The sequence below is a fragment of the Callithrix jacchus genome, chromosome 8 (assembly GCF_049354715.1).
Source record: "Callithrix jacchus isolate 240 chromosome 8, calJac240_pri, whole genome shotgun sequence".
NCBI classification, from domain to species: Eukaryota; Metazoa; Chordata; class Mammalia; order Primates; family Cebidae; genus Callithrix; species Callithrix jacchus.
Window position 1 is genome coordinate 52051420 of NC_133509.1, and position 953700 is coordinate 53005119.

The 953700-nt window shown below is 39.7% G+C and overlaps 8 protein-coding genes, 4 long non-coding RNA genes, 2 other non-coding genes and 4 pseudogenes across 35 annotated transcripts; 12 read left to right on the top strand and 6 right to left on the bottom strand.

The window, feature by feature from the left end:
• Positions 1 to 45250: 45250 nt before the first annotated feature.
• Positions 45251 to 46607, bottom strand: LOC118145109 (high mobility group protein HMG-I/HMG-Y-like; annotated as a pseudogene).
• Positions 46608 to 58252: 11645 nt separating this feature from the next.
• ACTC1 (actin alpha cardiac muscle 1) lies at positions 58253 to 63545 on the top strand. Its single transcript, XM_002753571.6, has 7 exons — positions 58253 to 58313; positions 58953 to 59103; positions 60209 to 60533; positions 61212 to 61373; positions 61502 to 61693; positions 62469 to 62650; positions 63215 to 63545. Exons 2-7 carry the CDS (start codon positions 58975 to 58977, stop codon positions 63356 to 63358), a joined length of 1134 nt encoding a protein of 377 aa, XP_002753617.1. The 5' UTR covers positions 58253 to 58313; positions 58953 to 58974; the 3' UTR covers positions 63359 to 63545.
• Positions 63546 to 97584: 34039 nt separating this feature from the next.
• Positions 97585 to 101842, top strand: GJD2 (gap junction protein delta 2). The gene is made up of 3 exons (XM_002753577.7): positions 97585 to 97716; positions 98352 to 98514; positions 99552 to 101842. The coding sequence occupies exons 1-3, from the start codon at positions 97623 to 97625 to the stop codon at positions 100444 to 100446; spliced, it is 1152 nt and encodes a 383-aa protein (XP_002753623.2). The 5' UTR covers positions 97585 to 97622; the 3' UTR covers positions 100447 to 101842.
• Positions 101843 to 107049: 5207 nt separating this feature from the next.
• LOC144577360 (uncharacterized) lies at positions 107050 to 131494 on the bottom strand. Of its 6 annotated transcripts, XR_013521055.1 has the most exons (8): positions 131307 to 131494; positions 129977 to 130062; positions 112108 to 112220; positions 110552 to 110635; positions 109851 to 109978; positions 108540 to 108644; positions 107722 to 107829; positions 107050 to 107441 (listed from the first exon to the last, which is right to left on the bottom strand). XR_013521055.1 is itself a non-coding variant. In XM_078334414.1 (7 exons), the coding sequence occupies exons 2-7, from the start codon at positions 130033 to 130035 to the stop codon at positions 107427 to 107429; spliced, it is 480 nt and encodes a 159-aa protein (XP_078190540.1). In that variant the 5' UTR covers positions 130036 to 130062; positions 131307 to 131494; the 3' UTR covers positions 107050 to 107426. The 6 variants fall into 6 exon arrangements, 3 of the variants coding, with proteins under 3 accessions (XP_078190540.1, XP_078190538.1, XP_078190539.1); XR_013521057.1 differs by lacking the exon at positions 107722 to 107829; XM_078334414.1 differs by lacking the exon at positions 109851 to 109978 and having other exon boundaries at positions 107050 to 107437.
• A 76-nt stretch (positions 131495 to 131570) lies between these two features.
• LOC118144869 (uncharacterized) lies at positions 131571 to 134532 on the top strand. Its single transcript, XR_004729733.3, has 3 exons — positions 131571 to 131727; positions 133117 to 133225; positions 134386 to 134532. It is a non-coding gene; the product is annotated as an uncharacterized LOC118144869 (long non-coding RNA).
• Positions 134533 to 224134: 89602 nt separating this feature from the next.
• LOC118144870 (uncharacterized) lies at positions 224135 to 242536 on the top strand. The gene is made up of 4 exons (XR_004729734.3): positions 224135 to 224554; positions 227252 to 227367; positions 233458 to 233525; positions 242218 to 242536. It is a non-coding gene; the product is annotated as an uncharacterized LOC118144870 (long non-coding RNA).
• A 23523-nt stretch (positions 242537 to 266059) lies between these two features.
• Positions 266060 to 287651, top strand: ARHGAP11A (Rho GTPase activating protein 11A). 2 transcript variants are annotated; one of them, XM_009005602.6, is made up of 12 exons: positions 266060 to 267061; positions 270203 to 270273; positions 273295 to 273391; positions 273960 to 274213; positions 274838 to 275001; positions 275240 to 275386; positions 278083 to 278157; positions 278966 to 279133; positions 281978 to 282107; positions 282898 to 283006; positions 284750 to 284888; positions 285227 to 287651. In XM_009005602.6, exons 1-12 carry the CDS (start codon positions 266933 to 266935, stop codon positions 286813 to 286815), a joined length of 3072 nt encoding a protein of 1023 aa, XP_009003850.3. In that variant the 5' UTR covers positions 266060 to 266932; the 3' UTR covers positions 286816 to 287651. The 2 variants fall into 2 exon arrangements, with proteins under 2 accessions (XP_009003850.3, XP_078190541.1); XM_078334415.1 differs by having other exon boundaries at positions 266879 to 267061; positions 268962 to 270273.
• A 2829-nt stretch (positions 287652 to 290480) lies between these two features.
• Positions 290481 to 342401, top strand: SCG5 (secretogranin V). 2 transcript variants are annotated; one of them, XM_009005604.4, is made up of 6 exons: positions 290481 to 290595; positions 292309 to 292541; positions 326736 to 326885; positions 331313 to 331425; positions 337870 to 337923; positions 342014 to 342401. In XM_009005604.4, the coding sequence occupies exons 2-6, from the start codon at positions 292316 to 292318 to the stop codon at positions 342107 to 342109; spliced, it is 639 nt and encodes a 212-aa protein (XP_009003852.1). In that variant the 5' UTR covers positions 290481 to 290595; positions 292309 to 292315; the 3' UTR covers positions 342110 to 342401. The 2 variants fall into 2 exon arrangements, with proteins under 2 accessions (XP_009003852.1, XP_002753624.1); XM_002753578.6 differs by having other exon boundaries at positions 290481 to 290543.
• Positions 342402 to 343817: 1416 nt separating this feature from the next.
• LOC100401533 (ATP synthase F(0) complex subunit C1, mitochondrial pseudogene) lies at positions 343818 to 344371 on the top strand (annotated as a pseudogene).
• Positions 344372 to 362529: 18158 nt separating this feature from the next.
• GREM1 (gremlin 1, DAN family BMP antagonist) lies at positions 362530 to 376925 on the top strand. Of its 3 annotated transcripts, none has more exons than XM_002753579.6 (3): positions 362530 to 362676; positions 372719 to 373307; positions 375181 to 376925. In XM_002753579.6, exon 2 carries the CDS (start codon positions 372720 to 372722, stop codon positions 373272 to 373274), a length of 555 nt encoding a protein of 184 aa, XP_002753625.1. In that variant the 5' UTR covers positions 362530 to 362676; position 372719; the 3' UTR covers positions 373275 to 373307; positions 375181 to 376925. The 3 variants fall into 3 exon arrangements, with proteins under 3 accessions (XP_002753625.1, XP_017832431.1, XP_054095737.1); XM_017976942.4 differs by having other exon boundaries at positions 372719 to 373285; XM_054239762.2 differs by having other exon boundaries at positions 372719 to 376925.
• Positions 376926 to 381908: 4983 nt separating this feature from the next.
• On the bottom strand, positions 381909 to 382380 carry LOC108593422 (large ribosomal subunit protein uL24 pseudogene; annotated as a pseudogene).
• Positions 382381 to 415570: 33190 nt separating this feature from the next.
• Positions 415571 to 830679, bottom strand: FMN1 (formin 1). 12 transcript variants are annotated; one of them, XM_078334420.1, is made up of 22 exons: positions 830578 to 830679; positions 829944 to 830019; positions 828717 to 828738; positions 817319 to 817383; positions 786423 to 788420; positions 724760 to 724935; positions 702408 to 702525; positions 649676 to 649737; positions 610649 to 611430; positions 606223 to 606373; positions 572195 to 572282; positions 556620 to 556681; positions 554677 to 554765; positions 547817 to 547946; positions 546211 to 546357; positions 545065 to 545124; positions 534464 to 534584; positions 503703 to 503795; positions 455491 to 455542; positions 450336 to 450485; positions 426523 to 426607; positions 415571 to 424007 (listed from the first exon to the last, which is right to left on the bottom strand). In XM_078334420.1, the coding sequence occupies exons 5-22, from the start codon at positions 788287 to 788289 to the stop codon at positions 423963 to 423965; spliced, it is 4278 nt and encodes a 1425-aa protein (XP_078190546.1). In that variant the 5' UTR covers positions 788290 to 788420; positions 817319 to 817383; positions 828717 to 828738; positions 829944 to 830019; positions 830578 to 830679; the 3' UTR covers positions 415571 to 423962. The 12 variants fall into 12 exon arrangements, 11 of the variants coding, with proteins under 11 accessions (XP_078190546.1, XP_017832432.3, XP_035115806.3 ...); XM_017976943.4 differs by lacking the exon at positions 828717 to 828738 and having other exon boundaries at positions 829944 to 830086; XM_035259915.3 differs by lacking the exons at positions 828717 to 828738; positions 829944 to 830019.
• Positions 485260 to 485909, bottom strand: LOC144577361 (microtubule-associated protein 1 light chain 3 beta pseudogene; annotated as a pseudogene).
• On the top strand, positions 541477 to 541581 carry LOC118145423 (small nucleolar RNA U13). Its single transcript, XR_004730538.1, has one exon. It is a non-coding gene; the product is annotated as a small nucleolar RNA U13 (small nucleolar RNA).
• Positions 613179 to 613243, top strand: LOC118145397 (small nucleolar RNA SNORD77). Its single transcript, XR_004730514.1, has one exon. It is a non-coding gene; the product is annotated as a small nucleolar RNA SNORD77 (small nucleolar RNA).
• Positions 830680 to 830891: 212 nt separating the features above from the next.
• Positions 830892 to 898081, top strand: LOC118144872 (uncharacterized). Its single transcript, XR_008474694.2, has 5 exons — positions 830892 to 831514; positions 832994 to 833109; positions 890365 to 890516; positions 893700 to 893911; positions 897326 to 898081. It is a non-coding gene; the product is annotated as an uncharacterized LOC118144872 (long non-coding RNA).
• On the bottom strand, positions 869377 to 881771 carry LOC100894422 (transmembrane and coiled-coil domain-containing protein 5B-like). 2 transcript variants are annotated; one of them, XM_017977422.4, is made up of 12 exons: positions 881601 to 881771; positions 880709 to 880753; positions 879894 to 880043; positions 879456 to 879573; positions 879082 to 879132; positions 878360 to 878428; positions 876819 to 876875; positions 876285 to 876344; positions 875672 to 875736; positions 871465 to 871540; positions 871147 to 871190; positions 869377 to 869716 (listed from the first exon to the last, which is right to left on the bottom strand). In XM_017977422.4, the coding sequence occupies exons 2-12, from the start codon at positions 880744 to 880746 to the stop codon at positions 869518 to 869520; spliced, it is 927 nt and encodes a 308-aa protein (XP_017832911.2). In that variant the 5' UTR covers positions 880747 to 880753; positions 881601 to 881771; the 3' UTR covers positions 869377 to 869517. The 2 variants fall into 2 exon arrangements, with proteins under 2 accessions (XP_017832911.2, XP_035115812.1); XM_035259921.3 differs by lacking the exon at positions 881601 to 881771 and adding an exon at positions 881372 to 881478.
• Positions 898082 to 910336: 12255 nt separating the features above from the next.
• Positions 910337 to 952513, top strand: LOC144577362 (uncharacterized). The gene is made up of 6 exons (XR_013521059.1): positions 910337 to 910458; positions 911954 to 912000; positions 912394 to 912506; positions 950559 to 950642; positions 951716 to 951806; positions 952413 to 952513. It is a non-coding gene; the product is annotated as an uncharacterized LOC144577362 (long non-coding RNA).
• The last annotated feature ends 1187 nt before the right edge of the window (positions 952514 to 953700 follow it).

Below are 953700 nucleotides of genomic sequence, written 5' to 3' on the forward strand. Positions count from 1 at the left end.
AGGTGCATAATTGGGTTGTTTATATGAAGTCTTTATACTTTTTTGATACAGGTGTTGATTGCTATAAGCTTCCCTCTAAGTACTACTTTGGCTATATCCCATAGATTTTGGTGTGTTTTATTTCCATTTCCCTTTGCTTCAAGACATTTTAAATTTCCTTCTTCAAGTCTTTATTGACCCATGGGTCATTCAAGGGCATGTTGTTTAGTTTCCATGTGTTTGTGAAGTTTCTGAAGTTCCTCTTGTTATTGGTGTTTAGTTTTATTCCATTGTGGTCAGAAAAGATATTTGATATGATTTCTATTTTTAAAAATTTGTTCAAAGTTGTTTTGTGCCATAAGATGTAGTCTATTCTAAATAATGTTCCATGAAAAGAATGTATATTCTGCAGCAATTGGGTGAAATGTTCTGTAAATGTCAGTTAGGCCTATTAGGTCTAATATATAGTTTAACTCTACTCTGGTGTTTCTTTATTGATTTTCTGTCTACATAATCAGTCCATTACTGAGAGTGGAATGTTAAAGTCCCCTTTCATTATTGTATTGCAGTCTGTTTCTCCCTTCATTCTCCCTTAAAATTATTAATATTTGCTTTATATGCTTGGGAGCTTTGGTGTTTGATGCATAGATATTTATAATTGTTATATCCTCTTGCTGAATTAACCCCTTAATCATTAGTGACCATCTGTGTCTTTTTTTAGGCTTTGATTTGTAGTCTATTTTGTCTGTTATAAATATAGCTACTCCTTTTTTTATTGTTTCTAGTTGCATGAAATATCTTTTTCCACTCTTTCACTTTCAATCTGAATGTGTCTTTGTAGGTGAAGCGGTTTTCTTGGTAAACAGCATATGGTTGGGACTTCTTTGTCCATTCAGATACTCCTTCACATTTAATTGAAGAATTTTGTCCATTAACATTTGTTATCATTATTGATATGTAAGGACTTACTACTGTTATCTATTTTCTGACTGTTTTGTAACTTCTGGCCTGTATGCTTTCCATTGAGAAGTTTGTTGCCAGATGCATTGGAGCTCCTTGATATGTTACTTGCTTCCTTTCTCTTGCTACTTTTATAATTCTGTCTTTGTCCTTGACCTTTGAGAGTTTGATTATTATATGCCTTTGGGTACTCTTATTTGTCCAAATATGTTTGATGTTCTCCTGTACTTGGATATTTATATCTTTCTCAAGTTTTTGCAAGTTTTGTTATTTATTTGAATAAGTTTTCTACCCTTTTCTCGTGCTCAGTTCCCTCTTGAACACCAAAATTCTTAGATTTGACCTTTTGAGGTAATTTTCCATAGTTTATAGATGATCTTTATTACTTTTCATTCATTTTTCATTTGTCTCCTCTGACTATGTATTTCCAAATAGCCTGTCTTCCATCTGATTCTTTCCTCCACTTGATCCATTTTGCTGTTGAGAACATCAAATGAACTGTTCAGTTTGAAAAATTTCCATTTGATTATTTGTGTTACTTCAGTCTCTCTATTGAATTTTTCTGATAAATTTCTGAATTGCTTTTCTGTGTTAGCTTAGAAATCACTGAGTTTCCTTAAACCACTATTTCGAGTTCTTGGTCAAAGTTTGTTTATTGCCTTTTTGTTAGGGTCAGTCACTGATTCCTTGCTTTGTTTGTTTGGGAAGATCATAGTTCCCTGTTTGCTCCTGTTTCTTCTGGATGTACATCTATGTCTTTGCATTGGAAGATTAGTCATATCTATTCCAGCCTTCTCTGCCTAACTTGTTTTGGTTTTTATTGCATGTATTTGGGTAGAGACTCTTTACCACCAGGTTGCTGCCCACTTTTTGGCTCTAGGTAGTGACTTAAGCCCAGATTTCACCTTGGCTCTAGTAAACACTTGGAGCACAGCTCTTGCTGAATGGGGGAGATTCCAAAGGGAATGTCCTGGCCATGTAGGAAGGCTGGCTAGGGGTTTTGCTCAGGGAATCTGTGGGACGGATCTCCTACAGCATGATGCTGCTGAGCAGCCACTCTGATTTGGCATCTCCTTTGGCAGAGTTACGGAGCAGAGTTTCCAGGGCTGGGGATAGTAATCCAATCTTCCCCCTTTGTCTCTGCCAGTCCTCGGGGATATTTCTCTCTTCAGGCACTCAAGATGCTCCCTGCAAATTAAGAGAGGGACAGGTGCCCTGCCAGGAAACCCAACATCATGAGAAAACTGGTTGTCCACATCGATCTCACTTTCTACACCACAGAAACAAGTGAGTTGGGTGGGAAATTTTCTGTGGACTTGGTGCCCAGCAGAAAGGGGAGTCTTGATCTCTTACAATCTTCTCAGTATTTTTCCACTCCTCTGTGGCCCCAAGAACTATCTCTCTTCATATTTGAGTTCTAAAATATTTCTTGTGATAATCTTAGTGCACATTTGTTTTTGGTTTTCTACAAAAGGGAATACAAACAGCTTGCTTCTACACTGCCACTTTGAAACCGGAAGTCAGCCTGGCTGATCTCTAAGGTCCTATCTTCTATCACAATTAGTTTTGCCTGTTTTTGATCTTTATATAAATTGGATCATACACAATGTACTTTTTGTGTTTGCCTTCTTCAATACATTTCTCTGAATGATGTGAAGTAGGGTTCAGCAGATCAACCAAGTACTGTTTATTCAAAAGGCCATCCGGCCTGGCATGGTGGCTCATGCCTGTAATCCCAGCACTTTGGGAGGCCGAGGCGGGTGGATCACCTGAGGTTGGGAGTTCGAGATCAGCCCGACCAACATGAAGAAACCCTGTCTCTACTAAAAATATAAAATTAGCCGGGTATGGTGGCACATACCTGTAATCCCAGCTACTCAGGAGGCTGAGGCAGGAGAATCGTTTGAATCCAGAAGGCAGAGGTTGCAGTGAACTGAGATTGCACCACTTCACTCCAGCCTGGGCAACAAGAGTGAAACTCCGTCCCAAAACAAAAAAAAAAAGAAGGAAAGAGAAAAGACCATCCTACAGTGCACTACACTACAGTGTAGTAACATCTTTGTCATAAATCAAGTGATCATATATGTGTGGGTCTGTTTCTGTAATTTCTTTTGTTTCATTGGCATATATTTCTTCTTTGTGCGAACACTTCATGGTTACAATTACTGTAACTTTATAACAAATTTTGATCATCTTGTGTATATCCTTTAGCTATTTTCTTCAAGGTATTGGCCATTTTTAGTTCTTGTATAAATTTTAGAATTATCTTGTCAATTCCACAGAACACTTACTGGGCTTTTACTGGGATCACACTAAATCTATAGATCAATATGGGGAAAATTGGCATCTTTACAACCTAGGAATATGGTAATTCTTTCCTTTTACTTAGGCCTTCTTAAACTCAATAATGTTTTATAGTTTTCTATATAAATGTTATGGTCATTTTTTTGTTGAATTTATTCCTAGGTATTTATTTATACAAGTCTAAGCAATACTTTCTAAAATTACATTTCTAATCATTACTAATTATATAAATACATCTTTGTATGTTGCACTGGTATGTAGCAATCTCAGTGAATTCACCTATTTCTTATAATTTGACTATAGATTATTTTGGGTTCTCTACATACATAATTATGTCATCTGTGAATAACGAAAGTTTTTTTTTCTTCAGTCTTTATATTTTTAATTTCCTTTTCTACCTATATGCCTTTCATTTTCTTTTTTGCCCTTCTTGGCCTTTGAAGGCCTCCATTACAATGTTGAATAGGTGGTCAGAACAAGTATCTTTGTTTCTTCCCAATTTTAGGGGTAAAACTTACAATGTTTCACCACTAAGTATAGTGTTTGCTATAGGTTTTTGCATACACTCTGTATCAGATTTTAAGAATCTCTATTTCTAGTTAGCTAGGTGTTTCATTGCTAATCATTAATGCATACTGAATTCTAACATGCTTTTTCTATCTCTATGAAAATGATCATATGCTTTTCTTTTTTTCTTTTTTTTCTAATTTTACTTTAAGTTCTGGGACACATGTGCAGAATGCAGGTTTGTTACCTAGGTATACATGTGCCATGGTGGTTTGCTGCACTCATCAACCCATCATCTAGGTTTTAAGCTCCACATGCATTAGCTATTTGTCTTAATGCTCTCTCTCTCCCCATTCATTTGCTTTTTTTTATTTTGTTAATGTGGTAGACTTCATTGATTTATTTTTTTGTCGATTAAATTTTTTCTAATTAGGGCCGTAAGTTTCTACTCTTCACATGCCTGGTAATTTTTCACTGGGTGCTGGACATTACAAATACTGTGTTGTTGAATGTTTGGATTTTGTTGTCTTCCTTTAAACAGTGTTGAGGTTTGTTTTGGCAGGCAGTTACATGTGGATTGGATCTACCTTTTTAATGTTTGTTTTTAAGCTTTGTTACACAGGTGTAGAGGACCTTTACTCTAGGGCTAACTTAGCTCTGTCATCAAGCTATGACATTCTCTGGCGACTGTTGGATGCCCCAGAATTTCAATGAAGTGTTTCTGCTTGGGTTGATAGAAATGAAAACATTTTCTATTGTATGAGCTCTAGGAATTGTTTAATAGAGCTTCCAGGCAGTTGTCACTTGATCTCATGAAGTTTCACCCCATGCAAATACAGATTAGTATTCAGCCAAGACTTGAGGGGACCCCTCTTTAGATTTCTGGAGCTCTTTATTTGTGTAACTTCCTCCTTTTAGTTACTCTTCCTTACAAATTCTATCCAGCACAACCCTCCCAAACTTCTGTCTCTTAAATTCAGTGGGACTGCTGGGCTTCTACTTAGGTTCTCCCTAAGTAAAGGCAAACAGTGCTGCTCTTCAAAAATTGCCTCTAGGCGAAAGCCAGGGCAATCACAGGGCTAACCTTGTTCCTTTTCTTTCTCTCCAGGATCACAGAACTATGCTATCTTTTGTTCAATGTCTGAAAATAGTGGCTTCATATATTTTGTCCAATTTTAATTGATTATAGTGGTATGAACAGAAGCAGAAGTTGACATTTTTTTTGCAAATATTAAATTAATCTTATAATTCTAATCTTTTTTATAAATACTATATTACATTTGCTAGTATTTTGTTTAGAATTCTTACATTTATGTTTATGAGAGATTGGTCTATTTTACCATATTTTTCAGGTTAGATATCAACATTAGAGTGACTTAACAAATTGAATTGGGAAGTCCTTTTTTTCTTTTGAGACAGGGTCTCATTCTGTGGCCCAAGCTGTAGAACAGTGATGCAATTTTGGCTTACTGCAACCTCTACCTCATGGGCTCAGGTGATCCTCCCACATCAGCTTCCCTAGCAGCTGGGACTACAGGTGCACACCAACATGCCTGGTTAATTTTTATATCTTTTGTCGAGACAGGGTTTTACCATGTTGCCCAGGCTGGTCTTGAACTCCTGGGCTCAAGCAGTCTGCCTGCCTCAGCCTCCCAAAGTCCAAAGTGCTAGGATTATAGGCAGGAAGTTTTTTTTTTTGAGTACTCTATTTTTATTCACTGGAAGTGTTTTTTTTTTTTTTTTTATTGCATTTTAGGTTTTGGGGTACATGTGCAGAACATGCAAGACATTTGCATAGGTACACACATGGCAGTGTGTTTTGCTACCTTCACCCACATTTGGCATTTCTCCCCAGGCTATCCCTCCCCAGCTCCCCCCCCCACACTGTCCTTCCCCTCTTCCCCCCAATAGACCCCAGTGTTTGGTACTCCCTTCCCTGTGTCCATGTGTTCTCATTTTTCATCACCCACCTATGAGTGAAAATATGCGGTATTTCATTTTCTGTTCTTGTGTCAGTTTGCTGAGAATGATGTTGTACAGATTCATCCATGTCCCTACAAATGACATGAACTCATCATTTTTGATTGCTGCATAATATTCCATGGTGTATATGTGCCACATTTCCCAATCCAGTCTATTATTGATGGGCATTTGGGTTGGTTCCAGGCCTTGCTAATGTAAACTGTGCTGCAATGAACATTCGTGTGCATGTGTCCTTATAGTAGAAAGATTTATAGTCCTTTGGATATATACCCAGTAATGGGATTGCTGGGTCAATTGGAATTTCTATTTCTAAGGCCTTGAGGAATCGCCACACTGTCTTCCACAATGGTTGAACTAGTTTACACTCCCACCAACAGTGTAACAGTGTTCCTTTTTCTCCACATCCTCTCCAGCATCTGTTGTCTCCAGATTTTTTAATGATCGCCATTCTAACTGGCGTGAGATGGTATCTCAATGTGGTTTTGATTTGCATCTCTCTAATGACCAGTGATGATGAGCATTTTTTCATATGTTTGTTGGCCTCTTGTATGTCTTCTTTTGTAAAGTGTCTGTTCATATCCTTTGCCCATTTTTGAATGGGCTTGTTTGTGTTTTTCCTGTAAATCTGTTTGAGTTCTTTGTAAATTCTGGATATCAGCCCTTTGTCGATGGGTAAACTGCAAAAATTTTGTTGGTTGCCGATCCACTCTAGTGACTGTTTCTTTTGCTGTGCAGAAGCTGTGGAGTTTGGAAGTGTTTTTATAAAATAGATAATATTTCTTCTTTAAACACTTGGAAAAATTCAACAATGAAGCAATCTAAGGCTACATTTCTTTCTGGGAAGATTTTAAATTTCAGATTCAATGTATTTAATATTGTAAGACTACACTATTTCTTCTCGTGTTGGTTTTTTAAGTTGTGTTATCCTAGGAATTTTCCATTATAAAGCTGAATTTTCAGATGTATATTGGCAAAAGTAATATATAATATGTTCATAGCACAGTGTTAGCTATATCCCACATGTCCTGTGTCACATTTTCATTAACATTCTGTTCAAAATGTTTCCTAATTTCCATTGTGATTTCGTTTTTAACTTATGTTCTTTCATTTTCACTGAAAATATTTTAGAACATAATGGAGATGATGGTTGCACAACATCAGGAATGTACTAAATGCCACTAAATTTTTCACTTAAAATGAAAAATTTTAAATTTCATGTTATTCACTTTAAATTGGTTAATTTTATGTTAATTTTATGTTTCACCTCAACAAAAATACTTTTTAAGAAGTAGATTATTTAATTTCTAAGCATTTTTGTGTTTTTCTTTTTGTTATTAATTTCTAGCTTTGGCTGGGAGCAGTGGCTCATGCTTATATCCTAGCACTTTGGGAGGCTGAGGTGGCCAGACTGCTTGAGCCCAGGAGTGTGAAACCAGCCTGAGCAACATGGCAAAACTTTGTCTCTGCAAAAAATATAAAAAATTAGCCAGGCATGGTGGCACACACCTGTAGTCCCAGCTACTTGGGAGGCTGTGGTAGGAGGATCACCTGAGTCTAGGGAGGTTGAAGCTGCTGTGAGCCATGATGGTGCCACTGCACTCTAGCCTGGGCAACAGAGGAAGACACTGTCTCAAAACAAATAAACAACAACAACAACAACAACAACAAACAGTTCTAGCTTCTCTACTGAGGTCAGAGAACCTAGTCTGTATTATGATAATCCTTTTAAATTTATCATGACTTTTACACTACATGTTTCACGAACACTTGAAAAGATTGTGCTGTATATTCTATAGTACTTAGGTACGTATAAAAATTAGGTCAAGTTTGTTAATCATTTTGTTCAAATCCCTTCTATCCCCTCATGTTTTGTGGGGTTTTATTTTTTTGTCTGCTTGTTCTACCAGTTACTGAGAGATGTGTGTTAAAAAAAAAAAGTCTCAGTGTAATTACAGGTTTATTTCTATTTTTAGTTCCATCAAATTTGTCTTGTGTATTTTGAGACTGTGTTATTAAAACATACAAACAGAATTATACCTTCCTGCTGGATAGACTTTATTATTATTATTATTTACCACTGTCTGTCTTTAACTCTCAATATGCTTCTCATTTTAAAATCTACTTTGTCTTATATTAGTATTGCTTCACCAACCTTCTTTTGGTTGCTTTTTGAATGACATAGTTTTTCTACTCTTACATAACCTTTCTGTGTCTTTGTATTTAGGATTATTCTGTTGTAAGCAACATATTGTTGTTTACAATATGTAAACAACATCTGATCTGATTGTACTTACTTACAAGCTAATAAGTTATGCGTTGCTGGCAGAAGGCATAAGACTCTTGGGTGATAAGCAGAAGACTCACTCAGCGCAGTAAGTAGCATGTGTGTCAGCATGTTTGCTGTGTCAGTTCCTCTTTCTCCCCAAGCCCTTCAGAGGTAAGGTGGAGGGTCCAGCTGAATGACTGAGTGCTCAGTGGGTTGAGTTGTACAAGAAGAATAATGGGCAATGCACCACTTTTATAGCAAGCATCAAGCAAGCCTGCTCTTTGCCCCAGAGGGAGACGTAACCTCATCCCTCAAGCTTACTTGCTACAAACTCAACCCTATAGAGTAATGGCCTGAGAAAAGAGCAGCCTTGTATTGGCAGACCTGGAAGGAGCATGGAGGGGTACTCTATGATTATAAGCTCATTTACTTCACCTTGACATTCTGTCATACCATGCTTCATGTATTTCAAGATTATATTATTGTATATACACAAATTTAGAATTATATTCCTGGTAGATGGGCCTTTTAATCAATAGCAGTTGTTCTTTACTAATGCTTTTTGACTTTAAGTGTACTTTGTCTTATATGACAATGTAACTACCCCATTTGTCTTTTGGTTATATTCTTCATGGCATAGGTATTCTCATTCTCTTGCTTGATCTTTCTGTTTCTTTATATTTAAGGTTTTTTTTTGTAAACAACATATATAATTAGTCAAGCTATCTTTGTCTTTCTTTAATATATATCATTTTTTATTATATATAATAAAATTTTTATTATATTTTTATATAATTATATTTTTATTTATATTTTTATATAATTACTGGTGTATTTGGACTTACTTTAACTGTTTTGTTTCTCCATATTTTATGTTCCTTTTTCTCATCTTTCTTGCCTTCTTTTGGATATATAAAGAATTTTTTATTATTCCATTTTCTCTATTCTATTACTTTGTTAGTAATTCATTCTTTCACTAGTGAGCCTAAATATTACACCAGGCATTCTTGTCTTATTACAGTCTACTGAGAATATATACTTATTTCACTTCCCAGATGATGCCAAGACCTTATAACACAAATACCTTGGCCCCTGCTTTGTGCAATTATTCTTATATATAAATTCTTCTTCTCCTCTTCCTCCTCCTCCTCCTCCTTCTCTTCCTCCTCCTCCTCCTTCTCTTCCTCCTCCTTCTCCTTCTCTTCCTCCTCCTTCTCCTTCTCTTCCTCCTCCTCCTCCTTCTCTTCCTCCTCCTCCTTCTCCTCCTTCTTCTCCTCCTCCTCCTTCTCTTCCTCCTCCTTCTTCTCCTCCTCCTCCTCCTTCTCTTCCTCCTCCTCCTTCTCCTTTTTGAGACAGAGTTTTGCTCTTGTCACCCAGGCTGAAGTGCAGTGGTACAACCCAGCTCACTGCAACCTCTGCCTCCCAGGTTCAAGTGATTCTCCTGCCTCAGTTTCCCAAGTAGCTGGGATTACAGGCGCCCACCACCATGCCCAGCTAGTTTTTTTTATTTAGTAGAGATGGGGTTTCACCATGTTTGTCAGGCTGGTCTCAAACTCCTGACCTCACCCCCCAGCCTCCCAAAGTGATGGGATTACAGGTGTGAGCCACTGTGCCTGGCCAATTTTTCTACTTTCTAATTAAAACATTGTTATTGTTTTATAAGCTAATATTCATTTAAATTCACCCTTTCCATTGCTCTTCATTCCTTCCTACCTCTTTTTGTGCTTCCTTCTGGATAATTTTCTTTCTTTATGAAGAATTAAAACTTTTTAATATTTCCTTCTGTGCAAATGTGCTGCTGACAAATTCTCTGTCTGGAGATGTCTTTATTTCACCTTTGATTTTGAAGGGTATATTCACTATGTATAGAAGTCTAGATTAATTATTTAAGTACTTAAAAAATGGTTAGTTTCTTATGCCTCTGTCTCTCATTAGAAAAGTCAGTGCTTAGTCTTTTTCTGCTCCTTTGAAGAAAATGTCTCTTTTCTCTTGCAGCTCTTAAAATGTTTGGGCTTGATTTTTTTTTTTTTTTTTTTTTTGTCTCTTTCTGGAGGGCAGTGGCACAATCTCAGCTCACTGAAACCTTTTTTTTTTTTTTTTTTTTTTTTGAGACGGAGTTTCGCTCTTGTTACCCAGGCTGGAGTGCAATGGCGCGATCTCGGCTCACCACAACCTCCGCCTCCTGGGCTCAGGCAATTCTCCTGCCTCAGCCTCCCGAGTAGCTGAGATTACAGGCACACGCCACCATGCCCAGCTAATTTTTGTATTTTTAGTAGAGACGGGGTTTCACCATGTTGACCTGGATGGTCTCAATCTCTTGACCTTGTGATCCACCCGTCTCGGCCTCCCAAAGTGCTGGGATTACAGGCGTGAGCCACCGCGCCCGGCTCACTGAAACCTTTGCCTCCCTAGTTCAAGTGGTTCTCCTGCCTCAGCCTCCCACCAAATAGCTGGGATTACAGGTGTGTGCCATCACATCTGGCTACCTTTTGTATTTTTAGTAGAGTTGGGGTTCCACCATGTTGCCAGGCTGGTCTCAAATTCCTGGTCTCAAGTGATCTGCCTGCCTTGGCCTCCCAAAGTGCTAGGATTGCAGGCATGAGCCACTGCACCTGGCCTGTCTTTGGTTTTCCTCAGTTTGCCTGGAAGGTGCCTAGAGGCAGTCTGCATATTTTCGACTCACCTGTCTTCCAGCACACCAATCCCTTCTTCAACTTTGCACTGCTTGCTGTTAAACCCATCTACTGAGTTCTAATTTTAGTTGTACTTTTCATCTTCATAATTTTCATTCTATTCTCTTTTAACAAATTCCAATTCTTTGAGCAAACTCTTGTCACTTTCTTAAGCATATTAATCAGTTATTTTAGTATGCCCAGTTGCTCCAGTATCTGGAGTTGTCTGTTGTCTGATTTTTCTTTTAGTCTTGTTTCTTGTTATGCCTGGCAATTTTTTAGTGAATGCCTAACATTGTACCTGAATCATTGCACAGGCTCTGCATGATGTTTTCTCCCTCCAGAGAGGATTTACCTTCTCTTGCAAGGAGCCAGAGGCAGATCCTCTGCCAGTTGGAATCATGCTGCCTCCCTGACTGGGAGATCCCTGACTGTCTCTGAGAAGGTCCATCTAGCTCTGGCTCACCCTATTCCTAAGATGTAAAGAATCCCAGCTAGGGGCCTGGGATATTTCTCGGGTCCTCCTTGGTAAGTTCTGAACTTAGGTTTTGTCTCCATAACATTATGAGACCGCCTGAAACTTCGCTTTGCCTTTCACCCACTTTCTGTTTGACTTCCGAGCCTCTTGTACAATTTAATCAGTAAATAACTTAAAAACTGATGCTGATTTTGGGCTCACATTTTTGCAATTCTCTTCTCTGGCAACTTCAATTTAAACTTTCAACTTCTCAGACCCATCAAATTGTCTGAAGCTACTTACAGCCTTCTCAGCTGTTGGCCCTGCATCAAAATTGCCACAAGACTTTAGAGGTAAAGTATTGTGCAAAAAGATCACCATAATAATCACAATCACCTAAACAAACTTCTCTCAAGTACTAGCTATCCTGGCAACTTTCTGTTGCTTTTCACCTGGTTTTTTTTTTTCTTAAATTCGATCCAGCTTTCTTTAGTTTGTCTTGGTGAGAGTGTTGGTTGGGCCACTCCCTCATAGCTGGACTTGATCACATGTGAGAAATACTGATATAATGCCTTGTTGTACTTTTGTCAGTAATATTTCATTTCCCTTACTGCACTACAAGTCTGCAGAATTATCTTTAATCATAAGCTTGGTCACACCCTCATTCTTGATACGACTTGGCTCTTCTTTTCACCACAGGAACGTTTAGGCCCCACCTGCTGGCATAGCCTTATCCCTGATCTCCGACCAATCCCAAGTCTATCAGGAGGCAGGAAAATAAGATCTTCCAGGTTATCCCTGTGGTTTGCAGCTTGAGGCCACTCCCCTGTCTATCTGTCTGAGAGCACATGAACTAGACAAGAGCAGTTCCAGGGGCAGGTTTTATTTTGTTGTTTTGAGACAGTCTTGCTCTGTCACCCAGTCTGGAGTGCAGTGGTGTGATCTCTGCTCACTGCAACCTCCGCCTCCTGGTTCAAATGATTCTCCTGCCTCAGCCTCCCTAGTATCTGGGATTATAGATGCCTGCCACTATGCCTAGCTAATTTTTATATTTTTAGTAGAGATGGGGTTTCACAATGTTGGGCAGATGGTCTTGAACTCCTGACCTCAAGTGATCTGCCTGCCTCGGCCTCCCAAAGAGCTGGAATTACCAGCGTGAGCCATTGCACACAGCCAGGAATTACTTTGAAATCACCATTGTACTTATGAGAAAACTTCCCTAAGCCACATTTATCCAAAGTCACAAAATTAATAAGTGAGAGAACTGGGATTTGAACTTTAACTCCAAAGTCTGTCATTATCTAAACTACTTCAAAATATAGACATTTTGTTGTGTTTATCTAGAAGGGCTCAGAGTTGGGTTTTACTGTCTATGATAATATTAGAAAAGTTGCTTTATGATACTGAGAGTACAGTAAGATCATAAAGCTACTTTCCTCTCTATTAAATGGAGATGATAAGCTCTTTAGTCAGTGTTTTGCTGGTAAAACCATAAGTGGTTTTATCCAGTTCCTCTTTGGTTTAGTCACCATGGTTATAAATGTATTTACATTGTTCTTATTTAAAATTTTTTAGTTCCCCGTGAATCCAAGGTCAGAGAAATCTTCGTTTTCATTTATTCCTAATGTGCACCCTAGTGTGTTTAATTTAGAATATAATAAGGATATACACTCATGATCATGTTATTGTTTATTGCAAGAAGAGCCAGTATTCCTTTCACACCAGAAGAAAAAACAAGCAGACACTATTTCATCTTAGCAGGATGTGGAGTTGTACCATTGCCTCTTGTCAGCCCTGCTTATGTAATTCAGAAGAGCACTTGCCACTGTTTAAGAGACTTTTTCATAGAGGGCCTGGGTGTGCAGCACCCTGCCAAGTTTCCTATTAGTTATGGAGAAAAGCCATTTGTATTCTGAAATTGCAAATCAGCCAGGCAATCACCACACAGAAATAGCCCCCATGAAAATAAAGCAGTGCTATATTTGAAGCCTTAATCATGTGTATTTATAGGCCTGAGTTTAGTTCTATTTGGAAAATTTCACATTATACAGTAACATTGTGATTACCAACATACTCAAAGGGTGAGGGGATGGGATGTTTGATCCACTTAAATTTTCTGAGTAATGAGGAGTTAGTCACAAAGAATTTTTCTGTCCACTCACTAGTGAATGCCTTTCAAAAATTGCTTTAGTCAGCTCAGAGGAGATCAGAAAGCCAGCTATGAGGTATTTTGGGTGGGAGAAGTAGGGAAGTGTGTTCTCAACAGATTTGTCATTGATACATGAAAACCTACCATGAGAGATTCAGTCTTACAGCTTAGAACCCTGTTACAAATTAAAATGAAAATTACTTGGGTTGGCTAACATTGCACATATTAGTTTTTAGGACTTAGTATTAATAAGACATCAGGACATTTCCTGGGAGAAGATTTGAAAAGATAGCAGGTACTAGAGGGCCTTGGGTACCTGGGGTGAGAAAGCTGCATTGCCTGTTTCCCAAGGCTGCTCTGGGCCTGGCCTGTCAGCACACACTTTGCCTTTCTTTGATGAACACGTGTCACTGATATTGATCAGCTGACCTATAAGCAGCATTTTATTGGACCCCCTCAAACTCAGCACATGCAGAATGACTCATCAGCTTCCTCGCCCTCACACCTGCTTCATGATGCTCAGTGTCTCCTCAGCTCCTTATACTCACACTTATGAGGGAAGACCCCAGTGAACAAACACTTGCAGGAGGTGAGGGAGGGAGACTGTTGGAGACCTAGAGGAAGAGTATTCCAGGCAGAGAGAATGGGACCATGAGGGCCCTGAGCTAGGACCTGGCCCAGGGTGTTCAAGGTGAATGAAGGGAGCAGTGGAAAGAGTAGAGGCCAGACAGGAGCTCTCTAGAAAACAGCGTTTTCTACTGTTCAAATGAGAAAGCTAAGCGTTGTCTTTGACTTCTTTCTCTGCCTCTATCCCCCGGCTCAGGCTTTTCCCAAGTGCTCTGAACCGTTCCTCAAAATTGTGACTTCCTTTCCATTCCCACTGCGACCACAGACCATCAGTTCCTACCAGCTGGATTCCCTAACTATGGCTTTTCCCTCCCAAAGCTGTCCTCCATTTTGCTGCTACAGTTAGCCTCTCCAGTCACGGAGCTGATCATGTTATTCCCCTCTTCAGCATCTTCAATGGCCCCCCATTAATCTTGCTAGCACTTTCCAATTGAACTTCCTGCAAAAACAGAAATGTTCTGGAATCCATACTGTCCAGTGTCCATGTGTGTATTTGAAATGTGGCTAGTGAGACTGAAACATTGAATTTTAAATTTTATTGAATTTTAAATAATTTAAATGGTTGCACATAGCTAGTGGCTACATACACTATTAAACAGCCTAACACTGCTATTGTTTTTAATCTTTTGGAAAAGCCAGGTTTCCTTTCCTTTTGAGAATCTAATATGAGTTTTATTTTCCCGTAAAACTTCAGCTACAATATTTTGCTAGTATTCTAATGGTTTGTGATTCTATGGAGCTCATCTATGTATCTGCAATTAAGAACCTCTGGCCTAGAAGGTAAAGTCTAAGCACATTTTGGGGGTTGGGTAACTCAAGACAGCACATGGAAAATGGCCTCTGTCTTACGCTAGAGTCTATGAGCTGATTGATTGTCCAGAGTGATGGGAAGCAGACTATTTGGGGAATTTTTGATGATCAGGAAAAGAAGCCAGGGGCCAGTCCCAGCAGAGCAGTATTACATGTCAGGTGGCACAGCATCTGGAATCAAGGAGAGCAAGAAGAGATTGGAAAATGTAGTACCAGGTGGGGCAAGGCAACATTGCATGCCCCACACACTGCGAAAGAAGCGAGGTGGTTGTGCTAGTGCTGGGACACAAAAGTCGACCCAGAGGGGTCAGGCTGGAAGATGGTGGCTCCATTTCATGTGCTCTGTGCTGCCATCACGCTGTGCACATCCCTCCCTGGTCCCCAAATACAGCATGTTTCCATATTGCTGTTCACATGGCTTCTTTTGCTCAAAAGCTCTATCTTGCTGGCCTAGCAAACTCCTTCTACAAGGTCAAATTCATCTCCTCTGAAGATGTTCCCACCTCCCTTTCTTATGAAATCAGTCACTCCTCAGCTGTGCTCTCCCATACCCACCTCTCTCAGCCTTCCAGCCACCAAGTGTGGATTAGTAGTTTCGGAGTCAGACAGACCTAACTCAAAAATAACTAAAGTAGCTCTGCCACTTGCTAAGTGGGTGATCTTTAACCACATTTCTGTAGTTCCCTCATCTGCATGATTGGGGTAATGATAGCATCTGTGAAGGGTTGTTATAAAGACTAAATACGTTGAGATATGGGAATTGACCAGCATAATTCCAGACATAGTTGGACTCAATAAATAGTAGCTGTCATTACCATTATTATTACTATTATCATCTGGCTGGTAGCATTACCCCATGATGGTACAGTTAATTGCTTGTCGATGTTCTTATCTCCCATACAAGACTAGATTTGAGAGTAGCTTTCCGTCTGCAGCCGGTTAGAAACCACCTGGTATGAATAAGAGGCATATGGCTTGGTTTGCTGGTCCAAAAAGTTTCAGACATTATTTATTTGGCCAAATATTTTTAGGATGCCCTTTCTATGCATCACACCCTTCCATTTGATAGAACAACTGTATAATAAATAGGGACCAGCCTTTTACCTGCTTTGTGTGGTTTGAAATGTTCTAAAAGATTTGGTCAAAAATGATCCTTCTCAGTCCTGGGATTGTCCAGATTCTCTGCTTTTGGCACACTTTGGTTTAGCACAACAGTGCTGGAGAATAGCATGCTGAGGGAGGAAGACACAGAACAGGCATAGCCTGAGCAGGAAAAAGATCTGAGATGCTGCTGTTGCTATTGCTGCTGATAATGATGCTGAAGGTAATGGTGATGGTGATGATGATGGTGATGATGCTGCTGAAGGGGAGGGTGAGGGTGGTGATAATAATGAGGATGAGGTTGGTGGTGGTGGTGATGATGATGATGGTGATGGAGATGGTGATGATGGTGAGGGTGGTGATGACAGTGATGATGTTGGTAGTTGTGATTACAATGGTGATCATGGTAGTGATGGTGGTGGTGGTGACTGCTGTAATGATGGCGATGATGATGGTGATGGTGATGATAATGAGGGTGATGATGATATTGAGCACTTATGCATCAGATACTGTGATATGTGTTTTATACAAATGATTACATTTGATGTAAAACTCTATGGTACTATAATATTTTCTGTTATGCAAATGAGAAAATGGAAACTTAAATTTCTTCAGGAAGTTAAGAAACCTGCCCAAGTTTTACATAGCCGGTAAGTGGTGGAAGCAGGATTTGAACTGGGATGTTTGAGTAAAGGGCCTATACTGTGACTGGCTGATGCTACCCAGAAGGGTGAACTCTGGGTTTGGTGAAATGGGAGAGGCTGGTATATGCCACCAGGAAATAAGATAGAGGCTCTGGGGATGTGGAGAAGGAACTGCTGAGACAATTGGTTGCACAGAATTTATTTTTGTCTGTTACTGAAATACGTGTGATAGTGAGCTGGCTCACTATGGCCTCTTAAATGAGTGAAAGCCCTCACTTGGCTTTTGGAAATGTTTTTTCTGGTGGACAGTGGTACATTGACAGATCCTCACATGTCACTGCTGGGAAAATGACATCCATCCTTTGGCACCACTGGCAGCATCAATGATGGACAAAATTTATCAATGTGGCATTTATTCCCCAAACCCATGGTGCTCTTAAGATGTGGCTGCTTTTATTAGTAAAACATATAATGGGTCCACTTACGTCTCTTATGAAGGAAAAATGAAAATAATTTCTCCTTGATCCTTTTGTATTTATTACTTTTTCAGAAATGACTGGAGACTTGGCTTTAGAAAAGGATGAATGACTGCTTGGTGCTGACTCACCACTCAGCTGTGACTGCCTCTGGCCAAGAGGGAGGCTTGGGCAGGCATCTGCACAGTAGCTGCCTACCGTTAAGATGGTGCTTGCTGGATTGTGACTGCCCAAAAGCCTCTCATGCTTCTGACTCATTGCCTGGACTCTTCCATGGGTTCCTGTCTCCTTCTTATCAACATTCACTGCAACCTTCCCTAGTCATAGGTTTTAAGCTTCTCACTCCCCTCCCCAAATCCATTCCAGGCCTCATCTTTACTGGCCTGCTTTCTCCTCCACGTACCATTACTCAATGGAACAGGGAGACAGTTCTTACCTCTCTTTTCCTATTCACTTTCACCGAAGTCCAAATGAAATGTTTTCCTTCTTCTTCATCTGCTGTTATAGAGAAGGTATTTAATAGCATTTTAGACGTAGAAGCCACAAGGCACGAAGTCTGAATCCCAGCAGCCATGATTTGACCAGATTTATAAGGGCCACACCTGCCCAAACTGCTGTGATTAATTCTTGCCTGGAGCTTTGAACAAAGAAAAACTTTGCCATCTGGGCTCATTAAGACATCTAGAATCTGACCACTTGGAGGAAAGAGGTGCAGATATTGACAGAGATGTTTACATGTAGAGGGGAGCCATTAGGAAGCTTATGAGATAAGGTCACCTGCTTGGTGTGGTGGCCTAACTGCCCTAGGGCATTGTCCTTTTCATTTCTTTTCAAGCCTGGGAAGCTAGCATAGCCCAACTTAACAACTCAGCAGGGGAAGTTTACCAAACATATATCCATTTGTGTGGAGCATCTGAAGGATGCTGGCTGCCCTGCAGCTGTATATGTTGCTTGGGGTTGGCATGAATCATTGCCTAGTGAGCTCCAAACTCTCACTCACCTGAATGTGGCAATGTGCACAGCCAGATCATTTTATTTATTTTTTTTTGAGACTGAGTCTCACTCTGTCACCCAGGCTGGAGTGCAGTGAGCGATCTCAGCTTACTGCAACCTCTGCCTCCCAGCTTCAAGCAATTCTCCTTCCTTAGCTTCCCGAGTAGCCGGCACTACAGGCATGTACCACAATGCCCAGCTAATTTTTGTATTTTTAGTAGAGATGGGGTTTCATCATGCTAGCAAGGCTGGTCTTGAACTCCTGACCTCAGGTGATCTGCCTGCCTCAGCCTCTTACAGTGCTGGGATTATAGGAGTGAGCCACTGGGCTGGCCTCAAATCTTAAAGATAGGAAATATATGCTTGGGTATCTTTGCTTCCCCTAGGCATTTAAAATTATTCATTCATTCATTACCATATCTGAAGAGCCAAAGAAATGCAAAAATGTTGGTAGACTGCCATCAACATCATCATCTCTAGAAAAGGTAAGAGAAAACCAATCTAGGGGTTGCCTGTGCTTGTGGGGTATTACTCAAGATACTTTTGCCCAGACTTATATCCTGGAAAGTTTCCCCAATGTTTGTTTTCTTGTAGTAGCTTCATGGTTTGAGGTCTTAGATTTAAGTCTTTAATCCAAATTTATTTGATTTTTATGTAAGGTGAGAGATAGGGATCCAGTTTCATTCTTCTGAATATGGATATCCAGTTTTCCCAGCATCAGTTATTGAAGAGACTGTCTTTTCCCCAGTGTACATCTTGGCAGCTTTCTCAAAAATGAGTTCACTGTAGGTATGTGGATTTGTTTCTAGGTTTTCTATTCTGTTCCACTGATCTATAGGTCTATTTTTATGTCAGTACCATGCTGTTTTGGTCACCATAGTCTGCAGTATACTTTGAAGTCAGGTAACATGATTCCTCCAGTTTTCTTCCTTTTGCTTAGGATAGCTTTGGCTATTCTGAGTCTTTTTTGATTCCATATAAGTTTTAGAATTTTTTTTCCTATTTCTATGCAGAATGTCATTGGTATTTTGATAGAGATTACATTGAATCTGTATATTGCTTTAGGTAGTATGGATATTTAAACAATAGTGATTCTTCCAATCCATGAACATGGAATACCTTTCTATTTCTTTCTGTTCTCTTCAATTACTTTCAGCAGTGTTTTATAATTTTAATTTTAGAGATCTTTCACTTTTTTGGTTAATTCCTGGGTATTTACTTTTATTTGTAGTGATTGTAAATGGGATTGCCTTTTAAACTTCTTTTTTCACATTGTTTTATGTTGGTATATATAAATGCTACTGATTTTTATATGTTGATTTTTAGGTTTTTCCAAATATAAGATCGTATCACCTGCAAACAAGAATAATTTGAGTTATTTCCACTTTGGATGTCCTTTGTTTCTTCTCTCGTCTGATTGCTCTAGCTAAGACTTCCATGTTGTCTAGTATGTTGAATAATAATGGTGAAAGTGGGCATCCTTATAATGTTCCAGATGTAAGAGGAGAGGCTTTCCATTTTTCCCTGTTTGGTATGATACTGCAGGTCTGTCATATATGGCCTTAATTATGTTCAGGTATGTTCTTTTTATACCTTTTTTGAGAGTTTTTATCATGAAGGGATGTTGAACTTTAGCAAATGCTTTTTCGGCATTAATTGAAATTATCATATAGTTTTCGCCCTTCATTCTGTTGATAATGATGTATCACATTGATTGATTTGTATTTGTTGAACTATTCTTGCATCCCTGGGATAAATCTCACTTGGTCATGATGAATTATCTTTTTAATGTATTGTTGAATTTGGTTTACTAGTATTTTGTTGAGAATTTTTACATTACTGTTCATCAGGGAGATTAGCCTGTAGTTTTCTTTTTTGATATATCTCTGTCTGGTTTTGGCATCAGAACAATATTAGTCTCCTAGAGTGAGTTTGGAAGAATCCCCTCTTCCTCCATTTTTTGGAAAAATTTGAGTATTGGTATTAGTTCTTTAAATGTTTGGTAGGATTTAGCAGTGAAGTCATTGGGTCCCAGGCTTTTCTTTACTGGGAGACGTTTTGTTACAGCTTTAATCTCATTGCTTTTTATTGATCTGTTCAGCTTTTGGATTTTTTTTTTTTCATGGTTCAATCTTGGTAGGTTGTGTGTGTCTAGAAATTTATTCATTTTTCTAGATTTTCTAATTTATTGGCATGTAATTGCTCATAGTAGCCACTAATCATCCTTTGAGTTTCTGTGGTATTGGTTATAATGTCTCTTTTTTCATCTCTGATTTTATTTATTTCAGTCTTTTATCTGTTTGTGAGAAATTGGAAAACTGGTCCAAAAGCTATTTGAGATCCAAAGAACCTAAAATAGCCAAAATAATTTTGAAATAAACAAAGTTGGATGACATATTACCCATTTCAACACTTTATAGAAAACTACATTAATCAAGACTATAGTATTGGCAAAATTACAGAAAGATATGTTAATATAACAGACTAGAGTCCAGAATAGACTCAGATATACATAGCAAAGTGATTTTTGGCAATAGGACTAAGGCAATTCAAGACAATTCAATTCAATTAAAAGAATAAGTCTTTTTAGCAAACAGAATAACTGGGTACATCTATAAACCTTGATTCTTCACCTTATACCTAACATAAAAATTAATTTGAAATTAATCATAGACTAAACATAAAATCCAAAGATATAAAGCTTTTAACAGAAAATGAAAGAATATTTTCATGCCCTTGAGGTAATTACAGATTTCTTAGATAAGACACAAAAAGCAAGAAGCAGAAAAAAATGATACAGTATCTTTCATCAAATTAAAAACTACTTACTAAAAGACACCATTAAGAAAATAAAAAGCCAAACCAGGAATAGGAGAAAACATTTGAAATATTTATATTTGCCAGAGGACTTACAACTGAAATATACAAAGAATTCTTACAAATCAGGCTGGACAAAGTGGCTCATACCTATAATCAGCATTTTGGGAGGCCATGGCAGGAGTACAGCTTGAGGCCAGGAGTTCAAGACAAGCCTGGGCAACATAGTGAGACCCCATCTCTTAACCAAAAAATTAACCAGGCATGGTGGCTTGTGCTTGTTGTATCAGTTACTTAGGAGGCTGAGGCAGGAGGATCATGTGAGCCCAGGAGTTGGAGGCAGCAGTGAACTTTGACTGTGCCACTGCACTCCAGCCTGGGCAACAGAGTGAGCCTCTGTCTCTTAAAAAAATTTTTTCTTACAAATCAATAACAAAAAGACAATCCAATTATTTAAGTGGATAAAAGACCTGAATAGACACCTCACCAAGGAAGACATACAATAGTCAGTTGAGCATATTCTGAGAACATAAAAAGGTTCTCAGAATTATTAGTTATTAAGGAAATACAATTAAAAATGAGAAAATTTTATACCCCATAGAACAGCTAAAATTATATATTTATTATAAGATAACATCAAATATTGGTGAATTTGTGGATCAACTAGAAATCTCATGCATTGCTGATGAGATTATAGATTGCTTCAATAACTTTGAAAAAGATTTTGATAGTTTCTTAAAAAGTTGAACATTTAAAAAGTCATAGAATATAATTTTTTTAAAAAGTTAAACATATACCTACTCTGTTACCCAACAATTCTACTTTTAGGTGTTTACCCAAGAGAAATGAAAACAAAAAAGACTTGTGCGACAATGTGTATAGCATTTTTATTCATAATAGTAAAAATTAGAAATAACCCAATTGTCTATCCATTGGACCAGATATTCCATTTATATACAAGGCACCATTACTCAGCAGTAAATAAGAATGAATTACCAAAGCACAACACTGTGCTCGAATTTCCAAAAAACATGGTGAGTGAAAGAAGTCATGCACTAAAGAATACAAAAATATATTAAAAAAATTTTTTTTTCTTTTTTTTTGAGACAGAGTTTCACTCCTGTTACCCAGGCTGGAGTGCAATGGCATGATCTTAGCTCACCGCAACCTCTGCCTCCCGGGTTCCGGCCATTCTCCTGCCTCAGCCTCCTGAGTAGCTGGGATTACAGGCACGCGCCACCGTGCCCTGCTAATTTTTTGTATTTTTAGTAGATATGGGGTTTCACCATGTTGACCAGGATGGTCTCGATCTCTTGACCTCATGATCCACCCGCCTCGGCTCCCAAAGTGCTGGGCTTACAGGCACGAGCCACTGCGCCCGGCCCTTAAAAAATTTTTTAGAAATCTTGGTATGTTCCCCATGCAGGTCTTGAACTCCTGGCCTCAAATGTTCCTCTCACCTCAACCTCACCAAGTAGCTGGGATTATAGGTGTGAACTATTGTGCCTGACAGAATCACATGCATTGTGATTCTATTTATATAAAATTTGGGGAGATAATGATAAGAATACATAGTGGTAGGAATCAGAACAATAATTGCCTGTGGGTGTAGGAATAGACTGGTAGGGGATCTGAGGGAACTTTCTGGGATGATGGAGATGTTTCTATCATGAATGGGGGTATTAGTTACATGGGTGTGTACATTTTTCAAAAATCATCATCTGATACAGATTTGTAATTCTAAGGTAAAATTTACAGAATTTTAATGTGTATCTGATATGTCTTTCCATGACAGTTTAAGTATGTAAATTGATGTATATTTTACTGATATATAATACTAAAATATATAATAAGTTGATATTATATATTTCACATTGTACATATCAGATTTGTAATTCTAAGGTAAAATTTACAGAACTTTAAGCCAACACAAAGGGAAAGAAATTACTCAATCCCTTAGTTTATTGTATAAGTATTTTCTAGAATAGCAGCTCCATCAGAACACATTCTTACCTCTCAGGTTTTCAGTTTCCTCCTTGTTCATAGCATCTGCAAATTTCCTATTCTTACAGAGACTTCCATAAACTTATAAAAAATGTGTACTGCTTTATTTGATCTGGCATTTTTAGTTTGTCGTGGGGTAGTTGCAGAGTATTCTAGTAAACTATCATTGGAACCAGAAGTCTACCTTCTCTAATGCTTTTGTCCATTGCATCTCTTGCCTTGTACTGAAAAGTATATATACACATACACGTAAAAAGTCTGTCTTTTCTTCAGTAGCTTAAGATTTCTGTCGTGGATTAAAACCTGTGCTTTAAAATCATCATCAAAAATCTGTTAATGGGCAAGTCAGGCTATATATCAGGCATACCTACAGATAGTTAACTATTATCAGTTGTGTCTCTCTCAGTCCTGTACCTGAATGTTGCTAACAGGCTGCCCAGTATAGCATTGAAAAAGAAAGCAGAAAACACTGTCATGAAAAACAACATATCCTTTGGGAGGCTGACAGATGGCTATGTCATCTTCTATTCTTGTTTATCTTTTATCTTCGGCCTTATATTTTTCTCCTGTGGTTAGGAGCCATGTTTAACTTTCCTCAAAATGTCACATCTAACCTGTTTACTTTATTGAGTTTTAAAAGTGATTGGTCCTAAATAATTAAAATTAGATGAATCGACATAAGAAGAATCCAGTTTCATTTGTAATATGATTCCAAAGCCTCTAACCACAATGAAAATCAAAGTTAGGACTGCCACTGCTATTTAAACGTAGCTATCTTGTGCGAATGTGATGTTTAGAAGTTCTCTATCTACTTTGGGTATTTCCTAAAGTAAATTTAAACTTTCCATGATATTGTCACACTGAAATTCTCATTGGCACTGAAATATTTAAAGAACAGAAAGTGGCACCCAAACCGTAAAAATTATATCACTTATGTGAGAAGTGTGCTTCTGCTAATGGCATGTGCTAATCAGGATGTGAGATTGAAATATATTTACTGTGTTTTCCCACATAGATGATGATGATAATGATATGTGTTGGTTGGAGGAAGAGAGTGAGAGAGAGACAGAGAGAAAGAGAAAGGAAGGGAGGGAGGGAGGGACATATGTTGAAATATATATAGGTATACTTATGAGAAAAATGGTGTATATTTATATGTATTTTATGAGAAAATTTTATTTCCTACATTCTAAGATGTACCTTTCTCTCTGTTTTAACATTTACAACTATATATATGCTTTATAGAATGGCTTATTTTTCCCCAAATATCTGATATTTAATCAACAGTATGTTTCACAAATGATAACCTCCAAATCATAAAAGTGCTGTGTTGTCACATAGAGAATTGGGACTTCTGGAGGAAGGGTGGCATACTGGTGTTCATGTCGTCAGTGATCCATGTTTTTACCTAGTAAACAAGTGGAGAATTATTCACAAAATCAACATTTTCTGTTTGTCAGGTTGTATTTTCTGGGGACAACTTTAAACGTGCTTGTCAGATAATCCAACACCAGGAAAAAACAAATAAGAGAAATATTTATTTTAATTAAAAATTACCTTAAATACAGCTGAATTTGTTTGGGCAAAGTGTCAAAAAAAAGATATGCTAAATAAACAAAAATGTAACCATTTTTATGGCATTCCAAGATACATAAATTGAATGTCTCTAAGAGAAATATTGAAAGATAGAAACAAGAAAACAGATTTTAAAACTTTGGAAACTTGAATAATTCTTCCATCTTTTATTCAGCCTGTCATAGTAAATACACAGTGTCTTGCACGAAGCTGATATCCAAATACTTACCGATTGCAAATATTTATTTTATTATTTTTTAAATTTTTACTTTAAGTTCTGGGATACATGTTCTGAACATGCAGGTTTGTTACATAGGTTTACATGTGCCGTGGTGGTTTGCTGCACCTATCAACCTGTCATCTAGGTTTTAAGCTCCCCATGCACTAGGTATTTGTCCTAATTCCCTCCCTCCCCTTTCCCCCACTCCCCTGCAAATATTTGGTGAAGTGTATTTACCTGTCAATAGAAAAGAATAATTTCAGTCTTTCCATTAAAAAAAAATCAATGTGATTTTCTGATGCAGATGTGATGATATGTGCTTTCTAAAAATTTCCCTTCATGCTATTGGCCATTATACTAAACTGGAGATATAGCTGAAAATTTGGAAATGTATTCATGTGGAGAGATATATTTGAGAAACCTGACTTGATCCATGATTTCAATATTCATTTCTCCCTAGTCAGAAGAGGCTAATAACTGAGCTGCTGAAATCATGTACCATGTCACACATGGTTTTTGTTTAAGAGACAGGATCTCATCCTACAGCCCAGATTAGAGAGTAGTGGTGTGATCCTAGCTCACTGCAGCCCTGAACTTCTGAGCTCAAGTCATTGTCCTACCTTGGCCTCCCAGAGCACTGGGATTATAGGCATGAGCCACTGCACCTGGCCACACGTTGTTTTTACACTTGATCTTAGCCAAAAGGCCGAGAAGTGATCACACCTTGTTTTTAAATATCAACTTCATAAGTTGATTTAGTTAAGTGACAATAGGACAATAGAAAAAAAATTGATTAAAACAAAGTATAGGCAATTTGAAAACATTAACTCCTAATTGAAAATATACTAGTAGAATGTAGGTGGTGGCTTTTCTTGTTTCAATTTTTAGCACCAACTGCCCAAAATATCTACCAAAATTAGCATATCAGAAATAAGACCATATGTTAAAAATGACATAACTTGAGACCTCACTGCTTTATACATAAATGTAGGAGTTTTTTTTTTTTTTTTTTTACCATAATGACAAAGAAAAAAATGGGATGTTAAATTTCCAAAAGTGAGCTGAGTAGATCCGCCACTTTTCCTAGTCTGTGGCTTGCAAAGATGTGAATTCTCAAGTTCAATTCAGTTTACTCAGTTCCTCCTGTGGTTTTATACCTCAAATATTAAAAAAAGTCAAATACATCTGAATATTTTGGAAAAAATAGATTTCTAACAGATAGTTCACAGTCACGTTTTATCAAAATTTGTCTTTTTGTTAGCATTATAATCTATATTATAAATATATTTTCTTTATCATTAATCTGGTGTGGTAGTTTATAGCATATTCTCCAAAAACAGCATGTGTCTTTCTGTTTCCTTCTATCCGTAAGCAAACGTTCTCTGTTGTATGGCTATCCAACTGACCACAGATTTCCATATCAACTTGAATATCTTTTTAAAATGCACTTCTGTTCACCTCAGACTACTTTCAACATGTTTTAGGTATGAGTTTCATCCCACCACATCCATGAGGTCCAGGAGATCATTCCAAATTCATTTAATTTATTATCTGTGAGTTTGGATGTAATTGAAGACCACTGGAGAACAAACAGAGGCTATTTATTCAGAGCTGGCTCTAACAAGGGAGTCAGCCACAGTCACTGGCATTTGGCAGAGACTCAGGCAGGCAGGGGAGTAGGAAAGTTTTATAGTGAAAAAAGACATTTCAGGTGTGCTGTCCTTGGAGGTTGTTGGCATGAGGAAGCTGGAGGCAGGCTAACTAGTAGCAGGGCATCTTATGCGATTGGTTTGGAAAGCATATTTGGCTTTTTCTGGCTGGTGCTGAGTTAGAAGCAGAGATTAAAAAAAAAAAAAAAAAGGAGGGAATTTGCCAGTCGTTGAGCAAGTCCTGACCTTTCTGGGATAATTGCTAGAGGTTAAGGTTTTGCTTCCTAGAGTTTGCTGCAGAGCTTGAGTATCAGAGCTCTATTGTCACATATGGCCTGACCATTGTTTATGTGTATATTCAATCTCTCAGGTTTCAAAATTTGAGGTAGTAGCTGTTTGGATCAGACCCAGGGATGGCTGATAACTGGGTAAATTCATTGGCACATAGCATAAGAGTTGGGCCAGCTAATTAAGCATCCTGATGTCTGGCAGCCAAATCTACATAGTAGACAATGGACAAAATGATGTGGATAGGGAAGTAGATGGAATGACCCTAAAGACTTCCTTCAACTGTAAGCCCTGCAAGATTCTGTGAGATAATTGCTGGGAAAGGCTGTCATGTGCATGCAGTCCTGAGACATCTCTCTGGCCACTTACGAATGAGCTTTGGGCCTAGCACCCTTCCTTATTGAGAGTTTAAAGAGCCCTCACAGCTGTGCTGGGCTTATCACCTTGTGTGGGAATACCTCCCTTTTCACTCAGTTTGGACTCCTGTGTTTGCCTAAGCCTGTGTATCATTTGGTACCGGGCCGACCACACTACAATATCTAATTCCAACATGGACAGAGCTGAGCCCTTTGCTTGCAGCATGAGAGGAGTGTGTGCGGATACTCATCCTGTGTCAGCTCCTGGCCATGGGGAAGTAATGCCGGCTGTTGAAGCTGATCTTGCTCTGTCTCTTTGTGTGAATAAAGCCTCGTTCTATCTACTGCCTGGCTGAGGCTGGTGTTTCTGGATGACCTTAAACCATGCAATGGGCTGACATCCTGAGACCATTGCTCCTGGTGGAGTGCACTCCTCCCCTAGAGGTCTGGAGATGATAACAGGTGTCATTTGCTTGACAGTTGCCATCAAAGAAATCTGGCTTCAGAAAGAGGGGACCCAGGCAATGAGAATATGATTCAAGAGGAGGATTTAAACCCCAGTTTTCAGAATACTAGCAGGCATGTGGTAGGTAAATAAATGAATGGGAGGAGTGCGCAGAAGAAAACACAACCTAATCCAGTAACTTCTGAGGATAAGAACCAGTATTGGATCTTGGGTATAAGGTTCTAAGAATCAAGGCAGAATCTAATTACTATTAATAGAACAAGGACCCACTTGATGCTGAGCCACTCTAAACTCCTTGTGATTAGAAATTAAACAGGCGGTAAGCCACTTTACCTGAGATTGTGCTGCCTGGCAGATATCATCACAAGACTTGACCTCTGCCATTAGACCTGGTGCCCACCTTCCTGCAAGAGGCTGTTGGAATTGCATTGTTCATGCTTTTCTTTCTCCTGGAACTCCACCTTTTGCCCCTGCAGATACACCCTTGCCTCTTTCCAGAGTGTTCTTGTACTTCCAGGGGCATCCCCCAGCTCCCCAGTTTCCTCTGCGCTCGTCCTCTTCAATGTCTTCTCCCTCTTCCCCTAGGCCTTAGCTCGATCAGTCTCTCCTCAAGGTCTTTTCTCACCAGCCCTTCTGAGGGGCACATGTTCCTTCTCTCATGCCCCAGAGTCCTTTTACTCCACTTGTCACCATTGCTGCCCCTTCTTTTCAGAACAAAGCTCTTCCTTTGAAGCTTAGGTCTGTTAGCCATAGCACCTTCTGTGCTGCCTTTAAACCTGCCTTCCAGTGTTTAAATATTTTGATATCTTTCAATTTCTCTTAAGATAAAGACTAATGGCCAGGCTCAGTGGCTCATGCTAGTAATCCCAACACTTTAGGAGGCAGAGGCAGAGGGATCACGAGGTCAGAAATTTGAGACCAGCCTGACAAATATGGTGAAACCTCGTCTCTACTAACAATATAATAATTAACAGGGTGTGGTAGCACACCTGTAGTCCCAGCTACTCGGGAGGCCAAGACAGAAGAATTGCTTGAACCCGGGAGGGGGAGATTGCAGTGAGCCAACATCATGCCACTGCACTCCAGCCTGGGTGACAGAGTGAAACTCCGTTTCAAAAAAAAAAAGATGAAGACTAACATTCTTAATGAGGTCTTGTAAGGCCCTAAGTGAGTTGGCCCTGGCTAACAACATTGACTCAGGATAAATAAAATTCCCAGGATTCATATGGCTTTATGTAACAGAGCATTTATTTTATTTTATTTGAGACAGAGTCTCGCTCTGTCACCAGGCACCAGGCTGGAATGCAGTGTCCCAATCGTGGCTCACTGCAACCTCTGCCTCCTGGGTTCAAGCAATTCTCCTGCCTCAGTCTCCCGAGTAGCTGGGACTGCAGGCACATGCCACCATGTATTTTTAGTAGAGATGGGGGTTTCACCATGTTGGCCAGGATGGTCTCGTTCTCTTGACCTCATGATCCGCCCACCTCGGCCTCCCAAAGTGCTGGGATTGCAGGTGTGAGCCACTGAACCCGGCCAGAGCATTTATTTAATCTAATGAATGTGCTTTCTACCTCTAGGTCCAGAGAGCTTTGCCTCAGGTTCTTGAGCCACACACTTATTCATCCAACAAATATTTATCAGGTGCATAACTCTCATAGTGTTGAGAAATGCTGAGTATATGGTAAAATTATATTGTTTGCTAAGAAGAACGATAGCAAGGAAAACTTAGCTCCCCTCTCCCCCAAGTGGAAAACTGCTTGGGGCATTCTAAAGTAGCAGAGAGTAGATGCTATACACCGGTTAAAACAATTCTTTAAGCGTGGGATATGTGATTCTGCCCCTGTGACTCCCTCGTGGAGAATACTTTCCAGTTTGTCCTTGATCAGTGGTGAGCAGGCACCAGCTGCCTACCTAGTTTATCTTGGTTGTATGAGAAAACACAGGACACCTGCTGTTAATAATAATCACCTGTTCAGAGAGAATAAATACGTGGGTCAGCGTCTGCTCGAGGCCCTCAGTTCGGAAGGCTGTTGGCCCTTCGAAGTTGTCTCACTTTGCTGTTCTATCTGGGTGTCTGCTTCTTAATTCCTTTAGTGCTGCCTGGGTGGGGGTCTCTACGGCCAAGCTGTTCTGGGTACATAGGATGCTGAGCTAGATAATGAGGATGTGGCAATAGCTCCTTGCCCTTCAAAAAGTTAAGACTTTCCAAGTGGTGCTCAAACTACAGGGTGCATCAGAATGATATGAGGGCTAATTACAATGCTGGGCCCCACATCCAGAGTGTGGGATCCAGTAGGTCTGAAGAGATTACATTCCTATTTCTCAGGCGATGCTGATGCTCTTGGTCCAGGTACTATACTTTAAGAACTCTTGCTCTAGCAGGGCATACAACTAAAACGTAGCTCATGCCAGGCGCTCATGCCTGTAATCCCAGCACTTTGGGAGGCTGAGACTGGCGGATTACAAAGTCAAGAGCTCTAGACCAGCCTGACCAACATGGTGAAACCCCATTTCTACTAAAGACAAAAAAATTAGCTGGGTGTGGTGGTGGGCACCTGTAGTCCTAGCTGCTTAGGAGGCTGAAACAGGAGAATTGCTTGAACCTGGGAGGTAGAGGTTGCAGTGAGCCAAGATAGCACCACTGCACTCCAGCCTGGGTGACAGAGCGAGATGCCGTCTCAAAAAGACAAAAGAAACCTAACTCATTACATATCATATTATTAAAAATTACATTATTTACAATAGATGCTGAGAAGCATGGGGTACAGCCATTTAGGTTAGCAAAGGCTTCTTTGAGCTCAGCCTTAGAAATGGTCTAGAATAGGATGGAATAAAAAGAGGGAAGAATATCATTCCAGGCAGAGGATCTTTGTGAAGGCTGGGAGGGTTTGATGCATTTTGGGAATAGAAAGAAGGCCTTGGCTGGAGGACAGAAAGAGTGAGAACTTGGCCTCAGATAAAGTTGGACTCTTAGGTTTCTTTACCAATCTATTTAAATCATAAGGGGAAGGGAGAAAAGGAAGGAAGCTTAAGAGAATGGGAGCAATGGGCCGTGGAGGAGAGAAAATGTATCCAGAGCAAGAAATTTGCCAATAACTGTAGGAATTCGACTCACATGGCAGGGAGGGGAGAATCAAGGGGAGACAGTGTAGATTGAGTCTTGAGGCCCCTAACATGCAGTGTTTCATTTCATCCTCACAAATGCCCTGTAAGATGTGTACTATTATTCCTCTTTTGCTCATGAGGGAATCAAGACTCAGAGTTTACATAGTGGTGTGGTGTTTTTTTTTTTTTTTTTTTTTTTTTTTTTTTTTTTTTTTTTTTGAGACAGTCTGGCTCTGTTGCCCAGGCTGGAGTGCAGTGGCACCATCTTGGCTCACTGCAACGTCTGCCTCCTGGGTTCAAGGGACTCTCCTGCCTCAGCTTCCCAAGTAGTTTGGATTATATGCTCCCACTAATTTATTTTTTGTAATTTTAGTAGAGGTGGGATTTCGCCATGTTGGCCAGGCTGGTCTCAACCTCCTAACCTCAGGTGATCTGCCTGCCTCAGCCTCCCAAACTGCTGGGATTACAGGCATGAGCCATCGCATCCCACCCAACATACATTTTCTTAAAGGTACGCAGTTTTCCTCGGTGTTAGGCATTGTATTAAGTGCTTTCCAGTTATCAAACCCTATAACTGCTTGAGTTTGACACCACTATCCCCTTTTGATGAGGAAAGAGCCTTAGAGAAGCAAAGTAACGAACCCAAACAGAAGAGGTGAAAGTGAGATTTGAACTCATGCAGGATCTTCTGAAAAGACCCCAATTCTGGGCTCTTAACACTCTTCTGCCTCACATGTGGAAGCGGGATGGATTGGATCTACCCAGAGTTGCTGGCTTTTTCAATAACACACACTGGAGAGAAAGAAGAAGTATATAGGATAGAGAAAAGAGGGTCAATCGAAGGACTTAGGAAGCAACAGGGACAATGAGACACCAGATATCTCTGATGGACACTTATGAATTTTGTCCTCCTGAGGTGACCTATGTGGAGCTCTATACCTGTCTCACAGTAAAGGGGAGAAGGGAAAAGAAGTTATAGCCTCTGTTCTTGAAGATTCAAGGGAGGATGTAAATAGCTATTATGTACATAAGAACACAAATGGAAAAGTGACACTATATAAATAGATCAAGTTAAATATGCACAAGTGCTAAGGGCATTGCTGAAACTGGGTTGAGAACCTGGAGCCGGGGGGTTAGCCAGGGAAGCGAGTATGAGGTTGCAATTGAGATTGGTTATTGGGAAAGAAGGTGCAGGTGGGAGGACTGTTTGAAAGATATTGTTAGTATAGACCTTGGAACAGCAGCACACACATTATGTCAGAGCTTATTAAAAATGCTAACTCTTGGCCAGGTGCAGTGGGTCACACCTGTAATTCCAGCACTTTGGGAGGCCAAGGCGGGTGGATCACGAGTTCAGGAGTTCAAGACCATCCTGGCCAACAAGGAGAAACCCTGTCTCTACTAAAAATACAAAAATTAGCCAGGCATGTTGGCACACACCTGTGGTCCCAGATGGGATCGGGAGGCTGAGACAGAAGAGTAGCTTGAACCTGGGAGGCGGAGGTTGCAATGAACCGAGACCATGCCATTGCATTTCAGCCTGGGCGACAGAGTAAGACTCCATCTAAAAAAAAAAAGGCTAACTCTCAGCATCCTGACTCCCTCCTAAATTAGGATCTATATTTTATCAAGGTCCCAGGTAATTGTATACACATTGAAGTTTATCAAGCACTGATGGAGAATGCAAATGAGATGGGTTCTTGCCTTTTGACAAGCACGCAAAAGAAATATTCCAGAATGCTAAGAAACCAAACATTTGCTAGGAGGGAAGAGGATCTTTAGTGCTTCTTTTTGTATTTCCCTAACATTACCTGGTCCTGCTAGAATATTGAACTTCATTAGCAATAAAAGGTGAGCCCCAACACGTGGAACAATAGAACATGTACACATCCTACAGGTCTAATGTGAGTGATTTAAGGATACTTCAGCCACCTGATCCTAGTTGTCCTGACCCTGTTTTCAAGCTCAGAATCCCTTCTAAGGCCAGGGAATGGAGGTCTGTAGAAAGAGTTATCTGAGAAGTGAGAAGACTGCACGATACAGCACAGGTAACCCAGAGAACCTGCTCCTGTGGATTGATTGTTTTGAATTTCAAGCTGATAGTGTCTGGAAATTGGCCATGGTGGAAGTAAGTACGTACACCACAGAAATCAGCCAACAATACACAGGAAGGCTTTATTTTTTTCAGAAAGCCAGTTTACCAGCACGCAACTGTGGAAAACTAGACAAGTCAGAGGAAAGCCTTGGAGTTAGTGTATATAAAGTATGGAAGGAGAAATTCAGAAGAGGAAGGAAGGGACAAGGGAAGTCTTAGAAAAGATGCTATTAGACAGCTTGGTCAATACAGTGAAACTTTGTCGCCACACATAAAAAGTCAAAAATAAAATTAGCCAAGCTAATCCACAAGTGGATGGCACACACCTGTGGTCCCAGCCATTTGGGAGGTTGGGGTGAGAGGATTGCTTGAGCCTGGGAGACAGGCCGTGGTAGGTCAAGATCATGCCACTGCACTCCAGCCTGTGTGACACTGGGTGACACCTTGTCTCCAGGAAAAAAAAAGAAAAATGCTACTAGAGATAGTATGTTCCAAACTTCCAGGAGTGACTTGGTGTCATCCACTTAACCTCATTTAAAAAATTTTTTTTCACAGGCCCATCTCAGGAGTGGAAGTTCATTGAAGGTTTTAGGAGAATAGAAAAGATGTGAACTATATGGAAATTTAATCACGGACTGATGAGAGAAACACAGAAAGATGACTGGGCAACTGTTGTTCTATGGGATAAAATGTCCTCATCAGTCCTCATCTGCTCAGACATCAGCCTGGAGAAGGTGGATGGTGGGTTCAGCTAGGGTTGGAGCTTGTTGTCAGTCACATGGGTATTGAGTTTATTATTGTGTTTGCACTCAAACCAGCCCTTTTCTGGTGTCTTAGGTTTACTCCTGTGCTTCTGATATTATTACTTCCGGTTAAAAAGCAAGTTTTGGATTAAGTAAGTCATTGGAAAACATCTTTGTCTCAATTACTGTTGAATGCATTTAATAAACTATATTCCTGAAGTTCTCTTGAGCTAGGACACTTTTCTTAGTTTTCATTGAAAAACTCTTGAACTTTTCCATCTCTGTGGCTTTGCTTTATCTGTGCCTCTTACTTGGGATGCCATACCCTTTTCTGTCCTGCTGGACAACTCTACCCAGACCCCAAGGTCAAATACTACCTATTCCAAGGAGCCTTCCCTGATTACTCTAGCCTTGTGGTAACCTCTTTCTCCACTCAAAACTTTGGACAAAGTTTTTAGGGGATTGTGCCCTATACTTTTTTCAAATGAATGCTAAGGAGTAGACTATCCATTGCAGAATTCGAGCTATGAAGAATGACAATAGCTAACAATTGCCTGAAGGAGGGCACTTGATAAAAATAATACACACTTCTTCACAAATCTTCTCTCCACTCTCAGGTTCCCTGGCAGTCTAAGTGTACCTCGTCTGTACCAGTTAGCATTCTGCTCTTTGTTGTCCCAAAACTAGACATTGTGACATTTGCAATGGCATCTATGGCCCTCCTTTCATCGTGGCAGCTAGCTCAAGTCAGCAACTTCTTTGGTTTCAATTAGAATCTTTGCTTTTAGGCCATCAAATTGCACAAAACCTAATTGAAATAACCCATTGGTTATTGTAATCTGTATATACAATACAATAGGAATAGGCTTACCCTTACTGGGGTAAGGGAAAGAGTTAGTGTCCTGATAACTTTTAATAAGTCTCTAGTTAGTTGAACAGAAAGTGATATAGTTTCAAGAACTGGAGAGAAGGCAGCAGGACAAATATTCCCAGAGACGCTTCCTGCCATTCTGTGCTACCCGCGACAGCACTGTTGGGTGGAAGGGTGGCCAGGTAATGTGGACATTTTTCTTATGTGTGGGGGCTTTTTCCTTGAAGGGAGGACTTTTTGTCACCGGGTGCATTGGGCAGTGCTCAGACTTATCTAATCACACAGGGACGTGAACAGATCGCTGGAAGAACTTCTAATTATAAACATAGTGTTTATTTTCCTGGCCTTGTGTCATCAGATTTTCTTTTCATTTATATAAAACAGGAGACATCAGCTTTGAAGACTTGCTGTCACTTTAATGAAAAGAACTTTGGTCGTGAGTTGGTTGCTTTTTATTTCTGTTTCTGTGAATTCCCTAAATCAAACATCTCAAACTCACGTTGGAGGTGAGATTCACATCCTACTTTCTACCAGAGAAAATTCATAAATTAGCACAGGATAGGAATCTGGCCCTGACTATGCAAGCAGGGCAGAGTGACAAGTTCAGCATAGGTCTTATGCTCTCATGATTTTTCCCTTCTTTTTTTGGCCAAAGTTAAGTTGTTTTCCATTGTGTTGGCACAATGTGATAAGTAGTCGATCCCCTCAAGCCCATGGTAGAAGCTGCATATCCCCCCTTTTCTTCTGCTACTCGCATATATCCTAATTTTTTTTTTAGTGTAACTTAGCAAAATCTGGAGATGATTTGTCACATGATAATTTTTTCTCAGTTTATTGCTCAGAAGATGCATTATACAATTCTTTGGTGGTTTTCTTAAGGCCATGAAAGCAGTAAGTTGAAAATAAGCAATAGCAAAAATGAATAAACTTTTTTTTCTCCCCCCTCATCCAAACACTCTCAGTAATCAAAATATAGAATAAACCTTCCTTTGGAACAAATGAAAAGAAAATTCTTTAAAACCATTTTATTTTTCTTAGCATCAATCCATCAAAATTATAACTCGTTTGTAGCCTGTGGATAAACGTTATGATTCTTGGCCTTTGGAAGTCTGAATTTCAAAAGGAGAGAGAGGATAAGCATGAAGAAGATATTAAAGACACCTGGCTGGAACTCGTGTGTTTCTGAGCTCCAGCATATACAGAATGGGCAACTTGCATAGGCTTAGAAGATGGGAGCTGGGGAAAGCAGTCACTGACTAGCGGGTGTTGGCCCAGGAAGGAGTTTATTCTTGTGCTGGGAGTCAGGTGATGGTGTGCTGGAAAGGTTTGCTTTTTTTTTTTTCTAAAGGGAATGCCTAAAGAGATTAGAAGAAAAAGAGAAACATGACTTGGTAAGAAAGATTAGAGATTATATTCTTGGAAGAGTTCTAAACTGTATGACTGGGGAGGGAGAAAGAGAAAAAAAACTATAACAATTTTAGCCATTTTACTAGGTCTCATTGTAATTTTGTTTGCATTTCTCTTACTGTTGAGATTGAATGTCTTTTCATACCTTTATTGGCTGCATGGATAGCCTCTTACGTGTAGTGCCTATTTGTGTCTTTTGTCCATTTTTATATTGGCTTGTCTGCTTTTTTCTCATTGATTTATAGAAATTCCCTATTTAACCTGGATCTAAGCCCTTTACTGGATAAATGTATTGCAAATATTTTGTTCCATAAGTTTGCTTATCTTTTCAACCCCTTAATAGAGTCTTTATTGAAGCAAAGTTGTTGTCCAATTTATCATCTCGTGGCTAGTGTTTTCTGTTTAAGAAATCTTTGCTCATCTCAAAGTAATCAATGTATTATTCAATGTTATATTCTAGGAACTTGATTTTTTAAACGTGCCCATTTAGACCTATGATTCACTTAGAATTGATTTTTGTAGATAGTGTGAGATGAAGTCTATTTATTTTTCTTATATGGTTATCCAATTGATTCAGCACAATTTATTGAAAAGGCCACGACTAATTCAATATTATTTGGGGTGACATTTGACCAAATTCAAGTATACATATATATATGCAGGTCATTTTCTGAACTATTTGTCTTACCTTGCACCAGTACAACACTGTCTTAATTATTACAGCTTTCGAATACATTTTGATATTCAGTAGTTTAAGTCTTTCAGCTTTGTTTCTCATTAAGGTTACTGTAGTTATTCTTGGACCTTTGTATTTCTATATAATTTTATAAAATCAGCATTTCCATTAACAAACACACATACACAGCTGGCAATTTGATAGCATTGCATTTAAAAATTTATTTAAGTTGAATTGACATCTTTATATTGTTGAATCTTTTATCTCAATAGAGTCAAAGAGATGTTCATAAAATGGAGAGAAATAGCGTATTTCTCCACTTATGAACTCAACCCATCAAGTTGTATTATCCTCCAAATATTGCTGTATTCCAGGCACTAATATTTAGTTTAGGATTAACGCATCTATGTTCGAGGGAGACTAGCTTACATTTTTCTGTCTTAATAGGCTTGTTAGGTTTTAATATAGTTGTTATGTTGTCCTCAAAAAAAGAGTTGGGAAATTTCCCCCCTTTTTTCTTTTCTCCAGAAGAGTTTGTGTAATATTGGTATTCTCTATGTCTTAAATGTTTGGTTAGATTTACTAAGGAAGCTAATGGATCTGGAGACTTCTATTTGTGGGAAAAATTTGATTATATATTCAGTTTATATAATAGATATGAAATTATTCAGCTTCTATTGTGTTGGTTTCGTAAATGGCGTTTTTGTAGAATTTTTCCCTTTCATCTGCCTTTTTACTGATATTGTTACAAAATTGTTTATAATATCTTATTTGTTAAATAGCTGAAGGAAATGATGCCCCTTTTTCATATCTGCTATTGAAATTTTATGCTTTCTCTATCTTTTAAAATCAGTTTTACTTTTAAGTTTATTAACTTTGTTAGCTTTTTTTTTTTGTTTTTCAACAACCTCTATTCCAACAGAGAACGTTAGTAGCTTTTGTTAAAGAACAATCTTTGGCTTTGTTGCTTTTATTTTATTTTTTTCTATTTTACTAATTTCTGCCCTCAACTATTGTTTCTTTTATTTGGCTATCTTAGTCCTTAGTTTGATGTGTGGTTTTTTTGCTTTTGTTTTTTGCCTCATTTACTGAAGAAGATGCTTTAGGTTATTCGTTTGCAATCTTTTTTTTTTTTTTTCTAATATATGAGTTTAAGGCTTAGCGACATACCATAAGTTTTGAGATGTTAGATTTTCACCATTTGGTTTGAAACATTTTCTTATTTCTACTGTAATGTCACCCATATGCCACGGATTATATTCCAAACATCTGAGAGAGTTCTAATTATCTGTTCATTATTAGCAAAAATACTCGATATAATTTCAGCTTTTTTTTTGACATTTGTTGATACTTGCCTTATTGTCCACTATATTGTTATGCTTTGGTGATATCCTCTGGACATTTGAAATGGGGCCATATTTTGTTGGATACATCGTATTCTGTGTGTCATTTAGATGGAATCTTGTGAATATTTGACCCTGTCTTGTGATTTAACTCTTCTCTATTATCATAGTTTAAAAAAATCTGCTTGTTTTATTTGCAGATTTTTAGATTGCTTCTTTAATTTCTGTCAGATTTTCTTTACACTTTTGATGATTTTTATTAGATATATACAAAGTTAATACTTCCTGTTGGCACTTTTATCATTACAAAATGTTCCTCTTAGTTTCCAGTAATGCTTCGTGTCTTAAAGTTTACTTTGTCTGATATTATTACAATCACACCAGCTTTCTTTGGTTCACATTTGTGTAATATGCCTCTTTCTATCTCTCATTGTTTCAACTTTTTTGTACCTTTGTATTTTAGGTGTGCATTATACAATTGAGCTTTTAACTCCAGTCTAACAGTCTCTCTCTTTCCATCAGAATATTAGTTCATTCCTATTTATGTAGTTGCTAAATTAGGTTTATATCTACTATCTTATTGTGTATATCCAACCTGTTTTGAATTATTCTTTCATTTCTTTGGGATTTGGTAGTTTTACTACTTCACTTTTCCTTATGTTAGTTGTTAGATACACATTATTTTGCTAAGCTTTTGATATTATCTTAGATAACACAATTTGTATTCTTGCTTTATTATAGTCTAATATCAGTTGGTCCTTTTACTACTTCCTAGAGAATGCTGGCACCTTGAGCTCCTCTTATCACTGTGCCTGACTTTTGTGCCAGAAGATTTTACTATGTTGCCCTTGGCTTTCATCTTGTTGAGAAGCCATTCTCATTGTTATTACGGCTTATTTGTTAAAAATATATCTCTTTCTTTAGCTGCTTACAAGATTTTCTTTTTTTCTCTCCTTTTCAGCACCTTTATATAAGGTGCTGAAAGTTTAAGGTTTGTAGAATTTTGGACTTGTGAATTGATGTCTGTCTTCACTTTAGTAGAATCCTTTTTCTTTTGTTTTTTTTTTCTCTCTCTCTCTCTTTCTTTTTTTGAGATGGAGTCTTACTGTGTTGCCCAGGCTGGAGTGCAATGGCATGATCTCAGCTCACTGCAACCTCTACCTCCCAGGTTCAAGTGATTCTCTTGCCTCGGCCTACCAGGTAGCTAGGACTACAGGTGCATGCCACCACACCTGGCTAATTTTTGCATTTTTAGTAGAGACGAGATTTTATTATGTTGGCCAGGCTGGTCTCAAACTCCTGACCTCCAGTGATCCACCTGTCTTGGCTTCCCAAAGTGCTGGGATTACAGGAATGAGCCACCACACCCAGCCACTGTAGTAGAATTCTTGACCATTATCTATTCAAATATTGCTTTTGCCATATTCTCATCCCCCTTTCCTTTTTGAGCTCCAAATGCATGTGTGCTAACCTTTTCACAGTATTCATTTGCGTTTTAGCTCTTTACTGTGTTTCTTTCTTTTGCTTTCTATGCTTTAGTCTGGCTATAGTCTAGTACCTTAAAGCTCACTAATCCTCTTTTCAACTGTGTTAATATGCTTTTAAATTCACTTGCTGTTATTAATTTGCATAATATGTTTAGTTCTAGAATTTCATGTGAGTCTCCTTAACGGATCCTAATTCTTTGATGAAATTATCTATTTGCCATTTATTATCTTGAACATAGTAATCATTTTTTAAAAAGCTATAACTTGCGTATCTGGATCTCCTGCTTGTCTCTTTCCATTGTCTGTTTCTTTTCTTGTGATTTTTCAATGATTTGATCTGGCCAAGTACTTTTTTTTTGTTTCTTGCCAGATACTATGTATGGAAAACTATAGCAATGATTTGAGGCTCTGTACAATGTTATCGTCCTCCAGAGGATGTTTACTTTTGATTTTGACAGACAGTACGGCCAATCACTTTCAAGTAGCCTGGGATTGAGCTGACTCACTCTGTTTGCTGTCAGTCTGTCTTTACTCCTAAGATGTAACCCTTTGTGAATCACAGCTGAGGGCCTGGCCTTTTACCAGGGACACTCTTCCTCGGTAGGCCCTATACTCAAATTCTTTCTCTCCCCACCCCAGCCCCATGAGACTGCTTACATTGCTGCTCAGTTCCTGAGTTTTGGCTGCCACTTTTTGCTCTGCTTCTGCTCTAGCTGGGGGTCTCGGTCTCTCTCTCTCTCTCTCTCTCCTACAAATTGGCAAATGTCTCAAGGGAAAAAGCAGCAACAAATATTGATCAACTCTTTGCTTCCCCTCTGTCTGCCATGTTAGCCCCTAAAGTTGTCACTGCTTTGATAATGTGTCTATGTTTTCAAGTAACTTATTTAAAAAGATTTTATCCAACTTTTCCAGTTGTGCTGGGTGGGAACATGCCAGGCCATCATAGCCAGAGTGGAAACTTTCATTCACATTTAGGTGCTCATTGACAACATTGAACCAGAGGAATTTCTCAAACAGGAATGGTTTCCTGTAAAATTTCAGTGTCCTATCTTTCTGTTGAGTCTGAGAATAAATAAATAAATATATATATAATTGACTTTACTGTGTCAGTAAATTTTACATTAAAAGAATCTTAATTACTCAGCTGTTTAAATTGAGGAAGTATAACAGGAAGGTCAGAGATACAGCTATAATTTAATTTTTTTCCCTAAAATGAAATGATTTGCTTTTTTATTTGTCAAGTTGGATTCTTGAACCACCACATATAATAGTGATTTTGATTTTAAGCCAGATTATTATTTTATTTTCCTACTTATGAAAGCTTGAAGGGTAGGTTTTATTTTCTCAAAGTATAGACAATTCCACTTGAACTACTCAAAATAGTGTATTCTAAATTCATAAAAAATAACATTGAGAACAACACTAGATCAGTCTGAGAAATAGAAAAAGAATGATTACTAAATATGTTTAATTTATAGGCATGTGACTCAGACTACAGCTGGGAAGCCAGCTCTCCTTGGGAGCTTATTTAAAATGTCAGATTCTGTAGCCCTACCCCCAAGAGATTGTGGTTCCAAAGATTTGAGGTAGGGAGGTTCCAAATGATCTCTTTGCAGGTAATCTCAAGACACAAGATGCGCTCGGAGAAACACTATTTTAGAGAACTGAGGTTAGATTTAATTATAGCAATTCCCAATATCTACTGTGTTCTATTTATGTTTCATAAAAACAAGAAACTGAAGTTTTATGAATTTTATTACATTTAATTCATAATATAATCACTATCCAAAGCAGCTCATATTTGCTGCACTAGAATAGTATAATAGTAATGTAGATGAGCTTTGGATTCAGGTTGCCTCGGTTCAGATACTAAGCCCATCCTAACTGCCTGTGTGACCTGGGCAAGTAACTTAACCCAACTTCCCAGCTTCCTCATCTATGAAACAGGAGAAATAATACTTTCCAGGGTTAGTTGGGGATTAAATCGTTATAATGTGTGTAGTGTGTTTATCAGTGATAAAAGCACTTTTAAAATACTAAGTATTTGCTGGGCATGGTGGCTCACGCCTGTAATCCCAGCACTTTGGGAGGCTGAGGTGGGTGGATCACTTGAAGCCAGGAGTTTGAGACAGCCTGGCCAATGTGGTGAAACCCCGTCTCTACTAAACGTATAAAAATTAGGCCGGCATGATGGTGCACGCCTGTAATTCCAGCTACTCAGGAATCTGAGGCACGAGAATCACTTGAACCCAGGAGGTGGAGGTTGCAGTGAGCAGAGATGGCATCACTGCACTCCAGCCTCAAAAAAAAAAAATGCAACCACCTAGTGAGTAGCTGCCATAATTTTCTTGTTTTACTCCTGGGGAAATTAGGTCTAGAAAGTTTGAGTAAATTATTCAAGTTCATGTAGCTGGAATGCAGCAGAGCAGCATGAGGCTCAGGCTAATGAGTTTATGTGTTGGGTTCTACTCTGCACTGTTCCCATGATCCAGATGTCCCCAGCAGCCACCCCACATGGTGGATGCAGATGTCACTTCAATAAATACTTATCCTAGGTCAGTACCATTCAGAATGTGTTCCACAGACCTTTAGCATCAGCATCATCTGGGAGCATCACAGAAATACGGATTCTCATGTCTCACTCCAGACCTACAGAATCAGAAACTCTAGGGATGGACTCAGCAATTTACTGCTTACCAAGCCCTCCTCGTGACTCTAATGTAAGGTTAAGTTGGAGATCTTAAGCTTAGATCAAAGGACTGAACATTAGAATTTCCTGGGAAACTAAAAACGTCCCCAAAGTACTCAGATGCACCCAGACCAATTAAATCAGAAGTGATAGAGGATCCAGGAGTCAGTTCCAGGAATCAGTCCCCAAGTGATTCCAATGTGTGCAAGATTCAGAAGAACTGCCCTGTAGATTTTTTTGCCTGACAACCCCTTTACGTGAGAGCCTGAGTGGCATTGGTCCCTTCCCCATCTCTCACATACTCCCACCTTGTTCCATAGCTCTAGGAGTCCCAAGGGGCATCTCTCAGATGCTCAGGGTAAAGTGTGGACTACTACTCCATGTTCCACTGCCATGCCATCTTCACTCTGGCCATCACTGGCACAGCCTTTGCACTTGTTCCTGGCTGCCAACATCCAGGCCCACAGATGCCTTCTCCTGGTTGCTGAATCATTCCCTGCTCAGCTGCAGATCTGAACCAGGGCAGGAAGCTTAACTCCCTATCCTATAAGTCCTGCTTTCTCTGAATGCTCCCAGAAGAGGCCCCAGGCCAGGAGAGTTTTTAGTGGGACAGCTCTGTCTGTTTACAAGATAGGCCTTTGTTTCAAGATGTTCACAAACACTCTTGGAGTAGCTCATTTGGGATGTTTTAGATGCTATTAATTAGCAGTGTGTCACTCTCTTCCAGTCTTCAGGTCCTGTGGCCAGTCTGTTCATTGTGCCAGATTCCACTTGAAGTAGGTGTAAATTCTCCTTCGGGGGCTCTTGCATTATGCCACAGTTTTCCGATTGTCATCAGCCCCTTATTCATCTAACATGTATGTGTACACTGGAACCTCCTCAGCCTCAATGGCACCTGATACCACATGCCAGACGTATTACTGGACCAGCCAATGTGCTTTCTCTAAATATAGAGAATAGGATACATTTAGCACTACTATTTAAATTTCATAAACTCTGATCAGCTAAGTTCATTCAGAATAGACTTGATTGAAAAACTGAAATTACTAGATTTTTTACACACTTTATATTTAATTTTCAAAACTTGTATATGTTGAGATCATTGTAGATTCACATGCAGTTATAATAAGACAATCCAGAGAGCCCATATATCCTTCATCTTGTTTTCTCCAGTGGTAACATCTGGTCTAACTTGAGTACCATATTACAACTAGGAAATTGACATTGATACAATGCATCAAGTATATTCAGACAGCACCAGTTTTACATGCACTCATTTGTGTGTCTGGGTTTGTGTGACTGTTTAGTAACAAGCAATTTCTTCACGTGCATAGATGCATATGGTCACTACAATTCAGTATGGTTTTAACACAAGGGTCCCTTGCGCCACACATTTACAGCCACAAGTACTTCCCTTCTTTCCATTTCCTGAAGCCCCGGCTACCATTAATCTGTAATTTTGTCATCTTGAGCATATGATACAAATGTATATTGCTTTGTACAGTTTTCTTAGTGTTTGTTCCAGGTATTATAATATACAAAGTTATTATTCCAGTCTACAGGTAAGAACATTTTCCCACATCTAGTAGAGAAAAGAAACAGTCTTCCATTTACATCTCTTTACCTTCCCAATTTCTTAAAGACCATTGTAAGTATTGACTCTACCAAGATTAGGACCACGTCAGATGCATGTTATAATTTTTGCCTCAACCATCAAATGCAATTTAAGAAACTCATGAGAAAGACAGTTTATTTATTTTTTTTTTTTTGCCAATTCCAATATTCTTTCCTTTTTGAAGTTCCAAGCCTGCTATTTTCTTTAGCCATTTTTTCTAAATAATAGCTTTGCTAGCAACAAGTTTTCTTAGCTTTTGTTCATCTAAGAATATCTTTATTTTCCCCTTCATTCCTGACAGACATTTTTGGCAGAAACAGAATTGGAGGTTTACAGTTCTCTTCTTTCAGTGCTTGAAAAATGTGCTAGTTTATTCTGGCTTCCATGGTTAGAGATGAGAAATCTGTTCTCATTTGCATTGGTGTTCTCCTATAAGTAATGTGTCATTTCTCTCTGGCTGCTTTCAAGATTTTTCTTTGCCTTTCGTTTTCAGACTTTTAGTCATAATAAAAGTCTTAATGTAGATTTCTTTGGAATTATTCTATTTGAAATTCTTTAAGCTTCTTAAGTCTCTATATTTCTGTCCTTCACCAAATGCAGAAATTTTTCAGCCATTATTTTTTTTCCCTTTTCTTTTTCCCAGAAAAGGATATTTTTTATTCAAGTAACTGCAAATAGGAAACCAGAAGGGGAGTCCCAGGCTGGGACAAATCATGGCTACCCCTCCCCGACAGAACAGGGGGAGGAGGTGGCCCCTACACCCTTTGTGGTCGATTCGGGCCCCCTTGCTCACCCTGCTGCAGCATCCAAGGGGCAGGGCCCCACCTTCCCTGGGACTGGGGTAGTTGGTCACCCAGCCTGCCATGCCCCAGCCCCTCTTCCCTGTGAAGAGTATCTTGGGGTAGGGTATCGTGGGCAGAACAGGAGGCATTGAGGATGAACGTTTGGCGCTGATAGCAGCAGCAATGATGGATGTCAGAGAATGGAACATTGAACAAAAAACCGCACAACTGTCCAGATGTAGTTTGTGAACAGAGGAAAAATGGAACCAGAACCTTGGGGGACAGGGAGGAGCAGGAGGGTTGGGAGTGGGCAGGTTGAGCTCCTTGTTATTGGTGCCCTATCTGAGGAGGGGGAAATGGCCGAGTGGCAGAAGCAAAGTAGGGTAGGGGGAGCAGCTCCAGCCCATCTCTGGTGGTAGCCACAGGGCTCACGGGCCTCACCTGGACAATAAATGACTTCATCTCCATCACCACAATATATACTCAGATCCTAGGTGGAGGGCCAGGGGGCTGGGACCACAGTGAAAAGGGTGTGGGGGACTCATACCCCTCCTGCCTTCCTGTAGCCAAAGGGGGCTGTCCAACATAGTGGAGAACTAGGGAAGGTGGGGAAGGATGAAAGGTGTGAGCCCTATGTGGTGACAAAGACAGTTTGGCTGGGGGAATTTTGGGGGCCAGCACCCCCCTCCATTGGCCACACCTGCTGCTGCCAGGGCAGTGGAGTAGGGTGTGCCAGGATGAGATGGGGCTTGGCCCCTTTTAAGGCCAGGGGAACCCTCCCAGGCTCCACTATGGGAAGCCAGAGGGAACAGTAGAGGAGCAGAGAGGGCGCCCCCAAACCAAATGCCCAGAGAGCAATGCCCCCATCACCAAGGGAGTTGGGATGCAGCAGGTGCAGGGTGCGGCTAAGTGGGATGTTAGTCTTGTGCAGGAGGGCATGTGTGTATGCATGGGTGGGTGGGGGAGCTGGGAACTGAGGCCAGGGGAAAACTCCCCACTCAGCCCGTGGGGGCCCTGCAGCGACTGGTGTGCTGTGTAGTGTGGTGGTGAGGGCACAGGTGGAAGATGGGGGTGGCAGCTGGAGGTAGTGGTGATGGTGGGCCTGGGGAAGGGGCAGGGGGGTGGGTGGGAGCGGAGCAAAGCTGTCCGGTCCCAGAAGGAAGCTGCTCTTCCAGTGAGGAGCAGGCGGCACGCACGGTCACTGCCCCTCCTCCGAGGACTCCTGCGAGATGCCCTCCTCTTCCTCCTTCTCCAGTTTTTTGGGTCTGCCCCTTGGTTTCCTTCCTGGAGTTGTGGTGGTTTTCCGGGTCTTGGCAGCGCCCTTGTTTTTGCTTCTCTTTGGTCGGCCCGAGGTCTCTTAGGTGTTGGTACTTCGCTGGGCTCCTTCGGAGGCTGCTTGCGTGGCCTGCCCCGGTCCCGCTTCTCAGTGCCGCCCTTTTCCTGCTTGGAGGCCAAGGGCTGGCTGGACTTTGAGCTCGATTCGCTCATCTTCCCTTCTCTAAGGAGCATGTGGAAGAGTGACGTCTGGGATGCGCGAGCTCGGCCGCCGCGGCCGGCGCTGGTAGCAAATGCGGATGCCTCTTGGAGCCGTGCCAGCGTCAGAAATAGCCCCAGCTCGGAGTCCCAATTAGAGGAGCCCCATTATTTCTTTAAATACTTTTTCAGTCTCACTTTCACTCTCCTGAGAATCCAATGGTACAAATGTTAGCTCTTTTGTTATTGTCTCACAGGTCCCTGAGACTGTTTATGGTTTTTGTTTATTTTTGTTTTCTGAGGCAGGGTCTTGGTCCGTCACCCAGGCTGTAGTGCAGTGGTATGATCTTGGCTTACTGCAACCTCTGTCTCCCAGGCTCAAGCAATCTTCCCAGCCTCAGTCTCCCAAGTAGCTGAAACTACAGGCATGTATGGCCATGCCTGACTAATTTATTGTATTTATTGTATTTATTGTAGAGATGGGGTTTCCACATGTTTTCCAGGCTAGTCTTGAACTCCTGAGCTCATGCAATCCATCCACCTCTACCTCCCAAAGTGCTGGAACTGCAGGCGTGAGTCGCCACACCTGGCCTCTAAGACCGTTTTTATTTTCTTCCGTCTACACTTTTCTCTGTTCAGCTTGAGTAAAATCTGTTCATCTGTCCTCAAGTTCACTGAGTCTGTCTTCTGTCCTCCCCATTCTACCACTGAGACCATCCATTAAGATTTTATTTAGCTTATTGTATTTTTTATTTCTATAATTTCCATTTGGTTCTTTTTTATAACTTCTATTTCTTTGCTGAGATTTTCTCAGTATTTTTTGCATTTGTTTCCAGAGAATTTGTGATTCCTTGTTGAAGTAGTTTTATGATGGCTGCTTTAAAATTCTTGTCAGATAATTCCAGCATCTGATTCATCTTGATGTTGGTATCTGTCAGTTGTCTTTTCTGATTCATGTTGTGATTTTCAACTTTATTCTGACAGTTTTTATGTTATATTATGACACTCTGGATCATATTTAATCTTCTATTAGCAGACAGACCCCTGTTGAGATAATGAAGACTAGGTTGGTGTGTATGTTTAGCTTCCTGACACCATCCTGGCAAACACACATCCTGGAGTGCTGGCTCACACTGCCTCACTGCAGTGGGGTGAGTGGGAGGAAGCTCAGCTCCCGTTTGGCCTCACTGACAGCTTCTCAATGAAAGTGAGGCACTGACTCCTACCATCTCCTGGCCTCCAAATGGGAATTAAAATGCTTTCTGCTGGGCTCCATTGTTTTTAGAGAGTGAGGAAGGAGGGGACTAACACACACAGCTTTGTGGCTTCAGGGTAGGCACAGAAGGTCAGCTTCTCACCAGTGCTGCTGAAACCAGCAGAGGGCATGGAGGGAAGCAGTTGGGCAATGAGAATCCGCATCCCACCCCCTCATTGTGCCTGGCTGATTCTGGGTGAGGGCAGAAGCAGGGACCAGAGTGCCTGTGAGCTCTATTTTGCACGTCATTGTTTAGTTTCATTGCTGCTGGGTGGGGGTTGGAGGTTCAATTTGCTGGTGCACCTTGCTGACTCTACCCTGATGGAAGGATAGGACTGATCAGGGAGCTAGTGTTCCATTTCCTGCCTGCTTCTGCCTGCAGGAAATGGAAGACTAGATCCCTGATCAGTCCTACCAATACCACGGGGCAAAGGAGTCAGAGCACCACCATCTGATGCCACTGAGACAGGGGATGGGGAGGAAGATCAGCTCTTCACTCTGTCCCACTGAAACTGTGGAGAAGGGAATATAATATTCCTATTAGTATTTGGCAAGAGTAGGGCAGATATTACCAAAAAGGCTTCCCATTCCAAGGGCACTGGTTTCTTGGTCATTTGATTAGGAGGAACAGACTTTTTTAGAGCTTATTTGTCTGTGCCTGTTGGCAGCTCTAGGTTGGAAGCGTCTGCAACACCCTGTCTGGGATATATGAGAAGCAATGATGAAACTTACAGAACTCCCAAGCAGGTTGTTTCTTAAGTCCCCAATCCCTAGGTAGTCAACCTTCTTTCTTTTGAGTTTCTCTATGTCTGTTCGTTGTGTTATGGCCACAGTTGTATAAGGGAGCATCTGCGAGAAATGGAGTGTTCCATCTTCATTGGAACCAGAAGTATGATCTATACTTGATTTTTAAGAGAAATAGATACAAGTATGTCAATACTAACAATGAAATCATTTAAGCAGCTTTCCAGGATATTGTAATTTTGTCTGGCCTAATAGTCTACATCTGTCACATATGCTATAGTATGTGACAAAAATTAGTTTTCCAAAGGAGAATATTCTGGAAATAACTTCACAGTCGCAAAGAAAATTAAATGATCTTCTCTGTAGTTTTGTGTGGGCATATCAAGATGAACTTAATTCTCTGAACAATGGTAGTTTTCAACTTAACTAGAAACACAATTCCTAACCACTTTGGCTAAAAGAAATTTTATTGCATCTAAAAAAAAATTTGGAACAGAGTTAGATTATAGACCAAATATGAAGACAGTATTAAAAATAGCAGTGCTGGTGGAAAAAAAAGCCTAAACACTCAGAGATGCAATGTCTTTCCTAAAGGATGTGGATGTTATTATGTAGACATCTCCCCTGGGCAAATGAGACAAAAATATGCTTGGCTTTCAGCAAGGGGATGTTACATTAGATTATCTCCTTTCTTTCTTTAATATATGCTTCTGGAAAAATGTTCAAATAATACCTAAGTAAAAAATGGAAATTGTGATGATTCCTTCTTCCTGTAATCTTAGTACTCTTCCTCAGTACTCTTCCCACTGTTAACAGTTTTGTCTTGTTTGGTTAGATTTTTAGAAATACCTTCAGTAGTCAAAGACTTACATAAACAGATGAACTTGAAATCATTCACTCCCTAAAAACTTTCAAAACCAATCATGACAAATGACTTAGGGAAAGGAGGGAAGAGCTTTTTCTTGGGTCTTTTCCAGCTTTCAGTTCATGAAGAATAAGATGAAGTTACCCTTTAAAATATACACACAAACACACATATTTCACATACTTTTCATCTGAAAGGACCAGTTGAGTCCACCTTCAGCAGTGTGCTTATTTCTGACTTTGCTTGGAACCTGGAAGTTGTCTTCTTGGAAGTACAGCATGTGGTACACAGTGGGCATTCAGTGAGTATCTGTTGAACAAACTGTAATTATTTTAAGAGGGAACAACGTATTTGTTTTTGTCTTCCTTATAAGAAAACATAATTCAGGTAGAAAATAATGCTAAGGCTTCCTAATAGAATCTATTAATCAACTAGTTCTCATAGACTCAGCTCAAAATCCACAAACTATGATGTCTTACCCAAGGACTCTCATGAGAAGGGCTTACTCTTTCTTTCCAGCCCCTCAGGCTTTGTTTAATACCCTTTCGTGCTGCTTAGCACAGATCTTTGTGGTGGATCGTTGAGTTTGTGTACTATCTAATAGAGTGAAAACATTCTCTGTGTGTATACACCATCTCATGCACTCTAGTATTTCCCACTGTTCCTGGCACAATGGCTTGCAAAGAGAAAGCATTCAATAAATATTGATTGAATGAAGAAATTGAATAAACCACATCTTGACTTCAAGGAAACACTAATTTAGCCACAACATTGGCTTTTTCCTTTTGTTGATATCTACATTTGTATGATAAGCATCACTATTTTGATTATATTTAGTTAGAAAGTATGATTTTTCAAATCAAAGGGTTTATTCATCTGTAATATTTTTCTAAGTTGTTTGAAAAATGAGAGCCTTGGGACACATTTGAGTTTCTGCATAGGTGAAAGCAAGCCTTGTATCTCCCATAGAAATTATCTGAAGCCCTTTGTTCAAAATCAGTCGCTGAGATCTTGGTTAATGCTGAGAATTTGCATAATGTTCAGGGAGGCCAGGAGGGTGAAAGAAACTTCATTGGAAATGACACATGCTCTAAGAATAAAGCATTATATTCTCCTATCTTGCCACATTTCTTTGTAAAGGTATATTTATTTCACACTTTCAGTGTGGTGATTATGAAATGTTATCTGAACCTTCTACATTCACAAGTATCTGAGAAAACAAAGAACATCTGTTCATTGTTAGCTGCTGTCTAATACCAGCCTCAAGGTTTTTAAATCCTGTTTGTTATTGTGACTGAATCAGATGCTTTGGAAAGATGTACTCAATCTATCCTTGTGACATCGCAATGAAATAAACATAGGAAACAGAAACAATAAATCTTTCAATTGTGACTGATTGTGTCTGATTCTCTCAGAATCACACATATTCCAGGTGAGAAAGTAGGCAAATGTAACATTTAACCTTTCACATTTAGTCAAAATAAGAGTGAGTTTCCAGATAGATCAAGGAAAGATCTGACTACCTAAAGATGTAAATTATGGAATAGTATTTTAAGGTTTAATAATTAGGACTGAGATGTGCACCCTTCTAGAAGAACCCAGAACACTGGAGCTGTTCTAATACATATGACTTTCTGCCTCATGGGATCACTTTTGCCTCTTCCTTTATCATTTTTGGGACCTGTAACCCTGAGTTGGACAAAGTAAATTCAGTGTCATGTTTTGCCCTGCCAGACAGGAAAGCAAAGCCTTGAGCCTCTTGGACTCTCATTTGTCTGTGCTTCTGATTTAGCATTTTCAGTTTTCTATTCAGACAGAAATGAGAGGGAAGAGAGGTTGTAGGTCACTCCCCCATCACCCCCTCTCTACCCTCATCCCCCTCTCCTCCGCCCCACCCACTACCTTGAGTCAGCAGCTTAGTGATGTGATCCTTGGGTGGACACCAGAAATGGCTAATTATGCCAATCTAAGAGATCAGCTTAATTTAAAGCTTCAGGGTTTTCCCTCTGAAACTTCAAGAGGGGGCTCTGGACTCTATCATCATTGAACAGGGAGCACAGAAAGAAGCTGACTACATACATTGGCGAAGGAATGAGCCCACTATGAATCTTTTGTGAAAACTATAGTGTGCTATAATGTTAAATTCACTAGAATCTCTCACTGGAGAATTACATGTTTAAAGAGAGTATGCAAAAGCATTAAATGAATAGAGAGTACTCTGCTCGTTCATCCTTGAAGAATGTTCTCACTTTAGGGTTACCCAACCATTGCAGGTATTTCTTTGATGATGTGGTATTTTACTCTGTTCTGTCCTTCGGGTCATGATCAAGGTTGTTCTGATCATTTTTCAAGGCCTACATCATAGTTTAATGGCTGATTATTTTCTCAGTCCTCAAAGGCTGGCTCTTCGCTCTGGAACATCATAAGTCATAGGCCTGCTTATGTGGGTAAGTGCCTGCAATCACACACAAGTGATGGCTTAAGAAGGCTTTTCAGTTGTTTTTATTTTGTAGGTACAAGCTCCGTAGGTACACAGTGCTAGCTTTAGATAAAGCCTTTGTTATTTTAAAAATTTATGAAATTAAATTAGAGGTGGTTAAGATGAATTGGTTATTTGCAGCCTTAATTAAGAAGAGTTTTGATCATAAAATAGCTGTAAAGATGTTTTCCTAAAATAAGTGCTTTCAGACTCTCCACATTTGATGGCAAAGCCTCCAGAAATATATTCATATGGTTTAGTTTTATGTTTGTAATAGACTAGTTTTTAAATTACAAGTTTGAAACAGTTCAACAGCTGACTTGGAAACCAGAACCCACCCTCTGAAATATATAAATGGGATATATACAGATGGTATAAGCCCAAGGGCAGAGCCTGCTCTTGAGTTTGACATTCCTTAGTTCCAGCTGTTGACTAGAAATAATTTACATTATAATAGTAGGACGAATAAATGCTTTTAATGTAAATTCCTTGCATTGCCTGTCTCTTTTTGAAGAACAAGTGGACATTCTTACACACTACCAGAATAGGAGGCTGTTTGTCTTTTCTCAGCCCGGCAGCTATAAGCAGATATGGAAGTCAAGGCCTTATGAATTTTATGTCACATTCAGTTTTATTTTAGGGAGGTTACAATGTAGAGCTTTGCAAACTCCCTCAGACAAGTCATTTTCTTTGTACTTTTCTGTTCACTGTTTTTCCCAATAAGCACATATTATTTTTATAATGAGGGAAATATTATTTTAGATTACCAATATGCTTACCATTTTAAGAGGAAAATCAAAATGACATCATAGTTTACACGCAATGGGTTTTTTCATTAGGCAATATATGCTATTTATTTATTTATTTATTTTTGAGTTAGGGTCTTGCTTTGTCACCCAGGCTGCGGTGCAGTGGTTTGATCACAGCTCACTGCAGCCTTGACATCCCAAGCTCAAGCAATCCTTTCCCCTTAGCCTCTGGAGTAGCTAGGACCACAGGTATGTGCCACCATGCCCAGCTAATTATTATATTTTTGCAGAGACCGGGTTTCGTCAGGTTGCCCGGGCTGGTCTTGAACTCCTGGATTCAAGCGATCCACCTGTCTCAGCCTCCAAAAGTGCTAGGATTACAGGTGTGAGTCACCACACCTGGCTTATGCTTTCACTGGGATAAAAAAAACAAACTACAGATATATATGTAAGTCATGGTGGACTCTTAGCTACTTGTAAAATGGCCATCCCAATTCTAATTTCAAATGTTCTCTCCATTGTTCCCATAAATTCATTCTTATCTATCTGTTCATTCTTTTTTTGTCCTACACAAGATATGTGCCAGCTTACAAAGACAGAGAGAAAAGTGAAAATTAAAAGTAGAAGAAAAAAAAATAGAGATGGGTGTGTAAAACGGATCAAAATGACCTGTAATCACTGTAACAATTGGGCCACATACATGGTTTTTTAAAATTTTTCTTAGCCAACACCAAAAGTGAAATCTTAACTGGTCACTAGATTCAAGGACCACAAATCAGAACAAACTAGTTGGTTGGTAGATGTGCTTCTGCCCTTGGTATTGGGGTCAGACAGGGAATTCTTCAAAGGAGGCTCATAAAGAAGATTGTGTCCAAGACCATCATCCATGAAAACATCCTTATGATGTCCTTAAAATAGAGATGGTGACCTGTTCTTACACAGCCCCTCAACATAGGCTGGTGACATCATATCAAAGAACAGTTGGGGCCACGTGCAGTGGCTCATACCTATAATCCCAGCACTTTGGGAGGCCAAGCCAACTAGATCACCTGAGCTTAGGGATTTGAGACCAGCCTGGGCAACATGGGGAAACCCTGTCCCTATGTACAAAGAAATTAAACACGAAACCAAACAAAAACAGAGAATAGTTGGGTAAAAATGGATTCTATAGCTGGAAGTCTGCCCAGCTTCATCTAGAAACTGACCATGTTGACCATATAGTCTCAGGATACTGCCAGCCTCTAGGAGATTCTCAGGAAATGTCAACAATTAGTGTCACCATTACCATTATTGTGTGTCAGATGAGCGCCTAATCTTCGCTGGGGAAGAGTTGGGCTCTACATGAGGCAGGTGAGTGAAAGTGACCCTCAGGAGGTTTTCTGAGCTCATAGCTCTCACTTCTGATGCAGGTCCCTGAGCCCTTCTGGTTGCAGTTCAGGCTTAGGTTGGACATTGTCATGGTTGGGCTTTCCAGGAAAGATGGGTTTGCTTGAGGTAATACTTGAAAAACTGAAACTCCATAAATAAAGTCACTGCCAGTGTGCAGAGCAAGTCAAATCTGAGCTAACAGGAGTACCTTCCAAACAGAAACCCGTGGGGGTGAGCATTTCATTCTTGACGGACAAACTCCTTTTAAGGAATTTAAAAGACGATCTAGAAGTCTTTTCTGATTCTTTCCCCCTGACTTCACCAGGATAGAGGAGGGTAAAAATGTGGTCTTTAGGCCAAGTGTGGTGACTCATGCCTGTAACCCCAGCACCTGGGAGGCCAGGGTGGGCAGATCACTTGAGGCCAGGAGCTTGAGACCAGCCTGGCCAACAGGATGAAACCCTGTCTCTACTAAAAATACAAAAATTAGCCAGGCATAGTGATGTGCGTCTGTATTCCCAGCTACTCGGGAGGCTGAGGCAGGAGAATCACTTGAACCTTGCATTGAGCTGAGATTACACCACTGCCCTCCAGCCTGGGTGACAGAGCAACGCTGTCTCAAAAAAAAAAAAAAAAAAAAAAAAAAAAAGAATGTGGTCACTACTAAAATCCAGAGAAGCATCTCCCTTCTATGTTCTCCCTCCCCCAATCCCCTTCCTTCTTTCCTTGTCCTCCTTTTCTGAATCTTATTAAATGGTTCATTACAGTTGGTCCTATCATTTTAGAAGACAGTGACGGCTGGGACCTGCCAAGAACAGAATCCATCTGGGGTCAAATACCCTCTGCCTGGGTTAATCCCTTGGTAGTTGCATATAAAACACGAGGAAGTATGCTGTGAAGATTAGCCATGCCTCATATATTGGATTCTGAATACCAGAATGTGTGGGGGCCTGCAGCCCTCATCATCACGTCACTTTCTTCTTTTAATGAAAACTGAAACCCAGCTCCAGCCAGAGGGCAGTGGGGGTGCACGAATGTGTAGGGAAAGAAAATAGGAATGTTTAGGAAGGCTAGATCCTCTGCCCCTTGTCTGATCTAAAATGAGGCTCTCCCTCCCCCTGGCACATGGAATGCAGGAGGAACAGGAGGGGATGGGGAGGGATCATGGGGAGGAATTAAGTGTGGCTCTGTCTGTTTCTGGCTTCTCTGTAAATACTGTGACACCTCCGAATAGAGGAACAGCTGAGATAAGTGACTGCTAATCCCTCAGTGCTGGGGAGGAGGCTGGGCCGCTCCCTTCCAGATCCCAGCAGATGGTGGATGAAACAGACTTCCCCTGAGGCAAGGGCAGTGGGAACTGTCCCACCTTCTGTTCCTTCAGTTTGCCCTGCATGTCTCCCTCATGGCTCGTCCACACCGAGAAGGGCCTAGCTGGCCCTCAAGGGCCCTGGGGACCCGCTCCAGCTCTGCCATCCCACTGGGATCTACAAGGTCAGCCAACCTGGACTCCAGCCAGCACTGGCAGCTTGGGCAGCATCCAGCAAAGCTCTGTGGGCTTCAGAAAGAACAGCCAAGCAGTTTGGCTAAGTTTTTCACTCTGCAGAGAAACATACCTAGGGGAGAAGGATGAGGGCTCATTTGAAATGCAGATTCAATCTTCCAGGGTAGAACCCGGGAATCTGAATTTCTATTAGGCAGTCTAGGTAATTTGGCTGGAGGCGGTTCTAGCATCACATTCTGAGAAACAGCAGACCAAGCAGATGTGAAGGCATTTTTGGTGGTTGGGAACAGGGCTTAAAGACAGATGCCTGAGTTTGAATTGTCACTCTACCATTGCTCACCTGTGTGACCTCGGACAAAAATGCTCAGTGGTTCCATACCTCATAGGCTGTAAACCAGTCTTTCTCAAATGCAGGAGGCACAATTTGTCACGATTAGCATTAAAAGAATAACATTGAAAGACTGCACAACAACGTGAATGCACTGAACCCTTTTGAACCGTGTATTTCTAAAGGGTTAAGATAGTAAATTTGATATCATGCCATTTTTTTTCTTTAATTTTTTTTTGTTTCAAGATGCCATTTTTATATGCCTAAAGTCCAATCTCAATTTTCATATTAAATGGATTCCTAAAAAGTTGTTTAAATAAAACTCAGTCATGAAATCTTACTTTCCTGTTGGTTTACATTTTAAAATATATAAAATAGGGTTCAAAGTTTTTAAAATGTGGACATCAAGGCCAGGCTTGGTGGCTCATGCCTGTAATCCCAGCACATTGGGAAGCTGAGGCTGGCAGACCACTTGAGCCCAGGAGTTTCAGACCAGCCCAGGCAACATAGTGAAACCCCATCTCTACAAAAAGTACAAAAGTTAGTTGGGTGTGGTGGCGTGTGCCTGTAGTCCCAACAGCTTGGGAGGATGAGGTGGGAGGATTGGCTGAGGTGGGAAGATCACCCTAGCCTGGAAGGTCCAGGCTGCAGTGAGCCCTGATTATACCTTTGCACTGTAATCTGGGTAACAGACGGAGAACCTGTCTGAAGTAAACAAACAAATAAATAAAAATAAAATATCAAATAAAATGTGGAGCTTAAGTAGTAAATATCAATCATAAATCTTTAAGAGATAAGCATTCTTTCTTGCTATACACATAACACATATGAAAATACACTGTTTTGAGCAACGAAGTTGAGTAGAATAGGAAACATTTTAAAAACATTTTTAGGGTGAATGTTGTTTCACAAAGTTGGTGTGAGTCTTCCACTGTTCTACCCCCTGCCAACTAGAACCAATGGTCCTGCAATGAGTGGGCTGGAAGTGGCCTCCTAGGCCCCGGGAGCCTGTGCTAAGGACTGAGGTCAGTAATCATGGCTTTCCGTTCCTGAGAGTCTTTGCACCTATAGCAGTGAAAGTGGGAATCTCATCAGCCACTCCCATATAGAAACTCTCTCTCTCTCACACACAAATGTCTATGAACTTCAGTTCTGTTCTACTTTTAAAAGCGAACAACTTCCTCGGGAAGGCTTTCTTGGAAACTTTCAGACTGCCCTTCCCTTTTTGTGACTATCCTGCTGCTACCTCTTTTTCCTTCCCAGCTTGTGCCATAGATGTCTGACTTTCTGTATTTGCTACAGAGGATGAGTCCTGTTCTGTTTTATTTATCACAGAATCCTTAACTAGCACAGTTCTTGTCCTGCAAAGATTTGCTGAATCAATGAAGAATGAAATCAACCTGATTCTTCAAAAGGCAGAGCTATCACTGCCTCCAAAGTATCATTATTACACATACAATTCGCTTCGTAGCTTCCACATTACTTACAGCATTTGTCTCTAATTATTACAATACACAGTAACTTGTGCTACAAGTGTTATGGTATCGCTTTTGACAGGGAAAACTTGGGGCCTGGGAAGGTTAAGTGTCTTGCTCAAGACCAAACAGATAGTAAGTAGTAAGTGATAGAGGTAGCATTTGAGCTCAGGTCTGTCTGGCTCTGACACCAGTCCTATTTCTCCTTTTCCTTGCTTTTTCTATACTTTCATGAGACAAGGCAGTTCTACTCTTGGCATCCTGTCAGTAGACATTTTCACTGTAAAATGCCTGCTGTGCTGCACGGAGTGATTTCAGCCAGGCCTCTCCCCCAGCCCCACCACACAGCTGCCCCCTCGTTTCTTCTGCAGACCAACCCAAACATGGTTGGGGAGTTCAGAGGGGAGGGCCCAGCATTCCCGAGTTGGGACAAGTATCTAATCAGCAGGCCTCCTCAGCATGTCAATCCAAGACCACTCTAGAGGGAGATGCCAGTGCCCAGTTTTCTATTTTTAACTGGTGTGAACTGGAGGAAAAACACGAGCATTAAAAATCAAAGCACCAGGAAAGAACCGAGAATGCAGGGCACCCCAGGGCAAACTGGTCTGTGTCCTTCTGTCTCCGTCTTCCTTCCCCCCTCCTCATTTCAGGTCATTTTTCTTTTTCCTTCTCAGAAGTTCAAGATCTTGCAAAAAATGTTTTCCACAAAAGAGATGATATCTGTCATTTACATCAATGCTTCTCACACTTCAATGTACATACCAAGCAAATGAGGATCTTGCTGAAAAGTGGATTAGGATGGTGCCTGAGACTTTGCATTTCTAGTTCATTCCCAGGTTATGACAATACTGCTCGTTCACAGACTGCGCTTTGAGTAGCAAGGATTGGTGTATTCTTATAGTTTAAGTTGCTGCTATGTTCTCCATCAAAGTATTTGCCTTTTCAGTCCTGTCGCCACCTGGAATGAAGTTGTCTGCCCCAGTCATCTCCCCACCATTAGGCGGGCAAGCTACTTTCTGCTTTTGTTCCTTTATTCACTTTGGCAGCAGGGGATCCTTTTCTGGCTTGAAGACCAGAGTCTGAGTTTGAGCAAAACCCCCGCAGCATGGATGAGGACTACCCAATCAATAATTAGGCTGGAGTAAACCTGGTCCTTTCTCCAGCAAGACTTGGCCAAGCTCTCACAGCAACCCTTTTCTGTCTCTTCCCCGGCTAGACCTGATCCATGTGTGATTTGGAATTAGGTGGCCTTGGTTAATCTCAGTTTTCTGACCTAGATGAGCCCAGCCCCAGCTCTCTGAGTAAAGCTATCCAGGCTGCTGGGGACTAGACCAGAAGGGTGCCCTGTCCCGCTTGCCCCTTTTCCAGACACTCAGATGTGCTGTTGTGGTGTCCTTTGTGCTCATGGCAGCCCTGGAAGAGGAGAAGCCGGTGTCGCTCCCCTGCTGCCCTGGCCAGCTGTCGGGACCCCTCAGCAGAGGGCAGGGCGCCAAGCCCCCCCACTTGCATGTGGCCTATTGTCCCCAAGATTGGTGGGGCTGTGAGGACAGAATCCACAGCCCATTCAGGGAGAACACCCACCCCAGAAACAGGGAGGAGTGGGCTGGCGTCACTTAGTCTTCCCCTGCCCCCTACCCTTCACCTCCTGCCCCTCCCCAGCTCCCTATTTGGCCATCCCCCTGGCTGCCCCCTCCCCTTCCTTACATGGTCTGGGGGCCCCACTGGCTGATCCTCTCCCCTGCACTTGGCTCCAAGAATGGCCTCGGTAGTCCTAGCGAGTGCAAAGGCGACCAAATAAGGCAAGGTGGCAGACCGGGCCCCCCACCCCTGCCCCCGGCTGCTCCAACTGACCCTGTCCATCAGCGTGCTATAAAGCGGCCGTCTTGGAGCCCGCCACCCAGCGCCCGCCACCCAGCACCCGCCGCCCCGAGCCAAGCCTACCCGACCCGCCCAGCGGACGGTGAGTCAGAGCCCGGGCCCTGTGCGCTCCCTCCTGTCTCGGTCCGCAGGCCTTGCCAGACATCAGCCCCAACCCCGCGCCGCGGCATGGCCCGCCCTCGGCCGAGGCCCCGACTCCTGCCGCTCTGCAACTGCTTTTTTCCCCCTACACTTTTCGATTTGGTTCTAAATTGTTTCTCCTGGGCGTCGGTCCTCGCAGGACCCAGCAGGGGCTCTAAGAAGGGGAATTCTGTGGCTCCCTAAGGGGCGTTTGGGTCCCAACTCTCGTGCGCTCTCCCCTCCATCTGTGGCACAGGCAGGGCGGGATGGACAGGGCTGGAGGTCGAGTTCCCAGTTTGTGAAAAGGAAGAAAAAACAGCTGGGGAGGACTAAGGAACTGGGTTTCCTGGGTCCTCCTTGCACCTGGTGCCCTAGGTGAGACTCCTGGCCAGAGAGCCTGGATGGATTGCCCCCTCCCGTCTCCTCCGCGGCTTCTCTCCCTTTTATGACTTGAGGGGAAGAGAAGTGGCAGGAATCTCCCCTGCCCACGCCCCTATCCAGTCCCCGCATCCCCGCTCTGCTCTGTCCCCTTCTCTGGGTGCGGAGAAAGCCAGCTGCACAGGCAGCTGAGCTGGCCCACCCTCCCCTCCTCAACCTGCAGAACCTCCTGAAGCTGTGCCAAGATGTGTGACGACGAGGAGACCACCGCCCTGGTGTGCGACAACGGCTCTGGGCTGGTGAAGGCCGGCTTTGCGGGCGATGACGCTCCCCGCGCGGTCTTCCCATCCATCGTGGGCCGCCCGCGGCACCAGGTAAACTTCCTGCCAAGCCCCTAGTCCTACTCGATACCCCTTCCTGCCAACTCCTCTGTCCAGCCATCTAAGAAATGGCTCTCGCTTGACCCACTTGTGGTGTGAACTCTTTAGGTCAAATTAAGGAAAGGCTGATTCACTTCAAATCCAAGAGAAGGCAAGCAATACCCCATCAAACCCCAACATACTGAGAAATGTACATCTGAGTGGCAGGCCTCTCAAAGGGTCCCACTCGCTGGTGTGAACGCCACCAGCTTCTTTCCATTCATGGCCTTTTGGACTTTTAGTCCTTAGGGTCTTCTCTGCCTTATACACTTCACTGTCTTCCTTGTCTTCCCTTTTCAGCCCTGTTTAAATTTCTAACAATATAACCTCTCCCAACCAATCACATTCCTCTCTCCTGTTCACAGCCAGTTTACAGGGCTTCCCAAAGGTGAAATCTATCTCCTTCCTGGCTGTGGCATTTTTAGAAGCCAGGCGTGACAGAGGCAGCAAGTGCCATGGTGATAGTGACATGCCACCTCGTTTATTAAAAGAAATGCCATGCTCTCTGGATTTGTCACATGCCTGGTCAGGCAGGCTGCCAAGGAGGAGACCTTAGTCCTCAGAGCTGGTGAATGACTCCAGGACAGCTCTGGACAGGCTCAATTTCAGTTAAAGTGAAGATGGCATATCAGCCCATCATTATGTGTTCACTTGAATGTCAAAATCTTTTCTTAGGAGAAATACAATGTGTCATTAATTCAGTCATTCCAAAATGCAGTCATCTATATTCCCTTTGACATGGGTGATGAGCTTAATAATTTAATGAAGGCATATGATATTTTTAAGGTGAGGTAAGGCTCTGCTTCTTCAGTGAAAAAGCTTCATTCTCTCCTGAGTTATATTCTCAACAATAGAATTATACATCTTTGGGGGAGTGGTGGGAAGGTGGAAGATTGATTTTTAAATAATTCTTCTAAATTGGGATAAAATCCTATTGCTTATTATTTCTGGCATTTAAATATGTTCCTTGAATTGGTCACTTAGATATAAATGGACAAGACACTGATTATATTCCTGACATGGTGGGAGCATGATTTTCTCTTATTTTTTCTTCTCATAGGGAGTTATGGTTGGTATGGGTCAGAAGGACTCCTATGTAGGTGATGAAGCCCAGAGCAAGCGAGGCATCCTGACCCTGAAGTACCCCATCGAGCACGGTATCATCACCAACTGGGATGACATGGAGAAGATCTGGCACCACACCTTCTACAACGAGCTCCGTGTGGCTCCTGAGGAGCACCCTACCCTGCTCACAGAGGCCCCACTGAACCCCAAGGCCAACCGGGAGAAGATGACCCAGATCATGTTTGAGACCTTCAATGTCCCTGCCATGTACGTGGCCATCCAGGCAGTGCTATCCCTGTATGCTTCTGGCCGTACCACAGGTACGCTTGGGCTCTGGGGACAGTTACTGATGAATCATATTCCTAAGTCACCAACCTTGCTGTGAAATCAGATTCCCCAGATTGAAAAAAGGATAATCCCTTTCCTCCCATTTCCTAGCAAGGTCTCTGTACTAAAAGTGAGGTGGCAATAGTGCCCTGAGGTTAATTCCAGAGCACACGTATTGTTGGAGCTGATAAACTGTGGAGTTAGGTCCTTCCCTTATTTAAAGCTCAGCACAATGTAGCAACTTGGAGTGCAGCAGTCCTTGGGATGTGTTTAAACCATCATATCACCTGGGTAAGCATCCTCAAGGAGAGTACATTCCCTACAGGGCCTGAGTCAAAAGAGAGGGAAACGCATAAGTCCAGTAAAAACAGAGAAAAACACACTTGGGTGTTTACATAATGTGCTCAGGGCTGATAAGAAGGATGGTCATATGAAAGTGTCCTCAGGAAATTTTTTTCCTACTGTAATAGTTGAAAGGATGAGCTGCAGTTTGTTTCAGATTTAGTGTGCACGATGCTCATTTTTATTCTTTGTGTGTAAGGGATCTAATTTTATCTGGATCAATGCACATTGCTAGAATATCTCAACCAAGATTGGAAGCAGGCTTCACCATGGCTAAAGCAGTGGTGTCCTTAGGACTTTACCTTGTTCTTGTCTACTTCCCCTGACAGGCATCGTTCTGGACTCTGGGGATGGTGTCACTCACAATGTCCCCATCTATGAAGGCTATGCTTTGCCCCATGCCATCATGCGCCTGGATCTGGCTGGTCGGGACCTCACTGACTACCTCATGAAGATCCTCACTGAGCGTGGCTACTCCTTTGTCACCACTGGTGGGTGTGGGTGTGTCTCATCTGCCACAGTGTGGGTCTGCTTCCTTTCTCCCTCACTGAATCTGCCTACCTCCCTATAATTGACTTCTTGCTTCAGAGCTTCACTGTGATACCCTTTATTTCTGCAGCTGAACGTGAAATTGTCCGTGACATTAAAGAGAAGCTGTGCTATGTTGCCCTGGATTTTGAGAATGAGATGGCCACAGCTGCCTCTTCCTCCTCCCTGGAGAAGAGCTATGAACTACCTGATGGCCAAGTCATCACTATTGGCAACGAGCGCTTCCGCTGTCCTGAGACGCTCTTCCAGCCCTCCTTCATTGGTGAGTTGTAGGGTCTGGTGCAGAGGCACGATTTTCCCTGGAAATCTTAGGCTTCCCAGAGTAAAATCTAGAAGACTCAAGAAGTCCTTGAGTTAAAAGAAATCATAGTTTGGATTCCCACACAGCTCAACCTCAAGTCCTGATGGCTCATTAGAGGGAAAGTCTATGTTCTGCTCTAGTGATATAATAAAGGATGACACACTGAGTTCATCTCAAAATAAAGGATGACACAGTAGTAATCTGCAGAAAAAGAGCTATTTCACAGGTGCTGACTTCTTCCAGTAAGTTTCATTACCAAGTAGCTGGCTTTTCCAAGTTACTCATCATTGAATGCAATAACATTCCTAATATATTAATAACTGGACACTTGTATGTCAACACATATCGTTCCTAAGCAATGCTTTTCACGAGGAACTTTGTCAGCATCTGATTTTAGTCCATAAACAAAAACTGCATTCATTTTAGTTTAAACGTGTATCTTGTCCTTTTCCAATACATCTTCATACATCTGATAGTTACAGGAGGTGTTTACTCAAAACAGGTGCTAAGCACAGTTGCTCTTTTCTTGGCATTCTATCATGGATTAACTGTCAGGCACCCATTCCACCCGGCAGTGTGTCTTATAGGGGAACATATGTTTCTGAGACAAATGGTGACAGCTCACTCACACAAAGAAATCCTGTTCTTTCCCCTCTACCTTGACCTGAATGCACTGTGATTTTTTTTTTTTTTTTTTTTTTTTGCGTGTGTGTGTGTTTGCGTGACTTGTTCCTAGGTATGGAATCTGCTGGCATCCATGAAACAACTTACAATAGCATTATGAAGTGTGACATTGATATCCGCAAGGATCTGTATGCCAACAATGTCTTATCTGGAGGCACCACTATGTACCCTGGCATTGCTGATCGTATGCAGAAGGAAATCACTGCCCTGGCTCCTAGCACCATGAAGATTAAGGTAAATAACTTCCGTGAATGGGAAATCCAAGGCAAATCTTGGTATTCTAAGCAGAACCACATTCCTAATTCCTTTTCCCTTCATACTCAGTTTCCTGTCTCCTACCAACTTTACCCGTTAGCTTTTCTAGCACTTCGTCTGATTTTCTTAGCGCTTTTTCCAAGATAGGTAACTTTCAAAATACTTTTAGGCAGGGAATAAAAATAAATCTTTTACAAAAAAAAAAAAAAAAGACACACACACACGCAATAAAATCTTCTAATACATTTTAAAAGACCCCAGCTTTTGGGCTAGCCTTCACTATACATTTAGCTTGTTGCTAAATTATACTCTCGATAAGTGGAGAAATTTCATTTAATAATAAAATGTATCTTTAATAACAAATGATGAAATAGAGGTGAGTTCACATAATTTGATTGGGTATATCATTTTGTAGTATGACATATCCCACATTATAGCTAATTAATATCTAATTTTTTTTTTCCTGTGACTTCTCCCAATGTGTTATTTCTCCCTTGCTTGGAACTTCAGAGTTCACGGGAAGTTTTTGTTTGCTTTCTGCAGATTATTGCTCCCCCTGAGCGTAAATACTCTGTCTGGATTGGGGGCTCCATCCTGGCCTCTCTGTCCACCTTCCAGCAGATGTGGATTAGCAAGCAAGAGTACGATGAGGCAGGCCCATCCATTGTCCACCGCAAATGCTTCTGAGGTGCTTGCTTTCTTCATCTACCTTCCAGTCAGGATGATGGTATTATGCTTCTTGAAGTCTTCCAAACCACCTTCCCTCATCTCTCATCAATCATTGTACAGTTTGTTTACACACGTGCAATTTGTTTGTGCTTCTAATATTTATTGCTTTATAAATAAACCAGACCAGGACTTGCAACCTATAAAAGCCTCTCATCTGTTTTTGGGGTGGGCATGGGGTGGGCAGGTGTTAGCCTTGACATCCTGAGCACTGTCAGAGTTCAGAACCACAAAGTTCATCCAGATGAATTAATGTGACAGTTAGCTGGGAGTTATAATGCTAACTTTTGATTTCGTATTTTGGGACAGAATCATGAATATATTTCATACCTGAAAAGTGGATTAAGGTTTAGTTCCATAAAAGTAAGAAGTGAAATTGGATAAAACAGTTCTCTAGAATTAGTTGCTGCAGATGACACTGAAATTGTTGTTTTAACATATGTTCCAGTTGCTTTTGTAACCTTGCAGAAAATACACATATGTTGGTAATGAGAAAGTCAAAGATGATTTTAAATAAATGGGCTTAATTTCTCAATTCTTTGAACTCTCAGTTGTCTTCCTGAGGGCTATGAACGAAACATGAACGTTGGCTGACAGTTGGGCCAGCCATGCCCCAATGCAAATACCCTCTCCTCTAAACATCAAGACCACTGTGTGTGTGCAAAACAAATGTGAGGAAGCAGAAGCCAAACGCTCTGCCCGATCAGTGACTAACTTGTGAGATGGAGGCCTTCAATCTCTTCATTTCTTTGAAATCTTGAGATCTTGGGTTGAGTGAACCTAAGAGGTTCTGAGGGAACAAGGGGAGGCCAGGACCATAGTATTTGCTTTGCTCCATGCAGAACTCTTACAAAGTATGGTGGGAAGGCTGCTAGGGGCAGCACTGAAAAGAATTGAATGTGCTCCATCCTCGAGGAGTTCACACACCTACACATAATCCCCTAGTGCATGTGCACCTGAAGGCTTTGAGATGTATGTGGGTCTGGGTCTTGAAGAATCGTTGGGAATTAGGGAGGTGAAGATAGCAAAGAGAACATCTCAGCAGAAGGAAGCGTGGATACAAAACATGGGGCAGGCTGGGAGGTGCTGATGAATTTTAGAAAATCCAATGGGAAAGGTAGATTTCAACTAGATTGCAGAAGCCTTACAGATTTTTATTTTCAAATGAATTGCCAATGAACTGTTAGTATTCACATAAGTGTTTGAATGCACTTAATTGAACTTTATTGATGAGGATTCAAGACACAGAGATTAAGCAACTGGTGCAATGCTATAAACTATTTGTGGAATATGCAAGATGAGAACCCAGATTTTCTGACATCTACTCTGATGGTACCTCTAAAATAATCTTTCTAACTTTAGTTATATTCTATCAAGGATAACCCCATTGCATCACATGCCTTTTGAGAATTTGAGTTCAATAGTTCAAAGTTGTCTGGACACATCAGACAACTTTAATAAGTTGTAATCAATTGCCACTATCATTCAAGGTCATGCATGTGTCTTTCTGCCCATTCATACCAAAAATATCTTTGATCCCTGACTCTGGGTCAAGCATAGTATTAAGGGCAGGGGACACAAAGATGGATGAGGGCACATTTTCTGTGATTAAAAAACTCAAGAGTTTAGAGTTCTGTATCTAGCATATTCAAATGGAAGGCCTTCTTTGCAATAAAGGCAAAATAATACATTAATTTGGTGGCATTTTCTTCAGATAAGGAGGTATAAAAATTATTGTAGATCCTCCCCTCTCCCTGCCACCCCATTGTATCCTATAGTACAGATGAATTGGTTTAAAAGTCATGCACTGGAAGGTATGATTTCACTAGTTTTTGTGTCTCTTTCTTCTCATCTGTACAATTGAGTGCATAAATATTATGAATTTTATCCTCTGAGCACAGTATTAATTATTTAATGGTAGATGATTGGCTGGGGTATCACCTCGGGTTCTCTCCATTTGTGATTAGAAATGGAGTGGATATTTTTATTTCTGTGTAAAAGTAGAAGCATTAAGAATCAGCTTCTAGTGTTTGTATCGGAAGAGGTAAGCACGCAGATTCTTGTTGAATTCTGAGGTCTTCTCGTCTCTGCTTGATGATAGGGTATAAAATATTGGAACAACTGAATCTTAAAAATTGTGTTTAAGGAAGGTATTGGGGCAAAAGTGTTTGCTTAAGGCAATCTTTATATGTATAAAATAATCGAGACGTTGATAGTGCCTGTGTCTTCGGTTAAAGTGCAGTATTCAAAGAACTATATAGAGTATATTTCTTCTTAATTTATAATAAAGTATTGTTTGTAGATTCTAATACCCCCAAACACTATTTCTTCCTTTATTTTGACTAAACAATGGCCATTATGTAGATGTGTTTAAATATTTAAGAGAGTACAGTGGAGAGAAAAGAAAAATTACTGAAGTAAATGAAATCTTTAGAAGGGTAGGGCTGACTCACTGTATCCAGAGCCTAGAAAAATGTGACTGGGTCTTCACCTTTTTTTCCAGTTCTCCCATATAATTTATTACAGTCTGAATTGTGTTCCATCAAAACTCACTTGAAGCCCTAACTCCCAATGTGACTGTATTTGCAGACAAGATCTTTCAGTAAGTAATTAAGGTTAAATGAAGTCATAAGGGTGGAGCCCTAATCCAATAGGACTAGTGTTCTTACAAGAGGGAGAAGAGACAGCAGGAGTGCAAGCGCAGAGGAAAAGCCATGTGAGGGTAGAGCCAGAAGGGGACCCATTTGTAAGCTGAGGAAAGAAGACTGCTGACACCTTGATCTTAGACATCCAGCCTCCAGAACTGTGAGAAGTTAATGTGTGTTGTTTAAGCCACTGACATGGTTTGGCTGTGTCCTCACCCAAATCTCATCTTCAGCTGTACTTCCTATAATTCCCACATGTCGTGGAGGGACCCAGTGGGAGGTAATTGGATCATGGAGGCAGTTACCCTCATTCTGTTCTCATGATAAGTGAGTTCTCACAACATGTGATGGTTTTTTAAAGGAGATTTCTCCACTTTTGCTCTGCGCTTCTCCTTCCTGCCACCGTGTGGAGAAGGATGTGTTTGCTTCCACTTCCACCATGATTGCAAGTTTCCTGAGGCCTCCCCAGCCACGCTGAACTTTGAGTCAATTAAACCTCTTTCCTTTATAAATTGCCCAGTCTCAAGTATGTCTTTATTAGTAGCATGAGAACGGACTAATACAGCCACCCAGTCTATGGTATTGTTATGGCAGCCTTGGCAGACTAATACAGGATTTCTCCACAGGTTGGACACGATGGTCCAAGACTCCTGACCTACCAACTTAGCAGCCTCTGAGACAAAAGAATGCCTTCCCATATAGTACTGGCAGAAGTCCCAGGAAAGTGTCTGAGCCTGGTCAGGCTTAGGAACCGAGTCATACCATTCTTACCATAGAGACTGACCAATACTCTTTAGCAGGTAGGGATGGTACCTCTTCCTCTAAAGGAAGAGGACAAAATGGTGCAAACATTACACCCAGTGAGCTAGAGGAGGAGGCTTGTAGGGGAGGGACCAAATATTGGATGGCTCCAAACTGCTAGCTTAGGAGTTTTGATTTGACAGGTCCTGAGAAGGACTTGAGAAGAGCAATGACTTCATGCAGACAAAACTAGGAGGCAAGACTGAGAAACTTTGGATAATATATTTCAGTGTGGCCTAAGGACCCAGGAACCCAGTGATCTCTATATGATCCAACTATCTTGCTTTTTAAAAGGAAATAAAGTCATATTCATTTTATGGTTAACATGATGTAAATGCTATAAATACATCCCAGTAACTAACAGGGAGAGAAAGAAGGTTAGGTCTTTTAGGCCTAAAACAGCAAAAGTTGTCTATGTTCACCTTAAGATCTTCCAGGCTCATTATATAAGAAATAGCTCTTCCAGGCAGAGCTTCTCTGGCTGTTGCTATGGTAACCAAACTCATGGTAGGAAGACATCCAAAACTGAGCTCCTGGGGAGGTTGCAAAAGTACATCTCTGGTCACTGATGAACTTGATGCCAGAAGATGTTCTGTGAAGTTCATTCATTTGCCCTGGGTGCAGTAGATGCAAGAAAGACTGACTAGGAGGATAAAGAGCTTCATTCAGTTCAACTATATTTCACTGAGTTCTTGTGGTTCTGGGCCCCCTTCTCTCCCTGGTTGAGGCTGAAGGTGAAGGAGTTTTGATTTGACAGGTCCTGAGAAGGACTTGAGAAGAGCAATGACTTCATGCAGACAAAACTAGGAGGCAAGACTGAGAAACTTTGGATAATATATTTCAGTGTGGCTGAAATATATTTCAGTCATCAGCTGAGAGTTAAGTAGGGATGGCCTGCATGTCCTGCAGCCTCATTGTCTGCTTATTTCCTGCATTGTTTCATTGTAACTTCCATGGAATTCAGGACTATCGAGGGGAGACAGAAAGAAAATGGCCCCAAGGGAAAGCTGAAGTAAAGTAGAAATAAAAAGGGCTTAAATAGTAAATAAGACATAAACTCTAGAGTCAACTGTAAGCAAGGAATTGGGTCAACAGGGTAAGTGTTAACACAGGAAGATGACTTGGGGAACTTTGGAAACATTACTGCAAGTGGCCTAGAGGCATCATGAAGGTCAGGGTCTGATAAAGCAGACATCATGTAAGAAATTTAAGAGTAAACCTGCCTTAGGCAAAATAGTAAAATTTTGCCAAGGCCTCTTGAACTCTAGGATGTACACTTTGGACCTTTTTTCCAGTGTCTTCCACCAAATGCCGGCCATCCGGGACATTCTCCCTACCACTCCAGTCATATAAATGGAAACTTCCCTGTTGTATTAGTCCATTCTCATATTGCTATAAAGAAATACCTGAGACTGGGTAGTTTATAAAGAAAAGATGCTTGATTGGCTCATGGTTCTGCAGGCTGAACAAGAAGCATAGTAGCTTCTGCTTCTAAGGAGGCCTCAGGAAGCTTCCAGTCATGGCAGAAGGCAAAGAGGGAGTGAGGTATCTCACATGGTGGGAGCAGGAGTAAAGGGCAGGGAGGTGCCACACGCTTTTAAATGGCCAGATCTCATGAGAACTCACTAAGATGAGGACAGCACCAAGGGAATGGTGTGAAACTATTTATGAGAAATCTACCTCCATGATCAAATCACCTCTCACCAGGCCCTCCAACATTAGGGGTTACAATTCAGCATAAGATTTGGTGGGGACACAGATCCAAACCATGTCATCCGTCTTTTACCTGCATCCTTCAAAGAGCATATTGTGCCAATTAAGCAATCTTTTACCTAAACTATATTCCCAAGAGAATGTTCAAACAGATCTCCCTGCCAGAAAACGCCAGCATAATTTAACAAAAGTTTTCTACATATAGTTTCTCATTAGATTAACCAAAAGGCTTGATGTTGCATGGGCTTTGGGTCAGAAAGATTTGAGCTTAAATCCTACTTCTGCCACTGATGAGTTGAGTGGTCTTTAAGTGAATTACTTAGCTTCTTTAGGAAAGAAGAAGCCCTTTCCTAAGAGGTGTGTTCAGGCACTCATGGTTTTTTCTCTGAACTGTAGCAGCTCCATGTTCTTGTTTCTCTTGGCAACTTTTGGCCTTCTTTGCTTTCTCAACCCATCTTGGCCACCATCTGCTATGTGTCAGTTCCAGAGACCACAAACAACTAACAGCACAATTCCATTGTGTTATAATTGGTTTGATTTTAATATATAAAAGGGAGCTCCATCATTGAAATGTAGTATAAGGATCCTAGTTTTAGAAAAAACTGTAGGTTCATAGGGATGGAGTATTCATCAGAAGGAACTTGATGAGTATTTGCTCTAAATATACATATTAATAGAAAAGATATAAAAAATAAAAAATATATATCCAAATTGTAAGAGAATTAAGCATGATACAAAGAGTTTAAAAATCTGTTGCAGGGCCTAACTAGAATCATGTTCTCAGAGTTTTCATGAGAATGAAACAAAATATGCTTAATACACTCAGCACCATTCCCAGTCTGAGCTGAATTACTCAACTAGGTTTATCTTCCTTTCTTCCTCATTGTCTTCTTTTTGGCATGAACTTTGGAGGCTGGGGAGAGAGGTGTTGGAGAGGGGCAGAGGTGTGCTATAGAAGTCCCTTAGTCCCTTCAAATCACATTGTTATAGTTTCTCTATATTGAGTTTCTCTTGAGAATAGGAAAAATGAATAGGAAAAATGAAGGACTAGAAAGCTCAGTAGGGAGAAAACTGTTAAAGGGCATTTATACCAGGATGTGAAGGAAAGCAAAGAGAAATACAAAGTCTCTTTCTTGGAGACCTGGAAGACAAATTACAGAGAGTTGTGGTGTGGGTAGGAGGAGCAGCAGCTGTGTGTGTGCATGTGAGTGTGTGTTCCCACACACGATACAGGTGAGAACAATCAACAAAGGGTTGGGCTGATAGCCCTGTGAAGAGGATTTGCCCTCTGTTCTTCTGTGCTCTTCGACTCTCACTATTCTCCCCATCCTCTTCTCATCCACATTCAAGAGCCTGGCCTTTCTTCACTTCCCTTTGTAGCTATAGAATCAGCATAGATGGATGAGTAGATTTACTATTGTCTAAGCAAGTTGACAGGAGAGAATTTGCTTCCACAAGCTGAGACTTCCAACTAACTCCTTTTCCTGCCAGCTGGATCTGTACAGGAGCAAGCACTTAGGGAGAAACACTGTCCCCGCTCCACTCCCACTCAACTCCCTGGCTTTGTGCCATGCTTCTGCCTCATGGGATTTCTTTTGTGTTTTTAGGGATTTGGGTTTCATTTCTTTGGCTCTAGGTTCTGGTTAATGCTCTTAGTCTCAAGGAACAGAATTCTCCTCAAACTAGGAAGTTAAGTCAGGAAGGGAGTTTATTAAAGAGATATAGAGGAACTCCTAAAATCTGAGGATATAGAGTAGAGTTGGACCTCATAGGGAATTTAGAACTGCAAAACCATCAGGAACAGTATGCATTCTGCATTCTCTATCCCTTCAGTTCCCCCTTATAAATGAACTGTACCTATCTCTCCCACACAGATACACTTATCTAACCCCTTCTGAAGGAATGGCCCTAGGCAGACAAGTTTGTTTCATGCATTGCCCCAGGACTAATGGAACCAGAGGGGAATATGTCTGACATGAGGACTTGTATATTTAAGGACCAGCAACCAATCAGACATTTTTTTCTCTCTCTTTAGCTGGAACTAAGAAGAAGCACAGGTGGTGCTGTTAGTTGTTTGCGGTCTCTGGAACTGACACATAGCAGATGGTGGCCAAGATGGGTTGAGAAAGCAAAGAAGGCCAAAAGTTGCCAAGAGAAACAAGAACATGGAGCTGCTACAGTTCAGGGCAAAAACCATGAGTGCCTGAACACACCTCTTAGGTAAGGGTTTCGTGTGTGTGTGTGTGTGTGTGTGTGTGTGTGTGTGTGTATGAGGTAGTTCCTGTGTTATGCAGGCATTTTGGTGGAACACCATCTACATATATATTATATCTTTGTTTTCCTTTAACTCTAGAAAGTATTAGCAACATATTCAAACTAAAGTTTGAATTGAGAACAGCCTATGTGATCACACCTACTGGAGGATCTGCATTACACATCAAATGAATGTAGGATTTTAGACATCTTTAAACAAGTGGGAAGGATTAGGGTACAGTGGGTAAGGGCTGTCATCTAAAAGACCACCAGGATGGCTACATGGTAGAAAGGAGAGCTTTACTGTTGATATCAGTTAGCAAACCAGAAAGAAATAGTCTCCAGTGTGTCAAAAGATGCTCTTTCTTCAAGAAAGGAAAGGGCAGGTTGGGTTTTATGACTCACACAGTCCATATTACTCAACCATGTGCCAAGATATGCACAATGGGTAAACATATATGTAACATACATCCCATGTTCACTTTGGGTCAGTGGTGAGTGCTCAGCATATGTGCTATGAGAAGACAGACAAACATTCATGCTTTCTCTATGACTGATGATGTTTCCAGAAGTGAATACATGAACATATGGGAAATTTCGGGTCTACATTTCAGAGATGCAGAAGCAAGTCTTGGGATAAAAAATGAAGAACATATCTAAATGATAGAGTTAAAATATTAAGTTAGACTTACTGAGAAGTAGAATAAGATTTTAGAAATCCTGTCTACACCCTGTGGTCTGAGATGTCCTCTTATCCACTAAGACAAACCCTAAGGTCAAGGAAATAAAAGTTACTTATGGTGGAGGGTTCAGGGCTCAGCTGGCCTAACAACTCCCTAAATTCCTACAGCTTGCTAAATTCCCTAATAATAAGAGCTATCAGACCCCTCCTAACTCTGATTTACAACCCCGATTACTATGAATCTGATTGGGCAGAAGACCAGCCTTATAAACATTCTCTTCAACTGCAGACCATAAGCCAGCTTCTTCCAGCATATAAAGGTTATGTGCAAACTGTCTTTATGTCCTATAGTTCACCTTTTGGTGTAAATAGACAAATTTCACCTAATTTTAATGCTAAAATCCTGCCTGTTCATAAGTTCGGTGATTGTGCAGCACCCAGCACAGGTGACTCACTCCATTCTGTTTTGCGCTGGTGTTTTGGGGCCTAGTGCAGAAATTCAGCCCAAAACAAACCTTCCCATAAATTTTGTTTATTACTTCCTACAACAGAGAATCTTACTTGCACAGAAAAGACTTCTCGACATACCTTATCTAAGTTGGACTCATACCTCAACTCCACCCCACTACGTTATCCAGGTTTGTCTCTGTCATACCGAGTGTCACATAATTTTCTATTTTAACTCAACTTTATTGAGGAATAACTTATATACAATGTGTCCATTATAGTATGTAATTCAAAGAGTTATGACAAATATATATAACTTCCATCCCAATCAAAACATAGTACATTCTAAATCACCCCCCATATTTCCTCCTGATCCTCCAAATTCAATCTTCTGTACGTTAACCCCAGGCAATCCTCTGTCACTGTAGATTAGTCTCATCTGCTCTGGCAGTTCCTATTAACCATAATTTAAGCTATTTGTTTGCTTCTCTATTTTGTTTTTGTCTCTACTACTGGCCTTTTTTATCCATACCCTATAGCACAGAGTGTCTAGCACAGAGCCAGACAGTGCCAGAGTGAACGAATCCCAAATCATTCTATTTATCAGCTTTAATTTTAAAAATAAAGGCAGCTACATATTTGAAGGTAGCAGTGAGGACTTTATTGTAAGGGTTAACAAACAGGAACCTCATATGTCTGCCTTCTTTGCCCTCTTCTTTGTCATCATCACGATGTCAAAAACAGCCTTGAATGAGGAAGAATGTTGTGACATGGTTCTTTTACCTTTGGGTACAATGTGTTATCATTTTAAACAAACACGTTAAAACAGTCTCATTTAATTGTAATGTTTTTAAAACTTTGACCTTTTGACTTAACATGCAGCCATTTCTTTTTTTTTTTTTTTTTTTTTTTTTTTTTTTTTGAGACGGAGTTTTGCTCTTGTTACCCAGGCTGGAGTGCAATGGCGCAATCTCGGCTCACCGCAACCTCTGCCTCCTGGGTTCAGGCAATTCTCCTGCCTCAGCCTCCCGAGTAGCTGGGATTACAGGTACGCACCACCATGCCCAGCTAATTTTTTGTATTTTTAGTAGAGACGGGGTTTCACCATGTTGACCTGGATGGTCTCAATCTCTTGACCTTGTGATCCACCCGTCTCGGCCTCCCAAAGTGCTGGGATTACAGGCGTGAGCCACCGCGCCCGGCCCAACATGCAGCCATTTCTAACAGCATCTTGCAAATCATGCCCTTGATAACGGGACAGGAGATCACTCAAACCACATCCCCACTTCTGAAAACTCACTCAGGATGCGAGTGTTTTACCAGCAGGGTCATGGCAGCTCTATTAATTCTTGATAAAATATTTCTTTCACGATAATATCTTCAAACCTCGGATGTTATCTATAACTGTTTTTCTCCAGAAGTGTTTGAAGCCTGTGAACTGGCATGTCCCATTCACGCCTTGGGGAAGGAGGGCTCCGCCAAGGCATGCCTCCTCTACAGGTGGAGAAGCTGAGGCGGAGGGACCCCTGTATGGAGTGATTTTCCTCGCTGTCTTTGCGCATCTTCATTTCCAGCATGGTGGTGTGTGCATTCCCCTTCAGCTGAAGTTCTAAATCTCTTTTTCTCTCTACTATCTAGGACACATGAGAATTAACCTACTCATGCAGATTATAGGGCCCAGACCTCATTAACCTTAATATTGAAAGAAATACAACTTCTGAGAAGTGATATGCGTGATATGCCCTTCCACTCAGCACAAATAGCAACATTCCCATGAGCTGAAGAGACAGGCTTTTTAGAGAGTAGTTCATCTAACACAAACTTTTGTTTCCAGTCAGTGAAAATTTCACGTATATGATGCCTTTATGTATGTGATCCCTTTTTAAAGCATTTAAAAATGACATCCCTGAGGTTCTTTTATAGTAGATTAAAGTGCTGTCTATTCTGTATTTTCCTTATGTCTTTTGAATTAATGATTTGGTCCTGAAATTCTCATCTTCCTCCCTAGCAAGTACTGGCTTGCTATTTGTTGAAGGACTGAATAACCGACCTTTCATTCTTAAACACTGAAGTCAAATGAACTCTAGAGCTCTTCTTTTCCAGAGATCAGGCTCTCTGTCTGGGCCCTGCTTTTCTAGTCTGATCTTTGCTTTAATGGGATTTAAGTGCTGAGTGAATCTCAGCCACATCCCTATCCCTCCTCTTTAGTAGGTGTTGCTTTTGTCAATGACATTGGGTTTAGGGGGAGAGCCACCATATGGGGGGATGGTGAAGGAAAAGAGAGGACAGGATATAAATTTAACCTGGGCATGTTGGAGAAATAATCTCAGAGATGGAAAAACCAGGAAGGGTGACTGGAAGTGAGGAGAGGCAGGGAGGGAAAAATAAAAGCTCAAAAGCAGGCCAGGCTACAAACTCAAGCTGCAGGACAGTATCTGAAAGCAATGAGTCTGTCTAAGAAAGGTTGGGCAACTGGGCCTTGTACACACAAGTGGTAGCCTGTGAAGCACTCTCATTTTGTTAAGCCCTGATGATACTTGCCCCCACCCCAAGATAAGGAGCAGATCCTCCCAAGAAGGCTGGTGAAATTTCCATGACTGTTAATTCTCTCACTGTCTCTCTCTCTTTTTTTTTTTTTTAATTTTTGAGACAGAGTCTTGCTATGGTGCCCAGGCTAGAGTGCAGTGGCACGATCTCAGCTCATTGTAACCTTTGCCTCCCTCCCAAGTTCAAGCAATTCTGCTTCAGCCTCCCAAGTAGCTGGGACTACTGGCCTGTACCACCATCCTGGCTAGTTTTTGTATTTTTGGTAGAGATGGGGTTTCACCATGTTGGCTAGGCTGGTCTTGAACTTCTGTCCTCAAGTGATCTGCCTGCCTTGGCCTTCCTAAGTGCTGGGATTATAGGCATGAGCCACTGTGCCTGGCCCATGACTGTTTATTCTCTTTCATTTCTCCCCAAACAGCCAGTTCTCTTATTTTGACCCAGGCCAACAGGCACTTATTGAAATATTCAACTCAACTGGCCACTAGAATGATTTGATGCTATTAAGATCCATGTTTTTAAAGCTGTAGGTCACATAAGTCTGGAAATCAGTTGAGTAGGGTACAATAGCATTTTTAAAAAGTAACCAAGCAGGGAAGAGAGAAGACATCAGTGTACATTGTAATTAGTGAGGGTAAAGATTTTGTAGGACTCTGTTTTATCTATATGAATAATATGAGGTCACAACATAAAATGCCTTTTTGTGGATCATGTTGAAAAAATGTTTGAAAGTCATGAGTTTACAACAACCATTTTTGAGATATTCCTTTTTGTTTTTCTTTTTTGAGAGAGAGACTCTGTCTCCCAAGCAGGACTGCAGTGGTACAGTAACTCACTACAGCCTCCAACTTCTAGGCTCAAGTGGTCCTCCTGCATCAGCCTCCCAAGTAACTGGGACTACAGGTGCACATCACCATGTCTGGCTAATTTTTAAATTTTTCTGTCGAGACAGAGTCTTGCTAGGCCCAGGCTGGTCTTAAACTTCTGGCCTCAAGCAATCCTCCCATCTTGGCCTCCCAAAGTGATGAAATTACAGGTGTGAGCTACCATGCCCAATCCAGATATTCCTTAAGAAACTTTTTATTAGGAAAATGTTCAAACACACATCAAAGTAGTAGCAATAGAAAAATGGACCTAGTTGCATCCTCATCCAGTTTTCAAATTGTCTTTTGTAGATTCGAATAATCCCATTCATTTCCTTCAGCAATTTATTTTTATTATTTCTTTGCTCCATCCTACCAAAAGCAGAGAGATTTCCAGCAGAATCAATGTAATCCTTCCTGATGGAGTTGCAAATACTTAAGATTAACTGGGAGTCTTCCTGAAAGGCCTCAGGAAGCCACTGAGAAAAACAAGGTGCTTCCACAGGCTCTGTGTCTTTTGTGAAAGAGACAGATTATGTGGTTTAGTTCAAAATTCCCCCCTCCCCATTCCCCTTTGCCTCATCCCATTTGGAAATGATGGAATTGGACAACAGGGAAAGGTACAGCTGGGTGGAACCTGAGAACATCTAGCCCAACCCTTCTGTTTTACAAATGAAGAAACTGAATTCTAGGGGTGGAAACTGAGTTTTCAAAGGGAGCTTCTCATTTAAAGCTGTCTCTAACAGCTCCCATATGTGTCACAGGGATCACTCTTTCACAGACAGAAAACCAGTATACAAGGAAGCCAAGCACATCACCCAGAGCCTCTGACGATATCATTAGTGAATCAGGAATAAACATGATGGCTCCTCATTCCCTCTCAGTACTTTGCTTTTTAGGGTTGGACCAAGAGAGTCATCATTTGGATAGTGTGTGTTTTGGGGGGGAGATGCAACAGAGTGGGGAGTTGCCAATTTCCCTGTGGTCCTGCCTTTTTCTCCAAGGCCACTTCAACCAGCAGTGGCCCAGCAGCTCTATCGATACTGTCCCATCCACTTCTGTATGCTCAGTTATTTTCTTGCTCCACTACATAGCACCCCCCAGCATATTCCCAAGAATGGCTCTAGGTGGTTTCAGAAGTTACAGGAGTTGGTTATCATTTCACAAATGCCAGCTTCATGTTCAGTGTGGAACTTGAACTAGAGAGTGAACTCCTACAGAGAAAAAGCTAAATTGAATTAAATAACAACTTCTTGGCATTAGAGAAGTAATTTGCCCCCCTAGGTAAGGAGATAATGCATGTGAGCCTAGAGATTAATGTGGTCTATAAACACAGAGGGAACCGTCAACAGCTGGTAGCCATTTCGAACCACTCTTAAGCCTTTAAACAATTACTGTCACTCATCTCCCTTCTTTTTTGTCCTTCATGACTTGCCCCTTCCAACTCTAAAAAGAAAGTTGAAGCTACCACCTTCAGTTTCCTCACACAAACTATGCAGGTTCAAGTCTTCCTGTCAGAAACCACTGGCCTAAACCCCACATTTTGTGCGAGCTTCTGCTCTCTTTCTCTTTTTCATAATCAACCCCCTCAAAAGGCCTGCTTCCTTTCTTGGACTGCCCACTTGTTTCTCAGCCCACTCTGCTTTGCCACTTTACTCCATCAACATAGCTCTCTTTTGGCTACTTTCTCCTGATGTTTCTTCAACCTCTAGCTTTTCTGTATCCTTTGTTTCCGTCTTCCACCTCCCAGCCTATGACACAGGCCATGTTCCCATGCCATAGTTTCTCCTATGTTCATTTTCCAATGTCCCCATTTTTAAATCTCACTTTATACTTAAAACTTATATTCAGTTTTCTCCTTGAATCTCCACTTGCATGTCTCAAATGCACTTTAAATTCAAATTGTCCAAAACTAAATTCATAATCTTATCCCCAAACCCAGTCTTCTTCCAGCATTCCTCATGTCTCTGAAATAGTAACTGTCCATACAATTATGCAAGGAACACATCTTTACCCCCGTTTCCCCCCTCGCTTCCTCCTGGCCAATCTATCACCAAGTCCTTTGCAATGTAATTCTAAAAATTTCTTGATTCTGGCACATGAATTTCCTCTACTCTTGTTTTTTCTCTCTCATTTCCCCTGTCCTGGTCTCACCCAGATTCTCACAAAGCTTTCACATATCTCCTCTTGCCCTTCCAGCCCTCCAGGCCTCTGTCTCTTCACTGTGTTAAGAATGATCTTCTAAATTTGCAACTCTGATTAATTTCCTCCCACCACTGAAACTCTTCAATGACTTTCTCCTTTAAAGATAAAGTCTGAGCCCTTCATGTGACCTAAAATACTTACATGATCTGGTCCTGTCTCCTGCTCCAGCCCCATCCTTCTCATTCTTCCCCCAGCCTTAGCGCTCTTGCCTTCTTCTCTATGCCCGTGCCCACTGCCAGGGTTTGAACATGGTGGTCCCTCCATCTGGAGTGTTGCCATTCTCCCCTCTCCTGCACTCCCGCTAACACTCTTCTTGAACAGATCAGTTATAATTTACTTTTGCGGAATGATTATTTCATGAATATCTGACTCCTTTTAAACTATAAGTTCCATGACAGGAACATTATCTGTTCCTACTCATTGTGTCATCTTCAACACTAACCCTGTGCCCACCAATCCATAGGTGTGAAGCAAACATTCAGATACAATAGAAGCTTCCTTGTACTCCTCTTCAACCCCCTTCTCCTTTCTTCCACTATCCAGAAATAGGTGTCTGTTCTTCACATCTTCAGATAAGTCTGTATTTTTAATATGCTTAGTGAATATCAATACATTTACTACTAAATATTCATATATAAAATATATACAGTCAGGTGTGGTGGCTTACACCTGTAATCCCAGCAGTTTGGGAGGACGAGGCTGGTGGATCGCTTGACATCAGGAGTTCAAGACCAGCCTGGCCAACATGGTGAAACCCAGTTTCTAGTAAAGACACAAAAATTAGCCAGGCATGGTGGTGGGTACCTGTAGTCCCAGTTTCTTGGGAGGCTGACATGTTGGAGTTCCTTGAATCCAGGAAGCACAGGTTACAGTGAGCCAAGATCATGCCACTGCACTCCAGCCTGGATGACAGAGCAAGATTCTGTCTCAAAAAGAACAAAACAAATCAAAACATAGTCTATTGTTCTTGTGTTTAAAATGGATACAAATAGAGTCTTGTGCTACTTATTATTTACCATCTTGCTTTTTTCATTCAACATTTAGTTTTAGAAATCTATTATTGATGCACAGACCAATTTCATTCATTTTGACTACTAACTGGTATGCCATTGTATGAATGCATCGTAATATATGGATACTTCCATCATTAAATTTTATGCTTTTTTTTGACTATGCTTTTTGTTTTGTTTCCTTTCCTCATTATGAACTGATTGTTAATGTGTCCTGCATCCCAGCTCATATGTTGAAGGCCTAACCCCCAGAATGATGACATTTGGAAATGTGAACTCTGGGAAGTAATCAGGGTTAGATGAGGTCATGAGGGTGGGTTCCTCATGATGGCACTAGCATCCTTCTAATAAGTGACACCAGAGATCTTGCTCTCTCTCCCAACCATGTGAGGACACTGCAAAAAGGTGGCATCTGTGAGCCAGAAATAGTGCCCTCAGCAAGAATTGAATCGGCTGGCACCCTGATCTTCTTTTCCCTGCCTCCAGAATTGTGAGAAATAAATGTCTCTGTGTAAGCCATCAGTCATGGTATCTTGTTATGGCAGCTCCAGAAGACTACTGTACTCACTTCTACTGAATTATTTTCTTCATTTTTCTCATCCCCCATTTTTGTTCTCGACTAGCATGGAAGTTGTACATTCTATTTCTATTCTTCTAATGCTTGCTCTTAAGCACTTAATATATGTTTAACTCAACACAATCTAAAGTTAACTTCTATGCTCTTTCTGTTATGATAGGCTTGTATTTATTCTCACTTCACTCACATTAGATACTTACAATAGATTCTTTTGAAAGAAAGTTACCTTTTTTTCCTCATAATTTTTTTCTCACATCCCACTCTGGCTTTAATTTTTTTCTTGACTGACAGTTCTGTGTAATTATTTCAGTAAAAGTCTATGAGTAGAAAATTCTTTCATTCTTTGTCTCAAAAAAGAATCTTTATTTTGCCCTCCCTCTTGCATATCACTGGATATATAGGCATAGGAAAATAACTGCAAGGCAATGCTTATATCTGAGTAGAGAGACTACTGGTAGTTTTCCTTATTTACATGCATATTCTAATGTTTCTATGTGAATATTGTTTGGATAATTTCTTCAAAGTTTTTAACTTTGGTCTTAATATAGGGATAATAAACTGCACAACAAGATGTGATAAGAAATGAAATACTTGATCATAGGCTTATCGAATGAGTGCCAAATCCTCATGTATTCTGATCATGTTTCTGCAAAATTTTCTTCAAGAAAACCATTGAAGGTGATGCTGTTGCCATGGCACCATGAAAGTGGTCCTGTGAGATGTTAAAATGGAGGAGTCACATCGTTCTGGGCTCAGGTTTCAGCTGTTCTGGGCTGCATTTATTTGCACTACTTCAATGCAAATGTGCCTTTAATCCTACTTTTAATCCTCTTTCCCAGTGGTGGAATGTAGTATCTGCCTTCATGTAAGACTTGAAGCTGGAGTGTGAAAGAATCATAGCTGGCACCCACTGTATCTGAAAAGTATGGCTACATCCCCTCTCTGCTTTTAAAGCACTTTTTTTTTTTCTACATGAGTGATGCTTCAATTGGCATTGCAAGCAGCATCTGTTCATGGGATGGAGATCCAGAGTGTAATCCAGGTCTCCTCCAGAATCACCCAGCTTTCAGAGGACCATAGTGAAAATAAAATTTCTAAGGAGTGATCACAGCCAGTGACATTGAGCTAAAGTCATTTTTCCAGCTGCTTGGGGAGCTGGTCAGCTGGAGAAATCTGAATTCTCTTCACACAGAACTTCAATGAGTCAATTAGTCCACACTGCTATTTTATTTTTAGCAGATTGTATTTGGATTCTTATTTTCTCTTGGGTTTTGGTTAAAACGTTTTTTTTCTCTGCTCCTATTACACTGAATCCTGCAGCTGATAGGAGCTCCAAATTAACCTCTGATATATGTAATCAGTAGATTTCTTTAAGAGAAAAAAAGCATCCAAGTCACTCCTGACATCAAAATCCATTTGGCAACATGCACCCCCAAACTGGCCAAGAGAGATTCAACAGAATGCAGACATTTTACCCTGTATATGGCAGGTGTTCAGTATAAATGCAGTTTTCATTGGATGATGGGCTTATTGTATTTAGGATTTCCTTTTTGAAAAACACCGGTAAATGCTCAACAAGAAAAATAAAATTGTGGGACCTCCATATAACAGATGGAGAAGAGAGCACATGTGTTTGTTCTCATTCCTTTCAAAAACCACACTATTAGGGTAGCAAATACATTTTTTTTTAAGAAGACACAAATCTATAAGAGCAAAGAGAATAGAAAGCTGGAAGGCAGATAGATGAATGATAATGACCTAGCAGGCAGCCGTAGAAAAGCTGAGGTACAGTCGGTTTTATACAACAGAAATCTGCCAGTCCTAAAGGTTCAGGAACTGGGGCTGAAGAAAACCTGAGGATGTAACTACAAATAGGAGGATTGTTTGAAAGCCTGTTGAGGGAGAAATTCAAGTTCTATGTCCCCTTCAGCACTCCATGTAGACAAGTAACTGCCTTTCCTCCACCACATCAGAAAACTAGATGTTTAACCTCTGGATAGGGCTTCTGGACTGGGAAAACACTGGCCAAAGTTGATGGTGGGGAGACAGTATTGTTAACAGAGTGACTAAATAAACTTTATATACTGACTATTGAAACTACCAGCCCATTTCTCCCTACTGACTTCTAGAATAGTGGGAGCCAAGGTTATAGCCTCTAGGCAGGAGACTGGTAGGTACTTGCCTGCAAAATATGACCAGCCCAAGGGAAAAATGAAAGATATTAATATCGGGGGTTACTTAACTCAATGGCCCATTGTGATATTCTACACTTGAGTTTCTCAACAAAATCTAGTGACCTTTTGGGCAGCATCACTCTGCTGTGGGGGCTGACCTGTGCGTTGTAACATATTCAGCAGCATACGTGTTCTCCACCCACCAGATGCCAGTACTATCTTCCAGAGTTGTGACAATCACCAATGTCTTGCCTGTTGTTGAGAACCATAGCCCTATATTGTCCACAGTTGGTAGGTCTGTCTTGTGCTCTCAGATTTCCCATCAGTTTCTTAGTGCTTCATTCATTCCTAAACATGAGATGACAACCAAAAGTCAGCAGATCTCTGAAGAGAAGAGCCTCTAATGTGAAATATGAAGATCAAAATAAACATTAAAAAAAGTTTAGAGGAAAAACAGACTATAAAAGGAGAAGATAACTTCAAACATTGTAATTATTATCCTGAGAGTGAAAGAAGATAATGCAAAAGAACTCTTAGAAATTAAAAATGTGACCATAGATATTTTAAAAATGCAACAAACAGAACACACAGAAAAGTTGAGGAAATCTCTCAGAAAGCAGTGCAAAGAGATGGAGGATTAAAGGAGAAATATTAGAGGATAAGACCAGAAAGACCAAGTGATACTCCCCAGAAGGAAAGAACAGAGCAAATGGAGGTGTTGATTAGAAGTACATCAGCAACAAGTAATTCAGCAATTTTCCCTGAAACTGATGGGCATGAGGTGTTTTGGTTTTGTTTTGTTTTGTTTTATTTATTTATTTATTTTAATGAAAGGGACCCCTTAGTATCTAGCACAGTAGATGAAGCTAAGATTCACCAGGCATTCTATCGTGACATTTTAGAATACTGGGGTCAAAGAAAAGATCTCAAAAGCTTTCAAAGAAAAAGTCGCACACACTATTTCAAAAATCAGGATGACTCTGTTTTCAGATGTAACATTGGAAGACAATGGAGGAATGCCTTAAAATACTGAAGGAAACGATTATGTAACAGTGGACTGAAGTCACTTGCAGATGTGAGAGGTCTTTAAAATGTTCCTCTCATGAACTCTTTCTCAAAAAGCTACTAGAGGAAGTGCTTCCCCAAAACAAGACAGAATATCAAGAAAAAATAAATTACATAGAATTTAATCAGGCCAGATTGAAGAAGTCAGACTGCTGCAAAAGATATTTTTTCATGAACATGTAACTGATAGAACATGATGTATTCAAATCTTTTGAGAGGTGATTGAGGCAACAGAGGAAAATTTGGGGTTTGAAGTGGTGATAAGTCCTTAGAAAACCAAGCATACACACAAACAGAAATTTTCATACCAGGGAGAACAGAATTTTGCACAGGAAAGAAAAAAGTTAGGGAATATAACACTACTAAGTTGTGAATACTGTTTATATAGCTACCACAACATAAACGCTATCTGTTCAACAAAATTATATTATGCTGTAGTTATTTTAGCAAGGTGGTAGAACCAGAAAGGTGAGGAACGCGGTGGGGCAGGATAGTGCTAATAGAGACAAACACTGAATCTGCTTCTTCCGTCTGGGCAAATGAGACGCCTAGTACTTGATAGCTCTTGTGGAGCCGTGCCTGTGTACATGTGCACAGATCCTATTGCATGGATATATGTTTACACTAGACATTCATCTCATGGGTTAGCACTGTATGAAACAAGTATTGGCTTAAGCATTCGACTTGTGTCATGGTTCTTCTCTTAACCGTTTTCTTGCTGCATGATTTGAGCAGGTCATTTAATCTCTCTAAGTCTCAGGTTGATAACCAGTAAAGGGAGAAATTTTATTCAGTCCACAAACAGTTATTGAGCATTTCCCATGGGCCCTGTGGATAGAGAGCTAGAAGATACAGTTCTTGACTTCAAGTCCAAGGACGGAGGTAGACCAGGGAGCTGATGGGATAAGTACAGGGTGCTGAAGGAGCATGAAGGGGGAACGGAGACCAGCCTTTATTTAGCACTTACAACGTGCCAGGAAATAGGTCATGCGATGCTCCCAGAAACCCAGTGATACTATTGGCCTTTTGGTGGAGGATGTAGATGCTCAGAAAAGTTAAGTAAATTAACTTCCGTTGTACAGCTAGAAACAAGCTACAGAGCAGAATTTACGCTGAAATATTTTATGATCCCATGAAATTATTTCTTCAAAAACAAATGCCCTCCACCCATGGACATACAGTGATGGAGATGAAGACAGGCAGATGGATTTGAGAGCTCCACAGAGGTGCTTAGTTCCTGCTAAGATTTCTGCCCAAATTCTCCTGACAAGAACTGGTCTGGAACTTGTAAGTGCAGGGAGAACCTATCTGCAGCACCATTTTGTCCACAGTTGCCCTAATTCATGCCATAGGTCCCCACTGAGGTTACACCAGGAAAGGAGGCTTGAGGTCAAAGAGCTGGAGCAAGTCTGCGGGAAAGGTGAGGAAGGGGCATTCACTGCAGAAGGAATAGCATGTGTTTTACACGAAGATCCCTATGGCTAGAGTGTAGGGAGTGTGTGGGAAGAAGACAAGTAATTAGGCTAGAAAGATAGGTACAGGCCACATCTTCAGCAGTTTTCTTTATTGGCTTGCTAATGACTCTGACCTTTCCAGAGGACTATAGGAACCACTGACAAAATGCAAATGAGTTGGCTAGATTTTATTACAGAAAGACCATTCCATTAGCAGTATGAAAGATATTTAGAAGATAAATAGGGAGGCTATTTCGAAAGGCTTGGGCCAAATAAGTTATGAAGAGAAGAGAGCAATGAGAATGCTTTTAGAGATATTTGGGGGATAAACAGGTCATAAAGACTTCATATATGGGTGAGGAAGTAGGAGTGGACCTCCAGATTTCTAGCTTGAGCAATTAGGTTATATTTTGTGCAATCAGGCTGGTATAAAAATAAACTAAGTAAGGATGGGTGTATATCAGTCAGAGTTCCAGCAGGGAACACATGACTCACTCAGCTGTGATTTTTGAAGAAACTTTTCAATCAAGGAACTTTCTATAGATGTGTGGGCAGGTTTAAGGGAACTGACAAAGAATACTGAGATACCCAAGGTCCAGCAACAGTAGGAAGCTTTTGTTACCCAAAGGCTCAAAGGGCCAAGGGAAAGAAACAGAATTACCTGATTGCTGTGAGACCGGGGGCCTATGGAAGAAACTGAAATGGTAGTCACAAAGAGATGAGGCAAGACCTTCACGAAACAGGGAGGACTAAATGCCTGACCTTGCACCTCTTCCACCTGCCAATCTTCTGCTAGGGCTTCTGCTTGGCCAAACTCAAATGCAAACCCAAAGTTGCAGTCAAAAGGGCTGAGAATGGCAGATAATGGATCTGGGGGATGACAGAATAGGTGAGAATTGTGGCAGAAAATAATGAGTCCTATTATCAATATTTTGGCTTCTAGGTATCTGTGGGGCAATCACGAGGAGCTAAGCAGAGTTCTGGGCTGCAGTTGGATCTTTGGGCATCATTGTCCAGTTTGATGATGACCTATGCTTCCTACTCAAGGATTGTTAGGGGAATTAGACATGATATTAGTGCTTTAAAAAGTGCTCTTGATTAATAGGCATTGAGTGACCCTTGGAGAGATTGCAGTAGTTCTTGCAGTTTATACATTTAACTAGTAGTAGCTTGAGTATTTATTTCTTCAGTAGTTGGCAAGATGTATAAAATTATATGGAAGAGAGGGACAAACAAACAAAACCTGTCTTCTTCACCTAGATTAAACCTATTAAATATCTCTGTCATATTTAGCACATAGGTATGTAAACTTTTTGTTTTAGGTAATTTATTTTTCTCATACATGTTTCTTAAAGTTTTAAAGACTGTACTAAATGATAAATATCAATTATGTATAATAGTTTAGAACATAGTTCCAAGATCTTCTTAATAAAATAAAATATGCTTAAAGAAATAACATATCAAAAATTAAATAAGTTTTTCCAGGGGAAAAAGTGCTCCGGAAATGCTAAGATACTAAAATATGAAGCAAACATAGGATGGTGATATTGCTATTGTTATAATATTCTTAGGAAATACACTTTGAATGAGAGGTAAACCTATCCAGTATGACCTGTCCATTCATGAAAAAGCCTGTGTGGACTCCCGCCCCATCTCATCAACACACATAAAGCTTGGTAGCGTGCATAACCACTTAGTTCATAGTGGACCCCCTTGGGTACCATTTGGAAGGTCATGTGCATATTACAGCATGCTGTCTCTGCATAGAACATTTTAGGAACTCATCCGCTGTTTGTTCTGATTTGTTCTAGAGCTGGCAAACATGTTTATAAATATCCTCCATAAAGGCAAGCTCATTCTTTGAAGGGAAATTTGATTTTGTAAATAAGCAAAAGTCACTGGCTATTTAGTAGTCAACACAAGGAAACCTCCCAACTTTTGAGTTGGAGAACCTGAGTCCCAGCTCAGAGCAGAGTTGGCAAGAAACTCTTCATGATACAGGTGCACATCATTTTGTCTCTTTCTTTTAAACAGACTCATTAAAATATGTATTTTCAGAATCCAATAATAAAAAGTAACTGGATAATGAAGCTGGCACATACAATTTACAGTAAAAAAATTAGGTGTGATTTTTCAAGTAAAGAGGATTTTCTTAGGTACTAACAAGGGGCTATGAAGGCAGTTTCAAAACAAGAGTTTCCGAAATTGTTTCAGTTATTGCACCAAGTTTGGAGAAAATCTATATATTCTTAAGGAGACAGCTTTTATTCAGTTTTATTTGGTTCTGTTCAGGATTTGTTTATCAATAGCAGTATTGATCTCCTTAGTCCTATTTGATGATCATCTATTAATAATTTTATTCAAAAGGAGTGACCAAAATCTCAGGAAATTCCCAGACATTAATGTCTCAACATGATCTTTCTCCTCCAACAAACCCCACCTTCTTTCTAAACTTGGCACTGGCCTTGATTGAACTGTAGAGCTTAGGCAAAACCTTCGAAGCTAAGGCAAAAAAAAAAAAAAAAAGTGCACAGAGGCCTGGTCTCCCTAATTGGGGAGCCCACCTTTACCACTTCTTTAAAATTGCTGGGCACCATAGGACTGCCTTCTATAATGTGTTTACTGTACCCAGAGAACAACATGTTTGAAAAAGGCATCGCAATTAGTAATTACACTTAAGTGTCAACTAATCATGAAGGTATTTATGTTGACCACTATAATCAGGGCCTATTTATTTCCTACATAATTACAATGGTTGATGATGGCTCTGAGGAGTCATCTCTCTTATTTACCTGGCAGCAGACAAGGCTAAATCGTAGAGGTGTTTCTAATCCTCAAGTGAAGGAAGCTAAGTGCATATGGGTGTTTCAGGCATATCATGTTTTATTGCACTTTGCAGACATTGTGTTTAATATAAATTGAAGGTTTGTGGCAACCCTGCATCAAGCAAGTCTAGTGGTGTCATATTTCCAACAGCATGTGCTCACTTCATGTCTCTATATCACATTTTGGAAATCTGCATAATTATTTCAAATGTTTTCATTAGCATATGTTATGGGGATCTGTGATTAATCATCTTCGACGTTACTATTAAAATTGTTTTGGGGCACCATGAACTATGCCCACACGTGCCTATATGTGAACATAATCTATAAACATGTGTGTTCTGATGGCTCCACTAACCAAACATTCCCTAATCTTTCTCCTTCTCTTTGGGCCTTCTATTCCCTGAGATATGAGAGTATTGAAATTGGGTCAGTTAATAGTCCTACAATGGCCTTTAAGTGTTCAAGTGAAAGGAATAGTCATACAACTCTCACTTTAAATCAAAAGCTAGAAATAATTAAGCTTAGTGAGGAAGGCATGTCAAAAGCTGAGATAGGCCAAAAGTTAGCAGTCTTGATTCTTTTTTTTTTTTTTTGAGACAGAGTTTTGCTGTTGTTACCCAGACTGGAGTGCAATGGCACGATCTCAGCTCACCGCAACCTCCGCCTTCTGGGTTCAAGCAATTCTCCTGCCTCAGCCTCCCGAGTAGCTGGAACTACAGGTGCGCACCACCATGCCCAGCTAATTTTTGTATTTTTAGTAGAGATGGGGTTTCATCTCATTGACCAGGATGGTCTCGATCTCTTGACCTTGTGATCCACCCGCCTCGGCCTCCCAAAGGGCTGGGATTATAGGCGTGAGCCACCGTGCCCGGCTAGGAGTCTTGCTTCAAACAGTCATGTTGTCAATTCAAAGGAAACATTCTTGAAGGAAATTATAAGTGCTAGTCCAGTGAAGACAAGAATGATAAGAATGTAAAACAGCCTTATTGTTATCCAGACCAATTTTAGTGGTCTGGATAGAAGATCAAGCCACAACATTCTTTTAAGCCAAAGCCTAATATAGAGCAAGGCCCTAACTCTTTTCAATTCTATGAAGGCTAAGAGAGGTGAGAAAGCTGCAGAAGAAAAGTTGAAATCCAGCAGAGGTTGATTCATTAGATTTAAGAAAAGAAACTATTTCCATAACATAAAAGTGCAAGGTGAAGCAGCTAGTATTGATGAAGAAGCTGCAGCACATTATCCAGAAGATCTAGTTAAGATCATTGATGAAGGTACCTACACTAAACAACAGATTTTTTTTTTTTTTTTGAGATGGAATCTCATTCTGTTGCCTAGACTGGAGTGCAGTGGTGCGATCTTGGCTCACTGCAACCTCTGCCTCCCGGGTTCAAGCAATGCTTCTGCCTCAGCCTCCCAAGTAGCTGGGATTACAGGTGCCTGCCACCACTCCCGGCTAATTTTTGTATTTTTAGTAGAGATGGGGTTTCACCATATTGGCCAGGACAGTCTTGAACTCCTGAACTCGTGATCTGCCCACCTCAGCCTCCCAAAGTGCTGGGATTACAGGAATGAGCCACTGCACCCTGCCGACAGATTTTAAATGTAGACAAAACAGCCTTCTATTGCAAGAAGTTGCCATGTAGGACTTTTATAGCTAGAGAGAAGTCAATGCCTAGCTTCAAAACTTCAAAGGACAGGCTAGCTTGTTAAGGGCTAATGCAGCTGGTGACATTAAGTTGAAACCAATGCTTATTTATCATTCTGACAATCGTAGGCCCATTAAGAATTAAGATAAATTCACTTTGCCTGTGCTCTGTAAACGGAACAACAAAGCCTGGATGACCGAACACTGGTTTATAGCATGGTTCACTGAAAATTTCAAGCCCACTGTTGAGATCAGTAGATTTAAAAAGAAACAAACAAACAAAAAACAAGTAAAACTGATTCCTTTCAAAATATTACTGCTCATTGACATGTGTGTAGTCACCCAAGACCTCCGATAGAGATGTACAAGGAGACTAATGTTTTCATGTCTGCTAACATAACATCCATTCTGTACCCCATGAATCAAGGAATAATTTTGACCTTCAAGTCATATTATATAAGAAATAAATTTCATGAAACAATAGCTGTCATAGACAGTGATTCTTTTGATGGATCTGGGCGAGGTAAATTGAAAACCTTTCTGCAAAGGATTCATCATTCTAGATGCCATTAAGAACATTCATGATTCATGGGAGGTGGTCAAAATTTTAACATGAAGAGGAGTTTAAGAAAAGTTGACCTCAACCCTCAGAAATGACTTCAAGGAGTTCAAGACTTCAGTGAAGAAAGTAGTTGCAGACGTGGTAGAAATAGAAGAGAACTAGAATTAGAAGTGGAGCCTGAAGATGCAACTGAATTGAAGCAATTACATGATAAAACTTGAAAAGATGTGGAGTTGCTTCTTATGAATGAACAAAGAAAGCGGTTTCTTGAGATGGAATCCACTCCTGGTGAAGATGCTGTGAACACTGTTGAAATGACAACAAAGAATTTAGACTATGACATAAGCCTAGTTGGTAAAGTACTTGCGGAGCTTGAGAGGGTTGACTTCAATTTTGGAATAATTCTACTGTGGGTAAAATGCTATCAGTATCGCACATCATAGATAAATCTTCTGTGGAATGGAAAGTTAATAGATTTAGCAAACATTACTTTTTTTTTTGAGACAGAGTCTTTCTCTGTTGCCCAGGCTGGAGTGCAGTGGTGCAATCTTGGCTCATTGCAAACTCCGCCTCCCAAGTTCAAGTGATTCTCCTGCCTCAGCCTCCCGAGTAGCTGGGATTACAGGCATGAGCCACCATGCCAGGCTAATTTGTGTATTTTTAGTAGAGACAGGGTTTCACCATGTTGGCCAGGCTGATTTCGAACTCCTGACCTCAGGTGATCCTCCCACCTCCGCCTCCCAAAGTGCTGGGATTATAGGCATGAGCCACCGCACCTAGGCCTTTTGTCTTATTTTTTAAAATTGCCACAGCCATCCCAACCTTTGACAGCTACCTTGATCAGTAAGTAGCTATCAACGTTGAAGCAAGACTCTTTACCAGCAGAAAAATTACGACTTGACGAAGGCTTGGATGATTATTATCATTATTAGCAATAAAGAATTTTTGAATTAAGAGATATCATTGTTTTTGAGACATAATGTTATTGCATGCTTAATAGATTACAGTATAGTGTAAACATAACTTTTTTTTTGAGAGAGAGTGTCTCACTCTGTTGTCCAGGATGGAGTGCAGTGGTACAATCATGGCATACTGCAGCCTCAAACTCTGGGGCTCACGCGATGCTCCTGCGTCAGTCTCCTGAGTCAGTCTCCTGAGTCAGTCTCCTGAGTATCTGGGAGTATAGGCATGCATCACCATGCCCAGCTAATTTTTAAATTTTCTGTAGAGACAGGGTCTCTTGGTGTTGCCCAAGCTGGTCTCAAATTCCTGGGCTCAGGCAAAATCTCCTGTTTTAGCTCCTTAAAGCACTTGGATTTATAGAAGTGAGCCATTGTGCCCAGCCTAAATATAATGTTTATATGCACTGGAAAACCAGAAATTTATGTGACTCACTTTATTGCATTATTTGCTTTATTGCAGTGCCCTGGATACACACTATCTCTGGGGTATGCTTGAACCAATCAGCAGTGTTGGCATTGTAACTAGTTTTCTTGCATTCACTCTTGCCAACCTCCTCCAATCTATTCTAACTGTAATGCAAATAGATTGAACTTTAAGAAACAAATATCATGTCACTTTCCTCTTACATGCCTTCAAATGATGCACATTACTCTTAGGAAAAATGTGAAAATCTTTATCTGAAACTACATGGCCCTGCCTGTCTTTCTAACCTTGTCTCAAACTTCTTTCTTCTTTGCTGTGAACCAGCCATAGAGACCTTGTAGTTGTTTGAACATGTGACTCTTTTCTGTCACAGGGTGTGTTTACTGCTGTTCCTCCCACTCCAAAAGCTCTTCTCCCACCTCCTTCTTCTGGCTTCCTCTTCCTTTTGATCTCAGCTAAAGATTGCCTTTCAGTCTCTAACCCTTCCCCACAAAGTAGGTCAGCCTCTCCCTGCCCCATTACGTACTCAGGACTGCACATCTCAGAGCTATCTATTAGCAGTTACTTACTACACTTTTAAAATTACACTTTCGTATTTTAGATTACTTGGTTAATCAATGTTTGATTAAACAGTCTACACCTCTCTTGCTAGATATTAAACTCCATGAGGTCAGGAACCATGTTGTTTTGTTCACTGCTGTATCTCCCTGGCCCATAGTAAGCAATGAATAAATCTTCATTCAACAAATGAATGAATGAGGGGGCTAAGAATCTATATGTGTAAAGATTAAATATTATTGGGCTGGAAGAATTTGGTTGTAGCAGTGCATGTGTACATACAGTAGATATCCATGCACATCTGTCAGTTTTTTAAATGTGTACTCCAGAAAGGTAGAGGGGTAAGAGAGACTGTGACTAGCTGGTAAAGAGTGAATACCATGCTATTAACTCATTCATCCATCTTTTATTCATATTCGTTCAGTCAAGGGTCATGAGAAGGAAAATTTGTTTTTATTTGCACTATAATTTTCCTTAGGAAGAGAATTGTCTTGGTTGCAACAATAACACAAAAGGCTGTGGAAAGTATTTGGGTTAAGAAGTGAGTCCCCTCCCCCCACACCATCCGCTATACCACCAAGCAATGACAGATTAATACTAGTCTAGACATGTAGCTTTCTGATCATCTGGCCTGTTGTTGAGACAAAGTTCAGTGAAATTAGAGAAAAAAGAGACTGATGCAGCTCTTAGTGGATTCCTCCTGGATATCAGTTGCCACAACTTGGTCATTAATATGAACTATACAGCAGACACTTTAAAATGGAGGCCACTGCCGAGTATCTGGCTGAGGAAATTCTATGCTTTTGATTGAAATATCTGTTTTATAGACCCAAGACGGCAATACTGAAATTTTATTGTAAGCCATAAAACATTTGTATACTCTTACCTAATTGGAAGACCATCCTACCTCTGCATAAAATAGAAAAATGTAATTATTGCCGTCATGACAGAAACGGTGATTCTGGAGCACAAAATCCATGGACCGCTCTTCTTGTACTCTGAATAAAAGATGTAATCGGATGCAATAATTTCATTAATACACACATGGCCCTGTAATGGGAATACAGAGGTCCAGATGGCCATAAGTAGACTGAGATGAAATGAGATGGGTGTTTGCAGTTTAGCAACTAACTACTTAGCCTGTATGGATTATATTAAGCACTTACAGAACCACATGAACACATTTTCAGAATGAAATTCTGACTTTATGTCCAGAAGCACCATTCCCAGCATGAGGAAAAAGCCCTGCAGGGCTGTTATGCCTAAGTAGTGGGTAGCATATATTATTGCATTAGTGCTCAAACTTGACTGCATATTGAAATCACCTGGAGACTTTTTTTTTTAAAATATTAAAGCATAGCTCTCACCTCCAGAAGTGCTGAGTTAATTGGTCTGGGGGACAGCTTAGGCACTGGGAATTTTCAAAGCTCCCATGTGATTCTATAGTGTAGTAAAGCCGAAGAATCATTGCATTTGTGTAATTCCTTTATTTCCACAAGTAGGAGCACTTTATTGATCAATACAAGAATCAAGTTGCATGTGTGGTGTCATTTGGGAGGGCTCACAACACTATATCCTTGCCCCCAAATAGCTATTCTCTTTTTATGCATAGTGTTTAGAAAACTACCTAGGACATTTCATTTCTTTGGATGTAGGCTTTGCAACTTAAATGAGGATAATTCTTCTGAGAAGGATAATACATTAAGTGGTTACCAGTTATTAACACTCTGGTGTGCGCTTGTTTATCGGATTACTTCCCTTCATGGTGGTGGAGTGACATGCAGGGACTGGGTGAAGCACAATGGTGAGAGGCTCTAAGGTCAATAGGATACAAAATCAAGGTGAGTTCCAGGAGAGATGTGACCAAGGCAGTCGATAGTCAAGGTGGACTGATGAGTATATACCAAAAAAAAGAATTAGTGTGAGCATCTGAAGGTCAGAGGTGATTGAACCAATCAAATGGGCAAGTTGGAGTCCATGCTCTTGACAAACCCTTGGCTGAGCCTGAGGTGTGTGATGAGTGAATGGTAGCTCCTTTCCAACCTCACCTAAGCTGCAGAAACAAGAGGCTCTCCATAACAGATTTGAATGTTGGTGCCTGAGAGTTGATCAAAAGTTAGGTAGTTGACAAGAACTGAAAAAATACAAAAGCTTCTGTGCTGAGTAATACCTGAGCCCCCAGAGTCCCAGCAAAAATAGAAATTAGCTGAAATTCAGGAAATCAAGGTATCAGGCAACCAGGGGAATTCACATACAATTATGAGCACAAAAAGGAACCTTGAATGTAAGCTTCTGATCTTAGAGAATATTCCTTTGGGATAAATGCCAATTCCTCATAGTAATCTTGGCACCAGGATGTATCCAACTTTCAGCTCTTGAAGCCGCATACTCTGATGCAGAAGAAGAGCAGGAAGGGCACATATGGGAAAAGAAATATATTCTCCCAGCTCAACAATTCTGTCAAGGGCAGATCCTACCCATGTGCATTTTCCCTGCCATTTCCTCATCTCTTTCGTACAGACTAGAAAGGCACTCATCAGGAAGCCCTGCTATATCCTGCCTTGCTGGGCCTCTGGCCGAACAGCAACAATGAGAGTCAAGAGAAGAGTGCCTAGACCCCAGAGAGGCAGGCTCTTCTGCCCTATAGCTGAATAACCCTTGAATAGCACTGACTTCAAAGAAATCTCTTTGTGCAGGTTTAATGAGCCCCCCTGGGAAGCTCCTGATGTGAATGGGAAACACGACTTGATATAAAAGTGAAAGACTATGTGTCAGCAGGGATGATTTGATTCTTAATGCAGTGTTAATTTATTTGCTGTGATTTCACACATCTGCTTTGGCCACAATACCATATATTACATTAATCCCTGAGATATTATTACACATAGGTATATTCTCTATATACAAGGTAGGTGGGAAATGGAATTTGTGTATGTACTTTTTAAAAAAATTATATATACCCTTTTATTCAAAGAACTATCAGGCAAAATACTTTAGATTTCTGTACCATTTGCATATATAATCTCTTGGGACTAAGACATTATTTAGCATTTGGGTCCATGAGATGGCAAAATAATTTTGAAGGAAGCAGATTCTGGAGAATCTTAGACCACAAAGTAGGCCACTATTTTAGGGCTACTTAAGTTTGGTTGGTTGGACAGCTTTACTCTCTTTGGAAATATTACTTTATAAATTTTGTCTGAACAGCAAAAACAAAAGTGTTTCCCTAAACATTTGAACTGAGGCTTATACATAGGAAAGGACACACAAAAGAAAAAAAAGAAAAACCACTTTGCAGCAAAGAAAAATAGATTCCATCTGCCACTTCTGTTCTTTTGCGTCTCCCAAGACAGGTTGGGGTTGCCCCTTAAGAAGACAATTTGATGGTTTCATTAGGAAACAGATTTATGTAGGCCACTGAGGGGGATAAAGTTCAGTTAATCCTAGCTGTTTGTGAATGAAATGTAGAAGAGTTCAACACAGAGAATCAATTCCAAATTGAATGCAGTCCCTCCCAAGCCACACAAATCTCAGGAGGCTACAGATGCTGGCGCTTCCTAGGGCAGATGTATCCAGAGCTGAGATCAGCTCGCAGGGGCTGCCTCTCTGATGCTGCAACTTAAACCTTGCCAGCTCAGCAGCTTTCCCCCATTAGTTCAGTGGGTGTCTGGACTGCAGTAGTGAGAGAAGAATGGAAGTGAGGGCAGGGGGCTGTGGTTAGTAAGAAGGCTTTCTACTGAGGAGGCTACCCTAAGTGTGTAGGATCTTTCACTTTGCAAAGGGAGCCCCTTTCTCCTCTCTGACTTAAATATTACTTGTGACTGTGGAGGAGACCCAGGACTCACTTCTTAGGAAAAATGCAGTTCTGCCAGGTTGAGGGGTATAGAGAGCCAGAGTAGCTGACCTTCTCTTTCAACAAATGCTTGAGTTTAAAGACACTATAGAAAGAACCACTGCATATGAGCATGCTCTCTAGGAATTTACTGTCCAGTAGAATGGAGGTCAGTAGATTAATGTTCATTCTTACAACATATACAAAGCTCATATGAAGTTTCATTTACTGAACATTTGAAGCTGCAAAGCTAAAAGGTTCACCTGGAAGTCTGTGGTTGAGAAGAGAATGAAGTTTTGAGCTCATATAAAGATAAGAGCAAATCCAGACACCCCATGTAGTAAATGGAATCATTGTTAGTAACTGCGCATTCTCTCCTATTTTATAACATTCAACCAAACCCTTTTCTCTGTGCCTTTGCAGTTTTTCCCACTAGATGTGGAGAATATTTCCCTGCACTGTAATGGAAAATACTCTTTGATAAGACACAGATTTGGAAGGCCAAGAACTCAGGTATCTTTTTCTTTTAAATGTTTACAGGTAACCATGGCCCCACATTAATTCCCCTTTTCTTCAAATATCACATTTTTCATCCTCTAAAATAATTTTGATCTTCTTCTCTAGGATTCTGAATACCATAGTCTTCACAGATTTTCCTTTGCCACCCATGATTTTAGGCAAGCTATCAAGACTTTGGGTCAGTTTTAACATCTGTGAAACAAGTGGATGACAGCTTTCTTCATCCTTAGGATTCATTCCTGCCATAATACTCATGGATCTAAAAATTCTCAGATTTTTATTGTTAATGGAGCCATGGATGAGAACCTGTTAATAATACAGTGACCTCAATCATATTTCCATATATTTCAGTTTAGCAGATTTGGGATGGAATTCCAGCATCTGTATTTTTAATGACGATCCCCAGATGGTCTGATGTGTACCAAAGTTTATTCTATGAGCATACTATGAATTTCATTGTTTTTCATGCAAACTATTACTTTATAAACAGAATGGCTTTTAAATAAGAAGTAATGAAAATAACTTCCCAGTTGCCTCGAGTGGGGATCTTCAATCAGAGGGGAGTTGAGATAACTGGAATCTATCAAGATGAGATAATGCCCTGAGGAAATTAAGAGATGCCTAGATCCACAGAGAACCATTTCACATTTAATGCACATTTAATGCATATTCGTTTTATCAGAACAGAGTATTAATTGAAAATGGAGTTGACTGGACTTGAAGGAGGAAGCACAAAGTAGTCAGTGTAAAATGTATGAGTGGTTATTAAAAATAAAAATGGTTAATTGTTTCCGAAGTGTGGTGGTGAGAATAAGATTTTTATTTAAAAGTAGACTTCACAGTCTAACAGGTGAGTATTAAAATATGGGTTCTAGGTATATGCGTCTTTGTGCATTTATACACCTACATTGTATGCACGTTTATATGGGGAATCTATGTGGTGTATTAAAATATGTTTCAAAATAAGGACAAATGATCAACAATTCAGTCATAGCATATTGCTTGAAAATTGCATTTCCTGCAATCTATGTTCTTAGGACCACAGTCTTTAACAGCTTGGGAAAGCCGAAGTATAAAATTACAATTTTGACTTGTGCAGCCTATTTTGGGACATTTAAAGATGTTAAACAGATTTCCCTTTGGACTTATTCATTCCTTGGCTAAGATCATTTGCTATAAAAGAGTCTGCCAGACAAGAAGGGAATACAGGGACCAAGGGCCAAAGGGAGCAGAAGAGAAACCTGGGAAACACACCAAGTTTGGGCTGGGGGATCACCATTCTATTTGGAAGCTAACTGAATACAAGGCTCTCCATCCATCCTCATCCTTGAATCTCCTCCATGTTCAGAATGAAAATAAAAAATGCCTGCCCTAGCCCTAATGTTTCATTTACACTTCATCCCTTTCTCCATTGTTAGTGGACTCTTTTACTCTTTCGCGGTGAAAGGCTGTTTTCTTGGGGCAAAGGTGTCAGCCCTAGCAGAGGATCTCAGTGATCTTTCTGGTGGTGAAGCTTAGACCGTGTGTTTAAACATCATTTTATGAAGAAGTACACTGTGAGTGGACTCAGACTTATGCCCTGAACCCTTCTTCCCAGTCCCTGGGACACCAGCTACCCAACCACCTTTGTTGTTCCAGAAGTAAAGGTCACCATGGTGTGGCTTATGTAATACACATATGTGCTATGTTCCCCGTGGATAATTAAGGCTACTTTATATGCCTAGGACAAGTTAGCAACCCTTTCACTGTTGTGTTTTCAAAAAAATGACAACTACTTTCCCGTTGTACTTTTGGTACATTTACATCAAACTCTCCCAACTACAGTGTCTCCTAATACTGACCCCTGGGCTAATTAGCAGCTTAGTGTGATTGTTCCAGTTTTGCAGCCACCAATTAAATAGTTGCTCTAGACAGAACTGACAACACAATGTGAATTTAAAAACCGGGATCTGCTGGTTGAGGGGAGAAAGCCAAAGCCCAATAAGGAAAATGGGGGCAGGGCGAGGCTGTGAGTGGCTCTGTTTTGGCTAGCAGAATACTGAGTCTTAAATTCAGATTAAATCACGGTTTACCTGAGAAGTACCCCCCTTCCCGTTAGTAAAATAATAACAATAATTTAAAAATAGCAGAGCTTCTGCGTTAGTGTAAGGGGAAGCGAGACCTCTAACCAAGGCCACCCTACTCGCGTATTGCGAGGCACCTGTTAGATACACTTTTGTACCCTGACCCCCATCCCGAGAGGCAGCTCCACACCTGCATTTACCCTTCAGCCTAAATGGACTCCCATCAAGCCTTTCTCACTTCAGTGTCGGATCCACAGAGGCAACCTCAGCCACTCTGTCCCCTAAGGGAGATTTAAAAGCGCCCAATCGTCGCCCCACTCGCCCTCCCTCAGACAGCATCTCCATCTAGGGAAGGAATTTCAGTTGTCTCCCGGAAGGTAAAAAGCGAAAAGGTGAGGGATGCACGGAGAGAAGAGATCTACTCACTTTCCTCCCCACTCACTCACGCGTCCGCTACCGGCTCCCTCTCCGCCTGCTGGGGTCTGGTGGTCAGGTGAGGTTACCTGGGAGCCCTGATTATCCCTGAGGGGTGCTGCAGTCCTCCTTTTCGAAATCGCCCCGTTCCCCACCGGGCCCCCAGGACTTTTGCCCCTCTCCCCCTGCGCGCGTCCCCGGCCCCTCGGGCTCCGATGCGCAGCGACAGCCGCACAGCGCGCTCGGCTCCCCTCCGCCGACCTGGCGTGACGCAGGCGGAGACTACTTAAGGGCGGATTAGAGGCGGCGGCCGCGGATCCCCGAGCCCCACATTCGGCTCCGTGCGCGCTCCGCCCGGCCTTGTAGGCTGCCGCGCGGGAGCGCCAGGTGCCCACCGAAGTAGCAGGAACCGAGTGGGTGCCCGGACCCTCCCCCGACCCCCTACCTGCGGCGGGGAGCGGCGCCGAGACATCTCCCAGGCACGCGAGCGCTCGAGGACCTGCAGGCTACCTCCCCGCCCCACCCCTCGTCCCGGGGTCCGCGGGATCCAGCTCGACCCCTGGACTGCGCCCGAGGTTCGTGTCCGCTCTCCGGACCGCGCCAACTGCCCCATCGGTCGGGACACGCTTGGATTTCTTTCCCCATTTCTCTTTTAAGTACAATAAAAGGAAAGGGGGATTCGAGGATTTTTAAAATTGCTTCTTTAATTGGGAGGCAATTCGCTCCCATTCTGGAGGTACGGCCCGGGGAGGGTCCAGGAGCGGGAACGTGCCCAGTCTTTGTCTGCTGCCTCCGGATGCACAGCGATGGGGGAATGGACCATCTTGGAGAGGCTGCTGGAAGCCGCGGTGCAGCAGCACTCCACTATGATCGGGAGGTAAGGACGCCAAGCCGGCCGTCAGCGGGCCCCGTCGGGCGGCCCCCGGGAGTCCCTTCTCACCTCCTTACTGAGTCCCTTGCTCCAATCCCCAGCCTATCCTCTGCCTCCTCCCCAGAGTCCTAGATCGAGGCTCTGGAGTTCCCGGCAATGAGGGATTACCCGACGCCCCGCCGTGTCCCCCTCCTCTATCTACTCCTGACCAGGTGCCCATCCCTTCCTCCTCAAGCACTACCGAGGTTTCACTCTTCCCACATCAGAAAAGGAGCCGCTGGCTCAGTCTTGGTCCCTCCACTCTCCAGAGTCAGAGCCAATCTCCAGCCGGTTCCCTAAATAGAATCTACAAAGACAGGATTGCATTTGGACAGAGAAGGGCAAATGGGGAGATGGATTTGCTTTTCAGAGCAGATTACTCTTTTCTCAACAAATAATTACTAAACTAAACTTATTTGGCCGTGTAAACTTACCGAGCCTACATAACCAATTGGCATTTTTGTGTCTGTATCTGTATCTATAACTACCTAGCTATATATATATATATATTTAGTATATATGAATAAATATGCATAGCCATCTGCTTATATAAAGCATTAAATTTAATATTCAATCTGAGAATAAACTAAATATACACGTGGAATAGTTACATACGCAACCTGTGTGAAGACCTTGAAGCAAGCACTGTCTGTAAAGGTATTCTGTGTGCATTTGCCGTATCCAGAGTGAAGGTGTGTTTTGTGTTTCTATAAATTCTAAATAGAGAGATGAAACCTATCTGTTGCAAGTAGACTATGTCCAATGCATGGAGATGTGTATACTTGGGATCTCTATAATATGAAATGTTCCCAGCCTACCAGCACTTAGCAGAAAAGGAAGAGACCGAAAGGTTTCCCAGATTCCCAGTTCAGTACCAGCCCAGGCTGGACAGCTCCCCAGTCAAACGACTGGTAAACATCATCAGCAAAGGGGAGGGAGGAGCTGGGGTTTCCTGTCAGTGACGCAGCCCTGAGAACCTTCTCCCTCCCTCTTCCTCTGCTCAGGATCCTGTTGACTGTGGTGGTGATCTTCCGGATCCTCATTGTGGCCATTGTTGGGGAGACGGTGTACGATGATGAGCAGACCATGTTTGTGTGCAACACCCTGCAGCCCGGCTGTAACCAGGCCTGCTATGACCGCGCCTTCCCCATCTCCCACATACGTTACTGGGTCTTCCAGATCATAATGGTGTGTACCCCAAGTCTTTGCTTCATCACCTACTCTGTGCACCAGTCCGCCAAGCAGCGAGAACGCCGCTACTCTACTGTTTTCCTAGCTCTGGACAGAGACCCCCCTGAGTCTATAGGAGGTCCTGGAGCAACTGGGGGTGGGGGCAGTGGTGGGGGCAAACGAGAAGATAAGAAGTTGCAAAATGCTATTGTCAATGGGGTGCTGCAGAACACAGAGAACACCAGTAAGGAGACAGAGCCAGATTGTTTAGAGGTTAAGGAGCTGACTCCACACCCATCAGGGCTACGCACTGCATCAAAATCCAAGCTCAGGAGGCAGGAAGGCATCTCCCGCTTCTACATTATCCAAGTGGTGTTCCGAAATGCCCTGGAAATTGGGTTCCTTGTGGGCCAATATTTTCTCTATGGCTTTAGTGTCCCAGGGTTGTATGAGTGTAACCGCTATCCCTGCATCAAGGAGGTGGAATGTTATGTGTCCCGGCCAACTGAGAAGACTGTCTTTCTAGTGTTCATGTTTGCTGTAAGTGGCATCTGTGTTGTGCTCAACCTGGCTGAACTCAACCACCTGGGATGGCGCAAGATCAAGCTGGCTGTGCGAGGGGCCCAGGCCAAGAGAAAGTCAATTTATGAGATCCGTAATAAGGACCTGCCCAGGGTTAGTGTTCCCAATTTTGGCAGGACTCAGTCCAGTGACTCTGCCTATGTGTGAGAGGGCAGGTTTCATGAAAGTCTGGGGGATGACAAGGAGCCCCAAAGCAGATGACTGCTCAGAGGTGGCTGAATCCACCTTCATTTGTCACTCTCACCATTAAGATGTAGGAAAAGACTGGATAAAAGAAGATCTTGCATCAATGGGAGAGAAGAAAAAGTGGAACCATTTTCATGTATCACCTAATTGGTTCCACAGAGACAATTGGGTAGAGCGATGAAATGGATGAATTAGACTTCTTTGGGCCCTTTCTGTTTATGGCCCAGCCTGATCCTGATAACAGTAAACTTGCACAGCTACCAAGTAGGACTTAGCCCTGCTGAGCTCTTCATCCTGGTGAATGGTGTGAGTCGAGTACTTCATTGATAAAAAATTTGTGACCTATCTCAACACATCCCTTAATCCTGATCCATGGGACAGCATGCCCCTTTCCCTCAATCCAGGATAGCATGCCAGCTTTTTTTTTTTTTTTTTCAGAATTTGGCCTTACATTAGACCTAATATGGTTTATTTGTAAACTAGAGGGAATTACATGGGGTGCTTGTTGGAGAATGGCCATGGCAGAGGTTTTCATTAGAGCCCCATCTGACTGGCCCTTAGTCATGATGAAAACCTTAGGAATGTCTCAATATTTCCAGTTTTCTAACTCAAACTGCACTGGTGCTGTTTATTAGGGATAGGGGATGGGTGGGAGGGAGGGAACTGCAATATGCAACTATAACACTTCTGTGAGATTGCTGTTGCACTGTTAGGCAGGTGGTTATGAGCTTCCGGATATTTCTGCCTTCTGGCTTGTTTAGGACTTTGGTCAGCATTAAAGAGACTTTGTTTGTTAATGTCAAGGGTGTCTACCTGAGCCACAGAATTTCTAACTGGTGTATCTCATTTTCTTACATAGTTTTGTTGTGCAACACAGCTGCACCGTCATTTTGCCATGATTTGAATTTACCTGTGTGCTTACACCAGAGACCTTAATCATCCCACATCAATCCTGATTTATTATTTTTTCAGTTATTTTTGAAACACACACACACACACACACACACACACACACACAAAATCACTGGCTTAACAGACCTGGAACTAAACATTATTGGCTAACGTGTTTACGGTTACTTATTTGAGACATATACCAAAGGTTCAAAAACCTATTGCTCTGGACTGTGAATATGTTTCGTTCTTTTTGCTCTTATTTATTTAAGTGCCATACCATACCTTTCATATCCACTGTGTATTTAGTTAAAATATTGGCTAAGAGAAATATTTGGATAATGTGTTTTATGAAGCTTTTTGTTCCCTTTGAATTATCATGATCATTTTTAATTTAGATATGGACATGGTGTAACACACAACTAAGGATTTGTTTAAAATAAAGTTCTTGCCTTTTTTTGTAAAATGAGAAGAGTCTGCACTTTTTTGGGGGGTATATTTATTTAAATGCATGATCAAAAATGTTATAACAGCAAAACATTGGGGCAGGAAGTAAGTGATGGTTAAATAATATTTGAGGAATGACCAATAAAATTCAACCAGCCACTAACAGATGAAGAGAGGTTTTCACGAATATTTTCTTCCAAATGAATGTTTTATGACTGTTTATAAGGGAGTGGTGAGATATTAAAATAGTATTATTTATTAATTCCTTTCCATTTCAGCTCAAAACTTTCTCTGCTTGTCTAAGTATATTTCTTATAACACAGATGTCAATACTACATCATATTAGTCCATTCCAGGAATGAATTTTTTTTTATTTCCACCACATTTTTTTTTTCCTGCCATGGATTAATCATTAAACTTGGCAGGCATGCTGTTCTCTCCATGATCTCTTCAGGGCCTGATGCTTAACACAGTGTTAACCCAGTAAGGAAGGAGAACTCTCTAGACCAGTGCTGCTGGTAGAACGTTCTGTAATGATGGGGATTTCTTCTATTCCTGCTGCCCAATGTGATGACAACTAGCCACATGTGACTACTGAGCTCTTAAAACATGGCTAGGGCAAATTGAGAAGAGAATTTCTAATTTTATTTAACTTTAACTGATTTAAATAGCCATGTATGATTAGTTGCTTCTCTCTTACACAGCACAGTTCTAGACTTTTAAGCGATCATTTTTTATTGGGTTCTTCAAAGGAGATAGATCCTTTGTTTATATGTCATAAGACATTACTTTTTAGCCACAACATTTTATTCTCATTTTTGGTATTTTCTGCCTACATGTGGTCCCATTATTTCAGCAGGCTAGTGTTCTTTCTTAGTTCTTCAGTGCTACTCACCGTCTAATTCCAATGAGCACTTGGCTTGAACACTGCGAAGCAACGTGGGGTTTCCTGGATGATTGCTTTTCAAATACGATTGTTGCATCTCAACTATGGCAGCACAGATGCCAACTTTAGAATGGAAATATGTTCGTTTCAATCTATAGGTTTCTATCTGCAGTATAAATAAGCAGTTGAAGATGATTATCTTTGAGGAAAAAAACAGATCCTCCTCCGTTTTGTGTTTGGAAAGCTAAAAATGTTTTAAGACATCTCCCAGATATGGAGGAAGAGTGTTGCTTGAGAGCTCTTAGCATATGCTTGGGTGTGAAAGAAATAGGAATCTGTGTGGAAAACAAGATCTGTTGTATTTATGCCTTGATGTAGGATTAAAAGAATCGTAGTGTTTTTTGGTAGAAATGCATCCCATATTGGTGGGATTGATCTATTTCAGTTCTGTGATGTTTCCCAACACCCACAAATGGTAATATTATTAATTCACTTGTCAGCAATGGTGAAGAAAACACTTTGTTTCAGAGTATAGAGTCTTCCCTCAGAATGACCATCAGCGTCAGTCTTTTCCTCTCTATGTAATGAAAGAAATATGTGAATGATTTTATGATTCATATAGCTATGTGATAGATGTGGCCTTAATTTGTATTTTGTGAGAGAACATCACTGATAGTCTCTTATATTTAAAAGACCTTTGTAAACTGCAGGCTCTCTTGACCTATGCACATGTGTATGTAAGTGCACGTGTGTGCATGTGTGCATGTAGGTGTGTACACTGGTTAAGTCAGTAGTGGGTGACAGTGCATCAAATTAGTTTAAAAGTTTGGAGAATAACCTGGAGAAACTGAAGCTGTTTGACATGAAGAAAGAAAAGCTGAAAGGGCAGAATTTGTCATTTGTAAGTGCTTAAATATTTAAAGGCAAAAAATGTGAGGGATAGTATGTGTACTATCTGTGACCTCTGTGGACAGAGAAAAATGACTGGTCCCAAAATCCAGGTGGGAGTAGTTTTAAAAGCACTGTAAAGAACACTGTTACCTTTTCACCTCTGCTTTTTATTTATTTTTATTTTTTATTTTTTGATACAGAGTCTTGTTCTGTCACTCAGGCTGGAGGGCATTGGCAAAATATCGGCTCACTGCAACCTTCACCTTCACCTTCTGAGTTCAAGCAATTCTCCTGCCTCAGCCTCCTGAGTCGCTGTGATTACAGGTGCATGCCACAACGCCCGACTAATTTTTGTATTTTTAATAGAGACAGCGTTTCACCATGTTGGTCAGGCTGGTCTTGAACTGCTGACATCATGATTTGCCTGCCTTATCTTCCCAAAGTGCTGGGATTACAGGTGTGAGCCACCATGCCCAGCCTCTACTTTTTTTTTTTTGAGACGGAGTTTCGCTCCTGTTACCTAGGCTGGAGTGCAATGGCGGCTCACTGCAACCTCCGCCTCCTGGGTTCAGGCAATTCTCCTGCCTCAGCCTCCTGAGTAGCTGGGATTACGGGCACGCGCCACCGTGCCCAGCTAACTTTTTGTGTTTTTAGTAGAGACGGAGTTTCACCATGTTGACCAGGATGGTCTCAATCTGTTGACCTCGTGATCCACCCGCCTTGGCCTCCCAAAGTGCTGGGATTACAGGCTTGAGCCACCTTGCCCGGCCTACTTTTTTTTTTAACTACTTTTCTCTGCAGGGAATACCTGTCCCTCTACCTCCTTTCACTGGATGTGTTCCTCTGCGTCCATTAAAAATCAGTCTGGCTGCCTCACTGAGGAACCTATTCTAAACCCTCCTTCAAGCTGCCTTAATGCTCCTGGTCTGAGTCCTCATAAAAGTCCCTTTGCTGGTACCTTATTGTGTGGAGATGAGACAATTCTAGATCAGGGCATGGTTCCTAGAGGACAGGAATTATGCTTTACCCACTGTAACCATATATGACATTCATTGTCACCGTCTCCATCTTTCTTCTGGAAATGGTCTTATAAATTCAGAACGTATGAAAGCTAAGGCAAACCTTTTATAGTACAGTTGATGAAACCAAACCATCTAAACTCAAGGCAGTGGGGTTCTAAAAAGGTGGTGTGAGCATTCATTCATCTTGGAGGTTTGGAAAACTTTAGATGGAACTTAGAAAACATTATTTACATTGTTTTTTTTTTTTTTACATTGTATTAAGTGCATTAGTTCGCTAAAGCTGGTGCCATAACAGAATATCACAGATTGGCTGGCTTAAACAACAGAAACTTATTCTCTCACTGTTCTAGAGGTTGGAAGTCCAGAATCAAGGTGCTGACAAGTTTGGTTTCTTCTGAGGCCTCCCTCATTGGTTTGCAGGCTGTCATCTTCTCATGGTGTCTTCACATGGTCATTTCTTTATGAATCTGTAGCCTTGGTGTCACTTTGTGTGTCCAAATTTCCTCTTCTTATGAGGACACCGGTCAGATTGGGTTAGAGCTTCATTTTAACTTCATAACCTCTTTAAGGCCCTGTCTCCAAATAAAGGCAGGTACTGGGCATCAGGGTATCGACACATGAATTTTTGGTGTGTGTGGGGCACCATTCAGTCCACATCTTTAGGTACACTTATGGTTAGGGGGATTACTTAATTTCTTGTGCAAAATGGGACACCTTTGAGAATGAAAGGGTCAGAGTAGCTAACCTAATGGAACACCAGAACAATAGGTAGAAATTGGGTCTGTCCTGGACAAACTAAATTGCATGGATACCTTACTTAAGACAATAAACAAATACTGTGCTCCTCCTGCGGGGCCTGGAATCCTGGAGACACAGGGATAAGAAACCCAGGTCTCAGTTTTCGAGAAAGGCTATGAAAAAGCAACTTCTCAGACAAAAGATCACCATTTATGTCAATCATAGTGGAAAAACAGTACTGTAAAAACACTGATGCCCTTGCCCCACTCCAGACCTCCTATATTAGAATCTCTGATGCTGTAGGCTGGGCATCAGTATTTTTAATTTTCACACCCATAAGGTTGAGATCAATTGAGTCAGAGCATTAGCATAAGATTATGAGAATCAGGTATTTGGAGGATAAATCATGAAAGAAGGAAAAGGGAAGTGTGAGGCTCTCACGGCAGAGCTGCCCTTCTTTAAATCAGCGATGAGAATATTATTGATAAGAAGCTGTGGATGGAAGACTAACCACAATTTTCAGGGCTTTAGTGGTGAGAGCAGTGGCCAAGGATGAGGCTTTCATGGTGGCAAGATGGGCTGACCATGGGTAGAACCTGGAGTGGAGAGAGGAGGAGGCGCCTAGGACAGAGGTTGAAATGAACCAGTTAGCAAACGGGAGTTGCAGGGTGGTGTCACAAAAGGTAAGGGAGGTGGAATCTCCAGGAAGAAGATGTGGTATTAGTATTCTATTTTACTACGTCTTAACCGGATGAAAGTGCTAAACAGAGGCTAGGAAAAGGACTCAAGCATATCCACTAGATTTGTGAGTGGACTGTGAGAGAGTGGAGAGAATGAGCACAGGCTATCCCTTGCCTTAGATACTTCAGACCTCCTGCAAGTTGGATGGAAACAATTAAAATATGGGCAGGCGAAGGGTAAATTATCAATCCCATTGCAGTCTGTGCTCCGACAGTCCACCAGGCATAGCGAGTCAGATGTGGAGAGTCAGCTTTGTGACTACCCAATGTCCATTTGGTGGTTACACTCCAGACAGTGTGTGTTAGCTAAGACAGACCTGACTGATGTAAGCCTAAATAAGTAGTTATGGCTAAAATGTGCACAGTGACTCTTGTTAGCTTTGGGTAACACAAGCTGTAGGTAAGGACCGTGCATAAACAGAGGCTTCTGAGTGGACAAAGGATCTGAATGTCAACACATGAGTTACTGACGTTCACCCCGGCCAGTGTTCTAAGTATCTGGTGGCTGACGCCAATGAGGTTGTGATAAATGGACCAGTTCTTCCTGACTCCAAAAAGAAGGGATGTTTTATAAAACATGTGTATATAACTTAATACATAAAGCATCTGTCATCTGTAAATATACCTCCTCTTCTTCAACTTTCAACCCCTTTCTTAAAAGGCCTAAATCTCCAAAAATACCAAGTGCAATAGAAAGTCCTTCAATTCAGTTCAGTAGTTTCTTGAGCACCAGTGGTGTGCAAGGCTCTGTACGAAGTATTACAGGAAATATACAGACAGGTATGATGCCCTCCCTACAGTTACCGGGCCTGCAGCCAACCTGAGAAGAATAAGACAACCCTAGAAGGCAGAATGAGATCTATGCCTTAGTCAATGCTCAAGTATTCTGAGTTTCAAGGGAGGAAACATCACATCCACTGTGTGTACATGTGAGGTGGGGAGGTGAGAGGCTAGAAAAGCTTTTATCAATAAAGTAAGGAAAGATTTTACCAACAAAGTTTTTCTTTACTTTTTGGTCTCTTTTTTTGCCAAGGGGTGAAATAGTCCTGAGACTCATCACTCAGCCCAGGTGCCACTCCATGAATGGCCAGGGCCATCTGCCATTTGTGTGGCCAGTACCTGTGCCATCCCATCACACTATGGTGGACAGCAGCTGGGTATTCTGGACCTTGCCTCACGGACAGCCTGGCCTGACCTGGGAGCAGATGTTGTGGGCCAGTCAGTTCTCTGAGCAGAAGCTGGGTAGACTCGTGAAAGCTGTGACCTGGTTTTGATTTTCTGATATGACAAGTCTGGGTGCTGATCAAAGTCTGTGCAGAAGCCACTTCATCTTGAACCTGACTGAAACATGGAGTCCTAGGTTAGATTCAGAGCAGATAGATGGGGGTAGGGAAGGTTGGAGAAGCTGCCCAAAAAATGTGAGCTGTGCCAGAAGGAGCCAAACCAATACTCCTGGGCCCATGAGGGTGGCTGGAGAGATGTGAGCTTATCTCATGGAGCTGAGAATCTGCAGTGTTTGGAAACAGTGAAGATCCCAGATTGGTTATAAAAAACTTCATCAACAAGGTGATACTGAGATCACAGAAGAGAGAAGTGGGTAGGAAACAACATAAACATTCACCTCTGGCTAAGAACTGGGGAATCTTGTTTTGTCTGAAGTTCACAAAGAAGTCACGGGAGGTGAGTTTGGAGAATGGACTATGCTGTACATCAGGGAAAGGAAGATGAGCTGTATTGGATAGACAATGTGAAGACAGTCCTTTCAACAAAGCGCCCACCCCAACCCTTTTCTTTAGACAGTATCTGGCTGTGTTGCAAAGGCTAGAGTGCAGTAACATGATCATGGATCACTGCATCCTCAAACTCCTGGCTCAAGCGATCTCCCACTTCAGCCTCTGGGGTAGCTGGGACTACCGGCATGCACCACCATGCCTGGCTCCAACAAACCCTCTTAATGCCATTGCTTTGAGCACTGCCAGGTCCCCAGGCATCAGCCACACTGTCCCTGTCTAACCAGGCGGAGGCTCATTGGGCCTGTTTCAGGATCAGCTTTGATTTGGAAAAGACATTTCAATCTCAAAAGTTAAGGATTGGAGCAAATATGCAGGGTGATGGTTGGGGATTTGGCAACGTGGCCCCATTAACATTAGTGGGAGTTAGTCTGCTAAATCCAGACACTGAGCAGAATCCTCATGTTTATTTACGGTGACCTTTCTGCTGTAAATTGATACAATATTTGAGATTCACTTAGAACTGATTAAGCTTTGTAGCATCTCGCTCTCCTAAAAGGGAAATCTTTCTGAAAACTGCTGCTGTGTGCACTGAAATGTTTGTATTTATGGGAACTTTGGCAGCGGGAACATATGGATGCCTAAATATAGAATTGGTGGGGTTTGATACCTCCGAGACATTTGATCTGGGGAGCTTTGTCTGTTGTACCTGTCTCCAGGTGGGGGCCAAGCTTTTTGCAAATGATTGTTTTCTTCAACAAACTCCTTCCTTTTTGTACAATTTTATGTTGTCTTCCTTCCATGTGTTTATTTTCTGAAAGATAATTTGAAAAAGAAATGTCTGAAGTCTTTTTTATATGAAATCTAAAAATTTTATTCATGATCTCAGAAACAGCAAGTATGTGCTAAATATTTGCCGTGTTCCAGATCTCACGCTTTACACAGATTACCTCACTCAACCCTCATGCGTGGCCCTGGAAAGAGAGTGCTAATTGTTGTTATATCATTCTTTTTTTCAGATGAGGAGAACAAAATGTCTAGATGGGAAATCAACTTGACAGGTTATACAGCTAGTACAGGGCTGCATCTAGATTCCAGCCTATGCAGTGCGATGTTGAAGCCAAGCTTAATGCTTCATGCTATTGCCTTCAGGAAGCTGCAAGATGAGGTCTCAGGAGACCTGGAGTACTGGTCTGCGACCTCTCTCTCAGGACAGCCTTCATAGGAATGTTTGCCCTCCTCCTTTGCCCCACCAAAGGTTCTGTTCTTATGTGTCTTTGGAGGGCATAAGACAGTGAAGTTTTCTGAGGCAGTGCCCCACCATTGTCATCTTTATACCTAGAGTTCCCGGCACATAGCATGGCTTTGCACAAGTTTGTTCACCGAATAAGTAACTAAAAATATAGAATCATGGAACCTTGAGGTGGATAGGAAAGGTCATCCATCCATACCTCCATTTTGTAGCTATAACTTAGACCTGGAAAGCAAGCTGGAATAAGGAGTTCCAGGTTAAATGGAAGTTGAGGTAGGGTAGGATTAAGATAAAGAGCTTCTCAGGCCAGGCACAGTGGCTCACGCCTGTAATCCCAGCACTTTGGGAGGCCGAGGCAGGCGGATCATGAGGTCGAGAGATGGAGACCATTCTGGCCAACATGGTGAAACCCTGTCTCTACTAAAAATATGACAATTAGCTGGGTACTGTGGCACGTGCCTGTAATCTCAGCTACTCAGGAGGCTGAGGCAGGAGAATCGTTTGAACCTGGGAAGTGGAGGTTGCTGTGAGCCAAGATTGCACTACTGCACTCCAGCCTGGGCAACAGCAAGACTCCATCTCAAAAAATATATAAATAAATAAATAAATAAAGAGCTTCTCAAATTGTCAGGAAGGTTGACTTGGGCTGGAGAGAGGTTATTAGCAGTGGCTGGCAAAATCAGAGGCCCCCTGGCTCCTAGTCCAGATCTCTCCAACCAGGGGTCATGAGAATCATGAGTTACACAGTGCAGGAGAAGGAGCTCTCACCTTGGGTAAGCATGTGGCTCATAAGCTCTGAGATCCTGTGTTCCTGGGCTTAGTCTAGGTCAGAGGATTATTGCTGGGTGTGTGTTTATCTCTGGAAGCACCTTAGGCAGCTCTACCTCTGTCACCACCTGGAGAAACCAAATTCTTTGCTGCTTCTTCCAGAACCCTGGCCAGCGTAGTGGTCCTAGATAGAGCTCAGGATCCCCAAGACCCTGAAGAAGACCCATGAATCCCACCCATCCTGACTGCAGCTTCTCTGTGGGCTCTTCTCTCTCTTCCAGGAGCCTGCGGGTGCCCTCTGCTGTGTGCTTATTAGAAATTTCTCTCTTCCCCTGTTTTGTCCATCACTATGCTTTGCCTAAAAGTTGCTCAGCAAATGTATCTATTCTTTGAGCACATATCTACTGAATATAGTACTTGTACATGTTTACCTCTGAGCTAGTACTAATAGCACAGACAATATGTAAGAGAAAACCAAAGGAAGTAGCTTGAGGGTGGTCCTTTTTTAAAAAAATTTTTTACTTTACTTTTTATTTATTTAACTTTAGGTGCGTACTATATCTGGCATTTCTTCCCATGTTATCCCTCCCCACCCTCCCCTCCCTCCTCACCCACCGCCGTCTCTCCCTACCCCCCGAACCGCCCCCAGTGTGTGATGCTCCTCTCCCTGAGTCCACATGTTCTCATTGTTCAACACCCACCTAGGAGTGAGAACATGCAGTGTTTGGCTTTCTGTTCTTGTGTCAGTTTTCCGGAAATGATGGTTTCCAGATTCATCCAAGTCCCTACAAAGGACACGAGCTCATCATTTTTTATGGCTGCATAGTATTCCATAGTGTATATGTGCCACATTTTCTTTGTCCAGTCTATCATTGATGGGCATTTGGGTTGGTGAGGGTGATCCTTCTTTACAGGGAAAAGAGGCAGAGGTGAGGGGCAGCCAAGAGTAGATGAAAAAGAACATGAGCAAAAGAGTTCCAGGATCTTCTTCCTGAGAAGCAAGCAGACCATAGGCATCTGACATCATAAAGGCAAGTCTTGTCTTTTATAACAGCGCATAAAAATATGATCTCGATGGATGCCATAGGCCAAGAATAACTTGGTGTCCTGAACTTCCAGAATATTCTTTCTCCTTTTCCAGAAACTAAAGTTGAATTGCAACATCATTCGTTTGTTTCTCTAGTTATGAGATGAGTAATAGTAATGATAACGACAATAATAGCAATCATGTTAGTGAATGTAGACATTTGGCTAGATCTATCACCTCCTCCCATGTAGTAGCTAATTTGGTTTTTGCAGCCTCTGTCTATAGGGTGAGCTGAGTGGACAGAATGGGTGGCACTCATTTTTCTTTAGAGGAGCAGAAACTCCGGCTTTCAGTTTGGGTGATTTGTCCAAAACCACAGTTAGTTTTAACACAGATGAGACAGACTTAGAGTATGGTATACTTTGACCCTGACTTACGGTTTTTATTGTAGTATGATATACTTTCCATTCTGTGTGGTTTCTTGACTCATCAAATGTTAAACTTTAGATTATCAAGAGAGAAATCTAGAAATGTTAGGAAGTAAATGCATATAGTCTCAAAGAGTGGTTTTCTATACTTCTAAATAGATTGCAAGGAAAGAAAATTCTAAAAAGAGACGACGGGCCAATCTTTAGGGAAGGAGTTTGGTTTTAGTCCCATAAGAACTGTGATTTGTTTGGTGCAGTTAGAACAGAGTGAAAACCAAGTGGAAGCTGAAGTGAACAGCTTGGAGCAGCAGCTAAGTCTGATCTGTGATTATCTTCTTAGCTAATTTCCAGGATTTCAGAGACAAAAGAGGAAATAAAAAGTAGCATTTTTTATTTCAAAATTATCATTTGTTTCCCACTAATTAAAAATAATGAATATTCAGAGCAGAGAAAAAGTACAATGAACAGAATTCTATCACCCAAAGAGAGCTATTGTTAATGTGTGTCTGTCCTTCAGTGTATACCCATGTAAGAATTTCTACTAGATAGATGGATACACGTAGGACCATAGCAGTTGCTTTTCCAGAGGTTGCATCTCTGTACCTACTGTTTCGTAGTTTTTTTCAACTTAGAAATAGATGGTTAAGGCTGGGTGTGGTGGCTCATGCCTGTAATCCCAGCACTTGGGAGCCCAAAGCAGGCAGATCACTTGAGGCCAGGAGTTCAAGACCAGTCAGGCCAACATGGTGAAAACCTGTCTCTACTAAAAATACAAAAACAAGCTGAGCGTAATGGCACACACCTGTGATCTCAGCTACTTGAGAGGCTGAGACACTAGAATTGCTTGAGCCTGGGAGGTGGAGGTTGTAGTGAGCGGAGATTGTGCAAATGCCTCCAACCTGGGTAAGTGAGATCCTGTCCAAAAAAAAGAAGAGAATGATTTTATTTTCTACACCAACAAATACCTTAACAAAATGGTTTTAACTAGTAGATAAATGTCCTATGATATGGTGGTACCACAACTTACTGGAGCAGTTCCCTAATTTTGGATACTTTGGTTGTTACCAGTCGTTGCTATGATACCAATAGTGGAGTGAACTTCTTTGCACGTTTACCAGATAGCATCTCTAGAATAGCTGGATCACAGAGTAGGGATGTCTTAAAATTTGTTGATGTATTTTGCCAAATCTTCAAAAAGTCAATATAGGAATGTTAGTAGTTAATGAGAATGTTCAAGAAGCAGCTAATTTCAGAGATTCTGGAAAAACTAGCTTATGAGACAGGAAGTCATAGAAAGTCTCCTTAAATTTTGGGAGGAAGAGTGGAGGGAAAAGTATTTTTAGTTTTTTTTTGAGACGGAGTTTCGCTGTTGTTACCCAGACTGGAGTGCAATGGCACGATCTCAGCTCACTGCAACCTCTGCCTTCTGGGTTCAAGCAATTCTCCTGCCTCGGCCTCCCGAGTAGCTGGGACTACAGGCATGCACCACCATGCCCAGCTAATTTTTGTATTTTTAGTAGAGACGGGGTTTCACCTTGTTGACTAGGATAGTCTTGATCTCTTGACCTTGTGATCCACCCGTCTCGGCCTCCCAAAGTGCTGGGATTATAGGTGTGAGCCACCACACCCAGCCCTATTTTTAGTTTTTATTTTTTAAAGATTTTTTACAAATAGAGGCAGAGTCTCCCTATGTTGCACAGGGAGAACATAGAACTCCTGGGCTCAAGTGATCCTCTCACCTCCGCTTTGCACTTTGCTGAGATTATAGGCATGAGCCACTATGCCTGGCCTAGGCTCATTTTTATCTTTTATTGAAAACAATAAGTATCACATGCACATGTACATGGTGTGTGTGTGTGTGTGTGTGTGTGTGTGTGTGTGTATGTGTTTAAGTAATGGGAGCTAATTCTGTGAGTACAAGCTGTCAGAACAAAGACTGGTTGGCTATGACTCCTGAGCTTGAGACAAATACCTTGGCCCAAGGGTTGAGGATGGGCGTGATGCACAACCAGGCCAGGAAATAATCCTGGAGCATCCCTAAAATGTTGGCAAGGTTGTGCATAAGAAAACAAGCGTATATAATTAAATTCTCATCTAATGAAAGTGAATTCAATTCATGCATTGGGTCATGAGCAAGCCTTGGCTAAAGGAATCATATCATTGGAACCACACTGAGTGATCAAAACTCCACTGGTGAATCACAGGAAAGAGGCAAAGCCCTCATTCCTGGTCGTGGAGGTGGCACTCCACCTGAGCTACAAAGCTTTTATATGTTTCCCATTAGGTTTGTGCCTGGGCTAGAACCAAAAAGCAAGTGGCTGAGATAGAGATTTCATGAGGGAGCAAATGTAAAATTGTACTAGGTACCTCTCCAACCCCACATGTTACAGGTCTGAGGATAGCTACCAGGCTAGAAAGGGCACACGAGATAGCCTGTCCTTATTAGGAGGAACAAAAATTTCCAAAGGAATCCTTTTTCTGTCAAGTTTCTCTGGAATTTATTTAAGTGAAGGTACAGTTGATAAAAATAGCAGTCTCCTTCTCTGTGCCTGGGTGCTAATGAGCTCAGCAGGCATTTCTTCCTCACTCTGATATATTTGCTCTCCTTACCACACCTCTCTCTGGAGCTCCTGGGGGTCCCAGCGTGTTGAAATGAGGGTGGCTGCTACTTACAAAGACTTTCCTAGGTGAGAAAATACGATGATGCAACTATTTCTTTTTTAAGGAATTGAGAGGAGAAGGGAGTCAGTAGTAGGTAGAAAGAGTAATGTTTTAAGATAAATGGAAGGCAAACTCTGATTTCATTTGTTTATATGTATTTTTTTCAGGGTAGATTTCACATGTCGCATGTATTTGGGGGATCTCTAAGGTTGAAGTCATTAAATGTGAAAAATAGGATGACAGGCAGCTGGAGAGCGGTTATAAGCACAGGTTTTAGAGTCAAACTGCCCATTAAAAATGGTAGTGATTTACAAGGCAGGAGTGCCTCATGATCATCTCTCTCTCATTCAAGTTTGATGTATTCATTCTGTAAGTATTTACTGAATCCAAACTGTGGATTAGACACTGAATTAGTTTCTTGACTTCCATTTTCTAGCTATGTGATCTAGGCAGGTACTGAACCTGCTAAACCTTAGTTAACAGATCTGTAAAAAGGGAATAATAAAACCTCATTGGGTTCTTGGAAGTTTTGTTTGATTCTGTTTGGTAAGAGCTCTTCACAGTGCCTGATACCGACTAAGTGCCCAAACTATTATTTATTTTAATAATGCTTATCAGTATCGAAAAGACCCTAGGTGCTTGGATGTGGCCACTGGCACACTGAGTTTATCAAAGTTCTTTCTGAAAGAGGATATTTCCTCCTTCCTTCCTTCCTTTTTCCTTTTCCTCTTTCTTCTTTTGCTTCCCATTCAGTGATTTTTATGGGATTCCACCTTTTTTTCTTTCAGAAGGGGGGAAAAGATCTTTGTAAGTTCTTTTCTTCTGAGGATGAAGTTGTAAAATTATTTCACCTTCCCCAAAAAAGAAAAAGACCTTAGGAAAAGAGAAATGCTCGACTCAGGAAGAAATTACTGATGACAGAATTTCAGGTACCAATGAAGAAGATATTTTTAAGCAGGATCTTTCCATTTCATTCAAACAATATCACAGAGGAGATCTCCTATGTTTTGTTTTGAAACCATTCAGCTCTCTTGTAGACCCAGAGGCTCCTGGGGTTGGCAGGGCCATTTTGTACAACTATTCCAGCATCTTGTATTTCAAATTCCCTGTTCAGAATTCATTCTAAGTGGCTGCCCACATTGGCTGGTGAGGAACTAATTCTATTTGGGAGAGTCCACTCTATCTTCCAGCCACCCTGATTGCTTGAAAGTTCTTCCTTATGTAGAGCTGGAATCTGCCTCCTCAGAGCTGAGGCACCTTTCAGACAAGAGCCAATATAAAAGATGTGTTTTGTTCTGTCTTCCTTCTATTCACACTCTCCCACAGGGTTCACTGCCTGAAGTGCAGTTTAGGGCCATATGCTTTCCTCTGGAGAAAATTGTGACTGCCGTGATGCCTGACACGATGTGTTCAGTAGGGAGGAAAGCATCTTGAAGTTCAAAGGTTTCGAACTGGAAAAGGCAGGGTGTAGGGAAGTGCTCTGGAGTGTCCAAAGACACGTGTGTTAGGTCCAACAGTTTTTTTCTCCTTCCCAAAGATAAAGATTGCATTTTGAAAGACTAGAAATAGCTAATAAAATACAAGTAGCAAGAGCATATTTATCTCCACTCACAGGAAATAATAGTGGTACCAGGTTCATATTTGGAAAAATGGGCAAATTTGTTTGTTCATTCAGATCAAATTGGTATCAAACAACCACAAATTCCATATGTTCCTTTTTCTGTTTTGGTTGCTAGGCACAAGAAATTCATGGGGCGCTTTCTAAATATGTATGACACATTTTTGCATACGAATGATAAATATTGGTAGATTCTTTGCAGGAATGGCTGTCATTCAGAAATAGATCCTGAATGAAGCTTTCCTCTTCAGTAAAAACACTTGAACTTCAGGCTTAAAGGAGGTACAACTATGTGTGGGAGGCAGCTGTCCAGGTATAAAAAGAAGAGCAGTGGAAATGACAGTCCTTTAAAATTGCACGTCATTTTGCAGTTAACAAAATGCCTCCCCATTCACAATCTCATTTGATGCTCACAACTCCCCTGTGGGATAGGTATTAGGGCTGGCAGCTGCCTCCATTCCAGGAATAAAGTTGTGGGCACCAAAGAGCATGACAGGAGAAGTAACCCCCAGGACGGGAATCTCCTGAGAGTGACTCTAGCTCATTTTGGCAGTTCTGGGCTGTGCTCCCCCAGTACAGGAAAATGCACACCACCATCCTGCTGAGTCCAGCCTTTTCATTTCTTAGCTTGTTGTACTCAGTCCTGAGCCAGTGGTGCTTACATAAATGTCCTTCTGGCATGAGGGAGAGAGAGAAAGGAAACAGCAGCTGTCAGCAGAGTGTCAGGCTGGGGACCTGCCATCTCGCTGAACAAAGCTCTGGTCAGCTCCAACAGTGTCCTGGGTGCAGCTCTAATAAGGGGTGATGAGATTGTCCCCAGGCTCAGGATTATTTCCCACCCTTAGAAAGGACAGGGAGAGAGGACCCCTTAGCTGTTGCCAAGGTGTCACCTGTGAATCATTAACTAGGAGCAGAGAGGACCAGAGCAAGTTTAAACCAAATGAATCCTAATTCAAGACTGTTTCTCAGATGGTGACATCTGAGCATGAATCTTACTTGGTTATCACAAACATTCAGTTTGTTTTGGTGGGAGAAGAGGGCTGTGCTAATTTGCATTTCTTTTAACTCCAAAGAGTCTTCCAACATTTTTTATTTTTCACTGGGGCTGGAACCTGCCTCCCTTGCTCCCACCAACATCCAATCCACCTTCCTGCCTTTGATGGATCTGTAGACAGCACAGCTCTCCGTGGCTGGGCCTGTTGAACACAGCGCCTCTTTCTTCCCCGCATTCTCCATGTCCTGAGTAGAACAAGAGAATCCTTGCACAAACATACTATATACCCAACTCCAATGCCTGAAATCCTACAAAGTTCATTTTTTCTTTCTGAGGGTCCACTTAAAAGGCCTTCAAGAAACAAGACTTCTGAATGTGGATAATGATTGAAGCTGGTCGATAAGCACATGGGGAATTACTGTACAATTCTCTCTACTTTTTATATGTAAAAACTCCATAATAAATAATTTTTAACAGACAAACTGTCAAGATGGTTGGACTTGACTGAATGACAGAATGGAAGTCTTAATACAAGCTCTGGAATCAGGCTGGCCTGAGATCAAATCCCAGCTCTGCCATTTTCCTCCAGCAACTGGAGGAAAACATAACCTTCCCAACTCTTCCTCATCTCTGAAATCAGGGAAAGATGAGCTACCTCATCAGGCTCTGTCAGCATTAAATGAATGCGTGAAGTTTCTTAACAAGTGATAGAAAACTATCTTCAATTTGTTTAAGAAAAAAGGGAGAAGCAGTATAAGGATTATAGGAGTATTTAAAAATTCGAGGAGAGAAGTACAGCTGACTCTGCCGAGTGAACTGAAATCAGGGACTCCCAGGGCCTCAGGACTACACTTGATCTCACATATCTGTGCCTCTCTGTGGGTTTGTTCATCTCTCTGCCACAGACCAGCTTTCCTTGTTTGCCAGTCTCCGTGAAGGAAAATTTGGCTTGCCAACAGCAACTCCCAGGCTTATATTCTCCTCAAATCAGTAAAACAACCAGGCTGAGTTTGTATTGCCTGGTCTGGATTCCAAGTTTTCTGAGGCAGGTCTTTGGTTTAGCTTGAGCAAGAGGTCTATACAATGCAACCTGAGAGCTAGAGCCACTCTGTGTTAACGTGGAGGCTCTTATGGTGGCTGTGTGGATGGAGTTGGCAAGGAGAAGTTCTCAGAAGAAGGGAGGGAAGTCTCCTAAGAATGATTGGGATGGGATGGTGATGGTACTGGCTAGACAAAATGATAAGTCAAAATACAAAATGCTTAGAACATACTAGCAGCTGTTAAGTAAGTATTGGCTCCCAACCCATCTGCATGTCTTGAAGACATGAAGTATTGGTGCTGATGCATGTTTGTGTCTTGAGGGCAATGTCTCAGGTTAGCCTATGCATCAGAAAGGGTAGGAGACCTGGAATTGCAACAATCAAGTGGATTCTTCCTTCCAGAGTGCCTACTGTATGCCAGGCAAAGGGAATATAGCAGTGAACAAAGGAGACAAAAATCCCTGCCCTCTTGGAACTTGGGGTGATACAGTCACAAAAATTAAAACCTATACGGTGAGGCACCTTGGAGGAAAATAAAGCATTAAGTGGGATAGGAAGTGCAGGCGGTCATATTAAACAGGCTGGTCAATGGGAAAGTGATTTGAACAACAGCCTGAAGAAAGTGAAGGAGTGAGTCACACGACTCTTTTGGGGCGGAGCATTCCAGGCAGAGGAAACAGTAAGCGCCAAAGCCCTGAGTTAGAAGGAGAGCCAGAAACCTAGTGCAGTTGGAATAGGCTCAGAGAAAGGAATCATAGTAAAAGATGTGTAAAACCAGTGACATTCACCCTGGTCTCCAAAACTTTCTACTTGGGAAAGAAGAGACAGTGGTAAAATACTAATGCTGGTGGTCAGAGCATCAGTCTCAACTATTTTTTTAACGATCTCTAAATAAGCCATCCCTAATGGAGACAGCTGTAGTAAGTCAGTTTCTCACACTGCAAGAATAATCAGAAACTATAGATTGGATTGAGAATCAAAGATGCAGCTGCATGGATACGCCAATGCAATCCTCACCTCCAAGGCACTGTTCTTCATCAAGAAACTGAGACGGCTGTGCAGTGTAGTGGGAGAACCACGGATGGGATTCACGAAGAGTGGGTGTCCTTTTGCATACAAACGGGCCATGGCAAGAAACAAAGGCAAGGCTAGAATTTCTTGTAAGAAGGAAATCTAGTAACTATTTTAAAAATTGCCAATCTAACAATTTTTCAGTGCTTTTAATTCTGTATATTAATCAAGAGATGGTTGATGTAGTACCAAAAAAAGAAAGTCCTTGTTCCCCGATTGTGCGCCAAAGCCCTTTTTGTTGTTGTTGTTGTTATTGTTTGTTTGTTTGTTTTTGAGATGGGGTCTCGCACTGTCGCCGGGGCTGGAGTTCAGTGGCGTGATCTCGTCTCACTGCAACTTCTGCCTCCCAGATTCAAGTGACACATTCTCCTTGCCTCAGCCTCCCAAGTAGCTGGGATTACAGGCACACATCACCAGGCCCAGCTAATTTCTTTGTATGTTTATTAGAGACAGGTTTCACTATGTTGGCCAGGCTGGTCTCAAACTCCTGATCTCATGATCCGCCTGCCTCGGCCTCCCAAAGTGCTGGGATTACAGGTGTGAGCCACCATGCCTGGCCCAAACCCCTTTTTGTAATGATCACTGCCAAATATATTGAACTGGACATTAGCTAATGAAGGGCCAGAAGGAAATAGAAAGGGAGAGACAGAGCCCTATGTAAGAGAGTAGCCCTTCTCAGTTCCCAGGAAATCAGTAGTAACCTAAAACCCATAATGACCTGCTCTTCTCTTGAAGCTCTGATTTATATTGCACGAGTAGGATCTTGTGCAAAATGCAGTTTGCTTCTAACCTTGGACAGCTACATTCAAGGAAGAACATATGACTATTAGAAGAGGGAGTTCAGAAGTTGAGCACCAGTCAAACATCAGGGTGGAATGAAACAGGGAAATGTAATTTAGACAGAGGAAATGAATTACAAAGGAGAAACAGCAAATCCAATCCTCCTGTAGCAGGTGGTCCAGGAAAAGAAGAAGGGGCAGAATAAGCCTCTTAATGGACCTAGATTAGTAACAATATTCTCCCCCACTAATAACTGGTTCTGATGATTAGAGCAGGCAAGTTCTTTCTGTAGTTCAGAATAGGTGGCATCTCAAAGAAGAATCACTTAAAACAGGTAATTTGCATCATCTCTGAATTCATGTGACAAAATGTACAAACATAGACAAAAATATTGGTTATACCAAGGAATGAAATGAAGCAGAACAGAGGAAGTAGTACATTTTTTATGTGTCTTTCTATGTGTACACGTTGGTACATTGACCCAATACGTAAATTTGGTTTTCTAATTATGACACAGATTATGATAACATTTCTTTCTCCTGGGCATCCTTGATGCCAAAAGCAGAGGATTTGAAGGTAAAATAAGCCAGGTCATACTATACAGAGAGTAGACCATTGTTACTATGTGGGTCTATCTACCTCTATCTAATGATCGACCTATCTATTATCATCTATCATCTATCCATCTATCGTCTATCATCTATCTATCTATCATGTATCTATCGTCTATCATCTATCCGCCAATTTATCTAGTAATCAACACAAACATATGGCACAAAATTCAAAGATTATGTATTCTTTCTTCCCCCTCCATTCCCAGTTACTTTCCCTGGAGAGAAGACACATTATATGTGCGTATATGCATATATGTATTTTTATGCACCCCTTTGTTTAATGGTACCACATACCCTGTTTTCACATAGCCTTTTTCACTTAACAAAACAACATTGTGAAAGTTCCATAATCAGTGCCGTGCCTGTTTTTTCCCAAAGGCTGTATAGTATTCCATTGCATGTTTGTTCCATAATTTATTTAACCACTCTCCTAATGATGGATATTTTGGTTGTTTCCAAGCTTTTATCACTGCAAACAATACTTCTGGATGTTAGGCATTATGTAAAGACAGCCAATTTAGAAACTGCTCAATTTGTTGATAGATAATGCTTTACAATTGAACTGAAAATGTGGAATGATAGTCTTGAAACTCAGCCTGATGTGATGGGGAGTAACAAAGTGCTATCTTTTTCTACCACCAATTACCATGAAGTAAATGAACAGTGTTGGCAGGGAAAAAGTGAAATACCATGATTTAAAAAAGTCAATTTTCAGTATTTTATTCACTTGAATAGGGTAAGAATAGGATGAATAAGAACTATTTTCATTTAGATTTAAAGGACATTTTTCATGCCTTTATTTAAGCTTAAATCTAGACATGAATTGCAAGACATATAAAAGTGATACACTGTGCTATGCTATGACATTTTGACTTGGTTACACTGGGACCTATGTGGTTTAGTTCAGACTTAGAGTCAGTCAAGGGAGAAACTGGTGTGAGATTTGGAAGATGAAACGCAAAGCAGCAGCTGTTACTCATAGAAGGTTGTGTGGTCATTATGGTAATGGACAGAAGCAGAGATGTCTGGTGGGTTCCAGCTGGTCTTTCCATTCCTCTGCTCTGCTTCTAGGTCATTTTCTCTGCCTCTGGCCTTGCTGACCAACAGTGGCACCAGGCCCTCTACAGCTCTTGGCCATGGCCCACATAGCGGCAGGGAGGCAGCATGGCCTCCCTTAGACCTCTCCATGAACTCCTCGTTTATGGCCTTACCCTGCCAGCTAGATGTGCTGGGCTTCTCAGATTTCCCTGCAAGGTCTGACATGTCCATCCATGTCAGCACTTCAGCTGCATGGGTGGTGACCCTTTCTCTGCTCCTCTGACTCTTGCTTCCAGACGTTGCTCAGATCCTCCCACATTTGTGTGTCATCTCATTCCTATATTAAATTAGTTTTTCCTGTAATAATTGTCTTGGCTCTGCTTTCCTGCCTGAACCCTTCTTACAGGAAATGCAAGGCTCTGAGTTATACCCTTCCTGAAGTACCTTAGCCATTTCCAGGATCTGGTTTGTGAAAGACAGATGGGAAACTTAAGAGGTTAGCAACAAACTGATGGTGGCTTCATGTCTACTTTGAATTAGTCAGAGCATGTAAATTCCCATCTGGGAGATGTGGATTAGACATCCATTGGGCCGGGCACAGTGGTTCATGCCTGGAATCCCAGCACTTTGGAAGGCCAAGGTAGGTGGATTGCTTGAGCCCAGGAGATAGAGACTAGCCTTGGCATTATGGCAAAACCCCATCTCTACAAAAAATACAAAAATTAGCTGGGTGTGGTGTCGTGCGTTCGTAATTCCACCTTCTCAGGAGGCTGAGGTGGGAGGATCACTTGGACCCAAGAGGCCGAGGCTGCAGTGAACCATGATTGCACCACTGCACTCCAGCCTGGACCACAGCAACACCCTGTCTCAAAAAAAAAAAAAAAAAAAAAAAATAGACACCCACAGGTCACTTTGGAGGTCTTTGGAAAACGTGTAAATTCTCAGCTTGAGGTGACTTAATTGTGGTCTTGCTTCAAGTTAAAGGGATGGAAAAATGGCCCTGAGAGTCCTTTTCTAGTACTAATATCATAGTACAGCCACATACCACTCAAGAAATGTCACATTAAGTCAGTTCACTGATTCCAGCCCATCATTCTCTTTCTGCCCATGGCCCCATGAGATGTTTGCAGGAGGATATAGTTGTACTCCAGTATATCACCCAAAGGTGAACTGTGCCCTCCAGCAGCCTTCCTCATACCCTATTACCATCCCTTCCTCTGCCTTTGATTTATGCCATTGGTTATTATTTCATTGCAGTGGTTTGGAGGACAGCCTTATTTCCTTACAGGATATTAGTTGTCAAAATCAAAGTTTCGATGTTAGAGGTTTTTATTATTACTTTGCTGGGCTAAATACTTGGGGTTAAACTTGGCTGTTGGCTTCTCCAAGTGTTATTTCCTTTTATGTGAGATCTACTGAGCTACCAATTCTGTTTTTGAAAATTATGATAAATATATATAACACAAAATTTACCATTTGAACCATTTTGAGTGTATAATTCAGTGGCATTAACTATATTCACAATATTGTGCATCCATCACCATTATCTATTTCCAAAACTTTGTAATCACCCCAAGCAGAACCTCTGCACTCGAGTAATAGCTCCTCATTTGTCATTACCCTAAGTCCCCGGTAACCTCTAATCTGCTATCTATGAAATTTGCCCATTTCATATTCATTTAAGTGAAATCACACAATATTTGTCCTTATGTGTCTGACTTATTTCATTTAATAAAATGCTGTGGGATTACGCTATGTTTAGATCCCAAACTCCTCTGTTCAGGTTGAATACAATGTTCTTCCTCTCCTTGTTCTTGGTCATCTCCTTATGATTTAATCTATCTTGGTTTTTTAACTGTCACTCTAGGAAGAAGACATGGATCTAAATCAATAAGGCCTTGTTCAAATGGGACATTTTAAACACACAAAATGATGCAGAAATAAATTCAACATCACAAAGATTTTTTTTTTTAAAGTGTCAATATTCTTAAAAACAGCTACCAGTCAGGTGTGGTGCTCACACTTGCAATTCCAGCACTTTAGGAGGGTAAAGGGAGTGAATTACTTGAGCCCAGGAGTTCAAGACCAGTCTGGGCAACAATAATGAGACCACATCTCTACAAAAAAACTCACAAAAATTAGCCAGGCATGGTAGTGTGCACCTGTAGTCCCAGCTACTCTGGAGGCTGACGTGGGAGGATCTCTTGAGCCCCACTAGGTTGAGGCTGCAGTGAGCCATAATTGTGTCACTGCACTCCAGCCTGTGTGACAGAATGAGACCATGTGTCAAAAACAAGATGAAAACAACACAAAATAAAACAAAACAAAACAAAAAAACCCAAAGAACCCAACTACCATTCAGATGAATTATCAATGAAATATTTATTTTAAGATGGTTGAGATCATAGAACTGCTACTGTAAACGTTATTTTGAGGCTGCCAAACTCTTGACTATCTAATAATGACCTACAAGTATTTGAATATGTCCCAGTCCTTCAATATATGAGAGAGATAACATGTCCATGCATCTTTATGCATGATTAATTTTTTTTGACATTTCCCTTCAGTGTTGAGGAAGATGGCTAAATTTGCTTGTGGCTGCATTGACAATAACTTATCTCTTCCTCTTTCATTCCTGAAGGGAAATGTCATAACGAGAACTCACCATGAAATAAAACATGTACATTACAATTTTTTTATTTTTAAAAAACAAAAGAGGCTGACCTCAGAGTCAGAATGAATTTATACTGAGCAAAGAAAAAAATGAGATCTAAATATAGAATCTTGCTTACTTGTTTTAGCATTTGCTAGTCTTTCCTGTGGCAAGAAAACTACTCCAGAGTGTATAGCAACAGGGAAGTAGCTTGCAAAATTATCTATTTGTAAAAATATCAGCATGGTAACTGTATTATTTATAGTTTGGTTCATTTAATCACTTATTCATCCATTCATTCAATAAATGTTACTGAGTATCTACTTTGTGCAAGGTACTGTGGTAGGTGTCATCTGCTCTATCCAATGTAGTAGCCACTGGCCAACTTTGTAATGTAAATTAAATACGTTCAATAAAATAGAAAAATAAGTTTCTCACTTGTACTAGCTATGTTTCAAGTACTCAATAGTCACTTGTAGCTGGTGGCTACCATATTGGATAGCAGAGATGGTAGACCATTTCCATCATTGCCAAAAGTTCTATTGGGCAGCACTGGCAGAGAAGTATACAGAAGTATAAGAAAAAGTTCTAAAGTTCTTTCCTTAAAAAAACTTGCAATAATGAGAACATAACTGCATTTTATCTGTGATTCACATGGTCCTACTTCAGAGCTGTATGATGAACAATGAGCACAGTCCAACAGGTCTGTGAGCAGACTACATATTTGTAAAGAAAAGAAATGTAATTCTGATTTCATTCTGTAATATGATAAAGTAATAAAATAGTAGTAGCTGCCCTTTGTAGGGCTTGTACTTTGTGCTGGGTGCCTCTAAATTCTTTATACATATGGCAGAAGAAAAATAATATGTTTCTGTTTTTTTTTCCTCTGTTGGTCTTTCCCTCTTTCTCATCCTCTGAATGGGTGGGGGAGAGTATAACCTTTGCCAAATCTGACTGTATTGTTCTGCAAATTTGCAGGGATGGCCAGACATGGAGACCTTGAGAGGGGAGAAATAAGGGGTGAGGATAAGAACGCAAGATTCTTGTCTTCTGGGGCTGGGAGAGAAATTACCTGGAAGGCAAGAAAAGAAAGTTCTGAGCAGTTGTGGGGCATAAGGGAAGTGTGTAGAAAAAGAAAGAGGATTATAAAGGGTTTGTTGTAAACTATATATTCCTTCCAGGTATGAAGAAAGTAAGTTAAAAATCTGAATTATTTTGAAGTTAATATTTTCTTATTGAACTGTGTTCATTGTTCATCACACAACTCTGAAATAGGACCATGTAAGTCACAAATGAAATACAGTTATTCTCTTATTATTCTCATTCACTTAACCCTTACTATTTCTCTGCAAGCCAGGGCATTCGACCAACATCTCCCCATTTCTCTCACTCCCCAGCCCTTGACAACCACCATGCCACTCTCCGCTTCTGTGAGTTTGACTTGTGCATTGTCCTTATTCTACTAATGCACAGCTTGAAAGTCAGAGAAGGTAAATACCTGCCCAGGGCTATATAACTAATCAATAGCAAAGTCATGTTTGAACCTAGGTACATATGACAGCAATGTTCCAGCTTTTAATTGTTCTGACTTCCAGGCGCAATGCAAGAAGGATCAGATAGTATGTAACAAAGCGCCAAGAAAGCCTTATGAACAGTAGCAAGAACCATAAAGCCTAAAGAAACAGAGATTAACATGAGCTGAAGTGACTAGTAGCACATGTGTTATGAAGAAGGTGAAATATAAGCTGGCCTTAGAGGACTGGTAGGATTTAGATGGGGAATGAGGAGGGGAATATGAAAGAATAAACAGGGCATGAACAACATCCAGGGATTCTGGCTACAGCAGAGGGCTCATGGTTTTATAATGATATTCTAGACGCTGGACCAAATTAAGCAGGTGGGAGAATATGTATATACACATGTAGTGCTTGAGATAATAATTATTATTATTATTTTGAGATGGAGTCTGTCTCTCTTACCCAGGCTGGAGTGCAATGGCACAATCTCGGCTCACTGCACCCTCCGCCTCCCAGGTTCAAGCAGTTTTCCTGCCTCAGCTTCCTGAGTAGCTGGGATTACAGGCACCTGCCATCATGCCTGGTTAATTTTTGTATTTTTAGTAGAGATGGGGTTTCACCATGTTGACCAGGCTGGTCTCCAACTCCTCACCTCAGGTGATCCACCCGCCTCAGCCCCTCAAAGTGCTAGGATTACAGGCATGAGCCACCAAGCCCCGCCCGAGATAATTCTTAAATTTCAGTCTAGTTGCAAATTACTCTGTCTTCCCTGACAGACTTTCTTAGTGAATAATGAGTAGTAGAGCTGGCTCTAAATCCTCTTTCCATGAGATCCTATGATGTGATAGTTAATTTGATGTGTCATCTTCACTGGGCGACAGGGTGTCCAGGTATTTGGTCAAACATTATTCTTGGGTGTGTCTGCGAGGGTATTTTTAGATGAGATTAACATTAGTATCAGTGGATTGAGGAAAGCACATTGCCCTCTCCAATATGAGCAGAACTTATCCAATCCATTGGAGGTCTGAAAGGAACGAAAACATGAGAAAGGGAGATTCAAGCTCTCTCTACCTTTCATTGCACTGAGACATTCGTCTTCTCCTGCCTTTAGACTCAGATTCAGGCAGGAACTTACACCATTGGCTCTCCTGGTTCTCAGGCCTTCAGGCTAGGACAGGAACAACTAATGGTTGTCCTGGGTCACCAGCTTGCCCTCTGGAGATCTTGGGACTTCTCAGCCTCCATAATGGGATAAGCCAATTCCTTATAATAAATCATGTAACATCTATGTCTGGTTTGTGACCAGACTTGGACTGAGAATGTTCTATTCATGAATCCACCTGGTATCACTCTGAAAACCATCTGCAAGTAGAATACAGCAATCCCCAAACTGAAAAATGTCCAAGCTTCAGTCTTTCACCTAAGTAGGGCAATTTGTTCCATTGAATCAAACTTCTGGATCAGCCCTGTCCCAGCCAGAGTATGATTCAGCTATGAACTTCTTTAATTCAGGCTTTTAAAATGCAGAATACCCTTTGCCACGTGGAACAGTTAGACCAAGGGTTCTCCACCTGGAGAGATTCAAACAAACAAACAAACTTGGAGCCAGGACTCCACTTCCAGATATTAAAATTTAATTCTTTTGATAGAAACATAGCATGATTGTTTTTAACACTCTAGTGATTCTAAAACACAGCCAGGCTTCAGAAATATTCATCTAGGCCATTCCATGACAATAACCCACATAGGATCAAGACATTCCTGAATTAGCCTACAAATTCTGAGGCTTTGATGCCTGCAATTCTCTTAGACATAGTTTTGTCACAATAAGGCCGAGCCCACATCCTCCCATCTCTTACTCTCCCTTTTTTTTGTGGTGAGTCAGGAGTGTCTTTTAAGGGACTTTTCTCCCTCTCCTCTGGTTACTATCATCTTTTCCTTATTTTAGTCCTTTTCTATTCAAAGTATGATCCTCAGACAACCCCAGTGGCATTACCTGGATGCCTGCTAGAAATATAGCATCCCATGCCCCACCAACTAAGTAAGATTCCACATTGTAATAAAATCCCCAGGGGACTTTTTGTACTTTAAAATTTGTGATTCACTGATCTATACCACCTCTAAATGGACCCCACTAGAATAACGCCCTGAAACCAGGACAGTTAGTGTGCAGAGGGGTAGGTGTATCTGTTCCTTCTTTCATCTCCTAAGAAATGAAGTCATTAGTTCCCTACCATAAAGCCTATCCTTCCATGTTAGTTAAGTAAAAATTATATATAGTGTGTATTCAGAGTCAAATATATACATATATAAAAATGGGGAGAGAGCAAGAGAGAAAGACCAGCCAGTTGTCTCTGCAGTTGGCCAGACAACTGGTTGATGGGGAGGGATGGGTGTGGGAGGGGAAGGAGGTACATGAGAATGCCAAAGCTCAGCACTAAATTAGGTACTCAATGCATAACAGCTGAATACATGAGCTCTTCACATGCCATTCATATTTCTTGAGTCTCTTGTTTCTACTTGGTTTGGCTTGGGTGTCTCCTAGCGCGTGTTGGTTGGGATCTTTTTCTTTTATGGCTTAGTGTCTCAAAGGCAGATTACTGGCAGCTGGGTCTGAGCAATACCTTAGATATTTGACTGTTTCAGGACCTGTCAAGGGACTCGTTGATCCAAAATAAATCTCTTGAGCTCATGCTGAACTTCATTTCATCATTCTTAGTTGAGAAAGGAATCTATTGGCATTGAGAGTAGAAGCCTAGGGAAGCTTAACTGAAGATAACATTCTTGTGCTCTCATTTTCTCTCACCTTGGTCACCACCATTTAGTAAGGTCTGTGTCTCATGTTCCAATAGGAGCAGCATAACAGTATTTAGAATTGCAATTGAGAATATTCATTTTGGAGTCAAATGAATTTTGCTTGACTCCCACTCCTGCCACATTTAAGCTTTAACTTTAAATATGCTTATACTTGAACATCAACATCAATGTTCTTTTCTGTAGAATAAGAATAGTGAGAGAACCTGTCTCACATAAATATTGTGAAATTACATATACAGTACATAGCTTTGCATCTGGTACATAGAAGTGCTTTATAGATAGTATTAATATGATCACTGTTATTATCGTAGTCTGTATTAAACACATTAGCTACTACTGTTGACCCAGGGTGAGTCTGGGCTACCCTTAGGGACTGAATCTAATCTCATGTTAAGTTGCATAGTGTCCTCTGTAAGTTTCTTGGAGGTATTATAAGTGTGAAGAACACAGGCACGCTCCTCTTAAAAATAGTAATTATGTTCACTTATATAGAGACATCTAGACATCTGAGGAAATACTTTTTCTGAAAAAGAAGTTACGAGCTGGTGCTCGTATTGGGAGATTCTTAGGAATCCAAGAATGTACAACCAAATTCAAGTCCTAATGCAAAAGAATTTAGCATTGTTTGTATATTTGCTTAAACAAAGCTGTTAGCAAGGTTTATTCATTGTGATCATTTTTGAGCCATGCTCTAGTTCCAAACAAGTGCTAGATTGCATTTACTGCCCCTGCCTGCTCACTTTCTCTGTTGCAGTTCCAAGTCAGCCCTTACTGGAATGCCAGAGCTTGAAGGCAAAGAGTTTGAATCCCCTGATGCCAGGTTATTCTTGGCAATAACCCACCTTGGCCCAGATAGACTCATGAGGCTCTGTCCTCTTTATTCAGGACTGGAACCAGGAGAGAGCTATTCTGTGTAGAGTAATGTAGGCATGGAAATCTCACCTGGGCACACCCAGGGATTGCCCCTGAAGATAATGAAGGGGCAGGATGGGATCACTATGATATTCAAACTATTCTCTTTAAATAACAGAATCTTTTTTTAAAATCAAGCAATGAAGTACTGCAACACATAAAACAGATACAAATCCTTTGTTCTGACTGATAAGTATGCATATGTGCATAAGGGACTTTTGGAGCCTCTGCTTTCCAAATACTGCTATGGGTACTCATCACACATACATATACATATTCGGTGGTCTCTGTTGCTTGCCACCAAGGAATCTCTAGGCGCCTTTAAACATTGTTTAAAAATCACTGCAATAAATGATTTTTAAGGCATAGTTAGCTCCTGTTTTCCATGATACCAATGACCAACTATAGCTCTGGGTAGATAAGAAGGGGTTCTGTGTCTTGGAATGAAAGTGAGATAGAGTCTGTAAGAGTAGCCAAGGCTGAGAGAGAGAGAGAGAGAGAGAGAGAGAGAGAGAGAGAGAGAGCGAGCCAGCCTGGGGTTGAAGCAGAGAAAAAGCCAAGGACCAAAGGGAAGGGCTGAGTATTAGTGGAGGTGAAAGCCAGTCTTTAGGAGCAGACAAGGCAGCAGGGGACTGTTTCTGGGTTCTCAGTCCTGAAACACATGTCATTAGCCCACCCAATGCAGTGTTTGACTGTCATCCATTTGTGGTCTGGATTGATCATTAACCTCCAAAGGACCAAATATGCTTCCACGTCTAGCTTGGCAAGACATTCATCTTGCATGGTTAGTTTTCAGCATAAGCCCAGTCAGGAGATCTAATAGGTTGGCAGAGGGCAGAGCCCAAGTATCCCTTCAAAGAAGTCCAAGTAGAATCCAAAAGCTCTGGGTCTTTTGAACTGTCATTTGCATTGATGAAGTGTGTGCTTGAGAGCATTTTAGAAGCTTTAGTACTTACTCCCTATTCTGGGATCTGTAAGATATGTCTGACATTTGGCCAAAGATCTTCAATGACATCACTGAGTCTTAGAAAAAATGGATGGTCTAGATAGAAGCAGAGAAAAACATTAAGTAGAAATTGGGCAGGGTGCGGTGGCTCACATCTGTAATCCCAGCATTTTGGGAGGCCGAGGCAGGGGATCACCTGAGGTCAGGAGTTCAAGACCAGCCTGGTCAATATGACAAAACTCTGTTCCTACTGAAAATACAAAAATTAGCCAGGCATAGTGGCAGTAATAGTAGATTCTCTGGAAGCTGAGGCTGGAGAATTGCTTGAATTCAGGAGACTGAGGTTGCTGTGAGCCAAGATCACACCACTGCACCCCATCCTGGGTGATAAGAGCAACACTCCGTCTCAAAAAAAAGAAAAACAATTGGGTTAGGCAGACATGTTAGAAGGATTAGAAAGTTAGAAAATTTGGGGGAAATAATCCCAACTGCTTTTAAAACCAAGCCAAGAATACCCACAAAAATAGAGACAATCCTTCTGAATGTTATCCTAATATCCATCTTAGATATATTTAAAGCTTTGGTATAAATATATCAAAACACTGCACACTGCATATAGATACAACTTTTATTTGTTAATCATACCCTAATAAAGCTAGGGGGAAAACATACCCTAAAAATTAGTCAAGCAAGTGGACTTTAGATTTGCTTAATTTTCTGGCAGAATCTCTAATATAACCTGCAAAATGCTCCATGATCTAAAATATGCTTCTGTCTCTGGAAGGGACTGATACCTCCAAAGGAGTATTATGTCACTGAGTCTGATTTTAAAGAGCAATTTCAAAATCAGGCTTTCTAACCCACAGTATCCAACTACTGTTTTTCCTTCTTTTTCCTCTCCTCCCTGGCATATCTCGGAATGAATTACTGGGCTGCTGTGTCCCAGTCCAGGGTAAGCAGGAGATCAAATGGTCAAAAGGTTATGGGAGGGAGGCTGGACGGCCAGGCCATAATCTCCATAAGGACACAGAAGTACTACTTCACATCAAAAAATTAGACCTTCCAGCCCCTAAAATTCCCTGAGACTGAGTCGATTTGTTTTTTTCTAAGTTAGAGGCCGGGGTGATAATTCACACCAGTCCCCAGTTCCCCTCTGCAGTGGACTGGGGAGTGGATTTAGCAGAAAAATTCTGGGGCAAGTGGAGTGTCCAGGAGGCTGGAGGTTGGAATGAGAGGTAAGAAGCGGATTGGATTTGTAAGGAAAGTGGGGTAACTGAAGTGACTTTCCGCGTTCTAAACATAGCCTAAACAAGAAAATTGGGTTTCTCAGAATGGCCCACCTAAGAAATTCTGTCGGCTCCGGCCAGTCTAGTTTTGAAACTCCTAAGGCGTCAACAGGGAGCGGCTGCCTGGGTTCGGCTCCTCTCTCCTCATTAGGCAGCAGGGTGGGGTGGAGCGCAGGGTGCGGGCGGCCTGCGTGAGCGCCAGCCCTGCACGCTGCCTCCACCGGCGCCCGGCATCTGTTCTCGCCGCCTGCCCAGAATAGAACGTCTCATTGTGATGGATTAATCCTTTGGCCCCGGTCCTGCCCGGGTCACCAGCTCAGCCTGCGCCCGCCGAGTGCTGGAGGGTGGACAAAGGGCACTTTAATCACTCAGCACATTCCCTCTTCTCTCCTGCAGAAGGGCCCTCTCCAGTTGCGCGGCCCTCGTACAGAAACCGGGATGGACTTGCAGGTGGCGCGCCTCCAACAAGGAGACTGTATGCTTCCTTTTAAGTGGTTCATGGACTCCTCGGGGCGCAGAACCAAATTAAGGGAGATCTTTTCCTTTCTCTGATTTCTCTGGAATATTTAATTTCTACTTCTTGTTTAACCTCTCTGTATTTAATTTCCTCATCTGTAAAATGGGGATAATGATTTTACTTACCTCATAGGATCAATACTATGATTGAGTTAATACACATAAGGTGCTTTCGACTTCACAAAAGGACAAATATTGTAGCAGTCCCCTTATATAAGTATTTAGGGTCATCAAATTCGCAGAGAAATAGAAGGTGTTTGCAAGGGCCCCGGGGGAAGAAGAAAATAGGGATTATTGTTTAACGGGTGCAGAGTTTCAGTATGGGAAGATAAAAAGGTTTGGAAATGGAGAGCGGTGATGGTTGTACCACAAGGTGAATGTACTTCATCCACTGAACTGTACATTTAAAAATGGGTAAGATGGTAGAAGGTTATGTGTATTTTTCACAATAAAACAAATACACACACACACACACATACGAAGTGCCAGGTATATAATAGGTGCTATATAAAGGTTGGCTATTGTTTATTATTATTATCAATCTTAGATACATATTATTTCCCACTTCATTTTATAAGTATTCGTGTCTATATATTTTCTCTCCAAAAAAGCCTCTTGTTCATGCATAAGAGTTCCTGTACCCCACTTAACATAGCAATCTGATCATGGGCAGCTCTAATCCACTCACACAAAATGAATAAATGAATGAATGAGTGAGTGAATGTGTTCACCAGAAAACAGAATATCCCAAAGTGACTGATGTAGCCCTTAACCTTCTGATTGATAGAGGAGACAGTGCCCTCCATCAGTGGATAGTCCTGAAAATAGCCCAGACAAGACACTTGGAAAAGCTCCAACAGTGTGATGCTGATTTCTGGCTCTATGATTTTCTTTTTGGTGGGTTGGTTCTGAAGCTTAGGAATGATCAAGGTCAACCTAGGGACCCACCTCAGGGTCATTTTGTGTTTGGAGGACTGTTTGGAGACTGAGTCCAAACAGAAGGTACCCCCAAGTGTTTGGGCTCACCTCAGGGTGGTCTTGAGGCTCCATTCAATATTCACTGATACTTGGCTCCTAAGGCTGGTCCTTAAGTGACCAAGCTTTGGAGGAAGAAGCAGGGAGCTGTGTGTCCTACCACTCATGACAACATTCATCCTTTCAGCAGGGAGCCCTTTCTCCTTTCCTTACAGTCCTGTCCCACCCCATCTGTTATGAGCAAGCAGGAGAGAGCCAGTCTGTAGCCTTCAGTAAATGTTGCAAACCCAACTGTGTTAAGAGACGTTATAAAAATGCCCCATGTTACAAACCCAACTGTGCTGAGTTAAGAGACATTATATAAACAACCTAGGAATCACCTGAAAGAACTGGAGAGCTCTGCAAAGGAGTGAATGCATCTTGTAAGCAAGGAGAGGGAGCTCTCTGGGACTGAGTGCACCCAAACTCTTGTGTCTCTCACAGTAAGTATTGGGCTATTTTTGTGTGGAATATTTTCACAGGCTCATCGAGGTTGTGAGGCTTCATCAGAAAGCAACAGTTCACCTTGTGGGAGACTAAAGTTAATTTTCGGGGACCTTAAACAACCTTTGGCCCTGGTTTAGGAGGCTGGGGAAAGAGGAGTTGAGTGACACTGGGCAGCAGGAATGAAAAGCCACAAGGCAGATGATTAAAATGGTGGCTGAAAAGGGCAGTGAGAAAAGATGAGCCAAAGGCTTGAAGATTATGAGAGAGCATCTAGTGCTGCTGGAGAAGGTCAGGGGAACAGAGTGCATGTTTAGGCTGTGGTTCCAACCCTCCCTTTGACCTGGATAGTCTCTGCCCTAGACTGACCTCCCGTTTCACACACTTTGGTCTTATAAAGTGGGTTTGGTTTAAATGCCCAGCCAGTTAGAGATTACAGATGAGTCACTGTGTCTGAAGGGTTTTATACCATTTGTGCCACCTTGGGAAGGCACATTCTGCTGAGTGGGCCCAAATGCAGCAGGTGACAAGTCACTTTGTCAGCCAAAGGCTCCCCTTTGAAGACACACCATGGGGCCACTGCAGGGACAAGGGCAGGGCAGTATGTAAGAGCTTGGAATGTGACCCTTATCTGAACTGCTGTGACTTTAGCTCCTGTGGATAGGATTAGATGCAAAGGTACTGCCCTCACAGGAGTCCTGAACCTGTTTGGGCTCTCAAGATTATCTTTATACAGACAAATACAAATACACCCTCCACTGCCTCCTCCGCGCCCCCCCCCCACCCCGACACACACACACACACACACACACACACACACACACACACACACAGCAAGCACCTGGGACTAGCTTACCAAGCCAGGCCTGGGACCTGATGGGGCTTTGTTTCAGAGGAGGATGGAATTGCCTGCTAGAAATAGCAAGCTGCTGCTTTCAGCAATGGGGCTGGGGCACACAATCCATGTACACTTTGTATGCAGACAGAAACCTGAAATAAAAACAATTCAAATAAAGGTATTTGACAAAGAAGCTAAATTGAGGAGAGGCAGACTGGCTCAGTGCCCAGAGAATCAAGAAGCAGTCATTTCTAAATCCAGCTCTGCTGTTGGTGACCTTGAACAAATTATTTATCCTGTCTGTTTCTCCATTTCTCTAAGGTTAAATCAAGAACTATAATTCTGACCAGCTAACCAGCCAAAGTTTAATTGGGGGAAGAGAGAGAGAGAGAGAGAAAGTGAAAGTTAATAAAATTGTTTGCCTATATACAAAGTACAAAATGTTAAGGAATGCAATAAAGCCTTCTTCGTGACATTTGGCTCTGTACTTTGTAACTTCCTGTCTCTATCCCATACATTCAGGCCTGTTACTGGTTGAAAACCGTTTTTCAAGAGGCCCCATATTATGTCGCTCATGGAGCCTAAATTTTGGTTTGACTTCTGTCCTTCTATCTGATTTGAGCAAACCTCTTACACATTTTTCTCTCTCAGTTTTTCTGTGTCTGAGATGAGAGTGTTATTTGTCTTCCTCTCTCAGGAATGCTGTAAGGTAAGGAGAGAAGGAAGTGAAGAAGTGCTGAGGCTTTGACACTAAGGTCCTCCAAGAAGGTGACATTGGTTGCCAGAGAAAGTCACTTTGATTAGGAGACATGGGTCCTGGCTTTAATCCCATCTATATAGTCTTTTCTAAGGCTAGAGGGATCAAGCAGCCTGGACTTGGATGTGACATAAACATATTCTTGTATTGCACAAGCTATACTGCCAGTAGATTCCTGATTTTTTTTTTCATCACAGGATCCCTAATGCCTGACATAGAGGAGGTATTCAATAAACACCTGTGGAATAATTGGCCAACTAACAGATTGACAATGCCCTTTTCTGGACTTCAAGTGCAGCACCCTATATGCAGTAGACACTTGATGAATTCTTGCTTAATGATGTGCTATTATATTTAACCATCTTTGTACAGTATTCGGAGCCTGCTGTCAACTGCTTCAGCACTGCATTGTCCTTAAGATAAATGAGGGGTGGTTCTCAGGGCTACCCACAACAGCACCCTGTTAGCAAAGAGTGTATAGATATCTACAAAGTGCAGTGACAGGGAGTGGCATTCTGTGGCTTTACTGGGAAAGCCCAAGACATTTTGGAAGTTGCAAGACAGTCCTCGTTGACTCTAAAGAATGAATGGATCTATTCTTTCAATGTATCACGGGGCAGATAAGCCTAACACAGCCATATCTAGTTATACCAAGTCAAGATACTCACTGAGATCCTAATCTTCAGTATTTATTTAAAAGACTCAGAACCACATTGACGCTTGCTTCTAAGTCTTTCTCCAGGTTGCATAGTGAGCAAGCATGTCTTATTTACTCTCTAGCTCCAGGTTTCCGCAGCATCTGCAAGGGGCAGAGGCTGCAGGTCCGCATACCACGCATGTGCTTTACCTGAGCTGTTCCATGCCTTTGATCCTCTCTCATCTGGGAGTTTTTATGTATATTCGACCAGCACTTATCAAGGAAGTCCTTATACATAACTGCCTCATGTCTGTATCTGGTTGCAAGTATGGACATGCTGTCTCTCTTTTTCATTTGACAAAAATGCATTGTATGGAAATTAGTATTAAAGGGGTTGCTAACAAATTCACCAGCCTCTCTTAAGGTAAATGATAACTGATCATAGAGGTAGAGATTGGGGTAAACAGAAAAGACTCCAAATTTAAGGACATTATCAGGAAATGAAGGGTCGGGGGAAGTAACATGAAAATTGTGACAAAAGGCAAGGAGAAATTTGGACTAAATTCACATACAGTCATGTGCATCTGAATGTGATGATTTACGAAAAGCTTAAGAACTTTAGTTTTAACCACCAGCTTATTGGAATAAATATTTTATAAGCCTCTTAAGGAGGTTACCGAAAGTCTGTGCCTCTTTCCAGCAAGGTGAGCACTGCTTGCCTGCATCTGTGTTGGGATGGGTGAAAAGTCTAGCTTGCAAATGCTTCATAGGAACAATTATTATCAAATTGCTGAAATAAAAGTGGATTTTCCAAAAGCCCCTCCTGCCCCCTCTGCTCCATCTGCTACGTGTGCTCAGGGCATTGCATGGTTCAGCATTTAGAATACTTCAATCATTTGAGGGGAAAGTGACCTTCCCCCAGCTTGGAAAACCTTGTGCTGTGACCTAATGAGGACATTCCATTGAAACATGAGAGCTGGGAATGCTTTCTCCTCTGGGCTCTGATGTTCTCATGATGTTTGTGAACCAATCTGGCTTTTCCAAGCCTGTGCATGCCTTCACAGATAATGGCCCATCAACAATGGAATTATAGCCATTAAAAAAAATATATATGTGCCTATATAATGAAGAGGGTAATTTTTTAACTACATATGAAAATCAGTCTCATTAATGTTATGAAACATTGTATATTGAAATTACATTTGTCTTTTCTCTCCTTTGAGCTCATAAGTAAGTACCTTGGAGTGAAACAAGTCCTTTTCCTGTTGTATGATAGTCTCCCCTCCTTTTTTCTACTTTTTCAAGTACCTCTGAGCTCCAGCTTCTGTCAACTTAGTCCTAGATGCTAAGAGGAGCCTCCACATCTACTTCCTTGCCTCTAGTCTCTGTCCTTTCAAAAGCCAGCCTGAACACCTCCTATGTTAACCTCCCCAGTGCACTGCTTTGACCACATTCTCCTCTATTGGAGAACCTTCAGTGATATCGTTGACTACTAACTCACATCCAGTTTCCAGAGTCTGGCACTTAAGAGTCTTTCCAATAAATTCCCAACTTCCTTTTCTAGGATCATGTCAGCTTACAGCCCACTTTTACTCCACACTGTCATCAAACAGAGGTACTTACAATTTTCAAATAAAAAGTATACTGTCCCTGCCATAAACCTAATTTCCCATCTCCTTTTCCACCTTCTGAAGTCACAGCTGAGTTCCTGTGCCCCTCTTCCACAAAGTCTTCCCGCTTGTCCCAGCAGTAAGAAAGCACTCCATCATCCAAAATCTATATTTTTTATTTGAGATTTGTTTGTTTGTTTATTTATTTGTCTCACACTGTCGCCCAGTCTGGAGTACAGTGGTGTGTTCACGGCTCACTGCAGCATCGATTTCTTGGGCTGAAGCAATTCTCCTGCCTCAGCCTCCCAAATAGCCGGGACTCCAGGTGCTCACCACCATGATCAGCTAATTTTTGTATTTTTTTTGTAGAGATGGGGTTTTGCCATGTTGCCCAGGCTGGTCTCGAACTTCTGGGCTCAAGTGATCCATTGCTTTGGCTTCCCAAAGTGCTGGAATTATAAGTGTGAGTTACTATGCCTAGCTAATATTTGAGTTTTAAAACATAACTTTCAAAATAGTATATATTTATCCAGGAAAATAAAAATTATTTGAACTCTCATGCCCCAAAGATAACCTCATCTCAGTAGAACATCTTGTTGTACCCAATTCCCTACTTCCGGGCTTTTTTTTTTTTTAAACATACATCTACACAAACATTTCACACATTCCAGGTCACCTAATTGTCCATGGTTGGGTATCATTTTGAATAGCGGATATTATGTAAGTGCAACGCAGCCTGTACTGGACAGCAATCTCCCCATGGACCACAATTCTTTTTATCCCCCATGGCACTGAGTACAAAGTGATACTGAGTATAGTTTCTTGCAAAACAGAATAAGTGAATACACTTCCCTGCATACCAGGGAACAAACTCTCAATGAACTAATCCAATGACAATTAAGTGGCTATGACAAAAAATTGTATTTGGTGAACTACTTTTATTAGTTAATTGTGATGAGCTGTTCAGGCTTTGACTCTATAAGGTTGGGGGAGCCAATAAGTTAAGCCCAGCAATAATTTGAGTTGACTGCTAGGTACTTATTAGATTCGCAGACTTTCACTCTTAGTTTCTTAACAGTAGTGAGGATGGTGTAGGTGATGTAGGGTCCTGGGTAGGAGTATATTTTGGAAACTCCTATTCCTGGTTTAGTGTAGTGTCCCAAATCCTACACAGCTCCCAGGGCAAAGTATGGTTTTGCTGAGAAATTAAGGCTTTGGATATCTCAATGCCCATATTTTTAAAGGACCTATCTGACTGTGGGTGTTCTTTTCTTATACACCAGAAGCTGATCTCTACATCTAAATCAAGTGCGAATATCTTGTTTTTCAACTGTAGCTAATGTGATTGCTGGGTAGTTCTTCAGAAAACATCTTCCCAGTAGTGGAATGGCTACTCAAGAGCTGAGCTGCCCAGTTCAGTTTTTCAGATGACTCGGGTGATGAGAGCTGGACTGACCTGGGGTCAGCAGCCTGGGTGCAAGGCTGTTAGGTGAGGTGCTGCCCTGGCATTCGGTTGGATGAGTGAGTCATTGCTGTCATTTCCCTTATTAAGAGTCACAGAAAAAGGAAAGTAATGTGGCTCTCAGAGCTACTCTAAGCATTTCTTAGGAAGAGGAAGAAGATGCTAGAGTAGAACTGGGTGAAGTCTGGCAGTGCAGATTGAAAAGAAGGCCTGAGACTCATGAACTATAAAGATGCTGATAGTGTTGTTTTGGTCCTTGTTGTTATTAGGCTTGCTTGTTTGTTTTGGAAATAGTACTTTGTTCCCTAAGTACTTCAAAGTAAAATGTAGAAAAAAGGGCAATTCTGATTTATTTAAAGTGTGTGTTTATGGAAAGGAAAATGGAGAATGCATTTATCACAAACAAAAGGTTATTGTTGCCTGTTGGCGTGGGATGTCTTATGTTTCTTTTAATACATTTTTACTTTACTGCCTTTTTTTTTTTTTTCAGTGACAAGTTGCACAGGCTGGAGGGTAGTGTTTATGCCCAGGTGTGGTCATCGTACACTACCACCTTGAACTTACTCAAAAGTGAACTTATGACAAAAATCACAAAAAGAATCTTATGTTTGATAAGCATATCAACCATAATGGGGAAATTATGCAGAAGTCTAGACATGTAGCAAGAAGTACTTAAAGGTTAAGGTCTAGTTCATTGTAGCTCTTCTTTATTGTGGATCACAGCTTCATATCATTATTATAGGTGTAACTGGTTCTCATAGTTAACATGGGTAAATTTGTAGCATCTAAAGCTAATGAGAAGATTAGTTGAATAAGGAATTAGGATATTTTCTTTCTTTTCTTGGGTTAATCTTTTTCCTTCTTCATTGGGTTCCCAAGGCAAAGATGCCAAAATAACCCATATTATCATTATCTGGGTTGTTTGGGTATTATCTAGGTACAAGAGGCTCCTTCAGGATGCTATATAAGCTGATGTCAAGGTGGATGAACTCCATGTCAAGGTGTGGGCACCCTCCCTCTTTTGAGGAGGGACTGAAGAGACAAATATTTGGTGACTATGTGAATAAATAAAGAAATCCAATTCTGATCTACTGAATGCTCTTGGCTTACAATTTGGACTATCTCTAAGTACAGATAGGTCCTTCATTCATACCTAGTGGGGACCATATTGTGTTGTACATTTTCATCTGTAAAATGGGAATATAAAGATAGATTTTTTGTGGGTCTTGAGAACATTGTCTCATTGTTTTAGCCATATCTTGTAGAGATATTGTTATTTAATAACAAAAAAAATCCCTGGAAGTGTTAAGCAAAGTTCCAAATAACCAAATGGAAAATATTCTTTTTTTTTTCTTTAGGGAGACATAATCTGATAATGGTGATTTTTTTTTTTGACAAATTTAAATGATCTAAATGAATTTTGGGTACAGGGACTCAGCTGTTGTTCTGGTTGAAGTGATCCTACAAAGGTTTGACATGCACTGTGGGAAATTGCAACTGAAGCATTTGCCCAGGTGAGTCAGTGACTGTCAAGAAATGTTCTGTCTTTCTTTAGGAAAGGAAGGTGAGAAGATGTCTCCAGGATGAGAGTCTTTCTTCTCAGAGGCATTGTAGGCAGGATACTATGTTTCATAGAAACTAGTTCACAAAATGAAGTTTTGTGTTCTCATTCATCAATCTGCTAATATTTGCTAAGTGACTGTCCTTGGTAAGAAACTCTATTTAGGGTCTGGCACCGTGGTTCATGCCTGTAATCCTAACAGTTTGGAAGGCCAAGGTGGGAAGATTGTTTTGGCTCAGGAGCAACATAGCGAGACCTTGTCTTTACTAAAAGAAAAAAAAAATTAGCTGGGCATGGTGGTATATGCCTGTAGTCCCAACTACTCAGGAGGCTGAGGTGGGATGATCGCCTGAGCCTAGGAGATCAAGGCTGCAATGAGCCATGATCCTGCTACTGCAGCCTGGGCAACAGAGTGAGACCCTGTGTCAAAAAAAAAAAAAAAAAAAAAAAAAAAAAAAAAAAAAAAAAAGGAAAGAAACTATAGGGTGTTATTATCTATGTATCTGTGTGTTGGTTGAAAACCACGTCCATGGGCTTTATATAAAGTAGCTTATAGAGTCTGGAATTTAAGTTTGGCCTCTGCTCTTCTATGTGACTTGAAAAAAACCTCTTCTCCTTTCTCTGTCTCAGTTCTCCCCTACCTGAGATGAGTTACTGTTTCTCTTTCTCTAAAGGATGTTGTCAGGTAGGGAGGGAAGGAAGTAGGGAAATGATGAGTCTATAACATTAAGTTCTTCCAAGAAGATGACGTAGGTTGCGGGCAAAAAGTCATTTTGAGTGGGAGACATGGGCCATGGCTTTAATCCCATTCCCACAGCTTCTTCTAAGGCAGGAGGGCCCAAGCAGCCTGGACTTGGATGTGGTGTGAAAATGGTCTTGCATTACTCAAGCTGTACTGCTGTGTATTTGCCACATGCCATTTTCTTCATCACAGGATTCCTAGTGCCTGGCAGATGTTCAAATATACTTTTTGAATATTTGACTGACCAAATGAATGAAAATATCCTTTTTGGACTTCAAGTGTAGTGCCCTGTGTGTGACGGACACTGAATAATACATGGTTGATGATATGATATTCTATTTCAACCTACCTGACATACAGAATTCAGAGCCTGTTGTTAACTGCATTAGTACTGCATTGTCCTTAAGTTGAATGAGGGAGAGTGCTCAGAGCTGCACACACCAGCACCCCATTAGCAATGAGGGTACGATATCTGTGCAGTGCAGTGACAGGAAGTAGCATTCTGTGGCTTCGCTCAGGAAAGGTGAAGGGCATGGTTATTGGTCTTTCATCTGCTTTCCCCTAGGTTTAAGGCTTGGTCTTTGCAATGAAGAACGCTGTTGAAAAGCTGTAACTCGGAGACAGACAAACTTAATCAGTCCTGTTGCAGTCTGCTAGGATTCTGCATCATGAATGGCCATGTTCACATGATGACAAAGAAGTCCCCTTAGATAAGGGCTAATGACTCCAAGCAAATGAGTTAATTACTGAGTAAGCAGCACCGTTGGAGGAGAGGTGGGAAACTCTGACGCCTAGTGGTCATTAGGAAGGGCCAGCTACTAACCACACAGGATTCTAAGGAAACTATCTAGAGCATTCCTGAATCTTAGGTCTAGAAGGGGTTTGAAGAGAAACATTTCCAGGTTTAAAAGAAATTGTTTTAAGACACCAGATCTGAGATCCTGTCTGTACCCTGTCTGTGGTCTACATGGTGGAGTTGGTTGAATTTGTGGTGCTGGAAAAATATAAACTCATTAAAGAAAAATTAGAGTTTATAGCATTATATTGGCAGGATGGCATCCTGTCAAGTTGCAGACACCATCCTCTAACTCAAAGAAGGACTGAAGAGAGATAAACCTGGGTTCAAGAATTACACGCTTTCCTTCCTCGGCCGGGCTCAGCGGCTCATGCCTGTAGTCCCAGCACTTTTAGAAGCCGAGGTGGGAGAATCACCTGAGGTCAGGAGTTAGAGACCAGCCTGACTAATGTGGCAAAACTCTGTATCTACTAGAAATAAAAAAATTAGCTGGGCGTGGTGGCACATCCCCGTAATCCCAGCTACTCAGGAGGCTGAGGCAGGAGAATTGCTTGAATCCACAAAGTGGAGGTTGTGATGAGCCAAGATCATGCCACTGCACCCCAGCCTGGGTGACTGAGTGAGACACCATCTAAAAAAAGTTTTTAAAATAACTATATACCTTCCTTTCTCAATTGTCTTTACAAAAGGTGATTTGGATTAAGTGATTTCAGTGGGTCTCTCTAGTTTCAAAACATTAAGATTTTTAACAGATGGATCTGTAAGCACCTTGGTGAGTAATTGAATTACCTACAGCAAGACCTTGAATCTCTCTATGCCTTGGTCCATGCAAAAGTGAAAAGTAATTTGATTCTCTTAAAACCTTCTGAGGCTGGGTGTGGTGCCTCACACCTGTAATCCCAACACTTTGGGAGGCTGAGGCAGGGGGATTGTCTGAAGCCCAGAGTTCAAGACCAGCCTGCACAACCAATCTCTACAAAAAAGTTGCTGGGCATGGTGGGGTACGCCTGTAGTTCCCGCTACTCCGTAGGCTGAGGCAGGAGGATTGCTTGGACCCAGGAGGTTGAGGCTGCAGTGAGCTGTGATTACATCACTGCACTCCAGCCTGAGTGACGGAGTGAGATTCTAACTCTAAGAAAAAAGTTTCTGGAAGTTAATTTAGTTACAGTTAACAAAGCAGTTTGAAAGTGGAAAAACTCTTTGATCCAGAGTCTAGGAATACCTCCTAAGAAAATAAACAATCAGGTCCAAGATTTATAGATACATTGTTTACTTTAAAATCATTTGAAGACAATCTAAATGTTCATCAGTAGGGAATTGGTGAAATAAAGTACCTCTATACAATGAAATACTATAAAAGAAAGTAATTTAAAAATGTTTTAAGTGTGTCTATATGTTTTAACATATTTTAACATGCTGAGAATATCTTGAATAAAAAGCAGGATACAAAAATAAGATTTTGGGGGCAATATGTATTTACATGTATATTGATACATTTAAAAATCTCAACACTAAATGGTGGGATAGTTTGTGTGATCTCTGACTCTTTATGCCTTTATATATTGTCTGACTTATTTTTGATAATGAGCATATTTAACTTTACAATAAAAGGGATCACCAGCAAAGCTTCTTAAAATTTTCATTCCTATTCTTACATCACCAGGAAGATGAAAAACAATGAATGAAAACTGTTAAGTTTTATTCTAAAGCGTATGACCCCCAGTAAGGCACTTTTATTTATGTTATTTATTCTTACTAATAAAGTGCTTGTAAATTTTGAAAGCATTTCACCAAGGCAAGCAGGACAGACCACAAGATTTGTCTTCGTGTGGTATATGAACAAGAGGAGCAGGCACAACACCACTTTCAAGACTGTCCACCCTCTGTTCTTGGTGTTATCTTGAAGGGAGTTATATACCTGTCCTAGGTGGAGTAGATAAGCAGTAATAAAATGTGAATCGCTGGAGAAAGAATAGAAAAATGAAGGGAATAGAAAAATGTCATCTCCTGACAACAGCTAGACTCCATTCCCCCTTTTCTCTCAATCTCCCAGTTAGATGCTGCACACTACACATAAAATAGTGCCTGTAGTCCTCCTTTCTGCTCTACCCAACAGGACCAAGGGTGCTCAGCTTCACACTTCTACTGGCAGGCAAAACTTTGGTTGGTCCCTAACTAGCACTCACCAGGAGATGTCTACCTATCACAAGTCGGGTGCCAAGGTACTGTCCCTTACTGTTCTGCTATTGAGTGGAGGTGGTAAGGAAAAGCGGGGACAAGGACAGCAGTTCCTCTGGGAGGAGGACTCTGTTTGTGAACATGCCACCGGGAAGATATTGGATGAACAAAAAGGGGAGATGGAGCTGTACCCCTAGTACAGACCATTTCACTGAAATATAAGCAAGAGCCTATAGGCACATTTGGGGAGGGTCAAGGCCCAGTGAGCTCTTTGTCTAGAAAGAACTGTGTGAGAGACACAGTTGGTCTTTAGTTACCGAATAGCTTTCTTGTGCTGAAACTTTGCTCTCTTCCCAGTGTGATTTCTCAGGGTTCTATGTGATGTGTCCACTGCAGAGATGTAGAGCAGGGAAAAGGGAAAGACACTCATGCAGAATATGCCTCAGTCTTCTTTTTGGAAGCTCTTCCTGGGCTATTTTGCTTGCTGTTAGGAGGCAGCTAATGAATAGAATCTGTTAGGTTGCAGATTTTTCTTTTTTTTTTTTTTTTTTTTGGTTTTTGTTTTGCTTTGCTTTTCATTTAAACTAGGAAGACAAGATATGTTCACCAAGAAGGATTGCTGAGGAAAACCAAATTCAGTGAGCATATGTAAACTTCAGACCAAGATCTGCCTGTTTGTATAGGCATTGTTGGTGATGATATCAGTGATGATGATGGTGATGATGATGATGTTAATGATGACTCCCAGGCAACTTGCTAAGTTGCTTTTCATAAGGATCTCTTTTAACCCTTACAAAAACCTGGGGCATAAGTAAAACCATTTTACAGATGAGGAAGCCAAAACTCAGAGGTTACCAAAAGTTTCCCAAAATAACACTTGTTTCTTCTTACTCAACTCTACTCCTGACTCTCTGAACTACTCTAGAGAAGACCCTATGGCCACACTATTCATCCCTGAGCCTTTCAGCATAATTGCTTCAAAATCATTGCTTCACTGAGCTACTCATGAGGCTGAGGCAGGAGGATCACTTGAGCCCAGGATTTCAGGGCTGTGGTGCACTATGATTGCACCTGTGAACATCCACTGCACTCCAGACTGGGCAGCATAGCAAGACTCTGTCTCTTAAAAATAATCTCTTCTTCAAAATCAAAGTCAACTTCTGAATTTTTTTCAGGAGTCAATCATCAGTAGCAACAACCTAAACATCTAATTGTTATTGGATAAGATGAGAGGCAATTTCACAATGTGGTGATGAGCTTGGCTTCTGAAATAAGAGTTCTGGCTCCATCACTCACTAGCTGTCCAGATTTGTGCAAACTGCTTAACCTCTCTGTCTCTCAGTTTTCTCAACTGCAAAATGAAGAATGGAGCTCTTAGCATACAGGGTGATCATGAGTAGTAAATGAGGTACTCATTTAAAGTGCTCAGCAGAGTCTAATACCCAGTTAACATCAATAAATGTTCATCATTTTTATTATTATCATTACTGTCTTCTTAATGTTGGTATTTTGCATGCATTATCTTATTGAGCTCTTGCAATAAGTCTATTCAGACAAGATAACTATGTCTTACGGAGAATAAGTGGTTAGCCAAGGAGAAGGGAGCTGACTAGGAGAAGGCTTGGGATTCCAGATCAGATCTGACTCCAGGCCCACCCCATACTGCCTTCCCAATATTGCTCACCAAACCAAGACAATATCAAACTGTCATGAAGTAAGGACTGCCAAAATTACTCTTATGTTGTAACAGGAAGATTTAGGTTTCAGAGTATTTTCATACAAGGAAATACTCAAGCTGGTTCCTGAAGTGAGAACTATATGGCATAGTTTTTAAATGCCTGTGTAAGTCAGTATTTTTCAGTGTAAGTGACAGCAGCCACTTTACTGGGTGAACTGACTGACAAGTCCAAAGATAGATCTCCCCTGCCTTCAGGTATGGCTCAATCTAGGCACTCCAGTGATGCCATCAGGAATATTTTTTTCTCCATTTATGAGCTATATTTCCCTCCCTTGGCTTCTTTTTGACTTAGGCTTTTACGTAGATGGCCAGCAGAGTCTTTGAAGTTACGTCTTAATAGTCACATCCCCAAAGGAAAAGGGGCATTTTTTTGCCCCAATTGTTCCAGGAGACAGCCTGGGTGGCACCTCACTGCTCCAAAGTTACATTCCCCCCCTGAACCAAACTTTATGGCCAGGGTGATGGAATCCTCTGATTAGCCAGGCTTGGGTTGAGTGACACCCTTGCACTCCTCCCACATAAAGTTGATGAACATACACTAAGAGTTTGGATCAGGTGGCTCTCCAAAGAAAACGCTAGGTTGCTATTCTTAGAAGAAGGAGGAATGGATGCTGCTTAGGCAGAAAGGATCTATGTCCACTACTGTACTGTTCACTTGTAGAATATGGAGTCTCGGACAGGAATAAGACTTAGATTCCACTGCTGACTAGCTGAGGAACCTACACAGATTCCTTAACTGCTCACAACCTCAGCTCTCCCATTTGTAATAACACAGCTATTACTTATGTAAAGCCTCATTTATTTATCATAATAACTCAATGCTGTAAATACTTTCAAGGGCCTCTAACATTGATTTTACAGCTCAAATAAATACAGACAAGTAAATCACCTGTCCAAAAGTTGCACTGGTGGAGAGAAGATGAGCCATGATTTGAACTAAGGCAGACCAAGACTGACTCCTAGCCTCCACTCATAACCACTAGGGTTTACTGCCATTTATCTGTAAAATTATGACTGGACAAGATGATTGCTAACATACATAATAATTTTTTGGCCTTAGTGTTCTACATAAAAAAGAAAGAGAAGAAGAGGAAGAGGAAGAAGAATTAATAACAGAGTGGAAATCCTTGAAAGCCCCATTTTAGAAATGCTAATTTGGAGGGACAGCTTAGACCTGGTCTCTTGGTTTTATGCATTCTTATCTTGAGTGGATGTTCTCTGAGTTTGTAACAGGAAAACTGTTGCTCTCTGATCGCTAAACAAATTTTGAATCTGCCTTCTGTAATAGTCAACACACAAAAGTCTTCATCACTGTCAGCTAAGTTGCAGAAATTATACTTCTTAATGAAAACTTAATCATTGAATAGAACTGTAAAGAAGATGTTTTTCTGCATAACAGTAACTTCCTTTTCCTTGTTTTTTTTTTTCCTTTTTTTTACTGAGTTATTGAGTAAACATTAAAGCCAACAAATATTCTCCTGCTTTAAGCTGCTTATTTTCAAAATCTGCTTCTGGAACTGTGCTTCGTCATCAGTTGACTTAAGGTAAAGGCAGTCTATAAATTAATAACCTACATCAAAGTGAGAAGCAGCAACTTAATGTTGAATAATGAATAAGGCAAAGCCTTTTCAGGTTGCTAATTCATGGTTAGATAAATAAAAATAGTCATGCCATGTGAAAAGTTAACTTATTTTAGGTGGTTCAATAATATAAAAGGTTAAGCTATAGCCTTTGGTATAAAAAGGTCAACATTAAATATATATTATAATCATTAAAAAAAAACTTTTCCAGCAAAAGAATACTTAACTTAAGCTTCTTGGTGTCTTGAGAAAATGTTTGAGTCTGTAGATTGTTGTGGAGGAGGGGTGTGTGTTCTGAATTGTCCTCTTCTTGCTTGAGACTTCTTGTTCAATCCTCTCACCAGCATGACCTAGTAAGATTTTTGAAGAGGTTACAACTGCTGTCATAATTTTAGTTATCTGTATAATAGTCATGAGATTGGTCAGCACTAAAAAGTATTTAGCAAGCATGTGTAAAAAGTTTTTATAGAGCTTCCTTCCTAAAAACAAGAGTGGTATGTACAACAATAACTATAAATATAACAATAGCAACAACGTTTGTTGTCTGTGTCATTTACCTTGGGTCAGACTTTGTGCTAAGTATTTTACTTATGATTGTTTATTAAGATGTTAAGTCTAGCAAGTCTTGAAGTGAGTACGATGCTATATCTACACACACACCCCAAAGGTCAGAGAAGTTCACTGAAATTCCAAAGTCACACAGCTACTAAGTGGTAAACTTAGGATTTCAGGTTCCTTAAGTTCTATTCTGAGGATAACATTTTCCTCTCAAGTTCACATAAATTTAAATTCTGGACTCTGACACCAGCACCTTATAAAGCCTCCCTCTGTTAAGAGCTGAAGAGTGTCTGAACAGAGAGGAATGTTCTCTCTTCACAGTTTCCCAAGGACTGGGTCAATGGACTATTTTGTAGGAATAATCTTGAGAGTGAAGAGAAGTGACCATAAGCCAAGGCCTACACAGATCCAATGTCATGTTGAAACTGTGCTCAGATATCTGGAAAGATTTGCTTTTTCAGCCACTGGCATTGACTTTTTTAGCACAAAACACCACATGTATTATGCTGTCATCAGAGCCATCCTTGGTGATAATTGCAACATGCCAGCCATGAAACACCCAGCCCTGGCTCCCATGGTCTACTTCTGAAAGGAACTGCATGGCTTTACAATTATCACTCAGACTGGCAGGGAGAAGGGAGGGTGGGAGCAGCAGGGGAAGAGATCATTTCAATCTGGATGAACAGATCAGCTGCCTTGGACACCATGCTGTGCTGGCCAAGCCAGGTTCCTGTGACCTCACGCCCCATTCTCATACTGTCAGCAAAATTCCCTGAAGACAACAGCTGGCACTTCTGCTCACTCCACATGGGAATGTATGCCAGCTCCTCCTTTCTATGAGGCTGCTCATCTTCTCTCTGCTCCTAGAGTCCCTTCCCCACCCGAAGGGCGGGGTTCTGTGAGTGCAAGGACACCAGAAAAACTCATTTTCATGATAGTTAGAGGACCATGGATGAGGTGGCCCCCAAATGGCATTTCCAGACCTTTTCTACCAAGGTACTCCAATGGGTTCTAGGTGAGTAGAGATATAGGCAGGTCTCTTTCACCTCTGAGAGAGCAAGAATGGGCACTGGGAGGCCAGAGCCCTAGTAACCTTTTCTGTTTTTCTCTAGGGTGCTATTTATATGTTACCACTTTCCATGTGTGCTAGGATGTAAAAGAATTTTGGAAGTACTGATAAAATAGTTTGGAAGGACTAAAATATTATACCATTATCATTACATAACAACACATCATTACACAACACACATAACAATATGCATAGCAACACATCATTACATAACAACAATGTAAACACACAGGGACCCTCGAGGACAGCTAAATCCTTGTTTCCTGGAAAATAGGACAAGCATATCAGATATCTATATTCTGCTTCTTTTAATCATTCATTTTGTCATCTATGATAAGACTGTAATTATGTCCAAATAACCAGAAAGTTTAAATGTCCAGGTTTTATCACTCATTATCTGAGAAATGGAACTCAAAACCACAGTGGGAGATCATCTCACCCCCAGCTTAAAATGGCATATATCAAAAAGACAGGCAATAACATTTAATGGTGCGGATGTGGAAAAGAGAAAACTTTCCCCTTTCTAGTGATCTAGCAGTTCCACTACTATGTATATAGCCAAAAGAAAGGAAATCAATATATCAAAGAGATACTTGCACTCTCATACTTATTTCTGCACTATTCACAATCGCTAAAATATGGAATCAACCCAAGTGCTCATCAATGGATGAATGGATAAAGAAAATGGTGTATACATACACAATGGAGTAGTATTCAATCATAAAAAAGAATGAGATTCTGTCATTTGCAGCAACATAGATGGAAATGGAAGCCATTATGTTAAGTGAACTAAGCCAAGCACAGAATGAGAAATAATGCATTATTCTCACTCAAATGCAGGAACTAAAAAAGTGGATCTTAAGAAGATAGAGGGTAGATTGGTGGTTACTAGAGGCCAGGAAGGGGAAGAGGGAGAGGAGGAGGGAGGGAATGGATGAAGCAGAGGAGAAAGAACGTAAATGTATTTATTACCACTGAATTGTACAATTAAAATAGGAAAGATGGTAATATACACATATATTTCACCTCAATGAAAAAATTGTTTTAAATGTCCAGGTTTTCAAGATTCAAACAGAGGTAGCATAACTCTAGAGTATTATGAAATTCTTAAGGGCCTCTGAATCATTGATGATGAAAATGTTTCCTGTCATTGTTAGGTATTGGTACTCTAAGTCATTGTGCAATTGTAATCCACTTAAAATGTGACACTAGAATATTCTACAGTTTTATCACAGTAAGCTTAGCCCTTCTGAGGTATTTTGACTGCAACTAATGTAAGCTATGAAATCCTCACTAATAAAACAATGATTATGGCTTGGTTATGAAGTCTTAACCTTATCACCCCAGTCTCCTCCTAATTTTGCTGCTTAATGGAGAAAACAAGATTAATGGAGAAACTGCCATGCTCTTCTGAATAGTCATTATTTTTTCTTTAAATAATCATGGCAAAATTTAAATTGCTATATTTCCAAGGAATGACACCTACGGAGGCAGATTTTTAAAAATCAATACCACAATCAAATGTTTTTATTCTTTGTTCTAAAAAACAGACCAATTCTGAGAATCGACTTGTAAGTTCCTAGTTCTGCATAACAATTTGGCACCAAAAGTCTTAGACAACAAGGCATCCTACCACTGTATCCTTTTTAAAAAATTTGATATCGGGTTTTACTCTGTCACATAGGCTGGAGGGCAGTAGTATGATCACAGCTCACTGCAGCCTTGAGTTTCCGGGATCAAGTGATTCTCACACCTGAGCCTCCCAAATAGCTGAGACTACAGGTGCACACCATCACGCCCGGCTAATTAAAAAATTTTTTTGTAGAGATAGGGTCTCTATATGCTGCCCAGGCTGGTCTTGAACTCCTGGGCTCAAGCAATCCTTCTGCGTTGGCCTCCCAAAATGCTGTGATTTCAGGAATGACACACTGCTCCCATCCTCTATGCTTATTTGACTGTTGATCCTAAACCAACAATACTGTCATTCTCTTGGGTTCACCAGTCTCCCGTTATTTACATAATGCAAGTGTCAGGACAGACATGTTACATATGCACTGCATACACAATACTCTCTGATGTTATCTTTTAAAATCAAGATTTTGTCTGCTCAGTTTTCAAATAAAATTTCTTCTACAATTCAGTCTTTCAAAATTCAAGAATCTGTTTTCTAAATTGTGTTTATCAGTTACTTGTATGTGATCATGCTCAAAAAGTCAACAACTTGCTTGCAACAAAACACTTGATTAACAAAATCCTAATTTACACTATGAGCTGTTTTCTAAAAGTGATAGTGTTCCAGAGCATTGCTAAACAAAGACTTTAAAGTGCTTCACACATGGTAGATGCTTAATAAATATTAAATTACATATATACAATGTAGTTGATATTTCTTTTTCTGTCAACCAATAAAAATTTGCTAGACTGCAGCATCATGCACAGAACCCTAGGGGAAAATGACAAAGTAGAAAATATTTCCTCTGCTTTACTGAATTGGCAACAAATTGGGATTAAAAAACCATACTTGGCCAACAATTACAAAAATAGTTTCTGTTAAATTGCATAAATATAGAGCAAAGACTGTGTGCAGAATATGAAAGAAGGGCAGATTTCTTGAGACCTGGAGTGGTCAAGCATGGGGTTTTGGAGGGAGACAGGTGGGCAACTGGGAAAATCTCAAGCATAGGGAGTAAGAAAGTGAAGGTACAAGGATGAGATCTCACACAAAAACCATCCCACATGCTAACCATTCTCAATAAATTTGGGCTAAATAAATTCAATTCAAATAAGAAAAAAGGCACAATTACTTGTGTTAGATCAAGTTTAGCCTAAAGCCTCCTTGCATATTTTAGGTTTGGCCTAAAGGTTTCTCTGTACCTTGTGAACTATAAGAAGTGGAGGTATAAACAGACTGTAGCCTACACTTATGCCAATTATCAAGTTTTGGCCAATCAGGTGTAGCCACCTGTTTGAACCATGTTTAAATAAGGCAAACCAACCTGTAACCAATCCAGCTGTTTCTGTACCTCACTTCTATTTCTGTACATCACTTTCTTTTTTTCTGTCCCAAATCTTCTTCCACCGCATGGCTGTGCTTACTCTTGCTCTCAGCTTACTCTTGCTCAGGAGGCTGCCCAATTCATGAATTGTTCATTGCTCAATTAAACTCATTTACATTTAATTCAGCTGAAGGTGTGTGTGTGTGTGTGTGTGTGTGTGTGTGTGTGTGTGTTTAACTGTTTATTAGGAAACACCTGGAAAGGCTGACTAGTGCACCCCGTTGTCTTCCAATAAGTCATTTCTTAGTCCACTTCTAGGAAAATACTAATTGGAGCTATTTTTAATGACCTAAAAAGGTTGATTTCACACTCACAACCTCTTTAGATCACATACCTATTAACAGGCCTTGCTTGTTATATAATATAAAGGAGAAAATATAATATTTTCTCTACCTTTCACAGTTCTTTATGGACTCCCAGTAACAAAACAGATAGTCAGAAGTTCAATAACATGCATACCTCCCGTATCATAGAAGGTAGGGAAATCTCCAAGAGTAAATCTCCAAGAGTGAATCTCAGAGAAGCAGCTTTGACTTCAGACTATTTAATAAAGAAGAACTATCCTTTGCTGAGATAAAGAAAGAAGGATGTGAAGAAAGGCAGGTAATAGGGAGAAGGCCAGGAAAAGGACAGTAAACAGGAGTAGGATCTGTTATGCAGATGTAAGTGGTACCTTCTCCATTGATAAAAGTCTAGTGATTTAGTTATCCCTGTCTTCCTGGTGGGAGAATGGGACACTCTGAGAATGGAGATTTCCTTTGCAGATGTAAATTTATCTTAGGAAAGGGTAACTTCTACTCTGTTATCAGAGCTTTCCTGTGTCTGCAGTTTCTCAAAATAATCAGCTCAAAATAATCCTTATGCCAAAGAGGAATATTTTGGAGTGGCATATTCTTGTCTGCTATAGTTATATTTTGGGGTGATGGATCCTAAACTCCATCACTAAGAAGCAAGCTCACCTGTGAAGATAATCTCTGGTCCTGCTACCCTCTAAGTCTGCTTAGTTATTGTTACGTATCTTGTGATGTTGAACAGAAATGGTTGGTTATGCTTTTGGTCAGGTGCCCTTTATGTAATTAATTCTCTCCTTGATTTTCTTTTCTTTGTTCTCAAACCATTTTTGTCTGCAGGCATTCTTGCCTCCTTTCTTGTATGGCTTTTTCTTGCTTATTCTGACTTTGTGTCAGCAAAAGGCCTGGGTTCCCTTCATTCCCTGAAGGCCTAACGGGGAGTGATGACTTGACTGGGTGGAGACTGCCTTGTCCCTGTGGCACTCTCAGACCACATTGCACAGCCCCTGTGGGCACCCAGGAAATGCAGGAGTTTAGGAGAGAAGTCTGGTTTCTAGTGAAGGCTATCAAGTGCATAGATTATAGCTGCATCTTATTAGCAGCTCTGGGAACATCTAGCAAACCACATCATCACAGATCTGAGACGGAAGGTTTACACCGAAAATGAGAACTGTGGAAGGGGAGAGAAATGCCTCCTGTTCCTGTTCCTGTTTCTGTGCTGTGCATCTAGACCACCCCGAGGTAACTTCTCTTCTCTAATTGGAAATGTTCATTTTCATTCAATTGGCTGTATAATGAGAAGAAAGGTTCATTTTCACAAGTGGCCACTGATTTCTCACCCTAAGAACTATGTTCTTCACAGTGTTCCCAAGCTCAGGAGTATGACAATGACATTCTCTTGTCTCTAGCACCAAAGTGGGATTCCTGCCCGATTTTCAAGGGCATCCAATAAGCTGGCCCAGACTACCCATCCCACCACATGTCCCTTACAGTTTTCTGGAGAGTTTCTGTTGTTCTACTAGAGAGATCTACTCACTGCCACCAGGATAGGCCAGTGTTGTCCTACTGATATTCTTCACTAACACCATATAGAGAGGTATCCCTTCTTGTCTCCACTCTACAAAATCCAGTGAATTCTTCATATTACCTTTCTCCTGGAATTATAGATTTTCAAGATGAAAAGGGATTTGTAAGTTTATTCAATCCAGCACCCAGCTCATAACATTCACTTTATAAATATTTGTGAATTAATTAATGAGCTATACTTCTCTGAGAAACTCCAGCTGGGATCCTCTTTTTGATCATACCTACTGAAAATATATTCATGCGTCAAAATAGAAGCTAAATAGACTCTCCTGAACAACTCACTGTAGAAAAATTCCAGTTCCACTTTTCAAAGAAATAAGAAAAGCAGTTTGAAGGGTGGTATTGATTATTTAAATTCACCAAGTATGAACACGTATAACAGTAGTTTCAAATGGTTAGAATGGGCTCTGAAAAGTACCGTGGCTCAGTGAGGCCCACAGCAATTAAGAATTTTAGGCCAAGGAGCTCTCAGTTAAGAGCATTCATTCCTGTTAATTCTTTTTTCCTCTTGTGCTTTTTTACCTTTTTTTTTTTTTAACTTTTATTTTAGGTTTGGGGTACATGTGAAGGTTTGTTACATAGGTTAACACATGTTATGGGGGTTTGTTGTACATATTATTTTATTACCCAGGTATTAAGCCCAGTACCCACTAGTTATCTTTCTGCTCCTCTCCCTCCTCCTACTGGTAAATAACTACTAGGCCTAATACTTGGGTGATGTTGTTTCCTTCTTTGTATTCATAAGTTCTTATCATTTAGCTCCCACTTATAAGTGAGAACATGTGGTGTTTGGTTTTTCTCTTCCTGCATTAGTTTACCAAGGATAATAGCCTCCAGCTCCTTCTATGTTCCCACAAAAGACATGCTCTCATTCTTTTTTTACAGCTGCCTAGTATGTTATGGTGTATATGTACCACATTTCCTTTGTCCAATCTGTCATTGATGGACATTTAGGCTAATTCCACATCTTTGCTATTGTGAATGGTGCTGCAGTGAACATTCACGTGCATGTGTATTTATGGTAGAATGATTTACATTTGTCTGGGTATATACCCAGTAATGGGATTGCTGGGTCTAATGGCATTTCTGTTTTTAGCTCTTTGAGGAATCACCACACTGCTTTCCATATGGTTGAACTAATTACACTCCCACCAACAGTGTATAAGTACTCCCTTTTCTCCACAACCTCAGCAGCATCTGTTATTTTTTGACTTTTAAAATAATAGCCATTCTCTACAAAGAACTAAAACAGATTTACAAGAAAAAAAAACAAGCCCATTCAAAAGTGGGCAAAGGATATGAACAGACATTTTACAAAAGAGGACATACATGAGGCCATATGAAAAAATGCTTGTCATCACTGGTCATTAGAGAAATGCAAATCAAAACTACACTGAGATGCTATCTCACGCCAGTTAGAATAGTGATCATTAAAAAATCTGGAGACAACATATGCTGGAGAGGATGTGGAGAAATAGGAACACTTTTACACTGTTGGTGGGAGTGTAAATTAGTTCAACCATCGTGGAAGACAGTGTGGTGATTCCTCAAGGATCTAGAAATAGAAATTCCATTTGACCCAGCAATCCCATTACTGGGTATATATCCAAAGGATTATAAATCATTCTACTATAAGGACACATACACACGAATGTTTATTGTGGCATTGTTTACAATAGCAAAGACCTGGAACCAACCAAATGCCCATCGATGATAGACTGGACAGGGAAAATGTGGCACGTATACACCATGGAATATTATGCAGCCATCAAAAATGATGAGTTTGTGTCCCTTGTAGGGACATGGATGAACCTGGAGAACATCATTCTCAGCACACTGACACAAGAACAGAAAATCAAACACCACACGTTCTCACTCATAGGTGGGTGTTGAACAATGAGAACACCTGGACACAGGGAGGGAAGCATCACACACTGGGGTCTGTTGGGGGGAAATAGGGGAGGCACAGCAGGGGGTGGGGAGTTGGGGAGAGATAGCATGGGGAGAAATGCCAGATATAGGTGAAGGGGAGGAAGGCAGCAAATCACACTGCCATGTGTGTACCTATGCAACAGTCTTGCATATTCTTCACATGTACCCCCAAACCTAAAATGCAATTAAAAAAATAATAGCCATTTGACTGGTGTGAGATGGTATCTCATTGTGGTTTTGATTTGTATTTCTCTAATGATCAGTGATATTTGGCTTTTTTATATCCTTGTTGGCCGCATGTATGTCTTCTTTCGAAAAGTGTCTTTTTGGGTCCTTTGTCCCCTTTTTAATGGGATTGTTTTCCTCTTGTAAATGTGTTTAAATTCCTTACAGATGCTGGATATTAGACCTTTGTCTGATGCAGAATCTGCAAATATTTTCCCTCATTCTGTAGGTTGTCTGTTTACTCTGTTGATAGTTTCTTTTGCTGTGCAGAAGCTCTTTAGTTTAATTAGATCCTACTTGTCAATTTTTGCTTTTGTTGCAATTGCCTTTGGTGTCTTTGTCATAAAATCTCTGCCTGTTCAGGATAGTATTGCCTAAATTGGCAGAGAGAGAGGACAGATAAGAAGTAAGGAGTACCCACCAAAGATGTGACTAAATGGAATTTATCTTGTCTTCTAAGAAAGAAAAAGTGGGAACTTACTTACAGGGTTTTCATGGACTAAGAGCAACAATAGGATATGATCTTACATCCTGTACAGCTTAGCGATTCGTAGTTTCTGGAGAAAGACTTCCTAGGTTCAAATTCTGCCTTTCCCCCTGTGACCATGAATAAGCTGCTGTGTTCCAGTTTTCTCCTGTACAGAATGAGGGAAATAACATGACATTAGAGGAGTTTTAGAGAAAAATAAGTGAGATGCTTCAATAAAGCATTAAGCACTGTACCTGCCACATGGTAACTTTTCATTAAATGTGAGATGAAAAATTATTTATTTTATAATGGGAAACAGGCTGTAAAAGAAGAAGTTTCTCACTTTCTGAACTATATGTATCTTCCTTTTGGTAGGGGCAGGGAGTAAGGTTTAGGAAGAGAAATGGGTATTTTCCCAGAGGAAGATGGTGAGAATGAATTAATGATTTTGTAACTAATGGGGCATGAGGTCATATGGCACGGTTTAAAGTAGCTTCCCACTGAGAGAGCTCAGTGCTGCCCATACAATGCGGAAGGCTTTGGGCATGGGGCTAATGAAAAGTAAGAATGGGTCCCTTGAAGGCTGAGGCTAGAGGTGCCAGCAGAACACTTGGGCTGGGAATCCTATGGGTGGTTGAGAAAGGGGGAACTAGGACAACCCCTGGGAATGGAAATATGGAGGGAAGAAAGTCAAACTTATTTTTGTAGACTAGTGGCCCAAATACCCGAGATGGAGTGTTTCTAAGTGACCACAGGATTGGGCCAGAGTAGAGTTGATGGGGCAAGGGAATGTAAATTGAAGGGAAGTGTTGCTGGAATGCAGGGGCAATTGCAGGGGTTTAAGGGCCTGAGCAGCTTTCATATTGCTCTTCTATTGAGGTTCAAAGATGGAGGGCTGGAGAGCAGGGCCAGTATAGGCAGAAATTGCCTACACCATTTTATAGAATGTGTTCCTCTTGGAATACACTCTGGGCAGCTCCAGGAGTTCTGACCAAGGCATACATGGCTAAGTTCATGTTTGGTTACTCACATTCTGAAGTCACTGACACCTATTAGTCCATCCTGTCCTGGAGGAAAGACTGCTTTGCAAGCTCTGCCTGTGCCTTTCTGTGGGAAGCCAGACGATCAACGGGTGTCATTGTTGGCTCCACAAGAGAGGTCATTTTGCTTGGTGAGAGATTATAAGTAAAAATAGAAGTACCAATGTAGTCTCCTGGGCAAATGACTTATTCATGGGTTCTAAATTATTGAGGTCATTGAAGAGGGTGCTATTTTTAACCTTTGAGAAAGGAAAGAACGGGGTGAACTGGGCTTTAGGGAGGACTGTGTCTTTGTAGGGCAAAAGGCAATGGTGCAAATAGGGGCTGAAAAGAAAGGTAGGGGTTGGTGCATGCACCTTGAGATGGACATGTGCTCAGTGTGTGACCCTCAGAAGTATTCTGTGTATAGATGAGTATGCCTCATTTGCAACCAGCCAGCCACAAGGGGGGAGACTTAGAGAGCTGAATGATGTCTTAGCTAGAGTCATTTTCCAGAGAGCACAGAGAACTCTGTGCCACAAAATGCTATTCTGTTGTTCTGGAACTTCTTGTGCAGTCTTGTAAGTGCCTGTTGTTAAATGCAGGAATTTTTAATTCTGGTAGATATATACAGTCATCATCAAAATTTAAATTAGGCTGAGTGCAGTGACCCACACCTGTAAGCCCAGCACTTTGGGAGGCTGAGGTGGACAGATTTCTTGAGCCTAAGGTGTTTGAAAACAGTCTGGGCAATATAGTGAGATTTCATCTCCATGAAAATTTGCAAATTGGCCAAGCATGTGCCACTGCACTCCAGTCAGGGTGACAGAGCAAGACCCTGTCTCAAAAAACAAAAAAAAAAAAAAAAAAGAAAATTTAAATTATGTAAACTTAAAGTATGCTAAAGATAATATTCAAAAGTCATCACCTCCTAATGATTTTTACACGTTATTATCTGTGCTCTTGATGCTGTTTACAGTTGTGTGTGTGTGCTGGGAAAATACTGTATAATAGTGAGCAGTGAGCTGTCACACATCTCTTTCAACTCTGTGTTCAGTGACTTCACATGGGCTTTTTTAAGAAAGGTTACAGTGCAAACATTTGTACTATGGAAATGCTCAAATAATACAAATCATGGCTTGATTTATTGTTTTGCTGATTGTCTAGATTTAAGATATTGATAGAGAAAATGTTACTAATGCAGATTAAAATGTATAAGTAAATTGCGTCTATAGCCATTAAGTTGTGAAGGGCACAAAAATTATTCTTCCAGTTTTCAAAAGTCAGTATCAGAACCAGCAATGGCTCACATTATTGACAAATGAGTGAAGGTTTGACATGTCTTCCTTATCTGACTTTCATAGTATTTAATAACATAAATAAGAATATTGACTAACATTCAGATCATAACTACACTCATTTGTTTACTACAGCCACAGAATGGTTATGGATACAAGAGTTCAGAAAAGAAATCAGCAAAAGCATTCTGTGAGAGTCAATTAGCTTAGTGGAATTTATATAACAACTATTGTATACTTTATTAGTATTCATAAATTATATGTTGCATGTCCTTTGTATCAGTTAAGTTTATATCTTATATATAAATACTAATATATATTAGTTCATATACTATATATGGCATATAAAATTATTTATACATGTATATGACATATAAAATTATATATACATATATATGCATATATGTGTAATATATGTCTTTTTCCCCCAGTGAGCTGCTATTAAACACTTACCAGCACAATACGGAGACTACCAATATATTTACTAAAACATCCTTGTAGGAATTTAAGTTAATTTTGTTTGAATGCCCTTTAGAAAATATGGTGATCTGATTTTATATTTTTCTAACAAGTTAAAAGAGATTCGAAATGGTGTGCCAAGTTTATTTACGTCCGGGGGGATTTGAACAAACGACTTTGCTTTGGTTTAATTCACCAGAGACTTCAGAAAATCAGTGAGGCTCATTTTATTAAATCATTGAGGTTTATTTAAGTCTGTAGCTTGAATCAATTCAAGTTCTTCGTAATAATAAGCTTCACTGATAAAGGGATTTACCATGATCACATTGTTCTCTTTGATCATGATGACTCCTCCTGGGTATGGCACCTCTGAACATATTGACCCCTGCTGAGAAGCGAGTGTTCAATAAGGAATGTCCTCAGTTCTGAGCTAACCCTAAGGGAAATGAGAAATTTCATTCATAGACTGTTTCTGCTTCCTTTTTGACTTACTTTTCCCTGGAGAACAGATATACATTCACCTGCTGTTCCATACCTTTATCCTCTTACCCAGTGCTTGGAGGAGAGATCAGTTTTTGCCCCCTGGGAAGACATGTTAAAATTTTATTCTCTTCCTAGGCCAGACACGATTTGGACATGAGCTCTCCTTGGGTAAGTGGCCCTCTGGGCTTTATTTCTGAGTGATGGTTTCTTTTGTCAGTAAATGTAATATGTGTTAAAATGGGGAATAAAAAGAATAAAATGGGAAATAAAAATCAGTCAGTATGACTTTTTCTATAATCTTATTTCTCTTTATTCCTTATCAAAATAGTGCTTCCCTTCTAGTTGTCAACATGGTTAAACAATTCTTGATATTTCAACTGTGGTTATTTTTATTATTATTGTCATATTGATGATAATTATTAATACAAGGGTAATAACAGTTGTTAATTGATCCTCTGCTATGCATCAGCACTAGGCCAAATACTTATATCTTCTCTAATCGCCGGAACAAACATATTAATTATCACTTTCTTTTTAAAAATAAGAAAATTGAAATCCAAAGATATTTAATAATCAAGGCTTTAACCAGAGCCCATATGACTCCAAAACTCTAATTTTTTCCCACTGCAGTAAGATTTTTCTCTTCCATCAGCAACTCATTAGGACTGAATCCTATTGGAGGAACATGTTGAATGATGAAAAATTCTGAAAGCTGCATTTGAGTCATATTAGCCAAGAATCCACTTTGGGACCTTCTTACTTTAAGCTTGACCCATAGCTAATGAATTCCTTAATGGCATTGATAATTAATGTGCTTTTGGTATCCTCACCAAGATCAGGTAGAGCCAGGGCAATAAGTGTTCCAGAGAAACTTCCTGAAAACCCAGTGACTATATGAGCGCACAAGGATACAGAGCCTTCTGTTTCATTGACTGCTGGTATTTGAAATTCAGAAACTATGCTGCCTTTAAACTCACAACATATCCCATAGGTTTTCTTGTGTAGATGGCATCCTGTAGATGTCCAGCAGTACTAGAAATGAAACATGCCCTGTGTGATGTGGATATATTTTGTCTTCCTGGTAGAATCCCACCCTTCGGGCTAGAAAAGGGATGCATTTGGTGTAAGGCCAGCCAGGTAAGGAGCAAGCAGCCCTTCAAAACAATCCTTTGCTGTTACATAACATCTTTGTTCTAAATCTCTGCATCAAGCAATCATAAGAAACGAAAAGGACCAACGCCTAAGCACAGAACTACTGCAACTCCTGACATACACAACTAAGTGGCATTAAGCCTAGAGAGAAAGAAGCTGTTGCTGACATCCTTTTACTTTCATAGCTTGCTTCTAAATATCAGAATAAAAAACTTAGGAAGAAAGGCTTTTTATTGCAACAGTTGAGATTCTCCTCAGAGATGTCTCATCCAAGAGGCATCTCTCCAGTCCCTTTATCAGGCTAATGAAATGAGTAAAAAGGGTAGCCTTAAAATTAAAGGAAACATCCGTATAGGCAACAAAGCCTAAGGCAGTGTATCAAGATGTTTTCCTCATGTATCTACCAAAAGAATGATGAAAAACTATATGACCCTGACTCTTGTAACTATTTGTCTTTGCTTTGCTTTTTTCTTTCTGAGACAAGGTCTTACTCTGTCACCCAGGCTGAAGTGCAGTGGTGTGGTCATGGCGCACTGCAGCCTTGATCTCTCAGGCTCAAGCAATCGTCCTGCCTCAGCCTTCTGAGCAGCTAGGCTACAGGCATGTGTCATCATGCCTGGTTAATTTTTTTTTTTTTAGAGAGAGGATCTTCCTATGCTTCCCAGGCTGGTCTCAACTCCTGGGCTCAGGTGATCCACCTTTCTTGGCCTCCCGAAATGCTGGGATTACTGTCCTAAGCCACCAAGCCTGGCCCCCTGTATCTTTTAAATTTACACGTTTGAACAAACTTTATAGTTGCAAAGCATGTGGTTTTCGCCATTACTGCATGTTGTGCATGTGCTTTCAAGATTTTTTCACCAAAACCTCAAAGCTAAAGATTAGGTACATTCAATGTACTGAAAATATCCACGATACAATCTGATTGACAAAGAAAATCCTCACTGTCAAACTAATAAAGAAATCAGGACTATTTTGTGTCAGAGAAAAAGTAGTTTAAAAAATTCAAATAAATTATTGAATATACATTTCCTCTTGACAATTTTCTCCCTCTGATTCTCAATTGTGAGAAAGAGAAAGAGCTTGGGAGAAAATAGTGTGCCACCAGGATGGCATGAAGCTGCTGCTTTCTTCCATCTTCCTCAGCCAGGCTCTCTTGGCTTTCTTTCAGGGTCTCTCTCAGGAAGGATGTATTTCTTATTTGAATCTATTTTTGCTCCCTAGAGCAATGGACCTTGCTAGGTTTAGCAATGGTTAGCTGTGTGCTTTCTTTTTACAGTGGGAAAAAGTCTGCAGTAGGAATGGAGATGAAAAAAGATCCTGCAATAGCAGAAGGGTTCTCAGACAGACTGTTTCCCCCCAGTTCTTCCTCCCTTCTTTCCTTTTTCCTTCCTCCCTTCGCTAGCTGATAGGAGAAAGAGGATTACCTCTTTCTCTCCTCCACTACTTGATGCTCCTATAGCCATTCAAAACCCTCCCCCGACAAAGAGAGGAGAAGTCCTTCCCTATCTGCCATACTCAGGCTGGCATACAGATTTCCTCCTTGCATTGAGGCATGATGCAGGTGAATTTACCATCAAGCTCATGAAGCAGAAGTGTCAGAGACTCTCACTTTCATAGCCTCTTCCAATGTCTAGAGAGGATCCAGAAGATGTGTTTATAATGCTCTATATTTTTGAAAAATTTTCAATAAAAGGTATTTTGGTATTCTCTTACTTAAGAAGACCCTTCTCCCAAATCATGTAGGTTTTCCATCCCTTTTGGGTTTCTAGATTTAGCAAATAAATATTCAAGACACCTTGTTAAATTTAAATTTTAGATAAACAATAATTGTTATTATTCCAAATATTATTTGGGACATACTTGACTTTTAAAAATATTAATTAGACCACAAAGAATTCTTCGTTACTACAAATATTGCATAAAAATGATTTGCTGTTAATCTGAAATTTATTGTAACTGGGCATCCTGGAGTTTGTCTATCAGCAGCCCTGCACCATCGAAACCAGGATCCTCTCTGTTTGGACACTGAATAGCAAGGTAAGCCTTGCTGATCCTGAAACTGATAAAGATGTCTTTGAATTTCATATCACAAACTCTTCTCAGACTATAATTTGAGACTTGGAAACATCTCTGCCGACTGATCTTATGCAACCTTATTTTTGGCACATTTTTGCTACAGAAACACAGATCAAAATAATTTCCCAGCTCTGTGGGAAAATGAGAAACTCTGTTCTCTAGTGAGAGACAAGTGAACTGTGAAATTTCACTGTTGTGCTTTGTGTTGGGATCCCGCATGGGACATGTGTGTTTGGAGAGGAGGCACAGTAAGTGGCTTTAGACAAGCCACATCTAGTGAGGAAGGACAGAATGGTAGCCCAAGAGAATTTTGGTTGAGATAGGAGATACTACATACTTAATCTTTCTCAAATGTTTTGGGTCCCAACCTAGAGCAAGAAATAATTTTCCAGTGACTCAATACACACATCTGTATGCATGTGATTAGAAGAAAAGTTTCATGAAATACTTACCATTACCTCACATACAATTATTATATATAATGCTCACTGATTTTTCTGTTCTATTTTATTAAAAACAAAAGAGTTGATTGCATTCAATCGATTTCCCAGCCAAGTAGCACATGATTATTGGTTTAAAAAAACATTGCACCAGGGGAATACTACTTGAAGTAACTCCTCCAGGACTGGTTAAAGTGGTCTCCAGTAGAAAAGAAGCTTGCATCATGATGAAAATCCATGATCTGCTTCCTTCATCAAGAAAATCTTGCTCCGAAAACAATCTCAGTGAAACAGCTGCTTAGTGACATAGTTGATTTATGTTCTGGTGTCAATTCTTTATCCTGTCAGGATGGGTAACAAACAGTTTGCAGGTGGGCACCAGTCCTCAGACGACCCTTTGAGAAGCAGTATGCAGTGCAGTGCATCACAGGAAAGAGGAGAACAACCCATGGAGTGAGGGGCCCAGCAGCACAAAAGAGGAAATGATGAGTGACACTTGTAATGTCCAAGAAGACTCATTGCTGAGACCTAGGGGCCTGCTTTGGAAAAAAGCTGTAGACACTTTTCCAGGGGTCCTATATTACTTGGGATGGAAGTCCCTTTCAGACAACCTGCACAACAACAGAAATTTAATTCTTGCATGCAGAGGAAAGAATTGGAGAAAATATGAAGATTTGACTGTGAAAAATTAAATTGGTTACTCTTACCCTGAAAAAAGTAAACTCTGTCTCTCACTCTCCATAATGCTTATGTCAACCCTCTCTTTTCTCGTCAAGTCACCAGTTCCTTCATCTGGTCTTCACAGAGAAAACAGAAGCCATCAGAAGGGAATTCATTCATCTCTCTACCAAACCTACTAGCCTATCAGCGCTACTCTCAGCCTCCCTTCCCAAAGCATATACTGTGTGTTGACAAGGGGAACTGTGGGAACCTCCATTACCCCAACAATGGGGGCCTACACTTCCTTACATTTTGTATGCAAACTCTAGATTATATCACTGTGTTCAATAGTAAGGGAAAAAACAAGCAAGCAACACTTAACAAAATAGGTCCATTTTGGCTGTTTACAGCCTTATTCTAACTGTACTCTAAATCTCTGCATGTGAGAAGAAAAGAACATGAAATCACAAGGCCCTATCTCTCTTTAAGTATGTAAGTATTTTAGCCACTCTTCAAAAGTTGTCTCTATATCATATTGGTTGGTAGAAACTATCAAATGCTAATCTTCCCATTTGAGATCAGATCCTGTTCTGCCTGAAGCCCTGAAACCCAGGCACTTGCCTTCAGACCTTTCTCTCCTGCATCATCCATCATTCCCTCTCTACCAGAACCTTTCCGCAGCATTCTAATATGCTGAGGTATGTCCCATCTTTTTAAAAAATGCCTTTATTTATTCCACATCCCCTCCAGTTACTGAACCCTCTATTCTTCACAGATTAGTTTCTCTACAGAATTGGGTAGAGTATATGGTAAATATTGAAAAATGGTCTCTTTGCCATCTTCATTGTGCTAGTCTGCCTTCAGCACCCATCACTGTGCCCAAAACACACTTGTTACAAAAGTCACCAATGATTTCCACACTGCAACTCTAATAGAGGCTTTTTGATTCTCCTCTTCCTGAATCTTTTCGCTGCTTTAGATACAGTTCCTCACCCCCTTCTCCTTGAAACATTCTTTGATCTTGGCTTCCATGGGTAATACACCTACCCTGTTGGCTGTTCCTCCTATCTTTCCACCATTTCTCCTTTAGCTTCCTGACTGGCTTACCCTCCTCTAACTAATCTTTACCTGTTGGGAGATCTCCTCTCTCCCATCAAGAAAAAGATACTCCCTTAGTATAGCCCACCAAAGCAAATGGCATCTCTTTCCATATGGTAGCTCCTTAAGCAAGTTTACTTTACTCTGCCTGCATTGCTATCACTTAAGTCCAAGCCACTAGCATATTTTGCCTCTACTCTGAAAGTTTTCTTGTAGCTCTCCTTGTTTCACTTCTGCACGCCCCCACCTCCACCCCACCCATTAATTCATGTAGCAACCATCATCATATTTCTAAAACATTATTCAAATTTATCACTTCCCTCTTCAAAAATAACAAATCACTTCCCATAGAACTTATAATAGACTGCAGCCTCCTGAACAGGGTCTTGTAGGCCCCATGTGACCAGCCCCTGCCCACCTCTCCAGCCTTCTTTCCTTCCATTCTGGTCTCTTACCACTGCTCTCCCACCACACTGCCCTGCTTTTAATTTATAACAATAGGTTTAGATCCTTCTTGCTTCAGATTCTTTGTACACCCTGTCCACACTTCTGGGATTGCCTCTCTTCCACTTCACCTGCGTAACTCCTGCTCATCTATCCTTCCAATGGCAGTTGAAACCTTAATTCTTTAAGGAAGTCTACACCAAATATTCCACTCCCACTTCATCAATCTAATTCAATTACTGTGGTTGGATGGAGAAGAACTCTTTTAGCATGCTGAAGTTTCTTCATAATGTGTGCTACAATTTATAATTACATAATTTCCTTTGTGGTTTTTGTTTGTTTCTTGCTTGCTTGCTTTCTTAATATTGGTTTTTCCCATTTAACTTCAAGTTCACTGAGGCTAGTGCCTGGACCAGAATTGGCAGCATTAGTAAATGCTTCAGCAACTTTTAAATGAGTGAATGAGAAATATGTTCACTAATCTTTAAATTGTATTCTAAATATTAAAAAATGGTCTCTTTTTCAACCTGAAGCTTGCTGACAAATACACTTCACACAATTATGTGTGTGCACAATGGGTTAAACACCTATTTATTAATGCCTGTCAGTTGCATGCCAGAGTGGGCTTGTATAAGCTTGATAGAGTCAATTCTGGGCATCTCTTACAATTTCATGTTCAGAGTTATATTGGTAGCCAATATGGTACCTGTCAGGTGCCCTGGCAAGTTAAAGGTTTGTAAAGTTACAAATGAGGGCTTTTCCTTTCCTTTGGAGGGTTAGTTTACCAGCACACCATTTGTGTCTACTATACACCAATGCCATGTTAGGTATAATTGAGCCACTGTAAAAAATAAGTCATATTCTCTGTCCAGGGGAAGTTTCCAGTCTAGTTTAAAACCACAGTATCACCAGGAATCAAGGAGCATTACGGTATAGCTGTGCAGTGTGAATGCATCCATGGTCAGAAAAGGGATAGGCTGGGTTAGTACCAGTGGACATTCAGAGAGTGAAACCAACTCTGAGACTCATGGATGGAGACGATCTCTTCTGTAGCTGGAAAGGACCACAGAGGGCGATCTTGATGGAGGAGCCACAAGGATCTGGGCTACTCATGAGTCAGAGTAACTGAAGTTACAATGGAAGTGGGAAGAAGGAGGGGAAAGTGTCTTAGTTGGAAAGAGTTGCTCTTGACTTGCTCCTCTTATTCAATGTAAATTCTTCATATTTTTTAAATGAAGAAACTGGAAATCTTAGCATTCTTAAGGTGAGTCCTATTTGAAAAAGATGAAGGGTTTAAAGGGTAATCTTCCTCCATTTTTCAGATTTAAGTATTTCTTGAATAACTTCCTGGAAGCCATACACATCTCTACTACATCCTCCCAGGCACATTGCTACCTGCTGGATGCCCTGACAAGTTAAAGACTTCCCTTATCTCTGCCCTCTGTCTCTTTATTTCTGAAATAAAATGGTCCAACTTGTTCATCTCTAAGGTGCTTCAGAAAAATTCCATGGTTCTCAGTGGTTAGACATGTGAATCATATTTCTAAGTGTGTCTAAGAAGAAGGTCAGGAAACACCATTATGAAATGTCTCTTCCTTTGATCAAGAGACTCTCAGGGACTCTGTGGGGATAAAGGGAAAAAAGTAAGATGACCCTTTTGCTACAGAGTCAGGTAAGTTTTCTTTTAGCTAAAGATGACATTCAACATTTGAGGATGGCAGATACCAGGAGTTTTCCTCATGAACACCACTAGGTAAATTGACAGGGAAATAAGGTCACCATTTGACAGGGAAATGAGGTCACCATTTTTAAATCAACAGGAAAAGAGCAGAGTAAGAAGTTGGAAAGATGATTTATCCTGTGGCCAGACTGCATAAAATTGACTGGAGAAACTAATCAAATCAGACTTGATAAAGCTGATGCTGCCGTATATCCCCTGTGCCTAGAAGCCTTGTCAGAGCTGGTCTACCATCCATCCTGACTTAGGATACAGGCTGACTCCTTCACCTAATCTGAATAGCAGTCCAGTTGCATGCATTTCAATTATGGGTTGTTGATTTTTTCACATTACAGTTAAATAGAACACGATGGTGCTAAGTTTGGAAAAAGGCTGATGTCTACTGAAAGGACCTGCTCTGGGTTGCCTGTAAAATCCCCTAGTAGGGCTGGTTCTGGGCTCTCAAGACTGCCTTTCTCTCTCCTTTCCTGCTTCCCCCACATCCCTCAAGGCAGAAAGAGCTGATGCTAGGTTGGCTTCTTAAGTCCACTCATCCCAAACCAGCCTGAAGCTGCAGTGTATCAGGGAGCTAGCCTGACATCTTTTCTCCAGTCATCATAGCCCACTGTTGCTCTGCACTGCTGTGGGCGGCCATGTTGACATGTGGCTCAAACAGAGGCAAGGCTCAAGTTTTTGAGTCTGGAGTTCTCCAGCCCAGTTGGCTGCAGCCATGGCAGAAAACAGGGATCAGGGCTACCCCAGAGGGCAACTAGACATTTGTTTTGGCCTGAATCTTTTAATTTTTTTCAGTTGCAGGATGAAGACAGTAAAATCTGGTACTCAAGTTGGCTCAGTTCACTGTATATATAATGAGTTTCTGCACTAAGGATAGAAAGGTGAGTGAGAGCGGCTAAGGGGAATGAGGACACAGTTTCTGCATTTGAAGAATTCACAATCAAATGTGCAAGATTTTACAGAAACAAATACTTTGAATGAAACAGGACAAGTAACAATACAAAATATATACAGGTTGCTATGGGAGCCTAGAGGTGTGATGTTAGACCACAAGGAGCTGTTACTTGAGCTGTTGTGAAGGATGAGGAAGAGCCAGATGAAGCAAGTTAGAAAGAGAGTTCTGTGGCAAGACAAGGTCATGAAGTATAAACAGCAGGGCATGATGGGATTGGTGTAGAAAGAGTGTAAACTAGAAGACAGGGCTTGGGAGACACAGAGCTGGAAAGGGAGGCAGCAGTCAGGTCAGAAAGGGACCCCAGTGCCCTGGGAGGAAACTGGGCTTCACTCTGTAGAGGTTTGGGAGCTGTTGAAGGATTTTGAGTAAGAAAGTTAATGACTTATTTGCATAGATGGATTCCTCGGGTGCAGGAAGAGGGTGGGTTTAAGGAGAGCAAGACTAAAGGTAGGCAGATCCATTAGGTTTGTGCAAAGATATGGAAGTTTCCAGGCAGTGGTGGTAGGTATTAAAGGAGTAGATGAATCTAAGACATATTCAAGAAGTAAGATCAGAAGAACGAGAAGAACTTGATGATGGACTGGATATGGCGGGTGAGATGGTGAGGCAGAGGGATTTGCTGAGGACGACTGCCAGGTTTATTGCCTGGGTGATGTGGACAAGGCTGCGTTTCTCAAATTGGGTATCTTATAAAATGCTCCTACTGAATGTGAGGAGGTATTGTGTGAAAAGTGACTGTATCCTCAGATAAGTTTGAGACATTCTGGCTTTAAAAGAACTAAAGTATTAATAGATCTCTCTACTGCAGGACTTCTCCAAGCCTTTAATATGCAAATAGTAGTACCAAGATAATAATAACTGATATTATTAAGCACTTATATGAGCCTCACTTACTATGCATTCAGGGCTCTTGGCAAATTGGAAGGAAGCAAAGTCCTTGAGATAACTTCTGAAACTGGAAAGTGATATGTGAGCAAGTATATAAACACAAACTAATAATGTAGTAATCAGGGTTGATGAAGCAAGACGCTCCAAGTTCACATGATTCAAGCCAAAGGCATTGTGGGAAATTGCCAAGTAGAAGGCTAAATATTTTTATTCATGATCTCAGGTTCCCATAGCAATGCTGTGTGGTACATGTTTTGTACCATGTTTTACAAGTAGGGAAATTGGGTCTCATAAACTAACTGGGTCTCATCAAACAACTAACCAAAGCTCACCCACATCTAGTGAGGAGTAGAATATCATCCTTAACAGTTTCCATGTGCCAAGATATACTGTGAATCTGCATGGGAAGGATAAAGCATGGAGTGTCTCCCAAATTTAAGTGAGCACAGAACCTTGTGCTTATGGAGTATCTTATGGGATAAGTGGTATTTGGAGCACATTTTGTAGAGACTAGTACTATTAACTAAGATCAGAAGTGCAGATTTATAAAAGGAAAACTGCATTTATGCAAAGCATGATAGCATAAGGTTAAAACTTTCCATAATAGAAATATAGCTAACATGTTATAGAAATTCAAAGAATGCAGAGATTATTGCCAGTGTTGATGTTCATTCAGGGAAGATGATCAGTTAAGATGTTGTCAGCTGCAAGTAACAGAAGACCCAACTAAAAGTAGCAAAACAAAGAAATGTATTAATATGCATAGCAAAAGTCCAGAGGTAGAACAATTCCGTTGTTGGTTAATTCAGTGACTCCACATCATCAAATATGCAAGGCTTTTTTCCTATCCTCAGTGTGCTAAATTACCCTCCTACACCCCAAGGTGGCCAGTACAGTTCCAGGATGCAGACTGCAGCATAGGAGGTGAGGGCTGATGTCAGAGCACTGAGACCTAACACTGGGTTCTCATCAGGGCTCTCAGCAATGAATAGTTGAAGAAGCCATCCATGTTACTAGGAAGATATCTCCTTAGACTCCAGGAAGAAACCGAAGCTTCCTGCTAGAAAACATTTGAAACATTTCTTGAGTCCATTGCCATCTAGGGAGTGAACTAGGCAAAGCCAACACAGACACAAGGCACTTAGGTTAAGGAAAACGAAGCTGCCATGAGCAAGTACACAGCTGGTGTTCAGCTGAGGATGCTGGAGGGAGCCACACCTCCAGGATGGCTGCTCTTCAAGCTGTGAGTCAGCACACCACGACAACCAATAACTTAGAACAAGGGCCATCCCAATGCAGGAAGTGGTCTGATACACATGGCTGGGACCAAGAGCACTGTGGACCCCGAGAAGACAAAGAGATGCTGAAAGTTTATCATTAGTTCCCTAGTGGATTGTGTGACAGACTGTCATATGAGGCCTTAGAAAAGAGGTGTGAGGAGTGTATGGTCAACCAATTCTCAAAATTCCTATTGTTATCTTCATATCTGAATGATAAAAATGCTTCAGTGTTTGGTATTTAGAAGTATCTGGACTAGGTGAAACCTGTTTCTAGCTCAGATTGATTCTAAGAATCAAAGTGAGCAGAATTGAAGAATTCTGTCTTATGGAGGTTCATTTCTGAATTGCAAAAGCATTGTGTAATTGGTGAGCCCCATGAAAATAGTGTTCCTGATTATTAAGAAATATATTTAATGAGTCCTTGCCATGCATTTTGGAGGAAAATAAATATAAAAGAATAAGCCGGGCATGGTGGCTCACGCCTATAATCCCAGCACATTAGGAGGCCGAGGGGGGCAGATCACCTGAGCTCAGGAGTTCAAGACCAGCCTGGGCAACATGGCAAAACCCTGTCTCTACAAAAAATACAAAAATTAGTTGGGCGTGGTGGTATGCGCATGTAGTCCCAGCTACTGGGGAGGCTGAGGTAGGATGATCACTTGAGCCCAGGAAGCAGCAGTTGCAGTGAGCCAAGATCATGCCACTGCACTCCAGCCTAGGTGACAGTGAGATCTCTATCTCAAACTATATCTATCTATCTATCTATCTATCTATCTATCTATCTATCTATCTATCCATCCATCCATCCGTCTAATAAGTTAGGGATTAAAAAAAGGGAAAAGTAAAAAAAAGTAAAGGTGAGATAATTTACACAATAGAAAACAAAGAAACCTGACCAAGAGAACACCTCCAGTGTCAACTTTCTCATAGATAATTTCTGTTTTTCAGAAGTATAGGAGGTGTAGTACAGCTGATAGATCCTCCTCATATGATGCGGCGACGCACGGAGTAGCAGGGTACAAACAGCCAGCAGGCATCTCACCAGCAGCCTCTGGAAGAGCTCTATAGTCTAACAGTTTGCAGTTTCAACGTTTAAGGCAGAAGATGACAGTGAAGTGTACTTGGTTCGGATTTCACCTGCCAGTGTTGAAAGGTTGATGAAAAAGGACTGCTACGTTGAAGAGCTGAGTTTTCAAAAACAGAATAGCTCAACCTACAATGATGTTGGAAAGCAGTTGTAGAATGGCATGCGAAGGCCAAGGACCTAAAAAGGAAAAGCAGGCATGGAGAAATGGGGCTGGAGAGACAACAAATATTTATGGGGCATGCAGCTGCTCTGCTAAGTACTTTCACATGTCATATCATTTAATTGGGAAGATATAATTTCAAAGCCATATCAAATAGCATTTAGACTTACAAAACATAATTTATATTTTAGGCTAAAAGCAATATCAGAGTTAGAAGGAAGCAACACTGCCTGAGAAATAGATGTGGAAAGAAGGGCCATAGCAATAGTATGTCTTGGAATGGGCCATAAGAACCAATTCTTGGCCAAGGTTATTGGGAAAATACTAGCTCATATGTTGTGATCATAAGCAAAGAGTTTATTGCGTCTTATTGAAAAGCATGTGTGGAGTCAGGGGGATTTCTTTTCTCTGCTTTCATGTTGCAAGTGGAAGGGTCTACAGCTTCTGGCTCTACCAGGAAGCACTCCTCTTCCAGGAAAGAGTAGTAGCTTAGAGGATGGTAAACTTGGAAGAAGCTGAAGATGCTTGTCCCAGTCCTCTCCTCCTTCCTCTTTGGGGATTTGCCACCTGCAAAGAGCACATGTGTCACTCTGCTCTTCTGCAGCACACAGAGGAGAAACCTGCATACCTGGTGCTGCCCTGACTGACTGGGGAGCTAAGTCTCTTGCAGTGGGGCATGTTCAGGAGTCCATTGTTGCTGCACACATAAACCATGGCCTCCAAGTCCAGCTGTCCCTGTAGCAGAAACACAGGTGATATTTTCATGTCCATCTGATTCCCACGTCTACATTTCAGTTGTTTCTCAACTTAAAAAGAATGGTTGTGGATACTATTTCCGACTCCCTGAAGTCAGAAGTTAGATACAGACATGAAAAAAATGTGAAGGAGCTTTCCATTGGGAGGGAGTACCCTGAGTAAAGGCACAGGCACAGGGAAGAAGTGCTGAGTGAGTTTCTGTTTGATGCTACTGGAGGGGAGTGAGGAAGAAGAAACAGAATCAAAACTTTTAAAAACATAATGTGTAGTTAGTCCATATTTACTTAATTAAATTAGATTGCATTTTCTGACATTCAAGCCCATTTATGATCAGAAACCAATATATCCTTGCATGTCATCCAATTCCACTTCCCTGGGTACTCACTCCCCTTCAGTAGCATCAAACATAAAGGTGCTCAGCACTTGTTCCCTGTCCCTGAGCCTTGACTCAGGCTGTTTCCTCCCAGTGGAAAGCTCCTTTTAACATTGTTTCATGTCTGTATCTACTTCTTCTTCAAGGATTAGCTCATATTTCACCAAACCCATAGCTGCCTTTGTGGCGGATTCTGTTGGTACTCTATCCAACAATCACCTCACTTTCCTCTTTTTTTCCAGAGAGCACTACTTCTCTCTCTCTCTCTCCCTCTCTCTCCCTCTCTCCCTCTCTCCCTCTCCCTTTTGAGACAGGGTCTTGCTCTGTCACCCAGGCTGCAGTGCAGTGCTGTGAATGCTGCTCACTGCAGCCTTACCCTCCTGGGCTCAAATCATCCTCCCACCTTTGCCCTCACTCTCCCCCTCCACCTCTCATAGCTGGGACTACAGGTGAGAGCCACCATGCTCAGCTTATTTTTGTATTTTTTTTTTTTAAGATGGGGTTTTGCCATATTGCCCAGGCTGGTTTCTAACTCCTGGGCTCAAGTGATCCTCCTGGATTTGGCCTTCCAAAGTGTCGTGATTACAGGTTTGAGCCACTGCACCTGGCCCCTACTATTTTTTAGCTCTTAAGTGGCCATATACTTTGGATGAGGCAGCCCTTGTGAACCCTAATCATCTTAGACAAACATGGTGGTCCCACTCCCTTTGCTGATGATTGCTTTAAGAGTGAACATGTGACTCACTTTTGGCCAAAAAGACATCTAGAAAGAGATTCAAGGCTGGGAAAACATTTTATTCTGACTCCTGATACTCCAGAAACACTGTATGGAAACCCCTTAAACACCAGAAGTTTCTCTTTTAGCAGCATTTTAGCCGTACTCTTCTTTCTCTCTTTAAGCCTGCTACCTCCCTTTCTTCTGTCCTCTTATATTTTTACAGATGTCTCATTTCATTCTTTCTCGTCTTTCTCATTGCCTTTCTCATAATCTTGACCCATAACTTTGCTCCTGTTTGCTTTTTGTTTTGATTTTTTCCCCATTAGTGTACTCCAGTAAACTCTCTCACAGCCAGGAATGTCTATTTTGGTTTGTAAATCTCTACCTTATATCTCAAGAGATTTCTGTACATCATCACATGTTCATGTGTTTTACAGGTTGGATTCCTTTGATACCTTTGGTTTTTCTTCCTGTTCTAGAAGAAATATGCTTATCCTCTGCTGTCTTCTGACAGGATTATCTTCAGCGATTCTTGGGCTGTATCTTTTACTTTACATTGGCCACCTGTACTTTTTCTTGCATAAAAATTAGATCTTATGTATCAATTCCCTTTTTAAAGTACAAAAGACAAGGTACAATAGGTAAGCAACATCTTATTCTGTTATGTTACATTCAGATTCTGTACATTTGGTTTCACGGATTACTTTATTTCAAGCCCATTCTTCCACTTTTCTCCAAGGTTGTGATGAAAATTCTGTTCAAAAGCCAACTTTTTAATCTAAGTAGAAATGGCTTGCAAAACTTGAAATCCTTTTCTCTTTCCTTGTTGGTTGTTGGTAGAGTTGTTGCTTGACATTTACACTGTAATCCAATATTCATAGGGATGGGGGAAAGGATAGATTTATGAATATATGTATGCTCCCAATTTTCCCCTTTCTTTTCCCTCCTACTAGGGTTAGGTAAATGAGAATACACAAGCTTTCTCTTTCTAAAACAAAGAACATTTAGAGATGGGAGCCTCTGATAAAGGCTGGAGAAAAGAGCTGGACCTAGCAGAGAGGCTAAGGTGATCAACAGAGTAAAGAGCCGGGCGAAGAGGAGAAAACACCTAAAGAAAAAGCCAAAGGAGAGAGAGAAAAGTTGATGTGCAAGAAGTTTCAGAACATCCTTCTGCATGTGAGAAATACAGAGGGAAAGAATGACTTCTGAGAAGTTCCTGTGAAGAAATTGCCAGTAGTGCAAGCACAAATGAACAATGAGAAGTCAACAGGTCTACTCCTAGTAGAATATTTTCATCAGCATCACTTAAAAGTAAAACACAATGGAGATCTACTCAGAGAAGAAAGCAGTTGGCCCCCAAATCCTAAATTTTTATGAATTTATGATACTTACATTCATTACTTTTAACAATGAACCTTGTCCCATAGTGCATGATGTGCCTTTAACTATATACTATGGTAATATGAAGTCATCATGCTAACTGGTATCAAATATATTTCATCCTTAAATCATCCTGTTTTGTGTTTGAATAAAAATAGGTGGAACATGTTAATACAGGAAAACATGTATGTGATTTATAAAGAAAACATGAGAATACTTGAGAGCAGGCACTCATAATGTTTATTGACAGGGTTCATGATCAAAATTATTTAAAGAGTACTCATTTGTATTATACTACTTTTCACAGCTCTAGTCTCAAACATGTGTCCAGGACTTCCTAGGTCCTTTGCACTCTGAAAAAGAAATGGAATGAAGAGGATGATCCAAGATGGCCGAATAGGAACAGCTCTGGAGTGCAGTTCCCAGCCAGAACGCAAAGGGTGAGTGATCACTGCGTCTGCAAACGAACTTTTACTGCCCACAGACCAGGAGATTCCCAGGTAGAAAAGCGCCATGAGTCTCAAGCTCGGCTGTTTCAGCCAGCGCAGTGTGTCTCTGCACAAAGTCTCACACAAAACTGGGCACTGTTTCAACTGACGCCTGGAACGTCTGGGAGACAGAGTTGCCCATTCAACTGAAAAAAAGGGGGCTGAAACAGGGAGCCAGGTGATCTGGCTCAGCAGGTCCCACCCCCACAAAGACCAGCAATCTGAAACGCTCTGGATTGAGAGTTTCACAGCAAGTGCAGCTGGATCTAGGACAGTCCAGCTCTTGGAATCTGCCATTACCAAGGCAGTCCACCGCTACCAAGGCAGTCAGCCATTACCGAGGCAGACTGTCATTACCAAGGCAGACTGCTATTACCAAGGCAGTTCTGACTATACCTCTATAAACAAAACTGCAAGGAAGTTCACACAGCAGCTGGGCAGAGCCCACGGCAGCTCAGCAATGCCTCTGCTGGCAAACTGTGACTAGGCTGCCCCCTCACTGGGCAGGGCATCTCTGAAAAAGGGCAGCAAACCACATTGCCATGTATGTACCTATGCAACAATCCTGCATGTTCTTCACACGTACCCCAGAACCTAAAGTGCAATAAAATATCTATATATTAAAAAAAAAAAAGAAATGGAATGAAGAGACAAGACAATTAAGAGGCAATCTCCTATTTAAAATAGCAGCCCTTTGGTGGCTCACACCCATAATCCCAGCACTTTTGGGGGCCAAGGTGGGTGGATCGCTTGAGCCCAGGAGTTAGGGAGCAGCCTGGGCAACATGGTGAAATCTCATCTCACCAAAAATAAAAATTTAGCCAGTGTGGTGGCATGCGCCAGTAGTCCCAGCTGAGGTGGGAGCATTGCTTGAGCCTGGGATGTTGAGGCTGCAGTGAGCTGTAGTCACACCACTGCACTCTAGCCTGGTCATGGGAGTGAGGTGGGTATGGAATCCAGAGCAGAGAGATCTTTGGGTGGGAGAATTTGGGGCATCCTCAAATCCCCTATCAGGAGGCAGCTGCCTTGGCACCAGCCTTGATTGTGCCTTGAGCTATGCAGACCACACCCTTCTGACTGCTCCTGGGTTTCTAGGAATTGCTGAGTTGAGAAATGGGCTGATGTTAATAATCAATAGGCATTGGATAGGCATTGCTTCCCCTTCCTGAGTCTTTGGATATAAAGCCTGAGTCTGAGATGCAGACTTCTTAAGCTCTGAGTAGTTGTCAACAGAGGCAAAGAAAGAAGCTCTTCTGTGTTTCTTTCTGCTCTAGTTGGTACTGAGTGTTGCAGCCACTAACCAGGACTAAACATGATTTCCCCTAACTTGAATCTTACAGGAAAAGGTGTTTGAAATTTCTGTGTGCCGGAAAACTGGTGACTTGTTTTTCTGGCATGAGCTTGGTTTCTAAATAAAGCAACAGATGTTTTGCTTTTGCCTCTTTCCTTTCTGTCCATGGCTCCTAACATGGGTGATATTAACCAAGTGTGACAGGTTTCAGGTTTTTATTTATAGCAGTGGAAAACGGTGTTCATGTATTTGCAGAGTTCTGGGCTTCTGAAGCTGAGTCTTTCTTTCTTCAGCTTCAACATAAAATCCTGAAGGCTAGAAGTTAAGAAGCTTGAACGTTCTGAAGATAGGAGCTGTGTTCAGAGGGGAAAAGAGAACATGAGGAATCTGATAAAACTTCCTCATCTCTTTCACTGGGGCAAGATACCTAATGGCTTAGCTGGAAATGTGGGGCTCATATCTATAAAAATCTTTACATCCTTACAGTAGAAGGCCTCTTATTTGAAATCATAAAAACTGCTAATAAGATTGAAAAACTTTATTAAATTGAGGAATCAAAATGATGCCTACCTTAAGCATTTATTTAAGCATTTATATATATGTGTATATATTCATTTAACTATCATTTGATATAGAGCCACAGCCTTTTTACTTTGAGACGAGTCTACTGCTTATAGTTCTATATTATCCTTCTTAAATAAACTACATCCATATTGCATTTTCTTTAATTTGTAGTTATCATTTCTCAAGTGGAAAAATAACACTTGCAAGCCAGTCACTGTGGCTCACACATGTAATTCCAGCACTTTGGAAGGCTGAGGATCACTTGAGCTGAGGAGTTCAAAACCAGCCTGGGCAACATGGGGAGATGCCATCTCTACAGAAACTGAAAAAAAAAATAGGCAGGTGGCACACACACAGCTGTGTTCCCAGTTACTCAGGAGGCTGAGGTGGGAGGATCACTTGAGCGCAAGAGGTGAAGACTGCCATAATCATGCCACTGCACTCCAGCCTGAGTGACAGAGTGAGACTCTGCCTCAAAAAATCCTAACCAAACCAAACAAAAACACTTGCAAAGGACGTTAAGTACATTTTCCTTATGGATTTTTGTAAATTCCACCTGCCTCCCGCCATCACCAAATACACATTGCCCAGTCTTTAATGTTGGTTTCTCCTACACCTAAATTAGTAACAATTTTTAAAATATAAATACATTTTTGTTGGGTTACTCCAAAGCATTTCAACTATATTTTCATAAAACAACCCTCTATCTGTTAAAATTCATTTTTGAAACATTGAAGCATAACTTAAACTGCATGTAGTTAAACTGCACCATTTATTAATTTATATATATATATATATATATATATATGCACACCTGTGAAACCATCGCCGTAATCAGGACAGTGAACCTATGCATCACCCTAGAAGTTTCCTCGTGTCTTTTTGTAATTTCTCCCAGACCATGACTCTTTTTCCTTCCCAGGAAACCACTGATATGTTTTCTGTCACTTCAGATTAGTTTGCATTTCTTAGAGTTTTGTATAAATCAAATCATACAGTATGCACTTTTTTTTTGACTGGCTTCTTCCACTTGGCATAATGATTTTTGAGATTTACAATGTGTCCATATTTCTTCTCTTTTTATTGCTGAGTAGCACTTCATTGTGTACATATAGAACAATTTGTTTATTCATTCTGATGAACATTTGAGCTGTTTCTACTTTTTTGGCTATCGCAAATAAAGCTGCTATCACAAATAAATCTGTGAACATTCATGTTCATGTATTTGTAAAAGATCTGCTTTCATTTCTCTTGGGTGCAAACACCTAGAATGGAATGGCTGGATCCTATGGTAAAAGTATAGTTAACTTTTTAAAAATTTGCCAAACTGTTTTCCAAAGTGCATGTACCATTTTATATTTCCAGCAACAGTGAATGAGAGTTCTAGTTCTTCCACTTCCTCGTTAACCACTGGCACATTCTTTTTAATTTGGTCCATTATAATATGTGTATAGCATCTCATTGGGTTTTAATTTGCATTTCCCTAATGACTAACGACATTGAGCTGGTATTTCATGCTGGTATTTGCCATCTGTATATGGTCTTAGAAAATTATCTGTTAATATCTTTTTCCTGTTTTAGCTGGGTTGTTTATATTCTTAATAGTGAGGGTTTTGTTGTTGTTGTTGTTTGTTTTTGGTTTTGTTTTGTTTTAGAGGTGAAGTTCTTGTTATGTTGCCCAGACTGGAGTGCAGTGGTTATTCACAGGCACCATTATAGTTCACTGTGATCTTAACTCCTGACCTCAAGCCATCTTCCCATCTCAGCCTCCTGAATAGCTAGGACTACAGGTGTGTGCCATTGCACCAGCAGTATCGAGTTTTGAGAGTTCTTGGTATATTTTAGATACAAGTGCTTTTTCAGATGTATGATTTGCATATATTTTCTCTCAGTCTGTGTCTTGTTCTTTTTATTGCAGTTGAAATTTTTGTGAGGATAATTGTAGACACACATGCAGTTGTAAGAAATAATGCAGAAATATCTCTTGTGTACACCACCCATTTATCCCAATGATAACATTTTACAAAACTGTAATATAATATCATGCCCAGGATAGAAACCTTGGTGTAATCCACTCACTTTATTCAGATTTCCCCAGTTTTACCCGTCCTCATTGGCATGTGTATATGTGTATTAAATTCTATTCAGTTTTACCATCTGGGTAGATTCATGTATCCCCCACCAGTCAAGACACTGAACAGTTTAAATCCAGCTGTGATTCTTCCATTGTTTTTTATAACCCCACCCACCTCCCTCTTGCAGCCATACCCCATCCCTAATCCCTGGCAATCATTAATCTGTTCATTTCTCAAATTCTTTTATTTCAAAAATGTTCTGTAAATGGAATCATATGGTATTTAACCTTTCAGGATTTGATTTTTTTTTTTCTACTCAGCATCATTGCCTGGAGATTCATCCAGTTATTGTGTGTATCAATAGTTTGCTCCTTTTTATTCTTTAATAATATTCCAGGGTATGTGATTACCACAGTTTGTTTAAGCATTCACTGGTTGAAAGACTTCAGAGCTGATTCTACTTTTTAGCTATTACAAATAAAACTGCTATGAACATTATGTATGAGTTTCGGTGTAGACATAAATTTCTATTTCTTTGCATTGAATGCTCAAGAGTGTAATTGTTAGGTCATCTGGCAGTCACATGTTTAGTTTTTTTTTGAAGAAAATTTCAAATTGCTTTTCAGAGTGGTTGTTCAATATTACATTTTCACCAGCAATGTATGAGTAATCCAGTTATTCTGCATCCTCCCCAGTATTTGGAGTTACTGCTTTTAAACAAAATTTTAGCCATTCTGAGAGATATGTAGTTATACATTTTGTGGTTTAATTTGCATTTCCATAGCGACTAATAATGTTGAACATTTTTTCATGTGTTTATTTTCCATCCGTATATCAATGTTAATGAATTTATATCTGTGCATTAGATTTATGTCTCTTGCCTATTTCGGAATATGATTATTTGTATTCCCCCCTTGAGTTTTAAGAATTCTTTATATATTTCAGATACTAGTCCTTTGTTGGATATATGGGTTACAAACACTTTCCCCTAGTCTGTAGCTTGTCATTTCATCCTCTTTATATGAGGTTTCTGGAGAGCAAAAGTCTTTAAATGTTATGAGGTTCAGTTAATCAATTTTTCCCTTTATGGATTGTGCTTTTGGTGTTAGATCTAATAACTCTTTGCCTAGCCCTAGACTCTGAAGATTTTTTCTTGTCTTATTCTAGGAATGTTATATTTTTACATTTAAATGGGTGATTCATTTGGAGTTAATTTTCTATGTAAATGTGAGATTTAGGTAGAGGTTTATTTATTTCACATACAGATATTCAATTACTTCATCACTATTTACTGAAAAGGCTACCCTTTCTCCATTGAATTACTTTTGGCACCTCTGTCAAAAATTAATTGAGCATATTTGGGTGGGCCTATATAAGGGTTTCCTATTCCTTACCATTGATCTAGGTATCTGTCCCATCACTAGTACCCCACTTTCTTGATTACTGCAGCTGTAAGTTCGAATATTGTTAAAATGACCCTTCCCACGTGATTCTTTTTTTAAGACTGTTTTAACTATTCTTAGGCCTGTGCCTTTCCATGTAAATGCTAAAATAAACTTGTCTCTCTCTACATAAAATCTTGCTAAGATTTAGATAGAAACTGCATTACACTTATAGATCAATTTGGAGAGAATTAACATCTTTTCTATGTTAAGTTTTCCAAACCATGAGCATGGTATATATATCTACTTATTTAAGTCTTCTCTGATTTGTTTCATCAGCATTTTGTAATTTTCAAATCCTGCATTTAAGTATATATCTAAATATTTAATTTTGTTTAGTGAGACTGGAATCAGTCTTGTGTTTTAAATTTTGGTTGCATTATGTTCATTGTTAAAATATAAAAATGCAATTGATTTTTGTGTCCTGAGTGTGAACTTGATGAGCTCACTTATTAGTTGTAGGAGGGTTTTTTTGTCAATTCCTTGTGATTTTCTGTTTAGACAATTAAATCATCTTTTTATATTGTTTATATTTTATATGGTCGAGTCCTTATGATTTTCTGTTTAGACAATTAAATCATCTTTTTTATATGTAATATTGTAAATTTACTATTTTAGCCATTTTTAAGTGCACAATTCACATTGATTTTTGGATATTGAACCAGCCTTACATTCCTAAAATAAATCCCACTTTGTCATAGTGTATAATTCTTTTTATACACTGCTGGATTTGGTTTACAATTATTTTCTTGAGGATTTTGTGTCTAAGTTTATGAAGGACATTGGTCTGTAGTTTTTTGTTTTGTTTTGTTTTGTTTTTTAACTGTCTTTTTCTGGTTTTGATATAAGGGTAACACTGGCCTTATTATAAAATAAGTTGGGAATTTTTCCCTCTTACTCTATTTTCTGGGAGAAATTGTGTAAAATTGATGTTAATTAGTGGATCTCATGCTAAGCAGAAATGACTAGGTCCTAATAATCCCCCTCTGTGCTCAGTCTTTGACCAGGGGCTTCTCAGGAAAAGTAAGACTTCAGCTTAAAAGCGAATGTAGATTCTAGAGACACTGAATCAGGAGGCTGTCACCTAACTGAACATGATGCTGTTCAACAGTAAGTTCTTCCTTGAGAAAAGATCAGAATGGCAACTCTTCCTTGGTTGCTACATCAACATCCACTGTTCCCAGACTCTGTAGGTTTTTGTTTGTCTGTTTATTCTTCCTATGCTCTCTGTTCTGTCTTATGCCTTGATAACAGCCTAATGGCTATCTCCCTCTCATGTGGATAAATGATGTTTGCATCCAACTAACTAAATGTCTCTGAGTTATTCTTTGATGTGACTATCTAGTATTAGGCAGGTAATTCTAATCCAAAAAGTTATGTACCTAACCTATAGTTACTGATTTTTGCCTCCTGAGTTGAAACACAACTACACTGCCATGCTTTTGTTAGCAGGTACTATAGATTGAATGTTTACTTTAACCATATAGGTACTGTACTACGAACTTAATATGCTTTATCTCAATCCTCACAATGAAGGGCATATCATTATTCCTGTTTTACAGCTAAAAAAGCTGAGACTGGCAAAGCTGGAATCTGAACCTGGATCTCTCTGGTTGCAAAACCTGACAATCAGTTATAAGACAGGAGAAGTTCAGTTGGTTTTGCTACTGTGCTCAGGCTACCAGCTTTCCTAAAGTCAACCTGCAGGTGCTGCATTTAGGAGTGAGCAGGCATTCATTCAGTTCTGTTTCAATGACCTCTTATCTCCTTGCCACCACTCCATGACCTTCTTCAGGGAATTCCTTGGTCCCAGTCTCCTGTCTACCAGGTCTATCTTTCACTGGAAATGCTCACATTACCAACTCTCTCCAGAGTCACCAGAGAAGAGAGGGCACACTGGAGGGAGGGTCCCAATGCCTCTTCAGTTCTTCATTTTGTGCCTCACTTTCTCTATGTCCCATGCCCTTCGTTTATTCATTTCAGGAGTTCTCCTCTATTACTTTTTCTATATCTCTCTCTCTGAGTCATTTAGCTTCTGAATGTTTTTGTTCTCTGTCACCATTGGTTCTCCAGACACTTCTCTGCTCTGCTGTTTCTCCAACTCACTCATATTAATGCCTCTCAAAAACATTACTGTAAATCTTTTAAAAAAATTTTTCATCTTAGCCATCATACTTTTGTGCATTTTTGGAGGTGATATTTTCCAAATTGATTATTATAACAGTAACTTAAATGATTCTATTGTTTGCACAGGATCATACTTCTTTCCCAAGTACATCCTCCATTCTTTGAATAAAATGCATATCTTGGAATGAAATGCAAGTTTGATCCTAAAGTCCATGCGGCAACTTTCAACTACTCCCCAGTACCTATGGGGGAAAAGCCTAGCTCCTGGTGTTGCTTACTGGGCTTTCTGTGATTTGGCCTCTGTCTTCTCTGCTCTCTTCTCATTCCAGTCCTCCAAATGCTTTCTATGCTTTTACCATGCAGAATCACTTGCAGTTCCCAGGCAGGCAGTTTCTCCTATACCTCTTCCTTTGGACCTGGGCACGTGCTTCCTCCTCCTTCCTTCCCAGCAAGCTGGTTCCTAATCTACGGGAATTCTACCTGTACTCAGGATCCTGCTCTTCTTGCCCCCTCAAGAACTTGTCTTTTTTAATGTTCCTATCTCTCTCACATTGTTAACCTCTCTTTATCTTCCCTCCACCACTCCCACTACTGTACAAATATGCTTTTAAAATAGCAACAATAATAATAATCTTTCCTTGACTCAATATTTCCCTCAAGCTACTCCCCTATTTCACTATGCCTTTTATGCAAATGTATTGGAAAGAGTCATCTATATCCTCACTACTCAAAGTGCAAGTCTGTGGACCAGCAGCACTGGCATTTCTGGGGGCACCAGTTAGAAATGCAGGATCTCAGGCCCTACTTCAGACCTACTAGAAAATTTCTATGTACTTTAAAGTTTGAGAAGCCCTGGTTTATAGTAGTGGTTCTCAGATTTGGCACATTGGAATTGCCTGAACAGTTTTAAAGAACACTGATGCTACCTGAGACCCAACTATGGAGATTCCAATGTAATTGATATGGGGTAATGCCTGGTTATTGAGATTCTTAGAGACTTCCCAGGCATTCTTAAATTCCGCCAAGTTTGAGAACGATGAGTCCACAATACTTCCTTACTTCCCCTTAGCTCTCCAATCCATTACAATCTGGTTATTGCCTCCACCATCAACAGAAAGGCCTCTTGATGAGCTTACCAACTGCAATGGTTAATTTTATGTGTCAATTTGGCTAGGCCACAGTAAAAATTTGATCTGATTTTGGTCAAATATTATTTTAAATGCTTCTGTGAAGGTATTTATTTATTTTTTGTTGTTTTGCCTTTTTTTCTTTAAGTCCAACTCTTGCAGAATGTGAAGGTATTTTTTAGATAAAATTAACATTTGAATCAGGAAGCAGACTTCGAGTTAAGCAGACTGCTCTCCATACTGTGGGCGGCCTCATCCAATCAGTTGAAGGCCTTAGTAGAAAGAGACTCACATCCCTGTAAGAAGAAGAAATTCTGCCAGCAGACTGCCTTTGGACTCAAACTGCAACTCTTCCCTGGATCTCCAGCCTGCTGCCTGCCCTGCAGATTTTGGACTTGTCAGCCTCCACAATTGCATGAGTCAATTTTTTAAAATTAATCTCCGTGTATATTTATACATATTGTTCGTTCCATTTTCCTGGAGACCTCTGGTTAATATCCAAAAAACTTAATGTTGCCAAAGCCAATGATTAATTCTCTACCTCCCATCTTACCTAAACTCTTAGCACCTTCCTTCTTGAAAGTGTCTTTTTCTTAGGTTCCATGACAGTATACTTTCCTGGATTTCCACTTACCTCACTGGCCACTCCTTCTTGGTTTACTTTGTAAACTCAACATATCAACCCGAAGTTCCTTATGATTTCATCAGTCCTAGGTGCCTTGGCTCTTCTCTCTTCTTACTCTTTCCCTGGGTGATTTCATCCAATCACTCTGAGGCTGATGACACCCAATTCTTCATCTCAATCTAAGCCTTCTAATTTAAATTAATATGTGCGTATTCAAACTGCCTACTCACTTCCTCCACCTGTCAGTGTCATTAGCACCTCAGACTCAGCACATTCGAACTAAACTCCTGATTTCCACTCTGCACGCCTTACAAACTCATCTTCCCTCAGCCTTCTTTATCTTGGTAACTGACAATCCATGCAGCTGCTCCTGGCGGAATTCCAACAGTCATCCTGAACACCATCCTCTTTCTCAACCACACATCCAGTGTGAGGATGCTTCTGATCTACCTCTGTATATATCTTATATATACCAGATATATACCTCTGTAGTACATCTTAAATCTGTCCACTTTTTAATAAACTCTCCACAATTCTCTTAGTTTAAGCCCTCTTTGGGTATCCAGCACCATCCAGTGTTTTTCAATGTGTGGTCATCATACATCACCTCCTCTGGGAAGCATCCGCTGACTTCTTTGTCTTATGTCCTGCCTACTTTTATAGCACTTTGTTTGTGAAGCAGCATAGCCCCTATGCTAATTAATTAAATTAATTTTAATTTCATTAAAATTGATTAAACACGGAGATTAATTTTATACCATATAATATGGTATAAAATTACCATATTATAATTTTTATTTACTAGTTTGTCCATCATGATAGACCGTGTTCCTTGAGAGCAGGAAAAGTGATTTTTATATCTTTATTCCTAGTGTCAAGCATAGTGCCTGGTACAGAATAGGTATTTTATAAATGTCTGTTGAAAGTTGAGTAAACAAGTGAATGAAGTGTAAAGATAGCAGAATCGGAAAAACTGTATTTGAAACTAGTTGCTACTTCACTATGGTAGTAAAAACAGCATCTGCTCTAAAGATTTCTATTTCCATATCTTGGGGAAGATTCATAACAAGGAAATTCTTTTAGCACTCTTTACCCAAGGCGTAGTAACAAACACTATGATCAATCCCATGTGTAAAACACTTTATTTTTTGAGACTTAACTTTTGCATTTTCCTCTTATTTAAAGTTCAGCTGTAGGGACGTCCTCTCTGCTGTTTCCATGCAGTCACTTCTGGATCCCTTCTCTCTTGACAAAACAGACACAATACTATTGTTACCAGAAAGGGGTCCCAATCCACACCCCAAGAGAGGGTTCTTGGACCTCCTGCATGGAAGAATTCAGGCAAGTTCACTGAGTAAAGTGAAAGTAAGTTTACTAAGAAAGTAAAGGAATAAAAGAATGGCTGCTCCTTAGGCGGAGTAGTGGTATGGGCTGCTTGAGTATGCCTGTAGTTATTTCTTGATTATATGCTAAACAAGGGGTGTATTATTTGTGAATTTTCTGGGAAAGGGACAGAGATTTCCCAAAACTGATGGTTCCTCCCCTTTTCAGACTATATGGTGTAACTTTCAGACATTGCCATGGCATTTGAAAACTGTCGTGGAGCTGGTGGGAGTGCATTTTAACATGCTAATATATTATAATTAGTGTATAATGAACAGTGAGGAAGGTCCTCTTTCATTGCCATCCTAGTTTTGGTGGGTATTGGCTGGCTTGTTTACCGCATCCCGTTTTATCAGCAAGGTCTTTGTGACCTGTACCTTGTGCTGACCTCATAACTGATCCTGTGACTAAAAATGTCTTAACTCTTGGGAATTCAGCTCAGTAGGTCTCAGCCTTGTTTTGCCCAGCCCCTGTTCAAGATGGAGTTGCTCTGGTTCAAATGCCTCTGATGCTATGACTTAGAACGCAAGGGTGAAAGTTTAAATTATTTTTTTTCCTGTTTCACAGACTATCCATACCCATGAGATTTTCTGCCTTAGAATCATTCCATTGGTCTATTTAATTTGATTTCTTGCTGGAGGCAAGTATCTTTGAGATTGATACTGCTGGAGGCAGTATCTTTGAGAAGGGAGAAAGGAGTCTAAAACCTACTTAGGCAGCTATACTATAGAACATGAAGTAGTGAGTACCTCTTCCTGCCAGGCCCTCAGAATCTGCATACATACTCCCTGTAGGTTCAGGTCTTCACATATTCTGTTTCAAGTGTCAGACACAAGTGCTCAGACTTACTTGCTCACGTGTCAGAGCAATTAAGCTCTTCAAGTATTCAAACAAAAGTCCATTTGATTTTCAAATTTTAGACCCCATTCTGTTTAAAAACTTGGTTATCAGTGATTTTTATCTGAATATGATCTACTTTATTAAACCCCATAGCACAAAGAGCAGTTAGTAGGTGGTGCCAGCGGATGTCTGTGGAGACTGGGATAGAATGGCTGAGCGTGTGGGTGCGCAGCTGGGAGCAGCCATGGCAGTAAGGTAAGTAGAAGATAGGCACTGGGAAGCATTAAAGGTTAATTTTTAAAAGAGGATGTGTCATGACTCATGCAGTTACAGAATGAACATGGGTCAAAGATTTTATTTAACGCTAATTAATGAGGTAACTAGTAAGATGTTACAACTTGCTCAAATGAGGATAGACAGATTTATATTTGCATTGGCATAGACAGATAAAATCCATTTGCATTGACATATACAGAAATCATATGGTCAAGAAACGTTTGTATTACTATTGGTTTCATACAACTTCTGTCTCCATAGAGGTGGAAAATAAGCTTTGACAAAGACAGCCAAAGACTAGAGTAACCCAGATAGTTGAGCTAGACAAGACACCCACTAATGTCTGTTGTTGCCCAATTCAAAGTCTCCTAAGTTTTCTTAGTAGAAGAATGTAAGCTTATGGAAAAATGTGCTTCAAAAGAAAGGCTGGAGAATGCTGGAATACTATTAATCCTAATGAGCACTTACTGAGTATTTAGCATATGCCAGAAAATATACTAGGCCCTTTACACACACCATTGCATTTTCCTTAGCTAGTAAGGAAGGTATTACAGACACAAAATGGAGACTCTGATATTAAGTACCATGATCAAGGGCACACTGCTGAGTTAGGACTGAAAGTCAAATTATCTCATTGGATTGTAGTAACCTACCATCCCTACCTCCGACTCTAGTTTCTTTATTTGAACAACAGTAAAGTTGCGGTTTTCAAGGTCACAAATCTCCAAGCCCAGAACTCTTTGCACTTGCCACTTTGCCTAATCAATATGGTGGTGAAAAGAACTGAATCAGCCAACAGGAGAGAGAGTTCTACTCTGTCATTATCTAGCTATGTGAACTTGGTCACGTCAGTTAACCACTGAGATGTTACTTCACTTTTGAAATAGGGAGAACATATCAGATCTACCTGAGTCATAAAATTCTCTGGAAATCAACAGGTAAAATATATGTGAAACACTTTGAAAATATGAAGTCCAGTGTCGTTATTAGTCTTGTCTATTATTCGGTTTTGAAAGTGAAAAGTGAAGGCAAACACTGGAAAGAGGATATCTAATTGCCATAGAAATCACTTTAAAAATGTTTATTTTTTTATTACAATAGACAGTAACTTCTGAGAAAAGAAAGTATCTGAAAACTGAAAGGCCCCATAGGAATGCCGACAACATTTCAGAAGTTTTCAACCCAAATTAAAGATGAAAAACGTAAAGTAGATGATAAGCAGAAGTAGCTTCTGTACCTAGGGTCTCTAGTATTTAATTCATGGCGCTCTCTGGGGCAGCTTCTGATTCTGATCTAATTGCCTCCCCATGGATCTTACTGGCTCAGGAACAAGCTGAGCCAGCAGCTGTAGTGCAGCACTCGGCCCCCAGATCAGATGGTGGGGATGTACCTGTGGTTCACAAGAGCATTCTACAAGGTGTCTCTCCTGCTAAGGTAGAGGGAACTTTAATAAGCATCTTATCAAACTAAGCACAGAAGAGACTGGCTTAACCCTTCCTAAACATTCAGCACTTTCATTCCCTCCAGGTAGGACAATGCCAATAGTTTGCAGTTCTTGGTCTGGTGGGATTACTGATTCTATTTTAGTCTTCATACATTATACATGATAAGTATAAAAGGAGTTCATTTTTTTCTGATAAAAAAGAGGCTTTTAATTTTAGGAATGAGAATCGTAACTTAAATTGTGGTAAAAAATAAAAACTCAACCTGTTTTCTTTAAATGCTTTTGGGTTTCTTTTAAGTGAATGAGGTCCTGAAGAAGGATGAGTAAAAATCTACTGCTGGCACCTAGTAGTAATTCAACTTTGTGAATTTAAGGGAAGCACCCACTTCAGGCAAGTTGCCAAAAGGTGACCCCACTGGAGATGACAAAGGACATAGTCAACCCTCAGATGAATTAGAAAAATATGCCCCTTCCTGTGAGCTGCCAGGGATAGAGACCTGGCCCCGAGAGTGGAGGCAGAATTCAGCCCTGCCCCTTCCTTCCTGCTCAAACTCATTACCGCATGGCAGGGGCCCAAACTACACATTTACCCTTCTGTGCAAAACAAAGTCTATTTCTTAGAATTCAACCTTCTTAGAAGGTCAAGCGTGGGAAATGGAGGGCTGTGTAAATAATTACGTCTTCTTCCTACTATAACATCATAACTAGCACAATTATAAAAGATAGGTATGAAAATAATCATCACAAAAATGATAATAATGTACTTTGAAGAGGAGGAACAGGTAAGGAATGGCATCAAAGGCTGGGGGCTGAGTAAACTTTATGAGGAAAAGTTCTTGGCTGGTGGCCACCCAGCTTCAGTATCCTGCTGGAGTGACACATGCATAATTTCGAACTGATCCCTTTCCCTCACCTGTGTTGCCACTTGCCCACACATAAATAGTAACAGATTATACCTAGGCAGAGCTTGTATTGTGCAGTGCCAAGTACTGTACATGTATACTCACATGAACTGGGAAGTTGCTATCCCCACTTTACAGACAAGGCAAGTGAGAGAGAGGTTAAATAAACAGCCCAAGATTGTAACGGATGTATTAACCCACAGCTAAATGGCTGTCCTTAAAGATCTGGAAAGCTGCTGCAAGATGCACTGTCAGAGATGAGGTCAAAAGGAAACTCCTTTTCAGTGATCCAGTATAGGACATTCGTTTTTGGCATGGAACCCTGGGATCTGTCATAAATTCTGAAACTTTGAACAAACCATTCCACTTCCACTTCCTCATCAATGAAAGGAAGGCATTAGATGGTGTGTTCACTTCCAGCTCTAAAATGCTGTGACTCCACTTTACATGCAAAATAGCTTGTAGACAGCCTTTAGTGTCATCTGAGTGTAAATACCACATCTACCTTTTTGAAGGCATGAGGCCTAGCTAATACTCAATGTACTCATCTATAAAATGAGAATAATAATAATATCTATCTCATAGGGTTATTGAGAATATTAAATAAGAGAACAGAAAGCCTTTAGCATATCATGTAGCTTTAGTGATGAGTACATAGTAAGTGTTCAGGAAATTTTCCTTCCTCACTATCATCATCATCATCATGTGTAGAGATGCTACTTGCCAAAGTGAGTCAATCTTAATTCCCTGCAGATGCAGTAAACAGTTGGCAAATTCTCTGAGTTGGTCAATTTGGAACCAAGTATACTATGACTACCTTCTTTTAATGTATGTATATATATATGTGTGTGTGTGTGTGTGTGTGTGTATGTATATATATATATATATATATATATATATATATATATATATATGCATGCTTTATTTGGTTTGCTCTTGTAAAACTGACGTTTCAGAGACTTTGGGTAAAGTGACCATTCAAAATAAATTCCCGTGAATTACCCCTACATGCTTCTGCTGCATGGTCTGTAGAAGAAGAAAGAATTCATCAGTATTTCTAGGAATATCCCCAATCATAATCCTAAGACTCCAGCCCCAAACAATAACTTGCAACTCTTCAGCAATGAATTAAAAAAAGGCACAGTCTCTTTTCAGCTTTTTGAGAAATTGCACGATGCTATCCTGCTCTTCAGTTTAATTATCTATTATTTAGGAGCAGTACAATATTGTAGAAAAGGCATTGAACTGGAAATGAAGTATGGAGACTCAAGTTCCAATCCCAGATTTGCTACTAAGTAGCTCTGTGACCTTGGCCAACTCATTTGCCCTTTCTGTATCCACTTCTCACCAACAAAATGTGGGGCCTGTACTAGACAGGCTTTCTGGTTTCTTCTAAATCCAAGCTTTTGTGGTTGACTCCTAGTAAGTGATTTCATTGTTCTCATGACAGAGTGTAATCTTTTTACCTCTTTCCTCCAGCTCGGGTGTACCCAAATGCCTGAATTCATACCCAGAATTAAGGGCTTCCGTTAAACTCCCAGAACCTTGCTTATACAGAAACCACAGGTCATTAACAAAAGAGATCTCCTGTTACTACTATTGGGAGGACAATGTCAGGACCATTGGAGATTGAAACCTGCATCCTGAAGAGTCTGTAAGGATAGATAGAATTTCAACACCTACAGTCTCCAGAAATAAAACTGCTGAAGACATTAAAAAATTATTTAAACAAAAGAATGTGGCTCTAATATGTTGAAATTGCCATGGAAACTCACACCAGGGTCATATTATCACTGGAAAGCAAACATCTGAGAATTGCATTATTAGGTCTTCTGATTCTCCAGCAGCTGACGAGCTGACTGCTTCAGAAGAATGAGGAGGCAGAAGTCAATACAGTCATAGCAAATGTCTCCTTCTTGTCACTGCTCACCCACACCACCTCCCCATGTGTTGAAAATACCTTGTGGCTGAGCCATCCATGACTGGCCATAACCCTTCTTTGAGGGAGGAGGGGGTGTTTTTCTATTCTTGCCCTGACTCATCTAGTGGGTAGGTGTCCAGAAAGCTGGGAGCCCCCTGGGTTTGCAGACATATCGCTTGTGGTTCTAGGGACTATTTGAACATTATAGGAGAGGGAGGCTGGAAAATGTCTTCATGTGTACCTGAGAAGAGGCAGCATGGGTGAACATACAGCAGTGACTGTCCTTTAATTCAGGCAAAGATTCAACATGTCATGAACATATACCATGGGCCAAATATTTTGATGTATGGCTTCCTTTCCTCCTTGAAGTTTGTTTTAATTTGATTCCACCTATGCAAAAGTAACTGAGTTTCCTTGGGGGGTGTAAGGGAAGTGTTTCCTCCTATCAATACTACTATAAATTAATTTTTATTGTATAGTTTTTATGACATAAATATATAAAGAAGTCTACTTTGTACAAAACATGGGCAGGAAGCAGGAAAGGTTGTGGATATAAAGACAGTCCTTTGAAAGAATTTCCAGTTTTCATGGGGAATCAAAATGTGCCTCAATAATAAGGAGAATCAGACAGAGGAGTGCTGGATGTACAAATGGTCAGCCTCGATATTACAAATAGGATTCAAACACACTCTTTTAAAGCTTGCTTAAAAAAAAAAGTAATGCATCCATATGATACAAATTCCAGTAGGAACAAAATGTTTTCAGTGAAAAGCCTCTCTATCTCCCTTTCCCTTAGCCTTCCAGTTCTCATCTCCAGATGTAACCACATTTATAGTTTCTTTTACAGTCTTACAATGTTTTCTATACATCTACATACATGCTTGTATTTTCTTCCTTCTTCTTTTCCTTAACTTAAAAATATACCTCGGAAATATTTCCATAGCTGTATATATAGACTTGCTTCATTGCTTTAAACCACGTAGGTAAACTATAGACTACAGGTCAAATTCAGTCTTTACCTGTTTTAGTAGATAAAAGTCTTATTAGAACACAGTCACATCTGCTCTTTTATGCATTGTCTGCAGCTGTTTTTGTGCTACAAAGGCAGAGTTGAGTAACTGGCAAAGATTGTATGGTCTGCAAAGACTAAAATATTTTTTATCTGGCCCTTTACAGAAAAATTCTGCCGATTCTTGCTTTAGATGACTGCCTAGTTGGGCATGGTGGTGTGCAAGTATACTCCCTGCTACTTGAGATGCTGAGGCAGGAGGGTCTCCTAAGGCCAGGAGTTCAAGAACAGCATGTGCAATATAGAGAGACTGTCTCCAAAAAACAAAAAAAAGACTGCTTAAATTCTTTTTTTTCTTTTTTTATTGCATTTCAGGTTTTGGGGTACATGTGAAGAACATGCAAGATAGTTGCATAGGTACACACATGGCAGTGTGAGTTGCTGCCTTCCTCCCCTTCACCTATATCTGGCATTTCTCCCCATGCTATCTCTCCCCAACTCCCCCTGCTGGCTGTCCCTCCCCTATTTCCCCCAATAGACCCCAGTGTGTAGTGCTCCCCTCCCTGTGTCCATGTGTTCTCATTGTTCATCACCCACCTATGAGTGAGAACATGCGGTATTTCATTTTCTATTCTTGTGTCAGTTTGCCGAGAATGATGTTCTCCATGTCCCTACAAAGGACACGAACTCATCGTTTTTGATTGCTGCATAATATTCCATGATGTCTATGTGCCACGTTTTCCCAGTCCAGTCTATCATCAATGGGCATTTGGGTTGGTTCCAGGTCTTTGCTATTGTACACAGTGCTGCAATGAACATTCGTGTGCATGTGTCCTCATAGTAGAACGATTTATAGTCCTTTGAATATATACCCAGTAATGGAATTGCTGGGTCAAATGGAATTTCTATTTCTAGGTCCTTGAGGAATCGCCACACTGTCTTCCACAATGGTTGAACTAATTTACACTCCCAACAGCAGTGTAAAAGTGTTCCTGTTTCTCCACATCCTCTCCAGCATCTGTTGTCTCCAGATTTTTTAATGATCGCCATTCTAACTGGCGTGAGATGGTATCTCAATGTGGTTTTGATTTGCATCTCTCTGATGACCAGTGACGATGAGCATTTTTTCATATGATTGTTGGCCTCATATATGTCTTCTTTCGTAAAGTGTCTGTTCATATCCTTTGACCACTTTTGAATGGGCTTGTTTGTTTTTTTCCTGTAAATCCGTTTGAGTTCTTTAGAAATTCTGGATATCAGCCCTTTGTCAGATGGGTAAACTGCAAAAATTTTTTCCCATTCTGTTGGTTGCCGATCCACTCTAGTGACTGTTTCTTTTGCCATGCAGAAGCTGTGGAGTTTCATTAGGTCCCATTTGTCTATTTTGGCTTTTGTTGCCAATGCTTTTGTTGTTTTGTTCATGAAGTCCTTGCCTACTCCTATGTCCTGGATAGTTTTGCCTAGATTTCCTTCTAGGGTTTTTATCGTGCCAGGTCTTATGTTTAAGTCTTTAATCCATCTGGAGTTAATTTTAGTGTAAGGTGTCAGGAAGGGGTCCAGTTTCTGCTTTCTGCACATGGCTAGCCAGTTTTCCCAACACCATTTGTTGAACAGGGAATCCTTTCCCCCTTGCTTGTTTTTGTCAGGTTTATCAAAGACTGTATAGTTGTAGATATGTTGTGTTGCCTCCGGTGCCTCTGTTTTGTTCCATTGGTCTATATCTCTGTTTTGGTACCAGTACCATGCTGTTTTGATTACTGTAGCCTTGTAGTATAGTTTGAAATCCGGTAGTGTGATGCCCCCCGCTGTGTTCTTTTTCCTTAGAATTGACTTGGCTATGCGGGCTCTCTTTTGGTTCCATATGAAGTTCATGGTGGTTTTTTCCAGTTCTGTGAAGAAAGTCAATGGTAGCTTGATGGGGTTAGCGTTGATTCTGTAAATTACTTTGGGCAGTATAGCCATTTTCACGATATTAATTCTTCCTAACCATGAACATGGTATTTCTTTTTCTTGCCTGACTGCTCTGGCTAGAACTTCCAGTACTATATTGAATAGGAGTGGTGAGAGAGGGCATCCTTGTCTAGTGCCAGATTTCAAAGGGAATGCTTCCAGTTTTTTCCCATCAGTATGATATTGGCTGTTGGTTTGTCATAAATAGCTTTTATTATTTTGAGATACGTTCCGTCAATACCAAGTTTATTGAGGGTTTTTAGCATAAAGAGCTGTTGAATTTTGTCAAAGGCCTTCTCTGCATCAATTGAGATAATCATGTGGTTTTTGTCTTTGGTTCTGTTTATGTGGTGAATTGATAGACTTGCGTATGTTGAACCAGCCTTGCATCCCTGGGATGAATCCTACTTGATTACGGTGGGTAAGCTTTTTGATGTGCTGTTGCAGTTGGTTTGCCAGTATTTTATTGAAGATTTTTGCATCTATGTTCATCATGGATATTGGCCTGAAGTTTTCTTTTCTTGTTGAGTCTCTGCTGGGTTTTGGTATCAGGATGATGTTGGTCTCATAAAATGATTTGGGAAGGGTTCTGTCTTTTTGGATTATTTGGAATAGTTTCAGAAGGAATGGTACCAGCTCTTCTTTGTGTGTCTGGTAGAATTTGGCTGTGAACCCATCTGGACCTGGGCTTCTTTTGTGTGGTAGGCTCTTAATTGCTGCCTCAACTTCAGATCTTGTTATTGGTCTATTCATGGTTTCGACTTCTTCCTGGTTTAGGCTTGGGAGGACACAAGTGTCCAGGAATTTATCCATTTCTTCCAGATTTACCAGTTTATGTGCATAGAGTTGTTTGTTATATTCTCTGATGATGGTTTGAATTTCTGTGGAATCTGTGGTGATTTCCCCTTTATCATTTTTTATTTGGTTATTTCTATTTGGTTATTCTTGCTTTTCTTTTTTATCAGTCTGGCTAGTGGTCTATTTTGTTGATTTTTTCGAAAAACCAGCTCTTGGATTTATTGATTTTTTGAAGGGCTTTTCGTGTCTCTGTCTCCTTCAGTTCTGCTCTGATCTTAGTTATTTCTTGTCTTCTGCTAGGTTTTGAGTTTTTTTGATCTTGCTCCACTAGCTCTTTCAATTTTGATGATAGGGTATTAATTTTGGATCTCTCCACTCTTCTCATGTGGGCACTTATTGCTATATATTTTCCTCTAGAGACTGCTTTAAATGTGTCCCAGGGATTCTGGTATGCTGTGTCTTCATTCTCATTTGTTTTGAAGAACTTCTTAATTTCTGCCTTCATTTCATTGTTAATCCAGTCAACATTCAAGAGCCAGTTGTTCAGTTTCCATGAAGCTGTGTGGTTCTGAGTTCGTTTCTGAATTCTGAGTTCTAACTTGATTGCACTGTGGTCAGAGAGACTGTTTGTTATGATTTCAGTTGTTTTGCATTTGCTGAGGAGTGATTTACTTCCAATTATGTGGTCAATTTTAGAGTAGGTTTGATGTGGTGCTGAGAAAAATGTATATTCTGTGGATTTAGGGTGAAGAGTTCTGTAAATGTCTATCAGGTTTGCTTGTTCCAGGTCTGAGTTCAAGTCCTGGATATCCTTGTTAATTTTCTGTCTGGTTGATCTGTCTAATATTGACAGTGGAGTGTTAAAGTCTCCCACTATTATTGTGTGGGAGTCTAAGTCTCTTTGTAAGTCATTAAGAACTTGCCTTATATTTCTGGGTGCTCCTGTATTGGGTCCATATATATTTAGGATCTTTAGCTCTACTTGTTGTATCGATCCTTTTACCATTATGTAATGTCCTTCTTTGTCTCTTTTGATCTTTGTTGCTTTAAAGTCTATTTTATCAGAGATGAGAATTGCATCTCCTGCTTTTTTTTGCTGTCCATTTGCTTGGTAAATCTTCCTCCATCCCTTTATTTTGAGCCCTTGTGTATCCTTGCATGTGAGATGGGTTTCCTGGATACAGCACACCGATGGATTTTGGCTTTTTATCCAATTTGCCAGTCTGTGTCTTTTGATTGGTGCATTTAGCCCATTTACATTTAGGGTTAATATTGTTATGTGTGAATTTGATACTGCCATTTTGATGTTAGCTGGCTGTTTTGCCCATTAATTGATGCAGATTCTTCATTTTGTTGATGCTCTTTACCATTTGGTATGTTTTTGGAATGGCTGGTACTGGTTGTTCCTTTCTCTGTGTAGTGCCTCTTTCAGGAGGTCTTGTAAAACAGGTGTGATGGTGACAAAATCTCTGAGTACTTGCTTGTTCGCAAAGGATTTTATTTTTCCTTCACTTATGAAGCTTAGTTTGGCTGGATATGAAATTCTAGGCTGAAAGTTCTGTTCTTTAAGGATGTTGAATATTGGCCCCCACTCTCTTCTGGCTTGTAGGGTTTCTGCCAAGAGATCTGCTGTGAGTCTGATGGGCTTCCCTTTGTGGGTAACCCGATCTTTCTCTCTGGCTGCCCTTAGCATTTTCTTTTTCATTTCGACCCTGGTGAATCTGACGATTATGTGCCTTGGGGTTGCTCTTCTTGCAGAATATCTTTGTGGTGTTCTCTGTATTTTCTGGACTTGAATATTGGCCTGCCTTGCTAGGTGGGGGAAGTTTTCCTGGATAATATCCTGAAGAGTATTTTCTAGCTTGGATTCATTCTCTTTGTCACATTCAGGTACACCTATCAAATGTGGATTAGGTCTCTTCACATAGTCCCACATTTCTTGGAGACTTTGTTCATTCCTTTTTATGCTTTTTTCTCTAATCTTGGCTTCTCATTTTATTTCATTGAGTTGATCTTTGACCTCTGATATTCTTTCTTCTGCTTGGTCAATTCGGCTGTTGAAACTTGTGCATGCTTTGTGAAGTTCTCATGTTGTGTTTTTCAGCTCCATCAATTCACTCATATTCCTCTCTACGTTGTCCATTCTTGTTATCATTTCATCAAATCTTTTTTCAAGGTTCTTAATTTCTTTGCATTGAGTTAGAACATGTTCTTTTAGCTCACAAAAGTTTCTCATTACCCACCTTCTGAAGTCTGATTCTGTCATTTCATCACACTCATTATCCATCCACCTTTGTTGCCTTGCTGGTGAGGAGTTGTGATCCCTTGTAGGAGGTGAGGTATTCTGGTTTCAGGTGTTTTCCTCTTTTTTTTGCACTGGTTTCTTCCCATCTTTGTGGATTTATCCACCTGTCATCTGTGTAGTTGCTGATTTTCAGATTGGGTCTCTGAGTGGACGTCCAGATTGTTGATGATGAAGTTGTTTCTGTTTCTTAGTTTTCCTTCTAACAGTCTGGCCCCTCTGCTGTAGGACTGCTGAGGTCCACTCCAGGCCCTGCTTGCCTGGGGATCACCTGCAGCAGCTGCAGAACAGTAAGGGTTGCTACCAGTTTCTTCTTCTGCTATCTTTGTCCCAGAATGATGCCCGCCAAATGTGTCTGATCAGTCCTTTGTGAAGTGACTCTTTGGATATACGGGGGTCAGGGAGCTGCTTCAGGAGACAGTCTGTTCTTTATAGGAGCTGAAGTGCTGAGCTGTGAGCTCCATTGTTCATTCAGAGTTGCTAGGCAGGTATGTTTAAGTCTGCTGCAGCAGAACTCATAAAGCCCCTTCTTTTCCCTAGGTGCTCTGTCCCAGGGAGTTAGGGCTTTATTTATGACTATCCGTTGCACTGCTGCCTTTTTTTTTTTTCAGGGCTGTCCTGTCCAGCAAGGAGGCAGCCTAGTTACTGTCTGCCAGCAAAGGCTTTGTGGATCTGCCGTGGGCTCCGCCCTGCCACTGTAGGCTCCGCCCTGCTGCCGTGTGTATTTCCCTGCAGTCCTGTTTATATGGGTGTTGTTAGAACTGCCTCAGGGATGGTGGCCTGCATCTGTAATTGCAGACTCTCTCTGTTATGATGGGTTGTCTTGGCAATGGCGGGTTGCCTCGGCAATGGCAGGCTGCTGTCAGCAATGGCAGACTACCTCTGTAGGGGTGGAGTGCCTCGGTGATGGCAGATGCCCCTCCCCGACAGAGCTGGACCGTCCCAAGTTTAGCTGTGCCTGCCGTGAAACTCTCAACCCGGAGCGTATCCAGTTGCTGTTTTTTTTTTTGTTTGTTCGTTTTTGTGGGCATGGGACCCGCTGAGCCTGATCACCTGGCTCCCTGCCTCAGAGCCCTTTTTTTTTAAGTTGAACAGTTGACTCTCTCCCAGGTGTTCCAGTTGCCTGCTGAAAGGGTGCTGGGATCTGTGTGATTTTCTGTGTGGAAACCCACTGTGCCAGCTGAAACAATGTTGCTGCCCGGGAATCTCCTGGCCTGACTCTATGTTTCAGTCCCGTTTAATTAGATGAATGGGCGAATCTGCCTTCCCAGATCTCCAATTGCCAGTTTAACAGGGCAACCAGACCAGTGTATTTTGTATGGAGAGCCGCTGTGCTGCGGCACCGGCCAAAACAGCTGTGCCAGCTGAAACCACTGCACTGGCCAAAACAGCCGTGCTGGTGACACATGGGGCTTCTCCACGTGGGAATCTCCTTGACTGTGGGCAATAAAGATCCGTCTGGAAATGTGGCGTCTACTCACCCTCTGTGCTTTCACTGGGAGCTGCAATCCTGAGCTGCTCCTACAGCACCATCTTGAATCTTCCTGCTTAAATTCTGTGTTTGAATATGTCATAGTTTATTTTGGTAGTCCCTTATTAAAGAATATGTAGGTTATTTCTAATCTTATGCTATTATAAATATGGCTGTAATTGAGATAATAATATGTGTCATTAGTTGGAACCAACCCAAATGCCCATCAGTAATAGACTGGATAAAGAAAATGTGGCACATATACACCACGGAATACTATGCAGCCATAAAAAAGGATGAGTTCATGTCCTTTGCAGGGACATGGATGAAGCTGGCAACCATCATTCTAAGCAAACTGACACAAGAACAGAAAACCAAACACTGATGTTCTCATTCATAAGTGGGTGTTGAACAGTGAGAACACATGAACATGGAGAGGGGAACATCACACACCAGGGCCTGTTGTAGGGTGGGGAGGCTAGGGAAGGGATAGCAGGGGTGAGGGATTGGGGAGGGATAACATTAGGAGAAATACCTAATATAGATGATGGGAGGATGGGTTCAGCAAACCACTGGCATGTATACCTATGTAACAATCCTGCATGCTCTGCACATGTACCCCAGAACTTAAAATATAATACAAATATGTGTCATTCCCATACATGTGCTTATATCTGTATTAGTCACTAGGAGTGGAATTGCTGAGCAAATATGTCACGGGCTTTTTTTATGGATGTATTTGTTAATTTGGTCTTCCTAGTATCAGTGATGTTAAGGAAGCCAGAAGACAAACCAACTGTAAGAAGCAATTGAGAACTGTCCTTTTAGGAGAGGAAATGAAGAACACTATTTCAAAGACAAAAGAATGGTGGTTCCTCTCAGCTATACCCCCAGAATTGGAAGCAGATAGATGGACAATGCATAGGGTAACTTCATTCAAATGAATCTATGGATGTTTCCGGATTGGGAAACCAAGAGCATCCACTCATTAAGGTCAGTCTTTGTCCTAATTGCAAACTCCTCACCTCCCTCCCTGTTTGCATTTCCTAAAAAGAGCTGTGTCAGAGCCTTGGATGCAAACATGGGTGGCTATTGGAAGTGCTGCTTTTAGAGGCAACTGAGTAGTAGATCACCAAGGGCACCAAATTTGACTTTGTGTGGACAGTTTGCTCAACTTCAACATTAGCCTGAACAGGTCCTTTTGGGGCTTTTGGTTCCCTAGCCATTGCAAGCCAGTTTGAGCTCATGATTAGGAAGGAGAAATTCTGGAATAAACAAGCATTATTGATACTACAGACATTCACCTGTAGGAGACTCAGAAGAGTTCACATCTTCCTGGAGTGAGAGCTGGAATCAGGAATAATTCAGACTTCTACTTTCTTTCTTTCTTTGTTTTGTTTTGGTTTTTGAGACGGAGTTTCACTCTTATTACCCAGGCTGGAGTGTAATGGCGCGATCTTGGCTCACCACAACCTCCGCCTCCTGGGTTCAGGCAATTCTCCTGCCTCAGCCTCCTGAGTAGCTGGGATTACAGGCACACGCCACCTTGCCCAGCTAATTTTTTGTATTTTTAGTAGAGATGGGGTTTCACCATGTTGACCAGGATGGTCTTGATCTCTTAACCTCGTGATCCACCCGCCTCGGCCTCCCAAAGTGCTGGGATTATGGGCTGGTCCGAGTGCAGTGGTGTTTCAGACCTCTACTTTCACCTGCTGACATCCCGCGATGAGCCAGGCACTGTGTTGGGAGAAGTATATACAGATGAAAGAGAAGACTTGGCTGCCTGCCAGAGGAACTGCAGGTCTATCTGTTTCCCTTTGCAAGACTGCCGGCCTTACAGCATCGTGACGGGAAACAGACCTGCAGTTCCCAAACTGTATCTTTTAATTTTTGGAGAAAAACATAGAAATCCTTGACATCTGTCAAAGTGTAAACAACTAACTCAAAGTAGTTCACAGCTTCAATATTAGATCACACTACATCTCTTTTGATAATGCCATATGTTTGCAAAGCTAAGTTTTCAGCAGTTGCTTTGCTAAAAAGCAGTTTTTGTGCAAAACTTAAGATGATGCTGTCCATTTAATTCCAAGTTTGAGAAGCTCTTGCATGCCCAGTGGGTGCATCTATTCATTAGTCAGTAATTGTGGTTAAAAATGAAAAAAATTTTTTTTTCAATATATGCATATTATTCTTTTTAAACAACTCACTTGTTAGGACAGAGATATTTATGAAATTGTTTGGACCTAAGTACCTAAGAAATGGAACTGGTAAGTGTTTCTTTTGGCCCGTGTGTACTATGAAAAAATAACTAAAACACAAAGGACACTGTGAACTGAAAATGCTTGGGCACTTCTGAGATGAACATTTAACACTACTTACACATTTTGTGACCTTGGAATTTTACTCTTCAACCTCAATCTCTGATTCCACAACTGTAAAACAGGGATAGCAAGACTTAGGAATTACTGTGAAGGTTAAATGAGATAATGCAAGTGAAGAATTAGCACAGAGCTTGGGACATGGTAAGAAATCATTCAACACTGGCTAGTACAAATCCACAGAATCCTGGCCACTATAAGGGAGTTAGTATTTAACCCTAATTACCCTATCAACCTTAGCCTCACATTCATTTTTAAGCCTACAGCTTGTCATATCAAATGCGGTTGCCATGGTGCCTGCTGTAATATTTGGGATCAAGCAAATCATTCTGAAATCAGGAAATTAACAAACCCCCTGAGGTTTGTCAAGGTACTATTCGAATGACTTCACTGTCAGTCTTTTGTTAGGGTTTTCCATCTTATATTAGTTCAGAGATTGCTTATTCTGTTTGGTCAAAAAAAAAGTCGGGGAAGGTGGTGGTAAATATAGTGATACTTTAGGAGGAAGTAAATTTAGGACAAATTGCATCAAAATTATTTTCTGGAGTTTGAGAATATTTCTATGTTTCTAAAAGCTCTTGTGACTTGACTATAGTATGATTTTATTGCACTTGAGTTTTTTTAAAGCTAATTTTGGTTTGAAGATCATCTTCCTTTTGAAAGATAAGTTTATAGTAAGCTTCATGACTCCTCATTTAAAAAACAAGAAGTTTTATTTTGGCTACTACTCTAATTTCACAGCATTCATGAAGATGGTTGTTTCCATCCTTAGACAGCCTTTCTGGCCTTTCAGCAAAGCTAGTAACTTTTCTGCCATTTCCAGGTGAGTACTAAGAAGTTACTAGGCTTGTTAATTTTAGGAAAGATGGATCACAGTTAAAGGAGGGGAGAAAGTCGACACTCCATTTGTCTAGATTAGTTGTTCTCATATGGGGAGGAAGAAGGATTTTGCTCAGCAGGGGAAGCTTGATAATCCCGGGAGATCTTTTTGGTCATTGCAGCACAGGGACACAACATAAGAGTAGGGAGCTGCTGCTCCTGGCATCTAGGGAGTAGAAGCCAGGGATGCCTAAACATCTTACCATGCACAGGGAACTCCTTACCCTCACACACAATTATCTGGCCCCAAATGTCAAGGATAATGAGGTTGAGAAAACCAGACTAGTCTAGATATTATCTCTTTTCTTCATTAAGTCACACTTTAAAAAAATTCTTTCTCATATCTCTTCTGACCTATGGGGTTTTTTTGAATGCTGGCTTCCGAGATTAGAAGTAATTCATAGCTGCAGAAAAAGATCAGTTTTTCTCCAAATCTGTGATCCTCAACATATCTGCACATTAGAGTCACCTGTGAGAACATTCAAACTATGTCCACGTCTGGACGCTACCCTCAGACCAATTAAATCCAAATCTCAAGAACTAACACTTAATCACAGTGTGTTTCAAAGTTTCCCAAATGATTCTAATGTGCAGCCAGGGTTGAGGACCATGAATCAAATATGAGAAAGGTTATTTTCCATACCCTCCATGCACCCGCAAAGAGAGAAATCAATTTTGGGAGGGGAATATAGCAATGTCTCTCTTAATGTAGAAATGCTTTTTCATTTTCCTCCAGGGGTTATGTTGGCTATTTGAATCAAGAGTTATTTGAGATTTTTTTCACTCATGTGGGTTGATAACATAGGATATTTCACTTTTTGTGAATGATCAATGCATGACCAAAATTTAGATATCTACAACTTTTCAAGGATTTCTTTAATCTTCTTTATGAAATTACAAGGGAAAAAGAAATATGTAGCCCTGCTCCAGTATCTCAGAGCTTGACTTTCACCCATACTTAAATCTGAAGAGGACAGCAATGTATCTGCTATGGATCTTATGCCACTATTGAACCTGGAAGCTTCTGAGCATCCTGAAAGGCAAAGCAAGGTTTTTCAATTTACTCTCTCTTTGTCCCTTTCACCCCCACTCACCATGCCCATAGCAAATACTAGTCAAGCAGATGGTTTTGGTGTGATGCCCTGGAGGTTAACAGATGTGAATTCTGATGGAATAAGAGGACAAACATTTTCTATTTCTGCATTCAAACCAAGCACATGGTCTGTCCCCTACAAAGACAAGTGGTGCTTTAATATGGGTGACTTTTAAAAATTCCATGCCAGGGTCAAAAGATTTATCAGAGTAAGGGGAGAAAAAGTCAGTAAGAAATAACTGGATATCACAGGAAATGAACTATTTTTAGTAAACCATCTACTTCTTATGTCCAAAGAGTTGGGTATTAACATAATAAAATGGGTTCCAAGAAAATGAAAGGCTCAGCACTCAACCCCAAAGAGTAGGAAGCATTTATTGCCACTTGATGTCCAATCCCTTCTTGAAGTGAAAGTGTCCCTATAAACCTTATAAAATTAATCAGAAAAAAGGAAGAAAAACAAAAATAAGCCGAACTTACAGCATGTTCAGCATTAATCACTAGGTCAGCTTGCTCTCTGATTGCTTCCTCATAGTTGTTTGGTGCCTATTGTCCTAGGTCAAGTAGACCTTCGATTATAGTTCCTCTTAACTGCTCTATAAATAGCTAAAACATAAAAAAAAAAAAAAAAAAACGTTGTTTCCTACTTCAAATATTCTTTTGGGTCCTGCATACCAATGAAACTAATAACATCATCTGGTCTAAAGGACCCCACTGATGTCAGCTGATCTGAAGGACCTCACAAGGACATGACTCACCGAAGAACATAGTTTCCACATCCTGATGATTTCATCCTTCTAACCCTGACTAATCAACAACCTCAGTTTTCCAGCCCCTTACCCTCCATAATCCCCTTAAAACTTTAGCCCAGAACTCCTCAGGGAGATAGATTTGAGGTCTCCTCCCATCTCCTCACTCAACTTCCCTGCAATCATTAAACTCTTTCTCTGCTGCAAATCCTCCTGTCTCAGTATATTAGTCTGTTATTGCACAGCAGGCTAATAAATATAGGAACCTCTTGGTCCTGTAACAGAACCCTAAATGTTTGGAAAATAGGTTTCAAGAATCCAAGAGTTTTTTTTTAAAATAAATCCCTTCAATATATGCTGTCATTTCATTCTAAGCAGTAGTTCTAACACTATTCTGATCACCTGAGTAACTACCTTACAATTAAGTTGGCACTTATTATCAGTACATGAAGTTGTCCGTGTGTCTGTATGCAAAACCTGCAAAAGACAAGTGATGTTACAGAGTGTTGCTCTAAGGATTGGAAAAAGATAGGAGAATGGAGTCATCACATGGCACCAAGCACAACACTCCTACAACGTTTACCTTTATAAATTGATACACTGCACAGATACAAGTTGTGTATACTCCACCTTGAGACAACAGGTTATTAACAGTGACCAGAGCCACAAATAGACAATAGAGCATTCTTTTATTCCAAATGTAATTAAAATATTTGATTATTAGGTTACTATCATTTGTAATTTCTACTTAGGAAAACATACATTCTTTGCTTTAGCATTTTTATTTTAAAATACAAAAAGAAACTGAATTTAGAATTATACCAGAGGCTGGCCAGGTGTGGTGGCTCACGCATGTAATCCCAGCACTTTGGGAGGCTGAGGCAGGAGGATCACTTGAGGTCGGGAGTTTGACACCAGCCTGGCCAACATGGTGAAACTCAGGTCTCTACTAAAAATATAAAAATTAGCCATTTGTGGTGGTGGGTGTCTGTAATCTCAGCTACTCGGGAGGCTGAGGCAGGAGATTCACTTCAACTCAGGAGGCGGAGGTTGCAGTGAGCCAAGATCATGCCACTGCACCCCAGCCTGGGCAACAGAGTGAGACTCTTTCTTAAAAAAAGAAAAGAATTATACGAGCCTACAACTTTCTAGCATTAAATCCTAAATCAGCTGTTTAGCTTATGAAAATCATAATTTATTATACTTAATTGGTGTTTATAAATTTAATTTTCATTAGTCTTATGTTTTGCTTGTACTTATTGCACAAATTTCTTTTGGTTTTACATAAGAGCCATAAGCATATTCATATTCATATTTAGATACTATTACAAAATGTTAGTAGTTGCTGCAATTCTGTGAGCATTCTTTTTTCATTGATAAAAGATTCACAAGTTGGTTGATTTTGAGTAACACTGGACTAGAAGATTTTCTTTGAAACTAAACAGGTTGAAATCACATATTTAGTCTCGATCTGTGCTGGGAATCTGGGTGAGTCAATGTAGACTTACAGTTTCCACTCTGCTGTGAAAATCGGAAGACAGATTTTACCCATCTTTTCCTGCCTTGACCAGAAGGCTAATGGCTGTATCTCCCTCCAAATACCCCTAGATACGCCTGCTGAATACTTGCTCAGGAAAAAAAGAGAAGAAAGAAAGTAGTTAAATAAATTTAAATCTGAAAATAACATTAGAAACAGAAAGAATATAGATTTTAATCTTTATTTTAAACTAATGGTATAGTTTCAAAACAAATTCCCATAATTCTTTGATCTAAAATCTCCTGTAACCTGTTTCACTTCATCATCTCAGCTCCCTGCAAAGTCCTCCTAACCAAATATTGTGGGGCATTCTCAGTCTCACAGATGCTCACAAAGATGCCTGATCTGGTACCATGTGTTGTTCATGCCCTCACTCCCCTCTCTGCAGTAGCTCTGTAGTAACCAGTCCTCCTGTCACGGCTGCCACCATGTGGGACACTGCTCCCAATGCTCTGGGCTGTTGAGATCAGAGCAGTGAAGTAGAAGAGAATACCCTCCCCTGCTTTTATGTAACAGTCTGGTAGCAGGAAACCAAAATACAGTGGCCTTGTGCTTTCACGTCTTAAAGAATTTATTTTAAAGGAAAAGAAAAAACAAAGTTAATTTTTAACCTACAATTCTCTATCCCTAGGATTAAGAAGTAAAATTATTAGATCAAAGATAGAAAAAAACTCTATAGTTTCAAGACTATATGAGAATTTCCCTTCCAAAAGATGGAAACAACTTATAACATTGTATGAAAACTTGAATGAAGCAGTTTCCTATAGACTTGCTGATACTTAACTCTTAAAAAATGATTTTACTGGTTGGGCATGGTGACTCATGACTGTAATCCCAGCACTTTGGGAGGCTGATTTAGGAGGACTGCTTGAGACAAGGATTCAAGACCAGCCTGGCAAAATAGTGAGACATTGTCTCTATAAAAAATTTAAAAATTAGCCAGGCATGGTAGTGCATGTATGTAGTCCCAGCTGCTCAGGAGGCTGAAGCAGGAGGATTGCTTGAGCCCAAGAGTTCGACGTTGCAGTGAGCTATGATCACACCACTGCACTCCAGCCTGGGTGACAGAGAAAAATCTGACTCAAATAATAATAACCACTTTATTCTATTTTCATTATCATAATTTATGTTTTTATCTATTCACATTTACTAGGAAGTTAATAGTAAGGTCAAAGTTACAGAAACTGATAGTAATGTAAAGGATTCTTGTCGTGAAACGGTAATTTGGGCTGGGCATAGTGGATCAGGCTTATAAGCCCAGAACTTCAGGAAGCCAAGGTGGGTGAATCACTTGAAACCAAGAGTTTAAGACCAGCCTGGGAAACATGGTGAAACCCCTTATCTACAAAAAAATGCAAAAATTAGCCAGGTGTGGTGGTATGTGTCTGTAGTCCCAGCTACTTGGGAGGCTGAGGAAGGAGAATCGCTTGAGCCCAGAAGGTTGAGGCTGCAGTGAACTGTGATTATGCCACTGCACTCCAGCCTGGGCGACGGGAGTAAGACCCTGTCTCAAAAAGCAAAACCAAACAAAAAAAACCACAAAGGTAGTATGCGTCTGACAAAATGCAAGTGACTATTACCCGGTAGATATTAACCTGTTTCACACCTGCTAAGCAAATTCACCTCAGCATTTCCAATGGACTTACATATTTGACTGCTCTGGATTCTCCTTTGAGCCAACTGTAAAATCTTCATTTCCTCATTTATTAATAAGTAAAATATTTGATGTGCTCTTTTTATAGCAGTCAAATATTTTACTTATTAATTAATGAGGAAATATAAATATAGTATTTTAGGTAACTATATTTACATTTACCTTAGAAAAGTATCCTTTGGTTTATATATGTAATCTCAGCACTTAGGTAGGTCAAGGTAGGAGGACTGCTTGAGGCCAGGAGTTCAAGACCAGCCTGGACAACATAGTTGGATCCCATCTCTACAAATAAATGAAACATTAGGGAGCAGGTTTGCACATCCCTGTAGTCCTAGTTACTCAGGAGGCTGAGGTAGGAGGATCACTGGAGTCCAGCAGGTCAAGGCTACAGTGAGCTATGATCATACCACTGTCCTCCAGCCTAGGCAGCAGAGCAAGACTCTGTCTAAAATATATACATCTGGAAAATGTAAAATGTACACGCACATTCACACATCCTTTAATATAGGTTTCCCTTGATCATTCTACCAAAGCCTGAACTGCTACTTTACTCTCCTTAGATTGGGTTCAAGAAAGGGGGTTAAAGGGGTGAGAAGAAAGTGGGGAGCATCCTGATTTTTCCAGATTTTAAATCCAGTGGTGGTACAGTGAGAGGAATGCTCCAAGCATGCTGGGGAAGGGAGGCAGCAACCACAGGCTTCTCTGAAGGAGCCTTCAGGGCCAAGCTGAGCCTGTTAGAGTAGGTTGTTAGTCAAGCATGAGCAGGATAGGAGAGGACCCTCACCCCCACCTCCACCCCAACCCCAACCCGATGGATGCCAGGCAACCATCAGGTGATGGTCAGGCAGTGATTAAACTGTATCTCTAAAATAACAATTGGTCACAGCTGGCGCCAGGGAAAGGCAGTCTCCCAATAGTTAGAAGCAACTGCAGCAGCAAAGCCACACAGGTCTGCAGCAACCTCAATTCTTGCCTCCTCAGAAGAAGGAATTTGAGAGGCAAAAGGCAGAGTGAGAGACTGAGGCAAATTTTAGGACAGAGCAAAAGTTTATTTAAAAGTTTTGTCCAGGTTCAGTGGTTCATGCTCGTAATCCCGGCACTTCCAGAGGGCAAGGTGAGCGGATCATCAGGTCAAGAGATCGAGACCATTCTGGACAAGGTAAAACCCCTGTCTCTACTAAAATTACAAAAATTAGCTGGGCATGGTGGGGCGCACCTGTAGTCCCAGCTACTCGGGAGGCTGAGGCAGGAAAATCGCTTGAACCTAAGAGGATGATGTTGCAGTGAGCCGAGATGGCGCCATTGCACTCCAGCCTGGCGACAGAGCAAGACTGTGTCTCAATAAACATATAAAGTTTTAAAGCAGGAACGAAAGGAAGCAAAGTACACTTGGAAGAGGGCTAAGAAGGCAACTCGAGAGATTCAAGTGCCCAGGTTGACCTTTGCCTTGAGTTTTATATGTTGGCGTGCTGCCAGGGTCTTGCGTCTCTTCTCTAATTCTTCCCTTGGGGTGGGCTGTCCGCATGTGCAGTGGCCTGCCAGCACTTGGGAAGAGCTGCATGTGTATTGTGTTTACTGAAGTTGTGCGTATGCTCATTTGAGATGTTTTTCCCTTACGCGTCTAGCATTCCTAGACAAGGGTCATCCACCAGTTAAACTACGCCATTTTTGCCTCTTAGTGCACATGCTTGAGCCCACTCCCCAAATTCCTGATATTTTTGAGATGGAGTCTCACTCTGATGCCCAGGCTGAAGTGCAGTGCCACCATCTCAGCTCACTGCAACCTCTGCCGCCCGGGTTAAAGTAATTCTCCTGTCTCAGCCTCCTGAGTAGCTGGGATTACAGGCATGCACCATCACACCTGGCTAATTTTTTGTAGTTTTGTAGGGACAGGGTTTCACCATGTTGGCCAGGCTTGTCTTGAACTCCTGACCTCAAGTGATCTGCCTGCCTTGGCCTCCTAAAGTGTTGGGATTACAGGTGTGAGGCACTGTGTTCGGCCCCATTTCCTGAGCTCTTATCTGGAAACCGCTGATAGCCAGTTTCAGGTGTTTCTACCCATTGAGAGACTGCCTTTCCCTGGCGTCAGCTGTGACCAATTATTATTCTAGAGAGACAGTTTAATAACCATATGACCATCACTTGATGGTCACCTGACATTCCTGGGATGGGGGCCCTCTTTTGCCCTGCTTGTGACTAACTACCTATTCTAACAAGCCCAAGAGGAAGCTAGGTAAGTGGGGGGTACAGAATGGAGGCAGTGAACAAAAAACTGTTTACAAAGGCCAGAAAGGTTTCATGGGTTATGTGCCCCTCCAAAATTCACATGTTAAAGTCCTAACTCCCAGTACCTCAGAATGTGATTGCATTTGGAGACAGGGTCTTTAAAGAAGTGATTAAGTTAAAATGAGGCTATCAGACTGAGCCCGAATTCAATATGGCTCATGTCTTGATAAGAGATTTAGACACAGGCACAGAGGGAAGGCAGCATGAAGACACGAGGAGGAGCCAGCCATCCATAAGCCAAGGAGAGAGGCTTTGGAAGAAACTAACCACTGCTGATGCTTGGATTTCGGACTTCCAGCCTCTACAACTGGGAGAAAATACATTTCTGTTATTTAAGCCACCCAGTCTGTGGTACTTTGCTATGGTAGTCCTAGCAAACTAATGCAGGGAGAAAGAGCTTGGAACTTTTGAAAAACCAAAAGTAGTGCTGTGAGTGCTGCTTAGTGGTGCCAATCTTACTTTTCTCCAATATGTAGGTGCAATTAAGTGACTCATCAATAAAATTACTCAGTACGTACTGAAGCATTAGTTCCCACCACTTTTACCGCAAGTTCAGTGTTTCCTGAGCTCCCACAGGCCTCTTTGTTGAACCTTTATTATACAATTTCTCTCCTATGTCAAAACTATCTCTTTCACCTGCTGTTTCTGCTTCCCCATCACTAAACCATGAGCACCTCAAAACAAGGGACTGTGGTTGTATTAATATTTCAGTCTTTGTATATCTCGTACCTAACAGATAGGTGGTGCTCAACAAAGGTCTGTGGATCAAAGAGTTCAATAGGTGACTGAACAAGTGGGGGAAAGCTACTTAACACCAAAATACAACTTGAAGGAAGGTTTTTTTTCAGGGAATTAGATATGAATAATTAGAGTTATATATTCACCCTTTAAGTCAAGGTTGCGGTGACAGCTAGCTTACAGAGCAGAACTACTCAAGGGTCATTGCACATTTGCCCATCCCTGGTGAGATCATCTGTGCCCTGCCCTAGAAAGCTTTGGAGGTAAGATGCTTTGAGGTCCACTGCCCTGGGAAATCTTCTATGGCCTCCTGTCTCTGGGATTAACCTACTGTTTAATGCTGGCAAGGGAGATACTAACTGAAGTTAAAGCTTTGCTTACTCAGACACATTTGTTGTTAAAAGGTTATCTTTCCCCTTATGACTTCTCTCTCCTTGGGAGCTAAATGCTTGCTACATAAACATTTTACTCCAAAGGGGATGGCAAACATTTTCTACTAGTAAACACTTTAGATTTTGTTGCAACTATTTAACTTTGCTGTTGAAGTGCAAAAACAGCCGCAGACAATAGTCAGAAGAATGGGCATGACTGTATACCAATAAAATGCTGGACACTGAAACTGAAATTTCATATCATTTTCACGTCACAAATTCTTTCTTTAAATTTTTTTCCAGCCATTCCAAAATGTAAACACTATTATTAGTCTTAATAAGTCTTAATAGTGTTTACAAAAATGTAAACACTATTCCTAGTCTTTTGTACTGCCTTAGTGGACAGTACAAAATCAGATTGCAGGTCAGATTTGGTCTGTGGGATGTAGTTTGCCTACCGCAGCCCTAAACCAGTATCATCTTCGCAATCTTGTCTGTTTCCCACCACATGTATTTCTTTTGCTCCAGTCAATCTAGAATATTCAAATGTGACTGTTTCTAAGAAGCAATAGACTCTCTCAACAGTCCTTTGCAGTTCAGTGTGAATGAAGGGCTGGGGAGAAAATGAAGATTGAGGATGCACAAAAAGAAATTAGAAGACAAAGACTAGTTTAATCCAACAAAGCTTGCCTACAACCTGCAAGATAGGTTTTTTACTTTTCTTGTTGCTCAGCTCAAGTTGATTTTTTTAACTGAAAAGCAATGTCCTTGTTTCTCTCATCAGAGTAAATGCTACTATTTCAGATAAATCTGGGAAGATGTTAATGTTGTCATGGGCCGGCCGCACACTTCTGTGTGTGCCACTTTCTGACCTCAAATTCAACCCCATGAGAGGTTGGTCTGAGTCTCCGTGTGAAGGAGAGAGGACTCACAACCCACATGATCTGGTGTTGTGCCAGTCTGCACAGAATTAGAAGATGGATTATTGTGGATTTGTGTTCCTTTACGAATTAGGGCTGGCACTGGCTTAGCTTCAGCACAGTGAGGTATTAACTGAAATGCATTTCTATCTTAACAGCCACATCCCATTTAGCCTTGGTGACTTTGGAGCGACTTCCAAAGCAATCTCATCAGAATGAGTTGGCAGATTAAAGCTAACTTCATGTCAGAACTGCAGGCAAGAAGAAATGAAGGGAACCGTAACAGTGTTTCTGCTGCAAAAAATAAATTAATAAATAAAGCCAAATGGGTGAGGTGGGCTGACAAATGCTGGGTGAGCTTTCAAATTGATCTTCTTTAGTCAACTAGCAGTAAGAAGATTCAAACCAAGACAAGGTACAAATGCTGCCACTGTGGCTGGCTGTGGACCATGCTTGGGGGCTCTCCAGGTTCACCATCAAGTCTGACTTGAGATCTTCTCCCCTTTCTTTTTCCCGGTTTGGTCAGTTCACTGCATTTAATCACAGCAAATCTGAGCACATGCACAGAGTAGGGTTCCCTTTAGATGGCCCTTTAATTCATTTGAGAAGTCACTTCATTTCCTGGAGCCTCAGCTTCCTCATCTGCAAAATTGGGCTTAGAGTTCACATCCCAGGATTGCTGTGAGGATTACAGGAGATACCATGTGTGAGGACATGATATAAACTCTACAAATAATAGCTTTTGATATGACTTAAGGAGAAAAATATCTCATTTCCCCCATTGGGAGCTGCAGAGTGGAAAGTTGAGTAAGTTACCCAGGGAAGGGTAATTGTCTTCCTGCCTCCTGTCCCCACCAATAAATACTTATTAAATGATGTATGCATTCAAGTAGCAAATATCTTATTTAAAAAAACATAAATTTTCTTTTTATTTCTTTTTAAGAGACAGGGTCTCACTCTGTCATCCAGGCTGGAATGCAATTGCAAGATTATGGCTCATTGTAGCCTTGAACGCCTGGGTAGAAGCAATCCTCCTGCTTCAGCCTCCCGAGCAGCTAGGACTACAGGTGTGTGCCACCACACCGACCTATTTTTTTGAAAAGATGAATTCTCATTATGTTTCCCAGGCTGGTCTCAAATGTCTGGCCTCAAGCTCCATCCTTGGCCTCCCAAAATGCTGGGATATAATTATAGGCATGAGCCACCACTGTACCTGGCCCAAAAACATGCATTTCTTAAAGCATCAGGACTAAAAATACTTTTTTTCTGATTCAGTTCAAATTTGTCAGTTGTCTCTCATTTTTATCTGCTCCATCCTTGCCAGGCCAATTCTTTGAAGATCAGCTGTCCTATACTACAAACACACACGCGCGCGTGCACGCACACACACACACTTCCCAACACACTGCCATGCAAATAAGCAGTACACACATGAAGAGTCATTCTTACAAATAGACAGGCTGGGGAGTTACATTCTGTAACAGAATTGCCACCAAATCTTTTCTGCTATAAAATACCTCTTTACACATTTGGGATGTATACCCCAAATCCCACCATTGTTGAGTCATTCATTTAAACCATAAAATTGTCCCTTTTCCAAAAGAAATATTCTTTAGATAGGTGTTTTGCTCCAGATATTAATAACTTCATGTAAATTTCTTCATTTTATCTTCTCTAAAGTAGGCAGCCGGGAGCTGTTTTGAACCTATCAGAATGGGAGAGGCAAAGAAATAGGGGCTAGGAAAAGAAGGGAGAAGAATACCATGTCCAACATTGGTTATCACAGTTATATCTTGCCTATCCCTGTCTATTCAAATACTCTTTTTAACAAATAGTGAGCACCAAGTGTAAATTGGGAGTCTTTATTGTAAGCAACACATCAAGCAGATTTAAGCAGAAGAAGACTGAATTGAAGGGCTATTGAAGAGCTCACAGAATCACCAGAAGGCTAGAGAATGAAGCTTAGAACCAAGAAAGAGTAAGGAGGACTAGGGTGCTTCCAGGACCACTGGCAAAGGCACACCATGAACCAACTGAGAAGGACACTGCTGCTGCCTCTGCTGACTCCTAGAATCCCTCTCTTGATGTGCCTCTCACTGCCCTACTGCTGCCCTAGAAACTCTCCCCCCATGCACTCTTAGCTGTCCCTGCAGCTTTGTGTCTAGCGCACCCTGGGGCCTGCTCACCCGATTGGGCAGGCCCAGGTCGCATGCCTATGTCCTACTGCATTGCTGGGGATGTAAAACTGCAATGGTTTTATATTTTGAGTGAGAAGTATGCCCTATCTTACACCAAGATTCATAAAGTAAATAATTTCCACAAATAGAGAAAGTAAATGAGATGGTAGACAGCGCACAAAATGACGGATGATCCTGATAGGGTTTGGATGTTTGTCCTCTCCAAATCTCATGTTGAAATGTAATCCTCAGTGTTGGAAATGGGGCCTGATGAGAGGTGATTGGATCATCAGGGGGGTAGATTCCTCAGGAATGGCTTAGCACTATGCCCTTAGTGATGAGTGAATTCTTGCTTAGTTAGTTCCCATGAGATCTGGTTGTTTAAAAAGGGTCTGGGACCTCCATCTTCTCTCTCTTGCTCTCACTCTCACCATATGATGTGCCTGATCCTGCTTCACCTCCTACCATGAGTAAAACCTCCCTGAGGTCTCACCAGAAGCCAAGCAGGTGCAGTTACCATGCTTCCTGAACAGCCTGCAGAACCATAAGCCAATTAAACCTCTTTCCTTTACAAATTACCTAGCCTCAGATATTTCTTTATAGTGATACAAAAATGGCTTAATTGCCTGTGTCAGGCACTATGCTTAATTTCAGGCATAAAATATAGTCATGGTCCTCAAGGAACTGAGTCTAATGAGAGAGACAGACATAGAAATGGAAAACCACAGTGTCATGTTCACAGAGTTTAACATAGGTATAAATAGTGCCATTGCATCCCACTGGAGGGAGCAACTGAGTCCCTAGCAAGAGGAGAAAGGCACAGTGAGCAGATACCATTTGAAATGAGCCTTGAAAGATCAGTGAGATTTGTCTTCTGCAGAAGGGAGGGAGGTAAAGGCTTTGCTGTGTGTAGAGCAAGTAGGAAGGGAAGCTCGTACAGAGGTATGCAATCATGAAAGTGAACTGCTCAATATTCTTGGTTACAAACACTTAACTCTGATTCTAGTGAACTTAATCCAAGAAGTAACTTATGACATGAGTGACTGGTAGCTCAGATCAACAGAAAGTCTGGGAACCAGTGACTGAAAACTAGCAGGATCCAAAGGAAGCCAAAGGGGTGGAACCAGAGCCAAGGCCTCACCCCAGGGGCAGCCTGCCAGGACCCCAGTGTCGCTGGACATGGACCTCACCACTGCCCTTGCATCCTGAATGCTGCTGCCACTGCCACCAGCAGAATGGATTCTCAGTGGCCTCTGCATCTGAAAAGTCCTGAACCAGAGCACTCAAGTGACCAAATCACATGGTGCCCCTTGCTTTCAGTGCTGGGGACCGGGAATGTCCTTGTCCTCCCACCCAGACTCACAGCCTGGGAATCACCCCAAATAAGTAAGGGGTTTATAAGCTGAGCAGACAAAAAAGAAAAAAAAGACAGACATCCCCTCCAAAGGATGTGGCCTAATCTGTGAACACTGAGGAATTGTACTTGTTAGATCCCAGGGTGCAAGGAACAAGATGAGATTAGAGAGGGAAGGAGTCAAGTTTTGAGGGCTTGTGTAACCACCTCATGTGTTTGAACTTTCTCCTGTAGGTAGTGAAAGTCAGTAACAATGAGAGATAGTAACAGCCAAGTTACTGTTTTGCTTTTTCCAAAAAGATAACTTTGGTGGCCATGTAGACATGGAACAGAAGTGGAGAGAGATGAGTGTCTGTTAGCTGGAGGGTCAGCTAGGAGCTTGTTGCTGTATTACAAATGGGAGGCAAGGAGAGCTTGGTCTAAGGCAGTGGTTGGGCTGGTAGAGGGAAGAAGCTGAATGCATAGATATTTCTGAAATTAAAATCAATGCGATTTGATAAACTTAGGTTACACAGATTTTGTCAGCGTCATTTATCAGCTCGGTGATATTGGTGTGGAGAATACTGTGGAGGACCAGGAAGCAGCTGGAGATAAAGAAACCTTATCTTCCCCACTTATCTATGCCTACTCCAGGAACTGGCATAAATAGGCTGTGTGGCTTTGTGTTTCCCTCATGAAGGACAAGAGCCCAGTATACTGGGTCTCCCTAAACACTTTCAGCTGCTGAGCTGCACATGCCTAGGAGAGGGGCCGACTGATGGCTTGGCATTGCCTTGCTACACTGCAGCGAGCTCTGAATTTGCTCCACAGTCAGCTCATTTTAGACAAGCAAGCAGCCTTTCATTCTCACCAGTCTTGGTCTGTCTGTCTTTAGCTCCTTTCCATCAGGAAGGGAGCTAAAAACATAAGGCAGATGGGCCTGATAAGCCCCAGGGAGAGGAGAGACTCTGGGACCTCAGAGTCTTATTATATCCCTGTATCATTCATTTTAAATGTTAATTAAATTCCTACTTCTGACAGAACCCTGTACTAGATTCTATGCGGGTATCGGAAGCAAAACAAGACATAAACGTCACCCTAAAGAAATTACAGCTGAATGGAGGAGACAAGGCATGAAGTCAAGTTAAGAAATGTCTGTTCTCTGTGTATTGTGTTCCCAGCACACTAGAGCATAATTACAATGCTCACGTCATTGCATGATAGCACCACAAGGATAAGTGCCGAGGATGTGAAAAATGAAGGAAAGCAAAGTATGGGGCAAGAAAAATCAGAGAAACTTATTCTTAAGCTGAGCCTTGAAAGAAATGTGGGATACAGATTCTTCATAGGGAAGAATGGGAGGAGCATTCCACAGTGGGGGAATCTCAGAAGCAAAGGCACTGAGACAGAGGCGAACAGGCAATGGACAAGAGATGGGGCAGAGACTGGCTTTACTCTAATTGGGTGGCGCAATGATAGGGTTGTGAGAGATGAAGGTGGAGAGTGCGGTGGGCCTGGCCGGTGAGGAACTTCGAACATCAGGCTGAGGGATTTCTGACGTAATGTTACTGAGAGTTGGATGTGAATGATAACACGTCCAACTGATATCAAGCAGGTTGATCAAGGAATTGATCTGCAGCATGGCCCAGGACAAGAAGAACTCAAGATCTAACCCCTTGGGGAAATGGTATAGTAATTTGGGGGTGAGTAGTCCAAGGCCTGGAACAGAGTAATGAATGTTTGATGAAGGAAAAAAAAGTCAAATCTGGAAACCATATTGAAGGAAGGATGAGTAATGAGTATTCCTTATAGAATCAGGGTTTGGATGCGGAGTTTAAAAAGTTAATTCTCAGGCTTCCAAGAGCTTTGGAGAATCGTAATGCCTCTGATGATAATAGAGAAAAACCAAGAAATATTCATCAGTGTGGGGAAGAAAGACTTGGAAGATAAGATTTTGAAATGTCCTGGATGGAAGTAGTAAACAACTCTTCCGTATGACCTGAACAAATCACTGCTGAGAACTACAGGTGTTCTAGCCTAACTGTGAACAGAAAGAGGGAGTTTTATGGAGAAAGAGTTATACATCATTTTCATGCTTGCACATTTGAAGATAAGACCCTAAAATATTTAGACAACATGCCTAAACCTGTACCCTAGCCCATCATTTCATATTAATCTCTTACATTTGTGACCCACTTTGTATTTTTCAAAAAGATTCCCAATATTATTTCCTGTGAGTTTATAACAACTCTGTAAAATAAACAGGTCAGACATCTCTAAGAATTATTTCTGTTAGAGACTGATGTGCAGGAAGGTGAAGTGACTGGTCCAAAATCACGTAGCTAAGAGCACTGGTCTGTTGATTTCTGCTTGTGTATTTTTGCCATTAAGCCAGCTGTCCTTCCTCATATGTTATGGTAATACTAATCCTTATCTTACTGTAGCATTACTGACAGCCTAGTATGGCCTGGCTGCTTGTCTATGATAATCCCTTTATATACACTGCCTTCTTTAATTATCCCATCAACCATGCAGTAGGCATTATTTTTATCCATTTCGCAGATCAGAAAACTGAAGTTCAAAGAGTTTTGGTAACTTACTCAATGCTAGATGCCTGTAAGTGTTGGAGGCAGGATTTTAGCCGGGCCTGACTCCAGAACCTGTATCCTTTATTCCACCTTCTACTGCAAAGTACCACCTCTCGTAAAGGGACATTGTGCTTGTGTGAACTAAGTTGCCCCTTTGGCTTTCTTTCCTTGACTAAGTAAATCAAATTACTTAAGTTTTCCTTGTTCATTCTGCAATATTATCTTTTAGTAATATTTTTGTTTTCTTTTGCTTTGTTTTGAGATAGAGTTTCGTTCTTGTTGCCCAGGCTGGAGTGCAATGGCACAATCTCAGCTCATTTAAACATCTGCCTCCCAGGTTCAAATGATTCTCTTGCCTCGGTCTCTCAAGTAGCTGGAATTATAGGCATCTGCCACTATGCCCAGCTAATTTTTGTTATTTTAGTAGAGACAGGGTCACACCATGTTGGCCAGGCTGGTCTTGAATTCCTGACCTTAGATGATCCACCCACCATGGCCTTGCAGAGTGCTGGGATCACAGGTGGGAGCCACTGCGCTCAGCTAGTAATACATCTTAGTGTCCTCTGGGACTTAAGCTCAAGAACTCAGAAATAATTGGGACAGGTTGCTGATGAATATATGTGTGTGTGTATATTTATACACACATATGTATACAGATATATATATACACACATGCACACATATGTATACAGATACATAAGAATATATTTCTAGAAACTTAAAATTTCAAAATAAACAGCAGATAAATACAGGTGATTTCTTTTGTCTTTTTAATGTGTGGGCCTACAGAGAGGTTAAATATTACTGATATATTTTAGATAACATGAACATTGAGTTAAGCTTAAAGAAAGAGAAGGAAGGTATTAATCATGGGCTAGCAGCAATGTGCACTGTGTTTTAGACACATTATCCTGTTTAATCTTTACAACAACCCTGTGAGATAGATATGATTTTTCTCATTTTACATATGAGAAAACCAAAGCTCAAAGAAATTAAAATTTCATAAATCTAAAAAGAGGCAGAGTTGGGACTTGAACTTAGGATAGTCTGGTTTCCAAGCTCATGGTTTTACATCATTTGACACCACCACCATATCAGTATCTATGATGGTTTTAAAAAGAGTCTGCATAAACATAGTGTCACATTGTGAAATGCAGCTGGATTCTGGAGGCTGTAGTCTATAACCAAGGGGCTTATGATGTTGGAGGGCTATATTTTTAGTGATAGAAAGTGCTATGATTTAAATGTATTCTCCAAAAATCATGTGTTAGAAACTTAATCCCCAGTGCAACAGTGTTGAGAGGTGGGGCCTAAAGAGATGTGATTAGACTGTAAGGCCTCTGCCCTTCTGAATGGCTTAATGCCATTATCAAAGGAGTGGGCTCCTTATAAGAGAATGAGTTGAGAGCTCTCTCTCTCTCTCTCTTTTTTTCTTCTTTCATCTTCCCTTTGCCTTTCCATCATAGGATGAAGCAGCAAGAAAGACCCTTGCCAGATGCCAGTCCTTCCATCTTGGAATTTGCAGCCTCCAGAATGATAAGCCACAAAGTTTTTTTCATTATAAATTATTGAGTCTGTGGTTTGTTTTTTCTTTAAATTAAGACAGGCAAAAGGCTTTGGGGAATCATCTGACTTAATGCAGAGCCCTGTTGTAAGTAGGCTTCAAGGAACTGGTACTACAGTACCTGGATCTGTGGTGAACAGAGCTTGTGCAGGTACTAGTAAAGCTAACATTCCAGGGGCTGAGCTCACGTGCATGCCCCAGCCTCACTCCCTTTTCTTGAAGCACAGCACATTTGGCACCTTCTGAGGCAAACATAATGCCAGCCAGGAGCCCAAGGGCATGGCAGCTGTGCAGCTCAGGCACACTTAACCTTTCTCAAATTGCGGCAAGGCTAACACCAAGCCTGTGCTTCCCTCCTGGAAACTACTGCAATGAATGAATTGATACCTAATAGTGGAGGCAACAGGGAAGCATTCTCTTTTTCAGTCAGGTTTAGAAAAATCCCAGAGAACTTGATTTTTAAGAAAAGAATTTTGCTATATCTTCCCACTGTATTGTGAATGGAATCAGCAGGACCTCCATCCCTGCTCAAAGGATGTCAGTTTCTCTGCTGACCGGAAAACTCCAGGAGGGGCTTAGTGTTTCTACTACAAAGCCTGACAGTCCCAGGAAGCAATCCAAGCACCGCCCTAGTGCCCATGAGGCAACACTACCTACCAGGGGTGCAACAGCTGTCATTCCAATGTGTGGAAGGCTGTCGTGGGAGTCACTGCCGATTGTGTGGCTCCAAGGGGAAGAATAAAGACCCATGTGTGAAAATTACAGAAGGGTTTGTTAACTTAATCTGATAAAGGTCTTTGTAAATCTATTGCAGTCAAACAGTTGACAGGCAGTATGGTGATAGAAAGAACACCTATATAATGGTTCCAATTCTAAGCTTCCAGAAGCCAATAAAGATGTGGCTATCTTGAGAGGGTAAAAAGGATTCTTTACACCAAAGGATCAGAAGGCAAAGAGATGTTAAAAAGCAAGAGGGTTCTGCTGTGGGAACAGCAGAAACTTGAGGAAGCCAGAGTAGCCATGGACTGAAGATCTAGGCAACACAACGTCTGCCGGAGCTGAACATGAAGTCTGCCCTGATCTGTACATGCCTTGGCTCAAACATGTTCATTAACCTTTCTGCCTTCACCTGTGTGACCTGCCTGTTTCAGCTGTCTGCCACTTATCTGGTGCCTGCGTAGCCCTGCACTATATAATGTCTAACCTGACTCTTCAAACAGGCACTGTCTCAGTACCCCGAGTTTACAACCTGGTCCAGAGGAGTGGTTAGACCTGGTCTAAAATTCCGAGTGGGGGGTGAGGAAAGTAGCCGCTGACATTCAGAAGCTGCCCTGGTACTCTCTAGTAAGTTGTTATTCTCCTATTAGACATAAATAACTTCACAGATACCAGTGTCAGATGAGGTTACTTTGAGATCAGGATAAACGAGGCCATTTCATAATTCTAAGCATAGACAAAAACAAGGTCATGGTGTCATTTCAAACACCCCTCTCCCAGCCAAAATGAGCGACTGCTACTTTTTTTTTTTTTTTCCGATATAGAGTCTAACTCTGTCACCTTGGCTGGAATGCAGTGGCAGCGATCTCAGCTCACTGCAACCTCCACCTCCCAGGTTCAAACACTTCTCTGCCTCAGCCTCCCAAGTAGTTGGGATTACAGACACCCACCACCATGCCTAGCTAATTTGTTTGTATTTTTAGTAAAGACAGGGTTTTACCATCTTGGCCAGGCTGGTCTTGAACTCCTGACCTTGTGATCTACCTGCCTCAGCCTCCCAAACTGTTGGGATTATAGGCGTGAGCCACTGTGCTCAGCCGCAACTGCTACGTCTTTGCCAGCTATGACTTTATACTCATTCTAGTTTCCTCTCCCTACAGATACCATGTTTTGAGATACTCAATTATAGAATTGCTCCTGCAAACAGCATTTAATCTAGAGCGAATTTCCTGCTTCTTTAGGCCTCCCCAAACCACCCAAATAGCAAAGCTTATATAATAGGTTCTTTCTAACATTCTCTGACTGAGTCACCTGAAGGTTCTCTATGGTATCTGTTGTCCTTCTCTGCAATGTATAATAAACCCAACTTGTTCAACTACAAGTGTGTTTCTGATGCTCTTTTGCTGGAGTGTACTGACAACTGTTTGTCTAGAGAATAAACACCAAACCTCCTGGTCACCTTTATATTTTGCTTTAAATGTAGAGATAGCTTCATAACATTGTCACCATCCAACGGACTAACCAGTCTCCTCCAGTGCCCATTTCCACAAGCTGGCCTTTCTGTAGTCATGATTCTTCCAAGCCATGTTACATGCATCTGGCAGACTGGTTCTCTTAAAACCCCTCTTCCATCGGGATGTGGGGTAGTTGATGACTCTCAAAGAATTATTTTTATGGTATGCTTGTTAGCTATTTTTTTTAAATTTCAATAGGTTTTTGGAGAATAGGGCATTTGGTTACTTGAATACTTTCTTCAGTAGTGATTTCTGAAATTTTGGTGCACTCATCACTCAAGTAGTGTACACTGTACTCAATGTGTAGACTTTTATCCCTCACCCCATCTCACCCTTTCCCACAAGTCCCCAAAGTTCAATGTATCATTCCTATGCCTTTGCATCCTCATAGCTTAGCTCCCACTTATAAGTGAGAACATATGATGTTTGGTTTTCCATTCCTGAGTTACTTCACTTCGAATAATGATCTCCAAATCTATCCAGGTTCCTGCTAATGCCACTATTTTGTTCCTTTTTATGGCTGAGTAGTATTCCATGGCATATATCTATATCACATTTTCTTTATCTACTTGTTGATTGATGGGCATTTGGGCTGGTTTCATATTTTTGCAATTGTGAATTGTTCTGCTCTAAATATGTTTGTGTAAGTATCTTTTTTGTATGATGACGTATTTTCCTCTGGGTAGATACCCAGGAGTGGAATTGCTGAATCAAATGGCAGATCTACTTTAAGGAATCTTCACACTGTTTTCCACAGTGGCTGTACTAGTTTTAATTCTCACGAACAGGGTAACAGCATTCCCTTTTCACCATATCCATGCCAACATCTGTTATTTTTTAATTTTTTCATTCTGGTCATCCTTGCAGGAGTAAGGTGGTATTGCATTATGGTTTTGATTTGCATTTATTTCACAGAATTATCTTATAACCATGATAAAGATAATTAAAAGCAAGAATTCCACATGCTTGGCTATTGTCTCATTACCCACACAGTTGTCATTTCACGCCCACTGACCCTTCAAACTATGACTGGTTTGGGAAGTCTCCCACTGTTAATTAGCATGGCTTTCCTGGGGTTCCTAGAGTAACGAGGAAAACAGGAACAGGGTAAAGCTTCCAAATCTTAAGATTTACTAATTCCTGTTGTTGTGGGAGCAAAGCATGAATGTCTCTCTCCTTGCTTAAAGTAGGGTGTCTTGATTAACATTTATATAAGTCACCAACGCCTTTCTCCAATTGCACAACTTCCTAGTCCCTTCACAGTTTCAACTCTTGTTCACCTTTCTAACCACCTGTTTACCAAGGAAAACAGCAGGGCAGGTAGCAAATGAGAATAAAAGAGTCAGCCTGTCAATACAACTTTTGCCCCAATCTGTAGATACGTGTCTTAAATCCTTCTCCTTGAGAACACTCAGTGACATAATTTCAAAAATTCCCCAGCTTAACTCAACTTCTGGCACGAAGGTTATCACAGGCCTTCCTCAAAGTCCAGCTTCAACAGATCAGACAACTGCAAACCTTACATAAACTCTAAGTATCAACTAAACAGAAGCCAAAAGCAAACAATTCTAACGAAAAAGAAGCCAAACCTGAACAGGCTGCTGTGTTGAGTGAATAAGAAAATGCAGAATGATGTAGGAATATAAATGTGTCTAATGCTGGAGAACAAATGAAGGGAAGAAACATTAACCTGCAGCTTTAGTTCTAGTCTTGTCTGCTTCACTGAGGAGCTGAGAGTACATTTCCCAGTTTATTTGACATGCATTCAACTCAAGCACATGTCCACTGTCTGTTTGAGACTAGTGATATGGCTCCTAATTCCTGGAAACCCGTGAAGGCTCTTTTTGCCTAGAATAAAGGAAACTCAAGGGGCTGGTTCCTTGACTCTTTTCCCCTGGGTCTATTGTGAGTTGGCTCTTAATCTCTCCACTGTTTGGACCTCAGAAACTAAAGCCAAAAGCAAATCTTCTCCTTAGAACTTGGCCACAAAAGCTTCTTTTTTCTTAGACATCACGCTGTTCCTGCGAGGCCCAGGATGGAAGGCAGGACTCTCCCCAAAGGCCACAGTCGAGCCTCTCTAAGAGTTTACATTACTTCAGCTCTTGTCATATGCCAGGTACTATTCTGAGAACTTTATGTACCTCAACTCATTTAACTCTCACATCCACTCTATAAGACAAATACTGTCATTATCACATTTTACACACTGATAAACTAAAGTATAAAATTAAGTAGTTACAGGTAGTTAGGCATGCGTGGGGCAGGAGAGGGCTCTTCCCCACCCACTAGGAATGTCGGGTGATGGTTTAGCAATTACTGCCTGTCTAAAAATGATAAATTAGCAGCCGGTGCTGGGGAGATGCCATTTCCTGGTGATCCATACCTGTTGCCCTAAAGTGTTGATTGAATGCAGGCACAGGGAGAAGCAAAAAGGAGCCTCTGAGAAAATCTCAGGTATTGGGCAAATGAGCCCAGGCATGTCCACTAACAGACAAAATGAAGGAGTATGACCTTCTGGGAATACTCCCCTTGAAAAGGGAAGAGAGCCTCAGATGTGCATGCATGCAACTTCCTTAAACACGCTATGCGTGCTCACTTCCCAAGGGTAAGGGGGGCAATGCACATGCAGGCAGCCCACCAGCTCAGGCAGCATGAGCTAACTTTATGGCTCAATCTGGGAGTACCTCTCCAGAGAATCCCTGATCTCCCAAAATTTGGTCAAGATCTAAAGTTTATTTTGCTGTACAACTCCTTTTTGTTGTTGTTGTTGTTTTACTTGCTTCCAACAAGGAAGGCATCATTTCCTGTTTCCATGACGATGGAATGCAGGTTACTCCTTCATGGAGTTTTAGCTTGCTCCCAGCAGAGAAGATGAGTTCAAGTTTTTTCCTGCTTCTAGGATGGTAGAAAGCAGTCTTCAGGCCAGGCGCAGTAACTCATACCTGTAATCTCAGCACTTTGGGAGGCTGAGGTGGGCAGATTACCTGAGGTCAGGAGTTCGAAACCAGCCTGGACAACATGATGAAACTCCATCTCATCTAAAAATACAAAGATTAGCCAAGTGTGGTGGCACGCGCATGTAGTTCCAGCTACTTGGGAGGCTGAGGCATGAGAATCACTTGAACCTGGCAGGCTGAAGTTGCAGAGAGCCAAGATCACACCACTACACTCCAGCCTGGGAAACAGAGCTAGCCTCTGTCTCAAAAGAGAAAAAAAAAAGAAAGCAATCTTCAGCCTGAGACCCATCCCTAGGTAAGTAGCTGAACTGGGGTTTTGTCTTGGCTAGAGTTTAACAACTAGCTAGTCTTAATTTCTCCTTACCATTAGAGCACTCAGTGATCATATTGTTGGGGTATTTTTGTTGTTGTTATTTGTTTCAGTCTTTCTCCCATCAGATGTGACCAACTCTACCTGACTCAGTCAAATCCAGTGAGAATTCCAAATTATGGGTAACAAGCCCTCTCTAATTGGCTAAAATTCCTTGCAGCTGCAAAAGAAAAAAAAAGAGACAACAACAACAAAACAAATGTGTTTGATTCTTGTCTTTAAAAAACAATTGTTTTTTCATTTACTTTTCTTTTACTCTATACCTCCTTCCCCCTTTGCCAACTGCACTTAAAAAAAAAAATCTAGAGAAGGCTTCTAATGACTTGAACCCCTTTAAAGAATTCAGAACAAAGATGTCCCTCACTCCCTTTTGGGGTATTGTTTTCTTTGTGGAGTTTCAAACGTCATGAACAGATTCTTTTTAGGTTTAAAGCTCTGTTTTCCTGCATTGTGTGACCTAACTTTGGCTTTGAGGTACCAGAGGTGAGCTTGCACTGCAAGAGGATTTGACCTTGATATGTATTCTTTAATAAATAAGACATAGATATTAGTTTAATAAAAATAACTACATTTTGAATTTATTAAGATTACCATAACTTTTAATTTTGTGGCTTTAGGCAGTCTAGTCCACAGGCAGTAAGGTTTGTTATCACCTTTGCTTCAAAGCTAAACTATACATTAAGTTCCTCCCAAAGTTAGCTTGGCCAATGCCCAGAAATGAACAAGGACAGCTTGGAGGTTAAGAGCAAGATGGAGTTAGTCAAATCTTTTCCACTGTCTCAGTTATAATTTTGCAATGGTGGTTCCATAACTTTAAATGAGGACTATCACAGTTTTCATAAATAATCTAGGTAAACAATTATTAAAATTAAATAGGTATATGTAATAGGATAAATACTTATAGACAAATTTGTCATAATTTAGAGTCTAAAGTTACATTAAATCAAAGAATAGATATTTCATTATTTGGATATTTTCAAATAAAAATATAATTGCAGGAAAACATCCTTTCTAAAAAAATGTTCTTTTAAAAAAGTTTAACAATTTTTGTCTAATTCAAACTTTATTATTATAGGTGTTTGATGGCGCAAATCCATAGCTGAGCTTAGTTTTTAAAAAGTCTTATCTGAGATTTCTCCTATGGAACATAGTTCCATCAAAGCCAGTTTAAAAGACTATGTAGAAAAATAATTATTCTTACTGCACTATATACAAATAATTAGGTCAAGTATAATTAAGCAAACCAGTTATACCTTGATTTGTCTTCAGTATAAATGGGAAACTGGAGAGATAAAAATTATGTTTCAAAAACTATAGTACATCTGTTTTTAGATTCTAGTCTTAGAATGGTTTTTCAGTTTTTATTATTTTCCACAGTTTGGACCAAACTCAAATTTTTCTTGGCTATAAGTCTTCAAATTAAGGTTTTCAATTATTTTCATTTTTCCCATTTTTCCTAATTTAGAATCACTGAAAAATAAGCTTTGCTTTCATAAAGCCCTGCAAACTGAAGCTAGACAACTTAAACTCCACAAGAAAATAACAGCAACCTATTTACATACATAAGCCATTTGCATACCTGCCTACTAATATATGGACTTCAGAGTAATGTGGCCTATATCACTTTTCCAGGATTATTCCTTTGTTTGTTGTTTTTCTCCCTTCCTCCCCTTGTTTTCTCTTATAAGACATCAGACTTCACAACCTTCTAAAAGTGAGCTTTCCTAGCAACTCAGGTCTGTAGACCCCAGGATGAAATTCTTTCCTTGTGAATCAGGACTCACACTCTTGCCTTTATTGATGCTGCTCACTGTTCCTTTCTGCTATTCTGATTCTTCCTGGGTTCAGTTTAGATCCCTCCTCTCAAGCCTGATCAGCTCTTGCAGCCAACACAGCTATCTCTTATGTCTCTAAACTTCTTTAGCACTTTGGTCTATACCACACAGGTTAACACAAAATTATATAATATCAGGTCACACTGGTTTCCACTCATTTTTGTGTCCATCTTGTGGCTCTATGAAGATGATAATTCCTTTAGAGCAGTGAGAGACCCCACATCTTTTTGAAGCATGTGTGTGTGACAAATTATATAACACAGTGGCAAATGAGTTCTAGTCAGTCAGTTAATTGTCTGGATCACCTTATTTTGGTATGTGCTACACATTAGGTGGATGTCCTAGAAAGGTTTCCAAGTTTCTCTAAACATTTTTCTGAGGTTTGAAAATAAATAGCCACTCAGTGTTACATGAGCATAATCAGACAGGACTATCATTTGGAAATTTCCCAGTTGATTCACACTTAATGTGCCCTTCAGGGACTGAACAGTGATGGGAGGGACAAGGAACATTAGTGCCCAAGCTACTGTTGCTCTGTGCTTTTAGAGGCTCTAAGAGTGCTCTCCTAAGTAATTCCCTCAATTGTGGTTCATTAACAACCATTAACAATCCCCTTTTGGCCTTAATTAATTACCTTGCCTCAGAGTTAAAGAGGGGGAATGGTTGTCAAGAGCATTATTTGCACAATTACCCAAAAGCCATAGATAATGCGTGGTAATGAATTAGAAGATGTAACACCATCCCTTCTAGAATCGCGCAACTGTAAAACCTTGTTCTGCTCTTTAAGGTGTGTAACATTTATCCTTGGAAAGAGCTTGCTTTCAGGACAACCCTAAATGGAGAGAAAGGATGTAACTACCTTCATTTTCCTTCCAGTTGAAATGCCAAAATTCCACATTAATGGTAAGACAGCTTTTTAGGTAATTTAAGGATCAATTACTGAGGCCCCCTGCTGTTCTCTTTTCTTTTCTTTCTTTTCTCCTTCCTTCCTCCCTTCCTCTCTCCCTCCCTTCCTCCTTCCCTCCCTCCCTCCTTCCTTCTTTCCTCCCTCCCTACCTCCCTCTCCCTCTCCCTCCCTTTCTTTCCTTTCTTGACAGGATGTCACCCTGACAGCCAGACTAGAGTGCAGTGCAATCTCAGCTCCCTGCAGCCTTGACCTCCCTGGCTCGAGTGATTCTCCAATCTCAGCCTTTCAAGTAGCTGAAGTAGGTAGGACCAGATGCATGTGCCACCACAGCCAGCTAATTTTTTATTTTTTGTAGAAATGCTATTTTGCCATATTGTGCAGGTTGGTCTTCAATGCCTAGGCTCAAGTCATCCACCTGCCCTAGCCTCCCAAAGTATTGGGACTGTAGGCATGAGCCATCATGCCCAGCCTCCTACTTTTCTTTCATTGTCTGTCACTCCTCCTGCTTTTGGCTATTTCATGGCTGTTTCATAGCAGACTTTGTCCATAGACTAGCTATTTCTTATGTGCTATAATTAGAGTTCAGCTTATAGGGCCTCCTGTTATAAACTCACATATTTACTAAGTTTACTTTTTTAAATCATGCTCTATTACGATTGGGTTTATACTTTCAAAGGAATTCTTTCTTCTTTTTCAAGAAAGAAATAAAGTAATCTTTATTAGAAAGGAAGGAGATCTGATCCTATTTGAGATAATTGCTAAGAAGATAATTGGTGTCATGTTGGAAATATCAAAGTTTCCCAGGATGAAGAGCTAAGGTTAAAAAGAAGTAAGTCCGAGGCCAAGTACCTCTTCTCTTCTCTAGGGGGAAATGTAATCATGGCATTCCCAATTGATATATTTGTATATGTGACTGAGATTGTTCTCTTTTTACTTGACTCAAGAAAACAGAAAGGAAATCCTTCTGACTATATCGAAGCTGTCAGTAGTTTGTGGCTTCCTTCTACTCACCTATAAAAGATTTTGAACTGACATTGTCTCAGAATCCTAGAATTATGACATTTCTTGGGGCTGTGGGTGGGGAGTGCAAAAATGGGATTGGGTTAAGCAATGGTTGCAAACCACTTTAGAATTTACACAACTTGAAATGTTCTAATTGGGTTCAGTTTCTTTGAAAAATTATAAGAAAATACTGTTTAGAATTGTATGATGTGTTAAACAGTAGAGGCCTATAGACTTAGATTGCCAGTACTGAGGAAAGGGTTCTTAATTTTTGTAGTGTGTGTTTCAGTGAGTGTGTGTGATATGTGTGTGTGATTGGTGTATAAGTGTGTTGCTTGTCTAAGTGTGTGTATGTGTGTGGGGTGCATATGGTGTTTTGGTGGTGGTGGTATGTGTGTGAGTGTGACTGTGGCTATGTGTGTGTCATTGAGTGTGAGTGCGTGTTGTTTATGGAGCTCAGAAAGTAACTTCTGAGCTGAATATTGACGGGTGAGCATTCCAGGAAGGTACGAAGGATTAGGACCTTCAAGAAGAATAAATAGCACTTTATAGCACACTTGGCAAACAGAAGCTAGTTCCTGCTAAAGAGTAAAATGTAAGCTGAGAGATGAGGTGGCATGAATGGATTCAGGCCAGGTCACAACTGGCCTGTGTGTCCATTCCCAGGCAAAATATATCAGACTTGAGGGACAAAGTTGCTAGTTTTGTTTTGGATCAGTAATAAACTATTAACCTGGCAGTGTGGAACTTGCCCTTCTATGCTGAGGCTTGGGAAATCGTCCCTGGATCTATCTGCTCTCTGCCCATTTCCTTGGTTTCCCTACTATAGTTGCTAACCTTAACCAGTTTGTTTAGACTCACTGGATTCAAACTTTGCTCCATCTACTTGGACTGCTGATTTTTTCCTGGATTGGAAGACACTTTAGACTCTGACTCTAGCTTGCTAACTGTGAATCTGCTTCTTTGCAGCTGAGAGGCAGATCTGGATTCCTTCTTAAAATAGTAAATTTCTGGATCATTCCCTTTGTGCATACTTTATTTCTGTATTTTTCATATCTTCCTTTTCAATCAAGAGTTCATTCTGGACGTTCTTTTCCATCCATGACACAAACTTTAAATGCCTCTGCTTACCTACTTGAATAAGAGGTTTTTAAAAACCAAAAATACAAAACAAAACAAAATGCAATGGAGGCTGGGCACAGTGGCTCACACCTGTAATCCTAGGACTTTGAGAGGCCAAGGCAGGTGGATCACTTGAGTCAGGAGTTTGAGACCAGCCTGCCCAACATGGTGAAACCCCATCTTTACCAAAAACACAGAAAAAAATTAGCCTGGCATGACGATGTACACTGGTAATCCCAGCTACTAGGGAGGCTGAGGCAGGAAAACTGCTTGAACCTGGGAGGCGGAGATTGCAGTGAACCAAGATTACACCACTGCACTCCAGCCTGGGTAACAGAGTGAAACCCTGCCAGAAAACAAACAAACAAAAATACAAGTGAATGAAAAACTATGTGCCACTGCAGACCCTCACAACACCATTGCATTTGGCCATTTAGGCCAAAAGATCTCCGTCAATATTCCCCACTTCTCCATCAATCATGGGTTGGCACAGCTCTTCTTGAATATAGAAACATGAACTTGGAACCTATCAATGTTCCTCCAGTTCTGTCTTCATGACTTTATCCCTGGATTGAGTTATCTGCAGGCCATAAACACTACTCACAGTGAAAGATAAATAATACTTTTCCCATGGTTTCTTTTCAAATTTTGGATGCCTGTAGCTCATTTTTCTATGTCAGAGGAAACTATGTTGACATCCTCTCTCATAGAAAGAGTAAACTGTCACCAGGAACCCCCCAGCTACCATTCCTGGAGGATGACGAGTGTTGATACATTTACTAGGCATCAAGGTATCATCAACTTGATGCTTGCTTGGCACTCCCTCATTGTGGGTTGTCATGAAAACAGACAGACTATCTTATCTGACTTCAATCGGCATTTGACATCTAAGAACCTTGACTGTTGCATTGCAAGGCAATTTTTACTTCCCAGTTTCTATTTCATTGTATCGCAACACCTGGCTCAGTTTTAACAGCTTCACCACTATTGCTGGAGGCATGGCACACTACCATAGCACCCCATTTCCCAGATGAATCCATGTACCTGCAATTTGAAAAATGACTGGGTTTCTAACATGATGGGTTTGAAATGACTTATCTTTCATGGGTAGTTGAAATGAGACAACTCACTTATTTTCAATCATGTGGGTATGGGTTAAAGGTGTTTGAAGAGAAACATCCTACCCATTTCTAATCACATAAGAACTCCATTTTCAGTTCTGCCTCTCTCTTTCTCTCCCTCCCAATCTCTTTCCCTTTTTCTATTTAATTTATCTCTGTAAACTGCCAAATAGTATAGCAGATGGATATTAACTAAAATGTTACATAGAATTTGTGGATTAAAGAGAAAGTTATCTATAACACTGACCAAAACAGCTGCCAAGAAGGAAGACCCAAAGTCCAGAGAAGATAGGTGTGGGGCTCCAGAGAAAGTTGGGGAGGATAGGACTAGGGGAGAAGGGTTGATATTGGAGACTCAAATTATGGGATCTGTGTTATGAGATTACACATTATATACCCAGTTGGGGAAAAACAACCTTAAGCAACACCTGCACAAAAGGGTCAGCCTCATAGATTGATTCTTCAAGAGTTTATGAGGGGCAGCCTTCTTGTCATCCATCTCCTTGTAAGCCCCAGAGAATAACTTAGACTTTTTTTTTTATTATGGGGATGAAAGGGTGAGAGGCTCTACAAACCCATTTCAAGAGGCTTTTTGCCTTCTCTACTTTCTTTTTTTGATGTTGTTTTTGTTATTCTCATAATTAGGCATGTGAGAGGACAGCAAGGTAAGCTTTGAAAAAGCGCTAAGGCTGGGTCTGCGAGCTCCCACTTGTAATCCCAGCACTTTGGGGGCTGAGGGCAGAGGATTGCTTGAGCTCAGGAGTTTGAGACCAGCCTGAGCAACATAGCCAGACTTTTTCTCCACTAAAAGCAACAACAACAAAAAACAAAGACAATTAACCAGGTGTGGTGGCATGCACCTGTCATCCCAGCTACTTGGGAAGCTTGAAGGGGAGATTGCTTGAGCCTACGAGGTCGAGGCCGAAGTGAGCCATGATTGTGCCACTGGACTCCAGCCTGAGTGACAGACTGAGACCCTGTCTCAAAACAAAACATGAAGAGAAAATGAAAGAAACCCTAAATTTAAAGCAATTCAATTAAGGCTTGCAGTAGCCAGTCTCCAGGATGGCCCCCAGTGATTCCTTGCTTCATAGTGTCTTGTCCACTCTAATACTGAATAGCGCTGACCTAAAACCAGCAGGGTTGTTTTGGACTGAATATTTGTGTCTGCCAAAATGTATACATTGAAGTCCTAACCCTCAATGTGATGGTATTAGAAGGCGGGTCCTTCGTGAGGTAGTTAGGTTTAGATGTGGTCATAAGGGGAGAGCCCACATGCTAGGATGGGTGCCCTTATAAGAAAAGAGAGTCCAGGGCTTCTTCTCTGTGCTATGTGAGGATACAGCCAGGAAGAAGGACCTCACCAAGAACTAAATCTGCCAGCACCTTGATCTTGGACTTCACAGCTTCTAGAACTATAAGAGATAAATGCCTATCATTTATCTAGTCTGTGGTGTTTAGTTATAGCTTATAGCCTAAGCTGCAGAAATGATGGAGTGGGACTTCCTAGGCTCGGTCTTAAAAGACATTGCAGCTTCTACCTTGCCCTCTTTCTAGAATCTGCCTATGGGGAAGGAAGCTGCTGTGTCGTGAGAAGACTTAGCCTCTGGAGTAATGAGATGTACTTTAGCAATCGAATATGCTAACACTGAGCCTGCCTTTCGTAATGACAGCATTCAGTTGGAGCTGGGTAGCAGTTGCCCCTTTAGGTGGACCATATGTTCTGTAGTTTGTAGACTCCACTGGCCCATTTAACTCACTTCCATTTCTTTTCTAATCATTACAAGTGCTGAAGTTTGAATCCTTGCACTGGGCTGTGATCTCCTCTAGATAAGGGGTTCTTTTTTGGTTCTTGCTGTTCCCAAGTGGCTTACTCTCTGGCATACAGTAGGCCCTAAGTAAATGTTCATTTACTGGTAAATGTGTACTAATGATAATTTTTGTACTGCAGACTTTTGCACCTATTTACCTGTACAAAGTGCACTAAAAGTATAATTACTGAAACTCATATGTGGTTGCTATTGTGACAGTTTCCCCTAAAACTCAAATGCCTCCTTAAGTCCCTTTTGAATTAATGTCTACTCTTTTAGCCCTTATAGTTGAAGTTACTAAATATCCTTTTCCTGGAGTCAGTATAAACTCACATTGTTCTTTTTTAAAAAATGCATATATTCAACATCTGTCCACTGTAAAGAACTAGAAATAATAGATTTTGATTATGGTTACGTAGTTTTGTTTCCTAGTAAAAAGGGGGAAAAAAAGCCTTTTGGAGAAATGTCTGATTCCAGGTCTATGGTAAGAAATGTACAAGATGGCCAGGAGCAGTGGCTCATGCCTATAATCCCAACACCTTGGGAGGCCAAATTGGGAGGATCACTTGGGGCCAGGAGTTTGAGACCAGCCTGGGCAACACAGCAAGAAGGCTTAGCCTTGCCCTACAATTTCTTTTTTAATTAGCCAGGCATGGTGGCATGCACCTGTATTCATAGCTACTCAGGAGGCTGAGGTGGGAGGATTGCTTGAACCCAGGAATTTGAAGCTGTAGTGAGCTGTGATTGTACCACTGTACTACTACAGAAAAGAAAGAAAAGAAAAAAAGGGAGGGAGGGACATGGAAAAAATATACATGATGGACCTGGAACATCTTGCCATATGAGAAAGCAAAGAAGTTAGTCAAGATGATTTTATGGACTGAGTGTTTCTGTAACCCTAAATTAACACCCCATGTGATGGTATTTGGAAGTGGGGCCTTTAGAGGTAATTAGGTCATGAGGGTGGAGCCCTCATGAATGAGATTAGTGTCCTTTTTTTCCTCTCTCTCTTTCTCCTTTTCTGTCTCAGGGATGAAGCCCTTAGCAGGAACTAAATCAGCCAGCACCTTGATCTTGGACTTCCCAGTCTCCATAACTGTGAGTCATAAATTTTTACCATTTAAGCCACCCTGCCTATGGTATCTCATTATAGCAGCCTGAGCTGATTAAGAAAACTATCGACATTGTAAATAAAAAACTCAGTAATCTTCCACTGGACAAAAATGGGACAATTTGAGTATTGAGGAGAAGATGAACAGCAATGAATTGAAGCATATCAAATATGCTAAACCCATGAGTTCATAATGATACTAAGAACAACAAAGCACAACAACAAAAATAGAACCAATTTTGGCAGATGCTAGGAAATAACACAATTGGTTTGAAACTGGTAAATAGAAGAAAGAACGCAGTCTTTTATGAACTGGGGGAAAGGTTCTCTTTATGGGAGTGTCCCAGCTAGTGTATGAAGGAGTAACAATAGAAAATCCATATTTTGCAATTCCTAAGAAAATAATGGATTAGGGCAAAGATGACCAGTGGCTGCTACCTTCACAAAAAGAGAGGCAATGAGATTTTACTTGTCTCCTGATGGAACTACACAATATACGCAATACCACTTACAAAGTGTTATTGCCAAAAACCTGGAGTTGAATCTATTAAGCCTCTAGATCTAAATACCAATTTATAACATATAATACAAACAAGAGAAACTTAATAAACAGCATTATGGAACTGCAATCGATAAGATCAGTCTGAAAGACATTTAATAATATATAAGTTGCAAGACAATCGCCCCAAAACTTGGATTTAAAAAAACAATGGATTATTATTTTTCACAGTTTTGTGGGTTGGATGGACTCAGATGGATGGTTCCTCTGCCGATCTTGCCTGGGGCCACTCATGGGGCTGCATTGAATTGGGGTGGTGGCTGAGTCTGGTACATCCAAGATAGCTTGTCTCATATATCTAGCAGTTGGTGCTGGCTGTTGACTAGGTTTTCTTGATTTATCTTTCTCTAGGCTTGATAAGGAAGAAATGGAAGCTACAGTCTCTTTAAGCCTAGCTTTGGGCTGGGTGCTTATTTAAGCCTTGCTTTGGGCTGAGTGGCTTATACCTGTAATTCCAGCATTTTGGGAGGCTGAGGTGGGCAGACTGCTTGAGCCCAGGAATTTGAGACCAGCCTGGGCAACATGGCGAAACCCTGTCTCTACAAAAAATACACAAAGTAGGTGGGCATGGTACATACTTGTAGTCCCAGCTACTTGGGAGGCTGAAGTGGGAGGATAGCTTGAGCCCAGGAGGCTGCGGTTGCAGTGAGCTGACGTTGTACCACTGTGCTCCAGCCTGAGTGACAGAGCAGTACTCTGCCCCACCCCCACCAAAAAAGTGCTAAGCTTTGAAGCTTTGAAAGTCATACATCATTGCTTCCACTGAGTTTCATTGGTCAAAGCAAATCATGGTGTCAGCCTGGATTCAAGGAGAGGAAAAACAAAGTCCACCTCTTCATGAGAGGACTGGCAAAGCCATGCCTCAAAAAGTCACCCAGGATGGAAACAATCTACGCCTCTATTTGAATTCTTTTGGGGACAAATGTAAATGCAATCAATCTTCTAGATCTCACTAACATATAAATTAGTTCTTTCCCTTGTTGGATGGTTTTAGATGTTAGAAATGTCTTCATTATTTTGCGATAAAATCTGCCTCTCTTAAACTCATATCTGTTTTCATCCACATATTCTTTAACACAGCATAGCATAAGTCAATACCTGTACATTTCTCTATCAAAAGGCTGAAATAGCCCTGTCTACTCTTTTAGTTCTTAGGTCTGTACCTCCAAGAGTTAAAAAAGGTTTCCAAAACCCTGCACCACTTCAGTCGTGCTTCTCTCTTAGTGAACTCAATGTGTCAATATATCTCTTATAAATGTGGAGTCCAGAACTAAATAAAAAGACCCTAGATTGCCTGATCAGTGCAGAACAGAATAGGATTATGTATAATTTGGAAATGTCCTTCAAATGAATGGTCTGAGGCTGTGTGTTAAGTTTTTGGCAGCTGCATCAGGCTGTTGGTTCAATATTTAGTGAGTAATAAGCCAAGTTTTGCTTTATAATAGCCTGATATAAATACATATTTGTGCTAAGCAATTTACCATAAATATCTCTTCTTTGTAGAACATTATACAGGAAGACTTATTTTAAAAGCGTTTTCTGACTTTTTTGCTCAGGACTTTAGGCATGCAAGATGACATACATAAATAGGCTGACCAAGCTTTAAATTAAACAGAAATTCAACAAAAATGGAGCTTTACTGCCAAATATATATTTCCCGAGATTGTGAAACAAAAAACTTAAGACCAGAAAGAAAACTTAAGGATCATCAACTAAAACACAATTGTTAGACTGCTGGTGAAACTGAGGCTCAGAGATGTTAAGTGACTATCCCAGTGTCACACAGCCAAATGGAACTGGCCCGACATTGAAACTGGGCCTGCAGACCTGCAGCAAACATATTGTAAATGACAGCATGCTGACAGCATTATTGTCTCTATCTTTGTACTCCACATTTCTCCCAGTATCCCAAGTTCTCTATAGTATCTAAGACTGGAAAGGAAAAGGCTCCCCCAATTCCCTGTCTGACCCCTGACTCTCTCTGACTTTGGCAAAATTCTCACACCAAAAGCATTCCACCTTTTGGATTCCCCTTTAATAAATGTGACAAATTGTTTATTTTTCTTTTTTAAATGTATGAAGTGGAGACAGTTTACATAGCATAAAGTTGCCCCCTAAAAATTTGTGAGAATAACAAATGGAAGGAAATTGAGAAAAGGTAGTACCCCATTTTGAGGGGAAGGCTAGGTAATATATTAAATATTCAGGCTGTTGTGGGGGTGTGTAGTGAGATGTGGAAGTGCCAGAGTAAAACAATACATCCTTTCTTGGGGGGAATATAATGATGAATAAAGAGAAGTTATATACCTGCACTTACAATGAGATATTTAAAGAAATATATCAGAAAGTGGCATCTAACAGGTATGCAAAAGGATGAAGACAGAGGCAGAGTGTTAAATTTCAATGAAATTGTTTTTCTTGTTACAAGTAGATTCTTTAAACAGACTATCCTGGTGGTTCCACTTCAAACCTTTCCACTGCTGATGCATACCCCTGTCAGACTTCTTTTTCCACAGTACCACTTTACCTGGTCACTCTCCTGCTTAAAGGCTGAAAATGGCTGAACTGTCTATGACAAGTCTTTGCAAAGCCACATTTCTCATTCAAAGGTCTCCCTATACAGTATAATACTGTATTTCCTGGCAGAGTGTTGCTCACTGTCTTCTATACATCAGTCTTAATCCTCCTTGATTCAGCATGTGTTTTACTCTCTCCACAAGACCTTCTTGACCAATCCAGCCCAAGCCAGTCTCATGTTTCTTAAATCTGAACTCTTAAGTCTGACTGCAAATCCAAATCTGATAGTGTATTCTATCCAGGACAATAGTTCATTGTTCTTTAATTCATGCATGTATGCTACGTTGACATTCCCACCTAGATTGTCTAGGGTCTTAGGCTTATGACTGTGGACTGCCTGCACTATCATAATGCACAAATGAGCTGATAGAATTCTAAAGGGAATATTGACAGGCCAAAGAGAAATAGCAAAGATGCAGTAGAGTAATTAAATAGAGGCTAGGCTGAGGAGAGACTGTAATCTGGCATTTGAACAAACAAAACAAGAGGCTTCTTTTTGAGGCTACAATATGAAGCAGAAATAGAACATCCCAAGAGCTTATTGTTCCATGCTTGTTTCCAGGGTTTTGGGGGAAAGAGCATTCCTCAGGAGCCCTTAGAGAAAGTGAATTGGGCCCATTCTGGATTTCAATAACCATCACTAACTGAGTTAACCGTTGACCATATGATGTCCCTGTTTTCATTTGTGATGGATCAGTTGTCTACTAATTCTTTTTAGTGCCCACTTTGACTCTGAAATGTGTTCTGTTTATATGAAAAATTATATGGTCATCATTTATGGATAAGTTGCGATAACCTCTCTATAGGAAATATCTTTCAGCTGGGAACAGAAAACCAAGAAGGAGTTTCTCAGGATGATGTGCTGAAGGAGACAGCCAAGTCTCAGCGGTCCTGTAGTAAGCTCATGTCAAAAACCAAACAAGCAAGCAAACAAATCAAAAACAAGATTTAGTATATTATTACAGGCATTTGTTTCACACACACACATACAATCAACCTAGGAATCCTACGCCATCCCCCAGTCTAAGTGCATGAAATTGCCTCCATGCCTAGCCTCTTCCTCCAGATTCTCTCAAAGGGTCTTCGAAGGTTCTTAGCTCTTGTGATTTCTCCCATTCAGATTGCTTCCTCCAGGAATTTTCTTTTACTTGGTGCTATCTGCATAAACACATGTGGGCCCAGGATGGGGACCCCCTCCAGTGCAATAGACCCACCCCCCTCCATTTCCTGCCTCTGCACAGAAGGGAGAAGGATATTTTCTTTTCTCCCTAGCAAACTTACTGACAGTCATAACTGGGTGCAAAACGAAATTTTGAAAGAGCATCTGTAATGAGGAAGATAGTCAGAAAGCAACAGTAGCTCAAGGAAAAATAAAATCTTTATGTGAAATAACAGGAATCTAGGGAAGTAGCCTCTCGGATGCTATTTTTATTTTCAGCATTTCAGGGTAACACAGATTGAGTTAATGATGTTTTCCTATAGCTCCAAGGCAACTCAGAAATGGCAGGGCTCAGACTAGCAGAGATACACTTCCTGCAGATTTGAAAGAAGTAAGGAGCCAAGTCTGGGGTTGTGCTGTGTCCCCAAGCTACAGATACAGAGAAAAGTAGTACCATATCAGGGATTTTCTATTCCACCCTAGGCACGTGGCAATTTGCACAGACCCTCTCTTGTCAGTTTCACCACATTGAATCAGCTGCTCCATTTCCATGGCTAATAGGCTTTTATATTGAAGCAACCCCAGAGGTTCAATGATGGAAAATGAGCCATATCAGAGTAGGGGACCACTTAAAAATCCTGAATTCCATTTCACCCGTGATGTTTATGTTTTCCATGGGAGAGATAAAAATGTGTAGGTTCAAAAACAGGAAATTTCTGAAACCCGACTGGAGTAGTTTGAGATGTTTCCTGCTGTTAAAGACCTAGGGATTAGCTCAAAGTGAGGTCTGTTTTTTGGATGACTGGTGATTGTTATTTGGAGGTTTTACGTCAACCTATTAAACTCAATGAAGATTGGTAGAGATGCTTTGAAGTTCCAGCTCTTCCTTCCTCTTTAGATACATTTTCTCAACATATACCTTTTGCAGAATTATTTAATTTATCAACATTGTTTGAACTCTTCAAAATCCTGACACGTGGATGCTTCACCAGCCTCAGCATGTACATGTGTGTGTGCATACTTTCATGGACACACTTCGGACAACTCTGTCTATAAATTTTCGAGATAATTGTCTACCTTGCAGTTACAGTCTTCAGCTTGTAAGCCCCCAGAGAGATACTTCTGTGTCTGTTAATACTGAACCCTTTTATGTGATACTTAAAGCCTGATAATAGAAATGGGGAAGGGTAGAATACCTTTCCTGAAATAGGAAATAGAATTTCTTGCTTATTCATATCATATAATAATTCACATTGTCCTATTTTGTTACTGTATTTATATGTTATTTGTACTATAATCGTTTTAACAAAGAAAAACATTTAAACAGATTAGATAAAAAACATTCATCCTGATATAGCCTATAACAGCCTAAGTTATGACTGTTTAGTCTTCCCATGCAGCCCTTGGCCTCCAGAAAGTATCCAGCCCATGTCAAAGGCATTCCCTTTCGCTGATTTTTTTATTATCATAAAAAACACATGCATAAAATTTACTGCTTACCATGTTTTAAGTGCACAGTTTGGTAGTGTTACGTATATTCATGTCATTCTGCAAACAATCTCCAGAATGTTTTTGTCTTGCAAAACTGAAACTCTACACCCATGAAATAACAACTTCCTGTTTCCCTCTACCCACCCCCAACCCTGGCAATGACCATTCTACTATTGGGGTTCAGAAAACATTATCCCAAAATGAAGGTCTCAGAATCAACCTCAAAAGCAAAAGTCTGTCTGACCAGTCATAGAAGTCAGACCGCTTTTCCCCAAAGCCAGTCATAAAACCTAAAATTATTATTCTACCATGTCCCCTGCCTTTATGTGTAAAAACTGGCCATAAAGAAATTATCTTGATCTAGCTTATTTGACTGAGGGTCATAAGATACCCAGTTCCAGAGACAGTCCTGCCCCATATCCAGAAGGAAGGAATGCTGCACAGAGAGGCCAAGAAGAATCAATCCAGACAGATGGGCCTTGCTGGGTCTCCCCACTCAGTCTATTAGCAGTAAATCATACCCTTTTTGTCCAATCATATTTCTACACAGATATCTTTGTTGTAGCTAAGCATAAAAAATTGTCAGTTTCCCTTGTATTTTTGAGTGTTCGTTCTAATGCTCCCATGTCGTGTAAAATGATGACCAAATAAATTGTAGGCCTTTTCTCCTATTAATCTACCATTTGTCCCCAATGTTCAGCAAACCTTCAGAGGGCAAAGAGGAAGTTTTCCTTTGGCCCCTACACTACCTTCTGTTTCTGTTAATTTGACTACTTTAGATATCTCACAAAAGTGAAATCACTCATTGTCTTTTTGTGACTGGCTTATTTAATTATCATGTCCTCAAGGCTCATCCATGTTATAGCAATGTGACAGGACTTCTTTCTTTTTTAAGACTGAATGATATTCCCTTCGGTATATATAAACCATATTTTGTTTATCAATTTATTTGTCAGTGGTCATTTGGGTTGCTTCCACATTTTAGCTCTCATGCATAATGTTGCTATGAACATGGGTGCACAGCTATGTCTTTGAGACCCTGATTTCAATTCTTTTGAATGTATACCCAGAATCGGACTTACTAAATCATATGATAAGTCTACTTTTAATTTTTTGAGGAACTGCCATGTGGTTTTCTATAGCACTTGAACTGTTTTATAATCTCACCAACAGTGCACATGGGTTCTGATTTCTTGACATCCTTGCCAACACTTGTGATTCTCTGTTTTTCTAATAGTAGCCTGCTTAATGGGTATAAGTTAGACATTTTTGAATAGCAAATTCTACAACTTCTACTAGGGCCTTTTCAGTGTCTATAATTGTCACTATTGAAATATCTATCTGTGTTTGATCATTGCTTCATTCAACCTTTGTTTAGCACCTACTTTGTGCTAGGGATAAGGAGATATCAAGACTTTTTAAAAAGACATCTTGCCTGCCATCAGAGAACTGACAGCCTCACCAGGGACCAGCCTGCAAATACATAATCATGTGTTTATATGTGATATAATTAATTACATGTACATCACATATGCGATGTGATAAGTGTCAAAACACACTCAGGTACTATGTGACAGAGCAGTACTGAGGAGAGGTGCTTAACTGCCTGGGGAAGAAACCCCAAGGAGGTGGTGGTTGAGCTGATTTTTGAAGCATAAATTTCCTAAGACAGAAAGAGAAAGACCTAAGGGACTTGCCTGTGCAAAGGTACAAAGGGAAGGACAAACCTTCAAGTTTAGAAAACTACAAGTTGTTTCCTATGGACATAGGATTCTCCAGGGTTTTTTCCTCCATTTTCTGCTCCCATTCTGCACAGTCTGCCTGAGTGATGTCATTCCCTTCGAAAACATGTATTAATCAGTGGCGACTTCCAAATCTATGTAACATAGGATGTCGGGTGGAGTGTGACAAAGGAAATAGCAGAGTTGATGGCAAAATGTAGTCAAAAGCTGGGTATGAAGGGCTTTGTGTGGCATACTGTAGAAGAGGATGTCACTTCCCCTATCAGGGAAGTGACAGGGATAGAAAATGTAACAGGGTTGTGGGAAGGGTGGGGAAGATGAGATTGAAGATGAGAAGGACAACTCAGACATTTCAATTGTTTGTATAAGGGCTGAATTAAACATGATGCTAATGTATTACTAGATCCAAAAGATACTTAGGGGATGAATATATGGGCTCCGATGAGTCATTTGCTGACACATGATGGAAGAGAAGGAATTCAGGATGACTTGCAGATTTCTGATTGGGGAAACTGAGTGGATGGTGATGATATTAACTAAGTGAGAAAATAGGAAGAATAGGCAGGCTCTTGGTGCTCCTTGGGGTGGGGACACCAGAAGATGACAAGACATAGAAGAGGTTCTGAAGGACCTATATGACATACAAAGAGAGATGTTTAGGGGAAGCGATTTAGAGGGGGGGGTGTCCTAAAGCTCCAGAATGAGGTTCAAACCAGAGCAATATAGATTTGAAAGTCACCACTGGTAAGTAAGTGAAGCCATGGGAGGGAATGCTATCACTCAGACAAATGCAGTGCAGGAGAAGATTGAGGACAACCTTCTGGGGAAGCCCAGCATTGACAGAGCAAGAGGCACAGGAAGGGATGAGAAGACAGCCAAAAGAAAAGCGTCCTCTTCTTGGTCACAGAAGTGAGGTAATGACTGAAACTGTCCAATGAACTCAGCAACCAGGTTCTTGTCATGTCAGAAAGAACACTTTCAGTAGATTGGTAGCTGCTCCCAGACCGCAGTGACCTAAGAGAGTCGAGGAACTGAAAACCACGAGTGTGGAATACTCTTTCAAGGTGCTTGTGAAAGAGAAGGGGAGGGTAGGAGGCAGTAGCCTGAGAACTGGGTTTTTATGTCTTACATTTTCCTTTTGTTTTTCTGAGGTGAATATGTTTTTAGGCTAAGTGATGGAACCAGTGGAGAAGAAAAAATTGGAACTGTAGGAGAAGGAGGAAAACTGATGAAACAAGAACCTGAAGTAAAGAACTGAGTGGGCTCAAAAGGGCAAAAGGAGACTTCAGCATTGGGCAAAAAGAGGTTCTCGTCTTTCTCAAAGGCAAAAAGTAAGAAGAGATGTTGTGGTGTACACACCGCTCTTAAGCAAGTGAAAGCATTCCTGCTTGCAATTTACAGCAATCTATTAATTCTCAGCAAAAATGGAAAGTGGATCAACATCTTCCTCCACTATTAAAATAACAACAGAAATACAATCCTATTGACTATTTTTTTATTTCTCTCTTACCGTGTGAATGTCCCAGGTCTTTTGTAAAAATTATCTTTTGTTTGAAAGATCTAAAAGCAATAGAAGGACTCTGGAGGTCTTGCTCCTTAGGAATTCCCAGCAAAACAGGAGTCCTGAGTTCATCGATTGCAGGGTTGCTAAGCAACCATATAACTAACATTATCTACCAAAATGGCCTGACACTGGAAATAACCTTACTGTAAGTGCAAATGTAACTCCATGCTTCACATTGCTCCCTCTCCTCTTTGCCTCCACAAATTTGGTGGTCTTTACAAAAGGGAAAATTTGCCAAAAAACACAAAATATATTTATTTCCTTAACACTAAAATGTGCTAAGTCATTTAGCCCATGATATAAAAATAGTTCCTATATTTATTCCGGAACAGAAACCCAGGAAGTTCTTATGAGTTGTTAGAATGATTTCATTTAGAAACACTTCCATTCCATTATACAGTTACATCATGTATTATTGCTAGGGAACAGTAGAAAAGATTTACCATAGAGAATTGTAGTCAATTAGGACTTAAGTATGAACAATTTTTATCAGCTTCAATAGGCCGTTTTTTTTAGCATAGAGCACAAGAAGATGATAGAGAAACACAATATTTATTATTTATGCTGATATTTACTTTTTTTTTGAGACAGGGTCTCACTCTGTCACCCAGGCTGGAGTGGCAAAACACAGCTGAATGCAGCCTTGACCTCCCAAAGCTCCAGTTATCCTCCCACCTTAGCCTCTTGAGTAGCTGGGACTACAGGCATGTGCCACAAACCCAACTAATTCATTTTATTCTATTTTGTTTTCGTAGAGATAGGGTCTCACTATCTCAGGCTGGCCTTGAACTCCTGGGCTCAAGTCATCCTCCCACCTCAGCCTCCCAAAGTCCTAGGATTACAGGTGTGAGACACCTAGCCCAGCATTGAAATTATTGATAATGTTACTTTGTAAGACTGAGATTTGTAATATTTTTTTTTTATTTTTTATTGGATTTTAGGTTTTGGGGTACATGAGCAGAGCATGCAAGACAGTTGCGTAGGAACACACATGGCAGTGTGCTTTTCTTTCCTTCTCCCCTTCACCCACATTTGGCATTTCTCCCCAGGCTATCCCTCCCCACCTCCCCCTCCCACTGGCCTTCCCCTTTTCCCCCCAATAGACCCCAGTGTTTAGTACTCCCCTTTCTGTGTCCATGTGTTCTCATTTTTCATCACCCGCCTATGAGTGAGAATATGCGGTGTTTCATTTTCTGTTCTTGTGTCAGTTTGCTGAGGATGACGTTCTCCAGATTCATCCATGTCCCTACAAACGACACAAACTCATCATTTCTGATTGCTGCATAATATTCCATGGTGTATATGTGCCACATTTTTCCAATCCAGTCTATTATCAATGGGCATTTTGGTTGATTCCAGGTCTTTGCTATTGTAAACAGTGCTGCAATGAACATTCGTGCACATGTGTCCTTATAGTAGAACGATTTATAGTCTTTTGGATATATACCCAGTAATGGGATTGCTGGGTCAAATGGAATTTCTATTTCTAAGGCCTTGAGGAATCGCCACACTGTCTTCCACAATGGTTGAACTAATTTACACTCCCACCAACAGTGTAGAAGTGTTCCTTTTTCTCCACATCCTCTCCAGCATCTGTTGTCTCCAGATTTTTTAATGATTGCCATTCTAACTGACGTGAGATGGTATCTCAATGTGGTTTTGATTTGCATCTCTCTGATGACCAGTGACGATGAGCATTTTTTCATATGATTGTTGGCCTCATATATGTCTTCTTTCGTAAAGTGTCTGTTCATATCCTTTGCCCACTTTTGAATGGGCTTGTTTTTTTCCTGTAAATCCGTTTGAGTTCTTTGTAAATTCTGGATATGAGCCCTTTGTCAGATGGGTAAACTGCAAAGATTTTTTCCCATTCTGTTGGTTGCCGATCCACTCTAGTGACTGTTTCTTTTGCCGTGCAGAAGCTGTGGAGTTTCATTAGGTCCCATTTGTCTATTTTGGCTTTTGATGCCAATGCTTTTGGTGTTTTGTTCATGAAGTCCTTGCCTACTCCTATGTCCTGGATAGTTTTGCCTAGATTTCCTTCTAGGGTTTTTATCGTGCCAAGTCTTATGTTTAAGTCTTTAATCCATCTGGAGTTAATTTTAGTGTAAGGTGTCAGGAAGGGGTCCAGTTTCTGCTTTCTGCACATGGCTAGCCAGTTTTCCCAACACCATTTGTTAAACAGGGAATCCTTTCCCCCTTGCTTGTTTTTGTCAGGTTCATCAAAGACTGTATAGTTGTAGATATGTTGTGTTGCCTCTGGTGCCTCTGTTTTGTTGCATTGGTCTATATCTCTGTTTTGGTACCAGTACCATGCTGTTTTGATTACTGTAGCCTTGTAGTATAGTTTGAAATCCGGTAGTGTGATGCCCCCCGCTGTGTTCATTTTGCTTAGAATTGACTTGCCTATGCGGGCTCTCTTTTGGTTCCATATGAAGTTCATGGTGGTTTTTTCCAGTTCTGTGAAGAAAGTCAATGGTAGCTTGATGGGGATAGCGTTGATTCTGTAAATTACTTTGGGCAGTATAGCCATTTTCACGATGTTAATTCTTCCTAACCATGAACATGGAATGTTTCTCCATCTGTTTGTGTCCTCTCTGATTTCGTTGAGCAGTGGTTTGTAGTTCTCCTTGAAGAGGTCCCTTACGTTCCTTGTGAGTTGTATTCCAAGGTATTTTATTCTTTTTGTAGCAATTGTGAATGGCAGTTCGTTCTTGATTTGGCTTTCTTTAAGTCTGTTATTGGTGTAGAGGAAGGCTTGTGATTTTTGCACATTGATTTTATATCCTGAGACTTTGCTGAAGTTGCTTATCAGTTTCAGGAGTTTTTGGGCTGAGGTGATGGGGTCTTCTAGGTATACTATCATGTTGTCTGCAAATAGAGACAATTTGGCTTCCTCCTTTCCTATTTGAATACCCTTTATTTCTTTTTCTTGCCTGATTGCTATGGCTAGAACTTCCAGAAGTATATTGAATAGGAGTGGTGAGAGAGGGCATCCTTGTCTAGTGCCAGATTTCAAAGGGAATGCTTCCAGTTTTTGCCCATTCAGTATGATATTGGCTGTTGGTTTGTCATAAATAGCTTTTATTACTTTGAGATACGTTCCATCGATACCGAGTTTATTGAGGGTTTTTAGCATAAAGGGCTGTTGAATTTTGTCAAATGCCTTCTCTGCGTCAATTGAGATAATCATGTGGTTTTTGTTTTTGGTTCTGTTTATGTGGTGAATTACGTTTATAGACTTGCGTATGTTGAACCAGCCTTGCATCCCCGGGATGAATCCTACTTGATCATGGTGAATAAGTTTTTTGATTTGCTGTTGCATTCGGCTTGCCAATATTTTATTGAAGATTTTTGCATCTATGTTCATCATGGATATTGGCCTGAAGTTTTCTTTTCTTGTTGGGTCTCTGCCGGGTTTTCGTATCAGAATGATGTTGGTCTCATAAAATGATTTGGGAAGGATTCCCTCTTTTTGGATTGTTTGAAATGGTTTTAGAAGGAATGGTACCAGCTCGTCTTTGTGTGTCTGGTAGAATTCGGCTGTGAACCCGTCTGGACCTGGGCTTTTTTTGTGTGGTAGGCTCTTAATTGCTGCCTCGACTTCTGACCTTGTTATTGGTCTATTCATAGTTTCAGCTTCCTCCTGGTTTAGGCTTGGGAGGATGCAGGAGTCCAGGAATTTATCCATTTCTTCCATGTTTACTAGTTTATATGCATAGAGTTGTTTGTAATATTCTCTGATGATGGTTTGAATTTCTGTGGAATCTGTGGTGATTTCCCCTTTATCATTTTTTATTGTATCTATTTGGTTGTTCTCTCTTTTATTTTTAATCAATCTGGCTAGTGGTCTGTCTATTTTGTTGATCTTTTCAAAAAACCAGCTCTTGGATTTATTGATTTTTTGAAGGGTTTTTCGTGTCTCAATCTCCTTCAGTTCAGCTCTGATCTTAGTTATTTCTTGTCTTCTGCTGGGTTTTGAGTTTTTTTTGATCTTGCTCCTCTAGCTCTTTCAATTTTGATGATAGGGTGTCAATTTTGGATCTCTCCATTCTCCTCATATGGGCACTTATTGCTATATACTTTCCTCTAGAGACTGCTTTAAATGTGTCCCAGAGGTTCTGGCATGTTATGTCTTCGTTCTCATTGGTTTCGAAGAACTTCTTTATTTCTGACTTCACTTCATTGTTTACCCAGTCAACATTCAAGAGCCAGTTGTTCAGTTTCCATGAAGCTGTGCGGTTCTGGGTTGGTTTCTGTATTCTGAGTTCTAACTTGATTGCACTATGGTCTGAGAGGCTGTTTGTTATGATTTCAGTTGTTTTGCATTTGTTGAGCAGTGCTTTACTTCCAATTATGTGGTCAATTTTTGAGTAGGTGTGATGTGGTGCTGAGAAGAATGTATATTCTGTGGATTTGGGGTGGAGAGTTCTGTAAATGTCTATCAGGTTTGCTTGCTCCAGGTCTGAGTTCAAGCCCTGGATATCCTTGTTGATTTTCTGTCTGGTTGATCTGTCTAATATTGACAGTGGAGTGTTAAGGTCTCCCACTATTATTGTGTGGGAGTCTAAGTCTCTTTGTAAGTCGTTAAGAACTTGCCTTATGTATCTGGGTGCTCCTGCATTGGGTCCATATATGTTTAGGATCGTTAGCTCTTCTTGTTTTATTGATCCTTTTACCATTATGTAATGGCCTTCTTTGTCTCTTTTGATTTTTGTTGCTTTAAAGTCTATTTTATCAGAGATGAGAATTGCAACTCCTGCTTTTTTTTGCTCTCCATTTGCTTGGCAAATCTTCCTCCATCCCTTTATTTTGAGCCTTTGTGTATCCTTGCATGTGAGATGGGTTTCCTGGATACAGCACACGGATGGGTTTTGGCTTTTTATCCAATTTGCCAGTCTGTGTCTTTTGATTGGTGCATTTAGTCCATTTACATTTAGGGTTAATATTGTTATGTGAATTTGATACTGCCATTCTGATGCTAAGTGGCTGTTTTGCCTGTTAGTTGTTGTAGATTCTTCATTATGTTGATGCTCTTTAGCATTTAGTGTGATTTTGGAATGGCTGGTACTGGTTGTTCCTTTCTATGTGTAGTGCCTCTTTTAGGAGCTCTTGCAAAGCAGGCCTGGTGGTGACAAAATCTCTGAGTACTTGCTTGTTTGCAAAGGATTTTATTTTTCCTTCACTTCTGAAGCTCAGTTTGGGTGGATATGAAATTCTGGGTTGAAAGTTCTTTTCTTTAAGAATGTTGAATATTGGCCCCCACTCTCTTCTGGCTTGTAGTGTTTCTTCCGAGAGATCTGCTGTGAGTCTGATGGTCTTCCCTTTGTGGGTGACCCGACCTTTCTCTCTGGCTGCCCTTAGTATTTTCTCCTTTATTTCAACCTTGTTGAATCTGACGATTATGTGCCTTGGGGTTGCTCTTCTTGCAGAATATCTTTGTGGTGTTCTCTGTATTTCCTGCATTTGAGTGTTGGCCTGTCTTGCTAGGTGGGGGCAGTTTTCCTGGATGATGTCCTGAAGAGTATTTTCCAGCTTGGATTCATTCTCTTCGTCCCCTTCTGGTACACCTATCGAACGTAGGTTAGGTCTTTTCACATACTACCACATTTCTTGGAGACTTTGTTCATTCCTTTTTGTGCTTTTTTCTCTAATCTTGGTTTCTCATTTTATTTCATTGAGTTGGTCTTCAACTTCAGATATTCTTTCTTCTGCTTGGTCCATTCGGCTATTGAAACTTGTGCATGCTTCGCGAAGTTCTCGTATTGTGTTTTTCAGCTCCTTTAATTCATTCATATTCCTCTCTAAGTTATCCATTCTTGTTATCATTTCCTCATATCTTTTTTTTAAGTTCCTTAGTTTCTTTGCATTGATTTAATACATGTTCTTTTAGCTCACTAAAGTTTCTCATTATCCACCTTCTGAAGTCTAATTCAGTCATTTCGTCACAGTCATTCTCCGTCCAGCTTTGTTCCCTTGCTGGTGAGGAGTTTTGGTCCTTTCTAGGAGGCGAGATGTTCTGGTTTTGGGTGTTTTCCTCCTTTTTTCACTGGTTTCTTCCCATCTTTGTGGGTTTATCCGCTTGTCGTCTGCGTAGTTGCTGACTTTTCGATTGGGTCTCTGAGTGGACACCCAGATTGTTGATGATGAAGTATTTCTGCTACTTGGTTTTCCTTCTACCAGCCTAGCCCCTTCACTGTACGACTGCTGAGGTCCACTCCAGGCCCTGCTTGTCTGGGGTGCACCTCTAGCAGCTGTGGCACAGTGAGGGATGCTACCCGTTTCTTTCTCTGCTATCTTTGTCCCAGGATGATGCCTGCCAAATGTCAGTCTTTTGGATATAGAGGGGTCAGGGAGCTGCTTGAGGAGACAGTCTGTACTTTTTTGGAGCTCAATTGCTGAGCTGTGAGCTCTGTTGTTCATTCTGGGCTGTTAGGCTGCTATGTTTGATTGTGCTGCAACAGAGCTCATTGAAAAAAACCTTTTTTTCTCAAATGCTCTGTGTTGGGGGGTTCGGGCTTTATTTTTCAATGTCCTTTGAGGTGTCCTGCCCAGCTAGGAGGCAGACTAGCCACTGTTTGCCTGCCGAGTCTCCGCCCTGCTGTTGTGTGATTCGCCCTGTTCCTGCAGGCTGTGCTGTGGTCTCCGCCATGCCCTGCGGCGGAGTCTCTACGTTGTAGCGTGTTGCCTCGGCAACGACAGGCTGCATCAGCAGTGGGCGTGTATCTCAGTAGGGACGGGTTGCCTCGGCAACGGGAGGCTGCGTCCGCAGTGGGCGTGTATCTCAGTTGGGGCGGGTTGCCTCGGTAGTGGTGGACGCCCCTCCCCCACACAGCGTCTCGGACCGCCTGCTCGGGATAGTTTGAAATCGCGGTTTTGTTTGTCCCACTGGGTATCCCAAACGCTCTGTCCCTGCAATCCCCTGGGCTCGCCTACTGTCCAAGTCTCGTTCAGTCTCAAGTCCAGCCCTCTCAAGTCTCAGGTTGTCGGTTCAACAGGGCACCCGGACAAGCGCGCCCTGTGAGGATTGCTGGGTAGGGCCGGTCGCCGCCGCCCCGGCTGCCGGCTTTGCCAGGCAGACTTACTGCCTGGCGTCCCGTGTCTTTTCTATACTTGGGAGTTTCCCCGTTCTGTGGGCAACAAAGATCAGTCTGGAAATGCAGCTCGGACTCACCTCTTTGCAGATTCAACGAGAGCTCCAATCCCGGGTTGTTCTCACAGCGCCATCTTGAGTCCTCTCCGAGATTTGTAATATTTAATATTTACTCACTGCCATTTTTTCTAGAAAACAGTTTTTCTAAGGTGGGTTGTGATGCTCAAGGGAATGGAAAGATTGCTAATATTGATTGGGTATCCACTGTAGTTTGAGAATCTTGCATACATTTATCTTCTAAACCTGTGAAATATTTATTATCCTTAGCTATTGAACACATCTTCCTTTATTAATTTAGGGAAGGAGAAACCCACTGGAGTTGCTTCCAGGTATATGTGTTGAATCCAGGATAGTCCCTTTTCTTTTCTTTTATTATTATTATTAATAGTAAAACATCCTTTAACTCTGGAAGGCCATGTGATCTCAGCTAATTAAACCTCACATTATTCATCAATGCTTATAACTCATCAGGTACTTCTCTTCTTATTTTATTTACTTGTTTATGTTGAGACAGGGTCACTCGCTCTGTCACCCAGGCTGGAGGGCAGTGGCGCCATCACAGCTCACTGCAGCTTCAACCTCCTGGGTTCAGGTGATGTTCCTACTTTAACCTCCCAGGTACCTGGACTATAGGCACATGGCTCCACCTCGGCTAAGTTTTGTGTTTTTGTAAGAAGGGGCTTTACCATATTGCCTAGGCTAGTCTCCAACTCCTGGGTGGAGCTCAAGCAATCCACCCACCTCGACATCCCAAAGGACTTGGATTACAGGTGTGAACTACTGCATGGGCCTGGTACTTTCTAATATTATGGATGCTTTCTTACTTGCTAAGCACTTTCTCTTACTTGGAATGTTTTTACATTCTCCCATCTCCCAGTGATCTAATTCCTACTTTCTCTTTAAAGCCCAGCTAATATTCCACTTTCTCCATCCAGCCCTCCCTAACAGTCCCAAAACACCTAAATTGCCTAATGTGCTAACCTAAAGCCTTCATTAAGACCAGTAACAAATCAAACCTATCTTATCAACTGACAAAACATTCTGGAACCATGGCATGTCAATGAATAAGATAAGAAGTCCTTCTATCAGTACTTGAATTTCTGGAACTGGAACATACCAATATGGATAAAAGACTTTCAAAGCTGCTAAGATGGGTAAGAAACAATGCACACAGCATACCATTGAGGCAAAGAAGATAGTATTAATCCTGTATGAAGAGCCAATGAAGATGTAATTGATGAGTGGACAATTTCACTGAAATGAAATCAAAAGGCATTTTCCTTCTCTGACGTAACAGAGTGGAACTCTCTACTAAGAACACAAAACTGACCAGCCTGACCAACATGGTAAAACCCCCTGTCTCTACTAAAAAGACAAAAATTACCTGTACATGGTACCACACCCTTGTACTCCTAGCTACTCAGGAGGCTGAGCCATGAGAATCACTTGAATCCAAAAGGTGGACATTGCAGTGAGTCAAAAATGCACCACTGCACTTCAGCCTGGGCGACAAAGCAAGACTTTGTCTCAAAAATAAATAAATAAACAAAATGAAAGAAAAAAAAAGAAAAAAACACAAAACTGATTACCACTCTATGAGAATTAAATGAATGTGAGGGAGAAGTTGGAATAATCTGATCTGTTGGTGGTCATCATTCCGACAAGAGATATCTCATTACACAATGTATTCTCATTTGTCTCAACTGGATTATTCCCCTCAAGGCGATGTCCTCTTCTGCATCTTTGTGTCTCTAATGTCTAGCCTGGGAACTACTCAATATATATTTCAGGTTGTTGACAATGATTGCTGCTGTCTATTCCCGCTAGGTAAGGGTTTATGCATTCAAAAGGCACTTTGCCCTAAGACCTAAATAGACTTTGGAACATTAGCAAGCATCCATCTAGAGGTAAATAACTGAAATCCCAATGGTGAGTGAATGTGTGTGTGTGTGTGTGTGTGTGTGTGCATTCTGGAACATTTTGCATAGGCATCAGATTATGTTCTCACAACCCCTCTTCATCAGAATAAAGATTTTGTACATCTGAAATACAGTTTGTGAAAGTCAAATTGTTATCCCTGTGATATAGAACAGCCTTTAAAAAGGTATTTTGCTGGAATTAAATGATTATTTTTAAATAGGCATCCAAAAATAAGAAAAGAAAATGATTTTAGCATAATAAAATCAATTTCACAATTGTTTCAAGAAAATAAAAGTCAAACTGGAAAACTGTGGCCCTACGAATGCATGGAGGTAGTTCACTTTTCTCACCTCCTGTAATTTCTGATCAAAAGTGAATACCTTTGTGACCTACAGGTCTGTTTATTTGCCCTCCATTATACACTGAGATGTTACTAACATTTAATGAACTCACATGGATTCACTGGCTAATAAAAAAGAACAGATTTGAGGACATTGTGCCCTGTTTATGCACAAAAATTACCGTAAACTGAAAGCTGTTTTGTGTTCCTTTACTCCCCTCTCCTGGTAAATTTAAATATAGTTCTTAATTCTTTTTAAGTCAAATTGATAGAAACATTGTGTTTTTAAAACCGTAGGAAAAATAATGTGGAATATCACAAAAATCTATTTAATCTTTCCCAAAACCCATTTCTTTCCATTTGAAATTTTCAACGTTATTTGTCAGAACAGGTCATTGATCTGAAAAACTTGTTTCTAGTGTCCAGATATGTTTTTGTTAGGGTCCTCCTCCTCCCTCCTTATACTTGACACATGGTCAAGATAATGAAGCCAGGTGGAAAAGGAGGTGTATTTTGGCAAAAAAAAAAAAAAAAAAAAAAAAAACCTGAATTAATTTACAAATTGAAATAATACCTCAGCATTCCTTATTTATATTAAGATATTTACGTTACCAAGCATTCTCACATGTCTTGTTTATTTGGTACTATAGGATAGGTATGCACATTCTAAAATCTAGAGCTTTATTCTTCTAAAAAATAGAAAAGATCACTAGGCTTAGCCCCAGGTAAAATTCTGAAATAGACTCAGATTTGTTGCCTCTGACTATTCCCTTTATTTTTTTTTTAACCATTTCCCTCTCTGAGCCCCTCTCTCTCTTCCTCAGGTAGCCCATGGTGTAATTCTATTAACTTCTCTCTTTAGAAAATAAAGTACATAAAACAGTTATTCACAATGGGCGTCTCATATCTCAGGATAATTTGTATTTTGAAAGAAAGTAAGAACTAAAACCAAAGCAACCAGCCCCTAATAGGAAATTATGGAGATCACTGAGGGAGGCATTTTCAGTTGCTACTAAAATCGAAAGGTGATTGCTGTCAAGACTTCTCCAAAAGTCACCCGTGTCCCCGAAGGGAAGGGATGGCAATCAGCGTGTGTGTGTGTGTGTGTTACACTAAGCATGGATTTTGGAGACAGGCACATGCAGACTGGAAACTCTGCTTTGCCATGTAACACCTTAGGACTTTGTACAATTTTCTGAACCTCTCTCAACCTCAGCTTTCTTATCTGCAAAATGGGGCTAATGCCCAGTTCATAGGTATGTTGAAAGGCATATTACTGCCATATTGTATCCAATAAATGCTAATTCTCATACCACCTCTTCCCTTAATGGGGTTTCTGAGGTGGAAAAGTAATTTAAGTTTTATGAAAGGTTAGACAATAACACCACTAATAATTTCAGTCATGAGGTTATACAGGTGAATAAGCTCTTTACAGGTAATTTTTCCTAGGGAATGTTTCTTAGAAATGTCTCCAAATCAGGTCCCAGAGCTGCCTCACATCAGAATTCCTATGGGTATAGGGCACTCTATTCCAGATGTGAGAGGGAAACATATGACATAGCATCCTATCTTTTCCTCTGTCCACTCTTTTCCTAGCCTGTGAAGCCACTATTTTAGTTAACAACCACTTCTGCTTGGTATGTGGGTACACAGGAACAGAGTCTTGGCAGAGCTGTCCCTGCTGCATGGTTAATGGAAGGACAGATCACGCTTTTGAGCCAGTCAACATCATAGAGCCATAAATCATATGACCAATATTCTTGAGAAACCATCAGCATTACCCTAACCATCAAGCTGGTTTCAAATGTGTAACGTCTCACCAGCTGGTTCAATTTTCACCCATCTCTAGTTTTTCCTTAAGTCTTCAGGAAAGGTTTCAAAGCAATAACACCTCCCCCTCATGTCAAGTTCTATAGAGACAGAATTCCATGAACACAGAAGGCAGTTCAATAAAGGTAAGACTGCTGAATGAATCTAACTGTATTTTAATTTTGGTGGTAAAAATGCTTTGAGGTAGTTCATTTTTGTCACCCTCGATAAATTCTGATTAAAAGTTAAAGCTTTAGGAATGTAATGCCTCATATGTTCTGTAGAGTAAAATGAGGTACTTTACTGTGATGACCTTTTCAATATTCTGTCATTTGTTTGACTGATCCTGGAGCTCTCTTGCGTTTACAGTATCACTGACCTCCACAAAATGCACACAGAATAAATAGATAAACACACTAAACTCTGCAAGGGAAACTTGAAATGAGGGCACCCACACCACCATGTCAATCTAGCAGGTGAAGGGGGCTGTTGTCCTTTTTCCTGGTGTCAAGCATTTGGAGGTGAAGTTCAGCAGATAAGGCTTTTGCTGTTCTGAGAAGCAAGAAGAACAATCACATTCAAAAGATCCTGGAGAAGAGTTTTAGTGGCACTGTACACGGTACACACTGTATAGGCTTTCTCCTAACTTTCAGCATTTCATCAGCTGTCAGAATTTCCTGAGAGCTGAGACTTTTCACTGTGTATCAGCTAAAAGTATCTGTAATAAAAATAGCATTTATCAAGGTGTCTGATACTGAGGTGTCTGAGAATAACATGATCTAAATAAGAATATTACACAGTCCATGTGAGTCACGTAACAACTCTTTGAGATAAATGCCTTAATAATTTCCACTTTATAGCTGATGAATTTGGGGCTCAGACAAATTAGATAATTTTTCCTTACTTAAGTGGTAGAAATAGAATTCAAACCCAGGACATCTGACTTCATTCTCCATAGTGGCCATAAAAAAATGCACCAGGCCGGGCGCGGTGGCTCAAGCCTGTAATCCCAGCACTTTGGGAGGCCGAGGCAAGTGGATCACGAGGTCAAGAGATCGAGACCATCCTGGTCAACATGGTGAAACCCCCCTCTACTAAAAATACAAAAAATTAGCTGGGCATAGTGGCGCGTGCCTGTAATCCCAGCTACTCAGGAGCCTGAAGCAGGAGAATTGCCTGAACCCAGGAGATGGAGGTTGCGGTGAGCCGAGATCGCGCCATTACACTCCAGCCTGGGTAACAAGAGCGAAACTCCGTCTCAAAAAAAAAAAAAAAGCACCAGTCAGATTTCCTGCTGCAAAGAGCACAGTTGACTGAAAGCCCTAACTGCTGGTCTCTGGATCCATCCCTGCCTTTGCACTCTGGGCTGCCCCAAGCCAATGGCTGAGGGTTACTAGTGCTGGCCCCTTCCTGTTGGATGCAGAAATCCTCTAAAATGGGACTTTGGTGGAGAATCCCCTATCAACCCGTCCAAAATTTCTTAGAAGTATGCTGAGTTTGAGGTTCAATCCTCCTTCCTTCCCTTTTCTTTTCACAGATGTCTGAACTACATCATGATCATAAGGCTCTCCCTGCCTACTTGTGCACCTTCCTTTATCCTTCACAGCACTTTCTTCCAGTACATCTCTTGCACATCTAATTATGTCTTGGCAGCTGCTTCTTGGGGTACCCAAACAACACACTACTCCTGTGTTATTCTGGAGAGTGGCATAAAACTCTCTATCCTTGTTTGCTTACTCCAAGGGTCAAGTAAGAATTGCCAGTGACATTTTGGATTGGTGGAATATCTGTCATTGGAAGGTGTTCTGATGGTTTCAAACTATAATGTCCTTCATATCCATTCTCTCTTTTCATTCTTCTAGTGCAAAACATACAGGGTCTACAACTAAATACAAATTTTTTAGGTCTGTGGGACCACAGAAACCTGTTTGACTAAAGCTTGGTGACACAGTATGAATACAAAGAAAGCCCACCAAGTATCAGAAGAGCAACCCTGAGGGGTATTCTCAGTGGGTTTATATGAACACACTCAAGAGTACACCAAAGCTCATTCCCCAAACACCACACCAAAGTGCTCTGAAATAATTAGGAAAAAAATTAAGATAGTCCCTAACACATGATCATTCAACTTTACCGATTTTTTGACTTTATGATGGTGCAAAGCCATTCCGTTTCTCATTTTCAGCATGGTATTTGATACATTACATGAGCTAGTCGATGCTATCATAAAATAAGCTTTGCATTAGATTATTTTGCTCAACTGCAGGCTAATGTAAGAGTTCTGAACAGGCTTACAACAGACTAGGCTAAGCTATGATGATCAGTAGGTTAGGTGTATAAAATGCACCTTTGGCTTATGATATTTTCAACTTACAATGGGTTTATCAGGGTGTAACTCCATTATAAGTTGAGGATCATCTGTGGTTCAGCAGTCAGATACTAGGTATCTAGTAATCTGTGTAATTCCATCCTTTTGTTGGAAAGTCCCAATGCACAATAGAGTACTAAAGGCTCCTAGAGATCCTGTGGCAAGGAAACAGGTTTAAGTCCCCCTCTTTATTTGACAAAGAGCCTACTTTTAAACATCTCACAGAACTGGGAATCTGGAGATACTTTGATCTCTAGGTGCCCCTGCCTTTCTCTGACCCCAAACCTAGAATCTTTTAATTTTTATCCTCGAGGTGTTTTCTTGCATTTTTTGTATGTTTACCCTACTCTATAAGAGTGGTGGCTGAAAGGTTTTCTTGTTAATAAGAATTTGTCATTTGTTCAAAAAGAATTCACTATAATATCAGCATTTTGGGAGGCTGAGATGGGTGGATCATGAGGTCAGGAGTTCAAGACAAGCCTGGCCAAGATGATGAAACCCCGACTCTACTAAAAATACAAAAATTAGCTGGGTGCTGTGGCAGGTATCTGTAATCCTAGCTACTCAGGAGGCTGGGGCAGGAGAATCACTTGAACCCAGGTGGCACAGGTTACAGTGAGCTGAGATCATACCACTACATTCCAGCCTGGGCAACAGAGTGAGACTCTGTTAAAAAAAAATTCACTGAGAACTTTATTTAAAGTGCTGGACTACACTCTGTGGGAAGTAAACATGAACCTTGCCCCTGCCTTCTGGAGGGACATAGACCTAGAGATGGAAAGGTAAAGTGTGCAATAGATCATCAAACAGGGTTTGTTCCTGACAAGGGCCCAGGTGTTCTACCTCCAAACTATGAGGGAAGGCTTTGTGGAAAAGCCGTATTTGAGCTGGCCTTCCAGTGTCATCTTCCCTCCCTACAGTTCCATTTCACTTTCCACACGGAAAAGGCTAGGGTCAAAAGACAATGGCTTAAGTTCAAATGTATTTTTTACTCTGGCTTATTAAGTGGAGAAACCAAGCAATGTTTTGTTGTGCTTTACAATAATCAAATTAAACAAACAAAAAGGAGAAAGCTTCCAGCAGAAAGCATCATTACTTTTAATGATTGTAAAGTAACATGTGTATCAGTTTACTAGAGCTACTATAACAAAGTACCACAACCTGAATGGCTTAAAACAACAAAATTTATTTTCTTACAGTTTTGGAAACCAGAAATCTAAAATCAAGGTGTGGCAGGGCCATGCTGCCTCTGAAACCTATAGAGGCAAACCCTCCATCACCTCTTCCTGGATTCTGGAAGTGCCTGTCGATCCTTGGTATTCCTTTGCTTACAAATGTAGCCCTTTAATCCTCTACATTATCATGTGACATTCTCTCTTCATGTGGCTGTGTCTCTTCTCTTCTTAGGAGGACACAAGTCACATTGAATTAAGAGGCCCACTCTGCTTCAGCATGACCTCATTTTAACTGAATTAATTACATCTGCAAAGACTTTATTTCCAAATAAAGTCACACTCTGAGGTACTGAGGGTTAGGACTTCAATATATCTTTTTGGGGAACACAAGTCAACTAATAACAATATGCTCATTATAAAAAATTCACATGGTAATAGCAGAAAGGCACAAAGAATATAAAAATCACTTGCAGTGTTATTGATTGAGATAACCACTGTTATATGCCTCCATTTTTCTTTGCATATACACATATAAAGTACAACAATTATATATACAATTTTGTGTCTTGCTTTTCCTCAAGTTATATCCTGTACATCTTCCAATCAGTAAATAGATATCGTATATGTAATTGTTACCCAATAATTTATCTAACCCAGCTTCTACTGTCTACTTCTTAGCCTCATAAAAGAAATCCTCAAATGTTTATGTACTTATATATTTTATTTAATCATTTTTTGTTTACCCATCATTATTTTTTATCTCATTTCCCCACCTGCCAATAAAAGCAACTGAAATTTCTTGCTTCAGCAAGAATGTGTGTGTGTGTGTGTGTGTGTGTGTGTGTGTGTGTGTGTGTGTGTGTGTATTTAGAGAGAGAGAGAAGAGATATATTTTTATCTCTTTCACCCACAAGTCCCAGAGGGCTATTATCCTATGTTTGACATTTTTTTGTCAGTCATTTCAGAGTTGACTGTTCACAAGTCCTGGCCTATTATTTTGGATACCAGCACAGCCTACAAGGCAACCATAAGAATAAGAGAAACCCCTGTTACCTAAAAGACTCGAATACCAAAAATTGTCTAGTCAGATGATCAAGTTTCTCCTCTGGATGCTTTCTATTTTTTGTTTGTTTAATTTTCATGTTAACCCAAACAAAACATTGCTTGGTTTCTCCACCTAATAAGGTAGAGTAAGAAACATTTTTAAACTTAGGTCATTATCTTTTGAGCCTAAACCATGGCTTCTTAAATCTTGATTTACAAATTTCCTGAGGATCACAAAAATGCAGATTGTGATTCAGTAGGGCCTGAGTTACTTCTTTTCATGTACCATATAACAATTTTCAGTCAACAATGGACCATATATAGATACATATTTACGATAGTGGTCCCATAAGATTATAATGGAGTTGAAATATTCCTATTGCCTAGAGATGTTGCTCTAGCAGCATCACTGTAGCACAATGCATTACTCACATATTTGTGGTCGTCTGCCGGGAGGTATTCCAGAAGAAGGCATTGTTATCATAGGAGATGACAGTTTCTTGTGTGTTATTGCACCTGAAGACCTTCCAGTGGAAAGAATGTGGCGGTGGAAGACAGTGATATTGATGATCCTGACCCTGCACAGGTCTAGGCTAATGTGTGAGTTTGTATCTTTGTTTTTGTTTTGTTTGTTTTTGAGACAGGGTCTTGCTCTATGGCCCAGGCTGGAGTGCAGTGCGAGAGCTCAGCTCACTGCAACCTCTGCCTCCCAGGTTCAAGAAATCCTACCTCAGCCTCCCAAGTAGCTGAGACTACAGGCATGTGCCACTATGCCTGGCTAATATTTATATTTTTTTGTATTTTTTATTTGTATTTTGTATTTTATATTTATATTTTTTTGATTTCACCATGTTGTCCAGGCTGGTCTCAAACTCTTGGACTCCAGCAATCCACCTGCCTTGGCTTCCTAAAGTGCTGGGATTATAGTTGTGAGTCACCATGCCCAGCCATGTCTTAGTTTTTTTAAAAAAGTATAAAATATAAAAAAAGGAGAAAAAAATCTTATCGAAGATGGATAGAAAGAAAATATTTTTGTACAGCTGTACAACATGTTTGTGTTTTGAGCTGTCAGTACAAGAGTCAAAAGTAAAAAAAAAAACTAAAAAGTTGATGTAATAAAAAAGTTATAGTAAGCTTAGTAAGCTAAGGTTAATTTGTTACTGAAAAATTTTAAAAAATAAACTTAGTGTAGCCTAAGTATACACTGCTATATAAAGTCTGTAACAGTGTACAGTAATGTCCTACGCCTTCACATTTACTCACCACTCACTGACTCACCGACTCACCCAGAGCAACTTCTAGTCCTGCAAGTTCCACTCATAAGTGCCCTATGCAGGTAAAATTTTAAATCTGTGGCTGGGCACGGTGGCCCATGCCTTTACTCTCAGCACTTTAGGAGGCCGAGGTGAGCGGATCATAAGGTCAAGAGATCGAGACCATCCTGGTCAACATGGTGAAATCCCATCTCTACTAAAAATACAAAAATTAGCTGGGTGTGGTGGTGTGCACCTGTAGTCCCAGCTACTTGGGAGGTTGAGGAAGGAGAATTTCTTGAACACAGGAGGCGGAGGTTGCAGTGAGCCGAGATTGTGCCTCTGCACTCCAGCCTGGTGACAGAGCAAGACTCTGTCTCAAAAAAAAAAAAAATCTGTTAGATACATAACTACTTGCTATTGTGTTACAATTGCCTTCAGTATTCAGCACAGTAACCTGCTGTACTGGTTTGTAGCCTAGGAGCTATAGGTTACACCACATAGCTAGGTGTGTGTGTGGTAGGCTACTCCATCTAGGTTGATGTAAATACACTCTGATGTTTGCACAATGACAAAACTGCCTACCGATGCATTTTTCAGAAGGTATCCCTGTCATTAAGAGACACATGGGTATAGTTTCCAGGGAATACCTATGCCATTGGTCTATACGCTGTATTTGAATAGCAAGGGTCTAGTTTAAAGCACTGTTTAGGGAAAATTGTTGGCCCTTTATCTTAAGTTGAGTTGCCTGAAAAACAGATACTGAGACAGTGATTTCCCCATAGGAGGCTTACTTGGGAAGGCTCTTAGAACAACACAAGTAAAGGAGCAAAAGAAACAGGATTGGGCAACCTGTGAAATAGTTGCCACTGTCTCAGCTGCCCCTTCAGGAAGCTCTAGATCTGGGAGGTCCTTCAGTTGTCTTGAGATAGGGGGCTAGGCCTATGAAACCCCATATTAACCAGGCATGGAAGGTAGACTGCCCAGGGGAAGGCATGGTCCTTTCCATGGAGTAGTTCTCAAAGGTGGTTTGGCTGTGAGCAATGAGGAGCCAACACTCCTGCAAAGGGGGGCGAGTGAGCACCTCTGCCTGGAGGGGGATCTAGGTGAAGCCCCACAGTGTCTACTACTCTGGTGATAGCCCAGTGACCTAGGAATCCATGGTACTAGTTTCCATCTTAGTCCACATTTAGGACAGAATATGATAGACATTTCCTCAAACATTTCTGTTGTATTAATAAATTAAGCAATGTGTCTGCGGAGTGTGCCAGGCCCTAGAGGCAGTGATTCTAGGAACAATCACTTTGATTTTACAGAAAAAAAAACTCTGACCTAATTTGAAAGTTGCACATATCCTCCTATTTCAAGCAGGAATCCAGGAAAAATGTAAGGCCCTCAGGAAGGACCCTTGGCAGACACTTCATGGATTGTCCTCACAGAAATGAGAGCTAGGTGAGCTAATATTTAAACTTTCTTCACTTTTTTTCATTGTTTTTCTTTTTTGTTCCTGACTGGATAATTTCAAATGACCTGTCTTTGGGTTCACTAAGGATTCTGCTTGATCAAGACTGCTGTTGATCCTCTTTAGTGAATCTGTGCATTTTAGCTCCAAAATTTCTGTTTGGTTCTTTATAGAGCATCTGTCTGTTAAATTCTTATTTTGCTCATGCATTGTTCTCCTAATTACATTTAATTGTTTTTCTAGGTTATCCTTTACAGTGCTGAGTTTCTTTAAGATGATTATATTGAATTCTTTGTTGGATAATTCTTAGATAATTTTTTTGGGGGGACTGATTCCTAGACATTTTTTTCCATTTACTGATCCATGTTTCTCTGTAACTGTGCCTTATTACTTTGTTGTTGTGATTTTTGCATTTAAAAGAACAGCCAGCCCCCCACCCCACCCCCACCGCCAAAAAAAAAGGAAAGAAAAGGATGTGTGCCATCTAGTGGCAGTAACTAAAAGCACAGCCCAATGCTTAACTAAATATTTCCCTTTTCCTAGTCAGGGAACGGTTTTCAGCAGTGTTTTGCTACTTTTAGAAGTAGGTGTGGGAGTTCACTAAGGGAAATAAAATTACAATGTCTAGAGCTGGATAGCTGTGTAAGGAAACACATCAAATTGGATCCATTCTTTCTACACTGGATGAATTTCAAATTTAAGGACTGGTCGCGGTGGCTCACGCCTGTAATCCAGCACATCGGGAGGCTGAGGCAGGCAGATCACCTAAGGTCAGGAGTTCAAGACCAGCCTAGCCAGCATGGCGAAACCCCATCTCTACTAAAAATACAAAAATTAGCTGAGTGTGGTGGCATGCACCTCTAGTCTCAGCTGAGGAGGCTGAGGCAAGAGAATCATTTGAACCCAGGAGGTGAAGGTTGCAGTGAGTAGAGGTTGCACCACTGCACTCTAGCCTGGGTGACTGAATCTCAAAAATAAAAAAAGTTCTGAATTTAATATGGATCAGAGATCTAATATTAAAAAAGACGACATAGCAGTACTAGAAAATTAAGTGCTAGAATTCACAAGAGTGAATTCCTTTATAACTCAGGAGTGGGGAAAATACTATCTATGATCAGAATTCAGAAGCTTTAAGGGAAGAGATTACCCATAATTTAAACAAACAAAAAAGCAAAGTCTAAAAACAAAGTCAAAAAGTCTAAAAAAATATGCAACTTATATCATGAGAGGCTAATATTTAAAAAAGTCTCTAAATTTTTTAAAGACCATCCTGATAGAAAGTATGTGAAAGATAGACAATTTAAATAAAAAGTACAAATTGCCCTTAAACAGGTGAAAAGATTGATTTATTGCACTGCTTTCCATTTTAAAAGTTGCATTTACATTTTATTATTATTATTATTATTTTAGATGGAGTCTCCCTCTGTTACCCAGGCTGGAGTGCAGTGGCATGATCTCAGCTCACTGCAACCTCCACCTCCTGGGTTCAAGCGATTCTCCTGTCTCAGCCTCCTGAGCATCTGGGATACAGGCATGCATCACCATGCCCAGATAATTTTTGTATTTTTAGTAGAGATGGGGTTTCACCATGTTGGCCAGAATGGTCTCAAACTCCTGACCTCAGGTAATCCACCCCCCTTGGTCTCCCAAAGTGCTGGGATTACAGGCGTGAGCCACTGTGCCCCTCCTTATTTTGTATTTTAAACATGTTACACATTTATAGGGTTCCAAGTTTATATATAAAACAAGATATATTCAGAGAGGTTTAGCTTCCATTCCTGTCTTCTCCCTCATATGTTCTTGATCGTCTCCCCTTGTTTACCATTTGTATTAGATTGTGGTTTACCTTTCTATTGTTTATTTTTGAAAATAAGTAAGTTCCATTTGTATATGTATCTCTAACACCCCGTATACCAAAGGTTGCATTCTATGTACACTCTTTTGTGCCTTCCTTTTTCACTTCACTTCATAGTCATGTATCTTCCATATTCCTTAACAGCTTCATAATACTTTGTTGTATGCATACATCATTTGAAAACATGTTCCACCTCATTCACAAAAAGATATATACAAAACTATACTGAAAGCCAGGTGCAGTGGCTCATGCCTGTAATCTCAGCACTTTGGGAGGCAGGTGGATTGCTTGAGGTCAGGAGTTTGAGACCAGACTGGCCAACATGGGGAAACTCAGTCTCTACTAAAATTACCAAAATTAGCTGGGCGTGGTGGTGCTTGCCTGTGGTTGCAGCTACTCGGGAGGCTGAGGCAGGAGAGTCACTTCAACCCAGAGGCAGAGGTTGCAGTGATCCAAGATTGCACCACTGAACTCCTGCCTGGGCAACAGAGTGAGACTCTGTCTAAAAAAAAAACCTACCCCCCCAAAACAACTAATACTTTGATAACATTTCCCACCTATCCATTTAGCAAACATCTAGGAGTTTGACAATTCGTGCTATTGGAGAGGCTGCAGAGAAACAGGAAACACTGCTGGTGTGAATTCAAAATTGCACAACCCCAGGAAGGGGAATCTGGTAGTATTAAACAAAATAACATCTTCTTTTACGCTTTGACCCAACAATCCCATTTATAGAAATCTATGCTAAAAACCCACTGGCAAAAGCATGTTATATATGCACAAGGAACCTGTTGTAATAGCAAAAGACTGGGAATAGTCCACATATCACTAGTAAGGGCCTGGCTAAATAAACTACAGTAAATCCATATATAACCAAAAAGAAGAATTATGTCCAGTTCATTTAAAACATAGTATCTTGACTGTACATGCCTAGTTGGATACAGTTTTAGACAAAGAAAAGTACATGCAATGTTAAACTTATCTGTCTAATGTTAGCCATATCACTATTGTTATTCTGTTTTTAGTTATTTATCCCGTTATTGCTATTAGTTGGTATTATATACCTGTTAGGTAGATGAAGCAAATAAGCTTTATGTTAATATCATTAAGAACCAATATTTTCATTGCCTCCTTGTGTGTAGAAAACAAAGAACCAATAATTTCATCTCAAGAGAAAGGAGACAAAAACCAAAGAGCTCAGCTTTAAAAAAGGATTACGACATAGAAGACACAACATTTGAGATTGTCATGGGTCTTTACAAAAGGAAATTTGAGATGGCTAAAACCCAGAACAGTGTAGAGTCTAGGGAAGCGATGAAGCTAAAGAGAGTGTAAGCAATTTTTTTTTTTTTTTTTTTTTTGAGACAGAGTATCGCTCTGTCTCCAGGCGCCAGGTGCCAGGCTGGAGTGCAGCAGCGCGATCTCAGCTCACTGCAACCTCCGCCTCCCGGTTTCAAGCAATTCTCCTGCCTCAGCCTCCCGAGTAGCTGGGACCACAGGCGCGCACCACCATGCCCAGCTAATTTTTGTTACTTTTAGTAGAGACGGGGTTTCACCATGTTGGCCAGGATGGTCTGAATCTCTTGATGTTGTGATCCGCCCGCCTCGGCCTCCCAAAGTGCTGGGATTGTGTCTGAAGCAAGAAGAAAAGACAAGGAGTAGGTTCCGTTTCATCTCTGATACACCGTTTCTTGCTAAAATTGATGTTTCTTTCTGCAGGCATTTTCTTCCTGAATGATGGTCCCACTCAGCCATCCACCTACACTTTCTACCAAGTCAATTTATACTAATTCTTCAGATCAGTTAATCACTGGTACGTTTTCCCTCCCTAGTCAAGGATCTTTTATTATAGGCTATCGTAGAATCATATTCCCTTCCTTAGTGCCCTTCTCTCCATTGATAAGTGCCCCCGTTAATGTAATTACTTGATTAATAATATCTGCCTGGTTTTGCTCATCCTATAGCATATAGCAGGAGTTCAATAAATACTTGTTAAAGCAACAAATTTAACTTGCATTTTGTTCCCACCTCTTCACTCAGAGACTTTTCTTTGGATTAGGAAGGGTAAAATAGCCGAAGACTTGAACTCCAAAAGAAACAAAATGATTCTATACAAATGTTTCCTACTTAAAACTCTTTTCATTGGGCAAATATTCCTTTAGCCCCTGGCACTATTTGGTAATGGGAATACAGCAGTGTATATGGCAGATGAAGTTCTGCTGCTGCCCTTCCCAAGTTTACGTGGAGGTGAGATGTGGTGGTAGTAAATGTATACTATATTGTCTGTATTTAAATCCAGTCCATCTCTTCCGCCCTAAATCCCGCCTTGGGATATCTTGATGGGATCGCTGTTTCAGAATGCATAAGCAACTTAGGGCGTTTGCAGTAGTGCAGGTCAATAAGATAACCAAGCCCAGCAACGTCTGGACCGGAAGCTGGGCTCCTCCGCGTCTCCTGACTCCAAATCCCACTGAATGAACCTTCTGCAGCTGCCACCTCACGGAGACTTCGCATTTCTTCCGCACTCTCCTCGTGACTGGTCTTCTTTGTTGTACTTAATTTCCTATGCAATAAGATTTCAGCATCACCATCAGTCCCCCAAACAAAGACCAATTCCCACAGCCGAAGTTCCCACCAAGGACCATGAGTTAGGGTCACTAAAATCAGCGTTTATGAATCCTGTCTCAAATTGTCTCACATGGGGTTCCGTAGAACAGATTCACGTAAGAGAGCCTGCAGCGACAGCCGAGCCCGAAAAAAAAAAAAAAACAAAAACGAGAATAAGGTGTCTATCACATTTCCTCAAATACTGTGTAGGGTCTGAGGCGCAGGTCAGGTGTATTTAAATATCCTTTAAACAGTATTCCTCCGCCCCAAAAACTGGCCTTGAAAGAACAAGTGAAACTCATCCTGTTTTTCATGTTTGCTGAGTTTGCCCGTTACACCCCTTCCCCAGCACCTACCTAGACAGGCAGCTCCTGGCCACCCTCCTGGGTCCTGATTTTGAAAAGAGCAGTGGACCAATCAGATACGGAGCGCTGTTTGGCTCTGCCATTTGAGCCTGGGCTGAAACTGCGGGTGTGACGGTAGCGGTGGCCCAGTGTGTCTGCGGAGGAGCTGGGGGCGTAGGCATGAGGCTAACGGCTTGGCTTCAGTGAGCGCACCGCGATGTACAGGCCGGGAGCCAGAGACAGGCTGATAGGGGAGGGAACGAACCGCCTGTGAGACGGGGTGACGGCGGCGACAAGCCCGGGCGGGCACCGGGACTGAAAGAGTTGCCTGAGCAGCCGGCTGGTCCGGCGGCCAGGCTAGGGCAGGGGCGAGCGCCCAGTTGAGCCTGCTAGGGCTGGAGGAGAGAGAAGGGGGTGACGGCGGCGACCAGCCCGGGCGGGCACCGGGACTGAAAGAGTTGCCTGAGCAGCCGGCTGGTCCGGCGGCCAGGCTAGGGCAGGGGCGAGCGCCCAGTTGAGCCTGCTAGGGCTGGAGGAGAGAGAAGGGTCCTCTTCACATTTCAGAGCGAACCAGACGGGGACAGTAGGTTTGGAGGAAGGGGGATCGTTGGAAGTAGCCGGAAATGGTGAGAATCTGGCTATAGGCGAGGAACCGAAAGAATCAGGAAGGGAAGTCTATGTGAGTAGCTGAAAGGATTGGGTGACCAGAAAGAAGGCCGGTGTAAGTGAAGGAAGAGTGAGGTGTTGCTGGATCAAAGGGCTAAGAGAAGAGGGTCTGCGGAAGTGGATGTGAGTGAGGATCAAGGGAAAGCAGTGGAAGTGGCCAGGGGTCGGGGCGTCAGGAGTGCCAGGCGAGACCGGAAGGCAGGCGAGCGGAGTTCAAATTTGAGAGGGTGTGAAAATTGGAAGACTTGGTGGCGAACAAGGGTCAGGACCCGTATCCTGTCTCAGAGAGTGGACGACGTGTCCGGGATGTGGGATCAGAGGCTGGTGAGGTTGGCCCTGTTGCAGCATCTTCGGGCCGTCTATGGCATTAAGGTCAAGGGTGTCCGTGGGCAGTGTGATCGCAGGAGACAAGAAACAACAGCCACGGAAATGGGGGTAAGTTCTGTGAAAGGGGATTTAGGTTTAAAAGAAAGGGCACACACTTCATAATCACTTATTGCCAGGTCATGCTGAAATAAAATGTTCACTCTGTATCAAAAAGAGAATGGTTAGATGTGTCATTCAGTTCAGATGGTCAATTGCTGGTATTTAAAAAGTGGCGTTCTCGATTTTTTCGCAAGGATTTTTGATCATTGAGAGAAAGTTGCAGGATTTTCCAACCTCAGCACTGTTGACGTTTTGGATTAGATAATTTTTGTTAGGGGGAAGAGGATGTGCTGTTCCGTGAATTGTGGGATGTTGAGCAGCATGTCTGGCTTCTACCCACTAGATGCTGGTAGCATCTCTCAGTTGTGACAATTAAAAATGTCTCCAGATATTGCCAGTTTACTGTGTTTTGACCAGGTAGTACCTACCCCTCCATCTTTGTTATAGAGTAAGGTTTGTAGGGGGACAAGGGAGACCAGTGCATTTTCTAGCTGAATCCTTAGATGACGAAGTATGACAGAACATTAGAAATAAACTTGAAATGATAACTGCATATTCACTAATTTGAGAAACAAGTTCGGTGCTTGCTCATGTCATACTTTTGAGATAGCTTTTTTTTTTTTAATGTGAGTAAATTGAGAAGCCAGAGTGCAATGATTGAAAAGTTGTTGGTGTTTTGGTGGTTTAGGGAAAGGGATTTTGAATGAGATTTTAATAGCTCTGTGACATAATCTAAGAATTTCATTTTGAAAAATAAGCTGAATGTAAAGCATTTTTAATATATGTGCCTAATTTATATGGTACTTCCTAGTACTGGGAGACAGGCTAATAAAATTAATATACATTGCTCTTAATAGTTTAAGCTTTCTAAAAAAAATGCTTGGAGAAGAAAACCACCAACAAAAGTAATATGTGTACCTCTTAAGAGCCAATAAACTTTGGAGAAATTAATTCTGTTGGTCGCAAATTAATGGCAATACATGTACTTATATTTAAAAAGCTACAGTGATTTCTTCTGATTGTAAAACTGGCTTTCCAAGAACTCAAATGTAGCTGATTTTGTAAGTATGTGGAAGAGTTTGTATGTGAACTTTTTTTTCACCCCTTAACAAGGAAAACTGATGCCTGCTTTTAGAGTCACATGGACCTGAGTTTCAGTCCTGTTCCAACCCTACTACATCTGTAAATTTGAGCTGCTTGTTTGATTTCCCTAAGCTTCAGTTTTCTATTTATAAAGTAGGAACAGTGGTATTTCTCCTTGGATTGTTTAGGGATTTTTAAAAAGTGAAGGTCTTTATATAGGCCTAGCACGGTGCCTGTCACATGCCACTGACAACCAGTGGTCTGCCTCCTAATTGGTAATCATGCTATATAAATTCAGCTAGAAACACTTATAAGAATATTCTAATGAAGAAATACAGAAAATCATTGTGTTATGAGAGCTAATGGGATAGGTAATTTGTTTGACAACAATTTCTTTAGCCCATTGGTGTTTGTTAACTAATTGTTGTTTTTGAGCTTTTAAATAAAAGTACTTTATAAATCTTTTTTAAAATGATACTGTAGATGATATTCTATACACAAAGTTTTAAAAACATTTTATGAGATTATAGTGGTTACTTCTGAAGCCAGTTATTTTAAATAAGACAAGGGGAAAAAAATGCTGAATTCTAGTTATATATAACAGAAGTAGACTTATCAGCTTAAGCATCTGATTTATTTTTGCATTTGATTTGGTTGCACAGTATCAAGAAAATTCTGATTTACCCAACAAAGGAGTTGCCCATAGTAATATTTTTTAAATAGCTCAGCTTAAAATGATAATCATAATATTAACAAATATTTTTCAAATGTTTATTCTGTGTCAGACACTGATACAAGTGTTTTTTGCATGTTTTAATTCATTTAGTTCTTCCTACACCTCTGTGACATAAGATCTGTGTGAGGATACTGAGGGACAGAATGTTAATTTGATCCAGATCACTCAGCTGATACAAGAGTCAAGATTTAAAAGCTGGTGTTTTTGCCTTTATGAACCTACTCTCAAGTACTCATTATGCCATACTGTCTTTTCACATTACAATATTTGTAGATTAAATGGAGCCAGGTGGTTGAAAGGGTATTAGTAAAATTTTGTTACTCTGTTGTGTCATTAACAATGCTGACTGGTTTTTATTGTAAATATAAAGTTAAATAAAATGCTCTTAATACATAAATGCTTCTTGCTTGCTAACTTGTGATATCAAAAAAAAAAAACAGCATTCACAGAGCAGAGGCATGTAAACTAAATTAACGTGAGATTATGCATGTCCACTTAATTTTGAATAACTAGACATTTACAGGCTTGAATTTACCTTTCAGTGCCTTGCAAAACTGCAGCCTTCTTAATTGGTGATGCATTTTTAAGAAGTTCGAACGTATGCACAGAGATAGTGGCAGATTCTTTTTTCTTGAGTGTGCAAAATCAAGTTAACCAACACACAGCTTTACTCTTGGGATCTTCTATGTATTAAAATTTGAATGTGAGGTTTTAAAAATGGGTTTCCAGGTAGTAAAGTTTGACTTTTTGTACACCCCTGCCTTGCTTACCTCAGGCCATGGTTTGAGGTTTGAAAAGCCCTCTTCTATTGAAGGTGGAAAATGTATTAGGTATGAAAATAACCTCTTCTGATGTAATTTTAGGAAGAGTCAATGAGTGACAGGAATTATTGTTTTGTTTTTCAGTTGACTTAGCCTTTTGTGTAACTGTTTATAAGAGGACCAAAGAAAGTATATAGTCTGTGTTTATGAGGTCATTAAAGGAACGTATAGTATTTTGGGGAAAATGTTAGTGTTTTAGACCAAATTCTGTTTTAAAAATTTACTAAGCACTAACCAAATTAATTTTTTATGATCAGATTGGAAACTGAGTTTACTAGATTATTTGAGGGGAATGACGTTATCTTCATCATATTTGTATTCCCTGCACTTAGCATACTAATATAGTAATTGTTAACGAATGCACTTGAAATAATTGCTTTTGTCTTGATTGATAGTTATTTATTTCTGATTTTTTTTTTAATTTCCTGGGGTCTTTAATTTGCCTAAACTTTAAGAAAACTGATATTATGCCTGATATTTGTGTTAGAGTAACTGAATTTGTCATTTTAGGGTAAAATATTTGGAGTACCTTTTAATGCACTGCCCCATTCTGCTGTACCAGAATACGGACACATTCCAAGGTAAGCAGAGTTTGAAATCAAGAAGGTTGGGCACGGTGGCACATACCTGTAACCCCAGCATTTTGAGAGGCCGAGATGGGTGGATCACTTGAGTCCAGGAGCTCAAGACCGGCCTGGGCAACATGGTGAGACCTTGTCACTACAAAAGATAGAAAAATTAGCTGGGTGGTACACACTTGTAGTCCCAGCTACTTGCAAGTCTGAGGTAGGAGGATCGCTTGAGCCCAGGAGGTCGAAGCTGTAGTGAGCTGAGATTGTACCGCTGCTTTCTAGCCAGGCAAATGAAGAAGAGAGTAAACATTTCGAACTGGTTTTAGAGATTTTAAAAAGAAATATTTGATTAAAACATACTTGTTTAAAACCAGCAAGTGATTTTATCTCTCATTAGCTAATGTTAAATTAAAAAAAAAAAAAAAATTTACCTGCCAAAGTCTCATCTGAATTTTTTTTTTTTACTTTTACATATTTTAAATTTAAAATTCATACTCATTCTCAGGATTGAATTTTAAAGTCTAGTAATGAGTGAATGTCAGAAATCACAAATAATTTTTGTTCTGTCAAGTCAGTTTTCAGTTCTATAGGGATTCTTTTGTCACAAGTCAGATTAAGTAATTGCTGAATTACCAGTTCAGTAATAATTTTGACTTTTTTTTGTGGTTTGTTTAAAAAAGATAGGCCAGGCACAGTGCCTCAGGCCTGTAATCCCAGCACTTTGAGGGCCAAGGTGGGAGGATCGCTTGAGCCTAGGATTTTGAGGCCAGTCTAGGCAACAAAGCAAGATTCCATCTCAACAGAAATCTAAAAGAAAAATCAGCTGGGCAAGGTCGTGTGCACCTGTAGTCCCACCTACTTGTGAAGCAGAGGCAGAGGATCGCTTGACCCCAGGAGTTTGAGGCTGCGGTGAGCTGTGATCATCGCCACTGCACTCCAGCATTGTCAACAGTATGAGACCCTGTCTCTTGAAAAGAAAAGAAATATTGGATAAAAGAATATTTAAGCTAAGATATTAGAGTATTTGTGAAAATATGGTATCACTTAAATAACTTTTTGTTTCTTTTTTTTTTTTTAAGAGAGAGTTTTGCTCTTGTTGCCCAGGCTAGAGCACAATGGCGTGATCTTGGCTCACTGCATCCTCTACCTTTGGGTTCAAGTGATTCTCCTGTCTCAGCCCCGCAAGGAGCTGGGATTACAGATGCCTGCCACCATGCCCAGTTAATTTTTGTGTTTTTAGTAGAGATTCGGTTTCGTTATGTTGGCCAGGCTGGTTTCAAATGCTTGACCTCAGGTGATCTACTCGCTTCAGCCTCCTAAAGTGCTAGGATTACAGGCATGAGCCACTGTGCTGGCCTATTCTAACTGTATCAGAAATTAGTAGGAAAGTTATGTTTTAAGACTATAATTTTAAAACACATTTGATGAAACTTACCACTTGATTATTTTCCCCTCTATCTAAAATAGAGTTCATTTTGGCTACTATAGACAAATAATCTAGGTTTTTAATTGAAGTGTCACCCAAAAGCAGTTATTGAACACCTTGCTGCCTTAGGACGGTTTTCCCCCATTCATCCTATAGGTATAGATTCATGGTTGTCTTAGATAACCACTTAACCATTTTGCTCTTTAAATGACCAATGAAAGGCTAGATTTTCTTATAATGAAAACCTATAACGATTTTCAACAGGCTGGGCACAATAGCTCATGCCTATAATCCCAGCACTTAGGGAGGCTGAGGTGGTAGATTGCTTGAGCCCAGGAATTCAAGATCAGCCTGGGCAACATGGTGAAATCTTGTCTCTACAAAAAATAGAAAAATTAGCAGAGCATAGTGATGTGTGCCTGTAGTGTCAGCTAGTTGGGAGGCTAAGGTGAGAAGATCACTTGTGTGCAGGAGGCAAAGGTTGCAGTGAGCAGTGATCGCACCACTCCAGCCTGGGTGACAGAGTGAGACCCTGTCTCAAAACAAAAACAAAAACAATTTAGGAAAAAAAAAAAAAAAACAGATGTTCAGCATCTGGAATTGCAAAGTAATATTCCCAGGAATAATGACTAAATCTTCATTGTAATTTCATGACTTATTTAAGAAGACTGTTTTGTCAGTTACCTTCTGTAAACAGGGCTGACATTCAGCTGCTGTGCACCAGTACAACTGTATCAGTTGTTTGTAGCTGATATTCATTCTAATTTGTGGATCCCAGCTGTTCTTCTAGGTATCTAAAGCCACCATTGATTGAAGTTATTATTGAAAATAAAGAAATTGAGCACATTGCCCTTAACATGAAAAGGCTTGTAAGGATTGGGATATATCCTACTTTTCTGAGAGGTAATGTTGGGGTGAGGGGGGATAAAACCTCACCCTGTTTTTGGACAACATAGGAGATGAGAAGATCACCCATGGAGAGATAGTAGATAAAAGAAGGCGTTAGACGGAGCCCTGAGTTGTCCAGCATGTGGAGGTCTGGCATAAGAGGAGTGAGAAAAGAAGTTTGAGAAGGAGCAGTCAGGGAGATAGCAGGAAAACTGAAAGAATAGTGAGAAAGAGTATTTTTAAGATGAACAGGGAAGGGACCAGGTGTGTAGATCAGGCAAGAGGAGGACAGCATTTTGACTATGGACTTGGCAAGGCAGAGGCCATTAGTGAGCTTGAAGAGAGCTATTTGGAGTAATGGGGGATGAGAATGATTGGAGAAGGGTGAGTAGAGACTGAGATATCAAGAAGTAGAGGCAGCAAAAAAAGACAAGTCTTATACTCTGAAGGGAAGCAGAGAAGTGAAGTAGAATTGAGAAAGATCAAATTTAGTGGGCACATTGGCGTTGTTATGAGTAAAAAGATGAACCTTCGAGAAGAATTTGGGAAGCAAGTAGACAACTAAAAGTAACAATTTTGTCTCAAAGACTACAGGGATTTGTGGCTTTAGAGCTTCTCTGAAAGGTGCGTAGTGCTTGGCCTGCTCATGTATGTTAGGAGAGGAATAGGATTTGATAAGATGTGTATCTAGCCATCTGAAAAAATACCTCTTTCAGCTTTCTTGTCGATGCTTGCACATCTTTAGAAGAACATATTCATACAGAAGGGCTTTTTCGGAAATCAGGATCTGTTATTCGCCTAAAAGCACTAAAGGTAAGCTTATTGTTGAACTATCATTTTTCATTTGAACCATTTACTGATTTGGTTTTTAAAATCAAAATATTTAGAACTATTATATGAGTAGTTGACAGAAATTGAATTTGCATATTTTCATGGCAGAATAAATTTTTTCCCAAAAAAAGGTATATTATTTCTATTGTGCTGTAAAAATTTAATAGAATACTTTTAAATTTGTGATCCTTATTTCTATAAACTATTATGTAAAATGAAAAAATGTGTTAAGTTGTATTGTTTTTAGCCTTCTAGAAGGACCTGTACAGCTGAGTGTGGCGGCATGGGCTTGTAGTCCCAGCTACTTGGGAAGCTGAGGCAGGAAGATTGTTCCTGGGAGTTGAAGCCAGCCTGGGCCACATAGTCTGCATTACATTTGTACAAAAACAAAAATAAATTTAAAAATTATTAAAAATAAAAATTAATGACATAAAATAAGATTTAAGAGAAATTTATTAAAACTCTCTAATTAGAGTGTTAACAAAAGATACTTTATTCACAATAAACTCTTAAGTTGCCAAAATATTCAAGATGATTATATTTATTTCAGAATAAACTGGATCATGGTGAAGGTTGCCTATCTTCTGCACCTCCCTGTGATATTGCAGGACTTCTTAAGCAGTTTTTTAGGGAATTACCAGAGCCCATTTTCCCAGCTGATTTGCATGAAGCACTTTTGAGAGCTCAACAGTTAGGCACAGAGGAAAAGAATAAAGCTACGCTGTTGCTGTCCTGTCTACTGGCTGACCACACAGTTCATGTATTAAGATATTTCTTTAACTTTCTCAAGAATGTTTCTCTGAGGTAAGTGGTAATTAAAACTCTTGGCAAATAATAGTTGAAATCTTCGACTAACTGTTTTATGCTTGTGGATGGAAATTTTTCTTTAAAAATGACATCTTTACTGTAAGGTATATACTCTGTATAATTTAAGAAATAACATACCAAATGATTTAATATTTTCTTAAAGTCATCATTATGAATGCCTTAATGGCTCATTGGTGTTTATAAGATTAATTGTCTACTGAAAGACTTTGATTACTGGGTTTTTTAAATATTTATGTTTTGTTTTTCAAAATTTCCCTCTCTCTGCTCTCAGTGAGCCTGCTTATTCTAGATGTACTTGCTGACTTCTGATACTTCCAGCTTTTTATGTGTAGGTTTGAAGCTCAGAAAAAGATGTTCGATTTGTGTGGAAAAGCCAAGTATGAACTCTAAGATTGTTAGGGTTTTTATAATACATATTTAAATACAGAGAGGATATATATTTCTGGTTCTTTCTTGTGTTCATGCCAATCATGTAGATGAAGGGTAACTATTTTGACTTGTGTATGACTGATAGAGGTCTTCAAAATGTACTACATATATTATTTTAACTCTTATATTTTTACCTTTGACTCCATCTAATAATGCCTTTCTTCACTTAAGATCCAATGAGAATAAGATGGATAGCAGCAATCTTGCAGTAATATTTGCACCAAATCTTCTTCAGACAAGTGAAGGACATGAAAAGATGTCTGCTAACACAGAAAAAAAGCTACGATTACAGGCTGCAGTAATACAGACTCTTATTGATTATGCATCAGATATTGGTAAGATTTAGTTGCATTATTAACAGAATATGTTTAAATGAGAAAGATCTCTGTTTCTTCCAAAGGTACTATGAAGGCAACTTTAGTAAGTTGGTATATTACTGACCTCATCCCCACCCCAGCATACCCACCCCTTCTGCAATAAAAAAAAAAATAAAGTTGGTATATTACTATCTAAACATTTTGGGGGAAGAGTGGAGGAAGGATAATTGTCTTACTTGTGAATATTTTCATTTAGGACATGTACCAGATTTTATCCTGGAAAAGGTACCAGCTATGTTGGGTATTGATGGTCTCTGTGCCACTCCATCACTGGAAGGCTTTGAAGAAGGCGAATATGAAACTCCTAGTGAATATAAGAGAAAGAGAAGGCAAAGTGTAGGAGGTAAGTGGCAGTCCCTTTTTAGGGAGGTACAGTGATTTGATTTAATCTAAAGTACATTTTACATAAAGAAGCATGAACTGTGGTATTATGCCTTTTTGATGCTTACAGCCCAGCTGGAAAGATAGGGCATATGCATATAAAAAGGTAAAGTGATAGTACAGTCTAATATTAAGTGCTAACTCTTTAGCACAAACATAAAATGTGTTAAAAGGAGAAAAGTTCCCTGGATTGTAATGATCAGGGACTTGTCAAACAGAGTCAAACTGAACCTTTGTGAAGAATGGGTAGAATCTAGGGGGATTGGGTGGAGGATCAGAATACTTGTGTCCTATTCTAGATGAGAAGGATGCTATGAAGAAGGATTTGTGTAGGGAAGAAGTATCCTATGTCTAATGTAGATAGAGCAGTATGACTTGAGTAAAGGGTTCAGCATAAGGATAAAGGATGGTAAACATAACACCAGGCTAAAGAATTAGAATATTAACCTGGGTGTTGGTGAATCATTGAAGATTTATGATGTGAGGCATGATATAATTTTAAAATTTTAGAAAATTATCTGACTTGAAGAATTGAGAATTGGAAGTAGGGAGAATGGTCAGCAATGTGTGTCAGTGGTTTAGGCATGAGATCGTTGTTTGAACTTGTTGACATGGATTAGTTAGTTAGGAGTATGAAATAAATAATGAAGGAAATATTATCAAGGAAGAATCAGAAAGACCAAATGTTTTATGATGGTGGGGTAGATAATAAAACTTGTAATCTCCTCGATCAAGAATTCAGTGGCCATTATTCTTCTAATTACTTTAGGAAATTTCTTATCTTGTGAGTATCAGAACCGGGTATTATTAACTATCCCATTCCCTTTTTAATGTTTTGGCTTGTTATTGAATACCCCTCTTTTTGCTTTATCTGTTTGTAGATAGGATAATACTAATGACTTGTGTATCATCTTCTAGGGCTACTGTAGCAAAGTACTACAAACTAAGTGACTTAAACTAACAGAAATTTGTCTCAGTTCTGGAGGCTAGAAGTCTGAAATCAAGGTGTTGGTGGAATGCCTGAAACCTGCCAGAGAGAATCCTTTCTTCCCTCTTTCTGGCTCCTGGTAGTGGCTGTCAGTCCTTAGCATTCCTTGGCCGGCAGCTGCCTGCCTATGTCATTCCATGATGTTGCTCTGTGTCAAAGTTTTCCTCTTATAGGGACACATTGGATTAGGGCCCATCCAAATGACCTCATCTTAATTCAAGTACATCTGTAAAGACACCATTCCAAGTTTGGTCACATTCATAGGTACTGGGGGTTAGGACTTACTCATGCGTGTTTTGGAGAGCACAGTGCAACCCATAAAACTTCCTATCCCAAATGGAGATATTTCTCAGGTGCAGATCATCTTTATTGCCCTCTTTCCCACTCCTGTAGTTTCAGTTATCACATCTAAATAGATGACCACCACATCTGTACCACCGTTACCTTGAAAATGTCAGTTCCACTTTACTAATGGCTTGCTAGACACCATCACATCTGCTTTTCATTGGTGCTTTAAGCTTAACATTTTGAAATGACCATCTCCATCCTCTTTAATCTGGTTCTGTGTGAATTCCATTTTCTTGTCACAGCACCACTATTCCCTAGATACTCAGGCTTTAACCATGGTTCTACCTCTTCCTCTACCGTCAGTAATTAGACAGCTTTCACGTTGTATAAGATTCTATGCATCTTTACTGTAAGAATCTTCTTAGTTTTTATGCCTCCTTAAATCTATCCTATGTATTGCTGTTAAGGCTCTTTTTTTGGGAGGGGTGGAAAGATGGAGTCTTGTTCTGTCACCCAGGCAGGAGTGCAGTGATGCTATCTTGGTTCACTGCAACCTCCACCTCCCAAGTTCAAGCGATTCTCCTGCCTCGGTCTCCCAAGTAGCAGGGATTACAGGTGCATGCTACCATGACTGGCTAATTTATATTTTTAGTAGAAACGGGGTTTCATCATGTTGGCCAGGCTGATCTTGAACTCCTCACCTCATGTAATCTGCCTGCCTCGTCCTCCTAAAGTGCTGTGATTACAGATGTGAGCCACTGTGCCTGGTCAAGGCTTACATTTTAAATGTATAACTCTACTCAAGTATCTCACACACATACCCTTCAGAAATTGTAATTGATAATACTGATATTTATAGTTTGGCATTGAAGGTTTTTCACAGGATTGATCTAGCATACCTGTCTGTTATTTCTTGTCTTTGAGCAAATTTAGTCACACTATGTTATTTATTGTTTTCCAGACACTTATTCATTTGCTTATAGTATTTATTGATATAATGTTTTTACTTCCATCTCTACTGATCTTTTAAATACCTTTATTCCTGCCTCCGTTTCCGTGGTTCTTGCCTCAGTTCAGACTGTCATATTTTGCCTCGACATATAATGATTTCTTTTTCCCCACCCTTACTGTACGTTATATGTATTTGTATTACATTTCATTCTGTATTTTTTTTGGGGGGGATATGGAAGTATAAGTGGGAAATTGGATAAAAATATATCCTTTAGTATTTTTCCTGTTTTGAAATAATTCTTATTAAATAACTTAAAATATATAAGCTGATATAAAGTTAGATATTAAAGGAAGACCACAAATATTAATATGAATTGTTGGTGAAAGACAAGTAAATGTTAACTTGTAATTGCTTATGCATTGCATTTCAGATTTTGTTAGTGGAGCACTAAATATATTTAAATCTAACAGAACACCCTCTGTTACACCTCAACAAGAAGGAATTGGTAGGTCTTTATTATATGCATTTATTTAAATGAAAATTTGTGTAGTATTCTATAAAATATACTTACAGTAATGATTACCTAACTTAGTTAATAATCAAACTTGGTTTAAGCAAATAAAATATTATTTTTAATAGAGATACTGTTCTAGATATACTATGTATGTTGTGACATTGCTAATAGGCTATAATGAACTCAAAGTTATAGGCAAAAATTTTTATAGTCTGTTATTTCTTTAGTCTTCTTAATCATGCTTTTCTGTTGTTTGTAATTTAGATGCTATCTTGAGCATGTGAAAATAGTTCAACCTCATTTTTATCTTAGGACTAGTAGTTCATTATTATATATTTCAATTTTTTATCCTAATTTGCTTGTGGCTGAAATTATTCAGCCAGTAAGAGGCAACATGATCTTTTGTTTTGTTTTCTAGAGTGAAGAAATGAACTGGTTAATACTCACTTATAATGGAAAGCAAAAATAATATTTAGATTAGTTTCTGTTTCAACTCCTTGATTGTAATTTCATTTTTAAATTAATAATCTTTAATGTATAGCATATGCATCTTTCAGTCTGTTAGCTTTAGGTAACTGATGTCTCTTAAGAATCTTGCCTCTGTGACTTCCTTATTTTCATTTAAGTAGTAGTAGAGTGTTTCAGTTAAATGACATCTGTTTAACTGATAATGTAAATATAGCCTCATTTTTTCTTTAGCTCTAAGTAATAGCTTTATAAGAAGAAATTATGTAAAGCTTTTGTATTTTGTCAACTCTGCAGTAGAAACAAGTTGGTTTTGTTTTGGTATTTTTTTCAGCCCAGCTGTCTGTATCGCCAGTGATTCTTACACCAAATGCTAAGCGTAAACTGCCAGTAGATTCTTCTCATGGTTTCTCAAGTAAGAAAAGGAAGTCTATCAAGCACAATTTTAACTTTGAGCTGTTGCCAAGTAATCTCTTCAGTAGCAGTTCTACACCAGTATCAGGTAACAAATAGAATTTATATAACATTAAAATGAGTGCATATTCTGGGCAAAGTGCAATTTCATATTAATAATACCACCCTTAGGAACTAGAACTTTATGTTTTATCAAATTTATGAATTTTTGTAAAACTCCCTGCCTTTTAAAATAGACACTGTTTCAATATATATATATATATATTGTGTTTGTGTGTGTGTGTGTGTGTGTGTGTGTGTGTGTGTGTTTTGTGATCACATCTATTCAAAGTTATGATAACCCAGAGTAGTTTGGGCTTCTGGTGATAGCATTGATGCTTAGGTTTTATGTGAGTAGACATCCTGAATCTTGCTATAGTTACTTCTGGATCTATAGCTGTGGCTTTATTGCTGTCATTTGTTGAATTGAGGTTGCCAGATGTTTCATCATCTCTGATTCCCAAGTGGGAGTGTTAACCATTGCAGGTTATGGTTTGAAAATGGGACTATTTTTAAAGTTTTAGACTCAAGTACCTTTTGTAAAAGCTTTAGAACTTTGTTGGTGCTGTTCCTTGTGCCATGGCTTCTGGATCCCTTACCAGCCCAGCCATTTCCTTCCAAATTAATTGCAGATTCTAATGTAGCCAACCAGAGCTTTCAGAGAATTAAAATAGAGTATGATCATGCCAATCTGAAGACTAGTCTGGGTCTTAGATTGAGTTGGCTCTTAGAATATACAGAATACAGGTTGCCTCATATTAACCTTGTGATCAACCAAAATTGAAATGAAACTCTAAATAAGCCCAGGATCTCCATCTCATTTATCTTACGTTTAGTCAAAATGTGAGTGATCTCTGATTATTTTAGATTTTTATCTTGTTAGTTTGAGACAATGTTAAAAGTTTCATTTTTAATTCATTATCTGAGTTATATGAGTTCTTCCCAAAAGCCTCTCTTTTCTGTTATCCAAAAGGGTACTTATTTGTTTTATTGAAAAGTTGAATGGAATAGCACCTCGAGGTTTTCCCAGAAGAAACTTCACAGTTTCTCTAGGGCTCATTAAAATATGGTGATAGTAACTCTGAAGCCTATGTCTGTAGCTTTTTTAGTGTTCACAGGTTGGAGACTTAAACTTTTTTAAGTAACATAGTTCAGGGTTTTTTTTTTAATATTTAAAAGCCTTTCCAGTTTGGAGGACTATTTCCAAATGGCAAATGGGAATTGTAGTTCTACCTGCCTTTGCTTATTAGCATTACATCTTCCCCAAGGAATAAACATGTTGATTCTGTCTTCTCCTCCTCCAAGCTCCCAAAACAGAGGTTAAACATTCTTGTGCTATTTTTAGTTTGAGCTTGCCTAATCACTGAATTTTCTTTTTAAAAAAATTAAAAAGTTCAACAGTAATTCTATTATTTTTACACCATTTTTCTTTGACCCTACTTTCTTAGCCATAATTCAACAAATTGCATCTGCAGAATTGAAAACAGGTTGATTTCTAATTTTAGAGATTTTCTTATTTATGTGATAAATTTGCATCATCCCATATATTCTGACTGTGCCTCCTGTGACCATTGACACATTTTTTTTTTTTTTTTTTTAAGACAAAATCTCACTCTGTCTCCCAGGCTGGAGTACAATGGCATGATCTTGGCTCACTATAACCTCCACCTCCCAGGTTGAAGTGATTCTTGTGCCTCAGCCTCCCAAGTAGCTGGGATTACAGGCATGCACCACCATGTCCAGCTATTTTTTGTATTTTTAGTAGAGAAGGGCTTTCACCATGTTGGCCAGGCTGTTTTGAACGCCTGGGCTCAAGCAATCCATCCACATCAGCCTCCCAAAATGCTGGGATTACAGACATGAGCCACTGTGCCCGGCCTGACACATTTTTAAAGTGACTAGACTGCAGCCCTAGAATAAAGCTACTTATGTCACATTAGATGTATTATATTGGCTTCCAAAATTTTCTTTAGCCAAATGCACCCAAAAGTTACTATAGTGGTTATAGTTTTTTTGTTTTCATAATTGAAAAAACATGAATGTCTCTGTTTGGGAAACTTTGTGAATTCTTTATTAATAACTCTGATGAATTGAGAGGGTTCATGATGATTGAATATATCCTGGGTATGATTCAAATGTAAGTCAAGTGTATATGGAGCCTTTGTTCATAACTATTTTACTTCTTTCAAAATATTTTAGTATAGTTGATTTCATAATACAAATGGTATTAAATAATTAAATTGAACTTCTCTTGTGATCAGTAATTATTTGCATGGAACACAGCAGCAGCCAAGTGATTAGGCATGTGTTATAGAATAATTAGTTTTTGTTTACTTGCCAAAAATATTAGACAAATTACATTCTGGAGTCAGGTGGGTAGTGGTTGGCCAGCAGGTGTATCTCAAATACTCAGATTCCAACTTGTTTGCCAGTAGCTTATTTTTGATAATACCATTAATTATTATTTACTAGGTACTGACTAAACATTTTATATAGATGACAGGAATATTCATCGTAGAAGTCCATTTTCAGAGCCTAAAGCCATTCAGTAAGTGATGGAGCAAACTCAAGCCTGTCTCCAAATCTTGTTCTTTCTCCAGTCTGCAATGGTGCCTACCCCTGCTTTGTATTATTAAAAGAATTTAAAGAAAAACTCTAATATAAAAGTATTGCTTCATCTGACCTTTAATTGACAACTCAAAAGTAAGAAATGAATGCTTTTTTCTTAGCTGAGTTGAGTTATTTGACAACTGAAGTTTCTAACCAGAATTAAGTGATTTTGGTTGTTGCTTGGGATAGAAATTAAGGCTTTGAATCTAATTGCTGCTATTAGTATTTTATATTAAAAGGAAAATAAGTATATGTGGTATATTACATGTGGTTATTTTTATAGTTCACATTGATACAAGCTCAGAAGGGTCATCTCAGAGTTCACTCTCTCCTGTACCCATTGGTGGAAACCATTTGATCACTACAGGTGTGCTAAGGCGAAGTAAAAGAATTGCAGGCAAAAAAGTTTGCAGGTACTTTATCCAGGATATTTTGTTTTCATTGGATAAATATTTGATATACATATAGTTAATAAAATGTTTCATCTTTCTATCAAGAACCATATTTGAGTCACAATTTTTTAAAATCCCTCTGCCTTTATCAATTGCCTTTTCAGTACTCACCAGAGAAAAATTACTAATTTGAGTCCACTTGCTTAAAATCCTGTTTTATGTTGATGGTGTAACTTAAAAATTTCCTGTTAGAGGCTGGGCATGGTGGCTCATGCCTGTAATCCCAGCTCTTTGGAAGGCCAAGGCGGGTGGAGCACTTGAGCTCAGGAGTTCAAAACCAGCCTGGACAACATGGCCAAACCTCATCTCTACTAAAAAGTACCAAAATTAGCCAGGTATGGTGGCACACACCTGTAATCCCAGCTACCTGGGAGACTGAGGTGAGAGGATCATCTGAGCCCAGGGATGTCAAGGCTACAGTGAGCTGTGATCATGCCATTGTACTCCAGCCTGGGTCATATAGTGAGACCCTGTCTCAAAATAAAATTCTGTTAGGTTAAAAAGCTAGTCTATTCTAATGATCCTGATTTATAACTGACTAAATAACTCTTAAAATTAACAGATCATTTTTATGTGCAAATACAATGTGTTCATATATAGTATCTTAAAGTTGAATTAGTTTTAAAGAATTACTTCTTTGCCCAATTATTATCAATATGATTTGCTGTGGACTCTTTCTCAAATTTCATATTTCAAGTATTTCTCTGGTGTTTATGTTATAAACTGACATTTTAAATTCTACTTCTTCTAGAGTGGAATCAGGAAAAGCAGGCTGCTTTTCTCCTAAAATCAGCCATAAAGAAAAGGTTCGAAGATCTCTTCGTTTGAAATTCAATCTAGGGAAAAATGGCAGAGATGTAGTAAGTTTCTTACCATTTTATTGATCTTTATATTAGCGTAATGCTGTAAACTTGATACTAAAAGACACTCATAATTCTGCCTTTCTTCCAGTGAGTATCTCATTCTGCTCTTTTTATACAAAACTCTTAAACTTGAGTTGATATCAGATTTCCTTGCATTGGAGTGCTCAAAGCTTAGTCCTTGGACTTTCTTATTTCCCTCCACTCACTCAAAGTGATCATCAGTTTTAAACATTATATACAGATTGAGTAGGCCTTATCCAGGATGCTTGAGAACAGAGTGTTTCAGATTTCTCATTTTTAGGTGGGATTTTGGAATATTTACATTATTCTTACCAGTTCAGTGTCCCTAATCTGAAAATCTGAAATGCTCCATGAGCATTTTCTTTGAGCATCATGTCAAATGCGTAAAAGCTTTAGATTTTGGAGCATCTAGAATTTTGGCTTTTCAGACTTGGAATGCCCAACCTGTATTTACTTAAAACTTCCAAGTTTATGTTCTCTAGTCCCAGTGCTCTTCTGAACAATTTGGCTGTTTCTTAACATCTGCTTTTTTGACTCTCCTACTTGGATGTCTAATCCAATAGGCATTTCAAATGTAACCTGTCCCACGCAGATGTATTTCTTTGCTGCGGCTATCCCCTGCACCAAACGACACTGATACCTGTGGTTTTCCCTATCTCAGTTATGGCAATTGTTCTTCCAGTCACTTAAGCCAAAAACCATGGTCACATCCTTGATTCCTCACTTTCTCTGATACACCATGTCTAATCCATTAGAAAATCTTGTCTAACTTCTGATTTTAGAGTATCTCCAAACTGACTGACTCTCACGGTTACTACTTTTCCCATTTTCTCTAAGTTCTGTCATCTTTCAGCAGGATGACTAGTAAGCTCCTACTAATAGTTCTACCTTCTCCTACCCTTGCTGCAGTACTGAAGCTGAAGTTGCTCTTTTAAAATCTGTTAGGTTATATAGTTCTCTGCTCAGAACACTTCAGTGACACCTCATTTCACTCTGAATAAAAGCCAGAGTTCTCACGTGGACCTGCAGTACCTCACATGATGTGTTCTCAGGCTGCATTTCTGCTCTCTCCTCCAGTCCCCCTTGCTTACTCTGTTCCAGTCTCAGAGACAGCACTGGCATTCTGCTCTTTTCTGTAATGTTCTTCCTCCTTAAATCTTCATGGCTCTCGCCCTTGTTTTGTTTTACTCACAAATCATCTTCTCATCACCCTATTTTAAATTAAACCTCCACTCTTCACCTCTCCATATGCTTTTTACCCTGTTTTACTGTTCTCCATAGCACTTTTCACTTTGTGTGTTATATTTATTCAATATAATTTACTGTTTATCTTCTTTAAGTCTAAATTTCCCCATCTAGATAGAATATAAATTCTATAAGGGTAAGATTTTGGTCTAGGTACCTACTGCCCCAGCTATTTGTGAACAGGCCCTAGCACAGTCAGAACACACACAAATATTTTTTAAATTAATGAATATGTGAGACTGTTTTAAAAATAGATCATAAAATATCAACGAATAGCCAAATCAAATGATTACAGTTTTCATTAACATGCAAGAATATTTGTCATTGTTAAAAATTGTTTCTCAATTATATATGCCTTTTAAAATCAGCTAAAGATTTTGATAACCACAAAAAAAATTATTCTGTCTTTATATTTTGAATTAACTAGGCTTATTTCTTAACTAAAACTTTTTTCTGTTTTTCTTTTCTGTACAGAATGGTTGTTCTGGTGTCAATAGATATGAAAGTGTTGGTCAGCGACTGGCAAATCAACAGAGTTTAAAAAATAGAATTGAGTCTGTAAAAACAGGTTTGCTTTTTAGTCCAGATGTTGATGAAAAGTTACCAAAGAAAGGTACATTTGCATACTACTCTTAGAGTTTTAAGTAAAAATCCTGCTTTAGTTGCTTTTTTAATGGTAAAATATATTAATTTACTGTTCTAGAGATTAAAAGTTTGTATTTGAATAGTGAAAATATTAGAATTTGCAACGTATTTTTTTAATCAACAATTGGGAAATGCTTATAGATGTAAATATGAAAATGTTTGACATTTTTATGTTAAAAATTATTTCTTATAACACAAATACTTTATTAGAATTAAATGCCTAGTGACTTATTTGCCATGTACTTGAATAATATTTCAAAACAAGGTCAAATACAAAGGATTAAGTACTGAACTGCTTTATTTTAGGTTCAGAAAAGATCAGTAAGTCTGAGGAAAACTTACTAACTCCAGAGCGACTAGTTGGAACAGATTACCGGATGTCTTGGACAGGACCTAATAATTCAAGTTTTCAAGAAGTAGATGCAAATGAGGCTTCTTCAATGGTGGAAAATCTTGAGGTGGAAAACTCTTTGGAGCATGATGATATGGTTGAAAAGTCACTTGCTACTTCATGTGAACTCACCCCTTCCAATTTACACAATAAGCATAATTGCAACATAACAGGAAGCTCTCTCAGTGGGGATGAAAATAACGTGACCAAAGAGACTTTGGTGAAAGTTCAGAAAGCATTTTCTGAATCTGGAAGTAATCTTCATGCATTGATGAATCACAGGCAGTCATCAGTAACTAATGTGGGAAAAGTAAAATTCACTGGACCGTCTTATGTAGAAGATAGCCCAGAGGAAAATCTATTTGAAACTAATGATTTGACTGTAGTAGAATCAAAGGAGAAATACAAAGACCACACTGGTAAAGGTGAAAAATGTTTTTCAGAGAGAGACTTTTCACCCCTTCAAACTCAAACATTTGATAGAGAAGCAACTATAAAATGTTATTCAACTCAGATGAAGATGGAACATGAAAAAGATGTTCATTCAAATAGGCCAAAAGATTATTTAAGCAAGCAGGAATTTCCCAGTGATGAACAAATAAAGAAACAGCAATCCCCAAACGAAAAACGAAATGATAAACTAAAGGAGCATGAGAACATGATTGAAGATAACTTACCGAAGTGTGCAGCAAGTAGCAAGGACGAGGCTAGATCCTCTTTGCCACAGCAGAGTACATGTGTTACAACAAACTTGTCAAAACATAGGCCTGTGAGAATTGCTAAACAGCAGTCATTGGAAACACGTGAGAAAACGGTTTCTGAAAGTTTACAAATGACTGAACATAGAAAGGTTTCCGATCACATACAGTGGTTTAACAAGCTTTCTTTAAATGAACCAAATAGAACAAAAGTCAAGTCACCTCTTAAGTTTCAGCGTACTCCTGTTCGTCAGTCTGTCAGAAGAATTAATTCTTTGTTGGAGTATAGCAGACAACCTATAAGACATAAATTGACGAGTCTTGGTGATACAGCTTCTCCTTTGGTCAAATCAGTGAGCTGTGATGGTGCTCTTTCCTCTTGTATGGAAAGCACATCAAAAGATTCCTCTGTTACGTATATCAGATCAGGTCCTAAAGAACAGAAGTCCCTGTCATGTGAAGAGTCAAATATTGATACAATTTCAAAGTCAAACATAGAGTTACCTTTGAAATCTTTCTTAAAGATGAAGAAGCACCCAGATTCATTGAATGCTTCTCTGGGGTCTACTACAGTTTGTAAACAGAAGATGTTATCTGATGGCCACGTTAAGATTCCCTTGGATGATCTGACTAATCATGATATGTTAAAACCAGTTGTAAATAACAATATGGGCATTTCTTCTGGGATAAATAACAATGTCCTTAGGAGACCATCAAAAAGAGAAAGGGTCTGGTACAAAGGTTCTCCAAAACATCCTATTGGGAAAACTCAATTACTACCAACAAGTAAACCTGTAGACCTGTAATTGGTAAATGTTATACTTGTCATTAATGTAAATAAAGTGAGCAATTGTTGGTATGACTTGCAGGATAATCTACATGTTAGTTGTAGCTCAGGATGATTGTTGCCCAGGCTGGAGCGCAATGGCACAGTGTCAGCTCACTGCAACCTCCTCCTCCTCCTGGGTTCAATTACTTCTTTTTCTTAATGATGGCAGTTTTTAAACTTTAAGTTTATTGTGATCTCTCAAAGCAGAGGTTAGACTTTACCTTTCTAAAGAAATTGTTGACTGGATTTGTAATAAGTTAATTTTTGAAAATTACATATTTTTGTGTGATAGGAAGAATGGAGTAAGTTGTGCCTAATTCTACCAAGTCAGATAAGGTTTCTAAAATAAACAAATTTCTAGCTTGTAAAGGGTAGAAATAAACCCTGCAAATCTTATGTCTGGAATTCTATTAATGTTTACTGTCCTTGCCAAAATCCCTAGAAATTAATTTGCTTCGATAGCATCCTAATTCTCTATTTTTATCTGGGGCAGAGTAATTTGGTTTATATTGCCTGTAGGTGTACCATGTATTCACTTGAACTAAGAACAATGGCTAAGGCAGAATAATGACTAAAGTATGTTCATATGTTATGATGTGGAAATAATTGATAACTTTTAAGCCATACTGTGTTTTTAAAGAGAATTTGCACAAATACATTTGTGTCTGTGTTGTCCAATATAGACTTGGCAATTATTAATCTTGAAAAAAATTAATCAAGGTGATTTCTTATATATAGATACTTGATTTTGGAATTTGGAATAGTAGATGTACCTCTTCATCTTTTTTTTAATTGGATAAAAACTTATGATGATTTTGTCTTGTGTGTGTTATTTATTTAGCATAGACATTAAAGGTAACTCTGGAAAATGACTTGACTGAGGCTTTCATGAAATTCAAAGTGCCATTTAGAACTTTCACCAAATTGTCAAGCAAATCTGTCTAAATATACATTTTAAATTATTACAAATTACACATCTTTGAAGAAAGAATATTATGAACAATACAACATATTCTCTAGGTTGTAGAGGAATGAATAAGCAGACAGAATTAACCACTAAAGATAGTTTTTCAGATTGGTTGTTAGAATGCCATGTTTAGATGTTGGAGCAGGTTAGAGCAGCTTTGCATGCCACTCGGAGCAACCAGACTTACAGTGTAAGTATGTACGAGGAATTTCAAATCATCTGATGTTTGGTTGGCTAGGTTCTACTTGATGACAATACATTCATTTTATTTCAAAGCTATTTCCTGTTCTGTATTTATTACCTGGCAGTCAATCCTTTCTCAGAACTTGTATTTGACTTATATAAAATGTAAAATATTTGTAGATAAAAGCTTGTTGATATCAAATAGGGTTGGTAGATGTTTATGGTATTTCTAATTGTAAGTAGAGACAAATAGTCATATGCTCAGATATATGTTGTCTGTTTTAAACAATTTTTTTTGAGACTGAGTCTTGCTGTGTCACCCAGGCTGGAGTGCAATGGCACAGTCTCAACTCACTGCAACTTCCACCTTCCTGGTGGAAGGTTCAAGCAATTCTGCCTCACCCTCCCGAGTAGCTGGGATTAACAGGCTCCCACCAGCATGCCCAGCTAATTTTTGTATTTTTAGTAGAGACAGGGTTTCACCATGTTGGCCAGGCTGGTCTCGAACTCCTGACCTCGTGATCCAGCCGCGTCGGCCTTCCAAATTGTTGGGATTACAGGCATGAGCTACCACTCCTGGCCTGTTTGAAACAATTTTTAAATTTTAAAAATACATTAATGTCTTTATATTCATCAAGGGAAGGATGAAATGTTGAATTTGAAGACTAATTCAGTAAGAAGTCATAGGGGTTTGAGTGTACATACCACCTGAATTGGCTTTTCTGAGAAATGAATCAAAAATGAAGATTATCTGTTTAAAAAAAAATACCACATGTGACTACCATTTTAGTTAGCTGAAAGCTGCAATACAAAGTATTACGGGAAAATCAAGGTGAATAGCTTGAAGATATGGTAATTGGAGAGTCATAAAAGTTTTGTTTTAGACGATTTAATGTTTATTTTTTCATATACAAATTAGAGAATGTTGCTAACTTCATGGGATATTTGAGGACATGATATAAATATACAAAGTTAAAAGTGGACTTGTGCAGTAACCTCATGGGTTCTTTTCACTTGGTCTTATACATGTAAGTAAAGATCTAATATCAATTTGATTACCTACTAAGCACCAAACAACTAAATACGTAGAACTTAATAACTGGCCACATTCTATAATATGATCACTAAGAATTTAATGTAGGATTTTAATAATCATGTTTTTCTTAATTGTGGCAGAATTTAGACCTTAATTTTGTAATCTCAAATATAATAAGTTTTATTTTTGAAATACCAAATTTCCAATGAAAATAGGCATTTTGATGTATAAGCAGTAAATTATAGTGACTTCATTTTTTTCCAACCACAAAATAATAACAAGGAACAGTACTAAAGAAAATTAAGAAAAGAAAAAAGTCTGTGCATCAGTAATAAAATACTCCAGCATAGACAGTGAGCCTGGAGCCATTTAACAGATAATGTTAGTCCTGTTGATTTAGCATGCATAGAAACAAAAAGCAAGAAGAGAAGAGCATCCATGGAAGAAAAGTCACCGAGAAAGAGGCTTGGCTTCAAAATGAAAGGCCATGTGTCTCATAAATGAATTTTTCCAGCCTCTATTCATTGCATAAAATTGCTGTAGATGATAACGGGTTTCTGTCTAGAGCTAAGATAGATTTGGATTCTGCATCAGATTTCTTATTGTCAGACCCTAGGTACTTGACTCATCCTCCATCTTGATGAAATTTGCAGTGCCATATTTATTGTATGGCTTCACGTTTCGATTTTAGTATTTGAACAAATTTTAATCTTCAAGATTGCACGTAGTAGGTGCTCCATAAACCCTTATTTAAGAATCTGGGACTACCTGGACATACTTCTGCAGTATGCTGGCAGTACGGTTTCTCTTCAGGCCAAAGTGGAATTTTACTTGATGGTTTTTTTAACAAAAGTTTAAGATAAACTTTTATTTGTGTGGAAGTTTAGAAATAACACTTACAGCTAATATTTCTACAGATTTTCAAGTTTAAAACTTTAAGGAAAGTTTCTATCTTCTGGTACTAAATATCCTCGTAGTTTTCCTGCTCAGTAAGAGGCCCCTCAGAGCAGTATGTACCTTATGGCCACAATTAAAAGTTCTTAGGACTTCATCTTTTCTTCGTCACTCTACCATTCATTGCCTTTCTCTCAAAACTAAAAGAATTAAAAAAAAAAAAAAAAAAAAAAAACTCGAAACAAAACAAAACAACCCTGTTCTAGAAGTTGGCAAAATTAAAGGTGTGCTATAGTGGTGACCTGGCACATTGTAATTGAAATGAAAAAGGAGGTGAATGACTTCCATAGAGGTCGGAGGAAGAGGGTCTCTAGGAAATTTCATAGTCAAGAGGTTTGTATGCAGGATGTGTGGGCTGAAACGCTGTGCGGCTCCTTGGTGAGAGGCACACTGATCTGAGATGCAGTCTGAGGAGTCCTGACGAGGCAACTTCCACCTGCTGGAGGAGGGGATGGGGCGGAGCTAAGATGCGGAAGTAGGTGACGCACGAGCTCTCCAGTTCGCCCGCTCCAGGCCTGACCCCACCGAGGCCCACACTGCAGTAGGCTCCTCGGGCTGCCGCTCGGTGAGTACAGCTTTGATGTCGCCTCGGCCGCCTGCCGCCAGCCCGAGATTTGGTATCATCGCCAGTGGGGGAGGGCGTACTGCTAAAATCCTTGAGATGGAGGCTGGGGTCAAAGGATGGGTGGGGGATTCGAATGTTTGGCTGTCAGTAAGGGGAAGAAGGGAGTACCGAGGGCGGAGATTGGCTAGTTCCCCAAATCAGAGCGGCGTTAGCTAGCATGGAAGTCAAACAGACATCCTGCATTCAGAGTGGACAAGGGAAAGATGGAGATGGAGAGCCTCGCGCCTGCCTCCAGCCTTTTCCATCACAACTGTAGATTTTGCTATTAAACAGCTACTCAGCTCTTTAGAGAGCGAGGTTTTGTATCTAGCGGCTAGAAAGGGCCTTTGCAGAAAAAGAAATGGCGGAGTATTTTGTTTCAGTAAAGGAAATACACGATTTTGCCTCCTCCCACCTCTCCGACCCTCATCCCCAGTAGAAGAATGATTAAAAGGAGGGTTTGCGCGGGGCGCGGTGGCTCACGCCTGTAATCCCAGGACGTTGGGAGGCCGAGGCTGGTGGATCACCTGAGGTCAGGAGTTCGAGATCAGCCTGACCAACATGGTGAAACCCTGTCTCTATTAAAAATACAAAAATTAGCAGCGGGGTGGGGGGGTGTTTGCGGACACCTGTAATCCCAGCTACTCGGGAGGCTGAGGCAGGAGAATCGCTTGAACCCGGGAGGCGGAGGTTGCAGTGAGCTGAGGTCGTACCACTGCACTCCAGCCTGAGGGACAGAGCGAGACTCCGTCTCAAAAAAAAAAAAAAAGGAGGGTTTCCAAGGCTGCTGCCTGAAGCATCCGTCCAAACACTTTAAGCAGCAAGGATAATGTTCCCTTGTTTTGCAGACATAACCATAGAAGCCAACATTTAGGACAGGTTGACCCTCCCACCCCAGGCTAGTTTTTTCCCTCTCACCACCACTGCCTCCCCAGATTCTAACCTCCAGAACTGTAAGGCAGTGTTACCAACATAATAATAGCCATATAGGGGCTCTTTCTGTGGCTGGCACACTCTTACCAGGTATTTGCACACATCCTCCCAACAACCCTGTAAGGTAAATGCTTTTATTATCCCCGTTTTGCAGAGGATGAAACTGAGGGACTTGCCCACGATCGCTGAGCATGTTGCTAAGCAAACATACCTCAATCTACCCCAGCAGATTGCAGGGCAGGCATTTTCATTCCTTTCAGGATCTCAAACGTGTTGGATGTCTGCTAAGCTAAAATGTTTCCTGCCATCACTCGCAACCTTCCGGTGCTGCTTTGCCATTTGTGTCTTCCTGACTCCCTCCTGTTAGCCTTTTCTTCCCTGAGACTGGGAAAACTCGAGATGCCACTATCTGTTTCTCAAAATTGAAGCAAGTTTTGGTTTATTTATTTTAATAAGAGAGAGAGAGGATGGTGAAGTTAGAAGTAACGCAGAACTTTCAGGGAGCGACAAGGAGGATAAAAATTATGAGTGAGAACCGCCATTCCAGCCTCACTTTTCCAAGAATGCAAACAGAGGGAATTGGATACCCACAACTGTTTTGTTTCCTACCTTTCTGCAATAATGTCTGCCTAGCATGGAGACTTAAGACGAAAGCAACCTCTAAGGATTTTTTATTACAGTCTCTTTCTGGGGGGTCCTTGAACCGCAGCCTGGAGTGGTTGCATCATCATAATTGTATTATCACAACAGCCAATTGTAGCCAATTAATATACATTTGGTCCTTAATCTGCAGGTTAAAAATGGTCTCCAGGATGGTCCTTACCATGCTATCTGGCCTACTGTTTTTGCTGGCATCTGGATGGACTCCAACATTTGCTTACAGCCCCAGGACCCCTGACAGGGTCTCAGAAACAGATATCCAGAGGCTGCTTCATAGTGTTATGGAGCAATTGGGCATTGCCAGGCCCCGCGTGGAATATCCAGCTCACCAGGCCATGAATATCGTGGGCCCACAGAGCATCGAAGGTATTTACTGTGTTCTGATGGTTTGAAGTTTGCGTTGGCATTTTAAATAATATATTTACACACTTCTCACAACAACCTTATAAGGAGATGCTTTTATTCCATTTTATTTTTCAGAGAAGGAAGCTAATTTTTAAGAGACTACTTTCTCATGGGTTTCGTTTTCTTCTTCTATACAGTTTCTACATAATTACAAATACACACATGAGAATATGAGTCCTGCGAGAGCAGGGACCTCATCTATCTGATACACAGCTGTAGCCCTAGTACCTAGCACGTCTGGTACATAATATGTGCTCAATTAATGTTTGTTGAATGAATGAAGGAGCATCTAGTGTTATCGCTAAAGAAAGATTAGAACTCAGACCTGATGTTTTCTCCACACTGCTGATCTTAGGGAAATTGTGTCATTAGACAGCTGCTTTTTGAGTTAATGCCAGCCAGTACTTGAAAGAGAGATTCAACATGTAGAACCTACAGGATCTGACTTGATTCCTACAAATGACTGCAGTATACCCAGGAGGAGCCAAAAGAGGTATTGACATTAAGAGCAGATGTTGAAAGCTTTAGAAAATATTTTAAAATCTAACAATTTTATTAAATAATAAATTAAGAATAATTAAATTCTTTTAAGGTGGCAAGACCATTCCCCCCCTGAAGTTTTCCAGGGTTCTGGTTGTGGTCATAATACTTATATTAAAAAGCAGTACTTCATTTGTTTGTGGTTTAATGATTTGTTTATAAAGAGAATCTAGCTCCTACGCGCTGGTGAGGCAGCATAGGTTCCTTATTTCCATGCCTTGCTTTTTATCTGATTCTGAATGATCTCCTTCTTCACTAAGGCAGAATCCTAAAGAAGCAGCATGGTTAACTTAACTGAAATGCAAGGGAGTGTTTCCTTAGAGTTCAAGGATTTGCCCATGGAGTGGGTCTGAAGGAAAATGAGAATTTATCTCCAAAAACATACCAAGCAAATGCTGTTTGTTCCCTGCAGATTGATTATGCATTATTTTGCCTGAGTCTGTGATTTTCTAAAACTGCTGTCTGCCCCAGGATTCTGTGAATGCCAGGAATATTGTTGATATGTAATTCTCATTTTTATCTTGTTACCCATAGAATTAAGCCATTGAGTAAAACTAATTCTGTGAGATTGTGTTTGTTTAGGTTGACATTTGATTTCAAAAGTGGATTAACACAAATTAGTTGAATCAGCAAGCATGCAAACCTGGCACACGACTTGAATTAGAACAAATCAGACAGAGCTTCCTGTCATCCCTTTTGGGGAGAATCTCAATTCTTCTCAGCATCTGTCACCTGTTGCTTCAAACACACCTATATATTTCAGGCCAGCTCTTTTGAGATAAACAATAAATATCTACCTTTTTAAGGCAGGAAGTGCTTGATTATTCACTTAAGCTGTTGTCATGGAGAAGGCTCTCCGAGTTTCCACTAACACCTGAGGCGTGATCAGTTGTGCTGGAAAAGAAACAGCCACTCCCGGGGCATTAAAAGCCTGTGTTTATTCAGAGACTCCATTCTCTCAGTATCCAACAATCTACTACCCATGATATATTAGGCACTAGGCAGGAGGCTGGTACAGCTCTGCCCTAAAGATTCACTGTCTGAGGGTGGAGACGAAAGCAGGGATACACATGAAAAGTTATGACGGTATACCCCGGCAAGTGTTTTGATAGGTGTACACGCAAGCTGCTGCCATGAAGCAAAGAGAAGGGGTAATTTAATCTGCTCAGGAGTGGATGGGATGGCTATAAGGGATTGCTGCTTTGAAGAAGCTACATTTGACCTGGGTATTGAAGATTGAGTAAGAATTCATCAGAGAACTATAAGTGTAAAGGCATGGAGGTACAACTATTATGTACCCACAAAAGCTAAAAGAAAATAAAAGGCATAGAGATATAAAAGATCACAGATTCGGACAATTTAGAATTTAAAACTCTTATTACCCTGGGAAGAATGTGCTAACGTAGCAATCTTAAGTCTCCCCTGTCTGTCTGTGGAAGGGATGAATACTGACTTGAATTTTAGTTTTCTATTACTGTGCAACAAATTACCACAAATTGAGCAGTTTGACATGGAACTCATTTATTATTTGAGTTTTCCACTGCTCAGGAGTTTGGTGTGGGTTAGAGTTCAGGTGCTGACCGGATACGCCGTCTTGGCTACAGCTTGGGTCCTCTTCCAAGCTCGTTAAGGCTGCTGGCAGAATTCCATTTGAATTATATTGTAGGACTGAGTTCCCTTTCTGTTGCTGGCTGTTGGCCAACCAAGGCCCCCCTCAGCTCCTAGAGGCTGCCTCAGGTTGTAAGCTGTATGCCTTCTCATAGCCAGAAGGAGAATATCTCTTTAGTCTTCTGCTTATGATATGATCTCTTTGGCCTTCTGATTATAATATAGTGACTATACCATGACCCTTTTTGTATAACAAAGGACTGATATCTCATTATACTCTCAGCAAGTAGGAATCTTGGGAGTCATCCTAGAATTGTCCACTATAGCTAGGATGAAAACGAACAGAGAATAGTCCAAAGATGATTGGGGCAAAAGCAACACGTTTTTCTCAGTCCGGGACCTTGGCATTTAATTTGTTGGGTGGGCTGATCATTTATTCATGTGAGTGAGTTATTGTTTCACCTCATGCATTTATTTCCACTGCCTTTGCTCACACTCCCTCATGCTAATTCCCTCTGACAGACTCATGGAGTATCTTCCATACACTTCCAACACTGATTTTAGGATTTTATTATGAAGAACCAAGTTGGAAAAATTTATTTTTAATTGTTACAGAAAGAATGTACATACTATAGTATCACATTGTATGGTAACACTGTATTCTGGTGTGAATTTCAACACAGATTTAACATGGTGATTATGAGCACAAACTATTGCCAAAGCCCCTGAATTTGAATGCCAGCTTCATACTGTATTTTGTTGTGAATTTCAACACATATTAACATGGTGATTATGAGTACAAACCATTGCCAGAGACACCCACATTCAAATGCCAGTTTCATTTATTACTGATGTGACCTTGGGCAATTACTTAACTCCTACAAGCCTCTGTTCAGCGTAGGGGTAGGATTTAAATTCACTCACCTGTAAGCAGGTAACGTTCCAGTCCAGAGAAGCAAAAACAAAGTTTCAGCATGGGTAACTGCACTTCCAAGAAGTCATTTCTAAATGAATCATCATCATCACTTTAGATAATTACTGGACGTTAGGTCCCTTGCAGGCAGGTGTTCACTACCCAACACATGGTACTTGAAGACAAATATCTGTCTTATTTTGTCCACTTCAATAAATTAATCATATCATCAATGGATTTTAGCAAATGTGTATGTTTGCCCTCAAATATAGAATTATAAATTGGCCTTTTTGTATAGAAATATAGTATCAGTATAAATTACTGTTAGGTTAGTGAGGTATCATATAACCCATTAAAAAAGATTTTCTTGATTCCATATCTCTTCTCGTTACTGTACCATTTTTCTGCTGCCTTTCGCAGCAACATTTCCTCACGTCCTGATTGTCCTTCTTCATGTCTCATTCCCTCCTGGCCCACTGCAGCCCACTGTTCTCGCCACTCATTCATCACTGTTTTAAGTACTGAGGAAATAAACGTGAACATCAAAGTAGCAGGGTGAGGAACTGTAGTCCTTAAATAAACAAATAAGTATTGGGCCCTCTTTTTTTCTTTACCCATTTCTTAGTTTCATTTGCAGGTTTCTCTGGCTCCTCTAATGAGGCCTTTAAATGTTAAGTTCTCCAGGGCTCAGTGCTGGGTCCACTTCTCTTAGTTCCCTCAATTCTCTGTCTACTTGATCTCAGTCATTCTCTTGACTCTCAATCCATTTTTTGGCTGGTGACTCCAGTGTTCGTATTCCAGCCCATGTTGAGAAATGCTGAGTATATGATGAAATATATTGTTTGCTAAGAAGAAAGATAGCAAGGAAAACCTGGTTGCCGCCCAACCCCCCCACCCCACCCCCTGGCCAAGTGGAAAACTGCTTGGGGCATTCTGAAGTAGCAGACAGTAGGTGTATATCATACACAGGTTAAAACAGTTCTGCCCCCGTGGCTCCATTGTGGAGAATACTTTCTGGTTTGTCCTTGATCAATGGTGAGCAGGCACCAGCTGCCTACCAGTTTATCTTAGTTCTATGAGAAAACACAGGACACCTGCTGTTAATCACCTGTTCAGAGAGAATAAACACGTGAGTCAGAGTCTGCTCGAGGCCCTCAGCCCAGAATGCTGTCGGCCCCTGAGGCTCTCAGCTCGGAAGCCTGTTGGTCCCTGGATAGTCCCACTTTGCTGTTCTATCTGGGTGTCTGCTTTTTAATGCCTTCAATGCCATGTGGGTGGGGGTCTCTATGACTGAGCTGGTCTCAGTAAGCCCACATTTCTTACTTGTATATCCAGAGGCTTACACTAATTGCTAATTGCCAGGTCTCAATGCTGATTTCTCTAATACCACCTTCCCCAACCTGTTTATGCCTGTCTTTTCCATCTAAATAAATGGTGCCACTGCTTAGCCATACAAGCAAACTAATAACTACATAATCCTTGATTTCCTGCATCACACTTCCTGCCTCAATTTTAAGTAATGCGTTTCATTTATGTCTCTCAAATACACGTGCAGTTTGCCCGTCTGCTTCTCCCTCGCTCTCCTCCAGACACCCTGGTCCAAGATACCGTCGTGGAGTTTTGAAATCGCCTCCTAACTCATCTTCCTGCTTCTATTCTCCATCTCTTTCCAGTTGTTCTTCACCGAAGGGCAGAGTTTAACTTCAAAAGTTTAAACAATATTCGTGTCACCTTCATAGTTACAATTCCACTGGTGGCTTCCCATTGCACCCTGAGTAAAAATAACCCTTCTTGCCATGACCTGTGAGGACCTGCAGCTCCTGTCCATCATCCCCCCTACTTGTTCCATGCATCCTGGCCCTGAGTCACACCGGCCTCTTCCCACCTCAAGGCTATCAACACAGGCTGTTCCTCCCACTCTTTGTGCAGCTGTACCTCCTGTTGAGGTCTCAGTTTCAAAGTCACCCACACAGAGCCTGCCTGACTGCCCTGTTTGAGTAGCACCCCTCCATTCTCTGTTGCAGTGTTCCCCCACTTTTTTAAGCTCCATAGCATTTTTTGTCATTTATAATCATTGTTTATTGTTTATCTCTCCACTGGCATTTAAGCTGCACCAGGCTATATCTGTTTATTAACTGCATTATATTCCAGGTACATAGTAAACATTCAGTAAATATTTCAGGAATTAATATACACTATTGGGGGAAATATATCTAATGGCAGTAAGTATGTAAATCCTACTTTACCTCTGGATCTGTGAAGACTTTTTTCCTTTAAGTTCAAGGAAAATATTCCGTTTCTATTCTGTGTTTTTAAAGATTTCTGCCTAGAAGTTCTTGTCATGAGCTCACTGATGATGTGCTGAGCGAAAATGTCTGTAACCTAGAAGTGACTGTAACTGTGATCACCACCGTGCAAGGTTCGCGCCCTTTGTACAGCACCGCCCAAGGGGCCGGAAGGACTTTTTGCAGTCCTGGCACTAAACCAGCAGAGGGCCAACTAGACAAGAAGTTGATTTTGGAAGACTCCTCAACTCTGGTAGCCAGCCCCCTCGTCATTAATAGCTCTAAGGGGTAGAAGCCTTTGCCAGAACATCCCAAGAGGATGGGGGTTATGTTTAACTTCCCCATGGGCTCCTTAAAAACAGTTTGGTAAGGAGCATCTTTCAAATGTGTAAATTCTTAATCCAAAGCAAATAAAAACACAAAGACAAACAGGGACCCACTTGGCATTACGTGAAGAAAAGTGTGTATGTTTACGGCCAAGAACTGGGGTTGAGACGTAGCCATACTATTTTCTAGCTGTGTGTAATCTTGGCAATTTTCTAAGCCTAGTTTTCTCAAATAAAATGGGCTTCTCTGGTTCGAGTTGGTGTTTGAAAAATAAAAATAAAATGGGGTTCCAGCCCACTCTTAGATGCAATCACTGGATGCCATTAGTAACTGAATTATAGGCCTTCCTCCTCTCACTTTGTGGACTATTGACAACACGTTTCAGTCTTTAGCGGCTTGCCCCGATCTTATTTTTGATTATTCATCAGTTAGCAATACGGTTCAGACATGCTTCAGTGCGCCCCATATTTCAGCAGTAACCATCTTCTCCCAAGCCCAGAGTTGCTCACTGGACTCCAAGACATAGCTAAATGGCTACTGCTGTTGCGTTATCCCCAGAAACAAGTGAAGCCACCAGCTGTGGCTTGTCTAAGGGACCGATTCGGAGAACCATGGGCTGTGACAGGGGAGCTCTTGGGAGTCAGAACTGGTTGTGCCAGCTGACACTGATAATGGCCTTGGATGAATCCAACCAGAAAATGTGCTTTCATTTTCAGGACATTAACAGCCCCAGGTAAAAGATGGGCTGCTCAGTGCCAGCTGTTCATTTTCCCCACAGGGCTAGGCCACCAGCCATCCAGTACTGTGATAACACCAGGTATCTAGCCATTAACATATAAATGTATCAACGTCAGCATTTGATGTCTCTGAATAATTTTAAATCCATATTGCCAAACATTTATAACACTGTTGGACTTCAAATTTTTCACTTAGAAGTAGAGACCCAAGGTTATTTTCTTAGTAAATATCAAGTGGAGAAAGAGTCCTATGGAAGATAGGCTACTTGAAGAGGCAGATCCTAGGAGCCTCTCTACTCCACCAGGCTCTGGCCTTGGTAAAGGAGCTGCAGTGCCTCTGCTTTGCCACAGGGTGGCAACAGTTGCCTCCATTTGAGGATAGGAGGGTGAAGTAAACCTTGAAGAGTAGGGGATTCAAGTTTCTGGTTAGGTTCTCTCTGCAGTGCCTCCGCTTTGCCACAGGGTGGCAGCAGTTGCCTCCATTTGAGGATAGGAGGGTGAAGCAAACCTCGAAGAGTAGGGGACTCTTTCTGGCTAGTCTCTGCAGCTGGAGAAATTAGTGCAGCTGACTCTTGACTCATACAGCTTGACTAAAATCTGTTTCTAGGTTATCCCCTCTCTAGCGGAACCAGTGAGAACATTGGGTTTGGTTTGTAGGCCATCTTTGAATGAACTGGGCCCCCAGTTTGGCCCACGCCTTTGGGGTTACATTTTGTCCACCTTGAACTTCAATCCTTAAAGTCTCTGGATGATTTTCAGTTTTCTCTGTTGAGCAATTGTGTGGATAGTAATGAGAAATTTAAAAGAAACAGGGGAGGTTCTTTTTGGGAAGGGGACAGGACAGGAAAGATGAACATGATGACATGTTTGTGTGTGTTTGAGGTGCCCTGGGTGTCCAGAAGGCACTTAGATGTATATGGCACAGGAGAGATGTCTGGGTAAGGGAAGGATTTCAGAGTCATCCCCGTGTTAGTGGTGGATGATGCTGGAGGAATGGATGAGGTCACCCTGGGTGGGTATCAAGAACAATAGGGCACCTAAGACGAAGGCCAGATAGATGAAGAATCCACAAAGGAAACTGGGATAAATCAGGCAGAAAGGAAAAGAACCAGAGTGTAATGAAAACAAGGGGCAGCGGTTGCCATGCTAGGATGAGCGGAGAGGTCGCATGAGATGCTAAGACACACTGAGTGTCAAGTGTTCACTGCGGTAGCAACAGAGAAGCTACTACTTTGCGGGGGCTTTGGGCAAAGCCGGCTCTGGGGAGTAGAGGGGGCTGACCCCACGCTGCAGTGCATTGAGGGGATAATGGGAAAGAAGGAAGAAGATACGATGTATAAATGTGTTTCCAGAATGTCAGGTAAAGAGGGGATGAATAATAGCTGTGGAAGGATTGGGGGAGGATTAGTGATTTAGAGCCGAGGAAGGTTTCTGTGAAGTTTGTTGTTTTAGGATGTGAGAGATTGAACCTGCTGAAGTGCTAATTGCCAAGAACCAGCAGAGATGGAGAGTTGAAGGTGTGGGATGGGAGCAGGCAACTGAGGAGGTGGGAGAGGACGAGGACTGGAGCACAGGGGAGGTCTGGGTCTTTCTTTCCGCCATCGGGAAAAAAGGAAAGTGGCAAAGATGTGCTGGGGTATGGCGAAGTTTGGCGGTTTTAGCCTCAGGTGCCTGCAAGCACTGTACTAAGTCTCCCCACCTGTTCAATTAAGATAAGAATACAAGAATGAAATGCAGCCTCTCAAATCTCTTTTCTTTGCCAGCTTATGCATTTCATACACCTTATTGATACGTCTTTTGATGTTTTAAAATTTTGGACAACACTATTTTTAACTTTTATAATTCTATTAGTTATTCACTAATTATGGTATAAACTTTTAATATTTACTTTTTATAACTCCTAGATATCTTGTAGATCAAAAGATCTAAACTGTTTCATCTTTGTCTATTTTATATCTTGCTTAATAGTAATTAATGTTTTAGTGAAGCATAAACCTAGAACAAAAATAGAAAATAATCTTAATAGGGTGTTGGGGAATTTTATATGAACATTTTATGTGTCTTTGAAACAGTGCAATATAAAAAGTTAGTACAGTATTATTGAATGCACAAAATGTGAAGTAATGTGAATTTTCCACAAATAACAATTTGTCAAGAATCACAATTTCAAAGTAGTAGGCTTAGTAATTCTAAATAATGATTAGCAAAATTTGTCATCATTCTCAATTAGGAATGTTCTTGAATTTTTGTGAATTTGCAATCACATGAGATCTTTAGTCCATTCCTTACATAAAATGTGACTATTTCAGAATGCCAAAGAGGGACACACAAAACCAGATAACAACTCCTGAAATTAAGTTTACTGTATAGCAACTATTAATTGCTATGTCAGTTGTCTGTAGAATAATGCTGTGAAATGTTCACTTCTATATGGGTTGGAGTCTGGGCAAGTCTGAGCCCCAGTATATTTTCCTGGAAGTCACTAGAACCAGATGTAAATCCTGAGTTCTCTAGAGAAATAGAGAAACAGAACCAATGCAATGTATATGGAGAGGGAGGGATAAAGAGTTGGCTGATATCATCGTGGGGGCTGGCAAGTTGAAACTTTGTAAGACAGACTGGAGACTTGGGTAAGAGTTGGTGATTTGAGTCTGAAGACAGTCCAGAGGCAGAATTCTTCCCTTTTCAGAGGACCTCCGTCTCTTCTCTTAAGGCCTTCAGCTGATTGAATGAAGTCCGCCCACATTATGGAGAGTAATCTGCTTTTCTTAAAGTCTTCTGATTTAAATGTCACTTATTTAAATACCTTTACAGAAAAATCTAGTGTTTGGTGTATGACTACGCAACTGGGTACGATGTCCTAGGGAGGCTGGCCAATAATAGGGTGTTGGGAAATGAAATCAAGTAACACAGTTGTCATCAAACCCCCATTTTCTAAGGAAAATTATTATAATCCACACAAATACAGTATTTTGCTTTTGAATCCCTCTTTATGGAATCTGGTTCTCAAATTGTCTTCATGCACAGTGTCATGCTTACCCTCACAAACACTTCCAGGAGGCAGGAAAGGAGGGTGAGTATTCCTTGCCACCTTTTACAGATGTGGAAAAAGAAACTCAGAGAAGTGACTTATCGGGGATACAGCTTGTCCTATGGTCTGTTCAGGCTGCTACAACAAAAATTCCATAGACTAGGTGGCTGAAATAACAGACATTTACTTCTCACAGTTCTGGATGCTGGGAAGTCCAAACCAAGGTGCTGGCAGATTCTGTGCCTGGGGAGAGACTGCTTCCTGATTCATAGATGGCTGTCTTTCACTGTGTGCTCACATGGCAGAAGAGATGAGAGAGTTCTCTGGGGCCTCTTTTATTACCATCATCTTGGGGATTAGGTTTCAAAGTGTAAATTTAAGGGGGGACACAAACATTCCATCCATAGCACAGCTAGTATTTGTGGGATCGGAACCTGAGCTGGACCCTGGTGTTCTCCTCTTCTGTCTGTCCAGCACATCACACTGTTTCTTTAGCTAGTTGACTAGTTGATTATAGGTACTGTACAGATTCAGAAAGGGTTAAATGTTGACCAAATTGTGGTCAAGGTTTATCCTTAAGGATGATCCTCACTCCAGAGCTCATACTGATACTTCTTTGTATTTGCTTCGTTAGCCTTATTGTGAATTGGCATTTATGATGAGGAATTGCTTGCCTTCCTCACCAGACTGTGAGATTTGCAAATGCGCACACAATGTCTGCCTTGCTTTTTGTGTCTGTAGTGCCTAGACAGAGCCAGGCAAATAACACTCACTAAATATTTGTTGAAACAACCTTGGCGTATTTGTTCCCTTGAATCAGCCATGGGCCTCTGAGACAGCAGCAAGTGGGGACTGGTGTTATTCCATGAAGATTATCCAGCCTTGCAACATGTACACATATCTGGAGCATTTTCACAGTAATAACCTAAACGTCACTGGCTTTTCTCATACTTTGTCCCTTAGGACTGCGACTTCCTGGAAAGTGCCCAAAACATTTCTGGAGATTATAGGGCATATGCCATGTATGATCCTGAGCATAATGAACTGGTCCACTTCCATGGGACAGTTATGCATTTTCCCCTTTTCCTCCCCTTGTCCCCTTTAAGTTGGGCACCACCATGCCCTTCCACTATGATTGTCTCCCATTACAGCTGGTGGGTGCCCCCAAGCTGTGCAGCCTCAGGTGTCCTCTTGTAGTGGGTGCTGACTTGGGAGGGCAATGGGAAATCCCCTCAGTGTATGCTGTGGTCTGAATGTTTTGTGTCCCCTCAAGGTCATATGTTGACACCTAATCCTTAGTGCAATTGTATCAAAAGATAGGGTCTCTGGGAGTGATTAGGTCATGAGGGCTTCACCCTCACAAATAGGATCTGTGCCCTTATTAAAGAGGCCAGAGGGAGCTTGTTTGCCTTTTTCACCATGGGAGAACATAGTGAGAAGGAGCCACCTATAAGGAACAGGCCCTCACCAGACACAGAATCTGCAGGCATTTTGATCTTGGACTTCTCAGCCTCTACACTATAAGCAATAAATTTCAGCTGTTTGCAGATCACTTGGTCTAAGGTACTTTTTTACAGTAGCCTGAATAGACCAAGACAGTGTGCCTTGACACCCCCAAATATTAGAGAGTTTTTAGGGAAACAGAGCTTTATTTTTTTGCCCCTCTGCCCCACAACTTTCTGTAGGATTCACGTGGGGGGTTGGATGTGTGGAGACAAAGCTAAGCACTGGGAACCACAGGTACTAAACAATCTCTTCCTTCCCATTGACCACTAAGGCATTATTTATTGCCTGTCACCCCGGGGTTGGCAAGCCAGACCCCTCTTGCTTTCAGGGTGAGCTTTCTCTGGGTGGTTTCTCAGTTCCTTATACAAATAGGCTTCTGGCAGATGTCCTCCCAGACATATCTGTTCAAAACCCAGAGCGTTCAAGCTGGGACCCTGTTTCATGTCACCTGAAGCATGCCATCTGGAAAAAAGGGGGAGGCAACAGGAAGTGTGCTGAGTCACCAGGGAAGCCACAATCAACAATTTCCCACAGGTCATTGACAAAGTGGATCTGGCACATGTAGGAAGTGGAACTGTGGTAACTAAATTTTATATATTTTATGGTTTGCAGAAATACTTTTCTATGTTCTGTCTTATTTGATACAGCCTTTAGAAAGGTTAAAAAAGTTTAACATTGCCCACAATGGCGCAGCTTGAGCTTTACAAGTTCAATGTCCCGTAGGCAGGACAGCTGTGTTTGGTGTAAATGCTCCCCCTCAACCAGCTGCCTTCTATCCTAGTAGTCTAGTACAATCCTGTGATACTTAGCTGAGAAACTATAACCATGCTGGGCGTCGTGGTAAACCACATGTGGATTTGGGCGGAGGGTGTTTCAGGGATGTGCAGCTTCTGGAAGCAAATTTTCTGACAAACTGCCCTCTTGGAACCAACTGGTGCAAATACCTTGGGCACCACAGTTCATAAAAAAAACTGTTGAAGGTGGCTAGAAGGGTTTAGCAGACCACAAATATAACTGAGCGTGCACTTTTGACCATGGTGTGCTGTGTGATGTCAATAGAGGAAGGGGCACTGGCGGTGGGGGCTAGGGGGATGGGGTTTGTACAGCATAGCCAGAAGGGCACTCGGGCAGGGTGCCCTGGAGTTCGAGCACTCGGGCTGGGTGCCCTGGGGTTTGAGCCCTAGCTCAGACCAGCTGTGTGGCACTGAACAAGCCCCTGCAGTCCTGCAAAGTTTAGCTTCCCAATCTAAAAATGGAGATAAATTGTCCAGTCTATCTCACAGGGTTGATAGGGCAGTCAAACTAAATAATGCATATAAAAGTATTTTGGAAAGTATTAAATGGCACACAGGTGCAAAGCATCATTCTCATGGTCCTTAATTCTTTCATCCTCCTAGACATATTTCCAAGTGTAAGTGGCTTTGGGATTGGAAGATAGTCCTATCTTTCTATCTTAGGTTCCCTGTGTCCTTCTCTTAACTGTGGCCTCAGAAAACTGCCCCAGGTAGTTGCATGTTAAACTTTGGCAGAATCAGTTTCCCGCCGGGCTGTAAGTGCTCTGCCCTGTATTGGTGTTGACCTTAGGAATCAGAAACATGTAACTTTAGTGAGGATGGATGCTTTCTGAACACTCACAAATAGCAACTTTTTCATACTCAGATTTGCTCTGTTCTATTTTTGCCCTCGGAACTTTACAAGTGTTGTATTCTGCCATGAAATAGGTTATAGAAGGAGGTTTAAAGTGAGGGAGACCATGATTCAGCTGCCAAGCCAAAAGTGAAATGTGTCCATGTGGATATAACAGATGTCAGTGGAAGAACGTTGTGCAGAATTGAAACACTTGCTCTCGGTGGTTTGAGAACAGACTGTCCTCTTGCGGGTGTCTCTGGTAGCCCATAATCAATACGTTTCCTTGAACCAAACAGCCTATCAAAGTATTATCTAATACATTTCCACTTTTATTTACTCGATGAGTAATTATCAAGTGCTTACTACATGCCAGAAACTGTGGCATTGATATGTTTCAAAACCCATAAAGATGCATCTAACTTATTTATATAGGATCTCCATCAGGCACTATCTTCTTTTAACCTTTCAGGAAAGGTTAAACTCTGACCAGAGGAATTCAGCATGTTTACAGAAAAATCAGGAATGGAACAGAATTCGACTGCTTTCCCCCTTGCTTTCCCATTCCCTGACAGCATGTTCCATTGGTACTTGAGTCTAGAGGCATCCAGAGGTATAAGAATAACAAAACACAACAAAGTTCGGGGTAACAAAGTGTTTTCATGCAGTGCCTCACCCCAGGGAGGTGGGCCAGCTAAAAGGATGTGATACAAACTGATATCCAGGGAACGGCAAAGAGGAGTAGCTGGCCCCGTCCATCATCTCTTACCATGACTCGCAGCCCTTGCTTAAGGAACTTAAAGTCTAGGCAGGTAAAGGGGCATCAAACTTAAAATGTACAGCTGCAACATACTAGATGGAAGCTGAGAACCCTGTATGTGGATCAGACAGACAGTCACCACTGGAGTTCAAGAGGGGGATAGGGCATTGGCCCCCAGAGAAGACGTCACAGATCAAACTTGAGCTGGACTTCCTTGAGGAGGAGTAGGATGGAGATGATACAGATTCAGCTTCAGGCAGGGAGAAATGAAAGGAAACATACTTTTTAACCAGTGTGTGTTAAGTGGAGGGTGGTTATGGGGAAGGGAGGGTGGCAGGGAAGGCTGAATGCATTTAAGACTGTCTCCAAGTTTCTCTACTTTAAGAGCATCTGGGTGCAGGGGCACATGGTCTATATTACTCAGGGCCCTAAGCTCACCTGGGAAGCTCCAGCCTCGCTTCAGCACCTTGCCGATAGAATGTCCCATAACACCTATCTGTCCTTGCAGATAAAAAGGCTGCCCCAAATCTAGGGATACCCTCGAAATCAGCAGGGGTGGTAGCAGTGGTTTTGGATACGATGGTGGGTTGGATATTTCCCTTTGTATTGGCCAAATACATGCACAGATGGCACCAGCACCATTGGGATCTCTGGAGATGGAGGTAGGTATTTCTTCAGTGACTCAGCACTTAGAACTGTCAGAGAGATAATAAGGGAAATGTGCCTCCTGCACTGCACAGCATGTGCTGGGTAATCTGTGAAATGATCTTTCCTTGAGGAGCGCCACCTTTTCCAGGTGATTGTTCACTTGGACATATTTGATTATAAGCCCCCAGAGTGTCAGGCACGGACCTCTCGTGGCAAGTTAGACCATCCCAGGTTCCCAGTGGGGGTCAGTGCAGTGAGTGGCAGGAGGAAAAGTTTTTGACCAAGACAGAGTGATACTTATCCAGGGCCAAATTGACCATGGCGATAGGCCTTGCTGGAAGGGATCTGTGGCAGGCTCCTGGCACTACTGGTCATTTCCCCAGTGGCCTGTTCAAGTTTTTCTTTGCATGTGACAGAGATTATGGCTGAGGAAACAGCCACACCAGGAGGCTAGCCTGCCCTGCAGAGGCCCAGGGACCTTCCTGATGCCATCTTTCTGGTACGACAGCTCAGCAGGCCTGTGTCAACAAGCCCTGCACGGTTTGGACAAGATATGAGTGACTAACGTTTTCCTCCAGAGCAGCAGGAATGGATGGGCCTGCTGGGAAGAGTCCCTTTGCTATAAACTACCTAAGATGTCTGTCTCCTGAATTGTACCAGTGGATCCCTTCTCTATATCTTGCTTGCTTTCCTTTAAAAAAAAAAAAGAAAAAAAAAGTCCTCAGCAGATGATGGGAGGGACTATGTGCTGAGTTTGTCCAGACTCTGAATAGCCCTTGGTCACTGAAGTGTGCAAAAACATGGCAACAATGCAGGTGCTATTGTCTGAAAATGTTTGCAAATGAAGGAGAGGAAACGGCAGTTATTCTGACAGTAAATGATATATAATACTAATATTGAAAGGAGTTTTTTTTTTTTGCATGTGTGGTCAGCGAATAGAATTTTTGGCAGTCATCTATCATTTAACTAGGTCTGTATACAGCACACTGGAGCCTGGTAAGTGCCTCTGGGTTTTTTTTATAGTCAGAGTTTTGGTGCCTAGGGGTCTGGACTGTGGACAGGCAAGACAGACCTGCTGGCAGGGAGTGGTCAGCTTACTCCCAGCTTGCCAGATTCATGGCTCTGACAAAAGAGAGTTATCAGTACCTCCAGACCTTCCTCCTGCAGCCTGCCTACCCACCCAGCTCATCTTCTGACCCTGCCTCAATGAGTCCATGCTCCCGGGCAGGTCAGATCACCTTCCACACTCAGTTTGGACATCAAGGAGACTGTGAGAATGACCACCAGCTTCTCTCCAGTCTAGCCAAAGGAGCTGAGAGATAACTGGCAGAATGGCCCACAGCTCTATCAGGTATCCAGCACTGTTCTGATGGAGAAGCAGTAAGAATGAACCTACCTTAGATCTCTTAATAGAGCTCATTCAGCACAGGAGAAAAATCCAACTAATCCAGATGACTGCATGAGCCCGAGGTCATTCACATGTAGCTTTGGTGGGTAATGAGAGGCACACGTCATATTCATGCTCTTGTCGTTCGGTGCCCTGCACCCCTCTCGGGTCCTCTCCAGACTCAGCCCTTCTGATTGCAGGGCAGACCCCAAAAGGAGGTCACCTTTTCATCTTGATTACCCCTACAACTGAAGACATTTGTCTCCATGGGTTTTTGGCAATAAATATTGTACAGCCAGTAGTTTAATTTTTTCATGGTATCAACCTGATATTAAAGCTCTGGAATCTGGGAAGAGCACAGCGAAGCTTACCTGACTAACTCCACAATTATATTTGAAATGGGTAATTGAGACAAAACTGAAAGTGTAGAATATATTCTTCCTATAATTGCAAAAGTTTGCTATAGCTAGCAAAAGGAAATACCAAATTAAGTCATAGTGTTGTAGGAGAAGGAAGCAAATATTTATTTTGTGTCTACTATGTGCCAAACACTTTATATGTTGTGAGTTTGCCCTCAGAAATCATATGCAGATGATTCTATTTTACGAGGGAAAGTTGAGGTTTAGGGTGGGTGAGCAGCATGCCAAGATGGAACAACGAAGGGGCCAAGGACCTGGGTTCAAATCAGGGCAGAGTTAAACCCTCGGCACATTTACATTTGGGTCAGATCATTCTTTGCGGTAGAGGCTGCATCCCTGGCCTCCACCCACTAGATGCCAGTAGCATTTCCCCCAGTTGTGATAACAGAAAATATCCACATGAGCAGACATTTGTCAAATGTCCTCTGAGGATCAAAATCAGACCCCCTATAGAGACCCATGGCTGTAGAGGCTTTATTTTTTCTGCCATCACACACTCGGAGGGAAATGTGGGGGTACCTTTAAGGATGCTATATGGATTACTTATGTTTCGATATTTTTTTCTTATCATGAAGATGATAAAAGCTGTTGTGGATCATTTAGAAAATAAAGATTGTTTATAATCTTACTACCTACAGATACCTACTTTCAACATTTGGCTATGTTTTCTTCCAGTCTGTTTTCTTTGCAAACATAGGTAGTTTTTAAAATCATACAGTAAATCTTTGACCATTATTTTTATACTTAATATGATATCAAGAGCCTATTCCTATATTATAACAAATCAGTGTCATTATTTTTAGTAGCCGTATTCTATTAAATGTGTATGCCCCAATTTACCCATCATTTTTCCAAATGTTGGCCATTTAGAGTTCTTCCAGTTTATCCCATCATAAACATGGCTTCAATGAACATATTTTGCATAAACTTTTGTGTACAGTGTTGATAAATTCTCTGGGGTATATGTTTCTATGAAAAGAAGAATGGCACGGTGGCTCACGCCTGTAATCCCAGCACTTTGGGAGGCCGAGGCGGGTGGATCACAAGGTCAAGAGATCGAGACCATCCTGGTCGACATGGTGAAACCCCGTCTCTACTAAAAATACAAAAAAAAAAAAAAAAATAGCTGGGCATGGTGGCACATGCCTGTAATCCCAGCTCCTCAGGAGGCTGAGGCAGAAGAATTGCCTGAACCCAGGAGGTAGAGGTTGTGGTGAGCCGAGATCGCGCCATTGCACTCCAGCCTGGGTAACAAGAGCGAAACTCTGTCTCAAAAAAAAAAAAAAAAAAAAAGAAAAAAGAATTGGGTCAAGCTCTGCACCTATTGTGTAGGCTCCGTTTCCTACATACTGTCAGGTTGCTTTCTGTGAGTTGGATTTACATGGCTGTGCTCTCTCATTCATTCGTGGGTGTCTTGTCTCATTTGCTAACTATGAGTATTACCTTTTTAGGCAAAAATGGCATCTCATTGTGTTTATTTGATTACCAATAAAACAGAACGTCTCTTTGTATTATATAGCTATTTGCTTTTCTTAGTCTCTGAGATGTTTGTTAATACAGTGCATTGCTTCTTTATTAGATCTCATTTGTATCTATCCACTTTAAGATTCGTTTCTTTCCATTTTCACACGTAGACTTAAAACTAAAGTTCTTTAAGCTGTTTGGCAGCGTAGAGGAAGATTGAGGCAAGAGTTTAGAGGAGAGATAAAAGGGAGTGCTTCCGTATAAATTGGAGATTACCTCAACTGGAATTAACTGAGATCTGAAGTTGAAGAAGAGGAAAGAATGGCGAGAGAGGAGGTAGGGCGGAGGTGTCCCGACAGGATTTCCTGTGATAGCCACCAGGTGGTGCCATCCGCCCGGGACGATCTGATGTCTCTCGTGCCAGGGAGCTAGAGCGCTGGGTCAAGTATTAAAGTGGTGGCAAGTGAGGTGGATGGAGTGCCATTCATACATGTAATTGGGCCTCTGTAATTAACCTGCCAATGATCATGAGTTGGTGCATGTGTGTTTGTGTGTCGTGCAGGGAGGATATTAGGGCTGTTAAAATATGTATATATATAGATGTATAATGTATATATGTGTATATATATACATATATATGAATGACAGCTCTATTGAGATCTAATTTACATATTGTATAATTCAACAATTTAAAGTATACAATTTAATGGTTTTTAGTATATTCACATAGTACAATCAATTTTAGATTTTTTTTATTGCCTCATAAAGAAACGCCATTCTCCTTAGCCATTACCTGCATCTCTACCCCCTTACTCCTTCCCTCAGTATCCTTTCCCCCAACCCTGGAAACCACTACTCTACTTTCTATGTTTGTGAATTTGCCTCTTCTGGACATTTCATATAAACGGAATCGTAGAATCGGTGGTCTTTTGTGGCTGTCACTGCTTGCCCTAACCAATGCTACGCCAGCTTGAGTTTGTGGCACGAGGCATCAGGGTAGCCACAAAGACTTACTGTTTTAAGTGATACAACATTTCCAGGCTCATTAGGACGGAGAAAACTACTTAGAACAGTAATATTCCTACCTTGTGGATCAGCAGAATCACCTGGGAAGCTTAAAATGAAAGATTCCTGGCCCCTAATCTCTCCAGGAATTCAAATATGGTAGTTCCAGGGACTCTGGGCTGCTTGGGAATTTTTTAGTGCCACCAGTGATTCTAATGACTGCCTAGCTGTACGTGTTGGGACTCGAGTTTTGAACAGAGACAAGAGAAGAAAATGGCATTTCCTTGCAGATGGGCTGTACCAGCTGCAGCTTCAAGTCCCGTGCCTCTTGTGGGAAAGGAACTATGCCCTCATCACTCGCCATGTCTACATCTGCAATGCTGGTTCAGGTCAGACTGTCATCTTTGACTCGGTATGACAACAGTGCATATTCGAAGGCCATCAAACCAGTGACATTAGCCTTATTTACTGTTGAGCTGGAAAATACCTGCAATGTGGTATAGTAACAAGAGCACTGAATCTGAATTCTGAAGCTCACCAGAGTGTTCCACTGACTAATCTCAGGGCTACCATAAGCACCCAGTGAGAGTGGCCATGAGAGGTGACACACTGCACAAGCTAGGGGACTGGAGTCATGGGACTTTAGAGAATGTCTTGTCCACCTGCCTCATTTCATAGTAGAGAAAATGAGGCCCTGAGAGGTAAAGTTCTTCATTGAAGGTCATACACCAACTATTAGTAGGGCAGCCAGCACCAGGTGTCCAAGCCTTTGCCTCCTTCCGTTTCTCACTGTGCCTTCCTTCCCCACATTATTCTCTTTTGGGATCTGAGGAATTGTATTTAATCACCTTTCATTTTCTGAAATGAGGAAACCCAGGCCTCATTCGTCCATGGCTAAACGCTAATTGATTTATGTTTGCTCTGCATGACTACGAGTCAAAATAATGACAGATGAAAAATGCAAGATGGCATTTGTACACAGCTTTTAAGAGGAATCCACAACAGATTCAAGTTTTGTGAGGTCTGAAACTCATGCAGTTTGGACACTTTTTTAAAGAATAATAACACACAATTGCAAAGGAAAAGTTGGGTTCCAGGCCTTGGAAGCAGTCTGCACAAATAAGGGGCCCTCCTTCACTTCACTACAATTCTACCTCCAGGAACAATAATAACTTTGAGATCCCTAGTCATGTGTGTGCTGCTACGTTCTTCTGTGTGTGTAAATAGCATGTGTCCTGCTAAGTCACCTCCACTCATAAAATGGAGGCCAATCTGTCAACAAATACGTATTGAACATCTGTTCAATAAATAAGGAATACTGAAGGGAACCAAGAGAGGAAAATAAGCTACCGTCTCTAACTCAGGAGATGAGGCACAAAGGCAGAAAGGAGGACCTCCCTCCCTACTGTGGTCTGGGCCAGGGTGCCTACGGGAGCCCAGCCTCTAGAGGTCTCCAGCTTTGGTGTCAGAGACTCTTCCTCTCATAGTCATTCTTCTCCCTCTGTCTATCAAATGGGGAGGTGGATGTTGACATGAGTCAAACCCTTTGAGGTTTTTGGATGAAAAACTTTTCAAGATTTACATGACATTCTTGTTGTTGTGCCTACCCAAAAAAAAGTCTCATCTCAAATCACTGCCTTTAAATAAATTAAAAGTGCATTTATCCATATCAGGGCCACATTCCCCTAAAATGTACCTAATAGCACTGAAACAATTAGAATCACATAAGTATCCTGAATAATCCATGCCTCTTCTCAAGAAATTTTTTTCTATTTTCATTTTTGTGAAACAACTTCTTTGTCCAGTGTGTTTATTCAACTGATCACATCAGCATTAGGTTCTGGTTTGGGGTGTTTTTTGTTTGTTTGTTTTAAGCCTAGTTTCTGACTGTTTCTGAAAGATACAACATAGACATAGGCCAGGAGGGAAACTAGATTTAGGGTGTTCTCATTAAAATCATTTTATTTCATTTTTTATTGTTAGGTTTACATTATTGAATTCCTGTCGAGAAGAGAGGGGTTAGAGCTGTGAAGAAGTCATAAGTCCCTTTAGGTAAAATCAAGTACTATTTGTCTCTAATCAAAATTGCCCTTTCCTTTGATGGGAGAAATGACGGGGCCTCCGCATCACCCGGAGTTCATTTTGTTTTTCATGGCAGTTTCACTGTCTTTGGGAAGTGAGCTTTTTGAAATGTTAAAGACAAGGGGCGTGAAAACCTTGGCAGGTTTGCATCATCTCCTTCGAGTGCAGAATGGAGGACCCCAGAGCTGGCAGTTTGAGGAATGGCTGGTGACTTCTGATGTCACAGATAGAGCTGTCACTCGTGTCTCCCCCTGTTTTGAATCATGGATCTCAAACATCCTCAAAAGCTCTTCCCTGGTAATTTCAAAACTCTGAACAAATCATTCCTAAGAAAAAAATAAACAAAAATGCAGAGGAACAAAAGGATATTTAGGATATGGTTCTAATTAAAATTTTTAAGTTTTCCTTTTCAAAATCCGGTCTGAGCTATTAAATATGAAAAAACAAACTTCTGAATAGGAAAGCAATAAAGGCCATTACCCTTAGAGATTTTTAATCTTATAATAAACAAATAGGTCTTCTTTTCCCTGAGTGTTTCTTCTTATCAACACAAGGGAGCTGAGTGGTGGCTACAGCTCTACAATACTGAACTTGGCTGCCTACTGAATTCAGCATACATACGTAGGGGTATGTTACATAAGATGCACGTACAGAGTCTATTTCTACTAGCCTGTGAACAAGTAAACATACCTGCTGTTCTGAAGCTTCTAGTAAATGAACTACAAAAGAAACACATCTACTGAGCGCTCCCACACTGGCCGAGGTATGTTGGAATCATCTGTATGCTTGCCTGTGGCATAGTTAACCTCGTGACTATCCAGTTTGCCAATTACCCAGGCCCATTTAGCTCTGCTCCCTCTCAGTGAGCCCTTTGGCTATTTCTCTGTTCACTGGCACCTAAAGTCAAGAAGAAAGAAACGAACATTTGTTAAGTGCTATGTTTGTACCAGTTAATCTTCTCAATGAAGTATTATTATCACCCCTGTTTTACAGAGAAGGAAACTAATATTCAAAGAGATAAGATAACTTGTTCAGGATCACATATGTTTTTAAGTATAGAGCTCATGCATTATAAAGTGACCACCCCAGCTAACATTTATTAAGCACAGTATTTGCCAGAATTCTTACAAAATGTCTTACAAGGGCTATTTTATTTTATCCTCATACCAACTGCTTAAAGATGGTATTACTTAAGTATTCTTGTTTTACAGATGAGGTCATACAGCTAGTATGACGGAGCCAGTGTTCAAACTCAGGCATCTGGATTGCAGCCTGCACTTCTGACCACCATGCCTAACCTCCCCTATACGCCTGCTCTGCCTGATTTGGTATTCACCAGGCCCACGAGGCTGCCAAACACCTAAAATATGGCTGGCTCGAGTTGTGATATGCTCTAAGTATAAACTACACACCTTATTACATGTTGAAATGGTAATTTGGTTATATTGGGCTAAAAAATTATTAAATTTAATTTCACTATTTCTTTTTACTTTTTGAAGTGAGAAGACTAGACAATTTAAAATTACAAATGTAGTTCACGTTCTATTTCTGTAGAACAGCACTGCTGTATACAATTTTAAAATATATAAAGGGGAACTGGAATTGACTCAGACCAACATGACTTTTCATCAGTAGTTCTAGTTAAAAATTGGGTTGGAGTGGGTGAATGGGAAGGTTGAAGCCGTTTTTTAAGAGAAGTCTGGTGTTTTCATTATTTGAGTTACGTGTGCTTTCCTCAAGCCTTTTACTGTGTGTAAGAGAGTTGCCATTTTTAAGGGTCAAAAGAATCCTGTGAGTATATCTCCAGTGTCTCTGTGGAGTGCTTCAGCTGTCTGAGTGTATTGCCAGAGGCCTCTCTTCCGGACTTTAAGGCACTAATTGCTCACCACTCTTCTACACAGCTTTCTGGCCACGTTTGAGTCTGTCTCTTCTAACATAACATTGAGTTCTGGCTCCAGGTATGGTTCCTGGCACAAAGCTGATAGTAAGTCGTGAGTGCTTTTTTGTTTGGTTTTGTTGTAGTTTTATTCTTTTTTTTTTTTTTGAGATGAAGTGTCATTCTGTCGCCCAGGCTGGATGGAGTGCAGCGGCACAATCTTGGCTCCCTGCAACCTCCGCCTCCCAGATTCAAATGATTCTCCTGCCTCAGCCTCCTGTGTAGCTGGGACTAAAGACGCCCACCACCACGCCTGGATAATTTTTTTGTATTTTTATTACAGATGGGGTTTCACCGTGTTGGCCAGGCTGGTCTTAAACTCTTGAGACCAAGTGATCTCAAGTGATCTGCCTGCTTCGGCCTCCCAAAGTGCTAGGATTACAGGCATGAGCCATCGCACCTGCTTTATTCTTAATACCTATTGCCAGGCAGAGGTGGCATGGATAAAGAGAGAAATTGGGAATATTTGTATGAGATGGGAAACCATAGGCCAGGAAAATATTACCAAAGGGTTGTACAGGATTTAGTCTGAGCACCACCCTCTCCCCAACACATACACTACATGCCCTCCCTTCCTGAGGCTAGAATTAATCCCCACCCTCCCCCAAAACAGTAATAACTACTAGGGACTCAGAAACAGAAAAGAATTTTCTACAATGAGATTACTGTCTGAAACAAATGTTTATTCTAGTCATTTATAAAGAACACTTAGGGATTTATAGCAGCTTATGATAGAAGAAGTAGGGGACTGGTGAATTGATGCAGGTACAAATCTGTAAGGCCAAGTGAGAATCACATTCCTTGTCATGACCCAAAAGGCCTTTCCAAATGGAAGTCTCCTCATTTTAGTCTACAGACATATGGAGAGAGGTGACATGATGGACTAATTACATTCCCAAGCTATGTACCCCCAATCTTACTAGGGCCATCACCCTGGCCAGTGCAAAACCAGACCAGCTGAAGGAAAGGGCTCTGAATGAGCACAGCGCTGCCAGGCCCTGCCACTCCCACCTCATCCCATCCAGAATGGGCCCAACACAGTTCCTGCTATCCCTTATTCATACCTCTTCACCCATACATGACCTGCTTCCCTGTGAAGTGACCTGCTTCCCTGTGAAGCCCAGGCTGACTGGAAGGTGAGCCTCAACAGAAACCATCAAAGAGCTTTGGGTCTGGGGTGGAGGGTCACTTCCACTATCACAGTGTCTTGGTGCCGATGTCATCTGTCATTGCTTCTCTCTTCCCTAAGCTCCTGCAGATCTCTTTACTTGTTTCTTTCATGTTGGAAGCTACTCCTTGGATACTGGATCACTAATTATAAACGTCCTGTGCATTTACCTGGCTCTGTTTTGGCCCCTGTTGTCTTTGTTTCTGCCTGCAGGATTGTCATTGCCATTGCCCCTTTTCCTTACCTAAGAACCTGGCATACCGTGTTTATCCTTTGAGCTGGCACACCAGGAGTAGGGAGGGGCCTGGAATTCCTGTTGGTGAAGTCACTACTTTAAAAGAATTATCCCAGAAATCCTTTAAGTTGCAAACATATCATACAGGAGCAGAATACCACATGCTAATTAGCACTCGTTACCATGTTAGCAGAGAAGCCTACCCAAAGGAATGATACAGAGGACCTGTTACATCATTGAGAACAGGGAAGTGGGGCTCAGGTTCTGGACAAATGATGTCATCAGTAAGTATAGTTTCAGAAAGGAAGATTGGAGGCAGTAGGCTTGTATATGGAACCAGATGCTAGAGAGCCAAAATCCATACTTTTACTTTTTCACAGTTTTGTGTCCATATCCTCACCTAATCCCATCCATCACCACAATTCTGTATCCCATTATTTTTCAATCATAACTGATACCTCAACTTAAGCTTCAGTCTGACTCCCAGCTAAGCCATATATTTTCAGCAAGAATTATCAAACAGTTTTTAAAGGACACACATGAACCTTAACCTTAGTATAGAGACATGCTTAGCCGCCATACAAATTGCCAAGTTGGGACTTCATTTCAGGCAGCAAATCAAAGTTAGATGAAGGAGCTAAAAGTGCTATTGCAAATTACCTATTCTAAATGTCTTTTTCAAAACCTGTTAAATTCACAGCTCTCCTAAAAATGCTTCATGTCCAAATTATTTGATTTGGGGGTTTTGTGTGTATGTGGTAGAGAGGGTTGGGGTTTGTGGCCGCTACAGAAAAACTAGTTAAATTCATAGGATAAAATGTGAACTTTTGCAAATGAGTAAACAGCCAAAACAAACACCACTTCAGAAAAAAAAAAAAATACACATTTTCTCCTTTTGAAAAGCAAGCAATGGTTAAGCAAAATACCTTAAAAGTGAACTAAAAAGCTTTTCTAAAATAAACAACTCCACTTGTGATCCTAAATTGGGACCACATGTAGATGTGAAAGCTACAAATGCAGTGCACAGAGAATTCACGTCTCTGCCTTCACTGTTTGCGTGCCTGTGAGTAGATGATGATAATGCTGCCTTTGGTCCCCAAGGAGCTTGAGTTTTTCAGATCCCAGTATGAGGGGAAAGGCAGAAGAAGAAAGAATAGGAATGAAAACAAATGCCTTTCAAGACAAAATATCCGAATGGGTTTCATTTTGCTTATCTGCCAACAGGCTCAACCCAATTTAGATCTCTCCTACAAGGCCAGGCTAATGCCAGCCAGGGTGTCTGGCCTTGCTGGCTATGTGGGGCAGTCCCTGTGAGGGACCAGGCTCGAATTCAGAGCAGAAGGATCACTCCAGCAAACTGCCTGGGCCAGCCCTCTGCCCTGAGGCAAGTCAATGAATAAGCCAATTCAGCACAGATAGAATCATTCCTTTGTTTTTCTCAATTACCAAATGCTGTGTGCTTTGGGGGTCACTTGTCCTGTGAGTTTAGAGAATGTGGATATTGCAACATAAACCCTCACCATTCTAAACAGCTTAAACTAAATTCTGTTCCCAGGGAGGAGAGCTGAGGTGATAATATCCATCTCTAAGTGTAAACTATCGTGTGTTCCTTTTCTCATTCCAGGAGACACATTTCTCGGCTAGTGCTCATGGTCTCTTCCATCAGGCACAAACATCAGATATGTGTTGATGTGGACATATTTTGTCCCGTATTGGAGGGCAAGCTCCTTGAGAGAAGGGATTATGCTGCCTGGATTTGTAACTTTGTTAGGCAAAGCAGGACTGTATTTAGTTTTGAATTGATATGAAGGCACTAATGTTAGTAAAAAGCTCAAATGTTCTGAGCCCTGTTGCTCAATACCTCAAATACAGGACCATGATCACCGGAATGAAAAATATGTAGCATCATTAATTTCGAACCTGTTAATTGTGCTATTAGGAAATATTGACTAGACAGTAAAAGCAACTGGCATTCACCAAGTGCTTATTACACACCAGGTACTGAGGTAACATTTTATATACAGTATCTGATTTGATCCTCCCACACGCATGTTATCCCCAGGTTAAAGGGGAGAAACAGGTCCAGTGAGACTGAAAGGGTATGAGAAACCCAAGTGTGTGGCAGAAGGTGGACTTGCATGCAGGGCCCTAACAACAGGAAGCTATCAAAGGCCCTTTGTATAAAAGTGCCCTCGTTTCTGTGGGTCCTCAGTAAATGAAAATAGTTGCTTTTCATAAATAGGTCTGAATGTTAGAACTAATTTCTCACCAGAAGTCAAGGCCAAAAGGTCTTAATACATAGAGTGAATCTGGGGAAAGGATGTGAGGAAATGACTCCGTTCTTGTCTTGTGTCTCCCTTCAATTACTTGGGTTGCAGGAAGCAGAAACATCAGGGGCAGACATCCAAAATTTTAGGTTCCACCCTCATGTTGGCCATTTCTTTCAGGCTCCTTTTCCCCAGTCATAAGGGCCAATCTGTTTGTCCCTCTCCTGCTCTTTCTCCTTGCCTGCATCGTCTTTCCACTGGGGACACTAACTGTGGTGAAATTGCCTGAGTGCTGACTGAGAAGGAGAATCCCAAGCGCAGATGATATAGAAGCTGACTGATGAGTCCTCTCGTTGTGGACAAGTGACTGCACAAGGTAAAGCGTGTATGTGTTTACCTCAAGTTGTGGGGAAAAAAAAAACACTTTTGTGGCAAGTTGGACCTTAGGAAGGAGATTTCTGGGTGTCGGGGCTTCTCTCAGCCCCCAGAGCCTGGTGCCTGTGGCCGGTGTCACCTCCGGGAGTCCCAGGCTGTTCTGTGGCCTCCAGAAGGAGCCCGTGCCCTCCTCGTCCACCTCGCCCTCCTCGTCCACTCCACTTTGCCTTCCCTTGGCGTGGGGAGACCTGCCGCCTCTCTACCTTCTCTCTCTGCCCTCCTCAGGCTCTCCGCTGCACCTTCAGCTCTGTCAGAGTCTGAGGGGAAACCAGAGGAGGCCAGGCGCTGTGTGGAGTGCCAGACCACTCCCGGACCGCTGACAAAAGGAAAACTGGTCGTCGCTTTCTGAATGATGTATCGAGACCGCAGTGTATTTTTAGCATCTGCTGTTTGTGGTAACATGAGTGAAAACTGCTGGACCCGTTCCCTTCAGCTGAATGGCTGGTATTCAGGGGAGAGTGCCCACTCCCTGCCAGACGCTCCTCACGGAACTCCCTTTTTACAAGGTGGGCGACTGGCTCCCTGGCACCAGACTGCCCCGCCTCAATTCTCCTTTATTGCCCAGCACCAGTGCCCCGTTGCGTGAGAACCCAGGGCTGCAGGCAGGGTGAGGGTGCGGATGCGACGCCACTGGCTGCGGGCTTGTCTGGCTGTTCCCAAGTTATGTGGCAGAGTCTGCAGGGCAGGGGCTGTCTGGATGTTCCAAACCTCGGCATGAGGTGGGCACTCAGGTGGGAAGGAACCATGGTGGCGAGGCCGACAGGTGGCGTCCCGTCTCACAGCCATTCTGCCGGTGCCTGGCTCTGCAGTGGTCACTGACACTGGGGGTCCCCTGAGTGACCTGGAAACTATGAGAGACCTCAGCTTCCCTGACAGGCCGTTCTATTAACTGTGGCTCTGGAGCTCCAGCTCATCTTTGGAAGATGGAAACCCACGGGAAAGGGTATGAATGGACACAGCCAAGGCCTCGTGAGGGCTGTCCCAGTGCCACTATAGAGCGGACACAGGGCTGGAATCCAAAATAGCCCTAACTTGTTGAGTGGCTTTAGGCAAGAAACTTTCTCCCAGGACTCACTTTCTCATTTAGCATTATGCATAGTGATTCTTGTCCTAGTGACCTCACTAGGATGTTTTAAATAAGGATATAAAAGCACTTTGAAACTGTTGAAACCATAACATTATCAAAAAAAAAAAGGAAAAGAGGAAGTACCCAGGTCCCATTTATGTTTTTAATTTCTGACCAACCTTAACGTTCATCGGAACTGCCTCCGCTGGCCCCAGCCAGGAGAGATCTTGCATGGTAGTGGACAGCATCGGGCTATGCAAAGGACCTCGCTTATACCGTGAGAACTCACTTTCAAGGGAGGAGTTTACCTCTAATTCCCACAGAATTAGTGGGAATGAGAAATGGGGTAGCAGGATCCTTTTCTTGCAGAGTGTGAGCAAGTGCCTCTGTAGAGTAAAACCTTAAGTAAAAGGACTACAACTGCAGTGACAGCTCCTTTCTCTGAAACTGCACTTTCAAGAAGGTTCTTAGCAGCCACACTGGATGTCACAAATTCCATAAAGCAAGATTGGCTTAGGTGCTCTCCCAGAGCTAATTTAATTTCATTTAATATATAATTCTAATCAACCTGGCTCTCTCATTTTCTAGCCCCTTGCTACTGAAAGTGTGGCTCATGGACCAGCAGCATCTGCACTATCTGGGAACTTGTGAGGAATGCAGAACCTCAGGCCCCACCCTTCACCTTGCATCAGAATCAACATTTGGATAAGATCCCCGTGCCTGTGTGTGTGTGTGTGCGTGTGTGTGTGTATGTGTATGTGTGTGTGTGTGTGCGCGTGTGTTGTGGCGGGCAGGGTTAAATTAGAAGAGACGCGCAGGGTCTAGGTGCACTCTCAAGTTATTGTATTTCATCATGGAAAGAATTTGGGATGACTAGAATTAATAGCTTAGAAGGAGTGAGGTGACAAAGAACATTAAAAACTATTGCATCTGGGACCGTTTAATATAGTTTTATATACGAATGCCCTTTAACACTCTGAGAATACACTGTTAAACAACACTGTATAGTCACTGATATTCTCAGTAATACAGGCAAAGTCATATTCCCAAGCTGCTGTTTAAAATATTTACCTAATATTTGTAGTGGAACATTTTCCTTTAAAATGGTTAAATAAATCTGGATCCTAAAGCGGATGCTTCAGCGATCTGAATACTACATGAAACACCGCAGTCTCCAGTGAAGAGATAAGTGAGATGTTATTATAATCAGAAACCTCAGTTAATTCAGATTGTTTTATGCACAACGTTTTGGAGAGTCAAAGGACATCAAGATAAGATGTGATAACAGAGATTTACTCTAAAACTAAACAATGAAAAAAACCCAAGCAGTGCAACCAAAAGGCCATGACTGTTCAGAGCCAAAAAAATTTTGGGGGTCTGAAGGTATTCAATTTTCATATTTCTGTTTACTAGATACTAACAACTGACCTTCAAAATCATGGAGACAGGAAAATGGATTTGAAACCCAAGGGAGTTTTTAAGTAACCAGACAAGTCAGTGTGCCCTGTTCTGGACAAACGAGCATTGGAGTTGCTAGACTCCAGCTGGAGGTCCTTAGGGACGCTGCTCAGGGCTCTGTTGACACCTAACAAGACCATGGGTGGCAAAGCTTGGAGCTGAGGTTGATCAGATTGCCAAGGCCAGGGAGAGACTGCAACCAACCAGGTCAGCTTCCCAGCTGAATTGCCAACGTCAAAGAGATACATGCAGGAGGAAGAATGGGAGGCACATAGCAGAGGTTGGGAATGCAGAGAAGAGCAGGATGCTGTCGAAAGATTGGAAGATTTTTATGCAGGGGTCCAGCACAGGCCAAGAAGAAGATTGAAGGGCTCTGACTCAAATAAGACCAACTCTCTTTATTTCTCACTCCCTGGACAATTATAACTGAGTGCAACTTTATTGCCATGGCAATACAAAGAAAGTCTACCAATGATTTGATATCTAGAGCTTGGAAATAAACAGCTGCATGGTACCAATTTTATTATATAAAGCAACGTTTATATAAACACAACTGGGCTTAAAACTCATTTGGCAAGAATTAAATATTTTCCATTTATTCTAGAGACATTTGTAGAGTGCCATGACTGTGGTGGAAACATAAATAAAGCATCATCACAGGACAGGATTAATTAATTGCCCGATACAATTTTAAAGCTGTAAGTGAAAGATCCTATCTTTATTAATGGCATTCTTTTCTCAAATCAGCAGATTTTGAAACCTCACAAACTTTTGACTCATCTCTCCTGTGCACTGCTAGAAATCTTATTTGACTCATGTTGCAGCCACTCTAATTCCAGTCCTTGTCACTTCACTCCTGAGTTTCAGCAACAGTCTTAGAGCAGAACTTCTCTCCAACCTAGCTAGCTTTGTACAGTGGTCTGTTTTCTATACTGTAATATATTATGTTAGGAATATATCTTATTATATAATATACTACTGGCTTATTGTGTTAGTCTTGTATAACCAACTAGAATGAAGAACCAACTGGAGAATAGGAACTATGCCTTTCGCATTTATATCTTCTATGGCACCTAACATAATTATTGGTACACAGTATGTTGCTACAGGAAGTCTTCCGTGACCTAGATCTGGGCTAGATACTTCTCTACACAGCTGTGACACACTGCTGTATCCCAGTTACATTATAACTGCATTACAACTGCCTGTATTATGTTTGTTTCTTTTTGTTTCTCTATAGACTATGGGAGCAGAGCCTATATTTTTTTTCTGGTTCATCATTGACTCTCTAGTACCTAGTCCAGGTTTCGATTATATGTTATGTGCTCAATAAATATTTTTAGATTGATCGATTTATTGTTGGTTGTTACTGCAGTAAGACAGTTAAGAAGGCTGGGATGAACAGACCACATGGCATCCATAGCATCATATTATTTTGTTTGACTTGGCTTTAGGTACAATAGATCAACATAACCTAAATATTATACTGATCTAGATAACTAGCATTTGGTTATATTTGCAACTGTATAATGCTAAAATTATTATATTTTCTATACCTGTTTAATTGTCTAAAATTCTAGGTCATGGAGTGGAAAGGACAGCATTTTCTACTTCTGCATATCTCCCTCAGTTCCTACCTCAGTGAGTGTTTCTTGATTTGACGTCGTTAAATGCAGTTTAAAAAGAGTCTGTGTTCTAATGTATCTGCGTAGTGCTAAACATCTGTTGCTTCCTAACAAGTGCTGCATTCATTTTAATGGCACTGGTGCACAGAGGTAAACAGAGCCTTGGCAGGCCTTCCATAAGGGAAACTGTGTTTGCTTCCTTCATTAATTACTAATGGAGCTTAAGACATGCATTTTGCCTTGAGCCAAGTTGGATAATTCCTGGCACTTAATGCTAGGGTGCTTTCAAAAGTCAAGACATGTATTGACACACCAGAGAGCCTGCCCTATAGCAAGCACAGTGGGGGCTATAGTGCCAAGATTATATAAAGCTTCAAATATATCAATACCAAGTGTACTGATGTGTCTGTTTAACCTTTGCAGCTATTGGGTTAGTGTGGAATAATATGTATCCCTACAAAATCTCTGAAGGTAGCTATCGCAAATGAAATGGATGAATCATCAGAAAGATACAGAAAGGTTAAAAATAAAAGGATAGTCAAAGATTCACCAATTAAACACAAATCAACAGAGTGAGAGTGGCAAGCTAATAAAAGAAATACAAACCAACCTATGATTTATCAGTTTATATTTAGCAGCCAGATACCAACACAATTAAAATGAAACATTTATACCCTTGGATATGCCAACTAGCATAGCATCGAAATGATAAAAGTTAAAAACAGTAAGAAATAAGAGAATGACAATCACTTATTGATAGTAGTAGATTTTAACATATAGCCATCAGGTTATGATAGGCTAAAGATGTAAAATATGAATATGGATATAAAATAACTTAAATGTTAATAAATTGGCTATTGTTAGATGTTTATGGGTTATGTAAAATACTTTATATAAATATTCACATGGAAAATTTCCAAAAATAATGATATGGTAGTTTGCAAAAGAAATACCATTTTTTGTAAATGCAGAAACTTTATATAGTTTCTCTCATTACAAAGCAGTGACCTAGATTTGGGCTAGATACGTCTCATTATTCTCATCACAAACCACTCTCAACACAAAGCAATGAAATATAAGTGTAAACAAAACAAACACCACTCGATGTCTGAATTTGGAGGCTAGAGGAATTAGCAGAGGTACGATTGTCCTTTTAAGGTTAAACGTTAATCAATACAGCACACAAAGATAGAATGATGCAGTGTCATTTCAGAGAGACAATATGATTCCCAGGACACTAAGGTCTAGTCATGATTCTACTAAATATATTAACATTTCCAAGGGGAAAAAATGTGTCAATCCAATGAAGAGCTGGTTCAGCCTCAAGTGCCAGTGTTCATCCAGGGACAAGGGAGCCTCATCCAACTGAACTTAAATAATCCAACCTGTTGGCAAGATCCTCCCTCTTGAGAAGATGGAAGCATGGCATTATTTTTGCCTGATTTGGCTCAAATTTCATGCCCACCAAGGCATCTTTTGATTGTAAACCAGCCTCTCCTGTATAGGACTGCGTACACTGTGATTGTGCATTAAGGGAACTCTGAGTGTGGGGCTCCTATGTCCCCAGGGAGTTGATAAATATGAAATCCTTCTAAGAAATGGTCTGCTCTGGTGCTGGAAGAGGAAGCTTCATGAGCCTTATAGAATGTTAAGGCTAAAAGAAAAGTAAGTCCAGAAATGAACGTGCATTGGTATGTGTAGTAAAACAAGCTATGCAGGATAAGTTGTTCTTATTCACTGCTGTGCTCTGAGTAGGTTTTGGTATGTACAAGACACTTAAGTATTTGTTAAAGACATGAAGCAAAGTAGGAAAGGACAGGATTATTTAACAAATGCTCGTGGGATAATTGGATAACAATTTCACATACACTAAAATAAATAACATGGATTAAGGAGTTAACTTGCAAATAGAAAAATTAAAAGAATTATCCAAATGTCAGTAGTACTTCTGAAGGGGCAACAATTTTGTGCGTTTAGAAGGATAAGAAGAAATCACAAAGGAGAATAAAAATGACAAATCTGACTACATAAACATAAAAAATGTATGCTAGCAAAACACTATAATAATAACCAGAATTCAAAGTCAGACAACATGGGAAAATATTTGCAGAAAATGTGACAGCCAAAGGCCATGTATCTTTATTATGTAAAATGTTCATACAAATTGATAAGAGAAACATTGAAATTCCAAGAGCATAAACAAACAGCTCACAAAAATGAAATTAAAAATAGTAAACACATGGGAAGATATTTGACCAAGTTGGTAATAAAAGACATTCAAAATAAAACAGTAATTTTTAAAAAATTTGAATTAGCAAAGAAAATATAAAAATTAATTTTATAAAATGCAATGCTGGTGAGAATGTTGCAAAAGTGGTACTTCATATTTTGCTGGTGATGGTTTACAAATTGGTAACTCCTTTTTGGAAAACAGTATGGCAATACAACATCAAGAGACTTTAAATGTTTTATAGCCTTTGACCCAGTAATTTGTGTTCTGGGAATTTATCCTGAGGAAAATAAATCCAAAATATGGGAAACATTAAGTGTCTAAAATGAATTGGGAAACACTAAATGTCTCACCATAGGGAGTGGTTAATATGTTGTGGTACAGCTATTGGACTAAACACTACATAGCCATTTATAATCACAGGAATAGAGACCATGCAGCCAAATGGAAAGATGCTTGTGCTTTAGTATTAAATAAAAAGGAATAGATACTTTGTATAAAAAGATACATAGCAAAGATTGGAGTAAATACACCAAATTTTAAGTGGTTGAGCTAAAATAGCAAGACAGCCGTGACTTTTTTCTTTATCTTTTGTCATAATGTGCTTTCAGCCTGTCTAGCCAGGTGGCAGTTGCCTTCCTTTCTTGTCCCCAGTCCTGCCCAAGCTCCATGCCCAGCTTCCAGCCCTACCCATCTGTGTCGGTGTCATTCAAGTTCCAGTTTTTCCAAGAAGCCCTCCCATCCCATCAGCCCATCAGCTAAATGGAACTCTCCCTTTCCCATGTGCTTTTTGTTTTTCTTTTTTTGTGTGTGTGACAGTCTCACTCTCTCACCCAGGCTGGAGTGCAGTGATGCCATCTTGACTCACTGCAACCTCCACCTCCCAGGTTCAAGTGATTCTCCCGCTTCAGCCTCCTGAGTAGCTGGGATTACAGGCACCCGCCACAATGCCCAGCTAGTTTTTTTTTTTTTTTGGTGTATATATATACATATATATATATATACTTTTTTTTAGTAGAGACGGGGTTTTGTTATGTTGGCCAGACTGGTCTTGCACTCCTGACATCAGGTGATCTGCCTGCCTCAGCTTCCCAAAGTGCTGCAATTACAGGCGTGATCCACCACTCCCAGCCCCTTTCCCATGTTCTCCTAATGCTGTATTAACATTTCTTTTACAGGACAGTTTGCCTTGTATGGAAATAATATATGTACAGTGCATGTCTGTTTCTGCAACTAAATTTAGAAATTCCTTGAGGGCAAGAACCATTTCATTTCTTTTTCTCTCCCCACAGCAGAAGGCACAGGACTTTTCCTGTGTGATACACCTGAATAAATATTAGTTGAAATTAATTTAATTGCACTGCAGTGAACTACTTCTACTTCTGATTCCCTCATAGGTGGAGCTCATGAAGGGCTTCAGCATCTGGGTCCTTTCGGCAACATCCCCAACATCGTCGCAGAGTTGACTGGAGACAACATTCCTAAGGACTTTAGTGAGGATCAGGGGTACCCAGACCCTCCAAATCCCTGTCCTGTTGGAAAAACAGGTAACAGATATGCCCTTGGGTTCCTATGGAAAGTAGGGCTTTGGAAGGAAATTAGAAATTCTAACATCAGCTACAAATATTACCAGAAATTGTATTTCCATTCTGATGGGCCCATGCATATTTATAAGTAGATGGGAAGGGGAAACTTATTCTAGCATTTTTGTGTGAGTTCTGGTCTTCAGACACACCTACACAGGATTTTCTCTGCCAAGGCTTTACCTACTTTCTATGTCTTCCCTTCTTTGGGAATTGATGCACTTTTTAGCACTTGCTACTCTTTTAATGAAAAAGGGAACATTTTTTTTTCCTTTTCCATGAGACAACTTCTGCTGATTTTTAATGTCTTTGGAGCCAGTTAGTTTGTGGATTATCCCTGCTTGTTTGTTTTCCTCACTTCTTGTGACAGTCAACGTTCTAACAGTGTCACGCATCAACACCAAGTTAGCATCTTTCCTAAAACCCTGTTTACTTGGGGGCCAGGAGGTGGCATGAGAGAGAAGGGGTTCAGGAAGAAGTTAAGAAGAAGGTTGAACTTTTCCATGTTGTTCCCTTTCTGCCTACTTTCCTACCCCCTAATGCCAAAGAGCACATTGACTGTAGTGTGCCACGTTCACTTTCTTGAGCCTTAATCTCTTCATCAATGGAAGGAAGACATAGTCAGTGCCTTAAAAGAGCCCATAGTGTAGTTCTAGCTTATCTGAAAACAAAAACAATAAAAACATAAACTCATACAGACCTACGGAATCAAGCTCTAGAGCACGGGCTTCCCTCACATTGATCTTTGAGCAACTGACTTTGGTGGTTAGGTGTAGCAGCTCCAGACTCTGACTACCTGAGTTCAAACTCCAGGTCAACCTGTGTGACCTTAAACAAGTTAATTAACCACTTTCTACCTCAATTTCCTTATCTGAAAAATGGAGTTCATTGTGGGAAGTAAATAAAATTATCCATGTAAAGCATTCTAGCACAGCACCTAGCACAGAGTAAGGGCTCTTTAAGTGTCATCCTGATTATAATTAGCTTTGCTGCCCCTAGCAAATAATGCACCTCTTACCTTGGGCATGTGTAAGCTTCTAGCACCAGAGTAGTCTTTTTCTGCAAGCCTAATAATAACAGTTGGTATTTATCAGGTTGGTGCAAAAGTAACTGTGGCTTTTGCCATTGCTTTCAATGGGAAAAACCACAATTACTTTTGTACCAATCTAATATTATTTCCATTTTACATTAAGAAAACAGAAGCTTAGAGTGTAACTTGCACAGGGTTATCCAGATAACAAGTAGCTGAACCAAGACTCAAACCCAAGTCTACCTGATTAAGGGCTGTGTACTCAACCACCGGGACATATTGCCTTTCTCTGAAAATTGTGATAATATTGACTACTCAGCTTTTTTTGGTTTGAATAGGGTCTTACTCTGCTGCCCAGGTGGGAGTGCAGTGGCACAATTGTAGTAATTTTCTCCCTCAGCCTCTAAAGTAGCTGGAACAACAGGTGAGCACCACCATGCCCAGCTAATTTTTAAATTTCTTGTGGAGATTGGGTCTCATTATGTTGCCCAGGCTGGGCTCAAAATCTAGAGCTCAAATGATCCTCCCACCTTGGCCTTCCAAAGTGCTGGGATTATGGGTGTGAGCTACCACGCCCAGACATTTTTTTCTTATGATACCCAGAACTGGTATGACTTCAGCTTTTCTTAAACACAATGCAGCCTCTCTCTGAAAGAGACTCTCTTTAAAAAGATGCCCCTCCTTTCATGTAGGGTGAGGCCTCTGTTTTCCATGGGGCACAAAGCTTCCATCTTGAGGCGAAACAACCAACGTAGTTGGATGTGACCATGCCAATGTGTGGCTGCTGGGCCAGGAAGGCAGGAAAACCTGAATCACTGCCTGGCTCTAATCATTTCTGCCACCTTTTACTTGTTTGTAGGGTTTTGGATGGGTAGGAAGAAAGACCAGATCAGAGTTTAGGGAGTGACAGTCTCCATTGTTAAATCCATTGAATGTGTTACAGTGCAGTGGTTCTTAAAGTGTGATTCTAGCACCACCACCAGCAGCAGCAGCACCTGGAAACTTGCTAAAAATGCAACTTCTCAGGCCCTCCTCTCTGATTTAACCCATTGAATCAGAAGTTCTAGGGGTGAGACCCAGAAATCTGTTGTAATTAGTCCTCCTCATGGTTCTAGTGCACACTGAAGTTGGAGAATGTCATAGGAGAATGGAGATCTGAGCTCTGCTGTTGACTGTAGTGTGCCACTTTCACTTTCCTGCGCCTTCATCTCTTCATCTCTGGAAGGAAGACATAGCAATGCCTTAAAAGAGCACACAGGTAGTTCTATCTTATCTGAAAACAAAAACAATAAAAATATAAAATCATACAGACCTGTGGAATCAAGCTCTAGTCTGTGTACTTAGGAGCTCTGAGAGACAGCAATCAAGCTGGCCCAGTAGAATGGGACAGACTCCCAAATCCAGACACTTTCTTGTCACAGATTGTCTGCCATTTCCTTTGCCCTCCTTCCATTAAACTAACGTTTTCCTCATTCTTTGTTCTACCACAATCTGCATTCCAAGAATGAAATCGCTTACTAAACTTCACCATTATTTGTGAGGAATTGCTTGAATCATGACAGGCACAGCACAGTTGAACAATCCAAGAATAAAACCTTGACTTCTCCTTTCGTGCCGTGCTCCTCTGAATTGTGGCCCACTCACCCTGGATAGAGCAGCAGAGCTCGGAGTCCATCTCAGCTTCAGAGATAGGATGTGAATGCTAGGGCACATTTTCAGCCCCAGAGTCACCTTCAGTTCCCAGAGCAGGCTTTATCTGCACCTCAGTCAGGGCCCACTCAGAGGTACAGCAGAAACAATTATGCAAGGTTATAAAGGTACCATATGTAGATTGCCTGAACTCTCTTGAATTGATATATTTTCCTACATGTTAATTACTATATATTGTAAAAGTTAGATAAATAGCTCACTGAAAAGTGGAGAGCCACATTAGGGATTGTACAGAATGCTGATGACTTCCACGTTAACTGCATGCTACTAAGAGCTGAGAGACTGCATGCTGAAAGCTGCTGGGAGGCTTCGGAGCAGTGTGAAGGGCTACACAACCTGGCTAATTATAAATAGTCCCCCTTTCAGCATTGATTTTGATGTCTCACTATGTCTTTAAAATGAGACCCTCCTTCCTCCCGCTAACCCTGCACAAAATTCACAATCCCTCCTCTGTCCCCCTTCTTACTGCTGTTGTCTAGAATACATTAGACATGGAAAAAATGACTCACTTTTAGAACATCATGCCTAGTAATGATAGAATTTAGATAAAAACAGCATCCAGAGGGATAGCCTTCTTTCTTTGGCTTGAATGGAAGACATGCTTGATTTCAAAGGGCAGTCATAGTATAAACCATCAGTTAAAGGGAGATGTTGGGGAGGGAACTAAAACATATTGCAAACCTATTATGTGTTGGGTGCTCTAAATGTAATCATCTCTCTTCCTCAGGGCAATCCTGTAAGTAAGTATTTAATTATTTGCATCTCACAAATACATAAATGAACTTGGAGAGACCAAGTTAACTTTGCAAAGGAATTAAACCTATCTGTATCTTAGGAGCTGGGATTTGATCCTTGAGCTCTGCTCTTATCTGACTCCAAAGCTTAAGCTGTTGTCACAGTAAAACACAACATCAAGTACTGTGTGGAGATTGATGTTGTTGTGTCATATACTTTCTCCAAGAAGCCAAAGTAGTTTCTAAAGTGCTTGCTCAAGAGAAAACAAAGCGGGTCATGTGCAATAGAAGTATGTTACTTATGGAAACACTTGCTGTTGTAACAAATAAAAAAATTTTTATGGCTCAATGCAATAGAAGTTTATTTTTCACCTATGTGAAGTCCTGCCAGAGGTGGGTGAGGCTGTGTTGAGTGGATGGTTCAGCACCCCAGACTGCCATCTTTGCACCTGACACCCACAGTTGCCCTGGCAGCATGTAACAAGCTGACCAGCAGATGGGGATGAGGGATGAGGAGAAGTAGAACATGGTATGAGAGGTTTTTATGCTTCTAAATGATGTATTTCACTTCCAGGCCTGGGAATGGAATACATCACTTATGCTTACATTCTAGCCTCAACTGAGGCAAATGACTCCGTGTGATTGCAAAGCAAGGCTGGGAAATTAGTCTAGCTGTGTGCTAAGGAGGAAAGGGAAGAGGGTTTGGTGAACAGCCAGTGAGCCTCTGCACAGGAGTGGGGTTTGAGATGAGCAGTCCTATCTAACTGGATCCTAGCGGGAAGGTGGCTTGTAGTGTTCCAAGTTACTACTGATGTGAACAGATTCTGACCTTTGGATGTCTAGCTGTTTTTGATAAATTAACTCAGAATAATGATAAATGTCTTGGCCGTTCCTCAAAAATCTTTGGCTGTTTGCAGTACATGATGGATGTCTAGAAAACACCCCCGACACTGCCGAGTTCAGTCGAGAGTTCCAGTTGCACCAGCATCTGTTTGATCCGGAACATGACTATCCAGGCTTGGGCAAGTGGGTAAGTCCTATCTCAATTGTCAGTAGATTTTGCACTTTGGTACTATGAAGGTACTGATGGCAGGGACAAGCAATATGGGCAGAAGGAGAGAAGACAAATTATTTAGAAGCTAATTTTTCAGAAATCTCTGGTTGTGAAAGCTTCAAGTAATTACTATTCAAAACCACACTCATGTGTCCAGGCAGCAGTATACCAAATCCATCCAAAGAGACAGCAACCTAACACTGGCTGTAGTCTCCAGAGGCTTCTACTCTGGTGTACTTCACAGCCTGTGTCATACACATCTTAAATTCCACCAGTGTTTCATGCATCTCTTATAGGGTTTTATCAAAGGATATGATTTTTTTTAAGTGATCAGAAAACTTGCAAACTTGATCTCTAACCTAAGGGAGATAATCTCTGCAGAATCAAGGGAAAAAGGGTGCCAGAGCTTAGAAACATACATATGTAATTCTGCTTCATGGAAAGAGAAAAAAAATCCAAGATGTTTAGCAGTGAGATTGCTGTCAGTCCCAGGTAAGTGCGTATAGCTCTCAGTTAAGGGAGCTGTTTATAAGCACTTAGAAAGAGAAATCATGACCATTCAGCATCGATGTGCTAAAAGCAAGTCTTGCCAATCTAATTATTTTCTTCCATTTGCCAGCATTATTCATTTATTTGCCAGCTTGATGAGGGAAAGGAAGTGGGCATGGTGCATTTGGACTGTTGCAAAGTATTTGACAAGATCGTTTTATGTTCCCCTATTGGAAGAAGTGGCGAGTTACAGCCTAGGCAATAGAATATCACCAAAGAGGGCTTGTTCAAGAGTCCATGTAGATAGGGAGGGAGATTTCTTCGGGTATTCTGTGTGTCTGAGCACTACCCCACTCCACATTTTTATCAATGTTTGTAATAAAAATATGGAGCATGTACTTATCAGATTCCCAGAGGATGACATGAAGTTGGAAGGGATACCATCAGATGACAGAGTTGGGATTCAACAAGATCCCAGCAGACTAGAACAATGAGCCACACAAGATCAGAACTGAAGGGGGATATGTCTGTGTTCCGTGGTTGGGCTTGTGTAAGCAGATGCTGAAGCCATGTGAGAAAAGTGGGAAATACCTAGGAGTGTTCATTCACATGGAACAGTAGGTGGCCAATATGTCTGTGGAATGAATGAAAGAGTGAATGAGCAAATATTCCAACTCCCTCAGCCCTCATCTCTTCTCAGCTCATTACTGACAGATGACCTTGCATCCTACTTCACTGGGAATACAGAAATTTCAAAACTAAACTCCCTCCCTTTCTTCTACATTGTTTTAGACAAAGATGTCTCTCTTCATTAATGACCACTTTTTTTTTCAGCATCTTGCTTTAACACTGCATTGGCAGTTCCCTCTGCCTTCAACATACACACATTTCCTGTCTTAAAACAACAAAGCAACAATAGTTCTAGGTTAATTTTGCTTCTTCCAGTTTGCATTATTCCACTTTCCTTCTTTTTCATAAACAGTTCTGTTTGCAAGAATTGGTTCATGGAGCCACTTGTAAGCCTATTAGTAGAGCCTAAACATGTTGAGTTAAATAGAAAATCATCTATAGGTTCTCGAATAAGAGACTGAAATAATAAAAGCCTTCTATAAAAGAAGTTATTTTGGTGGCATATTAAAGGATGAAGTAGAAGGAGAAGAGACTAATCTGAGCCAGGAAGACAATATGGGAAGTAATTTCAGTTATGATGACTGTGAACACAGTGAAGAAGGGTGAGAATCCAAGACATTTTAAAGGGGGAAAACTAACTAGAATTAGTATATGGAATAAATATAGCATGAAGAGGAAAGGAGATATGTCAGGTTTATATGAAATGGAGAGCATGAGCTTTTCCTATGAGTGCACTTTAGAAAGAAAGAAGAGAGGAATAGAGGGAGGAAGGAGGTAAAAAAGAGAAGAGAGAGTGAGGGAAAGGGTAGACTACGGAGGAGTACTGGGAAGGGATCCATAACAGGTGAGCAAAGCATTCCCAAACAGAAGCAAAAACCAGGTTCAACAAGATACAAAAAGAACAGATTGAGCCCACTGTGTTGTAGGCACTGTGCTAGATGCTAAGTATACAGGAGTCATCAGGATATGATACTGTTCAGAGAGTTTACAGTCCCACAGTTGAGATGAATTGCATGAAAGTGAAATGAACCCAACTTAGCACCATTCAGCTTCATGTTTTGGCTGTATTCTGAGGGCCAGGGGCAATTATTAGGGAAGATGGAAGACAAGGGTAGGGTATGATCCAGGACTGAGGACTGGTGTGGCTCCTTGGGATAGTAGCCATTGAGGAAGTCAAAGGCACTAAGGAGAGCAGCGCTGAAGTCTCAGGTGGGACGGTCTTCAGCTTAACTGGTAGGCTAGAAATGAGAGAAAGAAAGGAGGGAGACTGAGTAAAGGTGTGAGTGAAGGCAAGAAGCCCAGCTGGTGGTGTGACAAGGTGGGAGGGATGAAAACATCTCTTTTCCGCTTTCTTCATCTCTTTTTGAAAACCTTCACAGATTTCTCTCACCAAATTCCACTCACTTCCAGTGCTCCAGTATGAGGCCAACCACTGTCCTTCATTCTCTGTGCTTCCTTCTCAAAACACTGACTTGAGATTCTCTCAGTCTTTCCCATTCTTTGTCCATATTAGAGCTAAGACTAGAATGTAGGACCAAATGTAAAAGGAAAATATTAGATATCAATGACTACGAACAATGTTTAGACACCTTTTGTCATCTGCATTTATGTGTTTGCTTAAACTCGGGTTTCCTTGTTTATTTTCTCATTACCACCTACCAGTAAAACATGATTTCCTTGGTTTTTGCATGGAAGTGTAAATTGAGTGTGTCTTGCTTTTCTAAACTGGTGACCCTCGGACCTTCCTCAGTGCTTATATGGAATGACATTCTCAAGCTTGTCTTCAGCCCAGCCATCCTTCAAGTTAACAGAGTCATCATCTTTCATGATAGAACAGCATTAAGACCTTGCTTCCTTATCTGCTGATAATGCTTCCTTGTTTTTGACAATAGCTGGAGCTGAGCTGCATCTTTAACAATGATTCACATATTACACATTTCAGTGTCTATCTTGTTTCCTGCATTTCTCTCTTTGTTAATGCACCAAGACACATTTATTGAGGGCACATCATATGCCTTCCAGGCATGGGAATGAGAATACAAAGTTGAATAATGATAGTAATTATATTACATAGTACATAATACTATAATACAGTAGTAAAGAGTAATATTTATTGAGCACATACTAGATGCCAGACACCTTTCTAAATACTCAGTAATCTCATTCAGTCTGCCCTTCCTTGTCATTCTCACTTTCCAGATGAGAAAATTCAGGCTTGGGGAGCTGAGGAGCCTGCTCAGCACACAGAGCTGGGATTTGAACCCCATCGTCTGACTCAAGAGTACTTTACAAGCTGACTACGTTCCACATCCTTTCATGGCTCATTGTTCCTAACGTGTCCTGTGTGGTAGTCCTATTGAGTCCTATCGAGGGCTGGCTGCTTTCCAGACAATGTGTGTGACTACAGCGGTGGTGATCACACTGGCTGGCTACTGTACATGCCAGCAACCCACTCCCTCTTTACACATTAACTGCTGAGTGATGCTCACTTAAGAAAAAGTTGTCTCAAAAAGCAAATGTTTCTCCTTTCCAAATGCTTTCATACCTTTTCATGAGCAACTGATCACAGCCACAGCCTGAGCCACAGAGATATGAGGGACTACTGACTTTCTTTCTCTTTCCTGACCTTATCATGTTTGTTGAGTCAAATGCTCTTCAGTGTGGATTTGACTCAGGTTTCCATGTGATTAGACCTGAGTTATGCCTTTTTCGATATGTCCTCTTTAGTATTTTACATCAGGAAGCACATGATGTCAGTTTGCCTCATGACTGGTAGTGTTAACTTTGCTCACTTTGGTAAACTGGTGCCCTCCAGGTTTCTCTGGTGTAAAATTCCCTTGGAAATTAGTAGTTGATCTGTGAGAAGATGCTTTGGGGATGTGTAAATAGTCTGCTCCCTGTTGAACTTTTAACCAACAAATACAGCATCCATTGATGATTCTTACCAGATTCAATAATAATGGTGATAGTTGCAAAATGATTATTTTCTTTCTCCACGATTCTTTCTGCATTTACTAGTTGACATTCTACTCTAAGCAAGAGTTTCCCCTGCTTCTTTGTTTATTTATTCATAAATCTGTTTATTTATATACTACAAGTATGGATTCATGGATTCCATAATGGACATTATTATGTGTTTTGATGTTCAAACTGTCCTCAATTTGGCCAGTGGGAATCTCCTCAAGCTGGCTTTTTTTTCCTTTTGACAAGGCCCCATCATTTTTTTGAGCACTTCTTTACTTTCCGACCTAATTAGATATTCCATCTTCACCAATTCTTATCATTTCCTTCCTAGCACTAGAATCAGATATTTCTCCAGGAAGCCCCCTGGTTCCATTTCGGAGTGTAATTTGAAACCAAGATCTGGACAGTTGTCCAAAATCTTGATGGCACCATGGAAAACCCTTTTAATGAACTTGAACCTGCTACTCATATAGGAAACAGGCTCACCACTCCCCAGAGAATCAACAGGGAATGGATGTGAGGAGAGATAACCGATTTCCTTTCTTTCAATTTGTATGCTTCTCTTACCCATACCATACCTGCCCATCTCTGCCTTTAAGTCCATACAATAACAGGGCTAATTAGGAATGTCTCAGACACTTTCATGCAGGGATAGGGAAGCACTATCCTGCTAATCCTAACCCTAGCTCTTAAGGAGATATGGGGACTATCTTTGAAAGGAAGATTAGCCAGACCTTTTGCATTTCTTTTTGAATAAAAACTTTTATGGGTATGATCTGCCCCAAGATCGTCTTACGAATAATTAACTGCTGCTGCCTTTACCCAGCTAATGGCACAGGTGGCCTCTGCCAGGGCTGGTTGACAGTCTCACCCCATGGTACTAGCTCTCAAGTTCTTCTGCACTCCGTTTAGCTCAGGCAGCTGAAAACGATGGTGTAATGAAGAAACCATTGTCCTCAACCCTTCCCGGCCTTCCCAGCTCTAACACCAGCTCTTTGGAGATTCTTTGCCTCAGGAGTTTTTACAAACACAGAAAGGCAACCACAGACTGAAGAGAATGAGCCCTGCAGCAATATCCTCATTCCTCGAGGAAACGATCTGCAAGTCTGCTTTTTCTCCCTTCTGATATTAAATTGATTCATTCCCCGAAGTGAGCAGGAGATAGAGGTTGTAGCCAGTACTGGCGTTTTTGGCAGTAGAAGCTTCTTCACTCCTGGTACCGCCTCCCTGCATAGTTGAGGTTGGGCAAGAGATAAGCATTGTAAATTGCAGGTGGGGTGGATTTTAATGAACATGAAAAATGATGAAGCTCATTCTTGGCATTTGTCATTTTCAATTCCAAATCTACCACTGAAAATAAATGAATGGACAGCTCAGAGGATACATGTTGTATTAACTTGTTCCTTATCAGAACTCTGTCATTGTCTTTTTTTTTTTTTTCTTAAATCAATGTCAGCATATTTTATTTAGAACAAAATGAATCACCTCTTTTATACATTATTTTCCTCTAGATAAAAAAATCAAATAAATATAACAACACAAGTAAAGCCCCCCCCAAATCCCCTTCTTCCTTTCTGCCTTCAGGTTAAGTGTTCTGTCTTTTATAATCTCAATAGAAGGGAAATCTGTTGAGCATGTGTCTGATATTCTAGAGCTCATTTAAGCCCACTATGTGTTTGAAATACAGCAATATGTGGAAACACTTATACAAACTGTGGTAACAGAGCCCTCCCCCCGACGCAGCATAACTTTCCTTTCTGCCAAGAAGTTTTTTGGCAGTTTTTAAAAGGTTCACTCTATTAAAAATGTTATAGACCAAATGGTTTTCCAATTGTCTTGACTGGGGGCACTTGACTTACGCCACAGACGAAATGGTTGCAGAAGTCAGAATGTCTCGTTTATTTACACAGGGGATTGTTGTTAATAGTCAGACACTACTCTAGAGAGCAGTTTATGTGTACAGTTTATAAAAAGGGAGTTAGAGACAAAAATAAATGAGGTAAAATTATTTGTTTTAAACAAAGGCTGTTCAAAGTGAGGAGATGGGTTATCCAGCACCCCTTGTGTTTTAAAATGCCATATTTCCCTGTTTACGTGATTGTTGATGACACTGGTGTGCCTCAGGGCATTGAAGAGGACTTTATTAAAAGCTGAACCACTACCAGCTTTTCTCTTGTGGTCTATCTTTCTGACACAACATTCCTTTCATCTAGTTTTGTTTCCAAAATATGTGTATGCAAATATCCAGGGGACACACCAAGTATTGCTTTTAAAACAGACATTCACCAAATTTGATCCATACTTCTGCATTTGTGTTTTCTTTTCTCCCCATTCTAGAACAAGAAACTCCTTTACAAGAAGATGAAGGGAGGAGAGAGACGAAAGCGGAGGGTAACACGCGGCTGGCTGGGTTGTTGCTGGGATGCTTGGAGTTTTCTGAGTGGGGAAGCAAACAGGCTGGAACCCTCACTTGTTGGGGAGTCAGAATCCTCCCTTGTGCAGTCCTGAGAAACACTGGTCTCTGTGATGAGGGCCACACCCAGAAAGTCTGCCCTTGGTTTCTGCAATGGCTTCCCCAAACTTTAACAGATGATTTTTAGTGGAACACCCAGTGTGGGGTGATTCCATCACCTCCATTTCATTCAGGAAATGTGTATTGCTTCCCCCATCAGTGTGGCACATATCTGGGGAGACATGAGGGTCTGTCTGCCCGGGTCTGTAGGCCATTGGGGAAAACTAATCACACATCTGTATCAGTTCTACAAAAACACAGGGCAGAAACAGGGAAGTGCTGAGCTGCATGCTCCCGCAAATAGTTTTGAAGGAATTTGAGAGTAAAAGATGAGATGAGCAAACCTTATTTCTCCTATATATCTTTTTTCTTGGCCTAGCCTGACTGATGTAAGATCTACTATATCTATAATATGTGTTCGCTGTCTGTTGAATTTACTACAGGCTTAGTTTTAAGCCATCCCAGGACTGCCCAAGGTAAGAACTTGGTCTAGGTGCTCCACATTTAGCTACTTCATATACAATGTTGCCTCATGCAAAACCCAATATCACATTTGCTTTCAGTTTCCAGTGTATTTTATAACATCAAGATTTAAAAAGTGATCAAGGTCCATTCTGCTAATCCACTGGTACCTTGCTAGGCAGAAGGGCCTGGCCACCTGCCTCTTTTTTCTGATCAGATGAAGGTGGTGGGGGAAATCACACTGCTGTTACATGGTAAAGTACTATGAGATAGTGACCATTTTAGTTAAAATATACAAACCTAACCATGTACTTAAAGCTACTGACTATTTATTCAGAAGAGCAAGTGCCTAGAACCTCACAAAATGTGGGAATCTGGGAAGTGGTAATTGTGGCCATTCTGAGGGGTTTGGCCAAATCCATTTAGAGATAGCTTCCAGAGGTATGGATTTTCTGGCCTCAGCATCAGTCCTCAGGCTCCCACAACAGAAGGTTCAAGCCCCTGTGCTGCCTGACAAAATACAGAGGACCTACAGCAATTTTCTAAGCAAGAAGTAGAAAATTTTTACCTCTGGAAACAAATCATTTTCGAGGAGAGCTAACGGAGTTATTAAGGGTTTTTCTTGGTGATGACAGCTTTCAATAGCAGACGGTGACAGAAAGGGTCCAAAGGGGACAATGTGGTCTTGAGAGAACATCAAGAAATTCTATTCTAGGAGCTCAAAATTCACATAATTTACCAGTAACATGGCTTGAATATCTCCCTACAGTGCAACAAGAACATTTCCAAATAAGATCAATGACTGACCCAGAATGAATAACTTAACTTGAAGCTTTAATTGTCTCTACTTCCTGGCCCACCATTCCTTCTACCCTAACTCAGTGAATGACCATGGGTCATGATTTAGGTCATTTTTCCATGAGACTAGTGATTACTGAAACTCAGAATGCTGGCTGAGACACATGTTATAGACAATTTTACTTTAGTCTCAATTTCTTCCACATAGGAAAGGCTTAGAATTTAGGAAAACAAGGATCACTTTGATCTAGAGATACCAAATTCTTTCTATTCTTAGGCATCTACAAAGACCCATTCTCATGCCATAAACCATGGCCTGATAAACCATAGATTGATAAGGAAGCAAGTTGGCCCTGCCCAACATCGGTCTCAGATACTGTTCCCATCTTGATTGAAGACCTTAACATGATCCCCGACCCCAAGTGCATGAATCAATATAAAGAAACTATAGGTTTTCTTTTTTGAACAATGAAGTCCTCCTCCAGTGAAGCTCAGCATCTGCTGTGAGTTTGCAGAGGACGTTGAAAGCAAAGATCCAATCCCAGTGGTTCTTCCAGTTGTGAAATGGGAATAATGTTCTCTGTGTACCCTACAAGTCTCTTGCCCAAGTGAGAGAAGATAAATATAGAAGTGCCTTGAGTTCTTCAGAGCACAATTATAACCAAGACTCAGCTACGCATGGTGGCTCATGCCTGTAATCCCAGCCCTTTGGAAGCCAAGGTGGGTGAATCACCTGAGGTCAGGAGTTCTAGACTAGCCCAGCCAACATGATGAAATCCAAACTCTACTGAAAAAAAACAGAAATTAGCCAGGCATAGTACTGCGCTCCTGAGGGAGGAGAATAGTTTGAAACCAAGAGGTGGAGGTTGTGGTGAGCTGAGACTGCACTGCTGCACTCCAGCTTGGGCGATGGAGTGAGACTCCATCTCAAAACCATGAAACAAAAATCAAGGCTCATTATTATTCCTAAGTGCTGGATTTAATACTCAGTTAAATATTTATCAAAAAAAGTTCACCTGATTCCTTTTTTTTCTTCCTCATTAATTTTTCCCCTCTCCTCCAACCTTTGCATGTTCTGGGTCTGGGCAGGGCTTTCTCCCATGAGAAATGTTTCTTCTCAATGTTGCAACCAAGCCCCATGTGGCTTTACGCAACTTTATGTACTTACCCAAATCCAGCTGAATTCCTAATTGCTTCACAAATAAAAGGTCAATCTACCTTTAGATGACTGTTAACTTTTAAACTTTTAAGCTGTACCTTGTTAATATTTTAGACCTACTATTTATCTTATTTAAATAGCTTATGAGCCTTTTAATCCCATATTTGATCAACTTGAACATCTCATATCCTCCTTTAACATATTAGAATTTTTGGAATAAATATACAAAACAAAATGTTTCTGATACTGAATATACTTTTTCAGTCCACACTTGCTCCACTTACCCAAAGATTCTGATATGATCCCCTAGGGTAGGCCAAACCACTGTAATTGATAAAAGGAACTTTTATCATTTTAAATATTTTTAAGATGAATTATCAGCAAGGTGTTGTCTTGTGACATGTCACTTTTCAGATGTCTGAGCACATTGCTGACTTTGTAATTCTCACCTTTGGATGCATCTTTGCAGAGTGAGTTGGACCTTTCATGATTCATGTGTTTACCAGTCAGAATGGGAAAGAACATTTGTAAATGCTAAACTCCAGTTTCATTCCTTCTCTTTTGGAGAATGTCTGCTCACCTTTCAAGAGTTAGACAAGAGAGCTCCACCTTCCATTCATAGCTAGATTCCATTCATACATGGGAATCTAGCGTGCGACAGGGATTGCTGATCATTTGTAACTACAGCTTCTTTCTTATATTTTTGTTCCGTTATTGGAAGGCAATTTCAATATACAAACATCTTCCAAAACTTTTGAATTTTTTTCTGCTTGCTAAATACTATTTTGTAAAGTTTCAGTTACTAGTTCAAATCCAAACCTCAAAAAATAGATATGTATTAGAGAAGGAATGAAAAAATCTTTACTCATTAAGAATACCAACACATGAGAGGCATTTCAGAGCACGGGGTCTTGAGTCAAAAACCAAGGAGCCTTCCGGGAAGCTTCCTTTTTTTCTTTGGTTTTTGAATTTGACTGAAGGAAGGTGGAAATGATTGCTCGAGCCCCTAAGGAATTCTCTTTAGTAAAATATTGGCATGGAAGAATCAATCTCAGCAACAGGATGATCTGGGACCAGTCTTCAGATGCTAATTCCCACTTGGCCCTACTCTTCTCCTTTAGGACATTCTTATTGCAAAATATAATTTAATGCATTTCAGATTCCCTCTCCTACCTAATTAGGGCCATAGAATAATAATTATCTTTCTAATTGGTCTTGGTATTTATGTTAGTGGCAAGGATTACTAACAAAGATTTTGTTTACCCCAAGAGTAATAATTTTTTAAGAGACCACATTGCATCTGATAAAGAGCTCTATAGTTGTGTGAAAAACACAATTAGAGACATCTATCAGTCAGAAAATCAGGCCACTGAAGTATTAATTAGTACACTGGAATAATTGTTTGGTAGTTGGTAGGTACCAATGGTGTATTGTTGTAATCCAATAGGCCAGAAACAATTCTTGTTCATTTCTTTTCTGAAATGTCTATATCTGATGTTCACATATAACACCAAATCACGTTTTTTGTTTTTTGGTTTTTTTTTTTTCAGAGTATCAATCCATATCTACAAGGACAGAGACTGGATAATGTTGTTGCAAAGAAGTCTGTTCCCCATTTTTCAGATGAGGATAAAGACCCAGAGTAAAAGAGAAGACACTGGATGGATGAAAACCCACATTACCTGTTAGGCCTCAGCATGGCTTATGTGCACGTGTTAATAGAGCCCCTGTGAATGGCAGCATGTTTCTTACATAGATAATTATGGATAAAAAGCAGCCGTATGTTGATAATGTATTGTCTTCACACTGCAGGCCCTGCTTTCTGCTAAATTAGAATAAGAGCTTTTTCTGTTTCTTTGGGTTTTTAAAATGTGAATCTGAAATGATCATAAAAAATTAAAATGTGAATGTCAACAATAAAAGACTATGAATGGCTCAGATTTCTTGCAGTTTAAAATGGTGTTTGAGGTTGTACTATTTTGGCCACGTCTGTAAAAAGCTGGCATTTGATTTTGATTATGTAGTTCATCCAGCCCTTGGGCATTGTTATACACCAGTAAAGAAGGCTGGACTCAAGAGAAGGAGCTGACACATTTCACTTGGCCGCATCTTAACAAACATGTATGCAAGCATTGGCAGACGAAGTTTTCTTTTTAAAGCATTGTAAAGAACAATTTCTTTGTTTACCAGAACAACCTGATCTACATACATGTTAGTATATGGTGCTAACAATAATTCTGTGACCTTCATGGTCTGGTATTATCCCCATTTTACAGGTGGTAGAACTGAGATACGTTCAACACATCATTGGCAATAACCAGCAAAATCCAGCATGAAGAGACTCTGCAGGATAAGTAGCCTAGCTTTTTTCAACAAATAAATGGTAGGAGGGAAAAATGGTGGGGCACTATTATAGATTTTAAAAGGCTTAAGAGACTTATGAGCCAAATACAATGTATGTGGGTCTTATTTGCATCCTGACTCAAATCAAATTAAGAAAACCTTTGATCAGACAATCAGGGAAGTTTGAATAGTGACTGAATATTTTGGTATGGTTTAAGAGTTACATAGTATTATATAATGGCTATTTTTTTAAAAGTGCCCTTATCTCTCAGGGATAAATATTGAGTGATTTACAGATAAAATAATACGATGTCTCGGATTTGCTTTAAAATAATGCAGTGGTAGTGACGAGGTGAAGGGGTGAGAGGGAATAGGGCTGTAGATAAGAGTGGCCATACATTGATAACTACTGAAGCTGGGTCAAGGGTACTTGGGAATTAATTGCCCATCTCCTTCCTTCCTTCTTCCTTCCTTCCTTCCTTCTTCCTTCCTTCTTCCTTCTTCTTCCTTTCTTCCTTCCTTTCCTTCCTTCCCTCCCTCCCTCCTTTCTTCCTCCTTCTTCTTTCTTTTTCTTTTTTTCTTTCTCTTCTTTCTTTCTCTTCTCTTTCTTTCTTTCTTTCTTTCCTTCTTTCTTTCTTTCTTTCTTTCTTTTTCTTTCTTTCTCTTTCTTTCTTTCTCTTTCTTTCGAGACAGAGTCTTACTCTGTCACCCAGACTGGAGTGCAGTGGCACAATCTCAGCTCACTGCAACTTCTGCTTCCCATGTTCAAGCAATTCTTCTGCCTCAGCCTGCCGAGTAGCTGGGATTACAGACACCCGCCACCATCCCCAGCTAATTTTTGTATTTTTAGTAGAGACAGGGTGTCATCATGTTGGCCAGGTGGCTCTTGAACTCCTGACCTCAAGTGATCCACCCACCTTGGCCTCCCGAAGTGCTGGGATTACAGGTATGAGCCACCATGCCCAGTTTGCACTTCTTATTTCTGTGTTTGTATATATTTGAAAATTTCCGGACCTAGGGCTAAAGCTGGGAGACTGAAAAAATGCAGACCACCGGGGCATTACTCATTTCTCCGGCTCTGATCCGCTGTTGTACCAGGGGTCTAATCAGGCCTGTGTCTGCCTCCTTCTTGAATAGCCCAGAGAATTCATCTAAACAGCCTTCCTACAGCAGCTCCCACTCCAGGTGGCCCGATGGGAGTTCCAGACCAGTGTTGTCTCCCAGGACATTGACACAGCAGCCAAGTTTATTGGTGCTGGTTGGTGTGGCTGGTTCAGGGGCTGGCATTGGAACAGTGTTTGGCAGCTTGATCATTGGCTATGCCAGGAACCCGTCTCTCAAGCAGCAGCTCTTCTCCTACGCCATTCTGGGCTTTGCCCTGTCTGAGGCCATGGGGCTCTTCTGTTTGATGGTCGCCTTCCTCATCCTCTTCGCCATGTGAGGCTCTGTGGGGTCACCTGCCTGTCCCTGCTGCGGCGACTCCATACCATTCCTGGTGCTGGGGTGTGCTAAGCTTTACCATTAAACACAATGTTTCTCTAAAAAAAAAAAAGAAAGAAAGAAAATTTCCACAATAGAACCACAGTTAAAGGTTCAAAAACAAGAGTAGATCATGGTAAGAACTGGCCTGGAAATAGCAATGTTGGACGAGATAGAATAAGGCTAGATAAGGCTGTGAAAAATGTGAGGAAGCAAAAAAGGAAGATGAACAAAGAGTTGCCTCAGGGTGCTAGGGAAGTAGCAGAGGGTCCACGGGAGAGAAAATCTGGCTGGGGCTCGTGGTGGTGAACTGGATGGTGAAGTCAGAGTGGCTGGGAGGAGAAGGGATTTTCACCGAAAAAAATGGGAAACCTCAAGGAAGAAGACCAGGAGAACCTCCACTAGACAGACTCAGAAAGGCATTTCTTTCTGGATGGAGTCAGCTAGGCATCTGCAGCAGAAACAGAGAGATTTGCCTGGGGGCTGGAGAGGGTCATTACCTCCTGTCTCAGTCTTTCCACAGTGTTGCAGCTGAGGATCTTTGAAACCAGGAAGGTGGTTGTAGTCACCCCAGGGACATGTGGAGAATGAAAGAAGAGGATGGAGCTAGCACTACAGCCATTCATCCTGATTGAACTCCCACTGTGGGCACAGCCAGCTGGATCCCCAGAGCAGTTACACAACATGAGGAGGGGTTTACAATGGGGTCATTCTAGAAGAGAATTTCCTCTGTTCTTGCTACCAAGAGAGAAAAATAGATTGTTGAGTGTTTCCTACACCATTTGTGCAAAGCCACTCTCCCCTTCCACCACCTTCAAAGTGAGTCACATGCCAGGTTCACCGGGCTGAGTCTTCTAGGGATGGCTCTTCTAAATGTATTTGCACCCAACCATGCAGTGTTCCAAAACACACCTGGAGATTCCTGAAGGGAGCAATTCAGAGTTGGAAGAGTTTCTGCCAGCGAGCTGGGGGTCTGTCTGAGTTTGGCAGCTACCTGCAGGTGATAGAACCTTGGAAAACTGGAGTCATCCACTTGATCTACAGTTCCACAGTTACTGCCACACAATGAGAAGCAGTAGGACCCCCACTCCACACTTCCCAAGACTCCTGGAACAGAATTTGATTTCTCTGGCAAGACTGCGAGGAGGACCTTTCCTGTTTATTCAGTTAAGCACAAAGGAACAGCAGAAACATCTTTTCTCCTTCTCTTTGCTTTGAAACCTCCTAGAGATACCAAGCTTCATGGATACATCTCACAGCTACCAGCCACAGGGTTAGGGCCTGGGGAACAGAACTCTCCAGGTCCTCCATCTGCCACAGGATCACATGGTGATCACTAAGGTGCCACTGCCTTGGCCAGGATGACAGGGGAGCCAGAAAAATGGGAACATGTATTTAAAATAGATTGTTGGCCAGGTGCAGTGGCTCATGCCTGTAATCCCAGCACTTCTGTGATCCACCCAAAGTGGGTGGATCACCTGAGGTCAGGCGTTCAAGACCAGCCTGACCAACATGGTGAAACTCCATCTCTACTAAACACACACACACACACACACACACACACACACTAGCCAGGCATGGGAGCGCATGCCAGTAATCCCAGCTACTTGGCAGGCTGAGTCAGGAGAATCACTTGAACCCATGAGATGGAAGTCGTAGTGAGCCAAGGTCACGTCATTGCACTCCAGCCTGGGCAACAAGAGTGAAACTCCATCTCATAAGTAAATAAATAAATAAATAAATAAATAAATAAATAAATAAATAGATGAGAGTGTCAGCTAGAGGAATTCATTCTTCTAGCTGAGAGTGGGCAGGGGAGGGCATGGTTAACGATTTCTCTCTTATAATCCCTTTTTGTATTCCTGAGGGACCTCACACATGTTTTCATACAGTCCCTGTAACAGGGCATAATGATTAGAGTTACTCTATATACAGAGCAGGCTCTGTATACATTGTTCATGTAAATGTCCCTCCCTACATTTTACAGATGAAGTAATTGAGGCAGAAGGATTCCATGACTTAACCAAGACTCCTCAACTAATTAAGTGGTAGAGTTGGAATTTGAATTTAGTCTCTTGGACTCCACAGTGGATACTCTCCCCTGTACACTACTACCTGTTAAAGGGAAACCTTAGACAAATTAAATTGAACAGACTTTAATTGAGCAAAGAACAATTTGCAAAATAGCTTCAGAGAGACACTGCACTGCCACGTGATTGAAGGAAGTTTATGAACAGAAAACGGGAAGTAAGGTCCACAAAACAAAAGTGAGGGACAGAAACAGCTGGACTGGTTACATTTTGGTGTTTGCCTTATCTGAACATGGTTTCAACAGCTGGCCGCCTTTGGCCGAATCTCAGTGATTGGCCCAAGAATAGGTTACAGACTGTTTACACAACCAGTTAGGTTATAGATTGCTACATACAGAGAAAATTTTAGGCCAAGCTTACACTATGTAAGGAGGTAGCTTTGGGCTAAACTTAATTTAGCACACCTAATACTTGTTTACTTATTATGTGTGTGCCTCGTTCAATTGGGTTATAAGCTCCTTGAAGCCACAGGCTGTGTCTCATTTTCTTTTTATCTTGATATCTTGCACACCACATAACTGTTTGCCATTGAATGAATGAGCAAGACAAAAATGTTTCTTCCTTTTATTTTTTTTTTGAGACAGTCTTGCTCTGTCACCCAGGCTGGAGTGGAGTGCAGTGGCACACTCTTGGCTCACTGCAACCTCTGCCTCCCAGGTTCAAGTGATTCTCCTGCCTCAGCTTCCCCAGTAGCTGGGATTACAGGCACATGGCACTACCCTGACTAACTTTTGTAGTTTTACTAGAGACAGGGTTTCACCGTGTTGGTCAGGCTGGTCTCAAAATCCTGCCCCCATGATCCACCCACCTCAGCCTCCCAAAGTGCTGGGATTACAGGCATGAGCCACCTTGCCTGGCCAACGGATTGTTTTAAAGAAGTCATAAAAGGAAAATCATCTTTGACTACGTACAGAGGGAAGGGTGGTATAACCTCTCAATTTGGTGGGGTTTACAGATTGATTTAAAGTTGTGTACATAGTTCTCAAGTCTTTCTCAGAATCAGCCAGTAGAACTACCCACTTCTTTTCTGAATCACTGCCCATATATTGGTAGTTCAGAAAGTGTCAAGGCATAGAGTTCCTGCCAAATATGTCAATTTGCTGCACACCATGATGGTCATGCATGATTCATTTATTAGGTAGACAGAGCAGACCCATGTGACAGCCCTGCTCACCATGAAGGCAGATCTATGGGCAGACAGAGCATTGGGTCCTGCTGTGAGTTTTCATGGACCAGTGTTTCTCTGACCATGGAATAGCCACATGGGCAGTACAGAAGGCATATGCCAGCTAGTCACTAGTATTACATGTTGTGGCAAGTCTTGGGGATTAGAACAGAGAAACTTTGGGAAACATTGGCCATTCAGTGGGGAGCTAGCTTGGAGGATAGTCCTAAGGGAGGGGTCAGGGAAGTATACAGACCATCACCTTTCAAAGTGTTCCAGGACATTATCTACAAAATCCATTGGCATACCTAGCCAGGAGTATATCTTGAGAAAGTAATATTCCTCAAAGCTTCCTGAGGTCTAGCTTTAGCAACAGCCTAGGTCTGGCAGGATTCAGGGAGCAGAGTAGTTAGGTACAAAAACTTAGCAATTAGATTTGTAATTAGTTTGACTCTGGGTTCTGTGATTTACAGGTTGTGTGGCTTCAGCAGATAATTCCATCTCACTGAACCTGAGTGCTTTCATGTAACCAATGGAAAGGTAATATTTACCTCATCAAATTGATATGAAGATAAATTCTGTAATATAGCACCTGTGTCAAACCTCGATTTAATGCCAAATTTAGAATTCATCAGATTTCCGTGCAAGAAATCAATTATTTACTCTGGATGTTTCCAGATGAAAGAATTTAGTGCAAGAAATTATGTGCTTACAAAGTTATTTAAAGATGTGGAGGAGCATGAGGCAGGGATCCACAGATGGGCTTAGCCAGTTCAAGGTCACCCACATAGCTGGAATCCAGAGGTCAGAAAGTAGTGGTTGGTGTCACTGGTACCACCACATCACTACCACTGATGTGTGACATTGTCTTGACACAAAAGTCATTGTCTTCACACAAGAATGGTGACTTTTCCTGCAGCTACCATCTCTCCATAGCAGAAACAGCAGCAGAAAAATAGATGTTTTTCTTTCTCTTCCAACTTCAACATCTGTGGAAGTGCATCTATTTGGTGTTCCAGTTTGCTTCCAGAAGCCTGTCTCCTGAGGAGTCAGGTATCAGCTATGTTCGGGATTCCCAACCCCTGGGCCATGGACCAGTACTGGTCTGTGATCTATTAGAAACCTGGCTGCTCAGGAGGAAGTGAGCTGTGGGTGAGTGAGCATGACTGCCCCAGCCCTGGCTCCTGTCAGTTCAGTGGCAGCATTAGATTCTCATAGAAGCACAAACCCTATTGTGAACTGTCCACGTGAAGGATCTAGGTTGCACACTCCTTATGAGAATCGAATGCCTGATCATCTGAGGTGAAACAGTTTCATCCCAAAACCATATGCCCCTTTCCCCTTGCCATCTGTGGAAAAATTGTCTTCCACAAAAACAGTCCCTGGTGCCAAAAATGTTGAAGACCACTGATCTATATTTTTCACATAGGGATAGCCAAAGCCCAGGTAAGCTGAAGCTCTATCAAAAGTCAAAGTAGAGCCCAGCTTCCTGACTTCAGTTTTACCATCAATTTACTATCTGATAATAGCTCCAAAGGAGAAGAGTGAAACTTATAGAATTTGAGATTGTTTTTCCCATCTGCCTGGTTGATAACGAAATGGTGCTTTAAAGAAGATGAGTAATTACAGCACAGATATAAACCAAACTCAAGCTTTATCATTAGGATTAACATAGGAACCACCCCCATGACATAGACCCCAAACGTACAATGTTATGAATGAAAAAGGTAACAGCGGAGGCTGACCTTTATCGTTTTTCACTATGCTTGCCTTTTTGTTGTTGTTGTTTTTTGAGTTGGGATGTTATTTATTTATCCTCCACAGTTTTTGGAAGATTTCACTTTGGCTCATCCTATTTTAAAGTGTCTGACAGGGGAATAATGCATGGTATTTAGATGGCACCAGTAATCCAAGAAGATCAAATTTCTTTGCAATTAGTCAATCATACTCCAGAATACTCTGAGAGAGGTTGGGATAGGAGAGAAGAAGTTATTTTCATTTAACAGAAGATGGACTTAGGGAGTGGCAGGGGCCAATGAAAAAGCCAGAATGAGAATGGTGAGCTGTCCTAACACTATCTCCCTTCCACACCAACAACCCAGGAAAAATTTTCCAAATCACTTTCTACATATGCCTTGACTGTTGATTCATCAAAGATGTCTTCAATAGATTCACAACTCAAACCACATTGCAGTGTTTAAGGGGAGCACTGAAAATAGAAATATAGTATTTCTTCTATTTTTGCAAATGGATGTGTTTGATACCAAACACTGTCAGCAGCTAATACTATTACTATGTTTGCTAATATGCTCAGATCAACTGGGCACACAACCAAAACCCATAACATTCCTGAGTGAAGTATGATCAGATGCTCTCAAATGCAATTTGCCTTCTTCCCTCGCATCATAAGAGAAAAGGCTTTTGTTGGATATGTTTTATGAACACCAAAGAGAGTAAACAGCTTTTGGAAGAAACCAGAGTGTTTTCCTCCTGATTCATTGTGAATGCCTGAAAGTGTTTCCTTTTAAGTTAAAACAATTTACAAATTCTTCCCACTAAATCAATCTACATATTTTTATCACTGCTATTTTTAATAAGTAACTTTTTTTTCTGAAAATGTATTTCACTTTGCCTCAGCCTTTCTGTGATTCTTAGGAGACAAGAAACAGAGTTCATTTAAAACACTCTTGTTTATGATGGATGAAACCACAAACTGTGTGTGATGTTAACCCACTCATAGAAGGAGAATCTGAACTTGAGTATTTTGTGTTTGGAGAGAAGGTTCACCGAAGAAAATGGACTCATTTCAATTCAATATATTCTAGGAAGGAAAAGATCAAGGAAGAGCTGGTCTTAAAACTGTCAAAATAGAAGAATTTCATGGGAAGAAAGAAGGAAAACAGAGCAGTTGGAAATGCAAAAATAAAAGAACTGGATCCAGACATGTCTATGTAAGTTCCCAGAAATGGACATTGTACTGGCAAATTGGAAAGATATATCGGAAAACAATATACATTAAATGTTGTTTCTTGCAGCAATGAACTCGGAAGGTGCTTAGAACATATGGCATAATGGTCTTACAATTCATCTACATATGGCTTTATCCTTGGTGACTGACGAAAGGGAAACCAAGTTTCATAAGGAATCAAACACAGAAGAGGAAGCTAAACGCTTTTTTAGAAAAAAAAAAAATAATAACTCTTTTAAGCTTCCAGGTCATCAGCAAAATATTAACTAATGGAGCCAACTAAATTTGCATTGGGATAGATCACATATGTGACTTCCTTTCATTCTTCAATAGCTCTGTGATTGAATCATTTTCTCTGTTTCCTGATAGACCAAGAGTCGGCTTCTCTAAAGTTGCTTAGGTAATTGGTGGTGGAGCTTAGATGCAAATAGAATTCTTTCCACCACACCAATGATTCTCAAACCTGGCTGCTTATCAGAATCATCTGGAGAGCTTTGTAAAAATACAGATTCTTGGGCCTCAGCCCAGGAAGTTCTGATTCAGTAGTCTAGAGCAAGCTCTGAGGATCAATTTTTTTTTTTAATTTTTTAGTTTCTCCAGTGACTCTGATACACTGTGAATCTGGGGAAACCTTGCACACAATTGCCACCAGAAATGGTGTGAGAATGGGTGAAGACAAAAGCCCAGGAGGGAAGGCTGTAGAATGCAGGAACTCCCCTGCTCTGTGAGAAGCCCGCTAAACTATACCCAGCCACAAGTAGTCTCACAAAAATCTACCACATCTGAAAAACATGCTTTGACTTCACCTGAATGTATTTCTAAGACCCCAGACATTTCTAATCAGCCCATCTCCTCCCAGATGGCTCTGCAAACCACTCCTATAGTTTGAAATTATGTTTCAGAAGCCTTACAAACATGATAAAATGCTGTTGCCACAAGTATTTTCCTGTCTCCTCAAGATGAATTAGATGAGCTACTTAGTCCTTCATCAATAAATTGTAAAGGAAGAGGCATTTGGAATTATGGATGCCCTTCAAATGTACTTGGCTAGTTACTTGCCTCTGTTTCCAAAAAGATTAAAACATAAAATGAGATAAGTGGCAAAATGTGCATGATTCCTGGCCACATACCCAAATATTTTTTCTCTTATCCAATATGGTTTTTCCTATGCGTGCTTTTTCACCAGGCTAGGAAAACTAAAATATCTTTCTACAACAAATCTTTAAGGTTTCCCAGAAACACAAGGCAATAGTAAATTATTTATTTCTTGTGAAATTTTACCATGATATTTTTAGCAGAGTGGGTGTTACCCTGACACTGGCCATAAGACTTACTTCTTTGGGGTCTGAGGAATGTTGTCTTGTGATTGGTTTTACAAGGAGAACTTATTGGGGGGCAGTTGGGGTTCCCAGAGTGAGTCTGTGCCATCGTTGCCTCTGCTGTTATTCACTAGGTGGGGTACACAGAGCACAGGAATGTGCTCTCTGATTCTATAACAAAACTAAAGGCTGAGGCTTCCTTGGAGGGAATGGATTCAGAGGCTCTTGAGCCTCATTTCACCAATGAGTTCCAGGTAAAGTGCAGAAACCAGGCCAGGTGCAATGGCTCACACCTGTAATACCAACACTTTGGGAAGCCAAGGTGGGTGGATGGCTTGAGCCCAGGAATTTGAGACCAGCCTGGCAACATGGTGAGACCCCCATCTCTACAAAAACACAAAAATTAGTGTGTGCCTGTAGTCCCAGCTACTTGGGAGGCCAATGTGGGAGGATTGCTTGAGCCTGGGAGGTCAAGGGTACAGCAAGCTGTGATCGCACCACGGCACTCCAGCCTGCTAGGTGACAGAGTAAGAGCCTGTCTCTTAAAAAAAACCAAACAGAAAAAAAAAAAGGAGAAATCAGGAAAAGGGAGCTAGAACAAGGATTATAATATGAAGGAAAATTAGAACAGCTGCACTTTTAGTCTACTCATTCAACAAAGGTCTGGGAGCATCTATTGTACTCCAAGTGCCATGTAAAGGCCAGGGATTCAGTGAGCCACACAGAGATGGTTCTTTACCCCACAGAGTTTACAGGCATGGGGAGGAAACAGACAAAACCAAGCAAATCCACAAATTGCATAATTTCAAAATTTGGTAAGTGTCAGCAAGAAAGGGTGTTAGGCAAAGGAATTAGGCAAAGGAAGGACAAGGCCCAGTACATAAGTTATGTCCAGTGGCTATGTGTCAGCATGGGTGAAAGTGGGGAGAGCAGAAAAGAAGCAATGGCAACCTTCTAGGTGAGAAATGACCATGACCTGGACTCAGGGGTGGGCACTGAAGAGGTAGGATAGACTGAAGACAGCTACTGGACTGCCACTGGCAACCACATTTTGGATAAACTCTAGCAGTTAGTTCTTCCGACACAGTTCCTACAGGTGACGGGATAAAAATAGAAGATAGCAATGGAAATAATGAGGAGACCTGGAGCACTTTAGTTATGATTCAACTCAGCCTGTGCTAGGGCCACAGGGACTCAAAGAGGAGGAAGGAGACACTTCTTCCATGCAAGTAGTCTATGTTTCATGGAAGAAGGTACATCCAGCATGCATGTAATTATAATAAAGAAAAAATATGACAAAAATAATAGAAAAGGCAGAAGACTCTGAGAAGGAGGCTTGAGGTCAGAGTAGGAATTCAACCAGAAGAGATGAGAGTGGGGAATTCAGAGGGGAGGGAGGAGCAAGAGCAAAGGCATGAATGTGGTGATCTGTGGTATGTGCTCTGGGCTCAAGTGTTGGATTTGCAGAGAGGACATTAGCTGGAGACCGTCAGGCTGGCATTGAACACCAGGGGCAGGAGTGGATGCTTACTGCTCAGCCGTGCACTCCTTTCATGTTCTTTGCTATATTTGTGCAATTGAATGTCTGTATCATATTTGTGTATCAAAAGCCAACTTTCACTTTGAAATTCTTCTTAGTGGCAAGATTCTTTTCTCTAGATTGACAGTGCAGAGCTCACATAGTAATAACTGCTGTTCAAATAGACTATACAGCTAAAGCTTAAATACCACTTAAGGGAAGCTGCTGTTATCTGAAATGATTTGTCTTTCTTATTTAAAAGAACCAATACCCTCTCTCCCTTCCCTCTCTCCTTCCCTCCCTTCCTTCTCTCTTTTCTTTCTTCCTTCCTTGGAAGAGTAGAAGCATAACAAGGGGTCCTAGCTAGAGTCCCGAGGTGTTGGCTAGGCAGACTTTTTGGAGTTGCTAGTGCCAAGAGACCAGTACGTACATTTCTCTAGGGGAAGTACCCCCTAATGATTCCACAGACATCCATGGATTGCTCTGGCTAGAAGAGTAGCACTGCAAAAATCCTGATTTATTTTCAGAAAGTTTTTCTTCCTTGGCTTAATGTCCCCATGACCAAGAATCACACTTTATAGTCTTTAAGAGCCTATCCCATGCTCAGCAACTTTCCTACAAAATCGTGGAGACGTGGGCAGGCAGACATGTGCATCTGGGAGATTCTAAGATCCTGAGTGCTCAGGCTGATGCAGTGACCAGAGTCACCAGAAAACCTCTGCTCCATCTGGGAGAACTAAGGGAGATCATCTGAAAGCTGGTATCTGGGGACACAGAGTCTGTCAGCTTTGTTTTCTTTCTCTGTCACACGAAAAAGTAAAACAGAGTGTAGAAACAAACACTGCAGGCAAGGTTACCTCGTCTCTGTGGAAATGTTTTCTTCCTACTGGCTGTATTTCAGCCTAAGGGAAAATGCAGCCTGATGCTCAGCTTGAAGATTTTCTTTCACATTGTATTACACATGGGAGTATAAAGGAATTTCTCTTACTATTGGTTTCTTCCATCTCTGATCCCCTCTCCAAAGGCACCACATTTCTCCAGAGTGTGTGTCCCAAATGCCTTATGTCTACAGTTCTTTGCAAACATTAATAGACAAATGGTTAGTTTATATAAAGCACACATGTATTGCTCTGACATAAGCAGTGAGGAGCCCACAGTTTACATTTTTCATCTTTCTTTTAAAGAAATGAGAAATCATATTCCAGATGATCCAACCTTTTATGCTAGGAAGGGAAGACTGGAGAAGGAACCAAGATTGAAAAGAGATTTAAATTTGGACCCTTTGTGAGCCAAGTGCAAATTGGTGTACAAATTCACATTGATCTTTAGAAGGGAAAGCAGGCATTGAATTTGCTTTCCACCTTCAGCTCCATTCTTCTCTGCCTTGAGAAGACCCCCAAAACATTGAACTTATTATAAGCTCCTAAAGATAGACTGATACATGTTGGGCACGGTGGCTTATGCCTGTAATCCCAGCACTTTGAATGGTCAAGGTAAGCAGATCACATGAGGCCAGGAGAATGAGACCAGCCATGATCAACATGGCAACACCCCCACCCCACCCATCTCTACGAAAAATAAAAATTAAAAAAAAAATAGCCAGGCATGGTGGTGAGTGCCTGTAATCCCAGCTACCTAGGAGGCTGAGGCAGGAATTGCTTGAACCAGGGAGGCAGAGGTTGCAATGAGCTGAGATTGCACCATTGCACTCCAGCCGGGGTGACAGAGAGAGACTCCTTCAAAAAAAAAAAAAAAAAAAAATATATATATATATATATATATATATATATAGAGAGAGAGAGAGAGAGAGAGAGAGAGAGAGACTGATAAAGTCACTAATGGCAATAGGCAGACTTGAGTTTTTATAGGAAACCTCAAGACAGGGCGTATCTGGGTTTTCAATGGCCACATGTTCAGCATTCTTTCTAAGTAAACCCATGTGATATCCAAACCCATATTCCTCATTTATGCGTTCATACTTTACACAACCAAATGTTTTGACAATACCAGTTATTGAATTATTTAAGTCATTTGGCACTTAGGAATTTTTTTTCATGTAAAAATAGTGGTATCCGAATATCAGTTTTAACACAGTGTATGGTGTAGACTCTAGTTGACAGTATAGAGGGTAGAAGTTCAGTGTATGGGGCATAGGGGTCAGCGGCTGTGAATTCTTCCTCTGCTTCATAGAGCTGTATGTCCTTGAGACAGTTACAACCTCTCTAGACATCAGCTTCTTCATATTTTTTTTTCTTTATTCTTTTTTTGAGACAGAATCTTGCTGTCACTCTGGCTGGAGTGCAGTGGCATGATCTCAGCTCACTGCAACCTCTCTGCCTCCTGGGTTCAAACGATTCTCCTGCCTCAGCCTCCTGAGTAGCTGGGACTACAGGCTGGTGCCACCATGCCCAGATAATTTTGTATTTTTAGTAGAGATGGTGTTTTACCATGTCAATCAGGCTAGTCTCAAACTCCTGACCTCATGATCAACTTTAAGAAATGTATGTATGCACACACACACAAACATTGTTACTCCTACAAGAGAAAATAGTTAAAATATTATGTTAGAGTACATTATTCATACAAAAGAATATTATACTACTGTTAAAATATTTTTGAAGAATTTTAATGTCCTGAAAAAATAATTAAAATAAAAAGTTAAATAAAGCATCCTAGTATATACAACATCTTCTCTCTCTCCCTGTCACACACACACACACACAGTCTCTCTCTATATATAATTAGAAGAAAATCCATATATGTACACATATAGTGTGTGTGTATACAAACAGTGGTTATTTGGGGATTGTGGAATTATTGCATAGTTTTATTTTCTTTATATTTTTCTCTATTTCCAAGTTTTCTGTGATAAGTTTGTAATATTTTTACAATAACTTTACATTCATAAGATATTGTATAAGATGTAATGACCCAGTCCAAGTGACATATTCAGAGAGCTGCAGCAAGAGCACAATCACACGTATATTTCCGTGCCTTTAACAAGGAACAAAAGAGTGAAGAGGTGACTCCTAAAATGACTTCTAGTAAATAGCAGAGACATTAAGGAAACAAAGACTGGGAATGAACTAAATAAGCCAATTTTTTTTTTCTTTAAATGAGGAGCAGGATAGCCAGAGACAGTGGGGCAAAACCCTGCAACCTTCAGTTTAATAGGTACTTTCAACAGATCTTCCCCAAGGCACTAGCGTTTAAAAATTGCAGTAAAATGAGCTTTTCTCAAAGAGCACAGCCCCTAGCCCTGCCCCAAAGATTTAGAATATGAAGAACACAGTAGTTCAAGCTATAAGGGAAAATACAAAATTATTAACTGAATAAAGTCCCATCGCATTTTTTTCCAAGAGTGAAGTCACACTGAAGAGTTCAAAACAAATACATTCAGTATAAACCTTTCAAACTTAACATGTTATCCTGTCTGCAAAGAAAGGAGCCTCATTTTACACAGACTCTGTTATATTTAGGCACTGGGTATGTGAATTTTTGCATTTCTGACTCTGTCTTTCTGTCTTATTTCACTCCCCAGTCTCTTGGCATGGGAGTTTCAGCCTGTCTAATTAGACATTTGGGCATCTCCTGGTCTCTTCTTCTTAGCAGTGGAACGATCCTGAGAAGGGTAACTTTAGGTTAGAGTGATTCTTATGGGGCAGGCAAAAAAAAGGCAGAAGTGTTTGGTAAAACTATTTTCTGGTTTTACGAAAGAAACAAAAAACAAGTTGCTGTGCCATTTACTAGAATGGTATCACTCATTTTCTTTTCTTTCTCCCTCCCTCTCTGTATTTCTCCCATCTTTCCTTCCTTTCTCCCTCCATTCCTCTCTTTATCTCTTGCTCTATTTCTTTCTTTCCCTCTTATTTTCTTCCCCTCCCTTCCTTTCTTCTTCTTATGCAAGTACTCATTTCATAGCTTTGTCAAGCATCTGCTGTGTGCCACCGCCTGCATTATCCACTGTGAATTAAAGATTCATAAGACCCAACACACACTGATGTACAACTTACTGTTTTTTGTGTTAGCTCCCAACTGAACTCTGGTATTCATGCACACACTGATGTACAACTTACTGTTTTTTGTGTTAGCTTCCAACTGAACTCTGGTATTCATGCACACACTGATGTTTATTAAGTGCCTGGCACTTTCACGGAGCTCGTTTTACCTAATTCCAGCATCTACCCAAAGGTGGGTGTTATCACTAATCCTATAATTCAGATGGTTGAATTTCAGCCCAGAGGCTTTAAATACCTAATTGAGACACTCAGCTTCTACGAGGAGCTTTCAGGAATTTACTGTGACTTTTGGGACTCCAAGTTCAGTGCTTTTTTTTCCCACTATGCCAGAACTATTGACTGTGAAGGATTATGTTCACGGTTTGACGCTTTCACCTTTTACATACTGCACTGTACGTGGAGTATACACAATAAATACGTGTATGAAATAGGGCATGAATTCTATTACAATGGTCCTGAATAACGCATTTCATATACCTGTATTTGGCAACATTGTCCAGAATTTTCATATGCACATGCATTTTTCATACACAGGAAACTGGTTAGGCATAGACCAGCAAGGTGGAGAGCCAGGAGTGAGCCCTCAGACAGGTCAGCAACATATGCACTTACACAAGGGCTTGTTTGCATTCTGAAAACATGCCTACTCAGATTGGAGCTGGTTACAAAGGACACGTGGGAAACAAAAATATTCAGTTTCCCAATCATGATCAAAATCACCCTTGAAATCATAATAGAAACATCACATTTGTTTAAATTTCGAGGGTTTAAAAAAATTATCAACATGTAGAGGGAATTATCTAACAAACATTTATGTACCCAACACTTAGAAATAAAAATTGTCCACATTTTGTCATATTTCTTTCAAGATTTTTTTTTCAAAAAATAAAATTTTCTAATGTTCTGTAATGTTGAAATTTCTTTTGTCTTCCATGCCTGATTCACCTCCTCTCCTCCTCATTCTGGTGAACATGATTAAAGGTCTGGATTCCAATTATTTATACATGCACATGAACACATGTTTTCACAAGCAATTTATGCTATTTTTATATGTTCATTATAAAATATACATAATGGTATCATACTACTTATTCTGCAGATTCCTTTTTTTAAAAAAAAAAAAAACCTATGTTTTTGAGCTCTATGTTAAAATATAAAAATCTAATCAATTTCTTTTATTAGCTATGTAGCATTTTGCCATATGAATAAAATAATTTCTTATGCCTTCTCTTATACCTGTTGATGGACATTAAGATTGCTATAGACAATACCACAATAAACATGCTTTTACAAGTTTCTGGTTGTCATACACACGTTCAAATTTTACTAAGGTGTTTGTTTACCTAGAAGTTTAATTTCTGGGTGGCATACTAAGTGCATGTTTAATTTTAGTGAATATTGACAAATTAATCTCTGAAACGATGGTACTAATTTACCTTCTCACTAGCAATGCATTTGATTGCTTGCTTCTCCATACGTTTTTCAATACTGGATATTGTCAGACTTTTAAATCTTTGGTAACCTAATAGATAAGCAAAGGTATCTTCTCATTTCACTTTGTATTTCCCTGATTTACTGGTGTAATCTGCATCTTTTTGTATTTACTGGTTGTCCAGGTTTTCTTTTTGTGAATTACCTGGCCATGCACTTTGCCAATTTTTTTTCCCTATTGGGTTATTTGTGGGGATTTTTTTCTTACTAATTTATAAGAAAAATTTATTTTGAATATGATCCATTTTACTGCTATTTGACTGTTGTAAATGTTTTTACTTAATCACTGTCAAGTTTATAGTTTCATACTTTTTTTCTTTAGAAAGGGTATACAAGGTCGGTTCCAAATGTGTAAAAGGCTTTATTCTATTTTAATCCAATGCAAGATGGCATACATAGTCTCTGCAATTGGATGAATAGCTGTAAACAGATTTTGAAGGTCTAAAACTCTTCTATGAAGGTCTGTGTTGAGAAATGTTACGTTTATGAATATTGATGAATGCTGAGTGTATGACAATATATTGTTTGCTAGGAAGAACGATGGCAAGGAAAACCTAGGTGGCACGACAACCCCCCCAAGTAGAAAACTACCTGGGGCATTCCAAAGTGGCACCACAACGTATAAATATCATACACCGCTTAAAACAATTATTTGAGATTATCTGACCCTGCCCCTGTGGAGAATACCTTTTAGCTTGTTTGTAATCAGTGGTAAGTGGGCGACAGCAGCCCACTTGGGAGATGTCTGTATTATGAGAAAATACAGAACACCTGTTTGTTAATAATAATCACCTGTTCAGAGAAAATAAATATGTGGATTAGCATCTGCTTTGGGCCTTCAGCCTGAAATATGGTCAGTCTGAGAGGCTCTCAGTTTGTGAAGGCTGTTGACCCCCCCCCCCCCCAAATAGAGCCCACTTTGCTGTTCTATCTGGAAGCCTGTCTCTCAATTCCTTCAGCTCTGCCCGGGTGGGGGTCTCTATAGCCTAGCTGGTTCTCTATAGGTTTTCAAATTTCTTCTCTAAAGCTGGGAAGTAGCACTCTTTTAACTTCTTGGGGTTAGAGAGAGGCTAACACAATTCTGTAGGCTGATGGGCAAAAGAAGAGGAAAAGGACTTTACTTTTAGAAACCAGTGACTGAGCAGAGTCTACTCTTCTCACAACCTCGAAGCAGTTTGGAAGTACTTTCTAAATTTTTCACTTAGCGATCATCGTTCAGGCATCTCAGATTTAAGAGTTTTAAATTTGACTACGTTGAGTCTTTCTACTTCTCCCTTCACTAAAAGCAGGGTTTAATTATCTAACCATGTTTAGAGCCGTCTAGGGAGTTTTTACCCTTATGCCTTCATCCTGATTGGATAATGGTGTGCAAGAACTGTCTGGGGGCGATAGAAACACAAATATGGGGCAAATACCTTGGGTTTCTACATAGTTACAAACATACTGGACTCTAAACTCTGAGGTAAGGGCCTCATATCCTATCCACAATGATTATATCTTCAGTATTTGGCTCAGTTGATAATCCTGGTTAGTGAGAATCTGCTGAACATTCTCAATCCACAACTATTATGGGATCCCACGGCTGTGTTAGACTATACTCTATGTGGTTCATGCAATCAAAGTTAGCAAAATAGACGTGAGCCCCTGCCCTTATGAACCTCACATTCTAGTGGCAGGAAATACTATGATGCTGACGAGAAGTGAGATGAAGAAAAATGCAGTGATGCACACCCGTCTCTTTGGGATATGCTTGGGGGGCATGTGTTGGGGGGAAGAAGTGGAGGTTCTATTGTAGAAAATACGGCCTGAGACTTGAAGAGTCATGATTTGATAGACGAAGATAGAGAAAGCCAGCGTCAAGGCTCCAAAAACAATCACTTCCATTTTGGGAGGAATTTCAACTCTTTGTATTTTGATTTGGGGCAAAAAAAAAAAAAAAAGTCTTGAGGGGGAGAAAAAGTGACTAAAGCTCTTATTTTAGTTGAGAAGGAGCTAATGAATTTGTAAAACATGCTCCCTTTTGTGGGGGAGGAATACAATAGTTCGCAGGTTGGGAGAACAGCTGCCTCCAATTCGGCTTGGTGGTGGGCTTCAGCTGAACTGGCAATCTCTTAAGTGTTTTCTGTGTTTCTGACTACCTACCTCTCCAGGAGCCCAGCTGAGCAAGATAGTTCATGAAGCTGGTTCAATGCTCCCATCCTGCAGGCAACTACAAACTGTGGCTTACTGGATGATTTAACAAAAAAATGAGAATTGTAAAGCGCAGCCCCGAGTTCATGTGTAGAAACTGCCATCTGCACAATCAAAATATTCAGATGACTAAGATTTTAAAGATATTAACACAGACTTCCTTCTTGCTTCGTTTATTTAAAAAAAAAAAATCTTTCATGTTCCTAACAGCATCTAGTAGATATTTCCTCCCCCTAACGCTGGACTAAAAACCGCTGTTTTCTGGTCTGGCTTTGTTTTTGTAGCCAAGTACTTAAATTACGGGTGTTTCATAAGTATCTTTCGATGGATTTCCTTGTTTCGTTTATTTTGCTTTAAGCAATACAGACACCTTCAGATTTTTCTATAACCAATCTTTTTCAAAGTCTTCATTTGAGGTGGTTGATGGAGCTTGTCTGCAGATCTTGGGTACTGGTTTTTGCACTGACTTTAGCTTCGACACACAAAACTTGGTCTCCTCGAGGAACCAATTTTTTAAGCTAAGAACAAATGAAAGTGTTCATCTTTCGAAAAATATCTATATACTTGGGATCCAGAATGTGACAACGGTTTTATACGCTCACAGGTTTTTTTCCTAAATGTCTGGGGGATTACTTCATCTAACGTCTTATTTTCCTGACTTACTCGTCTTTAATAAGCTACAGAAAACCCCTCTTGCCCAGTGACTGTCTTCTCTCAAGATCATCTAAGAATAGAGGCCTTGACTTTTGACGGTCCTTTTAGTTTTATTCTCCCGTTACTCTTCTCTGTACACTCACAGCCGAGGCAGCCGGCGTCTGGGCTGAAAGAACCCTTGGCGGGCGAGGAGATGAGGGTGTCATGTTGGCGACAGGCTCCTGCTGGCGGCCGGCGAGCCCGCCGGGTTAACGGGGGCTCCGGGGTCAGCGCCCTCGAAGTTGGGGGCCTCGGGCGGGGCCGCACGGTAGCCGCGGCTGTCGCTCGACCAGAGCATCCCGTAGTCCCGTTCCCTCCAAAGGGTAAGAATCGCCGAATCTGGCGCGATCCCACGGAGATACTGCTCTTGGCGGTGCTGTCTCCGCTACTGAGCGCGGGACCAATGCAGGCGAAGTCGGGCGGGCGACAGGGAAAGCCCAGACCTGGGGCAGGGAAGGAATGAGGGGCCGGGAGCCGGGGGGATTTCCTCCCGCTCTTCCCTCTCCAACGGGAGCGGAAAATGTGATTTGCTGTGCATTCCAGGCGCGGTTCCCTGGGGTGACCTCTCCAAGCCGTCACGGGCGGAGGGAGCAGACAAAGAGGCGAGGCGGACGGAGAGGGGACCCCGCAGGGAAGCATGAGGAGTGCGGGGGGCGGGGGCAGTACCGGGAAAGGGGGCGGATAGCTGGTCTGGCGGCGGCGGCGGCGGCGCCTGGCCAATGGAGAGGAGCGGCCCCGGGCGCCGCGTTCGGCCGCCGGCATTTAAACGGGAGACTGCGCAATGCCTGACACTTGGTGCGCCCTCCGCGGACCGGGCGATCCAGTGCACCGCCGCAGCGTTACTCTCGGTCCGGCCGAGCCCGGGCGGCTCTGGCCGCGGCAGCACTCAGCGCCACGCGTCGAAAGCGCAGGCCCCGAGGACCTGCTGCACTGACAGGTGAGCGCGGACGCACCTGGCAAGGAGTGTGAGTGTGGTGGGAGGAAGAGGGCGGCCAACGAACCCCAGGGACCCACTCGGTTCTATGCGCGGCAGCCCTCTGCGCGCACAGGCCCGGGTGCGCTGTTCGCGGTGTTGAATCGTGCAAAACCATCGTGGGGTCCTTCTGCTGAGATCGCGGACACCATGATCTCGCTGCTCTGGGTCCGCTGGGAAGCGTAGGAAAAGGTTGTCAAGAGCGGGCAGGATGACTCCAGCTCCCGGAGCCCCCCGAACACTCTCCTGATGCTCGTGGCAGCAGCGCCTGGCACACGCGCCTGCATAGCGAGGGCGCGCAGTCCCGGCCGCTGACAAGGCGGCAAGTTGCCTTGAGAGGGTCCCATGGGCGTGAGGCGCTGCGCTGGGTCTGGGGGGGTCTTGGGACACCCATTGGAGTCCGCGGGCTGGAGCATCTGGAGAATACGCAATGTGTGCATCTGCCCATCCCCGATGTGAGATGGAGTCTGGCATAAGCAGAGCCGCTGTGTTCAGCCACAGCGGAAAATCGAACCTTGGGTAACCCGACAGCCGGGGTGCGGGGCGTGGCCCTGGCCGCAGGGTCCAGAGAACCAGCAGTGTCACATGGCGCACACCAACCGCTCGCGGACCGGCCGCGCAGTCGCGGGTGCTCGCTTCTCTACTCGAGCCTCTTCCCGGCCCCACGCACCCCCGGGCTGAATGGTAGACGTTCTGGCGCCCGGCAGCGGCCACCAGCTGGTTCCCACTTCTGCGCGCATCCCTTAAACTGTGTCCTAGAGGCCCCGACCTTGCCGCGCCTCGCTGCACCTCACTAGCTCCTGACGACAAGGGACTGGAGGCGACAAGGGACTGGAGGCGGAGAAGGGTTGGCGGCTCCAAGGAGCTGAGGTCTGTGGTTCTCGCTAGCCTCCTGGCTCAATCCGCTGGTCCCTCCACAGCGTGCGGTGCCAGGGCACAGTAGGGGGAGTGGGAGGTACATTGGGGCTGTCACCTCCTTGCTGGCTGGAGTTATTTGTAGACTATAGGCTCCGGCAGAACAGACGCGCCACCGCTCTCACTTGGCATTGTCTTCAGATCGCATCTCTTCCTTGGGGGCGCCCCAGCTGGGGATTTATTTGCTTGCGCCAGACTCTGGCGACGGACCCCGGCCCAGGCAGGGAGGGATGGGTGGCAGGTGACCAGACTCTGCTGTGAATAAACTCCCACGTCTGTCCCCAGAGCTGTCCCTAATGCGCTCCCGGGTCGAACCCTTCTACTGCCTTCCCCTCCTCGACCGACTGGAATCCTGTCTCTTATAGACAGAAATATAGCCTCAGCATTAGGGGCTGAAAATCTCCTCTTAAATGGTCCGAGGGCAGAGAGGTGACCACCGATAGGTAATTGGATATCCTGCTGGAAAGAGCAAATCTGGGCGGTGTGCACGTCTGTTTATGTTCCCCTTCGAGATGGTGCCAGGACACGAACTGATTAAAACAATCTATTGTGTTAAGTGGTTCACTAGGGTTTTAAGCTGTCCCAGGGACCCCAGAGTAGTGGCTTCCTTCTGGCTGTACACACAAGTTAAATAAATAGCGCAGAAGAGGTTAAGATAACCCCATCCTAGGGTGAGGAGTCCTCTTTCATCCCTAGGGCTTCCCCCTCCTCTTTTTTTTTTTTTTTTTTTCTTTCTGGAAGGAGGGGGGAGCATGAAAGTTTGGGGGGGGGGATGTACTTTTCAAAGCGAGGAGGGAAAGATCTTAAGAAAACTGTAGATTCTTACTGCCCCTTCAAGTCAAGCCTACAACAGTAGGTGATTTGATTACTATCTCTGGATAAATTGCACTGTCAACTTGTTAATATTAACTATTTAAGGGATTTTTATCGGGATAGTGGCAGTGTTGTGTGTGTCTGTGTGTTTAACCCCCAGGTCATTGTAGGAATTAGTCTTTTGTAAACTGTAATTTCACAGGTTTCCTATTTTCTTAAAAGTTCATTTTTAGTGAAATGTTTTGGTAACCCACGCTCTGTAGGAAATCCAGGTTGACTAATGTGCTTTTTATGTGAGTAGTTACACAGAGAAGAATACAAACCTATTATGTCCCCACATCTCTGAATGAGGGCTGCCTACCCTGTCTTTGAAACTAAGCCAATGATGTCTTCAGTCTTAATGGTCAAGTATTAAAAGTGATAAAATTCAAAGAAATTTCATGCCACAGACACCTCCCCCGAAGAACTGCTTGTTGACAGCAAAGCTGTGGGGCATATTCCAAAACAGTGAAGGACAGCCAGGAAACCTAAACGTTTCATGTAAAGAAAAGCGGGTTTGGCGGACAGTGGTTAGGGGAGGTAACTGCAGCCTCCATCCAAAAAGCAACGATTAGGCAAGTGCTACCAGCCTGTCTTACATCTGCAAAGAATCTTTAGTTTTAACATATGCTTAGAAATTCAAAGTACAATGAATTCATTCTTGGGACAAGAGAAATCTTCACATCTGAACATGAAGATATGAAATAGACAATTCTATTTGTAATCTTCAATTTGTATTAGAAAACATATCCGTTGTTCCACTGTTAAGGACAGCACTGGGTTTCAATAGGACAGTGGTTAAGGACCTGTACTTAGGGCCAGATGGAATTGGGTTTAAACTGCTGGCTCTCCAGCTTATGAGCTGTGTGACCTTGGCCAGATTGCTAACTTATCTGAGTATAGATTCCATGACTGGTAAAAGATATAATGTTTTCTACCTCATTACGAAAATTAAATGATAAAATTGGGTCAGAATTCAGCATAATGCCTGGCACAGTAAGGGCTTCAAAATGAAAGATAACTCTCATTAGTAATGGTGTTAGGAAAAGTAGTCATGTTACACAGAAGCAGGATAATATCTCAGGGTAGTTCCAAAATAAAATCCTGAATCCTGCATTATGCAGTGACTGACGCATCCTTCACTACGGAACAGAACCTATAACTTGACCGTGTCTCAGTAGTGCTGCTCAGTGAACATTTAGTATTTACTACTTTCTAACTCGGCTGACCTCAAGAATTGTATATAGTCATTAACATTCCTAAGAACTTTGCAAACAGAGCTCCTGAGATATTTCACATCCAAGTGGTCTCCCTGTCCAATGCAATGTTGGGCCCCAGCCAGATTTAGCTGACCTGGTCTTCAGACTCTAGTCTTCAGACTCTAGTCTCTGTTTAGGGTTTTTACAACACAAAGGGGATGAGACTTTATCTTCTCTGTGTGCCAATTGGGAACTCTTAATATCTCCTTGGTGCAACTTGTCTGAAAAAAAAATCAACAATTGTCTTTAAAAATTAGAGATCAAATTAAAAATAAGTTATACTTTTCCCAAAGATTTAGACCTGAGAAAAGAATAGATTTTTCTAAAACCTGACCTACAACTAGAGGAGCATTTGCAGTCACTTCCACTATTTCTTATGCTGGGAGAATAATTTGATGCCATGCCTAGAAAGACATTCAATAACGCTTGATTCATCAGGAGGTCATTGACCAGAAGTCCAGGAACAGATATCTGGCTTTCACTGTAATTCCTACTTAAAACTCCCTTTCACTGATTGAGGAGGTTGCTTAGCTAAAATGAGAAATACAGCAAGAGTGATAGAAGGAGCTTGGATTAAACTTTCCCAAAAACATCATGGACACTGGAAACGGGCCATACAGATACCATTTTTGAGTCCTGAGCATTAAAATATTGTGTTCCTAGAGGCTTTGTAAAAACTGGAATAGATGCCATGACCTGCACAGCATAGAGGTGGTTAATGTGGCTTATCTTGCCTTGTGGTTGTTTACTCTTGATCCGTGAGGGAAACTGAAAGGAAAGTGTATCGTAGGGAGGACCTGCTTTCAGAGTATGTGTCCTTTGGGACAAGTGAAACGAAAGAGGATACAGGCAAAGAGGGGGGAAAAAAAGTGGAAATGGGGTGAGACTTGCTGATGGAGAACAGTTGCAAAGAAAACTCATAAGATCACATTTCTTGAAGCTGAACTGCATTGATGGGAAGCGGAGGCAGAGTTCGAAAAGGAGATACACTGCAAAAAAGACTCAAAGGAGATGTTAGGTATCTTGATGCACCCTGGGTCTATGAGATGCAGCTTAATTTAATGACATAAATAGGCCATTTCATAAGTGGAAATTACCATACAATCTTTGCAGCTAATGACTGGGTATGATGTCATAGGAACCTAAGTCTGGACGAGCTATGGATTGAATTTTTACTATGAGACACCCTGCTACATGTTGTGGAAAAGAATTGTCCTCAAGAAATGTACATGTTCTGCATTCCTCTACATCTGATATTTACAAAGTGCACATTATTTGGTGACAATACAATCGGGATTTCAAGTGCACATCATTCCTCTATCACTGAAGAATCAAGAGCAGTTCGTGGTTGGGGAGAGCTTGGATGATTGACCAGGATGTGGCAGAGCCTTGGTTCCACTATGAATTACAGTTCTTAACCCACTGGCCGTCACTCACATAGAGCAGCTAGTGTGCCTCAGAGCACTGCTGTTAAGAAGCTTGAGGTCTCAATTGACATACTTTAAGTTGGTGTTTACTTCTCTGAATAAACAAAGGTTGACAACTCGAACATCTTCCAATAAGTACTAAAGATTTTTGAAGAATAGGCTTTTAAAAAACGAATAACCATTTCACTTTCCATAGCTAATAAATCTTATTTTGAGAAAAAGAAAGCCTGTTACTCCAGACCCTTTGGCTTAGAAGGTAGACATACTCCCATAGGAACAAAGTCTGTCCAAATTAAAACTGAAAACCACAGTTGACTAACTTTGAATTTACAGCTCTGCTGTTGGCTTCTGCCATAGTATTAATTTCAATGGCTTCAATTAGAAAATGAAACCCATAGGATTCCATATGAGAACTGGTAAATTGTCAGGAACATTTGGAATTCCTAAAGACAAGTCTTGGGAAGCTCTCTAGGATGGAAGGAATTTGTCACTCAGAGTCGGACATCCAAAGGATTGCAATTGCCTCTTCTGTTCATGGGCACTGGTGAAGGCATTTAAAATGCAAAGAATGGTAACTCTGTAAATCAGTGAGGTTCATAACAATCGTGCATTTACGAAATTTTAACGAGCACCTGCCTTGTGCCAGGTACTGAGGGTAAGGTGATGAATAAGCCCTCATCAACTCTCAGACTAGCTATTTACTCAACAGATGTGAAAATGCCAAGAAGGGAAAGTTGAGTAAAAAGAAAGCCTTAAGTTGGTTCAGAGAAATAAAATTGGATTTCTCAGATGTTTGTGGAAAGGTATGGCCTCATGAGGTAAACCTGTCATATGCAGTTAACATGCATTCCCAGTTAGTCTCAGATTGACCTCTGATGATGAACTTGGAGAGTCTTGGTGTGGGAGGGGTGAAATTGCCTGGAGACCATTTTCAGGAGGTATAGAGGAAGATCGTGGGCATAGGCCTGGGGACATCTCCTGTACTCCTCCTTTGAAATGGGCAGCAATTGAATTGTATTATATTTTATTTTAGATTTTTGTCTCAATTGAATGAATAGCAGAAACTGATGAAACCTCAAATTCACAATGTATTTTGAGACCAGGAGAATGGCTCAACTTATCCTAGTCACAGGAAAAATTCAGTCCTGTATTATAACTGGACTTTTCTCATAACTGCTTTTTTCTTTTTTCCATTCTTATACTTTACGTTTTGGGATACACGTGCAGAATGTGCAGATTTGTTACATAGGTATGCACATGCCATGGTTTGTTACACTCATCAACCTGTCATCTTTATTAGGTATTTCTCCTAAAGCTATCCCTCCCCTAGCCTCCCATCCCCCAACAGGCCCTGGTGTGTGATGTTCCCTTCCCTGTGTCCATGTGTTCTTATTGATCAACTCCCACTTACAAGCGAGAACATGTGGTGTTTGGTTTTTCTGTTCTTGTGTTAGTTTGCTGAGAATGCCCGTATTCAGCTTCATCCATGTTCCTGCAAAGAATATGAACTCATCCTTTTTTATGGCTGCATAGTATTCCATGGGGTATATGTGCCACAGTTTCTTTATCCACTCTGTCATTGGGCACTTGGGTTGGTTCCAAGTCTTTGCTATTGTGAATAGTGCCACAAGAAACATATTTGTGCATGTGTCTTTATATAACTTATAATCCTTTGGGTATATAATGGGATTCCTGGGTCAAATGGTATTTCTGGTTCTAGATCTTTGAGGAATTGCCACACTGTCTTCCACAATGGTTGAACTAATTTACATTCCTACCAACGGCATAAATGCATTCCTGTTTCTCCACATCCTCTCCAGCATCTGTTGTTTCCTGACTGTTTAATGATTGCCATTCTAACTGGTGTGAAATGGTATCATTGTGGTTTTGATTGGCATTTTTCTAAAGACCAGTGATCTTTTTTTCATGTTTGTTAGCAGTATAAATGTCGTCTTTGAGAAGTGTCTGTTTATATCCTTCATCCATTTTTTTGATGGGGTGGTTTTTTTCTTGTAAATATAAGTTTCTGTAGATTCTAGATATTAGCCCCTTGTCATATGGATAGATTGCAAAAATTTTCTCCCTTTCTGTAGGTTGCCTGTTCACTCAGTTTATTTTGCTGTGCAGATGCTCTTTAATTAGATCCCATTTGTCAATTTTGGCTTTTGTTGCCAGTGCTTTTGGTGTTCTAGTCATGAAGTCCTTGCCTATGCCTATGTCCTGAATAGTATTGCTTAGGTTTTCTTCTAGGGTTTTTATGGTTTTAGGTCTTAGGTCTTACATTTAAGTCTTTATTTCATCTTGAGTTAATTTTTGCATAAGGTGTAAGGAAGTGATCCAGTTTCTGCTTTCTGCATACGGCTGGCCAGTTTTCCCAACACTATTTATTAAATAAGGAATTCTTTCCCTATTGCTTGTTTTTGTCAGGTTTGTCTAAGATCAGATGGTTGTAGATGTGTGGTATTATTTCTGAGGCCTTTCTTCTGTTCCATTGGTCTATATATCTGTTTTGGCACCAGTACCATGCTGTTTTGGTTACCGAAGCCTTGTAGTATAGTGTGATGCCTCCAGCTTTGTGCCTTTTGTTTAGGATTGTCCTGGCTATACAGGCTCTCTTTTGGTTACATATGAAATTGTTTTTTCATAGACACCTATAGAACGCTCCACCCCAAATCAACAGAATATACATTCTTATCACCACATCACACCTATTTTAAAATTGATCATGTAATTGGAAGTAACACTCCTCAGAAAATGGAAAAGAACAGAAATAAGTCTCTCAGACCACAATGCAATCAAATTAGAAATAAAGATTAAGAAACTCAAAACTGCACAACTACATGGAAGCTGAACAACCTGCTTCTGAATAACTACTGGGTAAATAACAAAATTAAGGTAGAAATAAATAAGTTATTTGAAACCAATGAGAACAAAGACAGTGTACCAGAATCTCTGGGACACAGCTACAGCAGTGTTTAGAGGGAAATTGATAACACTAAATGCCCACAGGAGACAGCTGGAGCTGAATGTCACATTATCAGCTCCAAACTTGAACTGGTCTGAAAGCACTCAGTTAATGTTGGAAAGATGGTGCCATTTAAAGATATCTTAAATTCAGTATTTCATTATCTTAACTTGGTATTCTAGGGTTGAATGGTGTTTACTTACTGTATGCTGTCCATTAGAAAATCTAGATTTTACGCCACCTTTGTGCAAGGTGATTGCTCTGGCTAATACCAACTTGTTCACTCTTGGAGGAAGAAATATTACTGTTCAGCTGCACTTAGTGGTTATTTTGCGTAATACTGGTGTTCCAAAGAGCATGGAAATGGGGACTACACAGCTGTGTTCTTAGGTTCAGAAACCATAGGAATTGGATGGGAGAAGCTTCAGGATTCAAGTCCGGTTGTTGTGATGGCCAGAGGAGAAAGCCTGTGAATTTGAAATCACATTCATTGAAAAGAAAATCCTTCCACATTTTAATAATTCTCTATGTGCCCCATGGCAGCAAGTACTCACAGGCCTTCCTACTCAAAGCTTAATAAAAAGACAGACCTGCTGAATCAGAATCTGCATCTTAACAATATCTCCAGATAACTGTCTGTACTTTCAGGTCTAGGAAGCAATGTCCAAAGAGAATCTTTTTAGTCTTGAGGCTTCTGTCTTGCACTCTCCTTTTTAAAAATGTGGTGCTCTGGCTGGGCGTGGTGGTTCACATCTCATCCCAGAACTTCGGGAGGCCGACGTGGAAGGAACACCTGAGGTCAAGAGTTGAACAGCCTGGCCAATGTGGTGAAACCCCGTCTCTACTAAACATACAAAAATTAGCTGCGCATGATGGCACATGCCTGTAATCCCAACTACTCGGGAGACTGAGGCAGGAGAGTCGCTAGAACCCAGGAGGTATAAGTTGCAGTGAGCCAAGGTCACACCACTGCACTCCAGTCTGGGCGTCCCAGTGAGACTCTCTCAAAAAAGAAAAGAAAAAATGATTCTCGTTCTCCACTTCAATCTCCTCACCTTCCTCCTCCTCTTCTTCCTTATGTCTGCCCTACCTCCCCTGAATACCCCATTTGTAGAAGAGTTCTCCTTTCTCTGAATTGCATTCTTCCCTCCATTTGTCTTGTCTATGCTTTCCTATTTTCTCTTGGTTTCCCCTATGCCTTACCTCATTTTTTTGCCACTGTTCACATGTCACTGCCCTTTCAGACCCATATCTAGCTTCAGACCTATCCATAGTAATTCATTGCCATTAATGTAGTCAACATGCCCATGGCATTTATTGATGTAAATATTTGCATATACTTGTTCTGTCATGCCCGTTTTTCTACCTTTTAAATTGTTTATATACAACACATGAGTGACATACTTCACTATTTAAAAGGTAGAAAAGGCTGGGCACGGTGGCTCACGCCTGTAATCCCAGCACTTTGGGAGGCCAAGACGGGTGAATCACGAGGTCAAGAGATCGAGACCATCCTGGTCAACATGGTGAAACCCCGTCTCTAAAAATACAAAAAATTAGCTGGGCATGGTGGCGCGTGCCTGTAACCCCAGCTACTCAGGAGGCTGAGGCAGGAGAATTGCCTGAACCCAGGAGGCAGAGGTTGCGGTGAGCCGAGATTGCGCCATTGCACTCCAGCCTGGGTAACAAGAGTGAAACTCCATCTCAAAAAAACAAAATAAAATGTAGAAAAATGTGTATCATGGTATAAAGAATGGCACACTGAGTATCTCTGCCCAGTTTCAAGATGAGAATAAGTGAGGCCACATGGCGGAGCCTCATGAGTCATGTCAGCTACCTGCTACTGTCTTTCATTCTATCTGCAGTACCGCCAACATTTGGTTAGTTCTCCAAATGCTCTCAGGTTGACAATGAGTTGGATCTGAACAACCTACCTGGGGAGACAAGGTATTGGTATCTTTGCTTAAATTGAGTCACTTATTGAGAGGTAAAGTGACGTCCTTAAGATCAGACAGCAAGTTACCAGGATTGTGACCTTTCCTGTTTTGTTTTCCCTCTGTCAGATGCTTTCTGGTCTCTATGAACCTCTCCTTCCATGTCTGATAAAAATGCAAAGTCTCAGGAAGCCTCAGGCTGTTTGGGGAGAAAGGTCCTCTGGGCAGAAAGGTTAATTTATCTTGCTGTAAAACAAAACAAGTTCCCTCCAAAAGGTGCAAAGGTCATATGGCATTAACACAGTAGGAGCTTACTAAATATTACCAAATACAAGAATGAATATAGTTAAGTAAATGTAATACAAAGTCAAATGCCGTTGGTGCCAGAAGCCAGGAAGAAGTTCTTGTGAAAATAGGTGAAGAGAAGAGCTAGGTCCTGGCTGAGTTTAAATTAGACTTAGTCGCTGTGGGACTGTGGGGGAATTACTCCATGGATTGATGGCTGGGTCATGGAGATACAGGTACTATGAAAAGTAAATGGAATATTTTGCATACCTGTTTAACAAGTACCGTTTACAATGCTAGGTGCTATCAACTTTTAAATTAACTTTGCCATGTTTTGTGTCTGCCCCTCTCTGTGCTTCCTTCCTTCAGTATGAGCCGCACAGCTTACACGGTGGGAGCCCTGCTTCTCCTCTTGGGGACCCTGCTGCCTGCTGCTGAAGGGAAAAAGAAAGGGTCCCAAGGTGCCATTCCCCCGCCAGACAAGGCCCAGCACAATGACTCAGAGCAGACTCAGTCGCCCCAGCAGCCAGGCTCCAGGAACCGGGGGCGGGGCCAAGGGCGGGGCACTGCCGTGCCCGGGGAGGAGGTGCTGGAGTCCAGCCAAGAGGCCCTGCATGTGACGGAGCGCAAATACCTGAAGCGAGACTGGTGCAAAACCCAGCCACTTAAGCAGACCATCCACGAGGAAGGGTGCAATAGTCGCACCATCATCAACCGCTTCTGTTACGGCCAATGCAACTCCTTCTACATCCCCAGGCACATCCGGAAGGAGGAAGGCTCCTTTCAGTCCTGCTCTTTCTGCAAGCCCAAGAAATTCACTACCATGATGGTCACACTCAACTGCCCTGAACTACAGCCACCTACCAAGAAGAAGAGAGTCACACGTGTGAAGCAGTGTCGTTGCATATCCATCGATTTGGATTAAGCCAAATGCAGGTGTGCACCCAGCCTGTCCTAGGTATGCAGCCCCAGGAAGACCTAGACCTAAAACCACCAGATTCTTACTTGGCTTAAACCTAGAGGCCGGAAGAACCCTCAGCTGCCTCCTGGCAGGAGCCTGCTTCTGCGTAGTTTGTGTGTGCATGAGTGTGGATGGTGCCTGTGGGTGCTTTTAGAGGAAACAGTCTCTGGTAGAGAGCACTTCCTATTTTGTAAACGTATCTGCTTTAATGGGGATGGTACCAGAAGCCCACATTAACCTGCTCACGTCTAAAGGGGCGGGGCAGTGGTCTGGTTCTGCCTTTGTGTTCCTTGTGCCCTTCTGGGGACCAGAATCTCCCTTCAGAATGAATGTTCATGGAAGAGGCTATTCTGAGGGCAAGAGACCTGTTTTAGTGCTGCATTCGACATGAGAAGTCCTTTTAACCTGTGCTTGCATCCTCCCTTACTCCTCCCTCCCACAGTCCGTTCCTCAAGTTGTGACTGTCAGTCTAATCTTACTTTTTTTGAAAAAGCCTTGCTCTGTTGCCCAGGCTGGAGTGCAGTGGCATGATTTTAGCACACTGCAACCGCTGCCTCCTGGGTTCAAGCAGTTCTCCTGCCTCAGCCTCCCAAGTAGCTAGGATTACAGGCATGTGCCACCACATCCAGCTAATTTTCATTTTTGTAGAGATGGGGTTTTGCTGTGTTGGCCAGGCTGGTCTTGAACTCCTGACCTCAGGTGATCCACCTGCCTCAGCCTTCCAAATTGCTGGGATTCCAGGTGTGAACCACCATAGCTGGCCTATGTTAATTTAGAAACCTTGGCAAACATGAGATTAGACTAATTCACTTAACCATAATGTAAATGTTTTTCATTTGTGAAGACCCTCCAGACTCTAGGAGAGGCTGATGTGGGCAAGGGTAAGCAAAGGGAGGGTGGAGGGTGAGGCCAAATGAGGTCCAGCAAATGTCAGTAGGGAGATTGCAGAGGCTTGAAAGGCCAGTGCCAGAACAGTTAGGCCCATGCTTCTGAGAAAGTCTTTTCCTAGTATTTAACAGAACCCAAGTGAACAGAGAAGAAATGAGATTGCCAGAAAGTGATTAACTTTAGCTGTCACTGCAATCTGCTCAAACCTAACACCAAACTGAAAACAAATATTTTCAGACCCAAGCAAGTTAGCCAAGCCAAACTAACCCCTCTGCTTTGTCCCTCAGGTGGAAAAGAGGTAGTTGAGAACTCTCTGCATAGGGGTAAGAAACAAAACCCTCAGAGGCTGAAAGTCCTAATAACTCTGCTTTTTTGTGGTTATAATCAGCTAATTTCCAATTCAGTATTTCCCATAATGCTTCTGAGAGCCCTTAACCTGATTGACAAAGATTCTGTCTCTGCTGAGCTCTGCTGAGGGTACCTGACCATATTCTAAGATGAGAGAGTTTAGGGACTACTGCTTTAGCAAGATTTTTGGGGTCTTTTTGTTTTAACCATTGTCAGGAGATTGGGCTACAGAGAAGAGAAGGGAGAGTAAGGAAATAAAGGGAAGTGCCTCTGGCTAGAGAGTAGTTAGGTGTTAACACCTGGTAGAGACACAAGGGATATGACCGGCCTTCATTTGCTCTCTGAGGATCAGAGGAGGACCCTGCTAGGAGAGCACCGCGTCATGGTGTATTAGCTGTTCATCCATCTGCTATTGGTTGGACGAACATATGGTAACCATTCAGTGTCTCCTGGTAGGCACTGTCCTCTGATTAAACTTGGCCTACTGGCAATGCCTACTTATGATTTATGTAAAGGCCAAAGTGCAGGGTGGGTGAACCTTACTGCATTTTGAATTTGGTTAACCTGATTTCTTCAAGCCTGAGGTTTTATATGCAAACTTTCCGAATACTCTTTTTGCCTTTTATCTTCTCAGCCTCACTAGCCAAGTCCTATGTAATACGGAAAACAAGCACTGTAGACTTGGGATTCAGACTTGGATTCAGATGCCTATCAGGGCTCCAGCATTCAAAGAACCCTTGCAACTCAAGAAGCGTTTTTTTGTTTTGATCCAATGCTCTGCCATCTAGCAACTATAAACAGCCATTTCAAGGCAGGAGATATTTTAAATGCCCAAAATGTTGGGTCTGATTTTCAAACTTTTTAAACTCACTACTGATGATTCTCACACTAGGTGAATTTGTCCAAACACACTGTTTTGTATACACTGTATGACCGTGTCCCAAATCTTTGTATTATCCGCATTCTCCAACAATAAAGCACAGAATGGATTTAATTAAGCACACAAATGCTAAGGCAGAATTTCGAGGGTGGGAGAGGAAAAGGGAAAGGAAGCTGAAGATATAAGACCACACCAGAGAAGATAAATGACATTCAGAACCAGCAAACACCGAATTTCTCTTGTTTGAACTATGCCACAAGCCTGCAATTTTGTTAAGAGATGACTTAAGTTGGCAGCAGTCATCTTTTTTAGGAGCTTTTACCACTGTCTTGCATATAAATCCAGATTTGGCTCAAGTAAAGAGAAAATCCTCAAAACTAACTTCACTGGGATAATCAGCAGCATAACTACCATAAAAGCACATCACTAGCCAAAGAGGGAAATGATTGCTCTTACTGTGCCTATATTAAGACTAATACAAATATGGTGTGTCTTCCAACATTTATTGCAAATGCCGTATCTATAACATTTTATTGGAGTCATCGATGATGTAATGATACATACTTTTCATTATTATAGAATATTTTTATGGCAAGACATTTGCGATCTTGATTGTACCTATTAAAATAATGCCAAACACCAAATACGAATTTTATTATGTACACTGTGCTTGGCATTAAAAGAAAACACAATCTTGGAAGTCTGTAAGTTGTTTTTTGTTACTGTAGTTCTTCAAAGTTGAGTGTAAGTGAAAAATCTGGAGAGGATAATTTCCACTGTGTGGAATGTGAATAAACAAAAAGTTATGGTTATTTAATGTAATTATTCAAATCCTTTGATCACTGATTTCAAGCACGTTTTATTTTCCTCTATCACTGTCTTTGAGTTGGGCAAAGAAGAAGCTGGCACATTGTATGTTGTATGTTGTTGGAGTCTCTTATCTGGTCAGCGGGAAACAAAATCTTGACCGATCTGAACTGACGTGTGTTACTGAGTCAGTGCCTGAACCTTTAGTTTTTAAATTGAATGTTCTTTAAAGGGTAACATTTCTAAAGCAATATTAAGAAAATAACGTTTACTTTAAATGTTATTTTGGAAGACTTACGTGTGTATACAGACAAATAGCAGATACTGATGAATAGTTCACACAAAGTTTAAGGAGAAAATACATGAAAAGTGGATACACAAAACATTTGTTAGTGACCAGTTAATGCTTAAGAGTGAAAGTAGTTCTATTGACTTGTCATTCCTCGAGATAATATTTAATATCAATGGCATTATGTATTATGTCTGCTTTAGTCATTTAAAAACAGCAGAGAATTATATAGACTATGATTGAGGTACTTGCTGTGTAGGAGAGGAGGAAAGGGGATTTGATAGTCTCCTAAAATGAATTTGGCTTCAAGTTTCATGAATCTATAACTAGAATTTAATTTTCACCCCAGTAATGTTCTATATAGCCTTTGCCAAAGAGCAACTAATAAATTAAACCTATTCTTTGTGTGTGTGAGCGTACATTTGTTTTAGCTGGTAGTGTTCCTAGGGCATGGGTGGAGCAGGGATACATTTATCATGGGAAGGGAGATGGAAAAGAACTAGAGCTCCTGTAATCTTCAGTGGAATTGATTCCTTTTGCCTAGGCCTTTCAGATCCTGTTTGATTTCCATAGGACACCTCAGATCGTGGCAAGGGAGAGCTGGTCTGCAATGGGAAGCATCAGCCTCTTCCCTAGAGCACAGCTAGAAAGAAGAGCTATAGAGTGTTATAAGGGAGCCCAGCAGATGGAAGGGCCATCACACAAATTACAATAACTTCATTTCAGAGTGGTCCAGGGGAAAAAATAGATTTCGGGCTCAGTAGAAGGAAAAGCTTCCTAATGATAGGGGTAACTGGCAATACCATGAGGTACCTTTAAAAGCTAGTGAACTCCCGTCCTTAGAAATATTAAACCATAGGCTTGATATCATTTAATAGTGATGCGAGGTATAGAGTAAGTCACTGCCCTTGATGTGCAATTGTGAATTTGTGGATTTCTGAGGTTTCTTTCTACTCAGATATGTAATACAAGATTTCTGTTAGGTATGGGTGCTCTCACGATAATGAAAACCCTAGCAACTATGTATGGAATGATTACAATAGACCCTGTGCGAAGGATTTTCTGTGAATTGCTTTTCACTCAATCTTGACGTTAGCTCATTGAGGGTAGGTACCGTTACCACTGTTAGAAAGCAGTGAACTTATATGGTCTTACTGTGATATTGGGCCCTTAAACACCATGCAAAACTCTGAACAACTTTTATCGGTTTGTTCTTCAAAGAACAGAACACAGCACCCTAAAAATAGATCTAACTAGATTGTTCGCATCTAATGATTAAGGCCACCCTGAGGTTATAGTTGCATCATCAGGAGCCCAAGATCCGAAGCATTCAGTCAAAGCCTCTTTGCCACCCCTCGTTTTGTTACGGCCGCCTTGGACTTGGAGGCGGATAGTGGAAGCAAGTACCAAGGAGACAGTGTTCTCAAAAGCCACACCCAAGGTAAAACATCTGAACATAGGCCTGAATAGGTCAGTGGGACTTGACACGGAAGAGCATTTAAAACTGAAGAGAAGTGTGTAGGATGATGTTGGCAACAATGCTAAGGATCCCCCAGAAGTCTCTCTGTAACACCAATAGAATCTGGCAAAAGATGCAACTTTTTATAGCTCTGAAAATTAACTGAAGACTTGCAGGAATTTGCAGAGCATTCATTCAAGGAAAGACTAAATCTCTAAGAACAGTGGGCACTATGATACTGTAATTTGCACTATTCTCATCTCCCCCTCTTCAGCTCCACAATAGTTTTGAAATCAAATGCTGGTAAAAACCAGCAGTCTGGCAGCCACTGGAGATGGCAGAATGGAGTTCTTCCAAAGTTGCATTCCTAGACAATCGTCATTATTTGACCTGTTTGGCAGGCCCTGGAAGCTCCAAATTGCAAGGCTATCTTTATTTGACCTGATTGGAAGCTTCCCGGCATGAAAATTTTTGTCAAAACAATTGGAGGCAATCGATTATCTTTGTGGCTGCCTGGGGCATCTGTATGACAGATGGGGAAAGCAATTGGCTCAACAAAAAGCCTAAAAAAAGAAGCTGGAAAATGAGATTTTTCATAGGGGCTTTGAAATGCTCCACAGTGTTACTGGCAATCTGGACTGCCAAATGCATAAATAGGACTCCATACATGCCCAGGACTGTGCGCATGCTCAGGAAAGACCTGAGAAAGCCTTAAGCTCTCACTTGAGGCTGATCTTGAGGCTCTGCACAAGCAGTAAGTGAAGGGAAAACAGTTGTCAATTGCCTGGCCGAGTGAGTGTTGCATGTGCCTTAGCATTCACACAGAGCCCCTTGGCAAAAACTGGTTGAATTATTGGTTCTAAGTGTTTGAGGAAATCCCTGTACAACTATTAGATGACCACTAAGCTAACCAAGCAAAGACTTTAGTGTCCACACACAATGAAAAATACAGACTACAGAATTAGTTCAGAAAAGTTATTAAACAACAACAAACCCTGGGGAAATGACAGTGTGATCAAACCATGCAGGGCCCTGCCTGCATGTGGGAATTCTCATCCAAGTCACACTTTCTAACCGTCATAAAATCCCTAAGCCAGACTCCCTTCCTGTTCTCTCAAGTCATTTTCAGACCACGTTAGGAGACGTGAGCTGCTCTCCCCCAAAAGCCTCATGTGAGTAATAAATGTTTCATACTCTCTTGGGGGGTATATGACATCATCAATCTCAGCATCTAAACCAAATTTTGGTGATGTTTCATCTTGTTTACAAAACATATGCCAGGCTGGGCACAGTGGTTCATACCCATAATCCCAACACTTTGGGAAGTTGAGGCAGGAGGATCATGTGAGCTCAAGAGTTTGAGACTAACCTGGACAACATAGTGAGACCTTGTCTCTACTAAAATTTTGAAGAATTAGCCAGATGTGGTGACATGCACCTATCATCCCAGCTACTTGGGAGGCTGAGGCAGGATCAATTGAGTCCAGAAAGTTGTACCACTGCACTCTAGCCTACATGACAGAGTGAGTCTCTGTCTCAAAACCAAAACGAAACAAGTAGAGCTTTCCTTGTACAGCAACTAACAGGATATCTGCTGTCACTATTTTTATTCAATATTGTTCTGGAGGTTCTAGCTAGGGCAATTAGGCAAAAAAAAAAGTCATCCAGATTAGAAAAGAAACAAAATGATTTCCATTTTCAGATGATATAGTATCGTATGTAAAAATCCTAAGGCTACAAAAGAACTGCTACCTTACAAATAATTTTTGTAAGGCAAACACCCTTGTAATTACCATTAGGTGAATAAGTTTTTCCATGCATCACAGAAACTCTCCTATACCCCACCTCAATTTTAACCTTTTCCTGTACAATTGTAGTTATGCTTCTCCTAAAATTTAAAGTAATTACCTCCTTGTATATATTTATAGTTTTATCACTTAAACTCAACACCTTAGTCTGGCTGTAAACAGTTTAAATGGGAAAAGATAAAGGCTTGAATTAAGGCAAACCTAAACCTTTTTGTATAATCTCGATAGTGGTTACCACCTAGGGCATTACACACATTTGCTTCTTCCTCTGGCACCAACAAATTTACTGAGCAGAAATTTATAATTGGATAATCAGACAGGTGACATCAGCAAGATGTTGTATTAGAAAATGATGGACTCTTCAATCCACAAACACACCTATTCTGCAAAAGTTCATGGCTAAACTCCTTTGTGAGGAATCTAGAAACTAAAAGGATCCTGCACTCCAAGGAAACGCAAAAGCCAGACTCACCGAAGCTGGTAGTGAGATTTGAGACAAGACCTTGTCCGAATCTCTAACCATAGCACAGTGCCACATAGTCAGCAAGGGACTCCCTAGCACTCAGTTTCTCCCAGGTGAGAAGAATTGGTTCACATATCTAGTACCTCCAACTTTTCTGAGGGGATTCCCCACAGGACTGGCTTCTATGGTGTCAGTCTTGGAGCTCTGACAGAATTGCTACAATCTAGCCACCTCACAAGGACAGAGACAGAGGTTGAGACCTGGCACCCTGGCCTCTACTGCCTCACCTCCCTCCTGGCTCAGCACAGAGGACAAAAATCATGGCTGTCTGCTTTTCCCTGGAGAAGGAATGATTTGTTAAAAAGTCCCCAAATCTCTGGGCAGTCTTATTGGTGGGAGTCTTCTCCTCTGAGGCCCACCAGTGAAGACTGGGACAGGTGGCTGCCTTGTCTAACGTGCAGACACCAACATGGAGTTAAGGAAAATGAAGAATCACACAAAAATATTCCAAACCAAAGAACAAGATAAATCTCTGGAAATTGAGCTAATAAAGTTATGTGATTTATCTGACAGAGTTCAGAATAGCTCTTGTAAAGTTTCTCACCAGAGTCAAGAGAACAATACATGAAAAATGAAGAATTTTCAAAGAGTATATTTAAAAGTACCAAAAAGAAATGGAGTCGAAGAACACAATAACTAAAGTGAAAAAGTTTACTACAAGACATCAACAGAAGACTAGGTTAATCAGAAAAAAGAATCAATGAACTTGAAGACAGATCATTGGAAATAATTCAGTTAGAGGTAAAATTAAAATGAAAAAGTGAAAAAAGCCCAAAGGTCTTATAGGACCCCATTATTGTATAGGCTGAACAATATACTTATTGGCATCATGGAAGAAAAGTGAGAAAAGAACTGAGAACTTATTCAAAGAAATAATGGCTGAAAACTTCCCAAATGTGAAGAAAGCGAACATTCTGATCCAAGAAGCCCAAAGTCATGAAAGTGATCCCAAAGCCTACAAGATTATAATTTGTCCTCCTAGAGGAAGAAAAAATCCTTTCTCCCAGTGTCCGTATTCAAATCCTAGGGAAATTTCTTATGAACTTGGCTTGAGTTTCAAGTCCATTTCTAAAGCCACTCAACGGTAACCAAATGGAACGAGCTTTCTGATTTGCCAATGTGGTCTCATGTTACCCTGATGCCTAGAAAGGAAGCAGGAGATGTAAGGCATGGTGATAGGAAGACTGCTGGATGGCACCACATGGTGTGGGGGAAAGTAGTTTAAAAAAAATAAATTTGTAAGAGATGCAAGGAGTCAAAGATAATAAATATCTGCTTAAAAGCCTTTACCATATTTAATTTTTCTCATCCACTATATTGTGTAGTAATAAACTTCTATACTTAAGGGGTTAGTATTGACATGTTTAAAATGAATGGTCTGGAAGGCAAGGAAGCTCATTTCAACAGACTCCTACTACATTGTTTAATGACAAGGGGAACAGAACAGAGAAAGTGATTTCAGCCATAAATATAGGAGATAATAAAATCCTTTAGTGAACATTAGTATCTAAACCTTGTTTTTATAATATTGGGGAATAGAAATAGATCAAAGTACTATAGTCTTCAGTATACAGACCTTTTACTTTTTTCCCTCATTTCAAGTTTTAATCAAAGCTTGTATATAAGATCACTTTATTCCTGCATCTTCTCAATTGTCTCTTCCTTGTATTTGCCCTTTTCCTTTCCTACTTGGCGAGATTTGGCTTTCTGTTCAAGGATCTTTTTGCGGTCTTTGTCCAGTTTTAGCCTAGTGATAACTACCTTGCTGGGGCGAATGCCTACATGGACAGTTGCGCCATTACCCTTTTCCCGCTGCACCCGTTCAATGTAGACTACATATTTCTTCCTGTAAACCTGGACTACTTTACCAATCTGCTGACCTTTAATAGTGTCCTCGTACAACCTGAACATCATCCTTTTGGATGGGCATGGATCGCATGCTGTACTTCTGTCTCAGCTCTTTGGAAAGAAGGGAGGACATGATCTTCGTGTGAATGTGGGAAGATGCATTGAAATGCCTTTTGCGATTCTTGCTTCGGATGGAAGTCAGAAAGGGATTGAACTTCATTTTGGCAGCTCCCGCTTCAACCTTTTACTTTCTTAGTTTATTCCAGGGTCTTTTATTTTTGGTGCTATTGTAAATAGCATTGTTTTCCTAATTTTTATTTAAGATAGTTCATTGTTATAGAAATGCTATTGATTTTTGTATGTTGATTTTGTATCCTGCAACTTTACAGAATTTGTTAGTTCTAACAGTATTTTGATGGAGTCATTGGGGTTTTCTGTGTATAAGATTATGTCACCTGCAAACAGCATTATTTTACTCTTCATTTTCAATGTGAACATCTTTTATTCTCGCCTAATTCCTTTTGCTAGGACTTCCAGCACTAAATTGAATACAAGTGATGAGAATGGGCATATATGCCTTGTTCCTAATCTTAAGGGAAAAGATTTTAGTGTTTTCTACTATTGAGTATAATCTTGTGGGTTTTTAAAAAATATATGGCCTTTATTATATTGAGGTACTATCCCTCTAATTATTGAATGTTTTTCTCATGAAAGTGTTAAATTTTGTCATACTTTTTCTACATCTATCAAGTGATTATATCCATTAACAATGATAAAATGTACATAAAGTGCATCCCAGGGATAAACTCCACTTGGTCATAGTGTTTGAACCTTTTAATATGATAAATTTGGTTTGCCAGCATTTTGTTGAGGATTTTTGCATCTATATATTCATCAAGGATATTGGCATGTAATTTTATTTTCATGTGGTGTCTCTGGCTTTATAAAATAGAAAGTGTTCCTCTTGGATTTTTTTCGAAGAGTTTGAGAAAAATTGGCATCAATTTTGTTAAATGTTTGGTTTAATTCACCAGTGAAATGATCTGGTTCTGGGCTCTGGGAGTATATTAGTTACTGATATAATCTTTATATTAGTCATAGGTCTGTCCAGTCTTTATTCAAGATTTAGTCATGTATTCATGGGTTGTATGAATGACTTAATATACTTAAAATGCCCATATTACCCAAAGTGATCTATAGATTCAATGCAGTCCCCATCAAAAATCCCAATGGCATTTTATTTACAGAAATAGAATAATTCTAAAATTCATCTGAAACCACAAAAGACAAACAAATCAATCTTGAAAAAGACCAAAGCTGGAGGCATTATACTTCTTGATTTCAAAATATCCTGCAAAAGTACAGTAATCAAAACAGTATATTACCAGCATAAAGCCAAACATACAGAGACCAATAGAATAGAGAGCTCAACAACAAATATATGCACACACAGCCAACTGACATTTGGCAAGGATGCCAAGCATACTAAATGGGGGAAATGATAGTCTCTTCCACAAATGGTGTTGGGAAAACTGGATATTCACAAAAGAATAAAATTGAACTCTTAAAAAATCAACTCAAAATGGATTAAATATTTAAATGTAAGACCTGAAACAGTAAAATTCCCAGATGTAAACAGAAGAGAAAGTTTCATGACACTGGCCTTGGCAATGATTTCATGTGCACGACAACAAAAGCAATAAAAAGGAAAATAGACAAGTGGGACTACCTCAAATTAAGATGTTTCTGCAAAGCAAACAACCAACGGAACAAAAAGGTAATCTATGGAAGAGAGGGTGACATGAGACCACTTAGGCAAACCAGAATGCTCATTTCATTTGGCCACCATGATTGGTTCTAGAAATGGAAACTCAAAGTCCATAAGAATTTTCCTTAAGATTTGAATATGGAGGCTGGGAGAAAGATTTTTTTTTTTTTTTCTGCTGGCAACCATCATTCCCAGGTATATGGATGAAACTACTTGAAGAATGAAGCCCCCATACAGAGAAAATCAGCTGTAAAAAGAAGATGCTATCTTGATTTTTTTTCCTTGGATTGAGCCATGCCTGAAGTCAAGCCAACTTTTAAATTACCCTACAGTACTTAAAAATGCTTGGTAACAAAGTATGCTAAAATCTCCTACATTTCTGAGATAGATGGAGGAGTGACTAATCTGGGTGGTTCTGGCTCAAAATCTCAGAGTAGTCAAGGTGTCAGTAGGGGGCTGCAATTATCTAAAGGCTGGAGGTGAAGATGCACTTTCAATGCGGTGTACTCACGTGGCTATTAGAGGGAGGCCTCAGTTCCTCCCCATGTGAACCTCTCTTCAGGACTTAATAACTGGCTTCCCCTAGAGTGAGTAATCCAAGAGACAGCAAGGATCGACAGCCATGACAGCACAGTGCTTTTCATGGCTTACTCTTTAAAGTCACAGACCTTTACTATTGCTTTATCTTATTTGTTAGAGCAAGTCACCAAGTTTGCCCCCATGTAAGATGAGGGTACTTGGGCTTCACCTCTTGAATAGAGAAGCACCCAAAATTTGTGACCTTTTTTTTTTTAAAAAAGAAATGACACTTTCAGTTACATGAGTCAATAAATTCCATTTTTGGCTTAGTTTGTATTGGGTTTCTATCACTTGTAACCAAAGAGTCCTAACCAGTATCTATATCTGAGTCATTAAGAAAGTTTCAAATATTGTTTATTGCTTTTAATCTAGTGCATTGACATACTGTCATTTGTTAAACTTTTTGTACATTATACAGATGAAGGATAACACTGCATTGTTATGCTAACTGGCACCCAAAACTGGTTCTATAAAGGCAGGACCTTAGCATAAAGCAGAGATAACATGTCTTCCAGCAGATCCAGAGCTGTGTTTGGTAGGCAGAAATGAATGAAGGAGCTGCTGCGTCACTCATTCCTGTTTCCTCCCATTCCCTCTCTAAATCTCAACCCAGGCATTACCTGCCTTGTTACTTGTTAAAAACTATATTGTTTTAAAATAAAAACAACGCACTTTTACATAAATAATTTTGTCTGGTTCTCATTAATTTTGAAAGAAAGGCAAGACATATTTAAATGACCTCTATTTTAGACATAAACAAGCTGAAATCAGATAAAATGATTTGCATAATGCCTCATGAGTGATTCGCTTTCTTTTAAATACTTTAGGAGAATGTTTGAGGATTAAGTCTAAAGATAATAAGGGAAGGTCAGAAAATAAAACTTACCTTTCTTTTCAACACTGAGAGGAGGCTATAATGTGGATTCGGAAAACCCAGAATATGTATGGCATTGATGTGGCCCATTCACAATCTAGAATTTTTGATAGACATGAGCAGCCATGGTGGAATGGGTCAGACTATGCATGCTCAGCTTCCTACTTCATGCCACACTGTTCAATCTGTTCACTTGATCCACATGCTAGGATGTGAGAATTTTTCTTACATCCCTTTGCTGGAGCCATTTTGGCTGTGCTTACAGTAGTGACAGAGTTTCAAAGAAGAAGAGCCCATAATGTCTCCCAGACATACTACAAAGGAAATATAAGTCATCAAATAGCTGAATCTGGATCTGGGCCAGGATAACTCGACTTTTAAAGAAGGTGCCATGGGATCTATAGTGATGGCAGGTGATGGAAGAAGTGAGTCCCCTAAGCTTTGTCTTGTCTGAAAGATGATAACCATGCTAATAAATTTAGTGCCACATTCTTTACTGTGTGCTCATCCGACCCCTAGAACAAGGCCATAAAGCATAATGGGGTTCATGATGCTTTCAATTATTAGACATTTATTTCTGCTTTTCACTTTCTCTTCTGCCAAAATTTGGCTTTATTGATTACGCTTTATGGAAGGATGGAAGAGGGCAGGGGGTAGAAAAAAAGTCCACTTTTTAGAAATCCAAGAATTATATATCTGTCAAAATAAAATCCAGGCTCTCTAATGGGGGAACACAAAACATTTTTGCTATTGTATCTGCCATAAATACATAAATATAATGAAGAGAGCCTGGTTGGGGGGCATTCCTGAGCCTTTTCAGGGCCACAGGTTATAGTATGTTAACCCTCATTGAGAAAATCATTAAGTTTTTCTTTTAGTAGTAGTGAGGATATGTATAACCCCACTTCTGGATTTTTTTTGAGAGTAGGGAAGCATACAGAAAAGTTTATGGAATGTGTCAATGAGCTCCAGAAAGAGGCTCAATTTGCCAAGGAAAAGGGAAAAGAATAGAAGTGGGTGTTAAAATACGTTTGGATTTCTTGCTCTAATACTTGACACAGAAAACTTGCCATTCCACTTGTTGAAAGGAAGGCTGGAAGAGCTATTTTATTCCCTGCTGGTCTATTCTTTTGTATTTCATTAAACATTTTAACTGGTCACCGATTTCCAGACACAGTTAACACTTGAATGCCATGTCCATACCAAATTCTCACCCATGATTCGAGGGAAACTGGGCACTACTCTCAAAATAGAAGTAACGAGCCATCAGTGGTAATGAAATACTAGATGGAAAAATCTCAATTCCAACTCCCTCCAGGAACTGAGACTAAAATATTCTACCTTTAAACCTGTCTTGCAATCAAAAAGTCTTTCATCAGCAATAAATGGTATGCTTGGTGAATAATAAATCAAGATTGTGGAAGAGAATCATGATGTCTTTTGGAGAAGATTATCAGTCTAGGATGATGCAAAATCTCTTGGTGATTTTCTCTTTGTAACTTTTGGCTGGGAGTGAAAGTTTTAGCTGAAAGATTAGGGTAGGTGAAATTAAGTGAGGAGAGGAAAAGCCTGAGGTAATAAGTAAAGAGAAAATGTTAGTTTGCTTTAAGTTTCCAGAAGACCCCTAGGCAAGTAGAGAACCAAAATCAGTAGAAGGAAATAGCAATGGAAGGGAAACCTACAAGTGGGACTGAGCAGTATGAAGCAATTCCTGGGTCCTTTAATAGAAACCTTATCCACTATATCAGAGAATGAGTGAACCATGTTGGTAAAGAACGCTGCCAAGAACTCTGTGATGTTCCAAATACAGAATCCATATTGCTATTGTCTGCATTCCTTTCTAGAGTTCTTGGAGTGAGGAATTGGTGAAGGGGGGGAGAGAGTTGGAATGAGGAAGTACTGAGTAGTTAAAAAAAAATATCGTTAAGTGTGGCATTTCCTTCTTTCATTGCTCTCTGAAACAATCTGGAAAAAAAAAAAATCCCATCCTGCATTTTTGCCATTCATTCATCAGAACAAATGAAGTTAGAGTCATGTGTACTGTTCCTAGTTGTGGACAGATATTAAGGCCTTTAAATTGAATCCTGTCTTTTTTTTTTTTTTTTTTTTGAGACAGTCTTGTCCTGTCATCTAGGCTGGAATGCAGTGGTGCAATATTGGCTCACTGCAGCCTCTGCCTCCCAGTGATTCTCCTGCCTCAGCCTCCCAAGTAGCTGGGATTAGGCATGTGCCACAATGCCTGGTCAACTTTTAGTAAAGATGGGGATTTATCATGTTGGCCAGGCTGGTCTCGAACTCCGAAGCTCAGGTGATCCACCCACTGTGGCTTCCAAAGCTCTGGGATTACAAGCATGAGCCACTGTGCCCAGCCCATGTATAGAATTTATACAGACATTAAGTAAATTCCTCGTCGAAGAGCACAGTTGACTTTGCTTTCAAAGCTTCCATTAGAAAAAGTTGATGGTAAGGCAAATGTATGTTTTCATAACCAAAATGGGAGAGAGAATAGGAGAAGGGAGGCACAAGTTTTCAACTAAGTTTTTGGTGACTCTGTGTCAAATTGTGATTTGGGCAGAAACAGAGTCAAATAATCCAACACGATATGTCTCCTCAACTAAATTAGCTTTGCAAACCAGAAAGTTCTAACTTTAGGGGATGGGCCTATACAGGAGGGGTTAGTGGACTAGGCCATGTGATGGCAACATGGCCATGGCTTTGGGTTCTTGAAGGACTCAGATGACCAAAGAGGCACAGGAACAAACTCCTCAGCACATTTTTATGTGATCCTGTAGAGCTTGTTTCTTTTTGAGAGTGTCAGGAGGTTTAACTGATTCGACCAATATGCCTCAGTGGGAGCTGAAAAAGCCATGTTCTCTAGATCCCAAAAATGAGAGTGGATGAATTCAGCAACTGGTAGGTAATGTGATCTGCCTTTTGTAGCAAGCCAGAAGCCAGATGTCCCCACCCCTTTGATCTGAATAACACTTTAGGCTGCAGACAATAAGATTGGTTTTAAATTTATTGTCTCTTTGATTTCTGCATTCTAATGCTTTTTAAATTCTTTACACAAGACAGGGCTATATATAGGCAACTGGGGTGGTTCAATGGAGGCCAAAAAAATGCCAGTAGCTTATGAGAAGTGCTACGCAAAGCCTCATGCACATTTCTCTGTAAGGAAACAAAGCTGTCTTACTTGGGGACGGGAATTTTTTTTTTTTTTTTCCTGCAGTTGTTTTACTTCAAAATGAAGTTTCCCACTCCCAGTCCCAGCCAGATATGTGGGGGAAAAAAAATAATCCTTTCAGAACAACCCTATTAGCAAAGCAGTAAAGCAGAAGAATCCAACTTAAAGAAACCAAATCAGAATGTCTTCCTTCTCTAAGTCCTCCATGACTTCCATCCCAGTTAAAGTTTTATTCCTGCCCTTGTTGATGCAGCCTGTGTCAGGCAATCAGATGGCAAGGCCAAGCGTTTGATTTCATTTGTTCTGTTGGTGGTAAAGATGCAAATATCTGAACCCAACCTCATCCCAGTGACAGAAAGTAAATGGCATTTGGAAATCTCCTTCAATTAATCTTATTTTTTGAAACAGAGTCTCACTCTGTTGCCCAGGCTGGAGTGTAATGGTGCAATCTCAGCTCATTGCAGTCTCCATCTCTAGGGTTCAAGCAATTCTCCTGTCTGAGCCTCCTGAGTAGCTGAGAATTACAGGTGTGCACCACCATGCCCAGCTAATTTTTGTGTTTTTCATAGAGATGGGGTTTCACCATGTTGGCCAGGCTAGTCTCGACGTCTTGGCCTTAAGCAATCCACCTGCCTCGGTCTCCCAAACTGCTGGGATTTAAGGGTGTGAGCCATCATGCCAGCCATATTCAATTAATCTTCAGTAAATCGATTGACGAGGCATTCAATTGAATCTGTAAAAACATTTGGCCCCGTTTTTGCCCTCAATCAGATCAAACCATGGACAATTGCTCCAAGATGTCAGCCTGCTCTGGAGAGCACCAGTTCCATAGCAGGAGAAAAGGTTCAAGTCTCAGTACATGATGTACTCGCTGCAGCTATGACCTTGAATAAGTCATAGCCATCTATTTTCTCTTCTGGAAGAGTAGGTAAATTCATATTGACCTAACATTCTAAATTTAAAAGCCCTTCTAAAGATGAATGTTATTGGAGCCAAGCAACACACTGTGAGGTAGCCAGGGCAGCACTGTCCTTCATATTTTAGGATGAAGAGTCCGAGCTCAAGGAGTCCAAGAGTACAGTAAAGCCTTGCGACTGGTTGGCAACAAAGGCGGTGCTGTGACTCAGCTCCTGACCTATTTTGTCTTTTTTGAGATGTAGTTTCATTCTTGTTGCCTAGGCTGGAGTGTAGTGGTGTGATCTTGGCTCACTGCAACCTCTGCTTCCTGGGGTCAGGAGATTCTCCTCCCTCAGCCTCTTGAGTAGCTGTGATTACAGGCTCCTGCCACCCTTTCTGGCTAATTTTTGTGTTTCTAGTAGAGACCGGGGTTTCATCATATTGTCCAGGTGGGTCTCCAATTCCTGACCTCAGGTGATCTGCCCAATTCACCTTCTAAAGTGTTGGGATTAGAGGCATAAGCCACTGTGCCCGGCCTCTTCTCTTCTGTCCACTTTGTAAGACTCGCCCTGCCCTCTGCCTCTCCACCTGTGTACTACAGGACCAGAAGTTTTGTCTGTAAGAAGTGTTTGCAAATGAACGCTGCCATTACAGCGCGATTCTGATTCTTCTCAAGAATCCCTTATGAACTTCTAGTGGAAAGACAAGCCGTGAAAGCACTCAGTGAGGTGAGGACTGAAAAAACAAGCGGCAAAGGCTGATTTTATTTTCTGTGCCTTGTGGGGCAGCTCACCTTTGTAGCATGGAAGCAGAGTTCAGGGTGCCCCTTTTATGTCAACACATCTATCAGATTTTCCAGTCAGTTTTCAATCAATTCCTTGGATATCAGGTATTGGGTCATAAAGCATTTCTTTCCACTTTATGGTTCTAAAATATAAACTATGGCCACAGCTGAAGCTTTTAAGTCTGATGGGGATGCTCCCAAGAGAGGCTCTTCAGAAGCCTAAAGAATAGTCTGAAGGGAGTGTAAATTTGGGAGGAAACTCGGGCCCTCACTGCACTGACACGCAAGTCTCCCTAGGATATTTTCTCAGTGCTCACAAAGCACCCTCGATGTTTTGAAGAAATATGAAGAAACTATAAGACCCAATCTGTATATCCAAGGACATTACAGACAAAACAGTAGCAAAAGCACTTAAAGATCTGTGAAGTCAGCGCCAGCAAGAATCAATCTGAACAACTTAACATGGAGATATACTCACACACAGTGGTGGAACTGCAGAATGTGGCTGGCTTTGCTTACATTTTGAATAGAGGTCTCTAAAATGACTGCTTCAGGTTGGGCTGTGCTGGCTCACGCCTGTAATACAAGCACTTTGGGAGGCCGAGGTGGGTGGATCACGAGGTCAGGAGATCAAGACCATCCTGGCTAACACAGTGAAACCCAGTCTCTACTAACAATACAAAAAATTAGCTGGATGTGGTGGCAAGCACCTGTAGTCCCAGCTACTCGGGAGGCTTGAGGCGGGAGAATCGCTTGAACCCAGGAGGCAGAAGTTGCAGTGAGCCGAGATCATGCCACTGCAGTCTAGCCTGGACAACAGAGTGAGACTGTTTAAAACAACAAAGACTGCTTCAAGTTGTCCTTTCAGACCTGGGGGTCACCTGCTTCTCTTATTTGTATCCTTTTTAAAAAAATTAATCCTAACTGAAAGAAGACTTTTAATAAGTGGAATGAATGCCGAAGAGGTTCTGACTATATGATCAAAATTATGTAATTTTGGGCCTGAGAAAGAATTGTATAGGGTCTATGGGATTTTATCACAAAGGACCAGAACCTCTTTTTGTTCAGTTCCTGAGAATGAGCATCAATTCTTAGTTCCAATACACAGGCTCTCCCTCTTACTCCCAATCAGCCAGATGGAAATGAATGGTCTCAGTGCTGTGGGCAGGAAGCAGGATGTTGTTACTTTAGACTCTATGTGCAGGAGAGATCACTGTAGTAACACATTTATATGTGTGTCTGGCCTTCCAGTCCTGGAATTCAAATGCGCATAAGGTTGCAAAGGAGCCTGGAAATTCAATTGCCATCCTTTGACCTAGCCCAAAGCAAAACATGAAGAAGGTAACCAGGAGACACCATTGTAAACTGAAATCATCTAGCGTGCATAGCATAGGGATATATAAACATGAAATTTAAAGCATATAGAATTCTCCAGTGCCACTATCTTACAGTGTATGACAATTCTTTCTAAAGTGCTACTTTATGATATAATTTGATTTTTATAACTTTGTGATGTAGAGAGGTGAATGTACATTTGGCAGATTGAGAAACCAAAATTCTAAAAGGTCAAGTGACTTGCCTAAAGTCATAAATGAGAGCTATGACAAAACCCCAGCCTTCTGAAGCCCTAGTACTTTTTTCTTTTTTTTTCTTACAACATAATTTAATCTGCATTAGACTGCAAGGCTCCTAGGGTGGGAAGAAAATATGGCTCCTGTATTTTATTTTGGTCCTTTTAAAAAAAAAGTTCTTTATCATGCATATATATGTGTGTGTGTATGTGTGTGTGTATACACACACATACACACACACGCACAATAAAAAGACACAAAGTAGAGCTTACTGAATTATTGTCAAAGACCTTTGTAACATTGCCAGCACTGTGGTGGTCGTTTGAATGTACTGACCCAGGAGGGCTTCATGGATGTGAGACAGGATCCTATGCTTAGCAGACCCCATACCTTGGTTAGTGTTCTACTGCCATTGTTCTAAAATTCCTAATTTATGAACAAGGAACCTATATATTCATTTTGGACTGGGCCTGTCAAATTATGTATCCAGTCACGCTCCTATCCAATCACATCTCCTTCTCTCTGACAATACCCCTTATCCTAACTTCTATGGGTCCCCATTTTGCTCCTCTCTATAGTTTTATCACCTCAGTATGCTTATGTGCACATTATAGTTTATTTTACCTGTTTCAGAATTTTCTATAAATGGAATCGCACTGCATGTTATCTTGTGTGTGGCTTCTTTTAGCCAACCTTGTTGGTGAGATTCATCCATTTGTTTGCACTTGTCTCATTCCTGTATAATATTTTAATCTGTGAATATATCATAATTTTAAAAAATAGGTTCTATTTTTGATGGAAATTTGAGAGATTTCCAGTTTGGGCTATTATGAATAAGGCTGTTAGAAAAATTGTTATGTGTTTCTTCGTACAAAAGTGCATGTGCTTCTGTTGGGCATTTACCTATGAGTAGAACTTTGCTAGGTCATAAAATGTGTGTTTGCTCAGCTTTAGTGATAATGCCAAGTGTTTTCCTAAGTTATTGTCTCAATTTACACTCCCTCCAACAGCATCAGAAGATTTTCTTGCTCCACAACCTCACCAATGCTAGATGTCTGTTCTTTTAATTTCACCATTCCAGTGGGTGTGTATTAAATCACAGTAATAATCTCATTGTGATTTTTTTTTTTTTTTTTTTTTGATACAGAGCCTTGCTCTGTCACCCAGATTGAAGTGCAATTTTATGATCTCAGCTCACTGCAGCCTCCACCTCCTGGGTTCAAGCGATTCTTCAGCCTTAGTCTCCCAAGTACAGGTACATGTAACTGCTGTCAGGCCCGGCTAATCTCATGATTTTAGTGTGGTCTTCCTTGATAAATAGAGGTTGAGTATCTTTCCAAAAATTTATTGGCCGTTTGGCTATCTCCTTTGGTGAAGTTTCTTGCTGATTCTTTTATTAGTTGGGATCTTTTCATATTAATTTGTAAGAACGTATTTTCTTTATACATTCCAAGGAGAGTTCTTTATCAGAACCGTGTAGCAAATAGCTCCTCCCAGTCTGTACCTTAACAGAAGAGAAGCTCTTACTTTTAATGTAATAACATTTATCAGTCTTGATGGTTGGTAACTTTGGGGTCCTATTTAAAAATCTTCTCGTTTCTCAAATCATGAATACAGTCTTTTTAAAATTTGATTGCTTTGCTTTGCCTTTCACATGTAGATCTACAAAGTACCTGGAACTGATACTTGTATATGTATATTAGCTGGAGGTCAGGTTTTCTTTTATATTTAAATGTAGCATTATCCCAGAACTATTTATTGCAACAGTTTTCTCTGCTTCTCTAGAGCGGCATTTGTGTAATAATAGATTATATAGCTATATATGGGTCTGTTTGGGGAGTCTTTATTGTATACCATTTGTCTATCCTTGTACCAGTATTACACTGTTGTACTAGCTGTATAGTTTCAAAAAAATCTATCTGGTAGAATGCATTTCTGAAAAGCTTGTTCTCTTCAAGAACATCTTGGCTATTCTTGACACTTTGCAATTACATTCAAATAGTAGAATCAGCTTGTCAAGTTTTACAATGACATTTGTTGGGATTTTTTAATGCTACTGCATTGAATCTATTAGTTCGGGGGTGAATTAACATCCTGCAATGGACTGAATGTTTATGGCCCTCCAAAACTCATATGTTGAAATTCTAATCCAGAGTATGATGGTCTTAGGAGGTGATTTGGGAGGGAAGTAGGTCATAAGAAGGAAGCCTTCATCAATAGGATAAGTGCTTTAAAAAATAGCTGTCACTGTCCTTTCACCATGTGCGGATGCAAGAAGTCAGCTGTCTGTGTCTTGAAAGAGGATCCTTACCAGAACATAACTATGCTGGTCCCCTGATCTTGGATTTAAAGACTCCAGAAACTGACAAATACTTATTGTTTATGCCTCCCCACCTGATATGATTTGGATACTTGTTCCTTCCAAACTTCATGTTGAAATTTGATCTCCAGTGTTGGAGATGGGGCCTAATGGGAGGTGTTTGGGTCATGGGGATGGATCCCTCGTCAACAGATGAATGCCCTCCCTCTGGGTGAGTTCTTGCTCTAATAGTTCCCACAAGAGCTTCTTGTTAAAAAGATCCTGACACCTTTCCCTTCTCCCTCTTGCTTCTGTCCTCTCCCCTTCACCTTCTACCATAAATGAAAACAGCCTGAGATGCTTGCCGGATGCAGGTGCTGGTGCCATGCTGCTTGTATAGCCTGTAGAACCATGAGACAAGCCTTTGAAAAAACTCAGCCTCATGTATTCCATTATAGCAACGCAAAAGAGACTGAGAAACCATCTTTGGTCATTTCTGTCCTCCTTTTTTTGGAGACGGGGTCTCTCTGTCACCCAGGCTGGAGTGCAGTGGTTTGATCATGGCTCACTGCAACCCCTGCCTCCTAGGTTCAAGTGATCCTCCCACCTCAGCCTCCTGAGTAGCTGGGACCACAGGTGTACACCAGCATGCCTAGCTAATTTTTGTATTTTTTGTAGGGATGGGGTTTCGCCATGTTGCCCACACTGGTCTTGAACTCCTGGGCTCAAATAATCCACCTGCCATGGCCTCCCAAAGTGCTGGGATTACAGGCATGAGCCACCACACCCAGCCTACTGTAATTTCTTTTTTTTTTTTTTTAATTTTTTATTGGATTATAGGTTTTGGGGTACATGAGCAGAGCATGCAAGACAGTTGCGTAGGTACACACATGGCAGTGTGCTTTGCTTTTCTTCTCCCCTTCACCCACATTTGGCATTTCTCCCCAGGCTATCCCTCCCCACCTCCCCCTCCCACTGGCCCTCCCCTTTTCCCCCCAATAGACCCCAGTGTTTAGTACTCCCCTTTCTGTGTCCATGTGTTCTCATTTTTCATCACCCACCTATGAGTGAGAATATGCGGTGTTTCATTTTCTGTTCTTGTGTCAGTTTGCTGAGGATGATGTTTTCCAGATTCATCCATGTCCCTACAAACGACACGAACTCATCGTTTCTGATTGCTGCATAATATTCCATGGTGTATATGTGCCACATTTTTCCAATCCAGTCTATTATCATTGGGCATTTGGGTTGATTCCAGGTCTTTGCTATTGTAAACAGTGCTGCAATGAACATTCGTGTACATGTGTCCTTATAGTAGAACGATTTATAGTCTTTTGGATATATACCCAGTAATGGGATTGCTGGGTCAAATGGAATTTCTATTTCTAAGGCCTTGAGGAATCGCCACACTGTCTTCCACAATGGTTGAACTAATTTACACTCCCACCAACAGTGTAAAAGTGTTCCTTTTTCTCCACATCCTCTCCAGCATCTGTTGTCTCCAGATTTTTTAATGATCGCCATTCTAACTGGCGTGAGATGGTATCTCAATGTGGTTTTGATTTGCATCTCTCTGATGACCAGTGACGATGAGCATTTTTTCATATGATTGTTGGCCTCATATATGTCTTCTTTCGTAAAGTATCTGTTCATATCCTTTGCCCACTTTTGAATGGGCTTGTTTGTTTTTTTCCTGTAAATCTGCTTGAGTTGTTTGTAAATTCTGGATATCAGCCCTTTGTCAGATGGGTAGACTGCGAAAATTTTTTCCCATTCTGTTGGTTGCCGATCCACTCTAGTGACTGTTTCTTTTGCCGTGCAGAAGCTGTGGAGTTTCATTAGGTCCCATTTGTCTATTTTGGCTTTTGTTGCCAATGCTCTTGCTGTTTTGTTCATGAAGTCCTTGCCTACTCCTATGTCCTGGATAGTTTTGCCTAGATTTCCTTCTAGGGTTTTTATGGTGCCAGGTCTTATGTTTAAGTCTTTAATCCATCTGGAGTTAATTTTAGTGTAAGGTGTCAGGAAGGGGTCCAGTTTCTGCTTTCTGCACATGGCTAGCCAGTTTTCCCAACACCATTTGTTAAACATGGAATCCTTGCCCCATTGCTTGTTTTTGTCAGGTTTATCAAAGATTGTATAGTTGTATGTATGTTGTGTTGCCTCCGGTGCCTCTGTTTTGTTCCATTGGTCTATATCTCTGTTTTGGTACCAGTACCATGCTGTTTTGATTACTGTAGCCTTGTAGTATAGTTTGAAATCCGGTAGTGTGATGCCCCCCACTGTGTTCTTTTTGCTTAGAATTGACTTGGCTATGCGGGCTCTCTTTTGGTTCCATATGAAGTTCATGGTGGTTTTTTCCAGTTCTGTGAAGAAAGTCAATGGTAGCTTGATGGGGATAGCGTTGATTCTGTAAATTACTTTGGGCAGTATAGCCATTTTCACGATATTAATTCTTCCTAACCATGAACATGGAATGTTTCTCCATCTGTTTGTGTCCTCTCTGATTTCGTTGAGCAGTGGTTTGTAGTTCTCCTTGAAGAGGTCCCTTACGTTCCTTGTGAGTTGTATTCCAAGGTATTTTATTCTTTTTGTAGCAATTGCGAATGGCAGTTCGCTCTTGATTTGGCTTTCTTTAAGTCTGTTATTGGTGTAGACGAATGCTTGTGATTTTTGCACATTGATTTTATATCCTGAGACTTTGCTGAAGTTGTTTATCAGTTTCAGGAGTTTTTGGGCTGAGGCGATGGGGTCTTCTAGGTATACTATCATGTCGTCTGCAAATAGAGACAATTTGGCTTCCACCTTTCCTATTTGAATACCCTTTATTTCTTTTTCTTGCCTGATTGCTCTGGCTAGAACTTCCAGTACTATATTGAATAGGAGTGGTGAGAGAGGGCATCCTTGTCTAGTACCAGATTTCAAAGGGAATGCTTCCAGTTTTTGCCCATTCAGTATGATATTGGCTGTTGGTTTGTCATAAATAGCTTTTATTACTTTGAGATACGTTCCATCGATACCGAGTTTATTGAGGGTTTTTAGCATAAAGGGCTGTTGAATTTTGTCAAATGCCTTCTCTGCGTCAATTGAGATAATCATGTGGTTTTTGTTTTTGGTTCTGTTTATGTGGTGAATTACGTTGATAGACTTGCGTATGTTGAACCAGCCTTGCATCCCTGGGATGAATCCTACTTGATCATGATGAATAAGTTTTTTGATTTGCTGTTGCAATCGGCTTGCCAATATTTTATTGAAGATTTTTGCATCTATGTTCATCATGGATATTGGCCTGAAGTTTTCTTTTCTCGTTGGGTCTCTGCCGGGTTTTGGTATCAGGATGATGTTGGTCTCATAAAATGATTTGGGAAGGATTCCCTCTTTTTGGATTGTTTGAAATAGTTTTAGAAGGAATGGTACCAGCTCCTCCTTGTGTGTCTGGTAGAATTCGGCTGTGAACCCATCTGGACCTGGGCTTTTTTTGTGAGGTAGGCTCTTAATTGCTGCCTCAACTTCAGACCTTGTTATTGGTCTATTCATAGTTTCAGCTTCCTCCTGGTTTAGGCTTGGGAGGACACAGGAGTCCAGGAATTTATCCATTTCTTCCAGGTTTACTAGTTTATGTGCATAGAGTTGTTTGTAATATTCTCTGATGATGGTTTGAATTTCTGTGGAATCTGTGGTGATTTCCCCTTTATCATTTTTTATTGCATCTATTTGGTTGTTCTCTCTTTTATTTTTAATCAATCTGGCTAGTGGTCTGTCTATTTTGTTGATCTTTTCAAAAAACCAGCTCTTGGATTTATTGATTTTTTGAAGGGTTTTTCGTGTCTCAATCTCCTTCAGCTCAGCTCTGATCTTAGTAATTTCTTGTCTTCTGCTGGGTTTTGAGTTTTTTTGATCTTGCTCCTCTAGCTCTTTCAATTTTGACGATAGGGTGTCAATTTTGGATCTCTCCATTCTCCTCATATGGGCACTTATTGCTATATACTTTCCTCTAGAGACTGCTTTAAATGTGTCCCAGAGGTTCTGGCACGTTGTGTCTTCATTCTCATTGGTTTCGAAGAACTTCTTTATTTCTGCCTTCATTTCGTTGTTTACCCAGTCAACATTCAAGAGCCAGTTGTTCAGTTTCCATGAAGCTGTGCGGTTCTGGGTCGGTTTCTGAATTCTGAGTTCTAACTTGATTGCACTATGGTCTGAGAGGCTGTTTGTTATGATTTCAGTTGTTTTGCATTTGTTGAGCAGTGCTTTACTTCCAATTATGTGGTCAATTTTAGAGTAGGTGTGATGTGGTGCTGAGAAGAATGTGTATTCTGTGGATTTGGGGTGGAGAGTTCTGTAAATGTCCACCAGGTTTGCTTGCTCCAGGTCTGAGTTCAAGCCCTGGGTATCCTTGTTGATTTTCTGTCTGGTTGATCTGTCTAGTATTGACAGTGGAGTGTTAAAGTCTCCCACTATTATTGTGTGGGAGTCTAAGTCCTTTTGTAAGTCATTAAGAACTTGCCTTATGTATCTGGGTGCTCCTGTGTTGGGTCCATATATGTTTAGGATCGTTAGCTCTTCTTGTTTTATCGATCTTTTTACCATTATGTAATGGCCTTCTTTGTCTCTTTTGATCTTTGTTGCTTTAAAGTCTATTTTATCAGAGATGAGAATTGCAACTCCTGCTTTTTTTTGCTTTCCATTAGCTTGGTAAATCTTCCTCCATCCCTTTATTTTGAGCCTTTGTGTATCCTTGCATGTGAGATGGGTTTCCTGGATACAGCACACTGATGGGTTTTGGATTTTTATCCAATTTGCCAGTCTGTGTCTTTTGATTGGTGCATTTAGTCCATTTACATTTAGGGTTAATATTGTTATGTGTGAATTTGATACTGCCATTTTGATTCTAAGTGGCTGTTTTGCCTGTTAGTTGTTGTAGATTCTTCATTATGTTGAAGCTCTTTAGCATTCAGTGTGATTTTGGAATGGCTGGTACTGACTGATCCTTTCTATGTGTAGTGCCTCTTTTAGGAGCTCTTGTAAAGCAGGCCTGGTGGTGACAAAATCTCTGAGTACTTGCTTGTTCGCAAAGGATTTTATTCTTCCTTCACTTCTGAAGCTCAGTTTGGCTGGATATGAAATTCTGGGTTGAAAGTTCTTTTCTTTAAGAATGTTGAATATTGGCCCCCACTCTCTTCTGGCTTGTAGTGTTTCTGCCGAGAGATCTGCTGTGAGTCTGATGGGCTTCCCTTTGTGGGTGACCCGACCTTTCTCTCTGGCTGCCCTTAGTATTTTCTCCTTTATTTCAACCCTGTTGAATCTGACGATTATGTGCCTTGGGGTTGCTCTTCTTGCGGAATATCTTTGTGGTGTTCTCTGTATTTCCTGCAATTGAGTGTTGGCTTGTCTTGCTAGGTGGGGGAAATTTTCCTGGATGATGTCCTGAAGAGTATTTTCCAGCTGGGATTCATTCTCTTCGTCCCCTTCTGGTACACCTATCAAACGTAGGTTAGGTCTTTTCACATAGTCCCACATTTCTTGGAGACTTTGTTCATTCCTTTTTGTGCTTTTTTCTCTGATCTTGGTTTCTCGTTTTATTTCATTGAGTTGGTCTTCGACTTCAGATATTCTTTCTTCTGCTTGGTCAATTCGGCTATTGAAACTTGCGTTTGCTTCGCGAAGTTCTCGTATTGTGTTTTTTCAGCTCCTTTAATTCATTCATATTCCTCTCTAAGGTATCCATTCTTGTTATCATTTCCTCGAATCTTTTTTCAAATCTTTTTTCAAGGTTCTTAGTTTCTTTGCACTGATTTAATACATGATCTTTTAGCTCACAAAAGTTTCTCATTATCCATCTTCTGAAGTCTAATTCCGTCATTTCGTCACAGTCATTCTCCGTCCAGCTTTGTTCCCTTGCTGGTGAGGAGTTTTGGTCCTTTCTAGGAGGCGATGTGTTCTGGTTTCGGGTGTTTTCCTCCTTTTTGCGCTGGTTTCTTCCCATCTTTGTGGATTTGTCCGCTGGTCGTCTGCGTAGTTGCTGACTTTTCGTTTGGGTCTCTGAGTGGACACCCAGAATGTTGATGATGAAGTATTTCTGTTGCTTGGTTTTCCTTCTACCAGTCTAGCCCCTTCGCTGTACGACTGTTGAGGTCCGCTCCAGACCCTGCTTGTCTGGGGTGCACCTCTAGTAGCCGTGGCACAGCGAGGGATGCTACCAGTTTCTTTTTCTGCTCTCTTTGTCCCAGGATGATGCCTGCCTAATGACAGTCTTTTGGATATAGAGGGGTCAGGGAGCTGCTTGAGGAGACAGTTTGTACTTTATAGGGATTTAATTGCTGAGCTGTGCACTCTGTTGTTCATTCAGGGCTGTTAGGCTGCTATGTTTGATTCTGCTGCAACACAGCTCATTAAACAACCCTTTTTTTTTTCTCAAATGCTCTGTGTTGAGGGGTTTGGGCTTTATTTTTGGATGTCCGATCAGGTGTCCTGCCCAGCTCAAAGGCAGACTAGCCACTGTTTGGCTGCCGAGGCTCCGCCCTGCTGTTGTGTGATTCGCGCTGTTCCTGCCGGCTCTGCTGTGGTCTCCGCCACGCCCTGCGGCGGAGTCTCTTCGTTGTAGCGTGTTGCCTCAGCAACGGCAGGCTGCGTCAGCAGTGGGCGTGTATCTCAGTAGGGACGGGTTGCCTCAGCAACGGCTGGCTGCGTCAGCAGTGGGCGTGTATATCATTTGGGGCAGGTTGCCTCCGTAGTTGTGGACGCCCCTCCCCCACAGAGCGTCTCGGACCGTCTGCCCGGGATAGTTTGAAATCGCAGTTTTGTTCGTCCCACTGGGTATCCCAAGCGATCTGTCCCTGCAATCCCCTGGGCTGGGCTACTGTGCAAGTCTAGTTCAGTCTCAAGTCCAGCCCTCTCAAGTCTCAGGTTGCCGGTTCAACAAGGCACCCAGACAAGCGCGCCCTGTGGGGATTGCTGGGTAGGGCCGGCCGCCGCCGCCGCGGCTGCCGGCTTTGCCAGGCAGACCTACTGCCTGGCGTCCCGTGTCTTTTTATACTTGGGAGTTTCCCCGTTCTGTGGGCAACAAAGATCAGTCTGGAAATGCAGCACTGACTCACCGTTTGCGAATTCAACGCGGGCTCCAATCCTGGGTTGTTCTCCGCCTACTGTAATTTCTTAAAGCAGCCCAAACTGACTAAGACAAATCCTAAATACTCTGTATAAATATGCTTATATCCCTCTATTTACATTTTTAATTGCTCACAATAGTGATTTATAATTTTCTACGTTGAAGTCGTGTGTATACTTTTTTTGTGATTCTAAATGATCTCACGAATAAGTGAGAACATGTGATGTTTTTCTGTGCCTGGCTTATTTCACTTAACATAATCTCCAGTTCCATTCATGTTGTTGCAAATGACTGGATCTTGTTTTTTTATAGCTGAATAGTACTCCGTTGTCTACGTACTACATTTTCTTTATCCCTTCAACTGTTGATAGACACTTAGGTTATTTCTAAATCCTAGCTGTTGTAAACAGTGCTGACAGTGCTGCAACAAACACTAAAGTGAAGACAAATATTCAATATACTGATTTCCTTTCTTTCCAGTCTATACCCAACAGTGGGGTTGCTGGGTCATATAGTAGCTCAATTTTCAGTTTCTTAAAGAACTTGCAAACTGTTGTCCATGGTGGGCTGTACTAATTTACAATCCTAACAGTATACAAGGGTTCTTTTCTCCACATCCTTGCCAGTGTTTGTTATTGCCTGTCTTTTGGATATAAGCCATTTTAACTTAGGTGAGATAATACCTCATTGTACTTTTGATGTGCATTTCTCTGATAATCAGTGATGTTGAGTGCCTTTTTTATATTCCTGTTTGCCATTTGTATGTCGTCTTTTGAGAAATGTCTGTTCAAATTATTTGCCCATCTTTTGATCAGGTTAATATTTTTTCTATACAGTTGTTTAAGCGCCTCATATATTCTTTGTTAATCCCTTGTCAGAGAAGTAGTTTGCAAATATTTTTTCTCATCCTGTGGGTTGTTTCTTCACTTAGTTGCTTGTATCCTTTGCTGGGCAGAAGCTTTTTAACTCAGATGTGATTCCATTTGCCCGTGTTTGTTTTGGTTGCCTGTGCTCGTGGGGTATTGCTCAAGAAGCCTTTGCCCGACCAGTGTCCAGAAGATTTTCCCAAAAGTTTTTCTTGCGGTAATTTCATAGTTTGAGGTCTTAGATTTAAGTTTTTAACAACCTTGATTTAATTTTTGCATGTAGTTAAAGATAGGGGTCTAATCTTCTGTTGCTTATGGACATCCAGTTTTTCCAGCACCATTTATTGAAGAGACTGTCTTTTCCCCAGTGTATGATCTTGGCATCTTTGTCAAAAATGAGTTCACTGTAGGTGTGTGGATTTGCTTCTGGGTTCTCCATTCTGTTCCATTGTTTATGTGTCTGTTTTTATGCTAGTACCATGCTGTTTTGGTTACTATATCTCTCTAGTATAATTTGAAATCGGGTAATATAATTACTTCAGTTTTGTTTTTGCTTAGGATAACTGATTACTCTGGGCCTGTTGTGGTTTTGTATATATTTTAGGGTTTTTTTTTTCTATTTCTATGAAGAATGTCATTGGTATTTTGATAGGGATTACACTAAATCTGTAAATTGCTTTGGGTAGTGTGGACATTTTAACAATATTTATTCTTCCCATCTATGAACATGAAATATTTTTCCACATTTCGGTGTCCTCTGTTACTGCTTTCTGATAATTGGTTCTCATGCTCTCATTTAAGTTAGTTTTCTCAACAGTTTAAAAACTTTATTAGAGTTTAAAAAACTTTTGGTGGTGTTAATCCTATTTTCTGTTGTAAATATTTCATTCTTCACTTTTATTAGATTCTATGTATTTGTCTAATTTCTTTCCCCCAGACACTTTTGTTATAGCATGTCTAATTTCTTAAGATTAATATTTAGTTTTCTTTTGTAATTATACACAAGATTATAACTTCCCTGCTAAATACTGATTTTGCTCTATTACACAAGTTTTTCCATGAAAAAATACTATCTTTCAGCTCAAAATATTTTAAAATTTTCATTGTGATTTCTTTTCACCCACTGTCATTTAGAAGAACATTTCTTACTACTTAGAAATTTTCTAGTTTAAAAGTTTATCTCCATTTTAACTGATTTGCTTTCACAGAACATATTTTATAGTTTCAATTATTTTAAATTTGTTGAGACTTGCTTTCTGACCCAAGAGTCAATTTTTGTAAACATTTCGTATGTGTTTAGTTGTTGAGTGTTGTGTTCTATATATGTAGATTAGGTCAGTTTATTAATTATGCTGTTCATGATCCTACTTTCTTCTAGTTTCTTTCTGTGTGATTTGTCAGTTACTCCCACAGTGTTGGGTGGATTTTTCTATTTCTCTTCATATTTCTATTTTTTCATTAAATACTCTGAGACTATGCCATTATATAAATAAAATATTTTATCTTCATAGTAAGTTAAGCCTTTTCTCAATGTGAAGTGTTCATTTTAATGTACAGTAATGCTTTTTTTCTTAAATTGTCCTTTAGTGTATATTAATGTAGCTGTATCAATTTAGGGCAGGACTTCAGGTGACAAATTTTCTTTCTTTGTGTGCAAAATTGTTTGAACACTGAATTAAGTATATAGTTACCTTCTGGATTTCATGCTTTCACTTGAAATCAGCTGATGATCTATTTTTTGTAACTTTAAATGGTATATTTGTACATCTTCTACCCTTTTGCTCTCATCCATTCTGAATCTTCATATATCCCAGTAGCTGAAAGATTTGTGGTCTTCCAAGAAATCCATTCTCACAGAATTTGTCTTTTAATTGGGGTGTATAATTAATTTCATAATTACAAATATGAATTTAAATCTACCATCCTATTATAAGTTGAGTTTTTCTTATTCAAAATACTTGGGACCAAAAGGTTTTCAGATTTCAAATATTTTTGGATTTTGGAATATTTGCATATATATAATGAGACAACTTGGGGATGAGACCCAAGTCTAAACATGAAATTAATTCATGTTTTATATACACCTTAAACACATAGCCTGAAGCTAATTTTACATATTTTAATAATTTCGTGCATGAAACAAAGTTTGTTTACATGGAACCAGCAGAGAGCATAGGTGCCACTATCTCGGCCACCTGTGTGGACAATCTGTGGTTGTTTGGCATCACCATCTTTCCTGACTGAATTTATATGCAACTGATAAGCAATCATTTTCTTACCCTTATTCACACAAGTACCTAACAGTAAAAAATAGGAGGTAGCATGAATGCAGTAGAAAAAATAATGCTCAGGGTAACTAAGCAGCACAGTAGCCTCACCAGAATACCTGCATCAGTTTTTAAATAACAGCAACCATAAACAAAGGCAGGGATTCAATCTCTACCCTTGATGTAATTTTGATTAAAAGGTTATACACTGAATTTGACCTTTTAAGATAAGAAACATCAGAAGCAGTTGAGAGACAGGAAGTGGGTCCTCTAGGAATGAGGAGGCTTTCTGTTGGATGGCTGCTTTTAAATGGCCTAAGGGTCTATTTTCCTTTGGGAATCCTGAATACACTGAGGTTGTGTCTGCATTTTGACTGCAACCCATCACATGAGGTCAGTTTGTGGAATTTTTTCACATATAATGTCATAATAGTGATCAAAAGTTTTGGATTTTGGAGAATTTCAGATTAGAGATTCTCAATCTGTATAACATCTTTGATTTTAATGTCTTTTTTTCCCCTGGATGCCTTTTCTTTTTTTTTTTTTTTTTGAGATGGAGTCTTGCTCTGTAGCCCAGACTGAAGTGCGGTGGCATCATCTCGGCTCACTGCAACCTCCACTTCCCAGGTCCCAGTTCAAGCAGTTCTCCTACCTCAGCCTCCCGAATAGCTGGGATTACAGGCATGAGCAACCACGCCCAGCTAATTTTTGTATTTTTTAGTAGAGACGGGGTTTCACCATGTCGGCCAGTCGGGCCTTGAACTCCTGACTTCGTGATCCACCACCTCGGCCTCCCAAAGTGCTGGGATTATAGGCATGAGCCACCTCGCCTGGCCCTATGGATGCCTTTAAAATTTTATTTTTGTTTGTTTTCCTGACATTTAATTAGAATGCATCTAGAAGTGAATTCCTTGTCCTTTATACTGCTTGGGTTTCCCAGAGCTTCCTAAATGTGTTGGCTGATACTTTCCTTTGTTTTGGAACGTTTTGCCATCACCCGTGCTAATACAGCTTTACCACTTCTGTTCTCACTGCATCTTCTACATTTCATACCTTCTCTTCAATGTTTCATCTCTCTTCAGTTTCATTTTAGATAGTTTCTTCTGACTTGCTTTTCAGTTTACCAGTTCTCTAATACTTTATTTCTAATTTGCTCTAACCTTGGCATTCTTAATTGGGATTATTGCATTATTTTGGTTCTAGAATTTTTCTTTCTCCCAAATTTGCCCTGATATCTTTCATGGTTTTCAGTACTTTGCCAGAATTTCCAATATGTTCCTTTATTCTCCCTGAACATTGGAAGCTGATAGTTTCAATATGTAAAGCCTGTGCTTGTTTGGTTTTATTGAGCACGTTTCCTACTAATTTCATGACTGCTTCCTTGTATGCTGGGTTATCCTTGATTGCATGACAGAAATTTCATTTGACAAATTGGTTTTTATGGATATAGGATGACATTATGTACCTCCAGAAAGGATTGTGCTGCTGTCGTTCCAGGCACTTGAGAGCACTAGCCATCTGGTATCACCTTATTTCGGCACTATTGAAATTTCTGTCTGATAATTTTTTATTGTGGAAGGGATGTCCTATGCCTTGTAGGAACTTTAGCAGCTTCCCTGGCCCATCCCCCTCATTACTATCAAAGACGTTTCTTGACATTGCCAAATGTCCCTTGGTACTTGAGAACCACTTCCTTAACCCCAAACAAGGTGATTTTATCAGGTTTAAACATAATGGCACCTGATCTCACTTTTGTACCTCTAACACGTCAAAGCTTCCCAGCCTCTCAGTAATCTTTTTTAGAATCCCTGGGTGGAAAACAATGCCAAATGTCATCTTTATCTCTTTGTTCTTCTCTCAAATCTTAGTTCAGTAACTTTTACTTTGCAAAGTCTTTCAAGTAAAGTTTTAAAAATTCTTTCTATTCCTGTTGCTGTCAGTGGAAAGGAGACTCAGATTACCTACCATGCCTCGACATAGGATGAATCTACATACACACATTTCTGCTGCCTGGACAGCCCCCTGTCATATCTTTTGATTTATCTGCAAATATGATTATATGGTTTCTATATTACTGCCTGTGTCTCACATGGGTCATTATCTTATTTGAAATATGCTCTCGTTTTTGCCATTCTTGAAGAGAAATGTCTAAAGAGCCAGTCTTCAGCTCTAAGCGTCGATGGCCTCTCCCCAAATATTTTGTGTTTACTGTAAATGCATATTTGTTTTTATTAGTGGTGTGTTTACTATTTGGTATACTGTAGGTCTTGAGGATGGGAGCTCATATGTTGCTTTCTGCAATAGCTACTTACAGAGAAGCTTAAAAATCATCTGGTCTGAACAGATGTGGAAACTGAAATGCAAAAAGTCCAAGTGAATAAATAATGTACTGTTGTGGGCTAACTAGAACTGAAAGAATATTTCATCCCTAGAGGAATGGGAAAGGCCAGAATGAATCAACTCACATGCAAACTGAGTAATCAAGTGACAAGGTTTGGGTTCAGAAGATGAGACAATATTTTCCAATTATGAAGTTCAAAAAGGGAAGTTCAAATATTGGCTGTTTGTGTAGAGCACCTCTGATACAACTAACTCCATCTTAGGAAAAAAATTCATATTTCATAGGGCACTTTGCCAATAAGGATAACGTGTTTTGTTTAATAAACATACAAAGTAAAGATTGCATCCAACTAGATAAGGTCACAAACAAGCACACTCTTCCACTACCAGTTTACACCAGAGAATTCTGTGACTATTAAACAATAAGCCTTCAGGAGCTTAAAACAGCCATCTTAACTGACAAGGTCTCAGTCACTTGTAATAAAAACTTGGCATCTACCACCGAAGGCTCTGCCACCTCAGACGCTTCCTTGCCAGGCCTACTGTATTAGCCCATTTTCATGCTCCTGATAGACACACCTGAGACTGAGACATACCTTGGATTTCCACATGGCTGGGGAGGTCTCAGAATTATGGCTGGCCATGAAAGGCACTTCTTACATGGCAGCAGCAATGAAAAATGAGGAAGATGCAAAAGCAGAAATCCCTGATAAACCCATCAGAGCTCATGAGACTTATTCACTCTAATGAGGATAGCACAGGAAAGACCAGCTCCCATGATTCAATTACCTCCCCCAGGTCTCTGGTATGACATGTGGGGATTCTGGGAGATACAATTCAAGTTGAGATTTGGGTGGGGACACAGCCAAACCATATCATTCCACCCCTGGCCTCTCCAAATCTTATGTCCTCAAATTTCAAAACCAATCATGACTTCCCAACAGTCCCCCAAAGTCCACAGTCCAAAGTCATATCTGAGATAAGGCAAGTCCCTTCTGCCTATGAGCCTGTAAAATCAAAAGCAAGCTAGTTAATTCCTAGATATGATGGGGGTACAGGTATCGGGTAAATACAGCCATTTCAAATGGGAGAAACTGGCCAAAACAGAGGGGTTACAGGGCCCATAAAAGTCTGAAATCAAATTTTAAAGCTCCAAAATGATATCCTTTGACTCCAGGTCTCACATCCTGGTCATGCTGATGCCAAAGGTGGGCTCCCGTGGTCTTGGATAGCTCCATCCTTGTGGCTTTGCAGAGTACAGCGTTTCTTCTAACTGCTTTCATGGGCTGGTGGTGTCTACACGTGTACAATGCAAGCTGCCAGTGGATCTACCATTCTGGGGTCTGGAGTATGGTGGCCCTCTTCTCCCAGCTCCACTAGGCAGTACCACAGTAGGGACTCTGTGGGGGGGGGGGGGGCTTGAACTCCACATTTCCCTTCCGCACTGCCCTTGCACAGGTTCTCCATGAGGGCTCTGCCCCATAGCAAACTTTTGCTTAGGCATCCAGGTATTTCCATACATCTTCTGAAATCTAGGGGGAGGTTGCCAAACCTCAAATCTTGACTTGTATGCACCTGCAGCCTCAACACCACATGGAAGCTGCCAAGGTTTGGGGCTTGCACCCTCTGAAATCATGGGCTAAGCTGTACCCTGGCCTATTTTAGCAACAGCTGGACCATCTGGGACACAGGGCACCAAGTCCCTAGGCTGCACACAGCATGGGGAGCCTGAGCCCAGGCCACAAACCATTTTTTCCTTTTAGGCTGTGATGAGAGCAGCTTCCATGAAGACCTTTGACATGCCCTGGAGACATTTTCTCCATTGTCTTGGGGATTAATATTAGGCTCCTTGTTACTTATGCCAATTTCTGCAGCCTGCTTGAATTTCTCCTCAAAAAATGGGTTTTTCTTTTCCACTGCATTGTTGAGCTGCCAATTTTCTGAACTTTTATGCTCCATTTCCCTTTTAAAATGGAGTGCTTCTCGCTGGACACAGTGGCACATGCCTATAATCCCAGCACTTTGGGAGGCCAAGGCAGGCAGATCACCTGCCTTGGAGTTCGAGACCAGACTGGCTAACATGGGGAAACCCCATCTCTACTAAAAATGCAAAAAAAAAAAAAAATTAGCTGGGCATGGTGGTGGGTGCCTGTAATCCCTGCTACTCAGAAGGCTGAGGCAGGAGAATTGCTTGAACTCCGCTTCCCGGGGTTGCGGTGAGCTGAGATCATGCCACTGCACTCCAGCCTGGGCAACAGAGTGAAACTCCATCTCAAAAAAGAAAAAATGCTTTTAACAGCACCCAAATTACCCTTTGAATGATTTGCTGCTTAGAAATTTCTTCTGCCAGATACCTAAATCAACTATCTTAAGTTCAAAGTTCCACAAATTGCTAAGGGAGGAGCAAAATACCACCAGTCTCTTTGCTAAAAAAAAAAATAGTAAGAGTCACCTTTGCTCCAATTCCCAACAAGTTCCTCAACTCAATCTGAGACTACCTGAACCTAGATTTCATTGTCCACATCACAATCAGCATTTTTGTCAAAGCCATTCAACGAGTATCTAGGAGGATCCAAACTTTCCCACATTTTCTTGTCTTCTGCGCCCTCCAAACTGTTGCAACCTCTGCCTGTTACCCAGTTCCAAAGATGCTTCCACATTGCAGTTATCTTTTCAGCAACGCCCCACCCTACTGGCACCAATTTACTGTATTAGTTCATTTTAATGCTGCTGATAAAGACATACCCAAGACTGGGAAGAAAACGAGGTTTAATTGGACTTACACTTACTTCCACATGGCTGGGCGGCCTTAGAATCACGGTGAGAGGTGAAAGGCATTTCTTACGTGGCAGTGGCAAGAGAAAAATGAGGAAGATGCAACAGCAGAAACCTCTAACTCATCACGAAAATAGCATGGGAAAGACCGGCCTCCATAATATAATTACCATTCCCCCTTCCCTCCCACAACATGTGGGACTTCGGAGAGATACAAATCAAGTTGAGATTGGGTTGGGGACACAGTCAAACATTATCACCTATGAACCATCCAGACCCAATCAGAACTCCTTTTGTCTTCTTAGGGCCGCCTGGACTGGTTCATTAACCCTTTCCCCTGTCTTTTTTCTCTTGATATTAAATATTATTTTGTTGTAAGATATTTAACCCATAACATTTATATATTAATATGCTGTTACGTATGGTTTGCAATATTAACTGACTTGTAGAGTGGCTTGAGTCTGTGTGCCCATGGTTTTGACTACCAAGTGAACAGAAAATACTAAGAATTGCCTCCTTGGAAACTCCATGTAGCCTGTGGCTTTTGTGATTGAAATAACATTAATCAAAGCCTGACATTGTGAACAGACACAAACATGCATGGGCCTGGTTTTCTCTAACCTTACACCACTCCTGACACTGTTTTTAAATGAAAGAAGAAAATGTTTATTGCTGTGACACAAATTGTTGTATTATTTCATTGTACCATTGACAAACTGTGTGTGTGTTAATAAAGAGCCCCTGACCATCTTATACAATCCACTGGAGATATTTTTAAATTCCTATTTTTAGATGAGGCATCTGAGGCTTAAAGTGCTATAACTTGCATTAGGTCACCATGTTAGTAAGTGGTGGAGCTTGGGTATAAGATTGGGTCTGATCACAAAGGCCGTGATTTTTCCTTATGTTGTGCTGCCCCTACAGTTTTTGTAGGGTCATGACTTCTCATTTGAGGACACAGAAATAAAAATGTGCATTGTAGGAGACCATTTTAATCTAAGTTGCTACTGAATTTTAGATGGGGATCCAGTGAGATGAGGAAGGTGTTACATCAGAAAGGATCTCTTTGGAGAGGCTTGTAATAGGCCATTGGGAGAGCCCTTGATGGGATCCTTCATTGTCTCCTACCTCTCACACTAACTCAGAAGTAGAAGCTAAAGAGCGGAGGTGTTTTGACTTTCTAATTCAGCACTGTCTTCCCATGACTGAGGCCAAAATTCTTCTGTGGAACAAATCCCTCCAAATATAATGGTTTCCCAGAGGTAGCCAAACCATTCTGATCTTTGGAACTAGGCTGGAAGTCTTGGAGTTCAGGCAAAGTGATTGAATAATTTGGTAAGTCTTACGTTTTTTTGAAGTTGAAGTATGAGGGAGGGCATTTTCATTCTTGAAGGATTTTTCTCTTTCCTTCCATTTCTGGACAGCATAAGAAAATTGGGGACAACTATCTGTTGTGGTTCCTTCAACAGAAGATTTAATTTCAGTGGCAAATATCTTCAAAATAATCCTGAATCAGCTCCAACTGGGTCTCGTTTTGGTTCTGATCAAGCAACGGACATAGATAGCCACAATAGTGGTAGACGGTGCTGGGAAATTCTGGGCAGTACGTGATCCAATTTTCTTTAAACATTTTTTTTCATGGCTAGGACATTGTTCTCTTTTGTAAGATATATTTCCAGACTGATTGACTAGGAGGTTACTTTGGGATTAAAAACTCAAAGGTGGATTAGATGACTGCTCCTCTTTGTCTCATACTGTCCCTCAAGTGGTACTCACCAGCTCCTGCTCGCTTTTTGCCTGTATTATACCTTGCTTTATCCCATCTATAGGAGGAAGAAAGTGTTGGATGTATATTAGCTGTTCCTTAAAGGATATATGTATACAAATGTATTCTGTTAGTTTCTTTGCTTTTTACAGGAGTGCTGGTGGCTATAAATGCTCTTGGGCTAGGTATTTGACAAAAGTAAGCCAATGTTTGAAAGAGCAATAACGGGCCGGTATGGTGGTTCACGCCTGTGATTCTAGCACTCTGGGAGGCTGAGGCAGGCAGATAACATGAGGTCAGAAGTTTGAGACCAGCCTGACCAACATGGATAAACCTTGACTCTACTAAAAATAGAAAATTAGGCATCCTGGCGTATACCTGTAATCCCAGCTACTAAGGAGGTTGAGGCAGGAGAATCGCTTGCATCTGGGAGGCAGAGGTTGAAATGAGTCGAGATCATGCCATTGCACTCCAGCCTGGGCAACAAGAGCAAAACTCCATCTCAAAAAAAAAAAAAAAAAAAAAAAAAAGAAGCATCTTGTTAGATGGTACATTTTTACTGTCTCTCAAAAATGAAATTAAGACCACCCATGTGACAAGACCTCAAAATCTTTCTCTGTACCTTCCTTTTTCTCCTGAATCAGCTAATTCAGTTTCTGTGACCTAAGAGATGGACAGAATTGTGGTTGAGAATGTTTCTCTAGCGTGTTGTTGGAATTCTGTTTTGTCCACTCACCAACTGCATGGGAAAGTTACTAGATACTCCAAAACTCAGTTTTAAAATCTGTAAAATGGGAATAGTTGTACTCTTTATCTTGTAATATTATGACTATTAAATACATACAAAATGCTTAATATAGTACCTAGTATATAGGAAGTCCTTAATATAGACATATACACTACTATTTTTTATTGTGGTAAAATATACATAAAACATGCCACTTTAACCATTTTTAAATGTACAGTTCAGGCACATTCAATACATTCACATGGTTGTGCAGCCACCAGCACCATCCATCTCCAGAACCTTTTCATCTTCCCCAAACTGAAACTCCATACCCATGAAATAGTAATTTCCACTCCCTCTTCCTCTAGCCCCTGGAAACCAACCACCATTCTACTTTCTCTGTAATTTTGATTAGGTACTCCCTGTAAGTGGATTGTATTAGTCCATTTTCATACTGCTATGAAGAAAAACCCAGGACTGGGTAATTTATGAAGAAAAAGAGGTTTAATGGACTCTTTAAAGGAACAGCTCCACATGGCTTGGGAGGCCTCTCAGTCGTGGTACGAGGCAAAGGAGGAGCAAAGCCATGGCTTACTTGGCAGCAGGCAAGAAAACTTACGCAGGGGAACTCCCATTTATAAAACTATCGGATCCCACAAGACTTATTCACTACCATGAGAATATGGGAGAAACTGCCCCCATGATTGACTTATCTCCACCTGGCCCCACCCTGGACATGTGGGGATTATTACAATTCAAGATGAGATTTGGGTGGGGACACAGCCAAACCATATCATGGACCATGTAATATTTGTTGTTTTGTGACTGGCTTATTTCACTTGTTACATGAATGAACCTTGAAGACATGATACTATGTGTTGAAATTTCTTTTAAGGCTAATATTCCATTATATTAATACATATATACTGTTATTAGAGTTCAATGGAAGCTTTATTCCAAGCCACTGAAAAGGTGTGATTGCACTTACTTCTGGCCAAGACCCAGCTTTAGCAGGGATCATCATCTTTCCCAGACATATGATAAGTAATTAAGGCTTAGGATTTTAGAGTAAAATCCTAGGACCATTTTCGAAACCTTTTTCCAGTGTTCGTAAAGTCACTTATAAAATATAAAGTCAGTTATATCCTCTACTAGTTAAGATACATCTCACTTTCTTCAAAGTAGAGTGCTTCTGTTCCAGAGAGGCAAGGCAAACAGATCTGTGCTCCAATATGCAGATTGAGGGAGGGAAGATTTGGGGAAAAGTGTAAAAAAAAAAAAAAAAAAAAAAAAACCTTGAAAAAGATCTGAAACCTAGATTTAGGACAAAAATAAGAACAAGGGAAGGAGAAGACTAGATAAAAAAAAAACGGGGCAAGCCTTCTGACAGATTGTATTTTCCAAAGATCTCACTAATATACATCCCATCTTACATGTTCTTACAATGTGGCATTTACATTCCTCCTCCAAGAGGTAGACTCTAGTTCCCCACTTCCCCAATCTGGGCAGACCATTTATAAATGGTTTAATATGATGAAAGTGACTGGGTGTAGCTTCTGTGTTTTGGTCAGAAAAAAACATTACCCATTTCATTATGGACCACTCAAGACTCCCAAGTGGAGAGGAACTGAGGCTTCCAGCTTATAGGCAGCACCAACTTGCCAGCTGAGTCAGATAACTGGGAGTCCCACTCAAGCCATCCAGTTTTCAGATGACAAACTCATATATTAATGATTTTTTTAGATGTTCAGATGTGTTAATAAACATACGTTGATGATGACAGATGTTAATAAACATATCACTAAAACCTTATGAGACACTCCAAGTGAGAACTGCCCAGCTGAGCCCTTCTCAAATTCTTGATCAACAAACACCAAGAGAAATAAGTAACATTGTTGCTTTAATGCACTATATTTTGGGGTATTTTGTTATATAGAAATTAATAACTAATATAGTTATTTTCTCTTACCATTTATCATCACACAATCACGGACATGAAGCAAACATTACCTTCAGAAGATTTTGACTCAGCAGTATCTACCGTGCACGAAGGGTCAGTGGAGAACTTTAAAGTTTTTTATTTCCATAGTGACAATCACAGCAAAGTGAAAGTGGGCAGCTGATCTAGAGAATATTTAGCCTCAGGAATTTATAACCTGTGCTATGGTTTGAACGTCTCCTCTAAAATTTGTGTTAGTTTAATTGCCATTGTAACAGTATTAAGACATGTGATCTTTAACAGGTGATGAGGCGATGAGGGCTCCACCTTCATGAGGGGGATTAATGCTGTTGTGAACAAAGCTAGGGTCCCCTTGCCTCTGTGGCCTTCTGCCTTCTGCCATGTGATGTAGCAAGAAAGTCCTTACAAGATGCTGGTACCATGATATTGGACTTCTCAGTTTCCAGAACTGCTAGACAATACAATTGTTTATAAATTGCCCATTGTCAAGTATTCTGTTACAGGAACACAAAACATACTAAGCCAGATGTTGGACCATCAGCTTCATAGACTATTTAAAGACTAGGCAAAAATGTATACTCATTAACTAAGCAAGAAAGAATAAATCTTGGTTAGACCAGAGATGAGATGCTTCCTATGCTGTGCTGGTATTTATTCCTAGGTCCTTATCATACCCAGGCCTCTACCCTCATATCTATGTTGTAATTCAGAACACAACCCTAATAATGTTTCTTAAAAATGTTATCAGCATTTGGATCTTTCTTTTCAAAAAATAGTTCCAGAATATTTCTCCATGATGGAGTATTTCGTAGGAGAGAGCAGTCTAATTTAATGAATGAATCCATCAGTTGGAAGGGCTTTGGTGTTAGTGTCAAGAAATCTGGGTTCTAGTCTTGAAGTGTTTACCAACACTACATGTGATTTTTAGCAATACCCTTGAACTTCAGCAGTTTTTCTGATAGAGATTTTCTTCAATGTCCAAAGGTTTTTGCAGCTCAATGACTATGAGTTAGAAGATTTTGTAGTGATGAAATGTCTTCCTAGATAACTGTCTGTTCATTAAACATAATGGGATACATTTCAGCAAATATCTAGAACTCTAGAGTGTATGGCATTCAGGAACACCAAAGAAATAACACAATTACGTTTGTATTTAAATAGAAGAGTGTTTTGCTTAAAGTGTTTTGGATTTGTTTATAAAATACCTGCATGCTTCATATTATTCCTTGCAACGAATATGTACCTTGTGCTTAGTAAAAATACAAACAATTGTTTTTATTCTGTTTATCTAGTTTATTATTTTCAACCCATAACCTGAAGTCACCAATCTTTGTGCCCATTCCTTGGGCAACTTATATTCAGGGAGTGTTGCTTTTGGGTAAGCCTTGTTGAGACAATGCCTGGCTGTTTGTGTGTCTTTGCTGTTAGCCTTGAATGCCTGGCCAAGTTGCCCACAGTTGATAGGGTACAAATGGTAGAAAAAGGAAGATAAAAATGATAGACTTACTGAGACCCAGCTCTTGTGCTGAGTAGTAATAGTGTACCTGAGTGGAAATGCAAGTTAGAAATGACTGGTACTCTCCACATTAGAGTACTGTTGTGATATTGCTTTACACACCTCCTGAAAACAAATATGCATTGCACACCAGATGGACATGAAACCAAGATTTATTAAAATACCCTTAGCATATTTACAATTGAAAGCCATGAATGCAATTCTCTGCAAATTCCAAAAAATAGAATTCTATCTCTTAAGTGAATAGAGGTATCAACAGATTAGGATAAATATAATCTATCACAGAGATAGAATTTTCTTGAATAGACAACTGACACTTTTCTAATCAATATATATTATGTACAAAAATACACTTGATATGGTGACCAAGTACTGTCAAGAAGGAAAAAAATATATATATAATACATACACATATTTTTATTATGTACAAATCGGTTCCTTCACCCTTTCTTTTTAAAAATAAATACTTCATTTGGTTGCAAATGACTTATAAACTCAACTCATGAGCATTTCTCAGCTTTGACAAAATTAAATATGCAAACAAATTAGAAATACATATTTTTAAGCAAAGGGAAAAATACCTGAATCCAATGAGATTATGCTTAAAAGTATCAAAGAGCATGTAATGTAAGGTTTCATGTGTTTAAAGTGCCTTCTCCTTTCCCATCTGTCTTCCTTACTGCCTAAAACCCTTTCAGATTATATCTACAGATTGGTCTAATAATTAAACAGAAAAGCCTATGTTTTACCAGGTTAAATGGTTGACAACTTAGGACATGCTTACACTTTAAGTGCTTTCAAGAGTGTAGCAGTTACTGTTCATCTGAAAATAACCACAAAGTGTCAACGTCCTGATTCAGAACAGGGGTAGATGCTTGAATCATGAGTAGTAGTAAGAATGGAGTGGTAATAAAAAGCCTTATGATTCAAAGTGTTTGCCTGCACAGAATTAAGTCAATTTGTCCAGCAGCACAAAAAGTTACTTGAGATTAAAAAATATAGCCTTCTGCATCATAGCTGGTGACCCGGTCTGAGGTACAAATTTATCAAAAGAATGGCCTTAGTTTAAGGTAAATCTATGAGAAACTGAGAAGGCCTAGAATAACATGTCCCCCCCACCCCAGCCAACCTTCTTAAAGTAGAATAAAATGAAAAAGACGTATTTTCCATCTCTTTTATGGATTTTCCTTTTTGCCTAAGTGATGAGGTGATGCTGACATTAACAAGAGGCAGTCACAGCAGTGTGCCTCACATGGGCTCCTTGGTGACAGCAGGGCTCCCTGTCCAAACGGCTGAGAATGGAGCACAGGGTATGAAGGGATGGAGGAGGGGCTGAGGAAGATACTTGGTTGTCTGTGATGCAGAGGGGTGAAAAAATCTGGGTCTGGGAGAAATGTAAGAAAAAAATTGCCATGGAATATGAAGGAAAAAGGAGGCTGAAACAAATATTGAAAGGAGAAAAGCAAAACGAAGCTAGACGTCAAAATGACTTTTGAACAGGCATGCAGTAAACACAGTCTATGGACAAGCAGCCCCATGGATTTGAAACTGTTGGAGCTGTTAAACCAAGTACAGACAAGTTTCACTGGGGTACCTGCTTGTCCAGTACACTGTCTGGCACTGATAAATACAAGATCATGGGCACTCACATTTGCCTAACAGAGATGCCTTCAATTTCCATTGAAAAGCTGTCCATGATACAACCATGCCCAAAAATCACCAGCTCCCTAACAATGTAATCTATCAGCAAAAGATTGCATTAGCCTCGTTCAAATTTTTCTCCTCTATGCATCCTTTTTTTCTCGTTCATCCCATTGCTTGCAACCTTACAAGGCCCCAGATATGTGAAGACATATAACTGCATGGATCAAATGCACTTTAGACAGCAGCATCCAGGGTCCAGAGTGTCACTAAGAAAACTAAACTCTAAAGCACTTTGAAGTAATTTACATTTCTGCTAGGTCCAATTCATACTAGGATGCTGACTGCCTTCACTTAGGCTCTGGGCATGCAGGCCAGTGCTTATTCCCAAGCCAAAGCACGATCCCCTCAATCAAAGTCCAGGGACATCCTGCTTGGCATGCTAGTCTAAATTAAAACTCTTAAAACTCGATGAAAGAAAAAGACTATGACAAATCAATGATATTTTCTCTAAAGATTCTTAAAAATTATTCAATTTCTAATTTTAAAAGTTTCTGCCTTTTTAGGAATATTTTAGATTGGTTCTTTAAGGGAAGTCCTTTTTCTTAAAGCTTGCACTCATTGAAGATTAGAAATCTAGCTGACAGTAGGGTCATATTATGCCTTGGGAAATTATAGAATTACAAAATTAATAGTTTTAGAATAGACCTATCCCTTAGGTAGATCCATTATGAGCAGACAGGAGAATTGTTACTAGACTTTGCCTCTCACTATGGATTTGTTTTCAATGGAAATGGAAGCCTTTCAAAGATCATGCAGAACACAATCTCAGTGGGGCTGAGCTACGCTCTGCATGTCTTGCAGTTCGATGTATGAAGAAATGAGATTTTATCTAGAGACAAGTTAGCATGAAGAGAGGAAAAAGGAGGAGATATTTATAGTTCACAAAAACATCTAAAATGTAAAGATTTCAAATGTCCTTTTAGTCCCTTACTGGGAAGAGCAGTATAATTTCTGTATGTTATAAATTCCTTTTTATACATCTCCTATAAAGAAATCTGGAATTCAAAATCCATACTAAGAGTTGCCAGACAGTTAATCCGGGAACACTTATTGTCCATGCCATGAGGAGGTAGAGAGTTAATTTCCCTGGATACCCAGTGGTCTATGGGACTAACCTTTCATTTTGGAAAGATGGACCTGGAAAGCTAACCCAGTTGAACAATCAAAAACTCATTTGTTTCATGAGATGAAAGTGGAGAAAAGCCCCTGAAGAGAACAATGAAGGAAAGTAGGTACAACTTTCACAGGGACATTAACCAACCATTGCTAATGTGTGCCTGACAACATTTGAGTTCCTTCTTGATATACTAAGTATAAGGTAATGCATTGGCAGCTCATACTATAGAGAGAAATATTCATTTAAGACATTCTCATAGTTTCAAAGGCAGAGAACCTCTCACTGTCTGCACAGGTAGAGTTTAGGAAAATGTTCAGCCCATGTGAGAGCTATAGTGTGGTGGAGGTTGTTTGTTTAATCCATGCCAAATTCTTTGGATGTGATTTTCTGCCTGAAACTGTAGTCTACTTTGCATTTTGCTGGCCCAGTGTTACTAAGTTTCACACAAGGCTTGGAAAAACAGCCAATAAGTGTAGTTAGATCAGCCTCTAGAAAAGGAGACAGAATAGAAGATTCTCAGTATATTTAAGAGACTTAAAAACAAAATTACGTAAGCTTAGAGGGAATGTAGAAGAATAAACTGATGGCTCTATCTACCACTTTCATATAAAAATGGAATTAAAGTCAATCTTCCCCAGATCAAGTACTTCAGAGATGTAATATAAAATAAAGTCTGGAGTTCATGTGAGCGACTGACTGAAGGAAACTACCCTATGGGAGAAGGGAAGGATAAGAGAAAAAGTCTTCTATGCCCCTGGTTATCACCAGAGTAGTTAGGAGAAGGGCTGGGTATAGAGGAGGAAATGAGTTCAGTAAGTTCCACTGGACAGCAGGCCTACTGAATGAGGCTTAATTTGCCTCCCTCATCTTTCCATTGGTAGAAACCGCATAGTGGCTCAAGAGTCAGTTAGCTGGCTGCCATTTTAATATCTTCATGTTTCCAAATCAGTTGTTTACTACACAAGTTTCCCAAATGCTAACTTTATATCACAGTATTGGTTAAAGAGTCGGAACAAATAAGGCTACTGAATTGGCTTCAAATTTGACATGTTAAAATTGTCTTAAATTTATCACTTTCCAACAAAGCATTGATCTGGAAGAGTTTGGTAGAATGCCCGTTCCTTGGGAAGGGAGATGAAGAATTGTGAAACAAAAATGCAGTGCCTCTAATAAGGTGTCAACAGCTGATGAGCCTGTAGAAGTGACACAAAATGGGCTTCTCAGTCACATACAGCTATGTAACTGAGCCTGGTTATGCCTGGCTTCAACTGCTAATGGAGATATGAATATCATTATGTAAGTTTAAAGAAGAAAGCTCTGCTGAGTCCAGTATTCGAGGGTGCCTTTTTAAAGCCGCTTCTGTACTAATAAGTTTCCAGGCAGCTGGATTGTTTCTCTCTATAACTGGAAAATGGAAATATATCAAGTTATTTGCATTCTGGAAAGGCTAAAAATTACCCACTTTTCAAATCCTATCAGCTTGGCCACATAGACTGGTTTCATCTGTGTTGCAGGTTTCCTTATGAAGACAAAGCAGATATGAATGAAAGTCCATTTCTTTATTCTCTCCACCCTCTTCAGTTGTAGGGTCCCTAAAGGTAAAATAACTACTATAAAAAATACTTTAAAAAGCAGAAGCTTTTTCTTTCCTCTCCACTGTTTGGCTGTTTCTTTCTCTGATTAGAATGGACAGGATGGGGGGGGGGGGAAGCTCAAATATACCTGATGCTTCTCGACAGCAATTTTAAAAGGCAATTTAAACTACTTTATAAAATCAGATATTTATATTTGAATCAGATATATGGGGGGGAGGAAAGGCTGTATATTTTTGGACTTCTTCCTTCTCTTTGCCATATAAAGCTCCAAATTGATTCTATCTTTGTTGTTTTTGTGGGCAGACGTGAGTACTACAAAACTGACCAACTTAGTATGTCAGGGAATGAAGAGCTTCCCTGTCAATGTTACAACCTGGTTCCTGCGCAAAAGAGCCTGTAGGTGTGCATTGCCAATTCCCCTTCATAAACCGACCTGGTGCAGTTTGCTATGCTGTTGTATGCAATGATCTGCCTCAATGAACTGGCCAAGGGAGAAGCAGAAATAGAAATGAGGACACACAACTTTCAAGAAAGGAAGAATATAATTCAAATGAAAATGTCCCTGTTGCAGACAGCATCATGTAGAGGCAATATGCAATCCCAGGCCAACAGGCAAATCCTCACCCCAAATACACATATTTCTTCTGCTACATCTCACTGTGGCCCTTAGGAAAAAAAGTGACTTATCTTACCAGAGGTGTTATTTCTACAAACATGTTATGTTCCTTCCTTCAGTTTTTCTGTTTTCTTTACCAGCAGTATATGAACTTTTCATTTAGGAAACACCATTCTCTATGGTACTTATGAAAACAAGAGGTACCTGAAGGAGGCTAAGAGGTTTGCAGCTTCTACTGTCCTTGATAGGAGAAAGTGGGCGGGGGGGAAGACCAGCATGTCCTCTGATACTCAATTCCTCAACCATACTGGCAATTTGTTTTGGCTAGAACATTTAAAAGTGTAATAGCACCACTGGGTTTCCTTATTCTACATCTCAGATTTCAGAAAATCTTACCATAATTCCTGAGTAGTTGCCGTGAGTGTGTAGAAAGACACCACCATCAGCATAAGGATTCAAAAGGCAACTGTTAGGCAGTAGGGCAATCACCTGTGACCTCTGGGCCTCCACTGCCATCATATACATCCACTTCTGCTTGGCCACAATTTTTCTTATTCCTTTTTCCCCTAAGCTGCCACTTCTTGAGGTAAGAGCCATAACCTGATTTTTGATACTTGATGGGCCTGATGCTTTTTACCTAACATGTCTATAGTATATTTTATGATATATTTTGTGTAATTTATGGAACTTATGATATTGTGTGCTCTGACGCTTATTGTCAATTGTTCATGCAAGAATCTAAACTGTCACAGTGTGATTTAATGAATTTTGTCTAGGAAGAGACAAAGTTGTAAGTTAAAGGTTCTCAGAGTTACTAGTAAGTCAGGTGTGAGTGTCTGGTTAGACACAGCATAGCAATACTGGCCACTCTGCTTTGTAGTTTAGGGAGGGCTATGCCTACAACAGCCACTTAAAGCCTGCTGGCTGGATGTGCTCAAGCTGCCAAATGGCATCCTGGTCACCTCTTCTCCAGGGAAAGTTCAGACACTCCTGTTGCACTGAACACAAGCTCAACAGCATTTTACAGGGATCATTTTCAAGGACTCCAGATTATTTTAGATGAACTTCCTTGAACAAACCATCGTTGATCTTTACTGAGCATCAACTTGAGTTAAAAATAAAGGCTGTGTCAACCATGTGGTACACTGGTGGACTTGGGAGGGGTCATCCCAGGGTTCAAATTAGGTGAGAATAATGAAGATTTTGCCATGGTGTCTTAAAACACTAACATTAATACATTGACTAGTGTGACAAAACCACTAGGTTTCCCTAACCGAGGCAGGCAAATCTTGCTTTGTAGAAATAGGCATTTTACTGTCAAGTTTTAGTCTGTTCACTAGAATGAACTCCAGTTAAGTGTTTCACTCATTATTCTTCAGCACTGGCCCTGGAAGAGTTACGTGGCCACAGTGACAGCCTTGCTTACCTTTAGTGATTTCTCATGAGCATCCTATTTGGAGACCAAAGTAAACTGCTGTGACTCGACTGCAAACCTCCTGCTGCTCTCACCATCAGCCTACCAGGATTTAGACTTCTGCAAGCACCACAGAACTCACAGCTGATTTCTATGGCATGGGTAAAATGGGCACTTTTCTTGTGCATAACACTAGAAGGAGCACAGGATGGCTATGAGTGGAATTAGTTTTTAATTGATCAGTTCTTTTGGGTGTCTTCAGAGTTAAGTGCAAATTAAGAGAAACTAGAAGGCAGTATAAAAAGCTTCTTGCTCACAAGCAACTTCAAGCCTTTTTAGTCATGCATGTTCCTTCTCAGCTTTGCCATTTTGCTTGTCTCATTCCTTTATTTTGAATTTAAAAAATGCAACCATGTTACCATATTCCTTTCAGTTTAACCAGTAGAAAAGGTGGTTAGCACCTGTATGAATATGGCTTGAATGACTTGACTTGATCCTGACTGCGCTTCATTCTGGAGGCTGACATTAGATTAGGATATGGTACTGCTTTCGTTACTGGATCTATTATTGCAGGAGCGCTCCTGAGGGGCTGCTGGCTGGCAGGCATAGCCTGGGAAGATGCTCAGGCACCTGGCAAGTCCAAGGGTTCTGGAAAGATGGTGGAGCAAGGGTCAGGCCACGTGTGGTGGCTGGATCAGGAAGGAATTTAAGATTCTTGCTCATCTCTGGACAGTCCTCTACCAATTGAAGGAAAAAGCTCGGGCCTCTCCTTCAAGGCCTAAAAATGAGTCTTTGATGATATTCTCAATTCATCTCCAGTCCTCTTTCTTCACTCCTCACAAGATAAATTCAGAAAGGTGGCTTAAGGACAACATCGTCAGAGAGGTCCAAGGTAGTTTCCCCATGTGACTCAAGAGCCAGGATCAGAAAAAGCTGCCTATGAATAACAATCGACTTGGAGTTTCATATTAATGTAATCTTCTTTTCATTTTGATGTAAGAAACTTTCTCTATCCTTAAGTAAGTTTGACATTAAAGAGTCCTGCTTCATCCTACTTCACACGCCTGTCAGTCAGGGTCATGAGTTGGGGCTGTGAGTTGCATTTGCTCTCCTGTCTGGAAACTGTCTCCTGGGGATGGTGGGGGAAGTCCAGATGCACAGTCACAGCACATGACGTAGAACTTGGCTGCAGGTCGACACAACATTGCCCATTCACAAACGGTCCAAAATGTGAAAGGTGCTCTGGCCACTGGGTCTCTTGTCCAAGCAGGTTCTCTGACCCCAAGGCTGTGCTTGCTCAGGTATTAGTTTCTCTTGGGAGTGAGGGTGCAGAATCTCTGCTGGCCCATAAAACCATGAAAGACTGATACAGAAACAAGAATGGGCCTCACTTAATAACAGATATCTACTCCTTGCATGATAACTTGTTCTCCAGGATGAAGTTTGTCTGTTTATCTCCCTTTCTCCACCCCGGTACGATTGTTTTTCCTCCTTTCCATTACATAAATAACAATCATTTTTCTAGTCTGAAAAATACATATTCTTAGACCCCTTCAAAAATAGTTTTGGTAAGTTGCAACATAATTGGAGAGTAAGATGCTGCAGGATTTTGCTGCAATAGGATCAAAACTAAGACGAATAATCAAAACAGCAGTGTGTAAAGACAAAGACTTGAATTCTCCCAAGGCAACTGTCCTAAATGATCGTTTCTCTCTTCTGTGACAATGTGACATAAATCAAGCTTTGGTTATAAAGCTGGAAATCTCAGCTTTAAAAAAATTTCAGAAAAATTTCATAAGAAGGTATTTCTTCTGGTCTTAGAGTTGACTTTGGGCTTCAACAAGAAATAATAATCAAATATTTCTGCAGTGTTCCCTTAAATTGGTTTCCCATTGTTCCTGTGGCTTAATAAGGGACTTCTTAAAGAAGGCATGGGGTACTCTGCAGATGACCTCAGAAAGAGATGAGCAAAAAAGCATTTAGTAACAAATCTCTCAAGAACGTCCTGCAGCCCTGGGGTCACACACAGCATGTGTGCAAGGTCCTCCATGGCCAGTGCCGTCATTTCCATGTGTCTTCATCTTAGTTGGTGTTCACACTGGCTTCCTTCTGACGCAGTCTTTCTTTCTGTTAATGAAAAAAAAATAATGTGTCACTTCTTTTCTTAAGTTTTGATAAATTTGTTAAATTTTGGTCTAGAATTCTGAGTGCAATTATGCCAAACAGCCTAGAAATATTCTTCTTTCCCTAAGCCCTCAGTTATCTGACCCTCCCTACCTATTACCCTTACTCCCCAGAAAACAAACAAGAAATCAATAGCCAGCCAATCTACCAACTACATCCATCTAAGACAAGGGCCTTTACCAAGCCAGGGTGGTCTTTTCCGTTTTCCTCCTTTGTGACAAAGACCTAACTTTGTAGTGTTACTCCAGGACTCCTTCCTCCCTACCCTTGACCCACTGATGGAATTAGGGAATGCTCAAGAAATAGCTTTTAAGGAGTCTAGATATGAAAAAAAAATACTGTTTCCAAGTTGAATGTATTTGCGAAAGATAAACTTGGCAGAACTCAACAAAAGCCATGCAAAATGGGAGATGACCAGATTTAGTCTCTACAGAATGGCAGAAGTTCCTGATTTGCCATGGATGTTCCACTCTTCATTCTCTGAGCTTCCTCCTCATGGACAGCCTTCTAAAGGGAGGGATATGGGCATCTGCTGGGAAGATGTAAAAATAAACAGGAGCACACTACACAGAAACACGGACCCTCACGGTATGTGTGACACCAGGGAAGTAAACACATGAGTATGGTAAGGATGGGTGTGCCTGCTCTTAGGGGAGGGCAAATGGAAGGCTAAAAAGGAAAAGGGAGAAGGACACACTCTTTTGGAATGAGCAGATGCAGAGAGAAGCCTTTGAGGACAGATCCTTAGCTGCTTGTGAGTTATGAGATGTGATGTTGCAGTGAATTACTAAATTGGCCTAGACATAAACTTAAGTTGATAATTTTTCGACACTCGTCCTAAATTTGGACCCCATCCCTGACCTGCAAAATTGAATCAGAAATCCGTTTACAAGCTCTTCCCTAATTTCCACCCACCCACCCACACAGACAATAAAAGAAGCAACTCCAACAAGCTCAGGATCACAACTGGGAGCTTGCTCACAGGGGAGGTCATAAATCCACGTTTTCCCTTTGGTCTACATGGGTGACCCCATTCTCCCTGCCTTGGAGGACAGGCTTGGCTGTAAAAGTCTGGATAGAGGCCCAAATAAAAGGTCTGAAGGAAGAGGTAGAGGCGGATGAAGGAAGAAGATAAAAATTGGGGTTCAGCCGACTGCCACTGAAAATCATACAAATGCATGACACAGATATACCAACAAATGGGAACAGGGGCCATGTCCTCAACAATGGCTTTACCTGACCAAGCTCTATAGCCCTGACTTCTCCATTTCTCATTCATCAACCTCATGAAACATTCATTTAGCTGCTCATGGGGTGGTAATGAGAAACACCAAGGTCAATCAACAGAAATAATCTCACTTTACAACTTGGATCTCACCTACATTTTCAAAGGATTTGAAGCATCCAGCAAAAAGGATAATCATACCTAAACGATAAAATAAGTAGTTGTGGGACATCAGGGCCAGAGAAGGTAGTGTTTGAAAAATCCGAGAGGGGAGGGTGATACTTCCACTTCCCACTCACTGCCATTCCCCATTGCAGAGTCAACCAAAGCAGCTGAAATTCACAGCAACAAGAAAAACAACTAATACTTACTGAGCTCCTAAGGCATTTTACAAGTCTTTTCTCACTTTTCTCAAAATAACCCCAAGGAAAAAGTAATACTTCTTTTCTTGGAAGAGAAAGAAACAAAGTAACTTTACTAAGGTTTTACAACTATTTAAGTGGCAGATCTGGGAGAAAAGAAAGTAACTTTACTAAGGTTTTACAACTACTTAAGTGGCAGAGCTGTGATCTGAACCCAGGCCATTTCATTCTCACATCCTGGGATCCTAACCATATGGCTCTCCTGACTATTGTCTGTATCACCTAGGTGGAGATTCATTGTGATCTCTATTGAAAACTGGACTTTGGAGGACAGTACAATCTGAAATATAGGAAGAATGGGGAGACTGCTGGTTTCCAGCACAGGGAGAGATGTCAGGAGGCCCAGAATCTGGTCCTGGTTTTTGTTACCCACTTGCCAAGCGACCCTAAGTAGGCTGTATCTTTCTGCAGTTCAGATTTCCCAACCATCAAAACAGGAGAATCCCTGGCTTTTTCTTTAATGGGAAAATGAACTGAAGAGAATGAATGCATGTAAACATTCTGAGAGAAAGATACTTTGCGATAAGGGCGACTGTGTTGTGCCTAGGGTATGAAAGGAGGTGAAATGGCAAGTGACTAAACGTGGCTAATCAGAAATGACCTGTGTGGAATTTACAGGAAAAACATAAAAGTATGTTTTGCACATCGGCCCACACATCTTTCTTTTTTTTACCACCTGCAACTCTGGGATGGGAAATGAGAATCTGGATATTACATTTCAGCTTTGAGGTTTAGTCCTTGAATTCAGACACACTCCTGGACACACTCAGTTTTAATGAAAATCATTAGGTTATACTGAAAAATGTCTCACCAGGCTAGCAGTGGGATTGATTTTCTTTGTCTCCACTTTCTTCTCTGACGTCAACTTGCTGACTGATTCCTGAGCCATTTTCAATCTGAAATAGAAACAGGGAAAAGACAGGAAGAGGGAAAAGGAAAGAAGAAAAAGTAAGGCAGGTTAAACACAAACTCAAATACTTTTGAATTAATCTATCAGTGTTTTGAAAATACTGAAATGTTTTTTCAATATTTTTTGTTATTAAATTCAAACCCTAATTAGGTGTGAAGGCTTCTCTGCTTTATCAAAACTTAATTTTCTTCACTAGCTAAAGACTGTTTTTGTGAACAATGTGATAGTTTCTGACGGACGGGCTCTGTGTGCCCAGAGCATTGTTTACTTCAATGTACTCTGGTTTATGATCTACTCAGCAGGTAAGATTGAGATGATTTTGAAAAATCAAGTTCTGAGAAAATGTGAAACTACAAATATTAACATTCACCAATTCACATCAATTAAGATGTGATATCCTAATGAATGGGTAAAATGTTTATTTTTTGAGACAGTCTCGGTCTGTCGCTCAGACTGGAGTGTAGTGGCGTGATCTCGGCTCACTGTAACCTCCGCAACCAGAATGGGAAAAATACTTATATATCATATATCTGATGGAGACTTGTGTCAAAAACACATAAAGAACTCCTTAAAACTCAAATAATAAGACAAATACCCTCTTCTCTAAAAATGGACAAAGGATTTTAATAGACATTTCTCCAAAGCTGACATACACATGGTCAGTAAGCTCATAAAAATATGCCCAACATCATTAATCATCAAGAAATGCGAATCAACACCACAATGGAATGCTACTTCACATCCACTGGGATGGCTGGAATCAGAAAGAAAGACAATAAACAAGTACTAGAGATGAAGATATGAAGACATTGGAACCCTCACACATTGTAATGTGATTGTAGAATTATACAGTTGCTTTGGAAAATAGTTTGGCAGTTTTCCAAAATATTAAGCACAGAATTACTATATGACCTAGCAATTCCACTGCTAGATACATAATTATATGTATAACTAAGAAAATTGAAAACATATCTATAAAAATTTGCATATGAATGTTTACAGAACCGTTATTTATAATAGTCAAGAGTAGAAGCAACCAAATTTCCATCACCGGATGGATAAATAAAATGGGGTATATCCATACAACATAATATAATTGAGCCATCAAAAGGAATGAATTTGCTGATACATGCTACAACATAGATATACCTCAAAAACATTAAGTGAAAGGAGCCAATCAGAAAACACATGACTCCATTTATATGAAATGTTCAAAAACGCAAATCCATATAGAAAGCAGATTACTAAAACCATGGGTCTCCCCATGCTAGGGAAAATGGGGAGTGACTGCTAACTGGTAAAAGATTTTCTCTAAAATCAAATTGAGATAATGGTTGTACATCCTTGTGAACATACTAAAAACCACTGTGTACTGAGTGACACTAATGTGTACTGAATTGTACACTTTAAAAAGGTTTTAGAATATGTAAATATTGTCAATAAAACTTATTAAAAATTCAGTAATTCAACTTGATAGTATTTCTTACCCATAAGGTTGGCAAATATAAACAGAAAATGTTAACTGTGAGGATGTAGGGGAATGGGAAGTGCCACACAGTGCACTAAGGAGAATAAATTGGTGTAGCTGGCTTTGGCAATATCAGGTAAAACTGAAAGCATGCACACTCTATGAGCCATCAATTCTTATAGGGAGATACCCAAAAGAATTATAAATTGACACAGAGCTTTCACTGTGGCAATAAACGCAATTGAGAAAAACTGCAAACAACCTAAGGAATGTATTCAATAGAATAATAGATATATGACAATAGCAAATAACATTTATTGAGTACTTAATCTGTACCAGGTGCTGCTCTACTTACTGTATTTGAATTAAACTTAATTGTTACAACAGGTCTGTGAGGAATACGTTCTACTCCCATTTTATAGGTCTTAACCACTATGCAATATGCAATGCTGCTTATGTACTGTATTCATTCAGCAGAATAGGGTATAATGGTGAGAAGGAATGAACTAGATCCACAAATGAAACAATCACAGGTATTGGAAGCATGATATTGAGAGAGTGAAGAATCCTGCAGTGACACAATGAAGAGGCCATCTACGATGACGGTCAAGAGCTCAGGATCCAAAGCCTGATTGCAGAATTCTCAGCCCTATCACTTAATAGCTGTGTGAGTCTGCACAAGAGATCTGTCTGTGTGCCTTATTTACTAAGAAATATGACAGTAAAAGTGCATGATACATAGGATCAATGAGAGGGCTGAGACAGTGTCAGAGGCACAAAGCAACTCCATCTTGAATAGAAACTGGGTAAAATGAGGCTGAAACCTATTGCGCTGCATTCCCAGATGGTTAAGGCATTCTAAGTCACAGGATGAGATAGGAGGTTGGCACAACATACAGGTCATAAAGACCTTGCCGATAAAATAGATTCCATTAAAGAAGCCAACTGAAACTTACCACAACCAAGATGGCCACGTAGTGACCTCTGGTCGTCCTCACTGCTACATTTGTAAACTGTGTGTTTACTACATTTATAAACATACAGTTTACAAATGCCATGGCAACATCAGAAACTTATCCTGTATGGTCTTAAAAAGGGGAGGCATGAATAATCTACTCCTTAGCGTATCATCAAAAAATAACCATAAAAGTGGACAGCCAGCAGCTTTTGAGGCTTCTCTGCCAATGGAGTAGACATTCTTTGATTTTACTTTCCTAATAAACCTGCTTTCACTGTACTCTACGGACTTGCCCTGAATTCTTTCTTGTGTGAGATCCAAGAATCCTCTCTTGGGATGGGGATTGGGACCCCTTTCCTGTAACATCTTTCTGACAACAGAAGGGACTACAGTGAGGAAACCCCTGACCCAAAGGCTAGTTTTAGATGAGTGGTGGGGGCCTGCAACAGCAGTGTAGCTCCAGGCAGGTGGTAACAGCTGAATAAATGTAAGCTGCTATTGTTACTTGCATGCAGTATGGAATATTGTGCATATGATTTTAAACTGAACCCATACAAACACCTATTTGTGTTTATATATGGATGTACATATATAAAAGTACTCAAAATGGACTAGAAAGATAATCAATTTCACAATAGAGGTTATTGCTAGAAAGATCTGGGAAGAGAATGACACTGACAATAACATACCAGGTAGAATTTCATTTTATCTGTAATATTTCATTTTTAAATTTAAAATCTTAAAGAATATGTGATGAATGTTAATAGTTATAATTCTAGGTAGTGGGAACATGGGTGTGATACATTATCCTTTGTATTTTTATTTTCAAAAATTTTTTTTTTTTTTAATTGCATTTTAGGTTTTGGGGTACATGTGCAGAGCATGCAATACAGTTGCATAGGTACACACAGGGCAGTGTGTTTTGTTTGCTTTCTCCCCTTCACCCACATTTGGTATTTCTCCCCTGGCAATCCCTCCCCACCTCCCTCTCCCACTGGCCCTCCCCTTTTCCCCCTATAGACCCCAGTGTTTAGTACTCCCCTCTCTGTGTCCATGTGTTCTCATTTTTCATCACCCGCCTATGAGTGAGAATATGCGGTGTTTCATTTTCTGTTCTTGTGTCAGTTTGCTGAGAATGATGTTCTCCAGATTCATCCATGTCCCTATAAACGACACGAACTCATCATTTCTGACTGCTGCATAATACTCCATGGTGTATATGTGCCACATTTTCCCAGTCCAGTCTATCATTGATGGGCATTTTGGTTGATTCCAGGTCTTTGCTATTGTAAACAGTGCTGCAATGAACATTCATGTGCATGTGTCCTTGTAGTAGAACGATTTATAGTCCTTTGGATATATACCCAGTAATGGGATTGCTGGGTCAAATGGGATTTCTATTTCTAAGGCCTTGAGGAATTGCCACACCGTCTTCCACAATGGTTGGACTAATTTACACTCCCACCAACAGTGTAAAAGTGTTCCTTTTTCTCCACATCCTCTCCAGCATCTGTTGTCTCCAGATTTTTTAATGATCGCCATTCTAACTGGCGTGAGATGGTATCTCAATGTGGTTTTGATTTGCATCTCTCTGATGACCAGTGACGATGAGCATTTTTTCATATGATTGTCGGCCTCATATGTCTTCTTTCGTAAAGTGTCTGTTCATATCCTTTGCCCACTTTTGAATGGGCTTGTTTGTTTTTTTCCTGTAAATCTGTTTGAGTTCTTTGTAAATTCTGGATATCAGCCCTTTGGGTAGACTGCAAAAATTTTTTCCCATTCTGTTGGTTGCCGATTCACACTAGAGACTGTTTCTTTTGTCGTGCAGAAGCTGTGGAGTTTGATTAGGTCCCATTTGTCTATTTTGGCTTTTGTTGCCAATGCTTTTGGTGTTTTGTTCATGAAGTCCTTGCCTACTCCTATGTCCTGGATAGTTTTGCCTAGATTTCCTTCTAGGGTTTTTATGGTGCCAGGTCTTATGTTTAAGTCTTTAATCCATCTGGAGTTAATTGTGGTGTAAGGTGTCAGGAAGGGGTCCAGTTTCTGCTTTCTACACATGGCTAGCCAGTTTTCCCAACACCATTTGTTGAACAGGGAGTCCTTTTCCCATTGCTTGTTTTTGTCAGGTTTATCAAAGATTGTATGGTTGTAGCTATGTTGTGTTGCCTCTGATGCCTCTGTTCTGTTCCATTGATCTATATCTCTGTTTTGGTACCAGTACCATGCTGTTTTGATTACTGTAGCCTTGTAGTATAGTTTGAAATCCGGTAGTGTGATGCCCTCCCGCTGTGTTCTTTTTGCTTAGAATTGACTTGGCTATGCGGGCTCTCTTTTGGTTCCATATGAAGTTCAAGGTGGTTTTTTCCAGTTCTGTGAAGAAACTCAATGGTAGCTTGATGGGGATAGCATTGATTCTGTAAATTACTTTGGGCAGTATAGCCATTTTCATGATATTAATTCTTCCTAACCATGAACATGGAATGTTTCTCCATCTGTTTGTGTCCTCTCTGATTTCGTTGAGCAGTGGTTTGTAGTTTTCCCTGAAGAGGTCCCTTACGTTCCTTGTGAGTTGTATTCCAAGGTATTTTATTCTTTTTGTAGCAATTGTGAATGGCAGTTCATTCTTGATTTGGCTCTCTTTAAGTCTGTTATTGGTGTAGAGGAAGGCTTGTGATTTTTGCACATTGATTTTATATCCTGAGACTTTGCTGAAGTTGCTTATCAGTTTCGGGAGTTTTTGGGCTGAGGTGATGGGGTCTTCTAGGTATATTATCATGTCGTCTGCAAATAGAGACAATTTGGCTTCCACCTTTCCTATTTGAATACCCTTTATTTCTTTTTCTTGCCTGATTGCTGTGGCTAGAACTTCCAGTACTATATTGAATAGGAGTGGTGACAGAGGGCATCCTTGTCTAGTGCCAGATTTCAAAGGGAATGCTTCTAGTTTTTGCCCATTCAGTATGATATTGGCTGTTGGTTTGTCATAAATAGCTTTTATTACTTTGAGATACGTTCCATCGATACCGAGTTTATTGAGGGTTTTTAGCATAAAGGGCTGTTGAATTTTGTCAAATGCCTTCTCTGAGTCAATTGAGATAATCATGTGGTTTTTGTTTTTGGTTCTGTTTATGTGGTGAATTACGTTGATAGACTTGCGTATGTTGAACCAGCCTTGCATCCCTGGGATGAATCCTACTTGATCATGATGAATAAGTTTTTTGATTTGCTGTTGCAATCGGCTTGCCAATATTTTATTGAATATTTTTGCATCTATGTTCATCATGGATATTGGCCTGAAGTTTTCTTTTCTCATTGGGTCTCTGCCGGGTTTTGGTATCAGGATGATATTGGTCTCGTAGAATGATTTGGGTAGGATTCCTTCTTTTTGGATTATTTGGAATAGTTTCAGAAGAAATGGTACCATCTCCTCTTTGTGTGTCTGGTAGAACTCGGCTGTGAACCCATCTGGACCTGGGCTTTTTTTGTGTGGTAGGCTCTTAATTGCTGCCTCGACTTCTGACCTTGTTATTGGTCTATTCATAGTTTCAGCTTCCTCCTGGTTTAGGCTTGGGAGGACACAGGAGTCCAGGAATTTATCCATTTCTTCCAGGTTTACTAGTTTATGTGCATAGAGTTGTTTGTAATATTCTGATGATGGTTTGAATTTCTGTGGAATCTGTGGTGATTTCCCCTTTATCATTTTTTATTGCATCTATTTGGTTGTTCTCTCTTTTCAATCAATCTGGCTAGTGGTCTGTCTATTTTGTTGATCTTTTCAAAAAACCAGCTCTTGGATTTATTGATACTTAGCTAATGTTATACAATTTGCTTAAAACACCTTTAGTAATCCCATCTTGCTGCCCACATGTGTATGTTAGTTACAATAAATTCAACATTCTTATTTGTGCATTGGACAATAAATTAATTCTATTGCAGTATGAAAGCAGCCATTAGAAAAATACATCAATAAGTAGGCAATGCTGTATTCTAATAAATTGTATTGATGAACACTGTTAGTGTGCCAGATGTGGCTCATAGGCTGTAGTTTGCCAGTTCCTGGACTATATCATAGTATTCAAATCATATGATTTTTGGATTGGTAATCCAATCTCTCCTGTTCTAAACCCAGTTTACTTGTCTATCTTACCTTTTCAGACCCAGCTCTGTTGTTGTATTCATAGTATTCTGGTTTAATTAGCTGAGTATTCTTGGATAAGTCACTTAACCCCCTGCACCTCAATTTTCTCATCTCTTAAAAGTGTGAATAATACCACACCTAATAACATTGTTGCTGTAAAAATTAAAGAAAATACTATATGTGGTTACTGATTAAGTATCTTTTCCTTCACCTCACTCCATGTCTTCAATGACCCATCCAAATGACTTGCATTCTTCCTACCTGGCTTTTTCTCACCTTTGCATCTTGCTTTCATTGTTCCCTCAGTGACTGACTGAGTCATTTCCATTAGTTCAAATGCTTCCCATTCTTCTATTCACAGCTTAAGTGTCAAAGTCACCAAAGCTTCCTTCATCTCTCTTAGCCAGAAGTAATTGCTCTTTTCCTAAGTGACCAAAGCACTTTGTGCCTCTCTTAAGGTACTTAAAGCATTTCATCTTAGAATTGGGTGTAGGTATCTTTTCTTAAACCACTGGAATGACTTGAGGACAATGAGCAGGATTTATGCATATCTGGGACCTCTCCCTTTTCCTTTATCCAGCACTGTGCCATACACAAGTTGGTTCTTAGTAAATATCTATGTGACAAGTCATAGGCATTGATAACTTTCTTTTCTGCCTTAAACAGTTTAAATGTTAAGGAAATACTTGAGTTATAAAATAATTGCTTTTTGCATTTATCCTTGGGAAAAATCTATAAAAACACTTAAAAGTGTAGTTTTAGTTACTGATTAGTTGATTGAGTCTTAAATAAGGAAAAAGAAAAGATGCTCAAGGCCACCCAAATGTGCTAAATATTTACATATGTCATCTTATGTATATATTCCAAGATAATTAGAAGTAGCCACATTACTTTGCCCACAAGGAGACCAAGACTCAGGTTATTAACTTTGTCCTAAGTCTGGAATTTATTTCTCCCACGTAGGTAAGGCATTTAATCAAAGAAAATTTGCTGGTTAGCGCATGTTCTCACTCATAAGTGGGTGGTGAACAATGAGAATACATGGACACAGGGAGGGGAACATCACACCCTGGGGTCTGTTGAGGGGTGGGGAGATTAAGGAGGGATAACACTAGGAGAAATACTTAATGTAGGTGACGGGGGTGATGGAGGCAGCAAACCACCATGGCATGTGTATACCTATCTAACAATCCCGCAAGATCTGCACATGTATCCCAGAACTTAAAAAATAATTTTTTAAAAATTGGCTGGTTAGACAGTTTCTAGCTACATATGCTCAACCTCCTCATTGTTTGTGTTTTTGTTTCTAGCCTAGATGTTGGCTCTAATGTCCATCAGTAGATGACTGGACAAAGAACATGTGCAACACATACCATGAAATACTACGCGGTCATAAAAAGAATGAAATCACGTCCATTGCAGCAACATGGATGGAGCGGTATACCATTATCCTAAGTGAAATAACTCAGAAAAAGAAAAATAAAATACTATATGCTCTCACTTATAAGTGGGAGCTAAACAGGGGTTACACATGGTTATAGAGGGAAATAACAGACACTGGGGATTAAATAAAGTAGGGGACACAGTGAGGGTCAACAAACAACCTACTGGGTACAATATTCACTCTTTGGGTGATGGACAGAAACCCAAACCCTACCACTATGAAATATATTTGTGTAACAAAACTGCACAAATCCACATACCTCCTGGATTGATAAAAAGAAATAAAGGTTGTTGACTGGGTATGGTGACTCACGCCTGCAATCCCAGCACTTTGGGAGGCTGAGGTGGGTGGATCATGAGGTCAAGAGATCGAGACTATCCTGGAACACGGTAAAACCCCATCTTTACTAAAAATACAAAAATTAGCTGGGTATGGTGGTACACACCTATAGTCCCAGCTACTTGGGAGGCTGAGGCAGGAGAATCACCTGAATCCAGGAGGCAGAAGTTGCAGTGAGCCAAGATCACAGCACTGCACTCCAGCCTGGTGACAGAGTGAGACTCCATCTCTCAATAAATAAATATATGAATGAATGAATGTTATATGGCAATCACTACAAAATAAATTGGAAATATAGGAATAAAAACATACAAACATTAGAGAAAGAGAATAAATATTCTCAATTCATAAATGTCTCAGTAAAATTTTTGCAAACTTTATCTTTTCCTTTTTTTTCATTATCATGCATATGTTCCCTAAGGAGTTACTGGGAGCCCCAGTAAAATACCAAGTGCTGCCAAAGTCTACTGAGGAAAGACAAGTGTGAGATGGGACAGTGAGTCATGTCTTCTGATGTTCTTGCCTAGTCTTGACCCTGTAGAAGTTGACTGTAACCTTACTTTCATATTAGAACTACCACAAAATCTTATTTTTTTCAACTCATCAGTGAGCAGGGGTTACAGGCAGCTAGGTGACCTCCATTCAAAAAGTGGCATGCTTTACCAGTGAGACTTAGGCTTCCCACTGTTACAGCCTCATCTTTTGGGAGAGGCTATATAGCATACTGTGGGCTTTCTACAGACTAGAGCCACATGCCTGTAGCTAATTCAAGCCAACTCAGAATCTAGCCATCTGTGAGACTGAGGAAGCACCATGGCTTTATTCTTTTGACGTTCATTATTTATCTGGTTTGTGTTGTATACGGCAGAAGATACTGAAATCATCATGAAGTTTGTAATAACAGAAGTGCTTTTATTTTTGACCACAGGGATTGAGCACACCAGCCAGTCGAGATAAATGAGATATCGAGGAAGTGGGGCAGATAAGAGAGATCAGGCTGCTTAATATTCCTTTTCACTACTGGAAATCCAATAGTTTGGGGCAGTGTACGTAATCTATTTTTTTAAAGAGCTTTCATGTTCAGCAAAGGTGTTTCAAGGAGAAGAGGCAGAATTAGGGGATCCTCTAGATGCCAGTGTTGCCAAGCTCTGCTTCAGTAAGAAAAGCTTTATTTTGTTTTATATATTCCTGTTTTATGTATGTTTTTATTTTTTTTTTAAAAAGTCTGCCAGGTGTGGTGGCTAACGCCTGCAATCCCAGCACTTTGAGAGACCAAGGTGGGTGGATCATAAGGTCAGGAGATCGAGACTGTCCTGTTTAACATGATGAAACCCTGTTTCTACTAAAAATTCAAAAATTAGCCAGGCGTAGTGGTGCGTGCCTGTAGTCCCAGTTACTTGCAAGACTGAAGCAGGAGAATCACTTGAACCTGGGAGGTGGAGGTTGCAGTGAGCCAAGATTGCACCATTGCACTCCAGCCTGGGAGACAGAATGAAATGACAGACCAAAAAAGAGGTCTGCTGGGTTTGTTTTCCTTTTTTTCCCCCCCTCTAAACAGAACCTATTGAAGCTCCTAGTGGGAAAAGAGAAAAAAGAAAACAAACAAAAAAAAAACCCAACCATCCGCTTCAGGAGAATGACAATAGAAGCCAAGAGAAGGCTTTTTCCTAAATAACTGTCCATGAATCTTAGAGGTGGAAAACTGATTTAAGAAGACAAGGCCTCTTAAAAGGGTGATTCTTCTGACAGCCATAGCCACAAGATTTTAGATTTTGGGCTCCAAAAACACATCAAATCTACGAAAATCACAACATCGCCAGCTTTCCCACTATCCTCTACTTGTTACTTTCCAGATAAGTTCTAAGCCTGTGAGATCACCAGTGTCTGGCAAATACAGGCACAGTGGGGACAGATCCAGATGAACCAGACTGTGGAAATAAGTGAGGTACCAATTTACTTCCATGTCATAAAGGCAGAGATTGCCTCATATTTCATTATGATTCATTGTATTTATGATCTTTCCTGGAATTTTGATCTCCCTGATTCCTGCCCTATGCCACTTTCCAATGTCTATTTTCCTCCTTTGCTTTTAATAACATCAGAATGAAAATTAAATAGAGCTAACTTATTACACCTTGCCTATGGCCTCTCCCAACTTAATTCTGTGACTGCAATTAACTCTTTGGGTGGGGGGGCTTCATCTGCTCATCCTCTTTTCCTTTCTTTCCCATTCTGCATATTTGTGTGAATTGTAGCAAGACTGCCAGCCTATTAACTTTTGAGTAACTCTTAAGTATGAGGCTAGGTGTGTGTGTGTGCGTGTGTGCATACTTGTGTGTGTGTATTTGTAGAGATGAGGTTTCACCTTGTTGCCCAGGCTGGTCTCGAACTCCTGAACTCAAGCAATCTACCTGCCTTGGCCTTCCAAAGTGCTAGGATTACAGGTGTGAGCCACTGAGCCCAGCCAATGACTAAGTTATATTTTTAATGTAAAAAGGAATGTAGGCTGATGACTGGTGTCTGGACACAACTGGTCTAAAATCATGGTTCAGGTTGGGGTCTACACTCTAACATATGGGATTAATTTTAGTGTTTCAAAATAGGTAACTGGTCCCCGAAAAATAGCATTATCTTTTCAATACCTGTTGGTGATATTTTAGAAATTCTCCTAAATGATATTGATTGGGTCATTTCAGTCAGTAGAGAAATACAATCTGATAATATTATCAGGGCATTCTTGTTAATACATTACTTGCTTTTTTGTATTGTAGACAACAGGACCAAGAAGTGACTTCAGGAGCAGAAGGGTAAAGTTTTGGCCTCTAGTGCTACCAGCTTCAAAAAGAAAGCCCTACCAGCCAGCTAGTATGGTGTAACTTAAAATTAGTGCATGGCTCAGATCATGTATGTTTCTTTGTCCAAGCCATTAAAAGTTAATGGCTTTGGAAATACTGGCAGATAAAAACAAGAGACATGTTAAGAGAATCTGGTTCATAAAAGGCATATTGGGAAATGTATGAGATCTGATCAGCTATAATATGAATCGCTTAAGAAAAGGTTTTAATATCACTCATTGCTAAGGAAAAGATAAAGGTCTAAAAAATGGATAAGATATGCTGTGTGTGTCAACAGATAATGTGCCTTTAAGTCAGCGTACCACAGGGAATGTTCACATTCCCTAAAATGTAGGATGATAAAAACTGAAGGTTCAAGCTGCTACGCCACTGGACTTATCCTAAACGTAAATACAGGAGTTCAGAATCTCTCTAAAAAAAAAAAAAAAATGCAAGAGCTCTTTATTCTCGTGACTGTTCAGAAATACATGGAGGAACATGATAAAGGAAGATGCAAAAAAACACATCTTTGCCACTGGCTCAGTCAATTCTAGCCTATGGTCCTTTGGAATGGTGAATAAGATTTCCATGGTATAGAAAAGGTATTGGCCCTCACCGTAGATCACATCTGTAAAATAAATGACTCACTGGTCTGACTACCCAAAATAGCTTGGCTTTACTGACCATTCCCAGGGACAGCTTCTATGAGCAAATAACGACACTGTGATGATCTCCCTTCAGAAGAAAAAGTCAGAAAAGGGGTATATGGAGCTTCAAGGATGAAATGCAAAAAGGAGTGAATGTTCACTCCTGTGCTATGATCTCCTTGCAGCTTTGAACTAAGTCACATCATGCCAAGGCACAAGAAATAGCATACAGACTTCGGGGCAACATGCAAGTGGCTTTCTTGCCTCAGAAAGCTCACTATCACATGGTTTATGGCCCTTTGAATAAAGAAGATTGGGGACAACATTTTGATATTTTCCTCATTAGGCTTACCTGAAGCATGGATGGTATTAACGCCATAAGGGCTCTTCTAAATGTGTCTTCAGAGGGATATGGCTATGTCCAGCCATCCCTCCAACCACTGCCTGGTAGCCTGAACATCAGAAGTGAGGCTCTGTCCATGCTATGTAGTTTGTTCAGGTCTTTTGATACTCCTTGAGTTTATACAAGGTACGGCCCTGCAGTTCAGAGTCTAATTGTTTCTCCAGGCAAAAAAGGACTAATGTCCACCTTTGGTTCTAAATAAGTGCAATTATAGAGACCTGACTAGGACTGCAAGGACCACTCTCATTTCTATCCTTCTTGACAATGTTCACTCATGAGGCATTTCTGAATTCTTGACATAAATATTGCACATGATTAACAGCTATAAAAGTCAAGGAAATAAGTAAAGTCACTCTATACTGTTAGAAGAAAAAAACAAACTTATTTCTTAATTTAAATGGAAACTTTTTTCCTTGCCACAACAGCTGATAAAAACATCATTGACTAGCCTATGTGGAATGTTTCCAAAAAGTAGAAAAATAACAAAGAGAAAAGAGCCATAAACAATAAGAAGAAATGAATAACCCCAAGTTCGTTTATCCTATGTGGGCGAACAGGGCCACTTACGTAGATAGGCACACTCTTCAATGCTCATTTTCTCTTCAGAGTCTGACCTTTGGCCCTGATCACTCTTGGACCAAGCACTTCCTGTGCCTCCCAGGTCAGTGTCACTAGCAGCCATGATAAAACAGACCAACAGGGAAGTAAGAACACCAGCAGAAAGTAATCTTAGGCTTAGCTCCTAACACATCAGAATTTAGCCTTTAAAAGTTATTCCAGTTGGCATGGTAGCTCACACCTGTAATTTCAGTGCTTTGGGAGGCTGAGGCAGGAGGACTGTTTGGGCTGGGAGTTCAAGGCTAGCCTGGGCAATATAGCAAGATCCTCTCTATTAAAAAAAAATGCTTTTTAAAAAATGAGTTGGGCATGATGATGTGTGCCTGTAGTCCTAACTAGTCAGGAGGCTGAGGCAGGAGGATCACTTAAGTACAGGAATTGGAGGTTTCTATCATGACATACTGCATTCTAGCCTGGGCAACAGAGTGACTTTGTCTCTGAAAAAAAGTTATACCATGATAAATTAGCATATCACTTCTACTTTGTCCAATTGTCTACTTTGTCAAATCCAAATTTCACAATTTCCCTTCTCTATTCCTATATTTTCCTATGTACAAGTCAAAAACTCCTCTTAGAGACTGCATTTTACCAGCTACACAGATCAGCCACTGTATAGTTTTTGTGAGTTATCACTTGTAGTACCCAAACATACTTTGACTTCAGTGATTAATTGCACAACAAAGCCCTCTTCCGTTTGCAGAGCTTCTCCCCCCAGGCCACAGGGGAGTAGAAGTTGGGGAGCCCTGGACTTGCCCTGGAATGCATGATCAGTTAAAGCCAATCACTCTGCACTCAGTAGACATAACACCCAGAGCCGACCGGGCAATTTAAGTGCAGAGTGAAAGGTAACAGCATTGCATTCATTTCCTCATTTAGGGAGCGCAGTCTGGGAGACAGTTTGAAAACTGAAATCAGTCCTGTGTCATAAATTTACAAATTTAATTGAAATGCATGGCTAGTCTTGGGAAGACACTTCCAATCCTGATAATGAAGACATGTGTGTGCTAGCAGATGCCAACTCCCCCTCTTCTGGTTTTGAAACCTCTACCACCTACAGAGTCTCACCAAAAACTAGCACTGACAGCCTGTTTGCACGGGTGACTGGAACAAAAGGGTGAGGAAACAGGGAAGATTGTCTGGAGTAGGGAGCCTCTCTGGCGCCCCTCAAATCATTCTACCCAAGCAGCCCCCTGTTGCATCTCTGCCCAAGGCAGGAGCTGTCAGGAGTCCCACAGATAAGTAATTTAGAAATATTCTAGGCTGAATGAAGGAGACATACTTTAGGTTTCCATTGTTCTCTGCCAAGCTAGTGAAATAGAGTGTGGACAGATGCTCTCTAAGGTTTTGATTTGAGCTCCAAAGAGATTTGAGGCTTGGCATAGCCATGAATCCAAAGGATCTCCACTTCCTTGTTTTTTTTCTAAACAAATTGAAAGTAATACAGTCAAGAACAGAGCCGGCAATTGTTTTACTCCATTAACTAATCTTTCTTGTTCTGAACATGTCTATTCTCTTTAACAAAGCTATTAAGATTTTAGATTCTTGGGCAAAAGCAACCCATATGGAATACATTTAGGGACTTCTATCAGCAAAACCCAAATAAATAAGATTTTTCATCTATTAGCAGCAGATAGCAAATCTTGCAATCAGTTTCAACATGCCAAAAGAAAACACGGTAATTATTTGTTCAACAAATAACTTAGCATCTACTATATACAAGGAAAAACAAGGTATGAGAAAATAAAGTGGTACAAAACATTGTAATTATCTTCTAGGGGCCTATAATTTATCTAAAAGATAGTGTCTATAACCAAATGAATTTAAAAAACAAATCATTAAATGCCAAAATTGAAGACATAGTAAACCCCCAAAGTTCTAGAGCTAAGATAGCTCACACAGATTGGAGGAAGTTTCATGAAGGATACCCTATGTGATCAGTAAATTATTCCAAGATAGAGTTTCATAGTTTATTATGTCTCAGGTAATAATGCAGATATTTTAAAATTATGCCTTATATCAATATTACGAGAGATATTTTTAAAGTACAGTCACATACCACATAATGACATTCTGGTCAAAGACAGACCTCATATATGATGGTTGTCGCATAAGGTTATAATGGAGCTCAACCATTCCTATTGCCTAGTGAAGTCAGAGCCACCATAATGTTGTTGCACAATTACCTTATCAGAAAAAGAAATTTAGTGTAGTCTAAATGTACAGTGCTTATAATGTCTAGAATAGGGTACAGTAACATTCTAGGCCTTCAGATTCACCTACCACTCACTCCCTGACCCACCCACCCAGAGCAATTTCCAATTCTGCAAGTTCCATTCATAGTAAGTGCCCTGCACAGGTGTACTATTTCCTATCGTTGATACTATATTCTTACTGTATCTTTTCTGTTTAGATATGATTAGATATACAAATACCACTGATATAATTAGTACAGTAATCTGCTTTACAGGTTTGTAGCTTAAGAACAATAGGTTGTGCCATATAGCCTAGGTGTGCAGGCTACACTATCTAGGTTTGTGTAAGTACACTCTATAAGGCTCACACAATGATGAAATCACCTAACTGCATTTCTCACCATGTATCCTGCTAGTTAGGTAACACATGATTCTATGTGTTTAAGTGCTGCAAATGTATATTATAGGAATGTGCAAATACACAAGAGACTGGAGTAGACCAAGCACTAAGAGAAGGAAGCTCAGAAAACAGGGCAGTTAGGCTAATCCCAGGCATAACACTGTGTGATTCCTCCAAAAGTGTGTTGAGTCATCCAAGTCCACATCTTTACAATGTAAACCCACTAGGTCTATGTAGCCAAATTCATCTGCTCTGTCAATGCCCACTCATTTCTACTTAAAATTGCAGGCAGTCAGGGTTGGAAGAGAACTGCAAGATCACCTGAGCCCAGGAGTTCCTAAACTTGGCTGAAGCTAAGAATCACTAGGAAGGTGTCCTATCTCTCATCTCCAAAGCTTACCTGGTGCATTTAAACAAGAGGATGGTGAAGCCAAGACATTTATTAAGGAAACTACACACAAAATGTGTTCTTGCTCTGCCTTTTCTGTGGGGAGTTTCTAAAACAACCAATTTTTAGACTACACTCCAGTATTCTAATTCCATAGAGCTGTTTACATTTTTACAATGCTCTCCAGGTGACTGGGAGATCTGCCAGGTTTGGGAGCTCCTGATCTCTAGCACTAGACCCCTGGCTTCTGAATCTCCTCTAAATGTCTGCTTAGGGTGGTGGTCCTGATTATGGCTAAGTGTCTTCTCAAAGCTCCCCGTAGCTTCTACATTTTCTTGGGATCATTTCTTCCTCCAAACTCTTACACCAGCCAGGATCTTCAATGCTCTTTCAATAACTAGCTGTGTGCTGGAGAGTGTACCATATAAGATACAGCAAAGAAAGGCTTGTGTTCTAGCAGTGGAAAGATACACATAAACTGCTAAAATAGCAAGTTGGAATGGATGAAATGCTAAAGGATGATAAGAAGAAAATGCTGTTAGAGACCACAGGAAAAGCTAATTCTTTTATTAAGGGAGATTTCAGAAAATTTCTAGAGGACCTGCATGCTGGAGGGACTCCTTGAAGGATGACTGTAGTTGATCAGCAGGAAATAATGGGGGGCAATGCAGCATGAAGAAATTATCCAATGAGAACACAAGGAAAGAAAGAGCAGGTGTGAGACCGTGAGTGGTTATAATAGGTGCAGGGAGGGATGAGGCTATAGGAAATGAGGCTGGAGAGTGAATTAGGGCAGGTTCTCACAGTGCCATGCTATAATTTGGGAGAGAATATAAAGTTCTTGAAAGAGCTCAAGCTTTAGTGTCAAAAAAAGACCTATGTTCCTATCCTCATTCTGTTTATTAATGAAACTATGAAATTGAAAATTTACTCTCATGCTTAGCTGTGAAATAGCAATAAATCTTTTTTTGGGGGGGGGCTGTTGTGAGAACTCAATACATTAATAAAGTACCAACCATGGCAAATGATCTTCCCTTTATTTCATGAGCAATGGAAAACCACAGAATATGTTTAAATAGATAAATATAATCTAACTTCTGTTTTGGAAAGATAATTAGATGCAATATTAAGGGACATTTAAAAGGAAACAGAAAACCTCTAGGCAGAGAAGAGTTAGAGGGATGTTTTAATAATCCAAGTAAGAGATAATAGAGTCCTGAATTAGGGCAGAGCCAACTTATATACAGGGTAAAGAACAATCACCATTAAGAGGCCAAAACAGTAAAGAATCAGAAATAGATGAAAAATAAATCTTGTAGCATTAAAGAGAATTCTGGTTTCCAGCCTGCCTTTTGCTACTGAGAGGAAGACGGTGATGCAATTGAAAGGTAGGGAATCTAAGAGGAATAGGCCTTAGTTGAGACAGTAATTTCCAACTGAGACATACTGAGTTGCAGATGAGGTTTGAATATACTGTGAGAATGCTTAGAGTGCAGTAGGAAATTTAGGTCTAAAACTTGGGAGGCCTTGGCAATGAGGTGATAGGTGAAGCTGTGAAAATAGTTGGGACTAGCTATACAGAGTATAGAGCAGAAAAGAGGAACAGTGAGATTTTAACTTGGGGAAGGCCTACACCTAAGGAATAGAGTAAACAGAGGAGCTAATGAGGGAGATGAAGAAGGGGAATAGTCATCTTTGCAGAGAGACCCAATATACTATCAGAGCAATGAGGCATTTCAAGATGGAGGAAACTACCATCGGTCTCAAAAACTAGCAGTGGCAAAGAGTTAGAAGGAGTCATCTGACTTCACAATTAGGAAATGTGACACAGTCTAGTAACAATCTCAATACACATTTCTCCTGCTTCCTTTAGTAATAGAAACCATGAGTCTTTAGTTGAGGACTTGGCTCCCAGCTAAGCCTACATTTCCTGGTCTCCCTTGTGTATGGTCATGAGACTAAGTTCTGCCCAATGGGCTAACATGGAAGTGATGTGTGTACCTTCCAGCTCATGCTATTTCATATTAAAAAGAAAGAAAGGTTGTGCAGTTCCCCTCCCACTGGCAGGAACTCGGCAGCAGTGGCAGCAGTACACCTGATGAGAGCCTCCCTTCCACCTTGGGACTAAGGACCTTACCTTAAGGATGGTAGTCACAAAAGAGAAGAAAAATGGGTTCCTGACACCTAAACTCCTTGTATTCAGGTTGTTATGCCAGAGAAAAATGAACTTTTCCTTTGTTTAAGCAACAGTTATTTTGATCTCTGCTATGGCAGCCAAGATGTTATCTTTACTGAGACAGTGTGTGGTACGAAAAAGGAAATAAGGAAATGAACATAACTTCTTTTGAAAGAAGTTAGAAGGGAAGAGTAAAGGGACGGAATGATGCTTTCAGAGGAAAGAGGGCCAAGAGATGTGTATAGTTTTTTAAACCAACGATTATATAATTCTTAAATGTTTTTTAGCTTATCCTCTCTCCTTATTCATGGCATATTTTAAATTTTACAGATGTATTATTGCTTGGGGAAATAAGCAGGTTTTATTTTTTGTCGTTGTTTGAGACAGGGTCTCACTCTATTGCCCGGGTTGGAGTACAATGGAGTGAGCTTGGCTCACTGCAACTTTCTCCTCCCAGGCTCAAGCAATTCTCCTGCCTCAGCCTCCCGAGTAGCTAGAATTACAGAAGTGCACAACCACGCCTGGCTAACTCTTGTATTTTTTAGTGGAGACGAGGTTTCACCATGTTGGTCAGGCTGACCTTGAACTCCTGATCTCAGGTGATTCACCTGCCTTGGCTTCCCAAAGGGCTGATTAGACATGAGCCACTGCACCCGGCTATTTTTTGTGATTATGATAATTCTGTTTATATCTTGGGGCATTTACTTTTTGTGTATTTGCACAGAACCATTTTTGCCAATTAGAGGGTGATGGTATTAAGGGATTTTTAAAAAATAAGCAGCTCTTTAGTGGTTAAATGAATACAAATTATTTTCATAACCGGGGGCAAGGAAAACAAAGCTAACACATTACAAGTTCCTGAAATCATGTCTGTATGTCAGTAGGAAAGCAGAATTCAATAAATAAAAATTTTACTTATGGAGCTTTTTCTAGGAATAAGTTTATCACGTAAAGAGAAGAATTCCTGTAGTGTCTACACTGCAGTGAGTGGCTCCTTTGTAGATTGAGTGACAGTCTAAGTCCCCAACTCTTGGTCCTAAAGTGACCGAGCAATAGGGAGCTCAGAGCAGCTTTCAGGATAGCCCCACAACAGCTTTCAACTACCTTCTGTCAAGGGTACAGCGGTTCCATAATTACCCATAATAATAGCAAGTAATATACTTCAAAACCCTGTTGGTATGTGGCTGGGAGAAAAAAACAGCCCTCCAAAGAAAAAACAAAGTATCCATTCCCCTATGGTATAAATTATAGCTATGTGTATAGTGAAATTTCTTATTTGCATTTCATATACAATTCACCAAACTTCTAATTCACTCATTACTTACCCATTATGGGTTTTTTAAATGGCGCTTTTAAACTTTGCTTTGGCTCAGGGTGAATTATGTGCCTAGAATTTATTCCTGAAGTCCTGACTCCCGTAGGCCTTCTGGACCTTTTGAAAATTCACAGCTCATTTTGTGGGAGGCAGTGTGTGTATATGTGGGGGTGGTCTTAGGATATCCTAAATGGTGGAATGTTTTATAAGTAAGGTCCTATCACCCAGAATAATTAAGCAGCCAAAAAAAAAAAAAAAAAAGAGTAAAGAATAGCCAATAACGGTATCGGCAAAAACCCGTTTATCTCCTTGCAGTTATGCATATGCTTGGATCCTCTATTGATTTAATACATGGAAGAAATGTGTATAACAAAAATGAACTGAATGTTTGGACATCAGGAGGCACAAATATCTTACCTTCACATGAAAAGGTAAAAGCGAGGCAAAGTTGCTTCTGAGGATAAAATAAATCTTGGACTATGATACATCATAAATGTTGGATACAGATGAGCAGAGAAGTGTTTTCTGTACATGCTCCATAAAAAAAGTGATCTTCAAGAACATTAGGGCCAGGCATGTGGCTCACGCCTGTAATCCCAGCACTTTGAAAGGCCAAGGTGGGAGGATTGCTTGAGGCCAGGAGTTCAAGACCAGCCTGGGCAACATAGTGAGACATTGTTTCTACAAAAAATAAAATTAGCTAGGTATGGTGGTGCACAGCTGTAGTCCGAACTACTCAGTAGGCTGAGGCAGGAGGATCGCTTGAGCCCAGGAGGTCATGGGTGCAGTGAGCTATGATTGCACCGTGGCACTCTAGCCTGGGTGACTCAATGCAAAACAAAAAAAGACCACCATTAGTATTTTATGAGAAGAACTGGAGGTTCAGGTGAGGCAAGGTAGTTACAGACATTTACTAGTTTCAGGATGGCAATGAAAATTCTCCTTGCCACCTAATCTCTCTCCCAACTCCCCTCCGAGTCCTTGCTTTGAAATCTCTTCCAAATTAGTCCCTATAGCTCAAGAGCAAAGGTGAGGGGCATTATCGCAGACCTGAAACACACAGTTCCTCATAAAATTAGACAGTAGTTTCTAGGTTAATAGAGATTTTGAGCTAGAAGAGCTCACAGTCACCATTTAGTTCTTGCTTCATCCTAATACATACATTTTACAGATGTGGCAGTTGGGTTCCCAGTGAATAACTGACTGGCCCAAGATCACATAGCCAATTAATGGTGGGCTGAAGGCTAAAAACGCCTATTTTCAGCTCTGTCTCCAGGTCTTTTTGACACTGCTCAGCAATGTATGTACTCAGAAGGGATAACAGAAAGGACTGGGATGCTTCACTGAAAGATGAGTCCTGATACCAAGGACAGCATGACGGATGACTGGGTCACAGACTGCAGGTCTAGAAAGTGGCACTTTCAGATTTGTGCCTGGGCACAGAAGTTTGCTCTTTTGCTTAAGACTGGCTTGAATGTCAAGGAAAATAGAATGCCGTTAATATACCATCACACAGTAGATTGCTCTTCCAAAGATACACTTAATCTCCAGGTAAACCATATTCTCCAGTGACATACTGTTTCTTCTACTCAACCAGAGAGTTGTGCCCTGACACTAGTTTAATGATAAGGTTGTTGCCCACTCACAAGGTGCAGAACTTTGGACATTTTTATATGGTCATTTGTGTGTTTAGAGATTATTCCCAATTTTATGAGGGGAAGCTATCTTGTTACAAAGATGCATTCATCTCAATTTTACATCAAGCTAATGTATACTCATGAAAACTATCCTAAGCAGGAAACGTAAATATTCTCTAACACCTAAAATTAACCTCAAGTGACCTACATAGTTTTCAAAACTTCCATTTCATTTGGAAGCAGAATTTAAACAAAACATTATTTTCCATGAAAACGGTCCCTTTAAAAATGCTACAAAATTGCTACAAAGTTAACAAAATTGATTGTTAATTTTGCCAATGATTTTGAGCACTTAGTTGGCCTTCAGATATATTTAAAAATTAAGTGAGTTAATTTTTTCTGATGGGATCCCAAACTAGTTTTTTTCCTTATAATGACACATGATCAGGTTTTCATTTGCTTATTTTTTAGGATGCCCTTGTTAATGATGTTTTGTTACCTCCCGACTTTTAGTGTTGTTGGGATATATTGGTTTTCTGGGGAAAGTATAATTGAAACTATAATATCAAATATTAACAGATGTCAAAACAAAGCAATTTTAGTGTTTTTAATTTAATTGCTTATTTTACCAAAATGAATGTGTGATTCTAACAGCTAAGAAGCTAACATCTTTAGCAGATAGAGAACAATTTAACAAAGTTCTCTCTTCAGGATTTTAAGAAAACCCTGGATATTAATCAGTTTGTTTAACTGGTTTGGCAGTAATACACATAAATGTGCTGATATTTCTTAGCAAACATTTTCCTAACTATGCTGCTGCCTCCAAAAAAATTTTATTAGCCATCATCAACTTTGAGATGTTGTTTTAGGGTGGAAACCTAGGCAATCCATCCTCACAGAGCATGGCTGGAATGAAGGGTCCCCTGAAACTGCTAAATGAGAAGAACTGAAAATGGTCTTGTGAAGTCATGACCCTGTAAAGGTGTTGGTTTACAGAGTGTGAAGCAGGCAATTCAACAGCTGCACCCAGGAAGCAACGCTGCAAACACCCGTGGCTGGGAATCACAGATACTGTCATTTTGAAGGACTTCTGGATACCACCTCTATGACAGACTCACAATTTCTTTGATCTAACTTCTATGATAGAGAAAACTCTTTAATTTGGAATATGGTTCAGTATTTCAACAGAAGATTATTAAAATGAAAAGCAACTAATTGCCTTTTCTGTTGGTCTGTTTGTTTTAGACCATTTTTAGGTCCCTAAAGACAAATACACTAGGGACTGTGCTCAAAATCTGAGGTGCAAATTTTAAAGCAAAAGCTGTGCGTTCCAGGCCCACTGCTGGATGTCCCAGCCTTAAGGTGTGTGGACCTGGAGAGCACGCTGGTCAGCTCCCATGAGGGTATAAGAACAGCATTTTCGTATGAGAATTGATTCCAGAGAAACTTATTTTAGCTTACTTTAAAAGGCTAAATAAGTGATTGCAGGGCAAGAGCAATGAGTTGGGCGCCAACATTTTTAGGATTTTTTTCATGTTATTATCAACGACCTATTTTCTCAACAATGATACTTTTCTCTGCTTCAGTTTATCTATATAATGGATATATTCAGTTTAATTCCCATGTTCCCAAAGAGGTAATGATGGGAAGATGTGTTGATAAATGGTTTTAAAGCTCTTTAACTTCCTTGGAAAGAAAGAAAGAAAGGCCTTTTTCTTTTTATAGTTCTGACAAAATACTTGGAGACTTAATACTAGGTCAAAAATCTCAGTTTGGATCCTCTTTCTAGTGTTTTAAGGTGAAATAGAGTAGGTTGTAATGTGTCTATAAATATATTATGTATATATCTTTGATTACAAAGTGAAAAATAAGAATGTCAGGCCTCAAAGATTAGTAAAATGTAGATGGTAAAATTACATATATCATTTTCCTTACACGGAGGAAATTTTTGGCCTCCTTCCACTCTGTTTTGAACGCCATTCATATACATCTGTTCCACAGGAGTAGTAGCTGTTTGAAGTTTAAATCCATGACACCCTTTACAGAACAGTGTCAATCTGATTGCAAAATGATCAAGCAGAAATGCTATTTTTCTGATATAGAGGGGCAAATTCAATTTCTCCAAGGAAAATGAACACACAGACACAGGCACGCACGCACGCACACACACGCACCCGTCTACAGGGTTGAGGTTTTTCTTCTACCCCCAGCTAATAAAATCAGGGGCTGCAATGGGGCTGAGCGGCACACAGTTTGATGTCCGCAGCAGGATACAGGGAGTCAGAAGTGGCGCTGTAAATCCAATGTGGGGTTTCCACGCTGTGTGAAGTGTGGCTCGAGTCACAGAGATTTTCCTTTGATGCAAGTTAAGTATATTAATGGGAAAAGCATTCACTTTTATTTGTCTATACTGTCTGCGACAGCAAGACTGCCTCATTTAGCTTGGGCCAACATGAAAATACACAGAGAAGCAATCTGTTGCAAATTAGCACAACTCTCCTTTCATTTACTAGCTAGTAATTGGAAGGGGTTAAGAAAGTGTAAGTTATCAGATCATGTGAGCCTATCTGCCTGTGTGGACAGCAAGCTTTCCGCGATTTTCCCTACGATCCCTGAGGCAAAAGTCCTTCCTCGATGACCACTTGATCTGCAAGAAAACATCAACACGTGTGAAATAGACACACTTTGTTAAGTTTAAGAGTGCAGTTTCCTAGGCTCCTGAAGGAGGCATTAAAATTTTTATTTGAACCTTACCTTTCTTTAGATATGTTTTTACTCTCCCGTTTCCAAATTGTCTTGAAGTCACTGCAGAACTCGTACCATACCATAAACACGTAGCTCGGTGTGATCTCCTTCTCGCCAGACTTTGGCTTCATCCCAAAATATCCTACTGTTGTTTCAAAACTGCAACAGGTAGAGGGGCAAATGGAATGAGGCAGAGGGTGAGAAACTGTCAATACCAAAACCCATTAGAGAAGGGACACCGGGGGCAGTTTCCTGTGGGTTTGTTCTCTAACACAGAAGCTAGGGCTCATAGTTACTGACGTTTATTCTAAACCTCAGAAAATGTATTTGCCCAAACTGATTTGCCAAGAAATGCAACCTGATTGGGATGTTCCCGGGCACATCTTATCTGTATAAAATCGGCATGTATAATTTCTGGGGTTGTGCAGCTAAAATTTCTTTAGTTTGTTCATCTCAGATCCATGTCTCTTCTCTGCTCTTTATTTTATGTTTAGTGATTACATGAAAGGCTGATGAAACACTGTAATGTTAACAGTGGTCAGTTTGATAGCTCATTGGAAATAATTAACATGTCAAATGTTTCACAGAAAAGCAAGAAAATCCATTCTATCATTATTCTGGCATATACTGGCTTTGTAATCTTGGGTCAGTCACTCAGCATCTTTGACTTTCAATTTTCTCAAAACTAAAATAAGAGATGTAGATGATATGATCTTTAAGAGGGCTACCTTTTAAAGCTTATGCTACAAGAATACAAACCACAAATGTACAAAAATAGATACAGTTGTGGGCACAGCAAATTTTGGATGAAAAACCATTTCTGATCTTGAAAAATGATGTCCAATCTTATCAAAAAGAACCCGTTTTCCAGAGTGGACTCCAAGATATCAATAAGACCTACCTCAGGAAGGCTCACTGCACACCAGACTACCTGGGCCTCCCAAGCAGCCCTTCTTGGAGGCACTAGCTTTGCAGCAATTTATAGCTTTGAACTAATCTTTCCCCCTCACCCCCACCTACCCCAAGCCTCACAAGCTCATTTGCCATGAGCAAGAACACTTAAGTAAATGGCCCCCTTTTCTAGGGTGTTGGAAACTAATCAAAGCAGGAATGGCTGGCCAGGTTTATTACTCAATGCTCTATCATCTGTTCAGACACAGCAGTTTTTATTTATTTATTTATTTTTTTTGTGGCCATCCTGAATGCTGATTTTCTAATGGAACTCTATTCAATGGCGATTGTAAAACCCTGAAGCCCTGTTACTATTATGGAGCATACTTTCATCTCGTTCTCAGTTATTGGGCAATATGTATCTCATAAGATTTTATCACATTTCACAGATGAACTGTTAATTGATTCCATGGCTACGATTAGGTGAGATCCAAGCTGGAACTGCAGCTCTGAGTCCCATAAATTCTTTGTGCTTCTGTAAAGAATAAATCTGTTTTTAACGCAAATTAAAACTACTGGTCAGGGAATTTTGGCTCCCAGTTATTAAAAGACTGGAAGTGCATAAGTGGAGAAAGCCAATAACTTTGGTAATCTCTCACGGGACTCTATTATAATTCCAAACACACATAATGTGAAGCACAACCAGGAAGGGAAGAAAGTGCCAATGTCCACTCTTGCCCCAGACATAACCCTTAACTCCATGGCAGTCCAAATAGTGGTAAAACCAAATGTATACTCTATAGTATGTAACTTTATTTCATTCAAATAAAAATTATTTTGATCATAGCATGGGAATACATAATTAGAGAGTTATCTAGCCTATAGAAACAGGCCATGCATTTCCTATAAAGTCACAGGACTTTAGATTGGGAAGGAATTTACAGGATGACTTGCTAAATTATCATTTTACAGATGACAAAACAGAGGCCTGGAAAGAGTGCGTGACCTTATTCACTGACAGGGTTGGGCCTAGAACGCAGGTCCCCTGATTTTTTTGTGAAATGTTCTGTCTGCTCTATCTTTCTGTTGCGCATGCTGGGTAACACAGGCATTTAAAAGACAAAATAGTTGTTCTCCCCCACCCTTTTCTACTTTAGAGACAGTTGTCCTCTGTATCACACATAACATGCATTACCTCAAGGAGGGCACATGATTATTTTTTCTCTTTCTTATGTATACATTCTATACAGATACATATTCATTTGAGCATTCATGGGGAAGGGAAAGCTGCATTTCTAGCATTTAGAGGAACAACTTATCTTCCAATTTTCCAGCAGAACATAGTGGAGTCCAGTTACTGGGCTTCATGGATCACCTGACACCTCTAGTCTTACCTGGAGTCTAGATTGTGAGATCGACATATTGCATATCCTGGTGTACTTTCAGAGAACAGCGTGATTTGGTGGTTGTTGCAGGTCCTGAGAAAAGTACGTCATTTTCCTGAGGCCTTGATTTTCCCAACTCTAAACTGAAGCTAACCTTTGCCATCCTTGCCTCTCTCCCCAGGGATTTGTGAGGTCCTGCTTGCTTACTCTCCCTGAAAGGGTAGGGAACACTAAGAAAAATACTAAATATTAGCATTTACTATTTCCTATGTGTTTCGAAAACTAAGAAAGCGAGTGAACCTCTTTAGAAGAACGAAAGCAAACAAAGTCCCAGAGGACGGCCTGGCTTTGGCACTCAGCAGTTTTTTTTTTTTTTGGGCACTCAGCAGTTTTTAAAACACAAAGTCACTTCCAGTATGTGCCTTACTTGATTTCATTGTTATCTCATTGTTTAAGAAAAAGCCAAAAGCTAGAGTCTGAACCTACAGTGATCTGCTAAGTTCTAGACTGTTAGCTTTCCTACACAAAACTCCATTTTAAATTCAGTTTTGATTCACAGAAGGCTGATCATTGAAAATCTTTTGCAATTTGGGCAAGAAAATTGCTGATATTTAATAACCAGAAGAATTTTCTCCAATATACAGGAAACAAAGGTCAATCACATGATTTGAAATTTCTATTTGTCAGCAGATAGCTCCAAATGGCTCTCAACTTTTAAAAGATTGATTTCTAATCATACGTTTTGTTTTATGTAACTTTTTTATTTCACTGCAAACTATTCTCTGACCCCTTTTCTCTCTGCTCTAATTTCCTGTCTGATTCGTATCTTTTTAATTCAGCCAAACATTTGTAAAGTACAATGATTACATCAAAGATCCATAGAAAAGTGAACTGTTTTACTTTTACAGTGCTGAGATGCCAAAGCAGAACACGTCCACTTATTGTCTTACATGCATGCCTTCAGAAACTGCTTAGGAAAAGCAAATACTCCTTACCCTCAGAGTAAATTGTTTCTCTTGAGAATAAAACATAAGAATTTACTAGATCTCGCACAAATATTGCAACACTGACCACAACCTCCTTAAAGAGTGTAACCAAACAACTGTGGTTTCTACATTAAAGATGGGCTATAACATATTTCATGTATGACATGAAAACTAGACTACCTTCACCACAAAGCCACGGAAAATGCTGACAACCTAAATTTATGACTGCCTTCTCCATAGCTAATGCACGGCAGCAACTTTGGCCCCTCTATGGTGGGTCCCCTTTTCCTTCAGCAATAATCTTGAAAAAGTATTAGAAATTTAGTTTCCAGGATGGATGTCAAATTTCTGTTTGGCCTTATACCAATGTGCCCTTGTTGATAATCTCTTCTCTATGTGCTGCATGTTAGTTTTATGCATTGGGAAGGGAAGCTTAATATAGGAATAAGGTCATTAGAGAGACACAAACTCCTAAAAGCATAACTATGGAGTTACCTCAGTTTTGAATGATTATTATGCTAAGATAAGCATGATTTGAGAACATGTCTGTACTTAGCAAAGTGTAAGACTTGCCTTCGCTTTGGTTTCACCAGCATTTTAATCTTATTGGTAATTATAGTGGGAAGCAGGGCAAGATGCTGGCACCTGTGAAAGTAGGGCAGATGGCACTGTCTATGGGATTTCAGAAGTCTCGAAACTTGTGGCTAGACAGGAGGAAAATGATTCATTTCTACAATCTGTTTATTTGCATTTAAATTCCTAACTGGGAAACTGTTCCTCTCACACATCTGTAAAGCTCATTTTTCCTTTTATGCTGTCTCCTTCCCCTACCTCTCATCTAATTTACCAGTACTTTTAGAACAGGAACCAGCAAAATGTATCTCAAATTTCATCCCCAAATATGAGAATACCTCTGTCTATTGCCACTCACTCTTCTATGAGGGAGGGAGAGCCAAGCTGACTAACCTCATCAACTAACAAAAAGGAAAAAGCTCTAAGGGGTGAGAACTGCTGATGATTAGTTTCTACTGGCTGAAAGTATGGCTAGTCAAACATTATGCTACAAGAAAGAAGCCAGGGTGGAGTGGATGGTTCCCCTCTGGTGTCTATTGACAGAGAAAGCAAGGAAGACACCTGAAGTGGGTGACATGAGGCCGAGCAGAAGACCTCTGAGGTCTTCCTCAAATTCTGGGGGGAATTCTCCATATGCTATATGGGCATATGGACAACCCCTTCTCCCCACCTGAACATATGGACAGTCCCTTCTTCCTATCTGCCCCCTGTTTTTAATATCCTCCTCTAGAAGCTGAGGAAAGATATAATATGTCTCTTAGGTGTCTGCAATAATTAGTTTGATCTAATTGTAATGTTAAGAAGTATCAAACTGTCCCTGACTTCCATGAAGCGGTTCAGGAGCAGAGCAATGCAGAAGAGGCAAACAGGCAGAGTAATGTCATGACATGTGTGTGAGGTAGGTGAGTCACTTCTGGATGATCCCTGCTTCCTGAGGAAAACTATTCCTAAGTCCTGTTCCACTGCTATCACTCCAGCTTCCAAGTGAAGCTTACTGCTTACTGATGTATAGTCTTATCATACGAGGCTGAAAGTATGGCTAGTCAAAATATGCTACAGGAAAGAAACCAGGCACACAAGGACAAATACTGGATGACCCAACTGTATAAGGTAGCTAAAGTGGTCAAAGTCACAGAGAGAGATAGAAAGCAGCATGGTGGGTGCCAGAGGACATGGGAGCAGGGAATAGGCAATTTGTGCTTAAAGTTTCAGTTGAGGAAGGTGAAAATGTTTTGGAGATAGAATTGCATAACAAAATGAATGCACTTCATAATAATAATAAAGAAGAATGGCTAGCCAAAGAATTAGGGCTAAATCGGAGCTGCTTACCTTTTCTGTGCATTCTCCAAGTGACTTTCTTCCATTTTATGCTCTTTCTTGGCTGTGAAAGAGAAATCATGATTAAAAATATTTTCTTCTGTCGTCTCCTTTGTGTAATCTTACAGCTTCAATTACAACCATTCATTACCATGGCAGGTCTGAATTCAGGGGTGGGCAGCCTCTAGTCAGCTTCATCTGGCTTGCTTTCTGCTGTAGCCTTATTGTCGAAAAGTGGCTATATGTTAAAGCAAGTATTTTAGCTTAAAAATGCATATACTGGATAAAGTTCACTTACAAAGAGATATACTAGCTTTCCTGAAAAAAAAAAAAAAACAACTTTACATTAAGAACATGAACATAACCTAAAGACTGAGAGGCTAAAGTTGTATACATGTATCTCTAGATGTAGTGTATTTCCACTAATAAAAATCATTTTGTTTTGTAGTAAAATGATTCAGCTTTCCTAAGTGTGTCATTTTAGGCAGAGTGAAGCCATGGCCAGTGCCATCTTGTGCTGTGTGACATCTCCCCATACGGTTGGCAGGGATTTCTGTGAATTAGTCTGGTATTTAGCTAATCAGATACTGAGAAGTGACCTGTGTCTCCCCTAGGTTATCAAGTTCCCCCAAACGTGAAACAAACTAGTGATTTGTTCTTTCCCAGTGATTTTAAGTTATGGGCATTGCCAAACAGGAGGAAAAATTCCTCTGAGACCTGAGTGATCTTCTTGGACCAGCTCTGCTCTCTCACAGATGGTTTCTAACTGGCTACTTCCAGGCTGTGCTAAGCAGACTGTGGCCAAGCCATAAATGTATAGGAACTCAGTGACAAGAAATACCCTATTCAAACTGAATTGAGCATCAGATAAGGTTTTGCAATACCTCTGTGAATATGGTTATTTGGAGAAACCAATTCCAAATGTAAAAAGAGATACTATTAAGAGGTAATGCACACTGCAGAAACTCTGAGGGTTTAGGGAAAAGAGACTTCGAGAAGAATTGAGAGATCTAAATTTTGCCAAATTTTGCCCATGTACAGATAAAAAAGGCGTCTACCCTTGTGGTGTGACCTGGAAGCTCTAACAGCCTAAAATATTTCTCCTACCTCGGTGTATAAAATTTTAAACCGTGACACTACACATTTTAAGTCTTCAAAATGCTCCAAACACAACACAAATACATTACCTGGAAGAACCATGTGTAAAGATTGGAGTCACAGACTCAAATTCTAATACCATCAACAAATATGGTAATTGTGGGCCAAGTGTAAGAATCCCAGTGTTCTAACGTTCTATTTCTAGTTTTTCAATATGGGAACTGATAGCCTTAAAGTGGGGAAGAAAATAGGAAATTGTAGGAAAGTGGGAAGGCTGTGCCCCATTTAGGAGAGGACAGGCACTTGGCCTTGTTACCAGAACTAGTTTTTTAGAGAAACTAGACGTTTTTAAAGGAATGTTCCCAATTTAAAAGTTTTCAAACAATATGACAAAGGGAATAGTCCTGCTGGCCATGTGTAGGTCTGCAACCTCTGATTTCAGCCTGTAGTAGCTGCTGACGTAATGACATAAGAGGTTTTATTCCCTCCTTCCATGTGCTAGACACTATTCCAGGTGCTTTGGAACCACCAGTGAAGAAAGCAAACAAAGGTCCCCGTAGAACTTTTGTTCCAGTTGGGGAAGACAGATAATTAAATCTAAGAGAATAAGAATCAGTGTAAGTAATTTTTGATAAGTGGTAACAACAACAAAACCCAAAAAACCCATCCAGAGCACAGATGGAGGCCCACAGATGGAGGCCTACAGATGGAGGCCTACAGATGGAGGCCCACAGATGGAGGCCCACGAGTTACTGAATTAGACATGCCAGGGCAGCCACAGTGTGTCCCACTGGGACTTGGCACAAAAAGGGGAAAGACAATATTTACATTGAAGATGACAAGTCTTAGATGAAAACTGTCCTTTGACTAGGAGTGGTTCAAATCTATATGCAAAATTTACATAGTCTTCCATTCTACAGAGCCACATAAATAGTATTTAGATGCTTCATTTTTCTTTTTTTGAGACAAGGTCTCACTTTGTCACCCAGACTCAAGTGCAAAGGCATGACCACAGCTCACTGCAGCCTCAAACTCCTAGGATCAACTCATCCTCCCACCTCAGCCTCCTGAGTAGCTGAGATTACAGGTGTGCATCACTGTGCCTGGCTAATTTTTTTTAATAGCAAAACATGTATGTGTATATATACACATATATATGTAAAGACATATATGTAGGCTAGTCCTATATAGCAAGACATACATACATGTGTATATATACATGTGTGTGTGTGTGTGTGCTAGTCTTGAACTCCTTGGCTCAAGCAATCCTCCACTTTGGCCTACCAAAGTGCTAGGATTACAGGTGTGAGCCACCATACCTGGCCCATTTTGGGATTTCAACTGTGGTTCTACTAGTGTGAGGTGAAGCAGGGGTAAGTTTCTTAGGAGACAGATGAATTTAGAAAGATTGTCAGACTCAGTATGGGAGAGGTAGGGAAGTAAAAGGCATCCCTCAATTTGTTCTTCTTTCCTCTATTTATTTACTGTCTTTTAAATTTTTCTTGTTTTCCTCCTCTTATTTATAATAAGCTGTCTTATTGTCTGCAATGAGTTAAGTATAATTATTTTCCAACTCATAGGAATAAAGTGTAGCTGCTTAGAATAGTGATAGTCTTACAGTTTTCAAGATAATAAAAGCAGTTAAGGAAAAGAAGTCAGAATTCTGCCTCCCAAATATCTTCATCAAGGTTACTTGTATGCTGCAATGATGATAAATCTTGGAAATACTTGGAGAAAGTTAAGAGGTAAGTTTCCTTGGTGACACACTTATAGTACAATTTTATGTCATTGGCAGACTATAGTTTTTCTTAAATTTAAATTTTCTCCTTAACATTTATTTTTCATAATGCTATGTCACAGAGAGAAACTAACATGGCTTCCTTAGAAGGCATTTTTTTAAGAGACATTTATTTGAATTTTATTTAATATAGTCTTGAATGAGAAAAGACTGCTAGCTTTTGTGTAAATCTTTAATGTCTTGAAACTTTGTTTTCTGGTTCATTTGATGGCAATTGTTTTATTATGAAATTTCTCCACAAGAACAGGTCTGAAGTTCATAGTACCATAGTCTACAAAATGAAGTAGAAATGGCTCTTTGCATTTCTTGGGCCCATAACCATGGAAACAAATCAGGACTCAAGATACCTAAATGCCAAGCTTTAGGCCCAGCTGTGTCACCTGAGTGTCATGAACAAGTCACAGTGTCCTGTGTTTCAGTTTCCTGCTGTCAAATGGAGATGATGATACCTACCTCCCACATAGTTGTGAGGGTTACATGAAGTGGGTGTGTGAAAGTGCTTGGTTGAATCAGTCTTTGCAGTCAGGTCTTTGACAGTTAAACTTCATGCTGAGGCTGCTGGAGGTTCAAGCTTCCAATGGGTTGGCTGTTGTGCCAAAGTTAAATGAAGTAGAAAGAGCTTGGGTTTTGCATCAAGTGGACCTGGGTTGAATTTCTGCTCTGGGTGATCTTGAGAAAATCACTGAACTCCACTGAGCCTTATGCATATAAAAATGGGAATAATAGGATCTACCTTGCAAAGTGCTTTTGACTGTGAGATATACTGAATGCGTGACTAACATATGGTGGGCATTCAAGAATGGCAGCCGTTTATTGATTGGCTACAAGCACTTTTAGTTAGAAGCAAATGCTAGTAGTCACTATTCTAGCTTTCTGACTTTAGAATGATTATTACAAAATTTCACACAAAATGCTTTCTTTAGAAGGTTCATAACCACTTTCAGTAGACAAGTATTTTGCTTGTTAGCATTTTATGCTCAAAACTTATTTTTTTTTAATTCATGCACTGAGCTGATGTCCTTAGCATGGGCTGTAAAAGGCTTTTCTACAAAAGGTGGTTCCCTACGTCTGACTTAGTCATTTTATTTGCTGTTTCAACTCCTTTCTTCCTCAGGAGAAAAAGAGAGATATTCATAAATTAACAAATAACTAGGGGTCCTGGGGATGGGTGTGAGGAGAGAGGTACCTACGATTATTCTCACCTGTTTTTTCCCCTTAATTCTCATTGAATTCTGTAATCTTTGACCTGATTAACTGGACACTGCCCCAGTCCCCCAAAAAACATAATGATACAGAAGTCTGTTTTTAAGAAGTAAGTTTTCTGAGAGCTAAGATTTCCTTTCTCGACCTTTAGGCTTTACATGGCGACATGTTATAGGTTCCCCTTGTTGCACAGTAAATTCAATTCTCTTCGTTGCCACCCAAACTGCCATCTTAAAAGGAAACAATGCCCACATAAGTGAACTATGCCCCCTTTCTGCTTCATGTTCTCACTGGTTCCTCCTCTGAAGACAGTGCATTTGCAGTTCACCGTGAGCCCTTCACACCTGCGTCCCCAGCGCTCCAGCTGGGTGGGACTTGTGGCTGTTCTCTGGATTCAGTTTGTTCTATGGTGATTTTATTTTTGGACACTCTGCTCCTTTTGTTTCTAACACCTTCTCTTCCTTGCTTTTCTCCCTTCTCCTACACTTTTGTTTGAATGTCTTCTCTTTTTTCAAAAACCAAGCTTAGAAATCTCCACCTCTCCCCCATAAAGTGGTGAGCCTTTCTTTCTGTGGAGCTCCAACCACACTTGCTCCACAGGACTCCTTATCACAGCAAACAATGCTATCTCAAGATCACCGGCTTGCAGCTGGCTTTTCTCACTGCACTCTCTGCTCCTTCAGAGTTGCAAACAAAACGTTTCAAAGCCTTTCTCTCAACCATCAGCTAGTAGGCATTTGTGGACTTATTTTTTTTTTTCTTTTGAGACAGGGTCTTGTTCTGCCACCCAGACTGCAATGCAGTGGCGCAATCTCGGCTCACTACAACCTTCATCTTCTGGGTTCAAGTGATTCTTCAGCCTCAGCCTCCTGAGTAGCTGGAATTATAGGTGTGCAACTTTTGTATCTTTAGTAGAGATGGGGTTTCACCATGTTGGCCAGGCTGGTCTCGAACTCCTTACCTCGAGTTAGCTGCATGGTTCAGCCTCCCAAAATGCTGGGATTACAGACATGAGCCACTGCGCCTGGCTTTGTGTACTTATTTGACAAATAGAAAAGTAGACAACAGAAGAACCCATGTTAGCAGAACACAGTCCCTACTCATTATGTGCCCATTTTTTGGCACAGCAATTTTTAATCATATTGTTTGCAACAAAATAGTAAAGAGTGGAAATGAAAAGCCAGAGAATACTAAGACCATCCAATGTCCTGTTTTTAGATTGATACACTAACATAGGCACAAATAACACTAACACTATAGGGAGGCACAATAGCATTAACCTCGAGTTTCATCTGTATCAGATTGATTCTTTAAAATACACTATTTTCCAGAGTTAACTTTGAAAAAGAGAAAGTTTTTATAAATGATATTTCCATAAAATATTCAGACTGAAAACATTCACCACTTAAATGTCCCCAATATTCTAAGTTTTTCTTCTCAAGAGTGTGGCATTCATACAATGAGAGTGGCTGAAGGAGGAGGCCACTCTTCAAAGAAAGTGGGGCTTTTATGCCAAACACAATTAAGTCATATTTATGGATGCCCATCTGGGAGGCAGTAAATTGTGAAATGAGGGGAAGGGATGAATATCTTCCTAGTATTCCTTACACAGTCTATTACACTTTAATATACCATGGTTTATGGACCTGACATGGTTGGTATAAACCAACAGGATGCAAAGGAAAGAAGTTGTTTTTATTATAGCTCTACAAATAGAGGAGCTGGGTGATGCTAACGAGGAAACGAAGGGACTGTGCTCTGCTTCATGTGGGATCCATCTGATATGAGTGGGGCAGTCGTTTTCCATTTCTTAGAATATCCCCCTGTTGTGCACTTTCCAGGAGAAACAAATGCTTTACACCAACAGAGGCACAGCATGCTGACATTGGAAAGGGATGGCCTTTTAGCATTTCAGAGACGAAAAATACAGATATTTGGAACCAGTGAGTGAGGCAGAGCTCTTACCCTTAAATTTTTCCTCCTGGTATGCTTGCCCATGGAGGACAATATTATCTCTGGTCTTCCTAAGTTAGTAGTTTTCCTGGTTTTGCTTAAATTTGAAGAATGATCATTTCTGGTCTGTCCAAGCTTACATTTGCAAATGTCTAAGCTGGATGGTAAAGCTGAAAAGCAGGGGGCCATTTGTGAGATTTTCTATAAAAAGTGGTATGAGGTTGTGTAAAGGCATGATGCCAAGGTTCCTAGTGTAGGGTGTAAGATTTCCAGGTCACTTGTGTAAGGCTAAAGTGGACTAGGAAACTAGGCTTTTGGTAAAAGTATCAAGTAAAGGACATTGTTTCACTAGACTCTGAAGAGGTCTTTAGATTCATAAAATTTAAAAAATCCAGATAAAAGGAGTCTTCAAATAGTCATCTAGTCTACCTACCCAGGCTGATGTTCTAGCCTAGATCCTTTTGTCTTTTCCATCATTTCATTTCATTTTTATTTATTTATTTTTGAGATGGAGTCTCGCTCTGTCACTCAGGCTGGATGGAGTGTAGTGGCATGATCTTGGTTCTCTGTAACCTCTACCCCTTGAGTTTAAGCCATTCTCCTGCCTCAGCCTTCCAAGCAGCTAGGATTATTAGCTACCACGCCCGGCTAATTTTTGTATAGTTTGGTAGAGTCAGTGTTTTGCCATGTTGGCCAGGCTCGTCTCAAACTCCTAACCTCAAGTGATCAACCCGCCTTGGCCTCTCAAAGTGCTGTGATTACAGGTATGAGCCACCACACCTGGCCTTTTTCATCATTCTAATCTACCATTTCCAGTTGTCCCTTAAGTGAATTTGAGCATTTTATGGATGTCAAAAACAAACAAAATGGCATTGCCTAACTTGGGCATGTGGGGCTGTTCTCAACCGGGGTCCTTCATCTGAACTGCAGAACACAGAAGAGGATTTGAGCAGCTATTTTCTCAATTTCCTCATATACACATCACTGGTAACAGTCTAAAAGTCTAGGACAATGCCAACCCGCTACACACAATGGTGGAGTTAGGGCAGTATGACTTAATTCCCTTACAAATAGTTGAAAATGCCTGAGGCAATCAAATTTACAAGTGACTTAAAACATTAAGTCATTTACTCTTTCAGAGAGGTTGAGAATCTTATCTGAAATGCTTGAGGCCAGAATTGTTTCAAATTTCAATTTTTGTCCCTAACATTTTGGGATGCTTGCATATACAGAATGTAATATGTTGGGGATGGGACCCAAGTCTAAACCAGAAATTCACTGATGTTTCATATATACTTTATACATAGTGCTTGAAGGTAATTTTATTCTTCCCTCAAGGTCACTGAAAAAACTCAGTTGTGCTTTTTGGCTGAGACTTGTCACATAAAGTCAAGTGATGAGTCTTATTAAAATGCAGGTGCACAACAGACATGTTATTCAGTGTCATGTCAGTGCTCAAAATGTTTCAGATTTTGGAGCATTTTGGATTTTCAGATTAGAGAAGCTCAACCTGTACTTCTAAATCTACATATGATGATATTCATAAAATATTTTATTGATATAACAACATGAATTACGAAGTGCTATACAAATAATCTCGTTTGTATACAATAAAAAGGGTCAGACCTTCTATAGTACGTTAGAAGTATTTCAGGTGTCCTGTATTCATTTATATTCTGATGACTGTAATAATTTGTATGGGTGATAGGTACAGTTTCAGAGATCACAATATACAGTTAGTTCTCTGGATCCATGGGTTCCATATTCATGGATTCTACCAATTGCAGTTGGAAAATATTTGGGTAAAAAATGGATGGTTGTCTGTACTGAACATATACATGCTTTTTATCCTTGTCATTATTCCCTAAATAACAGTCTAACAACTAGTTACACAGCATTTACATTGTATTAGGTATCATAAGTAATCTAGAGATGATTTAAAGAATGGGTGTAGGTTATAGCAATCACGACACCATTTTATATGTGAGACTTAAGCATCTGTAGAGTTCAGTATCCATAGGGGTCCTGGAACCAATCCTCCACGGATACTGAGGGATGACTATAACCTCAAACACTTAACCACATTTTATCAAGTCTCAGTTCTAGGAGGTAATTAGACACAAGTAGAATTGGGATCTAAATGAAATATATTTACCCACACTTTTTCACAAGTAAACTCACTTTTTGTTTCAATATATTTTCATTAGAGATGAGATGTTTCACCCTGGGTTAAGTCTTTTAACCATTTACAATACTGACAAAACAGCCTTCAGACTTCATGAAGAATTCTGCTCATTCTTCTTAAAGGTAATCATTTAATTAGTGGCTAATATTCTACCTTTTTTCCTCTGCTTCTGTGTGGTCCAGTGAATTCCCTCAATGGTGTAGAACTACCTATACACAGAAATGTCTCAGCTTCGAGTGATACAGATGCAATACTTGAGAAAGTTAATGAGACTGTATAACCTTAACCTTGCTATAACCTACCCAACTATTTTATCTCAATGTGGAGAAAACAGAAACCCAAGTTGATGAAGTGACTTTTTAGGTTACACTAATAGTCACAGAATCCAGGTCTTTTGACTAATAATTTAACAATTTTGGCTAATTTTTGACTAGTAATCTATACTTTCCAATGCTCCCTGCTGCTTCCCAAGGGAAACAGCATTTTTTCTCCAGAATTCCTAAACACTAAGGTGGTATCTCAGAGTTGCACTGTACTACACATCTTCCATAGGAATATACACATCAGAGAGAAAGCTCCAATATGGAATTTCAGCTTTCACTCTAAATTTCCTGACTCTTGATGCTTTAAAACAGACCATGGGGGTAAAATTTAAGAATGATCCGGTGAGAGACTCATTAACATTAATGGGAGTCAGGTGGCTGCATTCTCAAACAGGGCCTGAAATTCTCTATATTATACCATCTTCTAGGCCCATATAGACCTTTAACTTATCAGCATTAATAGAAGTGACATGTTTTTGTAAAATGCTTTTCCTTAGTTATTTTTCGCAGATACTTCTAAACAAGCATATTTATAAAATATTTTCACTTAAGGGATAATTATACATAAATCTGTTTCCTTGTAATGTCTACCTGATCTCCTAGCCATCTCATTTCCACTGGGAAGGGTCAGACCTTCTATAATACTTTAGAAGTCTTTCAGGTGTCATGTAGGGATACTAAACTCTATAGCCTCATCATTTGGACAGCAGACACCATTTAAGAAATATTGGGAATTGCAAATAAACTAAATAAAAAAGGCTTCCTGCATTTTGTTTCATCAAGAACCTTAGTGAAATTTCAAAAGCAATGGGTTTACAATCACAAGGCTCTGGATAACCATTTGGTGATAAATCGCAGGTATACTAATTTGGAAGAAGGTCATCTTTCTCAAACAACTCTGCCTTAGCTTAACATAAGCACTTGTCTGAAGGTGTATAATTTCTGAAAGGCATGGACTATGGCCTTTTTCTTTTAAACTTTGTATTCAAATGCTTAGCACTTGAAACTATAAAGCTAGTGTTTATAAATTAGTAACTTGTTGCTCTATTAATTGGTGAGAATGTTCACAATAGTTTGAATTTGTAGCAGGTTCAGTTCATGAGCAAAGTGGTAACGGGCTGCATGCTTATTCTTCTTTCTTTTTTAAAGCAGTGTTCTTCAAAAGCAATTTTATTTTTTATCTCATTACATTTTAGTACTAGAAATTCAGCAAATCTAAAGACAGAAAGCACCTCCTGTTAATTTTTAAATGAAAAAAGTTCTCCAACTGGCTTCTTTGGGTTTCCCATAACTGCCTCTGATTATAATATTTAGGGCCAATACTTTATTCTTCAGACCTTAACTTGTTCATATGTATGCCAGATAAAATGAAACCTTGTCTTTAAAAACTTTGGAGCTATATGAAACTTAAGATATACTACCTCCTATAAACCCCTGATGCTATAGTTTAAAAATGAGCTAAGTTTAATAATAGAAGATTGAATAGTGGATTTTCCAATAACAGAATCATATACTGGATTGTGTCCCCTTCCCCTCACCAGCCATAGCTAATAAGATCCAGGGACAGTCAATCAAATGCTTATAAAGGAGTCTAATGCAAGGGCCTAGGATAGTCAGATTGGTGGTGGAGGCGATGATGATGATGAACATTCACTGAGTACTCACTGTATGCCAGGTGCTATGCTACAAAATTCTTAGGTTCTACACTGGATAGAGGCACAGCTGAAGCTTCAAAGTGCTCTTTTATTTTCTAACTATTGACATTGGGTAAGTTGTTTAATGTGGCTAAGACTCAGTTTTCTCATCTATAAAGTAATGATAGAACCTACATTAGACAGTTGTAGTAATTAAAAGAGATGTTTGTACTAGGCATGGTGGCTCACACCTATAATCCCAGCACTTTGGGAGGCCAAGGTAGGCGGATCACAAGATCAAGAGATCGAGACCATCCTGGCCATCACAGTGAAACCCCATCTCTACTAAAATACAAAAATTATCTGGGTGTGGTGGCATGTGCCTGTAGTCCCAGCTACTCTGGAGGCTGAGGCAGGAGAATTGCTTGACCCTGGGAGGCGGAGGTTATAGTGAGCCAAGATCATGCCACTGCACTCCAGCCTGGTACCTGGCAACAGAGCAAGACTGTCTCAAAAAAAAAAAAGTTTGTAAGGTGCTCAGCCATGGTACTCAGCACGTGAGTTAAGTAAATATTAATTATGATAATCGCTACCACCATCACTATAATTCTTTGTCATCCAATGACATTTGCTTGTGCAACCTTTCCTGGATTCCTGTGAAACTTCTCTGGGGAATTTGAGCACCCTGCTTTTACTTAGTAATACATGCATCCCTGTTGTAATCTCCCAAGGATTAAAGCACACTTCCTACACCCACATACCCCCAAACATGCTTGCAAAAAAATCACAAAAAATGCTATGACAAAATTATAAATAAAGAATACAAAGCAGTAGGTATGATGTGCCTAAAATTATGTCAAAATTTATAACACAGAAATCTATAAAAAATCAGAAGGTAACATACCAAATCTATGGTTGCTATTTCTGCCTCTCTGGTTAAGAGAATTTTTGTTTTTCATTTGTTTTTGGTTGCTTTTTGAAAAAAGGGGCTTTAATCAGAAAGAGAAACAACAGATGCTGTTTGGAGGCAGCTGCAGAGCACTTTGAGCACTTTGAAAGTGAGTGACCTGCCTAAGGTCATACAACCAGTTTTGGACAAAAAAGAACCTGTCCCCTGACTCTCATCTAGTTTTCACTATGTCATACTGTGATTCTTTATGGGTTCCTGCTGAAAAACTATAAAACTGTCATATTATTGCAGAGTGGAACAATAGAGAAATAAGTCGTAATGGAAAAACAACCATTCGGATGGGTAAGTTAAATTTTAGTGGGCAATCACCCACACTAAAGTCCTCTATTCACACCTTATACTCATAGACAACATGAAATTCTACAATCTCTATAAAATAACTATCCTAGGTATTTTTACCAGTTGTTCAGAAGTATATCCAACATTAAGAATGGGTTGAATCACATTATAAAGAGTAAAATTCACATAAAAAGCCATTAGGAATGGTCAGAGAGCTTAATGGCTTAAGACTGATTTTTAGCTAAAGAAAAACTAAGAGAAGAAAGAAGCCATACTTATACATGATTTACAATATACAGCATCATACCTTGACAAAGAAAATTTCTTATTCTTCTAGATCTATTTATATTAAACCTCTGACATCTGTGTAGCTTAACACATTTGTTAAATAGTTGAAGCTCTCCATCTAGAAAAATAATTGTTGAAATGTTTAGTCATCAAAATGAATAGACTACCAAAACATCTTGTAAGTAATCATGAAATAGCCATTGCTATCCTTAAATCAATCTTTTGAAACCCTGGCAAAGGCTAAATGTACTTAGGAAACTGAATTTACAGGGCCATAGAAACTGACAAAAGTCTAACTTCCCCAATATTGGCTATTGCTTGAAACATTAAATTATGTTTTAACCCACTTTTCTTTCATTTGGTCAAGGATTGTCATAGCTGGGGGTTTAAAACTGGTCCACTAGAAACAGGTCCAAAGAATTACCATTACAACTTCAAGAGCTGATGTTACCAAATATCTGGGAGTGATGGAGGTCATAATCTCTCTTGGGTGATACTTCTAGGAAAAAAAAATGCTGAGAGAACTGGGATTCCCAAAGAAGATGCTGCAGAAGATATTTTCCATGTTAAAGCACATTTCATCTGTTCCACCAATAGAAGATATGGGAAGAACCCTTAGCACAAGTGATCATTGTCAGAGCCCGTAAAAGGAAACAAAAAAATGAGGCTTGGTTTTTAGTGACCACACTGCTTTTAAGTCCAGGTGAAAGTGCTGAGAGTGAATTGAACAGAATTCCATGTGGACTCCTCCAGAATCACCTTTCAATAATAACTGTTATCCTCAGAGAAAAAGCTTTTGTTAAAGAAAAGTCTGTACAAACACTGAATAAACACAGTGATATGGTAACAATTTAACAACACATTCAATAAAAATGAATGTTACAGTTGGTCACTTTTTCCCTGCTTTTTAACAAACCTTTGTATTTTCCCTAGCTTTTATAAGTAATCCTCATTGTAGAACATTTGGACATTGGAGAAAGATATAAATAAGAAAATAAAAATAGTGCTAAGACTCTCTCTAATAGCACTATTAATATGTTGATTCATTTCATAAAAGTATATATTTATAATCATTCATTTGTGCTTTGTTATATAGTTGAAATTTACTGAATATAATGTCCTTTCTTGCTTTTTGGTTTTATCCCTTGCTTTTTATTTAACATAAAGGTGTAGGTATAGGTCAACTTTTAAATACTTTTATAATTTATATTTAAATTTATAATTATTAAAAACAGTTGAAAAATTAGGCTTTATTTCAAAGTAAGTATGAAACTTATTCAAACAAAACATTTTCTAGAAACTCATGATAGTATTTCAAAATAATTTTTTGACAGTACTTCCTAAATGAGACCTTGTAGGATATAAATGTTTACGAAGAATTATTAAAACATTACCAAATAGAATTAAGACAGATTTTTCTTTTGATTTAACTAGGATATAATCTATTGCTTCACTCTTTAGTCTTCCTATTTTTGTGCCTTAGAGAAATGCTTTACATGGCTATGAGTGCATTTTAAAATAGTGTCTAATACTGTAAAGTAAGTTGAGATTTCTTTATCCTGTGCTTAAACCTAATATGTAATACTTATTCTCTATTTGAAAAATACAGTATAAAGAAAATATTCTTAATGCAAAAAATATTGAGGATCAGTATATTAGAAGAAAATATGAAGCCTTTGTCTATATGACAAGCCACACACACAGGCACGTGTTCTGTAGGAAACAGATTTCCCTCGAAATCTGAGAGTGAAATGTTCAAATATTAAGTAAATTGGAGAAGTGCCACCATCTCCTGTAGGCAGGAGCCTGAAGCTAATTGTACAAGTGGCATGAATCTGATTTCAGAAAGGAAAAAAAAAATTCATGAAACCAGAGGCTTGAAATGTTTTACTGGAGAAAAACCATAGCATTACCTCCTCCTGTGGGATGATAACAATGATTTATGAAGCTGAAGTCATTTCTTTCTATTGCACTTTGGGGAGATTGGTTTCACATGATCTACTAAGGCAGGCAAGGCAAGCTGAAGAAGAACCCCACATGTTCAATTGAGGCTTAGCTCTGCCTCTTCAAGGGAATTCCAGAGCTCCAAGGAGGGGGAGGAAAACCTACTGCTTTCTGATCCATGCAACTCCCTTCCCCCAACCAACAAGCTCATTAGGTGGACACACGGCTCTCTTATTTTCCCCTCTCCTTTTAAAAAGTATTACTACTTCTGCTGTGTGGGAGTAGAAGCTTGTTGTAAATGCACAGCAGGATAGTAGCAAAGCCAAGATTAATTCCCCATGGATTTATATGGGTCGTTCTCACCCACGATGAATTGTACCGTTTCAAAGGTGCTTATGCTGCTGTTTTTATGGCTGGTCACTAACTTTATTCTGGCATATGGTGGTTGGCGCCATGACATGGAGTGAACATTTTATACCTGAATTAAAGTGGATATTTGACAGTTTCTGTCAGAAAGTTCAGAGCAAAGAATTTGTGAGACAAGATTTATTGCATATTTTATATGGGACACATCTGTTTCTTTGCTAGCTTTGTTCCTTCCCTTAAAAAAATTTAAAGAAGTTTCCTAAAGAAATATAATGACTGATAGAAAAAAAAATTCCAAAGCAGAAGAAATATATGGTCAAAAGTTGGGCATTTAGGACTTAACTTGGGAAAAAAAAAAAAAAAGAAAAAACTTCTCATTTTGATGAGGAAAAATGACTCATAGTCACATATAAAAGCTCAGTGAAACAATGCTGATATTATTGGCAATTATTTTAGGGTTTAATGCCATTTATATAATAAAATTAAAAATGTAAATGCATTACCTACCATTGTCTGCATAATGGAAAGAGGACTGGAGAGAGTAATCTGCCTTTGATGTGCCTTTTAAGACACCATCTGAAATGGTGGACTGAATCATAAGTCCAACTACATCAGTATTAAACAAAATAATTACAGATATTTAAACATTTAAAATTGATATGACTAAAGATAAATACAGAAAACTTCCAACCAAAGCCATCAATACAACGTGAAGGACATGTATAAACTTCTCATCTAAAAACTCTATTGTAAGAACTAAACTAAGATTCGTGATTACGTAAACTGTGGGCTCAAACTGAAACTACGCATTAACAGGCTACTTTCTCTTTTCACTGCAGAGAGGCTTTAATGCTAACTGTTGTAAAACTGAAAATAAATCTTCCACTCTTAAATATTTTGGAAAATTAATCCTTAACTAATTTAGGTAATATAGATTCTCCTTATAAAAATGTGAAACATTACAGATAAAGTCCCCCTGATAGCCCTCTGCATCACATCCTCTGTCTTCCCCAACACACATATACATAGCTATCTTCCACAACTCAAATACTGTTATCATTTTTGGATTTATCTTTCCAGAACTTCTAAGTGTCCCCGTGCAAACATGCAAGGTTTAAGAGAGACATAAAGAAGCAGATTTGTTAGCATATCAGGTAGACATAGTTTTAATTTATTTGAGACTGTCAAATAGTCCTCCATAATGATAGTATAATTTAATAGTACTAGGGGCTGATAATTGTTGTTGTCAAACTTTTAAAATTTTGTAAATCATACAGATTTTGGTATAAACCCTTGGTTAAATATTTTGCAAATATATTTTCCCATGCTTTTGCTTGCCTATTGGTTTACAATGTTTATCATTTTAAAATTTAAATCTGAAAGTCATATTCATAAATATTCTCTTCATGCCTTTTGCTTCTTAAATCATTTGCAAGAAGATCCTTTTTACTCCCAAGGTAATAAGGAGGTCTTGTATTTTCTTATAATACTGTTTATATTTTTGGTTTTGCTTTTGTACTTTTACATGTAGATTATTACTTGAAATTGTGTGAGGCAGCTTTTTTTGTTGCTGTTGAAGATTGATAAATACTGTTCAAATATCATAGATTTTCTAAGAGATAATCAGAGTATCCAACTAGTGGCAGATTGTCTTGCCCTCTGTTTTAAATGAGTCATTTTTTTTTCCTTTCAGCTGCCTGGGTAAAGCTGGTCCATTTGTGTTTATTTTGATTATGAGTAAATTTGAATTAATCCTCATATTTATTGTGTGCTTTTCTTCACCAAGCTTGCTGGCTGTTTACTTTTTCACCTTTTCCTAATTTTTGTTGGATTCACCAAACTGTCTTTGCTTTATTTTTCCTTTAATGGTCTGAACATGATAAATTCTAACTTTTTGACTAGTAAATACTTAAATCTTAACACCCATTACACCTGTGATTTTAAGTTATCTATCCCTAATTATCTCTCAATACTCTAACCTGGAACAATATAAGGGTGGCTTGCTTTTCCTTTCATCCTCCTCCTAAATTCTATGGTCAAATCCAATGCCTCAACCTATTTTGATCATCTGCAATTTTATTTTCAGATATTCAAATACAAATACTTCATATTTTATTAATAATGCCTTACCCATTATTTTATACATTCCTTTGCTCATTATACCTGTTGCTACTCCACTTCTTCCTAGATTCATTTTCAACTTGGAGAAGTACAACTTCAAGAGATCTCTGAGATGCCTCTAATCCCAGCACTTTGGGAAGCCAAGACGGGTGAATCGCCTGAGGTTAGGAGTTCGAGACCAGCCTGGCCAACATGGTGAAACCGCGTCTCTACTAAAAACACAAAAATTAGCCAGGTGTGGTGGCATGCACCTGTAATTGCAGCTACTCAGGAGGCTGAGGCAGAAGAATTGCTTGAACCCAGGAGGCAGAGGTTGCAGTGAACAGAGATCCCACCACTGCACTCCAGCCTGATGAGAGAGACCAAGAGAGGCTCTGTCTCAGAGAGGGGGAAAAAAATCAACGAGTAGTAATCTTTCCAGGCTTTGCATTTCTCAAAAGAATTTACTTTTCTCATTTACTTTAATAACAGGTTGGTTAAATTTACAATTCTAGGTTCTGATTTTTTCCCCCCTCAGAATTTTACACTTACTGCTCCATTTTTGTCCTGTATCCAGTGTTGCTGCTGATTAGTTTGTTGTCTATCTCAGTATTTTTCTAACTCCTTGATTTCTCAAGGTTAGTTACAAAGAATTAAGGGTGTCTATATGTGTGCATTTATTTTTCATTGTCTTTGTTGGCACTTTAAATAAAAGATGCAAGTCTTTTCATTTCTGGGAAGTAATCTTGCGTTATTTCTTTACTTCTTACTCTCTTTTAAAAAACATTTCATCAATTCAAATTTTAATTTCTATATTCTCCACTGGATTTTTTTTATGAAGGTGACTATCTTATAGTTCTGAGATTAGAAAACACACATGTTCTGAAAATCTGATCTCTCTGCAAGCGTGTTTTCTCAGGTGTAAGTTCTCCTGTTTGTTGAGTTTTTTGGCTCTCCTCAGTTGTTGATTCTGGATAGTGAACCAGTCTTTATAGTTGAGTCTCACCATTGGGTACAAGAGCTATTCTACCTATTTTGGGAAGAATAGAGGAGGGCAGAATGTTCTACAAGGCAGGGTACTCATTCGTATCCTGAAATACCGCTAACTACCCAAGGCACTGCTCTGTCTCTGCCACCCAAGAGCCCATTCATGGCCTATCTCAGAGACAGACAGTTTCTGTTGTTATTGCCTACACCAAGGTATGCCCAAAGAAGTCATCTCTGCAGAATAAGAAAATTCACACAAATGCTGTCATTCCAAGAAAACTGCTTAAATTTTAAAATTCAAAGTTTTAAGTTTCTTCTCCCATAGATTCTATAAGATAGTTCTTACATGTTTTGAGCATTTTTTAGACTTTAAAACAAACAAAAGCCAAAATAGCAATTTTACTATTATCATAAATAATGACATGGTGGTATAATAACATTTTTAAAATACCTATTTTAAAGGTACTATGTGGGAACAAAGCCCCTGAAACCTATTCCAACTCATGTTGGAGATCTGGTCACACCCATGGTCCAGAATGCTTTATGGGTAACTTTCATATTCGAAAAGTATTCTTCACAGAATGGGCTTCTCTGAACTTATAAGGGGGAAAGCATGAAGCCTGGAGCTGTAATATCTTACTGCAAAAATAGGGAAGGCCAATTTGGAACAGTGTATCCCTGTCAAAAGCCATGTGCTCCCTTCTTTACAGTTCTATAAAATGGCATCTGTGACTAAATAAGATTTCATTGAAGTGCTGGAAGCCACACACAGTTGAAACATGGACTTGGGGATGGCAGCAATACCATCAACAACAGATACTGTAGTGTCCCCCTGTGGGAGGGGATAGGTGGGAAAGTAATTTTTAAAAATCTTTGCTCACATTACTAGTAATCATGTTATTTAATAACCATGAGCATCATTTAAAAAACATGTCTCATTTCCTTCACACCATGAAAGCCAAGTTCCACCTGGGCTGCATTGTGGAGCCCAGCCATGGTTTTCAGAGGCTCAGATTCTTACAAAGTCCTCTTAGTCCATGCTTATCTCAGAGTGGATAAATGTCCACATAAGTTTGACAGATTACACATAGGTAATGCTTGATAGTTTTTTTAATATTTTCAGAAACAGTATTTTAAAATTTTATTTGAAAGAAAAAAATACTTATCAGTGGCAAGTCAGGTAGATTCATGTTCAACACTGGTCAATTATCTTAACCATTCTGATTACTTGCTCTGTTTCCTCCACTGGCTCTTCTTCTTTCTCCTAAATATATTCAGACTCCAAGGCGCTCTGGCTCTCTTGAGCAATCTCTCTCTACTCTTTTCTATCTTTTAAGAGACAGGATCTCACTCTGTCACCCAGGCTGGAGCACAGTGGTACAATCAAGGCTCACTGCAGCCTTCAATTCCTAGGCTCAAGCGATCCTCCCAACTCAGCCTCCTGAGTAGCTGGGACCACAGGGGTGAGGCACTGTGCCCAACCCTCTCTTTTATAATTAGCTATAAATTCAGCTACTCTTGTTCTGCTGATAAATCTCAAATCTATATAATCAACTCCAAATTATATTCTCAATATCAAATTTGCATTTTTTCTGTCCTGCTGGATATTCTGACATAAACACCTGTCTGGGAATTCAAATTATTTCCTGATTTCCCCATAATAACACAAACTTGTTCCTTTCATTGTCTTAGTCACCTCAGTAAATGGCATCGGCATTCACTAAGATGATCAAAACCTGGGAATTATTTTTTGGCTCCTCCTTTAGCACAACTCCTATGTTTAAATCCAATTCCTGTCTTTTCTATTTGAAAAATAGTCTTGAATTCACCTATACTTTTCCATATCAATTTCCACCAGCCTGGTCCAAGATGCTCATTTTCCACCTGAACTACTTCAATAACTTCCTTATCTACTCTTGCCCCTTTGCATTTATTTGTCTACACAGCAACCAGGATAACCTTTTAAAACATGAATGTAGTTAGGTTACTTTCATTTTACAAATTCTTTTAAGGCTCCCTGTGGAATAAAATCCAAATTCTGTCTCATTATCTTCAGGACCCTCCCTAGGTGGCTTGCCCTACTTCCAGTTGTATTTGCTCATCTTAATCTCTCAGTATGCCAAGCTGTCAGCTGCCTCAGGGCTGCCAGTCAGTGTTCTTTCTGCTTACGATGTTTTTCTTCTGTGCTTCATGTAACTGGCTCCTTCCCAGACTTAAAAGTCATCACTGCTCTACTCTCCCTACTCTTTTAAAGTAGGTTTCTTAATAGCAGCCCTCTTCAGCCAAACCTAAACTTTCCACAATTTGTAATTATACAATGGGTTACTTATTTGCTCTTTTGTCTCTTGCTCTTGCTAATTAAAAGTTTATCTGTCCTGTTTATGACTATATAAACTGTGCTTCGCACAGTACCTGACACACTGTAGGCTCTCAAAAATGGGCTGAATTTCTCTATTATCCTTTTCACTGTAGTTCCCCTATTACAAAGTCATCTGTTTAGGACTGACTCTCCTGACTACGTTGTGAGATCTTTAAGCCAGAAGACCATCTCTTGTCTGCTCAGCACAATATCTGACACACTGTGGGACTACTCGTAAACAATGAATGGTTAAGTTAGGTACTCAGTAACCTTTTTCCCTAATTGTATTAGACATCACATATAAAATCACTGTGGGAGATGTTGTTTAGAGTAAGTAGTTTTGAGAGGTCAAACAACAACAGCATTGCTAATAATAACAGCCAATTTCATATAGGGTCTGTTTGGATAACAAAACTTGAATGATGGGAATAGTAGTTAGAAATCATTCAAAGTGGGACTCAAGGGAGCTGACCCTCCCTCTGGATGTCGAAATCTATCACTGACTTAGCAGTGTGGTCCCTGGAGTGTCTCTCAGAATACTGCTTCCCACATATGTCAAGAGGGCCTAACGGCTGCTTCTTTCACAAGGGTGGTGGGGAGACAAATGAGGTCAAGTGTTCCACAGCCCACAGAGAAGCAGCTTTCCAAGGAGAGTGGAAGACTCCCCAGGGCCCTGCTTAGTGCAGCCTGAGAGGCTACAGGCCAGCAGCAAAGGTGTTGTGAAAGACACTGACACTGAATTCCCTGAGTGAAAAATGTTGCCCTGAGATTTAAGAAAGAGGAAACAAGCCGAAAGGGTATGCCAAGAAACCGAGGGAAAGAGTTAATGTCATCAGATCAAACCAAAGGAAATTAAAGGAAGATTTAGTGAAAAGAGAGCAGAAATACAATCAAAGGATCCCAGGGAAGCGCAGACCAATTTAATGAGAAACCAGGAAAGCAGTGATTAAAAACAAGGGAGTCTCTCTACATCTATGTTCAATCCAGACTGCTTGCCATTTAATGCTAATGCTTTGCTCCATTCTTAAGTCACACCCACCTAGGAGTTTACTTTGGAGTTTTTATGTAGGAACTAAGAGAGACCCACCTTCTATTAGAACACTAGGTGATCCCACAATATTACAATATTCCAGGTGGCTTCCAGATAACAGAATAGCATTTCCACAGCTAAGATGCTATGTGTTTCCCCGTTTTCCTAGTGCTGGCTCTTTCCAAAGCCGCTCTCATTCTTACCTCCTTCAGCTACCTTCCAGATAAACAAGCTCATAAAACAAACACATTTGCCTACAACTGATGCATTCACTGTGTTCTGAAACTAAGTAGAACTAAAAGAGTATTAGAGGAGGGGATCCAGGGATGGCATTTCTTCAGGCCTGTTGCCACGTCTCCATTAGCTTCTGCCTATGTGTTTATTTTTATAGCTCCCTTTCATGAACAGATGGTGTGAGACAGAAGTCTTATTTCCAAGGTTCACTTTACTGAGTGGCTTCCAGTCACTCTTTCCAAGAAGAAAGATGGAAAATTATGGTCGAAGCAGCTTTATTGTCCATCTAGGAACCAAGGAGAATGCTGGACCTCAGCCACTCACCAGCTTAAACTGTCATTTATGAGCAACAACGTGATGGTCTTTGGGTCTTGGCAACATTATCTTGGGCTGAGTTTGTGGCGTTAATGCCCAGCTAATCACATTTGTCTAATTTGACATTCCTATCACTTTAACAAATGAATTCTTACCTACTATTCATTTAAATAAAACAAAAAATGATAACGGAATCCTGTCCTTTTAGATGGAAATCATAACATATAAGAAAATAGCATTAGCTTTCATGTTTGTAGCACCTTCTAACAGAAGAATTCTAATTATTTCACATTATTGTCTTGTTCATCTTTTTAACAATCTAATGAAGAAGAAAGCCTACACAGATTGCTGGCTCTCCTTTATAGTAGAGGTCCAAAATGATGTGACTAACTTAAGAGCAGGAAGAGAAAGAGGTAGATAAAGAAAAGCTTGGCTTATTCCCACAACTGGATAACTCATAGTGGTTAAAAGTAATTAGATCCAGGCCGGGTGCGGTGGCTCACGCTTGTAATCCCAGTTCTTTGAGAGGCTGAGGCGGGCAGATCACTTGAGGTCGGGAGTTTGAGACCAGCTTTGCCAACATAGTAAAACACAAAAATTAGCCAGGCATGGTGCCAGGCACCTGTAATCCCAGCTACGTGGGAGGCAGAAGCAGGAGAATTGCTTGAACACAGGAGATGGATGTTGCAGTGAGCTGAGATTGCACCACGGCACTCCAGCCTGGATGACAGAGTGAGATTCTGTCTCAAAAAAAAAGTAATTAGATCCATATGTATCAGCATGAATAGATATTAAAAATTACGATGCAGAATGATAAGCTCAATATGGTTCATCCTTTCTATAGTGCAGAAAGTCTGAATTTCTTCTAAATTTGGTAAATTCTAATTACTCAAAGTCACACAAAGAGAAATTCCATTTTCCTAATTAATGGAGCTAATTAAAATGATTTTATAATTCTTTATCATGTGGCATTGTTTTTTCTCACTAGGTTTTTGTAACAGTGAATAGAGTCTAGCTTGTCTGTAAGAGCTAACAATTTGGATAACAGTACTGCTTTGCATCTATGGCACTCTGTAGAGGATGATTCAAAAAAGAGGATACTTATCTCCCCTGAGGATGAAAGATAAACATTTATGGTGAAAATATTGTCACGACTCAGACAAAAGGAGTGATTTAGCCATACCACTTGGCTCGTGTTCCCTCGTAAACAAATCATAATTTTTTAGTAACGTAATAAAATTACTGGGAATAGAAAGCATGCATTCTGACTACTAGAAATATGGATACAGCAAAAGAACACATTAGTAGTTTCAATGTCTTTTACTTAAGGATTTCAAAATTCTTCTCCGTGAACAGGGAGATCAGTAGGTAAGATATAGTATTACCTGGTAGATGACCTAAGGCAAAACTCTTTATCTGCTGGCATCTTTATACATGTGCTATACACAAAATGTTTTGTAATCCCATAGAGGAAAGACACTGGTGGATGGCAAGAATGCTAACATTTGCTTACTTGGAGCAAGGGCAGGCTTGGTCACAGATTCAAAATGCAATGCGTAAGAACTCCAATTGGGTAGCAAAACTCCAGCCAAAGTGAAGCAAAACTGCCTTCTCTGCTTCCACAAGGTCTACTCTAGTTAATATCGATATAACTAGGCAAATACCCAATAACAAAAATTTGTCATGCAATATCTAAGATGACACAACAATTTATGAGACCAATTCTTACTATGTTAAAAACACACGCTCTGGCAAAAGTTCTGTCAAACTTACAGCTATTTAGATGCAACCAGGAGGTCAAGGCAAGCCATCTTCTACTCCCAGCTGCTAGTGTTTCTAGCTGGTGAATAACACAGGCCCCAGGATAGCGGGGTGAAGGATAGTTTTCAAAGACTGAAATTTCCTCCAATTTACATTTACATTAATATTAAGAGTTCCATATTTGGCTGCTGGAGTAGAATGGTGGGCATCAAATCAACAACCCATGCCTTCCTTTGAGACCAGTTTCCTAAAATTGGTTCTCTGTGTCTATATTGCATGAACTGAAAGCATATGTATGCAATAACATTCCAAGATACCTTATTTGGCATTGATATAGACTGGACATATTGTCTCAGCATACAAAAGCAATGATTCTGACTCCCGCCAATCCATGAAATCACTCTTTTATCTGTTAAAAGGCCAAGATTCGTGAGTGATGAAAATAGTTACAACTATTTTGTTGCGGGCATATATAACCATGTTGTATATCTATATAGAACTCTCTAAGGTGTGAGACCTCAGTGGTGGGAAGAAAGACAAGATTTAGACAAATACCCACATAGAAATGAAGGGGGACACATTTCTCCGAAGTGGCAGAGTTAGGAGGTACTGAATGGAAATTTTGTCATTATGTAGAGACCTTATGCTGACTGAGAAAGCAAAATAACTAAATATGCATTACATTTATCTGCAACTCATTTTTAATGTCTTCTTCATTTTTAAAAGCAAATGGACTAGTGAAGGGAAATTCACTTCTCTGAGTTGTAATACAGGATCATCTCACATGCAGGTTATCCAAAATTTGGGGGATCTGGAAGGCCAAAGACCAAACATAAAGTATAAAAAAAGTAAATAAAGTTATGGATATGGATTAACAAGTGACAAGAGATTCAAATCTTCTGATTCTTGTGTCTGGCCATTTAACTGAGTGCCACTGACCATTAGATAAAGACAGAGTTTAAAAAATAATCGCCCTTATTATAAGGGAGCCACCCCTGACTCACTGTCTTCTATTCATTAGTTTGTTGATTGTTTTTCCCTCCAGATCACATTTTTGGAGTTGTTGTTTTGATGAGACAGTGGTTGAAATAATTTAATTCTCCTGTTTAAATCCTGTTTTCACCTCTAGATGAATCTCCATTTATGATGGAATTTCATTCCATTTAGAATCTAAATGAGGAGGAACTCCTTTAAATTCTCCCGTCTGTTTTTGGACAAATTCAACCTGTTTTTCACTGAGCACCACTGCAAACCAAGTAAGGAGAATACTATTAATAAAGTAAATGAATAGACACACCTTCCCTTTCTTATCAGCTAAGTAATTTCTTAAATATTTAAAAACTGAGAGAAGTGCCACAGAGGTAACAAAAAAAGAAGTTATATTAAGAGTGGAAACCTAATTTTCCCAGGAGTATATGTAAGAAAAGCCCCCCTTGTCTGAGGAGACACTGTCATATGAAGTCAGATATGAAAGAAGGTGGAGATCATTTAGGGGTAAGAGCAGCCAGGGCCCCAGAGTACTCAGGTAGTGCAAATAACATCTAAAGACAGCATTAGGTGTAACCTTTCAGATCTGGAAGGCAGGATCTAAGCCACCAAGAAGTCTAGTGCGTTGTACCTTCTAAATACTTCTCACCTCTATCACCTCCCTCCCCTTACTCAACCACTCTAGTCCACGCCATCAAACCCCCATGCCGGATTCTTAACCTGACTTCATTGAGGTCGTACTTTAAATCACATAGATCTAGCCCATCTGAGTTCAATTTTCTCCCATCCTTCGTGAAATGGAGATAATAATAGTGCTTTCCTCAAGGTTTTTTTTTTAATGAGAAACGAGATACTACTTAATATCAAACTTGGCTGAGAATATTAAATAAATGTTAGCTGAGACTATTTTTCCTTTTTTTTTTTTTTTTGAGACAAGGTCTCACTACATCACCCAGGCTGGAGTGCAATGGTGCTACCTCCAGCTCCTGGATTCAAGTGATTCTCCTGCTTTAGGTTCCCAAGTAGCTGGAACTACAGGCACCCAGCTAACACTGTTGTTAATAATATAGCATAAATGTCATGGAAGCTTGGGAAGTTTTTATAAAACAGGTGGGGCTTGATGGCGGTTTTAAAGGGTATTTGTTGCTTGCCTAGAACACGGGAAGTGGAGCTGGCAATCCAAGCTCAAGGAGCCCCAGGAGCCGGGGCTTGCAGTGGCTGCAGAGGAGGAAAGTGTGCGTGGGATGAGGAGGCTGGTATTGCATAGGTCCATGGAGGCAATCACAAGACTCCCTAGACTGCAGGAAAAATATTTTGTGGGATCAGTAAGCTTGGACAAGTAGACTAGAGACTATGAAGATAACCTCTCAGAGACTGATGCAAATAATCCGCTCATGCAAATAATCTCAAAGAATGCAGCCTTTTTTTTTTTTTTTTTTTTAAAATACTAACTTCTGATTCTTAAGGATGAAGAATGTGGGTGGGGAGGGGATGCTTGTTTCCGGTGTCAGTAAATAAAATCTTTTGGTGGGGAAGTATTTTGCATATTTGCAAGGAAAGTTCAATGCTCTCCAAAGTGTAGGTAAAAACTGGCACCAGGGATTTCTGTGTACCTGCCTTGAAAGACAGGGCTTTAATCTAAAGCCAAGGTGAACTTTTGTATCTTTTTACAACGTCATCACTTCTGAGGGACTTCAGACTCTGTTCCATAGGTCAGCACCAAACCAACAATATAGAGTTCCTGTGACTACTTATGATTTGAAACACAAACTCAGGCTTTGCATGTTTTTAAAACATCCCTATAACTATGGGTTGTTTAAAAATATCTATGCCCCAAAGAGCTTATTTCCAACATCTGACATGAATGCATTTTGCAGTGATTTGTTATGTAAATAATGGTAGCAGAGAAGACATATGAAAAACTATTGCCCCCTCTCAAAGCCCAGTGGATTTAATGCTTTTGTTAACTCTGAATTCCAAGTTAAGGGGTTGTTTGCCTCTTTGTGGTTTATAAAATAAAATAATACATGCCTGCCTCAACATTTCTTCTGAGGAAGCTATAATTTGCAAAAGAACTATTGTTCTTCTATGGCTTCAGTGTGGAGAGGGGTTTCAATGTATTGGCTGTTGAGATGATGCTTTGAGTCTTTTCAAAGCAGAGGGAAGAGCTTTTTGAGATGAAGACTCAGGTAGTGTTTGGAATTGATGATGATTCAAGGTCTGATGTGGGGTCTATTTGCTGAAGCTTCTATTTCAACTCTCCTTTATGACCTTGGGTTATCTAAATATGTTGCTTTCTAATGTTTTTATGTGAGAAGTGGGAGGTGGGGTAAACATCAGTCTTATATTTGTCAATGGGAGAAAAGCCAGGGATAGACTTTTTGGCCCCAGTTTTGTCCTCCTTCTACAGTGTTAGCTCCTATTCCCCACTTTACAACTCTTCCTCTCTCTCCTCCTCCCCTGCTCTGCTCTTCTCTTCCACCATCACTCCCCTGCAGTTGTTTATTAAATGCCCATTGCATGCTAGCTTTCTAATTTCTTCTTGTCTCTGATGGTCATATTTTAGGATGTCATTCCTCTAATAACTGCTACCACTTCTAGAGTATCCCAATCTGTAATTCTTTTCTTAAGAGGATAAGTAGAAAAGACATAATGAGGGGTGAAAATGGTTTTGGTCTTCAATTAGTGTAACTGATAAGGAGGAAAGGCCTTGGGTTAAGGGAATGTCTTATGAAACAACAGCTGTTTCATAAGGCACTCATCTGGAGAAATGGGGTGTATCCTCTATTGATAAGGGAGAAGATCCACAAAAGGCCAACTAGCATCAAAACATCTCCAGAATCCAAGCACAGAGGAAGTGAGCCTTCTGACTTGCCTTCATCTAATAAGTCCTGAAATTAGTCCATACAAGAGATGAGCAATGTCCCAGGGAGCAGTTTGTCACTCATGTCCCTGGCCAAAAAGTGTAATGAACTTTGTTTCATGGTTTAATGGACTTTTATCTGAGTTGAAAGGGTTAACAAATCTGAACATTTCTCTGAAACCTGATGAGACATCCAAGCATCTTTTTTTGAAGGTCTCCATTGAAAACACCACTTATAAGTAACTTCTATAAAGGAAATCTATATGAAAATACCAGAGATGAACCAACTGCTTTTCTTCCCCTAAACTCTTAGCAAATGATCTAAGGGCTTACACATATTAAAAGCCTTAATTTCAGCTTCTGGAATCAAAAGGGCAAAGGAATGTGGGCATATTCATCTAAATATGCATTTGCTGATTCCATTCTTACTCTCTTGGGTTCCTCCACAAACCCAGACTTTACACTAAAAGGCAGCTACTTCTCACTGCAGCAGGATTTTGAGAACGATCACTCTTTATCATCTCCACCCTGACCCTTCCCATCTTTTTTCTGATTTTCAGACCCTCCTAGCATTTATCTCTAAAGCAGTTGTATTTGCTTCCGCCAACTTGGGTTAGTTGCTCCTGCATCCTAGCATGCCATGTCATACTCTGATGAAGAGCAAATTAAACTCTTGGATGGTAAACTCTTTTCTTAAACTTCTTTTTGGTTCTTCAGAAAAATATTAAAAATTATATTTATGTTAATATCAACTAAGATATTTGATCTATCTCAGGATCCTACGTCCCTTGACCAACAAGCTGATAAAGCTGCCTAACTCTTCTTAGTCAACACTCCTCTCATGGTGTGTGGAACAGAACTTGGTCTCCCTTGGTCCTCAGTAGTCGCAAATTGAGGAAGACCTTAATTACATAGAAATATGTTTCCACCCTATATGTTAGCGCTGTTCCCTTGCGCTTTCAATTCAAGCTGCCTCAAGGAGGAAAGAAACACAGATAAAACACAAAAGACAAAAAGCAGAAGTCCAAGCCTAAATCAAGACTATTAATAGTTCCTACAAAGAAACCAACTGCCATCACCCAAACTCTATTCATCTAGTTCTTCCGTTCTTCAAATGTGGCAGAAACTCATCCTCTCATATCCCTCTTTTACTCCCACCGTTATAATTTTCAGCCATTTTACCCCAGAGAAGGCAGCCTCATCAAGAAGTGAGCAAATAAAGGTGATCTAGGTACGGCCTTTCTTTGAACAAACACGTTTTCATCTTTTTCTTAGTTCAACTGATCTTGAAAACAGACTCACTGTTTAAAGGGGAGAAGCCAAGCCCTAGTCATCACTGATCACCTCGGTTAATTTGGGAATGGGTGCTTCATATTCACCACATAGAGGACTCTAAGGCTTTTATTCATTTAAACCCTTCAAAATGCTAACATGATGATGTCAAAAACTTTTAAAAGTTTTGCCATTCCCAAACTGTCATGCAGTTGGCTTTGTGGCTTTAGACACACTCAGAAAGAAGGCATCACCTTTGTTAGAATTTGTCAATTTGAATTAGGTTGGGTTTGTTTGGAAGCGAAGCAACAGCAGAAAATTCAGTCCCTTTCTTCCTAAAAGCACAAGGCTGCTAGCCCATGAGGAAGAGCTGGAGGAGAGGGCAGGGCACAGGGATGTCACCCAGCCTGGCTGGGATACATGTCAGGCCTGACCACATAATCACAGATACTCATGAGCAAGGGAAAGCAGACTATCCAGATAAAATGAAAACTGATTTTAAATAAGAGGCTTCCCTTATTTTGTTTGTTATTTCTTCTAAATCATGGCTCTAAAAAAATAAACTTAGGATTTTTTCCTCTTCCAAACGGAAACATCTTTTTCTTCTTGGCTTAGACCACCAACCAGGTTTCTGTCACCGGAAGTGGGGAAAATACTGGATATTCTTTGAGGAAGCTTAATCAGATGCTCTATTATCCCAATTTTCAAACCAAAGACACTTGGAGATGAAGACACATTTTTTGGTGTGTGTTCTAAGTTGCAACCTCAAAAACTTGGCAGTTTTCTCATCATGGACTGTGATTTCCACGATGTGATGGTTTGGAAGGGTTTGTTTTCAAATAGATGTTATGGGTAACTCCATGGGAATTCTATTTCAGTTCCTCTGAGTTGACAACCTTTCTTAAGTGTAACTTTGGTGTTCAGATGACCTTGGGACACAGACAAGGAAGATTCCCAGTGGTAAATGTCTGTCTGGTACAAAGTGGGAAGGCAGAAAGTGAAGCTTGAAAGTCATGAAAAAAAGAAGGAGGTTTTCATGCATTATCTTTCTTATTGTTCTTTTTTTTTTTGAGACAGGTTCTCACTCTGTCACCCAGGCCAGAGTGAACTGGCACAATCATGGCTCATGGCAGCCTTAATCTTCCAGGCTCAAGTTTTCATCCCACCTCACCCTCTCTGTACCAGGGACTATAGGTGCATGCTACCATGCCCAGCTAATTAAAAAAAAAAAAATTTGTAGGATGTGGTCTCCCTATGTTGCCCAAGCTTGTCTTAAGCTCCTGGCCTCTAGTGATCCTCCCACCTTAGCCTCACAAAGTCCTGGGACTACAGGCATGAGCCACTGCACCTGGCCCACATTGTTATTTTAGTTTACATTTATTTAGGATAGTACAGTTCACATTTTCTCATTTTTCACTGGTTCTATTTAGTGTCAGTTATAGTAGCAGTAATTCATATTCTAACTTAGCTTTACCTGAGCAACTCTTTCTCCCCTAACTTTTAGTCTTAGTACTACAAATGCCTGCATGCTTTCTCCCTAGAACTGAGGCCTTCATATTTTTTCTCCCTAAGTTGTATATGTCTTACAAACTTGTAAAATAAATGTAAATGAACGTAAAACTTTCCCCTTGCTTGGTGAAGAACAAGAAGACACACCCATTGCTTGAGCATACAGTCACTCAGTCACTCTTTTTTTTTTAAGAATGCAAAGTATCTTATTTTTAAACTTTTAAAATCTGAAAAGAAGGTAGCCTGTTAAATAATATTGTTTCCAAAGCTGAATGTGCTCGCTGGGAGCCCAGTTTTTCTGCCTGAAATACAAACCCAACTTCCTGACACTGGTAGGTGGGAACACTACTGTTTGATCTGTGATTAGATGAACTGAACGATCTCAGTTGGTAACATCCCCCATTTTTTTTCCCCCGTTGGTAAGGGTTTAAAAAATTCTAGAATAGATCCATTTTTTTTAGTTTTACACTGACAATTTCAACCCAAATGTCTCCTGGGAGGCATAGACCGTGTACAGGAATCTATCTTCATCCTTCTCACTCTCCTATACCTCTGAGATTGGTGTGAAAACACTCACCATGCTGTGTCTGTTCACCACCAGGAAGAAGGTTTGATTAGCATTGAGTGGTAAGCACTTTCTAATTATCTTGATGAGCTCACTCAGGTTGCTGTGGTAAGGTATAAGAAAGATCATTTTATCCAGGACAGGAAGTTGCTTCTTCCCCTTGTATTGTTCTGTTACCACTGGGGTTTTGCATGGATGCTGCTCTCAGGTAAGTCGGACATCTACTCTTTGTTCAGAGGTGTGGTGCGGCTTGAAAGTCTTTTCCGATGGCATGGTGCAGGGATCTGGGAGGTGGCAGCAACAAAAAGATTCTGGTGGCTACTGGGGGTGGCAGCAGCAGTGAATCCAACTCCAGTAACAGCAACTTTCCGAGTCTCCCTCAGTCTATTTATTATACGCTTGATCAATAAAGTCTCAAGTTTCTAGGTGCCTCAGCAATCCCAGTGCTAAGGCAAGGGCTTCATGGATTGAGTCCTGAAGCCCACTTGTGTTTAGAGATTGGAAAGATGAAGAACCAGAACCTCAATTCCAGATTGAGGAATACCCATGAAATAGGGAGAAGACAAAAGAGGGTAGGGCCTAAAGCAAAGACAAGGAGTTTTTAAATCCATCACTTGATCAGCTGTATCTAATGCTCCTGAAAGGCAGAGTAAGATTTTGTGTCAGATATATAGGGGCTTTGAGGCTAAAATCGTGTCTGATTCATTCTTTTTTTTTCCTCAGAGTCTTATTTATAAGTAATCTACTATATGTGCTTAACAAACAACTGAAAAAGAATAGTAGTGATTGGTTACAGACAGAGGGATGTGCTCTCTGTTAATTCCTTGCCCAACAAAAAATGCCCATCCTAGGGCAAAATGGGAGAAGGATGATCACTTCCACAGTGCTCACGCTGAAAGGATCCCAGGTGCTGTTATCTTATCTATGCAGCAAGATCCAGAGATAGTTCCAGTCTGAAGAACTTCAAAGGTTTGAGGAGGCAGAGGTGGAAGGTTTGGGGAGGAATGAAGGCAAGAGGGAAAGGGATGAACGACAACCACAAAAGGGCAGCATGCTCACAACGATGCTGGCCAGACATGGTGATTCCGGAATATGAAGGAATCTGGAGAGCGAGTCACAAGAAACCAAAAACATAAGCGGGCAGAGGAGATGCTGAGAGAAAACAGAAAGCTATGAAAGAAGGCAGAGGCTCAAACTGAGGTAAGAGAGAAAAAATTAAAAGCAGAAGGGAAGAAAAACAATCAGAGGAGGTGATGCCAACGTATGGAAAAAAAGCAAAGGAAACACAGGGCCATCGCCTTGCGCTCCGAACAGTCTGGGTACTGAGCGACTGGAGCCTGATTTCTGTGTGTCTCAAGAGGAGACAAATGGCACTTTGAGGGGAGCCTCTCAGCATTTTGGATCCAAGAGGAAAACATACCAGGCGCAGTGAAATGCTCAAGTAAACACAAACAGCAGCAGCCGTGGGGCCTGATGGCAGCCTCAGTCCTCTCCTGGCCTCCAGCCTGTGTGCACAACACACATGTCCCCTTGAAGGGGGAGGGCAAAAATACCCTGCAACTGGGTGACCTCTGTTGTCAGCATTTGGCTAATTAAGGAAAGATATTACCTACTGATCTCTATGCCTTGGTCCTACTTCCTGTTCATTAAAAAATGGTTTAATGTGAAAAAAATCAAGGCGACAGATTCCAAATTATAATTTTTTCTCCCAAATGAGCTGAATGGCAGTGGCTGTTGCCAAAAATGCTTGAACAATAAGATTGTGACACGAAGACTAAAATCTAAACAACATGAAGAAATCTCGAAAGCCAAGCTGTCCCTATTATCTCATGCTTGCAAGACGAGAATCCAAAAGATGAGTGATGAGTCTCCATTTGTGCAAGCAGAGCAGCAGTCCAAGGCCCTGACACAGCCACTAATTGCCTATCTGCTTGTTTACACAGCCCAGAGATGGTGACTGGACAAACAGCTCATTTCCCTTGAAACTGGACCAAACTGGGAGGAGCCTGTCACGAGTGACACAGGAGGACTAGGAAGAACTCTCATGGTAAAGTGCCTCCAGATCAAAGCCAAGGACCAGCAAGCCAAGCAAAGATTCGTTTAAGCAGCTGGCTTCCCATAGGCAGCTTCAGGTCTACCACTTTCGGTGCCCTGCCCACCCTCTCCCAGCAGAACTGGAACCCCAATCCCTGAGGCCAGGACATGTTGAGCCATTTACATCAAAGTCTCAACCAGGGAGCGTCAGCACCAAGCTAACCTCCAGGCCTTGGCAGCAAGGACAGAGTTGTGTTCAGGTTAACTTCTAGCCCTTCTGGGCTTTACTTGATGCTTGCCATTTACTACGCTCTTTCCCATTTTAGTGTTCTTCTTATCTCATAGACTGGAAACAACCTGAGGACAAGGGACTTGAAGACCCTGGATTCCACAGCAGGGCACTTTACATGTGAAGAGCCATTAGCCAGGGAAGGCTTATGGTTGTTAATGATGATGAGCTACTCAGAACATAGTTTCTTTTATTTGCCTACATCAGAAGCTTGGCTTCTTGAGACAAGAGACTCAGACTTCTCAATTATACTCTTGGCAGGCTGTGGAAATCAATAATGGCTCACACCTATCAGTGTCCTGGAAGTAGGATTCAGAGAAGATTCTCTTGAGAACCTATTTCTCATCAAAATAAGACTAGGCTTAAAAAACCAACCTCCCTACTGCTTAGCTCACAGGTGTTGTACTAATGGCAGCAATGCAGTCATGAAGTGGGAAGCAACAATTTTTAAAATCCTTGTTAAGTTACTTATAATTATCCAGAACTAAGGTACACTGAAGAACCATATACTTAATGGGAGGGAGATCTACATTGTTAAGTCAATAAGACTGATTTCAGATTTTTCCCTGTGAGCATGTGCATAGCTACATATTAGCAACATAAGAAACTATTGTTGAACAATTCCAAGAAGTTATGACTCCTCCCTGGGAGAACTGGAGCCCTGGAATCCAAAGCAGAATGAGGTGGGGGCAGCTTAAGGTCTGTGGGTGAAACTCAGCCCTGCTCTAGGGCACTGCTCACCCATTAACCTGGCCTCCTCTTGTCATTGCTGTGTTTTAGCCCTTAGTGAGCAACTGTTTGGCTCAGATTTAATCAGACTGAAGGGACTGTGGTGGGGAGAGGGCAGAGAAAGCTGGAGGAAGAAATGGCTGTTTTTTGGAGAGAACTGAGAACTAAGTCACCTCCAGGATGACCTTATTCTCTGGAGGAGCCACAATATGATATTATTTGAATATCTAGCTGCAGGCAGCTCTGTTTTTTCCCATATCACTACTGAGAGGATTGTAATCATCTGTTATCAGCACATTCAAGATACTACCGAGGACCCAACAGCATGGCTAAAACCTCTTATGTCTGCATATAACAGCATACAAATGACCAAAATCACTTTGCTTCAAAAAACAGTGTGAAAGGCATTTTAGGGCATGTGGGATTCCACACACAGACAAGTACCAGGGATCTCAGAAGCTTGGCTATTTCATTCAGTGCCAAGGAGGCAAAGATGGGTACAGGCAGTCATGTGGGCAGGAGGCAGTCCTTGGATGATTAGCACAGGTGTCCAGGAGGGAGGGAAGGGTATGGAAATGGTACAAACATGAGAGAAAGCTGTGCCAATGGGTCACCATGCCCCAGTCATACAGAACATTGAGTGGACTGTAACTGTGAACAACTGAAATACCAAAAAGAAAATGTGCACACACTGGTTACATTTCTAAATTGGGAGAAATTATTGTTTAAAGAAGAGAGTTGCTCGCTCCACCCTCCCCAGTGTTTGGAAGATAGACACAGGAGTGTCACACAGTACAAAAGGTGTGTATTATACAGAAAGGGACTTCCATGCAGAAACATTTAAAAAAACAAATCACCGACATCTATCACAGTTTATCCAGCCAGTGGTTTTCTTGATCCCTTTCACTATTACTTGAGACATTTTTGCTGGGAACTTCTCCCTCTTTTCCCTGACAGCTCATTGATCTTGGATTGGATCATCACAGTTCGTGGGAAACAATGTAGGCTACTTTTCTAGCTTATTCCTTCTTTGATGCCTCTTGGATGTTGTCCATTTAGTATGTTTGAAAAATACATAGAGACAAAACACATAGTATTTTAATCTCAGAGTATATGTAGTATGTCCCTGGAGAAGTCTCATAGATCCATGGGAATCATTTCATTACTTATTTTAAAGTAAGGCTTGTATTTCAAACTGATCCACCTGCAACATGTAATCAAAACCCATGAACTTTAACATAAATTTCAGATTCTGGTTTCTTATCTATATTTTTGGGAACATAATGTTGGTACATAAACTAGTTGAAAAAAAAATATTTTCAATGTGATTTAGAAATGACTTTTAACTATTTCTACACATTCCATCACTCCATCTCAGAAGAAGCGCAATCGCAAACTGCAGCAAATGGGACTTCATATTAAGTCCTATGAAATATATTCTGGCTGAGGTGATGGTTCTTGTGCACTAAAGTAAGCATGTAACATGCGAATCACATTTTGAACTGAGTTTGTGAGGCTAGTATTTATGAAGCTGTATATTTCCTCCTATGTAATAACACACAGAGTGATTAAGGAGAGTGAGAAAATCCCATTCCCTGGAAATACCATCCGTCCTGAAGAAGTTATGAGAACCAGAACAGATTGGTATTTTGCTATTTATCTGACCCTTAGAGATTATACCTATCCATTTTCCTAGGGCAAGCACAAGTGGTCAGTTTAATGAATCTTGATGGACTAAGCCAAGTAAAAGCCAGAGCCTACTAGTTAAGAGTCCAGATATCAGCAGATACCAATCTGAGGAACGATCAATTATACATCACAGTAGCTAGACTCTAAGACGTCCATCATCAGTTCTTTCCTTCCCTGTATGTTTGTGCCGTTCTCTAATTGAGAGGTGGTATCTATTGCTTGACTCCCTTAAAACTGGGCTGGATTGTGACTTCTTTGAACAACAGTGACATGATGTTTCATCCCCAGTGTTTGAGAATAGGCAATTTCGAATTTCTTTTTCTTAGAACATTTGCTTAGGAAAAAGCCAGTAACTATGTAAGAAAGCTAACTATTGTGACACCGCCATGCTATGAGAAAGCACAAGCTGTGTGGAGTGATTGCATGGGCTCTCAGAGATGCTCAGCCAAGTCCCACCCTCCATCTACCCAAGCTGACAATCTGCAGCCTACAGATGATTTCAATTTCAGCCATAATCTAACTCCAACCTCACAAGAGACCTGAAGCAAGAACTAGCCAGTTAAGTCTAGTCAACTCATTGAACTGAGACAGGCATATATTGCTTTAAGCTACTAAGTTTTGAGGTGGTTGGTTATGCATTGTGGATTCCTATTGCCAATCGGCTATAATAAATGTACATTCCAGAGGCAGAGACTGTGTTCATTTTGCTCATCATTGTATTCATAACATGCAGCACAGTGCCTAGAACATAGAAAGCCCTAAACTAATAAAACGTAACAATTTGAAAAAAATTTATCTGAACTAGTATGAAAGACAGACCCATAGTCAACTGGCTGACATTTTTTTAGCAAGTTTGATGGCCACAGTAACCTTATGGTAGTGGTATTACTATCTCTGTGTTTGAGATGAGGGAACCTCAGCCTTTTTTTTTTTTTTTTTTTTTTTTTTTGAGAAATTAAGTTTCCCAAGCTCAGAAGGATAGGGGAGAGATTTGAACTGGGGTTTGTGCAATTCTAAAGCCAATCTTTGTTTATTATAGTCTCCCAGGAGATTACAACAGAAACAATGAGAAAACAATTTGAAAGAGATGCAAAACCCACCCCTTGAATCTTATCCAGGACTATCTAGCTCCATTAATTGCTGTCAATGCGCTGGAACCTATTTCACCACATGAAGCTCAGACCAATTACAGTTAATGCCACAATCATGACTACAAGCTAGAAACCAATGCCAGAGGAAGCTTAAGCTAAAGAAAGCAGACGATCACGCACATATATTATGTTAGCAATTAGGCTTAATCCTAGAATTATGAAGCCAAAGGGAATATATTAAAGAGAGAAAAGTGCCCTCCTGGGAAGAAGAGCAATTTCAAATAGACTCTTTAGTGGCTTTCCACATTACCTACTTGAATATATTATGCTCCCCTAGAATTGCTATATTACAATTACTCATGCCACATTTTATTTCAGCAAGGAAATGGGATGGTGCAATGAGCTCAGTGGGCAGATGGTTTGGTTATTTCAATGAATAAGTTGCATGTCAACAAGTTGGTGGATGCTAAGATGAAAGGGGAAGTGGTAAATAGTAAAGGTCTTGATGCCTGACTCTGAGATGAGCTATCTGGACTGGCACTTCACTTCTAGAAGTTGAGCACCCAGGCCCTGCTAAATTTATAAAAGCACATGAACTAACGTCACATATTTCCTATAATGAGAAAACCAGTTTATCTTTGTTTAAAACAGTTCTGATCTACTCAAATACATATTTTTAATTTTCACTAAAAAATGTTCTAAGTAATTGAAAATTTAAATACAAAAACTGGGAGGGAAGGTAGATCTATTTCTTCTCACTTCAGAAAATTAATAAAACCATCACGCAATCAAATAATCACATTCTCTAGCCTCAGGTTACAACTTTTTAAAGGCCATTTCTCAACTGGAAAAGCAAATTCTCATTATTCTCCCAATCTGTTTGAAAGCAGAGTTGGAGTGTTACAGTGATTAACAGTTATCAAGGCCCATTAAAGTTGTTCATTATAGGGGCATTTACTATCATTTTCCATCATTTTAGCTGCTGAGACCAGGTCTTTGTGGATCCCAAGGATCACGTGTTTGCAGTTCAATTCAACAGCCACTAGGTGGTAATATTGTTGATTCTGGTAGCCATGAGGGGTGATCTATCAGAACTGCCCTCTTAGATGGAATTATGTACATCCCTTATATGATTAGGATGTAACTATAAAAATTATAATTATATCTTGAAATTATACCTTATAATTATACCTTAAAATGGTTAAAATATTTTAATTGTGAAAAATATAATCCTATATAAAAGCTCCATGCATATCTGGTAACTTGTAAACTTATGCTAATTCTACTTTTACTCTAATTACATATATGATTATCTTCAAAGTATACTCATAACAGAAAGTGTCATGTCCTAGAGAAACCCAGCTTATATTCATTCATTGCTGTGGCTTATTTTTAGAGGAGATGAAAAAGATGCACATAAGTTTCTTTCTAATAGTTAAGACCTTCCTCTATAGTAAATAATTATCTACCACTTGAACTTGGAACCACAGCTATTTGCACACCCCTGGGTAAGTAAAACTTCTGTAATTAACTTTCTGAGACACAGTATCTGAACCATCTGATAAGATTTGACAAAATGACATAACAGCAGGAGCGGCTGATATACATAGTGCCAGGTTCTGTGCTAACTGCTCCACACACATTAGTCCTGGTTTCCTGCTAGAGCTGTCACAATTCCTTTAAGGCCAAATGAACTCAGCAGAAGAAACAGACCTGTATTATTTGAAAGAATGAAAAGATTTTTCCCAAATTGGACACTGTCTACAAAACTATGCATTATATAACATGTATTTTGCACAATAATTCCCAGAAGGCAATACAGGTGTTAAGTTCTTCTATTATGAAGAATACAGTAACTGTATAAGTCAAAGAGAAGTCATGTGACAGCATCTTTGATCAATCACTGATAGAAAACATTGCCAGAGTTGTCAAGAATCCAGAGAAAGTGGTGGCTAGACCAATAATTACATGAAACAATTTATTATAAAAACAACAATTATGCAAGATGCAGAGCTCAATACTGATTCCATAAAATACTTAAATACTTGTCACTGCAGTTCCTTACTAATTACAATGGAAACTTTGTTATTGTTGGGAAATGTAAAAGAGGATCTCTATTAAGACCTCAGAAAAGGAATCTCTGAGGTCAAGGTATTACTCAAGTTAAGGCAAATCTGCTATTCCGATACTTTTCTTTTATAGATGATGAAACAAAAATGCTTATTTCTGTTTGTTTACCCATAGGGTCACGGGACTCAGAGAAACTAAGTGGTTCTCTAAGTCAGTAGTGTGGCACAGTAACAACACTGGGATTGAGCTCACACGACCTTGAGTAAGTTACCGAGACCCTCAGACTAAGTTTTCTTATCCTGAAGTTAGGAATGAAAAACTCAGTTTCAAAGGATTGCAGCAAAAGTTAAATGAAGTACCATGCACCTATTGCAGTCAAGTAGCACACCCCCCAAGCCCCCCGCCCACACGCACCAGAACTAAAAATTCAGCAGGGAAATTTTCAATACATTAGTGTTTTTCACAGAGGGTCAAAGTGGGATAATAAGAATGCCTTAAACATAACATATTGTATTTATTAAAGCTTTATAGTCTATATGGTGGTTTCCTATGTGTGTTACCTAATTTCATCTTCATAGTGACACTGTGTACTAGATATTACTATTCCCATTTTACAGACAAGAAATTTAAAATCCTTTACAAAATTTCCAAGAAATTTAAAATCCTTTACAAAATCAAACAGAAAGGTTAGGTGGTCAATCCAGTGTTCAAACCTAGGTCTTCTAACTTCAAGCACAATGCTCTCTTACTACATTCAGAACACTTAAAAACATAACATTTTATTGTGCCTATTATTATAACACTGTATTACATACTTAAGAATTTAAGAGGGTAGAATTCATGCTAAGTATTCTTACTAAAATAATAAAAGTTGTATGGATGTAGACAAAAAGCATTGCTTAATCTAATTAAACTAAAGAGCTACTACATAGCAAAAAAACTAGCATCAGAGTGAATAGGCAACCTACAGAATTGGAGAATATTTTTGCAATCTACCCATATGACAAAGGCCTAATATTCAGAATCTACAAAGAACTTAAACAAATTTACAAGAAACAACCCCATCAAAAAGTGTGCAAAGGATATGAACAGATAATTCTCAAAAGAAGATATTTATGCAGCCAACAAACATGAAAAAAGTTCAACATCACCGATGATTAGAGAAATGCAAATCAAAACCAAAATGAGATACCATCTCACACCAGTCAGAATGGCGATTATTAAATAAAAGTCAAGAAACAACAAATGCTGACAAGACTCTGGAGAAATAGAAATGCTTTTACACTGTTAGTGGGAATGTAAATTAGTTCAACCATTGTGGAAGGCAGTGTGGTGATTCCTCAAGGATCTAGAACCAGAAATACCATTTGACCCAGCAATCTTATTACTGGGTATATACCCAAAGGAATATAAATCATTCTGCTATAAAGATGCATGCACACGTATGTTTACTGCAGCACTATTTACAATAGCAAATACTTGGAACCAACCCAAATGCCCATCAATGATAGACTATATAAAGAAAATGTGGTACATATATATGATGGAATGCTATGCATCCATAAAAAAGAATTAGTTCATATTCTTGGCAGCTCTAGAGTCTCATCAAACTATCTTGGATTCTGCCATGATGAAAGGGAAAGTAAGAGATTACCCAATACACCATCATGATGTTGTCCTTAGTAATATTTGAATGCTTAGACAGTTAAGGGGCTTACTCAAAGTTGTAAAAACCAGTTTAAGGTACAGTCCCCTGTTCTATCAAGGCAAGCAAATAATCTGGTTCCATAAGGTTGGAAAGATGTAGGAGTATGTGTGTATAAATATCTGCTGCAGCTCTAGCAGAGACCATGTATGAGTTAATGATACTTATCTTACAAGTAATATCTTATCTCAAAACCAACCACTATCTTCTCTCTTCCACTTGCATGTAGTTCTAAGACAGTGTTTAAAACAGGAGACAAGGCCAGGTGGTGACTCACGCCTGTAATCCCAGCACTTTGGGAGGTCGGGGTGGGTGGATCACTTGTCAGGAGTTCCAGAAAAACAGGAGACAAAGTCTTTAAAAAATTAGAGTTAAGGCCTAAAATGCATGAAACCCATGAAAGAGGTCAGATCCTCACAACGATCCTAAGATATACATGACTGAGATTTGGTTTAGTGATTAGGTTTAAAGGATGGTCTGTGTCGGGTAATCTGAGATAAGATCTTTACTCTCTGACTTTGATATGTTCATCAAAGTGTAGATTGAAGCACCCATGTAATGAAGAGCCTAAATGAAATAAAGAAAAGGATTATGGCAACAAGGAAAAAAAGATGAGGAATAGGTAAAACACCCTACATATTAGTGGCCTCTTCTTGACCATTGTGTGAATTAGGGTTCATGTTATTTACCTAATAATAACATCACAAAAATGTGATGCCTGAAACTGAAGTGATGATGGAACCATAAGCAAAATAAGTGAAGTCAATCCAAATCAAGGAGAAAGAACTGAGGGGCTCCAGCAGATTCGTCTGTGTGTGTGTGTGTGCGCACATGCATGCATGTGTGCCTACACGTGTGTGTGTGTGCACGTGTGTGTATTGGACTGTCTTGAGCTCTTGATGCCTTTAAACATTTCCTTGCATTTTCTCATTGACTGGGAGGATTCCATTGGATAGAGCTATCCAGAGCGAAGCTGAAGAATGGAGTCACAGGAAAGAAACTAACGTACTAGCTCATGGATCTGGCTCCATAAGGGACCATCAGATTTCCTTTTAAGCTGTCTGGTCCAACATCCACCAGAAGTAATGAGGCTGTGAGTAAGACCATTTGGTTTCCAATTCTAGATTCAGGTGGCTAAGGGACTCTAGTTGGTACAATAATGGGGAAGCAATGAATAGGAAGCAGAATCTTAGGGGGGCAGGGAATGTGAAGTGCAAAGTACTATAGAAAGTTGTTTTTTTAAAAAAAATTAGTATTTTAAGAGGTATTAATTGGTTAAAACACCCACATTTATGAAAAAGCTGCATATACTTATGAACCTCATCTATTTTCTACCTGCTACAGCAATGAACCTGTTTAGTTAGCTTTATGGGTACTAGCCTAAATATCTGACAATAACATAGGCACTAACTAGCAGAACAGACAACCTGTATGGGTGTTATGGTGGGTGAGGACCAGCTGAGTATCATTCTTAGGTTAGTTCTTATTTGTTCTCACTGTTAGGCAGTGTTCATTTTTTTGCTTCATCTTTATCTGAATGGTAAGATAATATACCTAATAACATAACTACTCTTCTACCACTTGCTTTTATTCACTTAAATACATATATTAGGGATCCTTCCATGGCAATACATACCGACTTTTTTTCCTAAAAAAAAAAAAAAACCCAGATGTTTAGTATTCCATTGTATGGAAATACCATAATTTCACAGCTCCATTACTGGATGGTCATTAGAAACTGACTTTGGAGGAAAATATGAGCTCTTTGCAGAAATTTCTGGAAAAACAAAACCCTCTAACCCTTTCAGATAAAAGCCTACTTAATAGACCTCTGATAAAATAATTTTTTCTTTTTTCTTTGTGGAGACAGTTCTACTCTGTGGCCCAGGCTGGAATGCAGTGGCATAATCTCGTTTCACTGAAACCTCTGCTTCCCAGGTTCAAGAGATTCTCCTGTCTCAGCCTGCAGAGTAGCTGGGACTATAGGTGCACACCAGCATGCCCAGCTGATTTCTGTACTTTGAGTAGAGATGGGTTTCACCATATTGGCGAGGTGTCTCGAACTCCTGACCTCAGGTGATCTGCCCACTCTGCCTCCCAAAGTGTGGGGATTACAGGCGTGTGCCACTACACCTGGCCAAATAGCTTTTATTCATCTTCCAAGGATTACTGCTCTGTGACTTAAGTAATCTGGAAGTCACAAGAGATGACCTTAATTCTTGGCTATCTGATGATCTGTGGAACCATGCCTGTTGGTATTTTCTTGAGTAGCAGTGGGGTATACAAGAACCCATTCTGGCTCATGGAGAGTGCATGTTCTCCAGCCATATTTCTTCTTTCCACAAGCTTTGTAAAGAATGTCAGAATTATTTCCTCTCGCAGGTTACATTGCTCAGATTACTGACCTTTTCTATCTCTGTAACCTTAGTGGCTTAATATGGTAATTCAGATAGTTTTGTTTCTACATTTCTGGGGGTTGAAGTGAAGAGATTACATAATAACCTGCTCTTATTTTGCAATTTAGAGATTTAAGTATGGTCTTTGTCAATCTAATCTGACTTAAGTATTTACTAAGAATAGATTATACACATATGCCCAACATAGAAAGATGATTCTATATCCAGGAGGTCTGACCACAGAAATGTATTATAAACCAAAAATGTACCTCTCCAGATTCTGAGACAATTCAGCAGTTCTGAAAGGATTTAAACATAAAACCCAAGGAGGGGGAGAAAATGCCTCTAGGTACTTTACACAATTTAAGATGTTTGTTCATAAATTCAAAAAATACGTATTAACGCCTATCATGGGACAGGCTGAGCCTATATTACGTTGGGACAAGTAAGTGAACAGGACAAAACAGATACAGTCCTGGCCGTCATGGACTACTCATGTATTTATATAATTCTTTTTGCATTCAATGTAGAAAATCAATTATTGCTTTTGTTTATTTTAAGCCTGGTAAATTTCTCTCTTTTTTAATAGAAAACAGATATTTTTTAACTTTTATCTTAGGTTTGGGGGTACACGTGGAGGTTTGTTACATAGGTAAACAAAAATAATTTTTGATATTAAGAATATCTCTAATCTTAGCTGGTCAAAGAAACTTAGGAAATAGTTTCACAGACTGGGGCTAGAATGGTTCAGGGAGAATCATTTAGAATCTGGCCCCATTCATGGTTGCCAAGTGATATTACTGGAGAAAGAGATAAGGCCAAGTGCAGGAGAGTGCTGGGATTAGAGCCAGTTTTGGTTCCAGCCCTCCCTGCCTAAGCTATAAATACAAATGACCAATTTAACAGCATGGAAAGACCACCTACAAGATCTATACCTGGGATCTAATCAGTTGCTCTGCACCTTCTTTTAATTATAGGATCCCTGCCATGTTTATGGGGACTTTTAATGTGAGCATCACGTTTTTGAAGGCCATATCATTATGACTATGTTTGATCTGAGGGTGGGAAAGTAGGAGCTCACAAAATGCCTGCACAAGGTTATTCCGAACTGAGCTATAAACCAGCTTCAACAAGAGCTTACTGTGGGGAAAAAAAAATGTAAGAAAAAAGGCATGGATATCATGGAGTTTGCAACCCTGCCAAGTATGCCATTAAAATTACTTTCAATTCTGCTCAGAAAATGAAATTCATTAAGAAAAAGTGCCACAGTTTTGTCAAATAACACCATATAAGGGCATTCTGAGAAAAGAATGATAAAAGGCATAAGGATAAGCACATCATATCCATTTGAGGGTGGCAACAGGATATGATTTATAAAAGAAAAATTAAATCATCATGATCGTTAAAGCTGAATTGCAGCTTATGTAAAAATAATCCTGAGTCACAACGCGTGTGACTTCTGAGGCATAAAGAACACAATTGCTTAAAATTTGATGAGTGATAAGAATTCTAATAGAGAATTAGCTTTCTTGCAAAACACTCTGTATACGCTGTGCTATAGAAGTATAGAAGTGTCTTTCCTCAGTTACATTTATTATATGATATCTGATACTTCAGGTTTTGTCTCATTCTACACCCTTTTCTTTGGGTCATCTCATTTCTTCCTATGACTTGAACTGCTACCTTTAGAGTCACATCTAGTTCTCTCCCATGAGCCCAGCATCTCTACCTCTGTGTCTCATATGTACAAAGTGAACATGTCTAAAGTTGACCTTACTGTTTTCCATCTCAAATCTAGTCTTCCTCATCAGCATCCAGCCAATTATCCAAGCAAGAAAAAGGAATTACGCTGTTCTCCTTCGTTTCATTTTGTACATCCAATTATCCTGTCCTGAAATGCCTAAAACAGTATCAGGCTGTTTTAGGCATTTCAGGACAGGATAATTGGAAATATGTCCTTTCCTTCTTATTTTTACTGCCATTGCTTTGTTTGTTTTAGAGACAGTGCTGTCTCTGTTGCTCAGGCTGAAGTACAGCTGTGTGGTCATAGCTCACTGTAGCCTTGAACTCTTAGGCTCAAGCAAGCCTCTCATTGCAGCCTCCCAAGTAGCTGGAACTACAGGCACCACCCCATCCAACTAATTTTTATAGAGATGGGAATTCACTTTGTTGCCCAGGCTGGTTTCAAAGTCCTGGCCTCAAGTGACCCTCCTACCTCAGCTTTGCCATTGCTTTTGCTCAAGTTCTTCACTAGTCTGTTACTTGTCTGTTGTTTGATATTACTGTTAGTTATAATGTATTTCTTCACAATAATGAAAAGCAAAGTGATACATCCCCCCCAAAAAACTGCATGAGCCAAAACAATACAAACAAATCCAACATAATCATGTCACTCCTGTACACATTATTTTTCAATATTAGCTGCTGCCTGTCAAAGTTCAGATTCTTCAGCAAGTCATATTATGACTCTTATCTCCTTTTTAGTCATGTGTTCTTCTCATATGCCTTGTGATCTAGCCACACCAAGTCACTTGCCATTTTCCAAACATATCATGTCTTTCATCCTTCTGAGACTTGCAGTGTTTTCCTCTGCCTGGAATGCCTTTTGTAGCCTGTCTGCTGAGAATTTCTAATCCTCAATTTCCTCATCTGTATAGCAGGGTGGTAATAGTACTCACTTCAAAGGATTGCCATGGTGACTAAGTAATAAGGTGCTCTGTTCCCCATGGTATCTAGCAGATAGAAGCACTCAGTAAATGTTAGCACTATCACCGTCGTCATTATGATTTTGCTCTTTTTCAAGTCTGAACAAAATATCTCCTTTGCTGAAAGTCTTACCTAAAATTGGTGGGCATTCTTCCTCTTTGATTCTATGTCCCTAATTATAGTACCACATTACATCAACTCCAAAAGTGATAGAATTTTCACATTTTAGAGCCTCTGATATTGGGGAACATCTTATTGTCTAAATGCTGTGGCTTGTGGCAGCACTTTTTCTTTCTCTATAGTACATGTAATAATGGTATTTCCTATAATAAATGAATATTAGATGAAATACTAAAACTGTATGACAATTGTCATAGAAATTTGAATATCCATGGTGAATAGTGCATATTTGTGGTAAATGGAAAACCCTACATTTTCTATGAATCAGTAAAATATCTATGTAATAATATCTATGTATATAGTATATACAAATATTTGATTTATTTGTATAGCATATACAAATTGAATACAAATATTCGATTTGTATATACTATAACTTGGCAAAAACCCAGCCACAGACCCTAAACCATACATTTCAGAACTGCAGAGGTAATAGTCTGATGAAGTGTCATGCTGTCACTTCCTCTGGTTTAGCAGTCCCACTTGAGAGCCAAACAAGGGCCAGGCCCAGAGTGGGCAGGGGGCTAGCTTGCAAAACTCTGCATTCCAAAAACTTAAGATTCAAGCTGAGAAGGTTGAGCAACAATGAGAAGACAGTGTAGGCATGAACTGAGGAAAGCCTATGGACCATGCCTCTAGACTAGCACTTTCTGACAGAAACATACTATGAACCACAAATATAATTAAGATTTTCTAGTAGCCACATTCAAAAAGTAGAAGAAATATAATTTAGCTAATATATTTTGTCAGGTTATTAACATATTTATTAACTTACCTATAAATTAATATTAATTATGTTTTATTTAACATAATAGATCTAAAATATTATCACTTTACCATGCATTCGGTATAAAAAATTAACAATAAAATATTTTATACATTTTTTGTGCTGAGTCTTCAAAACCCAGTGTGTGTTTTTCCCTAGTAACACATCTCTGTTTCCAATAGCGACATTATAGCTGCTCAAAAGCCACCTGTGGCTAGTGTCTGCCGCATTGAACAGCAACATTCTAGACTTTTTTTGTTTTTTTGATAAAATGAGTTAAGTAATGAAATAATCGTAACAGGCTATTTCAACAGTAGACTTTTCTACCATATGATATTGGGAGTGTTTTAGATTCCTACAATAGTATATATATTTTTATATTCTTAAATTTTAAACAGAATGGTAACATTTCCTTCAAATTCATTTTGTGTCTTGTTTTGGCTGGTTTTGTTTTAAGCATAATTTGATGTTATTCCCAATGTCCATTTTACTTCACCTGTTGGTTAAAGAGGAGCTGATTGTATTCAATCATAGACATTTTCCCACTAAGAAACTCCTTGCGAGAGGATGTAGGAGTATACAATTAATCTTAGTACTCTCAGTGTCTATCATAGAGCCTAACATAGCAGGCTCAGAATAAATCTTTGAATACACATTAACAGGTGAGCTGAGCTAAGCTAGACAGTAGTGGCTATCAATCTGGGTTCCGCACTGGAATTACCTGGAAAGTAAAAAAAAAAAAAAAAAAAAAAATCTGATGCCTGGTCCCGTCCCAAGAGATGTTGATGATGGGTCTAGAGTGGGGCCTGGGTATCAAGATTTTAAAAAATCTCCTAAGTGTTTCTAGTATATGATAGAGTTGAGAACCACTGTTCTAGGGCTTTCTTAGAATAGCTTACTGTGACCATACCCTTGCTTCCCTGACACAAGATCCAGTTTCCCTCATATAAATTCCCTTTCTCTGAATAGGCCAGAATTGTCTTGAAAGCTCTAGTAGAGAAGTGGCTGGCACATTATCCCAAATAAGTACTTGCAAATTCCTTTTCCAAGGTACCAGAGAAGATTCTCAAGATTTTAAATATATTCATATTTATGTCTTTTCAACAAAAGGAATAAAATTCACAATATAAGCTAGCTGCTTTGCAGAGCCGGGATTCTAAGGCCATTACAGTATGCAGGCAGACAGTACCCCGACATACGCATGACAACATTTCTAGAAACAGAATAGCAATTAAAAACAAAAACGGAATTCAAATACACATGAGCTTCATTTCAAGTTAATTCTACATATGTAAAAAGCTGACACTATTAACTTGGATCAGCAAAGGGAAGTATTTCATGCTTTTCTTCAGGCTACTTAGGTTGTATTTACACAGTATAATGATGGGTTTTATAAGTGACTTATCAAAAAATACATCTCCTATAGTCACATAGCACATAAGTATTGGTATCTTTGCTCTCTAGATGGTTCTTTGCCTGACAGCATTTCTTCCATCATACGTGAGGTTCTGTAATGGCTGAGAGAGAAACCTGACTTCTCCTACTTCACTACAGGACAACCTTTCATCATGGAGAAGGCAGCAATGGTCTCTGCACCAAGGGAGTAGCAGCTGGAATGGAGTTCCTCTGACTCATAGACTGAGAATTTCCCTGCCAGTTCTCAAGCTAGTTTGGCCACACTTTATGCATTCACCCTGCTTAACAGTCTTTTGTTGATGGTGTGGTCCCATGTGGCCTTACTCAGTAATAGAAAAAGCATGTTGTGATATCCCCAAAGACTCCTATGTGCCTTTCCTCTAGCTTTCCAGCAAGGAAAAAAGCTACCTTCAACAACCCTGCATTTATTTTTGTTTACATCTTAAGTTGAATTTGAGAAATTAGAATAGAAATTATCTAAACGATATGATAACTTCCATGTTCACTAACCCCAATCAACAAAACTTCCATACTCAGGCCATAACTGTGAAGGATGAAAATCTGTTAAGATTTCACAATAAGTGCCGAGTCTCATGCATATCACTTCCACAGACTAACTTCAGAGGGCTGACAGGTAGCAATGATTGATATGTGACATTCACTTGGCCTTCATTTTCCTATCTGAAAAGGAATGGAAAATATAACACAAGTTTCCAAGTTGCTACACTCATAAAATCAGGAAGGTGATCACCATCCACCTGTCCAGGCTGACCACAAATCTGAACACATGACTGCATCTGCCTTGCACATACATCATTTATCGGTCAACATGGGCTGAGAAATCCCTTAAGCTCCATGAAGAGACAAAAAAGTTTGTCCTCATAGAGTTTATTAAAAAGCCAGAGTAACATTAAAGGATTTAAAACATTAAAATGGATTTGAAAGTTGATAAACAAGCTATAGGACAACTCCATCTACTTTGAGTATGTAACCACCATGGAAAGATGGACTAATGAAATCACCAGAGCTGCCTGTGGTCAGCCAGGATGCAAGGGCTGTGAGCCTCAGAGAAAGCTTCATGGAATGAAGAATCAGGGCTGTGTGTATGTGCTGCTGACAAAGCTTCCTACCTTTCTGGAAGAACTCCTCTAGTTTGTCTTTGAAAGGCTGGAGATACTCCTTCGGAGACTCCTTGCATACCACCACCATCTGTTTTTCACTTGCTGTGAAGAGAAATTTAGAATTAGACTTACTCAGGAACACATATTTGCTCAGCTCCTCCTATGGACCAGGCACTGTGCTATGCACTTGGGTATCAACTGTGCACACCCCTTGTCAATTACTGTTTGTCCAAATTCCAGGGAGGGAAAAAAGAAAAAACAGAAATAATAAACAAGCCAACAAAAATAATTAGTTCATTCTACACCTCTCTTGAGGAACAGGGTAATGCATAATCTTTCAATTTTTCTTCTAGAGATCCAGAAAAATCTCGACCTAGGATAGATAAAATATTCTGCTTATGTTCTCCCAAAGATAGAGAGGCAAAAATGACTTGAGGATTAGTCCCACGGAATTAAGGGCACGACCCTCTTCAGGTTCATACTCCAAAAGTAGAGCTTGAAAAAGACATCGCAGAAATTCTCAGGCATCCAAGTTGTCTAGAACTAGCAACCTGGTGATTGGCCAGGGTGACACATGCACCCCAACACGAGAACTAAGCCCAGGGAGAACCCTGTCTGTCCTTCATGCTTCCCATTCACCTAACCTTCCTGTGAATCCTCTACTAACACGTGGGAAATATTTTTTATAATTTACTTCAGATACACTATCTAAAATTTGTAATAGAATACCTTCTGATAATCAAGTCTGAGGTGACTTGACTTAAAAAAATTACCTACCTTATTAGATAGTTATGATTTGGCTACATGGAAACCACACTAATTCATAGATCACCATCACAAAAGTTAGTTAACCCAGGCAAGAGATATCTCCCCAAGGTTCCTATGTGCTTGTCAGATGCAGCACACACGGGGGAAAGAAAGTCTTCTCTTCTACAAAGCTAGAGCTGAGTCATGATCACTTTTATCTTTTGACTATGGCCGAATATTAGATACGTTCTTGTTCAAAAGCCTATTAATTAAGTCCTGGATTTTCACCATAAAGATATCATGCCACCTTGTTCACAAATGATATGGAGAAATACATACTACACATCTTAGATGAATTTATAAACACACAGGTAAGGCATCTTGGAAGAAGAAGGTTGTGAAGGAGATCTTCATTTACATTGGCAAATTCCTATCCAATAATTTGGCATACTTAAACTAGGGTTTTGGAACAATTATTGCAGGCAAAATAATAAACATGTCAGTACAGAAATACAGACAATGCAAAAGACACCACTTAATTGTTCTCTGAAATTAGTTATCTGAAACTTTTCATTTGCAATATTGCCAACTAAACTGCAACTAGACAACTCCGGGGACTATAAAGTGGTGCTAAAAATAAAAGCACAATTTGACGGAATGCTTCGTCATTTTCTGAGTCAAGGTCAAAATCACCTACATTCTCAGAGGTATCTAGGGATTTGTCATGATACAGGGATGGTAGATCACAGGACCAGAGTACCTAAAGTCAGGCTCTATCTATTGACATGGTTTCTTTCTAAGAGTTTTTAATAGAGCTATATAGAATATCTGCTATTAGCTATTCTGACAACCATTCCAAGGCTATCTAGAAAATCCTGTCCATTGGGATGCAAAGACTAATTTCTTTAAAATGACTTAACTTACTGAAAACAAAACAAAAGAAATCCGGGTGAGGTGGCTCACACCTGTAATCTCAGCACTATGGGAGGCTGAGGTGGGCAGATCACGAGGTCCGGAGATCAAGACCATCCTGGCTAACACAGTAAATCCCCATCTCTACTAAAAATACAAAAAAATTAGCTGGGGGTGGTGGCATGCACGTGTAATCCCAGCTACTTGGGAGACAGAGGCAGGGGGATCTCTTGAACCCAGGAGGCAGAGGTTGCAGTGAGCTGAGATCATGCCACCTGCATTCCAGCCTGGGCAATAGAGTGAGACACCACCTCAAAAACAACAACAAAAAACAAACAAAAACCCAAATCTTACCTTGAGACAACTAGAACAAATTCTATAAATCCAATCAAATAATCATTTAAAACATTCATTTTTTCCAATTTTTTTCCTTTCTTTGCAAGCTTTTTTGTCCTCTCTCCAATAACTACTTTATAACTTGTTTGCTATTATGAGGTTACCCTTCACCCCTTTTGAAGTAGATGGATCTGTGGCCAAATGGCAAGTATGTCCTTTCCACTACCATTCTTTTCTCAAAATAGGGCACTCTGGGCTAGAGTGGTATCCGAGGAGCAAGAGAGTACTAGATGGAGCTGGGATATATTTTGCAGATGTAACAAACAGGTCTTGCTGATTCAGTCAAGGTAGGGTTGAAGCAAATGGAAGGGTAGAGGGGTGAGCAATGGGTTGCTGGGAGTGCCATTTATTGAGATAGAGAATAGCAGGGAAGTATCTTGTTGGATTAATTGTTTTTTTAAGAGACAGACGAGATCAAGAGTTAAATTTGAAGCTTGTTAAGTTTCCTCTAGTCTCTATAACTTACAAGGCCACCTCATCCCCTGAAAACAAAGGGGGAAAGGTACAAAAGAAGACAAAACTATTATTAGTAATGAGTTCTCATTGAGAATTCAATTAAATTCAAACTTCAAGGCCTTGGATTTAGGGACTTTTCTGTTATGGCATATTTCAGCTCTATTTCCCATGTGTATTTGACTAACCAAACCAAAGCTGTTCAATGTTTTCAAATTATATTATTCGGCATTCCCAGTTCCATGTCTTCATTCATGTGGTTCTTTGCTCTGCTCTCTTGACATACATACTTACAATGATATCTGACAAAGTCCTGTTCCTCCTAAAAAGCTTGTCTGAGATGCCACCATTGCCATAAAGCATTTTTCAACCCAATGTTTTTGCATCATTCAAACATCTCTATTATTTTCTGCATACTGTTTATGTTTTACCTTTTATTATACATATTTATGGAAAAGTCCATATATTAATCTCTGAGAGGTTGGTCATCATGCAGGACTCCTTTACTTCTCCCCAAACTTCTCTAGAGAGCTTCATGTATGTGGCCAAAGCATCAGATTTCCTTATCTTGGCTGAATGTTGTGGTTCACACCTGTAATCCCAGTGCTTCGGGAGGACTGAGGGGGAGGATCACTTGAGGCCAGGAGTTCAAGACCAGCCTGGCAACACGGTGAGACCTTGTCTCTCAAAAAAAAATTTTAAGTCAGCCAGGCATGATGGTGCATGCCTGTAGTCCCAGTTACAGGGGAGGCTGAGGTGGGAGGGTTGTTTCTACCCAGGAGTTCAAGGCTGCAGTGTCATACCACTGTACTCTAGCCTGCACAATAAAGTGAGACAGACAGACAAGAAAAAAAAGAAAAAATGAAAGAATGAAAGGAAGGAAGGAAGAGAGAAAGAGAGGAAAGAAGGAAAGAAAAAAGGAAGGAGAAATGAAGAAAAGAAAGAAAAGAAAGGGAAAGAAGAAGAAAAAAGGTGTCTTCATCTTACCTAGTTTCCCACATGTAGGAAAGTTTAAATAAAATTAGCAACATTGGCCTGGCCCAGTGGCTCATGCCTCTAATCCCAGCACTTTGGGAGGCCAAGACACAGGTGAGCCTAGGAATTTGAGACAAGCTTGGGCAAAGTGGTGAAACCCTGTTTCTACAAAAGTACAAAAATTGGCTGGGCATGGTGGTGTGCACCTGTGGTCCCAGCTATTCAGGAGGCAGAGGTGGGAGGATCACCTGAGCCCAGGGAGGTTGACACTGCAATAAGCCATGATCACACCACTACACTCCAGCCTAGTCTCACAGGGTGAGACCCTGTCTCAAAAAATATATATACATACATATTAGAAATTTGACCCAGACTCCACATGGGCTTTCCAGAGATGCAACATGACCTACTTGTCTCTTCCTTTCCCCGACCCACTGCTTTCCAGGAGGTGGGTGCACCAACGAGTCACCATCTCTGTATTCCTCAAATACGATGAGGTGTCCTAAGATGATCTGAAAGGGTTGAGTGTATTTTAAAGAACCCCAGAAATGTCCACCACTTCACCACATGAGGCATAAGCAAGGTAACAAAGACGATTATCCTGATTGGGTAGTTCTGAAGGTAACCAGGGAAGTAGGAAAGACATCTGCTTTAAGGAAACAGCATTTCTCAATGAACATTTGTGGCCACATAAACTTTCCTGATTATTTCCAGCTATGATTCTGAGAATACAGTTAAAGAAAAGCTAGAATTTCACACCATATAAATTGGGAAGAGTTCTTTATTTAACCCTCTACTACATTCAAATTCCAACAATTTCATTTATATAGAATTGTTCTTCATAAACATAAGGTAAAGCATGCCTGCAATTTACTAAAAGGATATAATCAAAGGCCTGACAATTTCTTCAAGGTTACTTCACCTGGTGAAAGCAGAGCTAAAGGCAGAGCTTGTTTCACCAATTACGAAAACAATACCTCTGCTTTTGCCTGAATTCACAGGGTTGATCACTGCAGCTCTCCCTTTGTGCTAGATGTGGTGACGGAGTCCATGGGGTGCCCATCAAATTGCTCAAATTTTATGAGGCCATATTATGTGGGTGGTAAAGAGCTTGTGCTTGGATAGAGACCCACTGGGGCTCAGGCTGTGGCTTGTTTTTCTCATCTGCAAAATGGGGACCCCCCCAACCATTGGCGTGATATGAGAATTAGATAAGATAATTCATAGTGATTTGCAGAATGCCTGGCACTTGCAAGCAGGCTCATAAATATTATTTTTTTTTTTATGATTTAGTAAAATTGGTTGGGAAACATGTCTAAGTCAGAACAGCAAGAGTATCATGGCTGGGGATGATTCGCTACAGATGCTGGGCACTGTATTTACGGAAATATGCCACAGTGCAAATCTCCTGTTTAGAACATAGGGATAATGATTTTCATTCCCGTGCTGAAGTTCCACCACCCTTTGTGAGAATTCACTTAAGAATGCAGGCAAAGTCCTGGGGAAAGACAAAGCAAAATGGGAAACAATTCCCCCAGGCCTCTGAGCCTCACGGTTTTGAAATTAGAAACTGAAACCAGTACAAACGACAGCAACTCCACTGCTGTGCTCTGAGGTCCTCTCTGCACCCCCACGGGCTGGGATTCCCATGTGGCCTGTTAGAATTAAACTTCCCCACACGATCAAAGGAGAGGGCTGCCCTCCGATGGTACCCACACAGCCACACGCCCCAGAGGCCAGGCAGCTTGCCTGCTCCAATTTATTAACTTGGCGTATCCAAGATGCTTTCTAGCAGACAAATGGGAGACATGAAGCCTAATTAATGATGACACCAGAGACTGGCAGTGCATAATGGAGAGAGGTCATGGACAAATCCACAAATGTCATTTATTGTTCAACCAGAAGACTCGCATACGATATTGCTAGACCACCAAGGTTGCCTTAGGCACAGGCTGTGCCAGGGGCTCCAGTGTTAAAAGCCAAACTCACCCCAGGTTCTCTTTCTGTTATTTTTTTTCTTTGAAAAATTTTTGGCAATTAAAACTAAATTGATTTCTGAAGTTAGCTACTACTAAGTGATCCTTGTGAGAGAGATGAACTATTAAAAACCAATACGTAGTGAAATAACAGACTACATGAGAATATTTTCACTTACAGATTAAACACTTGTGGAGTACTTTAGTGAAAGATACGGCCTTGACTGTTTTAAGATTTCAGATATTAGGCTGTTAAGGTCGGAATTATCCGCTTTTTCCAGTTTTGGACCCCTAAGAACAACGGATAATGTATTGAGCCACTTAAACAGCATAGGTAAGTTAGAAGAATGTAGCAATAAGACCTACATATAATTAATCAAAATCAAATATATTTAATTGCTTTATAAATCAAATGTATATAGGCAATTGTTAAGAAGATATGGAACTTGTTTCTTTTCCTATGAGCTGAAGGACCTACGGGCTTAGTTAAGTCAGAATACAGTTTTAGAGGAAAGGAAAGGTTTATCAGCCTATCTGCTTTTCTAATCTAGAGTTCTCTCTTCTTCCCTCTCTGGTTACTTAAGTCTGACCCCACCTTCCCACAGTCCTGTGCCAGTTCTACCTCTTCTTCATTTTTACAAGATCCATGTCCTTTCCACAAGCTCCATGCTCAAAGAACCACCATAGAAAATGGTTGCAGCAACATATGGAACTTTTTGACTAACGTGAATTTTTGTATTACATCAATGGGGCTTAGACAAGAGGTACAGATTGAAGTGAGAGATAGAGCCTAGAATGCTTGGTTAAGGAGTTTATCATAAAGGAATCCATTCAATAAATACATCAATTCAATACATGCCTACTGAGCACCTACTATGTGCCATACATTGTATCAGGTATTGGGGTTCCATCAGTGAAAGAAACAGACTAAATTCTCTGCCCTCAGACATTACAGTGAATGGGTCACCAACTAAGATTTCTTAATGGGCATGGCACGTAGTACCTATTGTTTCTAGTAATTTGAGCTGTAAGCAGACCTATGAGTTATTTCCTTTCATGGTCATATATCCTGCTTTAATTTCTTCAGTAAGAACAGGACAGTCTAGTGCTCTTCCTAGTGCTTTTCACACATTCATCAGTGGCAGCGGTGGGGTGGGAAGAGGTAGTTAGAAAGACTGAACACCCTTTTAGCTTTCTGCCTCCAAATACGCTTTATCAAAACAAACGTAAAAACAAATTCAGAACTCAGAATCTCAATATTAGCATAACTTGCACAATTTTCTTCTTATGCTATTGGCCTTAAACTAAGGAATTACATGAAATTCATTGTAATAAAATACTAAAATTAGAACAGCAATATTTTATTTTGGCTAGCAGCAATTCAAGTAGTTCTATGAAAAGAAAAAATTGTAGTTAAAATTAATAAAATATTAGTTTTTTTTATTTGCTTATTAAAGCTTGGCACAAATGAGAAAGTACTATTTTGTGGTTATCTACTGTACATACTTTTTTATAAGGCTATATGGAAAAGGCCACACAAAGGGAGATTTCAAGTTGGTTTAAGACAAATGATAAAAGCCTGCAATAAAAAGTACGTATTTCATGTTCTTGAGGTCTGATGCTAAATAGCAGGAGTATTATAAATGGTGGCAGGGGAAAGAGTAGTGAGTGGTATTACTGGAAATCACAGGGTGAGGATAAGTGGGAAACGGCAAAGGGAAAATCTATTCAAGGAGAGACCTACATAGGACAGATTTTGAAGGGGACTCCTAGGTCCATTTTCCGTTAAATGTCCCTTCAAAGCCCAAATTTCTGAGCTCACATCAGACAACTGTGCATTAATGACCCATGTATAGAAAATCTATATGTAACCAAAGGTGTTTTCTTTTAACCTTGGTTTGGGGATTCACCTGATATCATATCCAAATTTTTCTTCCCGATGATTCTATTCATCCAAAGACAAGACACTACATTTAAAGTGATCAAAAAAACTCCTAATTCCCAGTTGTCCATTCAAGTTAAAACACAGGCTTTAGACATGTAGAACCCAGGTCAGATTATCTCAGACTAATGTGGGTACATACACAGACTTAGACATACAAGTGCCTGTTTATATCTACACATACACAGTGTCTGTGCCTGAAAAGCTAATTAGAACATTATGTTTAGTGAGTAGAGCTTTGGTATATTCCAAGAAGTAGAAGCAATCCCAATGTCCATCCATCATCTGATAAATGAATAAATAAAATATTTTATTCTTTGTATAAAGTATATTTGGTCATTAAAACAAATGAAGTACAAATACATACTACAACATAGATGAACGTTGAAAACACTGTGCTAAGTGAGAAAAGTGAATCACAAGAGACCACATATCCTATGATTCTACTGTCATGAAATGCCCCAATAGGAAAATCTATAGAGACAATGAGGGTTAATAGTGGCTGAGGACTAGGAGAGAAAGAGGGGGAGAGAGAGAGAGACAGATTACAGCTAAGCGGGTAAGGGAGAAAAGGTTTTCTTTTTGGAGTAATAAAAAATTTAAAATATTGATTGTGGCAATGGTTGTAAAACTTTGTGAATGCACCAAAAGTCATGAAATTGTACACTTTAAATGGGTGAATTATGTGAAATGTGATTTCATCTTAGTAAAGCTGCCTAAACCTAAGCTAATAAGAAAGTCAGCCTTAAACTGGAACTATAATGAACAGATAAATGAAGAATCCCTAATTTGTACTTCTTTAATATAAGGTAAATAATTTTTAAAATCTTAGGTTCAACTATGTCTTCATTATAATAGCTGCAATACCACTAAACTAAGAATCATAAGTGGGAAATGAGTTTGAGATGCACATATAATTGAGAAATTAACCATATTAGTTGATCTTCAAAAAGCAGTAGTAACTGTTATTAAAATAAAACGCCTACTAAAAATATCTGAACTTCATAAGAGAAATACAAGTAAAGTATTGAAATTAAAAGTGCTAACTTGCGGAAAATTAAAACAATAGCTTTGGTACATTCTTAATTGTGGTATACAGATTTATATATGAGTATAACTATACAAATATATATACACATACACACCAACAATTGATACATTAGGACAATTTCCCCTTTGAACTACTCTTGATCTAAAGATGCATTTGTTCTATCTTAGTTTTTCATATAATGTATTTGGCTGGAAAAGTGATTTAATCTCTGACTCTTAGTTTCTGGATACATAAAATCTTGTGAGGACTAAATAAACATGCAAAAACAGCATTTTGTATAGTGAATAGTAATGATAGCCAAAATATTCTTTAGCTGTTTAAAATAGTCAAACAGTAGGAAGGCTGGCTAGATAACATATTGTACATGACTTTAATCTTTTAGCTTCCAAGAAGAGCTAAACAGTCACAGCAACCTCACAAACATTTTGAATAACTGACATTCCTAATATTTACGTGTTTAATAAACAAATCATGTTATAGTCTAACCCTTTTCACAGTCCAACTTCCTTTTAAAAATTGCAATACTTTTATCTGTTTCTTGTTTCATGACCCATTGAAATTTACTTCCTCCGCATTGTGACGCTGAGAAAGTACTCTGAAGTCACTAATTAACCCATTCTGTGGTCACTGTCCTCATTTTGTACCCTCTCCCTGACAACCCAGCAGGATTCTGCATCTTGACTACTACTCCTTTTGTAAAATTCTTTATCCCTTTGCTTCTGAGTTCCCCATTGTGGGCTTCCTCCTACTTTCACCTGCCCTGTTTCCTCTGCAGCCTCATCTTCCTGTATTGTCATTAAACGTTAAATTTTCCTAGGGTTTCGCCCAGGGCTTTTCCTCCTCCATGCTATGCTCTCTGTCTAGACAATGTCATCCAGGTAAACATTTCAGTAACCAAATTCGGGATGTGTCTCCCAAGTTTACATGGCTAGTCCACAGTTTCACCTCCTAAAGAACTCTTTAATTCATTACTCTCTGCCTGGCTGCCATAGTCTCAGCCTAACTGTTCTTCCCACATCCACCTACTTCTTTCTGATTTGTACTTCATACCCGAGTCAAAATGACCTTTATAAAATCTCTTTATGCCAGTCTCCTGCTTAAACCTGCCAGGTGCCTCTATTACTCTTAGAGGTTGTCTCCTATCCCTCAAGCTGGCCTGCAAGGCCCTACATGCACTGGGTCTTGCCCGCCTTCCTAGCCTTACCCTACTTTCCCTGCCACAGTGGTCCTTCTTTCAGTTCCTCAAGCGTGCTCACTTCTTCCCACCATTGGAGTATTCCTCTGCTATGCCATTCTCCTCTACTTCTTAGTAACCAGGGCCTAGTCAGTGGTTAGTCATCATTATGACCTCAGCTCAAAAGTCTTATCAGGATTTCTTTTCCACCTTCCATTCTGTAATGAGATCTCCTCTGTTACAAAGTCATAGCACTATATACCTTTCCCCTTTTCATGATTATTTGATTTTCTCCCCTATTAGGCAGAAACTATATTTTTCTTACTGTTAAATCTCTAGCATCTACTATAATGTCTATCCAGTAAAAGATGTTCAATGGGTATTTGCTAAATAAATGAATAAACTACCAATTAAAGAGGAGAAACTTATATGAGTGCGATATATAGATTAGTGTCTTGATATAATTTGGCTTAGTATATACATAGTCATGTACCTCATAACGATGCTTCTGTAAATAATGGACTGCACAGAAATCAGTGGTGCCATAAAATTATAATGAAGCCGAACAATTCTGATAGCCTAGTGATGCTGCAGCCTTTGTAACACTGTAGTGCAAGGCATTACCTTTCCTTTGTTTAGATATGCTTAGATACACAAATTCTTACCATTGTGTTATAATTGCCTACAGTATTCAGTACAATATGAATATAGTTATAGTGTAGTACAGCCAGTAGTACTATAATATGCTATAAGCATATTTGGTATTCTACTGAATAATGTTGGGGACTGTTACAGTATAGAAACCTGCTGTGCAGGTTTGTAGCCTAGGAGCAATAAGCTATACCATATAGCTTAGCTGTGAGGTAGGCTACACTATCTAGGTTTGTATAATTACATGCTATGACATTTGCACAATGATGAAATCACCTAACAACACATTTCTCAGAACGCATCCCAGTTGTTAAGTGACACATGACTGTATGCATGTAATGTAGACACAAACATAGGCACAGACAGTCTTCATTTGTGTATGTATAATACATGTAGATGGATGCAGGGGCTGGAGAAAAGACAAGTAGACTGAATGCCATGCTATTTTCACTCATACTCACTCATTCAGATGTGAGATACGCATGTTTTTAATCCCCCAAACTAGATTCAAAATCTTTAGAAAAGGAACACTCATTAGTGGAAACAAAGTCTTTGAGAAATTCTTGCAACCAAGCATTCCACCATCCCCGCATGAGGGCCTGAGTAGGTGTTACCTAATAGTGTAGCTTTATGGTAGGCATGTTGTCTTTCATAACAGAGAAAGAAGAACTGGAACCTCTGTAAGGAGAGACAGATACAGAGAGATAAGGCTAGGAACAGAGAGGAACAATTGAGTTGGAGGAGGCTGGCCTCTGGGGCCTACCCTGCTTCAGCGAAGCCTCCTGAACTCACACTGCTTGCTTTGAGGGTGGGCTGTGAATACTAAATACAGGGCTGAATTTTATGCTGAGTTTGGACCTAGTTCAGAAGACAGCTCACACAGAAGCAGGAGTGCCCCTATGCATCCTCCAATACTCTTGCTTTCAAGTCTTATGGGATTTCCGAGTATTTGCTCTTAGATCAGAGGACACTGGGTGGTTCTGAGCCCTATTATGAGTATATATGGTTTCCCTAAATACTTACACATTCAAAATACTTATTAAGTATCTGCTATATACCACTGAGCTGAATGTTGGGTACAAATATTTAATGAGATCTATTGGTCATTTCTCCTCCAGAAACATTCACAGTCTAGCAACAATGAGAAAGAAGGAAATGAACAAACTGTGGTGTCATGGAACACTATCACATTGGGCCAGAAATGTTCTCCAGGAATGATAACTTATGAGTTGAACTGCAAAGGTCAAGCAGGAGCTGGCCTTCAACCAGAGTGAGGAAAGAGAATTGTTTAAGGGGAAATGTCATGAATAAAAGTAAAACATGACGAGAATGCATGGGCCATTTGAGATAAGTTAAGTGGTGTAGCATGTCTGGTGCTCTGGGACCTTCTCTCCTCCTCAGATCACTAGTGTTCTGCATTCGGATTTTGGTGTAAAGGAAAAAGTGGGTGTAGGGGAGAAAAGCTGCTGGGCCCCAAAGCTATCCCAGGTTACACACAGGTGAACGATGAGAAGGAAGGCTGGTGACCAGCCTATTTAGGAAAAGTGTCACAGACATAGGGAGCTTGCAGTTACTTAAAGTAGTTAGGAAAAGTCTCACTGTGAAGATATTTGACTAGAGGTTTAATCAGAGTAAGGGAGCGACTCAGAAGCAAGCTTGAGGTGGAAAATCAAAGGCGTTATTTAGAGCACGTTAAGTTTGAAATGTTAATTAGACAATCATGTTGTATGCAAAAGTCTGCAGTTCGGGACTCATGGCTGGAGTAGAAATACAAACCAGGAAGTCATTGATATAAAACTGTATTTAAAGCAACATCAAAAGATGAATTAACATGGGGAGAATATAGCCAAGGAAGAGAAGGGGTTGCAGGACAGACCCTGGGGCCCATGCACAGTGGAGGAGAGGCCAGCGATGAATGAAGAATGAGCTGGTAAATAGGAAAGTGAGCATCTGGAGTTACAAGACCTGAGAGGAAAACAGTATTGCAGGAAAGAAAGAGCAGTCAGGTCTGTGCAGAAAGTCAAGTGAGATGGAGACAGAGAAGTAACACTGATTCTAGTGACACAGAAGTCACTTGTAATCTCAAAATCAGTTCCAGGGAAGCTGGGGATGCAAGGGAAAAAGCCAGCTTGGAGAGGCGTTGAGGTAAATGGAGAAAGATTCTGTAGCCACTTGTTTAAGCTACAGAAAGAACACCAAAATGGGGAAGTCATTAGAGAGAGTTAAGCCTAACAGATAGCTCTAGTTTTCCTGTTCAAGGGCTACAGATCAAATGAGGCCACGGAAGTGTTGTTTTCTTGGTAGTTTAAAATTGATTAGTTCTTATCTGCTTGGGATGTTTTTGAGAGTTTGCTTTCATGGTTGTAGGACTCCTTAGAAAGATTCTTCCTTTAATATTTCTAGAAAACTCCCAAAGCCCTCATGTCACAAAAATCATTCCATACAAGAAGATATTCCCCAGGGCTACTTCGATCACGTGCAGAAGAGGTCTAACCCTTTACAGAGTGGGTGCCTCTTTCTCCAGAGGAATGTTGCATAAAAATAAACCTACCAGGAAGCTTAAGTCCAGGGGAATCCCATGATTCTGATTCACTCCACTGAGGGAGGCTGCCCAAGATCAAATTCACCTTAATGTCCCGTGATCGGGAGTGAGTATTCTCCATGAAAAAATTTAAGCAGAAGTGACAGGGCCAAGTGAGGACATGCCAGCATGCTTTAGGACTTTGGAAAGACTTGCAAAGCTGAGCCACTGACTACAGCCTTTGCACGGAATTGTCTAAAGCACCATTCAAAGGTCCCTCCTACCCAACGTCACAGCTGAGTCAGAATTTCCACTGTGATAATTATGTGGTTACGGATGCAGCCTTAGTCTGCGAGACATTAGCATGAAAAATATTCATTAATCACCTACCCATGACGAGGCCTAAACATAGATGGATTGAGCATGATTTGATTTATAGGGTGTTAAGCGATCCAACTTTTTATTCAAAAACATCCCTTTTGCTGGTCCCCACAAAAATTGCCACCATTAGAAGCCTTCCCTTGAACTAAAGATGGTAACTCCAGAAGTTTCGTTAGAGATGCATATGTATTTGTTGAAAAAGAAAACATTGTCAAGAATAATATAACACTTGAAATTTCTTTTCTCATTTTTTTTTTTTTTTGAGACAGAGTATCACTCTGTCACCCAGGCTGGAGTGCAGTGGCACCATCTCAGCTCACTGCAACCTCCGCCTCCCGAGTTCAAGCAATTCTCCTGCCTCAGCCTCCCAAATACCCGGGATTACAGGAGTGTACCACTATGCCCAGCTAATTTTTGTATTCTTAGTAGAGATGGGGTTCACCATGTTGGCCAGGACGGTCTTGGTCTCTTGACCTCATGATCTGCCTGCCTCGGCCTCCCAAAGTGCTGAGATTACAGGCATGAGCCACCACCCCGCCTTTAGAAATTTATTTCTAAGTTTGGTTTAGGAGGTAGGGGATTTCAAAAACAATAGGTAAGAAAGTTGTGTTAAAATGGAAGAAAAAGGCACATACTGCAAGGCTCTGACATTGAGGTAGACTGTATAGTGGGGGGTCCTTAGGCAGCCAGCCCAAGCATGAAGGTACTGGGCCTCTGAAGGGGAAGGGAACTCCTCTTTGGGAGGAGAGCAGTGACTATATTCCAAAAAGTATTAGGAAGGTAACATATACACACACAGACATTTGCAAAACAGTTTTAAAATGGCAGAAAAAGCAAATCAGTCGTGTTACCATGATCAGAACACAGTCACTTTCTCTTTCAGGGTCTGGGCCTCTGTATCACACTCTTTGACCCTCCATAATTTTATGGGGGTTGCCTTATATTTGATACAATTTTTTTTGTACTTTGATTATTTCTATTAACATATTATGCACACAGTCTCCTGTTATTTCACAAAACCCATAAGCATGTTTAACAGCCATATAAAATTTCATCAAATAGATATGCCATAGCTCACTAAATTCTCCTGTAGTTGGACAGTAAAATCCTAGTCAGGCTTGAGTCACATCTGTGTCCATACAAACTTATTCTAGTTTGAGGGTCATTTCTTTAGGAGAGATACAAGAAATGAAATTATAGGTAAAAAGGAAAATCCTTTTTCAAATTTTCGATATATAGTGGTCAAACTGTTTTTGGTATGAAACGGGTTGTACTACAATGGAAGAAATGAAGGGGAGAGATTTTGCAAATGAAACTGTTTTTCTGTACCACTTTGCAGAGGTAGCTGGCTCCATGTAAGCTAGAATGGTGCCCGCCACTGTCATATAGGGGCTATGGTCATTACATGTGAAGTGCAAAACTCTGGAATGGAAACCAGCAAGAGGACCATCTATCCACTGAAGTAATTTCCTCAAACACAGACCATAACTGGTGCTATATGAGAGTTGATACAAAAATCGGGGATTAATCTCAGCATAAAACTAGGTTTGATGCTGAGGCAACCCCCATAAAATTATGGAGGGACAAAGAGTGTGATACAGAGGCCTGTGAATGAAAGTTACTTTTTTTTTGGAAAGGCCCTAATGTGTCACATTTAATTGAAATGTAAATTATGCTACCATCAGCACTAGCAAAGCTGTCTGAACTTGGGGAAAGTAATACAGCAAACTTTCATAAAACACTCAGATTTTTGTAATATACATTTATGTAATTATAAGCACATATAATTTTAAATGCTCAGACTTTCCAATCAATAATATCAAGTAATTATTTGGACACAGGATTACAATTTGAGCCATTTGTGAAGAACTTATAGAGCCTACATTTTGGGACACCCCCGTTAAACACTACTTCAAGAAGCACACAGGTATCAGTGCAAGACACTGGTAAAAATCAGCAAAGGCAGAGCAAAGCTGTTAACGTAAAATGCCTCATTCCCCCCAAAACTATAGCCAAACATTTTATCTGCTGCTGTCATCAGGAAAATAGTACATCTATATGAATGCTTAAATAGTAAATATGTCCTCTGGAGTCAAAATGCACATTTCGTGGCAAGTTTTACTAGAATTAAGTAAGGATTCTTTCACATATACAAATCTTGAAGGCCACAGGCCTGAGCCTCTTTATGAATCAAGGAAATCAGTAAGAGGAAGAGGTATTACAGCAATGCTGGTCTTAGGACTGTTCCCCTTCCAGCAGCACAACGGCTGGCTACAAAGAGGCCAGTGATTAAGATACACAAGCCTATTAGCAAAAAGCAACCTGTTCCCACATTGCTCCACCAGGACAGCTGCAAGCCTTCCATGGTTTCTCTGACCTCTGAGCCCATGTTCCCATTTCAGCCCTCGCTGGTTAGTCACATTAACTGTAATTTTCTACTTTGGAAAGTGTTTATATATAAATGAACCATGGGGGAAATAAAGGAGAAATGATGGAAAGGCAGAAGAAGAAGTGGGGGGAGAAAGGATGGAAAGTTATTTTTAAAACACATAACCTAATCTGGTGGATGAATTCTGGTATCTAGTCTTGGCTCCAGCAAACACTGGCAAAGCATGGAGCTGGCAGCCACTGCTAATCAGTTTGCCACTGTCTTCAGATTTAATGCAATATTTGGCTCAGATATTTTTAAAAAATCCCCTATTCCAGCTAAAATATTTACACAGTCCTATGTGTCTCACTTAATGCCTGTTAAGCAATCGTCTTTTAAAACTCCACAGACACTTGTAAATCTGTCAGGAGAATTGTGGCCTATAAACAAGGTTTCATATAAAGAAGGCTGTATTGTCAATTTTGGGGGAGTAGGGATTTCTTAGGATGTGTTTGAAAATAAAGTTGAAGATCAGAAATAGTCTAGAGTGGGTAACAAAGTGGCCAATAGACTTGCTTGCTGGACGCTGTTAGTGGTATTAACGGGAAGCCTCCAGACACCGATCTCAGCTATTTAAAACTGTGCTCTCCTGTAAACCTGTCATTGATTCTACCTCTCTCTTGAGTTATGGCGCAGGGAGAGTTTCTGGTCCAGCATCCCCTGGTAGTCTGCATCCCAGGGCCTGTCAGGCTAGAAAAGATGAGCTGCTGAAGGCTTTAACAGCAGGCTATTAGGTTATATGCAATGCGAGTGTGTTTAAGCATCTTAAAGGATGGGGGACTGCTAGAGGAGAAGGGGGAGTTCTGGGCAGGGCTGATGTTGAGAAGAACAAGATGGCTGAAATGACAAATAGTATCCACTGAGAGAGGCTAGGTGTCATAGATTCTGAAATGCCTATTAAGCTCTTGAACATCCTCAGGCCTGATGTTAATAAGACTAGGTGATAAAACTTGAAGTCAAGGGAGGCCCCTCCCAGCTGTCTCCTCCTGGCCTGGGGAGCCTCAGGAACTTGTCTCTGTCTTTGGGATGAGTCAGGTACTTGTAATATGACTGAGCAAACTGCTCCATCATTTTATGATTCCTAGATTAGCCTGCCTTTTTATTTTTATTCCATTTAATTGTTGAATATGCCATTGGTCATGAATCACAATTTTATACTAGTTTTTTTTTTTTTTTTTTTTTTTTTTTTTTTTTTTTTTGAGACAGTCTTGCACTGTTTTCTGGGCTGTAGTGCAATGGTGCCATCTCAGCTCACTGCAACCTCTGCTCTTTGGTTCAAGCAATTCTCCTGCCTCAGCCTCCCAAGTAGCCCAGATTACAGGTACCTGCCACCATGCCCGGCTAATTTTTTGTATTGTTAATAGAGGTGGGGTTTCACTATGTTGGCCAGGCTGGTCTTCAACTCTTGACCTTGTGATCTGCCTGCCTCAGCCTCCCAAAGTGCTGGGATTACAGGTGGGAGCCACCACACCCAGCCTATATTAGCTTTAAAGAAGAAAAATTATACATTAAATGTACACATCACTTTAAAAGCTCAAGCCCAGCTTAAGCACTCAATTTTGGGGATGTCAGGGAGTTAGGAAAAGGTATGTCAGGGATTGAAAAAAAAAAAGATATTTATAATTCCAAGGCATATAATGCCTTGAAACTGAGGTAGTAAATACTTGTTGATTCTCTTCAGGATCACAGTTAGGAAGGGCTTTGCAGATGTTTTTATGAATCTTCAGAACAGCTGGAGGAAAATCTGTACACCTTCCCTCTGTATACCCTCTATTTGACTGACAAGTGTTATCACTGTTCTCAGGTATGGTCAGATTCCTGTTCCTGAGCAGAAGAGAAATAAATCACAAGTAGGAATAAATCTCTCCCCTAGAAAATGGGGATAAAACTTACTCTTAAAATGTGTTTATAAATGACTTGATATTTCAGTGAGTTTATTTAAAATTAGCAGTGAACTCAGTGCTAAGAATAAATATTTGCTGAACAAATTAACTGTCTGAAAAGGTCAAACAGGATCTGTCTCATTTTCTGCAAATTTTTTTTCTTTGATACCAGGAGATTTGATGACTTTTTAAAGACCATCAAAATAGTCCAGAAAAGGTTTTAAAACACAACCAAATTAGCACTGTTAGTACATTAACCATTACAGAAGTTCCTTGGGCATTTCCTCCTTCTGTGTACCATGACAGGAAAAGTTTCTGATGCAATGGGTCCTGGTCCTCCATGCTGACTTGGACATACTGTCCATTTATCTCTATACCCAGTAATTCCTTGAAAAAAATACCAAATTCTCAAACTGTATAATCAAAAGCAAATGACCCTTAAATGGCCAAGAGTATCTTAGACGTCAGCCTGCTTTACATACGTTATCTTATTTTACTTCTTATGAGAACCCTATGAAAGTTTTCCTGCTATCACCCCTGCTTTTCAGTGGGAATTAGTAAAGTCACACAGATAGAAAGTGGTCTAGTCAGGATCTGAATCCAGGGGTAACAGACCCCCTTCCCCTACACTATGCTGCCTCCTATTTTCACAATCTACAGGGAAGTTCTAGAAAAAACTGTGAGACTTATGAGAATCCTTTGTAAACTCTAAGGAACTAAGTAAAAAGCTAAGAAAAATGACCAAGTGCTACCACTGGGATTCTGTCATTTTAAATAGGGAAATGGGTCTATCAGGAGGCTGGGTTATTAAGTGGCATAGCAGAGACCTGAATGAGGGCTGTCCATTCCCTGATAGGTCTGTCATCTTTCCAGGTGTATTAAAAGTTAGAGTCATAGTTCATGACCCCTATTCACCTAGGAGCCACACCAAGGCTAAGCTATCTGGGAAAGAATCTGGGAGAGATAAGGATATTGGCAAAAACTCCAGTCCCCTTTGCAGAGGCTAAGGCGGTCTCCTTCTAACTTCACTCATTTGGTTGATTGACATAAGAAGAATCCATTTGTGGATTGTGAATCTTCTTCTGAGTCCAAGATATACAACTTACTTGGGCAGAAAAAATATTTTGATATTCCCCAAATGACCCACAAATCTATTTCTGTGAAGAAAATGTTTTGACCCAATACAAGTTTATGGTACAGTAGCTTGGGCACTGGCTTGGCAAGTCAAGGACCCATGTTCTGTGCCTGGCTGGGTGATCCTGGCCATGCTGCTTCCTACCTTGTACACACTGTTTTCCAAGCTGCATATGCCTGCCCTACTCACTTGGGAGGTGAAGCACCATAGGCAGCTAAACTATGACTAATATAGGAGTACCTTATAAAAAATCAAAAAATAGGAAATATCAAAGACACTTTGTTAATGAACTTGCTAAATTAATGTTACTTTCCATTCCTCCAACTTGATTAGTCTTCCTACTATCGAGTAGAATCCTAATCAAAAGCAGTTGTGTTGTTTCTAAACCTGTTTATGACTGTTGTTCTTTTTACTGAAATTATCTAATTTAATGACTTGATGATAAACTACATATATGACTGCCAAAAGGTACTGTTTCTATAAGTTTAAATGGAAGAAGCTAAAATATTGCTGTTAAATATAGGTATAAAAGGCCAGTGGAAACTGGGGAGACATGGCAACTAAATGCAATGTGGTAGTCAGGATTTGATTCTGGAACAGAAAGGGGACAGAAATGGAAAAAACCAGTGAAATCCATATAAAAACTAGCATTCAGTCACCATAAATGTATCACTGCCAGTTTCTTAGTTTTAGCAAATATATCACAGCAAGGTGAGATGCCAGCAATGGGGAAACTGACAAGAGCTAGATGAGAACTTTCTACACTCTGCAACTTTTCTGTAATTTAAAAATTATTCCAAGACAAAAATTAAAGTTTATTGTTTAAAAAGTGTGGGAAAGATAGTTTTAAAAGATTGAGAACAATTATAAATATCTAGAGAGATTCTGTGGTGATATTTACAGTCTTTTTTTTTTTGAGACAGAGTTTTGCTCTTGTTACCCAGGCTGGAGTGCAATGGCGTGATCTCAGCTCACCGCAACCTCCGCCTCCTGGGTTCAGGCAATTCTCCTGCCTCAGCCTCCTACAGTCTTTACTTAAAAAATACAGTAGGGATATTACAGATGATCTATTATGGATGTGGAGTATGTAGGGAAGACCTATAAGACTGCATTCAACAGATTCATAATCCAAGAAAAGTCCTCAACCCTGCATCAAAAGGCAGACAAAGGATACAATATTAATTTGTTGTAAGTTAAAATGTTAAGGGATACAAGTCCATGATTCCTGATTTTGGCTATTTTATTTTCCATTAACCTACCAGACTGGACAAGTGCTCAGCTCTATAAAGACAGATGGTATCAGCCAGGCATGGTGACTCTCACCTGTAAACCCAGCACTTTGCGAGGCCAAGGCGGGTGGATCACTTGAGGTCAGGAGTTTGAGACAACCCTGGCCAACATGATGAAACCCTATCTCTACTAAAAATACAAAAAATTACCCGGGCATGGTGGTGGGTGCCTGTAATCCTAGCTACTCAGGAGGCTGAGGCAGGAGAATCACTTGAACCTGGGAGGCAGAGGTTACAAGCGAGCCTAGATCATACCACTGCACTCCAGCCTGGGCAAGAAGAATGAAACTCTGTCTCAAAAAAAAAAAAGATGATATCAACACAAGAATTTTTGAGGCATGAATTCAAGAGCTCTTTCGGAGTCATTTACAAAGAGAGCACCTGAGATGCAAGCCTGATATAATTTTACAGTTGACTTAAAAGAAATCTTGTAAATGGTCAGAATTCCTAGGATTTTTAGTTGTTTTAATTAAGTAAGTTAGTCTAGGGAGGAATCCAATACAGTAACCCTTCCTGAATAAGGAGAATTATAGAATGAACTGAAATAGCATAGTAATAATGATAATCTCAGAAACTCAGGAGTGGAATCTATCTTCAAAATTGTCTAGCAAACTACCAGTCTAATGGTAACTACTTTACCTACCCACATAATACAATCTTTCAGCAAGCAGTGGGTAAGGAACTCACTACTGCTCAAGGCCATCAGTTTTGTCTTCAGACAACTTTAAAATTGGTCTCTCTAAAAGATTTTACTCACAGATGCTTGTTTGACATCTTTGGCCATAAGGAAATGATCTAATTTCCCTCTAAGAGTAAAGGCAGCAATTATCTGAAGTTCACTCATTTCTTTCATTGTTCATTTGCTCATTCATTCATCTACCCATTTAGCAAATATTGACAGCATATATATGGCAGGTGCTGAACAGCACAGTAAATATGACATAAAAAGGTCATATATCTGCTTTCATGAAGCTAGTGGAGGAAGAGAGAAAATTTACAAATAAATAAATAGAAAATAATATGAAATATAAATACAATGTGAAAGTAATATGAAAAAAAGAAAGCTGTAATAGTGCCTATTCAAAGTGCCTTCTGAAGACTGGGTGGGCAAGGAAGGCTCAGGGCATGGGACAGTATGGCAGAAGGGCTTTCTAAGAGAGGGAACCATTACTGCAATGATCCTAGAGCAGGAACAAGCATGCCATGTTGGAACACAAAGAAGGCCTGTGTAGCTGAAGTTTAGTGGGCTCGCGGGGAGGTGGTATGAGAGGGGAATGGAAAGGCATAAGTGGTTAAATCATGCACAGTTTGTAGGGCATGACTCTGAGGTTGGATGTGATTCCAAGAGGAATGAATATGAAGTAACAGAGTGCTATGACCTATGTGGCAGGTGGAGACTGTATTAAAGGAAGGGCAAGAGTGGAAAGCAGGGAAACCTGTTAGGCATCTGTTGGTATGGGCCAGGTAAGAAGGTGGTAGTTTGGATTAGAAATGAGGTAGATGTGGAGATGGAGAGCAATGAATCGATTCCAGACACTTTTTGAAGGTAGAGGCAAGAGGACTAGTTGTCAGATAAAAGGGCACAAAAGGAATCAAGGAAAAGTATGACACATTTGGTGTATGCTATGAAAAGGAATTTCTTTTGTAGGATCCCAGCAAATCCTCTCAAATAATCAGTAGTATTACACTTCTTTTTTTTTTTTTTGAGACAAAGTCTTGCTCTGTTACCCAGGCTGCAGTGCAGTGGTGTGATCTTGGCTCACTGCAACCTCCGCCTTCCGAGTTCAAGCAATTCTCCTGCTTCAGCCTCCCAAGTAGCTGGGATTACACGTGCCCACCACTACGCCCAGTTAATTTTTCTATTTTTAGTAGAGATGGGGTTTCACCATATTGGCCAGGCTGGTCTCAAACTCCTGACCTCGTGATCCGCCCGCCTCGGCCTCCCAAAGTGCTGGGATTACAGGCATGAGCCACTGAGATATCAGGGATGAAATGATTTGCCAAGGGTTACACAGCTTGTGAAGCAAGAATTTGAATTCAGGACTTCTACCCAGACTTTTCCATGATTGCAGCTTTTATTTAAATATTTTATGTTTCTTGTCAGGGAAAAATATCAACTAAACACATTCTAATAATCATGTGTTTTATAAATACAGGGTAGAAACAAAGGGTGCAAACTGAGAGGAGGAAACCAGGACAACATAACTCATCCTTCCCACCTAGAAATGTCACAATCACAGCTTCAAAGGAAAACAAACTTCTTCCATTAATTAAACGGATGAATCAAGTTTCAGTTTCCTCTCTCCTTTCTGTACAACTTGTCTTTGAAGGCATTTCATTTGGGAAATGTGTGACCTTTAGTCTCCATGCTCACTTAATTGAATGCTTTGCATCAAAAGTCACCATGCTGATCAACATTTTACACTCACTGCTTTTCTGAAATACTTATCCCAGTTCCTTAGGTCTGTTTTGTTGAAATCATTTTACAAAAATAAATCATATCAAAGCTTTTTTTATTATTTCTAAAACTTTGCTTGCAAAACTAAATATTTTTAACACCATGGCAACATGGTCAGGACTCTGGCTAACATATCCAGTCTCCTACCAGTGCTCAGACTTAGTAAACTACTGCTGTGGACAAATGGGCTGTGAAGGAGGAGAGAGCTAATAAATTAGGGACGGTGAATAATCATTCAAGTCACGTCTTCTGAAGCTTTCCAAAGGGTGATACGTTAGCCAGACTTGTCCTAATGATCAATACCCTGCTCTCCCTTCTGAACACACCAGTGTCCACTGAGTAAAGTGCAGACTGCAAGGCTGCTGAGGGTATTTAGGTCCTTCTCACACCTTCTGAGGTACCTCCTCAGGCAGCACCTCATGTGTCCCTTTCAATGTCCCTTTGTGTTGGGCAGAGTCCAGAAGTATGATAATCTCCATCTCTTTTCAGTTGTGATTCACAGAGGTTAAGTGATGTGTCAAAAGTGCATGGTTTATCATGTGGTAAGTGGCAGAATTAACTTTAAACTTACATCTAAATCTCAGTTCAGTACTATTTTCAACACACCAGCTTCTGCCAATGAAACTTAACAAATTCACAAATGCTTTGTTTCATTGTGGGGTTTTTGTTTTTACATATTTGTCAAAGTGATACACGCACAGAAAAAATCAATGCATTCTATGCACTCTAAGCACAGCAGTCCCCTATCTCCACCCCACCAATTTCCTCAATTCTTTCTCCTCAGAGACTTCCTCTTTTACCAGTTTTAACCTGATTATTTGGTGCTTAGCAATATGTCTCTAACAAGCTTCTATTGGTATTTCAAAAATTTTTCTCTTTATCAACGGTAAATGATATTCTTTCCTCCATTCCCACCTCTTAACTTCCATCATCCCAATACAGCACATGGTATCATGACTGGGTTAGACTGGCATTTAGTGTTGACATTATTATGATTTTGAAAAAAAACAACTCGCAGTCCCAGCTGATATATGTAAACTCTGATTATTCCACATTTCCAGCACATTCCTCTTTCTCTCTCTCATTTGCTCTCAAATTTTTTTCTGATTTAGTTTTTCTATGAGCTTATTGTTAAATGAACCTCACACTTCTCACTAGTTGTATAAATCTTTTGTCTAAACATTCAGATATGTTAGATGCATTAATTGCATATTTCTTAAGTATCTTCTCCATGATTCTTTTGACCTAATCAAATCTGGAATGTTTTCTTTCAATGTCTGGCTGTCATCTTGGGCTTTTTCTCTATCTGGAGGCTTTATTCACCTTCCTTCTCCATTGGAATCTTTATTTCCTGGGACCTGTCTTTCTCCATAATGCTAAAGTACTTTCTCTGGTAGCATCCGGCAGATAACTGTATGGGAGATAAGTTTTTTGAAAAATTGCATGTCTCAAAATGTTTTACTCTCTCCTCATATTTGACTAATAGTTTGGTGGATATAATGTTCTGGACTGGGAATAATTTTTCTTCAGAATCCTGATGCATTTGTAGCTTTTAGTAATGCTACCGAAAATCTGAAGTCATTCTGTTTTCTGACTCCCTCTGTGTGATCTATCCCCACATCCCACCTACTCGTAGAAATGGGTAAGCTTTTTCTTTGTCCTAAGTATTCTGAAATGTTCTAATAATAGTATAAATCTGTTTTACTTTCCCATATTAGTCAATATCTCATGGTTAAAAGTGGTAGAATTAACTTTAAGCTTGACGTCTCCTAAATCCTAGGTCAGCACTATTTCAACACACCAGCCTCTGCCATTGAAACTTAACTGCCATTCACAATGCTTCGTTTCATTGTGCAGGTTTTGTTTTTGTGTATTTTGCATATTAATCAAATATGGGGGGTAAAACAGATTTATACTACTATTAGAACATTAGAACATTTTTAGGCGTTTTAAATTAGGAACTCATCTAACATTTTAAAAAATTTTCTTAAATGACTGTATTAACAAATTGATGTATAAATATGAATGAGTTTTTCCATATTTATTTGTATAAATATGTGCAAACTATGCTAGTTATAATAAGCCTTATAGTAAAAATTGGATTGCTTCTCACCTCCTATCACTCCTGGATTAGAATTCAGTTTTCTTGTTGAGATAATTCATTTATCATGTATCCATCTGTTTTTGAGTTTCAAAAATTTTGTGGTTCTCTCTATGCTTTTAAGTTGATGCTTTTAAGGAATTCTATTATCATTCTAGAAATTTTCAAAAGAAACTGAAATTCTACATGAGTGTTCAGTCCTAGATGAGTGTTCAATCAATGATGTTTCCACCAAAGTCCTCCAAAAGGTTTCCAAAGTGACTTTCCTCGCTTAGCAGAGCCAAACCATTGTTTACGGGTGATGTTTTAACTAGTAATTAAAGAAAATATTCACTCTCATGACAAAATCTAATTTTTGTCTTAAAGTAATTGATAGATTCAATGCTATTCCCATCAAGCTACCAATGACCTTCTTCACAGAACTGGAAAAAGCCACCTTAAACTTCACATGGAACCAAAAGAGAGCCTGCATAGCCAAGACAATCCTAAGCAAAAAGAACAAAGCTGGAGGCATCATGCTACCTGATTTCAAACTATACTACAAAGCTGCAGTAATCAAAACAGCATGGTACTGGTACCAAAACAGAGATATGGACCAAAGAAACAGAACAGCAGCCTTGGAGGCAACGCCACACATCTTCAACCATCCGATTTTTGACCAAAACAAGCAATGGGGAAACGATTCCCTGTTTAATAAATGGTGTTGGGAAGACTGGCTAGCAGTGTGCAGAAAGCAGAAACTGGACCCCTTATTGACACCTTACACTAAAATTAACTCCAGATGGTTTAAAGACTTAAACATAAGACCTAACACCATAAAAATCCTAGAAGAAAACCTAGGCAAAACCATTCAAGACAGGCCTAGGCAAGGACTTCATGACCAAAACACCAAAAATATTGGCAACAAAAGCCAAAATAGACAAATGGGACCTAATTGAACTCCAGAGCATCTGTACAGCAAAAGAAACAATCATTAGAGTGAACCAGCAACCAACAGAATGGGGAAAAATTTTTGCAATCTACCTGTCAGACAAAGGGCTAATATCCAAAATCTACAAAGAACTAAAACAGATTTACAAGAAAAGAACAAACAAATCTATTCAAAAGTTGGAGAAGGATATGAACAGACACTTTTCAAAAGGAGACATATATGAGTCCAACAAACATATGAAAAAATGCTCATCATCACTCATTATTAGAGAAATGCAAATCAAAACCACATTGAGATACCATGTCATACAAGTTAGAATGGTGATCATTAAAAATCTGGAAACAACAAATGCTGGAGAGGATGTGGAGAAATAGGAACACTTTTACACTGTTGGTGGGAGTGTAAACTAGTTCAACCATTGTAGAAGACAGAGTGGTACTTCCTCAAGGATCCAGAAATAGAAATTCCATTTGACCCAGCAATCCCATTACTGGATATATACCCAAAGGATTATAAATCATTCTATTATAAAGACACATGCACATGTATGTTTATAGTGGCACTGTTTACAATAGCAAGGACCTGGAACCAACCCAAATGCCCATTGATGATAGACTGAACAAGGTAAGTGTGGCACATATACACCATGGAATACTATGCAGCCATAAAAATGATGAGTTAGTGTACTTTGTAGGGACATGGATGAATCTGGAAACCATCATTCTCAGCAAACTGACCAAGAACAGAAAATCAAACACCGCATGTTCTCACTCATAGGTGGGTGTAGAACAATGAGAACACATGGACATCACACTGGGGTCTGTTGGCAGGGGCCAAGGGAGGGACAGCGAGGCAGGGGGTGGGGAGGTTGGGGAGGGATAACATGGGGAGAAGTGACAGATGTAGGTGTCAGGGGGATGGAGGCAGCAAATGTGTGTACCTATGCAACAATTCTGCATGATCTGCACATGTACCCGAGAACCTAAAGTACAAGAAAAAAAATTTTTAAAAAAGGAAGCACTTATACTCTCATGGAAGGAAAGCCACTTGATGATACCAAGTGACAGGGGTCATTTGTTCTGAAAGGTCAGGGCTGGTCCTGAGCACAGGAAGCATAGTTTGCCCTTAATGTTAAGTGACTTGACAAGTCCTGGAATATTCCCTTACATTCTCAACTAAATCAGGAGCCCAATATGTGTAACTTCCACACATGGAAGGTTTCTAACAAAACCTTGCAGGTTGCCTAGTGGTGGCCCTTTAGTCCTCTGCTATTAGTTCAGCTAGCCACCTCAAACTAGTATGGTGTCTGTCTCTGGTATTAACTGGTACAATCAGAAAGACGAATTCACTCCTTGGTGTATTAGTTTCTGATTGCTATTAAAACAAATTAGCACAAACTTAAGAGGCTTAAAACAACACAAATACATCACATTATAGTTCTATATGTTAGAAGTCTGGCATGGGTCTCATAGGCTAAACTCAAGATGTTGACAGGGCTGTACTCCCTTCTAGAGGCTCTAGGGAGAATCTGTTCTTTGGCTTTTCCCCTTCTAGAGGCTTCCCACATTCCCTGGCTCATGGCCCACTTCCTCCATCTTCAAAGCCAGTGACATTACATCTCTCTGATCATTCTTATGTAGTTATATCTCCCTCTGATCTCAGCCAGGGAACGTCCTCAGTGTTTAAAGATTCACTGTAAAAAGATTTATGTGATTAGATTAAGCCCACTTGGATGGTCCAGGATAATCTCCAAATGTCAACATCAGCAATGTCCCTTTTTGCCATGTAAGGCAACATATTCGCAGATTCTAGGGATTAGGGTTTGGTCATCTTTGGGGGGCATTATTCTGCCTATCACATATGGGTGGGTAAGAATACCCTGAGAGTTCCAGCCGGCAAGCACGGACAAAGAGGGAAAATGAAAATAACTATTGCTGTTGTTTGTGCTTCCCCAATTATTTCTTACAACTTCACAGTATCAGGGAAATAGAAATTATTGTCTTGTTAAGAGATGTAGAACAATCAACAAAGTATGGAACATGTTCCCAAGCACCAATAACTTGGTTCTCTCTTTACAATGTAGAGAAGCAAGCACAAGTGCTCTGTGAATTAGATACTCCACAAACACAGCCAGCTTGCCTCCCAGCAACACAGGCTGATTATATAGGCTGTGCATTTTCTAGTAAAAGGTACATGCCCCTAATCAGCTTTACTGAAACTGCCCTCACTAAGAAACTGTGCGGACATTATTTCCTATGATGCAGGTCCTATAACTGTCCCATTTTACAGGTGAGAAAGTGAATACTTTCTATGATTATGCTACTTGACAAGCTGTTGCTTTCGCTGAACTGGTAAACATACACATCTGGACCCAAAGCCTGATCTTAGTCCTATGTAATATGCCTATTTCTATGTCTATTTGAAAATCCATCTAATCAGTACTTCTTCCCCCTTCTAATTTCAACCCAAAGGAAGTTCTTTCCTGTGACTCTATCTGATCTGACAGTCTACATATGTGGTTTTGGGAGTGTGTGCACACATGTGCCTGCTTGTGCATATGTGTTCAGGAACTCTGTAATTTTTTTCTTCATGAACCTTCACATTTTGAATGCCAAACTTTCTGTCTGATCTCCAATCAGATATGGAGACTTCTGGCTCAGAGGCGGGATAGGTATTGAACACATGCCTTAGAGTCATATCTAGTTTCAAAACTTGGCTAGATCATCACCTGTGAAACACTGGCAAATTACTTGAGTGCCACAAACTTCAATTTTCTTATCTTGTGAGAAGTCAAAAATAATATCTGCCTCACAAGGTCACTGTAGAATTAAAAGAGGTGATATAGATAAAGGACTTGACAGATAATAATCACACAATACATTGTAGTTGATACTCATCAATTCCATGCTATGTTTACCTGCATAAAAATGCTATTCAAAGTTCTTGCCTCTTTGAAAGATGCTTATTGACAACCTCTACTTAAATCAGTGACATTAGCATGACCAATAACCATAGGTTAATTCACATTAGGGTAAGGTGTGTTAATACAATTTTTTTTTTCTAAAGGGCTCTGCCTGCCGGGAGAAGTAGTGCCTGATACTTCTTGAAATTTGCTAATCACATCTGGTTTAGCTTTAGACATTTTCTGGGATTTTTGCCAGCAGCTACGACACTTTAATGGCTACAATAAACCTCAAAGCCTCATCAAATCTTTGCTGTATGTGTGAAAATTATGTCCTCTTCAATTAAACATTCAATCTCAGCTCACACCAAGGCCTTATGGAAAAGGAGGTGAAACCTGAATGGAAATGTAAGATGAAACAGACCGCCACGATCCTGGCCATCTTGCCAGATGGTATTTAGAAGAAAAAGAAATTCATTAGAGAAACTACGGTCTGTATTTTCTTTAAATATTTACTGGGTACCTTTCATGTGTTGAAAACACTGGCATCTCTAAAGATTAGCAGGGCATTTTTGTTTAAATATTCCATGTGTCTGAGGTGGGGGGAGTCATTTCCTCATTTGCCTCTGTGGTACTTCACATGTTTTGGTGAAGGCCGGTACAAAGAAGAAAAGTAACTGAGGCAATGTTCAGTTTTCTTTCCTAGGGCAGCTCTACCAGCTTCAAAAACTCTTGTATTTTCTTAAAATCGGCTGAGGAAAGACTGAGTTGAGTACTAAGAGATCTGAAATGACAAGTCAGAGCCTCCCTAGACAAAATAAGGTGTACCAAAAGTGAGGCGCTGTGGGGGAACCCTTGCCTCTCTACTGTCCTCCCAATTCACTCCTCTTATCCTCTTGATATTTATCATCAAATATACAGGGACGTCAAAGCGAGGCAGTCCCTGGAAGGAGAAGGGAAAAGATCAAACAGGGATCAGGTTTCAGCTCAAAGACTATGGGAGAGGTCAGGCCAAGGGTTTCACAAGGGGCCAAGAGACAAGAAGAAATGGGCATTCAGGAACAGCTATGGAGCAAACAAGCTCGGGTCTTCCTCTGCTATTGCTAACTTTTGCTGCCACGTTGAGGACTGGCCTGGGCCCTAATTCTACCACTAGAGAGGGACAGACAAAAATGTTAGGTGATGGCTTACTATGCTTTATTAGAATATTAATCAAGTTTCTTCACTTCAGGATACAACTGCCAATTCTTCAGGAGAGAGAAAATAGTGACCACAGGTTCACATATGGCATTTCTAAAGGAAGCATCCATTTGGCTGAATTCATTCAACCACATCAATGGAAGAAAAGAAACCCCACATGTTCCTTTAAAAATAATATACAAGATAAAAATATTCACTTGTAACCACTGTCCTTTCCATGTAAGTTTTATGCCCAAAGTAAAAATAAATGGCTCTCTTTGCCACCAGGAGCAGATCTTTCCCACTTTACTTCCATTTCCAAGCTGTTCTCGGCCTCAGACTTAGGTTTCTGAGTACTCTTTCACAATAAACATTTTTAAAATGTTTACTTTATGTCTTGGTGTTAAAATATTCCTGGTTGAAGCCCTTCATTTCCTCAAGCTCTGCTTCTGGCACTCTGGGCTCCATTTCCACATTAACACACTCCCTAATCCTCCATAGAGCTCTTCAATTGGAGTTATACAAGCTCCAAGGCAAGTATTTATATTCTTGGACAAGGAGATGTCTCCACAGTGAAAACACAAGACTCTAGAAATGCCAAAGGAAAATTCCTGCCCAAGCGAGATATATTTTCACCTTTTAAAAAAGCCAAAAAGGGCCTTTCAGCATTTTCTTTTGAATAATTAAATGTGTAAATTAGACTAAAATGGAATGTTAACTGTGGGCCTTACCATCAATATTAGACTCATATAAATCAAACATACAGGAATGTACGTGCACGCGTGTGTGTGTGTGAGATATATATATATTTAAAGCAGCAGAGTAAACTAAGAAAATGTGCGAGTTCTAATTGGATAGACTTGATTAGAGCTCAGTAAATCTGTCTTTTACTGGCTATATGAACATAACTTCTAAGCCTCATTTTTCTCATCTGTAAAATAGGTTTAGTGTAGTTCCAGCTTATTAGGATTATATGAGACAACAGTAAGCATCCAGTAAAGGTTACTACTATTATTAATGTTATAACTACTAAATGTTAGAAAATGTAGGTATAACAAGATACGGATAAAAGAAACAAATGATCAGCACTAATGAAAGACAAGAATTTGAAAATACAGTGCCTCTACACACTGCGTAGAGATGTAAAGTTTCATGAAACCTGTAGTGTACCATCACTGAACTCTGTACCAAGCCCACTCCATGAGCCAGACCTAAACAATCCTCTTAAAACATTTTTTAAAAGTATTCTTAGCTATTATCATAATAACAGAACAGTTTCTATTACCTTCTAGTTGCCTCTTCAGTTTTCTCAAATCTTTTATGAGGTCTTCAAACTTGACTTGGGAGGCCAGAAAGAAATCTTGTGGTTCCGGCAGAGGGAAAACACTCTTTTCTGTTCCAGCTTCCTAAGAGATATGGTAAACAAAAGTACATTATACTTCCCAATTGTCACTTTCAGTTGAAATTCCAAAGCATCAGTGAGGGAAAAAAAAAAAGCTTTTTATTGGATGTCTGAATAAGAATCACAGCAATGCTCCCCTGCTATTCTTAAATCTGGACTAGTGACTTTCAAGTACTTTCTTGTCTTTCATATCTTTTTGGACTTACTGGCAATGAGGTTGGCTATCGCTTTGGCACATGCCAGGTTCTATTTTGCCTCATCAATCAAAGAGAAAATTGTCAGGTCTGTCCTGATTTTGGACACTCTACTTCTATGAATAATGGAACAGGGGAACACATCATAGTACTTAAATTTAAAGCCCCTACTTGGTTTACCCATGCTAGCAATTAGACAAGTCCTCTTTGGGGTATACAAATGGGTGTGAATCAGAAGGTGCTGAATAAGAAGGCACTGCAGGGCTGGGCGCGGTAGCTCACACCTGTAATCCCAGCACTTTGGGAGGCTGAGGCAGGTGGATCACGAGGTCAAGAGATCTAGATCATCCTGGTCAACATGGTGAAACCCCGTCTCTACTAAAAATACAAAAAATTAGCTGGGCATGGTGGCGTGTGCCTGTAATCCCAGCTACTCAGGAGGCTGAGGCAGGAGAATTGCCTGAACCCAGGAGGCAGAGGTTGCAGTGAGCCGAGATCGTGCCATTGCACTCCAGCCTGGGTAACAAGAGTAAAACTCCGTCTCAAAAAAAAAGGTGGCACTGCAATAGAAGATATAATTACCCTTCCCCACCTTTATGGCTTAAAGCTCTTCTGTGTATATGCATGTTCAAATTCTTTGTATATGGATATCTACACACATATACATATATACTTTTTTTGTTTTGAGATAGGGTCTTGCTTTGTCACCCAGGCTTAAGTGCACTGACACAAGCATAGCTTACTGCAGCCTTGACCTCCCAGTCCCAAGTGATCCTTCTAACTCAGCCTCTCTATTAGCTGGGAACACAGATGCATGCCACTATACCCAGCTAATTTTTAATTTTTTGTAGAGATGGGGTCTTGCCATGTTGCCTAGGCTGGTTCCAAACTCCTGGGCTCAGGTGATCCTCCTGCCTAGGCCTCCCCAAAATTCTTCATATATTTGAAAAACTTTTCCAAATGTTGTTTGGCTTATCTTGGGAGACTGAGTGCAGGGTGGGGTATAGTTTTGACAAGCTCCATTGCTGTACCTAATGGAGGATTCTCAGCTGAGAAATGTCTTGAAGGACAAAATCTTCAGGCACATAGAAACATAAGCTGAGCCTGAAATATCTTTTCCAGTCTAGCTTGCTTTCTCCCTGAGTTGTTTAACGTAAGCTTTGTATCTTGCATGTCTTCTCTTCAGTTATTCCTTTCTCTGCGCAGGCTGCTTTGCCAGTTTTCCTTCACATTCCATCTTCCCTACTGCCATTAGGACTAATTCCAAACTCTACAACTGCTCTACAAGGTACTTTATGATCTGGCCTCTGTCTACATCTCTAGCCTCATTTCTACCTTCCTCCTATCTCCAACTCCCTCTAAACTTTCATGAAATAATAGACCTCAATCTCTTGCTTCTAGGCCTTTGTGTATAAAACATTCCCTTTTGACCCTTCCCCAGTGCCTCCTTAAACTTCCTTGTTCACACTCATCCTTCAAGTCTTAAAACATATGTCCTTCCTTAAAGATTTCCCCCTAATTCCCAACTTGTGGATGTTTCTCCTCTGTTCTCTAAGGGCTTATGACATTTACATTATCATAGCATTTATCACCATTGGTTTTTTTCTGTAAGTTATTGAGGTTCAGGTAATGTTTGGTTACATAAGTTCTTTAGTGGTGATTTGTGAGGTTTTGGTGCACCCATCACCCAAGCAGTATACACTACACCCTATTTGTAGTATTTTATCCCTCATCCCCCTCCCACTATTCCCCCCAAGTTCCCACAGTCCATTGTACCATTCCTGTGCCTTTGCATCCTCATAGCTTAGCTCCCACATATCAGTAGGAACATATGATGTTTGGTTTTCCTTTACTGAGTTATTTCACTGAGAATAAGCCTCCAATCTCATCCAGGTGGCTGCAATTGCTATTAATCCATTCCTTTTTATGGGTGAGTAGTATTCCATTGTGTGTGTATATATTACACACACACACACACACACACACACACACACACACAATCATAGTTTCTTTACCTACTCTTTGACTGATGGATATTTGGGTTGGTCCCATGATTTTGCAATTATGAATTGTGCTGCTATGCAAGTCTTTTTTTTCATATAATGACTTATTTTCTTCTGGGTAAATATCCAGTAGTAGGATTGCTGGATCAAATGGTAGTTCTACTTTCAGTTCTTTGAAGAATCTCTACACTGGTTTCCATAGTGGCTGTACTAGTTCACATTCCCACCAACAGTGTAGAAGTGTTCCTTGATGACTGCATCCATGCCAACACCTGCTGTTTTTTTATTATGACCATTCTTGCAGGATAAGGGGGTATCGCATTGTGGTTTTGATTTGCATTTCCCTGATCATTAGTGATGCTGAACATTTCTTCATATGTCTGTTGGCCATTTGTATATCTTCTTTTGAGAACTGTATTTATGTCCTTAGCCACTTTTAGATGGGACTGTTTTTTTTTTTTCTTACTGATTTGAGTTCATTGTAGATTCTGGAGATTAGTTCTTTGTCAGATGTATAGATTGTAAAGATTTTTCTTTCACTCTGTGTATTGTCTGTTTATTCTGCTGACTGTTCCTTTTGTCATTCAAAAGCTCTTTAGTTTAATTAAGTCCCAACTACTTATCTTTGTTTTTATTGCATTTGCTTTTGGGTTCTTGGTCATGAAATCCTTGCCTAAAACAACATCTAGAAGAGTTTTTCCAATGTTATCTTCTAGAATTTTCATAGTTTCAAGTCTTAGATTTAAGTCCTTAATCCATCTTGAGTTGATTTTTGTGTAAGACGAGAGATGAGAATCCAGTTTCATTCTCCTACACATGGCTAGCCAATTATTCCAGCACCACTTGTTGAGAAGGGTGACATTTTCCCAGTTTATGTTTTTGTTTGCTTTGTTGAAGATCAGTTGGCTGTAAGTATTTGGATATATTTCTGGGTTCTCTATTCTGTTCCATTGGTCTGTGTGCCCATTTTTATACCAGTACTACACTGTTTTGTTGACTATGACCTTATAGTATGGTTTGAAATCAGGTAGCGTGATGCCTCCAAATTTCTTCTTTTTGCTTAGTTTTGTTCTGGCTATGTGAGCTCTTTCTTGGTTCCATATGAATTTTAGAATTATTTTTTCTTTTGATGGGCATTGCATTGAATTTTTAGATTGCTTTTGGCAGTATGGTCATTTTCACAATATTGATTCTATCCATTCTTAAGCATAGGATATGTTTCCATTTTTTTGTGTTGTCTATAATTTCTTTCAGCAGTGTTTAGTTTTTCTTGTGGAGGTCTTTTGACTCCTTGGTTAGGTATATTTCAAAGTATTTTATTTTATCATTTGCAGCTGTTGTAAAAGGGGTTGGGCTCTTGATTTGATTCTCCACTTGGTCCCTGTTGGTGTATAGAAGAGCTACTGATTTGTGTACATTAATCTTGTATCTAGAAACTTCGCTGAATTATTTTATCAATTCTAGGAGCTTTCAGGAGGAATCTTTAAGGTTTTCAAGGTAAACAATTCTATCATCAGCAAACAGTGACAGTAAGACTTCCTCTTTACCAATTTGGATGCCCTTTATTTCTTTCTCTTGTCTGATTGCTTTGGTTAGGAATTCCAGTACTATGTTGAAGAGGAGTGGTGAGAGTGGGCATCCTTGTCTTGTTCTAGTTCTCAGAGGGAATGCTTTAAACTTTTCCCCATTCAATATTATGTTGGCTGGGGTTTGTCATAGATGGCTTTTATTACATTGAGATATGTCCCTTGTATGCAGATTTTGCTGAGAATTTTAATCATAAAGGGAGGCTGGATTTTGTTGAATGCGTTTTCTGCATCTATTGAGATGGTCATATGATTTTTGTTCTTAATTCTGTTTATGTGGTATAACACATTTATTGACTTGAGTATGTTAAACCATCCCTGCATCCGTGGTATGAAACCCACCTGATCACTGTGGATTATCTTTTTAATATGCTGTTGAATTCCATTAGCTAGTATTCTGTTAAGGACTTTAGCATCTCATCAAGGATACGGATCTGTAGTTTTCTTTTTTGGTTATGTCCTTTCCTGGTTTTGGTATTAGGGTGATGCTGGCTTCGTAAAATGAATTAGGGAGGATTCCCTCTTTCTCTGTTTTGTGGATAGTGTCAAAAGGATTGGTATCAATTCTTTTTTGAATGTCTGGCAGAATTCTGCTGTGAATCCAACCAGTGCTGAAGTTTTTTGTTGTTGGCAATTTTTTAAATTACCATTTCATTCTTGCTGCTTGTTATTGGTCCATTGAGGGTATCTAATTCTTCCCGATTTAAGCTAAGAGGGTTGTATTTTCCAGGAATTTATCCATCTCTTCTAGGTTTTCTAGATTATGTATCACCATTAATTTTTAAATTGCCATGTTATCTTGTACATCTTCAACACCTCAGAGGCAGAAACTGTGTTTTATTCTCAGTAAACAACATTTAGCATATCAATAAGCTTTATTTTTGGTTTGTGGGCACTATTACAGAGGGCCTATGAGGCACGGTTGTGAGATGTATGTATCTTTAGCAGGAGACATCTAATTTATCACTGTGTTTTCTTGTGGTTTCAGGAATTCTCTTGACCCTTCTTCTTTAAGGCCATTAGCATCATTAGGGATGTTGGATACAGTAGTTGTCCTCCTTTTATCAGAATACAAAGTCCTTTTATTTTTCCCATCTTCATATACTTATTTTACTACTTTAAAAAGGAAGCAGTACCCTTATATGAGGGCCAAGATGGAACAATCTCTAAGATCCTCACCACGAAGCTCCATTCTAATCTATACTGGAAGAACTCAGGTATAGTATCTCTATTTTCTAAAACTGTATCAGATTCAGTCCTGGTTTTGATTGTGTGTGTGTGTGTGTGTGTGTGTGTGTGTGTGTGTGTCTGCACATGCTAGAAGAAGAGGAAATTGCTGCTGAGCATATCAGGCTGATAGCAGCTCTTGTGAAAGCTGCTCAATTAGAGTTCAAAAGGCATGACTCTACATGGGTTTCTTCAAATTTCACAGACCAAGACTTGGACCAAAAACCAGGCATGAGAAGAAGGAAGCAGGGAGCAGGAGTCACCTTTCTTCAGCTAATTGCTCATCATCACTAACCACAAAAATCATCACTTAGGCTCTTAGAGGAAAGGGCTAGTTTCATAAATCACATAATTCTACACTCTTGTTGAGTGAAATACATTTTGCACAGTAAAAGCTAGAAGAACACCACACTAATGTGGGCTTATTTTTCTTAGACTGGGCCATCCCATGTTTGAAACGGTTCTCAGTGTAAGATTTTCTTCTGTGAAGCTGATTCCACTGGGTTCAGCTCTCTTCAACCACAACTATATTCCACAGGCAAATTTCAGTCTTCCCACACAATGCATTTGACTTGGTTGAGGTAGGCACTACCAATAAATCTGCCCATGCCAACCTAGTGTTAGAAATGTCATCATCAAAGATACTTCAGGATGATTCTTCTGCCACATTAGTACCTGCTGTCAAAACCTAGGGTATGTGCATATGTGGCCTGCTACTGCTCCTTAATTTCCTGAAGCTAAACACACCTTCCCCACTCTACCAGAAAACAGCTCTCGTCTCCTCATAGCTAGTTCTTTGCAGATGCCACTTATTACACATTTGTGAATATTAACATTATATCCAGTTCAGCAAGTTTTATCAGACATCTGTATTGTAGACAATAAAAAGAGACAATGGCCAGGCATGGTGGCTCATGCCTGTAATCCCAGCACTGTGGGAGGCTGAGGCGGGTGGATCACTTAAGGCCAGGAGTTCAAGACCAGCCTGTTCAACATGATGAAACCCCTTCTCTACTAAAAATACAAAAAATATTAGCCGGGCATGGTGGTGTACACCTGTAGTCCCAGCTACTCAGGAGGCTGAGGCATGAGAATCACTTGAACCCAAGCGGCGGAGGTTGCAGTGAACCAAGAGTGCACCACTGCACTCCAGCCTGGCAACAGAGCGAGATTCTATCACAATTAAAAAAATAAATTAAAAAAAAAAAAAAAAAAAGAATGAGACAGGCAACGATGCATTCTGAACCTTAAGAACCAATGCCAAGGTAATTCCTCATAAGAATAAGATGTATCTTGAGAGAGATTCAAATAAAATACTTCCAGGCTTCAAAGGTGAGGGCTTTAAAGCCTTCTTCCAAAGATCAGGATGTTAGCAATGACCTCATAGAAGGGCCATGTAAGATTACACTAAGTTATCTTTGACTACATCTTTTTTTTACTTTTACAAGTGATACATGTTCATTATGTTTAGTATTGGAAAGACAGAAGACAGTAAAAAAAACTCTTACAATCCTAACATCTAGCAAGAAAAATTTTAATATTTTTTTTCAGTTTTTTCTGTGTGTTTGTGTATATTTATATTTATCTATTACATCTTTGGTATTATATGTTATTTTGAAACACAAGCTTGTAAATTAAAAGCAGATCTCTCCTATACACTTTTGATAGCATTATATTATTCCAGTGTGTGACTCTATTATAATTTATTTGACCTTGGTCTCTATCATTGGACATCTTCCAAAATTTTTCCAATATTTTGCTATTATAAACTATTATAAGCAAATAGTAATTACATCTGTAGTTATTTTCTTAGGGTAGAAATTTATTAAAAGCTTACACATATTTCTAGAGCTTCTGATACAGAAAGGTCAAAAACCTTGCTTTTGATCCTTTTGCAGTTCATGAGCATGATGGATTGGGTGTTCATATGCATGTGTAAAATGTGCCACCATCGAACTTTGTTATAATGTGGGCACATTACCTGTCTGACATGAAGAAAAAAGAAAATGAAAGGAATAAATGAAAAAATTGGGGTAAAAAGGGAAACAAAAAAGAGAAAAAACAATCTTGCTTTCCCATAAAGCATATATGTATAGATTAGGAAAATGCATCCCCTGTAGATAGGAACAGCTTTATGGGCAAACAGCTTGACAAGCACATGGTATCTTTATGTGAATTTTTTATTTTAAAGTGTGCCCCTTATAGGATATATAATTTGGTGAGTCAAGGGCAGGCTAGATATGAGACCTAGAGACCTTACACAGAGAATAACCTGATTTACCATACGTGACAGTCCTGAGAAAGGTTTGATCAATTTACAGTACTAATTCTACATATCTAGTTGACAATTTATGTCTTCTATATGTCTTTTATAAATTGCCTGTTATATATTTTGCCATTTTTAAAAAATAAGAAAGAACGTTCTTTTTTTCTTAATTCTCAAGAGTTCATGGTCTATTATGTGGTAAACATTTTCCCAGTATGTTTTTTTGTATTTGGTTTTAAGTCATTTTTGAGATACTAATGTGTTTTTAAATTTTAATTAGGAATTAAAGTTTTTTAGTTTTATGCATTGAAAGTTATCATTCTAATCTTTTATGGTTTCTGCCTACTTGAACAGTTTGAAAGAACTTTGCTACTTCAAAGTCAGAAAACTACCTATACTTTTGTCATGTCTTTTATGATTTTATTTTCATTTATTTCTATATGTAACTCTTTTGTTCTTGAAAAATTTGCTCTGGTCTCTGGTACAAGGTCTAGGAGATAATTCAGTTTCTTCCTCTTCCCAATTACTTGAAATTTTTCCTTTATTACATACTTAACACATATTTTTTTAGATCCATTTCTGAGATTTCCTTTCTATGTTCTTAAGTTTTTTGATGTTACTCTATCATTCCACACTTATAATTATTACAGCTCTATAATACATTAGCATATATAAATGAATGATTCTCTCTTCATGTTTAAATCCTGGCCAAATGTTGTTTATTTTTACATATAATATTTAAAATTATTTTGTCAGTTTCCAAGATTGATTAGAATTCTGACTGATACTTCCAACAGAGAACATGATGCCACTCCTTATTGTGGTAAAACAAAAAAACAAAAAACCCCACATAGCATGATATCTACTCTCCTAAATTTTTAAGTGTACAGTATAGTATTGTTAGCTATAAGCACATTGTTGTACCGATCTCTAGAACTTTTCCATCTTACATGATTGAAACTCCATATCCTCAATTCTCCATTTCTGCATTCCTCCATCAGTCATTCTTCTTTGTTCCTTCAGTTTGACTACTTTAGATACTCATATAAGTGGAATCATGCAGTATTTGCCCTTCTATGACTGGTTTATTTTCACTTAGCGTTATGTCTTCAAGGCTGATCCATGTTGCAGCATATGACAGTATTTATTCTTTATGGCTGAGTAATGTTCTGTAGTACATATATGCATTTTCTTTACCTGTTCATCTATTGACAGACATTTAGATTGTTTCCAAATCTCAGCTATTGTGAACAATGTTTCAATGAATATGAGAGGAAAAATGTCTCTTTGAGATCCTGGTTTCAATTCTTTTGGATAAATACCCAGAAGTGAGATTATTTGATCATACGGTAGTTCTATTTTTAATTTTTTGAGGAAACTCCCTACTATTTTCCATAGCAGCTCCACCATTTTATGTTCCCACCAATAGTGCTAACAGGTTCCAATTTTTCTACATCCTTGTCAACACTTGCTATTTTCTGTGTGGGAGGGTTTTGGTTTTGGTTTTTATTAACAGCCATCCTAATAGGCATGAAGGGATATCTTACAGTAGTTTTGATTTGCATTTCCCTGGATTAGTGATGTTGGTACCTATTGGCTATTTGTTTGTCTTATTTGGAGAAATGTCTCTTCAAGCCCATTACCCATATTTAAAAATAGGTTTTTTTTTTCTTAACTCTGTTTTTAAATTCTTATGACTTTCAGTAGAATTATGTAAATTTATTCACAAAGGTCTGTACTTTTCTAGTTAAGTCTGTAACATATATTGGTAATGTTACTAGGAGATTTTTCCCAAAAGATCTTTAAATTTATTATTTCTAGAGAAGAGTAATGAGAAAAAGTGAAGTTTTATAAAAAGGCTAGAGACAAAGATACTTTCAGTTAGGGAGAACATCAGAAGTAAAAAAAAGCACAGGGTGTGTTTGGAAAACATCAGGTCTTGAGTTGGATCACAGAATATGTGTAGTGGGAAAGTAATAAAAGCGAGGTTGTAAAAGATTGGAATTAAATTGGTAGAGTCCTAATTCATTTGAAAATGGGGAGCCACTTCTGTTTTGAGTAGAAAAGCAATATGATCAGAGCTGTGTCAAGAGGGTCTGGGGTGGCTTAGAGGTGTAGAACCTAGAGATAAAGAGCTGAGCTGGAAAGCAACTGAAATTCTCCAGGAGAGCCATCTTAAAACCTGGGTAAGCTGGGGTCAGCAGGAAAACAAAGCAAAACAGGGAAGACATAAGAAACAACTCAGTCGAAGGACAGAGAGGAGCCAGGGGAGGACAAAGTTTCTTGCCCGAATAACCAAAAACTATAAAAAACTATGACATTCTTAATAGAAATCGGGGAGAAGTTTGAGGAGGAGGAAATGATGAGTCTAGCTAGCTAGACTGAGAATAGTTAGATAAGCCCACCAGGAGAGTAGAAGAAATTAAGAAGTTTATCAGTGCCTCACTTGTCTTCTGGATGAAATTGCAGGCCTACTGAAAACAAGGCCCTGGGATCATTACTATTCTTCCCCCTATGCCTAAGGAACAATTCTGCTTACAGGGACAGATAGGCAGAAGTCCTGACAACATTTACTTTGAGATTTTTACTATTCATATTGATTGCTATATTTCTCAACCTTTTACAACAATACCTCTTTCTTCTCAAAATCACAACTCCTTTTTCTCAATTTAACAAGAAGGAATAAAACAGAAAATTCTGCTCAGATGGATTCTCACAGAAATGCTTATTTTTAATTGTAAATGCCCTCTAAGCAAAAAAGATGGATTTTTCAAATTCCACATCTTCAGCCTGTTCACAGATTCATTACTGATAAAATATTGGGTATTACTGAGTCTTACTTTCCTAATTTTTGCTCTGCATCATCAGAATACAGTTTCAACTACAACCAATTACTGAATGGATCTAGATTTCACAGAGAACCTCACACTCTGGCCATAAAGCACTAAGGCAACTAGGGGGTCTCTCTGAAGCTACCATATAGTCTATTGAGACTCAGAAGATTTATACCACTGAATAATGCTTCTATTCATAACTCAATTAAATTATCTTGGTTTCAGCATGCTCATCTGTAAACCAAGGAGCTGGGGAGCTCTCATATTCTATGTTGGGCTTGCAATTCATCCATTCATCTAACCACCATCATCCAACTTATGAATGCCAACAATGAGTAACACTTGAAAGTTTTCCACATAATGCCATTTCTTACCTGATCATAGTAACGCAGGTAATACTTCACAACGTAGTCCACCAGATTAATCCCATTATCCTAAGTTTAAAAGAGAAATTTACATAAAAATCATTCCCATGAGACTGTCATGTTACATGGTTGAGAGATGAAATCTCAGGTTGAGAAACTTCTAATTTGCAAAAACTGGCTTTAGTTCTCTTCCATGGTAGCAAGGTTTTCCTTCCTCTGCTTCATCCTATCCATCTACTATGCCAATTACACAAAGAAATTACACTGAACTATACTTTGTGGGGAAAAACAAACAGATAATCCATAAAACTTCTGAAATAATGGCTAAAACAAACAAAAAATCGTCTCCTTGTGTTTTCTGGCATAAAGCCAAGACAGGAGGGGGCAGGGAGAGCTAAAGGGAACCGGGGCCTAGAACAGAAAAGCACCCCTCCCTTCCCACCTTTCAAAAAATGTGTGTTCTTAATGGTGTGAAAAACAATCCAGGCCAGCTTAAAAGGAGCACCACGCCACTTTATGACCCCAGGAGGCCAGGGGGGAGCAGGCCCTCCCACAAGGCAGCCTTTGTGTCCTGTTCACTTGGGTCTAATTCTAATTTGCCTGTGTGTTTCCCCTCCCTGCGCCCCCCTGCCCGCCATGGGATGCCTAGATATGGGCTGGTTGTTTCTAAAGAGGTAGCTCGGCAGGGGTGTGGAGCCAAGTGATCATCAGGCTCACAGAGTTTGACAGTAGACCCCAGCCCAATTGTTGTGGCAAAAGAATAATTGGTGATTCAACATTGCTCTGCCACTCAAGAATCAGTAAAGTACTAGCAGCCAACACTAAACTCAGTCTCCAGCCTTTGCAGGATGCTGGTACTGTATGCTATCTGTTTTGTTCTCTCATTGAGCAGCAGGTCAATACCTAATTGTGTATGTCAGAGAACACATACACATAATGGGAATTAGATCACTGAAAATAAGGTCTAACATGAAAAAATAAAAACGTCTGTATTCAAAGGTCAAAAGAAAGCAAGAAAAAATGCGTGCTCTAATATAAATGATTGTTTTGGGGGAGGACAGAGATACATGGAACAATGTGGAATACTTTTTTTTTTAATTAAAGATAAAGAAGGAAAATAATGGCAAATCAAAGAAACTTATGAAAAATAAATACCCGACTTTTGACATCCTTGAGTTTGGGCAGAATTTCTAAGCTATATCCATCGGCTTGTCCCCGAGTTCTATTTCCTCCATTCATATAATTTCCAAAAGCCAGAATGAGAGCTAAAATATCCTTCACACTCTTCATGTGCAGCAAGCCCTGTGACAGCAAACACCAATCATTATGGAGCTGAACTCCAAATGCACCCATGTTCATTCAATAACAAATATTTACTGAGTACTCAATCGGCTGTTGGGTGGCTTAGTACCAAAAGGATTAACAGTTAGTGAAATAAAAAACACACTTGACTAAGCCGTGTCTTTACAAACACATTAACAGCCATTATTTTCTACCCCCTCAACAAATTATAAACAGTGCATGTTTTAATACATGAGGATTAACTAATAGTTCTATATTTTCATTTGAGTCAGTTTAATTTTTAATACTTATTTTAAAGTAGACATTATAAAAAGGGAGCTGGCATAGTAAGGCTTAGCCTTGGGTGACTTCTAGGTAGAAAAGGGGTTACCTTTATGAGGATGTATTTCAGGCCTATTTATCTACATAGCCAATACAGTTAAATGCAGAGAAGACACAGAAAAAGTATGTTCTTTTTTATCCTTGGATATAATTTTCAGAGGTAAACTGTAATCATTTTAAGGCCATAGGCCATTTTTAATAAATTTATTAAACTTACATTTATTAAGTCCTTGTATTTCTATTAACCTTTACAATTTCAAGCTGCTTAGAATTTTCTTTGGCTCCCTGTCTCATTTGTTTTTCCCTTTATCTATTTTTTACTTCAAGTACAAATTTTCCAATTTAAACATTTTTCTTTATAGTCTTAATTGATCTTCTGCCCCCATCTTTTATTTCAGGGTAAAAAAAGAAAGAAAAATTAAGCTCCAGGCAGACTTCTTTATCTGCTCCTGCCTTTCAGGTATTATTAGTGAGTGTATAATTATACTTTGGTAATATTTATTTTTTCTCCATTGAAATATTTCATATCTTGGAGAAAAAAAAATCATGCCTCCAAATAAGGAACAAAGTACTACAGTATTTGTGGAGAAGAATAACATGTCCTTAAAGAGCAACTGTGAGAAAAAGCCAGGTGCTAGAATTTAACTTTATAATGAACATCAGTGTAGTAAAACAAACTAAAATTTATTTGCCAATGACTCATTGTCAGTCATTTTACTTATCAAGTCTCTGGAATCCTTTTACTTTATTAGGTTGACAGATTTCAGATGATCAAATGCATGGATCTAAAGCAAAATCTCTTCTGCAATCCCAATTGTAAAATAGGAAACAGATCATGCTATTTAGATTGGTTTTCAGTGGCCAGTATGTACTTTGGAAGATATTCAGAGTTTTTTAGAAGCAATCTGTGAAAGTGTCATTTTTTTCCCTCCTTCTCCCTCTTCTTCTGTGTGCATCTCTTTCTCTCTCTCTCTCTCTCTGTCTCTCTCAGGCAGGATAATCATCAAATTTACACTTAGAAAAACATAAAATCTGTGTCTAAAAAGGTTTCTATAATGGCACTACAGTGTTCTTTCCCACTTTCTCCCTTACTCTCAATCAGAGCAACGCTATCTTTTAAATTAGACAGCAAACATACCTTAGAAGCTCGTGTGATGATCTCTACCTTTCTGTGCAAGGAGGTGATACCCTCAGAAAAGATAGATCTGAAGATTATGCACTGGGCACGCTCAGCAAAATTAGGAATCTGGGCTAACTCATGTAAAAATCTGTAAAAAAGAAAAGGAATCATCTAGCTTCACATACAGTCACAAGAAAAATAAAAAGATAGCTGAAAAAGATCCACTTTGAGAACATTCTTTATCTGACAATCTCAACAACTATAAAAGATGTCGGATAGGTAGACTCAAGGAATTCCAAGGGCATGGGTACCATTGCTGACAACAGGGACACTTTTTAAAGGGGTTCTATCATGATGAATAAATGTATGGTATATAAATTCCTTTGGGAACAGAAAGTTAATGCAAGTATACTGAACAAGTTATCTATCTCCTGCTACCCAAACAAGAGACTGAACCCAAATGGAAAGCCCTAGTCTTCAACATGTGAGAAAAATTATACAATAAACTCCCTCATAATGGAGCATTCTCTAAAGGTGTATTTATATAGGCTAAGCAAACTGAAGACTTGAGGCAAATGTCTACAGACAAGTGATTTAAAAAAAATCTCTTACTGAAGTGATATTGCTACTATTTTTGCTCAATGAGTTACATAATCATCTATAATGATCACATTCTACAGATATTTGTTTACTTTTTCACATTAACTTTCACATATAGACATAGTTTATAGCTCAGTATTTAGAACAAAGCAGGCACTCATTAAGTAGACTACCTAAAGTTTCCTCAAAAATATGGCAAGACAGATCTTAAAAGCTAAAGGTGAGTACTGACCTACACACAGTAGCTCACTGTGTGAGCAGTTGGGCACTGGTTCCCTTTGCAAAACTGAGTTGGAAGAGCTACATATTCTCCAGGCCAACCACCAGAGGAAGGGGTATAAACGAAAATGGGTGGAAACAGTTGGACATGAATTCTGAAAAGGAAAGAATCCACTAAGAGCCATTTATTTCATTCTGGAGTTGAGATGATGATTAACTGATATTTCTGAAAGTCTTAGTCAACTCATAATGTCATTACCATGGAATTTTTGCCATCTCTCACCATAAACGGTTTTACATAGGAACAAAGCTGGAGCCTACTTCTTTCTATACCTGAAGATATCTTCTTGGCTTATATTCTCTGTACCGCCTCTACTTTTAGGGAGATTTGGGTTTTAATAACTTTCTATCAATTGATTTTGTATTTATTCCACAACTAGGTCATAATCCACAATCATTTTTTAGATGACATTCCATTAAAGCAAGGAATATTCATAAAAGAAAACACAGTCTTGTTTTAAAGTTCAATGACCCATTATTATGAAAATTATATGATGTAGTATAAAAGCAGAAACTCATAGGAATTTGTAAATTACTTCTTTATGAATGTAATACTAAACAATTCACTGATTGTGATTGAAATCAGGGGTATCATCAATTTTTACAAATATATAAGAAATAAGGCCGGGCGCAGTGGCTTATGCCTATAATCCCAGCACTTTGGGAGGCTGAGGTGGGTGGATCATGAGGTCAAGAGATAGAGACCATCCTGGTCAACATGGTGAAACCCCGTCTCTACTAAAAAATACAAAAATTAGGGGGGCATGGTGGTGCGTGCCTGTAGTCCCAGCTACTCGGGAGGCTGAGGCAGGAGAATTGCTTGAACCCAGAAGGCAGAGGTTGCGGTGAGCCGAGATCATGCCATTGCATTCCAGTCTGGGTAACAACAGCGAAACTCCGTCTCAAAAAAATAAAAAAAATAAAAAATAAATAAAAAGCTCACAGGACTGAGAGCATCTGGTCTTGTAATGAGTCTTGGTAAGATGTATTTATTCAGATTCTGAGCTATTTTGAAAGAAGGGCCTTGCATGTCTCCCCTTCCAAATGTGACCATAAGATGTTATTCAGGACGTCTCATGTACACTTCCCATTTAAAATGAACACAGTGAGCCAAGCAGTTACAGATACCACATGAGAAAATATACAGATCAATGCCTCAGCTCACCTAAAAGGATTTAGATGAAAAGCAGGAAATGCTGGATGAATAGTTACTCATAGTCTCAAAAGAGGAAGTGTAGGACCGATATGAGGAGAGAAGACCATAGTCTTATAAATGTATCTTATGCAATAAAGGGTAAGATCGAATTGCAAGGCTCTCTAGGTTTAAAGGCCTTATGGGGGTTAGGTCTTGTACTGGAAAAAGTCTTAGAACATCTTAATGTTCCAATGTCCTCTTTATGCAGAAGGGCCCTGAACCCATACACAGAGTTGCAGCAGGGAGAAAAGAGAATTTTATGTTACTTTTGGAAAGAACTGAAAATTAATATGAGAAGATCAGTAACCAAGAATGTCAGTCTCCTTCAGGAATGTATGAGGCATGTACAATGTGTCAGGGACCATGCTAGGGCCTGGGAACAGAGCTTAATTTACAATCCCTTCTTGATAATCTGAGAAGTAATTCAGCAATTACTGTGGAGTGTGAATAAGTGCTATCGGTGATGGACTGGATCCAGAAGAGGAGCTAGAAAACCAAAGGCAGGACACTAAAGTGTCATGGGGGGACAGTATCAGCTAGGGTCCCCAGAGCCCTGTGATGCTCATGCATAACACGTGAGAAACTGCCAAGAGAGCCATGATAGGCTGAAGGGGTATCTGTGGGGGAAGTGAGTAGAAGGCAGATGCTAAAATAATGTTCTGTATTCTAAAATGAAGGGTTTCAACTTTTTCTGAATGAATGAAGGGTTTGAAACAGGAAAGTGACAGTTTCTGCTTTTTGTTTTAGAAAATCTCCATGGCAGCAGCTCAGTTGATTGGATGGGATAGGAAATTTGAGGCTGGGAGACCTCTTGGACCACAGCTGTAGTCTTCCAAGAGGAAAGGTAAGAGGGCCTTGTGGTATGAATGGTGAGGGGCAAATGGATGAGGAAGTTACTAAGGCAAGACCGTGAGTAATCTAACTCGAAGAGATGTTGTGAAGAGTCCAGGATGACTTTGGAGTTTTGGCTTGGATGCTTGGTATAAAGTGAAAATACAAAATAATAAAGAAGCAAATTTGGAAAAAAAAAATAGGGTTTTATGACCCTTGCCATTCTAAAACAGCCATACAAAGACCACTACAGCTCTTCTCTTATTTATTTGGCAAGGTACCAGAGGTATAGGTTACTTTGAAGGCTGTGAAGCAAGCATCTGATAAATATCTTCTCTTCCCCTGTCCCACTCCATTACGGTTTTATCCTCTACCCTCAAGAGCAAAAACAGTAGCTCTCTCAAATATTCCCAAGCATGGGATCTTAGACACTGGGCCTTAGTACTTAGGAATATTTATGGATTGAGTTCCTTTTGGACTAGTCTAACTTTACATTCTAGGTTCATTAAGAAAGAAAAAAAAAAGAAAGAAGACTAAATATTCCCAAAAGAGGCCACAAATGCAGGATCCTTCCCTTCTTTCTCCAATACATGCTAATGTTTCCAGGAGGGACTGTAACTTCGGCTTCTAATATATGAAAGAAGTTCTGTGTCTCACATTGTTTGGGTGACATATCCACAGGAGGAACTCAGCTGACAGGTGGAATGATGCAATGTGGCCCATCGTTTTTAAGGGACTGACATTTTATTTATTATGCCTAAATTTCTGAATGGTATTACTTAAGGTGTATGTGCACACAGGCAATACACAGCATAAGTGAATGTTGTGACCTGCATCCTTTGATGGAGGAGTACATGAACAGAGCCTACTGTGTGGGGTTCCCAAAGCAGCTGTGGACCCTCATGAAACATCACAAAAGGCTATGTATAGTGTTGTCGCCCTAGGCCATAAGGAGTGTGAATCAGGCCAAATCAAACCCAGTAAAGCCTCACCTTACAACTATTACCAGGCAGCATAAGAAAAGTCAAGAATTATCCCTAGAGGGAGTGGTTCTCAGACAGCCTGGTCCCAAGCAGACAACACCTTTACAGGGAATGGCTTTCTAAATCTGGCACTGGGGTGTAAGAGAGTTGATGAGGTGAGTGATGAGACCAGCCTCTCCATGCTCTGATTTATAGGACTGGGCACCACAGGACTCTTAGGAAACTGCAACGTTAAAACGATAAATGATTCATATTTTCCAGTATGTAAAACATGCTTATAGTCGACTCACTTGGAGTTAATGGTAAAATAATGGTTTGATTTATTGCCAGAGAATCAGAGTGGCATAAATCAAACAAATGCTGGTTTGTGCAGGAGATTGGTAGCAAAGGTGAACTGTGCACCCAGGTCTGAAGGCCCCCACCTATCTGTGCCTCACCCTCCTGCAACTGAGCCCAAGCATGTCACCTCACCAGCACAACATGACAGTCCTTTTTGCCAGCTTTGCGTGTTCATAAAGCCATTACAATTACCATTTATAAACATTAAAATGCTTTTCTATCTAGATCATCAGTAGAGAAAACAAGTTATGTGTTAATTACCTGCTACCATTATCTAAGTCCTGGCAATTAGAACAATAATTAGGACAGTTGCAAAAACCCATGATCTCTCCCTGCCTGTTCATTTCACCAGATCAGCCATTCCCATAGCTTAGAGCAAGGGCTGCTTGGTGGTTAAGGGGTTGGCAAATTGCAGCCCACAGGCCAAAACCAGGCCAGCACTTGTTTTTGTATGGCCCATGAATTAAGAATGATGTTTACATTCTTAAATTGTTGAAAAAACAATAGAAGGCTAACATTTTATGACATGTAAAAAATGACATGAAATTCAAATTTCAGTGTTCTTAAGTAAAATTTCATTGGGGCACAGCCATACCCATTTGTTTATCTATTGCTTGTGGTTGCTTTTGCACTGCAATGGCTGACTTGAATATCTGTAACATCCCGTAAGTCACAAAGCCTAAAATACTTATTATCTAGTCCTTTACAGGAAAAGTTTGCCAACTCCAGGCTTAGAGGAGAATATTACTGTGTAACTTAGTATAACCAGCACTACCCTATTGCTTGATATGCTGGCGGTGCCCAAATACATCCCCATGGCCTTGTCAGTGTTGAAATATCCTATTATTAGTCACTTTACTTTCAGTCATTAGCACCTTAGGAGGGATTAATTTGTTTTATTTGGAAATAAACCATAGATCAGTTGAGGGTAGGGATTGGTAAGGAAGGTGTCTCAGGTCAGTGGAACAAGACAGCAGGGGAACCTCATTTGACTTGATTCACAATATCCCTAGGCTTTAGAAACCAATTTGATGCGGGGGGGGGGGGGGGGGGGGGGGGGGGGGAGGATCTTGAACCACGCTCCATGTGAGAGCAAGTCATCCAAGGTTCCCAAAACCATCATGTAGGTTTGTCAGTAACTGAGTAAACCCAGATTTCTCTTCCTGACTCCCATCCCTAGTCATTTAGAGATGTTTTCCTAAGTCTAAATGTCCAGGCATCCATGGGGACTTAGGTATTCTATAGCAGCTGTGCCCAAGCTTTCTAGCGCAAGGGACCAGTTTCAAGGAAGGCAATTTTTCCACAGACCAGGGGTTGGAGTTGGGGGATGGGATGGTTTCGAGATGATCCAAGATCATTACATTGATTGTGTACTTTATTATTACATTGTAATATATAATTAAATAAGTATACAACTCACCATAATGTAGAATTAGTGGGAGCCATGAGCTTGTTTTTCTGAAACTAGATGGTCACATCTAGTAGTGTTGGGACAGTGACAGATTATCATTAGATTTTCATGAGCACGCAACCTGGATCCCTCTCATGTGCAGTTCACAATAGGGTTTGTGCTCCCATGAGAATCTGATGCTGCTGCTGATCTAATAGGAGGCAGAGCTCAGGTGGTAATGCTGGCTTGCTTGTCGGTCACTGCTCACTAACCACCTGCTGTGTGCCTTGGTTCCTAACAGGCCATGGACTGGTACCGTCTGTGGCCCTGGGGTTGGGGACCCCTGTTCTAGAGGATCCAAAGGACAAGGCATGGAAGCCCCAGTGCAAGCCAGAGAAACTTGGATGCTTCTAGGGCTGACTTGTAACCCTGATCTGATCACTCCATTTCTGCTTCCTTTGCTACACTTGCCTCATCTCTAGGTTGGGAGGGCTGGCCTGAATTGGCCAAAAAAAATTCAAGATAGCAACAAACAAAAGCAGCCCCTGTGTCCTCTGAACTCATTTTACATTCTCACAGATCTTAGGCCCTGGAAAGCCAGGCAGGGGTGTGGGGCTGCAGAGCCCCAGGAACTTATCTGTGGTTTCAAGACCCCCAAGAGTCACTCAGTTACACTCCGGAGTGCTGGGTTTTCAAAGCCTATGGAACGGCATCGCAAATGACAGAGCAAGCAGCTATAGAGAGTGAGTGGAGAGAAGAACAAGCATGTGCAGAGTGAGGCTGAGAAAAAGCCACATGTAACTTGGGCAGAGCAGGTGGAGAAGTTTGGGGAAAAGCTGGCACACTCAGGCTGCATTTACTGGATATGACCTTTAGGAAAATAAATTTGAATTCTGTGACTCTGATATCTTTTTAACTACATCAGCAGAACCTTAAATAGAACAATGCCTCTTCCTTCCTCCGGTTTCCCTTTTGGTAAAAATGTTTAGTCTAGGAGGATTTAACAAGTTGCTAGAACAAGAAAGGGGAGTCTCATGGGGTGCGGGAAGCGGGTGAGACGCTGTAGCCAACAGCACAAATCTCATCACTGGCTTTTCCCAGCAGCAGGGTCATCCTGCTGCATGCAATAGGTCACAGGAATGATGGTGTTGTAATTTAGCTCACTGCACAATTTAGATTTCGTTATTCTGAGCTGGGAGACAAGAAGACAGAAATTGCAGTTCTCCTTTTGGCCAAACAGAAAAGCGTTAAGTATCCTTACTGCTCAGGTTTATCCAGCAGCTTCAGTTCTTCTTCTTTGGATGTTTCGTAATACTTTCTTATTTTAACCAGCTCATCCTCTTGGGCTCTCTGTATCAAAATAGAAAACAAAACAAAAAAAATGGGCAGTGAGACTCTGGCAATGGCAGTGGGTCTCAAAGTGCGGCTCCTAAACCAGCAGCATCAACAACATCACCTGTCACTTGTTAGAAATGAAAATTACTGGCCCACCCTAGACGCAAGAACTGGGGTGGGGTACAACCCCACCAGGTGATTTTGATGCATGCTCAAGTTTAAAATTCAATGCAAATGGTCCTAACAAGTGCATGCAGCTGGACACAGAAGTACAGCTATTTGAGTTCTACCTTTGAATCCTGTCTCTTCTCCTGTAAGGAGGCTGGGGACAAATTGTTCTTACAATTTGCTTCCTTACCCCTAGAACAGCCCTAAATTATATGGGCTTGCAGCTCTTTTATTTGTAGTCACCATCATCCTTTTTTTCAAATTTCATAAACATTCATTGTCTGTACCACTTATATTGTCATTTTGTTACTTACTTCCTCAATGTATCCACCTATTTCAGTTTTATGCAGCTTATCTCTACTGTGAGCTAACAAGTGGCAACCGTGTGCATAGTCCTGAGCTCATGGTAACAACAAATAGCATCTGGAAGGTACTGCCTTTGACGAAGTCCTTTAACAAGGACCACTGTATCTTTATTTTACAGATTATTCCGCTGAGGCTTGTACTAAGTAACTGTTAAAGAGCTTCAGACTTGGAACTCTTTCTGCCACTATACCTTGCTGACCTTCGAGTATTCAAGTGCATAATTGGCTCTCAATGGCCTGTTATTTGTGTACTTTGTGGTTTATTAATGAAAGCTTTACTAAGGGAAATGTGAGAGGTTCCCACCCACTTTTACTAAGCAGCTCCTGATACATACAGAAGATGTGAAAATGAGCAAGGAATTGGTGATGCCACCAGGCCTAGAATATCAGACTTTGGAAATTTTCTGTAAGAGACTTAAGGTCCCAGGGGACAAAATATTGAAATGAATCATCTTTTGAACTGAGTGACCACAGCATACTATAGAGCCCTAGACAGCTTCCTGGGAAATACTATTACTTAAGAGAATGTGGTTCAATCTATATTTTTGTATCCTAACAGTCAGTGAAGCAAAACAATTAACAATCATGGGAATTCTGACTCTGCTGTGTTATCTTCTCAAGAGAGCCTGATAATTCTGCTGGTCATGTCCACTTAAAACCCAAATCAAAAGACCTTGTATGTGTATAGTCCTGTTGACTTTCAAAATACATTGCTACTGCTACATATATTAAGTGCTCATTTGATTTAAAAAAAAATCAGATAGAGCCTGCTATAATCCCCACTGGACTGATGATCAAATGAGATTAGGGAGTTTAAGTAACTGGCCCAAGGTCACTTAGCAGAGCAATGGTAGACACAGCTAGACCTCAAACCTAAGAGTGTCTCATTATAAATCCAAAACCTACCCACCATTCTAGACACCTTTCCACATTCAGTACCATCAGCTCATTTGGACTAAGAGTAATCATCCAAGCTGGTATCAGCAGTCCCATTCCGCAGAAGGAGACCCTGGTACACACTGTCATTTCAGTAGGCAGCTTACCTTCATTCACTCTGCCAGCAAGTGACTGGACTGGGTTCCAGGGCTCATAAGTGGTGTCCACCTGAGATGCCCTCCCTTGCAAGTGTGCAATGAGATCACCAGTCTAGATACCACAGTGGGAGTTAGGAACTTAGTGCTTCTCACATCCAGTCCCATTCAAGCTTGTGTTTCTATGCCTTCATCTCTTCTAGGCCATGTCAAAACCCTTACTACCAAAGAACATGAATGGCTCAGTCATTTTCAGGTGGAAGATAAATATGGAAATGCCAGCTCCATATGTCTTTGACACTCACGTTTTCATATAAGGCTTCCAGGGTCTCCAGATCAACCACGGAGTCATCCACATTGAAAATGGCTGCCAAGCACCCAGAAAGAAAAGAGGATAAGGGATTTGATTAGGTCCCCTGCACCAATGTTTACTCCACATCCAGCTCCCAAGCAATTAATAAAGTATTGCACTTTCTTACACAAGTTGTACCTCTCAGCTTGTTTTTGCTCCCCTTCCTTTCGCACCACAGGTCTCAAATGAAAGAAACCAAAATGGTTCCTATGGTTGGCCTGAGCCTTGGCTCTGACTTGTTTAATTCCTCAGCCTCTGTGTCCTTTCTGCAGGTTAATTTAGACTCCACAGGAGAAGTGTTTGTGCTTTAAAACTAAATCAGTTTGTAGGTTTGAAGCGCAATTTTAAATCTTTCTTCCCGGATGGTAATTGAGGAGATTTAGTACCTAATGCACCAGAACTGACTCTTGCCCATTACCAGAAAGAAGGAGAGAAAAAGACAGTGTGGGCAAATTAAATGAATTCAGGCATGTGATTTCAGGCACTTTTCCACGGCCACTGCAAACATCTTGTTTGGATTAAAAAGACAAGAAAAAGCAATAACTGCATCAATAGCAAATTAAGATTATGGAAACCTCCCATGAGCCAGTCTTGAGGCAGGTTCTCATTCCCATGGTTTTATTAGGATTCTACTTGTTCTGTATTATTTAAGATGAAGTAATTTAGCTGTTCACTAATATGCTAATGATTTCATCTAGAGAGGTACCTTCCCATATATATTGGGATGCAAAAATTGAGATTTAAAATCCTTAATGGATTTGGCTATCCAAGTGTTTGAAATAAGCAGGTCCACATCTTTAAATAATTATTCAAAACTAATAAGGTTTGCTCCCTCAACCCTACCTCCCTTCCCTGACTTTACATTGTGAAATTAAGCAGCACGCTAGTAAATTTTCTCCATGGCAGGCTAATTAATTTTATTAAACCAGCCAGTGATACTTAGAATGCCTTAAAATTTTGCTCGTCAACCATTATTCTGTTCATTTCCATTACACCACGGTTTTTGAGAAGGTGGGGATCAAGGTAAGGGGCAGGTTGTTTTTGAGGTGTTTTGCTTCTTCTGTGGTTTAGAATCACATGAACCCTTTCATACAATTTTATCAAAGCTAATTAACTGAGCTAAGATCATGGACCCTCACTGAACACCAAGAAATGTACTCAAAATTACTTCACAGTCCACCTCCTTAAACTTAGGAGTTATTCAGCAAGCTATTCCTACACACATGGAACAGAGAGAAAAGAGGTGGTTAATATGCTATAGACAAAATAAATTACCTTGGATTTCTCCAAGACAAAGGAACATCACACTTCCATAAAGACCCATCTAAAACCACCAAAGAAAAATGTAGTGTGAGGACAGAAAGAAAGGATTTGCCCTCTCAAAACTGTTATTTTGTTTGTGGAGATAATATCAGTACACTAATTTGTCAGAACATGCATTTTTAAATGTCTAGCGCTTTGAAAATCAAAATAGCCAGAAACAGTGTCTACTTTATGTAAATCTCAGTATTCTCTTATAAAAATTAGCCAACATGAGCATATAAGAAATGGTCAAATTCTAAACAGTAATCTACCAAACATGTTGACATGTTAACTAATCACACGTCTTGAGTAACTACACATGTAACTACAAGCTTAGATATAATCAAATAATCTTAACTAATGAGAAAGAGAATGACCAGTGAATTTCTTTCCCTCATAAGTAAATATTCAGTTTTTAAAAGTTAATCAGTCTAGGGCCCACGTACACAGTTCCTCAGGTTATATTATCAGCCATGCCCCTTCAACTGTGTTTAGTAGCAGAAAAATAACACCCAGAGAGGCTGGGACTGAGTTCTGAAGACATGGTTTCACACTCAGAATAAATATTTATTGAATGTGCATAGAATGCTCCAGAAACTGTTCTAAAATACTGTGGACTTTTAAGTTGGAAGTGCAAAGTACTTAACCTTATGAAATTTATATTCTAGATTGGACAGAAAATAAACAAGTAAATACATAATTTCAGATAACAATTTACTATGAAGAAAGTAAAACAGAAAAATGTACATTAGACAGAAGGATCCCTGTCACTTCTTTGGGAGGTGACATTTAAGTGAATAACTGAAGAGGTCAGTTTTGTAACTATGTTGGAGAGTAATGTCCCAGGGAGAGGCAACTGCAAAGACAAGTTTCTTTTTCTGAAGGAACACATTCAAGGTACAGAATAAAAAAATCAAGGTGACTATAATGGGCAGAGCAAAATTCCCTCACTGTGTGATCCTGATGTGTTAAATTTTCTGAGCTTCAGCATATCTACAAAACAGATCTAATACCAGTTACTGAAAATGTTAAATGATGTAAGATGTATGCTTAGCATAGCATGTCAAACATGGCATGAGCCCAAAATGGTATGTATGAGCTATTTCTATCATGATTTCAAATATATACATAAATGTGTTTAAATGCTTGTTAATGCCTTATACCCTTTAACACCTGGAAAGAATTAGAGAATAAAAACTACAACTACTGAGTGGTTTGTGCTATAAATCCAACTTTCCAGAATTCTTAGGTGTTTCAGATAGCAGTTACTATGAAGCACTTCCAGTCCTTTAAAACCTCACTCGAGGCCCAACTTCAGAAAGCATTATTAGTAGGAAAGGTCTATGACATAACTAATTACAAAAAATAATGGATCAAGTGTTGAAATGTCAGGTACCTCCAAGTCTGTATTATCACATTTTTATCTCTAATTTCAATCCTTCTCATCAATCTATCCTTCATGTACCAAGATTATTTTTTAAAAACAGATTTCAAAATTTTACTGTGATGCTTAAAATACCTCCAATATCTTCCTTTAAATACTAGGTGAGGCCTAAACTCCATAGCCTGGTTTTTAAGCCCATTCCCTGGTTTTTAAGCCTCAATTACACTTCCGAAGTCATCTGCTACCATGTTCTCCACGCACCTTGGGTTCCAGTCACACTGTGTCATTCCCCATTCCTGAACACACCATGACTTTCTCCCTTTCTTCATCTCCCCAAGGCACAGAGGTCTAAGGCCTTTAAGGACATCCCTTGACCAGCAGATCATTAAGTCCTCAATCTCTTCCCCTACCATGGTACCTCTCTCATATTTTACATAAGGTGAAGATGGTATATTTTATGAATCTATATTATGTCCCATAACAGTTTCCTTCCCCACTGGATTGTGAGAGGCTTGCAGTCAGCAGTTAGTTTCTTATGCATCTTGATAACTGTCTCCCAGCATAGTACCAGGGGTGCAACAGGTATAACATAAATGTTTTTGGATGTGGTTATACCATAGGACTCCTGAAGAGTGAGTCCTGCTGATGGGAGGAAAAGCTTCTTGACAAAGAAAACAAAGGGTCTTACAAAGAAACCAGAGAGCCTCTGAAGGGGGATAGCTTTATATTATGGGGCATGTATCTGAATTACGGTTGTTTGTTTCTTCCCAATTTGACCCTGTCCAAAAATCAAGGTTTGACTAGCAGTTATATAATTGTGCCCCAAACTCATACACTCTGTATAGATCATACTGCCTACCTGAATATTCCCTAACAAAAATAATTAACTTCAATAAATGAGTTTTCTGATTATTAGGGAATGAATAAGGAAAATATCTTTCCTTATTCAAAAAAGTTTTCCCTTAGGAAAAAAGGGTTATGAGTAAAAGTTCAACTGTTATATCGCTTCAGGCAGACACCTAAAACACTCATCTATTAATCATCAATAATTAAGCTAAATTAATCCATGCAATGACAATTTGCAAATCTGCAGTAAGTGCCAGTGAACATATACTGGAAGGATGTAAGACATTCCAGCTAGAAGAAGCAGAACAGGCTCATGAAATGTTTAGGCAATGGCAGGTAGTTCAATTTTGGTTTGAAGAGAGACTTAATTAAAGGGACCGGAAAGGTGCACTCCAAACATAGTTTGGGGTAAGACCTTGTTGAATTTTGAATGCCATGATGAACATGTAATACACTTATTATACAGGAGGGAGTTGTTGAGCAGTTATGAGTAGAGGAGTAAATTGGACAAAGTTACATTACACACAAAAAGTAAAAATTTGAAAAGACTACTTTAGAATTTATTGTAGTGAGCAAGACGTAGCAAAAACCTGAATAGTGTGGACAGAAAGGATAGGGCAGAAAGGAAAGACACTGTAGAGCATTATTATAGTGATATTGCTAACTGGCTTTAGGGACTGAGGAAAGTAGAGTCTAAAACCTACTTTCCTCTAAGGTTTTAAGCCTAGCTTTAGGGGAAGAGCTTTGTACCATCCCCCCCAGAAATGGGCCCAGGAGTCTAAGAGATGAGCATGACTGTTGATCTGTCCCACAGAGACTCAGAAAAGAATGGAGTAGAGAGGAAAGGACAGGTAAAAGAAGTAGTAAAGATATGAACTTAGGGCCAACGCCAAGCATTCCACTGAGGTTTCTCCTCTTCCACAACAGGATCTTAAAAATAAAATTTAAAAAGTAAAAGAAAAATCAGATGGAGAAGAAGCAATACCAAGAGATTAATACTGAGCCTAGAACTTCAGGAAATTAAATTATTTGTATTATTTCTAATAAAAATAATATTGGCCTGGGAAGGTTACGGTATCAGCCAGAAGGCTAAAAAATTAAAAGACCTACCAAGTCCTAGGACTCCTAGGAGAACTGCCTTGCATGTATGTAATTCCACCTCTTAGTCACCAAATATAGTTTCAGTTCCTAGAGAGCCAGAATCCATACCTGATAATTTGATTCTCAAAATACTGGAACAATATATTAGAGAATCAATGAATGCTCTCTGATTAATTCATTCTTGAAAGCACTTACCATTAAACTTATTAGCTATTATATAAGCCCAGTTAATTAGTTAACTAATTAATTAGTGACCACAATGATCACATGTAGAAAGAAATCAGTCTTTAAACTATTTCCTATTTACCTTTAGTAAATCCTATTTAGTCTTTATCCTATTTACTTAGGATCAGATTTCTCCCTCCATTTTACACTTGGAAAAACACTCACTTTCTGTCTCTGTCTCTTCTATGCGTGTGTATGCACACAGGAGCACCTCTCATAAGTTGAATAAACAAATACTGGCCTATGCAATTTTACAGCAAGCCCCAAAGCTCTGATACAGTAATTCCAAGTAATCCTAGCTTTTGTTCCATCTGTATAGGTCTCATTATACCAACACTCCTGCAGATGGTGTCAGAAAGGTGAAGTGTCAAATCCACAAAGGGGAGACCCCAACAGCTCATTGCTACTGCAATATCAATCATTGCTGGTGGTTTTTACTTTTATCTCCCTCCCTCCTTAGTTGTCCCACTCACACTGTCAGTTCAGTTAGAATATTTCACCTACACCTCACAATATGTCAAAAGGAAGTAGACACACGCTGTGAAAAGCTGGTAATTTTATTGGGTTCCTTTACCTTTAAAAATCTGTTACTTGGTCAAGTCTGGTTTCTGGGCTTCTTTTTTGCAGGGAAATTGAGGCAAACATTTTTATGTGGTCCTCTGCTGCCTGCTCTGTACCACAAGAATTATATACACAAGGATCATTAGAGAGCAGTGTTTCACCCATTAAGATATAATAACCGTCAGCAAGGACAAAAAGCAGATCAGTATCACAAATTCAAACTAACAGGCACACATAAAAACTGTGTGCCTGCTTTAGGCACATGCACAGGGTCAGGGTCTTACACAATAGGAAAATTCCCTCTCCAGATCAGAGATGGCTTTTCACAAGACCAGCATAAGTAGAAAGAACATGCAGAATTCTCTCAGCTCTCCAGCCATTTTTCAACCCTGAACACTTCTATCTCCAAGTGTACCATGCGCAAGTAAGCCAAGAATGCATTTGCTGCTCAAAGGGCTTCTAATTAGTAAAAAGACAGGTAGAGTTATTTAAGGGAGTTGTTCTTTTTGACTGAAGGAGCACCTTTGAGCAGGAAGCATGGGACAGGGTAGTGAGAAAGGCATATCCCTTAAGAAGTGTCTTAAGATTAGCCAGTGTAAATCTGGTTATCTGAAGTGTGGAAGATGCCACAGGCAGGTAGGGTTGGGTTAGCTCACCAGGTTTTGGCTGATGATAGTTTCGAGAATAATTTGTATGTAGCCCATTTTATTCTTTTTTTAATTATTATTTCCTTAAGTGGCTGACATAAGTCTCTTGCACAAAGTGGGTATGTAATAATGTTTTGCAAATGGACTAGATGTATTCTAGTCTGGCCCAGGAAAGCAAAGATTGAAAAGATTATTTAACTCTATTAACAGAAATTATTTTATTTACAATGTTAACTCTCAAATAGACAAATAAAACTTAGCTGCTTTGCCCAAATTCCTGATATTTTTTAGAACTTGATAAAAATTTAATCAGTAAGAGAAAGAGAACAGACCAGGGAAAGAAATATAGAAGGACTTGGTGTTTTGAAACTCTATGTCACCTATGCCCACAAAACTCTGACAACCCGACTCCCTGACCTCTACAAAGCAAAGGATAACATGGGGTTCATGGGAAGAGGCGGGGTAGAATGTGAGAGTTGAAGAAAGGGAAGGCAGAAACATCTTCCCATAGTTTTCACTCCCAACAGTGAGGTCATCCCTGAGAGTGAAGACTAGGTCTATGAAAAAAACTGCAAGACGTGGAAAGAAGGGGAGCAGGCAGAGAGGGATGTGGAGCTTGGAAGGACCACTAGAGGCTAGGCCAGGGAACTGTACAGACCCGGTCCTGCTGAAGAGCTCTGTAACAAGCATCTTCAAAATGGTCACAGTTCTCCTATAACCTACACCTTGCATTTCTCCTACTGGACACTAGGTTCCACCTCCAATAAGCACCAGGCATGCCCATGCAGACCCAGATATGCACAAATCCTCACTCTATGCAAGTATCCAAATGAGATGCTTAAGGGCACCAATTAAGTAGCAGCCTAAAAGAATCTCTGTCCACTCTACCAGAGGGTGAGGACAGCAGGCAGACTTTATTGGGGATTAATACTTAATACCTGGTAGGATTTATTGTAGCTTCCTCTGTATCAGGCATTATTCTAAGTGTTTTGTATTTAATCATATGAGGTGCGTGTGTTTGTTATTTCTAGTTTTACAGATGATGAATACAAGGTACAAAGTCACACTGCTTGGTTTCACAAGCTCAGTTCTATAATAACCCCAACTATCCTCCAAGGAAGTGGTAATTTACAGGATCAAGATTGTACCTTCTTCATCTTCATAGATGTCAGGTTATAAATAATCATTCCACCTTAAGTCCTTACCACCAAAAAAAAAAAAAAAATTTCAGTGAATTAACCAATGAAGAACAAACTACCCGCAAAAGTCTACAAAGAAACCATGGTTTCTAAATGGCATCACATACTTTTTACATTAATCACAGTCTCTTGAGTGAGAACAACATACAGCCCATGTTATGAAAGTTTCATTTACTTAGTATATACATCTATAATTCTACCGTTATTTAATTCATCCTAATATGTAGTTCACTTCTAATAGGCTATTTCAACATATACAATAAAATGATTTAGCTTTAATCTTTGTTATAAACGATTTTCAGTTCTTCAAAAGTAATCAGTATTGCAGGTAAGTCACAGCAGACAGAATTTATTTAAAAAAAAAACAAACCTGGAACTTGAAAAGACCTTATCTTAAATAAAAAGAAAATAAAATCTATAGTAATATACGGTTTAATTTTCTTGAAGATATGCAATAATTGTAATTTTACACTGCATGCCAAAATTGACTAAAAAGGAAAACTAAGGCACACAGCACATGAAGAAACACAAACAAAAGTTGCATCCAAACAGATAAAAGAATAAGAAATGTCAAATGTTTATAATCTTACCTAAAGTGCTAAATGCCTGCTACTGTGTCATGTGAACCTGGCCTCTGGTGGAATAAGAGACAAGTATAAAACACACAGTGAACAGGAACTGCATGGGAGGTGGAAGAAATGAACAGTCACAAAAGGGACACCTATCTATCTAATCTATTACAAAACTTCAAAATCACTCAATCTCATAAAGTAAAAATCCCAATTCTCGCCTAAGTCCAGGTATGTACTATGCCTGAAGTAGCCCAAGGTTTCCTTTTGTAGGTACAATTAAAATTGTCCATGGTTCAAACCTCAAAGAAGGGCATAGAGCATAGAATTCACAAAACTTCCCTTTCTATATCCCCTCTCTTCTCCAGAGGGCGGTGGAATGAGAAACAGTTTGGGTTAAGCTGCTTCTGTTCGTCCATTAGTTCTGGTTCTTTTAAGCCAAAATTACATTCCAGGCAGATTGGATGGTCTCAGTCAGTTGCCTGAAGGTAAAGTACAAAGAAATGCCACCCTCTGCTTTCTGGACTCAGCTCTATGAGTGAAGGAATGCAGAATGGTTTAGAAAAGGGTAGGTGGGAGCCCAGCTGCTTAGGTGTTTTAGACTCAGTGGGAGGGAGGAAAAGGTGGAAAGGCACAGGGAAATATTAGAGCAACTACTTATATTTATCTGACTTTTAAAAAAATTTAGCTCTACCTATATTTAATACGTTAATTAAAACTGCCCAGTTATTTAGGCTGTATGTCAGCAGGTCAGGATCACATGTCACTTTTGGTGGATAAACTCTTTCAGACATGGCATCCTCACTTGTTCCTTTGCTTTCAACATATTGTGATGGGGGGGCAGGATTAAATGAAGTTTTCTCATTCTAAAATCTGGTTTTAACTAAACTTCACAAAATAAACAAGTTGGCTTCAAAAGACTCCTGCAGTGAAACCCCAGATTTAATATAATCCGTCAACAATAGGAAAATGGCAGAGCAGACACTTTGGTTGCTAGTATAAACTCTTCATCAGTTATGGAAGTGGGTAAAAACAAGGATAGCCAAATGACATCTGCCAAGAAGTTGACCCCAATAAATAGAATTTATTACAAGACTATTTAAAATGTGGGTTTAATTTCACTATTGTTAATAATGAGACTCACTGTAATCGCATATTGAGTCTTGAGATATCATCAGGCTAATGAGAATCCAAAACCATCTAAATTAGCAAGACATTTAAAAATATTATTAATTTCAATTTATGTTTTTGCATATTTTATAACATGCATGTTAGTTCTCTCATATGCTTATATATTTTAGAAAATATACCTTGAGAAGCATGTCCAAAAATTTTTACTTTTAGGGGTGCATGATAAAAAAAAATTCCGGATGCCAAAAGTATTTTGAGTAGATGCTCTTGTAGACTAAACTGACACTGTTTCTCAGGAAAGTCCTAGATAATCCATGGTGGATTTCAGATGCCTAGTCAAATTTGTTATGTTTTAGACAACTTGCATAAACTTTGAAAAAGATTTCTGGCAATTATTAAGGCAAAAGGGAACAAGGTCCAGTGGGCATTGTCAGATCTGGGTTCAGACTCTGAGGACATAACTGATATCCCTTTTGTGCATTTTGAACTGAGATTCCTTAAACAGAAAGAAAGTCAATGTTGCCGCTGATATCTTAAACTGAGATTCTGAACTAGTAAGAACTAAATAAAGGATGTTTATTTTGATGTTATTTAAATATTATAAATATGAATTCTGAGTGTATGGGAAATTCCAAATGAATAACAGGAGGTCTCTGACATCTAGTCTTTTGCAATGTATATGAACGTTTATATCAAGAATAGTCAACAGCAATTTTCTATACACCCTGGGACACAAATAAGAGGAACTCACTAATGTGGAATGAAAACACTAATTTGCAATCATGTAGGCAGTCAATATGTCCAAGGATGCCAAATGCTTTTAAATATAAGTCATCCTGGGGGTGGGGAGTTGGGGAGAGATAGCATGGGGAGAAATGCCAGATATAGGTGATGAGGAGGAAGGCAGCAAATCACACTGCCATGTGTGTGCCTATGCAACAATCTTGCATGTTCTTCACATATGCCCCAAAACCTAAAATGCAATAAAAAAAAATGTCATCCTGTCTAGCAGATGGAAAACCAGCAGTAAGTAAATGACTTATTGAGAGTCTCTCCTGCACAAATGCAATTGCTTTTGGTATTATGGTCACCCTCCCAAAACCATTCTTCCTCTACAACCAAGGCTTTTTTTTTCAGTAATTCAGTGTTTAAAACTTCAGTCAGCATATGGATTTGGCTTTCTTCTACAATACACCAAACACTATCTTGAGTAGAAATAAATGGATAAAGGTTGCTTTTGGAAGTATGTTATGTCTAACCTAGCCCTATCAACTTACCACTAGCACAGAATTTTCAGATGCTCACTGAACACTTTAGCTGAGATGTTTCCAGTCATCTCACACTCTAATCATCCAAAACAGAATTTACCTTTACATTTCAAGCCCTGCTTTTGCTCCTGTGTTTTCAGTTTCTGGTTTTGGGTACCATCATACACATTCCTGCTGAAGCCAGAAGCCCAAGGTGCAGCCAAATGTCTTCTCTATTACTACTTGCATCTTAGGTGAGACACTGTAGCAATTTTCTCTCCAAATATCCCTCATATATGGTCTCTTCTCTACATTTCTATAGACCCAGCTTCAGTTCTGACCTTCGTCATTTATCATCTGAACAAGTACAACCCCTTCTAAAGGACTTCTCCACCTTCAGTCCTATTTGTGTTTATTCATTCAACAGGCACTTGACGATCATTGCCTGGGTGCCAGACACAGGTGCAAGGCACTAGGGACACATCAGTGAGCAATCTCCTTCTTGCAGCTTATATTCTTGTGGTGGATGTAAATGAAAACATAAGTCAGTGAACAAATAAAATATTAGCTGCTGTGAAGGAAATGAGAGTATTAAATTAGAATGACCTGTATTAGGGAGTGAGGATCTAGGAAGGTTCTCCTAGAAGGTGACATTTAAGCTGAAACCTAAAGAAAAAATCTAGTTACATAAAGAGTAGGGGAGAAAAGTGTTTCAAACAGAGGGAGCCTGCAGTGCTGTTCATTCAAAATGTGTTGTGCATTCAACAACAAAGAATAAGAAAAGTACTTGGCCTTTTTAGGAAATCAAAGATGACCATCATGGCTGGCTAGAATGCAGTGAGATGAGATGCAGGTGGAACATAGTGAAGTAAGAAATCTATGTTTTGGCCAAGCATGCAAAGCAGCAGATCCCAGTCTTCCAGGAAACAGTGTGATAGATATTGCTGCATTGAAAATCAGATCACAACATGGCCCTTCTTAGGTTTCTTGTCCCCACTACTGATGCAATAATGTAAACACTTCTTGTGATCCTATTCAGGGATCTTCCTGGTCTGGATGATGCTTCTGTTTCTAGCCTTCTATCCTAAAACAACCCACAATCATATATATAATTTATGTACGCCGGCTATCTCTCTCTCCCTCTCTCTCTCTCTTTTTTTGAGATGGAGTTCTGTTCTATCACTCAGGCTGGAGTGCAGTGGCATGATCTCGGCAACCTCTAGCTTCCAGGCTCAAGCAATTCTCCCACCTCAGCCTCCCAAATAGCTGGGATTACAGGCTTGTGCCACCATGCCCAGCTAATTTTTGTATTTTTTGTAGAGATGGGGTTTGACCATTTTGGCCAGGCTGGTCTCGAACTCTTGGGCTCAAGCAATCCACCTGCTTCAGCCTTCCAAAGTCAGGGATTGCAAGTGTCTCTTTTTCACATGTTTTGTTTCACACTCTTTCCTCAATTGGAAAAGCTCCATCTCCATGTGATGATCACTATTCCATCCTCTCAGACTTATAACCTTAACTTCTATAGGAAGAGTCAAGCTATTGCTCTGTTATTTCACAGCCAATTCTACTGTAATGTTGGGCTGCTTTACATCACTCCCACCATCTTGGGCATGCTTGAGGATGTTAGAGTCTGACCTTATGTGCTGCTGCAGTCATGACACCTGATATGGAGCTGACACTCGATACAGGTTTATGGAAGAAAAGAAGGCGGGCAAGCAGGCAATTTTGTGCAAATGCACTGGAATAGAATACATGGCATTCGGATCCTATCTAGTTTAAGTCTGTATTTTTTTAAAAAAAAAATTGAATTAAATTCAACAAACACTTGAAGATATGACTTTTATGTGTTACACATTAGCCCAGTTAGTTGCAAACAATGCCTAATCATCTCAGACATTCCTGGCAAAGAAATGCATAAAGGAATGAACACTGTCTCTGCTCCTTGTTACCTGTCAGACATTAAGGTATAGAGCACCCAAACTCCACCTCCTGAATGGAGAGTATAGGCTGTGCTAGGAAGACCACAGACAAGTGCTCATCTTAAAAAAGAAGAACAGCAGATTGCTCTTAAAGAACTGAACCAGTAAAATCCAGATTATCCATTTGTGGGATATAATTGCAGACTGAAATACGCAAAACTGTTATCAAGGTGACAAAGCTGTAATCTCAGAAAGAGTGAAATGTCATTGTCCTTTAGGAAACTGGAATGCCTGAAGTGCTCCAGAGTGCCTTGTATTTCTATTCCTATCAACTGGGTAGTACAGTCTTCCAAGAATCACATATTGTATTTTGTCTCTAAATCTGTTTATGCCTGTTTCTTTGCATTCGTAACTTCATCTATCTCTTTGTTCATCTATTCAAAAAATATTTACCATGTGCTTGTTATGCATATGCTGAAACAGAGTGATGGAAATTACATTTTAAGGGGAAAATGACAGGTAGAGACAAATGATGTGGAGAAAACCATCAACAAATGTGATAGTTTTTTTGTCATGAGAAAGGAATACTCTTCTCTATTAAATATGCTGGCTTTCTGGTTTATACATCTGCTTCTTGTGAGTTTGGAAAGTACAAGTTAATGCCTCTGACCTTTGTACATAGCTAAAGATGAATATACAATGATAGGGCTGAAGAACAGTCTCTGAATTGTGGTCATTCCACCAGGGCTGATCTGTTGTGAGACCTTGCCTGGCTGCCAGCTGGCCTCCCCAGTCACATCTAACCATAGCTCCTCTTAAAGGGGCTTTTAGGCCAACATCAGCACAGGAAGTCCTTTCACCAGGGTGACAACACAAGGCCAAGTACATTCCACACACGAATTCAGAATGAAATATAACTGATACAGCCTGGGCTCCTAATGACCTTCAGATGCCAGTGTCAGTCAATGACTCCAAAGGAAAACTAACCTCCGGGTATGGTGCCATATTCATCTGGAATGCATTACTAAACCAAGAAATGGAATGGAGATAATTTTTTAGAACTTAGGAGTTAACTTTGTGGTGGATCACAGAGGTGCTTGAGGAAAAAAAAAAGAACAATAAAGTTCCCACAAGGCCTAGAAGTCTGTGATGCTACAATGAACATTTCCTATGCTGAAATGAAAGTCCATTTATGCTTCATGCAAGCATGTTCTTGTCTAGAGTTTAACATTGGGAAAGGTGTGATCTATGAATATCTTATTGAACTCACAATAAACATTCAATCTAATAAAGCTAGAATGTCATGGGAAAGTTTACAGTCCTGAGCTGGCAATTGGACTATCACTTGGCTGGTATGACTTCTATACATGTGGAAATCTGACACTGCAGCAGGACATGCTTAAAACAAACAGAATATAGTCCTAGGTTGTGTGGACATTGTGAAAACTCACATCCGTGGTATTACACCTCATGGTGATGAAATCAAGCACACTTGAGCTTCACCAGGCTCATGGAGAGCACTGTTAAGACAAGACCCTTTCATCATATCTGAAGAATCCCTAACTTCAGTGACTGCCTCTAAAAAGTCAGTCCTTTACCAAAAGACTGTAAACTCTCCTGAAGAGATTTATTTTTGTTTTTCCTTTCTTTTCCTCTGCTCTAACATCATATTTTCTGATGTAAATTTATCAGAAACTCAATTCTTCTGGAAGATCTAACTTTAGATTCTTCTAAAGTCCCTGAAAAATCCCATTCAAATCTCAATGACAGGTCTTTTTAGCCACCATCTGCCAAAATCAATTTATCTGAGCTTTAATATTCACACTTAGGTATTCAGCTCTGTTACTCAGCTTAATTATTAAACAGCTTATTTGAATGCTCTGTGACTATCATTTAATTTAAGATGTTTTAGTTTTCGTGGAATTTTTAATTTTCACAATGCAGCAAAATTTTAAGTCTCTAACAAAGCTTCCTCAAATGGAGGAGTAGCAGGTGATGTGGAAGTAACCTAAGTGTCTTGTAGGTCAGGACCCATGGGTATTCTGCTGAGTAGCAAAGTCAAACAACTCAACAACATGAACTGAAACCTAAAGGGCAGTGTGGTTTCAAATGTTTCCACTGTGAAACCCATAATAAATTCTATTGAAACCAGCTAAGCGATTGTATTAGCACTCAGAAAATGTAAGTGAAATGTCAACGTAAAGATTTACATTTAATTAATTACTGAGAAAGGGCAATATTGTTTTCATGCAAGACACAGATTTCAAAAAGGTATTATATCTTCTGGTCTGCTTTTCTAGATACTAATAAAAATACATACACACAACATCTCTTCTCTTTAAATGTCTTTTATCTAAAATTGAGCCAAAGATAACCAAATAGAAATAACATTTTAAAAACAAAAGGATTAAGACACAATGACAAAACCAAATAAAGAAAAGTGTTTCTCCCTAGAAGTATTCCAGCTAATAAAGAAGAAATGATAGAATTAGTACATCATTATTTTGAAAACTTCTAATGAATAATGAATCTAGGCAAAGATCATCAGTGTTCACTAACATCACAGATAACAAAGTATTCTCTACTTCTTGATAGAAAACATAATAGCATCTATGATGTATTCTTCCAAACAAATTAAGATAGTTTATAGAAAATAGAGGACAGGGGAACATGAAAAAACATGGCAACAAGATCAGCAAAATCTAAAATGTGGTAAAGTCTGTAAGACAAGTAACCTGGTTTCTTCAACAAATACATTACAAAAGAGGAAAAATGGAGAGTAGAAACTTCTAGATTAAAAGAAACTTGAGAGGCACATCAAAGGCAATGCATGGAATTTGTCTTGATTCTCATTTAAACTAACTGTAAATGAATGCATGAATTAATGAGTATACAAACAAAAGGGAAATTAGAATTACCTATGTGATGATACCGATAAACTACAATTAATGTTTTTAAAGGAAAAATAATGTCACTGGAGTATTGTTTGAAAAAGAATCCTTGGGCTGGGCATGGTGGCTTATGCCTGCAATCTCAGCACTTTGGGAGGCTGAGGTGGGCACACTGCTTGAGTCCAGGAGTTCAAGACCAGCCTGGGCAACATGGCAAAACCCCATCTGTAAAATATAAGTAAATAAATATAGTATCCTTATTTTTTAGCAATAGTACTAACATTTTTCAGATGACTTATATAGCATCTGAAATTTGCTTCATAATAACCTACTTGGTGGGAGGAAGGTGTTTTCAGATGAAACAAGACTGAGCTGATGGTTCTGCAGCTGAGTGTTGGGTACATGGGATTCATTATGGCATTTTAATTTTGTATGTGTTTGGCATTCTTCACAGTGAAGTGTTTTTTTAAAAAACGGAAAACATAAAAGTGATAGAAAAGACTTACCCTGCTGGATATCCTTCATTTCTAAATGTAAACTAGATATTAAGATTCCCACAGTTTGAGATCGTTTTCCATCCAATAGTTTGATGATCTAAAATTAGAAGAAGAAGAAAAGAATACAAGCTCAAATGACCACGCAGTCTTTCAGAAGTCACAACCAAAAACATTAAGATTTTTTAGACACACTGATTGATGAACTAAATTGATGCTGCATGTACTCTTCTTTAAATAATACTTAACTGGGAAGTGACTTATCCACAATTATAGACATCTTACACAATGAAAGACAGTTTACAAAATAAACACACAAATTCCATCAGCCTAGTACAAACACTAAATCTTTATATGCTACTCCGATCGTTTTACTCAAGTACTAAGTTATACCGACATCAATGTTGTATTCATCTTTTTTACTTATCATTGGAATATTTTCTTGTTGTTACTGATGAAGTCACTTCATGGCTTCCAATCATTTTAGTAATGTCATCTGCTGAGTGATTTAGGGGAAAAAGCATAACCATCTGAGTCAGCCATGACCAGAAATATGGCCTTGGTAAAGTGACAATCTCTATGAATTGACTTCCTCATCATGATGACTGACTGTATTTAGTCTATACTTTTGAGACAAGGCCTGGCTCTGTAACCTAGGCTGGAGTGCAGTGGTGTGATCAGAGTTCACCTTAGCCTTGACCTCCTGGGTTTAAGTTATTCTCCTGCCTCAGCCTTCAGAGCGGCTAGGATCACAGGCATGCACCACCATACCCAGCTAATTTTAAAATGTTTTTATATGGACAGGGTCTTGCACTTTGTTACCTAGGCTGATCTGATCCCAAACTCCTAAAGTCAAGTGACTCTTCCGTTTCAGCCTCCTAAAGTGCCAGGGTTGCAGGCATTAGTCATTGCACCCAATTTATACATTTGTTTTAGAAATTAAATAACTATATGCAAAGCACCTAATATAGTTCTTCACAATTATTTATTTAAATAAAAGTTTGTCTGTTTCAGAGAGATTACTTGTGTTATTGTTACTATTAACAATATAATACCTTGCACACAAAATTCTAATTATAAATTCATTAATGAATTAATTTTTGAGATAGTATCCAGTTCTGTCACACAGGCTGGACTATAGTGGCGCAATCATAGCTCACTGTAATCTTGAACTCCTGGGTTCAGTGATCCTTGTGACTGAGCCTCATGCATCTTAGCAAGGACAATAGATGCATGCCACTATGCCCAGTTAATTTTTTTTTTTTTTTGATGCTTTGTAGAGATGGGGTCTCACTGTATTGCCAACACTGCTCTCAAACTCCTGGGCCCAAGCCATCCTCTCACCTTGAAGTATTGGAATGACAGGTGTGAGCCACCACACTTGGCCTTAAAATTATTTTTTATAATAATATACACATTTACAATCTTTGTAGAAGGTCCACATACCTCAATGCCAGTTATTTCAACCTTTATGAATATTCCATGGAGAAGTCTACATGGTTGTGTTTCTCTACAACTAGGAAACCAAATCAGCTCCCTAATAACACATCACACAGCTGCCACTGAGGGAAGAAACTATCTTTTCTCTCATGTGACAGGGCTACAAAATCAAAGAGAATCACCCATAAGACATCACCAAATCTTAAAAATGTTTTTAATGTGCTTTGCTTGGTAAAATACAAACTAGACCGAACAGCTGTGTTCTCCTTCCCACCTAAGTACTTACAGACTTGCCAAACTACTGTGAAGACAAGACTGAACAGTAACAAACGTCTACATTTGTATTATTACTATAACAGCTGAGTTGCTTGCTGGTTGAAAAATAAGGGATTACAATAGTTTGTTCCAAAAAAGATTACATAACTGCCTAATTGTCTAACTACCTATTGATCAATCAATCTTGAACCAATTATTGCCTGACATTTTTTTTCCCCTTCCCTGTACAGAATGGCTACTTTCATATAAGGATTAGAACTAAAATACAGTAAATACTAAGCATTAATCAAGATGTAAGAAAAAAAGTCTCATTTTTCAGTCAGTATGTTTAAGCCTTTCAATATCTACCTTAGAGAGAGATTCTTGGGGCATACAGAATTTTAGGAGTTTTAAAGAGAAATAGAAAAGGTACTCAGTATTTTTTTTACATGAAAGCAAAAGCAAGAAAAGGCAATTCAGCATAATAAAATATCTTCCTTAAAAATGCAATTTCTGATTTTTTCTTAGAGAACCCAAACTTAAATGATTTTTTTTTTTGGTCCAGTAAAAAAATTAAGAAAAGTCAATTTGGTTTTAAATAACTATTCAGCCCTGCACCCATTCAAAAAATATTTACTGTGCATATTACATGCCTGGCATTGTTTTGTATTCTGGGGATGCAGAAGTGACTGAGACAGATCAAGTCCTAAGGATTTTGCTGTAAAGAGTAAAAAAGGCAAATAAAAGCATCACCTAAACGAATGGAATATTACTTGACCACAGAAAAGAAAGAAATCTTGTCATTTGCTACAACATAAATTGGCCTTAGGACATTATGCTAAGTGAAAATAATCTAGTCACAAAAGAATAAATGCTGCATGATGCCACCTATATGAGGTATCCATGATGATCAAACTCATAGGAACAGAAAGTAGAATGGTGGTTACCAGGGGCTGGAACAACGGTGAACTGGAACTTTGCTCTTCTGTGGGTATAAAATTTGTTATACAAGGTAAAAAAGTTCTAGAAATCTGCTGTACAAGATTGTGCTTATAGTTAACAATGATGTACTATACATTTGAACTTTTGCTAATAGAGTACCTTTCATGTTGTGCATTTTTCACAAAAATCAAGAGAAATTAGCGTTAAGCCTTTAAATTCATGGGAGAAAAAAGAGGAAGAGACTAAGAGGATTTAGGACATACCATTCTGTGTCCATTGCATTCCTACCATTTTAGTTGGTTTTGAGAAACTTGGTGGTATTTCACAACAGTAGCTACATGGAAACATAGAAGGATATATTTGAAAATCTAGTCAAAAGTAGACAGAGAATTTGATACAAACAGGGAAGAGAATAACAAACGCTCCAACTTCACCACTGCCTAAATTTCCAAACAAACAAAACCCTCTTAAGGCGTTGGTCTTACTAAAGGCAACACTCACCAAATACCCAGTTGTAGCTTTATTTTGCCTTTTTCTATATTGATAACTTGTTTAGTGTTTTGTTTCTTATAGTGACATACTTTCATTCTTCTCTTTTTTGTTGTTATAGCCTCTATAGGCATTTTCTCTGTTACTATGAGACTTACATAAAACATTTTATATTTATAATCTATGCTAATTTCAATCACATATACAAATTCTACTCTTCTCCACTCCCAAATTTTATGTAATTGATATAACAAATTACACTTTTTATGTTGTGTATCCATTACCATATTTTTATAATTATATTTGTTTTTAATACCTGCAGGTATAAATTCTATATCAGAGCTAAAAGTGATTTATGGCCAGGTGTGGTGGATCTCACCTGTAATCCCAGCACTTTGGGAGGCTGAGGCGGGTGGATCACAAGGTCAAGAGATCGAGACCATCCTGGTCAACATGGTGAAACCCCGTCTCTACTAAAATTGCAAAAAGTTAGTTGGGCATGGTGGCACATGCCTGTAATCCCAGCTACTCAGGAGGCTGAGGCAGGAGAATTGCCTGAACCCAGGAGGCGGAGGTTGCGGTGAGCCGAGATCGCACCATTGCACTCCAGCCTGGGTAACAAGAGCGAAACTCCATCTCAAAAAAAAAAAAAAAAAAGTGATTTATGCACATCATTAGAGTACACTGTATTTGTCTGTACATTTACCTTTATCTGCAAACTTTGTCCTTTCATATCCTTTTGTGTTGCTATGTCATGCCCTTTCATTTCAACTTTAAAGGCCTCCCTTTGTCATTTCTTATAAGCAAGTTTAGTGGTTGTGAACACCCTACACTTTATCTAGGAAAGCCTATTTCTCTTTTGTTTCTGAAAGACAGGTTTTCTTTTTGTCTTTTTTTGTTTTTGAGACAGAGTTTCACTCTGTCGCCCAGGCTGGAGCAATGGCATGATCTCCACTCACTATAACCTCTGCCTCCCAGGTTCAAGTGACTCTCCTACCTCAGCCTTCTGAGTAGCTGGGATTATAGGCATGTTCCACCATGTCTGGCTAATATTTTGCATTTTTAGTAGATATGGGGTTTTGCCATGTTGGCCAGGCTGATCTCGAACTCCTGACCTTGTGATCTGCCCACCTTGGCCTCCCAAAGTGCTGGGATTACAGGTGTGAGCCACTGTGCCCAGCCAAAAGACAGTTTTTCTATATATAATATTCTTACTTGGTAATTTCCTTTCAGCACTTTGAATATATTACTGTAGATCCTTCTGGCCTGAAAGTTCATGCTTTCTCATGCTGAGAAATCTTCTGATAGTCTTGTTGGAGTGCCCTTGTATGAGTTGCTTTTCTCCTGCTGCTTTCAAAATTCTCTTTTTGTCTTTAACTTTTGACAATTTGATTATAATGTGCTTAGTGTGGTCTTTTGAGTTCTAATTGAATCTACTGGGCTTCTTGAATCTGAATATTTGTTTCTTTCCCCAGAATCTTGACCATTATTTCTTCCAATATACTTTCCTCCCTTTCCACTTCCTCCTTCTGTGATTCTCATAATGCATCTATTGATCTACTTGAAGGTGTTCTATAGGACCATTAGACTTTTTTTACTCCTCGTTTTTTTTTTTAAGACAGAATCTTACTCTGTCACCCAGGCTAGAGTGCAGGTGCACGATCTCAGCTCACCGCAACCTCTGCCTCCCAGATTCAAGCAATTTGCCTGCCTTGGGCTCCTGAGTAGCTAGGATTAGAGGCATATACCACCATGCCCAGCTAATTTTGGTTTCACCACGTTGGCCAGGCTAGTCTTGAACTCTCGAATTCATGATCCCCCTGCCTCAGCTTCCCAAAGTGCTGGGATTACAGGCATGAGCCACTGCTCCTGGCCTCCTCTTCATTTTTATCCTTTTGTTCCTCTAAATGGATCATTTCAAATGACCTCTGATTTTTCTGATTCCTCCTTCTGCTTCCTCAAGTCTGCTATTGAATACCACTAGGTGAGCTTTTAAATTCAGTTACTGTATTCTTTAGCTCCAATATTGGTTTGGTTCTTTATAGTATTTTCTGTCCCTTTGTTGATACTCTTATTTTGTTCATGTATCTTTTGTCTGAGCTCACCGAGCATCTTTATGACATTTTGAATTATTTCTCAAGTAATTCATATACATCTGTGTCTTTAGGATTGGTTTGATTTCTTTTGTTCCATTCCTTGGTCCATGCTCCCTTGTTTCTTTCGTGTGTTTTGTTGCTCTGTGTTGAGATTTGAAAAAACAGTCACCATTTCAAGTCTGTACAGACTGATTTCATACAATGAAAAACCTTTGCCAACAAGCCTAGCTAATGACTTTAGGGGATTCTCAAGGCTTTTCTGTGGATAAATATTCTCATGTACATATGTGAATTCCCAATTAGAAGGATTTTGCTGGGTTATTTTTCAGGCGCTCATAATTCCTGCTCTCTCCAGTGTCTGTCTATGGTACTGCAGGTTCTCTGGAGGTGTAAGCTGCACAGCTCATTTTTGTTTTCATCTGACCCCAAACATCTAGAGTATGTCAAGTCCCATGAACACATAGAGGGGAAGAAGGGAAAGGAGAAAGGAGAAAAGAGGAGGGGGGAGGGGGAAAGGGAGGGGGGAGGAAGAGGAAAAAGAGAAGTAGGAAGGAGAAGAAAGAAGGAAAGGAAGGAAGGAGAAGAAAAGAAGGAGAAGATGAAGATGAAGATGAAGAAGAGGAAGAGAAGGAGGAAGCAGAGAAAGAAGAAAAAGAATTCCTTGGGTAACACTATGAAGAACTGAAACACTGGACACAGCTCCATTCTTCCTTCCCCTACCATCCCTACGGGAGAAGCTGCTGAGCTGTATTGGCCTCTGTCTGTTGTACTGCAGGCCACCTAGCTTTCTGTTCTCAGCAGTCACTAGTCATCTAGAGTATGCTGTGTCCCATCAGCACTCCAAGTCAGGCAAGACAGAAAGTAGTCTCTTGGGTGGCCCTCTGAAAAGCCAGAGCATTGGATGAATGCTCCGACTTTCTTCTTCTCCAAGGAGAAGACAGGATTTGGAGGTTTACTCTCACCTACTCTATCCTGAGCAAGGGTGGGGGGGAATCATAATGAATGCATACAAATTCATACCATCCTTTCTTCTCAGTGGTTCCCAACCTGGTATCTTTCCCTGTTAGCGCTTAGATTCAAATACAACAGAAAGCAGTCTTTCAAGTACCTCCCCAAAAGTCTGAACATTAGACATAAGATCTTTTCTCTCTCTCCCGAAGGAGAAGCCAGGAGGTAGAAATTTCTCTAAATCACTGCACTGTCCTGGGGAGGGAGTTAGGTGAGTGAGTGCCATGAATTTTTCTATTAGCTTCAAGGCAACTGGTTTCATGCTCACCTGGAGTACAGGAGCCTCTTAACTGATTTCTGATTCAGTACTTTCTATTCTGCCATCTTGATGACATTATCTCCCCCCTTCCCACTTTTGGTTTCTGATATGCAAATGTTATATCATCCATGGAGAGAGAGAGAAGAGAAAAGTGGTTGAGTCCCACCAAATATGTTGCCAGTCACAAAGTGGATCATATGGCCATGGTGGTAGTGAGAGTAAGAGCAGGCTGATGTGAGGCTGAGTCAGGCTGCACTGAAAGGGGGCTGGCGTCTCCTTCGTAACTGAAGTATAGTACCAAACAAACAACAAGGAAAAGAATTAGAAATGAAGGAAGAGTCACAAGAAAAGGAGTAGCGGAAACATATCTTTTAAAACATCTTCCTCAAGTCAAGATATACAAAATAACTGAAAGGAAACAAATGGAGGAAAATAACACAGTAGACTTGTGAACACACAAATAAACGGTTCAGTCCAACCCAAGACTGGTGTATATCTAGATCTTTCTGAGACTGGTTAGAAATTGGGCTAAGAAGATTGTGAGGAGGTGAGGAGAAAGTGTTGGAAGTAGAGAGGAGGAAAAAAGAAACTTGTAGATTAAAAGAAAGAAAAAGTATATGTTTTGTTCTACCATTTTTTTTCACTCTGTAGCATGTTTTTTCATGTAGAAATTCATTACTGACATCTTCCTTGTCAGTGTAGGAAGAGCCATTTCTAAGAATATCACATCATTTAAGTATTCCCTTACTAAAGGGCAATTAGAAATAATCCAAATTTTGGCCAGGTGCTGTGGCTCACACCTGTAATCTCAGCATTTTGAGAGGTTGAGGTGGGCAGATCACTTGAGGCCAGGAGTTTGGGACCAGCCTAGTGAACATGGTGAAAACCCATCTCTACTAAAAATACAAAAATTAGCTGGGCATGGTGGCGAACGCCTGCAATCCCAGCTACTCGGAAGGCTAAGGCATGAGAATTACCTGAACACAGAAGGTGGAAGTTGCAGTGAGCCAAAATCCAGTCACTGCACTTGAGCCTGGGTGACAAAGTAAGACTCTGTCTGAAGAAATGTTTCCAATTTTGTCAATTGTTAAGAATGCTACAATGAACAAGCATTCAGATATATCCTTAGTCATACAAGTTTGTTCACAGGACTTACAGAAATCATTCAAATAATATACCCATTTGAAAACTGAAAAATATTTCAGAATTGTTTCTAACAGTCCCTGCCTCTCAAATACTGCCAAGTATTTAAGAGGTACTGTTTTTCTGTTCCCATACCCACTCTAGGTATCATCAATTTTAAAACCGTGGGATTAAAAAATAAGTAAAATATATTTTCATGATTTTATTTTGCATTTTTAATGATTTAATAGTAAAGTTAAAGATTTGGTTTATTAGTCTCATCTTCTTATGAATTATCTCTATATTCTTTTTACTATATTTTCCAATTACTAGATGTACTAGGCTGGTATAATGCAAATACACTTAAATAAGAACTTAGCTAAATAAAAGGAAAAAGATTTACAAAGAGCTTGCTATACATAAAAGTCATTTTCAAAGGGAAGAAGAGGGAATAGAATGACCTTTTACTGCACCTCCACTAAGCACTCGTATTGTGTTCCTTTGTACATTAGCCAATCCAAATGGACAGTTGTGAACTGGGGGCAGTGAACATTGCAATATTGTAAACCTTTATTCCTTTAGTGGCCCACTGTGGACTTCCACAGTGATAATACTTCAGGCTCAAGAGTCTTGTAAAGTAAGTATAGCTATCTCACTGCTGGGCATTAAAGCAAGAAACAGAGCTAACCAACTGTTTAAGGTAATTCATTTTTTATGTTTATTATCAAATCTTACAACCTCCTTACCCAGATATATACTCATTACTAAGGAATTTATTGTAGAGTAGTGAGGAATAAAATATTAAGAATAAAAAACAAAAAGAGTGAAGAAAACTGATGAAGAGAACAATAAAGAGGAAAAGCAAGATTTGAAACATGACAAAGATTTTTTTAAAGGCTTGATTTTTTATCAACCAATATTATTACTTTGCTTTCTGAATAATTTTTTAGAATCACTGAGTTTCAAATAACCAAAACACAATTTATGTTGAACTTTCTATTAACTGGAAATTACTCTGGCTTTTCTTTTATTGGATGATATGCATTATTAGTAAGCTAACTTTTAGAAAGAAAAAGTGAATTTCAAAAATTCCCCTTGGAAGAGAAAAACTATATGAAGATGAACTAATATTGGGTATTTATTCTCCTAAATCCATTGACTTCTCTTATACTGGGCTTGAAAGAAGCCTAATTCAATGAATTACACTTTCCATATCTGTATATTTACTGAACACTGTGGACTGGTGATCATAGTGATAATCTAGAAATTTTTTAGATTCATAAATTGCCTGAAATTGTCTGAGACTTAATATTCTGCTCTTCTTATGGTAGGAAATTTAACTAATATATATTTTTAAATAACCACAAATTTCAAATACAAAAGTTATAAGATACTGATTATTACCTCAAAAATCTAATTATTAAGCACCAACACAACAAAGCTTTTGTTTGAGATTAGCATTCTGTGCTACTTCGTTCCATAATATTTTTTCCAGTTATTTGGCCTAAGGAAAAGGTTCCCAACGATATCACAATCTAAGTAGCAATACAGAAACTGGGAACTATAGCCATAAACTATAACAATACTTCCCTCTAGTTTTCAATCTTTGCTTGCTAAGCTTTCATAAATGACCACTTGGCCAGCTATGGAATGATCTACTAAATCGGTTATTAAGAGAGAAGGAGACCAGACTTCAGCCTTCTATTTCTAGGCCTGCCCTTACTAATCATTGCACCAGTGCTGAAAGGCAGATAGTTCAATTCAACAGCCCTCACAATATGCAAATTCCTATGTCTAGGGCAAACAAAGTAAAAATTACATAGGTGTGTATGTGTGTATGTGTGTGTCCAACATTCAAAGACTAGTTTAAAGAGGGCAAACATATAAATAACTGATAGAGGAGCTATTCATAAGATCAGTAACTTAAAGAGTTTGGAATTATCCTCAGGTATACAATCCTTGAAAATGCCAAGACTCTTATTTAAAAAGGGGGCTTGAAAAAGATGGCTGCTTCTGGAACAATCTTTTTCCAGGTAACTCAAACACATTCCAGAAAGAATGTTATATCAGGTGCCTTTTTTTCTGAAACACAGATCCAGATTTCAGGTTAGGAAACCTCTCCATCAAGGAAACTTGAGAGATGACAGGCTCTGCAGAACATGAACCCCCAAAGACATTGTAACTCACCCAAATCCTTCTGGTTTGGGTGTCCAAACAGTGGCCATTCTTCACGGCCACTAGGGTGAAGGTTCTTCCAGGCATTAGGACCCAATAGCAGTAGAGGCTTTCCCAAAAACCTGAGGTCAGTTGATCACATTTGATTGCTGGACATTAGTGGGATTCCTGACTGTATTAGTATCCAGCTTCATCATATTAAAAGGAGTTAGTTAGCTTACCTTAGGTAAATAACAAAGGAAGGTTCCTGGAGAGCGCCTGGCCCACAGGTTAGTGCCTTATCCCCACATAACATAAAAAGCAGCCTGGGGAAAAGATCAAGTTGCAGGCTTAATATGAATATTAAAATAATGATTTTTCATGTTTACGTGAAGCCAGTAGATAGAATTTATTCTTTAAGCTCCCAACTTGATTTTATTCCATGTAGGTCTTTGGGAAAAAGTGGCTAGTCCAGGCTGTTCAGGAATGATAATTCAGAAAACATTTACTGGAAAGTGTCAGTCTTTGTGAAATTTTGCTTATCCAGTGTTACTCTGGTTGAATTGGATTTTGAAGTCATTTAACACTTAGTATTTAAGAAACCTACAAATATCACCTAATCTATCCCTCTGCCTTTGGGTTGAACCAGAAGAACACATATTAAAGCACAGACCTTACTTTACAAGAATGTGCACACTTTAAGAAAGTATTAAGGTGACATTTATACAATGCACACATTTATAGTCATTTTTCTATCAAACAAGAAAACATTGTACTACTTCAGCTAATTGTAAACACAAATGAAACTGTTCATCCCCTTATCATGCCCCCTTATACCCACTTTTTATTCTTCTTTGTCCTCATATGCATATTACGTGATGTGTAATAATCCTCGAAGTCATTTTCTAGTATTAAGAAACTTTTGAGGCCGGGCGCGGTGGCTCACGCCTGTAATCCCAGCACTTTGGGAGGCTGAGGCGGGTGATCATGAGGTCAAGAGATTGAGACCATCCTGGTCAACATGGTGAAATCCCGTCTCTACTAAAAATACAAAAAAATTAGCTGGGCACGGTGGCGTGTGCCTGTAGTCCCAGCTACTCAGGAGGCTGAAGCAGGAGAATTGCCTGAACCCAGGAGGCAGAGGTTGCAGTGTGCTGAGATCGCGCCATTGCACTCCAGCCTGGGTAACAAGAGTGAAACTCCATCTCAAAAAAAAAAAAAAAAAAAAAAAGAAAAACTTTTGACAGTGAACTGTTTTACCTGATGTTTGACTCAAACTCCTCATGCTTCCATTTTGAACAATCTTTTTCTGCTCTCAGGGAAGGGAGAAAGTAGCTGGTCACCATCCCCTACACTAAGGTTCAGAAACCTCAAAATCACCATTTTTTTTTTAACAAGATATGTCTTATATCAAATTCTTAAAAATCAGTTTTTGAGGGATGTTAGCAAGGCCTCAGTTTATCCCAGTCCTATCTACAGTCAGCTGAACTTGGCAGCACATGGTGTTCTCCTAGGTATAATTAGAGTCTGGAGGAGAATGCAATTTGTGCAGCATTCCACTGATCTACAAGCTGACCTTGTGCAGGGGCAAATTCACAGGTTGCGTTAAACCCTATTAGATATGCCTAGTTTAAGGCAAAGCCTTTCCAGACCCCTGCCACATGCCAGGATTAGGGCCTGTCACACATGCGTACTATTATATCGCCTAAGGAACTCTCCCAATGCCTTCCAGAGGGAAAGGCAGGCCCACACTCTCTAAACCTGTACCTTAAGCCAGTATAGACAAATTATTATTATTCCTCACATATGTGAATTTTTTAAAAGCCTGCCTCTGTGAATAAGAATTAAGACAAAAATGGGAAGACAGATTTGTGACACTGGGAAAATCATACCCTCAATTCGGCTAGAAAAGTTCTGCCAGACAGGCTGAGAAAAAATTCTTGTCAGGTCCAGTGGGATTTTCACATCTACAGAAAATCTGTACACTGTATATCTTCAGCTTTCTGCCTGAGCTTGGCAGACAGGGCCAAAAGTAAAAATAAAAATAAATGGTTCTGAATAGACCACAAGTGCTGGAAGTCTGCTCAGCCAAGTGAGTTTGGCATAACTACAAAATTAAGAGAAACACAGAACCCCTCTTCTTCCATGGAGCCTTCCCTGTCTGAAATGAAGATGATTAATTTCTACATCTACACCTTTGCTAGACACCAAACACATTCATACCTATATCAGATCAAGTGGATATTTGGTTCTTTGGCTTAAGTCTCCACTTGAACATACTCAGTTTCAGTTACAGGGTTTTTCACCTCCAGCAATGTCAGTTTTATCCTAGAGCGTGGTGAATAAGCACAGAGTCTGTTCAAATACAGCCACATGTGTTATCACCAATGAATAGCTGCCGGTGCTTCAGGGAACTAAGGGCATGTGAAAGCTGCTGCTTTTCTTGTCTGAATCAACTCTTCCATCCCATCAAAAACAAACAAATAAATGTAGAATTCCTATATTGAGTAGACATTGCTTTCATGACAATAATATACAGGTCAAGCATCCTGAATTCAAAATTTAAAATTCCAAACTACGAAATATTTCGAAATCCATAAGTTTTTGAGTGCTGATACAAAAGTCAAGGGAAATGCTCATTGGGCTATTTCAGGTCTTGGATTTTCAGATTTGGAATGCTCAACTGGAAAATCTGAAATCTGCAACATTTCTGGTCCCAAGCATTTCAGATAAGTGATACTTGACCTGTATACCAAATAACAACATAAGTACATGGTCAGCTATAGAGAACAAATGGGTATGTGATCTGGCCTTTCTTGTTAAGATTGAACAACAGAGTGGAGAATACATAGAAATTAGATAATCTAATTCTCCCAAGTACAGTTCTAAAAAAATACAACTTCTATTTTTGTGCCATCAGACTAGTGTTATCTTTTGCTTATGCTTCACATCAATACTCACTAAATTCCACCACCTGGCAAAACTATGGACATTAAGAGGCTCACTGGTACAAAGCAGATATGCTACTGATGATAAGTAACAGTCACTTGTTAAGTACACTTCTAAGTCATGGGCTTCCAAATAGATAAAGGTACAGTGTGAGTAACAGTCACCTGTTATGCATCTAAGTCATGGGCTTCCAAATAGATAAAGGTACCTTCATAATGACTGCTGTGTTTCTCTTTAAGACATTCTTGTGGAGTGGGTTGGGAGACAGGTAGAATCCTATGTTAGGGATGTAGAGATTGATTCATCTATTCAAAGGGCTACAGGCTCTGATGATTGCACTGGTACTTTAGTCTGAACACCTCCAAATTATAAATATAAATTAGTATAGGGTCTAAAATTTAGCTGGATTAGACAGCTACATCTTCATGGGATGAGAGAGAATATCAACGAGCCCTTAGGTTTAACTTTTATTCTCATTTAACTGCCATCCAAATCAAAAATTCTTATAAACAATAGACATCTAATTTGGCAAACAGAGTAAGAGTTTCCCAATGGAAAGAAATTATAAGAATTGATACACAACAATGCAAGGCAGTGAGGCATGGTAGCCCATGGATATACACCTTATACACAGAAAAAAATCATGGGGGGAGCAATTGGCACAATCCTTTTATAGCTATTCTGGTCCCCTCCGTACCATTTCAAATACAGCAGTGACTGCAGATGGGCCAGGTAAGCAATGATTTCTCCCAGCCAATGCCAGTAGGGAGTGCCTGGGGAAGGGAAGGGCAGGGCCACAGCCATCTTGCTTTCTCTCTTTAGGGAGAATGAGTGCTTCTTTGGAAATATGCAATTGTTACTTGGCAGGTGCCCAGTACAAATGCTGACTCAGGTTCCTTGGTCCGCTTCTGCTCCCCTGCTCCACCCCCTGCCACTCTGGCATCACACCCAGAGGAGCTGGTTGGCTGGCTGTGTAGTGCCATATTATGAAATGTCATCCGACGTGGTGCAAACAAGCTCTTGCTGCCAATGGCCAATGAGCCCTGGTATGCTTCTGGAGAGAGGCCTCTGTCAACTGGCCTGATAGTGCCATTAAAATAAGCTTTCCACACACAGCTGATAATCTGTCCCATTAAATGTTTCAAGGAAAACTAAGCTTCACTGTTTAGTCAAACTGTTAGGTCTGAATCTCTTCCATGGCCTTATTTTTGGGGACGCATAAAATTACTTGGATGAAGTTTACTTTAAGGCTCTAGGCTCTTCACCAAGAAATGTGAAAAGGCAAATTGTCACCCTGTCCCAAGTCTGAGAACATATTTGGCACCTCATCTCCATCCTGATGAGACAGAAAAACCTTTTTCTTGTTTTGCAGGCTGATGAATTCTACTCAGAAAGTGAATGCAGAGGCCACAGCAGGTGAAGGCTATGGCAGTGTGGGGGTGAGATGGGCTGGCGTGGGGGAGGGCTGTGGGCAGGCGATATTTCTGATTTTGTATAATGTAGAAAACAACCCCCCAAACAAAATCATATGCATTTTCTCGTTGATCATGGAGTCTTGGGGGAAGAAATGACCAAGAGACATCAGTGCATTCACTGCCTCGCCTTCAGACAGAACCAGAGCTACCAAAGCTTGGCCCTGCCACGAGCTTTGATTTTTAGACTTCTAGCCTCCAGAATTATGAGACATTTTTGTTGTTTCAGATCAACAGTTGGTGATAGTTTGCTAAATCAGCCCTAGGAAATGTATACAGGGACTGATATTTTTATATTTCAAACAATCTTCCAGGTGATGATGTTGCTGGCCCAAGGATCACATTTTGAGTGGTGAAATAACTATAAATAAATGTACTATTTTGTTTCCTATCATGGGCACAGTGCCTGATATATATGTATGTATCTATGATTTCTGATTTCCAGAGGTTTTTCCCATTTGCCCCTTTCAGAATATCAATCTCCATGGAGTCCTTTACTAAAGCTATTGAACTCGTTCAGTAACTACTGCAAGTAACTTTCTCATAGAAAAGGCCAATCCCAAGTATACAAACAGCCATACTGCCCTCCTAAAACGTTTAAATAGCAAAGTTTGCATGACCTTTGGACTTCCTGTCTTGTCTATATAATTTCTCATCTAACAACAAAAACTTCAACCCAGTCTCACACTCGTATATCCTTGGTGGCTCAAATAGGGCTTTTTCTTTCCATTTAGAGTGCTAGGCTTTTGAAAAGAACACATGCTAATAATTACTCCAAGCTGGTTAGAGATAATGGGCAACAGAAAAGTTATTATCTTCAATGTCATCATATGTCTTTGATATGATAATCATTTGCATTCAAGAGATCAGAAATGATGGATGGTCTTTGATTTAGAGGGTACCCATGATGTAAATTACCTGCCTCTTTCCCACTGCTGTTTAGAGGTGAAGAGCCAGCAACAGTGAGCACCCCTAGCTGCAGAGCCTCAAGCCACTGGAAGGCAATACCTGAGACAGAACTCCAAGGGAAACACTTATTCCTTTAAAGATACTTAGGGCAACTCCACATTATCCTTTTGCAGACAACCTCTCACATAGTCTTCATTTGCCACCATTGTCATAATGTACACTATTTACAGCCCAAGTCATTCTACTTTATTGATTTTCTGGCTAACAGCTGCTGACATGTAAGTACCACATTGCTTCGAATAGGTTCACTGAGTTCCTTCCACAAATATAAAATAGATATTCCACGAAATATTGGTAAAAAGAGAAAGGTAAAATAATACCGTATTTTAGTACCTATTCTAGAACTGCTACAAGATTTTGTTAACACTGAAAGTCCTATGTCCCAGCACATTCCTCCCATAATTAGTCTTATCCTCCTTCTTACTCTCATAGCACAGCTATCATGGGAAGCAAGTAGGTCTCATACTATCATTCAGTCTTTCAGGTGAATGGAGTAACATAGTAACTCAAAAAAAACCTACCCACTGCCATCCATGAAGAGTGAGCGTCTACACCCATCTTGACTAGAATCATGAACATATGCACTAGAGCATATGTTCATATGCTTCTCTTAGATGAACCAGAGGTTCTCTTAGATGCACCAGAGTATAACACACACACAGCAGGTGATTTGCCCAGAGATGCCTAGATGTCTGACTTCCAGTCCTGTGTCAATTCCCTTGAAATAATTATTCCAGCAAAGATGTACCTCCCTAAACAGTCATATTGTAATAAGGCAATAGCCTTTAAGATATGAAAATCAAATTCACTTTGAGTTTAGGGTGGTAAAGACCTTTCAACTTCCTTTTCCCCTAAAAAATCCCCTCAAAATTATGAGGCTAAGGATTTGAAAAACGAAATCTATCTTCCATAACACTAGGAGAGCCCTTTAAGTTTTAAAACAGAAAATGCAAGTTGGAGGAGTAGTAAATTCCTAGGCATAGCTGTGAGAGGCAGAATACCAGACATACATGAACAAGAGGCACCCTGTGTTGGGGAAGGCAGGGATGGTTAAGAACCTAAACAGAAACTGATTATTTCAAAATTGGCAGATAGAGCAACTAGGTGCATGATCTAGAATTCCATCTACTATGATCAGGTAGCATAGTTTCCAGAGAAATTAAACCAGACAGACTTTGGACTGGGACATCAGGCATTGCAGAGGATAAGGCTGAGGTCACATACTGGAACAGGGTGATTATCAAAATTCAACATCCTTCCTTGGCTTCCCTCTCAGATTGCTAGCAGTCAGGCTGACACTCCATACTCCAGAATATGTATATAGCAGAATACATCCAAGAGAGACAGCTGAGGGCACTGAAAACCAGTGCCTCTGTGGTGCAAGGTGGGAATGCAAAGAGAGAGAGCAACAGGAAACTTTTTCTTTTGCTAATGTTAAAAAGCTGTGAACTATCACACAAAAGAATAGCATAACAGAATACATACCCTTATACACAGTTTAAAGGATGATAAAAATAAAATGTGTCCTCACACCCACCTTAAGAAATTGAGAACTGCTAACACCTGTAAAGGCTTTCTGTTTTCCCCATCAACTTTCCTCTAAAAAACCACTTTTCTGAATTTTATGTTGATTATTCCCTATTATTTTTAAAAATTGTTTTGTCACAAATGTGTTATTCCATAAAATTCTTCAGCTTTTTATGTTTTTGAATGTTAGGCCAATGAAATCGTTCTTTTAAGACTTGCTTTTTATCACCAAGCAAGCTTAACAATCATTGATGTGAATGCATTTGGCTCTTTGTCAAACCTGTATATTTTATTGTGTGTCTCCACCTCAGTTCACTTATTACTTTTTTTTTTTTTTTTTGTATTTTAGGTAGCGATGGGGTTTCACCATGTTGGTCAGGCTGGTCTCAAACTCCTGACATCAGGTGATTTGCCCACCTTGGCCTCCCAAAGTGCTGGGATTACAGGCATGAACCACAGGTTAATGCTGATGGACATTGTTTGTTTCCGACTTTTTCTATTACAAACAAAGCTTTCACATTTTCATGTGTGTATCCTGGTACAAGGGTACAAAAATTGGAGCAGAGTTATACACATGTTCACATTGACTGGATAGAACCGAACCGTTTTCCAAGTATCTGGAACAGCTGACTTTGTCATTGGTAGCAATGAGAATTGCTATTTTACCACGCCCTCCCAATATGTCCTACAGTTATATTTTTTACTTTTTGCCAACCTGTTGGGTATAAAATAATCTCGTTTTAGTTTTATTTTGCATTTTCTAATTGCTGATTTGTTGATTATGTTTGCATATGCTTATAGGTCACTGAGTTCATGAAAAGCCTGTTCATATCTTTTTCCCCATATTTCTATTAGAAACTGGATGTTTTATTACTGATTGGTAAGAATTCCACAAACATTTTGGATAACAATTCTTATTTAGCTACATGTATTACAAATATCTTCAAGCATACGGCATAATTTTTCATACTCTTCAAGGTATCTTTTGATGATGATCAAGAGTTCTTTATGTCAATGATTTTATTTTAATGTACTCATATTTCTTATTTGTTTTGTGCTTTCCATGTCTTTTCCATATGAGGTTAAAAGATACGCTCCTATATTCTTTTCAAAAATTATTAAATTTTTCCCTTCTCATTATTACATCTGGAACTGATATATAGATATATCTGTATATATATATAATCTGTATAGAGAGAGAGCCAAATTTGTGTGTGTGTGTGTGTATACACACACGTTTTTTGAGATGGAGTTTTGCTTTTGTTGTCCAGGCTGGAGTGCAATGGTGTGATCTCAGCTCACCATAACCTCCACCTCCTGGGTTCAGGCGATTCTTCTGCTTTAGCTTCCCGAGTAGCTGAGATTACAGACGTGAGCCACCAGGCCCAGCTAATTTTTTGTATTTTTAGTAGAGACGGGGTTTCTCCATGTTGCTCAGGCTGGTCTCAAACTCCCGACCTCAGGTGATCCACCTGCCTGGCCTCCCAAAATTCTGGGATTACAGGCCTGAACCACTGTGCCTGGCTGTATATATTCAATTATTTAAATTTATTTTGATTTTTTTGATAATTTATGCGGCATTGAGGGAATATATTCAATTTTTGAATTACTTTTCTTCATAATCAATTTTGCCCACTGATCTGGGATACCATATGTGTCATGTATTAGTTTCCATATATGCATAGATCTGCCTCTGAGCCCTCAATTCTTTTCACTCCTTATTTGTACGTTATTTATTTTTTCCAGTGACAATTACTACCATATTATAGCCACTCTACTAGCTCTTATTACTGTATTTCCCTTGATATGAGGTAGAATTTCTCCCACTTAGTTTTCCTTTTTGGAGTTTTTGTTAATTTTGAACATTTGTTCTTGCATGCAAATTTTTAGAATAAGCTTGTTAAATTCCAAATAATTCTTAGATTTTGATCGAAATGACTTTGAAACTAGAAATCAATTTGGGAAAAACTGACATCTTTATAATACTGGCGTTCCCACTCATGAAGACACTACGTCTCTCTTTTTATTTAGGTCTACTTTAATGCTTTCAATAAAGTTTCATAATTTTCTAAATTATTGACTATATTTGCTTAGATTTATTCTTATTTTATGTCCCTCTAATGGTATTTTAATTGTATTTTCCAACTTGCTAATAGTGTATAAAGTGCAATTGATTATTGTGTACTTATCTCATATCTACTAGGTTTACGTTATTCTCTTATTTTTAAAAATTTGTCAATACAGATTGTCTATACAGAAAAATCACAATTCATGATTTCATTTCGTCCTTTCCAATATATTTTATTTTATTTCTTTGCCTTATTATACTTGCTTGGTTTAAATAAAGGAGGTAGAAATTGGTATCACATTCCTATTTCAGGCCGATCTCAAAAAGAAAGCTTTCAAATTTTCACCAAATATGCCTTTGTCACATGCAAATCCTATTTATAATCCTAGTTACAAAATTTCATTATAAATCAAAATCAAATTTAATCAAATGTTTTCCCATCACCTTTTAATTATTTGGTCCCCCTCTTAATCTATTAACATTTTATTAATTTATGAAAGCATTTACTAATTTTGAATCAAATTTGTCTGTCTGGAATAAATCAGCTAATCATCACATTTTTTATATATATTGCTGGATTTCATTTGCTAATATTCTGGTTAAAATCTCCACATCTCAATTTATGAAAGAAATTGTCCTGTAGTTTCTTTTACTTCCTACCCTTTTCTGGTTGTGCTGTCATGATTATATATATTAGCCTTGAGTTCATTATGATTTTCTATTCTCTAATATTTTGTGTAAGAAAGACATGTTTAGTGTAATGAAACAACCTGGACCTTGTATTTTGTGTTACAATTTTAAACTACTTATTTAATAACCTTCAGATTTATGGGACAATTCAGGTGTTCTACTTCTTGACTCTGTTTTGACCATTCATAATCTTCTAGTAAATTATTTCATATTATTTTCATTAATTGCCACAAATTTGTTTATGGTATTGTATTATACATTTCTATTGCATCTATAGTTACATTCACTTTACTTTCTTAATATTATTTATGCTTGTTTTGCTCAATCTTGCAAAAAGGTTTGAACAGTATTCTTTATTTCAAAGAAGAAATTTTGTCTTTAATTGATCTTCTTTACTCAACCTAAATTTTTAAAAATTAAAAAATTTCCAATGTATTAGGTTAAACCACATAAAACTAAATATTTGACCATATTTAACCTTCAAGAATGGCTTTTTTCCTGTTGTTCAATGTAATATTTCCTTCTAATTTCTTTATTTGCATTTTTCTAGCTATTGATTTGGGATGCTTAATCGATTTTTGATTTAGCTTTTACTTTTGTAATAAATATTCATGACTATATATTTCAGCTATATTCTATGAGTCTTGTCATCAGTATTTTTATTCTTTGCTGTGTTTCTAAATTCCATTATAATTAATTTCTTAACTTATTTTATGGATGTGATCATACATTTTTTAAAGTGAGGAAGTTTTTCCATTTTAAAATTCATAGGGAATCAAAAAAAGAACCCAAATAGCCAAGGCAATCCTAAGCAAAAAGAACAAAGCTAGAGGTATCACACTACCTGACTTCAAACTAATACTACAGGGCTACAGTAACCAAAACAGCATGGCACTAATACGAGAACAAACATATAGACCAAGTGAACAGAATAGAGAACCTATTCACTGACACCAATAAGACGGCACACATACACCTATCTGACCTTTGACAAACTTGATAAAAACAAGCAATAGGGAAAGGATTCTCTATTCAATAAATGGTGCTGAGATAACTGGCTAGACATAAGCAGAAGATTAAAACTGGTCCCTTTCCTTACACCATATACAAAAATGAACTCAAGATGGCATAAGGATTTAAATGTAAAACCCAACACTGTAAAAACTCTAGAAGACAACCCAGGCAATATCATTCAGCACATAGGCCCAGGCAAAGATTTAATAATGAAGATGCCAAAAGCAATTACAACAAAAGAAAAATTAACAAATGGGATGTAATTAAACTAAAGAGCTCCTGCACAGCATAAGAAACTATCAACAGAGTAAGCAGACAACCTACAGAATGGGAGACAAATTTTGCAAACTATGCATTTGACAAAGGTTGAATATCTAGCATCTATAAGGAACTTAAATTTGCAAGAAAAAACAACCCCATTAAAAAGTGGGCAAAGGACATGAATAGACACTTTTCAAAAGATGACATGCATGTGGCCAAGAAGCATATACATATAAAAAAAGTTCAACATCACTGGTTATTGGAGAAAAATGCAAATCTAAACCACAATAAGATACCATCTCACACCAGTCAGAATGGCTATTTTTAAAAAGTCAAAAAATAACAGATGCTGGCAAGGTTGTGGACAAAAAGGAATGCTTTTACACTGTTATTGGGAGTGTAAATTAGTTCAACCATTGTGGAAGACAGTGTGGTGATTCCTCAAAGACCTACAGACAGAACTGCCACTAGATCCAGCAATCCTGTTACTGGGTATATACACAAAGGAATATAAGTCATTCTGTTACAAAGACATATGCACATGTATGTTCATTAAAACACCATTCACAATAGCAAAGATAAGGAATCAACCCATAGATGCCCATCAATGATAGACTGGATCAAGAAACTGTGGAATACTATGAAGCCATAAAAGAGAATGAGATCATATCCTTTGCAGGGACATGGATGGAGCTGGAGGCCATAATCCTTGAGTAAACAAACACAGCGATTAAAAAATCCACATACTACATTTTCTCACTTGTAAGTGGGAGCTAAATGATGAGAACACATGGACACATAGAGGGGAACAACATACACTGGGGTCTATTAGAAGGTGAAGGGTGGGAGGATGGAGAGTATCAGGAAAAATAACTAACAGGTACTAGGCTTAATACCTGTGACAAAATATTCTATACAATAAACACCCAAGACACAACTTTATCTATGTAACAAAACTGCACATGTATCCCTGAACTTAAAAGTTTAAAAAATGCAGTTTTTGATACTGATATGTTATCTTTTCTTTTTACTGTATTTCAGGTTTGGGGGTATATGTGAAGAACATGCAAGATTGTTGCATAGGCACACACATGGCAGTGTGATTTGCTGCCTTCCTCCCCATCACCTATATCTGGCATTTCTCCCCATGCTATCTCTCCGCAACTCCTCACCCCTCGCTGTCCCTCCCGAGTTATCTTTTTGTTATTTACACATAATTTCTAACTTTATTTTATTTTTATCAGTGGATGTAATCTGTATGAAAAAATTTCTTGAAATTTGCAGAACTTTTGCTTTTCTGTCTTAATATTACTTGACTTTTAAATTCTATTCATGCCTTATGTTGATAAAATTTAATCAAGTACTGTATGAAAGTTAATGAAGTCTATTTGTTAATAAAGAAACCAACTTAAAATAACATCAGATTTTAAGGCCTCACCATTACCAAAATCAGCCATTCTATATATGTTTATTTATTTATAGGCTATCATGCACTATAAAGATTTTAAAAGGTGACATTATGTTACCTGCCAATAGCTGGCATTCTTAAAATTGTACCACAACACAGGTTACCATAAAAGTCAAATATAAATAGAACTAGAAAATGGAGACACATTTGATAAACTTTTTGTTATACTGGACGTTTTTTTCTTGGTACACACTGAAGGAATTCATCTCTGAGAATCTGGCTAAAATTTATTTAACTGCACAACTGTGACCCAGTGGGACACACACATGAACGCACGCACACACACTCACACACACAAATAGGGCAAATAGATTTTAACTGGCACTCCCTGGAGTCCAGGAACCATCAGTGAATGAGAGATGAAGCTTCTGGTTAAAATCCAACCTCTTACTTTCCTTTGGGATGACACTGGAAGATGTTTCATTATTCATATTCCTGCTCCTGATGGTGGCAACAATGGTGGTGACAGCATGGTGAAAGCACCATTTATGTGTCAAGCCCCAGGCCATTATACAGAAAATAATTTAATTTTCACAACCACCTTTCAAGTAGGCACTAATATTATTTCTTTACAGATGAGAGAAATGTACAAAGCGGCCTTAGAAAGATGAAGGGACTTGCCCCATGAATGATGACTCAAAAAGCAAAAGCTAGGCCTGTGGGTTTCCAAAAGCCTCCTGCTGCCCTACCACACTATCACCTTCTATACTTAGTGTAGGGGTGGCTTTCACTGCACTGGGCATGCTAGAGAAGGCAGCTGGTCAGAAACTGGAGCTCAGGCCTCAGCTACAGCCTTGTCACTGGCTTCTTATTGCTCTGAGGCAAACACCAAGATCTCAGCTTGATCTCGAATTCATAGGTATGAACCCTCCTCTGTGTGGGTCTGTGAGTTCTACCTCCTTTTCCATGCACCTTTAGCCTCAGAGGCTCATCCTTTCTTGCAGGGGCAACTGAATGGCTGGGTGTTGTAAGGCTAAGTTTTTCAGATACCTCCGCACCCCAAGAGGATATGTATACACAACAAAAACATCATTATGGCCCAGTCTCTCCAATGTCTTACTAAAGCATTCTAAACATAGATGCTTTAGGCATTTTATTGCTACATTCTGAATCACATTCTTCTCCCAGCAACCATCCCAACGTTTCATTTTTTCCATTAGTAAGATGATTATATACAGAGTGATTTATAATGAGCCCTAGCTCAAGCAGTATAGCTTTCAATTGGCCTCATTTTATAAAAATCTTTCTTTGTTAATTAATGTGTCTTATCCCAGTGTTGCAAGGAACATTTATATTCCTGAATTGGACAGGAAGGAAGCAAACCACACCCACGTTGAAGGCTCCAAAATCTTTAGAATCAACAGGAATGTAATAACTGCTTGAAAACAAAGTTTAAACACTGGTTTCTATGCATATTTTAAGCTGAGGAAGTTGTACAAGAGGGTCTACAAGAGAGTAAAAAGTGATGTGATAATTAGGCCATGAATTAACCCCCTGGTACTTGCAGCTCTGTACTATTTTTAAAGACCTCCTTCTCACCTCTTAGGATATTTTGAACATGCAGAATGCCTAATGTGACTAATAAGGCACCTAGCATGAAAGTTAATTAATGAAAATGAAAACACTAAAACTCAGGTTATTTAGTAACGAGGGCCTGGAGCCAGATCCCAATTAAAACACTCTTGTGGTGAAGGGAGGGATCAAAATGCCCAATAGGTTCCATCTGGCTGCTTCTGTGGGTCAATGTAGAGCCTCATGTCCATGTCAAATTAGCTTTTCCACCCTATTCTTTCACTTGCAGTGAGGAGCTAAAGGCAGTCCTCTCCACACTGTACTGGGGAACTTCCAGGCTCTCCCACTTACATATAAGGGGCTTGGCAGCTAAGAAATCCAGCTGGAAGCAAGTATGATTCACTTGCTCTTCACAGTTCAATCCCTTTTGTCATTCGCTCCACTGGAGGGGCCCCCTAAACCTCCAATCCCATTTGTACCCCACCCAGTAGATCTGATAATGGTCCTGGCAGAGCTGTGGCTTTTCATAACTTCTGGCAGGGGCCTCGCTGACCCATAACATGACTACACACATGATTTCTTCTCATACTGTCTTTGTAAATTGACCATGGCTAACCTTGCTGCCCTAATCAGATCAATCAGAATAACATGTTTTTAGCTGCTGCACACTGGAAGCCTCCTGAGCTGAGGCATAACTCAGAGTCAGGCTGGGATACAGAATGTGGATTTTTGAATGTCCAGTGGTCTCAGGTTTCTTTTGCTTTTATCACAGTTGGTGAGCTTTGTAAGGTCCGTGTTTACAGCCATGCAAATTAGCCTCAGCTGGAGGGAAATCAGGTCAGGCCTAAATGAAATGAAGCTCTGGGTCAAAGGTATTTTATCAAAAACTGGAAGTGTGGCCATAGTGCTGGGGTCAAGCCAGACTATCCTAGGAAGTAAGTGGATAGTTTTGTCTGGTGTAACCTGAGCTCTAGGCCTCTGGACAGTGGAAATTCTGCTAAGAGATGGAGGAAAGAATGGTGGAGGGCCACGCCAGCACAACGGGCCACTGGTTCCACCACTGGTTGCGGCTGCCAAATGCATTTCTGTTATGTAAGAACAACTGCAAAGAGAGAATATTTTATATTGGAATAGGGAAACATTGTGGTTGTGAGTCTGGTTTGCAGTATATCCCATGTCACTCATTGACTAGGAAAAATCTAAATTCACTGTTTCAATCTTACATTGAGTTTAAAAATGTGGGAATGTATCCACATTCAGTCAAGTTCTGAGATTTTGCATCTGGAAAGCATATTTGAAAATTTTCACTCCAGATGCCATGCTAGGTATAGAAGCTAAGATCAGAGGGTTTACATGACTGGACATACAACAACCAATAGTTACTTTCAAGAAAAGATCTCCGGCTCCCAATTCCCACTGCTATTTTCTCTATCATATTCCCAGTCCTTCAATATCCCCAGTACATAAAGAAACTTGGTTTGTTTAAAAATAACTCTGCAATATATATACCTGTTTTACATTTGGGGGATTATTAAAATCAGAACAATTATTTGCTGAACACCCATGTACCTGTTATGGTATACCCAAGACTCATACAATATGCTACTAGAGTTTGAGACAGCTCTATCTATCTGATTAGTCCTGGGCCTGAGTGTTAAGATAGATACTGGTCCATGTGATAGATAGAAAGCTGGTAGATTTTGAATGTCTTCATCTGCAAAGTAGAAGTAATGACTAGATCCTTGGAATTCATCTAATTAGAGTTTATCTTTTGATAGATGAGAAACCTGAGATCAGATAATTTAAAGGACTTGTCAGGATTCGATATTTGGTTTGGGTCAGTTAGAATTAGGAACCATGTTTACTGACACCAAAGCTGGCACTTCTTTCACTATACAATGACCAAGAAATAAAATTCAGGCTTGATAAAGTGAATTTAAAGTCAGAACTTGTAGTTAAATGCAGACAAATGACCATTTGTCAAGTAATTAAGAACACAAGGCTGGGCACAGTGGCTCACGCTGGTAATAGCAGCACTGTAGAAGGTCAAAGTGAGTGGATCACTTGAGGCCAGGAGCTGGAGACCAGCCTGGCCAACATGGTAAAACCCCATCTCTATGAAAAATACAAAAATTAGCCAGGCATGCTGGTGTGTGGCCGTAGTCCCAGCTACTCTGGAGGCTGAGGCATGAGAATCGCATGAACCTGAGAGGCAGAGGTTATAGTGACTGGGCAACAGAGCAAGACCCATCTCTCTCTCTCTCTCTCTCTCTCTCTCTCTCTCTCTCTCTCTCTCTCTCTCTCTCACACACACACACACACACACACACACACACACAACAAGCTCTGGGGTTGTTGCTAGTGATATTCCTTTGCTCTGCAGAACTATGTGGTGCTAGGCAAGCTGCCCAACTCCTCTAAACTCCAGTTTTCTCATCTATAAAATAGGAACAATAATAGGAACTGTCTCACTAGGTTCTCGAAGATCAAGTAAGTTAATACATGACAGGCACTTAAACAAAACTCCTCATTTAGCAGTGGCACTACTAGTGATATATTTATTTTTTAATCTCCACTTGAACAATAATAAATCCAAGGTCATGGAGACTTCTCTCTATTAATATTAAGCATGTGCCTGTGAAGGCATGTGCACATGCAGAGGCTGTTTTGACCATCAGGTACATAGGAGATGCATGTGTTTTGCAAAGCATTTACAAGTTCAGCTTCAAAAGCATCCATGTGACCTGGATTTGCAGCATAGGTATACATATATCTTTCCCTATTCTTGTTACATCTTCATACACTTCTAGCTTAGAAATGAAGGCCAGAAGAGTCCCTATTACCATCAAGGTCCCAACCACAGGCACTCAGTCTCATCCTATTGTCTAGCTTCAGCTGCATAACACAGTCTCAGAAAAGGGCCTGGATTGAGGATACACAAATGAGATTCAGAAAAAAATAAGTGAGATTTCAAAACTTTCTTCGACGAGGAGAAGATAAATATTTTTTAAAAGGACAAATATTTAGAATAGCTCTTTCATAGAATATACTGTACTTTCTTGTGTTTTCCAATTAGGTAACTCCAAATCTATATTTAAATAAATTTCTGCTTTTCCCTCTCTTCGAATATTGAAGATTTTACAGATATGTTTGTGTGTGTGCATGTGTCTGTGTGTGCAGTGAGAAGGGAATTCCAGAATCAGTCCCAAAGGGGCTAACTCAACACTTCGTATATTTTTATACTGCAGTCATCCATTCTAAGCACTGGAACAACAGCTACTAATGATTTTTATTCTACTAATACCTTCATGTTTTTCTAATATGCAATTGGCTCCCAATTCTTTGTGTGGGTAATTTGCTGTGAAATTTGGCCTCATGGTCCACAATACAGAGATATAAGAAGACTAAAGAGAGAGCTGAGGGGCAGTTACTCTCTTCCATGTTCCGGTTCTCCAGGTTCTAGGATTGACGCGGCATTATCTTTGGTGCCCTCTTGTGGTGCGGGGTTGGTAAAAAAACATCCTAATGCAGCTGGCTGAAGACACAAATCCAGATTAAGTTACTGTTTAACAGCCAAGAAGAGAAACCTAGTTGAACTCCAAGAATAATACTCAGATTCAACATTCTGAAAGAATCGTTGATATTCATATTTGACAAGTCCTAACCACCTTTTTTTTTTTTTAAAAATAAGCAAATAAAATAAATGTACAACTTAACTTTTTGGGCTGTCTCATTTCCAAATAAAATTTACATGGTGGAATTTTTGTAAACTGGTGCCTGTCATGGAGCTTCTGTTTCCTTTCAGTAAATTTGGCCAGTCAGGGGTCTTTAAACTGAAGAACAGGAAGGACCTGATCATTCCAGATATCACTCAAGAAATTGGGACAGAACACTAATTTAGCCCCCCAGGTCATATATTAGTACAAGCAACACATGGGCGAGTTATTTCACTCACTTCTATAAATGATAATCCCTAACCCCACTGCTCATTTTTCAACCATGTAAAAAATGTAAAGGGGTAGACAAACTTATCACCACCCCCACATACCTTACACCAAGGGAGCCCAGAGAAATTATCTTTGTACACCAAAGCTGAAATAATATAAACTTGGAAAGCAACAGGTTATGAAAATCCTATAAATTTATGTTCAGGCTTCCAAACAATGTTCTCTTTCCATCTTCTCCCCTTCCCAATAAACTGAGACACAGAGTCTGGGATTTGAGAATTACAGCTATGATCCTTGCCAAAGTGACCAAATTACAATCAATACTGAAGGCTTTTGGCACCAGGAAGTTTCAACAGACTAGTGTCTACTGAACCATCACAACCCCCTTCTCCCAAAGTGCTTAGGAAATAGCCATTATCCCATTAATTCTTAAGAAAAATCTACTAAAAAGACAGAGAGACAGAGGGAGGGAGAGGGAGAGAGAGGAATGCTTTTCCATATCTCACAGAAGAGGAAACAAACAGATAATTTATAACTTAGATCATGAAATCTCAAAAAAGGAGGAATATTGGCAGGTCATGCTGATTTGCAGAAAGTTGTTGGGCAAGTTTAGAATACAACTGAAAAGTTTATCAGAGCAGCTAGTTCCTTTATAGGAACCAGGAGAAAGAGTCACGACAATGAAGGCAGATTTCTGGCTCCTTGTCAAGGTTCTGACCTACCTTGCTCAGGAACAAATGTCACTCAGAGACAGTGTAAATATGAAATATTAACAGGGGAAACTCTCATCTTCCAGTGAAGAGAGACCATACAAACCTGAACTACTAGATGTCTGACTGTATCACTAAAGGAAGTTATGGAATACTTCCATGAATACTGAAAAACAAGAATGGCCTAGAGATTCCTATTTGAAAATGACATCAGTTTGACACATTAATGCTTTGAGACCTTGAAAACATTGGGAATTAAAGATGTTTAAGAATTTCTTTCCAAAACTTTCATATTAGTTCATAAACTAGGAGATTAATGCAAAGAATCCTTAAGGCCTTCTTACAATTTCATATTATCCTTGCAACAACCACATTAAGGGGGTGTTATTCCCAATTTGGTAGAAAAGAAATCAGTGTGAGAAGGTTAAATGACTTTTTCTGAATGTGATGAGAGGAAAAAATAAGAGACAGTACCAAGTGGTAGTGGTTTTACTGAGAGCTGGTATTGTGAGCTCCGGTTCTCAGTTTGGTTACTATTACATAGTAGCAGAGTAGTCTAGTATCACAAATGAGCATGGCACCTACCTAAGTATGCAATACAAATGTGTAATAATTTCTATTAATTTTATTATATCTAATATTTTAAATGGAATTGATAAGGTCAAAGAAAAACACCAGCTCCAAATCTGTACGTCTTTTGCTAGAGTTACACAGAAAGCACGTTTTTTACTCAAAGATTTAGCTTCCTATTGGAAGACTCTGAAGAAAACTGTGGATAATTATACAATGTAGGAAATACTTTGGATCTGCAGAAATGTGGCTATATTTTGTTGATGATTTTAATAATGGCTACTCTCAGTTATAAGCTTCAAATAAATCACCCCAGTGCAGGTTGATACTCTCGCCAATGTGGCAAATTACCATTGAAATAAAGAGAAAATGCAGATACATGCTGATGAACAAGTGTTCATCATGAACAACGTCTTCTCAGTCAAAAATGTGCAAACCCCTACAAGTCACTTTATCTTTCTAGGTCTCAGTTTCTCATGTGCCAAATGAGAGAGCTGAGTTAGATGATGGGTAAGATTCCTTCTAATTCTTAGACTACATAACATTACAGAAGAGGATCCCTGCCTAGTTTGAGAAGATATACAGAGAGAGTTACTTTAAACAACTGCCAGTGATGTGAAATTTAAATACTATTGTAGTAGTTAAAGTTAGAAATTAATATGAGTTCCACAGACTCTTGATCATCCTATTACTTCTATGTGCTGAATGATAAAGACCAGCTGTGTTTAAGGGATATTCATGGCTAGGCACAGTGGCTCACACCTGTAATCCCAGCACTTTGGGAAGCTGAGGTGGGTGGATCACCTGAGGTGAGGAGTTTGAGACCAGAATGGTCAACATGGTGAAACCCCCGTTTTTGTATTTTTTCTACAAAAAATACAAAAATTAGCTGGACATTGTGGTGGCTATCTGTAATCTCAGCTATTTGGGAGGCTGAGGCAGGAGACTCTCTTGAACCCGGGTGGCGGAGGTTGCAGTGAGCCAAGATCGTGCCATTGCACTCCAGCGTAGGTGACAAGAGCAAAATTCTGTCTCAAAAAAAAAAAAAAAAAAAAAAAAGAGAGAGAGATTCGTATTTTCATATTCACATTTCAATGCTACTGAGGCCCTATAGCCAAGATTCAGAATCCTGGATTTTGAAATCCAGTAATATACCCAGCACTTTCTCCTGTTCAGTCATTCTATTATAAAAAGACCTATTTGGCAAGTGTCCTCTGGTCTTCTCATATGGGAACCATTCCATAATTCAGCTGAAGGAGTTGGTCTTCAATGCTGAAACTCCTCAACTCCTCACCACCTCTAAAACCACTTTTCATTTTCAGGAGGGAAGAAAACAAACATCTGACTCTCAGAAGAGACCAAGGGATCCATCTTGATGTTGATGTTGGAAATCTGGCCACAGGCATGGAGGAAAGATCATAGGAGGTAGGTTTGGAGTTCTCTGGCATCAGTTTAGCTTGCTATTTTCTTTAAAACTTAAAACCTCAGCTCTAAGGTAGGACATAAAGCTCACTGAAAACTACAAGCTGCCTATTACCACAAAGCCCAGTAGACCCATTTTTTTTTTTTTTTTTTGCCTCCACTTACAGAGAAAAGCAAGCACTATTCAAGTGCATAGATTCTATGGGGCAATCGCAACCACCCTGTACAGAAAACTTAGAGTTTAAATGAAGCGTATTTCCCCCCTCAAACAGAGAAACAAAATGAATTTATCGAATACTAACTGGCTTAGTTAAAATCCTTTGTTGAACACGCAAACCATTATAAGAAAAGAAATAAGAATAAATGACCAAATGCTTCAATTTTTTTTGAGACGGAGTTTCGCTCTTCTTACCCAGACTGGAGTGCAATAGCGCGATCTCGGCTCACCGCAACCTCTGCCTCCTGGGTTCAGGCAATTCTCCTGCCTCAGCCTCCTGAGTAGCTGGGATTACAGGCACGCACCACCGTGCCCAGCTTATTTCTTGTATTTTTAGTAGAGACGGGGTTTTACCATGTTGACCAGGATGGTCTCGATCTGTTGACCTCATGATCCACCCGCCTCGGCCTCCCAAAGTGCTGGGATTACAGGCTTGAGCCACCGCACCCGGCCGCTTCAATGTTTTTAAAACAATATTCATTCACCAAAACAGAAGTGCATAGTCATATGAGTAAACAACATGTTTTCAAGCATCTGGAGAGAAATGAAGAGTAATAGCAATCTAAGAAGCAATAGAGAACAAAAGCAAGTTTAATATGATCTTGCATAAGAAAGTATTCAGCAGAGGTTCTGATTAGACAGAGAAACCTTCCTGAAAGAGGCAAAATGAAATTAGCTTTGGAATATAGAGATTTGCCTTTTTACATTCAGGTAGAAACAAGTCTTCTGTTTCTACAGATGGCATTTTAAAAGCCAGCCTGGCTACAACATGTCATATGAATCTAATTGCATGAGAATACATTTTATGTAAATCAGCTGACTTTTTTTTGGGGCGGGGACCGGATTTGTCTGGAACTTACTATTTGTATTAATCTATTTTCACACTGCTATAAAGATACTACTAACACAGCAGCAGGAGAGAGAGGATGGCATGGGAGGGGTACCAGACACTTATCAAACAACCAAATTTGGTGAGAACTCATTCACTATCAGGAGTACGAAAGGGGAAATCTGCCCCCATGATCTAATCACCTCCCACCAGGTCCCTCCTGGACATGCGGAGATTATACTTTTTCTTTTGAGATGGAGTTTCGCTCTTCTTGTCCTGGAGTACTGGAGTGCAATGGCTGGATCTCGGCTCACTGCAACCTCTGCCTCCCAGGTTCAAGTGATTCTCCTCCCTCAACCTCCCGAGTAGCTTGGATTACAGGTGCCTGCCACCATGCTAAGCTAATTTTTGTATTTTTAGTAGAGACAGGGTTTCTCCATGTTAATCAGGCTGGTCTCAAACCCCTGGCCTCAGGTGGTCTGCCCACCTCGGCCTTCCAAAGTGCGGGGATTACAGGCATGAGCCACCACACCCGGCTGGGGATCACAATTAGAGATGAGATTTGGTTGGGGTCACAGAGCCAATTTATTAGAAAAATTTAATTTGTTCCATGCAATATAGCCTCTTAAAATTTTGCTTTAACACTAATTTGGATATTTTTCTCAAGATAACACAATTCCTGTGAACTTGAGAGATGAAAAATTTTGATCATGATTGTATCCATAATTAAAGTCAGTAGGAAAATCTGATTTGATTAACAGAAAACTATATTCAGGCATTTCCATTTGTCCCCAGTAATTTGCAGCTAATTTCATCATTATTACATTACTTGAGAAATAAACTGATGATGAACCCCACTATATAATTTAAGAAGGAAGAGTAGCCAGGCATGGTGGCTCACACCTGTAATCCCAGCACGTTGAGAGGCTGAGTTGGGCGATCACCTGAGGTCAGGAGTTTGAGACCAATTTGGACAACCTGGTGAAAACCATCTCTACTGAAAACAGAAAATTAGCCGGGCATGGTGGCGCATGCCTGTAATCCTAGCTACTTGGGAGGCTGAGGCAGGAGAATTGCTTGAATCCAGGAGGAGGAGGTTACAGTGAGCTGAGATCGTGCCATTGCACTCCAGCCTGGGCAACAAGAGCGAGATTCTATCTCAAAAAAAAGAAAAGGGGTAGATGGTATCATTCGATATTATATGCTTTTCAAAACACTGCCTCAGACCCTCTTAGATGTGAATTTCACAACATTCTAGGGGGTCAGGTAGATTCAGGTACTATTAATCCTATTTTATAGAGAAGGGAAAATATGACAAGGAAGACAACCAGCCCAAGCTCACATAGCAAATCAATAGCAGAACAGAGTACTATACATTTTCCTTGACACCATTTCTGCTACTATTAAAAATAAGGAAAACCAACCAACCAAACAAAACCCCACTAAAACAGGGAAATGATAGCCGTGGTAGTAACAGTAGTAAAAGCAAGAGCAGCTATAATATGTTGAGTACTGACAGTGTGCTGAGCCTGATACATTGAATAATTACTTAGAGGAACATTATGAGCAGACATCATCTCAGGCTATGATTCAGGGACCCAGACACAGAGAGTGGAAGGACCTAGCATCACTGCCTCAGATCTCACAGTGAGTGTGTGGTAGAGGGTGAGTCATCCTCATGGTTGCCTGACTGCTTGACAATCCTAAACTCATTCTTTTACAGATGGCTGGTGCCTCTCAGTTTTCAATCCTTGAGTCACTATTCAGAAGTCTCCTTCATAATGAGGCCTACCCTGAACACCCCATTTTAAATTGCAGACCTCATTCCCACCCTACTAAAATTGGCCCTCCTCCTCCTGCACTACTATGTGATTGACAGGGTTTGTGTTTAGCATTTGTTAATATAAACTCCATGGGGGAATATTTTTTTTTTTTTTGCCCTCAACACATCCCAAATGCTTACGACAGTGCTGTCCAACAGAGCTTTTTATATGATGGAAATGTTTTACATCTGTGCTATCCAATATAGTAGCCATTAGCCACAACAACAAAATTGTAAAGCAGCTAGTACAATTAAAGAACTACATTATTTTATTTAATTTCATTATTTAATAGCCACAGGTTACCATACTGGACAGTGTGGGCCTAGGACAAATGCCTAGCACAGTAAATCCCTAGGAAATATTTGTTAAATAAATGAATGTATAGATAAAACCTATTTTTCATATAACCTACAGACTACTTTCACTAACCACAAATTAAATTTTATTTTTATTTCAATAGAATTAATGGTTGAAAAGGTCCAGATTAAACTTTGAAAATTCGGAAGATATGGCCAAAATAGTAAGCACAGATGGCATGAACTATTGGCTGCCTTGCCATCTACCACTCAAAACCTTCTGAAACATTTCCTGAAAACAGGGAAAGCAAATGAACAGCACGTAATTAATTCCCATGACTCATATACACACACATAGGAAATATGTAATAAATTCCCATGAATGACACATATATGTATATGAATGTGTGTATATATGATATATATACCATTTCCCTGTATTATTATATATATACATATGTATGTGTGTGTGTGTATATATATATAAATATATATATATATAATTACAGCTTTGCTATAATCACTCAGTACCTTTTTGACCTTGTTTTTTTTCTCATAAGTCTCTGACAGAGGTTTTTTCTTCTGTTGAGTTGTGTCTTTGGAGAATAAATACTCAAATTCACCAGGGTCCCGAATGTCAGGTTCTTCTAAGGAGTCCCATAAGGTTGGTGCAGCATTTTGGCTTAAAAGAGAAAATGACAAGTTAATCATAAGAACCAAAATAGGAGAGAATATAATACAATGAAATCTTTCTCTAATCCATTTTTTTTATTTTACTTTAAAAAAACACATAAAACTCTAATAATGCTTAGAGAAAAGCTTTTCATGTTATGCATTTGTTAAAGTCAAAATATACTATAGAACATTAAAACACACACAGACATATTTCCCAAAAAAACAACTCTCATTAGATACAATTAGAGATAGAGCTCTAGAGAAACTCCTTAGAGCCACAAATCCTGAGATTTGGATTACTAGGGGGCACCCAAGCTGCTCTTCCTTCAGTCTGGGCATTTCCATGATGTGTAAAAATCAGCACCATATAAAGACTGAAGCTATAAAACAATCTGAGACTTTGACAAGCTAATTCTGAAGTAGATTGAAAATGGAGTACCGAATTAAAGATCTGCCTCCTCTTTGGACTTTTTCAACTACTTTTAAATACAGCTTTTAGGATTAATGCAGGTTCACTGGGTCCAAGTTCTCAATCTGTGAAGAGGCTGAGCTTATTTTAAAATAACATGATTTATAGTATCTACATCCCCCAAACAATGTAACAACAAAAACCAACCAAAAACCTCCTCCATTACACCAGCCCTCATGGGATTTCAATTAAAGCAGCCACAGGGTAATTGTGCTGATTCGTCTTCCAGAAACAAGCACCCAAGTTTGGGAGGGAAGAAAGAAAAGCACTTTGGGAGGCTAAGGTGGACAGATTACTTGAGGTCAGGAGTTCAAGACCATCCTGGCCAACATGATGAAACCCTGTCTTTACTAAAAGTACAAAAACTTAGCTGGGCGTGGTGTAGTGCACCTGTAATCCCAGCTACTTGGGAGGCTGAGGCAGAAGGATTGTTTGAACCTGGGAGGCGTAGGTTGCAATGAGCCAAGATTGTGTCACTGCACAGGTGACAGAACAAGAGTACATCTCAAAAAATATAACACTCTCAATGCCCACAGACAGAAAAAAATTTTATCTACATACTGATCATATATCAAACATATGTATGTGTTACAATCCATAACATCTAAAATATATAACTTTGTTTCCATACATATTTTCTCAATGAAAACTAAAAAGATAACTATTATTATATAGAATGGTCCACCACACTTTTTGATACTATAGGTGATTTTGATATTTAAAACAGTTGGCAGCCCTGGCTTCTCAGGCATGCATGTTCATATTTTGCAATAGATCTGCCTTTCCCATGATATATGACATTTTGGTTGTGGCCACATTCACCTCTTCTCTCCTTTGCTTTTTGTTATTTTTTAAATTATGATTTTTCTAATGGTTGAACCATTTAATAGTATATATGTGACATATGGAAGTTATAAAGTATAACAATATAATGAACACCTGGGAAACCATTACCCAACCCATGGGCTAGAATATTTCCAGTGAAGTATATATCCCTGTATGTGTTCCTCCCTCAGCCATACCCCTCTGCTACTCACCTAACTTCAACTTGAAACATGAGTGCCATTAATGTTCAGTGCTTACCATTGCGGTGCTGGGGGTGAGGTGGGGAAAGGTGGGATCTTGATTAAGGAACCCAGCCAGGGAATTCTGCAGTGAGCATGTTAAGGGCCAGTGGTATGGGCCTCAGGAAGGTTCTGGGCAGCTAAGGAGTGATGCCTAGAGTGAGGTGACGCAATATAATAGGCCAACTGCTCAGCCCCATCCCCACTTCCTGCACCTGGTTGGTTCTAGCTACATGGACTCTGAGATCAGGCCAGTATAACTAGTATTATAATTCACTTATACTCCAATGTAAATTGGCTTTGGGAATCAACAGTGATCAGTTTGAGCAACTGATCACCATTTACAACACTATTTCTATGGGAAAGGCATTTCCAATACTGAATAAAAGAATTTTGGAACACTGCCTCTCAGTGATTTGGGGATAGCTGGCATTTGGTAGGGCAATAATAAGGACTTGCTTCACAACAAATGACCTGCTGTGGTGGTCAACTGACCACTGAACATAAAATTCTAGCTCACATGGAAAGCTGGGAGAGGGAGAGAAAAAAAGAAGAGGAGGAAAACGAGAAACTTACTAAAAAGCTGAAAAGGTAGTTAGATGAGGATTTACTTTTCTTTAACTAATTGTCTCTTTCTTATTCTAGAAATCACAAAACAGACACTGAAGAAAACAAAATGGCAAAAGAAAAAAATCAGTTCATACCAGTAGTCAAAAGCAATTTAGGTGGATGAGTGGCAGTGTATATATAATGCTGAAAATTCACATTTTGTTTCTGGCTTCCCAAAAAGCAAGACCAACATTTATGATGCAATCGTTATATAAACTTCTTACTCCTCTACTTGCACAAAATGTTAAAATACGATTTTGCCTCCTTTATAAGAAGGTTCCCAAATAATTGCACTTTTGCTCATAAGCAAATATTCCACAGACTCTGAATCATTTTCATTTAAAAGCAGTAGTTCTAATAGGTAGAAAAAGTTGGAGGGACCCATAATAAAAGAGATTGAAAATGTGGTGTCATCAGGCAGTCCCCATGTAATAAGTCTTAACACATCATAGTGGGACAGCCCCTATGTTATATTTCAGGTTCAAGGGTGATACACTCACCAAGCAGGGCTCTCTTGATGTCCTATTCATCTACTTTTCATTTGCTCAAAAGTAAAGGCCTAGATTTATGATGAAACCAATGAGACCTTGAGTAGCCAATTGGTTTTCTTCTCCAAATGGCCAACTACATAAGGAAGAAACAAGGCTGACAATGATTATCCCTAGCTTTCCCTTGGTCTTGGGTGAAGGGTCCATATCTCCCAGTGCCACTCTTTTATGGCTGCTGCGATCTACAGTATCTGTTGCTCATGAAGTGTCTCAGGGAAGGAAGTGAAAGCAGGCTAGTAGGACACAAGTGTGGAACAGCTCCCTGCACTGCCAAACACATTTGTCCAAGGCTTACAGGTGGCAGCCATCACCCTGGAATGGCTGTGCACTAATTTGAGAACACTAATAAGGAAACATGACTCAGAATAAATATTCTGGGAAATGATTTTTTAGGAAATGTCTGAGTCTTCATTAGGGAAAAGGGAATACTAGTACTTTAGTTAATGGCAGAAGCTATTACAGGATCATCTCACTTTTTTATTAACTATTCATTTGGGAAATCACAAAGTATAATTAAATTTTGAAAAAAGAAGTATCAGGCTATTCCAAAAATTGAATCTTGGCCCTTATTTTTTGGTGAGAGAAAAGGGGAAAATATGAAGCACATATGCTTAGTTTTAAGGCATTCCCCATTCCTCCACAGTGATTTCTGGCTGTTTTATAATTGTGAGTTGTGTGTTATTTTGTTTCATATCCTGCCTTCTGTAAGCAAAATGTTACATAAATTGAAGAATTTACTACCACATCATGACTTGGGAACAGTTGTAAAATGTGTCCTATATTTGCTGTTTACAAACAAACGTTAAAGGAGAAAGTGGTCGAGAGGCAACATCTCTCTCATTGTCCTCCTTCCAGGCTCAAAAATAAGGCCAAACAAATCGCATTCAAATTTGTTTGTATGGATGTTTCCAAGCAACTGTATCTTGCTACCTTAGAAACCCAGCTTATCAACCTATATATATGGAAGATGCTTTCAGCTATCCTCATACTGATACTTTCTTTGAAGGACATCAAGGTATGAAGAAAGATGTGAGAGTATTTAAAAGTTAGAAGAAATAGCGTTCAAGCAGAGAGAGTTTGTATTTTAAGACTCCTCTAAAGAACTAATAACTTATCCATATCTTGTTCTTTTAATAAAAATTGAAAAACACCCATTTCTATTAAATATCTAGATTATAGGTTGATTACAGCATCTAAAAACAAGACAGTAAAAAGTATTAGAAAAATCCTCAGTGAACCTACAGTATGGAATCAGGTTCAATTCTTTATGATTACTCATCAGTTGTAGCAATGTTGGGGAAAGCCCTGGTTTAGACCTGGACTCCAGTCTATACAATTGAACATTTGCCTTAGAGAAAAATTTGACACTGAAACACATTGTTTCTCCCAGCATCTTTAGAGAATATAGAGAGGCCTTGCTGGAGACAGACATTCTCCCCAAACATTCCAACCTTGTTTATCCAAGGCATTCACTGTATCACACTAGATAATGGGTGTTACACTATGGACATATTGACCCAGTAAGAATAAAACATCATTTGGGAAAAATCCTGAGAATTCACCTGCTGAGAATGGGATAGAGGAGAGCTTACCTCCTATCACTTATTTGTATCCTAGTCCAGTATAAAGGCTTCATGGGACAACTGGGCTCAATGGCTGGTTTTCGAGGAGATTGACTAGAAGAAGAGCCAAGTCCAAAGAAAAGTCCAGGGGGAGGTGGGGGTGCAAGTCCTGGGGGGGTTGGAGCAGGAGGAGGCCCTCCAGGGTTGGGTGGCACAGGGAAGTTAGGAAGTGGGGGTGGGGGTGGGGGTGGTGGAGGTCCAACACTTGAAGGTGGAGGTAGAGGTGGTGGTGGAGGTGGTGGCGGAGGTGGTGGCGGTGGCCCAGCACTCACAGGTGGCATTGGAGGTGCTGGAGACAAAGATCCAAGTCCTTGGGGAAGAGGCGGAGGGGGAGGGATGGATGCCGGCAGGGGTGGTGCAGGAGGTGGAGGTGGTGCCTTTTGCTGATTTGACTGGGCGCCTTCCATTGGCTGGAGTGCTGCATGGATGTCTTTGTGGTCGTTTGGGGGAGAGAGCTGGCTTAAAGAGGAGATATTTAGCTTTTTCGGTACTAATTGATTACTTCTGGTTGTCTTGCTTTCACTTTCACTGGGCTTGAGGAAGGTCTGTCTGTCTGTCTGGATGCACACATTTCTGTAGGTCTTTGGAGGGCAGTCATCATCGGTGGAAATGCATGCATCTTTCCTCTCTTCACAACCCCCTTGCCATCTGTGTTCTAACTCGTGTTTCAGATTTTCAATGGTTTCTTCTAGTCTTGCTGTTATCACTGCATGCTCGCCCCGGATATGAAATGTCCGAAGTTCAAACTGGGCCTGTCAGAAAATTCAGTGGGAAAGAAAGTCATGAGTTTATTAAAAACCAATATAGGAATTTAGAAACTCAATAATACCGTCACTGTGCCACTGTAGCATGGCTCAAATAAATGCAGGGAGACATTCTTTCAAGAATCCATAAAGGTATAAATTTTACTCTTTGCATTTTCCAGGGACCTCAACAGGCAGGAGACAAAGCACAGTTTCATCCAGCCTAAGCTCAAGGGAGATAATTTTCATGGATGAAGGCTTCAAGTATATCTGTTACCTAGGAACTCTTACCCAGTTTTAATATCAAATGCAAAACTTTTAATAAAGCTTTGGAAATGCTTGAATATCACTTTATAACTTTGGGGTTTGGTTTAAAAAAATAAAACTATTTCTCCACATCCTCTCCAGCATCTGTTGTCTCCAGATTTTCTAATGATTGCCATTCTAACTGGCATGAGATGGTATCTCAATGTAGTTTTGATTTGCATTTCTCCAATGACCAGTGATGATGAGCATTTTTTCATATGTTTGTTGGCCTCATGTATGTCTTCTTTTGTAAAGTATCTAACCATCATTCTCAGCAAACTCATATAAGAACAGAAAATCAAACACCACATGTTCTCACTCATAGGTGGGTGTTGAACAATGAGAACACATGGACACATGGAGTGGAGCATCACACACTGGGGTCTGTGTGGGGGAAATAGAGGAGGGACAGTGGGGGGTAGGGAGTTGGGGAGAGATAGCATGGGGAGAAATGCCAGATATAGGTGATGCCAGATATAGGCAGCAAATCACACTGCCATGTGTGTACCTATGCAACAATCTTGCATGTTCTTCACATGTACCCCAAAACCTAAAATGCAATAAAAAAAGAATAAAATAAAATAAAATAAAACTACACAGAAAAAATAGGTTTGGAGATCTTCTGGCTTAGGGCTGTTGTTCTCCTAGTCTTCCTTAGAATGTCTCTTTTACTGAGTTTCCAGAACAATACAGCAGAAACAAGAAGCAAGAAAAGAACCAGTGATAACTTATTTTTTTAAAGTTTCCCTATAACAGCAGCCCAAGATTAGTATTTGTCTGTTTGATAATACAGCAATAAATAAGCAATATAGAACATAAATAATGAAGATATTAAAGTATGCTATTTTTTTCTATTTACACAGCACTTTATCCTATGGAAGACAGTAGCCTTTTTAATACGTATTGCCTCAGTTATTTAAATACACTGAGTCTATAATTGAATACTTATTAACACAGAGCTAGTGTACTCTCAGTCATTAACTAGCCTGTTCCCCAACATTCAAAGCTATTCAGAACATTACAGTTAACTGGAAAGCAATCAAATTTAGAATTTTATTAGAGTTTTCAAAATCCAGTTTAATAGTAATTAAATACTTTTGGTCAACTTTTAAAATTTCTGCCTCCCCCAGGAGATTATAAACTCCAGAAGATGAAATTGGTGACAGTATTGTCTTTATTTCTTTATCTCAGCAGGTAGCACAGCAAGTACATAGCTTGGAAGAGATGGATGGATAAACATCACTGGGATAGTTATATTCACTTTCATTGTCCCAAGTGCCTTCCTTATCAAGACTCTCTTCAGTATAATTTCAACACAGGTATCTAGAACAACTAAGCACACACAAGTACAGCTCCCTTTTGCATTGAAAAAGTAAAGAAATATTTTTAACAGCCTTGTCAGGCAAGGTATAAACATAGGAAGCTTCTCTAACTTCATTGAGATAACTTTTATACTATGATGTTTGCATAGTTCAGCAGAATGAATCTCGAAGAGATCTACCATTTGTCTGGTGTTGAAAAAAAAAGATAACTTTTAACTATTTTTTACCAGATTCAACTTTCTCCTAATATTCATTTTCAAGAACAAAGGCCTAAAGAACTATAGTCAGGAGAACTGAAAGACAAAGTTTTTCGAAGGCTAATCTTCCCATATGTGGACTTGGTAGCTCTGGGCCAACTTTGAAGGAAGTGGCTAGATCACTGTCTATTTCTTGTACAGTGCAAAGTTTTGAGTGCTTGAGTTTGGAGTCACACCACCTGGTTCACATCTTGGCTTAGGCACTTGAAAGTTCTAGGACCTTAGACAAGGAATGCTGTGTCCCTAAAGCCTGAGTTTCTTCATGTGTAAAGTAAGAATAATAGTGAGTCATCTCCAGGACTTTTCTAAAAGTTAAATGAAATACTTCATACAAAATGGCAGGCATTATGCCTGGAACAAAGAAAGATTTGGATAAATCTTACTGTTATTTTCTGTTGCTAATACTAATAGCACAGCAAGAGACTAAAAAATTTCTAATTATTTTTTAAAATTTTCAAACAATGCTACCTTTCTAGAGGGATAGGCATAAAACTAGGAACAGCTCAAGCAATCAGGATAAGCAATGTGCCTCAAATACGAAAGTTTACCTAGCCTTTTGTGAGTTCTACCAATTACCTACAAGTAATTTTGAGCTTCACTCAACTGTGTGATCAAGATAATCTTTGTTTCAACATCCTATCACTTCCATCTTCATTTCTCTCTTTCTTCCCTGTCCACTTCCACCCACATTCTAGCCCTGATTACCACCCTGAATTACTCACCCACACTTTAATTCATTCTAATGACCCGTTCAGTTCTGTCACAACAAACTGACTCTCAGCTGTTATTCTCAACTAAACTTTCTTTCAAGATTAACAGTCAAATATTCAAGAGGCAATAATTTTACTCAATCCTCAACTTTTTAATGATATGAAAGAATTGCAAAGACATATTGCATGGTGAAACTTTCCCTAATTAGGGAAATATTTTTGGCGAACTTAGTTTCTGCCTCCCCTATCAGATTATAAACTCCACAAGATGAAATCTTGTATCTATAACAAAAGCCCTGGTCCCTATCTCCTCTTCTTTCTACCACTCAATCAAGGATCTTATAAATCTGTTGAAGCTGACGTGTACAGGTATATATCCTTTTAGCAGCTCTGAGATAATGCATTTGTTTAGTGTAGCGGGCAGTACACAAATTTGGCAGGTAAGTTCACCTCTTTGTACCTGTTTTTTGTAACCAAAATGGGGATTATAAAATGTACGTGACAGAGCAGATATGCCAGGGAGGCAAATTAATACATGTAAACAAAATAAAGAAGAGTGTTGGTAGCATAGTAAGTACTATTTCAGTTTGCCATCATTATTATTGTCTCTCTAATGCCCAGCAGATTAGAGGCCAGTGGCCCCATCAGCTTGCTCTTGGCTCTGGGTATATGCTTCCTGGTCCCATACCCTGTCTACATGCACTATGCTTCTAAAACAAATATAGACATATCAAATATACCAAAATAGTTCTTAAATTCCTTTAGCAATTGCACTTTTAACCCTACCTCTTTTTCTTCACAGCAGAAATTTTTGAAAAAAGCACTCAACCCATGCTTTTTCTTATTCATTTGCTTTTCACCCAATTACTGGCTTCTATTCCCACTATCCTATTGAAACTCCATGATTTGATTGTTGCATTCAATCAGCACTTTTCAGTGATTTTGACCTTTCTGCCCCATTTATTTGAGTTGACTGTTGCACAAGCATTGAAATTCTGCTTCCCTGAACTCGATTTTACCTCTCTCCTTTTGTTCACCTCCTACTTCTCTGCAGTCTCTAGTCAATCTGTAGACTAATTTGCACTCATTCATCCCTTAAATGTGGTTCTCTGGGCATCCTCCTTGCCAGTTCTTTCCTTCTCACCCTACACAATCTTTCTGCATATACTCATAGGATAAATAACACTAGGTGAGTACCTTCTAAGTTAGTACCTCGACCATATTTCCAACTATCCCCTGGATTAATCTACTTGGATATTTAACCAACTGCCTCAGATTCAACAGATTGGAAAGTGAAGTCATTGCTGCTGAACCCCAATTTGTTCTTCCTCTGAAATTTCTCCTCACCGTTAATGGCCACATTGCCTCCCAGTCAGCACATCCAGAAACCTGACGTCATGCTGGATTTCCTGCTCTCTCTCATCCTCAACATGCTGTTTTTAATTGTTATTGATTTCTCTGATTCATTTCCTTCTTTTTCACCCCCACCGCCTCAATCTTTCACTGAACAAAGATGATGAGCATTTTCTTTATCTAGACAAAGGCATGAGCATTTTCTTGACTCAAATTTAGCCACTTTGGTTCCAAGAAGATTTTGAAAAAAATAATAATAATAATAAATGCAGATCCCTAGTCCTTAAAATCCCTTCAATAATTAGCTATTACTTGCAGACTAACAATGTAACTTTTTGGCACAGACACATCAACAGCTTTTCTGATTTGCTTTCTGACCAACCTCTCCAGTACTGGTTCCTGTCTCTTCCCCAGATATGCCTTGGATTCCAGTCTTCTAAACAGGTCCATGCTCTTTCACGCATCTAGGTCTTTTGCAAATATTGTCCTGTTCCAATTATCTTCCTCTTCTGCAAGCACCCAAGATAAGGACTCAATTACTAGACAGAGATTCCATGAATGGGTTTCTTACATACTGTATTCACTGATATGGAGAGTAACCAAATAAGGAAAACAATGAATTTCCATGTACTGTATACTAGTATGCTGAGATGATAGTAAAAACCTTTCTGGATCTCTAACATTTAATTGCCTCTCTCTGTCCCTTGCCCCCCCAAAAAACACTTGCCTTTAACCTTTCCGGTTCCTAATCCCTTTTGATCATTCCAATTTTGTCTTGGTTGTGTTCTTCACCTCAGTGTGGCAGAGTAACTCAAAGTGATTAAAGTAATAAGCACCTCATTCATTCTGTCTGTCTATGTCAATGATTTCACATTGTGTCTGGCTGTATTATAAATGAAGCACCTCAAGTCCATGCACACCATGAGTTGAAGCTTTGGGAAAGCTAATCTTTAGACACTATTTTAAATTTCATTTCCTGTTAGTTACCACTTCTACTTTGTACATGGATATTATGTGCTGTTCCCCCTCCTTTATCTAGATACATAGGTAGAAAGACTGGTGATGATTTGATGATCCTAATACAGAGTAGAACTTTCTGTTAGATAATCATGTACTCCCAATCTTTGCCCAGGATCCTGGGAATCTTTAGGAAGTGTCAAGCCTAGCCTCTTATAATAGAAACTACAGATAAAGCCAGGTCTAGGAAACAAATGCCTTTATATCCTGTTAACTTTACTTAATGATTGAACATGTGCTTGTAAGCAGTATACAACAATAAACCCTCCATTTGTTTTTAGATCAATGTTCTTTAGGACATATAAAGAAAACTCAAGTTTTTGTCTCTCCCTCTCCCTGCTAAACATCTGCAGATTGGACCCAATACATCATTTGAAAAGACACAGGAGCTGAAGTTTGATATCTTTCCAGTCTTTAAGTTTTATCTATCTCCTTTACTCTTAATTTGTTTGCTTCAATTGCTTTCATTTTTAATTACATCCTCGTCTCACCTGCAATAGTCTGTTACAATATATAGCCACCTCTTAAGAAGAAAGATTCAAACTTATTAGCTTTGAGAGAACAATGCCAATTAAACCATCCTGTTTTGATTACCCCCTTTTTCCCTAGTGGCACAATTTTTAATCTTTCTAATAAAGTGCTTCTCAAGCCCTGCTTCCATTAGAATCACCTGGAGAGCTTTGTGGATGATACTGACACTGAGGTCCATCCCCAGAAATCCTCATTTAATTAGTCTGAGAGGATGACTTTGCACAGGTGTCTTTAAAGCACAGTAAGAGATCCCAATGGGAGCCAGAGATGGAACCAAGAACAACTGTTCTTAATCTATATTCTGCTCTAACACAGCTGAGATAGTATAACATCACAATGTCAATGGATTCTTTTGGCAATGACTTTCACTTGGGTCATTTCAGAGTCTCCAAGGAAATACGTTATTTGGTAAAGCCCCTTTCCTGATTCTGATATGCCCAATAAAGGGAATATTCCTTCATTGCCTATATTGAGAATGATTATTCTACACAGCAGACAAACCTAAATTCCTTCCATTATACTCATGGCTCTTCAAAACTTGGCCTCTGCCTACTTTCCCAGATATTTCCCCACTCTTCCTCCACTACACCACTATAGACTCAAACATATAACTCATTCACACATCTTTACTCTTTTGCACATGCTGTTTCATCTCCCTAGAGCACCTTTTCTCCATTTTCACCTAGTGAAAGCCCTGAAAAAAAAATTCAAGCTCGAATGAATCTTCTGGCTTAAACTTTTCTTGATTCTTCTTGACAGAAGTTTTCCTTTTTGTTTCCAAATAACATTCTAGGTTCATGTTGCATTATAGTCATTTATGTTTATCTTCTTTACAAATTTAAAAACCTCAGGCAGTTGGGGACCACAATTTAATCATATTTGAACCGCCAGAGCCTCACACACTGCTTGCCTATTGAACTGATTTTTTAGCTTTAAATATTGAGACTTCCTCATGCCTTTGTATTACCCATCCAATTACAAGTGAAACTCCAAAAAAATTAAGGAGATAAAGATCCTTTTCTTTTTGTATTCCCATACGCAGCAAACTCTAAGACCTGTTAGTCATCAATTGTTAGCCATTACTTACAGACTAACACTGAAACTATTTAGATCAGACATACTAAACACTCTTCTGACCTCTATTCTATCACTTGCTTCACTTTTGGACTAGAAAACTCATAAAACATTCAAGTTTTTAAAAATGAAGGTATTTCTAAAAGTTGATGTTGATCATGTTAGTTTTAATAATTCAAAATACTTAATGTAGATAAGAATTCTCTTCACAGTAAGCTCAAAGGCTATTCCCATACATATAATAAACTATCCAGTAGAAATGAACCACATTTGTGATTCTAATATGATTAGGAATTGGACTCTAGCAACTTCCGCAGCCTCCTCTGGGGATAGTTCTCCCTTCCCCTACCAAATCCTCATTATTTTTTAATATCCTTCCCATTACCACTGCTCAGAGATATCATCGAAGGAACACACTGTACTGAAACCCAAGCAACAGAGGGAGACTTCTGCTTGTCTGGTCCCCACAAGCATGTCTGTCAAAAAGAAGGTGGAAAAGTGCCTACTGATGAAAGAGATCCTGTTAGTGCCAAGCACTGTGGAAAAATCATCCGTTAGCATTTTGTTGTTATGAACATTCTCTCTTGGTGGTGCTGCCAGGGCCAATAAAAAATCAGGTTATCTTCTGTACAACTTGAGTAAGTCAGTCTTTTCCAGGGACTCTTCCAAATTCTACATCCCTAGGTTGAGAAAAGCTGGAGAGTTCCTGGGGGCTGCATGGAGACTCTATAAAGCATTAGCACCTCAGAAAAGTTCAGTGGGAGCAGAGGGAAGGAAAGGAGAATGAGGCTTAGGAGCACAAAATGCCTGGAAGGGATGGGATTCAGTTCTTACCGAATGCTTAGGTAAGGCAAGAAGATGATGATTCTATGGCTTTGGATGTGCATATGAGTTTTTTCTGTTTTTTTTTTTTTTTTTTGAAGGCTGTCCAAAGACTTCAATAACCCCTTAGTTAATTGACTTATACTTGCCACTGTAATAACAAAAGTTTCTATTAATGAAGAGAATGGAATTGGGTTTGATGAGAGCCCCGTAAATTAACAAAAGCTGGTTTTAATTAACTATAATAATTTTTTTGTTCTTATCAGAAATGAAAGCATATCAAGTTACTACCAAAAGGCCATCTCAAGGACACTTAGAAACATGAGGCATATTTGACACATTTCTGTAATTAGAACTTGCTGGGGGGGGGATAAAGAAATAGAGAAATAAAGAAAGGGTTATTGATATGAAATTGATTCGGAGTAAAACCCAATGCATGCAATACTGGAGAGTAAACACATGTAAAAATGGTGCTGATCTCCAGTAATCACCTGCCATGCTGATGCTCGGGAATGACAAGAAGAGAATCCAAACCAACATGGAGTGAGTATTATAATGTTAGGTGTCTTCATCCTCACGACTCTGCAAGGTAGACATTCTGGGGGATGTGTTAATCTGTATAAGATCCTGTGGCTGAAAAATAGTGACAAGGGAATCTCAATCCTGGCTGGTATAAAAACTTATGCTCTATCTCACTATTTTGAATTAATATCAAATGACTCCCTACATTGATAGCCAGTAAATCACAGTAACTCATAATAATTAATGATTAGTAACACTACATTCCACTATTACTTACAATGCATTTGCATTACATCAATACATATAATTATCATAATCTTTGAATATACTGGTATTGTGGCTGTTTTCTAGATGAAGAAAGAGAAGCACTGAGGAAGTAAATTGCCAATAAGAGAGACTAAATCCACTATCCACCTTATCACTGATCCTCAGTCATTAACAATTCTTCCCAAGCAACACATTTCAGGAAGTCAGTATGCCAACATGCAAAAAGAGATGACTTCTAGTCACAGATGCTTTCTTCAAAATATTTGCCCTCCTTCCTTCTGAAAAAGAAATGGAATTATTAACTAAATAATTGAAGTTTCTTGACTCCAAGGTGGAAAAAGCACTGGGTTCTAAGACCTGAATTCTACTCCTGGTTATCTCAATCATTAGCTACTTGCCCTTAGCCAAATTTTAAATTTCCTCTAAACCTCATTTTATACATGTCTGAAATCAGAAGTTCAAAATACTTAATCATTAAGATTTCCTCTAGTTCTAAAACATTAACAATTTCCACACCCAAGACTCTTATATCACTTTCTTTCAAAGCTTTTTTGAATACATCTCTATTCCTGAAAGCTTCCTAAGGACTTGAAGCATGGTATTATCTAAGGAATACAAAGAGATAGTCCCAAACCTCATTATGAATGCAAATGTTCACATGAGGTGGGATTCATTAAGGTGCTCTGAAAATCAGTGATGAATATACAAATTAGATAAAATTGTTTTTTTTTTTTGAGACAGGGTCTTACTCTGTCACCCACACTGGAATGCAAATGGCATGATCTTGGCTCACCGCAACCTTCACCTCCCGGGTTCAAGCGATTCTCCTGCCTCGGCCTTCTGAGAAGCTGGGACTACAGGCACATGCCACCACACCCAGCTAATTTTTGTATTTTTAGTAAAGGCAGGGTTTCACTGTGTTCACCAGATGGTCTCAATCTCTTGACCTCATGATCTGCCTGCCTTGGCTTGCCAAAGTGCTGGAAAGTGCAGGTGTAAGCCACCGCCTGGCCTATTTATTATTGTTGAAATGTAGTTAATTACAAGTATTAAAGAATACACCTTTAAAATCAGCAAATAAACCATGGACGACTAGTCATTATAGGAGTAGCAGGCAAATAAAACAAATATTTGAAATCTGCACTGAGGTTTATACTTGAGACACAAAACAAAATTGTTGCAAGAGTGCATTTTATGAAATAAAAGTCAATGCTACTCATGGGGGAACTTCTGTAACATTTTATTTCTAAGGTATTAATATCCAAAATATAGTATAAGTCACAGACTGGACATACATCCATGAAAATGACATTCAGACTTCATTTTTCCAAAAAATAATTCTAAACCCAATGAGCAAACCCAAGACTGCACATTTTAGGCAATAAGCCAACATACGAATTCCTTCTCTATTAAAAAAGAGGACTTGCAATTTTATGTTGTATTATTATTATCACTACTGAAGCTGCAGCTAGTCCAATGAGGCATTACACATCCTAGAGTGCATGCAAGCTTAGAAGGAACAGATGATAAACCCTGGTTCTTAATATACTGTGACAAAATAGGGTTCTTCACTTAATTACAATAATCATTTTAATATTTCCCTCTAGATGCCTCACACAGTTGTCTATAAAGGATACTATTCCATGGTCAGTGTTCATCTGCCAAATAGTATCATTTTGAAAACTATGGTGTGGATTCCTCAAACGTGCTTCCTCACATACTCCCAACACTTTGTTTGTACATTTCCTAAATTGGAATTGAGTAGGAAATGAAAAAATGACATTAGGTCAATTATGTAGAACTACCAAATGGTGTCAGATGATATCAAAAAGGCCAGCTGTTGAGTTCTCTTTCGTGTAAAAGATGAAACTTATGCATAAGACTCTAGGAGTACTGACTAGAAAAATAGTTTCCACAACTTAACAAATGATACAGGTCTCTGGAAGCAAGAAGAGGCTCAGAGGAGTGGTTGGTGCTAAAGGTCCTGCTTATGAGCTTACTTTTCTTAGTGGTGCTGTATAAACCTGGTAGAATGCAAACAGGTTTTCATTACAACAAAGATGGGCTCCCTACCAGCCAATATTCAAACAAGCTTTGATAAGCATCTTGCCAAGTGCCAGACCTTGTGGAAAAGAAGCTACTTTGAGAAGCTCACATTCTAGGTAGAAATAGTAATATATTTGTAAAAGTTATGCATAATATCCAGGACAACTGAGCTTGTGTGAGTTTTGCAGTATCATTACTTTTACTATTATTATTAATAGTAATATAACTTTTTCCTTGACAACTGAAAGAAACCAATGATGATATCATTAAATGCATTTGATTCATCCAGCAAACACATACCAAGTCATTTGTGTTCACATATCCCATCAGCAACAAGCTACTCCAAGCCCAACCATTTATAAATCAAACTCCCCGAATTAATTTTTGCAAGTAAGCAAGGAGGTATTTGGCTTTCCACCTTCATTACTTAAACAAATGACCAATGATGCATGCCTGAATCACAATCACCTTCTCCTTGCCACTTCGAGTCTTTCCAGGGATTCGTCACTTGATAACTCTGCCATTGAATGGGTTTTAAATTATTGGCCAATTGACAGGGCAAACAAACAAAAAGGTTTGCTTCTCTTTCTTAGGATTTGAGTTTTGGCTTAGGACGCCTCCTCTAGAAGAGGCTAGGAAGGGAAATGTTTTAAATTTCCAAATATTGCTCACCCCAGTCAAAAGGGACACTCATTATGCAAGACGTAAGTTGCGATGACAGAATGGACTCACAAAATTGAACATAGTCTTTCTTCTTTAAGAAATAGACTCAATGAGAAATATTTTCTGCTAGAATTTGAGTGTCTAGGTCAGTTAAAAAAAAAAAAAAACCTAAAATAGGGTCATAGCACTCGGCTTTAGTTCTGCATAAGGCTGCTATAGAACCTTAAATTTGCTTTACATATCTGGCTTTTATTTTCTTAATCTGTGAAACAAACAGATCAGAAAAAGATCAGGGCATTTTACAAACCAGGTTTCTAGGGATCCAAGGAGGTGCTTCAGTTCTGTAAACACTTAATTTTCACACTATTTTAAAAGAACATTTAATCTTAATTATTGTGATTTTTAAAACTGTACAATATTATGCCAAAAATGTTACACATTTATATACCATCAGCAGATCTACTACTGGGGTACTTGGTCGTTTTCTGTTTTTTTTTGTGTGTTTTTTTGTTTTTTCAGTCTTTGGAATACCAAATTTTCTCTGATTTTCTGAATCTATGTCTCTAAAATGGTTTCATTGATTAGGAAAAATTATAACTGGTCTATTTTCTTTCATTTTCTTTTTTCTTCTTTTAAAGTTCAGGCTCAGCAGGTGGATCATCCAAGGTCAGGAGTTCATGATAGTCTGGTCAACATGGCAAAACCCCATCTCTACTAATAACACACAAAAAAATTGCTGGGCGTGGTGACGCGAGCCTATAATCTCAGCTACTCAGGAGACTGATGCACAGGGATTCCTTGAACCTGGGAGGCAGAGGTTATGGTGAGCAGAGATCACATCACTATACTCCAGCCTGGGTGACAGAGTGAACTGTGTCTCAGAAAAAGGAAAAAAAAATAAGAATTTCCTAAAATTCATGTTTAATCTTAGAGAACTTTTAAAATCTTATACAATTCTATTCAAACCCTGGAATCATAAGGGGAAATTTTTTTTCCAAAAATGTTTCCATTTATAACGAAATATTCTCTAACGTGATTTTTGAGATTTTTCTGTCAGGAAAATATAACATTAAAATTAATTAAATTCTGTGCTAACATAAGACTCAACAGTCTTTCATTCAACTTTTTGGTCAACTCTGTCATCATTCAAAAGCATCTTAGAAGAATATACTTAGGACCTTTGATTAGGCAGAGTTCTTAAATATGTCATCAAAAGCATGATTCATTTAGCATAGGACATCAAAAGCATGATTCATTTAGGATATGTTACTTATCTTGATTTAGACATTCCACAATGTATACACATATCAAAACATGTATTGTACTCCATAAATATATGCAATTTTTGTCAACTAAAAAAATAATTTTTTTTTTTTTGAGACGGAGTTTCGCTCTTGTTACCCAGGCTGGAGTGCAATGGCGCGATCTCGGCTCACCGCAATCTCCGCCTCCTGGGTTCAGGCAATTCTCCTGCCTCAGCCTCCTGAGTAGCTGGGATTACAGGCACGCACCACCGTGCCCACCTAATTTTTTGTAATTTTAGTAGAGACGGGGTTTCACCATGTTGACCAAGATGGTCTCGATCTGTTGACCTCGTGATCCACCTGCCTCGGCCTCCCAAAGTGCTGGGATTACAGGCTTGAGCCACCGGGCCCGGCCAAAAAATAATTTTTTTAAAAAGCATGATCCACTTAAAAATTGATCCATTAGACCTTTTAACTATTAAATTTTCTGTTTGTTGCAAGTCTGTATGCCACACAAGAGAAAGTGCTGGAAAACAACTGACAAAGAACTTGTTTCTGTAGCATAGAGAAACTCTGTTAAAATTAAGAGAAAAAAAAACTTCCCTCCACCTCCGAAGAATGGGTAAAAGATTTTAATAGATAATCTACCAAGGGAGATATGTGGATAGCAAATAAGGACATAAAAAGTTGTTCAACATCACTAGTCATGTCAATAGGGAGATACAAATTAAAACCACATAAGATATCATCACAAAAGGGAGGAGAGGGAAGGGTGAGGGAGGAGAGGGAAGGGTGAGGGAGGAGAAGGAAGGGTGACAGAGGAAAAGGACCGACCTGATGATATCAAATGCTATTTTGAATGTGGAGCAACTAGAACTCTCAGATTGCTGATGGGAATGGACAGTGCTACAGCCCCTTTGGAAAGCAGTATGGCCATTTCTTTAAAAGTTAAATATACACTTTCCATATCAACTATCAATCTCACTCCTACTCACTTGTCCAAGTGAAACAAAAACATAGTTTAATACGAAAATCCATATATCAATGTTTTTGGTAGATTTATCAATAATGGCCTGTGATGGTTAACTTTAGGTGTCAACTTCACCGGACCCTAGGGTGCCCAGTTATTTGGTCAAACATTATTCTGGGTGTGTCTGTGAGGGTGTTTCTGGATGAGATTAACATTTAAATGTGGAGGTTGGGTAAAGCAGATTGCCCTGCCTAATGTAGGTGGGCCTCATGCAATCTGTTAAAGGCCTCAACAGAATGAAAAGACTGACTCTCTCACTACCAAGAAAAAATTCCTCCTGCCCAATAGCCTTCCAAGTGGGACATAGGTTTTCTCCTATCTTTAGACTTGAACTGAAACATTGGCTCTTCTTGGGTCTTGAGTGTGCCAGCCTTTGCACGGGAACTATACCCCCACTCTGCTGGATCTCAGGCCCCCAGACACAGATCAGAACTATATTGTCAGCCCTCCTAGATCTCCAGTTTACCAACTCACCCTGCAGGTATTAGAACTTACCAGCCTCCATAATAATGTGAGCCAATTTTTTATAATAAATCTCTTTATACACATTATTTTTTTTTGAGACAGTCTTATTCTGTTGCCAGGCTGAAGTGCATCAGCATGATCTTGGCTCACTAAAACCTCCACCTCCCAGGTTCAAGCAATTCTCCTGCCTCAGCCTCCTGAGTAGCTGGGACTGCAGGCACATGCCACCACACCTGGCTAATTTTTGCATTTTTAGTAGAGATGAGTTTCACCATGTTTGCCAGGGGTTCGATCTCTTGACCTCATGATCCACTCGCCTCAGCCTCCCAAGGTACTGGGATTACAGGCATAAGCCACCATGCCTGTCCTATACACATTTTTAAATATTCACATGTATTAACATATATCTATATATTTTATGTATACAAACACGTAGACATATATATCCTATTAGTTCTGTTTCTCTGGAAAACCCTGATGAACACAATGCCGAAAATTAGAAGCCACTCAAATGTTCTTCAACTGGTGAAAAAATAAAACTGTGGTAGGTACACGAAGTGGAATCCTACTCAGAAGTAAAAATCGACTGCAGGTAGATGGAATAATATGGATCAGTCTCAAATGCTTTCTGTTAAGTGAAAGGAGCTGACTCAACAGGCTATATATTGCATGGATCTATGTACATGACTTTGCAGTAAAATCAAAACTGTATGGACAGAAAACATCAGTGAATGCCAGGAGCCTGAGGTTGGAAGAGGGGCTGTCTTCCAATGGACACAGGGAGATTTTTTATGGTCACGAAAATGTTCTATATCCTGATTGTAGTATGCTTATATGACTGCATGTTTTTGGTGAAACCTCAGATGGTACACTTAAAATGGCAATTTTTTACTGCATGTAAAATTTTATCTCAATGAAAACACCTCTTAAAGATTGACATTATAAATGAAACACACGTTAGATAAATTAAAAACTGTAAAATAAATGAACACTAATAAAATGTTACATAAAAGTGGGGCTTCCACAGCAAGATTCTGTCTGCAACAAAATCTCTGTTGAAAAAGACATTATCACAGTCAGTAGAGTAAAATGAGTCCCAAAAGTATCTAAAGTAGTACCCACATCTTAAAGAGACTCAAATGTTTAAATTTCTTGAGGTTAAAGGTTAACCTCTTTCATCAATACTACAGCATTTTGCACTCCTATGACCCACCTTTTAGAGGTTTCTCTGTTGAGGTGAAGTCAGTGCTAAGATAGAATTATTAGCAATCCTCTAAGATAGTACTGCCACATTCAGCATCATTCTTACATTGCAGCTACATGGGAACATGGCCAGGGGAGGGAGTGAATGACAACTAAAAGCTCATAGCGTTAGGCAGAATATTATGTTGTATTTAACATTGTGATACCTCATTTCTTCCCCTTTCTTTACAGCCGATTTTCTATCACATTACTTATGATGAGTATAATTTTTTCCATAGTAGTTGATCAATAAATGCTTCTGAAGAAAAAACGTTTCTGCTTTTGTAAGGAAAAAGGACCTAACATCTTCTATTCCCAACCCAACTTGAAGATTTTTTTTTTAAGTTTTGTTTTTCTTAATCCAGCCTCCAATACAAGGATCAGTATTAGGTTAAAAGACTACTTTGGGTTTTCTATTTTCTTTCATGCAATAGATTAATATTTTTTTCTTAGTAATAAAGAATATCACTTATCAAAACAGACAGTTTGTCCTACAGTGCAATTAGAACAGTTTCCTCCTATATGTAACAGGTCTCCAAGACAGATAACAGTTATTATTCCATCAGTACAGTAAACTGCAAATTCTCCCTCAGGTTCCACTCTGTAAAATGAGGATGATATTGCTCATCTTGCTTCCTGATATATTTTTCACGGGGAGTGAAAGAAACTCAGAAGAAACTTCACAAGAAATATAAACATATTCTGAGAAACATTGAGGAATTAATATCTTATTGGATACAACTAACAGCAACTATTTGGGATTATAGCACATTATCAATCAGAAGCTATGAGTACAACCCTTACATTTATGTATAATTTGTATGTTTAAATGGTGGTGGCCTTAGGGAAAGGAGTGGCTAAGTGAAATTCAACATTTTTTTTTTTCTACACAAATTGCATTAAGCAGGATCCATATATCATGAGAATGGAAATCAAAAGTCATCATCATTGCACATGCAATAAAAAGCTAGAATATCACTTGTGTACAAGACACACTGAAGTTTTGTTGAGTTTTTTTCAAGCAACTTTTTAACATGTTTATTGATGGGTATGTCTCCAGTCTCTAACCCCTACCTAAAAAGTGCTTAAGATCTCCTTTTCTCTGTTCATCCATCACCAAAAAAAGAAAACACAGTGCAAAACATTTGCCTTCATCCCTTCTTCAAAATAAAATCCCCTATTATATTTATTAACAAATGTTGTTCCAAAGGATTAGTAGTTACTTATTATCTTTCTATCTTTACCATATGCTTTCTGTAAGGCTGGTTCACCATTGTGCTGAAAATGTTCACATAAATAATTAACAGCTTCCTAAACCACCCAATTTGGTGGATTTTTTCCTCATTCTCCTTTGGAGCTCTGCACAGCTTAACTTGAGAACAGCCTCTAGGTTTCTCTGATAGTACAAATTCCTGGTCCTCTTCCTAGCTTTGAGATTATCCTGCCTGCTGTGCTACCTTATCTTCCTCCTTCCATTTTCTAAATATATCAACTTTATAGGGGCTCATGTTTTTATCTTTTGTTCACTGATGTATCACTGTAGCAGGGATAACTGAATGAAAGAATTCTTCAATGTCCTTGGCTGACTGTTAGAAATCCCTAAATCTATAGTGCCCACAACTACTGGGTTCTGTTAGCAAAAGAAAAAGAAGAAAGAAGGAACTGTAATATTAAGTAGTGTCTATGAGCAGCCTGTTACATACATGATAAAAACTGACTTGTATGATTATTGTGACTATTCCTCAGCAAGGTCACAGCTGCTAAAGTGCATAGCTGACTGTGACTGCATTCTTTGCAAAAACCTAACATTCTTAAGTCCAAATTGACAGGTCTATCTCCACACAGATATGGTAAGTTTGCTATTGTTTAGTGGTCCTCCCAACTGACTTATTTTACAATATGGACAGGGCCCAGATGAGAGTCAATTAATTGATCTCAAATGGGTCAAAATAAAGATATTAATATTGCCATCACTGTGAATGCACATCACATTTTAACTGTTAAGAATTTTTATAGTTCTGGCCAGGCGCGGTGGCTCATGCCTATAATCCCAGCACTTTGGGAGGCTGAGGCGGGTGGATCACGACGTCAAGAGATGGAGACCATCTGGGTCAACAAGGTGAAACCCAGTCTCTACTAAAAAAATACAAAAATCAGCTGGGCATGGTGGTGCACGCCTGTGGTCCCAGCTACTCGGGAGGCTGAGGCAGGAGAATTGCTTGAACCCAGAAGGCAGAGGTTGCAGTGAGCCGAGATCGTGCCACTGCACTCCAGTCTGGGTAACAACAGCGAAACTCCGTCTCAAAAAAAAAAAAAAAAAAGAAGAATTTTTATAGTTCTAAATATATTCCCACTTCAATAACATGAAAGGGACCAGTGAAGATGTTTTAGGCCATGTGCATCTAAGTGTTAGGAGTTATTTTTCATCCTCCCTTCACTAAGAGACAACAAAATGATGGGAAGAGGGGTCATGAAAATACATCCATCAACAAAAAGAGCCTTGAAACAGCACCCATAATAACATGGGTGATAGATTTATTCTTTGTGGTAGCACGGCTCTTTTTGAGTTCCTATATATAAGCAATTAAGCTTACGAAACATATCCAGTTATGGATCTATCCAGAAAGAGGCAAAAATGTTTCTGGAGCTGCACTTGTTTCATTTGGAATACTTGCAGTTGAGGACATACATGGGCTGACAGTGTGCAAATGATAAAGTGCACCCATCACGCCTAAGCTTGTATGCTTGAAAACAGCAGTGGGAACCAGAATAAGGGTATTTTTGAGTAACACAAAATTCTAAAACCTCATAGAGAAGATCCCTTGACCAGAGGGCATCAATACCCATCATTTTTACAAATAGTTTTGGCAAAGTGTCACCCTGATTTATTTGAATTCACAAAGATCTGATGTAATATTTAAAAACAGATCTCTTCTTTGTGTAAACATAGATTAAGAAAAATGTAAATCTCCCATCTAGGTTTATTTTTTAATAGAGATTTTAATTATACATTTATAAATCTAGAGTGCTCAATGCCTTAACCAGTTAAAATAATAAATGGGACTTGGCAGAACATTTGTTCTGATTACTAGATGTTTAATGATACTTGGAACATCAAGATGCATGTGGAATTACACTCTGCTAAAATGCAGACAGAGTAACTTGGAAAAGATCAGATCTCATTTTGACTAATTCTCTTCTCCTGGAATACAGACAAACCACATTCTTTTCCTCCCCCACCTTAGATTATACCTATTACTTTTGATTGATATTCATCTCCATAATTTGTGCTTTTTGAAAGGATAATGGTTATAAGAATTACATATTTCAGGTTTTTTCTAGTAATTGGAATGTATGAATTTAAATCAGACTTATTTCTTAACTGACCAAACATAGAATATAATTTATGAAATATTTTCAAAATAAATGTTTAACTATCCAATGCAAACTTTAAATGACAATTAAAATGTAGTCTGACAGAGGGTTATAGATGGCTACATTTTTTTCTCCCAGGCAATTATTTTATTTTAAATGTTATAGCTGCACATATTAATAATGCAAAAAGACAGAGGCAGGATTACCTTTAAACTCATACATCAATTTTTCATAAGTCATTCAAAGGTTACTACCTAACCATAAAGGTTAATGATACAAGGTCAGCTGTATAATATCCATATTAAGCCACATGACTGCTGTAGTGTTTCATACCATTGATGTGTTGCTGTTTTGTGGAATGTATTTGCTGGCTACAAGAGATGGTATGCTTATTTGGTGCCATGTACGCTTTATGAAAAAATGAACTGGCTCAACTATCCATGTCAATCATGTACTCCAAATAATTACAAACTACTTCACACTCTAAATACTTAGATCACCAGGAATTTCAATGTTGGACATCACCTTTTCCCACACTGCACATCAGAGCAGAAGACTCTCTGACTGTATCTCTTTGAACATAATATTAATACAACATATGAAATGGATTAGGAGGGTTGAGGTGTTTGAAAGAAATAAATTATAATTTTTATAAAGATTGGCATGAAGATCATTCTTCTTGGTCCAAATTTGCTTTGCTAAAATATACCTCCTTCTCAATTGCAGTTGCCAAATATAAAAACAAATGCCCACTTGCCTCTGAATCACTCTTTTTTATAGTTGTCTTGTGTATTTTTCAGATTTTCATATCAATGTAACACAGGTAAGAATAAAAGTATAGAATTAAATCCGAATATTTATCTATAAGGAAACACTTAAAAGGACGGTACTAAACTTGGAGCACATAAAAGCAGAAATGTGTCTTTCTGTTGTTGAGTATAATTTAGTTTAAAAAGATGGTTTTTTTTTAGGTTTGCTATGCAAAATCCTCTAGCAACAGTCACAGCTTCTCAGTAATGGTGTTTAAACATTCTTTGCTTTGGGTAGTGCCTGGTTGCAGGTTTAGGATAAAAAAAATGTAAAATCACTTTAAAAGGTATTCCTGACAGCTGGCAGCCTTTCTGTCTCTCCAGCTTTTTTTTTTTTTTAAGGTAATAAGGTTGGTAATGAGCAGGGAGTGAGTGATGCCGTTGGACTCCAGCGTCTGATTCTAGGTCACAATAGGACACAGTCAATCTGGACACTGACCCATGGCTCATGAATCAGAAAATCTCATCTGAGAATTAGAAAATAATCGACCAAGCTCCTATTTATAAACCTTCAATACAATTCTTAACCTTCAGAGATAAAGTGTTGGGGAAGGGGAAGTATTTTACAACCTTTTAACCTTAAAAAACAGTAAATTTGAACTTGAGTAGAAAGAGGTGGTCTTATTTTCCTCCAACTGATTTGTACATTCCTAACAGAAATGTGTTCAAGTTTGTGTTATCTGAAGATTCTGCTCTTAAACATGCTACTTTTTATACCTAAGACAGCATATTCTCAGTACAATTCACCATTATGTGCTGAGTGCTGGTTTTTCTGCCCATCACTTAGATTGCAGTCAACACTTTATCTTTGGTAGAGCAATTTCCCATGGCATCAGTGATAGGACAGTGGACTAAGAAGAGGCTTGACTTTCAGTCACAGTGCTTCTATCAGTTGTCTGCATGGTCTTGGGCCCTCGTGTTGCTAACTAGTAGTAACCAGATGGTGAATCTCGCAGGGTGGTCAACTTCCTTGGCTACAATAAAGCCCGTTCCTGTTGTGATCATGTCACCTCCCTTTAATGTACCAAGAAAGAAAGGTTGAGAACCATTAAGCTAGATTCTAAGACCAGTTCTTTTTGCCTTTAGCTCCTTATCTATAAAAGGAAAGGGTTTCCAAATGATCACAAATTCAAGTAAGCCTAAGTTGCTTTCACTTAAGCTATCTTAAATGATCATGCAAATGTTGTCTAAATGCACATTTAAGACAGTCAGAAGCAATAAACATCATTCTCTCAGCAGAAAGTCAGAAACCGTCAAAAAATATCTTTTAAAAAACTTCTGGGAAGACAGTTTTCCCACTATAGTTTTCCTTTGTCTCTGAGTTTGAAAAATACTACCTGTGAAATCACTTTGGTTTTCATCCAGTTTCCACTATAAGGGAAGGAGAAAGGAAGACCAACCAGGGATTAATTTATGGATGAATGCATTATTGTGATGGCTGATTCAAGTGTTTGCTATTTAGTGAAGGTTTATGTCCATCATATACATGACACTGGGGATGGAAGGTAGGTGGAGGCACCTCTGCTTCCATAGTTATAATATGAGAAAAAGTCTGCTAAGTGACTAAGTCAACTTAAAATTTCCAAGGAGGAAGCCTTAGGGAATTAGAGATGGTTTCATGTATGATAATGAACCCTTTCAGGGCACAAGAAATTGGCAAAGGTAAAATGAAGGATTGTAAGCAATCCAAGTGAAAGAAAAAGTCATGCTGATGAGAATGTGTAGGGAAATAGAAGAGAAAACCACAATAATCATTCCCCATCCTTTGCAGTCAAGTGCATTTTAGCCCCCATACCCCCGCCCAAAAAAAAGAAAGCCAGGATAAGTTAGAGGGTCTTAAATACCATGCTAAGGACTTTAAACTTAACTTGATAAACAGTAGTGAGCCATCAGAGGTGTTTTAAGAGAGAAGAGCAACAACCTAAGGAAGTGATAAGGTGGGCTGAATACACACAAGCTATGCTAAAGGCCAATGTTAGGATGATGGAAACAGGAATGCCAAGGGCTGAAACCATAGAACTCGAATTAACGTAATTTGATAATCAACTAGATGTGAAGCAGAGGGTGCAGGAGTTGTCAAGGATGCATCTGCGATGTTTGGCCTAGACTTTAAGTTTTAGAACCATGACATCTTACATACACAGGGCAGCTCAGAAGGCAGATTGCTTTTTGTCATGTTTTCATCGGGAGGGGAAGAGAAAGGGAGATTCAGGAGACAAGTAGATGAAATTAAATATCCCTTTCTACATTAGCTTATAAAATTTTTTGGATGCTCTGGCTTTGGAAATTTTCAATTTGAGATACTAAAAATATTTCCCAGGGTAGTTTTCCACAAAAAGTTATCTGGAACTCAGGAAGAAGTTTGAATTCAAATAAATAGGGCTGAAAAGCACTTAAAGAAAGATAAACTTGTGGCAATAAAGGAAATCTCCAAGAGACAAAAGATTAGGTGACTAACCAGCCACAATTTGGTGTGCTGAAGAGGCAAGGCTGGGAGGGCAACAAAGATGGGGAAGCACACTCAGAGGAAGAAGAAAAAATACTGCAGAATTTGCTGGCTCAGATGTTGAGGGAGGAGATTGAGGATTTCAACATACTCTCCAATTACTTTATCTGTTACAGTAGAGTTGTAACAGAATTCAAGTGATAGGAGAATTTGCTGCATGTCATTAATATTTAAGAATTTTGCCAGTGAGAGAAGGAATGGAAGCTCAAAGCAGCAGTGTGGTTAGGAGAAAGGATTTTGATGTAAAGGATTGCTGAATTTATTACTAGAAATGGGGGAAGGCACATGCTAAAAGGGGATCTGTATTAGTCTGTCCTAAAGAACTGCCCCGGTATGGGTAATTTATAAAGGAAAGAGGTTTAATTGACTCACAATTCCACATGGCTGAGGAGACCTCAGTAAACTTACAATCACGGTGGAAGGGGAAGCAAACATGTCCTTCATCACAAGGTGGCAGGAAGAAGAAGAAACAGAGCCAAGTAAAGGGGGAAGCCCCTTAGAAAACTGAGATCTTGTGATAACTTATTCACTATCACAAGAATATCATCGGGAAACAGCACCCATGATTTAATTACCTCCCACCAGGTTCCTCCCATGACACATGGGGATTTGGGGAACTGCAATTCAAGATGAGATGTGGGTGGGGACACAGCCAAACCATATCAGGAACCAAATGAGGAAAGTGCAGAAGTAGCAGTAGAGGATGATATCAAAGAACAGGTGAAGAAACACCAGGCACCTTCATTTCGTTTCCTATGCATGAGGCCAAACCTAACAACCAAGCAAAGAAATAAAGGCATTTACAGCCCATAGACAATGGCCCTCATTCTTTATTTTCTGTTTGTCTCAGAAGAAATGCCACCTCTTACTTTCTAGAGCTAAGGCAACCTCCTGGGTCCCTGATTTCCCTGTCTTTCACATTCTCAGGAACACTTTCTCCTGAGAAACTTACTCCTTCTGGCCAGCTCCCTGCTTTACCTATTTAGGTCTCTTGCTGAAAATGCTGGACTGCTCAGGCTGTTTCCTGCACCATCTACATCTACTGCATATTGATTCCTATATGCTGCATAGTAACCTGACAAATATTACCCTATATAATCTAAACCACACTGTGGTAAAGGTAGGAGCTCCAATTTCTGGACCATCCAAAATCACAATCTAGGGAGCATCAGGGCTGTGACTCAAAACTGGCTCTTCCGATGGTACACCCTCATGTTCTTTCTCCTTTGCAGGGCTGTCTCTTGATGATGGTCAAGATGCAGGCAGTAGACTGTTTCTATCTAAACATTACAAACGACTTGGCTTGCTGTCAGAGACCTAACTTTAAATAGCTAAAATCGCTTGATAAATGGTGTGAAAATTTTATGGTCCTTCCATCAGACACCATAATTTATTATCACATAATGCACAGTTAGAAGAACCAAAAGAAACCATCCCACAAGGGCAAACAATGTGGAGGCAGTGGCGCTTTGACACTCAAAGGCCACAGGCATTATATGGATCCAATAAGAAAGCTGCTTCTACTAGCCAGAGAACAACCTCTTGATCTTGCAAAATGTTTTTGGACACCTAAAGGCTCTTTTATTACTGTGGCTGATTAAAATGAAAAGCTTAAACGACTAAAACGTTCTTTTTGATGAGTTTTTACCATGAACTATAGACCTCGTAGTCCAGTGGGATTCAAGCCCTTTGATCCTTGGTACTCACATAAATTCAGAGTCATAAAACAACATTGGATTTGATTTTACTAGTGTAGCTGATGTTGCCAGATTTGTAATGCAATCTTGTTTTCTCCCCTCCTCATTTTTGAGCCCATCCACCATTGTTTTATAGCAAAAGGAAAGGAGTTTCCATTTGTTTTTGGCAATCAAGTTTCAAGATTGAGCCATTTTTCTAGAACATTGGAATTTTACAGAAAAATAATGGTACTGCATTGTATCCATCAAGATGGGAATCAATGTTAGTTTTGTGTGCTGAAAACTAAGTATCAAAAAGAAAACCCTCTTTCTCATTATAATAATCACAGATTTTCAATACTTCAGATGGTTAGAAGATAATGTGCTTGAGAACAACAATATGAGTTTGAAGTAGAAAAACTGGTGTGATTTAGTATTTATAAATTTCCCTCAGGACTCACTGAAAAGAAATTAGAAATATCAAAAGATGCCCAAGTTATTTAGTAATGACTGGCAGATCATAGATCGTATCTTAGTTTACAAACTTCAGAAGAAGGACTGGTTTCTGTGGGAGCAATAAAGAAAATATTCGATAAGACATATGTTTAACAAGAGACATGCAGTAAATATAACTTAGATATTTAATTCACTTTCTTCTCATCTCCTAATCATTTTCCTGTGCATATGTGCAATGTCATATTCCTATAACTCCTAATATATAAGACATGAAACTTTTACTATTCAGGGTCTATGAGGGAACAAGAAGACAATTTTATGAAAGCTATGTTACAAAGACCAAAACGATTAATAGTGGGTCATAATTATTCATTTTTATGGAGTAAAATATCAGTCTGGGTTCAGTTAGAGAGATCAATGACATACTTAGCCTATTCACTAGACCAGGGAATATTAACAGTTTTCACTAATTTTATTTTTCATGGATTGTCTGAAAGATGAAACATTCCTCACCACGATTGTTATGTAAGTGACACAGGACATAAGGGTCATGGGATACTTCAACAATTCTAGATTGAAAAAAGTCACCATGCAAGGAATGCTTCACTCTCCTAGGGGCAATGCCTTGTGATATTTTCAGCTTCAGTCCCTTAACACCTGCTGAGGCCCCAGTGAACATTTCATAATATGACTCGTCCAGACAAATATCATTCCAATACACATTCACTTCCTTGCCATTTGACTTAAATATATCACATTGAGCCATATCAAATTGCTGTTTTATAAGTCAAATAGGTCAAATATCACCAATTTAATGCAGTTCAACTTATAAACTTCATTTAGCAAATTTGAGAATTATCATTGTTCTATGTTTTCTCAGTTGATCCTTTAAATTAACTGAAAAAACATAGAAAATTATCATTGTTCTATGTTTTTTCAGTTAATCTTTTAAATTATGTTTATTACATCTATTTGCAATAGATAAGCATCATGCCACATATATTAAACAAAATAAACAGAACTGTGTTATGCACATACCTATTGCAGCTTTCAAAGACAGTATAAGAAACTGCCCCGTTTACAAAGACAAGTAATTGTTCGGGTGGTGTGTATATTCAATTAAGATAAGAGAAGGGTATCCAGTTAACAAAAAAGAGCTTTCTCATTTCATGCTCAAAAGGCTACTGTGATGTCAGCAACTTCTTCCCTCTATTCATTAATTCAAGAATTATTTATTGTATATTTACCACATTCCAAGTTCCAGAGGGAGAATCAAGCTGTGAACATTTATAGACAAGCAACAATGACAGTTTTCATGGCTCCAGTTTTAGCAGAAGCTACCATCAGCAATGGAAGAATGTCGATGCTTGTTGTCAGAGAGCATAAATTCTCTCAGAGCCACTACCATCTCCAACTTGGACAGCTGCAATGCTCCCTGCTGTCCTCTCCACATCCCACATCCCCTCTGTCCCCCTCAATACATCCCCTACAACAGCAGCAGGGGGGAGGTGTGTCTTTTGGAAATGCAAATATGCTCACGTCACATATTCCTCTGCTGAGAATTAGTAGATTCTAACTTCTGAAGATGAAATTGGGAAATCTCAAAAAGACGTACAAGGCCCTTCCAGAATCTTGCCTCTTGCCTTTCTCCACTGCACTGTTTTCAACCCATGGGCCATCATCAATCAATGAGATAGCATGTTAACAAGTCAAGTTGTGCTTTAACCAGAGCATTTTTAATAAGAGTTGAATACATCAGAGTACATTAACTGTAATAAATTCTGTTTAATGGAACTCACTCTCTCTCTCTCTCTCTCTCTCTCTCTCTCTCTCTCACACACACACACACACACACACGCACACACACCTAACCTGGCTCTCTCTCTCTCTCTCTCTCTCTCTCTCTCTCACACACACACACACACACACACGCACACACACCTAACCTGGGTCTTGATATACAATACATTTCTTATTTTGGGTTGCAGTATAAAAAGATTGAAAAAATCCTACTCCAGAGCTTTATTTCCCACCTCTCTCCTTCTTGTCCTGTACTGTGCTTTGTCCTGTACCATACACACCAAGCTCCTCTTTACTCTTTAGGCCTCTGCTTAAAGGTCAGTTCTTGTCTGGACCCACAGATCTAAATTGGACCCCATCAGAGCAGCACCACAGCACTCATCACAGTGTATTTATTGGATGAATATTTTATCAGTATCTGTTTCTCTGATGGACTACAAGTTCCAAGAGAGTGGGGACTATATCTGTCCTGCCCCCCAGGAGGCACTTAATCAATACATATTGAACGAATGAGAGAGAAACCTCTATTTGCTTTTGATGATTCCATTCTTGGATGAAACACGTGATCAATTTCATAAGGCACTATTTTTAGATGGTCCTTTGACAGTTGCTTTATAGAATGTACCCATATATTTAGAGCCATAAACATAGCAAGTACTGTCTCTGTAAGTATATTAAGCATTGCCTATGAGTATGGACTTACGTGCACTTTGCTGTGTATGTTTTTTTTTTGTAACATAAACTGAGTTTTCATGTGTTTAAAGCAAAGCTCTTAGCATAAAACTGGAATGTATTTCAATCATCAAAAGAGAATATTACCTGGAACTGTAAGAGAAAAAGGGTCAAGCTGACCTCCAGTGGTGAAATAGTGGAATGGCTCCTAAAATAATTGTAAACTACTCAGATAACCTATCACACAGAAGCGTGTGTGTGTGTGTGTGTGTGTGTGTATGCAAAACTCATTTCTCAATAAATATTTTAAATTATGTTTATTATACCAATTTGCAGCAGATATAGGTCATGCCATATATTGTATCAAAACAAAATAAGCAGAAGTGTATTACATAGACACCTGTAATGGCTTTCAGAGCTAGTGTATGAAATTGCCACAGTCAGAAAATCTAAGTCTTGGAAAGAATCTTAGTTGAAATCTAAGATCTACAATCAGTGAATTCCATAAAAGTTGATAAGTTTAAAATGCTAACACTTAAAAAGTCTCTCCCTCCATTATTCTCTGGGTAATATTAGGTCCTCAGAGTAAGCTGAGTGCTGTTTTTTAGCCTTTATGATATAAATTCTGTTTCCCCAACTAAACAGTAAATTCTCTGAGTACAGAAACTATATGAGAATTAAATAAAATAATCCATGGTAAATGCTAAGAATACTGTCTGGCATATAGCAATATGCAACAAATGTTAGCTGCTGCCATTAGCATCATTACCATCATTATTAAATGATTTTATCTCTAGCACATCTGTTATATTTGACATGTACTCAACTGGTGTTTACTGATCATAAGAGAGATAAACTGTAAGAAGCCAAGTTATGTACATTAAATTATAGTTTAGAAAATTTGTTTTTACAGCAAGAACAATTTCAACATGAAATAACTTACTTAGAGCCATTCCACAGATCTGTGCTATAACTCTTAGGGTACTTATACGTATTCAGTCTTTCCTTTCATGAAACCATGGCAACAGCAATATTTCTTGTGTAGAGTCAATAATGGAAATGAGCACATCATACTTTTATAACATATTAAAAGCAATGCTCATTGGACCATTAGTTCTAACAGTGGATACAGAATGTTTCTCTTTTACCTCAGCACATAATTTATATTGAACAAACTTTACCACCAAAAAATACACTTTGCCAGTTACAGACTTTTAATGAACTAAACATGCTGCTCCTCATAACAAATACAATAGTTATGACAGATTGCTTATCTACCGCATGCCGCTGTGGCCCAGTCTCACCCTAAGCTATCACAACAGTTGCAATCAGTCAAAATGACCAAGTTACAATATTGTCACACCTAATTTATAGATGAGAAGCTGAAGCTCAGAAAGACTTAAATAATTTCTTCAAGACAACACATCTAGTAAACAGCAGAAACAGGACTCAAACTCAGGGAGGATTACCTGTTTTTCTATTTCACTATCCTGCCTACAGTTATGTTGTATTTTCTTTAATGAATGGTCACGTGACTTCTTTATACGAGTTTATACTTCAGCATGTTCTGCTCTGAAGGGCCGCCATTACTCCTAAGGACTAGTATCTACCCAAAGATAGATCAGAGCCAAAGGTCAATACAGAATCAAAGTCACATCAGTAATATTCGTGCTAGGGAAGGACCTTCAAGATACAAGAACTTCCAGAGGCAGTTCAGTGTAGAAGGTGAGAAGGCCACCTCATAAAGTTAGTGTAACAGCTCCAACTTTATATAACTACTTATATATAAAGACTGGTAAACAGTAAATGTTTAATAAGTACCAAATTATTATTGTTATTCCTCCAGGACACAGAACAAGCTACAACAAATTGCAGTGAAATGGTCAAAGCACACATAAGCTTATGTGTGTATACACAAAAACCCATAATAAATCCACACTATAAATTCCATAATGTGAATATGGAGTAAGTCTATATGAGGCTGGACTTGTTAGAAGCAGCAACTAGTACAATTTATCACACATGAACACACCATATCAGGAGGTGGCAGAATAGAGAACACAGCTGAATCACCCCCACAAAGGCTTGTTAAGGAATCAGTAGTGTTGATTATCAGGAACTACACTGGAGAAGGTAAGGTTCAAGAGCAACTAAGCCCGTATGTTCAAATTACAAAAATCATAATGAAAAAGTAAGTAGCTGGCAAGCTGCATAGAAGTTTAGCCACAGTATTTTCTTGCCCAATTTATGATGTTGGAAATTAACTTCTATGAGATTCAGGTTTCAAATCTCTAAGATAAATATAGGCAAATATCGAGATTATGGTGACAAGTATTAGAGGCACTTCCTCAAACTGGGCTCAGGACCAGCTTTGAGAAGTAAAGTTGAAAAGGGAAATCTCCCACCTGCTCCTTTCTTCTGTACCTCTGTAGGGCGAACAGAACACCTTATTTATGAAACCCGTTAAATAGAAGAACTCTATTGCTTATTTTTCTCTTTCCCAACACTACAGAAATATCACTGTCATTTCTTTATCACATGGAGACCTTGTACTGGTAGGAATAAAGAATGATCTACAAAAGTCTTTGACATAGAACTAGAGAAAAAGAAAAAAAGTTAAAAAAAACCATTATACTGAATAGTAAATACATATCAAATTTAGAAACCAGACAGACCTGGTTAGTAAATCTAGGCATCCTACTGACCAGCTGTGAAAGCTCAGGATTGCACTTGACTCTGCTGGGTCTCATGTAGGTCAAAATTATCTATGTGAAGCACTGAGCATGCAACCTGGCATGGAGCTGGTACTTCCTACTTGGTAGCTGTGATTATACACATCTCTGATTAAGTCATAAAACATGGGACACTCATCATTTAATTTCTAATGTCAACAAAATCCCTTCCCATGCCTTCCTGAAAATGTTTTAGAGCACAGACCATACCTACTTTTTTACACTAAGAGCTCATTTTTCAGTTGCACATCTAAAGCTGCTTCCCTTTCAATTCTATTGATAGCCCTTTTAGGAAAGGACAGAAGAGAGGAAGAAAGGGAAGGGGAAGGAAAAGGAAAAAGAAAAAGAAAAGAAACAGAAATGTAAATATCCATAAATATCTAAAAGCTCAAGGGATTTTGCTTTCTATCCATATGTCCATGAAAAAAAATGTTATCAGCCTCTTTATCCTCTCCACCAGAGGTCACAATCTCAGATGTCTATAGGCTCCAGGCAATCAACATAAGTAGAATAGGCTGGCTATAAGACAATAGGAAGTATGGGGCAGTATTTTGGCAACTAAAGCATACATGTTTTATTTGAAAATTATCCAAAGGTAACTTTCTTTTTTTCAAACAGAGTCTTGCTCTGTTGACTAGGCTGGAGTGCAGTGGCACGATCTTGGCTCAATGCTACCTCCACCTCCTGGGTTCAAGCAATTCACCTGCCTCAGCCTCCTGAGTAGCTGGTATTACAGGTGTGCACCACCACGCTCAGCTACTTTTTGTATTTTCAGTAGAGATGGGGCTTCACCATGTTGGCCAGGCTGGTCTCAAACTCCTGACCTCATGATCCACCCACATGGGCCACCCAAAGGGCTGGGATTACAGGTGTGAGCCGCCATGCCTGGCCCAACGGTAACTTTTTAAATGTTATTGTGCTCAATGAATAAACATCTTTGGGCTGTATTTGATGGTATCACAAATTTAAGAATTCTGCAGCTTTCCTAACCCTATCCTCCAAATAGCCTTCTACTTACTGAGAGTCATAAAAAAATTTCTAGCAATGTCCACTCAGATCAATTAACAACTATTTATTAAGTTTCAACTAGTTGCCTAGCACTGATCCAGGTAACATGGAAAGAGATCTCCTAGACTTTCGGATTGAGTTGGGACAGATGCATGGGCTTTTCCTAGGCCAGAAATGACAGAATTTTTGGAGCTTACACCAGCTAGTCCAATGCTTTTACATCATAGCTGAAGAACCTAATATTTAAGAGTGATGTATGACTGTATAGAATTTACAGCATTATTGAGAGAGGCAGAACAAGTCTGGAGAAAAGGAAGCACTTCCAATGGTGCTCTACCATGCTTTTTCCTACTTCATGAAGAGTCAAAAGCAATGGCCAAAACTCAGAAAGTCACCAGTTCCAGCAGTAACCTGTCACTGAAAGTCAAAAACCTTTTGCAAAAGAAAACTGTCTTGGTCCACCTGTGTTGACTCATGTTCAGAGGTTAAGATTCAGCAGAAATGATTGAGGGCTGATGGAGCATGAAGGAAATGTATAAAACCGGCATTGGCCCCCAAGATACGTATGAGCAATGAACAGATTCTTCATTCTGTAACAACCTCCTTCTGTATCTGAATTGTCTGAGGGCAAGATAGCATCTTGAAGGCTGAGACAAAGGGTTCCTTTTCCATGAAAATTCAAGTCCAAATGTATCTACCGTATTCTGGGTAGCCAGTCACCTAAGAGGAATCTCAACACCAGTAAACCAGCAAATCTAGTAACTTCATAACATTTTTTATCTACACTGAAATGATGAATTAACATATTTCTCAATATTTTTAAATGTTTCCTTTTTGGCATCTCAGTAATGAATTATACTAATATCAGCACTTAGGGGGAATACATAGTTTTTATGAAATCATCATATTTCATACTTGTGAAAGTTTTGTTTATTGGCCTACAAATTATTTCCTTTCCCTCACAGTATTATCTTGGAATTAGGAGATTTAAATGTATTGTGTTGATAATGAAAAATATAAAAAATGGGACAGGCTCAGGATTTATGTCTCTATAAACTTAGTTGTATCAGCTCAAATAGAGTCCTCACTCAATTCTGTTTCAACAGCAATGTGCAAACTATTAGAAATGGATCAGTGGAATGTGTTGGAGACAGTAAAAGAAGAACGTCTACAAGTTTCTCTTAATGGAGGCCAGCACACCATTTGGTTCTCTTGGGGACAAAAAGGTACAATACAATTTTCAGTTTGGCATTGATCCCTGGATTATTTTTGCAATGGGAGTAACCACTCTAGAAATGTGATTGCATTGCACAATGAGCAGGGGCCTGCCAGAGGCCATCGCTCAGTGAAGTTTCCCCTCAATTAGGAACTACACATATGATGAATAGGGTAAATGAGAAATGTCACTGTTGGCTGCTTCTTTGTCTTGCATCCCACAATCCAAAGAACATTAGTTAAAAACAGATAAAACAATCTGTCATTTCCAAGTCCTCTACTTTCAAACTGCTTAAGGTATTGGTCAATAACAATATTCTTAAATTACCCAACTCCTCACAAGCCAGACACAAAGGGAAGGTATTTTTCTTTTTCCACTTTTCAAAATTGAAGAAGTAGAGATCCAAAGAAGTCTTACCAATCTTATGCTCACGCTTCTCTTTTGTCATAAAGATTTTGGCCTCCTACTGAGTATCACTTACCTTTCTAGAGCTGCATCCCTTTACTGAGTGACACATCTGAGAAGACACTGGAAGGTTAGAGTACTGCAATCAGAGTGTAACTGAACACCTGAACACATTGCTCCACAGAGCAATCAAATGGACTAGAGACCTACTGACTAGAAAGGAAAACTTGTACAAGTAACTAAAAGGCTTAAAATGGGAGGAGTTATAAATAGTAGGAATTTAGGTCTGGGCATGGTGGCTGACACCTGTACTCCCAACATTTTGAGAGAGAGGCCAAGGTGGGCAGATGGCTTGAGCCCAAGAGTTTGAGATCAGACTGGCCAACATGGTGAAACCCCATCTCTACCAAAACAAAACAAAATAAAATAATAAATAAAGGATGTAACCTGAACTCAGGAAGTAGATTATACATTGAGAAAATAAGATTATGTTAATCAATATAGGGTAGTATCCCAAATGATGGGTTTCTTGGAGAAAAGGATTTATGTTGGAAACAAGATATATAGGATCTCTTTATAGTTCTTCCCTTTTACATGGTAAAGCTCTAATAGGGTAATAGATATTTCTCAAATATATTTGACCATGAAAACTTTTCGTCAAGGGGCATTTCAAAGTATCACTATTCAATGGATTCTGTTTGGGAAAGCCTGATTTAGACAACCCTGATATAATGCGCACAGGCACAAGAACGGCAGGAAGATCACAGACAAGTCACCCTTAAACAATGAAGCTATGGCTGGGTATGGTGGCTCAGGCCTGTACTCCTAACACTGTGGGAGGCCGAGGCTGGCAGATTCACTTGTGGTCAGGAGTTTAAGACCAGCTTGGCTAACATGGTGAAACCCCAACTCTACTAAAAATACAAAAATTAGCTGGGTGTGGTGGCATATGTTTGTAATTCCAGCTACTCAGGAGGATGAGGCAGGAGAGTCACTTGAACCCAGGAGGAGTATGTTGCAGGGAGTCAAGACCGCACCATTTTACTCCAGCTTGGAAAAAAATGTACAGCAACTTACAATTATATTCCCCTTACAGTTCAAAAGCAAAGATTTATTGATTATTTAAATGAATCAATTTCTGGCACATATGTTTATACACCTTTACTTAAACTTGAAGTACTTGGATGATATTGCCATTCAAATCTCCAGTGGGAGAGTGGTTGCAGGTCAGACATTTCCCATGACTACTGTTTTATGTCATTTATAGTATCCACAAAAAAATTCTTCAGTTTTGTCCAAGCGTGCCCTTCATTTAGCAAACTCTGCCTTGAGAGTTTATGGTCACTTCATGGTCCTTGGCATCACCTGCTTCATTTTTTAATTTGGGATAATTCTGCTAACTTTATTTTGAAAAGGTAGTACCTTTCTTTTATATGGTTTCACTTGTTTGAGAAACTTTTGTAAGTGGTAGCCATTGTACAGCAAGTTAATGACAGCTGGGTAGAAACATAGTTTAGGTATGTCCTACCAAGACATATGATAAAACTGATTCTCCCAGTAATAGCACAGATAATTACTTCTTTGAGATTGCTTCAAGGATATGAAAATCACCATTATTACTGTTTGGCAGACAATTTCTCTGTACAGTTGATCTTTTCACTTATCAAAGTCATAGGTATTATTTTATGTGTGATACATGATGACGTTGAGAAAGAACTGGGGTTCTGAAGTTAGGGATCTATTCAACTCCTTGCACCGTGCCCTTGAGAAATAAATCAGATTCTTTGGTACTTAGTTTTTTCAGTTTTAGCAACTGAACAATGAAAATAATAATACTGATAGTGATGAGACCACCCTTCCTGGGTGGTTCAATATACACCCTATAGTACCAGTTACATGGCATATATTCAAGCACATGTTATTTCTCATTTCTTCTTCCATTTGCAAGTTGCTTTATAATTAGGCAACTTGAGTTTAGAGTGGTCTTTGTGCTTTTTTTCTTTTTTTGTTAAGAACATCTTTGGGACATTGGACTCATTCTTCTTTTTCTTTTTTTGAGACAGTCTCACTCTGTTGCCCAGGCTGGAGTGCAGTGATGCAAACACAGCCAGCTACACATTTTTGCCCTTTCCATATTGCCTTACTCAACAAATGCTGGCTGCAGAGCACACATGAAATAAAAACCCCTAAGCTCCCCCACTTAGTAACCATGGGACTACAAGGTAAAATAACCAACTGTCCAATCAAAATACTTCAGGTGTAGGGCTTGCATGTTGCTGGTGGGAGAACTGAACAATTAAGTGACTTTCCTTCAAATGCATGGTTAAAAGCAAAACAGAAAGTTCAATTTAGGTTCTCTGCTTATTGAATCATACTGTTTTCTTTAAATTCTATGAAAACATTTCAAAAAAACTAAATGTGATACACATCAATTCTTGTATACAGTGACAGAATGAATCACTTTTCTTGTGTATTTTAAAAGCATGAACCCCTTCTTTTTCTAGGAAGGCATGCTGAAGAAGACTGGAAACATATCTGATTTCTCCATAACCTGTATGTGGAGAAAAAATATCTAACTGACAATGATATCTGCCAATGGAAATTACATGTAAAGCACCAGCACAGCAGTTTTCCCACTCATTATCTTCCACTAGTTCTGTGACAATAGATGAGACTGCTACTTAGTGGAACAAAACAGGTAGGCTGGGTTTTTGTCAGTTCGTTTTATGAACTGCATCTATCTTGACTGACTGTGTTGATGCCAAACAAGCTGTCTAATTTTATCTTCAATATCACCCAGAGAACAGGGGCAATTAAAGCATAGAGGGTCCAGGCAGGTAAAATGGCCCACAGAGCACTCTGGCAAATGAGAGGGCATGCATCGTGGTGGAAGTGAATACCTGCTATTTTGTCCCAGCAGGCTGAATGTAAGAGATTGGTCAGAAGGGTGTGAGAAATTATAGAAAATGTGAACCTTCTTGGAAGCCCAGAAGGTTTTGCAAAAGCCCTGGAAGAAGTTATGGCTGATGGCAGCCTAATCCTCTTACCTTGAGCTAATAGCAAAAAGCAAATAACAGGGGGATGTTAAGGACTTTATCTAAATAGCTTATTTACTCATGTGGTCCTCAGATCAACCTTTGATCATCCACACAACTGCCTCCTACTGTGTGTGTGTGGGGGGGTGGGTGTCAGCAATGTTAATTACCCTCTAATGGTGTTTTACTTGAGACCTTTGTCAGTTAATCTGTACTAAATAAATGTGAACATCAGCAGCTTATCATGGCCACTGCTGACTCTGGCAGAGATCCCCTGGCTGCACTGACTGTCAAGCTTGTGTCGATGTGCGTTTTTTTATCTGTCACTAGATACAGTCTACCAGTTGGACTCGACAGTTGAAGTCATACAAGAAAATAAGTCCTTTGTTGCTAGCTTTTCCAATTTTAAAGAAGCAGCTAGAAATACAGGTTTTATATAAAAATTTCCATATTTTACAATATGTATTCCTAGTTCAATCTTTAAAATGCTGTGTTTGCCAAATGAAACAGTTCTCTGCGTCAGATCACAGAAAAGAGTTGCTGGTTTCCTGTTGAAGGTTGTCCATCAGTGACTGCTGGAATAGTTTAAAACTATAGCTAAGTATATAAACTGGACGTATCACCCTGATGGCAATAGTGAGCGATGGTAGCCACAGCTTTAGCAATTAGGTATAAATCATAAATATGGGGCAAAAAAAGGTTTTCAAGTTTACTAACATCACCGAAAGAGGAGATAATTCTTCTACAGATGTTTTAAAAAAATGTAAAGTATAGTTTGGAACATTTTTAATCTTTACTATTGTTAATCACACCTTAGTCTTATTTTAACTGTAGATCATGATAACAATACACTTTCTGTCCTCCATTTACTCCTCTCTTTTACATCTCCAATCTTTTCTTAGTTTGAGGTATTTAAGATCATAAGACTTACAAAGAGATAGAAGAACATAATATATATAATGTGCTTAGAACAATACCTAGCACACAGGAAGAATTCAAAACTTGTAAGCATCTTCTATTACCGTGAACATTATTTCAGTGTCAAAGCCCTCACCAGGCTGGTCTACAATTTTCGGAAAGGTATAACTAACCGTCACAACTTGGCTGTTCACATAACTTCTGCTTACACAATCACTTCTGTTCCTGCCCTCTTTAGGAATCTGTGTCTTAAATTATCCCCCATCAATTTCAGTTCCCCTGAGGCAGCTGAGAATCTTTTTCACATAAGAACAAAGAAAAAGAAAGAGAGGTCTCTGTAGGGCATTTTGTAGCAAGGGAGATAAGGGCCTCCTTCTCTCCTTTTCTTCTAGGAGACAGGGGTACTTTCCCACTTTTTTGTTTCTCTGTGAAATTGACTCATTTTTCTCTCCCAAACGAATCACTCCACTGGATAGGTGGGGCTTGAATTTGTACACCATACTACTTATCTAATAATTTTCTGCTACTTGTAATAAATTAATATATAATCCAGTATACTACCTCAGTTATTTTTAAAAGTGCATTATCATTCATTGAAAAGAAGGATATTTTCATATAACTAATAAGGGGTTAATGTACAAAATGTTTAAGGAATTCAATGGCAAGAAAACAAACAGCCTGATTTAAAAATCAGCAAAAAATATGAAAAGGTATTTCTCAAAAGAAGACATACAGCTTCAGGCATTGTGGCTCACACCTGTAATCCTAGTGCTTTGGGAGGGTGAGGCGGTCAGATCACCTGAAGTCAGGAGTTTGAGACCAGCCTGGCCAACATGGTGAAAACTCGTCTCTACTAAAAATACAAAAATTAGCTTGACGCGGTGGCATATGCCTGTTATCCCAGCTACTCAGGGGACAGAGGCACAAAAATCACTTGAACCCAGGAGGCGGAGGTTGCAGTGCCCTGAGATGGTGCCACTGCACTCTAGACAGAATGAAAGAGTAAGACGCCATCACATAAAAAAAAAAAAAAGACATACAAAAGGGCCAACCAATATATGAAAAAATGCTCCAACATTACTAATCATCAGGGAAATGCAAACTAAAACCATGATGAGATATCATTTCACAAGTGTTAGAATGGCTATTGCCAAAAAAGACAAAAGATTACAAGTATTGGTGAAGATATGGAAAAAGAAGACCCTTGCATACTATTGGTGGAAATGTAAACTAGTTTGTGGAAAATAGTGTAGAGGCTCCTCAAAAAAATAAAAAATAGAACTGCCATATGACCCAGAAATCCCATTACTGGGTATACATTTAAAGGAAATGAAGTCTGTATGTTGAAGAGATATCTACACTCTCATGTTGATTGCAGCGTTGTTATTTACAAAAGCCAAGACATGGAATCAACATGTGTGTCCATCAATGGACAAATTGATAAAGAAAATGTGGTTTATATACAAAATGGAATACTATAGCCTTTACAAAGGAAAAAATAATCCTGTCATTTGCTACAATATGGAAGAACTTGGAGAACATTATGTTACATGAAATAAGCCAAGCACAGAAAGACAGATACAGCATGACCTCATTTATGTGAGAAATCTAAAAAAGTCAAACTCACAGGAACAGGCAGTAGAATGGTGGTTATTAGGTGCTGGGGGGTGGAGAGGGGTGAAGGATGGGGGAGGATTACGGAGATGTTGATGAAAGGAGACAAAATTTCAGTTAGATTTGAGGAGTAAATTCAAGATGATTTACTGTTCAACATAGTGTCTATAGTTAATAACCATGTATGGTAAACTTTAAAATTTCTAAAAAAGCAGACCTTATGTGTTCTCACCACATATAAATGATAAATGTAAGGCGATGTATATATTAATTAGCTCAATTTAGTTACTCCACAATGTATATATATTTCAAAACATGTCATATACCATATATATACAATTTCTATTTGCAAATTAACAAATTTTGAAAAGAAAAATATCTGATCCACAGGTTCATTAAATTAGCAAGTAATGAGTTAATATTAAATAAGGAAGAAATGTTATGGAAATTTTGCTGTCATTCTCTCCTGAAGCAGGGGGTTACTGCAGCCATCAATAAACAAGTCTCAGTGCCTGATTCAGTATTCACTTATTTGAAGTTAAGATTCTGAACTTTTTACCACAGGCACTATAAGCAAATGCCAAACATAGGGAATGTCAATTAGATGGCAGCACAAGGGAAATGATCCCTCAGTCATTTAGGGCTTCACAAAGGAAGCCCTAATGTCAATAATTTCCCAGCACTCTCGGGGGACATGAAAGGGCTCAGCACAATTCCACCACCTCTTAGGGCTCCTTCCTTAAATTCTGTAATCTGCATCACATTCATATTGCAGGTATGTGCTAAGAAACATACAGACATGAACACCTGAACAGGAGGAAGCTAAACAAAAATAACTTCCATCGTACATAGAAAAAATAACAGTTACTATATTTTTTACAGAAGTCTATTCTGTCTTCTCTCCTGCTTTAAAAATAAAATAATTGTTTTCCAATCCAATCAAATGCATTTATGGTATTTTTTAAATTAGAAATTGAATTATATTAAAAAACAGAATCCAAGGCTTTTCAATCCCCATATTAGACACAGTGCCTGCCGGCATCTGCAAATTGTGATGCTGTCTAGTTTAACACTTCAACTCAAGGGGAATATTTATTTCAGTGTAGGAGAAAACCACGTATCAGTTCTATAGAACCAGTTCAGTAGAATCAAAGAGTATACCTGCAGGTTTTCAATTTCTTCTTTGTGCTCCCTCTTCAAGTGTAAAATAGCAGCTTGGTATTCTATAAAATCAAAAAAGAAGCCAGTTATAAAGAAGTATAAAAGTAGGCACAAAATGTATCTAATGGTCCTCTTCGAAATAAACTAAAATAAATGCCACAATTTGACATTAACCTGACAAGAGATGTTAAAAATTGCTGAAAGATATGACAAATAAAGATAAAAGGTAAATTCCTTCCTTTCAGCAAATCCTGAATTATGAAAAGTCACAAATTAAGTAGATAGGATAGGGTTAAAAAAAAAAAAGGATGATGAGTATGTTCCAGATTAACACTGGGTCAGGTGTTATCTGTAAGGAGTTGGAAGTTAAGGCTCCACAGAGGACAAATACAGACGTGTTAAGAGCAGAAAGGGCAGGAAACAAAAGAAAACTTTCTCTGTGAGATCAGAGCACTCTATTTTTAACTCTGTTTCAAAAAAAGAAAAAAAAAAAATCTCCATTTGAATGCAAGGCTAAGTAAGCACCCAGGGCTGATTTTAATCTTTATCTCAGAAAGTCAATACGATCTGTCATTTGGATGAGAGATTCTTGGGTGAATTGAGGCTGAAAGGACAAAACTAAATTTCTGGTCCAATTTTAATATGAGTCTAATAATGTTTATTTCAACAATAAGTCCCAAGTGTACACAAAAACTCCAGCCAACCACTAAAACTACCATTCCACTGGCTAAGCATGAAGCTGTCAAGACAACGTTATTTCCAGCAGAAATGCTAAGTGTGTGGGGTCATGGAACTATACAGGCTGCAGAGAACCACAAGGCAAAATGCTATGAGCACACATTTTTTGTGAGATAAGCCAATTTTTTACAAATGTGTTTGGGGTCATTAGTATGAATAAGAAAGATGTAGTTTGACTTCTTTTAAATATGGGTGAAAGCCAGGCTATTTCTCCAAGTAGATTTCCTAAATAAGGCATGAAAGTTTGGATTTTCATTAAAAAATGGATGAAGGAAATCACTGGCAAAGCCATGCCAGAAGAGGAGTGTTGCTGCTGATAATTATGGTTATAGACCACTACTGTTGTCAGGAAGGTGCTCCACTGAGCTGTGAATCCATCAGAAAGTTCTGTGGGTTCTAAATCCAAACCATATCTTGAATGGTTTGGTAATGACTACTTGTCACTATCCCTACCAGCACAACGATAATCCAGGCTACCACCCTCTCTCTGCTAGACTAAAGTAGTGTACTTCTGGTAGGGTACCTGCTTCTACTCTTGGTACCACTGTAATTGATTCTCATCAAAGCTGACTGAGTTATCTATATAGATGTGAACCAGATCATCTCATCCCTGGCTTTTCATGCAATTCGAGTGAAACCAGAGCTGTCTGTTGTAGCCCATAAAAACCTCCATGTCCTGGTTCCTACATCCCTCTCCCTATCATTTCATACCACTCCTTCCCCATGTTCATCATTCTCCAGATACACTGGCTTTCTTGCCATTCCTTGAACTTGTCAAGTTCTTTTCTACCTCAGAATCTTTGCTAATATTGAAAACAATAGGAATGACTACTTACATCAGGCATTATTCTAAGTACTTTTTATTTATCAGCTCATTTTATCCCCACCACAACCTATGATGTGGGTACTGTGTGGGTACTGTTATTATCTCTATTAGTGATGAAGACAGTAACAGAGATATTAAATAGCTTGATCAAGGAAGTAGAATAATTTTCAGAGCCAGAAAACCTGCTTAATTTAATGGGGGAGTGCATAAACAAATGATGGTATGTCCATATAATGAAATACTATTCAACAATAAAGAGGAATATATGCATCATTGTGAAGGAATCTTTTTTTTTGAGATGAGTTTCATTCATGTCGGCTAGGCTGAAGTGCAATGGCACAATCTCGGCTCACTGCAACCTCCACCTCCCAGGTTCAAGCAATTCTCTTGTGTTAGCCTCCCAGGTAGCTTTTTTTACTGGTGCCCGCCACCAGGCCTGGCTAATTTTTGTATTTTTAGTAGAGACAGGGTTTCACCATGTTGGTCAGGCTGGTTTCGAACTCCTGACCTCAGGTGATCCACCCCCTTCAGCCTCTCAAAGTGCCTGGCCAATGTGAAGGAATCTTAAAGGCATTATGCAGAGTGAAAGAAGTCAGTCTCAGAAAGCCAACCACTGTACATTTATATGACATCTGGAAAAGACAAATCTAGAGAGATGAAGAACAGATGAGAGTAGTAGTTGCTAGAGGTTAGAGATTGGCATTCAGGGAGGGGGTTGACTACAAAGGGGCAGCAAGCAAAGGAATTTTAGGGATAATGATGTTAGATATTATTCTCTATCCTGATTACGGAGGTTGTTACATGAATCCATATATGTTGAGTGTTAAAATTCAAGAGACAGTACACGAAAAAAGTGTGTTAATTTGTTTTAAATCTGACATCAAATATTATACTGGTAAATGTTTTCTCTATGAGATTCAGCATTACACAAGGGTATCTGCTACCATCGTTTATATTTATCATTTTTCTCGAGCTACTAGCAGATGTAATAGGATAAGAAAAAAGACTAACAAGATAGAGAGTCTAGAGAGATACCATTAATTTATGGTCACTTTATTTATGACAGAAGTAGTACTGAAGATCATTACTTAAAGAATGATATTTTCAAAAACTATTGGCTGGGGAAAAAATAATATTCTGTCTATTTCTTATGGAAAAAGAAAAAACTGGATCCTAACTTTATACTATACAATAATCTATATGAAGTCATGTAAGTGCTAAACTATAAAAAGCAAAATTATAAATATTTTATTAGATAATATAGCATAATATTTTATAATAGCAGGATAGAAAAAGGATTTCTTAATATTTACAAAGCAATATATATAAAGAAAAAAACTTGATAAATTTGACATTAAAATTAATAACTTCTTTTTCTTAAAATATACCATAGAGAAACAGATTGACAATAGATCAATCTGTTATCAATAGAGATAATATTCCCCACAGAGGGGAGAATATACTTGCAACATAATCCACAAAGATCTAGTATAAATATATAAATAAATCCTATAAAATTATAGAAAATTAAGCTCATGTGAAAACCGGGCAAAAAACATCAACAGGCACTCTAAAAAGATAATATACAAATAATAACTATGTTAAAAGGTGCTCCTTCTTATTAATCAGGAATACTTAAGGTCTGAAAACAGAGCACTGGTGAAGATGTGGAACAATGGAAACTTTCATACACTTACAATAGGAACAATCACTATGAATAATTATATTTTCTAATAAAGTTGAAGATATTCATGCTTCCTTAACCAAAAATCCTAACCTTAGGCATGTATCAATGACAAAACTATGAAGAAAAACAACCTTTCTGCCAGTCGACGGCACAAAAGGAAGCACTGTCTGTCTTCCCACTGCCATCATGTCTCAGCCAGAGTCCTTCAAAGAGCCCTAACAGCCGTGGAAGCTCCTCATCAGAGGGCTGAGCTTTGAAACCACCGATAAGAGGCTGAGGAGACAGTCTGTGCAATGGGGAATGCTGAAGAACTGTGTAGTAATGAGAGATCCAAACACCAAGGGCTCCAGGGGCTTTGGGTTGTCACCTATGCCACTGTGGAGAAGGTAGATGCAGCCTTGAATGCAAGGTCACACAAGGTGGATGGAAGAGTAGTGGAACCAGAGAGCTGTCTCAAGATTCTCAAAGACCAGGTGCCCACTCAGCTGTGAAAAAGATATTTGATGGTAGCATAAAGAAGACACTAAAGAACATCACCTAAGATTTTTTTTTATTGCATTTTAAGTTTTGGGGTACATGTGAAGAACATGCAAGATTGTTGCATAGGTACACACATGGCAGTGTGATTTGCTGCCTTCCTCCCCTTCACCTATATCTGGCATTTTGATTTTGAACAGTATAGAAAAATTGAAGTGATTGAAATCATGACTGATCAAGGCAGTGACAAGAAAAGGGACTCTGCCTCTGTAGCCTTTGACAACCATGACTCTGTGGATAAGACCGTCATTCACAAACACCATACTGTAAATGACCACAACTGTGAAGGTAGGAAAGCCCTGTCAAAGCAAGGAATAGCTAGTGCTTCATCTAGCCAAAAGAGGTCAAGGCGGTTCTGGAAACTTTCATGGTAGCCATAAAGGTGGTATTGGTGGGAATGACACCTTTGGTTGTGGAGGAAACTTCAGCAGTCATAGTGACTTTAGTGGCAGCTGTGGTGGTGGAGGATATGGTAGCAGTGGGGATGGCTATAATGAATTTGGTAATGATGGAAGCAATTTTGGAGGTGGTGGAAGCTACAATGATTTTGGCAATTAAAACTATCAGTCTTCAAATTTTTGATCCATGAAGGGAAAAAATTTTGGAGGCAAAAGCTCTGGCTTCTATGATGGCCGCTATGATATTGGAAGCCAATAGCTTGCCAAACCACAAAACCAAGGAGGTTGTAGGGGTAGCACTAGCTATGGCACTGGCCATAGAAGATTTTAATTATGGCCAGGAAACAAAGCTTAGCAGGAGAGTAGAGCCAGAGAAGTGACAGGGAAGCTATAGGTTCCAACAGATTTGAGCACTTAGTGAAGCACAGTGGTGGCAGGGCCTAGCTGCTACAAAGAAAAAAAAGCTTTATACAGTACTCCCGTGTATGGGCAAAAGACTTAAGGACTGTATTTGTGATTAAGCTGTTTAACAGGCTATTTCAATTTCTGTAGTATAAGGCAGTCCAACAAAGGGTTTCAAGTTAGTGGGGGTTTCTTGCACCCATGCTATAAATTGCAAAGTATAACAGTCTGATCATGAAGCTGAATAAATGTGTCTTTTATTTAAAAAAAGAAAGAAAAGCAAGTAATAATATTAAAGAAAGTCAGAAAAATGGTGGTTTCCAGGAGAAGACAAACTGAGTTGGGTTGTGATTGGGCAAGGAGGTATTACATAGGTATTAAATGAAAAATTATTCTTTAAATTGGAAATGTTTTATGAAATTTTCTTTATGCATATCTAACAGTAAAATAAAAAAAGCTTCTCTTTTGAAAATTGGTTACACTAGTTTTCTCAAATATCAATATAGGCAAAAGAGAATATCTGGATTCATAAAATAAGAAGCACAAAGTGATTTAGTAAGTTTGAATCTTGTGTAAATGTTAAGTCCTAGCCCGGGTCATGATAAATATCTAAACCCTAACCAATTCCAAGCTTCTACAAAGTAGTCAAAGGAAGGGTAGTTAAACCAAGCTCCTTGTGAAATTGATGTCCCTTGAGAATAGCACTACATTCTAAACAGAAATTACCCAGACTATGTTTTGAAATGATTCATTTTGTGTCAACTGTATCTATATGGGTGTAACAGATATTGTTATGACTAATTCATTAACCCACCAATGAAGGAGACTACTGCAAAGCTAACACCTAGGAAGCATGATTCATCTCCTCCTTAAACAAATATTTTTACCAAGAGTCTCAGTGTGACAGGTGGGAGGAAAACACACTCCCATCCCAACAAAGATGACAAAGTCCCAGGGCAGCATGTAGGAAGCTATTGCCTTTACTACTGGCATTGGTGAATGCTCACTTTGAGAGTTCACAAGAGAGTAGTAAGAGAATATAAAGTTTACAGAATAATGTCTACGAGTCAAAGCTTAGTTAGTGGTTTCGAAATGTGCCTTGCTAGTGGCAACCTCCTGCCCTGAAACGCTTCTCGAGGCTTGCAAATACCTTAGAGTGTGTGAGGATGGTAGGCACAGGTGTCAACTCAAGACCAAGGATGTGTGTATTTGTTAAAAAGAGAACTTGACTGCAGTATTAGTATTCAGTACCTCTGTGACCTTATAAATGTTTCAAAAGGAGGAACACAGATTTTAAATGTCAGAGCTTGAAAAGGGCAGACTCATTTGAAGTCACATTAGCCCCTAATGGAAGTTAATAAATGAATTTAAATAATATAGCCCACATAAAACAAGCCTAAAGAACGTCTTTTTTAAAAAACAATAATACAGTCCATGAAAGACAGAGAACGGAGCAAGGCTCCTAAATGGCAGGATTCAACATTTTGGAGGAAAAAATAAAATAAAAGAACTTTCTCTGCAGAAATAAAGCTCTTTGTAGTCTAGCATTTGGGTTAATTGGTTCCTTCCCTTTATGTCGCACAAACCTTTCTGTTTGATCAGTTCACAATAACAAGACATCCTTTCTCCCAGGTGTCATTACAAGGTTTGTGCCCTCCTATTTGTGAAGAGCAGAATTAAAGATGATTTCACAAACACAGAAGGCATGTAGTAACCACTGCTGTAGTCCATCACTTATTAAATGAGCTTATCTAATCATATGTGGGTACAGGTAACATTATTGAGGGTTATTTTTCAGGAACAGTTCTAAGCACTTTACGCAGATTAACTCCTGCTATCCTCACATAAAATTTACAAGGTAGATCCTATCATATCAAGATTTATTTTACAGACGAGAAAACTCCTCAGGTTGAACAACTTTCCTAAAACCACATGCTAGTCAGCGCCAACAACATCATTCAGAACCAAAGAACCTGTGCTGGCTCTGCAGTTTCTGTTCGTTCCCTTGTTTTTGTTTTTGTTACTTCTTGTGGTTGCATAAGCAGCAGAGGCAAACAAAACTCAAAACCTCTATAAAGTGAAAAGTTGCTTGCTTCATCCCATTACTAAAATCACTGTAAACCTGAGAAAACGTTTTTCATAACTCTTTAAAAGGAGAATGCTGATTTTTAATCACAGGGAGGTTTGACGAGCCAGGGGTCAGAGTGAATGGTGTGAATTTCAATGGCTGGTATCAACAAGTTCTGTGATTATGATTAGTCTGTCTTTTCTAAAGGAACGTCAGGCCCATGGTCACCAGTTTGTTGTTAAATCTGATTTTCATTTATGCTGTTTCTTACACATATATCCCAGCCTCTCTCCAGCACACATGCATATGACATGGGCAAAACTAGATTATGTACAGTTAGGGAATTAGAAACTTTCTTATTTCTCAACTGAGTGGGAAACATGGATGTATTGCTACCCACAGGCTGGATCCTGATTTGTCCAGCCTGTGCCTCTCACTGGCTTTTACCCACCACCTCACATTGTTATATTTTCAAGTACATATGTAACTTAAAGGAAAAAAAAAACCCTTCCTCTGAATTATGCTTGGGTAATAATCAAACCCTTCCTCTGAATTATACTTGGGCAATACTCAATCAGTGCTTCCAAAGCTTAGCATACACACTGGCAAGGTCACTGTCTGTAGATACCTGAACTTTTTATTTTGACAGTTAAATATTTTAATGTGCATTAGGAAAAAATATCAAACTAGCACATAAAACCCATTATTTCACCGATAATGCTTTCAGACAGTGCTGATAGGAGTCTGGTCCCTGGACCAGGAGCATCAGCATCACCTGGAAAAATCTTAGAAATGCAAATTTTTTCCTCTACTGTGGATCTATTGACTCTGAATCTCTGAGGATGCTTTACCAAGCCTACCAAGTGATTATGATGTAAATCAAATTTGAGAACCATTGCTTTAATAAGGTTTATTTAAGCTAAAAAAGTAAATTGATTAAAATAACAAATAATAGTAGTATAAAATATATTTAAGAAGCTGGTGCATAAAGGATAACATTTGAAAAAATATGGTAATTAGTGACAGATAAATACAAATTCAAACTCACTCATTTGTGAGTGAATGTTCAAACTTCTCCAGCCATTTCTAACATTGACAAAAATGGCAGCAGTTCATGTAAGGCAGAGTCACAAGTAATTTACTCCAAACCTATGAATAAAATCAAATGTAAGCTCTCATATTTAATAAGCTTACGAAAGCAAAGTGTGCATCCTGGTCTTGTTACATTGGAAGTCTTCTGTTTCCTCTCCAGATACTTATAAACAACGCAGTCCTCAGTAACTGTGTAGTCTGAAAAAAGCATAACCAGTTTTGTATCGGCCAGAAGCAGTGGAGATGAATTCAAAGGCAGTGAAGTAAAGAGAAAAAAGTCAACAGCTGCCGGCAGAGCTTTTTAACTGGGTGTCTCAGGCTAGCAGCTGGTGAGAGACCATTACCTGTAATGTTGATACACCTTTGTCAGTGGGCCTTCAACAATCACACATATGGTAGCAAAAGTACAATAAGAAGTCTATCACTATTGTTTGATGATTGACTGCTGACAGTTTTTAAGCCTCACCATCCCTCTTCCCCTGTGCCTTACACATCTGGACAATCTGATAGGAAAAGCTTTGACATAGGAGATTTGAACCACATAGCTACTGCCCTTAAGCAAGAATGCTCAGCCCAGCACTACCTGCTGAATGCTATAAAAACCCCACCAAGTTTTCTTCACTTTCTCTCACAAGTCATTTTTGGACCAGCTTAAGAGGCCTGTCTTGCTTTCCCCGGAGGTCTCATTATGTGAGTAATAAACTTTTTCATGCCCTCATGTGTGTGCAAACACATATGCATGTGTGGTCATCAATATTAGCCAGGCATGGTGGTGCATGCCTGTAATCCCAGCTACTTAGGAGGCTGAAGCAGGAGAATCGCTTAAACCCAGGAGCCGCAGGTTGCAGTGAGCAGAGATCATACCATTGCACTCCAGCCTGGGCAACAAGAGCAAAACTCCATCTCAGAAAAAAACAAAAATTGGTATCTGAATCAAATTTTGGGTGTGGGGGGTTCATCCTGCCTCTTCAAAAAGGATGAGGCCATGTAAAAGTTAAGTGAATTATCAGTAAGCCTACTATGTTGTTCCATAACGTACAGAAAGGAGCCTAGTTTCTGTATCAGAAAAATCTAATATTTGACAATAGCTGGGAAAAATCCCATTAATGTAGGAGTTATAACTCGCAACCTCTTTTCAACACACAAAAGTTTTTTAGGCAGAAATATAAAAATGCCAATATTAACAGATGGGGGGAAACTTTCAATTCTCCAAGCCCACTAGTTTCTTACCACCATAGTTTGAATGTTTGTGTCCTACTAAAATTCATATGATGGGCCAGGTAGGGTGGCTCATGCCTGTAATCCCAGCACTTTGGGAGGCCAAGGCAGGTGAATCACCTGAGGTCAGGAGTTCAAGACCAGCCTGGCCAACAGAGTGAAACCTGTCTCTGTTGCAAATACAAAAATTAGCTGGGTGTGGTAGCTTGTACCTGTAATTCCAGCTACTTGGGAGACAGAGATAGGAGAATCGCTTGAACCCAGGAGGTGGGGGATGCAGTGAGCTAAGATCGTACCACTGCCCTTCAGCCTGGGAGACAGAGTGAGACTCCATTTCAAAAAAAAATATTTATATGTCAAAATCCTATCCCCTAAGATGATTGTATTAGGAAATGGGGACTTTGGGAGGTGATTAGGTACCTTGTCCTATGCACTCTTCATCTGTATCCTTTGTAGTATGCTTTCTAATAAACCAGCAAATGTGTTTCCCTGAGCTCTCTGAGCAACTCTAGCAAATTAACCAAATCCAAAGAGACATGGTTGTGAGAACCCCAACTTGAAGGCAGAGCCCTTGTACCTACGATTAGTGCCTGTGATACTGCAAAACATATATTTGGTCCTTGATCCCGTTTCCTGACAATTTCTAAAATCCTTATACTCTCCAAAGTGATGTCTTTTTTTAATGTTAATGATTGACTGATAACTGGCAGCTTTTAGGTAGCTTCAGGATGGGGGCTGGTCACCTGAAAGACCAAGTCATGATTAGACTTTCAGTCCCACTCCCCAATTTGTCAGGAGGGCAGAGATGCTGAAGGTTGAGTCTCTCACCAATATCCAATGATTTCATCACCCATGCATACCTAATGGAGCTTCCATGAAAACCCAAGAGGACTGGGTTCAGAAACCTTCTGGACTGCTGAACACAAAAAGGTTCCCAGAGGGTAGTGCACCCGGAAAGAAATGGAAGCTCTATGCCCCTCCTCCCATACCTTGTCTATGCATCTCTTCATCTGTATCCTTTGTACTATGCTAATAAACCAGCAAATGTGTTTCCTTGAGCTCTTTGAGCAACTATAGCAAATTAACCCAACCCAAAGAGGCAGGGTTGTGAGAACCCCAACTTGGTCAGTCAGAAGAAGCTCAGACTTGTCACTGGCATATGAAAGGGGGGCAGTCTTGGAGGACTGAGTTCTCAACTTGTGGGATCTAACACTATCACCAGGTAAACAGTATCACCATTGAATTGGGGAACATCCAGTTGCTGTTGTCCACTACAGAACTGACTTCTTGCTTGGGAAAGCCCCCTACCCCACCACCAGATTTGATCACTATAAGACTCACTATGTGGCCAGGCACAGTGGCTCATGCCTGTAATCCCAGCACTTTGGGATGCTGAGGTGGGTGGATCACCCAAAATCAGGAGCTTGAGACTAGCCTGACCAACATGGTGAAACCCCATCTTTACTAAAACACAAAAATTAGCCAGGTGTGGTGGCAGGTGCCTGTAATCCCAGCTACTTGGGAGGCTGAGGGAGGAGAATCACTTGAACCCAGGAAGTAGATGTTGCAGTGAGCTGAGGTTGTGCCAGGCATTCCAGCCTAAGAGACAAGAGTGAAACTCCATTTCAAAAAAAAACTAAAAACTAAACCAAGACTTATGCTTAGTGGCCTCTTTTGTGGATGTGCTCAGTGTCTCTGTAAGCCAGGCACTGAACGAAGCATTGTGTATATAAAACGAAATAGCATGCATTTCCAACCTTAAAAGGCTTTCAGAGTGTGCATCTTTGAAATGTCTAAGAGTTTCAGCATTTACATTCCAGTATTAACCCTTTAAACCTTTGTTTTCTTAAAATACTTTACTATATTTCATTTGATCATTTTATATGTTGATGTGAATGACTGGAATTTTGTTTAGCAAATATTCATCTGCTTTTACCTCCCCATTTTGGGGCAGTGTAGAATGCTTCCTATGGCTTTAGGCTTGGCCACATGACTTGTTTTGGCTAGCAGAATATAAGCTGAAGTGACATAAAGAGGGATTTAAATTTAATTGCATAGTTTGACTTGCCTCTAGTACTCCTGCTATTTCATATAAGAAAAACATATCCTGGGTAGCTACTACTCACTCAGCCTGGGTCCCAGAGGAAGATATATGGTGCAGACTTAAACCCTAGTCACAGTCAGCAGTCAAGAACAGCCTGAAAAAGCCCAAACCAGCTCAGCTGAAGCACAATTGACCTTTACACCTATACTAACAAATGCTTGTTCTTGAAAGCTGCTGAATTTTAGCATGGTTTGTTATATAGCATTATTAAAGCAATAGCTGATGAATACACTTTGTAAGTGTTCAGTCAAGTTAACTATTTAGAGACTCACAGCATTTTGGATGCTTCAAACAACTGAGGTGGAGTCTCACCATCTTTTCTCTCTCTCTACACACACACACACACACACACACACACACAGAGAGAGAGAGAGAGAGAGAGAGAGAGAGAGAGAGAGAGAGAGAGAGAGAGAGAGAAACAGGTTTAAGAGAAGAGGATAAAATGGGAGAAATGAATATGCTTACATTGTTTAATACTAAAAAAATTAGTTTAGGACAGCAATTGAGACTTTATGTTCTGGGGATGATATAAAATAGGTACAAAGGTCAGGAAATTCATAGCTATGTCTCTGACTTTTACCTGTATTGAAAAGATTACATAGCATTATTAAAGTATTAAAGGCCTGGGACCGTTTGATGGACACCTTGCCATAGAGAAAACTGTAATTAAATCAAATTCTAGCTCCCAATCCTGGGATAACCTGCTTTCTACCTTGTCCTTTTCTGTTACACTTATTTTCTGTTGTCATAATGGAGATGCCAGGCTGTTTAGAATTCCATGAGTACATGATCCCTAAAACTTATAATCTACTTTCTACTTATGTGGTTTTAAAAAAACATAGTCAACAACAGTTAGATGATGGTCAAGAAACAAATCTAGAAAAGGCACACACTTAACTAGAATAAAATTTCACCTACAATTGAAAATAACCAACTCCTGTCACTAGGTGGCAGTCACAATAAAGTCATCCCATGGCAGGAGTGGGAGGGATTGGTTCCAGGACCAGAGGGTACTAAAATCTGTGGATGCTCAAGTCCTTATATATAAAATGGTGTAGCATTTGCATATAACCTATGCACATTCTCCTATATACCTTAAATCCCCTCTAGATTACTTATAAAATAAATGTAGAATACAATGTAAATGCTATGTAAATACTTATATTCTTTTTTTAACAATTTGCATGATGTTTTGGTATTTTTTTCCCCAAATGTTTCCAATCTGAGGCTAGCTGGATTTGCAAATGCAGAACCCAAGAATACAGACAGCCAATTGTACTTCATATTTAAACTCTAAATTTGCTACCAAGTGCCACAGCAAGGCTTGAAGGGTTTGGTGTGGAGGGGATGCTGGGGAGAGACAAGGATGAGCCAAACTGTGAAACAACCACTTCTCCTTGATTTGAAAAGTGGACTAGCATGGATATGGTAACTAGCTGAGAAATGTCAGAACAAATAAGGGGTATTTCCAATCTGATGTTACTAAAAAAGTTAAAAGTGTCCCAATAGATCTCCAGTTGTTAAAGGTTCACATTTTTTAGCTCCCTCCTAAGCCTATGTAACAATGAAAATTATAATGTAAAGCAAGTGAGTTAAAAGACACAGGCAAGAACCAAAGCAGAATTAAATCTTTGAGAAACAGAAATGGGACAAACCAGTAAGTGGCACTTCAGGCCTGAAGCTCTGGCCTGCTGTGCCCCAGTTCCTGTGGCAGGCAGGGCAGGCAGGACATCCTGGAGTCAAGTTACTGCAGAGTACCAGGGGTTGACAGCACTAACGTGGGGCAGGAAGCCAGGGCCAGGCTTGCTGCTTAGAAAAAGGGTCTGAGATGCAGCTATGGTTCCCAGATGGGAAAGAAAAGCTGGAAGAGGTTGTCAACTGCTGCCTGGGGGCCTAAACAGTAGGATAGACACAGCCTGGGCACAGTGGCTCAGGCCTGTAATTCCAGTGTTTCAGGAGGGAGAAGATGGGAGGATCTCTTGTGGCCAGAAGTTCCATGTGGAAGTGAGCTATGATTGCACCACTGCACTCCAGCCTGAGTGACAGAGCAAGACCTGGTCTCAAAAACAAATAAACAAAAACACCCCTAAACCTCAAATCAAACAAAAAAACCCCCAAACCTAAAACCTCAAATCCATCTATCCCTGTCACCAGACGTCTAAATCTGCAACATACACATATCACCTCAGGCTAGGAAACACTTTACACTATTATAATAGAAACTTAGTCTGCAGGAGTTTTACCAGGTAAGACAACTGTAAAACAAATATGGGTAAAGGGAGTGGAGAGGGAAACTTTTTTAAAAAAAATCACCCTATAGATCATGAGACTTCAAACTTTTAAAACATATGAAGAAATCTAAGCATCAAGATAAGCAACACAACAACTGAAACATAACATTGCCCAATGAAAATTTAAATATTAAACACGTGAAAATATTTTAGTAATGTTTAGAATCCTTACCAAAATAAAGGCAAGAATAACAACCATCATAAACAATGACAGTAACAACACACTAAAAGATAAGAAACGATAGTAGGTGACTGTAATATTCTGAAATACTAGAAACAAAATGCTGAACAGCCATTGAAATAAAAGATGCAAAAGCTGAATAAACTCAGGTACAGTCAAGGAAGAACTTTGTGAGTAAAAGATACTGGATAATTAACTGAGAATGCAGCATGGTACAAGAAAGAGTAATAGGAAAAAACAAAAAAATGAAGAAACCCTGGCACTGACACAATAGCAAAATAGACCACAAAATAGAGCACAAAAGTATGTAAATAAAGACAAGCACCATATGGAAACATAATATGTGATTTGAGGTTGCCTTGAAATTTGTGGGGGAGGTATAGATTATTTTTTAAAGCCACATTTAAGAAAATATTCATGCTTCAAAATCATACACAAGAATCACTTCTAGTGATTCAGCTATATTAAAATGTACCAGAATTGTGACTATTGAAGATGGCAGGAGAAACTGATAAGCCACATAAATGGAGAAGACATTTACAAAGTGTATAACCAAGAAAATGTTAGCACCCAGAATAAACAAGTCCTAGAAATAAATAAAAAGGAAAGCAACCATTAGAAAAATGAATAAAAGCAAGTTAAAGTTGTGGAAGATAAACTCCAAATGGCTAATAAACATACTAACACACAAAAGGACACAATCTCACTTGTCCTCAGGACAGTGCAAATTAAAATTACAGGGGATACTATTTCACACTTACACGATTTAAAAATATTAATTAGTCTGCTAATACTAACTGCTGCTGAGAATGCCTTAGAATTCCACACAATGTTGATGGGAGCATTAATTGCAATAATCACTTTAGAGAGCATTTTGACAGTATCTATCAAATTTAAAGGTGAACATAAGTAAAATCAGAAATTCTGCTCTAATGTTGATCCTGTAGTGAAGCATTTACACATGAACACAAATATTAAAAAGAACACTATGGAACCATTGTTTCCAACAGTGAAAATAGGAATAAACTTAAATTTCCATCACCAGCCGTACAGACAAGAAAATATCAAGATGTGCATTCCTTCAGAATGATACTATGCAGATAATGAAATAGAGCTATGGATATGAACACAGATAAACCTAACAAATATTATTTTGAGGGAGAAAGCTGCCAAAATATACACATAGTGGAAGCCATTTTGTAGACTCATAAAACACATAAAAATCATGTTATCCATTGTTTTGATTTTATACATTATTGGTATAAATATAAAACATGGGATTAAAAACAATTTTACCTAAGGGGTGGGGGAGGGCATATAAAGGCTTCATATATTTATAATGTTTTATTTCCTAAGTTAGGTAGTGAGTATAATCATGAAGTTGAATACAACTAACGTAACACACTTAAAGTATATGAACGAAAAGAAGGTGAGAGAAATGTAGTAACAAAATTAACCAATAAAATGATATGAGATATCCCTCTATCAGAAATTGATAGAGAAAATAAAAACATAATGACTGACAAAATTAACAATCTTGATTGTATATGCCCCAGAACCAACAAAGCAACATGTATCTTTTTCGGTAACATATTTGTTCAAAATATATCATTGATATATTTGCAAAACATTGATTCACAAAACCTTTAAAAATTTTTTCAAATACTGTCACAGACAATGCAATAGTAATGCTTTCTATAAGATATTAAATTAAAATCCACAATAAAAGGATATACTAAAAACAATTAAAAGAAACATTAAAAACCTAGAATTAGCAAATCTAATTCAGCAATTTGTGAAAACCAACCAACCAACCATGCAATCATGTAGGATTTGTTCTAAGAATGTAGGAACTATATATTATCTGAAAATGTATCAATGGTATCTGCCACACTAATACACTAATGGAGAAAACCTATTGTATCCCCAAATCTCAAAATGATAGAGGATGACATAGATAAAGCTCCACATAATTTTTTGATTTTAAAAAGAAAATCCTCTTAGCTAAGTTAGAATAGAAGAGAATCAGATTCAGAATATCTATCAAGAACCTTCAACAAACTTTAAAAGTAATGGGAAAACTTCAGGAGGCACGATTAAAAATACACACCACGGGCCGGGCGCGGTGGCTCAAGCCTGCAATCCCAGCACTTTGGGAGGCCGAGGTGGGTGCATCACGAGTCAAAATATCGAGACCATCCTGGTCAACATGGTGAAACCCCGTCTCTACTAAAAATACAAAAAATTAGCTGGGCACGGTGGCACGTGCCTGTAATCCCAGCTACTCAGGAGGCTGAGGCAGAAGAATTGTCTGAACCCAGGAGGCAGAGATTGCAGTGAGCCGAGATCACGCCATTGCACTCCAGCCTGGGTAACAAGAGCGAAACTCTGTCTCAAAAAAAAAAAAAAAAATGCGCACCATTACCCACATTTTCCTACTTTAAAGTAGAGGCATGAGATAATGCACTAAGAAAAGAGATGTAAGAATTGGAAAAGAAGAGATAAAACTGATAATGTTTACAATGATATGACTGTCAAAACTTACACTATGATAGCATTTGAATGGAGTTAAAAAAAAACCCATGCTATATCTTGCTTAGGAATACACACACACACACACACACACACACACACACACACAGGTTGATTGTAAATAGCACCCCACGGGGTTCTGCATGGTGGTAACCAAACATAAATGCTGGGAGAGTTAACCATCTCTGTGGAAAGAGGCAGAGAAATTGAATAAAACGAGGTAACAAAAGGAGCCTCAACACTGGCTTTAAAAATCTAAAAAAAATGATAAAATGTTTAAGTATAGATGGTTAATATATAAATGCTAACCCTACTTTTCTCTATGTGTTTGAAATTATTCAAGATTCTTCTTTATAAATAATAGAGGGTATATCCAAATTTTCTCTTTCTCTCTTCTCTCTCTCACACACACACACGCACACACACACATACATACACTTTTCTGTTTATAAGACTAAGTTTAGCCTTATAGTCAGTGAGAAAAAAATTGCCTACCTCAAAAAGAATACATATTCAAACAGTATACAAAGTACTTGTAAAAAAAAAAGCACATTCTTCATATAATACATATATAATTTTATATAATTATTATATAATGTATATATATAATCATTAGTTGACTTGACTGAAAATGGTAGGAGAATCTGTCTTTAGCTTGTGCTTTGACTCAATAATTGACAGAGCCCTTTATTTAAAGCTGACAAAATGAACCTCAGAAGAGAGAGGTGAAGGTCAGTCTCTTGAGAGGTAGGTGAAAGTCAGCCAGATTTAACTTGAAGGAAAGTGGAATTTTCTAGTAAACCAGGCCAGACAAGTACCCAGGAGGCCAGGCTACCTGCCTAGGTTTCTAAGGGAGACAGGACACTTGTGTTTCCCACGTGGTGGAAAAGTACTCCAAAACATAACATATTGCAGCTGTCACTGGGCTTACTGCCTGCAAGAATAAGGTCTTATCTTGTATTGCTTCTACCATTCAAAATTTAAGACCTGAATGTGTGTAGAGTGTGGGGGTGTTTTTAAATCTGCATTTCTCAATTCTAACACTAAAAACAAGCGGTCACATCAAAGGTTCTCAGCCCAGAAAAAACAGACAGCTCTCTGGTCTACTAGTCCAGAAGTCTAGCCTATACCTCCACAGGGTGCCAGGAGGCTGGGCTATACCTATTTTCTATTTTAATTTAGAAAATAAAAGTACAGAATGCACAGTTAAATGTGAAGTTCAGAATACAACAGATAATTTTTCCAGTGTCTGTCCCATTCAATATTTGAAATATACTAAGTAAAGACTTACTGTTTATCTGAAGTTCACATCTTGTGTTTTATCTGGCCACCCCAGGAATTCTTAAGTATTCTTTGTGGGAACTGTATACAATGGGCCAGGAATTTAAAGAAATTGGAGCTACATGTGCACACAGGTGGAAACAGCCAAGCAGAATCTTGGATGGCCAAAAACACTAGTTCTAAACATTTCAGTTTAACATGTCCTTTTCAAATTGTCTGGGTTTTGTTGTTGCTTTATGGTAGCTGTTTTAGTTTTGTTTTTCCCCCAAATAATCTGATCTTTCCTGGATAACTGACTTTCTCATAACTGATACAGTCAGAAATGATCTAGTGTTCAAAGTGAATGGGATAAACAATAAAACACCAAATGAAATGGAGACAACACACACACATGAATATACACAGCACCTGCTGTCCCTTCTTATAAAGGGTTAGAAATACTATAGACAAGAGAATATGAAGAGAAGCACACACTGATTCACAGGCAAAATACAGTTGCTGCTCAAAGCCTATATTAACAGGCTTCTGAAAATCAGTCATCCACAGCTCTCCACCTGCAATCCCACTACAGTGTTACTAGTACCAAAATCAGGAAAGATGAATGGGAGAAACAACCAGCTCACTTGTGAAAGTCAAAACTTCTTCACAAGCCTATCTATTTAATGCCCCCCTCCATAATGCCTTTATTCCAGTGGCTTTAAACATTGACTACATATAAGAATCACCCGGGGAGGTTTAACTTACGTCTGAATTCCAGCCCTGGAGATAGACTTAATTGGCATGAGATGCCTGTTTGCAACTGGAATTTTTAAAAGCTTTCCAGGTGACTCTGATGGGCATCCAAAGCCAAGAACCACTGCATTTGTAAGGTATCCCCAAACAATGATGTCTGGAGAGGGCCAGAAAGTGACATGTGTGGCCAGGTGAAGTGGCTCACACCTGTAATCCCAGCACTTTGGGAGGCCAAAGCAGGTGGATCACGAGGTCAGGAGTTCAACACCAGATTGGCCAACATGGTGAAACCCCATCTCTACTAAAAAATACAAAAATTAGCTGGGCATGGTAGCTGGTGCCTGTAATCACAGCTACTTGGGAGGCTGAGTAGGAGAATTACTTGAACCAGGACCCGGGAGGCGGAGATTGCAGTGAGCCGAGATCGCACCACTGCACTCCAGCCTGGGCTACAGAGCTAGATTCTATCTCAAAAAAAAAAAGAGAGAGAGAGAAAGTGACATATGTCTATATATTATAAAAAGTAAGCCCCTACATTTGAGTCTAACTCCAAGGTCTCTGCTATCCAAGTTGATAAGGCCACAAAAGTGAACTTTGCAGTGAGCCAAGAGCTAACATCAAGGAACTTGGCTCTTCCTTACCCTACTGAAGTTTCCCTGAAATTCTAGCAACTAGAAATGATGCTCAAATGTTGGAAAAATATAGAAGGAACCATAGATAGCAAAAAATAAAATAGGCAAGATACCTTTGGAAATCCCACTTTACTGGAAAATCTCAACGTAACCTGCAAGATCATTTTTGAAATGCACCATCTGGGCAGCAATGTGAAGATACCAACTCATTTCACATAAATGTTCAGCTTAGCCTGGTAGCAAAACTTAAGGGGCTGCTGGTGACGTGCACTATCCACTCTGTGGAGTAGAACCTAGTTGGGAAACACATTCTTCTTCCCCAGAAGCCCCTGTCTGAGGTTCAAGGCAAACTCTTGATTAACTTTAGCACAGAAACAAAATACTTCTTAAGTTTCTTCAAATGCCCCCTCTCCCTCCTGTTGATATGATGCTAAGTCCAAACAACAAGTCATTTTCACCAGTTTGAAAATAGCAAAATAGAAAAAAGATAAATTTGCCATCACAAAAAAGACAAACATCATGTCCTGGTTTCTGTGACAAGAATATTCCTGTTTTGGCCGGGCGCAGTGGCTCAAGCCTGTAATCCCAGCACTTTGGGAGTCCGAGACAGGTGGATCAATGAGGTCGAGAGATCGAGACCATCCTGGTCAACATGGTGAAACCCCGTCTCTACTAAAAATACAAAAAATTAGCTGGGCACGGTGGTGCGTGCCTGTAATCCCAGCTACTCGGGAGGCTGAGGCAGGAGAATTGCCTGAACCCAGGAGGCGGAGGTTGCGGTGAGCTGAGATTGCGCCATTGCACTCCAGCCTGGGTAACAAGAGCGAAACTCTGTCTCAAAAAAAAAAAAAAAAAATTCCTGCTTTACCTAAGAAATGACATTGTCAGAAGTAATCTCTGCACATTGAAGCTGGTTTGAAGAAACACATACTTAAGTAATACCATAAAAATCACAGACTCTTAAGGATAGAGTCTCAGAGGTCACTTAGACTAATCCCCTTCCTCAAAATACATATGAAGAAACTATGAAATGAATACCCAAATAAACTGACTCATTTGATTTATAGCATAGAAAATCTCAGATCCATATGCAGGTAGAAACACATTTTATGAATACACAAGGAGAAAAGAAATCACATGGCTGTTCAGCAGAGCACAGGTCTCCTGACCTAATATATTTTCTACTACTCTAAAGCCTCTTTATGGCTCTTAAATGAGGTCAAATGCTCAGGGTAAAGGGAGAGAGAGAAAGAACTAGATGTTCTGAGGGAGATAGAAAATATTTGAAATAGCAGCTGTTGAAAGTCAAGTGTAGACTAGGAACACACGCTAGAGCTGGAGGACCCATTTGTAACTAGAAACCACAAATCCACAGTGGCAGAGCCTTGACAGTTGTATTAGTTTTCCTCAGTAGCTTTTGTAGTCCAGACTAAGGTAGGAAGAGACAAACGTTTGGATCTCTCAAGGCTAGGGTTTACTAGATGGCTGCTATAAGAAGGCAATGGGGTAAAGAAATCAAACACATCACAGAGAACGCAACACTACAGAATTTCAGTGTCTCAGAGAAGGAAGGGAAGACAGCAAGAGCTGACAGACACCGAAAAAAGATGTATGGAGTTAAGTCCCTGAGGAAGAAGGGATTTGTGGTTTGGGAGAACTGTGGGGAAAAGCCAGAATGATAGAAGTTGGTAGGTAGAAACAGGAGTGTTACAATTTATCCTTTCAAAAATAAAACCACGTTAAGTAAACACAAGAGCCAGAATTTAGATGCAGATAGTATTAGCTGACTGAAATGGAAAAGAATACCACTGGAAGTGAGGAGAGGCCAGAATTTGGAGTGGGTTATCCCAGTGGTCATTAAAAGAAAATAGAGACCAGAGACCTGGGAGGTCAAGAGATGAATGTAACTGGAAAAGTTCATCTTGAAAGTCACGTGATATATCCCTGAGGTTCCAAAGAACTGAAAAATCACATGACTCAATTGATCTATGTTCTGACTCATTGAATTTTTGTTTTAAAAGCTTTCACAATGCAAGGATAAAGGGCTTGCAATAAATATGCTTTATTGGTTTAATGGGGACATTAGGGTCTGGTTTTGGTCACAAAACCAAATAAATGAAAACACTAACATAGCATTTTATGTTGTCAAACCATGTTTTACTGTTTACAAATGCTCTATTTCTTCATATACAAGATACCACTTATTCTAAGATGCATCTGTATTTATATACCACAAAGAAAGTAAAACTGCTGTCAATTGTAATTGTAAAATACCCACTGTAAAACACATCCTAATTTCAGCTGTAGAAAATGTGCATCATACATTAGATAAAATACATAAACTCAAATAATCCTCATAAAAATTTTATGTGGGAATTATTATTATTATCATATCTGTGTTACAGGTAAAAATGATCAAGGCACAGACAGCTTAAATGGTTGTCCAGGTTTACACAGGTAATAAGAAATACAGCCAGGATTTGAATCCAGGAAGCCTAACTCCAGAATCTATATACTCTTAATGTCCACAGCATAGTATCCAGGCTAAATCAATATCCACTGAAGCAGGTGAAAAACCATCATGACACACAAACCTAAGCTTTCTATCATCAGAAGGAGTCAGCACTGTGGAGACTGTTTCTGATGCACCTGATAGCATGAACTTTGCAGAGTACTTGCAATTCACAGGGCAGATCTGACTCAGACCCAGTCCTCTCCAGAGGAGCCGCCCAGATTAGTGGTTTCCTGATATATAGCCCTCGTGGCATGACCAGTCAGCACCAATTCATCCCCACCTACGGGTTTTTTTCCGCTTGGCCATTACTATGCCCATTAAATCTTTAACAATATGTACTCTTCCTCTTCTTCCAGTTGTCATCATATGCTTCATTTCATGAAGGCAACTCCTGGAGCCATGTTCACAGCTGTCCCTAATAGAAAAGCCACAGCTGAATAAGCAGCCAGATGCATCCAGCCATCAGATCATACAGCCTCAGACTGCTCCATCCCCTCTGGCTCTCATGGCTGGCAAGCTGGAGGCCAGGCTCATGAAATACACATATTCCCACTCACTGCATTAGTTACTGTGGTAATAGATGTCACAGAAATAGAAAGTCATAGTCGTCATGTTTCTATGTCCTATAAACATATGAACAAATGTTCAACCTTGTGGGTAAACAAAGAAATATTGATAAAACAATAATATATCAATTTTTGTCTACTTGTTTCCAAAATATTTTCACATTTTTATGCCATGAAACCCAATGTTGTCTAAAAATCAATAAATGTAATCATGAAGTGTTATAATCATTAACAACAAAAATAATAATTACTACTGCTAGAAATGTTGCTAGTATTCACAGTTATTATATGTGTTCTATGAGCTAGGAATTGTGCTAAGCATTTTACCTGACTGACTTTCTTTAGTCCATGGAGGTAGACACCATAGTATTTCATTTGTAGGACACTTAGAGTCATTAGTTAGGAAAGAAACAGCAGAGTACATTTTGGGAGGTTGATTTGGTAGCTGGTATCAAATACTGAACAAGTATGTGATGGTTTTAATAACTCATTCTTTGACTCCCTCTCCAATATTTTCTGGAATACATTCAAAGATTTAGATGCAAGTATTCATTACAATGTTATTTGAATAGCAAAAACAAATATTGGCCTAAAGGTTAAAAAACACTGATTTCTTAAATATTATCCATCAATACTGTAATACTCCATAGTTATTAAAAACAGTTGATAAATGACTTATTTTCTTTTGTTTGTATGTATATGCTCATTTTTTCTAATTTTTCTACAGAAAACTACAGATACTACTCAATATACACTGGGGTTATGTCCTGATAAACTGATTGAAAAGTCAAAAAATCATTAAGTCAAACCATCTCTGGTGTTATTTTCACAATTAAAATAAGTTATACAAAGTATTCCAGGTTTATGAGCATAACTCTGATTCCAATCAAGCATTGATGAGTTGATTTAACTTTACAGATAGATCATGTCTGCTATAGATGGAGACACAGAGCTGAGGCAGTAAAGCAACACAGTTAAGAAAACAGATTTCATACCTACAAGGCCTGGTTCAAATCCTGGCTACCATTTACAAGCAGTGAGACCTGGGGGGAATATTTTACCTATTGTGTCTTGTTTCTTCATCTGTAAATGGGAATACTGATGATACCTACTTTATGAAGTGGTTGTGAAGATTACAGTTATTAATTATAATTATTTGTTCATTACTTAGAGCAGTGCCTGGCATACAGGCATGCAATATTACATATGGCTAGCTGCTGTTTTTATTATTACTGTCTTGGTCTTTGCTTTTAACTGAAAACTTTGCTTCCTACTTCATTTATAAAACTGAAGAAGAACTTGTGCATCCTCCCACCTACCACAGCCCCTGCCCTTGGATCTATTACTAGAGGTGGTTGTCCACGCTCCTATCAAAGCCAATCCGTTTCTTAGTACAGAAGATCTTAACCCTCTTACTTTCTTGAAAGCATCACTCCAAGTCTTCCTTCTTCCTACATCAAATTTTCTCTCTCTACCAGAAACATCTTTCTGGCATACAAAGATGCCTTTATTTTTCCCAACTTAATTAAAACAAAATGTAATCTGTCATTTGCTCTCATTTATTCCACCAGGTACCTCCTTTTTTTTGTTTCTTTGCAGCAAAATCTCTCAAAGTCACCCACATACTGTCTCCACTTATCATTCTCTTTTAACCCCACTCCAAATTAAACTTTTATCCTGACACCTTCAACAGTCTTTCATTGTGAAGATTACAGTAATATCCATGCTTCCAAATGCAATGCTTAATTCTCTGTCCTTACTTCATTTGCTCTGTCACGTGGCACACTCCCTCTCTCTCTGATACACTTCCCTCACATAGCATCCGGAGCTCCACAATCTCATAGTTTTCTTCCTGCCTCACTGGAAGTTTTCTCAGTTCTCTTCACCGCAATCTCTTTCTGTTGGATGTCCCCTGGGTCAGTCCCAGTTCTTTTTCTCCTCTATGTTCACCATCTCATTCAGTCTCAAAGTGTTAAACACCAGTTTTACATGTACAAATGACTCCCCAATATACATCTACAGCTCAGAACCCCTGTTCCCCAATGCCACACTCATATATCCAAATGTCTGCTCAACGTTTCCTCATACATGACAAATTGACATCTCAAGTTTAACATGTCAGAAATGATGCCCAATCTTCCCCCTGCACATGCTCCACCCTTACTCATCTTCTCCAGTCCATGGCAATTCCATGCTTCTATTGCTCAGGTCAAAAACCCTGATGTCCCAGCACTGCGGAGGCCAAGGCAGGAAGATTGCTTGAGCCCAGGAGTTTGAGACCAGCCTGGGCAACATTGAAGAGCTTATTTCTACTAAAAGTAAAAAAAAAAAAAAAAAAAAAAAAATTAGCTTGGTATAGTTGCATGTGCCTGTAGCCGCAGCTGAGGTAGGAGGACGGCTTGAGCTCAGGAGGACTAGGCTGCAATGAGCTGTGATTGCACCACTGCACTCTAGCCTGGGCAACAGAGAAAGACCTTGTCTCAAAACAAACCAACAATAAAACCCTTGATGTCATCCCTGACTCTTTTCCCTGACATCCAACATATCAAAAAATCCTGATGGCTCTACCTCGAAAATCCAGAATCTGATTACTTTTTACTGCCTTTATTACTACAATGACAGTCCAAGCTGTCACCTTCTGTGCAAATATAATCTCTTGTCTGTATTACCAAAATGATTTCCGGGGCCTACTTACCCTCCCCTCCCCCTGAACCCTCAATCTCTAGTTCAACAAAGTAGCCAGAAGGAGTCTTTGCAGTGACAAGGAAGATCACATGATGACTCTGCTCAGCATTTTCTAACAGCTCCCCATTTCACTCAACGCAAAAGCCAGTGTCAAACAATATCCTATAATGTTCTAAATCAGGAGTTCTTACACCATGGATTCCTTTTGGCAGTTAGCAAAGCCTAAGGACCCTCCTTCTCAGAAAAAGGTTTTTTATAAAATAAATTACAACAGATTATAGAGAGAACCAATTCAGGTGTTAAAATATTTTTAATTGTGATACACTAACATATGCACTCCTTTACTGACACATTAAATAACAAGATCTAGTGGCAGGTGTAAAAACTCACATAATTTTGAAATGACTATGAACATATTTTAAGATATCTGCAACAACTATAACGTGATAATATCTGTGATTTCTATTGCTGACAAAGTCATGGGATCTATCTACATTTACGATGGAAAAAATGCTAAACATTAACTATTATTAAAATAAAAAATAAATGAATTTTTCCCATCTACATTTAAGAGGCCCCTGGATTCTATCTATGGACTCCTTAGAGGTTCTTAGATCCCAGATAAAGAATGTCTGGCTCTGCACTGCTTCTGAGAGCTCTTCTCCTAGCTAACTGCTTAACTGTTCCAGTCATGTAGACCACAGCACTCCCAATCTGTACTTAGAGCCTTTGCCCTGGCTGTTCCTTTTCCTACATTCTCTTATCTCTCCCTCTTTTCTTATTTAGTTGCTCAAATGTCAACTTCTCAGTGAGGCTTGCCCTAACCATCCTATTTAAAACTGCCACTACCCCTGCCATCACAATCTCAATCCCCTGCAGCCTGCTTTTCTTTTCCATAGCATCTATCCTCATCTAATACACTATACAATATATTCATCATGTGCTATGGTTTGCCCCTCCAAAACTCATGTTAAAACATAACCACCAATGTGGCAATATTGAGAGGCAGGGCCTTTAAGAGGTGATTCAAGGTTGGTTGCAGTGGCTCACGCCTGTAATCCCAGTACTTTGGGAGGCCGAGATGGGCGGATCACGAAGTCAGGAGTTTGAGACCAGCCTGGGCAACACAGTGAAACCCCGTCTCTACTAAAAATACAAAAATTAGCTGGGCATGGTGGTGGGTGCCTGTTATCCCACCTACTCGGGAGGCTGAGGCAGGAGAACTACTTGAACCCAGGGGACAGAGGTTGCAGTCAGCTGAGATCATGCCACTGCGCTTCAGCCTGGGCAATGAGCGAAACTCCATTTCAAAAAAAAAGAAAAAAAGAAAAACATAGGCGATTCAATCATGACAGCCCTGACCTCATGAATAGAATAATTTATTCATGGATTAATAGTTAATGAACTGTCATAGGAGGGAAACTGGTGGATTTCTAATAAGAGGAAGAGAGACCTGTGCTAGCATGTTAGTACACTTGGCCCCTTCACCATGCCCCACACCACCTCAGGACTCCTCAGGGTCCCCACCAGCAAGAAGGTCCTCACCATTTGGGGTCCCTTGATCTTGAGCTTCTCAGCCTCCATAACTGCATGAAATAAATCTCTTTTCTTTATGAATTACCTAGATTCAGGTAACATGAATTACCCAAATCCAGGCAACATAAAACAAGCTAAGACACAATGTTTCTGTATTGTGTCCTTAAGGGCAGAACCATTTTTGTGCTTTGTTATAGTGACATAATTCAAATGCCTAGAAGAGAGCTTGGTGTGTAGGAGATACTCCAGCAATACTTAATAAATATATACATTTCAAATAAAATTATTTGATGAGTGCCTATTACATGAAATACTCCTTCACACATAATTTCATGTATGAATACAATGCTATAAGGTTTTACATTACCACTGTATATTTAATATTTACTTATTTCTGTTCATTCTAATGTGAATCCTCATTCAAGTACTTAGAAATGCCCTGTATTTACACTGACAGAAGTTAGCACAGCTTCCACTGTGAGCTGAGCTGTCTGTCAGTTGAATGGCACACAATACTGGTCCTGGAGCTAACTACGAGGGTTCAAATAGTATTGACTTCTCTCTTTCCTAGCTTTGCAGCCCAAGTATAGTATAAAATTTCTCTAAGCTGCAATATCCTTATCAGCAAAATATGGTTAATTACTTACCTCATAGCATTATAATAAGAATTAAAATTCAATTATTTAATCCATGTAGAACATTTAGCTCATTTCCAAGGGCTTGGCAGATGAAAAATACAACGTTCAGTATTGCTTGTGTTATCATCAATGAGACACAGAAATACTCACAGTGCAAGTGCCACAGTATCCATTTGTACCATTCGAATGCCTAATATCCTTTCTCTAGAAATAACTTAATTTAGCAAGTATTTTTAAATTATAAAAGCAATGAGAGCATATTCTATAGAATTTAGGAGACAAAAGAAAATCCACCCCCTCAAGACAGTTAGCATTCTGCTTTATTTCCTTTCATTCTTTTTTCCTATATATCTTTATCACGGATTCACATCTGATTTCAAAAATGACCAGGAACTCTTCAGTAACTGACTTCTTTAATTTCTGATCCTTATTAAAAATAATAAAATAACAGAACTCACAGTCCTTTCTTGCTGATTTCCCAGGCCAGTCCCAGAGTTTGGGATGATCTGCCCAGACCTCAGACGCAGACGCTGGATGGTTTTCCAGGTACATCACAACAGGACAGAACTTTTTTGTCCCTGGTAGAGATGCTTACAGTTCCCAGACTCCTACACAGCCTCATTCCTTCAAATACTCTATAGGTGCTCTGAGTTTGGGTGAGGAGGGGAAAATAAGGTGAGGGATTTGGGAAGGGAATACACCAGTTTGTCTGAGAGCCTGTATAGGCTGGGGCTGACTGCACAGGTGGAGGGGTGGCGTGGTGAGGAAAGGCAAGTTAGTAAGAAGGGAGCTGTTGGAGCAGGCTCATACACGAGAGAACTGGCTGTGTCCTTTGTAACGTTAGGCTCTGGTTCTAACCACTGGAAACTAGGCAGCAAGCCACAGTGAAAGGAAATTTGCCATGCCCTGGGCAAAGATCAAAGCATTGACACTTTTGTAAAAATGAGCCAGCCACTTTCACTTGCTTTGCCACACAGAACTGACTCAATAAATGTCAGTTATAATCATGCATATTCCAGAAATCTACATTTTTAACACAGTCACAGGTGATTCGGATACATTATTTTTTCAAGTATAGACTAGAACAGTGTTCTTCAAACACTTCTGCTTAAAAACCTACTAAGATTTTTCTGAAAAATAGCATGCATATTTAGGGTAGCATCCAAAATATAAACATGTAAAAAATACAATGAAACAAAAAATAAACTATTAATTCACTCTTTTAAATGTAGCTAATTGAATCGAAGAACACTGATTTGCCACCCTGCATCTTCTGTGTTTAAAAAGTATGTGAGCAAATTCTGACGTAACATTCAAAAGTTTTACAGGGTTCATTTCATCCCTTCAAACATTTCAATATTTTTTTCACAGAATTTATTAAAAAGTAACATAGTTTTATGCTTGAATTTTTCTTATTAATCACCCTCTCATTATTTCTATGGGATGTAAATAGTAAAATAATTTGATATTTTAAAATGTCCTGTCATCAAAAGAATTTTAATTTTAAGTTTACTTCTGGACTGAGTTATGATTTTTATTGCTTCTAACCTATGAAAACAACACATAAAATTCAGCAAACGGTCAATATAAAACAGGTATGTTTGGTATTTTAACAAATAAGGCTTCCCAGAGATATTATTTGGAATTATCCTTAAGTCCCTGGGAGTCTTTACACTTGAGCAAGGTATCAGAGAATGATTTGGAATGGGTGAGACTTTCACCTTTTGTTGAAAAGTGGATGGAAGTTCCATTTAAACTAAGAGTACTAATGGAAGCTGAGGATCTGGAATGTAATTTGCTCAAAATTATTCAGGGTTCCACGATTTTCTTTGGAGTATGCTTCTGTGTCCCCCACTTTGAAGAATTTTAATCGAGCACCTCCTATATATGAAATGTGTGGGTATCTTGTTAAAAAGGAAGATTCACAGACTCACTCCAGGTTTCTGAATTAAAGCAGGCTCCCCAGATTATTATTGTAACCCCAGTGAAGACTGAGAAAGATTGAAATGGGGGATAAAACAAACATATATGATGTTAAACAATATAATAAGATGTAAATAAAAATTTGACAATAAAAGAGCTATCACAGTCATTATCCAATCATCAAAAAAGTCAGAAAAGGTAATGGGAAAGAGAAGTAGTCAATGTCTTTATAAGGAAGCAAAACTGGAACTGAGGGAAAGGTGGGTAGAATTCGAAAGATAAAGGAACAGAAATAATGATTTTCCAAGGTTGACAAGTATGAGATAGGGATTTGTTGGCTGGGTTGGGGCAATTGACGCCCTCAGAAAGTATGTGGCTCATCACAGAGACGCTGGTAGAATGGCAGTGAGTGATTTTTGTCTAAGTGTAGCAAATATGATAATTACTTGTTGTTTAAAACATAATAGGTTATTGAGGAAACATATTTTTTGTGTAAATTGGCACTCGACAGCTGGTTTTATGAAGTGTTCTGCTGGAAAAGTTACCTAGAGCTGAATGTATATATTACCCAAGCACTGGATAAAATTTAAAAATAATAAAGACTAATATATATATCACTTTTAAGCCCTACATCTGCCCCAGGTCAGGCAAAGAAATTGATGTAAATTCTATTCTTTGAATAGTCCTGACAATAAGTTTAACTAGAAAAGAGGTATGAGCCATCACCTAAAATGAAACCAAGAATATCTGCTGATTTTTATTATCTCTGATTCCATTATCACTCAGTGTCATGAATAATAAAGATTTTGAATGTATATGTTCATAAGAAAATAGAAGTCACTGGTTGTCTCTATCATCTCTCCTCTGGACTACTGTTAGAAACTCCAAATTGGTCAGTCTACTTCCTCACCACAGCCACTCACCTTCCTCCTAGACTCATATCCATCCTTGGTACTTCTAGAGAAGTCCTACAGTGTCATTCCCTTGCCTAAAACCTTTCAGTGGCTCCCCTGTCTATAGTTCAAGGTGCTAAGCATGGCATGCCATAATCTCTCTCCCCATGGAAGACCTGGTATCATCCCAATCTACCGGCATAATGCCCTTGGGTATCATTTGCTTATATATACATCATTCATGATAAACTACAAACAAGTGCTACTCTGTCTTTGCTCTGCATGTTTGCTCTACCCTGCCTCTATCTGACTTACCCAAACTATTGTCTTCTGAGTCAGCTCAGGAGGCCTGTCCTAATTACTCTAGGTAGGACTGATGACAGTCTCCTTTGTGTTCCACTGTATGCTATACACTCTTCTTTCTATAATACAGCCTTCTCTCTATAAGAGCACCTAGAATGTTTGATTGCACTTATTTTTGTATTTGTATACATTTAACCTCTCCCGACCCTACTCTCTGTCATGTACCCACTTTCCCAGTGACAGAAAAAACAACAACAAAACATAAGCTGCTCAATTCCAAGTACCTGTCAGATTTAGCAGAACCTAGTAGATGCTTACTATATTTGCTACATAAGTGATTATTATTTATAACAGTGGAATTAATAATAGCACCAATGAATTAAACACTAATAATATGCTGGTTTTACTAAATAAGAGTTAGATATGATCTGGAAGCACTGGTGACTCTGATGTCACAGCCATTTACTTGAAACGTCTAAGATTACACCACGAGATAGAATATGTGCTCTAACAAAATCAAGGGAAATCCCCCAGGAGTCATCCTAGCCATGCCATGTAGCTCAACATACAATAGCATCTTTCTATCAAAGTTCACTTCTACTTATCTTGAATGGTGGTATAATGAAGGAGTCTCCACATTAAGAAAAAATAACTTCAGAGATTAGCACAGAGGAGGAATCTGAAAGCCATTTGTTATTGTTTCTATTTAACAATTCTAGTGCTCTACTACAGAGTCACTGGATATTTTGCTACTTAAAATACAGAAAATGTCTCCGTAGTTTCCTTTAGTTTCCCTTATCTTCAATTCAGAAGGTTGATTACTTTGGGCTAAGATTTTTCCTTATTTAAAATGGCCAGAAAAATCAGCAAATCAAATTTAGCATTGCATCATGACCAAATAAAACTCATCTCAAGAATGTAGCAATGGTTCCACACTAATAAATCTAAAATGTAAATCGCTAAACAGATTGAAGAAAATCACATAAATCACATGGTCATTTGAAATATACCAATAATTAAATTCAAACTACTTTTTGTGACGAATACTTTGAAGCCTAGGTCTAGAATAGAATACTGTTAACCAAAAATCTTCCACCCATAACACCTAACTGAAAAATATCAGAAGGAAACCTTTAAAACCAGGATTAATACAAGAATGTTTACTATTCAGTTATTTTTCAGCTTTCCTTTGATGTTCCTCACTAGTTACAAAAAAACAAAAACAAAAACGACTGGAAAAAATAGTTAACAATTTGTGTTTTATTTTCTAATGTTTATAATCTGATTAAAAAGTAGGCAAAGTACTTCAATAGACCTTTCTTCCAAGAAGACATACAGATGGCTAATAAGCAAATGAAAAGATGCTCAATCTTACTAATCATTTAAGGAATGAAAATCAAAGCCACAATGAGATATCACCTCATACCCATTAAAAAGGCTACTATTTTTTCAGGAAAAAAAATGGTAAATAATTGTTGGCAAGTATATAAAAAAATTAGAACCCTTGTGTATGATTGGGAGAAATATAAATGGGGGAAGGTGGAACTAGGAGTTGTTTAATGCACATAGTGTCAGTTTTGCAAAATGAAAAATTCCGGAGAACCATTGTACAAAAATGTGAACATACACTACTGAACTATACAATTAAAAACGAGTAAGATGATACATTTTATGCTGTGTGGGGATTTTTTGCCACAGCTAAAAGTAAATATTTAAAATGATTTAGATGATAAATTTTATGTTATGTATATTTTACCACAATAAAAAATAAAACATAAATTGTCATGTCTACCTAAAAACAAATCCAATGCTCTCAGTTGAAAAGCTAGTAGAACTAATAAGAGCATAAAAAAGTCAGAATAGAAGCATATAAAAATCAATTGCTTTGGTACATAAACAAAATCAGTGAGAAAAAATGAGAAAAATCTCATTTACAATCAAATATCCAGAAATAAATGTAAATGTGCAAAAGCTGTAAAACAAAATGATACAAGTTTACAGAGGGACATAAAAGAAATCTTGAAGAGGGAAGTTATGTTCCTAGATGGGAAGACAGTTTTATAAGATTCCTTATATTGATCTATAAATATAATAAAATTCCAGTAAAAATTACAATAGAATCATTTCATAGATCTTAAGAAAACAACCTTAACATTCATATACAAGAGTGTATGTAGCTAAGTATCCAAAGAAAATTTAGAGGAAAAAACCAAATTGAGGTAATCTGAATGATCAGATATTTAAATAACTTAAAAATTACAGAACTGGCACTTTAGATAAATACACCAGAAAAAAATAATAAAGAGTCTATAAATAGATCAGCATTTGAAAATGATTTATAAAAAAGCATGTTGGTACTCCATGGTCTATAGAACAAGTGTGAAGTAGTTAGTCAATGATGGTGGGGCCAGTGGTGATCAATTTGGGAAAAACCAAACTAATAATAGCAGCTTACATTACTTTGGTTTCACAAGGATTCAGCATTATTTCATTGAATACTGAAAACAACTTTTTTTTTTTTTTAACAAATGAGGAACCTGAGGCACAAAAGGGAATTAATTTGCCCAAAATCACACAGCCAGTAGCTGCAGAAGCCTAAAATTTGATTCTATGGCATGGAATTCCATAGCCCAAGCTCCCCAATCATTACAACACACTGCTACCCCTTAACACATCCTTATCTATAACACACACAAAAACAAATAAGGGAATGGAAAAACAAATAATGTATAAAAGACAGTCCCTGACTGTATTTTAATACACATGTGTATGTTTAGATTTGATTCTAGCCATAGAATCAAATTTTATGAATATAATTTGACTTATATTGATTTTTCAACTTGATAATGGTGCAAAAATTGTAGGCATTCGATAGAAACTGTACTCTGAATTTTGAATTTTGATCTCTTCCCTGGTTAGCACTATGTAGTACAATACCCTTTTGAGATGCTGAGCAGCAAGCCATGGTGCCCAGTCAACCACAGGATCATGAGAGTCAACAACCATTAAATCAACTTTAGCCTAAAGCAGCCTCCTTAAATATTTTTGTCCTAAATGTTTTTCTGTACATCATGTACATCATAAACATCATGTTATAACAAATGGAAGTGTAAAATGACCGTAGCCCACACCTGTACCAATCACTGAGTTTTAGCCAATGAAATGTGGTCAACTGTGCAAACTGTGTTCAAATAAGGCAAATGCCGAGCTGTAACCAATCCAGTTGTTTCTGTACCTTACTTCCATTTCCTGTACATCATTTTCTTTATGCTGTTTATAACTCTTGTTTTACCACGTGGCTGTACAAAAATCTCTCTGAATCTGCTGTGATTCTGGAGACTGCTCAATTCACGAATTGTTCATTGGTCAATTAAACTCAACTTTAAGTTTAATTTGGCTGAAGTTTTTCTTTGGTGTCAGAAGCGGGATCCAAAGTAAAGCTTTAATGACATCCAGGAATGCTGAGTAAATAAGCAAGGTACTGATGGCAGCAGCGGCCTGTCTGAAATGGCTGCTGCCATGATGCTGGCTATGGTGGGAGAGGCATGGCTAGGTCTATAGTCCATGGAGCCAGTGAAAGCCAGGAACAAGCAGAAGCCCACCCCTTCTGAGTTGGCAGAGTGGGAGCCTCTTGCTCCCGAGGTGCAGCTGCAGCTGCCTGGCCATAACTGTGGAACCAGGAATTCCTGCACTCTTGGGGGCCAAGAGCCCTACCCTCCTGGACGCAGCTGCAGCTGCTCAAGCCATGGCTGTGGACTCAGGTATCTCTGCACTCTCAGGGACCCAGGAAGTCCTCCTTCCCCTGCAGGTTCAGAGGTACCTTTTCCCACTGCCCAACCTCTCCCCTCTTCCAGCACCTGCTGTAATCTCAGCACAGATTAGAGCTAGGCCAAGCCCAGGCATGGTCACAACCTAGTTGGGTAAGTACACATTCAGGGCAGTGCTGACATGCCAGCACTGTGCCACCTTGGTGCCCTCAAGACTTGGGGCACAAATGAGAATGGAAAGGAAGAACTGAGGAAGAACTGCAATTTTACAGATAACTTAACTGATTGTTTTAAAATTATTAATACCCATTTTTAGAATGAAGCAATATTCCTGTTCTCTCTCCCTCTTTTTCTTCCTCTTTCTTCCTCTCCTTCTCTCCTTTTTTTGCTTTTCAACATCCTAGTTCCTCACCTCTACTCAATACATTCCTCTGAACACCTGATTCCTTGTGATTCTCCCGTCCCACTGAAACCTCCAATCCATTAAAAAAAAAAAAAAAAAGAAAAAAGAACTGAGGAAGAACTGAGGGCAGCTCAGCACCAGCCTGAAGGCAACCCTTGGCACAAACACCCTGGGATCCATGAACAGTAATAAGAGGCAGACAGGCTCCTGAGAAAAAAAGGGCAGGCTCCTGGTGAAGTCCCACCTTAAACCTGGGGAAGGCCTAAAGCCTAAGGATTGGGCTACCAGTTCCACAAAGTACAGTGGGGACTTATAGTGTTTTTCTGGGCCCACCAATGGCCACCTATGGACCAGTTAGTATGTATTTCCTCTCCTCTGAAGACCAAAAAACCCCAGACCCAGCCAGAATCAAAAAGGGACAACAAGACAACCATCTGTGGAGAGAAGCTTCCCACCCAAGGGTCTCCTTTCTGCTGGGAGCTGAGATGACGATGGGATGACCTGCCAGCAGAAAGAAACTACCCACCCCAGGATTTCCTTTTGCTGAGAGGTGAAAAGGGTGAGGGGATGACCAGCTGCAGAAAGGAGCTACCCACCCCAGGGCCACCTCTCTACTGAAAGTTGAAAGGGGATGATGAGATGATCAGCTGCAGAGAGGAGCTATGCAACCCAGGGTCTCCTCTCTGCTGAGAGCTGAAAAGATGACAGAATAATCAGCTGTCAAGAGCAGCTACCCTCTGTGGGTCTCCTCTGAGCTGTTCTATTGTCGATAAATCTCTTCTAAGCCTTGTTCACCCTCCACTTGTCCATGTACCTCATTCTTCCTGGTGCCAGACAAGTACTTGGGACCTGCTGAATGGTGGGCCTGAAAGAGCTGTAACACAAACAGGGCTAAAACATGCCCCTTGCTTGCCACATAATGGGCGACAAGAAGGAGAGAAGAGCTGTGGCCCTTCGGGGAGCCCAGACCTAGGAGCTCCCTGAGTTAGGACTGTGACACCTGCTTTGGGGCTCTGCAGTTTCTGGCTCCTCCAAGATTCTGGGTGCCACCGCATTCCCTGGTGCCAGCTGTGGAAGCTGCTTGCAGTATACTTGGTCCAGCCATAACCTTGAGGGAGCCAGCACCCACTCCACTGCAGCCAGCATGCCTGGCTGTGGGCAGTGGCTGGACCCCATGCTTGCTTGCTTACATATCCCATGCCACTCCACTCATCCTTGATAAGTATGGGATCCAGGCCAGTAGCACCAGCCAAGTGGGCCCAGCAGGCCAGAGCCAAACTCAGGCAAAAGTGCCACTGGCCACAGAGGTTTCTGGCTGGTAAGCAATACCCCCGCTGTAACTGTATCTGCTGGACTCACCTGTGTCCTTTGATCTCTCAGAGGGTCTGGGGATCATGGTAAGTTCTCTCCTGGATTTCAGAGCTCCATGGATTTGTGTTTTGGCTAGCCAAGTTTCTTTGTGCAAATATCTGTTCAAAACTGGATTTGGAAGTCATGACAGAAACTGGACTGGGTCCAGGATCGAACTTCATCTGGTAATTAACTGGATTGGATCCACTTAGAGGTCTCGTACATCTCGCTAGGTCAGAAAGCAACTGGTAGTAAAATGGTTGTATTGCAGGGGTTGTAAAGTTTGCTTTTGAAAATTCACAGGGAGTTTTGTATTTTACCCTTTGTTTCATTTTTTGTGCACACTTAGGTAGAAAAAAATCATTGGCGAAGTCAATCAAGGGAACCTGAAAACAAAGCCAATATTTTAGATAAAAATGGGATCCTTAATTTCTGGAAAACTGAGTTCCTTTCGGCTTAAACATTAGGCCTGGGAAGCAGTAAAGTCTTACAGAAATGGCAAAATGTTACTAAAGATAACTCACAGAGGAACGTTCTGAATGAACAATACATTGAAGTGCATTTAAAAATAAGGGTTCCCAAATTAGTCTCATCTAGGGATGCCTATTCATATGCAGAAGCTTCTAAAAAGATTTAGAAATGACAGGGCCCATCTGGGGACAAGTTTGACCCTTGCCAGTTTGATATTGGGTACTAAGCAGAGTGGTTAATGTCTATGTTTTGTCACAAGTATTTTGCTGTGGCCAGAATGAAAAACGCTAATTTGGTTACTCCATGTAACCCTTTGGTTAGCAACTTGCAAAACTGAGGATTTTGTCTGTGGTTTCATAACTTTCCTTTCTGATGCAGGATGGACCCTGGAGCTATGGTATGGTGAACGGTGTCACTAAGGTCACTGACATACTGGCAAAAAGGGTAAGAATTTCTTACCAGTCATATTTCTGGTCTCTATCTCTGTAAAAAATGTTTGAATGAATGATAATAATACTGTTTAGCTCCCGTAAAGTTCTGATTAATGGAAACAAGTAATTTGTGAGGCTGCAGCCAATTTGGAGTGCTCTGTGTGTCTTTCTATATGGTTCTGTCATAAAGAAAAATACCTTAGGATAAAATATGGGCTTAGAACCTCATAAGCCTGCTGTTCAAGCCAGTCTGGCAACCTGATCAGTAACAAACTTTGCTGCAGTTTCTTGAAACACAAAAAACTGGATGAGGTCTCCATTTTGTTTTATGCCCTTGAGAGCTTGAGCTTGTAACCACATGACGGTACTTTCTTTTGGTCAGAAGACCAGCTTTGTAGTCCTGGTTCTCCTGTTACAGGAGGTAGCTAGTCAGACATGAGCAGGGCAGAAAAGGGCCCTCTCCCACCACCAGGATGTCAGGCAACCAGCAGGTGATGGTCAGGTGGTTAGGACACTGCATCTCTAAAATAATAATTGGTCACAGCTGGTGCCAGGGAAAGGCCGTCTCCTAAAAGATATAAACACCTGAAACTGGTAATCGAAACCTTCCTGATAAGTTCTGAGGAGTTGAGTGAGTGGGCTCAAGCATGGGTATGAAGAGGCAAAATGGCAGAGTTTAACTGGTAAATGACCTTCCTTTAGAAACACCTGACTGGTAAGGGAAAAATGCCTCAAGTGAGCATGTGTTCAACCCAAAGAAACACACTGTGCATAGCCCCTCCCAAGTGCTAGCAGGCTACTGCACATGCTGATAGCCCACCCCAAGGGAGGAATCAGGGGAGAAAGACACAAGGCCCCAGATGCATGCCAACATGTAAAACCAAAAGTCAAAGCTCAAACAGTGCACTTGATCTCTCAAGTCACCGACTTGGCCCTCTTCTAAGTGTACTTTACTTCCTTTTGTTCCTGCTCTAAAACTTGCCTTGGTCTCTCACTCTGCGTTATGTCCCTTGGTCAAATTCTTTCTTCTGAAAAGGAAAAAATTGAGGCTGCTGCTAACACTATCACTAATCAGCAAGTGTGATGACCTTTCTGGACATCCATTTCTCTCCAACTAGGAGAGAACTAAAGCTGATGTTCTCCAAGGGTCCTTCCAGTTCAAAGAACACATGAAACTATGCATAATTAGGCTGGTAGCTTGCCTTGAGATTCCAGTTTCCCAGCTGAAATGTCTGAAAATATTTGATTTAATATATTTTATTAAAATTATCATCAGCATATAGCCACTAAAAATCGTTACTATGAAGACTACAGAAAAAAAAACATGGAAAACATTCATAGAATAAAAAGGAACTCAATAAAAATGCTGGGCCCAGCATATACACGACCATGCAAATACACATGCATGGAATCAAAGACTTAAATACAGAAAAAGAAAAAGAATTACTTCACCTGTCTGATGTTTTTTTCTGACATCAATCAATTCTCCAGTATCAACACTAGTTCTTTGATGTCAACTGTGTATCCTACAATTCAATTCAATTCTGACACCAGAGTTAGCATTAGACTGCACAGATTTATAGGCTTAGCCTCACAATGATAGTGACAGGAAGCAGCCAAATGCCTAGGCAGATAGGGGTAGGTCCCTGGTGAAACCTCACCTCCAAACCAAACACGGTGTAAAGCCTGAAAGCCAAACTATAAGTTAAATGCTTGGACTGGATTGAGAACTTATCTGCCCATTTGGATGTTCTCCTCTGATTGATCCCTACCCTTAATGTATATACCTACCCTTTCCTAATTGGTTTTCTACACTGTCATGCTCACCTTTGAGTGGTGTCTTCGATTAACCTTTTTTGCATACTCACAAACCAATCGGCATGCACTACCCATTCTGAGCCCATAAAAGGCCCCAGACCCACACAGAGAGAAAATACCTGACTGTGGGGGTGGAGGATTATCCCCATTCCCCACATCCCCTATCTGCTGAGAGCTGTTCCATTGCTCAATAAAATCCTCTGCTCTCATCACCCTTCAATCATCAGTGTGAACTTATTCTTCTTGGACTTGGAAAAAAGCCTGAAACCCATTGAGCACAGGTGCTCTGAAAGGCTGTAGCACTGGGCCTTTGCCCTCACTGATGGAGGGCAGTCACCCTGCTGACTGAGCTGCTAATACTATCCATCAGGCTGCAGGCACCCCTGCCTGGGCACTGCCATGTTCCCCTTGAGGTAACATGCCTGGTCTGGCAACGGGCTCTGCATGGAGGTTGCTCCTATGTTGGCACTTGGAGCTGTCAGCCAAATCCCACACTCGCTCACGCATGTGCTCACTCCCACAAGGAGTTGAGTGCAGTGGGTACTCCTACTGTGAGTCTGGCAAAGAGGCCAAGAAGAACCTTTGCTTCAACAAAACTGCCCTTATTTTAGAGGCCAATCGCAAGTACTGGGTCCGCAGAATATCCATACATCTGACTAACTTGGCTACAAACTTGGGTGTTCCCACAACACTCCCCATCTCAAGTTTGATAATTTCCTCCAAAAGACTTACAAACCTCAAAAATATGCTGTGTGTATTATTATAACGTATTATAAAGAATACAAATGAACAGCCAAATGAAGAGGTATAGGTAAGGTCCAGAAGGGTCTCCATTACAGGAGCCTCTGCCCCTGTGGAGCTGGGGTGTGCTACTTTTTAAACATGTGGATGTGTTTTTTTAAACTCAGAAACTCTCCAAGTGCTATAGTTCAGGGTCCATCTGTCCGTCTGTCCATCCATCCGTCCTTCCTTCCTCCCCTCCCTCCCTTTCTCTTTCTTTTCCTTTCTTTCTCTCTCTCTTTCTTTTTCTTTCTGTTTAGGAATTTTTAATGTAGATTTCACTATGTAGGCATGATTGATAGGTGGTGCTGAAAATTCTAACCCTCTAATGAAGATACGAACTTTCTTGTGTCCAACCCTCATCATGAAACTTTCTAGGGGCCCTTCCAAGAGTCATCTCATTAGCATAAACTCTAGTACAGTTGAAACAGGCTCACTGAATAACAAAAAATCTGCAAATAACTCCTATTTCTCAGGAAATTCAAAGAGTTTTAGGATATCTGTGCCTGGAAATAGAGACAAAGACCAAAAATACATTTCCTATTATACAACTAAATATAAATTTCCAGTTATACCATACCATCTCACCAAGATGTTCTTTAAGATCATTTCTAATCCTGTAAATTAAAAGGTTAGAATTTTTTCATTTAAATTTTCTTATATTTATTAAGTCCTCAATTATGATATGATATAATTTCATTTTTACACGGGTATGCATCAAGTAAAGGTGCCTTTCCCCCAAAAAACTTTCAGGATGTAAAAAATAGTTTCTGTAAGAAAGCAAGGCTGACCTTAACAATGTTGCATCCATCCCCATACTATTTCATACTGAGAAGCAAGAGCAATCTGTTTATCAAAACCAATTACCCTTTCCCTCCTCTTCTACATGAAATGGTCACAATAGAGTAGACAGAAATAAGGAAAACTAAACACTTCGCAAACAGCAAAAGGGAGTTGAAGAAATGAGGGATCCCACCATGAGGCCGACATAAAGCCAATTACAGCTTCTGGAAAATGCAGGCTGAAATTCTTCCCAACAGTTTTTGGTGAAAGCTTTTACGTCTCAGTTATTTAAAACTCTGTATTGCTTGATTATGCATGGAACAGTTCTAGCTACTTGTATCTTACATGGAAATACAAAGAGCTGAGAGTAACCAAGGAACAGGAACACACTCTAGCATGGCATCATAACTGATTACAGAGCTATACTTGTAAACCAAAAATAAAATTTGAAGTTCTCCATCCCCTGCAACCACCTGAATGAACTCTCTCCTTGGCCATGGCACACAAATATTTAACCTGAACGAATGGTTCAGGCCATGACGGGAAGTGGGGGTTGGACATGCCTTGTTATACCCCTCCAGCATTAATATCAATATAGATCTTAAGTCCAATAATCATCTATAATCTATTCTCTCTGAAGCCTGCTATCTGGAGGCTTCAACTGCATGATAAAATCTTGGTTTCCACAGGCCCTTATCTTAACCCAGACATTCCTCTCTACAGATAATAATGCTTTCAACTAACTACCAGTCAAAATATGTTTAAATCTACCTATGACCTGGAAGCCCCCCAACTCCTTCAAATTGTCCTACCCTTCCAGAATGAACCACTGAAAACCTTACATGTATTGATTAATGTATTATGTCTCCCTCAAATGTATAAAAGCAAGCTGTACCCTGACCACTTTGGGTGCATGTCATCGGGACCTCCTGAGGCTGTGTCACTGCTATTTCCTTAACCTCAGCACAGTAAACTTTCTAAAGTTAACTGAGACCTGTCTCAGTTGTGTGTTCACACAGCCATTAAGACAGTGCAAAACTTGTACAAGGCTAGACAAAGCTACAGAACAGTGGAATAGAATACAGGCCAGAGGGTGAAGATGGGTTTTTGAATAAACAATTCTGGATAATTTGGATGTAAAAACAAACTTGACTGTACTTCAACTCAAAGACCAAAAACAAAGTTCATGCCCAGTATATTGTAGGTCTAAATGACAAATGAAGAGCACTAAGTAAAATATATATATTTCCATAATTGGATGAGGGAAAAGATAACTTTAAGAAGGCTCAAAATGCCCTAAAAAATAGGACCAGATTCATTAGAGTAAAACTGAGAATTTTTACTATCGAAAACCACTATTTGAGAGAGAGAAAACACTTGCAACACACTTAACCAAAGGGCCCATATCCAGAATATAAAAATAACTTTTATACAAATTAATATGAAAAAGAGACAATTCATTAAAATTAAACAAATGACTCAGACAGGCACTCCACAAAAGAGGACATGCAATGGCAATGAAAAAGTGCTTGACTTCGCTGGTGATCAAGGAAATACCAATAAAAACCAGAACGAACTCAAATTAGAAAAACCAAATACACCAAACGTTGACAAGAATGTGGAGTAACCGGCACTGTCATATGCTGCTGGTGGATGTATAAACTGATAAAAATCCTTTGAAAAACTGTTTAGCATCATCTACTGACATAGAATCCAGATATGACTGAATACCAGCAATTCTATTTCCAGGTATACACCCAAAAGAAATGTCTTCCTATGTTTATCAAAAGGCATGTCCAAGGATATTTATAGCAATGTTTGTCATTGTTAAAAGAAAAACCTTAGCCAAATTACATTTAACAGTGTTTAATTGAACAAAGAACAATTTGAGAATCAGGCAGCCAGAATCAGTTGAGAAACTCCAGTGCAGCCATGTGGCAGAAGAGATTTCTAGTCAGGAAAAAAAAAGTGAGGTACAGAAACAGTCAGATTGGTTACAGCTCAGCGTTTCCCTTATTTTAACATAGTTTGAACAGTTGGCCTCCTTTGGCCAAAGCTCAGTGATTGGCACAAGAGTAGGCTACAGTGTTTATACCTCCATCTGGGTTATAGTTCGCTATATACATAGAAACCTTTAGGTTGAACTTAAGATACATTTAGGCTTAATTTGATTTGGCATCATAACAGCCACAAACTTTGAACAACATCAGTGTCCATCCACATTAGAATCGATAAATACATTGTGATATATTCATACAATGAAATACCACAGGGGAATTAAAATAAATGAACTACAGGCACATGTAGTAACATATATGATTCTCGCAAGCATAATGTTAAGAGAAAGAAGCCAGACACAAAATGAGTCCATTTATATTAAGCTCAAAAGCAGAGGAAACTAGACCGGGCACAGTGGCTCACACCTGTAATCCCATCACTTTGGGAGACTGATGCAGGCTGATCACTGGAGATCAGGAATGCAAGACCAGCTTGACTAACATGGCAAAACCCCATCTCAACTAAAAATACAAATAAATTAGCTAGGCATGGTGGTGCACACCTGTAATCCCAGCTACTGGGGAGGTTGGGGCAGAAGAATTGCTTGAACCTGGAGGCAGAGGTTGCAGTGAGTCAAAATGGCACCACTGTACTCCAGCCTGGGCAACAGAGTAAGACTCCATCTTAAGAAAAAAAAAAAGCAGATGAAACTAAGCTATAGTGTTAGAAGTCAGGATAGTGGTTTTCTTTGAGGAAAAGGGAAATTGTAGTGATCGGAAGCGGGTAAGAAGGGACCTTGTGTTGTGCTAAAGATGTGCTATTTATTGATCTGCATGGTGGTTTCCTGGGTGTTTTCACTTTGCTGTAACCCAAGGAGCTATATGCTCTTGTGTAATTTTCTCTCTGTTTGTTATTTTTCTATAAAACTGGTTTTAAAAAAGAAAGTCAATACTGCTGTAGTTGAACTTCACATATATTCTCTCATTTTATCTTTACAATAATTTTTAAAATTATCATTACCCTCTTTTTTTTTTTTTTTTTTTTTTTTTTTTTTTTTTTTTTTGAGCTGGAGTCTCGCTCTGTTGCCCAGGCTGGAGTATAGTGGTGCCATCTAGGCTCACTGCAACCTCTGCCTCCCAAGTTCAAGTGATTCTCCTGCCTCAGCCTCCTGCTGGAACTACAGGTGCATGCCACCACACCCAGCTAATTTTTGTATTTTTAGTAGAGATGGGGTTTCACTATGCTGCTCATGTTGGTCTCAAACTTGTGACCTCATGACCCACCCACCTCGGCCTCCCAAAGTGCTGAGATTACAGAAATGAGCCACCACACCTGGCCCACTACCCTCATTTTTTAGAGACAAGGATGAAGATCCAAAGAAGTAAACTATCTTGCTCCAGTTCACAGTTGGTACCTGACAGACCCAAAGCTTCAAAGTCAAGTTTAATTGATGCTCAAACCCGTGAATCCTGCAATAAAAGCAATGCCAAACTTAATTATGTCCTTGGGACTTTCCTGGTCCTACTTTTCTTTCCCTCTGAAATCATTTTCTATCTTTATCGTCTCATGTTCGCACCCCTTCATCCGGTACTTCCATTTTCTTGGGGGGAAAAATGCTTGAGAGTTTACCTATTGCAACTTTGGGTGTAGTTATTTCTCAGAAATAATTTGTTCTTTCTACAGAAGTAGAAAAAGTTGTAATTTACAATTTCCCATCTGCTTTCTATGGAGAGGGGATCTGAAAGAGTGTGCTCTATTTGCTGAGCTATTTGATGGCTATGAGCACATGTAAAGTGGACTGAGTGGAAGAAGTAAACTGTAAGTGAAAAGGTATGGTGGGACTGCTGGTGGAGGAGGCTGAAGCCAGGATGATGAAGAGGCTGCTTGGTGGATGACCTGGAGAAAGAACACATGGTGGCTGGCAACAGACAAAGATTTGCAGAAGAGAAGAAAAATGAGGCCACCCGAATAGAAATTATGAGAAAGTCAATGACTATTGAAAGATGTTTGTAAAAATGTGGTGTATAATATGGCATACCAACTTCATTCTAATCTTTCCAAAAGACACCTCAAAGCAGACTCAATGCACTGGTTTTATCTTCTCTAAAACCCAGGAAAACCACTAAAATAACAACTGTTAAAATAAAAATGTTTGTTCATGTACCTCCCAAAACCATGTACATGTACACCATGCATTTTACCACACAAACTGTGGCTCGATGAATGGCAGCTGAATGAACTTGAACTTTCCAAGAATTCACAGAGTAGAAGCATTATTTGCTTGAAATTGCTTATGCTTCATAGCATAAAAAATACCATTAACTGCTTTCTTTGATTTTTGCTTGAGGAATCAAAAGAACAGCTGAAACGACCAAGTGAGTTTTTGCAGATGAGTCCAGTGAGCCAGGATGGCCTCATATGCTCTATTTTATTGTTCAGGTCCACTCACTTCATATCCCATAATTTTTAATAACCAGTATAATATCTTATTGACAAATCATAGTTGTCTACATTTACGGGGTATATGATGCAGTGTTCCGACACAGACATACAATGTGATAAGATTAAATCAAGCTAATTAATGTATGCATCACCTTTCTTACCTATCATTTGTTATGGTGAGGCATTTGAAATTTATTCTTAGTTCTTTTGAAATATATAATACAATATGTTTTACTATAATCACACTGGTATGAAACAGACCACAAAACCTATTTCTCCTGTTTATCTAAAATGTTGTGCCCTTTGATCAACAACTCTCCATTACTTCTGTCCCACATTCCCAGCCCCTGAAAACCATCATTTTATTTTCTACTTCTATGAGTTCAGCTTTATTAGATTCCACATGTAAGTGAGATCATGCAGTATTTGTTTTTCTTATGCCTGGCTTATTTCACATAGCATAAGGTCTTCCTGATATATCCATATTGGCACAAATCACAGAATTCTCCCACCCTTCTTTTAAGGCTGATTGGTATTCCATTGTGTATATATATCATAGTTTATTTATCCATTCTCCCATTTATGAATATGTACATTGTTTTGGCTATTGTGAATAGTTCTGTAACAAACATGGGAGTGCAGATATCTATTTTATATATTGGTTTCAGTTCCTTTGGATATATGTCCAAAAGTATGATTACTGGTCATTTAATAGTTCTATTTTTAGTTTTTTCAGGAACTTCCATAAACCATTTTCCACAATGGCCATACTAATTTACAGTCCCACAAAAATTGCTTCTGATCCCATGTGTTTTCCTTGTTGGATCTTTAGATACTGATATATTGATTAAAAAAAGTTTTTAACAAAGATTTTTTAATTCATTACTCTTCAATTTGAGACTATCTTTATCTCCAAATTACAATTACAACTTATAATTATTATACATAATTTACCAATACAGAATATTAAGTTATGTGTATCTTTCAGTAATTCATAATCTCACTATTATCATCTGTGAAATGAATGTTAAACTAAATAACCTAAGATGTTTGCAGCTCTAAGTTTTTTATATTGTAGAAACTGAGATTCTATATATTAATCTCTTGCTTCACCTCTTCCTGAGCCAAAGATCTTTAGTAATATTTCCTTGAATACAATATGTGATGCTTGAGTCTCCAGTCCCCACTTTCGATTCCTCTCTTAAAAGTCAAGCTTTAGTTCCCATTTATGTTGGGAGAGTCAGTCTCTCCTGTCTTAGCACAATGGAACTGTTTATGTATACTAAATGGAAGCTTAGCACAATACACTTCACCTCTAGTTTCCCAGTAAACCTTTTTCTGTACCCATAAACTGCAAGACATTTCTGGTCTTTAGTCTGTACAGCTTCCAATTTCTGGGCTATCACAATCCAATCACTCCATGCAAGTGAGGACAGCATGCTACAGAGGTCTATGAAAGATAGTACCATGAACAAACCATTTCCTAGATGGTGAAAGAGAAAGTTAGGATAATTTACCTGGACACACGACTTTAAAGGAAAATCCATTCTTGACTAGCACAGCCTGTTAGCTATGAATGCAGAAATGAAAACTCAAATTATAGCAGGACAATAAAATAGTATGAGGTATTTATAGCTCTCTTTTACTGGTAAAGCAAGGACACCTGATTTATCAGGAAGAATGGCAAACAGCTATCATTTTCTAATGAAGGACATTCAAATTGAAGGTAAGTGGATCTTTATTAAATGGAGGGATAGGTTATTACTCTGTTTCATCTAAAATACTCTAAATAGGGATGTTTCTGCATTGCTCTTAGGTTCTAAGAAAAGATGTATCTCTGGGAGATGCCGCATGTCTTGACAATTTGCTCACTTTCAGTAACTACTATGTATTGTGCTAAGTTCTCTTCTCTACAAAAGCTATGGTCCTCACACTCAGCAGGGCAGTACATTTGCCATTCCCCAGATCCAGGACAGCTCTGAGACGCTGCAGGGAGAGAGAAAAGCTTTTCCAGATGCACATTGAAAGAGAAACACAGGTCAATTCAGAAAGCATGAGTGGTTTTCTTCAAACATTTTTCTTTTTCTTTCTGTAATTCAGTCACTGACAGTTCCCTAAATGGTATCATTTTAATTCCAAATACGTTAACCTCACTTCCCTTGAGGATTTTGAGATCTACATCATGATGATGTATTTTTAAATGTCTTAATAATAAGAAATTTCAAGCAGTGTTTCATAATACAAAACAGAAGACAGAAGAGAAAGGAAGCCTAGCTTTGGGTTGAATGTTTGGAACAGGTTCTTCCTCTGAACCTTGAGGTGTCCACAGATGGCTGTGGGTTGGGGAAGAAGGTCTAAAATAAACACTAAATTAGATGTCATGTTTTCTTCTGTGGCTTTCTATCATTGCTAGATTTTGAAGGAGTCTAAAAATATGAAGAACCACTAACCCCAGTAAAATGAGGGAAGATACCACAAGTCAGCCCAAATGTGTCCTTCACCCAGTCAAGCACTGGCCCTGGGGAGAAAATCACCTGCAACGAAGTTAGTGTACTTGAGCCACTAGAGGCTTGGGAACACGTTTGACTTCTAAGAAAAACAAATCACAAGAAGCAAATCCATACCATGCATTTGTCTTTTAAAAAGTATGCCAGGGAAGATATTTAGAAAAAAAAACAAGATATATACAAATACACAAATATATATTTATATGTAAATAATTACTGTATAATTTATTGAATGTCAAGAAACTTTGAATAGTTTTATAAGACACACTCCTGGTGAAAATACTAAGCATTCTCATTCCTACCTCACATTAATGTATAAATTAATATAATTCCAATAAAAATTTTAGGGTTTTCTGAAATGAATATATGAGGAAACCCAAAAACATTTTTAAAAGTATGCAGAAGAAATGGAACCATCAGATTCTGAGGTGTACTGTAATGCTATAATAAGTAAGATATGGCATAATATACAAACATATCAAAGAGAACAGAAAGCCCCCAACAATCCTAAACAATATAGAGAGAAAATAATTATTTCCAAAGAATTAATTAGCAATGTAGAAAAAAAGTTGTCTTTGATCTCTAGCTCAGACTATATACCAAATTAAAATTTTCTTATGAAATGGAGCAATGGAAGGAGAGTAAAAAAAGAAGTAGAAGGAAACCATTTAAGAAATATGAAAACATCGGTAAACTTAGATCAGAGAAAGTCTTTTAAGCCAAAAGAAAAATCAGAAATTATATAATGAAAGGAAGATAGATTTGATTATGTAAATATTTTAAAATTCCACACATCAGATAACACAGTAAAATTAAAAACAAATGATAAGTAAAATAACAGTTTCAAAATGGGAATTTTTAGGGATAGGTATTTGGTAAGAAAAAACAACTATGGCAATATGGTAATATACATCAGAAATGTTAAAAAGGCATATACTCTTATGTACAGCAATTCTGTCTATAAGAATTTATCCTAATTATTAAAGATAATATGCTTATAAACAAAGATGTATAGTACCATTACTTATAATACATTATGTATAACTGAAATAAATTTTTATAATTATCAAAAATCTTTTCAAGAGTTTAAATAAGAAAAGTAGTCTATAGGCCGGGTGCGGCGGCTTATGCCTGTAATCCCAACACTTTGGAAGGCAGAGGCGGGCAGATCGCGAGGTCAAGAGATTGAGACTATCCTGGCCAACATGGTGAAACCCCATCTTTACTAAAAATACAAAAATTAGCTGGTGTCATGGCATGTGCCTGTAGTCCCAGCTACCCAGTAGGCTGAGGCAGGAGAATTGCTTGAATCCGGGAGGTGGAGGTTGCAGTGAGCCGAGATCGTGCCACTGCACTCCAGCCTGGCACCTGGTAACAGAGTGAAACTGTCTAAAAAAAAAAAAGTAGTCTATAATATGATTCAAATTTTAGTTTTATTTTCCAGTATTAAATTCACATAGGCCTATCATGTCTCAAAATATTGACAACGGTTTCTCTGAAATAGAATCACAGAAAGTTTCTTTTGCTTCATGATTTTTCTGAATATCTTCAAATTTTACTTTACTTTGTAATAAAAAATCTATGAGAAATTTTCTGAGATTAGTAAACAAACCCTTCACATTAAGATGAAGTAGCTATCTACAGAGCAAGTCTCTGAATAATGGCCATCACATTTTCTATGAACTGATTATATTAGAAAATATAACCCTCCCACAGGATGACAAAAGCGCAAGTTTGTCTTTGTGCCCTCGTACTAAAAACTCGTGTGGTACGGTTCAGCAACACCAGCATGTGTGTGCAGATTCTTCTCCAGGAGGGCGTTAGAAGCCTTGGCCACTCATGGTTGCAGTGTAACTATGCAGGGGCTCTTCTCCATGCCTTTCCAGGTCTGCACAGGCCTAAAATGATAGCCTCAAGGGTGTCCCAGTCTGCTGACTTCTCTTTGGCTTTGGCCAATGAGAATGACAATGGTGGGGGCCAGAGAGTGGGACAAGCAGAGATCAGGCTGCCTGCCCTCAGCTCCCAGCCTAGCATGTCGCTGTGGACCATGCACTTCCCTGCTTAGGGCTGTGAGTCCTATCCAGCAGTGTCTCCACACCACTCAGCCTCCCTCTTAAGTTCTAGTTTCCGATAGCACTCCTACCCTTGCCCCTTCAGGCCTAGGCATGGTAAAAGCTTCTCCTGGGTACTAGCCCCAGAGTAGCGCTCTCTTATTGCTTTTCCTAAGCCCCGTCTGTACCTTTGTGAAAGGTCTCTAATAAACTCTCCTCAGATCACTCCATTTGAGTGCCACCTGATTCCTGATTAGTAGGAACCTCATTGATATGATAATATATGTAATTACCCTAGAGAAAATAAAGCAAAGTGCATTTGGACTAAACAAAGCAAAAGGAAAAACGTAATCTAATGTGTTTAAACAGAAGTTTAGCCCTATGCTACTTCTATGCTTCCATTACCTAGAACATCCTAATGCTTTCCTTTTTTAAAAAAAAAAAAATTTGAGCAAGTTACTAACTTATACAATCTCAGCACATAGTCCAGGAGAGTGTCCTTAGACATGGAGTAGAAGAGAACAGTGGTTATCTCAAGAGACAAATTGTTTTTGCCACATCAAATTGAAAGATAGATATGCTCCTCTTAGGTTCACCTTGTACTGTATCACAAAATACCTTCTCACTTTGTTCATGATTGGGTTTGATGTTAGCCCCAAGCTTCACTTGCCATTTCAGTTTATGGGATCCAGAGTGTGTGTGGTATACAGCAAAGAAAACGTGGCAGGAACTCACTGTGAGTTTACTAACCATTTAAGGATCTGAGAAGCCCAGTTTAAGGAAAAAAAAAAAAAAAAAAGAGCGAGAGAGAGAGAGTCCCCACCCAAAAAATCAAGACAACTCCACAACATTGTTTCAATAACAAAGTCCTATTTTCAGAAAACTGGAAAGACAAATCTGAGAACTATATGGCATTTGTCACTCAGATTATCCCAGCCCCATTACAAAGAAAAGGGAACAAAATACTTTTTACTAAAAATTGCTGTGAGGCATTCCAAACACAAGGGAGAATGACACTGATGATAATGTAAGCACGAACAGCACAAGGGATGGAAAATGATTGTTTCATCTTAGAAGAGCAATTCAGACACAGCAGTAAATTATCACCGTGAGTCCCCCCTCCTCCTACCCCCCCACTGACCCACCTAGAAATTGGCTCTAGCACTTATAGCAGTCACTTGAGGGTGCCAGGGCTTTGCTTCTCCCAAATGACACATCACCAAGGCTCCAAGACCTCACAGAGAGGCCCTTAACAATGGGCACAGTATCACTGGAATGGCACTGGAGGCTCTAACAGTAGCCAAAGGCTTTAGCTGCCCAGGGAGGGAGTCACAGCGTCTTCACCTGCAAGCTTCAGGTGAAGCTGATGGCTTTGCTTTTAGAGTAGCAGGAATGAGCAGCCTTGCCAGTGGGCACCAGCAATGGGGTGAGCTACCCTCCAATGGCTAAGAGGACTTCAGAAACCACTGTTTAAAGGTGCAGCCTCTCTAATATTGACTCTATTCCTTTTTATCCTGAACAAAAATGAACGTACAGTATTAGGTGATCTCTTGAGCTCTCAGAAAAAAAAGAGTATTAAATAAGTTCTTAGTAGAGGGAGATCAAAACAGTGGCAAGTCCTAAGAGTCTGGGGACAGAACAGGAACAGTGGGGGCTCAGGATGAAAACATGCCATCTTTTCCTGGCTCCACCAAGGACCAGCTTGGATGTCAGCAGGGCACATGAAACATAAATACTAGACTCTTAACGTCCCATTCCACTAACTTAAAAAAGAACACTGAAGATGTAAAAGCACAGGACTTCAAATACCTTATCTTGGATCTAATTTCTGTCTCTGAACCCCCTTACAGTATGGCAAATTTTGTATGTTTTCCTAAGGGCAGAAAAACTAATAGACATACCTACAAAATGTTTGCTTATAAACCAAATGCTTATAGAAATCCAGTTTCTAAATTATAGAAGAAAACCACAGGGAAAATACTACTTCCTCACAATTAGTAATATATGATGAAATGACCATATGCCAGTATCCACTAATAAGGTAAAATTTAAGTTTCTTGCAGCCATGGGGTATCTTATTCTTCTTTGGAACTCTTTCCCCACCCCTGCTACCTGGAAGAGTATATCAGCTGATTAATTTAGAAGACTCAAGGAACTGGACACTACCCCCTGGAACATAGCAGTCTACTCTCTACCACAGGAATGCCAACCAAGAAAACTGGCCGGGGAGCCAGATGCCTTCTCCACATGTGGCTTCCACTCAGTCTCAGTGTGTAAGGGAGCTGGCAGAGCCCACCCAACAGAACTAGTATTAGCGCCTTCCTTCCTCCCATTTTCCCTCATCACATCTAAGACTTTAGGTAGCTCTGAGAACACATTTCATTATCTTTAAAAAGATTAGGAAAGCCTTGCCAAGGCAAACTATGATGCCCCCTTGAGCCACTAAAAATGCAAGAGGACAGAAAGCAAAGACTAAGGAGTATCAGTAGAGGAAAAAAAAATCCCGAAATACTACTTGAGGTGGATTCCAAAATCATTTATGACATTTATGTCCTTCTTTCCTCAGCAGATGCCCATTACTACAAAGAAGACTGCCATGACACACTAGTCAAAATCACCAATATCAACTAAAAAGAAAAACTCACAGGCCCAGGCATGGTGGCTCACATCTGATCCTAGCACTTTCAGAGACGGAGGTGGGCGAATCAGTTGAAGCCAGGAGTTTGGGACCAGCCTGGCCAACACAGTGAAACGCTGTATCTACTAAAAATAGAAAAAATTAGTTGGGCATGGTGGCACACACCTGTAATCCCAGCCACTCCAGAGACTGAGGCATGAGAATTGCTTGAAGCCAGGAGATGGAGGCTGCAGTGAACTGAAATTGCACACTGCACTTCAGCCTGGGGAACACAGTGAGACTCATCTCAAAAAAACAAACAAACAAAACAAACTCACAGGATTCTGGTTTTCTATTAAAGCAAACTTAAGTACTTTTAATCATTCACACTATCCTAAGTCATGAGAAAAATAACTCAGTATGTGCTTCGATATTGCAATTACAAGCATACCAATTTTGGAAAATCAAATGTAGGCGAGAAGACTTAAATCACTATAAATTTTCATTAAGCATATGAGTTTTCAACCTATAAGTCAAACACTACAGAAAGAAAATGTTATCAAGTAACCAATGCCCTGCAAAGTCATAAGCAGCAACTCTGTAAATGAAAGCTAGAAATGATCTCGAGATTCAAGTGCCAATGTGCTATCAATCACTGGAATAATTTGATATTATGGAAAAACCTACTGAACGACCCAAATTTTGATCCATTCATGTTTATCAATGAACAGGAATGGAAAAAAGTATTTTTCTATAACCAGATAGACAGACCTTAATACATACACATACCTAAGAAAACAAATATAAGCCATGTATAGGTAATCTCCAAATATCAGGAAGAAGGCAAAGAGATTTCAGGGATATATATACACACACATGCAATTGTTAATATATACCCATGTTTTAATTCTTCGGTGTCATTTAAAATTTCATGGGAAACTTTCACTTAAACAGTAACCATATCCAGATTCTCATTTCATTTAAATAAATTAAGTAAAGTTCCTGGGCAAGTTTCCAGAGAGTTAGGTTGCTTTAAAGTTGGCCATGCATTAAATAAAGCTTTGTCTCACAAAAGTGAACGAGTAACTGATATGGTATCTGTACATTCACTCTGCACAAGGTTCCTTTATCTCAAAAGCATTATTCAAACGCAAACAACAAATCAGATTACAGCTCTGGAGAACCATACTCTGCCTCTTCCAGCAACACTGCCAGCTCACAAAATTATATGAAGATCAACCACTGGCCTCCTGAGGGATCGGTTATCTACCTTCCCCATCAGGTCCCCCAAGGTTCTCCTACCTCACACACATGTCCCCTTTCATTCACTCCACTGCATACATCTTTCATCTTTCAGAGGCTCGTTAAGAATAAGTGTGCAAAGGTTCACTTTAACAGCAAAACCAAAAAGAGAGCCTTCAGCATTAGAGTTTATAATGAAACAAAATCCTGAATTCTGAGAGTCAACTAAGCTAGAACTAAAAGCCATTGCAGGAAGAGATTCATTTCTGGGTCCCTAGCTTCTTTTCACATTACCTGCTTCAGTGTACCTCAGTCCCACTTTTTCTTCAGTGTCTTTTGTCTTTGGGGGTGGCCAGACGGCTTGAAGTCGGCCAGGAGTCCTGTCGTCCTGCTCAGTTGGGCTGTGGTCAGGCTGTTGAAAGAGCAAGCAAATAGTAAGTGAAATGTGGTCAGAGTCAATTAATTCCTGAAAAATGACATGCTAACCCTAATTATGAAGTTAATTTTAATGGCTAGTGCACATTGCTCTCATTCACTATAATTTCAGATATCTTACTATAGTGTAATCCTTTTCCAGAAGTGTAACATGATCAGTTGAGGTAAAAATTTAAAAAACAACAACAAAATCTTGAGGATAAGTATGTATTACACAACCCTTAAAAGATTATTTTTATTATATAATTGTTTGAAAAAGCACAAATATACTTTGGCCTAAAGAAACAGACACAAATGTACTACACTGAAGTACATTTCCAGGAATGTTTACGCATGTATCCCAAACTCTGGGATTATTTAATATAAAGACTAATTTCAGGAACATCAGCAAGAGACCAAGACACATTTCTTCAAACATTCCACACTGCTAATTTCTCCTTTTCCTATACACAGACGAATGAGATTACCTTAATATTCAAGTTATTTTTATATGGGTTGATTTTTACAATTAGGACAATGCTGCATTGTGTTTACTTTTTAATTGCAATCTGAGAAAATTTTGCCAAAGACTTTCACTTTTAACATTTTAACTGAGCATTTTAAACATATAGGAGGGGATGATAATCATACACTGAATTGATATCAAGCAAGAAATTCTATTTATTGTTCTTATAATCATTTAAGATCTACTGGACAGGTACTTACTCATCTTTATAAATTACCTGAGTTAGTTTTGTGTAATAACAGCTTCCATTAATTAGATGCTTCTCATGCACTGCCTTCATCTAATTCTTTTAACAACCATATAACTATTTTATTTTCCTAATTTTGCACATGAGGAGATTGAGGCTTGGAGATTATCAAGATTAACCAGCCAGTAAATGGCAGAATTAGAATTAAAACTCAGGTCTCATTCTAAATCCAGTGCTCAATCCGGAAGCGTTCCAACCAATGTGGAATACTCTAATCACATCACAAACACTTTTTGCCAAATGGCAGACTTTCAAAGGAATAATATAGTTTCCGTAGAGGTATAATTAAGTGGTGAGGAAACCCTGTAAACCTGGGCTATACTTCCATATTGCATCACTTCCTCATGCTACTTGGTTTTATTTACCATCAACATTTAAACTCCCAGTGACAGTTACCCTTTCCTACCTGCACAGCTTTGTGTACATCCCTCTTGTAATATTCCAGATAAAAATCAGGATGCATGAAAGCACCTCTGTCTAACTCTGTACTCCTTACAGGACAATATAATTTGACTATAATCCTTTTTCACCTAAAAGAATCACCAACAGGCAACTAGGATTCACTTTGGGAGGAAACCTGGAAAGAAATACAGTAGCACCGTATTATATAATAAAATGCAAACCTCAATTCTACATACATTTTTGGAATCAGAGGGGCCATCCGCTGGCTTAGACTTGGACCGTTCAAACACAGCTCTTAGCGACTCCTTCTCATGTCTCATCTTGCGCTTGAGAGCTTCCAGCTCAGAGGTGTCAGCTGTGGTCCCCTTTCTGGGGGGCCGGATGAATAAGGCTTTAAAAGCCTCCAGGGCTGTCTCTGGTGGCTTTGGCTTGACTTCACCACCCTGGGTTTGGGCTTCTCCAGGGCTGCTCTGGCTCTCTTGGTCAGAACTGCCGCCCATCTCTTCTTTCCTGGGCGACTCAGGGTCTGCTCCCTTCAGTTCAGTTTTGGGCATGTCAACGTTGAGCAGCAGAGAGAGCTGCTCCAGGAGAGTGGGAGTGGCCTTTGGATCAGTTGCTTTATCCTCACTCTTCACTGTCTGCGGCCCTGCCTGCACTAAGGACTTCTGCACAGGCTGGGTCAATTTGAGCAAAGCCAAGTCCCCATCCTTTGGTTTAATTTCAGTGATGGTCTCTCCTCTCTCAGCATTAGCCCCCTTCTTCAGCACACGAAGCCCACTGAAAAAAGCTGGAAGCTGGAATGACTTCTCTCCAGAGACTTCTTTTTTAGAAGAGGCACTCTCAGTAACACCAACACTCAAATTCTGGTTTGTTACTGCAGGTAGGACTTGGGATCCTTCTTCTCCTTCCTGGCCCTGGCTGGGGTGATGCTCTGTTGGAAGACCAACATTGCCAGGTTCTAGTCTGCTGCTTGTCTCAAATGGAATCCTTTGAGGATCTTCTGCACAGAGCTCTGCACCATTCATTTCCCCAGTGACAGTATTTTCCCTGAAATCTCCTGGGGTTTCTTTAGACTCCTGAGATGGCTCAGATAAAACAACACTAGGGGACTTGGAGCCATTGGTGTTGCTTCCCTCCTCTGGCTCCTGGCCACCATCATCAGAGTCGGAATCACTGGTAGTGTGCACAAGGGTCCCACGAACACAAATGACATCATCTTTTGTCTCTTCCAAAGTAGAGAGTGGAAGCAGCTCTTGAGCAAGGAGAGATGTCCCTGCTTCTCCTTTTCTCTGACTTCCCTCTGATTCTGTCTCTACCCTTGCAATATTCTCACCATTTCTGAGGTCTGGTGAAATCGGAGACTCTGCTTCCTGTGGATCCAAGCCATTGCTGGGATCATCCCGCTGGGATGTGGGCTCCGTGTCTAAACTGTGGAATGCTTTCAGTACAGCATCTTCCTCTTCTGGACTCACAGATTCCAGTTTACTTGTAAATCCAAACAGGGATTTCATAGAGAACTTACTCAGGATCGACTGAGCCATTTCAAGTCCAGCTTCTGGTTTTGCTGGTTCCGAGACATCACTGCCATCCAGAGAATTATCAACGTTCTCCATGTCTCAGTAATGCCCTTGATGGAAGTCTGACTTGTGCTACCTTCTCCTGCTCTCTCAGTTTATCCACTCCATCTGCTCTTAATTTGCAGGACCGAGAGCAACAGGACCTGGGAGTCGGGCAGTCAGCCGAACAGCAAACAGACTTGGTGTCTTTCAGGTCACTGGGCAGTCCTGGTTTGTGCAATGATGGTGCGCCCAGGCAACTGTGAAAAGTGCGTGGAGTCTGTGCCCAGAAGCAGCCAAGGCCGCGCACCTTACTACACCAGGGAGGCTGCTCTTCTGAAACTTCCGTATTTATTCCCGAGGACAAAAGCCTTTTTGTCATAGGGAAAGTCAGCCTGCCCTGTAATCCCAGCCCAGGACTTCACGAGGAGCTCCGCCCCAGTCTGGCGGTTCTCCTGGTGGCATTCAACTTCCTCATTGGTGAGCAAGTGAAGGCTTCTGAAAGTGCTGAGCCGGCAAGCTGATCCTGACGGCACTTAGCCACTGCCCTGAGCAGCCTAAGGGAATCAGAAGTGAATCAGCAGAAAATGACTGAAATACTTCTGACACAGGCCTTCTTCTTCATCGGGATTATGATCAGAGAGTCCTGTGCTGCCCAGGCCAAAAAACTAGCAGTACACCCAGATCGGCAGCCACTTAGAATGCCACAATCAAGGAAACGAACTAGAGAAACCAATGGATCATCTTGAAAGTACCCAGAATTCTCAAAGCAGTTCATTTACAGCCCTTGAAGTTTTTTTTTTTTTAAGTGCTTTCTTCCGCTTCCCTGCAGTTTTCATCTGGAATGCAGATTTTCACAGCTAAAGCCAGAGAGGGAAAACCTACAGGACTGGTTTCAGGTGACTGCTGTTTTAGCTCTGCCCTGGATGTCTCAGTGCTCTACAAACAGGTACTAAGCAAGCACGCCCACCACGCCCAGTGTCCACCAGCAACAGGGTGGCAGAGTAAACAGCCCAGGCTCGGCAGGAATGATTACCCTCTATACTCCCTGTGCCAACCACAGGCTTCTTTCTGCTCAGCAGTTGTGACTTCCTGGCTTCCTTAGAATCCTGGCATTAGCAGGACACCCCTCTCCCCTTTAGTGCCCCAGCCAATTAAATGAAACCTGGCTTGGGACAGTGTAACACACAACCTGCCCTGTTAGACAAAACAAATCAAAGATCCCCAAGGATCCACATTCCCCTAAAGGGAAAAATATTTGAAAAGTCTCTATCAGTCAGATCTCTATCACAGACCCAATTTGCCTAAACAAAAACAGGACAGACAAAACAACCTTCAAGTACCAGCCCAGTGTAGTTTCTACCACTTTGTTTACATGCTGGGAAGCTGGCAACAAGGACAGGGGTGAAAATTGCAGCCCTGTTTCCTAGCTGCATAGCTGCCTCTTGGGACAGCTGCCCATCTACCTGAAGGTCTCGTGTTTTTCAAATCCAGTCCCATTCAGTAGGCATGCAGTGAGTGCCTGGCAGGGCACTCTTCTGTATGAAGAGGTGAGTCAAACTGGCTTAACAGTAATTGCCAGCTCTCTTTGACAAAAGCTTCAAGAAGACTGTGGTCAAGTGTTAAACATAAACAGCAATTTCTTCTGCGAAACGGAAATGGTAACCCTAAGGATAATGCAAGAGGGGGTGGCTGCGTGTCACACATTGATAACTTGAGCCATGTTCCTCAGTACTAAAAACAGTGTTTGTAAGTATTAATATTGAGACATTCTGATTGCAAAAATGCATTTCTAGCAATGTATTCAAAAGGAACCCTCACACAAATAAAAAAGGTACCTATCATTACATCCCACCAACCACTAAGGGAAAGTTAAATACTTTCTAAACCCTGATTTGATCTTGTGTTTTAAACAGGTACTTCTCTGTTTGCTCCTGATCACAGTATTTTGGGGGATTATTAACCGATGCACACTTAATCAAAAAGCCATCAGAACACTGAAGAAAAATTCAATGGTGTCTATTAAGTCTCTGAACAAGCTTCCTGTCAAGAGGAAATGCCCACTGATTAAAATCAGACATCTGTTTCTTCAAGACTGTAGAAAGAAGAAATCATCACCGAAGATCATAAGATCAGTCTTCTTATGAGCAATGCAGATCATCCAATTCTAGCATGGCAGGGGACAGTAGGAGATGGCAGATCTTTGGTATTTTTCTGTTTTTTTTCAACTGAAAAGACTCCATTTTCTCTGACATAACTAATATGGATTTCTGGAATAAGCTTCCAGGCCCCTTTATAGATTTGGGCAAAATGAAACAGAAACTGGAAGTGGCTATTGGCTTCTACATCATGGCATGGAGCAGAATTATACAGTTTCAGTATCCCCTCAGTACTCATAGGTGCCAACACAATTTCATGGAAAATGGATCAAGTCTTTGGTCCCAGGAGATTATTTTATTTCATCCCCTTGGCTCTAGGTAAGTAAGGTATTATTAGGCTCATTTTAAAAGGTAAGCAACCATTGCTGAGAGAAGGTAACTTGCCAAACTTACACAGCCAGTAAGTGGGGAATAACATCATCTAATATTCAAGTGTTGACTACATGCCAAGCACAGTTTTAGGTGCTCCACATATATTAACTCATTTAATACAGATAACAATTGTATTATGAGTTGTTATTATTCTCTTTTTCCTGCTAGAAAACTGAGGCACAGAAAGATTAAATGGCTTGCCAGTCCACAGAAACAGTGAATGGTGGAACTGTAATTGGAATCCATGCAGTTGGGCTCCAGCATCCACACTCTCAACCACTCTTCTAAAGCCCAGAGCTCCACTTCCTTCCCTAATAGAAGACCACGCACAGCTGAGTCTTGATGTGCAAAGGTTTTAGCCCAGTTCACTGGTAGTCTTTAACTGGGATGTGAAATATACTGTATCCTCTTAAATGATACAGAAGACAAACTTCATACACACACACACACACACACACACACACACACACACACCACCAAACTCATACTGAGGATGACTATTCTTTTCTCCTTTGTAACTTGGGGGAAAATCTACAAATGTTTCTTAGGGAAAAAAAGAGAGGGAGAAATCAAGCAAAAATTCCAGTAAACCTAGCTGGCCTAACTACCTACCACAGAAGAGACACAGAATCCCCTGGGCTCAAGCATGTCAAGGTTTTCCAGTTTTCCTACCATTCTCCTTTATTTATGAAGCATGATTTCTATTAAAAAGACATAGTCATCCAATGTAATTAATGAGCACCAACAATGAATGTGGCTGTGAAGACATAAAAATGATGATACCCCTGCCTTCCACCTTCATGAAACGTGTAGTTTAGTTGGGGATATCCATTTAGAAAGAGGAGACTCTTTGTTTATAGACTGTATCCCCCACGGACTTTATCCCCCAGGCTCAGTCTAAAAGTAATAGCTGGACCTAAATCAATTTTGAATGAGAGCCAGGAGTGACCATCTAAATATGAACACGAGTAAGAGGAGCACGGTAATTCAAAGAGATCTTTTGAACACTGACCCTTTCAAGCCACTGGTTCTCATGATCATAAGAAATGTTACCATTGGTGGTCACTCAGGGAATGAGAGTGTTTCAGATTATAATATGCAAATAAGCAACCTACAAATTCAATCTAAATTTATCTTGACAAATGAATCTCTTTAAAGCTTTAACATTTTCAGAGAGGAAAATAATCACTTCTTTTGGACATTATCTCAATATCTAATTTTGTGCTGAAATAAGCACCTACTACACAAAACCAGTGGAAGCAAAGACATTTGTCTTTTACAACCTACTACTACCTCAGCTGATTCTCTTTTGTCCTAACATCAAGACACATAAACTCTCTAACAGCCACATCTGTGCAAAAGGCCAGATTAAAAATGATCCACAGACAACACAGGTTTGAACTGCATGGGTTCACCTATACAAATTCTTTTCAACCAAAAGAAGATGGAAAATGCAATCTTCATGGGATGCAAAACCTGCATATATGAAGGGCTGACTTTTCAACTTTTCCTGTTAGTGGGTTCCCAGGGCCTACTGTGGGACTTGAGTGTGAGTGGATTTGGGTATACATGGGGGATCGATCTTCCAAGTATGTGGAGGGAAAACTCTAGGTCAAAAAATAGTTTCACTCTAAGTGAAAAATAGGTAGCATTTGACCTACATGATGTTCTGTTATAACTCTTTTGTTAAAAACAATCAGTACCTAGCTACTTTAAAATGTGAGCATAGTATTGGTGGAGAATTATTTACTAGGAAACTTCATGTATCTCTCATCTCACTGTCCTCTCAGTTGGAAGACATATTGGAGCTGGAACCAATTGTACCTCATGACAAAAAAGAAGATCAGTTTGGGCCAGGCACAGTAGCTCACACCTGTAATCCCAGTAATTTGGGAAGCCAAGGTGGATGGATTACCTAAGGTCAGGAGTTCAAGACCAGCCTGGCCAACATGGCAAAATCCTGTCTCTACCAAAAATATAAAAATTAGCCAAGCGTGATGATGGGCACCTATAATCCCATCTACTTGGGAGGCGGAGCCAAGGAATCACTTAAACTCATGAGATGGAGGTTGCAGTGAGCCAAGATGGCACCACTGCATTCTAGCCTAGGCGACAGAGCAAGACTCTGTCTCTCAAAAAAAAAAGAACATCAGTCTAATAAGTTGAAACTTAGTGAGATAAGAACAATTGCAACAAAAGTCACATTGTCACCTACAGGCAGTACAGCCTAGCTCCTTGATCTTCCTAATATTAGGAAATCAGCAATAAAAAATTTTTAAAATCATTTTGCAAAAATTGGACACTGTCTGAAAGAAATTTCTTAAGGGCCCCCTTATTTTTTTGTAGCACTTCCCAATATTATTCAGTTTGAATAATTCACCCCACATTCTCAGAAAGGCAAGGTGAAAGTAAAGCAAACAGGATTGCATTTCACTGTTAGAGTACTTCATTGTCATGATTCTCCTTGCCCAATTTATTTCAACTTCAAGGCCTATTTTTAATGACTAATTGCTTCTAGCTTCCTAAAGTAGTTCAAATAGCTTCATGTGAAGACTGCTTGAAACAAGAAGTAGAAAGTGGAGTTAAACTTAGTAAAAATAAATTCGGAGTGGGGAAACGATTTCCACAGGAGAAAAAAGTTAACAGCAATGGACTGGGAAAAATAAGCAAGCTCTGAATAAAGACATGAGTAGGATAATGGGTGGAGACCGGGGTTTTTGGTTCAGGAAGTGTGTTTTAATTCGACAAATGGAGTTTTGGATAAAAGGGGAGAGCTGAGGAAATTATGACATCACAAGGAGTCAAAAAATGCAAAATGAATAAAGTGTTGTATAAAAGGAGTACAAGATTATGGAATACTTTGGGTATAACCAAGTGGTTGGAAGGTTAAATGGAACCTTAGAACTATTAGAAATTATCCAGCTTGGCTTTTTTTTTTTTAAGACAGGGTCTTGCTCTGTTGCCCAGGCTGGAGTACAGCGGCACAATCACTGCTCATTGCAGCTTTGACCTCCCGTGCTCAAATGATTCTCCCACCTCAGCCTCCTGAGTACTTGTGATTATAGGTGCACTCTATAATCATCATGCCTGGCTAATTTTTGTATTTTTTTATAGAGATGGGGTTTTACCATGTTGCCCAGGCTAGTTTCAAACTCCTGGTTTCAAGTAATCTGCCTGCCTCGGTCCCCCAGTGTACTGGGACTACAGGCTTGAGCCACCACTCATGGCCTGGCTTGACCTTTTGTTTTAAAGATGGATTTGAGATCAATGGAAGCTCAACAACTGGTACAGTTCACACTGCTCAAGTGCAGCACCCAGATGGGAAACAAGGGGTCGTATCTCCTGTTCACCCACATCACATCACCCTGCTGCTATGCTGTAGGATCTTACCTTCTTCCTGATCACCATCTTCGTTATGCTCATTTTCCACATCTTTGAAATGGAGACAACACCTTACTGCTTCTACCTAATTCACAGGAATATAAGGCCACAGGAAAGACAAAGCCAGAGATACCCTTAAACTTCTAGTTCTGTAGCACTTTCCCTGCCTTCATGCTGTGGTGTTTCTTTGCCAATGCAACATTTACCACAGCCTCTCTGGGTCAGCCTATCAAAAGCCTGCAACTGTTTTTACTAATTGGTTAAAAAGAAAACAGGCAGCATCTGCCTCTTGCAAGGATCCACCCCAGTGATTAAGTCCTTTTTTCTGTTTTAAAGTCTTAGAGTAAATATTTCTAAGACTGGTTCCACTGGGTAGTATTAAAGCTTCTGTGGAAATGGGTTGAATACTGATAACAAACCAGAAGAATCTAAAGGAAAGGAGAAAGACTGGGACATCTTGTGAAGCTGGAAGAAAGGAAGACAGCAGTGGGTATGTAATCTTGTGATGATCAAGAAACAGGGGCAGTGTGCAGAGTTAAGAACAGGCCCTCAGCTAGGTGCAGTAGATAACGTCTGTAATCCTAGCATTTTGGGAAGCCAAGGTGGGCAGATCACTTGAGGTCAGGAGTTTGAGACCAGCCTGGTCAACATGGCAAAACCCCATCTCTCCTGAAAAGACTGAAAATTAGTGGGCATGGTAGTGGTGTGTGCCGGTAGTCCCAGCTACTTGGGAGGCTGAGACAAGAGAAATGCTTAAACCTGGGAGGTGGAGGTTGCAGTGAGCCAAGATGGTGCTACTGCTCTCCAACCTGGGCAAGACTCTATCTCAAAAAAAAAATTACGGGCCTTGAGTCCTGGGCTCACACCATGTTCCACCCCTACAAGAGGCTTAACCTGGGGCAAGTTATATATAAGCTCCCTGTGCTGCAGCTCCCTCACCTGGAAACTGATAAGAACAGTACCTACTTCATGGACTGTTGAGGCATATACTATTATGTGTTTGGCTCTCATCAATGACTGACATGCAGTAAGTACTATATGGGAAGGATATGTTTTCCTAAGAAAAGAACAACTTCCTTAGGGACATCAGCCATCAACTAACAGATGTTTTTAGCATTCTCAATAGAAAACAATATTTACTGATCAACAGTCCAAGCAGGAAGTTTTCTTCTCCCAACTCCCTCTTTTATATGCACTTGGGCAGAGGGACTATATATAACACACCTCTGTGTGCCCCAGCCGCAGCCATGCCGCAAGGACATTGAGCTCCAAAGAAAATTCTTCCAAGGGATCCCTTTGGGTGTTTCAGGGCCAGTGCTTTCTGGATTGGATTTTTCCATCAGTGAAACTTGAAGTGAGTAAAGTTTTCTCAAGCGGCCATTGCATAAGGTGACAAAGTTTGCCGTGTTCTTTATTTTGTTTCCCAAGCTGCAACATGATTTTTAAACTAACTCAGTTACTTGAGAGAAAAAAAAAATCCATGAATTTGGTGTTTCCTCCATCTTTTTCTCAAGAATCTTCTGCTGAAGCATGCTGATAATGACACTCAGTGCCTTAGCACTGAGATTTTCCCTTCTTTGGGGAAGGACTGTTCTGAGACAGTGAGTAAGCCTAGGTCCTCAATAGCAGAGCACTAGACATTTATTCATTTATTTACTTTTGGGTTTGGGTCAATTCATTGGATTTCAAAGGTGCTGCTTCATTACAAATAAAAGAAAAGATTACAGACATGAAAATCAAGTTTGAAACAGTTATTACATTACTGGTTAGAATCCTACTCTCAAATATTTCTAGGACTGGGTTGTTCCACCAACCAGTGTCAAAGTTTCCCTAGAAATGGATTTAATGTTGATGACAAAGTAAAATGATGTAAAAGGGGAGAGAAAGGCTGTGACTTGTGAAGCTGTGGGGGATGAAGGCTGGTGGGTAGCAGTCTTTAAAGTACAGAATTTCCTGGGATGTGTTTCTAAAGAGTTTTGAGCTTTTCCAAAGCAAAGGAATAATATTGCTGTTAGATATGACTAATAACAGCAGAAGCATGGAGTCGATGGAGAAAGCATTTCATTGTGACTAACATGCTCCTGATAAAAGATGAAGCCCTGGAATTTACTAAACTATTTATGCCTATGGCTGCTTATACTACCTTCTTCTCATGCAGTAAAACAAGGCAGTTCATGGTTACTGCTATAACTTTCTTTTCCTTCTTTAATTTTTTAAAGTAAAAGTTATCTTGAGAATATTAGTTCAAACTCCAAAGATCCAGGTATCATTTTAAAATATTTTTAAAGGGGACAATAGAAAATCTAGGGAAGGTGGAGATTTACCTAAAAGAAAATGAAGATGGATGAGAAGTGCATGCATATTATTCCAAGTAGGCATCGTGCTAGGTTCTTTATGCAAGTTTTCTTGAACCTAATCCTCTCCAATGAAAGTTTCTGCAGTAAAGCAGGCATTTATATTGGATCCATCTGATTCTAAATGTTTGCTCTTTTCATGACCAAAACAGACAAACAAAACACTACGGTATTTTACAACAGTTTTCTGTCCTACTGAAACATAGGAAGGGAGGCAAAATAGATCACTTGGTTACCTAGAACCAAATGGCTACTGAAATTGGAAGTTTACAGAGGGTAGAAAGGTCACAAATGAATCCTGAATCAGTAATGATTCTTTGACCCTAATACCCACATGATTAATTTAGACATTTAAAGAGCAACAAATGTCAGTACACTAAAATTACAAAGGAGAAAGTACATCAGGCATTGCCACATCTATGATCCAATTCTTTTTTTGAGAAGGGGTCAAGCTCTGTCGCCCAGGCTGGAGTAAAGTGGGGCAATCTCGGTTCACAGCAACCTCTGCCTCCCACAGCACAAGCTTCCTGTCTCAGCCCCCTGAGTAGCTGGGACCACATGTGCATGCCACCATGCATGACTCATTTTTGTTCTGTTTTGTTTTCTAGAGACAGGGTTTCTCCATGTTGCTCAGGCTGGTTTCGAACTCCTGGTATCAAGTGATTCACCTGTCTTAGCCTCCTAAAGCATTGGAATAACAGGTATGAGCCACTGCACCCAACCCATCAATTTTCAAACAGTTAAAGAGAGAGCAGAGAAAAAGTAGAGGAAGTGACAAGGGCTATGTCTTTGAAGAGTGATGTAATGGGGTTTAACATGAGATAGTACTAATCACACACTAGTTGTGTTACTTGAGGCAAGTTCTTTAATGTCTCCAAGATAGCATCCGTGTGTAAAATGGGAAAAATAATACTTAACTCATAGAACAGTTCAATAATTAAATGTGATAATATTCTTAACCCACTGCTTGCTTGATTCCCCACAGAAACTAAATAACTGTGATCATCATTATTATGGAGCATGTGCAGGTGGTGGGGAGGAACCACATTTCCATGGTTTTGAAATATATTCCCTATTGCCTCCATGTGGTACATCATTTTAATTGGAGACTTAAATAAAACAAGTATATATAGGACTACTGTCATTTTCAATACTTTAAAAAGTCTCATGAAATGTTCTGAAGAAATGTTATAACCATTCCTAGAATCAAAGTCACATACTTTCTATAGCTGGAGAGGGAAGTTTATGATGTTCATATGCAAGACACGAGTAGCTGCAATCCTTAATGCAATTTAGAAATAATGATACTAATAAATTAGAATTGCTTAACTAAAATCTGTAAAAACCAAAAGGCAACAGAAAAACAACTGAGCCATAAAAACCAGAACTTTATGTTAATATAGGAATGTTCATAAACAGTTAGTATGTGAAGGCTATTGCATTTCAAATTCTAAATAGCTCATATGGGATTGTAATTTTAACCACAAATTTCCACCTTCATCCTGGAGTGAGAGAAGAAGAGAAAAAGCTTTTCTAAAAGACACACATGGAGTATAAATGATGAATGTAGTAAGAGTTCAAGGTTGGAAGACACCATGTCAGATTCACAGCACTCTAAGTCTAGTGAACACCAACAGAACTTAAAGCTTTTGAGACACAAAAATGAGGGTAAAAAATTGGAACTCATCCAAAGGGGGCAAAAAACAATCATGTGAATTTTAGAGAAAATAAGTATTTTAGCAGCAATAGTCCAATTCACTTAAATACAATTCCTAGACAAATTCGTCATCATTTTTAATAAACTTCAGTCCTATTCTTTGTTCTTTCTGGCTTTGAAAGTATAATACAGACTCTCAAGAGTCCAAATTTTATATGAACAGCTATGATATTTCTTGTCAGAATACGAGAACAAGAAATAAGAATAATGAGTGTTACCAAGATCAAAAAAAAGCAAATATTTCATTTTCAGGTGGGCGGTTCACCTGAGGTCAGGAGTTTGAGACCAGCCTGGCCATCATGGTGAAACCCTGTCTCTACTACAAATACAAAAATTTGCCGACTGTGGTGGTGCATGCCTGTGATCCCAGCTACTCGGGAGGCTGAGGCAGGAGAATCACTTGAACCCGGGAGGCAGAGGTGGCAGTGAGCTGAAATTGTGCCACTTCACACCAGCCTGGGTGACAGAGCGAGACTCTGTCTCAAAAAAAAAAAAAAACAAAGCTGAGCTGTTACCAGATTTGCCATTATCTTGCAATTTGTAGAGAAGTATGAGAAATGATATAAGAATTAAACTTTGTGATTAGCAGAAAATAGAAATTCTATTTAAACATGATAACAATCCTCCACACCAATTCCCAAATTTGAACTAATTTGAGAGATAATTGGTTAATTTGCATGTGAATTAGGAATTAAATTAGATTTTTTTTTCAACTACTTAATTATGACTGAAAGTGATGAGGAATTTGTAAGGAACAAAACAAAAGAAAATGATTTTCCAAATTGATCAATAATTCATCCCTTCTAACTGTTCATCTGGATAATTTCTTGATCATTTATCATACCACCAACAGACACATGATCTCATTCTTTTTCTCTTTCACACATATACACACTAACATATGTACTCACACATACACAAATATACATACTCCTTTAGGAAACAAGCTACTTTGATATCTCTAAATTCACTTCACTTGCAAGTACAAGTCACATTGTCATGAATATCCTAATGCTATGGCCTTTGGCTTTAAGTGGTAGACTCTTTTGTCGGCTTCCATAGAAACAATACCGAAATGCAGCTCTCTCCGTGTAATACAAAGACACCACAAAACAGAGCAATCTGCACACTTGTTGATGTTGAATCTAATTTATGCTGTGAAGTTTGTTATTTAGGAGTGAAAGAAGGTGGAAAGACTGAAATCTGCTGATATTCCTGTAACTGAATACCCAAATTTTAAAGTTTTCTTTTTTTCCTTTTTTTCTTTGTGTTAACCACTAGTCACCCCATCACACTGCTAGTGCATTTAATTATATGTTTGCTTAAAAGCAAACTGGCTGGGTGCAGTGGCTCACACCTATAATCTCAGAACTTTGGGAGGCCAAGGTGGGCGGATCACCTGAGTTCAGGAGTTCAAGAACAGCTTGGCCAACAAGGTGAAAACCCGTCCCTACAAAAATACAAAAATTAGCTGGCCATGATGGCCGGTGCTTGTAATCCAAGCTACTCGGGAGGCTGAGGCAGGGGAATCACTTGAACCTGGCAGATGGAGTTTGCAGTGAGCCAAGATTGGGCCATTGTACTCCAGCTTGGATGACAGAGTGAGATTCCATCTCAAAAAAAAAAAAAAAAAAATTAGCTGGTCATGGCGGCGTGTGCCTGTAATCCCAGCTACTCAGGAGGCTGAGGCAGAAGAATTGCCTGAACCCAGGAGGCGGAGGTCGCGGTGAGCCGAGATAGCGCCATTGCACTCCAGCCTGGGTAACAAGAGTGAAACTCCATCTCAAAAAAAAAATGTTCCTGAGACTAAATCTTGAAACAATACAAGCACCTGTGGAAATCTCCCCACCCCCATCCCCTGCCCAGATCTTGCTTCAAGGCTTCAGTCAAGCCCAAGGTGATGAGATGATGCAGAACCATTTACCAGATGTGACAGTAACTTGAGATAAGCCACTGGAACAAGTCACATAGATGTGTACTGCCTCACCTCCTGCATGGAAGATACTCTGTGGCAAAACTTCCTCTTCTTAAATCCTCCCTTTTCACTTGGAAATTTGTAGCGGTTCCATTAAGACAAGATCCTGGACCTTTTTCTCCACAGATAGCTTTGGTTTATAATAAAGTCACTCTTTTACCATACCGCTACCTTGCTAACTGGTTTGGCGGGCAGCAAGTGGCTGAACCTGCATTCATAACATTCTCATCAATGTTTCACCATTAATTTTATTTTTTAAATGTTAAAAATTGATATATCATACATATTTTGGGATACATATGATATTTTGAGACTTGTATACAATATGTAATGATTAAAAGAGAGTAATTAGTATATCCATTACCCCGATCACCATTAATTTTAAAGACTCAGGATACTTGGTGCATGCTGAGGCATCTAGAGTCCCATATCAGTAGGTGTAGAATGTTACTGGATGAGTTCTGTGGGGTAATTTTGGTTGTAGTCTAGCTCTATAATTCTGAGCAGGGATCTCAATCCTCCCCACTGATTATGAGAGCTAACCCCCATCCATTAAATGAATGGCTTTTGTTCTTAAATTTAAAACAAATAAAAAGAAAACAAGTAAGTCCAAAGTGGTGGAGAGGTAGAAGGAATTAACATTTGAGTACTTGGGTCTAGACTCAGATCTGGGTTTAAATCCTGCCCTTGCCCTTGCTTATTTGTACAATACATATAATAACACCTCTAAGGGCAGGGTCTGGCCTTTAAGAAGTGATCAGTAAGACATGGAGGTTCTTATTACCCATTTAGACAGTCAAGATTGGGAGGAGCCTTGGTAATTACATCCAGGTTCATAGGATACAATTACTTGGAATGGGTTGCTGTGTCTTCCCCAGCCAATTAAGCCACTTCAGTAAAAAACATACAGGGCCTCACAGGTGAGAAGGATATTGTGATTAGCCTTGGAAATCAGAATCATCAAGAAGAGTTCAGCGGGGATGTGTGTGTGTAAGATGGAGTCTCACTCTGTCATCAGGCTGGAGTGCAATGGTGCGATCTTGGCTCACTGCAACCTCTGCCTCCTGGATTGAAGTGATTCTCCTGCCTCAGCCTCCCGAGTAGTTGGGATTACAGGTGCCTGCCACCACACCTGGCTAATTTTTGTATTTTCAGTGGAGACAGGGTTTCACCATGTTGGTCAGGTTGGTCTTGAACTCCTAACCTGAGGTGATCCACCTGCCTTGGCCTCCCAAAGTGTTTTAAAGGCCGGCATGCAAAATCCTATTTCCAGCGAGTAGTACTGCCCGGATATAATCCTAACAACTACTTACCTGTTTCTGCTTTTCATATCTTTGTTTTCAATTTCAGGCCATACCTCTTTTAGTGTTTTTTCTACCCACCCATGCCCATTGTTTGTCACATTACAAACTATTCTCCACGGTGAGCATTCCTTTCCAATGGAATCGTCAGGATACTGTACTTGTTATAAGAAGTTTAGGCCCCAGTGCTTCAGACTCTATTCAGACTCTGAATAGGGTCTCTGACTCTATTCACTTGCCTTTGATAAATCTGGTTGAAAGTGCTGTAGGACCTGAGATGCACGGCTAATGGTAGCTTCTAGTTCAGTGGAACATAAGAAACTGTCCCTTCAGGCTAACTTCTTCATATTCACGTTCTAAATGGGAACTCTAGGGTGACTGCAGTTTTGTCACATATAGGTGCTACCCAAGGGCAAGTCACACATTTGATACATTTGGATCTTGTTTCAAAAGTAATACCTAGGGTTGCCAGAGTTAGTTAATAAAATATAGGACACACAGTTAAATATTAATTTCAGATACAAAACCAAATAACTTTGTAGCATAGGCATGTCCCATATAATATTTGGAAACCCCACGGCCCAAAAGTGGAGCTGACAGGGCTTTGGATTCAGTCTTTCAGGAGCTTTGTAGTTTGCCCAGAATAATCTACAGAATTTGCTTGACCAGGACTACAGGATCATTACCAAACAGAGCTTCCCTACATAGCAGTCTGGAATCTATACCAAAGTATTAGTTGTGTGAGATATTGATATAATGAGAAATATACTGTATATTTGGTCTTCTTCTGGCTCCTGGACAGAACTTCTAAAACCCTTGTAACTTCCTAAGTGATAAGAGTCATGGAAGTCGTAATAATATTTGAATATACTCAAATATATTCAAGTATATATAGAAGTTGTAATGATATTTGCTTTTTGTCCTCAGCTACTGAAACAGCTCAGAAGCAATAAAGGTAAAAGGGGCATCTTTTGTTATTCACAACAAGCCTCTTTCAACTACACTTGAGCTTATGTTAATGAAGTGACTTTCAGAGGATGAGAGGCTGGTTGTCAAGTAAACCAACATTGTGATTAGGGAGTTGACATTTTGGTCCCCAACAACTCACCCTCAGAAGGGTGGAGAGGCTAAAGGTTGAGCTAATTACCACTGTAATGAAGCCTGCATAAAAACCCTAACCAAAGAAGTTCTGTCTCCATAGGGACAGAAGCTCTTGTGCTCGGGACCCTTCCAGACCTCATCCTATGTATCTCTTGGTCTGGCTATTCATTTGTATCCTTTAAAAATATCCTTTGTAATAAATTGGTAATGTCAGAGATGTCTGAACCAGAGTGACTCCATCTTGAATAGGAGATAGGTAAAATAAGGCTGAGACCTGCTGGGCTGCATTCCCAGTAGATTAGGCATTCTTACAGGGTAAGAAAGAAGGTTATCACAAGATACAGGTCACAAAGACTCTGATAAAACAGGATGTGGTAAAGAAGCCAGCCAAAACCCACCAAAACCAAGATGGCTATAAAAGTGATCTCTGGTCATCCTCACTGCTCATTATATGCTAATTATAATGCATTAGCGTGCTGGAAGACACTTCCATGTCACTCCCAGTGCCATGACCCTGGTAATGTTGGGAAGTTGGCTTGTATGGTCTAAAAAGGGAAGGGAGCCTAAGTTCAATAAATCTTTGCCCCTTTCCTGGAAAACTCATGAATAAATCATCGCATATTTAGTATATAATCAAGAAATAACTATAGGTATACTCAAGCAGCCCATACCACTGTGCTCTCCCTGTGGAGTAGCCATTCTTTTATTCCTTTACTTTCTTAGAAAACTTGCTTTTACTTTACTCTATGGACTTGCCCCGAATTCTCTCTTGCGTGAGGTCTAAGAACCCTCTCTTGGGGTCCAGATCAACACCCCTTTCTCATAACAGTAAGTAAACTGTTTCCCTGGGTTGTACAGTTATCCTAACAAATTATTGAGCCCAAGGAGGGGGTCATAGGAGCCTCCTATTTGTATCCAATTTGGACAGAAGTTATGGGTAACCTGGGAACCCACTGCTTGTGACTGGCATCTGAGGTATGCCAGTTTTGTAGGACTGAATCGTTACCTTGTGGGATCTGACTACAATTCCAAGTAGATCGTGTTAATTGAATTGAATTGTGGAACATCTAGTTGGTCTCTACAGAGAATTGAGAATTGCTTGTTATGAAAAACATGTACACTTGGTCTCAGAATGTCAGAAGTGTTGTGAGGGTAGAGTAGGGGTTTTTTTTTTTCCATTTAGTTTGTTAAGTAAATGTTGCCCAGAGTCTCCCTAGTGATTGTCCTACACCAATCCCACCTCCTGCCATTCCCCAAGGAACCCCTGAGTCTTCTCATAGTTTAGTAACTAAAAGGCGAATGCCCAGCTAAATGAGGAGACTTAGTAACAGCCCCGACCTTAATGCCAGTGTCCATCCTGACACGCGGATACCAAACTCCCACCAATTATTTCAAGTATGAAATGTTTTAGCTGGCATCACATACTAATGAGTCAGTGTAGTCACAAAAAAAGGCTCAGGAAAGTAACATTCTGATGGTGACACTGAAAGTCAGGTTTAAAACTGGAAGCACAGCAGTGCTGGTCCAATGTCTAAGGCTGATCAATGTGAGTCCAAAGCCCAGCAGAGGAAAAGGGTTTTTGTGAGCTGCTAGTCATTAACAGGAGGCTCATTATTTCTTCTTTTTCCCCTTCTTCTTCTTCTTCTTCCTCCTCCTCCTCCTCTTCTTCTTCTTCTTCCTCCTCCTCCTCCTTCCTCTCATCTTCCTCTTCCTCTTCCTCCTCCTCTTCTTCTTCTTCTTTTCTTCTTCTTTTTTTAATTACTTTTTTATTTCCATAAGTTATTGGAGAACAGGTAGTGTTTGGTTACATGAGCAAGTTCTTTAGTGGCGATTTCTGAGATTTGCACCAATCACCCAGGCAGTATACACTGCACCCAATGTGTAGTCTTTTACACGATACACATTTTTTCTAAATAGATATAATCCTTTCAGACAGAAACCTTACCTAGAATATTAACATTTAAACATATAAGAGTCAAATCATACTGTCCACAGAGGGGAGAAGGGCTTGGAAGTGAGGAAGGAAACACAGGCCCCAAAGCATAAAAACTGTTGATCCAGAAAATAATCTAAAGAAATCATTTTAGTTTTTATAATTCAGATTAATTAAAAACTAAGCAACAGATATTTATTTTTAATTACACAGTATTTATATAAATATACAAATATATATTTTGATTTCACACATTATATATTGTAAATATATTAAAATTATACATATATACACATGTATAATTTATATATTATGTATATGTAACATATAAATATATATAAAACCCATAAAAGGCTAGCTCAGGAAATATTTTTCATCTAGTGATAAATATAAAAAACTTAAAAATACTTATAGAAAATAATCCACCTCCTAGAATTTTATTATAAAGAAATAGTCCTAAATAATGGGGGGAAGGATATAGGAAAAATCATACATGTGGTCATGCTATTTTCTTTCCAAATAGTGGTTCTATTCCAAAACTGGAAACAACTTCAATATCCAATAATGGAGAAATGAGTAAATAAATTTTGGCATATGATTGTGGGGAATATAACTCGATCACTTAAAACACATATATAATGTGCTTGTAACAACCTGTATAAGCAGTGTGAGAGTAATTGGTTAAAAAAGAGAGGAGGTTATGAAATCTGGCATGTTTATATGTTTTTAAAAAATCTCTCATTGAAAAACAAACCATACTTAGTGAAAAAAAACAAAGCAAATTTATCAAATTGTAACAGTCATCATTGCTAAGATTATGAGTTTTTTTTTTTCACTGTAACTATGTATTTCAATTTTTCTATTGAAAAATTGAAAAGGATTGTGGAGGATTTTTATAATTGTAATAAATTAAGTAAAAAAATTATTTAATTTACAGAGGAAAAGGAAAACCAGAAATACATAGTTTAGCCAATTTAAAAAAACACATAGACAGTATTTTTTTTAAACACAGAAGAAAAAGTAGCTTTTCAACATCTATTTCAGCACTTTTACACTCTAGGCCTGCTGTTTGTGGCAAATGCAACTTAAAGTAACTCACCAACAGATGTCACTGTTACACTTCCTGCTTTAAGCACATCTCTCAAGAAGCACAACTTCACTTTAGATAGGGGAATAAAATAAAAAACTTTATTCCCATGTCATCTGCTGCAGGGTTGCAGATTTCTCATCTTTCAGCTTCATTCTAAACTACCCTTTGTAGTACCCAGAATGTGGAATGCTATTCTAAAATGACATACAGTGACCATGGTTTTATGGTTATGAAAAGTACAAGGTTCTCCTGCTCTTTGATTGCCACCCATGTGAACACCACAGACTTAACCCACACTCGTCAAACACATGGTTCCATATCTGAAAGTAATAACTTGGAGAGAACGCAAGATTGTCAACAGACATTAAAATTAATAGCTAAAAAAAGGAAAAGTGCTTCTTAGATTTCTGGTGCTCACCTCATCTGTGACAGGTAAGCATCTGTGACAGGATGGGTAAAGAGGTATTGCCGAATATCACAATAATCTGGTAAATTCTATCAAGCCACCTAAATGTGGAAGTAGCTGAACCCCAGCTAGTGCTTTCTAAGGGGTAGTCAACTTCTGTGCCGATGAAAACATGAATGAATAAGAAAGGAGAAGGCAGCTGGGTGCGGTGGCTCATGCCTGTAATCCTAGCACTTTGGGAGGTCAAGGCAAGGAACATTTTGAGGTCAGGAGTTCGAGACCAGCCTGGCCAACATGGTGAAACCCCATCTCTACTAAAAATACAAAAATTAGCTGGGTGTGTTGGTGCACGCCTGTAAGCCCAGCTCTACTCAGGAGGCTGAGGTGGGAGGATCGCTTGAATCCAGGAGCCAGAGGTTGCAATGAGCAAAGATTGTGCCACTGCACTCCAGCCTGGGCAACAAAGCAAGACTCCATCTTAAAAAAAAAAAAAAAAAAAAAGGAGAAGGCTATGTTTTTTTGAACTAAAAGCTAAAAGTAGATCTACCATTTGATCCAGCAATTCCACTACTAGGTATATACCCAGAAGAAAAGAAGTCGTTATACAAAAAAGATACTTGTACATGCATGTTTATAGCAGTACAATTTGCAGTTGCAAAAATATGGAACCAGCCAAATGCCCATCAATCAAGGAGTGAATAAAGAAAATGTGGCATGTATATGTGTGTGTGTATATATATATACACACACCACAGATTACTAATCAGCCATAAAAAGGAAAGAAATAATGGCATTTGCAGCAACTTGGATAAAAATGGAGACTGTTGTTGTAGGTGAAGTAATTCAGGAATGGAAAACCAAACATTGTATGTTCTCACTCATAAGTGGGAGCTAAGCTATGAGGATGCAAAGGCATCAGAATGATACAATGGACTTTGGGGACTTGGGGGAAAGAGTCATGGGAAGTGAAGGATAAAAGACTACACATTGGGTACAGTGTACAGTGCTTATATGTGGTGCACCAAAATCTCAGTAATCACCACTAAAGAATTTATTCATATAACCAAACACCACCTGTTCCCCAAAAATCTATTAAAATAAAAATAAAAAATAAATTCAAAAAAGAACTGCAGATGTTATTAAAAGGGAACAAAAATTAAAAAAAAAGAAAGCAGAAGTTTATTTTTTTAAATGCATCATCCTATATTCTGCAGATTTCCTGCCAACCTATTCACCTGTTATTTGAGCAGCTGGACAGAAAGGTTCATGAACATGCAAGGAAGGCAGGCTGTTTGGATTTCATTTGAGAATCTAGAGCAAATCAGTTGGCTTACATATGTTATTCACAAATTTTTCGTAAAAGGATATTAAGAAATGACTTGAAACCATTGGGTACTCCCACAATGAGATTTAGGCTGCAAAGCTAATGAACAGAGTGCTCCGAAAAGACTCAGATAAATGACAAACACAGTCACTTCTAGACAAGTTGCTAGTTACTTTCTAGAGTATGAATTTCGGATCACCAAGGTGCATCTTGATTTCTGCAGCCCACTGATGTTTTTATCCATACTGATGCATACATGACATTAATGATGCATACACTGATCCATACATTAAATGAAGCTTTATATATATAATTTACATTAAATTCACATGAAATGAGCCTCTGTTGACTACAAAGAACCAGCACAATCACAAAGATTTCTACTTACATGGAGATCCAAGTACAATTCGCTTCTGTTTGACTTTTCCCTTTCCTCGTGAAGCAAAAATGGACAGGCTGGTCCTGCTCTGTAGCCCAGAACCCACGTGCCTCCATCCCTATTGGGAAGGTCTTTAAGTGTCTGCTCATTGAAGCCGTCCCAGGGAAAGCTCTCAGAGGAGATACCTAAACAAACAGAGAGAAGGCCATCAGTGACATGGCAGCCAAATAAATAAATAAATAAAGCCATACTTGGGGAACTCTTACGTAGACTTTTTCATACTATCTCTTACTTTACTTTCTAAGTTATATTTTTAAGAGATTGCTTTCCTTCTAAAGTTTTTCTCCCAACAATTTCTGGATCAAGCTAACAGAAAATTACAACATAAGCCTTCATGCCCAATTTGAAAAGGTAAGTCTATTGGCTGTACTCTATGGTCCATATTCTTGCTTAGAGGTTGCGTGGGCCGTTCTGTCTCAGAATGGAATCAGAGGAGGAGCTAAGGGACAGGAGTCAGGAGGCCTGGCCTGTTGGCTTTCCTGTTAATTCCTAAACAGTGTCATCTGAGCCAAGTCACTAATGTGTGTGTTCTCCAGGGCAGGAGCTGTGTCTTGTTCATTTCTGGGAATAGAATAATTATCCATGGTGCATACTGGACTTGGTCAGTTTGTTGAATTAGTGAGCAGTGCATGAGAAACCCCTATTTGGAATTTGCTTTTGTCATCTCTAGAATCAAAGGTATTAAGTCTAGCCCATTCTTACCTAAACTGCAGGCAAGAAATAATAGGATGATAATCATTAACTATGTGCCAGACACTGTTCTTAGCTCTGTTCTTCAATTTTTATGATAACATATAGTTAAGTATCGTTAGTGTTCTCATTTTAAATGGGGAAACTGAAGTACAAAGAAGTTAAGCAATTTGCTCAAAATCATAAAGTAAGCAAATGGTTAAGCTAGGATTTGAACATAGGCAGTTTAACAATAGAGGGCCATGCTTTTAATGACTACACTCTGGCCCCTGCCTAACATTCTATTCTTAACATGGCAATACGTGTTCTACAACAAAAGAAATTTATGGTCAGTAAAGTGTGAGAAAAGCTACGTACTGTATCTCTTAGATATATTCCCCCTGCCGTGTGACTCGCTTTGGCCATCTGAATGTATCTCTTAAAGAGCCATGATTTGCGCTAGCATATTAAAGACCTTGGGAATCCTTTAGCAAAGAAAACCTAGTTCTGTACAATAGCATTTTCCAAACTTGTTTGACTACAGAATCTATTTAAAGAGACAGCTGCTAAACATGTCACAAGCCACTTAATGGTGTACTAGAACATAGTTTGGAAAACACCAGATTAGATCACTTCTAATGTTTCATATAGCACTCAAGTTCCTAGTCCTCTTTTAATTCCTGGTAAGCAACCTTGGCAAAATATTAAGCAATTAGGCAGAAGTTAAAGGTTTAGGCTCAGTGTATTTTGCAATAGAGATCACTGTTGAATATATGATAAGTGTTTATTACACATAATCCCTGTAAGAGTCTGTTTGGCAGTCACCCAAAGCCAACCAATGGCTTCTATCATGCTGAAACCTGACTTACACAAAACATGAGCTGAGAGTAAGTAAGCTCACAAAGGAACCGCAGGATAGCCTGCTTCTCCTTTATATTAGGGTAACATTTTAGAAGAAAGAAAATTTGAAAACGGCTAAGGTTTGGCTATTGTTTGCCTGCTGAGTTTGTTGGTTTTCAATCACACTTCGAAGTAAAAGATGATGCAGAGCAGTGTTTCTACAGTTGCCCTCTAGCAGGCTGTTCACAAAAACACCTTTCTGCAGCCACTGACAAAAATGGGGGTCCAGGGCTTTCCAAGTCTATGCTCACATCTACAAACACAGTTGTCTAGAAGAGCATACCCAGGCTCTTCCTTGATCTGGGCCAAAGGCCTTAGAGGAAATGCCTTTCCAGTTAATCCCCTCACTACCGACTGTCTATAGACAGTCTTCTGGACTTTCATTTAGAGTCTCATGTGCTTTGGAGCGACCCACTCCTAGTCTCAAACACAGAAATGAACTAATGCCTAAAAGAACCTCAGGGAGAAGGCACTCTGCTTAGCACCTTTGGTTTATCCTCATGTTGACTCTGAGGAAGATAGTACTGATTATATTTCAATAGATGAAGAAATTAAATCTCAGACCTCTTTTAACTTCTATTTATATGGCTCATCCTCCTCCTAGACTATTTCTGTTCACCTTTGGTATAAACGTTTTCAAGTTTACAGTATACTCTCACTGTACTATCCAATCTTCCAAGATGTACTAGTTACTAATGACATCCCTCATTTTAAATCCCTCCACCTTTCATTTTTCTTTTGAAGTAACTGCTGGCTTTGGGTAAAGTTTGCACAGAATAATAAAACAATATAAAATAAAATATATTATATATATATCACAAAACACAATGTACAACACCTGAGGTAAGACATCTGTATCATCAGAGGCATATTGTCTGGTGAGTATAAGTTCATCATTTAGATACAAGAGAGTGAAAAGTTCCCACAATAACAAGGATTTGGGGTCCTTGATAAAACTCACATGCATACACATGCATGCATATTTATGCAAACACACATGCAGACCCCTCACACACCTGCAGTGGCTATCCAATACTGCATTAATGAGGTGAGGCATGCAATCAAATTCACTCTCTATGCAGAGGAAAAACAATGTAAAGTTTAAGCAGAAACAATGAAAGTTACCTTCTTTCTGGAAATGGTTTTAGTTTTAAAGCGTTAATTTCTAATACCTAAGGTTTAACCAGACAATATCCCTATGAAGGAAACATGCAAGGTAAAACTGTGATGCATAATTATTTTGGTAAGAATCCTTTGGACAGAAAAGGACCATGAGTAACACTGAAATAAGTAACATAAAACCGTTATTGTCAAAAGTCTGACAAAGTAGGTTAGGACATAGGACAAAGTCTACATTCTGAAGACTATAATGAATTTATAAAATAATTTTTGAATGGAGAGTTTTAATAACACAAACACAACATTTTTAGTAAAAAATAAAGCATATGTCTGTATTTACTAAAATGGGTAGTACCCAAACTAGTCTCTCTAGCTGGATAAATTTAATCAAAAGAGAAGAAAATTATCTGAAATTGGATAAATATATTCTGTCAAAACAGTCAATTGTCATTTAATCTTCTGATACAAATAGATTTGTGGGTATTAGATATTTAGAGAATATTTTGTGAAAAATTGAATCAGTTTTATCAATTTAAACTTGTGTCCTTCCCTTTCGTGTGCATATTACAAATCCGTTTTTTACTTGATATTAGTTATTTTGTTTCTTCAACATTTTGATCGATCACACACAAACACATAGGTTATTTGTACAGCTGACCACGGTTAATACAACGTACAGCACAGTCACAGTAAAGATAGGGTGACTTACCTTGGAACCACTTTGAAAGGTTGTGCTTTTCAAAACCATTCACATGATGAGCTGCACTTCCTGATGCTAATCTATAACATCAGCCTGAGGTTTTGCTGTCAATTATCAAAACAACAGAAGCAGACAGAATGGAAAGGTAATATGCCATTTAAAACAGGAGGCAGTGTCCACAGCTCATCTTTCCAAAATGGAATCAATCAGTCTGTCTAGCAGGGGTACATTGGATTATTGTTCCCACTGCTTCACTCCCTCCCTGCATTCTGATCATGGACCCAAAGCCTTTTCTGGTATATTTCCCCTGCCACGTGACTCGCTTTAGCCATCTGAATGTAAGCAATGTGACAGTGTGCCAATTCTGGGCCAAGACCTTGAGATACACAGTGTGTTTTCATGCCTGGCCTTGTGCTTCTGCCCTTGGGAGCTTGGAATGAGACTTGGAACATCTGATCCAGGCACAGTCCTACAAGCCTGAAGCCAAGCTCAGTCAATGAACCTTAGCCAACTCCCAGGCCAGTGCATAAAAACAATACATATTTATTGTAAGCAATTGAGATTTGGGAACTATTTGTTGAAATAGTTGCCTCATATATTATCATGTCTTCTCCCACAAGAAGCACTGTGATTATTAAAGACATTAAACCTTTTCAGCTGAGAGGCCTTAAACACAACAGTGTTTTTGTTTTGTAATTTGTACTGAAAAAATTTATTCAATGTACTGCAAGGTTTTGAAAAATCAAGTAAAAACTCATGGCACACCCATTTCCTCATTCATACCAAGATTCATGCGCAAACTACATTTCATTAAAAAGTTAACTTTATTTACCAGACACTGTCCTTAATCATCTAAAAAACATGCAAATAAAAATACACCAATTTCCAAAAGGAAATCTGTGAACATACTATATAATCAGCAGATCTGGACAAAAGTCCCTAAGGGACAAAATTACAGTGCCTTTCAGGTTGTTTCCTGTAATTCTCCCATCATACCAAGCCCTCGTTTGGCAGCAATGATCAAGTGGTTATGCATCCAAAAAGAGGAGAGAAGAAAACAAAATCCCTCAGCTTAAAACTCTCCTGAGTTTTAGCTTCTGTGCTGGAGTGCCCAAGGCCATTCATCATACTTGATGTAAAGTAAACCTAAGAGGTGAGGTTTTCTCAACCGTGAATATCAGAACTGATATGTAAACGTAGACAGGTTGTCTTCCATTATGTTATTCAAATGTGTACTTACAAGCAAGAATGACAGCAATCTAGATGTGTAGCTAACAGAAAGCGACACTGCTAAGTACTTGTAGAGTGGGTATGTGGCTGTGTGTATAATCATTCATGTCTATATCTAGGAAGACAGAGCTCTGGCAAAAGTGTAGTCTCACAGCTGGCATCTGTCAATTAGAAATCAACGCTCACTAATGCAACTGCCCCCATTTTCATTCTCAGTGGTTTTAAATGACACAATGTCACCAAACCAGCTAGGCAGATAAAATGCTGAGAAGGTATGGCATCTATCCACCCCAGCCTCTAACTCCTCGCTGGAAGTGTATGGGGAGACAAATGATGAATGAGCAAGGATGGAAAGGTGAAAGGTGTGGCCCGGCAGAGTAAGGCTGCTGGCAAATCAAAAAGTAGCAGAGAGTGGGGAACAAGCTACGTCAGTCTGAGCATCGATGAGGAAAGCATCCACTGCCATCAAGCAACTACAATGTAGTTTGCATTTCTAAAATCATGCTTAAACTCAAATAAAATAAAATAAAATTTACAGTTGAAAGGAATCTTGTATATCTCCCCACCTACATGCTCATTTTACAGCTGAGAGAACTGAAGCCCATGAAGACTGCAGTATTTCCAACATGCCCAGCTAGCAGCAAAGGCAGAACTAAAATCTAAGTTCTTAATGCTATTTAGAGAAGGGTATTATTGCCAGTCTCCAGATGGGAATATTGAGAGCTAAGAGAGAAGTAGATGTGAATAAGTTAAGAGTGTGGGTACAGGGCTTTAACATGTGGGCTAAATTCCTGGCTGTGGCCATTACTAATTATTTGACCTTGGTGAGGTTACCAAAACTCCGTAAGTCTTTACTCTCTCATCAATAAAATGAAGATAATAAAAATATGCCTGATATTGAGCTAGGCTTACAATTACTTTCTGTCAGAAGACTTTTCTGGGGTGGGGGATAGATAGATTTGATGGAAGAAGCAAACAATTCCCCTATATACAATGAGGGCATATCTAATATCACACAGTCATGTAAAAGGCTATTTTTTGTCAAAGAAGATAAAGAGAATAATAATGAAGCTCATAATAATTCAGTTGCACTGTAGTGCAGCAGATCCTAAATCTGTTCATGTTCCAAAAATAGAATTCACGTCATCAAATGCAACAGCTCCAAGTAAGTAGCTGATCATCTCTGGAAACGACAGCTCCTCAGGGTCATTCAAAGATACTCTATGATACTTCTTCCCATAAGGTCAAACATATGAGCCTAGAGCCATGAATGGAGCTATTTATAGTCATGGCTTTAAATAAAATAGCACTTTAAGGAAATATATAAATATCTCTTGTGATTATTGTATAAACCTCCTTCCATGGTTTTTTCCTATGAAGAATACTAGATGAGGAGTGTATATTACTCAAGATAGGAAACTTATTTGTGGCCATAGTTGCACTGCATATTTTAACACTTGAAAACAGGGGCACAAAAGACGCTAAGAATAGATAGAAGATAAAAGCTCCTAGGTAAGGTTTGATGCAGAAAAGATCAAGAAATAACAAATTTAGGAGGTTGTAGGATTCATTGAGACATTAAAAGCCTCTGTCTATTCTCAGACAATAAATGTTCAAGAAATTACATATTAGCACTTCAAATACTTAAGTGATCAAAAAATTTTAGTATGTTTCATTATAAAGAATATGGCCAGGTACAGTGGTCCACACCTTTAATTCCAGCACTTTGGGAGGCTGAGATGGGCAGATCACTTGAGATCAGGAGTTCAAGACCAGCCTGGCCAACATGGTGGAATGCTGTCTCTACTGAAAATACAAAAATTAGCTGGGCATGGTGGCTGGTGGCTGTAATCCCAGCTACTTGGAACGCTGAGGCCAGAAAATCGCTTGAACCCAGGAGGCAGAAGTTGCAGTGAGTCAAGACCATGCCTCTGCACTCCAGCCTGGGCAACAGAGCAAGACTCTGTCTCAAACAAAAAAAAAAAGAATATACTTGCTTGTTAACAAAAAAACACGTATATATGTTTTTGAGACGAGGTCTCACTGTGTCACCCAGGCTGGAGTGTGGTGGCATGATCATAACCCACTGTAGCCTTGGCCTCCTGTGCTCAGCAATCCTCCTGCTTTGGCTTCCCAAGTAGCTGAGACAACTGGTGTGCACCATCAAATGAGGCTAGTTTTTAATTTTTTTTGTAGAAATAGGCTCTTGCTGTATTGCCCAGGCTGGTCTCAAACTCCTGGCTTCAAGTAAACCTAATACCTTGGCCTCCCAAAGTGTTTTGATTAAAGGCATGAGCCACTGTGCCTGACCTCAAAAATATTACTGAAGAATAAGAATACAAAAAATATGTCATATGGCATTCATTATAAGTAAATTTGAATAACATTTTCCCTTTTAGGTCACATTATTCCAATTATTATGAGGATAGTTGCACCAGTGGGAAATACAACTCTTGAAGACATATAATTACTGGTTATCTAAATAGCTAAGGAAGTACAGTAAAGAAAAAACTACAAAATACTAAACCTTGGATTATAAACTATATAATAAATGATTTTTAAAGCTTCCTTTCCAAAAAGAAATTATCTTAGGGAACTCACAGAAATGAATATACATAAGATAAATACAAAAAAAAAAAGAAGGCACACTTACCATTATTAATATATATATACAATACAATTAAGAAATATGCAATACAATTAAGAAATTGAGAATAAAATATGGCTCTGAATGTCCTTGTGACATAGCGAGAATAAGGGGACATTATTTCATTCCTCTCATCAAAAGGAAGAAACAAGCTGGTCCTTGATGGCTGACAAAGGTCTTTGTGATATAAAATTCTGAGAAAAATAGCTGTATAATCGACTTAGCCTTAGCTCTCATCTTAGCCTTAGCTCTATCCCAGGTATTTGGACTAACAATTATCTTTACACAATACTGTTGCCAGCACTAGAGCCAATAAGGTTGGTCCAGTCGTCTGTCAATAACCTTTGCCCTTCTAATCAGAAAAGTTTGGATATTACCTTGACTGCCCAATGATTTGGAATTAAAGTGATGAACTCTTTAGCAGAGCTGCTAAGGAATAGCCTCTATAAAACATCCAGATTCATAAATTGCCACCTTTTGCCCAAGTGTGTTAGGCACCAGAGTTTTCCTATCTCCCTTCTTCTACCAGTCATTAGTACTGAGGAGTCTGCACTTTATACCAGCACCTGATTTATCACTTTCCCTCCCAACACATCTACTTTTTTTTTTTTTTAAGACAGGGTCTCACTGTGTTATCTAGTCTGGAGTGCAGTGGGGCGATCTCGGATACTGCAGCCTCAACCTCCCGGGCTCAAGTGACAAGTGATCCTCCCACCTCAGCTTCCCAAGTAGCTGGGACCACAGACATGCACCACCATGCCCAGCTAATTTATTTTTATATTTTGGTTTCACCATGTTGTCCAGGCTAGTATCAAACTCCTGAGCTCAAGCAATCTGCCAGCTATGGTCTCCCAAAGTGCTGGAATTACTGGTGTGAGCCAATTCACCTTGCAGCCCCATTTCTATTTACACACATTTCAGACTGGTTGATAATACCCCATAGGTCACTGGGGCTCTGGTAACTTTTTTCAGTCCGGAAATCACCTCTCAGTAGAAAGCCTAGGTAGCCAGTCACAGTGGCTCATTCCTGTAATCCCAGAACTTTAGGAGGCCGAGGTAGGTGGATCACTTAAACTCAGGAGTTCAAGACCAGCCTGGGTGACATGGCAAAACCTATCTCTACTAAAAATACAAAAATCAGCCAGGCCTCGTGGCCTGTGTCTGTGGTCCCAACTACTTGTGAGGCTGAGGTGGGAGGATCACTTGTCACTTGAGGCTAGGAGGTTGAGTCTACAGTGAGCCATGATCACACCATTGCACTCCAGCCTGAATGACAGAGTGAGACGCTGCCTTAAAAAAAAAAAAAAAGAGATGGGCTAAAAGAAGCAAAAAAATTCTTAAAGTAGTAATAAGTATTAGCTTCAATTTTACAAATTTGAGGAAAATTATTAACCCACAGAACACAGTAGCTCAATGACTCTCCAGCAGGATAAATACAAAAAAAAACTACGATAAATAAACTGAAAAAATCAGTGATAAAAAGACAAATATGAAAGTGGACAGGGAAAAATATTATGTATAGAAAACTAAAGAATTATCAGACTTCTCAGAACATGCAGAGCCCAAAAGACAGTGGAAGAACAATGTTAAAGTGTTGAAAGCACTTTAGGGAAAAACAGTGGGGAGGAGGAGGGATAAAGAGAGAACTTCCATAATGATAAAAGAGTCAATTCATCAAAAAGAAATAGCATGCCTACATTTTCATTATTTATACTTAGCATTAATAGAACTTCAAAATATATAAAGCAAAATGATCAGAAACAAAATAATTACATAAATACACAGTTATATTCAGAGATTTCAATATTCCTTTCTTAGTAATATAACAACTTGACAGAAACTCAGTAGGGATATAGAAAAATTAAACATTAACCATCAATTTTATCTAACTGATGTTGGTAACACACTCTATTCAATAACTGTAGAATATGTATTTTTGCAAGTACATAAGGAATTTATCAAAACAGATCATGTACTGGGCCACAAAACAAGTGTCAATAAATTTAAAAGGATCAAAGTCATATGAAATATATTAATTGGCTACAATGGAATTAAATTAGATACTGATAACAGAAAATTACTTGGAAAATCCCCAAAACTTGGAAATGAGACAATACACTTCAAAATAACTGATAGGTCAAAGAAGACTCACAAAGGAAATTAGAAAATATTTGGAACACAGCTAATTCAATAATCAGAGAGAAACTGATAGCCTTACTTAATGCTGAGTGACTATCCTCCCCCACTATGGCTGATGGTGTTTTTCCTCTGGACTAGGGGAGATGACAGGCATACTTGATGCATGATTAACTCATAGCAAAGTGGAGTCAGTGACCACATGCTTCCTGAATGCTGAATGCTGAGGCCTGAGCTCCCATCTCCCCTTCCTAAGCTTCCAGAACACTTGTTTTCTCTAGACCTAGGCACGCAGTAGAACATTATTCTGAAAAAAACACGACTAGCTCAAGAGAAAGAACCAGGAGACACTGACACAGGAAGTTCCTCAATCAACAGCCATGCATGATCACCCTACAGTGACATTCAAATCCAGTATTCTTACAGAAGCACATAGGGCTTCCAGTTAGCTTTTTAGTACCTATACCTCATGAAGGTAGACAACCATTAATCATGAGACAGTTGAGGAGAATTTCTAATATAAAGATAAAAGAACAGGTAAAGGAACAGCAGGACAACAAGGCTGTGTCACTGCACACCTGCTGGATCCAGATTTTGGATTTGGCTACTTTCTTCTACCACCACAGCTCTTACTACGTGGCCCTTTTCCCTGGCTCTGGTTTTGTCAGGTTCCTATAATACTCTCTCCTCCCTTTTCCCCTTCAGGCCTAAGGTTGGTAAGGGCTTTCTACTGTTGCTAGTTCCTTGGAAGCTCACAAGCCCATGCTTGTTTTGTGGGGTCCTTCAATCTGGACACAATCTCTTCATTAAGTTATTTTCATTTTAAGCTCTCTTGAATAGCCCAGGAGCGGTGGCCCATGCCTGTAATTCCAACAGTTTGGGAAGTCAAGGCAGGTGGATTGCTTGAGCCCAGGAGTTCAAGACCAGCCTGGGCAACATGGTGAAACCCCATCTACAAAAAAAATATAAAAATTAGCCAGGTGGGATGGTGCAGGCCTATAGTCTCAGCTACTCTGGATGCTGAGGTGAGAGGATCTCTTGAGACTGGAAGGTTGAGGCTGTAGTGAGGCAAGATCACACCACTGCACTTCAACCTGGGTGGCAGAGTGAGACTCTGTCTCAAATAAGTAAGTAAATAAATAAATTCTTTTGAATGTACTGTATGTCAGCACTGACTGATAAAATAATTGGCATTAGGAATGATGTTTATTTCCTACCCTGTAGCACGTTTGTATATATCACTAAGGCATCTAGGGTGATTGCTACTTGATGCTCACCATACCCTATTAGAATAATAGCAAAAATGTGATGGGCCAGTGTACTCTTTTGTGAGTTATCAATATGAGCAAACTCCTTTCAGAATGTATAATGAGAGAGAAGAGGAAAACTGTCATAACCCTAAAAGAAGGCAGTGATGGTATAGTGTTGTTCTTCCCAGGATGAATTAATGTATATGAAAGTAAAGCATTTTGTAAATAAATAAATGCATATTAGATTTAAGGAGCTGTGCTGATATATTTGGTAGGGATACCATATCTGAAATAGCACCTGCAATTGGCATCACCATTTTTGTTTCCAATAATCCAGTCATTCTCTAAAAGCCATCTAGTTTTCTCACTAAACAAAATTTAAGTGGGAATATGGTATGAGTAACCATTTCTGCATTTTTCCAAGCTTTGAGGTAGCATAAATCTCTGAAATTTCTCCAGCACATGCCTTTTTCCCAGAATACACAGGTGTGGGAATCAAAAGAAGAGATGAGACTGTCCCTTTTTGTGCTATTATACCTAATAAATCACTGGCAGAACTTTTGCTTCCTGTCCTGCAACTTTGTGCTTGGTGGGTTTGGAGCTCTTCGTGTCCAAAAGAGGAATGCTTCCAGTAGGTAACCTAGCCATAGTTCCACTAAACATGAAGCTGAGAGTGCTTCTTGGTCATCTCAGTTTCTTATACATTAGAAATACGTTGCTTCTTGGCCATCTCAGTTTCTTATACATTAGAAATATGTTTATTTAGTTTTAGTGGCTAAAGAAATGAATGTTTTTAGTAGAATATTCTGAACTGAGCCTAGAGCCTTAAACTTTCAAAGTAAAAAAACAAAGAAAATATAAAACTACACATTTTGAAAAATCATATAGTATATGAATGCCTCAATAAATGAATATCCTTTTATCAATATTAAGATAACACAGGAAAGCTATTGTGAAACAAATACACTCAAGGTTTTCTGGTAAAGGAATAAATTGATCTACAACTTTGAAAAGCTATTTGGCAATATCTATCTGAAACTGGGGTTGACACCTATAACCCAAAGGCCAAATACAGCCTACAGCCTGTTTGGTACATTTTTATACTTTTAAAGGAGGAAATGGAGGAGGAGGTGAGGGGTCAAAATGGGGAAAGTGAAGAAGAGGAGAGAAGCAGCTGCAACAAGACAGATCTTACAGCCCACAAAGTCAAACATATTTACTATTTGACGTTACAGAAAAATTTTTCCAACCCCTGTTCTAAAATATTAAACATATTTTTATCCTTTAACCAATAAAAATCCACTTGAGTGAATCTATCCTAGAATAATCATCTTTGTTATTTGAGATCTATTGCAAATATACAAGGCATCCACCAAAATATAATCTATGACAGAAAAAAGTGGGAAACAAAACACCATTGATTATTATACAGTCATTACTGTGGAATATTATGCAATTATTTAAAATCATGTTTCCAAAGAACATGTAATACATAGGAAAATATTCCCAATATGACATCAAGTATGAAATACAATTTTTACCCTAATTTTAATGTGTAAAAGGAAAGAGATCAAAATGTTAGTAACAAGTTTCTTCTTTATATTTTTCTGTACTTTCTACCATTTTTTAATGGACTTTCTAAATTTCATTTAGAAAATGAAGCAAGTATTAGTATTATAATCAGAAAACAATAAAAGCAAGTAAAAAGGCAGAAAATGGATTTGAACAAGTCTTAACCACCAAAGGATGATAAAGCATTGAAAATCATCTGTAAATTGATGCTGCATAGTGAGCCACATCTGGCACTGACTATCTCCCAATGATGCATTCTTTCAAGATGTGCAAGTTGAGTATACTGGAGAAGGTTGTCAATTAGGTAAAATCAGTTAAAGGTATTCTAATTTAAAACTATACGTATCTACATAATCCTGTAATACAGGGGTGTCCAGTCTTTTGGCTTCCCCGGGCCACATTAGAAGAAGAATTGTCTTTAGCGACACATAAAATACACTAACACTAGCAATAGCTGATGAGCTTTAAAAAAATCACAAAAATGTTTTAAGCAAAGTTTACAAATTTGTATTGGGTTACATTCAAAGCCATCTTGGGACAAGATTTGGACAAGCTTGCTTTAATCCTTCATGGTAATCCCTGCCCCCTAACTAAAATCCCAATCTGAAGGGTAAACCAAGAACACAGCTAATTTTACCTTGATTGTAAACCAAGAACACAGCTATTTTTACCTGCCATTCTTTGACGGCATGAGATCTAACAAGAGACTTTCTGTTGTTTTAAATCCTACCGCATCAGTCCTATGATTAACATTTCTCTACTCATAGACCTTCAATGACTTCTTGTTATATACAGAATAGAATCCAAATTCCTTAATTGGATAGGGAGACCATTTATAATTGGCTTTCACATATTCTTTTGAATACCCATCTATAAACCCCCATATGTATCCCAGCTTCCAGCCATACTGGGCTGCTTTCCATTCCTCATCACACACTTCCTTGTCTATCCTCTTCATCTGAACTGACTGTATACCTATATCTGAAAGACAAATGCTACCCATCCTTCAGGATCTTCCTTCAATTTCAGTTCCTCTACCAAGTTTACTTGTGTCTTCAAGACTAAGCTGATTTCCCATTTTCTGATATTTTTGGGGTACTTTGTACATGTATGATACTCTACCATGTTATGCTCTGTTATGTGCTAATTTATTTAATGTGTATCTGCTTTACCACGAAGCTGAGTCTTCAGAGAGTTTTCCCTATATCAGGACATGTGTCTTTGTATTACTGAGCAAGTTCCAGAAAAATTTATACTCCAATTCAGAGACATAATTTTTCCCTTAATTTTCAATGAAAGAAGGAGCTGTCAGAGAAATGAGAAGATGTGCTAGGTAAGGAGGGGATGTAAATAGAGGAGTAAAAACATTAGGGAGCAAATAAAAATTAAAAATTAAATTTAAATAAAAAATAAAAAAGATGAAATTTCTCTTTTAAACTCCAAAGATGGATTATTCTCATAAAACTAAATTTAAGTAAATGGAAGCTAATGCCATCAGGTGGAAGGTGAATCCAGTCTTGAGTCACCCCTGAATGACCAGATTTCTTCTCTCCATCCTTCCTCATTCTTTTCTTGTTTCCTGTCTCCCCCCTCCTTCCTGTCTTCTCTCCCTTGTTGACAAGTAGATTCCACCATAAATTTAAATGATATTTGGTATTATGGAGACCACAATTACAGGAAAAGCCCAAGGAGTTTGCCTTGTGAGGTGTGACCCATGAGCAAACCCAAAGGAAAGGATGCCTTTCTGCTTTTTACCCCTTTCATAAACCTCCTAAAGTTGGAGACAGTATGGAAATGTTGACTGACAATGATTCTATTTCATTTCCAGTAGATGAAACTGTATAATAAAACTTTCTTATATGGGTATTCAGTATAAAGAAGTATACTTTTACCAATTTTTTAAACCAGGGAACTAATTAGGCCTTCCTGTTTAAAATAGATGTCTCCAGTGGTTATTTTTATGGCAATCTAATTTTTCCTCCATAGAATGTCTTTATTTACTTTTTATTTGTCTTTAGGATCCAGGAAAAGGCTTAATATGGGAAAGAACGTTACTAGCCCTCTCTAGTACCAGGCACTCTGTCATAGTGCCTGTGTTTACTGGATGTATAATAATATTTGTTGAATGAATTAAATAAACATTATATGAACAGTTTTATGTAAAGAACGTCCAGGTTTTTCAGGTAATAAGCTCTACTCTTTTTCTATAAGTCAGAATGAACACTTACTGCTAAGCTTAGCACAGACTCTATAGCAGAACAGTTTTGTTTTATATCTCAGCTCCAGCGTCTTACTAGCCAAGAGACCTTACTTAATCTCTCTGTGTCCCAGTCTCTCTGTGAAAGCGGAAAATAATGGTTCTCACCTTCTGGAGTTACAGTAAAGATTAAAGAGTTGATATATACAACAGACTCAGAGCAGTACCTGGCACCTATAAGCACTCCAAAAACACTTGCTGTTAGGATTATTACTGTCTGCTCAGTGCTGAATTAGATTCTGTAGAAGGCAAAAAGAATGAGACAGAGATCCACTTCTCCACAGGATTCACTTTCAAGTTCCAAGGAATAGTTCAACAAATACATTCTCAAATTTCATTTTATCCATTATGAAATACTTGAAATGTCATTTCTCATTCTCCCTACAAACTAAAATATGCCAAAAGAGAAAAACAAAAACGCTTCATTTTTTCATGCAGAAGAGTATTCGAGAAGTCAGGGTCTTTGTTCAGCTAAGTTATCATGGTTTCTATTCTATTACACCTTGAATCTATTTGGTCAAACTTAAAATTAACCCAAATCATCTTTAATTTAGGAACTTGCTTTCAGCACCTTATTGCTATTTGAAAACTGCCCTTTTCTTCCCCCTGAGGTGATTACTGTAATTTCAGTTTTATTATTATTATTATACTTTAAGTTCTGGAAGACATGTGCAGAACGTGCAGATTTGTTGCATAGGTATACACGTGCCATGGTGGTTTGCTGCACCCATCAACTTGTCATTGACTTTAGGTATTTCTCCTAATGCTATCCCACCTCTACCCTCCCACCCCCAGACAGGTGCCAGTGTGTGATCTTCCCCTTCTTGTGTCCATGTGTTCTCATTGTTCAACTCCCACTTATGAGTGAAAACATTCAGTGTTGGTTTTCTGTTCCTGTGTTACTTTGCTGATAATAATAGTTTCCAGCTTCATCCATGTCCCTGCAAAGGACATGAACTCTTCCTTTTTCATGGCTGCACAGTATTACATAGTATATATGGGCCACATCTTCTTTATCTAATCTATCACCGATGGGCATTTGGGTTGGTCCCAAGTCTTTGTTATTGTGAACAGTGCTGCAATAAACATACGTGTGCATGTGTCCATGTAGCAGAGTGATTTATAATCCTTTGGGTATATACCTAGTAATTGGATTGCTCAGTCAAATGGTATTTCTGGTTGTAGGTCCTGGAGGAATTGCCACATTGTCTTCCACAATAGTTGAACTAATTTACACTCCCATCAACAGTGTAAAAGCATTCTTACTTCTCCACATCCTCTCCTGCATCTGTTTTTTCCTGACTTTTTAATGATTGTCATTCTAACTGGCATGAGATGGCATCTCAAATGTGATTTTACCACGCCTTGGGGCTATTATCCTACCAGAAAATACAGCTCCAATTTAAAATGCATGTCAGTAAAGAAATCAATTTACTAACAGAATATTAATTTCATCAGCAAAATTTTCAGGAAGGAACTGAACCATAAAGTGAACAAAATCTACACTAACAATAGAGTATATCATGTATTTGTCAGATGAAAAAAAAACTTATTAATACGGTCAAATGCATGATAAACATTCCCTAAAATGACTTCACCAATGATAAAATAGAAACTTTTGAGACTCATATTGCTAAGAAATAATAAGCAGCATAAATTTGTCAATAATGACTTCAAAACAACAGAGCATTAGACTGAACTATGCGGTGCTGACAAATATTTCAGGAGTCATATTTTTAATTTGGACTTAAATTTTACTTACAAATAAGTAAGTGGACTTTCTTGCCAAATTTTCACAACTTATAATTTAAAATGATAGTATGAGTCACAACAGTGACTTGTCGCTAAGGAATAGAGGCACTGAATAATTTATTTTCTTTTTTATTTGAAATGACAATTATATATATTAATGATAGAGATGCAGGAAGTTCCTAGGGAAAGCCACACCACCCTGGTTTGTGGTTGGGGAAATGATACATCAGAGGACTCAGCACAACTGAAACATGAGATGGACCTAAGACAGTTCCAGCCACTGAGAACTGAATCAGCTAAAGGAAATGAAAATACAATTACAAGGGATGTGGTAATACGTGTATACTCCTGAAGCAATGTCTTCCACCTAATATAATTCTAAAATAGTTGTGTAATTTTCCATGGAGCCAGGGATAGTGTGAATTAACTGAAAAAGAGAAAAATATAAAAGAAAAATGAGATAATTTGATATAAGTTTGTAAAGGTATTACTTTGCAAAAGTGATTTGACACTATTTGCTTTGCAGAAATGAAAATATATCATTTCTATGTTAAAAACAACGCTAATTTGAGTCTTAATATTTGCACCATTAAAAGAAAAGGTAAAAAGATGAATCTAACTGGTGGTGATTTCTGTGATATGCAAAAGGTGGAATGACCATCTCCAAGAGCTCTCAGAGAGGTGGTGGCGATGCCCTAGCATGTGGCACTTTGCAAGCTGTGGAGCTGTCCCACTACATAGCACATGTTCTGGCCTAATGCAGCCTCTCACTGTCTGCAAAGAGGGGATGAGCAAACAAGGGTTAATATTAAACTTTTTATTTTCCTGACTGTAATGATTCTAAGCCAGGTGCTCTCTGTGTTCTGCATGTTTCATTACTAAATGGAGCTGTGTTCCTACTGGTCAGAACTGGGGAGAAGGAGTCATCCCTCAGAATCAGAAACAAAGACTTTCCCTGGGCTACTTTGAGATCCTCCTATCAAGAAACAACAACAACAACAACAAACAGAGAATAAAAAGGTAGGGGTTGCAATAGGATTGTGGAATCAGAGGAATCTAGAGGACAAGTTAGCAGAAGACTCTCATAATATTATCTAGATGGACTGTCAAAGGTTCAGACCTCTCAGAAATAAAGGGTTGTTTTCCCCAAAGAACCCAGACCAACAGAAATGCTGCATAAAGACAAGGATGACTTGAAACAGGTAATGATTGGGTCAAAGATTTACAGACTATATGGCTTTGAGATCAAGTGGGAAAATAGGGAATCTTGACTAAAACTGTGTTTTCTTACATACTGTTAGGATATCTAAAGTTTTAATAATTCTTCCTGTTTTCTCTTTCAATAAATATTATCTACTTTTCCTTCTCTTCAATTTTTTTGGTCTCATTACTAGGATATATTAATTATAATAAAAGTATCCATTGATTCATAAGTTATAAAATGTTGTAACAGGACAAGAAAAAAAACTATTCAGCAAAGACTCAAAGAACAGGGTGCCTTATGGCATCACTTCCAGATCTAATTACTGTCTGAGCTTGCACTGTCTCCTGTTAGGAAGGAAAGGTTTGCAGCTTTGCTTGGTAGAGCTGAGTCTGCTGCTGTTTGGATATATAGAATGAAGGGGTAAAATCTGGAAGGCACCCCTTAGAATGGCTGTCTATCCCATACATAAGGGGAGGCTCTGAGCAGCCATGTCTCAACCTGATCTGGAGTCATTGGATCTGAGTCTTATAAATAGCAGAAAATATCCAAGAACTTTTGCGTATGGGATTCTCAGTTTTTTTCTGATTGCCACCTGGCCCACTATTGCTATTCAATTTTTCCTTGCTTTATAACATACCATAATGTTCTATAAATAAATTCCTGTTTTGATTACAGCTAACCAGAATCAGTGCTACACACACACACACACACACACCCCACTAGGCAATGAGAATATCAAAGTTTCATTGGGCCTTGTCTCTATGGCTCTTTTTTTTAAGTCAACTTTCTTTCATGTGTACATCATTCTATAGTAGTACACAAACCTCATCATTTAAATCTATTAGCCTTTAGAGGAATTTTGAGTCATACTGATATATCCCAAAGTTTTCATTATCTCATGGAACTTTTCAGTAGCCTCCAGCAGGGTTGAATGCATACTTTTTTCTTGAAACTCCTTTCCAGAAAACAGACTCTCCTAGTTCTCCGAGTTCACTGTTCACTCTTCAGTTGCCTTGCTGGTCCCTCATCCTTTTAAATCAGTGTTCTTAATCTCAGCACCATCACTATTTTGGGCCAGATAACTCTTCTCTGTGGGAGGATGTATTTTGCATTATATAACAGGATGTTTTGCTGCATCCCTGACCTCATTAGGTAATAGTAGCATCCCCTTCCCAGTCCCTTGGCCAATTGAAAAATCTCTCTGAAATTGCCCCTAGTTGGGAAGCACTGCTCTAAATGTTTCAGCACCCCAAAGATATGTGCAAAATCTTCTCTTCTCCATCTTCATTCATTCCATCTGACATCTCATTCAGTATCAGTTTTAAATATCATCTCAGCTCTAGTGACTTCCAAATTAATATATCTACCCATAAGCTCTCATTCTATCTTATACAGGCACCCAACTACTTATTGCTTGGATAATATTCATTCCAAACTCTATCTTCCTTCTAACTTTGTTCTTCCCCTAGTCTTTCCCACCTAAGTAAATGGCACTCAGTTTCTAAGATTAAAACCTGCTTCATCCTTGAGTTCTCTCTTTCCCTCATATTCTGCCTAAATTTTATAAGGAAGACCTATTTGCTCTACCACCAAATAATATCCCAGATCTGACGACCACTTCACACATTACCACCTCAGTCAAAGCCACTATCTACTCTCATCTAGGAACTGGAAAAAAATCTCCTAGTCGTCTTCCTTCTTCTACTCCTGCCTAGACACAATATTCTCCACGAAGCATGCAAATAATCTTTCAAAAATGTCATACCATTCCTCAGACCAAAATCTTCCAGCGGCTTCCCATCATAGTTAAAATAAAATGCAAATCCCTGACCTTAAACAACATCACTGGACCCGATTCCCTGCATATCTCTTTCTCTCCACCTCCTAACCTCTCCCTTACTTCATCCCTTACTTCTTGCTGTTCTGTGATCACGCCAACCTCATTCTTGCCTTTGGCATTTATGCTTGTGTTTTCTTGGCTAAGATTCTGTTCCCCAGACTGTTACATGGCTGACTGCTTCACATCACTCAAGTTCAAGTACATGTTCAAATATTCTTCCAGCAGAAGGGCCTTCTTGTCACTGTCTCTTTGCCAACATGCTCTCAAATATTTTACCCATTGCACCTATCATTACCTGAAACTAAATAATGAATGAGTCTCAAAATCAACTCTAGCAATGCAAGATATCAGATCTGGTTTTCTTCTGTATATAGATGGCACTATGATGATCCCTCTTTTAAGACAAATAAAATGGAAATGCTAGTATATTTTGGATTTTTCATATTGGCCCCTTATTTATTACAGTTAACTCTGGATGCCCCAGAGGTGTGTTTGCAAATCTATCAAGAAAATAACAGAGGTTTCACTTTGGATGCCATGTTATTGGCAGTGAGGGGCTAGAATGCAACACTGGCAAGAATTCTTTGCCAGATTCAGGTCCAGTAAGAGTCTCCTGATTTCTCTGAGAGAGCAATGTCTTCCCTGGCACAGGAGGGATGGTGATGGGGGTGTGTGTGTCATGTTTTTGTCACCCTTTGACTAAGCCCTCTGTTTTCTTGCCTGCTCAATTGGCAGTTCTTACTGGCATCTTCATTGGCTTAACAAGACAACAGAAGAGATATAAAACTCAATTCAGCCAACTAAATAGTTGCTGCTTTGGTGAAAGTTTTGATGGAGGGGAAAAAACACATATAACTAAAGGACATGCTGCAACAATCAGTGGGTGTGAATTCTCTACATGTCTCTTATTCCCTTGAGTAAGGAAAGGCAATAATGGCATACAAGAGAAAATACATTCAAAATGGTATTATTTTATTCTCCTTGCCCTCCAAGAAAAAAACAGCTTAAATTATGAGATCACAAGGTAGATAACATAATTCTCTAACTCTGCTAGTAAGCAACGAGAGGCCTAGAAAAATTGAAGTTGGGGAGAAAAAAAAAGAAAGTGAAAGGATGAAAAAAAGGCCATACAATAAAAACTACCCAATCATTCAAATTCCTCTCCCCACTCTTAAGAAAGGTCAACTGATAGCCCTTGGCTCCTGATGTGTAATATATCCTATTCCTCTTTTGATGTTCTCAGCAAGAGGGATTTAACTGCCCTTTCCTTGATTCATTAGATGGTCACTTCAAAGAGACCTTAAAGAGGCGGCGACATTTGCCCAAACAACTCCCCTGTCTTAGTAAATCCAGACAAAACCCAAAAAGCAATTCATCCTAAATTTCACACATTATTGTCTTTGGCCTCTGTCAGTGACCTCAGCCTACAATATTGATTACCACTCTGCCTCCCAATATGAATCCTTCAGATGATCAATCAGTTTTCAGGACAGAGAAGGAGTTATCCAGTCTAATACTAAAAATGTCTCCATGCCTATAATTAATGAACAAGTATAAATGAAACAACCTAACAAACTTGTCATAACTTTACCATTTATAACCTATTTCTTCTCCCAAAGGCAAGGAAGGCATAATCCATACTTGGTCTAGAGTATGCTAGACTCTATTCAAGACAAAGATGGATATTTGGTTTAGTAACAAATGATAATATTTTATTAAATTGACAAATGTCTTTGTTCTACCATGCAAGTAAGGTTTTTGAGGTTCCTGTACAAAAACAACATACAAATCCATTATAGTTTCTTTATTTTTGTTGAAACATTAACAGATAAATGGCCAAAGGGAATATAAGAATAAACAACCAATGAGTATGGGAAAATTTTAAACACCTCTAATAATAGCTAAAATAATTACAAGCTAAAAAGAAATGTAAGCACTACTCACAATAGCAAAAACATGGAATCTACCTAATGTCCCTCAATGACAAGGCTGGTTAAAGAAAACGTGGTACATATACGCAATGGAATACTATGCAGCCATAAAAAATGAAATTATGTCTTGTGTGGGAACATGGATGGAGCTATGAAGGAACAAAAAACCAAATACTGCCATGTTCTCACCTATAAGCAAGGGCTAAATGGTAAGAACACAAAGAAGGAAACAACAAATACTGGGATATGCTTAATGAGAGAGGATGAGAGAAGGGAGAGAAACAGAAACAATTACTATTAGATACCGGGCTTAATACCTGGGTGATGAAATAATATGTAAAACAAACGCCCATGACACATGTTTACCTATGAAACAAATCTTTACATGTATTCCCAAATCTAAAATGAAAGTTAAAAAAAAAAAAAAGAAAAGAAATGCAAGCTAAAAGAACAACATTTCCCTGTAAATCAGAAAGTCTAAAAACTTAAAAATATGCAATGCTGACCAGGTACTACCACTCATGCCTGTGATCCCAGCACTTTGGGAGGCTGAGGTGGGCAGATCATGAGGTCAAGAGATGGAGACCATCCTGGCCAACATGATGAAATTCCAACTCTACTAAAAATACAAAAATTAGCTGGACATGGTGGTGCATGTCTGTAGCCCCCGCTACTCAGGAGGATGAGACAGGAAAATCTCTTGAACCTGGGATTGGGAGGTGGCAGTGGGCCAAGATGGAGCCACTGTACTCTAGCCTGGCGACCAAGGGAGGCTGTCTCAAAACAAAACAAAAAAGCAAAATGTAATGTTGCTAACAGAGTAGGAAAATTGGCAGTCTGCTCTAAAAACTTAAGACAGTGCCCATTATGTTTAAGTTAGTGCCAGCACTTCACCTAGCACCTGGACATAGCAAGTTCCTATTAAGTATTTATTGAATAAATAAATGATTAAGTGCATGAATGCTCTTCAGGCAAAAGTATATTGAATAAAATTTGGAGAAACAATTTGATAATAAATGTTAAAAGGCAGATAACTGTCATACTTTTGACAATGTAACACTTCTCTTAATAATCTACCATAAACAAATTCTCTAAAATGTAAACATTCTATGCAAAAATACCTGTCAGATTATTAAAACACTGAAAAGCATAAGCAAGTAAAGTGTACAGAATTAGGCAAATAATAGATAGATGGTCTATTCTCCTTGCAGAATTGTTTACAATTATTAAAACAATATTTATGAAACGTTAAAAAATACAGGAAATGCTTATAACATGTTGAACTAAAAGGTTATGTATTAAGTTCAGGAAATTTTTTAAAGTATAGTAAAAAGATTGGAAATCAATGTAAATTTTAACAGTAATATTTCTATGAGTGGTGATAATGGAAGGTTGTTTTTTTTTTCTATCCTTATAAATCTATGTTTTTCTACAATGACCATTTAATAGTTGTGTAACAAAGAAGGTAAAATTCTGTATTAACGAAGGAGAGCACTTTTTGAAAGGAGCTATTCTGTCCTGCCTCTCAAATAACATCAGTAAAACATGTCCCCCGGCCCTCATATTGACACTTCTCTTTTTAAAATTATTTTGCTATTCCTTAAGCCATTTTCTCTTTGTTATTAAAACCAAGATAAGGACAATTTGTCAGTACTTTTAATCCATTGAAATATTTCCACATTAAAACAATGTTTAATGTCTTGGAATGTAGTATATTTTATTAACTTTAAAGAAGTTCTAAAAACAAGTCCTTTACATTTTTCAAGATGCCTTTGTATAGCAATTAAGATGATAATTATTCCAAGTAAATGAGTTAACACATGTGAATAAGTGCTATCCAGTTATAAACTACCATTCAAATGTTAGTTTTATATTTTTTATGGTATGCTATTCCTGACCTTACATTAATTTCTGATGGCATATTTCCATTTCCTTCACAATACATGAGATGATTCATTTCTGTGTATCTTCCATGGTGCATTGCATATGCCCCCTGTAAATTACATTGATTTTTTAAATGTACATTGTAAAATGCTTTCAACTCTACACAAGTAATTTAAAAAATAAAAAATCTTAAAGGAGCCTTTGAAATGCAAATCAAAACCTCAGTGGGATACCACTTCACTTGGATGGCTATAATTAAAAAGGCAGATAGCAACAAGTGTTCAGGAGACTGTGAAGAAGTTGGGACTCTCATAAGATTATTGGTGGGAGTCTAAAATGGTACAGCAGCTCCAGAAAACAGACTGGCATTTCCTCAAAAGGTTAAATTAAGAATTATAATACAAGTCAGCAATTTCACTCCTAGAAATATATCCAAGAAAAATAAAATCACATGTCCACACAAAAACTTGTACACAAATGTTCATACCATTATGCATAGTAGCCAAAAGGTGGAAATGACCCAAATGTTCGTCTACTTATGAGTAGATAAACAACATGTGCTATCTCCATACAATGGGATATCTTTTGTCTAAAAAAAGATAAATCTTGAAAACATTATGCTAAGTAGATGAGGCCAGTCACAAAGACCCCAATATTGCATGATACCATTTATATGAAATTTCCAGAATAGGCAAATCTATAGAGACAGAAAGAATATCAGTGGTTACTTGGGCTGGAGGTGATTATGGGAAAATAGTGAGTGACACTAATAAGTATGGGGTTTGGGGAGGTGATGAAAATGTTATAAAATTGATTTTGATGATGGTTGCACAACTGTGAATATATTAGAAACCACTGAATTATACGTTGTAAATGGGTGAATCATGTAGCATGTGTATTATATCTTAATAAAGCTGTTTTTAAAAAGACTGTGAGTTGCTATTTTATATGCATTGGTTATATCACATTTTACTGTAATTTTTTTTGGAAATGTAGTGTTAACAAAATATCTATCTTTTTATAACTTATATTTCTATGAAAAGCAAAAGCTATACAAATAAAGATTTTAACCACAGTATTTTTTATTAGTTTCAACTTGGAAACAATTTAAATGTCTATGAATTTAGTACTATGGTTGTCTACATGATAAAATATTATCCCTTAAAATTATAAAGCTATAGTTAATGAGACAGTATATAAACATTAAAAATGTGAAATAATATTAGGTGGCAGTATATAAAATATAAAGCAGACTGACCTTTGTTATTTAAAAACACCTATCGGGCCGGGCACGGTGGCTCACGAGGTCAAGAGATCGAGACCATCCTGGTCAACGTGGTGAAACCCTGTCTCTACTAAAAATACAAAAAATTAGCTGGGCATGGTGGTGCGTGCCTGTAATCCCAGCAACTCAGGATGCTGAGGTAGGAGAATTGCCTGAACCCAGGAGGCGGAGGTTGCGGTGAGCCGAGATCGCGCCATTGCACTTCAGCCTGGGTAACAAGAGCGAAACTCCGTCTCAAAAAAAAAAAAAAGCAAAAAAAACACCTATCTCTGAAAAGAGTTGAGGTGGCTGGATTATGGAAGATTTCTGTTGTTCTTTTTGTCTTCTGTCCTAATTTTCTTATATAATCCTTTCAACTAAAAAAAGAGGAACTGTTATTGCTCCATTAAACAAATGGTAAGCACAACTATACTATAAAATAAAAAGGTTCCTAGAGATGCCTAACCTAAGAGCATTGGGTACCTACAGCAAAGAATGTCAGGCACTAGTGCTTAGTTTAAACTCTATCATAAAAACACCCCAAAGATATTAGAGGCAAGAAGGTGGTTACAAAAACTCCAGCTCATTAACTGGCTGGCCTATATTCTATTTGTACATTTATTGTATTTTTTCACCAGTTACTTGTCAAGTCCGCTGCTCAGTCAACAGAATTTCAGGATATTGTCCCTGTTCTCTTAGAGCTCACATGAGAAACGTGGGTTGCTAGGAAGTGGTGTGGGTAGATGGGAAGAAATGAAGGGCATTTAGAACAGAGTCATACAAATGCCAAGGCCTACAGGACTGGGTTTTTATTGTGAGAAAGGTTTAGCCTCCAGGTTACAGATGCCCTAGGCAGTGCTGGTGTACTGGGACAAAGGGGAAGGCAGGGGAAGTCTAAGAGAACCTTGCTGTTAGGCATTTTGACAATAGTGTCTTCTCTATTTTCTTCGCAATGACCCAGGGTGGCGGAACAAAAGTACAACCAAAGTGTTTGACACCCCCAAGGCATATCTACTTCTTAATACGCTGTTTCAAATGTCTATATTTATTGGTGTAATTTGGATGCTTTGCAGCTAAAGCTTGACCTGTATACTGTGTGATCGTTTGTTAGTGGATTACTCACTTTCTGACATAGTCTTCCCTAAAGGTCAGTGGGCTCCTTGACATGAATTCAATCTACTTCAACAGAGGAATTAAACAAAATGAGTATTTCCACGTATTTTTTAACATAGGTCCACTACAAATTTTGAATTATCTATTGTCTTAAACTATATATAAGCCTCTTATTTTTTCAATTAATAGTTCAGTGGATTTCATTCCATCCTTTCTTTCTATACACAATTTTTGTTGTCCTATATTGTTTCTTTATGTGCACAGGGTACGATATAGACAATTATGCAGCCTCTTTTTTCCACAGTTTGCTCCTCCATGAAATATGACCCTACTCCTCCACCTTTAGTCAATACCTGCACTCCTACAGGAAACATAAAAATCATCCAGTGTCAGTATACAGAGGCACCTTCCGCTACAGCACACCCCACACCCCAATTTAAATAGTACCACCAACCACCTTCTGTTACTTATCCCACTTCTAGACAGGGGCCCCTTGGATAATACCAGCCACAATCAAACACAGCTCTACCAATCCCGTTGAATACTGCACACTGGGGATCTGGTGTTCTATCTGGGAGCCAGCTTCCATGGCCACGTCAGTTCCTTCAGCTGCGATTCCTTCCAGACGGTCTTATAGTTGAGGCCCCTGAGGTACCAGCACACTTCAAAACAGAGCCTTCTCTAATAATGAAACCCTGACTGAAAACTGCTTCTACTGTTCCTTTAATTAGCCTTACTATGTTTTCACCTACAAGCCTGGGAAACCAGATGCATAGCTACCTACTGGCTCCTTAACTCAGGAATTACTTTAGACTAAACTCCCTAAGGTCCAAGACAAGCCTCCTCCCCTTGGCAGTTCTCCAAGGTCTTGTAAGCTGGTTTCCTACCTAAACATCTTCTCTTGGAGCGGCTCTGTTCAGAATGTCAGCCTGGTTTCCCTCTGAGCCTATTCTGTCCTCAAGATCCGAAAGGATACTACTGCTGCCCTTCATATCTCAATGAATTGCAAGAATGGACAGGAAGTACCACATGGCCTCATAGTCCAGGCCTATGGGGTATTATTTGTACAAGTCCTTGCTTGTCCAAGGAGGAGTAATGAAGCAGCTGAGGACTTGAAGTATAGCATCCTAAGAGCCTAACTTCAGGACAGTGACATAAGAAGAAATAATTGGCCTCTGGCTTCCTGAATATTTAGACCCAAACATAAATATGCAGAAATCATGAACATCTGAATATTTTGCAAGGAATTTTCATAAGTGTTGAACATGTAATGTGTAGTCACTGGATTCCAGAAGCCAGTCTGTCACATCTGTTCCTTTTCAGAAACAAGTCATTGTTGATCCAATGATTTGAATCACCCAGCCGCTTGTTTGTGTACCCCACAAGAACACCACGCAAACACGAGTCTCTCCTTGTCTCATGACAAAAGCACTTAGGATTTCCTTCTCTTGCCACATGACCAACAATGCATCTTTCTTTGGAGAGAGCCTGTGGGTAAATAAAGAGTCATGGCTGCTGTAATGTCTCCTGAACTATAAAGTCCGAATTTCTCATCACCTGACAGGCTGCATCACCCAAATGCTCAAAAACAACTAAAGAATTACAATTAAAAGAATAAAAATGATCCTATTTTAGTTGATAAAATGTAAGATCTTTGACTTCTGGAAATTGACCTTTTTCCTCCCTCCCTTATTTTGCCTATCCATGTTTAAAAAGATGCAAACATCTCTACAGTTACTGTCCAGCCAGCTGCTGAAAAGTTTAGGTCTAGTGGCTGAGCAGTCCTCAGAAGATAAACTGACCTGCACTGATCCTTCATGCAATATGTGATCCATGTACTGATGTACGCAGTCCTCATGACTTCATCTATCAGTCAGTCAAAATGCTGATTAAGCACCCACTATGCCAGACACCAAATCATATGATACGAAGGTAACTAAGACAAGGCCTTGCCTTTGAAAGGAGTCCAGTCTCCCATGGGAAAAATAAAGAACAAAATACATTCTTGTAATTTAAGTGTTAAAAGGAGAGTACTAAGGAAATAAAGAGCAGAGCTGCCTACGGCTGTCCTAAGAGGAGGGTGGGAGGCTAGGAGTCACAGTGGGATCATTCTCATGGGAAACAACACTTGAAGCATGAATAAAATTTAATGAGGCAAATCAGAAGAAACATGGGCACATAAAAGAATGTATGTGTAAGAAGATGGCATATTTTCAACAGACTGGTATGTGGGCTGCTTATGGAAGAGGTAGGCAAGGCACAGGTTGTTAAGGTTCTTGTGTACAGCTTTGCTAAGAAAACTGGATTTCATCCATAAGCCATCAAAAAGAAAAACTAAATGAAATTTTGCTGTCTTGCCAGCCTCCACAATGCACTGAGCACCTGAAATCCAGCTGTGCACAGCACTGGCATCAGGTAATTGTCTGGAAATTCTTTCCTGTTTCCTCTAGACTTGTTCTTCCTCACCCTTCCTGCCTCTCATATCCCTAAACCTATGCTCAGCTCCCATGTTGCTATTTGTGGCCAGGCTTTCAGTTACCACTTAGAAGTTCCCTTTCTACCTTAATGCTTGTCTCTTAACTCCTTGTGTCACATGATTTTATTGACCTTAGCAGCTTCCAGTAAGAGGTGTTCTTAACACCTTTACTCCAACCAGCAAATCCATTTGCACCATTATTTATTTCAACTAGATTCTCTCACATACCTGCTTGCAATATTAGTAAAAATAGTAAGTTTCTCAGGTAGCTCTGGGCTGGACTGAGTTAACAAATTTTCTTAGGGTGAATGGTGGCTGTAATCACTCACCTTAAAGGTATAGCCAGAAAGACTAGAGATTTAACCATAAAAAAGGCATTCCTGAGTTTCAGCTATGTCCCTGGAGTTTGGCTAGTGCTACGATTTTCCCTCACCCTGTTAGCAGTTGCTTAAATCCCCATTTATACAGAAACCTAGAGTAACTTTTTCACTGGGGTTGACCTACAGACTAGGAAACATAATTTTCTACTTTCCTCCACATCCAGTTGAGAAAACTCTTAAAGCATTGTTGGCTCACACGAATTTGTGCTTTATCCAAGGACAAGCCTTGGCAAATCACAGCAGCCAAGTTGCAGCAAATCAGAGGCAGCCAACTGTTCAAACCCTGCTCAAAACAGGCAAATGGCCAGCTGTAGCCAATCCAGCTGTGTCTATGCCTCATTTCCGTTTTCTGTCTATAAATGTTATCCGACCATCCGGCAGCCCTGAAGTCATTCTAAGCCTATTCTTGTTCTGGGGGCTGACTGATTCAAGAATCGTTCTTTGCTCAATTAAATTCTGCTAAATTTAGTTTGTCTAAAGTTTTTTTAAATTTTTTAACACCTCCCAGGCTTAAATTATTTCTGCTCATTATTTGGCACTCCTTTCCAGCCTCTCCCAGCAAAACTGCTTGTGATAAAGCAGCTGTAGAGGGGAAATTCATATTGAAGCCCAAACATGATTATAAGCTGCAAAAACAAATAATGTTAGATATAGCTTTTTTCCCCCCTCATGAAAAATAGAGTGGACAAAGTATAGGCCTTGAATTCAGGAGGGTTACTATCCATCTGACTTCGGGCAGGTCCTTCATATAGAAAATGGAGATAATAGAGATCCTTCAACAGTTTTTTGAGGAATAAAGAAGATGAAGTACTTAAAACACTTTTTACAGCACTCAATAAATGGTTGTTATTACTGTTGTTTCCACCAACACTACCACTGTTACTATCATTACCACAACCAATTAAGTGTGGCACTGACCCAAATTTAAAAGGAGCTATGGATGATCCAGCAGAGACTGAGAAATATCCTATTTGAAATAGTTAGTCTCAGATCCAGGTATATCACTTTTATAAGGACAGCTTAAGAGCAATGGAGGATCTAGTTTGTAGAAATTACTCCCCTCCAACAACTATCACAAGTCCCCAACCCCCACTCCAAAAGAGAGAGAAAACAATTCCAGGTGCCACTGCTGGAAGCGATACACCCTCAGATTCTGGCAATAACAACGAAAGTATTTGTAATTTCCTGCCATAAAGAAGACAATGCAGAAATTCTGCATCTCCTTAAGAGTAATTTGAAATCTGGGGGGCATCGAAACCGTAGCTACATTTTCATTACTGGCATTCTGAGAAATACACAGGGACTGAGAGATTGACAAGTTAGTAGCATTCATTTCTTGGTGTTTTCTTATTTAACTGGGATATGGTCTTAAACATCTTTCTCCTACACAAGTAATTTAACCTTAACAATTGCTTTTGGAAAATCTCAACTATGGATTAAGCTGAATGTTTGCTCCTTGCACTTCAATAAACTTATGGAGTTCACTTCAGAGATCAAAATTTATAGATATGTGGAATAAGAAACTTAATAAATGTTTTACAGTAATTCCAATAAGTAAATGTCAATTTCTGAACTGTGCTTTACCTACATCTACTGGAGATAACTATCATCCGGCAAACAACATTTTGTACTCTCTTGATGAGACAGAAGGAATGCAAAGATTAATATTGCCTTAAAGGAAGAACCACTAAAGCAAAAAATGGTTATGAAGCATACTCGGGACCATATAGCAAATTAGTGTTTGAACTAAGAATAAAATTCAAATTGACCTTGCATTCAAATGCCTATTCTTTATCTAGTTTAAGTTATGGGTGATGGAGTGGTAGTAGAGAAGAGAAATAATCCTGTTTTTCATGTTCCAAAAAGAAAATGGTTGTGAATTTGCAAAGACTTTAGCATCAAAATAATGAGGTAGTGTGTTGTGAATTTGCAGACTTTTTCTAAAACTGCTTCTGACTTTCCCTAAGATGACATCATATGAACTGAGAAAATATAAACAAACGTTAATGTATAAACAAACGTTAATGTATCTCTATGAAATGCCAATACATCACAAAATGTAGTTTGAAAAATTAAAATTTTAGAATTCATTGCCTAATATCGCTGATGGGAAACTATCTTTTTCTGTTTTAATTGCTAGTTCCAGCCAAGAAATTATAATGTACGATATTTTCTCATTTGTTTTATTAATAATTTTCCTTATAGTTTAATATCCAGTCCACTCGGAACTGTTGGAACAGTTGATGATTCTCCAAACACAGAGATTCTCAGGGGCATACTAAGAAGTCCATCTAAAAGATTAGAACAAACCAGAAAAATGGAGATCATGGCTTCAAATGAGCATCAGCAAACAGAAATAAGAAAGTAAAAAATGTCAATTTCTCCCTTAAGGCTGAAATTAATTACTTTTACATAATTTATTTTTCCTAGGTAATTTTTCTAATTTCAGTATAAACTTGTTGATAAGAATCAAGTGAAACTTGTTTGACAGAAATGAGGGACAATTGTAGGAAAGAAGAAATCAGAAAATCTCTTTCTTTCACATCCTAATAATGCCTATACTAAATATTAAATACAAAAAGCATGATTTAAACAATGTCCATATGAAATATTAGATACAAATATTTTCATCTATTTTGGTTAAATAATCTAGATTCAGTATTTCTTGATATTGATACAGCAGTTTATTACATTAACCTATCTTTAAAGAATGGTATAAAATCTTTAAATTTCAAACAATTTCTAGTCACATTCATACTCCAAAGACTTCATGAAGAAAATAATGTCTATAAAGAAAGATTGGCCCTCAACCTTCCTTTACAAAAAGAAAATAGACACATAAATTCTTAGTTTTGTTCAACATAGTTGAATAAAATATTCAGATGGTATAATTAAAAAAATTGGAGATCAACAGCCCTGCAGGTAACAATTGGAGGATAGTTCAACCCATAAAAACTAGAAAACTAAAAACACTAAGTAGAGAGAAACTTCTATTCTGATAATCTAGTCAGATTCATCTCTGTGTTCAATAAACACCCTTCTTTCCCCACCTGCAACCAAGAGCATGGGCTTCTGTGTTTAAGCTTACCTTCCTCTGGGGTTACTGACCTCCTGTGCCGGCACTTCCAAATCTTGGGAACTGAAATGGACTGTCCATATCTTGGGCTGTAGTGGTAGCAGGCACCCATGGTGCCAAATGGTGGGGAGCCTGTGGTAAACATGATGGATGCTCAGGAACACCTGGGAGGGAAGAGCATGTGGAGGATGTGCCTCCCCTGTTCCATCACAAGAGCAACTGGCACGGTGCACCTGGGAGGAGACTCTGCCAAGCATTAATGAGTCAACCGTCCGTATACTCAGTGGGCCAGACAGGTTTCACCACTTTATAGCCCTATTAATGATAGCAAAACTTTCTGTAAAAAAAACTGCACTATTCTTGAAGAGCTTGCTTTTATTTTCTTCCTCTTTCAAGGAATAGAAGTGATCACTTTGTTTTACAAAAGATGTTTTCAGTTAACACGGAACTTACAAAAATCATTTCATTTTTTGAATCGTCTCTCAAAACTAAGCTCTCATATTCTAAAAACTGTTTGTACTATATTCGTCTTTAAAATGTGTTAGGAATTTCATTTTCAGATTTTGAAAGCCAGTCTTCTTCTCTGCTCTCATAAAATGACCTCCATCATTAGGTTTAGCCTTGGATGTAAACTTGAACTATGAAAAATCGCTGTATAATTATCTTAATGAGACTTTATGTTTATATTGTGTCTTCTATCTCAAGAGCTCAAAGCCTTTTGTGAACCTGATCTTATTAAGCATCGCAACACCTCATTCAGGAATGTGATGGTAAGAATTATTATTATTAATTTTAGCAGGTGGGGAAACTGAGAGATTAGCAATTAAATGACTCAATTTGAGGTTACAGTGTTAGTTGAAGACACAGTTTGATTCAGGACTCTGACATCTATTTCCAAGTGATCCCTGGAGAGTAGCACAGTGAAATGAAAATTGTTTTTCATTTTTCAGAAAGAATCTGTTCTTTTGCTCCATGGCTTTGAAGAACATTAAACATAGGCAATTAAAAATATTTTGTGTTTACAAATTATGGCACACCCTGCTAAAGACAGCAGATGTGCTAACTCCAGTCACTTTATTCTCCTGCTTACCCTTTCCAAGGGCCACCACCATCTTCCATGTCAATGGATTAGGTCACCAACTGTGCCCACACTGTTTACAGAGTGGTTAGCTAGTGCACTATTTTCTACACACCAGGAAGAAAGAGGCTTTCAAAGCTGGCCATCTAGTGCATGTTTACTGGGAGACATTCCAGCAAAAGGAATTGCATAAAGCAAAAATGAGAAAACCTCATGAGGCCACCCTAGAGGTTACTATTGTTATATGTGTAGATATATGAACATACATGTGGTGATACCAAGATACTGTCTTGCAGCTTATTTTTGTTGTCTTTTCATGTTCTTCTATTCCCTGATCATTGCTGTTTGTCAGTTCGTATATATCCACGTCATTCTTTTAAGTGACTACATACCTATTTTATAGATATATGTACAAGATATGGAAAAATTTATTCTACCAATTACCCTTTTACTGCACATTTGGATATTTTTTTCCTCCTATAAACTCTAATGAATATTCTTGCAAGATTAAGTGTTTTTAAAAGTATTTCTTTTCAATCTACTTCCCATTTTTTACAAGCTCTCCAGGGCTCTCTTTTCTGAAAGTCTACCTGTTGCACTATACACTGAGCTGCTTATCTTGGATGCAAGTGAATTCACTTGCCCATCATCTTGGATGCAAGTGAATTCACTTCTTTCTTCCTATTGCTTCTTGGTAGAGGTTTTAGTCTTAATTATAGGATACTACTCCACCTTCATTCATATAATCCAAAAATGTAAACTGGAGAACCTTCCACATAGGGTAGATGAAAGGTTGGCTAAATGATGTTGTAAGAACAGTATACAATACGCCATCTATGATTTACAGCCCACTTTCTGCAAGCACTTAGATCAATAACAAAAAATTAAACTCTTACCTTTTATCGATGGAGTGGTGGGTCCTGTGTTTTGGAACAAAAGGTATTTTGCAAATAAGATTTAGATGCCTAATTCTGAGTTTGAGTACCATAATGACTGATTACTTTGAACCTCTGTTTCCTCAGACCACATGGGAGATTCAGGGATATATTCAATACCAAAGTCAATATTGTTTACAATGTTGTAGACTCTACAAATTGAGAGCACAAAGGGATTAACTTATTCCCTCATTTCCAGTATAACATTTAGTTCTATATGATATAAAGGTGAAAATCATTTGTCTATTATATCACTTCCCAATAAAGTACATAGTTGACAAGTTTTTTTTTTAATTTTAAGAATTTAAGAAGGAAAAGAAAGCAGTAGACTTAGAGCCACAACCCGAAAAATCTAGAACTTAATTAGGTCTCATTATGTTACCTATTCATTAATTTATTTTTCATTTATCAAAAGTGTACTGCAAGCAAACAATGTGAAGAAGACACAATCTCTACTTTCAACGAGCTGACAACACTGTCAGGCCAATAGACAAAGAAATAAGCAAATAAGGAATACTACTCTGGAAGTGTAGAAAAGGGCCTGGGGACTTTTACAGTTAACTATGCAATGAAACAAATTCTCCCTTGTTGAAATTAAATGCAATGTTCTTAGGTGAAACCTAAAAGACTTGGAAACTCTGACGTTTCCAATGTATAAGCTGAGAAGTCTTATTTATCTTGTCATATTCCAATTCTTTGTGTTTCTACTCCTTCCTAAAATATTGTTATGTTCTGCAAACTCAAGTAACCATGTGATTGTGCTTTGTTTTTTTTTGAGACAGAGTCTTGCTCTGTGGTGCCATCTTGGCTCACTACAACCTCTGCCTCTCAGGTTCAAGCTATTCCCTTGCCTCAGCCTCCCAAGTAGCTGGGATTACAGGCATGCACCAACTGCCTGGCTAATTTTTTGTATTTTAGTAGGGATGGGGTTTCACCATGTTGGCCAGGATAGTCTCGATCTCCTGGCCACATAATCCGCCTGCCTCCACCTCCCAAAGTGCTGGGATTACAGGTATGAGCCACTGTGCCTGGCTGTAATTATCCTTTTAAAGAAGAAAGAATTTTTAACCCAGGCATCTATTAATTTTCTCCCAAAAAGTACATGCCTAGTGGGAAAGTAAGGTAGTTCATAATAGGTTTTATAAAATTAGTATTGGCTTTAGGCAGTACACATTGGGCTCATCCTTGAAATGCTTAGCCCACAGTACATTTCATGTATACCTTCTAGATGTTCTGAGTATATAAAATGTAACAGCATGAACAACCAGACCAATATCCTGACATCATCTTCTAAACAGTACCACTAGCTAATGCAGCAATTCTAAAAAATTGAATGGCCACTAGTGGCATGTACAATGTGAGAGAGAAAACTTGGGGTCTATGTCAAATCTATGAATACTAAATTGGCACATGCTGGCCTATTCTACTCCAAGTTTGCTCCTCCAAAAAGCTAATGATGAGTGTCAAGAAAGACTGATCACAGCAACAGATTGCTGCCATTATTTTCTTATGTAATCTGAAAGAAGAGGGAACTAGAATATTTCTTATATATCGGAATAGAAAGAGATTGACACAGTATGGGCTATTCAATCTTGATAAAGCAAACTAACATCTATTTAGCATGTACTATGTGCTAGGCAGTGAGCTAAATGCTTTATATATACATGGTCTAACAAAACTCTGTTAGGAAATTACTGTTAATGTCACTTACAGATAAAAAGGCCAAGACAGGTGGAATAATCTGACCATGTTCACACACTAAATAAGTTTACAGCATCTCCACATCCTTATAACTAAAGCTCAAATTCTCGAATCATCTCAAATGCCTTTCTTTCTTTCAGTGTTAGATTGTTAAGCCATGTAGACCTATTTGTGCAATGTTTTCATATCCATCCACTTATTTCCAGGCCCAATTCAAGTCCCTGTCCATGGGAACAATCACCAACTGACCTTCCTTTTTCTAACCTCTTATTTCTGTTTACTCTGTTGTTTAATTATTCTTTCTGAATCAAGGCTGGGGTCATGTCATTCCTTTGCTTAAAGGCCTTCCATAGCTTTTCGCCATCTATCGAATTAGGAAAATACTCCTGAACCTGGCATTCAAAGCCCACTGCACTATATTGACTTGGTTCAGTAAATGTTTGTTGAGTGAATACATAGCACTAAGCTAAGGCACACTTGTAGCAATAGTTCCTCAAAGTAGCATCATAGCATATTAAGTATTAAACATGTCTTCAAAAAATAAAAACAGGGCCTAGAATTTATTTCACCCTAAAACCAAGAATACTGAGGAAAAATTAAATCTAACATATGAGAGGGTACAGGTTATATGGTGAGGGTTGTTGGTCAAACAGAGCTAGTTATGTGATTGAATGTATGTTTTAACACAGCTTACGTTTTCCAAGACAGGTATGTTCTTTCCACAAATTCCTCACTCCAGTATCAGCATATTGCTTCCTCCATTTGGCCTTTTGGCTCCACTAAGGAGTTTCTTAGTTAGAACTTCTTATATTACAAGTGGCAGAAATCCAACTAAACTGGCTTAGGCAGAATAGAATTCATTCATATAACCAAAAAGTCCAGAATTACAGGCATGGGTGAATCCAGGTGCTCAGATGACATCACAGGAAATCTCTCTACATCTCTCTATTCTGTTCTTTCCTCATGGTATCAAGGATAATCATTAGCTTCAGAATTACATTCTTCTAGCTCAGTAACCATAGCTTCTAAGACAGTGTCCCAACTATTCCAGCAAAAGACTGGGGAATTACTCTCTAGAGCATAACTTAGAAAATGTGCCTGCTCCTAAACAGATCACAGTGACCAGGTTACATGCATTCCCATTCTTCAGTCCTGGGTTGCATGATCATCTCTAGATCTAGGAGATCAGCTTCACCCTCACCATGAAGAGTGCCAAAAGTGAGACATGGCTTTTCAAAAGAAAAGTGGGGCAATGTTACAGACAAAAAGGAAATGGATGCTATGTGGAGAAAAATTAAAATAAAAAACATTGACATTCACTGTAGAAAAGTTCTGAGACATAAAAGTGAGAAGTGGGTGGTCAGCTTCTTGCTATGCTGTTATAGCCTCTCTGTGCCACTTCTGCCCAATGAGGGGGTCCCTCTGCACATTTCACCACCTTTGCCATTTTGTGCCTTCATTGGTAAAGCTTCCCATGGCCCTGTCATTCAGCAGAGGAGGCAGCTGCATGGCCTTCTTAGATTACTGCTTAGGACTGAGCATTGGGATTGCTTTAAAGCTCTCCCAGGTGATCCTACTGTGTAGCCAGGGTTGAGAGTCGCTGGAGTAGAAAAGCACTGGGTCTCACCATCAGCACATACAAACATTGCATTAATCTTCTAGTATCTATTTGGTCCAGTCTAATAATCTGTGTTTTTTTGAATAAAAAATTTGAGATTATTGCTTTCATTTTCAGAAACTGATCCATGAAGTCTGGAAGGAGAGGGAGGAAATCTCACAAAAATCAGACACTAGACTAAATAGCACTCCTTTGTCCTCTTTATGGTTTTTGTTTTGTTTCTTTGCATAGGATCAATTCAATACTGGATGAAAAGAGTGCTGAATTTTTTTTTTTTGCATTTGTTTTTAATTTGGAAGGGGAAACAAATCATGGAGACTTGTTTGCCACAATGGCAAATGTTAAAGATACTATGTGCACTCTCCTCCACTGAGGTTTTGATTTCTTTGAAATCAGAGGCAATTCAAATGAAGTTATATTCTAGAACATATAAAATCCTTTCTCGAATCCATGTCTACCCTATCATGGGACATTTAAATAATTTAAATCAACTGAGTTTTCCCATTAGCCCCTCTCTATAAAATAGCATCATACCTTAAAAGAACATTATATCTAGGGAGGCCAAATGATGTGGTAGAATGCAGAGCTTGAATCACTGATCCAACACTTACTAGCTGTGCATCACTTACTCACCTTAAGAAGATCACTTTTCTGGGCCTAATTTTTGTCTTCCATAAAATGGAGCAAATAACCTCTTTCAAAGACTCATGTAAAGTTTAGATACAATACATAGAAAGCTTCTGATGCATAGTAAGCTGTCAAGAAATGTTATCAATCATCATTTAGGAAAATAAACTCCTTTTAAAATTCAATCTTGAAGATTAGTTCTAGTTGAAGATAAGTAGACTCTTCCTAGATGTACCAGGGCACTAAGACAATATGCATGAAAAATTATTTAAAGGAAATATCTAATCGGGTTATACAAATTAGTAATGTTTGATGTTCAAATGAACCCTTCTCAAATTTAGATATCTAAATTACAACTAAAAAAATTTCAGAATAGTCTGAGCATGGTGTCTCACATCTGTAATCCCAGCACTTTGGAAGGCTGAGGCAGACACATCACTTGAGGTCAGGAGTTCAAGTCTAGCCTGGTCAATATGGTGAAACCCCATCTCCACTAAAAATACAAAAATTAGCCAGGCGTGGTGGTGTGCCTGTAATCCCTACTCTGGAAGCTGAGGCAGGAGAATCACTTGAACCCAGGAGGCAGAGGCTCCAGTAAGCCAAGATCGCACCACTGCACCCCAGCCTGGGTGATAGAGCAAGACTCCGTCTCAAAAAAGTAAATTAAGAATAAAGTTCGTTAAATGGCCAACTTTGTATGGTGAAATTCCAGTAAAAACTCCCACTGTTTTAGTGACTGAGCCCTTCCTATCTTTATGTAGTTTATCAAGGATGTGTTTCATTAATATTAAATGCCTAAATGTTTAATTTCCTAAGCATGATTGATCGGATATATATAGCCTATTGAAAAGTACCAAATTTCTTTCTAAAAACCATCTCTTTTTAACAATCCACGGTTGAAGGCTCTTTTGTGCAGTAAGTCACTACGTTGAGAAAGTGGCTTCTACATCTATACATGAGATAATAACAACAATAATACCAACCTCACAGTGCAGTTGTGAAAACCAGATGAGATAAGGTGGATGAAAGGGCTTTGCGAGTGATAAAGCACTGTGCAAATGTTATGCTTTTGCAGCTGTGGCCGCCACAGTGCTGACTAAATGAGTTTATCGTTGGTCATGAGGAGCATACATCCTTATTAGAGACATGGTGTGTTATTAAGCACCACATGAAAAGAGACAGAGTTTTCCTAGACTTCAGAGGAGGAGGATGAGTGGAGAGACCAAGGAAGCACCACTGTGAGGGAGGCAGGGCGCCAGGCCCTCATAGGTGAGCAAGAGTCTAATGGAGAGTAGGGCAACACTCAGTGTGCAGAAACAGCAAGGAGCCTGGAGGCCTAGAGCTTGTGGAGGGTAAGAAGGGAAGGTGGGTGCAGATGGCAGAGAGTGGATCCTATAATGTCCAAAATTTTTTCAAGACAGACTAACCCTACATCTACTCTTTTGCTGAGTACTCCCAAAACTCACTGAAAAAGTTCCATAGATTTAGCTGAGGGTTCTTAGCACTTCTGCTCATTCTTCAGTAGACCAGAAAAACTGAGGGAAGAACAGGAAATGGAAGGAAAAGAGAGTTGCAAATCCTGGCAGCATGCCCAGAATGGAACCAACTCAGCAGACAGGAAGTGAAGGCAATAAAAGAGCAATGTAGGCTGCATGCAGGCTGGAGCAGAAACTCAGGAAACAAGGGAAGACAAATTACTGTAACAGCCAGTTCGCAGGGCCATGAAACCCGAACTCTTGGATCTGCCTTCTTGGTTAGTCTTCTGGCTCTGCAACTTTGGGAAGGAAAACTGATACCCATAAATAACTGTGGCTGTATAACTGCAAAGTGGGATAAATGTTTCATCTTGATTAAACGTAAGGTGGTTCCTAACAAAGAAGTGAGGCTGGCTGACTGTGGAGAGGCCTGTAAGATGCCATCATGACTACATGTGGGAGTTTGTAAAAGCTGCAAGATGCATGTTGCAAAAAAGCATGCTGAGCTTTCTGCTGTTTTCCAGGCACTGTATTAGGAGCTGGGTGGGGAAGTGATGAACGAGATAGGGTCCCGTTAGCAAGGAGTAGCAGATTTCCCATCTTACATTCCCTCAGAGAGGAGGGCAGGCCAGATCTGCTTCTCTTCGAAAATAAAGTCTCAAGAAAAATAACAGATTGGTTGGATCATCACTACCCAACCACAGATTTCCTTCCTTATTCTTCAGAACAAGAATCAGCCAAATAAGTCATGCATGCCAAGGTTAATGCTCCTCCCCATTCAACCTGGACTCTAAAACCCTTTAAATAACTTGATTCTGTTCATATACAGACCACACACTTAACCACAGTCTCAAAGGATGGACCAGAACAATTACTTAGTTGAGCTAATGATTGAACCTAGATCTAACTATAAATAAAACACTAACAAAAGATCACTATTACTTACTAAATGAAACCCAAGTATAACTTTTTATTAAACTCAAACTGAATAAAGATTTTTTAAACATTGGTGAACCTTTTTTTTTTTTTTTTGAGACAGAGTTTCGCTCTTGTTTACCCAGGCTGGAGTGCAATGGTGTGATCTCGGCTCACTGCAACCTCCGCCTCCTGGGTTCAGGCAATTCTCCTACCTCAGCCTCCTGAGTAGCTGGGATTACAGGCACGCGCCACAGTGCCCAGCTAAGTTTTTGTATTTTTAGTAGAGACGGGGTTTCACCATGCTGACCAGTATCGTCTCGATCTCTTGACCTCGTGATCCACCCGCCTCGGCCTCCCAAAGTGCTGGGATTACAGGCGTGAGCCACCGCGCCCGGCCCTGGTGAACCTTTTAAAATAGAAACCAATCTGCAAATGTCCTAAAGCTATTCAACCAACATAGAAGTTAACATACAAATATTTTCCAATCACACTCAGCACCATTTCAACTGAAGCTTACACTTGGAGCTGTGAAACTCCCTCTTTGTGCCAGCTGTGATGAACCTGAAAGGTGATCTCAGACAGGTTATATTGTAATGATAGTTAGGGGAAACCAAAGCCATATCCACTTGCAGTGTCTGTGGAGAGCTAAATCTTGCAACATATCCAAGATCTTATTCCTAGGACTCCCTGAAGAATTCTGTTGGTAATATAGAAATGAGACAGTGGCTGTGTTTCTGAGGGATCTTATACTATCCTCTGTTCATTCTACAACATATAAAGAGAGATGCAAAGAGATGAGGAAGAGGCAGCAACAGGACAGGAGAGATGGAAGAAAAGGGGAGGAAAGGAAAAGGAACAGAAGGGCCATGGGGAAGGGAAAGATAGAGAAATCGTAGTAGAATGCACAGACATGAAGGCAGGTTGGGTGACTGAAAGGCCAAGAAGGACTGGAGGAGACACCAGAAATGAAGCCAGTTGAAGAAGAGAGAGGAGACGGCATGGTAATGGGACCAGCAAAGGGCATAACAGAAGTAGGATGGAGAAGTAGGGAAAGTAAACAAATTGCTCAAGGAAAACAAAAGCAAAAAGCAGATTTGTGAGCAACCACAGGCCATATTTCCAACATCCTCAGAGAGCAGTAATGAGAAGAGGATCAATTGGGAATTTGATCATGGCTGTTGCTTAGACAAGACCATCAATGAGGGCTGATTCTGGGCCTGATCCTTGAAGGATCTTAACCATTCACCAGCCTCTCTCTGGGCTCCAGTTGCCTGCCATTTGTTCATCAATGAAATCAATCTTTTGACCTTCTAAAAGGAGAATTTTTATTCCTATTACACTGCAAGGTCCATTTATAAAAAGCCTCATGCAACGTATCATAGTCATTATACTGAGGATGAGACATAGTGATATTTTATGTAAATACATATTTTAAAGCTCAATGTGACTCTTGGTAAAAACAGCAGTTAGGCAACACCACAATGCAGTTTGCTACCAGAATTTGGGGGCAAGAATTGAAAGCACTCAATGAAATCTACAAACTTCAGATTATAAATATGTGCTTTAAATATAAATATATAGTATGCCATACTTCTTTTCCAAATGAGGTAAATCACTAAACTTAGCTGAAGTAAGTCTGAGGCTAGTTTAGCAATATGTATAAATAACCATGGTAAGATTACCAAAACACTGTTGAAATCTGAGTATTTTTGAGAGCTTTGTCAGCACACCTGCACATGGGTAAGTTGAAATACTTTCTGTTTATAAAATACCTTTCAACTGACAGGTTAAACTGGCATATGCTGATGCCCACTTCCTGGCATGCCATGCCAGACACCGCCATGTGCATGACCTCATGAGTCTCACAACCGTCTACTGTGGTGGGTGTCACCCCACTCCTAAGATGAGGAAACTGAATGTGGGGGTGGCTTGGGTCACATAGTTGATCATTGGCAGAGCCAGAATATGGACCCAGGGCTTTACTCCATGTCTGACACATTTTGTAAGATAACCAGACTGCCTCCATGGTTCACACCTCTGACCAGAAAAGAGTTGACTAGCACCCAGGAGGTAGGATACTGGAATGTAAATATCACCTTCTTATTCATCTATGAGCATGTGAAATACATCACAACAAAAATATATATGGTATATGGTTACAAGCTGATTTGTGTTCCTCCAGAATTCACATATGGAAGCCCTAACCCTCAGTAGCACAGAATGTGGCTGTATTTGAAGACAGAGCTTTTAAAGAGGAAACTACATTGTAATTGGATGTTGTAATTACATTGTTAGGGTGGGCCCAAATCCAATGTGACTGGTGTCCTTATAAGAAGAGAAGCTGAGAGCACACAGAAACACATCAGGGTGCATGTACACAGAGGCATGACCTTGTGAAGAAGCAGCAAGAGGGAAACTGTCCGCAAACCAAGGAGAGAGGCCTCAGAGGAAACCAAACCTGCTGGCACCTTGATCTTGGACTTTCAGCCTTTGGAGCTGTGAAAAAACTAATTTATGTTGTTTAAGTTACCCAGTCTGTGGTACTTTGTTATGGCAGCCCTAGCAGACCAATACAAGTACCTACAATGTTCCATGTACTGTGCTGATAGCTATGAATATTATAGTAAATACGACAGCATTTCTACTTACAAGAGTTCACAGTCTTGTGGGAGTCACTTGAAAGCAAACAGGCAATTAGAATGTAGCATGTTAAGTGCAACAAAAGTGCAGAGCACTATGGGGAACATGGAAAGACTGCGTGATCTGATATCTGGTATACATATGACAGAGGGTATCTGGGAAAACATTAAAGGAAGAAACATCTAAGTTGAGATCTAAAGAGATTTGTCCACCATACTTGGAAGAGCCTCCACTTTCTATCGACCATGTATTTTTTCATTCTTGATCTGAGTTCCTGCAAATCCAGGAAACCTTCCTCTTGTGTCAGTCAAGATTGCCCTGCTAGCATTTTATTTCTATTTTCATTATTTATTATAACTATTTATGCCATTGAGAAGAAATTCATGGGCTGGGTGCAGAGGCTTACACCTGTAATCCCAGCACTTGGGGAGGCTGAAGTGGGCGGATCACAAGGTCAGGAGTTTGAGACCAGCCTGACCAACATGGAGAAACCCAGTCTCTACTAAAAATACAAAATTAGCCGGGCATGGTGATGCATGCCTGTAATCCCAGCTACTAGGTAGGCTGAGGCAGGAGAATCATTTGAACCCAAGGGGCAGAGGTTGCAGTGAGCAGAGACTGCACCACTGCACTCTAGCCTGAGCCACAGAGTGAGACTCCATCTCAAAAAAAAAAAGCTGTATTAAAATCAGGATGTACATGGTTATTATTTTTATTGACTTTTATTGCACCCTTTCTGAACAAGTAAATGTCAGCTGAAGATAGAAAGAAGTGTTGAAAATAATCTCTAATCATAACTAGTCATCAATATACTTTCTCACTGTGTGTCAGTGTGGCCCAGACCACTTCTGGGTAGACTCTGATGGAGCAGAGCTCCCATCACTGCATATTCTTCATGATCTCTCACAAACTGTTAATGTAATAATATGCAATACCAAGCAAGGACTTGCCGCAGGAAATATCCTTCACAAATACAACTACTCCACAGTGAATTTCATACTGAGAGATGACAGCATCACCGTAGGTCACATCCTCAAAGCAACCACCTGACCAGCCACGAGGATAAGCCATCGGGAAACCAATGGGGAGGGCAGGTCAATGCACTGGAAAAGTACAAAGATGGAGCCAACACTTACTAGGTAAGTGGCCTCTGAGGGCAATCGGACCTCAAGCAAGTGAAACATCTCTACCATGCCACTAAATGCTGTTTAAGTAGACGTGAGAAAAGCACTTTAAGATCCCCAGAGAAAGATACTGGTCAGAATAGCATGGATCATTATTTTTCCACACCTGCTTTGATGCTCTCTACTTGAAGGGGAGAACAAGATAAAGACACTCAAGTACCAGTAAGTGAAACGACCTTTGCCTTCCTTTCCACCCAGGGCCATGGTTCAGACCAGTTAGGCAAAGGATATGAAATAATATCTCCCACACCTGAGTTGGAAGAAAGTCAAGAATTTTCTCTTCCTTCCTTTCTTTACTCCCATTACTTACTCTAACTTTTCAGCTTGTCTCCTCTTCCCACTCTTTCTTCTTTCCTGGCTGTAATATGCCTGTCTCAATTCTAATAATACAAAATATAAGCAGCAGAATATTTTTAATAAATCAGCAGTTCTCCAAAACTACTCAACAGCTTCAGCTTCTCTATACCTACACTTCTCATTTCTGCTCTCTTGTACTTCTTTATTTTTGGTTGGGTGAGGGGTTCTCTATCGTGGTTCACTGCATCTAAAGATGAAAGGATCAGCTATTCTTCCTCAGATCTCAGCACATACGCTTCAGGTGTAAAGAAGTTGCCTGTGTGCAATTGGGTCACAAAAGGAGATACTATATTTCTTTCCAATGCAGCCCACATCATGTCATTTGGAAAAGGAGCCTCAGACTAGAGCTGACATGACATTATGAGGCAGAGCTCTGTAAGTCACAGATAAGTGCCAGGCCATTTGCTTTATTAATATTATATGCATGTATTATACCCAGGATCCTCACCACACTAAGAGCAGAGGGAAGAATTGCAACAGTAATATCCAAACCTGCAGACTAGTATTCTTTTGGGTGAGACATTAACCTAAAAGAACTTTGGGGGCCCTGGGGATTTATTTCCTAGGAACACCTTTCACTTCCTTTGTAATTTCAGAAAGCACAGCCCCTTGAGTTCTTCCATCACTGTCTCCAGCTCCTCCCACGCACATGCCTGCCTAGACTTGCACCTCTTTGACCACATCTTCAAGATGTCTCCACAATAATCCAACCTGGAGGCCAGACGTGTTGTTAGTCTGTGGGCACACAACCCCCTCTACTGGACAAAACATGAAGAAACATACACGTCTGGGAAGGGACCACAGAATTCTGGAATAGAAAGGAATGTCTAATTCATTGCCCTCACTTCGTAAAACCCAGGCCTACAGAAGTGCCCCAAGTCACAGACTTATAACAGGAATAGGGGACCAAGCACTGCATCTCTCTGCCTCCCACATCAGGCACCATCACTACATGGAACTGTGTGTCCCTCAAGAGTTCAATTCACAAGGAAGAGAGGATTATGAAACTGAGTTTATGGAATCTTCAGGTTATGAGTTCAAATCCTCCCCCAAGGCATAGCCATCAACAAAGAAGGAGAGTGTGTGGTTGAAAGAACGGTGAGCTGGGAGTCAGGGGACTTGGTCTCTAGTTCCAGTTCTAGCACCTACAGCCTCTGCGACTCTGAGCAAGACACAGTCCCTGAGCTTCTAAAAGATTAGTTTTCTGGTCTTTAAGGAACCTTTCACAATATGAACACAGCTCTGTGGTTCTCTGTAAGTGGCTGGGCCAAAGAGTACAAACGGGGTCATAAACTGTAGAGGAAAGAGCATTAACTGGAGTGCTAGAGACCTGTGTCCTAATTCTGGTGTTGGTACTCATTAGCTACTTGACCTAAGGAAAGTCACTCTCTGGAAATCTGGCTAAGAAACTGAGATGAGGCTAGATGATCTTCTCAACCCCACAGTTTCTGTAATTATGCCTATTGATAACTATGAGCATGAATGATTTCTTCAAAGGATCCTAAGATCAAGAATCCATAGGACTGTGTTGATACATCTTTGGGACAATGGAAGGAACAATAATGTTTCTACCTGTTTTATAATAAATGTAACTAAGGGCAAATATATCAAACTATTAGCTCAAACTTCAGAGAGGCACAATTAGGTGTGCCTACTTCCAGCCTATGCTATGGATGAGACATTAGTCCAGGATACTAAGTTCAAACCACAGAGCTTTTATAAATGATGCCAGAAAACCCATTTTCTATAAAAAGATTAAGTAGGCCGGGTGCGGTTGCTCACACCTGTAATCCCAGCACTTTGGGAGGCCGAGGTGGGCAGATCACAAGGTCAAGAGATTGAGACCATCCTGGCCAACATGGTGAAACCCTGTTTCTACTAAAAAATAGAAAAATTAGCTGGGAGTGGTGGCATATGCCTGTAGTCTCAGCTACTCAAGAGGCTGAGGCAGGAGAATCACTTGAACCCAGGAGGCGGAGATTGCAGTCAGGTGAGATTGCGCCACTGCCTCTCAGCCTGGCACCTGGTGACAGAGCAAGACTCTGTCTCAAAAAGACAAAAACAGACAAACAAACAAAGATTAAGTAGACCTAAGAAATTATAAAATTAGATAATTAATTCCATGCCTCATTTCTTTATTTGTTTGTTTATTTTGAGGAAAGGGCTCACTCTGCCAGGCTGCTGTGCATAACACAATCATGGCTCGCTACAGCCTTGAGGTCACTCAGGTGATCCTCTGACCTCAGCCTCCCAAGTAGCTGGGACCACAGGCACACACCACCCACACCCAGCTAATTTTTTGTATTTTCTGTAGAGATAGGGTTTTGCCATGTTTCTCGGGCTGGTCTTGAACTCCTGGGCTCAAGTGATCTTCCTATCTCAGCCTCTCAAAGAGCTGGGATTGCAAGTGTAAACCACCACAGCCAGCCAATTCCCAATTTTAAATGGGATTACAGAAAATAACATAAAGATTAAATAGAGAGACAAAACTCTGGCAAGGATGCCACTGGATAGTCCGGGGATGTCTCAGGAGGCAGTTGCAGGGGAGGATGCTGAGCCAACGGTTCCACCTCACCTCACCCATAATTACCCAATAAACAACAATCTAAATAAAAAGAGTGTGTTTGCCATGTAAATGCAGTTTCAAAACAAGTTTTCTAGCTGCATCATCACCTCACCTTGCACCAGGCTGCTGCTATATGGGAGTTCTATATCTGCTAGACATTAGGGGAAACAGTGGTAGAATGGGGTAGCCTCACAACCAACGTTTAGGCTGCTGGCCACAAGGTCATGCATGTGGAGAGCACTGAGAGGGGAGGAACGAAAAGTACTGTGATCCTACAAGCTGCTTAACCTCTCTGACATTCAGCTATCTCACTTTTTCTTAAAAATTTAAAAATAAAAGGGAAGGCCAGGCATGGTGGCTCATGCCTGTAATCCCAGCACTTTGGGAGGCTGAGGTGGGTGGATCACCTGAGGTCAGGAGTTTGAGACCAGCCTGGCCAACCCCATCTCTACTAAAAATACAAAAATTAGCTAGGCATGGTGGCTCATGACTGTAATCCCAGCTACTTGGAGGCTGAGGCGAGAGAATCGCCTGAATCCGGGAGGTGGAGGTTGCTGTGAGCCAAGATTGGGCCACTGCACTCCAGCCTGGGTGAAAGAGTGAGACTGTCTCAAAAATAAATAAAAGAAACAATATTTTGAGTTACAATGTTTTGCAGCTAAAATAAAGGCAACTATACAATGGAAATATTTTGTTTTTTGAGTTTCTCCCTTCAAATTATCTTCCAACGCCCCTCCTTTTTTGGCTCCCCAAGGAATGTTTTTTAAGTGTTGAGATTCAAACAAAATGTTTGACTTGCACTTTAGATGTTAAATATACAACTATTTGAGGACCTTGCACTAGAAGTTTCTCTACATAAATTATTTTTTCAAAAGGCCAGTGTAACCTTTTGAGAGTCTTTAGAATCTCACTCCTTTTCTGAAGTCCCGTTTTATAAAGACATGTCGCCTGAAAATAAAAAGAATATTGATTTTTAAATGTTGGTACCAACCGGACAACAGCAGGAAGATCTCAAAATAAGATAAGCCACAGCACAACACAGAATAACCTAGTTAGGGAGGAGAATGTCTGCTCTGTCCGTCTGTCTTCCCTGGCACTGCTTCTCGCTGGCATCAAGTAGGAGAGATCCCTTTCATGCTTGACACAAGTATGCACTGTCCTTCTGAAATATGAGAAAAGCAGTTCCCTCAGGAACAAGGAGGCCTCTTGGCAGAGGTTAGTGAAGCTGTAGAAACAGAGAGCTTGGCTGGCAAGGCCTGTAAGACGGGACTCTCTGTTGGAATGCTGGTGGAATCAGTCAGGTTACTTCCCCAAGGTTATGCAATGTTCTTAAAATATACTACTTAACACTGGATAGAATTCTTATCATGCACTGTGTACCAATACTAACTGTTCTATTCTATGAACCAAAAAAACATGGAATGTCTTTTCCCATCACATGCATGCCCTGCTGCACATACAGTATACAATTTACTGATTATGTTTTGGTCTTCACCCCCTAGAATGTGAGCTCCATGAGGGCAGAAATTCGCTTTGCTTTTGTCTGTTTTGTTGACTGTTGTGTCTACTAAGAGCAATAGGCATTCAATAAATATTTGTTGAATAAAAATAATTTTTGAATGTTTTGCAGATATAAATAATCAGAATGATGGAGCCATGTTTATTACCTAAGTTCAGAGCAGATGGCTTAATGGCCACTGAAATTATCCCCATGACATCACAATGTGGTACAAAGGGAGGGCAGAGGATCTAACATCAAAGTTGTGCCTCTATTGTTTACTTAGCAAGGTACACCCTCTGAGTCTTAACTCCATCCTCATTCAAAGAGAGATGTCATTATCTGCCTTAGAAACAGGACTGTTAAAAATCGCACAAAGGCACATGTCTTGGAGAGGTTTAAATTTCATGAGAGAATATGAAAAACATACATTTTTATGCATGTAGACAGACAAGGAAGACACATAACCATAAACACAGAGGAAGATGTGTTTGGGAAAACCTTCAAATAGGAACAGAACGTAAATACTCGCCTCCTAGGACCGTCGAATAGTTCTTAAACTCCCACTTCTTAATTTTGTAACATATTTCAGGGCGAAAATGTCTAATCAAGTGTTTTTTTTTTTTTTTTTTTGATGGACCATGTTGTAGTTATTTCCTCCTGAAGTCATAGGCAAGGATCATGGTAATGGTTCTATAGGGTTTGGCTCTGAAACACCATCAGTCAAGATAAATTTGTGCTGGTCAATATAACCCTAAAAACAATGTTTTCTCTCTAATTTCTATCACTTGTTTTAAAGGTATTTTATCTGCCATATTGAATGCAAGTACCTTAAATTATTTCTGGAACAAAGTAGAATATAAACCAAATAATTTTTTAAAGTACACAGAAACATGCCAGGCATGGTGGCTCACACCTGTAATCTCAGCACTTTGGGAGGCCGAGTTGAGTGAATCAACCTGAGATCAGGAGTTCAAAACCAGCCTGGCCAACAATGATGAAACCCCATCTCTACTAAAAATACAAAAATTAGCTGGGCATGGTGGCGGGAGCCTGTCTGTAGTCCCAGCGATCTGAGAGGCTGAGGCAAGAGAATCGCTTGAACCAAGGAAGCAGAGGTTTCAGCGAGCCAAAATCATACCACTGCATTCCAGCCTGGGTGACAGAGTGAGACTCCATCTCAAAAAAAAAAAAAAGACAGTTTGGGAGGCTGAGGTGGGTGGATCACGAGGTCAAGAGATTGAGACCATCCTGGTCAACATGGTGAAACCCCATCTCTACTAAAAATACAAAAAATTAGCTGGGCGTGGTGGCTCATGCCTGTAATCCCGGCTACTCAGGAGGCTGAGGCAGGAGAATTGCCTGAACCCAGGAGGCGGAGGTTGCAGTGAGCCAAGATCGCTCCATTGTGCTCCAGCAAAACTCTGTCTCAAAAAAAAAAAAAAAAAAAGACAGAAGCATACCCTCTCCCAACAGGGATTTTTATGAGAATTTGATAATAATGATGTATGTAAAAGTTCTGGGTAAGCAATAAAATGTGTACCCACAGATGTGACTGAAATTGGTGGTTCTTACAGCTTTCAGCCCATGCCACCCTTCCCTTTCTCCATTCCCTGTTGCCATGGGACCTTCACTGTCACCTGCACTCAGCAGCAAAGCGTCTATTCCACATTTGCCTCTTTTACTTAATAGGCCAGGGTAGGAGTTTTAGAAGCATTCCAGAGTTCCTTCTGCCTACTTAAAATGAGAAGGGTAGCTATATATATTGCTAAGAGGAAAAAGGAAACCTGCATGATTCCAAACTAATCCAAAAGAATGACTGATTGTAAAACCCCAGATTAATGAGCTCAAAGGATAATGTTTAATGATATCACCAAAGAAGTTTCCACATTTCTTCCCAGGAGAGGATTCTGATTTCTGTTCAGATTCCAAACAAGAAATTGCTTTTTCTATCAAAACTGGACAATATATTTTCTTTCAACATACTATGTAAAATATCTGCACATTTCTTTCTTTTTCAAGATGGAGTCTCGCTCTGTAACCCAGGCTGGAGTGCAGTGGCATGATCTCAGCTCATTGCAACCTCCACCTCCCTGGTTCAAGTGATTCTCCTGCCTCAGCCTCCTGAGCAGCTGAGACTACAGATGCATGCTACCACACTCAACTAATTTTTGTACTTTTAGCAGAGATGAGGTTTCACCATATTAGCCAGGCTGGTCTCAAACTCCTGACCTCATGATCCACCCACCTTGGCCTCCCAAAGTGCTAGGATTACAGGCATGAGCCACTGTGCCTGGCCACTTGCACATTTCTTTACACTGGGGTATGGCTTCTCTACATGATCACAGACATCCGAAGACGGGAGCGTCAGGTACCACAGTCTTAAAGGATCCATCACTATACAGCTCGCCCAACAAATTGCCCTACTGCTCTTGTTCTGGATTTTCAAGGCACAGCCATGAAGAGATGAGGGACTACAGCTGCAGTAAGTCAGACCTGGTGTGACTCTGGGTTCTGCCTCTTATTAGCTGGTGACCTGGGGCATGTACTTCACTTCCATGACTTTCCATTTTTTCCTCTGTAAGATGGAGATAATATAACTATTGTGTAGACTGTGGTTTGGCTTCAATACAAAATTTAGACAGTGTCCAGTTTAATAGTTGGTATACAAGAATAAATGACCACTATTGCTGTTACTGTTATTTATTAACAATATCCATGGGCATAACTGCCTGCTATGACACAGGAAACGAAAGTAATGAAGGCACATGAGCAGAGAAAATAAACACTGGAAAAGGTCTCCAGGAAATGCTCTGTCAGTAGGAACACTGTCACTGACTACCTATACTTGAGGGAATCAGATTTCTATCCCGTAACCTAAAGAGGAGTAGGTGGAAATGCATCACCAACTCTTGGCCACTGGGCTCTGCAGCTGTTGCTCCTTATCCTAACTAGCTTCATTCTGTTTCATTTTTCTTCCATCTTGCTAATGTACTGTGGCCTATGCAGGTGTCCCTATATTCCTATCATCTCCTTCTCTGACATCTCTCCCCAACGACAGCCTGGCACGTCCCCCAATGTCCCCAGCAAGATACTGCCACCTTCCTCTGGTCTAACCTCTCAATGTGGGCATACAGAGGCTTGAATTATCCTAGCAAATTCTGTATTTTCATGGTTTCCTAGAAAACCTGACTCCTCCTAGAAGTGAGTATATTATTGTGTCTTCATTAAACCAGGTATACAGCTTTGAAACAGCTTTGATTATTCCAAACCACAGGGTTGTTCTAAGTATGAAGGCTATGATTTAGGGCTCCAACCTAGCTCAGATATCAGTTCATATCATCATGCTATGTACCTTCCAGCATGAAGAGATGGTTTCCATAGTAATGGTAGAGGAAAAGAAAGCGTTCGGGTTAGAGGCTAGAAGCAGCATCCTTCCAAAGTCTGCTCTGGCCTAACCTAAAAAGCTCCTCATATTTCAAGACCCTGTAGGAGTTCTTCATGAAGTAATGATGAGTAAGTTTATCTAATCTCTTCTCCTGGTGAATGGAGGACAAGGAGAGGATGAGAGGCACACTGGCCATACCAAGCCCAAAATTTCCCAGTCTGAGGATATTACAAATAATATTTCAATAATTATATAAGATTATGACACTTAACAGACTATCATAATTAATGAAAAAGTAGACATTTATTTTTGAAAACTTCACCTGTTAATCCATACTATGAGTCTAATAATTATATTGCACTGAAATAGAGTTGTATATCCCCTTGAGTTAGGTGCTAATGAATATCTCATTAATTTTACAAAGGCCACCAGGCATTTGTTTATTGGGGAAGTTTCAAGGGTTCCAAAATAGATACCTAAGTAGCTATTGTTATTGAAACTCAATGTCACTAAAGATCCAAATAAGTTTCACGTTACCTTGAAATTGGTGGTAGGAACAGAATGTGGAAGAAAGGAAAGCACCAAAATTCAAGTCAGAAGATCTGGCATATTCTACCAATAAACAATTACAGCACTTCAGATGAACCTCATTTTAATCATCGATAACATGAAGGCCTGGAGCCAAGGGATCTTTTTCACCTTTACTATTTAATTATCATTGCAAGAGGCAAGAAATACCAGCTAAATCATATACTTCCATGTGGAGTGTGTACAACTGCAACTGACTTTTTTTAAAAGATAAGAAAAATTTCAAATGTCTTTAGGGTGTATATTTCCAAAAATTTAAATTTCCTGAGGGAGAGAGATTTTATTTTTAAAAATATGCTAACATATTTTCTCTCTCTAGGCAAAGTATATTTATTTCACTTTTTTTAGGATTAAAAATAAATCCTAATGATGCCGTTAGGCAGTAATATCCCTGAAAGAAAAGCAATTAATTAACAACAAAGACAAATGAAATTTATGTTGTCCCTATGCAACTTTCTACATATAGTTAAACACACACACACACACACACACACACACACAAACACACACACACACCACTATCTGTTTATCCCCTTTAATTAAATTAAGAGTGGGAAACACATTCAACCATATGCTCCACTGCAGGTGATGAACAATTAAGAACTCTTCTTCAAAAATGAAGTTGCTCTTGAATTAATTTTAGTGAGCACATTAGAAAAGAAAACAAAGCAACCATTATAGAGCATTTGAAGTTCAGATCTTATTTTGAAGGGATCTGCTCTAATGGAAGAGCCACTGGGACAAGGAATGGCAGATTCACCCATCCGATGTTGATTCACGAATCAAATATCAGACACTATGATCAAGGCCACATGCACATAAAGAAATATTGTATGATTCCTACCACGCACGAGCTAGTGATCTAGTGTCAGACTCACATGTAAATGAATAATTACAACAATGTCAAGTGTTTTAAGCTGGAAGAAGCACAAAGCAATATCTGGAATATAAAAGAGGAAATGCTTAACTCTAACCAGAGAGGTCGGAGAGCTCTATGGAAAAAATGACACGTGTGCTAGGTCTTGACAGATGAGAAGTTTATCATGGAAACAGCATGTGCAAAGGCACAGAAGTAAAGGAAGGAAAGAAAAGGAAGAAGAAGAAAAGAAGGAGAGGTAGAATATAAATTCAAAATAGTATTTTCCAATCTAATGTGTATAAATGGATCTTATTTCAATTTTCATGTTCCTAATGGCTTGCGAGGTTAAGTAAATTTTAATATACTCATTTGTCATTCAGACTTTCTTATAAGTGAATTGACTATCTCCTTTGCTCATTTTTTTCCTCCTGGGTAGTTTGCCTTTCCTTTACTAATTTATATGATTTCTTTACAAATGTTGCATGCTAATTCTTTGTCAGTCATAAGATCTACAAATATCTTCTCCCAGTTTTTCTTCTTAGTTTGTTAAATGATAGCATCTGTCACAGTCAAATGCTTTTAATTTTAATTTTATATTATTTTAATATAGACAAATTCACCAATAATCTTCATTATGCTTTGTGCCTTTAAGAAACCTTTTCCTAATCCTTCCATATTTTCTTCTAAAAGCTGTAAGCTTTTCTTTTCACATTTCAGTTCAAAATCCACCTGAAACAGAGTTTTGTGCAGGGCATAAGATACATTCAATTTTTTTCCCCACATGAATAACTAATTGTCCCAGCATCATTCATCAAACAATTTATCCTCTCCCATTACAAATAATGGGAGCTGCTATAGGTAAAATAATGTCAGCTATCACAGGTAGGATCCCCTGGAAAATAGACCCTGAAAATAAATTCCATGCAGAAGGTTTAGTGGGGAGTGCTCTTTGGAGCAATACCTATGGGAAAGTGAGTGAAGCAGGATTAGAGAAGATGCAATTTTGATAGAGGCCTCAGGTGATAATGTAGGGAGCACTGAAGTTGGGACGGCCCTTCAGAGCTGTCCTACACAAGGCAATGGTGTTGAGCTTCCATACTGTCACACACAGATAAGTCATTGGTCAGGCCTATGCTTGAGGAGAAGGTGTAAGGTTGGTAGAGGTAGCTCCCATTTGCAAAGGGCAGTTCCTGGAGAGGTACTCAGCTGTACACCTTTGGCTGGTAATGCTCCCAGCAGCAGAGAGAACAGAGAATTAGTCTTGCAAGGGGGATCTGTGTGGCACACACAGCATACACTACACCACCTTGCTCGTGTATCGCTACAACACTGTGATACATGGACTACTCTATTTAATAGAACTCTTTTTCCATAAAATAATTTTTAAATATGTTTCCATCCTGGTCACCAACATGTAACCTAATTTGTCAGTAATGCCCCTTCAAATATGTACCTATAACTATACCAATAACTCCAGATTCATCAGACTATATAGATTACAGTAGCACATTTTCTCCCCGATATGAATATCTGTTACTAATGTAGCCCGACTTTTTGTTTACAACAGCTACACATTACCCAACTGGCTCAAAATCAATATGTTGTCAGCTAAAACTGAAACTGAGGTCTCTGATGTCCTTTACCTGTAAGTGGATAGTTTAATCTCAATGCATGATGTTTCCATTATCCTCTTGAGTTTAATCTTATTCCATTTAGTTTAGGAAAATTTAACAAGCTTTGACTCTGTCACCTAACACCTCTTGCTGTTTCAATTTTTCTCTAAATGTGATAAAGGATGCCAAAAGGATGTTAAAAAGAAAAAAGATCCCATGAGATTAGAGAGCAGCAATGAGTCTCGTGACTTGCCAACGGTACCCTGACTTCTACTTCCACTCTTGGAAACCCATCTCATAACCCATTCTGTAAAGATCTTGGTCTGCTAGGTAATATTAATAGCAGGAGCTTTATCAGCAAATTAATATAATGACTTATAGTGAGTTTTGTGCATAGCTTTTGGAAGTCCATCACATGACCTCAACTTATTTTTTATTGTACACAATTTTCTAGCAACAATGCTTTCACACAGAAGGCAAACTTCCATGGTGGGCATGAGGCACCCAGCAGGTGAGCTTTGCAGGACTCCCTGAATCACAGCCTATGAGAGTTACAGGTACCTGCCTGGTCTTCTAGTTCACCAATGTGTTGGGTCATAAAATGTATCGCAGTTCACATGTGCTGTCCTTTGATCATGCATAATGCAACACGGTTAATCTGTGACCAGTGAAATACATGAAACATTAAACTGCCTCTGGTTTCTGTTTCAGGTATGATCCCTTGACTGCCCCGCAGTAACTGGATTTTATAATAAAGTTAAGTCTTATTTAAAAATGTAAAGCTCTCTGTTCTGGTAAAGTCAATCATATGTTGTAAAGTTATTCCATTTAAAAGAACGGTTTCTTTGTTCACGAAAGACTTGGCTTTGCATATTCACGTTCCATTTAATTATACTCCATCTTCTCAGTACATTTATATTCCCAAACCCATGCAGAGATGAATAGTTTCAACGTTAAAAACAAAAAAATATATATTTTCTAGCAAAATAGGGTCAGTAGCAGCATCTAACATTAATAGTAATCACATAATATGTTATGAAACCAGTTTCACTGTTTAACACAGGAAAAATGGGGAAAATGTGTCCCTGTTACCAGTTTACAGACTGAGTTCTCTCATCATTCATCCACCTATTTTATTCATTCACTCAATAGAACACATGACTACATGCCATGGGTCAGTTTCAGTAACTGACCCAGGTATACAATGATGAACGTGATAACATTGCTATCTTTGAGGAGACATTTAAAAAAAAATAAATAAAAGACATCTGTTTCCATTTTTATGTGTTATCACTAGCAGAAACAGTTTCCAAATGAAGATGGGACACTGAGAACAAAGCAAGGCAACCCCATTTTACTCTGCTGGATGGCATGTCAGCTGCAGAAATTCCCAATCATCCTGTCTGGCTACTCCTAAGGGCAATTTTTTGCTTGCAGCCACTGCCTTATCACGGTAAGCTGGAAGGTTGTTTTTAATTAAAGTCAACAACCACAATTTTCTTAAAATAATCAGCACCTATTAATCTACTATATATGAAACTGCAAAGTGTACAACCAAAGTAAAAGATAAGGTCCTATATTAATAACTTGATAAAAACTAAAGATAAGCTCTTTATCACACAAGAACCAATGAGTTAATATTACAAAAATACATTATAAGAGGAAGATAATTGAGGTCCAAAACCTATTGCCTTTACAAAACTATGATATGGAAATCAGGAGAAACAAAATTACTATTAGTTGCAGAAATTGAGAACACTTTGAAGAGGGGGAAATGTGACTTCACATAGTTCAGAAATGATTGGTAGAAAGAAAGGGGATCTTTGTTTTTCTTTGCTTTTCCTCTTTTATCCTTTAAGATTTCACATCAAAATGACATTAGTAGTCAGACATGCCATTCTAATTCCTTTCTGACTTAATTTAATTTAGAACATTTTAAAGCCCTGATTAAATTCAAAGGCCACTGAGGGAGCCAGTTTGAAGCCAGTCACTGCGGGGAGTACCTCAGAGGTATCCTATATGATCTCTTTTTTATTAATGCAAATAGTATTTTTTATTAATGCAAATTAGGTAGAAATCCAGTATTAAACTACACAAAACAATAAGAGACCGATAAAGATGCTATATAAGTGCCTTAAAAAAACTAGAAGCAAATATAGAAGCTTTAATCAAGATCAAATCAAGAAATTCACATAGAATAAATAACTCATTGTGAGCTATTATTTGTAGCATCATTTCATCATTGGAAAATACCAAAAGGAGTGGGTTTTTAAAATCCTTTCTGCCCCTATGAACCAGCATTGATCTGTAATTATAATAAAGCTAATTTTAAAAAGTGCTTTATGAAGTATTTTCATTGATATTATTTCATTTGATTCTCAAAAAACAAACTATGAATTTGACAAAATTCCTTCCAGCAACTGCAGTCACGGGAGTAATAACAAGCTACAAAATTGGTATTTCACTGATTCTAACAATGTTGATGCTTCCTTCTTCCCCGCACCAAGTTCTCCTGAATCATTCTAGAAATCATGTGTGCTTGTGGATGTAATCATTCCTCCTCATCACTGCTTTTATCTCTTGCTCCGGCTGCACAAAATAGAGCATCCCTCTTGATGCTTCCAAAATGGGCACCAGGGCTGCTATAGTCAAAGGTACCAGATGCTTGCCCAAGGCACAACTGCCTACCTCTCCCACTTCTCCTTAGGATAAGACAAAATCTCATTCATTCTACCATAAATAAAACCATAGTGGATAAAATCTAGTTCATTATACCCTGTTAGACCGGGCTTCCACAGCACCTCCAGCAGGGACTCTGCTTCCACAAATCTGTACATTCTGTTATGCAGAACTTGCTTTCAATATCCTAAAGAAATTTTAGTAACATTACTCTTCAAATTTTCACACTGCTTTTTTTTATGGCAGTCCTTTCTCCATGGGGCTGGTGCAACAGAAAATCTGGAGAACATGCGTCATGCTGTATTTTCAGTGTTGTCCCTCCCGGTGGTAGCCAGTACCCCTCAGATGTGCCTCAAATTCTTGCTTTTCTCAAGATGAGCTTTGTCCTGTAATGATCACCCTCACACTAAAGCAAAAGACTCTGGTCAGGCGTGACTGTCAAATTATCCAGACATGCCTAGACAGGTCTGAATCCTAGGGAGAATATAGCTGCACACATTATTTACTCTTCATGATTCCTCTGGGCTCACCTGGAAACCAGCAGCTTTATTCACTCACAGGAGCATTTCTGGGCTCTCCCTCTAAATACAAAAGTGAAACTCAAAACTTTAAACTTTAACATTTTAGTAAACATGTGAAACCTGAATGAACTGGTTTGTGACTTTATTGTGAAAAAATTGTGTTACCATGATTTTTTTTTGAGACAAGTCTTACACTGTCACCCAGGCTGGAGTACAGTGGCGTGATCTTGGCTTACTGCAAGCTCCTCCCCCAGGGTTCAAGTGATTCTTGTGCCTCCACCTCCCGAGTAGCTGGGTCTATACCATGAATTATTAATATAATAATCTGAATCTCAGTGTTTGAAGTCCTCACTCACTTGCTTAGCATGAAACCCAGTCAGCTCTTCAACACTGCAAAACTGTTGGGCTTCTGATGATAAAGTTCTTCCATTCCTTTGTGCCAAAGCTCCTTCTTCGAGTGTAGGGGCCCTCCCAGGAGCATGAGGAATGTTTGTCCACAGACATCCTGGCCCAGACGTGTTCTTCTCTCATGGTACTTTTCCTTCAGCAGTTCATGGTTCCTCCCTATTGTCTAATATCCTTCTGGGACCCCACAAATACATCTATATCCTATACATCTCTGAATTCCAATTCTGACCTGATATCAAGTTCTTTCCTATAAGGCTCTGGGCCCTTGTTTCAATGTACTGGAACAATCCATGACTGTGAGAAAAAATTCCTGGAACCTTCTATGAGGGGGAGGAAACTCCAGAACATGCCATGATAGGATGCTGAGCTGCCAGGGCTCACAGAGGGACTCCAGGGGGATGGTATGACCTAGATCACAGCCCAAGGGCCACAGAGTTACATTAGATAGCGTCTGATTCCAATTTTTAAATTGTCTAACAGAAGTCACTATCCTTATAAGTGATCAGAAAGCAAATGAAGTGAGATCGTCAAATGCCTCTTAACTCTTAATCGGCTGACATTAATTATATTTTTTCCTGGGCACAAGAATTGATCAAGTGATTCTCAGTTCTCAATATCAAGAAGAAGTATGCCTGGGGCTTAATGCTTCCATCACCACATCAGTGGTGACTTCAATCAAAGGAAAACAATCACAAGATTACTCAGAGCACACTAAAGACTAGGTATTTCCGAGTATGGTGAGCCAAGCTCCCTGTGATTCTTCTGGCACTAAAAGGGCTTAATGAATCAAAGGTAAATGAAAGCAAGCAAAATGGAAAGGAATCCTAGCACCAAGCCCCAAGGATACTGCTTCACCTGCTAGCACAACTAAAGTTCGTCGAGGTTTGGGGGAAGACCATACTCCACAAAGGCTTGGGAACTTTCCACATCAGTCTCCATCCCCCAAATAATAAAATACTATAAAACCAATCTCCAGGTTGATGGTGGGAAGAGGCATAAGAAGACAGACCTGACTACCAGTTCTTGTTAGTATAGTCTCTATTTTATCACCACTATGTAAGAGATTCCCCGTGCATTGCCCTTGAAATAAGAAAATTACAAGCCAACAGAAGGTGCATCACTGGCCTCGGTGATATCTTTATGCTGCATTCTGTGTGAATGGTAATGTTAGCTTCAACTGCTTAGTCTCCTAAGAAGGATAAGTGGGTTTAACTATTTCCTGGGAATTATTGCTTGCCTCTAACATTGAAGAGTCTTCCAAATGGAAACAAAGCTGATTACTTTTGCCAGACTTAATCTCTCACTTGAGCAGTTAATGAGAGCCTTCGATAATTTTAATGACATCACTTCAATAAAAATACCTAGATGTTACTTCCACAGGAAATAAATGTCCACAGACCATAAACTTAACCCGGTTAATAGCTAACGTGGGAGAAAGGTGGGAGTTGGGTTCAGATAAAGGGACACTGTGATGGTAAATGAATTATTCATTCCTCCTTCTGGACTGCTGGAAACTGTCCAAGCCCTCTTCTGGGTTTAGGTGGGAAGAGAAATGAAGTGAAAGACAAAGGTAGCTGCAAGCAGGAAAATTCTCCTGGAATGGGCTTACCAGCTGCAGGGAGTCACTGAAGGGTTCAGAATATAAAGAGGACTAATGGCTACAGGAAAGGGAAAATTAAGAGAAGAAAGGGAACTAGAACACAGGATACAAATCAAATTTACTATCTGGGGAACTCACTCCCTAATGCCTTTCAAAATAAGGCCAATAGGAGGTAATGGCTGGAGGCCCTGCAGGAAGTCTCCACATTAGAGAAGCTACATCAGAAAAAAAAGTTCTTACCCACTTCTACTCTCCTTCCCTTTTCCAGCCCCTTCTTTTATAAGGTTAGAAGCACAAGAGATTCTTACAGTTCTATGATTGGCTCCTGAAAGTGCTGCTGAAGATCCCAATGGAAAGTTGAAGTCAAAGTAAAAGGAACGTTATGAGCATGTGCATGGAGAGGCCAAGGGAAGGTGTGATCCTCGATTGAACTTGTCCCTCAGTCGGCCCATGGTTAGTCTCCAGAAACTGAATGCTCTGTGTGCCTGCCTTGACCAAGATACACTGGAGTTTTTATGATATTTTCCAAATAGAAAAAGAGCTAAATAATAAGATAATCCTAAATCGAGGAAAAAGAGGATTTACTAAAAAGCAATGTATTTAATGCACAGTTTCTGTGCAGTTTTTGGAGTTAAGGCAGCTGAAAGATATTCTACACTCATGCCTCCAGAAGTCTCTTGCCTAATAATCTGAGTTTCCTTGTCAAGTGTTTCTAAGTCCTCAGCATCCAACAGGAGAAAGAATTTTCATCATTAGGGTTCTACGACCCATAATATAAAGTCTACGATTCTGTGACTTTCCTGGTGAAACAGATTGGTTATGAAAGTAGTAAATCTTACCAAAACAAGTTTGATATATTGCAAAACACAAGACAAAAAGCACTTACCACAATTTTAAAGATCTATCCCCAGATCAATGATCTAGAGAGATTTATAAAATTTCACAAGTTCAAAATGACCAAAAACCATTGAGGCCTTTCTTCCCTAGATAGATATTTTTATCTCAAAATTGCACTCGATATTTGCTCTAACCTGTAAGAGACCGTATATCATATTACGAGCTATTTCCTAGACAGAGCATTGCCCATATGCTGTTAGAGGATCTCTGAAAAAGAACATATAACCTGCACAAGGGCATATGAAAACCCTGAGAATCTGGCCACAACAGTCTAGAAAATGTAATGAATACTGAAATGGCGCTTCTTTTACACACTCTTTTTTGGTCCTACTGAATCACAAAAATTGTTTTCACATAACATTTTAAATCACATTTAGTGTATAAGTCAAATGAGCTCTTTAGCACCTTTTACATAAGAAATGATGCTATACCAGTAACAGTAATAACCCATAAGTAAATCATAACTACAGAATTAAGTGACTTCGTGCTTATTTGGGAAATTTAAAAACAGTACAAAAAGAGAAAACTTTGAACCAAGTTTCTTCAAATTAGAGTGAATTCATCCCTCTTCTGGTTAAAAAAAAAAAAATAGTTATTGAGGTGATTACTAAAAACAAACAAAAAAAAACATAGACTACTCTTGCACTTCTGCTTAGAGAATCCCAAGAATGACTCCAGCAGCATGAACTGCTGAATTTAGGTCAAGAGGTCAATTACCCAGTGTCCACATCAAAGGCAGGGACAAGTTACTACTTCTCTCGGCCTGTTCCTGTTTCCTTTGAGAGTCACTGTGACTTTGAGAGTCAACCACAGAAGTAGACTTAGAGGATGCCGGAAAAAAAAACTTACGAAGTATTGCTTCTGGAAGCAACTATACCTCTGAACCACTAGGTCAAAACCATCCTCATCATCTCCACATCTTCCAATACCACTCCCAGTTTTCTTGCTACAAAGTGAACTAACAGGCCCAGAAACTTTAGCCAGTCTCTAAGTAGCACAAGCAGACTGATAGTTCTCCAATCAGCCAAGAATAGACTCAAAGCATCTTAAACAGAGACTAACCTGGAGGTGACTGGTGCTGGGGCTCAGCTGTGGTCTTCCCTGGCCCCGAGCTCTTTTCCAAAATTTCCCCAGGCACCAACCGAGGTTGGCCTGCTCTGAGGAAGGCTGAGCTGGCTCCTTTGGTCTCCGTGACCTTTGCAGAGGATGGTGGCTCCAAGGTGTCAGCAGAGACGCACCCAGGGAAGACTCGGCTCTTTCTACCAGGAGAGTCATTAAGAGCAGCTTCCCTCTCACCAGGCAGTGCAGGGAGCCGGAGGATCCTGTGATGCTGCTGAGGGCTGGGAAGCCTTGGAGACAGAGGCGAGGGAACAGGTAACGTCTGTTTGTGTGTGCTGGACTGCGAGGATGAATTATTAAACACCGTGCCGAGAGCTGCTGGTGCTCGGGGGGATGGCTTCTTATCATCACCTCTGAGTTGTGAGGAGTCAGGACCTACTTTGTGGGGCAGATCCAGAAACAAGGACTTGTGGCCACTGAGGGGCAACCCGGCTCTCCTCTTGTTTCTGGTTTCTGGGCGAGTGTGGGGGACACTCGTGTGGAAAGGGAAGCCCAGTCTTTTCCCCTCAGGGGCTTCATCTAACTTCTCACTCTCTATCACCTTCAGGAGGACCTTGTTCACAGCCCCCTCGGCACTGGCTGGTGCACTAGAAATGGAGGCTGCTTCCCTTGCTGGTGACTTTGATGACCCATTCCCTTGCCGCTCCTTGCCCCACCGTCTGGAACCCCGAGCCCCAGCCTCAGCTCCCGGGAGGGTGAGCAAGTCAGCTTTGGGTACAAACTCAGCTTGGGCTTCTGGGAAAATGGCAGTCTTCTCCTTACCCTTAGAATGTGTTTTAACTACTCTCTGTACCTGGGAGGACAGGTCCTGAACTTTGGCCACCACTTTGGATACGGGTTTCTGCTTGCAAGTTCGCTTAGCTGGCTTCTGCATCTCATCCTTTTCTGCCTCTGGATACTTCTCAGGGTCCTTGTGACTTTCAGACAAACCTGTTTGCGGATGTTCCAGCCCGCTCGGCAGCCTCCGAAAGCCATCCTCTCCTGCCTCTGTTGAGCTGCAGTCAGGGGGCAGCACTTCTCTTCCAAGCCCAGTGTCCTTGAAAGCTGTCTCAAAGCTCCCAAAGCCCAGGTCTGTGCCTGGCGTCTTGGGAATATCTGGGGGGCAGCTCTCTCTCCTCTGCAGGGAGGAGTCAAGTGCCCCATTCGGAAGCAGATTTCCTCTCTCCTCTTGTAGCCAATGATTAGGCCTTGTTTTAGAAAGAGGAAGGGAGTTGCTGGAACACATCTGGTCCTTGCCCATCAGAGGAGCTGATTCTCGGGCTCCACGCCCTTTTCTTCTTGTCCTCTTCTGTGGGAGAGCCCCAAAGCTCTCTCTCCTTCCACCAAACCGCCGAGGCTTTTTGTTTCCATGGGTGCTCCTCTTATTGAGAGGGCCCACAGGGAGCTCTCCCTGCCAGTTGCCAGCACTCTGGAAACAGTCATCCTCAGGGGCGAGGCTCACGGACAGCTCTGGCAGCTTCCCTTCCTGGTTCCCCATCCTGATCCCCAGGATGTGGTCTGAGCTCAGGAGATCAGCTAGCAGTCTCTCTCTCTCTGTTGTAAGTTTGTACAGCTCAATCAGAATGTCCTTCGTGGGAGTCTGCTTGAAAAATATGTCGCCTGGATGCTCGTCTGGCTCCTGGCTGAGGCTGATGATGTCTGACTCCTCCCTGACTTGGTAGCAGTTATGAAAACCTTTATTGGATCTGTCTAGAGTTACAGTGCCCTTGTATGAAAATCCTCTGACTTCCCCCTTTGGAAGATAGAAGCTGATGTAGCAGAGTTCCGTAATGGGCTTATGCAATTGGAGGGTGCAATGAGTGCCTTCCATTATGCCTACCTAATTATTCATGCCTTGGAGATGCCGGTTTGTGGTCAGGCTTCCCAGGCTCCAGTGGTGAGGCATGTGATGGTGGCTATGCAGAGAAAGCAGCTGACAGTCATCTCCAGCAATGAGACTGCCTGTTAGAGGAATAGGGGAAGAAAGCAGCTTGTCTAACAGAGTGCATAAATCACACACCAACATAAAATCAAAGCATAAACATGACTTTTCCTTCCTCTCTGGCTGACCTCAACAACTCAAGGAATCAGACAACAGCCAGATTTCAATCTCTTCTGTACGCCCACCCCACTCCTGGTCAGTGGAACTTTTGTATAACGGAGAGATGAGAAAGTCCTCTAATTTCATCCCTAGGACAAAAGTTCCCTTTTCCTACATGGGGTGGGTAGGGGGACTCACTGTGCAGCCTGGATCAGGTCTCTCAACTTCTCTAGAGCTCGGTTTATGTTCTTCTGTAAAATAGAGATTTCATGACTCCCAGAATTCCTTATCTAGGGGGCTTTGAGATCCTTAGAAAACATAGCCATTTTCATAACTCATATTTGGAATATTACTTTGCAAATATAAGCCTTTCTACCCTCTAAAACCCACCTTCAAGATCTGAGCTCAAATTATCAATTTAACTTAAAGCACAATGTGAGGAAAAAATTTTAGGCCCCAAATTTGGAGTCAGTGGAAAAAAATTCAATGTAAAAGTTCACAATTTGAATAACTCAAGTCTTCATCAAGCTTTATTGTTTTCATTTTTTGTCTTTTTCTTTGTTGTTGTATTGCCTACTTTTTTCCTTCCTGTTGTCTACTTGAAGTCAAATGGAATGACAGAAGAACAGAAAAAAATCTACGAGGAACTGCTGGCCCTGTACGGATTTTCAATTACTTCACCGCAGAAATGGTTGAAATTTCACATAACCAGTGAAGGTGGCTGCTTCCTTGTGTGATATGAGGGACCTCAGAAATGTCTCTGTGGCTACCATCCCCACATACAAACTCTGTATTTCTAATTTCTTAAGCTATTGCCCAGTCTTCAAGTTTTCCTTGCTTAACAAAGTGCTGCCCACACCCTGGGAATGATAACACATTAACTATTCATTAACCCTTGATATCTTTAGTGAAGTATTTTCCTCAGGTTTTTCCTAACTGCTTCTAAATAGCAAAAAACCTCAGAAAAGTACATTTTGAGTGAAGGAAGAGAGAAAGGAGGAAGAGTCTGTTAAAAATAACTCCTTGAGGAAGAGAGATAAAAGAGTGATAATGAACATTGCAGATATCTGGTTAAACCAGAATGCCAGGAGACCAGGAGAGGCCTTGCCTCTTTCACAATTGTATATAGGGCTGCTCTCATTCAAGCAGTCTTGTTTGTTTAAGAGAGGGGTTCTTTATTGCTCAGGCTGGATGGAGCACAGTGGCGCAAACATGGCTCACTGTAGCCTCAATGTCCTAGGCTCAAGTGATCCTCCCACCTCAGCCTCCCAAGTAGGTGGGACTACAGGCATGTGCCCCCACCACCCAGCTAATTTTTTTTTTTTTTTCTAGAAACAGGGTTTCACCATGTTTCCCAGGCTAGTCTGGAACTCTTAGACTCAAGCAATCCTCCTACCACAGCCTCTCAAAGTGCTGGGATTATAGGTGTGAGCCACTGCTCCTGGCTGTATTTTTTAAACTTTTCTAAAATGCTCATTGCTAGCATTTTCTTAAGAAGTACATTTGTAGGGATACTTAATAATTATTGCTACAAACTCTCTGTATACATCTAAGAACTCACTTAGAAGGTAGTTTCTTATTTTGTACTTTAGAATAATCACTAATAAAAGCAATTGCAAAGCTGTCAATATCCACTGAGCACTAAGCATTAGAAGTTCATTTAATGAATTCTCAGACAAGCTGAAGAGAAGCAGCAGATGAGCTATGCTGAGTTTTGGAAAAATAGAATTATCTCTCTCTCTTCAAGCATCGTTTTCCTCTTCCTCCCCTTACCTCCTCAATTCCCATGGATTAGGAGAAGTGTGTGATGTTGGGGGAGAAGTGTTAAAAATTTTCAGAATCTGTTCAAAGTCACAGCAGAAAGTTTATGTTGTAATTTCAAATAAGATTATGACTGCATATTCTAAGAGCCTATTCCCTAAGAGAGGGAATTTGTATATACTGAGCACATATACACTTACACTTCCATTTTGTTATCTCATGTAATCAGTATATCTCCATTTTACAGATGAGGAAACTGAAATTCAGAGTAGTAAAGGAACTTGTCTAGGGGAATGTGGCTCAGAATATGCAAGTTTCAAACCCAGGTGTGTCTCCTACATTGCTTCATAGGTCATGTTGCTCTTTACTGCCTTTTACTAACAAACTGGTTGTCCAGGCAACTTGAATAGAGGAGTTTTTTTTTATTTTGTTAACTTGGTGTCACATAATTTCTTAACAATATCTCTGAGGCATTCACTGGGGCCAGGTGCAGCAGCTTACTCCTATAATCCCAGGACCTTGGGAGGCCAAGGTGGGAGGACTGCTTGAGCTCAAGAATCTGACACCAGTCTGGGCAACATAGTGAAACCTTGTTTCTACAAAATTAAAGAAAATTGGCTGGGAATGTGGTTCATGTATGTATTCCCAGCTGCTCCTGAGGCTGAGACAAGGGGATCGCTTGAGCCTGGGAGATTGAAGCTGCAGTGGAGTGAGATTGTGCCACTGCACCACTATGTTCCAACCTGAGTGACAGAGCAAGACCTTGTATTAAAAAAAAATAAAATAAAACCCCACACTCATTGGAGAGCTTCAGCATGTATGTCTGAAGATAAAATGCTACTCCCTAAAGTCATCCCTTAAACAATAAAATCTAGAAAAAGGGCACCAGGAGTTCACTACAGCTGGTATAGACAGTAAGAAACTCAATGAAGATTCTAATTTAGAAATAAAAGAAGAGAGGGGCTGATATAAAGCTACATCCTTTATGAGAATTATAGACATGTGATGCCTGTTTACAGGATCAAGTATCTTTTTTCTCCCAGTCTTTGTAAGTCTTGGTTGTGTAAATGGAGAAAATGTCATGGTTAGAACTCTGTATGTTAGTCACAGTTGGGAAATTCAAGTCAAAGTTTAGAAAATTATAACTTTAGTTTTTATAGCAATAAAGCCACAATGCAAGGCATAAAGCTACTATTATTTAAAAAAAAAAAAAAGAAAAGAAAAGAACTTCACCCTATTGCCTCATCCACCCAGAAACTTCCATGTAGAGTGCTCTTACCACACTTGTAGTGCCCATGTCTGGAGCCAAGGTGGATAGAACAGAAGAAGAAAAAAGAAATGGGAGTTTGTCTCATGATCTTGGGACTACAGTTCCTTTGTTCTGGGCCCTGGGAAGCAGTGTGCTCTAAGAAGCTTTTTACTGAACATAGACTAAGAAACTTCACTATCCCAGGATCCATGGGAGCCAATGAAGAATCCTAAGCTACTTATGTAGACTTGTTACAAAAAGATTACTTCAGAAGCAAAGTGAAGACTAGATAAGTAGAGAGTAAGACTAGAGGTATAAATCAATTAGAAAGGTCTTTAAGTATTCCAGAAAGAAGTATTGATGGCCGAAAACAAATCAGTAGCAATGTGGATAGAGAAGAGGTGGTCAATTTATAAAGATAGATTTCAGGCCAGGCATGGTGCCTCATGACTGTAATCCCAGCACCTTGGGAGCCTGAGGTAGGTGGATCACTTGAGTTCAAGAGCAGTCTGGCCAACATGGTGAAACCCCATCTCTACTAAAATTACAGAAAAAATTTAGACAAGCGTGGTGGCACACACCTGTAAGCCCAACCATTTGGTGGCTAAGGCACGAGGACTGCTTGAACCCAGGAGATCTAGGCTCAGTGAGCTGAAATCTGTCACTGTACTCCAGTATGGGTGAAAGAATGAGACTCTTTATCTAAATAAATTAGTAAAAATAAAAATAAAGAGATAGAATTAATTGAAAGGGCCTAGTGGTTGATTGGATATGTGTGACAGGAAAGAATTTAGTCATGATTTCAGATGTAGGTGACTGGGTAGATGTGGTGCCATTCACAAAGATAAGAAATACATGAAGAAGAATAGGCTTCAGGGGAAGAAGATGAATTCAGTTTTGGAAATATTGAATTTGATGAATCAGGGGAATAATCAAACAAATATGTCCAGGACACTGCTAGATGAAAAGAGATAGAAAATGAGATTTAGGCTAGGGTTATACATTTGGAAGGAATCATACAGTGTATAAGGTGTTTCAATTCCATGTCATATTTATCTACTTTAGTAAGCACTCTCTATTCTCTCTCTCCCACTAAATGCAGCTGAAAAAAACATCAATATAAAATGAATGGGGCAGCTATTTGAACACTCTAAAAGTAAATAGTAGCAAGCAGATTGATGAGGAAGACGAGGCTTTGAAGGATCACCCAACTGTAAAGCGGTTAACTTTCTCAACTTTGTTCTTCAGTACCCCTTAAGCCTGAACTCAAATGCACCTGAAACATGGAAGTGAATATCAGCACAAACAGAGGAAGCCATAGGAGAAGTCCTGTAATTCAGAATCAAGAATAGGAAACTTTGACAAACCTGACAAAAGCAAGTAATGGGGAAAGGATTCCCTATTTATTAAATGGTGTTGGGAAAACTAGCTAGCCATATGCAGAAAACTGAAACTGTATCCTTTCATTAAATCTTATACAAAAATTAACTCAAGGTAGATTAAAGACTTAAACCTAAAACCTAAAACTGTAAAAACCCTAGAAGAACACCTAGGCAATACTATTCAGGATACAGGCATGGACAGAGTTCATGACTAAAACACGAAAAGCAATGGCAACAACAGCCAAAATTGACAAATGCGATCTAATTAAACTAAAGAGCTTCTGCACAGCAAAAGAAACTATCATTAGAGTGAACAGGAAACCTACAGAATGGGAGAAAATTTTTGGAATCTATCCATCTGACAAAGGGCTAATATCAGAATCTACAAAGAACTTAAATTTACAAGAAAAAAACAAACAACTCCATCAAAAATTAGGCAAAGGATATGAACAGACACTTCTCAAAAGAAAACATTTATGTGCCCAGCAAACATTTGAAAAAAAGCTCATCATCACTGGTCATTAGAGAAATGCAAATCAAAACCACAGTAAGATACCGTCTCACGCCAGTTAGAATGATGATCATTACAAAGTCAGGAAACAATAGATGCTGGAGAGGAATAAGAACACTTTTACTCTGTTGGTGAAAGTGTAAATTAATTCAACCATTGTGGAAGACAGTGTGGCAATTCCTCAAGGATCTAGAACCAGAAATACCATTTGACCCAGCAATCCCAGAGGATTATGAATCATTCTACTATAAATATACATGCATACATATGTTTATTGCAGCACTGTTGACAATAGCAAAGACTTGGAACCAACCCAACTGCCCATCAGTGATAGACTGTATAAAGAAAATATGGCACATATATGTCATGGAATACTATGCAGCCATAAAAAAGGATGAATTCATGTCCATTGCAGGGACATGGATGATACTGGAAACCATCATTCTTAGTAAACTAACACAGGAACAGAAAACCAAATACCACATGTTCTCACTTATAAGTGGGAGTTGAACAGTGAGAACACATGAACACAGGGAGGGGAACATGACACACCAGGGCCTGTTGGGGAATGAGGGGCTATGGGAGGAATAGCATTAGGAGAAATACCTAATGTAGATGACAGGTTGATGGGTGCAGCAAACCAACATGGCACATGTATAAACAGACCTGCATGTTCTGTACATGTATCCCAGAACTTAAAGTATAAGAATAGAAAAAAAAAAAGAATAGGAAAATGTTTTCTTGTTGGCACCTAAAACTCTTTGAGGGAGAGAACAGCTTTCTATGATCAGAGGAACTGTAGTCCCAAGATGTATGGGGGAAAAGCCCTATTCCTTTTTCTTTCACTCTGTTTTGCCTCTCGTTGGTTTTAGTTGTGGGCAGAGTTGCAGGAAGTTTGTAGCTAAAGAGTTGGAGGATTAACAGTCCTCGATTTCTAGCTAGAGGACTGAAACCAGCCTCAGAGAGCCCAGAAGTATGGGGGAGAGTATGGAGAAGGAGCTTAGAAAGTGACCCATAAAGTTGTTCATGGACACCTGAATTAACCTCAAGCTGTGGATTGTGGATCTGATCTTAAATAGCATATGAAGGGCTTTGAAAAGAAATAAAGAGATGAGACAATTTCCCAGGCCCTGGACTGGCCACTGGGTGGCACATACATGGAACAGAGTATTGCAAAAGCTTTGAAAATGGAACTGACATGAAAACCACAGCCCACAGAAGGCTCATTGGAACTTGTGAGCCACACCAGGTTGACTAGCTTGATGTTTCAAGAAAAAACATCTTCCCTGAACAAATAAACTTCAACCTCAACCCTATAGTGTGTTCCATGTCAGAAGAAGGCTTTAGAACAAGGCAAACTCTTCTCTGTGACAATCCATTAGAAAGTCAGAATGCAGTATGGAATCATCACACACATTGTCCATCCAAGAAGCCAGAGGAAAAGGAACTGTAAGTCCTAAGAGAAAAAAAAGTAAATGACAGGAAATCAATGTGCAGTGAGGTTAAATGCACTGGCATTGCAATTCCATGCTGAGTTCACAGGACTATTTCAAACAGCATTGCCTCATTCTACTTGGACTCAAATGTGGCAGCTCTGCAGGAGCCACACACTAAATTATACATATTAATTTGGCCTATGAAGTGACCTGCTCTGGTTATGCTCAAGGTAAAAGCACTTTACTTCCTGGGGAGTCTTCATGTCTTCTATTTCCTCTGATAGACTCCAGGCTGGCATTCTCTCTATGACAACGTTGCAGCAGTGATTTCTCCCTTGACTCTTTTTCCAATAAACAAGTAGATTACCTCACTCTACCCCAAATGGAAATATCTGTTGTGCCTCATTATAATGAGAAGTTATTGCCTTTTAGTAGATGCTATTGTTCACAGCATATTTCACCAATGCTTAAAATAAGATTCAAGAATTAGCTGTAGTCATTCTGTCTGCTGACTGTAGACATCCTAATTGATTTTGGTCTTAAAAGACCAATGCAAAGCTTTCTTTGCTCAGTCATTGGCACAGTCTTGCCCTGTGATTCCATCTGAGCACAACACTGCTAAGATAGATTACCTGTATTCCATTACTAAACTGGAAATTTCTTATTAGTCCATCCAAATTCACCATCTACCTTTCACACCCTCCTAAGACCAAGAGACTGACTTTTATGAACTCAATCAACAAGTTCCCTTGCACTGTGGTTTCTACTAGATTTAGCCATTGGGAAATAGTAACAGATTGGAGGGCGGATGGAAGAGGGCTCAGGACCTTTATCCCCTGGCTTCCTCTCTCCTGGGCTATGGTTTGGCAGTAGGCATGCCCTCTAATGAAGATCACAGCTCCTCTGGGGTAGTCCTCCTCCAGCTGTAGCTACTTTCTCTGGGCACCATTGCTGACCCCTCCCCTTGCTTATTTAATCCTAGATAGCTTTGAATTCTGCCTCTCATATGTGATCATCAACAGGTTATTGCCTGCCTTTCTCCTTTCCATCCACCCTGGGATGGAGTGCAGCTTTTTCAAAGAGGAAATTAAGAAAACAAAGAAAGTTCTGCAATAGGTTACTGGCTCCTCTTCTTTCCATGGAGTTTTTCTTTACTTTGCTTTCCTTTGTGTTTTTCTCTGTCTTTCTTTCTTTTTTTTAAGATTGGGTCTCACTTTGTCACCCAGTCTGGAGTACAGTGGTGTGATCTCAGCTTACTGCAACCTCTACCTCCTGGGCTGAGGCGATTCTTTTACCTCAGCTCTTCGAGTAGCTGGGAAAACAGGTATGTGTCATCATGGCCAGCTAATTTTTGTATATTTTGTAAAGACAGGGTTTTGCCATGTTGTCCAGGCTGGTCTTGAACTCCTGAGCTCAGGTGTTCTGCCCACCTTAGCCTCCCAAAGTGCTGGGATCATAGTTGTGAGCCACTGAGGGGTTTTTCTTCATACACCATATGAGTATAGGAAAAATAACAAAATTACTATAATACACAGCAGAAAGATACCTATTCTATAGGGTATCAAGGAGCAAATCAGAGGAGTTCAAAATCAGGGGAGTCCACATCATGTTTGTAGAATCAGAATAACACTTCAGGCAGAAGATAGTATTTAAAAATAGCCCCTCATTAAAATGTGAGCCTTGGAAATGTAGAGATTAAGAAAATGAAATTCCAAGAGGAGGAAACATAATACAATATTGAGAAAACAACTAACATGTACAAAGAAAAATAACTTTGCTTTTTAAATATATGTCAGGAGAGATAAGACAAGAAAGAGCAATAAAACATACCAAGTCATAGAAAGATTTTAGTCGAGTTGGTAGGAAATTAATGCTATCTTCACAGACAAATAATTCATGAAGCCATGGATGGTTTTTGACCAGGGAAGCAGTATGTTCAGCACTCCACTTAAAGATTAAGTCAGCAGTAATGTCAGAACAGATTGGAGTAGAAAGAGAACAGACAGAAAGTCAAGAATCAGAAGCTGGGGACAACATCAAATTCTGCAAAGAGGTCAAGAAAGAAACAAATTAGAAGACGTATCACAGGCCAAGTGCAGTGGCTCACTTCTGTAATCCCAGCCCCTTGGGAGGCCAAGGCAGGTGGATCACCTGAGGTCGGAGATCAAGACCAGCCTGGTCAACATGGTGGAGACCATCTCTACTAAAAATGCAAAAATTAGCTGGGCGTGGCTAATTAGCTGGCTACCTAGGAAACAGGTGGGAGAATCGCTTGAACCCAGGATGCAGAGGTTGCAATGGGTCAAGATCTTGCCATAGCACTCCACTCTAGTCTGGGTGACAGAGACACTACCTCAAAAAATAAATAAATAAAAGGTGTTGCAGACAGAGTTTTGGGTAGCAACTTTAGTAGAGTGGGAGAACACCAAACTATATTGGAAAGAGTAAGAAAGAATGCTGATGGTTAAGACAAAAAAATGTATGAGTAATAGCCTGTACAGGTATTAAAGCTTAGTCTTTGTTGTTTTTTTTTTTGGACATGGAAAACATAAGCGTGTTTTCAGGTTGAAAAGAAGGAAGTGGTGAGGAGGGAGATATTGATGATACAGTGAAAGATGATGTAAAATATGGTAGAACAGGTGAAAAAAGGCACCACAGGAAGAAGACATGGACTCAGGGACACATGGGGAGGAATCAGCCTTGACTAGGAAGGAAGATGGTTTCCTGCTCAAAGACTAAGGTTAAATAAAGGAAAAAAGATTATTACGAGATAGCACTGAAAATTGACAGAGTTTGGGTATTTTCTCAATGATTTTTGTTTTCTTCAAAAAAGACTGTAAATTTATGATTTTCTTTGCATTCTTACAATGTCACAAGAAGGAAAGCACTAAACAAGTCCTTCAGAAGCAAAATTCCTTCCTGTGAAACTCTGATTTGACTGTGAGACCACCAACACAAGCTAGGTCTTAACATACAGGAAAATCTCTACAAAAATATAGAGGACAAATTTCAGCCAATAGAATTATTTTAGACGATAAGCTTCTAGCCAAAGTCACAGCTGGTTATTAAAGGGAAAAAAAGGGGCTCCTTTTTGTGTACATTGTTTCATTGCTTTTCATTTTTTGACTCACAAACCAACCCACACAGATACTCAGTTATGCTAACAAGGTGTGCGCATTGAAGATCCTCTCAAAGACTTCAGGGAATTCTTTCTTTGCCTTTCTCTTACCTTTTCAAAGCTTCATTACATAAAGAAAAATTAATATTAGCTTTCCTCATGATTTCCATGAAATAAGATATTGAGATCCTCAGCACATCTCTGGTTTTATGTCACTATCTGGCTAACATCATCATCTGTAGGAGATATAGGAGTATGCTGAGGAAATAAGCCCCTTCCCCCAATTTAATTTTTAAATCTTTATGGGTACATCATAGGTATACATACTTATGGGGTACATAAGATATTTTGATACAAGCATATAGTGAATAATCATCACATCGGGGTAAATGGGGTATCCAGTACCTCAAGCATTTATCATTTCTTTGCATTACAAACATTCCAATTATACTCTTTTAGTTATTTTTAAATGTACAACAAATTATTGTTCACTGTAGTCACCCTGTTGTACTATCAAATATTAGATCTTATTGATTCCATGTTTTTGTACCCGCCCCATGATTTAAAAAAAACTCTGTAGATAGAAGATTCCTATTCATTGAACACTTAAGGCTTTACCAACAATGGTGACAGCGCAGTATCTCACTAAAAGTGGGCTTGGTGGATTTTACTTCGTAGTTAGTAAGACAGAGATTCCTTTTCAACTACTGGGAGTATTTTTTTTAGATATGTGAACACATTTTGTGGAGTTTGCTTTTATGAGAACTTTAAATCAGGAACAATCCTTGCATATGTTACATCAAATTTGCATTTACAGATTAAGGAAGCTGCTCTTGAACAATGGCTTTCCCAATAGAGAGCGCTAGGGATTTAAGTAGGTTTTTCTTTTTAACAGATGATTGTAACCCCATTTTATAGAGGCTCAAGGATGCAGGCAGGGTGTTTTGATGGCACTCTCATTTTTAAAGGTCTGCCACAGAGCACAGCTCTCAAGGAGGAAGGGAGGACCATGGGGGCTCTCCAAGACAAAGCTGATCTGCCATCCCTCCCACTTCCCTAATAGCCACATCTGTTGGAAGAAAATCTATTTTTTTTTCAAAATGTCTATTCATTTATAAACCTAGTAACATAAAATAAAAACCTATTTTAATTATCTCACATTATATGTGTTTAGATTTTATAATACTGGAAATCTTTTTATAAATCACAGTAATATGACATCTGTTAAAAAATTCCATAAAAGAAGTTCTTTGGTTTAAACTTCCATTTGAGCCAAACCACCACCATGTGAGGCAGATGTAGCAGATGCTATTATTATCATGGTACACCCTAGGAGGCTAAAGGAGACAAGAAATTTCAAAATAACTTGCCCCTGGTCAGACAACTTGTGAGCAATGGAACTGGACTCAAATCCAGGCTTCTGGACTGTCTGTGTGCTGCTGTTTCCACTACCCTAGTACCACTGGCACTCACTCATTTTCTTTTTAAAGAAAGAAGATAAATGAAACAAAATGCCATTTGTAAAAAGTGCAAAATTTAAAAATGTATCGCTGGATAGGACTTAAAATACAATATAATACTATATGCAGTGAAGCAAGTGGACTCAAAGCTACTACTTTATAAAGATTTCTCACTTAAATATAATTTTATTAAATCTTGAAGTAGATACCTTTTAAGAAAAGTTTCATATCCCATCAAATACTAAGAATCCTAGAAGAGATTATATAGACAACAGTTTCATAGGTGTGTTAGCTTCCTTTTTGCTTTGTTTCTGTTGTTCAGGGAGAGATACTGGTATTAGAGTTTCAGAAACAATTTTATTTACCATGAGGATCAAGGAAGGCTTCTTCAACTTAATCCAGTGTTATTTTATGAAATCCATCATAAGAGTTAGTTATTTTGAAATGCACTTTGCAAAATACCAGTGACCATATACATAGACTGCTTAAACAGAAGGATCTACCCAGGGTAGAAAGGGATGGGTAGCCAAGCGAGGGAAGCATTGGGCCATGAGTTGAAGGCATGCATCCCAATCCAACAAGGACAACTGGACTCACCACTGCTGTATGTCAAGCTCATTTTTTCCTTAGTAGACTAATCAAGGGGCAGGAAGATAACAATTTGTGGAAAAGCAGTAAAAATCTAGTACAAATTAAATATTTAGGTGAGGTCATGAAATGGGTAGATTCTTACTTGGTTTAGAAGGAGAAAGAAAGAGGAGAGGAGAGAGATGACATTAGCCAATGATATGGTTTGGCTGTGTCCCCACCCAAATTTCACCTTGAATTGTAATAATCCCCACGTGTCATGGGCAGGGTCAGGTGGAGATAACTGAATCATGGGGGTGGTTTTCTCAATACTGTTCTCATGGTGGTGAATACGTCTCATGAGATCTGATGGTTTTATAAATGGTAGTTCCCCTGCACAACTCTCTTGCCTGCCGTCATGTAAGATAGGCCTTTGCTTCTCCTTTGCCTTCGCCATGATTGTGAGGCCTCCCCAGCCATGTGGAACTGTGAGTCCATTATACTTCTTTCCTTTATAAATTACCCAGCCTCGGGTATGTCTTTATTATCAGCATGACAAAAGACTAATACAGCCAAGATTTTATGAGTTCTTAACCAGTGCTAGGCCTTTGGCTAAATGTACATCATGTCTCATCTATTTACAGTTGACCTTTGACCAAAGCAGGGGTTGGGGTGCTGACCCCCTGCCTGCACAGTCGAAAATGTATGTATAACTTTTGGTTCCCCAAAAGCTTTACTACTAATAGACTACTGTTGACCAGAAGTCTTACTGATAACATATACAGTTAACACGTGTTTGTATGTTATATGTATCATATACTGTATTCTTATAATAAAGTAAGCTAGAGAAAAGAAGATGTCATTAAGAAGATCACAAGGAAGGGAAAACATATTTATTCTTTATTAAGTGGAAGTGGTTAATCCTAAAGGTCTTTATTCTTGTTGTCCTCACATTAAATAGGCTGAGGACGAGGAGGAAGAGGAGAGGTTGGTCTTGCTGTCTCAGGGATGACAGTGGCAGATGAGAAGAAGAAGAAGGGAGGGAGGAGAAACAGACACACTTGGTGTAACTTTTATTGAAAAAAATTCATGTAAAAATGAATCCACTAAGTTTAAACTGATGTTATTCATTGACCAACTGTAATTCTCATAGTCCTATGACATGGGTACTAATAGTTCTTCCATTTTACCCATGAGAATCATGTAAGCTTACGGAGGTTAAGTAACTTGTCCAAAGTCACAAAGTTATTCAGTCACAGAACCAGAATTTGAATCCAGGACTTTGTATTTTAAAAGTCTCTCTGGGTAGAAGTGACAAAATACTGCATTTCTTAAAAGTTCAGGGAGAAATAAAGAATCCGTATAGGAGGCCCTCAGGGGCCTCTAATATAAAGATTACTTTCCTTTTCTTCAGGAAAATATGGTTAACAGATTGTATTTATTAAGCAGTTAACCCTATGATGTACAGGCCCATTATCAGAATATAAATTATCTGGAAGCAAGGACAAAAAACACATAATGTTTGCAAAATTCCTGTTAGGAATTCCTCTTTGTCCTGAAAGTATGTTAGTGCTCATGGTTTAAGGTTTCTGTCAGAGCCTAGAGAGGAACTTGTCCCTCAGTACCCCAGAGAGAGTGATAAAGGTTAAAACTGGATGTCACCATTAAGTTTGCCTCAAGTCAAGTAAAATAATTATGACTGCATTTCAGTTTCTACCAAGGGGATATAATAAAAAGGGTTAAAGTGTCAAAGTTTGAAGTGGTCCTCTTTGTGATTAGGAGGTTGGCTGTAGTGTGGACAGTTGGTATCTGTTCAAGCATTTAAACCAACCCCACCTTTGGAGTTGCAAGTTCTAAGGATAATATCTAAACCATATCTAACTAGCCCTTATCTCTCAATATTGTAACTTAAAAGAATCAAAACGTCAGTCACAAGTGCTAAGACAGAGACCCTCTAGATCACAGCAGCCACAGCCTGACCCAAAGGGCTTAGCAAAAAAAAAAAAAAAAAAAAGTGGTGCCATCTTGGGATAAACAATCTATAGCTTCCTCTTAATAAACTGAGCTGCTCTGAGAACTCTCCATTTGATTGCCACTCACAATTTCAATACTTTATATAAATCGCATATCCACAATTCCTGCAGTTGGAATTGTCACAATAGTTCTTTCACACTGTTTACATACAAGTTTAGAAGCATTTCCAGATGATTCCACAAATTCATTCTCAACCATCTGTTAATTGATCTCAATAGAAAGGCAAAAACACTGAAAGGACATTACTTATTAGAATGGCTGGCATGGAAAGAATAAAGGGGAACATAAATATACATTTATGAAACTAATAGAAAAGCCAAAGCTTTATAGCCCTAGATAGCTCATTATAACAATGTCATGCTGCTTCTAGAAATCTACTATGCTTCTAGGATTCAAAACACATCCTCAAATGACATGAATAAAAATCCTTTGAAAATATCAAACAGTTTAACAAAAACTATTTCTGAATTTGACACTGCTAAAACTTCTAATTTTATTGAAGGAATAAATATATGCAATTAAAAAATTAAAATGGAATTTTTAGAAAAACGGCTACTGTTGAAATTCCTAATGGGAAGAAGGGTAAGTTTCTTCCTCTTACAAAAACACCAGGGATTCTCTGGGAATTAAAGAACTCTGAGCACAGTTCTGACATGAGAAAGATTTTACATTGTTAGTGGCAAATTTCAAAGACAGTGTGAAATAAAAGCAAATATATAATAAGTATAGCAAATAGGTCTATGATGGTAGTGAGAATGCAGAATCAGAAGGAGCTGGACCCAGAGATCCAGCTTTTTATAAAAAGGCCTTTTATTTTAAATTTTTTGGGAATAGCCTTTTCCAAAAAGTTGCAATCAGCACAAACTGCAAAATAAATCTGTGAACCAGATGAAGCCACTATTGAGCATATTATTTATTCTTTTGTTATCAGATTAAGCAATAATATTTTCTAAAGTAGATGCATACTTGCATAATAAATCAATTTTTCAGTTGGATGATTCTGTATAGATTAAGAGATCAGGATTAGCAAGAATATCCTTCTCAAAAATCCCGACACCATCAGGAGAAAGATGCATTTGGCTGCATTTATTTAAGCCAAATAAATTTATAGCATTCAAGTCTTTCTTCTAAAAACCATGTTTTGTGGACCAACAGAACAGAATGGAGAACCTAAAAATAAATCTGCATATTTACAACCAACTGATTTTTGACAAGGGCACCAAGAACATACATTGGGGAAAGGACACCCTCTTCAATATACAGTGCTAAGAAAACTGGATATCCATCTGTAGAAGAAATAAACTAGACTAGCTATATCTCTTGCTATAAACAAAAAATCAACACAAGATGGATTAAAGACTTAAATATAAGACCTGAAACTATGAAACTAGTAGAGGAAAACATAAAGGAAACACTTCAGAATTATGGATTAGGCAAAGATTTTATGACTAAGACTTCAAAAGCACAGGCAACAAAACAAAAAATAGACAAATGGGACTATATTAAACTAGAAAGCTTCTGTATAGCAAAGCAGAGTGAAGAGCAACACAGATGAAGACACAGCCTATTGAATGGGAGAAAGTATTTGCAAACTATTCATCTGACAAGAAACAAATATACAAGGAACTCAAACAACTCAAAAAATTTTAAAAAAATCCCATTGAAAAATGGGCAAAGGATGTGAATAAGATATTTCTTTTTCTTTGATGAATAAGATATTTTTCAAAAGACATACAAACGTTCAAAAGGTATACGAAAAAACATTCAACCTCACTAATCATCAGGGAAATGCAAATCAAAGCCACAATGAGAGATCATTTTAACTCCATTATAATAACTAACAGGAGACAAAAAATAACAGATGCTACTGTGAATGCAGAGAAAAGAGAACTCATACACTGTTGATAGAAATGTAAATTAGTACAGTCATTATGGGTGAAGATTTCTTAAAAAAAAAAACAACTAAAAATGAAACTACCATATGATCTAGCAATTCCAATCCCACTACTATGTATTTATCCAAAGGAAAGGAAATCAATATAAAGAAAATCAGTATTTAAAAAGGGATACCTACATTCTCATGTTTATTGCATAGCAAAGATATGGAAGCAACTATATGTATAAACAGATGAGTGGATAAAGAAAATGTGGTATATACACAATGAAATACTATTTGGCCATAAAAATAATAAAATTGTATCATTTCAAACAACATGGATGGAAATGGAGGTCATTAAACTAGCCAGGCACAGAAAGACAAATATCACATGTTTTCGGTCATATGTGGGAGCTAAAAAGTTGGTATCATGGAGGTAGAGAGTAGAATCATAGTTATCAGAGGCTGAGGAGGGCGTGTGGAGAGAGGGGAATGAAAAGAGGTAAGTTAATGAGTACAAACATACAGTAAAATAGAAGAAATAAGTTCTGTTAGGCGATAGAAAAGTGACCATAGTTAACAACAACATATTGAATATTCCAAATAGCTAGAAGAGAAGATTTAAAATGCTCCTAGAACAGACATGATAAATGCTCAAGGAGATGACTGTCCTAAATATCCTAACTTGATCGTTACACATTCTATGCGTGTAACAAAATAACACATGCATCCTATAAATAAGTACAAATATTATGTTGATTTAAAAAAACATGTTTTGGAACACTGAATGTTTCAGCAAATACTAACATTTATAACATAAGTAACTTCAGGGCATGGAAATTTAATTCCAGCAATGATTCTTGGAATTTATTAACAGAGAAAAAATGAACTATGGGTTTTTTAAAAAATCTTGATGTTAGGAGACAGGATACAACATTTCCCTATTCCTTTCTTCAGTCATAATTTCCTCCCCAGACCCAAAATCTCATTACTGCAGCTACAGTTAGTTCTTGCTCAATCTAAGATGTTTCAAAGAAAACATGTAAAATGCTATTCACAAATGCAATTAGAAATGTGATCATTTATACAACTGTGTGTATATATCACTAACTGCCATTATGATGTACAGCCATGAATAGTGTTTCAAACACAATGATTCAAATTAAAGGAATGTTTTCCATTTAAAACACACATAGATTTCAGAGTATTAATGAAAATTAGATGATATTGAAGTACTAAAAGGTAGAATGGGTGGATTTATGTTTAAATGATCAACCCACATACTAAATGGAGGTTCCATGATAAAGTTGAGACAGAGATCAATGGTCTACTCAGTTATCTGGAAGAGGAATGGCAAGAAGAGAAAAGGTGCCCCACATACAGTGAGAGTGTTATGCAGCTCTTCATGAGTGATGGGTATTACAGCCATCTGCACAGGGAGGCGCAACTTAGTCACCAAGCAATGGGACAGAAAGGAGAAGAAGTGTAGGATACTGACACTGGTTATGTGGTTTGACACTGAGTTGGAAATTCTACATTTTTCAGCTCCTTTAACCCTGGCAATTTAAATTCTGCCTGATAAGGTTGTTACCTTCACTTTGTGGATGAAAAATGGATTCACAATAGGTTCACGAGAAGGAAGTGGCAGAGTTGGACTTCAACACAAGGTAATGTAGCCCTAAAGTCAATAGTACTCTCAGTATAGCGCATTGAGTAGAGATTAAAGAGTGTCAATATTCTAGCTTGCCAGAAAGCATTTTTTAAAATAGAAAAAAGAAAAAGAGGAAGCACATGATTTCAGTATGTTGCAGAAAATATGAAGGATAAATAATCAAAGAATGTGACTTTCAGGAGGAAGAGAATAGGGAAGGGGGTGAGAGGGAAGCAACTGTTAGAAAGCATGCATTGAGTACAAGACTGATCTTCCTAGAGGTTTTCTAATACAAGGGCAATACCATATATCCCACAGAACAATGATGGAGCAGCTGAAGAACTTCATAATAAAGTTGCTTTGTATCAGGGTGACCCACTTGACTGCAATCTGAGATATCCAGTCTACCTCTTTGTGAAACTGATGAATAAGGAATACTTTATAGGTTTATTATACAACTAGATAGGCTGGGAGAGAATTTTGAGATTGAAAGTACAAGGAGGAGGACATATTCGGTTACAAGAATCTGGGGAAAGAGGGGAAGTTGTCAGTAAGGTGGATGAGGGAGAGAGAAACATAAGACAATGGAGAAAGAGTATCTGACTCAGACAGAAGAAAGAAGGTAGAAGTTTCTTTGTATTCATAAAAGTCTTTACGAGACCATGAAACTGAGCAGTGCTGCTTCAGGGCCCAGGTGGGAAAGCATGCTTGGTGTTAGAGAAGGGGCCATTCTCCCCCATGCCCCAACTACTTCATTGCCCTAAGAACTCAAAATGGCCACTGTAAAAGCCTGCTGTGCCCAGCATAGCATCATTTTTATAGAGGGCACCAGCAGCAGAGGCCAGAACAAGATGCTGTGAGGAGTAGGATAGGAGAAAATATGATTGGTCCAATTGCTGAGCACAAATGAAACCTCAGGGAACAGGCTGGGTGCAATGACTCATGACTATAATCCCAGCACTTTAGGAGGCCAAGACAGGTGGATCACCTGAGGTCAGGAGTTCGAGACCAGCCTGGACAACATGATGAAAACCTGTCTCTACTAAAAATACAAAATTAGCCAGATACGGTGGCGAGTGCCTGGAATCCCAACTACTTGGGAGGCTGAGGCAGGAGAATTACTTGAACCCAGGAGGTAGAGGTTGCAGTGAGCCGAGATTGTGCTACTGCACTCTAGCCTGGGCAACAAGAATGAGACTCAAATAAAATTTTTTTTAAAAAAGAAAAGAAACTTCAGGAAATAACCAAAGGAGATTTTAAGAGGTGAATTAAATCCTAAGTAAACAGAAAAGAACTAAGGTTCAACATAATATGTATTATCATTATTATTATTATTATTATTGATGTGGTCTCACTGGAACTTATAAACAATGATTTCTAGGTTGTTAAGTTTACAAAGGATGAAGGAGTAAGTGACACAGTAAAGGATATAAGAAAGAAGAAACTTGATAAAAAATATGACTCCCATCCCAAAGAATGGAAAATAAAAATCATCCAAATGAAATGGGTTTCTTAGGAAGGCTTGCTATGATTGAACATTTTCAAGTGCATGTTGATGACTATTTGATAGAAATTTTAAGGAAATTCTACCGATTTCCACAGACCTGCAAGTCCTTCTTGATACATTCCCCTCTCAGATTCCAATCCATTACTATGTCCTGTTGATTTTACCTCTGTGTGAAAGACCAGATGCTTGGATGAGTTGGCCTTCAGAATCACTTCATTATGAGCTAGTAGTTTGTATACATTATGGTACACAATCTTCTTGGAAAGGCAAAGAATCTTTGCTCTCTTAAGCTATATTCTATACTACTCCAAATCATACAATTTTCATTTCAAATACAAAGTAGATCCTAATCATCAAGTTTTTTTTCATTCCGTTAATTAGACCATTTAATTCCTTAACACACAAAATTTGATCCACTGATACTTAAGGGATCAATCAAGTGTTGCTAGCCCCAATATTAACCATTATATTCTTAAGGGCATAGGCTCATATTCAGCATATATGATATAGTTTTCCATGTTGCCAACTCCCATACTCTGAATATTACCAACGAAAAGATCCCTGTGTAACCCATATTTAAACTTATAGAACAGTTGGACAATAAGAAGAAATTCCACATTCCACATTTTACTGTTTTCAACAAGCTAAGTGCAATGCTTCAATTACATCAGGTTTTATTTCTCAAACTCTAAGTGCTAACCCATAGGGCTGGAAAGGCAATGTTACACTGATAATATTTAGATGGAAAGAATTTTCTTACCATATCTGCTTTAAGGAGTAAAATTAGATTCCTTTCAGAGGAGGGGATGATTGTTTGCTTGTTTGTTTGAGACAGGCTGGAGTGTGGAGTGTAGTGGTGCAATCATGGCTCACTGCAGCCTCAACACCCCAGCTCAAGCAATCCTCCCACCTTAGGCTCCCAAGTAGCTAGGACTACAGATGTACATCAAATGCTCAGCTAATTTCTGTGTTTTCCTTTTATTTTATTTTATTTTTTTGTAGAGACAGGGTTTTGCCATGTTGCTCGGGCTGGGCTCAAATTTCTGGCCTTAAGTGATCCTCCTGCCTGACCTCCCAAAATGCTAGAATTATAGGCGTGAGCCACCATGTCCAACCTGAAGAAATTATTCTTTAAGAGCTAGGATTTTAATTATAGAGACTTCCTAGGTTATTTCGAGGGAAATAATTGACTTTCTGGAAGAAAACCTCCCTGCTCTTCTAAGTGTTTTACCATCTATTTTCTTCACTACTTCTATTTTAAAAGAAATCCAAGAAGGCAGGTAGCCCCTATTTCTTTCTCTTTATACATATATATATATTTTATTGTACTTTAGATTCTGGGGTACATGTGCAGATCATGCAGAATTTTTACACAGGTACATACATGGCAATGTGGTTTGCTGCTTCCATCCCCCTGTCACCTATATCTGGCATTTCTCCCCATGTTATCCCTCCCTAACCTCCCTACCCCATGCTGTACCTCCCCTAGTCCCCCCGAACTGACCCCAGTGTGTGATGCTCCATGTGTTCTCATTGTTCAACAGCTACCTATGAGTGAGAACATGCCGTGTTTGATTTTCTGTTCTTGTGTCAGTTTGCTGCAAACGATGGTTTCCAGATTTATCCATGTCCCTACAAAGGACACAAACTCATCATTTTTCATGGCTGCATAGTATTCCATGGTGTATATGTGCCACATTTTCCTTGTCCAGTCTATCATCGATGGGCATTTGTGTTGGTTCCAGGTCTTTGCAATTGTAAACAGTGCCACAACGAATATATGTGTGCATGTGTCCTTATAGTAGAACAATTTATAATCCTTTGGATATATACCCAGTAATGGGACTGCTGGGTCAAATGGAATTTCTATTTCTAGGTCCTTGAGGAGTCACCACACTGTCTTCCACAATGGTTGAACTAATTTACACTCCCAATAACAGTGTAAAAGTGTTCCTATTTCTCCACATCCTCTCCAGCATCTGTTGTCTCCAGATTTTTTAATGATTGCCATTCTAACTGGCATGAGATAGTATCTGAGTGTGGTTTTGATTTGCATTTCTCTAATGACCAGTGATGATGAGCATTTTGAGATATGTTCCATCTATACCTAGTTTATTGAGAATTTTTAGCATAAAGAGCTGTTGAATTTTGTTGAAGGCCTTTGCTGAATCTATTGTGATGATCGTGTGGTTTTTGTCTTTGTTTCTGTTTATGTGGTGAATTACATTTATAGACTTGCGTATGTTGAACCAGACTTGCATCCCTGGGATGAAGCCTACTTGATCATGATGGATAAGATTTTTGATGTGCTCTTGCAATTGGCTTGACATTATTTTATTGAAGATGTTTGAATCTATGTTCATCATGGATATTGGCCTGAAGTTTTATTTTTTGTTAAGTCCCTGCCAGGTTTTGGTATCAGGATGATATTGGTCTCATAGAATGATTTGGCAAGGATTCTCTCTTTTTGGATTATTTGGAATAGTTTCAGAAGGAGTTGTACCAGCTCCTCTTTGTATGTCTGGTAGAATTCAGCTGTGAACCCAACTTGACCTGGGGTTTTTTTGTGGTAGGCTATTAATTGCTGCCTCAACTTCAGCCCTTGTTATTGGTCTATTCAGGGTTTCAACTTCTTCCTGGTTTAAGTTTGGGAGGGTGCAAATGTCCAGGAATATATCCATTTCTTCCAGGTTTACTGGCTTATATGCATAGAGTTGTTTGTAGTAATCTTTGATGGTGGTTTGTATTTCTGTGGAATCGGTTGTGATATCCCCTTTATCATTTTTCATTGCATCCATTTGATTCTTCTCTCTTTTCTATTAGTCTGGCTACCAGCCTATTTTGTTGACCATTTCAAAAAGCCAGCTCCTGAATTTGTTGATTTTTGAAGGGAATTTTGTGTCTGTATCTCCTTCAGTTCTGCTCTGATCTTAGTTGTTTCTTGTCTTCTGCTAGCTTTTACATTTTTTTGATCTTGCTCCTCTGGCTCTTTCAATTTTGATGATAGGGTGTCAATTTTAGATTCTTCCTTGCTTCTCATGTGGGCATTTATTGCTATAAATCTTCCTCTAGACACTGCTTTAAATGTGTCCCAGAGATTCTGGTATGTTATATCTTCATTCTTGTTGGTTTCAAAGAACATCTTTATTTCAGTCTTCATTTCATTGTTTAACTAGTCAACATTCAAGAGACAGTTGCTCAGTTTCCATGAAGTTGTGTGGTTCTGAGTTAGTTTCTTAATCTGAGTTCTAATTTGATTGTACTATGGTCTGAGAGACTGTTTGTTATGATTTCTGTTCTTTTGCATTTGCTGAGGAGTGATTTATTTCCAATTATGTGGTCAATTTTAGAGTAAGTATGATGTGGTGCTGAGAAGAACGTGTATTTTGTGGATTTGGGGTGGAGAGTTCTTTAGATGTCTATTAGGTCCACTTGGTCCAGGTCTGAGTTCAAATCCTGGATATCCTTGTTAATTTTCTGTCTTGTTGATCTGTCTAATATTGACAATGGAGAGTTAAAGTCTCCCATTATTATTGTGAGGGACTCTAAGTCTCTTTGTAGGTAATTAAGAACTTGCTTTATGTATCTGGGTGCTCCTGTATTGGGTGTGTATATATTTAGGATAGTTAGTTCTTGATGCATTGATCCTTTTACCATTATGTAATGTCCTTCTTTGTCTCTTTAGATCTTTCTTGCTTTAAAGTCTATTTTATCAGAGACCAAGATTGCAACTCCTTCTTTTTTGCTCTCCATTTGCTTGGTAAATCTTCCTCCATCCCTGTATTTTGAGCCTATGTGTGTCCTTGCATGTGAGATGGGTATTCTGAATACAGCACACTGATGGGTTTTGACTTTTTTTCCAAATTGCCAGTCTCTGTCTTTTGATTGAGGCATTTATCCCGTTTACATTTAAGGTTAATATTGTTATGTGTGAATTTGATCCTGCCATTTTGATGCTAGCTGGTTGTTTTACCTGTTAGTTGATGCAATTTCTTCATTGTGTCAATGGTTTTTACCATTTGGTACGTTTTTGGAGTGGCTGGTATTGGTTGTTCCTTTCTGTGTTTAGTGCTTTTTTCAGGAGCTCTTGTAAGGCAGGCCTGGTGGTGATGAAATCTCTTAGCAATTGCTTGTTCATAAAGGATTTTCTTTCTCCCTTGCTTATGGATATGAAATTCTAAGTTGAAATATCTTTTTTTTAAGCATGTTGAATATTGGCTCCAATCCCTTCTGGCTTGTAGGATTTCTGCCGAGAGATCCTGTGTGAGTCTGACGGGCCTCCCTTTGTGGATAACCCAATCTTTCTCTCTGGCTGCCATTAGCATTTTCTCCTTCATTTCAACCCTGGTGAATCTGATGATTATGTGCCTTGGGGTTGCTCTTCTTGAGCAATATCTTCGTGGTGTTTTCTGCATTTACTGAACTTGAATGTTGGCTTGCCTTGCTAGGTTGAGGAAGTTCTCCTGGATAATATCCTGAAGAGTGTTTTTCAGCTTGGATTCATTCTCTCTGTCACATTCAGGTACACCTATCAAAAGTAGATTAGGTCTTTTCACATAATCTCATATTTTTTGGAGGCTTTGTTCATTTCTTTTCACTCTTTTTTCTCTAATCTTGCCTTCTCATTTTATTTCATTGAGTTGATCTTCAATCTCTGATATACTTTTTTCTGCTTGGTCAATTCGGCTATTGAAACTTGTGTATGCTTTGCGAAGTTCTCTTGTGTTTTTCAGCTCCATCAGGTTATTTATATTCTTCTCTAAGCTGTTTGTTCTCATTAGCATTTTGTCTAACCTTTTTTCAAGGTTCTGAGTTTCTTTGCATTAGGTTAGAACATGTTCTTTTAGCTCAGAGAAGTTTGTTATTACCCACCTTCTGAAGCCTGTTTCCATCAATTTATCAGACTCATTCTCCATCCAGCTTTGTTCCCTTTCTGGTATGGAGTTGTGACCCCTTGGAGGAGGAGAAGTGTTCTGGTTTTTGGCATTTTCATCCTTTTTCCTCTGGTTTCTTCCCATCTTTGTGGATATATCTACCTGTGGTCTTTGTAGTTGGTGACTTTCAGATGGGATCTCTGAGTGGACATCCTTTTTGTTGATGTTGAAGTTATTTCTTTCTGTTTTTTAGTTTTTCTTCTAACCATCAGGCCCCTCTGCTGTAGGCCTGCTGGAGGTGCACTCCTGACCCTACTTGCTTGGGGATTACCCATGGGGGCTGCAGAACAGTAAGGATTGTTGCCAGTTTCTTCTTCTGTTATCTTTGTCCCAGAAGGGTATCCCTCAGATGCCAGCCTGAGCTCTACTTTATGAGGTGTCTCTTTGGATATACAGGGGTCAGGGAGCTGCTTGAGGAGACAGTCCATCCCTTATAGGAGCTCAAGTGCTGTGCTGGGAGCTCTGTTGTTCTGTTCAGGGCTTCTGGGCAAGTAAGTTTAAGTCTGCTGCAATGGAACTCATAAACACCTTTCTCCCCAGGTGCTCTGGCCTGGGAAGGTGGGGATTTATTTGTAAGTTCCTGACATGCTGCTGCCTTTTGTCAGAGATGCCCTGACTAGCAAGGTGGTAGTCTAGCCACAGTCTGCCAGCAGAGGCATTGCTGCTATGGGCTCTGCCCAGCTGCTGCATGACCTTCCTGTTAGAACTGACTTGGTAATGGTGGTCTGCCTCAGTAGCGGTGGACTGCCTCAGTAATGGCAGACTGGTAATGGAGGACACCCTTCCCCTCACTGAGCTGGGGTGTCCCAGGTCCAGCTGTGCTTACTGCAAAACTCTCAATCCAGAGCATTTCAGATTGCTGACCTTTGTGGAGGTGGGACCCACTGAGCCAGATCACCTGGCTCCCTGTTTCAGCCCCCTTTTTTTCAGTGGAATGGGCGGCTCTGTCTCCCTGGCATTCCAGGCACCTGTTGAAACAGTCACCTGGATTTGTGTGAGTTTTTTTGCAGAGACCCACAGTGCCGGCTGAAACAGCCGTGCTGGAAACTCTTGGCACTTTACAGCCTGGGAATTTCCTAGTCTGTGGTCAGTAAAAACTCATTTGGAAATGTGGTACACTTATCCTCTGTGTTCTTTTCGCTGGGAACTGCACTCCAGAGCTGTTCTTATTCAGCCATCTTGGATCTCTCCGTAGCCCCTATTTCTCTGTATCTCTTCCCAGTTCCTTTGCTTTTAAATAAAGAAGTGAATCTCCAAAAACAAAGCTTAGAACACATCACACAGTGTGGGTTGTATATTTTCTGGCCTGGCGACTGCTATGCACAGCCTTAGTGAGGTCAAAATTTAATACACATCAAAGTGGAGAAACCTGAAAACCAGCACTCTTCCCATCCCACACACACCCTTAGAACTTTTCACATGGATGTCAAAATAATCCAAGAAATTCTCACCCATGTATCGTTTTCAAATAAAGGGTTCTACCCCAGTCAATTTTTTTTATTATTGTCAAAGTTGAACTCAGGCTGCAATGCCTCAAAATTCCAAAATTCCTCATACTTTCTTAAGGAATCTCACTACATAATTTTATTTACATAAGCAATTTATCTGAATATTGTAGCAAGATGAATATGTAAAGATGTGAGACACATGAATTTTGCAGAAATAAATTTGAAAGAAATAGTCGTTTAGAGGGTCCCCAAAGCAAATGGCACATTTTCCATTCAAAAATCATTCCTGGAGTTTCCACTCCTCGTCAGACATTTTCCTCTGCACTATTCCAAATGGATAATTTGTCTTTAAGCACTTCTAACCAGCCTCTTTGTATTTTCTTTCTCTCACTTGTAATACTTTTTCTTTCTTCTCCCTACGAAAATTCACTCTAAAAATATGACTAGATACAAGTAATTTCATTCTTGACTATATACATTAGCCATCACAGGAAGATTTTCATTTTCAGGGTAACCCCTGTCAATGGAGAATGACAAATTGAGAAGCCAATTAAAGGAATCCAGCTTCACTTGAATAGAAATATTAATATGGTCAGAGGGTCTTCACAGATGACAAAGTCCTAATGCTTCTCCCTGCAGCTAAGACACTGCTTAAGAACACCGAAAGTGTTTCTATGCTTTGGATCTCGAGCAAAAGATGAAGGAACAGTCTATACATTTAAATTATTAGGATAGTTACTACTGAAATGATCACTCATCACGTATTGGCCACTCTTTCAAGGGCTTTACCTGTTTTAACACATTGATTTTTACAGAAAAGCCTACGAAGTAGGTACTATTGTTATCTCCATTTACAAGGAAGAAGCTGAGGCGCAGGAGGGTAACTTGTCTAGGATCTCACAGCTTGTAAGCTGGTGAGCTGCAGTTTGAACCCAGATGCTTAGACCCAGAGCCCTGGCTCTTGAAATTCCTTACAGGACTAATTGGGGATACTAGATCCCATTCAGAAAACAGACTTACTCATTTACTAATTTATCTTCTATAAGTCATATAATATGGAGCACTCACACCATGTACAACTGGTCTAGGACTGATCAATCTTCACAAACCCGGTAGATGGTTTCTACCAGTGCAAGGCAAAGTAAGAAAAAAGCAATGAATGCAGTGTCAGAAGGCTTGGACTCAAGTCCAGCTTTGCCAATTACTAACAAACTCTTGTGCAAGTCATTTAACCTCTTCGCACCCCAGGGTCCTCATCTGTAAAAATCCTTTGTTCTCCTTACTTGCAGCGCACTTCCATAGTCCGCCTTGCAAAGAAATGAAACCCACTTACCAAATTACTTTTCTAGGTAGTCAGTAAATTCAGGGCACAAGTAGGATCAGAACCCAGATTTCCAGAGACAAAAGAGATAACACAAGACGGTACAGGTGAAAACAGGAAAAGGAAATGGTGTAAGAAATTAATATGTGAGAAGACCAGGTGCAGTGGCTCAAACCTGTAATCTCAGCACTTTGGGAGGCTGAGGCAGGTGGATCACTTGAGGTCAGGAGTTCGAAACCAGCCTGAGCAACATGGTGAAACCCCATGGTGGTGCATGTCTATAATCCCAGCTACTTAGGAGGCTGAGGCAGAAGAATTGCTTGAACCCAGGAGGTAGGGGTTGCAGTTAGCCTAAATTATACCAGTGCACTCCAGCCTAGGCAACAAGAGTGAAACTCCACTTGAAAAAAAGAAAGAAAGAAAGATAGGAGGTGGGTAGGGTAAGGGGGAAGCCAATCCATCAGGAATACAAAAACCAGAAAAAAAGTAAATGAAGTGTCAAATATAAGTAACAGCACTGGATGTACAAAAAAATTTTAATGAATGAACTAATCAATGCATATTATTTCCATTTCTATTGTAGAAGAACATTCACTGTTAGCTTAAACGAGACTAGGACACAGTCACCTCTCCACTCCAGTACTTCCAAGCCTTTTCTATCTGCTTTGATCCAAACACTATCTACATTTAACATGTACCATCTGAGGAGGTGCCTTTAATCACTCCCTCCTGGCCTGTGTATAAAGGCAAAAATCTTCAACTTGAGACATTCTTGGGCTTTTATCTGCCATTCTCAACCAGTTTATGATGTCTCCATATCCTGCTCTGTGTCTCAAGTCTGCTTAGCTACCTCTGTTAGATTGGTCCAATCCTAACCATGCCCATGAGCTTATACTTTTGGTTTCCTTGAGGCCCATGCCTCATGGTCTTGAGGGCAAGGTTATCCCTCCCTCTTTACCCCTTAGCACAGCTTTAGGACTATACTGTTTAGGTTAAAATCCCAACTCTTCCACTTAGCACAGTAATGTTACATAGTAATCTTTGTGTGCCTTCATTTCTAATCCCTAAAGTTAGTCAACGCCTGATAGATATATTGGCATTTAGAATACAGTGACTGGTACATAGTAGGGACTATATAAGTAATTGTTGCTTTCATTATGTGCTGCTGACCTTCATTATCCAGAATTAGAATCCCAATACACCCTGCCTTCTACTGGCAATGAACCCTTTGCAATGTATTGTTCCTATTTGATTAAAGGTTCTCTAAAGGGAAGACTATCATCATCACCATCTTTGTATTCCCTGTAGTACATAAAACATGACACACATTCAGTAAATAGTGGATTAAAATGTAATTATCTAAAGATACAAATCCAACCTGTGTCTCTGCCTGAAAATCCAAGAATATTATTTGTAGTCACCAATAATGATTAACGACAGCTTGATCTTTACTTTCCAATAAACACAACAATTAAAGTAGACAAAATCATAATTAGAAACAAAATTGGCTTTCCACCATTAGAACATATATCAAAGAGAGAAAAATATGAAAAGTATAAAAATTTAATAAAAGAATAAATTGATACCAAACATTCCATTAAAAATCAAACTTAAATGGCAGTAGGGAATGTGAAAAGTAAAGAAAACAAATTTTAATCCTCTCAGATACTAAACAAGGGAAAAAGATGGATCTATAAAATGTTGATCCATCCCTGAGAGGAAAAATGAAAGGTATAATTTCAGGATTCTAACATAAACTGAAAAAAATATAATTTTGTTCTTCCCTCTGCCTGAACTGCCCCAGAATCTTTATGACTTACTCTGGGGCTACCTTCAGGTATCTGCTCAAGTGATGCCTCATTAGAAAGGCTGTCTTGGTCACCCAATTTAAAGTAGTGCCTATGGCGACCATCACTGTTGAGTCCCTTTCCCTGAGGCATATGTCTCCATGGAACTTGTCACCTGCCATAGTATATTTCTATTGGTTACATTCTTTCTCTCCCCACAACTGTAGAGTACAACTGTCATGAAAAGAGTTTTGTTCATTGCCATGTCCTGTGCTTGAGAGATTAACTAGAAAATCATGGGTGATCAATAAAAGCCTGTCCAATGAGTGAATCACTTATTAATACAAATATTAACAGATACATATGGAAAGTGTTTAAAATAATGCCTGGCACATAATGGGCCCAGTTAGCAATTTTTAATAGGAATAGGAGTAGTACCATTCCTTCCTTGATTCTTTTTGATTGATTGGTAACAAAAGTCTTCTGCCTTGGGTGACTAGAGAAAAGTAGGAAGCCTTCAATAAGTAAGGAGCTGGGAGGCAGCTTTGAAATCAGGAATGGAAATACTTACTTTATTTAGAGACAACTGCAATGTACTAATCTGCTCTGTAGAACAGCATGGTAAAAGAGCAGCTTTAGTGGAACATAACAACGTGGGAGAGAAAACAAGGCTGGAATCAGAATGCTGTAGGTGAAGACACTGCATGGAAGCCCAGGGCCAGAACACAGCGTGTCAGTGAACAGAAGGTGCCGCCATGATTTAGTCCACCTTCTTACCTAGATCAGCCTTCACTTGGGCAGGCTCCAGATGTTGAGATGTCAGAAATGTGATGCCACCAGGCCTGTGTAAAAAAAAATAATCAAGACTTACCTGAAGTAATTTTCACATTAGGTGTGTATGTGTTGCTGTGTTTCTTTTATATATTAGGTGGCTAATTTGAAGGGACTTTTAGAAATTGGGGTCACAATGCTGACCCTTTAAGGTCTTCTGGAGTAAATCTAGGGAATAGGCAATCTTACCTCTTCCATGAGATAACCCTCATCTCTCACCTAAACTACTACACAGCATAGGGTAACCAACCATGCTGGTTTGCCTATGATTGAAGAGTTTCCAGGATACAAACATTTCAGTACTGAAACCAGCAAAGTCGCAGGCAAGCCAGTACCAGTTAGCCATCCTTGTAAGCCTGGGTACACTCATCTACTTGGTGTTCCCACTACAATGAGAGCAATCATTTGAAACAAATCTGGTCACATCATGCCTCAGCTAGTCACACACAGCCAGATCTTTTCAGAGGCTCTCCTGCTGCTTTTCTTTTTCCCCCAAGGCAGAGTCTTGCCCTGGTTTCCCAGGCTGAAGTGGCAAACTTCAGCTTGGGCAATCCTGATTATATTCTGGAAACTCTTCAATCATAGGCAAACCATCATGGTTGGTTACCCTATGCTATGTAGTAGTTTAGCTGAGAGATTAGGGTTATCTCATGGAAGAGGCAAGACTGTCTGTTCCCTAGACTTACTCCAGAAGACCTTAATAAAGGGTCAGCATTGTGATCCCCAATTTCTGGAAATCACAATGTGGCATGATATCGGCTCACCGCAACCTCCACCTCCAGGATTCCAGCAATTCTCCTGCCTCAGCCTCCCAAGTAGCTGGGATTACAGGCAAGTGCCATCACACTCAGCTAATTTTTGTATTTTTAGTAGAGAAGGGGCTTCTCCATGATGTCCAGGCTGGTCTTGAGCTCCTGACCACAGGTGATCCACCAGCCTTAGCCTCTCAAAGTGCTGGAATTACAGGTATGGGCCACTGTGCCTGGCCTCTCCTGCTCTTAAGACAGATTTAACCCTTAACATGGCCTGAAAGGCCCTGTGTGGTCGGGGCCCTGCTGACTTTTCCAGCTTAATTTTTAGACCACACCCCAGCCAGTTCCCTTTTGGAGTCTCGCATGCAGGCCTCTCCCTTTTGCTGTAAGGGTTCCTTGCATGATGTTCCCCTGCATGGAATGTGATACCTATCTCTCTTTCACATAGTTTTGCTTCTAAACATTTTTCAGATCATTACACTCCTAAACTGTTTTCATATAGTAGCTCCATAACTGTTACTTTTTCTGAGATATCTCTCCTGCTTCTTCTGAGCAGACAAATCCCCTTTTATGCCCTTTTGAAGCTGTAGGCACTGCTGTTGGTGCCCACCATGTACTCTTGACATCACCTTCACACACCAAAACTGCTTGCTGCCAACACCTGTGACTTTCTGCCCAATGGCCTTGATGCACATGGAAGCACCTTCCCCAGTACACAGGATGTTATCAGATGACATTAGAGCAACAGAGAGGAGCCAGATCAGGGAGACTTTCGGGGCCATGATACAGAGTCCAAATTTTATTCTAAGTTCAATGGAAAGCTACTGGAGAGTTTTACACTGGGGAGAGACAAGATCTGATTCTATTCTTTTTTTTTTTTTTTTGAGACAGAGTTTTGCTCTTGCTGCTCAGGCTGGAGTGCAATCTCAGCTCACTGCAACCTCTGCCTCCCAGGTTCAAGTGATTCTCCTGCCTCAGCCTCCTAAGTAGCTGGGATTACAGGCACCTGCCATCATACCTGGCTAATTTTTTGAATTTTTGGTAGAGAAGGACTACCAGCATGTTGACCAGGCTGGTCTGGAACTCCTGACTTCAGGTGATCCATCTGCCTCGGCCTCCCAAAGTGCTGGGATTACAGGTGTGAGCCACTGCACCTGGCTCCTGATTATATTCTTAAAAGGTCACTCAGACTGCTATATGGAAAATAGACTGTAAAAGTGCAGATCTGGAAGCAGAGGGAGGCCAGTTGGGAGGTTAGTGTAGTAGCCAAGATTATTTTTCTAGACAGAATCATTGGAAGTAAAACTGAAATCATAATTAAAAAGTGGCTTTTTTTAACAGCAGCTGTAGATTTCAAGTCTAGGGTTACCTGCAGAAAGCAACTTACGTGAGAAGGCCCTGTGAAGTCTGGCTCATTCAAGTGGGTTCTTAGAAAGGGGTGAAAATCTTACTCTTTTCATGCATAAAGCAGGGATAATGAAAAAAAAAGTTTGAGAAACACTGTTCTAGAATCTCAGACAGGCTGTAGGTTCGTTTTTAGTGCCAACCATTGCTCTTAAGCTGGCCTGGAATGGCCCCTGGCCTCCTTGACTAATACCCCTAAACATGCCCCATCACCTCACATTTCTTCAGCTCTGTATAGACACTGACTAATTCACCTACTAGGTGGGAAGATGGTCCAGTAAGATAAGATGATCTATTTTCAAGTCAGCCTCTCTAAACACAGATACTCCTGTTTAGACACCCTCGAAGTGTACAAGTGAAGGAAGGAAGTGTTAGGAGTTACACAGGGTAATGCAGATATCATGCATCTCAGCGGGATCTCTCCTTCCAGGTTCATGCTTCTCTTCCTGCCTAGGCACCATCTACCCCTCAGTGGATGAATTCCTATGTTTTCAACAGAGCCTAACCACAAATGTCACCTACCCTGGAAATCCAGGAGGAAAAAATTACTCATTTTTTTTTGAGCATCCAAAGCACTCTGAAAAAAATACTATTAACAGCTACTACTTCTTGAGCATTTGTGGCAGGCATTATGATAAACATTTTACCTAATTATTTCATTTAATCCCCCCATTTCTAATTCCTTTTTACAAATGGGAAACTGGGGCTTACAACAGTGAAGGGGCTTGCTCGATGTCAGATAACTAATAAATGGTAGAATGAAGATTCAATATCAAGCAGCCTCTTCCCCTGTAGACCTTAAATACACTGTCCTATGACTTACACCTCTGTATTATTACTGGTAGTTCACATGCCTCTTTCCTCTATTACTTTCACCATAAATGACCCAGGCCTGCTGTCATGAAAAGAGAATTATTTTTACAACCAAACGCTGTTGTGTAACTTTAGGATATTACTTACTGAGACTCAGCTTCCTCATTTACAAAATGGAGAAAATAACTGCCTACCTAATAAGTTGTTGTCAAGATAAAATTAGATATAACTTTTAATGCACTTACCATAGTAAAGGCACATAAAGGCCCATTAAATTAAGCAAGTATTATTTGAGGGCCTGTGGAATGCCAATCCTTATGATGGACACTGAGGATAAACAAATACTAAAATGTCTCTCATGGAGCTAACACACGAGAAATTTATTATATATATTCAGTTTCTTTTTATTGCTTGAAATCCAAGAAAAACTAATGTATTGTTTTTGTTATAAACAGCATCTCTATTCATTTTCATAAAAGCATTTCTACCTAAACATCCATCCAAGTAGATTCATAGACAGCTGTCTGAAATGATACTACCTAAGGTTAACAATTGGAATGATAGTATTTAAGATTATTTTTAAAATTTATCTTTGTAATGTAATGCCTTATATGAATTCTTATAATCAACATATATCATTTTTAAAAGGATATTTCCTACACTTTCTAAAGAACAAATATGCCAAGATGTAGTTAATTCTTCCTGGTAGGAATATAGATTATTGTTATTTTCTTCTTTATACTTTAGGTATTTTTTACCTTTCAAAATGATTTTTTTAAATTTTATATCAGACTCTACATCCATAAGTAGATTTCCTTCCTTTTAATTTAGATCTTTTTTTTTTTTTTTTTTTTTTTTCCTGAGACCAAGTCTCACTCTTTCACCCAGGCTGGAATGCAGTGGCACAGTCTCAGTTCACTGCAACCTCCCCCTCCCGAGTTCAAGCAATTCTTGTACTTCAGCCTCCCAAATAGCAGGAATTACACCACTATATCAAGCTAATTCTCATATTTTTAGTAGAGACGAGGTTTTACCATGTTGGCCAGGCTGGTCTCGAACTCCTGGCCTCAAGTGATCCTCCCACTTCAGCCTCCCAAAATGCTGGGATTATCGGTGACAAGTACTGCACCCAGCCATAATTTAGACCTGTAAAGAGTTGTTCTTTTACATATGTTGTAAATCATATCCTTAAAATTACCTGAGACCAGTTTACAAAGCGGAAAGGACTGTATTTGTTTGAATGCTCTTTATAAATGTAATCCACTTAAGTAAACAAAGAGCTAATGAATATGCTATGTTATACTTATACTGTTAAACATTTATACATGAAGAATGAGAGATTATGGAAAGCTTCATATCAGACTATGTCTAATGGGGTCATTAAGATCAGGATTTTCAAACTAAGTGGATTTTCTTGTCCTTCTTGTCAAAGCATAATTATTGAATGTTAGCATCGGCTTGCTGTGGTAAGTGACAAACTAGAATAATCCAGTTCTCACCCCTGAGTTAAGAATAATAATTTAAAATATACAACAGTTGCATAGCCATAATATTTAGGAGGTTGTAGATAGAAATACCTGAGCTACCTGTTTAGGTGCCATGGCAATAGTTTTTTCATTTTTTTTTGGAAATGTTTAGGGGAAAAGTTAGTACTCCTGTTGATTCCTTAAAATAATTCAAGGAATATATTGTTTCCTATAGAAATTCAGTATTCTCTGGGTTTTGTATTATTATATTAATATTACAGAAGATGTTTTCTATTCAAGTGAAACACTGGGTGTAAAAATTTTAATTACTGTTATTTCCAATTTAGAGAACAGAAAGTATATTTTTGTTTCCTTTACTTTTTAGAAATGTCTTCTTTCAATGCAAATTTGTAGTCATTGTTTTTTTTAATGAAGTAAGACTTTTTTTTTTTTGAGACAGAGTTTCACTCTTGTTGCCCAGACTGGAGTACAGTGGTGTGATTTTGGCTCACTGCAACCTCTGCCTCCTGGGTTCAAATGATTCTCCTGCCTCAGCCTCCCAGGTAGCTGGGATTACAGGCATGTGCCGCTATGCCCAACTAATTTTCTATTTTTGTAGAAACAGGGTTTCACCATATTGGTCAGGATGTTCTTGAACTCCTGAACTCAGGTGATCCTCCCACCTTGGCCTCCCAAAGAGCTGGGATTACAGATGTGAGCCACCATGCCTGGTCAGGAAGAAATTTTTTATAATTTTATTCATTTTATGAATATAGTTAATAATAGTCAGAGGGAAAATGATAAAATCTTAGATTTAAAGACAACTTAGACATTAATCATCTCATCCCACCTCCTTCTCAAGGCTGGGCCCTCTCCTTCAAAGCAACCCTTGTGAATGGTTCTCCAGTCTCACCTTGAGCTTTCCTACTGCAGAGTTTTCTCTACCTCAAAAGGAAACCTTATGGCCTTCCAGACACCTCTAACATAAAAATACTCTCCTTTTCTAAGTCAAAATCTATTTTCATTTTTTTATTTTCATTGGTGTTTTTCTCTCACTTCCAGAGCTGCAGTGAGTATATTCAACTCCTTTCCTGTCCAATGGCCCTTTAAACAACTGACCACCAGTCAGGTTTCCTGAGATAGCTTCTCATGATGATTAAATTATCCCAGGCCAGTTAGCAAGCCCTCAGATGGAAGAGTGTTCAGCCTCAAAAATCCTACTTATCATCTGACTGTTCTCTAGTTTGTCAATGATCCTACTACAAAGCAGTGCCTACAGTTTTAAATGTTCCTCAAAAAAAAGAAAAAAAAGTGAAAGTTGTTCCAGTATCACAAGTACAATTCTTGTAACTGTCACTTTAAATTATTAGAAAAACACATCTTAAATAGCCAGATTCTGTCTTACTATCTCTTCACCTATCTTAAGTTTCAGTTTCCTCTTCATCATGCTTTTCTTCCTTTGCAAATTTGAAGGCCATTCTTAAGTTTCTCTTGGTTGTGAGTAACTGAAACTGATTTTGGCTATCTTAAGCAAAAAGAGAAGCATATTGAATCTCATTAAATTCATGGGCAGTTTCATAAAATAAGAGAAAGAGTAGAAAGGCCAAGAGTTGGAAAAAGAGAAAGAGCCTTCCAGTGGTGTCTGCATCAGGCTCACAGGTATCTCCCTGGTGTACTTCTCTTACTGTGACTTAACTCCAGTGACTCTTAGTCAATGCAATCCTTTAGTCCAAACTCCAGTTTTGGGAAGACATTCCATCTGGTCCACCTTGGATCAGATTTCCAGACCCCCTGTTTAACCAGTCCTGGCCTTGAACAGAGTCATATCTGCAAGGACCCCATGCCTACTATATATTGGGGTCATTCCCAGAGAAAAGAATATAGATGTGAACATGCAGACATCCCCAATTGCTGTACTTTTAAAAGAAAGTAGTGTTCAAAAACATAGACAATAATCTATGTTTACTTTTATTTCTCCTTGTATTTTCCCCTTTGCTTAACCTCCACTAAGGTAGGTATAAGAATTGGTATTCATTGCATCAGGAAAGGTACAGGTAAGGAGAAAAAGATAAATAGCCTGTGATTATTCCTGGATTTTGTTTCCCGAAATTCTAAACTCTTAGAATATAGGGAATTCCTTGAAGGATGTAAAAAGGAGTGAGATTTATTGACATGAAGAGTCCTAAAGAACCCTGAAAAGAGAATTATCCCCCTAGGGCTGTTGGGAAAGGAAGGTGAGAGGCTTGTGGACCCTGAAAGGAGGACACCCAGGCTATACTTCCTGGCAGTGTCCCCAGAGAGGTCACAAGACCTTGGATCCCTGTGTGCTATATCTAGGTAAGAAAGAACCATAGGAAATGTCAACAAAAGAATTCTGTGTGGACACAGCCACAGATGACTACCACTGAGAGAGCTGGGAGAGAGAATTACTAGGTGCTACAAAGTAACCTGTGCAGTCTGATGCCTCAATGACCAGAGGGTGCCTCTTCCCATGCTGTGGCACTATGTCAGTTCCCTGGAGGCTTGACACAACTCTGGGGAGTGGTATAATCCTGAGAAAGACTGAGGTTAATTGTTCCACCTTTCCACAAAGAAAAGGCTTGAAATAGAAATGAACATGGTTTCTAAAAAATAAAGAGATAATTTTCATATACCTGTCTTTGTAGATGGAGATTCTTATCTGCAAGACTTGAATAAAAATGACAGGAGCAAAATGAAAATTGAGTAGTTCTGCTTCCTTGCACTCTGTGAATTTGACCCATCTTTTTCAAGCAGCTGGATTTGTACATTATGCACTGATCGAAATGCTAAAAGCCCTCTTTTAAAAAAGCCGACTTAGCATTTTTTCAAATCCTCTTGTCATTAATGACCTTAGTTTTCCTGAAGCTGTTGCCCTGGGTCCATGTCATATCTATATCTATGTATATGTATATAAACATGCACATGCGTGCGTGCGCACGTGCACACACACACACACACACACACACACACACACCTCTATCTCGTCTTAGACTATATACCCCTTTCCTCTCTTCTGTGTGTTTCTTCCTTCTTAGATGTGGTTCAAGCAGAAGCTCCCTACACAACTACTTTGGAGTCGTCAGTTACATCTTCCTTTTGCTTTGTCATCTGCCAAGTTCGTGACTATGATATCAGAATTTTGTTTTTCTTAATAAATTCTGTTAAGTTCCTGAATTTAGCTGATAGTGCTGCAATATAGCAGCTATTGATACATTCTTGCCAAAGATTAAAAAAAAAAAGCCAATAGCCAGAAACTGAGTCTGAGAGTTGACTGGCTTCATTTTTGTAGGCTGCAGGGCTGTTACTTCCTAAGGAGAAGTTGAGTGATGTAATGAACAAAGCCCAGGGAGTCAGGTGACCTGGATCTATACTTGGCTGTGCCACTGACCATGTGTGACCTTGGGCAAGTCACTTTTTATCTCCCATCTCAGTTTTCTCCACTGTATAACTAGAAAAATATCTTGTCACTTAACTAGAAAAAATCCGGGCACAAGAGTTACTGTTGCTTGCTGCTTGAAAAAACATTAAGTTTTTTTTTCAACCTTACCACAGTTTTCCTTAAAACAATGTGGTATCATGGAGTTTCAGTTCTTCAAATAATCATGACAATTAGAATTAAATTATGTTTTTGGAGCTTAAAATTAGGACCAGCTGAAAATAAATCAGAAAGTGATCTTAACAAAAGGCCAGTACCTCCATTAACTGTGATATGTTTTATTCATATTTACTTGGGGTTGGATGGATAGGAACGAGGGAAAGCCCAGAAAATCTACTGTAAGTAGAAGGTAAAAGATGCTACAATAGAAATAGAAATAATGAGAGATGAGGACATTGGCAAACAAGGACAAGACTGATGCCAATTCTGTAGATGAAATCCATTTTCTGCAGAACTGTGGGCTTTTAAAAAATTATTTGCAAAGCTCTCCAAATACAAGCTAGGCTTAGAAAATTTTCTAAAGTGGCTGCTTTCATCTAAAAAGAGAAAGGATAATAATTTTAATGCCTAAAAAAGCAACTCTTGCTTTTCACTATATTCATACCCAGAATACTGAACTTTATTTATGGTTTATCCTGCTTTGAAAGTTTAAGATGTTTTAAAACAGGAATGTTCTCTGAGGCTTACTAGAGCACATGCAGAAAATAGAAAGCAAGCCTAGCAGGTAAATACTATCCAGATTTCATTGAGAGCTAGACCCTTAAGCAAACACATTAACCTCTATGATCCTTGATTTCCTCATCTGAAGGAGATGTACAGCACCATTTACCTACTTCACAGAGGAACCAGCAGATTACATAACTAAAGGAAGGAATTTAAGTCTTCCGTATTAAGCCAAGGATGGACACAGAGAAAACACACAACTCATGCTCACCTGAGTCTTGCCCTTAGAAAAGCCTTTGAGGACATTTTTCTCAGAATAGAACATCAACGAGTTACATGGACTCCATATTGTAATGGTGAGAAATCAGCTTTATTAGTACTCACAGGGCTGAGACCATAGGGATGTGCTTTCGGTTAGCGAAGAGATGAAAGCAGCAATGCGCACTTTGAAAATGGTAACAAAGGTTTTATTCGCTGCCTCTTGGGGACTGAAAACATTTAGACATAACAATGTTTGCCCAGTTGTAATTCTCACAGAGGAGGAAGACCATTAAATACTATGACAGCAATTCTTCCCAAATACTTTCTCCATTCTGGCTCAGCAACCCTTACAATAGCAAAGAGCAAAACAATCTACTCTTTGATTCTTAGAGAAACGGCAAAGAGATTGAAAAGAGTTCTTGAAACTCTAAAGAAGAGATTTTAGAGAGCATGAGACAGTGCTACAATCACCTGTGTGCTGCTCAAAAGATGCCATTCATTCAATTTCATTTGCGCAAATATTAACACTTGGGAAACCATCAGGTTTCCCAAAATTAGATATAGTGAGTGAATCACCAGGGAGGGCTTCTCCTAATAAGTAGACAGTTCTCTTTCTCTTTGAAAGGTCCATTCTTTTCCTTCCCTATTTCACAGAGAACATCACTAGAGAAAGCACCTAGGCCTAGATGAATGCAGATAGATACTTGTGTGGGCAAAAAACATAAAAACAGGGCAACTATGGCTAAAGCAGCGTTTAACAACAAGCACTGTTGTCTGATGGATTTCTAGACTACTGGTCTTCAGATCATATCATGTTCTCTGAGCTTCTTTAACAAAAACATGAACTAGAGCACTCCTACTGGAAAACCTATGGTAGGGGTGTGAGTACTAGTATCCCGGCAGCAGCATCCTAATGGTGTCTCCCACCCCACTTTGACAGCCTTATCTATCCTCCCAGTCAGCCTTCTGGCTGTGCCTGCTACTTCTGCATTAATGTCCAGATCCTGATGACAAACATGAACATTAAAAAGTACTGGCTACCTCCAAAATATTTTCCCCAATAGCCTGTCACTTGGAAGACCACAGTAAAAAAGGGTTTAATTTAATTTGAAAGGTGTTTATCATCAGCAGTGACCTATCACACTTTAGAAGAGATAGGCATAATTGTAATAAGATGGAACATAAAACAAGTCAGTATTAAGGAACTAAGAGATGAGTTGGTTAAAGAAGAAAAGCTTAATTAGCAGTCTGCTTCCTAGAGATGTGCATTACAGAGATCTTGGTCATTTCAGGGCAGTGGTGAGGTAAAGACGTCCACAAGGAGGACAAACTCTCTTCTCTCTCCCCCATCCTCAAACATGCACTAAGGCAGTATTTGCTGAAAGCCTAGATAAACACAGAAATCCAGATAACTTTGGGAGATTTTTTACTCTTAGCTAGGGAACTTGAGAAATGCAAGTGAGAGGGAATGCTCCATTTCCCAGACCCTTACTTTACAGGCTGACAAGGTAAAGAGGTTCATTTCCTTCTTTACATCTTCCCACTTTAGTAATTACTATTTTATAAAGCATAGAGCTGATGCTTTGTCAGCACTTCAGCACAGACACTAAATACAGGGATGCTTCAGTTCCTTCACAAGGCCAGCCTGTTGGTGCAAGCTTATGTTAGCTGCAGGAGAATACAATTCCCATAGTTTAGCATCTCTGCAAGATCAGGCAAATCAGATTAACAGCTGTAATTCTGTCAACACAGGCTGGGACCTGTTGAGAATTAAGCTGATTTTTAAGATAAAGGCCATGTACATCTAAAAATAATGGCTACTATTAAAACCAGGTTCCAACAGGGATTATGAATAACCCCTAAACATGGTCATATTACCAACAGTAGCATCACTACAAGGTATGAAATATCCATTATATTTATTATGAATTTTCACATTGATATAAATAAAGTTGTAATAAGAAAACCATTAAAAGCAAGATCATCTAAAACACACCACAAGTTGGGATGATGTGCATGAATCCAAAACTTTAACATAAAACTAGATTTCGAGGCATGGTATATGAGATAAGAGAGAAGCATTTCTCAATCTTCTATCAAGGATGTTTACCATCATCACATCAAGTTCCAGTCTGCCCCCACTCCTCTTCCTCTGGGAACAGCTCCACCAATTTTATGTCGGGAAAGGGAGGTTGACCAGGATATGAGACCTACCCTTAGAAAATCATAGGACCTATGGGACCCCATTCCCTTGGCCAAAGCATTTAGTCTAGGCAGGGTTAAGCCTGTGACAAAGGCTTCATCAATCACTGTCAGTGCATTGAACACTCAATGAGAAAGAAGCCGCCTAGTACAGTCCTAGAGGCCTGGGAATTTTCTCTAAAGCTGCCTCTGTAATGTATCTCAACTAAGAATCTGCTAAGTACTTGTGAAGGCTGATTACAGAAAGGTCTGTCCAAACACAGGTGGCTTCAATAGCGGCACCCCTCTAAGATGTAGTGCTGTAAGGAACCCGGAGACTACCATACCCGTTTGCATCAGTCCTGAGACCTAAAAAGGATAGAGAAAGACAATGGAAAAAAGTGCATTTTTAGGGAAAGAAGACTGGTGTATTTTATCTTTCTTAGCTAGTATTATTAATAGCAGTTACCATAAATTCCCCACTTATAATGTGCCAGAAACTACTGAGCATTTTACCTCTATTGTCTCATTTAGTCCTCGCACCTTCTCCTAAAAGACAGTATTATCCCTATTTTACAGATGATAAATTAAAGAGGCAAGCAACTTGCAAAAATCTCTGAGGTAGTCAGTGGCTGCTCAAAGATATGAACCTACGTCTGACAAGTTTATGAGTTTAACCATTATAATATACTGTCTCACAACTCCTCTCCATTGTTTTTCTCCATTGAAGCCACTGCTTCTTAGTTCCTGCAATATGTCTGACTATCCATTGGTCCTGCTCCTAGATTATAACACAATTGAGGAAAAGGAGACTAGTGTCTAGATATCTGATCAAGAGAAGCTGGGACCTCTTTGATTAATTGTGGAAGCAACATCTTCCACAATGACAGCTAATCTGGTATGCAATCTCAGCTTTACTGTTTTCCCTCCCAAAAAAGGGTTAATAAGTCTGCAATCCAAGAGATTTGCAGTAAGCCCTAGAAACAGCTGAGCAATGGCTGTTGAATCCCATTGGTGTGCCTATAAGATGCTACCTGGTGTAGACAACAGGATATAATTCTCTCTCCCAGGAATTTAGACCTCTCCAACACACACACACACACACACACACACACACAAGATGGCATAGCAGATGATGACACATGTCCCATATGCAAACATGAATAGTAAACATGCTTCAGTACAGCTGGAGCCACTGTGGCAGAAAGTCAGGTTGTCTGCTACTCGACCTGATCTTCTTAAAGGATTGGGTCTGGACATTCACCACTCCATGACTGAAACACCCTATATATACCACAGGTTCAAACTCTGCATTCGGCCCATTCAGAATGTGTGAGTGCTAACATTGAACTCTCCAGCAGACAGCAAGCAGAAATGTGGATGATTAAAATAAAGGGTTTTGTTTGGCAATTTCAATTGCAAATGAGGATAAGGAAAATCCTCCCAACTCACACTCTGCTACCAGCTACTTGTCCTTGAGTTAAATGAGGGCTTGGGTCTGGCCTCACGGAGCAAGGGCACTGCTTGTTATTTGGTGGTGGGGGAGGGGGTTGGGGGGATCGGTCAGCACTTACATGCCTTTCGAGAATCTGCCGTTACAGAACTTGAAGAGCTCTGAAGGAGGAACAGAGATACTGTAATAGTAGTGGCCTTGGAGGTGGTGGTAGTGGCGATGGAGATGATGATGAAAGAAGAAAACAGTGATGGTAAATGTCACCTATAAACGCAAGCACAAAGCAGCAACAGATACACCTCTAGTCATTGCCAACCATAGTAATGAAGCTGCTCTGTTCCCAATCCAATCCCATTGTGATGCTCCCCCTCTGCGCTAAACACATCCAGCTTCAAAAAAAACCAATGTCTCTCTTCCTCCCCCCGCCCTTCCGCCCTCCACCTTCCCTGTGCCAAGAAGGGAATGAGACTGCACTGGCGGGTTAAGGGGGCTGGGACCTGCGAGTTAACGACAGGAGTTCTGTAGTGAGGGGCGTTGGGATGACCCAGAGGACCCACCAACGCACTTCGGAGCAGGGTGGTGTGGAAGCTGAAGGAACCCACACAGAAGGGGAGGAAGATAAGCTGATGGGGTAAATAGACTTGATGCCTCATTCCAAGAACCCTGAAGCCGCGGGGAAGGCGGGGCAGGGAGCCTTTGGTCGGGAAGAAAAGATACGGGCAGATGGCCAGCAGAACAGACAAGACTCTCTTTACCTGACCAGGTGCAACAGCCGTAGCGGCTGCAGCGGGGATGCCGCGCTCCAGTCCAGAGCCACAGCCCGAAGCTGCCGCTGAGCCGACCTCCACCGAGGCCCCGCCCTCTCCCCGCCCCTCGGGCAACAGGCCCCGCCTTCCTAGCACGCGCCGGCCTGACGAGCTGTTTAGGGGAGGTAAGCAGTAAACTGATAGGCAGGACTCAAGACCAGTGGAAACGTAAAGCGGCTGGGGAGGCGGGGCGGGAGGCGGTGGTGCCCAATCAGCTGCGGAGACGCGGGGCCTGACTAAGGAGCAGTCCTTTGGCGCCGTCTGTTCCGGGCTGCGGGATTGGAGGCGGTGGTCTAAGAAGGACAGCCAGGGCAACAGCTAGTCAGTCTCTCGCTTCTTGTCTTCAGCATTCCTGTTTCCGAGCGCCTCTGAAGGCGCACGCTCTGGACCTGTTCAAAAGAGGGAAGGGAACCGGTCTGTAACTCCCACAATTCCCGAGGTTCCCACTTCTCCAGATCCGGCAAGGCTGTTTCGCTCCAGTGGCCGGGTCTAATCCCTGGCCCCTGCACCCTCAGCCTAGTCGTTCTTAATCATAAGTGCTAAAGGGAGCAAAGGAGGAAAACTCAAGAATCCACACATAAGCCCAAACCCTGACATTAGTCTTTTCCCCTCGCATCTCCCGCCTACACTGCCTCCTAGTAGCTTTTTAACCAGAACTGCTGAATGGCGTGTAAGTTACTTTCACTGGTTGAATTAAACGCAAAATAGGTTTAGGCTGAGATATGGGTAAGGGCCTTGGCGATCTGAGAAAGAAAGACTGAGTCCGGATGTCAAGAGGCCTGGGCCTCACGAGGGAAGTTTCTCAGCTTATTTGAACACCGCAGAGTTGAAGATCTTGTTACTGCTATTTCTGTGCTGGTGAATCAGTAGAGACCTTGATGCCAAGGTACTGTTTTCTCCCCAAGTGTCTAATCATTACTGAAATGAACTACCTTCAAACCTTTCCTAAAAGGATTTGAGGTCTTAATGTCGTTGAGATCTGGAATGTGATTTGAGTGACACTGAGATCTTTTCCAAGTAGGTAAGGCAAGAAAAGTCATTGTCTTTAATCTGCTTTTGGATAAATGCAAACCGTATTATCCATTTAGTACTTGAAGACAGAATTTTGTCCTGATAGATACTGTTTTCAAATAATAAATAGGAACATTTTGGGAGGTATTTTTAACGTGACTTTTTTCACTATTTGTTTTCTAGAAATAATAGTGTATGAGAATTCTGATTTATTCTTATTCATAATGTTAGCCAAACACTGATCGGCACTTTATTTATTTGTTTATTTAACACAGGGTCTCACTCTGTTACCCAGGCTGGAGTGCAGTGACATGATCTTGGCTCACTGCAGCCTCAATGTCCTGAGTTCAAACCATCCTCCCACCTCAGCCTCCAGAGTAGCTGGGGCTACAGACATGCACCACCATGTCCAGCTAATTTTTTAATTTTTTATTTGTAGAGACAGGGTTTCAGCATATTGCCCAAGCTGATCTCAAACTCCTAAGCTCAAGCAATCCTCCCTTCTCAGCCTCCCAAAATGCTGGGATTACAGTTGTGAAGTGCTGTGCCTGGCTCCATAGGCACTTTATGTACATTATCTCCTTCAATCCTCACATCTTCCTCTTGTAAATTCCACTTATAGATAAGAAAACTGAGGCTTCCAAAGTTCAAATAATTGGCCTTGGGTCACGTTGGTAATTAGGAGTATAGTCAATACTAGGTCAGTACATCTTCTGCCTAAAAATCATTATCATCAGTTAAGAGAATAAGAAGACTCAGCGCAACTCTTGATTCTTTGATGCATTTTTCTTTTTACCTGAAAATTGTCATAGAGGAATCCAGTTTTCACACTATTGACTTCTTGAAACTGCAGCCTCAGAAGCACCTCTAAGACTGAAGCATCACCTCTGAAATGTGTTAGGAGAAATTGCAAGTCAGCTTTGCTCATGGAAGGAAGCTGTGATTTGCTATTGTTTGGAAGGAAGCAAATTTTTGCAGGGCTTGAGTCAAACTAGGTTTTAATTGAGGTAGAAATCTTTTAAAGTCCACCCACAAAACCATATCATGGTCATACAAACTTAGTCCTAGAAAGGTAAAATGATGTTAATCCAAAGTCTTATTCCAGCATTGTTTCAACAGCTTTCTGAAGAAATTCCTAAATCCTACTCTGTCCTTTAATCAAACCTGGAAATATGTACTTTCTTTAAGGTTGGTTGGGGGAGGGAGTAGGAGGTATTTTATAGAGAAAGGAGAAGAAAAATGTTTTCCCAAAGAGGCTATTTATAAAGACTAAGTAAGTCAAAGGTTATTGATCAACATAAAGGCATATACTAATTACTAAGTTACTGGATTTTTTTTTTTTTTTTTGAGACAGTTTCACTCTGTCATCCAGACTGGAATGCAGTTGCACAGTGTCGGCTCACTACAAACTTTGTGTCTCAGGTTCAAATGAGTCTTCTGCCTCAGCCTCCTGAGTATCTGGAACTACAGGTATGTGCTACCACATCTGGATTTTTTTTTTTTGTCTTTTTGATAGAAATGGGGTTTCACCATGTTGTCCAGGCCGGTCTCGAACTCCTGACCTCAAGTGATCTACCTGTCTTGGCCTCCCAAAGTGCTGGGGTTACACTGTGAGCCATCATGCCTGGCTTGTTAGTGGAATATTTGTGTGTTCCTTGCTTAATAAACAGTTACTGGTCAAGAGCATGGTCCCAGGTGTTTGAGACCACCCTGGGCAGTGTAGTGAGACTCCATCACTACCAAAATAAATGTTAAAAAATTAGCTGGGTGAGGTGGTACATACCTGTAGTCCCAGCAACTCGGGAGGCTAAGGCAGGAGGATTGCTTAAGCCATTGCCCTGTAGCCTGGGTGACAGAGCTAGACCATGTCTCAAAATAAAAAGATAAAAGATGAAAAAATAAATAGCCACTGAGTGCCTAATATATGTTAGATACTGTACTAGACTCTGGGGATATCCAGTTCAATAAAGCCCATTTTCCCATGGAAATGCACAGCCTAGGTGAGAACATTCAATCTGGACCATATACTTGAAGAGATCACTTTATCAACAAAATTGCTAATCTTCACAACCTCCCAGCAGGGTAGGTGTTATTACCACCTCAAGGCTGAGGAAAGCGGGACTAGAGAGGATAATGACTCACTTGAGGTTGCACGTTTAAAAAAAAGTCTTGACCCCCAAATCATTCTGACCTGGAAGCCCACATTTTCTTTTCTTTTAGACCAAGTCTTGTTCTGTTGCCCAGGCTGGAGTGCAATGGCATGGTCTTGGCTCACTGCAACCTCTGCCTCCCAGGTTCAAGCAATTCTCCTGCCTCAGCCTCCCGAGTAGCTGGGATTACAGGCATCCGCCACCACGCCCAGCGAATTTTTTGCATTTTTAGTAGAAACAGCATTTTTGCCAAATTGGCTAGGCTGGTCTTGAACTTCTGACCTCATAATCTGCCCACCTCAGCTTCCCAAAGCACTGGGATTGCAGGCATCAACCACCATGCTCGGCCGAGGCCCACATTTTCACAGTATACCATAGTGTCTTCCTAAGAGAAAAAGCTATCTCTAATAATCCTTAATGAAATGTGTTACTCCTAAAACATGTGAAATATATGATACAATGCCTATGAATTTGAAATTACTAAATTTGGTCAATTTGCTTATCAAAGGGAACCAAGCAAATGGAAATAATGGTCCCTGCCTACATAGGGCTTAAGGTACTATTTACACATTCTCCTTTAAAGTCCCCAGAGGTAAGTAGGATTTCATGAGATTCCCCAATTATTCTTGTGTTATTGTATATATATATTTTAATATATAAATACATATATAATTAATTTTAATGTATATTAATACATATAATAATTTTCATTCAGGATTCCTGGCTCATACCTCCCCTAGCCATTGTTGGTCTTTTGTTTTAATGTTGTACGTGTTAGGCTTCAGGGCCAGGCCTCAGGAAACAGAATCTGTCTCCTGCCCTATCCTTATCTGCTCCAAGGCAGGATTCTAATCTCCCCGCTTTCTGATTGTGGGTCTTAGGACTGTCCCCACAGAGGTTCCCATCCTATACACTGGAAGAAGAAATGCTGACATCATGAAGCTTCCATAATAGCCCAAGAGGATGGGGTATGGGGAGCTTTTAGAGAACTGAACCTGTAGAGGCTGCAGGAAGGTAAAGAAAAACTCATCCATGTGCTAGGAGGATGGCGCAGTCCAACTCCTGGGGACAGAAGCTCCCACACTTTGGACCCTTGCACACCTCACTCTATATATTTCTTCATCTGGCTGTTTATTTGTATTCTTTTTTTTTTTTTTGAGACGGAGTTTTGCTCTCGTTACCCAGGCTGGAGTGCAATGGCGCAATCTTGGCTCACCGCTACCTCTGCCTCCTGGATTCAGGCAATTCTCCTGCCTCAGCCTCCCGAGTAGCTGGGATTACAGGCGCGCGCCACAACGCCCAGCTAATTTTTTTTGTATTTTTAGTAGAGACGGGGTTTCACCATGTTGACCAGGATGGTCTCGATCTCTTGACCTCGTGATCCACCCGCCTCGGCCTCCCAAAGTGCTGGGATTACAGGCTTGAGCCACTGTTATTTGTATTCTTTAAAATATCCTTCTTAATAAACTGGTAAATGTGTTTCTGAGTTCTGTGAGCTGCTCTAGCAAGTTAATCAAACCCAAAGAGGGAGTCTTGGGAACCCCAACTTGAAGCTGGTTGGTCAGAAGTTCCAGAGGTATCCCAACTTGCAACTGGTGGGGCAGTGGGTGGTCTTGTGGGTCAGAGTCGTCAATCTAGGGACTCATGACACTGTCTCTAAGGACATAGTGTCAGAACTGAATTGGAGAACACCCAGCTGGCGTATACTGCTTGGTTTGGGGGAGAAAACCCCCCACACCTTTGATTATAGAAGTCTTCTGTGTTGGTGTTTGTTGTGATGGTGTGAGAGCAGAGGCAAAAGGTGATTTGAGAGAGTTTTTCCCAAAGCAATTCCCAAACTGTTTTCTTTGCCCCTTAGTTCATGTCCAGTAAAATTAGTTAGTGAAGATCACACCCAAGTATATATGGCCAGAAGACCTCGCAGGATTGACCTCACCTGCTTATTGGAAATGCAGAATCTCATGTTCACCCCAGACATCCTGAATTTAGACTGCATTTTAATAAAACACCCCTAAGTGATTCCTAGGCACGAAAGCTTGAGGTCTGTTTAATCTGAAAGAAATGAATCTAATAACTCTAGCAGCTTTCTGCCCATAGAGGCTTGCTCCTGACCCTGGACTGCACAGGAGAGGAGAGGAGGCGGAAGGGAGAGGAGTGGGGATGGGAAGGAGGGGAGGAAAACATCTGCAATACACATATTCATGCAGAGGAGCATTACCTCCAACAGCAAGAAATTTTACTGCCCACAGATTTCTAACTCTAACTTCTCTCAAAAGATTAAACCATCCCTTTCCTACCAGAAGAGGAGAAAGAGAACCTTAAGCCAGGCTTTGCACTAGATGTAACCTATAATAGAGTTGGAGCTTCCTATGCTGCTATGACCTACAGTCAATGAAATCCACAGATGTCATAATTTAACCAATTAGTGCTTCCTTTTTAAGAACAAGGTATATAGGTCTTTCCAGCATTAAGCTGCAGGTCAAATGCCACTTCCTCCATGAAGCCTTCTCTCATTCCCTTTCAGTTCATTTCCAGTTCTGTGCTTCTGTATCATGTTGTTTGTATTTCCTTTACCCAGTTGCCCCTCATAAAGGGCCGCAGACATATTTGCTTTCTATCCTGGATTCAAAGCAACTTGAAGGAAAGAATTGCCTGAGATTTACCTTTTCATTCCCCCTAATACCTTGCATATAAGGAGTGATATACTTTGTTCAGTTGAATCACTGTCCTTCCCTGAGGTGGGTGGATGATTTCAATGTATGACCTAGAAAATCAGAAGAAGTGATCAAAAAAGAAGCAGAGAAACAAGATGCCGAAAAAGAATACATTCTGGTGGTTCCATTTGAAAGAACTCCAAGCTTGGGGGAAGAAAAGACATGAGATGTGGCAGGTCACATCATCTGTGGCTTTAGGGTTTCACTTTCCCATCATGTGACCAGTCAGAAGCAGGGAGTTTCTCTTACTTAAGAGCTGATGTCAAGGAAAGGGAATTTGTTAGAAGTGGCATATGGATATCAGGGAGACCAGCTAGAGTGAAAATGGAATTTGATACTGGGAGTGAATACTGGGAGGACAAAAGGGGCAGCAATTGAACAGCATCCCAGAGAGCCATCCCAGGGAAATGGACTTTGCTCTTCACAGAGGCATACCATTCTCTCACAGGAATGAGGGCCTAACAAACAATTCTAGAAACGGCTCATCATTTCAAAATCCCACTAATGATGTGATCCAGCCCAAATCACCTTAACCAATTTAGACCTTAGTTTTCTCTTTCCGTTACTGAAAGGGAATGACAGAGTTACCCCAAAGCACCAGTCACAGGACCACTAATGTTAATGTTCTTTTTTCTCAGCTAAATTTACACATGTAACATTCTCCAAAATAGATTTTGCATTTATTTCAAACCCAAGACAATCTACAATAGGGGAAGGCCATCCTCATGGAAAATATTAAACATGAAACCAATGATTACATCCCTCTGAAATGTAGGACAGTGGGAGCAAATCTAATCTCTAAGATGTTTCTACCCCATTTGCCCTGGGCTGTGTAATCAGCTTTTCCTCTCAACGATGAGATAAATGCAACTTGCCTGCTGCCACATTCATCCTAATATGAATGCTATTCTATCGATGAATAGCTACTCATCATCCCCAAATTCCCTGAAAATACTTAATGGCATCAAAATGGTGATCTCTGCAACAGATCCAGGTATCTCAGATACAAAGCAACAAGGATTTTATGCTGCTACATTGCCACTCAACATGAGTTCATAGCCTGAGAAAAGGCAGATCAGGCTGTGGAAAAGTCAGAACTTAAATAACAATTACAATCTTCAGACCACCAGAATAATACCTCTTCAGATTTAGGGGACTCATTCTCTCTGATGCATCCTCCATACTGATTTATTTCCCAACTCATTCTGAAAAGGAGTTGAAATGACAAATTATCTTTGAAACATTGCAACACGTAGGTGAACATTGTGGAGGCTGATAAAGTGTTTGCAGACTAACAGGATTTTTTTTTAACTTGCCTACAGAAATCTTAAAAATATCTTAAGTGCCACCTGAAGCACCATATGGAGAAATTACTCTCACTTAGCTATAATCATAATTGCATTTATGCTGTCGTTTTGTACAAAGAAAGCAAGAACTTGCATCTCAAATGGAAACCTTGAAATCACTCAGATTTTCTGAAAAGGCTTAGATTTGACTCAACAGGACAAGTCATAATGATTATAGGGCTCTTGAATATTGGGGAGTAGAGAGGAGAAGAGTGTGGGGGTTCCTGCCAAGAAATATATTCTCAGACACCACAGCAGGATTTGTACTCAATGCTACTGACTTGTCACTAGCTGGCAAGACAGGCTTGGTGTGCCACTTTGTCCAAGGGTCATTTGCTGAGTCACAAAAACCACCAGGTTGCATCCCTGAGGGCAGGAAAGAAATAACAGCAGGCTCCTAAGTTACCTGCTTTGTGAACAACCCAAAGGTAATGCTCAGGAGGAATCTCCCCAGTGGGGGGAGAATTTCAGACAATGCAGCACAATTATGTTCCATGGCATAAACTAACTGAAATGGCAGCAGTTAGAGGAATCTGAGCCAAAGGTAGCAGGCTCTGCAGAGAACAGCTGCAGCCTCCAACAGAAAGGAAAAGCTTTCCCTTCTTTTACTTTTTTTGAATAATTTTTAAAGCAATTATGCAAGTATTACATGAGCATTGTAATTTGAAAAAAATACAAGAGAGCACAAAGGAGAAAATAAAAATTGATTATAATCCTGCCATTCATTTATGTAATAAGCAAGTATTTCTTGAGCCCCTTCTAATTATTACCAGGCCATTTTCAAGGGGGGATGGAAAGATAAGCACAAACTTGGTGTCTTTGAACTTATAGTGCACGAAAGAAGACAGAGATAAATAATGTAATCTCACAAAGGAGAGGATCACCACTTCCTAGGCTAAGTGCCACAGGGAAAATAAAAATGTGTCTCTAAAAGCAGATTATAAAGGAATCTGGGTGGGGCCCAGTGGCTCATACCTATAATCCCAGCACTTTGGGAGGCTGAGGTAGGTGGATCACCTTAGGTCAGGTGTTTGAGACCAACCTGGCCAATATGGTGAAACCCCGTCTCTACTAAAAATACAAAAAAAGCCGGGCATGGCAGAGGGTGCCTGTAATCCCAGCTACTCGGGAGGCTGAGGCAGGGAGAATTGCTTGAACCCAGGATACGGAGGTTACAGTGAGCTGAGATCATGCCACTGCACTCAAGCCTGGGTGACAGAGTGAGACTCTGTCTCATAAAATAAATAAAATCAAAATTAAAGGAATCTGGCCAGACTCAGGGGATCAAGGGAAGGGAGTAGTTGTCTGAGAAGGCTTCCTAAGGACGTAACCCTTAAACTGACATCTGAGGAATTAGTCAAAAGCGAGTTGAAGAGACACCCAGGTAAAAAGAATATTATGCAGAAGCTCCCTGGAAGGAGAAGGGAACTTGAGGTGTGTTGAAGAACTGAGAGAAGCCACTATGAATAAACTTGTAACAGGTGGAAGGAGAGAATGAGGTGTAAGCCTGGAGAGGTAAGCAGGACCAGACCATGAAGGGCATTGTCGACCTTCATAGATGTCCTTGTACTTCAGATATTTAATTATTTATTTTAAAGATAAGGTCTCACTCTGTCACCCCACGCTGGAGTGCAATGGTATGATCAGAGTTCATTGAAACTGAGCTCAAGTGATCCTCCTGTTTCAGCCTCCCATGTAGCTGGGACTACCAGCTGCCACACCCAACTAAGTTTTTTATTTATTATTATTATTTTTTGAGATGGAGTTTTGCTCTGTTGCCCAGGCTGAAGTATAATGGTGTGATCTTGGCTCACTGCAACCTCCACATCATGGGTTCAGGTGATTCTCCTGTCTCAACCTCCCAAATAGCTGGGACTATAGTCACGTGCCATCATGCCCAGATAATTTTTGTACTTTCAGTAGAGACAGGGTTTCACGTGTTAGCCAGGATGGTCTCCATCTTCTAACCTTGTGATCTGCACACCTCAGCCTCTGAAGTGCTGGGACTTTAGGCGCAAGCCACCACACTTGGCCTAAGTTTTTAATTTTGTTGTTGAGACAGGGTCTCACTATATTATACAGGCTGGTCTCAAACTCCTGGCCCAAAGCAATCCTCCTGTGCCTTGGTCTCCCAAAGAGCTGGGATTACAGGTGTGAGTCACTGTGTCTGGCCCCAGATATTTTATTTATGTGTATATATGAGCATTTATATGTGTATACATACCCATATGTGTATATATAATGTGTGTATACATGTCTGTATGTGCATGTATATAGTTTAACATTACCATCAAACTGCCAAATTTTCCTCTAGTATGTACCAGTTTATACTCTTGCACTATATAAGAATGTCGCTTTCACTTCCAACAACACTCATTACCTTTTTTTAAATTGAACATTTGTGGGTTTTTGTTTTTTTGAGATGGAGTCTCCCTCTGTCATTCAGGCTGGAGTGCAATGGTACATGGTACAATCTTAGCTCACTGCAACCTCTACCTCCTAGGTTCAAGTAATTCTCCTGCCTTAGCCTGCCAAGTAGCTGGAATTACAGGCCTGTGACAACCATGCCCATAGTAGAGATGGGGTTTGACCATGTTGGCCAGGCTGGTCTTGAACTCCTGACCTCAGGTGATCCACCTGCCTCGACCTCCCAAAGTGCTGGGATTACAGGCATGATCCACTGTACCCAGCCCATGTAAATTAAACATTTGACAAGCAAAAAGGATATCATTTAAGTTTCCATTTAACAATGAACAACTATTTATCACCCATTGTTTTCTCACTTGCTTCACAGAGAGAGCAGGAGTTTTCTTATCAGTGAAGTAAGTACAATATTGCTCATGTGAGTGGAATAGTCCCACTGTTGGAAATATCTCTTGCAAAAGTTCAGCCTAGGTATGTAATGATTTTTTATTACTGATCCCTAAGTGAAGGCATTAAAATATGTGAGCAATCCACCAAATTATTGTCAACCATTAGCCTTAGTTCAAATTAATGCATGAGATTAATTTCCACCTGGCAAATCACATAGTACAGCCCTGAGGGAAAGAGAAAAGTCTGCTAAGACTTCTTGAGAAGAGAGAAAAGGGTCATATCTGGGCTTGACAGGAAATGGATCAATATGAAGGAGGTAATGAATGATGGGACCCAAACTAGGGACCCATGAGTAGGCTTCATGTCAAGGGATAAAGGGCAACCACTGGGAAGGTGAGGCAGTGGAGAGAGGTGGATGAACCTAGTTTGATAGCCTCATCATTATGCCTAGTCAGAGATCTGTACCTTTGTATGCATCATGGTTGAAAGGCTCACTGACCTCCCATCTATCCTTAAGTCCCTTTTGCACAAATGGGTTTTGATCACCAGAAATCAGGACTCTGATTGAGGGTGTGTGGAGGTTGCAGATTTATGCATAAGTCCTATGTGGTATAAATGGCTTGCCCTGGGACTGAAATCACCCAAGAAGGCTGGCAAAATGCTGTATCTGTGAGGAGGATTGGGGAGGTGTGGAAGTGGAGCAGGGAGGTTTACCTATTTTCAGGCACTGGGACACCAGAATTGTCACAACAATGGTCAATAGGGATTCAGCCTAGAAAACTTGCCACAATAGCCCTGAAGTAGTTGTTTATTTCACTTGAGAACTTGATGAAATGATGTTGAGAAGACTGAAAACACAAAGCACACCAGCATTGAGTTTGACATACATTTTGCTATCTAATCTGTATGCCACAAACCACAAATACAGTGTGTTTCCTATGCAACCTCCGCCTCCTGGATTCAAGTAACTTTTCTGCCTCAGCCTTCTGAGTAGCTTGGATTACAGGTGCCTGCCACAACACCCAGCTAATGTTTGTATTTTTAGTAGAGATGAGATTTTACCAGGTTGGCCAGGCTGGTCTTGAACTCCTGACGTCAGGTGATCCACCCGTCTTGGCCTACCTAAGTGCTGAGATTACAGGCATGAGCCACCACGCCCAGCCACATGTACTTTATTGTGGTCTTTGGAGGATGCCTCCCCTTTTGTCCTGCTCATGTTCTGTAGATGACTTTCTGTAGGTCTCAGTTCCATGTTGTAATGGCACGTCCAAGTCAAGCTTCAGGGGCATGCAACCTGTGCAGTTACATGGGCCCCGAGCATAGAAGGGCTCCCCGCTTTGCTTAATGTTGCTCTCTTGAAATTTTCTGAGCAAGGGCCTCACACTTTCATTTGGTACCAGGCCCCACAAGTTTTATAGTTGGTCCTAGTCATGTCTTGTTACCAAGGTTCTTGTTTCCAATATTAAAAAGTCCTAGAATATTCACAGCATAATGGTGTGGTAAGGAGAATATGTTTGAAACCAGGGTTTATGTCTTAGTTCTGCCACATCCTAACAGTGTAAATTTTGAGATACAAGATATCTCTAAACCTCAATTTCCTCACCTGTATCTAACTCATAATTTGAATTTTCTTTTTTAGAAAATATTCAGGCCAGGCACAGTGGCTCATGCCTATAATCCCAGCACTTTGGGAGGCCAAGTTGAGTCAATCACCTGAGGTCAAGTGTTCAAGACCAGCCTGGCCAACATGGTGAAACCCCATCTCTACTAAAAATTAGCCAGGTGTGGTGGTGGGCACCTGTAATCCTAGCTACTCAGGAGGCTGAGGCAGGAGAATCGCTTAGCCACCCATGAAGTGGAGGTTGCAGTGAGCCAAGATTGCACCATTTTGCTCAGACTGGGTAACAAAAGTGAAACTGTCCAAAAGAGAGAAAGAGAGAGAGAGAGAGAAGGACAGAGAAAGAGAGAAAGTGAGAGTGAGAGAAAGAAAGAAAGAAGAAAAGAAAGAGGGAAAGAAGGAAAGAAAATATTCAACATGTGGCAAAGGACAGCACAATACATGAAGAGATTATTAGCATATGATTATGTACATTTCAATTTTATTTTGTGCATTTACTGTGCTATTTAGTGGAGACTTTGCTCTCCTCCAACGTATTTGACACTAATTACCATAGTAACAGTTTGTCTGATTGTGTGGTCGTTCAGACCTGCATCTCTCTCTGTCTCCTTAATCGGCACACTTTGTTATCTGGTCAGTGGCTACTGAGTTCTTCCCACTTTGTGTTCCTTTCAGTCAGTGTTCTGCATTCTCTTTGTGGCCACAAGAGGGCTCTTATTCTGTAACCTTAGAAAGAATAACTCTGATTTGAATGTAGGCTAAAAATGGATTCTGAATTATTTGGGTTTGGTTTTTTTTTTTTTATGATGGAGTCTCACTCTGTCGCCCAGGTTGGAGTGCAATGGTGCGAACTCGGCTCACTGCAACCTCTGCCTCCTGGGTTAAAGCAGTTCTCCTGCCTCAGCCTCCCTAGTAGTTGGGATTACAGGCACCTGCCACCATACCCAGCTAATTTTTGTATTTTTAGTTTCACCATATTGGCCAGGCTGGTCTTGAATTCCTGACCTCGTGATCCGCCCGCCTTGGCCTCTCAAAGTGCTGGGATTACAGGCATGAGTCACCTTGCTTGGCGAGATTCTCAATTCTTAAGGCATTCCCACCATCACCCACTTCACTGCCATCCATGACAATTCCCATATAACACCATCAGGCATTAGTCCTACCCAGAGCAGTGCAGCAGTGTTACTGGTTAACCATTCCACACCCCAAAATGTGTAAACCTGGACATAGGCTTCATTTAAAACATATACACGAGTGTGTGCATACATACACAAAAACACAAATAAATGAAAATAAGTGTCAAAAGAGACCAAAAACTGACAGCCAGAACTGTTTCAGAATAAGTGTTCTGATGTCCACATCTCACATTGAAAAAATTAGGATGGGCTGATGGATGGGCACAGGGATGGATAAATGGATAGACATGTGATAAAGAAAACATAGTTAAATATTTTCTGCAGAAAGTAGGCATTAAGGATATAGGTACTCATTGCATATTTTTCTTCTTTTCTGTATATTTGAAAATTTTTATAATAAAATGTTGTAGAGGGAAGGGTAGCCAGTCATATATTATTTGCTACAAATCAGGAAATGTATTAAAATCTAGATTTTTATCTTTCTTTTTTTGAGACAGAGTCTCACTCTGTCACCCAGGCTGGAGTGAAGTGGCATGATCTTGGGTCACTGCAACCTCCACCACCCAGGTTCAAGTGATTCTCCTGCCTCAGCCTCCCTAGTAGCTAGGATTACAGGTGATCGCCACCACATCAGGGTAATATTTGTATTTTTAGTAGAGACAGGGTTTTGCCATGTTGGACAGGCTGGTCCTGAACTCCTGACCTTAGGTGATGCCTGCCTCAGCCTCCCAAAGTACTAGGATTACAGGCATGAGCCACTGCGCTGGCCTAGATTCTTATCTTTCTATAAAAAATCTAAATTCTGGCTCTACTGAGTTGACATGCTAATGGGTAGCTGTAGCTAAGCAGCAGCTATCTTTGCAAGCAGCATGAGCTCACCAGGTTTCCATAGTCCCTCCACTTGCTGTCCTATGCCTTATGTCCTTTCTGAGTCACTCATTTAGATTTCCCACCTGACCCCCATAGACATTTGAGTTTCAACCCTTGTAAATATACTTGTGTCAGAGGATTGATTATAGGATTATTCACCTGATAAAAGTATTCACCCTACAGTACATTTTCCAGCATTTTTTGACATGGAGCCTTTAAGGTTCTCCCTTAGAAATGTCTATAAATTTCCTGAAATTATAATGTAAAATATTATGCCTGTGTCCTTATGTTCATGCTTCTGGAAGATAGCCCATAGCTTTTTTTTTTTTTTTTCTGAGGTAAGGTCTTGCTCTGTCACCCAGGCTGGAGTTCAGTGGTACATTCATGGCTCAGTGCAGCCTCAACCTCTTGGGCTCAAGCTGTCCTTCCACCTTAGTCTCTCAAGTAGCTGGGACTACAGGCTCATGCCACTACACCATGCCTGGCTAATTTTTGTATATTTTGTAGAGACGGGGTTTTGCCATGTTGTCCAGGCTGGTCTCAAACTACTGGGTTCAAGCAATCCACCTGCCTTTGCCTCCCAAAGTACTGGAATGACAAGTGTGGCACCCATAGCTTTTTATTAGGGTCTCATAGAGTTCTATCATTCAAATACAATTAAGAATTACTATAAGTTAAGGAGCTCTAATGGTATCCTTTAAATGATCCAAATAATAATTTAAAAATGCCACTCACACATAACCAATCACGTACACTGTTATCCTGGATAACAACACACCTATACATCCATTTTAAAACCAGAACTGGTTATGATCTGTGTGTATAAGTGTGAAGGAGTGAGTGTGTCTAGTTGGTAAGGTGAGATTTATTGAAGATAAAAGGCCAGTGCATGTCTAGTCCACAGACATTCTCTGTGATCCCAGCATTAGACATCTTTATATGCATACATAAAGGGCTGGTGATATCTCCATTTCTGCTTTCTTTGCCATATTAAGCTCTTCAGTTCTGTCACTGGCAGTCCCCTGAATAATTTCATCTCGTTGCTTCTCATTTTATTGCATCTAAGTACATCCATAAAACTCATAATCTGGAATCATATGTAGATGAAGAGTTCCCAAAAAAAGACAATTAGTTTTTTCAAAGTTCTTGTGGCAGAACCAAGACAAGAACTTGTATCTTATATTTAAACATAACTTTTAAAAAGTTGCAATTCTTAAAAGAGCTGAAAGAGTCTGTGTAAGTCCAACAAATGGATAAGACTCCAATGTATTACAGTATCTAAAGTTATGGCTATAACCCAGATTCTCAGAGGGGTCTTTTGACATAAGTGCCAAGTATTTATGTAAGTTTTACAATAATAACCTCTCATTCTATTCACCTACCAACTTGGTAGCTGTGGCCAGAAAGAAAAACCAGGCCCAAATTGAACCACAAGGGTCTCAGATTTAAGACCTGAAGCTGCACTCCACAACCTTATCTATCTATTCCTCCTCCAAACAGGTATCTACCTAAAAAATTCACTCTTTTGGGACTGCTGGGAAGTAATTAGGATTATACAAGGTCATCAGGATTGGGTCCTGTATTAGTTGTTTTCATTCTGTTATAAAGAACCACCTGAGAATGGGTTATTTATGAAGAAAAGAGGTTTTTGCTTTTGTTTTTCGAGATGGAGTTTCACTGTCTCCCAGGCTGGACTGAAGTGGCATGATCTCGGCTCACTGCAATCTCCACCTCCCGGATTCAAGCAATTCTCCTGCTTCAGCCTCCCAATAGGTGGGACTACCACCATGCCCGGCTAATTGTATTTTTAGTAGAGATGGGGTTTCACGAGTCAGGATGGTCTTGATCTCCTGACCTCATGATCCACCAGCCTTGGCCTCCCAAAGTACTGGGATTACAAGTGTGAGTCACCGTGACAGGCCAGAAAAGAGGTTTAACTGACTTACAGTTCTGCAGGCTTAACAGGAAGCATGACTGGGAGGCCTCAGGAAACTTACAGTCATGATGGAAGGTAAAGGGGAAGGGAAGCAAGCTCCTTCTTCTAATGGTGGCAGGGGAGAGAGAGAGAGAGAGAGAGAGAGAGAGAGAGAGAGAGAGAACAAGAACGAGCAGGGGGAAGGGGAGTCTGCCTCCAATATTCATTCACCTCCCATCAGGCCTCGTCCGACACATGGGGATTACAATTAGAGATGTGATTTGGATGGAGAAACAGAGCCAAAATTATATCAGGTCTCCATGTTGGGACTGAGGGATTTACAAAAAGAGGAAGGGAGACATGAGCTGACGTGTTTTTGCCCTCTCACCATGTGATGCACTCTGCGATACTGTAATGCAGCAAGAAGACTTCACCAGATGCCAGGCAATTGATATTGGACTTTTCAGCTTCTACAACTGTGAGCAATATAAACCTCTGTTCTTTATAAATTACTATTCTTTGGTTTCTCAAGAACTTTGGATGTGCCTGGAGATAAATATGGTGAAACTTCCCTCTTGGCCTTGAGGATTGGTCTGTGGTATTTAATTACAGCAACAGAAAGTGGACTAAGACATTCTTATTTGTCAGACTCCATTTCATAGTCGAGCAGAAGCAAGAAGATAAAATTGGGATTTCTGAATCTCAACACTATTGACATTTGAAGTCAAATAAGTCATTTTTTTGGGTCACTATCCTGTGCATGTAGAATGTTTAACAGCATTCCTGGCTTCTATGCACTAGATACCAGGAGCACCTTTTGTCACCCAAATAGAAGACCAAAAATGCCTCCAGACATTGTCAAAGATCCTGTGGGGTCAAAATCATGAGTTATTATTGAACCATTTAATCTTACACCAACTCTTTAAGGCTCAGAGACAAAATTCAACATAAGGCCACAGAACTGAGACTAGAGCAAAGGTCTTTCATTTCTAAGACAAGAGTTTTATCCACCACACCAGAGCTGCCCCTAAACAAGTGCTGAAAGGCTACTGCACCAAAGTTCTTCAGATTTTTTTCTGCAATATCATCACTATGTTTTAAAGACCAGAACACACATTAAGTCCTTCCAGGTTACAGGCTTCTTGATTGTACTTACTGCTTTAGTAACTCAGCCTCACCTCAGATAACCCTATCACTAACCAGCAGATATCACTCCTACTTTCTGGATTTTTGGATGGATTTCACAATAGATCTTCTTTAGGACAAGCTGTTCAGCTTGTATTTTTTTTCTCATTTACACAGAAGCATCTAAAGCCTGAATACTAGAGTCATGTGAGATATAAGGATGTTCCTAGCCAAGAAGAAGACAATGTTAACTACTAGGCAGGAAGTTATGATTTCCTGTGGATAAGGGAAACAGGAGCAAGAACAAGCCACAATTAACAGAAATCTGATCTTTCCTTCCATCCACACTTGTTACAGGGTACTGCTCCATCCAAGCCGGCAGGTGGTTTAGCTTCCTGTTACAGTAAAAGGAGAGTGTGTTTGCTCCCGCCATATTGACAGGCCAGCTGTTATTACTAAGTGTGATAATTAACAAAAATACAATTCATTGTGTACCATCAGCTCTCAAATAGTATGTTTCAAAGGACTTTTTTTAAAAGGCCAGATTCGCCCCTGGAGTGGGGCTAGGACTAAGGTTAACCAGATGTCTCTGCAAGTCATCTGAATTTATCATCTTCCCTAGTTAAGCCATCTGGCTCACATGCTGGAGCAGAGACTCATTGGCACCTTGCCAGAAGTCACATGACTTGAATACCTATATCTTGACACAAGTCTAGAATATTAGAGAGGGAGAGGAGATGAAGTAATAGAAAGATAGTCTTCACCCTTAGAATTCTTAACTTTCAAATTTTATTTCAGAGATTTGTATATCATTGATTTAGGGCAGCATTTTACACTTAATTCATTTTGATTATTTAGACTATAAAACAAGGATAGAAACCAAAGACATTTTATCTTGACTATATGAAATATATAGGAAAATAGGAGGGATTGAAAGGAGGCCCCTTCTTTTGTTTTGTCTTTTTCAATAATTTCCTTCAATAAGCCAATTGGCTTATCTTTGGCAAATTAAAGAGATTGAGCTATTGACAAAACTTTCTGCCATCTGATTGAATTCTTAGAAGAAATGGCTGAGGAGGTTTACAAGTTTTCAAAAGTCACCACTTAAACAAATGTACATAAAGTTAATAGTATATGGAAACTTCTTAAAAATGAATGTCTTTTATATTATGTATGTGGAAGATTAGAAAGTTACACCAGTAAATTTTTACTACTGGGCAAATATTATATTGATATCATCTAAATCACCCCTTCTTCCCTTTCCTTCATCCTCATAATAACATATAAGCACAATGTCTGCATCTGATCTTTGAGTTTTCAGGAACCTGGGATCTGCCTCGAGATAATCCTGGTGAAACTTTCCTCTTCACCTTGACGATTCAATACCACCAACAATCAGTGGCCCAGCTGAGCTAGCAAATCCAGTTGAAATTTAATTCAGCTAAACCAGATCTTTCACAAACCAAATTCTGAAAATAGACCCACCTGACTAATTTAAAATAAAGTCACTTGAGCAAAAACCAGCTACCCAGAATGATAAGCCTAAGAGGACAGATGTGCCACAATTCAATTCAATTGAGTAGAACTAGCCTTAGTCCTTTTATCCTTTTGTGCTTAGTATTAGTTTTTAAAAAATGATTTTTTCAACTTTAGCTAGAAAGAAAAAAAGGCATTGTGGCTCACTCACTCCTGTAATCCCAGCACCTTTGGAGGCCAAGGCAGGCAGATCACCTGAGATCAGGAATTCAACATCAGCCAGACCAACATGGTGAAACCTCATCTCTACTAAAAATATAAAATTAGCTGGGCATGGTGGCACATGCCTGTAATCTCAGCTACTGGGGAGGTTGAGGCAGAAGAATTCCTTGAACCCGGGAGGCAGAGGTTGCAGTGGGCTGACATCGTGCCATTGCACTCCAGCCTGGGTGACAGAGCAAGACTCCGTCTCAAAAATAATAAAAATAATAATAATAAAGCCTTTCCCAGGACCCTTCAGAAGCAGTGTTCTCATCCAGAGAGCCTGAGAAAATAGCCTCTCAATTAAGATTAATATCAGAGCACATAAAGAATAATGGTTCCATTAAATATTCAATTATAAGCTGAACTCCTTCTCTCTGGCTGGAAATACCTTCTCCGTCTCACAAAGATTTTGACGTTAGAGAGTAAGGACAAGAAGAAGTACAGACTAAAGAAACTTATAAGAGTAGCATGTAGAAGATTCCTGTCATCTTTGTGAAGTTGGTGATAAAATATAAGGAAAAGATCTGGAAGTTGGGTTTTAATGTATTTTAATTTTCACCTTCAAATTAAGTCATAAAAGATCTTACTTTAGTTGTCTGGGAAGATAAATGTAATCCATACCCTTGACTTAGGACATTCTGCATTTTCTTCCAGTTTTCTACATCTAGTTGTCTGTTTCCATTTTTAGGCAAATGGTATATGATGTAAGATTAACCTTCTCAGCCATATTTATGTGTCTTTCTCCGCACTCCACACTTATCACTTATGTTGACAGAGACATGATTATATTGATTTACTTTAGACCTTTTATCACGTGTTCTATTTTAAAGTTTCATACACACAAAATACCACCAAGAGTAAATTTCTGTAACATATTTATTCAAAGACTTCCTGTTCTTATTTTCTTTGCCTTTTATCTCCAAATAAGTCAACCACTGTGTAGTTTTCATTTTGCTGGAGCTTAATATCTAAACTCTGATTACTAGAAAAATATGTGTACTCCTGACTGTGGATCTTTGGCTTCTTCCAATATCTCCCTTGAATTTGAATGAGTACTCAACATAATCGTGAATATCATTGTGACATTAATTATGGCTAACATTTGTTAGAAACCAACTGTCTGCCATACACTATGCTTACTGGATGTAGCAATCTGCCATGGGCCCTGAGCATCCCTGTTTGTTTTTGCTATGAATGCCAAGCTATGACTACTCTTAAGCCAGGACTTTTCTTAAGATTGTGTTTATAGTAAGTAACCTTGACGTATGAGGTAATAGCTCCTCTTGGGGAAGAAGGAGGCTTTTGTCCTTACTACACAGTACTTACCATAAAATGGTGAATCCTCAAGCTTAGTGTCCCTCTGCTGTAACTCAATCCACTGTGTGTGCAAGCATCTATCATAGTCCTCTTGTTGCCTCTTTAGGACTTAGGGGACACACAAAACCAGTGCAAATGAACATGAAGCCCTGGCCACTGCTTTTACTGCAAATAATAAAGCCCTTTGTTTCTGCCCCAGAAGTCTCATGTCTTCTGCCAGCATCCTGCAGCAGGCTAACTTGTTAGCTTCTAAGTAGCATAAAATTGCAGACCCTGCCTGCACAGTTCCTGATCAAGATTTATACACTGATCATCACACCTAGTTCTCACAAAGCCCCCATGAGACACTTATCTTCCACTTGTCCAGAGTTGTCAATACTCTACTGATGACACTTTCCTTCATTACTAAGTCTGGATCCCATTGTCAGTTCTCTTTTTAGCACCCCGAACTCCATATGCTTCCCCTGCAAACACCAGTTAAAACCCACAAAGATGTTCCAATCGCCGTGAAACTTCTCCACACCTATGCTGTTGAGAGCAGTCCTGGTATGTGTGGTCACTGAAGTCTACAACACCTAGCCTCAGCTGAGCCCTTGAACTATTAATGATTTTCTTTTGCTTATCTTTGGGAAGTTCATCCTCTCATTCATCTCAGATGCTAAAACTTCACTCCCTTCTCTAACTCCCTGCCTCCAATGTTGTATTTCACAGAAAGCATTGAAATTCCCAGGAAATAACTCCATCAACTCCCATACACACAGCCCTTAAAGGTGTATCTATGTCCCACCTCCCCACCATGACCTCCTTCCTTAAGAACTCAAGGTGTTCAAATCAAGTGTCCTCTTAACCCCATGCTTTTGATCTACTCTCTGCCTGTTCATCTTTATTCAGCTTATACTTGAATTCCCCTCAGCATAGAAACATTCTCAAGTCTCCTAGCCTGAAAAAAGAAACCTTTTCTCTAGACTACTCCCTTTGGAACTTTTTCCCCTTTCTCCCCTTTTCATGGACAAGATTACTCCTCCCTACCTCTTCACTGTCCACTCACTGCCCTACCAGCTTCCCATCCTTTGTACCACAGAAGCATCCTGGAAAAATTCAACCAAGATTTCCTAACTACCCAGTCCAGTGGATCTCTTTTTTTCTCCACACACCTAAGTCATAAGGATGAAGGGAATGAAAGGTTAAAGGTGGAGAGGAGCAGGACTGGGTTGAGCTATCCTGGTTGAGGGACATAGCCAGCTGGTGGTAACCTTGCAGGGAGTGGCCATGAAAAGAAATGCCCTGATCTAACTCACCTTCCTCCCTCTTACCTACTATTTGTGCTCCACCTTGGATAAACTCAACTGAAAGCAGGGGGCCCTGTTTATCCCGTTCATACAAGCCAACCTCCAGGTCCAGAGACAGCAGGGTGGAAAGGGTGAGTGCTGGTTGGGTAAGCCAGTATCTTCTAAATCTTATAGTCCCTCGAAGCACACAGCACAGCATAGCACACTGTGTGGGACGATCTTAGCCATATATATATAAGTCTTTACTGTCTAAATTCTTGTTTTTGGAGACAAGTAAAGAGAAGACAGCTGGTTGAGTGTTAAACCTTGTCAATAGAGAACACTAGGGCAACATTGCCTGAGGAAAGAGTTTTGCTTCCTGGTTCCTAGTTTGCTACTCACAGACTCATTAAAGCCAAGTAATTACACAGCATGTCTATTTACCCCAAGACTATATGCAGGCAACACTAGATAAATATTACAGTGGAGTAACAATGGATTCATAGTTCTAAATTCTGACAAATAAGTATTTCAGTAGGACTGTCCTGCATGCTTGACCTGGTGCCAAATCATTTGTAAACATAGTTTTTTTGACCTTGTCGAAATCAATTGACATTATGGCAGAGGATTTGTGCTCCTAGATCTTCTAAAAATGGTGCAACTTGTAAATAGCTTTGAGAATCACAACTCACTAAAAGGAAGCTATTGAGAATCCTATGCCATAAACCTTCCAATAGAAACCATAAAATAATATGAAATAATAAAAACTAAATACTTTCATCAAAAACAATCATAAGCAACATAGTAAGTACAAAGTGGCACATGCCATTAATTACAGATGAATGAATAAACAAAATGTGGCATCTATAGGATCCATGCTACAACATGAACTTTGAAAACATTATAGCAAGTGAAATAAGCCAGACACAAAAGGACTCATAGTGTATGATTCCACTTATATGAGGTACCTACTCAAATTCACAGACACTGATAACAGACTTGTGGTTACCAGGGACTGGGTAGAGATGAGATGGACAGGTAAATGAAGAGTTGTTGTTTAATGGGTACAGAGTTTCAGTTTGGGAATATGAAAAAGTTCTGGAAATGGATAGTGGTAATGGTTGCACAACATTTTGAAAGTACTTAATGCCACTGAATTGTACACTTTAAAATGGTTAAGATGGCACATTTTGTAAGTTCATAGATTTTTTTTAGTATCATCCTTTTACCTCTGGGCAGAAAGTCACAAAATAGTTCCATAAGTCCAGAATTCTACTGTTTTACCCAATAGATAAATTTCCTACATAATTTAAGGTAGTGCTGTCCAACAGAAATATAAGCTACATGACCAGGTGCACTGGTTCACATCTGTAATCCCAGCACATTGGAAGGCCGAGGCAGGTGAATCACCTGAGGTCAGTAGCTCAAGACCAGCCTGGCCAATATATAGTGAAACCCTGTCTCTACTAAAAATGCAAATATTAGCTGGGTATAGTGACACACACCTGTAGTCTCAGCTACTTCAGAAGCTGAAGCAGGAGAATTGCTTGAATCTGGGAGGTGGAGGTTGCAGTGAGCCGAGATTGCACCACTGCACTCCAACCTGGGCAACACAGCGACACCCTGTCTCTCAAAAAAAAAAAAAAAAAAACCAGAAAGAAAGAAAGAAAAGAAACACAAGCTACATATGTAACTTTAAATTCCTTAGAAACTGCATTATAAAGATAAACAGAAAAATAGAAAATGGTAAGGTTAATTTTGATTGTATCTATTATTTAACCCAACATATCTCAAATATTATCACTTCAGCATATAGTGAATGAAAAATTACTAGTGTTTGACCCAATGGGAGAACAAAAATAAAAAGAAAATGACTAGCAAGAAATTTAACATCATTTTATATCACAATAAGTCTTTGAAATCTGATACTACACTTTCATTTTGGGCTAAACACATGTTGTTAGTAGCTACTGAACAGAATAGAACAGCCTTAAGGGCTCCAGACAAAGATATCATGTATTAAATAGAAATATTATGAATAATTTGATAGTTGACCCTGCCAAACTAAACTTTATACATGAAGGGGATATAATAAGTCTTCCAGAAAAGCAAACGCTAAGGGAATTTATCACCACCAGATTAGCCCTATAAGAAATGCTTAAAGGAATTCCAAACATGGAAACAAATGAATAATATTTGCTACTGTAAAAGCACATGTATACAAAGCTCACTGATTCTATAAAGCAATTACACAATTGAGACTAGAAAGCAACTAGCCAACAACACTATCACAGGAACAAAACATCACATGTCAATATTAATCCTGAATATAAATAGCCTAAATGCTCCAAAGACACAGAATGGCAAACTGGATTGAAAAATAAGACCCAAACTTCTACTGCATTCAAGAGACTCACCTTACGTGCATTGACATGCAAAGGCTAAAAGGATAGAAAAAAATTTGTTATGCAAATGGAAAACAAAAAAGAGCAAGTTTGCTATTCTTGCATCAGATGAATTAGACCTTAAACAAAAAACAGTAAAAAAAAGACAAAGAATTCCATTATATAATGATAAAGGGTTCAATTCAACAATAAATTTAACTATCCTAAATATGAATGTGTCCGGCCTAACACAGTGGCTCACACCTATAATCTCAGTGCTTTCAGAGGCTAAGGCAAGTGGATCACTTGAGGTCAGGAGTTTAAGACCAGTCTGGCCAACATAGTGAAACCTTATCTCTACTAAAAGTAAAAAATTAGTTGGGCTTGGTGGTGTGCACCTGTAGTCCCATCTACTTGGGAGGTCTGAGGCAGGAGAATTGCTTGAACCTGGGAGGCAGAGGTTGCAGTAAGCTAAGATTGCCCCACTGCACTGCAGCCTGGGCAATGGAGCAAGACTCTGTCTCAAAAAAAAAAAAAAAAAAGGAATGCACCCAACATCAGAGCAGCCAAATTTATAAAACAAATACTACTAGTCCTAAGAAAGGGGATATGTGGGTAAACCCCCATATAGGCACCAAGGAATGAGAGAACCCTGAGCAGAACCCTGGCACAGTTAGGGCCTGAGGAATATCTCACTTTACAGTGTTACTACTCAGCTATTTCCTTTTATATAACCCTTTACATAATCATATAATAGTTTATAGAAATTGGGCTTGACAAATCCCTTTATATAATCCTCTATATATAATCAAATAATAGTTGATAGTATTTTCCCTACATAAATACCTATAATTATATCTTAGTTCATAATCGGAGGAATACCTAGAGTGGACACAGTACAGAGCATGAATTAAGGAATAAGCAGCTTATAATCAGAGGAATGCCTAGAACAGACACAGTGCAGAGCATGATTTAAGGGAGAAACCGTTATACCAGGACAAGAATCCACGGACCAGGCGGCAGTGTTCAGTATTGTAAAGATAGCCGCTGTATGGCAGGCTTGGGGCAAGAGCCACTCCTCCTGATAAAGGAGTTATAGAACCTTGCTCCAGTTATTGTGGGAGGCTGCCCTCAGACCGGCAATCCACCCTGGTGACTGTGAACTTGATCAGCTCTTGCTACTGTGCTGCTTGAAAAGCATCTTCCCATAGAACCCATTGGAAGCTGCCAGAAGGTGGCGGTAACCTTGACAGCTCTGTCAGTGCTATGTGACTTAAAGCATCCTCCTATTAATCTTCTTAGAAGTAGTTTGCCCATAGAAGTATTGCACACTGCACCCTCTTCACTGCGCACGGCCCACCTTCAAACCTTGGTGACCTAATGGGGGTGGACCCCTTACTGCACACAACCCTTGCCTTCAGGCCCCTTCCTGTGCACTGTCCACCTCCTGGCCTAGGTGACCCAATGGGGGTGAACCCCATGCTTTATCGCTCATGACCCTATCACTATCCTTAAAGATGATTTCACTCACTGCCCTGCCTCCTAACCTATACACAGTAAATACTCATGCTTCTGGACATTCAGGGCCTCGCCTGACTCCACTTATAGGTGCTATGGCACCCTATGTCTAGCTGCGTTTTCCTTGTACTTCTGTGTCCTGTCTTTTTATTTCTCGGATCCTGCGCCTCAGCACAGCATAAGGCTCACCCCACGACCCTGTGGGGCCCTCAGCCCTACAGGGATAGATGTCATTCAATAGTAGTGGAGGACTGCAATACACCACTGACAGCACTAGACAGAGCACTGAGGCAAAAAACTAACAAAGAATCTCTGGACTTAAATTGGACTCATGACCAAATGGACTTAATAGACATCTACAGAGTACAACACTCAATAACCACAGAATGCACATTTTTCTCATTTGTACATGGAACATTATCTAAAATTGACCACATACTGAGCCATAAAGCAAATCTCAATAAATTCAAAACAATCGAAATATCAAGAATCTTCTCAGACCACAATGGAATAAAATTGGAAATCAAAAAGGCCAACTCTCAGACCACACAAGTACACAGAAACTAAACAACTTGCTCCTGAATAACTTTTGGGTAAACAATAAAATTAAGGCAGAAATTTTTTTTAAATTTTGAAATAAGTGAAAGTAGAGACACAACAAACCTCTGAGATCCTCAGGGATGCAATGAAAGCAGTGTTAAGAAGAAAGTTTATAGTACTAAATCCCTACATCAAACAGATATAAATTTCCAAATTAAAACCTAATGTCACACTTAAGAGAACTAGAAAAACAAGAATAAACCAAACCCAAAACTAGCAGAAGAAATAAAAAAGCAAAGATCTCAATAGAACTAAATGAAAGACAAAAAATAAAAAAGAGACTACTATGAACATCTCTATGCACATCAACTAGAAAATCTAGAGGAAATGTGTAAATTTCTGGGAACACACAACCTCCCACTGAACCAGTAAGAAACTAAAACCCTGGACAGACCAAAAACCCAGTATAAAACTGAATCAGAGGCCAGGCACAGTGGCTCACACCTATAATCACAGCACTTTTGGAGTCCAAGGTAGGAGGATTACTCGAGCTCAGGATTACTCGAGTTCAGGTAACTTTGCCAAGTTACCATACTTGGCAACATGGTGAAACTTCATCTCTACAAAGAATGCAAAAATTAGCCAGGCATGGTGATGTACACCTGTGGTCCAAGCTACTTGGGAGGCTGACTGAGGTGGGAGGGTCGCTTGAGCTCGGGAATTTGAGGCTGCAGTGAGCCGAAATTATGACACTGCTCTTTCAGCCTGGGTAACAGAGTAAGACCCTGTCTTAAAAAAAAAAAAAAAAAAAGAAGGAAAGAAAAGAAGAGAGAGAGAGAGAGAAAGGAATTGAATCAGTAATTTAAAAAAAATCTACTAGTCAAAATAAGCCCTGAAGCAGATAGATTCACAGCCAAATTCTATCATACATAGAAAGAAGAGCTGGTACCAATTTATTGAAACCATTCCAAAAAAATCAAGGAGGAGGAATTCCTCCCTAACTCATTCTATAAAAGTAGTATCATCCTGATCCCAAAACCCAGCAAAGACACAGTGTAAAAGGAAAACTACAGGCCAATATCCTTGATGAACATAGATACAAAAATCCCCAAGATAATAACAGCAAACTGAATCCAGCAGCATATCAACAAGTTAATATGCCATAATCAAGTAGACTTTATTGCTGGAACACAAATCTGGTTCAACATGTGCAAATCAGTAAATGTGATTCCACATAAAAAGAGTTAAGGCAAAAACCATATGATCATCTCAATAGATATGGGAAAAGCTTTTGATAAAATTCAACTTCCCTTCATGATAAAAACCCTCAAGAAACTAGATACTAAAAGAACATACCTCAAAATAAGAGCCATCTTTGATAAACTCACAGTCAACAAAAATGAACAGTGGAGAAATGACACTTTATTCAATAAATGATGCTGGGAAAACTTACTAGCCATATGCAGAAGAATGAAACTGGACTCCTACCTATATGGTGAGCATATACAAAAATTAACTCAAGATGGATTAAAGACTTAAATGTCAGTCCTCAAACTATAAAAATCCTAGAAGATATCTGAAAAAAACTCTTCTGGACATTGGCCTAGGCAAAGAATTTATAACTAAGGCAAATGCAACAAAAACAAAAAATGGTCAAATGGGATTTAGTTACACTAAAGAGCTTCTGCACAGCAAAATAAACTATCAACATAGTAAAGAGACCACACCAAAAAAATGGGAGAAAATATTTGCAAACTATGCATCTAACAAAGGATGAAAATCCAGAATCTATAAGGAATTTAAATCAATAAGCAAAAAACCAACCCCATTAAAAAGTGGGTAAAGGACATGAATAGACTCTTCTCAAAAAGTGTCCAACAAACATGAAAAAATGTTCAACATCCCTATCATCAGAGAAATACAATATAAAACCACAATGATATACCATCTCACACCAGTCAGAGTGACAATTATTGAAAAGTCAAAAAACTAACAGAGATCGATGAGAATGCAGAGAAAAGAGAACACTCCTACACGGTTGGTAGGAATGCAAATTAGTTCAACCCCCATGGAAAACAGTGTGGAGACTTTTCAAAGAACGAAAAATAGAGCTACTATTTGACTCAGTAATGCCGCTACTGGGTACCTTCCCAAAGGAAAAGAAATCATTTTATCAAAAAGATGCCTGCATGCCTATGTTTCTCAGCACCAATCACAATAGCAAAGTCATGGAATCAGCCTGTGTCCATCATTGGTGGATTGGATAAAGAAAATTATATATATATATATTTTATATATATATATATAATTTTATATATATTTAAATTATATATATAATTATATATACTGATTTTATATATATTTAATATATATAATTATAATGTGTATATATAATTATACACACGCACACACACACACCATGAAATACTATGCAGCCATGAAAAAGAATGAATTTTGGGCTGGGTGAGGTGGCTCAGCCTGTAATCCAGCACTTTGGGAGGCCAAAGTGGGCAAATCACCTGAGGTCAGGAGTTTGAGACCAGCCTGGCCAACATGGTGAAACCCTGTCTCTACCAAAAATACAAAAAATTAGCCAGGAAAAGTGGTTGGCACCTGTAATCCCAGCTACTTGGGAGGCTGAGGCAGGAGAATCACTTGAATCTGGGAGGCAGAGGTTGCAGTGAACTGAGATCTTGCCACTGCATTTCAGCCTGGGCTGAAAAAAAAAAAAGAATAAATTCTGGCTGGGCATAGTCACTCATGCCTATAATCCAAGCACTTCGGGAGGTCAAATCAGGAGAATTGCTTGAGCCTGGAAGTTCAAGACCAGCCTGAGCAACATGGTGAGACCTCACCTCTACTAAAAAAAAAAAAAAAAATAGCCAGACTTCGTGGCATTCTGTAGTCTCAGCTACTTGGAAGCTAAGGTGGGAGGATCCTTAGGAGTTGGAGATTGCAGTGAGCTATGATGGCATCACTGTACTCCAGCCTTGGCAACAGGGGGATACCCTGTCTCAAGGGGGAATAAAAGGAATGAATTCATGTTCTTTGCAGCAACATGGATGTAGCTGCTTCCATGAAGGCCACTATTCTAAGAAGAATAACATAGAAACAGAAAATTAAATGCCATATGTTCTCATTTATAAGTGGGAGCTAAACAATGGGTACACATGGACATAAAGATAAAAACAATAGAAGTTGGAGACTCCAAAGGGAGTGAGAGAGCAAGAGGGGAGAGAGTTAAAAAAAAACTACCTGTTGTGTGCTATATTTTGTACTTGGATGATGGTTTCAACAGAAGCCCAAACCCTACCATTATGCAATATTCCCATGAAACATACCTGGACATGTACTCTGTGAACTTATAATAAAAACAAGTTTTAAAAGATTTTTTTTGGTTTATTGCATGTGTGTGTGTGTGTGTGTGTGTGTGTGTGTGTGTGTTTGAGGCAGACTCTCACTCTGGCACCCAGGCTGGAGCACAGTAGTGTGACCTTGGCTCACTGCAACCTCCACCTCCTGGGTTCTAATGATTCTCCTGCCTCAGCCTCCTAAGTAGCTGGGATTACAGGCATGAGCCACCACACCCAGATAATTTTTGTGTTTTTAGTAGACACAGGGTTTCCCCATGTTACCAGGCTGTTCTGGAACTCCTGACCTCAGGTGATGTGCCCACCTCCACCTCTGAAAGCGCTGGAATTACAGGCATGAGCCACTGAGCCTGGCCAAAATAATTTGATGTTTGATTTTTCTACCATGTAATGTAAGTCACCACATGGAAAATTGGATTTCATTCATTTGATAACTGTTGAATTAGAAATGGCATGTGTTATGTTTGTTGATGACATAATCATAGTTTAATTAGCAGTCATTTTTCTTAGTGGCTCATATAATGGTACATTTTCTGTTTTGTCATTTTAGCTTCTAGAAACACAAGTTGTGTTTTTTTTGAGATGGAATCTTGCTCTGTTATGCAGACTGGAATGCGCTGGCATGATCTCGGCTCCCAGGTTCAAGCAAGTCTCCTGCCTCAGCCTCCTAAGTAGCTGAGATTACAGGTGTGTGCCACCATGCCTGGCTGATTTTTGTCTTTTTAGTAGAGATGGGGGTTTCACCATGATGATTAGGCTGGTCTTGAACTCCTGACCTCAAGTGATCCACCCACCTTAGCCCCCCAAAGTGTATGGATTACAGATGTGAGGCAGAAGAATAGGGAATTAGGGTAACCAAAGGTTAAGGCATCAACAAAAGAACAGAAGGTGCAGGCATTTCTAGCCAAGATTGGGTGGCATACAGGCCACATTCTCCCTCCTGTGATAATAAGACAGAAGTTTCCACTTCAGCATCTGATTGGCCAGAGGCCCATCTTTCATAGACTGCAACCACTTGGAGGTCTCTGAAGGGCACCTAGGGGTCATGCCAAGTTCTTTTGGCTTTATAAAAACCCCAGGGAGCATTGCAATAGGGAGGCTTTTGAGCCACTTGTTCAAGCCTGCTCTCACTCTGTGAATTGTACTTTTGCATTTTCAAAAAATCTGTGCCTTTCTTACTCCATTCTTTTGTTGTTTTGCCTTTTGTTGCTCCATTTGTGCTTTTTGTTCAATTCTTTGTTCAAGAACCTGGCCAACTCATAGTCAAGGTGTTCTATCCAGTAGCAGAATCATCTGAGGAGGTTTTCAAAGATACCGATGCCCCTAAATAAAATCAAGATATCTGGAGATGGGGCCCAGGCATCATATTTTAAATTGTAATCAAGTGATTCTGATGTGTTACTAGTGTTGAGAATCTACTATAAAGGAAGTGACAGGATTCTTCTGGAGGCCCACAAAATGTTCTTTCTCTAGCAAATATTTCACTTTGGTCAGAATATCTCTGGGAATAAATGGTTTCGAGGTTTAAACATTTAGAAGGTTTAACCTTGGGGAGCCCTCAGGATTATCTGGTGCTTTCTTCTCCCCCCTCCCAGTCATGTCAATATCTAATCCATCGAAGACCAAACTTTACTGATTCTATTTTAAACTCTTTCTTGCATAGCAAATATAAGTGGATAATAAACAAAGTTTCCTGAACAACTAGTAATCAGGTAAGCTGCTGTAAGATTGTCTCTGAACTCAAAATAGTGGAAGGATTAATTTACCTGTAGCCTCTCCCCAGGCAGTTAAGATATTAAAGCCTGAGGGCACATTTTAATTTCCATCTTTTACCTTTCCTCAGTTAGAAGGCCCTTCCTCCTCCATCTCCATAAGTTGAAATCACAATCCCTTGGTCAATGTCTGTATCAAATGACACCTCTCCCTTTAGCTCCTTTCTGTTCTAGATGCCATCTTTTTCCTCTGAATCTTTTTGTATTCTCGGGATGACACTTCTCTCATACTTCTTTGCATTAGTTAGTACTTTCCTTTTACCCTGTGAATATAATAAAATGCACAATCCTCTCATGCCTATTTTTCCTAGCACAGTAATGCAAGTGAAGGGACATAAAATTTTCTAACTGACACTTTCTCTTATAAGATTAATCACTGGGCTGGGTGAGGTGGCTCACACCTGTAATCCCAGGCCGAGGCGGGCGGATCACGAGATCAAGAGATAGAGACCATCCTGGGCAACATGGTGAAACCCTGTCTCAACTAAAAAATACAAAAATTAGCTGGGCACAGTGGCACGCGCCTGTAGTCCTAGCTACTCGGGAGGCTGAGGCAGGAGAATTGCTCGAACCCAGCAGGCAGAGATTGCAGTGAGCCCAGATTGTGACACTGCACTTCAGCCTGGTGCCTGGTGACAGAGCGAGACTCTGTCTCAAAATTTAAAAATAAAAAATTAATAAAAAAAGATTGATCACTGGTGATCTTCCCAGTAGGATAAAACCTTGGGGAGAAGATGAGTTTTCCATTACATGAGAAGTCACTGGCAGACTAAATTTTAGGCCCATTTTGACTTATCAGTTTTCTAGATCAGACCATGCCTGGAGAGGCAGGTGAATCTTTCAGTATCCAATCTTAGATTTATCTCTTATTTCCAGACTACAGTACTGAGTGTGGACTGTGTAGGGTTTAAACTGTCATGTGATTTTGTTTACAGTTGACTGTAAATGTAGTTCCAGGTTTAGCTCACCTGGAAGGTAGGGAATCTCCTAACCACTTACATTTTCAGCAGAGAAATTCTAGCAAAGGCAAGGATTCTTACCCAGGAATTCTATTCCCTTTATCATCAGACCCTCTTAGACTTTCCCTGTCCACAACACTGTCCTAGCTCTTGCCCCTGCCCCATCTTACCTCCTCTGAGCCACAATTCTCCTAAGAACTGCCAGAAGCCACTGCTATAGCTCTTTCTACTCTTCTGTAACTTCTCCAATGGGGCTGAGAAATTCAGGATCTGAAAACCCTTAAGTTAGATTCAGACTTCATCAATCTACTGACAAACCCCCCAAAAGAAAAATAAATCTTAACCTCCAAGCAGAGGATTAGGCTCTTTATACTACTGGAAAGTCATTTCTCTGCTGGTTAAGGGTAGATGACCCCACACTGGGACAGCTTCACCAGCTGAGAGCCATGGGATAGCAGCCTGGAAGGGAAGGCTTTTATAGCCCAAGAAAATGGAGCAAGACCTGTGTGTTTATGGGCCCTGCCACAGAGCTGGCAGCTCTTGAGTTTGAGGACCACAGACTCTTCAGGATTCAAACTCACTGAAACTAAGAGGGGATATCTTACTCTGTTTGGCTGCTATATAACAATATATCATAGACTGGGCAGCTTATTAGCAACTATGAGAAATTAACTTATAGTTCTGAAGGTTGGAAAGACCATGATCAAGATACAAGATTTGGTGTCTGATTTGCCTTCTTTCTGGTTCATGGATAACACTCTTCTTCCTTTGTACTCACATGGCAGAAGGAGCAAGGCAGCTCTCTGAGGTCCCTTTTGTAAGGGCACTAATCCTTCTGCCCTCATGACCCAATTACCTCCCAAAGGCCCCACCTCCAAATACCATCACATTGGGGATTTTAGTCTCAGCTTATGAATTTTGGAGAGACACAAACATTCAGTCTATTCAGGGGGCAACTTGTTCTTTTAAGCTGACACTCACACACAAAGGGTGATGACCTTGGTATAAAGGCAAGGATTTCAAAGGAGCTGATGAAAGCCCAAATAGTAAATGTGTATATTGTGTGGGATAGAGATCCACCATGAACATTTCAACTGGGACTTACAAGAGAGGAACCTGCAGGGAATAATGTCACCCCTGGAGTGGGTTGGGCTTCCCCAAGTCCAGTTATTTAATACTAGAAATTATAGCTTGAAAAGGGCATTGTTATGTGTGAGAAATAAAGCATTACATTCTTCCCCCAACAGCCAACTCAGACAAGCCTGCTTTTTCAAATGATTACTTTAGCTTCCTGGTTAGCCCTGGATTCAATGCCCTCACCCTCCTTCAGTTGATAATGGCTGGGCACGGTGGCTCACGCCTGTAATTCCAGTACTTTGGGAGGCTGAGGTGGGTGGATCACTTGAGGTCAGGAATTAGAGACTAGCCTGGCCAATATGGTGAAACCCCATCTACACACATACCACACAAAATTAGCTGTGGTGGTGGCGCATGTGTGTAGTTCCAGCTACTAAGGCAGGAGAATTGCTTGAACCTGGAAGGTGGAGGTTGTAGTGAGCCCAGATCATGTCACTGCTGTCTAGCATGGGTGATAGAGCAAGACTTTGTCTCCAAAAAAAAAAAGACAATGGCCTAATAATTCCTTCAAGCACCCCCTATACCCTGTGGAATCCAACCTTTCCATTATTTACTCATGCTAAGGTATAAATGGCCTTTGATGGTTTAATAAAGCATTTATTTAAAGCATTTTAAAATTTTTAATGGGAATTATTAAACTAGAGGAATAATTGGGCTCCAAAGTAAAATTTAAGACAACAAATAGAATGATTTGGGGTCCCTATACTATCTTTGAACAAATTACAAAGGAGAAAGAAAAATAAGTGATGGAAATAACTGACTCTACTTACTGATTCAATATTTCTGAGTTGTAGGCTAATACTGGTGACTTCAAAGGTCTTTATTACACCTAAATATGAAAGGGAAATGTTCTGGAGGAGGCCAGAGGTGAGTTCTGTCTGTGCTGCTTACCAGATGCATAATCTTAGGCAACTCTTCAAACTGTGAAATGGAGACCATATGGCCTATCTAACACAATGTCTGCCATACAGTAGATGATCAGTTCTGGGCTCCCACTAAGTCAGCATTTTTACCTCAGAGAAGCTTCAAAATTACCTCTAACCTTGATACTGAATGTGGGATCTGCCACAAAATTAAGAGGTTTTGAGGGCATGATTAATTGCTTATTCTTAAACAGCTCTTCTCCCCCATCTCCCCACTTCACCCCATTCATTCATTGCAGTGTCTGGTACATAGTAGGAACTCAGTAAATATTTACTGAACTAAGCCTTTACATTGGAAGGTCTTAACGAATTTTTTTTGGTTTTTTTTTTGAGACATTGTCTCATTATGTTGCCCAGGCTGGAGTGCAGTGGCATGATCTCGGCTTGCTACAACCTCTGCCTCCCAGGTTCAAGTGATTCTTCTGCCTCACGCTCCCAAGTAGCTGGGATTACAGGCATGCACCACCACCCTGGCTAATTTTTGTATTTTTAGTAGAGACAGGGTTTCACCATGTTGGCCAGGCTGCTCTTGAACTCCTGGACTCAAGTGATTCGCCTGCCTTGGCCTCCCAGGTACTGGGATTACAGGTGTGAACCACCGGGCACGACCTTAATTCATTCTTAAGAAACACTACTGCTGAGACTTTGGACAAGGAAAAGTGGCATAAGCACTTCCAGGCTTCCAGAGGAATCCTCTGGAAAAGAGGTTAAGATTGCTAGGGAAGGCTGAAACCTGGGGACTTAGAGAATGTTAGGAAAAGGTTGGTTCTTACTCACCCAAGGACCATAGTGAACTATTTCACAGAATCAAATAACGTCAGCATGAATTATTTTAGAAATCACCTGGAAGTCTACCCCAGGCCCAGAGAGGGTATATGGCTTGTATAAAATCAAATAAATAACAAAATTGCTGAAACCATGGTCTAAGACTTGTTCAGTGTTTTTTTTTCAAGACAACACTGAAACTTGCCAAGAGATAGAGTGGAATTTTTTAAAAAGGTACTTTTAATATGTTTGCAATAAGCAGAAGTGAAAGGGATAGGCCAATTCCTAGGGCAAAATGTGTAATATTGATAGTTAAGAGTCTTATTTCACATCAGCCTTCTCTATTAAGGAAATTGATCTCCAGCATGATAAAAAGGATAGTCCAAAACAGTTAACAGATAATTACATTTTAAGATAGCTAATGAGATAGAGAAGCCTAATTCATTGAATTAAATTCAAGCCTTCATACCCAAAGAAATTCCATTTCAGAATACTGAAAGAACTTGCCCTGTTGTAACACTCTCCCTGGAGGGGAGAGTATTGTATTATTAACTACTTTAAGGGAAGAGTTAACTAACTGCCTGAGGTCAATGATTATTCCAAGGCCGAAGGAGATCTCACAGCTAAGCCTCTCTGCAACCAAACTCCACTCTACGAGGTGTCACTGATCACTAAGTGAGCTGATGAATTTCTTCATAGAATCTAGGGTTGGAAACATCATAACAAAATAAAATGAAGCACCCAAACCAACAAAATGAAATTCGACAGAGCAAGTGGAAAGTCCTGCATGTAGCATAGTTTAAAAAAATCTTTACAAATACAAAACAGAGGAGATGAAGAGTGAGAAGAGTTCATGTTCAAAAGGGCTAGGAATCTTGGTGAACTCCAAGCTCATATCTTTGTGTGAAGCAGCTGCCAAAATGGCTAGCAAAATGTTAGAAAGCATTAATAAAGGCATAATGTTCAGAATAGAAGGAGAATGGGGCTACTGTATTTTGCTAGACAGATATCATTTATAGTACTGCATTCCATTTAGCTCCGTAGGGTTCCAGGGAAGGATAAATAAGATAACACACCATCTAAAAGTTATGCCATGTGAACTGAAAGGACTTGGGAATGTTCATTTTGGAGAACAGAAGGCTGTTCAATTTTAGTGACTAAAATGTGAAGGAGGCAGTCATTTTTCTGTCGCTTTGTAAGACAGAACTAAGATTCATTAGTAGATAAAAGCAATGGAAAAGAAAGCCGGTGTTAGTTGAATACCACTACATGCTGCTATGCTAGGTACTTTACATTCTTTTATTAAAACCTTTCAGAAACAGATGGATATTATGGGAGTGGTGAGCTCCCCATGACTGGAAATCAGATCCCCAGCTCAGCGCTGCTCATTTTAAGCAGTGGTGGCCAGGTGTGATGGCTCGTGACTGTAATCCCAGTAGTTGGGAGGCTGAGGTGGGAGGATCGTTTGAGGCCGGGAGTTCAAGACCAGCCTAGGCAGCAGGGAGACCCCAGTCTCCACAAAAAATGAAAAAAGTTAGCTGGGTATGGTGGCGTGTGCTTGTAGTCCCAGCTACTCGACTGGACAAGGGAATGGCTTGAACTGGGGAGGTGGAGGTTATAGTGAGCCAAGATTACACCACTGCACTCCAGCCTGGGCAACAGAACAAGACTTTGTCTCAAAAAAAGAGACAGGGTCCCAATATGTTGCCCAGGCTGTTCTCAAACTCCTGGGCTTAAGCTATCCTCTTGCCCTAGGAGGCTGAGGTGGGAGCATTGCTTGGGCCTGGGAGGTTGAGGCTGCAGTGAGCTGTGGTCACGCCACTACACTTTAGTCCGGGTGAGAGAGCAAGGCTTTGTCTGTCTGTTTAAATATATATCTCTCTATATAGATATACATTTTTTTTTAAAGCAGCAGCCATCAACGCTACTGCTTTCAAGATTTAAGAAAGCTATTCAGACCCTTCTGAAGCCAGCTTCCTATTGGAGGCAGGCTCTCTGCAGGGAACAAAGGCAACTACGTGTCAGCAACATGGATTTCTAGCACAGTGTCAAAGTTTCAAATCCCAAGCTACTGCTTTCTAGCCAGTCTTGAACGTTGGGATGGGCCCAAGTTTGTGTAGGGTTGAGTCTGCAGGGAGGGTTAGGTGGTGCAGGAGAGCCTGAGTGTTCTGCAAGTTGATAAGGAATTGTGTGATGGGATGGGAATGGGATACTTCTCTTTGCCAGCCAGAGCCATTCTTCTCACATTCACTTCTAGTCTTAGAGTCACCCACATGCTGAAGTCCTTCAGCCTAGGAAATGTTCTGGACAGTGGACAGTGTATCAGCTAGGGTCCTGTCCCAGCAGAATCAGAATTCAACTTGGAGGATTCTGATGAAGAAACTTTAATGAAGGAACCATTACAGAAGTGTGAGCTAGGAATCTACAAAGGAACTCAGCATCACAGGCACCCTCCAACCTCAAGACTGTGTCTTTGCTGTCTCTTCATCTTCCAACTGGCTGGATCCTTCATCTCATTCTGGTCTTTGTTATAATGCCACTCTCTCAATCAGGATTGTGAGCGCTCCTCCTCAGCACTCCCTTCTCCCCACTGAACTTTGTTAAATCACTTCACATCATCCAATATTTGTATATTTAATTGTGTTTATTGTCTGCCTCTATCCATTAGAATGTTAGCAGAGATTTTTGTCTGTTGAGTTTATTGCTGTATCCCAGCACTTAGAATACTGCCTAGCCCAAGGAAGATGCTCATGAAGTATTCATTGAATAAATGAATAGATGAATGAAGACTAATTAGACTTATTAGAACAAATACAGAAAATTACCCAATGGTGACATCTGAACCCTCTTTCTTGCTTCAATTTGTTAATTACTCCTTCAGGTGAAGCCAGTTGAAATGCACAAGGCTTTCATTTGGCCACAAGAGGGTGATATTGGCCAGTTTTTCATTTTATAGACACCTTGTTCTGTGATCATTCACTCTCTTCCCCAGACCTCAGAAAGAAAACGTGAGACAGGGCCATGTCTGCAGCCAAAGTAAACACAGTGTCCCGGATGGAAGTTTCTTCTGCCCGGATGCTGTCCAAGTGAAATTCAATTAAAACCTACATCAGTAACAGTTTCTAAAGGAGAGAAGGTCACTAGAAAGTAAGAGCGTAGGAAATGTGTAGGAGGAAGAAACAGGCAAAGAAAGGCATCTCCACCACTTTGGTAACCATGGAGATGCCACCAGCTGGCCAGATGACCTCATGTTTTGTGCCACATTCTTCTACTTCCCTTCTCTTTGCACCATCCAGGCCCAGTTTGGCTGTTTTTGCAAAAGTGTGAGCTTTCACAATAAAGGGTCTAGGTTCATGGTTCCAATTGTGAACCTCCAGGTGCTCTGGGAAAGAAATACACTTTACTCAAGGAATCATTCCCTCTTTTATTAAATCCTACTTTGTGAAGATGCTGTGTGAAAGGAACATGGGAGATGATACAGAAAGAAAGGGATCATCAGCCCCAAGGTCAAGGTACACAGCAATGACACCATGGGACAGAAGTGGATAGGGAAGTATGGGAAGCCCAGAGAAGGTTTCAGGAGCATCTGGAAGGCAAGAGAGGCTATCTTCAGTGAGAAGGGGTGACAGGCAGCCTTATGGGAGGGAGGGCATTTGAATTGGGATTCAAGGATAGGCAGGTACAAATTTGTGTTTGGCTGTATCTCAAGCACTTTCTGATTTTATACACTGCCTTTTAATTGCACCTGAATTTCAGGATAATTTTTTTCTCCTCTAAGAATGAGTAACCATTCATTACTCATTCTTAGAGGAGAAAACCTGATTTTTTCCCCCCACATCTTAATCTTGTAAGACATAGCTTGTAGGGGAGATAATGTGTTATTAAAATAGTAGAAGGGGACAAGCTTTGCATCCACTCCAGTGGTTTCTAAATTGAGTGCCCTTATGCACACCCCAAAGAGACTGGAGAATCTAACAAATAAACACATGATTTTTTTTGAGACATCTGGTTTGTCACCCAGGCTGGAGTGCAGTGGTGCAATCTTGGCTCACTGCAACCTCTGCATCCCTGGTTCAAGCGATTCTCCTGCCTTAGCCTCCCGAGTAGCTGGGACTACAGGTGGGTGCCACCACACCTGGCTAAGTACATGATTTTTAAAGTTTTTAAAAATAGGGAGCAGAGAATGGAAGTCCTGAGGGGAGTTTTTATTATCTTGCCTTTAGTGCAGCTCTTCTCAACAGCAAAGAGTGGAATTTGTGAAGACCTATTGAGGTCCCAAGACTCACAGACTAAATTCACAGACCAACACTGTGAACTCTTGTCAAACATATTCTTTATTTGAATGAGAGGCAGTCCGGAGGGAAAACAGGGAAAGAACGAAATGAAAAACTCAGATGTCAAGTAGCAGCTTTAAGTCAAAGGCTATCCCCAACATGGGGCCACAGCCATGGCCCCCTCCACTTGGGCGTGGGGTGATGCCTCCAGGTTACCCCAGACTAGTGTGGTAGTGCTTCTTCTACTGCTAGAGTGAGGAAGGGAAATAAGACCTCCCTCAGCCTCTCCAAGGTGCCCCTGCTCAGCACCAGGGGCAGGACATCCACGAGAAGGTCTGGGTTTATGTACTGCAGATGGAAAAACACATAAGCCAGCAACCTAATGAAGATGAGGACCATGAAGATGACATACTGGAAATGCCTGCAAAGAGATGATCATTATTTGCATGAGAAAAAAAGACAGCCTGAGGTCAAACAGTGGGAGGAAACCTCATAGTCATAAATGGTTGGCGAATTGCTTTCTTCAGGCCAAACTGATAAGGGAAAGTAGGGAATAGGGGCACAGAAGGTAAGAGTAGGGAAGCAGCCAATACAGAAGAAGAGTGATGTCATGGTCAGAAATTGAATCCAGGCCTCCTGACAGTAAGTCCGCCAACAGAATAGATGTCCATATAGAAAAGTCAGAGGTACGAAAGACTTTCCAGGTACTATGTTTTGCTCACGCCTTTCTAGCATTGTTAGAAAATGGTTAGGACCATCACTTGTGAGCCTTCTGACTAGTGGTTCTTTTCAGGTCCTCTGTAATAAGCAGTTTTAGAATTTGAAATAAGATTTAGCCATTGATGATATTAACTTCCAGGTAAAATAATAAGGATTACCTTTCTTCTAAACATCTGGTGTTGAAACAAACCAATAAAAAAGGGTGTGTGTGTGTGTGAAGGTTTTGTGTGTGTGTTTTCTTGTGTGCACTCAAGAAAATTCTACTCTGGCAACAGGTCTAAGACCTTCAACTATGTTGAAATATCGTAAATTGAAGCTTTTTATTAAAGTGCCACTTGAAGCTCTTCAGGGTCAATCTTATGATTTCAAAAATTAAAGAAGCAAAGGCACAGAGAGTTCAATGATCTTTTTTTCTAAAATGTCTAAGCCTATAGGTAAGATAATTAAGAAAATTAATGTACCCTGAACTTTCTTCCCAACAAAGAATATCACAGAGGTGACCGAGTTCAGGACTTGGAAAATGGAAAGGGGCTATACCTAGGATCATAAGAATGAAAATTAAAAGTTAAATGCAACCTACATCTTTATCCCACATTTCTTAGAAATAGCCACAAATTTCTCGAGCTATTTATAACTGCTGTTTAACTCTGGTGTTTTATTTTATTTTATTTTGAGACGAAGTTTCACTCTTATTACCCAGGCTGGAGTGCAATGGCACCATCTCGGCTCACCGCAACCTCTGCCTCCTGGGTTCAAGCAATTCTCCTACCTCAGCCTCCCAAGTAGCTAGGACTACAGGCTGCGCCACCATGCCCAGCTAAGTTTTTGTATTTTTAGTAGAGACGGGGTTTCACCATGTTGACCAGGATGGTCTCGATCTCTTGACCTAGTGATCCACCAGCCTCGGCCTCCCAAAGTGCTGGGATTATAGGCGTGAGCCACCTCACCCGGCCCCAACTCTGGTGTTTTAATTATACATTGAGAAAAATAAGAATGGCTGGGAGACATTTGGGGCTGCCTTGTGTATTCTGATCAGTGGATATGTTTATCCTTGTTCTTTTGGCCCTTATCAGGTAATGTGCATAGTGAAATGTGGTCTAGGCTAGGTAAAAGCAAGATTCTTCCACTTACTTGTACCAACAGATTCTCTCCTGTTTCTTAATGGTTGTCTTCTCCTATGGGAAACAATGAAAATACACAGCTATGGCTTCTCATGTGTTCACAGAGAGGTAGAGGAGCAGGGGCCCTAGAATCACGATGCCAAGGTTTGAATTCTGGCTCTGCCAGCTCCTAGCTTACATGATGTGGAGTAAGGCACTAAACCTCATTATTTCCTAATTATAGGATTATTGAGAGAGAGAGAGAGACAGAGAGACAGAGAGAGAGAACGAGAACCTAGGGGAAGGAGGGGATAGAGGAAAACCCATGTTTGGAATAGGAAAAACTTACCATGTTGCTTTGGGTGGTGTCCACCAAAACTGACCCCTGTTTCACTATTTGAGAGGAGACATTCTGGGCTTTGGATCTGGGTAAGAGATCAGAACTGAGAGTTAGGTAACATTATCTGAGAGGATGATGAAAGGTGCTTTCCTAAGTTATATGACATCTGTGATTCATATCCTAGACTCTTGATAACATTCACAATGCTCAATATTTAAAATCTATAACTGCTCAACTTACAAAGAATCACAGGAAAATGTGATTCATTCTTAAGGGAAAGTCAATCAATGAACACTAAGCCAGATATAACTGATTTTGAATTCAAACTGCAGTTTGTGTCTTGGTGGTAGCTCAAATGTCAGTTCTGGTCTTTTGTCCTTAGCCAGACTGCTCACACATTGCCCCGAGCATGCATGGTTTTGAGGTACAGTCAGAGATTAAGGTATAGTTTAGACACAGATTTAGGAACTCCTAATGTCTGACTCTACTTTTTCCCCAGTATCTTTGGCTGCCTCAGACTCTCTATTCTCTATTTTGTTAGTCCAGAAAGATGGTAGGTTTTCTCTGCTGGTGCATCTTACACACCCAGTTTGGTCTTTCTTCAGGCTAGAAGCTATAAAACTGGGGAACCAATGTCCATCATTCTCTTTTTCCAAGTGAATGATTTGCTTGCTTTTATTCAGTGGCCAATGCCTTCTGTTCATTGTTTGTTTATTTGTTTGTTTTGTTGTCCTAAGTTCTATTTTCTGCAGTAGGGTTGGGTCCACTAAATGGAAATGCCTGTAAATAATACCAGCAAATAATGCCTACAAATGCTTGCAAATTGTTCAATAAAGCAAGAAAAAGGAAAAGTTAAAAATGGAAAAGGAAAAAATACAATTGCTATTTATAGTTGAGAATCTAAAATAATCTTTAAATTTTTAACATAGGTGAATTGAGCAAGATTAATGATACAAGTTCAATATATAGAAACCAATTGTATTTCTGTGCACTAGCAGTAATCAATTAAAAAATCAAGGCTGGACATGGTGGCTCACACCTGCAATCCTAGCACTTTTGGAGGCCAAGGCAGGAGGATCACTTAAGCCCAGGAGTTTGAGATCAGCCTGGGCAACATAGTGGAATCCTGTCTCTGTTTTTTATTTTATTTTATTTTACTTTTGAGATGGAGTCTCACTCTGTCGCCTAGGCTGGAGTGCAGTGGTGTGATCTCAGCTTACTGAAATCTCCGGCTTCTGGGTTCAAGCGATTCTCCTGTCTCAGCCTCCAGAGTAGCTGGGACTACAGTCACATGCCACCACACTCAGCTAATTTTTGTAATTTTAGTAGAGATGGGGTTTCACCGTGTTAGCCAGGTTGGTCTCCATCTCCTGACCTCATGATCAACCACCTCACCTTCCCAAAGTGCTGGGATTACAGACATGAGCCACCACGCCCAGCCTCCAACTCTATTTTTTGGATATTAATAAAAAAAGAAAATCAAATTAACACATCATTCATAGTAGCATCAGAAACATTAAATTCCTAGGAATAAACCTGATAAAGAATATGTAAGAACACAACACAGAAAAATAAAACATTATTGGGAGAAATTAAAGATCTAAATAAATGAAGGGATAAAGATGTCATGATGTATGAAACTAGTGCTTATTTTTATTATTGTTTTGAGATAGAGTCTCACTCTGTGGTCCAGGCTGGAATACAGTGGTATAATCATAGCTCACTTTTACCGCAAACTCCTGGGCTCAGCCTCTTGAGTAGCCAGGACTATAGGCATACACAACTATGCACAGCTAATCGGTTTGATTTTTTTGCAAAAATAGTGTCTTGCTATGTTGCCCAGGATAGTCTCAAACTCCCAAATCGCTGGCATTACAGACACGAGCCACAGCACCTGGCCCTGGAAAACTGTTGTTTAGATACTAATTATCCTTTCACTTTGTTTATAGATTCCATGTAACTCCAATCAACATCTCAGCAAGGTTTTTTGTTTTTGTTTTGGTAGAACTTGAAAAACCGATTTTAAAATTTATATAGAAATTCAAGGGGCCAAGAAAGCCAAGATAATCATTTTTAAAAGTTGCAGAATTTAAGCTACCATATCAAGGCTAATTATAAAGCTACAGTACTTAGTGTAGTTTTGGCACCAGGATAGAAACATAGACTAATCGTACAGAATAAAGCATCCAGAAACGGACTCACACATATATGGTCGCCAGACATAAAATAAGATGCCACTGCAAATGCATAGTCTCTTCCATAAATGGTGCTGGACCAACTGCATATCCATGTGGAAAAAGAAATCCACAAATTTTAATCTAAACCTCACACCATAGAGAAAAACATATTCCAAAAGAATATAAACCTGAGTAAAAGGTAAACAGTAAAAAATTATAGAGTAAACCATGAGAGAGTAGTTTTATGACCTAAAGAAGGCAGAAAGCAAAAAAGAATGGATTGATACATTTCACAGATTATATTTTTTTCTAAATTAATAACTATCATTTATCCAAAATGTCATTAAGAAAGTAAAAAAGGAAAGCCACAGAATAGGCTATAATACACAAATTTGACAAAGGATCTTATGAAGAAAATGAGGAACTTCTATAAATCATTAGGAAAAGACTAACAATCTCACAGATGTAGGCAAAAGACATGTCACAAAAGAGGACATCCACATTTCCAAAGTGTGTGAAAAGCTGTAACACATCATTATTAATCAGCAATAAAATACATATAAAATATCATTTTTCAGTAATGTGTTTTAAAAATTAAAATTGTACATCACTACACCCTCCTTCCAGAATAGCTAAAATCATAAAGGCTATAAATACCGAGTGAAAGTAAGGATGAAGAGTCACTAAAACTCTTGGACATTTTTTGTGGGAGGGGATATTGGTACAGGCACTTTGGAAAACTGTTCAGCTTAGCTAGTAAACCAGATATGTATACCCTATGACCTAGAAATCCTATTCCTTGCTATATAACCCAAGAGAAATAAGAGGATATGTCCATCAAAAAACATGCACAAGAATGCTTGTAGCAGCTTTATTATAAATCTCCAAGCTGGAAATAACCGACATCTTCCTTAACAGTAGAATAGATAAATTGTGCCATATTTATGTAATAGAATATAGCAGCCATGAAAAAGAACAAATCATGCAGCAATGCAAGTGAGTCTCAGTGAAAGCCAGACACAATCGAGATCATACTAAATTTATATAAAGCCCAAAAATGGTTTAAAAAGAAAAAGATAAAAGTCAAGCTAATGGTTACTTTTCAAAAGTATTGAGTGGGAGGAGGGTACAGGGAGACTTTTGGGGTACTCAAAATGTTCCATATCTTGATCTCAGTGGTGTTATCTCGTATAAAAATTCACCAAGCTATATAAAATTTGTGCACTCTATGTATGTTATATACTGCAATTGAAAAGTATAAATAATCAAAAGGAAAGTGTGACAAGTCCTGAGACAGACAGTCTATGGAAAGAAGTATAAAAGGGCATCACTGGGCCCCTGGTCAGTCTGGTAGACCCACTGCATCCTGGGAAAGGGAACAGCATACACATATAGAGAAATATTTCTGAGCCCCTGGTCCTCTTTTTACTATGTTGCTTCCTCTCTGAACTTAGATCCAGACAACTTTCAGGAATGGCATGCAACTGAGGACATGTAAAAACAACATTAACGTGAAGCACAGTGGCTCATGCCTGTCGTCCCAGCACTTTGGGAGGCCGAGGAGGGTGGATCACCTGAGGTCAGGAGTTCGAGACCAGCCTGGCTAACATGGTGAAACCCTGTCTCTACTAAAAATAGAAAAATTAGCTGGGTGTGGTGGCAGGCACCTGTAATCCCAGCTACTCGGGAGGCTGAGGTGGGAGAATCACTTGAACCTGGGAGGCGGAGGTTGCAGTAAGCCGAGATCACAGCACTGCACTCCAGCCTGGGCAACAAGACTGAAATGCCATCTCAAACAAACAAAAGAAAAGAACATTAAAAAGAAACTTCTGAAACCAATTGCTGAGGAAGGCAAGAGGGAAGCCTGAATGCTGGTGGTTTTCCAGTCTGAACAATGGAGTGGAGGCTGACAGAGAAGACCTGTTGGAGGCCATTTACACAGTGACACACTGTGCTGAGAAGCACCTGCCCTTCAAAAGACCACCTGGACTGCCGGACTCTCACTGCAGTCTGTCAGGGAGGCCATTTTCTAAACTTACATTTCTTTTTCAAGAAGCAGCACCTCCTCTTCCTCTTCCATCTTCCTCAGAGCTTCCTGGTATTTCTTTCCATAAAGTTGAAAACAAAATTCATAATGGAAAATTTCTGTATTTTATCATGATGTCATTAATAAAAATATTCTGCTAATTATTTTCCAAACAGTGTACTCATCAGTATGCACACACAAGTGTGTGTGGGGGGGAGTGCTAATAAAAAATTAGAAGAAATTAGTGACCAGAATGGATGTGTATGAACAAAAGGAGTTCCCTCTCATTCAGGTCACTGCTTGTATTCAAATCCCAGCTCTGACATTTACTAGTTGTGTTCCCCGTTACTAGCTGTATTCTAATGTTCTGAAACCTCATTGTCCCCTTGAGCATAACTGTCAGTCTAAGAATTATTGACCAATTGATTGAGAAAAGTACTGTATGTTGAGTGCTTAGCACAGTACTTGGCACAAAGTAAATCCTTAAGATACATCCATCTTCTTGTTGCTGTTGTATATAGAGCACTTCCCCCAGTGACTCATTCTAGCCTGAAGAAAAACCAAGGAACCCATGGCCTTGGAGAAATTCTGCCCCTACTCGGACTTTTCCTCCAGACACACTGTACCTTTACATAGTAGACCTGGTCCTTACAGAGCTCATGCACAGATAGGTAGTCACTCTCCATCTAAAAAGAAAGGAAATTAACAAACCCTATGAGTTAAATCAGAACCAAGCCCAGCTTCCTCCTTGGGGCCCTACCTGGTACACTGGCACTTGGCTGGTTACCTTAGCAACTCCTGACTTGAGAAAAAATAATCACATCACAAAGAGGTGATCTCATCATCAGGCACAGGGGCTGATTTTAAGCAGAGGAAATATTTTGCCCAAGTTGTCATATGCCTCTCAGGTGAAATACCAGGGAATGTTTCACCCTGGTATTCAAGAATGGTATTTGACATAGAGGTCTAAGACAGGGTAAAAACAATATTTTTAATAGAAGTTTTCTTTCCCTTCAGCTACATAAGAATCAGAAATTCATTTCCAAGATGTTCTTGTACTTTCCCCTCCCATGCCTCAATCAGATCTGTTTTTAAGACCCTTGGGATTCTTTCCCATTATATCCTGGGCAGACCCTCTGTGGAAGAGACACTGCCTCTACCTTGGCCAGCTCCTCCTCTTGCTTTGCACAGGACCCTGTTGTCTTCTGTAGCCTCGCCTGTGGAAGACAACGAGTGACAGCAGAAAGTTACAAGCATTCTTTTGCGGAAGGGAAGTGGGTAATTATCACCATCTCCAGACCAACAGAGAACATGATACTAATGGCTAGCATATGTTGAAGACATGTGATAATAACATTTTAGGGTGGGCACTTGTAATTACTCCCCATTTTACAAATAAGGAAACAAAGATATAGAGAAGTTAAGAATGTAACTTTTTGAAAAGTTGCAGAGTGGCAGACCTAACATTTATGCCTTAGTAGGCCAATGCCCCATTCAGTGAGTCCAGCTATCCTCCTTCTTCCAGGCCTACTGACCAAAGCTCACCAGCCTCTTCCTCCCATTCATATTTCATAGTGTGCACTGGCATGTCCTCTGAATCAGAAAATGAAAGAGGAACCTGGGCTGGGCATGGTGGCTCATGCCTTTAATCCCAGCACTTTGGGAGACCAAGGCAGGTGGATTACTTGAGGTCAGGAGTTTGAGACCACCTTGGCCAACATGGTGAAACCCCATCTCTTCTGAAAAAACTAAAATTAGCCAGGTGTGGTGGCATGTGCCTGTAGTCCTAGCTACTCAGGCGCCTGAGGCAGGAGAATTGCTTGAACTTGGGAGGCAGAGGTTGCAGTGAGCCAAGATATTGCCACTGCACTCCAGCCTGGATGACAGAGTGAGACTCCAGAGAGAGAGAGAAAGAGAGAGAGAGAGAGAGAGAGAGAGAGAGAGAGGGAGAGAGAGCGAGCGAGAGAGAACTGGCTCCTCTTTTTCTGAGAAATGCATAAGACAATGGAGCTCTTGTATATGGGCTCTGTTAAATTGCCACACTCACCACATAAATATGCAGAGAGCTTCCTAACAAGGTTTTTCCCCACTATTGGGTGTCCAGTGTATCCTTTCATTCAGTATACATTTATTGGGCATCTACTATGTGCCAGGCAGATAGTTCTAGGCACTGGGGAAACAAATGAACAACATAGAAAACAATTCATGTTCTCAATGGGTTTATCTTCTAGCAGAGGAAAAAATAAATAAACAAATAAATAAATTAAATAAATAACTTCTTTAGCCTTTGAGATATGGGTTGGAAAATCAGAAGATCATGACACAATCCTGTATGATTATGGGAGTCAATATTTTCTTCCTATCTGATATCTTATTTGTGTGTCCTCACTTAAATAATAAACTTCTGGAGGGCAGGTCCCAGTGGGCATTCAGGACGTGTTTTATTGACTGTGGAAGATGGGGACTTTGGAGCAGTTCCCTCCACTTTGATCCATTGCAGTCACTCTGCTCTTAGTGTGACTTATGATGTTATGAATGCCCCACAGGCCATGGGATTACATACAGGGAATAAAGGACACTGACTCATCTCTGATAAGTACATGGGCATAACCAGTACATATTCTAGAGGAGTCCTTGATAGCAATTTCTCCCAGGATCTGCAATTCACACATCTCCCAGAAAATCTGTTTTTTCTACTTACCTTAATTTCCTCCAGTTTCTGCTCTGTAGTTTCTTTTTCAAGACTGACATTTGTAAATTGCCCTGAAATCTAAAAAAGCATTCTAAAAATCATGAAATAAGTAAGGCACATAGACATGGAAACCTAGGACAGTGGCAGACTGGGGGTCCCAGGCTGCAGATGGTAGTTACTAATTTGGGCCCTGGATAGAAGCTCGGCAGAAAAGCATCTCCTTCACCCTGTGGAGGCTGCCTGACCCCACACTGGCTGGACAGACCTTTCTGTTCCCATAGCCCATGGAAGCAAGGGCACGGTGAGGAGGGGAGGATGATGAGAGAGAAAGAGAATTGGGCAGAGTGGTAGGAGGAAGGATAAGTCTTTTCTCCTTCCTTTATGGCCCTTTAGCCCTCTCACCACAATCTCTAATGCCCAGAGAACAATTGGCAGCAGCATTGAGGAGGGAGCATGCAGACCCTGCCAGTTGCCCCTTCTCCAGTCTCTGTGATTAGAGAGTTCTAGAAGATAACTCTTATTGGGAGTCCTAATAAATGAGGCTTGTTCCCAAGGCAAGATTTGTTGTGTGGAGAACAGCCTTTCTATTAATGTTTATGTATATTTTCTCATTCTGAATGTACCTAGGACCCCTCCTGCATGCTCCCAGCCCAGCCCACCAGCCTTTCTCTTGTGAAAACACTATGTTCTTAGGGACTCTGGGACCCTAAAAAACCCAGGGCTCTCCTTACCTTGTTCTGAAGCTCCACCACATTCCTGCTTAGGACTGCATTACTTTTTTTCTATCGGGAAAAAGGAAGTCAGGGAAGAAAGTTGCTCTGCCATCATCTCTCCCCCTTCGACAGGCTGCTAGAATAATATCTGGGGATAAGTCTATCAAGTTGGAAAAGTGCACTCTGGCTCACACAGCAGATCTGGGAATAAAGCCCTTTGGCCCTCATGCCCAGTGCTTCATTCCCAGAATACCCTTTTTTTTTTTTTCTTTTTCTCAGGAAGCCCAGAATACTCTTTTAAGTGACGAACATGGGATGACATCCTGGGAAAGAGAGAGCAGCAGAATGCAAACAAAATGCATACAGTGGTCCTTTTCTAGATACCTCCTTACCAGCTTTGCTGTCTCTAATTCCAGCTCCCTAAGGGATTCCTCCTGTTCATTTATGATAGAGGTCAATTCCTCCTCCTCTTTGGCTTGTTCTAGTGACCGGGCCAGCTCTCTTTCCAGACTGAAAAATATAAAGTCACCCAGGTGTGGATCAGCTCCTAAGGCATCTGCCAGGGTCCCAGTTGGAGAAGCTACTTCCAAAGTCTCAGGAAGTCAGAATAACTACCAGTGCAGTGGCAATAAAATAATCAACTCTAATGTGAAAATTTAATGCAAACATCTGTACATAAAGTGTTTTCAGGGCACTGTAGTTCATACTTTAGGATTTAAATGACACACCAAGATTCACTATCAAATAACTGAAACTTTCTTCCATCTTCTGTATCACTAAGGACCTAGAGGGGAGGAGAGGCCCTTCCCTCACCAACTGCAAAGCCTTACCTTGAAATAGTTTCTTCTTTCTCTTTAATTTTTCTAAGGAGAACCTGATTCTCCATATCCAGTTTCTGCAGGTCCTTTTCAAGGTCTGAATTCAGGCAGTCGAGGTTCTGTTTTATGGCTTCTAATGCTGGTAATTCCATCATCTGGCACCTACAGAAAAATAATCTTTATCAACAAACTCAGGACAGGAAAACATGGGAGCTCTAAGAAGACATTCCCCTATAATTAATTCCATTCATTCTTTTCTTCTGTTGCTAAAAAGCCTAACCAGCCTTATTTTGTTTTCCATGATAAATTGATTTCTATGCTGTTTGGCATAAAATAATTCCTGGAGTGGACCCACACTTTAATTTTAAATACTATAAGTGGAACCCACTAAAATAAATCTTTTAGGAAGCAAAAGAAATATTTTTTCAAATGAATATGTTAGCACACTTATTTAAAAAAATTTTATATGAAGTATGCAGAATCCAAGTGATACCTCTAAAGCATTTAAAGACCTGCAAGGGAAAGATTTCTCCTTTTGTTATCTTCTAACCTAGTCAGGGAGGGCCATGGGCCGAGTGGAGGCCAGAAGGCAGATGAACCTTTCCTGCAAGACTGATTAGCTGTTTGAGACACTAGCAATCTTTGAAAACCCCATCATTAGTCTGATGAAGAACAGAGAACTGAAACCAAAGTTTCTTCTCCCTAGGAAGCCTCCCCAGACTTGAGGAGATAAGGTCTTGCACAATGGAGCTCTTTCTTACTGGATTGCTGGAGACTCTTCCTGTGGAGTTTCCTCTAGTGAACTCCTTTATTATTTCCATACTTACACATCATCCAGTGGATTCTGTCCAACGTCTTCCATCATAGGTTTCCTAAAATGTTAATACAAACATCTGTTATGGAAAAGCCCCTAACAGTCATTGCAGTAATTGTCCCAGGAAGGAGCAGGTAAAAGGTAGACCTTGTGTTCAGGCAACACACAGCCAAGAAGAAACCTAAGCGTCCTACACTCACACTTTCCAGGATCAATTGCAGTATTTTTTACAAGCTAAATTTTAGTAAACCAGATCATGTTTTAATTTAAAATTCTCATAAATGAATCCCACCAGAGTACAGGAATCTTTTTGTTTTTCAGATTTTCCATACTTTGGCTCTATTTTCCTTTTCTCACCTACATTTGTCCCCTCACGAGTAAAGTTGCTAAGTGTACTCGTGTATGTTTAATGGCAAATACGCTGAGTGTTTGATTCCAACCAAACCTTCAGAGAAACTTAAAAAAAAAAAATAGTAGAAGAGTTAGAGGGTACCAAAAAGTTGGCCGATTGATTTCTATTAGTTTATTACCATCCTACTTTCCAAGAAAGCTCTAGCTATTATAAGCTGAGATGACCCTGAAACAACAGCAGAAGTAGCAGCATGGGCAACAGGATACAACTACTAAAAGGAAGAAACACGTCAGGCTCTCAGGCACAGAATATCCTACTCATTACCCTGGAAAATTCAGGACCAACTCCAACCCAAGAAAAGTAGAATACTAAATCTCTATTCTTTCACATTGCATATTTTCTTCTTTTTCTTCCCGTTTAAGCTCTTTTAATTCCCTTTTCAACTTCTTCTCCCACCTCCTTCTTAATTTTAAATCTCTTCTCCCTGCATTTCACTTTCTTTCTATGGTCATTACATGCAGCAATGTGATGTGATAATGCCCTCTGAGCTCACCCTTCTCTTCCCAATTGAGATGTCTTCTGCTCCCAACAGAGATTTCCAACTGAACATCAGAACTATCAGAAAGGACAGTATTAGTAAATAGTGGCAGTGCCTGACTGAGTCCTCCACGCATAATTGGACCTATTATATCATCTCTGTGTACAAATTGCTGCCCCCAAATCTAAACCATGAATCTGTATTGAATGTATTATATCATCTCTGGCTGGGCAGGGCAGCGTGTCATAGTGGGTGAGATGGGTGAGGGTGAGTGAGGGGTGGGCGGGGCAGCAACAATCCAGCTATGGCATCCCTGTGGGCACAGTGGGAGTAGAGTTCAGCACTTTAGGACAGTTTAGATCTCTTCTGTAGCAGAAATAAGATCTATGAAACAGATTTCTAGGCACAGTTTAAATCTCTTCTGAAGCAGTAATCAGTTCTATAGAACATATTTCGTTTTTCCAAATCTCTAGGCCTAATGGTAGTTGTGATCACTTTCATTTCTCTTTCATGATCTCTGTGTGGCAAATGTACAAACTGCTGCCCCCAATTCCAAACCATGAATTTGTACTGAATGCATCCAAGAGCTATAGGGCAGGGATGTAAGAGAGCAGGCCAGGAAGGACCTGAGAGACTTATTTATGAGCTAAGCAAGCCCATTCATTCTCACCCAGTCAGATTCTTGGAGTTGCAAAACAAGCTTCATTTTCCCTGAATTGGCAATGCCACCACTGGGAAAGAAGGATCTGACGTTTCAAAGGTGGAAGGAGTGTGTGGAGGTGGAACAGGAAGGAGAGGAGTGTAGGGTCCAGAGATTCCATTTTACTGCCCACTCCTTTGGAATTCCCTCTTTGCTTTTTGAGGTCTTAAATTGCTGAAACAATAGATGGAATTTTACACATCAATGTCTCTCTACTAACCATTCCTGGATTATTCTCTGTTGACTCAGACGATGAGGCAGGATACAGAATTGAAGAGATAGCAGTAAAGATGTGTGCTTGAATTTCAAGTCTGTCCATTTCTGTCCCGTATACGCAACTGACTCATCTATGATCTTTTTTCTTTTTCTTTTTAAGCTCAAAAGGACAGCACTTTTCTGTGATCTAAGTCTAACATTTTCCAGATAAACTGTACTAATCTGTTCGCTGAAGTCCTTATAGAACACACTACTGTTTCTTCCCAATGTCTCTCCCATGCAGTAATGTCTCCCATAATCTTATCCATCCTTTTCAGTTCAGCTGAAATGCTGCTTCTGTTTCAGTAGGTAGCTGGTAAGACATGAGCAGACCAGAAGAGGACTCCCATCGCACACACACACACCAGGAATCAGGAATGCCAGGTGATCAACAGGTGATGGTCGGGTGGTTGTTACACTGCCTCTCTAAAATAATAATTGGTCACAGCCGGTGCCAGGGAAAGGCAGCCTCCCAGTAGATAGAAACACCTGAAGTTGGTGATCATCAGCTTTCTGATAAGGTCTCAGGAGTTGGGCAAGTGGGCTCAAGCATGTACATTAAGAAGCAAAATGGCAGAGTTTAACTGTATATGACCTCCTAGGAACATTTGACTGGTAAGGGAAAAACGCCTCAAATGAACATTTGTACAAAACTAGTAAACACGCTGCGCATTTCACCTCTCAAGTGCTAGCAGGACACTGCACATGCAAACAGCCCACTCCAAGGGAAAAAAATCAGGGGAGCCGGGATGCAAGACCCCAGAAGTACGGCAACATATAAAACCCCAAGTCAAAAGATCAAACCATACACTTGACCTCTCAAGTTGCCCACTTGGCCCTCTTCCGAGTGTAGAGTGTACTTTATTTCATTTCTGCTCTAAAGCTTTTTTTTTTTCTTTCAGACTCTGCAACTCCCCTCTAAAGCTTTTTAATAAACCTTCCCTCCTGCTCTAAAACTTGCCCCAGTGTCTTCTTCTGCCTTTAGCTCCTCGGTTCAATTCTTTCTTCTGAGGAGGCAGGAACTGATGTTGCTGCAGACCCGTATGGATTTGCCACTGGTAACACTTCTACAGCTTCCTGGATGCCAGCCCCAATCCTGGCAGAATTAGTCCCTCTAATCTCTTTTTGCCTCTTTGGGGATTTTTATACTGTTTTTAGGAATATGAGCATACTGGTCTTCATTCCACAATTAGGTCATAAACCCTTTTGGATAGTATGTTTTAATTAAAACTATTTTTATTTAGGCTGCAGGGGCACTGTTTGCAGGAAATTCAATAGGAATAGTGACTCTTGATATTGTTCAAGAAGGGACCTTGGGCAAGTTACTTAAATGTCTCTAAGCTCAAGTCTCCTGACTTGTGAAATGGGCACTACTTTTACTTCACAAAGTCGTGGTGGTGATTAGATGAAATCATATATTTAAAGCTCCTAACACAATGCCTGGCATACAGTGAGTGGCATCTATTTCTCCCCAACATGATAGATTGTTTTTTAATCTCATGTTTCCTCTGCACATGGCATATGCTGAGTATTTTTAGAATAAATGAATTAATAAATGACAAGTCAATTATTCCATTCTCCCTTTGTCTAAAACAGGTGTTCTTCACCCTTTTCTCTTTCCAACACACCTGAGAGACTCTCACCTGTACTCTCCCATTAGAATACAGTGTACTCTTCCATCAGCAACACATTGCATCATGGCAGAATTCCCAACAGAGTGCCACATTCCCCAGGACACCTACCCACAGTCAACAGAAATGTAATTTAAAAGCCTTTGTAAAATGTCCCAGAGCAGTAGACACCTCTGGTTGAGAATCACTAATGAGGAACATTTTTTCTCCACTAAACTGCATTTTTCTTTTCTTAAAGACTGTGCAAATTCACCCTTTCCATGAAACCTCCTGAAATAAACTCTTCTTACCTTATTGCTCCAAGTAGATAATGTGCACTTAGGAAGTGACCATATTTCCCTTTTTTACTTTACAACGAAGAAGTCAAAGCCACATTTGAAGCCCCAAATTTTTATGACTGTACTGAACATCATGGTGTATAGTCTCAGTCTTGCATTTTATTTATATTCACATGATCCTGATTTTTTTCCTCATTGTCTTGGTGATTAACATTCAGCTCTTCATTACTTATTCCAATTTCTGCAGCCAGATTAAATTTCTCCTCAGAAAATGGAATTTTCTTTTCTATAGTGTTGTCAGCCTGCAAATTTTCCAAACTTTTATGCTCTGTTTACCTAAAACTGAATGTGTTTAACAGCACCCAAGTCACTTCTTGAATGCTTTGCTTCTTAGACATTTCTTCGGCCATCTAAATCATCTATCTCTCAAAGTTCTACAAATCTCTAGAGTGGGGGAAAATGCTACCGGTCTCTGCTAAAATATAACAAGAGTGACCTTTGTTCCAGTTCCCGACAAGTTCCTCATCTCCATCTGAGACTGTCTCAGCCTGGATTTCATTATCCATATCATTATCAGCAGGTTGGTCAAAGCCATTCAACAAGTCTCTAGGGAGTTCCAAATTCAAACTTTCCCACATTTTCCTGTCTTCTAAGCCCGCCAAACTGTTCCAACCTCTGCTATTACTCAGTTCCAAATTCACTTCCACATTTTCAGATATCCAAAACAAAGCCCCACTCCAAGTACTAATTAACTGTATTAGTACATTTTCATGCTCCTGATAAAGACATGCCAGAGACTGGCAAATTTACCAAAGAAAGAGGTTTGTTGGACTTACGGTTCCACATGGCCATGGAAGCCTCATGATCATGGAGGAAGGCAAAGAAAAGCAAGTCATGTCTTACATGGATGGCATCAGGAACAAAGAGAGAGAACTCGTGCAGGGGAACTCCTCTTTATAAATGAGCAAATTTCATGAGACTTATTCATCATCACGAGAACAGGATGGGAAAGACTTCCCCTCACGATTCAATTATCTTCCACCAGGTCTCTCCCATAACACATGGGAATTCAAAATGAAATTTGGGTGGGGACACAACCAAACCATATTAGTCACCTTGACTTTTCTTACTCTGGTTTTTCCCTTGGACACAATCCTGGGGTTCTTCCTTAGTTTCACTCTGTCACCCATAAATCATACTCCCCAACTGTGTACCCAGTCTAGCACTTGGAACTGTAAATCCCGTTTGTTTACATAGGGAGGGCTGTCTGAAGCCTCAAATCTTTATTGATGATAAAGATACACTATGACTATTATAGTGGTCAACACAGTGAGCCTTGAGTTGATTTAATTGTCCGTAAATAAATGAACCAGTAAAGAAATTTACTAAGTAGTTGACTGAGAGAGCAAAGTTGAGGGAGTTTCCTGCTAGAAACAAATATTTGGATGGGTTATGCTAATTAAAATAGAAAGTTTGCACTCTGGATTGGGATAAATGAATTCACATATTTGTACTAGGTAGGCTAAAGCAAATGTCTTTGTTCACTGGTCAAGAAAGAGTTTTCAATTTGATCCAGTAGGGGTCTGGCATACTAGGATCTCTTAAAGGTCTTAGTCATTTGTTATTTTTATATAGTGGATTGCTCAAAGACGATAGTCTCTCCCTCTCTTTCTCTTTTAAACTTTTATTTAGACATGATGATAAGAAAACATAGCACCAAGAGGTTGCATGTACTCATTACACAGTTTTCCTCAAATACCTTTTATTTCTATAGTACAATATAAAAACCAGGAAATTGACATTGGTGCAAAGTGTATAGATACCTCTATGACATTTTATCGCAAGTGTAGATTTGTGTAACCACCACCACAGTGAAGATTCAGAACTCTTTTATCGCCACAAAGATCATCCTCTTTATAGGTATATTCATTTTCTTCTCCTCCACTATCCCTAAACCCTAGCAACCACTAACGTATTTCTCATATCTATAATTTTGTTACTTACAGAATGTTCTATAAATGGAAACATATGATGTGTGATCTTTTGAGATTGGCTTTTTGTTCTAATATTTTTATTCCTGAAATCCAACCAAATTGTTTCATGTATCGATGTTTATTCCTTTTTATTGCTGAGTAATATTCTGTGGTAGGATATAACATAGTCTGTTTATTCATCTATTGAAGGCCATTTCGCTAGCTTCTAGGTTTGGCTATTACAAATAAAGCTGCTGTGAATATTGTGTACAAGTTTTTGTGTGGATATAAACTTTCATGTCTCTGGGATAAATGTCCAGGAGTGTGATTACTGGGTTGTATCATAAATATATGTTTAATTGTTTACAAAACTGCCAAACTACTTTCTAGAGTGACTGTAGCATCTTACTTGCCCACAAATAAATGTAGGAGAGATCCAATTTCTTTGCATCCTTACGAACATTTGGTATTATCATTTTTTATTTGAGCTATTCTAGTAGGTTTGCAATAATAGTACATCATGGTCTTAATTTGCATTTACCTAAAATCTAACAAGTTTAATCTTTTCATGTACTTATTTGCCATCTGTATATCCTCTTCAGTGAAAGTTTCCTCATGTACTTTGCCCATTTTCTAATTGTATTGTTTGTTTTTATACTGTTGAGTTTGGGGAATTCTTTACATATTCTATCTATGAATACTTTATCTTGTATGTGACTTGTAAATATTTTCTTCCAGTCTGTAGCTTGTTCTTTTAGTGTCTAAAGAGAGATTTCAAAGCAAATTTTTAAAAAATTCATGTCCAATTTATAATTTTTTTTTATTGATTTGGTGTCATATCTAGAACACATCACCAAGCCCTGGGTCCCTAAGATTTTCTCCTACGCTTTTGTCTAAAAGTTTTATAGTTTAATGTTTTACATTTAAATCTATGATTCATTTTGAGTTTCTCTTTCTGGAATGTGTGAGGTTTATGTAGAGGTCTTTTTGTGTTTTTTTGTTTTTTTATTTTGCCTGTAGCTATCCAGTTGCTGCAAGACCATTTGTTGAGAAGGCTATCCTTCTTCCACAGAATTAGTTTGCATTTCTGTCAAAAGTCAGTTAGCCAAATGATGCTCTTTTAACAGTTTCAGCTGATTAGATCCAGTTGTGGTGATACAGCATTTTGTTTTCATATTTTATAAGTAAACACTGTTATAACTGGATTTTTTCCTTTTTTAAGGCATAGGCCTAATATAAATGAATAATAATTATACTTGAATTCTTAAATAACTTTAGTAGCCTTCAAATAGGACACATGCATGACTAGTAAAGTCTGTTTGGATCTTTCTATATCATATAACTTATTTTGAAGTCTGGGTCTACATATATAAAAGCTTTTAAGAGTATGAACTGTATGCCCTTTTTCCTTAGTTCATCTCTATACAATATAAAATCCATGAATATGAACCACTTGTTGGTAAATACAAACTCAGATGCTCAACTGCCATCTTGATAAATAGTTTCATTCATGCCATCCTAGCAAATAGAAATAATGGTATTGGCAGAGTGCCTGTAATCCCAGCACTTTGGGAGGCTGAGGTGGGCCGATCACCTGAGGTCAGAAGTTCGAGACCAGCCTGGCCAACATGATGAAACACTGTCTCTACCAAAAATTAAAAATAATAATAATTATTGAACTCTCCACCCCAAATCCACAGAATATACATTCTTCTCAGCGCCACATCACACCTACTCTAAAATTGACCACATAATTGGAGGTAAAGCACTCCTCAGCAAATGCAAAACAACTGAAATCATAACAAACAGTCTCTCAGACCATAGTGCAATCAAGTTAGAACTCAGAATTCAGAAACTGACTCAGAACTGCACAGCTTCATGGAAACTGAACAACTGGCTCTTGAATGTTGACTGGATAAACAATGAAATGAAGGCAGAAATAAAGAAGTTCTTCGAAACCAATGAGAACGAAGACACAACATACCAGAATCTCTGGGACACATTTAAAGCAGTCTCCAGAGGAAAATATATAGCAATAAGTGCCCATATGAGAAGAGTGGAGAGATCCAAAATTGTAATGATGTAGCAAGGAGCTCTAAGCTTCTGCACCTCAAGAAACAGAATTGAAGACTCCTTCTTACTGTTTCAAGTTCTTTTTATTCTCAACAGCTTAATTTTGTTGAGAACAGCCCTGGTTTTGTTCCAGTACCTAAGGCTATAGTGAAGGTCTGTGCTAATTTGCATGGCTGCAAAAGCAATTTTAACCTTTTTCTTTGAAATCCCACAAGTCAGAAGGGTTTTTGTTGTCACGCTATTCTAGTTCTCTGCAAATATCATATCATGATAAGACAAATTTTTGCAGTGTCAGGAATTAACTCTCTTCTGACTAAGGTGAATTAATTTTCAATCACTGGATTGCATACCTGGAAGAAGATGAAAATATAAATGGAATATGTATTTCAAAAGATCTTGCAGTTCCTGTTTTACATGGAAATATGTGAAAAATTAAATCTTTTGAGATTTAAAAGAGATCCAGTTATTTTGCATTTTGTATAACTTTTCACAACATTAAGAATAAGGTATCAATCAAAACTAATAGAATAAAACTAAAATGTTCTATATCATTAAGAGAGCATTGTTTCCCAAGGTAATAGTTGAATTGTACAGTTTGTGATGAAAAATGGAAATATAATGAATGGCTTCATATCAAAAAAGAATAATGTCCTTCTAAGCCATCATGACAAACAGTTTTTCTCACAGTAGTCTTAATATCTGGGAGGGAGCTGTAAGAATTTCAGAATTATTATTAGGACACTGGGATCATTCAAGATTGAAATAATGATAACACAGAATTCTTGAAAACTTCAAAATCTGCTATAATGCTACCTATAATGGAGTGTGTTAATGAGAACTTAGCTGTGTTCTGCCTTATATATCAGCTGGGCTCATTGGAAAAAATGAAAATTTCAATGAACAATGTTAGTTCATAATTCATGTGAAGCAACACGAAATCTTAATACAATATCTATGGGTTGTAAATTGGCACAATAACCAAAGAAAACAATTTGGAGAAAACAACCACTTTGCAAAAGCAATTTTGTAAATTTGTAAATGGCAAAATAGAACTTGTACCTTTCCTACAAGATGTCAGTCTCACTATTCAACATACCCTGAAAATACTCTTAAATTTATACTCCAGATGAGAGTGCACAATAATTTTTACTATGCATCATTAATAATAGCAAAACACTGAAAGCAACCCAAACATCCATAAGCAGTAGAATGGAGAAATAACAGATATAAAATAGAAGAAATAATTTACAATTGTTGTCAACAACTTATGAATGTCTCAATCATAATGTTGATCAAAAGAGGCAGATCACAGAATAACACATGCATCTAACTCAAGACTTACAGAGTACAAAATAGAATAAACAAAATGTTTTAATGCAGTAGTCCTCAACCTTTTTGGCACCAGGGATGGCTTTCATGGAAGACAATTTTTACATGGGGTGCAGGGATGGGTGTCGGGTAGAGGGAATGGCTTCAGGATGAAATTTTTCTACCTTAGATCATCATGCATTAGATTCTAATAGGGAGTGTGCAACCTAGATCCCTCCCATGCACAGTTCACAGTAAGGTTCGCACTCTTATCAGACCTAATGCCACTGCTGATCTGACATGAGGCAGAGCTCAGGCGGTAAACCTCTCTCCTAGCACTCAACTCCTGTTGGGCAGCCTGGTTCCTAAAAGGCTATGGACCTGTACTGGTCTGCAGCCAGTGGCTGGGAACCCCTGTTTTAGAGTACTTTTGTAGGTGATAAATTTATAAAATGAAGAAAGGGCATAATTATCACAAAATTCCTAATGGTCAGCATTCTAGAAGAGAGAGGGGTTTGTAGATTCTGTGAGTGGCACATATTATTGCCCTTTTGCTTCCAGTGTCCAGATACAAGGAGGCCTGGCTCTCTTGGAACTCATGCTTTGAGGATGCCCAAGCAGCTCATGAAAAGGAATCAAGACTTGGGTCTGAAGAAGCACTCTGGCAATAGCCAGTTCCAACTTTACAGCTATGTGAGTGAGAAATCTTGAAGGTAAGTCCTCCATTCTAACAGCTCCAGCTAATACTTTATAAAAAAATAGTAGCTGTTCCCACAAAGCCATCCCAAATTGTAGATTTGTGGGGGGAAAAAGATTGTACTTGGTTTAAGCCTCTATGTTTTGTTTGTGGTTTGTTGTCATATAGCTTGCAGATAAAGCAGCATGCTGCCTAACCCTTAAGTGTCACATGAGGAAGAAGCAAGGAAGGAGCAAGGTGCTCAAAATTCTTTCAGATTTTTTTTTAAAGAGCTTCCAGTTTGAGGATACTACAACTGTACAGCTGAAGAAATCTGACCAGAATAAGCAGGAAACAGCAGCCACGACTAGAACGCCCCATCTTAAAAAGCCTGACTGTTATCTCAGGTCCAAAGTACTGGCTCTAGAGCTTTGCTGGACTAGTCCTTCAACTTCCTGCACTCCATGCTAGTCCTTCACACTGAAGATGACATCTCATCTCGGTCCTGCTTCTCTCACTTGTAGTGACAGTGTTCCAGCCCCGCTCTGCTCTCACCCTGAGTGCCTAACTCCAGCTAGTTGAAACTGGGGCTTGAAGATGTGAAACATTCAGAAGGAGCTTCTCTGATACAGACCTAAAATCAACAAAAGCAGTCATAGCCAACATGCCTGAGATCAATCCAACTCCACAAGAGTCAGTGCACAATAAACCTAAGTCCAGAAACTGTCCCAGGAAAATGAAAGCTACCACAGGAGAAATTTCCCAAACGTAGGTTAGGGTTTTCTCCCATAGGAACACAATGGCACCTTAACGGCCATAGAAGGAGCTCTCAATCTTTTCTAACATTTATTAGCAACTCTTTTTCATTTTCTCAAGTACCTCTTGGGAATAGTTTGAAGAGTTAATTGCAACTTTTAAGTTGTAATTAGGAACTTACGATTCCCTAGAGTTTGGGGCCAATAGCTACAGAATCTTATTAGAGAATTTAATTAATGTATTTCCACTACATTTCTACTGACTAGGAGGGAAATCAGAATAGTGTTGAAAGAATTTTTATAAAAATAAATGAAGTTAGGTAAATTATGGTTTTTAAGCTTCATTATAAAAGAAAAATACTCTTTTAATGCAATCTTGTTAACCTAAGTAGGTTAAAATGCTTCTCTGTGCCTTTTTTTTTTTTAAAAAAAACTGCCATTTCTATTTTAAGATAATTTGAGACTCAAAAGGATATTCTATCTTTTGGTGAAATAAGTTTGTCAAGGATTTGGAAAAAATATAATCTTGATTGTAAGGGGCAAATGGGATGAAGACTATCACAGCTGAGACAACTTGAGAAATAACTCCACTAGTGTTAGATTACTCAAAGAGGGGACGATATTTCACACAGTTATTTTCATTCTGTGAAAATAAACATTAAATTTAATGTGCTAAAATATATCCCCACTAATCTATAAAATGTCCCCAAATAAAGATTCATTAATTAGCAGTAAATACGTTTTGCATTTAGGATCAACCTGTTGAAATATTGGTATTCATGGAAATAGTACTGTATCAGTTATTAAGGTTTTATCTTAGATCTTTTAAAATACTACTTGGACCTTTTGAAATACTGCTTCTAACTACTTAAAGATAATTTCTGAATAAAATTTAATGACATTTTATTCCTCTTTATCAAGGTACAGCTTATATCTCACCTACTCTATGAAGACCTCCATGAACTCCCAGACCCTAAAGCAGTTAATTACTCCATCTTCTTTAATCTCACAGCATTTTAGGCATGTCTCCATTATAAATGTATAACCACTTGCTAAGACAAACTCCTAGAATTTTGATGGTACCAAAACAAATGTGCTTAAAGATTAACAAGTCATAAAAGAATTGTGACACCTGTAAATTTTGTGCAGTAGGGAAATTCTTTTTCAGTTCAAAAAGAATATGTTATTCTTGCTACAGAGGCTTCAAGAAGATTCAGAATAGAAACAAACAGAAAGCGTTATCAATATGCATACAAGACACTATTCCCAGTTAATGAGTATATGTTGGCAAGCATTTCACCACACTTACTTAACAAAGCAATTCTCCTAAGAAATAAAATTGATAGGGACCCTCTTATATAGCACCTGAATCTGTAAATATGCAATTGAAAAAAACAGAATTCTCTGAATTCAGCAACAGGTGCCTTGTTACAAGAAAATAGCTATTTGAGACCAGACCAGCATGGAGGAGGAGTAACACGGAAGGTTTACTGGAACCTGAGGGAGAACAAATGAGTCTAGAGCAGAAGAGAAACGATGCATGAATTAGGAGTAAGAAGGATTTCAAGTTAATCTCCAAACACCATGATTTGGCATTTTTACGTCTTCTAATTCTGTCTACCTCTACCAATATGTCATTTAGCTATACTTAAGTTAATTTAATGGTAAACTATTGCTGTTGTTCTTGTTTATCAGTGTAAGTCCAGGCATTCTCGATCCTTTAATTAACTTTACAACATTTAGAAATAACCTCTCAAGTATTATCAAAGATAGCTATCAGAATCAATTGAACATGTCCAAAAGTTGCAAATGCAATAAAAATTCTGGTGTTCAGAATGAGTCTACCAGGTAAGCGTTTTTTTCCTTACAGAATTTCCTACAGACATTTCTTACTGAATTTTCCTCAAACACAGCATATTTCTCTAAGTGCAGTATGCATTCCCCAAGCATGTATTCTCCCTAATTTTGAGTTCTCAATTATTGGTACAGTGATTGACACATAGAGGCATTCAATAAATATTTGTGAAAAAAGGATGATCAGAGCTCCCTTTAGCTAAACCTCCAAAGTAAAGTAATTGAGTGTTTTAATTGTGGATACTTACATCTATCTTGCTGTTCATAATAAACGTCATATAATAAGACTATTGGTATAAACTGTTTTTTTGGTGTGTATTCACATCATTATGTAGATCAACTGATTTGAATGTGGTCTTTTTAAAAAAACAGTAACTGGGATTTCTATAATTTGAAAAATATGGTCTTGCAGAGCAGTTATATCAAAATAGGATCAGATAAAATTATGAGATATTATTTCCATATTTGCAGTTTAGCTTGGGATCAAGGGAATAGATGGTAATAAAGAGAAATGATGTGGGTTTTCAGTTCAGGCAAAAGAGGATTCTTCTCCAAGGGAACATCAGGTGGTTTGCATGCTGATTGGATCTATATGTCTGCCTAAATCTCAGGTCAAATTACAATTCCTAATGTTGGAGGTGGAGCCTGGTGGGAGGTGACTACATCACTTCAGTGGATTTCCCTCTTTGGTGCTGCTCTTGGGATAGAGTTCTCACGAGATCTGGTTGTTTAAAGGAGTGTGGCACCTCCCCCACCTCACTCTCATGCTTCTGCTTCAGCCATGTGAGACGAGCCTGCTTTCCCTTTGCCTTCCGTCATGGTGGTAAGTTTTCCTGAGGCCTCCCCCAAAGCTGAGCAAATGCCAGCATCATGCTTCCTGTACAGCCTGTGGAACCATGAGCCAGATAAACCTCTTTTCTTTATTAATTACCCAGTCTCAGGAACTTCTTTATAGCAATGTGAGACTGAACTAATATACATGCCTTATTTATAAAACTTCTGATTTTGTATCTCTAGACAAAAGTGAGACAGAAAAAGCTTTTCCAGCCAAATTCAGATTGATTTGGGTCAACCTCTCAAAACTAGGACTGGAATAGGGCTCTTACGGTCAATTTTTAATAAGACTAATTTGAGCCATAATGTACTGTCTTTCCTCAGATATTCCTTTAAAAACAGAAAACTAGACATTTCCTTTTCTGATAAGGTCATATGCCAAATTTGTAATTACTGCTTGAAATGGGGAAGGTGGTAGAAAAATTAGGTTAATAAATACTTGGTGGTCAGGCACAGTGGCTCACGCCTGTAATCCCAGAACTTTGGGAGGCTGAAGTGGGTAGATCACCTGAGGTCAGGAGTTCGACACCAGCTTGATCAACATGGTGAAACCCTGTCTCTAATAAAATACAAAAATGAGTCGGGCATGGTGGGGCGTGCCTGTAATCTCAGCTACTCAGAAGGAAGGCTGAGTTAAGAGAATCACTTGAACCTGGGAGGCGGAGCTGGCAGTGAGCCAACATCATGCCATTGTAGTCCAGCCTGGGTAACAGCAATACGCCATCTCAAAAAGAAAAATAAATAAATAAATAAAATAAGTACTTGGCAGACATGGATAGTTATACATATTTTTGATTAAAGTATTTGAAACTAGACTGAATGTCAACACTAATTGTTACCGTTTATATTAACACACAAAGGTAAAATGGTAATTCGGGCACCAAGGAAAATAATACATAGCGGCAATGAAGAAAATACTTGTATTTATTGGCAAATTGAATTATACATAGAAACCTCCCAAATTAAGAGTCAGAAAAGTGGTTCATGCTAACCTCATCACCTTGAAGAACCAACATGCTAAATATCCCAATTTGCTTTAGTTTGATTAAAAAAGACATTTTTATTCCTTAGGAAAGGTCTCAGTCTTTAAGAATCCGTACTTGTCATTCTTATGCAATGCTTTTGTGCCTGCCATGATGCTAAGGAATACAACAATTCTAGAGCTAGATTCAGAAGTATGTAAGCTTGTGGGAAATCTAACTGGGTTCAGGCCAAGAGGAAGACAGGCTTAGAAGTGTTCTGTTAGATGCAGATGGAACTCCTACCTCTTGCCATCTCCTCTAATCAGCAGAGGAAGGGCCAGATCAATTTTCAAATTTTATTTATGATACAGTGTTAGACTCCTTTTGTTACATAGACTGGAGATGCAGTCAACGAGTTAAGAAAAATAAAGCAAATCATCAGGATATGTAAGGACCAGCTCTATAGATTTGAGACAAGTCTATAGATCATGCAGTCTTTTTGCTTTCACTCTTGGTTGATGGAACCTACTTTTCCTAAGGTCTTACATTACTAGGCATCTCTATTTCATCTGCTTGTTTCCTTGTTTATACATTGAGAGAGTAGTTCCTACTGCACGTAAGGATTAGTGAATTAATTAGTGCAAAGCATTTAGAGAAAGGCTGGATTTCTTTACCTCACTCATCTCCCTTTTCCTCCAAGTGCTTCTCTTTTAAACCTCCCACCCTTCTTGCCCCATCTTAATTCTCAGATGATGATTTGCTTCATATTTCACTGAGAACACAAAGGAATTTCCATGAATTCCTATCAGCACCTCAACTCGATGAAAGTGTGTGACCATGTAATCTGCCTCCCCTCCTGCAACCATGTATATCCATGTGTCTGCCTAAGGCCCACCTCTCCACTCATGCATTAGGCCCTTTACCCTTTCTTCTACATGAGCACCTCACATCGAGAATGTTTCTCTCTTTCTTGTTTCACCATTTTTCAATTTAGAATGGATTATTCCCATCAGCATATAAACTCCAGTTTTTCCTATTAGGAAAAAGTAAAAATAAAAAGGCCCTCTCTTGACTTTCATTCCACCTCTGGCTACCACTCCATTTATCTCTTTCCCGTTAAGGGAACAACTTGCAGAAAAAATTGTCTATTCTATTTCTTATTTCTTCCTCTTCCTTCACTATCTTGAAACCATTCCCACCAAGCTTTCATCCCCATCACTCCACCAACACTGCCACTCTTGAGGCCATTAATAATTTCCACAATACCAAACCCATCTGCTCACCCTTGGCCTGTCTGCCGCATTTCACACAGTTGAGCGTTCTCTTCTCCTTCACTTTGACTTCCCACTTCCAGTTTTCCTTTCACCTCACCGGGTTCTCATCTTCAGTTTCATATCCTGGCTTTTCTTCATCTTTCAAATATCTAAATAATAGAGTGGCCCAGGGATAATCTTTAGACCTTTTTTCATGTCTGCCTACTCTCTCCCTGGGTGATCGTCTTCCACTTCACATTCTGGCAATTTTCAAACATATGCCTGTCCAACAGTTATCTCCACTTTTCTAACAGGCATCTCAGACTTATGATGTCCAAAGTGGACACCTGATCTTCATCCCGTAAACTGCTTCTCCCACAGTTTTCCTCACTGTGGGAAATGGTAACTTTATCCTTTAGTTGTTAGGCCAGCCATGGCTCCTCTCTCACTGTGACCATCACTTACAATCTGTTAGTAGTCCTGAGAGATTTACTTTCAAAACAGATTAAAGCTTACTGGTCACTTCTCACGACTTCCATCACTACCGCCTTGGTTCAGGCCACCATCACCTTTCACCTGGAGTGTCACAAGAGGATTCCATCTACCTTAGGCCCCCAATCTGCACTCAACCCAGTAGCCGGAGGGATCTTGTTAAAAAGAAATAGGAATATGTCACACTTCTGCTTCCCACACCCAGGGGTTTCCCATTTGACTTTAGAGTAAAAGTTTAAGTCGTTTGAACTGAGGCTTGTTTACAAACCAGGGTTGACACAAACTAGCCCTTTCCTTCACCAATTGATTTCTGACCTCATCTCCTCTATTGTCTTCCTTACGCATAACCACACTCCAATCCAGCCATTCTGGCTGCTCAGATCCTTGGTACTTGCTGCTTGCATTCTCTGCCTAGAAACCCCCTTTTCCAGATTTCCATGTGGCTCATGCCCTGATTACCTGTGATGCTTATTAAATGTCATTTTGTCCCATAAGTCCTCTCTAACCATGGTGTTTAAAACTCTACTCTCTAGCTGGTTCCCCTTTCCTACCTTATAGTCTCCATAGCATTTATCGCCATCTAATAGACTATTAATTTTAGTTGTTTAAGAACTGCCCCCACATGAGAATGGAAGTTTCATGAAATCAAGTATTTTTTAAAATTACTGTTATTTATATATTTATTTATTCTTGTAGAGACAGTGTTTTGCCATGTTGCTGAAGCTGGTCTCAAACTCCTGGACTCAAGTAATGGAACCACCTACCTCAGTTTCCTAAAGTTCTGGGAATACAAGTGTGAGCCAGTGTGCCTGGCCAGTATTCTTTTCTTTTTTAACCTCTATATCTTCAGTGTGTAGAAGAGTACTTGAACAAAAGAGGCACTCAAGAACTATTGCAACAGTGACTGACACGGGGTCAATGCTCTGTAAGTACCAGCAATAATTTTCATCTTTCTCTCATCTGACCAGTTCTGCTTTCCAGAGCAGGGGGCAATTCATGGAGAAATTTCTTTCCTTTTTAAACACACTTTATTGAGGTATGATTGACATAAAAAAGTTGTATATATTTAACATATACAACTTGATAAATTTAAAGATAAGTATACACTGTGAAATCACTGCAATCTATGCCATAAACATATTCATTATCTCCAAAAGTTTCCTCCCACCCTCTATATTCATTATGATGTTCATTATTGTGTTTGTATGTGTATTTGTGTGTGATAACAATACTTGGCATAAGGTCTATTCTCTTAGTGAATTTTTAAGTGTATAACACAGGATTGTTATCTATAGTTACAGAGCATGCAATAGTTCATCTTGCATAATTGGAACCTTGTACTCTTTGACTTATACCTTCCTACATCCCGTCTTCCCACAGCTGCTGGCAACCACCATTCTATTCTCTGCTTCTATGAGTCTATTTTAGATTCCTGATAAAAATGATTTGGGGTAGTATTTGTCCTTTTGTGTCTGGATTATTTTAACTAACGTAATGTCCTCTAGGTACCCAGGTTGTTGCAAACAGAATAATTTCTTCATTTTTTAAGGCTGAATAATATACCATTGTGACTGGGTGTGGTGGCTCAACCTTGTAATCCCAGCACTTTGGGAGGCAGAGGGCTGATCTTCTGAGGTTGGAAGTTTGAGACCAGCCTGGCCAACATAGTGAAACTCTGTCTGTACTAAAAATACAAAAATTAGCTGGGTGTGATGGCATATGCCTGTAATCCCAACTACCTGGGAGGCTGAGGCAGGAGAATCACTTGAACCCAGGAAGCGGAGGTTATAGTGAGCCAAGATCACATCACTGCACTCCAGCCTGGGTGACAGAGCAAGACTCCATCTCAAAAAAAAAAAAAAAATCCATTGTATGTTTATACTATATTTTCTTTATCCATTCATGTCGATTGACATTTAGGTTACTTCCAAGTCTTGGCTATTGTGAATAAAGCTGAAGTGAATATATATAACCAGATATATAACCAGAAGTAGGATTGCAGTATCATATGCTAGTTCAGTTTTTAATTTTTTGGAGGAAACTTCATACAGTTTTTCATAGAGGTTACACCAATTTATGTTCCTACCAAGAGTGTACAAAGGTTCTATTTCTCCACATTCTCACCAACATTTGTTATCTTTGTTTTGTTTTTGTTTTTATAATAGCTATCCTAACTAGGGTGAGTGATACCTCATTGTGGTTTTGCATTTTACTGATAATTAGTGATTTTAACCACCTTTCTGTTTACCTATTAGCCCTTTTTATGTCTTTTTTGGAGAAATGTCTATTCAGTTCCTTTGTCCATTTTTTAATCAAGCTATGTTTTATTTTTTATTATTTTTGCTATTGAGTTGTAGGAGTTCCTTATGTATACTATATATTAACCCTTTATCATATATATGGTTTGCAAATATTTTCTCCAATTCTTTTCGTTGCCTATTTATTTTGTTCATTGTTTTTAGTTTGATGCAACCTATTGTCTATTATTTCTTTTGTTGTTTCTTCTTTTGTTATCATTTCCAAGAAATCATCGCCAAAGCCAATGTCATGGAGTTTTTCCCTGTGCTTTCCTCTAGGAGTTTTATGGTTTTAAGTCTAACACTTAAGGCTTTAATGAATTTTGAATTAATTTTTCTGTAGAGTGTAAGATAAGAATCAAATTTCATTCTTTTTAATTTTTGTAGGTACTTAGTAAGTACATATACTTATGAGGTCTATGAGATGTTTTGATACAGGCATGCAATGTGAAATAAGCACATCATGAAGACTAGAGTATGCATCCCCTAAAGCATTTATCCTTCAAGTTACAAAGAATCCAATTATACTCTTTAGGTTATTTTAAAATGTACAGCTAAGTTATTATTGGCTATAGTCACCTTACTGTGCTATGAGATAGTAGGTATTATTCATTCTAACTATTTTTGGGGGTACCTCTTAACCATCCTCACCTCCCTGCCAGCCCCACAGTACCATTCGCAGCCTCTTTTAACCATGCTTCTACTCTCTATGTCCATGAGTTCAATTGTTTTGATTTTTATATACCATAAATAAGTGTGCCTGGCTTATTTCACTTAATATAATAATCTCCAGTTCCATCAGTGTTGTTGCAAATGATTGAATCTCATTCTTTTTTATGGTTGAATAGTATCCCATTGTGTGTAAGGACCACATTTTATTTATTCATTTATCTGTTGATTGATGGATACTTTGGCTGCTTCCAAATCTTAGCTATTGTAAGCAGTGTTGTAACAAACAAAAGTGCAGATATCTCTTCAATATACTGATTTCCTTTCTATTGGGGCTATATATTTCCTTTCTATTGGGATTGCTGGATCATATGGTAGCTCAATTTTGAGGTTTTTGAGGAAACTCCAAACTATTCTCCCAAGTGGTTGTAATAATAATTTACATTCCCAGCAACAGTTTACAAGAGTTCCCTTTTTCCCACATCCTTGCCAGCATTTGCTATTGCCTGTGTTTTGGATATAAGCCAATTTAACTGGGGTGAGATGATATCTCATTATAGTTTTGGTTTGCATTTCTCTGATGATCAATGATGTTGAGCACCTTTCCATATGCCTGTGTGCCTTTTTTTTTTTTTTCAATATGAAGTCTCTCTCTGTCACCCAGGCTGGAGTGTAGTAGTGTAATCTTGGCTCACTGTAACCTCTGCCTATCAGGTTCAAGTGATTCTCCTGCCTCAGCCTCCTGAGTAGCTGAGATTATAGGTGAGCACCACCACACCCAGCTAATTTTTATGTTTTTAGTAGAGGCAGGGTTTCACCATGTTGGCCAGGCTGGTTTCAAACTTCTGATCTCAAGTGATCCACCCACCCTGGCCTCCCATGGTGTATGTCTTCTTTTGAGAAAAGTCTATTCAAATCTTTGCCCATCTTTTGATTGAATTATTAGATTTTTTTTCCTGTAGAGTTCTTTGAGCTCCTTATATGTTCTGGTTGTTAATCCCTTGCCAGATTGGTAGTTTGCAAATATTTTCTCCCATCCTGTGAATTATCTCTTCACTTTGTTGATTGTATCCTTTGCTGTGCAGAAGCTATTTAACTTGATGTGATTCCATTCCATTTGTCCATTTTTGCTTTGGTTGTCTGTGCTTGTGGGCTATTGGTCAAGAAATCTTTGCCCAGATCAATGTCCTGGAGATTTTCCCCAAAGTTTTCTCCTAGTAGTTTCGTCGTTTGCGGTTTTATATTTAAGTCATTAATCCATTTCATTTGATTTGATTTTTGTATAGGGAGAGAAATAGAGGTGCAGTGGTATGATCTTAGCTCACTGCAACTCCGCCTTCTGGGTTTGAGTGATTTTCTTGCCTCAGCCTCCTGAGTAGCTGGGACTACAGGCATATACTATTATGCCTGGCTAATTTTTGTATTTTTGATAGAGAGGGGGTTTCATCATGTTGGCCTGGCTTGTCTCAAGCTCCTGATCTTAAGCGATCTGCCAGTCTCAGCCTCCCAAAGTGCTGGGATTACAGGTGTGAGCCACTGTACCTGGCCTTGTTTCTGTTTTTACTAGTGTAAAAACACGCTGTTTTGATTAGTTTAGCTCTTTAGTATCATTCGAAGTCAGGTAATGTGATTCTTCTAGTTTGTTCTTTTTGCTTATGATAGCTTTGGCTATTCTGGGTCTTTGAGGTTCCATATAAATTTTAGGATTCTTTTTCTATTTCTGTGAAGATTTTACTGGTATTTTGATAGGAATTGCATTGAATCTGTAGATTGCTTTGAGTAGTATAGGCATTTTAATAACATTGATTCTTCCAATACATGAATATGAAATATTTTTTCTTTTTTTGATATTCTATTTGGTATTCTATAGTTTTCTTTATAGAGATCTCTCACTAATTAACTTAAGAATTATTTAATTGATAATTAGATATTTAATTTTATGTGTGGCTACTGTAAATGGGATTACTTTTTAAATTTCTTTTTCACATTTTTCACTGTTGGCATGTAGAAATGCTACTGATTTTTGTATGTTGACTTTGTATTCTGCAACTTTATTTATCAGTTTATCAGTTCTAATAGTTTTCTTGTGGAATCTTTAGGTTTTTTCAAATAGAAGATCATATTATCTTCAAACCAGGATAATTTGACTTATTACTTTCGAATTTGGATGGGCTTTATATCTTTATAACATCCAGTATTATGTTGAATAATAGTGGTGACAGTGTGCATTCTTAATATGTACAGGATCTTAGAAGAAAGGTTTTCCGTTTTTCCCCATTCAGTACGATACTAGCTGTGGGTCTGTCATACATGTTTTAATTCCATTTTACTTATGCTCTGATCTTTATTATTTCCTTTTTTTCTACTAATTTTGAGTTTAGTTTGCTCTTTGCTTTTCTAGTTCTTTAATATGCATTGTTAGACTGTTTATTTGAAGCTTTCCCTCTTTTTGGATGTAGGCACTTATAGCTATAAAATTCCTTCTTAGAACTGCTGTAGCCCATAGATTTTGGTATGTTGTTCTTCATATTTGGCTTAATATTACAGACCCACAGCTACTACCATACTGAATTGAAGAGTTTGTTCATTTCTTTTAGATTTTCCAATTTATAGGTAAATAGTTGCTCATACTACTCACACATGTCATATATGGCTTTTAAGGTATGTTTCTTCTATCTGCAGTTTTTTGAGGGCTTTTATCATGAAAGGATTTTGAATTTTATCAAATGCTTTCTCAGCATCAATTGAAATGATCACAGGTTTTAATCCTTCATCCTGCTGATATGATGTATAACATTGACTGATCTGTGCTTGTTGACCATCCTTGCATTCCAAGGATAAATCCCACTTGGTCATGATGAAATGATCTTTCTAATGTATTGTTGAATTCAGTTTGCTAGTATTTTGTTAAGAATTTATATATATATATATATATATATATATATATATATATATATATATATATAATTATATTTAATTGCATTTTAGGTTTTGGAGTACATGTGAAGAACATGAAAGATTGTGGCATTGGTACATACATGGCAATGTTGTTTGCTGCCTTCCTCCCCATCACCTATATCTGGCATTTCTCCCTATATTTTATCCCTCCCCAACTTCCCACCCCCCACTGTCCCTCCCCTAGTTCCCCCTCACAGACCCCAGTGTGTGATGCTCCTCTCCCTGCGTCCATGTGTTCTCATTGTTCAACACTGCCTATGAGTAAGAACATGAGGTATTTGATTTTCTGTTCTTGTGTCAGTTTGCTGAGAATGATGATTTCCAGGTTCATCCATGTCCCTACAAAGGACATGAACTCATCATTTTTTATGGCTGCATAGTATTCCATGGCGTATATGTGCCACATTTTCCATGTCCAGTCTATCATCAATGGGCATTTGGGTTGGTTCCAAGTCTTTGCTATTGTAAACACTGCCACAATGAACATTTGTGTGCATGTGTCCTTATAATAGAATTATTTATAATCCTTTGGATATATACCCAGTAGTGGGATTGCTGGGTCAAATGGAATTTCTATTTCTAGGTCCTTGAGGAATCACCACACTGTCTTCCACAATGGTTGAACTAATTTACACTTCCACCAACAGTGTAAAAGTGTTCCTATTTCTCCACATCCTCTCCAGCATCTGTTGTCTCCAGATTTTTTTAATGATCGCCATTCTAACTGGCATGAGATTGTATCTCAATGTAGTTTTGATTTGCATTTCTCTAATGACCAGTGATGAAGAGCATGTTTTCATATGTTTGTTGGCCTCATGTATGTCTTCTTTTGTAAAGTGTCTATTCATGTCTTTTGCCCACTTTTGAATGGGCTTGTTTTTTTCTTGTAAATCTGTTTTAGTTCTTTGTAGATTCTGGATATTAGCCCTTTGGCAGATGGGTAGATTGCAAATTTTTTTTCCCATTTTGTTGGTTGCTGATTCACTCTAATGATTGTTTCTTTTGCTGTGCAGAAGCTGTGGAGTTTGATTAGGTCCCATTTGTCTATTTTGGCTTTTGTTGCCAATACTTTTGGTGTTTTAGTCATGAAGTCCTTGCCTATGCCTATGCCCTGGATGGTTTTGCTTAGGTTTTTAGGGTTTTTATGGTGTTAGGTTTTATATTTAAGTCTTTAATCCATCCGGAGTTAATTTTAGTGTAAGGTGTCAGGAAGGCGTCCAGTTTCTGCTTTCTGCACATGGCTAGCCAGTTTTCCCAACATCATTTATTAAACAGGGAATCCTTTCCCCATTGCTTGTTTTTGTCAGGTTCATCAAAGATCAGATGGTTGTAGATGTGTGGCATTGCCTCCAAGGCCTCTGTTCTGTTCCATTGGTCTATATCTCTGTTTTGGTATCAGTACCAGATTGTTTTGATTACTGTAGCCTTGTAGTATAGTTTGAAGTCAGGTAGTGTGATGCCTCCAGCTTTGTTCTCTCTGCTTAGAATTGACTTGGCTCTGCAGGCTCTCTTTTGATTCCATTTGAAGTTTAAGGTAGTTTTCTCTGGTTCTGTGAAGAAGGTAATTGGTAGCTTGATGGGGATAGCATTGAATTTATAAATTACTTTGGGCAGTTGGCCATTTTCCCAATATTGATTCTTCCTAACCATGAGCATGGAATGTTTCTCCATCTGTTTGTGTCCTCTCTTATTTCATTGAGCAGTGGTTCATAGTTCTCCTTGAAGAGGTTCTTTACATTCTTTGTTACTTGTATTCCTAGGTATTTTATTCTCTTTGTAGCAGTTGTGAATGGCAGTTCATTCTTGATTTGGCTCTCTTTAAGTCTGTTATTGGTGTATAGGAATGCTTGTGATTTTTGCACATTGATTTTGTATCCTGAGACTTTGCTGAAGTTGCTTATCAGGTTCAGGAGATTTTGGGCTGAGATGATGGGGTCTTCTAAATATACTATCATGTCATCTGCAAACAGAGACAATTTGACTTTCTTCTTTTCTAATTGAATACCCTTTATTTCTTTTTCTTGCCTGATTTCTTCAGCTAGAACTTCCAATACTATGTTGAATAGGAGTGGTGTGGTTTCTAGTTTTATTCCATGTGATCAGAGAAGAAGCTTCATATTATTTCATTTTTTGGAAAGTTTTAAGACTGTCTTGTGACCTTACATATGGTCTATACTTGAATATGATCCATTTGTTGTGTTAAGGAAAAAAAATATTTATTCTGCAGCTCTTAGGTAAAATGTTCTGTAAATACTTATTAGAGCCATTTAGTCTATAGTGCACATTAAGTCTGATGTTTCTTTGTTGATTTTCTGTCTGGAAAAAATCTGTCTAATGTTGAACTGAGGGTGTTGAAATCTCCAGCTATTATTGTCTTGGGACCTATCTCTCTCTTTAGCTCTAATAATATTTCCTTTATCTATCCAGTATTAGGCACACACACACACACACACACACACACACACACACACACACACACATAGTTTGTAGTTCTCCTTGAAGAGGTCCTTTACATTCTTTGTTAGTTGTATTCCTAGGTATTTTATTCTCTTTGTAGCAGTTGTGAATGGCAGTTCGTTCTTGATTTGGCTCTCTTTAAGTCTGTTATTGGTGTATAGGAATGCTTGTGATTTTTGCACATTGATTTTATATTCTGAGACTTTGCTGAAGTTGCTTATCAGTTTTAGGAGATTTTGGGCTGAGATGATGGGGTCTTCTAAATATACTATCATGTCATCTACAAATAGAGACAATTTACTTCCTCCTTTCCTAATTGAATATCCTTTATTTCTTTTTCTTGCTTGATTGTGCTGGCTAGAACTTCCAATACTATATTGAATAGAAGTGGTGTGATTTCTAGTTTTATTCCATGTGGTTTTATTCCATATATATATATATATATATATATATATATATATATATATATATATATATATATATATAGAGAGAGAGAGAGAGAGAGAGAGAGAGAGAGAGAGAGAGAGAGTATTGCTCTGTCACCCAGGCTGGAGTGCAGTGGCATAATCTAGGCTCACTGCAACCTCTACCTCCTGGGTTCAAGTGATTCTCCTGTCTCAGCCTCCTGAGTAGCTGATTACAGCACGCATCACCACGCCCAGCTAATTTTTGTGGTTTTGGTAGAGAGCGGGTTTCATCATTTTGGCCAGGCTCGTCTCAAACTCCTGACCTCATATGATCCACCCACCTCGGCCTCCCAAATTGCTGGGATTTCAGGTGTGAGCCACCGTGCCTGGCTGAGTACATATGTATTTAACATTATTATACTCTCTTGCTGAATTGACTCTTTTATCATTATAGAGTGATCTTTGTCTCTTCTTATAGTTTTTATCTTGAAATCTATTTCATCTAATGTAAGTATAATGACTCTTGCTCTTTTTTGATTTCTATTGGCATGGAATATCTTTTTCCATTCCTTTATTTTCAGTCTGTATGTGTCTACACAGGGCAAGTGTGTTTCTTGCAGGCAACAGATCATTGGGTCTTGTTTCTTCATTTATTCAGTTGGTCTATGTGTTTTGATTGAAGAGTTTAGTCCATTTGCATTCAATGTTATTATTGATAAGTAAGGACTTACTCCTGTCATTTTATTCTTTGCTTTCTGGTCTTTTCTTCCTTTTTTCTTTTTCTCCTGCTTTCCTCTAGTGAAGGTGATTTTCTCTGGTTATGTGATTTAGTTTCTTGCTTTTTTTTTTTTTTTTTGGTGTATCCATTTTATGCTTTTTGCTTTGATGTTACCATGAAGCTTGTAAAGATTATTTGATAACCCATTGTCTTAATGTGATAACCACTTAGCATTATTTGCATAAGTACACAAAGAAGCCAAAAGAAAACTAAGGACTGTATGCCTTAACTTTAGCCCCCAACTTTTTAACTTCTTGTTGTTTCTATTTATATCTTATTGTACTATGTTTTGAAAAGTTGTTGTAGTTATTATTTTTGACTGGTTTGTTATTTAGTCTTTCTACTTAGGGTAAGAATAGTTTACACACCACATTTTTAGTGTTATAATACTCTGCGTTTTTCTGTGTACTTGCTATTGCCAGTGTGTTTTGTACTTTCAGGTGATTATTTATTGCTCAGCAGCATCCTTTTCTTTCTGACTGAAATACTCCCTTTAGCATTTCTTGTAGGACAGGTATGATATTGATGAAATCCCTCAGCTTTTGTTCATTTGGGAAAGTCTTTATTCTCTTTGAGGTTTGAAAGATATTTTTCACCAGACACACTATTCTAGAGTAAAAGTTTTTTTTTCCTTCAACATATTAAATATGTCATACCACTCTTCCCAGGCCCATAAGGTTTCCACTGAAAAGTCTGCTGCTAGATATATTGGAGCTCCATTGTGTGTTATTTGTTTCTTTTCTCTTGCTGCTTTTAGGATCCTATCTGTATCTTTGACCTTTGGGAGTTTACTAATTAAATGCCTTAAAGTAGTCTTTTTTGGGTTAAATCTTCTTTGCTTAAGATGTATTCCACAACCTTCCTGTACTTGGATATTGATATTTTTCTCTAAGTTTGGGATATTCTCTGTTATTTCCCCTTTATTTTTTTTGTTTGTTTGATTTGATGGAGTCTTGCTCTGTCGCCCAGGCTGAAATGCAGTGGCACAATCTCAGCTTACTACAACTTCCTCTTCCTGGATTCAAGAGATTCTCATACCTTAGCCTTCTGAGTACCTGGAATTATAGGTACATGCCACTATACCTGGCCAATTTTTGTATTTTTAGTAGAGACAGGGTCTCACTATGTTGGCCAGGCTGGTCTCAAACTCCTGACCTCAAGTGATCTGCCCACCTTTGCCTCCCAAAGTGCTGGGATTACAGGTGTGAGCCACTGCGCCTGGCCTGTTATTTTCCCTTTGAATAAACTTTCTACTTTTGCCTCTTTATCTACCTCCTCTTTAAGGCCAATGTCTCTTAGATTTACCCTTTTGAGGCTATTTTCTAGATCCTGTAGGTGTGATTCATTGTTTTTTATTCTTCTTTCTTGTGTCTCTTCTAATGGTGTATTTTCAAATAGCCTGTCTTCAAGCTCACTAATTCTTCTGCTTGAGCAGTTCTGCAACTAAAGGACTCTGATGCCTTCCTCAGGATGCCAATTGTGTTTTTCAGCTCCATATTTTCTGCTTGATTCTTTTTAATTATTTTCATCTCTTTGTTAAATTTATCTGATTGAATTCTGAATTTCGTCTCTGTGTTATCTTGGATTTCTTTGAGTTTCCTCAACACAGCTATTTTGAATTCTGTGTCTGAAAAATCACACATCTCTGTTTCTCCAGGATTGGTCCCTGGTGCCTTATTTAGTTCATTTGGTGAGGTCATGTTTTCCTGGATTGTGTTGATACTCGTGGATGTTCTTTGGCATCTGAGCATCGATGATGTTATTTATTTTGATCTTCACAGTCTGGACTTGTTTGTATCTGTCCTTCTTGGAAAGGCCTTCCAGGTGTTTGAAGGGACTTGGCTGTTGTGTTCTAAGCTGTAGCTGCTTTAGGGGGAACCCCAAGCCCACTAACATTGTGATTCTTGCAGACTCATAAAGGTACTGCCTTGAGGGTCTTGGACAAGATCCAGGAGAATTATCTGGATTACCAGAAAGAGACTCTTGCTCTCTTCCCTTACTTTCTTCCAAACAAAATCTCCCTCTGTGTCCTGAGCCACTGAAGCTAGGGATGACTGTGATGGGTCATACCTGAAGGCAGCACAGCACTGGGTCTTGCCCAAGTCCTGCTGTAACCACTCCCTGGATACTACTTATGTTCACTGAAGGCCCTGGGGTTTTATGATCGACAGGTAGGAAAGCCAGCCAGACCTGTGTCCTTCCCTTCAGAGTGGTGAGTACCCCTAAGCCCTGGGTAGATCAACAGATGCTGTTCCGGAGCCAGGGACTAGAGTCAAAATCATTAGAAGTCTACCTGGTGTTCCATTGTACTGTGACTGAGCTGGCACTCAAACCACAAGATACAATTCATTCTTCCCTCCACTTTCTGAAAGTAGAGGAGCCTCACTCGTGGCCATTGCTACCACAGACCCACAGGAAGTACTGTGAGACTACTGCTGGTGTTCCCTTAAGGCCCAAGGACTTTCCAGTCAGCTTGTGGTGAATGCTGTCTGACCTGGGACTCACCCTTCTGAGCAGCAGGTTCCCCTCTCACCCAGGGCAGGTCCAAAAATGCTGTCCAAGAGCCAAGTCCTAGAATTGAGGATGCCTAGGGCCCACTTTGTGCTTTATGTTCCTGTGGCTGAGCTGGTAATTAAGATGCAAGACAAAGTCCTCTTTATTTTTGCCTCTGCATTTCTCATATGGATGGGGTCTTGCCCCAAAGCTACCACATCTGGGAATGTGCTGAGTCTCACCTGAAGCCAGCAAGACTTAGTATCTTGCCCAAGCTTCTTGACTTAGTAGCTGGGTATTGCTGCTGGTTATCCAAAGCCTAAGAGCTCTTTGGTTAAAAGGTGATAAATGCTGCCAGGACTGGGTTCTTCCCTTCAAGGGAGAAGGATCCCTTTTGGCCTAGGGTATGTCTAGAACTATCCATGAGCCAGGACCTGAAAAGGGGGCCTTATGCTTCTCACCCAAGCTCTATCCTGTTGTGGTTGAACTGGTATCTGAGATGCAAGACAACATCCTTCCCACTCCTCCTTCTCCTCTCCTTCCCAAGGCAATGGAAAGGTAGCAGGTTCCCTCTGGCTTATGGTATGTCTAGAAATGTCATCTGGGAGCTAGGGCCTGGAATGGGGGCCTCACAACTCTCGCCAGTGTTTTATCCTGCTGTGGTTAAGCTGGTATCCAAGATGCAAGACAAAGTCCTTGCCACTCTTCCCTATCCTCTCTTCAAATAGAAGAAGCGGGTCTCTTTTGGAGCCAGAAACTATGTAACTTGGAGTTAGGGGAGGGATGATGCCAGCACTCCCTTAGCTGCCCTGGTTGGTGTCTCAGTATGACACTTGCCCCCTCCCAGGCCACTGTTTTTGTGCATAGTTCAGCACTAGAACTCACCCAGGAGTTGCCATTCTTATAGCTTAGACTGCATTTCAAGTTCACTTAGCAATACAGTGTTCTGCAGCACAAGGTGGCAAGGTTTGCAGGAACTCAAGTTCAGACTGCTGGGATTGGTGATTTCCCCTGATTAGTGCTGGTGTAAATGCTCCTTTGGTCGGCAAGCATCAGCTAAGTTTGGTCCAGTGTTCCCTTCTGCTCTAACAGGACAGTACTGAGTTCAATGACTCAAAATTGCTGTGTTCTCCCTCCTCTTGTCAGAGCCATTCTGCCACTGAAGGGGGTGGAAAGGGGTAGTGTTGGCAATTCAGGGTTGCTTTTTCTATCTTTTCAGTTCCTCTTTCAGCAATATGAAAACCAGGCACTATGAGTATTTAACTGATTTTTCATTCTTATATAGGTGTTTTTTTTTTTTCTATGTAGATAGTTGTTAAATTGGTGTCCTTGAGGGGGCAATGATTGGTGGAGTCTTCTATTCTGCCATCTTGCTCCACATTTCTCCCAAATTTTATTCTTTTGCTTTTGGATACCCAGTTTTCCAGTAACATAGATTAACTAACCATATATCTATGAGTTTGAGTTTATTTCTGGGCTTTCTCTTCCATTCCATTGGTCTATATGTCTGTTTTCATACCAATACTATATGGTGATTATTGTAGCTTTGTAAGATATTTTGAAATTAGGATGTGTGACACCTCTAGCTTTGCTTTGCTTGCTCAATATTGCATTGGTTTTGGTGTCTTTTGTGATTTTTTTTTTTTTTAGATGGAGTCTCGCTCTGTCGCCCAGGCTGGAGCGTAGGGGTGCACTTGGCTCACTGAAACATCCACTTCCCAGGTTCAAACGATTCTCCTGCCTCAGCCTCCTGAGTAGCTGGGACTACAGGTATGTGCCACCATGCCCAGATAACTTTTTGTATTTATAGTAGAGATGAGGTTTCACTGTGTTAGCCAGGATGTTCTTGATCTCCTGACCTTGTGATCCACTTGCCTTGGCCTCCCAAAGTGTTGGGATTACAGGCATGAGCCACCACTCCTGGCCCATCTTTTGTGATTCTATACAAATTTTAGGGTTTCTTGTACTTCTCTGAAAAATGTCATTGAAATTTTACTACAGATTGCATTGAATCTCTAGATCATGTTGGGTAGTATGAGCATCTTAACAATACCAATTCTTCTATCCATGAATATGGGATGAAAATTTCATTTATGAGGGAACATGGGCAAAGCAAACTCCCAGAGTGTCTGTTGTGTTCTAATGGGGCACACTGCTGGCTGCTCAAACTGCTGCCATGGTATTTGGCAAGTGTGAATTGTGCCTTTGAGAAGGTGCTGAATTGTGTGCTCTGAGTGCATCCTCTGCCCTTTCCCCAGGCCCTTACCTAGGGCTGGGACCCATACTTGGGTGTAGAGATTGGGGTGTCTGAGTGCAGAAAAAGTTAGAATGACAACTGATGAAAACAGAAGAGTCTGAGAGAATGCCCAGGATCTTAATACTGGTTGTCTCTGGAAGGGTAGTTTTTATTTTGTATTTTGCTTTGTCTAAGTTTTCTGAAATAAATAAATGGGAGGGAAATGTTGGAAACTGTTGTTTAAATATATATATGAAAGAAAAGCTAGATTCAAAGACTCTTATGACAGCAGTGTATCTCCAAAATGTCCAGGACAGAAAGTGCCCCACCTCAGGAGTGGGATCCACTGACCTAATGGATAGCTGTGTCCCTAGAGGTGCTGCAATGAACCCACCCCAGCATCAATAAGCATTAGGATTACCCAATTAGTTCCACTTGCTGTAATGCCATGCTCACCAAACAACATTCTGATAATAATTTAGTATCCCAAGAAAATTGTCTTCAGGGAGAAGCTGTACTCACTGAGCACAAGCATCCATCCTCCTGTTAGGTACATTTGCTTCATTAAAAATTAATGTATTAGCTTTCTGTATTTGGTTTTTGAGATGATGGAACCTTTTTTCAGATCCCAGCTGAGAACAACAATCCTCTTTCAGTCTAGCTAATGTGTTTGCCCTAGTGTGTCCTGGGGCAGACGCAGGCTCTGCTTCTCATCTGGTAATGGGAAGGGAATTTGAGTTTCAGTGAACAACTGTAACCAATTATTGGAGTCATTGCAGAAGATCAAATATTTTATTGAAACTATGTCAGAGAATAGAAAGGTTTAATTAGACAGGGTTATGGACCCCTTTTCATTGAAATTGTATTTATTCAAAGATTATCTGTAGCATTTTAAATTTAATTCCTTAATATAACAGTGGAGAGAAATAGAAACCTGCAAAACAATTATAACAGTTCATCAAAGCATCCAAGAAGTATATATAGCTGATCAACAGCTCAGATAACCTGTGTTTCCTATCCTGGCAATAGGGCTGCAGAGGAGCAGAAAGAACAGGCACTGTACCCTGTCTAACTAGGTAGGTGATAGGATAACACCACGAGTCTCCATTCATTCCCCATCATTAATTCTCACCACTGCTCTAACCCCATTTTTCTGTAGTCTGACTAATCAAATATATATATATACTAAAATTGTACATTTTATATATATATATTAGATATAGATAGATGGAGTTGATTTATTGTCACTTTTTCCTATAGTCTAATACTCAGTGGCCTCCTCCCTCTAAGCAACCTTGAGGTTCATTGTACCACATGAGAAAAAGGTGGTCCTGCCTAAAAAATTCATTTAAATTTCAATTCTTAGGGTTTTTTGCTTAACCAATTTTGTAAGTTTAGAAGGATTTAAGGGCAAATTTTATGGAGATAGAGATGGTATTTCTAAGTTCTAAAGCTCCCTTCTTTAACAGACCAATGTTTGATGGGACTTAGGTGGAAGGAGGCCTGTGAAAAAAGATGGAAAAATGAGAAGCCCCAAATTTTCAACCCTTTCAAATTTATGAAAATGACAAAGGAATCAAAGGTAAGTTTTAGAGGCTAGAATCTTCATTTTCTTACCTTCTGAAGCCCAAGCCTTGAGCTAATGGAAACATAGGAACATTAAAGTGAGTCACTATTGAGGCATCCACAACCCTCAGGCTCAGGGCTGCTTTCCCAAGAAAAGCTGGAGGAGGCAGAAGCCACCTGGGGATCCTGGTGTTCTACTTGGCTCCATGTCCACATGGCATCAGAGTAATGAAGCAGGAGGAGCTGATGGGACAGGTGAGCCTGGGGCAGTTCTCCTGGCTCCACCAAAGCCTCACCCTGCCTGCAAGAATGCCTGTGTGCCCTCTTCGAGCAATGAGAAGTACTGGGAGAGCCAGAGTACCGACAGGATTAAGAAGCTCCCATGAGTAGGGTTTTTATAAAGGTGCAGGTAGCTGGGACCCAGACTCCAGGGATGAGTACCAGTGCAAGACCCGAGAAGGCTATAGGAAATGGGACAACACAGTGGTTACCAGTTAAGGGTATAGATCAGATGAGCCACTCCTATAGCAGCAAGCTTCAGAAGATACCCACTGCAGGAACACTGTAAGGCTCCTGTTCCATCTCTTAGGAAGGAGAAAGATGGCAGAGCAGCACTCTTGAAGGCTGAGAATTTACCCAGAGACTATGTCATCCAAAAATGTATGATTTATGCCAGGCCCCATAGGAAATTGGAGTTTAAATAATCTTATTACTTAACCAAAAGGAGAATGTTTAAACCCTAAGAGACAGAAACTTTAATTAGTGAGTTAATTAGCAAGTATCTAGAGAGGATGGAGGCCTATAGGAAATTAACTACATCTTCTTTGTACACATGAGTATATAGTCTGAATTCTTTGTAACCCTAAGTAAACACATGTGAAACCCCAAGGAAAGTTCTTTCTTTTAGCTTTGCTTTCATTGCAAAGTGTGTTTAGTCAGGGAGGCAAAGGGCTGGGGATACCCAGTCTACCTAACTTGCTCCACCCCGTGTCCATGACCTCCATCACTGTTCACCCTTTCAGGTTGTGCCTGTGAATATTCCTGTCACCCCACAGAGAATCATTCCCTAGACCTCTTCCTCTTCCCCAACTCACGGTGGGTAAAACAATAAGGAAATGCGTTACCTTCCCTAACTCAAAGTCCAGAAGCTTCAGGCTTCATTGATTCAGTGGCTCAGCAATGCTAGCAAGGCCCTGATTTTTTTGTTCTGTCTCTCGAGTCTGTTATCATTAGTGCTGTCTCAGCTTTCAGCCTGGTGGAAGTTGGCTGCAGCAGTTCTAAGAGTCGCATGCAGTCAATGTCTTAAGGAAGCTAGACCATTTCTTCCTGTGTGTCCCCAAAGCTCTCATCACACTTCTCCTGAGTCAAGTCTCATCAGCAGAATTTTGTCACTAGCCTTTTCTAAGCCAAATGCCAGCAACAGTAATAGGATTACAAAGATAAAATTAAACTAATTATCTTCAACAAAACTCATATTATGACAACAACAAGAACTATCAATTTCCCCTTCCCCATTTTCGTGCTCCAGTAATGTATGATTAATTTATTCCTCCCTTTGAAGTTTTTGGTTACTCTTGGGTTGCAGGGGTGAGGAGGTGGCATGTTCCTCAACCTTTTTCAAAACGTTTGAGTTGTTAGCATCCTACTCATTCCGTGTGTTGGAAGTGACCAGTAATGAGTGGAGAGAATGGAGGAACTTTACATAGTGTGAGGGTAGAGTCAGGTAAAAACTCATGAGTAGGTCTTAATTTCAGACAGTACCTCACCATATTTCTTCTTCTCTTAATGTCACATTTTTTTATTTGATTTTTTTAATTTAGATTTTTTTCTTTTTGTTGACTCTGCATATGGATCTCTTAATGTCACTTTTTAAAACTTTAAAATTTTTATTTATTTATTTGAGACAGGGTCTTGCTCTGTTGCCCAGGCTGGAAAGCAGTAGTGTGCTCTTGGCTCACTTCAACCTCTGCCCTTCCAGGTTCAAGTGATTCTCCCACCTCAGCCTCCCTAGTAGCTGGGACTACAGGGGCATGCCACCATGCCTGGCTAATTTTTGCATTTTTTTGGTAGAGGTGGAGTTTCACCATGTTGGCCAGGCTGGTCTCCACCTCCTGATCTCAATTGATCTGCCTGCCTTGGCCTCCCAAAGTGCTGCTGGGACTACAGTCATGAGCCACCACACATGGCCTCCTTTTTTTTTTAAAAAAAAAAAAAGAAAGAACATTTGTCAGTATAAAAGCTCATCTTTTACCTAGCTTTTGCAGCTTATTGTGCCAAAAAGTTACCTGCCTTGTTATCTGGATTGACAGTACCAAGTTGTCTCCTATGAACTGCAGTTGCCCTTGTTCAATCTAATTGTAGGTTTCAATTTTCCCTTACCAGCTTGACTAAAGCTGGTTGGTGATAGAATGAAACTGTCCCACTGCTTGTTAAATATTTACAGGAGTGAAACATGCAAGGGCTGCAACCATGGGTAGGGAAGAGGCAGGATCTGTGTCCAAATGAGGAGCACAGAGATGAGCTCTCAGAAGGAGGGAGGAGAAAAATCCCCTGGCAGCGCTTGTGCAGGTTAATAGTGCCAGACTTAGTGGTGCTTGCCTGTAATTATCACTGGAAGCAGAATTCCAATAATTTAAAACAAAATAGGAAATCACTTGGACTTTATTTGTACAAGGTATAGCTCATTTGATAGCTACAAAGTTCCAGTATAGTCCTGAATGGGCAACTATCATTTTAATTCCAATTATATTGGTATGACATATTATTAGCCATATTAGAATGTACATATATTCATTTAATAAACAGAAGAAAACATTAACAAGATAATTTTTCCAGTTAAAAATGTAAAATCTGTACTTTACTAAAAAGTATAAGAATAAAATAGTAGTAATTCCAATACCACCATTGCTAATAATTGCTTTGTCTTAGTGTGGTTGTTTTTCCATATGTATGAACTGTGTCTATAACACATACATATACACACAAACATAGATATAATTTGATTGCAAAATGTGCTTAATCAGGGAAGCAAATGGCCTCCTGTATGCTTACGTGCAATTGGTTACACTGCATACAATTTGTAAATTGCTTTTTTTACTTAAAAGTATGTCATGAGCACTTTCTCATGTCCCTGAATATTCATAGCTTAGTTTCTGTCATGATTTCTCTATTGACATGTATTTTTGTTTTTTTCTTAACAACTCTTAATCGTCATTATGAACATAGCAAGCTGGAGGGATCTGGAAGGAGAGCTGGTGGGACGATTAGAGATGCTCTTACTCACCTCTCTTGCTTGCAGATGAGAAAACAGTGACCCAGGCAGATGCTATTTCTTGTAGTCTACAAAAAAATTAATGGAAAAACCAGACTAGAACCCAGACCCATAAGCTCCTATTTCCCAATCTAAGAAACAATTATACCAGATACTTCTCATCTCAATTTTCTGACCTTTTATACAAAATTGGAGCCACTGTCTTATGATTAGCAATGGTTATAAGCTCAGTGGTTGTATATAGCGATGGTTAATTTTGATTGCTCAACAAATGTCTTTTGATCATAGTCTGAAAGAGAATTCCTCTTCACAAGGCTTTCTTTTTTTTTTAATTGCATTTTAGGTTTTGGGGTACATGTGCAGAACGTGCAAGATAGTTGCAAAGGTACACACAGGGCAGTGTGTTTTGCTGCCTTCCTCCCCTTCACCCACATTTGGCATTTCTCCCCAGGCTATCCCTCCCCAGCTCCCCCCCCACCACTGTCCCTCCCCTATTCCCACCAATAGACCCCAGTGTGTAGTACCCACTTCCCTGTGTTCATGTATTCTCATTTTTCCTCACCCCCCTATGAGTGAGAATATGTGGTATTTCATTTTCTGTTCCTGTGTCAGTTTGCTGAGAATTATTTTCTCCAGATTCATCCATGTCCCTACAAACGACACAAACTCATCATTTCTGATTGCTGCATAATATTCCATGGTGTATATGTGCCACATTTTTCCCAGTCCAGTCTATCATCGATGGGCATTTGGGTTGGTTCCAGGTCTTTGCTATTGTAAACAGTGCTGCAATGAACATTCGTGTGCATGTGTCCTTATAGTAGAACGATTTATAGTCCTTTGGATATATACCCGGTAATGGGATTGCTGGGTCAATGGAATTTCCATTTCTAAGGCCTTGAGGAATCACCACACTGTCTTCCACAATGGTTGAACTAATTTACACTCCCACCAACAGTGTAAAAGTGTTCCTATTTCTCCACATCCTCTCCAGCATCTGCTGTCTCCAGATTTTTTAATGATTGCCATTCTAACTGGCATGAGATGGTATCACAATGTGGTTTTGATTTGCATCTCTCTAATGACCACTGATGATGAGCATTTTTTCATATGTTTGTTGGCCTCGTGTATGTCTTCTTTTGTAATGTGTTTGTTCATATCCTTTGCCCATTTTTGAATGGGCTTGTTTTTTTCCTTTAAATCTGTTTGAGTTCTTTGTAAATTCTGGATATCAGCCCTTTGTCAGATGGGTAAACTGCAAAAAATTTTTCCCATTCTGTTGGTTGCCAATTCACTCTAGTGACTGTTTCTTTTGCCGTGCAGAAGCTGTGGACTTTGATTAGGTCCCATTTGTCTATTTTGGCTTTTGTTGCCAATGCTTTTGGTGTTTTGTTCATGAAGTCCTTGCCTACTTCTATGTCCTGGATGGTTTTGCCTAGATTTTCTTCTAGGGTTTTTATGGTGCCAGGTCTTATGTTTAAGTCTTTAATCCATCTGGAGTTAATTTTAGTGTAAGGTGTCAGGAAGGGGTCTAGTTTCTGCTTTCTGCACATAGCTAACCAGTTTTCCCAACACCATTTATTAAATAGGGAATCCTTTCCCCACTGCTTGTTTTTGCCAGGTTTATCAAAGATTGTATGGTTGTAGATATGTTGTGATGCCTCCGATGCCTCTGTTCTGTTCCATTGGTCTATATCTCTGTTTTGGTACCAGTACCATGCTGTTTTGATTACTGTAGCCTTGTAGTATAGTTTGAAGTCCAGTAGTGTGATGCCTCCCACTGTGCTCTTTTTGCTTAGAATTGACTTGGCTCTCTTTTGGTTCCACATGAGGTTCTTGGTGGTTTTTTTCAGTTCTGTGAAGAAAGTCAATGGTAGCTTGATAGGGATAGCATTGATTCTGTAAATTACTTTGGGCAGTATAGCCATTTTCACAATATTGATTCTTCCTAACCATGAACATGGAATGTCTCTCCATCTGTTTGTGTCCTCTCTTATTTTGTTGAGCAGTCGTTTGTAGTTTTCCTTGAAGAGGTCCCTTACGTTCCTTGTAAGTTGTATTCCTAGGTATTTTATTCTTTTTGTAGCAATTGTGAATGGCACTTTGTCCTTGATTTGGCTCTCTTTAAGTCTGTTATTGGTGTATAGGAATGCTTGTGATTTTTGCACATTGATTTTATATCCTGAGACTTTGCTGAAGTTGCTTATCTGTTTCAGGAGTTTTTGGGCTGAGGCAATGGGGTCTTCTAGGTATATTATCATGTCGTCTGCAAATAGAGACAATTTGGCTTTCACCTTTCCTATTTGAATACATTTTATTTCTTCTTCTTGCCTGATTGCTCTGGCTAGAACTTCCAATACTATATTGAATAGGAGTGGTGAGAGAGGGCATCCTTGTCTAGTGCCGGATTTCAAAGGGAATGCTTCCAGTGTTTTCCCATTAAGTATGATATCGGCTGTTGGTTTGTCATAAATAGCTTTTGTTACTTTGAGATACATTCCATCAATACTGAGTTTATTGAGCTTTTTTAGCATAAAGGGCCGTTGAATTTTGTCAAATGCCTTCTCTGCATCAATTGAGATAATCATGTGGTTTTTGTTTTTGGTTCTGGTTATGTGGTGAATTAGGTTTATAGACTTGCATATGTTGAACCAGCCTTGTACCCCCAGGATGAATCCTACTTGATCATGATGGATAAGTGTTTTGATTTGCTGTTACAATCGGTTTGTCAGTATTTTATTGAAAATTTTTGCATCTATGTTCATCATGGATATTGGCCTGAAGTTTTCTTTTCTTGTTGAGTCTCTGCCGGGTTTTGGTATCAGGATGATGTTGGTCTCATGAAATGATTTGGGAAGTATTCCCTCTTTTTGGATTATTTGGAACAGTTTCAGAAGAAATGGTACCAGCTCCTCTTTGTGTGTCTCTGGTAGAATTCGTCTGTGAACCCATCTGGACCTGGGCTTTTTTTGTGTGGTAGGCTCTTAATTGCTGCCTCAACTTCAGACCTTGTTATTGGTCTATTCATAGTTTCAGCTTCCTCCTGGTTTAGGCTTGGGAGGACACAGGTGTCCGGGAATTTATCCATTTCTTCCAGGTTTACTAGTTTATGTGCATAGAGTTGTTTGTAGTATTCTCTGTTGATGGTTTGAATTTTCTGTGGAATCTGTGGTGATTTCCCTTTATTGTTTATTATTGCATCTATTTGGTTGTTCTCTCTTTTCTTTTTTATCAGTCTGGCTAGTGATCTGTCTATTTTGTTGATCTTTTCAAAAAACCAGCTCTTGGGTTTATTGATTTTTTGAAGGGTTTTTCGTGTCTCTATCTCCTTCAGTTCTGCTCTGATCTTAGTTATTTCTTGTCTTCTGCTGGGTTTTGAGTTTTTTTGATCTTGCTCCTCTAGCTTTTTCAATTTTGATGATAGGGTGTCAATTTTGGATCTCTCCACTCTTCTCATGTGGGCACTTATTACTCTTTATTTTCCTCTGGAGACTGCTTTAAATGTTTCCCAGAGATTCTGGTATGTTGTGTCTTCGTTCTCATTGGTTTCAAAGAACTTCTTTATTTCTGCCTTCATTTCATTGTTTATCCAATCAACATTCAAGAGCCAGTTGTTCAGTTTTCATGAAGCTGTGCAGTTCTGAGTCAGTTTCTGAATTCTGAGTTCTAACTTGATTGCACTATGGTCTGAGAGACTGTTTGTTATGATTTCAGTTGTTTTGCATTTGCTGAGGAGAGCTTTACTTTCAATTATGTGGTCAATTTTAGAGTAGGTGTGATGTGGTACTGAGAAGAATGTATATTCTGTGGATTTGGGGTGGAGAGTTCTGTAAATGTCTATCAGGTTTGCTTGTTCCAGGTCTGAGTTCAAGCCCTGGATATCCTTGTTGATTTTCTGTCTGGTTGATCTGTCTAATATTGACAGTGGAGTGTTAAAGTCTCCCACTATTATTGTGTGGGAGTGTAAGTCTCTTTGTAAGTCGTTAAGAACTTGCCTTATATATCTGGGTGCTCCTGTATTGGGTCCATATATATTTAGGATCGTTAGCTCTTCTTGTTGTATCGATCCTTTTACCATTAGGTAATGTCCTTCTTTGTCTCTTTTGATCTTTGTTGATTTAAAGTCAGTTTTATCAGAGACGAGAATTGCAACTCCTGCTGTTTTTTTTTTTTTTTTGCTCTCCATTTGCTTGGTAAATCTTCCTCCATCCCTTTATTTTGAGCCTTTGTGTATCCTTGCATGTGAGATGGGTTTCCTAGATACAGCACACCGATGGGTTTTGGTTATTTTATCCAATTTGCCAGTCTGTGTCTTTTGATTGGTGCATTTAGCGCATTTACAGTGAGTTTGATGGGCTTCCCTTTGTGGGTGACCTGACCTTCCTCTCTGGCTGCCATTAGTATTTTCTCCTTCATTTCAACCCTGGTGAATCTGACAATTATGTGCCTTGGGGTTGCTCTTCTTGCAGAATATCTTTGTGGTGTTCTCTGTATTTCCTGGACTTGAATATTGGCATGCCTTGCTAGGTTGGGGAAATTTTTCTGGATAATATCCTGAAGAGTATTTTCCAGCTTGGATTCATTCTCTTCATCAAATTCTGGTACACCTATCAAATGTAGGTTAGGTCTCTTCACATAGTCCCACATTTCTTGGAGACTTTGTTCATTCCTTTTTGTGCTTTTTTCTCTAATCTTGATTTCTCATTTTATTTCATTGAGTTGATCTTCGACTTCTGATATTCTTTCTTCTGCTTGGTCAATTTGGCTGTTGAAACTTGTGCATGCTTCGCGAAGTTCTCATGTTGTGTTTTTCAGCTCCTTCAATTCATTCATATTCCTCTCTAAGTTGTCCATTCTTGTTATCATTTCCTCGAGAGATCTGCTGTGAGTCTGATGGGCTTCCCTTTGTGGGTGACCTGACCTTCCTCTCTGGCTGCCATTAGTATTTTCTCCTTCATTTCAACCCTGGTGAATCTGACAATTATGTGCCTTGGGGTTGCTCTTCTTGCAGAATATCTTTGTGGTGTTCTCTGTATTTCCTGGACTTGAATATTGGCATGCCTTGCTAGGTTGGGGAAATTTTTCTGGATAATATCCTGAAGAGTATTTTCCAGCTTGGATTCATTCTCTTCATCAAATTCTGGTACACCTATCAAATGTAGGTTAGGTCTCTTCACATAGTCCCACATTTCTTGGAGACTTTGTTCATTCCTTTTTGTGCTTTTTTCTCTAATCTTGATTTCTCATTTTATTTCATTGAGTTGATCTTCGACTTCTGATATTCTTTCTTCTGCTTGGTCAATTTGGCTGTTGAAACTTGTGCATGCTTCGCGAAGTTCTCATGTTGTGTTTTTCAGCTCCTTCAATTCATTCATATTCCTCTCTAAGTTGTCCATTCTTGTTATCATTTCCTCGAATCTTTTTTTAAATCTATTTTCAAGGTTCTTAGTTTCTTTGCATTGATTTAGAACATGTTCTTCTAGCTCACGGAAGTTTCTCGTTATCCACCTTCTGAAGTCTGATTCCATCATTTCGTCATACTCATTCTCCGTCCAGCTTTGTTTCCTTGCTGGTGAGGAGTTTTGGTCCTTTGTAGGAGGCAAGGTGTTTTGGTTTCAGGTGTTTCCCTCCTTTTTGGGCTGGTTTCTTCCCATCTTTGTGGATTTATCCACCTGTCGTCTGAGTAGTTGCTGACTTTTTGATTGAGTCTCTGAGTGGATGCCCAGATTGTTGATGATGAAGTATTTCTGTTACTTAGTTTTCCTTCTAACAGTCTAGTCCCTCTGCTGTACAACTGCTGAGGTCCACTCCAGGCCCTACTTGTCTGGGGTACACCTGTAACATCTGCAGAACAGTGAGGCATGCTACCAGTTTCTTCTTCTGCTATCTTTGTCCCAGAATGATGCCTGCCAAATGTCAGTCTGATCAGTGCTTTTTGAGGTGACTCTTTGGATATACAGGGGTCAGGGAGCTGCTTGAGGAGGCGGACTGTACTTTATAGGAGCTCAAGTGCTGAGCTGTGCACTCCGTTGTTCATTCAGGGCTGTTAGGCAGATGCATTTAAGTCTGTTGCAGCAGAACTTATAAAACCTGTTTTTTTCCCTCAGATGCTCTGTCTCAGGGAGTTAGGGCTTTCTTTATGAGTATTCGTTGCACTGTCCTGCCCAGCTAGGAGGCAGTCTAGTCACTATTTGCCTGCCAAGGCTCTGCCCTGCTACCGCGGGGTCCACCCTGTTGTCGTGGGCTCTGCCCTGTTGCCGTGGGCTCAGCCCTGCTGTCATGGGCTCTGCCCTCTTGGCAGAGTCTCTCTGTTATGACGAGTTTCCTCGGCAACGGCAGGCTGCGTCAGCAATGGGAGTGTACCTCAGTAGGGGCGGAACGCCCCTCCCCCACTGAGCTGCACTGTCCTGGATTCAGCTGTGCCTGCAGTGAAACTCTCAACCCCGAGCGTTTTGAATCACCATTTTGTTTGTCCCTGTGGGGGTGGGACCTGCCGAGCCTGATCACCTGGCTCCCTGCCTCAGAGCCCCTTTTCTCTTTTTTTTTTTTAAGTTGAACATTGACTCTCTCCCAGGTGTTTCAGTCACCTACTGATAGGGCATCAGGATCTGTGATTTCCCGTGCAGCGACCCACTGCACTAGCTCGAATGTCGCTTCCCAGGAATCTCCTTGTCTGGCTCACTGTCCAAGTCCCGATTAATCAGATGGATATGCTAATCTACCCTCCCAAATCTCAGATTGCCAGTTTAACAGGGCACCCAGACCAGTGTGATTTGTGTGGGGTGCCGCTGCGCTGCGGCACTGGCTGAAACGGCCATGCCAGCCGAAACAGCTGCGCTCTGTCTCTCCTGCACCTGGGAATTTCCCCGTTCTGTGGACAACAAAGATCCGTCTGGAAATGCAGCTAGGACTCACCCTCTGCGCCTTCACTGAGAGCTGCAATCCTGAGTTGTTCCTACTGTGCCGTCTTGGAAATCATCCCTCCACAAGGCTTTCTTTGAAGGAACATTTCTTAATCCCTCTAGGGTTGTAAATTCTGTGGGCCCACAGGCCCCTTTCTGTTGTCTCACACTGTTGCCCTCAGCACTAGATGGGAAGCACCAATATATATGAAGAGTCCTCCTGTGACCAGTGACATGAGTGAGAAAGACATGCTTGGTAGGCCTGCAGTGAAATCTGTGGACTTGGAATAGAATGGAGCTATATGCTGGAATCTGACCAAAAACTTGGACTTCACCCTCAAAGGCTGCCAATGCTCTGGTCTAATGTTGTTCAGGGTTGTTTGTTTTCAGCTTGCTGTCACAGTTGTAATGCAGATTCCCTCATGTGGAAAGCTACCTGGATGGGAATATTATCCACTTAACGAATGCATGCTGGGAATTGGCTAGTTGCCAGGAATGAAGGAACCAATGATGCATTCAAGTGACGTTTGCCTTCAAGGAGTTAGAGAGCAGTGAGGGTGCTCACCACTGGACAGGCGAGTATAGTAGGCCATGTGATAGGCCGCAGAGAGAGGTGAGAGGGCACTATGGCAGTACTAGGGGATAAATAACTCCAACTAGGAGGGGGAAGCAGTTGGGGAGAGCTTCCCAGAGGATGCGAATGAAAGGGTGAGAAGCAGTTGGACCACAAAGACAGCAAGGGTTGAGGGTATGATGAGATTTATTATGAAAGAGGGAATGGCACATGGAAAACCATGGAAGTTGGTAATAACCCAGGATTTCTTTCTTTTTTTCTTTTCTTTTCTTTTTCTTTTTTTTTTTTTTGAGACAGAGTTTCACTTCTTTGCCCAGGCTAGAGTGAAGTGGTACAGTTTTGGCTCACTACAACCTCCGCCCCTGGGTTCAAGCCATTCTCCTGCCTCAGCCTCCTGAATATGGGATTACAGGTACCCGCCACCACACCCGACTAATTTTTGTATTTTTAGTGGAGACAAGGTTTTACCATGTTGGCCAGGTGGGCCTTGAACTCTGGACCTCAAGTGATCATCCCACCTTGGCCTACCAAAGTGCTGGGATTACAGGTGTGAGCCACTGTGCCTGGCCCAGTGTTTCTCTTACTTAATGAAACTACAGAGTACTGCTTGTTTTTTAAATAAATGTTTACAAAGGTGCACCACAGCCTATCCCAATCCTCACAACTGAAACCCAGAAATAAAATATGTAGCATTTGTCACTTTGTGTGCATGCAATTAAACAGAATTTCATTTCTGATGTTACTATAATAGCATTGCTAATAAGTTCAGCTGTACATCAGCTTTTAGATATTACTAACTTGAGTGCTTTTTTTTCCCCCATAAGACAATTATATTCAAATAGCTGAATGCCTATTCAAAAGGAAAGTCTCAACAATTACTTTGATCTGTTATACTACAGAGATGTCCTATGTTGTATATGGATATTTACCACTGGGCTTTTTGTTTTTTCTTGTGTCCCATTATAATAGACTTTGTCTCCCCTGTTCCTATCAGAATGTCAGCTTTTGCATCTGACTGATATCAGTGTTCCTGACCATAGCGTTCCATCTCTTCTCCTCCAATCAGATGTGGGCTTGCAAACCACATAACCATGTGTTAAAAGTGCATGTGATATAAAATCATATTGATTTTGAGTGAGGAGCTCTTCTCTGAGTGATACGTTTCTGTTCATGGGCATCAACGTTGGGACATTCATGATTTTCGCTATTCTCAATCATTTCCCCTTCTTTTCAGTTGTGTTCTAAAGAAAAGCTTTCTGAATAACTGAATTTCACATAGATGAGGACCTTTATGTTCTGAACACAGAATATAAAATCTCACGTCTATTTCCTATTTTGCAGGCCTGTAAACATTAGTGGGGATGTAAGCAGCAGGGTATACCCATGATGGTCATAGCTGTAGGCAAGGTGACCAGAAACCATATGATTCACAGAGTGAAGGTAGGTTACAAGGGAGACCTTAGAGGCCAAAAAGTTGAAGTTCAGTTCCAAAGAAGTCTGTGTAAGCCTTAAACTCAAGGGGTGGGTACATAAAACCTGAAAACCAAATGGGCAAGAGACTGGTGAATTATTTTTCATTTTTTTTTTCTTTGGTTGTGATAATGTTGTGTAACCAATAACCAATCACCCCAACACTCAGTGGTTACATCATCATATATCTGTTGGGTCAGTTGTGGTTCTGCTTGGCTTGGCTGAGATTAGCTGGGCTTGTCTAGACTGGCTCTAGGGGTTGGAGCCACATGGACCAGGCAGAAGGAATAGCCATTAGCTAGGACATGTGGCTGTGTTGACAGAAGACAGGAGGACAATAGTGGAAGCAGCAAGTGATGCCTCTGCTCAGAGTTTGCATCTGCCATTTCCTCTACATAGCCCAGTCTGTAGTTAGTGGGATGGGGAAGTATTGGTGAACAAGGGCAGGGAGGAAAAACTGTGAACAAATAGTATATTCTACCCCAATAGTTGATAAGGGAATACATTTGTTGGAAAAAGCAAAGAAGGTGGAAGGTTAACATTTCAGGATACCAAAGTGCAAATAAGAGGGCACCAGACAGTTCTGGCTGACAGAGGCCTTAAAAGGGCCCAGTAAAAGCTGGGCTCTTGTCACATGAATGGTCTGAGAATGACAGAGCTGAAATGCACACCAGGCTCTAATGAGAGGGGCTGTGTACCCGAGAGTGATGGGCAGCCAAGCGCAGCATCTGCACTCTTTGGAAGGCTTACCTTGTAATGATTTTTTATTTTAGATTCGGGGGTACACGTGCTTGTTTGTTACATAGGTATTACATGCACAGTGGTAGAAACTGGGCTTCTAGTGTACTCATAAGTATTGAACATTGGGTTTGCTTGTTTGTTTTCTGTTTTGTTTTATTTTAATTTACCTTTTAGCATTCAGCACTCTTTTCATCTTACAGGGGATCGTTGTAATTCTTTTCTGGCTGATTGCCCAAATAAAAATTTACCAGCTGGACCACAATTATGTTTCATTGAATACTTTAACAACAACAAAATATTCAACTTACCTATTAAGTGTTCAGTAATTCTAGTCTTGGCCCATGTTATTTTGTCACTCTTCTTTCCTAAAATTATAGTTTTTATTTTGAAATCTCATCAGGAATGCTTTAGCATGATTATTAAATGAATGTTCCCAGCTGTGAAGGTGATGCCATTCTCTTGGACACCTTGACTTGAAAGTTCCAAGTCATCCAGTTCCTGTATCATATCTTTTACGTTGACAAGTATAGGTGGCTTTACTTGTGGAATATCCCTCACTTCCTTCTCCTGTCTATTCTGGCCACAACCTGGCACTAATTACGTCTCACCTGGATAATTGCATTAGCATCTTGGGAACCTCTTAATCAGTCACTACTGATTAAGCTCAATCACTGTATTACACATCTTTACTCTTAATTTTTATTTTGACATAATTTTAGATGTACAGAGAAGTTTTGAGAAAAGTATAAATCATTCTGGAATATCCTACATCTAGATTCCCCATATAATAACACTTGATCAAATTTGCTTTTTTCATTCTCTCTTATTTATGTATACATACATATGTGTGTATATATATCTTTATTTCTGAACAATTTGATAGTTGCAGACATTATGTTCCTTTACCCATAAAAGCTTCAGCACACATTTCCCCAAACAAGGACATAAACTCAGTACAGTTATCAAATCAGGAATTACACAGACACAATACTATTTTCTAATCTACAGATCTTATTCAGATTTTGCTGATCACCTCAATAATACCCTTAGCTTAAAAAAAATTCAACAACAGATGCTGGTGAGGTTTTGGAGAAATAGGAACATTTTACAGTGTTGGTGGGAATGCAATTATCTTCACCATTGTGGAAGACAGTGTGGTGATTCCTCAAGATCTAGAACATGAAATACCATTTAACCCAGCAATCCCATTACCAGGTATATACCCAAAGGAATGTAAATCATTCTATTACAAATACACATGTATGCATATGTTCATTGCAGCACTATTCACAATAGTAAAGACATAGAATCAATTCAAATGTCTATTGCAATAGACTGGATAAAGAAAATGTGGTACATATACAGCTTGGAATGCTATATAGTCATTAAAAAGATGAGGTCATGTCCTTTGCAAGGACATGGATGGAGCTGGAAGCCATGATCCTCAGCAAACTAATGCAGCAACAGAAAACCAAACACTGCATGTTTTCACTTATAAGTGGGAGCTGAACAATGAGAACACATGAACACAGGGAGGGGAAAGACACACACTGGGGTCTGTTGGGAGGTCGAATTGGGAGAGGAAGAGCAATAGGAAAAATAGCTAATGCATGCTGGGCTTAGTATTTAGGGGATGGGTTGACAGGCTCAGCAAACTACCAATGCATACTTTTACCAGTGTAACAAAACTGCACGTCCTGCACATGTACCCCAGAGCTTAAAATTAAAATTAAAAATAATCCCAGATGACATGTTGCATTCAGTTGTCATGTGTGTTGAGTTTACTTCAAAAGAATTTCTCAGTTTTTCTATCTTCTTCACGGCAATGATGACTTGTGTACAAGCCAGTTATTTTATAGAGTAGTGATCATTTGGAGTTTGGATGATGCTTTTTTGTGATTAACATGACTTTTTAAAAGTTCCACTCTAGCCAGAAAAAATAGCTTCAGTTACTGCCTAATATATCCCCAGCAAAATTCATGTGTTCTGGCCTGAAGGATCTGCCTTTACCCCTCTTTACAGCACATGTTTTGTACCTCATCCAGATTGCACTACACAGTCTACAATTATCTCTGACTGTTCTTAAGATGTTCCTTCACACTAGGTCATTCTCCTCATTCTCATTCCACCAATTGACCTCTACTCTTTGACTTTTAAAGACAAATGCAAATGCCACCTGATATGGTTTGGCTGTGTCTTCACCCAAATCTCATCTTGAATTGTAGGTCCCATAATTCCCATGTGTCATGGGAGGGACTGGTGGGAGGTAACTGAAACATGGGAGCAGTTATCCTCATGCTGTTCTTGTGATAGTGAGTTCTCACGAGATTTGATGATTTTTAGAAGGGACTTCCCCCTGCTTTCCTCTGCACTTCTCCTTGCTGCTGCCATGGGAAGAAGGACTTGTTTGCTTCCCTTTCTGCCATGATTATAAGTTTCCTGAGGTCTTCCCAGCCCTACAGAACTGTGAATCAATTAAACCTTTTCTTTTATAAATTACCCAGTCTTGGGTATTTCTTCATAGCAGCGTGAGAATGGACTAATACACCATCTGAAAATATTCATATTTTCTCCCCAGTCATGGAATCATCTTTTCACTTTACTGATCCTCTCTTGACTTTATTTAGAGTTTTATATTGATCTCCATCAAAATTAAAATAGAATTAGGAAATATAAGCCTAAGAGCACTTTAAAAAATGAAGTAGTAATTGTTAGTAGCCAGCTTCCTACAGTCAGGTCAAGATACACCAGCATAGTATCATTTCCTTTTGTGATAAGACTGTGACACTGAAGCCTCAGGAAAAATAACAGAAGCATCTCCATCTGAGCAAGGCCTGTGACCAAATCCTGCAGTGGGGACCAGGTAGAGAAATGGTGAGCTGCACAGATTCCTAGCCCCTAGAATCCTCCTTTCCCAACATTGGGACCACTGATTCCCGACCTGAGGCTCAGCCTTGCCCTGTCTCAAGGAAAGAAGAGGCTATCAGGTGGTCCAGCCCAGGTCACCACAGTGGCTAGTCTAACTCAGACTCTGTAATATTTTTAGTCTGCTTTCTTGCTCCTGATACTAAGTCCCCACTTGGTTTCCAAGTTCTAGTGTCTATGTCTACTTCTTATTTGTCTTCGATGCCTCAGCATTCATCTTTTACCTCCAGTACCATGTTTTGATCTTAATTATAGCTTCTCCTAGAAACTGAAGTCCTGCTCTTGAACTTGACTCGTAGCTGGGGTTTTATATTCTGGATTGTTTTCTTGATGCTAAATGTCTCTTGGATTTCTAAATATCTGCCCCTGTAATCGCTATCACTCTGCTCCTTTCACCTTTTAGAATAAGTCCATTATGGCATGTGATCCTCATTCTCTGCCTTGGCCAGTTGACTACTTGCTTGTTGTCTGTTACCATAATTTATAGATTTCGGCCGCTGCCTGTATCTAGAACTGAGTTCCCTTTAGCACTGACATGTGGATCTGTCTTCTGATATCTGACCTCCCTTTTGACAGCCATACTTTTGTGTAGGATCCTTTCTAAGTTGTTCTAACCTGCCATTCCTGGCCATAGGTAGCCAAGCTGTCTCTCATTACTGCAGAGTGTTAGCTAATTAAACACCCATGTATGTGGGCGGTTGACTGCTGGGTCAATGTCAGTTTTATAGAAGATCTTTAGAGGATACTAAAGGGCTCTGGATTTGGTGCTGCCGTGCTGTTCAGCTTTTTTGTTTCAAGGACTAGAAGAAAGCTGCAGAAAGAATGTTTATCAGGTTTTCAGATGATCTGTAGCTCTTGGGATGTAGTGAATATAATCTTTTAATACTTTGAGAATATTCTAAGACTACTATAAAAGGAAAACACAAATAATATACATTTTAAAATCAATAAACATAAAGACATTTACTTAGGTTCTAAAGGTAAAATCTCAAGTTCAGGAAAGGGAAAATCTGTTACCATAGTGATCTACACTTGACAATCCAGCAGCACTGAACTTTAAGTAACTCCTTTTTACATCATGTTGTTTCTCATTCTCTGGCTTTGAGTTGACTTTTCCATCAAGAATTTCTTCCCCACTGCTCTCATCTGCCTAACTCCTCCCCATGCCGAAAGACTCAGACAATCTCCTCCCCAGAGTTTTATTCGACAACCCAGCCTGTGCTATTTGCTTTTCTCCTGTAGTTCCATGTGTTCTATCTCCTTGTACTGAACACATTATGTAGTGGGTATATGGCCTGTATCTGTCTCCCAAGGAGGCTGTGAGATCTCTAACAACCGGGGCCAGTCCTTCTTCATCTTTTATATACAGTGCTTATCCAGATCATAGCACATAGTGAATGCTGGTGAAGCGTCTGAAGCCAGAACAGGCTTACCCCTCCTCTAGGAGTGAGCCCATACAAGATTGAAAATTGCTTCAAGTTACTTTTCTAAATTCCACCTCTGAAACCTGTGTTTTCTCCTTGCCTGTCCCTTATTGAAGCCATTTCACCTTAGCTCTTAATATTTATCTTGATTTGCTCCTTAGATAATAAATTTTTAGTTCTCCCTTGCTTCTGGGCCTGCCCTCAGTTTTCTCCTTAGCCTGGGCCCCCAAATCCAGGACAAGGACCAGCCTGTTCACTCCTCTGTCTGCATGGCCAGCTTCTGTTCCTGAGATCCAGCAAGGGCAAGAGGCATTTCCTTCACTAGCCCTGTCCTGCCCCCTCTCTCCTCCCACCACACACCATGCTCCCTTTGGCTGGGATGATGGCTGCAGCAGCAGGGCCTGGGGCTTTATTTGACTTCAAGTATAAGACAAGCTATCAGCGTCCTATAGCTGCAAGAAAAGCACGTGCATTTGCATAATTCACGAGTATAGCATAATAAATACCATGAGAGGAAATGACTCCATTACACTCAAAATAGATCCAATTCAGGTATCACATTTAAGAATAATACAAATTTATTTCCTCTACAGAAAACAAATCAGAATACAGAAAGATTTTCAGGCCTTCTTCTGGAAAATGGATAATCCAGGGGTACATGAGTTCAATATTAGAATACATGTTATAGAAAAAAGTTTTCAGAAATAGCATAGCTTTCTAAGTAGAAATTAAATTAAGCAAAGATTTTTGCTTTGTATTAAAGAAATTTCCTCTCAAGAACTATTCAAATGCAAACAGACTGTTTTAGATTATGGTCTATCATTTTATATGTATATTTTTAAAATATAATATGTAATTATATGTAATTTATAATATATTCTTTTATACTTATATCAAATATCTATATGCTATATTTTTAAAGAGTATTAGGAAAAATTCCTGGATACTAGATATTCTACAGGTATTTGTGCACTCTGAGATAAATTAGACTGCATAATCTCTGAGATCCCTTTAGCTTCTGAAATTCTAATCCTGTTATTGTATAAAGTACCCATGTCCACCTGTTTTCTAAATTTATACATGTAGTTGTCTTATTGGTCCTACTATATAGCAAGCTCCTTGAATACAAGGATATTATATCTAATTCACCTTTGCTACCCTTGTAACAGTGCATTTATATTATACAGATTTGCTCAATAGGTATCTGATGAATAAATGTATGAATGTATGAATGGATGGATGGATGGATGGAAGGATAGATGAATAGATGGATCAAATAAAAACCATGTGGACTTCTCTAAGAGATTTTATGTGATCCTGAGAAATCCCTCAATTTCTTTCTCCAATTAATGAAATGAATTTTAACTAAGGATACCATCTGCAGTGTTAAAGGAAATAGTAAAAGTGTGAATTTAAAGACATTGAAAACATAAAAATGTGAGGCAAAATTAGCAAAACAGTATCTAGTTAATATTTGTTCCTGTCTCAAATTCTTCTATTAAAATTAAACTTTGTTTTTCAAATTGTGGAATTTTACAGCTGACATAGAAGGCTCAGATGCATTTTTATCTGAGATTAATTTTTTTTGCTATGCCATATTCTTTGTAAGAAATCTTTACAGAGCCATAAAATCTTTTTGTGGCATGGGTTAGAATATATTAATAGATGAATAATATGGCTTTAGTTATACAGCCTAATTTCAATGTGAGAAAAAATACCTACTTCACTATTAATTATTAACAGCAGAAGTAGCATAAACACATATTTGTCAGGGCTGAAGGAAAGAAACTATTCCCTTTTTGTTTTCTTCACTCAGATTGATAAGAATCCTTGCAGTTCACATCTGTTCGGTTATGTGCTCCAGCCCAGATCCCACCTGATTTCCCCTTTTCACAGCTAGTCATACAGACCTGGGTGAGCTCCTGACCAAAGCCAGATCCATCACAGCCTTTTCCCCCAAAATCTGAGCTTGAGATTAAATATCAACCTTTCTCCTCATATCTGTGCTTATTACATGTTAAATTTGATGCTCACTTCTGCCATATTTCCCAATGTATTCCAAATAACTGGGAAGCCTTCCTGGGCATTCATTGTTTTAAATTGTCTTTATAATGTATATGTATATATTATTGGGTCCATGCTGATTGTAGTATCCTGGAGCGCACTTATTAATTGAGATTCTTTGGGTTACAAGTAACATTGTAGGTAGTTTAAGAAAAAATCAGAAATTTGGTTTAAGGGTATTGGTGCTTGTGATGAAATCCAAGAACACAGAGCTAGAGAGAGACAGTATCAGCACTAGCGCCCTGCCTGCTGATTAAGCCTGTGCTTGGACTATTTTCAAAATTCAATTATTCACTTATTAATTTTTTTCTCAACTCCTGTATATTTTCCGTGATTGTTGGCCCTTTTTATTTTCAGGTCCATTTCAAGTAGATTTATAAAGATTGTCCTGGCTGAGGCCGTCTCTTTAGGAGCTAGTGTTTTATTTGCTAGATTAGCTCTGTGCCACCAGAGGGCGACCTAACCTAATCATGTAGAAGTGTGAGTCTGGGGCGGGGCCGAGGGGGCGGTTAAAATGTAGAGTGAGCCCTAAATGGTTGAGCGGTGGGAAAGGAATTACAAACAAGAACATATACAATGGAAAATTAAAACAAGCACACACAAGCCTACAGTTTTTCCAAGTATTCCTAGTCATAGTTCCTTGCTTCTGAAAAACTTGTTTCAGTCATTAAGGACATACATTAGCTGTTTGCTACCTGATTATTTTAAAGGTTTGCCTTGGCTGTTTTTAATCCTTGCTATTGCTTCATTGCAGATGGAGGTCATCATTGAAGTGTTTCTTTAGGTTAAATAATTATGTAGAAAGTAATGCACTGCAATATTTGCAACTCACTGCCTAAGATGGAAAGGTGGCCTTGAGCCACTTCAAACACAGGGAGCCTCATGAGGCATTGTTCCATTACCATTCGCTTCCCCACTGTTATTAGAGCAACTTGGCTTTCATGATGTAACCCAAATTCCTAGCAGTTGAGTACCAACCCACTTTCTCCTCTTTTGCCTTCAGTATTCATAGGAACAGTTTGTAACACATACAAAAAGTTTCGTCATATCCTTTCCTTGGACTTTTATTCTTCCACTGAAATAATATGCATTCTTTTTAGCTTATTTTCAGACACTGTATGACACTGCTACTTTACAATTTTCCTGTTATTGTGATGTTCTATTTTAAAAAAATAGACTTGCTTGTTTTAAAATTATGATAATAACAAAATCAGTTATTCTAGCTGATTTCATTTTTAGTTTTCCTCTTGTGGTATCAAGCAGGGGTACATCCATATGTCATTGGTGAAATGGTGGTATTTACACTGGTTTTAATTCAAACACATACCAGAGCCAGCCATTCAGTGTGAGTTCATGCTCCTTCAGCAGGAGAACATGAAAGCAATCTTCACGCCTGTCTCCAGACAAACAGCCCATCACTGCCTGAAACTGGTGCTTTGATTCTTAAACACAGTTACTGGGCAACTCTCAGTCCCCTCCGTACTGAAGGCAATTTCCTAGGCGGACCACTGGCACAGCCCAGACTGCAGGCGCCTGTGAGAGGGTGAGCCTCTGGAGTTAGGTGGTTGCTGTTCTCAGTGGCGTGCACATTTCTCACAGCATTCATCCCTAAGAATATCTCATGAAGACAATCTTTCCTGGGAGACAAGTCAGGTAGCGGTTGCAATAGGGGTGACAAGCTTCCAAGCTATGTGTCACACTGCAAATATGTGGGCATTAAGGAGTGTGTTTTCCTGGCTCCAGACCTGAAAACTAACCCTGCCTAAGACAATTAGCTGCCTCAGGGCTCAGGGCAAACAAAATGCTGCCCAGCCAATGCTGTGTCCTTTCTGCTCTAGCAAGAGAAGCTCCTGTTAAAACACAAACACAATGTTGTTGTTTTGAAGGGAATTGTCACAAACTCACACACTGAAAGATGGTCAAAGTGGAGGCATATTTTCCTTAGTAAATGAGTGATTCTTCTCCTTCTAGTTTCATTCTTTGGGTTTTTGATGAAGATGAAAAAGAAGCAAGACATGGTCTGCTTTTTCTATTCCCATTCTTAGCAAGGGCAATGGCAAATAATTGGTCTCTCTAGAGCTTAGCATATTAAATATTAATTACCAAATAAGAACAGAAAGTCTCTCTCCAGCCCCACGATTCTGCCTAACACAAAAAAGTAGTTAACATTTTTTTCAGATCTTTTGCTGTGTCAGGCACCCATGCTAAGTACCTGGTATACATTATATCATTTCATTTTCACCACAACCTTTTCAGGTAGTATTACTCTTATTCCCATTTTACAGATAGGGAAGCTGAGGCAGGTAGAGTATAGGAAATTTTCTCAAGTTCTCACAGCTGCTAAATTATAGAGATGACCTTTGAATCAGCATTTGTAATGATACTCTAGTCAGGACTTAAGAGTGTACTAGAATAGAGCTTGTATGCAGGTAGGACACATTGGGTTGTATGTCACCATTCAAAAATCTTCACTGAAGAATTTATGCTGTAAAAATAGGTGTCATATCCTGCCAGTTTATCTAACTGAAGGAAAATACCAGAATCTGATGGGCTTTGTGACTCTATGGACCAAAGAAAGGCTCCAGGCTGCAGAGAAAAGGTTCCAACTTAAGTGGCACATGGATCTTTCCCCGTCTCCATCTGTCACTCTCAGCTGCAATGGCCTGAGGGAGGGTGGGTCTCCCAAACTGCTCAGGTTTTAGCCTTGAGGTTGACATTAATCTTCTTGAGCTGCAAGAAGATTATTCTAAATTAATATATTTTGCATATCAACAACAGTTGATTGATATGTTGATTGTATGTATCTGTTGTTCAAAGTCTCCCTGGGTTCTGTAGAAGATAAAGAAAATCTATGGGGCTGGGCATGGTGGCTCACACCTATAATCCCAGTACTTTGGGAGCCCGAGATGGGTGGATCACAAGGTCAGGAGTTCAAGACCAGACTGGCCAACATGGTGAAACCATGTTTCTACTAAAAATATAAAATTAGCCAGGCATGGTGGTGGGCACCTGAGTAGTCCCAGCTACTCAGGAGGCTGAGGCAGGAGAATCACTTTAACCCAGGAGGTGGAGGTTGTAGTGAGCCGAGATTGTGACATTGAACTCCAGCCTGGGTGGCAGAGCTGTCTGAAAAAAAGAAAAAATATATATACAACATGGCTTCTGGTGTGAATTTAGCCCTTAATAAGAGGAAGAGGACCTGACATTCCATGGCCACTCTAAGCTGCTCCCAATTCCTGGAACCAGTCACCCAAAAAGCCACATTTTGCTTTTTGTTTTGGCAAGAACATAATCAGTGATCTACAGCAGTGGTCACCCAACAAGCCTTTGGCTCTTAGGATTCCTTAGACTCTTAAAAATTGTTATGAACCCAAAGAGCTTTTGTTTATGCAACTTATATCTACTAATACTTACCACATTAAAGATTAAAACAGATCACTTAAAAATATTTACTTGGGCCAGGCGTGGTGGCTCAAGCCTATAATCCCAGCACTTTGGGAGGCTGAGGCAGGTGGATCATGAGGTCAAGAGATCGAGACCTTCTCGGTCAACATGGTGAAACCCCATCTTTACTAAAAAATACAAAAAATTAGCTGCGCATGGTGGCGCGTGCCTGTAATCCCAGCTGCTCGGGAGGCTGAGGCAGGAGAATTGCCTGAACCCAGGAGGCGGAGGTTGCGGTGAGCCGAGATCGCGCCATTGCACTCCAGCCTGGGTAACAAGAGCAAAACTCCATCTCAAAAAAAATTTTTTTTTACTTATAAGTTATTTTAAAATAATGATAATAAATCCACATGGATTTTATGAAAAATAACTGCGTTGTTCCCCCAGATTAGTGAAAAATGTCATTGTTTTAGATTTTTTAAAAATACTGAATGGCTTAATCAAAGACAGCACAACTCTCATATCTTCTTCTTCAATTATAATCTGTTGTGACATGAGGTTTTGATTCAGGTATATAAATAAAATATGCTTCACTTGGGTATGTAGTTGGAAAAGGAGGATGTAGCCAACTTCCTGGCAGTATCATAGGGACCCCTAGGGGTCCTCAGGACACACTTTGAAACCAGTGATCATTGTGTAGGGTTTGAGCACAGGCAGCTTGCATGACTTAACATCAATCTATGACCATGTATTGGTACAAATTTAAAGATGTAGTATTTGACTCTGGGTGTCCTACAAGGCAGCTAGCTACCTGAATGGCAGGATTTGAGAAGCATGATGAGGTCCTCCTGCCCCAAATTCTCTCCCTTTCACTGGCTCCTCATGGGGCATGAGCCATTAGTTTAATCTTTGGATTGAGATGTTGAATGCTCCAATTTAAATACAGATTTATTAATTATCCTTTAAATAAACTTGTATTAAGTTACATAAATGTGCAAGACTTGGAGCTAGAAGCATAAATGTGAATAAGAGAGAATAATAGAACAATTGATTAGCCAGTAGTTTCCTCAGATAATACAAAACAGGATAATCAAATGTTGATTGTATGGAGTGGCAGAAAAAGTTTAAATATTATATAATCAAGGCCTAATTCAGGCTAAAGTGGAGGTGGCCAGCATGGCATGACTTGAGGGATATCTGGAATTCTCATCTGGGGAAAAATAGTTATCTTTGAAAACTCCAATGAGAAAACTCATTTCTTTGAGTTATTCTTTTAAAATGAAAATATGCCTCCCTCTCCCTACCAATATAAAGACCACTATCAGCACTATTGGCTATTCCTGCCAGCTGTGTCATTCCGGACTCAACAGAATACACACACACACACACACACACACACACACGGATTTACTGCCAGGAATTATGCAACAGGGTGGTTAGGCACATTCAGATCTGTAGGGCCAGCTGTGAAGAAGGGCAGGCTGGAAACTCCTGGGCAGCAGATGATGTTATAATCTTCAGGCAAAATATCTGAAGGGGAACCTCAGGGAAACCTCAGTTTCAACTAATTAGATCAGGCCAGCCCAGATTATTCAGGTTAATCTCCTTCACATTAAATCAGCTGATTGTAGATATTAATCACGTCTACAAGATGCTTCCACAACAATGCCTGGATTTGTGCTTGGTTGAATAACTGGGGACCATATCCTCGCCAAGTTGACACATAAAACTGACCATTACACCACTTTATTGTAAATTTGTCAAATTCTTCCTTCCTAAAAAGTTTCATAAATTAAAAATTTCAAAACTTAGGGACTAAAAAATGAAAAGAAAAATACAAAGCAATAAGAGAGAAAGCTGGTGAAGGGGCTGGGAATGGAAGGAAGAGAGACAAAGAAGGAAGGCCTAGAAACTCCCACAGAAAGACCCCAAAGTAGAGAGGGGTGGGGACAAGGGACAGGAATAGAGAGAGGGGAAAGAGTGACTGTTCCTGAGTCACACTGCTCTTATCACTAACTTTAAATTAGGAATTCCAGAAATAATCATTATTCTTAACTCTCCATTTTCCTTATTCTTGGTGCTGAATGGAATCACTGAGTTTGCCAGGTGGGAAAATATAAGTTTGGGGGCTCAAATGACCTTAAATTTAAATCCTAGTTGGAGCTGGTCTCTGGGATACAACTTCCCCATCCCCACACTCTCTGCTGAGATAGGTTTGGTTCTTGCAAGTTTGCCTAGGGAAAATGTGACCTGTCCCTTCTTTTGGTCAAGGTCTTGGGCTTTGTGGTCAGACCATGTGGGAGGCACCCTTTAAGATGGTCCCAGTGATCTCCACCTCTTGATATTCATGCCCTATGTGTTATCTTCTCCCTGTTAGTGTGGGCTGAAGCTAGTGATTTGCTTCTTATGAATAGAATATGGCAGAGTGATGTGATGTCACTTCTGCGATTAGGTTACAAAAGATGCTTGCATCTTGCTTTCACTCTGTGTCTAAATCTTCCCACTTACTTGTTCTAATGAAGCAAGCTACTATGTTGTAAATCACCTTATGGAGAGGCCCATGTGATAAGGAACTGAGGGTGGCAAGTTACTTGAGTTCTGTGTCTCTGTTAACTCATTTGTAAAATGTGAACAGTAATAATACTGATGGCATAGGGCTATTGAAGGACTAAACGACTTAATACGTGTAACCAGAATAGTGCCTGGCATGCAGGAAATGTTAACATAATACTACTACCACTACAGATACTGCTATTATCATTCAAAGTTCAGAGGAAGATCACTGTGTATATCCTTCTAGAGAAAAGCACGTTATTGCTGGGCAATTAAGAATAAATGCTGTCTCTTAGGGAGTTAGCCTTAAGTTTTTGACATTAGCATCCCTAGACTCCACTAGCTTCATGCAATTCTAATCTTGGAATGGCAATGTCCTTGCACATAGACAGCCCCTGAGAGCCCAGTGCTTTGTTGAACCCAGAATATTTAAAAAGATTTCCAAAGTATGTGGAAAATATCTTCTACAGACATCTTTTCCTATTTGTTCTTTTTATCACTTTATGATTTTTACCCAAGGATTTTCAGTGCCTTGTCATAGAATTACCTACTACAAAAATAGGACCTCTGGCCTCAGAGACTGACAAGGAATCACTTAAATGGAATGCTGAGCAGAGACTGCACCTGCCCTGTCAATGATCTACTCCAGAATCTTGTGCTTTTTCCTCAAGGGATTCTGACTGGGCTGCAGGGAGTAGAGGTGTCTACAAACAGGAAAGGCTAAATTGAAGGGTCATTATTGGTCATGTCTCATCCCTTTGCTATACATCAGGGCTAATATTTTACCCTCTCTAATTTCCTAGGCTGTCTTATTAGGAATGAAAGAATGAATGAATGAATGATATCTTTAACACACCTGTTATAGTGAAAGGAAGCTTCAGGTAATGAGTATATTTGATTTTTTTAAAAAACTGCCAAAAGGTAACAGATGGAGTCTTAAGTCACAGCTAAATAAGCCTTTCAATTTTGCAGAAATGGGGCTAAACTCAGATATCAAGGAATTCTTCTACTTCTAGAGATCCAAGAATGCCATAAATGTATCGTCTGTTGACCAAGGCAGGAAAGCTGTCACTCAAGTGGATTTCAATCTATTTTCTCTTGTCCCTTCCCAAACTGCTCTTTATAAGCTTGCAGCAGTTTCTGTGTAGCCTTAGAAGTAGTATCCATAACTGTGTTGCTAATGAGGAAGAATAAACAATCTCTAAATGCGGTGCTTTAGCTCAATCTATAGGATCTAATTTGACTCTCTCAAATGTAAAGTAATTAAAATAGTTTTTTTTCTTCTCTGCTTGAACTGGAGGCATTCAAGCATAGTGATGAGGTTTGGCTTTAAAATTAGATAGCCTAGGGTTCAAATCCCAGTTTAGCTGAGAACCCTTATGGAGATTTCTTAACCCTTACTCTCAGTCTCCTCATCTGTAAAATGGCATTTAAAATGCCTACTTCACAGGGTTGTTGATAACTATTATCTTGACATGAGAGAGTCCAGTATAATTGAGGGATTGCATGAAGCAGCAGTCCAGCCCTCAGGCCTTCCACATGACAACCAGTATCTCAATCAGGGAAGCTCCTGGACCCAATCAGTATATTGCTGCCTCTGTTTTACAAGTCTAAAAAGAAATCATCCCATAGGGCTAAGCTTAATCCTATTTACTCATGGGAGCTCCTTCTGACCACCCTAACCCGTGGCAGTCTCACTTGACACACAACTTCTACTCCATTCCCTGGACACTAAACTTGCATTGCTGCTTACCTTACTGTACTATGTTGATATTTTGTCTTTGAAACTAAGTTGCAGTTCCTTGAGGGAGAGAGGTAGATTTTTATCTTATTTGAATCATTCCCAGTGATAACATTCTCATTACTTGAAGCTTCCTTTCATCATAAAGGATTTGTTAAAGATACCGTATTTATTTATTTACTTATTGATTTTTATTATACTTTAAGTTCTGGGGTACATATGCAGAATGCATAGGTTTGTTACATAGGTATATGCATGCCATGGTGGTTTGCTGTACCCATCAACCCATCATTTACATTAGGTATTTCTCCTAATGATATCCCTCCCATAGCTCCCAATGCCACCAGAGGCCCCTGAGTGATGTTACCCACCCTGTGTCCATGCGTTGTCATTGTTCAACTCCCATCTATGAGTCAGAACATGCGGTGTTTGGTTTTCTGTTCTTGTGTCAGTTTGCTGAGAATAATGGTTTCTAGCTTCATCCATGTCCCTGCAAAGGACATGAATGCATCCCTTTTTATGGCTGCATAGTATTCCATGGTATATATATACCACATTTTCTTTATTCAGTCTATCACTCATGGGCTTTAGATTGGTTCCAACTCTTTGCTTTTGTGAACAGTGCTGCAATAAACATATGTGTGCACATGCCTTTATAAGAGAACAATTTATAATCCTTTTGGTATATACCTAGTAATGGGATTGCTGGGTCAAATGGTATTTCTATTTCTAGATCCTTGAGGAATCGCCATACTGTCTTTCACAATGATTTCACTAATGTATGCTCCTACCAACACTGTAAAAGCGTTCCTACTTCTTCACTTCCTCTCCAGCATCTGTTGTTTCCTGACTTTTTAATGATTACCATTCTAACTGGCATGAGAAGGTATCTCGATGTGGTTTTGATTTGCATTTCTCTAATGACCAGTGATGATGACCTTTTTTTCATATGCTTGTTGCTGTATAAATGTCTCTGTTCATATCCTTTGCCCACTTTTTGATGGGGTTGTTTGTGTTTTTTTTTGTAAATTTGTTTATGTTCTTTGTAAATTCTGGATAATAGCCCTTTGCCAGATGGGTAGATTACAAAAATTTTTTCCCATTCTGTTGTTTGCTGGTTCACTCTAATGATAGTTTCTTCTGCTTGCAGAAGCTCTTTAGTTTAATTAGATCCTATTTGTCTATTTTTGCTTTTGTTGCCATTGCTTTTGGTGTTTTAGTCATGAAGTCTTTTCCATGCCTATGTCCTGAATGGTATTACCTAGGTTTTCTTCAGTCCAAAATCTTCTTAAGCTGATAAGCAACTTGAGCAATGTCTCAGTATACAAAATCAATGTGCAAAAATTACGAGCATGCCTATACACCAATAACAGACAAACAGAGAATCAAATCATGAGTGAACTCCATTTGCAATTGTTACAAAGAATGAAATACCTAAGAATACAACTAGCAAGGGATGTGAAGCACTTCTTCAAGGAGAACTATAAACCATTGCTCCAGGAAATAAGAGAGGACACAAACAGATGGAAAAACCTTCCATTCTCATGGTTAGGAAGAACCAATATCACGAAAATGGTCATACAGCCCAAAGTAATTTATAGACTCAATGCTATCCCTATCAAGCTACCAATGACTTTCTTCACAGAATTGGAAAAAACTACCTTAAACTTCATATGGAACCAAAAGAGAGCCCACATAGCCAAGACAATCCTAAGCCAAAAAGACAAAAAAAGGCTGGAGGCATCATGCTACCTGACTTCAAACTATACTACAAAGGTACAGTTATCAAAAAATCACAGTATTGTTATGAAAACAGCATGGTATTGGTACTTAAACAGAGATATAGACCAATGGAACAGGACAGAGGCCTCAGAAGTAACATGACACATCTACAACCATCTGATCTTTGACAAATCTGACAAAAACAAGCAATGGGGAAAGGATTCCCTATTTAATAGATGGTGTTGGGGAAACTGGCTATCCATATGCAGAAAGCTGAAACTGGATCACTTCCTTACACCTTATTCAAAAATTAACTCCAGATGGATTAAAGATTTAAACATAAGGCCTAACACCATAAAAACCCTAGGAGAAAACCTTGTGTCCACTCTTATTTCCTTGAGCAGAGGTTTGTAGTTCTCCTTGAAGAGGTCTTTCACATCCTTGTAAGTCGAATTCCTAGGTATTTTATTCTCTTTGCAGCAATTGTGAATAGGAATTCACTCATGATTTGGCTCTGTGTTTGTCTGTTATTGGTGTATAGGAATGTTTCTGATTTTTGCACATTGATTTTGATCCTGAGACCATGCTGAAGTTGCTTATCAGCTTGAGAAGATTGTGGGCTCAGACGATGGAGTTTTCTAAACATATAATCATGTCATCTGCAAACAGACAATTTTACTTCCGCTTTTCCTAATTGAATATCCTTTATTTTTTTCTCTTGCCTTATTGCCCTGGCCAGAACTTCAATACTAGGCTTGCATCCCAGGGATAAAGCCTATTTGATCGTGGTGAATCAGCTTTTTGACATGCTGCTAGATTCGGTTTGCCAGCATTTTATTGAGGATTTTTGCATCAATGTTCACAGCGGATATTGGCCTAAAATTTTCTTTTTTTTGTTGTGTCTCTGCCAAGTTTTGGTAACAGAATGATGATGCTGGCCTCATGAAATGAGTTAGGAAGGATTCCTCTTTTTCTATTGTTTGAAATCGTTTCAGAAGCAATGGTACCAGCTCCTGTTGGTACCTCCAGTAGAATTTGGCAGTGAATCCGTTTGATCTTGGACTTTTTTTGATTGGTAGGATAGTAATTGCTGCTTCAATTTCAGAACTTCTTATTGGTCTATTCAGGGATTCGACTTCTTCCTGTTGTAGTCTTGGGAGATTGTATGTGTCTAGGAATTTGTCCATTTCTTCTAGCTTCTCTAGTTTATTTGCATAGAGGTGTTTATAGTATTCTCTGATGGTAGTTTGTATTTCTATGGGATCAGTGGTGAGAGCCCCTTTACCATTTTTTATTGTATCTATTTGATTCTTCTCTCTTTTCTTCTTTATTAGTCTGTGTATCTCTTTAACTGATCTTTTCAAAAACAAACCAGCTCCTGGATTCATTGCTTTTTTTGAAGGATTTTTTGTGACTCTATCTCTTTCAGTTCTGCTCTGATCTTAGTTATTTCTTGTCTCCTGCTAGCTTTGAATTTGTTTGCCTTTGCTTCTATCTTTTTAAAAATTGTGATGTTAGGGTGTCAATTTTAGGTCTTTCCTGCTTTCTCTTATGGGCATTTATTGCTGTAAATTTCCCTCTACACACTGCTTTAAATGTGTCCCAGAGATTCTGGTATGTTGTGTCTTTGCTCTCATTGGTTTCAAAGAACATCTTTATTGCTGCCTTAATTTTGTTATTTACCCAGTAGTCATTCAGGAGCATGTTGTTCAGTTTCCATGTAGTTGTGCGGTTTTGAGTGAATTTCTTAATCCTGAGTTCTAATTTGATTGCACTGTGGTCTGAGAGACTGTTTGTTATGATTTCCATTCTTTTGCATTTGCTGAGTAGCGTTTTACTTCCAATTATGTGGTCAATTTTAGAATAAGTGCAATGCGGTGCTGACAAGAATGTATGTTCTGTTGATTTGGGGTGGAGAGTTCTGTAGATGTCTATTAGGTCCAGAGCTGAGTTCAAGTCCTGGATATCCTTGTTAATTTTCCATCTTGTTTATCTGTCTAATATTGACAATGGGGTGTTAAAATCTCCTACTATTACTGTGTGGGAGTATAAGTCTCTTCGTAGGCCTCTAAGAACTTGCTTTATGAATCTGAGTGCTCCTGTATTGGGTGCAAATATGTTTAGGCTGGTTAGCTCTTCTTGTTGCATTGATCCCTTTGCCATTATGTAATGCCCTTCTTTGTCTCTTTTGATCTTTGTTGGTTTAAAGTCTGTTTTATCAGAGACTATGATTGAACCCCTGCTTTTATTTTTCTTTCCATTTGCTTGGTAAATATTCCTCCATTTCTTTATTTTTAGCCTATGTGTATCTTTGCATGTGAGATGGGTTTCCTGAATACAGCACACCAATTGGTCTTGACTCTTTATCCAATTTGCCAGTCTGTGTCTTTTAATTGAAGCATTTATCCCATTTACATTTAAGGTTAATGTTGTTATGTGTGAATTTGATCCTGGCACTATGATGCTAGCTGGTTATTTTGCTTGTTAGCTGAAGCAGTTTCTTCATAGCAACAATGGTCTTTATAATTTGGCATGTTTTTGCAGTGGCTGGTAGCAGTTGATTTTTTCCATGTTTAGTGCTTTCTGCAGGAGCTCTTGTCAGGCAGGCCTGGTGGTGACAAAACTCTCAGTATTTGCTTATCTGTAAGGATTTTGTATCTCCTTTATTATGAAGCTCAGTTTGGCAGGACATGAAATTCTGGGTTGAAAATTCTTTTCTTTAAGGATATTGAATATTGGCCCCCACTCTCTTCTGGCCTGTAGAGTTTCTGCAGAGAGATCCACTGTTAGTGTCATGGGCTTCCCTGTGTGGGTAACCCAACCTTTCTCTCTGGTTGCTCTTAGCATTTTTTCCTTCATTTCAACCTTGGTAAATCTGACGATTATGTGTCTTGGGATTGCTCTTCTCAAGGAGTATCTTTGTGGTGTTCTCTGTATTTCCTGAATTTGAATGTTGGCCTGCCTGGCTAGGTTGGTGGAAATTCTCCTGGATAATATCCTGAAGAGTGTTTTCCAACTTGGTTCTATTCTCCTCCTCACTTTCAGGTACACCAATCAAATGTAGATTTGATATTTTCACATAGTCTCATATTTCTTGGAGGCTTTGTTCATTCCTGTTCACTCTTTTTCCCCTAATTTTGTCTTCTTGCTTTATTTAACTGAGGTGTTCTTCAATCTCTGATATCCTTTATTCTGCTTGATTAATTTGGCTATTGATACTTGTGTATGTTTCTCGAAGTTTTTTTGCTGTGTTTTTCAGCTCCATCAAGTCATTTATGTGCTTCTCTAAACTGGTTATTCTAGTTAACAATTTGTCTAACCATTTTTTCAAGGTTCTTAGCTTTCTTGCATTGGGTTAGAACATGCTCCTTTAGCTCAGAGGAGTTTGTTATTACCCACCTTCTGAAGCCTACTTCCATCAATTCATTGAACTCATTCTCCATCCAGTTTTGTTCCCTTGCTGGCAAGGGGTTGTGATCCTTTGGAGAAGAGGTGTTCTAATTTTTTTATTTTTCCACCTTTTTGTGCGGGTTTCTCCCCATCTTCATGGATTTATCTACCTTTGGTCTTTGAGGTAGGTGATCTTCGGAGGAGGTCTCCGTGTGGATGTGATTTTTGTTGATGTTGATGCTATTCCTTTCTGTTTTTGAGTTTTTCTTCTAACAGTTAGGGTCCTCTGCTGCAGGCCTGCTGGAGTTTGCTGGAAGTCCACTCCAGACCCTGTTTGCCTGGGTATCACTGGTGGTGGCTGTAGAACAGCAAAGATTGCTGCCTGTTCCTTTCTCTGGAAGCTTTGTCCCACAGGGGCACCTGCCAGATGCCAGCGGGAGCTCTCCTCTATAAGGTGTCTGTCAGCCCCTACTGGGAGGTGTCTCCCAGTCATGATATATGGGGGTCAGGGACTCACTTGAGGAAGCAGTTTGTCCCTTATCGGAGTTTATTCAAATGCTTGCTGAGAGATCTACTGATCTTTTCAGAGCTGCCAGGCAGGGACATTTAGGTCCTACACTCTGTCACAGGGAGGTGGGGATCTTATCTATAAGTCCCTGACTGGGGCTGCTGCCTTTTTTCCAGAGATGCCCTTCCCAGAGAGGAGGGAATCTGTAGAGGCAGTCTGACCACAGTGGCTGAGCAGTGGTGAGCTCTGCCCAGTTTAAACTTTCCAGTGGCTTTGTTTACACTGTGAGGGTAAAACTGCCTGCCCAAGCCTCACACATGGGGGATGTCCCCCTCCCACCAAGCTTGAGTATCCCTGGTTGAGCTCAATTTCAGTTCTTCCATTACCCTCTCTGTGTTGGCAGAGAGAATAGAATTTCAAGCCAGTGGATCTTAGCTTGTTGGGCTCTGTGGGGATGGGACCCACCAAGCCAGGCCACTTGGCTTCCTGGCTTCAGTACCCTTTCCAGGGGAGTGAACGGTTCTGTCTCACTGGCATTTCAGGTGCTACTGGGGGATGGAGAAAAAAAACGTGTGCCTAGCTCAGTATCTGCCCAAATGGCTGCCCAGTGTTGTGTTGGAAGCCTAGGGCCCTGGTGGTATAGGCAGCAGAGGGAATCTCCTGTTCTACAGGTTATGAGACCATGGGAAAAGCACAGTATCTGGGCTGGAGTGTACAATACAGTTCCTAATGGTTTCTCTTGGCTAGAAGAGGGTGTTCACCACCCCCTTGTGCTTCTTGGGTCAAGTGATGCCCCACCTTGCTTTGGCTTGCCATCCTTGGGCTGCACCCACTGTCCAATCAGTCCCAATGAAATGAACTGGGTACCCCATTTGGAAATGAAGAAATCCACCTGCCTTCTGTGTCGATCTTGCTGGGAGCTGTCCCTATGCAACCATCTTCCCAGCAATCAACCAAAAATACCATTTTTATCTTCTTTGAATCACTCCTAGTATTCACAAATGCTAAGAACTGTTCTCCACAAATTGCTCTATGGATCCCTAAGGTTTTGTAGAGCTGACTTAGGTATCTCACCTGTGATGAGATGACTGGGCACTCAGTGCCAAATCTTGGATTACCATCCACATCTTTCCCTGCAGCTTCAGCCAGAAAAGTCTGTTTTCATAGGTTTTGCCTTTGGATGTCAGTGGTGATGATGGTGATGGCATATTTATCAAACACTAGGTTTCCTCCCATTGTCGGGTATTTTGGCAGCCCAATTTCCAACTGCCCAAGGGCTTTCTTTGGCAGCTCGAGCAGGCTGGAAGTGCCAGAGAATTAACACCCTGGGAGCAGCCTTCCCCCAGTGACTGACCAGAGTTAACATGTAAATACCCCAGCTTCCTTGCTTTTCTGAGGGTGACTCTGAAGTGCATGTTCCTCACTAGTTCCTGGAGTTCCCCAGAGAGACTGGGCTCATGCACAGTGGTAACTGGCTGGATAACTTGCTCCTTACTGGCTTCCTTCCCTTTATTATCTCACTTTCTCACTCTTACTGGTACTTTCTGGGATCAGATCCCAAATCAGGGTCTGCTTTTGGGGAAACCAGACAGTAAATCAGCATCCGCTCATTGCCAGTCACTGTTCCAAAAGCTTTATAGGTATTAACTCTTCAGTTCTTCAATCACCCTCTTAAATTTGTTTTTAAATTTTATTTTTCTTTTGCAAATAAGAAAATTGAGACAAGGCAAGATTAGATATCTTACTCAGGTTCACAAAGCTAAACAGTTTTGGTGCCAGGACTCAAAGCAAAGGGCTCCAAATTGAAGAGACTTTGAAATGTGCTGATCCAGTTAGGTACTCTGCCCATTGGAAGAGAATCATAGCTTCCTTGTAGAAGTCCTTGGCAAAGCTCATTTTCTCTCATTTACTCCTGAATCCTCTCTTTGTGTTAAAGTGTTTTAGGTCTAGATACCCTTGGTCTCTTGTTTGAAGGCATCTCTTTATTAGAGTTGTTAGTTTTGTTTTTCACACACCAAACTCAGTTGTAGAAGCCAGCACAGGGGCAATGCAGCAGGGAGAATTGTGTGTCCTGATGTCTTGACTGAGTGACTCATTATTTCTCCTGGTTCCCTTGCCAGGGTCAGTCATTGTTCCTCCAAGGATGGTGGTACCAATAATAGAGATAGAAAGGTTGGGAGAAAGGAGAAGTCAGTTGGTCTGGAAAAGGGGGCTCATGGGGATGTCCTTACAAGATAAATTCTGATTTAGTCATGTTGCATTTGAAGAAATGGTGATACACACAGTTGGAAGTCTCCAGCATACAGTTAGAAAAGTAAATCTATAACTTGGAAGACCTGGCAATAAAGATGTGAGCATAGAGGCTGAAGTCATAAAAGAAGATGAGTTTGCAGAAAATGAAGGAGGCTCAAGTTTGGAATCTTAGGAAATGTCCATTTTTGATGTCAGGATGAGAAAGAGAGGTCATCAAAGGAAATCAAGAAGGAAGAGTCAGAGAAGTGGAAGAGTATAGATAGCACTAGGACTTGGACCCCAAGGATGGGGAGTTGTTCCAAGAAATAGTAGTGAACCAATAGGGCCAAACACTGAAGGGGTTGAGAAGAACAAGAACCACAGTTAAAGGGTGCTTAATATGTCTCAACATTCGAGGCCATAGACTACAATGCTGACATAGAAACTAAGAAGAGGAAGGATATGAAAAATGTGAAGTGATGTGTAAGTCATTGATACGGTGTGGCTGTGTCCTCACCTAAACCGCACCTTGAATAGCAACTCCTGCAATTCCCATGTGTCATGGGAGGAACCTGGCGGAGGTTATTGGATTATGGGAGCAGGTCTTTCCTGTGCTGTTCTTGTGATAGTGAATGAGTCTCACAAGATCCAGTGGTTTTAAAAATGGGAGTTTCCCTGCACAAGCTTCCTCTCTTTGCCTGCTGCCATCCTTGTAAGATGTGACTTGCTTCTCCTTGCCTTCTACTATGATTGTGAGGCCTCCCCAGCCACGTGGAACTATAAGTCCATTAAACGTTTGTGTTTTTTTTAATTGCCCAGTCTCCAGTATGTCTTTATCAGCAGTGTGAAAATGGACTAATACAGTCATGCAATTTAGTAAATTAATATTTTGTGTTTATAAAGGGCTATTCTAAAATCACCTCAACATGAGATTTACCACTCCCCAAACCTCCTCAACAGACTGTTTTTATGTGTAATAAGCACATAAGTGAGTGAAGTGATTAACCTCAACCTAAATTTTTCCTTCCTTCCTTCCTCTCTTTTTTCTTTCTTTCTTTCCTTTCTTTCTTTTTCTTTTCTGTTGTTATAGTTTTAAAGAATAGTCAACAATCCCTTAGGGAACAAGCACTCTAGGTAGTCACTAGAGAATTCTCACACCTGTATTAGCCATTTATAAAAGAATTAGACTATAGCAAATTCACTAAACATTGTAACTTTATAGAGGACAATATTTGATGATTAAAAAGACACTCCAGGATCTTGCAGTACGTCTGGGTCATTACACTGAATTTAATTATGAAGAAAGCAGGGAAAATAAATACCAAACAAGGAGTCCTGAAATCTGGGCTTTGGTCCCAGCTTTCATCAATTTAGTTCACAGTTCACCTTAGGGGGCCTCATCTTAGAGTGAGGAGTTGACTCTATTGGTGATTCCCAAATCAGTGCAGATCTTGATGAGGTTTTCATCTCCTTTGTAGGAAAGGGAGAGAGAGAGAGAGGCAGACAAGGAAAGAAAGAGATTATGTAGTGAGTGATTTATAAAGTCGAATTTATTTTTAATTCTAAAACTTGTCATTTTTACTTTATTATGTTAAAATGTCCTTTCTTTTATACAATGGTAATAGCTATTAATTTGCAGTTAGATTACCAATGTGCTTAATAGCAACATAAAAATATGGCAACCCCATGATATGGCTGAAAATCGTCTATAAATTTTTATTGGTCTATGGACCCATTGAACTAGACTCTACATCCTCAATTCTAGATTGTATGATAAGGTACAAATGTGTTAGTTTAAGATGTCTGACTTCTGCTTGAACCTCAGATGAGAGCAACAGAGCCACCCAGCAACACTGTGACCCTTCTGAACTCTTAGAGTCCAGAAGATTCTGCCACGCATGTTGGAGGCAACAGCAACATTCTGACAAGGAATTGCAAAGCAGAGCTCACACCCTAGGACACGGGAGTTCTGAATGCTAACAAACTGTGTGTCCTTATAGTGCAGAAAGAACAAGGATTTGTGTTAGATTCCTCTAATTATTTTAAAGGAAATTTCACCAGCTTAAAGATGCTGGAAATGAGACCTTCTCAGAACAGGCTGTAGGGATTGAACCCAGGAGTTAGCCATAGAACCACTACCCTAGAACCAGCATAAAAGTCATTTGTCTATATTTTTTCCTACTGAAATGTGGGTCTTGCCCTGGCACCTGAAATAAATGACACAAAACTGTCTTCATTTCCTTTCCCACTGTGTGGCCACCTATTTCAGCAGGAACTATTAAAACTGCAGTGAATCAGAGCAAATTGTTGCTGGCAGCAGCTTCAATAAATCTGTGCCACTGAATTACGGGAAGAATTAAAATGCAGAAATTAGAAGTCAAAAGCATTGAGTTTAGTGTGAGACTTACCTGATTAAGTATAGTTTCCTAAGCCACTAGATCTCAATTTCATAAAACCCAAGGGAAAACCTGAGTGGGGTGGAAGCTGACAATTCCACCTTCCAGAGGAAGTCATAAATTTCAACATGCCATAGCAACAGAACACATTTCTCATTAAAGATGCAAACATAATACAGCTCAGAACAAGCTCCCTAGGAAACAAACACGGGAAAGCAGTGTTGGTGTTCACCATTAACTTGCAACACATGAGATCTGCCCAGAATGTTTTGCTTATTGGGGCAGGAAATCATTTGCTGAAATCAGAAGCATTGTGTCTTTTTTTGTGAGTAAAGACCTCATAAAAAGTAGAATGAGAATAGAACTTTAAGAGAGGCAAGAATACAAAGAAACCTGAAGGGCAGGCATTGGAAACCAACGCAAAGGAGGACAGGGACAGATCTGCAAGAAATATCAAGGTGTGTTGTGCTGAGCACTTTTATAAGACATTCTGCTAAACATTCTAATCACCCAATCATTTAATCTTTAAAATACACCCAAAAGTAGGTATTTTCATAAAATGAAAACAGGCTTTCAGAGTTTCAATTATTTGCTCAGAATCATAAAAATGGTAAAGTTTTGCCCAGGACTCAAACCCTTGTGTTTCTAATGTCAAAGCTGTTGCTAAGCACAATGATTACAATATAAATTTACTGTTAAACAGAGGCTGAACTGCACACAAATGCAAATGAACTACTATCATGCTTGTGGCTTAATCTACTGCTTTCACAGCCCTTTCCAACTGGAGACTCCTGAAGATGAATCAGCTCAATGGATGACACCTTGCAAGATGATCTGCCTCCTGGGCTTCTGCAGGTGTGCCCAGCTTGCCTCTATCTCTGCTGTGCCTCAGAGGCTGCCCCAAACCCCCTGGGACAAAGCCCCTTCTTTGAGTCATTTAGTTTACAGAGCCTTTCACCAGAGTGGCATATTAACTTTAACCTTTTAATGTAATCCTCCAATCTTAAGATATAAAAAAGAAAATGAATGAGAAGGTGAAAAAGAAGAAGGAGTAGAGGCAGGAAAAAAAGACAAAGAAGAAGAAAGGAGGAGGAAGAAGAGGTAGAGGAGGAGGAGGAGGAGGAGGTGGTGGAGGTGGTGGCAGCAAGGACATTTGCATGTGTTCTGCTTCAGGAAGGTATCAGTAACTGGATCCTTGCCTATGTTAAGCAGTTGTGGTGTCTGTGGCTTTTATAAGAAAGCACTTATCATCAGAAAAAGAAAGATATTTTTTATGTACCTGTCCCCTCTCTATTGAAGAAAGGAATCTGAATCAAGGAGTTTTGGTATGGCTTCCAAGTTTTAAGGTATATAACAATTTAGTCGCTTATTATAAAGAGCTTGGAAACTAATGATAATTTTTTCTTTTTATTTTCTTTTTTTCTCAGACAGAGTCTTGCTCTGTCACCAGGCTGGAGCACAGTGGTGCAGTCTCAGCTCACTGCAACCTCTGCCTCCCGTGTTCAAGTGATTCTTCCACCTCAGCCTCCCGAGTAGGTGGGACTACAGGTGCATGCCACCACACCTGGCTACATTTTTTTCTTAACATAAAAAAATGACTTTCATAAAATGTGTATACCATCCTTCCTACTGGCACCAAATCAAAAGCAGGTGTAGTCTCAGGAGTTATTTCTTCCTGTTCACGGGCTTCCCTGGTGACAATACCTTCTTGCCTTATCACCAGTAAAAGAGCTTCACGATTTAAACACCTGAACAAAAAGCAGAGAAAAGTGGGATATTTTTCTTTTTGCTAATGAAAAAAAAAAATCTTCAGTCAGTTTATAGATAGTACTTGGGTATATGGTGAGATATTTTAAAAGACGGTAGCTAGCAGTCAGCTCCCTCAACTCTACAGTTCTTTTCATCATTCTCTTTTATACTTTCCTTAGGCAGAACCTGAGTCAATGCAAACTGAAGCCATGAGTGCAATTAACTGAGGAAATGCATTTTCAGCAAATGAATGATTCCTATAGTTAGGAGGTAAGGCTGAAATAGATATTGGAGAAGGATTCAGTGTTGTGTAGATTTTAATATATTGCTATTAACATGGGTGAAGGCTATCTTTATCAAGTGTGACCTCTTAGCTTCTGTGTCTCCAAGCATGGGAAGTCCTAGCTAGTTAAAGCTTAAGCCTGCCTCCCCTATGGATAGATGAACAAAGATTTATGAGGCTTTTAACCAGAGTGAAGGGGCCAGGGTCTTTGGACAGCAAATAGAGTGAAGCTAACTGGCCCTCCTAGAATTGAATCCATATCCTTGGCCTCATTGAGACCACTTGGGCAACTGGCCACCATGAATAATAAAGCATAGCAAATGAGATACTGAATTATATGAGTGTGGGCATTTTCATTAGCATTTTAAGACTATAGCAATATTACTGTTAAAACAGAAATAAGAGGCCATCTTATGTGAGGAAGTCCTCAAGACCAACACTTTGAGAACCTGCCAGAGCAGAAAATAAATACATGAATTTTATTTCAATAATCAGGCTTCAGATTTTTTCAGGCCTTTAAAATGATATATGTAAAGGTATAAAAGGGCTACAACAATAAAAATGAAACATTTCTGATTTGGCCCCCACTACAGGCTTTCCACCTGCTGTTGATATGGGCTGCACAGTGCCCCAACATTCAAATGCAGCAGGCTTTGAGGTCTGACTTTGAACCATCCCAAAGGTACTTCTCGACGGTCACCTAATTGAAGTCATAATAATGGCTAATAGCTTTCTCCAGGGGTTTAGAAACCTGGGAGCCTTTGTGTTTTTCTTTCAAAATGTAGTAACTACATTATCCTCTAAGACCTAAGGCCCAAGTCCTCTGGCTCTCTACTAAGAGTAACTGGTTTTGAGAGAGACTCAGTTTAAAATATATTTAAAATATAGGCTGTGTGGGAGCAAACCCAATGTGTATGGGATATGGGGGCATGGAGGTGGTGTATGAACCTGATTTTTCTACTTTTCTATTCAATATTAGCAAGGCAGTATAGTGGAGAAAGTACTGAAAAATATTGAACTTGGAGTCAAACCATCTCCTCGTACTTGGAGAAAGTACTGAAAAGTATTGAGACTGTTTTACTCCAAGTAAGAGGAGATTGTTTGACTCCTTTTACTAGATGTATGATTTAGACAAGTAACTTACTATTAGTTTATTCTCTGCCAGTCTTAATGGGTGAACTGCTAGCAAAACAGGTAAAAAAGCAGTGTCTGAACGACTATTTATCTATACCTATATGACTACAGGATCGTTTTTGGTGAATTTCTGGGAAATCTTACAGAATGGAAGAAGTGCCAGTAGATTTCTAATAGAGGTAAATGTTCACCTTCCCCAGTTCACAGGCTGAAATAACGGTCTGAGACTCTGTAAGCTGAGCTCCAAAACAATCTTAGATTTTGATAATTAAACAGCTTACTTTTGAGCACTCTAAAGGAACACAAAGACCATTAGGAATCCAAGTGGACACACTAATGGTGTTACAGAACTCGATTCTTACTTCTTTTTTGTGGTAGGGTTGTTTGACTGATAAAGGAGGTGGTGTCCCAGGTTACATACCTTTATTTCAGTAAAGTATGTGAAAAAGGGATTTGTAGTAGCCCAGTGAACAAGAAGAAATTTGGGCTGCAAAACAATATATTTATGTAGGTTATGTTTTAATTATAACTTTTGTTTTAGGTTCAAGGGTACATGTGCAGGTTTGTTACATGAGTAAACTGCATGTCATGGGGGTTTTTGTACAGATGATTTCATCACCCATGTAATAAGCATAGTACTCGAGGAATTTTTTTTTCTGACTTAGGTAAGTTCTTGACCATTAAGTAAGCATAATGAAAAGTATGAAAGTTTATCCAAGAGGGCCTCTATTACTATTCTAAAGATAT

Bases quoted from the DNA above. Each gene is read 5' to 3' on its own strand.
- ACTC1 (XM_002753571.6), top strand. From the start codon at position 58,975: ATGTGTGACGACGAGGAGACCACCGCCCTGGTGTGCGACAACGGCTCT. The intron at 61,374-61,501 runs GTGGGTGTGGGT...TTATTTCTGCAG, and splicing joins CTACTCCTTTGTCACCACTG to CTGAACGTGAAATTGTCCGT. The intron at 62,651-63,214 runs GTAAATAACTTC...TGCTTTCTGCAG, and splicing joins CTAGCACCATGAAGATTAAG to ATTATTGCTCCCCCTGAGCG.
- GJD2 (XM_002753577.7), top strand. From the start codon at position 97,623: ATGCACGGAGAGAAGAGATCTACTCACTTTCCTCCCCACTCACTCACG. The intron at 97,717-98,351 runs GTGAGGTTACCT...TTTAATTGGGAG, and splicing joins TGCTGGGGTCTGGTGGTCAG to GCAATTCGCTCCCATTCTGG. The intron at 98,515-99,551 runs GTAAGGACGCCA...TCCTCTGCTCAG, and splicing joins CACTCCACTATGATCGGGAG to GATCCTGTTGACTGTGGTGG.
- LOC144577360 (XM_078334412.1), bottom strand. From the start codon at position 130,035: ATGTCATTGAAGATCTTTGGCCAAATGTCAGACATATCTTACAGATCC. The intron at 112,221-129,976 runs GTAAGTACTAAA...TTTTTTGGACAG, and splicing joins TACAGATCCCAGAATAGGGA to GATCTCACTTACCCAGGTTG. The intron at 108,645-110,551 runs GTGGGTGTTGAA...ATTATCTTTCAG, and splicing joins CTGCATGTTCTCACTCCTAG to AAAATAAACACATGGAAGGA.
- ARHGAP11A (XM_009005602.6), top strand. From the start codon at position 266,933: ATGTGGGATCAGAGGCTGGTGAGGTTGGCCCTGTTGCAGCATCTTCGG. The intron at 274,214-274,837 runs GTAAGTGGTAAT...TCTTCACTTAAG, and splicing joins CTCAAGAATGTTTCTCTGAG to ATCCAATGAGAATAAGATGG. The intron at 278,158-278,965 runs GTAGGTCTTTAT...TATTTTTTTCAG, and splicing joins ACCTCAACAAGAAGGAATTG to CCCAGCTGTCTGTATCGCCA.
- SCG5 (XM_009005604.4), top strand. From the start codon at position 292,316: ATGGTCTCCAGGATGGTCCTTACCATGCTATCTGGCCTACTGTTTTTG. The intron at 326,886-331,312 runs GTAACAGATATG...GGCTGTTTGCAG, and splicing joins CTGTCCTGTTGGAAAAACAG to TACATGATGGATGTCTAGAA. The intron at 337,924-342,013 runs GTAACACGCGGC...TTTTTTTTTCAG, and splicing joins GAGAGAGACGAAAGCGGAGG to AGTATCAATCCATATCTACA.
- GREM1 (XM_054239762.2), top strand. From the start codon at position 372,720: ATGAGCCGCACAGCTTACACGGTGGGAGCCCTGCTTCTCCTCTTGGGG.
- FMN1 (XM_035259914.3), bottom strand. From the start codon at position 788,289: ATGGAAGGCACTCATTGCACCCTCCAATTGCATAAGCCCATTACGGAA. The intron at 702,526-724,759 runs GTAAGTAGAAAT...CTCTTTCAACAG, and splicing joins AATTGTACTTGGATCTCCAT to CCTGACCACAGCCCAACTGA. The intron at 545,125-546,210 runs GTATTTATTTTT...TTTTAAACTTAG, and splicing joins TCAAGGATGTCAAAAGTCGG to GATAATGGGATTAATCTGGT.
- LOC100894422 (XM_017977422.4), bottom strand. From the start codon at position 880,746: ATGATGGAAGACGTTGGACAGAATCCACTGGATGATGT. The intron at 879,133-879,455 runs GTAAGGAGGTAT...TTTTCCCGATAG, and splicing joins AATTAGAGACAGCAAAGCTG to AAAAAAAGTAATGCAGTCCT. The intron at 875,737-876,284 runs GTACAGTGTGTC...CTTTATGGAAAG, and splicing joins ACCAGGTCTACTATGTAAAG to AAATACCAGGAAGCTCTGAG.